The sequence below is a fragment of the Alligator mississippiensis genome, chromosome 1 (genome assembly GCF_030867095.1).
Source record: "Alligator mississippiensis isolate rAllMis1 chromosome 1, rAllMis1, whole genome shotgun sequence".
Taxonomy (NCBI): Eukaryota; Metazoa; Chordata; order Crocodylia; family Alligatoridae; genus Alligator; species Alligator mississippiensis.
The window spans coordinates 11,903,611-12,965,921 of NC_081824.1; the positions used below are offsets into that span (position 1 = coordinate 11,903,611).

Below are 1,062,311 nucleotides of genomic sequence, written 5' to 3' on the forward strand. Positions count from 1 at the left end.
ATGATGGTGGGATCATGTGGCAGATCCCATCATGCCTTATTGCTGGTGCAGGGGGAGATGCATGGGGCGTCCCCAAGGCTGGGTGCCCTGTCAGCTGAAGGGGACATGTGCTGTAGGTTCCCAGGCTTAGGGGTGCGTACAAGCTGCGTAACTGAGAGCTGTAACGCATTCAGTTAATGGTGAGATAGGACTGAGCCGCAAAGTTTGTACAGATTCTTTGTGGCTTATTCCTCCTTTGATCGCACTATTAATGGATTGAACGTGTGGCCGGGTCACCACTGAAGACCCGATTAACTGGTAATGTGTGTCAGGGGCCTTAGACCTTTAGACCTGTTCCTGTTCTGTTGTGCAGATCCCCAGGTTGATCCTTCATTTTAAATGCTAATGTTTGCCTGAGTTCCCTAGCTGCATTTGACTCATGTACCGGGGAGAAACATAACCTCCTGCCACGTCTCTGTCACATTGAGCAACATGCCATTCCCACAAGCTGAAACAGCACATCCTTCACATGGCCCAAGTCTGCATGTCATTACAGGCAATGCCAGATAATGAATCTTGTGCTGTACAAACACAGCAAAGGTACTAAAGATAGCACCAGACACATTTTCAAAGAGCCCAGCCTTTGTTCTGAGCCATTGCTCAAAAAATGGCCAACAGGATGCAGTATCTGGTTTTGTGTTATTCGCTGCTGGAGTGACTAACACGTTATTTTTGTCTTCCTTGTCACAGAACAAACAGCTGTGGTAATTAAGCTTTTTTTTTGCCAAATGCCTGGCCAGAATCTGTTCTGCCCTTTAAAAATGTAAAAATAGGAAAAGCAAGGAGGAAATTGGAACAATAGTTTGTGGGTGTGAAAGGGGTTGGGTTGGGGGGAAGAAAGAGAAACAGCTACAGTGCCCTTTTTTGACTAGATTTAAAATTTGACGCCTCTGTGTTCAATCATCAACATGATCAAGAGGAAGAACCAGTGTGGTTAGCTGTCCTGGGAAGCCATTCAGGCTTCAAGGCCAGCCACTTTTAAGGAGAGCTAGCTAAATAATGGCAAGTTTTAGTTTGGTCCTTTCATTTGAGCACCAACAGGGTTATTTTCAAAGAGAAAATATGCAGATACACATAATAATTACTTGGCTCTCTATAGTGCTGGTCCGATTAATGAGAACCGACATCCATGGAGAATAATCTGATGAGAAACAACCACAAAATACACCAAAAAAGGGTAGGTTCCAGCAGCACCCATGGGAGTTAATTGGAGGTGTGCTCCAAAATCACATGGATGCAGCTGAAAACCTTCCTATGATATGGTACCTGCACTTGCATGGTTTGGTTCTGGTAGGTCCCAGGATGGGCCAGGCACTTTCCAGACCTCTGTCCTTGGACCTTACAGTCTCAGAGATGGTACCTGAAGGGCGATTACAGAGAGGATGGAAATGGGTTTTTCTCTGCGGCCAAAGGGGACAGGACTAGGAGCAATGGCCTCAAGCTGCAGAGGAGCAAACTTAGGTTGGAGACTAGAATGAACTTGCTGATTGTGAGGGTGGTCAAGCATTGGAAAAGACTACCTAGACAAGCTGTAGGATCTCCGCCCTTGGAAATTTTCAAGAACAGGTTAGACAGAACTTGCCTGAGATGGTTTAGTCAGGGATGATCCTGCCCTGAGCAGGTGGCTGGACTAGATGACCTTATGAGGTCCCTTTCCAACCTACTACTTTTTGCTACTTTTACTTCAATCATCCTGTAGCTTTCAACTTCACCAACGTTATGCATGTGCTTGAAGTTATACATGCACTTGACTGCTTTGCTAAACCCAGGTCCCAATGAAGGCATGATTACTCACTTCTCCTTTGGAAGAAAGGGTGCCTTAAGTTAAGTCTCCTGCTTCTGCCCCCATATAATGTTTATATTTAAAAGGCATTGGATAAAACAGATAACAGTGAGACCAATTTTGCCTTATTTAGGACGGAGGCAGGAGTGTAAATTCCCATTGACTTCCGGGGTGTTCGGATTTCATCCCCAGCTTCAGGCAACTTGTATTCTTGGGCTAGTAAGAAATATCTCTGGGTAACAGGCCATCTCATACCTGCAGCTGATCATGTCAAGTTTGCTCCTGTGAAGGACCCTATGACCACAGCTGGGAGAGAGAGGATATGGAAACCAACAGGCACCTGTCCTGATCCAAGATGGCAATTCTTGGATCATCCCTGTATTGGGGAACTCCATGCAAAATGAACAGTCACATCCCTAGATAAGAAACATCTATCTGCAACAATTATCTACTTTATCACAGCATCAGAGAACCTCACAGTCTGACGTGGGTTTATCCTCACACCACTGCAACAAGGTAAGACAGCACTATTATGTCCATTTTACCAATGAGGAACTGAAGCCCAGGGAAGCTAAGTCCAAGGGCACACACAGAAAGCCAGTGGCAAAAGATGAACTTAAACCCAGAGTTTTCAAATTCTAAGATAGTGCTCTAACCCAGGGATCAGCCTTCCTCTGTAAGGTCTCAGGTGCATCTCAGCTGGGCAGTCTCCTGCAAATGTTATGAGTTGTGCTAGGACGAGGAAGCTGGGAACTTCCAGGCCTGCTATAATACCATGCTTTTAAACAAAAACTGTAACTTCAACCATAGAAAAAGAGGGTTGGTCAAGTTTTGTAGGCCTTGCATTTAATTTTCACTACATAAGACATGCACTCTATTTTAGCATTGCTAAATACCTTCCTTCCTTCTCCACCTATGGAAAATGTCTGCAGGCTATATATATATCCATATCAGAATACATCCTATTACAGTGCTACATACATTGCCTCCTTCTCACTTCTCCTACCTACCTCGAGCTGCCAACTCAGCAAGGCAGTGTGCGTGTATATGCGTGGGTAAACTATAACTGACCTTTTAGAGAATAATTTTCTGTCTAATAGGGCAGAAAGAATATTAAACAGGTTCTTGGTTTATATTTCTCTGGGTAATTTTCCAGCAGCATTTTCCAGCAGCATACACGCATGCATGCACATGCACATGCGCGCGCACACACACACACACATGGACTTGCATGCAAAATTGTGTGTTTTACTTCTTATTATAATCCAATAAAGAGACTTTTTTCCCCCAACTGCACTGCCTTAAAATGTCCTGGATGAAAATGTTCTAATTTATTTCAGTTGCACGTGGGCAGTGCGATTCTAAACAAAGACCCACTGTGCTAATGTAATGGCTTTGAGGCTGTCTTGTATGTGTAATATACTGTGTGAACTGAATGTAATGCACTGTAATGTGTGTGCGCAACAGCAGGGGAGCAGCCCAGCTGATCGGGTTTGGACCTTTTGGAAATCACCAAACCCACCCAACACCACGTCACCCTCAGTCTGATGGGCTGGTGGAACAGTTCAGCCGTACTCTGGTTGACATGCTGTCCTCCCTGATCAAAGACAATCAGATGATGTGGGATGAGGTGCTCCCTTATGTCATGATGGCCTGCTGGAGCAATATGCAGTCACATATAGGATTTAAAACATATGTGGTGTTGTTTGGATGGGAGACCTGTCTACCTGTCGATGTTGTCTCTAGAATAGATGGATCAGAAGAATTTAACAACCCATCCAAATACGTTAGGAGGATGTCAGGATACCTAAGTTCAGATAGCCAAGCTATTAAGAAACATCAGGCTACAGCTATGCAAAGGCAAAGAGAATACTATGACCTTAGGGTCACTAGACAGATTTATGAACCCGGAGAATTGATGCGAGTCCAGAACCAGACCAGGAGGCAGGGCAGTGTCAAAAATCTATATAAAAGTTTTGGTGGCCCCGATACCATCATCAGGAAGTTGTCTGAGGTGTTATATGAGCTAGCTAGCAGTTGACAGTACACTATAACTGGATGAAACCCTAATTGTGCTCAGAGAACAGAGACCCTGGCCCAACAAGGGAGCTAGGGAGGCCTGCTCATCAACAGCCGAGACAATGCCAGGGGCTTCATAACCAAACTTTCATCAATACAGCCCTGAATAGGCCCAATAGGATGCTGCCAGAAGATGCTTCTAGATCCAGAAATGTAGGATGGAATCCATGGTTTGACAGAATGAACATATCGAGGATGAACAAGTATGGAGGGTAAGACCAGGGCTTGGTACACCTAAGGATACCCAAAACCTAACAGAGCTAGTGCGGGAGACCCATTCCTGAATACCCAGGTAAACCACAGAGAAAGCAAAGTCCTCCAATGTGTCTTAGTGACTACAAGTTGTGACTGTAGTTGGATGTGGTGGAGCACCCAGTTAAAAGGGCGGAGGGAGGGAGGTAATGTAATATACTGTGGGAACCGAATGTAATGAACTGTAATGTGCTTGTGTGACAGCAAGGGGAGCAGCCCTGTTGACTGTATGTGGACTACAACTCCCAGGAGTCGTCAGGGGAAACAGTTTTGCAGAACTGTGTGTAGACTACAACCCCCAGAGAAACTGGGGGCAGGGAGACAAAAAGGAGAGGAAGCTGGAAGCGGTGGCAGAGCACCAGGTGCAGCAGCAGAGGGAAAACCCTGGCCAGAAACCTGGAGCTGGGACTGCGGACAGTAGCAGCAGGACTCAGACGTGGAAGCACGTGCAGACAGCAATTGAGTGCTCTCAGGACCAGAGGCTGGTCTGGAGCACTTCTGGAGATGTGGGAAGGTTTATGGTTTCTCGAACATATGTACCACGGTGGTACTGCTCACTACCTGTCACCTGTAGTGAAGTGAATCCTCCACAGTGTTACTGCTTATTACCTGTTACCTAGTTCCTAAGTGTATGTACCTTAACATTAGTGTATTTTTACCTATGCCTGTTCTTTTCTCCTTAGCCTGTTGGCTTGTGACCCTAACCCCTAGCATTTTCTATATAGAAGTGGGAACTTTCCTTCTCAGCTTTCTGTGCCAGTTTCTGGGGTTGCAGGATTTGATACACATGATACTTTGAGACCACCAGTGACTCATACATTGGATACAAAACTTCAGAGCTAGGCCAGGTTGCTGAACTCATGGAAAGGACAAAGTCTGTTCCAGAAGGTCTAAGCATTAGGGCTGTGCGAAGCTTCAGGTGGTGATTCACTTCGGAGGAGATTTGGCCCAATTTGGTGGTCGAATCTCCAAATCCGAATCAAATCAGGGGACCAATTTAAAGGTCCAAATCGATTCAAAGCTCTCCAAATCTTTAGAAAAAATGTGGAGAACTTTGATGATTCAGGCAGTCCCCGCTGGTTGCAGCAGGGAGCTACAACCAACTCAGAGCTGGGGACCATGGGGGGTCCAAAAAGCCGAAGCCTGTCTCATAACACCAGCTCCGAAGCTATAAGTTGACGTTCCTGATGCAAGTCTCATGGCGTCTTCCACGTCTGCTCACTGGAAGGACAGATGAGAAGACCACCTGTGCCCCTGTCTCCTTCAGCTTGGCCCCCAGAGCCTTGTAGTCCTTCATGAGGTGATCCGGGCTGTTCCCAGACGCATCGTTAGTGCCCACATGGATTAGGACCATGGAGGTAATAATCGGTGGGCTGGATAAGGTTTAGGATCATCTCTGTCACATCCTGAATCCGAGCTCTGGGCAGACAGGAGACCTCATGTGTCATGGGGTCAGGTCGACAGATGGGCCCCTCTGTTCCTCTCAGAATGGAGTCTCCTATGACGAGCACCCGGCATCTCTTCTTCCTCTGGGTGTTCTGACCTCCTCCAGTCTGTGCTGTGCGTGAAGTGGCCTCCTCTCCAGGGGTTTCCTCCTCTCCCTCTTCCTCCTCCAATGTTGCCAGGGCGGCTCATAGTGCACCACTGTGAGCAGCCCTGGCTCTGGAGGGAACCTCCTGCCGTCCCACTGGGTTGGGCACCACCCGGGGAGCTTCTCCATCTGGTGCTTGGCCCTGCAGAGAATGGAAATACCCATCAATTTTATCCTCTGCCTCCCTGATCCCCCTCAGCCTGCTGACCTCCCTCCACCCCCCCAAATGGGTGCTCTGCCCAGGCCACTGGCCCGTTAAGAAAAAAAAAAACAAGAAAAGCCCCGGGACTCACCACTCCTACAGCAACCTCGGGGCTTTGGGGGCTCGTGCAGAGCCCCCCACATGGTGCAGGACAATGGGGGGCAATGGTGATCGCCCCCCACCGGCAGGGTGGTGAGTCTGGGGATTTTTTCTTTTTTTTTTTTTTCCTTAAAGGGCCATTGCTGGCCCAGTCAGGGCACCTGTAGGGGAGCTGGGGGAGTGAAGTGGGGGCCAGGGACTCATAGCAGAGTCCCCCATGCAGCGTGAGGCAGTGGGGGGCAGTGGGGATCGTCCCCCGCCCGGCAACACCCGGTGAACCGGGGATTTTTTTTTCCAAAGTGCCAGGAGCTGGGGCAGGCGGGGCAGCCATTGCTGGGCTGGGAGAGTAGGCAGGGGATGGGCCTGGCTGATTAAGAGATTTGGAGATTCAGCACCAGCTGAATCTTTGAATCAGATCTGGCCAAATCGAATCGGGACAGTGATTCAAATCACCAAATCAAATCACTGGATCGAATCACTGTCCCCTGAATCACCCGAATCTGAAGCGAATACTAGCCGCTTTGCATAGGCCTACTAAGCATGTCAAAGGTAGCAGCCTTGGATAATTCCAGGGTCATATAGTGTGATCATTATGGTGGCTGAGCAGCTGGTGTATCCCCTTCTCTCTCCTATTCTCTTCTTGTGGTACACTGCCATTTTTAGGATATGGGGTACCCATACTAAAGACTAAGTTTTTAAAAGGGTTTTACAGGGTTGTCTGTACCTTGCAGTATATAGGAGAGGCCAGAATCAATGTTCTTGTGGATTCTTTAGAATTGCATATCTAGTACATAGTTGCTTGTGATTCCAGGAGACTGGACTTCAAAGCCCACCTGGGGCCCTGCATTCCTATGTTCCTGTGTCTTGCAAATAAAGAAAAGTATTTTAATCCTATTCCGTGGTACACATCAATAGAATTCACTTTCTCTCATGGGCAGGCGGGTGAAGGTGTGTCCTTTCACCCATGTGCACATACAGGGAAAGAAGACATGAGGTGGAAGGTTTGGAGTATTTATTTAATTGTCTGGCATAAGAGAAAAAGTAAGAAGTTGCTGAATAATGATCATTGATTAGTAATGCCTGGTTAGCCAGGGAGTGACAGGTGGATTAATGATGACTAACAATTAGGCTAGGCTAGCTAGAGAGGGAAATGTAACCATTTTAAGGCCAAGAAAGAGCATTGTGGGCATATCCAGACGAGTGCACACATGCATTTCCCTGGGGACACCTAGCAGCGGTACATAGTTGTGCCACTGCTGGTTGTCCCCAGGGAATGCCCCTGCACACATGCTCTGGCATGCAGCAAATTGCCCCGGATGGCATAGGGGAGGCTAGGTTCCTAGGGGCCTCCCAGGGCTCAGAAGCAGCAATTTGGGTGCACAGAGCCTGGCCAGCAGCTGGAGTGTGGCTCTGGCCAGCTAAGCTCCAGTTTCATGCAGTGCAAGTTGCATTCAATTTTTTTTAGATACCGGGATTTCCTGTTATCTAATTTTGCAGCCATGCTGCAAATATGTAGTGTAGCGAACATATCCATGTGCACGGTATGCATTTCACAGGACCTCAAAAGGCTTTGAGGGGCCACAAACTTCATGTTCCCACTCATGTGGATGCGACCCATTATCACATCTTCTGACCTCCTGTATAATGCAGGCCGGGAACCTCACCCACCAATTCTGGAAGTGGACAGAAATATAGACACATGGGCACTCTTGAGTCCAATAACTTATGAGTTAATGAAAGCATCTTTTAGAAAGACATCCCCTCTCTATTTACAGCCTCCACACCAAAGAGAACTTTAGTGCTTGCATTGGTAAGCTGTTCCAGGGAATAATTAATTAGCCCTCTGTTTCAAGTTTGAATGGATCTAACTTCCTGCTTTCAGGCACTAGGTCTCATTATGCCTAAGGGTATGATAGTTTCACATAATGGCTAGGGACAGACATTACACAAAATCTAGTTTAAGTGATCAGAAACTGTTTTAAACATGTAACAGAACATAAGCTCAGTGCACATAAACTAGTTTCAAAATGGCTGAAGCTGGTGGAAGATAAACCTTGTTGAATGTAGTAATGGACTTAACTGATTTGGATCAAACCAGTTTATGCAATGTCTGTCCCAGACCCCTTCCTAATTTAAGTTAAACCAGAGTCCCCCAGCATCCCAGATGCTTTGCAGCCCTGGGCTGGACTGTCTGCTCCAGAGAACAGGGCTGGCCCTGCCCCTCTGCTCCCTAGCCAGAGCTCCGACAGAGAATGCAGGTACAGCTGCATCTGCCTGGCTCCCTCTTGCCCACCCCCCTCCAGTGCTTGCTGCTCAAGCAGGGATCCCCCACTCTCTCCCTCCCATCTCCCAAGCACAGACCCCAGCCCCACGGACCCAAGGCACGTGAAATGCTAGCTAATTCTGAGAGGTGTCTGTGTGTGTGTGTCTCCAATTTCACTGGGACAGGCAGACAAAACAGTGTCCACTTAGGGCTTTTTGGAGCTAATCAACAGGTCAGCTGGTAATGTCCTTCCACTCCTTCCCTGGAAATATCTGTTTAAGAAGTGCTTGAACTAATGAGAGAGGCTTTTGTTTGGTTGATGGGCTGATCAACACTGTCAGGTTTGCTGCAGACAGTATGAGGAAACGGGGGAAGGGAGATTGAAAAGCTCAGTATCATCAACATATGCATGCACTGCACACACCACCTTTGCCTTAGAGTGCTAGCTGGGGACAGGCAACACTCCTGCCTCTTGAGCAGCGAGTCGGGAAAATCCTGGGAAGGAACAGGCAGGGTCGGGGTTTACACCCCTTCCTAATCAAATTATCCTGTCAGGGCCTGGCCATGCCCCACCTCCCCCTCAGCTCAGCACTATGGAAGGGCAGGGAGGGCTGCTCTACCACCCCCCAGCTTCTAGCCTGAGCCACTGCAGGCATGTGCCTGCATTTCTTCAGTCCAGAGGGAATGTATGTACAGTTACAAACTGGTTCAGCCTAGGCAGGTTAGACAAACCCACAAAGATTGAATCAATTCAGACTCAGGCTTTTTTGAATGTCTGTCCCTAGCCTATGATACTAGAGGAGTGATGTAAGGGAAGAGTCACTCTTCAAACATGCCTTATGCTATGAATTGCCGGGTGGGTACCCCCTGGTTTCAACAGAGGTGCTTATTATCATGTCTCTGTTTCCTTCAAGATCTGCAGTCCTCCCGATATCCGTGAAATTAGAAACAGAACACAAGAGCACTGAATCATCTGAGGCAGGTTCAATTCACACCCACAGCACACACCTCCCATTGCTGTCCTTAAGCCCCAGTATAGTGCTACCCACCAAGCAGGCAGAGGTAATAATACCAGTTAAAAGTGAACAGAGAAGGATTTCTCCCATTACTAATTCATGCAGCACTTAAAATTCAGAGAGAGTGGTTGGCTGTCCCTCACTCATGCATGCAGGGTGAAAAGATTTATAAAATCTTGATGCAAGGAGGCACATATTTTCCCAGCATTTCTGCTTCTTCCCCTGTTATAGTTTACATGAATTTCCACAGCAGATGAAAGCCATGGCTGAGTTTCAACCGAATCGGGATGGATCTCCAGCTTCTGGTGGAAACCATATCAGGATTAAGTGATTTCCTTGGTTTCCAACCAAACCCAAACTGAACGTGGAGATCCGGGTTGAGTTTCACTTTGAGTTGGGTTTTTTTTCATGGTTTTGTTCAACCCTGAAGAATAAACTGAAACTTGGGAGGTTCAAGCCTTCAAGGAACCAAACTGGAAATGTGATCTGCATGAGCTGCTAGGGAAGCAGTTCTCCTAAAGAGCTCTAATATAATTGGCTCCTAAGAGCTGTAACCATTTCTCTTCCACACTGTAAAGGAATAGGTCAGAGCGACGGCAAAGTTTTCCTGGTGTGAGTCTCAAGAACGTGGTTTGATTATTAGGTTGCACCCTTATGTCATGAAGTTTAATCATCTGGTTTTCTTTGCTCAGGTGGAGGAATGGAAGCATGGAGACACTGTAAAATGACTGCCATGCTTCTCTGCTGCCGGCCTCACGGAGGGAGGAGCATGGAGGTCACTCTTCAGGGTCAAAGCTATAGTTTTAACCCATTCACAGAGCTGGAAATTTGGCTGAGCAGCCAACAGTTACTGCCAATTTGCCAGTGCCTGCAAAAGGCTTTATACTTTAGCTTTTGCCCGAGTATTGCTGGTCAGGATTCAACCACACTGCCAGGATCCCCTGCAATCAGGATTGAGCAATGATTCTAGGGGGAAAAAAATCTGTTTTTCTTCAGTCTCCCTTTCCAAAACAAGGTGTGTGTTTTATTTGGGGTGTATGGCATGTGAGAAACTCTAGGTAGATGAGAGGTGCACGAACAACAGCCAGCCTTCTGGTCAGCTTCTCAGAGTCACCGGGATTCACGTGACTCTATGTCACATGGCTAACACGCGCCCAGTTCCCACCAGCCAATGAAAACTACACGGCTCTCACCCCACACCTGCCCAAGCTGTCTGCTTGTTGGTCCAACTAAGTCACTAACCATGAGTTTGCCTATAGGTATCTACATCCAGAGGTACTTACACTGCGCCCTTTGTGCTGGTACTGGCTTTGCAGATCGCCTATTGCTTGTCTTTTTATTTTCTTCTCCTCCCTCGGATGCTTCCTGCCTTTCACCCACTTTGCTACATGGCATCGGGCTCCCTGGGGCCTTAGTCTTGGCCTCTCCCTACTTTTATCATTTTATTTAAGTTATTTTTAGAAGACAGCTTGGCTAAAAAGCAGCATTTTTCGAGGACCCACCAACAAAGGAACAAACTGCAAAGGGATGAGATTATTCCCATAAACTCTTCATGGCAACAGACAGTACGTTTCATTTCAGTGGCTGCATAGGCCTTTGTAGCTGCCATCTGACTGAGCATTAGTTATACTGCATATATTTTCACTAATGAGAAAATTATTCTAAATTGCCCCTAGGGATGGTTGTGATTAAACTATTTGCCTTCACTTCCTCTACTAAATGAAAACAAAAAAAAAAAAATCTGGAAAGAAGTCAGAAGAATGATTTGGTAAAGTTCTGAATTCCTAGGGATTTCTCCCACCCCACTTATTTTTTGCTATTAAACCTGTTGTTTTGCTGTTTTCATGCTGCAATGCAAGTCCAAATCTATGCTGAGTGTGGGGCACAGGGGAGCTTTTTTAGGGGTTGCATGAAGCTGGAACTGCTTGCATTGTCAATCGGCCCAAGTTTCTGATCCGCTTTAATTGTATACATACCGGCAAGAGCCATTAAAGCTCTCCCTTCCATTGATGAGCTTCTTCAAGGCGTCAGATGTCTGTCTCTTAAAAAAGGGCTGCATTTCAGAGGCACAAATATATGGAGCCTCATTCAGACTTTTTATTTAAACTCTTAAATCTTTTGAACTTCATATGAATAAACAAGTCCAAGTCATTGAAATGCAATCCATTCCTGCTGTTCAAAGTTTGCAAGCATTTTTCAAAGACAGAAAACAAAATGTCATTTATGCTTCCTTTGGATTTTTAACTGATCCGGGGGGGGAAATGTTCCATTAAATGTGCGTGTGCGTGTGTGTTCCTGTGTATGTAGATATACTGATCAGTGACTATGAATAGGGTTGGGGTTTTTTTTTTTATGTGGGTGTCTATATACGCCTATGTATGCATCTGGCAAGCTGTCCAGATCCTTACGTAGTGTAAGATGGTGTAACTGGTGTAGCTTCATTTAAATTAATCACAGAAAAGCCAGGAAATGCCAAAGTTAGAATTGCACATGCAACTTTAATTCTTTCCCTTTGTGTATATGTCTCATGCTAGCATTATTAATGGCATGATTACATACTAGCTCTCAAATGCAATATCATATTACAAGACTTCCACAATTTTAGAGATGAAATTCTTGTTGAGCTGTGTTGTCTGTGTTGTAGACTATCTTGTATACACCAGATAAGCAAGGTAGTCATTCATTACAAGATGAACATCAAGTCCAGGTATGTAATAAAAGTTGTGCAGAGAGACCAAGAAAGTCACTTATATGCTCTGTTAATGAAGTCACTTGGGCACCATGCAATGCTCATAACATATAAACGAAGCAAAGGATCCTGTGGAGAGAAACTTAAGGGAGGACCATGTGCACCATGATTGTGCATAATGCAACCTAACTCTCCTTTAGGATATTAAAGCACTTGTTATTACCACCACCATTTTCCTGAGCATATGTAAAATGTGGTTCTCAGAAAGTTTTCTAAGCTAGTTAAATGATACCATACTTTTCACAGGTACTTCCAAGAGCACTTCTGTTATGGAAGAGCTATATTCTCTTGTCAAATCTCAGTATCCTACACTCAGCCTTTTCTTCTCTAGAGCTGTTAAAAAAAATACACATTTTTTTCCTGTTTTTAATAAGTGTCGCCCGCTTGTGGAAACTATCAGCGCAAAAAGGAAAGTTTGAACTAGTTATGAGCAACACAGAGGAACGTTTCACAAAAGAACGTGCAGACAGCATTTAACATTAGCTATCACTAGCAACTGAGGTATGTGATAGAGGTCACCACCGAAAAGCCAACCATCTGGTATCTGGGATACCATCATATTTTTCTGTACTTCCATTCTAATAGAATAAATACAAGAATATTTACTAACCTGTCATTTGTGGTTATAATTTCTATTGTGGTTGGACCTAGAGACACCAGTACAATGGCTCTGTGCACTTTGTAAACAGAACTAAAGCCAGACACTGAATTAAAAAAAATATGAAAATGTTGAGAGATTTTTGAAGAGGCAAGGATGTTTGTGGGCAATATCTTTCATTGGACCAACGAAATGGCTGGGATAAGCCTTTGAATACAAGGAATTCTTCATCAGGTCAGAAAGCTGTTGAAGACATTTTTGTACCATTTTTATACCAATTAGTCAAAAATATATATTCTGTTTTTATCACACACACACACACACACACACACACACACATAAGGAGGCATTACTTTACTGTTAGGGCTGCCAGGCTCTGAAATGGATTCCCAAGGGAAGTGGTGCTCTCCCCTACCTTGGGGGTCTTCAAGAGGAGGTTGGATAGATATCTGGCTGGGGTGTTATGATCCCAGCACTTGTCCCTGCCCAGGGCAGGGGGTTGGGCTTGATGATCTGTTCAGGTCCCTTCTGACCCTAGAAACAATGAAAAAAAAATATATATATACATGCATGCATACATACATATACACACACACACACACACACACACATTTGCAGCTTGGGGTTTTCAGGTTCTCTTCTCTTCTCTTTTTCCCCATTTCCTCTCTCTCCATTTCTCTCTTGTGTCACTGAAAAAGTGATGGAAAAAATGCATGGGGAGCAAGAGAAAAGGAATAAACAGAACTAGATGAATGAGAGTGCTGAAAAACAATAATGAAGGCCTGAACAATAGAAACAAAAGTTTTCTCATGTCATCCAAAAAAATCATAGGACTAGAAGGGACCTCCTGGCCCATTGAGTCCCATTCCCTGTGTTGGCCAGCTGTCCTTTACCAAATGAATATCCCAAACAGGCACTTCAGACCCTTGCACACAATAAACATGCACAAAACCAGCAGCCTAAAACACACCAGAGGAAAAAGTCAGGGATACCAGGGCACTGCCAACGGCGGGTCATGGCAATGGATGGGAAACAGTTAATACATGTTTAGAAATCCTAGGAAATGAGCAGGCCTCAGTCGGAAACTGCTGATAAAAACAGCTCTGCAGTAGTGTAACAAGGGGTGGGCAAGTGAGGCACGAACCCCAATGAACTGACTTTGGGGGTTGAGGGGCAGTATGGAGGCCTCCTGAGGAGTTTGCATCTTCCCGGCAGCCAAAGCCAGCGCTGGCCATTGCTGCTGGCAATGGCAATCAGCTACATTCAGGATGGGGACAGGGAATGGGGCCAGTGGCAGCAGGACTCAAGGCTCTTGAGACAGTGTTTGCCAATTAGGAATGGCCACTGCTTGCTACCAGGAACAACAATTGATACCGCTTGGGGGTGGTACTAGTGAGTGGTAGCAGCTGCCATAGGGGGGTGTGAAAGGGTTCCTACACTCAGCATCTGGCACATCTGGCCAGTATTTTAGCATCCTTTGAATGTATTCTGTTATAGATCTGTCTGGCTGCATTAGGATGTTAGTAGCCTGCCGGCCTGGGTTTTTGATTGTAGGCTCTGAGTGCTGGTGGCACTGACTCCTCTCCTTGCAGCAGTGGCTATTTCCAAAAGCAGGATAATCGCTGGCCCAGGGTGCAAACCAGGGACACCTCTGAGCCCCTGGTGTGGAAAGGTCTTGGATTTGCAAGGAAAGATCCCAGCCTGTTGTTTGTGTTGAAGTAAGGGGTCACTATATTCTCTTCCTTTCAGCGTCCCTGGGTAAGAGGAGGCCTGATCTAGCTTATAGATTGCATGTGTGCGTCTGTACATGTGTATGTATAGCCACAAGCTTATATGTGTGTGTATGCACACACATCTGGCAGATATATACCTTCTAATTGGTGTTAACTGATCTAATTCCACCAACTCACCCCAGCTCAGGATCTGGCCTTATGTGTTTATGCGCGTGTGCGCGCACGTCTATGTAAGTGTGGAAAGAAACGGACTGTTCTGGGTATATATTTTACGACTGCAAAACTATTCCTTAAAACTTCTGGCCTAGAGCTCTTCTGGCCTCCGTGGCAGGAATGCATTTTAAAATGACCCCACATTTAAGCCCTCAGGCAAAATCTCTGTGTTATTTTTTCCCCCTCTAACTGGAAGGTTATGTGTTTCTTAGCTACTGGTCAGACTGGTAGCGCCTGCCAAAAAGCTTTCAGGGAATTTCCTCACCATGTAACAAATTTATGAGTCATATGAAAATCTGGGAAATGATTCCGCCAGCTGTCTTTCGTTGACTCAAAGATTTTTACAACACCTTTGTGCCTCATCTTTGATTTGAGCCAACAGAATGGTTTATTGTAACATCAAATAGTCTTATGTTCACTCGAAGGAAACTTCCTACCAAAAAAAAAATAAAAAAGGCTGTAAAACTTTTGAAAACAGCCTGCCACTAAAGGAACAATGCACAGAGCTACTGTATTTTTTCACTGTGACTTAATGAATTTAGTTGACTTTCAGCTTCCCCTCCAATAGTACTCTGGAACTGGCTCTTACAGAGTTGGGATGCTCAATGACTGCGGGCTGGGCCATCAAGAATGGCTGGGGGATGCTATTGATATACTACTTTTACTAAGTTTCTGAGCATGCCCAGTTTGAAAGAGAGGTTGGAGTGCTGTTGTAGTGGTGATGGACCAGGAAATGTATGAGAGGCAAAGGCTTTTTTGTGATATATTTTATTGGACTGTCCCTTCCAACATGGGAGAGATTCTACACAAGCTCTTGGGCGTAAAACAAGAAGGGTACTTTATGCTCAAAGCTTCACCAATAAAAGATATCACAGTAATAACCCTTGCTTCTAATATAGTTTGAAAGAGATACTTCCAGCACTCAATTGTGCTAAACAGTCACGCTGTTAATAGCATCAAGTGTGGCCCATTCACACAACTTTACCAAGAGAGCTCAGGAGTTTCTGACAATTCTTGGACTCATGAGACTAGAAGAGAATCCTGTCTTAAAAGACATAAAAACGAGTTTTGCAAAGACCACTTCAGTGCCTACATGCCTCTTTGGGGCACTTAAGTCCAACATGTAGATGCCACTGATGTTCATAAAACCTATACCTAAGCCTGTTGGTGCCTAAGCCTGTTGGTGCCCAAGTTTTTTGGTTGTAGCCATGTTCGTCTAAGGCGGCGCTTGAGCTCAGGCTGGCTTCAACAATTAAGGACAATAAAAAGTCCTTCTTCAGGTATATAGCAGGCAAAAAGAAATCTCAGAGAAACATAGGGCCCCTGCAGGACAAATCAGGATGGTTGGTGGTTGATGCTGGGAAAAAAAACAGAGCTCTTCAGTGAGTTCTTCACTTCAGTATTTCTATGTACCAACCAAGCCAGTTCCCCCACCTCGATCATTGACAAATGTCCACATGGCACCAGTCCGCCTACGGTTAATTCTGAAATAGTTAAGCAGCTCCTAGAGGAGCTGGATAGGTACATGTCAGCAGGCCTGGATGACCTCCATCCACAGCTGCTGAAAGAACTGGCCAGTGTCATAGCTGAGCCGCTGGCACAGCTGTTTGAGCACTCGTGGTGCTTCGGCCAGGTCCCTGAGGACTAGAGAAGGGCCAATGTGGTGCCCATTTTCAAGAAAGGGAGAAGGGATGAGCCACGTAACTTTAGACCAGTCAGTCTTACCTCTATTCCTGGGAAAATGCTAGAGAAAATAATCAACGAACACATTTGTGCAGGCCCAGCAGGGGAAACGAAGCTGAGGGGAAACCAGCACGGGTTTGTCACAGGTAGATCCTGCCTGACAAACCTCGTAGCCTTCTATGACCAGGTCACACACTGCCTGGACGTGGGAGCCGAGGCTGATGTCATCTTCCTGGACTTTAGGAAGGCCTTTGACACAGTTTTACACCCTATCCTCATTGGGAAGCTAGCAGACTGCAGAGTGGACACCTACACAGTCAGGTGGGTGGCCACCTGGCTTATGGACTGCACCCACAGAGTGGTGGTGGGTGGTTCCTTCTCAGCCTGGAGGGAGGTGGGCAGTGGGGTCCCGCAGGGTTCGGTCCTCGGACCAATTTTATTCAATATCTTCATCAGCAATTTGGACGAGGGTGTGGAGAGCACCCTCTCCAAGTTCGCTGATGATACCAAGTTATGAGGCAAAGTTAGTACACCGGAGGGCAGGGAGCAGATTCAGGCTGACCTGGACAGGTTGGATCAATGTGATCAAGGTGATCCTCCCCCTCTATGCGGCACTGGTCAGGCCACAGTTGGAGTGCTGTGTCCAGTTTTGGGTGCCGCACTTCAAGAGGGATGCAGGGAATCTCGAGAGGGTCCAGAGGAGGGCCACTCACATGATTAGTGGCCTTCGTGATAGACCCTGTGGGGGGGAGGTTGAGAGAGCTGAATCTCTTCAGCCTTCACAAGAGACGGCTGAGGGGAGATCTTGTGGCTGCCTATAAATTTATTAAGGGAGGTCACGGGGAATAGGGGATGCACTGCTTACTAAGGCGCCCCAGGGAGTGCCTAGGAATAACGGGTGTAAACTATTTGAGAGTGGATTTAGGTTAGATATTAGGAAGAAATTTTTCACAGTAAGGGTGGCCAGGATCTGGAATGGGCTTCCAAGAGAGGTGGTGCTATCACCTAGCTTGGAGGTCTTCAAAAGGAAGCTAGATAGTCACCTGGCTGGGGTCATCTGACCTCGGTCCTCTTTCCTGCCAGGGGCAGGGTGTCGGACACGACGATCCATTGCGGTCCCTTCCGACTCTACAATCTATGAATCTATAAATCTATGACATAGGCAGGCAAGGTTCTTTGCGTAGATGTGGTATCTTTTATTAGATCAACTGAGTAGTTGGAAAAAAGTTTGTGGCAAGCTTTCAAGTGCAGTCACCCTTCTTCAGGCATAGGGAGTCTCTGCTGTTCTGAGACTCCAAGGAAAACCACTTCAGCTGGTTGTAGCTGTGTCACTCTGTTTGTTATTCAACACCATTCACCAAATAATTTCTATGTGTAGTTTCTGGTTCTGTAGCTCATTAGTGAATATTCCACTAGTCAAAATTAAAGGTCTTGGGTTTGGCTACAAAGGACAGATGATCTAATTCCTGTCGAAGGATCAGCATAATCAGAATCCAATTTCCAGTACAAATTCTCAGCAGCAGTGTGCCTAAAACTCTTTTGGCCACCAATAAATTCTGTCCCGGAATAAACTCCACCACTACTCGCAGTCACCAAATATCAAATGGGGATGAAAACAATGGAAATTAATTTGTTTCTATCCAGAAGAGTTCAACTAACTATAGTAGTCTATATAATGTAAGTACAAATGTATTATTGCAGCACATTGGCACCTAGAGGACCGGCTGTGCTAGGCACTGTACAAACACAATAAAAGATGGATTAGTTATTGTTGGCATGTGTTGAAACAGAGAAGACATAGAAAGGCAGGAAGGGAAAATAGAAGTGAAAGGAGTTGCTGAGCAGCAGGGAACAGACTAAAGGCCTCCTATGTACAATGCCCTATCTGCTGCATGACTGCCTCTCCAGGACACACACACACACGACTGCATAAATCTCAGCTTCTATCCGTCTCAGAAGAGGTTGCATCGATCCCATGGGGCACAATAAAGGATCATTTGTAAGACGTCCCAGGTATGCCCTCAATGAGGTTGCCTTTTGGCCACATTCTCGTGACGAATTCCCCTCTTCTCCTCCACCAGCTTGGCAGAGCCTTCCAGGCAAGCGTTCTCGTAGTGCCGCTGCCATCATTTGCAGCAGTCTAAAGCTGTCTAACTTTATGGGATTTGGCAAAGCTTCTAGGTCTTAACCTAACAGTGAATACAAGGCATTTCTAACCTACAAAACAGGCTCTCTCTGGCTTGACCTTTGGGGTTTTATTGCTTATCAGGGTGCATATAATCACTTTAAGATGTGCTCCCTTGCTCACTATAAAATAAGCATGAATTATAAAAACAGGGCAGTAATAAACTTCAGCATACAATTTAAAGGTACCCAAAGCAGACCAAAGGGAAACACTGTTTTGAAGGATTATTGTTTTGAAGGATAGTTGCTGGCAACTGATCTGAGCATCCTGCTAATAATGCTAATTAGATCCTGGAAGCATGATCTGTGCATTCTAAGGTTGGAGGCTGACTGCCAATGATGACACTTTAAAAGATCAACAGCATAAAACATTTTCTGTAATTAGATGTCTTATAATTCCATGAATCATGCAGAAGCAATTTGTTTCCCGCAAAATTAGGATAACAAATTTGCAGCTGGAATGCTTTCCAGCTGGGAATCTCCGGTAGATAATATATATGTTTCCTGGAGCAATTAGGGATTAATAATTAGATACTAAAATGCAGTGTGGTCTAGCAGACAGGGTGTCAGAATAGGACCCTGGAGAACTGGGTTCTGTTCTCCGTTCTGTCGCCTGACTCTGAGTAGGTCATTTTATCTCTCTGCCTTGTCAGTTGAGATTATCAGCTCTTAAGGCACAGGAACTGTCCCTATTATATGTTTGTACATCATCTAGCACAAGGGGGATGCCATCTTGACTGGGATCAACAGGCAGAGTAAATGAAATATTGGACAAAGGCAGTCTTAAGTTGGATAGGGTAACGTGTCCTAGTCCGAGCTTATACAGTCTGCAGTCTCCAGCTCATATGCACCCTTGCATCTTTCTTCCTCTCCTTTGGGCTTAGATCACAACTCAGCCAGGACTAGCAAGTCTTTTCCTAATCAGCAGGGGTGTCTACATGTGCACACTTATTGCGCAGTAATTTAGGTTACTGCGCAGTAACCAAAAATTACTGCACAGTACGGGCATGTGTCTACATGTGCACACCCATACGGCATGGTAACTATGGCAACTTATGCCAATTTGGGTGTCAATTTTCTACCTGCATAGTGCAGGTAGCAAATTTACGCCCAAGTAGTTACTGTGCAGCAATGCACATGTAGATGCGTTACTGCGCAGCAACACTGTGTGTGTGGACTGCATGGGATTCACTTTACTCCCAAGTTGGTCCACACACAGCGTTACCACGCTGTAACACCTGCACTTGTAAATGCCAGCTTAGAAACCACTTACTGAGCAGTAAGAAAGTTACTGTGCAGTTACTGCACGTGTAGACACACCCAACATGATCTGATAAAAAAGGTATAGACTGTGTTCGGACAAGTAGCAGGAACAACATAAAGCATCCTACCAAGAGACCCTTTAAAAAATGTTGTTAGCTTACTCATTTTTATAATTACTTGTACTGTGATAGGACTTTACAATCGAAGGAGCGATCTCCTGGGTGAGCTGCCGGAAGCCTGTTTTGCCTGTGGGAGAGCTCTGACCCAGGGGATTCTCTGAGCAGGTTTTCAGATCATTTGCTCAGGGGGGGAGACCTCTTTTGGTTAAAAGCAACCCCTACCATTAAACCATATAGTGGTCTCCTTCAAGCAAATGATGAAAAGACTGAGCAGAGCTTGGGAGAATGTTCTGCATCCTCCAGACACGGCACGATGGATCCTTCAAATGATCAAGGTGCTACAACGTTCGAACACACAGTGTTTACTGGAAAAGGTGATTGAGGCTGCTCCCTGAGAGAAATTTATCCCAGATCCAGAACATCCATATGAGATCCTATAACTAATCAAACTATGTGATCACAATCAGGTAGGGGAAAGAATGAGCTTGTACAACACAATCAAGTCTGTCTAGTGAACAGACTTGGTTGCCTACAAAGGATGGAGGATGGGATTCACCTCCAAGGAGGAATATTCTGCACTGGTGCAGTCCTGCAGGGAGCAAACCAGGAAAGCCAAGGCTGCAACTGAACTCCAACTAGCTTCGAGTATCCAGGACAATAAAAAGTCCTTTTTCAGATATTTGGGGAGCCAAAGGAAAAGCAAGGGCAACATTGGACCCCTGCTGAACCAGATGGGGCAACTGACACCCAGGAAAAAGCCAACCTATTAAATGGGTACTTTGCTTCGGTCTTTCATCAGTCCAATGGGACGCCCAGGCCCACTATGGGACAGGGAGGTCCGGGTGACGGAGATCCCCTGCCCTCCATCAATGCTGACCTCGTGAAGGAACACCTTGACAGGCTGGATACCTTCAAGTCAGCCAGCCCTGACAATCTACACCGCAGGGTGCTCAAGGAGCTGGCGAGCATCATAGCCCAGCCCCTGGCACAGATCTTTGAGAACTCCTAGTGCTCTGGTGTAGTGCCCGAAGACTGGAAGAAGGCCAATGTGGTGACTATCTTCAAGAAAGGGAGAAAAGTGGATCCAGCAAACTATAGGCCCATCAGCCTGACCTCTATCCCGGGGAAGATCTTAGAAAAGTTTATTAAAGAGGCCATCCTTAATGGACTGGCCGATGCCAACATCCTGAGGGATAGCCGGCATGGGTTTGTTGCAGGTAGGTCTTGCTTGACCAATCTCATTTCTTTATATGACCAGATGACCTATCACCTTGACAAGGGAGAAGAGATTGATGTCATATATCTTGACTTCAAAAAATCCTTCAATCTGGTATCCCATGATCACCTCTTGGCAAAACTGGCCAACTGTGGCCTTGGCTCCACCACGATCCACTGGCTGGGGAATTGGCTCCGTGGTCGGACCCAGAGGGTGGTAATTGATGGAAGTCAATCGTCATGGTGCGCTGTGACCAGTGCGGTCCCTCAAGGCTCTGTCCCTGGATCCATATTGTTCAACATCTTCATTAATGATGTGGACATTGGAGTCAGAAGTGGATTGGCCAAGTTCACCGATGATACCAAACTTCGGGGCAAAGCATCCACACCTGAAGACAGGAGGGCAATCCAGACTGACCTGGACAGGCTCAGCAAATGGGCGGATGAGAACCTGATGGTGTTTAATGCTGAAAAATGCAAGGTTCTCTACCTTGGGGGGAAAAACCTGCAGCATCCTTATCGGCTTGGCAGTCATCATTGACCACAAGATGAACATGAGCTTTCAATGCGATGCTGCAGCTAGTAAAGTGACCAAAATGCTGGCTTGCATCCATAGATGCTTCTCAAGCAAATCCCGGGACGTCATTCTCCCACTGTACTCGGCCTTGGTGAGGCCACAGCTGGAGTACTGCGTCCAGTTTTGGGCCCCACAATTCAAAAAGGATGTGAAGAAGCTTGAGAGAGTCCAAAGAAGAGCCACGCACATGATCAGAGGTCAGGAAAACAGACCTTACAATGGCAGGCTGAGAGCCCTGGGGCTCTTTAGCCTGGAAAAGCGCAGGCTCAGAGGTGATGTGAACATCTTCAAGAGAAAATTGTTTGCTTATCTTGCTGCGATCCTGTGACCCTAGCTGACTTCCTGCCTTCGGGCGGGGGGCTGGACTCGATGATCTTCCAAAGTCCCTTCCAGTCCTAACGTCTATGAAATCTATGAAATCTAACAGGTTACCCAGAGAAGTGGTGGAATCTGTGTCTTTGCAGGTTTTTAAGACCCAGCTAGATAAAGGCTTGGGTGGGATGATCTAGTTGGGGTTGGTCCTGCTTTGAGCAGGGGGTCGGACTCAATGACTGCCCGTGGTCCCTTCCGACCCTCATTTTCAATGATGCTATTATGAATCTATGATTCTAATGCATCTCAATATCTCATGTTGGCGTGGCATCCAAATATGGATAAAATCAGTTAGTATTACCTGTGTTTGTAATGAAAGAAATAAAATGTATGAAAGAAAACTCTACTATCCTTTCTCATTCACTGAATTACATGTAAATAGTATTCATGTTGCACTAATGGTACGCTCAATATGTTGTAGGCCAGTGGAAAGACAAAATCCTTGCCCCATGCAGCTGGCAATATATAGCAACAAAGCACACCTTCAGGAGTGGAAATGCAATACTTACTCATATATCTGGGTTGAAGCTGATAGGACTCAGCTGATCTTGAGATGCCCAGTATTATAAGGGTTGGATGGAGCAGCTTGGAGAGGCCAAGAGCAGCTCACAAGGTTTGCCCAACAGATGAATCCAAACCCAAACTTTTTCAGGGTTACTTTCTCCCCTTATTTTCAAGTACCTCTGAATTTCCTGATAGTGCCCAAGGTTATTAGTGGACTAGCTCTATTACAGCCTCTGACTGCCATCGAGCTATAGGGTGAATACAAAGAAGACTAAGACATCTTTCCTTCTACTTTCTCTGTCCTTTCCTCTGCTAAACTGAAGATTTGGACCCTGGGCACAGTACCTTCTGATCCACAAGTATCCGGAAAGCCCAGCTATGCAGAGTTATACACCAAGAACAGTAGTTCCCAAAGTGACTAGAGATTTGGGAACTCTCCCAAAGTGTCGAGTGTCTTGGGAACCAACTCAACACACCATTCAAGGGGCCTGAATTTCAAGGGCAGGTTCTCAAAAAATCAGCCCCTTTTAATGTGTCTTGATTTGGGTGCCCCAAAACAGAAGCTTCCAAGGTCACTCATCTCTTTTTGAAAGTCTTGCCTCAAGTACAAGAAGGACAGTAGGTGAGCAGAAAAGTGCTTGTAAAATCTTTTTTTTTTTAAAGCAATTTAAAAAAAGGCAGAATGTACTTCTCTACAAAACAGATTATTAAGTAAGGAGCACCCTTTTCAAACCCACAGATCTGCATTTCCCTGTAACACTAGGAATATGAATGTTTAAATGCCTCTTAGGAACATGGTTTAAGCAGTGACCAGGACACCAAATGGTTGGTTAACACAGATGTATTACTATTACAGGGAGTGAAAAGAGAGCAGTGCTTCAAAGGAATGTAAACCGCAACATGAGAAGACCCCAATACCAAACTCAACTAAATCAGTAACTTTAGGAGAAATTTTTGAACAGGTAGGAAGCCGTAGGTCTGTGATGACAGATGTAGCCTGCATTTCTTGGACTACTCGGGCTGCAGGTGTTGCTAGAGGTAGTCCACGGGTTGACAGGAAGTGCATAATTAAATCACGTGGATGGGAGGAATATTACTGAAAGTATACGTGAGGGAGTCACCGAAGGTTGCTTAAATGCAGTATGGCTTTAAGCCATCCTATTTCTATGATATTTAAGACTTGATAGATGCTCAAATGCCCTGATGAGGATTTTGGTAAAATACTTGGTACGTAGAGGTAGACACGTATCAGACTTTGCTTGGCTTTATCTTCTACGATTACGAAACAACTCCATTTGAAGAGAGGAAGATTCAACTGAAACATTCACCTAAAATTCAAATCAAACCATTTTGCATATCCTAGAAAAAGATGAGCTAACTTTCTCCTTCCCTTATAAATCAACGGACCTAGGGCATGTGCTTGAAATGAAGCACATGTTTAAGTACTTTGCCGAATCAGGCCATTATGAACAAGAGTTTGGCATAGTTCCTCTCTTAATTAGCTTCCAGGAAATGTACAGTTGTTTTTAGTAGACGTCTAATGAAGATAGATTTGTATAAGATCTCATTTGATAGAGCCAGAGACCCAGACTCATCAACAAAACAAAAGCATAGGAGTCATTTAGGGGAAAAAAACCAAAAAACCTGGGCTGATTATACTTCCAGCCATCCTAATGTAATGCCTTCAAACTTTCACTGAACTTTACTCCTGTGTTCAGGGTGATTATTTTTCCTAGATGTCTGATGTTGCATGATATAAGTGCACCTGTGTGATAATGGCTGGGTAGATATATCTTTACTGAGCTGGGGGAAACATGGAACGTCACCTCTACACTTAAATGTTTTATTTCTTTTATGACTTCAGTCTGAATCCCTTTCCTAAAAGCTACCGGTAAAGCTTACATTTGTCAGGGGAAATGTGGGTGTTTTATCATACCAGCTGTTTAAAGTCACCTACAACTGCACAAACTGCTGTAAGAGTCCTTGCTTCTATCACTGCTCAGACTTCCAGGCCATTAGCAGAACAAAGGAAAGAGCAGCTGGGAAACTTTAAAAAACAGCAATGTTTGCCATTTCACTCAGGTTTAAGCACAATAATTAATTCAGCATTTTTCCCTTCCTCCTCCATTCAAAATTTAAATACCCAGTTGCTTTTGAACAGAATCACATGGCTTCTTTCTGTTGTTGTCTTTGGCCCATTCTTCATTTCAGGAATTGCATCCTGCAAAATGCAAATTATTATTATTATTGAACATTATATTGCAAGAGTGGGGAGAGGCCAATCTGATCAAGGCCCCCTTATGCTCAGTGCTGTGCTGTATATGGAATATGCAAACCTGACAATGTCACACTCTGCTAAGGAGGAGACACCACAAACCTGCCAAAGACTTATCATGGAGAGATGGCTGGTCCATCCAGTCTGGTATTTGACAGCTGCCTTATGCTCAGAGGGAGCAGAACAAAGAACACAATCAAGTGACATGAACCACTTCTTCATGCATGAATACCAGGGGGGAAATCGCTTCCTGTTCCTCTGCAGTCAGAGCAGAGCAGCAGCAGAGCAGTCAAGGGATCTTGCCATGGCTCCAGATGCCCAAAGCCACCTTCATTTGACCTGACTACACACGGATACCTCGTTGTCCAGGCAGGGCCATCAAGGGCATCTGGATGTGATGCCACATTACTACTTTGTGTGCCACTGGCTGGAGAAATTGCAATGTCTTAACCATGTTGGCCCAATGAGCTGCCAGGCTGGGAAGCCCCTTTGACCTCGATCCGCTTGGGTGATCAGCTTATGCCCTGAGGTGCACATTGACAACCCTTCTATCCTGATTCAAACTAATGTCAATCAGGGTGCAGGGGTATACATGGGAAAGCCCAAATAGCTCTGAAAGCCAATGCAAGTGACATAGCATCACCACTCATCTCCAGATGGAGAAGCAAAACCTCAAGCAATCTGTGTAAAATGAATCATGTAAGGCAAAGTCTAGCATCGGACAATAAATCAGATGATCTGGTAATGCTTTACTATTGCTTACATCACCAATGCAGGGTGAAGACCAATGTCCTTTGCCAAAATGTACCTTCACACATGGCACCAACAGCAGAGACTAGTCCATCTATTAGGTGTCCAAGAGGACGGAGGCCTCTACGCGAGATCCTAGCTCACCCTGCTGGAGTCTCTCTGAAAAAGCAATTCATGCAAAAAGTGGATGGATCCTCCTCTTTCTCAGTGCATTTCTTGTGACTCAGTCTGAAGGCTAAAAGGATGGCACGTTACACAGGATCTAGTCCTGGGTATCTCCCTAGCTGCCAGTCTCCACCCATTAGAGCAGTACTCTATGCATGCAATTATTAAAGCACTTCTTCTGCATCCAAAACACTGTGTATGCAGGCTGGATCCTTCCTTACCCTGAGTAGCACCAGATGGCTCATTGACTTCAGGGGAACTCCTCACAGTGCAAGCACCAAGGCACCATCGCTTACAAATGACCCGATTAGTTTCCAAAGCATATTTTCCCTCCACAGCTTCATCATCCATCCTCCCACCTACAGCAGAGCAAGGGGCAGCAGAATCAGACTCAAGCATTTTTGCTCTGAAATGGAGCCTGGCTCCCAGTGGCAACCAGGGCTACACAGACTCACAGTGCTAACAAGCGTTATTGGAAGGGGAAAAGACGAAATCTATAAATAACACAGGTACCCTTGCTCCCAGACAGACAATTTTCCAAGTGGTGACAGCAGCATTTCTGACAGGCAGCATTTAAAAATCATTACAGAGCAAACAAAGCACTTTCAAACACACTCACCCCAGGGTACGCTGGCCCCTGTTAAAACAGGCTTTGTAAAAACATTTATGGACTTAAATAAAACTTGCTTTCAGAACACCAGTGAAATTGTCTCCAGGTTTCACTCTGGCTCTGCTACCAGTCTAGTCCAGTAAATTACCCGCCAGGGAAGGAAGAACTTTTCTAGATTAAAGGAGTCTGTGTGTGCAATGAGAGTCGAAGACCCCTGCCAAAGCGCAGCCTGCCGGAGGTGACAGTGTCCTATGGCTGATACAGTGCATCAGTGGTGTAACTAGGCTGGGGCAACTGTCCAGGGTGCCAACTTAACTTGGCAGGTCAGGGGGAGTGGAAAAAGTCAGCTACAAGCAGAGCCGCAATTGCTTCCACTACATAGCAGCAGGTGGGACTAGCCACTGCCCCTGGCTGTAAGAGCTGCCCCAGGCACCTGACTGCTGTGATGCCTCTGCAGTGCCTATACCCTATTGCAATGTAAAAATCTTGATGTTTTGGTTCAGAGATGATACCTTTTATTAGACCAACTAAGAAATCGCAAAAAAAAAAAAAAAAAGAAGGATCTTTTTCTGCAAGCTTTTGGGCTCACATGTCCTTCATCAGGCTCAGGGAAAATGAAAGATGGTAAAAAGTCCCCATATAGGTAGGGAATAAACTTCATTTTTGCACAGAGGAAGCTGAAGATGGAAGGCTGTCCCTCAGACCAATGCCTTTAAAAAAAGATCATGCTGTTGGATGAAATACTGCTAAGGTGCTTGCCACCTTGGTATTCAAGCCCCAGGGAGAGGCCCTGCTTTCTTTGGTGCTGCCGGGGGAACCCTGGACGCTAGCCTGATGCTGAAAACTTCTCACTGTAACGACAGTGAAGAGAAGCGAGCGCGTTTACTGGGGACTTTCACTTCACGGCTCAGATGGGTGACCCACAGATTGGAAAGGCTGGGTGACAGATGGAAATCCTCCTTAGCCTCATGGGCTCATGCATCATTACAACAGCACATGCCACATTCAGAGCAACCCGTCACATCCGGGGTCGGCTGAAATTAAATGGAAGTTTTGCTGCTGATTTCATTGAGGCCAGGCTTTTGATCACACTCACTCTGTTTGGTCCCTAGATGCAAAACAACCCTCCAGTGCAACTTTAGGAAAGCAGTCGTTTAAGTGGCAAGGGCAAAACAGAAAGAATGGGAGAGGGAACAGCTTGGAGCTCTATTAACAATTCAAGACCGAGGCCTGCCTTGACTTCTCTCTCAGTGTTTCCAAGGAGGCTGTCTCTCCAGTATGTTGGCCAGGGTGTGAGCCAGCTCAAAACTTGGCCTCAGGAACTAGCAAGGAGACTGGATGACTCAGATGACTGGCAAGACAGCAGGTTCCTTCACGTCAAGGCTCCCTGTTGTAATCCCAGGCTACGTCCATAGTGACCAAACCCTGACGTCTGTGCTTGACGTTGTGTGAAGAAAGGAGCTTGTCTCTGCCTGGTTCCCCATGGATGCTGTCTGTACCACATAAAACCTCATGGAGTCCAGCGTTAGTCAGAAACCTTGCTGCAATTCTCAGAGGGACAGTGAAGACCGACAGGATGGGGAGGCAGAGCTAAACAGTAGCCTTTGGCCTTCTGGCCTTTACATCCATCACTCTTCAAGTGTTAAAATCAACAGAAGAGAGAACGGATGGTGACAGAGACAAACATTAGCTTTCAGCAATGCAAGCACAGGCTTGGTCTCTCCTGGGGCACAGACCCTTGACCAGTTCAGAACAGTTATTTCTTCGGCGGCCCCTGCGTTCCCCAGGTTTGGCTGCACCCCGAAGGAAACGTGCCAAAATATTCGGAGAGGTCCATGATACTGCAACGTCTCTGGCCCAGTAGAAATCCAGAAGCCCAAGACATCTCACAAGACGGCCTCTTGTAGTGTGAGATCCAGCACTACTCTGCAGACCTCGAGAGCCCGTGTAAACAGCTGCTCTTCTGAGTCTGCATCTGGCCTACCTGTCCCTCTGCAGCTGCTTCTCACTAATGCAACAAGTCCCAGTTAGAGTAGGGACACAGACAGAAGTGACAATTTTCACCCAATCTGGCCATAGAAAGCAGTTTATAGATGTGACCAAACACAAGCGCACAGCTGCAGACTGCTTCAAAAACAGCCGATTGGGTGAAAATCTGAACCCTCGTTGCATGAGGGGTCAGATGAAGATGTTTCGGGCAGCGCATCTTCTGTAACTTCTGTCTGCGCTGAAGGTGATGCACAAGACTAACCACATGAGGCTAGGCCAACAGGGAAAGGAAATGATATCCTGATCCCAATGAATGAGCTCAGGTTCTGCGTGAGATGATGAGCAACCTCAGGAAAGTCCTCGCTTATAGATATCTGATGTATCTCAGGAGACAGTGAATAGCACAAGGAATAGCCTCATTCCCAGACATGTATGTTAGAAGGATGTAAATGGCATATCCTCTCTGTGAAGCTTTGCTTCTGCCCACCCTCTGCCGTGCAATGGGACTTGTGCTCTTCATGTTCCAGGATGCTATTGTGTATGGAGCTGGGTCTAACACTGAGCTAGACAAGGGTTTACATGACTCTTACCTTCTCCTGATTCCACTATGGGTAAGGGGTGAAATCCTGGCTCCATTGAAAGCAATAGCAGCATTCCCAGTAGGTCCAATGGAGCTGCGCTTGACCTTTGACATGTCCCCATTCTATGCCTCAGTTTCCCCATGGGTAAAATGGGACCCGATCTCAAAGGGAGGTTCTGTAGCTGTGGATCTTTGAGCTGCTCAAATCTAAAGGAGAGCAAAGGGATATTAAAACAAGTCACAATTACAATCTGGAAGGGAGAGATTAATTCCTTCCTCAGTTGTCCAAGCCTGGGGTACTTCCAGCTGCAAGCACACAGCACTTTCCCTTGGCAGAGACAGATAGCAACAGGGAAATCACTGCCCCTGACTGATTACACAAGGCAGGTGCGATGCCAAGAACATCGTCACCCTCACTCTTGCCAAGTACCTGGATGCAGAGCGGATGATTACATCCTGCAGATAGTGCTGTCAGTCGATGATCGTATTCCCCTTGGAGTTAGGATGACTGAACATGCGAGCTAATGTGCTTATGATCCTTTCATGTGCGGAGCTGTAACAGATGTTCGGAGATCATCCTCTGGCACAGGAAAGTGTCTAGGAGGCCCTGGGCGTGAGTTTTCTTGGCATGCTTCCTTTTTTCAGATGAACCAGGGCTTCTGCAAATGATTATTTTCCGACTGTGCACAAACGCCGATGACGCGGGCCCACAGCTCACAGGTCGCGGACATCTCCCTGAAGCACAAATGGCCCTCATGCCAGTGAGACAAGTATTCCACCCTTCGCCCTGTGGTCTGCACAGGACCTCTCTCTCAAGGCAGGCTGCAGACAGCCACATGTGGCCTGGGTGAGAGAGAAGATTCGTTTCAACAAGCTGCCAGCCGGCAGCACCTTCTCCTCCCGATCACCAAGCAGTGCACAACTGCATGCAATCCTCACAAGAACCTCAGCCAAGAACAACAGTGGTTTATATAGTGATCGTCATTATTCCCTAAAAAACTCATTGTATCCTCCAGTAAATTCCTACTGTATTCTACAGTAACGGTCCAGGATGCCAGAGAAGGCCACCACATACTGTAATATTATGGATGATTACTAGAGAAACTAGACCCTTGTCAACTCAGCATACACTAAGCTGTACATCACACGAGACCATGGTGCCAGTTGAGTGCTCAGTTTATTTTGAGATGCTGTGAAGGCAGCCCTGGAAACAGGAGGCCACAGCACTGGAAGGATGGTGGTCTTGGGCAGATCTGGGTTCCAGCCTTGGTGCTGCCATCAGCTTCCTGAGTGACCTTGGACAAGTCACATGGGTGAAATAGTCACAAGAGCTGAGCCCCCCCATTAAGATCCTCAACAAGAGCTCAATTTTCAAAAGTGCTTAGGACTAACAGCTCCTGACAAGTGGGGCTTATGGGTTGATACTCAAAACAGCATGGCTCCCACTACCCACCCCATATGCTCTGCTAATTTGAAAGTACAGCCACTTATTTTCATATGTAAGCAGAAAGTAAGGTCTTCTGAGTATCTGGTCTGATCATGGGTGCTGACCCAGGCCACAAGACCTGGCCTTCAGTCTCTCTCTTCCCCACCACAATAAGGAGACAGCAATAGCTCCTTTTTACTATATCTACCTTCCTTTTTCTCGTCTTGTCTGTTTTTATTAGAAGCTCTTTGGGGCAAACACGGTCCCTTACCATGTGTATGTTCAATGCCCATCCCACTGGGGCATTTAAGGACAATTACATTACAAATACAACATGACACCTACAGAGTGCTCCCTCAAGGCCCAGCAAGAAGCTACAGCAGCTCACAGGAAAGACTAGTTCTTGCCCCAGACTCTTCTGTAACGGCTGAAGACCATAATAGAAATATAGTTGAATTTAATTAACAATTATATCCCTTCTTTAAAACTCCATAGAACCTATGAAAAAGTATTTCATTTGGTATTCAAGTCCACAAGCCCGTAAGAATAATTTCTGTAGAGCCCTAGCATCTTCCTATACAACCTAACTGGGCTCAGTATTATTGCAGCCATACAGCATTCTCATAAGGCTGTCAAATCCTAGTCTCATTGAAGATGCCAAGTGCTTTGCCATTGATTTTGAAGAGATCAGCATTTGCACCTCGATTCTTCAAAGTTATTAAGTTGGCACATGACATCAAGCACGTGGATAACTCCCCTGCTGAATGTGGGCCTTTGCTTTTAGGGTCTGATCCAAAGGCAGTTGAAGATACCAGGGTCCAAATTTGACTTCAATATAACAATGTCTCCAACTCATTCTTTACTTTTTCCAGGCTGATGTGACCAGCAACAGGAGGGCCGAGTAGAACAGATTTCCTCTTCTTTCAGCAGGGGCTAGGTCTCCTCCGGAGATGCATTCTGCTTGGTCCTGGAGAATCAGACATCTTTCCCATGTACTTCAATGGGAAGCAAGCTGAAGCCCCCCTGAGATGGATCTGATGCTAACCAGGAGCCAGAGTACCCTGAGAGCCTCGAAGGGAAGGCAGAGGCACCCTCCAGCCCCCTCCTATTGAAGCTAGTCCACTGGGCAAGCAAAAGAAAGAGTGCTGGGACCAGAAGAACTGGCAAGGGGGTGCCTACGTCTGTGGCTCAGGAAGGTGGGTGCTGCCCTGGGAGGTGGCCCCTGCCCCCAGAGCTGTTTATGCATTTTACCAATGACAGTGTATTCCCAAACGCATCCCCAACCTGGTGCCAGTCTGTGTACATCTGGAGTACTAGTATCATTCTGGTTTGTAGCTTTGGGACTGAAGTCAGGATCTGGTCTGACTGCACCCTGGCAGATGAGATGGACTTTGTCTTCCAGTACAGGGGACAACCTGAGAACAAAACTGATTGGCAATAATGGTAAGCCCAGTCCACATTTCTGTGGTGGGAGATGTACTATGAGCAGTACTGTGATTTCCAGAGTGATTTGACAGTGAAGAGAGTAGGCAGGTGTTCCTATAGGGCAGGGTGGGGTAGATGCAGAGGGCTGGAGCATGTCATCTATTATGCATGCGTGGGCTTTAATCTTCTGAAAAGAAACAGAGACCTTGAGGTTTGTTCCTAACAACCTTCAATGTGCATATACACTCCTCCCTACGAAGGTTTCTGAATACCGTGTTCCCCAAAAGCCTTTCCTGCATGAAGAAGTACTTTAATGACGGTCACCAGAAGGCTTTCCAAGCAGTGCGCTGCTGTTCCACAGGAAGGGAGCTCCAGACATGTGGCGTTCCTGGTGAAAAAGCTGCTCCGTGGCCCCCCGTGCATTTTCCCCAATGCCTCTGTAATGGAAAAAGCACAAACAACATAGGAAGCCAATGCTGACTCCCAGATCTCCAGGTCAGCACTCACTTACCTGAGCTACAGAATCAGGATCTCCCCGATTTATTTTCCTTCTCACAGCATAGCTCATGGCCAGCTTCAAGTAGGGGCCTGGTCTTTAATACAGTGAGCTGTGAGATGGGAAATCAAAATTCAAATGCCCTCAGGGGAGGCCAGCCTACAACCTATTCTTGTGTGTCCTGGGCAATGCCTTGAATGTTAGGCTATAAAATAAAAGGCGAGCAACCATCACCCCCTGGCCATAAGCAGGGTCAAACACTCCTTAGCTGTGCTTACATTTTTGGGGGTGTCCGTGGTATTTTTATATCTCTGCGACAAAAATGAATCACAATGGCATGTTAATGAAGCTGGATGCCTCTGGACCATGCTGAATCACTTCTAAGTATGTGCAGTAAAAGGAGACTAGTCATGTGGGGTGAAATGTAGATGTGCATGAACTGTAGACATCTTAGCTGACCTGTGCAGCTAGTTTACTTCCCTCCTGCTCCTTTTTAAGTGACAATTTTCATTTGCATAATGAGTTAAGCAAAACTCATTGCACTCCCTGGTCATCAGCTTAGGCTGCATCTGCTCCTTTCTCATATTTGAGGAAGGGGATTCAGAGCTCAAAAGCTCATCTAACATGTTCCTAACTATAAAGCTGGTCCACTAGAAGACACAACCAACAAATCTTCCTTCTTGCATAGTCCCTGGACCTTCACAGCTACAACACCACTGTTACTTAGATGCCTTAGCGGCGAAGTAGAATTGAACTCTAGGAGTCTTTCTATTGATTGCATTGAGCGCAAACCAAACCTTTAGTAGCACCGGGGATATTTAAATCTCCCCTTCCACACAGCTGCTTGCTCTTATACTTTGTGCAGATATAGCCTTCTCTGCAGTCATCTGCTTCTGCCAGTGGAAGTTCTAGTAAGTGTGGGCATTCAAATGTGGGTATCCAAATGTGGCCATCCAAATGTGGGTATCCAAATGTGGCCACCCATGCACTTGCAGCTCTGTCAGGGAAGCCTTGCCATTAAGCACTTTGGAGACCTTGAAAGCAAGTTCTGTTGGCAAAACTTTGGGGAGTTGCTGAAGCCCTGGAGAAGAAGCAGATATGGCAAAGTGTAACAGTGGTGGCATAACAGATAAGCGCTGAAAGATAATGAAGAAAAGATAATGATCTACCACGACTAGATAAAATATACCCAAAGAGAGTCAACTCACTACGGGCTGTTCAGTCTGTAAATCAGCTTTTAGCATCAGAACCTTAAACTATTAAGCGACAAATGGAGGCTCCATCTAAATGCCACTGAAGTCAAAGGAAAAACTGCCATGGTAGGCAGAAGGATTGAGCCCCAAAGTCATTTTGTTTCAGCCTAATAAAAATCGCCGTGACCTCTTAGTAGTTGCTTTCAGCTTGTGACAGTAGACGGCAGAGCAAGATTTATCTTCCCTACTCTTCTGGATTTTGTTTTTAGCATTGGGGCTATAATACTTTATCTTTGTTTATAGAAGGAGATTTCCTGAATGTACGTAAGGTTTAATTCATTAGTGTTTATAAAGTGTTTTAAGATCTGGAGCCGGATAAGTGCTAAGCAGCATTATTATCACCATAGTACAGATGAGTTTGCTTATCTCTCGTGTAAATCAGCTTAAAACGTTAGTCTGAAATTAACAGCTCTGAGGTTAACAATAGGCGCAACCACACACTAAACTGCAGCACTTATCATATCACAACATTACCCTTATTAATTACACACCCTGCTGTGGGTTTTGGACCGAAATCAGCTACACTTTAGATATGGGCAGCCAGACAGCTCTGAGAGGAAAGTGTTTGTAACTGTACAACACATATGTTAATCGTGAAATTAAACAGATGGCCCACTCACTCATCAGCGAAAGTCCACCAGGGGCTGTAAGAAAGAGGGAGATTTCCTATGTAACATAACAATTTGGACATCAGAAGGTTTAGAGTTACAAGTTTTTCTTTATCCCCCACCTGAAACTTTTAAGGGGTAACATCAGGGAATTGCATCTGATCTTCAGATACTAATCTAGTTTTATGCCGTTTTGATCTGTCTGTTAAGAATTGGCAGCCAGCACAGTGGAATACACGTAAGCGTACACCGTGCGGCAGATGGACGATCCCCATTCGGGGACACGGGTAGTTTGGGAGCTCACAAATCTTACATGTCTGGAGGAATCCTCACATGCGAGTGGCTCATAAAGAGCTAAACTCTGCACTCACTGAATCACTCCTTTATCCACCCCAGTTCTAGGAACAAGGGGGTGGCCAGATCCTCTCGTTGTTGCAAACTGAAGTCTGAGTTTTAGGGTTACTTACAGGACCTCATTCTGTCGCTTTTACTCACTCGGACAATTCTTTGGAGGAGTTCAATAGGAGAAGAATAAAGAATTCAGAATAAATTGCATCTAATCTTAATTCTTGGCCCGGTGTTCATACTCCAAAGGGAGATTGCACATGGAGCAAAGTGCTGTTCGTAGTTATTTGTTATCCTTTTATGATAGTGCTTAGCCATCCTGGCTAAGATCAGGAGTATATGGTATTATAAAGGACCAGGGAAAAAAGGCAGGGGAAAGGATGGGTTTTTATTTGCAGATGGGAAACTGAGGCAGAGAGGACTTAACTTTCAAAGGGATTTAGCCTAGAGGTATTTTCCAACTTAGGCATCAAACGCCACCTTGGACCTCTGTTCCAAAGAGTTGTAGGACCAGATTTTCAGAAGTTCACAGGACTCAGAATTAGAGCTAATTGTTCAGAGTAGCTTATATCCTATTCAGGCAACAAAATAATTAGCCAGATTTTCATTAGGCTGCTGAGCTCTTTAGAAACATGGCCATAGGAGTCAAAGGAAGTGATAAGCCTATGAAAGTCTGGGTGCACATCATCTTTGCACAGCCATGGCAATGCAGGAACTTGAATGCATAACTGCCAAATCCATCATTTGTTCCCAAGTCCATCTGGCCTCTCTTCAGTTTGTTTAGGATTATATAAACCCTCTTGCCATGTTAGCACAAGGCTGTCCGCGGATGCCTCTTCACTTTGACTCATGTAGAGACTCCTGAACAAGGCAGTGTTGTGAAATGTGTCTCTTGTCCTTCTCGATGTGATAGATTTAAAAAGCTGCCCAACCTTTTTTTTTATAAATTACTTTTTTGAGCTTTCAGTTTAATCCAAACCTGAACGTTTTCACTGAAAATGTTTCGTTAAAAATAAAGGGGAAACTGTTTGTTTTCATCAACATTTTACACATTCCATAATAATTTTCCAACCAACTTTAACTAAGGAGCACATGAAGAAAATGGAGCTGATAGGACACGTTCGTTTGCTCCTGCCATACATTTAAGTGCTTGCAAAAAATAGTAGCATTCGGCTCATGGATTCAGTGCTTAGCAACTCAGGGGCCTGAAGTTGGACTAATTTTTAGGCATCTTGGCAAGTGCTGAGCTTGGAAATGTTAGCAGAGCTTTTTAATAGCCATGCAACTTTACAGACATGGAGGACATCGTGCCTGACAGTGACAGCCCAGGACGGGGGCCTGGGCTTCAGCCAGATCCATCTACCTCCTTCCTACCCATTTTGAACTCCTGAATGCATTAAAAGGCCCTGCAGCTGTATTTGCCTTTACATGGGGAGGCATAATGTGAAAAGTCTCTTTGCCTCATTCTCCATTTGAGAGATAGTCACATTCTGGCCTTAATTAACCAACCAGCTGCTGAACCTGGATGAAAAGATGCATGCAATGTATCCATCAACCAGCCAAGTGGACCAGATGCTGGTCTGGGTCATCGAAGCTGAATCACATGCCTTGTGCCAGAATGAAACTTGACCTGGAAGAGGAATGAAATGTTGAGAGAGAAGGCAACCAATGTGCCCTGCTTTACGCTGGTAAGATCACGGCCCTGTTTGGCAAGTCAGTAAAGATAAGCCCAAGCTGGAAAGTTCAGGTCTGAGTCTACGTCCCAATTTGTCTAGATTTCACATCTCGGGGTTTGGTTCAGGTACATCTCTCAGGCACGATGAGGAGCTACCAACCCTGACATCACTTTTCCCTGCCTGGTTGCCAGAAATGAAAGCTGCAAGATATAAGGTGAGGCATATCTTCCCAAAAACGCCCGCGCTCGAACATCACGTTACTGTCGCAGTGGGGCCTCTGTTTTGTGGACAGGGAGTCTTCATCTGGAAGATTTTTAGGCAGCGAGATACCTCAAAGGTACATGCAAGAGTTAGGCGCCTATCTCCTGTTGGACATCAACAAGATTTAGGCACCTACCCGTCCTTTGTGCCTTTGCAAAATCTCCTTCTTATACAGTAGCACCTGACTACTAAAGCAACAGATGAACAGATCTAGATAGAGAGAGATGCCCTACCTAACTAGATGCTCCTAGCAAGAACATTACTAGTTAGCAATATCCACCCATTTTTTCCTTTTCCTTCTTTCCTCTCTTTCTCCATTTTCAGCTTATAACATCAACAAAGGCATTGGCACAAAGCATCCTGATGCTGCTTCAGTGTAGGGAGACAAGCTCTTGAGGTCCCTTCCAGACTTTCATTTCTGTGTTTCTATGATATGCCTCTATTTCCTGTGGATTAATGACCAGATGGGGTTAATGGCCCTCAGCTGCAATGTGAGCCATCAGCTCCTCCCAGATGGTCAGCATTTATCCCAGCATCTCAGTTATTACTGATGAACTCATTTAATACAGTGGAAAAGTCTAAAGACCCCTGAAAAACCCATCAGACTGTCCCACAAATGAACAGGAACACATGCTTTTCAATAAAAGGTCCAGTAACCAAGCCAGGATGTCAGCCCCTGGCTTCTGATAGACATTTGTCATCGGTGTCCTAGGTAGCCATTAAGATAAATTGCTTTAAAGTAGGACTGCCTGAAGTGAACTGTTAACCGAATGCTCAGAAATCCTAGTGATGGGCACCCTGATTTGAAGGAATAATTTCTTGTTGATTAGAGCAGCCTGCAGATCATCTGCGCTCTCAGAGTAGAGGAGAACTATTAAAAAAGACCATGGCAGCAAGGATCAAATGTTTCCATGTCAATGCAGTGAAACTCTTCGCTGTTTCTCATCGTATGTGACAAGGCCCAATGTCATCCTTTCCCATTTGTGCTAAAGCTGTCTTCATAATTAGAAGAGAAAATTAGGGTTGGAAGGGACATTTAGGAGGTCATCTAGTCCAACCCGCTGCTCAAAGCAGGGCCATCCCCAACTAGATTAGCTGGATGGAAGATCCTGGCTCTTGCCAGCTGCTCTTCAGGTCATTTCTAAGCAGACATGAGGAAGGGCACCTGGCACCCAAAAGCTTGTCCAGCTGCTCTCCCGACTATACAGCTGGTCCAATAAAGATCTCACAAAAAGCCTCGCTTCTTTGAATTCTCATGAATTCATGTCATCGTGTTCAGCCGGGCATCCAGGGGCAGGGTTATACTCCTCCCACCTTGTATGTTTAAAGTGACCCCATCTGGAAGTCTGACATTCATTTTTCTTTCGTAAGGATGTGAGAATTAAGCCAGGCCAAGCAACCGTTGTTGCCCAGTGCTTCGCTCCATCCATGCTCTCAGCTCCAGGGAGAGGGAGCAGAAGGAAAGGAAAGAGTAGCCAAGAATGGCCTGAAGATGTACAGGGCCCCAACACGCTGGAGGAAAAAGCAGCTACAAACTGCCCCCGGGTCCCTGCAGAACTGCCTTCCCCAATCTGGCAGGCAGGAGAGGAGATCTGAGCCTAGAATGAATTTTCTCCACCTGCAGCAGGTCTGGAGGGGAGGCGGCAAGCCCAAGCAGGTCCGAGTTGTTTGACTTTGAACTTAACACCCACAAAACATCAGACCCTCTCCCGGGGTCACGTGGCATACAGGTGACCTCTGCACCATCACACCAGAGACCCAGGATGACGCTGCCAAGGCAGCTGACCAATGCAGAGGGGCGATCTCATTCCTTGTTAATGGACAATCCATGTACGTTGATTTACAATTTATACAGACTGCCCCCAAAATGCAAAAATCTTCTCCTCAGGGCTGGGGGCACTCAGACCTCAGTTTAGACCCATCTCTGCACTTGGCCGTGGCTTGGGCAGAAATGCTCCACACCACTGCAAGAGCAAAGGCACTGCAGCTGCAAGAGAGACGAATAAATGTGCAAGCCATAAAGCTGCCGGGGCTCTGCAAGCCATTAGGTAATTAAGAGGAGCGAAGAATCCGAGCGCCCGGCTGCTGCTCCCGGTCCAGGGCTGCGCTCTCTTTGGAGTCTGATTGGATCAAGTATTTTTATTAAATTCATATTTTGCCTCCAATTTTCCTCCCTTTGCCTTTCATAGTACAGGCCCCAAGCCTCGCTGCTCTTGCGGTGATGTTTATTGGCACTGGCAGATTGGAACACCCCTGCAGGCTTCCCACAGACAAACCCCAGCGTGCAGACCACGAGCCCGAGCAACTCCATACACTGCCCTTTGCTGTGAAATTGCTCAGGCACTTTCCTCCTGTGTTTCCTTTCAGGCCTCCCCGTCGTCCCAATCCCTCCGGCCCCTGGGCTCTCTCCTGCTCCTGCAGAAGCAGGCGTGGCAGGCCCACCGGGTTTGCTAGGTGTCGTCGAACCCATCCGTTGAACTGCACGTTGGAGCAGGGGGTCGGGGTCAGGAACACGAGCCCCATTGTGCTCCAGGGGTGCAGCGCTACAGGTCATGCACTGCACAAGCAGAGGGAGGGGTGTAGTTTGGGGGTAGAGCCAAAGGCAAGGGCTTACCTAGGACAGGTGACTTAAGCCAGCGCTGTCCATCTTGGATAACTAACTAACTAACTCTATTCTGCCCATTTAGACAGGCCACCTGCTTTCATTCCCATTAACTATAATGACAGGTGGGTGCTGGGGACCTCTAAAACCCATGCTATCTACACGGGAGCCCAAATACTGATTCTGGTACCCAGGTTTAGGCCTCTACTTATGAGAACAGTTGCCTAGGACCATGCTGGGCACAGCATCCCCCACACCCACAATGACATGCCCCAGCTCACAAGGGAAGTTGCTGTGTTTCTGTGGCAGAGGCTAGATCCTCTCCAGCTCCTTTTATGCCAGGCAAAGCTGAAGCTTGGCCTCGTGGCCCCTTGTTGAAGGCTCCCCTCAGCTTGCAGAACATGAAAATCCCTTTGAAACTCCCGTGGGATTTATTTCGCCTGTTCTGCCCCGCAGCACAGTCGACTCAGCTTCATTTCTAACAGGGCTGACTTGACCAAATTGCTTGATTATTCACTCTGCTCACATGCGTGGCCTGTTAACAACAACTGGCTACGAGCCCAGCCTCCTGTTTATAAGGGACTGGGGTTTCTTTGGTAGTGTCTCTGGATGCTAGAAAGAAAATAAAGCTGCAATAAACCCCAGGGTGCCAGTGGAGAAGCAAAAACAAGGGAGTGAGTCTGGTTTACTAGCACTGGCGACCAGTCTGGTGGCCCTCCAGCTGTCTGTAATAATAGCAGGGAGTGGTTGGCTCACTGGAAGATTTATTTCAAGCCCTTGTTCTTACTGGAAGGAAGCACAAAAGATGCTTTGTTTCCTGGACAGAGAAGCAGAGCTCCTCAGCATCAAGTCACTTGCAGGCTCTTGCCTGCCAGGGGAGTTGATGTACTTCCCCCATGTGGGATCCATTTCAGTCTGAAAACTTTACACTAAGTGTCATAGCAACACCAAGATGTTCTCCAACACAGAGCAGTGGCAGCAGCTATGTGTTCGGTGCTCAGCTGTCGGGCACAATCAGTGCAGCCTGGAGCAGGCAGTGGGGTTTAAAGATGTACAGGCCATGTCTGGCAGTGTCAGAAATACTGTACATCTGCAGGGAGCATTTTATGAGCTGAAGCCAGCTGTGCTTAGCTCTACAGGTGACTGTCCTGGCTCTTGTGCGTCTCTGCCTCCCTCAAGCACTCGTACAAACTTCACACGCTGCTGTTTATGCCCATTGGGGGGGTCTGCTGCAAACAGCAACGGGCCGAGCTAGATTAAGAATAAATACTAGAAGTCTGAATTAGGGCCCTCGTGGTGAAAAGAAAATCGCAGCTTTTCCAGTTTTCATGGATGCAAAGGTTGAAAACAGGAACTACGTATAACAGGTCTGCCCAAGTAAGTGCACAGCCTCAGTTTGCACCATCATGGCAAAAAGCACGTGAGCTCTTCCTGATAGTGAAATCACCTGCCATGCCAAGAAACAGGTGGGAACACAAGCCGACAGAAAAACGATGGAGAACCCCTGGTGCTGTACATCTCGGACCTTGCATTGCTTTTGTTTGTCCCAAGCAAAGGGTCCAATGCCCAAAGGTCAGAGTGTGGGCAAGCACACAGTAGGAATAACTGGAATGGGCTGGCAAGGGTGTATGCGCACTACCATCTTCTACTGTCATCATAATTGATCGGATATGTGTCACTGGAGCCATATCGGTGTGGCTCACCTGGGTGCAGTGAGATTCTGCTTTAGCTCCATCTTATCCAGCTGTGGGGGAAGAGGCTGTAGTCCTGGATCAGGTTGATCTGAGTTCTCTTCCCCATTACCATGGATAAACTCCAAGTAGTCATGAAGCATGATATAATCATAAAATCATAGAAAAATAGGACTGGAAGGGACCTCAGGAGGTCACATCTAATCCAACCCCCTTCTCAAAGCAGGACCAGCCCCAACTAGATCATCCCAGCCCAGGCTCTGTCTAGCCAGGCCTTAAAAATCTCCAAGGATGGAGCTTCCACCACCTCTCTGGGTAACCTCTTCCAGTGCTTTACTGCCCTCCTAGTGAGAAAGTTTTTCCTATTATCTAACCTAAACTTCCCCTGCTGCAACTTGAGACCATTGCTCCTTGTTCTGTCATCAGTCACCACTGAGAACAGTCCAGCTCCACCCTCTTTGGATCCCCCTTCAGGTAGTTGAAGGCTGCTATTAAATCCCCTCTCAGTCTTTTCTTCTCCAGACTCAATAAGCCCAGTTCCCTCAGTCTCTCCTCAGAAGTCATGTGCCCCATCCCCCAAACCATTTTCATTGCCCTTCACTGGACTCTCTCCAACTTGTCCACATCCTTTCTGTACCGGGGGGCAAAACTGAACACAATACTCCAGATGTGGCCTCACCAGTGTTGAATAGAGGGGAAGAATCATTTTCCTCGATCTGCTGGCAACACTTCTACTAATGTAGCTTAGTATACTGTTAGCCACAACAAGGGCACACTGTTGGCTCCTATTCAGCTTATTGTCCTCTGTAACCCCCAGGACCTTTTCTGCAGAGGTGCTGCATAGCCAGTTGGTCCCCAGCCTGTAGCAGTGCATGGGATTGTTCTGTCCTAAGTGCAGGACTTTGGACGTCTCCTTACTGAACCTCATGAGATTTCTTTTGGCTCAGTCCTCCAATTTGTCTAGGTCTCTCTAAATCCTAGCCCTCCCCTGCAGTGCATCTACTACTCCCCCCAGTTCGGTGTCACTTGCAAACTTGCTGAGGGTGCAGCCCATCCCATCCCATCTCATCCCATCCCATCTTCCAGGTCATTGATGAAGATATTGAACAAAACCGGCCACAGGATGGACCTCTGGGGCACTCCACTTGATACCAGCTGCCAGCTAGACATCGAGCCAGTGATATTACTACGCAACAATCCAGCTATTTTTCTATCCACCTTACAGACCATTCATTCAACCCGTGCTTCTGTAGCTTGCTTGCAATAAAAATGACCATGAAGTCCTAATGGCCACAAACTTGTCATCTTGTTATGACCTAAAAGTAAGTGTATGTAATTCTTTGCAACAGGTAACTATGACAAATTACAATGCTTTGAACTTAGCAAGCTTCTTTCATCTGAGGATTTCAATGCCTTAGTTTTTATAAAGACTACTAACATTATCACTCCATTTACAGATTGGGAGACAGAGAGATGTACCTAGGGTCACATGCTAGTAAAAACAAAGAGTTAACAAGAATATTCATGTGTCACATCCAAAGTCCTTCCTCAGAGTGCAAGGGCAGCATCGTGCCAGATGTGTAAAAAAGATTGGCCAAAATGATAATCAGGACCCTATTTCTTCAGAAAAAGACCAAATCACTATTACCTAACACCTGGGCTCCATCCCTGGAGCAGATTCAGATGAAATGATCTAGCCAAGGGATGTCAGCGCTGGACACACTTTCCTCCTTTGGCATTCACCCTCGGCTTTAGGCTCATAACAGCTAATGATTATATACTCTTCTCTCTTCCTTGCTCCCTCATCAGGGCTGCAACCAAATCCTATTGCTTCCTGCACCTACAACCCTACGAGGTCCATCCACTTCTTTCCATCCCCAGCCAAACATCTCATTCAAAACCCTGTTATGTGTCACATGGTCTACTCTGTCTCCTGTGCCCTTACAAACACACACTGCCATCCTTACGCCCATGCAAATGCAGCTGTGCAGCCACAAACTCTTTGCTCATTCATTTACTCACATCAGTCATCGAGCTGAATTCCCCCACTGGCTCCCAATTTCCTCTTACATCTAAATGAAGCTCGTTGTCAACACCTTCACACTGCTACAGCGTTCTGCCCTTCCCTAGTTCCCACTGTCCCCCTTGTCAAGCTGGGTGGTGGCCCCATCCCACCCATTGCGCTAATATTCCCACTCTCACCCACCCATTCAGCAACTTTCCACACAGTCACCTAGGTGTCTTCTACACAGAGCTCTCCATATAGTACCTTTTCCCTTAGCTCATATATAGATATGATTCTGCCCGCCTACATTTAAGCCTCTTAAATGCCCACTCACGCCATCTTGCTTGTGCTGCATTGTATTCCTGTTCTTCCTATTCCTTTAATAGATATGTCCCAAAGCTATCCTTGAAACAGGGGCCAGCACAATAGGGGCACGTCCAGACAAGTGTGCGCATGTATTTCCCCAGGGACAAATAGCAGTGGCACATAGTTGTGCTGCCGTTACTTGTCCCCAGGGAACATCTGTGCATGCGCTCTCTGGCACGTGACAGGGGTAGAGGAGGCTGGGGCCAGCACCTGGACTGGCACCAGCAGCCTTACATGGGGGCCTCCTGTGGCTACAGCGGCCATGATCTGGGTGTATGGATCCTGGCCAGCAGCTGGAGTGTGGCTCTGGTTTCAGGCACTGTACTCTGCCACCACATGCACCACCCTTTTTTCTGGCGTGGATTTTTTTGACACCAGGATCTCCCAGTGTCAACCATGCCCACCATGCTGCTAATTTGCAGTATGGCAAACGCCTGCACGTGCAGCACCGCAGACTAAACAACCTAAACCAGCACAGTCTAACACCAGGTTTATGCGGCCATCCAAAAGTCCCCACGTGGTAGTAAAGCATTCCCTGCCATCTCGATGGCCATGAAAACTGGTTATGTCCTGTCATCTTCAAGGCTGCTTTTAGAGGCAAAACTTTCTGCTTTGCAAGGGAAGGACCCTAAAGGACTGGAGAGCAGATTGTATCTGCACACATCAGCAGACACACTTAAATCAGACTAAGCAGTACCTTTAATATTGAAATCAATGAGATCTGAAAAATGGCTAGTGCCATTTGCATGGCTTAAATGGCTGCTCTTCTAATCCTTGGGCATCTGAAACGACATGGGCCTGTAAGCAATAATAGCATCATGATGAACTTTGCGACCTCCTAAGCTTTACATCCACAGAATCAAAACTTCTGTGGATCCTCCTCTCTTTAAGCAAGACTCCCATCCTTGTTAGGGGTACAGACCAGCTGACCATCCAGTCTGACTTTAAAGAGCACAATGCAGGCACAGAGTATTGAACGGGCTCAACAGATGTTGCCAGAGATCGGCTGAGAGCAGGACTCAAACTCGGTACAACGGTCACAAGGCATTACTAAAGCCACACTGCTCTAAACGCAGGCTGACACCCAGAATAAGCTGGCCTCATAACTCTAGTCACCTGTTGTTCCCATAAAATTATACACAGCTGCAAAATATAAGCCCAGAGATTCCCCAGGTCTTTATGTTGCACAAGTTGTATTTTTTAATGATTCTGAAATAGCTTTATGTGAAAATAAGCCAGACTGCAGATGAGTTAAAGCAGGCAGGGTGCAGAGCCTAAAAAGCACTGGAAAAAATTAACTTCTGGTATAGATTTCCTATGGTCCCTTTCAGCTAATTCACTGCAGTACTTATAATACTTCCTGGCCAGATGAATCTGCTTCTGTTTATTTAACACATTACTCGTATAAAATGTTTCAAGCGTTAGCCTTTTTTATCAGCAGCATCCAAATTACTCTCTCTCCTTCTAAACCAGAGATGGATTTGTACCAGAAGCTCAAATCTGGACACTCCTGAACATTTGGGTAACTTCAGACCTAAATCCTAGCTTTGCGGTATTTCTGCATTTTGCACCGAGTCATCGTTGAATAAAATGGATAAAGGCAGTGCGATAGCTTCTGCCCAATTTTGAGGCAGTGGCCAAAACCAAGGGCCACCCTCCATCTAGCGCAGTGCCCATCTCAGGGAGCCACACTCCCTTGCCTTATGTCAGACCAGGAGGAACACGTCTTCCCCTCTTGGCTGTCTCTCACTGGGGTTGTCTCTCACTTCCCCTCTTTACAAGTCTCTCACTGGGGTTGTAGAGAGGCAGCAGCAAGGCGCCAGACTTCCATGCGTAGATCCTGAGGTGGTGCAGAGTCATTTGGAAGAACTGGATGCCTTTAAGTCGGCAGGCCCGGATGGGCTCCATCCGAGGGTACTGAAGGCACTGGCCAACGTCATTGCAGAGCCACTGGCGGGAATATTCGAATGCTCGTGGCGCATGGGCCAAGTCCCGGAGGACTGGAAAAGGGCTAACGTGGTCCCCATTTTCAAAAAGGGGAGGAAGGAGGACCCGGGCAACTATAGGCCGGTCAGTCTCACCTCCATCCTTGGTAAAGTCTTTGAAAAAATTATCAAGGCTCACATTTGTGAGAGCCCGGCAGGGCAAATTATGCTGAGGGGAAACCAGCACGGGTTTGTGGCGGGCAGATCGTGCCTGACCAACCTAGTCTCTTTCTATGACCAGGTTACGAAATGCCTGGACACAGGAGGAGGGGTGGATGTCGTATACCTGGACTTCAGGAAGGCCTTCGATACGGTATCCCACCCCATACTGGTGAACAAATTAAGAGGCTGTGATGTGGATGACTGCACAGTCCGGTGGGTGGCGAATTGGCTAGAGGGTCGCACCCAAAGAGTCGTGGTAGATGGGTCGGTCTCGACCTGGAAGGGTGTGGGCAGTGGGGTCCCGCAGGGTTCGGTCCTTGGACTGATACTCTTTAATGTCTTCATCAGCGACTTGGACGTGGGAGTCAAATGTACTCTGTCCAAGTTTGCAGATGACACAAAGCTATGGGGAGAAGTGGACACGCCGGAGGGCAGGGAACAGCTGCAGGCAGACCTGGATAGGCTGGACAAGTGGGCAGAAAACAACAGGATGCAGTTCAACAAGGAGAAATGCAAAGTGCTGCACCTAGGGAGGAAAAATGTCCAGCACACCTACAGCCTAGGGAATGACCTGCTGGGTGGCACGGAGGTGGAAAGGGATCTTGGATTCCTAGTGGACTCCAAGATGAACATGAGTCGGCAGTGTGACGAAGCCATCAGAAAAGCCAATGGCACTTTATCGTGCATCAGCAGATGCATGACAAATAGGTCCAGGGAGGTGATACTTCCCCTCTATAGGGTGTTGGTCAGACCGCAGTTGGAGTACTGCGTGCAATTCTGGGCGCCACACTTCAAGAAGGATGCGGATAACCTGGAGAGGGTACAGCGAAGGGCAACTCGTATGGTCAAGGGCCTGCAGACCAAGCCCTACGAGGAGAGACTAGAGAAACTGGACCTTTTCAGCCTCCGCAAGAGAAGGTTGAGAGGCGACCTTGTGACTGCCTATAAGTTCATCACGGGGGCACAGAAGGGAATTGGTGAGGATTTATTCACCAAGGCGCCCCCGGGGGTTACAAGAAACAATGGCCACAAGCTAGCAGAGAGCAGATTTAGACTGGACATTAGGAAGAACTTCTTCACAGTTCGAGTGGCCAAGGTCTGGAACGGGCTCCCAAGGGAGGTGGTGCTCTCCCCTACCCTGGGGGTCTTCAAGAGGAGGTTAGACGAGTATCTAGCTGGGGTCATCTAGACCCAGCACTCTTTCCTGCTTATGCAGGGGGTCGGACTTGATGATCTATTGAGGTCCCTTCCGACCCTAACATCTATGAATATGAATCTATGAATCTATGAGTCTAGTGGGTCAAGCTTCAACTGGGGTACAGACAGGGTATGTGTAGCCCATGTCCTGGTGATCTTGGTCATGTCTAGACCATTGGTTGTCAGCCAAGCATATGCGTACCCCTGGAGGTACTTGGGAAGGCCCTAGGGTACATTTGGGTGGGCAGGGACAGAACGCTGCTACCCATACCCTGTGCCACCACCTCCCAGGAGCAGAGCTGTGGCAGGGAAAGGGCAGTGGCACCCCTCTGCAGGCCACGCACGCACCACCCAGCCGGTTCAGATGCAGCAGAGGGAGGTTGCACGTGGCAGTGGGCACCAACACCATCCATCACCTCGTGCTGCCGCCACTCTGCAGCCACCCCCACCCCCCATCCTGCTCCGCGTCGGGTCCCTGGGGGTACACTTACTAAAAAAGGTTGAAAACCCCTGGTCTAGACCATGGGCTGATGGTCAGGGCATAATGCAGAGAACTAGAAGATGTAGGTTCAAATCCCCTCAGTGTGAAGTGGTCCTAGAACCAGGATCTTCCACTTTCTGGCAAAATGCTCTCACCAATAAGCTATTAGGTTAAAAGGTGAGAGGGCATTCTTCCTTCTCAGGTTGTGGTCTTTTATCATTAACAATCCATGGACTTACCTGGCATCCAGACACCTTCTCAGAGCGTAGGATCTCTATGAAATGCAAGTGGTCACAACAGATCCCTTCTCTAAGCATGCTCAGGAAGGCAAGGCAAATTGCAGGGGGAAGTAGGATCTCTAATCCACCATAAGTGGCCTAAAATGCCTCTTACATGGCTGAAGGTAGCTGTGTGAGTGCTACTTACCTGCCTAAAGAGAAGTTGGATTAGGGCCATGGTGTTTTATGGCACTATAAATGGCCCATGCAAACGTTCTGCTTTTTCATTCACAGGATGACGACAACATCATAAAACACTATTTCCCTTTGAAAACACCTTAAGCGAATAAATAACATTTTCGGTTTTGCCCACGATAATGTTATTCCACAAACACTTCTCTGCGTGTTGCTTAAAGGCCTGCAGAACTGATTTACGGATCCTGCAGATGTCAAGAAGTTCCTCCAGCAACGTAACTTGGCCTGTAGTCCTCCGTAACCTTACTGCCAAGCACCAACGGCAGTTAGAAGGGGCACATTCAACCTGAAAAGAGGATATTTGGCGGGGGGGGGGGGTTGGTTTTACAATAACTAAACCAAATGTGCCAAATCCCCCAAGCCAGAGCTAGACACTGACCTCTGACTCTTAAGGCAAGTTATTCCCGAGGCCACTGCAATTGTTGGGGGTACCTTAGATGCTGTAACAACCTTCCTCCACTCTGCCCCGTGTTTGGACACAGTCGTAGTAGTCTCTGGCCTCAACCAATCTGTTATGAGGTTAGTTGAGTTGCTTTACCCTGTTGGTCATTCTTTGGGCAAAGTGACCTGGTGGTGCCCAACTCCTCTTCAAGTATGGATGACTGTTGGCTCACAGGGTGTTCATCCACTCTATGACAGGTCTTGTTTTTAGTCCTGCTGGGTGTATACACCCTCTCCTCACCCAGGCTAGCCCAGGTGGGGGCTCCAGTTTAGTCTCCAATAACCCAACCATGGAACAGGCTGTACTGATTTACATGGTGCCAGATAACAGATCAAGAGAGGCCTGGCCTGACAGGTGACCTCTGACTCTAGGAAATTAAAATTAAACCTCCCTGGTCACCCTCCCCTCTGCTACACTCTCAAGGTATGTTGACAATGCCCCTCGCTTTCTAGACTTGTTAGCCGTCTATATTAAAATCCCATAGCTTCCCCACCTCCAAGAGCTCTTCTGCATATCAGGACCCTGTTCATTCATCCCACACACACACACACACACACACACACACACACACTCACTCACTCACTCACTCACTCACTCAGAAGTAAAGACAAGTAGTGAACATGACTCCTAGAAGCCTTATCTGGAGAAGAACAGGAAACTCAAGTGGATCCCTTCTAGGAATCAGTCTACTCACTACTGGTCTTTCTCTTGTGTTGAGTACCGAAGTAGTGGCAATATGTGTTGGGCGGAGAGGGGGGAGAGGAGCAGCTTGCATTGTTTAGAGTAATTAAAATAGATATATAGACATACCTTCAGAGTCTTTAGGAATATGAAACAAGTATCATTTGTTTGGGAGTTTACAAAAACAACGTTCAGTTCAATACAAACTCAATTTATACTAATAAAATGACATAGAACATGCTACTGTATATAATTGCATCACAAATTCATCTGTAGGAGGAAACACCTACCAATAAGAAGTAGGGAAGGCACGAAGCATGAATCTCTCCCATAATATTCTAGGTAATCCTCTTAACCCTTCAATAGGTGTCTCATAGCTAGCTATCCCTTCCATAAATCCTAGCAAGGATTTAGGGAGATCTTTGTGTGGTTGCATTAGGCAGAACATGCTAAGTTTAGTTAGTTTATTCATGTATCCCAGAGACTTACAAGCACTAGTACTATCTTCTCCACTACACAGGACATGATACTGGTTTCCTGTGACTGCTGAAATGACAGGCGAGGCCTGCTTCCACCTGTATATCGTGCTATTTGCTAATGGGAATGAGATGGCTGCATGTGGGATCCTTGTCCACACAAGTGCTCCCACTGATTCTGAAGAACCATTTTGTCCATGGGGTCTTGTTGTTGCATGTGTTTTCATCATCGACAGACTATAACAGCTGCTATTTGAGCTACAGTATCTGCTTCAAGAATGGTTTCTCATTTATATTTGAAATAAAACCATAATTAAACAAAACAAATATTGGAAATACAAAGTCCATCAAATGCAATCATAAAGGCCTGCCCAGATCTGAACCATGCAGCTTAGCTGCTTCATAGAGACCTTGAGCACATAAGCCAAAGGCATCCCGGTGAGCCTCTCTGTGTAGCTCTCACTACAGGGGAATGACTCGCTCTCATTGTGAGTTAGACAACTATTTGTTGGCCAGCAAGAAAATGTTGAGGGGCAGGACACCTGATTTTAGTACCTGTCTCTGGGAGTATGCTCTAGAGAGAGCATGGGCAAGCGTATAAGCTTGGTCTGTTTATTCCCAAGGGCAGCCTGGCTCCGAGTTGTGTTTTGGTCACAACTCTACCCAACACGTCCATGTGCAAGGTTTCCTCACTTGTAAAATGGCAGAAGGGCTATTTGTCTGCCTCCTTTGGCACAATAGGGCCTCCCTCACATTGGGTTTGTGAAGCATCCTGAAATATTAGCAGCACTCTGCAGAAGAGGTGAATTCATAGTCTCCTGGCTTTCACTTTATGCACATTTCCGTAAGCTATGAGCTGTTTGAACAGAGATCCCTTTTTTTTTAACATTACCCAGACTTGGTGAGGCAGCAAAGCAGGCAGCCTTATACAGCTGAAATACAGGACATTGTATGCACTTGAGAGTTTTGCATGTAAGTAAGCTTATTCACCTGTAACTATTTGCAAGATCAGGTCCAAGGGCTGTCAAAAAATAGACTGTAAGCCAGAGAATTTTACTAAGTAAAAAGGCACATATTTTCCCTGAGTATAAATAGATCTGATCTGATTCCCATGCAGGTGATCAGAAAACCATCTGTGTGGGATTGTTGGGCTTTCACTCATTGCAGGCTTCCAAAAAGTCACATAAAAGCTCTAAAAGGTGTTTTGGACAAAGCTTCTATATGGGCGAAATTTCCAAACGTGCTGCTTACACTGACCTGCAAAGCAAGATCTTATGTGCTTGGAGGGTCAGTGGTTTCCTATACCATATTTTATTGCATAGAGAATGCATTTCTTTGCAAAAATTCAGCTTTTGGAAATTGGGGAGCACGGTTTAAGTGAGAAAACAGTTGTATTTAGAAAAACAGCAGAGCCGAGCCTGGAGTGGGACAGATGCTCAGCAAGGTGGGCTTAGACGGGCCCTCAGCTGACAGGCTGGTGCTGCTGGGTACCTACCCAGCTCACCTTGAGAAGGAAAGAGAGGTCGGGCATTTTGTATCCGGCTGCTAGAGCTTGACAGAGCAGACACAATATTTTTCTTTTTTTCCCTGGGAACATACTGGACTTAGCAGCATTTTCAAGGACCAGTCTTTTTTTTCTTCATCCTGCCTTTCAAAAACAAGGCATCTTATTTGGAGGCATATCATATGTGAGAAAATATGGTATAGATCAGGGCGGGCAATTATTTTGGGTGCAGGGCTGCTTACTGAGTTTTGGCAAGCTGTCGAGGGCCACATGACAGGCAGCCAGGGGCAGATAAAGATTAATTTTCTAAATTTTTAAGGGCCATGCAGGCCGGATAAAATGGCCTGGTGGACCACATCCGGCCCGCGGGCCACATTTTGCCCAGCCCTGGTATGGATGGATTGTGCACACGGGGCCTGATGCAAAGGGATGCTGAGCACCCACAGTGGGAGCCGCAGGTGAGGATCAAACATGCAGCGTACGCTCAGCAGCAGCTTGCAGCCAAGTGTCAGCATGCAGCTTTCCAAATCGGTGCTGCACTATGCTCGTTCACTCCCTCGCCCCCACACTCTCAGACCGATGTAGGATGAGAACGGGCTCAGTAAGGGAAAGATGTTTAAAATAATCGCTTCTAAAAGGCCGGCTTTGTGCTTTCTGTGCAAAACGGATTCGTCCAAAATCAACCGAAGACCCCAGTTCTGCCCTGAGCCGCTCATGGGCAAACCTCTCTGTGCGTTTGAAACCCCACTGATCCCGCTGGGCCCCCGCGTAAGTGCAGGGGTCTTCATGCACAGAGGTCAGAGAAGGAGTGTAGCCAACCATTCCCTTTTTTTTCCTTTCCTTCTGAGTTCCCTCTTGTTTTGTTTGGCTTTCGTTTCTGTCTTTCTCTCGTGCATTGTCTGGCTTTGCATCTGTTTTCCCTTTGCCTGTTCTCCCTTCGCCTCTGTTTACTTTTGTAAGCAGACTGTTGGTTTTATTCAATTCCCTTTGGTTTTCTTTTGGTTTTTCAGTTCTTCTAATCTTCTCTTGAACCGTCCCATTCTCTCCATTTACCTTCCGTCCCCTAGTGCCGTCTGTGACCTGTTTCCAATTAGCTCTGTTTTGTCTTGTTTACTGGACTTTTCCCCTCCCGCGTGCAGTACAGCAGCCGCGTTTTTGCCTGGTCTGAAGCCAGAAAAGCTGCTTCTCTTCCATTGTTGTTGGTTTTATTCATTTACTTATTTATCTTCCCCCATGAAATAATGTTGATGGCTGTTTAGGAGTGTTTAAAGCATGTTTACCCTTGAATTGTAGCAATTGCTTTGGAAATTACTCTAGTGTATATTGAATTCTAGTTGAAAAACTTATTATTTTACATGTTTGCTTTCATCGGAAGGCACATCACAAAAGTACAGGCCAGATCTTGCAAACATTAAGGGCTGAGCTTACTGCTCATTAGTAATAATAATGTTGCTTACTGGAGTGCCTACATGCCCCATAAAGGCACATACAAGCACAGAGAAGTACACAGTCCCTCTGCTAAATTACTTCCAGTGTAAATGGGCGAGACAGGAAAGGATGAGCATATATGAAGGACAGAGCTTGGTACTTAAATAGTTAACAGAAGTACTCATAATAGTAAGCATTAGGCATTTCAACGGGACTGGAATATACACCACATTTTCACGAGTGGGCATTGATGTAAGGTGTGCCCATCTCTGAATGTGTCAAGTTGGACACCCAAAATCAGCATCCACTTTTGAATGTCACTGTTAGAGTTCAACAGTCAATGGACACAGGACAGCATAATGTCCTCATCATCAAAGTTGGGTGCAGGGGCAGATCCAGACATTTATCTGATGGGACGGCACCAGCGGGGAGAGGGTGTCCAAAATAGACTCCAGCTCTGAAGTGCATCAGTGGGCCTGGGTGGGTACAGTGGGCTCAGTCCCAGGACCTACCACTGCCATGTTAAAAATAAATCCTTAATCCACCAATTTATCCCACGCCTGATCCCAGTCTTACAGACACTTATGCACAGGTGTACATTTAGTGAACAAAAAAAGTACAGTGTTTGAATGACTGAGGCTATAGGCCCACCTCCTAGCACAACAAGCAACTATTTAACTCCAAAGGGATGTTGCATTTCCTAGCAGTGCTAGGATCAAATCCAAAGCTAGAGGTAATTGGAAAACAAATCCATCCTGTGTCAAAATTGGAATGAAAACTTTTTGTTCAAAACTTTCCTGTTGGAAAAAAAAATGGATTTTCCCTGCCAACATTTTCAAACCCCATTTTTTATTGTCAGTTAGCACTGAAGGAAAATGCCACTCCAGGCTTTTCACACCTAGGAGGAAACAGTGTTATACCATTATTAAAATTTCTTTTCAAAAAGTCAGTTTTCAAGAAAAAATGTTGGTCTGAATTCCCTGCAGGAAAACAGAAAATTTTCATCAGACCAAACATGAACACTTTCCCATGAAATATTTTGGTCTTCACAACAGCATTTTTTTTTATTTAAAAAAAAATAGCACCTCAGAAGAGCAATAGGTTGGCTGGTTATTCAAAGGCTGTATGTATTAGCTGTACCTTCAAGACAGATGGCCAGGGCCCCTATCCTGTTTGTGATGATAAAAGCAGGATTCACCAACGGTAGTAAGGGTTGCAGTGCTACTGCACAGTAGCACTGGCACATGCTTTTTTTGTGACGCTAATGCACAGTAGACTAATTCTACTGTGCATTAGCACAGTTTTTGCCTGCAATGCTAATGCTCAGTAGAATTAATCTACTGTGCATTTAGCATCTTGTGTAGATGCCCCCACTGTGATCTTGGGGAAGTCACGTAGAGCTCAGTCCACGGAGCTGTTGTTCTGCCTGTCTTACAGGCCTCCTGCCAGCTAGTAACATTCACAGCCCTGCATTAAGCGCTCTGGAAGTGCAGGTGGCAAGGTACATGTGTAAGAGTTGAATTACCGGAGGCCAGCACACTAAGCAGAAAAGTACGGTGGCAATGCCAAGAAGATGGGCAAATCAAAAGTTTTTTCTTCTCCCCCAAGCTGGTTAGACACCTAAATCCAGGCAAAAGAGCAGTGACTATCTCCACTTGAAATTCACCTCTTTAAATGTGGTAATTATTTGGTCATGCCCCTGTTATCAAAAAACAGATTCCCTCCCACATTGTGTTAGGACACTCATCTGATGCTGGACTCCTCTTTTCAATTTCCCCATTTGATTTAGTGGAGGAAGATGAACCCAGGTGTCCAACACCCCAAGAGAGTCTCTAACCCACCAGACTATTAGGTATTCTGGGGTGATCCCTCTCAATCCCTCTTCTTGAAGCTGTTCCATTTGGGCCTGAAGGAGAAAAATCAAATTGACCTTATCGCCCAATAGTTCAGCTGTTCAGAAGAGCTGTAGGGGAGCCAGATTCAAGTTCCAGCTCTGGGCTATTGGGTAGGAGGGAGACAGAAATACCAGCCTCCAAGTCTTGTCCTGGGTTGTCTTTTGTGTGAGGCTCCACTTGGTAGGTGAGCTCTTGAATGCTGAAGCTTTGGGAAGGGCCTGGCTGGAGGACTCCAAGGGTCTGGGATATGAACTAGGGGACCAGAGTACCTTGGCTGTGTTAGGACTTGGGCAGTTTAGCATATGCATGTCAGTGGACACTTAAGCTCATAAGAGACTTGGCTAACATTTATGTTCAGCAAAAGCTGAGTGTGAACTTCTCAGCGATGCCTAAATGTCATACTTGAAGTGGCACTTAACTACTTAAGTCCGTTTATAGATTTAGCCAGTTTGGCTGATTTTCTGCACAGCTGCAAGCTGGATTTTGGGCACGATATTACCACAAATCTCTATGCAATTAGCTCCTGCTCACAAGGCGAGCAGGGTTCAGTCAAATTTGTGTGTAGCAAAACAGTTTTAAATTAAATAAAATAAAATAAAATGTTTATGATACCAAATCCTTAATATAAATCAATATTTGTAGACGTTAGCATGATAAATATCCTGTACAACATAATGTTTGAAAATCATTTCCTCCTTCACTTACCTGCCAACTTTGTGATACAACGGTCTTTGTTTCTTCTGCTGCAGATGATAACATCACAGTCACCTGAAATGGAATTTGGAATACAGCTCAAAAGCAATCCCAGGCCCATTAATCATATGAACATCCAGGCAGAGGGAGAACAGTGCCTTCCAAAAAGGTTAGCTCATAAAAACTAACTGTTATCGTTAAAAAATGCTAAGAAGCAGAGAAAAATCTGCAGGCCTCAAGATTGTAACTTCTCACCACACTCTTGGGTCACAAACATAAAACCTCTACATGTAAGCAATAAATATATTTATTATACCCAGTGCGTCCAAAAATGGCCGTGGTATAAAATGTCTTTTCAGTAAGACGAAAGCGGTGAAGGGTCTCGTTCCAAACATGCTGGAATTGGTGGAAGTCAAGTCACGGGTAACCTGCTGCTTGACGTCAAGGGCCTTTTTTGATGGGGTCCAAAATTGTTCCTTAAACTAGTATTCAGTCTGCAACCCTGAGTCACTTGCATGGTTTTTACACCATTTTGGGGCCAGATCCAATCAAGAATTTAGGCTCCTACAAATTAGGTAGTGGCATGTCTACTTTAGGTGCTTGCGTCCTAGAGTGGAATCCAAAACCCAAACTTAGGTTCCCAGGTTCCCTATAGGCGGCATGGTAAGATTTAGGTGTCTCAGAGATATAAGCCCTAAATCCTACACACTGGATGCATCTATAAGTGCTCTTAAAATGTGATAAACTCTGGTGCAGCTGCTCCTGGGCATAGCATCAGCATGCGCCTGGGATCACAGTAGTTTGAGCTGGGGTGGAGCAGCCCTGGGCTGGCAGCAGGCTTGGGGGGGTCAACCCGGGACTCCAGGTGGGTGGCAAAGAGGCTGGCCAGGGCACAAAAGAGCTGAAGTGCAGAGCTGTGCAGCAGGCAGCCCCCACACTTTAGCACCCTCGTGCCCAGCCAGCCCCTGTCACCATCTACATGTGTTTCAAGCGCAGTAAATGACCCTGCCGTAAGACAGTACTTTCCCTGATTGTACTATCTTCTGATGGAGTTAATTAATTTACTACACCCTAATATTGGCACAAAAATGCAGATAGAGACGCTTTATTGTGGAAACAATTAGTCAACTCCGTAGTAAAGCGCACATGTAAATGCACCCACAGAGTAGGGAGTTATTTACAAATACCCAATAGAAATACTAGAGAGAGGAATGTGCCTGAATTCTCAAACCCTCCTCCCATCCTGGCTGCCCAAATTAGACCCTCAGGAAATCCTATTTAACCCCTTGGGATCCAGAGCCCAGAATCCTCCCTTCAGGTAAGGCATCTGCAAATGTTCTTTCAAGAAATCAACAGGAATCGCTATTTTCACAAAAAACACAGCCCAACGAGAAAACCGTCTTTGACGTGAAACCACAGTAGTCAGCAGAGTCACCCAGGAAGCAAAAGACTTGGGTTCAGTGCTCTCCTCAACCTGGGATCATTCAAACTGACATTTCCCATCATTCAGGAGAGAGCCCTAACCACCAGGCTATAGCCTATGCCAGTGGTCACCACGCAGTGGATCTCAATTCACTGGTAGATCTCCGAGCTGGTTGTGGTAGATCTCAGAGCCTCTTGGAGTCGATCTGAGCCTGGGGTGGGGGGCTGAGCACCCATGTGCATGCACACATGTGCCCAAGCCCAGCAGGTCAGTCCGTGGGGGAGGGGAGGGGGGGGCTAGATCAAGGCCCCCGCGGTGAGGGACAGTGCCACAGAGGCAGGAGCAGGGGTAAGTTGAGTGGGACCTGGCCAGGTGGGACTTACCTGCTGGGGAGGCATACCCCCAGATAATTTTTTCTCCCTCTGCCTCGATCTGGCCCCCCCTTCCCTCCCCAAAGACTTACCTGTGGGGGATGGGGGGGTGACAATGGTGGCACATGGTAGATCTTGGTTGCTTTTAAATGCCAAAGGTGATCTCCTACTTACAAAGGTTGGAGACCACTGGCCTAGACCTTCTACACCCTTTCCTGTTGAAGTGAGGTCCCACTGCATTGAGAAACACAAGTTTCATGAAGCCAGAAAACAGAAGAGCACAAGAAAATGCTCAATATCATAGCTGAGAAGTGAGAAAGTTTACTTCATAGAGGTGTTCTGGTCCCTATTCCCAGGATATTTTCTGGTTTTTTATCCAATAACTATGAAACATAAAGGGCATAAACAAGGAACGCAGCAATCCCCCCTTTCGGGGGACTGGACTTGCAAGTCAGGCTTCGCCTTGTGCTCGCTCGCTCTCTTGTCTCATGTGTTCTGCAATCCTTGCCACAGTTTCCACAGGAGGGTCCTTAAATAGGACACTCTCCTGGGGTGTAGGTTGAACCCCTCAGGCGGAGGAGGACCTAGTGCCCAGGTCTCCTGATGCCTGGGCAAATGTTGAAGGCAGCCATAACGGCATTTTCTGAAGGGATCTATTCCTGCTGGTATGTATTTGGAGTTCTCCAAGACCACCAACCAGTCAGCGCCCCTCCAGGGACTTCAGTACTGCTCTATTTTCTGGTCCCAGTGGGAAGAGTTAGGTACCTTGTTGCTCAGAGTGGGGCAGATTTGAGTCTTGCTTTTACTTGCATGTGTAAGAGTTTGCAGGATGAGGTCATTAATATCGCCATGAATCAGAATAATCTTATTTAAGGGGCTTGATTCTCCTCCGACTTGCAACCTGTGCATGTTTTTAGCTAGTCCATGGCTCCTGTATTATAGAAGCCATGGACTTGCATCCAGTGAGTCCTGTTTCACTGCTGCCTGAACTAAATCACAAAGATATACCATTTTGACTTGAAACACCTGAACACCAGTATCAGCCCATTCACTACACAGAGGTCACAGCCAATTGCCATAGCTATAAATGAAATATGAATCGGGTTCTAAATCTGCAGTAGCCATTTTTTTTGTTTTAAAGACACTCAAAAGTCTATTTGCCTGATGTATATTTTAGCCCAGTGTAACTCCCACAACTTTGGCTTTGGATGAAGACGCTCTTGGTTACGGTTGCTATCGAAAACATTCTGGAATGGATTTGTTGATAGAAGATGACGGCTGAAGTTTTCAGAAGGAAAATTAAACTAAAAGACAAGTATATTTTAGCATAATTGCCTTTAAAATGGAATATACTGTAATATAATCTGCAGTTCATCGGAAAATGGAACAACCCAGAAGGCTGACTCCAACACAGTGAATGGAAAAGAGCAGAGCTCTATTCAGCCATAATTGACTTGCTGCTTCCTTCTCTCTATCTGACAATGTTTTAAATGTCTGAGTGTCAGAGGGCTGTAATTCAAGCACTGCTGCAAATGATTTGGGTAGGAAATGTACTAATGCTACATGTATTAACTTTAGACAGAGTATGGGGGAATGCGTCTTTGGGGATCAAATGAATCCTATTGAGCCCTGGAAGACAGTTATTAAACAGGACGCAGCTCCGTCTTGTGGCTGGGTAACACCAACGCAAGTGGATGGAGGAGTTTCCTCTCTGTGCTCTAACAAATATGTTGTTTCTGCACAATGAGATGGTCCTGCATTATTCAGTACTATTTAAATGTGGATGTTATGCAACATCTCCCTACTGGATTTGCACTAAATGCAGAATAATATTAGTATAACCATTATTGTGGCAAACATCAGTAGCAACTCTTTACCATTGCTTTCGTGGTTGAAATTAGATAGTGGCCTAAATTTGCATCACTGGGACATGTCTATACATGTGCCTGATTGCACAGTTGTTACCACGCAGTCATGTAGTACTTGGTTACTGTAACTGCATAAGTACTGTCAGTAACTACTGCTACTGCACAGTCCCAGCAGCACACGGGTTGTTTTCTGCCAATGCTACATTGCTGTAGCAATGAGCTACATCGCCATAGCTCATTACTATGGCAACATAGCATCTCACGTAGATGCATCCTGGAAGCTCTGTTCTGTTCAGGGACTCGAGAAGGTGTTACCTGAATCTGAACCGTAGCTCAATTCTGTGCATAGAAAAGAACATGGCTCAAATCAGCCCATTTATCCATCTCCCATCTTGAACTTTGGAGGGTTGAATAAATCAGGAGAAGCTCGATCCAGGAATCTTAAATCAGAGCAAATAATTTTTGCACAAAAAAGATACACATTCAGATCACCTCATCGCTGTACCCATGTCCAATAATGCTCTGTGTATTTTTGCCTTCTATTTTTGTGAGGAAGGCTGGATCTCAGGGATTACAGCCCTTTATGCAAATCAGAACAAATGGTTCTTAGGCTGCAAAGGTAAGAGCAAAGCACTTTTAGAAGCAACAGGGAGCCAGCTGCAAGTCAGGTTACAGATCAATGTTCCTTTATTGGAAGGAATTGTCAAATATTCATCCCTGCCCAAGGAAACAATCCTTCTACAGAGGCATAGTGTGACTGTATTGGTATAATATTGTGTTAAAAATCCTTAGAGCTCATCAAGAAGGGAAGAATTAACGAGCTAAAAGCATGGAGAAGGCTGATTGGTCATAGTATCTGTTACAAGAACTTACCTTGCAGGAGAGAGAAGCAAAATAGGCCTTCCCTTAACAATGCTTCCCAGTTGCTTTCTTTTAGTTCCACACCATTGTCACTTTGAATTTGTAGAAATTGTTGAGGGCCTGAGTCCCAACAAGAGTTTCACCTCAGCTTGGTACCTTTTTTTTTGCCCCAAATTTTGCTCCGGTCATAATTGCTCTTGCAGTTATTTGCATTAATGAAACTGTATGGGCAAAACAGGGAGCCCCTTCTCAAGTCAGGAATAAACCCATTCTGGGGTAGAGGTGTTCCCAAGTCTCTTTTTTGACGCAGTTCTGAACTGCATCATTTAATAGGGATTCCCTGGAGCACAGGCTTTCCACCTCCCATTTGTCTGTATAGACAGAGAGGTCTTGTCTATACAGCAAAGATGGTTAGTCCTGGGGAGGTCTACTGATGCACGTCAGACCCAGAGGTTAGCAACATGACCTCTTTGGACCCATCCCAGCACCTGGTCCCAAAACCTCTGCCTCCAGCAGACCCAAGAGTGAGTAGCGGGGACAAGGATCCCTAGAGATGAACGTCTGTGTCTGGAGAATGTCAGTGGACCTCGATGGGGCTCAGATCCATGTCTCACTAGGGTCAGCTACGGTTGTAGTAGAGTCAAACCCAAAGTTGTTCTCTGTTATAATGACCATTTAAGTATGTTATACTAAGTGGAACAACTGTAACACGAAAGACTGTTGACCTTGTGGACTAGATGACCTTGTGAGGTCCAGCCCTACTTGCCTATGGTCATCCCACAATCCTCTGCCTATGGGAAATAGCCCTCAGAATAACCTGTTTCCTGGCGACTGATTGCAATTGAGATTGTTGCTTCAATTCAAGCAGAGAGTAAATATACATGCAGATGTCCCGCCTCTCAGGGGAATGTCCAGGCTACAAGGGAGGGAAAGATCCCAGTCCTTCCTGTTGAAGTGGACTGATTTTGTACAAAATATCTCAGTAGACATTGGGATGAAAAGCCAATCAAAATCAGACTCTCTCGGTCAAGAAAGTGCTCACTGGGGAGAGTGAGAACCTGGGTTCTAACCCTAGGTCCAGCAAACACTTTGCTATTTATACGGAGTGAAACAACGCCAACAGAAGAGATGAAGAACTTTTTGAGCCTAGAATACCACATAGGGTTCTCCTCTGGTAGCTGGAAGATATGGATTTAGATCACCCAGCCAGAGATGCTATGTAAACCCAAGCTTCCCACATCCACCGCAATTTCTCTGAGCTGCTGGATGACAAGGCAGACCACACCGCCAGCAGCAGATCTGTGAATCTAGACCTCCACTTCCTTTGTTTTCTTAAAAGTGCCTGAAATGAAATGTTTCGTTTCAAGTCAGATGGAACATTTCATTTGACAGAAAACAAAATATTTCAGGTTTTCATTTTAGCTAGAAAAACTAGAAAAAAATATCAAGTTTGATTTGATCCAAACCATTTTGCCCCATTTTATTTTTTATTTTTTTGCAGTTTGGCAGCTGAGCTGAAAAATCAATTATTTGCGCAGCCCTAACTTCAACTCATATTGTTGTAACAGGTGGGATATAACAGTAGAAAATTGGAAAAGATGGATAATTGTGCCTTACAAGTGAGATTGCGGAGATATGTTACATACATCTTAGTGAACAGTCCCGGTCGCACACAATTACTAGAAACCAGGCTTCTCTTGATATCATTATGAGACTCGAAGGATTTGGCTGTAGTATATAAACAGAACTATGTGATTAATTGTCCTGTAAAACTCTCGATCGTTAATCCAATGAGCAGTTGATCTCAAACAGTACTGGGTAATTTGGGCATGGTTGCCACTGGTGCAGCTACTGTTTGCTACAAAAGTCATTCAGTTATGTCTTACTACCATTACCAGTTGCAGCCAGCTCCCATTACCAAAGTCACCTGAGTCTGCTGTCTGTACTCATCTCCAAGCTCTGTTTATGGATAAGGTTTAATAGCCTCAGTATCAAGTACAAAGCACTGCTAACCCAATCAAGTCACCATTTCTGAGAACACAGGGCCTGGGGTCTCTTAATTATTCTGATATCCATTCTCAGGGGTGTCAAATGACAGAACAAGGAGCAATGGTCTCAAGTTGCAGCAAGAGAAGTTTAAGTTAGATATTAGGAAAAACTGTCTCATAAGGAGGGTAGTAAAGTATTGGAACAGGTTACCCAGAGAGGTGGTGGACTCTCTATCCTTGGAGGTTTTTAAGACCCAGCCAGACAAAGCTTTGGGCTGGGATGATCTAGTTGGGGATGGTCCTGCTTTGAGCAGGATATTGGATTAGATGACCTCCTGAGGACCTTTCCCATCCTAATTTTCTATGATTCTGTGATATCATGGTTTCTTAATTCTTGACATGAACAATAATTATTTGGCACTGTCTTATTTTGGAACCAATTGACTTCTTCTGCAGGATAAAAAATGGGCTAGATACGGTCTAAATTTAAACAATCTCTTAGTTAACTTTGCCCAAACCATGGTGCTGTAGGGCCACATTTTGCTCCTGGTTACACCCAGGTACTTCCCACAGAATGGAAGTATTTAGATGCAAGCTCATCTGCGAATTTTCTACTCCCTCCTCCTTCCTCATCTTATTTAGGGATGGACTTATATCTATCTAGAAGGAACGTCATGCACGAGTGAGAGAAAATTAATCAGAAGTACCTTTAGATATTTTGGCAGTCCCTTGCAGTTGAGGATGATTGTCCTCCATGATTGTTTTGTTTGTTTGTTTGTCTCTTTCTTTAATCTCCTTTGTGTGCCCTTTGATATGGAGAGGCTTCTTCCACTACTGCACAAGAGGATGTGACTTGATGTGATCTCTGGGCTATGTTTTCAGGTCAGGCCACAGGGTACATAAGACTGAAACCAACTTACCCTTAAATTAACTCCTGAAATGTGAGGAGCCAACACAAAGAGCCATGGGTTCGGGGCTCCCTCCTATCAAGCTCATGTGGTTGTCACTTGCACACCAGGTTCCCCACATTAAAAGATGTCATGCTCAGGCCTCTGCCAGGGATGTTAACATCTCCCACAAACCAAGTCCTGTAGAGAGTGGTGGTGGGGAAAGGAACAGTGATTTCTGAGCATTCCTAGTCACAAATCTGCACGTAGGCGGTGGTCGTGTGATCATTGTTTTGCACTTATGGAGACAGGAGTACGATTTGTCAACTGTGGTCATGGCTGGGTAGTCCTTTTTAGGATGCTTCCTGCTCACCCTGACTGAAGAAGGGGCTAGAAAAAGTACCTTAAACATAGGCAGTCTCAAACCCCCTGGCTGGATTGTCGCATCCAATGGGATCACTTTACATGTGGCTAAAACCCACAAAATAAAGTACTGAAGTTCACCACATGGAAAAGCTGCATGCTAATGGACTCCCTGAACAGTGAATTTCCTGAAAGAAGAACCACCATAATAGCAAGAGAACTTGCAAGACATGACATAGATATTGCTGCCCTAAGTGAGACCTGCTGGGCAAATGAAGGCCAGCTGAAAGAAGAAGGAGGTGGCTATACCTTTTTTTGGAAAGGAAAGTCACCTGAGAAGAGATACATTCACAGGGGTGGCTTTGCCGTCAAGAACAAGATTGTCAGCCAGCTTTCAGAAGTCCCTATGGGCATTAATAAATACTTTATGACTCTCCACCTCAATCTCTGTAACAACTGGTATGCTATGGTCATCAGTGCATACACCCCAGCACGTGACGATGAAGAAGTCAACAAGGAACAGTGCTACTGTGCTCTTCACACAGTCCTGACTGCCACTGCGAAGGAAGACAAGCTCATCCTCATGGGTGACTTCAAAGCAAGAGTTAGGTGACACTCTGAACTCTGGAGTGGCACCATTGGGAAAGAAGGAGTGGGGAAAATCAACTCCAATGGTATCCTACTCCTCAGTAAATATGCAGAGCATGACTTGCTCATCATGAATACCATCTTCAGACAGAGTGACAAATATAAGAACACCTGGAAACAATCACACTCCAATCACTGGCACCTTCTTGACTATATTATTGTCAGAGCCTGTGATTGTACCAATGTCTGTGATTGTACCAATGTCTGTATTTGTACCTAGTCCTGAGAGGTACAAATGACTACTGGATGGATCACCATTTAATCAGATCAACCGTTTAATCAGCTTGCACCCACAACACCCTAAAGAACCAAAAGGAATGCAGAAGAGATCTAACATCAAGGCACTCCAAGAGCAAGCTAGATGTGAGGCTCTTCAGCAATGCCTTACTGAGAAGCTCTTTGACCTACCTGATGACATCAAAGACATCCAGGCACACTGGGAGGAGCTTTAGAACATTATTCATAAGGCATGCATTGAATCAACCGGATACTCCACTTACCGTCACCAAGATTGGTCTGACGAGAACAATGAAAAAATCCTAGCATTTATCCATCAGAAGAGAGCTGCACTCTGCACTTGGCAAAATGAACTCTCCAACCAGCAAAAATGAGAGGCTTACCACCAGCTCAAAGCTGTAGTTCAGAGGAGGCTACGGGACATCAAGAACCAGTGGTAGCAAGTAAAGGCCAGGGAGATGCAGAGTTTCACTGACCAACGTGGCATGAGAAGCTTCTTTCAAGCAGTAAAAGCCATCCATGGGCCATGTTCCAATGACACAACCCTTTTGCAATCCCAGGATGGCTGCACCCTTCTCATGGGTAATGTATCCATCAAGCAGAAGGAGCACTTCAAGACTCTACTCAACCATGAATCTGAGGTCTCAGCTGCCACCATCGAGTCCCTCTCCCAACACCCAGTAATAGAACCTTTTGTTGATCCCCCAGCCTTCAAGGGAGTCTGGTCTGCCATCACTCAGACCAAGAACGATAAGGCACCAGGCCCAGTTAGAATCCCCCCAGAGGTCTTCAAAACTGGTGGAACAGCACTACCACAAAAATTTCATCAAGTTCTCATCAAAATATGGGCTAACAAGGAAGTTCCATCTGATTTAAAAGAATGCCAACATTGTGACCATCTTCAAGAAAGAGGACAAGTCAATGTGTGGGAACTACTGAGGCATTGCCCTCCTCCCCATTGCAGGGAAGGTTCTTACTCTCATCCTTCTGAATCACCTCCTCCCCCTTGCTGAAGATGTCCTTCCAGAATCCCAGTGTGGCTTTAGACCATCTTGGGGTACCACCTACATGATTTTTGTTGCACAGCAGATCCAGGAGAAGTGTAGAGAGCAATATCAGGAGATATTTATGGCATTCATTGCCTTTGACTCCATCAATTGTGAAGCCTTATGGAAGGTGCTGGCTAGGTTTGGTTGTCCACTGAAGTTCATCAGTGTCCTCAGGATACTCCATGATGTGATGACAACCACAGTCCTTTGCAGTGGATCAGAAACAAACCTGTGTCACTGCCCCAACCCTTTTTTCCATCTATCTTGCTATGATTTTGATCTCATCCATGACTACCTTCCTTCCAAAATTGGGGTTGAGTAGCAAATGAACAGTCATCTTTTCAGCCTGCAACACCTTCACAGAAAAAAAAAAGTTACCAAAACTAGCATCATCAACCTTCAGTATGCTGACAACTGTGTTAACCTTGCACACGCTGAGACGGATCTGCAGTCCATCCTTGACCTTTTCTCAGGTGCTTATCACAACCTGGGACTCTCACCAAGGTGCTCCATCAGCCTGCCCCAGGACAAGCTGCTACCTTCCCCACCACCAATAACCATTGGTAGAGAACCCCTTGAAAATGTTGAGCATTTCTCCTACCATAGCAATCACCTCTCCCAATCAGTCAGTCTTGATGTAGAAGTCAAACATAGGATTCACTGTGCCAGTGTATCCTTTGGAAAGATGCTTCACTGTGTCTTTGCTAAGGAAACTAAGATCCTGGTCTACAGTGCAGTGGTTATCCCCATGCTGTACGGGTGTGTGACATTGGTGACATATCGAAACCATCTTAAGAGCCTGTAATGGTTCCATCAGCATTGCCTCAGGAAGATCCTTTGCATTAGATGGGAAGACCACTGCACCAATGCCAGCATCCTCTCTGCAGCTAGCTTAACCAGCATTGAGGCAAAGATCATGAAACACCAACTCCACTGGTCTGGTCACTGTGTGTGGACTGACACTCGTCTCCCAAAGCAAGTTCTCCTTAATCATTGTAAGAGGACCTGCAGAAGACAAGGACACCCTGAAAGTATACCTTAAGAAGGGTGGCATTAACCTTACAAATTGGGAAGTGCTGACTACTAACAGGTCTCAATGGCGCTGCACCATACATTAACCTACAGCCCACTTCAAAGAGAAACATCTTGCTCAGGAAGCCAAGAAATGGCAGAGGAGGAAGGAAAGTGCACAATATCCTGGCCAACAGGTGTGCCCCTTTCTCCCCGTCACCTCGTCCACCAAGTACTACATGCCACATTTGTGGAAAAACTTGTAGAGCATGGATCGGACTCCTCAACCACCTTCAAACTCACCACTAATGATGGTCCAAATGTTGCCATGCAGTCTATGCTAGCACTCTGACCACTGCTACCACCAGTAGAGATGCACTGGAGTTATCAACAGCTGGGAGAAGCAAAAAGATGTAGTGTAGGCACAGTGGTAATGATTCCTGCCCACTGAACCTATACTTGGGTTTGACTCCCAGCTCTGGATGGACCATGGTAGTACAGCATGCATATCAGGTATAAAAAAGAAAGTAGATTGTCTGGTGAATGTACCCTCCCAGTTATTATCTCAAGGAGTTACAAATGGTCCTGGACTGGCAGTACTGTAGGCAAGGGTAGGCAACCTTTTCCAGCTGCAGGCCAGAATGATCAACCCCAGTTCAGAGGTGGATTGGCAGGCACTCGGACCCAGCCACTGACACTGCTTTTCTCCGTATCAGCACGGGGGGGGAGGGGGGTGGTACCTGCAGTCGATGCTTGTCTCTGTGGCCGAACGCCCCACAAACCCCACATCTGCAGACCAGATCCAACAGTTCTGCAGGCCAGATACAGCCCACAGACCATAGGTTGCCAACCCCTGGTGAAGACAGAAGTTCTGTACATCTCCAAAAGAGTCATGGCATGAGCTGTGCCAAGCTCCTCTACCCCATGCTGTTTGCTATTGTGTCTCCTTCCCATTCTGGATGGACTGCCTCTAGGTCAAAGAAAGTAGTTCATAAATTAGGTCTGTCTGGTCCTCAAATGTTTACCACGGGACTGAAAAGCCAGAAAACTGCAAGAGGAACAGACCTAAAAAGAATGAAATATAAGAATATGGGCAAGGGTTGAGAGATTAAAATATTTATTAATCTCCAAACTTGCCTATCCCTCATTTATATTTCTAAAGGGCAGTAATCTTTCCACAGCTAGCATTTGGGCAAGCTCTCTGAAGCAAGCCAAATTTTGTTCTCCATCATCTAACTTCTTGAAAACAGCATTCTCTAAAAGCACAGTCTGTGGATAAAGGAAATGTTTTCTTTGATGCTGGAAGTGAATCAGACAAGCTGGGTTTGAAACATCACAGAAATAACGATAAATCAACTGCTTAGAAAACATTAGGTTGAGTAAGATGCATACCAGTTTTATCCAAAAGGACTAGTGATTTTTAGTATGTGCATTTCTGATTGCTCTACTTGCAATAATTGCAATGGCTGGGAGAACTGGGAATGGATGTGCAGCACTTTCTAAACATTAGGTCATTTGAAGATGGGGTAGACTTAGCACCCAAAAACCTGAAGCACTCAAAATGACCAGCCATTTTTGCAAATCTTGCCCCCAGACAAGGTGCCTGTCCTCATACAAGTCTTCATACATGCTAGACAAGCTGCTACAGGCATACTGAGGAATATAACAGTTGTTAAAGCATGTGAACAAGCTAAGGATGAATTCATACAGAAGGGAGAGGAAAGCTGATTTTTTTAACTCAGCAATGAAGTACAGGGGCGGAGTTAAGGTTATTTGGAAAACTTTAGCTTTATAATTATTTACATAAAGAGGAACATAGGTCTAGAAGCGACCTCCCTAGTTGAGTCCCCAGCACTTGCATTCAAATGTTTCTTTTTCCTGGTGCATAACCCTAATTCAGACTTTCCTGGGATTTTTTAAAATGTTTGTAAAATAATTTGATCTACTAAGGATATTTTCTGCTTACATTATCAATATAAGTTCAGTCATTGCCCCATTTTAGAGATGAGTTTGGCAGAGAAAGCAGGGATTAGACCTCTTAGCCAGGCATGAAAGTTAGTATGACAACTTGAGAAACAAAAATAAAACATCTAATATGTTTAAAAAATCAATTTAATCTAAGATGAGATTCCCAACATTCTTATAAATTCATCGTTCTCGTATGATTATTGTATGCAATCACTATTGCAGTGGGGATATGGCTGTGGTGCTTTTCCATACCATAGCTCATTTGGGTTTGTTTTACCTTTATCTTTGAATTTCCTGGTTTTGTAATGCTTGCTTTTGGGATGCTCACAAACGTCCCTAGAAAATTGTATCTTAAATTACTGAGCTTTATTTTCAACTTTGATTTAGTTTTAGTCTGGGATATTTACACAGTTTGCTTATTGTTGAATCTCTGTTACTTTTGACCCAGCTTCTTAGCCAATGTGCAGCTCCACATAATAGGTAGCACTTATTCATATGAACATTTGAGCTTTTAAAAATATCTCCATAACCTCCTTAAACTCTTTGCCTCAATGATTTCCTGTGGCAGGGAATTCCTCAGGTTGATTATATGCTTCAGCCAGAAGTATTTCCTTGTATCCATTTTAAATACGTCGCATGTCAGATTGACAGAGCATCCCCATTCAATTCTTGCTTGATGGGATTGGACAGAGAGGAGCCTCTGGGTGGTTTTCTGCAAACCATTCATTATTTTGTATTCCAGCATTATAAAAACAAAACAAAACCCCACTTACGTAAACAGGAACATCTGAAAGGTTTTCCAAAATCCTAGTCAGTTGGAGGAAAGACAAGAAACATCAACAAAGTGACCTTAAAAAGTCAGCTGCACCCAGTGTAAACAGTCAGTGGAAAAAGCAAGATGGCCGTTTCCTCGTTTTCCTGCCATCAGAATTAAAATAGACTCGTCTACGAATCCATTCCCTACAGTAAGAGAATTAACAGAAGATTCCCTTTTGTCTGTTTTGGCCCATTGAAGTCAAGTGTTATGACTCCATTTGACTTCCATGGGCTTTGGAACAGGCCCTACATCTGAGATCATACTAAATCTACCTGGAAATTACTTACGTGGCCTAGTGATAGCCATGTAACCCTACTCTGTAACATCTATGAAACCCTACCCTGTAATAGCTGGACAGAACAACTGCTTCTCCAGCTGCCACCGTGTAAACTCATTGTGCATAGCCTAAAATGCCTCATTGATTCAAATAAAGAGTTTATCATCTGTTAGCATAAGCCGTAAGCAGTATGCGGCAGACCATGGTGGTATTGATGTATTTGTAATAATAAATCAATATAATCTCTTTCCATTTGCTCCTTTATTGAACTGTTATTAGTTGACCAACTGCTTGTAGGTATCAGGGTATAAACTGGTCTTGGAAGAGAGAGCTAGACCTAATGCTACAGACCTGACCCACGCTGCTTAGCTTGTGAGATCTGATGGAACGGCAGAAGAAAAACAAGCGATCAGATCTGGAAGATGCTTTTCGATAGACTCCTCCCAAGCTAAGAAGTAAGGCATCTCTATCTAAATCTACTTGTCATGCATGGGATACTCCCACAGCTTCTTGAGTACCTTCCAAAAGTTATTTGAGCTGCTTCCTTATGTTTCTTGTAGTTATCTCCAGCTCTGCAAAGGAAAGGTGAAATGCTGCCAAAACAGAATGGTCACCCACAGGGCGCAGATGTGAAGAATGACCCAAGGGGCAAGGCATAAGAGATTGGACGCACAAAACTGAGGCGCTAACCATCTGGGTCATTAAGGAACCCTGAATTCCAAATCATGCTGGGTACATCCAGGTTGACATTGCCCATGCCGACAACACCTCCATCTCCATTTATTTCCTATCCATTGTAAATAGTGAAATCATAGAAAACTGGGGTGGAAGGGGCCTCAAGATGGCATTTGGTCCAAGCCCCTGCTCAAAGTAGGATCCGCTCCACCTAAGACATCCCAGACAATTGGGTTAGATGCTGTGATGTCCCTCTTACGGCAACAAGCTGGTGCCTGCAAAGGTTAATCAACTTCTTTTAGGTTCATTAGAAATGAGTGGCAGAGTCAAGAACAGCACCTGAGACTCTTACTGCCCTCAGGCTGCTCTGTAACCCCCCGGATTGTTAATGGTCAGCATTATCCTGTGTTGCATATACAGAGCCATTGGCACACTCAAAGATTTGAACATTAGGTAATGCAGAAAGCAAATGTTGCAACTTAGTTTGCACTGCCTCCATGAAAGAAACAGCTTCAAATCTATGGAGTCAATGTGAAATACAGGATAGGATCTTCTGAGTCCCTAATCAGGACACGTGGGGTCAAATTCTTTCCTGTGAGTGATGTTACACCAGAGACTTTCTTGGCCCATAGTACCAAAGGAGAAGGGAAACATTACCTTTATGTCCTCAGCATTGGGTTTGTATGGCCTGTTTTACAATAAAGGGCTGACATCTCAAAAGTCTCCTTCTATGAAGGAAAACATCTATCATCCTAAATTAGACCTTGAAAGGCTCATGGGACAGGGAAGTCTTTCTTTACCGAGTCCCTTCCGCTCTAACCCTGAAGATTTTGCAATTAAAGTCCAGACCCCTTGGAGATAGAGAGAGAGAGAAAAAAAAAAATCGATATTTTAGTCCCATTCAGAACCGAAACCATACAAGAACCCCCCAATTCTCCGAAGGCCAGAGGGTTTCAGGAATAACCCGGTGTCGTGCTCACCCAGGGGACTGCGACGCTCCTGCTGGGCCACCGTACCTTTTGATACTTGCCATCAGGATATATGTGTTTAATCAGGCTCTTGACAGGTAAAGACGGCGAAAAGAGGACAGTTTGTTCTCCCAAGCTGTTCAGTCTCTAAGCCCCCTGTTTATTTTGGAAGCGAATGAATAACATTGTGCTGGGAAAGGAAATTAAAAAAGCAGGGCTGTAATTTACAGTAGAGAAGAGAACAGATTTAGGGGCTCTTTTTTTTTTTCTTTCTTTCTTTTTTTCTTCCCTCTCCCCCTCCTCTTTTCACCGCTCCGGTTCCAAACTTCCAAACGTGCCACAGCTGAAAACGAGAACCTCAAGTCTTCCTTAGTGCTGGCAACAAGTGAGTTACAATTGCCAGTCTCTGTCTGCCTGCCAAGAGAACGAACTGCTTCAAGGCAAAGGAGGGGGAAAGGGTTTATCAAAACCAAATGCCACTGGAAATCCTAACACTGCAAAGCCCAGTTCAAGATGTACAGTGAAACCTATCCCTAACCATGTAAGGAAAGGGAAGAAAATGGATTCTTTAATCGAATATTGAAAATAAAACAATTGCTTTGGAGTGAGGAATTCTCCCCTCTCTGGTTCTTATAAAAAGCCCTAATTTTTTTTTTTCATCTCTAAGTAAACTTCCAGCAGTTTTCTTTGAAAACAGATTCCAGCCAGGCACCTCTTTTCCAAAGCGCTCAACATTGTTGTAATGAGATGTGATAGGTGGTTTGGAGTAGGAGCTGCTCCAAGCAATGGAGGTATCACTTTATTGTGTGTTTATTTTTCTTATAGAGCTCAGCGATCTGGCTACTCTTTCTTTTCTCTGTAATGCTTTTCATTATTCCATTTTAACCTGTCCCCTGGATCCAAATCAGATCCAGCCTATTCTCCCTTTCCAAGGGCTCTTCGTGATTCACCAGAAATGCGGAGCTGGAAAGAGGGGAAGCTGATAGGGTTTCACAGATTTATGGATTTCAAGGCCATAGGGGAATGCTAGAACGACTTCATCTGGCCTAGTGGGCCAGACCAAAGAATGGTGCCCAGAGATGCCTGTCCATACCTTATGACTGAGCTAGACAGTCCTTCCTAGTTAGGTACTGAGACTTGACTCAAAGGCTTCAAGTCCCGGAGAATACATCACTCGCCCAGGTGGGTTGTTACAATGGATAATTACCAGCACTTAAAGCTGCGCCTTGCTTTGTTCTGACTTTGTCTGTCTGTCGATTCAGATTTTCTCTCATAGACTGAAGAACATTCAGCTGTTAGAAATCTTCTCCACAGGTTGCTTGTAGATCCTAATTAAACCATTTCTTGACCTTTCTTGGATAAACTGAGTAGGCTTATACATCTCTCACTGCTTTTCCATGAATCATTCTTACAGCTCTTTCCCCACCCCTTCTGATTTTTCAAACACGTTTTTGAAGTGTGGACACAGTGTTCCACTAATGATCCCACTAAGGCTATCAATAGATGTGATAGCACCTCTTGACTCCTATTCGGGATTCTCCTGCTTGGACTGGTATAGGCACAGTTACACCCTCAAACCTGTGCTTGGGTCAATAGAGTTGGATTCTCTTAAACCAGGGCTGTCATAGTCACCTGGCCCCATGGGTGGTGCAGGCTGGTCCAGGTTGGACCAGACTCACAGACCAGCCCTGCATTCTGAATCCAGCACTTGTCCTGGAGTGGCTGGAGTGGCTGCCCGTGTGGTCCAGTCCTGCTCCAGCCGCTCCAGGGCTGTGGTGCACAGCTCCAGAGCCGCAGTCAGGGGGCTCTGCTGTATAGTCTCGGAGCCCTGGAGCAGCCACCCCATGCAACACAGCTGCTCTGGGGCTATGCTGCATGTGGAAGTTGCTCCACTGCTCCGGGGCCCAAGCTAGAGTGTATCCCATGTTCAATGCACAGAGCCATCTGGTGTACCTTACATGCTACCTGTGGGTGACTCCAAGACCCACAGGCAGCACCAGGGGCTGGGTGTTTGACACCCCTGACTTAAACCCTGCCAGCACATTATTCTGGTATGAGCTGTGTCCACATCAAGGACTCTGCTGTTGTACTACAGGCAAACAGATTCTAGCATAAGCCTAGGTCTCATCCCAAAGCACCTCTAGCATCACAGTGGGTGCATCTACACATGCGTTAATGCAGTTTTCCTAATGCGCATTAAATTTAGTACCTCCATTGTTAGGTACTAAATAAATGTGCATTAGGTTCTGTTAATATGCAGTACCAAAACCGTACTTTTTAAAGTGGCGCTTAATGCGCAATAGCATATTGTACTTTGCATTAGTGTAATTGCATGGTTTTTTACGTGATGCTATAATAAACAGTAAAATGGGCATATTAAAGCACATTAAATACACATTAAAGCAAATGTGGCCTTGCTGTCATATGACCCTTACTAACTCAGCAGGAACTCAGCATCTACTAGAGAACTGCCAATCTCACAATCCATAGCACCTCCCTTTTCCTTGGATGACTCCTATTCAAGTAACAGCAGGTGCATCTACACGTGTGCTTTAATTCACAGTAGACTATTTTACTGTGCATTAAAACTTCAGGTAAAATGTGACATGCACAGTAAAATAGTCTACTGCATATTAAGCGTCACTAAAAAAGTGTGCAAATGTGCTAATGCGCAGCCTAATGCGCATTAGTTTCATACCTCACACTGGAGGTACTAAATTTAGTGCACATTAGAAAAGGCACATTAATGCATGTGTACACATGCCCAGTCAGACCCAATCCTCTGCAGTTACTAAGAACTAACAAAGATCACAGTGCACGTGGGAATACCTAGCTGGCTTGTCCTCCATACCCACTTTCCTTTGACCATGTGTTGCTCCATGTCCGTATTCTCTTCTGTTGGGTTAGTGGCCATGTCAGCTGTTGTTTGGCATCCCTACAGCTTAAAACTCAGTGATACTAATCGTTTACTTATACCAACCTTCCACAAAGAAGTTTTTCTCTGAAGCACTCCTTCACCACATCTTAGTGCTATAAGGCCTTTCCAGTTCTGGCCTCCCCGGCCCCACCCTGCTATGCCACCTCACTCTACACTGCCCACAGAGACAGAATGACATTAAAACCTGAGGCAGAGGTCCCTTCCAGCCCTACTTTTCTATGATTCTGTGACTCTAGGGCTGAACCTCGAAGTGGGGATCTAGACCCAAACAGTCAGAGGTACCTGCCTGAGGTCATGTCACAGTTGTTCAGATATCCAAGGGGTCAGTGACAGCTAGAGCCTGCTTAGAAGGCTTGTAAGGACCTGATCTAGGACTTGGGTTCAGTCCTACCTCTTCACTAGCCCTTGGAGAAATAATGTATGTTCCCCTTCCTAGGCATCCCTCTTCTAAACCCAGGTTTACAAAGATGCCTGGCTTGATCAAATGCTGCAAGTGCCTATCAGTGGGCTGGCCTTTCAAATCCTTTGCCTGAGCTGTTCTAATATATTGAATAAAGAAGTACCATTCTCCGGTAGGCGTAAAGTTGAGGCAGATGGTTAAAACATGGCCCGGACCAGGTGATTAACTCCTTATCTTTTTTCAGTTTCACCATGAAAACAGACTTCAGGGAGGCAAAGCACCCTGAACATGCACCCAGAGAACATGGGGCAAAGCACCCAAACTGTTGTTATTCGGAAGTTACAGTGTGAGGCTTGCCAAAAATATATCTGTGACCACGGGCTAGCAAAAGAAGGTTATCATGGAACACCATATGTATTGTCTCTCAGTCACTGCATGACATGTACAGTTTGCAAGGGAAAAGATTTTGTTTCTGTTGGCCAGCCCTGCAAACACATCTTGGGGTCTGGTATGCAAGCTGGATTTTTTTCTTTCTTGTTTCCTTACCTGGAATAAAGAGCCTGATGCCCTAAATTTCAGCAAACTTCAATGTCCTCCAATGACATCTGTGCCACCTAATGAGCCTTCAGTGGGTTTCAACTGGAACATAGTCAACAGGTCTGTTGCTAATACACAAGTAGGAGCAAAACACAGATCTGTCTCTGCCGCTCTCTTTCTCAGCTGCTTTGCCTCTGCAGGCTAATGAGTGAGAACCAGTTACAGCCTCTGAATGCATGCAAGAAGCAAGCATGCTAAATGAGAATGAGCCATGATGAAATAATCACATGCTAAAACAAAAGTACAGTAGCTGCAGCATTGGAATCCACAAGAAAGGGTCATCATACCCAATAAATTATGGTTACCCATAAGTTATAACCATAGCCAATAAGCTATGGTTTTAAGATGGGAATGAATGGGATATAATGATCCTGGCAGCAAACTCTGGGGAAAAAAGGGACATGGGAGGAGCATACGGTCATCTTAGGAGGGAAATACCCACAGCAAGTAACTTGTCATCTCACATTTTACATTGGCTAGATCAATTATTAGCCATTGGCCTGATCAGTAGGGTTTTTTAAATATACTATAAGCAGGGCTGTCCCGAGGTGGGAGGCGGGGGGGAGGCAATTGGGGCGACTGCCCTGGGCCCCATGCTTTGGAGGGCCCCATGGAGCCAGGCCGGCTTCGCATCTGGCTGCTCACCACACTCCCCTGCCCCCTGCCACTGCGTCCGGGCCCCACGCAGGCTGATTTGCCCCAGGCCCCGCACCCTGCTACGGTCGTCTCTGACTATAAGTACTGAAAACATTGGCAGGTGCTACAATATTCATGAATGTTTTAATCTCCCATTACATTTATTTATATTAGAAACATGTGTTTCTACCAGCCATCTATGGAAAGATGAGAGCAGCAAAAAGAAGAAGAGGCAGTTTAAGAAGTTAGCAGAATAGCCAAGAGGATGCATAATTTCTTGCATAGTTCTTTACCATAGAAGATGATGGGGAAATTCTTATTTCAACTGAACTTTTAAGGAGGAAAGTGGGTCTTAAGAGGAACTTAAATTTCTCAAAAAAATTTATGAAGTAACCTGAGAAGCTCAAGTGCAGTAAATCAGTAGGACTAGATGGTCTTCAGCCAAGGACACTGAAGGAAATGAAGTGTGAAATAGCAGAGATATAGTATATGCAATGAGGGACTAATCCAATACCCACTGAAGTCAATGTCCCGGACTCTGCTGAGCATTAGACTGAGCTCTTCAGGTTTAGTTCAGCAAGATGATGATGTATGCTCACACCTCCCTCTGCTGGAGGTAGTCTCCTGTCCAGGCCAGATCTCAGAGACCAGACTGAACCAAACACCAACAGTGGGTAAAAGTATAAAGAAAAACTACCTACTTGTTCACCCAATCCCTCGCTGTGCACCAGCAAAATAAAGTTTCCACAGCAGCAAGTCTAAATCTAGGCAAAATCCTTTGGAGACAGACCTCAGGATTTAGTCCTGTGCCTTTATAACAACTGGATAGGGTGCTAATAATAACACAGAACCATCCTCACTTAGTTCCCACCATGGGAAAATTGCATCAGACCAAATCCTGCAGTCCTTGCAGCACAAACCTTGCCCTATGTTGCACTTCACAGAAAATGGCCCGTCTTAGGTTCTTGCTATTTTGTACTTAGCTCCCAGGAACAGAGAGCAGAAAAGGACTGCCCTGGTCATCCTGGCCAGTCCCTTGCATTTGCAGGCCACCACTTGCTGGAGAGGATCTATGACAACATCCAGTCCAGCCTGTCTCATGCACCGCAGCTGCATCGCGCTTCATAAAATAGAAACCACAATGTGCCACTGGAAGACTGAAGGAGACAAAACGATACCACCAATGAGAGGTTCCTGGGAAGCAGCACTTGCCCCACCTAATAAAGGAAGCCAGTAACACCACCACAGTCCTTGCCAACCTGGCCTGGTGGGAAATGCCTCCTTCAGTCCAAACGAGGTAGCCAGTTTGAGCCTCCGTGGATGAGCAAGACCTACCAGCTCAGCACCTGAGAAGTTTCCCAGTACCGATGCATCCAAGCCATGCACGCCACTAGCCATAGCCAGTAGTCACCATGACGTGGGCCTCTTTGTGCAAATCAAGACAGCCCCTGCCCTGAAGAGTCACAATAGACACGCCAGGCCAATGACACATTATTCCCCCATTCTACAGATGGGCCACTGAGACACAGAGAGGTTAGCTGGTTGGCACGGCACTCTCACAACCTGAGCTGAATTGCTATCTCCTCAGTCCCAATTCCAGTGTCTTAATCATAAGGTCACCCCCATGGTGATGTACTGGGCATGGGTCTGATCTTATTCATGCCAGTGTTAAACGGGAAGGCTCGGCTTGAAGCCAGTGGAACTACACCAGTAGGTGCCCAGAAGTGTCACCGAGCTCATGGCAAACATCAGGTTTCACTGCTTTGTCGTGATTACGGATTTTATAGCATGAAATAAAAAGTCATTTTTATTTTTATGCTGCTTCATTGCATATACTATATCTCTGCTGCCGCAGAGACTCTCTTGTTACAGCTAGGAGCAACATTTCCTGCTGATGAGAAAATGCCTTCCAAATAGCTTCTGCCTGAAGGTTTCATCCAAGCTTCAAAAGGAGCAAGAGTGCAGAAACACAGGCCCTGCTTTCTGTTTTCAGACACTGAACAGCAAAAGGCAAACGCTCGTGGATGCCAAGTATTTTGTTTTACTGTCATTTAAGTTGGCTCCTTCTGTACCAGTAGCTGGCGGCATGATGGGAGCAGGCCTTTCCTGCTGGAATAGGGTAATAATCGCATTTCCATCAAGCTCACCTCCTGGCCATGAAAGGCTGCGGGGGGAACAGGAGGAGGGTGGTTTTGTATGGTTTGTTCCCTCTCTCTCAGTTCTCTTCACACCGCAGTTCACAGGGCATCAAACTCACTTCTCCCTAAATCAACATTGGCTTCTTCAGATTCACACCGTGAGCTCTGAATGTGGTCCTGAAGTCCTGAGCACTAGGAGGCAGCAAAAGGATTCTTTCAGCTTGGAAATTTCTTATGTCACAGCCAGAAAGCAACCCACCTTCTTCCCACTGCAACAGAAGCAGCAACATCTTGCCGAGCAGAGTTTTATGTTTTGGTTTTTTCCATCTTGCTTCAGGAAGGAGGCAAAAAAAATCAGACTCGCCACACATCACCCTATTGAATGTGAGACGCTCCCTTTTCCTGTACCTGTTCCATAAACCTGAACGCCACAGAAATGTTAGAGGGCGAAAGGCCCATATACTACGTGAAGGTTTAAAATCAAGGAGTCAAGAATGTAGAGGTTACCGTTAACTCAGCCACTTCCCCTGTACTTCACAGTAAAAATGATCATATGATCATCTAGAAATGATCAAATGAATGAACGAATGAATGAACAAACGCAGGTTGGGAGGACAGGCCAGAAACATTTGTGTTGGCTCTGCTACATTCTTCATGGATTGTGTTAAGGAAGTCATGCCATCTTCTTTGTCTCTGCAGCCTAGTGTGTTAATGAGATAATATTATTGCATGGGGTGCTATAAAGATTAGATAGGGAATGTCTGAGCAAGACTTTGAATTGTAACGTGACATAGGTACCCAAAAACTAGGAGCTGGAAATGTGACAAACAGTACTGAATTTCCTTCCTTTTCAACTCTCCTGACATTCCTCTGATTTAAACTGTTTGAATATGCGATGCATCCATGAAAGTTATTTGCATTTCATGTCTCAGATTTTTTTTAAGTAAAAAGAGGAGAAATTGGCTATGTTTAACAGCACTTACATTTACCCTTGAATACAGCGTTCCACAGAAACCCACTGTGCTGGATTTAAATGGGCATCGGTAGTTTTGGCCGTTCATCCTTTTGATGAATAAGAGTGTGGAGAAGGAATGAATTCTCATATTTGTTGCTTCATTTTGGGGCACGGGGGGCACGGTGGAGACATTTTTCTCTGAGATTGGGTTGAAAGGTGTGATGCTGCTCTGCTGACACAGTAAGGGCTCTGTTTCTGTAAAAGATTAAAAGGGAAAACACAGTGTTTTAAAGAATACCGTAGCATTTTAACAGTTTTGCAGATTAAAGCTCAGATTGATGAGATGCCTCCAGAGTGAAGAACGAAGAACACCGGGATCTCCATTAAGGACTTTGCTATTGCCAATCTAGCTCACAGGGTTTCTGTTTTGATGGGTGCCAATCCTGAAATATTTCAGTTCAGAAAATGCTGCTGTTTTGCCTCAGAGAAGCTTTGGGCATGTCGTGACTCTACAACGTAGAGTCTCTAAATGCAATGTAGAGTCTACATGATAGGCTGGACTTCTTGGTCAGCTTACACATCCCATGATTCACCACAGTCTTCTTTTGTATGAGGTAAAGAGTGCATCCTGGAAGTAGACTGCAGGAAATGGAGTCCATATAAGAAGACTCACCCATAGAGGATGATGGGGACAATACTACGAGGCAACACAACAGCATACCCAGAACCAAAATATTTGGGCTGCTAAGGATTTCATTTTGTTAACCACACCCCCAACACCTCCAAGCAAAAAAAAAATCAATTTGGGGATTTTTGTTTTTAAACAAAATTAAAATTTTGTTTTAAAATTAGTTTAATTTGTTTAAAATGAAATTTTTTGTTAAAGCTTAGTCTAGTCAAAAACCTAGCTTTTGAATAGAAAACTATTCTGATGGTATTTTGGACCTTCCTCTATTGTTCTTTCAATCTGCAGATCTCCAAGTGGTATTTGAGTCCGAAATAAACCTTGTCTAGATTAGATTAAACTCCGATCTAGATTAGATTAGGGTTGGCGAACCCTGATCAAATCAGGATGATTGTGCCCTGTTATAGACGGAAATCAGTACCTTTTACCTGAATTTTGCTAGAAGAAGGTTGGTCATATGGATGGATGTGGTCTAACCAGGCTACATAGCAGGTTACTTTGGAGCCACTGACTCAGAGCTTCCAAGGGTCTATGGTCCTGCTCACGGGTGAGCATCCCAGGTCCCCAGGGTCTGCCATTCTGGGGCAGACAGCCATGCCCGAGCTTGCAAGCTCTCCACTGTGGAGCATGAACCCAGCTCCAAGCTGGGCTCAGTTCCCGGCCCCACAGTCGGGAACCTGGAAGCGCTGAGAGTCCGTCTGGAGCCAGGGCTGTCAGAGCTTCCAGGTTCCCTGCTGTGGAGCTAGGACTTGGAGTCTGGAAGTCCTACGACTGGCTCCCAGGGTCTGTCTCTGCAGGCAGCTGCTGGGGGAAACTGACATTCTCAACTAGCAGCAGTGAAACTGACAAGTGTGTCTATTTCACTGGGAAGCAGCAGGGACCCGGGACTGTTTCTGTTCAGAAGCACCATATTTCAGTGCTTCCAAGAAGGAAATTTCTCAGAATTTCCAGTTCATGGGAAATTTTGGGGGGCGGGAAAATAGTTTGGGTCAGATTTGTCTTCAAATCAAATGAAAAACAAGAAAGAAAAAAAAAAGAAGAAATTTCCTGTCAACTGGAAACCCAGCCCTTCTGCCAGTTCCAGTTTTGTGTACATACTAGGTGACTGGTGAAGTTTTGAACCCTGTTAGTTAAAAAAAGCACTATATTTTTTCTTAGACAAACGTCCAGGAACGGGTGGATTAACTTTTCCAAGAACATAAGATTTATTGGGGCAAATTTTCTGGTGGAGCAAATAAGCACAGCTCCATGGACTTCAGTGCAGCCAGTAGAATTCGGCTAAAATAGATTATTCAAGAAACCCAACACAATTCATCAAGCAAAATCATTCCCCAATCTATTCAGTGCATTATCAGCCAGATCCTATATCTGGCACATTTAAAAGAAAACGATACAATAATTTATTTTCAGTAATCACAAATGCATCAAATAATGTACGTGGAAAATGCTATCTAAACAGTGCAAGTCAGCATAAATAACATTGGGCCATAAGCCATGCATTGATTTGGGCTCTTGGAGCTTTGGTAGCATGCTGGCGGCCGTGCAGTTGGCTGTGGAAGTCAGGGATGCTGCATGCTGCTTTTTTCAGAAGTCACTGCCAATAGAAGAGACAGATGCCTCTTGGATTGGCACCCACTGAACTCGAACACACACGCACACAGTGGAGTGTTTATTCGCTTGTCCACAGATCTGTTGCTAAGTGGATATGTTCACACTCTCGCTGCTTGTTTTATTAAGCCTGACACATTGTTGTGCAGACGCACCCTTGCGTAGGCGGCAAAAGAGCTGCAAGATAAAGAGTTTTTCCTGCTGAGGTTTGTGTTAATTTGGTAAATCCTCTATTCACTTGAGGTACTACTAACACTGACTAGTGCCAGACATAGGCCAGGCAGGCTGCATGAACTTACCTTTCTGCCTTTCAGTGATATAACACCGAGTAGGCTCCTTTTTACTGTACGGTGAGAAAGTTTTTTCTATTTTTTCATGAGCGTCAGAACCAAGCAAAACCCTAGAGTTTTGCATTTCTTTTTGCCTCAGACCAACACGGCTACCAAATACATCCCTGAAACATGAAAAATGCTGAATTTTAGCTGGTTTTAGATTTAAACTTCATTGCTGAACAACAAGAAAGATTTCTGCACCTCCTTGCCTTTCTGCCAGATGACACCACTAGGGAAGGAAGCCTGCCTCATCCACACATCAAAGAGCAACTCACAGACACTCTCATGGACCCAGAGGAACAGACTTCCACCTTCAGCTTCCTCTGTGCAAAAATGAAGTTTATTTCTGACCTATGGGGATTTTTTACCATCTTTAATTTTCCCTGAGCCTGAGGAAGAGCACTTGTGCCCAAAAGCTTGCAGAAAAAAATATTTTTTTTGCAATTTCTTAGTTGGGCTAATAAAAGGTACCATCTCTGAACCAAGACTTCTGCAGCTTTGCAGAATCAAATAAATGCATGTATAAACAGAAAACCACATTGAGAGCACTGGTAGGACACTGGACTGGGGTGCAAGAAGCTGGGTTCAGTCCCTGATCTGACTACCAACAAAGAAGTGTCGATGTCTCATTTCTCCTGTCAAAGAAAAATACTGTTACTGCCTTCCTCTGTCTAGTCTATTTAAATTGCAAGCATGTACAGTGCCTAGCCCAACAGATCCCAGTCCTGGCCAAGTTTCTTCCATGTTCCTATAAGAGCAGCAGCAATAATAATAATAACGATAATGATAATAATAATAATAATAATAATATCAAGAACAACAGTGTGGCTCTACCTGCATACCCATTTTCAACTGCACATGGTTTACCATTCCCAGTGGCGTATGCTCCCAAATTGACTTAAGAGGTTATTGCATGGTTATAATTAAGGGGAAGGGAAAGTTTAAAAGAATGAGGTGCCTGATCCTCACCACCTTGGGAACAGTCCCATTGCCTTCATTGTGAAAAAGAAGTTCTGTTACTGTTTTACAGGTGAATAACCAAAGAGATTACCAAGGAGATCCAGTGAAGTACCAGAAGTCACACGGGAAACCTGTAGCAGATCTTTGAATTAAACACACATTTCCTGACTAGAAGGTGGGAGTAACTAATTTGTGGGGTTCACTACCATAATGATTTTCTTTATGAGCGGGATGATTTTTCATCCTCAATTAAATAAAAAGTCAACACCATTTTATTTGCCCCAAAGTATTTCATTTCATTTCATTTCTTAACCCTTTTATTAAATGAAGGCCAATTCAAAACACCATGTCATTTCAAAGCAAAACATCTTGAAACAAAATGTTTTGACTTCCAATTTTTGCCCCTTTTCCAGTCAAAACAATTCACAGCTTCCAAATAGAGCTGCTAGTTTCGTTGGTCCCTAAAAGTGCATTTCTTGACAAACTTGAAAAATTTCACCCAGCACTGCTCCTGCATCCACTGCCTAAACCACTAAATCATTTTGTATGACTACTAACTGTAATGTCCATTGAGAAATTGGAAGACTATAATTTAAAATGTCTTAATTCTTAATGGTAGTATTGGGGTGATGTTATAAGTGCGCTGTTCTGGGAAAAAAATTTAGAGGTAAGGATTATTTTTATTGGACCTCCTAAATATACAGTTGATTGAATAAAAGATATCCCCCACAAAAATCCATAATTTTAGTTGGATTTTTGTAGTTATATGAATGTACAGCTATGGATAAACATGTATACATTTATACATGCTCTAGCGTTGAATGACAAATAACTCCCTGAGTTATTTTTGTAGTTATATGAATGTACAGCTATGCATAAACATGTATACATTTGTATGTTCTCTAGCGTTGAATGACAAATAACTCCCTAAGCATGCTAAATATTATAAATGACTAGAACTGTAGCACACTTTTCTAATATATGAATTTCCCCGTGTGGAATAATACACCTGAACCTTGTCTATAGCCTTAGATATTTTTCTGTATACACATGCATTGAATAGGGCATCATCCTTGTCAGAGCCAAACACGTGCCATAATGTCGTTAGGCACCATACATTTTTCAGGCACAGATTGAGGGCATTTTTATATGCATATTTCATGGGGAGAAGAACTAGTATTTTTGGCAGACACATGCCTGGATATTGCTGGGATTCAGTGGAGGATGGATTTTCATATAAGTCAACTCTCCTCCATTTAAGCCACGGCTCTTGGGAGGTATTAGAAAGCAAAGCTTAAATGGAGCTGTAACTTAAGCAGGTCCGAACAAACCGTCCAGAGTGCTCCGAGCCAGATGCTCAAGGTCAAATGCACAGTGCCGGCCACTTGGGGGCTGGAGGGATGAAGCGGCCTGCTGGAGACGGCCAGCTGTTCAGAGCTGATGAACCTGGGGCAGGCCTCCTGGTGCTAAAAGCCGTCTGCTGAGAGCAAACATTTGCAGCTGAGGGAGCAGAGTCAACCGCAATGGGCCAAAAGCACCGAGATCTTGGGCTTTCAAGGAGCAGAGACAGAGAGGAAAATGTACAGAACCAGAAGTCATGAATAATGCCAGCTTCCCTGAACTGAGCATTCGCAGCAGCTGCTTTGCATCTATGGGCCAAAGGTATCTTTTTTTCTTTTTCACATCTGGCTACAAAGAGTGAGCGCTTATGAATGGAGCACACAGAGCTGCCTGCCCAAGCACACATGTCATAATCCCATCCAGGTCACCTGTCATCTCCTCATAAGAAAGCTGTGGAAAGAGCTTCATGCAATTAGGCTCAAATTAGCAGTGCGGTGTGGAATATTCAAAGCCAATTATGTGGCGCCCAGTGCTCAACACTCATTAACAAGGCTCGATGCACAGAGCCATAAAGACAGCTCAGCTCTCTAGCTGAAATGACTAGAAATCAGCACGTAGAAATAGTTGCTTGGCAGGAAATGTGCAGTCAGTAGCTAAGCAAAGAGAACAACTCCTTATAGGCCCTCAAGTCTACAGGTATCCTCATGGCCAGGACTCTTATGGGGGCCTTATCCCACTTCTCCAGGGAATGGCCAAACCTGTCAACGACAAGAGATGAACACCTTGGCCCTTCATTTCTCCTGCTATTCTCATTTGGACACTCCGAGGTGCTATCACCACAACTTGCTTCAATTTTCCCTTATCCTCCGCGGCTCTGTCAGAGCTACGCCTGTTTGAGTTTCACCGTCTGAGTTTTAGTTATGCGGCTTTATTCGGATTTCTTCCCAAGCACTTACGCAGAGCCATGGGCATAGGAACAAATTGATCTGTGGCAAGTCAAGCTGCCCCGAATTGTAAAAGTAACGTACACATGACACAGCCCCAACAAGTGATTTAGCCCTGGCCCAGCCATAGTATATCAGCCCTTGGATGAATGCTGGATAATTCTCTCGTGCCTTCAAAAGCACAGCTGTGATGGTACAATTTACTCCATTCATCCGTCCGTAGCTCAGGGAAGCTGCGCCTTTTCCATCAAATCATGTTATACCTTGGTTTGGCCAGAACCTGGTTTAACTGCTGTTCTTAAATGGCACTGTGGTCACTGTATGTGTGGTCAACAGCTTTGCCTATTTTATTTTAAAAAGAGAAAGAATATGGACTTTAAAGCTCTCCATTAATACAAGACCCCACCAACTGGAAGGCAGCCAAAACTCTTCCTTTGTTAAGTGTTTTCTACAAGACACACACCGAAGACTGCGGCAGCCACCCTTCAGTCTCCACAGCAAACGGTTACACCTAATCCGGTCTTCCCTTTCTTCTGCCAGCTCTTGCTGCTGAGTGTTTCTTACATATAGACAACAGGCCAGTGGAGCTGGGAAGCATCTGCTCATGTTCATTCATACCTGCATCTAGTCGTGCATCACGTCGTGCTGTATCTTTGCGTCTGGGCTTGTTCTGATTCACTTCATTATGAAAAACTCATGGTAGTTCACAGTAGCGATCCAGGGCAATAATGCTTCTACTGCTTGCAGCATGTCTTGGAGGGCATGTGCTGCTCAAAACCATGTCCTTTGCTGGGGCTGCATCACCTAACGTAAGGCACTCTCTTTTTCCTCAGTCAGCGCTGAGCAAAGTAGCACATTTTCAGTTTGTTCACTTGTAATGGAGCAATTGTTATTCAGCATTAGGCCACTATGTAGAGTCAAGCATTTAAAGCATATTAGTGATCACTGCCAGTGCAATCTGGCATACATATGTTCAATGGCAACTTGAAGCATATTGCTCTAATTTTTTTCTGCAATCTTTCATTTGAAAGCTCAATAATGTTTATTCTTTTCAAATTTACTATCCCTGTCTTTTGGGGTGTTCAGATCAGGATTGTCCTTCAGAGGTTCAGATTCAAGGATAGCCTTTTCTAACATGTGTAGCCTTCCAGCTCAAACAGGAGGTCCTCTCCTTGAGGAAGAAGGCATCAGTCCCAATGAATAGAAAGTCCAGCATGAAAAATGCCCATTAATTTTGCATGCTTTGATCTCTCAAGCAGACCATTACTTGGCTCGATCCAGTTTCTGTAACAAGCTCTGAACAGGGGACAGGAGCAAAATTATTATTTTAGTTCATTCCCTTCATTATTCTGGGGAACCAATATTAAGGACTGGTGCACAAAGCTGGCAGAGGGCACAAAGCTAGTCAAACAGAGTACGTTGGAGGGGGGCTGTTACAGCATCTAAGATGCCCCATTGGTCACAGCGGCATCAGGACTGATTTGACTTGACTTCATTATTCTAGCCAGGCTAGGAATCCAGAATACTTAATGTAATACCATAAAGGTTTTCATTTGTGGGGGAGAAAGCAGCAAGAAGTTTCTGTTGTCTTTTGGGAATTAATAAGAAAATTTGAAAATTACTTCCTTAAAAAAAAAAAAGACCAAAACCACTTGGCTTGCTACATCTACCAAAACAAAGTTAAAAATGGAATACATAAATGAGGTGAAAACACATCCTAGAAAGATGGGCTGAATATTTTAGGAATGCACATAGAGAGGATCCTTGATCAGTGATTCAGCTGTTGACCTGTTACCTCACTATGCTGTTAATGATATTCTTGAGTCATTGTCTTCAGTGAAAAAAAACAAAATACACAATTCAGATGGTTTCCACTAGCAAATTTAGGCTGGAAATTCAGATGAAGTATACAAAGCCAACATTGGTTATGTCATCCAGTGACTCCACAGAACTTCAAACGTTGCACACATTTACAAGAAGAATAGCGATCAGACTGTGTGCAATAATGACTGGGGCATCTTTTTGTCTGTAGTTACTGGCAAAACTCCTGCTAGAATTATACTAAACCAATTTACAAACCAGGTTTCTCAAAGATTCTTGCATGATAGTTAATGCTTCTTTAGGCAAAGATAAGTGCTCCAGATCTTCACCGTACCTCAGTTACAAGAGGAATACAGGGAGCAACGTGACCGTCTAAAGCATTTGAATCCATAAGCAGGGAAAGTTTGTGGAAGCTTTTCTCTCTCTTGGTACGATGGCAAGATTGCTGGATGGTGGAGATACCTCCAATCCTTTTCCTATAACAAATAGTGTTAAACACCTATTCAACATGTTGTTTGCTGACTTTTGTGGACAGCACTATGGGATGTTGACACCTGAATGAAAGTAAGGTTTTAGACTGATGGCGGTCTGTTTGATTTAAAGTAAATTCAAATGAAGACGAAGTCTTTGGGGAGCTTGTTTGTAAACTATTTGCAAAAGATTATCTTAGTCACTCTTTTTCAGCAGGACATACAAACCATGATGGATTGCTTACTTTTGGGGCTGGTCATCAGTCTCAAAAATGCTGAGACCCACCATCAACCTGTTCTTGTAAAAAACCATCTACTTCGCCAAAAAACAAAACTGGACAGGAACCCAATTTAGGTGTCTTGGGGGTGTCATGGCATACAGTAGCCTGATCAACAATAACATTTCTAACAGGACTGTGAAAGACAGTGAAACATTTGGAAAGTTATGGCATTGAATTTGGAACCAGACACCATGGTGCAGTGGAGCAAACTGAAGGTGGCAGCTGCCCTCACTTCCCTGCGTATTGCTTGTGAGACATAGGAAACGCAGAACTCATAGAAATCACAGAAACGCAGGGTTGAAAGGGACTTCAGGAGGTCATCTATTCCAAACCCCTCTGCAAAGCAGGACCAACTAGATCGTCCCAGCCAAACCTTTGTCTAGCCAGGTTTTGAAAACTCCCAAGGATGGAGCTTCCACCACCTCTCTGGGTAACTGTTCCAGTGTTTACTACCCTCCTAGGGAGGAAGTTCTTCCTATATCTAACCTAAACTTCCCTTGCTGCAACTTGAGCCCATTGCTCCTTGTTCGGTCATCTGCCACCATTGAGAACAGTCCAGCTCCATCCTCTTTTGAACCCCCCATCATGTACTTGAAGACTACTATTAAATCCCACCTTAGTATCATCCTCTTTAAACTAAATAAACCCAGTTCCCTCAGCCTTCCCTCATAAATCATGCCCCCAGCCCCTGAACCACGTTTGTTCCTCTCCGCTAAACTCTCTCCAATTTGTCCACATCTTTTCTGCAGTGAGGGCCCAAAACTGGACACAGTACTCCAGATGTGGCCTCACCAGTGCTGAATAGAGGGAAATAATCACTTTCCTCCATCTGCTGGAAACAGTTCTACCAATGCAGCCCAGTATGCCATTAGCCTACTTCACACTGCTGGCTCATATTCAGCTCATTGTCCACTGTCACCCCCAGGCACTTTTCTGTAGAGCTGCTGCCCGGCCAGGCAGCCCCAGCCTGTCCCGGTGCATGGGATTGTTCTCTCCTAAGTGCAGGACTTTGCACTTGTCCTTGTTGAACCTAATGAGATTCCTTTTGGTCCAGTCCTCCAATTTGTCTAGGTCACTCTGAATCCTAGTCTTACCCTCCAGCATCTCTACTACACCCACCAGCTTGGTGTCATCTGCAGACTTGCTGAGGATGCACTCTGTGCCATCTTCAAAAGTCATTGATGAGGACATTGAACAAAACCAGACCCAGGACCAGACTCCACTTGATACCAGCTGCCAACTAGACATTGAGCTATTGGTTACTACTCTCTGAGCATGATGCTCCAGCCAGTTTTTTATCCACATTACAGTCCATTCATCCAGCCCATACCTCCTTAGCTTGCTTGCAAAAATGTTATGGGAGACCATTTCAAAAGACTTGTTAAAATCAAGGTACACCACATCCATTGGTCCCTCCCTCATCCACAAAATCAGTCATCTCATCACTTGGTAGCAAGCTGGCTTCTGCCAAACAAAAGCATGGTAGATCTCACAATCACTTTAAGGCCTGTCTGAAGGCTCAATTTAAGACATGCAGTATTGGCTCCCATAACCAGGAACAACCCATGTGGGACAGGGAATATGGTAATAGCTAACCTATTCAGGTACAGCCCTCTTTAAGATCCAGCCCACCCAAGAAACTGAGCTGAAGCCCCAGAGGAAAAAGGTTCACTTGATGCATCCTACTTGATGGCATAAAAGGTTTTCCTCTTCAGTGACGAAGATTGGATGTGAGATACATGATTCATTATTAGCTTTTAGGGGCTCCTTTCTACCTAATAATGAACAATACACTCTTTAAATGGATATAGTGATGAAAAGCACTTATTTTCACACCACATAATGCTATTTGATTTACAACCCCACACACATTTCACATGGGGGAATCATCTAATCAGCATGCAGACTCCTCTCGGTGGGATGCTGCAGTAATAGCAGAGGGGCATGCTTAGGACCATGGATCTATTCTGCAAAAGGATGGATAAGATGCTACACATTAGATCTATTCTGCTCTGCTTTTGGGGTCATTGGCCCTCTGATTTCTCCCCTGGAGAACAAGAGAAAAAAACCTATTTAGGCCAGGCTACCGACAAGACTATTCTCCAGGGGCCTAGGGGAAGCTCTAATCAATCAGGAGCCCGCAAGCCATTTAAGAAGTGTCACCTTCAGGGAGAACTCTTCGGTAAAACTAAATAGGTATAGAAGGTCATGGTCCGAGTCCAGCCAAGCAGGGACCAATTCTGTTCACTGAGTAGCCTGAAAAATCATAGAGACCCAACTTCCAAGTTTATTTGTGGATTAACCATTTAAAGAATGATGTGAAGCTCATGGCGCAAACCCACCCACTCAGGGCAGCTACCATACAGCCAAAACACAGTGTACAGGATAATGAGGTTGGGACGATCAGGAATATGGTAAGTTAATTATAAAAGGAAGGCGTAGCAGTAGGTGAGGCAGGGTATCGTGCTGGGGATCCATTCCAGCAGCCGTGGCATACAAAAGACTCCCAGTAAAATCAGTGGAAGTAAGATCAGTATAAGACCAGCAAGCCTTCCCTATAGAGGGTCTCTAAATCCCCTTCCTAATTTCTCTAAGTAAAGCACAAGAGCTCATTGAAATGAAAGAGGCTGCCCTTTTTTAGTATGGGATGTTTGTTAAGAACTGTTCAGTATATTAGTCAGTTAGATGCAACATAGACAAATTTCTCTATTCTGTATTGGCACTTGCCGTGGGTCTGTGACTTCGAGGGAAGCCCACAGTGTACAAAAGAGTTAAAAAAATGAGGAAGATGAGCATTTGCTACTCTGCATGTGTGCCATTTCTCTTTCAAACCCAAGATCCAATCTTCATGGCAGTGTCCCTTCTGCCCCCCTCTACCCACCCCGCCTCCCACCCCCAATTTCCAAATATTATGAATAAGGACCGCAGTTCTCTGCTCACTCAGGAATGCCAGATATGAAACCACAATCAAGCCTCGATCTCTTCAGCACAGCATGCTCCACATTTCAGTCCACATGTTTGTTGAAAAATTGATTCTGGTGGAATCAAGTTTGTATTATAAGACCTCATTGTATACATTTTTTGCAGTTAGTATATAATTCCTAGGCCGGAACCCAATCTCTTTTTTTTTTTTATTTTTCTTTTTTTTTCTTTTTTTACAACTGAACATAAATACAACTGCCTTCCCTCTAAAAATAAAGAAATAAAAATTCACAATGTCTGTTCAGTTTGCCTTTTAGCAGCATCTCACTTTTGGCCCAAATATAAATGCACTTTCTAACCCAGATCACCCATGAAAGAGGGAAAAAAAGCCAAACAACTCTCACATTCATAAGCTTAGATGACAGCCGTCCCGACCCATATGAATAGGGAGCACATTTATTTTAGCAGGTAGCCCAGTGCAAAGCAACAGGAGTAAACAGCAACTTCCAAATGAGACAAGGTCATTTGGACTGGATCCAGCAGGCAGATGACAGAGACCCTGTTAAGAGCTGGAGCAATTACTTTTTTTTCTCCTTTTCGCATTTTAGCCAAATCAGTCTCTCTGCTGACAGTCAGAAAAGGGATCATGTTGATAACAATGATTATTCCTATAGGCAGGGTCAAGAGCTCGGGCAATTGAACGCGGTGTCAGAGAAAAATCATCTCTGCTGCCTCCTGACGGTTTTCCAGCCAGCATGACAATGTGGTGAAAGTATTGTTTATGCACGGATAATTTGGTGGATGTGCCTCAGCCCTTCTTGGAACTCATCACACAGGAGATTTGGCCAAGAGACTGCAGGACAGTCACTATTTGTACAAGGCAACAAGGGAAAATGAGTCACAATGAATCAGTTTTGATTGGTACAAGGAAAGCCCTATAGACACTACAACAAGCTGAAGCTGGAAAAGATGATCATGTAGCTAATAACTCTGCATGCCAGGCTTGTGCCTTATTATGACTTGTGCTATTACAGCTCCTAGGAGCTCTAGTCATGGACATGGAACCCATTATAAACACATATTTAAAAAACAATCTGCCTCCAAGAGCTTGCAATCAGATATATAATGTGGGGTGGGAGTGGGGGGAGGAGAGAAAGATAGTACAATTTAATAAAAGCATGCTACCCGCCTAACTGGAAGAAGCTGAAAGCTTAATCCCTGGTTCATGTGTACATATATAAGAATGGTGCATGGGCATACAGGGAGAAAATTAGGGAGGCCAAGGCACAATTTGGGAGGCAAATAAAAAAGGGACATAGAAGGTAATAAAAAGGGATGCTACAAGTATGTCAAAAGTAAGAGGATCACCCAAAAAAACCCACAGGTCCCTTGCAGAATGCAGGAGGTAATTTAGGTCTGGATGATGTAGAGAAGGCGGAAGTATTTAATGCCTCGTTACATGAGTCTTCAGAAGTAGGGGCAGCTACCAGATGACAAATGCAGTTCCCAACAAAGATAGGAAAAGAGTTAAAGCATCTTGTGTAAAGGCAGCCAAAAGGGTGTTTAATAGACAGTGGCAGAAAATGTTTCTTTTGTAAACTCTGTTATGAGAGCGCTCCAAACTGGGTGTAAATGTTTAACCCTTTTAGGGTTTTAATCCTTTTAGATTAGGGCTTACTTGGAGAAGCAGATGCTTTCAAATTGGCAGGGCTGGATGGAATTCCCCCTGGGGTACTGAAGAAATTGGTTGAGATAATTTTAGAGCCATTGACTATCCTCCTTGAGAGTTCATGGAGGTTAGACGAGGTCCCAGATGACTGGAAAAGAGGAAATATAGTGCCTATCTTTAGGAAAGGGAAGAAGGAAGATCCAGGGAACTACAGACCAGTCAGTTTTTCACCTTGATAATTTGAAAGATCATGGAACAGATCCTCAAGGGATCTATTGTGAAGCACCTAAAGGAAAATAAGGTGATCAGGAAAAACCAGCATGGATTCACCGAGAACAAGTCATGCCTGAACCACCTGATTTCCTTCTATGACAAGGTGACAGGCTCTGTGAATGGGAGGAGAGCAGCGGATGTGATATAACTTGACTTTAGCAAGGCTCCTAACACTGTCTCCCATGACAGTCTCAGCAACAAACTAAGGAAATAGAGACTAGAAAATGATGCATAACTAGTTAGATCATCATACTCAATGAGTAGCCATTAATGATTCAATGTTTAATTGGAAGGAGACATCAAGTGTGGTTCCCCAGTAGTCTATCCTGGGTCAGACATTGTTTAACATCTTCATTGATGATTTGGGTGATGAGATTGAGAGCATGCTTAGCAAATTTGCAAACAACACCAAGTTGGGTGGAGTTGCAGACAACTGGAGGGTAGAGCTAGGATCCAAAATAATCTGGATAGACAGAAGAATACAAGTCAATCTTGCAGCAGGGCAGAGTTGTTAGTTCAGGGTAAATTCCACCCAGGTCCCGGCTGGAGCATGCCCTATGTTACAGGAAACTTTGGGTGGCTCCTAATACCTCAGAAGACTCTGCTGAGTGCTCGTGAACTCTGATTTTCAAAGGATGATAGTTTGGCCAAGTCTGCACAGATTTTCACATGCATGGCAAAAGGATTATGCCTGATGGAGCTCCAACCTTTGTTTAAGTCTCTGCTGCACAGCATGGTGGTGCTAGAGCTGTTTAAAAAAGAGGTTGCCAGAATCTCATACAGGCAAAACAATGTAGTTCCCCCCTCCCCCCCCCCCCCCCCAGTTTTGTTCTCAGTACCATTTTGGATGAAATGTTAAAAAAAAAAAATTCAGCTTGGGTAGACACTCGGCATAGAAAATTGCGGTCCAATCAGTTTAAGTTTGACAGTTAGCAGCCACCGAAAATAGATCCATACAATGGGAAGTGCCAGGCAACTTTAGTAACACGCAGTACTACCAACTTTGCCGCTCGCAGGCATATTACATATGCATTCACACACACACACAGCTTTCAGTTTTGCACTGCAGAAATATAAAGAAAGATGAAAACTACAGTATGAAAACTGGTTCTAGATCCCAAGTGTCCACATGCCTCTTAAACACCCCGAGAGGAACTGCTTTAATCACCTAAGTACTGCGAGGAATAAACACGTCTTTTAATTGCCAAAAGGTGCCAGAGCAGTTCATAAAAGTCACAAGCACCTTGAAACCATTTGAAATTCTGCCTTCGTCATGTTTCCCCTTCAGCCAAGCAGTTGCCAAGTTAATGGACAAGATTACAGCTACTCTGAATAGCCTGGCAGGAAATATGAGAAATTACTTAATCAAAAATAGTCAAAACTTAGAACTCTATATAAAGCGAGATTTCCACTGAAAATTCCAGTCTTCGTATTCTTAAGCCTTCTGTGCTGTCACTCCATTCACAAGTATTAAATTCTTCACTTAAAAAAAAAAAGATTAACATTACAAACAGCACAGTTTTTAATATAAGCTTACACTGGAGACCTTCAGTGCTCAGTGCCTAGTTCCTGCTACTAATGTTCGTATACCTTGGAAGCCATTAAAACCTGCAAAATATATCAAGTCATCTCAGCTTCGGGCAAGACTACTGAAAGCAGGGGAAAGAGCCATGGTTTCTCCTTGGTTAGTTTCTGCACTGAACCATGTTTGATGAACTCCATCCTGCACTAAGTGAAATCTCCCTTTCCCAAGAAGCAAGCAAAACTGAACCACAAGCAACTGGGATCCAGGCAGGAATCGCTGGGAAACGTTCTGTGGCTTGTTTGATGCAAGAGGTCAAACTAGAAGATCAGAGAAGCTCTCTGCCGGCCTTAAACCTCATCCCTTGGTGTTGAGTTATTTACCAGGCTTTTAGGAAAAGGAAGAGGAATCGACTTGCATTAAATAAAGACCCACCCCTAAGCATGAATGTATTTTTAGAGTTAGCCTTCTCTCAAGTAAACCACTCCTTAAAACTCTCCTTCACAATGATGTCTCCAATAACTTGACACAGGCTAAACAGCCGATGGGCTAAAGTGAAGGTTTATAACACTGAACAACATTTTCTCATTGTTTCCTTGATTCCTTCCCCAGTTTCGCTGCACCCATCTGCTGCAGACTGCAAGTGCTTTGGAGTAGGGGATTTTGGTTTTTGCTCTCTGTTTGAACCTAGCACCATGAGTACCTGGACCATGACTAGGACAAGTACCATGATAATACAAAAGACTAAATAAGAAAAATAAAGGTTGGGGGTTTAGTAGTGCTCTGAGGGGAAAGAGGCACAACCCCTAGTCCTCATTTGGGGGTTTTATAACCAAACTTTCCCGAAGTGAAGATGCTGTTCAGATACAGAAGTTGCTTTAACCCAGGGATGGGCAATTATTTCGGCTGGAGGGCCACTTAATGAGTTTTGGGGAGCTGTTGAGGGTCACAAGGGTAGCCCCACCCCTCAATAGCTGCCCTGCTCCCTAGTTGCCATCTTGGGACCAGAAGTCCTGCTCCTAATTCTTGAACTTTGCCACTGGAAGTCCCTTCCCTTTCCCGCAAACTTACTTCTTTTGGCAAGGGGGTTTGCCATCTTGGAACTGGACAAAAACAAATTGTATACTATAAACCAAACATCTACAATAACGTATTTTAATTTTATTTCAAAAAATATTTTTGTCGTGATTTGTGTGTGTTTGCATCATGTACATAATGGTGATTGGATAATAACTCAAAATAAAGTCTTAATCTCGTATATTGTGGGGGTTGTGTGGAGGGGTGTGGGGGGTACAAGTGGGTGGGTATAGCATTTGTGGGGGGGTTATAGGTGTGTGTATGTGGGGGAGGGTGTAGGTGTGTGTGTGGATGTGTGGGGATGGGGAGTTTTGGGGGGTGTGGGTGGATGGGTATGAGGTTTGTGGGGATTATGGGTTTGGATATGTGTGTATGTGGGGTGGGAGAGCAAGTGAGTGTGTACGGATTTATGAGGGTGTGGGTGGGTATGGGGTTTGTGGGGGGCTGTGGGTGTATGGTGGGAGTTGCGGGGTATGTGGAGGAAGATGGTGGCTGGGCAGGGATGTGGCGGGGTGTGGGTGTGGGATGCGCATGAGGGGGTGCATGTGTATGGTGGGGTGTGCACTTGCACTTGGGACCCCTCCCTACAAACACGCCCACCCATTGCGCACAGTCCCTGCCAGCAGCAGCAGCAGCAGCGAAGCCCCCCAGCAGCTCGTGGTCCCGGTGAGCCCCAGGACTGCATGGCTGGGCTGCTGGCTCCATCACACAGGGCTCACATGCCCAAGCCTCACATTCCCAGGGAGAGAGCTACATGATGAAACCAGCCATGCAGGTCATGGGGCTCACTCAGCTAGGAAGGCAAGGAGAGGGGTGGAACCAGCCCAGTTCCATAATGTGGAGCTCCTGACTGTTCCCCGTGACCTGCACATGGCAGTGAGCGAGGCCAGGCAGCCAGTGCTATCTCACGGGGCTCCCCGCAGAGGCACACAGTTCAGGCGGAGAACCCAGGAACTGCATGCAAGCCTGGGGAGCCCTGTGTGATGGAGCCAGGCAGACCCCATGCCCCTGCTGGCCCTGGCCCTGTGCTCCTGCCATCCCACCCTGGGTCCCAGTGCAGGCCCCACGCTCCTGCCCAGCTGCCAATGCACTCCTGCCCAGTGCCCGTCCCTACACCATTACTGCCACCCTTCACCTGCACCTGCCCCCACTCATTGCTGCCCCCCGCTCCCCTTCCCCCACCTGCCATCGCTGTTTCCCTACCTACAGGGCTGGGGTCAGGGCCATCCTGCGGGAGATGGTACAAGTGCAGCATGCACTGCCTCCATGGGAGTGAGCAGGCCTTAGCCCCATGTGAGCACAGTAGGGACAGCCCAGAGCCAGGCCGGAAACAGTGAATTGGTAGGTTCCTGCCTGCAGGCCAGATGAAATTGCTTGGCAGGCCATATTCAGTCCATGGGCCACATTTTGCCCGCCCCTGCTTTAACCTATGAACAGAGCAAGGTATATCATCCTGTGAAGCTGGGAAATGGATCTGGAGTCCTTCGACACTCTCTTGCTCCAGAGTTTTCTGTAGTTCCAGCATGTACAGATTAACTGCCCCAGCACCCACCATCTCAGGGTTTGCAATGAGAAATACTCAGAGTAAGGCTGTTCTTACCACTTTTCCAGTCAGGTCCCCACTTGCCTTCTGCAGGAAACCACACAAAACCTCTTAAGATATTGGTATCCTGCAGGATTTTAAGCCCAGTGTTGCAGGCCTAACATGGCTGGCTAATTCAAGGAAACACCCTTAGTTTATCTAAATCTGACCTCCAGGCTTTTTAAAATGTGCTCATCTCACTGTTATGGAGAATTGTAAGGATGACATTCAGACATGGATTAGCACTACCAATGGTCGCTTTCAGGAGGAGAGAGTGACTTTATTGCTATTGCTCAAAAAAGTTGGGAGTTTACAGGACAGAAGAATTTTTATATATTCATAGGTGTGTCCAGATAATAGACATCCAACACCACGGCAATGAGCCCAGTATAATTCTATTCTGTGCCATGGCACGCACAACAGCCTTTAAAATCATGATTGCAATTTTCCAAAGAAGTCAGTGTAGTTGGTGGTAAACACTTCATGAACTCCAATGGGAGTACGATTAGGCTTCAACCAAACTCTTCTGAAAAAATCTCACTGAAAAAGAATGTATTTAATTTTTTGGCCTGAGTACAGCACGAGGATCCAGGCTTCTCTGAAGTTCAGCTGCAGCTGTATTGTCTACAGCTTGCTTTGCAATTGCAGTCCTTACTATTCCCATCTGTAAAATGGAGTTAATGCTATTTAACGCTGGTAAATGTTAATAGAATTTATTTGGCTTGGGTTCATAGAAAGCATTGTGGTTTATAGAAAGGCTGAGAATAGAAGTTATTGTGACTTCTATTGATTAGCATTCTATACAGCTGACTTTTAAGTCATGCCTCCCAAGAAACAGGATTGACAGGATATAGTCATTATTTGCAAAATGTGGGTAACTTATTCAAATAAGCTCAAGAGCAGAAGAATATTAGGTAGCCATGGATGTCTGGAGTGTCATTTATTGAATAACCATGACACAAATCTCCAAGGTGCAAGCATCTTTAATGTCCATTCAAATCAGTGAGACTAGGAACTACTTAAGACCTTTGAAAAATCAAGCTATTAATTGTTCTTGATCTTATTTGTGGTTTCACAATAACATTTTTAAAGAGATCTTTTTTGCTCATCTTCTTTCATTCTATGTTGATTAAATGAAATTGAGCCATTTGTCTCTCATACAGGAAAAACAAATGCCTTTTTCCTGTTGATACCAATTTTGGGGGATCCTCTTGTGGCACTAAATAATGAATCCATAATAATAATGTGTTCTTCATGTCTCTAGTATCTTCCTTCCTGAAGGTTCCCAAAGCACTTTTCAAATGTATTCATTTAATTTTACAAAGCCTTCGTACATTTTGAGAGCAGAAAAGAACATTTAGATTGTGTAATCTTCTCTCCAGCATTACACAGGCCATAAAAACAGGAAAAACACTTCAAAAAATCTTTGTACAGAACACGAAGCAGCAATCAGCTGGGAATGATGTATATATTGGTTTCCTAAGGAAGGATGCAGCCCTAGACTTGGAAGCCTCCTTGTACCATTTCGAGGTCCCTGGGTTGGCGAGGCCCATGAATATCAACCATCGCTGACCTTGCAGGGAAAACAGCAGCAGGATAAAGGTACATACAACACTGCAGAATAGTTTGCTGTAGGAAGTGTTTTATTCTGTTCAAAATACAGAGGGAAATTTTCAGTCGCAAGGAAGTGATCTCCAAAGGTAAAATATTGTGGTAATCCAGGTGAAGACACAACTCTCTTTGGGATTTGGTGCCTGTTTCCCAGGGAGCCAGGGGAGGGCAGGGTTTGGGTGATATAAATTTGAGGAAAGATTTTCTGTTGCCTATAAAAAGGAGTGGGAGTGAAATTACAGGTCATTTCTAACCCAGGCTGGGAGAAACTATCATAAGAGAACTTCCTTTTCCTTCCTAGTCCACTATTATCCGGACACCCCCCCGCCCTGCATCACTTCCAGAGTCAAGTACAAACATCAAATGCATGCAGACATCAGATGCAAGTCTCGTCAAAACGATGGGTCCTCCAACAACCCACTGCTCACATAGCTCGATGCCCCAGCAGGGATCATTTATCAATGGTGAGGGGAAAAAATGTCATCTGTGGAGGCAAAAAGCAGCTTCCTCTGTGCCATCTTATGCAAGTTCTTACTTATTTGCCTGTAGCCTTACAGCTGTTCAACAAGGGTGAAAGATGCTGGAAGAGGAGAAGAAATTCAAACTGAATGGAGACATGAGCTGGGTATAACATATCACTGAACAGAGGCTGGAGAGAAAGGAGTGAGCATTTGGGGTTATAAATTGGCTATTCTCCACCCTTGTGCAAAATTCAGAGAGGGAAACCGCGTGGGGTTTTTTTTTTTTTTTCCACTGAGCAAAGGATGAGACACAGCCCCTTAATTAGAGAGTGAAAGTCCCTTTTGAAACCTAAAAAAAAAAAGACTTGATGTTCCAATCAAAGTTTTAATTCGGGTACACAGCAGAAAAATGAGAACAGCTGTGAGAAAGAGCTGAGAGGCAAGATTCTTTTGATTTGAAGCTGGAAGTTTGGGATATTTGACCATTTGCAGGATTTGTCATTGTTTTCCAAGATAGGCTGATTGTTTTTTCTTGCTCCCAGTAGAACTTATTACATGAAAATCAGTTTAATTGACCATGCCTTTTTCTCCGTGGAAATGCACAGTATCCATTCCATAAAAGCATTGTAGTGCAACAGCTTTATCTACACTACATCTCAATATCTGTCATAACATATGTGAACTCGCTGCAAAGACCAGAATACCATTTAGAGTAATGCATTTTCCCCCTAATCAGATCCCACAAAGCACTGAAACAAGGTAGAGAAAAAATGTTTAAGACTCATAGTCTTGCTCTGGAGACCTATATAGGGCGGGGCTGTCATTGGCTTACATGAGATGTACATCTCAGGGACTTTTAATTCCTGTAAGGGATAGACTTGAGCTGCAGGGGCTGGAACCAGCTCAAATTTGGATCTAGTGTGCCAAAGTGTCATTGGTTTGGGTCATTATAGAAAGAGGAGATTGGGAACTATAAAGCTCGCAACGCTTGGAGGCAAGGTTCTTTGGGTAGAAACGATAAAGCTCCAACATTTGGAGTTGTTCAGAACAAGAAGTTGCTCAGTTCAGTTTTTGGGATGAAGGAGCACCATTTTTAGCCTGCTTCTACCCTTCCTGTTTTCAGCTGCTACCGGAAGCAGAAAAGCTCTGTGCCTTGCATGGCAGCTATATGCTTGCATCCAGCGATGGGATACGGCTCAAACCAAGCAGAGAGGAAAGGTAACCAAACATTTTCAACGCCCCCCGCCCCAAAGAGTTTCGGGTTCAGTTCAAGGTTTCAACAAAGACTTTGGGTCCCTTCTCATTTCATGCAAACCTATTTGCCCATCCCTCATTGCAACAGCACATCTGGAAATGCTACAGCAAAGGCCCTGCCAGCACTTTCATTATAAGCCCTCCTGTTTGCAGGGTTTTGTAACTTTTCCTGAAAAAATCCAATAGCACGAGGCTGAAACTTGATATAAAGGTTCTCAGCTGGGGACCGTCTTTTTTTTTTCTGTGTTGCAATATTTCAATGAAATCCAATCAAACCATTTTTCAAGTCAGAAAAGAATATAAACAGGGTTTCTTATGGTGGGGACAAGAGGAAGCTTTTTTTTTTTTTTTTGCTCATGTGGTTTCTAATCTTTTTTCCCCCTCTTATTTACAATCCATGGGCAGAAAATATTGCAAATAACAACAATCTTCATATCTGGCAAATCCTCAAGATTAAAGTTTCATTACTACCTTTGGTGGGGCCAGTCAAAGGAATGCCAAAATCTAGGTTGCATATGGGATGCCCCTGGTCATGGCACCTACTCTGAGGCTGAAGCATGGGGTGAGGAAGAGCAGAAAGAATCAGTACTGTCCAGTGATTTCTTTGTAAGCACCAAAAGGCGAAGGAAAGGCTGGAGACTCTGGGACTCACAGGTAGCATTAGAAAGCCTGGTTGCAAGGAAGAAAAGATGGTGGCTCTCTAGGAGGACATGATACCCATCAGGATGTTAGCCAGAGAAGACATCATCCAAAAAAAAATCTTTGGGAATTATTTGCATTACAGCAGCAAAGGCCGGGTTCCCACCTGCTTGCCCTTTTCCTGTCCCTATGACTGCTACACTGTTTACTGAATTCTTTGTTTTCTTGCTTTGTTTCAGCAGGAGAGGTAGGTGGCTCCCCCATCCAAACTCACCCCTCGCTAGCTCCTCCCTTAACTTGGAGGACTTTCAGCTATTTAAAAAAAAAATCTTTCAAACCCAACTACTTCGCTATCACTTTTCTATTTCAAATAGTAGCAGAGGTCATCCTCAATCAGTACTCCAAATCCAGCTCCAAGAAGAGGGAGGCATGGGGAAAACACATTTTTAAGGTTTTTTTTCTATCAAGATAGATGAACCAGAATAGAACTAGACTGAATCTTAAAAGAACCAGATTGAGTTTCATGTCACACATCTGAAAATGAGCCAAACTGGGATCTCTCTAAGGCCAGTTAGTGCCATTGTACAAGTCATGGTGAGACCTCATCCAGAATACTATGTACACTTCTGATAACCGGTGCTCAAGAAAGATGAATTTGAGTACAAAGAAAGGTTATTCATATCAAGGGAACAGACAGCCCATCTTGCAAAAAGGAGGATAAAGTAGCTTGGCCTGTTTAGCCCAGAATCAAAGGATAACAGGACATCTGATTGCTGTCTATAAGCCTGCTAGGGGGATGTGCCTAATTATGCTAAAGGATAATGCTGGCCCAAGAACAAATCTATACAAATCAGCCACGAATAAATTTAGGCTGTAACTTAGAAGAAGGTTTCTGTCCCAGCACTGGGTGGCCTCCTGGTAGGTGTTGTGGGGGCAAGAACCCTAAGCACCTATAAGATGGACTAGGATAACTTCATGAAAGGGACAATATGACATAAATGTGTTTCAGAACATTAAGTGTACCCCACCATCACAAAGTTAATGGTTAGACATTCAAAAGTGTCTAGGTTTTGCTGTTCACTCTCCTGTTAAAAACTGATTAGTTTATGAGAAGTTTACTTCCATGTAGGGAAACGGTTACAGCAAGTAATAAACTACTCAGAGTCCAGCAGTCTTTGAACTGCAAAATACAATAATACAACTGTCTCGAGATCATAGTTTGAAGAGTCATCTCAGTGCAGAGTAACAAGGAAATCATGTTTACATCTGGTAGACTTTTAAAGGAAGGGGACAAGGTAGCCCACAAGATTAATCATGTGAGTTACACATTAAATCCTAGCTAGTTACCAACATGGAACCCAATCTAGTTCTTCCTCGCTTGAGTCCGTTACTTCTGCTACATTGCTGTAATCCAAGAACATGGATACCAGAGGCAGCCTGGTCCAAATCATATACACACATGATGAAAAGCATTATTCCCCACACCAGCCCTGATGGGACTCTATGCATCATCTCTCTCCTTCCTGACCTGTCACTTATTACCACCTCAATCTGCCGTTGATCACTTCATGAGACTCGTGTTCATTCAGTGAAATTGTACACAATGTACAATGTTAAACACATAACTATGCACTGGTCTACTGTCTGGCAAAGCCTTAAAAACCTTTGTGAAATCCAAGAGGATTGCTCTTAGCACGTCATCCCTTGTCTGCTCTCAGCTTTATATCTTCAAAAAATTCCACCAGATTTGTCAGACAAGATTTTCCTTTCCAGAAACTATCCCAGTCACTTTATATCAGCTCATATTTTTCCAGATGTTTTGTGATCTCATCCTTTACTAATGTCTCCAAGATCTTGCCTACCGTCAAAATCAGACTTTACTGAAAACCAGTAATCCCTGACTTCACCTTAGTCCTCTTCCTATGGGTTGGGGTCATATTTGCTCTGTTTCAGTCCCTTAGTACTTCCTCTCTTTCCAATAAGCTATTAAGTCTGCTTTATTGGACCAGTATCTTTTTTCATCATCTCTTTCATGAGATTCAGATGTAAGCAGTTGAGCCCTAAAGCTGTCTCCTTTTTTCCAGTAGACTTTTGTCTTTTGGTGTCCTTTATCTTAGCAGTGTTATGCATTGGTGGCACGCAGGGAGTGCATGCGGGTGCATGTGCACCCCCTGAGCTTGGCGGTGCACCCCCTGCAAAAAGTGCTGTTGACACTGCCAGTGGCGCCTGTGGGTGGTCACCTCTCGCCACCCCCCCATCCTCACTGGCGGTGTCTATGGGCATTCCCCAATCGCTGCTGGCTACCATTGGCAGCAGTATCTGCAGGAGGTCGCCAACCGCTGATCAGTGCTCGCTACCCCCAGCCCCCTCCCCGCCAACACTGCGCCGCCAGCTGAGAGATCTCCATGCTTGGCCCACCCCCGCCACCACTGCGGCTGCCAACTGGAGCTCCCTGCTCAATGCCACCACACCCCCGCCACCGCTGATGCCTGCGGGGGGTCGCCATGCCCCCTGAGCCTCCAGGGGCATGCGGTATTCATGCTGTTACGAGTCCTTTTCCAGATGGTTCACTGACACCTACTTATCACAGCTGTTTGCTTGAAAGCTAGAGAGCTGAGGTTCAATCCAGACAGTATTGGGGTAACAATGGTAAGCAGTTTAGGATGACTCCTGAGAAGGTTCTGTAAACCATCATCATTCAGTTTTCAGCCTGAAATACATAATCAAATCAAGCTGGGGACAATTAAAGATAATTAGTATCAGATTGCCATCACACTTTATGGGAGCCCATACATAGCTATCTCATTTCAGTTGCACAAATTATTAAAAACTTTGTCATGGTTGGCAGCCTCAGCAGAATATCCATGTCTGATGGCCATAGTGTGAGATGAGGATATGGTCACCCGCAAGAAACTTGATGCTTGGAAATAACCTACTCTTTCCATTTTGGGAATGTCTTTTAGAATTGAATGGCAATGAAACCAATAGATTTCTACATAATTGCTTTAAAATCCTGTAACACTTAACAGAACTCCATTTTATAGGGCCAGAGGGGATTCCAGTCCTCAATACACAATTTGTTGGCAAGGCCAGCCCTATATTTTCTACTTCCTAGTTTTTGTAACATACTGAGACAGCAGCTGCATTCACAGATAGCAGGAAATTGGTATATGATGACAGAGCTGGATCTGGGGGGGGGAGGGCAGTGATGCAGTTGCACCCCAGCTTGGAGTCTTTCTCCACCCAACCTTTAAAATCACCTGCCCAGGTGGGACAGCGACATTTCTATCCAGGCAGCACTGAGGGAGTCAATTGACTTCATGGCTTCTTATAAGCTACCTGATCCCTGCTAGTTTCTCTTCATTTCCCAAGTGTTAATGAGCCTCTCTCCTTTCTAATGGACTTGATGTTCCATTATCAAGCTATCCTTCTGCAAGTTTGCTATCTGATAGCCAATCCTGGGTATCTCTCTCTTTGGTTTCACAGCCCTGCAAACCTTATCTCAGGTGTGGTAATATTAATTCAGGTGTGGAAATGACTGACAATGAAGTGTTGGGTGCGCTGTCAAGATGCTTGATAAGAAGAAATTTTGTTTTGCAAATCTGAATAAGAGATGCACATTTAACTATAATGACTACAGGACTAATACAATAATTTATTTTGATTTTTTTTTTTTTTGCCTAGTTTGTTGTGTTCTTTACACTTTACATGTAATCTAGCAAATTAGTAGACATTCCTATAAAATTGTTTTTACTTTAATCCCTACTATATTAGTAAAGCTTCTAGTTTCTCTTTAATTGGAGAAAAATATGTGTAGGGTTATATGTGATGGTGCACCACACTATCTGCACTGCCCATCCCCCCTTTTCTAGATCTTAGATCCGCCCATGTATGCTGAGCACTGTTTTCAGTTACCTTGGTGGTAACGTTTATGTTTTGTAGGTTTTTTTGGCAGACAGTGTCAAGTCCCATGTTCTTCTTTCAGTCAGGTGATTGTAGAAGAACTTCAGTTTCTAATGATGTTTCTAGTCATCCTGGTCACAGAAAGGTTAAAAATGCCAGTTCCTTCCTAATCCCAAATATGGCAATCAGTCACCCTGAGCAGAGGAGTAAGACCCTCTAATCAGAAATCCCTGGGTTTCAGTCCCAAGAGGAGCACTGGCACGCCCCAGTCAAAAATCACTAGCTTTGGCTGCAGTCAACACCCAGACTAAATACAGACGGTCAAAAAGCCTGAGGTTGCATCAATTCAATCTTTCCAGGTTAATCTGAGCTGCACAGATTGAACCAATGAACAAGTGAACAGACATTCACTTTTGATTCTGGAAATGCAGGTACATGCCTGCAGTGGCCCAGGCCAGAATTAGGGGGAGGGGGGGGCGCTAAAGTGTGCCTCCCTGCTCACCTGGAGCAGACAGCTTGAGCCAAGGCTAGCCTGCCCACCCTGTGGGGCGGGGCATGGTTTGTGGGGGAGGTGCAAAGCATCTTGGGATGCTGGGAGACTATGAGTTAACTTGAATCTGGAGGGGATCTGGGACAGAAGTTCAATAAACCAATTAAATTTAAATCAGTTAAGTCTGATAATACATCTATCCAGGTTTATCTTAAACTGGCTCTGCCCACCTTGAAAGTGGTTTATATGCACTGAACTTCTGTTGTGTTACAGATTTGAACTGGTTTCCAATCACTTACACCAGTTCGTGTGTAATTTCTGTCCCTAGCCCCAGTGCTTCTGAGAAAGCCAATCTCCATGCCCGCCCCCCAAAACCCACATACCAGCAGCAATTGGAAGGGAAAAAAATCCTTCCTGACCCCACATGGCAAATAGTAAAGCCCAGAAACATGGGGGAAAAAATCAAATACTCTCCGTTCTGCTGCAACCTGGGGACAGCAAGCAGTCCACACCCTCTAACTGGACAGCCAGAAGCCTCCTCCACAAACGTGTCCCAACTCCTTGAATCTTCTTTCATAACTAAGCCAGTTGTGGAGCTCTGATTCATTCTCCTGCTGCTGAGCATTGTCCTCTTCAATATCCACCAGCTTTAGATAGCAGAGCGCTTCTTGTTATCTCCCAGCAATCCATCTGTTGAACTTTACAGGCATAGCTTGGCCAGGCACTCCAGGCCTGACCAAAGCTTATGCAACTTCTTCTTGAAAACTTCCAATGTTGAGGCTTCCATAACGTCCCTAGGCATCTCTTCCACTCCCTCATTTTTCTAACAATAAGGAAGTTTTTTTTTCTCGATACCCAATTTAAACCTACTTTGCTGCAATGTCAAGCTATTGGTACACCTACCACTATGGGAAAAAGGTGCTCTCCCTCTTTATAGCAGACCTTCAGATATCTGAAGTGGTTAGATACTATGGTATAAGGGGGACATGTTAATTAGGACTTCTTGCTAAAACCTCTACACCTAATATTTTTGGAGTTATCTGTCTACCTCAGGGCTATATTGCATCAGAAGCAGTAAGTTTCTTGGCATTGGGTCTTCTTGTACCTTCAAAAGTACTACACATTCTTTAAAATGGAGTGATAGAAAGAGCTGTTAAAAATTATACCTTTTTTTCCTGGCTTTGTTCAGTGCAACCCTGCCTGAGGATTTTTATCCAGCCACAATAAAAGCCTTCTAGGAGGTTAGATTGGGATAATTTTAATTATTTTATCCATCAGTTCTCTAACCTGACCACAAACATATGAGCCAGACCAGATTCTGATAACATACTTAGCAATGCTCAGCTACAATGGCATTCCTTGCCTAAAGACATTATGGCATCTCCTTCACTGGAGATTTTCAAGGAAAGGCTAGGTAGGTAGCTGTCTCGGATTTAGAAATAGTAAATCCTGCATCTGTGCAGAGAGTTGGACTAGATGAGCATTGAGATCCCTTCCGACTATGATTGCATTGTATGACTCATTGATCTAAAATGAGTGGATGCTAATGAATACTGCTGAACTGCAAATCACAGGAAGGTATTGGGTCATTGTGACAGTCACACCAAATAACCCATCTATTGCTTCCTGCAACTTTGTGTGCCCTTTTCAACATGAGGCAGCATAGAAAGCTTCTTAGTAAAACCATGGGCTAAGTTCTTTACTTAGTGTGGAGGACAAAAATGGACAGGATGCAAGAGGCCAACACTCACAAATTCTCAGCCAGCCACCTGAAACACAGCTTCTACATGGTTCCCCAGCCCAGCTCTTCCATCTGACAATGGGGCCAACTTAGTCTTTAATCTGCCAGAAGCCACTGAGCCTGGGACTGTGTTTCTATATAAGCTTATTGAATAGAGCTGTGGAAAGGAAGAGATGTGAATGCCCTGGTCCCAAATCCTAGAGATCAAGGATTTGGGGAAAAACTATTTCCAAGGGGGAAGTCTAGAATGAAGGTAAATCCTACGTGAGTCCTTGGATTCAGTTACCCAAGTTGTCTCTTGAAATTCCTTCCTCCTCTGGGAGGGTGATATAGTCTCTTTAGCACCCACCTACTTTTGGGGTCCAGGTCATTTAAAAACACATTAAATACAATTTGGTCCAACATTGATCTTTCAGGAACTCTACAAGGAACCTCCCACCAGGCCAAGAGTTCCCCTTTCAGCACAACCCTCTGAAATCTTCCCCTTAGGCTGTTCCTTATTTATCTCACATTTCCAGTATTAATCCCACCTTCTCCACTCTAAATGCTTTACTGAAGTCCGGAACGATTAGTCGTACCATGTTTCCCATGCCATGGATGGGAAGCTCTGGGTTGAAGTAAAGCTGTGATTCTCAACTAGGGCGATGGTGCCATGAGATCCTTTTAAGGGTGCTTCAGGTTAGGCATGCAGGCACCTGCACCTGATTCACAAGATGACGACCCCAGAAATGTCAAATAGGAATCTGTAGTATTAAAACTTTTCTGACGTATTGTGGTCCGAGTTCTTTGCAACAGGAGAATTGCTCTAGTATTTTTCCATAGTCAAGAAACGAGTGAAAGATAAGAGCTGGTACTTTCCAAGCAGTGCCTTGAGTCTAACAAACGTGCCTGGACTCTAGCAAGGGGTTCATTGAGTCTAAAAAGATTAAGAACCAAACTAACTAAAGAGTCAGTATCAGTAGCCTAGAGACGGTAGCTCATCTATTAAACCTCTCTGAATGACCTAGCCAGTCAAGGGCACTACAGCCATAGTCTCCACATGAATTGCACTCACTTTTATTACTTTGTTCCTCAGTGGCTCCCTTCACCTCTCCCAGACTTACCTTGGGTCTGTCCACCTACCTCCTTAATGAGCTGCCCTCACTTTCTCAGCTCTGCTCTTGGCCAGCTGGTCCTTTCAGCCCTATAATAGCTTTTTTGCACTTCTGTCTGATCCAGCAGACCACATTATCTGGCCTTTATCTTACAGCCGGCTGCCTTAAGGGCTTGCCACTCACACCCATAACCTTCTAGTAATTATCTATTTCAAGCCCCACCTCTTGCTCTTTAGGTCAGGCTGGAGCAAAAAATGCTTTCAGTTATGGGGTCCCTGCTCCATTTGTTGGTGTGTTGGCCATGATGGTGGGGATCACGCATATACTCTTTCTCCAGGTCCCAGTTCACAGGCCTCAGGTCTTCTACTCTCTAGAGATCACTTCCTTTCCATGCTCTGCATCACGCAGTGGCCTTTATTAGCCAGATATTAATCTTGCTCTCTCAAACTCCTCAAATCATCTTTGCTTGAATCTATGTTTTAACACAGGCAAGGTGAAACCTAGCAGGATCAGTAAGGAACAGCACTGGCTCACTTTTCTAGGAAAGGTGTAAAGCCTTTCTCCTTAAGGACATGCTGCATTTCCCTACATCATTAAGCACCTTCCTCTTATGTGCTTTATAGAGATAAACACTTGACTGTAGCAATTAGGTCACCATGGTAAACCCTTTGTGGTTACATGTGAAGAGTAATTAAGGGAGATTGCAGTAAACTAACCCAGCTCAGCAAGAGCAAGTTCTATTAAAAAATTAATCACAGCTTTCAAGGGATTATTAATTAACCTCTTACAGCTAATCCTGCAGTCTGAACAGAATGGGGATTTTGATGAACTGGCAAATACTCATGAAGACGGCAAGTGCAGAAAACCCCCAGCATGGCTGGACTGCTGAACTGTCATGTCTAAATGGCATTGGATTCCCTCTGTTCCAGGAGAACAGGGCAAAGAGGAGTTTTGCTACTTTTAGGCCCCAATTCAAAATTAGAGCGGGTTGAAAATTTCTAGGCATAAATGTTTTCAGGAAGGAAATGAACACTTTCAATGCATCTTCTTTTTATCATTCATTTCCTTCAACCCAAAGACTGAATAGTTTTATTTCTCTTAGGTTTAAATTTAAAAACTAAAAAAACCTTTCACTGACTTGGGTTCCCTTTTCTTATTCTTTTCTATCTTCTCTCTTCTTGCATTACATGAACTCTTCCCCTTCAAAAAATGATTGTGATTTATTTCACTCTATGAACATGTTTATTGCCTTTAAAAATTTTCTGCAGAAAATATTTATGATTTTCTTTGACCTATTCAAAGCCCTTGTCTTTGTGTAGGTCTTCGCTAATGAAAGAGCAAAAGAATGGTGTGCCTTAAAGCCCAGGAAAGATAGATACCAAAATCAGGGTAATGATGACAATACGCACTGGGTACAATGTCCAGAGAATAAAATATGCTCTGACTCTTGTTCCTCTAGCACCTGCATATTGTGATGGCGGTCACTTTAGAAATCTTCAGTTAGGCAAAGCAAACTGGATAGTCTCCGACTTGTACAAGGGTTTTATTTGTATATTTTGCCCAGTACACATGCTTTATCGTGGATTAACATTCTCTATTATATTCTAGGGGCTGGTAATAAGCCTGTTGGCTCTCCAGGAGAGAGAAAGGGGACCTGTCCAGTTTAATTTTGTGCAATAATCTCAAAAGATATTTATTTAAGGGAAAACAACCCCACCACACAACACACACACGCTGCATTTGGCCTTCAGAACCAATTTTTTTTTAACTAAAAAATGTAAATAATTTAGGTGGAAAGTAACAGGGTCGTTTGGTCTGAAGGCTGAGACCGAACAACTAAATAACATTGACCACAATATGGTATTATCAGTACACTCAGGCCAACAGCAATACTGGGCTGCCAAACAGCAACTTACCTTTTAAATACTTCGAGGGGAGCAGATATAGAAAGATAGCTCCCAAATTTATTTTTAAGCAAGTAAATATGAAACATGAAAGATCTGCTAAACCTGAGAGAGTGCAGGTCTTTGTCCCTAGCTACTAGCTGGTCCACATTCAAGGACAAAAGTCCACACCAACAGCCAGCTGGTGGAGGTACTCCTTCAAGGGCACAAAGTGGAAGTCCCAATCAAATATTAAAATGTCATAAATAAATTGGCAGACGAGGTTCTTTGTGTGAATCTGATATCTTTTATTAGACTTAAATAGCTGGAAAACAATTTTGAAGCAAGCTTTCCAACTATTTAAGTTGGTCTAATAAAAGATATCAGATTCACTCAAAGAACCATTTCTACCTATGTCCTTAGACCAACACGACTACAACCTAGACCCCTATAAATAAACTGGCACCTTCTTACACCAAATCTGAATGTATCCCTTAGGGCATTTTTGTTTGGGCATTTGTTTCTCTTTTTAAAAAAGCATCTGATGTGGGAAAATGTTGCTGGTATGGTAACTCCTGAGCCTGCAGTCTTGATGCTTACCCACAAAACGGCAAAGTTGGCCCTTCACTTCTGCACCCCCATTCGTATAAGGACTGTGGAAATGTAAAGGAGCATTTAGGCTTTTGTTCAAATCAAGCTCGTTTCCTAGTCCAACTAGCTCTGGCATAGAGGGAGCCCTTCAGCATGCAACCAACCGATTTTCTAGGCTTCCTGTTTTCTTTGCAAATGATGGGTTTACCTAATCCACGCAATCAAAAAATGACCTTAACTCTGTCGTTAGCAAAGCAGAGCCTGCTGCCCTGCCAGCTACACAAAACAAAACACAAGCAGTCCACATCTGAGCCAGTTATGACACATTTTTTGACCAGCCCTAATTGAGACCCAGCGGAGATATTCAGCCCGTCAAGAAAAGTTCTCAGGATTGGCAATGAGCTCAGCAGAACATGACTGCTGAAAGTAAGCGTGGCAGTCTGATAGTTTCCAGAAACAAATCTGAAACTTGGAGCTGTTGTAAGATATACAATAGTTTAGTAGCCTGAGACACAGCTTGTGCCTGCAAAGAAAAATTGCTTGCAAGAGCCGACACGGTGCTATTCACACATACTGAAGCACAGTGGTACGAACTGCCGCGGGCCAAAGCCAGACTTGGGGCTGTTTGTAGGGTCAGTAGCAGAACGTTTTCCAGGCCTAGCAAAAAGATACAAAGGGCAGTGCTGCATAGTTGTATCCTCTCACACTATCCCCGCAACGTACCTCATCTGGGAGATCATGACTGAGCAGAGATAAAGCAGTCTTTTGTCTTCTTCTAGATGACTTCCACATCACTATGCCAGGGCTCTCTTGCCCTTCTGGGGCCAAGACGCATCTCACCTTAGTTTGACCTTCAGTCCAAACTTTTTGCTTCACATTGCATTGATGATTCTGCTCCAGCTGGGTGGCCAAGTCGATGCGATTTTGCCCAAGCACCAAAGCACAAAGTGCTCCTCTCCAAAGGTAACAAAAACACCCAAGCAAAAATATAACACAAACCTTCATCCTCCCTAAGCAAGAGACCTTTGCCCAAAGTCCACCCAGGTCTTCTCTCTCAATAGACAAAAGCAAAACCCTTTGGTGGATATTCTTCCCACCCTCTCCCGAGGCCCCAGCCTGGCTCTCTGACTAAAAAAGGGATTAAACTATCAGCCCACAATACTTATTATCCATTATAGAAACTGTGAACTAGACCTCAAGAACATTTCAGAGTAAGGGAGTGTTGGCTAATGGGTAGAGCAAGAGAGCTTCAGGACTTTTGGGGTTATTTTTTTTCTCTGCCACTAATTTGCTGCATGGGGTTTGTTTGGTTTGGGGTTTTTTTTTTGGGGGGGGGGGGGGCATCCTTTACACCAGGCTCTGCATCAGTTCCCCCTTCAGTAGAATGGGTCTAATAATCTTTGCTCCCCTCACCCCCCCCCCACACTTTCACAGGGCCATTGAGAGATCTAATGAACTAATTAATGTTTGTAAAGCTCTTGGGGATCAGCAGATTAAAGACGTAACGAATTATTAGACTGCATTACTATTAGCAAAAGCTGCCCTGGCCTTACATGACAATTTAAATTTGGAAAGCAAAGGCTCCATAAAACAGAAGCTCTTCTTTGTGCTTGGTGGAGATGGATTATGATCATTTTAGGACTCTAGCTATGTTTGTTGGCATAAACTGAGAGGTGTTCCAAACAGCCAAATGAAAAATAAATCTTATTATTGTACATTTATACCAAGCTGGGTTCCCAGTTTCCTCTGTTTTTTTTAGATTGCTATTTTGATTTTTTTTATTTAAACAAACAGTGGAATATAACGTTGTTTTAACTTTGAAATTTATGGTCTTCCTGACAACAGGTAATCACAGTTGCATTTTTGCAAAAGAAAACAAAATTAAAAATATAGACACAGGAAATAAAATTAATTTAAAAATATAGGAAAACATTTATTCTGTGCATCAGCCCAACTGAACAGACAAGTCTCTGACTGATACCCACCACAGACTGCAGTTTCTTGAATTGATTGATTAATAGGACAGAAATGAGGAGGTGTGAATTTATTTTGGACTTCGACGGGGTTGAAAAAGGTTTGGCACAGTTCAACTGGGCTTAATCTGCATTTTAAAGTCTATGAGCGATGACCACCTACTGGCTCTTTCCAGTGTGTTAGGTCCCACAGAAAGGAAACATTTTGCACTAGGCTTCAGTTCTGCTAATGTTCCTGGATTTATAAAGGTACTAAAAAGGCAGCAGCAATCTGATTTCAAACGAACAAAATACCCTTTTCCCCAAGTGGGACTGGAACTTGACGGAAGACTTGAGGAAGAAGGAGGCGGGGGGAAACGGGGAAACAATTTCTCATTGTTCGGAGTCAGATTGTTCACGAAGACGATGTTACACTTAAAATAAAATTAAATTCCTTTGGGGTGCTTTCGACATTAAGCACGGAGAGTCATTTAACTGTGTGAAAGGTAGTAAAGGAGCAATAAATAATGCTTGAAATTAGAAAAAGCTGCCGAGGAAGGAAAAAAAAATGCTGAAATGCAGAGAATTTTATCTGAGCTGAAAAAAAAAAAAATTCAAAGCAGAAAGATCTCCCTGTATTGCATAGCAAGGATAATTAAAAACAAAGCCGTCTTTTAAGACAGAGCAGCGCTCCCCACCATCTCCTTTTCCTGGCAAAGCCAGGAAACACCCTCAGAAGTCAAATAACCATAACAAGAAAAGACATCTTCTTGAAGAAATTTTGACTCATAGTTTACTGCTTTATAAGCATTTCAATAGAAAGATGTCCCATGCCCAGGCAACAAGTCAAGAATCCAGATTTTTAATGCTAGTTTAGTCTTCTATGTGATTATTTTTACAACATCTGCAATTAAATGCAGATTTTTCAACTCCCTGATTGTGACCGGATGGAAAGGGGTTTGGTGGTGTGTACACACACACACACACACACACGAAAGAGAGGGAGGGAGGAAAGGAGGAAGGGAAAGAGCCATCTCTCGCTGAAATGCTCTTCATTAAAACCAGCTCTGCTCTGCTTCTGTTTTATTTCATTCTGATGATTGAAATTTTCCTCATCTAATAGGAGATGGTATTTCTTCTGACACTTCAGTTATCCAAAGGAAAATCTGATAGTGCAAACTCAAGCATTTTCAGAGGGTTAGCAATTTGGTCGCAGAGGGATCGTCAGGCTTTCAGAGGAGGGCTGAGGAAAGAGAGTGAAAACCCTGAAACTCCGCAATAGCTGCTCAAAACCAAAGTCATTAACACTTACGCAGATGCTGAGGTTTTAAAACACACCCAGGTGCTTGAATCTCACACAGAAGCAAGGATCAAGGAACAAGAAGAACGGCTTGGGGAGGATAGTACCGGTCTTTCAGTTAGCATTATTATTCACCCAGTTACTACTTCTTGAACCTGCTGGGAATTACAGATAAATACTTTGCATAAACGGCCCAAAGCATGAGCTTCGTTAGAGTTTCTCTTTCGGGTCTTTTCAAGTGACAAGTCCCGTTTCTACAGGAAAAGGACAAAGTCACACACAAACATTTCTCTGCTCTCTCCAGCTTGATTTTAAAATGGAAACATACTTCTGAGCCGGGAAGCTAACTGTCCTGAGATACATGAGAAGGCAGCGGAGGTGCCTTTTCCTACAGGAACATAATTGGGCCCCTGCATGTGAAGTATAATAGAAAAAAAAGTGTTAAGTCTTTTGTCATGACCCATCAATCACAGCGTTTTTCTAGGCAGTGACTTTACAACTGCCTGAGACTAAATTCCCATTATTAACAGGATTCCAGGTCCTTGAATCCAGTGATTTCAGTGAAGATGCGTCAGAGGTGAATTTAGCCCAGTGCCACGGAAAATAAAAGAGCCAGTACAAATCTTATAGGTAAAGTATATTTTCCTTCCCAGATGAATTTTACTTCCTCCAAAGGAGTAAATTGTCTAGCCCAGTTTAAACACCGACTGGACATCTCAGACGGGCTCCTGTACTATTACCCTTACAGATCGGTACTGTCTATACCAGTGGGTGCTGCCCGGAGACTGGAGCAGCAACATTTCAGGCAGGAAGCAGGCAAGAGTGCCCAAAACTCAGAGCCTAGCAGTGGGAACACCCAGGAAGTCTCTAAAATGAGGCTGATCCCACTACCACTGCCCCAGTTTATACGAGATTCATAACTATATCCTGGGAGAGATGGTCCATCGCTCTCAAGTTCAGCACTTTTTCCCATATGAATGATGTGCTTGAGCGAGAGCACATACACCAGTCATTTTTTGAACTTATAAGCAAGTAGCACACGGCGACCTAATGTGAAAGAGGGGAAAAAAATCCTTCCTGGCAACAAAAAAGAAAGTGATATTCATAGCCTAAGCACACACTGAAGTGTATGATTTTTTAAACAAAAGTGTTGGTTTTTCAGAGGATACTATGGGAGTAACCGTTTACCCCCATAGGACCAGACTCCAGAGTCGGCACAGGCTGATGGCACCCCTCGTGATCATTTGTCAGTAGAGAAATGGATGTGGGGACATGGAGAATTTTCACTACAAGAAAGGTCTAAATTCATTTTAAATTTGGAAAAGAATTTGTTTCTCCAAAAAGATCATTTTCCAAAAAAAGCATTTTCTCTTTCCTTTCACCCTGTTTTCTTTTCTTCTTTTTTCCCCAATTTTGACCCCTAAAAGGCGGGTGGGGAAGAAGAACAAAAGTAAAGACTGAAAAAACCTGACTATTTGGGATTTTCTTAAAAACACACACATAGGGAAAGAAAATTTCCACAGGGGGGGAGGGGAAGCTTATTTTTGCATAATTAAAGAAGTCATTTGAAACATGTCAACCAGCTTTATTATAGAAGTCACTGCCCCTTGCAGATTGCCTAAGTGTCCATTAGGTTTCATTGTAGACAGCTCTGAAGATCATTATGTTGCTCTCTGATACTGAGGTCCAGCTGGTAGGTTCAGGGTCTAATTCTGCTCTTGCAGTAGCAAAACTCAGAAGCAATTCCAGTCAAAGGAGTTAGACGAGAGGAAAACCAGGCAGAGGGAGTCAGAATTAGGCTGTCAGGCACTGAAGTTATTGGGTGCACGTGTCCCTGGCTCAAGAAGGGCAATCCTGCCTATGGAAAAGCACTTTGTGGATTTATTGGAAAGCACTTTCTTTCCATCCTGTGAAGACCCTTCCAGGTATCTCTGCTTCTGTGCAAACATGGATGATGTTGGGGGTAAAAGTGTGCCCGTCAGTGAGGTAGTATTTTGTTTGAGTTGTTTTTTGTTCCTGTATTTTTTAGGAGGTGGTTTGTTTGCTTTGCATTTGGAGCAGCGCGTCTCATCTAGTCGTTGGGCTCTCCGATACCATTTGGTTCGTGATGTTGATTGCAATCACATAACTCGGTCATCTAGTACGGAGTTGAAATTAAATACTGCAAATTCCTGGTCAAGCCAGGAGTCCTTTTAAAAGCTAAAGCAATCGTTTCCCTACACCCAGCTTTGATTTCCTGGGCATAAACGTAATGTGTGCACTCCTACAATTTAGCCCACACGTATCGGCCCTCTACCCACAGGGATTGGAAGGGTTTCTTTTTTTTTCTTTTAATCTGACATAGAAGTATGGCTCAAAAACCAAGAAAGAAGTCTGCTCAGAGTCAACGGGCATCCTGCCCGAGTCAGGATTGCAGCATACAAATCTGTGCAAGCTAGAGAAGTCTTTCCTTGAGTTTCACATAAAAATGATCTGTAACGGGTTAGAAGAAAACTGCAGATTTGACCTGTGGGGTAATAGGCAGCTTTCTGAATACTCACTTCTAAGGAAGAAAGTTAAAATGTTGGGGGAACAAGCTGAAAAATTAAAACCAAGACAAGTTTACGGTCCTAAAATTGGTGCAGGTATACACACTTTAAAATATTGATCATGCCTGCTTTCCAGAACGCCCGTAACATCTCCTGGGCCACAACATGCACGGTCCGATCCACACTCACCATCGTTTCTCAATGCAGCTTGGGGATAAAGGATGAATAGTGCAGGCGAAAAGGTACATAAAAAACGAGCTTCGTCGGCTTCTGCACCACAAGGTGGCAACATAGCTTCAGCTCTCAGTGCATCTTGCGGAGAACCAGGTCCGTCACCGTTACGAGCTTTGTACCTCCTTTGCTGTTTCAACTGTGCTGTTCAAAAAAGAAAAGGGGGAAAAAAAAGGTCACTGGTCTCAGTTTCACCCCTGTTATGTTTTCTAAATATGGGATTTAAAAATATCTGCTGCTGTTTTACATATTTTTATTATCTACATTACATGTGTGATCCCATTTCCTGCAGCTTTTTCATAGCATGTTATCAGCCAGGGAGATTAGCTTCACAGCAGTGTTTTCCAGCGTAGAGCCTGCGATCCCATCCAAAAGTGGAATGACTTGAAGCAACACTAGGCCCGAACCAAAATCTCAGCCCATGTAGTCATCAAAATCCAGATCTGCATTCAGGTTTGTGGCCAGGGGCCAGCTTCATGCAAAGGCAGTTTAGAGAAGCCAAACGGTCTCCCTCATAGGACATCCTGTAATACGGTTTCCTCCCTGTATTTCTTACCATGATTTCCTGCCTTAAACTGTTGTACGCTATTAAGCAGCAGCTGCGTTGCATCACAGAGGTGGCCGCTTTTCAGTGATGGGCAAAGTGATTTGTGGTTTCATTAATGTAACATTCAATTGTAAATGCTGTGAAGTTAGGAAATGAAGACGTGCGGGGCTTTATAACAACGCTACGCTCAGTCGCAGTGCACAGCCTGTATCTTGTATGCTGTACATTCAATAACAGATATTTTGAGGCACAGCAGATGCTGAAAGCAAAGTGTAATACAAATACATTATACAACATGGTGGAGTTAATGCTAGGATGAGATCCTTCTCTTTGCTAGGTTCGCATTGTTGATGCTTTCGGCTCTGACTCTCCAAACACGTCGGCGGGAGGAACTTTCTGAGTGCGAGTAGTCACTCCGCATCAGTTTATATCTGTGCGATGGGACCGGCTGCTACATTCCCTGCACTTAGGTGACAGGTCCCTGGTAAAGAGGCAGCTTTGCCCACAGGAGTTTTTCTGACACTGGGGCTAAACCAGATTCCCTGGACAGCAGAAACTCATCCATCAGCAAGGGTTCCCACCAGCAGAGAAGCTGTAATCTTTTCACTCCTGGTTATCGTAGCTCCGCCGAGGAGACTCTGCAATATAGACAAGGGCTCATAAAGCTGCACTGTACAGCTGCTTCGCACAGGCCCCCATGACCGCGCAAGGGACAGGGAAGATCGAATCAGGCTTATTTATTTTTAAGACTGGGTGACTTCACTGGCTTGTAAACTCTGATGTGTGAACCTGAGCTGTACTTGACTTGTGGTGACCCCGTAATAAGTACCACCTGCTTTGGTCTCATTGTGTCTTGGAATGAAAGACTCTTCAGGCTATCATTACGAGTCGCTACCTACTCTAGTATCATAGGTCTTGTGACACCGTGGGCCCATTTTACATCACGGTAACACCAAGGGTGGCAGTAGAATAGTTGATAATTTACTCAAGCCAACAGAATCCAGCCAAGTGGCTTTCATCAATCCTTCTATAACCACTAAGTCTCTTGTGACTTAAAAAGTAATTGGGGGGGGGCAGTGTTTCCATTGACTTCAACCAGCACTGAGTCAAGCTAAATGCAGGTAGTATTCTGGGGTTAATTTCCATAAATTTGGGCACTGACAGAAGTGACGTTTGTCATGCGATTGACCCCTTGAAAGCACTCTACAGCCATGCCCTGACAGAAGTGAACAGCTGCAGAGCACTGTAAAAGTGCCCGATCGGGTGACAAATTAACCCTCATGTAATGAGTGTTCAAATGAAGGCACTCCAAAGCAGAGTATCTTCAATAACTTCTGTCTGTCCCTGCACTGATCATGGCTGGGCTGATGCAAACCTCCCTTCCCTGCCTTCTCCCCCATCCCATACTGCAGATAGCACTGGAATTGGGGGGGTGGGGAAGTGGGGCAGAGCTAGGGGGCAGAGGTTGCACAAAGGCAGCTCCAAAGTGGAGTTTGATCACCTCCCCTCCCCCCCCCAGACCCAACAGCAAATGCCTGTTGGGTCAGGAGACGGGTCGGGGGGAGAAGGGGGTTGCTCTAACTCATGGTGCTTTCTATAAAGAGCCATGAATTAGAGCAGGGAGCTGCATGTCTGTCAGCACCCTTTGTTTCTAAACTGGCTCAGATGCCTCGATGACAGACACCCGATCCATTTTTATGTAAATAAGCAAATGGAGTATGCACTTCTGATTCATCTCTCATTTTACACCACTGTAACTCCTCTGGCTTCACTGATTAACACTGCCATGAGCAACTGAATGAATGAGAGAGAGGAGGAGGAAAATCAAACTCACTTAATGTTGGGAAGGCTGATCTACTCCCATGCTGGCAGCTTAAACAGGCATTTTCTTTTTTTTTTCTTCATTGCACGTTAGAGTGCATTTTTGCAAAGATATCCCTGAAATTACTAATACTACATCATAATATTAGATCAATGCACTGGTAACACACTCCAGATTGTTATGGCATTCAAGTCTTGATGCCTTCCATACTCTCTCGTGGAATCTGGCCTAATACCATGATTAAAATGCCTTTTTCATTTTTCTAAATCACAATCCTTGCTGCTATTATATGTATGCCTGCCTGTCTAAGTTCTGATGCTGACACACATCATTGCTGTAGGAGAGAGTTTAATGAAAATGACCTCTTTGCATTAAAGGAAGGGCCTTGCCAAATCGGCACTAGAATTGTTTAGTTTGGGGGCCTGGATCCGTTCACCGTTGACATCGTTGCAGAACAAGAATAACTTTCCCTTGCAATGAGTGGAGTAACATCAGACCAGAACTGGTGTGAGATCACGACCAAGGCTTTCATTTTCACGCTGTCCCAGCTGAATTATTTTTGGCTGCTTCACTGGCCTGCCCTTTGGGGGCTATTGCAGTTGAGAATAAGGGCTTAATGTAGATCCTTACCAATGGAGAGTGTATACCTGGGTTCCCTCGGGAGAGGAGAAACCCCACGGAGTCAAGATTAGCCGAGAAAGGGGATGGAGCTGCAAAAAGCATGATGAAGTAATGGTGTAAAATGGATAATAATTTCCCCCCTCGTTCTGGACGAGTACTCCAAATGAAGGAATATATCAAGGCTGGTGCTAGAGGGAACTATGGAGATCAGACATGCATTGGTTGGTGTGGAGAGGGGGAAAGCAATTCTTTCTATTCCAGTAGTGTAACCATGGGGGGTGGGGGGCAACTGAGGCAGCAACCCCAGGCGCTGACTTGCAGGGGTCGGGTATAGAGATACCAGCCCCAGCATGCAGCTACACCTCTCTTCTACACTAGACTTCTATGTTCCTTTTCAGTATAGCACAGCTCGACAACTCAGAAGTGTGAGAAAGAGATGCAAGGGTGGAAAGAAGTCCATGTGGGTCACCACGCATGCCATGCAAAGTACATCTCCAGAAGGCTGCACTGGCTTTCATCGGAAAGCTTTAATTCCAGTACTACAGGGCATTTCCCAAAGGAAGAACTTGACCACTAAAAGGGTGAACAAAAAACCCTCGTGGTTTCACAGTGGAGCGGCAGCAGCACTGAGCATTGCCGCGTGAGAGACTCAGTCAAATCTCAGCAGAAGCTGCTGAGGTGACTCCGAAATGACCTCGGCGAAGTTGAGTCTTATCCCATCCCCTTTAATTAGAGAAATGGTCTCAATCAAGTGGAGATCCAGGGAGAGGCAGGTTTTAAATAGCGAGTTTTTTTTAGGCTCTTAAAAGGTTGTAAACCCATTTCACTTCATTATAACACCACTGACTTTGGCAGAATCATTGCTACTTTGCTCCACTCTCTGAGATCAGAATACAGGGGAATCAAAAGAGCTTATGCCTTATTTCAGTACATTTCATCCCTCGTTTTTAAGCACTTCCAGGAGATTGGCCTATCAGTCCACCGTGTGCTGCAACACCAGCCCCAGCAAGTCCCGATCCAGCTCCTTTTCTCATTCAAAATGGGAAATTCCTCATTTTCCAAACTCTCCATGGACGTGCTCCCATCTGTCCTTCTACCCATAGCACAGCTGCCTGGCACTTTTGGGTCAAAATATCTGTTTAACCAAAATGAAAAATTTCATGGAAAATGTTTGCTTTGGGCAACATAACCTATTCATTTGAGGAAAAACTGGAAACCAAAACCTGAAGCATGGCATTTTTTTTCCTTTTAAGTTCAAGAACAACGAAAGAATTTCAATTTAATTTAATTGACAAATTTAATATTTGTTTTGTTTTTTCAAAGAAAAAAACCTTGTTTGCAGGCCATTTTGGAACAAAAGAATATTAAATATTACTTCTGAAAAAAATTTGGTATTTTTACTAGCTCTGGACAGTGTTGGGGTTTGGTTTTTTTACCCTGTCTTACTCTGTTTATAGCCTCATCTCTCTTCCCTTCCCCATAAGGTTTTGTTGATGATGTACAGTCCCTAGCTACATTACTGAGGCCATCCCTCACACTAGGGCTCTATTGGAAGTGGATACCAGCATAGGAGCTGAACTGAAGTGGGCCTGAGAGGCCTGATTTCCACAGTGATGGCCCCATATATCCAGCAGACGCTGATCCAGGATGAAGGATGTGATGGCTTTGGGGGATGAGCATCCTGCTTCTTCCTTAGGTATGTCTCAGCCCTGAAATGGCATGGAATTGAATTATTCTTATTTATAACGTGCTAGTCTAAAGGGTGCGTGTTTGTTTTCTGTTTTAAACTCTTCCAGCAGGTGCAAATTCACCTGCAGCCAACTCATCTGCACCCTGGACCAGATTCAGACTTTAGGCAGCAGGTCCTGCCTCTAGTCCCAGTTCCTCTGCAAGCCCGGCAGGCTACACAATGTGGTCCTCAGACTATATGTTTGATACTCATGACTTACACAAATAGGTTGCTATCCATTTTAATAATCTCTAGGGTTGAATCCAGACATGCAGGCACATGCCACAGACCTCTTTGTGGTGCCACAGACTGCCCACTCAGCTTGTTAAAACATTCCCCAAATTTGCAGCATAGGGGCAAAATTTGCTATCGGGAAATCCCGGTAGTAAAAAAAAAATGCTGTGAGAAAAGCAGCGTGGCTCACATCCCAGGAGCATGGAGCGGCACACACAGAGGCTCGGTCATCCTGGGAGATGCTCTGGCTGCTGACCAGGGCATCTTGCCTCCTCTAGCTCCACCCTGGCTCCTCCAACATGCCAGGAAACAGGAGGAGTCTGGAAGCCCCAAAGCGGGGCATTTTGCCCCACATGTGCAAGGGCATGTTGTGCTGCGACGGAAAGTAGCAGGACAAATTTGCGTTGCTATATTTTTTGCTGCTGCAAGCGCATGCCCCTGCATATGGGCATGTCCCCTAAACTTATAACAAGCCAGAGCAGCAGTGTTAATGTGCAACCAGGCTGAACAGGTTTTTTCAGTCCTCTCCTTGCCTTTTTTAGTGGCCACGCTGCCTCAGCTGGGACTCGGGACAGCCAGGTTTAGTCCTGACTCTGCCATTAGTCTGCTGATGGATGTTGCACAGTTTATAGCCCACTCTGTGCCCATTTCTCCATTTGTAAAATGGAGATCACTGACTCCAACGCCCTGGGTAAAGCACCCTGAGATTTACTGGTAAAAAGCAGCCTGGGAGAGCTAATTGTTGTTGAGAGCACTTTGTAAATGAGAAGGAGCAGATGGATCATCAGAGGGCTGGTAGGGACCTCATGGCCAACGGATCCAACCCCCTACGTAGATGCAGGATTCAGGATTGCCCACCCTTACCCCCACTGAGGACCATTATTTGCATGAATTGTCCCAGCGTATACAATGGGACTAATTCCAGGAGCTGACTACTACTCACAGTGAGTAAGGGTATCAGCCAGCAAAACAGCTGAGCAGTTCTTGGCAGCACACGCACAACATAAGGAAGAACTTTAGCGTACCAGAAGGACCGAGGAAGAGCGAGTCGCGTTCTTGCTGTTAGTTCATTTTGTACAGAAGGAAACCGAGGCACAGGGGGGGAGAGTGTTGTGCCCATCGCATACGATGTCCACAGGAGATTTCAGAGTGGAAGCCAGACCTCCACACTCCCAGTCCTGAGCCATAACCATGCAGCTCTCCTTCCTCAGGGACAACAGTCCTTCCACACTTAAAGAGAGATCAAAAGCAAAAGCCGGCCTTTCAGATATCCCGTTCCATCAGCAAAGGCAAATGCAGGAAGATTGAAATGATTATTTTTTTTTCCTCCTTTCCCATTCCATTAACATATGTTTGTCTGTGTTGCAGTGTTTTACCACATATTTCTATGAGATCCCTCTGCCTGTTCCCCCCCCGCCTTGTACTTTAACAGGCTTTCACTCACATTCATGCAATGTTCATAGACTGCATGCCATTCTCTTCTATTTCTTTTAGTACGGGGTCTTATATCTCCCCTTCTCCATCACCATAGAGCTAAGCCCTTTCCAGGAGTGCACTTAGTGACATGGCTAACATCTGTCCTGTGTGGCTCGTTCTCAATCTCATCCTCCCCCCAGGAGGGACAGGTCAGACCCAGAGCAAACGGCTCCTATAGAAATGTATGGAAGAAGCATCAGGACAGCCAGCTGCATGATCCGATCGAATAAATCATTACAGGAGTTCCAGAAAGAGCGTCTGTCTTGAAGCAAAAGTTACGGCAGAGCCCAAATGCTGTAGCAACAAGGCCTTTTTTTGCAAGAAGGTGCAGTGAGTCACAGCAGTGATGCTCCGCTCTTCTGGCCAGCTCTCAGGCTTGTGGTTTCCAGTGATAAATTCAACCCCTGGGCAATTTACTGAGGAATTACATAGTGTGGGATAGGCGTCCCTCCACCAGGCAGCAAGTATACAAGCCCTAGGTCCCGATGAGGTTCAGCGCAGAACATTCAGATTTGGTTTCTTTTTAATAACTCATGCTAAATGTGAACGGCTTTAATAATTCCTAGCAGCCATTAGGAGCTTTTCATCTTCAAAGCGCTCTGCTTCCACTAATTAATGCTCACAGCAGGTTTGTGATGGTATTATTGTCCCCATGTGGCAGCTAGGGAAACTGAAGCAGGGAGGTTAAGTAATTTGCAGGAGGTCACAGAGGGAGTTGGTGACAAAGCCACAAGCACAACGCCTCGTCCTGCGTGAAGCCATACATCTTCCTCTCTCAGCGCCATAATCCAGCGTACGCTCCCAATGGGAGCACAGGGAAGCATAACAGAGCTGGCCTTCCCCTTCAGGTCTTCGTCTCTCTGTGGGGCAGCGTGTGCACCAGAAGATCACGTAGAAAAGTGGTGGGTACTGGGCTCATTCTAGCATGTGACACCTTGTGCCAAGTGGGATTTGGTTTGTGCGATGCCGCGCTTATTAGCCTGAAGTCCCAAAAATTTCATCATGGTCCCCACTTCTACCAAGAGGGACCCTGAAGCAAATTGAGGGGTTGTGACTTGCTCAGGGTCACACACAGCCAGAAGAGCCTGATTCAGTCTCATGGACTGGGCAATGCTGCCTTTCTAGCAGATGGTCTTGGTCCAACAGGCAGGTGTCTCACGTTACCTTGGGTCCCCAATTTTAGTCTCGGCAGCCAAGAATTCTCCCTTTTATCCCACACAATTAGGAGTCAATGAACTTCTCTTTCTATTCTCTGACTGTTCAAATAAGCACTGGTCCCTGTTTTATTTTTAAAATAAACAAAGGCAGGCTGGGTGAAACTGCAGTAGAAATAGCCCTAATTCAGCTTTTGGCTTATCTGCCACTCATATAAGTTTGTACTACGTTTGCAGAGAGAGATGACTTATTACTATTATAATAATAAACTCCTTCCTTTTATGCTTCAAATCAAAATGCAATCTGGTCTGCGGAGAACACATTTCCCACTCCTCCTCCTCATTCTCCTCTTCCTCTACAATGGGCTTCAAACACAGGCCCCAGATGCAAGCTATTTTTCCCCAGCCAAAGGATCTGACTTCTTGGCAAGTTCCTCAAGCTGTTGTGTGGGTGGTTTAAGACTTCCCTCTGGGTCTGTCATGTGGTTAAGGCTGTCTGGGTTGCTTCGAACTTCTGGACGCCATTTTCCTTTGACTCACCTTTTAATTCCAGCAGAAGTTCAGAGTGACTGCACCTTGCACAAAGGGCTGCGTGGACTTGTACTTCGTAGCCAGTTTTGTATTTTTTTTCAATCATACAAAGTCTTTTGGATGTACACACTAGATGAGGTTGTCAGTAGGCAATCCCTGCAAATAACTGTCTGTCTTTTGCCTTGAGCCACTTCCCACTCACTTTCCAAGCAGCAATTTCATGAAAATGCATGCAGCGTCCTGTGTTACTAGTTAAGCCAGCAGCAGAGGCAATTCTGCATCTATCAGAGGGGCCTAATTCAACCCTAAGTGCAGGACAGTATTTCTCAGACTTGTGATATAATGTGACCACCTTTAATTAAATGACACGAAATTGGCATTCAGCCACCCCATCTTGCATTGTGTTGGCATCACTAGGGTGGGATAAGAGCACAGGTATTATAGGCACGTGGTCGGTGTCCTGGGGCTCCAGAAGATGCATGATGATGCCTCCCATTTAAATACAACTTGTGTTGCTTGTCCTCCTGGTTAAAGTCTGAAAACAGGATTCCACTGAGAGTAATATCTGCCTAAGTCTGCAGACCGGGTGAAGCAAAAGCTTTGGGAGGAGTGAACTGCCCCATTCATTTCAGCTAAAACCTACCTAAGTCTATTAACTTAGGGATCTGTATGTGATGCCATCAACATCCCCCCACTAAAGGGCTCTGCTTCCCCATCCCAGCTCTACTGGCTTTGAGCCCCTGGCTCTATCAAAGTGGTATTTGGAAAAGGCCTCCTCCATGCATGCATGGTCCTCTCTCTTTTGGGACACAGCACTTGAGAGAAAAAATAGTGGTCTTGGGATGGAAGAGAAGCCATCATTTCCCCCAAAGCAGAGCAGCCCCACCACTCCCATACAAAGCAGAGTGAGACCCTAGCACTGGTTAATATACCGGTGCAGGGTTAGGGGAACAGGGCAGAGTCAAGGGTGCTCCTGGTCAGGATACGAAGACAGCACTGAATCAGATGCTGGGAAATAACCAGAAACCACTGGGGAGCAACTGAATAGCTTCTTGTCTATCTATGGCTGGTTGCATACCCATGTGTAATCAGTTGCACGACAAAGTAGCGAGGTGCTTATTTTATCTACAGGGCACATGAAAGCAAAAAGAAGCTCGTTTTACAGGGCTAGGTATAGCATGGATGACTCCCCCCTACATGGCATTGTCAACATGCTTAGGCCTTACCTAAAGGAACCTCCTCTAGGGTGAAAGTGTAGGTAACACCCTTTCAAGTCCATGGCTTTTTTGCTGACTGCCCCCCAAAATGGTTCTGATTAGGATGGGCAAGGTGATTGTCTTTGTTATGCGAACGCTTGTTTTGAAATGTAGAAATCAGGGACTGGTTTAAAACCCATCTCTGCACTTTATATTCAGAGCAGGCAAGACTGCCCACAGTAAATCCACCTGCTGAGAGCACTAAAAGAGCCACCCTAAACACAGCGGTAAGAATAAAACCTTTATGTGATTCAGGAAGACCCTATCCATCCAGACTGGTAACTTTGACGAGGAGTTTACACACTACAATAGGCCTAACAGAAGTGAATCACATCCAACAGATGACACAAATATGTAACAAAGAACAATATTGTAAATAAGAGCAGACAGGTCATGGCAAGTCATTTCTACATGCATCCAAAGGTTGTTCAGCTTTGAAATATTTTCCAAAGGGGGAAGGATCAGCCCAGGACATGAAATACAGAACTGAGAAGCTTAACCTCAACACAGGGTTCACATAGAGTGGAAATTAACCTCAAATCTTTGCCCAAAGCTACTCAACCAGAATCAAAGTTATTTTGCCGAGATGTGAAAATGTTTGATTCATTTCCTCTTTGGTCCCCATAAAACATGCTGATTCCTGTTGCACCGACTTTTGAGCTCCTAAGTTCTGGGAAGAAAGTTCTTCTTCTGGTATGTTTGGAGAGACCAGAAGCAAGATGGATTTCCAGGACAGATTTACAGTCCAAAGAGACGGGAGTGATTTGAATGGTACTCAGGCATCTGAACTCTTTGGAGTTGACTGCTCTGGTTTTGTACCTATTTCTACAGGAAACATGTTAATCTGAGACTTGATCAAGTACCTTGCACCCAAACGTTCAGAACGAGAGGAATAAATTTAGCTTTCTGTGTTTGAGACCTTATGTTCAAAATATGGAGAATCCAGCGGCTTCTGCGAAACTGAGAAGGGCTGTGTGCTCACTACTTTTGAAAAACAGGTTATTTTCTTTTATGCTCACATTTATGCTACATCCAATCTAATTTGGATTTAAAATCCTACTTCTAGACATCCAGTTGTGAAAATGCTGGGTCTTGACTCCTCTGTGCCTCTATTTCGCTATCTTTATAATGGGGATAACGTTTCCTATAGGTGGATTGTGAGGCTTGCTTCATTCCTGTGTGCAGAACATTGCGATCCTTGCATGGAAGGCATTATGCAAGGACAATGGATTATTTTGTCAGCAAAACCTGCGGAGCTTTTCACATTCATCTGGGACTTCCAACGCTTCCTGATTCCAGCCGAGCTGGAAAAGTCTCCTTTCACAGCACTTCTATTCCATACTATAGCAGTGGAAAATGAAGGTGCTGAAATGCAGAGAAATGAATAGAGGTGGGAAAGAAAAATGATCCAAACATATTTAAAACCGAGTCTGCCGTGATGGTGCAATGAGCTCTCCGATCTAAAAGTGTTTCCCCGTTCCTAATAATGAACGTGGGTCTTTGATTCTTCATTGACCTGCTCTCTGTACAACACTCCAGCACTGTGTGGCAATAAACTCTGGAGAGGCAGTGCCTGGGAATCATCAGCATGTCCTGAATGGCTCCACACCACTCCCCCTTATAGCTGCCTGGCATAGAGTGAGTCTGTGGCTGAAGCAAGCTCTTGCAGGTGCCCCTAAGCATTCATTGGGGCTGCTTTAGCATGCGGCGGGCTGGAAAACCCACTAGAAAACTCCAGAGGCACAAATGACTTGAATTCACTGTGTTCCCCTACCCCAAACCACCAACCCCCCACGTCTTGGACTGACCACTGCTTTGGCAGGGCAGAGGCCTGGTCCCCCCCTATGTTCTGCTTGAATCTGCGCTCTTCATCTCTCACTTGAACAATGAAAGAATGAGTCAGAAGCAGGAGACAGCGAGCGAGCGTAAATCCTTTTTTCTCCCAGCCCTGACATAATAACAAACAGCTCTCCAAAAGGCACTTAAATTTACGAACAGTTTATAAATTCACAGACATTGATTTATAGACGTTGGCTTGACCCAACATCAGACACTTTGGTTTCTTTTCTTTTGAAAGTGCTGCTGTTATGGTTTGAGCTCTAAATGTATTCACACCCCCAAAACCACCCTTTGGTTCTTCCTGTGGCCTCTGCTTTGCCCACAGGGGAGATCCTGGGTTCGAGTTGCTCTCCCAAAGGGGGCTGACGCTTCATATCGCTCTGCAGGAAGCCTTCCAACGGCTAGAGGGTAGCACTGACAGGCTCATCCTGGCTCCCTTGTCAGGAGGAACAGAGGCTGGAAGACAGAGCATGCTAGGAAGCCATGCCTGTGTGTGGCATGCCTCTGCCATCGAGGCTCCAGTACAGCCATGGAAGAAAAAAGTGGCCTGAAGCCAGTACTAATCGGCTTAAAGAAATGCAAGCTGGTAAATTCCAAGTCGAAGAAAGTCGAGATGCCATCCTTAAAGCTCACTGTGCTGAGTGCCCCAGCATATAGTATTTAATAAGATCACCTACTGCTAGGAGACAGTGAACATATAGTCCAGCGTGCCGTATCAGGCAGATGGGGAGAAAGGAATCTATTCCCTATTTCAGTGGCACAGATAACTTCTGTTTGAGCCACGGCAGAGGTGGAGTGAGCTTCAGATTAATATCTGGCTTTCAAGGCTTTTGGGTGTTCAACCCATAACCTTATCAAGACATAGTTTTCCATGGGTCTGAGGGGGGCCCGGATCATCACAGCTGCAGTTAGGGCAGAACACAAGGCGGTTGTGTAGATGCTTTCTCATTCCCTACACAACAGCGGTAAAAGAAAAGATGCCTACCAGGTTCTGCCATGGATGCATGGTGAGACTCTGGGTGAATTACTTCATCTCTCGGTGTTCCCCACCTTAAATAAGGAGAATAACCCTCGTTCCTCACCTTAGTACTGTGGAAGACCTTTGAGTTCTTTGGAGCAAATGACTTAGAGTTGTTCAGAGCATTTCCACTATGTAAGGACATTGCTATAGGCTACCCAAACAAGAGTGCTGGGTGCTAATGAGTAGGAAGTTGGGCCCCTGGACAATGGGGCAGTAAACAATTGAAGAGCTCACAATACATCAAACACCGCCAAAGCATTCATGAGCCAACAGTACGCTACCTCTGCCTTGATCAGCACCCACTCCAGGGGTGGGCAAGATGTGGCCTGCGGGCCAGATGCGGCCCGCCAGGCCATTCTATCCGGTCCATGGGGCCCCTTAAAAATTTTAAAAATTAATATTTATCTGCCCTTGGCTGCCTGTCATGCGGCCCTGGATGGCTTACCAAAACTCAGTAAGCGGCCCTCTGCCCAAAATAATTATACGCCCCTGCACTAGACCCTCTGCCCCGGCCAGCACCCACTAGAACAAGGGGGTTCGAAACAGGACAGAGCTCAGTGGTAGCAGATGACAGAACAAGGAGCAATGGGCTCAAGTTGAAGAAAGGGAAGTTGAGGTTAGATACTAGGAAGAATTTTCTCACCAGGAGGGTAGTAAAGCACTGGAACAGGTTACCCAGAAAGGTTGTGGAAGCTCCATCCTTTGGGGTTTTCAAGACCTGGCTAGACAAAGTCTTGGATGGGATGATCTAGTTGGGGATGATCCTGCTTTGAGCAGGGGGCTGGACTAGATGTGACCTCCTGAGCTCCCTTCCAGCCCTCATTTTCTCTGATTCTAGGACATAGCATGGGACGGAGCTTTATAGCCGTACCACCACACTTCACAGCTGGGATCTATAGAGAGCCACATATGTTGGCTGTGCTTATTATAGATCCCAAGATACATTGATGGAGTCAGGAGCAGATTCCACTTCCCCTCAGTTTCACTAAAAATGGACATGTTGGTAACACGAACAAAAGCTCCATCCGCTAGTGGTGTTTGTTAAAAGGACGGTACCAATGTGTGTATTTAGCACCGTTGCTGTTGGGTCTCATTAGAGCTGGCTGGAGGTAGGGTTGAAGGGTTTGTTTGGTTGGTTGGTTTTGGGGGGCGGGGGGGGGAGGGGTTTGCAAAAAGCTCTTATATAGAAAAGTGGGTTTTTGTTAAAACATTTTAACCATATATATATAAACCATTTACATAACCATTTATATATATATATATAAATCTAATTTGTGAAGCAACAAACTTTAGAATAATCACTTCAGAAAAAAAGCTATTTTCTCAACTGTTTCAAAATTTTTCATTTCAAAACAGGCAAATGACTCCCTTCCAATTTTTTTTAACCATTTCCCCAATCTTTTTCACTAGAAAAATGGGGGAAAGGAAAAAAATATTTGAAAAGTCAGAGAAATTAATATATTCAGTTTTAGACATAGTCCTCACTCTCCTCTTTTAACTATCTGCTTAAGTGAAAGTCCCACCAAGTAACACTGGCTTTTTCCCCCAATTAAAATACAAGAAAGCAGACTCCCTCCACATTTTTACTTCATTTCTCTACAGTCATGTCCCTTGTTTTTTCTAATGGGAAGAAAGAAAAACAATTTTTAAAAGTAAGAAACTGGGGCTTTTACCACCAAACCAAATTTTTCATTGAAAAAGGAGCTTAAAAAAAACCTTGAAGTAAGACTGCTTTAATATCCTTCTAAAAAGAGGCTGCCATTATGCTGTGGTTATAATCAAGAGTAGGTAGAAACCACCTAACACATTTTAACTCATGATTTAAAGGAAATCTGTTCCCAAGGGCTCTTGGCTAGGCTGAGGACACACAGCTTCCACCGGAGTCAATGAATTTGAGGCCCTTCATTTTTTCATGGGCATTTCCAACCGGTGTCTAACACTTCCCCCCTTTCCCCCATAAGCGTCAGTAACCTCGTTTCAAGACGACGATGACTGTGACGAAGGCCCGAGGGCTCAGTTCTGGTTCTGCTACACGCTGCTTGCATCATCTTGGGCAAGTCATTTGGTCTCTCTCCGTTCTGGTGGTCCCCATCTCTAAAATGGGATGAATAACTCTTCCATGATTCACATGGGTTTTTTGGTGGATAAATATCATTGTAGTCACTTGGGTGGAGACATACATTTCTGTTTGTAGACTTACAAATAAGCTGAGTTTTGGACTTGCTGCCATTTGGAGTCTGCGGGGAAATGTTGCCTTTGGGCTCAGACGCCTCCTTAGCATTTCTTCAATGTGGTGAAGTGGAGCGGCTAACAACCCCGCATTCAACAAGTCAGGGGAACAACTAGCAGGCTCACGCGGATGGATACAAACAGCAGACGGTGAGAGGGGTGCTGCGGAGATCTCCCCAAAGCCTCATCAGGTGGTGCACTCAGCAACTCCCGGGGCTTTCCAAAAAGAGGCAAAACAATTTATGTAAAATAAATGACAGAAACCTATGCTCCTAATTGAAATCACTCGGGTCGTCTTTTCACGGGTGCACGTGTTTAAATAGAAAGCTGAAAGGCACAAGTTCACATTAGGGACTGATAGCCTGGAAAATTTCAGTTTAAAAAACAAAGCTGGCTTTGAGTTACACAGGAGGGGCCTGAAAAAAAAAAAAGGGATCTGAAACCACTAACTTCTATTTTTTCCTGCACTTTTACAGCGTTACATGGCTGAACAGATTTATATTTTATTTCATTTTTTTTATTTTATTTTATTTTAAAAACTTGTTTTAAAAATAATCAACACAAAAATCCCCTCTCTGGTGTTCATGTGCCAAGTTTCAGCCCAAGGCAAATTTTTTACAGCTGAATTATACACCCTGAAAAATAAGGGGCTTATAATGACAACATTGAGAGTCCCCTAACTATAGTGGTATGAATGGGGAGGGAGGTATAATAATAATGGTCCGTAGTGTGCAGCAGCAGCAATAAGTGAAGGAGTCCTTACTCAGCATGAGGAATTCTATATATCTTGGAAAGCTTTCATGAACCTAAACATTATTGCTAAGAAAGGAATAAACAGTTTGAACTGCTGTTGCCATTCATCCAGGGCTCGCACACCGAGGAATACACAGAGTTGTTCTCTCAAAGCCGAAGTGAAATATTCCAGACATAACTCTTTCTTACTTGGAGCTGGAGAGGATTTTGAACAGCTATTTGCAGGCGACTTGGAGAAACCCTCCTGCTCTGGGAGAGATTTTTATAATGATGATGATAATTCACTGCATGCCTACAGCTCCCAGAGCTGAGCCAGGCTTCACCGCTGCTCTCGCAGACATGAGCAGCGTTATCCTGCTGAGACAAAGGGGTATTCTTATCTTCATGGAGCCAAGGAGAACGGTTAACAAAATGACCGCTCGCTTTGGGGGGACCTCTTTTTAAAGAGGTCTCAAATATGGTGCCCCCAAAATAGAGGCATCCAAAAGCAGGGGCCACTTCTTAAAAACATTACCCCTGAACGCGACCGACCAGCATTTAGCAAGTCAGAGGCAAAACTGGGAGTTGGATCTAGATGCAAAATGGGTTTCGTGTCATGTGATCATTTGAGATGGCAAAAATATGTCCTATCCCAGATTGGGATGAGAAGTGGAAGTCTCAGGGATTTTTGTGAAAGGAAAATATTAAAAAACTGGGATCAAGCTAATCCAAATAATTCGTTTTGATCATTCAAAACTATTTTAGTTTGATTTTGACTTTTTATGTGTTTTTTCCTTTTTTTTGTTTTGTTTTAACATGCTTGCTGTAAATCAGTTTAGCTCTCACAAAAAAAACCAGCCCACTTCAACCCAAGAAACAGAACACATCCTTTATGGAGATACCAAAATGGGATTTTTTGACAAATTCCCTTTTTTGGGGGGGAAGGAATAGGAAATTTATCAAAATTGATCCTCTTTCAACAGGGAAAGTTTGACAAATCAGGATTTTCTGACCAAAGAAGTTACATTTTGCTGAAAAATGCTCAACCAGCTGTACTGGAAGGGAAACTAAGTCCTGGCTCTAAGGCTCCTGGCATATGTTACATTTAAGGTGTTAGTCACGCCATAAATAGTAACAGTACTACACAGTCAGGTGATTTATGGCTCCAGAAAGTGGCAAACCAACCATAAAGATATTCCACAAAATATATGGACCGATTTTGTGGCTCAGTTGTATGGTGCCATAAACTGAATGTGTAGCACCTCCATCCCAGCGCTGACAATCAGCTGACTGTCAGCATCGGCATGGGGACAGGACAGCCCCAGCCACAATGAAGGCAATGCGGAGTGGGTTGCAGGGTTCCCAGGGGGGGAAGCCAAGGCATTTACCTGCCCCCGCGCCCCCAGGAACCTGATCACACCTGCACCCAGCAAGCTTCCCTGCTTTGCCCCACAACCCCTATGGGGATGGTGTAGCAAAGTACTTTAAAATGCTAGCTGATGCAGAGCTGGGCTGCATAGGCAGTTATTAGCAGGGATCCTGTTTATCTCTGAATCTAAAAAATCCCCAATTTTTGGTTAAAAAAAGTAACTCCAAATTCACATTTTTTGTGATTAAAATGAAACACCACATTATATATATATATATATATATATATATATAAAATAATATTTTATATATATGTATAGATATAGCTATATATAGTGGTGTTTCATTTAAATCATGAAGTCATGTGGATTTGGGGGTTCCTCTTTTTTTTTTTGTTTTAACTAAAAATTGGGCATTTTATTTTTTTTTTTAAATCAGAGAAAACCTGGATCCCTGGTTCTTAGACATTCTTGAGCACAGGGACCTTGGGATGGGGGAGAGGCAGCCCCAGGGCTAGGACTGACTGTCAGGTAACTGTTGGTCCTGGCCTCAGGACAGCCCCAGGTCCAAGAGGGCAAGATAGTCGTTAACTAGAAGGCTAAAGAGGTGATCACACTCGCACAGCATTTTTTCCACCTATGCAACCTCGGTGGAATTAGACCTGTTGACAGTAGTGAATTTGAGATAAGCAATCAGCTCTTAAACATCTCTAAATGGCAATGTAAATCCCCAGCCTTTTCTGTCATGCTGATCTTTTCCACGTGAGATGGCCAATAACTATATTTTGAAAGTCCTCATTTAATTCATGCACACAGTTATGTTATATTTAAAATAAAAATGAGGAAAAACCCAGAAAGTAGCCTCCAGATCTTAAATATCAGTTACTCACCTAAAAACAGATTATATTAATCTCTGGAACTTATTTTGGCCAACTGTATTTCTGGAGTACGTATCAAGTTTCTGGCAGTAAATTTAAAATAACAAACAAAAACCTCAGGTGAAGAAACTTTGTATGTCCCCAACCTACATGAGTTGTAAAGCTAATGTTATTAAGGAGAATTCCTGAGCATGGCTTTTTTTTTCCATATCTGTGAAAGGACTAAAGTCTAATCAGAGTTTATGAGACACTTGGACATGGAAATTAGTAAAGAGTACACATGTATATGATCTGAAAAATAATTTCCTTACAGTAAAAGCACAGCTAAGTATTGTATTCTTATTTTTTCAGCTTTAATGGGAGGCTGTCAACTTAAATATTCACACATCCCTTGAATGTTTTTTAACCTCCTGTTGTTACAAGTGACATGATATATCACTTAAACAGTAGGAACTGAAGAAAAAATTGTTGTCTTTGCAGCTACTTTCTTTCCCACTTTACCCTGCATAATCAGGGTTAGATGTTAGTGTTGTTCATTCACACACAAACAGGGAAAGACAAATAGAAATATGTGATTAATTAAAGATGTGGGAAGACTCTGGGTCCAATTCATCCCCAAGGTAGTTTCACTGATTTTATAAGAATTTCTTGAATGGGTTTGGTCAACACTAGACGCATCTACACTGTGCTTTGCTGCACAGTAGACTATTGTACTGCACATTAAAGCATTACATAAAAACAGTGGCATTATGCTAATGCACAGTAAAGTAGTGTCATAGTTTCATAGTTGGTAGGGTCAGAAGGAACCTTGATAGATCATCAAGTCTGACCCCCTGCCATGGCAGGAAAGAGTGCTGGGGTCAAACAACCCCGACAAGGTGTTCATCCAGCCTCCTCTTAAAGCCCCCCAGGGTAGGAGCCAGCACCACTTCGCTTGGAAGTTGGTTCCAGATCCTAGCCGCCCTGACCATGAAGTAGTGCCTCCTGATGTCTAGTCTGAATCTACCCTCTGCCAGCTTGTGACCATTATTCCTTGTCACTCCTGGGAGTGCTCGGGGGAACAGGGACTCTCCCAATGCCAGCTGGTCCCCCCGACTAGTTTGTAAACAGCCACTAGATCCCCCCTCAGCCTCCTCTTGTGGAGGCTGAACAGGTTCAGGCTCCTGCTGCCCCCTGATCATGTGAGTGGCCCTCCTCTGCACCCGCTCCATGTTGCCCACATCCCTCCTGAAGTTCAGCACCCAGAACTGGACGCAGTACTCCAACTGCAGCCTGACCAGTGTCGCAGAGGGGTAGGATCACCTCCGTGGACCTGCTTGTGATGCATCTGTGGATGCACGACAAGGTGTGGTTAGCCTTCCTGACCGCATCCCCACACTGTCGGCCCATGTTCATTTTGGAATCAATAATGACTCCAAGATCCTTTTCTGCCTCTGCACTGATGAGAAGGGAGTTCCCCAGCCTGTAGGTATGCTGCTGGGTCTTCCTCCCCAGGTGCAGCACCTTGCACTTGTTAGTGTTGAAGCCCATCCTGTTCTCATCCGCCCACCCCTGTAACCTGTCTAGGTCCAATTGCAGCCTATTCCTCCCTTCTAGCGTGCCCGCTTCCCCGCACATCTTAGTGTCATCTGTGAATTTGAATAGGATGCTTTTTACACCCTCATCCAAGTCGCTGATGAAGATGTTGAACAGTGTAGGCCCGAGGACCGAGCCCTGAGGGACCCCACTGCCCACATCCCTCCAGCCAGTTAGTGACCCATCTGACTGTGTAGGTGTCGACGCCACAGTCCCCTAGTTTTTTAATGAGAAGTTTTTTAACCCCCAGCACACCTATAGGTTAGGGAGTGTCCTTCTCAGCAGCTCGGAGGCAGAGAGTGATATTGGAGTCATAATTGACTCCAAGATGAACATGAGCCGGCAGTGTAACAAGGCCATCAACAAGGCCAATTGCACCTTGTCATGCATTAGCAGGTGCATGACTAACAGAACAAAGGAGGTGATGCTCCCCCTCTATGCAGCACTGGTCAGGCCGCAGTTGAAGTACTGTGTCCAGTTTTGGGCGCCGCACTTCAAGAGGGATGTGGGAAATCTCAAGAGGGTCCAGAGGAGGGCCACTCGCATGATTAGTGGCCTTCATAATAGACCCTACGGGGGGGGGTTGAAAGAGCTGAATCTCTTCAGCCTTCACAAGAGACGGCTGAGAGGAGATCTTGTGACTGCCTATAAATTTATTAGGGGAGGTCAACGGGGAATAGGGGAAGCGCTGTTTACTAAGGCGCCCCAAGGAGTGACTAGAAATAACGGGTGTAAACTAGTTGAAAGTGGATTTAAGTTAGATATTAGGAAGAAATTTTTTACAGTAAGGGTGGCCAGGATCTGGAATGGGCTTCCAAGACAGGTGGTGCTATCACCTAGCTTGGAGGTCTTCAGGAGGAGGCTAGATAGTCACCTGGCTGGGGTCATCTGACCTCGGTCCCCTTTCCTGCCAGGGGCAGGGGGTCAGACACGATGATCCATTGTGGTCCCTTCCGACTCTACAATCTATGAATCTATGAGAATGGGGTGAGAGACAGTGTCAAAGGCCTTCCTAAAGTCGAAAAAGACTACGTCCACTGCTACCCCTGCGTCTAAGGATTTTGTGACCTGGTCGTAGAAGGCCACCAGGTTGGTCTGACAGGACCTGCCTTGAATGAACCCATGTTGGTTGCCCCTAAGCATAATCTCCCCTGCTGGCCCCTCGTGGACATGCGCCAGGATAATTCTCTCAAAAAGTTTACCCAGGATTGAGGTAAGACTGACTGACCTATAGTTTCCTGGGTTCTCCTTCCTCCCTTTTTTGAAATTGGGAAACACATTGGCCCTTTTCCAGTCCTCTGGCACCACACCAGAGCACCACGAGTGCTCGTAAAGCCATGCCAGAGGTCCCGCAATGACCTCTGCTAATTCCCTCAGTGCTCTGGGGTGGAGATCGTCAGGACCAGCAGATTTAAATACGTCCAGTCCCTCCAGAAGTTCCCTGACTAGATCCTCACTGACCCTAGGTCTGGGTGCACCTCCCCTGAGGCCTACTGAGGTCCCGGAGTGGGGGATGACCCGGCCTTTGCTCAGGAAAATGGAGGCAAAGAAATTGTTAAACAGGTTAGCTTTGTCATCTGGTGTGATGACCAGATTTCCTAGCATGTCTTGCAGAGGCCCCATGTTACCCGGTATCTTGTTTTTACCCTCTATGCATTTAAAAAAGGACTTCTTGTTGTCCTTGATCTGGGTAGCTAGTCCCAGTTCCATCTCCGCCTTGGCCTTCCTGATCGCCCCCCTGCAGCCCTGAGCAACTGAGGTATAGTCCTCCCCGGTGGTGGCCCCCTCCCTTCCATTGGGTGTACGCCTCCCTTTTAGCCAGGAGACATTCCCGTATGCTTTTGGTGAGCCATGGGGGCTTTTGTGCCCTCTTGCCCCCTTTGATTCGTGTTGGGATTACCTCCCTTTGGGCTTGGAGGATTGTCTCCTTAAGGAACAACCACTCTTCTTGGACCCCTGACTCCTCCCCCCTCTGGGACCTCAGTGCCTCCCCGACTATTCTCCTTACCTCATTCAAGTCTGCCCTCCTGAAGTCCAGAGCTGCTGCCTTGCTGCAGGCCTTTGCCACCGAGCACCCACAGACCCCTGACCAGGTCGTCGCCCGTGGCCAGGACCAGGTCTAACAAGGCGTCTCTCCTGGTGGGGCTGTGCACCTCCTGGGTTAGATGGAGGTCCTGTATCTTGGCTAGGAACCTAAGTGAGCGGTCAGACCTAGCTGACTGCTCTTCCCAGCAGATGTCTGGAAAGTTCAGGTCACCCATGATGACCACGTCCTTTGACCTAACTACCTCCGTGAGCTGACTTAAGATTTCCCGGTCTAGCTCTTCCCCTTGGTTGGGTGGTCTGTAGTAGACCCCCACCGTTAAGTCCCTTTCCCCTCAACTTCCTTGTATTCTATCCCAGAGCACTTCAGTGTGCCCCTCCTCTGACCCAGTGCTACTCACTGAAGATGTGTATTCCTCCTTGACGTAGAGCGCCACACCCCCACCTTTCCTCCCTATCCTATCCCTCCTGTACAGCCTATAGCCCTTGATATTCACTGCCCAGCTGTGCATTGGGTCCCACCACATTTCTGTGAGCCCCACTATATCTGGGTTGGTGTCAGCTAGCAGGAGGGTAAGCTCCTCCTGTTTGTTCCCTATACTACAAGCATTTGTGTAGAGGCATTTGAGGCCTCCTGAAGATGTGTGCACTGGCCCCCTACTCTCAGTACTGCCCTGGACCCTGTTGCTTACCTGGGTATTTGTTCTGCCCGTCAGTGGTCTAGGCCGGGCTGTTCTTGTGGGTGACACTTGGTTTAGTGGTCCAAGGCTTCCTCCGCCCTTGTGTTCCCCTTCCCCTGACAAGCCTAGTTTAAAGCCCACCTGAGGAGATCCGCCAACCTAGAAGAGAACACACACTTACCTTTGGGGGAAAGGTGAAGCCCATCCCACCAAAGCATGTCTCTCGTCCTGATGTGCGGGTTGTTGTCTAGGAAGCCGAAGCCTGCCTCAAAACACCATTCCCGAAGCCTCCAGTTGGTCTCCCTGATGCAGGTTTCGTGTCGTCTTCCATGTCCGCTCACTGGTAGGACAGAAGAGAATACCACCTGTTCCCCTATCTCCCTAGTAGTCTACTGAGCATTAAGTGTCACTACAAAAGCATGCAAATGCACTACTGCACATTAGCGCAGCTTTTTGTGCATTAATTTAGTACCCCATATTGGAGGTACTAAATTTAATGCACATTAGAAAAGGCACATAATCTACGTGTAGATGCGCCCTCTGTCTCCTTTAATAGCACTACAAATCACTATTGCCTTTTCAGCCTCACACATCATCACAAAGACATGATCCTGATGTCTTGGATGCTGCATTATGATGTTACAATTCATCGTAATGGAACCACTTATGGAATCACTGCTATACCTCAAAAAATGGGTCTTAAAATATGCTGGGAGAGCTGCAACAATTCTTTTTTATTTAAATAATTATTTATTATTAAAAAAAAGATTTTTAAATTGAAAATAAATTTTCTTTTGGGGAACAACCCTATTTAACTTCATTTTGGGGGTTTCTCATTGAAAACTATGTGGAAGTAAAGCAAATTCTTTTTCCTGACAGGTCAAAAGTTCTTCAGGTTTGGGAATTTGGGTTTAGGAGAAACCGTGAAAAATGTGTAGAAAAATATTGATGAAAATTATTTTTTAGTTTTGTTTTAGGTTCAGCTTTTCTTCTTCTTCTTCAGCAATCCAACACAGTCAAGGCTGATTTTCTTCCATGATTGCCTTATCTGCATGTCCAAACATGGCTGATGAGGCCAGTCCAGGATTGAGAGGCTCTACTGCAACTCTGGCATGTGTTTCCATGTGAGGTGGGTGGCTCCAGATTCATGATTCAGATTGCAATATGCTGTTTCTGACACTACTGCTTTTCCATCTCCTGTTGTCACTATAACATTACTGAGTTCCTTGCAGCAGACTCTTCCTCCATTTGGGGCAGTCCTGGATGATCATGTCCCACAAGATGATGTCTGTTGCAATTTTTCAAGTTGGTCTTAAGGACAGCCTTGAAGCATTTTCTCTGCCTTCCTCTTAAGCATACACCTTGGCTGAGCTGGGAGAATAAGACATGCTTTGGGAGTCTGGAGTCAGACAAACAGATGACATGGCTGATCCAGCGAAGTTGATGTTGAATGATCATCGCCTTGATGCTCGTGGTGTTTGCCTATGAGAGGATGTAGGTGCATCTGTCTTCCCACTTGATTTGAAAGATCTTCCATGGGCAGCATTAATTCTATTTTTCCAGTGACTTGAAGTGTCTCCTGTACGTTGTCTACATCTCAGTTCCATATAGCAAGGTCGGGATCATGACTGCTTGATAAAACATAAGTTTGGTTTTGGATCTGATGTTGCAATCTTCAAACACTCATTTCCTCGGGTGTCTGAAGACTGCACTTGCACATTTGAGGCAATGTGGGATTTTTTCATTGATGTCAGCCGTCTGTGAAAGATGGCTTCCAAAGTACAGGAAATCACAAACAACGTGTGCCCCTGGCGGTTGCGCCGGGGGGGGGGGGCATGGCAGCAGTGGGAGAGCAACAGCAGCAGTGGGAGCGTGGCAGCGGTAAGTGGGAGCAGTAAGGGGTGGTGAGCACCAACCAGGGGTCGGCAACCACCTGGAGCATTGCCAGTGGGGATCCCTGACTGCCCACAGACACCGCCAGCAATGTCGGCAGCGGGGCACGGAGGTGGCAAGCAGCAACTGCCCACAGGTGCCACCGACAGTGTCAGCAGCACCTTTTTGTAGGGGGTGCGCCGCCATGCTCAGGGGGTGCGTGTGCAGGAAATACTCAACCTTCTCCAGAGTCTCAGAACTTTTCATAGCAGATCAGGAGGATTCCCCAGGCAGCTCTCGTGATGGGCACTTCAGTTCCTTTTGTGAACAAGAACCCAATGGCCTGCAGGAATGGGTCTTAAACACATTTCTCTGGCTTCCCTCCAACCCCAGGTCCACCAATGACAAAATAAGCCCCACCCGCCATCTTCCACTGGGATGCATGAGACTGGCAAGTAGTCCCAACAAATTGCTCAGAAACAGCCCTGGGCACCCTCTTCACCACCATTTTGAGGCTTTCTACAGCATTCCCACTGGAGTGCACACTAGCACATGCTCCAAGCTGTCTGCTATAAATGGACTCCTATTTTCACAAACTGCCAAGCCCAAAGACCTAATTAACAACCTGGGTAGAGATGCGGGTGAGTTCTGCCAAACACCAGAAAGGGAGAAGAAACTGGTGTTAATGCCAGAGGGTTTACCTGATAGCAGCTTGCGCCCCGCCAGGGCCAACTCTGTGCACTCTGCTTTGCTGGGGCTAGGGCAGGGGCCAGCTCCACGTACCCTCCCTGACTGTAGCTGCTGGGCAGTGGGCTCCCTAGGGGCTGTCATTCTGTCACCCCCTCTAAATTGGTGCCCACAGCTTCCACTGGATTCAACAAACTTGAGGCCCTTCATGTTTCATGGGCATTACCAATCAGTGCAGAACACCTCCTTTCTCCTGCTTATCCCTCTCTCCCCCCACTCCTGACCCATTATGTTACTGGGACAAGCCTCCAATTCTCAAAAACTGTCTCTCATTTTGAGCAATGGTCATTCAAAATCACTAGTCACTTTGGAAACTCTTGGCCTCCATTTTGTTTCTATCCCACAAATGTGGCTATGGCCTTTCACTGACACTATCAGCAGTTACACATACTTCAACATTTTTCTCATACTGGTCTTTGCATAAAGTTTTCAACTAATCTTCCATCCTCACTGTAAGAAGAGTTATTTTCCTAGCGACGCTGGCTGTACAGATGGCATTTTGTTAGGAAACATAGTACCCGTTTTCTTTAAACGTGCTTTTTGTTTGTTATTTTAAGGTTATTACCAGAAACTCGACACTTACTCCAGAAACACATGTAACCAAGACCAGTTTCAGGAATTGCAACTATTCTTAGACCAATCAGCCAGTGAACTAAATCTGCAGCACTAATCTCATAATCTTGTATCACAGATCTTAACCAGTTGCATCTAGCTAAGGTGCTCTGTAACAAGTAACAATATTTCTTGTAAACCTGTTTAGTTGAACAAAAGGAGTAAACTGCATGGACCGTTCCTGCAATGAGTTGATATTAAGAGAACAAAGGGTTTCCTAACCAACCTATAGGACTGGTTAGCAACACTGGGAGAGCTGCTGTTGTGTAAATATACCAGGTCACATCTGGCATAAATTAACCCTCTCCTCTGTTCTATTAAACAGATTTTTATACTGCTCCCATCACTGTAGGACTGAGATCAGCGCCTTCCAGCAGTAGATTAAATGCTATGATAACATCTGCTTTGCTTATCGACTTCAACAGAGTAGCAAAGACTTGTGACATTAGTGAAGTTGACACCTATGGCCGAATCCTATTTCACCCTTATGTGCCTTAGCAGCACTTGTGTAGCCATGTCAGAGCAATGTTTGTCCCTCAAGTGCATTTCAGAGTCCATTTCTAACTATGGCAGAAGAGGGTTCCTGCCTTCTTGTCTCTTAGGCCATTAGCTAGTGGTTAGGGCACTTGCCCAGGGCATGGGAGCACCAGGTACTAGGGCCCCCTCACCTCAGGACCAACATCTTCCACCAAAAAAGGGTAGGCCTTACTTAGACCCCTCCACAGCCATCTTTTTGAAGCTGGACCCCTATGCAGTCATGAAGGCCATAGAAGAGAGAGGCTCTGGGTTCTGGCCCTACCCCCTGCCTCTAATGTGGTAGAAACTCTCCCAACCGTTTATCTATTTTATCCAATCAATACTCAATGCAGAAAACCATTAGGGCAGGTTCTTTCCTTCCCAGGGCAGTCTCCATCCACTGAGTCGCACTCCCTTGGACTTGCTCTCTCCTTGCAGGAAGTGGGAAATGCAGATTCAAACCCATATGGGAGATGGGAGCCTAGAATGTAGGTCTCTCTTCCTCTTTGCATGAGCCCTAGCTACTGTTCTATTGGATGAAAAGATGGAAATGCTCTCTTCTACCCCCTCTCCTGTTGGTAACCATGGGTATTTTTCAACTAAAGCAGGGGTGAGCAAAATACAGCCCACAGGCGAGATCTGGCCCACCAGGCACTTTCATGCAGTCCACAGCACCCCCACCCCCACCCCCCACCGGAAATTGTGCCTGGCCCTCTGGGATGGAAGAGCCTAGTCCAGGGTGCACCACCTTCCAGGTGGGGCTGCTGCTGCAGCCGCCCCATGGGAACCTGCTTGTCTTCCCGGATGTCCAGCTCTCTTGCTCAGGGCAGCAGGTAGGGAAGTTGCGGGGCTGGTGCCAGGACGGGGGTGTGGAGCTGCAGCTTGGTGGAAGTGCCAAGCTCAGCAAGGAGCCCATGCCCAGGGGCGCAGTGGCAGCACAGAGTCAGCTGGGCAGGGTGTGGGTGTGAGGGAGGGTGAGGACGCCCTCACAAACTCCCCCAAATGGCATGTACCCCCATTGCTGGTAGCAGCTGCAGGAAGGGGGCTCAGGGTGCTGGCCAGCCGCTCCATGCTGCATACCTGCAGCTCTGGCATTAGCACTGAGGAAGCCCTGCACTGGAGCCCCCTGCTGCACAGGTCGCCGGACTCCACCAATGGGGGAGGGAGCCCCATCCCCTGCTTCCCCAGAGTCCAGCACAGGGCTTCCCAGGTGCAAGTGCAGGAGCTGTAGGCATGCGACATGGAGCCCCTGTAATAGAGGCTACCACGCAGGCTGTGCTCCTTGTCTCCTGTGCACAGCACTGGGCAGAGCCATGCCCCACTGTGTGCCAACGCCTGCACCAGGCACTAGCACCTTGAGCCCCCACCCCCAGCCTGCTGCTGCTGCTGGCAGTGGAGTCTGTGCCACCATGTGGGAGGGTGTGGGCTGCACTGCCCACCATCCCTCACACCCACACCCTGCCCTTACAACCCCGAACAATATATACACACACCCCAGCTTACCCTATGCCCCCCACACATAGGCACATGCCATCAGAAACTCCCCACAGACACCCCCCACCATACACACTCCCCATACCCACAACCGCACCCCACAAGCCACCATACACACAGAGAATATAAAAGAGGAGACTTTATTTTGAGTTATTATGGAATCCCCTCTATATACAGTACACAAACATAAGTCATGACAAATATTTTTTGTAATAAAATTTAATATGTTATAGTAGGTGTTTGACTTCTAGTGTATGATTTTGTTTTTTTTCCAGCAATGCCCCTCCCCCAAAGGAGTATGGAGCAGGGAGGCAAGGGAAGGGATTTCTGGTGGCAAAAGTTAGGGGTTAGGGGATGGGACTTCGGGTCCCAATATGGCTACCAGGGGGACGAGGCAGTTATCAAGGGGCAGGGCTCTCCATGTGGCCCTCAGCAGCTCACCAAAACTTGTTAAGCAAACCGCCCCAGGAACTCAAGTTTCGTGATTTACATCTAGGCCATCTTATTCTGCCCCAGAGCCTACCTGGCCATGGTGAAGCCTTCTATGCATGCTCAGGAAGGAAGCACAGGGCAAATGTAACAGAAGAATGGAAACAGAATCTAAAAGCAACATTAGTGCCAATAATTGCACTTAGGCAGCTGTCAGGGCTACTGAGACATGTAAAAGTGAAGTTGGCCCATAGTCTATATGGTGAAAGATGGTAGCTTGCTTGTATGTTGAATGATCATGGACACTCCAACCTTGCCATCAGGTCCAATGGTGCAGTGACAAAGTGGGTCTTAGGCGAAATTATGTAACCTGCCCTGTTCTATTATGACAGTTTTCATAAGATCAGAGCCCTACCTTATTACATCCTTTAGGAACACACAATCCTTGCCCCACAGGGCTCATGAGCTAGACAAGAGAGTCAAAGAAAATAACATTATTACCCCTGTGCACTGTGGCATAGAGATGCCATGCCTTGCCCAAATTCAGGAACTCCGTGGCAGAGCTGGTAACTAAACCCAGCTCTCCTGAACCCAGAGCCAGTCCTTTAACCACAAGGATATCTTTCCTCTCTCATTTTCCCCCTTTTGCTCTTTAGCAGCACACTTCAAAAAATACGCTTAAAAATCCATTCTGCAATAGCTTAGGTATGCTGTGGCCTCCACAACCGTATTTAGCACAATTACAGGCTGAAAGGAACCCTTGCAAATTATCTGCAAATAGATATGTCTTTATGTAAATCCAAGGGCTTGGAACATAAATCTACAGCCAGAGAAATAGAAAGGTTTAAGGCAGAAAGGAATTTTTTCCCCTGCCAAGGCTGGTAGCTGAGGTATAAGAAATGGCAGATAAAAGAGACAGGAACATGGCATGGCATAATGGTTCAGAAGTTCCTTCCAGCTTGGGAACCTGAAGATAGACATACCATAGTTTGCATGCAAGTTATTCACTGAAATCAAAGGATTACTACAGACAATCCACTTAATGAAGTCACCATCTTCAGCTGGCATTTCAGAAAAACAGGCCATTTTTATTTAGACTTTACATGCATGACTAAACTTAGGCCCTCAAATCTAAAAATGATGGCCTAAGTCTATATCCTTAAGGAAAAAATTCCACAGAATTGTATAGCAGCGTAAAACATTACGGCAAACTATACCATTGGAGAGCAAGGATGACTTGACACTGGCTGTAAAAGATACGTCTCATTTGAGAAGATCCTGGTTGTCGCAGGTCTTGACCCAGAACAAAACAGGAGTGGCACGGCCATTTATGCCCATAGCCCTTGCAAGCTGCATTGCTGCTCCTCCGCCAGTCAGCGGACAAGGGGAGAAGCCTGCCTGACAGGCTCATCCCTGGAATAACCTGCACATGTGGAACAACCTGCAACCACCAGATGCATATGTTGTCCCAGGAAAAAAGCATTAGCACTTTTCATCCCACATACTTCACAGGTACTCAGAGCAGGAAAATGGATGTGTACATATGTCCAATTCTGGGACAAAAGGCTTTCTCCTGGGAAAATGACAACATCTTCCCAGTGAGCAAGCAGTTATAGCCCTCCACGTTTTGTGCAGATGCTGTCCATTCTGTAAACCTGGATCCTGATGAGGATGACACTCGAATTACTGCTGTATCTAATAACTCCAGCCATGGACTTGGACCCAGGCACTATCCAAATACAGAACACAACCAAACAGCTGCCTCAGCTGGGAGCTTCACTTTTAGGGCCTGCTCTGTAAATCACAGATTGCCAGATCACTTTGAGTTTCAATCAACATTGAAAAAAAATCCCATGAGAAAGGTAAATTTGACAATCTCGCAGGATTTTTCTTTTTAATTTGAACTGAAACTTGCTGTCATTTTTTCTTGCGTTTCAATTAAAAAGCAGAAGACTGAAACATTTGCAGCTTTTGAAAATAAAATTACATTTCCAAAACATTTCTGGTAAAAAGTTCAGGACTGGGGCAAAAGTCTTCAGGTTTTAGCTTCCTCAAAAAGACGGAAAGGTTCTCCCAGAATGATTTTCTGCATGAAGATATTCATTTTTGACCCCAAAAAGCCCCCCAACAAAAACCAAACAAATAGCATTTTGTCCACATGGAAAAAATCTGTAGCCAAATAAACTGAAAACAGTCTGTAACTAGGACTAGGCAGAAGATGACTTCGATGGCCTGATTTTTAGTGACTCGTATTTCAGGTGAGGCACTGATCCAGATACCAAGATGCCAGCACAGCCACAAGTTTGGAAGCTCATCAAAGAAGCTCCCTTCAGAGATCTCATGAGATGGAGCTTTTCTCAGTGAAAGTCCCAGCCCGATGGAGGGGTGAAGAACACCACAAGACTAGCATCCGATCAGCCTCAACCCCAAGCAAAACCCGAAAGGACAGAGGGACTTGAACCTTCAAACAAACAACGTACAAATGAACCCCAAATTATTTTTTCTCAAGGCTCCAAAAAAGAAAAGAAAACGATTCAGGCACTGTTTAATTTTTAGACTGATCCCCTGCCTCTCCTTTTTTTTTTAATCACATGAACTAGGTCACTTATCGCCCTGGCTATAGCAGGATGATACCCCCTCCCCATGCCAAGAGCGATGCTTGGCTGTTATGCAAAGAATCAAGGAGGGCAGTCGAAAGGGGCAAATACAATTAATGCTCCCGCTTCTGCGATATTTCTGGCCCCATGGGAGAAATTAGGAAACTTTATGTCAGCAGGAATGAGAACAATAAAGGCAAAGGAGGGTTGCATGTGTGAAAACTGTATCACTCATACCCCCGCCCCTCCGCCCTTTTTTATTATTATTATTTTATTTTTTTGCCCCGCAGTATGATGTGTTAACAATTTTGTTGGTTTAACAGTTCACACTTCCAGCACATTTATCCATTGGCACATGGGGGTTTTATGCATTTAACAGTTTTCTTCATTAAAGTGGGTTCCACTGTGTCTTAAAAATTATTTTCCTTAGACTGTGTGTTTGTTATTTTATATGGTGCGATTGAAAAGCAGCCCGACGGCTTGGCCTTGGAAAACGCATACTGCCGAGACGAACGCGCTGGAGGCAGCAGGATTGACCTCCCCCAAAGCCAAGCGCCTGCTCCTTTGAAAGAACGGCTGATTGCTCTCCGAAGCTCGCTCCTCTAATTGCCAGGAGCTTCTTAATTCATTTGGAGCTTGAGAAAACGAAGTGCAGATGGAAGCGCTGCAAGCAAAAAGCCCCCTTTGCCTCCAATATTATTTTTTTTCCATGCTGTCTATTGGAGTGGGCTTCATCCCCCTCCCGGCACCCCCACGCCACCTGTTTTTTAAAGAAACAGTGCCGGCATTTTATTTTTCGAAGGGATTGCAGGGGGCAGGCAGGGGGTGAGAAAGGGAGAAGGGGGTTGTTATTCCTGTACAAGGCGGTCTGGTTCTTGTCGGTGTAAGAGACACCCAGCTGCTTGCACAGCGACCCCCGCACGGGGCCCTTTTGGAGCCGAACTCAATTCCTGTTTGCCAAACTACACTTTCAAGAGGTGTCAGATATCGAGAACCTGCTCCAAATGCCAAGGCAAGCAATGAAGGGAAAAAAGTCGGGGCAGGGGCGGTGGGGGGGCAGGGAGGAAGAGGGTGGGGGATGGGGCGAGCATTCCTTCTCGAAGAAAAAGGTAGTTGTTCCAACCTGGCTGTTTCTTTTTAAAATAATTAGTTAAGCAGTGCATAAAAACAGGTATGTCTGCTCTACATTGCTCAGGGACTTGGCAGGCCCTCGTCCTTCCCCACGTTAGAGGAATTTTTGTGAACCACTAGTTCACGGGACAAGGGAAGGGAATTGTATCACCATGACCTAAGGCAACCCAGCTTGTAAGGTTAACCATAATTTTTTAAACTAACATGACCTCTGTTAACCCTTCCATTCCCTTCTTTAAAAAAAAATGAGAGAGCGAAATATATTTACAAAGCCACTAAGAAGAAAGAAAGAAAGGACGAAGAAGAAGAAGATAGCTCCCTGCCCCCAGCCTTCACCAACCCTCCCTTGTCCCTCCTCCTTGCCCATGTGTGCGTCTATACCCAGTGTTTACTGGGACTTCATGCACTGAGTCTTAAGGACTTGGCTTTCTAATGAGTCATGGCATCATAAAATTAAGCCCTTCTGGGAAGCCAAAAAAATTCTGTTTAAAGTGTGTGTTTCAGGAATTTTCATGTCTGGTTGTCTGAGCCACATGTGCTCATAGTAAAGGAGATATACCCCCTTTCTCAGATATTGCTGCCCCAAGATATTTATTTTATTTCACCCAATGCGTCCATCTTTCCTCATTTTGTCTAACATAGGCTGTTTCTGTCAGCTGGGATTCAAGGCAAACCAGCTTAAAGGCCCCCCAATCCCTGACTGTGCCTGAAATCCAGGCACCAAAGTTAGAGATAGGGCCATTCTGCAGCCAGTTGGATGCAGTGAAGAGGTGTGATATATGGTACAGCTGGCTCCTTTGTCAATCTTTGGATACTGAACATATAACAACCAGAATATATCAAGCCTGGAGGCATCCATCTCCGTCTCAAATCACAGGTGCCCATTTGCAACCCAGACAAATGCCCTGCATCATGAACAGAAAGCAGTTAACTAGCTACCGAGGCATCCTCCTGATAACCTATTCCTTTCTAATTTAATTTGGGATTTTTTTTTTTTGCCATTTGTACTCAATGGTCAGGATAGTTAGACTAGAAGTCCTATTGGCTTTCCAGAGGAATGGTTATTATTGCCTAAATTATCTTAAAGCTTCACTGATTTATACCCATAACCTTACCTAGGCCTTTAGTGCTGTAATAATTTGGCCAATTTTAACATAAAAGAATAGTGAGAAGAAAAGGAGAAAAAGCTCATGTCCATATGATTCTTAAAAGGACAAAAGTTAAAAAGAAAAAAAAGCAAGAGCAAAATAACACAGTCCTCCAGTTTAGGATGAATGTGTCTAACAATTTATATCTAGATATTGATATGGATATCAATATATAGATGGAGATATATATATCTGTAACTATCTAGCTATAGATATCTATCAATCTATATGATGATTGATCAATCAACAGATAGATAGATATCTCCATACAAGCTCATGTCATCATTTCATTTTTATGAACCACGTGCCTCCAACTTATTTCATCTTCTGTTTCCTGAAACTAAACAAAACCAACTCAAAAAAGTAAGGACTTGTTTCCTTAAATGAACAAGGAGGAGCAGAAAGTGCTGCTGGGGAAGGCGAACATCATGCAGTGCAGAGGATCCCAGGGAGAGTTCGTGAAACACATGTGAGCTTACATGCATCCCTGCTCGCTCACTCTGGCATTTCTAATAGGATGATGTCCCAGTGGCAGATGTCACTCAAGTGGCTTTGAGTATGAATACGCCACTTCCTATTTGCGATACTTGCTCAGAATTGGAGACAAAAGGCAAATTTGCAACCCAACCAAACTTCCCCGACACCACTGCCCCACAAATGTAAAGCTCCATGGGGCAGATAAAACGGGCCCTTGATGCCAAACACCATTAGTCTGGCGAAACAAAATGCCAGCCAAAAAAAGATTTTGAATTATTTTCTTATTTAACCTAATCTCTATATTGCAGCATGGCCAGGAGACCAGTGAAACTGGAGCCCCAGTGTATCAAGTGGGCACATTAAGCCTTCTTCTACTCAAGATGTTCATGCGACAGGCTGAAAAGCTACTACTGAACCTGGTGAACAAGGGGTTACCTGCAGTTCAATTCCTCTTCCCTTTGCTCAGGTGGAAGTCTCACCAGTGTCTACTTGGGGGAAGCAAATTTTGGGGAGAGTCTGTGCAGGTAAGTCTCTACAGGCCATGTCTTAGGACCATCAGCACCTTCGCCTGCTTCCAGGCTATTCATTCTAGGTGCTCCAGGGCAGACCTCAAGCTCCTGGAAGGATGCAGAAACACGCAGCATTGACTCTGATGCAGAGAGGACTTTGGGCAGGAAAATATTAACCATACAACGTAAGCCACTTAAAATGCCCGAGGGAAAGGCAGGCAGCCATTTAAATCATGCAGATAACACTAGCCAATTGACAAATCCTATTAATTGCACTATTCAAGGCACCACTTAAGCCGATTGCAGCATGCCTGCTAATTCACGTGGGAGCAGCCTGCTCTGGGTTCCCTCTACCCCTGCTCAGCTGTTGGCATCTCATTAAGGGTGGTTACACATTGTATCTCATCTCTACTAGCCATTTTGAGATGGACAGGGTTTCATTACAGGGCTGCTAAGGGCACAGCACTGCCAACAGTTGTGATGACACTAGTGTCAGGAGGCCTCACCTAAGGTCAGGGCTTCATGCACGGAGGTGTTCAAGATGAGGCTGTACAAGCACCTTGTGGAGCTCGGCTGAGCCCAATAACTTCCTGCCCAGGGCAGGGGACTGGACTTGATCTTATGGGTCCCTTCTGGTCCTTCGAACCTATGGTTATATTAAGCATTGTACAAACACACGCCAAGAGACAGTCTCTGGTCCCATTTGCTTGAAGGGTTAGTAGACAAGAGGGCGGGTGGGGAAACAGAGGCAAGGAGAAGTGAAGTAACTTGCCCAAAGCCACAGAGAGCAGGTCATGGGCAGAAGCAAGAGGAAGAGCCAGGTCTCCTGACTCCCTGCACAGTGCCTTATCCATTAAGCCGTACGGCTCCCTATGTCTTTAACGCTGACCAAGATCTCTACCTAAGTCACATTCCTGTGCGCTGAGATCAAACCCAGACTAGAATTTCTCAGCTGTAACAGGGAGCAGCATATGTATAATATTTATTTGGTCTTCAAACTGTTCCTATAATGAAAAAGTATCTCTTTTCCTCTCTTGCCTGGACCACCTTGAGATTACCTCAGAGTCATGAAGGAAATGAGGAAGGTCTGGACATTCGCCCTGTTTCTCTCTTCTTCCACTTTTTTGCTGATGAGTCAGAAGCCTAAGGGGTTTGCTGAAGCATCCACTGTGTGCTGGGAATCTAATGCTTACTCCTTTGGCTCCAAAATGAGAAGGAATGAGAGGCATAATTTCTTCCAGGCCTGGGCTTGGAGTGGTACTGTGTCTGCACCTTTTAAAATATCCCTTATTCACTGAAGGGATATAAAAAATGCATTTAGCAAGCAAAGGGGGAGCCTTTTCAAACTTTGAAGCTGAGATTTTCCAATAAACCTAAGGGATTTAGACACTCTGGTTCTATTCACTCAACTCGCTCTCTAATATCGGTGAACACCAAGCCACAGAAATTTGAAATGGGGACCTTAATTTAGTGGACATTTTTGATATTCATGTCTCTGCACTTCTATTCCCCATGTGCATAAACCAGGGATAGCACTACAAGTTGGTTGTGATGACTAATTAATTAATGTCTGTGAATCACTCAGAAATTCATCATGGCCATTACAGAAGCATCCAGGAGAAAATGAAAATAAACCTGGCCTCTGAGCCGGTTTTGAATGCGCATCGAATGAGGCCTCGTGCCACACAAGGTAAAAGGAGAAAACCTAAAAAGCAGCAGATGCTTCTTAAACAAGCACCTGTCTGCTCTGTGTGCTAAAAGAGATGGAAAAATAGGAAGTGGTCGCCCGAAGAAGGATTATGCCATAATGCACGCACAAGGCAACTGAATTAAAGCTGCACCAGCAAGCTGGCTTCTGTCATGTCTTAACCTTTGAGTGCTTGACATTGTGACTTAAATAACATTCATTTAATAATGGTTCTTAAATCCACAGTGGAGCCCTCTGGCACTGGAGCCAACAGAGGAAGTGGTAGGAGTGGTAGGTTGTCATCCTTTATGCCGGCTAGCCACTAGGGAGCAAGGAGGTGTATACTTCCTTTTACTTCTGTCAGCTGACAGCAGAGGGATGCTGAAATGCTGATCCCTGGTTTTCCTCCAGTTTCTGAGGGAAATAGAGTGATATCTCTTTCCATCCCTAAGCACATGCCGAAACAAGTCAGTCCCTTGCTTCCCATCCTGATCACCTCCAGCCTCTCTGGTCCCCTCATCCTACTCCTATTCCTAGACCAATCTCTCTCTCCATCCAAGTCACTCACCCTTATCCCCTGCTTCTTTCTACCATCCTCTCTCAAATTCCCCTGCTTTTTATTCTAGTTTCTTCCCTTACCACCCACAGTCAGATCCAACCTATTTGTATTTGACTCAAGATGATGCTTCCTTTTCCTCCAGGCCCTGTGGGCACCAGTAGGGTGAGTACCAAAAACAGCACTGGACAGTCTTCCTTGCTGTCAGCCCCATATGTGGAACCATAATGGGTTGGAAGGAAGAATTGCAAGTAAAGCCATAGCACCTGCAGCTCCGGGCTGGAGTCTGATCATCACAGAGAGAGTCGGGAACAGTTTTCTACCAATCTCTCATAAGGTTCTACTTAGCATGTGAAAACTGAGACATGTAGAGGCTCTTGGCTCAGCCAAATTTGGGTGCATTTTCATTCAGGCAGATCCCTGACTCCCCAAAAAAACCCCACTTTGGACATCAGTCCAAAGCATGGATGGACTAGAGCCTATCCAATGAAACAGCTTCAAGAATGTATTAGCACGGACAAAACGATCGGTTTCCCCACTAACTTTAGTCTAAAAAACACCCCAACCAGCTGGGCTGATTTTTTCCAAACTAATTTAACCTGAAGCAGGTAGGGAGATTTAATCTGAGTGGATGAAACTCGGCAAAGATATAAACACCAGAAAAACAGGTCTTAAAATGAAATGTGTCAGGCCACCTTAACTGTGCAGAGCTCTGCTTAGGCTGCCTATAATCTTATTTCTGGTCTGTGCAATTAATTCTTTTAGCCCTCCTATTGCCAGAGTGAGACTCTTACTGTCCAAACAGAGAGATACCCACAGAAATTCGAAAGGCTGAGGCCAACTAGGGACAGGTTAGGGCACCAAAGTGCAATTCATGAATGTTATATACTGTTCCCAAGTCTGCCATGGACTTCCTGTATTACCATGGATAAATCGAGTGATCTCTGTGCCCCCATTCTCCACCTATAAAATATGGAGGATAATACATCCTTTCTCCTACATTTTATCTGTCTTGTCTTAGTTGGGTAGCATGTTCTTTGGAGCAGGGAATGCCTCGTACTGAGGGTTACCCAACGTCAATTTAGAAAGCCTCCTATTTTGTCTCATTTTGTGGTTATATAAATAATAATAATAATAGTAGTAATAATAATAATCCTACTCCCCTTGAAGTAAGTGATGATGGCAGGAAAAGCAGGTGAGGAGTAATAAAAATTCAACTCCTGCCCTCTCAGAATGAAAAGTCAATGGCTTAGAATGGAAAAGATATTTAACGTGCAGCAAAGGCAGAGAAATAAATCTGCATACCGACTCATGTGATTTCCTGGAAAGGGCTGGAGCCCAACAGTAGCATACAGGCACAAGCAGAAGATCAAAAGTAGAGTCTTCTTGGAATCCACAGCTCATCTGGACAGGATTAGAAAAACATTCCCTGAACATTTTGAGAGCGACATGTTGGAAAAGAACTGAACCAATTTACGACAGTACTGGAACGCCCCAGACACAGTAGCTTGAAAAACAGTAGAATAAGAAGGAATTCATTGCCCACTGCAACACACAGCAAAGACTACGAGCAGCAACAGAAGTGATAGTAGTGACGCTGACATTTCCTGAGTAGTTATACAGCATGCCAAAATCTGTGGCTGACTTCTACGCACAACACAAATTTCAAACACAACGGAGATTTTTCATGGATCTCACAATTCCAGGGATCTCCCAGATGTTCCTCTAGCTCATATTTGGTCATCACAAACCAGAACCATGTATAACCCACCTGCACTGAGGTGTGCCACAGAAAAATGAAGGTTTCTTTTCTTGTCGTTGTATTCTTCTCATGTCCTGTCTGGCTAAGCACGCACAGTCAAAAAGCCTGAGGCTGAATTGATTCAGTCTTTTCAGGTTAGTCTAAACTGCAGAGATTAAACTAAGAACCAACTGGACAGACATTTGCTTTTGATTCAGGAAATGCAGCCACATACCTACAGTGGCTCAGGCCAGAAGCCTTGGAGTGCTACAACACAGATCTTTGACACATAGCCAGCATGGGCTGTGTGCTCGCTTCCTCTTCCTGCTGCCCCTGAGGTCTCTGGGATTTGCAATCCAGAATCACAGTAGCAGGACTCTGCAGAGTTGCTCATCACTTCCTCTTCCTGCTTCCAGGTGCCTCTGGGATTTATAGTCCACAGTCGCAGTCAGCAGTAAGTTTTTAGCAGGGCAGGGCAGTGCAGCTCTGTCCTTGGGGGAAGGGAAGTTTAACCCCTCTCCCTAGCCCCAGGCGGGGTTTGCCTGGTGGGGGGGAGGGCAGGCCCTGCCTCTCCCCCCACCCCAACCTTTCTTTGCTGGAGCAGAGAGAACAGCTCAGCCCAGGGCTGGAAAGCAGGCTGGGTTGCTGGGGGACTATGATTTAATTTGAACCAGGAAGGGGCCTGGGACAGAAGTTTCATAAACTGGTTAAACCCAAATCAGTTAAGTCTGATACTACATTCAGCCAGGTTTATCTTAAACTAATTTCAGTTATTTTGAAACTGGTTTGTGTGCACTGAACTTCCTGTTATAGGTTTAAACCAGTTTCTGATGACTTAAACCAGCTTATGTGTAACTTCTGTCCCTAGCCTCTGAGATTTCTTGATGCCAGGTATTTAGCAGAATTTGCAGATTCATTAGACATGAGTATGTGAGTACTTCTGCTTTGGCCATTATGGCAGTTAGAAACTTTTCTTTTCTGGTCTGTACATACAGACATGGATCAGACATAAACCTGCTCTGGAGTGGCGTAAACTATAAGCCACCTAAAGTGTGCCTAAAACTAGCTTCAGGTGTTAATGTGTGGACAATCCCAGGGTTAAGAGCTCCAGGAACTGCCTAAAATTAATGTGTAACAAGGCCCTTACACTTCTGTGATGAAGCATTAGTGGTGCTTATGGATGGATACTCTCTCTTTCTCTCCCTCCTCCTCCCATAAGCATAATATGAATATGTAGACTTCTTACCAAGCTGGTGTAGCTCATGATAACAGTTAAAACTGATAACAGCTAAAATTGTACAGGTTTGCAGCATCTGGGGATGTTGCCCAATGATTCTGGTGGGGAAGCGATAGCTTCATGACAGTAGCTTGAGCAACAATTGTTAAGAATTACCTTGATTTTTAGAGATGTAAGTCAGACAAAGACAGAATCAGGAGGGTCCTGGGACTTCTGGCAATGCCTACTTAAGAATCAGGTTTCAAAAAGCCCATAAGATTCAGTGAAGCCCCTCTGCCTGACTTGATTCTCCAGCTGTGTCCCAGTCTAACTTTAGGGACTTCAGCTGAGTTCCTCCTGGTTTATATGAGAGCAGAGTCATGCCCTAAGAGTATTTGATTATTATGCCCACTTCATTTACTCACTAGCCTAAGGTTTTTGGACAATGAGGCAAGAGCTTAGAAGAATAACAAGAAAATCCAGAGTTTTAATAGTAAGGATTAAGAGCAACAAGAAAGGGATATAAAGTCTCCTGCTTAAAACATAAGCTGATCTCTCACTAAATGAAGTAATGGGAGCCTATGAGAAGTTTTTCCCCATTTGCAGGTTTTCAAAAACTCCTGGCTTCATCAAAAGGATGGAGTAGAAGTAGGAACAGAAGCAGCAGCTACTGGCAGGGACTGGATGGCTCATGATGGTCTCAGCTGGTATGACAATACCTATATGTTTCTGCACCCTGCCTCAGAAACAGGATCCAGGAGACAGGCCTTTGGCTGCTCTTTGCAAGTCCCAGCTTTGCTCCTACCCCTAGCAGGTCAAAAAACAGTAGACTTAACATTGTGATTTTTGTGTGCTTGTGCAAGAACTATTTTTGACTGTATTAGTCACTTCCTCCAAGTGTATCTCAGCACTTTATAGTTGGGTGCACAGGACTGAAGGAAATGAGCTGTAGAAGTCCACATGCTCATTTCCAAAAACAGATTTTCTATTGCATAGGAAACACATGGGCACTTACACTTCAGATCAACACAGGGTGTTTTCCTGGTAATTGAACTCCTCCAGTTCAATACAGGGGTGGTTGGTGAATTTCCATGACTGTTATTATGGCAGACTGTGTCACCTAATGGGTCCTGCTAGATCAACACATCTATATAAGACCTCCTGCAAAAAAAAAAATAAATAAAACAAAGTCTACACAAGTCGATGGGAGATTTGTTATCATAATATCATAGTACTTAGGGTTGGAAGAGACCTAAACAGATCACCAGGTCCGACCCCATGCCCTGGGCAGGAACAGGTACCGGGATCATATCACCCCAGCCAAATTTCTGTCCAGCCTCCTCTTGAGGCCCCCCAAAGTCTAGTTTCACTAGGCTTTGGATCTGGCCCATAGGAAATCCAAGGAGTGTCATTAAATAAAAGGATAAAAGAACCTAACTCACTTGTGGCTGCAGCGGAGAACGCAGCCATCACAAGCCAGTGCAAATAAGACCAGTATAAACACTTCAAAGAATCAAGCAAGCAACCTCTCTCCCCCTCACACGAATAACAGAAGCATTGCTATTGGTATCCAAGGTCAAAGGCCCTTCCTAGCCAAATGACCCATTGAACTAGTGTGGTTAAGGCACACCAGTTTCTGTAGCCAATGGCTGACTCATTTCACCTGTTAAAGAAAGGCAGGCAGCTCAGGGTTTAACCTTGCATAACAATATTAGGTGAAACATAGCTGAAATTTGGAAAACCACATACTCCAGTGATATGTTGTATATAATTCGGCAAAGTTAAGTAAAAATGTTTTCACAGTTTTTAATCATCTCTGCTTAGAACATGGAATGGGAAAGGGCACACCATTCATCTGAAACCACAGGTGGAAATTTAAGTGTCCAACATAATGGATTTTTCCCCTTGGTTTTGTGAATGTTCCCATAGGTCTTCCATGAGTACGAAGTAGACAAAGTATATCTCTCATATTGGAAAGACTGTGCTGTGTTAATGCAACACTATAATACTGGTTCATACCGACTCTGACTACTTATCAACTCCCCAAGAGTCAAACCCCTCAGAGCTGGACTTTAGGATAAAAGGCATCTCCCAGCAGGGAGCAACCCGTCACCTGCTCGTTTGTAAAGTATAATCACTATCTAAAATAACATTGAAGCAGAGGTACACTGGAGACAGAGTCATCTTGGGACTTTGGTGTGTCTTCCTCTGTAAGATTCGCATGAGCAATTATTTGTGTTAAGATGAATCATGTCGTGTTTTTACGGCTCCTGCCACTTGAAAATATTTTGTTTCCGCTGAGCAGTGAAGTCAGCCACTTACTATTATTAAGTGCCACGCTGTGTTAATCCCCATTTGGGTGATGATCTCAATGGAGTCCATAGCGGATCCTGCTTCACATCCTATGTCCTTAAATAGACGCTACCGGACGCCTCTTGTTTGTAATATTCCCTGCTAACCAGCTGCAGTTGTAAGCCTATGCTAATATGCTGGATTTACTTGTCCTCTCCAGCTGATTCCAGCCTTGTGGTTTATGGGTTGCCTTTGTGGTTAGCTAAAGGTCAAGCCCTGCATGACTCTAAATTTTCTTAAGTAGAATTCAAACACCGCAGATGAGTACATTTTCAAAGCAGTTATCCGGGTGGTACAGATTTGGATTTGGTTATTTGTTTTCAGGATTTCTGTTTCCCCAGTCCTTATGAGACAATAACTAGGCATAGATGTCTCTGTCTCCCTTTGCTATGGCCTCCAAGAAATGCGGGCGTGGGCTCCAATCATTTTAAAATCTCAGGGTCACATTAGACCCCGAATTGCCTTTTCAAGAAACCAGCATCCCCTTGGCTGATGCCAAGATGCTGATCTCCGTCTTTGGCAAGATTCATCCGCTGTAATTCTCACTTTCTTTTTGCTGGCTTGCAGGCAGAGTTTTTGCATCAGTCATAATTCAAAATTGTGAACAGATGACTAGATTACTTACTTGAACTGTAGTCAATCATGACATCACCCTTGTACTGAAAATTGCAGTGCTGGCTCCACATATGACTTCACATCCATTTTCAGGTTTGGCTCCAGAGCTACCGGACTTACTCACTTGCTCCATCTTACCTAAAAGAGTTGCTTGTGCCTTGTAGACATCCCCAGACTCTGAGATCAGTCGGTGCCGATTTATTGATCATTCCAACGTCCTGACTAAAGGCTGCTGGTGTGGAAGCTCTTGGCTCCTCCGGCCCTGTTTTGCGGAAATCCCTGCAACCGTCGTCCAAAGACGCGGGGAAAAATAAATCTGTTAATCTTTCCAAACACGAATAGAAAACAGGTTTTTTTTGCAAAATCTGACAGCAGCTGGGTCTCGGCCAGGGGAGACCTCAGGTTTTGCTGTTTCATTTGTGAAGCTCTTAAGGTGTAATCTGTGAATAAATAAATAATTTACCCGGTGTGATAATCTAGGCTGCACTGAACAGTTGGCATCTACCAGGTGTTCGCAGACTGTGGGGCTGGCACCAACACAACAATCTAGATAGAAAGACAGAGTTGACCTCTCAGTAATTGTATTCCCTACACTTGTTCTTTCTCCATCCCATACAGCAAAGACCTGAACTGAGATTTTCCTAATTTACACTGCCTTCGAGCCGTGTCCCAGGGCCTGCACATATACTGCAAAGAGTGAAAACTGAGAAGTTGGGCATTTTCATTCTCCCAGAGGCTGAAGCTATGAGAATTTACATGAGCTCTACTACAAGGAAGTCACTGTTCACATGCCCTTAATCCTAAAATTGCCGGAGTATGGGCTGTTCTCCTCTTGAGCATTTTTTCTTCCCTGTGAATACCACTTATTTGAATGAAGTCTGAGATATGGTGAGCAACATGTGCTGTCTTTATGATCACACAAAGCTACTCGGGCTTTCTTCCTTTTGAACAAGCTACAGATGACTCATGGGACTAGCGGTGGAAAACGGGGCTTTTTGACTCAGTCGCTGGTCCAGACCTAGTCCAGACGGAGTGACTGAGTGCTGTTGCCATCTGATGGTTGATGGGGAAACCTGTGAAATACTATGAGTCGGCAGCCTTAGTCTAGTCCCATAAAGAGAAACGTCCACATCACAAAAGCTAGCACTTATGACTAATTGGCACCTTTGTTAGCAGTCTCACCAAATAAGCCAAGGCCCGACTCTGCAGGCATAGTGACAGCGCCGTTCTCTCTGTCCTAAACTGGACCACTTTAGTGTCAGGTCAACCCACTGGGCTGTCAAGTACAATGACTCTCACAAAGACTGAGCCCTAAAGCGATAGGATAACAACACAAGCAAGCTGATGCAGCATCAGGAGGATCTTAAACCCAGTCTTTCCTGTGCCGGCATCAAATATCTTTGAAGATGGGAGCCTGTACCTCACACTGGATTTTCTCTTCAGAAAATAGGATATAAAGATGTACTCTCATACAAGTCTGCAAATCTGCTGAGGGGCTGGGCAGGACTATTGATTAGAGAGAGCAGGCCAGCCAAGAATGGAGAATTTGCCTTGCAACTCTCTCTGGGTGAAGATGTGTGTGCATGTGCACACATGTGCATGCATGTGTTCCCATTTATAGCTTGTGTGTGTGCGCATGCATGCATGTGTGTGCACGTGTGTGTATGGAAAAAGAGTGAAAGAGGTGGGCAGCAGGAGCTGCTTTGCAAGCATGAACCACTGCAGTCATCAAAGGCTTATTTGCAGTGTGCAGCACTCCCCAGTGCAGCACACCTCCACCCCCTACTCCCAGCTGCTCCCAGCAAATGCTCTCAAACATACTGGAAGCTAACATTTCAAGAGGGCTGCAGAGGGATTCTGGGTTTGGGATATGAGAACAAGAAAGAGCAGGTGGGTGAGGCGTGCTCGGGTCGCAAGGCTGATACAGTGTAGGTGTGCCTGCACACAGCATTAGTGCCCAGAGATGTGTTCCTCCCTTTTAAGTGTCTTGTATTCCACGTTCAAGGCCCTTCACAACTCTATCCCTCTTTGCTCATACCTGCCAGAAGTCCTAGTATAAAAGTTCGTGAAGGCCTTTGTAATCTTAGGCTAACGTGCAATAAATACTAAGCATTATATTCACAAGATCGGGCTGCCCAGTACAACCTAGATGCACTTAGATACAAGTTTCCAGAAGTGCTTCATGAAACCCCGTCTATCAATGGCAAAAACAATTATGCTGGTCCCAGAAAATCCCATTTGAAATTAACTCCTCAGCGCCCTTTGTGAGCGTTCAACGCGAACCTCAGAGCACCGAGATTCAGCTCTATTCATTGCTACTCCACAGATGGCCAGAGCAATCTTTTCCTTGTCATATGTAATGAAGGGCAGGAAGGAGAGAGGATTTTTGACATGTTTAAACATCATCCAAAACAAAGAAATTGCTTAAAAGCCAGGGATGCATTTAAATATATTAAAGCTGCCAGGAAAATCCCATATTTGTTACACTTCATTCCATTTCATCCTCAGAGTCATCTGCTGCAAAACATGGCAGGCCCGGCAGTTTGGTGTCCAGATGTTCCCATTCATGGCTTCTGCACCACATCGCACTTTAGCCATGATCAGATTCCTTCAAAATAATGAACTCCAATTATAAAGCAACTTCAAGACAGTCAGTGCTCCATTATGAGGAACCATTAAAAAAACCCCTGTCATTAACCTGGCCAAAACATGCTGTAACTTCTGCTCTTACCTCAGTCACTTTATTTTTTTAATTCTCCAGCTGTCTGGTAATACAGCATCATCAACATCTTTTTGCATTTTGTTCCCTAAGCCCATTGTATTATACACATTCCAGTTTTTAAAATACAGATTTGAGAAGCGATTTGATGTGGCTTGGAATTCTGACATGCTTACACTTTTATAAGAAATTCATTAAAACAGAGGGGGGGAAAAGAAGAGAAAAGATGCAATATTTTTCCCCTTCCCTTTTCTTCATTTCCAGCATACGAAATGATTTGCTGGTCATTTAGGAACCACAGTGTCAGAATGTGGTTGCCCCATAGGGAGGAAAGAAGACAGTTCATCCTTGCATTTTTTCAAGTCAGTTGCTCAGAAGTCGTCTTGGCAAAGCTGATTGCTAAACTCATCTTTGAGCTGCGTGCTTAAAGGTTGTGTTAACAGCTCCGTTCAGTGTTATTGAGAACACCTCTTCCCATAGCTTTGATTCTTGCCAAATCCGAACCAGTGGATGATGCTATACAGCTCCTTTGTTCCAACCCTGTGAAGCTGTGGTTTCCCATTTAGAACATACAATTAGCTCAGTCTCCAGCTTCTTACATTCCCTCGTCTCTCTGGTGAGACCAAGTAAGAAGGCACTGCTTTGCCAACTGGAGCTGCAATATCTTGGATGCAGATCGCTGCCCATTTGTAAGGATACCTCTAAGTCATTTAATATAAATCACCATGCTACCATTAGATGGAGATAGCTTACGGTCATACCCAATCTGAGCAGCTCTTGAATGGGCGACCGAAAATGAAAGGCACTTTTTACCAAAAGCCATCAAGTTTCAAGTGTTGGCGTGATGTTGTAGCCATGATGGTCTAGGCAAAATGGAAGAGGTAAGGATTTTTTGTGGGAGACATCTTTTATTAACCAACTGCATTGTTTCAGTTCCACTTCCTCAGGTCTCAAGGCACCCAAATGAAGATGATCATAGTTCTTCTGAATAATTTTAATCTTGATTATTATATTCACAAACTTATAGGAAATCAGTAGGGGTGTGTGAAGCAGGCCCTATTTGATTCGGATTCAGCCCGAATCAGAGATAGCAATTGGATTAGTTGATTTGGATCACTGTCCCCGATTTGATTCGGTCAAATCCGAATCTGAAGATTCGATGCTGATCTGGAGAAACAGCGCTTCGGACATAGACACAGCTTTAGAAGTTTTTTCTACATACCTTGAGGTAGCAGGTACAGCTTGTGAATACCGTGATGCTGAGGTGCATGGAGTGTCCCACAGGGGTGTGTGTATGGGGGGGGGGCCTCCATGTGTTCGGCGGCGAACGCGGAAGTGGACCGGAAGTACTTCTAGTTCACTTCCAGGTCTGCCAAGGAGCATGCCAGGGGCCCCCTCATGCCTCCCCAGCTCAGGAATTGGCCACAGGGGGACCTCGGGTACCCCCCCCCAGACCCAGGAGGCACCAGTCACTGAGCTGGGGGGTTGGCCACACGCTCCCCAGCGGACCCAGAAGTGAACTGGAAGTGCTTCTGCTCCACTTCTGGGTCTGCTGCCAAGCGTGCTGGGGAGCCCCCCGTGCTCCAGTGGGACACTCCATGCACCCCAGCATCGTAGCATTCACAAGCCCCTGCTGCCTAGAGGCATGTAGAAAAGACATTTAAAGCTGTGTCTATGTCCTAATCTCTGAATCTTTCCGAACCTCTCTGAATCGATTCGGAGGGTTCTGATTTGATTCAGAGAAATTAAAGGGTCTTCTGATTCAATTCGGAATCAGAGATGCAGCCACCGAATTGGGCTGAATCTCCACCGAGTCGAATCAGGGACCGAAGCTTTGCACAGCCCTGAAAATCAGCAGAATCAGCCCTGAGTTCATTTACAAGTGCAACAATACTTTGCAAAATGCAGCGTTTCTCATTCATGGAATTTAATAGCTAAACATTTATGGTTTCTTGCCGCTCCTATTCTCCTTTTCCTTGCCACAAATATTATTTTAATTTGCAAATATTACAAAATAGTTGTTACCAGTGCTAAAAGTGACTTTCGCTTTGGAACTATTGTGAAAAACCAAGCAACAGTGTTTCATTGGTGGTATTGAATAAAAAGATGGCAAATTAGCCACCATTTTAGCTCCAAAAAGGGCTTGAAGACTGAAGAAAATGTCCTTTTTGGCTTAAAATATTTGTGTCCTTTTAGCAAAGACCTCCAGTCAAACATAGGTCTATTTTCAATATTTGCAGTGGACTACAAATTCCCAGCAGCTTCTCACTTCTGATCTCTGTTTGCAAGATTTAGCAACATTTCTTTTCTGCAGCTACAATGCAATATAATCTCTCAACATGCAAGAAAAATACCTGGGCAATCAGAACATTAAGACTGATATAACTCACATGGGTTTTGAACACTAATGTACATTATATCATGGCTCACGATGTACAGTTACCTGGGAACAGCTGGATGCAGTAAGCACTATGACAGTGCCAGTAGGTGGCAGTGGAATAGGCCTGTTTGCCGTGAGCAAATGGCTACCCCTAGTTAAGCTGTGGACAGACAAGACCAGTGTAATTTCCACAAATGTATTTTACACCTGATTTTTCCCTGGGTGATTCTACACCAGTTTGGAGTAAATTACATTAGTGAAGGGCTGCAGATCATCCATCTGCTCCTTTTCTACACTGCTGAAAAGGCTGATGACAACATCAATGTAAGCAAGTTGTGTGTCCAGGCTCAAAGTCAATGGAAATTACTCTTATCCTGTGCAAAGGAATAAAGTCCCTAGAAAGTAATCATTGTTGGAGTCTTCTGCCTATTATCTGATTTGGAAATCACTTCTTCTTTCCTTGGCCACATTCCCTCTAAAGAGACAGAGTTGCAAATTCCAGATTCCCTTTTTTCTGCAGACACATTTCTAGCTGCCAAATAGTCACCACAAAGAATATTTTAGTTTCATTTGGAAATAATTGCAAGTCCCATTAGAGATTCATATTCAATGGAGGAAATCCATAGATCAGTTAAGGAGATAAAAACCACAGCACAGACAAGATGCATCATCTGACTTCCTGCCCACTCTACTTCAGTCTCTTTTTCTGCATTTTCTTTCTGCTTGCTATGGCAGTTGAGCTAGGAGACTAGCTGAGGTGCACTGGTATACGGAGAAGCATCCCAAGTGTATGACTGGAGGTTTTGCTCAAATATGTAAATTTAAACTTACCATAGATTTGGGGTCAGGAAGGCTTTTTCTCCCAAGTCAGAAATTTGGCTTCCACTGTAGTGTGGGATGGGATCCACTTCCTAGGATCATCTGGGCACATTTTACCTAAGGAATTCTCTGGCATTGCCTGGACCAAGGCAGTGCTGATACCTCTGTTTTATCTCTCTTCCGGTTACATATCGCAGCTTGTTTTACAAAGGGATTTGCTGGATGTCATTGTGCAGGAGAGGCCACAGTGGATGCTCCTGTGGACTGTTTAAAAAATGCTTATTGCAGGTGTAGCAATCACTGGGTTCAATACACACAGGTATATGTGACTGAGAAGAACTAAACAACAGGTTTTATTCTGGAGCAGTAAGCAACCGCAGCAGACCCTAGCTGCATATACACTTTCAAATCACGTGGGAGAATTCTCCCAGATTTGTTCTCCTGGTAGAGAAACTTATCCATAGCTGTACGTACAGACATTTGAAGACTGAGGCCCTGAAAAGAGGAAAACTTGCAGTGCTGACACTGTGCAGCCCTGAGTAGGGGGGAGAGGGGAAGACTGTACACGTCTCATGCTCTGCAGACTCCATTAGTCTGCCTGGTGACAGATGGCAGCAGTGCATAGGGCAGCCCTGGTTGGCTGACTCACACTGCCCTTGGTCTACTTATGTTTCCCTGCAGCACAATGTGAGGACTGTGAAGGGGGCATGTTCTGCTCCCTGATGGAGCAGCAGAGTCCAGCGAATGACACTTCATCTGCCTGGGCGGGGAAGAGAGGGAGGGGAGAGGAATACTGGAGGACTATGTCCTCTTCTGAGAGAAGCCAGGTTTTGTTTTTGTTTTTTCCTGGAGCAGCCATTTTGGCCAGGTATACACATTACACTTTTACTGGTATACGTGATTGGAAACTGGTCTATACGTGCATCAGAATTTAAATTCAGCACACAAAACTAGTCTATGCCTGTAACAGAACAGAAATTTAGCACATATAGACTGGTTTAAAAATGGTGGAGCCCGGTCTAAGATTTGCAGCCTCCCAGCACACTGAAGGGTGAATGTGTGTTCTGTTTGCCATCTTCCTAAACTCTGCTGCTTGCACAAAACAGATCAATTCTGCCTCAGGCTTTTTGAATGTCTGTACCTAGCCTTTCAGTCTCTTCCAGGAGAAACTGAATGTCTGCAGGATGCCCCTTGTCCATCTCATATTGACGGGCTAGCGACTTAAATGAGGGACCAACTCATTCCCATTAGTTAGGGATCATCTTTAAATCATAACTTCTAACACTACAGCATGGTTGCCTGCAATTGCAGGGACCTTGACTTGCTCTGTCCCACCTCATTTGGGGACCATTTTGGGTAGGTGCCTAGTGAGAAGGTGTCTTGACTGAGATCTGTCTTTAGTATGAATTTCACATAGGCCTCAGTTCTTCAGAGCATTAAGTGAATCTATGGGACTACAAAAAGACATCATGTTTGTCTCAAGAGAAACCATTTTCTCCCAGGACAAGATATATTCAGATGTCCACGTTTGTGGTCCTGGGAGAAACCTTAAAAAGGTTAATGGGGCAAGAAGTGCTAACAGTTTGTCCTGCGATACTGTGAAATGCATTTAAATGGTCATTCTGGGATTGTATCATTGACTCAATGGCAGAAAAACAAGTGTTTTCAGCCAATCACTAAACCCTCTTTGGAAGAGTGATATGTGCACACACCAGTCCCCAGACATTTCTGCTCCGGGACAAACGCAGACACAACCTGACTCAGGACAAATGCAGCATCAGTTCCTAGCCTAAGTCGAACCAACTGTGTTCAACAAGACATTTAAACAGGTACTTAACTTTTCAGCATAAGCAAAGGGGCTTAGACGGGGAAATGCCAAACTTCCTCGCCCCTAAAAATTAGGTGTCAGTTTAGAGAACGGAATGCACAAACCTGAGGTACTCAGGTTTCCTTGTGATTTTAATTAGATGTATTCACAACAATCCATCAGCGCAGGACATTTGCAGATCCAAGTCTTGTAAAGAGGGTGGTGAGAATAGGGACTGGTGCTGCAGGAGTGGCTGCACCCTCCACTCTTGGCATGCCCTCCCTCCCCATCCATGCTCAGCAATGAGTCCCCTCCCTCACTGTTTCCCCTCCATCCTGCCTGCCACTGTTCCCAGCTGACCCGGGGGTAGTGGGAGCTCCAGAGCCACTTTATCCCACCCCATTTGGGCTGCATGGGTTGCTGGGCTCAGCTGAGGACAGCAGCAGTGGTGACAGTGAGTGGGTTCCTCCTCCCTGAGTCTACTCCTAGCCAACCAGAGCAGGCAGCAAGTGCTGGAAGGAGGAACCTGTGCACCACTACTGCTGTCCCCGCTGAGCCAGGCTCCCCACACAGCTTCTCCTTGCAGTCTGCAGCTGGAGCGGGGCAGGAGTGGGGCAGTCAGCCAGGGACAGTGGGAGCAGCAGCAGAAACTGTTACAACCACATACCCCTCTAGATTCATCCCTGGTGCAGGGGACATCTAAGTCAGCCAACAGGAATAGAGAAAGGGGACCTGTCTTAAACCCTGCTTCTCTTCAGGACTGAGGTATTCCACCAGTCCAGAGTCATCTTTCCTTCTACTTGCCCTTTCTGGCCCCACAAATTTCACATTCGTGACTGTCCAGTGATTCAGCATCAACCAGATGGGTGGCTAACTTACTGCTGGAGGGTTAGGGCACTTTCCTGGGAAGTGGGAGATATGGATTTGAGTCCCCTCTCAGAGTGAGAGCCTGGAACGCCGATCTTCCATTTCCTGGCAAATGATCCAACGACTAGTAGTTGAGATGCCTAGATACTTGTAAGGCTCCTGCCCTGCAGCCTGGATCAGCTCTGTAAGGCTCAGGGAGGCTCCTGCCCTGCAGCCCTTGTTAAGTGCAAACTCGGTTAGCACTAATTTAGGGCTGCTGACCCCCAGGACCCTTCCCTCTGATTGGTTCTGGAGCTGCATTTAAGGAACTCCTTCAGCACCTGGGCCTTGCCGCACAACACACTGGTCTTCAGTCCCTGAGCAGTTCCTGTCCCAGTAAAATCTCTGACTTCCTTAGTTCCTGACACTGCCTTTGGCTTGCTCCTGGATTTCAGCGTCTGGATTCTCCCTGCAGATCTGCTTCCTGACCCCGGTTTGGCTTACTCTTGGACTTCATCCTCATTTTCGTTCAAACTCAGTTGGTAACTAGGTTTCTGATTCCCAGCTCCTGGCCCTGGCTTGGCATTTTGGTTCCCAACTTGTGGCTTCTGACCCCTATCCCTGCAACCCCCAGCCGGCCTAGTAGACCATGACAGTACTCAGTTCAGAGCAGCTGGTCTTACCTCTGGGCATCTAAAGAAGCTGAACATCTCAGCCGGGTTTTTCCAAAACATAGAAGCAATGAGAATGTGTCAGACACCTATGCAAGATAGGCAGAGTTTCTGTGAATCTGTTTCTTGAACTTAGGCTCTTAAATTCTATGCAACTCAACTCCCATTTTAGATACCCAAGTTTTTTTTGTTATGTGGACCATATTTGCTTAATGGCTCAACAGCGTACTCTTATTGAGGACCAGTTAGACTACGAAATGTTTGTATGCACATGTCTATTAGGTAGTATGTCTAGTATATATCTATAATGTCTATTATACAGTATGTATAATATATCCATGTTAATCTGTCCAATCTAACATCATTCTAACTCTATTACAAGCTAACCTGATAATTCTCCAGGTTGTCAACCCTCTATAGTAATAAGTACAGGGTATTGTCTTCATATCCAGCCATACCCTGTGGTTCTTTTTCTCTTTCTTTTGATAGTATTTGCAAGATGACACTCTACTGCCATAAGACTTTAATCTCCCAGCTATGAAAATGCGGACTGTCAATTTTTGTTTCAATTTAAAGTTTTCTTTGAGATTTTTTTTTTTATCCTTGCAAAGATGACTTTGAAGATGACATGAAAGCCAAATGGAGAGCCCCAGCTTTGATCGGGATAATACAACAAGGTTATTAAAGACTTTGGGCCTGCAAACTGACTCACATGCCCTGGAGTGGTAATAATTAATGATGAAAATTAATAATAAAAAGTCTCCGAGTCATGCAGCAAGTCAATGGCTCAGCTGACTGCAGGCATGAGAAAGCTTGTACTGAAAGGAGGCATTTTGGGAGGAATAAAGACTGAAATACATAAATAAAAAAGATTATCGCTGGATTCTTACAATTGTTTTATGAACCCCCCAGTGAATGCAAACAAGGACTAAATAAGAGACTTTCTTCCATAAGCTGACAATGAAAGGCTTGGCAAGCCAAACAGTAGTTTCTAGTCTTTCAGCAACAAAGTTTAAAGTTCAAAGCAGATCTTTTTTTTTGCATTGTTTTGTCATGTTTCTTCCAGCTGGTAAACATGAGTCAGGAACACAATATTGAGGGCCGGGGGGGAAGGAGAACTGACTGCTAAGCAGCAAGCTCTTTATTAGATTTAAAAAAGCCTCTCCAAGCCCATAGATGCTAACAAGAGCTCTGTTAATGTGATTTGATGTTACCTGCAAATTCACTGGCTCTACCACCATAATCAATCAAAAGGCAATCAAAAAAATAGGCATTAGGAAGCCTTCTTTGGCAATAACCAGGTGAAGTATAGAAAAGTAGAGCTGAAAGGGACCTTCAGCAATCATCTGGTCCAACCTCCCCACCAGAAGCAGGATCATCCTTGTACAAACCATCCTATATAAATCCATTGTCTAACCTGTTAGTAAAACTACAGAGTCAACCCCGACCACCACAAGGCATGGCACCCTAACCTGGCACAGTTAAGGCTGAGAGACAACAGTGGCCTACATCCTGCTCCTGTGAGTGTTGTTAAAATATGCCCAAGAGATCCAAGAAAGGGGGCCATGCTCACTGCTACAGAGGAAGCCAACAACCCCTACAGCCCATACAAAGCTGATCATGGAGTAAAATTATTTCCTGACCCCAAATATGGCGATTGATCTGATCCTGAGTAGAGAGGCAAGACTTTCTTGCCAGAAACCTTCAGGTTTAAGTCTCCGAAGCACTGGCACATCACAGTCAAAATCCCCAGCCTTGGCTGCAACCGACACCCAATGCTCCTGAGGAAGGCAAAAAAAAAACCAACCAAAGAAACCCCCCCCCTGCAAAACCTTAATGAATAGCAACAGAAGAGGGAAAAATAGCTTCCTGACCCATGAGGCAACCAGCAAAATCTAGAAGCATGGGAAATGCCCATAATGAGCATAGGCATAGCTACTCTTAGATCATCCTTGACCAAAGTTGGTCCACCCTCATCTTGAACATCATCAGGGATGGAGATTACACAACTTCCCTGGGCTGTTCTGTTGCCTCGCTGTTCTAACAATGAAGAGGTTTTTCCTGATGTCCAATCTAAACCTACTCTGCTGCAACTTCAAGACGTGGGTCCACATCCTGCTCTCTGCAGCAAGAGACAAAAGGGCTGTTCCTCCTTCTTTATGCGAGCCTTTCAGATATTTGCAGACTGCTATCATGTCTCTCCTTGAGTGCTTTTTCCACAAGTTGAACATGCTTATTCCCTTCAATGACTCCTTATATGAATTGCCTTCCAAGCCCTTGATCATTTTGGTCATCTGCCTCTGGACCCTCTCTGACTTCTCCATGTACGTTTAAAATGTGGAACCCCAAACTGTGTGCAATAGTCTAGATGAGACCTAGCCAGTACCAATTAAAGAGTAGTGCTGTGCAAAGCTTCAGTAGCCAAATCTCCAAATCTGAATCAAATTTGGAGACCCATTAAAAGGTCTGAATGGAATTGGAAGCCTCCAAATTGATTTGTAGAGATTCAGCCATAGACTATATAGGCAGTCCTCGATGATGCTGGACACAGCTGCCTCCAGCTGGTAAGTCTGTTGTGGTAGGGGGAATGGGGGGGGAGGGGGCAGATCAACACCCCCATAGCAAGGGAGGGATTGGTGCGAGGGCTGGGACAAATGGGCACCTGGACCTTTAGTTGCCACCTGCTGGAGTAACATGAGGCTGCTCATTTATGTCCCTAGGAGAAGACTGTGCAGAGGATGGGAGGTGATGTAGCAAAAGTAGATGAGCTTGCACCAGGGAGGGATGCAGCCATTGATTGCTAATAGGGGCTTCTAGAGTAGAGGGTCCACCATGAAATCCAGATAATATCTCCTTTGTCCTTTTCCCCCTCCCCTATTATTATACTAATCATTTCTTGTGGATACCATGAAAGAAGTTAGCAGTGAGGAGGGACCTTAACAAAGAGCAGGTGGTAGCTTGGCAGCTGGGCCTGAAAGGTCAGCCCATGCACAGAGGCAGAGATGAAAAATGCACAGAGGCAAGAGTGGGAGGAGGAAATGCATACTAAGATATAACTACTAAGGAAAGAGAGACAGAAAGGGGATGTGATAAGGAATATGTTTGAGCTGTACACTGGGAATAAGCCACATTATACACTGAAGACAAGGATAGGAGGACTGAGGAGGTAGATTTTTTTTACCATAAGGGAGAATGGGGACAATTTAAGGAGCTTGGAAGAGGGTTTTGTGTCGTTTTAGTTTGGGTTTTTTTTAGGAGGGTGAAGTTCAGCTACACTAAGCTTGAGTCATTGGTGAGCCATCTAGGACCTTTCAGAGAGATTAGCAGAAATTCTGGGAGGCAACTGAGACACCTTAATAACAGCCGGGCTTTTCCAAGGTGGGTGGCATGTGGTGTCCTGAGCTCTTAAAAATCTGCCTCCTGATTTTGTTACATAATTGTGAATGAAATAGAGCTAGTTGAAATTTCTGCATCCCAACAAGTTTTCAATAAAAGTAGCTGAGAGGCTGTTAGGCAGAGAGAGAAGATTGCAGCCTCCGTGGTCCTCTTTAGACTTGGTTTCCACCCCTAGTTCCACTTCAGCAGCCCTTCCAGAGCACAGAAGTGAGAGCACTCAACCCGAGATCTCCCCCACCAATGCAATAGTCCTCCCAACCCCAGAGGGCTTAACTAGGCATAAGCAGACAGGGATTGAAAGGCATGAAATTGGGCTGATGGGGAGGAGGAGGCCTCAGCATGTGTCTTATTTTTATTAGTTCAATAAGCTCTTTCCCTTTTCAATCAGATCAAACTTTCTGAGGGTCTCTGGTACTAGGCAGAGTTATGATGGAAAAGTACACGCAGAAATACCTGGGTGCACTCTGATGAAAAAGTGACATTTCCCACTGACTGTTAATCATGGGATTTGAAGAAACTGTTATTTTCTCTTTCAGTTAATAGATTTAATGAGCCACTGAATGCTAACTTACCAAAGCAGACTGGAAAAACATTGCCAAGACATCTTAGCCTGAAGCTAGTATTGGGGAGGGAACGGTGGGGGGGAAGAAGCATGTTACTAAACTAACAGAGAGCTTATGTAGCCACCATTTCATCATGTCATGTTCAAATATTAACCATGTACCAAAAACCTGGTCACTTACTGCCTTTCCCTGGACTAGGATCTCTCCAAGAAACATTCAGCGAAGCTGAGCTGAACAAAACCCCTCATTCATTACGGCCCTGTAGGATGCAAACAAGTTCACAACTTGATAATCCCTTTCAGCTCTTATTAAATCAGCAACGCACGGCAGGTGGGAAGGCAGGCTGGAAAGGAGAGACGGCTCTTTACACACTTTGCAATAAAGTATGGTTTTAGTCACCAAAAAGATTTCCAGGGCTTTCCCAGCCTGCCTCTCCTCCCGGGAGGCAGATTCCCAACCTCCCGTAGCAGATTACAAGAGCATCATGTTTGCATTATGCGGTGGTGATGATGTGTTTGTTCTTGGCACAGAGGGGCTTTGACCCTGTGGCGCTCCAGCAATGACAGTGGAAATCTTTCAGCCTTCACTTGGATTTGCAGCTTCCCTCGCTGCTGTTCGGCATCAGGATTCAGAATACAAGACTCTTTTGTGGCCATAAGGCTGAGATTTGTTTTCCATCAAATAATGGATTTACAGCACTTGGAAAACAAGCCTGCTTTTCAAACATGGGCTCCTTACAGTATTTGGAAGGTCATATCAGAAGTTAGGCATGGAGAGGCCCATTTGATATGTCTTAGCCCTGATTTTCTAGGCGCATATTTGTGGAGATGTCCTATTTATGGGCTCAACATATGGAAAGGTGTGAAACTATCAGTTTTTGGGGTAGTTTTACTGGCTGCGCGAATTTTCCCCACATATCTCCAGCACCGTGTGGCCCCAAGAGCCACCAATATTTAGCCATCCAGGCTGGCATTCTCAAAACCATTGAGCAATCTCAGTCGAAGCTGATGTTCAACGTTGGAGCTATTCAAAACACGTCTATGATTTTTTTTTAACTTCCAATGGTTTCAAAAATTACGTTTTTGTTTATTCGTTATTTGTCAACATTTCCTGGAAAGATTGTTGTGTATTTCATACGAGGAACTGAAACCGAAATCAGAAAATGATTCATGTTTTATATAAATTTAGAAGCAAACGGACATTTCTGTTGTTTAAGAAAGGGATATTTATAAAAATCAAATTAACAATTTTTAAAGGCTAGTTTTTTGTTTATTTTTTATCTTACAATGAATGGGATCAAAGTAAAGCTGTTCATTTTGAAAATGTGTGTTTGGAAGCAGGAATGTTCATTCTAGTTCTCTTCGTTCTAGTTAGCTCTAGTTCATTCACCATTAGGTAACAACATCAGGAGGCAAATTTTTAAGAGCTCAGGACACTGCATGCCGACCACTTGGAAAAACCTGGGCTTTATTAAGGTGTCTAAGTGAACACTAAGCTCTTGAAAATCCTCACATAGACTCCCACTGTAGGAAAGGAAGAGGGGAATGTCAGTCCAAAATGGTGAAACAGATGTATTTTATTACTGCTGGCATTGTATTAAGTCCCCATGCTTTCTCTGATTTCTTTTAGCACCTGTAATTCCACTGCCCACAAGAAGATTGGAGCTGTTATCCATAAGGAGTCTGACAAACTTCTGAATGGGGCAGGAAAAATCAAGAAAATAAAAGAGGACCATTTCCAAGAACTTATGAATTCATGCCAACAGATGCCACACAATTCTGGGAAGATGGTTTCTTGTAGCATTGTCAAAGGATGTTATGGCTACCTCGATCCGGAAAAGAGACCGTGCTACTGACAATGCAGGGGCAAATGGCTGTGATGAAACCCTCCCTAAGGCCATCGTGGGAGACTCCCTCCTGAGGGGGACTGAGGGCATGATCTGCCTCCCCGACTCCTTAGCCCGGGAGGTCTGCTGCTTCCCAGGAGCCCATATCCGGGACATTGCTGAGAGGATTCCAAAGCTCATCCAGCCCACTGACCACTTCCCTATGCTCCTTATCCACGTGGGCACGAATGACATGGCTCAGAGCAATCCCAGCTGGGTCATGAGGCTCTAAAGGGCTTTGGGAGCAGGGCTTAAGGGGTTGGGGGCATAGGTGGTGTTTTCCTTGATCCTCCCGGCTTTGGGCTATGGGCTGAGGAGGGAGAGAAGGATTGAGGTAGTCAACCAGAGACTGCAGTGCTGGTGTCATCGTGAAGGCTTCAGCTTCCATGATCACAGTCTGCTCTTTGGTGAGAGAGGCAGTGGTCTGCTGGGGAGAGATGACCTCCACCTCACTCCCCTGGGAAGGAGGCTCTTCTCTGCCAGACTGGCTGACCTGCTGTACTGGGCTTTAAACTAAGCTTGCTGGGGGATGGGTGGATAACCACCAGTGCAAGCCCACTAGGCAGCTGCTGCATAACCAGCAGGTTAGGGTACCCAAGGGGATCCACACCTACCCCAGCCCTGGAACGGCGTCCGCCCAGGAGTGCAAGGAAGCCTAGGGCTTCCAATGGGACACTCATGTGTCTGTACACCAATGCTTAGGGAACAAACAGGAGGAACTGGTCCTCCTGCTAAGCAAAAAAGACTACAATCTTATAGGGATAAGAGAGACCTGATGGAACTCCACCTATGACTGGGCCACAGATATAGATGGCTATACCCTGTACAGGAGAGATTGTGCAGATAAATGGGGGTGTAGCTCTCTATGTCAAGGAAAGCTACACATCCCTGCAAATTGACATTGGCACCCAGGGAGGACAACTGGAGTCCCTCTGGGTTAAAATATGTGGGGAACATGGCACAGGGGACATCATGGTAGGAGTCTACTACAGACCTCCTAACCAGAAACAAGAGCTAAACCAGGATTCACCAGGGAACTGGCTGAGGTTGCACGCTCTCGATGCATGGTTGTCATGGGTGACTTTAACTACCTGGACATCTCATGGGAAGAACACTCAGCCAAATCTGATTGGTCACAAAGCTTCCTCACAAGTGTGGACAAGCTCTACCTGACTCAAGAAAACTATGAGCCGACAAGAGGTAGAGCGTTGCTGGACCTGGTACTGGCCAAAGGGGATGATCTAGTCAGTGAGCTAAGAATCGATGGAAAGCTGAGTGATAGTGACCACGAGCTGACCACCTTTACTATCCATTGCAAAGCTGGCAAGTCAGTCATCAATGAAGAAGTCCTTGACTTTAGGAAAGCTGACTTTGACAAACTCAGGAGGCTCGTTGTTGAAGCCCTAAGGGACCACGACTTGACAGGAAGAGGAGCCCAAGAGGAGTGGTTGCTCCTCAAAGGAGCGATCCTGACAGCACAAGGGTTGTCCATCCCATCTCAGAGGAAGGGTAGCAAAAGGGCACAGCAACCCCCTTAGCTCAGTAGGAAACTTGAGGACCTCCTTTGCCTAAAAAGAGAGAATTACAAAGGATAGAAGGCTCGAATAACCACCAAGGAGGAGTACTCAGCACTGGTCCATGCCTGTAGGGAGCGAACCAGGAAAGCCAAGGCTGCAACCAAACTCCATCCGGCTTCGCATATCAAGGATAATAAAAAGTCCTTTTTCAGATGCGTAGGGAGTCGGAAAAAAAGCAGGGGTAACATTGGACCTCTGCTGAACCAAATGGGACAACTGATAATCGACACCCAGGAAAAAGCCAACCTGCTTAATGGGTACTTCACGTTGGTCTTTCATCAGCCCTGCCTAGCATGACACAGGATGGCCAGGGTAAGGGCATATTTATACCCAGCATCAGTACAGGCCTTGTAAAGGAACAGCTTGAGGGGCTGGACATCTTCAAGTCAGCTGGTCCTGACAGATTACACCTTAGAGTACGCAAGGAGCTGGCAGGTGTCATAGCCCAACCATTGGCAAAAATATTCGAAAACTCATGGCGCTCAGGTGAAGTACCTGAAGACTAGAAGAAGGCCAATGTGGTACCCATCTTCAAGAAAAGGAGGAAAGTAGATCCTAGGAATTACAGGCCAATCAGCTTGACCTCAATCCCCGGTAAGATTCTGGAGAAAATTATCAAGGAGACCCTTCTGGATAAGCTGGCTGATGGCAACATCCTGACGGATAGCCAGCACGGGTTTGTCATGGGTAGGTCTTGCCTGACCAATCTCATCTCCTTCTATGACCAGGTGACATATCACCTGGACAAGGGAGAAGAGATTGACATCATATATCTGGACTTTAAGAAAGCCTTTGATCTGGTGTCCCGTGATCTCCTCATGGAAAAATTGGCCAACTGTGGCCTTAGCTACACCACAGTCCAATGTCTGGGAAATTGGCTCCAAGGTCATACCCAGAGAGTAGTAGTCAATGGAAGTGAACCATTATGGTGCTCTGTGACCAGTGGCATCCCCCAAGGCTCTGTCCTTGGACAGGTTCTCTCTAACATCTTTATCAATGATGTGGACATTGGTGTCAGAAGTGCACCGGCCAAGTTTGCCCATGACACTAAACTTTGGGGCATAGCTTCCACACCTGAGGACAGGTTAGTGATCCAGACTGACTTGGATAAGCTTAGTAAGTGGGCAGATATAAACCTGATGATGCTCAAGACTGAAAAATGCAAGGTATTCCACCTCAGGGGGAAAAAAACGCAGCACGCTTATAGGCTTGGCAGTGCTACACTTGCTAGTACCACTGCTGAAAGAGACTTGGGGGTCACGATTGACCACAAGATGAACATGAGCCACAAATGTGATGTCGCAGCTGGTAAAGCAAACAAAACTCTGACTTGCATCCATAGATGCTTCTCAAGTAAATCTCAGGATATCATCCTCCCGCTGTACTCAGCTTTGGTGAGGCCACAGCTGGAGTACTGCATCCAATTCTGGGCTCCACAATTCAAGAAGGATGTCGAGAAGCTTGAGAGAGTCAAGGAGAGCCACGCACATGATCAGAGGGCAAGAGAATAGGCTTTATGAAGAGAAGCTGATGGGACTCTTCAGCCTGAAAAAGCGCAGGCTCAGAGGTGACCTGGTGGCTGACTATAAGTACATCAGGGGTGTGCATCAGGATGTGGGGGAATGTCTGTTCACCAGAGCGCCCCAAGGGATAACAAGGATCAACGGTCATAAGCTCCTTCATGACTGTTTTAGGCTGGACATAAGTAAAAACTTCTTTACTGTCCGAGCCCCCAAGGCCTGGAATAGACTCCCTTCAGAAGTGGTGCAGGCACCGACTCTGGAATCATTCAAGAAACATTTGGATACTTATCTTGCTGAGATCCTTTGACCCTAGCCGACTTCCTGCCCCTAGGGCAGGGACTGGACTTGATGTTCTTCAAGATCCCTTCCAGCCCTAACGTCTATGAAATCTATGAACGCCCCCTGTTACAAAGGTCAAGCACCCCGCACTAACCATCCAGAGCAAACACAGCATACAGGTACCACCACATTGGAAATTAATGGATCGAGGGAGCACAGATCCAAATTTCCTGTAGCTTCCATTGGGAATCCCACAGCGCGCTCTAAGAAAAATCATACTGTAGAGCTGCACAGAGGGAGACTGTGCTATAGGATACTTTATGTAAGGAGCATACCTTAGGCCAGCATCATACAGAGGTGTCAATGGATTTCAATCCGATCTAGTATATCACTCCACGCTGAGTATACAAACTAGCTAAATAGAGCACGTTTGTGGAGGCAAGGCCAAAATGTATTTGTTCCCTATGTCTTTTCCCACAAGAAGACCTGCAGAACTGGTGTACAAGCCGAGCAAGGTTAGGGAAAGGAGAAAAGAGTCCCCCTGAAGCTAAGTGGAAGCAGGTATCTGTTTTGATGGCATTTCACCAACAAAGCATGTCTCTCCACTTCTAAGGCAGATATTTTTATTTTGCCTTGTGCAGAATAATATAAAGAAATTGAGGACTTGCCCTGCCTTCGGTGAACTCTGGCGTGAGGACACTCGGGTCAGAGGCTCGGTATAGGAATAAAAGCGCACTGATCTCTTATTTATGGTGTTTGTGTGTTTGCGGGGTGCTGGGGAATTGGTTATATAAGCAGCACATTTTGGTTGGACTTTTTATGCTCTCAGTTGGAGTTTTTCTTCCCCCCCGCAGGATTTGTGCATCCGAGCCCTCAAAATGCTTAGAACTATCCAAGCCCGGCATATCAAAAGATACGGTCCTTTGCTTTTGTGCTCCGTCTGCTGGGACGAAAACTGCATTAATATTCACAGGATTCTGCGGGGAACCGGGGGGGAGCTGGAACTTGCCCGCTCTTCTCTGCCGGCACAACCGTGCTGAAGCGTTCCTCAGGGGAGTCTAGGACATTTTGCCCTGTGAGGGTTGAACTTCTCATGGTGCTTCTGGGAGCCTGTCTGGATGTGTTTGCCTCTAGGCTTTTTCACTTCTTAGAGCGCTGAGCCAATTTATTGGTGGAGGAAAAGGCAGACCCTGTACTTTTGTTGAACTGTAGATGAGGATGGGTTAACAATCAGAAACTGGCTAACACACACCACCCCTCTTGTCCCCCCCAGAGCTAATGATGGATTATTTGCTATGCCTGCATGGAGGGATGCATCGCTAATGGTATGCAATGCACTAAACAGGAATACCGAAAGGAAAACAGAGCTAAATCCAGTCATTTTCTATCATTTCCCTCCAGACGTAACCAATTTAGCAAAGCAGTTTTTAAAACCGCAGTAGGACTTTGCTAACTACAACATGGAGCCCAGTCTAGCAAAGCGCCGCAGCTGGCATAAATCAGCACAACCAAGGGAGTGACACCAGCTTACAACACACCGTTGAAGTATGAATTGCTACTCCAATCCATACCAGCTGAGGATCTAGCTCTCTTCTTCCGCCCTCCCGCCCCCACCGATACATGAATGAAATACAATCGCTGAAAAAAATGTATTTGGGGTTGGAAGCAGAAAGAACAATTTCACATGGCAAAAGCATCTGTTGTTGAACTTGACACAATGGAAATCAGAGCGATGTTTTAAAACATATTCTCACGGTGGCCCTCCACAGCAGAGGTCTCTTCCCTCACTGCAGCGAACGTGAATTTATTGAGGCCATTCATCCCCCAGCAAGCGCGGCTACTGTAATATATTTCACAAGTGAGAAAGGAATGGATGGCGGGGGGACAGCTTGCGAGAATCCAGAGCGCCGGGGGAGGAGGCTGATACAAATTTATGGCCACTGGTGAGGATGTGGCTTCATAATTCACAAGCACTGTTTCTCTCTTTAGCACAGAGAAAACCCTCTCCTATTAATACCGTGTGTTAACGTCCCCGCACAAAGTCCCATCTCAGTTACACAGGAGTAAAACCCAAATGACTGCACTGAAGTTGCTAGAAGTACCCCAGAAAAAGGCTTGCTTGTTTACTTGTAAAAGTTATGGCAGGTAAAAAGGAGTATTTTGGGGGATACAATGCCTTAGGACCACACACAAGGGTTTTGCAGGTTTTTTGGTGCTTCATAGGCATCAGCCAACCTGCTGGGGAAGTGGATTAACTCAAAGCTGGAGTGAGTTTTGCAGTAGGGGCTATGCACCCCATTGGAAATGAACTGTCCCCGCCAGTTCTCACACCTCCTGTTGCATCCCCACTGCTTCCCAGGCTGCTTTGCTGCCCCCTTGGGTTGACCCACCTGGTTACCCGCATCTCCTGTAGGTCAGATGGCACTTCCCCATTTAAATGCTGGCAAACAACTTGGTGCGCTCCTTTGTCATTCTGGCTGGCACTGAGCTCACACAGTGATCTAGTGGTTATGCCCTATGCTGCTGCATGGCTCTGGCTTTCTTTGGCCTTTGGAGAGAGGACCAGGTCTCACCCCATTTTAACGTGATGCTGGAGGAGATATCAAACCCAATTAAGGAGAGAGAACACCTCTTGGACGCAGAGCCACAGCAAAAGAAAGCAGAATTATGAACGTGCCAAGGTTAGGTACAAGACTGCTAGCAGACCTCCTATGTTTGTGGCTAGAAAGGGCCAACTGGGGTAATCCATTATCACTCCACTAAATATTAGCAGAATGGTACCGAACCGATTTATACAATCTCAGGCTCCATCTTTAATGAAGTGACACTTAGTTGTATCAGCTGAGATTCTGGCCCTATTAAGAAAAAAATCTTTATCGCTATCTGAGAAACAAGATCTGTTCTAACACATCTTCAGAGACCGTTAGCCGATACTTTCCAAACAGGTTGGAGACTCACGTGTGCTCTTCTTGGCCCTGGGAGGTGTCCGTGGTTCCCCCGGGAGGGGCAAGGAGATGGATACCAGGCGCTCGGGGTTTTGAGCGTCTTGGCACACAAAGGTCCCCACCGTTCTGAAAGTCGGCTCCAATCTGAAAAACACAATCCCCGGGACAAACGATGTGCTATGTCAATGATGGGCTGTCATTGCTGCTCCAAGAAGCTGGAGTGGAAAAAGACTAAAAAGTGAGGGAAGAGCCCTCCACAATCTCTTCCCTTTGTCTCTGATGCCATTTCTTCTAGGGACTCGCTAGGTAAAGGAGGGAAGGATACTGAAGATCCAAAATGTTGAAATTTGATTTTTTGGAAAACTGAACTTTGCCTGTAAAAAAAAAAAAAAAAAAAAAAGGAAGAGGGAAGCAGCATGTAAAAATCTTATTCCCCACAAAACAGTTCATTTTCAGCCAGGCCGCCAGCTCTACCTCTGATACAAATTATCCAGGGGGTCATGCTAGATGATCTAATGGTTCCTTCTGGCTTCAAAATCCTATTAATCAAAACCTACAAATCATTCCTCCTCTGAACATCCTCTGTGCATGGCAGGGTCTGTTTGGTAGGGTTATAGCTATTAATAAACTCCTGCTAACAAGAACAGCACCAGAGATTTCTACCTTCTCTCCCATTATAATTCAAATCATTACCTAGGGCTCCTCTCCCTTGTATCAGTCTCCAGCTTTACTCTGCTATTTTTTTTTTAAGCAGCAAGTAATAAATTGCCAGACATCCCTCAATTAACAGGAGGATCCTGCTCTGAAAGAGGATTTCCCTTGGTCTTGTGAGTAGGCGTAATTGTTCAATGACTTCTGGTTTCTCTTTGAAGTGTGTGGGAGAGCAGCATCCTATTCTGCAGCCGGGTTGTGCTGATATATCTGCAAATAAGAGTACAGCACAGAGGCTTATTAGCTGGTTATTAGGGATCCAGACAGCTCGGCGAGTGCCAAAGCACCCAGACAGGGAAAGCCCGGGTGGAATGGGTCTGATGCAGGAAGAGCGAAGGTAAGGAAGTCCTGGGTTAAGCCGCAGGACTGTCGGGAGTCCAGTTTCTAGGCCAATCCACTGTAGACTCACAACTTAACCATGCAGGAGCTGTGCCTTTCTCTGACCCTGGCCCAGAGCATGCAAAAGAGCAGACAGCCCTTGGCTCCTGGTGCATCCACTGATTACAAATAATCTGGGGTCACGTGTTAGCACGAACCCCCCGTGCCTGCGAGCACCCCAAAGTATTTTGAGCGGCAGAAGTAACTCTAGTGGTGATGGTGACTGGGCTGGGAGTCAGGAGGCCTGGCTCCATCCTACCCCAGCTCTGCTGTGCGAGCAGAGGCTAATTATTACACCTCCCCGTACTCCCATTTCCTTCTCCGCTGTTTGCCCATCTTCTCTATTTTGATCCCCAGAGTTTTGCCTCTCCTTCTCTGTACAGCTCCTTGCACAGCAGAGTCCCCAGTCTTCCTTGGGAGCCCAGGCACCGCTGTGATAACTCGTTGTACTGAAGGTAGCACTGAGGCTTAATTCATTAATAAACTAAAGACTGGCTGCTAGAAACGGCAGGACCTTTAAGCCATCACTGGCAGGAAACAATGTTCATTTTTCACTTTTAAAACAAACAACGGAAATTACTTTGAGGAGAAAGCTCTCCTCGGTGGAGTCACGGGGAAATCTGTGGAACATTTGAGTAAAGTCTGGTCTTATGGGGATTTCTTTCTCTTGGTCTGTGGGATGGGAATGATCTGAGGACTTTCACCTCTTTTTTTCCCCACTTTGTTGCCAGTATAGGATAAAACAGCCCCCAACACATCCTTCCCCTCCTATTGATTAAAGAGGTCCCTCTGTGCAAAAGTAATATGGGACCAAAGGAAGCAGCGTAGACCGAAACACAGAATGCTAATTTCCCTAGTCTCCCTAGTTCAAATAAGCAGAGAGAAGAACTCATCTAAGAAAACAAGCCAGTGGAGACAAAGCCATAGACAAGCCAATTTTAAAGCCCAGAGGATCCACGCAGCCTGCTTTCAGTACATCTTCATGGCATTTCCCATCTGAGAAACGGTGCATTGAGCAAAACGTTTGTAGAGTCATAGCGGGACCTTGTTACAACCCCCCGCACCCATTCTCATACAGGCCTAGGAACGAGAACCAAGGCAAGCACGGATACTCTCTCTGGCATCCGATGAGGTAGGCTGCTGCCTATGAAGGAGCAAGTTTCGAAGGTGCTACTGGCATAGGGTAAAGCCAGGAAGGGCTCCTCTTGACCTCCCAGGGCATCGGGTCAGGCCTTTAACCAACCCAGTGGCTGTCCTCTGAGTTGTCCTTCATCAAACATTATGCAAGCTGTGAATTAGAAAAGTACAGGCAAGCTGATTGGTCATTTAAAAGCCCCCGGTTCATAAATGCTTTCATGAAAAACATGCTAGGGTCGACTTACCCCTTTTTTTAGGAGGGAGGAAGGGCTGCCCTTTTAATTATCTAGGTTTTATAATGCTTCTTCCCCAATTTCCAGCAGACGGGATTATGCATCAGGAAGCTCACAGCAGCCGCTTGTTCGGAGGTACTCTCCTGTTCAAAAGACTGCAGCCATAAAATCAGGAAAATGAAAACAAAAGCATCTCTCTCTCAGGTGGCTCATCACAAAGCACAACAAGTAACAAGCAAATTAAGCATCTTGGACTGAAGGCTGGATATTATTTTTTGGGGCTCTTTTAGGAGTGCCTGTGAACAAAAAACATGATCAAATAAATATTCTTTGGAGCAAATAGTTCCTGGGAGCTTTATTTTTACAATAGCATACACTGGAGTAAGCTGAGACATGGCATATCAACACAGTTCATAAAGTCTATGGCAGATCTGGGAAAAGAAACCCAGGAGCCCAGGGTCCCAGTCCTTAGATTCATAGATGTTCAGGGTTGGAAGGGACCTCAACAGATCATTGAGACCGACCCCCTGCCTGGGCAGGGAAAAGCGCCCAGCTAGACCCAGTACAACTATCACCAGATCCATCACCTAGTTTCTTCAGAAACCTCTGTCCCTTCATATCAGGTATTTGCTGAATCCGTGATGCTCCTGATGTCAGCTTTTGGGTGGGAGTCCAGACATGGAAAAGACCTCTTAGGTCTAAGTGTGAGGAGATGCTTGAAAGAAGCCAAGCATTAAGGCTCAAATTCAGCCTTCACGCACATGTTTGACTTTACAAGTTGAAATAGGACCATTGACTTCCTTGGAGCTATTCCAGAACTTGGATGATGCAAAACTAGTCTTCAGTCCCCATATTCATGAAGTCCCTATAACATCCCGTCACGGTATTGTACAGGACAACGAACAACTGCATGGCTTTAAATGGTGGCCCTTTAAAATAAGTAGTAGAAATCAGCTGATGCCTTATGAATAACTGGGAGAAAACCAAGGGGAAATCAAACTTATTAGCATCTGCACAAGCATTTCCTAGAGTGATCACTAGATGAAAGTGTTGAAAACCCCCTTAGGGGCTAGCTCAAACCGCCTGCTTGCTGCTGCACACTTCCTGAGATCACTTGCTTTCCTTTTACTTATTGAATTATGCAAGTAGGGATGCACTGGATGCAAAGGTGTGAAGAAGCAGGCTGCTGATTCCCCATGGTAATCATCTGTGAAAGTGTTTAGGGACTAGAGCTATTAGGCCTGAAAAAAGTGGAAAGGAGCCTCCAAGAGAAAAGATCTACAGCTCCTCAACGCAAGACAGAGCGAGCAAGCGCAAGCCAGAGAAATGTCACTGTGACATGAATATATGCTGTGCGCAGAACACAGAGCAGTCATCAAACCACTCACTCACAGGCCTGGGTTTTCCTTTGCTCATATGGCGTGCACCTGCAGCTTGCTGGAAACTCATTTGCTTACACGTGGGAGAGCCCCCATTTCAAAGCAAGCCTTGTAACTCGGTTCCTGGGAATGAAAAGGACATTAATAAACCTTACACTCCACTTCTTCAATGGAGACAGGACAGGGGATCAGAGCCCAAATCCGTTGCTTGGGCAATCACAGCGTGACCCTCAAGCCAGAAGTAAATGGTACAAATTTACCTGCTTTTGGTAAGATGAGAAAAGGAAAAGAAAGTGGAAACTTTGTAGCCAGGTTTGTAGATGAGTTCCCAAATGTGGTTGCCTGGTTTCTCTACGAATCGCCAGAACTAAAGGCCCACACCTCAGTACGTGACAGCTTGAGAGCACCGGCAATTATCTACTGGTCAGTAGAGGTGCCTGGCTCTGAACCCGGCCAGTTTACATGGCACCTCAAGGCTGCTGCATTGTTTTTTCTGATGCAGAAGTTCAATTAGCTACTTACAGCAGCTGTCAGGTTCCTATAAGCTTGGTGGGCATGCATGGGTTTTCACTCTTGAATCCCCTGCACTTCTGAAAGGCTGGAGTTAAGGACTTGTCATGCATTTGCATTTCTTTCTGATGATACGTCTGAGGGGGGAGACTACAGATGCTACCTGGTGACGACGTCTCCTTCTACGATCTGACACTTTGGTCAATGCTAGTGATCCGGACTCTGCTGCAGCACTCCATAGTAGGTCACTCATAGCATTTAAACTGAAAAGTTTCATGGAAAAAGATAGTAATCCATCCACTTCTTGGCTCAAGAAATGTTGTCAAGAGAAAGGATCAAGCAGTCACAGGTCAACATTTTTAAAAACTGAAAATTCCAGTTTTCTTGTTTAGAACGACATTTGGTTTGGAAACGTAGTCCGATTATAGAAAAAAAGAAACAATGCTCAAGAAACTAAACAAAATGTCTCAAAAAATTGACAAGAAATATTCCACAGCCTGAACCTTTTCTCTTTTTTTTTCTTCTTTTTGGTTATATGAACAATTTCGACTCTCTGCCCCAGCTTGGATGGCGAACATCTTTCAAAAGCCTTGCCATTTCTTTGAGACAGGAAAACCTTTTTCAACTCTGCTGTCAAACCTACTGACTAGCAGAGGCGATGCCACCTTTCCATTTCAAGCTGCAGCCCTGGGCAGAAAGCAGAGAGGTCGAAGTCAAAACCAGACTCCATTAACAAAATAAACCTGTAATTGGGACATTTAGCAACAGAGCCATTAGGACTAGTGACACGTCGTGCTAGGAGGATACCTGCATCATTCTACCATGCCCCAACACGATGATTTTTGGGGCCTCCTAAACTCAGCTATTCTGGGACCAGCCGACAGAAGCTTTTCCACATGAAATGTGGAAAAAATCATCACAAAGGAATAAAGCATGACAATCATAGACATGCATGCCCTACTGGTACCTTTGATCTTCAACTTTTCTATCCATTTTCTTCCCTCTGTTTATTGGTCAGAATGAGTTATGTCTGCTGTACATTATATATTGGCCAAAACTCCTTAGCTGTCCAGCACGTCATGGAAAATTCCCAGGAAAGCTCCCTAAATGAAAAGTAACAACTCTGCAACATAACTCTCCGTGCCATGTGCAGTAATTTATCAATAGCACTTCTTCTCCAGAAACCAATGGCAGATCGGTTACAAGTGCAGGGCTGTAATGTGACCTGCCGGATAGATGGAGCTCCCCACGGAGAATTCACTGACGGCACAAGAGAGAATACAAGCTCCTATAGTGTTACTGCGAAAAGGAAGAGACCCTGCATTTAGAGTCCAACCCAGACGGAGTTTAACAGACTTTCCTCCTGCCCCCCCACAGAGCCCTATATAATTAGAGTTCCTAGAAACAAATGAGAAATAACAGAAAAAACACAGCCTTTCCATTATGAATTTGGATGACACGTTCCAAAATAGGTTTCGCATGCCAGATCTAAGCCTCGTCTGCCTGCCCAATTATTGCGGTGATACCCTGACGAGCACCTTCTTTCTATCAAGTGCATCTAGCCAGGATAAAATCATGCAGGCACAACATCTGCTTGAGAAGCCTTCTGAAATAATAGCTGGGATCCACCCTCCATTGTACTCTGCGTGAAACGAACACGTGCACTTGGTTGAAAAATTACACCTGTGAATCCAGGCAGAGCCTATTTATATTGTGTGTCTTCTCTTCTCAGAGGGTGTTTTTACTCTAGGAAGAAATTAATCCTTCATGATGTCATGGCCTGCACTTTATCGTGTTATGTAATGGGGCTACGTGGTGCTGCTGTCCCAGAACTCGTTTGTAAGTTGAGATGCTGGCACCGCTTAGAGCAAAGCCATGTGTATGAGAGAGGCAGCAAGGGGAGGTGGGACTTCCCTTTCACATCTTTATTAGCCCAATCTTTCTTATGCTATTTTTTCAAAGCCAATTCTCATAATTTTTTTAATAAAGTCCCTTGCATTTTGTTGGAGGGTGAATTTAGCACTAGAGAAAAGTCCTAGGTACATGGCCAGCGGTTCATAGATTGTTAGGGGCTGGAAGGGACCTCGCAAGATCCTCGGGTCCAGGCCCCTGCACTAGGCAGGAAAGACAACTGCGGTCAAGTGACCCCAGCGAGATGACTGTCCAGTCTCCTCTTGAAGATTTCCAGGGTGGGCGATTGCACCACCTCTGCAGGGAGTTTATTCCACAGTCTGGACACCCTGACTGTAAAGAAGTTTTTCCTACAGTTGAGCCTGAAACGGTCTTCCAGGAGTTTGTGGCCATTACTCCTGGTTTTCCCCTCCAGTGCCCTGGTGATCAGTTGTTCGCCAATCCCCTGATGTAGCAGCAAGCTGCTACCAAATCCTTTCTCAGCCTTCTCTTTTTTAGGCTGAAGAGGCCCAAGTCCCTCAGCCTTTCCTCGTATGGGTTGCTTTGCAAGTCTCTAATCATACAGGTGGCTCTTCTCTGGGCTCTCTCAAGCTTTTCCATGTCCTTGCTGAAGTGCGGTGCCCAGAACTGGATGCAGTACTCCAACTGTGGTCTCACCAGTGCTGAGTGAAGTGGAAGAATCACTTCCTTGGTTTTACATGAGATGTATCGGTTGATGCATGCCACAGTATTGTTTGACCTGCTGGCTACAGCATCACACTGACGGCTCATGTTCATGCTATGAACCCCCAAAAACAGAGTCCCACCTTAGTCTTACTATAGCATTAGAATCAGCTGACCCTACCTGGGCCACTCTGAAAGGACATGGGGAGATAAGCAATTGTGTTTATTTAACCATTGGCTTCTAAGTTGAGCTGCCAAAAAGGATACCTACCATTATAATTACCGTCACCGATTTGTATTGCAGCAGTAGCCAGGGGTTCCCAATCAGACAGCAGGGCTCCAATTTCCTAGGAACTACATGCACGTGAGGTACAAAGCTTAGTCCTACCCCAGGAGCAAAGAGGCGCAGTCAGCCACGTTAGTCTGAAGTCAGGCAGAAGGCAGGGTAGATGTGTACCTTAGTCTAGGGACAGAAATTACACATACACTGGTATAAGTGACTGGAAACCAGTTCAAATCTGTAACACGAAGTTCAGTGCACATAAACCACTTTGAAAATGGCTGAAACTGGTTTAAGATAAACCTGGATGGATGTAGTAGTATCCGACTTAACTGATTTGGGTTAAACTGGTTTTTTAAACTTGTGTCCCAGACCCCCTCCAGATTCAAACTATCTGCTCTAGCGGAGCAGGGAGGCATGGTCTAGTGCCCCCCAGCTTCTGGATTAGGCTACTGCAGGCATATGGCTGCATTTCTGGGATCAAAAATGAATGCCTGTTCACTTATTGTTATTGGTTCAATCTATGCAGCCTGAACTAACCTGCAAAAGATTGAATCGATTCAGCCATGGGCTTTTTGACCATTTGTACTTTACCTTATAGACTAACTAAATCAGAGACATTTATCATGAGCTTTTGTGAGCCTGAGCTAACTTCATTAGATGCTGTGATTCTTACCCCCAAGCAGCTTAAAACCTTGGTTTATAGCACAGACGTAGGGTGCAAAGGAGGATAAGGTAGCTGGGAAATTCCACAAGCGATTAACTGTGAGGATCGTTTACCATGTTTTCACTGTACTCTTGTCACATGGGTCCTTTAAAAATAGGCTGTAGATTTAGAACTGCTCATTTCTAGATCCGGTTTAAAAAGTGCAGAACGCTTTCTCTACCAAAATGATCATAGACATGCTGACTTTATGGATCGTTTTGACTACACCACCGTCTGAAGGAAAACAATAGGAACCTGCTTTTTTAAAATTTTCTTTGCTATTTTTGCAAAAAATTCTCATTGATGTTTTGAAAAATTCCATCTGTTCTGCTACTTTCCAGAAGACCAGTGCATAAATATCAAATGGGAACTCGTTACCTTAAATTCAGAAATGGTCATATAAGTGAAGTGTTGGTATTAAAAAAAACAGCTTAATAGTCCCAAAGACTGAATTCCTCTACTTAGAGAATAGCTATACCAAGAGGAATGGCAGAGCAAGTGTTTTGCTAATGTACCTGAGTCCTTAATGAATGGCTCTTGCATCTCATGGCATTGGACAACTCTTCACAGTGGAGACAGCCAACATGAATACCAGTTGTGTGGACAGTTTATGTAATATATACTGACCAACTGGGAAATAGGCCAAGAAAAAAACTCACATGAATCTCTGAACAACCATCACCTGGTTTATAAGGTCATAGGAAAATAGGACTGGAAGGTACTTCATGAGATCATCTAGTCCAGTCCCTTGCTCAGGGCAGGATCATCCCTGACAAAAGCTATCACAGTTAAGTGTCTGCCTAATCTGCTCTTGAAAATTTCCAGGGATGGAGATTCCACAACTGCTCTGGGTAGTCAGTGCCGATGTTTAACCACCCTCATGGTCAGGAAGTTCTTCCCAATCGCCAAACTAAATTTCCTTTATTATAGTTTGAGGTCTTTGCTCCTTGTCCTGTCCCCTATAGCCACAGAGAAAAGCCTATTTCCATCGACTTTTATAATTGCCATCCAGGTATTTGAAGACTGTTATCAAACCCCTCTTTTGTCTCTTCTCCAGACTAAAAAGTCCTTGTTCTTCCAGCCTTTCACCAGGAGCCATGATTCCCAGGCCTCTAATCATTGTTGTCACTCTCCACTGGACTCTTTACAATCTGTCTACATCTTTCTTGAAGTGTGGGACCCAAAAGTGGACACTGCTCTCCAGGGCTGGGAACAGACATTCAAAAAGCCTAAGTTGTTTCAATCTTAATCTAACCTGCCCAGGTTGAAATGGTTTGCAACTGTAAATACATTTCCTCTGGACTGAAGAAATGCAGGCATATGCCTGCAGTGGCTCAGGCTAGAAGCAAGGGGGGGGGGGGCAGCAGTACAGCAGCCCTCCCTTCCCTTCCACAATGCTGAGTGAAGGGGGGGGGGTGGCCAGGCCCCAGCAAGATGCTCTGATTAGGGAGGGGTGTAAACCTCTATCCTGTCTGCACCATGCCAGGCTTTTCCCTGCTCTCTGCTCAAGGGGTGTAACTGTTGCCAGCCATCAGGCCTGGGTTAGCACTCTGAGGCAAATAGGGGAACGTGCAGTGCATGCATCTCTTGATGATGCTGATACTTCCTGCTTCTTCATACTGTCTGCAAACTTGACAGGCAAGGGAGCCAGCAGGGAGCTGATAACAGTGTTTATCAGCCCATCAACAAAACAAAAGCCTCTCTCATTAGTTCCAGCTTTTCTTAAACAGCTTTTTCCAAGGAAGGAGTGGAGGGACATTATCAGCTGATCTGTTGATTAGGTCCAAAAAGTCCCAAGTGGACACTGTTCTGTCTGCCTGTCCCAGTGAAATTGGAGACACACACACACACACAGACACCTCTCAGCATTAGCTGGCATACCACATGCCTAGGCCCATGGGGCTGGGGGCTGTGCTGTGGGAGATGGGAGGTACGGAGGGGGGAATCCCTGCTTGAGCAGTGAGCAGGGGACAGGGGAAAGCCAGGCAGACCCTACTCTGCCTGCAGTCTCCACTGGAGCTCTGGCTAGGGAGCGGGAGTGGGGGGCACCCCTGTTCTCTGAAGCAGACAGCCCAGCCCGGGGCTGCAAAGCACCTGGGATCCTGGGGGACTCTGGTGAATCTTAAACCAGAAAGGGGTCTGGGGCAGACATTGCATAAACCAGTTTGACCCAAATCAGTTAAGTCTGATACTACATTCAACCATATTTATCTTAAACCAGTTTCAGCCATTTTGAAACTGGTTTATGTGCACTGAACTTATGTTCTGTTACAGGTTTAAACCAGTTTTTGATCACTTAAGCTGGTTTATGTGTAATGTCTGTCCCTAGCCCAGGGGAGGCCTCACTATTTCTGAAGAGTGGAAGAATCACTTTCCTTGATTTGCAAGGGGCATGCCTGTTGATACAATCCAGGGTGTTGCTGGCTTTTTTATTTTTTTACAACAAGAGCACACTGTTGATATATATTCAGATTATAGTCCATTGTAACCCCCAGGTCTTTCTTTGTAGCCTAGCCAGTCATTCCCCAGTTTATATTTGTGTGTGCAGTTATTCTACCCCAAGTGGCTGACTTTACACTTTTCTTTGTTGAATCTCATCTGATGGTGGACCATTTGTCCAGTTTATCTAGGATCCTAGCCTTACACTCCAGTGTCCAGAGCTACCCCCAACCTGGTGTCATCCACAAACTTGCTAAATATGCACCCATCCCATTATCCACATCCTTAATAAAGATATAAAACAATGCCAGACTCAGGACAGACATGTGGAGAATCCCACTCAATACATTCTCCCAACTAGATGTTATTTGGTGAATCTGATGATCCAACTGGTTACATATCTACCTTACAGTACTTTTGTTTAGTCTGTATTTCCTTAGCTTATTAATGAGAACGTTGTCAAAAGCCAAAAGTGATTTTTCAGTATTAGTCTCCTAGGCTTGATTCAGGAAAGTGAGGATTGAAAATACAAGTCAGTCATAATAGCCATTCAGTCCTTAATCTGCACAGACATTATAGAAACAGATGATGAGAAAATAGAAAGGTTGGCCAAAATGCTGGGTCTAGCAGACTTAACGGAGATCCCATATAAAATACTACCTTATTCCTGAGTGGTAAAACACAAAGGTAATACTATCGGTATCATGGTTGTATTCTGTAATAGTTTTAATGCGGGATGAACTGTAATTATGCTATGGTTTCTTTACAAGGTGGTCAAAAAAATGTGATTCCCATGTTCCGGATGTCTGTCAGCAAAGATAACATAAGTAAAGTATGGACTTGAAAAATAACCTTATATTCCCTGTCTGCTGCTTTTGAATTACAGATAGCAGGTCCGGTAAAAATTCTGCTTCTTGGCCAGTCTGAACTGATTCTGCTCAGTTAGCACCTGGAACATGAGAAATGCCATTTACTGGGTCAGACTATAGGTCCGTCTTGCCCAGTACGTTGCATCTCACAGTGGCAGAGTGGATGCTGAAAGGGAGAGTGAAGTGGGTATGACTAGGGGCTTTTTCCACTGCTTCTCTCTCAGTTGCAGCCTCCAGCAATTAAGGTCTAGGGAGTCCTGATTCAGAGGCTGTCCCCCGAACTCCCATGCTCAATAGCCCCTTTCCTCCAAGAATGTGTTCAATCTCTTTAGGAATCTGGCTAAACTGTCAGCTTCCACAACACCTGGTAGCACTGAGTTTCACACTTCATACGCCGTGTGATAAAACTTCCTTTTGTTAGTTTTAAACTTACTGACCACGTCCAGATGAGCACAGACATTAGTTTCCACAGGGACAAGTAGCAGTGGCACACCTTGCACGGCTGCAACTTGCCCCCGAAGAACGTCTGTGCCACGTGTGCTCTGGCACATGGCAGATGGGGTAGGGAGGCTGAGGCAGGAGAGAGTAGGGTAAGGGAGGCTGGGGCCAGTAACTGTGCTGGCCCAAGCCGCCTGTCCTGGGGTCCTCCCAGGGCCGCAGCTGTGGCAGGAAGCCTGACCTGCAGCCAGGCTCTCGTTTTGGGTGGCGTGTGCTGCTGCCACATGTGCTACCCTGCTTTTTTCTTGGCATGGGTTTTTTTGACCCAGGGATCTCCCAGGGTCAGAAACCCCCCCTGCACACCAGATGCCACACATCTGCACTCATCTGGACATGGCCACTACATGCTAGTTTCGTTTTGTGACCCCCAGTTCTTAGTTATTTATGCGGACTTGCACAAATAGTCTAGGTGTGCTGAACACTGTCATTAGTGGATGCAATAGGGCATGGAGGATTAGCACTCCCTTTCTATTTTTAGCCGCATTAAATTTGCTATCAGGGAGAAAAACAGGGTTCATTTCTTCAGAGGGGCTCTCTGGGTAGGAACTGGAGAAAGTGGAAATTCTAGCATCTCTCTATCTAATGTATTTATACAGTCCTGAGCTTTAGGGGACCTGAACTTCTCACTGCCTTTTAATTCACATGTGCTCACAGCACCCCTGTGCGGTAACCATGATCCCCCCACTGGGGAACCGAAGCACAAAGCATGCGTCTACACTGCACAATGCAAGTGGCACAGACTGATACCTGAGCTAGCATCAGTGGTTTCTCAGCAGGGCAGTTTAGCCCAGGTGAAGTGTGTAGCTATACATCTGCTGGGACCCCCAACTAGCTTATTCAGAGATAGGTCAGATCTGTGTACAGGGTGCTTGACTGTGCAGCAGAGACAAACTTTCCCAAATTAGGTGGCTTCTCAGGGTCACGCTGGTATTTGTGACGAAGGAGGCATCGAAACCTAGTTTCCCAAGGCACAAGCTAATGTTTGAACCACTGGACCATCCTTCCACTCATACGCAATTTGCCTGTTAAATTTGCACTGGGGTAATTATTAGAGAGGTAGCATGTCGGACCCTATTCGGACATAAGGGCTCTATTCAGACTATCCCACTACACTGTCATCTACCCTGTCTTTGTACAAACCCTACATCCAAACGGTGGATTTGCTATGACGTTGCCCAGTGGACTGCTGGTTGCACTTAAATTGACCTAAATCGATTAAAATACCCTTACTCCTCAGAGAGCCCATTCTTGAGAGCAGAGCATTTCATACAGAGAGGTACCTTTAAAAACCTAGTTTCAGATAGGATATGAGAGCAAGTGTGCAAAACTCTATAAAGGGGAAATGTGATATTTAGAGGAAACAGTTACTGGGGACAGATGCTGAGAAATACCCAATGACCAGAATTGTTGAGTTCAAAGTTTCAACAAAAGTTTTCAGAAAAACTATTCACCCTCTGGAAGCCATTTCTTCTTTTAAATAAAAGCCCCTGGATGATAGTTTTCAAACCAGCATGCTTCTGCCCTTAAGCATAACGGTCTGATTCTCAATGCTACTAAGATACCATGCTCATTAGGTCTGAGTCTCAGTTCTACCAAACGACCTCTAAAGGGCTGGATTCTGTTCCACTTATTGGGATGTAAGTGCAATTCTATTCTACCTTCTTCAAGTCCCTGAAAATTCATGAATGCGTCTAATTTTATCACACACCATCCCCTCACCGTAATGACTGAGTCACAAAAAGCAGTGAGGAGGAGGAGGACCCTGTATCAGCTGTTTTCCAGGGACTTGAGCAGGGAGGAATAGGTGGATGGACTCTGGCCTCAAATCTCTGATCAAGAATTTCAATTGCATTGTCTAAAAGGAAGCTTTCTTTCATGTTAGCAGATCAAAAAATCCTCACGGTCCAGCTCAGGAAGGCTGCACAGGCAAAAAGAGCTTGCTACTAGTGAGTGATTATTGCCTGTAAGTGCTGTACAGGATTTGCTCTATTTCCTAAGATTTATGATAAACGCCATCAGGACCGTGTTGGGATCCATAAGCAAAAAAAAAAAAAAAAACCCAACCAAACAAAAAAACTGGGCACATTCCTAAAAATCTTTAACATATGGAAAGGGAGAAGGTGTGTGCGCGGGGGGATACATTATAGCACTATGTGCACTGAGGAATGGAAGTGATGGAGCAAATGGAGCAGCAGCAGCCAAAAACCATGAGTATTGCCATGACAAGCATTATTTGTGGCAAGTCCTCTTATGATGAATGCCAAGACATGAGGTAACATTTCCTGCCTGCTCGTATACATATGACATCTGAAGGGGAAGGATGGTCTGCTGGATCTGGCACTAGCTTGGGTCTAGGGAGACCAGGTTCGTGTGCCTACTCTACTCCTGGCCCTTTATGTGATCATGTGAAAATCACAGTTTTTCTTTGCCCGAGTTCTCCGTCTATGCAACGGGGACAGCAGCACTTTCCTACACAGTAAATAATGGGAGGTGCATTGCTCCGATGGTACCTTGAGGGATAGGACCCTAAAATAAATCATAGGTTATCGATCCATTCTGATTTGGCAATTCATACCGTCTGTACTCCGATTCCCAGTACTGAAGAGACAAGCTCCCCTTCAATAACCTGGCCTTTTAAAGTGTGATTTTTTTGTTCCTGCTTGGTCATTTGTTGCCTTCTTTTTCTTTCATTGATGATCTCGCTTTCCCCTGGGTCAGGTTTCTGACTACATCACTGAACTCTGAAATATTCAGATCAGGAGCATGATGCAGTTAACAGATTTCCCCCCTGGGAGGTACGTGGTGCAATTTGGGGAAATGAGATGTAGAGGGCTTTTTATGCGAGTAGCAGCAGCTTTTAAGCTTCTTGCACAAAAGCAAAAAATGGCCCCTGGTGAAAAAAAAAGAGCAATACACAAATCTCCAACTCCCCCTGCCGTAATACATGTGGCAAAATGTGTCTGGGCCCGACTCCTCTGTATGCGAAGGCTTCTTTAGGTCCCTTCAACAACATAATTGGGCCTTGATGTGTGTGTAAATTATACTGTTAGTGTAATGTAAGGGGGCCTGCATGGAAATAAGATCCAGCCCTACTGATTTCTACGTCATACGTAGGGAAAATATTCAGAGGGTGAAGTTCTGCCAAGCTCTCGTGGGGGTGACTAGTGGGGAGAGCATAGGAAGGGGTTGAGGAGCACCACTTCCTGTCGAGCAGCCCACATAATCACCGACAGAATTACAGTGCACAGGCTCAAGGGAGCAGTGGGCTGAAATGCTGAGTAAAATATTACTACTTTACAATACCGTCGAGCACACATGAAATGAAGGAAGAACCAGCTCGCTACCCAATCCCTTGAATTATTTGTTAATGGGGAATAATCAATCATTGGAAGAGGCGATGTCTAGCGGGGTGCCACAGGGAGAAAGACGAGGCCCCGTCCTGTTTGACTTTTTATGGATGATCTGGAAATTAAGATCAATATGACAACTGATAACATTTGGAAATAAGGTAAGGTGGGCTGGATGATACTTTGAACTTCTTCACTGTCCAAGCCCCCAAGGCCTGGAGTAGACTCCCCCCAGAAGTGGTGCAAACGCCTACTCTGGACACTTCCAAGAAACACTTATCTTGCTGGGATCCTTTGACCCCAGCTGAGTTCCTGCCCCTGAGGTAGGGGGGCTGGACTTGATGATCTTACAAGGTCCCTTCCAGCCCGAACGTCTATGAAATCTATACATAACCAGGAGGACATACAGAGCAATCTGATTCACTTGCTAAGGGGTCCACATTTTTGGAGGGATATAGAAAAAGGGAAGAGGTTGCAGAAAAGAGTCACAAGAATGACGGGAGGACCAGAGGACATGCTTTACATTGAGGGACTGGAAGAAGCTGTTCTGTTGAGCTTCCCAAAGGAGATGTAAAGAGATGGCTTGCTGGCAGAGTACAAGTACGGCCCCCTGAAGGACTCCTTCATCTAGTGGAGAAAGGTGTAACAAGGACCAATGGCTGGAAGCAGAAGCCGGTCAAATTTAAATAGGTAATGAGGCACTCGTTTGTAACAGGGAGCGTGTTTTATCAAGGAAACAGGCTGCCAAGGGAAGCGGTGCATTCTCTGTCTCTTCAGACCATTATGGAAGATGCACTTTAGTCAAACCCGAGTTATTTGGCTCAGTGCAGGGCGTAATTTAATGGCCTGTGATACACGAGTCAGAGTAGATGATTTAATGGCCCCTTTTGACCGTAACTCCACAAATCAGACTATTCCCCCACGGGTTCACCATGGACTGAAAGGCCAGGGAGAGAAAAGTCTAGGAAGCAGGCAGAGCAATGACATCAACGCCCCCCTTCTTCGTGCTAGAAATCCCTTCTGCAAAAATAGACAAGATACAGTGAAGGTTGCAAAGACTAATCCACTTAATGGTAATAATAAATCATGTTGGAACAGTGTGGTTATAAGTCTGCCAACAAACTGAAAATGTACATTTATGGTCCTGCTAACAACCTTAGCTCTGATCCCAGCTATCTATTACTGGACCTCTTATGAGCTGGCATACAGCAGAAACACACACTAGTATTTTCTACCGTGAACAAAAGAGCTCGGATTGAGAACACACCAGTACAAAACCCATCTACCACTTTCACTCATAGGCCACTAACTGGACTGAGCACTTGAACCATATCCATGTAGAAGAACAGCACAGTACCTCTCTTTTTCTTTATGCATTCCCCAGCCCGGCTCTCGCTCAGTCTTTTCCGATAACCTGGGCAGTACAGCATGCATCTGCCCCCTTCAAACTGCACTGGCGTAGTAATATTGACCTGTCCTTCCTGTATTCACCTTACAATAGGCTTCACAAAGGCCAATGTAAGGGGTGATAATTATACTTGTAGTAATGAAGTGTGATGAAGTCTCAGATGCTTATAAATCAATCATGCCTATGGTTCAGAAGGGAAGGGGGGTCACAGAATTGTTAAGAAAATTAAACAGGTATTTCATTACTGTCAAATGCCTAGGTTTAACATATCCTGGCTTTCAAGCAAGCGGTTTTGATTTCTTTGGTTATATTAGTCGCTTTTTCCCCACTCTTTTTGCCTCTTCCTTTTGTCCTCGCTTAATAGATGTTTCTTTTAAGTAAATCGATAAAAAAGTGAATCGGGTTACAAAGACTGATCGGAGACTGAGCTAAGCCTCACAGCGCCTCCGTCAGACAGGGGAGTATTACTGCAACCATTTCACAGCCCCAGAAGAGATCGTTTAGCCCAGGACTTGAAGCCAGCAACACTGCCTCCCGGTCACCTGTGTTAGCACCGGGCTCACTTCCTAGAGACGTAGAGAGCTAATAAATAAGGGCAGTGTGTCAATTAGCCCTCATATACAAGCATTTTATGCTGCAACCCCTGTTCTTCAGGAGGTCAGATGAGATGATCCCTTCCGGCCATAAAAAAAAATCCAGAGACCTATTTTTAAGCATAAGGCAGCGTTGGCTTTGATCAAGTTCTGCAAGATTAAAACCAACACATGCAGAACTAATGGGCAGGGTGTGCAGGAGGGAAGGCCAAGCACAGCCGATGGTGGCAGGGCTGGCAGCGCACAACGCTGGGGTCCGTGGTGCAGGCAGACCCCTTCGGACCACTCCATCACCGCCCGTGTCAATTGGGCCGGGGTTTGTAACGAATACCAAGGAAAGCCGGGCACCTCGACTCCCTGCGGGCCCGCTGCTAACACCCGCCTTTACCTCACTTCTATTTTTCTACCCCTATCTCAGCTATTATATACGAACCGTTATTAACTGCCATTAAGCAGCCAGGTATTAAAAACATGCAAAGCAGGCGCCATAAAGCAGCGCAGCTTTCTCTGGTATTGATTTTTGCTTATTTTGAAGTTAAGCAATCCATAAATAGGCTCTGTGCTCCCTTGAGGTAAGGCTCATAAGGTATATTAAAAAAGGAGAAGGAATTCTTTGGCAGCAATTACCATCTCAGATAACCTGCCCGGGGTTGGGAAAGCGTGCCAGCAATCTGTGCAGAAATAGCTTTCATTTGGGCTGTTTATTTTCATATGCTTTGTCTGACACTTTACTGCTGTGGCGGGGTGCTTAACTGTCAGCTTTCATTAACCGCTTCGTCAGCTGTTCCCACTCCAGGCAGAAACCAAAATTATTGTTCATCTCCCATTATTCACTGAAGTCGACCTGTTGGCAGGAAGCGAGCAGGACGACAAAGGAGATCATCCCTGGGCCAAATAATGAGCTTTGCTTGTGTTCCTTTGCTCCAACATTTTTCCAGGCCGTCTCCCACCCCCCATTGCCCTCTGCCCCCTGCCAGGCTAATATCTTTACGGCGGTGGCTCCGTTGTGAAAAGGCGTCCGGCTGGGTGAGCTACTCTGAAGTAGCTCCAAGAGTCGGAGTGGTCCGGGAGAAAACATTATACACACCAGTTTCCCGTTAGCTTGAAACAATAGAGGGGCAGAACAGCACATGTCACTCTTAAGGCAATAATCAAATATACATGCAAGAATGCCACATCGTGAGCTTGGAAATGATCCATTTTTAATTTTAAAGAATTATGGTTGGAGTTGGGTATTTCATTTTTTTCTTTTTTTAACAAACATCCAATTCCTTAAAAATGGAGTTTTGGAGACACTGATGCTCTTTGCTATTATGTGGTGAACAGCTTCAGACAAAAAAAAAAGGGGGGGGCGAGGATTTCTCAAATGTCGAAATATTTCGACATTTTTTTAAATGAAAGGTTTCATCTCAGAAATGCCCATTGAGCTCAGCGGTCTGATTCTCAGTGCTACTCAGATACCACGTGTGCCAGTTTTGAAATGCAATAACTTGGCTCTTCATTTAGAAATCATAGTTTTAACCTAAAAAATGGCTCGATGTATTTTAAACTAGGTGTAAATTACGGAGTGAAGCAATCCCAAAACAAAAGAAAACCTTTCATTTCAAGCTGGCCCAAAATGAAATTTGGTTTTTAGGTCTGCTTTTTTTTTCACCACCCTCCCCCCAAAAAAATCTGTACAAAATTCTGTCTTTATCGACCCAAACTGAATTCCCTCCTTCCCCCCCCAATTGTTTCATCCATCTAACCAAAAAAGTCATTATTTGCCCAGCTCTAGTTAGGGTAAAATTTCTTTTTATAAACAGACCTGGGACAGTACAACAGACCTAACCCCTAGACTGAAATGCTGTCAGAGCAAATGCAATGAAAGCCCTCGAGAAGAAAAACAATCAGTCCTCGGCAGCAGGATCTCTTATCATCCATTGTCACTGCTCTTCCTGAAGAAAAATCCTTCGGTAGTGCTATCTTTGCTCCCCCTCCTACTCCTAGAGCTTTGAACAAAAGTTTTGAAGCTTTCCAAGTAGCCGGTGAACCCAAGCCCAGTTTTGATTCAGGTTTGTCCTTCCATTCCGATTTTGGGAAGTGGAATGATTAATTGATTTCCATCATCGTTCTCTCCATAATTCACAAGCTGAGCTGCTATTTCAAGTTTCCATCGACAAAGATTTCATTATAAGAAGTCATAATTTTTAACCAGGGTTGTGCAAAGTTTTCAGTCTTCAAACTGAATTAGGCCCATATGTTTCAGAAAAACGTGGTGAGTGTGCGGGGGGGGAGGCATAGGGAGAGGAGAGAGGGGGTGCAACTGGTCCATCTCAGTGCCTGAATAAACTTCCACCCACATCAGAGCATAAAGGGGCTCTGAATTGGTCGCTTTTGCCCTTATCTAAACAAAATAAATCAGAAATACATTTTTCTGATTGACGCTGAAGGATTTGCTCTTTTAGCCAAGAAGCAATTTTAAAGTCTCACAGGGTGAGCTATGCCTCAGAGTCTGAACTCCTTTAAGAGGACTTGAATTGAGGGCATTGCTCGGTTCCAGGTTTTTTCTGTTGCATTGTGGTGATCATTTAGACTGCAGTAGTGCTTTTTAGAAGACACAGCTGATATTATGGGCCCTTGTGCTACGTGCTGAACACGTACTTAAGTGAAAGATAGGCTCGTCCTCCAGAGACTTGACCATCTAAATGGAAAAGATGGGCAAAGGATGGGAAAAAAAGTCTTCCTATTATTATATAAATGGGAAACTGAGACACAAGAAGCCACATCCACATGAGTGTGGATGTTTGGTTCATCGGAGACAACTAGCAGCAGGGCACCTTGTACAACTGCTAGTTGTCCCTGGGGAATGCCTGTGCCACCTGCCCTCTGGCACACAGCAGGTTACCCCAGGTGGGGTAGGGGTGGCTGGGGCTGGCCAAGTGCTGGGGTGGCTGGGGCCAGCCTTACCAGGGGTCCTGGAGGCCTCCTGGAGCTGCAGCACTGGCAATCCTACCACTTGGAGCCTGGCCAGCAGTCAGTGTGGCTCCGGCCAGCCAGGCTCTGGCTTTGAACAGTGCATGCTGCCCCGTGTGTGCCACTCCAGGGGGGTGGGGGTTGTGCAGGTTTTTTTGACCCCTGGATATCCAGGGGTCACACTCCACCCACCACACTGCTACCTCGCAGCACAGAGAACAGCTGAATGTGCAGTATGCAGTGCTACAGATGTGTCTGTGGTGCCACATACTGCACAGCCAAGCTCGCCTGGGTGCAGCCAGACAGTGCATCTATGTGCACACTTTAATATGCATTAGCTTATCTTAATGCACATTAAAGTGTCACTGAAAAAAAGTGCTATTTAGTTAATGTGTGTTAAAATAGGTTAATGCGCATTAAGCATCACTTAAAAACTGTGGGCATTTTTACATGTGGAAGAGCCACAGTGCTGGGCGCTTTGAAAAGTGCCTGGCACGGCGATGCCTGCAGTGTACAAGTGGCGAAATGCGCATCAGTGCTGAGAAATGGCAGGGGCATGCTTTTCAACTAAAATGTCTTGGAGGGTCTTTAGTTCAAAAGCTCACCGCCTCTGTTCTCCATTTTCTGTGTGCTGATGTGCATTTTGCTGCTTATACAACTGCACGTGGTGCAACACCACATTGCACATCAGCTTGATTGCAGGGCAGACTTGATTAATAGAGTCTGCTCTGAAGTGGTGGGTCTCTGGTGCATGATGGGACAAAAAGATACGTGTATAAATGCCCTGCACTCTTTAGTTAATGCGCATTAAGACTGGCTAATGTGCATTTTCCTAGTACCTCACAACTGAGGGCACTTTTACATGGACTCTGGGGCTGGGGGTGAGGGGCAGCACATTAATTAGAGAGGCTCTGAGTGCCACTCTAATTAAAGTGCTACAACGTGTTGTGTATCAGCGTCCCTGCACTTAAAAATGGTAGCAGGGGCACGTGAACTAAAGCTCATTCAAAAAGCTTTAGTTCAAGCACCCCCGCCATCCTAATAAATGCGGGGATGCTGATACACGAGAAGCAGGAGGCTGCTGGAGCACGGTAATTACCACGCCCCAGCAGACTTAACGAATCGAGTCTGCTCCAATGTGTTGTAATTACAGTGTATCAGAGCAGCCTCCACGCTCGTGTACAAGCACCCAGAGGTACTATATTTAATGTGCATTAACTAAATCACATTAATGCACATGTAGACACACTTTCTGGGATTAAGAGATCACAGCCACACAGGATCTGCAATAGATCAGGCATCAGAACACAGGTTTCCTATGCTCCAGCTCCTACCACTGTTTCTTAAAAGAAAGCCAGCTTTACTCTGAAAATTGTTCACATAAGGAATACAGATCCTCAATGCATAGCAGCTACAGCTTCGAAGGTGAAATCCCTTCACATCTGGCTCTTCCCTCAGTAACATATATCTGAGCCTGGGCTCACAAGGGTATGTGGTAGCACCGGCTCTGTCATTGCCCACCAGTGGGATTCCATTAACTGACAAGTAAATGTCAGGGTTTATTTCAGTGCATATATGATGTTACCATGTATTTAGGGAAAAAAGGCAAGATTATTAAAATGGAAGGAAGCAGAGCAGAGATTCGAAGCTGAAATATTCATTAATTACCCCGACCTTGTAGAACAGTGACTGCCCATTTAATGTGGTCCAGCAGATAAGCTAGTAGACATGGAGCCAGGAGACTTAGGGTCTATTCCAGCCTGTGCTCTCAACTTGTTGCTTGGACTTGGCAAGTTATTTAACCCCTCTGTGACACGGTTTTTCTATCTGTTCATCAAAGAGAAATAAAAACTACCACCTTCAACACATGCTGCAAGATCTGTAGAGAAAAATCAATGCACAAGTGGCGAGTTCTCCAAGATGGCAAGGTGCTATGCTGTGCTCCCCAAATGCCAAGTAGTGGGGCTATAAAACTCAGGACCTTGGGAAATCATCCAAACCAGAATTGGAATGTGATATGCTCACAAAGTCCATTTCTATCGGGGCTGCATTTCCCCACCAATGAGACTTTTTGCAAGGGCAAGATGCTCCTGAAAGGGATGTATTTAACAAGCATGAAGTATGAGTAGGGACTTGACTGCCTCTTCTGATATCTCTCTAGTGCAATCATGTTTTCAAAGGATGGTCTGGCTTTTTACAGTAGAGTGTGTTGCAAGGTGTTGGGGAGGGTAGTCATGCACACTCAACAATAGCATGAGCTTAGTTTCAGTTTATTCTCTTTTCTCGAGTCGTGTACCCCCTTATGCCCACAGTGATGTCCCCTATTTCAGTCTGGTAACCAATGCCACTGAAACACTTTGCTCGCTCGCTCTAGCTAGACGTTCCTCCTTCTGTGTGAATTGCAACAGAAGGTTTTGTAAGGAAAGGCTTTCTTGCTAGAAACGCAGGTGGCACGTGATTGTGTTGTACAGAATTTGCCTTGGGACAGATCTGGCTAGGGGACCAGAGTTACTGCACTGCAAGAAAGGACCAACTGATGGAGCTTACTGCTACCTGCTGGCTTCGACGCCGCACCCAGTGCATCCAGCCTGTGTGCTACAGCTCCTGTTTGACTGCAGTATCAATAGCGTATGGCCCGTTTCCAAACATGCTCTTATTAACTTCACTTTGACTACTGATGCTGACATCAGTTCCAGCGGCCCTTTGTTTCTTTTGGGTAATTTCTGACGAGGCAGAGGCCATAAAACACATGTTCTAAGAAACCAGAGAGTTTTGAGGAGCCTTGGGGTTTCCGAGATTTTGGGTGATGACATCTTTCACGCAAAGCTTTGGAAAACAATGTCTGATCTGTGCCTTCCAGGCTACAATAACTCTGTCAATAGACACATCGGCTTTACAGTCAGAAGAGACCATTTAATCTAATCTGACATCTTGTCTCCCGCACACCTGTATGTTTTCACCCAGTTACCCCCTGTATTGGCCCAATAGCTCGGGTCTGACTAAAGCACATCTTCCAGAAAGGACCCATCTTGAGTTGAAGACAGCAAGGGATGGAGAACCTACCAACTGCCCCTGGTAGTTTGTTCCAGGCTTTGATCAGCTTTCCTGTTACAGATGTGTCCTTTCATGTCTCCTGGAATTTCTCCTGGGTCCGCATCCAGCCGTTTGTCCTTGTCATGCTCTTTATGTCTCTCACTGTAAAACATTTCCTCCAGCTTTTAAATGATTGTTGGGACTCTTTTCTGCATGCGGGTCTTGAAATAAAAATGACACGTGTAAACTGCAGACATTAAAAGTTGCTTTCCTGTCTCAGAAATGAGGGCAAGGCACCAGCCGTTGCATCCAGATGCAAACTTCAGGGATGTTCAGGTCTGGGGTTTTGGTTCATCTCACCGTAGAGCTGGACCTCGGCCTTCTGGTTTGGAGGTAGATCTGCACTTCTGAGGATTTCAGTTCATTCTGGGCTAGGGATTAGGGTCAAGCCAGCTGCAAGAGACCATATTTTCTCCATATTATTTCAGGCCTTGCTTAAATTTCTGTTCTTTCTTGTCCTGTTCAAATGAAAGCATCGAGTCAAACCGCCATAGAGGTCCATGGTGTGACCTAGGCAGGTCCAGGAAGGCCTGGACCTCTGCAACTCCAAGAGGTAGACTCGGCCAGCCCGTCCAGTTCTGCCACTGACCTTGTGGGACAAACCTCAGCAGAGCTGTGTTCGCATCTCTTGGGCCGGCGCACAGACCGATAATGTCACACATGCCCTTCCCTGTGGGACTCTCTTCCACAAGCGCATTCCTGGCTTAGCAAAGGAAGCTGGATTTTACATTACTAGGTATTGAGTTGCAACATGAAATTACCAAAATGTAAAACACGGGAAAACATACTGTAAATCACTTATTGGCAGGTCTCTCACCTCTTTACAAGTGCACCCCTGGATAAGCTTGAAATCATTTGGAATTTCCAAATTAGAGCCCAGAAGACCTTCCTGAAGAAAGGTATTTTCTGCTGGCACCAAAATCATTTTATCTCAGCTAAACATCGGAGTTAATGTTTCAGCCTTTATCCGACCAGCCTGCAGGCTGCAAAGTCAAATCTCAGCTCACCGCCTTGTTGTACTGCAGCGCTCTGTTTTTTAATAGGAACGTCACTTTTCTTGTGATTTTCCTGCTTTGCCGTTTCAAAAAGAACTGCACAAAGACCCAAGGGATCAGCGAAGAGAATGCAGAGCCTTTCACCTTGAGGTGAAAACAGTTATGTGTTTAATGGAGCCATCAGGAAATCACTAAACTGAGTAAACACATGTTCGTATTACTGTAGGCCCTAGCCCCACAGTCCCCCATCAGCCTATACTGTTCGCTATTCTCAGCTGATTATGAGGAAGCAGGTCCTATGGAGAGGAAGGATGGTTTTGTGGTTAAGGCGCTAGCCTGGGACTCGGAGACCTGGGTTTCATTCTTGGCTCTGCCACAATCTTCCTCTCTGACCTCAGGCAAGTCACGTAATCGCTCTGTGCCTCAGTTCCCCATCTGTAAGATACACATATTAATACTTTTTCCAGTTCTTGGTCTCTCTGGTCCTTTTAGACTACATACCTTTTGAGGCAAAGGTTTCCTCTTCGCATCTATACTTCCATGCATCAGAATTTTTTTTTTTAAAGGAAAGAACTCTTTTTGCTTCTGCTTTTTTTGTCCCCAACTGTTGGCTAATAAACATTTGACCATTCAATTGCCAAGCAACCATTGTTAGAAATGTCCCATCTAGTGGTGGCTTTGGGATGCAATGGCTCTTGCGGGAAGAAATGCAGAGCAAGCTTGTAAAAGGGGACGGGAGAGGCTCATGCACTGCTCTGGAGTTTGCCCCAGAATTTGCAACGTGGCTATAAAGGAACCTGGGCTGAACGGTGACACTAGCCAGCAAGTTCAGACTTAAGCACAAGGGTAGAAGCAGGAACCTAGCTACATAGCGCCTTTCCATGTGAACGATCTCCAAGTGCTTTAAGAAACAGGCCTCCCTACTGGGAGAAATTCAGTGGTACTCCCTTGTATTGTATGCATGCATAGGAAATTGCAGGACTTAATTACACTAATAATACAGGGATCGATTCATGCACATGTGGTGGGCATTACAGAAACAGCACTAAGGGCCTCAACCTGGCATATCATGCGTGTGCATGCAAATACTGGCATGCGTGCTTGCTGAGCACAGGCAATTACACCCAGGTGATTAAAGTAATGTGCAAAAACCCAGAGGTTTCTTGCATGCAGATTCTGCCACGTGAACATGCAAGGTTTAGAAGATGTTCCCTGACATGTACAGGTGACAGTGCTGGAGACAGCTCCTCACACCCAGCTGAAACATCAGGGGGAATTGATGTTGGCAAAATGCAATAAGCCACATTTTATTTGTCCAGGGCACTAGTTTAATTTACTCTAGTTGCTTTGGTCTGCTAATTTGCAAGTTGGGTGAAGGGCATAGATTTGGGGCAAGCTTCCTATTCTTTTGCTGTAATCTCAGCTCTTTTTTATTGGACTTGAAAAAACACGAGTGGTGTTTTCCTTGAAGGAACAAGTGGTCTGTGTGGCAATTAGAGAGCGGTGAGATTGATTGCAGATTTTACAACACCCAGAACTGTCTGGGAACAATAAAAGCTGTATGTCTCAGATCTAAGCACACTTGATAGAGGTGTGTATCCAGTTTCTTTAAAGGCGAGAATATAGTTTAAAATTGAGAACTTACATTAATCATCCTTATAGATCTAGATGTTTGCTTGACATTCCTATTACCAGTTATTTTCTCCCTAGCTTAGGTGGAAATGTCCTCTCCTTAGGACCTGTAGCTGTTGGGGGTCTCTGAATTAGCAGATCCCTTTAGAGATTACATTATGCGCATCCAGAGAGTCCCAGAGGAGCGCAAATATCATAGCTCTCATTATGTGAAACAGTGCACTTCAGAGCTGAACTTGGATAATAATTCTGGAGATAAAATACAAAATTATCTTTAAAGCCATCACATGGTTCAGAGATTTTGGAACACTGTTCCTTGGCTGCCTCAGAAATTTATTAGCTTTACCAATATTTTCTTTCTTAGTTCTGTAAAGCAAGCTCAAACTCAGCTAGCACTGGCTATGCAAAGCCCTGAAACCACATATTTATTTTCCTAAGCTATAAAAAGTTTATAAGAGTAGCTGGTATCCTTATGGGCCACTGTACAGTGATTTGCTACTGCATTCCACACTGATACACAAGAGCTCTGTGTTTTATACCGGAGGGAAATCCTTCTGATACAGCTGTCCAGCAGCCAACAAGAGCACAGACATCTTCGAAAATATATCACCAGTAAAAACCAGATCACTGAAACTGGTGAACGTTTCATATGGCGAGGAGGGAGTGGGGATCTGGATAGTTCGATGACCTTTTGTGTCCCAAGGAGAGCAATACTTGTGCGAGTAGCACAATGACTATAACAAAGAAAACACCAATTCAAGTCTATCTCACCGATCTTCACAGTTTTGCTTGGGAATTCGGTATGTGTTAGATTAATTATGAAAAAGATATTAGATAAAGCTATTCCATCCTTTTACCTCTATGATTTAAACAGACCCCGAGCTGGTGTGAATGCACACTATCAGCTATGTCAACTCACACCTGCGGAGGATCTGGTCATTACCACTTACTCATCTTGGGGAGCAGCAGATCGCTCCACAAGCTCCAGACCCAGGCTTGCTCCAGGTTCAAATCCCAGGGAGGCAGGCAGATGTTATGAGAGAGCACTGTAGCTGTATATACCTAAACACTTAACACAGGGGTGGGCAAAATGCAGCCCGCGGGCTGGATGCGGCCCACCAGGCCATTCTATCCAGGCCGCGGGGCCCCTAAAAAATTTAGAAAATCAATATTTATCTGCCCCTGGCTGCCTGTCATATGGCCCTTGATGGCTTGCCAAAACTCAATAAGCAGCCCTCCGCCCAAAATAATTGCTGACCCCCAACTTAACAGACAAAGTGCCAAAAGTTGGTGCCAAAGAACAGTTAGCATATGTTGTGGGTTTTTTAGGACTTAAAATCTGCTTTGGCCACAGCGAGTGGCTTCTCCAGGCTGCTTCCACATCATCTCTGGGCAATAGGCTCCCAACCTTGCTCCTTTTAAGCTCTACAGCTTTTGCAGTTGCCCGTGTAATAAGTACAGGAGGGCAAATTTTTCCAGGTGTGACTGTATAGGTTTGCTTAGTGAGAGCTTGAAAGAAGAAATGGGTTCCAGCTACTTGTATCCACTCCACATACGCTCATAGGCCTGTAAATTTGCAGAGCAGCTGGGTCAGCAAGGCCCTGAGCACAACCCTAGCAGTAGACCCAGGAGAACCTGTCCACTGTGTTGAGGCATGGGCTCAGGGCCATGCTGACCTATTTGCGGTGCGAGTTGGCTGTGCACAGTGGGTGAAAGTGGGGATGACCTGTCTTGGCAAAAGGCTCAAGCTGCTTAAGGAAGCAGTGTAGACATGCCTGCGTGCCACTGGGGCATTGGGGACCCAGAGATTTGTTCCAAGTTCCTTGTTCAGCTTTCTCCATTCCCCGGGAGCTGGACCGTGTGCTGTGCACCCGTGAGTTTGCTGTCCACCTCTTCATGGGTGGCTGTTAGAGCACCACTGTACAGACATGATTTGTAAAAGGCATCAGAAACCAGTGCAGAGTGCTGCTGTCAAGCACATAGTGCTTAGGCCCATTGCTCCCAGCCGGTGTCTGAAATTGTACTTCCAAGCATTGTGCAGAAATGCACATTTGCATGCAGAAGGCTGGCCATGTGCACAAATTTGCCTGCTCAGCTTCAGAAGTTTTTTTTTACTGAGTAGAAGGCTCTTCTTGCAAAAGAATGAGCATTCATCTGTTCTTGCTTCCACTACACCACATGCTCTGGCCCATTTTTCCACACATGGGCCCTTACAATAATACCCTATTTAAAGCATCTCACTTCTCCACCATTGGTTTTCACCTCTCCACCCTAGATGAGCTCACCTCAGCCTTTTCTGCCTGGATGAACTTACTATCTGAGCTCAATCCCAACTCCCAGCTCTTGACACTATGGCTGAGTAGACGAGCAGCAAATAGAAAATAGATGTATCAGCTAGGCCAATGGGAAATGTAGACGGGATATTCCAGCAGTGGAAAGGAGGGGTTGCACCTAAGTTAGAATATACCTACCTTATTTAGTCCAGGTGTTGCATGCACCTAAAGTGTACTTACATGTTGGCATTGATGTGCTACACTGAATAGCCAGTATTTCACTGAACGGTATTTCACTGAATCCCTAAGACCCAGTTGTTAGATAAGGAGTTTGATACCACTGTTCACAGCCATGTAACGCTTTTTCACGTGAGGCTGTTCCATGGGGTTGGCCCACCTAGATAATCACTCGGCTACTCATATTGCAACAAGGGCACACTGTTGGCTCATATTCAGCTTACTGTCCACTGTACCCCCAGGTCCTTTCCTGCAGGGCTCATGCTTAGCCAGTCGGTTCCCAGCCTGTAGCAGTGCATGGGATTCTTCCATCCTCAGTGCAGGACTTTGCACTTCTCCTTACTGAACCTCATGAGATACCCTCCAGTGGATCTACTACTCCCCCCAGCTAGGTGTCATCTTGGTGTCAAGAGTCAAAACATGCATGCTGATGACAGTGGCATATTGGCTCCCCACCAGTTTAAGATGGAGAGTCATGAGGCACTCGTTAATTCTGATAGGGAGCTCATTAAATTGATTGATGACTTCATTCTTGATGGCAAAACCAACTGCATGAAGCTGGCATTCTCCTTCCTGTTTACACTTCCAGAAGAAGGTATAGCCACCTCCATGGTCTTTGAGCTGCCCATCTCCTGCTCACTGGGGCTCACCCAGTGCAGCACATCAATGTTGTGTTGCTTGAGTTCCTTCCAGGTGAAATGAAGGTACCATTCAATTCGGTGCTATGAGTAAAGGTGATAATTATCTAGGGCAATAATGACAATGTTTGTATTATGCAAGCTGTAAATTGTTTCCTAGGTAAAGCCCTGTCTGCATTGCACAGTACTGCTGGTACAGTTTTTCAGGAAGGGGTGTGACAAGCTCACACGCTGGTGTCAGCATCTCTCTGTTGGAACAATCCCCAGTCAGGGTGTAGCGTTGTTGACTGAACTGCTGCTGTTCAATGGAGCTGGTGCAACTCCAGTGCCTTTCTACTACCACAGGCCCCCAATTACCACAGCACTACAACTGTAGTTCAAATTGCAGCAGCCTACAATGTAGATTAAGCTTGCTCTGTCAGCTAATCATAGACTCATAGAGCAGTAGGGCTGGAAGGGATCTCCATAGGTCATCTAATTCAATCCTCTGCCTGAGGCAGAATCATCCCTAGACAAACCCTCATCTTTCTCTTGCTTCATGCCTCTTGGCATTTATAGCAGTAACATTGACCACAATGCACTCAGTGGTATCCATCTGAGCAGCAGGTTATAGAATTAGGTCTTGCATATATAGTTGCACTGTAATTCAGTTGACTGATGGGACCTTCATATTAAAGGGTGACAAATTGCTATTGCAAATGAGACAGGAGACAATGTGCTGGTAGGAAGGGAGCTGTGATGCAACTCGAGTAATAAAATTCCTCTTTAGTTGACTTATGGCCAAATTATACTAACTTCACTCAGGGAAACCTTACTCAATGCAGTCTCAGCAAAATCAGTGGAGCAAAGAACCACTTTATACGAGTGAGGAAGGCAGACTGTGGCCTTCGCTACCCATCTCCGAGTACAGCTGAGAAGGAGATTACTATCTCTTACTGAAGAACAAGTTAAGAGGAATTTAATTCTAGTCCACAAGATCCAGATCCACATTTAGGTGCCTAACTCCCTTTGAATTAAATCAGCTCACCTCCCATTGAAATCAACAGGAATTTGGCACCTAAATCTCTTTGTAGGTCTCTAAACAGGCAAAGGCATAACAAAATCTAAGATCTGAAATCAGGTGGCATACATTTGGATGGATATTAAAGCACTTTTACTTAACAGCGAGAGTTATGAACTACTGGAACAAGCTATTGGTCCTTCTTCCCTGGAAACCTTGCAATCAGACTATGCACCTTCCTGGAAGTGGCTCCAGCTCAGACAGGAGTTAAGATCCTGTTTCACTATAAAAATCTGTGACTCTCTGAGAAGCCAATCAGGTTCAACAGGACTTGTGCTTTTCTCTTTCTGTCCTGTCTGAAATTTCTCTCCTTCGATCCATCCAGTCTAAAGCCATCGCCCTGGTGGTCTGAACGTCTGACTCTGCAAGGCTCCAAAAGGGACAACGTTTAAGAAGAAAGTAACCTTCCCTAGAGAACCAACAGCTGGCCTAGGACTATGATCCCAACAATTACATTGCCATTTGTAGTCATTTTATCTAGTATCTATATTTTCCCCAGGGTGTCACACTGATTTGACTTCCACGCCGACTGAGAAGGGCAGGTTATTAGGAAAAACATATTTGCAGAAGTAATAAAAATAAAGAATAAAAAAAAAGGGGAATATGCTTCAGGTAGGGAGAGGGTAAAGAATGAACTGAAAAGGTCAGGGTGAGACTCAAAGACACAGGGCTGCAGTCACACGGAGGATAAGGTTTCTGTGGCTAAAGCCCAAGACTACTGGTTCAAATACCAGGGTGCGTTTCCTGGCTGGGCCACTGACTTCCTGCATGACTGCCTTGGATGAATAACATGATTGTGCTTGATGTCTTAGTTTTCCTATCTGTTGAATGGGTCCAACAGATATTAGCTGCTCTACAGAGGTGCTGTGAGAACTAATATTTGCAAAATATGCCGTGGGAACTTCAAGGAAGAGGTGCTAGAGGAACAGGAAGTGGTAATGGCGCAATAGCTTTAACCATCCTGACGGCTGAGGTCAAACCCTCCCTCATATCATTTTAAAGCAGGAGTCTGAGATGATGCATTGGGTTCCCTTGCTTGCTCCATTTGCTGTTTTACCTAGGGAGGTTAGTGTCAATGCTCATTGTGTTGCTGGTTAAAAATAACTCCTCAAGCAAAAATTATTAACCTGTGGAGCAATGTGGTCTGTGGAAACCTATCTCCACGTGGGTAATTAGAGGGTGGGATGAACCATAACTGGGTATAGCCCAAAGTGAGACCACAGGAGGGGGGAAAATACAAAAGTTGGACCTCAGGGAGCTGGTACCACCCCTGGGGTCACTACTGCAGCAAGTATTGGATGCTTATTGGGCTGTTTGCTGTATATTTTTCAAGCCAATGGTTGTTTATTCCTGTTCCGCAGAAAGCCTGGGAGAAGTTTTATTTCCCCCCCACAACAACCTCCGTTCATCTGAGAAGCCACGCTGGCAACCGAACAGAACAAGTCAGATTGGAAACCAGCAAATATCTGATTTGTGCCTTTTTTTTCTTTAACAGCACCGGGGTTCAGCATCACGCTTAGCCAGCAACGTGTTTATTATTAATCTGTGCTACTTTAACATGAGGAAGCAGCTTGGACTGATGAATCAGATGCCAGCCTCCAAGGTGGTGGGCAGTTGCAGAAGCTATTAATACATAAGAAAACAATTACCAATGGTGCAACAAACCTGTTTAAAAAAAAATCATTCATAAACTTGCAATTTGAACTCAGTTCAATTTGAACTCTAATTATCTAACTCTACTTGAAACTAATTTGAACTCTTGTTTTGAACTTAGGTGTTTCTGGCCTGGGACACAGGAGTGCTGGGGTTTTACAGTTCAGCCATTTCAAATTTACTCTTGAATTTTGAAGCAGAAGTATGTAGTCTCCTCTGGGGGGTTAAGCCTGCACTTGGCCGGAGGTGTCATGACTGGGTGATGCGAGACATCTCTTGTCCTACCAGATTTAGTTACTTTCAGCCCAATTCTCATTCGAGGGAGAAGAAAAGCACAGACTTTGTGCGGGTGATCCTGCTCCTCTCTGTAGCTGTGATATTCAGACACAATTAGATGTAGAATGGGCACCTTGCTGTTGAACTGTCATCATCAATAGCTCTTGCTCTTTTAAAATAGGCCAAGGAACCTCTCCCAAAAGAAAAGGTGGACAGATTTTGGGTTTGTGCAGACTTATCTAAAAGACTCATACATGCACAGTAAACAGCACAGTATGAAAGTTAAAGGGATGAACCAGTCTTGCAAGGATCTGAGCCTGTGACACAGGAGAACGCAGCTATTCTGTACGATATGCTCTAGATGCAGGGTTTCTGTATCAATACTTACTCACTGATCAAAGGACATGCACCAAAATTGAACTTAGACATAACTACATCTCGCAGGCCTGCACACAACTCCCACTGATGTCAGCTGGAAATGCACTTTTTTCCAGCTATTTGAGTTGGTCTAATAAAAGATATCCGATTTACCCAAAGAACCTTTTCTGCCTATGTCCTTAGACCAACACAGCTACAACCTACCCCAGTGTCAACCAGAGGCACCGTACGGCCCTAATTTAGTTATGAAAGGTTGATTCAGTTTCTTTCCATGTTCAAGGCAGGAGAAAAGAAGCCTTGTTATGCTCAAGGACAATAAAAAATGTCTCCACTGCTTTCCCAGAAACAGGTTATAGTAATTTGCTATTTGTACTTGCTTTGAACCCACTTCATTTATGTGCAAAAGCTCCTACAAGCTGGAAGGGCTGTCCTCAAAAGTGCAGGATAAACCTTCCATGAATAACCCTTCAAATGAACATGCAAAAGGATTTTTATTTCAATCCTTGTTTGTAGATGGAAGGTCAGGCAAAAAAATCAGCACATCTAGATATATCCGCTTCTAACACCAGCTTCACTTATGACTTCCTAACCATTGTTATAGAGCAGTGGTTTTCAATCTGTGGTCCACGAATGCCTGGGGGTCTGCAGACTATGTCTAAGGGGTCTATGAACATTGGTGCTGACTCCATGGGTGCTCCAAGGCTCAAGTACCCACCAAAAAAAATTAGTGGGTGCTTTGCACCCACAAGCCATATCATGTGAGTTGGGTTGAAGTAACACGCTGCCTCTTCTGGGCGTGCACGGGGCTCAGTGCGGGAATGCAAAATAAATAAATAAATAAATAGATAAAAAAGAAAAGCACCCACCAGTAAAAACCAAAGTCCGCACCCATAGCTGTGAGAGATGATTATGATCAATCACAAGCATGTGAATACCCACACTTACAATTCAAAGGGGCCCGCACCTCCATTCAAAAATTTTGAGGGGTCTGTAAATGAAAAAAAGGTTGAAAACCACACGTATAGACAAACAGACAGATTTGGGGTGCTGCTGGCAGAGATGAAGAGCTGATGAAGGTTAAAATACAAGAAATATTTCTCAATACTTAGAGTGAGAAACTGGGAATAGCATGCAAGGTAAAACTGCGCAGGGCTAGAGTCCCTGCTGTGTCATTGCCTCCTGTGACACGACCTAAGGTACATCATCAAAGCAACCCCTATAAGGAAAATGACACTTCTCACCCCTAGCTAAGAGCATCTAAAAACAGTTGTTACACTATAAAACAGTATTAACTAAACTGTCCAACTGGTGGCCAGCAGGCAGCATGTTGTCTGCAGCTGCCTCCCCCACAGCTGCATGGCAGGGGCAGGGGCCATGCGCTACCAGTGCTGCCCACGTGATGGGGCCATGTACTGCCCGTTCATCCTGCATGGTGCAGGTGGGTTCCTGGGGGGGCACGTCCTGGGGGGCTTGCCTCCCCCAGCATATTGATGCAGCATGCAGCCCAGGGGCCACAAGGATGCCATGCATCATTGGGAGGTTGGGCAGCTTTGGTTTAGCACATGAACACCGTACTTCCAAAGGTTTCTTATCTGTAGCCGTCTATAAATCTCAGCTAAGCATTGACCAGAATATGTAGATGAGATGATATGGAGCTCAAAAATAAAGATGGAAACTACAATATAATGTAACATATACATGTTAAACCATCCTCTGCTTTACTCAGAAGAGCAAACCTTCCCAGTCATGTATTCATATGCATACGTATATTATCCAAGCAAGCTATATTGCTTGACTTGAAGCATAAACCTGTGCTTAAGAGAGACAAGTTTGACAGCCAGGAGACCTAATCTTTCTATTAGCAGCCTTCTGTGTCTATTACCCTGTCTCACTGGATTTCCCTGCGTGTCACAGCTAGAATGGCTTTTGCAACAGAACAAGCAGACGAGCACTGGATTTGCATAAAGATCTGGCTTGATGTTTCATGATGTAGCCAGCCTGGGAATAGTTCTCTCGCATCGTCGGAGTCGCAGCTACAATCATCACCGTCTTGCAACTGACTGCTCAGAGCCTCATTCTTCCAATATGTACTTATTGCCCAGTTCAGACTTTCACAGGTGATGTTTTGTATGAAAATGCATTGCGCTTTGTGGAACGCAGCATCTCAGTGACTGCAGCAATTTTGCAGGGAGGACATCAATTAACCTGGGACTGCTGCTCTTACCCCAAAACGATGTTTTCATTGGACAAGCTAAATAATTTACCAACCCCATGTCTGACTCTTCACCCCTTATTAACTTTTTAGGTATGCAGGATGGTAGCTGGTAAGCGGCTATTTGTAGATACCTGAACGACAAGGCAACTCATTCACAGCCTTATCGGTGCTACTCCATTGCCACTGAGGCCAGTCATTTTTGTGCTACGGATCCTATGCACCACATTGGCAAAGCATTTCCCCATCTAGCAGCTGCTCCAGCTGAAGATAATAACCTACTCCAGCTTTCAGATGGACGGACTCCTTCACTTTAAGTAGCGGAGACTGTTGCTTCAGTGCTGAACTTTTGCAGACTGAAACACTGCTGAAAGGCCATAAAGGGGGTCATTACATCCACACTATAATTCAGGGAGACAAATGTGGCAAGCTAGGAAAACATAAAGACAGAAGATGTCGGGGCTATTGTCAACACTGGATGTCTGCGAGAGCTGTGTGTTTTAAAATGAGGATTAAGAGTGGGATGAATGCTTGAGGGCATGTTTGGCAGGGTGCTGAAAGCACAGTGGGGCAGCATAAAAGGGGGCATGGAGCCAAAGAGGGCAGGGAAATTGGAGAGAAGATAAAGTACAGTAAAAGGAGGAAGGGAGAGAGGGAAGAAATGAAGGTCGGTGGGAGCCTGGGACACCGAAGGACCAGAGGATCAAGGCTTGCAGCCTTCTCCTCTTCTTTTTGACTAGATGTTTTCTGCCAGCCCACACCCTTCCCTCATCACGTTGGCCCATGTTATGACAGGCAATAGGAATTAAGATTTTCCTTGAATAATTTTAGATGCAAATTGTTTGCAGTGAGGATGATGAGCCTGAGAACAGGTCACTGCAGGATGTGGAAAATTCCCCATCACACAATCAAGACTGGGCGTGTGTCACATTGTTGGGCTAGACAAAGGAATCACTGGGTGAAACTCCATAGTTTGGGTTGAACAAGAAGTCAGACTACATAGCCCTCAGGGCCCCTCCTGGTTTCATCTCAATGGGAGCACACGATGATACAATCATAGAAAATGAGGGTTAGAAGGGACCTCAGGAGGTCACATCTAGTCCAACCCCCTGCTCAAAGCAGGACCAGCCCCAACTACATCATCCCAGCCAAGGCTTTATCTACCCAGGTCTTCAAAACCTCCAAGGAAGGAACTTCCACCACCTCTCTGGGTAACCTGCTCCAGTGTTTTACTGCCCTCATAGTGAGAAAATGCTTCCTAATATCTAACCCAAACTTCCCTTGCTGCAACTTGAGACCATTGCTCCTTGTTCTGTCATCTACCACCACTGAGAACAGTTCAGCTCCATCCTTTTTGGGACCACCCTTCAGATAGTTGAAGGTTGCTATCAAGTCTCCCCTCAGCCTTCTCTTCTCCAGACTAAATCATAGATTCATAGATGTTAGGGTCGGAAGGGACCTCAATAGATCATCGAGTCCAACCCCCTGCATAGGCAGGAAAGTGTGCTGGGTTCAGATGACCCCAGCCAGATGCCTATCTAACCTCCTCTTGAAGACCCCCAGGGTAGGGGAGAGCACCACCTCCCTTGGGAGCCCATTCCAGATTTTGGCCACTCTGTGAAGTTCTTCCTAATGTCCAGCCTAAATCTGCTCTCTGCTAGCTTGTGGCCATTATTTCTTGTAACCCCCGGGGGCGCCTTGGTGAATAAATACTCACCAATTCCCTTCTGCACCCCCATGATGAATTTCAACCTTCTCTTGCGGAGGTTGAAGAGGTCCAGGTGCCCCAGTCTCTCCTCGTAGGGCTTGGCCTGCAAGCCCTTAACCATACGAGTGGCCCTTCTCTGGACCCTCTCCAGGTTATCCGCATCCCTCTTGAAGTGCAGCGCCCAAAACTGGACACAGTATTCCAACTGCGGTCTGACCAGTGCCCGATAGAGGGGAAGTATCACCTCCTTCGCTCTGTTTGTTATGCATCTGCTGATGCACGATAAAGTGCCATTAGCTTTTCTGACGACTTCGTCACACTGACGACTCATGTTCATCTTAGAGTCCACTAGGACTCCGAGATCCCTTTCCGCTTTCATGCTGCCGAGAAGGTCATTTCCTAGGCAGTAGGTATGCTGGACATTTTTCCTCCCTAGGTGCAGCACTTTGCATTTCTCCTTGTTGAACTGCATTCTGTTGTTTTCTGCCCACTTGTCCAACCTGTCCAGGTCTGCCTGCAGCTGTTCCCTGCCCTCCGGCATGTCCACTTCTCCCCACAGTTTTGTGTCATCCGCAAACTTGGACAGAGTACACTTCACTCCCTCGTCCAAGTCACTGATGAAGACATTGAAGAGCATCAGTCTAAGGACCGAGCCCTGTGGGACCCCACTGCCCACGTCCTTCTAGGTCGATACCAACCTGTCCACCACCACTCTCTAGCCAATTCGCCACCCACCGGACTGTGTAGTCATCCAAGTCACAGCCTCTTAATTTGTTCACCAGTATGGGGTGGATACTGTATTGAAGGCCTTCCTGAAGTCTAAGGAAATGATATCTACCCCTACTCCTGTATCCAGGTGTTTTGTAACCTGGTCATAAAAAGAGACTAGATTGGTCAGGCATGATCTGCCTGCTACGAACCCGTGCTGGTTTCCCCTCAGCATAATTTTTCCTGCCAGGCTCTCACATATATGAGCCTTAATAATCTTTTCAAAGACTTTACCAAGGATGGAGGTGAGACTGACTGGCCTGTAGTTGCCTGGATCCTCCTTCCTCCCCTTCTTGAAAATAGGGACCACATTGGCCCTTTTCCAGTCTTCTGGGACCTGGCCCATGCGCCGTGCAATGACATCAGCCAGTGCCTTCAGCACCCTCGGATGGACATCATTGGGCCTGCTGATTTAAACGCATCCAGCCCTTCCAAGTGACTGCACTATCTCAGGGTCAATGCTTGGTGGTCTGGTGCCCCGCTGTTACCTCTCTACAATCCCATTGTGAGACTTGTCTTGTCCCTCATTTAGGAACACTGAGGCAAAGAACTCATTGAGGAGTTCAGCCTTGTCCCCCATCTGTCACCAATTGCTTTTGCCCGTTCGGTAGTGGTCTTATACTGCCCTGGACCTTCCTTTTACTCCCTGTATATCTGAAAAACAATTTTTTGTTATCCTTAACTTGGGATGCCATCCTCAGCTCTATGGTAGCTTTGGCCTTTCTAACTGCCTCCCTACAACTGCGAGCTGAAGACGTATACTCCTCTTTAGTAATTTCTCCCTGTTTCCTTTGCTTATATGGCCCCCTTTTTGCCCTCAGGTTGCTCTGGATTTCTCTGGCTAGCCAAGGAAGCCTCTTGGCCCCTTTCCCCCTTATCGGGATCGTCTCCCTCTGTGCCCAAATGATCGCTTCCTTAAGGCACAGCCACCCTTCCTGGGCTCCCATCTCACCAAATCTCTTACTCCGCAGTACGTCCTTGACTAAACACCTGAGCTCGCTGAAGTCAGCCTTCCTAAAGTCTAGCACTTCCACCCTACTAGTTACTAGTTACCTTTCCCACTCTATGCCTTACGGTGAATTCTATTATTTGGTGGTCACTGTCCCCCAGGTGACCACTGATCTGTAGGTCCCCTACCATGTCACCCCTGTTGCCAGTAGTAGGTCCAGTAAGGCATTCCCCCTAGTGGGACCACGTACCTCCTGCATCAGGTGGAGGTCCTACACACAGGATAGGAACCTGCATGAACAGTGGGAATTTACTGTCTGCGTCTCCCAGCAGATGTCAGGGTAGTTTAGGGGCCCCATGACTACCATTTCCCTAGTCTTTATGGTCTCCGAGAGCTGCCTCAGGAGTTCCAAATCTAGTTCTTCCCCTTGGAGTGGGTGTCTGTAGCAGACCCCTACCACCAAATCCCTTTCCCCTTGACCTCCATGTATCCTAACCCACAATCCTTCTACTCTCTCCTCCTCCAATACCATTTTGATGAGTCGATGTATAATGCTTCTTGAAATAGAGCGCAACCCCTCCCCCTCTCCTCCCTACTCTATCCTGTTCCCTCACCCACTTCTCAGAAGTCATGTGCCCCAGCCCCCAAACCATTTTTGTTGCCCTCTGCTGGACTCCCTCCGTTTATCCACATCGTTTCTGTAGTGGGGTCCCAAACCTGGACACAGTACTCCAGATATGGCCTCACCAGTACCAAATACAGGGGAATAGATTCATAGATGTTAGGGTCGGAAGGGACCTCAACAGATCATCGAGTCCAACCCCCAATCAAATAAATCAATAGTGATTATTGGAAGTACTGTTATTATAATGGAAGTGTTACCTTCAATTGGAAACGTGCAGGGTATGTGTGTACGTTGCATTTTCAGTGTTATGTATGCCTCTATTATATGTACTACAAAGAGTAACCAGCTGTACATTGCTACCATTTTTAGGACCTCAAAAATGGCAGATCCACCAAAAAAATGACAGATCTGCTACAAAAAAATTCTTCTTTGAAACAGCAACTTCCTTGAGCACCACGTTGTAGTTATGCATATTACATGCTAATTGGCCTGCCTCAGTCCTCCAGCATCTAGAAGGCCTTGTTCACTACACCACACCCCTCTGACTCCAAGAAGCCCAGTTTGTGACTCATGACAACTCTACTACCCGACAGTGGGAGTCAGCTTGGTGCAGCCTGGCACTGGCCAACCCTAGTCTCCTTGCTCTGTCTTTGCCTCAGCTAGTCTAATCCATTCCCAACTTCCAGTCCCATTTCTTTTACTCCACCACCCAAACTCCCAGTCTCATCATGGCTGCTGTCTAACCACCACTCCTGCAGGTCCAGCTTTTATGCATTCTGAGCCTGCTTCATGAAGCTGCCTTCTCCACCAATGCTGTCTGTGTGCCTCAAGCAGGGTCGTGGGAAGTACAGCAAAACCAACTTTTGCCCTGATGCCCGAACTCCATGCTGCTAGCAGCAGTCAAGAGCTGCTGTTTCAGAGAAAGCCCCAGGCCAAAGCATGTCCAGCAAATGTCAGTATTCTGGGAAATTAGATCGAGAACTTAAGTCTTTAATGAATAAAATGGAAAGTTTATAACTTGGTAAAATGCAGCCAATTTTTCAGGGATAGCAAGATGAACAACCTTAACATAAAATCTGGCAAATTTCAAATCCCTGCCTCAAAGCACGGAAGATACTAGAGCTGCTCAAATAAAATAGATGTAAGAATACTTTTAACATGCATCAAACAATGCATTTCCTCCCTCCCCCAGTCCTGGAAGCAGCTAAACAAAAGGTAGATGTCTAGTGTGGAAAATTTAAGCTCACATGGTTAAACTTGGTACAGTTATAAGCGACTGAACACAAGATCTTATAATGGGGAGTATGCTGACCCTATCTCTATTAAGCAAAGGTATAGGATACTCTGGTGACAATGGCATCAGACTTGAAATGTTGCAGCTGAACAGTCAATGTAGTCTTAATCTCTGTTGGCCAATGTTCTCCGTTGGCCAACGTTCAAAGGGTGGCCAAAGGAAACGGTACAAACACACTCAAGGTCACCCTCAAGCACGAAGGCATCGACACCAACAGCTGGGAGGAGCAAGCTGCTGACTGTTCGGTGTGGCACCACCTGGTCCACCAACGTGCATGCCACTTTGAGGCCCAATGACTAAATACTGAGGTGGAACAGTGGCGGCAGAGGAAGGAGGAGCCCAACCCAGGGCTGCGAATCCCACTCCCCCCATGCAACAACACATCCACATTGCCGAAGAATATGTGTATCCAGAATCGGGCTCCTCAGGCACTTGAGGACCCATCAAGCCTGATGGACGTCATCCTTGACTCCAAGGGACTGCCGACGATAATCCTTCGTTGCAAAGTAGAATCTGTTTGGGGTTTTTTTAAAGCCTTTTAATTACACATGTACCTGATCAGAATGAATCAAGAATGGGATTCACTGCAGGTTTTTGAAAGGAAGAATTGTGATTTGCTTGTCCATAACTGAGACATCCTGTATCTCTACCCCTTGGTCCAGTGACAAGTACTGGGTACAACACTTCCACATCATTATTACAGCTGTTATTTTTTTCACAAAGCAAATATTTGTTCAAATCTATTTTTAATTAATTGACGTCTCCTGTGTATTTCTGTGGTTGGGCTGAAGGCAGCAATGAAGCTGGAAAGCGACTTTCAAGGTTGAATGAGAAAGTATCCACAACAGAGTTTTAAATTTGTGCACCCAGGTATTTGTCCCAGAAATATTTTCTGCGATCTTTCAATGAAGCAAGCAGAAATAATATCAGGTTACCTATCTGACAAATGCAGCTAAGAAAATACACCAGGGGGCAAAACACCCCCAATAGTATCTCTCAAAGAATATACGTTGTCAGAAACTGATTTCTACTAGCTTAAAGAAACTCCACGAGCAGGTTACATTTCAATAAATTATTTGTGGTGACTTATTCACTTAGCTCTACTTATCATCTTATGATTTATTATGGAATATTTATGAGAACTTTCTCCATCCCATATTGTCTCATCATTTAAATTTATCATGCCTGAAATCACCAATCATTCATCTCTCTAAAAGACTCTGATTACCCAACAAAAACACAAGTTGGCTTAATGCTTTCCATAGAGATGCAGCAAAACAAATGCAAAACTTGCAGTGAGGTTGAATCAGGGAACAGATATCCTCAATTCATGAACAACGGGGAGGGACACGTGGAACCTGAAGCGCTCTGTAAGCACTGAAGGATTTTCAATGTTATTCCAAGTAAAGATATATTGCTCTGCAGATTTAGTTTGTAACTAAGAAATGAAAAAAACCCCTTTAAAATCAATTCCACAGGACCCATATTCATTTTATGGATTCAGCAGAGTGACCCCTGCTTAAATATTCAGACACAAGCATGCCTTCACCTTGGTTAACTGGCTGAATCTCATAGTTTTGTGCTGTTTATTGGCATCAGCATTATGGTGACATGGAGCAGAAACCATATCCACAGGGTTTCTGAAGCTCACTGAATGCGATTGCCTGTGGGAGAAGTTTGGATGAGGGCAATGAAAGGTCAGACCAGAAGTGTGGAAGTCAGGAAAGTGGAGACTGAAGTACTTCATCTTTGGACGAGGACTCTTGGTTCCATCTGTTCCAGAGAAAGAAACACTGAATTAGGGAGACCTCCTCAGACAAGCACCAGGGGAAAGCCTAAAATCCCTGAATCCTGGCTTCTGCACCATCAACCATATGCCCAGACCTCAGCATCTTAGTAGGCAAGTCATTGCAAGGCCAGGAAGGGCATATTTCATCGAACGGTGCAGTTTCAGTCTGTAAGGAACCCATGCAAATCTTTTCTTCATCTTTGGTTTGTGTGGGTTCACCCTCAGAGTTTGGTTTCCTATAAACTCAGTAATGCAAAGCAAAACCCAGCCAAAACCAATGTGTTGTGCCTGGTTTCAGGTTGAAATCACTCCATTTCACATGGTGCTCATCTGTAACCATAAAATGACCCAGGTGCACTCAAAAGACTGCTTCAGTTTTCACAGAGCTAACAAACTTTTCTTCACAACAGGCCACAAAGTTTGGGGCCATCTCAAGCCCCCCCGAAGTGGACTTCAATGATTTCATTGCAAACATCTTTCACCGCTCTTTATAAGAGGAGGAGTTTTGGGAGGATGTCAGGTCTCATCTTACTGTTGCTCGGGGTACTAGAAGAGGGCCTGGGTAGAGCTGCCAAGAATTCAGTCCCAAAATAGTGGAGCATTTTGGCAGGAAAAGGATTTTAGGAATGTGGGAAATACCCCAAAGTGCTTCAAGTTCATCTGATCACTAGAAGCGGTCAAAAGCAGTTGCCTTGAACCTGTCAACTATGCAGCAATGAGGCACATTTTGCCCCTTGGAAAGGCTCCCTGCAACCATCAATGGTTGGAAGTGGGGCTGGATTCTTTCCCAAATTCCATCTTCTTTTAAAAATATGCATAATGGTGGCTTTGGGCATTTTTCCCCTTACAAAAGGTCAAACCTTGCTAAGTTCTTTGCCTCAATGACGTTAAACTTCAGCTGTGTGTGAAGCACATTTCCATTGATCAGGTTTGAATTGCAATGTTGACCATTGGTTTTGCACATTATTATTTTTTATTGCTTGGTTTCTCCTTTTAAAGTTCAGCCCAATGGCTGGTTTGACTTTTCACTGCCGTCTGCTGCTGCTCTACAATTTGGGGGACCCCATGGCAGTGGGGATGACAGGCCTTTGACAGACAGGGTATCTGGTGAGCCAAATACAGGTGTGCACAGAAAATGTGCTATCCAGGGTTCGTGGTGCCCAAGCATAAATGGACATAAAGGAAAAAGCGAATTTGATAAGAATTACAGCTGCAAGACTGACTTCTTCCCACGGCCCTTATTCACCATCATTCTTTTATTTTTTTCTTATGGCTATGAAAATAATGCCCCTGAGTTGAAATAATTGAAAATTACACAAGCGGGAAGGGAGAAAGGTTAAATTCAAATGTACTTTCTCTTTGTGAAGTTTTGCTTTGAGCTTCCTTCCCTTCACTAACACAAACTTTGTTCAAAATCTCTGTTTTAAACACTGCCTTTTGCAGTGGGTCAGGTTAGGTAGCTGAAGGCGCATGCCGATGTTAGGCCCCATACTAACATACATGAACAAAACGCCTGTTTTCCCACTGTCCAGGGCACCCACTGACCTCAGCTGGAGCTGTGGGATGCTCAGTACTATTGGAAATCAGGACTTTTTTTTTTTTTTAAATAAAGTATTCGTACGTGGCCTTCAGAGCCATTTGCTGCTGGGATTGTGTGATCTATGTAATTCCATTCCCACTTTATTACCAATGTACGTAACAACACTTTTCCAGGTCGGTGAAGTTAATTATGAGACTGAACCTGAAGAAAGCAGCAAGTAATACTCCCACAGACTTCTTTGGTACATGCCAAATTTCAGCATAAGGTTCAAAGCTCATGTTTTGCATTAATATCATGATGTATTTACCTAAGGGTTTTGCTTTACAAACATTACCTAAGCCTCATAAAGTTGCTGAGAGGCATCAGCACCATAACATATTGTAATATTATTTTATTATTTAATACGTACAATATTAAAGGCTGGGTGCTGTGTGCACGAGGAAACTAATCCAGCAAAAGCTGATTAAAAATTACATAAAGCTCCAAACTCTCCTGGCATCACAATATTAGGTGACTCTCCATCAACCCTATATATATGTACATGGAGTTCAGCTATCCAAACACGTATTGAAATTCTTATGAGGAATTTCTATGCCTTTAGGATGATAGTCGAGTGACAAGGACTAGAGCACTACATTCAGAGCAAGGAGACTTGGGCTGTATTCCTCAGCCCTGAAGCAGCAAGTCATTTCTCCTGTATTACTTGTCCCACCCTCCATTTGTATTGGATATTTAAGACTGTGACCTTTACAGGACAGTACTGTCTCTTACTAAGTGTGCATATAACACCTAGCACAACAAGGTCTTGATCTCAGTTTTGGGCTTCCAAACACTACTAAAATTCACATAATACATTTGGGACAGTCATCTAAACCCAGTTTGTCTATGTTCATCTAGGCACAGGCCTCAGCATGCGATAAAACTCTATTGATGATATTACTATCACTGGTAGAAAGAGATTTAAGTGGCAGACTAGTTAAATGCATTCATTTACCCAAAAGAGATGCAAACAGTGATGGGCAAATTGCTATGGAAAAACAAGTAAATGCCCCAGGTGCCAATCCTTTATGGATTTCTACTACCAAACACATATTTGATAAGCTCTAATAATTATTCCGTCTGTTTGGTTTTCATTTTGATACCTGCGTGTCTCCAAACCTCTAGATTTTTTCTGCAACCATAATAAGAAATGCTGGATATCGTGGAAAAGGCTATCGTGTGCATCTTCTTCCAGCTCAACCAGTAGTACGAAGTCCCAAAACTGTCCTGAGAAAGCCTGTTCTTTCAGGATTTCCAGCCCTGTGTTGCAGGCTCAAAAATCTATGGATGCTCAAATAAAGATCCAAAGCAAACCCAGATTTAAACCCCTTGACACCCACCATATGACACCATTCTCATAATCTCAGAATCAAACAGCATCTAGAGGAGGAAAGAACCTGTTAGGCCATCTGTCCATCTCCCTACTAGTGCAGGATCTCTCCTTTGTCCACTGTCTTTCAAATACTCCCAGTATTCGTGTTCTCCAACATTGCCTTGGGAAGACTATTAATGAACAAAATAAATCCTGCTGCCAGAAAATTTTTGTCCTTAGTTTTCCTTAATAATATTCCATTATTTCAATTTTCCATAATGTCACCCCTATTTTTGAAGGTGCATTACCCTAAGTAAGTCTTCCTTCTTGTTAGTGCTTCCATCACCAGTGCAAGTAGGAGCACAGTCTGGGGCCAACAAGTATTTATGCAGACTTTTCTGGGAAGGACAATGAAGTTGAACAATTTTAGAAAAGCAGGCAAGCCAAAACACTGAATCTTAAATGCCAAGACCATGGAAATGATGGGTTTAGTATATGTTTAGGATATTAATATGAAAAAGCAGGTTCGGGACGACCAATGGCCAAGTGAACCAAACCCTGGGGTCACTTTTTGAATTGCGACTACTCATATATGTAATGTGCACTAGGGGAAGGGGGGTTTATCCCTTTTCAGTGGCTTGTCCACATAATAGAAAGAGAGTCTACTGTAGCTTGCAGCTAACAAAGTTACTCTAACTCTAATACTAGAGCCCAGTGTCTTTACCGCAGTAGGCTGCAAGCGTAAGCCCTACAGACAACCCAAATGGGATGGATTAGATATAAATTTGCACTCGTGTAGTTCATTTATTTTCCCTAGATTTATTACCTCAGTGTGAGCACTTTATATTCCCTGCCATATGTCAAAATGAATTTACTAGCCCAGTGGGTTTCAGGGGGAAAAAACCCATCCAAACCTGTATGCTGTTCATCATTATTTTTACCTCCAAATTTGACATTTCCAATATATTTTAGTAATTTTACAATGTTCATTATCATCCCATATCAATGGATAAAATCATGGCTGTGACCAGGGCTGCATCTGCGGATTTGGGAGAGGCTTAAAAATGCAGTTTGAAAGAGAGATTTTGTTTCAATGTTAACTATGGAACAACTATAACATTTCCATAAAAACAGATGGCAAGTGGCTTTGCTTGGCAATGGAGTGGCCACACACTACGGGATAACTACCATTAAAAGATGGTATGAAACCCGTATTATAGGAAGGCAGCAGGTGATGTTAAAACTTCCGCTGACCACTGGTTACAAGCCTGATCTGCAATTAGCTGTTTCTACTGCTTTGCCACTGACATGGCGCTGACACAGGATCACATACACGCACAGTATCAGAAAAGGGAAAGCCAGAGAGTCCTACCGCAGAAAGGTTAACCAGAAGTTTAAGTTCGGAGATGAAGTACTAACCTTATATTTTAGCTCTGTGTGGTTGCAGATAATGCTGTTATTTTTGAGAGCTGACAGCTTGGGATAGATGACTGGATAAAATGATTAGATATGCCTCAGCCACAGACTGAGCTACAAAGGATGAAAGCTCTTTTCAGATGCATACCAGTGGTACCCAACTAAAGGAATAAAAGCTGGTCTTAAAACAAGCAACATATTCTTGGACATAAATCTTAAGACTGGTGCAAAGTGAAAGGGCTTATAACTACCAGTGTTCGTTTTACTGCTGAAAGAGTTTAAAGCAATGTGTAACTTTAGTCCAGACCTTTATAATACTCTTATGACAATTAAAAAAAGAGAGAGAGAGAGACCAACAAATGTGGGCTTAGGAATGTCTGTCCCCGAGCTTGTATGAGTGCATTGCTACCCAGTCTCATGCCAATACAAACCCGCTGATCTGTGAGCAGCAGAAAAGGCTTCATTGTTGAGTCAGACATGAAGCATGGGTATCAAAAACCCTATCTTTTCCAGAGTGCAAAACACTCTTAATGGCGAAAGAGGAGGGCGACCTTTCTTTGCATTCGGCACCAGCCAGCTTTTAAGCTGCTAGCTCAGTCTGTGGCAAATGAAGTGCCATTTTGAAGGTGAATGCATCCTACTCCCAGAGGCATGACCTTTCGTTCAGCTCCCTGCAATTTTCTTGCCAGGACTCTGGCACAACCGAAAAAGAGACAGACCCAACCCTGCCCCAGATCACAATGTGGAGGTGTGCAACTCATTTTAAGGGGAATTCACCCATAGGTCAGCATCAAACCACCACAACAGTTATAGTGTAGTTAAACCAACTAAGAGGCACCTTGTGGCAAATACACTTTTTCTTGGCCTTTGGCAAAGGCATGAATTTCAGCCCCAGAACAGACATAAGTAGGTGCTCAAAATGAGGAACTGGCAACATAGGCCTTTTGGACATTTATCCAGGCTCCCAAAGTGACTTTCAGGTGTGTATTAAAATAAGAGTTATTAGAATCAACATAATTTTTTATTACATGAACAATAGCTACACATGTTGGTACAAATATTTTTAATAAAACACCAAAATAGTTGGGTTTGTGTACATATGCACTTGTGTGTGCTTGGGCCTGCATATATTTTATTTAAAGCTACTCCTGTCTGCCTGCACGCATATATAATGTATGGAGATTTGCTCACATTTATTATAGTCACGTGCTTGTGCATGTTATTTATGCATGTAAAAGAGCATACATCTTTGGGTACATGTGTGTAGGTAGATACATGTACATGCATATGTAGGGCTACATACATATGTAGGGCAGGTATGTATGTATGGTTATGTATTTATGAAGAACACACATGACTAAGTGCAAGGCCAGACCCCTTGACAACTTGGACACCAGTGTGCCTAATACTGCATTTTGGTAGGGAATAATTTAGAAAAGGATTTGGTGCGCACAGAGGCTAAACACACTAAAAAAGAAATCCCACATGATTTTGCTAAGGGAATGAACCCAACCCTTGGTTACTAAAAGCAACGTTGAGTACAACCAGGAATCGGGGTGGCCATTACTGGCTTGCTGTGTCCAGGTCTGGTGTCCACTTTTTAAAAAGGGATGTTGACAAACAAGCATAAGGAATAGTTCGGAATAGTTCAGTCCTTGGACCTGGACTCTTCAATGTCTTCATCAGTGACTTGGATGTGGGTGTGAAGTGTACTCTGTCCAAGTTTGTGGACGATACTAAATTGTGGGGTGAAGTGCACATGCCGGAGGGTAGGGAACGATTGCAGGCAGACCTGGACGGGTTAGAAAAGTGGGCAGTACACAATGGGATGCAGTACAACAAGCACAAGTGCAGATTGCTGCACCTAGGGCACAAAAATATCCAGCACACCTACTGGCTAGGAAGTGACCCTCAGCAGCACAGAAGTGGAAAGGGCTTTCGGAGTCCTAGTGGACTCCAAGATGAACATGAGTCGTCAGTGTGATGAAATCATCAGCAAAGCTAACCGCATTCTTTCATGCATCAGCAGATGCGTGACATATAGATCGAAGGAGATGATACTTCCCCTCTATGTGGCATTGGTCAGACCGCAGTTGGAGTACCGCATCCAGTTTTGGGCACCACGCTTCAGGAAGGGTGTTGATAGACTCGAGAGGGTCCGGAGGAGGGCCACTTGTATGGTTAGGGGCTTACAGGACAAGCCCTATGAGGAGAGACTGAGGGACCTGGACCTCTTCAGCCTCCGCAAGAGAAGGCTGAGAGGTGATCTTGTAGCTGTCTACAAATTCATCATGGGGGACGCAGCAAAGGATTGGAGATGCTCTGTTCATCAGGGCGCCTCTTGGGGTAACAAGGAACAATGGTTACAAACTGACAGAGAGCAGATTTAGACTAGATATCAGGAAAAACTTCTTCGTGGTAAGGGTGGCCGAAATTTGGAATGGGCTTCCAAGAGAGGTGGTGCTTGCCCCTGCCTTGGGGGTCCTTAAGAGAAGGCTGGATAGGCATCTGGCTGGGGTCATCTGACCCCAACGCTCTTTCCTGCCCATGGCAGGGGGTCGGACTCGATGATCTGTTGAGGTCTCTTCCAACCCTAGCATCTATGAATCAGCAGAATTACTTGAGATTTAGAAAACTGGATATCTAGTTAAAAACTACAAACAAATAAATTTGCTCAATTTGCTTAGGGTGGAAACAGATCTCTCCTTGATGTAATGAGCAAATGATGCTCAACAGTTTGGGGGGGACAACCCGGTTTCCTCAGATCAGTACAAAGGCCTGGTCTCTCAGCTGTATCGAAGGCTTTTGTCAGATAGATGAAGGCTATGTATGGTGTTATACATTTTTCTCTACACCTCTCTTGCAGTTGCTTGTTCAAAAATATATCAACGGTGGAGTGTCCTGAGCAAAAACCGCAGTGAATTTCAGGATAGATTCTTTCACCAAGAGACTGCAACCTATGGAGCAAGATGCGAGTGACACGTTGTCTGACAATGTTCAACAGGGGGAAACCTCTATAGTTGACAGGGTCACTTCTATCCCCTTTGCTTTTGTATAATTGCAAACTGAGCATCTTTGAAATCTTGCAGTACCACTTCCTCTTTCCAACAGAGCAGAGTAACTTCATGGAGCTTTTGAAATAACTTGTCGTTGGCACATTGGTAGATTCAGCCCGTGTAATAATTCTGTCTACCTTAGCTGGTTCCCAAATGGAAAGAATAGCATTCCCTCTTCCCTTCCTCCCTCTTTTCACTGTCTTCTTTCCCTGTCTCTACCATTTCAAATTTTACCCCAACCCATCCACTTCCTCCTCTCCCACAATGCTTTTATTCACTATCCTCAGGCTTACAAGGGGGACCCATCTGGCCACAGCATATTGCCTTTGGCTCAACAGCCTTCCTAGTACACAGGCTCTGCTGCTTCTGGTCCCATTAGGTGTTATACAGGTCTCAATCCCTCAGCACAATGGGGCGGCAATGAGGAAACAGTGCATTCTCATCTCCTGCATATTTTGTAGGTGATGGCGCGTTAGAAGGTGGATCACTCAGGCCCTGGACCACAGAGACCACAACATGCCCATCAGGGTAGATGAACATGTATTAAGGCTCCAATTCGGGAAGAAGAAATGCAAACCTCTAGAACTCTTGGTTCAGAGATGATACCTTTTATTAGACCAACTAAGAAATTGCAAAAAAAAAAAAAATAAAAAAAATCATTTTTTTGGTGATTTCTTAGCTGGTCTAATAACAGGTCTCATCTCTGAACCAAGAGTTCAAGAGTTTTGCATTTCTTTTGGTCTCAGACCAACACGGCTACCAAATACATCCCTAATTCAGGAAAGCATTTAAGATCATGATTAATTTGATAAAACAGTGGCTGTCTAGTAGTTATAGTCTAGCAGAAAAGCAGGAAAGTAACCTTGTGAGAGAGGAGCTTTACAGAGCACACATGTAAATACTGAACCACTGTTCCACATAAATGATCAGGAGTATATATGCACACTCTGTCAGTGCTTATAGACCCACACTTACTGTACACCCATACACAAACCATCCTGTCACCCAAATCCCGCTCAAGACTAGTACTCATTGCTTATCTAGGACACACTATTACAGAATGACCCTTCTGTTTCTGGTTTCTCATACAGAAGTGACATCACCGGTTCATAACTCAAAGAACAGTAACCATATTTCAAAGAGCCATTGGACTTTCTCATTACGATTCTATAGGATTTGATTTTCCACAACTCCGGCCTTGCCAAAGCCATGTTAAAAATAGGCGCGGTAATACTTTTCACATTTGTAGGCTGTCAAGAACAGTTAACAGGGAACAAGTCATTCAAAGGCACATAACTTTATAATTAAGGCACCGAACTTTATAAACCCCATTTTTCACTGAAACAGTGACTTTTAATAAAGCAAAGTGGAGCTGTGGGGGATTTTTGTGGTTTCTGTCTGCAGGCGGTGTGTGAACATTTTCGGCCCTGAACCCTCACCACATACATACAGACCCCGGTCACTAGTAGGAATATTTATTTCTGCTTACAGACTAGTCTGGTCTGGTGGAAAGGGCACTGGGCAAAGTGTCAGGAGACCTGGGTTCTAGTCCCAAGCACTAAGTTTTCCCCAATAGGCAAACCACAGGAAATCACTTTTCCTCCCTCTGCCTCAGGTTCCCCATTTGTAAAATAATGTTTTTTGCCTCCCATGTAAGGTTGCTTTGAGTTTTATGGATCCAATGAGCAAGATATTATTATTTTACAGATGGGAAAATGGAGGCTTACAATGATGAAGGGGGTTGTAACAGGTTGCAGAAGACAACAATGGCAGGCCCAGAAATAAAATCCAGTGTCCTGTTTCCTGTTCACATGCTCTCTCTGAGAGCCACAGCTGGAATTCAAGGACACAGGGCATTAAAATCTGGGCTCCACACAACATTTCCCAATTCGGTTAAACTGGACGGCCCAGAAGCACCCTGACTCTGTCCTGACTGCCGACATTGGACATTCAGATTGGCTTTGAAAACACAGAGTAAAATTAAACTGCAGTCTTTAGGTAATCACTATTCTGCAATTCAACTTTGTTCTAGGGTTTGACTATTTGTTTTGCAAAAGCAGTATATGTATCTGACAGTTTGAATTATGGAAAAATGTCTCATCTACAATTGGGACAGCTAAGCGTAATTTGTTCCGTAAAATGTAATAGCATAACTTCCTATGTCACATCGACATGCAATGAGCAGCCACTGAACAGGCTTCATTCGTGCAAAAAATGGCTCTGGGTCCAATTAACAATTCTTGATCTGACCTGGGGCAATGCTGTTAGACTTCAGATGTGGAAGGCCACTGTGCAATGGTCCACTCATCTGGAGCTCCTTGAAGGATCAGAGCCGTTATCCGTTCAATTCATCCATCTGAAAAATGGGTAAGATAGCCCTTCCTTCCACCAATTCTTTGCCCACCCTGTGTACTGAGGTTGTAAACTATGCAGAGACAATTAAGCTTCTGCTACACGGCACTATCACTCAAGTGTATTCGAAGAAGGATAGTCCAGGAGTTAGTTTGCTTGCCTTGCACTTAAAAACCCCAATTCCCAGCTCTGCCACAGACTTTGTGAGGTCACTTGGACCCAAATCCAACTCCTTTTGGCAGATAAGTAGCACTTGTGTGGTTAAGTGGCATTTTCAGCCACTTATGCAGATTTTTAGATCCTATTCCATTTGTGCAACTCACTGGGTCTTTTTAAGCATGCTCTAAAGGGATCAGCTCTGGTCACCTCTGCTCTGTTGTGATCTCATGCTACCTTGGTAAACATATAAACTCAGTGCAAGCCATTAGTCACAGAAAAATTATGACTCATGATGGGGAGATAGAAGGAGGTGGCAAGGATGGGGCCTGTTATTAGTATTGCTTACCTGACTGAAGGTGGAGTTGGATATGGGCATTAGTGTCTCAATGCTTTGCTTCATGACCTCTCAGAGAGAAAGAAGCACTTTGTAGGAGACAATACATTAAAGACTGAGAAGTGGACACAGTATATAGGGCTGAATAAGTACCTAGAGTCATGCAAGCTTATGCACCATGCCTAAAACAAGAGTCCTGAGCTCAACTGTTGACCTCTATGTGGTAGTGGCATAAAATATGTAATAACAACATCATAAATAATAACAATATACTTATGAAACTTTCCCATATAAGCACCATGATGCTACAATAAGAGCTATGCTAATATTACCATACAATACTAGAATCATAGAAAATGAGGGTTGGAAGGGACCTCAGGAGCTCATCTGTGTCCAACCCCTTGCTCAAAGCAGGACCATCCCCAACTAGATCTTTCCTGCCAGGACTCTGTGAAGCTGGACCTTAAAAACCTGCAAGGACAGTAATCTCCACACCCCCTGGGCTGCATAGCCAATGCTTGGCCACCAGTCGGGGGGCAGGTCTTCAGTCCAACAAGTTAACGACACTGGAGTGAGGAAAGTCAGGATGATGGCACTTGTAATGAAAGAGTAGAGCCAGAGCAGAGGCTGGTGGTGGGCTCTCAGTACAAGTTTTAAATATAGCCAGGACCACGGGATATAGAAATCAATGGAACGTGATTAAATTCAGTCCAGCGTCGTGTGGACAGGAAGCATGGAGCATTCCTGTGTTCTGCAGAAGCAGCATCCAGGGAATTGGGGTTTTTTTGCTTACAGAAGCATGCATCGTTTAGGCATAAATATAGAGAGAAGGTTGAAGAAAATACCTGTTCATTTTTCATCCAGTTTAAAAGAAAAATTGAGTGATTTCTAAAACCTCACTGCTCAGCGAAGTTGATAGGAAAGGGCTCTTCCAAAGCACAGCGAGGTCAGGAGTTTTTCAATGGATTTCAACGGACACTGAACCAGACCCTAATTCTTTCTCGATGGCCAGTCCAAAGACACAAGCTGAACAATGCCAGCAGTCAGATTCAGCCATGGCATCAAGGGTGCAATGCACACCCAAAACAGAAGTACCCTAAGAAGTATCATTGCTTTGGGTTTTGCTTCTGGTCGCTTTGCAAAGTAGTAACAACCACTTCTGGGGAACATATTTCCTAGAGGACTCATGGCCAGCTGAGGTTAACAGCACACAGCTGCACTACCATCATCAGAAGATCATTAATTCAGGAGGGCTATCCATACTGTTTCATCAGAGGAAATGACAGATTTAAGTTGGCATGTGCCACACAGAGAGCAGCAGCAAGCTCAACAATTAGTGTATATATGTGTATATACATGCATTATATATAAATATACATACCTATATACATATATATTAGTGTATGTATTTCTATATGGACATAGACAACTCCTTTTAATACCTTCAGAATAAATCATGTTCTCCACATCTGCAGTTTACACTAGCCAGTCTGTAATAATGTATTAATGCGGAGCAGTTGGACTTTCTATTACTGAGCAGGTATAAAATAGTGGGAAACCCAAGGATAAGAGTAATATTTGTAGCTATCAGGCCACGTCTAGAGCTGTAGAGCACTACGTATCATTGCTGTGGCTGATGCTTCCAACTCACAACAGGCCACGAGTCTAGTTTTCCTCCCAATTTCCCCAAAGGCCTTCTTTTAAATATATTTTTCCTCCCCCCTTTCTCTCTAGCCACTCACACAGGCTCAGATCCAGGAAAGGTGCTTAAGCATGTGCTTTAATCCCATGGAAGTCAAAGTTAAATTAGGTCAAATATCAAGCTGGCCTGCCCCAGCCGGAAGCAACAGGACAGCAATGCCCTTTTTGCCTTTGGTGAGGTGGTTGCAGGGCAGCTTATCTAAGTACTCATCCCATCAGCCAGAGTGCACTTGCTTGTCAAGATGAATACTCTCCTCCTGTTCCATATAGAGGAGGTTTGAGGGGTCCACAGAGAAGTCAGTCTTGAAGTTCACACCCATTGAGAAGGATGGGGCAATATGCAATCATGAGTGGTAGAAGATTACTTCTTTGTAGTAACTGAACTCCTAGCTGATGTCATTACATAACTGAATCCCATGACACTGTTGATACCCAACACCTTACAGTGTTAGGTCCCATGCCACAACCCATGGGACTTGCATGCATGCTCCAAGTTAAGCAACAATTAAGCAAATTCCTAAATCTGACCTTTAAAATCCAGCTGATGCATGCTGGTAAAGTTAGAGTTCAGTATGCAAGCCAGACGTGCAGATGGGTAAAACCAAAGCCTACTGAGGTGTCAGGCAAACACTTCATAGTTCCTTTAGTCCAGGTTTCACTTTTACTGGAACGACCAAGGAAAAACTGATTTAAAACACAAACTCAGCTGGGAGAGTTTTGAAGACGTAACATCATGTCTGAGAACCTGGTTTCCTCAGGTCCAATACATTAAAGGAAACACAAGAAGGATGGGATGCAGCAGTTGCTCTGTTACTATTACTCCCTATCTTTGGGCCGTGTTGCTCCTTATGCTGAAAGCCGCATAAATGTTAATCAGCTTCGTGTTGTTGGTGTTTGTGGAGCATTCACATCTTAAGGAGAAAAACCTGCTCTGACCACCCTTCACCTGCACAGCTGTGACTTGCCACTAAGAGGCTTGGTGAGCAGGGGCAGGACTAAGAGCTAGGTTTGCTGCTGCTGTCACGGTGGGTAGCCACAGGTAGCCACGGTGCCTCTCCGCCACTGCTCTAGTCCGCTTTGCTCCTGGGAGCAGAGCCGGTTAGAGTGGCGGCGAGGAGGTGGTGCCTCCCTCGGCTTGAACCATGTTGCTCTGCTCCTGCTGGGAACAGAGCCGGTTGGAGCAGGGGCGGGAGGGCACTGCAGCACTCAGGGACTGCAGTGCCCACTCTTCCAGATGTGCCTGGGGGGAGGCGTTCATCCCTGTTTGCCCTGACTCAGGAGCGCCCACTGCCTCCTGGGATGCTGGAGGACTTCAACTTGGGTGGAAAGCTGCAGAAAGTGACCACAAGTTAATGGAACAGGAGCAAAATTAGCAGAGTAGAGAGAATCCTGCCCTGGAGCGGCCTAATGTTTAACCAAATAATGAGTGCTTTAAAGCCACTGAAAAGGTGTTAACGTGCAGCCAGTCCAGGGGTTAAGAGCTGTAGAAGCAAGCGTAAATTTACCGTGTAACAAGGCCCTTTGTGACAAGAACCAAGGAAGTCATTTTATAAAACTTTGGTCAATTAGTGCCATGCCAGTTATTTTAGTTTGGGAGCTATTGTGCTTTTTTTCCCTCCCTTAAACATAATAATAATAGTAATATCAATGATCATGTCAAAAATGACAATAACAATGGAAATACTATTGATAACTTAATTAACTATTCGACCAATTAACAATAACCAATGAATATAATATTTTAGTAGTAGTAAAAGGATGGATCATCCAGCACTTCGGGTACAGTTTAAGTAATCACTTAAAGTTGAAAAGATAATTGAATAAATTCAGTTTGAGCCTAAATTGTGAACTACCCAGAGTTCAGAGATGTTCCTGTTTGAGGGGTCTTAAGAGAGACAAGAACCAGACTTGAAATTTGGGCTTAGGTTTTTACCAAAGACAACAGACATGGGATTTCAATTCAGAACCAATTCTACTGTTTGCATGCAAGGGGAAAAGTATGGTTCACTTGCAGTCAGTACATGTTACTGAACATGGTGTTGAACTCCAACAATATTACACAATTATCCTGCAAGGAGGAGTCATGGTGTGTGAGGTTCAAATTCTGCATCTGTGAACAGCGTTTTTAAAGGACACTCTAGTGCTCCAAATTGACCTCATTTAAGGAGTCAGTTCCAAATTTAGGTTGGAAAAGTGGTTTCTTGAACTGCTTTCACACCCCAAACTAATTTCCAGTGACTAATTTCCCACTTACTGCAATAAACAGGAGTAGTGAGTATGGGAATGAGATCACTATTTGCAATCCAAATACTATTAAGTTGTAAGAGATAGTCCCCATTTCGAAAAGCTTAGAGTCTAAGCAGACAAAGGTTGGGAGAAAAGCAGTATTGCTATTTGCAATTTACAGATAGAAAATTGAGGTACAGAGAGGTATGTTAATTAAATTCAAATCTCCTGAGCCCATGGCCAGTGCCTTTCCCTTCAAAGCTATGTTTTTAGCAAAAAGCACCCTTTACTGTTAAAACTGAATTACATAATAATAATAATAATAATAAAACAATAGTTCCTATTAATGTAGTCTGCTGTAGAATGAACAAAGAGATTGCTATCCAGCCAGAAATGGAGTACTATATTTCTAGAGCTGGAGTCATATTGCTGATGACACTTTTGACCAGGAAGTAAACAGGAAAAAATGAGTTGGCTTAAACTGCATAAGAAACAGGAAAAGATCCATGTTTACTAAATGGAAAAGGACAAAGCTGGTACAGAACTGAATGTTATTTTCAACTGTCCCAAAAGGGGATGAGACAGGACAGAGATTAAAGATGCAATGCAACTTAAAAACCACTTTCCAAAAGTACTTATTAGAGTCTCTTCTAAAATGGTTTTATAGTTTGATCCTGTAATCCAAAGGACAGGAAACATGATTGGGTTAGTAAACTTAGAATCTCAAAAAATGAGGGTTGGAAGGGTCCTCAGGTCATCCAGTCCAACCCCCTGCTCAGAGCAGGACCATCCCCAAATAGATCATCCCAGCCAAGACTTGGTCTAGCTGGGTCTTAAAAATTTCCAGGATGGAGATTCTACACCCTTGCTGGGTACCCAGTTTCAGTGCTTTACTACACTCCTAGCAAGACAATTCTTCCTAATATCTAACCCAAACTTCCTTTGCTGCAACTTGAGCCCATTGCTCCTTGTTCTGTCAGCTGCCCCCACTGGGAACAGTCCAGCTCCATCTTCTTTGTAACCACCCTGCAAGTACTTGAAGGCTGCTATGAAATGGCCTCTCAGTCTTCTCCTCTCCAGACTAAATAAGCCCAGGTCCCTTTTGTTTGAAAGTTTCTGATATTTTTTAGGGCCAGAATGGTAAGCCATAAACTAAGCTACAGGTGAAGATGTATTAGGTCAGCTGAAGCCTAGGCCTGCTATACATATCCTTGCAAACAGCCTTTTACAGATGTGAACCAACCAAAAACTCAGTAAGGACTACTCGCTGGATTAACAGTGGCGGATGGCTATTTTGCATTTCCTAAATTAGTGGTGCTCAACTTCCATTTTATGGGCTAATCTGGCATGTGGGGCGGTGACATCTGGCCTACAGGGTTCCCCAGCAATCTGACAGTGGGAGACTGGTGGCTGCCACTGCCCCCCTGCCGCCAAATTAGTGGACCCACAGAGAGCCCTGTAGGCTGGATGACAGCCCTATGTACCAGATCACACCAGTGTGCAAGGTCACTCTGCAGCTGGATCCAGTGTGCAGACCAGATCCCACAGGTGCCATCACTCCACAGCTGGACCTGGCACACCGGCTGGCTCCCACAAGCAAGCCAGTGGATCCAGTGTGTAGGGCCAGGCCAGTGCACCAGATTACACCCATGGACTGACCCCCACATGCTTGTTCCACACTGGATCTGGCCCATAACCAGTCCTGCACCACTCCTCCAGCCCACAGGGCTGGAAGTTTGAGCACCCCTGTCCTAAATAAACCCACATTTTTTAACTAAAAGCAAACCTTTTCTACTTTTACAACCTTAAAATCTTCTCACTTACCTGTCTGTGCAGAAGGTTCACCCAGATTCCACGTGCCTTTTTTTTTTTTTGAATCATTACATCAAAACTGGAGCGGAAAGAGGGTCTCATTCCTTAGCCCAAGTTACATACTGCAAGTGTCCCCATACTAGGGCTCTGTGCAAAAGAAGTCACCTCTCTGCCCAAACATGAGCGGATCCAGACACTTACCCTCAAATTATACTCATACAGCATATGTATGGTACAAAATGCTTTGCACTGAGTACAGAGGCCAGCATAGGAGATAAGGCACCTTGCAACCAACCGGCTAACAATGTCTTATGATGGGTCATGAAACTGCGCACGCTCAATTGCCATACTGGGACCTTAGCAAGGGACTATCGGTAACGACTCAGTCCTGTTCCTTATGAAGTCAATGGATGAACTCTCACTTACTTCAGAAGAACTGAATCAAGCCCTAAGGTGCCTATATTTTTTTCTGTAAAAAAGAGATCTTCCCCTGTGATTTAACTTTGTGTAGTTTTGAAATTCAATGTAGAAGAGATGATTTTTAACTGCCATTTTCAGAACATGCAAGCAAATTGCAGGGGCTATCTCTGACCTTTCGAGAGAAGTTTAATAGTAATGTTTTTAGTGTCCATAAATTTTTGGGTGTCACTTACCAGTAAAAAGTTGGATAGGAAAAACAGGGGGAAATAGCCTATCCATATGAAAACAATAATCATGTAATATTTATTGTCTGGGATTGAAATGTTTCAAATATTCAAAGCAATAAAACGTCAGGAAAAGCTAGACTTCCTGATGTAAAAAAGACCATAAATTTCTCCCTTCATAAGACACAAGGAAGGAAAAAAAAAAAAAATTAAAAAAAAAATCAGTGTGATATTTTATGTTTAAGAAAGAGGGAAAAAAAAGTTAAGTCTAAGTTAAAACAGTCTCAAGCCCCCAGAGGGCACAATCGACTTACCTTTGGGAGTCTGAAGGAAGCAAATGGCAGCCAAGTGCACAATTCTTGTATAATAAAAGAGAAGGAAATTTCAAATACAATTTCAGTAAGCAATGAGGTATTTCTGCGGCTTCCAACTTTGACAACTCCTTTCAAAATATGAACATTGTAAAAATACCTGCTGTCACCCTCGGTGCACAAACTGGAACATATGCCCAACTGTTTGATATCTCTGCCTTTCCAACAACATTTTATTTTACATATATATTTAAAATAATGCTTGAGGATGAATATATATATTTTTCATACATGGGTAAATAGGACTGTTTTTTTTCAAAAAATCCAGGGAACAATTTTTTTAAACCTCTAAAGCAAGGTATGATTCTTAATGTGAACGGATGACTTAGGAATCAATATTTCACTAACATATTTACCTCTGCTAAGACAGGTCAAATTAAAGATCTTGTCTATATTGCAGACATGGGGGGGAATGGTCTGGCCAAAATGGAGTCATTTTGCTTTGGCACCATAAAACAAGAGTGGTTGTTATGTTTTGAATTCAGTAATACAGAAATCGTGATATATTTCTTTTTAAGTTTCTGAAGTACCTCTGCTCACCGGTGAATCAAATTACAATTCTCCTTTATTCGGCAAAGATTTCTTGCCTTGCCTCTAGGACAATCAGGGAAATAGTAGGATACAAAACGCTCTGAATCTGTACTGCAAGTACATACCGGAACACAAATAAAACAAGCCTCAGCAATGTCAAATGCATATAACATCACATGCAAACTCAACTTCAACACTGTAAAAATACAATATAAAACCTAAGGATGGCAAACCCTGAAAAGGTTGGGAAGTTGGACAAGTATCCAAAAATGTGACTGTTTATCCACATTTTATTGCAACTACCACAACATCTAGAGAACTACAACCTGTCTCTAGATAGCCACCTCCCACCAAACCTTTCCTACCTCTTATTTAGTGTTTGCATTAACGTAGCATATACTGGCTCCAACCGAAGCGGGGGCTCCAGCATAGCAGGTACTGTACATGCAGCCTGCAACTTCCTGACACATACAGTCTACAAACAAGACGTACAGAGGGGAAACTAGGTGATGTGTTCAAGGTTACAGTCCAGAAATGTTTGGCAAACCTGGTAAGTCAAGTCTCAGTCTAGTGCTTTCCCAAGTCTATCCCTTTCACACAGCTGCTTCTTTCTCCCAATGCTCCCAAACTGCCTTTGAAGGATAGCTGGTAGGTCCATGCCTCTTCAGATCTCTTTGGGAGAGGGGTACAATGGAAACGTGACAGGCCTATTTTTCCTTTCAGGGTCTATGAAGCACATCTCCACTCTTTTAGAGGTAGAAAGTATCACCCACATTTATTCCTAGGTATTACATGAACCTGGTAGCTCTCTTCAGGACAGGGCAGCTGAGCAAGTCTGGTAACCCAAGACCACTGCTCCTCTCATGTGAATATGGGTAATGACTTTGAGTCCAGCACAGAATCTGATTTTTCCTTTAAGATGAAATAAATTCCTAGCCTTTATGGTTACAAATGACAGATCTGGAGAGAGTGGGAACTATTCCCATTTGTCTCCCAATGGTGTTAATTATAACACAAAATGAATTTGAACAATAAAAGTACAGGGAAGGTGACACAAAGACTTCTAGGCTGATCACACCATGAGGTGTGTCCAAGCTGAGCAGAACTGAGCATTTATGACCTGAAAAACCCAAGTGCTCCAGTATTCAGAGGACCGCACTAACAGAAACCAGTGTAACATGCTATTTGGTGAATCTTCTTTCCAACATAGCGACTTGCTGCTTGTCCTGCAGGGAAAGCGTCAAAATTTTACTCACCTGTGTTTGACAAACCATTGGTGTCCTTTAATTGGGGGTTCTCAACAAACCATATTACATCAAGAAATGCAAGTTTCTGTTTTTTGACAAATTAATTAACTGCTCAGTGAAATTAGTGTTACCTTGAACCAACTTGGTGTATTGAATCCTGCCTACTGGAACCATTTCTCTCTACCAAAAGCTTCAGGGATTTTTTTTTGTACTACCTTTCAGGTTGTGTTGCTGTACAATGGTAAACAGGAACCACCTTCTGACTCAGAGGTGGCTGCATTGCATTATATAGCTAAGCTCTATCTAAAGTTCAAATATTACTTTACATTTGTTGAAAACCCACCACACTCGCTGCAGTGTCTAGACATCACAGGAGGTTTCTTGATTGTCACTGCTTGCAGCTTAACCTTCATCAGCTCTCATGAAACTAAGTGAGGATGCTTGGATGGTGTGGACACTGAGATACTGCAGGAAGTGGTGCTTGTGACTAATTTTTAATCCTCCTCCATAATTGGCATGGAGCCAATGGTCTTTGTGGACAATATACTTCAGAAGTTGCTGCAGAAGTGACTTAAAAATAACCCTATTTTGCCCTACTTGAATCCCAGAAAAACTTTTAACACAAGGGGTGGCTTTCCCTTACTGCTTTTTGTGACTTAGAAGGAAGGATGAGATGAAAGCAAGCTATAAAAAGGTTCGTCAGGGAGTTGAGCAGGATGAAGCAATCACATTTAGACACCTAAGTCCTAGTTAGACCCTTGGTGCACACTCATGTAAAGGGGTCATGGGATCTGATCCCTGATCCCAACCATCTCATTTCCTGCTTTGCACATGTGCAGGGCAAGAGGCATGATTTTGGCATGAAGGATAAGATGGCCTTTTCTACTCCGGTGCAGGGGGAGCCTGAGAACATGATCCTGGGCTCCCTCTACACTGGCAAGTTGAAATCTGGGAGCCTACAGCCCAGCATGACCTGGTGAGGTCCTGGGGCTGACAATCAGCTGATTGTACCGGGGGTGGTTGGAGACCCAGTGTTGTCTTGGAGCGAGGTCCAACAAACAGCTGCTTGTCAGCATTAGTCCTGGGGCAGCCTTGGACTTACCACACTTACAATTTAAGGTGCCAAGCAAACCAGCTATAGAATTGTTCTACATTATACATTTTTATGGGTGGTGGTCATTTTAAAATGCTTTAAATTGGGTGCATGTGCAGCACTCTTGCTATTTATGCTGCAATTAGCACCTTACTTGCAGCATTAAAGTAAGCCCTCAGACACTGAAGAGGTAGAATAGGATTTGACCTTTAGACATCTAAGTATCACTGAAATATTTTATAAGCAGAATACAACTTATAACCTTTCTGTGCCTCAGCTTCACAGTGTTTGGATTTTGAGGTGCTCAGATAACACAGCAACAGCAGCCATAAAAGCACCTAAGATTGCAGGACCACATCATGTACGGCAAGTATCTGGATGAAAAGTACTACCAAAATGCAAGATTATCAGTAAAGGGGTTTTGTGCCAATATTTATGTCTGATAGGAACAGAGATGAATGAACAGTTTTAAGTATAGATGAGAGCAATGAAACGTAAAATGAAGCTATATTATAATAATGTCAACTCGTGATTTTTCCTGTTCATTTTTCTTGTCTCATTCCCTTACTCATCCATCTTATTTAATCAAAATGGTGAATAAGTATACGGGGGCTTGATTACTGAGGAAGACTATTAATGCTCTACCCCCAGCCCAAGTACTCTCTAGGCAGTTGAAATGGTTCTTAACAATAAAATATGAAGGTTTCCATTAAATTTGCAGTCATCTGCCTGTACAAAGTTTGCTTCAGGTGCCAACATTTTGACAACTTATCAAAATGTAAGCATCTGATTTTTTTTGCTCCCCCACGGTGGATGGGAGCTTTCTCTTGAAGGCAACATCATCTGCAGCACAAAAAGTTAAAAGTTACATTAGAAAAATACAGCTTTAAAAATAATTTTAAGGGCATCTGGCCTTATTTAAACCATCAAGTTTATATTCACAATTCCTTCAGGGATGGTTTTTTTTGCGTTGTGCTGGCTTTTTCCCCTCCAAATAAAGCCTGGGATTTAACGCATGCCACCACATTTTGCTAGCCGCGCTCCTGTTCAGTACAGATATACGGGAGAGGTATAAAATCCTAACCTTGGGCTCCAAAACAAGAAGATTCACTTAAGCAATAAACTGTAATACAATAGGCTTCAACTAGGGGTTAGACCTGTGACAAATGTCACTATCTATTTATTCTTAAATTATCTGTCGAAGTGTTTATGTACTATGAAACATTCCTCATGAGCTAGACAGGAAACTATAAAATATTTTACGAGATCTGCACATGGCTGATGGCAGAACGGTAATACAACAGTAGGGTCCCATCTAAACTCAAGGAGCACCAGAGAAGACTGTTTTCCAGTAATCGTTGCTTGATGGAGGAAGCTGTATCCAAAAAAAGTACGGGGGGCTGATCTTGTGAGGGGCCGAGTGACCCGTTGAGTTGTATGATGCACTATCAACTTGCACCCATTTAACAACAAAAAAAACAGTAGGATAAGGACCCCTCAAAAATATAGTGGCAATTACAGAAGTAGTGACCAGGCACTCTCTAATTAGAAAAGCATTTTATACTTAAATAGCTCTTTCCATTTACAAGTATGACCAGCACTGTCTCTATTTCACAGGTGGCGAGCCTAAGGCATGGAAAAATCAAGTGACTAATCCATGAAGCCAGTTAGAAACAGAGCTGTAACCAGAACATTTCTATACCCCAGTCTTGGTTCGTACTCGCTGGACAGAGGTCGACTCTGGCAAAGGAAGAACTCCCCCTTAACTTCAATATGGGCAGAGCTCTGCCACCAGCCCTGGGTGGCATCAATTAATTTACACCATGTTAACTGGCCTGCAAACACCGATTCTAACATTCAGAATCTGTCAGGAGAATGAAAACGATTTACCGAGTGAAAAATGATGTAGAAAAGAGATGGTTAATGCACAGTATTTAACTTAATCCTAAACTAGCCATTTCCATAAGTGAATTGAACCATATATTTTCATAAGTGAATCAAGCAGTATATATTTTCCTTTTTCAATGCTTTTTTTTTTTTTAATGTTCATCTTTAATTCCATGCCACCCCAGGGTGCTGTTGAAACAACTGCATCAGTGGCACTGCTTAACACGCTTCTCATTTACCTTATAAAGAGAATCAGAGAAAAAAATCTGTGTGGAGACAAGAGGAAAAAATAATATTCCTCAATTATGGGAATACCTAGGCTAATCCCAGATAGGGCAACATAACCTACCTTGTTTTATTCTAAATTGAGCTCACTGGCTTATGTAGAGAAGTGAAAGGTTATTATATGGGTTTACTGGGCAAACCCAGATTTTATAAATAATTGCCTGTCAGGCTGTTCAAGATAGACAAACATAGAGCTGACCAACAAAAACATGATCTGTCATATTTCTGAGAGAAATGTATGTTGAGTCTTCATTCTCTGGGACTTTAAGTAGACCAGTAAAAAATAAGTGCCAGTATTTTTCCTGCTTATGCATATTTTAAAATGTAAAATCTGGGAGAGAGATACAGCTACGGAAGGAATGTTGATTCCAGGACCCAGTGCCTGAAATGGTTTCTTCTGTCTATATGCCTGTAGATCGAAACCAAATACAATAAATGCTGGTGTCCTTTTAAAAAAGTCTGGATGTTTACAGCAAGCATATAATTTTCCATGATTAGGGACGCCAAGAAAAATAAGAATGATGATAAAAAGAAAAGTTTAATCATACATTTCAACAAGCACAGATGGAACATCAGAAAACTTCCCTCTCCCCCCTTTTTAATATGCTGCATTGTACACATTATTTTTAGTTCTTTACATACAGATTAATTCCAGAAAAACGGTCATGCGGCAGGTAAAAGAAATGGCAGTTTACGGATGGCATTAATACTGGATGCACAATGCTCACATTTACAATGCTTCACAATTTGTTGGTCTGAAGGAAGAGAGACAAAATTTCAGGGGTTTTTTTTCTTTTAGTTTTCAGAAGTGGGTTCAGGAGGGCAGGGCAATGAAAACACATACAACTAAAGACAGTATAAAGAGGATTTAACGTAGCCCCATAGTGACTGGAAAGCTTCGTGATGACATCAGTGTTTCAATAGGGTGAATCGGGAGGATGGGCATAGATGGCCATACTATAAAGAAGTAATAATCAGTTATCTCTCTGATCTCTCAAGTCTAAAGTTTTTGTGGACCCCCCTCCCCACAAACCTTCCCTGACTCTGGGATTGGAAACAGACCACTGGTGAAATGCCCTTGTAGACACTGGTAGATCCTGATGAAGGATTGAGGTTGGTGCCTTTTTGCCTGTTCGAGCATCCCTGTGGTTAGTTCTATCTTTGTACAGTTGTCATGGGAAGAACTGAATGTGCTCCTGAGGAAAGGAAAGCCTGGAAGAGTGGAGGAGGAGAGAGGCATCAAGGGAAGACTCATGATTTAAAAACCAACAAACAATAAAGAAAAACCTAGTGGAAAAACAGGATTAAAAAAAAAATAAAGGGCGGGGGCTTGTTCTTCAACCATTCAATCCAAAGGAAATGTTATCATTGACATCAGCGGCAGCAGATCTGTGTCCTCCCAATAAAGAACTTAAGCAGGTGTGTCACTTTAAGCACTTGTCTAGTCCCACTGATATCAAGAGGACTGCTCAGGTCCATAAGTGCCTTAAGATGATCCAACGCCCCGTAGTGACTGGAACGCTTCACGATGACGTCAGTATTTCAATCGGGTGAACGCTGAGATGTTGACAGCCACACCCTGGGATTGCAAATACAGTAATATTCAACGGAAACACTAAGATCCTATTTACCTGAATCCTTCTTATTTGAAAAACCTCCTTATCTGAACTTGGTTCATACCCGCACTTCTACGTGCTGCTCGCTGAAATAGTCTTGGGTTGGATACACGGGGTTCTATTGTCTTAGCAGTCTGAAGAGGATTTGAGACCAATACATGCAAGAAAATGCTGTTCTCACATTTTATAAAACACAAGGGAAGCAGAAATAATCTTTGGCCTCTTTTTACCCCACACCTTTACAAAATATCTCAATTAAAACATACAGGCTTGAGTGGGGGGGGGGGAGGTGACACTGTATGCTGGTGATAGCAGTGAGACCATTGCAAATTTAAAAATTGTGCGATCTGCATTCTTGTCCACCTACACACTATCCCAAACATCCTGCCATTAATTAGCTAAATGTTCCAGCTAGTAAACAAGAATAACGATTGAGGGGGCTGGAAAGAGAGACAGAGTCAGCCAGTAGATAGTCACAACAAACCAGCCCACTCACTGGTACACAGGGACATTAGAGCTCATGGGTTTTTTTCCCCTCCACGGAGAGGAAAAGAAAATCACCTTAATATAACAGTGTCTTTCCTGTTGCCTCAGCCACATCCATATTAGCAGGCTAGAAAAGTCATCCCATTTCTGCGGTAGGCACTCTGTCAAAGAAAGAGAAAATCTGTAATGAATTATCACATCAACTCAAACAAGGGAAAAGGCAGAGAGGAAGGCGAGGCTTTCTTTCTGTTCTGGAGACGATTCTGGCTGCAATCTAATAGTGTGCTTAATCTGAACATTTCTGGTGGGGAAGCTATAGGCAACCACTTTGTCTATTAAAAAATCAATGTGGTTAACAAGTGGTTAGTGATTCTATTTCAGGAGAGCAACAGATATGCAAAAATATGACATCCTATTTTGTTAATTGTCTACAAAATAAACAGGGCCCAAAATATATTATTATGCTGAATCTGTTTGTCCTTTAAAAGCATGTGTTCTCCATTCACTATGTTCAAGAATTACTTCTAACCTAAGTATCTTAATAGCCCATAAATTACTGACTCTTTACAGCTTTTCCAATTCTAATTTATAGCCTGGGCCAAAAGCTATGTAAACAGACACTAGTCTATTTTCCCCCGTCCTATACTGAACTAAGGCATTCTGTGCAGTACAGAAAACTTTGATCTCCCATATAATGTAACCTCAGATCGAGTCTTCCCGATGATAAAGAAGTGGGAGAGTTAAACAGTGGTTGAGAAGTCGGATTTTAACGATACCATGTCACTATCTTACTAAAATATTTTCCATGCAATTTAAACGTCTCTCCTGAATTAATGCAGGAAGTTATATGTCTTTTACCAGAAAAACTAAAACCACAGATTTTAATGGGAGGCTGTCAGGTTTAAAATCATAATGTTATGAAATATTTCTCTATTTGTGATGCTAATAATATCATCAAAATGAAAAGATTTGGAACATCTTTCCCCATTATATATTGTTGGTTCACTTTCTTCTTATGACTCAGCTTGGAAAATGAAAATAGACTGCTAGATTTCACTACGTATAAACGATCCCTTGGTTCATTTTCGGAACCACATCAGAACTGCCATATATAAACAGATTATCTGGTATAACATATGACCTCCGATAGTAAAACTACAGAACAGAAATGCTTCAGAAGAAAATCTGAAAAGGGTATAGTGCATAATACTGAAACATGGGTGATCAGACACTGCTGAGAAATACTATTATTCCCCCCCCCCCCCATATTTTAATTATTTTTTAAAATAAATTGTGGAAATATCTTATTATTTTTAGTTTTGGAAAACTTGGAGAAGACTGCAATCTCAGTTACAGCTGTTCAAATGTAGAGGCACTCCAATACATTTAACAGAATGATTTGGTATTTACCAGGTTTTGACAAAATCTGACTTTTGAGCCTAAAATGTTTAGCAAGGCATTGCTTTAATGTTTAATCCCCTATAGTTCTTTAGTTGTGCATATCCATTTGTACCCTCGTACTACTATGCATATATTATTCTGAATTAAATTTCCTAACTCATTCTTGAGCAACCAATTTTCCCTCTTTGGAACTAGAAACTGAAGAACAGTGTTAACACAGTGCAAGAAAGAGCCTCAAATAACTTTTGGATTGAAATTATGTTTATACTGAATTTTAATCAAATATATGTGTAAAAACAACCATCATATACAGAGAGAGAGTCATTTTCAGACGCACTGAATATGCAAAGAGAAACCATACACGCTATATGCTATAACACCCTTTATATAAACATCATATTTCAATGTATAGATTAAGCTGTATATAGTATTAAAGTCAAAGGGTGGAATATTAGCTCGTAGGATAGGCAGCCAGCCATCAGACATGACAATGCCGCCACAAAACAAAAACCAAACAAAAACACTATATCCAAATACGAAATGCACAAAAATAGGCTAGACAATAACTTTAAAAGAAGGATTCAATATATCCACACAACCACAACTAGAAAGTCCAAGGGAATTTGGATCTGCAGCCTGCCCAAACTATTATGGCTGGCATTTTGATGTCCATGCAAAAATAATGCCTTTGCCTCCTTGACCTCGATATTTTCACAAAGTTTATAACCACAGGGACAGCCCTTTAACATACAAATATAATATTTAGGGCTACTGCGCAGTTTACATTGAGATAAATGAACCTGAGTATAAAGTTGGATTCACATTAAAGATAAATGATTGAATTCTGCCCTGTTTGGGAAAGGATTTTTGGCTGAGGCGCAAATTTGGGCTTGGCTGAGCTCACCTGGGAAATAATCGAGCTTAAACATTTCCAACATGGGCAATATTAGATGGTTCCCTATACCCCAGAAAAGGTCATTTTAGGAGCAAATTTCAAGGCTGGAAGGACACCACCTTCTTAAAGCAGAACACTCCCACTCATCTATATTTAGCAATACATTATAGCTCATGCCTGCTATAGTTAGGATTGCAAAGCATTTCCTACTGAACTCCCTGTTCTCGCATACTCATAGCTTACTGGAACCTTCACCCTTGGGCTGAAAGTTTCCTTGCTTTTAATCTCTGCCCAAAGTTGAATTTTTTTGGAAAGGCTGAACAAAATTCCTTCAGCCATTTTGGACCTTGGCGAGAATGAAAACAAAACATTTCGTCTTCCAGAGCTGGAGGAAGTGATTCTCATATATGCACATTTTATTGAATAACTCATGTAAGAGGCAATGTCTATAACCCTTAAGAGCTTCAAAGTGACGTCTTGAAAAAGCAGGCTTTACCTTCAACCTCCCCTCAAGCCAGCATTTCAGAAATGGGTCATCTGCAGCAGTAAAGATATCAACTCTCCATAGCAAGACAGAACAGCTTCCAAGCCCTGATGCATTACAAAATACAAACTTTAACCTCTAAAAGTTGTTATGCACAGGAAAACTATTATACAGGTATCTAAGTAATAACAATTACCCCTAACATAAAGGTTACCGGATTCAGGGTACTAAAGAGGACATCTTTATTTGCCAAGAGACATGAAAAATAATCAGAGAATCATGGAAAACGAGGGTTGGAAGGAACCTCAGGAGGTCACATCTAGTCCAGCCCCCTGCTCAAAGCAGGACCATCCCCAACTACAGCATCCCAGCCAAGGCTTTGTCTACCCAGGTCTTAAAAACCTCCAAGGATGGAGAGTCCACAACCCCTCTGGGTAACCTGTTCCAGTGTTTTACTGCCCTCCTAGTGAAAAAATTCTTCCTAATATCTAACCTCAACTTTCCTTGCTGCAACTTGAGACCATTGCTCCTTGTTCTGTCATCTGCCACCAGTGAGAATAATCCAGCTCCATCCTCTTTGTTACACATCTTCAGGTAGTTAAAGGCTGCTATTAAATCCTCTCTCAGTCTTCTCTAGACTAAATAAACCCAGTTCCCTCAGCCTCTCCTCAGAAGTCATGTCCCCCAGCACCCTCACCACTTTCACTGCCCTCCGCTGGACTCTCTCCAATTTGTCCACATCCTTCCTGTAGTGGGGGCACAAAACTGAACACAGTACTCCAGATGCAGCCTCACCAGTGCCAAATAGAGGGGGATAATCACTTCCCTTGACCTGATGGCAACGGTCCTACCAATGCAGCCCAGTATGCCATTAGCCTTCTAGGCAACAAGAGCACAGTGCTGGCTCATATTCAGCTTATTGTCCACCCTAACCCCCAGGTCCTTTTCTGCAGAGCTGCTGCCCAGCCACACTTGCTAGTTTTCCTGCCACACTTGCTAGTCTTCCTGCACATCGGGAAATTTGTTCCTGCACTCTTAGGTTTCTTTACAGTATAGCCAACTCCCCTGGACTCCTCTCCCTCTCAGTCTGGCCTCCCAGGGGTTCCTGTCCATGAGTTCCCTGAGCGAGTTGAAGTTTGCTTTGCTGAAGTTCAGGGTCCTTACTCTGCTGCTCTCCATCCTTCCTTTCCTCGGGATCCTGAACTCAGTCATCTGGTGGTTCCTGATGCCCAACTTGCCATCCACTATTATGTTCCCCTCCAATTCTTCCCTGTCTGAGAGCAGCAGATCAAGAAGAGCACAGCGCCTACTTGGCTGCACCAGCACTTGCACTAGGAAGTTGTCCCCAACACTCTCCAAAAACCACCTGGATTGCCCAGGCACTGCTGTATTGCCCTCCCAACACATCAGGAGGATTGAAGTCCCCATGAGAACCAGGGCCTGTGACTGGGAAACTTCCTTTAGGTGTTTGAAGAAAGCCTCATCCATCACTTGCTCCTCGTCTGGTGGTCTGGAGCAGACCCCCACCACGACATCACCCTTGTTGCTCTCTCCTCTGGCCCTAACCCAGAGACTCTCAACAGGCCTGTCTCCAGTTTCATGCTGGAGCTCTGAGCAGTCATATGGCTCTTTCACATAAAGTGTGATGACAACTCCTCTTCTCCCATCTGTCCATCCTGAACGGTTTGTACCCATTTATGACAGCGTTTCAGTCGTGCAAGCTCCCACTAAGTCTCTGTTTTTCCAATCACATCATAGTGCCGTGACTCTGCTTGTTTCCCAAGCTCCTTGCATTTGTGTTCAGACACCCAGGGTAATTAGTCGATTGCCCTGATTTCTCAGAAAAAGTGAGAACACTTCGCCTGTTGACACCTCCTGCTTGTTCTTCCTCCAGGTCACCCCCTTCCCCACATGGATGAGCAGCATGGGATAGTAGTCAGAGGGCTGGATGAGTCTTGGAAATCCCTCTGTGATATCTTGGATCCAGGCTCCAGGCAAGCAGCAGACTTCCCAAGACAACAGGTCAGGTCAGCAAATGGCTCCTTCCATCCCCTGCAGAAGGAAGTCTCCAACCACCACCACCCATCACTTCTTGGTGGTGGTTGTCCTTCCCACCTTGGTGAGGCCTGACCTCTCTTCCTCCACCAGCGTAACGCATTCCTCCTCTCTGCTGCTAGGGCTGCACGTCTGTTCTCCAGATGAATGACTGCAGGTGGAGGTGACAATTTCGGCTTGCTGCCAGAGATCACAAGCTTCCACTCTCCTGGGGGTGCATGTGCTCTCTCTTCTCTAGCATGGCCTCTGGCAGTTCTTCCTCCACAGTCCCGAAGATCTCTTTCAGTATTGAATCAATGAACTCACGGTGGAGGATGCTTTGGAGCCTCACCACCTCTTCCTGTAGCTCTCTTGCCCGTTCCCTGCGAGAGACCAGCAGGAGGCACCTCTCTCACTGCAGGCACTCCCCGACCTGGCTGTCACTGGAATGAACCTGCAAGCTGCAGTCTTGGTATAATGGAGAAAGGGATTAAAAAAAAAAAAAATCATTATAACAATTGTATAAAAAAAATGAAGACAAACTCTGGTGTCATGTAAAAAAAGCAGTTGCTACAGATTCTCATATACACTAAGGACCAGACTTAGTTTACCTATTAGGTGCCCAGGTAAGATCCCATTTCAAACTGAGTCCTTGAAAAATTGCTAATGTAAAAGGTAGGTGAGTGGGACCTCTTCTTCCTCACAGCTCTTAAGACTTAGCCTTAAGATTAAGATGAAGATGTGTTAAAAAATAGATGTGTTCATGGTTTTTCAGGGACTTGAGCACATTGGAATAGGACTGTACTTAGGTACGTAATAGCTAGAATAGGATGTGACCCTAAAGTTACTTTACACCAAAGCCCTGGGATGGCATAAATGAGGAGGTGGCCTTTCCCTTGTTTAAGATGACTTACAGAGCCAGCTTGTAGCTTTGTGACACTGCAGTCCAAACTCAGGCCAATTAAACCTTGACACCATGATATAACATCATGCATCCTCTATGCATGCACATCCTCCAAAAGAGCTGCCGAGAACAATTAGAGGCCTTGATTTATTTAAGCATATTTGAATTTGTTAATAGCAAAGACATCCTTTTTCGAAATTCCTACTCTTTGCAAATTTAAGTCATCTAACCTATATACTTTTTGGACTGTAAATGACAGTATTATTTGTGTGTGTTGTCAGGACATGAGAGAGAAGAACACCGTCTAGTTTCCTCTCATTCAAGAGAAAGCAACATCACAATCTTCCCTTTTGTTAAGATGGCATAAGGTGGAATTACTAAAGTAGATTTGATGCCCAGCAGCAAAAAGGAAGAGATGCTCCATTAAAAAGGCAAATGGGAAATGAAGTTCAAAATACAGGTCTTGACACAAAAAAGGGTGACTAGTCTCTTCGCCATACATGTTTCTCCTAGTAGGGAGAGCTGTGCAAATAGCTGAAAGGGTAAATAACGCTCTTGCCTCGTATTGAGAGACCAGGGTGACACAGAATGGAAGACAACACCAGGAAGCTAGTCAGGAAGCCAGTGGGTTTTTTAACATTGATATGTGAAGCAGAGATTTACAGAAATGGGTCCAAGCCAAACCCAAAAATCTCAATACTCACGAATTTGGGAAAATTTCAGAATCCAAAAACTGCTGGCCAAGGCTATCTCTAGTTAACTCTTACATTATTGGATGGATTATTTCACAGACGTAACATGGTGAGAAAGAGGGGAAGAGAAAGACCGATTCTGAACAGACAAATGCATAGACATGACAATTTTGGGGTTGGGTGAACTGAGTTAGATTCCTCACTGGGGCTAAAAAGTGAAAAGTTTAGAGCCCAAACATCATCCCCCATGAGCTTTACAAATGCTACACTGTATTGTGCCAAATCGTCTCCCGGTTTAAGTCTGTGGCTCTGTTTACTTCAAGAGAGGTACAACAACTCCCCTGAACAGGGAACCGGGCCCGTTGGGACACTTTACAATGGTGTATTCCTGTATTACTCTTGCCTTCTATCCAAGTTACATGCAACAACATTTTAAAAGCTTGAAGGCTCCCTTTCCTGTTGTCCTTGTGTATGTGTGTGGGCAAGTGATTTAATTATAATGCATAAAGTGGAATAGCAGACTGAGACACCAAAATCAAAGAGCAAGCCCTGGCTGAACTTCATTAGCAAACATAAATACAAATAGGCACATCTTGTTTGTGACATGCCATGGTCCTTCTTCCTCCCTTTAGTAATTTTGCTCTATTTTCTGATATTTGCATAAATGTAAATTGAACCAGATGAGTTTAGCTTCCTGGTGATATGGGAATTAAATGCAAAACTTTTTTTCATTAAAAATGTCTCCCTCTGCATTCTTATCATGTTACTGTGGAAATCAGGGAGGATTAGATCTCAGACAGTGGAAGCCTTTATTTAAGAACAGTGGAGGGAGCCCTGCCCTTTAAATAAGAGACATTTTTGGATCAGATACTGGCTGGCAGGATGGAAAAAAGGATGTAGCATTAACTTTCATTCCATTCCAAATAACCTGGAACCCATAAAACACAAAGATTGTGTAATTTTAAATATACTCCTTTTCCCGTTTTTCTTCTTTCCATTTTATTTGTGGAATGTTAACTTTGAAATTTCATAAGCCCCATAATATCAAACAAGTCATTCTGGACAGATTCATCATTCTTTGAACATAAAAATGTCTACATTCAAAAACCCAGTGATTAAAAGGTTACTCTTCTAATTTCCCCAGCCTGCTTAGTCAAACCACATGCAAAGAAGTGTCAGCTTATTTACAGATTAAAATAATAATTAACTTAAGGAGCTAAGTATAAACAGCACTGTTTAAGGAGGAAAATCCATTTGTCATTCAGAATTAGTTGCTCCTGTTTAGGTCCAAATAAACCTACATGGATACAGACTCTCCTTATTAAAAGTACATACACATAACAAAAGAAGCATAATACGTTATTCCTCCTTTTTAATTTATGACAATAGCATTTAAATCTCTTACTTCAGTTACCCCATATTTAATCAGCAGCCAAAGTACAGATGTCTGATATTATTCCAAGAACGAGGGGGAGAAGGAGAATGTATATTTTATACACATATAAATAAAATGCTTCGTATACTGTTGGCACGGAACAAATAATGGATAATAAATGCCATAATTGTAGGCAAGTGTGAACAGGTTTAATGGATGACAAACTTAAGCCATCCACAATGTGCCTTATGCTGCATTCATGAATCCTCACCCATCTGATTTATGATAGTGCCAGACTGACAGTGCTAAAAACGGTCATATCTTTTTATCCAAGAAAGAGATCTCTCTGGAAATGAGCCCCTTCTGTCCTCCCAACCCCGTCCCTACAGGAACCACCTATACGAGTCAGGAAAAACTTCAGTAGTCACATTTGCTCTTTCCTTGTCTGTTGAAGCTGCTAATAATACCCCAGCTATAATGGGACCTTCTCCCGTTGTAGACACCTGTCTCCTACATGTGGGACTGTGACCATCAACACCCATTACACAGGCAGCCACAAACATCCAGCAGTGATGGAAGAGCTGCTGTGATAACCCACCCTTTAGTGATCTGCTAACGAAATGCTTTCCAATGAAGTCAGTGTTGGGCTTCGCTTACTGTTTACTGGCCAATGGTGTAAACTCTTTTTCAATGATCATGCAAAAACTGCATTGCCGCACCCAGGCATGCACACGCACTTGATCCAATTTTGGTAAAGAAAGTCAGCAAGCTTACCTATTCCAACTCATTTGTTTTTTTTAACCTCATCTTCCCATTGCTGAGAAAAACAAAATCATCATTAGGGGTCATTAGGATGTTTGGGGGGTGGGGAACAAGGGTCACATTTGGATTTCAGTTCCTTCTGTGCAAACCTGCTGACGTCACAAGCAGACTTTGGCTTGCATGGGGCTCATTTTGCATAATTTGCAACACAGCAGTTAACTAACAAATGCTGTTCTCAGGGCTGGGCTGCTAATCATAAGAAGGAAAAGTAAGGCAAAGGGCTGATGGCTTCTGTTGAAGTTAAAACTGGGATGTGGGAGTGGGGTATCAACATTTGCCAAAAAGAAAAAAAAAAAAAGAACAAAATTGGTAGGCAGAGAAACATCATTTCAGTTCTCTGAGGGTACTGTAAACAAGAGAGAGAGAAGGAAAAAATGAAACTGTAAAACAATACTTGGCAGTACACTCTGCAAAACAAGCATACTTTTGCAAAGCTCTTCCCATAGCTGCCACCGATTTTAATAGCCCTATTTTTCTGCAAACGAGAAATTCTCCTGCGTTGTAAAAGGAAAAAAAAAACATTGCTTAGCACAATAAAAAATAATAAACCCTGCTCAGATTCTGCACATCACTCAGCACCCCCCCCCCCCCCCCCATACTGTTCCCAGCACACAGTCTTCAGCTGGGCTGAGTTAGGAGGACTGTGCCCTCAGGCTGCACAAAGTGCTGCTGTTCCACCACTGCTTCCCCAGCCTCGGGAAAAGCCCTCCTTTCCTGGTGGGACACATAGAGGCAAATCAGTGCCGTGGAAGATCACTTCCTCTGCCCGCAACAGCTCTTCTGCAGCAGCGCAGAGACCTCCCCAGTGGTGCTGAACTCTGCTGCACACAGGCAGAAGCACAGCCCTCCGATCATACTGGATCCAACACAACTGCTCCTATTTTGGTTCCTCTGCATCAAATTCAGGGTGGGGGCATCAGGCATTGCCCCTTTCTAATTTTACCTGCTTACATTAAACTAGCTTAACCACTTTCTGACCTGCTAAAAAGACTATGCCAGCATCTCCTCCACCGATACTCCTCCACTTGTTAGCTTTAACTCTACTGCAGCAATAATAAATTCTGGCAAGCTCATTATGTCTGAGACTAAGGTTACATCCCGAAGGGAAAAAGAACTTGGGTGTATGATAACAGTTGGAAAACAGCAGTCTATAACTCAAGGCACGGTGCTGCAAGTTAGTCACACGACACTCAGGTGAAAATCTACCTCTGACTGCAAGTCCATCTTGGATGGGGGCACTTTAATTAGGAATGAAATGGCCTGACTCTTTTCTCCATGAAAGGCGACTTCGGGCTTTTCAACGTTTCTATTATTTGCAGGAGGGGCTCAAGCTGTCAGTTTGCCCAGTGTCAAAAGAAAGTTTAATTTACCCCAAACGTTATTATTGCTAACGATCCCCGCTTGTGTATTTAAGGCAATTTGCTTGGAAGAGAGACGGTGTGGTCCAGTGCATCGAGCAGCGAGGCAGGAGCCAGGAAGTGCTGGGCTCCAATCCCAGCTCTGACACTTACTTGCTGTGTGGCCTCAGACAGACCACTTAACTTTCCCGTGTTTCAATTTCCCCCGGCTTTGAAACAGGAATGCTATCACTCGCCCAGGACTATTTTGAGGATTGAATGATTACAGAGTTAATGTTTGCACAGTGCTTTGGAAATACAGTATGCCAAACAATAATTATTATTTTCATTAGGTTCCCCCCCTACCAGTTCCTATGGCTAAGATACTATATTTGCGGAGTTGGATGTTGAAATCGGCAGCTACTGAATTAGAGGAAAAGTTTGGGGAAGGAGGGGTTGGTGGGTTTTGTTTTTTTTTAAGATTTAACTGATCTGGTGGTGGGGGGGGAGGGAGAGGAAAATTTACTCTGAATTTCTTGCGACTCAATTAACTCCTTTTTTCATGTAACATTGAAACGTAACATTCACAGACATATTGCAACACGTTTCTGCCGCCCCCTCCTCCCCCCGAAAGGATTCAATGAATGGTGCATTCAGGATGTATAATCTGTATTCTTTCTTTAATCCAGTGAATCATTTTAACTGGGAAAATCAGGACCTATCCAATAGCACAGTGCAGAAAGCCGTTCTGCAAATGCAGAAATGTTCTCAGGCTCCAAGCTCCTTTGCTAGCAGAGGCATTTGGGTGCGGCCAGTTCTTACTGCACAGCACTCATTACTGACTGATGCACTCTGTTTCCAGTGGGGCTCTTATTCGCCATAGCAGTGGGAGGTAAGAGGAGTTAAGGTAATGCATCAGTGGTTGCCAGTGGAGGAGATGGGAATAAAAAAAGCAAAAGAAATATACTATTTCAATCAAAGTCTGAAATTTGTAGAAGTGGTTTTGGTCTCAATATAGAAAAAATATTTATCCAAGAAACTCCTACTCGGGTGCGAACATCCTACTTCTAGTGGGATTTTGTTTGGCAAAGTGCTGTGAAAGAGTGGAAGCTAATACAGAGCATGTCTATAAACAAATATATTTATTTAGTACGGATTGACACATTCACTAGAGTATTTCAGTGATTATACGTGTAAAACTATTTCCTATAGTGGTTTCCTTTTGTGATTCTGCTAATTTATTCAATCCACTCCATTTTCATGCATTGAATGTTATGAGCCATTTCAGCCACCCAGACTGAAATGTGCGTTTGGAGACTTACGTGCCTGGGTTTTTTTCATTTCATCATCTACACATAATTATTTGGTGATATTAGGAATCTGAACTCAAATGGATGCCAACCAATATCTTAATAGCTTAAAAATCATACAAAATGAAGTCTGCCCTGAGGTTGATGAGCGCGAACCAAATCCTAATGGAAACGAAAGGTTTTTGAACCCGAAAGCTTGCTTAATAACTATTCTCCAACTATTTGGGTTGGTCTAATAAAAGATATCAAATTCACCCGAGGAACCTTGTCTGCCTATGTCCTTAGACCAACACGGCTACAACCTAAACCCCTGCAACCAAATCCTAAGGCCTCTACTCAGTGTTTACTCACTCCTTACTCAGACAAAACTGGAATCAGCTGTAGCTGGACTGATCAAAAGCAGAGGAGCATCTATCCTGCAGGGAAAAACAGCCCTCTTATTGACATTAGCAGGAGTTTTACTTAAGAAAAGGCTGTCATATTTGATCCTGATTAAGATTTTAGTATTAGGTTTTAACATGGCAACAAATCTATATTCCACAGGCAGTTCTATAGCATTTATGGCAGCGGATCTGAAGTGCAAAGGAAGTGTATCTATTTGTGCCAATGTTTCACCATTGATAGATTATTACATTATACCATATTTCTACAACATTCACTTTAGAGATGGGCCCAAACCAAAACATGATCACTGGCTCCTTCTGAAGTTTGAAAAAATCTGGATTCAGTTCTGCCCTCTAAGATCATTCCTTTAAATTATGCAATGGGCTAGAACTGGAATGCAAAATCCAAACACTCTTGACTTTCATAGCTCTGGCCTACCTCTAAATTAAATTTTAAATCAGACTTTACATTGCTAGAATTATTCCATTTTTTTTTATTACAGTGTGTACTTTGATAAAAGTACTGAGTGTCACTTTTTACTGCACGCACAATATTGCACCTACTATGTGCATAAAAAACAACAACTAAATGCCAACTGGGGCAGGAATGACATCAACTAACCTAATCTGCAAGCTTTGCTTCCAATTATTGCCCATGCATCCCTTTGTCTTAAACTACAAACTGCAACCCAAATACATTTAGCATTGGTCAACCAACTTTTTGAGCCATGTCAAAGTAATTAAAAGTATGTACCATGCAAAAAATATTTAAGCACTAGGTCATGGAATGATCCTAAAATACAGATTTAGGGGAAAACTGCAATACACATGGGAGGAAAAGGAAACCTCAGTCGTGAAAATGACTGGCTCTTGTGCAGATAATGACTTATTTCATAGACGTTAGGGCTGGAAGGGACCTCGAAGATCATCAAGTCCAGCCCCCTGCCCTGGGGGCGGGAAGTCAGCTGGGGTCAAAGGACCCCATTCTCTGACTGGACCTTTGTGATCAGACCCTAAGAAGTGTCCCATCTCCTAACACCAACAATTAGAATCTCAATACAAAAATACACTCAGTAAATCCTTGTCTACTATGGTAAGGGCCGGGTTGTGGGTGGCATCCCCGTAAGTGTGCAGGTGATGAAAGGCAAATGGAAGAGTCTTCCCAGCTCCCCTGGGGCTGGCAGGTCTTTCCAAGGGTCATGGCTCCTCCCTCTGAATTTACCAGTGGAGGTGACTAGCTGCAGAAGTCAATAGTTCCTTTACCACTTAAGGGTTGGTACAGAGGTATATTATCTACATGTGCCAGACAGCTTAAATCCTGGACGGCTGTTGCACAAGGCAGGATCAATAGAACAACTGTCTTGATACAAAGGAGTCTTTTGTTACACCCCATACAAAGAGGAGGGCCAAGAAAATGAGTCAAAAGCCTTTGTAGGTATTTTGACACCTCCGGTGACTCAGGATAATTAGCTCTTTGTGGATGATATGAAGGAAGGGAGATGGGTTTCAAGTGAAGAAGGCCACTCCCTTTGTATCTACATGAAATTGGGGAAGCCACCTGAGAAGATGGGGAACCGTGTCCTTCTAGCTTTTTCGGAAGTCTGGGTCAAGTTGCACGTGATTTTTTCAAATGCAGCTTTTTTCCCTTTTTTAATTCTGCCATCATCTTAGTAGCATGCCTAAATTCTGCTGAGTTAATGATTCAAAATTTGCTGTACCATCTCTTCCATCTACAGCATTTGCCACTTAACAGCACCTTCTTTCAAAATCTTTGGGACAACAAACGTCAGGAACTTGTCTAGATGAACTATTATTTTGCTCAATCATGGCAAAATCTATACTCTTAAATAAAAGAGCTCCTACATGCCTCGCGCATAAGATCTTACAGCAGAGTTACTTCAATTTAAATCTACAAGTGGTATTTGTCTAGCATCAAACTGGCTAGGCTACAAGATTCCTCTGGCTGATTGCCATTGTTCAATCATTTAAACATAGGCTTATGAATGGGGAGAGATGGATTACCCGCTTGTAACTCCATCAAGGGCTTTCCATGATATCAGAGCCCATATTTTTTTAATCATATATTGAATATTTAAATCCTATATGAAAGTTTCTTTAGTAAGAAATTCTTTGATGTGAGCCCTTTTTGGTTTGTGTGCATGCTGACACCAGAACAGCTCCATTATTGCATGTTCATTTATCAAGGGTGCAAAGCTGATCCCATCAGGATGCAGGATTTTTGCAGCAAATACATTTCATGCACTAATCGCTGACAGCAATACCTTCATTGCAGATTACAGGGAAGACACAAACAGGGAACCAGTATTGGAAATGATCAGGCAGCCAGGGTGCATTCATCAGCAAGATCTGTTTTAATTAGAAAAGGCGAGAGGGGGAAATTAAATCTGGATCATGTTATACTTGCTTCTTTTGTCGGTAAAGCTTGGAGGGACGAAGGGCGCAGAAGGGACGTGCTGCCTCCACTGCACTGTTGATCAGAATGGTGGAGCGTCTCCTTTCTCTTGTCTTTCTCCACTGCAGAATGGCTTGTGGTAAGACTGGAGTGTCAAGTCCAGGTTTCCAGCCCTACAGTAGCTTGGAATTTCCTGCTTTTTGTGGGTTTAAATAAGACCCTTAACATTACTTATATGCATTTTGTTTTGGGTAATTGACATTAATTTTCAGGTTGCATCGCTGGCATCAATCAGCTGGGTTCTCTGAGGACTGAGTTAAGGGGCCACAATAAAAGGGTAAGGCTCTGTTTCTTTTATTTTTGGAATTATTTTAGTTACTATATACTTTTCCAGTCGCTGTTGCATTCATTTTGCTCCATAAAATGCGAGTGTCTGTCTTCTTGTAGAGATTATTTTGGCATTTCTGCAAATGGGTCTGGAGTCTGGTGATAATCAACATCTTTACAAACTCAAGTTGATACCTCAGGCCTATATAACACTTTAAAGCAAGTATGAAACAGCAGCACATTTCTTTACAGAGAAATGCTTTGCCAGTTACAGATGTTTTCCATATGGAAAGTGGAAGGTCACAGGCTCCCACTCATCAGTGTTCTCACATCGTTGAATGCATCCACTGCTGTAAATGATGCTCCAAAACAGGGTCTATCAGCACATAGGATGAAGGAACAAGCTTATGCTCAACGTATAGGGAAGGAAAATGCACCGGCATTGCCCTTCTATGACAAGGATTTAGGCCTTTTCAATCCCCTGTTTTGCCAATTAACAGTAGCCCAGGCAGCCCAGTCTGGCTATCAAAACCATCCCATTCAGAAGATGGCACGACTACTTTAGGAAGTTACTTCAAATGTTGCATATCAGCTGGTAAAAATGCATCTAGCAGCCTTCAAAAATCCTCATGAACACATCGGAAAATTTCCCATATTAGTTTCTACATTTACACTGAGAAGGACCCAAGAGAATTCAACAGGTCTGAGTTCTATTTTGCAGAATTCAAAACCAGATATGCAGGACAGCACGTACACTTTGGTTTGGAGACCAATCCACAGTACTACATATTTGTGATGTCAATGCCAGTGCGCAGCACAGATACAGTTAGCATATACTTACATATAGAGCCAGATTTTCAAAAGGTCAGAGTTGTATTTTCAAGGGCTCAGCACCCACAATTGGAGCCGGCTTTCCAGAAAAACTCGGCTTCCTTTCAGGTGCCAAAATAAGAACCAGATTTTCAAAAGCTCTCAGAACCCAACAACGTGCAATTTGTGACACATATGGCCAGATTTTCAAATAAGCCCAGTATCCAACTGGACAGACATCCAACATGCTGAGCTCATCTGTAAATCTGAGCACTTTTTTGGTACCCAAACAGGGAATGAGCTCTTCTAAAAATCTTGTCCTGGATATAGGTGCTGAGTGCGGTTGGGAATTCTGTCCATAGTTTATGCAGTGATGTATACATATCCACAGCTACACAAAAATATGTCTTGGCTTAGATAGTAACAAAATTTAAAAGCAAAACAAAAGAAGCACCCCCCCCCCCCCCCCAACATATTTAGGTAAAAAGGCATGCCTGTTTGTCCCACACCTGTTTCAGTCACTGCTATGGAACTTGAGGAGCTAATTTTAGTCAAAGGGGATGTAACACTATTACCACTTATCATTATTATAAATATTGAAAACACCACCTACTGTTATTAATGTATATATTTGGCCATGTAATGGTTGACATTGACATTTCAGTAAATTAAACATTATGGTTAGGTTTGTTAAAACCAGGGGTGGACAAAAAACGGCCCACCAGGCCATTCTGTCTGGCCCGTGGAACCCCTAAAAATTTAGAAAATTAATATTTATCTGCCCCTGGCTGCCTACCATGCGGCCCTTGATGGCTTGCCGAAACTCAGTAAGCGGCCCTCTGCCCAAAATAATTGCCCGCCCCGGTTAAAACCAACCACAAACTACTCCGATTCGTTTCAATGGAATCTATATGTGGCCAAAGCAACTAGAAGGGCTTCAGCGTTCTCAAATTGGATCTCCTTTGAATTGTCTTGTGCCTTCTTTCCCTTCTCTACTGTCGCATCAATATATTCTTGCACCTTCCACCAATCTTTATCATTAATATCTGATTTTAGTCCTCCAACAAGTTTTGATTCGCTTGATTTTTTTTCACTCATCTGTTGTCAAGACTTTTTCCCCATTCTTTTTTAGCTCTTCTTCCTTTATTTCGCACTAGTTACTTTTTAAAATCTTTTATTTGGGTTTTCTTCTCCCTTGCCTCAGTTAAACTTTTCCATTTTTCTTGCTGTCCCCTTCCACCTTATCTGAGCCAACCCAACTTTCCTTATTACTTCTCCCTATCCCTGTCTTCCCCACTTCCATCAAACATTTTATTGTCTCAGTACGTCAGCACTCTCTCAACACTTTCTCTCCACTATATTTCTAATAGGTCTCGTCTTCTGTGGTCCCTTGCATCTTATTTTCTTCCATCCAGCAGAGAGGGATTCCACGCCTCTCCTGCATATAGTTCTAGCTCTGCAGTACGGACAGAGTCTTAATAAGATCTCATTGGGAAAACTGGACTTACTGCTTATAAGGGAAGAAATAAGGCAAATGCTACAGGAAAGGGGTTTCAGAAATATAAGAGGGTTTGACAGCCTAAAAAAAAATCTGGATGTTTCTATAAAAGCAGTTTTGGAGGGGGAGAAGACCAGATGCTTTTCAGGGGAAAGCTAAATAGTTTGGAAGTCGGGGGAGGCAGTTTTGAAATTCAGAGGAGTCGCACTGCTTGTTCAGAGTACAAGACTGGTGAGGTATGGACAGCTGGGGTAGGCTGTTTGTAGGACTTTCCAGGATTACTGGCCAAGGTAAGTAGCCAGTCTTCTCCTATTCCCCAGAGTTTGAATTACACTTTGACTCTTAGGGAGGTCTGCAAAAAAAAATTGGGCTGCCCATCACGATGCCCTAATAAAATTGGAGACCCCTCCAGGTTATGATTTTCAAATCTTACAGGGGGGTGGATCTTGTCTCTTATGGGGGACTCTGCCCCCCAAACTCCCCCATAATTCAGACCCTGCATTTCCCCGGTCTTTGAGAACAGGGTCCCTGGGTACTTCAGGCTGACCCAATGGTTCCCTTCTTGTGCCTTAGGCACAAGAGGATATCGCCCCCGAAAAGCAGAAGGCAGTTTTTACTCCCCACAAACCTAGGTTGAGCCTTAGACTAAACATAAATGGAGAATAAAGTTTTCTTTACTGGCCTTCATTATTAGGTTTCCTCACAGGAAAAAAAACAGCGAAAAAAGAAGACACACAGATTTGATGTCCAAGGAAAGCATGTTTATGCCTAATCCACTGGAGAAATTGCTCAAAAACAGTTCATCTTTGTGAGAGCGTTCGCCCTGCAAATGCTCTGAAGTCAGTGAAAAATAATCGGGGCTTGTGCCACGGAGCAGCTGGACCCACAGCTTGGCCCTGCTCTGGGACCCGGCTAGCTCACAAACTGCGATTTACAGCCAGTTTCTATTTGTTTTTCACGAATTGTGTTACTTGGTCGTCTGCACCGTTTTCCTTTTCCTTTGTCTGTAGCCCTTGTTAGGTACAAGTCAATGGGAATCGTGTGACTAAATCTCACGCTCTTCTTTGAAACTGCAGAGATATTATGAACCAGGATGCTCTCCGTGGATGAAAGTCACCCAGCTAAATACAGCTTACATGGTGCAAAGCTGTTGCTTCTGTCCTTCTGCACAGAGTTAGAGTCACTCCCTATACAGTCAACTCAAGACAGTGAAAGCATGAACTTCTCGACCCTAATTGAACTGAATAACGCGTCTTCGATCTGATCTGGAAAGGAAAAAGAATATTCCACTCTCCTTGGTTGACTCCATAATTGGCCCTTCTGCTGATACTACGTAGAGGGGTGCCAGCTGGAGTGCTGTTGCTTTGTGGATATTTTTCAGCCCAGCAACAGCTTGGCTGAAACACTTCAAATTTTACAAATTAGAGAGGTGACTGGCAAGCTCAACTGGTAACTGAAATCAAATAATTTTTATATTTATTTATAAGCACTATTGAATTAGATAGTAGGCAAAATTAATTGTTACAATACCTAACTATTAACTATTTTAAATTACCATTTCCCAGATGAAAGTAGGACACATGGCACCATGCTTTGTGAAGCATATGCCATTAACCATACAGCTAATTCATGGCTTTTTGAAGTGGTCAGACAGTTCTCTAGAAATCCAAATGTTGCTTACTAAAAGTTAGATTTTTTTTCCTCCTTTCCCAGATGCTCCAGTGAAAAGACACAGGAGTAGTTTTGCACACTTAGAAGACTTAGAGCATGTTTCTACACTTAGATTGGTTTTACACCTAGGGAACACAGGGGCTAAGGGACGATATTCCTAAGGCTCAAATCAGATGCCCAAATTTTAAAACTGAAAGACTACTGAATTGCCAGTTTTTAAAATCTTTATATTTTAAATGCATTCAGTCAAAGTAGATATTCCTTCCTGAATGCAGAAAGAAGGCACCACCTTTTAAGCATGCTGTGAGCTGGGCTTTTCCACCACACTGAATAATTACATCCCCTTCTGCACCTTTACTTGCCCAGTCCTTGCACTTATTTCACACACTACCTACCGCAAAGATTACATCTGCTTCAAATACTCAAAAATTATTCTTTGGTGGAAATGTGATTGAAATACGTTTTCCCCCAAATAACTGTAAGGTTTCTAACAAATTCTAATTAGGGTCTTGCAGTGATTTTGTTGCCATAATCTCATGAGAACGAATATGCACAGATACTGATGATCATTAAAAAACAAAACCACGCAGAGCTAGGTTCAGAGTCCACGTGCAAGTTCCCCACACTACCAGGGGTCGGCCCAGCTGAAGACAAAAACCAAAGGGAAAGGATACAGACTGGAGCAGACTGCGGATGTTCTCATTCTGTGCATCCTCAAAGCCGTCTCTGCTGGTGGGCTCTAAGGGAACCCCAGATGTGACAAAACAGCACTCCTCCCACACGCCCTTCGCTTCCTGGCAAAAACAGCTCGGGTGGGCTGTGGTGATAGCATTATTTCTTTCCCTCTGGGTGAATCCAGAGGAGGAAAAGACCAGGCTATATTATATTCCTTGCACATAGACTCTGAATGTTCATGATCATGGCATCTGGAAACAGTGATAACTGCACTATTAATGACAGCGTTACTATGGAAGATCTTCCGTGTCGATTAAAACCAGCCATGCTGTATGCTGGCTCACGATCCATGTTGGCTCTAATTTCCTCCCTGGCATTTCATTTCTAAAGCCATCAATAACTCATTAGTCTATTAGTGAAACACAGTCCTACTTTGGCCATGAGTCTGAACTGCAATGGCAATACCAAACGCAAAACTGAAATCTGTGGCTTCTTATTATGACAAATCACTTGATGAGGTAGATTCTTCCCTTTTTATAAGGGGTCTCACTTCCATTATAAACCAGGATCTAGAATTGCTGCTTACATCTGTTGCATAGTATCTTAAAGATGAGTGCAGAAGCTGGGACAACTTGATCAATCAGTTTTCGCAGACATGTGTGGTCTCTCTGTAATCAGTGGGATTTATCACATTCACGGATTTTAAAGCTGTTATATTACCTGGACTCACTTCCTTGGTATAACACACCAAACAAATTCAACCTGATACTTCTGCACTGAACAAATATATTGACCAAAATATTTTCATGGAAGCAATCTCCACCTCCTTCAATTCCTCACTGTTAAAATTGTGCCCAATTTTTTACATGAATTTTTGGGCAATTACTTCCATATGTAGGTAACAGGTACAACAACAAGCCCAAACGCTGGCTGTTTGTGACCATTTTCCCCCTATGTCTTTCCTGACATAGCATTAAGTTACCATATCACATAGTTACCATAGCATTAAGTATAGATAAAACAAGTAGAGATGGCATGTTAGATAAAAATACCGTTGGCCAGATGTATAAAGGACTTTTGACGCACTGTTAGATTGACCAAAAAAGGCCTAAATGAATTAGGCTACTAATTCCTGTGGATGTCCAAGAACTGGTTTCACAGACATCTGTTGAGGAAGAAAAACTCAGGTTTTCTGCAAGACTAAATTTGTTAAATGACAGAAAGATGAAAAAAAAACTTCTGAGAGTATGTGGATTTGAGTTAGGAAAACTAGGGTGGCAAGAGATGCATCTTAAGCAAAAAAGAAAACACACAAAGGAATTGGTATTGCATAAATCACTTGTATATCTTAAATATTGTGTTTGCCTTGCCAGCTGCATGACCTGAAGACAACAGAAGAGCTCATAAGTGTATAAGGTAAGGAAGAATTAGGCCCCATCTTCAGGACCAGTGCTCATTTATGCAGAACTAGTCTAAACCAATACGGCCTAAATCAGCGAAGTGTTTTATTCAAAGGAAAAAGTTAAAATGTGCTAAATACTTCCTAAATGGAACAGCGTGGGAAGCTCTTTATTGTGGCTCCCACCTCTGGCAGACTAACAATGCTCTAGGACAGTAGTTCTCAACCTCTTTAGATTCAATGCATCCCTTGAGAGAATCAAGGCACCTCACAGAAAATATTGATTTTCACACAATTTTTTACTATAGAAAAATAGAGCAATTTTTTCTGTTGCAAGGAACTCCGAAAGGCCACAACAGGTCAAAATGTTTTTAACACAATGGATCCCTATTTGAAATCTCTGGGTTTATCTTATGAATCATATTTGCAAACACGACCATGCTAACATTGTGTGGCAGCCTGGAGCACCTTTGGAAGGATCTCAAGGTTCCCCAGTGTGCTCCAGCACCCTGACTGGGAATCATTGGTCTAGGGAACAAGAGAGTGGGTGGGTCTAGTAGAAAAGCTGAATTAAGCAAGTAATCAAGGGGCAATGAGATTTAACAGCAACATGGGTATGGAAATACAGGTAGATGAACAGTCTCTTCAACAGGGCTTGAGTATTTTGCTTTTTAAAAGACAACCTGATGATCAGTCAGGGAAGCTCAAATCCATAGAATTTCAAAAGGAAATCAAGGTTTGGAAAAGCATTGGGTATTACGTCTCAGGGAAAGTATAAGAACTGCAAGAAGAGGCTGTACCAGGAGTTTTTTTTAGCTATCTGAAAATCGAAGCAGAGTTGCATACAGGGAATGGAAGAAAGAGGAGGTCGCTAATTAAATAGACAAGGAATAGCACAAACATGTAGGGACGACATTAGCAAAACAAAAGGGAAAAACGAGTTACAACTGGCAAGAGCTATCAAAGACAATATGACGGAGCTCTAGAAGTATTAGATGGAAATGAAAAACCAGGTGTGCTGCTCAAAAGGGAAGGCAAGATATTAACGGAAGATGCAAAGAAGGTGGGAGCCACTCAATGACTACTACCAGGTTTCAGTCTTCACTAAAGACTGCCCTATAGGCAGCATTGGTCAGGCCACAGTTGGAGTACTGTGTCCAGTTCTGAACTCACCAGAGGGAACCCGTGGGAATTGGGGGAGGCTCTGTTCCCCCCGGGCACCACCCAGGGATAATAGGAATAATGGCCACAAATTGTTAGAGAGCAGGTTCAGGCTGGACATCAGGAGACGTTACTTTACAGTTCGGGCTGCCAGGCTCTGGAATGGGCTCCCAAGGGAGGTGGTGCTCTCTCCTACCGTAGGGGTTTTCAAGAGGAGGCTGGACAGATATTTGGCTGGGGTGATATGATTTGGCTGGGGTGATATGACAGCGGCACCCGTTCCTGCCTAGGGCAGGAGGTCAGACCTGATGATCTGTTTAGGTCCCTTCTGACCCTAAGTACTATGAAACTATGAAAAGTGACCAGAGGCTAACAAAATTAAGATATGCCAAGAAGGGGAAGAACTACAGAGCACAACAAGTAAAAGGCTCAGGGAACAGTTGACAAATTCAAAGTAATTTAAGTCTCCAGGCCCTGATGGAAGTTGTCCCACAGCACTGAAAGGACAAATGGATGAAATCTTGGGGTCATTAGCAATAATAAGTGTAATCTCACAATGATAAGTGAGGTAGCAGAGGACAGATGAAAGGCTAACATAGGCCACGTCCAGACATGCATGGATGTTTGCTTCCCTGGATATCCAGGGGTCAAAAACCCCGCTTTGCGCTGCTCTCTTGCAGCATGGAGAACAACGGGGCGTGTGGTATGTGGCGCCACAGAGGTGTCTGCAGCGCCCCATACCTCACGGCTGTGCTCATCTGGATGTGGCCGTAGCGTTTATCTTAAAAAAAAGGAGGAGGAGGAGGATCAGGGGACTTATAGAGCAGTCAACCCTATTTCAATATCTGGGAAGTTATTAGAGCACATGATAAAGCATTCAATTCCTGGAGAATGAAAATTAGTAGTTAACATGGATTTATTATGAACAAATCATGCCAGAACAACTTGGTTTCCTTCTTGAAAAAAAGGATAACTGATTGATGTATAAGGGGAATGTGGTGGATATAACACACCTGGGCATTAGTACGGTCTCCGACAATCTCTGACGGCAGTCTCACCAGTAAGCTAGAGAAAGGTGGGCAAAATAGTATTTCTATTAGGTGCAGTATAACCACGCAGGGTAACTATTATTGGATTGACGTTAGGTTGGCAGGAGGTCTGAAGTGAGGTTCCAGAGGGATCTGTTCTGGATCTGGTGCTGTTTAACCTTTGTATTAATGACAGAGGCAGAGATAAGAGTATTCTGATGAAGTCTGCAAAGGACACGAACACCTTGTCAAACGACCAAGCCCCTTGGAGTTTAGGCCAAAAAAGTTGCAGTCTGTGCCCAATCACATTTTCCAGTTCTCTACCCTCCTCCACAACAAAGACTGGCAAAGGCTGAACTCATCATTAAGCACCAGAAACTTATCAAGGCTCTTCTGAATTAGGAATATCGAGTTTATCAACTGTCTGCTCTAAACTCACCTGGTTGGTTACAACTTTGTGGTGATTAAGATTAAACTAAAATTTATAATCCTGTCTTTGGGGACAAGAGATGTAACAAATACCACCTTGTATGGACATGAGTGAAGCATAATTGGAGTGTAAGGTGAAGTTTTAAGGCAATAGTTATAGGGGAAATTATCATAAAGCATGCTTAGGCATTAGAGTAGGCAAGCTAACAGAAGGTAAGGGTGTAGACAGAGCGATTGGACATGCCTTCAAGACTGCCGAGGTGATGCACTGTCCCGCAGGCCCTAACAACTCTCTGATCAACACTCTCTGGGACACAATGTCTGCTTAGCAAGATAACTGAAGGGTGACTGTGCCCAAAAGCTTGCAAAGAACTTTTTTCCAACTACTTAAGTCTTAGGTGGTCTAATAAAAGGTATCACATCTACCCAAAAAACGTAGCCTGCCTATTGCCTGTTAACGCATTGTGTTTATCTCCTAATAAATGCACTTTACTGAGTGGAACTCTTGTCTCCTCGTACGTCTTAACCCTGATCATGCCTTAAGCACAGCAGTTCATGTAACAGGAGGATAGGATTAAAATTCAAAAGGATCTTGATAAAGTAGAGAACTTGGAAATATATAATGTGAAATTCAACATAGGCAAATGTAAGGTGATGCTCCTGGACAAGAAAAAACAAATCCACAATTACAGAATGGGGAATCAATGGTGTGGCACTGGCACCGCCAAGAGCAATCTGGGGGTTACAGTGGATCACAGACTCAACATGGACCACCAATAGGACACTGTCACAAAAACAAATACTTTTGTATTGCCTTAAGTTCTGTATTGTATTCCTGACATGAGAGTTAATAGTACTCTTCTACTTGGTTCTAGTAACTGAAGTGTTGCATCTAGTTGTGGGTACCACTTTTTAGAAGGATGTAGAGTAACTGGAGAGGATTCAGAGACTAGCAACAAAGAGGATGACAGGAATGGAAAGCAAGCTACATATGGAAAGGCTGAAAGAACCAGGTACATTTAGTTTTCAGAAAAGGAGATTAAGGGTGAGGAGCATGCTGGCAGTTTCTAAATATTTTAAAGGCAGTCATAAAGAAGACAAGAGAAAAACTGTTCTCCCTTGCCACCAAGGGCAGGACACAAGGCAGAGGGTTTAAACTGCAGCAAAGAGGATTTAGATCAAATCTCAAGAAAAAAAATGCTTAACCATAAAAGCAATACAAGACTGCCTTCATTAGAGATTATCAAGCAGAGGAAGGATAGTTATCTATCAGGAATGGTTCAGGACCCGTGAATCCTGCATCTCTGTAGCACCCGGAAGGTCATGAAACGTGACAGAACCTATATGCCGAAAGCCCTGTAGCCCTCCCGTCCGCTCAGCGCAGTCCTGGGCGCACACATACAACCTCTTCACACAACCTTTGGAAAGGTAAAAGAAAACAGGCATTAGGGAGATGTAGATACAAGTCTCTTACCCTGTACCATCAAATCTTCCTTTTGCCTTCCAATGTCATTACTGGCACCCCTTTTTCTGAAATAAAAGGTCCCCAAATCTATTACATTTTTGTAAACCTTTGACATCCAACCCCTAACTTTTGGAAATTTGGATGGGATTGGCAACTTTTCTCCTTGTTATTATTTACTTTTGGGTGCATCAGCCTGGGGAAAAGGGTCAAAGCACTGACATACTATGAACAATGCTGTCCTCGGGAGAGTCTTCTGTCCGCCAGAAGCAAATTCCACGATAAATCACACACAACTTTTGTTCCTATACGATACACAGCTAAACTCTTTGCCACCAGAAATTTCAGATAAGCTGCAGAAAAGCACCCAACAACAGGGGGCTTCTCTCTACATCAGACTAATGACTCTTTTGGTGCTTCCCATCACCAGAACTACCAGCAAATTTTGAAATAAAATCTGAAATGACAGCAGGTTTTGGCACCTACTGGCAAAATTTGCTGATATTTGCTGGAACCTTTTACCAAAACCTTGATGTCTTTGGGCCCCAAACAAAGTTTAGAAGGACCTAAATCCCCCCCCAAATGTGAAATCCAATATTCTGAAAATCTCACAGGACTACTAGACAGTCTTTAAAACACTGAAGTGGTAGTACTGCAACTGCTGCGCCAACGGTAGCACTCAGTTCTGGGCCTTCAAACAACTACCGCAGTAGGTGTTCAGATCCCTTTGTTTTGCCACGTTTTTTTGCTCTCCCCTTTTCCTTGCAGCTGAATCCCTTGCAATACAGAACTACGATCAAGCAAAGTATAATGTCACTTGAGAAAACTCGCAACAGTGAAGCGTCCAACGTTTGTGCAAAATGAACATTAAGGAGGCTGAGCAATCATACTGGATTCTGGATAAAAGACATGACCCAAAGAGGCATGTAAACCTGCAGGTGGACAAAGGAACACTAGGAAAGATTGGTTCCCAGAAGGAAAACTTAAGACTAAACCAATGTACTGCAACTGAATGAGTCAGAGTAGTTTTAAGGCTCCCAGTCCTTAAATCACTGTCCTTGAAGAAAGCTCCTTGCCACTACAATTAGCTTTTCACCAGCATGTCTCCCCATGCCCTCATGGGCTGTCGCACATACATGCCAACATTTAAAATGGAATTTAATTGCACTCTTCTCCCCAATGGGAACCTTACCTTCTAACAGATCGTTCTGGTGTAGCCATTTAGGCCGGGAAAGATACCACATGTGATCATCCGCTTGGTTCCAAATTTCATTGTCGATGCTGGGAATAAAACCTCAGTCATAATAATACCACGAGTTAGCACACCCCAGAGCTGCTGTGCCAGCTCAAACTAGTTATGTTCTTTTGGCTCTGTGGTGGTTTAAGTTTTCTTTCCCCTTCCCTCTCCCGTCCCCCCCCAATCAAGGACACACATGGCTGCCCAAAAGCAGCAAAGCATTTCTACCAAAATTACTCTCCTTTAGTAACAAGACCGCAAAAGACTGAAACACACAACACTGTCTGCCACCACCCTACTTTACTTGATTGTCTTTTAATAACTACAATAAAGTTGTGCAAGGAAATAATATTCCACATCCTTGACTCTCCAGGGCAGAATATGGACAATCCCAAAGGAAAGTGGGCCTTAGCTGAATCTGCTACTTTGAGTAAAACAGGAAGTTCAGTCCTCTTTTATTGTACCTTTTTTATTTTTGAAAGCCTGCCCAAACAGTTCCAAGTTGAGTAGAAGCAAAGTTATTGATGTCAAAGAGCCAAGATCTTTTGCCATGGTTTGCTGAATGAGGAAGGAAGAAAACTGTTTGTGCTCAGCTGTCCTTTGCTTCTCCAGCCTAGCTCTGAGCCAAAGAAGCAGGAAGAGGAGAAAGATGAATAAGTGAAAAGGGATAATGTTTATCTTTTAACAAAATCACAATGTTCTGCTCTCAGCTCTAGCAGCCAAGACTTGCTGTTGCATCTTTAAGACAGATAGTCTCTTCTCTGAGAGACGACAGGCTAATTATAGTGCTCCTGCCAGAGGGAACTCACACATGCAAACCATTATGTAAAATATAATTTTTTTCTTTAAGAATGCTCAAGATCATTAGACATGGTTTTTTCAATGCTAGAAAATCAAGCCAAAAATGAAAATAAACAGTTTCAAGTATTTGCAACATAATTCCCTCATGCATTTATGGAAATATAGTAAAAAGGCGCCCTAAAAATGTGGTTTGACATTTCATGCTGTTCTGTTTTTCTATTTTTCCAGTTCTCAACATTTGCCCTCTTGTCCTGTATCATTTCAGCTTTACTGCAGTTTGAAGCAGAGGATGGTAATGGCTGTGGCTGTCCATATTCCAGCCTCAGAATAGCCAATGGGCAACAGGATACAGCACAAGGACTTGTAAATTATACATCTATTATGATATACACATGTATGTGTATATCTATACACACACACTCATGATATTATATATACACATTATATAAATGTGTGTGTGTCTATATGTACATACACACATATATGTATACACGTGTATATATTATATTAAATTCAGTATGGCAAAAATATTGCAAATATGACAGAATCCTTCACTAAGATAATTACATGTATAGCACTGCTTACCCTAAAAATATGCTGTGCTGATTTATGGCTAAATAAATAATTTAGTTCATTTAACAACTAAGCAAGGTCTTATGAAGTCCACAATACGTTAGGGGAGATCTGTTATTTATATGCAATAGAAAGGGGGGGGGGGAAATCTTTTGGTTCACAGTTTCATAAAGCCAAGGAAGAATCTTTCAGCAGGGAATATATAAGGTCTTGGAAGGTACAAATGGGACTATCCCTTTACTTTATTGTAACAAAAACTCACCAGAATATAAATTTGCAAATTACTGTTTGTTCTTATTTTACACATTGCACTTTATTTCTCTTGACATCATATCATCTTCCTTGATTATTTAGTACTGGTGTCCAGTCCATGTGGCTAGCTAGTACGTAAATCTCCAGCCAGCATTGCCAAACCATTATTCAACAAACTAGAGGAACAGCATGCTGGCCACTGAGACACTTCTGGGGACAGGAGCTATTCCACAAAGAAAAAAAACATTGCTCTTTCCAAGTGTTCTTCAGTCCAGAAGAGGGGTTATCGGACAGTGCTATCTCCAAGCCACTTGCTTTTACAATGCTCATATTAAATCTAGAATGGATGCAACTTTGTCTTTAAAAAACCCAAACACTTCCTTATTCAAATGCATAGTTACCTCCAACTTTTACCAGGCTTATAAAACAAAGGATTATTTTAAGCATGGAAGTAAGCAGCAGAGAAATCTAATTAAGCAAGCAACTTCTGCTAAAACCCCGAGTCCTAATCCAGATTCTCCTGGTGCCCAATCCCATCTCCTCACTGTGTACAAGATGAAACTTTCTTCGAAAAAGCGCGGAAAGAATTGAGAGAATTAACTGAAGTCTGCAGACCTTTAAAAATATAAAGCTTTAAGCTTGTACCTGCTTAAGTGCGTCTTGGCATTTTTGCTTTGCAGCAACAGCTCCAGCCCAAAAGCCCACTCAGCACGTACTTAATTTTAAACATTCAAGTTAAGAATACAAATAAGTTTTTTTTTTTCTGGTGTTGGTCTTACCTGCAACATCTGCAGTAAACATATCATATATTTAAGCTTACTTGCCTGTCACACCACTAATGGATAAATAAGTACTGGAGCCCTTTTAGACAACTGATTTGTCATCCATCCACCCATCTATCTATCCATCCATCCATCTATCTACCTACCTGCAGATATACAGATATCTAGCTATATCTATATATAAACATTCTAAATATTTTAAGAACATGAATATGAATGTAAAAACAATTCAACTTAGAAAACAAAGTGGGCAAGACTTGCAAAACCAGTTTAAAGTGTTTTAGCCAACAATATTTTTTATTACTGCTGCCTAGATACTATGGTCTATAAACACCTAAACACAGTTTTCAAAACAACTGTATATTATTAAGTAGGCAAAATGAACCTTTCAGTGTATTCTGCAGACTGTACAGTTTCATAATGAATGACCAGGTAATTGGTCCTCAGAGAACAGTCTCATATAAGGGAAAAGATTCTAGACCAGGGCGGGAGGCAAAAAGAGGTTAAATCGCTTACAACCAGGTTTTTCCTTGGTTTTAACTCATATGTGATGACATAAAACCCAGAAAAAACAGCTCCAAGTTGAAAATGATTTAAATTTGCCAGCTCTGAGCATTTCTGGAGGCTTGCCAAGCTTAATTTGGATTTAGGCATTTCAAAGTTTGCACAGCTCTAGCTTTAACCTCTTGCAGCCTAAAAAGTGGACTTGGTAATGCACACAAAAATATTCCACATAATTCAACACAACTGACAGTCTGTTCTCAAGGTACCCAGCATGGAATCAGAATGTTTTAGTTGTTTCACTCCAGAAGAGGGTGGTGCTGTGTCTCTATTAGTAAAGACATCCACGATTGAAGTGGCTTATGCACCAATCTAATGTTTCATACTGATAATGTGCAAAAGAGGGAATAGGACTCGTTTTCTACGAAAGTACACTTTTGTTGTGCTTGTAATTTTTATTTGCAACTAGCTGTTGCAAATATGCAACAATATTTCAGCCTCTATACATTTTCAGAGGGAAAGATCCTATCTTTAGAATAAATAATGTCTAAACTTTACTTTCATAACAGCGCAGTTCATCCAAGTACTATATTCTGACTACTGAAATGCACAGAACCCCTTTGTAGGAAAGCTATCTCACCATACTATTCAAAATGTGTCGCTAATGAGGTTACTACTTAACAGAACCATAGAAGGACCTGGAAAAAAAAGAAAATATCCTGACAAATGTGTTGATCGGGAATGCTAATACTTTTTTCCCAGGGTACTATCTAAAACTCAAGTTTTTTGTTGTTTTTTGTTAAAATATGTTTAAAAAAAAAAAGAAGTACTTTTGTATGCAGTGAAAAATCATAACATTGAAACATAAGGACATTTATCTTATAACTATTTTTCCAGCCCTCTTCCAAAAAATGTGCTGGTTATTAAAACATTGCTATGTAAATAAAAATGTTCTGCTTTATAACTTACCTTCTCTTTTCCCTCCTTAGATGTACAATGCAGTCATTGTTTGTTAGATCACACTCATTCTCATAGCAAAAGGCTTTGATGTCACAAACCGAGTGCTATGACTTCATTTTATGTATACATTAGGAGGACACAAGATGATTGTGTTAAAATGTTTCTAGCCCACAAAATATACATCTGGGACCGGATCCAAAGCCCAATGGGAGATTTGGATCAGGTCCCTAATTATCTTATGGCAAAGGAGGAGACCAAACTCAAATTTATTAATAAGAGGGTTAAAAACCTTCTATTAGTCTACTTTCTGCAACTGTACATTGTTTTATCAAAGAATCTCAGAGCACTAAAATATGAATCCTGCCAACAGATCTGGAAGAAGCTGGATAATATTTTTACTGTGAAAATGAATGAAAAAAAGAATGTGATTTGCCCAAAGGCAGATGGTAAATTAGTGGTAGTGGAGACCCAAAAAATCCTTGCTCACAGGTATCTGCTCCAACTCCTAGGCTAAACTACAGCAAGCAGTAAGGCATGACAAAGAGGAAAATGGTTTAAATTAATTTAAAGCCAGTACTGCGTCACATGCAAACTTGAAGACCTAATGCTGTCCCCTTAACTGCTTGTGAATTAGTAGGATACAACCCTTTGTGCTGCACGGCCATTGTGACCTGTTATCTGGATGGTTTTAGCAGGAGTAAAGATCCCTACTGATGCTCAGCACATACCGGATGTTTAGATTGTGTATTAAGGCTAGGTACAGGTGGTCAAAAAGCCTGAGGCGGAACTGAGCAAACCTACCTGAGTTTCTGTAAGTGGCATAGGTTAGTTTGGGGGAGGAGGGAGGGTTAGGGTTAGGGTTAGGGGGATGCAGGCTGCCTGCACTGACCGAGGCCAGCAGGTTGGGGGTGCTCCCACATGCATCCCAGCAGGCCCCAGGGGCTCTTTGGGCTGCTGGAGAATGCCGATTGCAGCCAACCAGCAAGGCCGCTCCCAATTAGCTGCCGGGTCTGCACGGCAGAAGCCCAAGAGAACCTGAGGGCAGGGCCTCCTGCGTGGTCGGCTGCAGCAGCTGAGTGCGGGGGGAGTGCTGCCACGGCTCCCAGCAAGGGGAGGCTAGTAGTGGGCCGCAAAGGCACCTGGGATGCTGGTGGACACTGACCTAACATGAATCGATAGGCAATCTGGTAGAGAAGTGTGATGCACCAGACTAACCTAAAACTATTAAGTTTGACTGTACATCAATCCAGGTCTAGCTTAGACTAAGTTCTGCCATTTTTAAACGAGCCTGTGTGCACTGAACTTGTGTTCTGTTCCAGGTATAGATATCTGTTTGTGTGTAATGTCTGTACCTGGCCTACGAAGTTTACATATTCATTGTGCTACTTTTTCTACCCATAGTATAACCTGGAAGAAAAAAAATAAAAGGTTTTTCTGTGTAAATCAGTGCTAGGTTCTCACAGCTTTACAGTGCTGTGGATTTAAAGACCAAATGCAGATGTTTAGCTATTACACAGTAAGTTAAACTGTAAGTAAAATATCCATGTGTTTCACCAGATGCCAATGGAAGTGCACATCACAGCTCCTCAGACTCGCTTTTATCTGTTTCTCTGACTATGGCAAAGCTGTTTTGTCTAACAGTCTTAAAAAAGGACTGGGAGCAGGAACATCCTCTATGCCCATAGGATAGCCACTTCCTCTGTTTCAGTTTGCACGTCTGTACAATGGGGATAGTCATTTTTGCTATCGCGTGCCATACTGGAATTAACTGGTTAATGTTGGAAGAGACGTGTTATACCTATGTTAATGTTATACCTATGATCTTACCTATGACCTTAGTAAATATTTTTACTTGGAGTGCTATTTCTGAAAGCCCTGGTACTAGTATATTTTAAAGATTATTTTCAGTGTGAAGAGGGAGAGTTCTGACTGCAGAGTCAGCACAGAAGGTGAAACAAAAATGAGAGGAGAAAGGTAAGATTTGACAGTGTTTAAAAGTGATGCCTTCCTACTGTCTCAGCTACAGAATAAATTAAAGAAGGACTCTTTCAAATCTTTTCAGTCTGGACTTTTGTCTTGCTTCTGAATAAATGTTTGTATGTGCTATGTGACACAGTGTGCGCACATTCAGCTTTCAATGCATTCTCACATGTCTGTACACAGAGCTTATAAAATTAACCTATACTAGATCTGCATTCAGTTGTCACATGGAAGTCATTTATATTAGGGCTCTGCGACACTTCGGGTGCTGATTCGATTTGGAGGAGATTCGGCCCAATTTGGTGGCCGAATCTCCAAATCTAAATCGAATCAGGTGACCAATAAAAAGGCCCGGATTGATTCAAAGCTCTCTCAATCTTCGCAAAAGATTTGGAGAGCTTCGATGATTCGGGCAGTTCCCGCCCACTGCAGCAGGGAGTTGGAGCTGGACTCGGAGTTGGTAACTAGGGGGCAGGGGAGGAGACCATGGGGGGACCCCTGCCAGGCCCCATCCCCTGCCTGTTCCCCCAGACCCCTCCAACCCCGCCTGCTCCCCCAGCCTCCCCATGCCCTGCCCTGCCCTGCCCACCCCAGCTCCCGGTGCTTAAAAAAAAAAAAAAAGCCCCCACTCATTGGGTGCTGCTGGGTTGGGGGACGATCCCCCTGCCCCACTCTGTGTGAGGGTCTCTGCACAATCCCACTGAACCCCCCCCCCACTGTCCCAGTTCCCCCATGGCTACCCCACCCACCTCAGCTCCAGCCCTTTAAGAAAAAAACATGAAAAAACCCCAACTCGCCAGCTCCTGCAGCAGCCTCGGGGCTTCGGGGGGGCTTGTGGAAGTTTCCCACGTAGCAGGGGGCAGCAGGGATCACCCCCTACTGGGCAGCAACCAGTGAGTCCGGTATTTTTTGGTTGTTTTTTTTTCCTTAAAAGGGCCGGAGCTGGGGTAGGTGGGGCAGCTATGGGGGTCTGGGACAGTGGACTCATGCAGAGCCCCCCCATGTAGCATGGGGCAGTGGGGATCACTCCCTGCCCAGCAGCACCCAGTGAGTCAGGGGGTTATTTTTCAAAGTGCCAGGAGCTGGGGCAGGCGGGCATTGCCAGGCTGGGAGAGTGGGTGGGAGGTGGGCCTGGGTGATTCAGAGATTCGGCAGCAGCCGAAACTCTAAGTCAGATTCGGCCAAATCAATTTGGGACAGTAATCTGAATCACCTAATTGAATTACTGTCCCTTGAATCGGCCGAATCCGAAGTGAATACTAGCCACTTCGCACAGGCCTAATTTATATATGTAAATGCAATCATTTGAGTGCAGAAGTGATAGAAAGCAAATAAGTGTCTCTAGTTGTTCATTTGTAATTTTGCATGTATAACATCATAAGAATGACAGGTCATAAGAAATAAGAAGCAGAGTGCAAAGTTTCAAAAACTGGTGCACAAGTGTTAGCCCACTGAACACACCGCTCTTGTTATTAGCAGAAGTTATAAAAACAGGGCACAAAAGAATTATTTTAACCTCTAACAAAAATCTATAAGCAGATCAGATCTGATCTGATTTTCAAAGATGCTGGCAAGAATTAGGTGCCCAAGAGTTAGCCTCTGAAAATTTCAGCTCAAGGAACTAGAAAACCAGTTTTCTGCTTGCATGTTTTACTCCACTTGGTAGATAACGGCAATCAAAAACACAACTGCTTTAATTGCTGGTTCCAAACCAGTCCTAAAAACAACTGTCATAATGTTCACATGGGGAATTTTTCTTTGTTGAGGGAGCAGGATAAGCAGCAAAATAGGTATCCATGTGATGCTATTAAAGCTGTGTTTATAGCCTGATAAGCTCGTGTTCTACTAAGGAGAAGAAAAAGGCCTTCACACTTCTAGAAAACTGAACTATTTTATCGGATACGGTCTCTTAGAAAAAAATAGTAAAAACATCAAACTCTGTCCTCTGGCCTTGTATATCAGAATGGTCAGTCTGCTTTTTTCTGAGCTAAATTGACTACAGGGAAGCAGACATAATACTGGATTTAATATCTGAAAATGTTCCAATATGCTTTTAAGCTTTGATTCAAACTGACAAAAACAAAAGTATGTTGAAAGAAGAAAAAAAAACAAAGGAAACCCACAAACAAGGGTGTGTGCCAGTCATGTGACTCCTTAACCATTTCTTGTCTGGAATACACACAAAAAAAGAAGCGGTTAAAACAGGCAAGCAATGAAAAGGATTGTCGGCTTGTAGTGATGTTGGTAGGAAGAGATAGAAAAGATGTGAAATGTCTTTTTTAGGCAGGAGATGAATAAATGGGGGCAATAGAGAGGCACACAAAAATAAAAACTAGGAGACAGTAGGTTACAGGAGAGCTCTTATGCACTCTCTGACCAAACAGAAGAGCAAGAAAAGAGTCTATGAAATCGAAAGTCATCATGCTCAAATTGGGAAAGGAAACTGCAATTTGACACATAAATGGCCTATAATAGTACCCACTGCTAACAGATATCGTTGGGGTCAAGAGCTTAACAGGATTCCAGAAAAAAAAGTCAAACACTTCCATGGATAATCTAATCAGTCACAATTCAAATAGACAGGATAGCTACTTTCCTTGAAGGGACTGACAAAACTGTGGCCAGGGTAGCTAATTCACTAGGCATGGATTCATTCTTTTGTCTTCCTCCCCCTCTTCCCTCAACCAAGGATCTTGTCCATGATACGCACAAGGTTCCCTATTGTAACCATACTGTACTGTACTATTCCCTATAATATCGAAGTGCCCTAAAGCATAATTCCTGGATCATCACAGCCACAGCATCACTCCAACACTACCAAAGCAACAGGCATTTCAATGAAACATGGAAAGTGCTGTTCCTTGTCCGCAAAGACTTGCCCTAAATTCAGACATCAAAGAACAACTGAGGGTCCAAATGGAAAACAAGAAAGGAAATAAAAGGATAAGAAGGATGCTAAGGGCCATGGACTCTCTCCAATGCCTGAAGAAGGGGGTTTGTGCCCCAAAGCTTGCAAAGAACAATTTTTACAACTGTTTAGTTGGTCTAATAAAGGATATCGCATTTACTCAACGAACCTTGGCCATGGACAGGGGTTCATTTCTACTGCTGGAGCATTCATGTAGTCTACCCCCAAAGGAAGCACATTATGTGACAGTGACTTCTCCCTGGCCTGGGGAGGAAGCGGGCTGTTACCAGGCAGTCCCCTGATTCTTAAAATCACCCTGTGTGCATCTGGGAGTGTGAGGAAGCGGGGCCAGGGAGAGATTTCCCACCCCTAGTTCCTGACTCCCCAGCTTTTACATTGCCACGTGTGCTGCCTAGGTGGGCAGCTCGTGCAGTTTTGAAATCTGCAGGACCTGGATCCGGGGTAGGGAAAACTTCCCCGGCCCCAGTTCCCAGCCCTGTGGGAGCTCTCCCCAGCACAGTAACCGGCCAGCTTTAAATGCTGCCCATGCCACCCAGCTAGGTAGTGCGGACGGCAATTTCAAAGCCTGCAGTGCCAAGAACTGGGAATGGGGAAGTTCTCCCCATTGCAGTTCCTGGCCTCGTGGGCTTTCAGTACCATCCTCAGAGGGAGGTTGACACTTGGAAGATGTCTCACAAAGGCAGCACGACTCCCATTAGGAGAAACTGAATAAATGCTTATACACTCATAGTTGGTATTGGGATAGTGGCAACTCTCCCATTAGAAGCATAAAACCTACATGTGACCGAGACGATCCCCAGGTAGCTCATTCTGGGGCTAATCAGGCCAATCAGGGAGATTCTCTCTTGGGCAATTTTTTTTTCTTTGTATTTTACACATGTCACTTACCTGGTTAAATTTATAGAATTTTGGAATGTGCAAGATGAATTGCATATTTTGGTTTAAGCAATAACACGCAACAGGCAGCACATTTCTGGACGATTATAGCATGTCTCTGGTGGTGTTTTAAGGCATGAAGCCAAAAGGATGGATGACTCAAGCTACCCGCAATGTGCAATAATCCTTCGGAAATGCTCTGGATTGTCTTACAGCTATTATACAATGAAATGTATATTATGCATAAAAATAAGAAGTTAGATCTATGTACTTAGTAAGTGTTATTAGCAGCATTGGTACCGTTCCTTACTAACCAACTTCAACCTCTGATTCTATCCTGAATAACCTTAAACTTACCATCTGCCCTTTCCACTTCTTCAAAATTGCACTCATTGAAGTTTCTATATTCTTTCTTTAATTGATCTAAAAGACTCTTGTGGCTTTAGCCACCATGCATACAGCAATAAGTCAAAAATGTACTTCACTCCTGATCCATCTTCCTCAACCCAACCCTACTTTTCCCACCTTTCTTCCTGGTTGATCATCCCGGGTGACTCACCTTCACGCTACATTGAACATGGCCAACACGGAGCTCCTGAACTGCCCGCTAACACCAACCCATTAAAAGAATGTTGCTGCTTACCATTGTTTCCTTCCCCCTTCAGCCCAGGATTGTCCATACCAGGGAGCCTCTGCTACTATAGGTAGGCCGGTGTAGCTGTGCCGGGCAAGCCTTTAGTCAAAATACAGCATAGGCCAACCAACTTGGTTCTGCTGCTGGCTTAGCTACACCGCCTCCCTGAAAACTGTAAGTTGACTCGACAGGAGCCCTCTTCTGTTGGGACAGCCATGTGCACACGAGGGATTTCACCAGCATAGCTGCACCAGCTTTGAGATGTGATCTATTCCCACATCCTAGCTGTTGTAACGATGCCAAAACAACTTTGTGGTGTATCCCTGGCCTCTGACCATGTCACAGTATCCTTCCTACCCACTGACTCAATTTTCTCCCTTTGTGGCACCAAAATGAAGCTTCTACCTCAGGATGTAAAGCCCTACAGGATGCTGCTTCTTCTTGCTTATCCCCTCTTGTATCTCCAGATCTCCATTCTTTTAGTGTGATCACTTTGCACTGTTTTGCCTTTACCATTAATTATGGAACGCTCTTTCAGAATCTGCATATGAAATAGCCTTCCTTCAAATATTTCTTTAAGATCCACATTTATATCTTAAAAAAATTGCCAATGTATGACAGTAAGGCAAAAGAACAGTGGAAATACAGTGGGACCATATAGCGTGCCTGTACAGTACAAAATCTAATCAGCTATCCACATTCTATTTTTATTTTCACTGATTATTAACTTTTGCCTTAAATTATAGTGCAAACAATTCTGGTGGGAACCCTTGTGTTATAGGCCCGATCTCTGGCTCACCAAAGTCAGGATATGAACACACACTCTGGGCCAGGCCCTATATGTGCATACAATGCTGAGCTTACTGCGGTTCCAGGCCTGACTGAGACCACTAGATCCTGGTGCAATAGAAAGAATAATACAAATAAATCAGAAATTGTCAGGTGTGTCTAAAACTCTTAAGCCACTTTCCTTGTGATCATTAATTTTCCAGCACCTCAGAGTGCTGCTTTCTTCCATACATATCTGTTTGAATGCATGCTTGGGAAGTAAACATATATGTATTTCAGCCACTTATTTCTATAACACTCACTTCTGCACTATTTAAATGGAAAGGGAATAATGAAGTAGTCTATTGTTTATGTGTTTATTGACTACATGAGTTAAATACATTTAAAATGCATGATTTATTTAGAAATTATACTATACATTCCCTTCATTCAGAATATAATTTTCACTGTAGTTTTTCATCTGTATGACAAGGACAAAAATCTGCCAAAATGAAAAATCTAGAAAGCCTTTTACTAACAATTGTTATAGGTGTCACATTCAGGTGACCACAAGTGAAAATGATCAGAGGAAAAATATTTCTCTATTTTATTTCAATGTGCTTACTTTGTATAATTGACAGCGCTTTTCTTACACTTTCATTATTTCTCCTGTCTACTGTTTTCCTTTGTTTTGTGTGTTTCTTTCACACAACAATGAAAAGAAATCTATTTTACATAGAAAGGAAAATGTGATTGAGAAACTGGCTAGGGAATTCAGAGACAGAGGTAATCTTTTAAATAAATTTTTACCTCATTTTTTAAAACTGATTAGATTTCAACTTGATAGTATACCCTTTAATGGCTACTGAGATGCTCCAGTAGAGGAACCTATATATAATATAATGTGTTATATAGTGTCACTACATGCATTTTTAATATTGGAATTAACCAGAAAATGCATATCCACATTTCATATACACGAGTATATAGAAAAACAATAAAAATCTCAGACACTTATTGAGTGTCTGAATATAAACTTGAGTATTTATTAATAAGCTTGAATACTCAGTTAGAAAATGTCAACTTTATTTTAAAAATTTAACCACTGCACCATCACATCTCCTTCAGTAAATACATGAAGTGGCATTCTTTGAAAACCAGTGGCTAATGTTATGGATCCTTTTCAACTTGTAAATTATTACTGATCAGTGTTAACAATCAAACAAGTTGTCAAATAAGTCAAAATATTCCTTTACTTTTAAACATAAGGGCCTGAATGGCTATAACCATCCTACACTTATTTGCATGCAAACTAGAAAAAGAAAAGGAAGAAAAACATTGTTAAAAAAGCATGGAACAGCATGTAAAAATGTTGTAAAGTTCAACTTTGCAACTGGAACAAGGCATGAAAACATCGGGGTTGACGTTCTGGTCTTTTGCTTTCAAGCAGGAGAGTATTTAGGCTTGGGGACTAGACTGTCCCTAAGGAGTGGCACTGATGGGTTTTGAAGGGTGCCCAACTAGCTCTCTTTGGCTTGTACATGGGAATAGGGGTAGCATTTAACAAGACAGGATTTTGAATAACTCCTCTTCTACCTTCAGTGGGAGGAAGGCGAAGGGAAAGCAGAGAGTATCAGTTTACCAAGTTTAGGCATAGAAAAGTCTACTGAAGTGTTAATGCTTGAATGCGTGGATTAGAGAGAAGTAGAAAGTAGATAACCAGCTTGGGCATGAAATAACTCGATATGAGCAGATATCTCAAAAGTGACCTTGAGGCCATAAAACAACTGTTTACCAAGTCTCATTCGGTCTATACTCTGTTATGAAACTTTTAACTCAAAGCTAAATTAAGAAATGAGCCTCAACAACGAGTGGCTATAAGATACGTTATCGGGCCGTAATGAAGCAACAGGCACGTCCACCCACAAAAAGCAACAACCTATTATGAAATGCCCTCAGAAAAACACTGGAGTGGATTTTAACTGATCAGTTTTATCTAATATAGGTCTTTACTGACAAACACCTGATTTCAGAACTAAGATTCCCAGTTGTCTATTTTTGGAACTGAAGCCATTTTATTGGGTAACCACTGCTACCTTCATAGAAACTCCAATTATTTTTAGTAATGCCATTGTCTTACCGGTGACTCACAATTTACTAAGCATTTGCTCATCATGAAAAGCCGAGAAAAAAAATTAGCAACTTGAACTTTTCACATAACTGATTGCAAATTCATGATTTTACTTCTTCATGAAAAACTATAACCTCTGCTAATGGAAGACTAAAGGCTTTAGCATGGACTCCTCATGACAGCGCATCCAAAGTATGAGGTTTTTCCTAGGCAACGTAACTTATTTTTTATAACAGGTTTGTGCTAACTGTATACTGAGTGAAGTTGACAATCCAAAAATGTCTAGTTCAGACCAGCTTTGTTGACACTCCAGTGGTTGACTGCACATCTGCTATGATCCTTCCTACTGGGGCCTTGTGGTGACAAGGGATTTAGCAGAATTCACAGATTCACTGAAATCTGGCACGGCCGTGCCGTGAGTGCTTCTGCTCTGGCCTTGACTTTTCAACTTCTGGGCCATCAACTGTGCACATTAGCGCCTGCGCCAGCCCAGCCCCCATCTACTGTGATGATTAGATAAACTAACCTGCACTATAAACTAGTTTCATGGGGCATCTCCAGCATGGTTATCAGGAGAAAAAACTTGTAAGGAAAGTGTGCTTCAACCATAATGTTGACAGGGCTTATTTGCATCCTGAGACTGCCCCTGCCCCAAGGTTAACACTCCAAGATGAAACAAAAGAGTATGAATACTAGCAGAAGGGGGAATACACACGAACAAGGCAATACTGAAGAATTGATGGGAAGCAGTCTCTACACAGCAAGCTGTTTGCAGGCATTATGACAGCAAGAGCACTTTAAAGAACAACGGATGGCTATGGGTAGTTCTCCCCAAAAGATAGGAAGCGCAGAAGAAGCACAAAGATGTTCATGAACAACTCCTGAGAGATCAACCTCCATGAAATACAGGGGTTTCAAAGGAGTGCAGGAGGCTATTGTATTTTTTTATTTTGAATCAATTTTTCTTTAACTAAATACATGAAATAGGAAGGTTGAGGCTGTTTTTCGAAGTGCTGTAATAACACTAAGGTGCAATTCTAGGATTTTCACATACTTTCCCTGATAAATTAATTTAATTAAATTTAAGAGTGAAGGTACAGGGGAGGAAATGGGCCAGAAAATGGGGCTTTGGTCGCTGTTTTGAGCTCTTGCAAAAAGCTATTCCTGTCTCCTGGTACTGAATTAGCTGTGGTGGTCACAGCACCGTGCCTACTGCACTGGTACCTGCATTTCTGAAATAATTCTATTACAGGTGGTAAGCTTCGCAGACAGGGCAATAACTAGATAATTTAGTAGTACAATAGCAACTATCAAACATTTCAGGATTCCAAGCATGCAACTATTGCTGTAATGAGCGAAAGCCTCGTCTTTGCACCTGTAAGTTGCAGGAAAATTAAGAGAGCAATTGCACATTAGGAGTTTTGTAAATCAGGCTGCAATGTTGAGCCATCTATTCAAGCTTTATGCATATTAATTTAAATAAAAATTGAGTCAGGATATTTCAAAGCAGTGTTGGCCCCAATTTTCATTTAGTGATTTACATGAGGAAAATGTTGTGTGGGTATATATATAAAGATTGTACATATACACACACACACACACACACACACACACACACTCTAACATCTTGTAATGCAACGTTTCTGTTATACTGAATCCAGACTTCCTAACAGCTGCATATTTTAATGTACATAAACCCATATTTGAAAAATAATAAAATGTATTAGTTTTCCAAATTAGGCATTTATGACCCAATTTAGCAGGGTATTACATGTTTAAAACTTTTAAAAGGCCCATTTTGATAAAACATCCCTATAAACGAGAAAATCAGGATAACAAGCATCTGTTGCTGCGTTGTTTTTTTTAACGGGGTAATAAAATAATAACACATTTTATAACATTTCACAACAATAAAGTATTAAAATTGAAACTGATATTGAAAAATGTTCTCATAGTCCTTTTTATTTTATTTTTCCACTATGTAAAAAGTTACGTTACTTACCAGATTAATATTAATTCATCTTAATTATGTTGACACAATGAAAATCTGCCAATGACATCCAAAGAATGGAAATAACTTGTTATTTCCACTACTGCAATTAAGGTGCTTTATTTAGCATCTTTTGTTCTCAGTGTACAAGTTGTCTGTGAAATGGTAAGCAGGCATGGATAAAGTGTATACTGAGCTATAACCCACATCTTCAGGTGATGTGAAAATTGGCATCAGCCATGGCTTCTCTGAGTTATATAGGGTGCATCTACACGTCATCCTACGTCGCCATAGTGACTCACAATGTTGCTGTATGGCATATTATAGTGACGTAGCGATTACGTGAGTCTATGTGCGACTGGCAGCTACTTCACCGTAGCAGTGCACTCCCCCATTTTAGCATGCCGCTACAGCAAAGTATCTGCTAAAATTATTCCTGTTCTGAACTTCACTAGCAATGGCCGTGTGTATATGCCGCCCTACGGTGACATTGTTACTGCACCGTGCTTTAGTACTTTCCCATGTTGTGCTGTGCAAGAAAGTACTAAAGCACAGTGCAGTAACAACATCGCCGTAGGGCGGCACGTACACATGGCCATTGCTACTGAAGTTCAGTTCATCTAGCTCATCATCCAATTCAAAAGAACTATACCTTTTAAAAGTAGATAGAACAAAAATAATTATCAACCCCATGCTAATGATTTAAGTGATCTCAGAATTTGTCATCTAACACGATAGTGACAAATGCACAGTGAACCTTATTATGGCAAAACTAAACTCTTACATTTAGGAAGATGACAATAATGCAAAGTGCATGAAATAGCTCGTGATATTTGCACGCTGTGACCTCATGAAACCAAATTAAGTAAACTACAAACTTGTAGCTAAGGCAGATTTGCAGGTTGGCAGTTCGCTGAAGCAGAGAGCAGTAAATATTCCACTGCATGCTTTGTAAAATACAATCCCTAGCTTCTAATGCCAACGGGACATTTATATGGACTTGCATGAATTCTTGCTTCCTGTCAATAGCTGTGGGTTCAATATGGGAATGTATTTTAGAGAAACTTCCAGTTTTAACTAAAACATTTCCAGTGATGGAGAACCCAGCATGGAGCTTGATTAAGAAATTTTAATGGTTAGTTACTCCCATTGTAAAAAAAAAAAAGTCCTTCTAACTTGAATTGGTCCGTCTTAAACTTCCAACCATTAGCTCTTGTTATGCCTTTCAGTGCTAGACTACAGATTCTATTACCAGAGTTTTGTTCCCAACATAGGTACATATAGTCTAGTGCAGGGCTGTCCATCTGGCAGCCTTGTGAGCAGCTAACAGTAGGCTGTGAGCCCAAGTGGCTACCTCCCGCCTGCTGCGGTGTGGTGGGGAAGGCCCCAGGGCTCTGTGTGCTGCTGGCACCACACGTGCAGCAAGAGTGGTCCTGGAAATCTGTTGGCTACCAATGCTGAAGCCCACCCAACAGGGGAGGGGGGCCTGTCTGTCACCAGCATAACCTGCATGGTAGGGGAAGAAGGAGAAAGGGAGGAAGATGTCCCTAGGGGAGCCACTACTTCAGCGCTGGGCCCCAAGACATGCTGAAATAGGACAACCCTGGGTTAGTCAAATAACCCATTAACCCTTTTTGTATATTTATTTATTTTGATAAACCCAATACGTTAAGCTCCCTGCGTCTCAGGTTAAGATGTTTCCCCAAATACATTATCACCTTGTGACTATTTAAATCTTCCCAATTTTTCAGCATTCACATTGTCACCAGACCTGGAGGCGCTGTTCCAGTTGTTATGGCACAGTGCCGCATATAAAAATGATATAACCTCTCCACGCCTACCATAGATGTATAAATGGGAGGCTAAGGCAGGGGTGGGCAAAATGCGGCCCGCGGGCCGCATGCAGCCCGCCAGGCCATTCCATCCAGCCTGCAGGACCCCTAAAAAATTTAGAAAATTCATATTTATCTGCCCCTGGCTGCCTGCCATGCGGCCCTCGATAGCTTGCCAAAACTCAGTAAGCGGCCCTCTGCCCAAAATAACTGCCCATTCCTGATAAGGTAATATCAGTCCACAGTCATTCTTCCCAGGGCAGTTATCCACATCTGTAAAGTATGGTCTATGTTTTTTGTTCCTAGATGTGTGGTCTATTATGTAGCTGAATTAAAACTGAAAATGTTTTTTTCCTGTCTTCAGCTCCCTAATCAGTCCAGGTTTCTCCCTAACGGTGACCTGTACTCTTAAGTATTTTCTAATCCCCCAACCAACTTATCAAAAATGTCTAATAGGCAAATGTTAATTTACTTGCACAATGGGATCTGAATAATTTTATCTCAGACCTCAAAAATTGCCCATCCTGTCATGCTGGATGAGTGGAAAGACGTACAATTTTGGAGATCTGGATAAAATTTCTCAGATCCTACAGTGCAGTAGTTCTCAACCTTTTTTGTACCAAGCCCTATTCGTAAACATCAATGGCCAGTCCCGACCCAGTGCCCCCCCACATTCTTGGCTGCCCATGCAGAAACCACTACCATCGTAACTATGTCTCAAGCTCATAACCTGGACATCTTCATCTCTGACTTGCCTTCACGTCCCCACATTTAAACCATATTTTAAATTTTCACAGTATTTTGTGCATATTGCTTTAAGAGATGGGCTTTCCAATCCATCCACACAGAACTAAAATTCTTCTCTAGGGTGTCATCATCTCCGGTTGTGTTTAATGATGTTTTCTGGTTTTCACAAATGGCAGGAGCTTCCTGTTAATCTATGGAAAGCAATCTCATTATTCTCCTTCAAATCCATCCTTAAGCTTTGCATTCATTTCGCTAGAAAAATGTAATACTCATTTTCTACGAATAGAAAGAAGAGAAAGTAAATAGGAATTTATTATTTACTTTCTCTCACAAGAACTAAAGGTCACAAAAATGAAACTAGCAGGCAGTAAGTTTAAAAATAACAAAAGGAAGTTTTTTTCACACAGGATGCAATTAAAACATGGAACTCACTGTCCCCAGATGTTGTGGAAGCTGACAGTTCAGCTAGATTCAAAAACGGATTGGAGAAATTCTTGGAGGAAAGAGGCATCAACACTACTGAGCAGGGGAGTTAGGGATACAGCCTCTAAATTAGAACTCCCTAGACTTTAGACGCTGAAGGCTGCAAGTGAGAGGAACCAGTAGAGGAAAAAAAACCCTGGTCATACCCAGTTCACTCTCCCTTTCAGCATCCAGGCTCTGCCCTGTGTGACCCAGGAGACTGGGCAAGATGAACCTATGGGCTGACCCAGCAAATGGCAACTCTTATGTTCTTATTTCCAACATAGATGGATCTGAACAACTGATTTTATATTGAGGGTCCCATGGCACATGACCAAGCTGTTGAGCACCCACCATTCTCTTCCTACAGGGATCATTATAGGGACTCTAGTCACACATACAGCTGGATGGATGAATTCTGTTCTCATATCATTTTTGTAACTTATATGGAACCAGAATACTATGATGGTAAGACCTGTATAAAAGGTACAAAAATCTTGTAAGCCAATAAATACAAAACTTCTTGAAGTGGAGGCAATCGTTGTCTGCCCACAACGCTGCATCTTCCCTTTGAGTACATACCAAACTGTAAGAGCACCAACGCAGCTACTTTGAGAATAGCACTCTGAACCTATGACTATGTGTCTTTACTCAAAAGCTCATGTACTGTTTCCATATTAATCTCATTGTCTTGGGCTAAGGACAGGTCAGGGTTAAATATTCTTCTTGCAGCCAGAATATTTAGTATTTGGGTTATTTCTATTGAAAAAAATGTCAAGCAAGATAAACACATCTAATTTCCAAGCGATTCACATTGAATAAATTCTACATAGAAACTGCTTGCTTCCAGCAGTTTTATCACCTTCTGTTATAAAACTAACACATATAGATCCCTTGAGCCTTTTATTCTTCTGTTGTTCCAGTCCTTTATGATCTAAAATGGCAATCCTGTCAACACATCATCATGTTTAGAATATAGCCAGGTCTGTGTCAGCACTCTACTATATTTAGATTAAATTTGCTACAACCTGATTTCTCCCAGCAGGTTGCAGGTATCTTTGCTTAGCTCTAGAGATATTAATAAGATGGTGGTAGCGGTTATATGGAGACATTTAGTGTGCAATGATTTCTCTTGCCAAAGGTGAAAGTGAACACTACTCTGGTTGATAGATCCATTGCTAGAAGTACCAAGATTTAAACTCTACAAAGTTGGAGGCATGAAGTTCTTGGTAAGGGCCCTTGATGATGAAATTCATTTTCAAGGAGTATAAGAGAATAAGCATGTCTTGATCACTGTGCAACTTTTCAAGTACAAGCAAGAAGCATTCTTCACAAAGGAAGGGCCACATGTGTGTCCTAAGTATCTTCAAGGCTTTGAATAGTTTCGCAGAGTGCTTCTGAGTGAAAGAACATTAAGCTACATTTTATTTAATGCAGGTGTTAATTGAGGTAGTTGAAAGCACCAGAAATAATAAAATCATTGTTCATTCCTGTATGTTTAAGGAGGCAAGGTAGGGGGAGCACGATTACATCTTTACACCGTGCAAAGAAGTTGATCTCCAAGAAGGAAGGAACGGAGCAGGACAGTGCAACTAGCAGTCATCATATGAATTTTGTGAAGAAAAACTTTTCATTTGATATCAGGAATATTTTCTTGACAATGAAATGCATTTGGCTGTGGAACAATCTGTCCTTTATTACAGGAAGTCCCTTTGTTTGAGACTTAACAGTAGCTTGAGCGCAATGCTACTAGCTGTACAGTTTGGGACGACGCAACACTAAAGGAGGATTGACTGGATATCATCAATCTTTTCAATCTTTGGATTCTGTTGTCATCTTTTGGGGGCTCTCCCTCCATTTCGTCTAATGCTCATACAATTCCCTAATTTCTCAGCCAAAGCATTATTGATCTAGACCTGCTCCCTATCTCGATTCTATTGTCTACCAGAATCAATAGGATTTCCAAAACTTCCCTTTGGAAAGTTGTCATGTCTTATAACTTGCAATGCCTGGAAATTGATCCTTTTTTTAATCACATCGCATTTTACACTCCTTGTTACAACCATTTGTACCTGCTTCAAAAAATACTCTCATGCTTGCATTTTTATACCTTTAGCGTACCTTTAAACAATTATGCCTCGCTTTACTTTCCACAACTATATTATATTATGTATAGTTAGCTCTTTTTAAACTGTACTTCTACAACCAGAAATGGTTGAGGCAAAGAGGGAAATATTTTTGCACCTATTTTTGCTGTAATTTTACTCTAACTTTCACTAGACCTTGCCTAGCATTATATTTGCCTGAGTTATATGTTTAAAAAGTCATCTCTTCTTTCTTGCAGTGGGAATGTTTGTATCCATTCAGTTCCAACCAAAATTACTCCTTTAACTTCTCCCTTAATAGCATAAAGAGAACGATACTTCTGCCATGTAAAAAGGCCTACTATAAACTTAACATAAGCTGTGCTATATCTGTAATCATTTGAACAGCTGAGACTATTCACTTTTGGCTTCCCTATTTCACAAGCAGAAACCAAGATACCACCAAGATTTATCCGACTGGTTAATACTTTTTTTTTTTTAAACTCTTTTGACTTCTTGCCTCTATTAATTTTAAAAATGAGGAAAAAATGGGTGTATGGGGGATTACTTATATAAGCGTTCATTACTACCCTTGAATCATGCACTCAGCTCCTATTGACTATCTACTGGGCTTCTACCACACACCCACAGCAGTATAAGACTCAGCTATTTCATTGGATTCACACACATCTAGTTGCAAACCTGGGCCACATGTAGACAAAACAAGGGACATGTATGCATGACACTTTAACGCTGGCTAAATGCTTTTGCACCACTTTAATGGTGTCGGCGTTTGCACGACTTGGCGGCATATTGCACATTACTTCCAGACGCTTTAGGAAATTCGGCGGCATAATGCACCTTAAATGACTTAGGGCACAGCAAACTAAAACTCCTCCAAGAAGTTTTAGTTCGCTGTCCCTACAGCTGTATAGTGAAGCACCGGGCACTGTGCAACTCAGGGGCTCTGCAGGAAGCCCTGCAGGCAGCCTAGCAGCAGCCCGGGAAGGCAGGCTCCACCCAAGAAAAGCGAAAAGCCTGACTCCCAGCCACCCCGCCTGCAGGACCTGAGTTAGGGACCTCCCCACCCAGGGATTAATGGTGAAAAGGCAAGGGTTAATGGTGAGCAGCAGGGCTCCGACAGGTGAGTGCACGACCGGAGCGGAACGGGTCATAGGCTGCAGCCAGGGCGGGGGGCGCAGAGGGCAGCGCTCTGCGGGGTTTGCTGCACTGTAGCCTGGGGCAGGGGACACTGTACACGTATCCTTGAGCACTGACTCACACCGGCCCAGGCCCTGCATTCCTGCCAGCCCTGGCCTTGGGCCCCACGCTCCTGCCCCCCTGCCGGCCCTGGGTGCCAGCCCGTGCCCCGCACTTGTGCCCCCTATCGCCCCTTCTCATTGCTCCTCCCCACCCACCAGCCACTCCAGCACCACATGCTGGAGTGGACCCAAGGCTCCTGTAACCCTGCCCTGGGTCCCACCAGCCCAGGCTCCATGCTTATGCTGCCTGGCCCTCGGCCTGCCCCTTCTAGCCACCACTTCTCCCTGCCTGAGTAGTTGGAAAAAAGTTCTTAGCAAGCTTTCTGGCACGGTCACCCTTGTCCAGACACAGGAAGTCTCTACTCTTCTGAGACTCAAAGGAATGAGAGAAGCTAAGTGTGGCACGATGTCAGTGAGGATGTAAATAGGTAGAAATTAGGAAAACAAAAGGTAAAGCAGGGAAAGGAGGAGTGAAGAAAGTAGGCAGAAAGAAAGCCAAAGGTGAGTAAGGAAGGCTGTACAGTGGTAGTAATACAAGGTGGAGAAGAGGCTGTCTGTGAAAAAAGGAAATGACCCACATATCACGACGAGGGACATGCTCAGCTGGGATGGGCTTCACCTGTCCCCCAAAGGTAAGCGTGTGTTTTCTACTAGGTTGGCGGATCTCCTCCGGCGGGCTTTAAACTAGGCTCGTCGGGGGGAGGGGAGTACAAGGGCAGGGGAAGCTGTGGACCACCAAACCATGTGGCACCCACAAGGACAGCCCAGCCTGAAGAAGGAGAACATTGGAAACCTGAAAGCCATGGGGAGACCAGCACTACAGAACAGGTAAGAAACAAGAAGGTAAGAAACAATGGGCCCCTTGGGACTCGGAGCGGGGGGGGGGGGCAGCAAAGGAACCAGTCGCAGGCCTCAAGTGCCTATATACTAATGCTAGGAGCATGGGGAACAAGCAGGATGAACTAGTGCTCCTGCTTGCACTAAACACCTATGACTTAGTGGGGCTAACAGAGACCTGGTGGGATTCATCCCATGACTGGGCGGTACATATTGAGGGCTATAGATTGTATAGAAAGGACAGGTCGGGGAAGAAAGGGGGGGGGGTTGCACTTTATGTCAGTGAGCAATATACATCAACCCTCATCAAGACAGAATCCAAGGTTGAGGAAGTAGAAGGATTGTGGGTTAGGCTACATGGGGGGCAAGGAGAAAGGGATTTGGTGGTAGGGGTCTGCTATAGACCCCCACACCAAGGGGAAGAAATAGATGCGGGGCTCCTGAGGCAACTCTCGGAGACCATAAAAGCTAAAGAGGCAGTAGTCATGGGGGACCTAAACTACCTGGACATCTGTTGGGAGACGCAGACAGCAAGGTCCCATCGCTCACGCAGGTTTCTAACCTGTGTACAGGACCTCCACCTGACACAGGAGGTGTATGGTCCCACTAGGGGGAATGCCATACTGGATCTGGTATTGGCAACGGGAGATGACATGATAGGGGACCTCCAGATCGGTAGCCATTTGGGAGACAGTGATCACCTAATAATAGAATTCAACATAAGACGGCGAGTGGGTAAGGTAACTAGTAGGGTGAAAGTGCTAGACTTTAGGAAAGCTGATCTCAATGCACTCAGGCGATTAGTCAAGGAAGCACTGCAGAGTAGGAGATTTGAAGAAATGGAAGCCCAAGAAGGGTGGCTGTGCCTAAAGGAAACGATCCTTCGGGCACAAAGCAAGATGATCCCCGAGCGAGGCAAAAAAGGGAAAGGGGCCAGGAGGCTTCCATGGCTGACCAGAGAAATCCAGGGCAGCCTAAGGGCCAAAAGGGGAGCACATAAAAAGTGGAAACAGGGTGAGATCACTAAAGATGAATATACCTCCTCTGCTCGTGCTTGTAGGGAGACAGTTAGGCAGGCCAAAGCTACCATGGAGCTGAGGATGGCAACCCAAGTAAAAGACAACAAGAAATTGTTTTTTAGATATATTGGGAGTAAAAGGAAGGCCCAGGGAGGAATAGGACCCCTGCTAAATGGGCAGAAACAATTGGTGACAGACAGGGGGGACAAGGCTGAACTCCTCAACGAGTTCTTTGCCTCAGTGTTCCTAAGCGAGGGGCACGACAAGTCTCTCACTGGGGTTGTAGAGAGGCAGCAGCAAGGCGCCAGACTTCCATACGTAGATCCTGAGGTGGTGCAGAGTCATTTGGAAGAACTGGATGCCTTTAAATCGGCAGGCCCGGATGAGCTCCATCCGAGGGTGCTGAAGGCACTGGCCGACATCATTGCAGAGCCACTGGCAGGAATATTCGAACGCTTGTGGCGCACGGGCCAAGTTCCGGAGGACTGGAAAAGGGCTAACGTGGTCCCCATTTTCAAAAAGGGGAGGAAGGAGGACCCGGGCAACTATAGGCCAGTCAGTCTCACCTCCATCCTTGGTAAAGTCTTTGAAAAAATTATCAAGGCTCACATTTGTGAGAGCCCGGCAGGACAAATTATGCGGAGGGGAAACCAGCATGGGTTTGTGGCGGGCAGATCGTGCCTGACCAACCTAGTCTCTTTCTATGACCAGGTTACGAAACGCCTGGACACAGGAGGAGGGGTGGATGTCGTATACTAGACTTCAGGAAGGCCTTCGATACGGTATCCCACCCCATACTGGTGAACAGGCTAAGAGGCTGTGATGTGGATGACTGCACAGTCCGGTGGGTGGCGAATTGGCTAGAGGGTCACACCCAAAGAGTTGTGGTGGATGGGTCGGTCTCGACCTGGAAGGGTGTGGGCAGTGGGGTCCCGCAGGGTTCGGTCCTTGGACCGATACTCTTTAATGTCTTCATCAGCGACTTGGATGAGGGAGTCAAATGTACTCTGTCCAAGTTTGCAGATGACACAAAGCTATGGGGAGATGTAGACATGCTGGAGGGCAGGGAACAGCTGCAGGCAGACCTGGACAGGTTGGACAAGTGGGCAGAAAACAACAGGATGCAGTTCAACAAGGAGAAATGCAAAGTGCTGCACCTAGGGAGGAAAAATGTCCAGCACACCTACAGCCTAGGGAATGACCTGCTGGGTGGCACAGAGGTGGAAAGGGATCTTGGAGTCCTAGTGGACTCCAAGATGAACATGAGCCGGCAGTGTGACGAAGCCATCAGAAAAGCCAATGGCACTTTATCGTGCATCAGCAGATGCATGACGAATAGGTCCAAGGAGGTGATACTTCCCCTCTATCGGGTGCTGGTCAGACCGCAGTTGGAGTACTGCGTGCAATTCTGGGCGCCACACTTCAAGAAGGATGCGGATAACCTGGAGAGGGTCCAGAGAAGGGCCACTTGTATGGTTAAGGGCCTGCAGACCAAGCCCTACGAGGAGAGACTAGAGAAACTGGACCTTTTCAGCCTCCGCAAGAGAAGGTTGAGAGGCGACCTTGTGGCTGCCTTTAAGTTCATCACAGGGGCACAGAAGGGAATTGGTGAGTATTTATTCACCAAGCCGCCCCCGGGGGTTACAAGAAACAATGGCCACAAGCTAGTAGAGAGCAGATTTAGATTGGACATTAGGAGGAACTTCTTCACAGTTCGAGTGGCCAAGGTCTGGAACGGGCTCCCAAGGGAGGTGGTGCTCTCCCCTACCCTGGGGGTCTTCAAGAGGAGGTTGGATATGCATCTAGCTGGGGTCATCTAGACCCAGCACTCTTTTCTGCTTATGCAGGGGGTCGGACTCGATGATCTATTGAGGTCCCTTCCGACCCTAACATCTATGAATCTATGAATCTATGAAAGAGCTGGAAATTAGGATGACAAAGGGCAGAAAAGTGACACATTACAACCTGCCTGACATCCGATTCACCTGGCACATGCCAGACCTGACCTTTTACATTTCTCTCTCCCCCCTTCCCCCCATACTTTTCTGCCCTTTGTCTTCCTAATTTCCAGCTATTTCCTTTTTCACTGAAGAACGGTGACTGTGCCCGAAAGCTTGCTAAGAACTTTTTTCCAACTACTCAGTTGGTCTAATAAAAGATATCACAACAAAGTAAGCAGAATATCAGTACATCAGGATCTTAAAAGTTAATTTTATAAAACTAAAAAATGGATTCAACTACTCAGGGGGAACAGGAAACCAAAAACACAAACATCTAATTTGCAAAACTGTTTATCTGATAAAAGTCTGATATTGGTGCAGTGGGGAAACGATCACAAACTACTGCCCCGTTTGAAATCTGTTTCCTTGAACTGGAGCAGGGAGAAACAAGTTGCTGCTGGCTCATTTGCACTGAGGAATTGTCCAGCCACAAGTCGATCTGCTGAAAAAGCAAATCTTCAAGAAATTCTGACATTTAAAATAAAATAGGAAAGAAAAATTGTACAAAGTTCAGCACCTAACAAGAAATGCGTTGTAGATGGGAAAATCAGGCTCTACAGTAAACTAAAACTGCAAGTCTAAATACACACACATGCATGCGTGATAACTTGTGAACTGCAAGAATATGATAGGCTTTCAGCCTTTCACTTTAGAATATGGGTTAGTAAAAATGTTCCAGCATTTTACCCCAAAGGACAAAGTGTGACATTATCCATTGTGCGCAGTTGGCGAGTTAAAATTCTGTTTTTGCTACTTTGAAATAGTGTAAGAGGCCCTAATTAGAATCAAGGCCCCGTTGTGTTGGGCATGATACCAAAAATATTCTACAGTTAGTCTCAGCCCCAAAGAATCAAAAAAGCTTTGTGTATTTACATTGCAGGCTGTCTAGAACAAGGACGAGGTCTTCCTTGTGTCTAACACAATGGGGTCCCAATGTTACTTGAAGTCTTGGGGTGATACCATACTTTAATTTGAAAGACAGATAATGGAAGCGGGCTAAGAATGTCACTTGTTTCTTATCATTGTGATCTCTCTAAACTTCTAAAATCCTATAAAGGTACCCAAGGGTGCAGGTTCTCTTGAATTGTGGAAAAGATTTTCACCTACAGAATATTGACAGAAGGGCTCAGGTCTACCTGCCGAGCCCCTTCAAGTCCCACTCACTTCAGTGGCAGATAAAGACACTTCTCACTCTCCAGAAGTGCATCAGCTACGGCTGTGCAAAATGGGCCCTATTCGATTTGGATTCAGCCTGAAGCGGGGACATTGATTTGATCTGTTGATTCGGATCACTGTCCCTGATTTGATTCGGCCGAATCAGAATCTGAAGATTTGATGCTGATTCAGTGAATCAGCAATTCGAACACAGACACAGCTTTAAATGTTTTTTTCTATATACCTTGAGGTAGCAGAGCAGCTCGTGATCGCTGTGGTGCTGGGGCGGATGGAGCATCCCACAGCAGCGCGGGAAGCTCTACAGCATGCTCGGCAGTGAACCAGAAGTACTTCCAGTCCACTTCCGGGTCTGCCAGAGAGCACGCTGCCCCCCCCTCCACCCCACTGTGCTCCCCCAGACCCAGGAGGCACCAGTCGCTGAGCTGGGGGGGGCACGGGGAGGCCCCCCTGTGCACTCCCCAGTGGACCAGAAAGTGGACCGGAAGTGCTTGGTCTGCTGCCAAGTGCGCTGGGAGCTCCCCGTGCTTTTGTGGGACACTGCATCAGCTCCAGCACTGCAGCATTCAGAGCCCCTGCTACCTAGAGGTATGCAGAAAAAACATTTAAAGCTGTATCTACGTCCGAATCTCTCCGAATCGATTCAGAGGGTTCCGAATCAATTCACAGAGATTAAAGGGTCCTCCGATTCAATTCAGATTCAGAGATTTGGCTGCCGAATCAGGCCGCATCTCTGCTGAATCAAATCAGGGACCGAAGCTTTTGCAAGGCCCTAGTATCAGCATCACCAGGTTCCAAGTGAGAAATGCTATTCCCAGAGGCTGCATGAAACAAAATAATGTTTCTCCTGAACACCCCATGAAACAATGCTAAAGTCGTGTCCAAAGGCAGGACTCAATCAAGCAAACTGATTGGTGTTGGGTAGCCTGTACACTGGGACTGGCAAAGGTACTTCTTAGTTAAGGTTTTCATCAACAATTAAAAATAATGCTTGCCACTCTTCTAATGTCTTTCACTGGGAGCCCCTAAACTGTTTTACAGCTACTAATCAATTCAGCAAACTTTAATGTAGTATCCCCATTTTCCAGCTGAATAAACTGAGTCACAAAGAGACAAGTGACTTGTGACAGAACTAAGAATATAAAATATGTCTTCTGCTTCTCAGATTGGGGCTCTAAGACCACTTGATTATTCTGTCTCTCTGGTATCTTTCAGAAATTCTGAGGAGCGGTGGTGTGTGTTAGGTATCTGAGCTCACCACAACACTACAGGTCTTTCTAGTGCCAGAGGTAGAAGTAAGATGAAACGTGAAACTGAGGTCCTGACCACCTGAAGAAACTAAAGGTTCCAGTGAAATTTTCTTTAATCAGGAGTGCTCATTCCAACTTGGGTAATTATAAAAATTCTCCTGCTGTTTCATCTGGACTGTTTAATTTGGGTATGTCTACAAAGCACAATGCAATGCTGTGTAGAAGGAACCGAGCTGGTTTGTAAACCAGAAATAGTACAGCTGTGTTAGCCAGCTGGTGCACCCAGCTGCACTGCACTGTGTAGATATAACCTCCCCAATCTGACAACGGTGCAACATTGCTGTTCACCTTTGAGATCTTTCAAAATGAAAGGTATGTCCACGAAATGCTATCGGTACCCAAGAGAAACTAAAGTTTACAGTTTCAGTAAATCTACTGAAACAAGTTTACAGTAAGTTTGCAACTATGGCAAGTGATGTTCTATTGTATCACAATACACGAATATAATATGCTGTTATCCAAAACATTAAGAAGACTAACAGTCCCACCAGATTACAAAACTAAGAAGTAACCCAGACACTTTTTCTAGCCATGACAAGGACAAGATTGCTGTGCTTCATAAGAATGACTCTCAAATTGCCAAACCATCATTTGGTAATATTTACTTATTGCCCTAACAGCACATGATCACACCGTACACATAATGGGGATGTACTTTTATCATCCTTTCGGAATTAATTAAATTAAATTTTATATTAATTACATTAAATTATATACCTACTGTTTATATAATTCCCTGAAATTTGTAAAGTATAACATTTGCTGCTTTATTCAGATACCTGTATTCAATAAAGCATTATAAGACACTACAATGGCTGCTGAGTGTTCTGAGCTACCATGGGCCAGATCTCATTTTTTCTGAGGCATCATTACACCAATCAGGCCATGTAAAGGAGCTTAAAAATGAAAATAAATATAGCATACTCTCACATTAAAGCACCTTTCCACTACTGGGACCATGAAAAAAAAAGCCCTTGGCCTAAATGAAACTGTTCTGAACGTGTAAAGCTTATACAAGGCTATTATAAGATTACAGGCTGCTTTATTTTCTAGGAGATGCTGCTAAACATGCACTATTTTCCTGTTACTAGTTCTTTTAGCAAGAAAAAGCACAAACATTTCTGAAGGGTTCAGTAACAGAAGGCCCTTTATTATGAAATAAAATCATAAAATATTAGACCTGCCGCTCGTATGTAAGAGCAAACCGTACAAATGTAACTAAACAAACACTTTATCTTGCCCTCGCTGTGCGTGTGAAAAGGCGACAGCATTGTGCAACTGTTTTTTTGGTTGGGGTTTTTTTTGGGGGGGGAGAGGGAGGCAGGATGGTGGTTGCACACTTGTAGTGCAAACTTCATTTGCAGAGTCTCTTCATGCCAGTATCTCCTGGCTCAACAGAACCACATCTAGACTGCCTAAAGGTCTTGTATTCTGCTTGCCACAATTCATGTACTGTGTTATGCGTTAAGACACTGATGTATGTGCAATCCAAGAATTTTAAATGTCCCCACAGGATATCAAATACTATCCAGACCATTTGTAAATACTTTCCCAGTGCTCCGCAGAAAATGAGCCAGTTCTTTTCAAATGTACTTAACTGACATTTTTGCGTTATCTAAAATCTATGTTCCTGTTTAATAAAATTATCTAGGCAACTTACTGTTTCATCAGCACTGCATGCTAACTCCTGCATTTTCAAATTCTCTTTGAGTGTTAAGATTACCCCCAGTAGAGACAGCTGGGAAACTGTAAAATAAAGTCAAACTGCACGTTTAATGACCAATGAACTTCTGGAAACTTAGTCCAAAATGATACATCATTGTGTCAGACACTCTTAAGCAATATGCTGTTTGGTCTCCCACTTTAGAAATATGAAACCCCCTGAAACCGCTACCACAAATAGCGAGCCTTTTAAATTACTGCCAAGCCACCTGCTTTTCTGCAGGAAACTTCATAAAACCCTCCAAATTAGTAATGTCATTAAGTAAAGCTTACAAAACTTTTGTCATTCTGAAGGAGTTTAGCTGTTTAGTTTAGAGACGGCAATAGGATTTTTTTAAATTGAAAATATTGTTCTGTATGCAATATAATAATCCTTTCTAAATTAAATAATTTTAAACAATCTTAAATTTGTTTTCATCCTTTAGATGCATTTTTTCCTAAATATTAATCCTTTAAGGGGACAATCCTATATCCCTCGTTTCCTCGTTAACCCTACGCAACAAAGCAGCCACATTCAGAAGGGAGAACAGGGCAGGATTTTTCACACTTTTTATTTACCCCTAAAATATATTCATCTCCTGTGATAATTAAAGTCCAATTCTGAAGTAGTTAACACTGTATTTTAAGAAGTTGTTTGGACTAAAGACATAGAGACAGCTCATTTTCCCTTGTCCAATGCTTCCTTCTAAACGGTTCTACAGAAAGCGGGTAAGGATAGATTGTAAGAATACATTCGGTCTAAAAGGCAGCCAAAAATGTACCATCTCATCCTGGAGTAATTTATCCAGTAAGATGATTTAGAGGACAGTTCAGTGGCACCATTTTTGGAAGGCAAAAGCAGAGGGGAAGGAATATAAATCAAAGGTGACTGGCAGGTAAAGGATATATGCAGCAATCAGCCAAACCATGTGCACACTGGCACAAATTCAACAAGATCATTTATAAAAATTTTAAGTCAGGAGTACACAAAAGGGGGTCTGGTGCTAACTAAATCCACAGATAGATTACACGCCACTGAAATAAACACTTCCAGATGCTGGCGCACAAAAACCTTTTACAGAAAGAAATGTTTTCTTTCATAAATCTGAAGGGAGGAACTAGAGGGTGGGGGGAGGGAACAAAATTTCCAAAGTGAGATCTGACTTCCTACTGTTTTTATAGAAGAATAATTTATATTTTTCAAATGCACTATGCCTCTATTATAGAATAGCAAGTAATTACAGACAATACCCTGAAATGCAGACAAAGAAATAGTAGCTACATACTTATTTAACATGCAAGAGTAACGTTAAAGTTTTGAAAGAGGAAAAGAAACACACAAAACCAATTTCACATAATTCACTATTCCATTTAAATATTTTCGTTTAATTCACAAATAAATGATAAGATTTTCAATCGTGCATAAGTGTCTTAGGATCTCAAGCTTCATTTTGAAAAGTGACTTAGGCATTAAGTATGGCTCCACTAACATCAGTGACCAAACATCCAACTGGCTTGAACGGGAATAGGATTGCAAAAGCAGGCAAGCAAGTCTCTGTGATTTTCAATGCTTAAATGCCTAATCTCTCTGGCAAATAGGATTTAAAATTTTAAGTCAAGCAGGTGCTTCTGAAAAATCTCTCTCTAGTATATAAGCAAATTAGATACCTAGAATCAAATTCTTTTTCAGCTACTTAAGACTATTGGTGTAGCCTCTCACTGCAGGTTTGGGCTTCAGTGTGCAGTGTGCATAGGATACGTCTACACTACACAATACGGTTGCACGTAGTCACATGGGACCTCAAAGGAAACCTGGTCCAACTCCCTGCACAAATGCAAGAACATTATTTCTAAACTTAGCCAGCTTTCTCTTGGAAACAAATGAAAGATTGTACAACTTCCCAGGGGCATTGATTCCTCTGCTGTACTTGTTCTAACAGTAAGGAAGGGTTTTCCTGAGGTCTAACCTAATTTAGTTTAGGGACACCTGAGCTAGATCTAAATACCCCTGGCAGATGTTACACTTAAAATATGATTGACCAGATAATCATATGTTTGGCAGTAATCCAACCAAGCATTCGTTCAATGAATGGTGAGACAGAACAGGCCGCATTCAGACGAGCGCAGACATGCGGTATGTGGTGCTGCAGACCTGTTTGCAGAGCTACGCACCGCACATGCAGCCAGTCCTCCATTCCTCACACTTCTACCTTGCAGCATGGGGGTTGGGTGGGAGGTTGACCCTGGAAGATCTCTGGGTCAAAAAAACACGCACCAAAAAACAGGGCCGCGCACGTGGTGGCAGAGCCATGCTTCAGCTGCTGGCTAGGCTCCCAGCTGCAAGAGTGCTGCAGCAGCAGCTCCCCGAGGCCTCCAAGACCCCAGGGAAGGCTGCTGGGGCGCAAGTACAGTTGCTGACCCCAGCCTCTCCTACTCCACCTGGGGTAACCTGCCGCACGTCAGTGTGCATGAGCACGAGCATTCCCGGGGACAATTAGCAGCGGCACGAGGTATGCTGCAGCAACTTGTCACTGGGAAGACAAATGTCCACGCTCATCTGGATGTAGCCACACAGTATAAGCCACAAAGTTATGGCTGGGAGCCGCAGTCAGCTGACTGGAGCTCCTAGCCATGATGAAAGCACACACTCATCTCCCATCGTGATCCTGGGCTCCCCCTGCACCAGCAATATGGTGCTATTGGGATCTGATCCCACAATCTCTCCTCCTGCCAGGCATGTGCATCACAGCAAGGGGGTCTTTGTAGGGATCATGATTCAGATCCTATTCTGCTTTTAATTCAATGTCTCTCAGGGGCCTTCGCTTACCAGAAACAGCGTAGCTGCATTAGCACAGCGCTGTGCCCCGACTAATAGACCCTGCGTCTCACTATCCTTGTTTTTTTAATGAAACAAGGCTAAAATTGCCCAGGTTTAGCTTTCATTCCCTATGGGGTAAGGGCTGGTCTGCAGACCGTTACCGCACAGCTACTGATACATAGGAAATTACTCCCTCCCCCTCTCTTAACTTGCTGCAATTTGCTTGCTTGTGTGTAACGGTGGTTCTCAACCTTTTTACGCTCAAGGCACCCCTCATTAGACTCAAGGTAGCCCTCAGAAAATGCTAGCTCTTAGCTTTCACTGTTTTTTCAAGTGCAGAAAAATAACAGCGCAATTCTTTTCTTACAAAAAAAGTTCAAGAGACCACACAGCTCAGAATAGTTTCGAAATATGTGAAATCTCTTGGCTCTACCTAGTGAATCAGGTGTGGGTGTTTGCATACCTAACAGCATGTATACTGTGCAGCACCCTGCAATACCCTTCAAAGGGTCACAGGGCACCCTGGTTGAGATTCACTAGTCTTTACCTTACTCACAAGCTCAGTAACTCATATTTCTACTCTTTGCAGTTAAAAACTTGACTCCTTCTCACCCATCAAAAAAATCTTGCCACACTATTTTCATCTCATGTACGAACTAAGTCATGATGGCTCCTTATAATATTCCATAAATTGTTTGCTTTTATATCATTGAGCTCTGAGGTCAGCCGGACCACTACTAGATTTATCACGTCACGTTTTTAAAAAGATATTGCTATGCCTGTCAATGCTTTCCTTAATACAGATGTATTTAAGCATCCATTTGAGTGGTTTGCTGAACTGGGATAACTGACTTTCTATTTCCATAGCATCTTTTAACAGCAACTATAGATGTGGAAATTGTTAAAAATTTTACTATTAGACCACATTATAGTAAATGTATATGTATATGCGGACATGCATGCTTCTTGGTTACTACTGAAAACTATTTACAGGGGATTGAATGTATTATTTTTAAGTACCTACAATGGAGGGAACACTGTATAAGGCACAAATAAAATCAACCTTTACCTCAATTTTTGGTGGTATTTCCTGTGCTTCATACAGGAAAGACTACAAATAGCACAGTAAACATTTGGTAAATGATAACAGGTTTATGATACTCGGGCAGACATTCTGTCCAATCCTGAAGTATAGTCAGAAATACTGTTTAACAATGTATAATAATACTATTAGAGGAAGAGAGCGAGAAAGAGAGTTTAGGATAGGAAGTACAGTTACTTCAGGACAGACAGGCTGCAACTCCAGTAAAATATATACACACTAAAAGGTCACTGTGCCTGCACTCATTCAGTACGCTCTATAAGTATCCATTTTATTCAGGACTGTTCCTAAATTGTTTAATAGCGCACACTTCCTCTCAAAGCATCTCACAACAGTAGTACATCTTAACTTTATAATCTTCGTTTCTTCACCTCTAGACAGAGCTTAGCTTGTGCTTTGACCTATAATATTTCAGTCCCAAACTGGCATAAACTGCAATGAACTCTAAGTCTGTTGCGGAAACATTTTTATACTTCCAATTAGTTGTCTACAATTAACTACTTCTCTGTTTTAAAAATCACAAGACAGCATACAAACAAGGTTCTTGCTCCGTGTTGTACTCCATTTTCACAGGTACGAATTTATGTGTTTATATGATTTACCCCGGTGGAGCAGTTAGACTGTACAATGAAATCTCTTAAGCGTGACAGATCACACTAGCAGACTCACAAGGACTTGTTTCCAGACGATCACCGTTTATAGAACTCAGAATAAATGTTTCTGTGATAGGATTCTGTTTGCAGGTCAGCATGGTAAAAATAATGCCCAACACACACACACACACACACTCTCTCTCTCTCTCTATATATAACCGCACGCTAGATACACACACAGTATATACACACACACAGTATATATACACACACACACACGTGCACACTATACACACAAATATATATATACACACACACACAGTATATATATATACACACACACACACTTGTACACACTATACACACACTATATATACACACCCATATACACAAACACACCATAAGTATACACACTATAGATACACACTTACACACACTATATACACATACACAAACGCACTATATATACATACACACTGTATATACACACACTATACACGCACTGTATATACACACACTATACACACACACACACACTATACACACACTGTATATACACACACTATACACACTGTATATACACACACTATATACACACACACACTATACACACACTGTATATACACACACTATACACACACACACACTATACACACACTGTATATACACACACTATATACACACACACACTATACACACACTGTATATACACACACTATACACACACTGTATATACACACACACTATACATGCACTGTATATACACACACTATACACACACACTGTATATATACACACACTATATACACACACTATACACACTGTATATACACACACTATACATGCACTGTATATACACACACTATACACACATACACTGTATATATACACACTATATATACACACAGTATATACACACACTATACACACTGTATATACACACACTATATATACACACATGCACATTCTACACAGTATATACACACACTATACACACTGTATATACACACACTATATATACACACACGCACATTCTACACAGTATATACACACACTATATATACATACAAACATACTATATACACACTGTATATACACACACACTGTATATATACACACTATACACACTGTATATACACACACACTGTATATATACACACTATACACACTGTATATACACACTATATATATATATATATATATATATATATACACGCACATACACACACTATACACACGCACTATATATACATACAAACACTATACACACGATATATACATATACACACACATTATACACACACACTATACACACACATACACTATATATACATATACACACACATTATACACACACACTATATATACATACACACACATACACTATAAACGCACTATATATACATATACACACGCACTGTACACACACTAAATACATATACACGCACACACTGTACACACCCTACACACACACTATATATACATATACAGACACACTACACACACACACACTATATATACATACAGACACACTACACACACACACACTATATATACATACACACACACTACACACACATACACACACACACTATATATATACATATACACACACACTACACACACATACACACACACACTATATATATACATATACACACACACTACACACACATACACACACACTCTATATATATACATATACACACACACTACACACACATACACACACACTCTATATATATACATATACACACACACTACACACACATACACACACACTATATATATACATATACACACACACTACACACACATACACACACACTATATATACATATACACACACACTACACACACACACACACTATATATACATACACATACACTACACACACACATACACACACATACACTATATATATACATATACACACACTACACACACATACACTATATATATACATATACACACACTACACACACATACACACTATATATACATACACATACACTACACACACATACACACACACTATATATACATACACATACACTACACACACATACACACACACTATACATATACATATACACATACTACACACACATATACACACACTATACACATATACACACTATATATACATATACACACTACACACACACTATACACACTACACACACACACTATACACATACACACAATATACACACACACTATATATACATATACACACATGCACTATACACACACACACACACTATATATACATATACACACATACCCGCAATATACACACATACACACACAATATATATACATATACACACATACCCGCAATATACACACATACACACACAATATATATACATATACACACATACCCGCAATATACACACACACACTATATACACACACACACACACCCGCAATATACACACACACACACTATATATACACACATACACACACACTATATATACATACACACATACACACACACGCACTATACACACATACACACACGCACTATACACGCATACACACACTCACTATACACGCATACACACACTATATATACATACACACATACACACACGCACTATACACACAAACACTATATGTAGATACACACACATACACACACGCACTATACACACAAACACTATATGTAGATACACACACATACACACACACTATATATATACACACACACACAATATATACACACACTACACACACATACACACACTATATACACACACTACACACACATACACACACTATATATACACACACACACACTATATACACACACTACACACACATACACACACTATATATACACACACACACAATATATACACACACTACACACACATACACACACTATATATACACACACACACAATATATACACACACTACACACACACACACACTATATATACACACACACACTACACACTATATATACACACACACACTACACACACACACTACACACACTACACACACACACTACACACACACACTATATATACACACACACACTACACACTATATATACACACACTATATATACACACACACACTACACACACACACTACACACTATATACACACACACTACACACACACACTACACACTATATACACACACACACTACACACATACACACACTATATACACACACACACTACACACTATATATACACACTATATATACACACACATACACACACTATATATACACACACACTATATATACGCACACACTACACACTATATATACACACACACTACACACTATATACACACACACTACACACACACTACACACTATATACACACACACTACACACACACTACACATACACACACACTACACACATACACACACACTACACACACATACACACACTATATACACACACACTACACACACATACACACACTATATATACACACACACTACACACTATATACACACACACACTATATACACACACACTACACACATACACACACACTACACACACATACACACACTATATATACACACACACTACACACTATATACACACACACACTATATACACACACACTACACACATACACACACACTACACACACATACACACACACTATATATACACACACACTACACACTATATACACACACACTATATACACACACACTACACACATACACACACTATATATACACACACACTATATACACACACACTACACACACATACACACACTATATACACACACACTATATACACACACACTACACACACATACACACACTATATACACACACACTATATACACACACACTACACACACATACACACACTATATACACACACACACTATATACACACACACTACACACACATACACACACTATATACACACACACACTATATACACGCATACACACACTATATACACACACACTACACACACATACACACACTATATACACACACACACTATATACACACACATACACACACTATATATACACACACATACACACACTATATATACACACACACTACACACTATATACACACACACTATATACACACACATACACACACTATATACACACACACACTACACACACTATATATACACACACACTACACACTATATACACACACACACTATATACACACACACACTATATACACACACACACTACACACTATATACACACACACACTATATACACACACACACTACACACTATATACACACACACACTACACACATACACACACTATATACACACACACACTACACACTATATACACACACACACTACACACATACACACACTATATACACACACACACTACACACTATATATACACACACACTACACACATACACACACACTACACACATACACACACTATATATACACACACTACACACTATATATACACACACACTACACACACACACTACACACTATATACACACACACTACACACACACACTACACACTATATACACACACACACTACACACTATATATACACACACACACTACACACACACACTACACACTATATACACACACACACTACACACTATATATACACACACACACTACACACACACACACACACACTATATACACACACACACTACACACACTATATACACACACACTACACACACTACACACACATACACACACACATACACACACTATATATACACACACACTACACACTATATATACACACACACTACACACACATACACACACTATATATACACACACTACACACTATATATACACACACACTACACACACATACACACACTATATATACACACACTACACACTATATATACACACACACTACACACACATACACACACTACACACTATATATACACACACACACTATATATACACACACTACACACTATATATACACACACACACTATATATACACACACTACACACTATATATACACACACACACATACACACACACATACACACTATATATACACACACACTACACGCATATACACACACTACACACACTATATACACACACTACACACACTATATACACACACACTATATACACACACACACTACACACACACACACCATATACACACACTACACATATACACACACTATATACACACACACTACACATATACACACACACTATATACACACACACTACACATATACACACACACTATATACACACACACTACACATATACACACACACTATATACACACACACACTACACACACTACACACACACACACACACTACACACACACACATACACTATATACACACACACATACACACACTACACACATACACACACTACACACATAATATACACACACACTACACACATATACATACACTATATATACACACACTATGCATACATACACACACACTACACACACATATACATACACTATATATACACACAGACTATGCATACATACACACACACTACACACACATATACATACACTATATATACACACAGACTATGCATACATACACACACACTACACACACATATACATACACTATATATACACACAGACTATGCATACATACACACACACTACACACACATATACATACACTATATATACACACAGACTATGCATACATACACACACACTACACACACATATACATACACTATATATACACACAGACTATGCATACATACACACACTACACACACTATATATACACATACACACATACACTATACACACAGATACACACTATATATACATATACACACATTATACACACACACTATATATACATATACAGACATACACTATACACACATACAAACACACTATATATACACACACTATACACACATACAAACACACTATATATACACACACTATACACACATACAAACACACACTATATATACACACACTATACACACATACAAACACACACAGTATATACACACACATACACACTATATATACACATACACACAGTATAAACACACACTATACACACAATATATACACACAGTATACATACACACTATATACACAAACATACACACACTATACACACACAGTATACACACGCACAGTATACACACATACACACACTACACACACACTATATACACACACACTTACACACAGAGTATACACACTATACATATACACACATACACACACTATACACACACAGTATACACACGCACAGTATACACACATACACACACTACACACACACTATATACACACACACTTACACAGAGTATACACACTATACATATACACACATACACACACTATATACACACACAGAGTATACACACATATATATACACATATATACACACACACATACACACTATATATATACACACACAGTATACACACACTATATATATACACACACATACACACACAATATACACACACACACAGAGTATACACACGCTATATATATATACACACATACACACTATATACACACAGAGTATACACACACTATACATACACACACATACACACACACACTATACATACACACACATACACACACTATATATACATACACACAAACACACACATTATACACACACTATATATACACACACACTATACACACATATACACACAATATATATACACACACACTATACACACAATATATATACACACATATACACACACACACACTATACACACATATGTACACTGTACTCACACACACATATACACACCTGCAGACACACTCTCTATATATACTCACACGCACACTATACAAACACTGTTTATACACACATACATATACACACCTGTACACACACACACACACACACACACACTCTCTATATATACACACACGTACACTATACACACTGCATATACACACATACATACACACACTGTACACACACACACATATACACACCTGTACACACACACACTATACACACACACACACACTATACATACACTACACATACACACTATATACACACACACATATATACATATACTCACATACACACACACATATATTACAGTCAAAGAGATTTCAGTTATTAATATCTTAGTTAAAATAGCCTATTTTCAATCAACACAATTACATTAATAATATATGTAAAATAATGTTAATGTGGGAGCCCTAGCAGTCCTCAGCAGGTCTGAGGCATGTTTGTTGTTAAGGGATGAACTAACAAAGACGGGCCCCACTATGAATGCTCCAAATCTAATTACAATATGAGACACAAATGGGTCTAATAAATAACATTCAAATTATTCCCAAAGTACATCATGAACACCGAAATGCAGCATCACCGAATCAGGCACAGCATTAAGCCCAGCAAAGGAGAGGCTAAAGAGAAATTTGACCAAGGAAAAAGAAATCCATATTCATGTGAAAAAAAGACCAAAAAATATTGATGTCCCCAAAGAGAAGACACAATCTGTCCTTCAGATCTTGTTGGAAACATGTAATGCAGCTTTGGAAAAAATAATGGACATATCACTGCTTCCCCATTTGGATCTGTAGTCTGAATTCAAATGACTAACCTGGGAAATGGGTAAAATTCTCCTAAGTTTCTGCTTTTAAATGTTTATTGTTTAATGCATTATTTCCAATGGGATTTAGATAGTCTGGTTTGTAAACGATCAACTCCAGTCTTGCAGAGCTGTGTGTGCGCATGTGTTTCAATAAACGGATGACAGGTAAGAGGGGACATCAGAGCTGAATGGCACTATAACATCCAACTGGTGACAATTTTATAAATTATGAGGAAGACTGTGAATGAGCTTCCTTTTTCATGTCTATAAAGATACCACGGCTGAATTGGATCTAACTTTCATCTAAACAAACCATGCTACGTTTCACTGAAACCAATCGTATTAAAATGGTGTAAAACTCTCACCAAGGCTTCCCAGTGAAGCAACGGATGTGCACACAGACCAGACTGCAAGCAACTGCGATTTGCTCTCCTTCTAAAAGACTTTCCAATGACTTCTGGTTGAACCCATAAGGCTAGACATTCTTCAGGCCAGAAAAGTAATTCTCTCCTGCTCTTCGTTCTAGCTCAGACTTGAATGCGTCTGAAGCCGAGACCTCTCATCACAATGATGTATGAAGTGACCTAATTATATGGCTTATACTTTTCAATGTAAGGCCTTGTAACCACCAAACTCATTTTAATTAGGACCCTGGGTTGGACTGAACAGAGGCTTAATTAAGTAGTGGGCATTCAGGACTTCTTTCCTTTGGCTTTTTCTAGTTCTCAAATATGTCAAGTGAAAAATAAATGCAATGTGAAAAATGGTGTCACTTTAAAAAGTCATTGATAAAACCATTAAAATGTATAAGCTTTTTCTTAACGTCTTCTCACTACAGACCAGTCAGCCTCACTTAAGTCCCTGAAGAAATCCTGGAGCAGATCCTCTAGGAATCCACTTCTAAGCACTTGGAGGAGAACAAGGAGATTAAGAAGTCAGCATGGATTCACAAATGTGGCCAGTGCTGAATAGGGGGGAAGAATCACTTCCCTGGACCTACTGGCTACACTCCTACCAATGCAGCCCAGGATGCCGTTAGCCTTCTTTGCAACAAGAGCACACTGCTGGCTCATCTTCAGTTTATCCCCCAGGTCCTTTTCTGCAGAGTTGCCACCCAGCCAGTCACCTCCAGTCTGTACTGGTGTATGGGATTGTTTCATCCTAAGTGCAGGACTTTTCACTTGTCCTTGCTGATCCCACCAGCCCCATGGGCTTGTACACATCCAGCTTTTCTAAATAGTCCCTAACCAGCTCTTTCAGCACTGAAGGCTGCTCCCCTCCTTCCCAGACTGTCTTGCCAGATGCAGTAGTCTGGGAGCCGACCTTGCCTGTGAAGACTGAGGCAAAGAAGACATTAAGTACTTCAGCCTTTTCTGCATCCTCTGTCACAAGGTTTCCTCCCCCATTCAGTGAGGGACCCGCACTTGCCCTGATCCTCCTCTTGCTACCGACATACTTGTAGGAACCCTCCTCATTACCCTTCACATCCCTTGCTAGCTGCAACTCCAATTGTGCTTTGGCCTTCCTGACTTCACCCCTCCATGCCCAACCAATGCTCATATAATTTTCAATTTTCCCAGTTATTAGTGCAAGTTTCCACTTCTTATAAGCTTCCTTTTTGCGAGTTATTTTACTGAAGCGATCCCTAAGCCAAGCTGGTCTTCTGCCACACCTGCTATTCTTCTTCCACATCAGGATGGTTTGTTCCTGCACTCTCAGCAAGGTTTCTTTCAAGTACAGCCAGCTCCTCCTCTCCCCCTCAGTCTGGCGTCCCATGGGATCCTGCCCATGAGTTCTCTGAGTGAGTCGAAGTCTGCTTTTTTGAAGTCCAGGGTCCTAACTCTGCTGCTCTCCATCCTTCCTTTCCTCAGGATCCTGAACTCAATCATCTCGTGGTCGCTGATGCCCAAGTTGCCATCCACTTCTGCATCCCCCACCAATTCTTCCCTGTTTGTGAGCAGCAGGTCAAGAAGAGCACGGCCCCTCGTTGGCTGCTCCAGCACTTGCACCAGGAGGTTGTCCCCAACACTCGCCAAAAACTGTGTGGCCCGCTCTGGTGAATTAGACAGAACTATGTTGCCTCTCAGGGCCAATCGAACTCAATCTGGATGTCGCAGATTCACCCCCAAAGGTGACCATGGCTAGGGACAGAAATTACACAAACTGGTATCCATGTCTGGGAACTGGTTCAAATCTGGAACACAACAGAAGTTAAGTGTACATAAACAATTTCAAAATGGTCAGAACCGGTTGAAGATAAATCTGGATGAACAGGGCCGGATTAACCTTTTAGTAGGCCCCAGGCTGGTTGAGACCCCCCTCTCCACACCAGCACTGCTGCCTGCGGGGAGCAAGGATCAGAGTCGCCACTAGGACAGAGCCACCATGGCAGTGAGGCTAGCAGAGGGGAGGGGAGGGGAGGGGAGGCGGACAGGGCTATTTGTGCTGCCGCCGCGGAGGAAAGGACCGGGTCTCCCTGCAGCTCAGGGCCCTAGGCATGTGCCTAGTTTACCTATGCATTAATCATGCCTTGGATGTAGGATCAGACTTAACTGATTTAAATTAAATCAGTTTACTTTACTGAACTTCTGTCCCAGAATCTCTCAAGATTCAAGTTAACTCAGTCCCCCAGCATCCCAGTATGTTTTCCACTTTCCCCACAGACCCCACCTCACAGGGTGGGCAGGCTAGCCTTGGCCCAAGCTGTCTGCTCCTGCTGAGCAGGGAGGTGTGCTCTACCAACCACCTCCCCCCACCCTGCTGCACCCCACCAGCCTGGGCCACTGCAGGCCTGTGGCTCCATTTCTGGAATCAAAACTGACCGTCTGTTCACTTGCTTATGGGTTCAGTCTACGCTTAGACTAACCTGCAAAGACTGAGTCAATTCTGCCTTAGGCTTTTTCACTGCATGTACTGGCATGCACGTATATTCTCACAAATCAGAGTTAGCACATGGTAGTGGGTCTCTATTTGCAGCTAGTGTGAAGCTGTGTTCACTTCTGTCCTTTTCACATCTGTACATATTACGGTACTTGATATAACTGTACTTTCATAATTACATGATGTGACTGCAAGATAATCAAGTAAGGTCTTTAGCACACACCCAGAGGACATCCAGCTGGTATGCTGGGCCAGACATGTGTGGTTAAGAAACAATAGTTGTCATAACTGCAAATGAGCAGGTGGAGTAATTAGCTCTACTTACACCCAAGTGGAGCCCAATTGCTAGACCAGACAAAGGGCGTAAGAGAAACAATAGCCATTCACATTCAGAAAAGGTCATATTTGTTCCTTGTAGGGACTGAGTAAATAGACAAAAAAGCCTTTGTCCAGAAAGGGGAGTGACACATGGGGGCAGACATCCCTTCAGCCATGTCCCACCTAGCGGAGAAGGAAAACGTATCTGCATAATATTCATTCTCCCAAGGAACAAAGGGTAGGGTTGAGAGCTATACAAGCTGGTGCTTTAAAACAGAGGGGTTCAAGAACTCCCTAGGGAACAGGGACATTCTCTGGTCCAATTCCTGAGCTGGTAAAAGGATTACATGCTCCTAAAATTGAGGGATCCATTTAGGGCTAATTTGGGCAAGCTGAGGGAGTATATGAGTAGGACACCAAGGAAGAGAAGCCATCTGCAGGGAAGTCACTGGTTGATTGCACGAGATTACTCTGGAGCCATTTCTGGATACAGAAACTGAGTGATATCTTGTATTTCTGACCTTTTATTTTTCTCTTATCCGTTTCAAACTACAGTTCTTTTTACTTGTATGTTTTATCTTTTCTGCAATCAAACCTTTTTCCTATTTTGCCTTGCTGATTGTCTGTGGCAACCAGGATCCCACAGCAATGGATGTTTCAGGAATTCCTCTTCCTTAAAAGAAGGATCGGCTGCTCTCTCTGTCTCTCTCTCTTTTTGACAAACCCAGGAGTGATAACTTCAAAGAGTGGCGGAGCTTCCTCCACTGAATCTGTGAAGCTCTGGTCTAGGGTGAGGGAGACTAAGGTTGGCTAGGGGTGAGGAGTCAAGATCTGGTTTATCCCCTATCACATGCAGCAGAAAAGAGGGAATAAGCTTGGGTTCCAGCATCATGGTCTCCCCAATGTCTTAACAGCATGGGGTTTCTCATACTGGTGTTTAGGAGGGAGTTAGCCACTAATCTGAGAACTTGTAGGGATGTGTAGCTAGCTAGGGATTGTTGCAGCTCCAAATAAAGGGAAATTCTGAATTAAGGAAAGTAATAAATTGTTAAGGTGCTGTTGCCAGGACAATTTGAATGGCTACTTAAGGCAGACACTGGATGTCAAGTCCCAAGTCCTGGTTGAGTGCCTTCTAAGGCAATTTGAATCTAGCCAAAATGTCTTTTTGTCTTAACTAATGTGCATATGGCACAGAAAAATAGATTTGGTTACAACATATGGAATTGCATCATCCCACATGATGAAGAGTTACATATTTCCCATTCCTTGTCTTGCAAAATTATATGGCAATGTGTTTTACATCAATCATTTACATCTCTGCTGGTTGAAAGTAGGGATCACACTTTAAAGTAGGTAATAGCAGGCACCACCCATAGGCTGTCAATAGAGAATACATGGATAAAATATATGTCTAGACTACCTTAGACATGATACAGTATAGAAGAATCTAGCATACACTTGCTGGCTTTCCATTGTGGCTTGTACTCTGAAACAAAAACCTAAATGCTCTAATTATGTTAGTCATTTTGACATAACTATTAAGGTTAGAATAAATTCTAACGGATCATTTTCACTACTTTAATGTTAGCTCTCATTTACCATATGATTATGAAACTTTTAAAGTGCTCTTTACTTCCAAACCAACATCTATCAAATCCTGCTAGAGAATAAATTACCCAAGTCAACTCTTCTTCCAAAATTGCCGTATTAGGAGCACCTATCACAATCAACAGCTGAAGGAGATAGACAATAATGATGGTACAACAAAAAAGAGGGCAAGATCAGATGTCGGAGGATATAATTGATTGTGCTTAACAGTTAATAAGAGCCACCCTGACAAAACTATTCCCATTGTAACTTATAATGCTTGACAAAGTAATGCATGCCTCTACATTTGCTTATTTTTCTTTTAAACAGAAAGAGTCAAATGTTGCAATGTGCTTTCACTGACATGGGATCCTGAGTCCCACACTGGCTAGCCCAAAGGACTCGCTGTCAGCACAAGAGCTGCCTGAAATGCAGATTTTTGTGCTTTGCAGGAAATTTCAATGCTCTGAACTGTCCCGCAAAAACAAATTTCTATAAAAATTTGTTTCAGGAGTCTTGATTTGTGGGGTTTCTGCAAATATAGAACTCGACGCCTAGTAACTATAGCCGACTTGATACTTTTCAACTTCACTGCTCCCACCACAAAACAGCTGAGACTTTCACAGTCGCTATTCTGTAGTGGGCAGCCAGGCAACTGGCAAGACTCATGTCCGGGCTGCTAGGATCCATGCCATGTAGACTGCCACAAAACTGGAGACTCGGAGCCTCTGGCCAGCTCAGCTGCTTGATGCTTAAAGCAGCTGCTCTCCAGAGCACAGGAGTCAGACCTCCCAGGGAACCTGTTGAACCTAAGGGCATTTATACACATACATTTGTCTGCTCCAATGCGCCGGAAATCGAGTGCGTCAGAGCTGACTCAATTTATCGAATCTGCTCTGCGTGCCAGCTGACCCGCCCAGTGCTGCGGTGCATACATTTGTATAAACAGCAAAATGCGAGCCGGTGCTGAGAAAATGGAAGTGGTGGGCTTTTGAACTCTAATACTTATGATGTGTTTTAGTTCAAAAGCGTGCTGCTGCCATTTTCTCAGTGCTGACGCACATCTCACCATTTATACAAATGCATGCGGTGCAGTGCTGGGGGCTTTTAAAAGCGCCCGGCGCTGTGGCACAACCATGTGTGCAAAGGCCCTAAGGTCCTGCACTCTGAGACAGCCTGCAGAGGGGCAGGGCTGTCTTGGGGCCACAAACCCTGGAAAGAAAGTCCCAGCGCTGCCAGGCTCCACGGGAGGGAGGCTGGAAGACCTGAACTCCTTCACCTGGAGCTCCCAACCTTCTGCTGTGGATTCAGAAGTGCAGAAACTGAGGATCAGACACCCAGGAGAGCTGGCTTTTGGAGTTATCCACTTTGTGGGCAGCTTGCTTTCCAGCCTTGTTGGCCAGCCAGCTGGCCCACAAATCTAAAAGCCTCCAGGTAACAGATCCTGGAAACTCTCAAGATACCTGATCCTGAAGCAGTCTGCATGGGGAGGCCCCAGAAGCACAGAAACAAGGACCTCCAAGGTTTCTCCATTTAGTGTAGTTACCATGGGTGTCTGCTGTGGAGCCAGGGTCTGGGGTTCTTGGCCCCAAGACAGTCTCCCTGGCAGGCTCAATTTCATAAGCATTGTGAAAGCAGCTCGGCCCCCAAAAATTCACAATCTAAATGCACAACACAGAAAAAAACAGTGGGCACAAGTTAGTTACATTGCCCCACTTACAAATCATTATTTCTTCTTTCTATTGTGATAGTACTAAGGAATCCCAGTCATGGAGCTTGTTAATTTTCCAAGGTTAGACACACAGCAGATCTATAGCAGGGCCAGCACCTACTTCTCCTGCATCCCTGCCCAGTGCCTTTAAAAAAAATTACCTTTCCTCTCTAGAGTAAATCTAACACCATGATGCCTCATTTAACCCAACTCAGTGTTAATGTACGCTGCTTTTCAAGAAAAAGATGCCATAGTTTTACCCCATAGTTTTAGGGTATTTTTATTTGTTTGGTTGTTTTAAAATATTATAAACTCGTGTTTCCTGAGTTCTGAATTAATATAAAATAATCCTTAGATTTTACAGGATTTTTTCTCATGGAGGACACTAATTTTGCAGACTCTGTCTATTTGAAAATGAGGAGTTATCATCAGCTACTTTGCAGCTTCAGATCTTTGCCTGTTTCCCCCAGATGTGTTGCTGATTTGAACTCAATCAATTTGTGCTGACAATACACTCTTTCAAAAGGCAGTCTTAAGTGCTAAAACATGACAGGGAGTGAATTTCTGGAAGATTATTGAACACTGAGGTGAACCAGTATGGCAAGATGCCAAAATTGACTTTACGTAAATTAAAAATAATCTCCAAAGGAGAAACACTCTGCTCATTCTCTGCCCGAAGTGACTTATTTGGATGAGACAGAAACTATTTAAAATAAAGGATCATGCCAACCTATTCCCCGAGTATTTTTTATACTTAACCTTTTAACAAAGATCAAATTTATCATCAAACATCAAGTTTATCTATCATTAGTGTAAAAGAGGAGAATGAATCCTGCCAGTTTGGAATGGGATGGCTTTATATCTTTATTATCTTTTACTACAGTTGACATGGCTATGGTACCATGAAAACTATAAGTATTGGCTTCTATTCGGGTTTATAAAGACTCCTCATAAAAACAGTAATAATTAAGAGTCCAGGTATGAACCTGACTGAAATAATGTCCTTAAAAATGGAGTCACACCAAGAAATGAATGAAATGCCAAGAAATGCTCTGCGTTAGGGCCCTTGCAGATAATATACGTAGAACGCATGCAAACAAACGATTCAGTTCTGTTCATTTTCCTATCTTTTGTTTTTAACATGCAGAATTTAAGTACCTGACTATCATCGGGGCTTGTATCAAGCATTTCTAGATAATTAACATCTGGCACATGGGACAGTCAGCTGGCAGGAAACAATCTATTCAGCACAATTTCTGGTATGAGAGGTTTAGTACTTTCCAAAAGCACACTACAGCTCTCAGAACAGCCATGTATATTATGAGTATGTACATAATTAGCTGAATTTTCTTGGGTTGATTTTCTACTCTGTTACAGCAGCTTGAATGTTAGTATAACAAAGGCACGCTTAGGTCAAACACTGTTTTGACTCCAACTGAGTTGCACCCATTTTCTGCTGACATACCTGAGTGGCCACTATAGAGCTGGAAAGAATAATTGGTACTTCCCCTACAGCCCCACATTGACTCTTTCTTTCATTTACTGAATGCATAGGAAGCTGACACCTAGAAACCCAGTAGAAAATAGCAGGACACGTAATGGAAGACCCTTCTTCTCTTGCCCATAAGAAAATTATTGAGAGGTTCTGGAACACAGTCCTCATGTGGAAGAAAGGACAGCAACCTAAAGAGGAATTGGGTAACTTGCATACAAGTATATTTGTCACTTAAATATTGCTATAATGGATTGCATACATCTTCCTTATCCCTTGCATGTCACTTATTTAGGCTAACTTTGGGAGGAAGGAAAGTTAAAAGCCTAATTTTTCAGAGGGGCTCAACCTCTGCGGGTCTCATGGATTAAACTCAGTATCGTTTCACACCTGCTTCAAGCCATGCAGACTAAGATCAAACGGGCAGGGAGAACCACAATGAAGAAAAGACTACTGAAAGGACAGGAAACAGAAGGAGAGAAAATCACTCATGAGATCTGTGTCTAGGATGCTGACTGCAATGGCTCGGGCACAGCATTTTAAAGTCGCAACATAGTTGAAATCAAAATAAACCACAAAAATAAACCTCACTGGCAGAAAAAGAAGGGGAGAGGAGAGAGCGATCATTAAGTTTCTTTTGCACTTACATCTTTGACAGTGGAAAGGAATTGATGGGCACGTTGGGCAGCTCTCTCATACCCTTGGAGCTGAGCATGACGGAGGGGGTGGGGGGTAATGTGGTCCTGCAAGGAGCTAATGGGTGTACTTATAATTACAGGCAATTCTTGAAGAAGAGTATAGACAGATTGTTTCAAATGTGTACTCTTGACATGCATTTTTCCTTATAAGGACAACTTTAAAATCAGTTCTACAGCTCCTACGCTGCATAGGAGATTATGTTAAGTTTCTTACTTTCTCGGCCTGGCTGGACAACCACTCAGGAAAGATGCTAAAGTCAATAAAATACTAAATCCAATGATGTGAAACTTTGGTCATTTGTGAGATATAAGGATACAGAGTCACATTATTCAGATAGTATTTTACAGGTCCCCTGTGTCACATGGCTTTACAACTTGGCCCTGGGCTGTCTCTAGGTAAGCTACTCCTGATTTTAGACTCTCAGTATAATTAAGTTGGCCCATGGGGTACAAGCAAATACCTCACTGCGAACTGGTGTCAGCTACCTATTCCTTCTTCATAAATTAGTCACTGAATTAGTGACTGAATTAGTCTCTGAAAGGAGAGAATGCATCTGCAGGGTTTTAGCCATATCTCTCTTAAATAATTACCTACCTTTTTTGGTCCTTATTTGCCTCCCATTATTTTTTATTATAGTCTTGTAGGAACTTTTAACCAATCCCTATTCCTTTCTGATATCAACAGTCTTCAAATATTTGTAGAGAATTGTTTGGAGGGAATTTAGCTACATAAAACTCTTAACATTTGTGTTCTTTCAAAATACTCTCCAGTTATTAGCTTTTAACCAGTATTCAAGTGCTTAGACCCAAAGCAGTGATTGGTTTATCGCTTATGGGTATTAACAGTACTTGTGACAAGGACTGATTTTTTTAAGGGATGCAAAATAAGGCAATAAGATAACTGCCACATGTAATAGCAGGTCGTAAGGAGATGATTCCAATTTATGACCTTGGAGACTTGTGACAGCTCTGAAGTTTTTATCAGCTGAATAAATTTCAACAGAGAATTTGTTTGGCTGCTTTAAACAATAGCTTTTCAATCTGCATAGGAAAAATGATGGTAAAACCTCATAATCAAATCAACCTTTTACCACAAGCTCAATTCTATTACATTTTAGTGAAGCTTCAAAGCTGTTTAAAGAAACCAATCTGTTCTATCTCCAACCCTAAATGTGTCACTTGAGAGTCGAACTTCCAATAGGACCAGTATCTGACATGTAACTAAATTTAGAATATAAAATGCTCCTCACCATACTGTAACACATATAATTTAAAATAACTGTAAACCTAAACTTTGCAAAAACAGAAAATTCAAGAACTAACAAAAAAGCACAGTTTGTAATTGAAAGAAAATAATATTTAAAAGAAAAAACTTTTTTGTCCTTCCAAAAAGAGACTGAAATTACTAAGTTTTATTTCCCAAGAGAATTATGCCACTTTTATAAAGAAAATTACAGTCACCACAAATTGCTTTCAACAATTCCAAAGCTTCTTCATTTGACCACTTGAAAATCAAAGTTCTTGAAGATTATAAATATAACTTTTTATAACTCTGTTATTACGTACTGTGAATGGGGAAAGGGGGCCAATCTTGTGGCCGTAACGTCGAATGGCCTCTCTGATGTGGCCAGGCTGGATGGCATCGCTTTGAGCCTCTATACCACAGGCTGCAGAGCTCTGCAACAGAAAAAACACATAAATTGTTACTAAATCAAAAACACACAACAGACCTACAGTGCATAAAGTATGAAAATAAACCTTTATAAAATGGACTGATTTTTTCCTGAGGATACATATCATTGCTGCCACACACTACTTTAAAGGGAAAAAAAGCTATTAACAAATCAAAGGAGACTTTTACATGAACTCTGCCTACCAGACCCAAAGAACACCATATTTGTCCTCTTAAGTATTTCACCTAGTGCCACTGCACGTTGCAATAGAAAAGAGCAACAAATGCTCAAATTCAAATGAAAGGGTCATATAAGTCATGCTGCAATAACCACAGGCAGCTATTTTTAAAACATTTCAAGCTTTTATTATGATGTCATGGGGTGGAGAAGATATTTGACAAGTATTTCAAAAGCAGAACATGCTGCTACTAAACTCACAGTTCAGTGATATCAAATTTAAATTTGGAAATGAAATAACATTGAATTATAAAGGCACAATAGTGAAGAAATGTTTCGATTGATTCAAACTGGAACTTTTTTGTATTTTATTTTATTGTGTATATTAATTAAGGACTCTATGCAGAAAAAACACTGATTCAATAATTATGAAGTCCTAGTACTGGTTCAGGAAATCCCTGGCTAGAATCACTGACTCTCAGAAAAATTAGGCTGGAAGGGCCCTCAGGAAACCATCTAGTTCAGTGGTTTTCAATCTTTTTTCATTCATGGACACCTAAAAAATTTTGAATGGAAGTGTGGACCCCTTTGGAAATTTCAAATGGTGGTGCAGACCCCTTTGTAAGTGTGGGTATTCACATACTTTTGATTGATCAGTCATCTTTTGTGGACCCCTTAGACAGCCTGTGGACCTCTAGGGGTCTGCAGACCACAAGTTGAAAATCAGTGATCTAGTCCAACCTCATGATCAACACAGGCTGGAGATTAATAGTAGCTTTCTGACTATGAAAGTGGTCAGACAGTGGAACAGGCTGCCTAGAGAAGCTATGAAATCTCCACGCTTGGAAACTTTCAACTAGACAGACACTTAGCTGGGATGGTTTAGTCAGGGCTCATCCTGTCTTGAGCAGGGCGTTGCACTTGATGACCCTGTGAGGTCCCTTCCAACCCTACTTTCCTATGATCCTATGACTATTATCAAATCCCCCCTCCCCCAGTCTTCTCTTCTCCAAATTAAAGAATCCCAGTTCACCCAACCTTTCTTTATAAATCATATTTCCAAGACTTCTAATAATTGTTGTTGCTTTCTGTTGGATTCTTTCTCCTGGACATCTTACATGAATTACAATGCCCGCACACAGTACTCTAGGTGAGACCTTGTGCCAGGGCTGAACAGAGTGGAAAAATCACTTCCTTCGATTTGCAAGAAACAATCCTGTTATTAGGACCCAGACGCCTGGGTGGCTTTGGCAGTAAGAGCACTGTCGACTCACAGAGCTTGCTAAACATGTCCATTTCTGCAGGACTGCCACCTAGACAATCATCCCCCCAATCTGTATTTCTGCATTTGATTGTTCTGTCCTAAGTGAAGGACTTTGTACACAATTTCTTCCAAATCTGCTCATCAAGAGCAGAAGCTATTCTGTACTGTTTGGTAACATTTGCTTAAGGCTTACTTGAATGCCCAAGACAAGTACTGCCAGGTTTACTCATGGAGATACATCTGGTGAATTCAGTCAGCATAACCAATATATAATGTAGGACAAATATGTCAAACTTGGCTGTCTAAAATTAATTACCTACATAAAATGTCTGATTTTCAGAATTGCTGAAAATTTACTGGTTCCATTTTGAGTCAATGTGTGTACACTATATATTACATAACGTATTGGTGGGTTCTTCCCTTCTTGTCTGACATTCATAAAGGGAATGAAAAATCTAATTTTCTTTTTGCTGTACTGGGCTCTGATGTCGTATGAATAGCATCCTTCATTATGAACCTGGTCTATCGCAACCCCTTGGCTATGCCTAATATACACCTGTCAAAACTGGACAGGGGTAAAGCTAGCAGAAGCATTCAGTAAAATTATGCAGTTATTTATAAACATAACATTTTTGAGAAAAGGCAGGCAGGCAGGCAGGTAAGGTTATGAGCTTAAGTAATACAAGTAACAAAAGTTAGTATCTATATCTAAAATTGCATTCTTAGTTAACACCTTGTGCCTAAGAACTACAGTGCAAATTGCTCAGGTGAACAGAATAACATCATCGCCCCAATATAAAAAAAGGAAGTGGGGGAAGAAAAAGAGCAACTCCAGAAAATCATAAGAAAAAACAATTTTTAAAGGTTCATCGAAGAGTTTGTTATTTTGGAGTATAATAAGACAGTTGCTGGAGGTCAATTCACTGGTAAGGGAAAGCTGAACCTGTTATGATTCTATTAGGAGCATATGAAAATTTCCCCCTATAGTAATGTCAATAAGAAAACTACTAGTTAATGCAAGTCACTGGTGAGTAGAGTAGCAAGGGAAGAAAGACTATATGGGTGGCAGAACCGCTAGGTACTCATTTCATACCAGCAGAACTTGCTTTGGAGCAGACTGAGCTTTGGGAGTAGACTTTTTTCCCCCAAGATTTCTTAAAACTTCTTAAAAGCCCAACCTAAATATACAAAAAATTTTCATTTAGTTAAATCTATTCTAACTCTTTTTTTTTATATCAAAATATCAAAGTATATCCCTTTCACCTAAAGTATAAGGATGTATGATAAAGCATGGAAATAGCAATGATCACATTTCCCTCAGAGTGTACAAATGATCTGTACTGAATGGGACTTCAGACATAAAAATAAAAAATACTGCTGTAAATAGAGGCCCCTCCAGCAGTAAAGTATGAGACATATTTTGGAACTGAACTTAAATGATAATTTCAAAACCAAGAGAGACTAAGATCTTCAAAGATACTTTGAGGTCATTTCTACTATGGTCACATCATAACTACCTTTTTTCTTTTTCTTTGCTTGGCTTTGGTAGAATCTTGTCCAATGCCTCCATTCCCCATGGCTCCAGACTGGGTTTTTCCAAGGTGTTGTGATCCTGCTGATGTTGGGGGAGTAGGCGTAGGGGGTGGTGTATTTTCAGGGGAGTCGAGACTGGTCTTCATACTTGTGGCCTGGCCTAAGAGATGTGGCTAAACCAAACAAAAGTCAACTGCAGACATTATGAGATGGAATTTTAAAAATTGTTCCCTACTTTTCTAGCTTTATACTCTTAACAAAAAGTATAATAAAACATTTAGCTTGCACACTCCAGCAGTTATGATGATTGCTGATCCATGTAAGTACATCAGTCATTATGGTTTTTTATCATTGATATGCAGTTAATTTACAGCTACTTAATAAAGATCAATGTAGAAGGAAAAAAATAAAAGCAAACACCGATAGTGAGAATTTCTATATAAACAGAATTAATTTCATTTGCACATAAAGTTGCTAAAGTTTTTCACAGTTATAACCATATAGTTAGGGATTTGTGGCAAAAGTCATCAGAGACTTATACCAATTACTTGCAATTCAACAAACCTCCAAAATGCATAACAATTAATATAAGCAATGGGCTCCCCAAAATGTTTAATTCTATTCTGATAAGAAAATACATCATTAAAAAAACCCAAAGAGTTACCTCAGCAGGGGTGTGATACTGTATGAAAGTAGCAGATATTGCATGACTGAACGGATCACCTGCTTTCGGAGCCATATCCTGTTTGACCAAGAGAGCCAAGTCCACCAACTATGACAACAACAACAATTAAAAGGATAGCTTCACTGACAGAATTAGCTTACTGGCAGCACAGCATCACAAACGTAAATGAAGTCAGTACGTGCGTGTCGACACAGATTCATCCAAATGCCTCTTAGCAGAGATCTGAATTTGTTCAGAGATACTCTAACCTAAAGAACCTTTTTCATCACATTTTATAAATTTACAGAGTAATTTATCTACCAAAAAGGTTTGGCTCTGATGTAACATTTGGTTTTCCAAGAAATCCTGCTTTTTTATCCAGTTTTACAGTTGGGTTGACTGAACACAAGTGCCTTGCCAAGGGTCACATAGCAAAGTGTGTGGTTTCAGTAGGACTTGGACAAAGATCCTTCTGGCTGTCAATCTTATGGTAACCATTACACATTATTGCCACTCATAATACCACAATGATGAGCACAGTACAGTGTGAAGCTCAGATACAGTAAATTGCATGCTGGTTAGATAGGAATTCAGTTGCAGACCATTATACTTATAAAAATGCTAACACAAAATCTTAGGGTCAGCTGAGATTGCTTGAAATGTGGCCAAGACTTTCTACTTAACTTTGTAATGAAATGGCATAGTCCGTATATTATGTTCCCTTACCTGTGCCACAGTCTCATAGGCTAAATATGCCAAAATCTCCATGGCAACTGCATTTGGTTTTATTTCCATGCTGCTACAGTCTAACCAATCACGAAACTTGGACGCTTTCTTGGCTGTTCATTGAAAACATCAGAGAGAACAGAACTGAAAGTTAACAAAAGTGATTCAAATAGTAATTTAAAGTTACACCCTCCTAGAATAGCTATAAATGTTAAACAGGGAGTCTGAAGTTTTCATAAACGACAGGGAAAAGCCAGTGGAGGTACTCAAAAATTAGCAAAGTGAGATCTGTGGGTAAGGACAGTGATTGTGCACACACAATTTTGTGTCGTCTGAAGAGAAAGCCTTGAGCACCATGAAGGAAAAGGTAAGTCAAATACAGGTTGCGTACATACATTCAAATGATCTGGGAGAGTTCTCCCAGGTTTGCTCTCCTGGTAGAGAAACTTAACCAGCGCTGGATGTACAGACACTTGATACTGAGGCCCTGAGGAGTAGAGAGCTTGGAGACACTGTAACCGGAGGGGAGGTGGGGAAGAGCTGTGCTCTAGCTCTGCAAGCTCACTTAATCTGCCTGCCAGCGTGAACACTGCATGCCAGCCTTGAAAGGACTTCAAGGCACCCCACAGTGCCATGGCATCCTGGTTGAGAACCAGTGATGTAGTCACTGATAGTACTGATTACTCCTCTATGACTCTGGCTTCATCTGTTCTTGGTTCTCCTTTTGGTTTTCACATCCCTCTTTCAGTGTCATCTTTGGTCCTTTCTCCTTTCCCCCTCACAAACCTCATATAGTTCTCTTTGTCTCATGTTCCCTACATCTGAGTGATATCACACATGCATAGGATTCAATTCTTATTTCTACATTGATATTTTGCAGATTTCTATGTTGATAATTCGCAGATCTCTTCCATACCATTTGCCAACAAATCATTTTGGATAGTTTGTTATCATCAACAAAGTTCTGCACACTTAAAATTGACTGCCTACTTTTTCCTTCTTAAATCGCTTCCACTTATCTTCACTTTTGTTGATAACACCATGATCACCCTCTCAGTCTTAAAACTTCAGGCGCATCTTGAATTTCTCTTGTACCATTTCTTTGTTCAAGAAGTTGCAAGCCTGATGGAGAGGATGATAGTGTGTGCATGCCTGTGTGTCTATGCACATGTGTGCACGCAGATGCCCATGAGAAAGCAAGGTGGTTAGCCATGTTAAGTCTAAAAATAGGCAGAAGTTCAGGTAGGGTGGCATCTTAGAGACTAACTGGTTTACAGAGGTATGAGCTTTTGTATGCAACAGCCTACTTCATTATACGCTATGAACAGACTAACAGAAAGAAAGGTTTTATCATATTTTATTACATACAGAACACACCTCTTTCCCCCCAAAATAATCCCCCTCCGCCCCAAACTGAAGTAGGGGTTTTAAGCGGAGAAGCTGTTTTCTTCATTGGAAAAGCTGCACTCTGGGAGACACTTAGCATCCCATGCAGCTCCCATTATGGCAGCCACTTGCATTAGCAAACAGAAGAGACAGTCTTCCCTATCACAGCCATAACCATGGGCTGAGCACTGTAGCTTGTGCCCCAAGCAGCAAATGAGCTATTGGTAGCATCTTGCTGAGGCCTGTGATATTGAAATTTCTTTTTATTTACAGACACTTGTATAAAGAGCTACTTAAGAGTAAAAACCTAACAGTCTTCCTACTGCCTTTGCAAGGGCTTGGACCAACCTGGTGACACAGGAAATATAGTGTCCAAGAAGCGTGGCATCACAGGAGACAGTCTAACACACCAGGAATTTCCTGATGCTACATTTCTTGGACATGCTATGTTTATAGAAAGTGCTAGCTATGACATGTCCAAGCAGGGACGTGTTTATAGAAGGTCCTACTCTGTGTCATACATTTGGCCATGACTGGCAAAAGTCTTTTTTTTCCTATGTTCTCCCTTCCAAAAACAAGGTGCAACACTTTATTTGGGGGCATGCTGTACGTGAGAAACTACATTATATGGAAGGAAAGAGAGATGGATGGGAAGGAACACTGCACAGAGTGGTAAAAAGTGGGGTGATTAGATCTATTGAAATAAATAAGGCAGTTAACGTGTTCAGGACCCTGAAACTAACAGGTAATGGGATAAGAATCTGTAGAACCTATGAGACCACTGTTAACCAACCCAGTCTGTGGATGGTTTCTTGTTCTGCAATTTTGCATTCAAGTTGGTTTTTAACGTTTTGTTTAAGGACAGCTGATGAAATGTCCAGGGACATTAAAGTGCTGTTCTGGAATTCATGTTGAATTGGTGCCCATTCATTCTTTCAGGTAGGGATCACCCTTGTCTGGCCAATGTAGACAGCAGAGGAGCCCTGCAAGTAGGTAACGACATACGTGATAACACTGATGGTTCCATCTCTGACCTCACAGTCTCTGTACTCAGGAGGAACCCTTCAGAGGTCAGGTCTGGAAACAAAATATTCATAACTTTACAGGACACTGGACTAAACACCATGGACTAAACAGAGACAATGATTTTACGGCTCATTACAATTTCCTTGTCTCTGCTAACCTCTCTGTACTCCACAGGTAATAAGGAACCTCCTTCCTTCTGAATTTGGGTTATTTATTTCAACTGCCTTTTACCTAATTCATGGCTATCTCTGAAAACGGCTCTGTGCTTCATAGGTTTACAGTCCTTTTCACCCTTTAAGTGACTTTTTCTTGATACAAATGAAATTTAACAAAAAAACTGCATTATCTGGTATTTAGCTTAAATTTTCTTTTCCAGATGTGAGGAAGAATATTTTGAGATCAAAAGCTCACCTAGCAGCAGTCCCAATGATGTAGTTGGTCCAACAGAAGACATCACCAAACCAATCTCGCTTCTCTTGTATTTTCTGGACCAGAGCTGTCTAGCTGGTGGCTCATGGGCCACATGGGCTCTGGGAAGAGTTAATTTTCAACCCCCCAGCTGCTGTTCCCCTGCTGCTCTGGCCACAGCAGCTGCTGGACTCTCCCCCTCCCTCCTCTAGCTTCCACTTCCTGCCCCTTCCCTGGGGGAAGAGAGACAGGGTGGAGTGGGGTGGGATGAGGCAGCTCGTAGCCAGGGAGCCGAGGGTAAGGCTGGGGCATCCACGCAGTTTGCAGCCTTGGGGGGGCCCAGGCTCACGCCAGTGTGGCCCATGCTGCCCCAGCCACTTAGAAGTTGGACAGCCCTGCTCAGACACGTCATAGCTAGGACAAAATTATAACCCCTTTACAATAGCGTGCAGATTTATGGTGCTGTTTAACTATGCAATTATAAAACACTACTGTAAATATACAGCTCTTTGCGAGTTTCATGGACTTATATTACAGTAGTAGATAGCATCATAGACATTAGGGCTGGAAGGGACCTAATCCAAAATCTGGAACCAGCTTCCCAGGGAAGTGGTCCTCGCCCCTACCTTGGGCAAATTCAAGAGGAGGTTGGATGATCACCTGTCTGGGGTCTTGTGAACCCAGCATGCATTCCTGCCTGTGGCAGGGGGTCAGGCTAGATGATCTGTTCAGGTCCCTCCTGCCCCTAGCTACCATAACACTACCATGATGATACTATGACCTCGGGAGATCATCGGGTCCAGCCCCCTGCCCCAGGGGTTGATTATTTTCAGCACTCGAGGCCCAGCTTCTATCCCATCCCGTCAGCACTGAAGTAGACTTCGACATCTATCTGTGCTTCCATTCCACCCTGGTCAAGCCCTGAAAAAAACCCATTCATCTCTTTTTGTCCCTAATGCATCTATTTCTGTAACATACTGTCAGCTTACCCTTATGACTGAGCTGTAAAAAAGCAGCTGCTTTTGGACTGTTTTTCAGGAACTGAAGCAGGGTAGAAAAGAATTACACTTAGGTACCCAAGTCTAGTTATGTGCCTAATACATGGAATAGACTTTTCCTTAACTTTCAATAAAAAAAACTATACATACTTTGACCTATTAGCATCTTATCTGGCATAAAACAAAGCAGATAGTAACCGTGAGCATGATTCTCTTTTTACACTGGTTTTACACCAGTGAAATCCCACTGACACCAGTTACTCTTCACCGGCATTAAATGCAAGTGAGAGGAAAATGAGGCCATTATTATTAAAAATGTAGCAAGATTATCCACCAGATAATTTATTTTACAAATCAGCAGCATTCAAATTTATCTTGTACACTGCAAATTTATATTTGTGCTGAGGTCTGATTATAATTTTTAGGTTTAAAAATGCCATTATCATGAACCTGTCATTTTCTGAAATCACCTCAGTCTGAAGTATCATTTACCTAATGGCTCACAGATGTGTAATGCCAAATTATAATGAAGCTTGCAAAACGCACTGAATCAGGAAAAAAATAAAACGCTTACAAAACATGGTTTCCTACGTTTGCTGACATTTACCCAGAGCACTATTCTGGATGTGTCATTTATCTGACCGTTATGAACTTTATGATCCATAAATGACTCACTTATTCTTTCAATTCAAATGCCCTGTTGTGAAGAACGAGATAAGGTCTCTTTTTTAAAGACACCATTGTATTCATTTCTGTATTTTAGTGTCATGTGCTACTCTGTCATGCTTTTTAATGGCTCTTTCACCTCACTCTCTCTTTGACTTTTGACCTGAAGCCTTAGTCATCACTTAACTGCATCTGTAGTGCTGTTTTGCTATATGATCAAGCCCATTAATTTACAGACCATTATACTTGTGGCTCACAAGTGCTTCTAGTAAGTTGGTTTTCAGTGGTAGTAAAGCCCTAATTCTGTCATCATGTTATTAGTGTTGGAATGGCGTGTACTGATGAATTTGGCTAATGTTGAATAAATTCCACAGCAGGAGGTTACAGCTTAAAATAGAAAAGACCTTTAGTGAGTTCTTTGTATGTCTGTGGATGCAGAAATAAAAAAAGAAAATTTGCTATTTTTAGCTTATTTCAGACGCCTTCAGAACTAATCCCAAGCATGAGACAGTACTTCATTAATCAAATGTGCATAACAATATCACAAGCGTGGATAGTTTACCATGCAAATGGTTTAAAAAGGCTACCTGTAGGATTTATACAAGCACCCATCACCATCGTACTCGAGTTAAAAGGAAAAGCTGGGAAGTAGCAAAAGAAATGAAAAATATTGTCTGCTGTCACTACAATGTGATAGCTCAGAAGACATCAGAACACAGGATCTAAAGTTTTCTAGCGTATGTTAAACAAGTGCATTTTCAATAAATATTTCACTAAGGTTCTTCTATATCCAATGGGGGCCATCCTCTTTGGTGCACACACCGTTAATTAGCTACGCATCCTCCCCAAGTGCTACTCCAATCCCCTGCCCCATCTGCTGCTCTGCTTCCTGCTTCCTTCCCTGTGCTCCCTGTCCCAGCTGCTTCTCTGCTTTGTGTCTTACCTTCCACTGTGTTGCCTGCCCCTGCCCCAATCTGCTGTGTGCCACTTGTACCCAGGAAGTGTGCCACGTCTGCCCAGGTACCTCTCCACTATTTAAATGCTACATTTATCCCCCTTCTCCCCCCTACCCAGCGTGTCACTTGCCCACTGACTCCTCAGTTTCCATCTTCACTGACTGCCTGTCCCGCATGCAGACCGGCCCGGCTTCTGGCTTCTTTACTATTCATTCCATCCAGGAAGAGCACACGCCAACTGCAGAGACGTCCTCAGCCTGACGAAGGGTTTTTAAACCCGAAAGCTGGCTAAAAAATGTTTTTTTCCCATCTATTTAAGTTGGTCTAATAAAAGACATCAGATTCACCCAAAGAACCTTGTCTGCCTATGTCCTCAGACCAACACGGCTGCAACCTACACCCCCGTGTGCCACTTGTGGCACTCTTGCTACAGAATGGCCATCCCTGTTCTAGTACCTAAAACTAATAACTGTACCTCTAAATACAACACAGCAGCTATAATACTTACAAAAGCTCAGCTGTCGACTTTCGCAGAATTCTGCATACTGGGCTGAGTCCATCATCCGTGTTTGCCTTTCTGCTCTCTAAAAGATAAAGCAGAATGAAATAATGCACTTCCTCTAACCAGAACTATGAACCAGAAGATGAATAGTATCCACAAAACTTGCACTACTGTAGCTATAAACTCAAAAGTCACCGGTGGATTTAAACAGGTTAAGATGCATAGATATAAATCACAGCTGGGTTATTATTCTTAGGAGTAAAATCTGTCAGAGGAGAGTTTTAATTTGTATTCCAGAAATGTGCTCGTGTAGCACAACAATAAGGGCTCAAGCCTGAAGGGTGCTAAGCTTTCTGGTCTTGATCTAGTAAAGCACTGAAATGCAGGCGTACTGTGAATCTTACCACTAAGCACATGCACATGAGTTTTCCTGGATTGAAGCCAGAGTGCTCAGTACCCTTCAGAATTGAGCCCTACCTACATCATTTTTAAAGGGGCATCACTCATTATTGTAGCAAATGGACATTTGGCGTCACACTGCGGATGCCCCAGGTCAGCAAGAGAGCAACCACAGTGCAGGCTGATCCACAGTTGGTACAGCCTTTAGGTGGTTAGCCTGACATTTTAATTGTTGATCTATGCCTTCTCTTTTATCCTTCAGGACCCGGAGGCAGCAGGGGAAGGAAGAAAGAGGAAATTAAACAGGCTAATTAAATTCATTTGAGAAAAATGTAAACAACTCTCAAAACATTTTCTACTGGATTCTCTAAAGAATATATTTCATACAGCAACAGTCTGATGTAAAACAAAGGCTTGCATAACCCTGCACCTCTCAGCAATCAAGGTATTAACATACCATACATTTATAGATTTGCCCTCCAAATATATGCTACACTATATAAGTCATGATTCAAAGCAGCACTTAAGTACATGCTTAATTTTAATCACATGCTTCAGGCCCATCAGCTTCAGTGATGCAGAGCTGATTTACACCAGATCATCTGCCACATTCTGGAGGCCAGAAAAGGTAGTTAGACTAAACAGAGAGATTATCCTTTTAAGAAGCAGATAGTAGTTCATTCAAATCTTCCAAACAAGAAAAGTGTGCTATCTAAAGCTCTGAGAAAGGTTTGTAATCTTCTCCCAAACACTAACTTAATGAATCAAGGAAATCCTGCACACCAAACAGGAGCAGGATTCCAGTACCAACTCGACAATCCTGAACAGGAGTGGCTGTCGGCACTGACATCCAGACGTTGGCACTTGCTACGTACAGCCCGAGCTCACGCATCAGAACGACAAATCAACAAGACAGCGAAGAAAAGGTAAACACGGGTGCTTTTATAGCCCGAAGAACTTCTTCAGCCTGAGTCCAAGGTTAATTCACCATCTGATGAAATTTAAAATTGTGGGTTTGTTTCATCTGGTTTGGCGAGAAATAAAGTGCTTATTGGTGAGAAAAGGACCCGAAGACAGATTTTGCCATTGTACTTGGCCTTAAAAAATGGGGCTTGAATCAGAAAAGAAAACCTTTCTTTGAACTACATACATGATATCGAATTCTACTCCCATTCCTTTCTGGATGCCCTCCTTACCTATTGACTGGGAGAAGTTGTATCTCATTATCTCACCTACTCACGGTAAGGCCATCCCAATATTAAACCCACTCACTCTTAGGCTGCATACAGACATTCAAGGGTGCAGGTTGTACCCATGTTGGTCTAAGGACATAGGAGGCCTGACAAATGGTTTTTAAACCTGAAACCTTGATTTTTTTAAAATATTTTTCCAACTATTTAAGTTGATCTCATAAAAGATCTCAGATTCACCCAAAGTACCTTGTCTACAGACATTCAAGTGATCTAGGAGAATTCTTCCAGGTTTGTTTTCCTGGTAGTAACATTTACCTGGAGGTGCCTGAACAGGCAATCGAATACTGAGCCCCTGAAAAGCAGAGAGCTTGCCGTGCTCGTGCTGCACAACCAGCGGGCCCCCGAGGGCACGTGTCTGCGTGCTTTGCACGGTTTCTCATTCTGCCTCTGGAGACCGAGCACAGGACAGCCTTGCTCAGGGTCAACCTGCATCTCCTGCAACACAATGTGGGGACTGTGAAGGGGTATGTCATGCTCCGTGCTCAGCTGACGTCCAGTGAATGATGGCGGGGGGGGGGGAGGGGAGGAGGGGTGAGGAGGGTGGCAAAGGGGGCAGGAACAAAGCACCCTGGGATGCTGAAGGACTGTGACGTGTCTTCTCTCAGATGAGAATGTCTCCCAGGAGAAACTCTCCTGGAGCGATTTAACCCTGGTTGTTCCCAGGTTATTTTTCTCTCCGAGTGGCCATTTTCACTCTGAGAGAAAAATCCCGAATATCTGTACACTCGCGGTCTCTGCTCGGAGAGCAACGTCTCTCCCAGGAGGAACCGAACGCAATCATCCAATGCTCGAGTCACCTAGCCGCCGAGAAACCCAGAGATGTTTTCTCTCTCTTCATATTCTACGCAGGGCCGTCCAACTGGTGGTTAGCCACTGGCCCGTAGGCTCCTGCCACCTTTACCTCCTCGGCTCCCCATGCTTTGCCCCAGAGGTCCAGGTGTCACTCCTTCCTAGCGAGTGCCATCTCCCTCCATCACGTGTTCCCACTGCTGCTGTCGCTATTTCTCTTGCCCTTTGCCCCCAACCCCAAGATCTCTGGGTTCCCTCTCCTTTCTCCACTTTCTACATCCCCCCCATGAGTGCCCCACGTCCACTCAGAAGTTGGACAGCCTTATCCTGGCTAGTCAACTGCTCTAGCTTGAAGTCCCAAATTTAATTTCTAAACCTCTTTTGTGCGACTGAACCGCAGGGATAGACATTACACTGAAGCATTTCTTTTCTCAATTCCTTTTCTACACATTCCTCTACTTCCTCAGGTCTGCCTTCCTTGTTGCATTCTGCTAAGTAATTTTTTCGGGTGCAATTACCGTTCCTGTCAGACAGGACACAGAATTTCAGACTGAATGCGACTGCCTTCACACTTCTTCCCTTCGTTCTGCTTACAACTTGTTTTTTGCCAACGTAGAAAGATAAATGAAAATAAATCCTTGTTCTGTGTTGATACGTCCAGAATGTGATCAGGCAGCCTTTAAACCAGTTGTTCCCAAACTGTGGGTTGTGACCCCAAATGGGGTGGTGACATCACTGGATGGGGTCGTGGCACGGTGCTCTATCCTGTGCCAGGTCCTGCCCACTGGGCTGCAGAGGCCCGGGGGAAGGGCAGCAGGGTGGGGAGCCCCAAGCCCGCATCCTCCCCACCCCATGGGCTCCGCGCTGACCATGCCACCCACGGGGGAGGCAACAGGGGCGGGGAACTGGGCTGCTTCCTGTGGGCAGCAGCCAGCTCAGGCGCTGCTGGGGTGGGGGTGGAGGGTGCAGGGGCTACAGACTCTGGCCCTGGGGCAACTGGGGAGAGTGGGGAGCTGCAGATTAGGAGTGAGGGGCACCGGCAGAGCCAGGGGGCTGCGAGTTGGGAATGACGGGTCATGCTGAGGAAATGGGGTCACATATGGGGTCATGCTGAAGAAAAGTTTGGGAAGCACTTCGTTAAACCTTCTGTTAAATAGCCAACAAGATAGGACATAAACACCACATAAAGGACTTAAGCTTCTTGAAATATCAGAAGCACTCCCAAGAGCTGTGTGTGCTGGTGGGTGGAAGGTGTCCCGAAGTGCCTGGTGCATCTATTTAGAAGCACAAGTTTCAATTAGATAGGAATTATGGCTCTCAGAAACCCTGACATCAAATAAATTAGATGGCAATGACCAACATGAACTGAATAACAACCAAATAACTGATAATCCTTTGAATAATATTTCCTTGAAACGTTCAAGGTTGAAAGTGGAATCACCCAAAGAGAGTCCTGCTGCTAAGTTGCAGGTCCCATGAGATCTTGTCGAAGAGTATATAGGTTTCCCAATGCACCGAAAATTTACACAAAACCAAAAATAAAAAGAATGACCCGTTTTCAATACTACCTTCACACCTCTTCCTAATTTCACACAGAAAAAACAACAAGGAATTTCCTTACACTGGGCTTTCCAGCTCTCGTATACTAAAATTATTATGATTATTTTTCCTTCGGTGAATACTTGGTTCATGGAAAAAACTAGTACCTACCATTTCTAAGATATTGAAATTATTCCCTTCCCTTTTCTTTTCTGCCCTATAAGAAAGTTGTGTAAAAAAAATGAACATGTGCTATTATTTGTTGCCTACTTAAGACCTGGCAAAACAGAAATTCCTATGTGGCGTATAATATACTACGCTCTTCTTTCCTACAAAATCCAATGTAAAACCACATCGCTTGAAGTGGTAAGCAAACTAAGCCTACACCTTTTGTAGTAGCTCTAATTTCATATTTCTGCAAATTTGAATCATTTCATCCTAAAGCTGCGACCTCTGTTTTTCTGGCTACAATTCTTTCTGGAAATCCATCACACTATGCAGTGGTACAGGAACTTATAACTAAGAAACAGTCTACTGACATCAGGAGAAATCTCTCTCACTCCTTTATGGAGAGAAGCAGCAAGTTCCTCCTATGAAAGTCTTCACCAGTTTAGACACACATGTACTGGGACACTTACGCACGCCTGGAAATGACAAATCCCCAGGGACATCCTAGCTACAATCTTCAATTCATGGGTTCTGTGTTGGTCTCTGAACCCAGGTACCATGAATGTCATGAGTGACAATGTCCTAGTGGGTTATCTAAAGTAGAAAAAAATATATATAGTTCCCATCCTCTTTATCATAGGACTAGCCATTCTCAGCAGCTAAGGCACTGAAATTATGCAGCATACAGCATGGTTAAAATATTCTGCATGCTTTCCTTGGAACAAGCTGAAGGATGCAGCAGATAGGAGCTGGCACTGTAAGAGTATGCTTAGCCTTCCAAAAATGTGTTGCATTATATCTTTCTTTCAGCATGAACAGCTAAAAAGGAAGGGTGAAAAGGAAAAAAAAAAAAAAAAAAAGGTAAAGAGTTACATGTTGTCACCTACCATCCAGGATGAAAAATACTCTTATTTTGATTCCATTTTAAAGCTTTCACACTTGACATATAAAGCTCTTTGTGTGTGGAGAAGGCAGAAGGCCAAACGTTAACTTACCTACCAACTATTTAGTGTCTGGAGGAAATGTGCCGAGTAGCTGCTAAGCTGGAACATTTGAAAAATGTATGCACCATGGCTGGACACCCCAGTGTTTGGCAACAATGTTAGTGATGAAGTTGCTGGCTTCCCAAACTGCTTGCATATTCAGGTTGTGGTATGATTTTCTGATTTCCTATTTCTAAAGACCTCTTGTTGTGCAGCTATTGCAGCTTCAAAGGAGCAAAGGGTCTACCCGAGGGGAAAAAAAATATAATCGCTCTGCAACTGCTGATATAGCTATGAAATAAAAGGAAAAAGGAATAGAAAGAATATATCAATGTCCTAAAACACTGGTGCCTGGAAAGTATATCTGGCTGGCAATGATATATCTGTCCAAGAAACTGACTTTTTTTCCCGGTCCTAGAAACGGTGATACCCCCTGTCCATGTCAACACTCAGATCATACAGCTTAAGAGCTCAGCTTTGAAGGCAAACAAGTAGTATTCAGTAGGAAAAATGGTCTTGTACAGGTAGCTTAATAATGCCAAGTTGAGCCCAAAATGTTTTGGAAATACATTTTAAATTCTATGTGCCTTAAACCTGTTATCTGAGGATGTTCATTATTTAAATGAAAAAAAAATACACACTCTTCCAAGAAGTGCTTTTAAGCAGTAAGCAAAGAGAAGGTGCAAGCCTTTTTAAAGATTAAACACATGTAGGGTTTTCTACAAAAAAATAACCATGATACTTTAGGACAGATTGATGACTTTTGTGATACAAATCTAGATTTAGCCATGAAATACACCCCTGTAGACAATTTGTTCTCATCTTTCTTACTATTGTGCCAAGCTATACAGTCTATACTAAGGAAGTATATAATCCACAAATGTGTGGCCTTTGATGTCCTGCTGTTTTGGTGTTCCCTTCATATACAACCAGCTTACATATGCACAAAGCCCTTACATCTCGATTACAAGAGGAACAAGGCCTGGGGCACTTTCACGTATATCAAGACCAACTCAATTTTTATGGGATCAAAATTTTAATGTAAATCACTGGCCGTGTCCAGACATGTGAAGGCGTGCAGTGGTACAAATAGTAGCAGTACAAAATTGTGCCGCTACTTTGTGCCTCATTGCACGCCCCTGCACGTGCGCTTTGTTGTGGACACGTCCCATTTTGGGCAAACTACCCGTGCCCAGCTTCTCCTGGCTCTCGGCGTGCTGGAGTGGCAGGGGCACAAATGGAGCAGTAGAGACACTCTGGTCAGCAGTGAGAGCATCTCACTGGAGGACCAAGCCTCCGTTTGTTCCAGCGCATGCCTTTTTTTTTCTGCATGGTCTGTGACACTTTTTTTCACTACTGAGAAATTTTGGTAGTAAATTTTGCCCCCGCACTGCAAGTTTGCACAGCAGGGCATGTTTTACTATTTCATGCATGCAGTCTGTGGCACCACAAACCGTATCTGGATGTGGCCATTGTTGCTTTTCTTTAATATTATTCTCAACAAAATAAAGCTATTCCATAAAACATGAACATTAAAGAAAGATTTTCAGAAGTGGTAAGTACCTGAGGTATCAACTGAAATGAAAGAGTGCAGTGGATGCTCATAAACAGAAAGCCAAGGCCTTAAAATCTATATATCGCTGTGCAAGTTCAGAGATTGATAAAACAATGAAATTTTATGTCAAGAGGAGGTATGTATCATCTGTAGAACATTGTGAAAAATGCACAGGTAAAACCTGAACAAAACCCAGAAGACAGCCTGTAAAGAGTAGCTTTTGTCTGTTTCCAATTTGTAGATCTGGGTGTGAAAACCTGGCTCATTGAAGCATGGGAGGTTCCTTAAGAAAGAAGTGTCTGTGTGAACATTATGATGTTCACATCTCTAAATTTTATCTGCAAAAGCCACAGTTAAGAGCTGAGTCTCTTCCTCTCAGTGAATTGCCATCGGATAGAATGAATAAAGTATTTGTGTTTTCTAAAGGATTCACCACTGCTACAGCCATTTAGATAACTGAAAGCATGTTATACATAAATACATATTATGATACAAGGAACTCATGGAAAGAAGAAGTAAGGGAAGAAGTCCTTCCAGTCCATCTACAGAACTGGTCTGTGTTAAGGAAGGACCACAGCTGCTCCAAGGCCATTATTTTCCTTAGAGAAAATTCAGTCCTTGCTCTGCTCTGGGGACAGAGACTGTGCTCTCCTGAAGTCTGAGACCAGGGTAGCTCCAGGATTTAACCCTAAGCAGTTAAAAGGTAATCTAACAGGGCTTGTGGGACGAGGAGTTGGCAGGCAAAACTGAGATTCAGTTCAAACCTTTGAGTAAACTTTAAATAATAAAGAAAATCACAGCGCACGGACAATCCCGTAAGCAGAAAAAAAATGAGTGGAACAATTCCCAGCCAGCGCAAGCTCAATGTTTGAAAAATAAACATTGCTCTTATGATACGTGCTCACTGTTCCTACAGTAATGGGGTATCCTTGTACACGTGCATAATCTTCAAATATTGAATTTATTTGAACGTAGCTCCATACCAGATTCAAATTTCCTTGTCAAAATGTATTACTGGTAGTGAGAAGCGTGGACTGGAACCTGTAAATGAAACATTTCCTGTTCATGGGATACCTTTGATTTCTGTAGGAAAATAATTTTTTTTCTGTTTCTAGATACAGCTTAATGCAAGTTGTAAATCTACGTGTTAAATTTACGGCTAATTTCTACCAATGTTTTCCAAAAGCTGTAAAATAATTTTGAAGAAACCATGCTAGCAAACATAAAAAATTATGTGGGGGCTTATTACCAGACTAATAAATTAAGACGACTGGCTTTCCTTTGCTTTTCTGATCGAGGATGCTGTAAACCTTTTCTGTGGTTTCCATTTGGCTGCACATCAAAAACTTTGCATACCAGGTTAATATATGAGACCTTTATGTCTTTTGCCTAGCATTCTTCTTAAGACTTCTTCTAGGTTTACATCAGTTTCCAGATCACATAAGTACAAATGATTTTAGAAGCTTATAAGTACGGTTACAGTTAAATCTTTTGGTCATATAGGGTAAAATTCACAACTGCCTGGGAGATGCACACAAACAAGGCTCTTTTTTGTATGATGGGTTTAAAAATTTATCTTCTACAAAGTCTGGAAACTAGTCCTTGCGCTCTTGCTGTTTGATGTTATTTAAAAAAAAATAAAAAGCTAAGTGTTGAGGCTTGTTATTAAACTATGGCACACGATTTCTGCTTATGGAAACCTGGATCTTATGCAAAACTAGAAAATAAAATCAAAATGGGATGCCCAAGTTTCTTTCTGAAATGCTCCAGCATGTACCACCTCATGACATTTTCTTCCTTTTTCACCATTTGCAGAAGTCTTTATACCCTAATTATGGGTAAAATCCTTTGCTTCCAAAAGAAAGTTTAGCACAATAGCAGAAATTTCAAGATCTGCTTTATGCAAAACTTTAATTCCCCCTCTCCCCCCTGCAAAAACAGGCAAAATTTAAATGTTAAAAATCAAAGAATGGAAATAATTTTAAAGTCTGCTATACAGTTGATTTAATATCTATTTAGCAGTTTTTTGAAGAATCTTTAAAAGGTGAAGCTTGGGAAATATTTTTTCATTTAAAGTCACAATAGCACATAAGGGTGTCGATAGGTATAACACTCTTACAGATACTAAAGAATACCATATACAAATGCCCAGGATGCAACTGCATCATTCTGCAGTGATACAAGTGTAGTAAAAAAGCTCCATCTTTAACTCTGATTCATTAGGAGACAAAGTTATACAGATTTAGCTCACTTTTATGCTGCAGGATCACACAGACATAACAGCTGATGTGTTCTCCAAAGCAGCAACTACCCCCCCACCATCCGCCCCCTCCCCTTTTAAAACTGCTAAAACGTACATTTCTCCGTACCCTAATATTGGCAACTGCAATCCCACTCGTTTGTCGAAAAAATCAACCGCGTTCAAGCTGGCATATTTGAGTTCAATTCCTGGGATTTCTTAAACTTGTAGTCTATATTTGGTCCCATGATTAATTATAGGTGAAATCTTGGTTCAACTGAAGTGACAGCAAAACTTGAACTCCAGGAGGGGTGTGATTTCTCAATATGCGCTTTATGTCTTTTTAAGTTGTTGAAAGAACCAAAAGTTTTTAACTGTTTCAGCACTGGGTAACCCAGCTAGCTACACACTAGCTACCTGTGTTCTGTTATGCCTCAAGCACCAGCAAAAGCGTTACGTATTATAAAGTGTTTACTGAAAGCAGCGGTGGTCACTGTAATAAAAAAGTAGGATGAATTTTTTATATCTTGCTGAACAGTCCTGGTAAGCAGAAAAAGCATTTTTTTTTAAATGTGCATTTTGGGTTGATCTGAGAGTTGCCGAGAGAAAATGCAGAATGCTGTGGAGCCGATCTAAAAAAGGTTAACCACATTAAGATTTTCTAGCACCAATATCAACTTGCAGGACCAAATCTTGACCCTGAATGCATGTTTGGCCAGTGAAAGTCAAAAGGAGTTATGGAGCATACAAAAGTTAACTAAGACAAGATGCATTCTGTTTCTACTTCAACATCTGAGATAAGTCAAGCAGTTTCTCGATAAAAGATGACAGTAAAGAATTTGGTGATGATGATTATTCATGAAAGAATCTACAATGAAAATTAGCACAACCAGTCTACATCAGCTCTGAAATAAGTTTAAAAAAACTACTAAATAACTCAAAATATGTTCACTGAAACAAAGGGGAAACAATTATGAACAATATTGTAAGGCACTTTATGTACTGATAAAATATGAGAGTATATGAAAGTTTGGATAGAATATATTACCAGAAGTTAAAGAAACAAAACAGCCAACACTGGTACCGGATGTCATCTTAACAAAAATGGCAATATGTTCTTGAGTTATGTTTGTTTTCCAAAGCAAATGTTTCTAATCATTTCAAAACATGGAATTTCTTTTATCAAGATTATGTGGGATTGTTTTCATGAGTCATGAACAAAAATCTATCATACAGGAAAATCTTGCTAGTTTTAGTGAACAAAATAAAGAATACAATATGTATGTAGTTCAGGAATAGAAAACAGAACGACAAGGCAAAATTTGCAAAGCATTACTAACCGATAAGGAAAATGGCAAATAGTCAAAAGATCTCAAAAGATACTCAGAATCATAGAAAATTAAAGTTGGACAATCATCTTGTCCAACCACCTGCTCAAAGCAGGATCATCCCAGCCAGGGCTTTGTTGAGCTGGGCCTAAAAAACTTCCAAGGATGGAGATCCCACCACCTCTCTGGGTAACCCGTTCCAGTGCTTCACCACCCAAATAAGTAAAGTAGCTTTAAAACAAAATTCTGTTTACACTTGTAGGAAAAGACTTATGGGCAGGTGAATCAAGGAAGACAATATCCATGGAATTTTAGTCAAAGATAAGCAGAGTGAAAACTTCAATATATATGTCTAATTAAAACCCAAAATAAACCTTCTGAATTTTAAATTAAAAAATAGCGTAATGTCAGTGAATGTTACTACGATTTGTCTGAATTTTAAAACATTAAAAGGTTTTTGGAATCAGAATAGAAAGAGAGGACAGGCCTTGTATCAAGTCAGTAAGTAGCGTACTTGGAGCTTTCTGGTAGAGGAAGAAAAAATCATTAAGAAGATGCACCTTTATAGGAAAGGCTACCACTTGTTTCAGTTAAGTTTAGTTTTCTGATACTAACACCAACAAATCTGCACTGTTGGACCAATTTAGCCTTTGGTGTAGGAAGCAGCAATGTTTAATTTGAAGACTTCTATTTCAAAGCAAAGCTTGATATTTCATATACATTTCAAGAGAGAAAAATTGTTCATCACACCCAGGTTTGTAAGGAGTAGCTTCTTTTCCACCTCACTGTTAGCAGCAAGGGAACAAATGTCTACTAAGAGAGGCACGCAGAGGAGCCCATCTTCAATGCAGGCAAGTTAATGCATTTATAACGATATCGAATCGGGCTATGACGATAACACCTACTGCAAAACGCTAGTAATGACGGCTTAAAACTAACAAATAACGTTACGTGAAAACTAGATGAGCGACTATTTTAACATATCTGTTAAATAGACTTAAATTTAGAATCGTGATTTATCCTACAATAATCACCAGAGATCATTAATTTCATCGAGCAGCTACAGAAAGACATTGAGGCCAGGTACAGACGTTACATTTTCACCAGTATAAAAGTGATCGGAAACCAGTCGATACCTGTAACAGAACAGAAGCTTGGCACAGGCAGACTGGTTTAAAAATGGCAGAACCCAGTCTAAGATTTGCGCTTTCCCTCCCTCCCAAAAGCTGAACGTGTGCTTCTGTGCGCTGCCGAGCTATACTACACCACTTACAGAAAACTGTGAAACTTAGATCGATTCCACCTTGAGCTTTTTGAATGTCTGTATCTAGCCTGAGTATAGTTTTCACATCCTGTTGCATTAGCAAAACTAGTTTTCTAAATATTTTCCATCCACTGATCTGTCTCGGATATCCAGGATCGTGACTCTGAAAGCATTAAAAGCGTTAAGCTTAATTAGCTAGGCTTCATACTTTCACTGCACACCAGGGTGATAAGAAGGCATCTATTCAATGAAAGCACAAAGACTTAGGGCCAGATCCTATTCCAACTATTAGGCCCTGCTCAAGTCAGTGGGCGTGTCCAGATGAGCATGCACGTGCCTCTTGCAGTGTCTCAAACCCCTTTGAGATGCTGCAAGAGGCACTCATGGGAACAAAAAAATGTTCCCCGTGCTGCAAATTTGCAGCAGTGGAGCAAAATTAGATCCCTGGATATGGTCAAACAATACCCCGGGGGAAAAAAGCAAGGCAGGCCACGGTGCTGCACAATGCCCCGAGGCAACTGGAGGCCCAGTCCTCCACAGAGACAGTCTGGTAACCAGCCAGCATCTTTGTGGTTGGCCCTTTCCCTGGTGCTGAAGCATGCTGCCTGGCCATGCGGGGCAGGCAGTGGTGCAAGCTGCAGGGACCTGGACCTGGCTTTGTGCCAGGTAAGTAGGGGGTTGGGGGGCTGGAGGAGGGGGGGAGAAGACCATGGGGAAGGCCCTGCCTAGACCCAGCCCCTGTTCATTCCCCCAGCTCTCCCACACTCACCAGCAATAGCAGCAGCCTCCAAGGCTGGAGATGAGTAGGGGAACAAGCAGGAGGCTGGAGACAGCAGGGGAACATCTCCAGCTCCTCTCCAGGGGCTCGCCTCCTGCTTGTTCCCCTGCTTGTCTCCAGCCTCTGAAGGCTTGAGACTCAGGAGAATGAGTAGGGAGCTGGAGAAAAGCCCCTGGGGTTGAGCTGGAGACTTCCCCTGCTATCTCCAGCCTCCTGATTGTTCTCCTGCTCTCTCCAGCCTCCTGCTCATTCCTCTGTTCATTTCTTGAGCCACTGGGGTAAATATTAGAGAGTCAGATCTGGAGGGGGCAGGGGGCTCTCAGCACAGGGTCTGGTGGTACACCCTGCTTTCACACAGCTCCAGAGCCAAAGGGTTGAGTGTTGACACTCATGGAAGGCAGCGGATGAGCAGCAGCAGTAGCGCTCATCCTCTGGGCTCTGGAGCCGTGCACGAGCAGGGGCTGCATCCAGGACCCACTCCAAGCAGGTGGGAAGCTGAGAGTTTGCCGCTCATGTTGAGCTCCAGTAGGAGCTCCCGCTGACCAGGCTGTGAGCTCAGAGCTTACTGAGCATGCACAGCACAGCCAAAATGGCAGGATCACATCCTCCTTGCCCCATTCGTGGATCCACTGCTGGTCTCATTGGCTTTGGCTGTTTTTAAGTTAACTCGCACTGAAAATTACAAAAAGCTGAACAGTTGCTTGCAAATAACACCACAGTAAATGAATTACAATGTCATAGCTTAGATATTATCATACAGTTTCTAGGAGCAACCATAACAAAATATCTTTGCTTGAGACTGATGTTTTGAGTTTGCACACCAAATGACAATATTTCATTAAAAGTATACAGATTTAATTTCATACCTACATGATTCATATTAAAGTGTAAGAATTTGAATTTCCTAAAAGTTAGGGCTATCCACTGCTCATTCCATGAACATTCTGCAAAAGCTTTATTAAAAGGATGCATTTAATACATTAAAAGACTACTGCACAAGCTAAGTAAGGCTAGGATTTTGTTCCCTCAGTAATCAGCAGTAAAACATACACTGACTTCAGGGAGATCAACCCTATACAACTAATATGCTACAAAACTGCATGCAAATATTCTTTAAAGATCACACAGTGAAAGCAATGCACAACAGATGTGTGATTCCAAACATATGCAAATGTGCAAGAGAGACTTTTGTTTAGTGGTTAGAAGGAGGAACTGGACATCAGCAATGCTGAGTCCTAAACATGTCTCCGTCACCAACTTGATGCCTGACTTTGCAGAAGTGAGGGAGTATGGTTCAATGAATCACATTTGCTAGAAACCTGAAGCACAATTATTACAGAGGCTGTCAAAGTGGGGAAAATGCCAAGGCCTGGTTCTCAGTTGGGTAGTTCCTAGATTTTACAAAATGGCTCAGCATTAGCACTTCACCTTCCCTTTGTAAATGCAACTGAAACGATGCAAGCTTGGACCATAAGAATGCTTTGTCCATTTCGAAATCAAGGACCATCCCATAAAAACACACGTTTTTCCTCCAAAATCCCACATAAGACATTTGTATTATTCTAACAAAACCCCAGGCCTGGGTTTTGCCTCTGGTTTAGTGTTTCACTTCAAATCCAGAACTTGAGCTAGGTTTACCGAAAGGTTCACCAGCTTGAACTTTTTGGTGAGTCTGAACTGATTTATGGCTCAAAGACGGGAGAACCATTACAATCTTCAGTTTCCAAACCAAAGCTGGCGAGACTCAGCTGTTTTAGCTAAGATTAAAGGAGTGCTTTACGCTTGGGAGGGAAGAGGGAGAGAGGAGATTCAAACCTGAAAGCTTGAAGTGAAACACATAACAACACGCATATCTAAAAATCAAAGAAAATGTTTGCAAGAACACATGCATAGAAAAACTGGCATGTTTCATATCGTTCCATTTCATGCCCCAAATGTGGATGTTCCACACTGCTGGAACCAGATTTTCCTAATAAAGGCCCTCTAATGAATCAAGCCTTAAATAACTCCAACTGTTTTAGGACACACAGTAAATTTACTTTTTTGGAGAATCCATAATTTCTCTTGGGACCCTAAATATTTATCTTGGGATTGGGCCCTTGCTTTGTAACACTGTAAATAAAGCTGCAAATTTGTATGCTTCATATATTTATAAAAATAAAATGCGAGCACAATAGTTTTGAAGGGTATTTATCTTGGGAAGAGAAAGCAAAGAACATCTACTGTGTATGGATTCATTAGCATAAGCTTTACTGATAGTTTATCCTGTTTCCTAATGAAAGCAAAAAAAACACCGTGTCTCTATTAAAAAGCAATCAGATTTGGTATGCTGGTGACACTTTAAAGAGCACATTATGTGGGAAAACAAAATAAACATTTACCCTGGCACATGAAAGTGGATTTGGGGTTTTGACATACTTGGCAGGCAGGTAGAATTATATTCATGTCAAGTATGCAGAAAAGCTAATATAATATTTAAATATTTGTTTAAGTAATATAGTATTTAAAACAACACATTAGAAGAAACATTTTTTTGCTGAAACATTTTAAAGTTTTTAATAAAGGACACACCATAAAAGTAGTATGTTTAGCTGAAGCTGCATATTTTTGCTCTCATTGTTGTATGTACCATTTACTCTTCACGTGATAATGCACCATGCTCCTTTACTGCCAAATCGTTATTTATAGTTCCAAAACAAAAGCAGTTTTATAGTGATGATAATAAGCATGTGACACTTTGTAAGGAAGCAGCCCTGGAGAATCATAATGTTAATGGTTAATTAAACGTCAAATACTTAAATATTTTTAAAACTTCCTTACTTTGGATCAACATGTAACAATAGTTAGCATCTGAGATTTTCAAAGAGGCCTACGGATCTGGAGGCTAAAACTCTCGGGCAGATTTGAAATTCTCAACTATACGCTACAGGCCTAACTTATAAATTGAAAAAAAAAAAACAAAAAAACTGTGCAAGTGCACAGATTTGAGATTGCAAAAAGGCTATGGTCATAATCTCAAGTGCACAGAGCTATCTGTGTTGCGGTATCACTTGCCTTAAAAACTGAGTAGCTCCCCTGAATCGCACTGAATTTTCATATTTTTTTTAACCTCACATAGGAAAATTCTGGGGAAATATTTAGTAAAATATGTTCACCCATTTCTGAATTATCTACACGTAAAATATAATCATTCAAAATGACACTTTATCATATTGTTTAGTCATACACTTTGGAAATACGTCTTCTGAAAAATGCATAACTCTATTTGCAAATCTTACAGCAATTTAAACAGCTAGGGCTTAATATGTCAATGATTATGCTGCATTCACAGTAATTTTTCCATGAAAAATTCATTTAGACTTGTTGTACAAGTCAGTAAGAAGTGTGTTCTCGCACATTCTTTTAAAACTGGTGCCAAAGAAATAAACAAAACACCTTTCAGATTTTACAGCAAAGTCGATCTATAAATGTAAAATCTGTAGCCATGAACCCCTGACGAAAGAAGATAAATCTGTAACACTTCTATACATATGCATAAAATGGCATGGACTATAAAATCATTTTCATGGTACCCCCCTCAGATTGCATTAATATTGAAGTTTTGCATAGAAAGGAATATACTTGAACAGGAGAGACTAAAAGAAATCCATCCCAGAATACCTGATAGCCAATGGTTAAAACACTCTCCACAGTCACTGGAGAGGTTGGTTCAAATGGTTGCCCTGAATGACACAGAGTAAGTTTAACCCACTCGCTCATATACTGCAGGTAAATGTCCTAACTCCTGGACTATAGGGCACTAGTTGTTCAGCTTCTATTTCCAAAATGTTAAATGAACCATTCTTACTGTTTCCAAAAGTTTGTCATTTGTATTAGAATCATAGGAAATCAGGGCTGGAGGGGGCCTCAGGAGGTCACAGCAGGACCAGCCCCTCAAAGCAGGACCAGCCCCAACTAGATCATCCCAGTCAAAGCTTTGTCTAGCCAGGCCTTAAAAACCTCCAAGGATGGAGCTTCCACCACCTCTCTGGGTAACCTGTTCCAGTGTTTTACTACCCTTCTACTAAGAAAGTTTTTCCTAATATCCAACCTAAACTTCCTTTGCTGCAACTCGAGACCATTGCTCCTTGTTGTCATCTGTCACCAATGAGAACAGTCCAGCTCCATCCCTTTTCAAACTGACCTTCAGGAAGTTGACGGCTGCTATTAAATCCTCCCTCAGTCGTCTCTTGACTAAATAAGCCCAGTTCCCTCAGCCTCTCCTCACAAGTCATGTCCCCCAGCCCCTGAACCATTTTCCTTGCTCTCTGTTGAACTCTCTCCAATTTGTCCACATCCTTCCTCTGCAGGGGGTGCAAAACTGGATGCAGCACTCCAGACATGGCCTCACCAGAGCCAAATAGAGGGGAAGATTCACTTCTTTCGATCTGCTGGCAATGCTCAAACCAATGCAGCCCAATGTGCCATTAGCCTTCTTCGCAAAAAGGGCATCCTATTGGCTCATATTCAACTTAATGTCCACTTTAACCCCCAGGTCCTTTTCTGCAGAGCTGCTGCCCAGCCAGTCAGCCCCCAGCCTGTACCAAATGCATGGTATCCTTCCATCCTAAGTGCAGGACTTTGCACTTGTCCTTATTGACCCTATGAGATTTCTTTTGGTCCAATCACTCAGGTTTTGTAGGCCGCTAGGAATCCTAGCCCTACCCTGCAGCATATCCACTACTCCCCCCCATCTTGGTGTCATCTGCAAACTTGCTGTGGGTGCACTCTATGCCATCTTCCAAGTCGTTGATGAAGATACTGAACAAGACTGGCCCCAGAAACAACCCCTGGGGCACTCCCCTTGATACCAGCTTCCAACTAGACAACAAGCCATTGATAAGTACCTTTTGCACCCGATGACCCAGCTAGTTTTCTATCCACCTTATAGTCCAAGCTAAGGAACCCATACTTCCTTAGCTTGCTTGTGAGAATGTTGTGCGAGGCCATATTAAAAGCCTTGCTAAAATCAATGCATTGCATGGAAACTAGACACTTAATTTGACCCACATTCATAAACAGTTATCAGGTGACAAACTGCTTTTTGGCCAATGAACTATTTTGCAAGAGGGGGTGGGAAACATCCAGCCCTACTCACAACAATTACATGTCCTCTCAATGGAGAAAAATCTGAAATTCAGAGTCCTGCATCTATTGTATTTAGGCTTCAGAGAATAGTGGTTTTTGAACCAATAATTCTTAAATGGGCATAGTAGATGAATTCAGGAGAGGCTTTAGCAATATCTCATGTACTATATTACGATAAGACAAGATTCCAGACACCGAGGTGCTTGGAAAAGCAACTCTCCCCAGTCTTCACACTCTACTAAAACTGGCATGGCTGAGATGGGGCGGTCACCTCTCAAGAATGCCCGACATTTGCCTGCCGAAGAAAGTCTTCTATGGCAAACTGTCAGATGAAGTGCACCAAAGAAGCAGTACATGGACACCCTAAACGTTTGGGCATCACCCTGGAATCGTGGGACCAAATCGCTCATGACCATCCAACCTAGAGGTGATCAATCCAGACCAGAGCACTGGCCCTTGAACAGCAGTGCATGGCAGAAGCAATGAAAAAACATGTGGCCAAGAAAACGAAAACCTCTCGTACCCAGTCCAAGAATTTTTCCAACTATTTGAGATGATCTAATAAAAGATATTGGATTTATCCAAAGAACCATGTCTGCCTCAAGACACAAAATGAATGATTTTGGGTGACTGCAACACTAAGACAGGAAAAGAAGGTGCACGGCAAGATACAGTAAGTAACTGGCAAAAGCAGGAATCTGATGACAGCATGACAAGAAATCCTGAAAACCTGGAAAGCCTAGTTCAAAGAATTTCTAAACACAGAATATGAAAATGAAGGAAGATTTCCTGGAATCCAAACTGCCAAAGTAAAGCCTTTGCTAGAGATATAGATCTCTGTTAAAATACCTCAGAAATAAGGCACCAGTGACAGACAATCTTCTAGCCAAATGCTTGAAATTCAGATTTGCAGCATTAAAGTACCATAGTCACAGGATGATTAAAATGATATGGAAAGAAGAAAGAATTCCCGAATGATGGAATCAGGCAATTATATGGAAGCAGGGCCCAACTTCCCAGAAGGGTGATCGAAGACAGTGTAGCAACTACTGGGGGATCTTCTTACTATGCACAGCATACAAAGATTTTATCTTTAACTGCTTTTAAACTGTTTGCTTCCATAGGCAAAAAAAAATAATAATAATAATAATAATAATAATAATAATAAAAAATGGTGGGACATTATCAGTGGAGGTTCAAGAAAGATAGAGCAACTTTGGATCAGATATTTTCAATGAGAGTATTGCTGGAAAAGAAATGGCAAGATGCACATCAAGTTTACAGCGACTTCTTCAAAGCTTACGACAGTATTAAAAGAGAATCACTATAGACAACCATAGCGGGGTTTGAAATTCCTAGGAAACTGGTACACCTTACTAAGACAAGCACTGAAGGATCAAAGAGTTGTGTGAAAATTGAAGGAATGCTTTTAGACTTGAGAGAAAATAATAGCAGACTCAAAGAAGGGAATACTCCATCACCAATGCTTTTCAACTTGATGCTTGAGAAGGTTTTAAGAGCCATTGAAAAGAAGGAAAAGATCTGCAGTTGAATGGCTTGCACCAGCCCAATGCTATATGCCTAGTAGCAGAGGAAGTTGAACGGTACAATACAGAGATCTTAGCTGCACACTAAAGAAGCTGGGCTTCCTATCAGTGTCAGCAAAACTACTACATGATCACAACCAGAAAAAAATTACAAGATCACGGGAAGATAAGGATAAGCAACGATAGTGTGGAAAAGATAGAAAAGTTTAAATATATAGAAACAATCATCACTGAGGACAATCAAATAACTATAGAAACCAAGGCAAGAATTTACAGTGCTAATATGTGCCTGTTCAACCTAAAATAAAATAGTCATCAAGAAAAGTCTCAAAAAATCTTAAAATCTAGCTTTATAGCACAATTGTTTGACCTGTCCTTTTATACACATGTGAATCCTGGACCCTGACAAAGGCAAACAGAAAAGCTTGCAAGCATTTGAAAACCAAGTGCTAAGGAAAATATTTGGTACAGTACAAGAAAAAAGAGCAAGGAGGAGAAGATGATCATGAGCTCATGGACGTTTACCGAAGACCTGATGCCCTGAGCAAAATAAGGGTGCAGACAACAAAATGAGCAAGACTAGGGTTTACCATACGGCCGGGTTTTCCCAGACACATCCTCTTTTCACAACCTTGTCCAGTCACGCAACCATCCACCCTTCCAGAGAAGAGGCCTGACTGTATGATACTCTGATATCACACTTACCCTGACAATAAATTACAGAAGATAAAAAAGATTTTTCAACAAAAAATAAGAGCAAACAAGAAATCAGTTACCATATGTTGAGAGAGAGACAGAAATCTAAGAAAGGACAAAACTAAAGAAACCATCAGAACAATAATCTGGTCTTAACCTGCATCTTAAACTCAAGACTGCGGCTTTTACTCAGATCACCAGATTAGAAAGCAGCATCTGCCCCTTACCGCTGTGCCAGGGTCTCCTGCCACTTCTCAGCCCACAGGCCGAGGGATTCCAACGTTTCCCTGTGCCTGGAAAAGCTAAAGACAAACTTGCTCTCGAGGCAAAGCTTAAGTATGGTTTCTTATCTGGACACTTACATACACCAGCCATTCTCCAGGAGTGCACGTTACCCAACTTCCTGTCCTCCAAAGGTGCACGTTTACCAGACTAAAATCCCTTCCTGATCTAATTAAGACTGGAAAAATACTCGTACCGTCTCAGACAGGAAAATGACTAATCTAGTATCCTAAAGATACTGTCTCTCTCAACTTCTGAACAGCCAGGTTATATTCTTACAGGTCCCTTCTTTTAAAATGTAAATTTCTCATGGTCTGGAAGGCCGGGCTAGACTATTTAACTTACCCATATTGGATGCTGATTTTTAAGGATTACCTCTCTTCAGCCACTTAGGCTCTGAGCCTCTCCCAGGCATCAAAGTCATTATGCAACCCTGGCCCTATTATAACTCAAAAGAACTACAATGATATCAAATACCACCATTCATATAAACATACGGAAGATAAGGCTGAACACAGCTTGATGTTACCTATCTGTAGAGACGACACATGCCATATCCGTAAAACAAACTCAAGAAAATTCGCATGAAAGGTCTGTCCTAGCCCCCTCAAGTTAAAACGTGCACACGTTCACATCTGCACGCACATGCGATATCTGACAGATGTGTTTCACATCAAAGTTATTGGCCATGTTCTTGTATTTTCTCTCTGAAAACTTAACTCCTGTTCAGCAACTGCAAACCAGTTCCCTTGCCTCAGGATGCATGCGGAAGATTACGCAGCTAGCTCTTTCATTTTGAGATGCATGTGGTTATGCATTTGGGAATCTGCCCGACTACAGTATATCTAAAGACACTACTACAATTATCAGATATAAAATCATTAGCTTTTGGCATGAGCTGACAGCTAAAACATCTACACTAAAGATTTTTTTAATTACTTCCAAGCGGATGTTGTGTGTGTGTCCCTCTTCTAAGTTTTTTGATTTGGTCTTTCCAAGGAGTTAGGACCCAATACCAGATGGTGGGTGCAGTGCAAGTTTTTCCTGCAGATGCCTGGAGAATCAGTGCTTTGAATAACACTCCCAGTAAAAGACTCTCTTGTCATCGTCACTATGTTATAGGATATGAATCCCACACAAGTGGATGAACCGATTTTAAATAATACCATCTGACAACGGTAGAAAAATTTGTTAGTAGGTCTGACAAAGTCTTAGAGATGACTGCTTGCCTTAGGAAATAAAAACCAGCCCACTGACAAAGACTACTCTTCCTTCTTTTGTTTGATCAGATGAAAATCCAAATTTAATGATTCTTCTCCAAGATCCATAGGCACAGTTTCAACAACATTTAACTGAACTGTCAAGGAGCTTTCATTTCTGCCTTTTAAATATGCCATTCAAAGGAAAATTTTAGAAAGATGCTAACTTTAAGAACTGTTTGAACACAGAACACAACATGTATCTTCATATGTTTTTGATATTAACATGATTTCACACTCACAATTGAGATCATCTTCTTGCCATGGTTTGTAATGAAATATTTTTCAAACTACAAAGAACAACTAAGAATAAAATGTGGGGTATTTACTATATAGATCTCAACCTACCAAGAAAAAAGTCCTACTTTTTGCAAAGTCCTAATTCATGAAGGCACCAAATCATGGCAAAGCTGTGCAATGTCATGCCAAAAATTTAGGCATATGCACCCACAAGCATAATTTTAAAAGAATAACCATGTATGTCCACACTTTGAATGGAGACACTTAAAGTGCATTTTGGTAGGGAATCTGCCACCTAGCTATAAAGGGGAATGCAAAGGCCAGTTAATACAAACTGCATGGGTATGTCTTGGGTCTCACTTCTTTGATGGAGTGGAGTGAAGCAACATATATTCAGTTCTGTCATCCTAATTTAAGCATTTCTGCTAATGTGCGAGTCACAAACAAAAAACCCCTACTCAGGTCAACTGCCTAAGTTCATGACCTTATTGAATCACAACTAAGCTTCAGGGAAGGCGGGTTCACCCACTTTTTGTCCAATAGTGAAGAGGAGCAGGAGGGTGGTCCACCTTCTTTTTCCAACTAGATTGGTGGTTAGGAAGCAAGAGACCCATGTTCTAGGCCCCGTGCAGTTAGAGGGGAGTTTAAGCCATATCTCCCACTTTCCAGCAAAGAATCACATCACCAGCAGGCTATGGGCTAAGCAGGGCCGTGAGCACACTCCGTATCACCTACTGAAGTGGGGCCGCTGGGCAGCCTTTAGTGCAAAATGCACGGGGTTAAAAGTAATACAAGCAAGGGAGCCCGACTCTATAGTCCAATGAGGACTGCACTCTCATGGGAGGTCCTGGTCCATGAAAGTGCTTAGGCATTTTGTATCAAATAGTCTGTTTTCAACAGAAGCGGTGGAAGATGACTGGACTACCTGATGGCCTGGTTGTTAAGGGACTTCCCAGGAAAGTGAGAAATACAGGTCGAGCCCCTGTGGCCTCAGAGGGCCTAGAACCTGGGTTTTCCACTTTGTGGGCATGAGACCTAACCACTAGGCTATCGGGTAAAAGCTTGGTGGGCCTCATTCTCCTTCATGAGGCATACTCAGAATGTACCCAATGTATCGAGGCCCTTGAGGCACTAAGATGCAAGGATGATGAATGAATGAATTGCAAATAAGGCAGAATTCAGATGCTACCAGCACATCTCATTTCCAACATCTACACCCATCTGCGCCAAACAGCAAAGCACAGAGATATGCGCCAAAACAGCGAGGACTTTAACTGCACATAAACAAGTTGGCAGGATTTTGCTCAGATACAAACTAGAGAAAAAAACCCAGCTAACACAAACAAATCCCTTTGTAACGTGGGCCCAAGTCAATAATTATACAGATTTAATTTCAAGAATAGCTTAAAAATTATTCCAAGGACCCCAATTAAAATAAAATATCCCACCAAGTTCATAGCAAGCCATTTCGAACACCTGCAATTTGTTGTAAGTGCTAAGTGAAGAAGAAGCATTTTTTACTCCTTACCCTCCATCCCCCGGGGGCGACAACACCAGTCATCCTCACAGCAGACAAAGGTAGGGCTTTACGTTGACACAGCCAGCATAATGCACAACGCTTGTGGTAGCAAAAATCTATAATCTTTACCTTTTTTGTAGTTAGCTGAAGCAAACTTCAGATTTGGAAGATATTCAACTAATAAACATGGGAAAAACTAAATGCGCTTTGTCTTTGTTAGCATTTCAATATCAAGATATTATCACTGTGCAACAAGATATTTATTGTTTTAAAGAAATGAAGATGTATGCTGGGAGCCAGTACAGGTAGACATTATTTCCTATTTTATCACCAATTTAATCTGTTTGTGGCTCACTTTACCGTAATAAAGTAAAAATCAACATTAATACTGTGTTCCTATAAAGATTAACTGGTTAAAATGTGTAAAATTGTGTACGATTCCTGGCCTTAAAATTTCACATACAAGTACAAGCTCATCACCATGAGCAGCCACTAAATTAAAAATCTTTTATAATGAGAAATATGCATGCTTAATGCTTAAGTCTCTTATTAAAGGAAGCAAATCACCTGCGATTCCATCAGATTTTATTAAATATGCAGCATCTTTATAGGTTAGAATTTGAAAGTTACCTCCATGGAAACCCTAGGTAACAAAGGAAAAACAGTGATGATTCAGCAGTAGTAGTCTTTTTTCCCCTCGACTCAGCACTGGTTCGGCACTTTACCAGGCAATTATGAAGCGGAAGGAACTGACGTTTGGAGAGATTGAAAACTTGACAACCCACGATCATTTAATAAACCACAACATTTTTCATAAGAATAAGAAAATTATCACAAAAGTCCCAGTCAAATTCCACATGCTTAATTATGATCCTCAATCTCACATACTTTGTCATTTCACATGTACGCAGAGCTCTTCTTTACATCCTGTCCTAAAGAATCGTGCAGCGTTTTTTTCAGATTACAAATACCACAATCTACATTATTTTAAACAGGTAGCCTAGAGTTGGAAACGCATCACATCACCCCCTACGTACTCCCTTCTTCAGTGCACACTTGCAAAGCCCATACCAGCTGCAAACGTTTGGCACTACTCACCAGATAGGAAAACAATGTCCTGTCTGTCTGCCTACCTTCACTGCTAAAGAAAAACGTTAAGACAAGATGAAAGAGGGAACTTAAGAGATGGAAGGTCAAATTTGCCACTGACTCATGCAAGTGCAAATACGGTGACTTCGGTAAAGATGAGCCTGTTTAAACCAATGTAGAAAGTAACAGCCATAATCTCCATGGAAACGATAACAATTTATGGCCCAAGCCCGTCTGCTGTGCACACTGTGGATCTCATTTTTTATTGGACTGGAAAAGGCACATAGCGCGTTTTGCATTCATGCACAAGTAAGTTATACGACTAACGTTTTGTGACAGATGCTTCAATGTTGATTCTACAGCTCCTGACTCTATAGCTGCTCCACATATGCGAAAGCCATCACTGAGCTCTGCTTGGCAGAGCAGCCGATTCATACGTTCAAGAAAGACTACAGCAAGTAACATTAGAGATAAAGCAAACCAGGGGGACTGAGATGAAATGAAAAAAGCAGAGAAACATGCAGATGCTGAAAAGTCCAATTTTGTGATGAGTCATTATTTACTTTATATGTTTTACATAACTGCTTTTATTTATATCCTAGCCGCTTTTTATTATATCCTAAATGGAAAAATGTAGGGCGATTCATTATTTACTTTACATGTTTTATGGAGCTGCTTTCTTGGGTTATGAGGTTTGAAGGCAGATTATTTCTGAATCCAGAAGTTAAGGAGGTCTGCTTTTCTCCCAAATGACACAAGACTAAAACTGGAATGATGCCTTAGTCCTAGAAGTTGGGGGAAGATGAATGCTCCCATTTGTAGTAGGTGGACTATGTACTGACACCTTTATACATGCTAATTTACACAGACATCCATTCAAACCAATACACAGCAACATTTATCTTGCTTTTACGATGATGGTAGTGTCACCGTTCTTGCTCTCAGAACTGGGAAGATGGTACCACTGGGCACGCTTTCTGACCTGCCATATCAGCTCCACATACAGATACCACTTTGTTTAGAAAATATATTTAAGAATTGATGATTTTCATGATTTTACTGAAAGCCTCATAGGAAGATGGCGTGCCCAGCCGAGTGAGAATATCAATATGCATTAAAAATGGTTATTTTCTAGCCCTCACAATTGCAAAATAATATTGATAATGTGAGCTGACTGAACCCTTTTCAAATCCGAGTAGGACTCCCTCTGGGGAACATGGGGATTAGAGAATAGAAGAGGAAAGAAGTGATAAATTGATGGATTTAAAGTCTGCAATGACATCAGGTAAAAAAATGGAGCTCATAACTCTTCAGGTAGAGGGTTAAGATGGTGTTTTGATAGCTGCTCTCAGGAAGATAGAGGAAAGGTGAACCCATCAAACCCAGGCTGGGAAAAAAAATCCTTCAGTATTTGGAAAGGCGGGGTGAGAGAATAAAAGGTTTTCTCCAACAACATTGTGGAAGACGGAAGTAACAAGTAAACCCTTGTTTAACAAGTAACAAGTAAACCCTTCAGGGAAGCTACTGCTATACTTTGCAACTTCAAATCGAAGAATTACTTTAAAACTTAACAGGGACTCCTGCCTGTGACAGCAGCAGAATTGCTTGCATGCTTTGTAAACAATATGTAGTCCAAGTAAGTTAGCACATGGTTCTCCACATAGCCAGATGAAGTTCTGGATTTTAGAGAGAAAGAAAGAGGTCTGAATGCAGATGAACAAGCCAACAAATCTCCGGTAAGCTGGAGAAGATCTCTGGATCAATACTGTCAAGGCCACTTCGGTGCTATCGTTATGGTACCCTGCTCTCCCACATAAACTCAAGCTATTTAATGGAATTGGAGGGGAAGTATAAGGAGGATGACCACCCCAATCCAGCAGGCATCTGATAATGATATCTTGTCCCTATGAGCTCTGACCACACACACATAGCATCAGTCACAAATCTGATTTGATTGCAACTGAAGAAGATTGAGGATATCCTGATAAGGGTAGCAACCCTTGCTGACAGTCATCTGCTTATATGTTTGCCTTTCTTGCTGGGTGCTGCTCCTGGGTACATGAGAAGGTATATAAACTGGTGCCAAGATTTCTTTGCCTTAGATCAAGAACCCCATAGCAATCCCATGGAGGGGAAAGTGTCCCCTAATAGACTCTGAACTTGAAAATAGTGATAGACCCCCTGAACTTGAAAATCCTTATACATCCACTATAGTTGAGGATGAGACTCGGACTACATGAAGTAAGGCTCCTTTCCCTTGGAGGTATAGAGGACCCACCTCTATAGTTTTGTTTTGTAGAAGAGGGCGTATTTCTGCCCACAGTAGCTTTCTGTAAGAGGGGTCCTCAAAAGGACCAAACTGTGAATTCAGATCAAGTAGCTATCTATTGACTGAGGCATCATCAGAACTGGAGGGGGTCTCATGCCAGGTATTAAAGAAGGAAGAGTAATAGATGGTTCAAACCGCAAAGGGAGAGGGGTGTATCTCTTGACAGTTTTGTCAAAAGCACTGCTTAGCAGGTGGTACAATACACAACGCCAATCTTACTTCTCCGGTAGCATTTTTTATTTGTTTGGTTGACTCGTTCTTTTCAGCAGTCGTTCTGGAAAAAGCAAAGAGCGATATCTGCTCTGGGTCGAAGTTGAAGCTGCTGGAAAGTGGGGACTGTCTGTGGTACTGAAATAACGTAAAGGGAAGTCTTCTCTTTGAAGCAGACAACGGTACAAGATGCACCCAACTGGCTCTTTTCAATAGTGTGGGTGGGGGAAAGAAAAGAATTAAGCGTTCTTTGCTGGATTAACTAATTGCCAAAAATTAGGGAAAAAAGTATGTCTTTGTCTGTTACAATACCCGTCGGTATCTGAAAGGCATGGATACCTATTTTGCTGGGATCCTTTGAGCCTACCTGACTTCCTGCCCCTGGGGCAGGGGGCTGGACCCAATGATCTTATGAGGTCCCTTCCAGCCCTAATGTCTATGAAATCTATGAAGTCTAAATCTTCTCCATATCAGTTCCTGAAACTGTTTCTTGGCTTCAAAAAGGAAAAAAGATGATGTGTCAATTTGGTTTTCCAAGGATGTACTAGTGCTGTACCCTTCAATGGGAGCCAGCTCCATTCCTGCCGAAGAGGGAAAAAATCTTCATAAGGAAGCAATGATAACCTCACAGCAGACAGCTGTATCTGTGCCAAATGAAACATTGATGCCCTTCATAACAGCAGTGCTCAAAATGAGAATGATTTAGGGAAAGCTGTCCATATTAATGGAGCTGCCTCCAGCATGAGAAGGGGCGCTGGTATCAATGGTATCGTTGGCACTATGGGTCCTAGTTATGATGGAATCAAATCAAGCCCCCACCAACCCCCAAACATAGGGCTACATGTAAAAAGGAGGCGGACCCTGCGTATGGTCTTTCCGGGCAAATGGGGTTTTCCGTAAGGACAATATGCTTAGCTCTTTACAGGAAAGTGGAAGTGGCTAGAGAGTGAAATCTGAGGGGATCTCAAGCACGTCGAGAGGTTCTGGATTAATTCTGGCAATGAATACTAGTGCAAAAAGTCACATCACACAGCCAAAAACTTCAACAGAGGGGAAATCAACACTGTTGGACATGCACATTTATAGGGCATCCCAGTGACCTGACACAGAAACCTCGAGCTGAGAACTACATGCCAGAGGCATGTAAAGTTCAGAAAGTCTTCAACCCTGACATGAGTGGGTAGAAAAGGAAAAAACTTTTGCAGATCAGGGCGTTTAATCCCTTCCTTTTCTAAAGCGGATGTACAAATAGACCTAGAAGCCCAATTCTTGTCAAAACTGTTAATCAGTAGCAAATTTAAGTACACCAGGAAATCCAAAGTGCCAGCAACTTCTGCTTTGATACGGCCTGTGTAATGGTATGAAGGGTCAGCTCAGGTAGATGTTAATCTTAGGCTACCGACAGACATTCAGTTAAATGTCTGGTGGAATCTGATCCGCAATCCCAACAATTGTGCCTGCAGCCATGCCACACATGCACAGCACAACATGTGATTTGGGGACTGGGCACCTGTACTGGTCTGGTCCCCAACAATTAGTTGATTGTCAGTTGGCTCCAGGAACCCAACTGGCTGGTTTGAGCCCCTGGAGCTGGACAATGATCAGTTGATCATCGGCTGGATCAGAACTGCACCAGGGTTTGACCCCAAACCGATCACGGTATGATTCCTGACAGCCAATAATCAGTTGAGCATTGGCAACCGGGGACAGCACTAGGACCCATTCACACCCCAGTGTGGTCCATCATACCACATGTTCATTTTAAGGCACAATGGAAAACAACCACAAAATTACTCCACATATTTGTATAATGATTTTGGGGCTGGTTTCACTTTTTATTGTAGCACTACCTGCCTGAACATGTGGCTAGGTTGCACTTTAAAACAGATTAACAGCTTAATCGCATCTTAAGTGTAATGTCTACCAGGGGCCTTGGTTTCAATTTCAGGCCTGACTGCAGGCAAAGCAAGTGCTGGGACCAGAAAATAAGTCAGGCCTTGCTACACAAGACCACAGCAAAAGGTGGACCTCAGGACTTCTCCAGGAGCTAAAGGATCAAATAAGCCTAAAACCCCTGCAATCTGAGCTACCTATCCGTCTTTGTCCAATGAGAAAAGTTATGGTAACTGCCATTCAAACCTCTCTAGTCTAAGACACAGCAGGCAGCAGGCAGTGTCTCTCTCTCTCTCTCCAAGGAAAGCTAAGCACAATTCACATTTTTATAAAACTTTTGGGGGGTTTAGGATTGGACACAGCTTCAAAGAAAAAATCCAAGGCAAGTCACCCCAATTACTTTATTACTTTATGGGTAATTCAAATTAAGAAATTGATAATAAAAGATAAGCTAACTAGCCCATGGGCAGAAGAGGCAGCCCACTTCAACTCTTTAATTTTTTTAAATTATTTTCTGTTTTCCTTTTCTGCACTTTTCATAAACACTGTCATTATCTGTTAGGGCCGAAGTCCAGTAAGGCCTCCTCCGCACATGCAGGTAAAAGCACGATTGGATCTAATGTGTGATCCACATAATTGCACCTCCTGCCATGCCACATGCGTGTAGCAGGAGATGCGACTGTGGGAATGCACATTAGATCCAATCGTGCCTTACTGCCAGTGTAGGGGGAGTCCAGTCCTGGGCTCCCACTACATCGGCAAGAAGTAGGCGCCCATGGCTAGGAGCCCACTTTGCTGGGGTGGTGGGGGTCCTACCCACAGGGGCCATGCACAACTGGAACAAGAGTCCCTGCAGCTGTATGAGGAGCAGCCGGGGCCCAGAGCCCCATCAGCTGTGGGACTCTGGGTTGTGGCTGCATGTAAGGTGCAGTAGGCAACGATGATCCCCCCAGGGCTGCAGGGTTGCACCCCTGTGGCTGGGAGCCCTGTCAGCAGACGGGCTCCCAGGCACAGGGGAGATCTTGCTACATGTGCAAACTAAAGCTTAATAGCAACCCGCTATAAAGTTATTACACATTTTGAGATGTAACTTTATACCTGGTTGGAGCTTTTTATTGTGTGATCACTACTTTGCATATGTAGCTGGTGTTAAGGCAACTGCATGACTAAACTGTTAATTGAGCGATACCTGTAATGTGTAGAGGGGGCCTTTTATTTTCCTTTTTGCACCCTGTGCAATCTACATGCAACTACTCTATTTCTCTATGTGCAATTCATTTACACTATTTATACCTCGGTTTCTGATCAGCATGCCATTTACGATACAGCAATAAAAATAGTTAAAAACATGCATGCAAGTAAAATGTCTCTTTGACTTGTTTCGCTGCTAATCATCAAGTTCACTGGAAACACTATTTTCTGAGAAATTATGCCACTTTCCAGAAGTCCAACTATACTTAAAACAGTCATCTGGTGTCAAAAATGCAGAACACAATGGGCAGACTCTCCCTTTTCAACAGAAAAGCAAGCGGTGGAAAGAAGGCACTCCAAAGACTGATTCAAGAGGGAGAAAAGCAAATAGTTCCCTACCTTCCCAGCAAAACCACCTAAGTTTGCAGTGTGAGCAATGTTTACTCAAATGCTCTAAAAATGCCATTATTTACTATAACTGGAGACTCAAACAAACAGCAGACTACAAATAACCACAGCAATCAACTCTAATGCGAGAAAACCCTAATAAATCTAAGCACAGTAGTAGTGTAAAGCTCTACTTATTTTACTGGATATAACGGGAAACTTTTCCACTTGACTGCTGTTATACTGACTTCTCAGTTTCTCCTGAGAAACCAGTAACTGTCATACTGTTTACAGATATACAGAGATAATCATAGACTTCTTAACCAACCTAACTTCCCAGGATTACCTGTACCATACCATTACTAAGAGCATCAATTCACCAATGAATTATTAATGAAGCCATTAATCCAGCAGACTAGATTTTGTACCCAGTTATCTGTATAAAGTACTGTAATAGCCAGACAACTGATATATAGGTAACAACCAATGAAGCGAGTATCCCAACGTTCAATCAACACTAGCTTCCCATCACAGCCAGTAAAACCAGTTAGGTTCATAAACTCTCCCTGGGCTTAACATATGAGGCATTGCACCACTGGAGTCCATTGATATGGTCAAGGTCAAGGGTGGCTTCATCTTTGTGTCTCCACGCATGGTATTGAGAGTGGTTGTTTGGTATTTACAGAATCACTGTTCACAGAATAAAATCCTGAGGTTTTGCTGGGATAAGCTATTATCTCCTTTTTAAAAAAAAAAACAACAGTTTCCTTTCTTGCATTTACTTGGATCAACTAAAGCATACAGATGAGGGACTTGGTACTGACCTCTATATTTAGGTTTCCTGGCACTTTTCATTATAAAGGAGTACTGTGCCTTTTTCTTTGAAAAGTATTAATATTCCCATTGTTTGTAGCAGCATTTCATTGTTCAGGAAAAAGACTCCTCTCCTCCCTTCCCCTCCCCCGACCTCCGACCTCCAGCAACAGAAGTGCCTTGTTTTAGGTCTTGTGAAAATTCCCTTTATTTTTAGCAGACTTAAACGTTTTTTTAAAAAATTGAATCCCCATTCCCATTCCTTTGGGCTCTCAGGAAAACGTCAGCAATGGTGAGCGCTCTCATAGGAACAGCCCAGGGTGCCATCGAACCAGAAATGTAGTTGCAGTGCTGGTAATGCATGGGAGCTGCTTTATTGTGAAGGCAGAATGAGCACAAAGCCAGGTTTTCTCCAGCAGGCTTAAAACAAACCAAAGGATCAATTTTTTTCACTATGTATACAGCACTTGTGGGACTTATAATTGCAGTCAGACACATTTATAGAGGATAGGTTCATCAGGGACTATTAACTGCAACAGCAGATGCATCTACACATGCATTAGCATGCTTTCGTTAATGTGCATTAAATCTAGTACTTCTGTTGTGAGGTACTAGGAAAATACACATTAGCTTGCCTTAAAGAGCATTAACTAAAGAGCATATTTTTAAGTGATGCTTTATGCACATTAGCCTATTTTAATGCACATTGACTAAATAGCACTTTTTTTTTTTTTTTTTTTTAGTGATGCTTTAATGCACATTAAAATCAGCTAATGCACTTTAACGTGCACATGGACACACGTCCAGTGAGGGTCATAACCTCAGGTTCAGAACTTACCTAAACTTATAACTGCTGGCAACTGGAAGGCATTACGGGGGATGGGTTGCTCTGCACATGCCATCTTTTCTTATGCTGTTCCTCCAAAACAGGAGTGGGCAACCTGCGGCACAGGTGCCTGCATGTGGCACGTGGGAAATTGCAGAGGAAGCTGGAAGCACAGGGGCATATATGGCAGTGAGCAGGAAGCAGAGCAATAGACTGGAGGGGAATGGAGTGACATTCAGGGAGGTTGCAGGGCTTAGGTTGTGGCACACCAGCCAAAATGTTGGCTCCCACTGCTCTAGATCAACTGCTCCTTGCCTCCATCAGAGACAGAAGGCTGGGGCTAGATGGCCATTTGGTCTGACTCATTTTGGCAGTTCTCACATTCAACATGCCCCCCTTCACACCCAGTCCTAGTGATTCATCCTCCCCAGAGACACAAAGTGGCCAGGGCTCACCCAATTTGCTAGGTGTTGGGGTGAGGCCAGATAAAACAATCATTATAAAGTAGGGCTGGAAGAGTCCTTCAGAGGTCATCTAGTCCACACCTCCCCAGCAGCACAATCACTGCTATACAAACCATCCTGTACAAATCCGTTAACTTATTAGCAAAGCTACACAGTCAACCATGACACAACCACAAGGCATAACACCCTAACTTGCCACAGGTAAGGCAGGGGGACAATAGTGGCCAATGTCCTGCTGCTGTGAGGGTTGCTGGACCTAACATACAGCCCCAACATCCCATCCCCTAAGTGCCCTTCCTTCAGGGGAAAGCCAAATGGTAGGAGCTCCCCTCACAGCTACTCAACATGTCTTCTGGGAGCACCACCTGGGGTAGGAACCTTCCCTAACCCAGCATGGGGAAAAGTCATGTCACGAGGAGCTGGGCCACTCCACTTGGAGCCAGTACACGGTGCCAATATAACCTACCCCTCACACTAGGAGGGCACATTGCCTGGCCAACTGATACGGTTAGATCTATAGCTGAAAAGGGAAGTGCCAAGGCTCTCGGTTCAAATCCTGCTAGGGATGAGTGGTAGGGAAGATTGCTAAAGTTGTATAAAAGTTTTGTTGTTTTTTTACTTGTATTGAAACAAAATCTCTAGAAAATAACAGCTTTTTAATGTTATTTTTATGGAATTCTGGTCACAAAGTCAAGCACTTGAGAATTAGTAAAGGCTAGATATATGTATGGCTGCCTGAACTACTTTTATTTGGCTCCGCTGCGCACATCTTTAATTATGGAAGCAAATAATAAAACATAATGGCATATTAATTTTTCCACTGGGCATCAAATTCATTCAGTGCACAGGCTGGATGTTCAAGGAGGCCAAATTAATACACAGGTAATCATAAAAATCTGGCATTTTCTAATTTAGGAGTGCTTGATTCCATAGATCAAATGTTATTTTAGATTGTGTGGGGTATATATGCAACGCACCCAAAAACGATGTTAAAACAGCACCATTAACTCATTACAATAAAAAGGAAGCTCTCAAAAACAGTCCCCTTGTGCACATGCATTACCTTCTTTAATTAAAATGTCATACATTATTTTAATCATGGTCCCTCTTGCAGTGAAGAGAGACAGAACTCCTCTGGGGCTTAATCATGGTTATGCAGGGAAGGAGGCTCCTGTCTACAGCACCCTCGCTTCACTGGTTGCACAAGTTTGAAAGCACGGAGTAAATGAGACAAGGCACTGCAAAAATACAATATTACGATTAGGGCAGCTGAATACAGCTTTGGAGAGCTGGATTTTATCAGTACCTCAGCTACACTGTTCCCGTGTGGTATGAGGCAGGTCACCCATCCAACAGGTATTTTATGGAGGATCACTAATTGTGAAAGCTTCATTTTCTGGAGGCTTGACTGGAGACTCTGGCCTCTGATTTCCATAAGTGATGAGTTCTTTCATAGGAAATTTAAGTCAATGGGAGCTGGGCTTTGAACATATATATTGCAACAAAATACCAAGTACTCTAAAAACAATCCGCTAGAATTAGGTTGCTAGAATGAGTGGGTACTTTTGCCACACTCTGTGCCTCACTTTTTCATCTATAAAACAGGCATAACAACATCTTTTCAACTCACAACTGGAGCGCTGTGCAAAGATATCAACATCTGTGCAGTAAGCTTGTATTACAGTAACGAGCACTGCAGAAAAAAAATCACAAAGAATGTAATAGTTTTGTCTTTAGAACAGAATGTGAAAAGTTGGCGGGGAAGATGGCACCGAGTTGCACACTGAACGAGGAAGAGAAAATAAAATACCCCAAAACCGCTCAGAAAGAGAGAGCCGTCCATTCTGTGCTCTCACTTGAGGCGCTGGTCTTGTGGATCTCACGGTACAGAATCAGGTCCGTCACAAACCCACAATCGTTTGAAACGTTTGCGGAATGTCACGCATGTTTCCTTGAATTAATTTACTGACATGCTGCATGTGGTCTTCACATACAGATAGCATCGGGCTGCATTTAGCCTTATCATCCTTGTGTTTATATGGATTGTGGTACTCGATGCAAATGTATTCCTTGTATGATATAGCAGGGCCAGAATTGCATAATATGATAATGATTTTTAGATGCTACTCCCCAACAATGAGTTTGGCACCTGGGACAGGATGAAAGCCTAAATGGCCGTGAAAAAGTAATCACTTAGAATTAGCGTGCAATGTGGTATGTTTAATATGGTTCATGGATAGTCAAGCAGACCCGACAGTGGTCTGAAGCACGTGAGCCAAGCCCTTCCAGCCAATGGCAAATTTATGTCTTAGATGGAGAAAGACAAGAATGACACCTCGCAATTCAAGCAAGGCAGAAGACAAAGTTGATTTGCACTGTATAGATGAACTAAGTCAGATGTATAAGCTTTCATAAGCAGAGTCTTTCATTATGAGATGATATGAAGGAACTGCAGGAAGCTAAAGAGAAAGTAGTGATTAAAATACAAAGATTTGGGAAGGGGGGAAGAAAAAGTATATTATTCACAGTTGGAGAAGTGAGACACACACGGTATCCTTAGAATCAGTCTGAAAGGATGTAAAATGTCCCTGGGTCATACCCGGAGCAGGAAAGACTTCCAGTCTAGTAAACAGATGAGTACTCTGGGGACAAGAAGTTACATGCATAGTATGGGCTCCCCAAGGATCGAGAGCATAGTGTATGTAAGTGGCCACACAAGGAAGGATACTTATGCCTTGCCATGGAAGCAAGTGTTTGCTGTTAGTTTTTCTGGTCATAGGGAATAACTTTTGGCTGCTGAGCATCCTGGCTGACAGGTTGAGTTGCAGGAGGCCCCAACAGGAAGGTTGGAAACATATCATAATATATCCGAACATATCATAATGCATTATGAACAAGAATACCAAATTATCACTGAAAAGACAAGGGGACTTTAGTTACCGGTAGTTGGAACATTGTTCACACTCATGCTTATAGGTGGGGTGTGCTCAGCTCTTGAGCCATCACTATGAAATAATTATTTCCCTCAGCAACACCTGCAGAGCATGCTCCAGCTCTACCCCTGAGGTCCCCCTCTGCACTGAGGGCTAAAGGGCAGCGCACATGTCCCATTCCTAAATTTCCTCTCAGTTGTCTGGGTGGGCGTGCTTTGTGGCCTGAGGCTTCAAGTATACCCTGCTTACTCTTCCCATTTCTCTTCCCTTCTCTCTTTTTCAAGGTGAGGTTTTTCCTTTCAAAATCCCACGCCCCCCACCACGTTCATTTTTAGGACCTTGGATGCCCTTTATTGTTGCCTTCCCTTCTCCCAAATGGGCTTTCTACCTTTTCAGTTATATTTAAATTAATTTTAGTTGAGGTTTCTTCATCTCTTTGTTGTTACACATTCCCCGTAATCTCCGGGCTTTCACAATTATCCTTCTGGTGACAGCTTTTTACCAGCCTCACAGCCACTCTCAGGCTCTATGTTGGGGAATATCCCACTTACGAGAACGCCTGTATCTGGACAATTACTTGAAGGAGAACCTTGAGATTGGCAGTGCCTAACTTCTGAATGCCTGAAACTGCAAAATTATTAAATTTCCTAGGCTTATAAATCTGCCATCATGTGACAATATACTGATGCCTTCCTGGGCTATCAGAAGGGTTGGAACATTTAAGGTATATCTACCATATACAAATGAATACGATACAAAGACACTTCACTTCAGCTGTCTCAGAGCACTCAGGGCTGCTGTGGGTATCTTTGCATAGTACGGCACCGTCCTGTGTAGACATGCCTTCGATCCACCACAAATACGGCCACACTTGAACTAAGGCTAAATCAGCGGTGCTCAATCTTCTGGCACTGTGAGCCAATGAGTGGCACAAGGTCATTCCACATGCTGGACCCAGCACCTGGGGTGGGCCTATGGGTGTGATCCAGCGTACCAGCCCAACCGCACACACCGGAGCTGGCTTCACACCCACCCAACCCCCAGTGCTGGATCCGGCTGCAGAATGACCTTGTGCCACTCATTGGCTCGCAGGGCCAGAAGACTGAGCACCACTGATTTAGCCTTAGTTCAAATGTGGCCGTATTTGTGGTGGATCGAAGGTTTGATCTAGCATGCAGGGCCCATGTCATCCAGCCCACAGGGCTTCTCCTGGGTCTGGAAATTTGGCAGCAGGGGAATGGCTATTTAAGCTGCGCCTGGGCCCATACGACCGAATTTCTAGCCCTGTAGGAGGCCCCATAAGGCAGATGACATGGCCTTGCAGATCAGAGGTTGAGTGCCACTGGGTTAAATGATAGCAATGGTCCGCTTCAATGCACGACACAGACAATCACTAGAAGGGATGAGACACTTTGCCCGGGGTTTTCATAGATACTTGATGCTGACGGAGGACAGTGAGACCCAGGCTCTGGGAGGAGGGCAGCGTGTTGCAGCAGGCATAAACTCTTCTGGACATTTCCCAAAATGCTGAGCACTCCCCTCTTTTTCCTCCAACTTGTTTCTGTCCCAGTCTTTTCTTTTCCCTGCTCCAGGTCCCAGTACTATTCCTTTGCCTACCATTTCTATTGCCTTGCTGTCCAGCTGCTACTAGTCTCCCCCTCCAGACTTGCTTAAGTCTAGGTTTTCTCTACTCATAGATCCAGTTCTACACTTTTGCCTTCATGCCTTAACCTCAAGTTTCCCTGCCCAGAAAATGCCAGTTCACTTTTCCAGCTCCCACATCCAATGTTTCTCCTCCTCCTTCCCTAAACTGGCTCCTGGTTTCAATCTCCCTCTCAAGGTACCTTGACCTGTCTTAGTCTCCCTCTAGCCACTCTCTGTTTCTGCACTGAGAATCTCAGCTTTCAACCCCCGTTACTGTTCAGATCTGATCTAGTGTTGTGCACCCCAGCCAGTTAGCGCTCTTCCTTCCCATTTCCTTCACTGATTCTCAGCCCCAGCCTCCCCTTCTCCCTGGCTCCAGTCTTAACATCTGATTCCCAGACTCCTAAGGCAATCATGGTCCCCGTCTCTTTCCTCCAACTCTGGTAACAGTTTCTCTCTCTCTCCAAGCCCACTTTCATCAGATTCCTTCATCAGCACTAATTCAAGTGAACTGCCATTCAAGCTGCACGTGTAAATGACAGCCCTGTGTCTGTTTCCACGTCAGTCAAAGCCCAGGACAATCAGATCCACAATAAACCTGACATCTGTCTTTACCCAACCACTCACTCCGTGGGGATGATGTACCCACGGTACAGTCACGGCGGGACATGTGAGGGGAGGGTGCAGGCAATCTGGTCGGCACCAGCAGCTGAGAGGCAGGAGCATGCTTACTGAGTACAGAAATCTTCAGTGGTTTCTAAAAACTCTGCTGTATACGTAAAAACTATCATTTTTCAAAGGGCAAATCTGGGCAGATTTTTACAGAGTGGTAAAAGCTCCTCCCCCATCAATTTTTAAGTTTTTGTTCCAAAACACACAGGCACCAGAATGTCTTGAAAAAAGTTGCAATACATTTTCATGGACAAAACAGCATTTTTGCTACTTCTTATTCCTGGAAAGTGTTGACCCATTTTGACTGTAGTTCCCCCCAATCCCCATCAGGCCACTGAGGCATTTGGAAACAACTATATCCAGACTCAATAATATAAAGCACAATGATACATCTCAGTGCATAACATTTCTGTATCCCATCATAAATCAACTTCCGGTTTCTTACTTGTCCAGCTTGCATAAAAATATTCTCTGAGGACCTATGGTCCAACAACAACATGAATGTTGGCGTTATTCTCATCGTTCCCAACACCGAACTTTATAAAAAAAAAAGTTTATTTGGACTCTTTAAATTGCTTGCTTTGTGATGACTTTTCTAGGCCAGAGCAATGCAGAAGGTATTAAGGCATCATCGGACCATCGTCTAGAACTTTACAAACACAACACTGCAAAAAAATAAAAAAATAAAAAAAAAGGAACCAGTCATATGCATTCAAGTTTAACAGCAGTGTGGAAAAAAGTGGATGCAACTTACTCCTTTTCAATGAGTTTCACATAGCTCACCATAGGCTTTTCAACTAATGGAAATAACTTCATTGCTTCCATTTGGAGTTTATTAGAAAAATCAGATCCAAAATGAGTATCTGAGAACAGGTGGTACACGGGTGTAATTCATTTTTAAATATCTCTTGTGTATAATTTGTAGGACTATGTCTTCTACAGAGGCATATACTTTGCATACCCCTTTCCAAATGTAACTCAGCTTTAACTTTTTGTTGGCTTCATGCCTTCCTTCAAAAGCACTGTATTCTATTGAAGTTATTTTCCCTCCACTGTTTATTCAAATATACAATATACTATGAAAGCATTATGGTAGCTATTGCTGCTGAATTATTGCTATGTAACATCTGAGTGCTGGAAATATATCCCTAAACTAGCAGGCAGAGTGACAGATGAATGGTGTTCCCTTTAATCCTAAGGGAACAACAACTGAAATACAGCATTCACAGTGTGATGCTGTTTGCATTCCTTTGCATGTCAGTTCATATTTCTGATGGGAAGGTTTCTTCCCCTCGGGGAGAGATATCACAATTATAAAACAAATGATTTTTAAAGGGATGGGGAAACTTGCTGCACTAATATTACATTTAAAACAGATCATCTTTGCCATTAATTTCACTTTAAATAAACAGGAATTCTTACTTTTCTGATGTTTATGAAAGCACGTAGGAGTAAATTTGACCAAAACATCTTTGATGGGGAAAAAAAAAACACATTAGGAGAAGTTGGAGTGGAGATTTTCAAAAGTACATCAGGGAGTTCAGCGTACAGACCTCATTGATTTCCCCAGGAATGTGTGCTCCTAAATATTAGGAACCACTGAAAATCAACTCTTGGACTTGCATGGTTAAATGCTAACAAGTAAGATGACAGCAAATAAATCCTTACTTTGCATTAGGATTCAGAGTTTAATTAAATGATCCCATGCTACTAGAGCCTGATACATGGAGCTGAGGACTTGGAGAAGTGGCCTCAAACTCCAGCAGGGCAAATTTAGGTTGGAGATTAGGAAGACTTTTCTGACTATAAGGGTGGTCAAACCTTGGAAAAGGATACCTAGAGAAGTTGTGTAATTCCCATACCTGGAAATTTTCAAGAGAGGGTTGGACAGACACTTGCCTGAGATGGTTTAAGTGGGGATGATCCTCCTTGAGCAGGGGGTTGGACTAGATGACCCCAAAGGGTCCCTTCCAGGACTATTTTCCTATGATCCTATGCATTTAGCATGGTCACACAATGGATATCTGGTGCCTGTCTAGTGAACAAAATTAATAAAATTAAATTTTATAGAAACTACAAACAAAACTAAACTTGCTCTGATGGCTGGATACCAGATTCTGTTCTTCAGCCCAAGCACTTTACCTCACTGGGAAGGAGGAAAGAGAATAAATAGTACCCATTCCTCTGCTGAAAAGGTATCAGCAGAATACAGGAATTGTCAGCGGCGGTGGCCCTGGGAGCCGTGACCAGGTGGCACAGGCCAGAGCAGACCCTTGGCTGCTCTAACTCTAAGCTGCCCATGACAAAATCAGAAAACTGTAGGCTGCTGAAGTGCTTGAAAGAATCTGCTACTAAGCATGCAGAGTGAATGTAAATCTATGTTGGTATTTCCTGGCATGAGAATGCTCTACTTCACCTTAACCCTGCATTTCTTGACTTTTGAGCGCTTGAATGGGTAAGATTAATATAGCCAACCCCTAAGCCAGCGGTTCCCAAACTGTGGGTCATGACCCCAAATGGGGTTGCAACATCAATGGATGGGGTTGTGGGGGTCGGGAGTGAGGGGCCATGCTGAGCAAATGTTTGGGAAGCACTGTCCTAGGCATTAATATATTATTATTTATTAGGTGAAACATGCAGCACCAACTATGTATTAAATACTTTCATCCACAGGAGAATGAAGTCATCAGGCCAGTTTGGGGCTAGCCTTTCAGAAAACAAGCCATCTGAGATGTTTAAAGTACCAATGCGCTTGTGAGACGGCATACCATAAAGAGCAAAACAGTAGAAAAGGCAAAAAAAAGACCTTACATAGCACAGTGCATGCCTCCTCACCCCATGTCCCACACGACTGCTAATTGTAATTTTCTCACTTGAGAGATTATTAGGAGGCTGAGGAAACTAATCCACTTGCAATGCTTCACTGTGCTCACTGACTCCATCACCCGCTAGAGGCAGCAGCAACAGAATTCAATCCTGGAGAGATGTCAGCGCTGAAAATGTTACTTGTACTTAGTGCAATCCATGAGTTAAAAGTGATTTTAAACAGACTATCATAGTTGTCATTTACTCTGGAGAAACTGTAACCTGTTAAACAGGACAATCTATGCTTTTGATGGTCCCGTTTCTACAGTCTACAGTCCAACTATGTCTATGGGCTGGAATATTTTTTATTGTTATTTGATGAGTTTTTATTATAGGTAACTTGCTGTTACCTTGGGAAATCATGGGTCATAGTAGTCAAATAAACTGAGAGACAGGCACAAATCTTGCCTTTGTTGTCAACACGGCTGACTGCCACTACAGTTGTACAAGTGTCAACAACAGTAGTATATCAACCGTAACGACTATAAGAGATAACACAACTACGATGAACTTATGGACTTAAATTAACAGACAGAGGTTGTGGCTTTTATTAACAACTGCCTTTACACCCTGAATTTTAAGATTACTTAACACGTACATTGTTCATTTTATCATTCGTAGAGCTAGTTTGCTCGTTTCAGATCAATGACACAGAAAGCTGATTCAAACTGCTAGATATTTTGATTGCAGAATACCCCTGCCAGGTAATTTGACAGCATGAGCTGATATTTTCCAATCAAAACTGAAAAACTATTTGTTCCACTTCATTAATATCTGATAGTCATTTAAGGCTTTTTGTAATCCACGGCAATAGAAGTATGTGATGGACCCTACAGAAGAGCAAGCTATCTCATGTAGTTTGAGCTTTAATTTTATAAAATGTTTTTAAAGACGTAAAGCATAAACAATATTTGCTTTCTGTATCATAAGTGAAACCATACCACTAAACAATCATATCCTGTTTAGCCCATAATGACATCAGAAATATATGTTTATCATCTGCTCTGGACAACTTTGCATGTTTTTGGCCCAGGGCAAAGTGGAACTGAAACCGTTTGCAGTTGTCCAAACCAAGATAACCACACATTTTTGAGGTAATTGATACCTAAAAGGAACCCAGCCTTTAGATCACAGTTCATGATTTAAATACACTAATTCCTTAAAGAAGGCTGTTAAAGTTTTTTAAAGTGTCTATTGGACTTCCTCCAAAACTTAGCATGGGTTAATCATAATCTACTGCACAAAGAAAATACGATACACTAGACTACTTCACATGCTAACAACTCTCCTTTTTAGGACTGGATTACATTCCCTGCGGTCTCTGATTCTCCCCTATCCACCCCCAAAAATAAAATTAAGCAAACAACAACAATGAACCCAAAACAAAAGAGGGCCAGAACGCTGGAAGGCCAGAAAAGCTGAATGTCTGAAACATGCTAGTTTTACTTCTGTTGTTGCAAACCAGAAAGGAAATGCCCATATTAACCACGCACCTTTAGCATAATACATCTACGGTAAATAAGTGGGTGCAAATCAGAAGTTAATTTACGCAAAAGAATTGATTTAAATCAGTGCAATCCTACTGTAAAAAAAAGACTCAGGCCCATTACAATGTTAACTGCATCCCCTACATTTCCTGAACCAAACTCTTGGGTTGCTATGAGGTAGGAGGCGGGGGGGAAGTTAAGTGGTCATGAAGTGAAGTATGTGATCCAGGAATGAATCCTTTGAAAACCAACATAAAAGACCTATCTAGGAAATTTGACATGGGCTCCAAAAGAACTAAGGTCATCGTATTTTTTTGGAAAACTTTGGAGTTGACCAGATGAAAAAAAAAGAAAAGGTTGCACTGTTATAAATTAATGGAAGGCAGAGAACAGCAGGGAGTTATGGTACAGCATTAGATGTTTTCTTGTTAACAAAGTATTAGCACTTATCGCTCGCATAGAGCCAAAAATGTACATGGCCCCGTAACAAAAAAACCCAATAAAAGAAAGTACATTCCCTCTCAAGATCTTAAATTATAATTTGAGTAGCAGGAGAGGCGAGACCTATTTCTCTAGCGCATGGGTTCTCAAGCTGGGGCTCATGGCCACTCTGCCCTTGCCCTACGTTCCCCAAGTCAAAAATTTGGGTCTAGGTGCAGTAAAGACCTGGACCCAATACTCGAGGTTAGCACAAAAGCTACATTATTTCTTCTCCAGATTGCCTTTGAATGAACCAATAGAAAACCAACAAAAAGGTGCTTTTGGCAAACATGGCTGAACAGGACTGAATACAGCAGTGAAAATAAGTAAAACCATTTTAAAAACCAAAGAGGACAACTTAAAGATCCTATCATTAGTACCAAGTCAGTAAGATTAGGAGCAGATTGCTCACATAGTAACGAAGACAGACTTTAAACACGTAGAAAGGACAGGAAGCAGACTTTGAAGACAACAAGAGAAAAGGGTAAACTGAAGATTGTGTGGTGTGCAAACAGAGCACTTTCCCTTTTATTGGTAAGCTATGCCTCATGGAAAAGAAATGCTCATTATTAATTCTTTGAGAATATTTTTCCCATGTAAGAGGAGTAATAAGTAAGACTTCCTCCCAACTAATACTTTCCTAACCATAATATTTTAAAATAGAACTCACTGTCTATAGAAGAGAAACAGGGATATGAGAGGGATGGAAAGATTCATAACTACGCTTCATTCATTCCCCTGCCTCTCAGCAAATATTTTCTTCTGGATATGGAAATAAGATTCCTTTAGACCATCTGTGCAAAAGGGAATCAATTAATTTTATGTGTGGTGAAAAAAACCCAATCAGAACAGCATGACGTATGAAGTCATTACACTTTTCTTTTCCATATTCGGGTTAGTTGCAAGTGGGGGAAGGAACAAGAATTACCTCCATCCTCTCCAGCTTAACATCATCGATTTCATCATCTTCAAACATAGCTAAGAGCTCTCCAGTCTGGTCAATGGAGTTGAGAAAGTCTTGAGCAAGTTTCTGCCTTTTGTTGACACTGCTACTGTTGAATTTGTCTAAAGGAAAGTGGACAAAAACACAAGGTCCCTTATTTTGGTGTATCCAAGATCCTTTATATCATCTGACATACATTCATGAAATTACATGTGAAGGACTTTTTAGTAAATTGTAAAAATACCTCCCACTAAGTAACAGACAACTTAAATTTTCTGTTAGTCATGAATTGTTAAACCTTTTTCTTGCTGGCATTTTGGGGAGAAAAAAAAAAATCAGGAAAGTGAGGTCTGGTCTGAAAAAGAATGATGTGAAAAAGGAAGAAAATTATTTTCCTTTAATTCTGTCTATTTGATCAACTTCAAATAGGATCCCAATCTGCAACTCCACACACAAGCCAGCGTCAAAGAGGAAAAAATTGCATCTGGGAAGTGCGCTACCTTATCATACCATCCTTAGCCGCACCTGACCCAAAGACTGAGGATATGCCTACACTGCAGTCAGCAAGATAACACAAATGTAGTGTAGATAGTGCTACCCAAGCTAGCTTTAAACTAGCACGTGTCATAGCGGTAGCAGGCTAGCCGCACATAGCCAAGTACAGGCTAATGAACTCTGTTGAGAAGCATTTCCTTGACAGCAGTGTGGACATGATCTACATTTAGGGAAATAAAAATCATCTCACAAACTTTGACTTTAATAACAAACATCCTACTTGGCCTTTCATACACTATACAGAGGGTACACTATCAACCTGGACTCCCCCAGTGCATCACTTGATTCAAAATGCCCACCAAGCCAACTGTGCCACTGGGCTCCCTGCTACCTGTGGAAATACTCTTAAGCCCTTTCTTCTCCTAAATGATTCCCACAAGATCCTCCTAGGGAAGTGACTGTTCTTCCATGCTCTCATACAAGCTCAGAGAACTCAATATATGTAGGAAAAAATCCTTCTCAAATGCATACATGTGCTAAAGCTGATCATCAAGCAAACCCTTAAGCAGCATGAGTGGATCCACAGACAATTTTTTTATTCCACTGCCAACCACCAAGATAGCTGGCGACATGGCCTAGTAACTAAGAAGATAATCCTAGCTCAAGGGACAAAACTTAATATTCAAAACTCAATGCTGCAAAATGCAGTTTGCTTACAATTCATAGGTTCAATGGCCCGTTTGACAATTTAAGCCTAACTTTTCAGATGAATGCTTCCTTCTTAGGTGTCATCTTCATAAGCACATAAGTGATTTCCAGAAGATTATTTCAATTTTTTTTTTTAATTAAGGCATGGAGCTGAGCTTTAAAAAAGAAAAAAAAACCCTCTGGGAGTAGGATGGTATTACTGTACTTCATCAAGAGTGAAACATTAATGCTGTGCCTCAAAGCTTTGAAAATAACATATGCCAGAGAAAGGTGGAAAGTAAAATTTCAAAAGGGCTTACAAAAATGCACCCATGTATTGGTCACAAAAGAAAAAGCAATAGTCATTGGCCATTGGCAATATTCACAAACAGTATAAAGAGCAGATATCAGGGATCAACTCAAGCAAACGTGGAAATTATTTTTAACAAGTATATAAAGTAAAATACAATTCATTTTCTATAAAGATAGATGTTTGCTTTTTAATTCAAAACAATGACAGTTTATTGTTACAACAAGCTATACCAGTGTTATACTAGCGTCTTCATGTGTCCTGTGTCAACACATGGAGGAAAAAAATATTTCATAAATGCCCATATCCTAAAGTCAATTCACACTACTGTTTACAAATAAAAGGCAGTGGCTAGTGTAAATCAGCAAGCTTCATTGGATCCATTTAATTCAGTTGAACTCAATCTAAAAACATTTATAAATTAAATAGATTTTTGGTTTTAGGTCCATTTGTTATAAATTCTATGACTTGCTTGTAAAGTGGAGAAGCAAAAATCTTTTCAGTTTTATAAACTATGAATTGGTTGCTTCAAACTTCAAACACAGGAAGGAAATCCTTGCAATACACCAGTATTAAGTGACTTTAGCTTATGATTCCTTTGTAAAAAAAGGTAAAAAACCTCCGCTAATATTTCTTTAATGCCCGTTTAAATGGAGTTTGAAGCCATGCACCCCTGTTTTGTGAATGGTAGCTACCACGTGTAGATTACACATACTGAAATCAATCAGTCTTTAATCAGCATCTGTCTCATTTCAGCAGAGCTCTGACATTAAACAGTCCCTCTTATCATTTAGAAGGTGTACAGAAGGCTTGCACTTTTATGAAGTAATTTGAATGGAAAAGCACCAAATTAAACAGAATTTGCAATGTCAATATTTTGGGTATCTAAAATTACCTAGATGAGGTATATAATATCAGGATAGACAAAAACACTGGCAAAAGGCAAACTCATCTCAAAGTTTTTATACCTTCAACAAGATCATCATCTTCAATGCCTTTGACAATTTTAGATTTGTAGTCTCGGAAAAACATATATTTAAGCAGCCTTCTCAGTTTTTTCTAAGGTGTGGGGAAGAGGGAAAAAAAGAGCATGTTAGCATTAAACAAAACACATACAAAATATTTGCTTACAGGGTTAGGACGTGATGCAACACCCACACATTATATTATTTATTTACTGGCCTCTATATCTATATATAGCATAGCACGGCATAGTATAGCACTCAGCGGGTGTAGCTACATGTGTGTTTTACTGTGGGGTTGACTAATTAGTTATGCAGCAAAGCAGTACTGTCTACACATGCACCGATATCAGGACACAGTAAGTTAACAGGGAGAGTACTATCCTATGGCAGAGTAACTGTCTGCACTGAAACGCATGTGTTGATGGCAACAGGGGCGGGCTAGGGCACATGGATGCTAAAATAGGGGGGCTGCCTGCCACCTAGCCCCCACACTTTAGCATCCTCGTGCCCCAGCCAGACCCTCTGCTACCTGATGCCACCACCCAGAACCCAGGGCTGACCCCCCTGGTCCTCCTGCCTGCCCAGGGCTACTCCATCTCCGCTCAGTGCTGCAGTCCTGGGCACACATGTAGATGCTGTGCCTGGGAGCCCCTTCCTCTGGATGAAACGGAGCCAAAGTTTATTGCTGCACCCTAATTTCACATGTAGATGCACCCAGTAATTACATAATATTTCTCCAATTTTGCAGCAGCTCCCTGCATGAGGAAGTCCAACTGAGGTCGAGAGGAATTCCACAGGGGCTTCTGCTTTTTATAATGAAATTGCCATTTCTCACAGTGCAAAGAGAGAAAAAATAGCCCCAACTAAAACTTCCTAAATTTCCAAAAGTGACTAGTGACTTTGGGCAGGTACACCTCTAGGGCATTTAAAGGTAGGCACTCAAAATCATTAGTTACTTTTAAAAATATGCCCACAGCTTCAAGGGCCTTATAAGCATAGAAAGAGTTATCTGCATCCTTATGTTTTGGTTGCTTAGCTTCATTAAACATTTTTCCTGTGGCCTTTTTTTTTTGCTTTATCTGGCCTATGCAACTGGGCAAGGGCAAAGCCTTGGAGACCTAGCTTTACTTTGTCCCATTAAATTCCATTCAGATTTTTCTGAGACTTGTTGCTTTAAATCTCCATTCTCTGTCTCTTGCTTGCATCTGCAGGGGAGAAACTGGCAGCCTGTATAGAGCATAAAGGAGCACAAATGGTCTGGACACGCAATGGAAGAGCAGCAACATCCCCAAAACTACACTCCATAGTCAGCAGGAGGGAACCCTGCTAGGCTTTCTTGATGCACCACATCCCTCTCCACCTCAGGCCCAGCACAGGGACTCAGCAGCGAATGCTCCACTGAGAGGACACCAGATGGAGTAGGAATTCGCCACCTCGTAGGAATGAAGGAAGAAGAAAACGATATGAATAGTTTATTTCCTTTTAAAAACCCCACATTAAAAGAACATTAATTTTACAAAATCAAGGATTCAAAAGTTACAAAATACCAGACTTATGGTTACTTGTGCCAGCCTCATTTGGTTCCCGTGATTATATAATATAATCTTTAATTGATTAATTCCTGCCTTGTTTACTGCTTAAAATGAATGGCACTCATTTAATGAACGCTTAATTCACAGAGCAATCAAAGGCAGAGTTCTCAATTTCCTCTATGGTGGGTGTTCACTATTACTTTACCTGCAATCTTCACAGGCCATTTATGCTCCCAACCCCCCTAAAACATGCAGAGGAACTGTTATCTTCATTTTACAAGTTAGAAAGTGAAACAGAGATACTAAAATAAAAAATATTTATTAATTCTGTCCTCACCAGGGACCATCCTTTCTCTTTCTATGTTTTCCTGCCTTCCTTGGGAATTGAAGGCATGTGGTGAAACTACAACTGCTAGAGGTGAATGAATTAACTTTAATGGGACAAAGGAAAGTTATATCTCCAAGGCTTTATCCTTGCAGAAAACGTCTTGTAGATAACAGCCTCCATTGCTACACAACCCCAACTCATGCCAGAGAAATCGTATTCTGTGGCTGAATGAGAAAAGTGTCCGAGGTAAGAGAATGTAAAGACTAGGATATTGCAATGTCAAGAAGGCACCCTTCAACTCAGCAATCCAGCTTTTGAGTGCCCAATTTTGCAATATTAATAATATTCTTTAATATTGTGTGTGTGTGTGTGTGTGTGTGCATAGTTTTGTAGTTTCAAACAGCAATTTTTTAAAATGAGGAATTCCATCATGCAGCTTGAAATCAACACTTGCAAGGTCAGCAGCAGGGCTGGAATCTACAGATTCACACCACAGACCTCAGCCATGTGACTTCAGAGAGTAACTTATAGCCGGGTTGTTATCCTCTGCATAGACCAACACTAGTGGGGATGGGACACTGCAGAGCTTCACAATTTTTTATTAACAGTAGAAAAACGCTGGGGCTCAAGACCCTTGGGATGCAACCCACATTCTGGAGAGGAGTGAACTCTAGCAGGTGCAGACTCTTCTATCCACTTCCCCCAAGTTTGATGCTTTCAACACTGTCTCTCTAGGATCAGTCTTATCTTCATCCAAGGTTCTCATTCCCATCTTATTGTCCAACCATTTTTAGGTCTGGCTCTTTTCTTTTCTGAAGCTAACTCGGCTTCCTCCAACACAATGAAAAGGCAATGGGGCTCATTGAGACAGCAAGAGAATCGGGCCCCTGCTCTTGGTTCTGATGCAGACGTGGCCCAGAGCAGACCAGAGCTACAAAGGCAAGGCACATTCTGCTCAGAGCCACGCTTCTGCATTCCCGCTGCAGAGGAGACTATAGCAAGGAGTTAACCATTTCTTCAGCATAGCACTTAACCATTTCTCAAAGGCTTGTAACGTGGTGCAATTTGGTTGGGTTTTTATGGGGATTTTCCTGACACAAATACCGTGTCGCTGCAAACTTTCAATCTCGGTTCCAAAGCACGCAGGTCACAGAATGAAAAGGTTGACAACATTTTGAACATGGATAAAACGTTTTTCTGTAGCCTCATTCTCAGAAAAGGAAGAGCATGAAGGATGAATGGTAGAGTAGGAAATGGCAATGTGAGATCTAGACAGCAGTAAAGTAATGTAGGTAGTGTAGGTTATTGAAAGTGAGCATCAAACATTAACGTTTTCTGCAGACTAAGACCAGAGGTCTGATGAGAGACTCAAGTAAGAAGGAAAAAAACCCAGATCTATGAATACAGAAGCTGATTTTAACTGAAAAATTCACAATTAACTGATATAATATGAGGGGGGGCAGCAGTACTCAAGGCAAGGGAAGACCAGGACACGGACAAGGGTATTAGAAGCTAGGACAAAGGTATTAGAAGCTGGTACAAGACAGTAGACCAGAGAGAGAGGTTTGGGAAATATCAAGAAGAACAAGAATAGATTTAGTGACAGCTTAAGTCTGAAGAGATTGAAGGATAGTGTTGTGCTGAATGCTGCACCAGAATCCACAGCACCGCCAAGTAGAAGGATGCTAGAAAGCCGGATGGTGACAGACAGAAGACAGTTATGTTAGTGGGCAGAGTCCATCACATCCAAGCTATTAATCATAAATGTTGGATCCCTGTGTATTTGATTACACTTATATCATATGCACGAGCAACACATTATTTACAATGCAAAATGCCTGATTCTTGTACCTTATCTTTGCGCATCAAAAACAGAAGATCTTCAGCAGAGATGACTCGTGCTCCCCTCAACTGAGAAACTTCAGCTGCTTGCTGCAACTAATAAAAAACAAGAAATGTTAAATAGGACAGCTTCTATATTCTGCATTGCGTTGCTAGGTTTGGAAATGAGTCCAAATGAATACACTGTGTAGCAACCCGTTGCAAAATATATATCTTACAAATACAGGCTAGGGCATTCAAAACTGCCGAAACGACTCGGGCACCCAACACCTAATAACCAAAATCCCAGCCATAAAGACTAGGGAGAGACATTCAAAAAGCCTGAAGCGGACTGGATCTGTTAGGCGGTTTTCTGTAAGCGGCACAGTTTCGATGGGTAGTGAACAGAAGACACATTCGCCCTTTGGTGGAGCGTGGGGGACAGACGGGACGGGGTAAATCTTAGTCCAGGGTCCACTGTTTTAAACAAATCTACGTGTGCCGAACTTCTGTTCTGTTACAGGTATAAACTGGTTTCCAGTCACTTATCTGGGTAAAAGTGTACCCGGCCAAACTATATAATATCGCAGCAATCATATTGCTTCATTTCAGAGCATAACAAACCCATTTCTCTACCCAGACTCCTTTCATCCGGCTCCCAACTGTCCCAGTGCAAAGAATGGACACGAGGAGTAAAAGCATGTCACCTTACTCTCTAAAGGTGGCAGGTTAACAGATTCTGCTCAGATTTCTAAAGCCGCAACATTTATTAATTTTATACATTTCTATAAGCAATTTTTCAGGGGAAATCTCCTGCCTCCCTTGTACCAGCATCAACACCAATTACATTCATGTGAAGACTAAGCTACCAATGCTCTCTTACCATTTGAGAGCGATAGAAGAATTAAAGCAAAATACTAACGCCACTGAAGTCACTAAAAGCTCTCTTAGAGGTAGGACTTCACCATTAGCTTGAGACGCAAGGACTGACTTGAGCAATGCCATAAGGTTGCGACCATGGCTGCCGAGGGAGAGTGAAGGGAAAGAATGGTCTTTATCTGTATTCAGAGAGGTAGTTAGCTGTGTGGATCTGAAGTCAGTCAAAAGGCTGGGGAGATATGCACTTTTATAGACTAACTAAATAAGATGTACAGCACAAGCTTTTGTGGGCTGAAGCTCACTTCATCCTTGTCACCACTGTGGTCTAAAGGTCTACAAATCCATTCAGTCCTCTGTCTAGGGAGCAAAGAGCCCTTGAGAAGGCCAGAAGGCATTCTGGGACAAGCAGTGCTGCGATCTTTTACGTAGCTTTTGGCAACCCTCTTCTACCCAGTGCAGAGTGAAGGAAATGGGGCTAATTCACACTCACAGACTATATAACTTAAGTTGCTATGCAGCACACAGCAAACTCATGAACAAACTGCAGGCTAATGAAAGCTAATCCACAGTTCATCAAAATCAGTGAGCTTCCTTCCATTAACTCTGATGACCTTTGGATAAGGCTCACGACAACTTTGAATATCAGGAGTGATAAAACAGAGACCTCGTAGGACTAGCGAGGACACTCCTATGAGGTTGGGAAACACTGCCCAGGAAGGAGAATTTCAGAGGTTGTTTGCTTTTGCCCTTGTCTCCATCAGCTAGTAAGGAGGACTTTTGTCCAGCGTATGAGTTTATGATAAAAGAATACAATTACATTATGACTTACGTGCCTACCTGCCACCTGATACAATCAGTAAACATCTGCTTTATTTCCATGCAAAAATATCTTCATGCACCACTTTCAGAAATGCATTAATGCACCTGAAAATAATTTTAAGAAACTCTATCCTTCATACCCACACTAGCCAGAGTTTTACTCAGTATCACTGGCTGAATAAGTATATTATTAATCTGAGCTCCCATGCTGCTATGACTTGAAATGGGCCTATTCAGAAGTTAAAAAGATCAACAAAAACAGTAGCTGTTTCTAATATCCAAAGGAAAAAAAAAAAGATTTTCATTTTGGCAAGTGTTCAGTGGGCAAAGGATTCAGTCCATAAATCATAATACTAGACTGCATTAATTTTTTTTCCACACTAATCACATACACACAAAACGTTAACTGTATCTGGAATGCACAACACAAAACATACTGCATGAAAAGCTTCAAATTTTCTCCCTTGAAATGCTCGGCTGGGCCTTCGCAGCTAGAGACGGGAGTTTTCAGGAATTCAGAAGTTACAGTAACATAATCTGACTTGAAACTGAACTGGAAAATGTAAGAATGTGAAAAATGATAGTTCTATTTTTTGGCAAAGGCAAAACTGCTTCTTATTCTGATTAGTTTGAGGACACACAAGGTACTTATATTTCCAACATAAAATATAAATATGGGGCTGGATAAGAATAATTTACCAAGTATGGGCCAAATTCATCCCTGGTGTAACTTTACTGAAGTCAATGGAATTACTCCAAGAGTGACTTTGGACCAGTCAATTTAAGCGTTTTGAAAACTGACCTCAGCGTGGTGATAATATAATACAGCTTTTTCAAATACCATATAAAACAACTGTAGAAATACTCAAACGGAAAATATGTTCCGACAGAACAGTTCACAGTAGAAAAAGTATCACAACTATAAGGCATTGGCATTATTCTTAAAACATTCATCTTCAAATCATAAAAAGCTGACTATTTCTGGGGGAAGTTGACATATCTTCTTTCAAATCATAATGAAGATGTGAACAGGTGACAAAATATAACTCACGTGAAAGTGACTCTACAGCCTATCCACCTAATTAATGATTTATAGGGAAAAAGCTACCAAGTTACACTTTAACAGAGTAATACTTTAATGCTTTAATAGAGTTATACTGGTGACAGCAAGATAAATGTCACTTGTAACACGCTTAGTTTATATAAACGTAACAGGAACTTTATCCATGACATTTTTGCTTTTTGTTAGACCTGCTTAATTTAGTATAAACAACAATGTGCCTCTGACATTCTGACATTTAATATCTTTAGCCTAAAAAAAAAAGGCAAAACAGGAAAGTAATTATTTCACGCAGGGCTACAAAATATAAATTATTTACCCAAGGAAACCAGAACTAGTTCTGAATGGCTACCTGCAAAACTGGAACACACTCAGGTAAACATGTATTTAAACAATCTATTTAAAAAATATGTACCCCACAGTCCAGGATGGGATCGTATTATGTATTTATAGTCTAGCACACTTATAATTGACTCATACGAAATGCAACATCCAAGTGCAAAGCTGCAATTAGCATGATAACGAATTGGCACGTAGGACCTTTATGCGTTTCCTATTAATGCACGATGTACCCTCACTCCTTCTCTACGCACGGACTGCGGATGTTGCTGAAGACAGAGTCGACTGTGGTCATGTTGTGTGAGGAAGGTGGGTTTCAGGTTGTTGCAGAGAAGATGCACAACACCCCTGAGCAGTTCTGTTGGAAGTTCATTTTCAGCCACGCACAACCAAGATCAGTTGGTTTGACTGGGAGGCGAATCAGCTTCAAAAAAAGTGGCTTCCCAGGGTGCCACAGCTACTAGATCTACTGCCGCCGACTACAGGTGCTGCTGGGAAATCAGTGTTCTGAGTCCTGCGGCAGTAGTTAAGAAGTGGTGTGAGCCCGGCTCTGCCGTCTGATGCAGATATCGGATTGTTTCCCCACCGACCCCGCAAGGAAGTTCTTCGGTACCGAGCCCAATCGGAGAACTCGGTGCTGGGAACAGAAAGTGCTTACGTTTAAATGTCAAGTTACGCTGTTGTCGTTTAGAAAACAAACGAACAAAAAATAAAACTTTAAATGGTTGAAAATACATAGCACACACTGAAACAACATTTTATTTGGGGTTATCTTAATACACAGAATGTACCCAAAAGTATGTTGCTTCTTAGCAAAAACAAACAAACAACCCAAGCCAAATTTTGTTGAAAGCAGAAAAAATGACTGAGACCTCAGAGTTGGAATATAGTTTCGTTACAGTCAAATTGTAAACCCCTTAAAATGAAGGTTTAATAACAGAAGTACTGAAATAACTTTAACTACAGCAGCACAAATAGCTCTGTTAATAATTAAGAGTTTATGAAAAATAAGCATATTTTACAATTTTCTACATTACAAAGAAAGTAGTATATACAGCATCTTTATTTTAAAAATCTAAGAAGAAATGACTGGGGAATAATATTTTAAAACCTAATCACTGGTTTAATGACTTTATGAAGTTAACTTTCTTGGCAGGATGAACTAAAGCATGTTAACAGTCACCTTACGGCTATTTTTTTTTTAACTTCTGCAAATTATAGACTTGTTGAAAGGAGTATTCATTCCTGCATGACAGTAATAGATCTACTTTAGTTAGTATTGTCTGTTTTTTCATAATTATTTTTTCTTCTATTATTTCCAAACTAAATTATCTCTGAATATTGCCAAAAAATATTTTAACAAAGTGGAAGAAATGCCAAAAAAACAAACACGCTGCAGTTGTGATATAATCATTATCGTTGTTAAACTATATTAAGGAAGTGTAAGTGGTTATGTTTGCATACCTTTAAAGTGGCGAAAGCCAAAAATAATGCTTTAGGAAACTGTGTTTTAGTTTTCATTATAGATGAAAATTAGATCATAGTTCACCTGGTTACAACTTCGGAGTTTTTTAAACATGCATCAGAAATTCCCTATTTTCATCTTCTGCTGTGCCAAAACACTGAAACAATAGCTTATTATGAATTCAGGTACAGTGCTCTAAATTAATTTTAATGTATTCTATACAAAGTGCCCCAACCATTTTGATGGCATGCAAGTGTTAAAGATAGTAATCTTAACCTTTTGCATATACCATTCTTTTTTTGAGCAACCAGAGCTTGCTCTTGAAATTCTCATTCTCATGGCCTAGGGAAGAATATATGTCTTTGAAAGTCAGCATTTATGCTATACAAAGATGGAATATACTGAGAAAAAAATGATCTGGTCATCCTAATAGTTAACCATTTCAGAGTGTTACAGAGGTCTTTAACTAATCCCCTGAAACCGATTTGGGAAGAAAAAAAACCCCAGCCTTCACTTGGCAGGTGAAAGGATTTCAATCAAGTTTTCCATCACCAGACATCTGTTGTCAAGTCGACAATATATATTTTTCTTCAGCCATATTTAATAGAGCAACAGATGCCCAGGTAACAGCTTTGGCAGCCAGGGGCAGATAAATATTAATTTTCTAAATTTTTTAGGGCAGGATTGAAAGGCCCGGCGGGCTGCATTTTGCCCACCCCTGGCATAGAAGCAGGGACACTTCTTAGGGCTAGTCTGAATAAGAGGAAGTTAATTTAGTGTTGCCCTTGCCTCCTTAAGCCTTGGACTCCGTTCTCAAGCGTGCAGGCATTTGTTCCCTAAAGAGACTATCATATCATTTCACTTTTGCCTCATCAACTTCTCCCTGCTCGAGCTGTGAATACTTCTATCCCAGATCCGAGGAAGGGTACTTTGTGCCCGAAACCTGTCTAACATCTCTCCCAACAATACAGTTGATCCAACAAAAACTGTTACCAAACAGTCTTTGCCTCTCAGCATGTCTGGAAGCATTGCCCTTCTTGTCTTGCAAAAGATCCTTCTAAACATAAGCGATAGAGCAGAAAAGCCCAGATAGCCATTTTTAAATGTATGGATTAAGTGGGAGCAGCTGCTTCAACCTACACGGCGGGATAGCGTTTGCAGAAGGCTGTACCGAATATCTGCAGCCAACCAATGGTCTGGAGGGTATTTCAGCCCAGTGGACATTGTTGAACAAAGGCTGAGTGCTATCTGTGGGGTGAGCATGAATTGTACCACCTGACCACACATTCTAGGCTGTCTCGCCCCAATGGGAAGGACAAAATTGTGGAAGAAAATCTCAGTGCATTGATTCTTTGCTGCTTGCTTTACTCTTGCTTTAAGTAGGGGAGTACAGTGCCAACCTTTCCCTGATGCAGATAATTTCCACCTCTGCGCCAGTTCGACATGTTGAGGGCCTAGTAGGTAGAATCAGGCCTCTGGTCTGATTTCTGTCTATTCTAGTCAAAGGGCCAACTTTTCTCTTCTTCTATGCAGTGAATAACAATGCTATTATTTCATATAGGAGAGTAAGTTTTGGAGACTTTTTACATTCCCTTTTTCTCTGTATGGAAATGCACTCATGCTCACAGCTCTCCTGTACTCATTTGCAGAGGTAGAAAACAATTTCATGAAATTACAGTCATCCATGAAAAAGCAATTAAGGAAATTATAAAATATTAAAAAAAAAAAAAATCTCTCTTTCCCAAGTCCTTTCATAGTAGAAAACCTAATGTTAGCTTCCACCAAAAACATTATATATATATTTAATTAATTATTTTAAATTAAATCATGGAAATATAGCTACACAGGAAGGGTGAAAGTAATTTATATTGGTATTTTAATGGAAGTTAAAACTTCAGTTTAAGGGCCTACTTCTATACATTTAAAATACAAGGAGGTCTTATATTTTTTTGATAAAACCTGAAGGGCATATATGAACCTGCAATTTTAAAATAAAATCTTCTTGTCATGTTTTCAAACATTAAATCAAAAAGAAGAAGAGAATGCCAGGAATCACATGAATACATCTTAAATTTCAACTTAACCGTGAACACCACAAACGTGTCTTTTTCCTTCTTTTCCATTTCCATACCAGAATTAAAATTAGAGGTCTAATATTTTACGTCCAGAATCTTTGCAGTCTACAAGTACAAAGAAGAGTCTGATGAATTTTTTATGATATCCACTGACATAGACAAATGAAAGAACAATAAAAAGATAGTAGTAGTATCAAAACTATCCCCCTCTAGTGAGGTGCAGACTGGGAATCAGATGCTCTCGAGTCCTATTTTGAATATGCCCAAATTACTTACTGAGAGACTTCAGGGAAGTAACTCTACCTTTCTCTTTTGCCATTTATAAAATGAGAACAATGAACCTAGTTCACCCTTCGCACCTGTGTAAGCTAAATATTCCCCATCTCCCAGGGACCTTGCCATATAATCCAACAGGCTGTAAAGTTTCAGGAGGCTTTATAAGCATTCAAACTCTTATGCTGACTGTCCTAGAAGGTAAATGAAATATGTCCTATATACTAAACAAGGTGAAGCAAAGACACTACAGGTTGGGGCCAAGTCCTGCAGTCCTGTGATTATAATACACGCTCAGCCAGCAACTGAAAATACAGAAAAAATACACTAGCCTCCAGCTGTTGGAGTTGCAAAGAAAAATACAAAGAATAAAATCCGAGTCTAAATGGTTCAGTGGTGTATGCCTGAGTTGGCACGCACCCTGAGAGGTATGAACTGGCCCACGCACGTCTGCAGGGCATTAACGAAGATAAATAGTATAAAACCCTGCCCAGCAAAGCAGATAACTGTTACCAGAGGAGAAGACTGCATGGTTCGCAGTGTCCACTGTTCGACATGGATACTATGTACTGAGGTACACAGCAGAGTTGAACTGAAATTCAAAAGGAGTTGGATACCTGGTCATTTGGGCTCCTTTGAATATCCCAATTTAAATCAGTAGTGATATTATTGAAGGAAAATACTGAATTTGTTAGCAACAAATGATTAAAGCATTAAAAAAAATTAAAAATAATTTCTCTCTCAAGAAAATATATATTTATTTATATTGGAGTATGTGTTCAAATCTACTAACTTTGAATCAATTACTCCTGTTTTCTTTCCATGGTATTTACTATGATATGTAAACTAAGAGGTAAGGTTTACATTATTCTGCAGTTTCCTCTCCTTCCATTTTCAACACATTTGAAAACCAAAGCCAAGCACCATTTGGGATTACAGCGAGCAGTTACTAATTTTGCACAGCAAAAGAAAGCATTTTTTGTTGGCTTATAGTTCATCCTACTGTTTTAATCACATGCGTCTTGTAAGCACATGAATATGCTTCTTCCTCATATTGTTGAAGGAAATGATATTTATTTAAATCATGTGTCCCTATAATGCCAACAAAAGAAAATCTCATTCACGGTGTACTACTGAACAGTAAGTTACATACGAGATTCTAACAAATATTCTCTTCTACGTATGTACTAGCCACTTGCCTTCAAGCAAGTTTCCTTTTCTGTCATAATCCAGGAAATCGAGACATTTACCTATTCAAAAGACAGCGTGTAAAAACACTGTTGCTCAGCCTGAGGTTGATGAAAGATCAACAGGAATGAAAAGAAAACATATTTCCAAACAGAAAGCAAGCAACGTTCAACTTAATTCTCATGCGATATGCCGGAGAGAGAGCTGACGAGAACGCTAATACTGCTGGCTGAGACTTTCTTAGAGAGCTTCAATAGGAAGACCAAAAAGTTACCAAATGCAGAATTTCAATCTTGAAATGCAACAAATGGTTTAGAAAGCATTCGACTAGCAGGTGAGCAAAGTACATCTTCATTTGGATTTAAACAAAAACATAGCACGGTGGCATGTTTGATTCAGGTCTGATGCTCAAGTATTATTTAAAGCCCTGTTGAAACATGCCATTCTATCTCCTACCTGGTAATTCTGTGCTACTTCGTTGAGGAATAAACCTGATCGCTCATAATTTTGCAAGGTAAGGACTGAATATGTAAATATTAATGTTGGTTCACCTGTTTTTAGCTATGGCATTGTCATTAAGCTCAAAAAGCCCATTTCCGTTTCTCTTCACAAATCGAGGAACCCCTAACTCCAACAGACTGGAGGCCCCAAAATAAGTGATTTAACTATGTTTATCTCTATAAAAAAGAAATTAAATAGGTAATAGAATTTCTTTAATACGCCAAAAGTAAGCTATCAAAGAGAATGAGATTTAGGGAAACTATGAAGTACATTTAGGAAACTATAAAATACATTAAAATATCACAGAAATACTATTAAGGTTAGCTACAACATAACATTACTGCAACATTTGCTTTAACATTGTAATTTAGGGTGCTACAAAGGAGAAGAAACAGACATTAGACATCCACTTTAGCCCTACAGAAGTAGCTAAAAGTTGGCCAAAGATGTAAAAGCATATTCAAAATGGCAGAACAGAACCCTTGATTCAAAGGAATATCACCTTTGCTTCCTGGAAAGGAAGACCATTAATTTCCAGTTATAGACATTCAAATCCAAACGAAGCTGAACAGGAACCAGATCAACAGGCTACAAGACTATGAAAAAACCCGAACTTTTGGTCATTATTTAAAAAAAACACCAAGAAAGCCCAAGGAAAGGCTAGGGACAGGAAAAAGTATCTGCTTACTTGATGACTATCCCCAAACTGAATTAATTAAAAGCATTTTATATTCAGAATTAACATAAAACTGTCCAGTTATCTTTGGCAATGACTAGCTCCTTGACCGACCTAATTATTCAAACCAAAAGCACCATGTAATTTTAACAAGGTCATCTGTTTCAGGAGAATAACCTTCAGTGCCCCAGTTCTGTATTTTTGTGCTCCCAATTATAGTATATCCCTTAGAGATTGTTCATATTAATTCTTCAAGACACAGAAGAATGTAGGTCTGATTTGTGTAACTGAACATTAGAGAGCTCTTTTTCTAACACCACGAAACAAAAAGCCAGACCTAAAAGAAAACAACTTTTACTTTTTAAAGTAACTAAAATATCTGTTACTTTCCAATATCCAATTCAAATTTATTGTGGCAGTACTAAGTGGAAAAATGTAAATTCTACAGTGTTTGACAATTACACAAATATTGAAGTTCACCATCTGTTTAATACTTCTAGAGACTTGAGGCTGCTTCGAAAACTGTTATACTATAGTAGCTAATATGAGTTCATGTATGTTCGCTGTAAATACAATTCCAAAAGACATTAAAAATTAAATTCTACTAGTTCAGCAATAAAAGAAGCAGGCAAATAATGCTAGAATATGCAAAGTATTTGGTTCCAGTGTTCTGTCTTTATCAATAAAATATAGTTTAACTAATATATAATTCCAGTTATAACCACCAGAAATTTCAGTCTGTCATACAATCTTTAACTATAATGCAATATGAAATTATTTCTTGGTTTATACATAAGACAGTCAAAATACATAACAAAATTTAAAAATATGATTTAGAAGGATATAACTAGGCTTTCCCAAAAGCACTTAATGCTTGAATCATGAGAAACAAATTTTACTGTTTTCAATAATCTATTAAACATATGCCATTATTTCAAGTTTCAACAAACGCTCAACGTTTTAAAAAAGGAAGTCAATGTGATATCCCTTCCAAACACCTGAAAGGCTATAACACGAACCCCACGAATTTAATGTGGGGCAGGAGAAGCGCTAGCCAGAAAGTTTCCAGTCCAGTTGAATCGAGATAAAAATTTAAAAAACAACAAATTTATGAACATTTATTAAAATAACTTAATCTGAGCTGGTAGGAAAGCAGAATTTTTATGCAAAATTGCGGGAGGGAAATTGGCATCCTCCTTTTAGTTTTCTGAAGTAACTTTTGAACGGCCCAACAAAGAACTACGGTTTAAGCAGCATAATATTGTCCGGAAGAAGATGTGAAGATAAGCACAAAATTTTCTAGCGTGGATAAGGAAAAGAAAGAAGGTGAAAGAGAGAAGTGCATGCCAAATGTAAGAAGGTAGAAAGAAATGCAAAGCAGCATAAATGTCAAGTCTGAACAACAGATTTTTGTGTATGAAAAATGGCACTGATTCCCCAAGTCTTATTTAATGTGCATTCTTTAATTAGCATTCATTTCCCAAGGACATAGATTTGAAAGGGCTGTTTCACATCACTTTAGCACCGGGAGAAAGGATCACTTTCAAGCTGTGGAAGGGCAGAAAAAAAATAAACAACCCTGCTGAACATAATTTCCTCTTTATTGCTACTGCAAAGTTATGAAATGAAATCTATTATTTAATTACATTGGATCAAGCAACAGGAAGAGAAAGGAGTGTTTGAGTCACAACATCCCTAAAAGAATAAATTACTATGTTTCCTTTTCATGGAAGACAGTTTTAATGTATGGGGTTGATATTGTCCAAACAGTTCAAATCAAACTACTGGGGAGGAAAAGAGAACTTTTTCCACCAACGCATGGAAGACTACAAATTTCACTAAAAAACTTTTAATGAAAATGTTTGTTAAAAATGGAAAATAAAAAGCAGCAAAATAAACCTTACTCTGGTATTTCCCCCAGAACTTTAAGATAGCTTCACAACTGTACAAGAGCTTCTGATCGCTTTGCCTTTTTAATTTTTTGTGCTGAAGACTTTTACTTAACTTACTATGAAACCTCCAAAATTCGGCTGAGTAAAATTTTATTAGCCATACAGGATTTGCCGTAGCAACAATTGAGTAGCATTTACTAGATCTTCTGAACTGAATACAGCTATTAGGAAATAAACTGTTTTTACACTTTCTTTCTTTGCACTATGTTCTTGGTAAAAGAAATGTATGAAAATATGGAAGTTTTAAGCACTAACGGGAGAATAAGCTGCATTCTGCATTGTTGAAATAGACAGTTTGGCATGTGACTCAGGCATCCTCAACCGAGATATGACTGACCAAATTCCGTGATTCTTCATATTGCATATTTTTGTGCAGTATTTCCGTGAAATATAGGTGTAAAATTTTGTAGAATTTTCACCTAAAATAAACAATATGTTTTGCTTTAGAGTAATATAGAGGATCTGCTTATCAAAAGTATTTTATCTACTAAAAGGTAACACCACAATTCTGATACGTTCCTGTAACAAGACATAAGCACAATTTCACACTATGGATGCACTTAAAGAAATTCCTTAGGTTTTTGAAAGTTTCCAGCTTAAAACTGAGGAAGATATTACAGTACTTCAGAGAGAATCACATTTTTTAAAAGATAAGTAATGCATTACTTGCGAGCAACACTTTGTATATTTTAATTCCCTGTGTAATGCAGATCTTAACGTACCATTATCATGATCGTGCTCTGAACTTCTATCTTTCACCCAAGAGCTTCAACGTATTTTACAAGAAACACTGAGACAATGGAGGTAAACAGGATCGGTAGTGATCCCAGAACACCAGCAGTATAACCATCGTCAGGTTTTGTAAGCATCACTACAAAGGAGTTAATAACGGATTGGAAAACAGAAGGTAGATATGTGGATGTTTATGGGTAATTCCCAACTGAGCCTGGAGGAGACGGGGCAGCAAGAGAAAAAACAAAAAAGCACTAGTTTGAAAAACTGTGTGTGATGAAGGCTGATGTCATGTGGCCTATCAGAGGAAAGACTGGACATCTCAAGGCCAAATACGAAGCAATGGGTAAGGAAGGAAAAGAGGGAAGGTCCTTGAAAGTGAAGAGAAGATGACAAGGAACATGAAGTTTGCAGCAACATACTAACGATATCTGCATTTGTAAAGGCCAAACCAGGGGATGCAGCAATAATCAAAATGTGGGATGGGAGAACATGGACACAAATTTTAGCCACGTGGATGGATAGGGAAACGTGCATCTTAAGAGATGTTCTGTAGTCTGCAAGACTCAGAAATAACCTAGCGGTAAAGACCTAGAGGAAGGTTAGATTTAAAGATACCCATATTACAGGCATGAGTAGGGTTTAAGGGAGGGAAAGGGGGAGGAGAGCTCCCTGTTTTAGCTATGTTGAGATTCATGTGAAAAACCAGGCGCACAAGATATCAGAGACAGGCAGAGATTTAATTTAGAGTGAAGACAACAGGTCTGCAGTAGGACTTGTCCATGAAGAGATGGTAACTAACATTACATTTGTGGATGAAGTGACCCAAAGACAAATTGCAGAGAGAGAAGGCCTGGAGGACCCCTCCCCCACAACTAAAACAAAAAAAATGTGGGACAAGAAGTATGGAGTATCCTCCAAGGGATGCACTGAAGAAATGGTCAGAGAGGAAGAACTGGAAAAGGAAAAAACAAAAGGAAAGGGAGGACAAGATTTTGAGAAAAGGAATGTAGCCGACTAAGGAAAGCAGCTGACAGGCCAAGGATGAGGAGGATGGAGTACAAACCATAAAACCACATATTCTCCTTTAAAATAGGTGGTAGCTGTAATCTCCTTAGATAAGTGGTGCTCATGCTTCTGGCATTGCAAGCCAGGAGAGTGCTACGGGGCTGGTCCACAAGCTGGATCAGGCCCTGGGACCCAGCACTGCTCCCTCCTTGCCTTTGCACTGGGATTGAGTCTAAGGAGTCTAGCACCACCCACTTTACTCTGGGATTGGGTCCCAGGGGCCCAATGCCACCCCCTGCATGCCACGATTGGGCCCTGGGGCCCAGTGCCACCCTTGCGTGCTGGGATCAGGTCCCCAGTCCAGCACAGAGGGTGGACATCTCCATGGGTCTGGAAATTTGGCAGTAGGGGAGGAGTTCCACCATTCTTCTCTGGACCAGTGGGTAGCCCTGTGGGCCGGATGCTATGGTGCTATGGGTTGAATCTGGCTCATGGGCCAAGGGTTGAGCACCCTTGCTTTAGGTAGAAGGCAAGGCAGGGTGGCACCTTGGAGACTAGCTCATTCAGAGAGGCACAGGCTTTTGTAGGATACAATCTACTCACAGTCAGATGCTATGAATGGGCTTGCAGAGAGCTGGGGTACTAAATAGAAAGGAATAAAGACATTTAAATATAAAAGATATGGAAAAGACAGGCTCTGAAAGCTCATGCCTTTCTGAACCAGTCAGTCTACGACCTGACTTCTGCCTTACTTCAGGCTAACACAGCTAACTACCTCTCTAGGATCTATTTAAGTATTATTGTATTTGCATCAATGTGGTTTTTAAGGGCCTTGCAAATTAAACCTATCCCCTTCCTATTCCCACACATGCTCAAATATATGTGGTTGTATTTTAGGGGGTTCTTTGTGTAGGTTTTATTTTTAAAGATTCTTTTTTTTTTTGTGGAAAAAGCTAAGTCAGTTGGAGGAATTTTGCATTTTGATCTTAGGTTTGCTGTACACCTGTTTAGCAAATGGGAAAGAGACACAGAAACTTGCATAATAAGTATGTTGGACAAGTCATAGCCATGGCCAGGTCCACAATGAGGACTCCAACCTCCCGACTCTCTGCTTTGACCTCTCAGCACCACTCCCTCACTTCTAACAATTTCTCCTGAAGGCATTGAACAGGATTTCAATAGTAACACGGATCTGCAAAAAGTACCAGTTCTGATCTTCCGTTCAGCCTTCAGTATCCTTGCTCTAGCGTTGAGCAAACACTATAAATACTTTACACACCTTAGAGTTATGAAATGCAGAGGTGATTTAGCAGACATGCAACTATAAAAACTGAGCCCAATGCATTTCTCTTCTAATTTAGGAGGCCAGCCCACTTACTGTATCCATATAACATGTTCTGTTCTCAGGGACGTTAAGAATAAAAACCCACGGCAACCTGCAAACCTCCATAAAACTTTATAAATAATATCAGCCATTCTAATATAAGGTGCAGAAACAGAAGAGTAAATAACCCCAAAACAACCACCAGTTTAGGACCTGGAAAGAGATTTACACGAACCAATCCTTTACACAGCCTCTTGCACGTCGGTGATAAACTGAGGAAAACAATAAAGACCCGTTATTTACAACATGGCGAGAGAGATTTTAATAATCACAGGCTTTTGTTATGACTAATATTATTCCTTTTGTGTTACTAAGTCAATCACAGCTGCGCCCTTTTTTTTTTTTTTAATATGTTGCTTTTTGCTCTTTCCTCCAACAAACATACCAGTCATAGTCACCCATTTCCCTACTCCTTGACCAGATACCCCTATGCTTCCGCTATATGTCCTTCCTGAACTGAGAATGGTTAAGGTGGCAGGCAGCCACCTTCTCCAAAACCCAGCTTGGAGAGCTATTTGTGTCCAAAAGAAATAAATGAAGCCTTACGTTATACTGAAGGGCAAATGACAATGCTGATCTTTTTCAGCAATCTTCTTTACTTCAGTCAAGGATGATCGTCTTCCATGAACGTCTTATCTGTGTATCCAAAGATGGCTGATGAGGCCTATCCAGGAACGAATGCTAGAAAACCTTCTTGTAACTCTCTTGTTCATACCAGTTCATGACTAGAAGCTTCCAGGCCTCATAATCCTGCTCCTGTCGCTATTACCTGGTCACTAAAGGGCTTGAGGAATGTGCTGGAAAAGCTGTTTTCACGGAAGACTTACTTTATCGTGGACAAAATGCTACACGTCCTCTTCCACATGGCTCTTGACAGAAGAGGACCTGGATCCAATGGCAAGGAGACCACAACTGGGGATCTCGTTCTGCTGCAACCTTCATCCACCTTCGCAGCCGTTGAGTCGGACATCTTCTTCTGCCTACTCCGCCATTCGGGACCTGTAGACCCATGACTGGGAGCTGGGCAGGCGTATTACAGTGGTGACCTGTACTTGCCATGTCACTGCCCCATCAAAGGATATATGTGGCTTTCCAGGAGGGAAACCATTGCCATCTGCTGTCCTCACCACATCCTAGTGGAGCTGCCATTGCTTGGTCCACAACTGCTTACTCGTTAGAGTTACCCCTGCTTATTTCACCGCTAACCTTCCCCGAAGGTCATTCCACTATCCACCACCTGCGGACGCACCGGGTAGCAGTACAGCAATGCCCCACAGTATTTTTATATTTATTTTAGAAGAACAATTGAAAGACTATGGTAAATGTCATAAAAATATCATTTACAGAGGGTGTCACAAGCCGCTTTATTTTGAGGTGTTCATGATACATGCTTTCTTGAACTTACTGTACTGACATGGCATATGTAGTCTCTACATATAGGAAGCATCCAGCTGCATTTAGTGTCATAGTTATTATGTCTGCATGAACTGTTGTATTTGATATAAACACCATTCTAGTATATATTTATATTTTAGTAGAGAGTGTTTAGCTTAAGTGATTGATTAACTTAAGCATTCCTCACCCATTCACACTTCAAAGAATTAATCACTGATAATTAGCAGCTGACCTGGGCTTGTTTACTCATCAAGCAGACCCCTGTGGACATCCTGAGTGAGGCACCTGAGCCAGGCCCATCAAGACAATGACAAATTTACATTTAAAAGAAGGGACCTATAAGAATACGGTTACTGACTTCTTATGTTTGCTCTTGCTTTCATAATAAAATCTTTTTGCTATCTTATTATACATATTGCCAGTGATAACTGTAATATCAAATCATTTGACCATACTGGCAAGCCTCCCCCAGGAAAGAGGGGATCTTTTTTGAGTGCCTGACCGGACAAGGGTATGATTTTTCTAGCTGGCAAAATCCCCTCTGCTAAGAAGTGGCTCGGCCTAGATTAGACTGGTAAGGTTGTGGCACTACAGGCCAAGAAACTGGCTCCTGGCACATCTCAGCTGGTCTTCAGTGGTCAAGCAGCAGACTGTAGGAAGTGGTTTGGGGCTGAAGGGCACCTCCGAAGGCCCCAAAATGGGTCTCAGAACACCCTAGAAATGGGTCTCAAAGAAGCACCTGGCCACATCTGGCCTCAGGAAGCACTAACAGAGCAGACTTAATGCTAACATTTCTTTACCAAGTGCTTGTCTTTGCTAACTCAGTATTATAAGTACATAATTTTTTCTTTCGGTTTTTCATAGATTCTTAGATTCAAGGCCAGAAAGGACAACTGGATGATCTAGTCTGAGCCCTGCATAACATAGTCCAAAAAATTTTAGCCTTTTATCTCTGCATTAAGACTAATAACTGGTTTTAGACTAAATGGTATCTTTGAAAAAGGAGTCCAAGGCTTGATTACTAGGTATCAAGAGATGAACACTCCATTACTTCACCTGGTGTTTATTCCAATGGTTAATCATTGACACTAGTAGAAATGTGCTCCTTATTTCTAATTTGTATTTTCTTAGTCTTAGCTTGTAGTTGCTGCTGGTTGTTATGCCTTCTTACACTAGACGGAAGAGACCTTTTGTGAACGTACCTATGAGCACTCATCAAAATCAGCTCTAGAAATTCTTTTCATTAAGCTAAACACTGAGTTCTTTAAATCTCATGCTGTCAGGCATTTCCTGATTTTCAAGAAGAGCTCAGGGAACAGGCCCAAGTGGCATTCTATACTACCACAGCAAATCTGGTTTTTTGTACCCAAGCTAGCTCATTAAGAAGGTCTCGAGTGCGGGCTACAAAATGCAATGCAGAAATATCTTCAGAGGTCAAGAAATCTAAAAAAAGAAAAAAAAAAAGTGAGGACTGCCAAAAGTCAAGCTGAGTAAGACCTTGCAAAATATAATAAGACAAACAACAAAACATTCTTCAGGCATATAAATAAGTAGAGAAAAAGGAAAGAAGTGGGGCTACCCGACTGTGAGGATAGGATTCTGATTAAAAATAACAGTTATAACTTAAAAACCAAATGAATACTTTGATTTACTTCTCCATACAGACAACAATGTTGACCATGGGAGCAAAAGAATAATAACTAATGTGAATGACAGCGTTGAAATGGAAAAAGCTCAGCACATTCTCATCAGCAGGACCAGATAATCTAAAAGAGCTGGAATATAAAATTGCGTGTGTGGTAGCAAGAATTTCTTATAAATTATTATGTCAGTGATGGTACTAACTGGTGATTAACAAATATAACATCTGTATTTTAAAAGAGGAAGTGACTCGAGCAATTATTCTGACCTCATTAGCATACAAGGCTTTAAAATACATTGTGGAAGAAACAGTAATTCTCAACATTGAGATAAAAGGGAACAGGGATAAAATGTAAGGTGGGAATAGCAAAGGTAGAAGATGCCAGATTAACCCAATACCTTTCTTTGATAAAATATAAAGTATCATAATCTAGGCCAAAGGAAGCACAGTAAATCAAATTTATTCTGTCCTCAGTAGGGCGTCTGACACAATGTCACAAAGGAAGTTGTCAGTTCAATTAATTGAATTACCAGTACAGTTGTAAGATGGTTAAGGAAATGGCGAAGGGGAGCCCAAAGCATGTTGTGTTGAAAGGGGAAGTTTCATGCGCGGAGGGAGATTGCTAGTGGAATTCCTCAGACTGGCCATCAGACTCATTTCATTTGATATATACACTAATGGAGTTGGTGAAAAACAGAAGTGGGCTAATGAAATGTGCTTATGGAACAAGGCAGGGAGGCACTCTTGAGACAGAACAGCACTGCAGTGTCTTAGAAGAACTGATGCCTTCGAAGACTGGAATAACATAAATGAGCTGAAATTCACTAATACAAAGTGCAAGGTACAGGAGACCATCGCCACCCACGGGGGATACATTCTGGAGATCCCCGCAAATGGCGAAATCTATGAATACTGAACTGCGCTCATGAACGTCATCTGCATTCATGAACGGTGCAGGCCCCTGGCAGTGGGCGGGGTGGAGGGAAAGGGGCATAGTTGCGCTGGCGGCAGCAGGAGCCCGGCGGCGGCAGGAGCCCGGCAGCGGCAAGCGTGGAGCTCCCACAGATGCCGCCAGCGCTGTAAAAGCTGACATCACGCTGCCTGGGGAATATTCAGCACACCGCGAATATTTGAAACCGCGAATGCCGAACCCGCGACTAGTGAGGGTTTCCTGTAGTGCTCCTAGCAATGTGCAAGGACTTCTGCTATAATTTGGGATGTGATCAACTGAAAACAACTGAGGAGGAGAAAAACCTGTGTGTACTAGTCGATCTGAGTTTGACTAGGAGTCATCAATGACGTGCACTTTTGAAAATGGCAAATGCAGCCCTAGAATATACCAGCAAAGATAAGGAAATATTATGTCATTGTACAAAGTCAGTGAAGACAGCTTATTTAGAATACTGTGTATAATTTGGACTACCCGTATACAAGAAAGAATATATTCGAACTGGAACAGGTCAGCTTGTGCAGAGAAGGTTACCGGATTACAAGAGGAGACAGAGAGTTTGGCTTGTTTAGCCTAGCAAAATGAAGGCTGACGAGAGACATGGCCATCGTCCACAAATACACTGGACAGGCGTAAATACAGGCAAGAGTAAAAGAACTATTTAATCTTAAAGACAATGCTGGCACAAGAACAACTGGGTATAAACTGACCATGAATAAGCTTAGGCTGGAAATCAGAACATCAGAGCAACAAGGTTGTGGATCTACTAACTAGTCTTATATTGGAGCCTGATAAGTTTCCAAACAGGACTATAAAACTGCACTGATAACATCAGAGATGTCTTCCAGTGTTATTTTGGCAGAGGAAGCAGATACAATACTCTGGGGAGGAGGTGCTTTAATTAGAGGGAAACCAAGAGCCGCTCTAATTAAAGTGCCCAGTGTCACATGTATTCTGCACCCCGTGCTTCAAAATGGTGGCAGAGGCGCTTTAACTAAAGCTCGTTCAACAAGCTTTAGTTAAAGTGTCCCCACCACCATTTTGAAGCACAGGGTGCTGAATACACATGACACGGGGGCTGCTGGAGCATGCTAATTTGCATGCTCCAGCAGACTTGACTGGAGCAGACATTCAGTACATGTAAAGATGCCTAATATTCTCACATTGATCTCACTGGCCACATCTACACGTATGCTTAACTGTGGAGTAAACCAATTAGCTGAAGAGTAAAGCATCACCATCTACATGTGTGAATGTATTAGGCTGAAGTAAACTAATTAACACTGCCATAAGACAGGATTGTTGGAGCAGTACTATCTCATGCCAGGGTAAATTACTGCAATTAAACTTAAGCACATGTAGATGCTGACCGCAGACACAAATTATGCCCAGTCAGCTCAGCCAACCAGAAGCCAGACTCCTTTCTGCCATGTAGCCATACAGCAATACACTTTCTGCACGTGTCAGCCACCTGACACCGCCACCCAGAGCCCAGGGCTGAGCAGTCCTGGCATATACTGCTCTGCCTCAGCCCAAGTGGTTGTCCTGGATGCACATGTAAACATTGCACTTAGGAGTAGTTTGCTCCAGCTCAAACTGCTCCAGAGTTTATTGCTTTGAATTAATTTCACATGTAAATGCATCCGCTAACACCAGATGCAGAAGTAAAATTACTTCTATACCCTACTTTCCTGTTTATGCATCTGAGAATAGCATTGCATCTTTTTGCCCTGGTATTGCATTGGAAGCTTATGTTTCATTAGTCCACTGTGAATCCTTGATTCTCTGAGAGTCACTGTCCAAGAAACAGTCCTCCATTCTGTGCATCCTTTGCACCCCTACATGTCTGTATTAAAATACATGTTATATGAATGACCCCAAGTAATGAAGTGACCCAGAAGACACTATATGACTATCTTCCTATAGAGCCATGCTGCCCTATGCTCACCATTACATACTAATCCGCTAATGCACATATACATGGCAAAAGATTAATCAGCAGTCACTGTATAACTGTGACTAGATCAGTGATGTAAATGCTGAAGAGCATCAGGACTATACTGATCCTTATAGGACCACATTAGAAAACCCCTTTGACAATGATTCCCTCGACAAATACTTCTTGAGGCCTGTGAGCCAGCTCTTGCATCATTTAACACAAGGCCCCACGATGTGCATATATTTTATGAGAATGTGACGCGGTACTAAATCAAACAACTTACAATATTATTTCTATAGTACATCTAGACAGTTACTTTTATCAGTCACCACTGTAATTCCATACGCATAGATTTATGCATATTGATTGTTATTTTTATTGTTTCCCTCTGTATATTATTTATGTTCCTGGACTGCAAGATCTTCGGGGAAGGGATCATGAATAGTAATAATAGATCATTCAACAGTAGCTGGGAAATCCAGAAACATTCCAAGCTTGAATAACCTTGTAACCAAAATGAACACACACACTCAGTTAAAAGCAGAGATTAATCTTACTGCATGTATGGGTTGCTACCGCAAACCAACTTCAACGTCTCACTCAGTCAGCTCTAATCCATACCCTGGGTTCCATCAATCCCTGGCTAAAGTAAGCGATAATAGAGCCTAGAAGGGTTAAGACAGAAAAACAGAGTTCATTTCTTCTTATTGGTCCCCCACCTCTCCTCCCCAACAGTCTCCTATGAACAAGAATCACAAAATCAGAGAAGTAGGAGTAGATGACCGCTGAAGGTTCCTGTCAGCCCTACTTCCCTGCCAGACGTAGGATAATCCCCATACAAACCAGCCTATACAAATCCATAGTCTAACCTATTAGTAGAACTACACAGCCAGCTATGAGATACCCCCAGGACATAACACCTTCACCTGCCTCAGGTGAAGCATGAATACAACAGTGGCCATTTTCTGCTTATGAGAGAGCTCTTAAAATATATTCAAGAGATGCAAGGAAGATGCATGATGCCCTCTATAGAGGAAGACAAACTCCCACAGTCTCTACCAACCTGACCATGGGAGAAAATCCCTTCCTGACCCCAAATCTGGCAAATGGTCTGATTCTGACCAAAGGGACAAGACCCTCCAGGTTCAAGTCTCAGCAGGAGCACTGGCACACCCCAGACAAAATCCCCGGCTTTAGCTATAGACAACACGCAATGCCTCTGGGGAAGGATTCAAAAAAGAAAAAAAAAAACCCAAAAACAAAAAAACCAACAGAAAAGCACAGCAAAACCAAACCCTGACATGTAGCAGCAAGAGGGGAAAAAAAATCCCTCCCAGCCCCATGTGGCAACCAGTCAAGCCCAGAAGCATAGAAAATACCTCAAGTAAAGCATAGGTATAACTATTCCTGAATCATCCTGGACCAGTGCCTGTCCAGCCTCTTCTTGAACACCTCCAGTGACAGGCTCCACAGCTTCTCTAGGCATCTACAGCAAAAGCTGTGTTAACCAGCACTTTATTAGCTGGAAAACTCTATTAACCGGCATCCGAGGGCCATGGCAAAAGCAAAACTGGAAGTACCACTTCCGAGTTTCACCGCCACCATGAGCAGAGCTCTTGCCACATCTTCAGCCCACGGCCCAGGGCAAAGCAGCCTACACGGGGCCCCCCTCCCTGTCCGCAGCACACTGACGCCGGGGAGTGCACTAGACGGTGCACATTTGATTAACCAGAATATTTGATTAACCAGCATCCCCCATTCCCGGGGGATGCTGGATAACAGAACTTTTGCTGTATTCCACCACCTCACTCTTCCAACAGAGAAGCCTTTTCCTTATGTACGGTCTAGATCTACTTTGCAGCAACTTCAAGACATTGGTCTTACTCTCTGCAGCAAGAGGGAAAAAGGTATTTTCCCTCTTCTTTATGGTAGCACTTCAGCTTTTGAAGACTGCTATCACGTCCCCCCTTAAGTGCCTTTTTTTTAAGCTGAATATGGCTATTTTCCTCCATCTCTCTTCATATGACTTGCCTTCCAAGCCCTTTATCATTTTTGTCACTTGCCTTTGGATCCTCTCTAGCTTCTCCATGACCTTTTAAAAATACGGAGCCCAGAACTGCACACAATACTCTAGATGAGGCCTAACCAGTGTGGAGTAGAAAGCACCATCACCTCCCACGCCTTGCACCTCATGCTTCTCCTGATGCAGCCCACAACCGCATTTGCCTCTTGTGTGGCTGCATCACACAGCAGACTCAAGTTGAGCCTGTGATCTACCCAGACTCCCAGATCTTTACCCATAGTGTGGCCATCCAGCCAGATGTGATCCATTTTGGATTTGTATTTTTGATTATTTTTTCCCCAAGGGGCAGCACCTTGTATTTCTCAGCACTGAACTTCATCCTGTTAGCTCCACCCCAGCTTTCCAGTCCATCGAGATCCCCCCTGAATTGCACCCCCATCCTTTAATACATTTGCAAGTCTTCAAAGTTTAGGGTCATCTACAAATTTGCTCAAAAAGCTGTGTGTGCCAGCATCCAAATCATTAATACATACATTGAAGAGCACTGGGCCCAGAACAGACACCTATGGGACTCCACTCACAACCTTCTGATATGAATCCATTTATAATTAGTGGTTGCTTGCAGGTATTAAGCCAGTTGTCTATCTTCCTTAGAGTAGTTTCATCTAGCTCAAATCTTTCCAGTTTATGAGAAGGTCATGCAGGGCTTTGTCAGAAGCCTGGATACACTATATCCACAGCCTTCTCTTCGTCTATCCAAGCAGTTACTTTGTCAGAGACTGAGACCAACTTTGTCTGACATGGTTTGCTGGGTGCTTGTGATGGTCAGCCTTTCCTCCTCCAGACACTTGCAAATGGACTTCCTTAGGATATGCTCCAGTAACTTCCTAGGTATTGAGGCAAGACTAATTGGTCTGTAGTTCTCCAGGGTTATGCTTTTTGCCTTTTTTAAAGAGGAGCAATATGCTGACCCTTTTCCAGTCCTCTGGTACCTCTCTCGTCTCCCACAGCTTCATAAATATTATTGCCGAATGCTCTGAGATCTCCTCTCACAGGGAGGGAGGACAAGATGGAATCTGCTACCTCCTCCAAGTACAGAAAGTAACTGGTTCATTTACAGCAGGTAATCCTGGTTGATGAATGGCAGCTGGGTGTAAAATGAGTTGAGCAGGGGTATTAGGGGTGGGGTATGTTTTGGTAGAACTTGAATGGAAATCAGCCTTCTCTGAAGGTGTAAGTATTCCCAGAATTGTATCCTTAATTAGTTGCAGTCCTGGTTCATTCAGATAAACAGGCTGCACTAATATATGTTTGAACTTCATTTGGGGGAGGGGAGGAACTTATTCATTACAGATGTGAACATCTCTGCTTTGTGCACTTAGCCACATAGTGAAACTAATAACAGCATACAAAATGGCTAAACTCAGATCTCATTATTAGCTTTACATTTTCAGCAAGTTCCAACTTTTGTCCCAACTTAAAATCCTATGAGCCATATCCAAAAGACCTAAGTGGAATTTTGACATGAAAGGACTTCAGAGTTGAGGCTTTTTCAACAGCACATTGTAAATAGTGATTTACAGAGACCAGAGCTAATTTGGTTATTGGGGTTTTCAAGTTTCTTTTATTGTAAGTTGCTGCATAATTCTTATAGTACCAACATGTGGAAAAGGACACTTGTCTCATAAGAAAGTAGCAAGGCAAATATTGTTTTCTGATTTGGAGGGCATGTCGAGGGTTAGATTAAGGTCAAAAGCGATGAACCAAAGGCATCAGGACACAAACCCGCAATAAATTTCAAATCTGCAAATAATAGCAGCCAATGTTTGTTGCATGTTTTATCAGTAGCTCAAAGTGCTTCGTGTGATTATTACCGTTTTGCATTATTACCATTTTGCAAACTGACACGGAGCTGTGAAGTACTTTACCTAAGGTTACCTCGAGCAACCGCAATGTCATAAATAGAACATATGTAGCCTAAATTCCAGCCAGCATGTTGTGCACTAGGCCAGGGACGGCCAACTGTGGCACGCCGGAGGCTGCACATGGCACTGGCCACACACCAATACTGGTAAAATGTACTGACAAACATGTGTACCTGGTACACTGCAGGATCCCTCCCCTACACTGGGTGGGCTGTGGTGACAATGCTCAGCTCTCATTGCATAGGCAGGGCCCAGATCCCTTCCACGTGTTGGTAGGAGAACCAGTTGCTGGGGCCCGCAGGCCACAGGTAAACTGTTTGCAGACTCCCAGTTGAACAGCTCTGCACTACACTATGCTCCACTTCTCAGGTCAGATTCACACTTCTATACTGACATTTCATGCATCCAAACTCTTAATTCTTTTCCGAGCGTAAATACCAAAGGAAATGATGGAGTCTTCATCTCTTGATGTCGTCAAAGCACGGGTGGGTGTCTTTCCGAAAGATATTCTTTAGCTAAATATTGTGTTCAGTGCTGAAGTAACAGAATGAATATTTTGGCCTGCATTACAGAAGAGGTCAAACTGAATTAATTAATAGTAGCTTTCTGGCCTTAAAATTTATGAACCTATGAATTAATCCAGCCTTCAGTAGATTTTTCACCATTAAAAGAACCCTTGTCCCAGCCTCAGTAAATGATGGTGGAATTTACAGACTACAGACAAGGGCAGCAAATCAGTTTGCAACAAATAATTTCGAGCCATAATCATTTATATCACTATTTGAAATTTAGTGCAAATGCTGTACTCAAGCATGAAGGTACAACCTCTCGTAATTATATCACCTCTCAGTTCAGCACATATAATGGCCTTGCTGATTTCAATATAGCTATACATAGACACCCGTAGGCAAGGACTTAACCCTAACAGTGTTAGGTCTTTATTCATCCCATTTCCCGTTACTCTTCACAGGACCGAATAAATGCCAAGTTTTTCACTAATTTTGTAGACACTAATTGGTTTCACATTATATAGTCACAATAGAAAGGATTAAGGCCTCAATCCAGCAAAGCACTTCACTTGCATTTAAATGTTAGAACACAAATAATCCTTTTCGTTCCAAAACAAAACTTTGCAGGATTGGATTCACATTGGATACTGTGACTGCTTGCATAACGACTGCATGCAGGGCTCATTTCTCATGCATGTGCATTGTTTTACTCCAAGCACAACTTTTGCAAATTGTCAGTGTCAAAAGCAGTGCTCAAAACACTTCTCTGCGTGCTCTCCATTCAATTAACAGGTGTGCATGTCTAACTCTTCTAACTAGGGCTTGTGATGTTTCGTTCAGTATGCCTCTCTCCAGAAGAATGCACAGGGGACAACAATTATACATGGGTGGGAGGACTTAATGCTCCCGAGTACAAATCAGCTGCTCCACCACAACTTTTCATCTGTCTGCTCCTATTCCACAGTAACTGAAGCTAAAAACATGCACTTAACCCCGTTTCATTCAGAAGTGTCCACACAAAACAGGATTTAACCGAGCTACAGTAAATCCCCTGCACCTTTTGAACCAGTATAATTGTTCATCTAGCCATACCTTCAGGTTCTTTTAATGGGAGGGTAAACAAAATACTTAATTTTCAACTCTACTATCCTCTTCTTTCATCTGCTTCATCCGTGTTGTAACCTCCTGTATCAGTAGCTGTACAAAGAACGAGAAAAACTAAGGGTAAACTTGAGTAGTACACTTCATTTTCACCTTGAGGACCGCAATTCTAATCTGATGTAAAGTAGTAAATTAAATCGGCTTCTGATCTGTAGCTCCCATCCACATCACAAACCCCTTATACATAATTCACTGCAATTTGACATCATTGGCAGTTTGTGCTCAGGAAAAGACTAGCACACCCTTAATTATCTCTCAAAACCAAGCCAGGGTTGAGGTTGCTGGTGAGGAAGTGTGGGAAATTTCAAGTTTTAGCCAACTGCACTTGTACCTCACCTTTGCATAAATATGGCTCTTCAAGCTCTTAGTAGAGCTACCCTTTCAGTTTTCACAAGCACTGGTATTCAATCCCAAAGGCTATTAGTGTTTTATAGTCTTCTTACAATTCTGCAGAAACATTTATGCAATATATTCCTTGCCATCATACAAACATTGGTTAGGAAAACATGAAATGAATTCAAAAATCAGGCTAAACCCATGGTTTAAAAAACAAAACAGCAGCAGCAAAAGCAGTATTTGACTGGGTTCATATGACAATTTAATTTAAATGCCCTTGCCCGAGTTACTAGAAACTTTTGATTTATGTTTATGTAAAACGGGATTTGAAAATAGCTTGTTTACCTTTTAAAATCCATTGCTGGGAATGCCATAGAGAAGAGTTTTCTTAAGGCAATTTTCATTCTGTACCCTCTTCTCACTTGTTCTTCCTTATCTGAAAACTTCCTTCTTTTGTTTTGCAAAATCCTCTGCCTGTTCTTATTCAAAAGATGAATTTGATTTTGAAAGTCTGAAGAAAATCCGTTTCACCATTTTCAAGGTGGCCAAGATAGGGGGGGGAAAATCATTTTGCACAAATTGTTGCGATACCCAGAGGTAAAAAAGTGTTTTTTCCTTACCCTCTGTTGGCTTTCAGACATACAGGATAACAAGCTAATGCAGCTACAGGATGTTTTCTTACTTCAAATCATGGAGGTCTACGCTATGGACTTCAGGAACTAACATTTGAATAAAAAATGTGGAACCAATATGGAAAATTACCTAGACAATTACATTTAAAAATCATTAAAAGAATATCATCCCTTAATTATTATGCTTCTATAAGGACCCCTCTACACGTTACAGGTACTGCTCAATTAGCAGGTTAATTGCACAATTAACTGAAAGCAGCTACATGTGCAAAGTACCTAACACTCCATAAAAAGTTAGACCTTGAAAATGTGTACTAACTTTATAGCTGGTTGGTATCCAACTTTAATTTGCATGTGTAGCAGGGTCTCTCCAGCAGCTGGGGGCCCTGTCAGTTGACCGGGCTCCCATCCACAGGGCTGGAAGTCCTGCAATGTAGGGGACTCTTAGCCCTGGGAGATGTGGACTTTGGGTCCTGGCAGTGCCCCATAGCTGTTGGGACGCAGAGTCTCACAGCTGCAGATGCTGGGTCCTGACAGCATGCCACCCAGTACCGGGACCCACCTGGGTCCTGGGCAGCCTCAGGGCACAACTACAACCTCCCAGCCCTGGGGCTTTCACGCACCCCTGGGGCTGGGAGATCTCAGCAGCTGCTTCACCCAGCTGCAGGGGTGTGGGGGGCACCAGCCCCTAAGCTGAGGGGGCTCCCAGCCACAGGAGCGTGCTTCTTCCTGGTGCAGGAAGAGCCTGCTCCCCCTGCACCGGCAATAAGGAGTGATAGGATCTAATGCGCAATCCACAAGACCCCACTGCACTTCAACCTGAACATACAGAGGGGCCCTAAAAATCTGAGCCCTTTTTCTCTTCTTTGATTTATTTGAAAAGGCAATAACAGTTGAAGGCACCCAAGAAGCTCTTTTTCATCATTCTCAAGGAAGTACGCATCGCTGCTTCCATTTCACAGACAGGAACGGGAGGCAGACACACCAGGTGGTCTGCAGAGCCTTACAGCATTGTCAGTACCAGATCCTAGTACACAACCTGCGAGTTCACCGGGGGCACAGTGTCACAGCGACTGGTCAGACTCATGCTGTATGATTAGCAACCTGAGATAAATACTCTGGATTCCTCATTTCATGAAACATCGTGAACGTCTAGACATTACGGGATGTATCTAGGCAGTGGAAGGCAGGATACGAGTCCCTCCAGATCTTTGTTGATTAGCATGGAATCGGTATGCAGGCAGTGGAGGGAACTTACTGTATTTACTCAAAACACAAGGTCTCCTCCCCACCCCAGTCAGCACAGGAAAGAGTCCCTCGACTTAAATTCATTTAGCAGCAAAGCCTCCCATTAAATACAATGGCTATCACTAAACTGCTGCTAGAAGCAGCATGTGCTCAGTCATAGAAACCAACTATGACGTTGATCGAATACAGTCCATGCTGAGCTTGCCCATGACACGCGTAGCCCATATCCGGCAAACACTGATGGGAACCTACCTAGCATACCCCTATTAATAAGATAAAAGTGCTCGCTGTGCTCAGTCCTCCTCAGTGCCAACTTTTTAAACGCAGTGAATCACTATGCCAAATACACTTCAACTTCCTCTTCAGTCCCACAGCTAAGCTGTGCCTTTCTTTCGCATTTCCAATGATTCCTGTTTCTTCATGAGCCTTAAACGTCTGGCAAACATCAGCAAACTTCTGTGTAACTGAGATGCTGCGTCTCCCTCTCTCTCACCTGCCATCTATGGCAGGGATGGGCAAAATCCAGCCCATGGGCCAGATCAGGCCTGCAGCGGACTCCATTTCCCAGAAGCCCCTGCCCGTGTCACTGTGCCCAGTTTCCATGGAGACTCCAGGAATGGTGGGGCTGTGATGGTGTGGGGCCAGGGTTTCCATGGAGACCAGCCCCAGCAGTGCTGGCAGAACATGTGTGCTGGGCAGGGAGCTGCTTTGGGGCTGGGATCTTGCAGCACTGAGAGCGTGGTCCAGAGCTGGGGCAGAGCTGTGATCTAGTACCCGCATGCCACAGGCAGCAGATCGAGGCTCTGGACCACACTATCACCACTGCAAGAACCCAGTCCTGGTCCCGGAGCTGCTTCCTGCCCAGTCGCACGCCCTGCCAGCGCTGCCAGGACCAGTCTCCATGGAAACCCTGGCCCCACATTGTCACCGCCCTGCCATTCCTGGAGTCTCCATGGAAGCCATCCTTACTGATGCAGGCAGGGGCTGCTGGGAAATGAAGTCTGGCCCCTGGCCAAATCCACCATTTTGCCCACCCCTGCTCTAGGGGGAAGACACAGACTGGGCGGCCCTGACCCTCACTTGCATATACATTTTTGGAGGTTCCCAGGACTTGTGACAAAAACACCCAGTTCTAGCTTTAAGTTGGGGGGGAGCGGGGAGAGAGGGACTAATTAGCACGTGGCTTCTTTGTGGGAGGTATGTGAAGCACGCACACATAGTAAGCAGTGCTGGGCTGGGGGGTCACCACCACTTGCAACGCTGTTGACTCAGCTGGGGTCCAGCCCAATCAAGTGCATGATAAGTCATGAGTCTTTTGGCTCTGGACTAATATCACGCACCGTTTGTACAGTGTATAAGTAGGTACAAATGGTGCTCAAAAATGAGTATATGGAGTACCTGAGCTGAACTTTGCAGCAGTCAGGGTTGGAGCCAGAGTCAGACCCACAGCAGTCTCCTGTTGCCTTCTGTAGTTTCTGCCCTCCTCCCTTTTCCTTTTCCACCCCTGCTGCCAGATGCAGCTCGTTCCACGTTGTGCTTGAAAGGGAACAGGGAGTAGGGTGTAGGAAGGCTGCAGGTGGAAGAAGTTGAAGTGGGGCAGAGGGAAAGAGGGCCACCAGATCCCCCAGCCACTGTTTTCCCTGCTGTAGCAATGTGAGCAGGATGAATTAAAAACAAAATTATAACAAATTCATAAACTTTTCATATATAGAATTTAAACTTTGGAGGGGGGGTGCATCTTATATTCAGTGTCATCTTGTATTCGAGTAAAGATGGTAAGTTATTGCTTTAGTGATAAAAAAGGCACTGTAACAATCAGTCCAGGTTGTCTCACCATTACAGTCTCATGGCCCAGGTAATTTTTATTGCTATTTCTTTTATTAAAATTAAGTCATGCCAGAGGCATGCATGCTCCGAAGACAAATAAACTGATAGAAGGAATTAGAATTCAGGAGGTCGAACTTGTAAGGGTCTGCGTATTCTGAAAAAAACACCGAGAAACCTGAACTCCAACTGCTTTCTATTAAGCAAGACATTTAGCACCTTGAATGATCGGGCCCCAAATTACACCATTAGACTTAAACACTGAAAGGAGAAAATGCACAAGGTAAAGCGGGGAGGGACACACTGGGAAGGGATGGAAGGAGGAATGGGGGCAGGGGAAGGAGGGGGAAGGGGACAGGGAAAGGGAAAAGGGGTGCAAGAAGGAAAGACCATGATGTATGCTTATTGTTTTTCCACCCAGATTTCTAGGTCTTGGATAACTGCATTCTATTTTTATATTAAAACAGTATTTATTTACTTTTTATGCCCTTTTTATGCTTGCACTGGAAATCATATTGAGCACTGTTTCTAGCACGGTTGGTCCATTTAACCTGTTCTGTAGGCAATGCATCTCACAAGAAAAAGCTGGTTGCAAGCAATACCAGGCAAAGAAATCAGCAAGACGAGAATCCTGCTCAGTGGGTTAAGAACGGCACAACATCCATAAAAATGAAATTAATAGTTTATTAGACATACACTGCCCCCCCACTTTTAACTAGCTGAGTTATTTTAGAATGAATCAGTGTTTAGTCAAGTCCATCTCTAATATGTTTGATAAACATAATTCTGGGCTAATCTGTTTAACTTAATTCACATTTAATGGGTTTGTAACCATGGCATCTTAGAAAAAAAAAGCACCCATTGAACCAAGTTGTAAAATCCAGAGTTATAATCCAAAATCAATTGTGCCTTAGCCAGCTTTCTATCAGCTAACTCTTTTGTTTGGCAAAGGCTCAACTCAAAATGAAGGGGATTCATTGGGGTGATAATTTGCTGCATGAGCACCTATAGGGTTGTTAAAATAGAAGTGTTGTGCCACATGCAGGTGTTCCAACATTCCTCCACAAACGGCGCTGCCAGTATCCCCAATACACTTGCAATTACAAAGTAAGCAAACTAAGTAACAGCAATTCTTCATCGAGCATTTAGTTTGGAACTCGGTCTGGCAAACAGCGCAGATTCCTGATTTAAAGCACATCCCTTCTGTTCGCATGCTGATGATATACTGTAAGTGGCTGCACTGAGTTCTGGTTCAAACAGCTAACTCATTTCAAACTGTCAAGCGTGTTTTTGTACCTCATATAGGGTCAGTGTGTGATAACGGGAAAGTTTAGATATAGCAGCCGCAGCCTGCAGGTTTTGAGGACAGAAGTCCGCATTGATGGGATCTTTCATTTAGTGGTTGATAAGTAGCCACCGTGTGATGGAGGCTTATGGATTGCTGGATCCACGTTTACAAGCTAGTGGCCATTTCTCTCTCCCCAGGCCCTCCCCAACCACTACCGGAGACTCTGTCCCTGAGCTTTTTTAGAAGAGGAGGATTTTGACCTTGGGGCAACATTTTCTTAAATTCAGATCAGATCTTGGTTTTGAAATGCTGTTCAATAGGAACACCCGATAATGTTAAAATAAAATCAGTACCCGTCCTGTAAGCGTCATTTAGAGACTCGGCATTCATCACCACAGACAGTTTTCCCCCTGTGCTTGCAATAGCAGCTATGGGACTTTTAGACTAAACTGAATGGCAAATTATTGGCAAATGATAATTTTTAGTACATGCTGTTATGGAGCAAAATTTCAGACACGGGATCTACAGCATGTACTCAGAATACTGCCATTTGTATAATGTGAAGAAATATTTTCTGCCTATTTTTAATCTTTCAGTGACAGCTACCAGGGTTTCAAACTGAACACCTCTCCAGAAAAATCAATGCAATACAATAAAATAATATTATGCAAATGAAAATGTTGAGGATCTCTTTATCAGTGAAGACAAAGAACTACATATTGAAGTCTGTTTTGAGCCAGAGCTTTAGAAAGGGGAATTACGGCATGCGCAACCAGTTAATGAGCTCGATTATCAGTGCTGAACATACAGTTCCAAGGCGTGCAGCAAGATAAACTCCGTAAATCTTACTCCTTTGGTACAACATGTCTTCTTAATTTTCAAATGATAAAAACAGCTCATTGCTGTTTCAGCATGTGGAACAGATATCACATATCTCTCTGTATGGAAAAGGCCTCCAATTGGTGAAATCAGAACTCCTCTTTTTCTACTGATTGGAAAATTATTTTCGTACGACTCCACACTCTTCTAATACAAATAACTGAGTATACATACCGACACTTGATAGTGATGGGGAGCAGGAAGGAGCATCATAAAACCAAGTGCTCACGCCGGATACAACTACTTTGGACCTGGGTAAATGACTGAATGTCAGATATGAGAAGTGCCCTTGGCGACTCAGCTCACATGGCATTTATGAGCAACACTTCATTTTCACCAGCTGAAAATACTTACAATAAAAAACAATGATAATCATTCTCAAAACATTCACTGAATTGCAAAATGTTTTCTCAGAGAACAATGTTTACAGCTCTCTGTTTTGATGTGTGAACTTGAGTCATCGTGTTATTTGCAATTTTAGGAAGGTGCGAAATTCCTGCTTCGTGCTACTGCATGGCAAATCTCAAACTTTAGACTCTTAGGTCTTCAAGTAATCGTCGCTTTTGCTTATCTATATGGCTTTACAGGCTATTTCAGAAAAATAATTCAGAAAATGCAAGAAACGATACCACTGTTTTCAGGTCGCAGCAGTGGAATTACAACTACATTCTTGCTGTAGCTACATAAACAAGCGCCTTTCTCCGTCAGTGCCGGGATGCACAAATCCTTCCACTCCATAAAATTCTCCGAGCTCACACCAGAGTAATAAACAGTGACCTAGAATCAGCAATTCTAGTATTTACTGAATTCATAAATCAACGTAATACCTAAGTGGGCAGTACTACAATCATTTTATGTATTCTATTATAACTATTTCACATAATATATTTAATGGTCAGTAACGTTACACATTTGGCTGGCAAGCCTCTGCTTTTTCATTTAATAAATGACACACTTTTAAATAAGAAATTGTAGTTCAATCTAATGTTTACATTTTGACTGCGCCTAAAATATGTTTATTGTAGCACGCTGCGACAATAAATGAACAATGATTTCTCAGTGGCGTGTAAAATACATAGTGATGTCAGCAGCGTTAAACTCTGCAGCCAAGGAGGGAAACAGTTAAACATAGTTTAACTATAAAATCAATATTATACTAATTTTAATAAAAGGAAAAGATTTACCTTATTATTTTTAGTTCAGACATGCAGTCATGTGCAAGGTAATTCTATATCCACTGTATAAAATATGAACTCCGAAAATGTTTTACAGATGTTTTTAATCAGCTTCCTTTGTTTAACATTAGAGGCTAACCTCTAGAAGATGCATACAAGCTGCACATCCTACAGGTAATGACCTCCAGATGGGATGTTCTCCCTGACTATCATGCTTGATAGCATAAAGAATATGCTGTGAAAAAAAGCACCTTGGCATTAATTCTGATGTCATCTAATCTTTGATGGCACCACAGGTCTTTCCCAACTTGAATACAACACAACGTTATGGACAACTCCCAGAATAAAAACATGTACTGAACTCAGACAGCGCCATATGGATATCTGGCTATGGCATCTGTTAAAATTCAGGGATGGTGCTTTTCAAGGATGCACACTTTACTGATATCACAGACCTATCCCATTACGGGTTTTCTTAAACCAGTACCAAAATCTCCAAGAGGATGCAGTAATGACTAGGGGGCACATACATGTTGTGAAACTTGCTCTCATCACCTTGGACCTGGATGCCATGGATAAATCCAGATGAATAATCTTTATCAATTACTTATTCAGTCACAGGTAAATAATTAAAATATTTCTGAGTGGGGGTGACGAACCAACTCAGAGAGGAGTGGAAGATGACTTCCTTGTTAGCTGAGGATATGACAGAGTAATAACAGTTAATGGGTACCATTATCTGGAAGCCCAATTCATGAAGCTGTTCCAATAGTCCTAAGGATAATGGTAGCTAAGGAAAAGAGGAGACTGCAGCCTGCTTCATACATCCAGCTCACTACACAAAGTCATGTAAAAGGGAGCATATTCCACCCTATTTCCTTTACCATTGGATAAAATACTGTTACAGAGGTAATCACAGAAGCACAGTAAAAGAGGGTTCAAAGGGATCTCAGGAGGTCATCTAATCCATCTCCCTTTCTCAAAGCAGAATCATCTAAACATCTCATCCAAGCATTTATTTAACCTGTTCTGAAAAACTATCAAGGATGGAGATTCCTCCACAGCCCCCCTAGGTACTTTGTTTCAGTGCTTAAACCACCCTCAGAGTTGGAAAATCCTTTTTCATAGCTAACCTAAATTTTCCACATTGCAATTTAAGGCTGTTGCCTTCTTGTCCAATCTTCCCTAAGAAAGTTTATAAAGCGCCAGCATAACTTGCACTGAATCTTAGATCTTCCACACCACTGCCCGGACTTCTACCAGTTAATGGAAAGAAGCAACAGGTATTGTCTATGTAGGCAAGGCACTGAAAGGCTGTGAACAACACACAACTATTTGCTAGAAAAAAACTGAATATTACAAATCAGAAAGACTGTATTTGGGATTGTGGTTCTATGATGGTTACAAGTTAAGCTGTTAGGGAAGCAGCTGAAAAAATGGCACAGTGAAACCTACAGATTTGACGCATTCAGTCTGGAAGGCAGGGTGGCTGAAAGAGATCTCTGATCAGAAGTATTGTTTCCAGTCCCACCACTGCTAGATGAAATACTGAGTGCTCTCTTATTTATAAAATGGGGGAATGATAATATCCTATCTCCAAAGGCTCAAGTACAAGGCCTTGCTCAATGACGATAACAGTGAAACATGCAGATAGACAAAAACAACACTGAACAGAAGGCACAAAATTGAAATCCCACCCGAGCATGCTCTCCTTTATGTCAAGATCTGATAAAGGAACTGACGCATTCTCTTACGAGCTCTGCCCATGTCGTATCCTCCCCAACAAGTCACGTTCATCCACGTGCTGAACAATTCTTTTTTTCACTTTTGTTTCTACCAGGTTTCCAGGAACGTAAGTTAGGCTCACTGGCCTTTAGTTCCCTGCATCCCCTCTAGAGCCTTTTTAAAATAAGGGAGTCACACTGGCAACCCTCCAAGCCCTCTGCTACCAAGGCTGTAGTGACAGGTTGCATACTACAGTTAGGAGATCAGCCATTTCCTATCTGAGCTCTTTTAGGACCCTGCAGTGAGTGCCATCAGGTCTTGGTGATCTGCTGCTGTTCAATTTATCTATTTCCTCTATGATCTCATCCACTGAACCCTCAATTTGGACCAGCTCCACTGACTTGTCCCTAGAGAGGAATGGATCTGGGGAGGGAATTTCCCTAACATCTTCCATGGTGAAGACGGATGCAAAGAAAGCATTTAGCTTCTTGGCAGGGGCCCTGGCATCCTTTAGTGCTTCTTTACACCCTGATCATCCAAAGGCCCAACTGACTCCCTAGCAGGTCTTCAGCCTCTAATGCACTTAAAGACATTTTTATTGTTACCTGCTGGGTCTCTAGCAAGTTTCTCCTCAAATTCTTTCTTAGCCAGTCTTACTGCAGTCTTATACTTGCTTTGCCAGTCTTTATATTCATTTTTATTTTCTTCATTAGGATCTGACTTCCAGTTTTTGAAAAAAAAAAAAAAAAAGCCTCTTTTCTGCTTATTGCCTCTGCAACTCTGCCACTGAACCACGCTGGCTTTCTTTTGGTCCACTGTCCATTTTTTGATTTGAGCTATGCATTTGCTTTGTGACTAACATGGTGCTCTCAAGCAGTTCCCATGAAGCCTGCAAGTTTCTCACCCTTTTAACTTCCATCTAATAAGCTTCCTCATTTTGGTGAAGTCTCCATTTTTTGAAGTTAAAGGCTACTGTGGTCGATTTTCTCACCTCCCCTCCTACATGGATGTCAAACCCAATTGCACTGTGGTCACTACTGCCAAGTAGCTCGGTAACACTTCCCCTTTGCACCAAATCCTGTGCATTATTAAGGACTAGGTCAAGAATGGCTTTTCCTCTTGTAGGTTCCCAAATCAGCTGCTCCAGGAAGCAATCTTTTATAACTTCAAGAAATGTAGTCTCTCAATCCTGGCCTGATGTTAGATTGACCCAGTCTGTTTGTGGATAAGCAGGATGAGTCCCTCATTATAACATGTTTTCTGCAGTTGTAGCCTCTCCCACTTGGTCTCAGAACAGGCCTCAAGCGCAAACATCCCTTGGTGGATGAAGCACTGGTGCAAGAAATCTTCCACAGCTTGTACTTCTATAGGACATGGAAGTCCAATGAAACACTAACAGCTGGGTTAACTTACATTAGGCAGAGGGTCAGAGAAACCTGGGGAAATCCTCACACGTGACAAACGGGCACAATCGCGCTAGAGAGGTAGAGCAGCCAGCAAGAGGGAGCTATTGCTGGACCTGCTACATCAGTGCAGGTCCAGAGCTACACGAGTAGGTTGTTATTATTTTAAGGTAGCAGTGCCTAGGAGTGCTGGTTGTAGATTGTGTTAGGCACTTTTAGACACAAAAGAAAGATACGTTGTGGAACTGAACCTTAGCAAATTATAATACTTTTCAAATAAATTGGCTTAAATTTTTGAGGACCCATCAAGCACTAGTCAAAATAGCAACTGATACACTTCTAATGGGTGCCTTTGAGATGTGGTCCACTTTACACTAACAAGCATGTGAAGAGGTACCATTATGCACGCCACTTCAGCAAGTCCTCCTTACACCCTCTAGTCTAGACCTATAACAAAGTCAGCAAATTTCACATCAAAATACGTATGTAAAATGGTCAACATTGGCGCTCCCAAAACAGTTCTTTAAAAAAAATAAAATGGCAATTAATGTGCTGCTCCTCCATCTGATATTCACAAAACAGCCTTCCATCTTCACAGTGAACCTTATTGCCTTCCACAATGATGATCACTTTAAATACATCAATCACCCTCAAAGTATGAAATTAACACTTTACTTTGATTTTATTCCTCCAGAAGTATACCGTAACTTGTGCACAGTGTTGATCACTTGTTAATTTAATTCCTTAATGTTAATAACTACTCACAAGATAAGCAGAAGAATCTGAAATGGAAATTGATAGTGTTAAATGCACTTAACATGGACTTAGGTGTCTTTTGTTTGTTCTTCTTCTGTTAATAAAGAAAACCTTTTCTGTCAGTTATGTGACAACCCAGGTTACTGCATAAGTTCAAGATAAAGTATTAAGTCCAAAGACTAACGATCAATTCCTACTTCTAAAACATGGGTGTATGTATGTACATATGTACGTAGACCCCCCAGCCCCCCACAATTAACAAAAGAATACAAGGAAATGCATTGTGCTGTGATGTGACAGGTTGATCATCAGAAGTTTGGAGCATCTGTATTATTCTTTCAATGCAAAACAAGAAGGAATTTAAATAGGTCCTGTTTATATCATAAAGTAATCTGCATATCCCAGTTATATCATCATAACAAGGACAGGTTTAAATTCATTTGGCAACAATAACAGTGAACATCAAAACTTCTGTTATGTGGATGACTTCTAAGTGTACTCAAAATCTTAATTTTAACTGGGATTAATCCATCTTCATTTATTATTATTTGTATCGTCATAGCATCTAGGGCAGTGATTCTCAACCAGGATGCCCGGAGATCCTTTTAAGAGTGTGCCAGCAGGCCACGCAAAATTATCACTGTTCGGTGTGCAGAAACCTATGTACAATTCACAAGATAAACCCAGAGATTTCACCATTCTGACCTGCTGTGGTCCGAGTTCTTTTCAACAGGAAAATGGCTCTATCATTTTTCCATTGTTAAAATAACGAGTGTAAAGTAACAGCTGTGAATTTCCAAGAGTGAGCTGAGTCTAATGAAGGGTGCCTTGAGTCTAAAGGTTGAGAACCACTGATCTAGAGTCTAGTACAACAGAAAGGTGGCAGATATAACTCGGGCAGAAGGTGGCATATGAAACAATGAACAGCACAATCAGTAGCAATCAACAACAAATCATCCACCATCGACACTTATTGTAGCCACTGCAAGAGAGAACTTAAATGAGGAATCTGAAGGAGGGCAATGTGACACCTTTTTGAATTTTACCAGCAGCACCTCTCATTCATAGGTGGTGTGTGCTTGAAACAACAATGGTACGTACTGGAAATGATTACAAGCAGGCAAACAAGACCGGATTGGAGCTGGGGACAAGATCTCAATGTAAGAGAGGATACAAAAGGCAGGAGTAGGATGAGAAGGGCTTTAAACATGGAGATAGGGAGCTTGGTTTTGATACAAACAATGCTTTGTCTTCACTTCATTATCCTTCAGACACTATTGCTGCCCTACCCATTACTGCTCACATGGTATTGTAATAATGAACTGAATTACATTTTGTGTTTACACTAAGGGTAGAAAAACAGACATTGCCAAATGGAAGCAGATCAGCTATGGTGGTACGTGTTGCGACACTGCTGGTCCACATTATTGGGTGAAACAAAAGTTGCCCAATGCAGGACAACAGGTGATGTGTTCCTCTTGCCTGGGCATTCCCCACATCTGTCACTGCCCCGTGCCTCCACACTGGGAGCCATGCTGATCCGTGCACCTCCATGTGAAGCGTGGGGTGGTACAGGTCCCAGGAAGAAGCGCAGCATAGCTCAGGAGCTGGGGAATCCCAGACATCCCATGCCAGAACCTGCGATAACCCATGCCTCTGTGTGAAGGCATGGGTTAGTGCAAGTCCTGGCAAGGAAGTATACAGTGACTTGGAGCAAACCTCAGCACCCCATGCCTCCATGCTGGGCCCTACATCTCTGCGTGAAAGAGATGGGTGTAAACCAGTGCAGGACCCAGTGTGGAGGGACAGGGCACTGGGGATTCCCTGAGCCCCATGCCTCCACACCGTGATGCACATGGCCTTTCCCTGCTTATGGAGATTTGCCCTGGAGATCCCAGGGCAGGTCTCCATAGGAGGAGAACCCAGATTTCCTCACCTACAGAAGTACCTTGAGATTCTCTAGGCCATATATCTGTAAGCGGGGAGAGCCAGGCAGGTGCTTAGGGGACTTGAGGAGCCCGATCCTACCCAGGGTGAGGAGGATCAGGCCCCTTGAGCCCCCAGAGCATCTGCCTGTGGCAACTGGAAAGTGAAAGCAGCACTGGGTTCCCCACACGCTCCCACCACAGACAAATAGACACTTGCTGCAACAAAGCAACACAATGTATTAGTACCTTTGCTCACAGCCACTGATGTGGTGCAACAAAGGAGAGGGATATCCATTTGCTTTGCCATTCATGCCATCAAAAAAACCCTTATGGCAGCACAAATGCAATGCCAGGTAATGTCCATTTCTTCCCTTTCTGCCATGTTCTTGAGATACCAGGAAACTAAAGGTAAAAATCATCACATCTCATCCTTAACTTCACCTAAACAAAGGGGTTTTTTTGATCCAGAAATTTCTTTAGAGTAGTACTACCATGAGACTAGACAGCAAATATGGAGGTTATATAGCCACCTTGCATATTAGAGCATTTTTTCTAAAATGTAACGGTGGCAAGCAACAGCATGAGCACTAGTAGGAGCAACACCACATACCAGTATGAGCAATAACACAGCATGGACTAGAAGCAGGAACTTTTATTACTGTGTTGTCTCTGAATACGGTTAGACAACACTGTGATGAACTTGCAGCTAATTATAGCTAATGCATATCTAAATGTCCCTAACTGCTGTATATAGTTATCAAATAGTCTGCAACAATTTACAGTAAATAAGGAATCTTATCAGGGAAATAAGTAATTAAAACCTTTCAAGTGGATTATACATTAGCTATAAATAGGAATGCTTCAGTCCCAATGGTGTTTTAGGGTTTGGTTGCATCTCACACTATTTTCCTTATAATTCAAAGAAAAAATCTTACAAAATACAGGTTTTTGCTCCTGCATGTCTCATAATCGCATTAACTCTTATTTTATAAAATAGACCCTCTCCCCCCTTCCCACTCCCACTAAAGTCCAATTACTAGAGCTGGTTTGGATATAGATGTAGATATCTATATATCTATATCTATTTTCCCCACTGGAAAATACCAATTCATTAACAGCAAAATATTTCATAGGAACTGATGCTGATTCTGAGAGGTCTCTCCCAGGCCCAAGGTGGAAGGTCTGGACAAAACTAGAAGGAGGGAGGACAGGGAATGAGAGAAGTGTGTGCACCAGCCGGAGACCAAGGTTCACTTCTTGCTTTCAACCTGGTAGAGCAGGGACTTGAACTTGGCTCTCTCTTAGCTTAAGTTGCTGCCCTAGCCACTGTGCTACTTCTTACCCTGGTAGTGATCAACCCTCTGTATGAATGCCAGTTCAGGCAGCTCTTGCATGTGGCATGTGAGCACTGAGCACCGGAGGCAGGGGCAGGATGGTGCTGTGAGAGCTGGTGCCAGGTGTCACAGCAGTCAGGTTAACCCTTTTCTAGCCCCGAAGCCACCACTGAATTCAAGGACTTAACACTGCTGCAGGGCCAGGGACAGGTAAACCTGGCTCTTGGTGGTGACACCTCTTTTGCAGCAGTGTCCTGCCCCTGCTTTCCAACACACAACCAGAGGCTCAAGCCCTGTGCCCCATTCCTCCACTCTAATGCCCCAGGCTGTGGCCTCTGGGTTGGGGAACAGAGCGGCACTCAGGGAGGATGTGGGGCTTAGCTTGCGGCATGCTTGCCAAACAGCTTGACCACCACTGGCCTATTCTAAGTTCCCTGTGTGCATGCAGAAGCTTCCATCCATCTCTTGCTCTCCCTCACACAAACTTTCACAGAAAATGTACAAGGTCTCAATTTTGTTCTGAAACACCATGAAAGCAAAAGCTGAACCCTAGAAAATCTTCAGGAAATGGAATTTTTGTTTTCTGGCCAGCCCCAGTAATTGGACTTGAACCCTACACAGGCTATAAACTCTATAATGTTTGAATAGGAGTCTGAATTTGAACTCACTGAATTTTAGTAGGTTCAAAATTAGGAATCAACCTTAGCCTTAATAAAACATAAATGCCACTAACTCGCATTGTAACAGCTCTCATACATAAAGACCCCAAAGAGCTTTAGAAACAATATACATAAATATTGGAGAAATACCAAAAAGAACAAAAAGGAAATTCAAGTATTAAAATCTATGCTGAAGCAATGTTAAGTGCCTGCATTAAACTCATGAAAGGAAGGAAATTCACAGTTAAGGACAATTCTGGCTGAAACTCCAACCTTCACATATATACGTTTTTCAGAACGAAAAAGAAAAGTTCAACGATCTATACAAACCAAGACCACCCTGTCAGCAAGGATTTCCAGTTTTAACTATAAATTGTGACATTAGAGGACACCAATTCATAATGTTTTCATAAAGCTGTAGTCTACAGATGGGCAGGTTGGATGACAGCCAAAATATCTCGGGGTACAATGAATAAGTAGGTCCACTATCTCAAATGAGGTCACTGGACAACGTATCTTAGAAGCAACACTTCCAGAAATCATATCACTATTTTTTAGCAATGTTGTTTTCTACAATGACAATACTCCTTGCAATGCTTGTTTTTAGGAGGAAATACTTCCAATGGTGACAAAATGGGTTCTGATAGTTCATACCGATCTTTGGGTAGGTGCATGCTTACACCTCTTCCAAAGGATGGCCCTAATCCACAAATCACTAAACCATGCTTCAGTTTTCCAAAACGGGGACCAAAGTTAGATTATCTAAATTGCAGGGGAATCATAGGACCATAGGTAGGTAAGGCTGGAAGGGACCTCACAAGCTCATCTAGCCTAGCCCTTGCTCAGGCACGATCATCCCTGACTAAACAATTCCAGTCAAGTGTCTGTCTAATTTGCCCTTGAAAACTTCCAAGGATGGAGATGCCATAATTCCTCTAGGTAGGCATTGGCTTGGCCATCTTTTATCATGATATAAATGCCACATTGCTGGTATGTTACATGGTCAATTTATATTCTAACTGATATGCCATCAGTGCAACATAGTTTAATAAAAACAAAATTACTGCAAAAGTAATTTAATCTACTATCCATATTATATTATCTGTATTCTGATCCAAGGTAGAAGTACAGTATAGGCTAGCTGTGCAAACACAAATGTTGCCTGAATTCTAATACAGACCCTGATACACGGTCTTGAGCCAGTCAATAAACCTTGTTGCCCGAGTTTCACTTTCATAAATGGGAGTAATACACACTTCTTCTTAAAAGTTTGTGAGAATTAACTAGTTAGTGTATGTGAAGTGCTTTGGAGATGAAAGGCACTTGGTAAATTCTAAGGCTACTGGGTTGATTAATAAAATAGTCATACTATTAGTTGAAAAGGGTAAAAACGAAAGGCCAAGGGAGCCACATTAGGAAGCCAAGAAGTCTGGAGTATCTGTATAATAAAATGAAAACAAACCCACAATGTGATATATGGCAATCCCACAAGGCCCACAGGCAAACCACTTGAACTCCACACTCCTACAGTTTATGTCGTCATGCAGTTACCACCCTCCGATTTTGATGAAACTGCATTGTAGAGAGCTATTATTTTATCCTTACCATACAAAAAAAAAATCTATAGAGTAGTTAGGTATGGAAAAATTCTACTTGTGCCCATCTCCCTGACCGAGCATGTTAAATGCCCTTCTCCTCCCAATAAATGCACGCATATTCCATCACGTATTAATGAGGACACAGGTCATCACAAATATTCCTCGAGACTTAAAGAACCTTTACACCATTCAGGAAACATCATCGGGCTAAACAAAGAAATGATCCAGAATTTAATAAAATATTATACTGCTTTCCACAAATCCCACAAAGCCTCTCACCTATTGTTATTGTACAATTAATGTTTGTACTGGGCCATTTTAATTAGTTAACCAATTCAGAGCTCTACCTTAAAAAAGCAGCTCTGTGAAACTGCAGTAGTTGCAGAATATTTTACTCCTGGGCTTGATAAAACACTAAACCAGAAACTGCTTTAAAATAACTGCCTGCCACAGCAGTTTTAGCCAACTTTTGCACCTGGTGCTGAGAGAAAAAGCCAAGTGAACTTTCACTCACTTGTTGCATGTCAACTTCAATGTGATGTCTTTCTTCTGTTGTGTTTGGGTTTCTAACTGGAAGAGACAACCAAGCTAAACTAGCAGCCAATCAATTCGGAAATTCTAAGAATGCAATAAAATTTGATACCAATAAATCTTTTCTTTTAACAGCCAGAAGAGATTAACAAACTTATTTGAAATTTTATCCTCCTCTGTTCTTTCAATAGGATGATCAGCTGACAATCTAGTTGAACCAAATGGCAAAATTAAAGGGGACGCAATTAAGCTTGTGTATACATAGGAAGAGGAAACACATTTATGCATACCCCTAGTAGGTCCTCCATTATTTATTAGTCATGATGTATTTTCCTTCCTTTCACAATAAAAGTTATTACACCTTTGGACTGTCAAATAAAAAGCCAATTGGCTGAGACACAGACCATCAATATAAAATAGCTTTGCATGGTTTCCCTCTCAGCTCCAGCTAGTCAACTGTGTACGGCTCTGCCACGGATTCATTGTGCGGCTTTGGGGGTAGCTGTTTATGCACCTCTGTGCCTCAGTTTCCCTATCTAAAGACAACTTTTTAAAATTAGAATGATAACTGCATATGCGGTAAATTGGTAAGGACTTGAGAGTCCTGCCGAAGAAGCCAGTTTTAAGTAACTGAAGACAGTAGTGCTATTACTGTACATGTCCCCAGCATGGACATTGCTCCTGACAAGGTAGCGCAACCCTGGGAGCAGTTTTAGAACTTGTAATTTCCTAAGCTGGGATGTCAGAGATAGGGCCCATAGGCTGGATCTGGACTACAGAGCCCTATTATCTGGCCCACAGTGCTGCCTGTGGGTCTCAAACTGGACCCACGTGCCGGATACGCCACACCTTGGACTGGCTCTACATGCAGCACGCGTTGGGTCTTGACCAGCACACTGCATGCAGTGCACAGGCCCAATCTGGTACAGGCCATGCACGGGGCTGAAGTCAATACACACAGTGCATGTGGCATGTGGGACTGGACTAGAGCCTGGGTTGCATGCCGCATTCACTGGACCGGCACCGTGTGCTGGATCTGGCATGCGGAGCTAGTCTTTGGGCACAATTTGCCCCCTGCCCCTCCTTTGGCTTGCAGTCCCTGATGAGCTTCATGCCCCTGTCCTAGTTTTATACTAAGCTTAATACCTTACTACAGTTCATATGCTGTACATCTGTATGTATATAAGGATATGTAGTCACACAGGTGTTTGTGATGGCAAGATACAATTAATAACTAACGTTTGCCACAAGATTCTCCAATTTATCATACGCCTTTAGATTCAGATGCCAAATCTCCCTTTCCATTGCTTCTGACCCTCTCACAACTATTGCTGGTGACTTCAGTTCCCGTATAACTGGCTCATCTGACTCTTCAACTGCCAGCTCTTTGCTTTCACACCATATACGTCTTCAAGCTGGGAACAAGTAAGGAACAACTCCCCTAATCGTTTGACCTTGCTTTCGCATAAACCTGCTCCCTTTCCAATGTCTTCCTATCAAACTCTCTGCATCTGTGATCACCAGCTGATATCCTTCTATACTGAAAACTCACCTTGAGACACAATCTCTACTCATGTTTTCTGCAACACAATTCACCAACTTGCGTGATTTTTCTGCCGAACTTCAGGATCGTTCTCTCAGCCATATCACTCCTAATTTTATTAGACTCAGTTGTTCGTTCCAGTCTGCACATTTGTAGAGCCTGGACTTCCAAACTCCTCTCCTCAACGCCTGCTCCACTAATACACAACATTGGATCAAGACTTGCCCAGTGCCACTACTCCTGTCCTCACGCAGCTGGACGCTTCTGAAGGAACACACCGACTCCTCTCCACGATAGCTGCCACCTCCACAGCCAAACCATACAGCTAGGGGCAGAAATTACACAGACCGGTATAGTCTGGGACGGACATTGCATAAACCAGTTTAACTCAAATCACTTAGGTCTGATACTGCATTCAACCAGGTTTATCTCAAACCACTTTCAGCCATTTTCAAACTGGTTTATGTGCACTGAATGTCTGTTCTGTTGCAGGTTTAAACCAGTTTCTGATCACTTAAACCGGTTTGTGTGTAATGTCTGCCCCTAGCCTATCTGACTGAATCTCACAATCATTGTTCCTGTCAGTTATTTGCAACTTCTGACTCTTGTTACCAATCTCAAGTTTTTACCTTTTCTGTGTTTCTAACGCATGTCCCAGGGATCTACACCCTTCCTGCCCACTTATTTCTTATTCTCTCACTGTCCTCTGGCTCCTTCCCCTTACAAATATAAAGATGTTCCAAGTTTCCTCTCCTTAAAAAAAAAAATCTTAGCAAAACCTGCCTCTCCATATCCTGTCCCATGTCTCTCCCTATCCCTTCATGTTTTAAAAAAACGTGATGTGCAGACTCCTCTCCTCTAACCCTATCTGAGAACTATTCCAGTCTGGCTTTTAACAACTCCACTTCACTGACACTATTAAACAACAGACACTCCAAGAACTTGTCCAGACAAATAAGTTCCCTGTGGCTTCTGACACTCTCCTTGACATCAACTCTGGTCTGGGCTTCTGAGACGCTGTTCATCGCTGCTGCTTTTCCTCCTTGTTTTCTGATCATTCCTCCACAATCTGTCGAGTCCTTTTCTTCCCCTCCTCCACGGTGGCTGCTTACCTGCCATTTGCTTTTCTACACACATTGTCTCAGGGTGACCTCTGCAGCCTTATGTGGCTTTTGCTATAATTGATTCGCTATATACAGATGATGCACAGATTGTTTCTCTACCACTTGCAAACCGTCTTCTGTTCCATCTCTCAATTTAGACTAGGGACAAACATTCACTTGGGCTGGTTTCAAAAGGGCAAGGAGAGATGCTGCTGCTGCTGCTGAGGACCGCACAGCAGCTGTTATGCCTGCATGAGCCTGTAGCAATACAGGCAAGCTACATTATCCTAAACTTTGACCTTAGATGAAGGAGGATTAAAGATGGAGCAGTTTTGCTCCTCTTCTGAACCTCTTGCATGTGAACATTTATTCATATCCTTAGCCTGCCCCAGCGAAGTCTCCTCGAAGAAATTAATGTTGCCAAAAGACAACTCTCTTTAGCACCTCTCAAGCCTTCTCCACTTGCCTTCTTTTCCACTAAGACCAACACCAAAACCATTCTCCAAGTTGCTCGGGCCCATCATTTAAATTATTCTTTTCCTGCCTCCTGGTCTCATGCATCAAGGCCAGTGATTCTCAGCCAGGGTGCCACAGCACCCTGGGGTGCCTTGAGATCCTTTCAGGAGTGCCCCAATGTGACATGAGATGTTAGCACTGTTATCTGGGAAAGCATGATTCACAAGATAAACCCAGATTTCAAATAGAAATCCCTAACTTCAAAAATATTTTGACCTGTTGTGGCCTTTTTGAGTTCTCTCAAACCTAAAAATGGCTCTTATTTTTCTCACTTATTTTTCCATAGTCAAAAAAACAGTGAGAACTAAGATCTGGCTTTTCTAAGCGGGTCTTGAATCTAAAAAGGCTGAGAAGCACTGAACTAGGTCAGTGGCATCAACCTTGCCGCCTTCCCTAGGCCAGAACTGGACTGTATGCTGCCCATGGGTCAGATCTAGCCCAGGACAGGGATGCTCCAGAGGCAGCGGTGACTTCGGGTCCCCTGTGTGCTACACAACCCATGCAGGAGCTGGAACTGCTGCTGCTGCCGACATGCATTTTGTGCTGGAGCTATGGTTTCAGCACAGAGCACACAGTGGTGGCAGTGAAGGCAGCAGTGGCTCTGGCCTGCACCACAGGCACACTGCTTTGACTCCAGCTCTGGCCTGGGGCACGCAGCAGTGGCACAGATCACACAGTGCCGGCTTGAGCTCAGGCTCCAGCACAGAGCACAGGACACTGCGGCAGTGCGGAGCACGAGACACAGCAGCACCAGCTCCAGCTCTGCCCTAGGGCAGCGGCAGCATGGGGCATGTGGTGCTGGCTCCATTGTGGAGTATGCAGTGGTAGGGCCAGAGACCTAGGAGCCGGAGCCACAGCAGAGGCAACAGGTTTAGTGGCCGAAGGGCGACTGCAGCTGTGTCTGCCTTTGCTGGCCCTTCTGCCACCAACTGCAGTGCCTAACGGGGCCCAAAGGCCCTGGATTCTGCAGCAAGCCCCTGGCCGTGCCTCCCTCCCCTCCCCACAACTCCTGGTGGCCAGCTGGCAGCCCGGTGGGCCAGATACAGCAGCAGCAACATGGGCTGGATCTGGTTCACAAACCATATGTTTGACACCCCTGATCTGGGCTATACCTTAAATTTGCTGCTGCTTCTTCAACAGCCTCTCCAAAGCCTATCCTTCTTTCCATTTGCATAGCCAAATCTGTCTGTCAGACTTTATTAAGTTCTCCTTCAATGACTGCAATAGCCTCTCCTCTAGCCTCACCCCTGCCCCCAACACACACAGACACGGACACAGATCCAGACCCTTCAAACCATGAAAAATGTAAACCTAAACTTGCCCCCTTTTAAATACTTCTACCTCCCAACCTGTTGTCGAATCCAGTTGAGATTCCTGATTTGTTCCTTCAAAGTATCTATACAACTCTTATCTCCTACCGACTATCCTCATTTTTCAAGGTTCATATTGCTTTGTTCCTCTAACTGTGTAGCCACTCCCAATCACCACTCTACCTATTTCTCATCCTCTCATACAATTGTTTCTATGCCCTCAGACACCGTGACATATCCTCCCTTGACTCACTTTTATATTCTTCCTAAAATTCCACTTCAGCCATACCGCTCATAGTAAATTTAATCAACCTGTTTACAAACCGTATACAAGTTGCCCCTTGTTATTTCCCTTCCCCTCGTCTGTCTACTTGTCCTTTCTTAAGTTATAAAATCCTTGAAGTTGGGAATACATTGCATGCTTGCAAAAACCATTTCATGGGGCTTGCTTCCAAGCTTCTGAAAAACTTCCAATAGCTGTCATTTAAAATCTCTCATAGAAATGTTTTCTCCCCCCAACAGATGCAGAATTTCAAATCTGACATAAAAATAATGAAATAATACATCCAATTTCTCACGATCACATTCAAATACAGCCTGGATGCTGATCTCAGTTAGATCAAGAACACCTCTACACAAACATGCAAAAAAAAAAAAAAAAAAAAAGTCTCATACATGTTATTTGCCCATGGAAAAGTATGTCAAAATCCAGAATACAAGAAAATGAAGGGGGTGATGATATGCTAGAGTTAAAAGGACGTTGGTTCTGGAACAGAAATATCTGAAAGTATGTTTGAGGAAGACAAGACTAGAGATAAGGACATGGCTGTAAATGTGCTGTAAATGCATGTTTGTAGCTATTTAGGGACTCTACTGAAGGGAGATGCACTCGAGCACAATTAATTCCAAATCATCTACCTTTTATTGGGGATTGGCCATGTAGTGACAAACATCTAACAAAATAGACAGATAATCAAACTGGCATGAATACCCCCCCACCTCCCTCCAACTCAGCCTTACTTTCCTCATATTTTGCAACCTCATTCAATTGTGTATCCACATAAAACAGATGACCCTATCTCCTTGAAATGATACTACCTTCCCCCATATCACCTAATGCGGACACTTCATTAGCCATTTAAATACGGATAAATACCGACATTTCAAAAAATGATCCAGGACAAGGTTCTAAGATGGGAAAAGGGAGGTTGAAGGAGTAAAGCCAAAGAGTAGCATGTCCCTGATGAGCTTCTTAAGTCTGCCTCAATATAAGACCTCTTTATTCCCTTCTCCCTTTTCGAGGGGGAGCCTCAGAAGAAGACCACTATCTATTTACCTGTGTACCAAGGAACCACGTTTGAAGGCACTGATGCCTGGTTTGCCGAGAAGCTGACACAGTAGAGATGAAGGACACCCTGGAACAACGATGCCTCGGTGCAGAGGCTCCAGTTCCACGGTGCACCTGTCTTCTCCTAGTTTGCAATGCCATGAGAAGTTGATCAAATCACAGCTGCATCAAAGTATTTACAAAAAACAAAAAGCATTTGTTTTTACCTACATGGACAAGACAGATGATTGTAAGTGGTGTGCAAACCAAGTGTGCTTTCTATGCAGACACAGTGTTTTTTCTGATTGAGTTAGCACAGTGTGTCAAAAGAACACACAGAAAACAGATAATATTGTCTATACACCTGCGTGTTTTAACATTATTTTTCTTCCTATTAGAACTAGTGACCACAAAAATCAGTGATATTTTACAACACAGCCATACACTATTCCTAAACTAACATTATTTAACATAGTGAATGTTTAGTTAGTAGAAATGCACGGTTCTTTGGGTAGATGTGATATCTTTTATTAAACCAACTGAGTAGTTGGAAAAAAGTTCTCAGCAAGCTTTCAGGCGCAGTCACCCTTTGTCCGGCCTAGGCAGTCTCTGCTGCTCTGTTAGTAGTAGAATGACTTTCAGCGAATATATAAGAAAGGGATAAGCATAAAAGTGTAAGCTTTGCTATATTAATTATCAGAAACTAGATGCAACTGCAGGTTGAATTCTGTCTTGTTTTGTGCCCCGCTGGTAAGCAAAGATTGTTTGTGCGGGGTTTTGTGACTTAGTTATCTTCCATCCACTCAAGGACTGTGCTACCATCAACAACTCTATTGGGCTGCGCTGGAGACGTGAAGATAAAGAAACACAGAAGTAATAAACATGGGATTTTCCCCATCATGAAACAAACACCTATATATATATCTCCTAGTAATTTTGCTTTGCTTTTAATCCGACCAATGATTCTTATGTGTACATGTAATTCATACTTGCCAAAACATAACTGCAATAATAAGTCTAACACACAATACATTTAGCAGCTTTTACCAGTAGTCCTGTCAAAATAAGATGTCACCAAATCTTGGCACTACATGCCTACAATTATTGTTTCTTGGGGGCGAGGGGGTGTTAAAGCTTGTTTTGACAAAGGTGTCATCTTATTCGTGGCAACAATTTATTAACAACAAAGTGCAGTATTAGAAAACTCCGGATTGACGAACACTAGGTGTCAGTGTAAGAAATGGAAAAATATCAAAAACCTGTTGTTTCCAATCAGGTGGATTAGCTAAGAAACTAGAACCAGCTGTGACCACATTTACTTGTAACTGCATAATACTGTTAACAAGCCAATCTTAGAAAGAAATATTTCAAAACCATCAGGTTTGTTTGAAATCAGATAAGGTGACTGTTAGCAACTACAATGAGTTTGCTCTATAAAACAGAGATGACCTTTGAAAGTTTGTAAGAACACTTTAAGTAGCCTGCAATATTAAAAATATTAATCTGATCAGTTGCAGAGATCCAGAAATTAGTTCAAGTCATCTATACTTTTAAGCCACAATTCTGTATTACAGATTTGAGGAATAACAAAATAGTACAAGATACCGCAGTGCCAAAAGGACTGGAACAGATGCCCCAAGAAAAAAACTGTTGCTACTTTACCCATCAACAGCAGTCAAGGCACTTATTTTATTTGCTGAAGTACAGCAGACAAGACGTGTAAAAATTGCAAAAAATTAAAATTACATATTTGATTTGAAATAATTATTTACAGTTGCCAAGTCAGAATATATTTGATTAGAGTGCAGGACATTAGGCTCAACAATTAAGCTATCTTGTTTTATGGGAATTATGGCCAAGTGGGAGAGTTTCTTTTATCTGCTCACTTTGGAATGAGCTGTGATTATTCCCTACTGATGTGTTTTGGGTAGGATGGGATATAAATATTAAAAAAATACCAGCAAGTAAAATAAAATAAAGGTTGCGGTCTGATTTCAAGCCATTGTAGATACAATTCAAAGATTAGAGACAAATTAGCTTGACAAGACTATCCACTAATTGCTGACTTTAAATGAAGGAAATTAGACAGTAGAGATGTGGATAAAAAGGGGGTTTTACTACAGTCATATAATAATGCCATATCATAAAATACAGATTACTCCCTGATAGTAGATTTTCATAGCTGACCACCTTGAATTCAACACAACACTAGGAAAATTGGATTATTATAGTGAAGGAATTAGCCTAAGTAATTAAATATAACTTATATAAGCAGACTTTGGAGTTGATCATAATTTATCTACACATTTCATAAATATTAATCTGCTTTATACTGATCCAAAACATATATTAAAAATCAAATACAGGTGTTGCAAAAATATTTATATTCCTAAAACCCAATCAGGGTACCATTTGTCACATAAAAGTCATAAAGGCTTCATAACTCAAGGTAATTAAACAGACGTGTATTTTCTCATGAGTCTGAGCCCAGAGACTATGGTATGTAACATTCTGCACATACTTTCTTTGTGAAACTGCAGACTAAACAGAGATCTGTTGCTTTAAGAACACATGTGCATGCACCTATATTAAAGAAAGATTATTGAGGTCATGAAGATAAGCATTCCAAAGTTAGAAAAATGCCAAAATTACACTTGCCTGTGCAACGTTAATGCGTGTGAAACAAAAAGGTCTGAATTGTGACAGTCTTTAATTACATGATCACATTTTTTTTTCCAAATGGATCCCTGCCTTATTTACTTTCCAAGATAAGTATGCAGCTAATCAACTTTCCTCCTCACTGTTCAGTGTGCAAGCCAATGCTTTATGCATACATCATTCAAATCCTGCTCTAAAGACAGAATAATAAATTACTCTTCACAACAGCATTCTTCTTATTTTAGTAGTTTTATTCATTTATTTCCACAAAGTCACTCAGAGATGAGGAAACACGATCCCCATTGCACAGATGGGAGACAGGCGCAGAGAAATTAAACTAAAATGTTTTCACCAACTTTGGACTGCGTTATACAAAGTTTACGGGATTCTACTGATAACAGCCTCCATTATACAAGCCTTCCTTGGGCACTGAATGGCAGGACAGCCTAGAGATAAAAGCTTGCGATCACCTAAGTAAAGATTGTATCACAAGGTATACACAAGGGGACGGAAGATGAAAATTAAGATTGTACAGGCAACTATCATTCTGACATTTCCAACTGTTGAGTAAAGTTTACACGGCAATCCTGATAATATATTTTTTACTTCTTTTTTGTACGTATACTAGGGTGGGCAAAATGCGGCCCACAGGCCAGATCCAGCCTGCCAGACCATTCAATCCAGCCCGTGGGGCCCCTAAAAAATTTTGAAAATTAATATTTATCTGCCCCTGCTGCCTGCCATGCGGCCCTCGATGGCTTGCCAAAACTCAGTAAGCAGCCCTCCACACGATATAATTGCCTGGCCCTGGATAATCTCTTAAATTTTTAATGAGTAAATGGAAAGATAACGAACAAATTGGAGCTTTTCCAAGCTAAGTCTGCTTTGGGCAAAACAATGTATTTTTCCCCTAGCATCACTCCAAAAAAGGCTGAACTAGAGGTTTGGGGGCTCTTTTTTTTTTTTTTTGGGGGGGGGGGGAAGCGGGGGTGGTCAAAAATTCAAAAATAATTCAGCCTGATAAGACACTAAGAATAGAAAATTTCAGCCAATACGGATAATTCTGACAATGAAGCCAATGGAAAACTGTCTAGTAATGGAAAATGTGTAGTAATAGTAGTAGTCCTACACATTCCACCTAAAATAAAACTTGCACGCGCACACTTATCTACAACAGTACTCTTCGTAGCATTATTTTTACTATGAGGCACCTGAGAATTAGACGTTAAACACGTCACCAAATTCAAAAAAATTTTCAGATCCAAAAACTCTAGTTTTCCATCCCTGAGTACTAGGCCCTTCTCGATTGGCCAATGAGATCCAGCCTGTGGCCCTGACAGCTGCTCTGCACCTCTTCTGCGTGTCTCTAGTTGCCCATTCCATGCCCCTCTACTACGCTTTGAGGACTCTCAGAGTCAGATGGCTTCTTGCAAACTGGATGACACACTTCAAGGAAAGCTGAGCTCTCTCATGTAGCTACTAGGGCAGTTCAGACAACGAGAAAAGAGGCAGAGAAAGAGCCATAATACTCTGATTCTCTACCCCATGTCAAAGCATGGCTTCCTAAGGGTTGCTTTAAAGTTTGTCAAGTGGACAATGATTTTCTAAGAACCGTTTGCTAGTTTAGCATACCTGCAGAATAATACTCTCTGGTCACGTCCCATCTCAAACCTTGCAGCAGTGGCAGTGGGTAGTGAAGTGTAGAAGTAGGCTACATATTCAGAAGTGATTTCTAAATTGAAGACAGAACACAAGGAGGACAGATAACCTGCCCCAATATAGTGATTAGAACCCCAGGATCTTTTAGACAGTTTTTGGACTCACTATTCAACATTTTGCAGATTTTGTTTTAACAAAATAAATGCATGTTTGCGAATGCAAAATTTAAGAGTGTAATTTCTCCAAATATTCAGTTATTGTTTGGATAATATGGTGCCCTTTTGCCTTGCACGTCCTTGAATGTGAAGATTCTAGTTTAAGCGTGTCGACTGTTTTGGGGGGGAAAGTACTCTGAAGGATTTAGTGATAAATAAATAGAGTTTCCATGCCTTAGAGTGAGTATAAATTTAAATCAGATCCTGCTCAATTACAGTTAAACAAGTTAATTTGACACTTTCTTTATATTCACTAAATAACAAAAAAATGTGTCTTGATAAAAAGTCTAGGATGAGTATCCAGGATAATCAACTTTAAATTTGAAGTTTCAATGCTAGCACTTCATACCAGTTTTTTGCTTGCTTTTTTTTATAAAGAGAGAATGATGAAAAGATCCAAGTGGATCAAAGTGTCTGTTCAAGTAATCTGAAGTTTGGTGCTTGTCACTCAGGAACTAATGCGAAAAGAAAGAAAAACAGAAGTACTCAAAAACAGGTAGCTTATTGTAAAAACCCACGTACTAGCCAAACAACATGTCTTATATGTCAGGATACCCTGTCCTGGGGCTGCTCTGTCATAAAAGCAGTAGCATTTGATCTTTAGGATGGCAGAAGAAAAACTAAGTCTACTGTGGATCTTCATCCAAGATAAATGATGCAGTAGAGATGCGTAGTTTAAGCTATTTTTCTGTAATTTAAACTACCTACCTAAAGTCTAGAAAACATGCAGCTTATAAAATCCATTTGCTTATTCTATCATTAAATCAAATAGAATTTTCAAATAGTTGAAAAAAACAAAAACAAAAAAACAGGGAATACTAAAAAATAAATTCTGTTTTGCACACCACAGCAATTTAATTTAGCCAAGCTGTAATTTAATTGTAATATCACAAGCAGTCCAATTAAAGCACACTCGTAGCAAATTAAGATATATGTGTAATGAACAGACAACAATTACTTTATCTAGACAAATTCCCCTCTAGTCCTCGCACACAAGTAAAAACAGAAATAAAATTCACATTTTTGGTACTCGTGGAAATCTTCATACCATAGCATGATTTCCCACTTTGGCTTATCCCGATGCAGGTGTGCCAGGAGTTTGCTGTAGCTGCATATATGTTGTTTAACTTACCCTACAGTAGGAACAGACGAAATACTCCAAGGATTTTTCCCAGATGGTTTTTGTGAACTCCTTTATCCCATTCATGTAAACACACAGTGTGTTCCGGTTTGCTGAGTTGTATATACACTCTATGACTTAGTACAAAGTCTGAATGTTTAGTTAGCCAGAAGATTGTTTCCATCCTGTGATTCATTAGGTCCCCATGGTACCCTCCACTTCCTTTATTTTGTACAATCACAAATTATATTAGTTTGTCTTATTTTGATAACCCCTCTAATTAATGTCCTGCACAGGAAACTTTATTACTGTTTTAAAACAGACTCATAAAACAAGGACTTTTCCCGTTACTGGGGTGGCGTAAGTGACAGTTGCAAATAACTTCGTGTTGAAGAGTGAACAGTGCTTTACACTGTTTGTTTAGATCACAGGCCAATTTCTGTTAATGAATGCACTGTTTTCAATTTAAATCTCCTTTTTTTTAATTTTAGAATTTCTGACATTCCTTAAAAAAAGGAGATTTAAATTGAAAACAGTGCATTCATTAACAGAAATTGCAATAAGATGAACTGAGACCTTGCTTCTGGATTCAAGTACAGGATGGAGGCCATACAGGTTACAAAAGGAGTCAAACAATTTGTGAAGAAAAAATGAGTATGACTTGGCTTCACAAAAGTATCAGAATACAGAAAACCTCTATCCTTGCCTATATCTCAGTTCACTGGCGACACATAGGGGGTGCACACAGGTGCATGTGGACCCCTTGGGATTGGCCGTGCACCCCCTAGAAGCACCAGCTGTGAAACTGGACGTGCACTTCCAGTTTTGCCGCTGGCTCGGCGACTGGCCACTGGAGGACCACCCCCCCCAACACGCGGGAAGCACCAGTCACCCGTGTCTCAGTCCTCATTTTTTCCTGGTTCCCTCCCAACCCCCTCTTGTGCATGTTACACTATGCTGCTCTCTCTCCTGATACGTGTATATGTTTCTTTTACTCCTGATCTTGTGCTTCTTTTCCTCTGCTCTGTAATGCTAAGTAAAAGCAAAAGTTGAGTCTGGAAGAGGAGAAAAGACTTTTATTAACAGTACTCTTCCCCCCTCAGAAAATACTCCAACTTCTGAAAACAGCAGGTGCACTTAGGGACTTAACATTGTATACTAGTCAATCTACCCTTATACCTTAGTTGATATTCTGAACTCCCTCAACTCTGGTTTCCAGACATGTCAAGCAGCTACCAATCCTAATTCAAACGCTCCTTCTTTTAAAATAACATTTTATCCTATAAGGTTTTCCACTAAATTTTTTAACATGTGGTTAAAAAAAACGAAGCCAAAAACTTAGACCGGTCTGGAGAGACTGCAGAAGTTCTCAAAATCCACTGCAGAGATACCTTGCTGGGGTAAACAGCACTTCAATTTATTGGGACAGAAATTCCAGACAAAAATGAAGATCAAGAGATGTTTTGTGCCCTTCTTTTAAAAGAAAAGTCTAGTTCAGGACTGCCTTTAATGGGCATGAAGTCTGCAGGTATCAGCTCTAGAACCCTGCACCAAGGATCTGGTCTTTGATGCTCAGTCCATATAGGTTACCTTTATCACAGTGATTAAACAATAAAGCAATCAAAAAAGTTCTGTAGAATTTAAAAAGTTTGCAGAAAGCTATGGATGAGTAGGTTGGACACTTACCAGGTCCAATCCTGCTGCCCTGTTCTCAAGCAGGAGGACAAAGAGGTACATGTGCAATTCCAATTGATTTTATTACTAAAAAAATGTTCTGGTCTCTCCTGCATGATGCACATGGACACCTAAGGGCATGTGCAGATGAAACAGGGGCCCTAAATTGAAGCAGTGGGTTTTAAAAAAAACACTGCTTCAATTTAGGGTTGATTAAACCCCTGTGTCGTGCACACACCCCACTGACTTACCTGCCTCTCTGGTGGGGAAGGGGTGTATGGAGGAAGAGTGGGGGGTGGCACACTGTCTTGATCCAACCCTGCCCTCTTTCCCCACCAAATTTAGACTCCTAAACTTCCTAAGTGCATGGTCCAAAAAAAAAAAAGAAGGGGGTTGGGAAAATAAAGAGAGAGAAGTATTTATCTAAGGTTTTAAAGAAGTAAATAGTTAGAACCAAATGAGGATTATACAAGACTAATAAGAATTAAGAATGATGACCAAATGCACAGAGTGAAAGGATATCAGCTAGGATGTCTGCCTCCCAGACCATGTCTTTATTTAAATAACAATCCACAAAACCTTTTATAGAAGATTAGAAAATTCCTGTTAATTTAGGAAGTTAGGATAAATAAAAATAAATCTGAAGGCCAAATCCTACCTTTAGAACTCAATGGAAAAAGCTACCTGGGCACCACTGGTGGCAAAAATTTAACCTCTAAACATAAAGAGAGGTTGTGTTTTGCCTGGGCATTAATAAATTAATTAACAATGAGGTACTTTTCCTACATATGATGGTGTACAATATTCAGTGGTATGATGCTTTCAGTTTTTCTCTTCTTATTGCTTCTGCATTGTATTGCATCTAGTTTTTAATATGAATTTTACCCAGCGTTTCCTGGTTTGTTTCCTGAAATTGCTGCTGTAACTGATACATTGATAAGCTTGGGTGCAGAAGTATAATTATTCTCAGACAATTTAAAAAAAAAAAAAAAAAGCTGATAAACAACACTACATGGACAATGCTGCATGTTACATAGCAGGCACCCAGAACGTGCAGCACTGTGCTCTCTTCACATGCGTTGCCCTTCATTCCAGTGAAGTACAAATGGTCCTGTACGTCTTTTTGGACATACTGGATCTGTTAAATTCAAATATTACACTCAAACAGGGAAAACTGAAAGTTCTGGCAGCTGGACAGGAACGAGCCGGGCATCTTTGCACCCAAAAGGGACCCATGGCACAATGTTTGTTAGTGGACTCTAAGGGATTCAGCTTTTTTGCTTTAAAATTCATCACACTTTCCTTCGCCCTTCTGAACAAGGGAACTTTCCATTTGAAGGGCTGAAGATTTGACTTCCTCAATCCTACAAGCATAACTCTGATCAGTAACTAGCTATCTCATTACAACTGCCCAACCATCTTCTGTTACCATCCACAAATAACGAATACACAGTCCACCTTAATGTTTCTGCTAAACAGATCAGTTGTGCAATAGCATCGAGGCAAATATATAATGATGTGATATTGCAAATTATTTTACCTGGCTTCAGAGCTCACTCACATGGAGTAATGTGAAGAAATATGATCTAGAATACCACCACAGTTTAAGTATAGACAGCTTAACGCCACAGAGAAAGAAGGCATTTTAAAAAACTCAAAAAAAATCAAGGGTCTGCCAATCCTAGCCCATTCGCCTAGGATAGCTAAGGAAGTGGGACCTGCACCACTTTAAATATGGCTCATATTTCGAAGGATACGCACACACACACACTAATAGTCTTTTAATATAATACAATAAAACATTTTTACATATTTATTAACAGAGACTGGATCCAGCACCACAATAAGGAAAAGCTAATGACACCTAAAGACAGAGACTAGGTGATAGAGCATTTGTAGTGTCAAAGTGTGGGTCAGGAAGCCTCAAGTTTTGCTCGGGTCTCTTAAGGAAACACTTTCCATGGCTTTGGGAAGTTTAAGCCTCCTAAGTTCAAGTTCCCCAAGCAGCATGCAGAAATAACAACACTTAAAACGCAGCAGTTTTGTGAGATTTCATTTGTTGTCGTTACTGTTTGCATGGAGATTTGTACATTTTCACCATTACATACGAGTATTGTACATTAATTAAACAAATCTACTGTTGCTTGTTAAAATCTTAATACACTTTGTACAGCAAGGTACCACTGAAAATATGTGGTCACTCAAACAGAGGTGGAATTTAAACAATCTCCTCTTATTAAGAGTTTAAAATTCTCTGGAACAAAGATTTCTGTTAAATGTGTGCACAACACCCAGCACAACGGAGGCGTGACTGTAGCTTCTAGCGACTGCAACAGTACAAAGACGTAAAATCTAAGAATGATTTAGTTACTTACAGAGTTATACAGACATTGTTAATCAAGAAGGTACTTCCCCCAGAAATGTATTACAAGCTCCCAGTGAACTTGGCTTAGGACTAAAAACCTTGTTATTGTGCTCTTTGAGAAGAAAATATCATTTTAAGCCATAAAATATACTTTAGCTTTATTTCTGTTGGTACACAGAGAATATGCCTACATAAAGTTTTGTATGTCTACTTTCATTCTACACTTATTTATTGGTTTTGGTTCAGCAAAAATCCAAGAATGCATTTAAAATTAACAAGTATAAAAGTTTGGTTTTTTTTTAAATGAAGTTGGCAAAATTTGTTACATTAATGAAGTGACAGTATATATGGACTGCTAGCGTGAGCTAGTGGAAGTGCCCACTCTGAGACCGCACCTGCTTGAATTAAAACTGTGACCTTTATTTAGATCACCAAAACCAGATTCTGGTTGCAACCATGAAGTATTAATTTAAAAGCTTTCCAAACATTTGACTTCTTGGTGCTGTCACCCCCCATAGCAGCTAGACTTCATGAAGTGTGTAATGGTTTGAAGTAGTAACCACGTAAATCTGTCTAAACTAGCCCCTGCTTTAATAGAGTTCAGATAAACTTTGAAAATAGGAAGTCAGAACTATAAACTTCAAAGATATCAAAAGTCAAGCAATCAAAGATAATCAAGCTGGCTTCTTGCTCCGGAATTCAGAAGCTCAAATCTGGATTTGATAAAGAATTATGATCTCTTCCTAGAAACATCCATTATGAAAGATGGATAACAACATGGTGACTTTGCATCATATACACATCACAAATATCACACATGTGGCTTGTGGAAAAAGGAAAAGAGATAAGAAGGTTTATATTGCACGTAAAGCACGAGGGCTATGCACTAAACTCACACAGAGCAGCATTAATACACAATTAGTTTGTTGCCTAATACGACATGTGGACATAAGCATTTAAGATGACAAAAACCAAATAAATATTTGATGCCGGCTCAGGAAGATTTTGAAACATCCGAAGATAACAAAAGTGAAAAATCCTTATCAGAAACCTGACATGCAAAAAGTTCATGATTGAAGAGTTGCGTCCTGTAGGTGTCAAAGGTCAAAACAATAAGCTATTAAAGATACTTTCACTTCCTCTGAAACAAAGTGCTGTCTTGGGCTAAAAGGTGAGAGGTTAGAAAAGCAGTTTATCTGCTGGTCTATTCCCATTCTTCCTCCTGGCAGGAAATCATACATGCTCCTACACACCATTTAGGGTTAACCTAGAGGTCATGGCCATTGACTAAGTATCCAGCTTAAGGTATTCATTATTTATTTATTTAAACAAAAAGACCACAAGGCCACAGGTTAAATCTTTGTCAAATGCAAATTTTACCATAAAGTTCAACTAAGCATCAATGGAGCATGAAAATAAATAATCCTCCTGCTACTAACACTACAGGATAAATAAAGCAATGGTCATATTTTTTTATGCTTAAAGTCACTGTAAAAAAAAATAAAGAAGAAGAAGAAGTAGTCTTATGAACGTATAAACGCAGTTATGCCTAGAGGACAACTGCATTTTCTCAAAAGGTATAAGATTGAACTGGAACTTTAGCTTCACCTTTATAGCGTGGTTCAGATCAATTCTCTGTTACTACAATATTACAGCTAGTGCATCTTAAAAGAAGTATAAAAGCACAAATTGTTTACAATAAGGTCCATAAACTCCCCTCAGTGCTCATACCAATAAAAACTGTTCTCTTAATACTTCCACAATCCAAGGAGATGCATAAAAGAATTAATTTTTACAAAACAACTACACATGTTAAATTCAGAAACACGTTAAAAGTATTATCGGCATGGTTTGCTGTCTTTTCAATACCAATGAGTGCCACAACAGAATATCTGGTCTGCAACTACTTTCACAACAGACAGTCCTCAGGAGAGATGGGCAAAATGTAAAAAAAAAACACAACAAAAATTCCCAGTTGTGATTCATAAGTTTTAAAACAGTTTCATTTTGGTTTTTCACAACTTTGTAGTAATATTTCTGATAGGTTTTTAAAAAAAATATTAAAATTACGCATCTTTTTCATTTAGTTTTCTAGAAGTAAAAAATATTTGGATATATTTTCATAAAACATTTTAAAACATCACAAAAACTTACACGTCGTCAATTATTTTTGCATTTTAAGGAAGACGATTTTGAAAATAGCCATCCCTCACCTTCCCCCCCCCCCCAAAAAAAAGTACGAGATGCAAGCAGCTGAAATTAAGTGGACCTGGGGCTACAGTGATATATGGTTATACAACAGTGAAGAACGAGAAGCAGAGCAGAGATCTGCATATCTGGACGTTATAGCGATTTCTCCAGACTGTCATGGGCAGAGAACTATTCACACGCTCTGCAGTCCCCGCACCATGTGCAACATAGAGTATGACAGAGCTAAAACATTATCTAGACTCTTTACATCAAAGACTGGTTTGTCCAACTGGGGACATGGTTTTAATCAAAAGGCTAAAAATAGTCTTACCAAATTAATCAGCTGAGTGTGGACAATGTCTTCCACTAACACTGCTGTTTCATGAAGAGGCCTGCGAGCATCCCCTAAGGAAAACCTGGAAAAACAAGGTTTATGATAAAATTACCAAAATGTAGTTAGAAGAAAAGCCATTGTGAAACTAAGCAAAACACACATGTACATAAAACCTCCGCTGACCTGAAGACTTCATGTGATGCGAGGGGTATAAAAAAGAATAATTGTACTAAATGAGGAATAAGAAAAAAAATTAATGAAACTGAGCCAAAGTGTCTCTTAAGAGAAGAGATGAACCCTAACTAGTAGGGATATTTAAAACTAGAACAAATACAATTGAAAATCATCTTCAATGTACTATAGGGAGCAATCCTGCAGTAAAAAAAATGAACTAGATTTTTTTTTTTATTACCACCTTTTAACTTCTCTGAAAAACTATACTCAAAACATGCTACACCCTATGATATTTAACAGTACAGATATCACTTCCCCTTCTGTTTACCAATTGAAAAACAGCCTTTAAAGTTTTACTCAGAGTATTTATGCTAAACATTAATAGTACTGTCTTTTATTTTTTTATTTTTTTTGTTCCCAAGCTAAATGCCAGTTAATACATGCTTTCAGAAAGACCTGCTCTGGATTAAAGGAAAGGAATTTTAAAGCATGCTATATATCACATATCACAAATGCCTTCAAGTATGTTATCTTTTTATGACCTCTGTCATTCAATCTTATAATTAAAAAAGCATCTCGAAGTGTAAAGCAATTACAATAATAGGAAGTGTTACAGAAGCAGCTGTGATAAATTGGAATAATAAATAAAGACAGCTGAGAAAGTTTCAAGGAAGAGCCTCTAGGTGAGACGACATCACTTGGAATAATTCAGCTCTGCTACTGCACTCTTCTCACCCACTGCTTGTAAGTGCATGAAAATATCCAACAGTGATCCCTTTGTCACCTCCCTCTTGTCCTTCCAGGATTGTGAAAGCAGCAGCAGCAGCAGCTAGTGCTGCTCCTCCTGCAACATTGAGAGGAGGATTCTTCCCATCCTCTTCCAAACATGCAGTAGCCCAGCTGACATCAAAAAAATCCAGCCTGGACACACCGGGCTCTTACACACTTGCAGGGAGTCTGCTCTGATGTGCTGGAAATCCAGTGCACTGGAGCAGACTCGACTAATTGAGTCTGCTCGAGCACGTAAATCGATACATGCTGGCAACCTCGCGCGTCACATGCATCAGTGCTGCAGTGCTGACAAAATGGTGGTAGTGCTTTACGCGCTTTAGTTCAAAGCACGCTGCCACCGTTTTCTCAGTGGTGACGCACACTGCGCCACTGATACACCTGCTCCCGATGCAGCGCCAGGCACTTTTAATTAAGGCAGCCTGCTAATAAAAAGTGCCCGGCACCGCACCACAAGCGCATGTAAAAATTCCCACTAGCTCTAATAAGCTAGCCTCCCACCCCAGAACAAGTTCACAGAGAAGCCCAAGTCCAAGGAGTACTAAGAGTTCATCTGATTGACGCTAATATCCTAGATCCGGCACAATACGGAGTCAGCCTAATTTTTTTGATTTAGGCTAAATTAGCATTTATAAATGATCTACTCCTACCAGCGGATAAAGAATAGACATCCCATGCCATCGTTTTGATCTTCTCTGTAGCATTTAGACCAAGGGTAGGCTATTATTTTGGCTGGTGGGATGCTTAATGCATTCTGGTGAGCTGCTGAGGGCCACAAGGGTTCACCCCTTGTCAAACTGCTAAGCCCTGCTCACTGGTCACTATCTTGGGACTGGAAGCCCTGCCCCTAAACCCTAACCTTTCCCACTTGCAATCCTTCCCCTTGCCCAGTAAGTACTCTTTTTGGGAGGGGAGTGTTGCTATCTTAGATCCAGAAGTCCCACCCTATCACTTGGTCCATGACATAAGAAGGCCCATCCACCCAACACCATATAATAGCTCAAAATAAAGTCTTACTCTTGTATATTGTGTGTGGAGGGGCAGAGGGGTGTATGCTGAGGAATGTGCAGTTGGGGGAGGAGCGGTGGGATGGGGTGTGTGCGTGGCGGGGGTAGCAGTAGAGTGACCACTCGTCCCTAATTGTGTGGGAGTCCTGGAATGGGAACATCAGATCCCAGTCCCAGGCTACATGACACCAGGACAGCATTCACTTCCCAAATTCACAGTATCCTGCAGGAATCTGGATTTGGGCAGCAGTGGGTTTCCCCTTGCAAGCTTGGGGCTCCTGGGAGTGGGACGTAAGGGGTGCCACGTGCATGTGCATCCCTGCACACAGTCAGAAATACAGCTGGACAGTGTAGGGAGCAGCTCCCTGCAGGCAAGTTAATGGGGGCATAGGGGAGACAGGGGGAGCAAACTAAGGCCCCCACAGTAAGGGAGAGAGTGGAGCAGGGGCTCAGGGTGCTGCCCAGCCACAGTGGTGCATGGAGCTTGGGGCTGGCATGGAGCCATGGGTGGCTTTTCCGGGGGGGGGGGGGGAGGCGGTTCCCACTGCTAAATGCACTCAGAGAAAGGGGCATGGCAAGGCACATGCCCCCCTGATTCATCCACGGGAGGGCAGGTACACATTGCCCGCTGTGGGCTCAGGGGTCCCCACCATGCTGCTCTCCCCGGGAGCTCTGCACTGGCCAGGCTGCCATGGTGAGGCATCCCCTGGTCGACCAGCAGCAGCAGGGGTGGTGGCAACATGGAGTTGTGCCTCCTATTGCTGCAGGGTGGACAGCGGGTGCATGGCTGGTGCAGGACTCCTGAGGGAAAAGCAGCAGGGTGGGGAGTCCCAAACCCACAGCAGGCAGCCCACTTCCATCCCTGCTCAACTCTGCTCCAGTCATGCTGCCAGCGCAGGCAGGAGGGCTGGAAGGGAAGAGAGGCGAGCACATGTTCCAGCTTTCCATTTTGAAAAGGTGGTCACCCTAGAGGTGGGGTGAGAGGAAGGGTGTGCGGGGGGTGTGTGGGCATGGCAGGATGTGGGTGTGGGTGGGTACGGTTGGGGCATGAGTGCTTGTGGGGTGGGTTGGGTGTGTGCATGTTGGGGGGCTGCCTGAATGCTAGATCCTGGGAGCAGGCTGGGGGTGGGTGGTGGGAGGGACGGAGGGGCAAGGGATGCATGCAGCAGAGCTTGCCCGGGCAGTGCAGATGCAGTCTGCATCCTCCCCGCCCCCCAGCCACTCCCTAGCGCTCCTCACGGGACTGAGCCCCACCTGCAGCACCTCCCACCCCACCTGCACTGGCCCCAAGCCCAATGCTCCTGGTGGCTCCACATTCCCGCTGGCTCTACACTCCTGCACTCCAGCTGACTCTGGCCTCGGCCTCATGCTCCTGCAGGCTCTGCACTCCCACTGGCTCTAATCTCATGATTTCAGCAACCCCAGCCCTGGCCAGCTCCAGCCCCATGCCCCTGTCATCTCTGCACTCCCGCCCTCCTGCCAACCCTGGCCCTGCACTTCTGCCAGACCTGCACTCCCGTTGGCCCCATCCCCGTGCTCCCACTGGCTCTGGCCCCATGCTCTGCACTTCTGGACACTGACTGCAGCTTCCCCCCCCCCCCCCAAAACTCACCGCTACTTCCCCTTCCTACCTGTTGCCCAAAGCGCTGCAGCAGGAACAGGAGCTGCTGGAGGTGGGGGGAGCCAAGCAGTTCCCTGGGCAGCAGCAGCCCCACCCCAAAGCTGCATGTGTTGGCTGGGGCTGAGGCTGGGGCCCTCAGGTGGGCAAGGATGGGAGCACAGCAGGCCAGATTCAATCAACTGGCAGGCCAGATCCAGCCCGTGGGCTGTATTTTGCCCACCCCTGATTTAGACCGTCTTTCCTGACGTGAAATGGGTTCAGGACAATTTACTAAAACTATCCAAGTCCTTCTTGAAGGGACGAAGCCAATAAACAGTAATGAGAAATCCCACAATTAGACCCTTCACTTGCAGATGCACACAATGATAAATTCCCTATGAAAGTATGAACAATATAGGGACAACAACTCTATCTGTTTTTCAGCGCAGCTGACCAGACTAATACCAAAGATGGCCCAGCATGCAAACAAGATCAGCTCCTGGCTGGCTGGCTGGCTGGCTGGCTGGCTGGAGCTGAATCTGAGCAAAGCAAAAGCCATGCTGGTGGGCAGAGGAAAATCCTTTTGAACAGTTCACAGCTACTGCACAGCCATCTTTGCTTATAGGTGAACACCCACAAAATTAATCATTAGTCACTGGATACAGGTTGTAGCCGTACTGGTCTGCAGGCAAAAGAACCAGACCCCGTGGCAGAGGGAAGCTGGCTAGAACAGCGGTGCTGAGCCCCCAGGACCATGTTATTCAGCTCTGAGGGCTCCCTATGTATCCAAAAATGTGGCAGCACCACTGCTCCCCTGTTGCCAAATTTCTAGGCCCGCAGGGAGCCCAGGACCTGAACACTAGATTGGGCACACAATCCCAGCGTACGGGGTTGTGTGGGAGCAATGCTGGGACCCAGGGCCCAATCCTAAATCATAGGGCCTAGAAGGGACTGTGCAGTCCCAATCCCAGCATATGGGGGGAACAGTGAGCCTCTAAGGCCCGATCCTGGCAAGCAGGGCCAAACATGCCCTGGTCCCAGGGTGCACAGACCAGGCAAGGCTACGCAGGGCCCTATCTGGGTGCATGGTGCCCAACTCTGGCACACAGGTCTCAATCCAGCCCGTGGACCGGCTCCACACCACTAGTGGACTTCAGCACTATTTTTAGGCACAAAACCTTGATTGCTTCAAAAAGCTCATCCACCTGTCACATGCTGCATCCCATCTCCTCAACAACAAAGGCTAATCATAAGCATGTCAAGCTGCCCTGTTCTCTCTCCTGGCTTCCTATCAATTCTGAATCAAGTTCTAGGTCTGTGCTCCAAGCCCAGGATACCCAAAAGACAACCTGAAGCCCTTGTCCAAAGACCACTCAAACTCCTCTGACATAATGAAACACTTCACAAGAAGGGTAATATGCGTCTTTATAAAGAACAAAATGATCAGCCTCTACACCAAATTGTGGCAATGAGTTCCACAAGCAAATTTACATACTGGGTGAAAAAAAATTCCTTAGGCTTGTTTTAATTTTGCTTCCTAATAGTTTTATTCTGTATCCCCTACTCCTAGTGCTTACTGAATAACAAATCCCCGTTTCATTTCTCGACCTCATCTTCTCTAATACATATGTCACCACATAACTTTATAAATGCATACAAACGCAACTCTCCCCAACCCCAATAAAACAAAAAACCCTAACAAAATAAAAGACCACTTCACTACACACACTTCTCTCCTTGGCAAAAAGATGACAGAATAAACAATATGTGGCAGATGTTAGTTCAGCTGCCTAATGCGCTACTGGAAGGAGCACAGATATCAAAGTGATGAGCGTGGTATAGGAATCTCTACAGAATAGGGTAAGACGAGGCCAGATGTGCCTCTGAATAAGGTAGTAGTGATAATGCCAAGTCAAAAAAATAACATCTGGAGTGCAGCAGCCTAAACTTACACTCAGCACATCAGCTGGAAATCATGGGCTAAGGCCATCAGCCTTGCTCATCTAAAAAGCTGTACTGCAAAGAAAACCTGGATGACGTCAGAGAACACAGAATGAACAGACAAAAATAAATGATAAATTAATTAACAACCTGTGCACATTTCCCCATCACATAAGGGGGACAGGATCCTCCTCGTCTTAGGTGACTAACATATTCCTGTCCACCTAGCATCAGAAGGCTGTAAACCCAGCCTCGCACAACCAAAATGGCATTTCCATGAGTCTAAGTAACTTACCATCTCTTGATTACACTAACACCATCCCAAGATTTCCTGAACAAAATAGAAAATTTATTGCATGGTTGCATGGCAGACAACTTAGAAGCAACTTGTTAACACTTCAACCACATAATACAGTGAATTGTGGAGCTATAAAATACGTAGCACTATTCAGCTCTTGCCTTTTTGAGTGCAGCCCCTTTAAGTTTAGGTTTAAAGGCTGAAGCGCTCTTGGAAGTCTACGTCCCTCCTCACTTTTCTTGGCTTATATTCTTCCCCTCACAAAACAGATGTGGAATTTTCTACCCTGTTATGATGTGCAAAACCATGGTCTACCACTACTTGGAAACAGTCACTTCACTACTACAAAACTTTACTAGTATCTTTTGGTCCAGAATATAAAGATATTAGAGCTAAGATCTAAAAAGTGCAGTTCATTCATCTCAAAATAATCAAGAGATTTATAAAAAAATAATGATTTCAGTGTAAGATTATCTGAAAACCATTGATCATTCTGCAAGCCTTGTTGGAAGGCTCTACTTTTGCCGCCCTCCCTAACTGCCTTCAGTGAGATTAGTAAGGTGGCTATTGCTTGGTGCAAAACTCATACAACCAGATGCAGGTCAAAAGGAAAAAGTAATTTAAATGACATAAAATGTTAGAAATGAAAGACAACTCTAATTAACGTTTGGGCCATCACTTGAGGGTCAAATGTTGTCTTAGTTACTCTCACTGATTTTTTATAGAAACATGCATACAGTACGATACTGTTCATTCTGAGTTAAAGTGGAACAATATGTCCCTATGGCCTCCTCTACATGTGCAGGTAAAAGCATGATGGGATCTAATGCATAATCCACACAATCGTGCTTCCTGCCATGCCGCACGTGCATGGCAGGAAGTATGATTGCAGGACTGTGCATTAGATCCTATTGCACCCTACTGCTAGCGCAGGGGGAGCCCAATGCCAAGCTCCTCCTGCACCAGAAAGAAACAAGCTCCCACACTTGGGAACCCCCTTAGTCGAGGGGGCTCCCAGCAGCAGGGGTGTCCCATGCACTCTTGGGGCTGGGGCCTGCAACAACTGCAATCTCCTAGCTTTGGGGGGTCTGTGAAACCCCTCAGCCTGAGAAATTGAGGGAGCCACACTCTCCCAGCCCTGAGGGTTTCATGCACCCCCAAGGCAGCCATGCTGCCAAGCTGCTGGGACCCACTGGGTCCTGGCACTCAGCATCCACAGCTGTGGGACTCAGGTGCCCATACTACCTGGACCAAGTCGGGTCTGAGGATGGCAGGACCCCCAGCTAGCGGGGCTCTTAGCTGCAGGGGAGATCCTGCTACGTGTGTAAATTAAAGCTTGATAGCAACCAGCTATAAAGCTAGTACACATTTTTTAGGTCTAACTTCATGCGGCAGCTGATCGCAGCTTTTTAGACATAATAGCTACTTTGCACATGTAGCTGGTCTTAAGGTAACTGCACAATTAACCAGTTAATTGTGCAATACTTGTAAAGTGTAGAGGGGACCTAAATGAATAGGATATGATGTAGCCTAGTGACGACAGGCATACCTCCACCTCGTGTAATACTTTGCGATTGTACCTATAAACTAGATTCAAGCATCCTTAAAAGGTGGATGTACCAGCTTTTCCTGACACATGCATTCTTTTTCAATGGGAATTATTTCCAACTTTACCTATGAGCAATAGCATTATTTCTATGAAACTAAAAATTGAAAGAAGTACGCAGTAGCATCTGCTTTCTTCTCTTCTGCTGAAACAGCCCTCACACCTCTTTGTGCTCTCCTCTTCAAATTCTAATGTTTTCAAGTTTGCATTCATGGCTAGACCAACAAAGAAAACATTCAAACAGTATCTCAAGTATGTGCATCATCACAGCTACATGCACTGCATCGCATCCATGTGTTACATTCTTTACATTTACCCTTTATCATCAGCCCATCTTGTTCATGTGGTTCTGGGGAACTCTTACATGTTTCTATAGCGTCTCTAATATCAGAACAACTCATCTCATTTATGAATGCCTAAGTAAAGAGCTACAAAATGCCTGATTATAATTCTGTTTACAAATTGTGCCGTTTTAATCTGCTCTGAAATACAGTTTTTTAAAATGAAGCTATTTGGATGGTCTGTCAATAAACATATAGAAAAATGAAGCACAGACAGATAGAGTTACATGGCATACATTAAATAACACAGAGCCAAACCATTTTGTTAGAGATTAGAATTCAGATACTTAAGCAACCTTATTTTGTAATAAAATATTAAGGAGGGTATAGACTGAAAGCATAAATTTACTGCATTTATATATTGATGTATTACATTTATACATATTTTATGCATATAACATAATTTATATGTGCTCTAATGCCTATGGAACTATGACATAGGTTAGCTTTTATTATACACTAACATTTTTTAATTTAAAACTGCTTGTCCAGTGCCAAGACCTAAAAGCAAGCAAACGGAGAAGAGATAAATGGCTGGTTACTAGCATGTTAAGAACTTGGACACACTGGATTATTGAAAAAAATACATGCTACTTTACTCAAGTTAATTCATTTTTTTTTCTGAAATTAAACAAACAAAAACAACAAAGAACAAAAAAACCCCTCTTTGTCCCTCCACTGATGCACAGATTTCTTACTGATGTAACAGAAAGGTCCATACGCGGCAGGTAAGCAGAGGAACAAGTGAATCAAGACTCTATGCACACTGGGGAATTTTGACCCAAACCTCTCTCCTCATTCAGATTTGCAGAAGAAGGTAATTAATTCAACCGCTGGAATTCTTTACATAACCATTAACTTAAACAGAAGGCAGGATAATTATGGACCTTATAGGCTCACTGGCTTAGAGATTGTAAAACTGGATGTGCCACCTGCTATAAAGGAAAAAAATCTTCTAGATACAAATGACATCAAAGATTGGGAGGGGAAGAAAAGAGAGAATCTCAGCTTCTTTTCACAGTTTTTCCCACGTTCTTTCTGCCAATTCCTTTCCCACACACAGAAAACTAGATATTGGCAAGGTGGTTTCAGCAAAAAGAAGTGAAAACCACCATCCATACCCACAGCCGCTTCCTCTTTTTCTGCAATATATACTGGAGTTTCAAGATGCTGAAAAAAATATCAAACCTGAAAAATCACCATTGACATTTTTATAGCATTTGTCTATTTTCTCTATTGCACTTCCCATTGATTTATACAATAAAACTCACTTGATGGCAAACTAAAGATTCTTTGCCCCCTCCTTCTTCCTGAAATAATGCGATAATGTGGACGTGAAAATAAACTAATGAACACTGAGAAGTTAATGTTTCCATGCCTTCCTTCGCTTGTGCTGTTGTGCTACCACATAGCAGAACAAGCAGTAGACTAAAACCAAGGAGAGATCTTTGCCAAACTTAGAGTTATGGAGAAGGTTAAAAGCAGAATACAAATCATTTGGTGTCCCTGCTCAGACGTTTAATGTTAATTTCTGAATTCCACAGCAAAGAGGCTTTTTTAATGGAGCATAAAAAGTACTTAAAAGAGCACTCTTATTGTTAAGAGTAAATCAGTATCCTACGAACCAAGCCAAAGCGTCAGAAACACCACAGAGGGGGGTCCTATAAAGACCTAAGGAGGAGGAATAAGCTACTTGCAATGCCCAGAAAGGTTCCAGGGATACCCAGATGTGATAAAAGAAGTGTCACATTTGTTGTGTACCAACCATTCTACCATCCACCCAACAAAGTAAGTCATCTTGGATTATTACTTCGTTTCATAGTTGCTTTAAAAATTGAAGGTTGGGTAGGACCAAATGATCGCTATAAACAACGAGATTTCATTGGAAGATAAACATAGCTGTGGTTTGAGGAAAGAAAAGACGGGCTCCAGTTGTCTCAATACTTACTTTCAGCTTCTGTTTCTATTCTATTTCTATCCGTGTCACGATCGCTCTACAGCTTATCACAAGGTGCGACTGTCCAAACCCACCTACTGCATGGCACATTAATGCTGAAGGTGCATTTTAATTAAGACGTTATATCAACCTCTGACATGAACATCAACTGCAATAAGTCCAGGACAGAAAGCCTGGGGCACCTACGCACATAGATAAAGTCTGTTTTCTGATACGCCTCTTTGGTTTTTGGAAGCCTGTAAATGTACAAAAAGCTACAGGCCAGATTTGGCACAAGATTAATGCAAAAACCCTCGTGCAGAGCCTTCCTAAGTGGCCAGACCACCAGGAGTGTAGACACTGCAGAGTAGAGCTGCTGCAACTTCCCCTCTGCAAGATTTGAAAAGCTGAGTGTGAGCAAGGCTAGCCAGAAAGATGGACAAGCCAGGGGGGCCCAGAGGCCACTCAGTCACCAGATCAACTCGGCTGTTGCTGTGACTAGTATCCCTGTGGAGTGCCAGTTGCAAGGAAGCTGCCCCAATGCACGTGGGATTTACCTACCTCCGCAATGCTGGTGAATCTGGTCTAACAGCAAGGGGCCATCAACACCATTTAAGCTGTTAAACGGATGTGTGAATAGACTTGACCTTGTTCCCCTCCTAAACACCTTAAATAAGCAAAACTAGGTTCTTTTCCATACACTGCAGAAATGCATATTTGCTGCTGCTGCCTACTGCCTTTCAGTATTACCGGCATCCCCCAGGAATCCCCAAACGTTTTTACTTTCCATGTACAGTATTTACTTGAACATAAGATGACCCTGAATATAAGATGGCCCCCCCCATAATTAGATTCTATACATGGAAAATGTATAAATTTGTTATAATTCTTCCAAGTACAGAATTTAAGTATTGAAGGGTCATCTTGAACCTCACTCCTCCTGCCCCCTCCTGTTCCTCTCTCACTGCTACAACAGGGAAGGCAGTGACAGGAAGGCCGGGGGGGGGGTGTGGCGTGGAGGTCAGGCAGCCCCCTTGTCTTCTACCCCACCTACTTCTTCCCCCTGCAGCTGTTCTGCCCCCTGCACCCCTCCCCACAACCGCTGTCCCTCCCCTTCCCCCTTCCTTACTGTCGGATGCTACCGGGACTGCTCGGTCCCACAGCATGGAAGCTCAGACCTTGCCTGGCCATGCAGCAGCAGCAGCGTTGCTGACCGGCTGGGCAGGGGAAGGAGTTTCAACATGCTCTGTGCCTAGGCAGGAGATGAGCTGCACCTGGCAGTGATGAGGAGGGAAGAAGCAGCTGCAAAGGGGAAGCGGAGGGAGGGGCAAGAGGTTTCCACGGATCTGACCCTGGCCCCAAGCCAGACTCAGGGCCAGTCACAGCCACAGCAGCCACCTGCTCCCCCTTCTGCTACATATGCAAATATAAGACAAGGGGTTTTTCCCCCCCACCCCATGCTGATTGGGGGTGAAGCCCAGTCTTCTATTCAAGTAAATACGGTATTTATCACATTATATTTATCGTCTATCTGTTGTCAGAATGGTCTGCGGTCACCTACCCAAAATGGAGAAGTTTTCCGACCTAGAGCCAACAAGGTTAAAAAAAAATGCAAAAAAAAATCTAAAAAGCCACAGAGATGCTTTCAGTAACAGGGCTACCCAACTGGTAAATTCAGAAGCTATTTGAAATGAGGCAGCACAAACAACAAAACCAAACCAAAAAGCAGCACCAACCACAGATGTAGTGGAAGGTGCGTGGCATACGTATGTCAAGTCGTCAAGCCAACTCCAACACCAGAAAACAAACACAAGTGATTACTCAAAGGCAAAACTGATAGGTACTCTGAGGTTAAGGAATCCCCACAATTTACCATCAGGATCTTTCTTGTTATGTTTTGGAGCAAGAAAAAAAAACAAAGACTAGAAGAGCAGATGTCAGAGGGTCTTCATTTTGGAGAGGATATGTAGACCACCGTCCTCATAGCTGTGCAAATTATGGAGGAGTGCTTCAGCCATATCTCCTATATGCCCATCTACATTCCCAATCCCATGACATGACCATTTGATAGCTCTTCCCCACCTCAGGAGTTTACCCTTGGGACCCTCCATCCTAGCATGTATTGTGACCACAATATCCTAATGTGGCCTCAGTGGGCAGCAAAAGAACAAAGATGGTAGTGCATGGTTTAATTCTGGAGAAGAAAAATCAATTTGGCCCTTTATTCTTGATGAAGACACTTAAGAGAGAGGCAGAGGACACAGAGAGTAAGGCTGGCTGGAAAGGGAAATTATATGCTTTAGAAAAAGTTCTGTTTAGCACAAAGCACACGAGTAAGGAAATGACATCAATACAATACAAGATGGTCCAATATATGAAAAAACCCACTTCACAAGCAAGACAAATCATGAACCGACCTCACCCTCAGATAAACGGGGAAAAGCATTAAGCAGTACTTCTTCATGGATGCCAGAGGTGAGTAGACCAAGCCTATAGTGCTCTTCTGCAGACTTTAAGCACAGGAGAATCCAGAATTTTTCCAAGGACTTAGCCATGTAGGTCCCAAATTTCCAGCAGGAGGACAGAAGCAGTAAAATTATTAAGAGAACAGATAACCGCCCCCCCCCCCCAAACACACACACATTCAGTTAAAGTGTGTACTTGGAATTATTTAGGTTGGTGACTTTAAGCCCCCTCTACAGATGCAGGTAAAGATGCAATGGGATCTAACGCGTGATTCACACAATCATCCCTGCTGCCATGCCACACACGCATGGCAGGAGGGTCAATTGTGGGACTGTGCATTAGATCCCGTCATGCCAATCCCAGGCTCTCTCTGAATCACCAAGAAACAAGCCCCCATGGCGGGTACCCCCTCAGTTGAAGGGACTCCCAGCCACAAGGGCACCTCACACAAGAGGCACTGGCAGGAAGCAGGCTCCAGTAGCTGAGAGCCCCACAACACCCAACTGAGGGGCTCCCAGCCATAGGGGTGTCCCAAGCACCCCAAGGACCAGAGGACTGCTATGGAGTGGTACCACCACACTGGACAATTGTGGCAGGAGTGATCCCCTTGCCCCGAGTGCTAAAAACTCCTGGGCCCGGAGAATCGCGGTGATCCTCTGGTCCCAACATTTTCCTGCACCCCCAGAGCAGGAAGGAATCACCCCTATGGTGATCCACCAGTCCCAGGGGTTTCTCCACAACCCACAGCCCTAGTGATCAAAGCAGCCAAAACCACTATGGCTCAGGAGTGCATGAAACCTCTGGATCCTGGAGATCAGGGCTGCTGTAATCCCTAGGGTTTGGGGTTGCATGAAAACCCCAGGCCCTGGGGATCACGGCTGCTGTAATTCCTAGGGCTTGGGAGTTTGTCACTGGGCATCTTGCACCCTTATGGCTGAAAGCCCCATCAGCAGGATTCCCACCTGCAGGGGAAACCCCGCTACATATGCAACTGAAAGCTCAACAGCACCGAGCTATAAAGTTAGTACATGTTTTTGAGGTCTAACTTTATAGCTGGTTGGAGCGTTTTATTGTCCAATAGCTACTTTACACGTGTAGCTAGTCTCCATATAACTGCATAATTAACCAGTTAATTGGGCAATACCTGTGATGTGTAGAGGGGGCCCTAGCTTGGTGATTTTCTGACACACTTGGAAAGACTTATCTTCTTAGCCCCACATTTTTACTGATCCATACAAGCGATGAAAAGCTGAAAAAATTCAGATGTTTCCTGAACTGCAGTGAGAACAATTCTGGCATTGCCCTGAATACCAAAGTGATCAATGAGTGAGATGGGTATGCAGCCAAAAGTCACGAACGTGTCATTATTTCTTGCTCTACCCTGACTCTGATGATGATGCCAAGCAGCTCCACAAATAAAGAAATGATGACCAGCTAGAAGTTTGGAGACAGCAGCTTCCACTTTCCTTGCTCCGAGGTGGAGAGAAGGTGACAAGATGCATGCTCTACATGAAGAAGAATAGTGGCTACTGGAATGAGAAAGGCAGAGGAAGAATTTTAGCAACAGTCCCTTAGAGCTGCATGGAAAAGGAGGCAGAGTTGGGATGCAGCCCTGAATCTACTGGAAATATTGGAACCTGCAATATACCTCCTCCAATGCTGCCGTGATAAAGAAAATTAAATAAAAAAAAACTGGTAATGTAAAGAAAAAAAAAAAACAATGAAAGGCAGCAGCAAACAGAAGGAGGTAAACTTTTAACATAAAAAATTACTGTAGAGGAATAAAACAAATCAGGGAGAAAAAAACAAAATATGAACACGATGGAAACAAGTGGCACCACTGGAAAAGAATGACAGAGACAAAAGGAGAAAGACCTAAATGAGGAATTGTGAAAAGAAAAAGGTTTTAAATTAGGGAATTTTATTTATTCACGTACCTATATCTAATTCTATTTTCCAGGCAGATGTCCCACAGTCCAAGAAAGAGGAATAGGATATGCCAGACTATTGCTGCCATGGGCATTTTTCCTTCATAATATTGTTGTTGGATATGTGACTTAGTAAGGGGGGAAATGTGTATGTTTAAATATAAATACCTGCTTTTGGAATTTCAATTCCTTAATTTGAGACAAATGGAATTATTTCAATATCTTTACACGCAAAAAGAATCTGCCAGCTTTGATTTATGCTTGCAAACTTGCATATTATGCTAATTAAGAAAAAAGCAAGGAAATAACCTGTCAAGTCATTCAGGACCTATTTACATGTTACTCATCAAGTCACTATAGCCACACTCAGCCTTTTACCCTGAAAAAAAAATAATAATGTGCCACCTCTACTGTAACCACGGATCTTTATTACACATTTGTGTTTTCATATTCAATATAGGATTGGGGTTAGCTTTCATAAGTTATGTTATATGTAGATCTTTAAGCAGATATGATGCAAGGAATGGCCTACGATTGCAGGTGTTAGCCATAGGATTTTTCTGCGACATTTTAGAAGACTTCTGCACGCGTCATTCATGATGAAAGCAGAGGCTCATCATCTGCAGCAATTAAAAATGTAGAGCTTACAAAACTGAATCTGCAAGCATGCAAGGGTATAACATAGAACACAGCTGAAGATAAAAGTATCACACACCGAAGGTTCAGGCAATGCAGTTAAACAACGCTAACTCACAATTAAAAGTTTGCTTCCTCTGGAATTTCCCAGGATTTAGTATGCATCAATGGTTACAGCTATTCATCTGGAGAATATCAAAATGAACATGCATTTTCCCTAATATGCCACCTGTTAGAGTCCTAGAATCTCCTTTGTCGCCTGCAAAGCCATGTTTTTCCATCTCTGATCCAACGGAAGAACTATTCAAAGGCATAACGAGACAGCTGGGAACCCGGGGCAGCAGGGCGCAGCTTCCAGGAGAAGCCTTGCCACCAGCATGACTGTATGGCTGTGGCAGCAGCTGCTATCCCCCCCCCACATCAGCACCACAGCCTGCTGCCCTGGTCGCCCCACCCTAGTTAAGCTATTGACTACACTTCATGTCCTCTGGACCCACATAGAGGAGTAGCATTGCCCAGGCCTTGGAAATTAAAACTCAATTATTTTATGTAAAGCAAAGCAATTTTGATTTAAGTGAAAATCTCAGTTCAGTTTTACCTGTGAATTTGCTACAAGTGCATGCATAAACAAAATACTATGTAGAAAGAAATACTTTACACACTCATTTTAAGTCCAGGTTTCAATTGCTTATCAATGGCTATATTTTAACTGGTCACTGTTGTACCCTTCCTCAGGCTGATCGTTTTTGAAAAGTATGGGGAAAAAACATTTGTCCATTTCCAGGAATTAGTTTGGAGGAAAACACGCAGTTTTGCCAATGTTCAAGTTGTTCTAATCTTTCTTTTAAGAGCTCTGGTGCCTGCAGAGCTTGAAGGAAGAAACTGAAAGTTAGCAACAAGTTACCATGATCCCCGGAGACTAGAGAGAGGCCATCTGTCTCATGAAAATCTATTCAGAACTGGTTGAGTTAAAAAAAAAACAGACTGAAAATTGTCATCTACATGTGTCCAATGGGGATTTTTAAAAATGTACTACCAGGCTGAGTCCCTGCCTACCACTGCTATTAGCTTTTCCCCTTAGGTCATTTTACAGAGGTCTATGCTCCATCAACAAAGACGCAGGGTTGCAACCAGGTCATGTCAATATGTTTCTACGTGATGGAATTTGTACAATAGGGCCCTTCTACTTGTGCAGCTAAAGGTGTGATGGGATCTAATTTGCGATCCACACAACCATGCCTCCTACTGTGCATTTTGTGCCATCCATCTATCTTTGACCCCCAGTCCAAATGCATTCACAGTTGATAGCCCTTTGACCCACATCTGAAATAAGGCCTCAACTCACACCTCTGCATCCGTAGTGAAACACCATTACACCTCTGCCGCCATGTCTCCTAGAGGTGTTTGCCTCTTATCAATTATCATCTGTTTTAAAATAACAGCTAGGCACCACTAAAGGGTAGTTGCCCATCAAGCCAAGCACTATGCAAGGAAGGAACAAGTACTAGCAATGGCAGTGGTAATACGCCACCTAACAATCCAACCCAACTTTAAAAGGAAACAGTAGTATTTGCCCATAACAAAGTTTACGCGTTTTTACCAGCTTGCCAAAAATCAAAAGTCAAGCTATTCCCACGCTGACAAAAACTCAGTGACACCTCTGTGTATCAAAAATAATTTGAGGAACAGAGAGAATGTTTTTTTCAAAAACGTGGTCCGTTTCTTCTACTAAGTCCCATACCTATTCCAGAAAACACAGTATATTCCATTGCAGGAAGGAGAGAAGAGCAAAGATAATATTGTCGTTTATTCATAGATCGTTAGGGGCTGGAAGGGACCTTGCAAATCACTGGGTCCAGCAGTTCACAGTTGAGTTGATACTGTGAGTTGAGTTGAGGTGATAACACAGTTGAGTTGAGCTGATTAACTAATTATAATTAATGAACTTTGCTCTCAGTATTCATAAACAACACAATCCAGAAGATGCACATTCACAATACTGTACAGAATAGTAGCAAATCCTTGAAACATAGTAAATGAGTGACTGTACACGCTCATCTCAAGAACAAACACTCAGAACTAGAGACATACCTCCAATTCAACGTCTGCTCCGACTACTTCAAGAGCTTTTAAAACCCCACAACCCTCTAGAAATATTTAACTTTCTTCAGGTAACAGCCACTGGACCACACTTCACAGGAGCATTTTCAGACTCCTGAACCTTGGCACTAAAGTATGACTGCACAAAGAATTCAATTCAACTACATGTAAGTACAGACACAACGATAAAAAACAAAAAAACAAAAAAAAAAAATCAGATTTCTAAAAAGGGTAATTAAAAATGAAACAATCCTGAATAAAGCAGTATATACTTTTGTTATTTCTTTGGTACATTTTAATGCATTTTCTCCATGTTCAGTGAGCTGCTTATATTGCTGTGTTTAAAAAGTATTTCCCACACAAAATGTTGACACTAAATTAGGCCCTACTATCATGTATATACCAAAACTACCAAAATACTGAAGAAATCTAGAAGTCCAACAAAAAGTCAAGTCTCTAGCTGCTTTTGAAAGTTTTCCCCAAATTATCTCTATGCACGTGGTCCCTTTCTATTTAATCAGGTGATTTTGATAATATGCTACAGGTTTATCATCTCTATTTGTTAACAGGTGTGATTTTGTAATATGGCTAAATGTTGCACTTATGTGCTTTAGAAAGCTTCACATTTAAGGAATAAAAATAGACTTGATCCTGGTTTTACTTATACCAGCATAAATAAGGTACAACTAGCAACGGACTTCCCTATCATGAAGCTGAAGTGAGTGAGATCAGACTCAAAACCATTGTATACAAAACTGTAACATTTCCAGTTAAGTGTTTAAAACATAAATTAATGGTACAACTCCTTAGGACTGCCAAAAGGAAAATATATAATTTACTCCAGTTGTATAATATAATATGTTCCATTTGCTCATTCACAAAGGGCTTCAGTTTGATCAGGAAATAAATGAGACAATTGTCTTTCTAAAGCATGCAGACTGGACTGTGATCAGTCATTTCTGTTCTCTGTAAAGTAAGGAAAAAGTTCATTTCCAGTCTCAACAATACCCCAAATACAAATAGACTTTAACAAGCCCCAAAGAGATGAGTTTTCAGTTTGCTCTCAGGAGACTAGGATGAAAAAATGAGGAGGAGAGGAAGAAGTCAAAACATAATTCCACTGTATATATACACATTGCAAGTGTTAACCGAATGTGGAAATCCCTAGCTATTTTCAATCTAAATTAAAACCACAAGACAATTTAAACTCATCTGCATGCTACAAAACACAAGCTGGGATGAATGCTTTATGTTAATCTTTAAAGGAAGGATTATATTAGTTTTGTAATGATTTGAAATATTCTCTTTTGATTTTTTGTTCAAAGTATAGTTGGATGCTCCTTGCTTTACAAGTTCATTTCTGAATTATCTGAATAAGATTCTATGGGAATTATCAGCAATAAAGAAAAATAATACCTGGGTCTTATACAGAACTTCTCTTCAGTAGATTTCCAAGTACTTTACCAAGGTCCTCCTTATCATTATCCATATTTTATAGTTGGGGAAACTGAGGCATGAAAGATGTAAAGAGCTTGCTAAGGGTCAGCCTGTGCCTGATTCAGGAGTAAAAACCCATGTTGCCTGGTCTCAGTCATATGCTCTACTAACATCAGCTGAGACTGTCCCCCCCACCCCATGTTCCCAATAGTTAGAGGCAAATACTTGAAACAAATGGGCGCCAATAATTAGACTGAAATCTACAGTTGGGGAACTACATAAAACATGTTTTTTTAAAAGTACTGAACAGCTGAGTACTTTTTAAAGTACTGAGCAGCTCCCATGTATGTCAAGGAAAACTTGTTGGGTCCTCAGTAATTTTAGAAGTCACGGGAAGACGGTAGATTCATCTTCGCAACACCTGTATCAAATAGTTATCATTGCATTTATTTTAATGTTGGTGAAACAGCCACAGAGAGGTGAAGTAATATGCCGTAGGCTATACATGGCAAGTTCGTGGCACAGCTGTGACTCAGGCTTTCCTCAGTTAACTGGAGCACGCAGACGCCTAAATAAAAAAAATTAAATAGCCTTCAAATTAACCACCAGTTAGTCCCCATTACCATGAGCTTGCTGTGAAAGTAAAGGTGCATTCACAAGCAGAGCATACAGAACGGATCAGTCTGAGGAGCAGAAACATGTCAATTCAAATACAGAGTATTAGCTTCAAATTATTAGCTGTAACTTCAGACCGCACAGTGGGGATACAATAGCCAACGCTTTCTCAGGGCCAAATTCTACACTATTATGTATCAGTTTCCACAGTTGTAAGTTACCTCTAAAAACAAAGCTTTTCTTTAAAAAGAAAAAAAAGACACCCCCCCCAAAAATCAATTATTTTGTTACTAGAGGCTACTCAGTATGCACCCATAGACTAAGAAATTCAAATTCCTGAGACGAAATCCTTTCAGGAACGTCAGAATAGTCTCGTATCAATGCTGCGCTCCCTTCCTGCTTTCAAACGGAATGCTTCGACGTTTAAAAATGTTATAACCCACAATAATCTGTTCCAGGCACCAATGAAAAGGGAGGAAAAAAAATTACAGAAGTCAAGATGTCGCCTGGAAGCACTTTATGGCAAACATTATAAAGATAACACAGAGCAGAGAAGCCCTGGTTCAATCCATTATAAATAACTCATTCTTCTTAAAATCACAAAAATGTATTTATAGTTAAAAACTCTTACATGTTTTTTCCTTAGAAGACTTCATTTAAGTACAATTTGGCAGAATTTTTGGAACAAGAAGAGAAGAGTTTTAAAAAATATTGATGTTTTAAAGCTACCCTAGTTTTGATCTATTTGCTACGAAAACAAAAGCTGGGAGTTTGGAGGATGACCACATCCGTGTCCATTAGTTATACTTTGGTTTCTGACTTTGCCCCAAAAAGTACTCTCCAACAGATATATTCAATACTAACACTGAGTCATCATGAAGACAATTAATTCCTCATGAAAAAGTAAGGATTCTTTTCTGCAAATTTGTTATTTCTTCTGTATCAAAAGAAGGCTAGCAACATTAATCTTATTAAGTGTAAAAATCTAGAACACATACTGCAAGATCAAACGCTCAGACGTTAGGCAGTTCAAAATGTTAGGTTTCCACATAAAACATTAATTTAAGTATATTGTAGAGCTGGTTATACTTGCAATTTCCATTCTGCAGAAAATTCTACATTTCAGAATTTCCGTAGACCAAAAGGTGGGGGTCAGTGAAACGATTTCTCAAAAGTCTGGTTTTGGAAAAAATTGAACAATTTTAGTGAAGTGCTTCATTTCAGCTTTATCATTTGGACTTGTGTAAACCATCATGGTCTACCTGAGCTTATCACACCAGTGTGATTAAGGCCCACCACCTTCTGTGGTTCACAGACCAAAAGGGGAAAAAAAGGTAGCTAGTATTCACTTCCCGTTGCCTGCCTCTACACCCAAGCAAAGACCCCGCCACAGCTGGGTCCACTAGAAGTGGCTTTTGGCACAAGTCCAGAGCAAGGCTTGCACTGTTGTTGCTGGACCCAAAGCAAGATGCTTTATCCTCTGCCACCGTGTCCTGTACAGTGCATCTCAGGACCTTTAATAACAGTACTTTCCTAATCTTTGCACATTATCTTGCAACCAAACACAACAATGTCTATACTGAAGGATAAAAACAAAACTGAAAATAAAAGTAGGCAATGTTTCCATTGTGTTACTACAGAGCTGACATAAAATTGGCAGGGTCCAAAAAGAGGGTCCCAAATTCTGAAGATAACAGTGTGAAGATGGGTCGCTGGTCCTGCCCAGGCCCCCGAGTGAACAGCCCTCAGTGAAGGATGTAGGCATTCTGCAGAGAGTAAGTTTCTTGGGGCACACCCAGGGACGCACTAAGGCAACTATATTACATCTGCATAGGCAGGCAGCACGCATCGGGCAGGTGCAGATGCTCATAGCAATGGACCTTTGACCTATCGTGACCCTTTGACTGTGCAGACTTGCCCAAAGTCTACAGAAGGTAATGCCCCAATGACACAAAGATTAAATACTTTTAAAAACATACACTTAAGTGAACACACATGCAACCAAATCTAGTCTCAAGCAAAATGTGCACTTAGTGGGTTTAAGGTCAAGTACCTCCTATGCATAAATGTACTTTTATCCTCTCTCACCAATTTCATAAATTGGAGAGTTTTACAGGAGTGAAAAACCCACCCCCAGGAATTGTATTATTTTAATTTTATAAACATGCATATATTCACATAAATATAAACATGCATTTATATTTAATTTTATAAAGTGATATTGATAACTGCATTAATGTCATCATAATTTACATGACCAACAGCAGTTCTAGTAGTAACAGCAACATTTAAGAGCAAGATTTTTGTGGTCACAACAGAAGAAATTATTCAACATTCGCCTAAATCTGCTGCAGCTAAACCACTATCAGTAGATGCCCAAGAGTAAGCAGTCTATACAGTTTATCACACTGTTGAAATGGGAAGTAAATCAACCTTACACACCCTCTTGACTGCACCCAAGGGTGGATCTGGAGGGAGTTCAGTGGTACAGTGACTCTTCTTTTGGCCCATGCTGCAGAAGCAGCAGCAGCCAGGGACTTTTAAGTCTTCAAAGCAAATATGATTCCCCTGCCCACCACTATGCTCAGTGGCACCTCACCTCCCCTCCCGTCCTCCCAACCATGCACCACCTCTGCTGCTGTCCCCTCTCCTGCTAACCTAGTGGCAGGGGGAGCTCCAGAGCCTCCCACCCTGCTGCAGAAGCAGACTCAGACAGGGACAACAGCAATGGTGGCAGGCAGATTCCCCCTCCCTGCATCGCCTCCCAGGGTGTTTGCCACCTTCCCAACAGGAGGTGCAGAGGGGAACACACCCATTGCTGACACTGTCCCAAACTAAGCCCAGCTCCCTGTACAGCTGCACCCCACAGTCCCAGCTAGAGTTGAGCAGGAGCAATCAGGACAGTGGTAGGGCATGGGGCTGCCCTTCTGTACCCAGAGGTGCAAGAAAGGACAAGGGGCAGAATGGGAGGAAGGTTATGCTGAACACATAGGGGAAGGAAGGGGGTGCCAAGGGTACAGGGAGTGGGGGCGAGAGTCTTACCTGATTCAGGGACTTAACACTATGAAAACAGTAGCTAGGGATTTTTTTATTTTTTTTTTTTTGGTCTCCCGTCACCAATGGGGCGGGAGGAGGCTGTGAGTAAGGGGAATACAACCCTCCCTGTAGCACAGGTCACTGCTCCCATACCCCACTTTTTTTTTAAATCCTGGATTTGCTTATAATGGTATCTACAAACTTTTGCTTTTCTTCTAACACCTCAGGTCCTGTTACAATAGTCACAATGAAGTCCCCTCGTGTAAACAGAGCCATGTTCAAGGACCCTCCAAGATGTATACACCTATTTTATATGGAGCATTCTGCAATGCTGGGAGGAGGCTAAAAACATCTTTACCTGACTCTTTTGGATGGACTAACCTGCCAAACCATGCAGACCTAGGATCGCTATTTATATCACCTCAGATAGAAAGTCAGTGGGATCAGCACCACGGTCCTGCTCTTCATACGAATTCCCCTATTAAGACCAGAATGACAACCCTGTTGGTGTGTAGTCCAATGACGGAGGCTACTTAGGGCAGTACTGCCATGATATGCTGCACCCACCTACCCATTGACACAGAGGAACAGAGGGATTTTTCTTTCTCCGTCCTTGACTTTCCTTGGCCTAAGCATTTCCCATCCTCCAGGGACAATCTGAATTAAGCTATGAAAAGTGGAGCTTTTCATTCACTGAAGCACGTGCTACATACTAAAAAACAGAAGTGTTAAGTAATTAATGTTTCCATTCATTCTGCAGCAGCTAAAATGCCTCTCATTCCTTTTCTTTCCACCTCTGCAACTGGAGCCAAAGATGCTTTGCCTTTGAACAGAGAGGAATAGGCAGGAGGCAACACAGCAGTACTCTTAATTTCTCTTGTTGCCACTGAGAGTCAGACAACAGCTTCCTAAGGTATTAGCAGGTATTTTTTTTAAAGGCTGGCTCCACTTCTGTCTAGGCACAGCAATTACCTCTTAGAACACCAGCCTGGCATCAGAGTACACAGACAACAGTACTCATAATGGAGTGATTTCTGTGGTTTGCATTAAGCTCTGCTTCCTTGAAAATGTGTGGCATCATTCCAGAGTTTATTTAGCATCCAATTCTCTTGGGTATACCATATAAGTTTATTGTTTATCATTTCCCTAGGAAGTCTACGGAGGTCAAGACAAAAGCAAGTGGGTGACAATTTACAGGAATGTTCCAGGGCACGTAGTAAGACATATGTGGTTGGGACAGTTGCAGCAGTCCTTGGAGCACTTTACCGGTGGTCCATGGAGATCTGGCTGGTAGCAGGGTGCTGGCTCTACTTGTTTCCAACTCCTGTATTATATTTAATGTATTTTTAGCTTCCCTTAATATTTTCCTAATATTACTTTTCCATGTAAGCAATTAGTGTGGTTGCCAAAGATGGCAAAAGGAATGTGATTCAGTTGCCAGCAGGAGAGGAGGTGCTTCTTAAAACTAAATGAAAGAAGAGGTGATCAAAATGAAATTCTTCTTATGGTTCACATCCAGACAGGTTTGAGAGCCCCAATCTTATCTCCATATTTTTCCCTATTCATTCTAAATATGTTCTTTGGTTTTGCTCGGAAAGTTTGGCTGCCTTGTTGATCACCATTACTGAACACAGGAGAAAAGCGGGGGTGAGGGGGGTGTTGCATTCCTTGGTTTCCTGCCATAATATACAATGGGGTGAAAAAAGCTTCAAGACTTACTCTTTCCTGGCTAGGTCTATGGCAGTCGCTGGACAGAAAGGTGATATACGCATAAGCTTTAATTGGGATTAAAAAAAAAAGGATGGTTGATATTGGCTTGATCTTTTTCGGGTGTATTAAACATTCATAAATCATAGACTTGCAAGTGAAACTGAAAATCACTGATGATGTAACAGAAGAATGCTTGCAAAGCTGGATCATCCACCTAGGACAAGAAACTAATGATGGAGAAAATCAAATATAGCTTTCCATTCTTATGCTTACAGGCCTAAATATTTTAGGACAACTGATTTGTTCAAGGAAAACTTCTGAAAGCTTATTGTTGCAAACCATACCAGACTCACCACTTGGGAATTTCCTTCTAGTACCAAATATGTAAGATCTAAATATTCTTATATATACCCAAAATTTTCCAGATAATCTATAACTACTTATTGTATATTTATTTTTATTTTGCCTGAAATCAAACCAGAAGAAATACATTAAATCAGCTGGAAGCAACTATAAAAAAAATAGAGCAGGACTACACAAGATATGGAGAGTCCACAGAAGCATTTGTGAAACAAAGAGCAAACGCTGTTGCTTTGTCACAAAACTTCTGATTCCACAATGGTTGCAACAGCGTAAGGAAGAGAAGAATTCAGCCCATAAGTGATACATATATGCAATGCTAAATATATTTATAGCAAAACTAAGTACTCAAAAGAGTTAAGAAATCCACAAATTAAAGTTGCTTGTATAACCCTAATTTGCCCCCTTATACATATCCATATTTCATTCAGTACATTGAGGAGATTATGCTCATTTATTGGGCAGTTGCTCAGTATTTTCTTTTCCACTTGTTGTTCAGCATGGTTTAATACCCCAGTTAAAGCATAGTATTCAAACTCTCCTTATTAATTTTCTTGACAAATTCTTTTCATGGCACTTGTAACTATAGCGTGCCTTCCAAAGGTAACTTTATTTCCATGACATGCCTATAAAATTATTGACATCACTAAGGAAAAAACAGATCCAGGTCAAAAGCCTTCACTGATCTTAGATGCCCAATGTGAGAAACCAAGGACTTGAGTTTTCCAGAATAATGCCCTGTATTCTGGAACCATATCTATTTGTTCCATCAACTTCAGCTGCGGAGATGAGTGCTTGGCATTTTCCAAATCGGACCTCAGGTCACAAGACAGGTCCCTTGAAAACAAGAACCACATAGCTACAGACTAAAGCTGGTTAGAATGGCTTGACCAAATGGATTTTTTTTTTAATTTTTTTTGCTGTACAATTCCAACTTACTGAAATCCAAACATGTTGTATTTCAATTCATGCACATGCACAAAGCCTCTCCCTCCCACCCCCATTTCAAAATGGACAATGAAAGTAGATATGATAGTAACCAGGGATGTGCGAGACCCGGGCTTGTTTTTGTACTGCCCACTGTAGAAGAACTTGCAGCACCTTGTACCTCCTAAAGTGAGAGTGGTAACAGTTTCCCTTAAATAAAAGATACTCTCCCATAGAGCTTTTTTCTAAGATTTCATTAAAAATCCTTTTTGGCCTCCTGCAAGCCTGATTTACATCCTGGCCTACTGTTGACGTTCGTTGAACCCTTTTCTCATCCGAAGTGCGTATTCTCTATTCCCCTATGTTTCAAAGTTACAGTAAGGTGGTCATAATGTGACTTATACTTTATGGGAAATCTAGCAGGAGAGCTACTTTGACTGGTGAAGCTGAAGCCCGAGCCAGGACACCACGGTGAATCCCTACCTGATGCATGGGAGGCTGGGCTGTGGCATGTCCTCTCACTCCCTTTGACCAGAGGGAGGAGTCCACCACAGCAGAGATGGACTGCTTCTGACAAAACCCCCAAGAATCATATCTATTCTATTTCCCACTTTTACAGGACCACAAGCTCTATAAAAAGAAATCTAAGGGATCCAGAAGTGTTCAAGGACTACCATGCCTTCATACGGAGGGGCTAAAGAGGGTTCTTGGTCTCATTTGGCAAGGTATTATCTTGGCCTTGGAACGATTGACCAGATCATCCATTCTTCTTCAAAGCCCAAGTCTCTCTCTCTCATTCACTCCCTCACACATACCTGAAGTGCATGCATATGAAAAAAATCATAGACCTCAGGGGCCCACTCAACCTCCAAAGGGTTGCCATTTCTCCATTCAGTAGAGACAAATATAATATATACACAACAGGACACATTAAAGATAAATAATAAGTGTGCTATCTATATAGGCTAACTGGGAGGAACTGTAGCCTACCCTCACTGGACAGTCATAAAAAATTTTCTTAAGAAAAAATGTATTCTCAGAAATATAACCATACTAGTATTTTCTCTCTCCTTTTGCAACTTTCCCCCCACTATTTGGTCCAAAAAGGCAGATGCCATAACAAAACCCTACAGAAAACCCTACTATATCAATATAGAAGGAAATACAAACCGTAAGGAAAGTCATTTTGGGTGATCACACTGTGCAATCATGAGCCTGCTTTGTATGTACAGGAAATTCTCATGAGTTTTCTTAATGAAAAAGTCACTAAAAAAAGATTTGCTGTAAATATCTTGTGAGCCATGACAAAGTACCTTATAAAATATAACCATTCATAAACAGCCCAGCTTCTGGAATTAAAACACTGACACTTTCTATTAAAAGGTGCTTAGTCACAGTTCACTAAATATTTACAACGAATCATTTATTCTCTAATTTCATTGACTTTACTGTAGTTAGCCGAAGTCAAGAAAACTTCCTGCATATGTGCGAATTCCTTGTGCATGCAAACCGCAGCTTGCAAAGTCAATTTTTATGAAGCAAAAAGATTTGCACATTATACAACCATGTCCTCCTCTCCCATAGAGTCTATGGGCAAACATATGTTTGGGCTTCCAGGCTAGAGACAGACATTCAAAAAGCCTGAGCCTGAACTGATTCAATCTTTGCGGGTTAGTCTAACCTGACTAGCTGGAACTGGTTCGAAACTGGACCGACGTTCTCCCTGGACTGAGGAAATTCAGGCACATGCCTGCAGTGGCTCAGGCTAGAAGCCGAGGGGGCACTCGAGCAGCCCTTCTTTCCTTCCTGCACTTGCACAGCAGTGAAAAGCCCTGCACCGGAAGCCCTTCCCACACCCACACCCTGCCTACCTGAGCTCTGCATTCCTGCTGCTCCCCCTGGGCATGGGCTCCGCGCTTCTGCCAGCCCCAGCTGCAGCTCCGCCATGCCCCCACCACTTCCCTGCCTGCTGCCCGGAGCAAGCAGGACACTGGGGAAGCCAAACAGGTCTCCCCCGAGGCGGCGGCAGCTGCCGCCCCGCCTGGAAGCTGCTGCTGGCTGGGCCAGTACCTTCCACCCACAAGGGTGGGAGCGGGGCGCAATAGGGTATGTTGGGGGAGAGGTGTATATCTATATGCCCAACCCTATGGACGGAAGGGCTGGGCAGGCAATAATTTATTTGTGGGTGCCCACGGGGCAGATGAAAGTGCCTGGCAGGCCAAATCCAGACCATAGGCCATATTTTCCTCACCCCTGATCTATTCTCTTAACTTTTAAGGGAAACTAGGTAAAAATTAATGTCAAAGATGAAGGCTTAGTTAGCATAAGACAGCGAAGTTCCCAACTCAGCTCTATCAACAACACACTTTACTTAAACAGAGAATACTGGTTGGGTAAAATAAGATGGTTTTAAGAGGCAGGAACATGTATGAACTTCGAAACAGAGTGAAGACACCAAATGTAGATACACAAAGACTGGAACCCAACTTGACTCCAGCTCTCCATATGTCATGCACTAACTCTTTTTATCCTTTCAATAACAATTTATTCATTTTTGGAATGTATTTGTAAAGACTGGAATTTATTTTAGATTAAACTAAAAAGAAAGTCACATTTCTCAATAAATGCTGTTTTTCAGACCTACACCCTGAAGGGATCCAGAAGTTCAAGTCTAAGTCCAGGATGGATGACGTTACTTGCAAGACTCCACACAACAGGTTAAAGTTGTTTAGACACAGATTGGCAGTCTTGGAAACAATTTAATATGGGCAATCCACAGACAAAACTAGTGGATTAACATTACTCATATAATAAAGCTGATCCTGCTTAAAAAATAGGATTCTAATGCCAATGTTGTCGAAAAAGCTGAGCCAATATGCATGATAGTACCCTAAAACAAACTGTTTGTTGTTGCTTTTTTTCTTTTTTTTTTAACTAGAAATTTGTCACAATGAGGTCATAAAAATACTCTGCCACCCGCACCGCCCCCAGCCCTCTACCCAACCAATTTTTGTTTGTTCTGACTCGATCACCACTGCTGCTGCTTTTAATTCCTCAGGTGTTTTGACCTACTTTAAAGAAGAAAAAATATTAAAAATATGTGCACAGCAACAACAACAAATCGGTTTCCTCTGCTTAGGTCAATAAAAACCTGCTACTGGCCTGGAAAGGCTTCTACTCCATCTTTGGCTGTAACGGAGGTCTCCTGGAATACTTGCTAATGAACCAAACAGGGAGATCTTGAAAGAAGGGAATAGGTGGACCAGTGGCCTTTATGCACTGAAACTAAGAAAAAGGGCAGCTTCTTCCACTGAAAGGCCATGTAATTTTAGCAAGAAAACATGTCCCCAAAATTGCCCTAATTTAGGGGAAATGCTCACAGAGTATTTAGCAAAGAATCTGTATTTTCAGAGTATAAAATATAGCCCTTACTGAAATCTATTGAAACATACTGTATTTAAAACTTCAAATTTAAGACAACACCCCACTAATTATATTCCATACATGAAAAAATTATAAATTTGTCCATACGTACCAGGACACTTTGAGTTAGACTATAGAAGGGACTCATCAACCGTGTCGGTTTCTATGCTCCAACTCTGCAGGCCATTGATGAGAAGGACAGCTTCTATCAACAGCTGGAGGAACTGAGCAGCAGGACTCCACGGAAGGAACCTCTCCTAGTATTCAGACTTCAGTGCAAGACTTGGGTCCAATGCTGAAATCTGGCCTGGGATTCTGGGTAGGCATAGCATTAGACATATGGACAACAATGGTCAAGGAGTTCTTGAGCTCTGTGCCAGACAAGGCTTATCAGTGACCAACACCGTCTTTGGTGGTGACATCCGAAAAAGAACGTCACAGAGACACCCGAGGTCCAAGCACTGGCATCAGCCTGACTTGATACCGCCAAGATATACACATTTGAAAGATATTCTATATACATGATCTTTTCATATCCCCATTGCGTGCCCCCTCCCCTACCAGATGAACCACCCTAGCCTGGGACAGCGGGCACCCCAGCTCTGGCATCAGCCCCAAGCCCAGGGCAGAAGCCAAGCCTGAGCGACTGCCTGCCCCAGGCTGATACTTTAATCTAAGATGAGGCTTCCGCGCACCACCCATGGTGACTGGGGAAAAGCCTCATGTTGGATTCATGTAAATACGGTAAATACAAAGCGCAATTTTGTTTTTAAAAAGCAAAACAAAAATAAAAATAAGAAAAACCAAACAAACTGAAAAATTCTCCCCAGAGGTTTCCAAGGAAAGAAATGAATACCATTCCTCATTTATTACTGGAATTTCTGCCATAACCAAATGGATGAGCAAGTCAGAGAAAGTGAATGGAATAGTGGAATCAACTTGAAAAGTTGTCATCCTATATAATGTCTGAAATAGGAGCCACAGGGGGAAACTACTGCAGACAAACACTCCCGGATCTATTACTAATGCTTTCATGTTTGAGGACTGACAGAGGCAGAGTTTCAAAGTCAAGCTACACTACTGTTGTCATAACTCCTTTTTGCAAACCCCCAACAGAATCCTGGCTTAAAATTTTAACAAGAAGTTTTTCAACGATAGTAGCAGGCTTTCCACAAGAATGCAGGCAGCAGGTTGTAACCACCAATATGAATACAAGCAGGTTTCTCCCATCTTTCTACTATGGATAGCACTACGCTTGTAACACCTGATATTTTAAAGTTCCTTGACTTGACTTGTGCCTACAATTTTGCTGAAATGATAAAAGGATATATAAAAAGGCCCCTTCTGCATGCACGTCTAACTGGTGCAAACATGCAAGTGCCAAGTTTTCAGCAACACAACTTCAGGAACAATTTTAAAGGTTAATGAACGAATCTGTCCTCTCACAGCGCAGCTTTATTTAATCTACCACACCGATACTGAGCAATGGGAGGAGTTTGAAAAGGAGACAAAATCATCAGGATTCCTGGATTCTACATCCACCTCTATCACCGATTCCTCAGCCCTGCACAACTTTCAATCTCTCACTATCTCAGTTTACCTACTTGTGTAATAGATGCAACATATTTCCATCTCACGTGCTTTGAGGCTCACTGTAAAATGCTATCACATCGTCCAATTCCTAATAATGAAAATTACTTTAATTATCCTTGTTAAATATTACTCGTCTTACTCCTTTCTCATTCTACCCATGGGGCAGCAGTAGGAAAGGTGAGATGGGTTTTAAACTGATGTTTATCTTTAAATCATAAGTTAAAAACATTACAATGAAATCTTAACTCTCTTAATACTTTACCAAAATATGACTAAAATGGGAAGAAAGCAAAGTGCATACTTCCTACTTGTTTCTTCAATTAGTTTCCTATTTTTTACTAATTTCAAATTTTATGTATATAATTTTCTCTATCGAGAACAATCATAGCTAAAATGTGAAGTTAAGATGAATAAAGCCTTTTCAACAACCTTACAGTCAGAATAACAAAAGCAAACTGAGTCAATAGGCCTGTGATATATTTGCAGCTAAGGCCAACATCCAATTTTTCTGAATTTCCACATTTAACAAAAAAAGAACAATAAATAGCTAAATGCTTTAGCCAAGCTATGCTCTTCCATCAGGGTTTGCAATCAAAGTGACTTAATCACAGACTAAGACAAAAGGGAGCATTCTACATTACAGACCACTGATAAAACTACCAAATTACATTTGGGATTCACAAAAACACTGTTATAGGATGACAACTCCCCCATTTGCCATTACTTTTTGAAAACTGTATATTTAATACAAGCTAACTTCATTTTACAGTATTTTCTCCCATTTTCTAATCAGTCATGTAGAACTAAGTCAACTGTCTTAAGAAAATTTAAGCATGTTATGTCAACATACTTACCTGCATAAAACAGACTTGTGCTCTCACAAAATTTTAAAAAGAAAAAAAAAAAAAGAAAATAGGCATTATAACAAGTTTGATTTTTTTTCCTCCATAAAATGACATTGATTACCACTAGTTATGCTACCAGCTTTTTATCCTTCTTTAATTTCCGCCTGAAATATCCTAGGGCTAATGTCAGGTTAAGAGGTCTACGGTATTTTTGTGATATTACCCTTTCATAAATATTGATTTGCCGTTTTCTTCCCAAATACAAAAATTAAACTATCCTGAACACCCCTCTTAATTTCTACTCTTGCAATAACTCCTTAATCAGCACTATAAAAAGAAAGAGGCAGGTTGATACTTTCAAAGCGCTGAGGGCATTCTTTCAAACCAAGGGCAAATCGTGCCTGACCAACCAGATTGCCTTTGATGATGAGATGACTGGCTCTGTGGATGCGGGGAAAGCAGTGGACATGAGACACCTTGACTTGAGCAATGCTTCTGACACCGTCTCCCACAACATTCCTGCAAGCAAGCTAAGGAGGATGAATGGGCTGTAAGGTAGGTAGAAACGGACTGGATCGTCAGGCTCAAAGGGTAGCTGGCAGCCAGTATTAAGCGAAGTGCGCCAGGGGTCAGTCCTGGGGTAATTTTATTTTATATTTTCATCAATAACCTGAAAGATTGGATGGATTGTACCCTCAGCAAGTTTGCACGTGACACCAAGATGGTGAAAGTAGTAGACAGGGCTCTAGGTTAGGGCTAGGATTCAAAGAGACCTAGATTAACTGGATGACTGGAGCAAAAACAAAAAAACTCTCATGAAGTTCAAAGAAAAGTGCAAAGTCCTGCATTTAGGATGAAACAATCCCATGCACTCATACATGCTAGGACCTAGGAGTTACAGTGGACAAGAAACTGAATACAAGTCAACTGCAAGCAAAGGTGGTTAACAACCTGCTAGGCTACATTAGTAGGAGCATTGGCAGCAGATCGAGGGAAGTGATTCTTCCCCTCTATTCGTCATTGGTAAGGACACATCTGGAGTCCTGTGTCCAGCTTTGAGCCCCCCACTACAGAAAGGATGTGGACAAGTTGGAGAGAGTCCAGCAGAGGATAACAAAAATGGTCAGAGGGCTGGGGAATATAACTTATAAGGAGAGGGGGAGGGAACGGGGCTTATTTAGTCCGCAGAAGAGAAGACAGAGGGATTTAATAGCAGCCTTCAAGTACCCGGTGGTTAAGAGAGGATGGAGCTGGACTGTTCTCAGTGGTGGCAGATGACAGAACAAGGAGCAATGGTCTGAGGTTGCAGCAAGGGAAGTCTGGGTTAGATATTAGGAAAAACTCATCAGGAGGGCAGTAAAACACTGGAACAGGTCACTAGAGAGGTGGTGGACTCTCCATCCTTGGAGGTTTTTAAGACCCAGCTAGACAAAGCCTGAGCTGGGTTTAAATAGTTGGGGATGGTCCTGCTTTGAGCAGGGGGTTGGACTAAACCACCTGAGGTCCCTTCCAACCCTAAGTTTCTATGATTATATTACCTTTTGCTCATCAAAAGTGGGGAAATTCACTAGAGTACCAAGGGCCAGCCCAAGCCCTCTAGGCCTCTTTAGATCTAGTCATGCTAATTTTTCAGGAGGCAACCGGCTCATGTTGTCCTATAGGTGTTGGTAAAATGCCCCCTGATAGCATTCATTTAATGTTTCTTTCTTTTTTGTCAATTTAAAAGTACAAAACAAATTTTAAACATTCACCGTAAAATGTTCTCAGAGGAGGTTTCTTAAGATGCATTAAACTAAGCTTAGCAAAAACATGCTAAGAAAGAAAGGCCTTCTGACAAATAGCAGCATAAGCAACTCCTCAAAACTCTCAAAGTCACTGCAAATACTTTGTCTATTAGTAATACTTTGTCTGACCAAGTACTCCTGACATAAACAATAGGAAAATGCCGAGAAGGAATAGTATCTAAATGCATGAAACAGTTTAAATGTAATCTAAATAATAGGATTTGACAATGCTGCAGATTAATGTCTGGCCATTACAATGCAAGTTATTTTATTCCGAATGAATGACATAAGTGTTGTACAGTGTGACAAATACATAAGGAGTCAGCCAGAAGATGTCATTGATATTAATCTCTCTGTGCGTGTTAATGAAAAAAACAATACCTCAAATAACTCACAGATGTATATCAGTGCTATCCCAACGTTACCTTTTATGCCTTTTCTGCATGTTTTAGATTACAAGCTGGCTTTGGCTACTGTTTCATTTAATAAGATATCATCACAAACGGCACTTATAATTAAGACATATTGCTTCTGAAATTACAAGCAACAATGCCCCCAGATCCCAAGCTTTGAACAACCGTCAACTGGCTCAAGCTACTGAAAAACAATCATACAATGAGGAGGCTTAGAAACCAGAAGAGACTTACAGAACACATCTTTTGTCATTTCTATTTCAACACAAATTACTCCATTTCAAAACAGCAGAGCAGCATACAGTGCGATCTGCAGTGCAGATATTATTTTCTCCCCTCAGTCAGTCACACCAAAACAATAAAAAAAATTTAAAATATGATAAAAATGTGGACTTTGGGGCCCTTATCTTGGGAAATTAAGAACTATGGTGTGCGCTATGCAACAAACAAAAAACACTTGAGCCTTGACGGAAAAATGCCCTTTTGTGACATTGCAAACTGGAGTCTCCTATTTCCCGGCTAAAACCCACAACGGATACTATAGATGTGATGGACTTCTTCCATGGACTTATTGTATGTAGAATAGGCAAATGACAACCCCAGAAACAAAAACTGAAGACCCACAAAGAATATATTTAACAACTGCTCTTATAGAGGCGGGGGAAGTAGAAGCCATGAGATCAAAGTAGTCTTGGATAAAATGGGACAATTTTTTTTAAAAGATCAGATAATGCCATTTTGAAAATTGTTTAAATCCCTAAAGCCATATATTATGCTTCAAGTAGACGAAGAAAGCTGGTAGGGTTGGGATTTAGCTCTCAATGTGCTAAGCGCTATAAAAATGCCTCAGAGGTTCTCTACCTCTACATAATGACCTTAAACTAGAATAAAAATGTATTTCAAAGCTGGCCAAAAAGAAAGAAAGGGTAGCCATGTCCCCTCACCATTCATTAGGAGGGGCATTGTATTCCCTTAGGAACAATCAAGGGTTGGGCTCTGCCACACGCATGGATATCAAACTTAAGGAAAATCAGAACAAAACACTAGGGTAAATTATCTCGTCTTGTTCTGTGAAGTTTGATCCTACATACTTTATAGACCAGATGATAAAAGGCGTTTGTACTCTATATTACAATTTGATTCATATTTAAATGTGAATGTAAACTGGGCTAGACAAACTATTTATTGTTTACCTATATATCCAGGGTTTTATTCCTTTCTTTTTTTTATACAAGTAAATTATGTTCTAATATGCTGTATCTACACATGCTATTAAGATGACAAAATAATCTCTGGCACCGTTCACACCAGTGTCAGCTGCTCCCAGGCGTAGCATCTACATGCGCGCCCAGGACCGGAGCACTTAGCCAAGGCAGAGCAGCCCCAGGCTGGCGGGGAGTTCAAAGGGGTCAGCCCCGGGCTCTGGGTGGCATCAGCAGGCATCAGAGGGGCTGGCTGGAGCATGAGGGGGTCACAGTGGGGGGCTAAACAACAGGAAGCCTCCGCACTTTATAACTCTTGTGCCCGAATCAGCCCCCGTCACCATCTACATGTGCATTTCAGCATACGGAATTACTCCACCATAGAAAAGTACCAACAGTACAACCCTACGACAGAGTTAATTTACTGCGCCCTAATACCAGCGCACATGCAAACTGTGACACTTTACTGCGGAGCTAATTAGGCAACTCTGCAACAAAGCACATGTGTAAATGCACCCACAGATACCAACAAAAGCCATGTACAAAGCTACTACTCATCAGAACAATTCTCTGCCTCCGTCCCTAGTTAACTTTACCCAAAAGCAATAAAGGAGAATATTCAAACATTAAAAATGGTTAAGAATCCTCCAACAAGCCCTGAGACAGGGCGAGATGGATACTCAGATATGCCAATCAAACTATATCAAAGTTGGGCCCATCTGTATTGCACTATTTTCTAGCGTTAATGGATATTTTTAACTCATCAATAAGAACACTTTTTTTTCCCACATTGGAAATAGGCAAAGTTTCACAATCATTTTAAATGCCTCAAACTTATTGGAGTGAGCTGGAGTGGAGTAGATAACAAACAAATGAGCAATAAGGTTAGTGGGAAAAAGAAATCAGAGCAAAAGTGGAGAACTGAGTTACCACCATAAAAGGAGGGCTTGCCCTGATTTTGCTTTCATGTAAGCTCTCTAGGCTGAAGACCGTTACATTGCCAAGGGCAGTCCTCATTTCAGTAACCAACTCAGTAGAGATGCTGGTGTTCAGAATACCGGAGAGGTTGTCATATAATACAGATAAAGAGCTCAGCATTAGGAGGAATCTTACCTACCCGATTTGCTTTCTTTACTTGGTGTAACCTTGTGCTAACGTGTAAGTTTTTGCAGAATCAGTATAAACACATTGTTTGCAAAACTGCTTTTCAACAAAGCAAACGAAAAGGGAAGTGAGATTAAACCAAAGAAGGCGGTGTTGGGACTGTTTATGACACGGTACTTAAAAAGACTATCTGTATTGACAAGAAACAGAACAAAACTAAAGTCCTTCCTCTATTGAGTCGTTCCCACAACATACATCTACCAGACATCTGTACTGAGTCATGTACCTCAAAAGCTGCCAATGTTACAGGCTGTTTTGTGTTCATTTCCCTATAGGTATCTACTATTTCATACACATCTATAATAAAAAGGGCTTAAAACCCAAACTGAAGAAACCTGGTAGTTTCCCAGGCAAGTGCCATTAACTTCAATACAGTTTCAGCTTTGATTTGAAGGAAAAATAATTTAAACTGAGGTCAAATTTAAAAGAAAATAAGATTATTTAAAAAATAAGGTAAATTCATTAACAAAACAAGGTAAGAGGTTGTAAGGATAATTCATCACTCCTGATCTGAATTTATCTGACATACTGCATCTGCAGAAAGCCAGCAGAGACGGTGCTGCTATCTGTCATGTGCCACTAACAAATATTGTTTCTGTTATTTGAGCAACTGCAATCAATAAATATTAAACAGATATTTTAAGCCCCTTAAACTCCAGTGGTTAGAGGAGCCAGGTAAGTTCTTGCCATGGCTAGAATTTATGTAGATGCTAGTAGGCATCATTTAGATAATTATAACAATGTATAAAGAGGAAATATTTCATACACACACAGGTATATCATACATAATGCTATATTTTATACATAATTAGACAGAAGTGCTGCAAAATATGAACTGCTGTGAGTTAAACACGATTAAAAAGTTTTGCTTTTGGTTCATGTTATCACACTGTAATGATATATGGATAGCATTTACCATTATTACTGTTCGTATTATTTTACTATTTTTATGATTCAATCTTGAGACCAGGAGACATGAAATCCCAGCATCCTGTTAGTAGACATAGCAGCTTCAACCACCTCAGTACCTGTTAAATGTTGAAAGAAGCCAATTACCAGAAACCATTAAATAGCCTCCAGAATAAAACAAAAAACAAAAAAAAAACAACACATTCCTATCTCTGCTCTGCTCATCTTCTCAATTGAGTTTAACAGGTTGACACTGTGAATGGCCTGATCTCAAAGGAATGGAGTTGTACAGGGACCTTGGAAAGAGGGCAGGTTCGGGAAGAAGAGGGAAATAAGAAAGAAGACAGTTTCTGGCACGATGAAGAAAAAAGATGGTAAAGGGGGAAAGCTAACACACACACCTCCTACAAATGGGGGCAGAAGGGGGCATATAGAGAACCCTTGGAATGAGCTCAACAATCTAACGTATTGAGGAAAGTTGGCACCAAACAATACGCACACTGTAAACCAGGGGTAGGCAACCAACTGATGCTGGATCTACAGTCCCCAGCACAGGAAAAAGCAGGCAGAGAATGGGAAGATACTAATGCAAAGGGAGAGGGATGGAAACACCAGGGCCCTTGCACTGTTGGGACGGAAGGGAGAAGTCTAGGGTGTTAAGGAAGTGAGTAAATGCAAAGGTATTGGAGGGTAACACACAGGAAACTTCTGGCGAAAAACAGAGAAATGCAAGGGGCCTGTGGTGCGTGCAAGGCACTCAACCTAAAGTTAACAAAATGTGAGATTAGCCATATCTTTAACATCTGAAATCCTTTCCCCTGTCTTGAATGGTATTCAGCAGTAAGCACAGCTGGAGTGTTGTAGCTGTAATGGTCCAAGAAATATGCAAGAGGCAAGTTTTCTATTTTCTTTTGGGGGGAGGAAGGTGGGGAAGGCGAAGGGGACTTGTTGTTGTTTTTGGTGAGATTTTTTTCAGGGAACAGATAAGACAGGCTAAAGTGGTGACCAAACTTAGATCAGCAACGGGAATCAAGAACAACAAGAAGTCCTTCTTAAGGTACACAGGGAACCGGAGGAAAATAAATGGGAGTGTGGGGCCATTGCTCAACAACTCAGGAGAGCTGGTTACTGGTACCGAGGAAAAAGCTAAACTCCTGAATGACTACTTTGCCTTGGTCAGACCAAGGGGAAAACCACACCAGATAGAGCAGAAGATGAGCACGGTAAGAATAATTGGCTTCCTACTATTGCCGTAGAATTGATGTATGACCAATTAAAAAAATTAGACATATACAAGTCAGCAGGACCGGATGATCTTCATCCGAGAGTGCTGGAGGAGCTGGCCAAAGTCAATGCAGAACCCCTGGTGAAACTCTTCCAAAACTCGCGGCACTCTGGAGAAGTCCCTAAGGACTGGAAGAGGGCCAACATTGCGCCCACCCACAAGAAGGGCAGGAGGGATAGGCCAATCAGCCTAACTTCCATCCTAGGGAAAATCCTAGAACACTTCATCAAGGAGTCTATCTGTGATAAGCTTGCAGAAGGTAAGATTCTGAATGACAGCCAGCCCGGCTTAGTCGCAGCCAGGTCTTGTCTTACCAACCTCATCTCCTTCTATGACAAGGTAACTTGCCACCTGGACATGAGAAAGCAGGTTGACATTGTATACCCTGACTTCCAAAAGGCCTTTAATCTAGCATCCCACAATATCCTCACGAGAAAATTGGAGGACTGTGGGCTTAAGTCCGAAACAGTCAGGTGGGTGAGAAACTGGCTGCAGGATAGGACCCAGAGTTGTAGTGAACAGATCTGTCCTCCTGGTGGGAAGTGGCTAGTGGTGGCCAAGCACAGAGGTCTGTGCTTGGTCCAGTACTTTTCAACATCTTTATTAATGATTTGGATGTGGGGGTGAAGAGCTCACTAGCCTAGTTCATGGACGACACCAAATTATGGGGGAGATATGCTTAAAGATAGGCTACAGATACAGGTGGACCTAGACAGGTTAGCAAGGTGGGGAGATCGGACTCTGATGAAGTTCAATGTTGATAAATGTAAAGTGCTTCACCTGGGGATGAGCAACCCTCAACACACCTACAGGCTTGGCGGCACCAAACTGACTAGCACTACGAATGAAAGGGACCTGGGGGTAATAATGGACCACAGTATGAATATGAGCCGGCAGTGCGATGCTGTAGCCAGTAGGGCAAATAATACTCTGGCATGCATCAATTGATGCATCTCCAGCAAAACCAAGGAGGTGATTCTTTCACGCTACTCAGCACTTATGAGACCACAGCTGGAGGACTGCATCCAGTTCTGGGCACCGCGCTTTAACAAGGACATGGACAAGCTTGAGAGAGTCCAAAAAAGAGCCCCCCTTATGATCAGAGTCTTATATGGCAAGCCATACAAGGAAAAGTGGAGGGATCTGGGACTCTTCAGCCTGAAGAAAAGAAGGCTGAGAGGGGACCTGGTAGCAGGTTACCACTACACTAGGGGAGTACATCAAGGGCTCAGTGAGCAACTGTTCACCAGGGCACCCAAGGTGAAAACCAGGAGTAATGGCCACAAGCTCCTGGAAGACTGATTCAGGCTCAACATTAGGAAAAACTTCTTCAGTCAGGGTGTGCAGACTGTAGACTAAGCTCCCTCCAGAGGTGGTGTAATCACCTACCCTGGAGATCTTCAAGAGAAGACTGGACAGTCACCTTGCTGGGCTCACCTGACCCCATTACCTTTCCTGCTTGGTGCAGGGGGCTGGACCCAATGATCTTCCAAGGTCCCTTCCAGCCTTCCCACTATACTTGAACAAAATGCATAGCTTGTGAGAGATATTAGGAAACTATGCAGTTGGGCCCAATAAAAGATCTCACAAACAAAGCCTTGCTTTAGCAGTCAAAAGGTAGCAGTGAGAACACTTTCATTATTGTCCAGTCTACACAAACTTCCAAGCTGTAGCAAATACAATTTATTTTATGGCAAATAAAACCATTTGGAACAACGAAGATGCTGCCTCATCAGGCATTTGAAACCTCCTGTGCCTGATTTTGTACATATACAGGGATGTTACAAAGAACAGCCCTTGCCTCGTTACATTCAGAACTCTGTCATTTAGATGTTCTGCATAATTACTTCATTTAAATAAATTACGTTAAAAATGTTGGTCTTTTTGATAAGATTACTTGCAACGTGCATCCAATTCCCAAAATGATTGCTATATGGCCCCTAGGAACCCACTATTAACATACTGCTTTATCAGCAGATAATTTCCTTGAACGTTTAGGCAAAGCATAAACACTTGAACAACTGCCCTGCAATTTTTAATAAAGTGGAATACCTGGAACTGAATGAATGTCTTAGATTAAGGAGAGGAGAGACCTGGCTGCTTAATTGTCTTGCATCTCAGGTGGTTTAAAAGGTACTCAACTGCTAATCAGACGCTCAGTCCCATGATAAAAAGCTGAAGCACCACCTCTTCCATCATGTACTAGTGTTCACTCAGTCACCAACCTCACAAACGTGGACGCTCAAAAGACAAGGCTGTCATGTCACAAAAACAAGCCACAGAAGTCATATGCCCAGAATTCATGTGGGATCAGGGTGCAACTATAGAGAGCTCAAAAATGCTGCATGTTTTGCATACTCTACTTGCTTCCTCTGTCTGGAACTAGCAGGTCCAAAGAAACCCACATCCTAAGCCACAGACTGCAGGCACCTGGGTTTGCTCTTCACACAGGATGACAAAGTGCTTTCAATTCACTCGTGTCATGTAGAGATCCTCAATATTTGTATAGTGTTTTTAACTAACAAAAATATTACATCCTTCCCCTGACCTTTATTTTCAGAAGCTAAATGCAAAAATGTTATGGTTTTTTTAATAACCTAGACTATCACCATTGAAAAGGGTACTGTCAACTTTTGCCACCCGAAAATTTACCTACTTTTTATTTAGTAGTGCTACTGGAAAATATTACTTTGTGAAACGGTTTATTAAAATAAATACACAAATTATTAATGCTCCCCTAGAAGACTGGTCTTTTAGTGGCTAGCAATCATCCAGTAACAATTGTGTCTCTGCATTTCGTTGAGAATAAGGAAAAGCAGAGTACACACCAATGAATTATACTTCAATTTGAAACTCCCAAGAATAACCAGAAGGCATTCCTCATCTTTGCTGAGACGGAAAAAAATAGTTTGATACATCCTATTTACAGAGCAATTTTAAAATGTCAGATTAATTTTTAGGGGTTATTGTTTATCTTCTGAATCCATAGACCACATTATTTCTGGATAACAGATATAAATAACTTGCAAACCCATGACTTAAAACCACAAAGATGAATAAGCATGCAACTTTATTATTTCACTACAGCTACAATGCATGGGTTAAAAAAAAAATTAAAGATAAGATGATTTTAACTTACTTGAGCTATAGCAAATAAGAGGAATCAAGCTGTTGTTAACTTTTACTAAGAAAAAAAAAAATATATATATATATAGGTGTATCCAAAAAAGTGATTTTTCATTGACAGAAGTTGTATTAGTCCTCATATTTCCTACTGTAAAAAGAATTTATGGTGCAACATTTCTTGTTAAAAATAAGAGGCAGGAAGGATAGGGTGCTTTCATTTTTGAGTCCAAAGTCCTTTGCCCAATGGGAGCCTTCCCTATGTGGATTTGGGGTCACCCTGCAGTCAGATGGCAATTAACTAAGAGAACAGATTTTTTTTTTTTTTATTTAAATTTTTTTTCAGCCAATATTAGTTTTGTGTAGGAGCCAGTGGATTTCAGTAAGATTTAATGCATTAAAAATCCCATGTCCTTTAAAAAAATATTATGGTTGCTTTTTTGTATCGGCTGCCATGTACACCCGCCCATCTTCCTTTCTCCATATTCCTAAATAAATCCAGTACTTTCCCTGCTAGTGCAACCATGTCTTCTTTAAGTTAAAACAATATATGTAAAATTTCAAGAATGAACTCTTCAAGGACCGATTCTGAAATTCACTTTGTGTAGGAGAAGGGAAGAGGGGTAGGTGTACATGAGAGCTGATATAAAAAAGCAATCATAGTATTTTTTTTAAAGGACATGGGTTTTTAATGCATTAAATCTTACTGAAATCCACTGGCTCCTACACAAAATGAATATTGGCTGAAAATTTTTTTAATTCTACATATTTTTAAAGAGGCAAAGATTTTTGTGGGTGATATCTTTTATTCCACCAGCTGCATAGTTGGGATAAAGTTAGACTAGCTTTCGAACACACGATGTTTTTCATCCAGCCTCTCATTTTTAAACATGTTATTTGCCTAAAAAGAATTAAAAGTCCTAAACCCCAATCTAGACACAGGTGAGATTTTTTTTCATTTACTTTTAAATGCTGTGGATGATGATGATGATGAAGATCTATCATTCCAGTTTGCTAGTGATATGCTGTGTGTTCTTTGGCTAATCCAGCATTTTCCAGGTATCTGACAGAGGAGTCCCCTTTGCAGCAAAATAAAAACAATTACACTTCCCTGCACATGCTGTTAAAAGCCTGTCCATTTAAAAAGTATTCACCTGCATCCCACTGGTAAGACCTGCTCATTCCCATGCACACATACACACACGTATGCACCCTCCCAGGGGCATTCTCCACTGACGCATCAAATCAATCAACTCTTTAGTGCCTCACTTTCAGCTCTCTGAAAATTACAGGAATAGTTAGCTTATTAACACCACTGAGGTGTTATAAAGCCTAGTTTACTAGTGTTTGAAAAGCACTATGAGAGCTTTAGAAAGTGATGTGATGAAGATACATCCAGTTGATATCTCTCGTGGCGAAGGCCCAAACCGTCTCATTCTCCGCCCCTGCCATCCCCACCCTTTTACAACTCCCCAGTTCAGAAACTGAGCTCTCCCTCCCATTTCAGAGATACTGAACACTTATCCAGAACTTGAAGGACCTGATCCCATTCATGCCTTTGGACTCCAGCTGAAGTCAAGGCCTCAAATATCTAAGGTTGAGAACCCTAAAATGGACACGTTAAACGAAACTAACATTTTAAAACTTGGTCCCCAATCACTGTGTGAGAACAGCAAGTTGGACTTTGCAAAGTTAAATTTGTATTGATAAGCAAAAGGACAAATGTGCTTTAATCTCAAAATTACAGCTAGAAATAACGTTTGGTGCCATGGGTGGACTGGGGGGACAGGGTAGGCAGTAGTACAGTTTGCACCTCCCTTTGGTTCCTAGTTACCCCAAACTTAAAAACAAACTGCTTGGCAGTAGCAGCAACATTTCTATTCAGACAGCCAGGAGGGAGTCACTTGACTTATTCCATAAGTGTTAACAACCCTCTCTCCTTTATTAATAGTCTTAATGTTCCACTAATTCAGCTATGTTTTCTTCTGCAATTCTGCTGTCCATTTGCTGCTCATGGTAAGCTGGCTCCTAATTGACAGTCCTGCAGACTGTTTCTAAGTAGCTGAAAACATTAACTCGGGTGAACATCAACTCCAGTGTAGAAATTATTTTCCATGAAGCAATCAAGATGCTCAAGCAGGCTAGTTTTTGTTTTACGATTCTGAAATTGATGTACATTTAAATTCTAATGATTATGGGACTAAATAAATAACATCTTTTGATTATGTTTGCCTAGTTTGTTGGAAGTTTTTTGTTTTTTTAATAACTAATATATGATATCAAATTAATGCACATTCCAATAAATTATATTTGTTCTTGCTTGATATTAAACTGAATAATAGAGCCTTAGGCCCCTAATATACTTGTAAAGCTTCTAGTTTCTTTTTAACTGGAGAAAAAAATGTGTTTACATGCAATGATGCACTGCCCCATCTCCACCCCCTTTCCAAAATCCTAGATCCGCCCACATTTGTTGCCGATTCTACTGTTGTTTCAATGGTTAAAAAGGGCCTTGAAATTGTTTTGCTGATCAGTATATTACTATCTAGTATACTACCTACTATTTTATCATGATCGAGTACTTGCATCAGCTAGCTCAATCAAGTTAGAGGCACAGTATTAAGGATTATATCATCAGCATGATAACAAGACTCATCATTTTCCATTTCTGCTATTAACAATCCCACAATCATGCTAAAAAAGCCATCCCCTATCCAAGTGCTCTCTCAGTTAATAAGCAATTTCAAACAAGTCGCAAAGGAGTAAATATCAGGGCAACCACATCCATTTCTACACATGAGCACAGACAAGTCAGAATTTCATTAACAGCATCAAAAGCAAGTCAATTTAATTATATCAGCACAGACACCTTATTATAGAAAGCGAAGAATAAATTTTCCCTGGTGAAGGTTTCTCTGCCCCGTTACCAATCTTGTGGTCTGTAACCAAAAAGACAAAGGTCCAGGAAGGTAAGACATCTGAATAGTGACAGATGCTAGGCAAGTTCTAATCATATGGGCATGTATCAGCTACATAGCTCAACTTTAACATCTTCTTATATTGGAAATTATCATAACCTAAGTCGAAATCTCCTTCCATGCAAACACAAACACTGCATTTCCCTTCTTCAAAGCATGTGGAAGATATCCTGCTGTTAATGGTCTCTACAACTGAATATCTGCATGGAGAAAACCTTGACAAACATCTTTGGTCATATCAGCTCATTTTATATTCTATATGAAAGCTAATGGTCTGCAAAAGGAGGCAAAAAAAAGAACAAAAACGTATTCACCTAGCTGCATGGAAGTACTGTTAAGCTGAAAGCTTTGGGCCAGATCCTGTTCAACTTATTAGACCATTAAGTAGACTTATCCTCTTCCCCTGTGTTTGAGTCTTAGAAAAACTATTAATACTACATAAGTTGGGTGGGGTTCTTCCACTTTGGTACTTATGTCCTGGTTTTAAAGCTAAGATGACAGCATAAGAGAGAAGTAGATACTTTAATGTTTTTCCAGGAACTCAAACAAGGTGGAATAGGAGCATACACACTGCCTAAGGCCCTAAGTCCACCTAAAAACTAACAGTCATGAAAACTGCAAGTATATATAGATTTCCAGTACTACCTTGAAATTGTGCATCTTACTCTGAGTATTTGTTTTAGAGTAGCCTGTCGCATCTTATCTGCAAATATAATAAATTGCTTACAAACTGATGTCTGCTGAGAACACGCTACTTTTAATAATTTATTTGATTTTCCAATAGTATTGGATGAGTTTTCATTGCTATGGTAAAGGTTTTATCTTTATCTACCAGAATACTATGAAGAATGTATTTACTGGTTTCCTACCCCCATCTACAGAATTAGACTGCACAACCGTTGTTAAAAATAAACTATCAATATTTCAAAGATATTTTTAAATATAAGCGAAATGTTCCAAGTTTGATTCCTTCTAACCAGGTGAAAATAGGTCCATTATAGTAACTAACAACATTAAACAATTTAAGATTTTTTTTTTAAATCTAAAAGCTGTCTTTGGAACATTCTATTACCTCTGTACTTAAATTATTAACGAGACATGTCCAGATTTTGGCTGCTTTATCTCATCTTACCATTGTGTGGGTGGCCCACATTTCTGTAATGTCTAGACTCAAATACTGTAGTGCTCTCTTTTAGGCTGAGATTGCACATAACAATTAGATCATGTTAAGAGCACTTAAACTTGAATGATCACACATTAAGACTCATTAACTAGTGCTAAATGCCATTTAGGGTTCTTAAAAGTTATGATACTTTGGGCCAGGATGATTTTTGTGCTAATTATCTTGAGTTAATTCCTGGGTGTTCACCTGAGATAAAACCACTGTTTGCAGTCCTCCAGTAGCCCAAGAGGCACTGCTCCCAGGTGAACTAGCTGTCATTCAGGACTCTATGGCTTTAGGCTGACAGAAGGGAACAACCAGGCAACAAGTGGGTGAAGACATGCTGAGCCAGGAGGGAGGGAAGAGAGAAATGAAGACAGTACAGAAACCAGGGGTAGTGGGGCATAAGAAAGGAGAAAGTGGGGGGGGGCAGTAGGAGCTGCCAGGCTGCTGCCCCATTTGCACCTCAAATTGTCCCTGAGCCCCCATATCACGCCCTCCATGCCCAGTTTATTCCCCATTCACTGCCCTACTGCCCCTATCACCACGAGAGACTGGCAGAGGTGCCAATATGGAAGGGTTCCCCATTCCTGCCTGTTCGTGGGGTCCCTGCAGACCACACCACCTCAGTGCGCCCAGATCCAGACCTTGCCAGGCCCTACAACTAAAGGGGAGATAGGGGGAAGGGGATGGGAGAGGGTAAGGAGCTGCCAGGCAGTGCAGGGACCAGTGGAGGCTGGATCCATGTGCACAGGCTGCAGGGAACCTGGGAGCAGACAAAGAGGAGGACCCCCCACCACTCCCACTGCTCTTTGACTGACTGGAGTGGCAAGGGAGTATTCCAGGTGCGGAGGGCCCAATCATTGGTATCTGGGAAATGATGGGTGACATTCAGGTGATGGGGGGGGGGGGGGGGGTGATCCAAGCAGCACAGGGAGGCCCTTCCCCCACTTTCCCAGCCTATACTGTGGTTAAAGAGCCAGCAAGTAAGGCAGGCATAGAGCTAATTTGCAGTCCCTAGCCACGCCCCTGCTCACCAGCCTTCTTGCCTTGGTTTCGTATGGTGATCATTTTAATATCTGAACAGAACAATGAAGTAGGTATAATAACACTATGGGAATAACCTCCAGGAATTTTGTCAGATGCATACAATTTGGATATTTTACAATAATAGTTATAGTAACAATGAGACATGAGCTTTAAAAAAAAAAAAAAAAAATTTCTAAAACAACACCAAGATGCATGCATGACGATGACTCCATTGACTCCTCCATGTGCTTAAATGCTTTTACTTGCCTCCATGTACTTTAGGGAGTAATCTAATGATCTAAGTATTATAATAATTATAATAGACAATACCCACAGAGGAAATATGGGAGTGCCGGAGAATTAAGGAGATGCCAGAGAAGTATGTCAGAACCATCAAGGACCTGTATTAGAAAGATACAATGGAAGTGAGGAGCAGTTCAGGGCACACAGAATTTTGAGGTGAAGGTGGGCATACATCAAGGGTCAGCTTTGAGCCTGTTCCTGTTTGAGATCATGATGGATGTGTTTACTGAACAAATAAGAAGGAGACCACCCTGGAATATGATGTTTGTGGACAACATGGTCATCTGCACTGACAGTCTAGAGGAAGTGTAAGTTGAATTGGACCAATGGAAAGAAGTGCTAGAGGGAAGAGGAATCAAGATCAGTCAAACCAAAATGGAATATATGCGCTGTGATTGCTCTGAGGTACCTGGTGTTGGAAATGTGATAATCAATGAGAAACATGTCTGAAAAGTTGACAAGTTCAAGTATGTAGTGTCAACCTTTCAGCAGAAAGCAGAGTTAGATGAAGTGTTGAATTACTAAATAACAGCAGGGTGGATGAATTGGGAATTGGAAATAGGAATATTATGCAACAGGAGAGTGTCAGTGAAGCTGAAGACGAGTCTACAAGATGTGCGTGTCCAGTGATACTGTACAGAGCACAGACATGTCTCCTGAAGAAAACTCAAGAAAAGAAACTGAACATGACAAATGAGAATGCTCCAATGGTTGTGTGGAGTGAAGAAGATGGATAAAGCGAAGAATACTTACATCAAAGGATCAGTGAAGAAGGCATCTAAGAAAGTAACAGAGATAAGACTGGTATGGTATGGGCATGTTCAAAGGAGTCCAGAACAATACATGGGAAAAGAAGTTACCTGAATGACATTACAAAAGAGAAAGGGAAGAGGAAGATGGAAGATGAGATGGAGAGATATAGCAGAGAGGGGCATGAGAGAGGAGTTGGAAGAAGAAGAACTGTATGACCAAAGCTGGTGCAAAGCCAGGATCCGAAACAGCAATCCCGTTTAGACCAGGCAAGTTAGGGAAGAAGACGATAATACACAACACAATAATCATCATCAATATACATTTTATTCCTGTTAATATAGTTTACTTCTAAACAAAACACTTTACTAACACAAGAACCTAAGAAGTATCATACTGGGTCAGACCAATGGTCCATCTAGCCCAGTATCCCATCAGCGACAGTGACAGGAGTGGATGCTAAAGAGGGAGCACACTGAACAAGATTTAGACTGATCTATCCCCTACTCATTACACTCCCTGGCTATGCTACCTCCTAGGGCTGTGCGAACCTTCGGGTGCCGAACTGATTTGGAGGAAATCTGGCCTGATTCAGCGACCGAATCTCCAAATCCAAATCAAATCAGGGGACCAACAAAAAGGTCTAAATCAATTCAAAGCTCTCCAAATAGATTCAGAAAAGATTCAGAGCGCTTCGGTGATTTGGGCAGTCCCCAGTCACTGCAGCATGGAGCTGGATTCGGAGCTGGTAAGAAGGGGGCAGAGGAGGAGTGACGGGACAATGGGGGGACCCCTGCCAGGCCCCATCCACTGCCTGCTCCCCCAGCTGCCCCTGACCCCTGCCCACTGCCCCAACCCCACAGCTGCCCTGCCCACCCCAGCTCTTGGCCTTTTAAAAAAAAAAAGCCCCCACTCACCAGATGCTGCCCAGTGGAGGGGTGATCCCTGCTGCCTCACGCTGCCTGCGGAGCTCTGTCATGAGCTCCCGGGCCCTGCACACTCCCTCTGCCGCTCCCCACCCCCCCAGCTCTGGCCCTTTAAGAAAACCAAAAAAACCTGAACTCACCAGCTCCTGCAGCAGCCTCAGGGCTTCGGAAGGCTCATGAAGAGTCCCCCCCGCCCCATGCAGTGCAGGGCAGTGAGGGGCAGCAGGAATAGAACCACTCGGGAACCAGCAGCGGGAAGGAGAGGAGGCAGCACACGTGTGTCCCGCACGCTCGTGTGCCCTTCTTACCAACCAACTGACCGGAGGCGGCGGCGGCAGCAGCAACAACAGAGGAATCGGCAGCGGGGGCAGCAGCAGCTGATCCCCCAAAGGTAAGTGGGGCGGAGGGACCCGGCGCAGCTGAGCCGGATCCGGAGGGGAAGCCCCCAGGGTCCCATATAGCTGAGCCGGTAGGGAGCCGCGCGGCGCGAACAGAGCGCGCAAACAGGCACGCTCTGTAAGAGCACGCCGGCGTTTGCACAGGCGTTCGCGCCGGAGGGCAGGCCGGGAGGGCCAGGAGTGGGACTCCTGTAGGGGTAAGGCGTAGACACCGCGCAGGTCTACAACCAGCAGCTTGTAGAATGGTGTCTACGAGGAGTACTGCTAGGGCCTCTGCCCAGGGGGACAAGGCTACCCGGGGCAGGTCTGAGGCCTCCACCCAGACCGAGCCCATGGGGGAGCCAGTGTCCCCCTACCTCCTGGCCTGTGGGGTATCCCCAGCAGGGCCGGGGGGGGCAGAGATTGGGGGCCCCCACACCTGTCCAGCAGGTGCCCATCTTAGGACTCTGGAGGCGCAGGTGAGGGAGCTCCGGGAGGAGGTTAGCAGACTGAGGGGGATCAGGGAGGCGGAGGATGAAATTGACAGTTATTTCCTTTCCCTGCAGGCCCAGGCACCAAAGGAAGAAGCACCCCGGGGAATACCCTCCACAGCAGAGTGGCAGACGGTCACAGCCAGGACCGGAGCGGCACGCAGCGAACCGGTGCCAGCTTCTCCAGTCCGACTGGTGAACAGGTATGAGGCCCTGGCGACCCTGCAGGAGATGGAAGGGGAGGAGGACACCCTTGGGAAAGAAGAAACGCCACGTTCTTCACACTCCAAACAGATCAAGAGATCCACGATGACCCAGAGGAGGAGGCGACGAGTGCTCGTCATAGGCGACTCCATCCTGAGAGGTACGGAAGGACCCATCTGTCGCCAGGACCCCTCGACATGAGAGGTATGCTGCCTCCCTGGAGCAAAATTTCGGGATGTGACGGAGGTAATCCAGGCCAGGATCAAGCCCACCGATTATTACCCCATGGTCCTAGTCCACGTGGGTACTAATGATGCGGCCAGGAGAACCCCCGATCACCTGATGGCGGACTACTGTGCTCTGGGTGGCGTGCTGAAGGAGTTCGGTGCCCAGGTGGTTTTCTCTTCCATCCTACCAGTGACCGGACGAGGAAGATGGCAGGAGAACTGCATCAGAGAGACCAACTGGCGGCTTCGGCAGTGGTGTCTCGAGGCAGGCTTCGGCTTCCTGGACAATGACCCGCACATCACGACGAGGGACATGCTCAGCTGGGATGGGCTTCACCTGTCCCCCAAAGGTAAGCATGTGTTTTCTACTAGGTTGGCGGATCTCCTCCGGCGGGCTTTAAACTAGGCTCGTCGGGGGGAGGGGAGTACGAGGGCAGGGGAAGCTGTGGACCACCAAACCATGTGGCACCCACAAGGACAGCCCAGCCTGAAGAAGGAGAACATTGGGAACCTGAAAGGGGAAAGCCATGGGGAGGCCAGCACTACAGAACAGGTAAGGAACAAGAAGGTAACAAACAATGGGCCCCTTGGGACTCGGAGCGGGGGGGCAGCAAAGGCACCAGTCGCAGGCCTCAAATGCCTATATACTAATGCTAGGAGCATGGGGAACAAGCAGGATGAATTAGCGCTCCTGCTTGCACTAAACACCTATGACTTAGTGGGGCTAACAGAGACCTGGTGGGATTCATCCCATGACTGGGCAGTACATATTGAGGGCTATAGATTGTATAGAAAGGACAGGTCGGGGAAGAAAGGGGGGGGGGGTTGTACTTTATGTCAGTGAGCAATACACATCAACCCTCATCAAGACAGAATCCGAGGTTAAGGAAGTAGAAGGATTGTGGGTTAGGCTACATGGGGGGCAAGGAGGAAGGGATTTGGTGGTAGGGGTCTGTTACAGACCCCCACACCAAGGGGAAGAAATAGATGCGGGGCTCCTGAGGCAACTCTCGGAGACCATAAAAGCTAAAGAGGCGGTAGTCATGGGGGACCTAAACTACCTGGACATCTGCTGGGAGACGCAGACAGCAAGGTCCCATCGCTCACGCAGGTTTCTAACTTGTGTACAGGACCTCCACCTGACACAGGAGGTGCATGGTCCCACTAGGGGGAATGCCATACTGGATCTGGTATTGGCAACAGGGGATGACATGATAGGGGACCTCCAGATCGGTAGCCATTTCGGAGACAGTGATCACCTTATAATAGAATTCAACATAAGACGGCGAGTGGGTAAGGTAACTAGTAGGGTGAAAGTGCTAGACTTTAGGAAAGCTGATCTCAATGCACTCAGGCGATTAGTCAAGGAAGCACTGCAGAGTAGGAGTTTTGATGGGATGGGTGCCCAAGAAGGGTGGCTGTGCCTAAAGGAAACGATCCTTTGGGCACAAAGCAAGACGATCCCCGAGCGAGGCAAAAGAGGGAAAGGGGCCAGGAGGCTTCCATGGCTGACCAGAGAAATCCAGGGCAGCCTAAGGGCCAAAAGGGGAGCACATAAAAAGTGGAAACAGGGTGAGATCACTAAAGATGAATATACCTCCTCTGCTCGTGCTTGTAGGGAGGCAGTTAGGCGGGCCAAAGCTACCATGGAGCTGAGGATGGCAACCCAAGTAAAGGACAACAAGAAATAGTTTTTTAGATATATTGGGAGTAAAAGGAAGGCCCAGGGAGGAATAGGACCCCTGCTAAATGGGCAGAAACAATTGGTGACAGATAGGGGGGACAAGGCTGAACTCCTCAACGAGTTCTTTGCCTCAGTGTTCCTAAGTGAGGGACACGACAAGTCTCTCACTGGGGTTGTAGAGAGGCAGCAGCAAGGCGGCAGACTTCCATACGTAGATCCTGAGGTGGTGCAGAGTCATTTGGAAGAACTGGATGCCTTTAAGTCGGCAGGCCCGGATGAGCTCCATCCGAGGGTGCTGAAGGCACTGGCCGACATCATTGCAGAGCCACTGGCAGGAATATTCGAACGCTCGTGGCACACGGGCCAAGTCCCGGAGGACTGGAAAAGGGCTAACGTGGTCCCCATTTTCAAAAAGGGGAGGAAGGAGGACCCGGGCAACTATAGGCCAGTCAGTCTCACCTCCATCCTTGGTAAAGTATTTGAAAAAATTATCAAGGCTCACATTTGTGAGAGCCCGGCAGGGCAAATTATGCTGAGGGGAAACCAGCATGGGTTTGTGGCGGGCAGATCGTGCCTGACCAATCTAGTCTCTTTCTATGACCAGGTTACGAAACGCCTGGACACAGGAGGAGGGGTGGATGTCGTATACTTAAACTTCAGGAAGGCCTTCGATACGGTATCCCACCCCATACTGGTGAACAAGTTAAGAGGCTGTGATGTGGATGACTGCACGGTCCGGTGGGTGGCGAATTGGCTAGAGGGCCGCACCCAGAGTCGTGGTAGATGGGTCGGTCTCGACCTGGAAGGGTGTGGGCAGTGGGGTCCCGCAGGGTTCGGTCCTTGGACCGATACTCTTTAATGTCATCATCAGCGACTTGGACGAGGGAGTCAAATGTACTCTGTCCAAGTTTGCAGATGACACAAAGCTATGGGGAGAAGTGGACACGCCGGAGGGCAGGGAACAGCTGCAGGCAGACCTGGACAGGTTGGACAAGTGGGCAGAAAACAACAGGATGCAGTTCAACTAGGAGAAATGCAAAGTGCTGCACCTAGGGAGGAAAAATGTCCAGCACACCTACAGTCTAGGGAATGACCTGCTGGGTGGCACAGAGGTGGAAAGGGATCTTGGAGTCCTAGTGGACTCCAAGATGAACATGAGCCGGCAGTGTGACGAAGCCATCAGAAAAGCCAATGGCACTTTATCGTGCATCAGCAGATGCATGACAAATAGGTCCAGGGAGGTGATACTTCCCCTCTATAGGGCGTTGGTCAGACCGCAGTTGGAGTACTGCGTGCAATTCTGGGCGCCACACTTCAAGAAGGATGCGGATAACCTGGAGAGGGTACAGCGAAGGGCAACTCGTATGGTCAAGGGCCTGCAGACCAAGCCCTACGAGGAGAGACTAGAGAAACTGGACCTTTTCAGCCTCCGCAAGAGAAGGTTGAGAGGCGACCTTGTAGCTGCCTATAAGTTCATCACGGGGGCGCAGAAGGGAATTGGTGAGGATTTATTCACCAAGGCGCCCCCGGGGGTTACAAGAAACAATGGTCACAAGCTGGCAGAGAGCAGATTTAGACTGGACATAAGGAAGAACTTCTTCACAGTTCGAGTGGCCAAGGTCTGGAACAGGCTCCCAAGGGAGGTGGTGCTCTCCCCTACCCTGGGGGTCTTCAAGAGGAGGTTAGACGAGTATCTAGCTGGGGTCATCTAGACCCAGCACTCTTTCCTGCTTATGCAGGGGGTCGGACTTGATGATCTATTGAGGTCCCTTCCGACCCTAACATCTATGAATCTATGAATAGCCTCCCTGCCTGGCAGGAACCAATGAGTCAAGGGTGGGGGGTTGTTTGTTTGTTTTTCTTAAAGGGCCAGGAGCTGGTGCAGGCAGGGCAGCCATGGTGGGGCTGGGACAGCGATGGGTGGAGGGTCAGGGGGCTCATGATAGAGCCCCCCACAGAGCATGGGGCAGTGGGGATCGCCCCTCCCCCACCCAGCAGCACCCAGTGACTTGGGGATTTTTTTTTCCCCCCAAAGAGCTGGGAGCTGCACCAGGCAGGGCAGCCATTGCCAGAGCTAGGCCTGTGTGATTTGGAGATTCGGCAGCAGATGAATCTCCGAGTCAGATTTGGCTGAATGGATTTGGGACAGTGATTTGATTCACCAGATTAAATCACTGTCCCCCGAATCAGCCAAATCCAAGCCCGAAGCAAATACTAGCTGCTTCGCACAGGCCTACTACCTGCCTCTACAACCTCCTGTGCCAATAAAGTTAACTACATGTTGCACATAAAAGTACTCTCTCATTAGTTTTATATTTGTCTCATACTAACTTCAGTGAGTTCCCCCTAGTTCTAGTATTCTGGGAGTTAGTGAATAGCAGTTTCTCATCCACTGGGTCCATACCCTTCATGATTTTATAGACTTATATCATATCCCCCCTCAGCCTTGTCTTTTCCAAACTGAAAAGTCCTAGTCCTTGTACTCTCTCCTAATATGGCAACTGCTCCATACTCCCAATCAGTTTGGTTCCCTTCTACTACATCCTTTTTGAGATGTGAAGACCAGAACTGTACACAATATTCAAGATTTGGGTACACCATGGAAAAGAAGTTACAGCAAAGTAAGCTAGTGTACAATACAGCCCATTGAATGATGTGCACCAGTTCCATTAAATTGAAGTCCTTTTCTTTACAGAACAATGAATGGTATTGACACTTTTGTAAATCTAAGAGGTAAGCATGACTTCAATCAGACGCAAAATGTAGATTTACTTTCCTTCACCAGAACTACTTTGCTGGCATAGAATGACTTCTGGATATACTTATCCTATATTTAATAACGGGAACTTCTGAAATAAGGTATTAAACCTTTAAACCAAAGCCCCCTTCCCATCTATTTTTAATTAACTTTAAAAACACATTCTTAAAAAAGTGAAAAAGTCTAAGTACAAAGATTTTCTACAAAATGAATCAGAACAACACTGCTGGTTTCTGCAAACTTAGCAGAACTGGAAACTAAAAATATTGTTTTAGCTGGTGAAAACAAATCTTTTTGCATATGTGAGTGAGTTATGGTGGGTTTTCCTGTTGCCTGTAATTAAGAGCCTGTAATGAAATTAATGTTTTGTTTTTTTAGGGTTAAATTTTCTTAAAGGCAACGGAAGGGGAAGAGGTACTTAGGAAGATAAAAATAACTATGAATAGGAAATAAGAAATGGATCAAGAAATTAACTACAAAGGTTGTAAAAATGCTGGTGTTATATATATAAAACAAAATAGCTGGGGAAAATAAGTAAAGAAAGACACTTATCTTAAATTCAGTAAACGATAGGATAATTCATTATAGGCAACACTGACAGTACCATTGACAGTGAAGATCACTCGATGCTTTCCATTATAAAATACTGATTTCAGTTGCTTATAGTTTCATCAAAGTTTAACCATTCAGGCTTTTACTCTGTGTGACTTTACATTTCACCAACAACGCGTCAGGGCTGTGGCTAGAAAATAACACTTTGTCCATATTAAAATGTTTTCAAAGCCACAACACTGCATTGAAGCAAAAACTTAATATTTGGTACAGAATGGTCAAGGGTGTGAGCAAGTTATGCCTTCATTTTACATATGTCTTTTTCTATCCCATTAAATGTCTCCCAAATTTGACCAAAGTATATGGAGAGGAAGAGGGGGCAGTAACAACTGCAGTTTGTACATGCTCAGTACAAGTTTGTTAGGCATTATCTGCATTAATTTCTAAAGATTAATTTGTACTAAGCATGCTCCGCTCCTACACAGTTCCTACATGAGAAACTGCATGTAGAACACCTTCAAAAGGTTATTTTGTCTCATCCATGATCCCATAGATGAAACAGAATCAGAGAAGTTAAGCAGGACCTGCAATTGCTTCTCCTATCAGGGCCACTATGGCAACCCCTTGGACCCCCCCCAGGAATGAACATATTTAAAAAAAAAACCCTAAATTAAAAACATTAATGTTGCAAAGCCAAGTGCTCCAAAGACAGGAAAGGCCAAAATTACACTTGCCTATGAAACCTTAATCTACCTCTTCCATCCCATATAGGCTAGGGACAGATATTACACATAAACCAGTTTAAGTGATCAAAAACTGGTTTAAACCTGTAACAGAACATAAGTTCAGTGCGCATAAACCAGTTATAAAATGGCTGAAACTGGTTTAAGATAAACTTAGCTGAATGTAGTATCAGATTTAACTGATTTGGGTGAAACTAGTTTATGCAATACGTCTGTCCCAGACCCCTTCCTGGTTTAAGTTAAACTAGTGTCCACCAGTATCCCAGATGCTTTGCAGCCCTGGGCTGGGCAGTCTGCTGGAGCAGAACAAGGTTGGTCCTGTCCCTCTCCATCCTAGCCAGGGCACTATCAGGTTGCCAGATTTTCCCCTGTCCCTGCTCACCCCTATCCCCCAACTACTCTGCTCATGGAGGGACTCCCACCGCAGGGACCTGGTACCTGGCCATGCCCCACCCCCCATGCTAGCTAATACTGAGAGGCATCTGTGTGGGTCTCCAATTTCACTGAAATAAAGGCAGACAGCTAGCGGTTTGCAAATGCACCCTGCAGATAACAGCTTGAAACTAATGAGAGATGTTTTCTTGTGTAGGGCTTGATGGGCTGACAAACTTTGTTCTGATAAGCAACCTGCTGGTTGCAATCTGTCAATCTTCAAGACAGGACACAAAAAGGTGTTAAAATGACATGGTCTGCAGACATTACAAAGAAGCAGGGAGAAGAAGATTGAAAAGCTCGGTATCATCCACAGACGCAGAGTCTGTTAACACTCCTGCCCCTTGAGCAGCAAGCAGGGAAAAGCCTGGGATGGTACAGGCAGGGTAGGTGGTTTACAACCCTCCTTAATCAGCGTTCTGCCAGGGCCTGGCCATGCACCCCCTCAGCTCAGCACTGTCGAAGGGAAGGGAGGGCTGCTTTAGAACCCCCAGCTGCATTGCTTCAGTCTAGAGGGGATGTCTGTGCAGTTAGAAAACCAGTTTAGCTTACCCAGGTTAGAATAACCTGCAAAGATTGAATCAATTTAGCCTCAGGCTTTTTGAATGTCTGTCCCTAGCTATAACCAATATGTTCTTTATTTAGATCATTACGTAATGTTTTTCCCCTGTAACCCTACCTCATTCAGTACACAAAACAGAACATGCACAGAGAATGAATCAGTTATGGAGTGAACAAAGCTGTTCAGTTTTGGCCTATCTACCATGACTGTTAAACAGGGTGACAATTGGTGTGAGCCATCATGACTTTTTGTACTTTAGGTCAAACAGTAACAGGACAAGGAATAATTAATTTCATACAAGCTACATAAAAGCCCTGAGATAAAAATCTTTGGATCCTGAAGAAATCTGAGTGATAAATTCCAACTGTACATTTTAGAGATATGGCGGAAACATCTTTATTACTTAGCAAATTTCATCTGAACATGACTCAGTACAGTGTGTTTATGTGCTAGGTTAAAAGCATATCATTTTCAATCTAGTAAAATACAAATTATTTCAGAAACTCAATTAAAAATATCAATTTGGCTTCTGGTTTAAAATATCAGGTACTACATGCAGATCTCATATCTTTCATATTAAAATAGGCAATTAACAATATACAGACTAGGTGCAAGTGAACAGAATTATTCAGACACTGAAAATACTATCATCTACAGAAACTGGAAAATGACATAAAATAGTCTTCACTATTCTCTCTTTCACATTAAAGTATCTTTTACATCAATAAATAACTATAATATTATATATGTATAACTTTTATAACTGAATATTTACCAATTTTTTGTAAGCAGAATCATAGAACGTTAGGGTAGGAAGGGACCTCAGGAGGTCATCTAGTCCAACCCCATGCCAAAGCAGAACCATCCCCAACTAGATCAACCTAGCCAAGGCTTTGTCTAGCTGGATCTTAAAAACCTCCAAGGATGGAGAGTCCACAACCTCTCTGGTTAACCAGCTGTTCCAGTGTTTTACTACCCTCCTAGCGAGAAAATTCTTCTTGATATCTAACCCAAACTTCCCTTGCTGCAACTTGAGACCATTGCTCCTTGTTCTGTCATCTGCCACCATTGAGAATACTCTAGCTGCATCCTTTTGAACCACCCTTCAGGTAGCTGAAGACTGCTATTAAATCCTATCTGTCTTCTCTTCTCTAAACTAAATAAGCCCAGTTCCCTCAGTCTCTCCTCAGAAGTCATGTGCCCCAGCCCCCAAACCATTTTCATTGCCCTCCGCTGGACTCTCGGCAATTTGTCCAGGTCCCTTCTGTGGTGGGGGGCCCAAAACGCAACACAATACTACAGATGTGGCCTCACAGTGGTGAAGAGAGGGAAATAATCACTTCCCTTATTGGCAACACTCCTACCGAAGCAGCCCAGTATGCCATTAGCCTTCTGAACAACAAGGGCACAAACTGTTGGCTGATGTTCAGTTTATTGTCCACTAACCCCCAGGTCCTTTTCTGCAGAGTTGCTGCTCAGCCAGTCAGCCCTCAGCTTCTACTGGTGCATGGCATTGTTCCAGCCTAAGTGCAGGACTTTGCACTTGTCCTTGTTGAATCTCATGATATTTCTTTTGGTCCAATCCTCCAATGTGTCTAGGTCACTCTGAATCCCAGCCCTACCCTCTAGTGTATCTACTACACTCCCCAGCTTGGTGTCATCTGCAAACTGAGGGTGCACTCTCTATGCCATCTTCCAGGTCGTGGATGAAGGTATTGAACAAAACCAACGCCAGGACCAACCCCTGGGGCATTCCACTTGATACCGGCTATTAACAAGACATTGAGCCATTGATTACTACCCTCCAAGCCCAATGCTGTAGTCAGTTTTGAATCCACCTTACAGTCCATTCATCCAGCCCATACTTCCTTAGCTTGTCTGAGAGAATATTGTGGGAAACCATATAAAAAGTCTTGCTAAAATCAAGGTACATCACATCCACTGGTCTCCCTGCATCCACAGAGCCAGTCATCTCATCATAGAAGGAAATCAGGGTGGTTCAAGCATGACTTGCCCTTCATGAATCCAAGCCAACTGTTTCTAATCACGTTTTTCTCCTCCAGGTGCTTAGAAATGGATTCCTTGAGGATCTGCTCCATGATCTTTCCAGTAACTCAGGTGATGCTGACTGTTCTGTAGTTTCCTGGATCCTCCTTTTTCCCTTCCTTAAATATGGGCACTATATTTGCCCTTTTCCAATCATCTGCAACCTCTCCCAATCACCGTGAGTTTTCAAAGATGATGGCCAATGGCTCTGCAAACATATCAGCCAACTCCTTCAGCACCCCTGGGTGCATCCTATCCGGCCCCATGGACTTGTACATGTCCAGCTTTTCTAAATAGTCCCTAACTTGCTCTTTTGCTACTGTTGTTTGCTCACCTCCTTGCCAAATGGTCCTGTCAGGTACAATACTCTGGGAGCTACCCTTGCCGGTGAAGACTGAGGCAAAGATGACATTAGCCTTTTCTACATCCTCTGTCACAAGGTTGCCTCCCCCATTCAGTAAGGGACTCACACTTGCCCTGATTGTCCTCTTGCTACTGACATGCCTGTAGAAACCCTCCTTGTTACCCTTCACATCTCTTGCTAGCTGCAACTCCAGTTGTGCTTTGGTCTTCCTGACTTCATCCCTGCATGCCCGAGCAATGCTCATATGCTCACATCCCTAGTTATTTCTCCAAGTTTCCACATCTTATAAACTTCCTTTTGTAATTTAGTTTACTGAAGTGTTTCCTGCTAAGCCAAGCTGGTCTTATGCTATACTTGCTAGTCTTCCTGCACATTGGGATGGTTTGTTCCTATACTCTCTCAATAAGGTTTCTTTCTTCCTAATGAAGTACAGCCAGCTTAGCTGGACTCCTCTCCCCCTTCATCTGGCTTCCCAGAGGATCCTGGCCATGAGTTCCCTGAGTGAGTTGAAGTCTACTTTTCTGAAATCCAGGGCTTAAAATCAAGATCATTTAAACAAAAGTAGGTAACATGATCTGTATTAAAGGTGAGGAAATGGAGATGCAGAAGTAAAGTGACTTCCTGGTGTTCATTCAACAGGAAAACAGAAAAATAAGTTGTATTAAAAAATCCAATTTCTAAAACAAATTATTCTTTTGTAAAATGCTAAACTAGACAGATATGTGAATTATCAAAGGCTCCCTGCAAGGGCCTTCTTTGAAGATCCACACCCCAGTAAAACTCCCAGGAAAAGTAATAGAGCTCACTTTAAGTGAATGAGCAGCATTGACTAGTATCATAAAAATGGCATCCTGGAAAGACAGAAAAAGCACAATAGTTACAATGTTCTCCTTTCATCACCTGAAACATGGGTTTACAGTAAAAATGAGCAGGTCCAAGTTGCAACTGGATACTAGATCAGAAACTATGATACAATACTATCCAAATGGTTGCCTCTGCCAGTAGTAAAAGAGCAGAGTTTTGACTAGAGGCAAGGATTTTTCTGGGTGATATCTTTTATTGGCCCAGATGCATGGCTGGGATGAAGTTAGACAACCTTTCAAGTGCAAGGATTTTTTCATCAGATTATGATTCATCAGACCTAATGAAGAATGCCTTGCATGCAAAAAGCTTGTCTAAGTATCCCAGCCATGCAGTTGGTCCAATAAGAGGTACCATCCACAAAAACCTTTGCTTCTCAGATAATTAATTCCTGGACCATCACAGCTACAACATCACTTCAGTATTACCAAAAGTCTGACTAGTCACTTAAGAGATCCACTGGACGGGCACGCAGGGCAGCCTATAAACATTGCTTTCCATAATATCTGATTCCAATCAGTGCTAAATGGACCTCGTGTTCATGAGTTCTGAATTCATCCACAAGGAAGATACGAGTTCTGGAAAGTGGAATATTCTGCAGGGGCTGCAATCACGCTTTGTTCTGTCCCTTTTTTAAGTATGTAATGGTAAAAGACTAAAATACCACATTACTGTTAATCAAAGCAAATTCTTGAAAACATTTCAGTTTTCTCTTCCTCTTAACTACAGAAAAGGTTGATGAAAATGAGAGAGCAAGTTCATACCAAGTAGAAAACAAAACAAAACAAAAAATCAGCGAACTGTGACACCTCTTTTGGAACTCACCACCCCTGGGGGAAAAAAAAGAGATGTGAAGAGCAGGACAAATGTTTACTTAATAGCAGAATTTAATTTCCCCTGTAGATGAATATAGTCTTTTGCCACATACCAAGAGCCATTAAGTTTCTGTAAAGCAAGCAATAACCAGGATGCACTTCTGTAAACGGGTTAAATGAAAACTGTTCAGAATGAGTACAGGGGAAGTTAATTTACTACAGGGAATCATCTCTGTCTTTCTCTAAAATGATTGTGTTTCCTTTTCTCTACACAGTCTAAGTTGTTTGTTTGGTTTTTTTAATTAAAAAAAAATTAGTCCTAGTTATTGTCTGACTTATAGATTGTCTTATCATGATTGTCCATTTTGAATCTCATAGCTTAAGTCACAACATGATTGGCTCAGATTTGTCCCAGATTTTCGTTTAAAGCCACACTTAGTTGTCTGAGCCATTGACCCTAAAGATTGCCTTAGTCAATTCTCTAAGTAACCCTATGCTTAGAGAAGAATTGCTGTTTGGACTCTTGATGGTACAGTGGTCATCTGAAAATGAAGCTATATTTTTTCCAGAATCAGGGACAGTTTCAAGTTTTCAAGTGGCAGTACTTATAGGACTAAAGTTTATCTGTATAGCAAAACCCCTATAAAGCTCAGACTGCTAACTATTCACACATGTTAAGGCCAAACACTACTTCTTCCTTTGGACTAATGCATTCAAATGTGACAGTTTCTAAGATTGCCAGTTTTTCCTAGATTGTAAAGCTCAGTTCAGAAGCCTCCCAATGAATTCATGTTTCATTGTGCATTGAGGGTATCCCCATGACATTGCAAAAGCCCCTACTAGGGAGCACTAGAAGTAACACAGAGCACCCTGTTCCCTTTAAAAGAAAAAAAAAAAACACTCTGAAAATGTATTTATCCTACTTGGATATCCCATGTTTACTAAATATAAGTTCCCCAAACTTGCCATTCCCCTCTCTCATCCTTATTGACTTTGACTGTTACAAGCCACAGGGTGAATGACTTGATCAATATGCTGTACTGGCTTTTGTTTTTTAAATTTATCACAGCTGTTTCAGACTCATTTTCATGTCTGCAGCAAATAACTTGTGTGAAGAAAGAACTCGTACGGAGCACTGGACATAGCAGAGACTGGAACAGTGGTATGCTGGGAACCAAAGCAATCATCTAATGGTCATTAAAAAAGTGCTAGTGAGCACTTACAGGCCTGCAGCCTCAGTCAAACTGGTGAGTGCCTTTTACTAGCTTCAGCAAGATTTGGAAGCTCAGACTCAGAGTTTTGAGGGATCTGTTCAGGACTCTCTGTGGTAATACAGATTGTCTTGAGTTAAATCTGGTGTTCAAATTATGTACCAAGATCCATCAAAATTTAAACATCATGTGGAAAGTGAGAGGCATCCTGACCACCTGATGCCAGATGGAGGCAGAAGAGCCTGACTACAAAAAACACACTAGTCTCAACCCAAAAGCAACATCACTCGCACACTGACATGCATTAGTAGACAGCATCTTGGATGCCCCAGTTTTAGGACACAGAACTGGACTCCCGAAGTATCATGGTAAAAAATTGTGAAAGTAGTCAGGAAAACAGATATCCATCTCCACATTTGTTCAAAGTTATGGTAAACCTACTCTTGATAGACCAAGACCTTGTAGCAGTAGAGAGGCTTGTGTGTCCCAATGATCTTCAGAGCTATGTTGCCTGGATGACTAGCAGGCCTGAAGGGAGGTCCCAGACAAACTATGGTCCAAACCCCAAGTCCTCAAAGGTAGATCATGCAGAAGATGATGTCAGGATCTCAACCACTGTAAATATGGAAGGGTGAAGCAAGATAGAGGCCTCCTGCCATCTAGGTTTCTCCCTTGCCACTGGGCCCATATCATATAGTTTCTGTTTCCATACACCAACTTCCTCATGTTAAACAAAGTCATGTGGAGGCTTCTACCACAGGAAAATGCACTCTCTGGTACCAACTTCCAAAAGACCAGTAGTGGTGAAGATGGGACTAGTGAATCTGGCAGTCCCCAGCCACAAACCTGCGTGCAGGCATTGGTAGCCTGATGAACGTCTTACACATGGGTTGAGACGGGGTGAAACCAGTAACTCTTACAGTGACTGAGTAGTCCTATTCAGGTTCTCCTCTGCTCACCCTGCTCAAGGAAGGGGCTAGAAAAGGTGCCCTAAACCTAGGCTGTCTGATCTGCTCCTGACTAGATAATTGCATCCAGTGGGCTCACTCTCTTTGCAGTCAAAAATAATCATAAGACGACAATGATTTTTGCAACATGGAACGTCTGCACCTTGAGAGAGTGCCAAGGTAACAAATGACCAGAAAGAAGAACCGTCATCATCTCCAGGGAACTAGTGAGATACAACATCAACAATTTAGCTCTGAGTGAGACGAGACGATTGCTGAGGGAAGAGGGTTCAGGCTACACCTTCTTCTGGAACGGGAAACCAGCCTAGGATGGATGTGTTCACAGCACTGGTTTCACCTTGAAGAATCAGCTCATCAGTCAGTTTACAGAGTTCCCCGTGGCCACTAACAAATGTGTTATGACTCTCCATCATAAGCTCAGCAACAACCAATACATCACCACTGTCAGCACGTATGCCCCAATGCTTGATGCTGATAATGATGCCAAAGAACAATTCGACTCCAACCGTGACTACAGACTGACTAATACTCATCAGAAGCACAAGTCAGTTCTACTTGGGGACTTCAAAACCGGAGTCAGGTGTGACCTAAAACTCTGCAGTGGCACCAATGGGAAAGGAGGAGTAGGGAAAGCCAGCTCCAAAAGAATCCTCCTCCTGAGCAAATGCATGGAGCATGGTCATGTCAACATGAAGAACATGTTCAAGCAGAGTGACAAATACAAGACCACCTAGAGACACCCTCGCTCCAAGCTCTGGCACCTCCTTGATTATGTTATTGAATGAATTTCTCTATCACATGAACCACGCAAGCAACTGATGACTGCTGGACAGATCACTGTCTTGTCAGATCCTTTATGGCTGGTTCCAAAACACTGAAAATAGCCAAAAGCAATGCAGAGGAATCTCAACACCAAATCTCTTCAAGACCTGAAGGTCTATAAGGATCTCTGACAGTGTCTCCTTGAAAAGCTATCTGCCCTGTCCACAATTGAAGGTGACACTGAGGAATTCTGGAAGGGGTTTAAAATCAATGTCCATGTAGGCTGTGCTGAATCTATTGGCTATATCACCCATCAACAGCAAGTCTGATTCGATGACAGCAACACTGAGATGGCATGCCCTCCTCAACCAGAAGGAAAGGGTTCACTCTACTTGGCAAGATGATACCTCATCTAACAAGAAGGAGACACATTAGCTTCTCAAAGCCAAAGATCAAAGGAGGAACCAGGAAACCAAAAATTAGGGAAAAAAACAAGGAAAAAAGGTGGCAAGAAAAAGCCAAAGAGATTCACTTCTATGCTGACAAACATGACACGTACAGTTTTTTCCAGGTAACGAAAGCCACCTAAGGCCCAATTTCCCAGTCCTACTTTCCTGTGGCTCAACACTCCTCAAAGACAATAAATCTATCCAAGTAAGATAGAAAGAGCACTTTCAGGGACTCCTGAACTGTGAGTCGACTGGAGCAGATACCACCATCGAGTCATCCCCTAACATCCTCACCAACCCTCTTATCCTAGAAGAAATCTGGTGTGTCATCAAGGAAACCAATAACAACAAGGCTACTGGACCAGATGGCATACCTGCTGAAACCTACAAGGCTGGCAGCGAGAAACTGATACTGAGACTGCACAAATGTATTCATCCAATCTGGCCAACAAAGAGATCCCTGGGGACCTGAGGAATGCCAACTGACTATCTTCAAGAAAGGATTCCTGAACCTAGGCTCCCCAAACAAGTGCTATACTCCCAGCTTTGTAGCAGCCTGAGATCTCACAGATGAAGCACTATAAGGTTGCATTCAAGGCGTACCTCAAGAAAACAGATGCCAACCATCAAGAGCTGGGAGAAGCTCGCTGCTAACCAACTCTAGTGATGTCAGCCTCAACCAAGAGGAAGCCCATTTCAAGGTAGAGTATCATGCTCTGGAAGCAGGAAAGCAAGAGCAGAGGAAGAAAAAGGAAAGAGATCCTGGCTTAAAGCCTACTATCCACTGTGGAAAAACCTGTAAATTAGGAGTCCCAGCTGGAGGCTCACTACTAGCTGTCCCACCAGTGGATCAGGGCATGGGGCTGGGACCTGCTCCAGCTCCCACTCCGTGATTACAGACAGGGGGTTGAGAACAAATCTCCCAGCCTGTTCCCAGCCCCTGATCCACAATTGGGGGATCAGGGGGACATTGTCCCCATCTAGGCTCCAGTGGCAGAGCACACCCCAACAGCAGACAGCTTACTGCCCCCAGGAGCTATCTCCCGCCACTTGCTGCCCAGCTGACTAGAAGCAAAGTTGCTCTCAGTCAGCTGTCTACACATGCCATACTGTGCAGTAACTAATTGTGAGTAAATTTGCTTCATGTATTTACAGGTAGCAAATTTATTTGCAATTAGAGCACATTACTGTGCAGTAAGTATCTGCACGTGTACACAGTGACACAATTTGCACTAATCTCAAGTAAAGCGTCTCGTGTAGATGTGACACAAGGATTTTCATAGAATCATAGAAGTCGGGTCGGAAGGGACCTTGTAGATCTTCAAGTCCAACCCCTTGCCTGGGCAGGAGGAAAACTGGGCTCAAATGACCCCAGCCGGGTAGGCATCAAGCCTCTTCTTAAAGACCCCCAGGGTAGGAGCCAGCACCACTTCCCTTGGAAGTCGGTTCCAGATCCTAGCTGCCCTAACTGTGAAGTAGTTCTTACGGATGTCTAGTCTAAACCTACTCTCCAACAACTTGTGGCCGTTATTCCTTGTTATCCCGGGGGGCGCTAGGGGAAACAAGGTCTCCCCCAAACCCTTCTGGTCCCCCCTAGTGAGTTTATAGACGGTCACCAGGTCCCCCCTCAGCCTTCTCTTGTAAAGGGTGAACAGGTTGAGGTCCCGTAGCCTCTCATTGTAGGGTCTGCCCTGCTGTTCCCGGATCATGCGGGTGGCCCTCCTCTGGACCCTCTCCATGTTGTCCACATCCCTCTTGAAGTGCGGCACCCAGAACTGGACACAGTACTCCAGCTGCGGCCTGACCAGTGTCACGTAGAGGAGGAGGATCACCTCCTTAGCCCTACTTGAGATGCACCTGTGGATGCATGATAGGGTCTGGTTAGCCATGCTGACCGTGACCTCGCATTGTCGGCCCATGTTCATCTTGGAGTCAATGATGACTCCAAGATCCCTTTCTGCCTCTGTGCTCTCAAGAAGGGAGTTTCCCATCTTATAAGTATGTTGCTGGTTACTATTGCCCAAGTGCAGCACCCTGCACTTGTCCATATTGAAACGCATCCTGTTTTTGTCAGCCCACCCCTGCAACCTATCCAGGTCTTGCTGCAGTTTTTCCCTCCCTACCAGCATACCCACCTCACCCCAAATTTTGGTATCATCAGCAAATTTAAACAGGTTGCTTTTCACCCCGTCATCCAAATTGCTGATGAAGAAATTGAACAGCGCGGGCCCAAGGACCGAGCCCTGGGGGACTCTGCTGCCCACCTCCCCCCAGGCTGAATATGACCCGTCCACCACCACCCTCTGAGTACGACCCTTCAGACAATTTGCATTCCATCTGACCGTATAGGCATCGATGCCACAGTTGCCTAGGTTTTTAATGAGGATGGGGTGGTCGACAGTGTCAAAGGCCTTGTTGAAGGCCAGAAAGACTACATCCACGGCGACACCTGCATCCAATGCTTTTGTGACCTGATCATAGAAGGCAATCAGGCTGGTCTGACATGACCTGCCCCTAATGAATTTTGAACTCTGTCATTCTGTAAGCGGAAGAAGGAAGGAGAGCAGCAGAATAAGGACACTGGACTTCAGAAAAGCACACTTTAGCAAACTCAGGGAAATATAAGCAGGATCCCCTGGGAAACAAGTCTGAAGGAAAAGGAATTCAGGAGCACTGGCTGTTCTTTAGGGAGGCCCCTTTACAGGCACAGGAGTAAGCTACCCTGATGCAACAGAAAGTAAAACAGAAGGCCAGCCTGGATCAACAGCAATCTCTTCAATGAGTCTGAATCCTAAAAAAAATTCCTAAACAAGGGAATTAAAAAAAGGAAGGTCATAGTACTAGGGAACAGCATAAGAGCATTGGGCAGGCATGCAGGGAGAAAATTAGGAAGGCCAAGGCACAATTTGAGATGTAACTGGCAAGGGACATAAAAAGGGATTCTACAAATATGTCAGAAGACCAGAGAGACCAGAGATCACTTACACAATGCAGAAGACAATCTAGTTATGGAAGATGCAGAGAAGGCTAAAGTGTTTAATGCCTTTTTAATTCAGTCATCACAAATAGGGGCAGTTACCAAATAAGTACAGTTGGCAAAAAAGATAGGGAAGGAGACAAACATCCTGCATTAGAGTAAGACCAGGTTAGGGATTACTTAAGAGACTAATGCTTTCAGGTTGGCAGGGCTGGATGGGGTGCAGCCTTGGGAACTGAAGGAATTGGCCGAGGTAATTTCTGAGTCATTGGCCATTGAAGAGGATACTCTTTGAGAACCCCTGGAGGTTGGGTGAGGTCCCGAATAATTGCAAAAGGGCTAATATAACACCCATTTTTTAAAAGAGGGAAGACAAAAAAACTGGGGAATTAGAATCTGACCTCGATACCTTGAAAAATCATGGAGCAGGTCTTCAAAGGAATCTACTGTGAAGCACCCAGAGTAGAACAAGGTGATCAGGTACAGTCAGCATGGATTCACAAAGACCAAATCATGTCTGACCAACCTGACTTCCTTTTACAATAATGACATTATTGTCAATAAAGCACATGACAATAAAGCACTCATTGTGATATGCCTTGGTAAGTCATAGCTTTTGACATCATCTCCCATGTCATTCTCATTAGCAATCTAAGGAAATGCAGACTGGATGCAAGTACTACAACATGGATACGTAACTGGTTGGATCATCATGTTCAATGAGAAGTTGTCAATAGCTCAATGTCTAGTTAACAGAAAGTATCAAGTGGAGTTCCCCAAGGGTCCATTATTGTTCAGACTGAGAAATAACTAAGGCTACAGCACTGAAGAGAAGGACCTGGGGGTTACAGTGGACCATAAACTGAAGGTGAAATTGCCCCCCCTCCCCCCTTTTCTTCCATGCTCCTGTTTTTTTCTTACCTTCCTCTACAAGGTATTTAAGTAATCAATATTCTCATGTTAAAACCTATATACTAAATATCCCTTTAATGCAATAAAGAACCTTATTTTGATTTGCCCATTTATAATTATGCCCAGTATTTTTAGATTTCACTTTATTCTAAAGGATGTATTTAGACACATATCTAGAAAACCTCTCTTGATTTGTATTTCAAGTTGGACCATGACTATAAATACTTAAGAAAACTATCGGCTGTCACTTCACTTTTTAGTCTCTATTTTTCAGAAATCAACCAACCTCATTTTTATTTTAACCAGGTATTCCTAAGAAGTCTATAAACGATGAAATACGCTGTGTTGCACAATACATATATCATTTAACTTTAAAGCCTATCTGAAGTCAGGCACAAACTTCTGGGATCATCACCTAGATTAAAATACATGAAGATGGAAGGAAATGGAAAGAACCACAACCATCATCTAATCCAAACCCTAGCATGAGTGCCAGATGCACTATTCCTCAACCAGCCCTCAAATATGCTTACCCACCCAGCCTCTTCTTGAAAACCTCCAGGGAAGGCAATTCTACAACTTACCGATGTAGCTTGTTCTATCATAACATTGCTACCTTACAATGCTTACGAGTTACAACAAAAATGTTTTTCAAAGACAACAGGGGTAAGCACAAGTGCATAAGGAAGTATGCAACTCAATGAGATTACTCTTATGAACAAAGCAAGCACAATTTTTATCCTCTGTACTAATATACTTTGTTTCTTCTATACCCATTTCACTGGTTGTATTCCGAGACCACAGACAAACGAAACAGTTATTCAGGTTTAAAGAGCAGCAAAAGGGCATCATATAATGCATTGCAACTGCGTTTGCTTATACCACAATGAAGCTAAACAGGGTAGCTAAACCTGATATGAAACAAGTGCTAAATTACTGTGGTTTAGCTTCCACTTGTTGTAAGATAAATAATATACAAGAATTAGTTAACAGATCAGACTGAAAAGGAGTAAATCCTCCTGACTCCTTAATTGGTATGACTGGTTTGTCTCTCTACACCCTATGACATCTTGTCATAGCGTATTTAAGAAATTAGATAAAAAGCTCCATAGTAATTACCAAGGTCTATGAATAGACATCAGACCCACTCTGTGATGCAGAATAATTATAATTATATTCTGCTGAATAATCAGCAGCAGAAACAGCATCCTTATCCCCTTACATAGTACATTTCATGAGTACATCTTAAACCCTTTCTAGTAAGGGGCTATGAAATGATTTGCACATATGACAAATCAGGCCAATGGTAAAGCTACAGCTTAAAGTTCAGCTTCCTGGGTCTCAGTCCTGTTAACACTATCAGGTGGCCTCATATAGAACAATTATATTTGAAGACATAAAAGCTATTTTTATTAGATTCCACAAAGTAGTATATAATTAAATATGAGTGTTTTATGGCTAGACTATATTTAGTTTTTAAAAAAGTGAACCTGCTGAAATATGCTCACCTTAATTAGTCAATCACTGTACATTTTCCCCAACCAATTCTTTCCTTGCGTGACTTCACATCATCTCATCATATTGCTTATGAAGGTTCTCTGAGGCTAGGATTTTGCCTTTAAAACTCGAAGTGTTTAATGCACTATTGACACTATACTAAGATACACATTTTATACATGGGGAAAGTGAGTGAAAGGGAAAGAGACTTGTCCAAGATAGAAAGTCTGTGGCAGAGGGATGAACTGCACACAAGTCATTGACACCCAGTCCTGTGCCTCACTCCTAAAACATCCTCCGCCTAATAAACTTACACCTCTATGTTCAAAGAACATCTCAGGCAGGAACATACGATAATATTTATTTCATGCTTTAGCAAATTCACAGTCGGATTTCAAATACCTCTTGCCTTTGCAGAAAAATTGTCTAAACATCAGATATCAAAATAGGCTTACGATAAAACTGCCGAGACATCGTTAAGTTGAGCAGTTTGTCATTTTGAGCTATCATCCAGCCAAGTGCTAATTTAAGATTTAGAGGAATCGCCCCATTTTTTTTAAAAAAAAAGGGGACCTCAAACATAGATCCATGACCCAATATAAGTATTTGGCTAGAATTTAGAAGGAAACCAGAAAGATGGGATTTTAAAAATGAAGTCTGTAGTTGCTATTTCTTAAGAAAAAATGTAGGGGTGAGGTCCCTTTTTCAAACCCTCAGGCAACAGACCACACAAAGACATTTTAACTGGTCAAAGCTCAGAAATTCAAAGAGGAAGTCCTCTGGACCAAAGTAAACAGCACCCTTTCCAGAAGAAACTTTGTGGGGCAGATCTAACTAAGATCCTGAGAGCTGAGACCTTTCTTAGAAAGAACGGTCTAAATTAATGAAGTTAATGAAGAATTCCTTCAGAAAAATGGCTTCATTACCTTTCTGAATTTAGAGATAAGCAGTTTGTTGACACCCTAAACACATAATATGTGGTAAGTAGGAACTGAGATAATGTAATCCCTTTTAAGAAACTGGAAATGATGGTTATTAACTGACTCACAAATTACCGCCCATTAGACTGTGCCCAAGTTAAACAGACTAGAGAACCTTACCTGTTTGATATATGAAGAAAGAAGTTATATAAATCATGGGAACATAAGCACAAACAAGATCCACTTGGAGACCAAAATGATTTATAGGGCTTGCTAGTGTGAGATTTAAGACTCCCTAAGAAGGGAAGCAATTAACTAGCAGTCCTAGCACGGAGCAGGAATCTGGGAAATATTTTATTCAAATATTTACAAAGAATCTAAACATTGCTAGGAAAGGTAACATTTGATTGTCAACTGCAACAGAAAACTTTATCTGTCCTAAGTGAAGAATTTAGAATTCCTTGCTATTCCTACTAGAAAGTCAACTAAATTGAATAAAGATCTGATAGAGACCAAGTGAAGATTACCAGACCCAAACAGGCAAAGGACACAGGAAATCAACTAAGCCAGACTCTAGTGGTTCTAGAATTTCATTAGCAAAATGTACCTGGTGGGTTTTTCACCTAAAATTTTGGCAAGCAATCCTCGTTACGGGTCACTCTCTCGTTGTTGTGGCACTTGGCAAGTCATTTAATCTCTCTCTTTCATCTATGTAATTGGAACGACAATAATCCACCTCACTGATTTCCACATAAATGTTTGTACAGCAATTCCAAATACAATGTGCTACACGTTTATTAAAACACACGTTGTTTTTACTCAAAATCTTGTTATTAGCCATACAGCTGACAGGGAGATTCAGATTAAGGGTAAACAACTATTCCAGAGGACGTACATCTCTACTTGGTTAAGTGAAAAATTTTTCCAATGGCATCCCAAATAATCAAGTTACAATGCATTAGGAAAACAATCAAACAATAATCTGAAAAATATGCCTAGCATCTTAGCTCAATAGCTACGTTAAGCAGGATTATGTTCTGTTGCATCTAACACAGGCAGCACACATTATATACACTGACTTAAACAATGTTAAACTCTCTACATTTAAATTTAGTTTTAAAACACATCAAAGAGTCTATGCAGAAATCTGAAAAGTCCTTCCTTTCCCGTGTCACTTTATTCAAGATTCGTTTGTGGCTACTGGATCATAAAATTCAGAATGAGTTCCAGCTGGTCTAAATTTTGGCTTTAAACTCCTCCTATAAAACTTTAGCTTTCATTTTTTTTATATCTGATAGGTAACAAACTGCCAATTAAAGTTAATTCAATGTAATTCTTTGAAAAGTTTATGGGGCACTTCCATCAAGAGTGTATTCCTGAATATCTCTAGCACATGTACACCAACTATGTTCCTTCGCAAGTTTTCATTAGTTATCTGATTTTCACCATTTTAATTTTCATTTATGACTTCTTTATATGACTCTAAAATTTAAAATTCTTTTCTTAAGGTTTATTTCAAATATATCAGGTTACAACACCACCATATTTTAACTGTTCATAATAAGTGCCTAACTTGTCTTCATAAATACCTCCTACTATTTACATATTTTGCCCAGTAGGTTTTCTATTTAATTTTTTTTTTTTTCCTGGCCAATTATAATGGCCTCTCATCTTACATTTGAAGTATATTTTCTGAGGTACATAAGAGAACAGGCATGACTTGGCTAAACTGAGACTGAGAGATTTCATGGACTAGGGAGCTGCATAGAAAAATGCACCATTAGCTTCTACAATTTTGGGCTGGAGGGACACACTTCTTTGAATTTTTATTATTCACTTTTATTTAGATAGACAGAAGATACAAAGAGTTCCAAGTACTGCCTTCCACTAAAAGAACACTGGCAGGGCCCTTGGTCCCTATGTTCTAGATGTTTTGTCCCTCAGTTCTTTACAAGAGTTTGAACTGCTGGGAATCCTTGGATAACTGGGGGCTCTGGCAGGCATGCAGCTCTCCGATCTAACTCATGGTGCTTCATAGGAAGTGCCATGAGTTAGACTGACCCTCCTGATCCAACAGATGTTCACTGTTGAGTCAGGAGGGTGGCAGATCAAGCTCTGTTTTGGAGCTGATCCAGCTGAGGAGCTGTATGTCTGCAGCTTCTCCCTCCTAACCTCCCCCCATCCCACCCCAGCTCCAGTGATATCTACATGATGGGAGAGGGAAAAAAGGTACAAGAAGGAGCCCAGCCTGTGCAGGAATGGATTACCTGCCCCCCTCCCCCCGCCCAGGCAGACTGAAGATAATGAACGCACTCCACTTTAGAGCACCTTCATCTGAACACTTATTATAATGAGGGTTAACTGGTTGCACAAATCGGGAACTTTTAAAAATCTCTGCAGCCATATGCTTCTTTCAGGGCACAGCTCTAGAGTGCTTTCAAGGAGCTGATTGTGCAACAAATATAATTTCTGCGCCTGGGTAACCTGATGGCACAGGAAGCCCTTCCAGTCCCATGTTCCTATATTATCAAGACTATACATAATGGCCTCTTGCCACACTCACAATCTGGCACAAAACGGTCTTTTCTCTGATAAACAAAAAATATTATCCCACTCCATCCACAACTTGCCAAAATCACTACTTTCTAGTAAACATACTGTTTCATACCAATGTTTCCAATTATTTTTTATGAAGTGTACCTCCTGACACTTTTCAAAACAAAATGTAATTTATATCTGAATAAGTGCGCTACACCCTACTTTTACTCCCTCCTGCACTTTTTGTTTACAATACTTCCTTTCATTTGACTACAAATCTGATCAACATATATTTCTTCCAAAGATAAACTGTGGTATACTACCAAGGATTATTGTCAGTAATATATTTTCCTGGTCTCTAAAATGCATAAAGATAGCTAACAATGAGTAATAAAAGAAATTTTTAAAAAATAGTAGCAAGAGGCTAATTCAGAAATCTTAAAAAGTCACTATTAGTGAGGGAACCAAGAAAAAATGAGTACACGTGCCTCCTGGAATTTAGCAAACCTGTTCTCACACAAGAGCTATTCAGTATTTTTGTAAGCAATCTTAAGAAAAACCTGAAAAATATGCCAATTACATTTTCTGCAGATGACACAAAAAAATCAGTAGAGTAGTATATGAAGAAGGGTCACCTATACAGAGAGCTGTTGAACATTTCATCACCTGAGTGCACTCAAACACTTACAGACAAAGGCAAGGATGAACATCTAAATGGAGGACTGTATTCAGAAAAGAAATAAGTCTGCAAAGAATTGGAGGAAGTGGTAGAAAACCAACTGAAGATGACCTCTTGCTGCAGTCCGGTGACTAAAAAGACTAATGTATTTCTTGCATATATAAACAGGAGGATACTTAAGTAATATCTCCATATCTATGTAACTGAAACTGATACCCAAATGCTACATCCATGGTTTTAAAATATTTTGAGAAACAAGGAAGGATACAAATTTTTAAAAATTACATAAATGTTGTGTGTTCGGGAAAAAATAGCTTAGCATAAGAAACTTAAATTCCATCTATTAGTTTATTGAGGAAAGGTTAATTTAGTTTCTGAAGAAAGAGATGAAAATAGATCAGTTCGTATGTACCTATAAATTAATTAAATTACCTAATACTAGAGAGGTTCTTTAAACAAGACAATTGGTTAAAACTAGACACAAGTAGCGGCGATTAGTTGAACTACTGAAATAGTTTACATGGGGATGGACAATTTTCATCATTTGATGTTCCTAAATTAAAACTGAATGTCATCCTAAAATATTTGATCCAAGTCAACAAATTATCAGACTCTCTACATGCATGTCTGTGTAAAAATACAATGACCTGTGCCATGCAAAAGTTTAGACAGATTATCAAGATGGTCTTTTTTTGGCCCTAAAAAAAACTGTGAACATATAATTATAAAACTAACCAAACCATAATTAGAGCCCAATAAGAGTAGATTAAAATAATTTTCTCTATCTTTTATTTCATAAGCCAAAAAATTTGACTTTCAAAAGGTCTAATATTTTCCACAATATATTGTATAAGCCTCTAATTAAGGATGCTAAAGTATGCTGACAGAAGATAGAAGCACACATTCAAGGAACCCTATGCATCATAATCCACAGCTGTTATAGTAGGTAGCCCAGAAAAAACAATGCAGTATATAGGACAATATCCAAAGGGATTCGGGAAATGGCAAAGCAAGATAGTTCAGAGTTGTAATACTAGTTTAACCTCTAACTCAGTGCATGAAGTTGGTCAAATCCCTTAATTATTTTGACACTTTTATCCCTTCTCCATAAAAATACTTACCTACCTCTCACATGGAGAGTGCAAACAGCAGTCAGACAAAGTGCATTTTATATGTGAAACTCTATAGTTTCACACATAAAAGTTAATTATAGTTTTACATATAAAAGTCTATAGTTAGTTCAACAATCTAAGTGAATGCCCTAAAAGGTATGTTAGCATCCACAAGCAAGTTTCGTTTGTCAAAATGAAAACTCTCTCAATGTCAGCTAAATTTTCCCCAAACGATAAGAATAAAGGTGTAAAGATAATAGAATTCCTTACTTTTAAAAAAATATATTATTTGCAGTATTCCATGTACAAAAAGACACAGTTACAACTCTGTCTTTTGGACTCCTACCATTCTAAAAATACTGTCCCACAGCTGTTTAAAATTTATTTTTTTAGACCATAGCACCACTGTTTGGTTGTTTCCAATTTCTGAAACCACAAATAGTAAAAGTGTACTCAGTCTACTGCAAACATAAATAGCAAATGCACGCTTCAGCACTTTTAAAAGGATATGGAAATTGGCAACAAAAATGCAGTTCATGTTGAAAATTTACGAGGGCCCTGCCATATTTCTTCAGAAATACAATCAGGTAAAAATTAGGAAGATCTCTACCAGCTGGGTGGTATTTTTGTGTTTTTTTTACTTATATTTTTTTCAAACTGAAAGACTTTCATTATGCAACTTCTGGCACTTGATAAAATAGAGCAATGGTACCTTTACTAAAACCACAGTTTCTTTGGTTATGTTTAGCATTACACAAACATCTTTCACCTTAGATATCCTCCTCTTGCATTAGTGTGCTTAAGTTGAAATACCTGAAGACACATTACTATTTTTTTCTTACAAACTTATTCTTATTGCATATTGGTAAATGAAACTTGAAAATTATTCTATATTTCCTGATTTCAGAGTGTGTACACGTTTCAGGTATCTAGAAATCTGAAGAAATAACTTCATTTAAATTAGCACTAGTCCAATTAAACCTTTGATGGGGACCTAATTTGGAAACAGAATTGAACACACACACGTGTGTGTGTGGGGGGGGGTACTACTTATGTCATAGTATAAGGTTGTGTCTTATTTAAGTTACACACACACACACACACACACGCTACACTAGTTATATATATTAAATATGGTAAACGCAATGGAAATTTCCCTAAAAGTGCCACTTCAACATATTTCGTTAATATAAAAGCTTGCATGAGACTTTTAACCTACTCATTTACAAAGATAGTTTGGAAGCACGTGTTCTTGAGCTAAACTGTAATCCTCAACAAAGCCAATGGGAATGGGGCCATAATTTTGCCACTGATGGATATAAGCTAAAGTAGATCAACAGGAAAAATACACTGGCAATGTGAGAATGTACGTGGTCAGCTCTGAAGCAATGATGGCAAATAGTTTCTTGCATTAACAAAAAAGATGCTTGCACTATGATGGTTACATTTCTGCCCACTGAAGACTTCAACAGCTCTAAAACAAGTAGCTCTAAAAATTTACTGAAGGCTGTGATTTTGTGCGCGCGCGCTTCGGCACTGCTAAATTATTTCCGGCCACAAGGACCTTTCTTTGCAAGGTGCATTTCTCAGTTGCAAAGAGAAAACCCCAGTGCAAAGAAGTTCCCGCCACCCGCATGCAAATTTGTGTCCCACTATTGGCCAGTTCTAAATTATTCCCACGTGGAGGCTAGCAATTGGCTTGCTAGCCGTATAAGAGGCTTGAGCGGTTTCCGCCCAAGTTGGAGGACTCCACAACCATCTGGAGGAGGAGGACTTCACGTCTCGTGAAGAACTCTAAGCGCTGCGGAGCCTAACGGACCCAGCATGTACCTTAAGAAGGCTATAGGGGTCTGATCAACCTCTGGCCTCTCCCCGTCGCCGAACGATCCCTCGACGAACCCCCTTCCCTGCGCGCAAGTTCCACGGAGCCTAGCAAACTTCGTGTGAGTGTATCCAGAGCTCTTCTCCGAGTTGTTTTCTTCTGTTGACACAACGGGCTTGCAGTTTTACAGCCTTCAGCCGGATTGGGCTAGAGTTGGCGAGATTAGAACTCTTGTCCGCTCTTCTTTCCTATCTGTAACTGCAACTCAAGCAAGTTTTCCTGCCTGCACCGCGACCATCTACGGTGTAAGTAAAATAATCTTTAATCAACCGCTACGAGTCCGTGCCTAATTCTAGTCCGCCGGCCTACATTCCCCGACCCGTGTGCCAGGGCTGCTGGCTACAGCCCGCCGCGCACCCCCGAGGGCCTCGGACCGCTCCCAGCCCGCACAGGCTGAAATTGTCATATCTGGTCAAAACCAAAGCACAAACCAAAACGTAAATTATTTTCCTTTTAAAATGCTGAGGTTTCTAAGAAAGTAAAAAGGGGAAAAAAATCTTTAAAAGTTTTAAAATTTCCTGCTGTCAAAAATGCTTCAATTAAAAATAAAGCTCAGCGAATGATTAGTCCATAAAATGGTCTAATTACACTTCATATTTTGGGAGGAAAATGATTCTTAGATTCTTAACCCTTCTTCCCCTCACCAAAAGTCAGCTAGTGCCAACTTAAAGTTCTATTTTTTTTCCACAAGCTCTAATATGCATATCAAATATGATTGATATTTAAAAAAATCCCAAATATAAACTAATGCAACAGTACATACAATATTTTTAGACTCCTGAGGGGATGGGAAGGGGGCTAGCAACAATTCCTGAAAGCAGATCTAAACTTTACTACGCTGAGTACAGCACAGTTAAATGGGCAAATCAGATCTATTTTAAATTATCCAAGAAAAACAGCTCATTCATTGTCAAGAAACAAAAAATGTCATAAATATTCAGCTTATACAGTGACTACAAACAGTGACTACTGCTTTACAAATAATTTAATGCTTTTGTCTCAGTAGTCATTTTGCATAACTATTGCAGAAACCAATCTATTTTTCTATTGCTCCTGAATACGTTACTGGCACAGACGAGATTCTACCATGTAAACTATAAAGCTTTTGTGGCTGGGTGCATTGAAAGGGAATAAGACCATCACAGTTTTACAGTCAAAGAAGGTTTGATCCAATTTGTTAGACAAGGATTATATAGGTTAAATCTGCAGAAATCTCCTAGTTCTCAATTTTTACTATTGATTTAGCAAGTCTTATTTTGGATTACTAAGATTTAATATGCTACTGACAGTATTAGCCATTAGGTTAACATGCTTTTTTTTTTTTTAAAGGAGCTTTCAACATTAATAGTCATTAAAATTAATCAGGATGTTTCTGAGATGGCACCATCTTCTTGAATTTAATTCTCCTACTGCTTGACCCAAAGAGACTAAGTCATTTTTTGAGAATAAGTCAACTTGTATAATAGTTTAATACAGCGGTGCTCAACCTTCCAGTCTCACAGGCAGGATGGATGGCACGGGTCCAGTCCACAGCCTATATCCCACAGGTAGGGTTGATCCACAGGCTGGATCCAGCATGGGCTCGATCAACAGGTGCCACCCACTGCAAAAGATCTGGTCATGGCCTGCCCCTGCATTCTGCCACAATCCAGTGCCTGTGGGGCTGTGTCATTTGGCTCACAGGGCGCTCCACAGGTCCAAAAATTTGGTGTGGGGGCAAACTGCAGCGGCTCTGGAAACCACATCAATTCACACAGCCACCACTCTCTTGAGGCCAAATTTCTAGACTCATGGGAAGCCCCAAAGGCCAGATGACATGGCCCCTCAGGTGGATTCAGCCCACAAGTTGGAGGTTAAGCACTACTGGTTTTATATGCATGTTTGGGTTTATTTTCAGAAACCTCTCTGTTATAACTTTGAGAAGCAGACCACATTAGCCAAGGCACAGCACCATGCTAACATACTGCTTCCAGTACCTGCAAGGCCCATTATTTCTAGACATCACTGAATAGCATCAGACTGACATACCCACAATGTCTTTAAAAGCTAGTGGGGAAATATTTAAACCCAATGACTACAGTAAAGTAGTCATGAAGATTTCAGCAATAAATTAATGCTATATATGTTGCATATATGAAAAAATTGGGAAAACAGTTAAGAATGGAGCAAGACCTTACTAAGACAATGCATTTATTTTAAAGATACTAAGAATTCAAAAATTTACGAACACAGAATTATCCTTAACACTGACTTTTTGCTGTTTGGTTTGCTGCATGTAAATATTCTGAAGTTTAATATTATGCTTTGTGATTGCAAACGTCTCTCAGATGATCTTTAGAAGGGAAAATATTTGTTTTAAAATTTAAAATGCTAGCAAAATACCATTTTAAATAGGAAAAAATCCTGTTATAAATATAGAACTGAAACACGGATGTGGTTAACTGCACCTGCTACCCAACAAGGTTTTGTCATGCTAAAACCACACCTTTAAAAATGATTTGACAAAATCAAAAATACTAGTGGATTGTATTTACTTAAACAGATCACTTCAGTTCACTTCAAAACATTTTTAATCCAAAGAACTAATGTTCACAAAATTTAAGTACTTACTGTTATATCACTGGAAATGGCAACATTAAAGACAGAGAAGGCAAGGTAGAGATGCACCTGGAAGACTTACAAAATCAGAGATGCATAAGTTTTCCTGAAGCCAATTCTGATAAAGTGAGAAAGGTACATTCCTGATATATAGAGGCATCATCCTCACCATTCTTCATCTGTGAAATGGAGGTTCACAGCAATGAAGGGATTCACTCTAGGTCGCAGAGAGAATTGGGAGCAGAAACCACACCTCCATGTCTCCAATGCACCCACATTAATTGTAAATTACTCTTGAACAACATGAGTAATTTGGGGAGAAACAGAACCTAGATAGAAGTATTCTGTGGGGATGTACAGATATTCAGTGTGGTTAGGAAGAGGTTAGATCAAGTTAAAAAAGGCCACCTGATCTAAGGTAAGTCAGGATGGGCTAGTGGGGAGAGCCTTGGGAGACAAATGAGGTCCATGGGGAGGAGGAAAATTAGGGGCTATTGGCATCTGCAGGAGAGATCAAGGGGGCTAACGGGATCTGTGAGTGGGGTGGGGCAAGGGGTTGGTGTGGGTTCTCTCCCCTGGCCCCCAGGACTAGGGGCTGTTTTAAGCCCCCCTACTGCCCCCAACCCCCACAAGACAAACAACACCCCGCAGTGAACCAACCAATCCATTCCCTCCTGCCCCTCTCCGATGTACTTCCTCCACTCCTGGCATCATAAAACCAGCACTGGGAGCAGCTTGTGAGATAAGGGTTTGGTGCGCTCGGGGGGGAAGGAATGTCCATCTGCGAGTGGGACAAGGGGTCAGGGCTGCTAAAAATACCACAGTACCAGAGATTGGTAAGGAAAGTGCAGCCCCAGGGCTGGGGCCCGCAGCTGGGCTTTCCCAGCCTTCGGGCTGCACTGGGAACTATAAAAGAGGTCACCTAGACCAGTCATGCCAGACCTAGTCTAAGTTAGACTGACTCCAAAGTAGAGTTAACTTAGATCAGGTTGGCCATTTTTAGACCAATGCAAATTTTCTGAACTTCTTTACAGTTCACACTACTATCCACCTAACTAAAGGTTTAAGCACAAAGTCTACACCTGGGTGAACTTGGAATAGGACTGCTATTTTTAACCCAATGTAACCTCCCCAAACATCTGTATGTCTCCTATATGACACTGGGGTTGAGAATATCAAGAAAGAAGTGTTAGTGATGCTCCCTTAGACAAACACGTACAGTACAACTATGCCAGGAAAGCTTCTGAATGAATCATGGTGTTAAGGAAGAGGTTTGGGAACAGGAAGAGTGAGAGATACAAAGAAGACAGATGCACTGCTATGCCTGAGAGCCAACTGGCCCACTTCAGAGTTCTTGGTCTACAGAGGGTTAAGTTATGCCTCGGGCCTTTTTGAGCAGCTACAAAACACCCTGACAACACGAAAAGGGAGCAACAACTTTGCAAGTTGTGAATCTGAGATTTTGAAGTGTTGCTTCCTTCCACCCCTTGAATTTTTTTCCACAAGAGAAGATGATTCAACCTAATAACACTCTGTAATATATCCAAATTCTAAAATATATGATTCTTTATTCTCATCTGAAAAGTCAAGATATTTATTCACATTATTCCATTCTAAGTTAAACCACCACTCTTAGAAACTGATTCTTCTACTAGAATGAATGAACAAATGAACAATCAGCTAGCAGCAATAATTTTGATTCAAAATTAAGATTTTTTTTTTTATAGTATCTTAGAAGCTACAGAAATTGTAATAAAAATGTTTATGGTATTTGTGAATGGTATCAAGGTGAAATTTTAAGGGCTGAAATCAGCACAATTTCTGCTTAAACTATACAGAAAAAAAAAAAATCCCAAAAAATATTTTCCAGGAAAAGTCTGAAGAATAAGGATGCAGGGCTGGAGTCCAATCTTGAAAAGATGTACATGTATGTGTAATTTTACATACAATAAGAATTCCTACCAACTTCACCGGGACTCTAGAACCCAACCCTGCTCAGGTTTTGCACATTAGTAGATAATGCCTTAGGAGGCGAGGGTGGTGCGGATGTCAAGATGCACAGTTGACAGCCCAGAAGTCGCAACTTCAAGGCCATGGCAGAAGCACTCAACGTGCAGCCTGGTCAGTTTCCAACGAATTTGTGAATTCTGCTAAATACTCTGTCACAAGGACATGAAAAAGGAAACAGGAAGACAATGCCTTTAAAAACGGGACTAATTTTGTCCCTGAAGTTTGACATACGGAGAGTGTTATACTGTAAACTCTCCCGGGCTGAGGGGTGGGGTCTTTTATTATGGTGACTAACATAAGAGCCACAGTCATAATTAGGTTAATATTATTACAACATAAATAGTGAATTACTACTACCTTTTTTTTAAACCAGAAGTACCTACCCCCCTACATTAAAAGAATACTATTAAAGTTCTGAAATCTTGCATTCAGAAGGAAGCAAATATCAGAATGTATTTTTAATAAGGTACATGCTCTGGCTATTCCCCTTCGAGGGGACAACTGTGTCATACTGGCAACTAACATGTATGTCACTATCCCTTAGCATGCACCTCTATAACCTGTCCCTCTGTCTTTCACAACCAGCTCTCTTTTTACTCTTCCTGTCCTTCTTCCCCTCAATTTCAGTAAAGCTGACTCCTCCTACTCCTCCTCTCTGCAATAAGCCATGATAGAAGCATTGACAACATGAGGCAGTCTCCTCGCACTCAAGTTCTGTATCCAGAGCCACAGAGGAAACGACTGCAAGGAGCACCTCCACCTGGAGCATGCCTAGACCGTCCAGAAAATGTAGCGACCAAATGAAATGCCTCTAACAACCGATCACGTGTAAAAAGAAGTCACTTTCAGACACAAGCTTCAGGGCGGATTTTGATAAGGATAATAAAGATCCGTCTTTGTTAAAACAAAAAAGTTATGATGACTCCCCCCCCCCCAAAAACACACACACATTTTGAGACCCAACAGCAAAGCATGAAGATACTACAGTTTTTCAAAGAAAAATTCATCAGTGGTTTAATATAGGAAAAATAGCTTTTCTCCTACCCTAATTAATGGAAATAACTGAACCATTTTGACTGAAATTTTCCAGGTGTCAGCTCCAGGGAGAAGTTCCCAGCATAAAAAAATTCAGCCCGTACAGTTAAAAACATAGAGATATTAGAAGCAACTGAAATCTCTGTATTATAATGAAAAGTATTAAGGAAGCTTAATAATAGGCAGTACTATTAACCCACTTATAAAAGAACTATTTCTATAAACTCAAATGTATTTATTCATACAAACAGTATACATTTTGATGAGTTGTTTTTTTTAAACTTTAGAATAGATCATTTATTCTCAAATATAATAAACACTCATTCCTAAATATGTTAAATTACTTATTTTGACAATTCAATGAGAACATGTAATATATAATCTCTAACAAACTAGAAAAAAATACTTAATAGGATGAGAAAAAGAAAAGTTATTTTGCTGATAATCATAATGTAAATCTTATGTCCATTCTCTAACCACGCAGATCAACCATCACAAGATGGGGTACAGCATACTTTATAAAATAGCAAACTAGTAAAAAAAAAACCCAATCCTACGTCATTTTTAGCAAAAGATATTTATTTTGGCTTTCCCCTGGACAGCTAGAAATTATGAATAATATAGAGGGTAATATATGGAGAAAAAAGGCTCCACTGCAATTAAGTGAAAGTCGGTATAATAAGAATGGGGATGTTTCCAACAGTCTCTTAATTAGGCTGTTTTGTTTATAAAACAAATTAAATAAATTTATTTTATTTAAATGTGTAGGTCAGGCCACACGGTGTTTCATTTACAGTTTAATAAGATGTAGTAAAAATATATTTTTTTTTTTTACTTTGTGGTCGAGCATTAAATCGGCTATCATAAATATTAGAGATCCATATCTTTAAATAATGCCATTATACAATCATATTTATGTGGTCTACTCTCTCAGCCTATATTTTATATTTTTAATCCAATTGTGAAACTTGTAGCACATCTTCCATTTCTCTCTGCCCATATGTCCTATTTTTAATGCCATAAAGAAAGCAACTTTTTTCTGTCAGACATAAAAATATACATAATTCAGAAAATGTTTTTTGCAAAGCAGAGCTTTTGAACTCATATTTTTAAAGATCGGTTGAAAAATATGTTGCTTTAAGACCAGAGCCTTATTTACATGAGTTTGTGGCTTAACTGACGAGTATTTTTGTGTGACAAGCAAGGGCAGACAGTTTGTATCTTAAATACCATAATCCAGTTTTCAGCCCATGTAGACGTCTGGAAGGGAACCAGTCAGTAAAGTAAATTATGTTATATCCTTCTGACAGTCCAAACACAATCTATAAGATTCATTACCTGTATCAAAGACAAAGGAAAAACACAGGAGAGGTGTGGGGGGGAGGAAAGGGCAGCAGAGAGTTGGAGAGATTTCAAAAATATTTGCAACTTGTAAGATTGATTTTAAAAAGTAAACTGATTTCTATTTTTAAAAATACAGCTAACAGCTATTTCTTAGTTTAATATAAAGGTGGTATATGAGGAACAGACTGCTACATTTTATGTGAGGCCACAGCTAAACTGCTTCTATTTTACAAGCTGCTAGGAGTTTGACCTCTTTAATTTGCTGGGAGACACGGGAACAACACCTAGAAAATTATATTTTTTAGTTTATTTGAGGATTTTCTCGCTGCGCTTCCCTTTTACATTCATTTATTTATTAGCTACTCATGACAGATTTTCCCAATTCTGTTATACTGGCCCCTCATATAAATGTCACTTGAGGTCAAGATGTGTAGATAGTCATGGTTAAAGCTGTGATTTAGCTTTTTAGTGTAAATTTTAACTTCCTAGCATGACTCTTGTGCATGAATTTGAATTCTGATTAAAGTTAAAATGGCTCCTTTTCAGAAGTCCTTATGTTTTAACTCATTCTGCTCCCCCCCCCCATGCAACTGGAAGTACTATGAGCAAACTAAACTTACCTTTTTATCTAAATGTTCCATATTAAATTAGATGCAAGTTAATGCAAATGAAATTAGCATCTTTTGAGAATTTCAGTGATTAAACTACATTTTGATATTATCCAAAGTTTATTCTGCAAAGACTCCTCTTTGGTATCACCAGACTAGTCTAAGCAATATGTATATAGAAAACAGTCTGGCCATTACAGATATACTTAAGTTCCTCCCCTCATTTTCAGAATGACAAAATAAGGAAAAACAAATTACTCAATTATTATAAGTTATAGAAATAAACAATTTTCATTGTAGGGATATACTCTCAAAATGCATACAGATTTACCATTACCTTTGAAGGGATTTATGTACAGGCATCAATGGGGGGGGGGGGGGAAGACCCTGTGTGTTTATTAAAAGTGCAAAAAAAAAAAATAGAGTGGTTTAATTTCAGAAGCAATAAACCCTTTAAACACGATATAAGCATTGCAGCAATTTCAGCAGTTAAGTTAAAATGATTTCTATAATATACAAAACTGTTTATAGTGGGTTTTTTTCCCCAATTAAAACAGAAGAAACCTCTTCATAAACTTGGTAACTACAACTGTAAAAATATTATAAGTTGATACATAAGGGAACATGTTTTTATTCCTTAGGCTTGTATTATTGAAAGGTTAAATACAGATTATCTCATTCAGTAACTCCCCACTTTACAGTAGTAGCAATTCATTCTAATTGCTTGGGTAGCACACTCAGGAAAGAGAGTCTTTTTCCTTTTCAGTGAATAATGTTTCATGTTAGGTTAAATGCAGGAAGTTACACCACCATTGGAATGTCATTGTCTGCAGCTACAAAGTTTGTTCTTATTCATATGCATGTGTTTTGCAAAATATTAAAATGTTAGCAACTCAGCCTTACATTTTCAAAATCTTTTTTTTTTCCCCCATATTGCTGGCTAAAACTGAAAAGAATATAATCAGTATAATCACTGTAATTTTAAACCATGCATAATCATTTTTTACTGAATTTTTATTACCTAGTATGGAGTGGATTATAGTAAATGTAATTCACACATGCTGTTTCTTATTCAGAGGGAAACACAGAATAAGGATGTGGAGAACTTCTAGCCAAATCTTCATTCAGATCCAAGATCCATGGACGCCACTGTAATTGAGAGACATTCACAACCAGATAGATGTAGACTTCATTTTCATTTAAAATAATACCTCTTTTACATCAGTTCCAACTAAAACATTAATGTTCTTAAACTTTTAGCAAACTGCCTTGAGCTGAATTTCCAACAGATTACAGTTCCTTGTTTTAATTTAGCAGCGTTTTGTTCATAAAAAAGCACTGCTCACAGCTGTAGATGTGTAATTATTTTCACATATACAGTATGTAAATATACTTCCTCTTTTCAAAGTTAAATGAAATTATGTATAACTAATAAGACCGTTCTTTCAGAACTTGACTCCTCTGGTGAACTATCTGGCACTTTACAATGGAAAAGTAATTATGCATCACACACATCAGTATGCAGTTTGCCATGTAAGCTATTAAAGTTTACCACTGGCACAGCCTTATGATTCTTATGATGCCTGTGTATGAAACCCAGGATCGCAGCTATACACAACTGCAAATCAGTAGTCTGCGCAACTTTTATTGTTCAGAGATATAAAGGAAGGTACGAGTTAGTTTTATTTTCAGTGTTCTGCTTCATTCTGTAACGAAGCCTTTTAAATAGACTACATTTTAAAGATGATAATACAAAAGGATTAATGGAGCGGAGACCATGTTTTGCTTGCTTTAAAAATGTGTAAAATCAAACAAGCAACGAACAACCAGGGAGACAATTTACAAGATGTGTGTTGCATGTTATTACTAATGTTTCTTCCTGAATAAGCAATATTCATTTCCAATTTTAAAAACATACCCAATACTCACTGCTTACAGTAGGATTCTGTAAAAGGAAAAATATCTTGGACCATGACAAAATGAACACTGTGCTCTATGCATTTCAGTATAAAGATTCTACTAAAAAGCAAGGTCAGCCAGAAGCACCTTTATACTGCTATGTGCTTTTTCTGCATTTATTTCATGCAGGACTCGAGGTCTATTCCTCGACTTCATCAGGACAAATCCTAAGCATCTGTAACTTCAGCTGATGTCATTTCATCCACTTAATTTGTGAATTTAGAAATCTAGTAGGACACAATAATCATTTTGGACTGTAGACTTTGTGTGCTTTGATTTCCAGATGCTCAAAATAGGTTCTCATTTCTAAAACCACAGACTGTTTCCTCTAGTTTGCCGGACTGAAGAGGTCCGAGGAGTAAACATAACACACAAACTTACAGTGCATTTATGAGCTGTTTTCTTCTTTAGTTTATAACGTATTCCATCGTGTTAAGCTTGACATGACATTTCTGTTCAGAATAAAACCTGTCTGCATCAGATGTCGAGTCACATACCAGAAGTGCTAGGAAGTGCCTTTGCTTCTCAGTTTCAACTATGAAACTGATCAGCATCTCTCAGGATCAAGCCTTATGCGTCTGTAACACGACCTAAAAATTACAGGATAGTTGTGGAATGCCTGACTTTTAATATTGTTTAAGAAAATGACGGGTTAACAACTTCATTTAGGAACATAAACATTTAATAGCTTCGGTCACATAACATAAGTGAGGAATGCACAATTTAAATTTCAGAAGAAGGAATTCAGTAATAAATAGAAAGTAATGACATCTTAATGAGCATAAATGACAAGAACACGAATAATGAAGCTTAAGTGAGTTTATTAGATAACTCCCTTCCAATAATAGTGTTATAGAAGATTTAAGAGATTATGTATTATTTTTCCCAGAAACATTGGTTATTTTGCGACAAAAATTGCATGCAATTTATGGTTTAAAATATGTCTACCATTCAGTTCATACACCACTAGTCATTTCTACACCTCAATCATTGAAGCTCCATTCCAAGTATAAATTATAATTTGATTTATTTGTTAAATATATGTAAGGTACTCATTGAGATAAATGAAAATGGCAACTGTTCATAAAAATAAGCATGTACGAGTGCATGCAGACAAACAAAAACATGCAGAAATTACATCACAGGAGTGATGAACTTTAATGGAATTTTTTTGATGAACTTCAAGAAATATAGCACAACTTTCCTCTTCTAGGACACACGGTGCTCTCTAGTGCAAAGCTCCAGAAAAATGTGATGCGATTTAATTCATTAAAAGACCATCATATTTTCACAGGTTTTAAGCTCAACTACCATATAAAAGAGCTTTCTAAACCATCATGTGTATTTAAAGTCTTAAAATACCCAAGGTACTATATACACAGTTAAACGGTAAATATTTTAAATGGCCAAATCAGACCCTAATTTCCAGTTTTTGTATACAGTAAGTATTCTTGCTAGCAGTAATAATTTTGTTTTCCTTTAATGAACTAATACCCAAATACAATAATGTGTTTGCAATATATATCCAAATTAGTAGCTAAAACTCATATATATATTACATGCATGTGTGTGTATTATATATTCATAATGTATTTTTCCAAATCATAAGCCATTTTAAGCATGCATTTATTATGGTGCTATCTTGAAAAGCTTTTATTGCTGAAAAAATCTATTTTACGCTGATTTAAATAAAAGAGCGAAACTAAACTGGAACGTTCCTGAGCAAGACAGAGATCAATCGATCGATCGATATCTATCTTGCTCAGGAATGTTCCGGTTTATCTCTCTCTCTCACCAAGTGTTTTTTAACAGAATGCATAAAAGCAAACCATAAAACCATCTGCAAACTCAGCCTCTTCTTTCACACCTTTCTAAGAGACTTAAGCTGTAAAAATATCTATAGATATATTAAAATAACTAAAAATGTCCAGTTATTTTCCACTGTGATCAGCAATTTTAAAAATGAAAATAAATGACAGTATCACGTGGCGGGCCAGAATGAGACAAGTCGCTTTAATACTGATATGAAATAGCCATTTTCAAGGAACAGTTGAAATAACAGGTTCTAAACATTCTGTGTTTGAAGTGAGTACTGCTAGCAATGGCAAAAAGTATCAATGGAAATTCAGTCACCACATACCCTTCATTTTCCAACATCAATATACTAAAGAGAGGTTCTCAACTTCAATATTCACATTCAAAATTATGTTACCAAGTAAAGAAACCTTTGCATTTTAAATTTCTGTATTCGTTAAATTTGTTTTACTTTCTCGGCAATATATTGCCCAGGCAGGAAAATTAAACTAGTGCCCTCTCAGTAATTTAATTTATGGTGCCACAATTCAATTCATAGCAAATAAGATTTTACATACTCAGCACTGAAGCATGATCTGTAGACCTTTAAGTGAACAGTTTGTTTAAAAAGAAAAAGGAAACTATGCACAAGGTGAACTTTAAAATCAAATGAAAAAACACGCAATTAAAATTCAGGATGACAAATTATTCATTAAAACATCCTTACCTATAAGCTATTATTCCCCAGGTGATTTTTAAGTACAACATTAACAGAGTAGGGCTAAGTTTAGAACAACATAACCTGTGCAAGGAATCGCTCTCTTATACAAGACTAAAATATATTGTTCTCAAGCAAAAGTCTGTTTATTCTTTAGAACCTACAGGGCTGCCTCAGCCACATTCACTCTTTTTTTAAACAAGAATCTTCCTCTTGTCTGCTCTGTAATGATAATAAGATACTGTGTCACAGCTATACTATAGTGATTGATCCCCACCAGCTCCTACACCCACACTTTTAAGGTGTACATACACGTATTTCCCGGGAGGCAGGCTCCTCATTGTTATTAAAAAATAAATGGCCTGAGTGGCTCTGAACCCCGTTCACTTGAGCTTGTTCAAAAAATTGACAAATACTACATGGTGAATTCAATAAGTGTTGATGGCTCTCAACACCTCTCAGGCTAATGCAGCAATGGTTCTGCAACATCACAGGTGATATCCATGTCAACAGGCCACCATATTCAGAAACTCAAATTTCTTATCTGATATGACAACATAAAACCAAGAAATACTGTTAGAGTTAAATATCCTCCAGGTTTTTCCCAGTTCAAAAGACCTTTTAGGGGAAATGCAATAGATAACCAATGGGGAGTGGTTTGATTTTTTTTGGTGATGTGGTGGTAATATTTAGTATTTCAACAACACTTAGAACAGTTATTCTCCTTTCTAGACTCAAAGGCACCCCTTAGAAAATGACAGTTCTTGCCTTTCACTCATTTTTGACTGCAGAAATGTAATAGAACAATTCTTTTGGGGGCAAAGAACTCAGAAAGATCACAACAGGTAAAAATGTTTTTGACATCATGTATTTTCTTGGGAAATCTTTGGATTTCTCTTGCGAATCACGTTTAGGTGTTTGCACACCTAGCAGTGCTAATATTGTGCGCAGCCCTTACAAGGATCTTGCAGAAAGCCAGGTTCTGGGTCACCCTGGTTGAGAATCACTGACTTCGAGACTGCAGTCATGGACCCCGTTATATTTGGTTCTATATAAATATTTGCAAAAAGACAGTCCCTTCCCTGAGATCACAATGTAAAGATTTGAAACACAATGACAAAAAAGTGATCAAAGAATAGAGGATGACCACCGCTGTCAAGGACTGATAGGTATTACAACATCCATGTATTTAAGGTCTTTATTATATTCAGCTTCAGCAGTTCTTGATATTGGAGTATCTTCTTTCTAAGACGTGTATCAACTGTTGGCCTCACCAAGATTCTAGGAATTGACAACACGATGCAAATTTGCTGATCAACTTTACCAAAGAAAAATATTTCTCTTCATCTCAACTGTATTTTGCTTACCCAAATTTGCTGCAGAGCCATTTTAACGTAAATGCTGTCCAAAGCCTCGAAGACGAAACACGAGCAAGACAAAAACATAGGAACTTGGAAGAAAAAGTTTCTCTAAGATAGATTTATGCCAACAGACATTGAAGTCTACTTGTTCATCTGTGGTTCTACAGCTTAAAAAGATTTTAACGAAACACAAAAAAAAAAGCCTATTCTTTCTCTAGAGCAAACAATACCAATTCGCACCTCCCCCTGTCCCCCACCGTATGCAATTAGGGCTTCACAGTACAAAGGTTCCGTGTTTTCAACTACTCTAAGCATGTATGTGGCCACGCTCTGTTGTATGAATCCATACTTAAATGCCATGAGCATCCCACATCCCTATATCATGCCAGTACCATGCAGTATTCTGCATTACTCGGAATATCTCTATTAGGTAAGGAAGTTAAAATGTTTCCTTGGCATCAATCTACCTTAGTCGATTTTAACTCCAAGTGGACCACTGCACAAATACAGTCTGGTATCTACAGAGATCATGCAAAGAACTTCAGCCAATAATTACTACTTGGCTGATGCTCTGGTCCAAAACTCCTTGGTTCCCCCCACCCCCCCCCCCCGCTCTAAACTGTCTTTCGGCTCCATTTCTCCATCCACATAGAAAACATTGTTAATGTGTTTATTACCATGAACTCTGTAATATGGAAACTAGAACCGGAAGGGGTCTCCTGGAACACCTAGTCTAGTCTTCTCCTATAAGCAGGCAAACACTATCGAAGCCCATTCATACGCTTTCTTCAAACATTGGACTATTCATAGCCCAGGTTAATTATTCCGTGCTCTTCCTCCTCTGCTCTGTCTGCTCTCATTTCTGATTCTTTTAGGCCTGTCAGGATGTATTTAGCTGCTAAAGTAATCTTCATGTCCCACCACTCTAAATAGGTTAGCCTTTCTGTCATATCTCTCAAATGGCTTGTCCTCATCTTCGAAACAAGTTTTGCCCTGTATTTACTCTCAGAGTTCAGTATAATCTGTTGCTGGTTAAGTCTCCCATTTTCTTCTCTTCTACCCTGCTACCTTCACTCTACATAGAAATTTGGTAGCACAGAAAGCAGTGGTAGTGTTAACTGCTGCCAAATTTCTGGACCCATGGCGAGCCGCAAGGGCCAAATAGCATGGCTATATGTACCAAATCAGGTGTGTGCAGCACAGAACCAATCCAGGTGTGCAGGGGCTAGCCAGGTAGAAGTGAGATGGACCCGATTCAGCCGTATGGGGCCTCGTGCAGTCGCAATCCAGCAGCACAGAGCCAGAGCAGTGTGGGGCCCAATTCTGACACACAACACCTAATGAACCGTTCTCGCACCATTCTCCCAGTCCACAGAACCAACCATTTGACCACCAACTGGTCCACCAAGATAAATACTGCATTTTGTTGCATCCTGGAATATAATACATACCTTATTTTTGAAAGGCAGAATGAAGAAAGGTAGATTTTTTTTCAGCATATGGTGACAAAGAGCAGAGACAGACCCTAATCTTCAGTTTACTCCATCCTCCTCTTTCTGCTTAACTAAAGCTGAGATCCTAGCTGCTGCTGAAGAATGGCCTCCAATTTTAAAAACTGCTAAGGAGTCTCTAAAGCTGTGAAATAGGAGAAGAGATGCCAGAAGTTTCTATCAAACAACAAAACTGCCCAAAGGGAGGGTATTTTGATCAGTGGAACGCCAAGACCATTAAAAAAGAGAGACAACAGTCAACAGCTCTGGAGTGAAGAACCGTGAGCCATTAATGTCAATGAACTCCCTCTGCTGCCTAAATAGCAGCGTAATAACTGCAGCATGCGGGGCAAGAATTTAAAGCAGGGTGCTTCTATCTTAGTCAGATGCATGTTTCATACACACCCCAAATTAGGGGGGCGGTGATTGGGGTTGGGGAAAAAGGTGTGCAGTGTATGTGAGAAAATATGGAATTTATACCCTATTAATAGCAAAAGCTCACAATGAACACTATCTCCGACTGCTTCCCATTGCACAGTCACCTTTCCATCTGCAGCATCAAATATTTGTTACCTGCTCACAGTGTGGCCACTGTTGTTGTATAGTTGATTTAATTTGGATGGCAAGCTCCTCAAAACATGGTCTTTTATTTTGGAAATGTTATGCAAAGTAATAGCATGATACAAAAAATAAACCAAAATTATTGGCTTTCTGTGGGAAACAGTCACAGTAGGGAATGTAAGTGAGAACAGAGAACCCAGCTTTGACTGCAGTCACTGAACTGGCAAGCAGAGTTCTGGTTTTCATAAGCAGTATGATAACAAAGTCTTAACACTTAACAATATTTCAGAAATACATTTTTGCCTGCTGGGAACCCTATGGTACAACCCATTTCTCTCTACAGCATTCCTTTGTGATATGACTCCCCACATGCTGAAAATGCATACACCAGTTCTACATTTAACAGAAGTTAAAACAGCCCCAATATCAAGTCACAATAAATGAAATTCAACCAAAAATAGAAATACTGAGAGACAGGATGCCTCAATGCAGTGGTGACGAGACACAGAGCTTTTTAATTTCTGGTTTCCATTGCCCATCAGCTTCTGGTGGGTAATGATTAAAAAGTTGTTCTTTAACCTGCATTAAATTAATGAGTAGATCACTGCTGTACTCCTTGTGAAGACATATCCATCAAAACACTTCACAAAAATGAGCGCTGTTAAGACAAAGGATTAAAAAAAAAAATGAATACTACTTTGCTCATACCGAACTTTTGACCATGCAACTCCCAATGCTCCCTATAGCAAGTATTTGTTTTCTCTTTTGTGAAATCAGGATAAGATGTTTTGTAACACAGAAGCAACTTGCCCAAGACCACTTTGAATGTCATTGGCAGAGCCAGGAATGGACACAGATCTCCTGACCCCTATCCACCAGGATGCACTGCTTCAAATAGCGCATCTCTTCATTCAGTCTCAAGGTTGAAACACACTGGCAAAGTGCAAAAGAATGACTTTCCTCACCATCATTTCAGTTGGCATGGCTTTTTCCCCAGCATCTTCCGCCACTAGTAAATTTACAGACACAGAATAAATCATCTTGGAGACCACTACTAAGCATCAATAAAAATTTGCATGGAGTGGCACCCTGTGTATCACTTAAGCAAGAGATAATGCAGAAAGGAGCAAGACATATGTGTGGGACCAAATATGGTTTCAGAAACAGCATTTTTTTCCAAATCGTCTAACATTACTTAAATGAGCAAAATTTGTTAGCCCAAATGGTGCTGCCTACATAATAAATTCTAGCACACTGTCAAAGAACTTCATAAACTTGAAAATTAAACTTTATAAACCTGAAAAATGTCAATATAATGAGAGCAATTAACTGCAGGAAGAGATTTTAAACAATAAAGCTATGTATAAATGAGCAAGCATGGCTCACAGCTATAGTATCTAACCATTCAATGACCACCCAAGTACAGAGAAGTTTAGAAGCAAGTAATGTGCCTCCTACAACAATCACAAAACGTTCTGACCACACACAGGCTGTGTGGCAAAAGAGAAAATATTAAAGAAAATAGCCTAACAATTTAAGGAGCAGTATATAAATGTGTGTGTTTTGTTAAAGGAGGAAAAAAAACCTAACATCATTCAGGAAGGTTATACTTTAGTAGACTGAAGCACAAAACCAACTATGGTAGAAAAACAATTATATGGAAGGGGGATCTCTTACTTAAAGAGCAATTTACAGAAGGAAATTAAATGTGTCAATTCAACACAATTAAGTTGAAATCCCAATAATCAAACTACAAGTACATAAAAATACCGAATGCCTATGTATCCTAAGCATCGTACAAGTACAGATTAAAACAAATAATAAAACACACACACACACACACACTCCTGAATTTATTCCATCCTATAGAAAACAGGCCTTAAATATGCATGTTATAAAATGCATGTTACTAGATTTTAAACAGAGCTGGCTTTCTTAAATTAACACCTACAACATTATTTATTATTCACATGACACAAACAGCTTAGAGACTAACTGAGATGAGACTCCATAGCATCAGATACCGTAAAATCGAGTAAAAAAAGATCGCTATTACAGCAGACAACTCCATCTAGATTTAAGACTAAACATTATAGGAAACATACAAATGTCTTAGAGGCTGAGAGGAAAATATTGAGAGAGAAAATAAGCCAATTTTTTAATATTAGACAGAGCACAGCACCTGCCTAGCTATCTGAGATCAGTGTCATGTAGATAAAATACGATGAAGTGCATACTAAAGAGGGATTTGAAAAAGTATAGGTAAAAATAATAATATTTAGAAAGAGTCTCTGAACCCGTTTCTGTTGCTTTCTCCTACCCTCAACTCTATGCTTCTTAACTGTAACTTTTCCTTGTGACAGCCTTCAAGTTTGTCAGGGGCCCTTTGCTCTTCTCCTAGATTACCTTCTTCAGTATGTGTGCATATATACACATGCGGTTCTGCATGCAGTCCCTCATGAGAAGATCCACCTTTCCACCCACTGTTTTACTGGATTGGTTTGCTTCATTTTTATAGTCTCTTCTCTGTGTTAGACAATAAGCAAGGACTAGTTAGTGTTCTGTTTCTCAAGCACTGTTTACATTTAAGGCATTATTCAGATTTTAGATAGCACTTGTAAAAAAAAAAAAAAAAAAAAAAAAAAAAGCCACAGTAACTTTTTAATATTGCTAACATATCCTCTAGTATTAAACATACATTATACTGTTTTGTTATGCTATACTATTACTAACCATATTGTATTTACGTATGTATACGAATACATGTAATTTTACTAATAAAAACTAGTAGCATCTATCATGTATACCAGTACACATGCATATACTTTCTGTACAACAAGCATACTTCAGATCGCTGTTTCTTTAAACTACATGTGCAAATGTGAAACATTAATGTGATCTGTATTTCCTTTAAATTAACACTCAGAAACACTAGTGAGAATTCGTACTTCTCCAACTGCACACAATTACTATACTTATACTAACCATGGGTTGGGGAAACAATTAAAAAATATATTTTTAAAAAGAACTTGCAAATATAATTTAAATAAATACAGATTTTTTTTTAGCTTAAAATTTTTTCTTCTACTAAATGGAAGTGCATTATACTACTTGACAGCATAAATTAAAGCATGTCATTAACATCAAATTTTTACTACTCTACCTCACACAGCATTTCTTGGGTTATGCCATTTCCCACAGAGGGCATGGAGAGAGACCCCTTTTCTTTCAGCATGTGCTGCTGTACAATCGAAGACAATAAGAGAATTGTCAAATTTCAACAAAATTGTCTTAATTCACCCTGAAGGGGAAAAATGTCATTACATCAATAAACCATGAATCAAACTTTGAAATTTGAAAGGCACAGAAGTAGCCAATGTCTTGAGCAAAAAAAAAAAAAGTTTAAGACTTAAGATATAGGTTTTGAACAGCATGTCTACACACACATGCACATGCACACACTGAAGGATATTTCCTTCTTAAGAAGTCCTTGGTATAAAATGAAACCTGCAGAATGCATCCATAAGCTTGCAATAGTCTCTAACTCTTCTGAAGTTCATTTGTTTCATCAGCTACAACGATAGCCCAAAACTATTTAGTATGAGATTTTTCACATTAAGTAAGTATTTACATTATATTTCCAGATGAACAAGTTAAAAAATAGGAATTCCTCTTCTGAGCAGAAAAATAAGAATCATATGTTCTTTTTCAAAGATTCTGAACAAACATACAGATATATTTTTTAAGTATAGAAGTTTTTCATGCAGTTCAGTATGATTCTTATATTAGATCACTGAAATGCAATACTTGCTTAATTACATATCTAATCAGAAAATCCTGCACTCTTTCTGATTTGGCCATTGGAACTTTTTCTTCCTTTAATATCTCCTCTGTCACATGCTGTTTCTATTATACAAAGTAGAGCATTAGGGAAACAAAACATTAACATTAAAATAGGAAAAGATTTGGCTGTGTGCCTTAAAGAGGAGTCATTATTGTGAAGAGATACCTCACATTTTGAAAAAACAACAAAAAAAGTCCTAAAATTCATCACATACAGTACTTGTCCAAAGAGATGAAGTTTCATAAATGATTGAGCAGCACAGTCAAATCCATATAGCAACATAAGGCGAGGGGAAATGAATAACCCATGGCATACTGTTATCCACTTACAATAAATTCCAGGTTGGAAACATACATTGGCATCATAAAAATAAAAGTAGCAATCTTTCTAATCTCAAACTACCAAAATGAGCTGAAAACTTAAAAGACTTTACAGGGTGGTTTCCAAATATCCTGATGGAGATTATTTTCAGGTTTGTTAAAACTTTATTCAATAACAAACTTTCCAGAAAAAAAGGAAAATGTAAATAGCTAAAAATTTAGCAACAGCTTTCAAAATAACAATGTGAGAATGGAAATTTCAAATAAACCTTTAAATATCAACATGCTGATAGGTGTTTAAAAAAAATCTCAAACAGCCACTGCAAAAAAGAATGGAAAACTTAATGAAACTATGCTAAATAAAGCTTCCTGAGTTAACAACAGATTTTACATAGCTTTTACAAGGAAACACTCCAAATAATGATGTTCTAGTCCTATTTTTAACTATTAAAAAAAAAAAAACCAACCTAAAATAAAGGGAGAAAAAAATCTTAGATTTTTTTTTAATATTTAAAAAAAAAAGCCTTTAAAAAAATATTTTCCCAAATATGTATTCTCTTATGTTACTTACCTGATATCATAAATATTGGCTGTATAGAGATTTTAGTACACAGATTAATATTACAAATACAGGCAACCCTCGCCATTTGCAAGGAATACGTTCTAGTATCCCCCGCGAACGGCGAAATCCACGAATAAGACACTGCGTTCATGAACGCCGTCTGCACCGGGGGGGGGGGGGGGGGGGCAGCACGCGCACACAGGAAGCGCAGAGCTCCCAAGGACCTCCTTTAAGTGTATTTAAGAAGTGGGTTCGGCATTCACAAATATTTGAAACCGCGAATGCCGAACCCGTGAATAGCGAGGGTTTCGTGTAATTTGCCCCAGAACTATACCTCCAAAGCAAGCATCTATCACAACTTATGGCAGATGGTTATTCACCCTATGGCAACTGAGGTTCTTTGAGATGAGTGCATTAAACTATTTATGTATTAGAAGTATCCATTAGGCCTTTGTTTGCACCCCTCAAGTCTCCAAGGCTGCCACAAATGTATTAGGGATAAAATAGCCACAACTGTCATTAAGTTCCTTCGTCAAGAATCCATATGTAACTCCTCCAGTTTTGAGGGTCGGATCCACACAAACAGCATACCCCAAAGAATCACAGTTCCAGTAGGGTAACTGGTCTGTTTTATTAGAGGGACTGTCTGCAGCCCTTCCCGATAAAAAGATCCTCTTTCAGCAGCAGGGAATCCCCAAGAGAAGGGCCACTGAGGGACAGTTCTATCAAATTTGGCATCTGATATGATAAGTTTATATCAAGAAGTAATGGGACATGAATGTGTGAACAAGGCTCCAAGCAACTGCTTTATGTATCTTGGATTAGAACATTAGTGAACCCATGGAAATTTTGTATGCCATGCCACAGCTTGAAGGCCCTTGTTTGCTATTTAATAGACAATTTTGATGCCACTGGAGACCCAGCTGGCTAGTCTCAGAGTAAGAGAGATCAACTCTTAATTCTCTGCAAATGCTAGGAACTGTTTGGAAGACTTCTAAATATACCTGTTCTATCCAAGACAAAAGATAAATCTCTAATTGTATCCAAATGTGTGGATACATTCATTTCATTCTTCCTGGGTAAGAATGAGGCTAGGAGAAGAAAGTTGGAGACTGTATTCTTGACTGAGATGAAAAAAGGGGGCAAAAAAAAAAAAAAAACTTTGGAAGAAGTCCCAAAAGGTAACTAAATCCTTACAGCAGGGGTTTTCAACCTTTTTCTATCCTTGTACCCCCAGGCAGTAGGATGCGGAGCAGTGTACCACCAGCTGCTGAGAGGAGGGGTGGGGGGGTGGCGAATAGCCGGACACAAAGCAGGGGCAGGGGGGTGGTGTGTGGCCAGATGCTGAGCGGGGGGGGAAGAGGGGGGCGGCACGCAATCAGATGCAGAGCAACGGCAGCTGCCATGTGCAAGCTTCCCCTGCCCCTGCCATGAGGCTGGGCAGGTGGCACCCCCATGGCCTTCTCACGTACCCCTGGGTCACAACCCCTGCCTTATAGCATATGGTAAATAGGGGTCCTGTCATGGAAGTCCTAGTTTTACTGATTGGCCTGGCTGTGGTAGTGACCACCAAAAATGCAATCTTCATTTGCTACATGGCCGCTGCCACATGAAATACATATCAAGGAATCAGGAACCATGAGTTTAAACAGAAGTTCAATTAAGTTCCTCGTACCAAGATCCTTAGGAGGGGGAGACTTCCTAACTTGAGGGAAACCAAGGCAAAAGGCCATTAAGGAATTTTGATGCAGGAGGATGAACAATTAGTGTCACCATAAATTGAAAGTTAACTTGCAGGGGAGCCACTATAGTCATTCCAATAAAACTCAGAAGTCAGATACCACTAACTTAAAAAGAGGATTGCCTTTACTTCTCTACATAGGTGAGTTAACAGAGGCCTCTACACTGCAAGAGAAAATTCTCTAAGAATAGGGTGGGTGCAGTATCCAAACTTTTCTCTGAGTTGAGTCACAGTGGCCATGTCTACACACGTATTAACGTGCTCTTCCTAATGTGCATTAAATTTAGCATTGTAGGGCACTTATACACATGCAGGACATCTGCTCCAAAGCATGCTACTTAGCATAATTCATTGAGTCAACTGGAGCATGTTAATTAACACGCTCCAGCAGCCTCCATGTCACATGTATTCAGTGTCCCCGTACTTCAAAATGATGGCAGGGGCACTTGAACTAAAGCTAGTCAAACAAGCTTTAGTTCAAGTGTCCCTGCTGCCATTTCAAAGTGTGGGATGCTGAATACACAGGATGCTCTAATTAAAGCACCACTCCCTCCAACCCAGAGCACATGTATAGATGTCCTCCAATGTGAGGTACTATATAAATGCACATTAGGCTGCCCTAATGCACAGTAGTGCAAGCGCACACTTTTTAAGTGATGCTTATTGCGCAGTGGCCTATTTTACTGCGTTAGCATAACAGCACTTTTTTTACATGCCACTTTAACACGTAGTAATATAGGCTACTATTCATTAAAGTGCACATGTAGATGCACCCAGTGATTGAGGTGTCCACGCAGCAATTAAGCCTGGAAGCTAGCAGATGAATAGACTTATCTTTGCCATTTCCTAATTGTTGAGTACTTGACTCTTGCAGCATTAACGTTTTAATACAGCTTTCAAAACTAAATGTCCTGTTATTTAAAAATTGAAAAAATATGCAAATTTTTTTTTTTTTTTAATCATTCTATGAACCAATGTTGACCTCCCACAAGGGTCATCAGTATGTTTGGAATTATTAGGACCAGAGTACAATTCCCTAATATTTGGCCTAAAAAAAAAAAATAAGCCACCAAACCTCAAAGTAGAAGAATAGTGTTATGGTTCTGCCATGAAAGGAAGTAGAGATGTATACCTTGCCAGCTCTTACCACGCAGGAAAGGAATGCTGAGACTCAGTAATCGAGTTCCATCCCAAGTTCTGTAAGGCACCGTCAAGCATCTTCCTGTCCCCTTCTGCTCCTATACCTTGGTTCCTGCTGCCCACCCTTGCTTGTAGTTTCTCCAGTTCTTTCTCTTTCCCATATTCCCAACTCTCTGGTTACCACCTCTGCCCACAACTTGAACCCAAGCCCCACCCTTTCTCTCTTTCTTTGTCTATATATCCCTCTCCCATCTCAGCTTTTACTCCTAAAAAACACATCACAAGGCTTATCACCACCCATGTGACATTTATATTTTCATCCCTCCCCATATCCTTTTGCACTTGAGTCAGGCTATTTTTCCTTTACAACATTGTGCTTGGGTACCAGCAGTGGGGAACACTGACAGCACAAGTGTCCCAGTTCGGATGCCCAGTGCCAGAGTGGAATAACTGCAGAGACCTGACACCTCTGTACCGGCAGCCCAAGGTCAAGGAGCATGTCCAGTAAAGATGGAAGCATCGGACACTATCCACCAAGATAACCAACGTCGAGGAAGCATATGTAAACTTTGGTTTCAAAAGGCTTGTAACTTGACTAGGTGCAGGCTAATTTTCAGAGGAACGGGAAATGGCACGTTCCTAACACTAAGATGACCCATAGGCAAAGTGCGACATTTTAAAGCAGGGCATTGCTACCGCTATTGTAACATCAAAAAAATACATTTTTCTCTAATTCTTGAAAGCAAACTAATTGCTTTAGCATAAGCTTTCCCCAAAATATTCCGCCCTAGGCAGGTGCCTGGCTCAGAAAATTTCAGGTATAACAGTTCAAGTTTGGCAAAATGATACATAATTGAAGACAAGATATTATAATGGAATGTCCCAGGGAACCTCACTGTAAGCATTACTATTTGTATTATTTGTATCATTTGCATTAATACAAGTGAAGGAGCTTGCAAGAACCAGTTTTACAGTTTCCTGAAGATACCACTGGTTTTCACTTATGTAGACCAGTATTCCAAATTTGTCAGAGTTCACAAATAAAAATAAGTCCAATGATCATCTTCTACTTCCCATGTCTGTCCATCACAAACACACCACAGACTTTGGCTTAATTTGTCAGAAGTGGCAAATTTGTTAGCCTTGACAGAGCTATAGTCTGTACGTGGGAAAGCTTGCCCACCTTATACCTGACAGTAGCCAGTTTATGAATCAATCTCTTACTTTCACAAGCATTGAATTTACTCACAAAATTTAAAAAATAAGTGTCTGGTCCACATGTGCTGTATGTGCACATACACAGCTACATATGGCACATACAGTACATTAGAATTGCATTCTGTTGTTTTCTGCCCATTTGTCCAACCTGTCCAGGTCTGCTTGTAGCTGTTCCCTGCCCTCCGGCATGTCCACTTCTCCCCACAGTTTTGTGTCATCCGCAAACTTGGACAGAGTACACTTCACTCCCTCGTCCAAGTTGCTGATGAAAACATTGAAGAGTATCGGTCCAAGGACTGAGCCCTGCGGGTCCCCACTGCCCACACCCTTCCAAGTCAAAACCAACCCATCCACTATGACTCTCTGGGTGCGGCCCTCTAGCCAATTCGCCACCCACCGGACTGTGTAGTCATCCAAGTCACAGCCTCTTAACTTGTTCACCAGTATGGGGTGGGATACCGTATCGAAGGCCTTCCTGAAGTCTAAGTATACGACATCCACCCCTACTCCTGCGTCCAGGCGTTTTGTAACCTGGTCATAAAAAGAGACTAGATTAGTCAGGCATGATCTGCCTGCTACGAACCCGTGCTGGTTTCCCCTCAGCATAATTTGTCCTGCCGGGCTCTCACAAATGTGAGCCATGATAATTTTTTCAAAGACTTTGCCAAAGAAGTTGGAGTACCGCATCCAGTTTTGGGCACAGTACTTCAAGAAGGATGTTGATAGACTTGAGAGGGTCCGGAGGAGGGCCACACATGGTCAGTGGCTTACAGGACAAGCCCTATGAGGAGAAACTGAGGGACCTGGACCTCTTCAGCCTCTGCAAGAGAAGGTTGAAAGGTGATCTTGTGGCCGCCTACAAATTCATTAGGGGGACGCAGCAAAGGATTGGAGATGCTCTGTTCATCAGGGCGCCTCTTGGGGTAACAAGGAACAATGCTCACACTGACAGAGCAGATTTAGGCTAGATATCAGGAAAAACTTCTTCATGGTAAGGGTGGCCAAAATCTGGAATGGGCTTCCAAGGAAGGTGGTGCTCCCCCCTACCTTGGGGGTCTTTAAGTGAAGGCTGGATATGCATCTGGCTGGGGTCATCTGCCCCCAGCGCTCTTTCCTGCCTAGGCAAGGGGTCGGACTTGATGATCTGTTGAGGTCCTTTCCGACCCTAGCATCTATGAATTTGTGCGAGCTGGCTTCCTGCATGGTCAGGCTACTGCAGCTATCCATTGAAGGCAGAAGGATTTGTCCTGGGAAAGGGGGGGGGGGTGTTTGCGCCCCAGGCAGGCAGAACGGGGGAAGGAGGGCGGTTGGGGGCACTTTGGGACTACCTTGGCAGACAGCTCTGGCACCTTGTAGGGGAGGGGCTGTTTGCTTCTCCACACATGTCCTGCCCCCAACCCCCGGCACCCGAGTTTTCCTGCCCAGAGGACTAAATAGCCCTTCCCCTCCCCTCAAATCCCTAACTCCCCGGTTTTCCCACCCAGAGGAGCAAACATCCCTTCCCTTACCCATCCCCAAGCTCTCTCTTCCCCCTGCCCCTTTTGCAATCCTTTCCCCCCACCAGGCTGCTAGGCTTTTGCTGCTAGTTAGGGAATGCTTTCCCCAGCCTGTAGCAGCCATCTTGCTGCAACAAAATGCTGATACAGCCACTTGCTGGGAATTGTGACATTTCATTGCAAATTGGATTTTGCATGAAAATCACTTAATTTTGTGATTTTAATGAAAAATGTGAAATCATGATTTAAACCAGGCCTTAATTATACACATGGTGTGCCAGCTGAAGGGAACAGGACTAAGTCATGCTCTTCTGAGCAACACATCAACTTAAAAACTCAACAACAACAAAAAGAACTTGAGAAAAATTATTAAAAATCTAGATATGTAAAGCAGTATCTAAGATGCAATGTCATCTAATGCCCAAACATCCATAAAGAAAACCACTTTCATTTGCCATTGACCACAAGATTTCAATCCACTCAATCAAACAGACTTGCTATGGGGTCCTCTAAAGCCACACATGCCACAAGCAGCTTGTGTGTGGTACATAGCAGATTGGGGAAGGCAAAGACAGCACAGCACCAGACAGGGAAAAAAGCAAAGCAGCATGATACATGCAGGGAGCAGAAAACAGAGTAGGGGAAAGGGACTGGAGAGACACTGATCTGGTGGCTGCCTATAAGTTTGTAAGGGGTGCTCACCAAGAATTGGGGGCTAACTTGTGACTGCTTGCCTAAAAAGTTGGCCTTCGCTCCTCTACGCTTACAGGCCCTAAGAATGAAGCCAACCAGAGCAGTCCCACAGGAACAAAATTTATCAACCCATATAATTACCAATGCTTTATTTATCCTTGTGCTCCATACTCTTTGCATGGACCTCCTAATATAAACAGTGAATGTGAAGTGGACTCTGTTCTAACAGTTTCCTATCTGCAAGATCAACTTTTTCTTTTATATCTACATTGCAATGGAAAAGTGTCAAAAAACAGGGGAAAGTTCCTAAGTGCAGGAGAGAGAACTTTCCAGGCCTTTTTTTTAAGTTAACCCGATTAAGTCAAACAAATTAATACATCAGCTCAATCTATTTCTGCTAATACAAATACAAGCCTTATGCTCAAGTATCATTAACATTTCTCCAGCAAATTCTTTTAGTCACTGGATACATTAAATCCTTACACTGATTCACTGGAAAACTGCTTGATTTCACTTTCTTAGAAACTCAAAGTGGCATCCAATGTCTTACAATTGACCAACCTCAATCATTGGTCTAATTTATTCAACAATCAGCCAAATATCACAAAGCCAATCAGTGATAAGACAACATCTTGATTTACATTTGGAAAAAAAAAACCCTTACAAGGCCTTTGGGCAAAGGTTTTACTTTGTGGTTACAGCTGTACTATTTTGTATGCACTTGTGGTTTTAAAAAGAGTTACCTTAAGAAAACTTATCTTATGTAACTGCATTTTGAAGGTGAACACTGGTCTTTTAGACTCTTAAGAGATATTTTTAGGGAATTCATACAATGAGAATGCCAGGCAGGTTTACTTGCAGTATTTCCCTTATACTTCTAAAAAAATCTCAGCACTCATTATCAGTCTGACATGTAATTAAGGGTAACTAAAGCACCACTCACAGACCCAGCTTAACAGTCATGCTGTATTTTACTGGTACAGTCTGGAAAGACTTAATATTTAGCTCTTAAAGTGCTTTTCATCCAGAGATGTCAACACACATTACACAGATTTAGCACATTAAATAAGGACAGTTTAAGTGTTCCTATTTCACAAATGGAAAAACTAAGGCACAAAGATGAACTGATCTGCAAAACCCAAGGCTCTTGATTCCAGTTTAGAGTCCTAGACACTTACTGTATTTACTCAATTCCAAGATTAGTCCCCTTCCCTCCCTCCCCATTTAACATAAGGAAAAAAGTTCCTTGTCCTGGGATCAAGTATGAGGTGTTGGGAGTCAGGCAGCTGCTGTAGGGCCAGAGCCACAGTTGCTGGCCCCTTTCTACAGCCTCAAGCCCCCACCTCCCCTATTCCCATCCCCCCCTACCACCACCACCTAGAAGAAGGGTTCCTCGAATCCAGAAGGAATAGGCTGATTTGCTTTCAAGTGCTCTGCAGTAGAACAGCTGGAGAAAACGCAAAAGTGCAGAACGAAAAACCAAAGGATACAGCAGTATAGCTGGCCAGAGATACAGGGTCCCAAGAAGAAAAAGGAGAGTAGTGGTGGTGGGTGACTCCCTTTTGCAGTGGACAGAAGTACCAATGTTGTTATCTAGATTTGGGGGGCCATTTGCCTGGAGCCTATATTCAGGATGTCAAGAAAAGTTTGCCAGAGCTTATCCATCCCTCAAACCACTACCCTTCCTCTTTAACCATGCAGGCGCCCAATACAGCCAGGAATAACACTGAAATGATCAGAAGGCTAGGAGGCTCTTGAGAGGAGGATTAAGGAGTTTGGAGCATCAATTCTCCCAGTGAAAGGGAAGGGCCCAGGCAGGGACCACTGAATCATGGAAGGTGGTATCAGTACGAAGGCTTTGGATTCTCTGACAATGGGCAAATGCTCTGAGGAAGAAGACTGCAAGAGGAAAACAAGAAGGTCCAAATGTGGAGTACTTCTGATGTAGGTATACAAATGCAAGAAGTATGAGGAACATACAAGATGAACTAGAAGTCACCAATCAGAGCACAGCTCTTTTCACAGATGGTATCACAGAGACCTGGTCCTATGACTAAGAGCATCAACACTAACGGGTACACAGATAAGGCATCGAAGGACTGAAGGAGGGCCAACACGATGCCCCTCCTTAAAAAAGATGGCCTGGGGAACAGAAGACTTTACCTTGATACCTGTAAACGCCATTTGCGAGCAAAAAGTCTGATCACAGACAGCCAGGACAGATTTACTAAGAACAAATGAAGCTAAGCAAACTTGATATCCTTCAACAAAATAACTAGCTGGGTAGATTAAGGGAATGCAGTAAGTACAGCGTATCTGGACTTCAGCAAGGCTTTGCACATGTCTTTTTCATAAACAAATTACAGAAATGTGGGCTAGATAAAATTACTACTACATGAATAGATACCTGGCTCAATACCAAGCAAAGAGTAATTATAAATGGATCCATGTCAGAATGGCACACGAACTTGTGTGGAACCCCAGCGAGATCACAGACAGGATTGCTAACTGAGTGAAAAGGGCTTTAAACTAGAGTCACTGGGGGCGGGGGGGGGGTGGAGACCAAAGCCCTGAAATAAGTTGGGAAGCAGGACACCTGAAGGAAGACCAAGCAAGAGGGGGCAAGAGGGAAGGTGCCCTTATACTTCCTGAGAAAACAGGGCAATCAACTAGTTACCCCAGGTGCCATACACAAATGCATGGAGCCTGGGAAACGAGCAGGAAGAACTGGAAGTCCTCAAAGGGTTTACATCATGACTGGAATAACAGAGACGTGGTGGGAGTTCACACAACTGGAGCACTGTTATGGATGGGTACAAACAGCTGAGGAAGGAAAGGCAGGGAAAAAGAGGAGGGGAAGTCGCACTTTATGTAAAAGAGCTGTATGATTGCTCAGAGCTCTAGTAAGAAACTGGAGACAGGCCTGTTGGAAGTCTCTGGGTTAGGGTCAGAGGAGAAAGCAACAAGGGTGGTGGGGATCTGCTACAGACCACCTGACCAGTAGGAAGTGGTGGATGAGGCTTTCTTCAAAACAGATAACGGAAGTTTCCCGATCACAGGCCCTGTTTCTCATGGGGGACTTCAATCCTCATGATATCTGCTGGGAGGCGGATACAGCAGTGCACAGGCAATTCAGGAAGTTTTTGCAGAGTGTTGGAGACAACATCCTGGTGAAAGTGCTGGAGCGGCCAACGAGGGGCCGTGCTCTTTCTGACCTGCTGCTCACAAACAGGGAAGAATTGGTGGGGGATGCAGAAGTGGATGGCAACTTGGGCAGCAGTGACCACAAGATGATTGAGTTCAGGATCCGGAGGAAAGGAAGGATGGAGAGCAGCAGAGTAAGGACCCCAAACTTCAGAAAAGCAGACTTTGACTTGCTCAGGGAACTCATGGGCAGGATCCCCTGGGAAGGCAAACTGAGGGGGAGAGGAGTCCAGGAGAGCTGGCTGTACTTGAAAGAAGGCTGATAGAGTGCAGGAACAAACCATCCTGATGAGCAGGAAGACTAGCAAGAATGGCAGAAGACCAGCTTGGCTTAGCAGAGAACTCTTCAGTAAACTAAGGAACAAAAAAGAATCTTATATGAAGTGGAAACTTGGACAAATAAAATAGTGAGGAGTATAAAAGCACTGCTTCGGCATACAGCGATGAAGTCAGGAAGGCCAAAGCACAATTAGAGTTGCAGCTAGCAAGTGATGTGAAGGGTAACAAGAAGGGTTTCTGCAAGTATATCAGTAGCAAGAGGAGGATCAGGGAAAGTATGGGTCCCTTACTGAATGAAGAGGCAACCTTGTAACAGAGGATACAGAAAAGGCTGAAATGCTCAATGCCTTCTTCACCTAGGTCTTCACAGGCAAGGTTAGCTCCAAGACTACTGCACCTGGCAGGACACCTTGGGGAGAACGTAAGCAGCCCTCAGTGGTGAAAGAGCAGGTTAGGGACTATTTAGAAAACTGGACATTTACAAGTCCATGGGGCTGGACAGGATGCACCCAAAGGTTGATGAAATTGCAGAGCTACTGGCCATCATCTTTGAAAACTCATGGCTATCAGGAGAGGTCCCAGATGATTGGAAAAGGGAAAACATAGTGTCCATATTTAAGAAAGTGACAAAGGAGAATCGAGGGAATTACAGATCGGTCAACCTCACCTCAGTCCACAGAAAAAGTCGTGGTGCAGATCCTCAAGGAATCCATTTCTAAGCACTTGGAGGAGAAGGTGATTAGGAACAGTCAGCGTGGATTCACCTGGGGCAAGTCATGCCTGACCATGATGAGGTGACTGGCTCTGTGGATGTGGGGAGACCAGTGGATGTGATGTACCTTGATGTACCTTAGCAAAGCTTTTGATATGGTCTCCCGCAATAGTCTCACAGACAAGCTAAGGAAGTATAGGTTGGATGAATGCACTGTAAGGTGGATAGAAAGCTGGCTGAAGCATTGGGCTCAGAGGGTAGTAATCAATGGCTTAATTGCCAGTATCAAGTGCACTGCACCAGGGGTCGGTCCTGGGGTTGTTTTTGTTCCATGTCTTCATCAACAACCTGGAAGATGGCATAGAGTGTACCCTCAGCAAGTCTGCAGATGACACCCGGGGAGGGGGGAAAAGAGTACTAGATACACTGGAAGGTAGGAACAGGATTCAGCATGACCTAGACAAATTGGAGGATTGGACCAAAAGGAATTTAATGAGGTTCAACAAGGACAAGTGCAAAGTCCTGCACTTAGGAAAGAACAATCCCATGTACCAGTACAGGCTGGGGCTGACTGGCTGGGCAGCAGCTCTGCAGAAAAGGACCTGGGGCTGACAGTGGACAATAAGCTGACATGAGCCAGCACCATGCCCTTGATGCCAACAAGGCTAACGGGATATTGTGCTGTATCAAGAGGTGTGTTGCCAGCAGATGGAGGGAAGTGATTATTCCCCTCTATTCAGCACTGGTGAGGGCACATCCGGAGTACTGTGTTCAGTTTTGGGTGCCCCAGTACAGAAAGGATGTAGACAAATTGGAAAGGGTCCAGCAGAGGGCAACAAAAATGGTGAGGGGGCTGGGGCACATGATTTGTGAGGAGAGACTTAGGGAACTGGGTTTATTTAGTCTAGAAGGGATTTAATAGCAACTACCTGAAGGTGTTTTCAAAAGAGGATGGAGCTAGACTCTTCTCAGTGGTGGCAGATGACAGAACAAGGAACAACAGTCTCAAGTTGCAGCAAGGGAAGTTTAGGCTAGATATCAGGAAGAATTTTCTCACTAGGAGGGTAGTAAGACACTGGAACAGGTTACCCAGAGAGGTGGTGAAATCTCTACCCTCGGAAGTTTTCAAGACTTGGCTGGACAAAGTTTGGCTGGGATGATCTAGTTAGGGGATAGTCCTATGATGAGCAGGGGGCTGGACTAGATGACCTCCTGAGGTCCCTTCCAACCCTAATTTTCTTTGGTTCTACAATCCATCCTGTGCCTGGTGCTGTTCAAATTATAACCAATTTGGAAGCTGGAATAGAGAATCTCCTGGGCAAAATTTGCAGATGACTCTAAACTGGAAAGGACTGCAAGCACATTGCAGGACAGGAGCAAAATTTCAAAGGATATTGATAGATTGGAAAGCTGGGTTAGAGCCAACAGGATGATATTCAATACTAGCAAATGCAAAGTATAATGCAGGAATAGTAATCAAAAACACAAATACTGAATGGGTAACAATTGGCTGGGTGGCAACACTACACTAAAATATCCAGGAGTCTTGGTGGATCACAGACCCAATACAGCCTGCAGCGTGACACAGCTGGACAAAAGAAGGGAATGCAGTTTGCTGCTGCATCAATAGGAGCATTAGGTACAAGACATGGGTGGTGATGGCGCTTCTTTACTCAACACTGGTTAGGTCTCACCTAAAGTACTGCGTAGTTTTGGGCTCCACTTTTTAAAATGGCATGGAGAAGCTAGAGTGGGTCCAAATGCAGGTGACAAAAAAAAAAAAAAAAAAGATTTTTTCCAGCTATTTAATCGATCTAATAAAAGATATTGGATTTACACAAATAACCTCGTCTGCCTATGTCCTTAGACCAACACAACTACAACCCAGACCCCTGAAAAAATGGAAAGCAAGACATCTGAAGAGACCTTGAAAGAAACAGCAATGGTTAACTTGCAGAAAAAGCAATTTGAGAAAAGATATGATAGTAGTCTGAAGGGTTCCCATAAATATAAAAGATATGATTTGAGAAAAGATATGATGGTAGTCTGAAGGGTTCCCATAAATATATTCCCATATGTCCTGGTTTGCCCAAGACGGACCCGAATTTCAAGGGTTGGTCATGGCCAGTTGGCAAAAATTGAAGTGAGAGTCGCAGCATCACAGGGGTGGTGGGAGCAGTCTGGTGGGGAGGCAGTGTCATGGCATGCCAGACAGCTCCACCTCCCCGCCAGACCACGGCCTTGCTCCTGCCTGCCAGCCTCTGCCACTGCCTGCAGTAGTGCAGCTCACTTGGGAAGGAAGGGGGGCAGTGTCCCAGATTTCCATATTGTCACCCTGCATGAAGAAGAGGGAGAACACTGTTTTTCTATTGCTGCAAAGCAGGATGCATACCAATGCAGAAAAGTAGGTTTAGACTGAATATTAGGAAAAAATTGTTTGGTATTAGAACAGTAAGGCAGGGGAACAAACTGCCTTGGGAAGTTGTGGACTCTCCATCATTGAATGTTTTCAAGAAGAGATTTGAGAAGCATTGAATAATCTAAGAGTAGTTATGCTTGAAGCGCTCTGTAAAGATCAACAGTTGGAAACTCAAGAGTTTCCTCCCGCCACTCCCAACAGATGACTGAAAGATAATGAGAAGAGGTCTGAAGCCTAGAGAGGGGTGGATACTGGAGAGGACCATGCACAGCAGTAGCAAAATGAAGTAGAGCTCCACAACCAGCTTAGTTATGAAAAAAAAAAAAGATGGTGAGATAAGTTTATGGACGGGATACAGAAAGGGGAGTTCTGGCTATCCAGTTAGAGCGTGTGATATATGGAGTTGTGTTGGCTGTCCCCAGGTTGCAAAGCAGAATGGAGAGTACTAGGTTTTCCCCATGCTTCTGGGCTTTGTTGGTTGCCACTTGGGTCCAGGAAGGAATTTTTCCCTACTTACTCCTACAGGTATCACTATGGGGGAGGTGGGGGGATGGCCTTCCTCAGAAGCACCAGGTGTTGGCTGCAGACAAGGCTGGGGAGTGCCAATGTTCCTCCAGGGACTAAAACCTCATCCCCATGCTTCCTCTCTGGAAGGTTAAGGTATTTTTAATGCGTTTGGGCAATATGCCTTATAGTTGTGTTACAGGGTTGATTGTCTAGTTTTAGGAACAGGTTAGACAAAGATTTGTATGGGATGATTTGTATACAAACAATCTTGTCTCGAGCAGGGGGTTCGACTATTACCACCAGAAGACCCCTCCAGCCCTAATTTTTCATGATTCTAGAAGCTGCATTTATGTAGTTTCGCTTCTACCATGATAATATGCTTCTGATTACAATACAAAATTTTAAATAGCACTATATTGCTTCCTGAAGTGCATTTATTTTCTGTAAGATTTTATTATCAACCTTTTAGGATGCATTTAAATTTCGTCCAAATTCACTTTCATATGGAGTCAGGCATTCAGAGGTCTTTAGTGGATTGCAAAAATCATGGGTAATTTAATCTATTATTTGCTGTCAAAGTTCTTAGAAAATATAGAAAACAGATTGAGATGTAGGTCCTAGCTTTAGTAACTTAGATCCCAAAAACAGATACACACTACATAAACACTACAAAAAACAGACACACATATCAAAATGCAAAAGCAGTATTTTTTCCATCTCCACAAACATATACTAGTTTCAAGTTCATTAGCCTGTGATAGTAATGAGTGCTTGAATATAGTTCATATTTGTTGCATCAGAAGAGTGAAGCAGTTAAAGGGTGCCATGGAACTGCAAAATAAGTTGGAGAAGGCAATAACTGTCATATAGTCAGCATATAATATTTCAGTTCCGACAATTAAAATCCTTTTAAAAAGCCATTTCAATTTTTTCTGCCATGGTAATAAAGCATTTTATTTACCAAAAATTAAAACTTCCCACTTCCCCTCAAAATATCAGATGGTTAAAAATAAACAAGGCCCAAAGAAAACCCATTGCAATGATAAAATAAATTGGAGCAAGAAAGTGACACTAAGGAAAAAAGATCAGCCTAAACGAAAAATGCAAGAGGCCTGGTTTTAAATAGCTGGAGTACATTGGAGTACACTGAAGTACACCACTCACCCACACTTCTTATTTTTTTTTTAAATGATCTGGCCCTCTATTGGAGAGAAATAAAACAAATCCATTGATCTACGAGAGAAACCACAAATCAAGGCTTTAGCGGACACGTCATTTCTGTCCAAACAGTTAAACATACACTAGTGCTTGCGATAATTCCCGCTCCTGCCAACATCATGAATGATGTTACAGTACACGCAAGGAAATTCAGAAAAGTCATGTTATTTAGTATTGCATTTAGATTTGTTCATTTTGGGGTGAAGTTTGCCATTTCTGATCTCTGCCTGACAGTAACTGGTACCTGCGTTTTATCAGGGACATTCTGAATATGAGTCAATATATATTACAATATTATCTTTGGTCTAGGCACTATCTAAGCACAGAAAAAAGGTTTCTTCCCCGAAGTTACAGCAAAAGACAATAAACGGAAAAATGGGAGCGTCTCCTCTCCTTCTTTTGCCTTTTTATCTATTTTAAGACCTGTGAAGCAGGAACCGTCTCTCACAATAGAGCACCAATTTTAGCTGGGCTTGCAAGCACTTCTATAACAGCAGAAACAGCAGCAACAAAACAAGGGGAAGAGTCAAAGTGGGACCAAACGTATGCCTTAACACTAAGTTTACCCCCACTTTGATTTTCTTTTAAAAATGCATTTTATTTTTAAACTCCAGATTCAAATTCTTTGTTAAATATGAAAAATACAGCACACGTGCCACAAAACTATAGCATTTATTCAAAGTACAGAATGAACTTTCTAAAAATGTATGGGTAAACTGGATTATTAGAGTTAAATAATTTAGCCACAACCTGCATCACTGATCCTTATGGAGCAAAATGGTGGGAAAATGCAGATTCTGAAAGCACCCTATATCAGGAATATGCACTGAAATCTTCTCCCTTGGCTACATAAGTGGTTCTTTTTTGCTGTTAGTCTGAGTAATTTATTCATCTGCAAAGGTTGACAGAAAAACAATTTGTTACAAAATTCCACAAAGAGCTTCCTTCTCCCTTTGCTCTTAATGGGACTGAGGTCACAGGAGCCTTAGGGGGAACAAAAAACCCTCTCTCAAAAAGGCCATTGCCACCAATGAGTGAAGTCGAGCTGCACTCTGGATAATAGTACTGAGCGTCTTACCTGTGCATGTCCTTGTGTTAGCATGCTTGAATTTCTTTTCAGTTTAACTCTTAACCCTAAATTCTCTGGGCTTACTTCAATGATAAATGCATTACAAAGAGCAATGCAGTTATTTCCAATTTAAAACGTAATGAATTTTATTTAGGTTTAGCGTATGGTTTATCTGGGAATATTCATCTGTCCCCAAAAGATCCTTTATTTGACCATAATTATAGTTGCCTAATATCTTAAAAATGTAACAATAGAAATGTGTCTAGAAACAGACCTCCTTTACACTAGTATAGAACTTTAGAGATTAAAATGACTGTAAGCAAGATACTCACCACTGATTTCTCCCTAAAAAGACAGTGGTATCACCAATAACTACTTGAAATTTCACATATTTTCATATGTAACCGAGGTACACCCAAGGGTGTATCCTATTCTCAAACGGATGGGCCGGGTAGGCAGGAGGGGGTGCTGTGAGAGGGAGGCTGGAATTTCGAGGGGATCCCTCTTTCCTCTATAGAGTTAGCCCAGGCCCAAAGTTATTAACTATATACTATTTCTTGAGTTACCAACATTTTTATATAAAACTCTTTAAGATGGATATAATTACAGATATAGATACAAATATACATGTAACGGTCTATTAGCAAAAGGAAGTCGGCCCTAGGGAAGGCATTCAGGTAAATACCTGTGCCTTAGGCCCAGAAGACGGGTGGATCCCAAGACAGTCAATCCAGCAAGTTTATACCACAAGTGGGTTAGCTAATAAAGACATCCTTACAGAGTCCATTATACAGAATTAATACACCCAACTATTTATAACACCAACAATAGATACCAAATAGGAAACATAACTACACCAGATATTAGATGCATCCAATCTGGGTTCCAAGCACTTGGTCCCTCAAATGGGATGGGGTCTTCTCCACCTAGGCCCACTCCCCCCAGGGTTCCTTGACCCGGGGGGGGGGGGGCACCTTCCCTGCAGGACCTGGGTTCCTGGTAACTCACGGCCCTTCCTCTGGGGGCTGTCCATCTGGCCTCTGGGTCCCCACACCGTCTCAGGCCTCCTGTAGCCGTTGGCCTCGAGTTGAGGGTTCTTCCCTCTGGGCCCTATGCCCCGCGTTGGGCACTCAGGGAGCTCCTATAGGAGCCAAGCCCTTGCTGGCTCCAGTTCTCCAGCCTCATGCCAGGAGTTTTTCCCCTTCCCGGGCCCTGCTCTGGGCACCGGGGCTCTTTTAGTTTAATGCTGACATCACACTGCGGGGCTCTGGTTATCCGGCCTAGAGCTGGGGCTAACTCGAGCAGCCTCAAGCTGCTCCCAGGGCCGGCTCCCCATGCACTGATCCATGCACCACCTCACCCAGCCACTTGCTGGGTTCACAGGCTCTAGTCGCCTTGAGTGCCTTCCAGAGCTTGAGCACCGTGCGCTGATCAACGCACCGTCGAGGCTCAGGCGGGGTCCCGATGATGGTCTTATCTGGAGCTCCTCTCTCCTCACCATCCCTCGCTGCATCTGCCCAGCATGCTGAGCACACTGGGCTTTCATTTACACTGGAGGCCCCGCCCCTGAAGTCTGCCAGACCTGCAAAGCACAGTCGTCAATCGGGTCCAGGGGCTCCTCGCTTCCCCCCCCTGCTCCGAGCAGAGGCAGGTCAAGTCCCTCCCAGCTGTTACCTGATTGGTGGAAATGTTCCATCAATCCAAAGCTTCCTTCTCCAAGCCAGGCTTGCCAGGCAAATGCAGCGAGCCCGCCACACGTATTTTTGTGATTTCTTAATTGGTCTAATAAAAGGTATCACCTCTGAACCAAGAGTTCTAGAGTTGTGCATTTCTTTTAGGCTCAAACCAACACAGCTACCAAATACATCCCTGAAACATATTTCCTACAGCATTATTATATTGACATGCACTTTGGAAGCATCAGAAAATACAAAATTGAGAGCTGCTATGACTTGCTGTACACATTAGGGCAGGGGCACTCAACCTCCAGCCCATGGGCCAGATTTACCCCACAGGGCTCCTAAGAAGTCCAGAAATTTAGCAGTGGGGGAGTAGTGGCAGTGGTAATCTTCTCTCCCCTGCTGCTGAGGGCATGGAGAGCCCTGCAGGCTGGATAACATGGCCCTGCATTTTAAATTGCACCAGCATGTGTCCAGATCCAGGTACATAGAGTCGAACTGGGTACACAGCGTCAGTGTGACATGCAGCCAGATCCAGCACACCAAGAGATAGGCGGTCGCCAACCCTCCAGGATTGCCCTGGAGCCTCCAGGAATTAAGAGAGGAATCTCCAGGAGACTTCTGAGAGTCACCTGGAAGATAAATGATAGGGCATTCATTAAAATAAATATTAAAATGTTGAATCTGATTTATACAGCTGTCCGGTGGGTTTTTAAAATGTAATAGTAATGGGCATTTGCCTTTCTGACAAAAGTCATTAATGTCATTACACCATGTGATGAAATCTCCCGAAATAGATTCAAACAGATTTGGCAACCCTACCAAAGAGTCAGGCTGTAGCACTGGATTGCACCCACGGAGCCACCTTATGTACTAACCTTGCGCCTCTCAACCAGCCCATGGAGCCAGAAGGTTGGACACCATGGAAATAAAGCATTACTACTAGATAAACCGCATGTGTCATTAATAGCAGGGAGTCAAAATCCTGACAGTAGAAAAGAAAAGATGAATGCAATAAAGGAGGAGTAAAGACAGCCACATCTTCAAGAAGCTCAACAGTTTGGTCCAGCTTCAGGGACGGAAAGAGGGCTAAGTAAGGTTCTTACAAATCCATCTGAGTAATCCGTAAAATATCCAGTATTACACAGTATAAGTAAGGCAGTTAATTTAAGTATTAAAGTTCAACCAAAACCCATTACCTCCAACAATAGCTCTTTAATCAGAACTATTTTCCAATGAATATACTGTGTGCATTATTTGCATTCTCTTCAAGTGAATTAACATTTCTAGACAGGGTGGGAAAAGTCACTTTTAAATTAACAATAAAATTGTGTAAGACTTTCCATACATTATCTTTTACCAGTAATTAAGAAAAAACTCCAAGAGTATAACCTTAGTGGATTTACTATCAATTAAGACTCATCATAACTGCACATCCACAGACGAGAGCTGTCACTTGGAAGCAACACCTTAAAGTGTTTGAGCAACATTTTGCTTTGTATTGTTTTTAATTTGAACTGCTCACCATCTAGGTACTAGACAGTGCCTGACCACAAACCAGCCAAGTGGTGCAATTATTCATACTATTGGTAATAATCACGTCTGCATAGTTGCTGCATAAACCTGTAATTACACAGGCAGGATATCCCCAAGGCTTGGGAAACAGCATTAGCTTTACAATATTAATTTAACAAGCTGAAACTTATACATGATTGAAAAATCTTTTCAAGGAAAGAAACCTTGCCAATTATAACTAGAAAACTAAAAAAAAAAAAATCATGGGGAAGGGGGCAGCAGAGGGGGGGGGAATGGGGCAAAACATGCAGAACGCCAGCAGTAAGCAAAAATAATTAAACTTTTTCAGGGAATAAAGACTATGGGGGAACACCCCAACTTTAGTTAACCACTGGGTGTAAGTGGGTCTCATGCAGTGTCCATTCAATGTTTACCCAACATACTAAAAAGTATCTCTATTTCAATAATATATAATAGTCTTTCAATACAGCCAATCACATTCATTTATTCACCAACGTTGTCATAAATTATAGCCTGCAATAAGCAGCATAACTTTAATAGCTCACTTAAGATGGACTGATGGTCATGGGCAGATTCAGGATTTTGTAAAAAAGAAGGGGGGGCTGCAGAAGCAGCAGCCAGCACTGCAGTGGTAGCTGTGCCCCTGCACCCCCTGGGACAGACAGATTATACCATCGGAGCAGCAGCCAGGGATTTTTTTAATCCTCAAAAAAGTTAAGATTTCTTCCCCTCGCACTTGGTGACACATTCCTGCTCCTCCCATTCCCTTCCTCCCCTGCTATCCCCAGCTGCCCCGAGGGCAGCGGGTGCTCCAGAGCCGCTCCTGCCCCACTACAGCCAAGCTGCATGGGGATCCAGACAGCAGCACTGGCAGCAGGCAGGCTCCCCATCCCTTAGCCCAGGTTGGTGGGGAATGCCTGGAAGGGGAACCAGCAGCGAAGAGGAACCTATGCACTGCCACTTCTACCACTGTTCCCAGCTGAATTCAGCCCTGGCAGGGCCAGGCTGGAATGGGGGGAGAAAAAGATGACACTAAGCATGGAGGGAAAGGAAGAAGGGGGCAGGATTCCTACTTGCTGGTCACACAATGTGGCCTGAAAAGTGGGGTATGACTGCACACCCCCCCCGGGTCTGCCCCTAGACATGGTTAAAGCAGAACATAACTCAACTGCATTGAATACAACTGGTATAAACAGCCATGAAGAAAGAGCTATCAGACATACAAAAACAAGTTAAATTTATATAACGCATTGAACACACATTCACTTTCATATCAGTGCAAATATATTGCTGGTGGAAATGTTTGTTGAAATGTTTTACAGAAGCAGTGCACCTTGAAGAGAGAAATGAGGACCGTTTTGGTCAAGGACAGGTGGGAAAATAAGGGGCATAAAGTAGGGTGACCATACATCCAGGACCAGCTGGGATTCAGAGCATCCCAGCTGTTGAAGACAACTGAAGCAAAAGTCCCAGATTAAGGGGAGCCCGCCCACATGTGCTGGGCTCCTGGCTACACGAGCGATTCCCAGCGTGCAGCCCAGTGGAGTCAGGACCAGGGAGCAGCTGCCACCACCCAGAGCCCAAGTGAGGATGGGGCTTCCCAGGGGAGGGAGGGAAGAAGAGAGGGACAGTTCAGACATCTGCCCGAAGGAAAGCAGAGGTCTCTCCCCACCTCCACCCATGTTGGAGCCTCCATCCAGGCTCCACTCCAACCCATCCCTACCATCTTGCTGACGCTTGGGCAAAGCAGGGTGCTGTGGGAGCTGGTGCTGCATCCCGCCCCATCCAGTGGGACGGCCCCAGCCACCCCCAACTCATTCCTCCAAGTGTCCTGCAGGCAGCACCCCCACCTCTGGGGCAGACGCAACCCCGACCTACCCTACCTAGGTGCATGTCATCTTCATGGGGGCTTGCAGGCATGGTGCCACTCCACTCTGACAGTGGGCCCACATGCGGACATGACTGAGCTGCATGATGAGCACTGCCCAGCAGCGCCCTTGGGGGGAAGAGGGGGAGGCTGCAGTGGATCCCTGAGGAGCTCAGCACACTCAGCCCAGTCCTGGCAATCATGTGGACTGCCCCCCCGACAGCAACCTCCAGCCATCTGCAGCAAGGCAGGCAGATGCAGGTAGCTCTGGCTGCTGCCAGCACATCCAGTCTCTCCCCAGGCAGCAGACACCAGCCCCATGCCCCTGGCAATGGAGGGCAGTGGTGCTGGCTCCCTGCAGCCATAGGTTTGAGCCCCGCTGTGGGCTTTGAGGGCTATGCTGAGGGTGACTGGGAAACTGGACAGAGGATGGAGCTGAAGGGAAGGAGGAGGGTGGAGAGATGGGAAGGCGGCATGATGTGCCAGACGGGCAGAGATACTAGGGCAGCACCGGAGTTCACACCTGTGCTGCTACACCCAGGCTCAGGCCAGATGCTCCCTCCATTGAGGACCCTGGTAGAGCTAGGGGATGGGGCAGGGATCTACAGCCCTGGTCAGCTTTGTCCCACTGGAGGCCGAGGGGGAAGGTAAGGGAGTGTCCCCTGAATTTTCCATGGTCCCATATGGTCACCCTAGGCATAAAGGGAGATGCAGCATACAGCATGAGCAACGATGCAGAGGGGAAGAATTCAAGGAACACATCACGGAGTAAAATGGTTGCTGGTAATTAGGAACGAAGAAAGCCAAGACACACTAGTTAAATTCCCCTTATTATTTTTTTTTTTTAAATAAAGAACTTCTGCCAAATACAGTATGTGCCTGAGTAATCTCTCAGGGAGGGGAGATCATGGTGGGCAATCCACAGAGAAATGAATTGGCAATACGTACCCAAATCAACACAGCTGAAGGTCTGCATAGTCCATGAATGACTATACTGACCATTTCCACCCTTGACTTCAATATTGGGGTTTCAGAAGCTGGTGTCATGGTGCCTTTTAACACTTTTCAGGCTAAAAAAGATTTGCCTCTAAAAGCCGAAGAGTTTGAGAAGGAAGCCCCTTCTCCGAACCTGTGTGAGGCATCTGCATGGGAAACAACAAAACACGGAAACCTGCTAGCAGCATTCCTCAAATACGCAGAGACAGCAAGTGGGCCTGGGGGGAAGAAAGAGCCTGGCTGATGAGCAGAGGAGTGGAAACTCTTGGAGGCTTTGCAGTCAGGTGGAGGTGGGCAGGGAAGGAAGAGGAGGGCTCTTACAGTAATCTTCTGCCTGGGGGTGGGTTGTTGAGAGGGGCAACTAAAGTACTCTGCGTCCATTGGGAAGAGAAGGTCCTTTTAGTGTGCTGGTGATGGGGAAGGCAGGGAGGGAGCCCTGTGGTCCGACATGGGAGACTTCTGGCTGACGTAGGCAGGATCTGCCCACAAACAAGGGGACCCTGACTGGTTCTGCTACACAGAAGAAGAGACTTTTGCCCAGTAAGAAGGCTGCAGTCTGATGAGGGAGCCTTTTGTTGAGCAAGGGGGCTTAGCCCTCCCCCCACTGATGATGGGCATCAGCTGCCACTACGAGTAAGAGAAAACAAGAGTAGAGATTTAGTCATATAAATATGCTTTCAGGCAAAGCTTTTTCCATTAATTGAGACTTATATTTTCTTTGGAGAAGGGCTCAAATTACAAACACATTTCTGTTCCAGCACATGAATGATCAATGGCCTGACCCAATGTGACAAATACATGTTTCTAAAGAATTTTAATTAGATTAAGTTTATTAGTGACATTTATGATGAACAAATTAGCATTTGTCTGTCTTTGCACAAAAGCCACAGAGCCGGAGCAGCCCAAGTTTCAACAAGAAGGGGATAAAAGGACGAGAGATCAAATCACACAGACAAATCCATTTAAGTCAATGATCAAAAACCTCTGATTGTTTACAAGAGAATTAGGGACTTTAATTTATAAGCAGGATTTCAAAAACATATTTGTCACCTAATAACCAAAAGACTAAGCCCATCAAATACTTATATATTTAAAACAATACTCAATCAAATGCAAGCATGCATTTTCCATACTGTTTAGACTAATACTGGATAATTTCACCAAAGCCATAATCCCATAAAGTGACACTTGAATAAATATTGTGACAGGCACCTAATGAAATCAGCATATAGAAACAAATCTATAGGTGTGCGTGTCAAACTGCACTCACTTCAAGGTAAAAGTGACACAAACACTGGGTGGAGCAGAAGCAGATCCTTATTTGAATAAATATTTATCAAATACAAATAATATTAGAAATCTATAACAACTAAAGAACAAGTTAAATAGTTTAACTGCTATATTTGAAGTACTCAGAGTTATGTGACAGTCTATCCTGAAGCTAGCTCTCTTTCACTCCTCCAAATGAGATCTTCCCCAAACCATGCAACATTTGAGTACTGTTTACTTTTGTAAGAAACCGACAAAAACTGAATAAAGACAATGTATCATACGTTCCCCAAATACTAAATTCAACTAAATACCATAAGACAGCTGCCAAGGTTAAACAATCATATACACTATGAAAGCATATTTTTATTCTTAATCTGAAGGTGGTTAAGCATTAGAACAGGTTATGGAATCGCCATCCTTGGAAACTTATAAGGGCAGATTAAATAAATGTGTGGATGACATGGCTTAAATAAAAATGATTCCGCCATTAGAGCCAGCCCTGATGGGTTACACCCAAGGGTACTCAGGGAGCTGGAGAACATCAGAGCTCAGCCCCTGGCACAGATCTTTGAGAGCTCTTGGCGCTCTGGTGAAGTGCCCGATGACCGGAAGAGGGCCAATGTCATGCCCATCTTCAAGAAAGGGAGGAAAGTAGATCCGGCAAACTACAGGCCCATCAGCCTGACCTCTATCCTGGAGAAGGTCTTGGAAAAGATTATCAAGGAGGCCATCCTTAACAGACTAGCTGAAGGCAGCATCCTAAGGGATACCCAGCACGGGTTTGTTGCGGGTAGGTCTTGCTTGACCAATCTCATTTCTTTTTATGACCAGGTGACCTATCACCTGGACAAGGGGGAAGAGATCAACGTTGTATACCTCGACTTTAAAAAAAGCCTTCGATCTGGTTTCCCACGATCACCTCTTGTCTAAACTGGCTAACTGCGGCCTTTACGTCACCACGATCCACTGGCTGGGGAACTGGCTCCGCGGTAGGACCCAGAGGGTGGTGGTCGATGAGAGCCAATTATCTTGGTGCGCTGTGAGCAGTGGGGTCCCACAAGGCTCTGTCCTAGGGCCTATACTATTTAATGTCTTCATCAATGCTGTGGACATTGATTTCAGAAGTGGACTGGCCAAGCTCGCCGACAACATCAAACTCTGGGGTAAAGCATCCACACCTGAGGATACGAGGGTGATCCAGGCGGATCTGGACAGACTCATGAAATGGGCAGACAAGAACCTGATGGTGTTCAACACCGAAAAATGTAAGGTTCTCCACCTTGGGAGAAAAAACCTGCAACATGCTTATAGGTTCGGCAGTGCTGCGCTGGTTAGCACTACGGATGAAAGGGACTTGGGAGTCATGGTTGACCACAAGATGAACATGAGCCTTCAGTGTGATACTGCGGCTAGTAAAGCGAGCAAAATGCTGGCTTGCATACATAGATGCTTCTCAAGCAAATCCCGGGACATCGTTTTCCTGTTGTACTCAGCCTTGGTTAGGCCACAGCTGGAGTACTGCGTCCAGTTTTGGGCTCCACAATTCAAAAAGGATGTGCAGAAGCTTGAGAGAGTGCAGAGGAGAGCCATGCGCGTGATCAGAGGCCAGGAAAACAGACCTTATGATGAGAGGCTGAGAGCCATGGGGTTATTCAGCCTGGAAAAGCACAGGCTCAGGGGTGATCTGGTGGTCACCTATAAGTTTATCAGGGGTGCTCATCAGGATCTGGGGGAACGTTTGTTCACCAGAGCACCCCAAGTAATGACAAGATCGAAACTCCGCTGAGACCGATTCAGGCTGGACATAAGAAAGAATTTCTTCACTGTCCAAGCCCCCAAGGTTTGGAATAGACTGCCACCGGAGGTGGTTCAAGCACCCACTTTGAATGCCTTCAAGACACATTTGGATGCTTATCTTGCTGGGATCCTATGACCCCAGCCGAATTCCTGCCCCTGGGGCAGGGGGCTGGACTCGATGATCCTCCGGGGTCCCTTCCAGCCCTAATGTCTATGAAATCTATGAAATTAGGAAAATGTTGGACTAGTAGAAGGGGTGGCCAAAATGCAGCATATGTGCTGAGTAGCCTAAGCAGTCTCTGCATGGCACACATCAAGCTGAGGAGATACAAAGCAGCGATAGATAGGGCAGGGAGCAGAAAGCAGAGCAGCAAATCATGCCAGGAGTACGGGGCACAGAAAAGAAAACAGAGCAGGAAGCAGAACAGCAGATCAGGTAAAGGAACAGGATTAGAGTAGCTGTCAGCAAGAGTGCAGGCCTAATTTGTGGCATGTCTGCCCAAAAGGTTGGCCCCCACTGATCTAGATAATCTTCCAGCCCAATTTTTCTATGATATGTATATAATTGATCATTTGAGGAGTCAGAGAGAAATATCTACCTGTATCTAACTGGATCCTAACAACGCCATCTGAAAAGAAGTTTAAAAGTTCCATAAAAGAGCCGCCTGCAGGAAAATCCATTTCTTAACATTACAGATGATAAACCTAAGAACAACTCTGCTTTTTACCACAACTCCCAATGCAAACAGCTTTTTGAAGATAATGAGGCTATGACCTGAGAAAGCCAGTTCCTGGAATTTCAAAGAGAAAAACCATGAAAAAATCTTTAATGCACTGTAGAACTTCATACCCATAAGAGCAGTGCCCAAACCGTAGGTTTCTTGAGTTTGGGCATCATTCTTGCTATGAAACAGCTGCGAGTTCAATAGCATTCCACGCGCGCTGCAAGGTGACATGCTAATATCCCAAATTCTATTCCAGCATAACGCTATTTCATAGAATAGCCACCTGAGAGCTTATAATAAACCATCAGATTGGGGTACTAATGTTACACATCTCATTTTTATTTTAAAGCTACTGACATGAAATGGAGAGACACCTGGGTTTACAACATAACACTGACAAAATTCTTGGCTTGGCCTTCTTTAATGTACAAAAAGAGGACCAGATTAAAATATTCTCGAGTTGACCCTAATAAACGCACATTTGACTAACCCGCAGGCTTGTAATGGACATAATATAGCAACCTTCGAAAGAGGCAGCACTATTCAAATCTCATGAAGCACACTGGGGTGTTCTAGATAGTAAGCCACAGGTGCAGCACTTTTTTTTCACCGTTATGTAACGCATGAAATCAAAACAAAGAAATATAGATCTCTGCTGGAATGCAGTTTCTTTCAAATGGACTTTAAAGAAATTGCAATCCAGCCAAACTCAAGACATGTAATGACAGTGGAAAACATTTGTCATACAGAAAAACAAACAGAGAAGTGGTTAGCTGGGTTAATCTGAAGTTAAATAGAAGACAGGGCAAAGAAGTACTTTAGAGACTAACTGGTTCAAAGAGGCACGAGAGGAATGCTCTATATTCTGCCAAAGAAAAGCAAAGTAGGCTTAACGAGGGTGCTTATTTGGCACTGTAAGAATCACCGTGTACTGATGAGATGTTTCCCCCCACTGCTGGATTCAGTACTGTTTCTACTCAGTGGACCATGAACATAAAAGCCTGGGGAAGGACCTTTGTTCTAAGCTTCATTTTCTCTCTAAGATTAGTGTCCCCTACTATTTCCTGCCAACTCAGGTGACAGCTCAGTAGGGCTTTGCCATGTTTAGCGAATAAGTTTATCAAACGCACAGAAGGCTTGAATGAACACTTTAATGGTAGTTCTGGTCTTAAACTATGACACCTATTACTTTTCTTAGAACTGTTAAGTTTACTCCTGTGTCCTTCTGACCAAAGAGAACCACAGACAACATAAATTGTCCCTACTCATAACTGCGAGCAAAAAAAATCCAACTCACTTGGGCTTCCCAGCACTATATCTGTAGCATTTGGAAGAGGAAGCTCAAATGCAATATTAGAAGTTTATCAAAAGCAACTTCAAATGAACTAAATAAAATAAATACACTCCAAAATATCTGTTTTAGGACCTCAAAATTCTAGTATTAGGCCTACCTCCCAACCCCCATTTTGGTGACAATTTTCAAACTCTTCTATCCAGTATTAGTAGTGGTTGTCATTTAAGAAGACTCCTTCCTTCTGGAATTGACACTGAATACTGAACAGATGGAGGACTCTTCAATCTGGGACGTTTTCAACTGAAGTCTAAAGTATTCCAAACAAACATCCTTGACCTTCAATACACCAGCAACTGTGCCATCCTCACGTGCATTGAGGAAAGCCTCCAGAGCGCAAATTACCATCGAGGAAAAAAACCCTGGAGGTAGTCGAGCACTTCCTCTACCTCAGTAGTCACCACTGTCAAGTGAGCACTGATGACGAGATCCAGCACAGGATCCAGTGTGCAAATGCCTCCTTTGGGAAACTACTTCAGAATGTCTTCATTCATTGAGATCTCTGGAAAGACACCAAGATCCAAGTCTACAATGAAGTCATCATCCCCACCCTCCTCCACAAATGTGAAATGTTGTTGAACTACCGTCATCCTATCAGGAGCCTGAAGGTTTCACCAACCATGCCCCTGGAAAATCCTCTGTATCAAATGGGAATGTTGCCACACAAAATCCAGCCCTCTTGCTGAAGACAGCGTTACCAGCATTGAGTTGGTGATTCTCAAGTACCAGTTTCGTTGGATCAGACATTGTGTGCGGATGTCTGACTCTCAACTCTCAAAACGAGCGCTCTATTCCCAGTTAGTAACAGCCTGAGATCTTGCGGTGGGCAGAGGAAATGCTACAAGGACACACTGAAGGCATACCTCAAGAAAAAGGATGGCAATGTCAAGACCTGGGAGGAGGTGGCTGCCAACCTACTCCAATGGTACCGCAACCTCAACCAAGTGGTGGTCCATGTTCAGATAAAGTGTTTCACCCTTGAAGCAGAGAAGAGAGCAGAGGAGCAAAAAAGGAGTGAAATCGTGGCCTATGGTTTACCATTTCTTGCAAAAAAAACCAGAAACTTCTGCAGACACGTCTGTGGCTCAATGATTGGACTCAAGCCACCACAAAACCATCAGCAAGCCATGGTAGAGATCATTCTTGAATCAAGAGATTGCCAACAATGACAACGATTTAAGAATTTTGTTAAAAAGTCTCTTTTAAAAAATTTAAGACACAATTCATAGTCTTTAAGGGTGGGGAGATTTACGGGGAAAGAAGACCTTAACAACATATTTCCTATATTCAACTTACGCACCGCCCTTGGTTATAATTGTAAATATAGCATCATCAACCATTAGAATGCAGCCAATTCTTCCCTCTGTAAGTCAAAGCAACGTTTCCTTTGGTGAAACTTTTCTCTGAGATACAGAAGGCAGGACTGGGCCCATTACTGCTGAAATCAGGCTTGTCACCAATGATTTCAATGAGAGCAAAGCAAACGAAAAATATTACCCCCTATTCAAGTATTTCAAGAGTATTTGAATGCTTGTCAAAATTAGCAGGCTCCATTTCAGATTACCCTTTTTCCTGCGTTAACATGCTCTGTAATCTTGTTGGGTCTATTAATTAAGCAGGGGCGAACAGGACAAAATCTTCTACAGGAAGTTGGGTTGATAGGGATAGGGAGCCCTGAAATGTAAGGGGATGCCATCTTTAAAATAAAATTTAACACCTAACCTAAAGGAGCTTTTAGTTTCATATTATTCATCACCATGACACCTGTTTTAAGATTATTTTTTGATCATTAAAGATAAAACAGCATTTCAGCCAAAGTAAAGGTGCTAAGTTTAAGTCTGAACCAACGACAAATCTACCCAAATTCCACCTTGAAATTTCAGCTTAATATAGCATTCTTCACTTTGGGTCCTACAGGAATGAGTGTAACTAAGGAATTACCACATTTTACCTCAGGAATTGCTGCTTTTTAATGGTAGATGTAGTTTAGACTACTTATCATTTCAAGTCATATGGTCTTGGAAGCCTCCAGGATGAAAGGCACATAATCCAAAGGAACTATTTCAAAATGTCTGTACGCCTACAGTAGCTATGAGAAGGAGCCTAGGGAAAAAAACTAAACTTATACATACATACAAAAAAAAAATCACTTCATTATTTCACAGAGGCTACTCTAAACAGCAAGAAATGCAAATAAAATGATGCTATATGCCAGCGTTCCTTAACAGTATTTCATAAACAAATTAATGCAAAGCAAACTGCAAAAGGATTAAGCAGCAATTCCAAAAACAGTGAATATAATCTATGAAATCTGGTCATTTTTTTTTTTTTAATCCAATCTATTGCTAGTTACAAACTATTCTAAGCTTTGAGTAAGAGTTCAAAGTGTCCCAGCAAAAATTACAGGAGCAAATGTAAACTAATTTCAGCCTGCAGTAGCCTTCCAAATGAAGCTGCTTCTCCTGAAGATCTTGTATCCAGTTTTTAAGGGATTTTCTTCTTTCTCTTTTTTTTTTTTTTTTTAAATACAAATGAGTGCAGAGTGCTTCAAGTAGCTGCTTTGCAGATTGGCTGCTGCTACAGCTATGGTACAATGGCTTTTTATGGAACTGGGCACTACCCGATTCCATAAAAACCTAGAAATAGTGGTTTAGTAGACATAAAGCCCTTCTTATTAAGATGGAAATAGCCAAACAGAGTAGGCGTCTTGCAAAACTCTGTCCTAAACTCCAGAAAGTGAAAATTCCTCTCCTGGGAATTTTTAAGATTTGGGCAAAAAGACATAGAAATGCCTTTTGATTAAAAAGAAAAAAACCTCTAAAATTAACCGAAGGAAGAAAACTCCGGGCAGGTCTGAGAACACCAAGGACTTTAAATAAAACTGCAAATAAGGTGCTGATCCACACCTTTTAAATAGCTAGTAAAATGTTAACTTTAACCATTAAAAAGTTGAAGAAAAAGAAACCCAAGATTTCAAAGCAGATTTTCAGAGGGCCTTAAGGTCAATATTGAGTTTTTTTTATGGGGCCACCAGGCTCTGCCTGTGTGTGCATGTGTACGTGTGTGGCATGGGGGAGGGGGAAAGAGGAATCCGTGAAACTAAATGGCCTTAAGACACCTTTAAATACTTATTTACCGTTTCCAACTTCTAAAAAGTTAAGATTGTTGATACAGACAGGGAAAAAATGCTGGCTTCTGAGATGAAGTGGGATGGAGCTATGATCAAAAGGTCTTCAAGATAAATATAAATATTATATACCGCTTTCCTTAAATTAGCAACCACTATGACCATAAACTCTCTGAAAGTCTTGGGGCTTTCATTAATCCAGAAGGTTCCACCTTTGAATTGTAAATTCAAAGAAACAGCAAAAATATTAATAGGTCAATTAGGACTATCTGATTGGGACAGCATGTGAAGCTATGCTTGCTTTAAAGGGAAGACTGTGCCCATTCTGTTCAGCCTAGCAGTCTGGAAATTTCTTGGATCACAAATATTTCTCACCCAGCGCAGAATGAAAGTTGCACTTTATAATTAAGAAGGGCTTTTTAAAGTTATAACTGATATATTTAGATTCTCACCAATCTAAAGATGCCATCTCTACCTTGTTGGGTCTTATATGGGAGGGGGGAAAAAGGGAAGGGAGATACAAAAAAAGTTAGAGATGGAAGAGACGTGATTTTCGATCACCTTGGCTTCTCAGTTGCCCAGCATTTCGTATAGTAATTTACAGTCATGTGGAGTAAAGGCAAAACTGAGCTGAACACTGCCACTCTCATATGGCAGCATGTACACCCATTTTGTCCTGGGATACATGGCTGCATACATAAAGTTCAGGATAAACAGCCAAATCACTCCAAAAAAAACTGCATTATTACTGTACATCACAAAACTAGCTTGTAAAATGTAGAGACAGTATGCAGACACTCAATTCCAGACTCTCAGTGAAAAGCTGATCTGGCTAATGGACGAACAGGCCTAAAACACCATGTCCCAACCAAATGGGTGCTGTACTACCTGCTGAGTACTGACAAGGCTGGAGCCACTCGATGCCCTACCAATAGGACATAGTAAACTCTGCTGTCACTAGAGGCCCTTTGACACTGATGCTTATAGGCCACAGCCAGTAGAGGAAAGCTTATAAATACAAGATTGAGATGTGGCCATTTCAATTCTTCTCCTAAAAGTACAAAACATACATCTAACTTCACATGCTCTTTTACCTGCTTATACATGCATGTGTTCCTGCAGAATCTGATGGTGTTTGGTGGGAGAAGGTGGTTCATGCACCTAGGAGCTGGCCACTGCTGATGCTTCCCTTCTCCTACCCCACAGCATGGGGACATTTCTCCAGCCACCACTGCCCCCCCACACACACACACGGCACAGGAGAACCCCCTTCTGCCAAACTCCCACATCCATGGGCCAGATTCAATAGGTTTTAGGGTGCCAACCCTGGGCATAGATGGTTTCCAAGCCATAGCGGCAGGATGGAATTACTCCGACGGAGTTCAATATGAAATGGATCGGAGTCAAATAGTGAATGGAGTCAGGACACGGGTCACACGTAAAGAGGCCAAGAGGGAAAGCACGGAGAGATAAAAAGGGAGAGATTGATACAAGAGAAGTGAAGGGACGAGAGAAGAATTAATGTTATTTTCACCTACTCCGTTTCTTACTTGTAAATCATCTGAGTGTCTCATTCTGAAAGGACAGAAAGAAGGGGTACAACCTCTGTTGCATTCCCTCCCCACCCCTCTCACCCAAGCAACACATTTCTCTATAATACCCAAAGACAGGTGCTACACTTACTCATTTGAAAAGGTATTCAAAGTTTATTCAAATCAAGTAATTTTGGATATCAAATGCTGATAATGAAAAGAGCTCATCATCACAGATTCTTTAACAAGCCTGAAAAGCCAAGTCCTCCAGCAGGCATAAAGCAAACCGATCTGTCCGTCAGTGATGACTGGAGTGAGAGGCAGATGAGCAAAGCCTGGTCAGGGTTAAGACACTGAACACCATGCTCCGGCCAGCAGCTTACAAGAGAAGTGATGAAAGACTGATCACTTGGGACATTTAAAAATGTTGGGCTTACAAACAACTTTTATTGTGGAGTAAAACAGGATAAGAATTTACCATATCTCAGCTGCTTTGCTGGAACTACCAGTACCTTTGTGTACTTCATGGTGAGTGGAAGCTAGGCTGTGGGAGCTTAGCCCTCAATGAAATAGGGTTAAAATATCATAGAAGATGTTTCATTTGCCACAAGGTAGGTGCACATTCGCAGGCAGCTACCGTGGAACAGCAATGTACAGCAAAGTCCCATACCCTAAGATGACAACTCTCAACCAGGGTGCTGGGGCATTTTAGGGTGACATGAGATCCTCTCATGGGCATCACAAAATGTTCACACCTTTAGATGTACAAACATAATTCACAAGATAAATCCAGAGATTTCAAATAGGAATCCACAGTGTTAAAAACATTGATGTCCTGTTGTGGTCTTTCTGAATCTTTGCAAGAGAATAATTGCTCTATTCATTTTCTGTAATCGAGAGAGAGAGAGACAGCTAAGAGCTGGCATTTTCCAAGGGGTGCCTCAAGTTTAAAAAGATTGAGAGCCACTGGTTTAAGTTACACAAAATCTAACAAAAAATATAAGGAACAACTCTACTTAATAGAGGATGGACTAAATTAACAAAGTGTAAAGCAGCAACAAAAATCATCTTTTCCAACACCCAAGAAGTCTCATTTATTGTCAAGATTTTTTAAAAAGGAGCTTTGGCAATGTGTACTAACACGTATTGTGACAAATCCATTAGAAAGATACTAGGAACACATATGGCAAATGTAAGAAAACTGAAATGCCGAAGATAAAAAAGAATGATTTCTGTTAGGTTGGGAACTCATAATATTTTGTACGGTAGCCAACTAGGCTTTCAAAACCGCATTAAGTAATTTAATTCAGGGTGCAATGAACAAGCTGGCTGACAGGCCTGAGTTACCTCCTCTAAGGTATCAAAGGTAAAATTTTTGAAAGTACATAGGCTGTGTGGAAGATGAATAACTTCAGTATTCCAGTGTGGTGTTCAAACCCTTTTCTTCCAGAGACACCTGTTGAAATGGAATAGATCTTTTTCACAGGGAGAAAAACAAGACATGCTTAAACACTCAGCTGAAATCCTATTTTTCAGGTAAAGCTTCTAACCATAGTGGGTTTTGTTTTTTAGTTATTTCTTGAGAAGGAAAATGCAAGGCAATCAAAATGTCAATGATGGAAAAGGTTGATGACTGACCATAGAAGCTAATACTGTATTTAGTCAAACTAGGAAATGAATGTCTTGCCTTTTTTCCCCTCCAGGTATTTTCAAACGATTTTAGAGAGAAATCCACCTCAACCACTGATTGAAGGAGTACATTTTCAAATGTGATGCCTACACTATAAATGTCAGTCCCTAAGCATTATTTTCTTGTGTCCTCCTTTAAAGGGAATGCAGAGTATAACTTCTGAATAGACTTAAGGGTCAACAGATTTTTAGGGCTTCTTTTCCTTGCAAAGCGATTTCTAATTCTAGCTCAGAAGCCACTCCCTAAATCAAATCCTGTGCAAACCAACATCTCTGACTACTAGAATTTGGTGGTGTTTTAAATTCAAGATAACTCAAGTATAAGCTGTGGAAGCTCAAACAACTGAATGTTATTTTGATAAGTGCAAAGTAATGCACATCGGTAAAATAACCCTAACTCAATGTGTTCTGAATTAGCCATTACCACTCAGGAAAGAAACTTTGAATGTCATTATGTAGAGTTTGCTAAAACATTCATTCAGTGGGCATTAGTAGGCAAAAAGGCAAGTAATTCGTAAAGAACCATTAGGAAAGGAACGGAAAGCAAAACAGAACATCATATTATATAAATCCAAGATGTGGGTGCACGATGAATACCGCGTGTACTTTTTGGTCACTGCATCTCAAAGAGGACATACTAGAACTTGAAATGATTCAGAGAAGGGCAAAAATGACTCGGGGTATGGAATGGCTTCCATACAAGGAGACACAGGCAGGGCTCAGATTTTGTGATGGGGACTGAGGAAGCAAGGACCAGGGCTGCAGGTTCCTGGTTACAGCCCCACTCCCCTTAGGGTAGACAGACCACGCCACGGGAGCAGAAGCAAAGACTTTCTTAATTCCTCAAATCGGGTAAGAATCCCATCCCAATCCCCCTCCCTTCCCATCCATCTTCAGGAGCATGTCTTCTTCCCTCCCATTTGCCCCTTCTCCTGCCTGCCACTGCTGCCAGGCCAGCGGGTTGTGGGCAGGGGGTTCCAGAGCGCTCCTGCCACACTCCAACCAGGCTCAGCAGTGGCAGTAGCTGCTCTGGAGTCCCTCCCTCAACAACCCTCCCAGCTCTCGCAATTAATTTCACAGCAGGGAGGGGCTCAAGAACAGCTGCAGTTCAGGTCAGCAGGGGATGTGAGCAGGTAGGTTCACCTGCCCCACCTTCTCCCTGGTTGGGGTCAACACCGACAAAAGGAACACTTCCACTGCCACCACTGCTCCCAGCTGGAGCAGACAGGACTGGTTCTGGAGCCTCCCCCTCAGCTGCAGACAGCAGCAGTGGTGGGTACCGACAGGCTTTCATGCCCAACTTCCAGACAGCCCGAGTCAACTAGTCAGCCTCGGGTTACCCAGGAACACTTTAATATTCCTGGGGATTTAAAGGGCTGCTGGAATTCAACTATCAGAAGCCCTTTAAAGTTTCTGAGATGCAGACAGCCCCATCACCCTTGCTGCAAGATAGCAAGAACAACCAATGAGATTCCCTAGAAGCCTCTTGCATCAGACTGACTGGGGTCTCCACACCAGGTAGGCAAAAGAGGTGTTTAAGTCAAAGAACAATGTTGGCACAAGTACAATCAGACTAGAGCCCTGAATGCCCCTGAACTCAACCCCAGCTGGGGTAGATTCTGGCTGACAGCAGAGTAGATGGTAAAGTAGAACCATTAGCATGCCAAAACTTCCCAAAAGTCGTTCTCATTTTCAGAGCACAGCATGCCCCAATAATGTGAATATTATATGCTTCAATGCGAAGTTTCCTAGGCAGAACTATTCTACCTTCAGCCAGGTAAATGTGTATTCCACCATCATCTTGGACTTTCTCTTTATGTAATTAATCCTTCTTCCAGGTGCCTTCCCAACAGTTTAAGTTCTCATCAGCCAAAGAAGCAAAGGACAGACTAGTCTCCCAAAGCAACAGTGAAAATAGAGAGCATATTGTAGCGGTTCCAAAGCGGACAGAGCTGGACTGCTCTCAGTGATGGCAGATAACGTTGAACAAGGAGCTTTGGTCTAAAGGTGCGGCAAGGGGAGTTTAGGTTAGATATTAGGAAGAACTCTGTCACTATCAGGGTAGTAAAGCACTGGAACAGGTTACCCAGAGAGGTGGTAAAATCTCTAGCCTTGGAGGCTTTTAAGACCCGACTAGACAAAGCCCCCGCTGGGATGATCTACTTGGGGATGGTCCTGCTTTGAGCAGGGGGTTGGACTAAATCAGTGGTTCCCAAACTTTTTTTTTTTTTTTTTTTTTAAACCGCAGCTCGGCAGGAGTGGGACAAGGGATGCAGAGTCAGCTGCCTCCCTCCCAGGGCTCCCCCACTGCCCAGCTCTGACTCCAGAAACTCAGATGTAACCCTTGAAGCTGCTCAGCAAGGTGGATGGATGGGGCTTTAAGCTGGGGGCTCATGCTACAACCCCATAGCCAATCCACCATGGGCCAGTACCCAGCCGCAGCCCGGTGGATGGGAACCTCTGGACTAGATGACTTCCTGAGGTCCCTTCCAACCTTAATTTTCTATGATTCTATGATTTATCACGCAAAATTTGGAGCCCATGGGAAGAAGGGGGGAGGAGGGAGTGGTTTCTCAGCTGTGCATGACAACATGCCACTCAGAGCTGGTCCTGTTCCAGTTTCTACAGGTATGAAAGATCTGCAGAAATTGTCTGTATTCTACCATCATCTCTGTGTACTACTCATATGATCACCTATGGAAGTGTCACTGCTTTCACAGGGAGAGAAGCCATGATCAAAAGATCCTCCACTACAGCGTGCCCTGCACCTGCCTCCTGTTGCACTGAAAAGGAAAATTTGATTCATGGTAACCTTTGATAAAGGCCATCATTCTGACTGAAATCCATGTCTTTATACCAACACATGAGCAACTAACACAAAGCCCAAGCTGACATACTGTAATGAGTTATTGGACTAACACGATTCAATCTTGACAGCAAAAACTAGTTAACTTCATGTTAGTTTTTATTTGGGGGTTTTTTTTATTCTCATTCACAGGGAGATTAATATTTGCTTTACAAACATTATAGAGGAGTGTGTTTCTTAAACATCTTATTGCTACAAAAATAATTCTACTGAGCATAGGCTTTGTAAAAAGTTATTATGCTTGACCCAAATTTTGAGACACATATGATTTTGGCATCAGCAGTGATATATAAGGTGCTGTTCATGTGCAGATATTAAGACAAAAACAAAATAGATGTTGAAAAGTGTAACTTCAGGCAAGTCCTGCATTTTAGGAGATTTTAAATCCTTCACCACTTTCCTTCTTAATATGTTTACATTTAAGTTTTGAAATAAAACTACCAAAGTAAGTGGTAGATCTGAAAGCCTTTGAAAGAATCTCAGAATCAAAAAAGAAAATCATACATATTTTAATTCAAAGCTGGTTGCCTTTTTGGAAGAGTCTTTAATCAGATGCAAGTTATTAGATTCAATACGGGGAAAACTGGCTGAAATTTTATAGTCTTTGTGATATAAGTTATCAAACAAGATAATCTCATCTTTCCTCGGGGCCTTAAAGTCTATTAATCTAGGGAATTCCCGAAGCGGAGAATTGGCTGAGTGAATACAAAAGAAAGACACAGACCCAATGATGTATTAGAACATGATTAGCATGGACTTAATACTGAAACTAAAAGTAAACGAAACATGGTATTGCTTGTGAGAACTGAAGTGTAAAGAGAAAATTAGGAGGAAATCTGTATGTGATTACTTAGGAGACCATGCAAGCTACAAGCCGATGCTGCATTTGCCCCAAAATAAACTATTTTATCCCAAGACTAAGTGCAATCATTTAGCCTTCCATGTCCATTGTCCTAGGATAATTCCTAAAAAGGTTTGTGGGATACGAAGTACTAAGAGTTTACCCCAGAACATCGCAAAATTCATCTGCATGGCTCTCCTGGGGCTGCATCATTGAAATAATGGCAGAAAAGCAGCAGCGCATTCAGCTGCTCACTGGAGACTAATCAGAAGGGCGATGTGTGTACGTGTCAATCCCAGAACGTTTCTGCTCCAGGACAAACATAGGCACAACTTGTCCAGGGACAAATGCAACATCTGTTCTTAGCCATAAAGGAGACTGAATTGCTGTAAGGTGAAAGAACTGGGAGAAAAGATGCTGGTCAAGTTTGGCTCCCGTGGAGGAGTGACTGACAACGTGAAATAGTAAAAGGAGATCACAAGAGGGAAGCTCACAAAACCTCCTGTGCATGCCAGGTTGCTGATTCGTCAGAATGAGATGGATGGTGGAAAATAGCAATCTAAAACATCGGCAATAAAGAACGATGGGAAACAGTCAGATTTAATATTCCATTTGTTATTAGTCGGACAATAAATGTCCATAATCCCTTTGTTATTAGTCATACAATGCATTTATGCAATAATATTAAATGATAACTATTAAAACAGTCTCAAGAAATAGTAATTAAACTGAATCGATTAATATTCCTTTAAGTAGTAGACGCAAGAACACAAAATTGTCTCTGTTTAAGCACAGGGAAACCATAAGTCAAACAAATTATACCTATTTGCAGTATCTAGCAAAGCAAATAGTGAGACATGTAAATAGAAAAAGACATAAAAGTTTGAAAATATGGCATTAATAATGAGCATAATCCAATGACCAATTAATGTCAAAATTCCCAGTAAAATCCACACGCACACACATCCTTTTAAATTAAAATGATCAAATAGGCTTAATTTTAAACATTGGTATTCCTTCTTTAAAAGTTGGTATTTATATGTATATATTTTTTAAGGTATAATTGCAAGCTCATCCCTTTTTTCAGATGCACCTATAGGCACTTAAATAGAAGCAGACTGACTTTCATAGGAACTGTATACAGTATACTCACAAGCTCCACTGAAAACAAGGGGAGTTACAACTGCCCAGCACACCCCCAAATCAGTTTGTTTTTATTTTGAAGCTTAAATATGGATTTGTGTAACAAACTGAAAAATGTGGCCTTATTGCAGAATTCTCTCCATTATTATATATTAATTTTTATTGCTCTGATACTATAATTTTAGTTATTATTCCAAGATCTGTCATATGTTATTCTATGATAATCACTGGATTAAATGTCAGCAGACCAAACTGTTTTCATTCATTTCCAATATTTCTTTCACATGCTAATACTTTTTAAATTAAATCATTCCCCTTAAACTGACAGCACAGATTTAACAGTTACTTCCTGATTAGAGAGGAGAGGAAGATGAATACCCCAGACTATTCAGACTTTTATGAAAAAATTTTCAAAGTATACTTCTTGAACCCCAAAACCCCAACAGTTAAATAATTATAAACCAGATCTGTCTTTACACAGAAGTTTTATCATATAATTATGATACTGATCATTTAGAACGATCTGAAATGTCTCCAGTATTTTTAAAGAGCTAAGCAAAGTTATTTTTAAAATCAAACATATGTGCTTTTTTCTGTTTATGTCTTCGGAAAGAACATTCTGTATAATGAAAAACACGACCAAATTTTTCACAGTACATCACTATAAAACCCTGTAATTGACTTTTTGGGTTGGTTTACTCTATATCTATTTTTGTCCATAGAGAAAACAGCAATGATGTGGTGAAAAGACCAAAATGTAGGTCCCATTGCAGGATAAGGCTCCATCCTGATTAGTGAAGTAGTACAGTATCAAGTTTTCTCTGGGAAACATGCCCGTTTTGTAAAAGGGAATTCAGTCCACATGAACCTCCTCTTTTTTTCAAAACCAGTCCTTGCAAGTTGCAGACTTTGGTGACTGCTCTCAGCTTTGGCCGGAAGAGCGACTGCACAGAGCCCTGCCACTAAATGGAATGTAATTCAGTTTCTGAATATTATAAATTCAAATCCATATATGAATTTCCAGCTTTTCCCCAATTTTCTTTAGAGATGCAAGCCAATATTCACCGATGTTCTTTATTATTTAAGTTTCACCAGAAATGACCCAATGTTTAACATCTAGTATTTTGTTTGCTACATAGATAATAAAACTTTATGGTCCAACAAAATTCATGAATGGACGGATTAGAAAGAATACATGATTTAGTCTTTCAAGTTTTCATTAAGATGACTATTGTCTATGCACAAGAACTTCTAAACTTCATTAAGGAAAAAAAATGCATACTAACTGTATGGAGAGTCCATACAACTTGTGTACATAAGGGCTGTTTGCAGACATTAAAAAAGAAACACAAGGAAAACCCCCACACTTTAATGGAAGCAGCAGCATGTTACTTCGACTCGACTCCACAGCAGCAGCAAACAATATTACCTCACTCCATATATAACATTGAAAACAGGTTTTCTGGTTTTCTTTTCAACCTAGTAAGCCTTAAAGGTATTACTATTTAGCCCTCACGTCAAAGGTATTAAGTGCCATTAAAATTTCAGGGAATGAGCACAATATACAGAAAATAATCACCCAGTGTTACAAATTGACCTTAAAATTTCAGTCAAGATGAAAGCCCTGCTGTCTAGGAGGTATGCAGAAAGAGCCAAAATTTTTCATTCCAATACAAGATACCTAATAAGTTCAGTCTCAATTTCAAATTTTGGTGACACTAATAATTTAGTTTCAAAAGACTGGAAACCAGTTACATATTACTAAATGATAACAAGTTCAGTAAGGGATCACTTTGAAAGAAATGGGGGAGAATGACAGAATTGGAGGCAACACCTATATTGCAAGCTTGGGAAACTGCTAATAGTCAGAAAAGCATGGGATAGATTTAGGAGGAAAGAATTTCCTTCATGTCTTAAGCAGTTCCAAAAGATCTTGGTGTATATCTCAAGAACTTGGAATAAAACCTGAAAAAAAAATCATATACATCTCCTTTTCTGCTGTCACAAGTATTAAACTCTCTAGGAACAGGAGGACTTGAACTCAGATGAAGTAGACAGTCCATTAAAATTTTCCACTGCTATATGTTCTAAAAAAGAAAAAAAAAAAAATGGTCGTTTAATCTTGTCAGCTTTTAAACATACAAAATATGTAATTCTACTCAAGAGTGCCACCCCATTAAACTAAATGGATCTACCCACATATGCTATGATACTTTCTCCAGAAGGATGCAGAATTGGTCCTATACATATTAGGATAATGGGTGCTATAGAAACACCTAAAAGTGATAAAGACACTGGCTTTCTAATATTAAAGAAAAAAGAAGTCAACCTCATTTCTTGATGGCACATATATCACTACTTAAAATGCACCCTTCAAAATAATTCATCCATAGGTTACGACGGTAAACCCAAATACAACAATCCAATGTAGGGGTCAGAAAGGCGTGGGCCAACCATGTATTTAAGATATTGCTCTCTAAAAAACTTCCTATTGTTTAATAAATGGAACATAATACTATGTAACTAGAGAACAAACAAGAGACCAGCTATAAAAGTAGCTGGCTACAGAGACCTAAAACATTTTGCATATCAATATATATCAAAAAAGATCCTTCAATGGTAGAAAAGGCATACAAAATTATAACGAATCCACCATCCACTGTGGAAAAAATCTCGATTTTTCTTATGGAATACAGCTGAGACAAGGGCAGAATTTTCAATCAAGAAAGGAAACTATATAAAATCACAAATAAAGGCAGACATTTCTTAGTTTCTCAGCCTGGGCCCACGAAGACAATCTAAAAGACCAGACCCAGTATCAATAACAATAGTAATTTACCGCATTCAGAGAATATGGACAGATTATTTTTAATAGCTGTCAAACTAAGACTGTCATGACAACTGTACCAGTTTAAGTCAGTCCCAAGACCGTACCGACCATTGGGGCACGTTTGATGTAGCAGTAACTTTCCTCCATTTTTCCAGATCTTTTGCAATCGTTGTACAATGAGTCTATTTTAATCCTGTCCAGTCTTTTGATGTTGATGGTCGAGCTTGTCCTAGGTCTTCCTCCTCCTCTTCATCCGTACATAGCACCGTGCAGGATGGTACTGGTAAGGGTGCCAGGCCTTCTTGCTACATGTCCGAACCACTGCATTTTTCCTCTTCTTCTGATTTACATATTGTATACTTATCATTAGGCCACGGTGGGACAAAGGGTTTTTTGTAGCCCACTTGTAGCACACAGAGCCAATGTTGCAGGCATTTTGTGGTGGCCCTACCCCCCTGCAACTGATTGCCAGAGGGCCCCTGGCAGCCCCACCCCACTCCACTAATTGGCAAAGGGCAACTTCACTCAGTCTATGTCACTACCACTTTTTTTTTTTGGTTGATTTTGCAGGAAATTGAAACCAATACCAAATTTCCTGGTGATTGCAGCCAATGCTGTTTCCCGCAGTTTTCATGCAACACAAAACCGTGATTTAGGTAGGTCCTTACTTATAAATACACTTAGATTCAAATCCTACAATGTTTACACTTTTGCTAAAGCTGGACCCCGAAGCATGTCTCACCTTTGAAGTAATATCCTTCCTATTCCACCAAGTAAGTAATACAGTTCCCATGTTCTCTCAGTGGGCAGCTTAGTGTCCCCTTGAGATCCTGTAGAAATGCAGGTAACAGGAAACCTTATACATTGGGAACAGAAACTAGTACACGGGGATTCCTCCATCCCCTGCTCTCTACTAACCATTCCTTACCACACGGCCCAGCTTCAACAGGAGGTTTGGAAGATGCCTTCAGCCCTGCCAAGCCCAAGCAATTCACAACAGCCATGGAAATGTCTAACTGTTGTTACCTAAGCTCAATCCTCCACATACCCATCAAGACACTTTGCTGAGAAGCAGGAAATATGGATTCAAATCCCCTCTGGCTGAATGGAGCCTGTAACACAGGACTCCTACTTCCTGGTCAAGCACCTTTGCTATGAGGCTGTTCTCTGCTGCTGCCATGAACTCAGCCATCAAAAAGCCAACTGAATCATACGGGCATTTACACAGGCAGTCACTGGGGTTAAAGTAAGATATTTACTCAAATCCATGAAGACTTCTCTCTCCACCCCCCCCACCACATTCAACATGGGGGAAACTGCAATGTGCAGCTCAGGAGGAGCATGGGGGAGACTTGTACTATGTGCCTTTTTCAGAGAGTCATAATTCAACCGAGTGTTTTTCGAAAGGACAACAAGAGATACCTCCCAACAGTATGCGACCTACCTGCCAAATTCCAAGTTTCTCTGCCAAAGCTTGGATGCCTCACAACTAAATGCAAGACTGAAATAATTGCAAGATTTTTTTTAAGCTTAGGGAAAATGATCATTTTTTTTCCCAAAATTCTGTTCTAGGAAAAAAAATGAATTATTTTTTCCTGAAAATGACAGCAGCAGAAGCAGCCACAAAAATAGTAATCCTAAAACAGACACCCAGCATGGAAAAGGTTTTTAACTCTATCAAAGAAACTGAGATCAGGATTTTATAAAGAGTTCAGCAACTTAACCCCAGACAGTGCTCCTACTTCCACCTGTAATGATGAATGATATATCAGGGGCTTCTGTTCTTCCTACCCTATACCAGAAGCAGCAGCCAATGTTATATGAACCTGAAGGTTCAAAATTCAAAACTGACAAAGATTTTACTCCCCCTCCACACACACACCTTAAAACACTCTTAAACTGTGTAACTTTATCTACAAAATGTCACCAACGCCAACAACTTAGTAAAACGCAGAGAAATGGCAGCTTACATGGATATAAATATCCAGAGTATGAATTCTAACGCATTTTGGAAGAAGGTTTGGTCCAAGGTTTAAAACAGTATCTTACTGATAGAATAAAATCTTCAACAAGAGCACAATATTCAAGTCGAGGAAGTATGGGTTGGATGAATGGACTGTAAGCTGGACAGAAAGCTGGTGGATTGTCCGCTGAACAGGTAATGATCAATGTCTAAATGTGTAGCTGGCAGCCAGTATCAAGTGGAGTGTCCCAGGGGTCGGTCCTGGGGCCAGTTTTGTTCAGTATCTTCATTAACTACCTTGAAGATGGGATGCATTGCACCCTCAGCAAGTTCATGATGACACCAAGCTGGTGGGTGCAGTAAATATGCTGGAGGGTAAGGCTAGGATTCAGAGTGACCTAGACAAATTGGAGGACCAGACCAAAAGAAATCTCATGAGGTTCAACAAGGACAAGTGCAAAGTCCCGCACTTAGGATGGAGCAATCCCATGCACCAGTATAGGCTGGGGGCTGACTGGCTGGGCAGCAGCTCTGCAGAAAAGGACCTGGGGGTGACAGTGGACAATTAAGATACATAGGAGTCAGCAGCATGCCCTTGCTGCCAAGGCTAACAGCATACTGAGCTGCATTAGTAGGAGCACTGCCAGCAGATCAAGAGAATTATTCCACTCTATACCACACTGGTGAGGCCACATCTTGGGTACTGTGTCCAGTTTTGGGCCCACCATTATAGAAAGGATGTGGACAAATTGGAGAGAGTCCAGCAGAGACCAACAAAAACAGTTCAGGAGCTGGGGCACATGACTTAGGGAGGAAGGGCTAAGGGAACTGGGTTTCAGTCTAGAGAAGAGAAGTCTGAAAGGGGATTTGATAGCAGCCTTTAAACTACCTGAAGGGCGGTTCCAAAGGGGATGGAGCTGGGATGTTCTCAGCAGTGACAGATGACAGAACAAAGAGCAATGGTCTCAAGTTGCAGCAAGGGAGGTTTAGTTTGGATAGCAGGAGAAACTCTCTCACTAGGAGGGTGGTAAAGCACTGGAATAGGTTACCCAGAGAGGTGGTGGAAGCTCTATCCTTGGAAGTTTTTAAGGCCCAGCTTGACAAAGCCCTGACTGGAATTATTTAGTTGGGGATAGTCCTGCTTTGAGCAGGGAGGGGATTGGGCTAAATGACTTCCTGACACCCCTGCCAAATCTAATTTTCTATGATTTTATTAATCTGGATCAGAATTGCATCTTACCACTAACTCACCGGCCTAAATTACTGTGGCCCCTGGAAGACATTACGTAAGACATGATTAACTCGTCTTAAGTAGTAACCTGAACCCACAAATCAATAAATGGTGTGAGAAAATAGGGAATAAACCAGAAAGTTTCAAGACAAACTATGCAAAACAACTCTGTGACTGATTCCCATCACACCTTGAATTGAACATGTGCTTGCTCCCAGGCTCAGGAGCACACTGAAGCCCTTCAAGGCTACGGTTTACCCCCTAGACTGGGAATGCCAGTTGGCTGATTGGTGCTCCCAGCCCAGGAGCACTAGTCCAATAACTGACACTCCCAGCCTCAAAAGTCCACCAATCTGGAAGGGCTCCAATGTAATCCTGAGGCTGGAAGCAACCATATGTTCAATTTTAAGCCAAGACTCTTGACATAGAGGTCATGTGGCACCACAAACCCAGAATCACCCTGCACTACCAATAGTGTGCAATTGGGATCCAATCCCCAGTCCCACAATCGCACCTCTTGCCACACATGAATGGCAACAGCAGGAGGCACAACATTGGCATCGCAGATCACATCCCATCACACCCTTAGCTGAATATCTGTTAGGGGCTTAGGTATCTATCATTGGGATGACTGGTCATGGCCTTCAGCATTGCTCCAGAGCAGGGATTCCCAAAGTTTTGGCCCTGAAGAGGCATTTCAAAGAGGCAGTCTTAGGTGGCAAGCTACATTAAAGGGGGTTCATAGGTCAAATTTTGGGAATCCCTAGTTACTGTTCTAAAACTGTACTATCAGGGCATGGCTCACATAAAAGGTGTTTGCAGGCCACATGGCACCTGAAGGACACCTTTTGGAAACCCCTGGACTACAGCACAGCTTGAATTCATACCTCTAGATCCAAAACAGGATACCTTAATCACTGTCACCATATCCATTAAAAAAAGAAATGAAGATGATGTGTCACAGATTCTCTTTTAAAATGATACTGGTTGTTTTCTAGACTAAGTCCCAGAGAAAGTGTTATATTGTAATTAACTATGTGATTACATCAATATTGTGAAGGTGCTTTGCATCATTAACCATTTTAGGGTTTTAAACAGTTAAGTTTAAAAAAAAACACTAAAAGTATTGACATCCTATGTCAGAAGGCTTACTTACCTTGACCTAAGATTTGAGATGTATCCTGTAACTTAACACAAGTTACAAATCTAGAACACCCCTCAAAACACCTTTCAGCCACAAAATATATCTTTGGTCTTTACCATCCAGTCCAAAACATTTTCTTCCCTAAAAAAAACCATGGAGAAAAGCTGGAACATATTTTTAGCATGCCCCAAAAAGCCTCCAAATTTATGCTTTAGCAAAAAACAGAATGAAAAAGGAAGTTCCAGTTCGGGATCCCAAACTGAAGATGCCTGCTGCCAGTAGTCTTCATTTTAAACTAGATAGAAGAAACATCAACAGTTGCATTATCACATGGGTAAAGGTGTTGTCAAATAAACCTCTGATAATGCAGAAATCTTAAATTAGACCACAAAACCGGTGCCCCAGAAAGTTCTCAAGTAAGGAAAGGGAAGATAGAGGTTTTTAACTCCTACCTCTGGAAATAATCAGTATTCAGAAAAACTGTACTGAGTTTGATGCAACCATTAAAGAACCACATACAATTTGTGTGGTCCTTCAGTAATCCAAAAAATGATATCAACGCTTTGAATATAGCTCTAAATATACTGTGGATGTGATTAGATGCATTTGCACCAATCAATCTTTCAAAAGGAAGTTTTGATTTACATTCTACTGTGTTGAAATGTTTGAAAAAGAAAACATTAAATGTTTGAATATAATCATCATAAATCTGTGACGATACATGGATAAATCAGTCCAGATGGAAATGTGATAACATTTTGTGTTTCTAATCTATAAAGAGATATATAAACTTTACCCTCAGGCATGTGTTAAAGTGTGGTTGAAATAAGATGATACATACTTACCCTCCCCCCCACACTCTCCAGAAGAGGAAGGGGAGGGAATAAAAAAATCTAAATGCATTTAACTTTAATAGTGGGATGCATACGTTAAGGCCTCAAGCTATAATGTTAGCCCATCACATTTTTTTAAAGTTATCCCCTATCTAACATGAATGTTTCCCCCTTTGCTGCATATTCTGTTCCCTAACACATTCTTTAAGGATCAAGTTCAGATACAGCTGAAATCAAGTTTAACCCTCAGCCTCATGAATGGAGAAAGATTTGGCCCCAACACATTTTACAAGGACATTCTCAAGCAGTGAAGTTACACAGTAAGGCTAAAGTCAGCCTTAGACTTTACTTAGACTGTACCAAATCTGTGCAATGTTTAAGAGTTTAAGTCAGAATGTGCTGTGAGTAGTCTCCCATTTGTTAAAGGTTAATAATGTTCCTTGCCTGCTCATCCCTGATTATCCATTAGTGGGTAGTAAGCAGGGATGTGAATAAGACCCAGGACACCTGGACTCTATCCCTGCTTTGGGGAGGTGAAGAGGTGCGTGTGGTGGGGAGGGAGGGAACATCGTGGAAGGAGTTTATCCTGGGATAAATTAACCTAACACAAATGAGGTAGCACATCTCAGAGCTAATTCTCACCTTCAGTGGTGTAAGTTTGAGACTCTCAGAGGGCACTTCGCACAAGTTAATGAGCTTGAATGGGCAGACGCTCACATTTTAAGTCCCCTTAGCATGGTCTAAGTATACAGTGCAACGTCACCCTAAGTATTTAAGAAAAAAATAACATTTTAAACATTTCATTAAACCTAGCCCAAAAAGACCATCATTTTACTTCTGTGAGTAATATTATAAATGGAGATCCTAGTTGTTTTACTGTCATGGGTATTCACACATGCTACATCCAAATAATTCTCAGAGGTGCTAAATTGAACTCAGCAAAATTCAAGTAGCTAACTTATAAAAAGTGACAGTGCACCAGCAGCCACAAAGCTACGTAGGTACCTCCACTTTGGCCCCAAACAATTCCTGGGTGTCCTGACTTCTGATTTTGCACACAAATGAAGCCTCAAGAATGCCAGAACTATTGGGGCCAAATGAACAGTGTACAAGGTAAGCCAAACTCTTTAGGCCAAGGAGAAGAACGCTCCCATGGGAAAACAGGAACCCTGGTCCCTGAGCCATTTACTTCTGTTTCTTCACCCAATTACTGTCTACTTAAAAAGCATAAATACTCCTAAGAGCAGGACCACACTCCCTTACCACTGGGCAAGAGTTATGCTCCTTCTGGACTTGCTTGCCTTCAGGTCCTTTGAATCCTGCACAACTAGCTGCCCAGTGCCCCACTTCAACAATAAGGACCTACTTGAACTAACCTAGATCTTAATAATCAGGACATTCACCTGGGCATAAGGAAGTGTGTACTTGGAGCCCCTCTGACTGAAGTGGGCCTCAAATGAAGGTCGCCAAAATCCTGGGCAAGTCCCCTAGCCACTGTGGTAAAGAGAGGAAAATGGGTTGCTCCACCACCATCATGCATCCATGTTGAGGAGTAAAAGTCGCTATGGAAGCTGAACTTCACATGGAAGTAAATGTGGTTTTTGCTGTAAAACAGGTGCTCCTCTCGAAACTCTGAATCCTGATGTGCTGCTCCAATTCAGGCACCTGACCTCCAAGGGGAAGAAGAGTTCCTAGCATTTCTTACCAGCCCTCTGCTGAAGAGCAGAGTCTACACCAGGCTGTCAGCATTCCCCTTCGCAATTAAGGCCAATGCTTCACTGTATTGGCATCCTAAATGCACAGCCTCACCAGTATCGATCATTCACCCTGAATAAAGGCGTTTAATTTTTAAGTAGAGACAACTACAAGAACAACGATTTTCAGTAACACCACTTCCTTAAATAAAGCAAAGAAGGATTAGGGTAAATATTAATAACTGATTTCTTAACAAAAATTACACTAAAATGAATTAAAAGACTATTTGAAATAATAATTAATCTAAATATAGCTATTTGCTTGCCACAGAAATTTTCTAAAAATAGGAAGTGTTAATTAACCAGAAAAAATTTAAAGTATATCTAAAAAAACAGATTGAGATGCTCTCATTTTCAGTAGTTAATAAATTCATAAGAAATATTATTCTTCATAGTTTCACCATTACAAAACACGGTCAGAACATGATTATGCCATTTGGTTTAGGCTCTGACTCTTGATTGCATCATATAACCCTTTAAAATTTAAAGCAATTCACTTTCACAAAAATTGAATAATCAAAGCAAACTATCTGGGACATGTGCCTCATACACCAACCAACATATTTTTAAGGAGACTCTAGAGGCTCACCTCCATTTATTTTATGGCCATTAAAATTTTTGATTGTTATAGTTCTCTTCCTAATCCAATCTTCCAGGACTTTGTAGTAGGAGAGATAGCAGACAGGTCATGGAATATATATGCAGCCACATACTACAAAGAACTACAAGCAAGCAACTATTTCTTCTTTGAGTCCTTGCCCCTCCATGCAAGCAATAACCCTTGGTGGTAGTGAAGAATCAATTATCTAGACAAACAGAAACGCTCTTCCAGGTAGAGTGTTTTTTTTTGTTTTTTGTTTTTTTTTTACATGGCATGCATTTCATACTGCAGAAGTAAAGTCTCCCTCTGAAGTTAACTTCTTACATCCACACCACCAGGTGGAACATTTGCAGAATCTGGAGGTTTGTCCTTAGTTACAAGTGAGCAAGTCCAGAATCAAAAGTTGTGCGACTACCAACCAATTCTAAAGATTGGCATGACAAAAAAAAATTTACAAATCAGCCCTACCAAAGCTATCTGAATTGCCTTGGCTACTTTGTTTGATTGTTCTCACTGACAAGAGAGAAGTTGCAAGTACAGAGAGAGAGAAGATACAGGTTTCACAGGCCTAGGAACATGTCTGATAAGAAATGCATTCCTTCTCTTCCCTCTGAACAGACTTATTTTGCACTCTTTGATTGCCAAAAGGAGCATTCCCCATCGTGACAATACAGATTATCAGCATTCATAAACTGTTGGCTGAGGTTATCCAGTAATGCACTGTGGATCCCTGGGAGATGTGCTACTACTAAGGCAGTACTATTAAAAGTGTAAGAATTCCACAACAGCACCACTTCTTGATAGAGTGGGACACCTCTCACTTTCCCCTTTCTGATGAGGTTGTCCATAATTATTTGAATGGAAAAAAAGTCTCTGACCTTTTCCAGGAAAACTACAATCCTGGCAGATGGCTTTGAATTCCAGTCTATTTATGTGGCGAGATCTCTGAAGCAATACACAGGCCGCCCCCCCCCCCCCCCCCCCCCGAGTTCACTGTTTGTCTGCAGGAGCTTTCCACCTCCAAAGTTTCTCTAGACATCATGAAGGTCTTCAGAAAAGGCAAAATGGAAAAGGATCAGCAATGACTTGACTTTGTTTACTGAAAGGCCTAGACAAAGATAAAATAAGGACCTGATAAATACTATCTACCAGTTGACAGAAGTTCCTGCAAATAAATCAAATGTTCAAGTTCGGGAAGATGGGGTTCCCCATTCTTTTCTTAGGTAGACTGGCACAACTGCAAGGCATTTTGTTAACATCCCAGGCAGGGGCTGATAGCAGGGCACACAACAGAACTTGGTATTGATGATGTTTTTCAAGCACAAGCCACAGAAGATTTCTGAGGACTGGCCAGGTTTTAATGTGAAAATAAATATTCTTTAAGTCAAGTTTAATGTAACAAATTGGATCTAGGAATGGGATAATAGTAGCTATGGAAATCCATTTTGAAACCAGTCTACTTAATATAGGTGCTAAGGTCTCTGACATCTAGCATAGGCTGTAGTGTGTGGATGTACGCTGAGTAAGGAATCCTTTCCTTTGAGATAGAAGGAATCTCTCCATTGCACCAAGAGCTAGAAACAATTGGACTACTTGTTCGATCAGCAGGCTGCTTTTGGTAGACGTGTGTTTAACGTGTTTGATTTCTTGTGTAGCAAACCCCCCCCCGCCCCGTTTTTCTTTTTTTCTTTAAAAATACATTCCCTCCCCTTCCCCTAACCATTTCTGACTTTCTCTCTGCCCTCTCTATCCCTTATAAGTGATTACAAGTAGTACTAGGTAAGCTAAGTTCGTGTATACTATTATTGTAATAAGCCCCCTTTTATATTGTAAATAGTGTTGTTATGTTTGTATTGATTTTTATTGTTTTATATTGTATTATATTGTATTCCTATCATTTGTGCATTGATTTTTGTTTCATATTAACATTGTATGATTTAGGCCTGCAACGTGGGTTCAAGTATCCACCGTGTGTGTCAGGTTCCCATCTTGTTCCCATGCTCTGTTGTGTAAGATGTCGTAATCTAAGACTCATACCTACCCCTCCTATGTCAATTGGTTCCTGAATGGATGGGGATGAATGAGGGTGCTTGAGGGACAATGGCAGTAGGTCTAAAAATAGCTCCCTCTGAATGACCGAACCATCAACTTGATGACCTAAGCATCACCCTGCATTGACCCTCCCTGGCTCAAGATTTGGAAGACCAAGACTGCTGCAGAAATCATCCAGCCCACCATTACAGACACCTGAAACTGCATGTCCTTACTTAGGAGTGCACATGCTCAGTATACCAGGGGCTGACTCTTGCCTGGGAATGCCCCTGCCACTAGGGTCATAGGACGTCTGCCCTTATAAAAGAGAGCAGTGAAGACAGACCCAGTGGGGACGCCATCTTCACCTGGACCAGACCTGCTCCACGTCACACTGCCCATCAATCCAGAGGCCCTGCCAGTGACCCTCCTCTGGACAACACCTGCTGGAGAAAGACCCCAACTGGCCATCAAGGACCCACTCCCAGCTTGGATAGGTAGCTATTGCCCCCTCCTCTCAACCAAGGACTTGGACTCTGTTTCTCTTTGCTACCTGGACTCCAAACATTCCGGGGTGGGTGGGTGTGTGTGTGTGTGTGTCAAACTGTACAGTGTAGTGTTCATTTAATAAACCTGTTATTTTGAAACACTGAATTGGGTTTTTGTCTGTTTCCTGTTTCCTCCTTGCTACCACATATCTGCCCCCTGATCTCCCAGCTTTCTGCCTTAGCTTCCAGCCCCAATCCCCTAGCCTTCTGCCTCTCTTTTTCCTGGCTGTCTCCTTCTTGCCATCAGGCTTTTTCCCCTCAGTTCCTCAGCCCAGCTTCTCTCTAGTCTATCGGTTCTAATCCCGGTCCCTGCAACTTTCACTCTCTCACTTTAACCTTCCCCCCAGGTATCGCAAGTACCCCAAGCACACACACACACACACACCCCATACCACCCAAGTTAGGAACTCACCTGTGTGTATGTGTAGGTGGGTGGTATGTGTGTAAACTGGTGAATATATATAATGTCATCGTGTGCGTGATATACAAATTAGTGATCCGTGTATGTGTACTGACTGTGTGGGTACTGACAACTGATTGTATAATTTTTGGTGTATGTGCTTGAATCGATGATAGGTATGCATGTGCCTAGGCTGGTAATCTTGGATGTGCCTGAGTTGGAGGGAAGGCAAGGCAAGGCAAGAGAGAGAGCAAGAGTGAGACAACACGCACCCAAATGATTTGTGTGTTTGTATATGTGCAATTGTGTCACATCCTCCCGTCTAACGGCGCAATTTTGAGATCCTAAGAGTTGGCCTGACCCCACAGGGCAACACTTGTTAAATAGATTATAATCCTCAAAGGGCTCATTAGTTGCCTGAATTTCTTTAGGAGTTCCAGAGGGCTTCAGCTAGAAGGTCTTCATGGCACCATGAGCAACATTAACCTCAATGATACATCTGCTAAATCAAGGGCTGCCTGTAGCTATATTCTTACTAATCTCTGGCCCTCTGCAAGGACTGCTTTAAAAGTCCTCCTTACGCTCCTGAAGCAACTTTTCAACCATTTTGAGCAGGAAGCAATATTTAATAAACATCACGCTTTGCCAACACTGTTAAATGAGTTGATAATTTCATGTGCAGAACTGAAGGTTCTTCTGACCAGCGAGGTCCAGATTTTCCATCTGTGTCACTGATGGCCTTCTCAAGATCTCTCACTGGCCACAGCTACAAGCAATGGCCTCAGCAGCAGGCATTAAACCTAATCAACAGAAAGGTAGATGGCCTGTCAGTTGTGTGTTCAAAGTGCCTATCTTTCCATATATTTTACTACCAATGGGATTTTGAGTTCTGAAGCTAATCTCATAATATCGAGAAAACTCAAGAAAAATCGTGCCTGGTTGATAACATCTAAGGAGCCACTTCTTCCACAACTAAAACAATTTATGAGCAAGAACAGGTTTAGTAACATGCTGCTGTTGGTTAGATGGAGGTAACTCAAGACACAGGCTCAATCTGTTATAGTCCTTATGGGCTCCAATACACATGCGGGGAGTCTGCTCTGGCACAATTGATCAAGTCTGCTGGAGCACCAAAATTGACACGCTCTGGCAGCCGCACACTTCTTGTGAATCAGTGTGGCCGTGTGTCTTCGCACTGACAAAACGGTGGCGGGACACTTTGAAATAAAACACGTCTGATGAGCTTTAGTTCAAAGAGCCCCATCGCCATTTTTTCAGCGCAGGGACATGCGGTGACACTTATGTATGACACACAGGTTCATTTAGATAGCGTGGCTTGCTAATTAAAGCACCTGGCGCCATGTCAAGCAACTCATGTAAAAAATGCTCTATGCGACAGTCAAGTAAAGGCTCCCATACATCACTGGACATGCATTTCCTGAATTCTGGCAACTTACATTTTCATAATGACTGTACTTGTCAAGATCTTCCAGGGGAGTCAAAAGAAAATGTTGCCTAACTGGAGACGGAGGGCAGAAAAATTAGAAACACACACTACAAAAATCCCTACTCCCAATACCAACCAAGCCAATTACAAAATAAAGGCAATAAATAGAAGACTGCAACGTAGAAGTAGTACAGAAATAAGAAGTACAGAGAGAAGCTGAGATCTGCCACCAAAGGCTGGGCATGATCAAAAGGTACAACAGACCAAAAAATTAAATCTGCAGTACACACATGTGCACTAACAATAAATATCAGACATACACAATCAATCAAAAGAAAGCAGGTTTAGAACCCCCTGCTAGATTTACAGTGATAAAAATTAAGTATGAAAATCTCAGACAATTATAACTTATAATTGCTGGCATCTACTTAACTCATCATACAAAGAAAGTGAAACAGTATGCAGTATAAATTTGGGTTTGGGGTTTTTTTTTGTTTGTTTGGGGTTGGAGGAGAGTAAAAAACCATGTGGAAACCTAAAGCATTCAAATTACCAAGACAATTAAAAATAATGCACGTATAACCTTAAACAGTGACGGTACTTTCAGACAACCCCTCCCTGCCCCCCCCCCAAAAAAAACGTACTTTACTTGCATCTTGGCGTATTCTGACACCGAGCCCCACGCATGTCCAGAAGAGGCAGCACATTACTTCAATCTGGATCACCCAACATCTGTAAAGACTGGGAGCTTTAGTGGAGCTTTTCTGGCACTTATCTAATAGCTGATTGAATCAGCTTTAGCTAAAAGTGCTAAAAGTGCTAAAAGCCCCGCTGAAGCACCCAATCTTTACAGATGCTGTGGAGCTGGGCTGAAGTAACGTGCTGCTTCTTCCGATAAAGTGCGGTTTGTTGGGGGGGGAGCGGGGAGGCATTGGGGGGGGGCAGGACCAGAAGGGGGGTTGGTTTTGTTTTGTAAACGTCTGCAAACAGCCTGAGTTTAGTAGATGTTCTTTAAAGCATTTACTGTAGAACAAAGTAGAACGAAGTTTGTTCAAGCTTCTTAATAACCTATTATACCATATGCATGTAATGTACTTTAAATGTTCTATCTTGATATAGCTCAAATATTCCTACTATTGGCTTGTCTCACCTTCTAATGTTCAGTGACATTTTACGAGCACCAATACAATTGGTAAAGAGTATCTGTTTCCATAATCTAGGCATCTTTTATCCGTCTCTTTAGGGTATTTATATCCCTACCACCACCACTTCTGGTAGATCAGAACACAGCAGTCTGCAGTATATTTCTCCTTGCATCAGTCTGAGGTGAGGATACATGCTGGTAAATGGGAACTGAGACAAAGTGAAGGCAAGACCATGAACTACTAACAACTTGGTGCTGTGATAATAAGCATCTCTATGCATAACTTAAAGTGCCAGCCTCCAAGACTGGAATTCACAGACCCAGGCTAAGTGCCCAAGTTCCCTCTACAGAGAATGGGGAAAGTCGGGTGCCTAAGAAAACAGGATTCCCAACAGGAAGCAGGCTGAGTAGGATGACGCCTACCATTAGGATACTGAAAATGCTGATGAGAGAGTTGTATTTGAAATCCTTCCACTTTCCCACACTCAGGCACTTAACTGAAGTATAGGCAGGCGATGCCAGCACTTGCATGAAAATGGGATTCACAAAGCACAAAACCTCCGTTGGGACTTAAAGACATACAAAAAACTAGAACTTTTGGTTCCAAAATGATACCTTTTATTAGACCAACTGGAAAATGGCAAGAAAATTGGTCTAATAAAAGGCATTATTTTGGATCAAGAGTTCTAGCTTTTTGTATGTCTTTTTGTCTCACACCAACACAGCTACCAAGTACACACCTTAAGTGTCTAAGTCCCAAAGGTATCACTTTGGGTAGGGGGAATTGGCTCATTCTTCTTCAAAGACATAGCTGGACAATAAGAAAGAGAAGGCGGCGATGCCCACTTTTTATGTAATATCCTAATCATTGGTGCGTGCCCTCAGGATGCAAGAAACCTGGGTTACAGACCCCCTTCAGTCTATGGCTCCAACCTCTCAGGACAATGCCCTAACTGCAGGCTAGGCTAAAATAGTGTTTTACTCTATATCCTGTTGAATAAAGGAACGCAGGATCTTTGGGGCTAGCGTGAGGGGAATATGACTCTTTCCTGCACCAGAAAGAACTATATATTTATCATTATAGAGTAATGGGATTACTAAATGTATAAAACACTACTGGGAGCAGAACCTAGCATGCACAGCAGGTCGGACCCATCAGCTGACAGGGATCTGTGAATCCCACAATGCTCAGCTCAGCCAAGACGCAGGAAGGCCAGAGTGTGCACAGTAGTAGAACATTAGGTACCTAGGTAATTTTACTGGTAAAAAATTAGGCACTTATAGCTTTCAGACACTTAATGTGTGTAAGTTTTTGCGAATTGCTTACAGGGGTACAGAAGCCTAAAATTTTATTTAAGTTGTGCTTTGGGCTCCTAAGTCTGGCCCTAAGCAATTTACCCAAAGTCACAGAGGACATTTGCCATAGCCACTAAAACTTCCTGGGTCTCCCCCAAAATTTGAAGTTAGTACTCTAACCACTTGACTCTTATAACCCTTCAGTAATGACAATAAATAGAAAATACCTAAAATACTTATGTCCATAGTTTCATGAGATGTTATTTAATTGATCCATTAAAAGGAGCACACAGTCCTGCAAATCCACTTATCTACATCTTTTGGCATCTTCTATGAAAAGAACTTCAAAACTGGAGTGCTTGGTAAGGCATATTAAAAAAAAAGCATGATACTGTATTACACTTGGAAAATAGAGGCACGCAACGATTACCAATCTTGAATTGTGAGCTTGTAAAATGATTTTAGTACAACTTAAGGTAATTGTCAAAAGTTTCTGTTCTCCACATGAACTTTATTTGGAGCAAATAAAATGGACATACCTGTCAAATTACAAACAACCCTCTCCCCCAAAAGACAATCTTTCAATAGATCAATAACTTTTTGTCTACCCATGAATGATCTAAAATTAGACTATATAAACAGAAAGCTAGTATCACTGGCAAACAGCCTTTCATGCAATGCCTAACTTGAGATCAACTGGTTAAAAAAAATGAAAAGGCCCTGCTGTTTGACAAAGAGCTATATGGGAGATGACATCAACTTCTTTCGGCAAATGAGCTCAGCGTGCCAGCTAGCTGACAAATTAGCTTCTAAAAACCACTAACAGTAGCTTACGAAGTCACAGCTGTTATCCTATTTCTAACAACAAAATGTTGATCTCAGTTGAAATGTCTTGTTTTTTCAAAAGATTTGTAAGTGGCTTGGTTTTTTACAGGGAAATAAACTACACTGAGAACTGCACAAAGGCAAGACTGTGACTGTACTATGACGACTCTATGGGTAATGTTAATAAACAGGCTTAAATCCGACGCTTGCTCATATTTTATATTAATCATTAAGCTAAAAACTCTGCGACTCTAAAGGATCAAAAGCAAGGCAGGCCCGAGAATATGGAAGTACCAGAATCACTACCAAGTCACTTAGCAAACACAAGAGGCGGCCAGATTTGCTCAGATGCAGGATCTCTGACAATGGGATGAAATGTAATAGAAACATAGGTATTAGTTCTTTGTTTCTATGATGGACAGCTAGATCCTGTGAGGCAAGAGCCATTTCAATTGCAAGACATAAGAACTTTATTTCTATGCACTACTTAACTAAATACTTTGAGGTGCTGATTTTCAGACTGTGTAAAAACATGATATGTGGTACTTCAAACATGGGTGTGCTGAACTGGAAGCACTGTAAAACTTCAAAGTTTCATAGAGCAGCAAAACCTGGATCATTTGTACCCGGGCAGTTCACGATCTGCTTAGTTCATGTTTTGTTGCTGAATTAAGATGAGCTTCTCAGCTGTTTGCTGTTGCTTCTGCTTGGAAGCATGAAGCTTTTCTGATCAGGTGGAGCTTGCGGGCAATCCGGAGCAGCTCCCTGAAGAAGCCACGCCTTCTCGAATAAAATTCGCAGCAAATGGCTGCAGTGCCTCAGTGGTCTCACACTGTTTGTCGTGACTCTGTATACCTCCAAGTACTTCACAGACTTTCATTAGGTTCTACTGTACATGTATACACCAGTCTTCACTATTTCACAGTACTACGGGGAGGAGCCAATAGCCTCTTATACGACAAGAAGGCCAATTCATTCTGTACCTAGATATTTATATGACTTTCATCACTGTAGCGTCCAAGCATTTAATCATTAATAGATATTAACCACCTAATGGTGGAAAAGGGCCAATGGGGTCCCCATTTTCAAAAAAGAGAGGAAAGAGGACCCTGAAAACTACAGGCCCATTAGTCTTTGAGAAAATTATGCAGGAGCACATCTGCAGGGGAACAGCAGGGGAGATTATGCTTAGGGGCAACCAACATCGGTTCATTAGAGGCAGCTCCTGTCAGGCCAACCTGGTGGCCTTCTATGACCAGGTCACAAAAGCCTTGGACACAGGTGTTGTGGCAGACGTAGTCTTTCTGGACTTTAGGAAGGCCTTCGACACCGTCTCTCACCCGATCCTCATAAAAAATTAGGCGACAGTCAGATGGGTCACTAATTCTGGGTGCACCCCTCCAGCCAGACTAGTGGTGGATGGGTCATCTTCGACCTGGAGGAATGTGGGAAGTGGGGTCCCTAGGGCTCGGTCCTCGTGCCCACACTGTTCAATATCATCATCAACGACTTGGATGAGGGGATGAGAAGTGTTAGGATAATAAACCTGCTCTTTTCCCTTGCTTTTTCCTGCCCTTTTTCCCTGCTGATTTATGGTGAGCCCGAACACTGAAAGAATTGGTCTTGCATTGGTCTTGCAGCTGATCCGTTGCTTACCTATGCCCAAGTTAGAGATCTGATCGGGCATGGGGCTTAAGCAGCAGAGGTGTAATGCTTATTTTCACTAACATCAGCAGAATGACGTTTGTTTACTTCGTGAGATGTAAGGCTTTAACTGGTTAAACATTTGCCTAATCATTTGACCGTTTGTTTAGTCGTGGAATGGAGGAACTCAAACCAGACAGGGGAGGAAACCAGTGGTATATCAAGAGGGAAAATGCAAAAGCAGGCTTTTGAGATGATTAGCCGCAAGGGACCAAAGGGAGTAGGGGTGATGGCCTCACAAAGGCGCAGAGTGAAAATTATCATGGTAATGGGCTAATGCATGGCCAATTCCATGGAAATGAAGGCAGGGGCGGAGCCATGGGCATAACGGGAGGAGGTCGGGGGAGGAAACTGGGCATGGTTTAATGCTAATGAGTGTAGACTGGAAGGTATAAATGTATGAATGCAATGATGTTCTGGGCCGCTCCCCAGTTGGATGGGGACCCGCCTGAAGTTGCCTCCATATCAATAAAGTTGTTGGACGCAGCGTGTGCTGGTGTTTGCCCCACAAGTGGTCGTGCTCGTGATTCCATAGGCAATTGATTTGTCGCCTCCCTAGTCATTGGGCCTCACATGGAGTTGAGGTTTAACATCTTGGCGTAGTCGGCAGGATCGACACACATTTGGAGAGACTGATCATCTCCTCCTACCAGATGAAGGTCTAAGAGGAATTCCTAGATTCTCTTGGGCTTTCCTCAGCTATCGTTCCCCAATCTGTCTCCCATTTCCCAGTAGCATGGTAATGGGTACAGAGGCTTTTCCTCTGTTGGTTTGGGGTCAGGGTGACCTCCGTGAGTTTGTGGAGTCTTGGGCGAACCGGAATGGGGGTCCATTGCAGGGGCCCCTGGAGTGTCCATCTAACCCATCTTGGGTGTCAGCCCAAGTGTGGGCTGAGGGTATTTTAAAGGAGAAACGGCAGAAGCCAGCCTTCTGTAAAGCTGCTGCCCTCCAGGCATTGTCCTGGGGTGTTCGATCTCTATGGCAAGAGTGCCAGGATAGGGAAACTCTTTGTCAGGAGAAAGACGATCTTATTTGTCAACTTAAGGATGTAATTGCCCAGCAGCAACAAGTCGCCCATGCATCAGTACTTACTGCTGAGATAAAAGAAAGGGATTCAAAGGACTTGCGTAATGCCAGGAGGGAAATTGAGTCTCTCATATCTCTTATTAATAAGCTGTCTCAGGACTGTGAGACCTTGGGGAAGGCAGCTGTTTCTTAGGGTGTCGTCCTTTCGAGTGGCAAAGCGCTGCCACTGGTAACTCCCTCCGCACCCTTTCCTTATCCTGCTTTGATCCCTAAAACCCCACCTTCCTGTCCTTCCGGTGAACCTCCCGACTATACAACAGAAGCGCTCCCTGTTGAATGAGTCATAACCTTTGCTCCCCCTCCCCCGGGGAGGAGGCACTGATGGTCCCCGAGAGACTCTCTGCTGACTACTCCATAGGACTGGTGTAGAGATACCAGAGGGAACCACCCAAACGCAGCAGGTTAGAATCATCTCACCCTCCCCTCAGGAGAAAGAGGCACTGAAAACCCAAGTGGGTCTCATGCCTTTGGAGCGGAGCAACTGAACTCGCTGGTTGGCAGCGGCTGAGAAAGGTCTCAGTTTGTTATCAGAGAATGAACAGACCGATGTTTTGCTAGTATTGACTAAAGGCATTAGTCCTGCTATGTTGGGAGATGGTGAGTGGCAGGTTTGAATGTCAACAATCACCCGCACCCTTTTTGGTATTTATACCCTAGATCAGGGCATTGGGCAAATGCAGCTGCTTCCAGGGGAACATCGTTGCACTGTCATTGAAAGGGTGCAAGTGTGGGGTCGAGTCTGGGTAGATCCTTTACCAGCACAATGGTAACCGGGCAACTCGCCTTTTTGCAGCTTGGCTGCAGCTGGTCCCTTTGGAATTACTCCTGATGTTAGAAATACAGTCGGGCGCATTGCGGACAGAGACCCTGCATCACTGTCTTGCAAAGGCAGAGGCTTGGTGGCGATTGCCGCAGACAGCCCAAAGCAGGCATGTTCAGGGAGCTGCTGAATCTAGACAACAGCTGAAATGTCTAGAGCAGGTGGTGGAAAGCTTGGCTGCCAGACTTGCAGGTTCTCTAGCAAAGGGGTCTTCTGATCACTCCCAGTGCCAAAAGATGCGCAGGCAGGGGATCAATTCAAGAAGGGTTCTCAGCCGCGCCTCCCTGGGGACTGGGATTCTTCCCAAGGGGTGTGCACTGCTCTGAATTTTGCATGCTGGGAAACCTGTTTCAAGCGTGGCACTCCCCGGCCTGCCCCTAGGGTGCTCACCCTCACTTCTGAACCTGCACCCCCGCCCCTGTCCATTTTAGACTGAGGCTGCGCCTCCGACTATCTCAGCCACTGTTTCCCATTTCAATTTAATCAAGACAGGAGACCACAGATCCGGGGCTGGGTAGAAGGAAGGGCGCCTGAAGCTTTTCTATTACATACCAGATCCATGCTAAATTTTAGTAAGGTTATTTCACCCAACATGAGCCTAATCAGCCTGAAGAAAAGGACAATTTTGTTTTGCAGGATGAAGCGGACAGTAACGACACTGGGCTTAAGTGTCTGCTGGATCATCAGTTGGAACCTTCCACCAATTTCAATTGAAGGATATGTTAGATTTGCATTTTTTCAAAATCCTTTTTTTGCAGGTGATGACACCGATCACCCGAAGTATGATATTGGAGAGCCCTTTTATCCCAATGGCCCTGAACTCACTATTGGGCAGCGTAAATTGCCAACTGGGCCGCTTATGGCCTCCCTTTCAAGTAGTTGCAAGTTAATGGCTGTTCAGGCTAATCCCCCCTCTTTAAAAGTTGGCTTTTTGGGGCTTATGGATGTCACCTCATGGATTCTAATGCTAAACTCCTGGATTCCACCACGCACCATGTAACAACAGATCAAATTGCAAATTGGCCCTGGTGGAAAAGGCAAACTATCCCTTGGTGGCAGTGAGGCTCTTGTAATGGAAATGGTGGAAGGGGATATTATTGGGGATTCATTCCCTACACACGGGATGCCCCTTATGGAGATGCAAAGGGGTGCTCTGGAGTTTTGCTGTTGGCACCCAAGGATTCCCCTCAACCAAACCCCACAGTTAGTAAAGCTATACCTCCCAAATTAACAACAGTGCCATTTCTTGAAAAATCAGGCACTGAGAGGCCTGTTGTCCTCCCCACCCCCCTCAAAATGAATTTTTGAAAGTCTGGTGTGCCACATACCTCTATCAGCAAAGAGGTATAGTAAGATGGGAACGACAAATCACTTGGCATGCTAATGGCATTTTTATGAAGTCAGGATGGAGGTCTCCAATATTGAAATGGAAGATTAGTTGGTTGGCTGATGAAAAATGGGTTATGGTGAGTCCGGTTTTCTGTTACGTAGCTAAGAAATCTTCTAACATTCAAAGCTGCCACACAGTATTGCATAGCACCAACCACAGAGAAACACAGTGCAGATTCCACTGGGTTTGCGACAATGCCATCACCCTCACCGGCAGTATTGCACGTTCAGTACTCGCCCCGTTGTCCTCTATTCCTCACCCTGATGGGCACCTAAATTGGGAATGCCACTTGCCTTGATGGAATAGTAGCATGGAAAGGCCAGTATTGCTCAACGCCTCTATTCTTCACATGAGAATCGCAACTGCTCCAGATGAATGCTTCATAAAGCATTATTTCTGGAACTGTACTATAGGATCTCAAACCCAAATAAACCTTCTTAAATGGGCCATACCAGACTTATTCCCAGCCTCATCAGCTCAGAAAAAGAGAGGTGTTGCTGACACTATTTGGGATGGAGCAAACTCAGTGATGGGAGTCTGGAATTCCTATAAGGGAGCTGATAATGCTGCTCATTTAGACAGATTGGAACATGGCATTGCCTATATAAATCAAGGCAGGAGGCTAGAGAGCCAGGTATTGATGAATGCTATTCAATGGACCTCCCAATGTGGGGCAAGTGTTACCCATGTCTTAAGAAGTCTGCTGCAGGTTGCCTATATGGGATTCAAGGATCTGACTTGGGATGAGGCGTGTGACAGTGTGCAACAGGTCCCGAGTGCTCAACTGGTTGGTGCTGTTAAAGACATTAAAAGAGGACTCTGGCCGAAGATTTGGACAACAGTAGCCTTGCCATCACCTTGAAGTCCGTGTGGCAGTTCCGATGCTATTGGACAATGAATTGGGAAGGATGTCAAAGGGATCTTTGTTATTTCACAGCCACTGGACCAGCAGGTGGACTTTGGACTAAGGGCTGGCTTTTAATGCCGGGAGTGGGAGGCAGTTGTCAATGGGACTGGGTAGTGCATTAAGAGGTATAGGATGTAGCCACACCTGAAGGATCCAGATTTTTAATTCGTAATCCTTTAGTTTGGATTCATGACATCTGGGTTGGTATGGGAACCCTTTGGCGGGAATGGCCTAAACAACCACCACAGCTTAGCTGTGTTAAACCATTAGGCAATGGCAACATAATCACAGTGGGGAACTGGGTATGTTGGGAAGGATTAGCCAATTTATTATGGCCTAACCACACCCAATGGCTGAATGACACAGAGGGATGTATTTGGCCGCTAGATGAAAGAGGGGCATCAATTATAACTCGAACTGTACAGGGATCCACTCCAATTAATTGGCCTCGAGCTGTGAACTTAAAATTTCAAGCACATCCGAACCATCCCCACGACTGGATAGCCACTGTTTGGGCCCATCAATTTGCGGGATGAAACAAATTAGAACAGCAGTTAAAGAAAGTTGAAAAGGAGCGGAGACGGGGTGCTCAGCTCAGTGCTACTGCAGCTGAGGCCTTGGGAAAATATAAATTGGACATGGATGTAGCGGAGAGTTATAAAGTAGGAGATGTTATCTGCCTAATTAACCAGAGTTCACCTCAGGTGCGTGCTAGTGCCTGGACCATAATTAGTGGTTTTGCATTTTTTTGTTTTATCATTCTTATAACTTACTTTTGTGTAAGTTGTATTCATAAAAGCAGCAAGCTGATTCAGCTGCAGATCAACACTAAAGGAAGAACAGGGGATATTCCCATGGTTAATCCGTCAGCACGTTTTTTAGCTCGAGACTCGGTAGTGATCACCCAAACTCGGCTCTCCTTCACTCGTCAATCACCATAAGGCAAAAGGGTCAGTCCTTTGTCTGAGTTACAGAAAAGCACCACACACCTGTTTGCAGATGACACCAAGATGTGGGGAGAAGTGAGCAAGCTGGAGGAGAGGGACAGGCTACAACCAGTTCTGGACAGGTTACAGAGGTAGGCAGATGAGAATAGGATGGATTTCAATACAGACAAGTGCAAGGTATTGCACCTGGGGAGGAAGAACCAGCAGCACACGTACAGGCTGGGAAACTCCCTTCTAGTCAGCACAGAGCCAGAAAAGGATCTTGGAGTCATTATTGATTCCAAGATGAACATGGGCTGCCAATGTGAGGACGGGGTCAGGAAGGCCAACCGCACCTCATCATGCATCCACAGATGCATCACGAGCAGGTCCAAGGAGGTGATCCTCCCCCTCTATGCGACATTAGTCAAGCCGCAGTTGGAGTACTGCATCCAGTTTTGGATGCCGCACTTCAGGAGGGATGTGGACAGCCTTGAGAGAGTCCAGAGGAGGGCCACTAGCATGATCAGGGGGTAGCAGGGTAGGCCTTTGAGAAGAGGCTATGGGACCTGAACCTGTTCATCCTCCACAAGAGAAGGCTGAGAGGGGATCTGGTGGCCGCCTATAAACTTGCGAAGGGGGACCAGCAGACAATGGAAGAGTCCCTGTTCCCCCAAGCACTACCGGGAGTAACAAGGAACAATGGCCATAAGTTGACTGAGAGTAGATTCAGGCTAGACATCAAGAAGCACTACTTCAGAGTCAGGGCGGCTAGGATCTGGAACCAACTTCCAAGGGAAGTGATGCTCGCCCCTACTCCGGGGGTCTTCAAAAGGAGGTTAGATAGACACCTAGCCAGGGTCGTTTGACCCCAGCATCTTTTCTTGCCCATGGCAGGGGGTCAGACTTGATGATCTGCTTAGGTCCCTTCCGACCCCACCAACTATGAAAGTATAATGGGAGGAAGAGAGAAGCATTATTCCCATTTTACAGATGGAAAACTGAAGCACAGGGTAGAGTTCATAACTTCCCCAAGGTCAGAGAGGAAATCTATGGTTGAGCTGGGAACTAAACTTTCAAGCCCAAATTTGAAGTCTTCATTTAGTTAACAATTCTGCTTTCTCACATGCATTTTACTCCAATAAAATACCTTGGTGTCATTCAGTTGCTGTGAAGTATAAATGGAAAGGCAAAAAAAGGTCAGGCCAAGTGTCTATCCCTAAGCCAAAAGCAGCCATTGTTCACAGCCTGAATTAAAACTTTTGAGTTCCCAATTCCATAACAGAAACAGAATCTTATTTCTTAAATATTACACTATATGCCAATAACCATATTACTGTTTCCTATTTTCAACCAAACTGTTTCAATCAATAAATCACCCTACTCAAATTCCTCCCCCCCCCCCCCAATATTCACTGCAATTAAGGGCCACGTGATTTATTGGATTAGGTAATGTCCTAAAGATCAGAGAAACAAGTTAGGAATCATGTTCTTAATACTAAACATTTTCAGAAGTGTTGAAAATAGACCATGTTTTTTTGACCCTTCCCTTTAATACTGGTATTTTCCCAATAAAAAAAAAGCTGTGGGATAGTTCCTGCTCCACTAGGGACTGCGACTTGAGGAAAACCCTGAAACCAGGGTCCCACCCTTTCAAAGGACTGAACTCTGAATTGCTCTCTTACTCTAGGTCCTAAATATTTCCCCTCTTAGCTAGCCCATAAGCCAGCTTCAAGAGAGGGAATGAACATGCTCTGGGCAATGCCTAGCCCATAGCCTAATGGTTAAAATATTTTTCTGGGAAGCAGAAGCCTAGAAGCTCAGTCTGCAGCTCCCTGGGCAAGTGCTCTAATCATTAGACTATTGATCTACCCTCCTGTTCCTCCTCTGACGAACACCAGTGGGGGTTTTCTTTTTCTGCAACTACATTTACGGGACCTATGAAGCATTAAGCACATGCCTGGGTGATTCTGCTCCATCCCAGAAGCTACGCAGCCACCATACAGCCTTGTGAGCATGCTCAGCAGGGGAAGGAACACACAGCCGCACACTATTAATACTGCATAAGAGCCAAAAACTGCACTTACGTGGCTACTTAATTGCCACTTTAGCATGTAAAGGTAAAACAGAATTCAGGCCTTAGGCTTCCTGAAGCCACTAATTCAAATCTCCGACTACTTGCCTCAGCACTTCAAGCTCCAGATATTTCATTCTGTGTATTTTTCAGGGATCAAATTAAGTTCCACCCCATGCGGGACAAAAGAATTATCTCATACCAGATCAGAGCAGCAAAAATATATTTAGTCCAGCTGGCGCATCCTTCAAAAGTTATAAAAAACCCTCACAAAGTAGAAAATTATGTAATAACCTCACAAGTTCTTTTCTTCTGTTATCAGATACTTTTTAAAAATGAGGCTTGTATCCCAAACTGAACTCTGTCATTACCTAATGCTTCTTTTAAAGGTAGCAAGCTGTATGCCTTCAGTCACGATACGGTCAGACCTAACACTAAACCCTTACATGAAAGGGGCAGGGGAGCCTTATAACAGACAAGTCATCAGGTCATCTGATGGTAACCCATTTCATTTCAGTTTATCATTACAATGATGCTAAATTTCTTTAACTACCAGTACCAGAGTAAACCAACAAAACAGCTGCATCCATACAGCAAATTTTACACAATAAACCAATTACATTTAAAACTGACATCAACTTTTGTCTCCCCATGTGCCCTCTTAAACCAAAATTTTCAGCAGTGGTCACGGTCACTATTTCTGTGTTCCTCCTGCAATTTGATTCACATAAGTACCGAGCACTCCTATTTACAAATGACCTGGTTTAAATCATGGGCCCAGTTTGCTAATATCTTGGCCAGATCATGGGGGGAGGGGCAGGCATAATTTTTGTGCCCAAGTTCTGGTGCCCCTCCCCACATTCCCCAATTGACTAAGGGGACAGGGTTAGGGCCAGATTTAATTGCAGCATCAGAGACTTTGCTCCCAAGGCCTCCGACAGCTGCTGAAAAGCCCACATCAGGCCTCACTGGAAGAGGCAGGAACAGCAGTAGGGGAGGAGCTGTTTGCTCCTCCAGGCAGGAAAACTGGGGCACGTGCGGTTGGGGTGCCTGGGACCTGCCCTGGCAGATGGCCCTGGCACCGGGTAGGGAAGGGGCTGTTTGCTCCACCACATGTGTATTCTCTCCCCACCCCCAACACCCGTTTTCCTGCCTAGAAGAGCAAATGGCCCCTCCCCTACCAGGTGCTAAGGCAGCTCCCAGACACCCCCCGCCGCCCCACTTTTTCTTCCCAGAGGACAAAACAGCCCCTCCCTTACCCATCCCCAAGCTCTCTCCTCCCTTTTGGGACCCCTTCCGCACACCCTTGGGCTGCTAGACTTTTGCTGCTGGCTGGGGAATGCTTGATGCAACTTTTGCCACCGGCTGGGAAATGCTTATTGCACCCAAATGCCACAATAGAGCTGCCTGCTGGGGAACTCCCAGGCAAGCAGCCATATCTTGGCATTTCGCTGCAAATTGCTTTTTCATAAAAATCACTTATTTTTGTGATTTTCATGGAAAGTGAGCAATTGCAAATTAAACCAGGGCCTACATATGGAGTCCTATATCATGCTAAGAGCTCTGGAGATATCTGGTCCCTTGTATTTCAAAGTGGTCATCCAAAATTAGTAGATATTTTTTACCTTAATCTCTGTCTCAGCTTAGTTATCTGTAGAATGTAGAAAAAAGTCTTCTAGCAGCACGATGAAGAAAAATAAGTAAATTTACAACTATACCATACTGATACTATTGCGGTAAGTGCTATAAAAGAAGTCCATGAGGAAACTGATGCTTCTGCCTTCATAGGTGGTTTTGTATAGTGTCTAGTAAATAAGGCAGTGGGTCACATACTGAACAATGAGGAGAAAGCAAAATTTTGAATAAGTGTCCCATAAGGGAACGCTATCTATTGTGTACATTGAATGACTCAGGGTCCCATGGGGGGAAAAACCAGAATGTGATCGTACAGTCCTAATTGCATCATGATGCACATGCACAGTGGGGCTGAATTAAAACTGAACAAGCACCCTTAATTCTGACACTTCCGATTTTATAAGTGCTTGATTTCACAACTGTAATGATAATGTTTTAATATATAGGTGTGTTTGTGTAAATTAAAAAGCCTAGTGGAAATATTTCATGTTTTTGCCAATTTTGCAAATTTTCTTTCTCAATTAATATACATGTATTTTGGAGAAAGTCAAAGATTTTCAACTCTCTGCCAGCTCGGGTGGAACACCTGCAGCTTGCCTAACCTAGAAATAACTTTTATTGCACTTGGGAGGAAAGAAGCACGTTTCATGAAGCATACTATGAATTTTTTTTCTGGAAAAGGCACATTGTAAACATAGTTAAAGAACACAACAAAGTTTCATGTATGTGGATGTTTAAAACTGCTTCTTTTCAATCTGATCTGATTTTTGAAGGAATAATAGTTTTAAATTACTGCAGCTCCCATGGCAGACGAGACCAACCTTCTTCTACAGACACCAGAAAATACAGGAATTCAACTAAATACAAAAACCAACTGGATTTGTTCTCCAATTAAAAGAAGAAAAATATATCACACTAACTCTTAATGGTAAATCAACAGTTGTTCTATTATAATTTTGTCCAAAAGACAACAAATTTTGTTTTTTCAACTCTTTGATCCTTATGTTTAGCTTGTAAAGATGCCACTTGCTACTGCAAATATTCCATTTCTCAAACGACTGGTATCATTTTTCCTAAAACTAAAATATAACCAGACGGTCGCAGAGAGGTTTCAAACCCACACAGCAAAAAGCAGACCTCACAATGGAAGAAAATCAGATTCAGCGCGTTTAAGAAATGAAAACTTGCAGAAGTCGATAAAAATTACAAATTTAATGTCAAAATAAGGATGAAAGTGGCACAATGCAGTTTGTCTTCTGCCAGAAGATTAGATCCTGCTACTGTATCAGCATTACAGGCTATATTTTCACTGACACCAAAGATAATGCTCCAAGCTCTTTTTTATGCTCTTCCTAGAAACAAAAGGTTTACTTACCTTCATCACTGTAACAACATGGAATGTGAAAGATAGCAATTGGTGTGCTGTTCATTTGTTTTGTTTTACCGAGTACATACTTACTAGGGCCCAATCGTGTAATGTGTTCCACCAGTTCAGCTGGGGAATGAATCTCTTTTAACCCAAGTGAATTTATAACGGCCATCTAAAATTAGAGAATCTATCCTTTCCTGAGCTAGAATATGAACATACCTTTTATTTTCTGTTGCTTTTTGTTTTGCTTGTAAAAGAAAGAATAATTCTGATCCCAAAACAATAAAAGATGCTCCGTACAAAAGAGGTAAACTATTCCATCCAAAGATCAATCAAAATCTTTAGCTCTAATATGCATTCAATAAGCAACACAAAGTTCTGTTTAATTGGATCCCTAACTGATGCCATTTGGTGTCATTTAAAGACAAAATTGATAAAAGTGAACTGAACTGATAACTGGAAGTGATAAATGTGAACTTTATGTTCTTTTCATCCACAGAGCAGGTACAGTCCAGGCTGCAGCACTCCAGGTCTGTCACAAAAAGTACATCAAGCGTGACCTAAAGGAATCCTAAAGCTGTTAACTAGAACTGTGGGGAGGACTTGTGGGGGAAAGAGAGGTTTTCAGACAAGTTCAATCGTTGACCACTCCACTGGGAGTGCCAACCAGCACACATTTCAATACACTGCTATATGCAGGCACTGCATGCAATCTTTACCTTCATTTTAGAAACTTATACATGGTCTTCCTTTCTTACGGTTTGGTCACTAATAAGGGCTTTTCTTCAGTCTTCTTAGATTGATGGTTGTGATTTGACCTCATTGGATTGGACAAAATTATCTCAAAGTAATTCTTAAAGCCACTGGATTGGTGCGTTTATGACCTAAGCATCAAAGTGTGATTTTATCCCTTGAGTCCCTAAAAAGCTATTAATACAAGAGTTGGATACATCCTTTTCCTTGCTGCTTTACGTGATTGCTGCAAAGCTAAAATGATAGCATACTGCAAAAATAGATGCATTAATGGTTTTCAGGCATACAACCAGGGTGGAACAATCTCATTGTTGTGCCTAGTAGGTGGAACAGGATCTGCCTCTGTGTCAGATTACTGATGCATCTTTTGGGTGCTAATATGGTTTAACAAGCAAAAATACTAAAAGGAAGTCAGAGCTTCCGATGAAGCAGGGTGAAATCTAATTGGCACTTTGAGTGATGGCTGACCTGAACAGAGCATTTCTTGCTAGTTGTGTGCATGTGTGCGCACATTTTAAACACTTTGTAGATTTGATACTTGGATTCATGAGAACTTTTCCAATTTCAGCGGGACAGGATAGGGCAATGGTTGGCAACCTTTTCGGGCTGTGGGCTGGAGCAACCCAATTAAGGCAGCACGGCCACTATTGCCAAAGTGCCCCCTCCCCCCTGAGATCTAATGGCTCCACAAGCCTTATCCGACCTGCACGATTTCCACTAGTACCTGTGGCTCTTTCCCACCTACATTAATTACAGCCATAGGGAATGCTTCCCTTCTTTGTTGCTGATAATTGCAAAGAGCTCTGGTGAAACTTCCCCACCCTAGAACTGCTGAATTTAGCTTACCTATAGGTGACCCCACCTACCAGTTAGCGTGAGAGAGAGCTAAAACTTTCCATGTTCTTATATCATTTATGTTTCAGAATAGCTCCATCTTCTGCATAGACAGTTAACATACACAGGATAAATCACAAGAATTAAGTGAAAGCTTTGCCTTTGATAGCTGGTTTAAAGCCTGCCTGCTGTGTTTGATCCAGAATGCATTTCCCATACAAGCTTTTTTCTGTTTTAATGAAACTCATGTATTCTAATTTGGACCTCACAACAGAAACATGCTAGTGCCCTGAAAGTCCAAAAGCATCATCCCAAAAAATATTTGTCATCTTATTTGTCTGTAAAGTTGCTTAGTGCAGTAGTGTGAAAAATATTAGCTGATAAAGAATGAACAACAACATTCCACTAAGAAATAAGCACACATTGGTAATGCAAGGTAGTCTAGGAACTACAGAAGATGAAAAAAGTAACTAGTTATGAAGCCTTTACTGTAAAGCATCCCTATATCTCAGTATCATGTTCAATAAAACGCATCTGTTCTGAAAGTTACCAAATAAATCCTACAGTGTGCAACTCTTCCAGACTGTCAGTCAAATATTTCATATGCATTATCCATCCAATTGTCTAGATAGATGCTTGACATATAAAATATTCTACATGCTAAAAATACTTATAAAATATTGTCTAGTAGTTGCTGCATAAATCAAGCACAGATTCTAATTTAACTGTTTAATAACTTGGCCATCTAAAAAAAAAATTACCCTTTACAACTTATTGAACAAATCCCATGTCTTAAATCTACATCATTTTATATTTATACAAGCACAGAAGCAACTGAAACTGGTATAATTTTAAATCCTGAAGCAAGTGTTATTGCTGAAATATGCCCCTGAAAATTGTGACTTCATATGAAAACACTGACACCTATTCTCAGCAGTATGAATGCTCTGCTATAATATTTTTAAAAGCTTGTCTCCTAATCTTGATTGAGGTTTGAATGGAGCAAGCTTGTATTTTTCCAGTGTAAATGTTATGCAGAAACTTCACAAATATAGATTTAAATCTGCAATTGCCATTACTAAAATAAATGAAAAAAAATCTATAAGCAGCAATGAAACTGGCATGCAAATAAAAGAACTGTCAAGACATATATTGCCTAAAAATAAGCTTACAATAACTATTTTAAAGGCTGTGTGTGGTCCTACCCATATATTTTGGCAAGATGCACTTTCTCCAACCACAGCTAGATTCATCCAAAAGCAGTGGCACTGGAGAGTCTCTGTCTCACCTGTCAAAGTTGAAGAACGTTGTTCAGCAGACCACCATGAGTCCATGGATAGGATCCATAGCACTGCAGCAGCTGTTCTTGATAAGCGTTCTCTAACTATAGAGGAAAATACTTCAAAAAAAATTCTTCCATAATAGGATCCTCCTTAATATGCATGCATTTAAAAACAATGAGAAACAAAGAACATGTCATTTCTAAACTAAAACTCTCATGATATTTAGGATGAGCTAGTATGGATGTCTTCGCAGGGATCACTAAACCAATTCAAAATATATAAATGGCTCAAAAATATCTAATTTAGCTGTCATAAATTATTTGTAATATGCAAAGATGGCTACAATAAGAGATAATTTTATGCAAGTGATAGCAATGAAGCTAAACTCTGTAATGCTCTTCTTAGTTCTATTCTTAAATACAACATGACCACCTTTTCTCCATCAAACCACACATAAAAAGTACTGAGCTTCGTATCTTCTTTGGGAAGGGGAGAGAATAAGTTACTTGGGCAGGGTACAGGTATGTAAATTAAAGGTACAGGTACGACCAAGACCAATAAAAAGGAAGTTGACCGGGTTACAGCACACGATTAAAGCATAAACACCCCAAAAGCTAAGAGCGTAAGCTAGCAAAACTTAACATAAAGAAGCAACTTCAACTGCTATTAAAAGAGAACAACCATTAATTTCCAGCAAGAGGTGAATATTTTCTAAAAATAGCTCACTGTTTCAGCAACTAGAATCTCCTGTAGTTTAATTACTCGTAGTACCATATCCTATAAGCAAAAAGGCTCAAGAGAGATTACTTTCACTTTTCCCTAGATATATTTAGTGTACTAACTAGCATAGTTAGGATATTATTTTTCTTTGGTTTTGTCAGTAGCATGTTTGAAATAAATTTTATTAAGTGGTAGTGTATGTAACATTGCATTGTGGGTAGCAGTTTCCTGCTTTAACCTAGCCACATCCTCAGCTGTTATATGAGACAAGTTTCCCATATTTTCTGCAAGTTGACTTTTTTTTCTTTTTTTCTTTTTTTTTTTTTTTTAAAGAAAACAGACAGGAGAAAATAGCAATAAGATTATAATGATTTTAAACCTATATATTGACTGTAAGACTACAGCCAAGTAGAATTATCTTCTCACTTGCTGTACAGATGAAGAAATATATGCATAAAGAACAGGGGGTAAAAAAGCATTGCTATTCAGGAAAATAACTGAGCTATAAATGTGCAAAAGCAATAGCCATTGAGAGATATTTGACTTTTTAGATGAAGAATCTTATTTCGGGCCCAAACACAGGCAGAATACTTCAACACTGAAGTTGAATTGGTGAACATTTTTTCTGAGTAATGATAAATGAGAAAGTTAATAACCCAAGGCAACATAAAACAATTATGTTACTTACTACTAAATAAATGTATCACTGATTAACAAAGGCTTACTGTCATCTTAATCTGTCATAGTGGTTTTCTGTTCAGATTTAAACTGATCTTTAACAGTATGAGTTCAATGAAAAGGGGGCAGACAACCAAATATTTGCTTAACCTGGGAAGAAAAAGCTACTTTTTTCCCCCACAATCTGTGATTTCTAAATCAATCAAGCAGCTTCATATCTTTCTTGTTAAATTAGTGCATGGAAGTCAAGGGAGAATAAGACGCAAAGAGGAGCATCAAAGTGGATACATTTGTCATTCATTTGAATATCCCTCATTTATCCTGCAGATGCCCAAAAAAACCTCTGACAAGAGTCAGTATTTTTAAAAAGTGGCATTAGGAAAAAAAACCTAACTTGTAAGAGTATTTTTACTGGATGTTATTTTATTAATAGGTACTTTCACATTCCATTAAAGAGAAGGAAAAATCTTTTATATTAACATTCAGGCTGTATTAAGCAACTATAAAGATGCTGGAAGTGAAAAATCCCAGTCTACACAGCCCATCCACAAAATATGAAAATACTACAATTATACACATTAGGACAGAATAAGTCTACATCAATTTAGTAAGAACTACCAAAAAGTAAATTCCAACACCACTAAGAAAACTATAATGGAGGGTGAGAATGGCTTCTGATTGTGAGATGCTGAAACCAAGCACACGGGTTGGTTCAGATACAGAAAAATGTAGCACCAATAGATACGGATCTAAGGAATAAAATCTGTCGAGTTGAAGCATCTGAAGTAGTAATAAAGGGTATTATCTATGTCACTTTGTGTGGAAAACTATTAAACTATCATCTACTCGTTGAATAAATTACACTTAGTTGCAAGACCATCATCCTACCAGAGTAAGTAGAATTTTTAAACCCCTCTAACCATAGCATCAAAACAAATTTAAGTACAAATAAACTTTCCCCAGTGAATCGTACTGTTTATTTGCTGTATAAAAAGTATGAGCGACAAAAAGCAAAATGTTTGGAAATAAGATAAAGCAAATCTTTAAAGGTTTTCAAAACAAATTTCCAAAAAGATAAAGGATACGATGGCATTAGGTTTGTATTACAATTGATTTTAATTTCAAAATGAGATTTAATTTGTCATCAAAGAACTAGTCCATAATTTACAAAGCAAATTCTTTAACTTGATACTCCTTTTGTAAGTGTAATTGTATCAGTGACTTAAAGTATCCCCTGTGGATTTTTTTTAAGTTAACTTTGATTTTTTTTTTTTTTTAGTTCTGCCATTTAAACAAAAGACTGTCAAATGTATGACTGCAATCAAGAGACTTGTTTACACAACAGCTTTTCAAAATTCAGATTTCTTCTTCATTGCACTAAAAGTGCAAACTATTTTTGAAGAAAGGGGTTGCCAGGTATTGAGTTGAAACACAATTTTGCTTGAAACCTCCTCCCCCCACCACACTATACCCACTAAAAAGGAAACATTTCCAATGCCAAGAAATATTTAAATTCCAAATTAATAGAGAAAACATGTTTAAGAACTACACTCCAACCAGACACTGGAACAAGTTTTTATATTGTTTGGTAAACTTTACCATGCTAAATAGAAAATTTATTTTAGTGATTTAAATCTTAAAATCTAAGTTGAAAAAGCTCCATGGTGCTACTCAAAAAATTATACCTCGCAGATAACATATTAAAAGGGAACATTGGTAAATAACCTTACAAATATATCAGTGAAAGAATGAAACAGACAAACAAACAAAAAGCCCCAGCTATCTTGAAGAATTAAAGACATTATTTCAATTTACAGAAGTTAAAAAAGAAAGATACAACACCTCTGTGGCAAGTTTCTTTTCAGACACTGAAGAACTGACTAGTAATAAACTTCTTCGGTTTTAAAATTATAAAGGATGGTTTTCAATGAATGAAAAAAAATTAGTCTGCCGGCAACATTTTAGTTATAAGAAAATTAATTTTCATTACCATAATATGCAAACTGATAAACATTTTCAATGTGTTACTGAATTTGCAGAAGTCTGCACTTTGTACAAATTCTGTGAACTGAAATTCAACAAATTATAGGGAAATGCCCTCTAAATGCTTTTATTACATTAAAAGTTAATTAAACTTCTAACCTAAACAAATATACTTTGTTTTTATGATACAATTGCCAGTAAAGTCAATCATTTTTACCACCTTACCTTTTTTGTTTCCAGTGATGGTCGTACCATAATATAACATTTAGAGGTACAAGAAATGCATCTTCAAAAGGGACAAGTTAAATAATGGTTTTTACTTTTTTACATGACAGTTCACTGTATAACTCCTAATTTTAAGAAGAATTCTGGAAATGTGGCAACTTTTAAGAACTGAAAATGTTCCAAAATACAAGCACAGTATACATTGTAATAGGCATTATGACAGAGACGTTGATAAACAAAATTATTTTATGTTTTTCTGATACATATCAGCCCTCCAAAAAAGAAAACTTTCACAAGTTGTGATTTTAATTGAAAATTCCCCTTTCCCATTTCCTCACCTCCATCCACCAAAAGGGGAAAAAAAAAGGAACAAAAGGCAAACCCGGTCTCCACCCACTTTTCCATTTATTAGTTTCACACCACTTCTGGTCATTTTCTTATTCGGGAAGTAGGGGTAGGAAGAATGGGGAAGCAAGAGGGAGGTTAGTTGCCAGGGATATAGACATCAGAAGTGATACAAATACAGGCTGAAAATCCTTAGCAACTTTCTTTTACTGCCATGCTTCTATCCCTTCCCCGCATATACCAAAAATCCTACACTCTGATGAAACTATAAAATGCAGTGCCCAAGGTATACAATCATGCTAACAAGAAAATGAGTTCTACATATAAATGTCCAAAGGGGCAAAAATAAGACAGTTTCCCAAAGATGTTTCCAATTTTGTTCTGAATCTGAGTGAGCAAATCAAGACTACTAATACACACTGTCTGTGCATATTATTCCTTACTATGCACAGCATTTTGCAATTTATTTCAAAGCCTCTATTATAAACACAAAAAAATACTGCTGCTGTTAACCCATTCTGTACTGGTATAGTAAAAAGTTTATGCTACACAAAGTCAAAGTTAAATATGTGATAATATTGTGAATGCACACACAAACCTGATATAAGTGTTCAAATCCAACATATGCATCAAATTTATGCTTCATCTTTAAAATAGATGTTAACAGTAACTGCTGAATAAAGTTATTTACAGTGTCCCAAAAAGTCTAAAGTCTATGCTGTTCCTCTGTAACATTAAAATTATAAGAAACAATTAATGTAAGTGCAATCAAAATCCCACAATCCATACAATTCATTATGTTAAGCGTCCATATTAAATCCCTACAACAGTTTTTATTCTAAAAGCACAATGTATAAAGCAGTACCCAAATAATTTACAGCATCCAAATGACACTCTGTACAATATACAAAAGGTATATAATTACACTTAAATGTCATTATATAAAACTGCCAGCTAGTCTTGAATACATGTAAGCAAGACAGACATGATTTAAAATTTGTAAAGGAATCCCGAGACTAACACTTCTATGACAGCCAATTACAGTACAAAACAGCCCCAACAAGCTGCTACTAGACCTTACGAAAGGTAAAATTTCTTACAATGAGTTACAGATTCACAAGTATAAGAAGACAAGAAGAAAAAGTAAAACAGAAGGAATCCAGCCACCCAGCAAATATGAAGCAGACCCAAGATCGTGATACAATCCAAAGATGTAAATTATTGTAAATCATCACTGTTGTTCAGAATTTCACACAGCCACTTGCGCCAATTTTGCTCACTTTGCCACAGACACAATAATAAGCTAGAGACAGGACGGGGGGGGGGGGGAAGAAAAAAAAAAAAAGAGGGGGGAAAACCTGAAGTGAGAGTACAAATAAAGTTCTGCTGTCCATATGCTTTAACTGTACAGGAGTTTGGGCTCTTTCACATTTTGTACTCCCTCCAAATCCTCATGAGTCACAAAAATTAAAAAGCTATATCCTTCTGGATGCCAGGAAGGGCCTTACCACGGGCCTTTTGTCAAAATAAAAAAAAAAAAAATAGAAAGAAAGAAAAAGCCACAGTGGTAGGCAGTCCCACTTTACTTTGAGTACTCTGATGTCACAAACCACATGATTCTGTCTCTCCAGTAACAGTGCTTGCAAAAAAAGGAGTTTTAAAGCTTTTGCTTTTTTGGATTGTGTGAATGCTTCATTCGCCTCACAAACAACCACAGAACCACAAGTGCGGTGCAAACTTTCTCCAGGAGGACAGCAAGAAGCCTCTGGTTTTTAAATGGTTAATCTCCGCAGGTCACTACCAGCCACTGAGACCAACAGAGTCAGTAAGTGCTGTCTAACCACAGTCTATGCAGTAATAGTAGGTCCTTCAAATATTTGCTCATTCTCTTTTTTTTTTTGTTTTGTTTCCTTGCTTTTCACATGTTACCAGCGCTTCACAATTTTTTGACAGAAAAAAACAAATATAGGAGTCTATGCACTCCAAGCACTCTGTAAAACTAAAGGAAGGTTTGGCTATGGTTTGTGTTTGCAGTTTAAGGCTCCAAGCAGCACTTACATCAGAAGGTACAAGTTCTGTGTGAAAAGAGAGGGGGACTATGGCATCAAACAGTCTGTTCAGCTCAGTGACACCATGTCAGCAAAACTTCTTTTGGGGTAAGTACCACAATCCGTTTTTAAATTTTCTGAGTAAGCACTGGGCATTGTCACAACAGAAAAACAAACTTGTTGAATGATATATTATGGTTTGAAGATGGGAGATTTAGTCAGGTGAAAAAAAAACGTTACTGTAAGTAATACGTGCATATTAAGAACGACACTGTTAACTGAAAAGCTAGGCAACATGAAATCACCAGCTTATACCTTGGCATTTGACAGCAGGTGTGCTCATCTGTCACCTATCTGACTCCATGTGTACTGCGACATGTACTTGGAGACGTACGATGCTGCTTTGAACTAGGTAAAAAGCTAAAGTATTAAATTAATAGAATCAACCACATCTTACAATACAAGGTGAAGAAACTAGGAATAAAATGGGACATTTCTATACAGTTATAACATGACTGGGTAATCAAATTACTGAAACAGAAGTAAGTTACATGATTTAACAGCCAGTTCTCTGTATCTGAAAAAAAGTTAGTAAAATATCAGATTCAACCAAAGAACCTTGTCTGCCTAGATAAAATATAGCATCTGAAATCCTTTCCTGCACATCACTGCCCTAGCAATTGTCCTAGATGTCTCAAATTAAACTTCATCTAGTAATATGCTAACAGGAATCTGTTAGACCAACAATCTGTTAATGTTTCCACTTTTTCACAGCAAGGCATGGTTTACAATGCATCAATGCTCCGATACAGTTTTTCTAACCATACTTAAGTCAAGACTAAGCAAAGAGCAGTTTCTGCATTAAAAAAAAAGCCACCAAAAAACCTGAAGTTTCAAAAAAGTGGATGAAATTAGCATTTTTAAAGCTACTTTATATAATGGTATGTTGCCAAATATTGGATTAAATATTCAGATCTGTAAACACAGATGTCTTAAAACACCTTCATAAAATCATGCAATTATGAATTAGCATTCCACATATGCATGTACCATGTAGATTTACATGCATGACCCTACTGAGAGTACACACATTGTACTTCTAACATCATTTAGCTCCAAACCTTTTATTCTTCTCAGATCTGCTGTTGGATTCAATATACATCAATGTCTTTTGAGATAGAGAACCCCTATATAAAACTGAACGAGACTAACTTTTGAGTGATTTGTATAAAATCTTAAATGCTTTCAAACTTTCGTTTAAAAGGGCAATAGCAAAATGCTGACCCCTGATCACATTTGATCAGTGGTCAGACACATATGAAAGATTTCTCACTGAGTCATTTAAGACAGAGGAAGAAAACAAACTGAAAGAACAGTAAAACATTTTCAAAACTTACAAAATTTTCTTAATGCTGTCCATCATGATGAAGCTATAATGGGGCTGTAGTTAAACCTATTTCCTTTATTCCTCCCTTTTTTTCCTAGTCAAAAAGATGCTACATATGCTTTCAGTATAGATTAAGCTTGTATTGCAACTAGCTGATGGTTGGAGTTCCTTTTACCCCTCCTACTTCACGCATTGCAACTGGCTCCTATCTAAGCACATGAATGTAGTTTAAGTCTATGAGCACAATTAGACATAAAGAAAAAGCTTTAAAGGAACAGAGAACTGTTGCGTTTAAAATGCACATAGGCACTGGAAATGCTACATCTCAGTACTGTCTACAATTGCTCTAATAGTTATACCTCACAGAAAAACTGGAGTGAAGTGCGGATACAAAAAATAGTCTTTAAATTGTAGGCAGCATTTCTACTAAAACTGCTCTCTTAATGAAGCACAGCAGAAGTGTAGCCAGACCACATTATCCCAGTGTTTACAACAGGAAATACAGTTTACATGTATAGGGACTTTCTTTTGCTTTTACTTCCAAAAGAGATTAGAAGAAAGTAAGTTGGCTAAAATTATCATAACATGCAGTGCCGACTGCTGAATTAGTCTACTTTTGGTCATTCTTTAACCTACTGCAAAGTGCTATAACCGGGACAATGAGTTCTTCCGAATTCTGTGTAAAAGAAGGGTATGTAAATATATCCTTAGAAACAAACTACAATGAATGTCTAAAACAAAATTTCTCTCATATCAACGTCATCAGTATACCTGAAAGTTGTGAAAATACCTATTTTCATGTTTACGCTTTATTGTAAAGAAAAAAAGAGCCAAATCACTCATCCATTTATTGTTTCCAAACTACTAAGGCACTTTTGCAGTTGCTTATGAGAATGCACAATTAGATTATCATTTTAAGTACTGTCAGGTTTGGCATTTAATCTCTTCCAATTCTGTTCCACGATTTATTCCAACTGGAACTGCAGCATGAATCACGTCTCTGAATTACGTACCTGCTAATCTGTTTCAACCTGTGGTATTTCTGCAAATTTTCATATCACCTGATGCGGGGAGGGGTCTTCTGTAACTTCAAGAGCATACAGTCTTATTCCTTTAAGTCTGAATTATCTAAACACTAGGTTCTGTACTCATTAGACTAATTCTGCTCAACAGGTATGCTCTGAACTGAATCCAAGTTTGAGTGTGTTCTATTTGTATATGCCTTCCTTTCAGTTTTTTTAAATTTAAGCCTACCAATTCAAATAGGCTAAGGCTCTCATAATTTTGCCTTTTGTTCAAAGTGAATCAATACTAAACTGCTTGGAATAAATAGTATGTAACTAATAAAAAGTGTGTTTATTAGCAATCTTCTTGTTGACATGGATTAAACAAGACCTTTCAGCTCACAGTAGTTCTGAAATATGTATTAATATCATTTATAAATAACTGGATCCTAATTCAGTACCGAGATGCGTTCTCTGCATCTGCACTGTGCAACTCCATGGAAGTCAGAGTATAAAATCAGACAAGGTTTTGGTTAATATTGTAGTCTTAGCCATCATAAAGAACTGTTGTAACAGACTAGAATAGATGGATATAGCAAGTAAAAATGAAACTCATCAAGCTGATCACAAAAAAGTCCTACTAAAATCGCAATGCTCAATACAAAAATGGCTCATATTCATGTTAATAAGAACACATCTTGTTAACGACAGTCTGTAAGCACATGAAATCCATGAAGGAACCATACTCCACATTTAAATGGTTTGTAAGGAACAGAATACATTTATTCATTCAATTACCCCCTTTGAGCTAACCACTGATACTCCGGATTATTTGAATCAGCCATACTGATGTAAAATTCACTAAGATAGAAATGTTCCAGTTTGTTAGAAGAACACTGAAATATCTGATGGTTAAATAAACTGGGGAGAGAAAAAAAACTAACTCATTAGAGGCACTAAGATTTTATCAAGCATACAGGATTAATCTTTATTGAATAGAACCATTCACAAATCAAAACTTACTCAACTTCAATACTTTCATGCAGTGCTAATCAATTACAACCTTTTCTAGTAATTCAAAATCCATGTGCTTTTAATTTTATACATTGGTGGTCCAAAATATTATATTCAGGCTGAGCTAAGTCATTCTGTATTGCAACTTTGCTTTTTTCAATAAATATTCATCTAGAGGCTTTCTTAGAGAGAACTGCTCATATGAAGACTGTGGTAATATTTTTATACTGTACCTCCTTGTTGAAGCAAAAGGTTAGGGGTTACCTAAATACCTCAACTGTATATACAAAAAAAGGAAAAGGTAAGTATTCACATGAAAAATCCAAAGGGACTATATTATTTATTTTTGCATTTCCTATGATTAATGATGCACCAGTGCATACTTGAAAACTGAAGTCAAAATAGGGTAACACCTCAAATTCCTTTACAAACTGTACAAATATCAAACTTCCATGCTGTATTAACTATTCTACCAGAAATATTTAAAGACTCTTACCACCCCACATTAATAGCATAACAATAATACTGAAATTCCTGTCAAGTTGTGCCATTTCGTACTCATGGACTGATTGATATTAATCTGAAAATCTATTTAATAGTAGAGAACAGAATAGTGTATATACATACAGACACACACACATCTGATTAATTAGATTAAATTTCAGAATGACCTGTATACATTTTACAGATAAGTTTGTTCAAAAAAAGTGTAAACTAGCAACAGAGATAAAATAAATGTAACGCTTTAGAGTTTAAAAGGAGATAAATCAATATGCGAATTATTTTACATGTAATGCAGCTAGTTACAACCTGCAATTAAAAGTACATCATACATTTATTTAAAGGTGTACCAATATATTATGTAGCCCACCCCTAAATAGGCATCATCATTACCAACCAAAGAAAGTCATCTTCTAAAACATCAATTTAACATAATGGTGCCCTACTGGAAGCAAAAAACACGGTGTTCTCATATGGCATGAGTACAAAACTCCAGTGGATTTCAGTAGATGTTATACAAGTAAGGGCAGGATTAGGCGGTGCTGGCTGAATTTTTGAGAGGTGCTGAAGACCCAGCAAGTCTCCCATTCAAAGACCGCAGAAGTTAACAGGAGCTGCGAGTACTCAGCTCCTCTCAAAAAAGTAGACCCTATGCATGCTTTACTCAATGTACCTAATAAAATTCAACATTGTATGTTCTACCTGATGGAGTTGTTTCTGAAAACTCATTAAATACACTCCATTAATAAGAATTACAATAAACTACCATGTTTAGTATGCCCTGGAGTATATAATATTTTAATTAAGGCAGCCTCAAAACAACCAACAAACTTAAATAAGGCACAACCTGAAGCCTTTCACGTTTGGCTTCAAGTATCACAAGAATCAGTTTCACAAAGTCAGCTGAATACCTACATTGCAAACATCTTCTATTGTAAGTTTTAAAACAAATATTTAATTGGGCCAAAAGAAATAAAAGCCAAGCAAATTTATTTCATGTTGATAAACACATTCAAAAAAAATAAAATGAGGAAATCTTACACTTTTTTCAAAGGGTTTTTCCTTGTAAATTTTGACAGCCTTAACAGTTGACCACAGTTTTTGTCCATCAGCAGCAGACACCCACAAGGTGCACCAGACATCCACCCTCTCACCACAGAACCCCGACAAGGAACTACTGTTATAAACCGAGCAGTTGCATTTTGTTGGTGTTATTTAACAATAGCCGCAGTTGTTATAGTATCACTCTCCTTCAGTCTACCCCAAAGAAGTCTTATGGGGGACCCAGTTAGGAGACTCATCTTTTGCTCTCAAGTGTTTTTGTTTTTACATTAATAAAGCTTAAAACTAAGAGCAGGTTTCCTTTCACAAACATGCTCTCTTCTACAAATAAATATAAGCCTTGCCACTTACTATGTTTAAAAATGCACCCTAAAGAGAATATTTTAAAGATGAGCACAGGGACAAAATAAACTCAAGTGGCCGTATCATAAAACAGTTTAACACTTTCAATAAAAAAATCCATTATTCATGCATCTGTTTCCTGTCTATATATTTTATTCTGCTAGTTAGCATGCAGTATGCTGTTCTATCCTTCCTCATGTAGCTATAAGTTTCCTATTTCATGTATGAACTTGCCTCTAGGAGAAGGGTGGGGGGCAGGGGGAAGGCATTTTCTATTGACTCACTTTGACTGCTGAAGTCATTTTAGTCAATCCAATTAAATCATTCCGACTTATGCAATATTTCTTTAAGTGTTCTAATTTCCAAAAATGGTTTCTTTAATTTTAGCACAGCTAAAAAAAAAAATGTGAAGTGTAAACAAGTTGTCTTTTTTTTCCCCCCTTTCAATAGGCAAGGCCCTTCAGAAATTAAGGGATTTCTATGGTGCATTTAAACTGTATTCCTGAAATAAACTAATGAGAATATATTCTCATCTCTTTTAATAAACCAACCTTTATGATTACAGCAAAGGTTAAAAACCATTATTTCCTCTGCTGTCTGGTTTTTAAGAAGTGCCACATTCATTAAAGTAAGGCAGTCCTAGAACTGACAATAGTTTTACATTTTTTAAATGCTAACATGTTATAGCTAAAAACCCTGTGGCAAAGAACTTTTGGCAGAAACTCAATTAAATGGGGGTTTTGTTACTCTATTTCTGATAGGCACAGAGACTTTTTTTATTCACATTCTTTATTCTATTAGAATTGCTAGCATTTGACAATAAATTTCAGTTTAGTATCATTTTCTTGAAGAGGAAAGTTAAAACTCAATGACTTTATATACATTTATTTTCCCCTGAATTTATCTGAACCATAAGTGTGCCAAACCATTGTTTACTTATCCTTTATGGTCAGATATCTTACATCTAAATCCACTTTGTGGTTTAGCAAAAGAGAAAGACAGAGTGGCTGCCAATTATAGAACTTTATTGTTCAGAAAAATAATTAAAAAACCGCTAGCCAAGATCACAATGAAAAGTAGCTAACATTGACAAAGTGTGTTTGCATATTGATATGCTTACACACCTTGGTGCATGTGTACACCTAAGCATTATTTGAAACTTGGGCTTTTAAATATGACATGCCAAATTTGTAGGCAGTATTACCACCAGTTACTATAGTTCACAAATAAAAAATTCTTTACCAAATGATTCTAATAAAAAGGTTCTCTACAGAGCAATTCAGGCAAAGATAGAGGCATTTTATTAGAAACAGTAAGTATATGGACGTATATTGGCATGCGTGCACACACACCGACATGGTTATTTCTGGATATATATACACACACACACACATATATATATATATATATATATATATATATATATATACACACACACACACACACACACACACACACACACACACACACACGTAATACATTTAAGTAAGAAAACACACCCTTAAGAGAAACAAAATGCTTTAATTTTTTCCTTGTGTCGTATTAGAACAGGGTAATCTTTCACACATGCATGTGTACACAGTGGATACTTTTAATCCCAACTGATCTGTACTTGTAAATGCCCATATTTCTCTGAGCAAAACAGCTAATAATTTAAGTTATATGCCAATGCAGATCTTTATCAAATACAGCCTCTACTATAATTACATAGGGCAGAATGTCTATCACATTCCAATTTGTTAATGGTCTGAAAATCAAGATGTTGTACAGACAGGCACAGATTATTCTGTTAACATACGAGAACACATCTCAATATAAATTATTTTGGGCAGGGGTCTTGTCTTTACATCTGTGAGATGCAAAGTTGATCAATCAATCACATATATAGGTAACTGAATATTTGGGAGTAACCCTGGGGACCAGTGGTGGGATTTATCTTTGGGGGGCTCTGTGCAAAGTATAGGTTTCAAGTCCCTACCCTTTAATGAACAGCCACACTAAAACAGAACTGTACTGCAATAGGAGTCCCTGTCCAGCTCGGGGCCCTATACAGTTGCACAGTCTGCACTGTAACATAGGCCCTCTTAACTTTCTAATCACTCCCCAAGCAAACAGAAATTGCATTTTTGGACCTTATAGCTGACCCAGGTAAACTCATCTAAGAACTAAAATTAACATAAAACTACTTATTTTAATCAAAGTAGTGTTAATTGCTGTATAGCTGTTGCATTTGACAAAGTGCAGTGTATTTTTTTCTGAAACTAACAAATACTTATAATGTATTTACTTTCTACAAATTCTGAATATAAAAGTTCCTCAGCCAAGACAAAAAATACATCCTTAAAAGTAGTCAAATTAATATTATAATGCATGAATGACTTAATGTAAATGTCTTAATGCAAAACAAACAGTGAATTGAGGCAGATAAAAAAAAAAATGTTGCTCTACAGAAATGTACATGTAAACCTGCTCAGACCTAACAGACTTGACTGAGACATGATCAATTAAAGCTGTGAGTTGTGAAGCAGTAAACCCTGCTACATTGTAGGATTGAATATTTATGCACTAGCTTGAATTAGTTTCTGTAAATACCACTCGCCATTGAATCCCTTCATTCATGTGTCATATAATCAATTAGAAAAACTGCTTTTCCTGAAAGAGAAAACATCTGAAAACAAATGGTGCACATTCCACTCTTTCAAATGCCAGGGAACTTGTATGTTACAGAATGGTGACGCTTCATCACAGAGTCTGAGGGATGCCGCTAAAGCACTATACCTACATACAGATGTAGCTTTGTAATATAAACACTGTAAAATAACATGATATATGTGTTTTATTTGATTCCTGTAATGGCTACTAATATTAGTTTACAATCAGAGAGCTTATCTTCCAGTTTTTCAAATCTGCAGTATCAATGGGCTTTAAAAATGTGGAGTAACTTAACTATAACAATGAACAGTTCATTTAAAATTGACAGGAGTAAAAAGCAGTCACTGTTTACATAGGCAGTATACCTTTTTATACACCAGTAAAAATGTTCTCTTTTCCCAAAAGGATTTTATGCATAAAGGGCATTCACTTCACTTCCTGTTCACCCCACTCCCTTCCAACCGTATGTACTGTATTTTTCCTTATTATCCAGTACCCTTTTATGTCCCCCATATGAAAACTAAAAATTTATAGAAACATTTAAAAAAATTAAGACAACACAAGCTGATTTTTTTCTGATCTTTTATTATAGAAACCAATAGTATTCAAAGAAAACCAATAATACATAGATAATAAAATATATCTCACAGCCTAGTTATCAAGGAATTTAATTTAGCCCCAGACAGAAGCCTGTATACTTAGCACAATAAGCAACAAATTCAGACTGTAACAAAAACAAAATCTGACTCGACTAAAACTATGCGACTACACAATCCATATGGCAAACTCTGGAGTGATTTTTTTTACAATTTGTATTACAGTAAGTAGAGAATTTCAATTTATATGCTAATATTATTTTATATGGTGATTATTTTGATTAGGAATTACTAATAAATACCTAATTTGATCTTATCTATATAGTGCTTTTAAAAATCTAACACCTTTTAATATAAAAATGAAAGCTAACTGACACCAGAAATATACATGGAGTTAAAAATAAACTATTTTGAAACCTTAAATTCACATTGTTAACAATTTGTCTAGACCCTAAGAGAAAGCTCTTCTATTAGTATATGTCTGTATATAAAATATTTTATAAGTATTACAACATTCTGTAGGTACAAAATGCAGAGCTGAAAATAATCTTTTATGTAGTACAGGTGCTATTATTCATATACTAAGTAATTTTAAGGCAGCCATGCAATATACACATGCACAAAACTACTTTATGCAAGTAACATTTATATAGAGATGAAACATGTTCCAATTCTAATCACTAAAGTTTGCATAGCCAGCTATGTGGTTAATTCATTGACCGCATTTTCACAGTTGGAAACCTTGAAAGGTAAAATCCCAGCTACTAATTATGTGTGCATTTTACCCTATGTTCAGGATTACTTTTCCTAAAGTTATCTGTCAGATGTCTGCAATATTTAACAGCTTCACTCACATACTTAAAAAAATTAAGAATTCCTTTTCAGCTATAATTAAATTTAAAATATAAAATTAAAAAACTAATCACTAATCTGAATGATACCTTAAAATATCTGAGCTATGTAAATTCTATATAAAAATGCCATTACTGTAGCTGCCTAACATATGAACACAGTTCTGTCTTGTAATAGTAAAATATACTAGCTCCTTAATGTGAAGGATTTTAAAGTATGCTATATCTACAAAAACACACTACTGTCAAACTGCAAGGCTGCCTAGTAAACCAACCAGATGTACTAAATAAACTTCATTTACATGGCTGCTGCATTTTATCAGATATATATTAAAATTAGAGGAATTAACTAATTTATTAATTGTTCAAATGCTGCTCTCATCACATTTAAGAATCTCAGCTGCCTGTCGAAATACCCAGATCTATTCAACAGACACTATTTACTGGTTGTGCATAAAAAAAATAAAAGAATTAAACTAACTTATAATTGGACATTATTACATTTAAGAATTAGTTGTCTCAAAACTGACTTAAAAGACTTGGCTTGCATTTTGTCCTTTACATACCTGTTTCTTATCAATTACTGAAGTATCTTCACCCTTCTTGATGCAAAAAAATCCTTTAAAAGTTAGAGCACATACAGTACAGTAATTTAGACCTATATACATAAAAACTTTTTGAGAATACTCTTATTTTTCAGTAGCTCAGAGAACTGCGTTTTTTTAGGCTGATGCTATCTTCTAGAAGAAACACGGAATGTCTGCATACAGTAAGAAGCCTTTAGTAAGCCTTTTTTTGCTGCACCATAATAATCTGATCCAGAAATTCAAGGGTACCTTAAACAACGGGCTACCTGTTCTAGCCATGCTTAGGAATGTGGCCAAATCATTTTTATTGATTTAACCTTTATAGGAATGCTACATATCCTCAGAGCAAAACATTTCTAATGCATTTATAATATGATACACCTCTGAGAAGTTATAAAAAAAGTCTAAAGACAGATAGATTAAATCCCTTCCGTTGTTGTTATTTTTAATTCCTATCTATCGATCCACAAGCATTCAGAAGTGAAGTTATTTTGTCAGTTTGCTGTTGTTTGGATGGGAAGGATTAAAATGCATTTACAAAACATAAGGCTAACAGCTAACCTATCTTTGTTTAAGAAATAAAAACCTGTGAACTGATACAAGCTAGCCAAGATTCTAAATACTTCTTTCATACTAGAATTACACATCAATCATGTTACCTGCAAACATATCAAGTTAAACCTTTCAAAATTTACAGTCCTTATTGAACAAACTGAGCAGCATGCTAGTCATTCAGAGGACTTACAGAGAGAGGTTTGTATATCTCACTAGAATGCTAAGAGTAGCACTTCTAAACTTCATTCAGCACCAGAGATCAATTTCATTTACCCTTCAAAACAATCATTTCATGATATTCTGGTTAATCACTACCTGATTTAAAACACAGCTTTTAAAAATATTAGGCCATTTTATTTACTGTTCTCTGTAATGTTAAGAGCCATATATCATCATACCAAGGCATGACTCGTTTTACAAAACAGAAAGTAAAGCACTGTCTGGTACTATAAGTTTAGCAAAATAAAACAAGGGTAAAATTAGTGCTTAAAACACTTAACAGAATAGTAAACATAATATTCAAATGTTATTATGCATTTCTACATTCAAGGGATGCTTTCTTCTAGTAACTGCAAATAGACCACCTTTCATAGTATAATTCTTCCACAGTGCAGAGAAAGGTCCAGGGCTCTCACTTACAATAGAGCAGCCAGTTTTAAAAAGGTTATCTTTTATTTCCACTAAAACATTTGTTTTCCCTTTTTCCTAGAGGTGTAATACAGTCTAGAAAGCATTAATATTAAACGCCTTCTCATCTAAACACAAATATATACAAACACAGATTACAAAAAAAAAGAAAATACAGAGAGACAAGTAGTCATTTAAATAATGTTTACATATGGAACAGTGCATGGCATGATTAGTGAGGTAAAAGTAGTAAATTATAAATAAATCTGAGCAACAGCTGCACATCAAAAGGTAGATTTTATCACTCTTTCTGCCTAAATGCAAGTGCCCAACATATCTCCTCCCCCCTCCTTTTTTTTTTTTGGGGGGGGGGGGGGAGGGAATGGAGGGCAGAGGAAAAATGCAAGTGATTTTTATTTACCTTTCTAGGAAATGCTATTAACACAGAAGTTCCTAAATCCAAATATGACCTCAGGACCTTCAGACTTAGAAAATATTCAAACCAGATCCTAAAATTCAGCTTATTAATATCAGTAAGCCTGACAAAACTCCCAAATCTGATACGCATCAATGAACTTTTGAGAAGAGCCAATTCTACCGTTTTGGTAATCAAGCATATTTTAATGGGACTACTTGCAAAACATGGTTCTGTACACTGTCATTACGGATAAATGAATGCAACTTACACGTCTGCGTGCCAACTGTTGCTCAAGCCCATCTAAAAGCTATATCCACTCTATGGCTTTGTTTTCAAAAACTTTAGCAATGAGGCATTCCACCCCCTAAGTTTAATTGTAAAATGAAACCAATTTGTGAGTTATTGCTATATACTGTTATAATATATTTCTAATTATATACATTATTTTTATTTATTTGTTTAAGAAAGTAGTGAGCATCTCTCCTTGGTGATGAGATCATTGTCATTTTTATTCCAAACAGTGGGAAAGTAGGAGAAAAAAGAACTCGTAAAAGCAGACCCCAATCCAAGCTTGTGAACAGCTAGACAATAAGCAGAATCAATGAATTTTCTAAGAGCAAGTTAACTGCTCCCTTGCAGACTGTACATCCCAGTAGTTCTGCCGGGCTAACAAAGCATAACATTGCGCTCTCTACAACTTCAAAGGGAGTTTCACATGCTTTGTGGAGTAGTACCTAGCTTGCCTCTCAATCAACTTAGTCTAAGTTTAGTTTTGTTTTCAGACCCTTCTCCCTCAAGGCTACCCTGATGGCACAGAATACCTGTTGTCACTTTCTGGATGTGGTACACCACGAACTAGGGCCTGACCTCTACCGAAAAACAGCATGGGCAAAGCATGACAATTAGGGCTGTGTTTTTGTTACGGTGTTAAAATTAGTGGCAATAAAAAAAATAATAGTTTCCAAACTGTGGTCAACGGGCTACTGGTGATCTGCAAGGCCATAAATAAGCTGAGGATCATACAGGGTACTACATGCCTTTATAGTATTTTAGATTGAAAGTTTAGTAAATGTGCATGGCAGTTTCACACGAAACTTTGAGGGTTGGTAGTCTGCTCATCCAACAGTTTCAGACCCAGCAGTCTTCTCTAAATGCAGTTCTATGGGCATACCAGCATAATAAGCACTTTTATACCAATAAAATTGTTCCTACGCTAAAAGGTTTTGCTGGCATAGTTACAGTGGTATAATAACACTTCCAAAACGCCCCTAATATAAGCAAGACTTTACCCCAGTGCATTTCTAAGAGCTCATACAGTGAAACTCCTGTTTTCTTCCCCCTTAAAGTGAACTGCCATTTAAACTCCAAACCTCAAAAGAGAGGTACCATATTTACTTGAATATAAGATCAGGGCCCCCCAACCCATCAGCATAGAGGGGAAAATCCCCTTGTCTCATTCGCATACCAGCAAACTGCTCCCCCATTACATACATTGGCTATGATTAAACCACTGCTAGAAAAGCAGCATGTGCTCAATCATGGAAACCAACTGTGAAGTTGAATGAATGTAGCCCATAACGCACCTGATTCTACCATACGGCTTAATTAGTGCAGCCCATCTGAATAAGATATCGTGCTCATTGTGCTCTGTCCTCCTCCCTCCCAGCTCTTTTTAAACTCGTAGTGAACAGCTACAACAAATACATTTCAACTTCCTCTTCACTCCCACGGCTGAGCCGTCCCAGTCTTTCCCATTTCCAATTATTCCTGTTTCTTCATGAGCCTTAAATGCCTGAGAAACATCACCATACTTCTATATAGCTGAGAAGCTCTGTCACCACTCTCATATGAGATTAGTGTGGCCCTGCCCTCTATGCACAGTTACTCAAACAGGCAGCTCTGCAGCTCATCGGCATATAAAATTGAGGGTCCCAAGACTTGTGACAAGAACACCCGATTCCATCTGGGGGGGGCGGGGAGAGGAATAAGCCTATGGATCCTTTGTTGGGGGCGAGGGGCATCTGGAGTACACATGTGTACACACATGCGGGCGCACACGCACACACACACACTGCAGTGATGGGCTGTGGGGTCACCATGGCTTGAGGCACTGTTGACTGCTGTGACCCAGCCCAGTAAACTACCTAAGTCATGAGCTTTTTGGCTCTCAACTATCATGCACAGTTTGTACTACATATAAACAGACACAAAAAGTGGTGCTCAAAAGTGTGTTTATGGAGTACCTGTGCTGAAATTTGCAGCAGTCAGGGTTGGGGCCAGTCAGACAGATAGCAAGCAGTCTCCTGGTCCCCTCTGCAGTTTCTGCCCTCTTCTCTGCCCCACCTTCCCACTTTACTGTCACATGTAGCTCACTTCATTGTGTTTGGGGAGGGAACAGAGCCTGAGTAGGTCTGACAGTAAGGGAGAGGCAGGAAGGCTATAGGAAGAAGAAGCTGGGAGAGCAGAAGACAGGGGCCTACTCCTGCCCCCCCCCCCCCACCACCACTATTTTCCCTGTTGTAGCAGCGAGAGGGTGATGACATCAAAAACAACACCCTGATAATTAAGTTCCACACATGGAAAATTATAACAAATTTATACAGTTTCCGTATATAGAATCTAATTATTGAGGGGGAGGCATCTTAGATTCAGGGTCACCTTGTGTTCGAGAAAGTACAGTAAGTTTCCCTTCAAACTATTTGCCACAGAAAAGACTGTCACCAGGTTTTCATCCAAGAGGAATAACTGAAAAACTACCCACCTTAGCTATATGGAAGCATACTAAATAGAACAAGTTAAGGAATCCTGGATAAAACCGCTTCAGTAATGTGTGCAAGAATAGCTATAAACCTAATCCAAGTCTTTAAATGGGGGAGGGGGGAAGGAGACTGCCAGGGGAAAGGGAGGAAGGGAAGAAATATCTGTATTCAGAGCAATTCATAGCTATCCATTAAATTGTGACTGAATCCAACTCAAAGGAAACATGGTTGAAAGATTAAAGAAAACTATCAAACCCCAGTAAAGCTGTGTGGTTGCTGAGACAATATTCTCAAATTGCTTTGCAAACATTGGTATATCTGCTAAAAGTTAATGAAGAAATATTTACTAGTACTGTAATACATGATATGTAACTTACCCAGCTGGAGTTCAATCAGTACATCTACAGCTGTCACCAACCATTAGAGAGGACTATTGCCTTTCAGACTGTTATATTCTATACAGAGGCACTTAGTTGCATTAGTCTGAAATGAAGCAGCAGATAGGGCAAGGTAGCACCTTGACAGGGTGACTATATGCCTCATTTTGTTTGGGACAATCCCAGATTCTGTAGGCCAGTGGAGCAGCATGGTGTACCAGGCAGGCAGGCACTGCTGCTGCTGTGCAAGAGCAAGTCAGGTGGATGTATGGTCACCCTATCTAAACATGCCATATCTGAGGCCCCTACATTGTTTGCTCCTAGCACAGTGGCAGCAGTGCCTGCTCAAGCGACTCTGCCTCCCCACCAGACTCCAGCCAGGGACCAGCCTAAGGAATCCAGGACTCTCCTGGCCCAACCGAAATATATGGATAGTCACCCTACGCCTTGGTGACTAACTGATCCAAAGACCCATGAACTTTTGTAGACAACATCCATAGCATCTGATGAAATAGGCGGTCATCTATGAAAGTTCATGCCTCTCTGAACCACTTAGTCTCTACGGTGCCACCCTGCCCTACCTTCCATTATATTTCTTCTGCCAAAAGACCACTAGGGCTTAACCATAGTCTGCTAAAACTGAAGGGGCCAGGCTGCAGATAAACAGTATGCCAGAGAACTACCTGGCATCTGGTCTGTACTTAATAGTACAAAAGAGCTTTGGTATAACATCAGAAGACCTCTACTCTTGAGTATCTACCAGGGAGAAATCTAAAGGTGATATTTTTGTTTTGTGACAGCATACATTTTGAATAATCCAGATTCCTCTGCCTGGCTAACAATTCCTAAACATGCTTTCTGTGATCTAATCCTTTTAAATAGTGAGAACTGTAGGGTTTGTGACTATTTCCTCCTGACTGGCTTAAAAGCCAGGGTCTTCTGGCTCACCAAGATCTACCACCTTTCCATTTTGGTTCACCTTTCAACTCTGTTCAGTTTTCACTGGCTCACTGCCGAGGGACCTGAACCTGTTCAAACTCCAAAAGAGAAGGCTGAGAGGGGATCTAGTGGCAGTCTACAAACTAGTCAAGGGGGACCAGCAGGCATTGGGAGATTCCCTGTTCCCCCAAGCACTCCCAGGAGTTAAAAGAAACAACGGACACAAGCTAGCGGAGGGTAGTTTCAGGCTAGACATTAGGAGGTGCTATTTCACTGTCAGGGCAGCTAGGACCTGGAACCAACTTCCAAAAGAAGTGGTGCTGGCTCCTACCCTGGGGGTCTTTAAAAAAAAAAGCTGGACAAACATCTGGCCGGGGTCGTTTGACCCCAGTACTCTTTCCTGCCATGGCAGGGGGTCGGACTAGATGATCTCCTCAGGTCCCTTCCAACCCTACCAACTATGAAACTGCATGAAAGATGGATGCTAACCTTGCTATTTTTAGTTTCTCTCTCCTGTGGAAAAGTCTCTAGATATTTCTAAATAATTTTAATATTTGTGACTTGTCATTTTATTCCATCTCTCATTGATAAAAGTTTCTCCAGACAAATAGTATACTATTCAGATGGAGTTAGGCACCATTTTCACCTAACATGGGTTTCAGACTTCCTTTGAAGTTCAGTTCTTATTTGCTGAAGTCATGAATCATCCCGATAGTTTTAGACTAGCAGGACAAAATGGAAAAACAATTTCAGACTTTTCAGAAGGCACTGCTGCTGTAAAAAGAAGTCACTGTTGCTTGATAAGCCTTTCAGTAGTTCTAGTCTTTCTCAGAAGATAAAAGCCCCCTGGGGTTGTCCTTGGTACCCTTAGTAAGTTATGGTAATTTTCACTCCTATAGCATCTTACATTGGAAACTTAGTTGAGTCGGCAATCCTGTAAAAATCACAAGATCTGCCCTTCATATCATGAGATCTTAAAATAATAAATAAATACAAGATTATTTGTATTTTAAAACTGTCCCCTTCTTTGCTACCAGGTCATGTGCAATTTTCAAATTACCTTAAAAACATGCCTCGCCCTAGCAGCCAAAAGAAAATAGAGGACACTGCTGTCTGATCTGATGACCCAGGAGGTTTCTTCCAATTCAAAATGGAAATGCCATTTTTATTTTGATCTTCTTGAGAAACAAATTACCAAAACATTGCTATTACTGTCTCGTTTTTCCTATTTGCTTATCTTACCCTTGATCATTATTAGGGCTATATAAAATGCTGCTGGAAAATGAACAAGCATCTATGAAACACAAGAAGTGTTTGCATCATATCTACAAAAGTTTCCAATTATTTTTCAATAGAGTCTTACAAGAGCTTCAAAGATGTTTACAAAATAAAAATATCTTTACAGCCTCGATCACCTTGCTGACTGAGGGGAGAATCTTAACACAAGCAAAGCTTTTCTCCCCATAAAATTAATGTAGTTATTTTTAGAATCCTTAAATATTAGTTATAAAAAATAACTGTCACAAACCACCCCCCCCCCCAAAAAACTCTCATTCCCATCAACTACAGGAATAATAAATTATCTAATAGTAATAAATGCAGTTTTTAACTGTTACAATCCATTGCCCAAACAGCTTAAGATAATTTATTTGTATGTATTCATCCTTCAGTCGCACTGGGTCAGGATTTGCTCTATGCCTAGAACTCAGGTCGCATTTCTACCACTCCACCTTCCCCATGTCTTCTGATGCCTTGGAGCTTTCCTCCTTTGCCAAAATCTCATGTAGGAAAAAAACTCCAGTGCAACAGGCTCTGCTGCTGGTTCTGAGGACAGAAAAAACAACACACAATCCTCTACTAGCCTACCAGCCTGGAAATCTTAAGAATACAGGTGTTTCTTGCATTATTATGGAGCTCTTTCCACCCTCCAAAGTCCTATAACTCACAAAACATGTGTAGAAGGTAGTAATGCTGCCTTCACCTTGGCTGCTCAATGGGGATTCCCTTTCCTCTTGGGTCAAGCAGCTGCCGTTCTCCTTCATCTCACATCCCCGTTACTATCCCATGTACCCCAGAGCCTACTCCTGTTACCTACAACTCTTGCCTTCTCGATGCCATTCCCTAGCTGTTCCTTCTTTGACCGCATTTCTGATGCTCCTCACTGTCCCTGCCCCAACACTGTGCTGCCTAGCACCAGACGATGGAGTCATAGCTATCTGGTTTGTGGACACCGTTTCAAGTCCACTGAAGAGTGAGAGTTAGCAATCATCTTTATTAAAGAGCAGCCTTATTGCCACATGCCCACATACTGTAGTGGCCATCTTCCTGGCTTCAGATTGAAAGGCAGTAACAGGAGAGGAAAGCCATTTTGATGAAGGGAAAAGGTTGCTATAGGAGGACTTTTATCACACAATTAAAGACTCATGCCCCAGATTATTCGGCTTGGAAACACTGCATCTGGACTGCACCAAGCACAACAAATAGGGTCCTATTTCACACAAAGCTTCTAGGAGCTATGGTTTTATAAATTAATAGCGAGTCCACACTTTATGAGCACTGATCCACTAAAAACCTTGTAACACCTTTGCATGCATTTTCATTCAGGGCTTTAATATACAGAATCTCTTAAAACTATCTTATTACCCATGATGTTCTACCTACCTTTGGAAAGGCCGTTTCTAAAAACAGAGCGATTTACTTGTCAACAGTATGCTAATAAAACACAACTTTGGGACTTTGCAAATGTGGTTCCGTTCTGAAAGAACATTTAGCAGACATGGTCCAACTGAACATATTATATTCAACCAAAGGAAACAAGAAGTTATTATTAAAAAGAGGAAGATGTTTCATCTTCCTTCCAGTTTCAGGTTATCAAGAGGTTAGCAAAGTTAATAATGTTGATCTCCTTTTTTTAATACACATTTCTTTAATTTAGGAAAGTTATTTATTTTTCATTATTTATGTTTCTTTCAAAAGTGTGTGTAAATCAAGAACAAAGTTCTGGAAGTGGTTAGGTCAGCAGTTCTCAACCAGGGTGCCAGGGCACTCTGGGGTACTATGAGATCTTTTGAAGGATACTAAGGAACTAAGTGCAGACTCAGGCTGTCCCTGTCTGGCTGCTGCTCTGCCCCGCTACCCAGCCCCTCTGCAAGCACAGTAATAAATGAGTTAGTTTTTTTAATGGGGTGCTGCTCAATTCACAAATTATGGCAGGGTGCCTTGAAACAAACACAGAGTGCCTCAAGTCAAATGAGTTGTGCCTCTAGTCCAAGAAGGATGAGAATCATTAGTTCAGGTCATAAAAAACAACTCCACATTTATTACCATATAGATTTATTAATTCTGTAACTTTGCAACAGCAAAATGAGATGTGTGACAAAAGCCGATTACTTTCTTATCTTCAAAACAGTATTTCAAACAACACATCTCAAACCATTTACTATACTGCTTATTCAGAATATAGCAACACAGTCAATCATTATTTTATACAAATCATCAGGCCCATTCAGCTGTCTATTAAGCAGAAAGTTTCTTTTGAGTTCAAGCTTATTTTTAAGAGCTCCTCACACTTTAGGTCCTTGCTACATGCAGCCTGTTCCCTGGGATCACATCTCAACACAGCAGGGCCTTTCAAGGATTCCCACCATCATGTTAGAGATTCTGGAACGAATTATTAAACAGTCCATTTATAAGCACTATAAATTAATTTTAAAAAATAAAGGCAGCCAACAAGGATTTGTCAAAAATAGATCATGTCGAACCATTTTAATTGCCTTATTTGATAGAAGTGACCTAGCAGATAAAGAAGCAGCAGTTACAGGATACATTTTCACTTTAGAAACATGCCTGACACAATCCTGCATGATATTCTTATAAGCAAATAAAGGAAAATAAAACCTAGATAATGCCACAACAAGGTCAATATAAAACTGATGGAAAAACTACTCTCAGGGTACGTCTGCATGAAACACTATTGCACGGTGGTTACTGTGCATTTATTTAGAAATTATATAATCAAGTACTAAATAAATGCACAATAACCAAAGTTACTGCACAGTAGCACTGGCAATCACCTTTTTAGTGATACTACTACACAATAGCTTAATAATACTGTGCAGTAGCATATTAGCACTGTCGGTGCTGTGACTCATTACTGTGCAGTATTATTTGACTACTGCACAGTTAGGATCTCATGGAGAGACACCCTCAGAATAGGTGACAAATGAAAAAGGCATGCTGAATGTGGTCACATGAAGATCTGCTGTGCCCACTCCTATTCATTATTTTCATTAATGAGCTGGAAGATGGAAAGGAAGAATACACTTAAAAAAATGTGCAGGAAAAAAAACAAACTAGGGATGCACCTCAAACAACTAAGGACAGGATCAGAATTCAAAATGATCATGAGAAATTTACAATACTCTAAACGTCGACAGGGTCAAGAGCTACACCTAGAATGGAAGAATCAAATAGATAAATACAAAATAGGAAATAACTGGCTAGGTCACAATACTGCAGAAGAGGATCTGGGGCTTACAATGATTCAAAACCTGAGTCTAAAAATATGCTGCTATTAAGAAAAAAAAGAATGTCTTGGATCAGACATGACGCATCTTTCTGGAACACAAAGGTCATAGGTAAAACACAGGAGGTAACTAATTGTTCTCCTCTGTTCTGGATTGGTGAGGCCTGCAGTAGAGTACTGTGTTCAGTTTGGGCACAGCACAAGATGAAGACAAACTAGAAAGGCCCTAGAGGACAGCAATAAAAAGGAAAAAGTTTAGCAAATGTGATCTAATGAGGAAAGATCAAAGATGTCTAATTAGTCTCATTTAGAAAAAAAGACTAAGGGAAGGTACAACGGTCTTCCAGTATGACAAAGGATGAAAGAAAGAGGTTGGTTCCCTTTACTCATCGGGAAAATGCAAAAAGATTAATGTTACTTTGAGATGCCTCTCCATTACTTTTGGGAATTGAGTGGCACCCAATTTCAAAAGCTATTCACAGATTACAGTCCTTACCTCTTTGCAGAGGGGCCTAGCAGTAAAAATGAAGGAGTGTCCAGGTAGGGACAAGCCTGAGCCTGTGCTTATCCTATTAGTTTAGCTGCTTATCTCCTACCACTTCATGGGACCCTTCATAAGATTCAGTGGCACCCTAATTGAGTATCACTGGGTTAGACAGACATCTGCTAAGGATGGCGTAGATCAGAGGGACAGCTAATTACTTCTGCATGGTGGGCAAGTGGGAAGGGAGGGCAGGAAAGATGAGGCTGGGGTTGTGCTGAGATCATGGTAAAGTTGGTTGTGGTGGGTGCAGGAGAAAGGGTAAAAGCAAGTGAGTCTTACCTGCCACAGCACAGGCTCTCCCAGGGGCTGGAGGCTCCCGTCATGGGGAGCATGGAGAGAGTCCCTTCATCATCCTCAATCCCCCTTGGGAGATGCTGCCACTGCAATAGGTACGAAGTTAACATGCTCTTATAGTTGCTCCCAACTTATGTGGAAACTTATAAAAGCCTTAATTCTGCAGTGGATGTGAAAAAGATAACACAGTAGGTGCTAGCCCCACAGCAGGGGAGGGGGAAAGAGACTGACAACAGGATTTGTGCCTCCAATTTCTGCAGCTGGAGTTAAAAGCCCCCGGGGTAAGCCTAAACCAAACAGTCCCCTAATATCATTCTAGCACCCCACCCAGCCTGTAGCCAGCAGGTGGGGCTTGTACCATCTGGGGTACTATAACTACCCACTGCTAGCTATACCACTGCCATGGGTATACCTGATCTTTCTTCAATGCAGCGGGTTGGAAATGATTTCTTGAGGGCCATTTCAGCCCTACATTTCCATCACTACACTTCTATGCCCAGCAAGAAAAAAAGGATGGAAACGTGGAACACTTGACAGTTTTAGAGGATATTTGTCATAGTCATCAATGAATCTCTTGTGGTCAGGATGATGGTGCTGAAGTCAAGCCCAATGGGGTCACAGATGACTGTGCAGGAGTATGCACAATAAGCATCTTTTGTCACAAAATCTGCATAGTTACTCAACATGGAAGCTGGCCTGCTTTGCCTAATGTTGCTTTTGCTGACACACACACACACACACACACACACACACACTGGTTGCTGTTCAAAACACTTGATAAACTTACTTATTATGCCCTAGGCTGCAACAGAAAGGATTAATGACACTAAGAGCTGAAAAGCTGGCCAGTAAAATACTTGTGCCACTGCGTGTTTAGGGCATCCTTGAAGTGCTAATCTTGGTTAATGACATCCCCTCTTCCCACAGGAGCTGCTCAGACTTTTGTCTATCATCCATCCAAGACTTGCGCCTAGCATATTATAGCTGCGCTTCTGTTATTAATGCCTCAATTCCTGCGATGTCACCATTTCACTCAGTCTTTAGTAACAAGATTCTTTCAAAGGAAAAGAAAACTTGAAATTTTAATATAAGACAACGTGAAAAGGCTCACAGGCTTCTGTTAGACCACACCCACACACAGAGGCCCATTTTTTCTTTATATTGCAAATCATCAAGCTTCCCCCACCCACCCCACATTGATATCTGAATTTAAGTCCCTGTAAATGCTGGAAAAAAAATGAACAGTGTTTCCACATGTGATAATATTACAAATACACCTCCCCTTTTTAATTCTGCATTAATAAAAGCTACAATATCAAGAATTAAAGTTGCAAAAGACAAAATTTGAACATTTGGTCTATCTGGAGATAATCTTTGTCCACATCAAGTGGCATGCCCCAGCTGTTTTACACTACTTGGATGACACAAAGCAGATGAAAATTTAACTAGCTAGTTAAGCCACATTTACAGCCTCTTTCAAAACACCCAAGTAGCACAAAACAGCTGGAGAGCATCCCCTGAGTAAACCCTGCCCACCAGCTTTAAACCAGAATTGCTCTTCATTTGTTTTCTATAAACTTTGCACCCTCATCTTGCAGTCTGAATGCTGCCAGCTTGTTAAAGGGTCCATATATATAAAATAAATAAATAAATAAATAAAAGAAAGAAAGAACTTTGGGAAAATGGACATCTGAAGAGATACCATCACAGTCTTTGAGGTCTTGGTTAACAGTTCAAAAACTCAGCCCAGGTCATAAAGAGCCAAGCTGGTCACAACAGTTTAGTTGCAACTCCATTCCCAAATCCAACACTAGTCATAACAAGCACCGCTGGCACAATCACCAAAACAACCAAAGATTAATTGTGAAACCTAAATCTCTATTTCCCTGTACAGGTGGTACCAGCAAAACAAAAATTAAGACACGTAGGTAAAACCAGTGGAGGAAAAAATGCATGTTTCAAAAGGAAGAAATGAGGATTTAGCATGAAACTTGGGCTCTTAATCTGGCACCAAAATAAATACATACAACAGGTAAAGCAATCTTCAGTCTGGAAAACAATTTTATTGCAGAGTGATGCAGCAAACTATAGGCAAAAGCATTTCAGTAGTCAGCGCAAAGTTTTTACTGTTGTACAGTATTCAAAGATTTAACTTTGGGGTTTTAAAATGTGCTGAGAATGACTTATGACCCATCTCCAATCCAACAACTATTTCCCACTGGTCTAGTTGTGTATTTTTAACTTGAAAACCACCTGTAATAAATATTCTTTCAGTTTTGGATGTAACAGGTGGTTTTCTTTGTGAATGTTTTCACTCCATAGGGACAGCTGCGTTTTTATGATTAACAGTAAAGCGGTCTCAGCATCCTAACATTTTCTCCTACAATAAAGAAATAAATGAGTTTCATCCTCCCCTAAATAAACCAAAATGGAGATTATCCCTGGTGTAGTATTATAAAGGTAGCAAGTGTTTTTGATATCTGTCAGTTCACATTTACATAAAAAAGGCTAGTAAAGTAGCAACAAGAGATACAGAACAAGGCATGTGGTGGTAGGTAGACATGAAGTAACTGTTTGGAAAAGGAAATAAAAAGAACAAGTTTGACAGCAGGATGGCACCTACTTAAAAGCAAGTCCAAAACAAGCACCCACTTGAAGCCACATATGAGGGGCTGAAACAAATACACAGAAGCCTAGATTAGCAAGATACAAAATCATTATCTTGTTGTGCTTACTTTATCTGGGATGCACATCATTTCTAAATATTTGCTACAAGCCTCTGAGAATCACCAAGGGAATGATCAAGACGTGTTTATACATCCAAAATTTAGTAAGCTCTTCAGTATTTTAAGAGAAGCTCAGAAATAAGGAGAGCTTAATTTGTGTGGCAACTCAAATGAATCTTAAACGGAGTGGAGGGTGTGTTAACTTATGGGAATAGTCACTGGAGCACAAGGGTAAGAAAACTAACTGAATATGTAGTATAGCCTTCCAAGTCTGGTCTTTTTTGTTGTATTTCATTAAGAAAATAGCATTTTATATTTAAATAGCACAATACTACTCAAAGTTGCATCAACTTAAATAGACATACAAGCTATGTGAAAGGAACTATTCACTCATTAGAGTAAGACCACTTGACCAGGACAGAACCATATTAGTAATACCTGGTAAGAAAGCTAGATGTTCCACTATATAAGCCACACAATTTCTGTGGATTAATTACTTGAGTTTTTCATACTATGAATTTCTTCATCTTTCAGGAAAGTATTTTTTTTCCTTAAAGAGAGTACTATAGAACACGCATTTTGCAGACAAATTCAAATGCGTTGTGAGTTCATGAGATGCACACACTGCTGTTAAAAATAGTAGGTTTTACAACTGAAAGTCAAGTTTTCTCCCGATTTCCCACACATAATAAGCAAGCATAAACTTTGCATTTAAAAATGTTCCATCAAGGCAGCATAGAAAAGTTGCACGCGTTGCCATGCTCTTTTTTAAAGGCAACATGGGAAAGAACATAAAAACTTTCAGTCATCTTATTAAAACTTAGGGTCCTATTCCCAGGTCTTCCTAAAATTATCCTGTGCAAACTGTCATTTATTTTATCTGTAAAAAGGGTGAATCATACTTGACTTTCATTCGTCTACTTTGATAAACTATAGATAAGCTCAGAAAAATAAACAACGCAGAGAGGAAAAGCTGAAACTGTAACTTAGTTTCTTTGCTTCCGATATATATTTTCTTCAGCCACAAAAAGCTGTGAGGGTTGCAGCTTTGTCTCTTCCAAAGTATAAAAAGTTTCCCCAAGATGCATAAAGGAACAACAAACCCAGCTAATTTATGAACTTTGCAAAAGACACATGACACCAGACAGGTCTGCCCAAGGTGTGCATAGGTTTCACATGCCCCAAGCGTGCCTATGTGTAGGAAAAAGAGATATGGCACTTTACTACTATGGTGGTGTGCTATTAAAAATCTGCTGCCAACTGTCCGGCAAAGGTGACTAAATACAGTATATTCTAAGCATCGTGGCAATACATGTGTAATGTTATTAGTGTTAGCTATTAACCCTTGTCTATAGTGCCACAGACATGTCGCTCACTTTTGCAAGCATACAGAATTATAGGGATCAAATTTTCCTTTTTCCTCTCTCTCTCTCTCTTTTTTTTTTTTTTTTTTTTTTTTTTTAACATCCAGTAACCCACTTGTTTTAGCTGGGCTACATGAACAAAGCAAGAAAATCATTTTTTTCCTACAACAAGACATATACATGAGTTACTTAAATGCAATCCAACTTGTTGAAAAAACCCATGGGCTATAAAATAGAGCAAACGTTATGTAAGGTGCTAAGAAATCTAAACAGCAGACAAAATATGTCCCACCTGCTATAGTAAAAGCTAGTCTATCAGTCGGAGTTCCACCTCAGCTAACTTTTGCTGAGTAAACCTCACTCCTCCCACTGTAAAACACTATTACTAGTTCTAAATCTCAATGCAAAGTATAAGCTTAAAGAACAGTTGAGAGGATAAAATTCATGAATATACGTTATGCTCATAGCTATGCTAGATATACAAAGAGCCACAATTAAAAAAAAAAAAATGCATAAATCTGGTTTCTAAATCCATATTTACTTTGGAAAATCTTGGCCCATCTTTTTAGATGCTTCTGACAGTATAAGTGATGGGCGATTTTTCTATCTTAAGAGAGGTCAGAAAAGATACCATCTTTCTGCTCATCCCCGAGTCAACAATACTCTTTAGGAATCTAGACAGTCCGTATTTTAGGGCCATCTCAAAAAACTGCTGTGTAGTCCAATGGGAGAGGAATTTGCTAACGCTCTAAATCTGACACCTTTTACCATTACTACGTCTAGGTTCTTTTAAGCACAAGTTTATGGCAAATTATTCTACTACTTAATACAGATGAACATGGCTCAGAGTTGCACAAAACCTGATTGGCACAACTGAGCCTTCAAAAATCAAAAGCAAAGCTAATACAGTTTGGAATATATCAGCAGAAACATGAGATGCTTTACAGCACTTGCTATAGTTGTATAAATTATATTTCTATGGGCAAACACAAATATGCTATATAAGATTTTTATGATCATCTACAAAAATAAATAAATATAATCAGAAGTCACAACTGATGAGCCTAAACAGGGTGAGAGAGAGTACAATTGTAATAGAGCACAGAGATATCATACATCTCCACAGCTGCCATAAATCAGAGGTCTCATCTAAAGCTTGAAAACACAGGCACATGCATCATTTATACTTCAAGAAGAACCTAAAAATAAAGGCCATGATTTTCAAAAGTAAATATGGATTCTGGAACCAGATTTAGGTACTCGTTTAAAAAAAAAAAAAAAAAATCTTCACCCTCAAGACGCATACACGTATATAGCTCATGGAGACCGAGTTATGGCCCACAGGACTCTGCGTGCATCTAGAAATCTGGCAGCATGGTAAGCAGCAGCAGTATTAATTGCTAGGACTCCATTAAAATTACTGACACTCACCCTGCCATGAAGTTTCCAGACCCAAGGGGTCTTTTTTTATACCAAAAAGCTTTATTTTTATAACAATAGTATGGAAATTTACCGTGAAACCTACCTACCTCTCTGTTCCAACACACTATTAAAAGTGCCTAATGGGATTTACTTTAGAATCATAATTCAATCACATACTATCCTCTTTTTAAAATATCAACTTATAACCCTGATGTTTATTCATGTTGTATTTATTGTCAACATCCAGAACTGCATTATGCATATTACAAGCTTGATACTCAAAACAAGCAGACAAATACAGACTGATTCATAGCTAAGTCTTACCATAGTTTCATATTTAGTACTCAGCTTTATTTCTGTACTAAGAGCACTTCAAAAATATTTTATCCAAATGACTCTGAATCACAGTCAGATGAAACAACGGGACATCTGTTAACAATACAAGAATAGCTCAAATGAAAGAATGATTATTCTAACACATTGTGCCCTCCACAGACACTACACAATCTGCTAAGGGTCTTCAATGTTGTCTCTTACTGAGACTTTTTTTAAACCAGTGATCCAGTGCTTCTTCTGAAATACTCATTCAGACTAGAAACAGAGGATGATTCAAAAACCACAGCTACTCAGTTTTCTAAAGGTTGTACAAATCATATTACTTCAGGGGAGAAAAAAAACAAATCTGAACTAAAAATAAGTTACAAGGAAACATTATCACTCGGAGAAGGGAATGTTAGGTCAGATACTACTGATGCTTACACCATAAATTGTTTGTGGTTTGCTGTCTGCAAACCAAACAAAGAAAAAAATACATTACCAGCACTACTACCAGTAAATCAGAGAAGCAAACAAGTTGTTTGTTCAGCACATTTTGAAAGGAAAATGTATCTCTGAGTGTAGATTGCACATTTTAGATGCTAGGTTTTTGTTGGGTTTTGTTTGGTCTTTTTTGGGGAGGGGTTAGCTACAAAAGCACATCACCGCTAACATTTTAGCTATCAAATAAAAACCGTCAATATTAATTTGTAGAATAAAAAGTATATTACTAAGCACATACTAATTCATGCTCCTTTTTGGGGGTGGCAAAGGGGAACATCAGATGAAGGGGGGAAAAAAATTAATGCAAAGGTTTGATGACATACGAGCAAGTAAGAAATCGATTCAAGCAGCAGAGTCAAAATTACGATTTTGAACTTGTTCTCTAAGAGCCCACAGAAGTCTGGGAAAACTAAAGCTGATTTTTTTCCACATCAGAGCAGAGCACAGATTCTAGCAGTTTTCAGCCCTTTAGGGTCAAGCAAAGCTGCTACCTATTAATTACTTAATGACAAAGCTAGAAAGTAGCAGACCTCATCCCCTGCGGCCAGAAAGAGGTTATTTTTATCACGACAGTACTTAGAAACGCATTGAATTTGACCCCTTTCTAAATTGTTGATGCAACTCAACTGTAAATATTGTGATTGTGTTTTGCTGTGTGGTGCTGTACAAATCCACTGGAAGACCTAATTCTTTAGGGGCTAGAGATTACAATCTAATCTGAAAATAAGGTTTAACCAAGTATTACATAATAGAATGGAAGGAGAAGAGGGAAAAAAAAAGAAAGACTAAGGTTAAGACCACATAGTTAGATACTCTGGGGCACCAAAGAGCCTGATAAATAAGAACTGAGACACATTTATCCTACTCAGCATTAGTTAGCTGAGCTCTAGCAAACAACATGGCAGCTATGCTGCTTGAAGGGAGGGTTGCAACCTGACAGACCAAGGAAGACTCCAAGTAATTTACTTCAGGATAAGTAAAATGATAATGCAAAACATTTTTCTTATTGCTAAGGGTTCTCTTGTGCCTCTGAAGAGGCAGTCCTATATCCGTGCAGGCAGAGACATGTGCCATTAAGCAAAAGGTCTAGAATACACTGGATCTGGATCTCTGTAGTGTTTTATAGCAGTGGTTCTCAACCTCTTACACCCAAGACACCTCTCAGAAAATGTCAGCTCTAAGCTTTCACTTAGTGTTTGACTATGGAAAAAACAGAGCAATTCTGTTGCAGAGAACTCAGGCAAACTACAAGTCAGAGTGTTTTTGACACTACAGATTCCTGTTTGAATTCTCCAAATTTATCTTGCGAATCATGTTAGGCATTCAAACATCTACGGATTGCTACTACCGCATGTCACCCTTAGCAGGATCTCGCAACACCCTGGTTCAAGATCACTGTTTTAAAAAGCATAATATCTGCTCCTCAAGACCTTTGGGGTAGCTCCTAAACAGGCCAAAAGTAGCCCTCCACTTGGTGCATGACAAATGCTTCAAAACTGCCCTGCCATTACATGCAGACACAAATGGAAGGAAAGGAATAAGCCCAACACCTCCTCCCAACCTTATTCATCTATGCAGGGTCTGGTTATAATCCAGTCTTTAAATGGTAAATTCTTGATGTAACTTAATTGTAATTATTGCAATTGTGTATTACATCAAAGGTACATATAAGTAGGCACTGTAACTACATAAAAGTGTCTGGACTGCTCCACAAGGGTGAATAACGTTCCACAACAATATCAAGTAGTGACACAGTACAATCTCTGCTGTCAAGTCAGACTTTACTAAAACAAGGAGAATGAGATAACAGTGATGTACGCAGATGAAGCATAAAGATTTAAGCAATAAGAAGAGACATGTCTACCAGTCATGGTCAAACACAGCTCTAATTAAGTCTGATTTTCAGATTCAGTCTGCTGGTACTAACTTATTGCAACATATTACAGTGAAAAAAGCTGCATATGTTAAAGACATATAATTAACTTAATAGCATCTGACTTAATCTGGAGAAAGACCTGTTTCCTGTGCTCACCTTCACTTAAATAAAACAGTTCTTTTGGAAAATTCAGAATCTTTTACTTGCCTAACTGTTTAATGCATCATGTAACAGCTTTTCTAAAACATCGACTATTTGGTATACGTGAGCACAGAAGTTTGTGTCAATATTTAAATTGTATATTTGTACAATGTTTAATATTATGAAATTCAATCACAGGACTTGAAAAAACTGGAAGTGGTTCCTTTATTTTCTGCCATTCACCAGTATGTACCCTTTTTAGCATATGCTGCATAAAAGTACTAAGCAAGCTCTACAAATGCATACATTAGCATACTAGTAGCAACAACTGGGTAACTTAGCTTTTCCCTTAGTAGACTTATTTTTTAAAAATTACAGCTCATTACTTAAGAAGGCATGATTGAATAGAATGGTGTGCATTTTAACCAATCTCAATTTAATTCCTAGTGTACAGAACAGAGCCCATACATGAACAGATTTAACCAATTGCATCCAAAAGCTATACTAGATTTGACCTGTTGGAGGAGGAGAGGGAGAGGGAAGGGGGGCAGAAATCAAGAGCTCTGACATTAGAGAACATACACACTAGTTAAATGCTTAACTTCAGCTCTTTTTTTTTTAAATTAAATTGCAATTAATTGAACTCCTGAAGAAGGGTCCTGTGAAGAATTTGAAAAATCCAGTCACATATGACAAATGGGGGATTCCCTAAATTAGTTTCTTTAGAAGATATAATCCAACCAAGCATGGATTCTAACCACATTTTCTAGTCCTCATGCTTATAACAAACCCTTCCAAATGAGAACACAATGTTCACTGAAGCAGTCCAAATTCAGACAGTGTAAACCATTAGAGAGGAATAACTCTTGTAAGGCCCATAGTACATAACGCCAGCAGTCCAGCTCTGTATTGAGGAGGTTGTAGAGGTTTCTCAGAGATAAACTGTTCCCCTTTCATCTTTGTGAAGTTTTAATTCCATCATGCGTTAGTCTTAGTTTTATCCCACGAAAACATCTAGACTAGGATTTAGGCTCTGGGAAGCTAAACCTGTACTCTTTCCAATCTAGTATGAGCATCAATATACTAGAACATACATAGTGTAAGAAAATGATAAATGGTGCAGACATAAATTAACAATTATAGCAAGTATGAAAAAACAGTAAAGCACCATACACCATGGCAAGAGTTGAGAGGAAATAGCATGGTCCTACTGCGATAGTAAATATACTTTGTCTTTGTTTTGCCTCTTTTAGTAGCCTTACCCCCACCCTAAATTTAACAGAAAACGTTCCCACTTGTATTCAAATTATATCTGTACAATTTTAAAGAATGTTTCCCAATTTTAGATCCTTCTAGCTCTTCCACATACAAAAATTCTCTTCCAGCATGTCTTTTGAGATCATTCAGAGTACAAACCAGGTTTCAAAATATGTTACTGAAAGGATCCCACAGCAGTTTGTTCACAGGTGTAACACGCTGATTCAGGGATGGCCACAATATTCAATTAAAATCTTTCCTCCCTACATCCCTCGCAGACTGAGCAGAGCAGTTAGATATCAGAGATCTAACACAGATCTCCCAAGAGCCAGGAGAACATCTTTTGTCTGACAAAAAGGTGCATTGCTCTCTCTAGAAAGACCGAAGTTCACACCATTTTCTAATGGGGAAAAAGCAGAACTTAAAACAGTATCTTCCCACAGTATTAAAAATGGCACTTTTGAACAAATTGTAATAAAATGTTCTGAAAGGATATTAATTTGTAGATGGTTTCCACACCAACCAACCCAATCCCTGCCATGCACTGATCATTATTTGTATTCTGGCAGCCTGAAGAGCTAGTCAGAGACCCAAATCCCAGTATGTTAGGCACTCGACAGACACAGAATCAAAGTACAATCCTTGCCTCAAAAAACTTACAAAGGCTGTGCAGCAGCAAACAGTCACAAGTATTAACTTTTTTTTCTTTACTTCATCCCCGTCTGCAATACAGTCCTATTGCAGCTGCAGCACAGAAAAGGAATTCCTAAGGCTCTCTCTATGTAGTTTTGCTTCTTAGCTGTAGCTTACAACTCTAACCCTTAGGCCAAAATATACACTAAAACACTGAAGGGTAAACAGGCATCCGATCTTTCCATTACTGTCCTTTGTTTGTCCCTTTACTGCTTTTTAAATGTCATTTCCGAAGGCAAGATTTTAGCTCAACTGGTTAACTGGTTATTTTTGCACAATGCAATCTCAGCAAAATTCTCAGTTCAAATATGGTAAACAAGTATAGGATGGAGAAATTCCTTACAACCCCAAATTACAGTTTGGTTAACCGGTGTACTCCCAGGCCAAATCATTTCTGCCGTTTCCTCCCAATATCATCCCAAATTAACTACCCAAAGTGAGAGATGTGACTGATCGGCTTCAAAACAAAACAAGAGATAAAGATAAGCAAATCCCATGAAAATAACCCAAGTCTTTGAAAGATATAATGTGGGTTTAGCACCAACGGATGAGTAGAGAAGGCAGAATTAATAATACTCAACAATTCTGAAGTGTGTTATTCATTTGTATTGTATATTATATAAAAATCCTGAACCGCTCTATTAAAACCATCCTTTAGCCTTCCCATCCAGCATAATTCCCTCACCACTGCAGTTGCTCACTTATTATAATGGAACCAAGAAAGGCCTCGTGTTCGGAGTTCCTAGAAAACTAAGCCAGTGCAAAAAATCAATACTCCCAAAACACAACTTTACCTGGCAGAGGAACTGAGTCTGTACATGGAGGTTGAATGAAAATCCATGATTAAAACATGCTTAGCTTGTTTTACATTCAAAACACAACCCTGATAAGGGATTCTGGCATAACAGGGAAATCCATTAACAACTAATGCAAGAGACTCATGCCATAATTTCTCAGCAACATGGTCCAGCATCAGAGAGCATGTCTACACATGCACCTGACTGCAAGTACTAAATGACTGCGCAGTAGCCACCAGTACTGTGCAGTCCTGGCGCCACATGGGTCATTTCCGGCCCCACTGAGCAGTAGCAATGAGCTATTGTGCAGTAGCGCCAGCAGCACGGTTCGTGCCTGCCAACGCTACATCACTGTAGCACCAAGCTACAGAGACATAGATAGCATCTCGTGTCAACGCACCCAGAGACACAAATCACACAGCTGTGCTGATAACCCATGCATCATAACCCATTTTTTGTGTTTAAAATAGTCAGGATAACAAGTTACATGTTTAAGTACCAGGAAAAGGTATGATATAGCAGCATCTAAATGCCATAATGTACAATTAAAAAGCTAACGGAAATATATTTGTAAAAACAAGTGTTCTGTTCTTTTTGCATCTTAAACCTGTTCACAATTAAATTATTTTTGCAGACAGTACAGAACACATATTGGATATTTCTGTAATTAACATGCAATATGAATGACTCAGACAATGAGTAATTAGATTAGCCAGCTTTAAGTGGGCGTCAAAATGGCCTATAATGTAGCTAAATTATAACAGACAAAAATAACCCAACCCACTGCTAACTGTACAGATCTCAGAAAGCTGAGCATTTAATACATCACATTTCCTAAATAATAAGCTATAGGTAGTGTGTATTTCCTCACTCATGCCACTACATTATTCTGTATAGCTCAATTACTACCTACAACAAAAGGCACATTTCTTTATTTTAAAAGCAAACAAAAATGGCCGGGTTTTCAGAGGAAATGAAGACTCTCCATAGCCAATGATTTTAATAGCAGAAGAATACTTTAGCACCCATGACAAAAAAAAAAAAAAAATCAGTCTTTTTCAAAGCATTGGCTGTTAACAGATCTCCCTGAAATCACCAGGAATATTACCTTGACTTACTTCAATGAAAGCAGACAATCCAACACAGGTACCTTTAAGAATTGCACTACACATTAATAATTTGCCCCCTCCCCAAACACTGAAGATCTTGCATGTCTCTTCAAAAGCAACAATGCCCACAATTCCTAGGTACGTCAATGAGACCTGCGGGTTCTCAGAACCTTGCTGCTTTATAACAGATTCCTTGAGTTTTCATCTTTGTCATGCTATAAAACTAAATTCTGTTAAAACAGGGAAAAAAGAATAAATTATCTTACCAAACAAGTTTGTGTTTAATTTAAACGGAAAGTAACAAAAGCCAGTTCACTTTAAACAAAAACAAAAAAAAACAAACAAAAAAAAAACCTTTTCCCACACTGTGAAGCAGTAGAATACAGCAAACTGGAATTGAAAGAGACTAACAGCCATAAATCCTAAAAAGCAAAGCAGCCAGCAAGTATCTTCAGGCAAAGTAATGAAGAGACAATAAATGCAGGTATTTTCTAATACGATTCAGGAAACAAATCAGCTGACAGAAAATCCTATTCTTTATTTTGCAGCCCAATTTATTTTCCTTCAGTTTATGTGGAGCCATGGATTTGATAAAACAATATTCCCTCCCATGTTCTTGCATACATTGGCATTCAAAACTGTTCTAACAGTTGATAGTATTTCTGCTTTTAGGATTGTATTACCTCTTCTGAATTACTCAGCTAGTAAAGGCTACTGAAACCCAAGAAACTCATTTCAGAAGTCCCATCTATATTATTGGACAGAAAACATCTCCTTTGGCTAGCAACTTCTACATTGTAAATATATTATATGAAAAATATATTTTTTAAAAGTTATCTAAAAGGCTGGAAAATAAATTTATTTAAAAACGGTCTACATTTAGCTTGTAAAATTTTTCATCTTCCCCATGTCCAAATCTTTAATTGGCTTTGTTTTATAGTACCTGTTGTGTAGTTTTGTAATGAGCACAATATGAAATATGCACATCTGGAACTACAGCCTTTTTAGTACAAGACAAACCACAAATGAATTAAATATTTATAGTATATGATATCTATTACTGTTAAACAAAACAATACATAACTCAGCAGCTGTACATCTCTAGTCATATAGCCAGTATCTATCAGGCACCTTTGGGTATGCTACAGTGGGACTGCAATATGAAGCCACAAAGAGACTGTTACTTCCAATTTATCTGGTTTAAAGGCTCTTGGATTTGCCATATGGGGATTATTTTTGCGATGTTCTTAATTCACATTTCCTGAAGTATGCTGATGCTCAATTAGAAAAAGAAAAAAATAATAATCAAAAACCATGAGGTCCTTTTTTTCCAGTCATGTAATTTTCTTCAGCAAGCAAACAGCAATTGCTAAATATTCATTTTGATCTGACCTCCAGACTGAATTATTGCCAGAGTTTGTGGACTCCAATTAGTCATTTATTTGTGGTAGTTCTTTAAGTTTGAGGCATGCTCTTAATTATCCAAGTTCTATCTAGCTTGGTGATCATACAATCTATGCAAGGGTGTTACCTACTTATTTTAAAGAGTGAAAAAGAAGGTTTTGTTCAACTAAAACACTCTTTTACAGATTGCTGGATACTACCGATTTTTTTTTTTTTTTAACCTTTTTCTTGTAGGTATAATTATGCAGGTATCAGGGTCATCTGCTCATGAACTACCATAGTTGACAGTATGAAATTAAGCTAGTAAGCCAGGACAGAGCCATGACCTCATCTTCTCTCCATTTCTCTTTGGCGCCAAAGAAACAGTCAAAGCCACCAAAAAGGGGCATAAATTCTAGAGTTTAATTTCTGCAGTTTCTTGGGTTAAGCAGTTCATTTCTCAGTTTTAACAGTGCATTGCTGCTAATTTTCACACAGAATTTCCCCATTTGTTTTATTAAGAGGTATGTGGAGTTGGGGTGAGGGAGAGGGGAAAAAGAGATCTGGTCACTGTACAACCTTTAATGCTAGTCAGTGCCTAGCTATGAGATTTGTTGTGCTTCTAAAATGTAAAGCATACAATTCTGGTCTAGCCTGATTTAACTGAAGTAGCAGGCCTCATTTCAGGAGACTTTGATTTTACAGGAACAATTCAGAAGGCACCAAAGTGAACAGCTTTGATGTTTCCTGAATACCATACTTACCAGAGTCTTCTAAACAACCTTAACCAGGCCTTATCTTTAAAACACCAATTATGCGAGAATGATCATACACAGTGAAATATTCTAGGGATAATTGCTACATAATTAACAGAAATGATCAATTGTCCATTATTCCCTAAAGGCGATACTCATCTGAAGCGACTTAGCAGAGTCAAGATCCCACTTCATAAATGCCTAAAATTTCTCTCATTTCAAAATAACCATACCTCTAAGTACAGATTATCCAAAAGCCCGAGGCTGAATCGATTCAATCTTTACAGGTTTGCCTAAGTTTGAACTGATAAGTAAATGAACAGACATTCACTGTTGATTCTGGAAATGCAGCCACGTGCCTGCAGTGGCCCAGGTCAGAAGCTGAAGGGGCACTAGAGCACACCTCCCTGCTCAGCTGGAGCAGACAGCTTGGGCCAAGGCTAGCGCACCCACCCAACACGGGGGGGGGGGGCACGCAGGTTGCAGGGGAGATGCAAAGCATTCTGGGATGCTGGGGGACTGAGATGACATGAATCAGGAGGGGATCTGGGACAGAAGCTCAATAAACTGATTTAACCTAAATCAGTTTCAAGCCTGATCCTACATCCATCCAGGTTTATCCTAAACCAGTTTCGGCCATTTTTAAAGTGGTTTATGTGCACTTCTGTTGTGTTACAGATTTGAACTGGCTTTCAATCACTTATTTCAGTTTGTGTGTCATTTCTGTCCCTAGCCTAAACGTGCAGGACTGATTTGCTCAAACTTTGCTCAAAACCAGGATCTTTTATTTATTAGAGGAACTGCACTGTTGTAATTAAAACAGGTTTAAGTTTGAGCTACTTACTACATTTAAACCCCTCATGCAGATACATTTAAAGGGGTCTGAGGGCTGCCTACATTAAGTATTTGCTTTAAAGCAACTAGATTGATTTTTAAAATATTTAGTTAAACCAGTACGTTTTTCCTATAATAAACAAAGCCATGGAACTTTTTCAGATCTGCAAATGATTTTTTAACAAAAAGTTTCTACTTTTAACCCTTTGAGTTATTTCATCATACACTTCTAAAAAGAAAGTTTATTCTCTTTAACCTAAAAATAGCTGAACCAATTTTACATTTTTTAAAGTTTATTTGGACTAACATTTCTGCCCAAAACATCTGTCAGAGAAAGTTATAAGCAACTGAAAAGCACTTGGTTAGACAGGAAATTGAAAGTTAATCTTAACTCTTGTATGTGCTGCCAATTGATGCTACTTTATACATACACTTACATACTGTAGACCTTTCTATAGTGCCTAATATTACAGTTTCCTAGCAGGCATACTCTAATAAAAACCAAAACATGACAGATTCATGCATTCTTAACCTAATTTAGTGTTACCTAAGTAAAGCTAACAGACCATCTCTGTGAGTACATCTATACATCTAAATTGATATGAAGCAATAAACTCCAGAGCAGTTTGAGCCAAAGTAAACTACTCCCGGGTGAAGCATCTACATATGCACCAGGGACAGGAGCAATTTAAGCTGAGGTGAAGCAGCCCCAGGCTGGGAAGGAGCACCGGGGAGAGGGATGGGGGTCGGCTCCAGTATGGTGACCTTGCGTGGCAGAGGGGCTGGCTAGGACACAAAGGTCTGAAAGTTCAGAGCTGTGTGGCTAGGTGGCAGGCAGGAGTCTGAACCCTGACTGACTGGGCTACCCGGGCACATTTTATGTCTGCAGTCTGCATCGACACATGCATTTAATTGCAGTAAATTACGCTGGCATAAGATGGTGTACTGCAACCTAATACCATCTCACGTGTAGACTGTGACACTTTACTCCACAGTAAAGCACATGTGTAAACATGGCCTGTAGTTTTAGCTTTTAAAAACAGGTTTTTAAAAAGTACCAGATTTCACATGAACTGTAAATGTATAAAAGCAGTGGTGCCCAATCTGTGTGTGCAGAAGACCCCATTTTTAGTCAAATTTGCAACCCAACCTTAAGTGCAACCCTGAGTGCTATGCCCAAGTTTCTCTGAAGCTCACAGCCTCACTCTTAAGAGCCACAATCTCACTTAGGGTCATGATGCTTATGTGTGAGATACTGAGATACAGGTTTTCAGCATTAGCAGTCTTAATTGCATTTCCAAGTCTAGGAACTTATAACTCTGGCCTTTATTCCTTATTTATCCAAATGCTTTTACCACACTCTGGACACTAATATTCTGGTAGAGGAGGATCATTCAGGCAAGTCAACTCTCTCAGTGCCTACTTGCTAGGGGAGGAGGGACTGAGTAAATTCAGCATAGCAGTGGGCAAGCAGTGCTTTCAGTATAACTTTTGCTTTATTCTCATGATTAATCTGTGAATTCTACGGATTGGACCAGAAACTGTGTTCAGCAATACTCAGTTTAGTTTTCCATAAATAAATTTAATTCATGCATAATAAGAATGAGGAGGGAGGAAAGAGTGGCATGGGGGCAGACCAAAATCTATTTCTCCTACAGGCTGAGGAAGGAGAAGGGAAAAAAAATAGAATTTCTATTTCAAACATAGAGCAGATACTCAGATAAATTATTAAATGCATCCACACAAGTGTCTTAAAGGGAACAGGCAAACCTATCCTGTGATTCTCACTCATAGTACAATAATGATTCAGAATTAGAAGCCAAATTCTTACCAAGAATGGTGTTGACTTTCAAGAGTGCCACACAAACGATGTGATCATGCCATGTTAGCACTGGTAGGTGTACAAACATGATTCACAAGATAAATTCAGGAAATTTCAAACAGGAATTCTGTTGTGGTCTTTCCGAATTCTTTGCAATAGAAAAAACTGCTCTGTTATTTTATCATGGTCAAAAAAAACAAGGAAAAACTAAGGGTTAGCATTTTCCAGGGGCTGCCTTGTATCTAATAAAACAGTTGAGAGCCACTGTACTATACTTTCATACTTTGAGAAAAAACCTCTACATACAATATTCATTTAAAGAATATTAATATTTTGACAACAAATGTAGAGTAAAATAGAAATCCTTACTTAAAAATATTAAAATGTTATAGTTTTTCTAGTGCCTTCAATGTTTAATTAGGATAGCACAAGCTGACATATGGTTTACCATGCACAGGATAATAGAGTTGTTTTTAGATATTAGAAGAGCAGTATTTAGAGTTGTATTTGTTGGACTTAAAATCATACATGTTGAAAATAAAGCTGCCTCTAATATGCTGAAGCTGGGACCGTGCATAATACAAATTATAAAAGAGCTAAAGTTAAGGAATTATATATATAAGGAAATTTTATATCAAAAAGTGTTTCTGATATCATACATCAGAAGACTATAAACTAAATTGTTTGTGCATATCAACAAAAACTGAACATGGAATTACTAACTTAACTTATGTATATTTTGCAAGTTCATTAATGCTATGTTTTGTGAGGAAAGAACACGCTCTAAACTGTGTCTCCTTATTAAAAATCTTAAATCTCACAGTATTTTTAATTTCTCCCCCATGAGATTAACAGCACTGAATCAAGGAAACAGAAAGCTAAGAAATGGAAAACCCAATTTAGGTCATCCAGTCAACCTCTTTTTCAGTGAAGGATTATTGCCTGCAGTACATTTCCTAGTGTTTTGTTAGAAACGCTGAAAACCTTGCAAAGACTGCAAACCTGTAAACTGTCCCAAGTGGCCCTTTTGAAGCTGCTAAGGAAGCCGTCTTGCCACCCAAACTTTCTAGAAGCATTCATCTCTTTTTCTTACAAAAGTTTTTCTCCTTTTCCCGAATCACTTCTATTACATAGCCTCAGGAAAGCTTTAGTTTCATTGTCATTTGCAGTTTTACTGCAAAAAAAATTTCGGTATCAGAAAACTATCACATTTAAGTACTATTTAAGGCCCTGTTTCAGCAAAAGACTCCAGGAATTTAGATCCTTCTATATGCCTGCAGACTCAACGATTTCAAGCGAGTCTGTGTGCAGGAGTCCCTCCACTTGCCTTTTTCAGCAAAAGAGCAACTGCAATAAGAGGCAAGCCAAAAAGACACTGACTAAATTTGAATTTGCTATTTTAAAACAGCATAATTCAATGGCCTTTAAAGAAATGATAATTCAATCCTGCAGACACTTGACTTCCATGGAATTATTCACATGTGTAAAAGTTTAAGTTAAGATCATTTGGCAAAAGTACTTGGGAGGTCATTCTCAGTAGTCAGCTTTGAAACTCTTTTCTCCTTGAAAACAGCCTGAACCTGGACATCTTTCAGAAGCTGTGTAAGACATACTTGCAGGGACAGGCTTTTAGCAGGCAGGGTTAAATGTTGGGAGGTAGAGGGAAGGCAACTGTTTTATCTCTTATTTTAATATTTTATCTGGTTTATGACTTACTTTGTTTTATTGTATGCTGCCCTGAGCCTTTTTGGGGGAAGATGGCATAGAAAATCAAATAAATATCTGAATAAGTATTTGCAGAATCAGAGCCTGAATTTGTATAGTATGGGTATTTGTATACTATAATTACAGTAATCATAATAAGCAGCTTTGTCACATACATGAAAAGTATTTTTTTAATTTAACTTTTTCATAGTTACACTGACATGTAGCATTCCCAATGAACTCAACTCCCAAAAGTAAGACCTGGATGCATAAAGAATGCACGGTTAAGATTTTTATCACTGGACACAGTCTGACATAACAATCATTTTTAATTTTTATACCCAAAAGACTAATACACTTACTAATTTTTTTTTTTTTTTTACAATTGTTGGACGTCTTGGGCTTATGAACAATAAAAAGTCAAGACACTTCAATTAAAATAATCCTCTGGAACTTGCTCCAAATTGTGCAAGATACATATTTATAATGTGACATGTTCCAGAAAGTCATACTATATGCATACGTCTACATGACTTGGACCAAATAACGTGTGTAGTATGAAAAACACCATCATGGCTGTGGGTCTCCTGAGCAGAAGCTATAATTTAAAATCTAACTGACCTGAAGGTAACAGTTTGGAAACAGGATGTAGATCAGCCAAATAAAATGATGATATAAGACCAAGCTAAACACAGTGCACTAGATCTGCTCAAACTTTATATTATTTTTTAACACTTACTGCTGTACTAAAAGCTCTAACGTTACCTAGTCACATACTCAGATACAAATAAAGGATATGAGAGTCAAAGAAAATCTACATAGCATTAAGTTATGTTAAATGTTTATAAGATCAAATATCCAATAATTACAAAAGCCTCAAAGATTAAAAGCTAAACATATCAATGTCAAGTGCTCTGCAAATATTTTTTGCATGTGTGTTTGTGTGTGGCCTAGAGCAGCTTGCTACACTTCTTTAATTTACCTCCATATGTCTCCAAATATCAGTCAATGATTTAACTACTAACTACACCTGAAAAAATGTGCATAAATATAACAAAATTAACAATATAAAACATAATTAGTTTGTAGCTGCTATTAACACCGATTTAATATTAATAGTGAAACTGATAATAAAAAAATCTTCAGGTACTTTAATCAAATACTTTAATTAGCCCTAACATCATCAGAAAAACTGGAAAATATTTTACTAGCATTTGTTTTTGTTTTTAACAACACACACCTTTGTGTTTTTAAAGCGGACTTTGATCACTGGAGAAAACATATGATTTATATCCAGAGGTATTCTTATGAACTTTACAAAAATATATATATTTTTTTTTTACTTTTTCCGATATACTGACATACATACCCATGGTACGTGTGTATACATTCAACATGATAATTAAGAGTAAAAAGTACAATTCACAGGCTGAAAATTACAGATGTATACATACTTCTGAATCAGACTTAACTCAAGAGCTAAGTGCTGAGGACTGAACAGAGTAGGATAGTATTTTCTGACTCAGAAGCAAGATGAAAAAGGCTGTGAAACCCCGCTAAGAGAACTTCAGACCTACTTGTATAGTTCTTCTCTCTGTTCATTAGCTCTGGACCAACTTTTAGAAAACAGTACCAGTTTCATCAAAAAGTGTCATTCAGACAACCAACGTGCTTTCTCCGAACCCTATGTCCCCCATTAACAATTCCTACATTAAACTTGCAACCAGATAAAAGACTTGAACTGTTAACAAACTGGAAATTTGGAGCTCCAGGTGATATAAAGGACTAATTTCTAGCTCTACTTCATCCAACTATCATGAGCAACGTTAAGCAACAGAAAAAAAAAATCTAGTCTCATTTCCACGTCTGTCCTCAGGACATACCATCGGCTAGCAGCTTAATAGACCTACTGAAAACAAGTTGTTTTTTTTCTAAACTACTACAGTTCAATGTTTAGTAATTGTATATCTGCTACACTTGCCATCACAAAGGCATATGATTATAATAGCAGGCAAGGAAAAAGTACTGATTATGCCAATTAATATACTTATTGTAATATAATATACTTATTGTAATAAATAATTGTAAACTTTTTTTATTAACACCTATTAATATTATTGAATGATTGCTATGATTTGTATCTATATCGAGAGAGAGAGAGAGAAGAACTGTACAACATAACTGTTGAATTAGAGTAACAGTAGTAAAAAAAAAAGACAGAGGTTGGTGAACTATGGCCCGCAGACCAGATCTAGCCCGCAGAACAGTTTTATCTGTCCCCTGGACATGAGACTTTGGCAGCAGTCACTTTCTTGTGCCACCGCAGGAAGCAGCAGCAGCAGGCACTTTTCCCACACCACCACGGGGAAAAAAGCAGCAGTGGCAGCAGGGCCCTTGCACCCGACCATCTTTCCACCTCTAACTGAATCAGTCTGGCCCACCTAACAAGTTAACTGACTGCTTTGCCCCAAACGACCACTTCTCCATCTTTCCACCTCTTTCTTTCTTTCCCCATCAACAATGGCACGCTCTTCACTGCTAGTGCCAGGTCTCAGAAGCCATTCTGAACAGAAACCCATGGAGCACCTCATACCTTACTTGTAAGAACCACAACTCTTCTAGTTGTTGTACAGCCATCTTTTTAGGCAAAATGGCAAGTAACTTCTCAAAAGGACACTCTCATCGGGGTGCCCAACCCTCAGCATCCATGCCATAAGTGGCACATGCAGCCAGCAAATAGGGCAGGGAGGAGAGAGCAGGACAACAGATCAGGGAAAGGGGAATCAGAGTGACACACAGAGCAGGGGCTTCGTTCACCTTGTGGCAGGCAAGCCCCCACTGCCCTATAAACTGTCCAGTCGAGGTGATCCTACAACTAATATTATTTTCTCTTCAGCTTTTAAATTCCATTTCAAAAGTGTTCTCTATTTTATACATTGTATTCCTCCACCCTCCAACATTTCTGCAGATCTTAAGATGTCAGCATAACTCTGTTACAAACTGTTTAAAAGGAAAACCTATAGCTTCCCAAAGAATGTAGCTTAAAAAAAATTTCAGATTTTAAAAGAACTTTCTGGGCTCTGACAAAGTGGTAACTTCATCATAACACGCATGCCAAGAGAAACAGCTGCAATTTCTCTATGATCCATCCCAGGCAAACATTTTTTTCTAACAATAAAAAAAAAAAAATGTATTTTAATAAACTGATAGTACTGGAAGAATTTCTTCAGTTCCTACCATGTCAATGGAGCTGTTTATGAAAAATATTATCCCAGAACACACAAGAGTCATAAAAGTCAATAGCTTTTTATTTAAAAGTCAATGACTTTTAAAGTAGTAACTGCACCAGGTCTGAAACAGAAGGAAAACGTCTGTTTCTTCCATTTATATGGCCAACAATAACTTCTATATTCTGACAGGAATCATGTGTATACTGGCGGGGAGGGGAGTTTCAAAAGTACTTAATCAGGAAGCATACAATTAAATAAAATACAGGCTCCTCAGCTACTGACCTGAAAAGCTGCACAACTACATTTGGTTCCCTAGGCATAGTCTACTCTCCATTAAAAATAAAAGTGTATATATATACACACACATACACACTAAAATATTAATATATTAATTTTTTTATATTACATAAAGCATTGGGTGTATAATTTTTTTATATATATATATATAGCTAGCATTGAAGAAAATATATATTTTCTCCCCAAAAAATTCATGCATTTTTAAATGCAGAAGACACACTGGTCACATCTACACCTGACGCTATGGCGACATAACGTTAATGGGCAAAAACTGTAGCAACACGCTCCCTCGTTATAGCGCACTGCTACAGTGACGTAGCAGCAAAAAAATAACCATGTGCAACTAGCATGGTGCAGTAGGGGTTGTTACTGAGCCATCATTTAGTACTTCCAGAAAGAAGTACACTAAGTGACGCTTAGTACTTCCTAAAGTACTAAATGACGTCACAGTAATAATGGCACCATATGGCCACGTGCATCACAAACATAGTACAACTAAGAAAGAAATCAAAATAGCAGATGCCTCACAACTGCATTTGTAGCAAGCAGGCAGACTCCTCTACATTAAAAGATAGTTTTAAAAAAATGAAAAACAACAAACAATGCTATTTCCCCATTTCAGCTACACAGTGAAAAACATCACAACGAGGTACCCAACTACAATATTCCAAAACTCCCACCCTTATCTCATTCCACTTTGGGAAAGTTACCTCTCCAGTGCTCTTCAATGAGTCAGGTAACTTATCCCATCTAAACTGCCAAATACGGAGAGCATACTTCAGGAAACAGTAGATAGCATATTATGATCATATGCATAGCTGGGAGCAAGCTGTCCTCCATTAATGTACAAATACAGCTAGAGAGTCAGGCAAGCTATCACATGGAAGTTCAAGAGGACTCAAAATACATTTTTGAACTGAACTCCTTAACAAACCAGAGATGGGGCTGGGGAGATGAAGACAGAACACAAGTTATTGGGTTACCTTTTCTAACAAGGTACGCTACTGCTCAGATATTATGTGTTTCTGTTGCATTAAAAACCTGAAATGCTCAGAGATGGTGTCAGATTCAGACTTGGAATCATTGAAGGGAAAACATCTATACCCCAGGATTTGTTTTTAATGTCATTTGTTTAGAATATAGCTCTTAAGCGACCAGCTAGAACATGGACTTTTTAGCTATTATTCTTAATTTAATAAGACTTAAAATCTGAAGATGCATGAGAAGCCACAAAGCAGCTTTCAAATGCCTTTTGTTTAGTGATTTCAAGGGTTCTGCCAAAGTAAAGATTAGTAGCCCAAAATATATTCCCTGTTAAATCCATCTGACTGTTTCACCCTAGCTTACATGTGTCACTCAGAATAACTTTTCAGAGCTGTGACTTTAGTGAAGAGAGCCAAAGATGGCCACTATCTTTTAAAAGAATGAGCTTACTTCTTAGCATTCCAGTACTAGCTTTCTCTGCCACACTTTCAGTTCTGAGGAATCAACAGGAAAAAAAATAAATCCTTCTAGATGCTCCAACAAGATTTCATGTGATAAAACTTCCCTTTAAAGCTGACCTCAGCAATGTATACCCACATGCCCCATTTTTCCCTGTTGGATAACATGCATTCACAGTGACATAAAAAAATTGCACATAATTTGGACTTGAGCCAAGCCCAATTCTCCATCTGCAGCTTTGAGGGATACATATCCTCCAGCCTTGGGATGAAATCTTCTTTAAACTGCCTGATAAATCAGGAACACTGATCCACAGAGAGAGAAGACTTCATTATTATGAGTTCTTCCCCGCATCTGCAAATCAACATGTCCTGGACCCATATAAAAGAGAAAAAACAGTATGCACTGGCAGGTCAAGCTCTGACAAATAAGTTGTCTTCCACCAAATCAACATTTGCAACCTATTCCAGTATAGTAGGCCACTAATCAATCTGACCAGAGCCTTAGGCAAGGAATCTTCCCCATTATGCAGTCTTAAAGACTGAGTGAATGGGCTATTTAAACATCTTGAGAGATTTTACAAGTTCCGAGATACAGAACGGTCTCACATCACAGCTTATAACTGTAATGAACCGAGTTCCAGGACCATTTTAGAAGAATGGAACACGAAGTACTCAATTCCAACTGGTCCACATACATTAATTCCATCATAAAGAGCATTTTCTTCCCAGGTAACATACCACTCTGCATGATTACCAAAACCCTATTACAGGACTTCAGTGAAAAGCTACTCATTTAAAAATAAGTTTGTGTTAACAGTATCTTACCTCTTTTGATGATGAATTAAGAAGCGTAGGGTCTCAACTTACCATGTATAAAAATAAGTGTTCATAGATGTTCCTTTAACAGGATTTTCTTTATTTTTATTAGAAAACAGATGTTTTGCATATCCAAATTATTTTTAAAATGTTTTCCAAATTTACAACTGTGAACGTTAATATAACAAATATATCTTGCTATTGTTTATCTGTCTTCTTTTCTTATAAAATGACAATCAGGTATACTAAAAATATAAATGGTCAAAGATACTTTAAGAGAGTTTACTTACATCATACTTTGCAGTTCAGGAGTGAAGCTTGTTGATTTTCCTATCCCCCTTCCACTGCTTGAAGAGGCAACAGTTGACATCGGGCTAGCTGCAGTATTGCTCATCTGAGTAAACAGAAAGAAACAATAGAGCTTGCAAATGTTTTAATTTAATAAATAGAGCATATGGGAAATGGTAACAATTATAAACCACTTCACAAAGTGTATGTGGTTTAAAATACCCAGCCTACTATTATGTTTCATGCTGAAGTTCATAATGTCTTTTATTCAGCACTGCGAGAAAATTATTTTCTCTATTAAAAGGACAAATTGGGAAAGCCACATTGTTTATTTTATTAAATAGGTACATAAGAAGAGTTGGTAATAGTTGCAATAGTCTTTCACCTTAACTACCACTATGTACATTTGTTTTACATTAGGGATTTAGAAAGAAAAAAAGCAAATTGTCAGATTCAAAATTAAAAATTCTACAGATAAAAGCCTTTTTAATACCAAAATGAAGCTTATTTCAGCAGCCATCCACATTATATACAGAATACAAAACACAATCTTCAGTCATTGGACACGTATACAGAATGGCCTTGTAGTCATCTTCACATTTTTGCACATTTTTTAATACAGTATAATCTCAAGGAACAATCTGTGGATCACCAAAAAAACCCCAAACCTTAGAATTATCATGGCAAGATTATCTCAATGTCTGCTCAAGCAATCACAGTCATGGCTGACGTGCTTATTTTTCATAGGCCCAATCTTGCAACAAGAGAATATTATCTTAAACCTGTATGGCATCCCAATTCTGTAGACCAGAGGGGTCCCAAACCTTGGTATACATATCTCTGGGGTATCCAAGATATCACTGGGGGGTATGTGGGAGAAATTGTGTAATGCCAGATTTGTCATTATAATAATAAATTAGCATTTAAGGGGTTAAATTATAAAACATATGCTCATAGGTGTATGTGGGCAACTGGTAAATTTGTATGGGGGTATGCAATAAGAAAAGGGTTGGGAACCTCTGCTATACATAACTTGTTCATTAAGTCCTCAATCCTGCTTCCACCGAATTTAACAGAAGCGAGAATGAATCCTACCAAAAAATATGCAACCCTCCTCCCCACCCCGCAAAAACCAGTAAAGGATGTGAATGCTTTCATAAATACTGGTATTCATCCAGTTCAATCACAGACTTCTTCAGCTTTATATACAGCCCTAAATCACGTCTAAAGGAAAAAGATTATCAATAAGCAATTTTAAAATAATGTCCCCAATTAAGTTAAGGCTTGATGTTTTTGCCTTACAGAAATCCTTCAAAATTAAAAAAAAATTCCACCTGAAGTCTGAATAGTTCTACTTCAGTCTTATCATCCACTAATTTAATACACATATGTTTCATCTAAGGCAAGACATAGGTCTAAATATCATTAAATCGTATCATCTAGAGACAATTTTCTGAAAGACTGATCAAAGAAACATGATTCTCTAGCTGCCATTTAACAGAGGTCAAATGCTAAATGCACACAACTTAAACATCATTCATTACAGCCAATGAAGTCAAACCTTTTCAAAGTTTAGGTCTACTGACAAAGCATTAGCTGCCTTATTTTTTTCCTACTACACTACTAGGTGTCCTAGTTTTCCCATAGAACAGTTAAAATTTAGCAACACTACCCAATGCAGACACGATAGAACGATAAAAGATAAGGGCTGGAAGGGACCTCAGGACGTCATCTAGCCCAGGGGTTTTCAAAGTTTTTGGCTGCATACCCATCCACCATGTATCCCCTACACCTGATGCTTCTGCATATGTTTATCAACAACATGTAGCAACACTGTTACTTACCACTATAAATTAAAATTATAGCAAAGCATCACCCCCCGCCCCCCAGGGTATAGGTATCCCAGTCTGAAAAAAAAAAAAAAAAACAAAAAAAAAAGATCTAGTCCAAACCCCAGCCGAAGGCAGCATCACCCCTACCTAAACCATCCTGGACAAGTGTTTGTTTAAAAAAAAAACTTTGAGAACAACTACCAGGCAACATGCCCAAAACATCACAAACACCCTACCTTGACACAAGTGAAGAAAGGGGATGAGGACACTGTCAATGTCCTGTTACTACTGCAAGAACAGGAAATAATTGCTGAGAAGGACATCTCTTGATAAACAAGAGATAGTCCTGATGCATTCTCTCTCTCCTATTTTTCTGGATCACTCAGAGCTGGTAAACTTTCACTTATTCTACTCATTTCTTATGTTATTAAGAGTAGCAGTGGTTGTGCTAATAGAAAGCAGATGCTGCTATCACTTGTGTTTAGCGAAACCTCTAAAGAGATGAGACCTTTGGCCATTTAAAATTATCTTTAACCGAGGCTTTAAAAAAAGAAAGAAAAAGAAAGCATACAAGCATATACCATGGTATCTATCAAAACTTGATCTGCCACCACATTTTATATCCTTGTTAAAAATACAATATTTTAAGAAAGCATATTAAATATTTTGTATGACATTTTCAAAGGGTAACGTTAGAATTACTGGTTTGGGTTTTTTAAAGTCAAGAATGAACAGCAAGCAGTTGCATCATACAGGGATCCTTGTTTTCTCAGTCAAAAAAATCACCAGTTTTCTGATAAAAACCCCAAATTCTCAGATTAACAACCTCAAAAACCCTATTTTTCTGTGATTAAAATGAAATGCCATGATATATATAGGTATCAGATGAACACAATATTTTAGTGATATATTTAAAACTTGAAAGCAATTTGGAAGCCTACCAGTGCCTCAATCATTATAATAAAATACATTCTAAATACCTATATATTTGGGGGGTTTTATTGTAAAAAAAACAAAAAAACAAAAACCAAAAAAACAAAACAAAAAAAACAAACAAACAGAGCTCTCCCTGGCCCTTCATTCACCAACATGCAAGTTCCCCTCCTGCTTTGTTGTGCTGAACACCCTGCCCCTGCCTTTGCCCCTTACTCCTGGCCCACAGCCGCCCAGCCCAGCTGATGCCCATCACTCCCAAGCTGCAGCCCCCTGGCCCTGCCAGCGGCCCTCACTCCCAAGCCACAGCCCCCCATCCCCCCAGCCCTATCGGTGCCCCTCACTCCTAACCAACAGCTCTTGGGCCCTGCCAGTGCCCCTCGCTCCAGATCCATGCCCCCAGGCTTGGCAGTGCCCCTTGCTCCCAAACTACAGCTCCCAGCCCTGTCAATGTCCCTCACTCCCAACCTACAGCTCCCTGTACTCCCAGCCTTCCATGTCCCCAACCCCACCACTGCTGAGCAGTCAGGGGACTCCTTGCCATGGTGGCGTGGCCAACATGGGGCTCCCGGCAGCAGCACCAAGTCTGTCCACCCTGCTCTGCTGCAGAGGCCCCAGGGGGAGGACAGTAGTGCAGGGAGCCCTGAGACCACAGCAGGCAGCCTACTTCTGCCCTACCACATACACAAATCTGGGGGCATGTGCCCCTGCCCCCACTGCCTACCTCCCCAGGAGTGCATGCAGCAGCAAGAAGCCAGCCCTCCTGCCCAAGCCACCAGTGGCTCTGTCCCTCTCCCTGGCCATGCCCTGCAGCCACACATTCCTGCCCTGGCCCCATGAACCTCTCTGGCTGGGCAGCACCCCCAGCCCCCGCCCTGCCCTACTCCCTCCTTCCCCATGGAGGCCTCAATCTCCCCTTCCCCTCCCTCCATAGGCTTACCTACAGGGGAGCTGCTCTCCACGCTGCCTGGCTGCTATGTGCATGTGTGCAGGCACACGTGCATGCACCCTTACCCGATAACCCGCCTCCCACTCCCCCCCAACCCCAAACAGCCCCTTGCAGGCTGGAACTCTGCCAGACAGCAAGGGGAAACCTGTTGCTTCCCAAGTTTTTCTCCTTAAAAGAGGGCAACTCCACATTTTTCTGTGGTGAAAAGAAAACCTGGATTGCCGATCATGAACAGAAAAAAAAATGTAATATAAACCTATATCTAAATACTTAGACAAATTCTTCTATATCAGCGCTTTCAAGCACACTGTGAACATATTTCTGCTTATTTTCAGGTCGACTGTAAATTACACCCCCATCCTGCCAACCCTAGCAAGCACATTTACCCCCACTGAACTGTAACTGCAATCACTTAGAGTACACACAAACTTGTCTTTTCAGAGTCCAGGCATAGGTCAGGAGTTAATGAATATTCATACTAGCTACACACTTAAATTAGTAAGTTAAGAAATAATCGGTTTATCTAGGGATGCTTCTTTTTTTAAAGTATTTATTACCAGGACTCTGTTCCATGACTTTGGCTTTTTGTGCCAATTTAAAAGAAGGATACAGTAATTGATTTTGGTTTAACGAATTTTACTGTTTGCAACTTTAAATATTTAATGTTAATTACTCAAAATATGTATATACACAATTATCGTAATTTCTACATTCTTAAACCAAGAATGTCATATACAGAGACCTACTTAATTTACAGTTTCATAAAGTTCATGAAAACCATTAAATCCGAGATTGTCCGCAGAAGTCAACAACAAACTTTAAAAAAAAAAATAAATGAAAATGCTGGCTGAAATTTAAGTAAGCCCCTAGCTACATAAAGCTAGAGGTATACTTTAGTAAAGCGATGTATGGCATTAACCTTTATTTAGACAGCAAAGTTCTTGCCTTTAAAAATTGTTAAGAAATTATCATCAATTTAATACAAACCTAGGCCTCACTTCTACAAACACATACTTCATTTTAATCATGAGTCACATGATTAACTTTGTTGGAACTACTCAAGTGATTAATTCATACAAGTGTAATTTTGCAGCAGCAGAACTCTATACTATAACGACAAATTAAAGAAGACAGCTTTCATTTACAAAATTAATTTTAAAAGCGTTTAACCTTCAGATTGGAAAAAGCCTTAAAAAATTAAGGGGGGGGCCGGGGGGGAAGGAGAGGAGGGGTGGAAACCCCCCACTTGGACCTGTAAGGCTCAAGAACTCAAAGCCAAGGATTTTTTTTCTTATACAAAAATCAGAATTAAGCAAATCATAATATTAAAATATCTAAAACTGATGGTACTGTTTGACACACTGTATAATCTTGCCAAACTGAACGAGGTTTGTGAATATAATTGTACACATAAGCTCCACCACTAGGAAGGCTTGCACCCAGTGCTGGAACTTTAGGGATGTCACCTTATTCCCAGTTTCTGTTTTAGGGCGATTACACAGCAAGTCTCCAGCCCTGCAAACATTTACACAAAAGCATCATTATGTCACACAGGACTACTTACCTGCGTAAGTATATGCAGGATGGAGAACTAAAGGCCCACCCACTAATAGTTCATTAAAGCCACAGTCTTCCTACTGAAACCAAATTATTTAACTTTCAAATCAAGCAGGTGTACAGATTTTTCTTGACATGAGAAACCAAAAGCTCGTCAGGCCCCATCATACCCTTTAAAATAATTACTTCCCCAGCCTACGTTTTGTTTGATGGTTTAGATAATTAACTCCTTTACACATCAAAGTCCTATCATCTGCATGTCCTATTTCCTTTCTTCCGGACATTAAAAAAAAAAAAAAAAAGAACCAGTCAGAAGCAGAAGCACACACAAATCAATTTTCCCCAATAGATACAGCTAACATGGAATTGAAAACCTACTGTAATCTTCAATGGGTCAATGTACTGCAGTTGTTTTAGCTTTGAATTGAAATGCAGCTGTTTGCCATATTCTGCAAAATGAATTCAGATGTTCAGATCAGGTCACAGATGATTTCAACATGCCCTAGTTTAATCATGAACCCTAGCAAGTAGAAAATAACTTATGATTAACACTAGTTAAAACTGTTAATGATGAATACCTAGCTAAATATGATACTTTGGCTTCTTGTCTTAAGAGAAAAAAGATATTCAAAATATTTAATTATAAACTATTTTAATATATATAAATTTATCAATGAAAGTATATAGTAGCATCTATCACAATCTCTCAGTACTGTTAACAGAGGCTATGCCCATGTAGTAAACATGGTCCCAGCAAAGCACCATCCATACAAGCAGGCTAATAATTGGCTTGAGGGTGAGCTAACTAGCACTGTCACTCAGCTGTGTTAATTAACCCAGCCCAAGCCCCACAAAGCTGTAGCTATATTGTTTCCCCTTTAAGCAACATGCTTACAGCAGCAGAGTGGGCTTGTGGTTGCTATTGCCGGAGAGTTTTCCATATAAGGTAGGAAAGAAATTACACATAAACCAGTATAAGTGATCAGAAACCAGTTCAAACGTGTAACACAACAGAGGTTCAGTGCACATAAACTGCTTTCAAAATGTCCAAAACCGGTTTAAGATAAACCTGGATGGATGTAATATCAAACTTGGCTAATTTAGGTTAAATCGGTTTACTGAACTTCTGTCCTAGACCCCTGCCAGATTCAAGTTAACGCACAGTCCCCCAGCCTCCCAGGATGCTTTCTTTGTACCTCCACCTCAAGTCCCAACTTTCAGGGTGGGCGGGCTAGCCTTGGTCCAAGCGGTCTGCTCCAGCCAAGCAAGGAGGCATGCTCTAGCACCCCCAGCTTCTGGCCTGGGCCACTGCAGGCGTGTGGATGTCTGGTTTTCTGGAATCAAGTGAATGTCTGCTCACTTGCTTATCAATTCAATCTATGTGCAACTCAGACTAACCTGCAAAGACTGAATCGATTCAGCCTTGGGCTTTTTGACTGTCTGTACCTAGCCCTGGTCACAATCAGTTAGAAAAAGACCAGCAATTCTCACTCATAAACCATGGGGGGAGGGAAGGAAATATCACCCAGTCTTCAGTGGGTAAATGTTGTCTTCTCTGGTTAAGCTTAAACTAGTGGTTCTCATTGAAGCAGAATATGCTGGGACACATTTGCTTTGTAGCTGTCCTTTGTATCCATTCCCTCCCTGTGAATTTCCAGGCAATATTGCTACATTTGTGGTTGGTTAATTGTCAGGGTGAAATGCAAACCCTAGTAGTTCTCAATCATAGGCTTGAGGCACCCCTCAGAAAAATGCCAGCTTTTTGTTTCAGAAAAAATAATAGAGGATTTTTTCTCTGGCAAAGAACTTGGATCACAACAGGTCAGAACGTTTTTAACCCTACAGATTCTTATTTGAAATCTCTGGGTTTTATCTTGTGAATCATGTTTGCACACTTGAGTGTTAGTGTTACCTGGAACCCCAGAAAGGATCTCAAGGTACCCCTTGGGTGCTGCAACACCCTGGTTGAGAATCATTTTCCTGGGTCTGGGTAAGGAATACACAAGGGATGGTATTTTGCCCCTCCTCAAACTTGGGTAAATAGACTGGCTCTACACTGTGCCATGAATATTAACTATGTGGGCTGTCACACCACGTGTGGAGATGCACTAGGTTTCTAAAGTCTTGTGGTCCTCAAAAAAGAACATGGTCAGCATATCCTTGTCTTAACCTAGGTACTTGATGCCTCCAGTCATTGCACAAAACTATCGTGTAAGGATTTCACAAGGAGACCCGCAACTTCAAAAGCACAGGTTACAGAATAAGATTCCTGCAACTCACTGTAATGAATAATAATATATATAAACCTAGACGTAACCAGAGAAAGCCAAATATTCATTCAATAGCTCTCACTCTGCAACTAGAGAAAGGACAACAGGGTTTGAATCTGGTACGATTAAACTACAATGTTCTTTCACAATGGGAAAAACTTTCATCAAAAAGACTTTTTAACACAACTGAGCTGAAACAATCTGATATTAGATTCAGCATTTTATTTATATTTTCTAATATAACACTTTTTTTAACAAGACTATGATCATCTCTTGAATAATTTTTATGGCTGTTTGAGTTCGACTCTTCTCCTGTGCACACTAATGTTACACCTATGTAATATATTTGAACTCAGTTAACTCTAATTTACATCCCTATGAGGTGACAGAACTAGGTTACATGCCTCTATTAAAGTAAAAGAGGCAAATCATAAAAATTTACAAGGTCCTGAGAAAATTAAAAGCTAATGGTAAAAGGAGTAAGATAGAGATGTTGTATGCTACTCTCCTACCTCACTGTAACAGTAACATTTTTTATGCCCTGGAACCAATTCTGTGGACCCACATTTAAATTTAGTATTGCATCAGACCCTCCTTTTGTTTCTCCTATAACTGGATTTTGCATATCATCTGAAATCATGCAAAAACTTCAAGGATTGACATATTTTTACTTACATAAAGCTCAAACAAAATAGGAAGGAAGGAAACCACTGAACACCCAGATGATTCTTAACTAATACTTTATTAAAATCAGTGTTTTTGTTTTCATTATCCTAGTCCAGTGGGGTCATCCTTTTAGGCAGACATGCCACAAAGTAGCTCCACTTGCTCACCAAGTGCCACCCCAAGCTCTCTCCCTGCCTGCTCAGCTGCTCTGCTTTCTGCTTCTTACCCTGTGCTTCCTGCCCAACCTATGAGTTACTTTCTGCCATATCTGCCACTCTACTGCCTGCTCCTCCCTGGTCTGCCATATTTCACACAGAGGCTACCCATGACACTTTTTGGCATATGCGCCACAGGCTAGCCAGTAGCCACCTCTCTTAGTCTATATTATGACCTCAGTCAAAAAACAAAAAAAGTCACTTTTGAGCCTGTTGTATGCATGTGCTCAGGACTGGGCCATAAACAGTGTAAAAAAAAAGTTCCTGCTTCTTACAGTCCAGGAATATTTTAACTAACTGCAAGTATTCAGGACTTTGATTTTATGCTGTCATCCAAAAATCAGCTCTATTAAATGGATACACACACAAAATGGTTTCAGAAGCATAACCTAGCTTCCAAAAAAAGTATCAAAAAAGACAAACAGCTGGGAGAGGAAGAAGGGGATACACAAAGTATATATCAGAAGACATAGTGTTTTGCTTATGCTTTAGTCCTTCCAAAAGGATCTGAAAACTGAAACCCAAGATCCTGACACCTGAACTTCTACTTAATTCTCCTGGAGGTGCCCTAGCAGGTTTAAACTGAAGATGTTCTAGCGTAAAGTGACCTAGCTATATATAACAAAAGTATGACTCAAATACTAGAAATGCCAATTCTGACACGTAGTCATAGCATAAAATGCAACACTCCTTTATCAAGATTTAAGTATAAACTGTCCTGCTGATACCTGTGACCATTCCCAATAGAGTTCTACTCTAGATGATACATGTAATGGCACGTAGGAGGTAAAAGTAAGACCAACCACTCCTGCATTTCTGAGACTTAGCCTGTTATTAGACAAGCAGATAATGCAAAAAGAACAGAGTTCAAGATGAACCAATCCTTGTGAGAATGGATCTGGAAGTAGCAGCAGTCTGCGAGCAGACAACGATGACATCTGTATCACGTCTGTATGCAATAATGTTGTTCAAAGCTGGGGATGTTATCAAAGTAATCTGAGCCTTCTTTCTGATTAGTTTATGAAGAAGTATAAAACAAAATGCATATGCTGGTAGTAGAATTCATGCCAGTAAAGAACATATTACATCTGCTGTTCTTGCTGCCTCCTCTGATTATTTGATGCATTAAATTCTTATTTTACTGCTTTCTTTCATGGTAGAAAGAAAACAAAAAAAATATTACCTTCCATTTGGCAGTGCACCATCTTCCAATTCAACAATGACCCTGGATACAGCAGTGGCCTGAACAGCCAATCTTCATTTGTCTCATAAGTCATGTTTGGGTGCTCCAAGTCCTGCCCAGCCTGGTGCACTGATTCCACAAGCATCCTCCTTCTTTTCCAGTAGTGAAATAAATCACGCAAGCCCATCTACTCTTATTTCAGTCATTCAAAAAACGATGTGGATTTCAGGCCAGCAGGGCACAATACACTTTTCAACTCCAAGACATCTATACTGCATAGACTGTGGACTAAATTCCACCTCTAGATGAGGTCCCAAAAGACTTCAGTAGAAACAACATGTACATATGCAAGAATAAGTTTTAGATACTAATTTTTTTCTTCAAACCTGTTCTCTCCACAATCCCCAAATAAGCTATATGGCTCATGCTGGACAAAAGTCTCTTTGCATATTTATTTTCCTCAAGACAGTTTAATGCTGAAAGAAAACACCATGGCGATAGGATTCAAGAGAGATGGGTGCAACAAAAGTTCTCCTTCTTAATCAGTTTTCCAAATACTTTGAAGGGGAAGGGAAAATCAGCTTGACCTGACCAATCACATCCCCAAGCATTAAAAACCTGTTCTTTTAGAAACCATTTAATCTTTCATCCCTATGTGGTAAGGGTTGCCAAAATGTGGAATGGGCTTCCAAGGGAGGTGGTGCTCTCCCCTACCTTGGAGGAGTCTAGACATGCACATGACTGGGGTTGTCTGACCCCAGCGCTCTTTCCTGCCCAGGACAGGAGGTCGGACTTGATGATCTGCTAAGGTCCCTTCAGACCCAGACATCTAGGAACCTATCTTTTTAAATTAAACAAATCCAACTTTCCTCCTATGGCCCTATTTTAAAGCTGCAATTTTTCCAAGTACGAATGCTGCGTAAATATTCTTTAAATCACCTTACAAAGGTCTAGGCCCTCTACTGAAACATATATGGGTTTCAGATATCCAGATGAAAAGTCAGACAATGAATGCAGAATTTTTTAGTATAAGATACTGATAAGGTTACAGTAATTCTTTTCTTGAGGTTCAATTTGAAATGCCAGAAGTAGACGTCTTTATATTTTTGTTAAGAGAAGGCAGGGATTAATCTAAACCTTCTGCCATCTCTCTCCGCAGAATGTGTTGTGTCTATGCTGGTGCTAGCACTACAAATTAAGCACCAACAATATTTCCTTGCCTCCTATCAATGGTATTAAACTCGCACAAAAACTAAATATTCGGTAAGGAGCCCAACTCAAGAAATCTGAGGCTGCAAACTTCCTGTAATTTCCTACTTTTGCCTAGTTTAAGGGCTATCCTCAATTTTGAATACTAAATATTGATGAATTCCTTATAAGAGATGCAGAGGAACTGTTGCACACAAAAAAGTAAATCTCAACATCGTCAAAGGAAAAGACAAGAAGGCTGCATGCCACATTTTTCTCAAAGTTTTTCAAAACTTGGGCTCTGTTGGTGGCCTTGTAAGTCTAGCTTACTACTTTATGGACACAGAGATGTGCAGCATAACAGCCATTTTTTCCCCCTCTCAGATAACCACAGGCAATTTCTAGTGCAGTAAACAGGAGCAATGCCTACCAGTTTAAGGGTAGAGGCTGGCCTCAAAGCCTTAATTCTAGCATGATATAGCGTGGCCAAATCCTGAACAGCGTAACCGGTTAAGTATTTTGCCTTTCTGAGTAATAAAATGCATCCTCCTGCATAAAACCATTTAGGAGGGTTTTAGCTTATAGCATAGTCTAACACTTAAAAAAAATACCACTATAAGATTCAAAGCTATCACCTAGTTTTCCTTCTTTCTGCCAAAGAGTTAGCTCTACCGCACAGTATCTTACCATAAAACACTTTATGGAACATGAAAGCAAGGCAGACTTTGTCTTTTGAGAGTTTATCTAGACAGTCTTGGTAGGCAGTTAAAAAAAAATTACATTTTACACTTCACCATTTACAAGCCTAACCTTACAGCTTATTCCACCTCCGATTTACTGCCACTGAATTTAGGTAGCTTTTTTTTTTTTTTAATTTGGACTACAGCCTACCCAGCATAATTGTGTTTTGTTCACTTCTCTAGACCACTTCTATTTTTGCTAGCTCTTTCTCAGATGGAGCAACCTAAAATAAACACAGGATATTCAGGTGAAGGAGCATCACAGCATTATATAATGGCATATTTAGTATTTCTGGCCTGTTCTTTATACATCCTAATATTTCATTTGTTTTGATTGTCGCTGTGCACCGAACAGCTTAGCAGCTTGTTTGTTTTTTTAACCAAGTTGTCCAAAGTGACACCAGAACATTTGCCCAGTGATTATATTCAGATGGCAGCAATGGGTATACACAATTGTAGTTATTCCTGTGAACACCCATTAACCTTTCACAGAATCATAGAAAATAAGGGTTAGAATGGGCCCCAGGAGGTCATCCAGTCCAACCCCCTGCTCAAAACAGGACCAACCCCAACTAGATCCTCCCAGTCAAGGCTTTATCCAACTCAAGTCTTAAAAACCTCCAAGGATGGAGCTTCCACCACCTCTCTAGGTAACCTGTTCCAGTGCTTTACTAGTCTCCTAGTGAGAAAGTTCTTCCTGATAATTAACCTGAGCTTCTCTTGCGTTCATTGACAAGAATATCCAGTCCACCACTGTGCTCCACATTCACCTGTTCCATCAGTGCAGAGCTCCCAAAGGTTAATTTAAGATTAAGATCATTAGCCAAGATTTGAGTAATCTGAAAAATGTGACCTCACTGTGCACATTTATCTTTAGCTTTAATTTTCCAAGTTTTCAACCTTTTTTTGTCACCATCTCGTCCTCCATACCTCAACAAGAGCAATTTTATGCTCTCCTCAATGGCTTTCAAAACACTACTAAGATCATCTTTCTGGATCATTACTAGATACCACTTTCCTTTCTTCATATTTCTAGCGTAGCGGTTTTCAACCTTTTTTCATTTGCGGGCCCCTGAAAAAATTTTGAATGGAAGTGCAGACCCCTTTGAATTGTAAGTGTGGGTATTCACATACTTTCGACTGGTCATAACCATCTTTCCAGGACCTGTTAGACATAATCCGCAGCCCCCCAGGGTCTGTGGATCACAGGTTGAAAACCACTGTTTAAGTGTCCCTACAGAGTCTAGCACACAAAACACAAGCTTCTATCTTTGCCTTTAAGGCCCATCATAGTATCATCAATCTCCCCTGCTCATCGGCTTCCACCTCCGTTTTTCTTCACTTTTTCATTCTTTTATGTACTTACTACCAGTGTTGCTCATAATCCACAAAGCTATTACTTCATCCTCCAAAAAAAGTGTTTCATAGCTTTAAAAATGACTATGCTACTGGAAAACTTGAGACATGTTGTTACAGTATATAGAGTATATATCCCATTTTAACTTCTTTCCTTCCCCAAGCATTCCCCCTTTTACTACCTATTATTCCTTGGTTTTTTTCTGTTGCAAGTGTTAAGAAGGTGTTCTGATTATAAAAGGTTTCTGAGGCTATTAGAACATTATAGTGAATTGCTGTTTCATACCTATAGTACTCAGATTTCTGCCTTGTACCTGTGCTTTCATAATCAAATCACTAATGCCCAATACAGTGGAAAGCACAGGTCTAACTAGCTTGCTTTTCCTCCTTGTGTTTCACAATAGCTTCAACAATTAATTTCTGTGGGATTATCACACTTTTTAGGTTTGGCCTGGTGCCTTAAAACACCCTTTGAGGTGTGCTCTAATCACCTAGTAACACACTGTCTAGCAGGTCTCATTGCTTAAGGGTATCATGTAGAAGTAGCATCAACCGCCAAACCAGCATTCAATGATGTCTAAGATTATTATGCAAATATAATTGCTAAAGCATGTGTAGTTTACAAAATTATAGCTTCCTTATGCTGACAAGTTACTAACTGACTAATCATATTTCAGGCAGTTAAATTCTATATTATTCAAAAAATCAGCCCATAAGAGCAATTCAGCTGGTTCTGACACTTTGAGGCTCTGAAAATAGGCTTGTGAGCATTCAAGGGACAGCAAATCCTATATAATCTCAAGCCATATTGCCAATCTTGAATGTTCAAGAACTCCTCACTCAAACACCTCCCCCCCACCAAGAAGTTGGGCTTCATTTTTCTGCTTCCTAACTTCTGAGTCAGTAGGATACACTTTTGTCACAATACAACCAGGATCATCAGGAATATAAATGTATGAATGGTTTGACCTCCTCCCCCCTCATTCACCCCAATAGAATTATCAAATTCCAGGGGCTGGGATTTAGGAAAAACTACTGAATAGTCTACAAGTGGGCAACACTAATTGGAACACCGCCATTGTTACTAATGCAGCAACCATAAACAGGATGAAAAAAATCATTGAGACTCCTGTTCCAAATGGCAGTTACCAACTTGACAACACAAGGCCTAACCTAAACCCACCGAAATCAGAGGAAAGACTGTCGCTATCTCAGTGATCCTCAAGCCAGGGTGCCATGGCATGCTACAAAACGCTTTTAAGGGTGCAGCACAATATTAATGCTATTAGCTGTGCAAAGATGCACACAATTCACAAGATATACCCAGAGATTTCAAATAGGAATCCACAGTAACAAAAATAGATACCAGATGTTACCCAAACCCTGTCTGCCCATTTTACAGACACACACACACTAAATACCTTGTATCTTCACACACAGACACAGACACACACGCCTCGTTTCTCGTTGTTCTTTCCATCCACAGTTCAAAGATTTGAGTGATATGTTTGTAAATCTTCTAAGACTGGCAACAAACAGAATAGTATAACAGATTTAGTAAAAGATTAATGAAAGGCCCTGAAAATTTATGGAGAAATCCAACACAAAAAACACGGTCCTCCGGACATGAGAAGTTATTAAACACTGCGAATGCAGGAACAGGTAGTTTGATGTCAGAGCCGAACCTGGGGGCTTCCCTATATAAAATAAATACCATGCACTATTTAAATACAACATGCCTGGAAAAGGTCGTGGGACAAGGACTATCGCAGTCTCAGGACAGCAGCGGAAAAACAGTCAAGCGGGCCTAGCGCTCCCTAGGCCAAATGCTGCCCGTGTAACTGAAAGTCCTAGAGAAGCAGGGCTAGGAGGGACTCCAGAAGTCATCTAGTCCAGTGGTTTTCAATTTATTTCCAATTGTGGACCCCTAAAATTTTTGAAGGGAGGTGCCCAGCGTTAAAGGGAGGCACCCAATGCACCCCTCGGTAAATTTTGAACGCAAGCATGGACCCCTTTGTATCGTACATGCGGGTATTCACATACTTTCGATGGATTGTAATGCTCTTTCGCCGACCCCTTTGCCGAGGTAGGGGCCGGCGGGATGAAAACCACCGACTAGGTCCAACCCCCGGTGGTCCTGATCCAAACCGCAACCTGAACTCGCGGGAAGAAGTCAGAGCCTGGTCCTTTATAAGCAGTTCGCAGAAAGGCGGAGGCGGCTGGTTACGCGCAGGGCCCGGAGCGACACAGCCCCCCAAAACACAGCGCTCCCACCACCCCGACCCCAACGCCCAGCGGCGTGGGATGGGCACCCACGTTGTTCACAGCTGCTGTTGCCATTCAAACCCCAGGGCCTTGCGGGCAACCAGCTCCCCCAAGACCCACTGCCCCTAAAACCAGCCGCCCCCAAATGCATTGTGGGAGGAAGCAGGGGCTGGGGGGGGCTCTGACACGGCCCCACAGGTGGCTCAGATGGGGGGAGGGGCTGCTCCTCACCCCCCAGAAGCGGCCACATTGGGGACGAGCGCCCAGCAGTGCCCCAAGGGGTAAGCGCGCAGCTCGCGGCAGGGGCCAGGATCCGACCCCCTACCCCGCCCGCGGGCGCGGGGCAGCGGCTGCCCTGGGGGCGGCGCGGGCCGGGCCGGGCCGCAGCGGCTCTGGCGGCGACTCACTGCATGGACGGAGGCAAACACTGAGCGCGGCTCCCGGGGGCGGCGCCGCGCGGTCCTCGCGGGGAAGGGAGGGACCGGCCGCGGGAGGGGAGGGGAGGGGGGGCGGGAAATGGCGCCGCCCGCGGGGGCGGGGCGCGGCCACACACATACACACACACGCACACGCGCGCGCTGCCGGCCGCCATGTTGGGCGCGGCCCGACCCGACCCGGCTCCCGCCTGGGGGGAGGGGCCGCACCTGGGCTGCGCCGCGCGTGTGTGTGCGCGCGCACCCGGGACTGCCCCCCGCCCTCCGCGGTGCCTGCCTAGGGAGAGAGCGTGTGATTACAACACACACACTAATTATATATATATATATATACACACACACACACACACAGACTCTCACATCATATATATCTACAGACACACACTAACACTCCATTCGCACACTACACACTATATATACACACACTCTACATATACACAAATGCACACTACATGTACACGTGCAAACTATATACACTATACATATGCACAGACTGTATACACACACATGCCAACTATACATATATCACTATACACACTACATATATCACTATATAGTCTATATATATATATATATATATATATATATACACACTATATGTACACACAGTATATGCACACACACACACATATATATATATACACACACACACAATGTGGGTGTGGCAGTTTTTGGGGGTGCACAGGCAGGGAGTGCCCGATACAGGCGTTATTCCTCACCAGGCTCAGCGTGAAACCCCGGGTGAACGCCCTGACCAGACCTCTGGCCCGTAGCCGGCACCACGCAGGATACCGATACACTGGCAGCACAACCTTTCATGAAACCAAGTTCACTTACATAATGTGGGCTTGACCGTTTGGGCTGTGTGTGTGTGTGTGTGTATACTACATACATAGTGTATAGACGGATATAGCAAGCCTTTGTGAACCCGAGTTCACCTGGTCAGATGCTGCCTGACTTTCTACCTGACTTCAGACTAACAGGGTTAACCACCTCTCTCTCGCTACCGTAGTTATTGTTATACAGAGCAGTAGTTATATACAGCACGTGTACACACGCACATGCATGTATACAGGAAACGGCCAAGGGTTCAGAATTGGTCGTCCCCCCAGCAGGGTGTGAATTACAGGGGAGCTGAAGCCCCCCATAATAGATGAAAGCCCCCCTGTAAGATTTGAAAACCATAACCTGAGGGGTGTCTGATTTTATGCGGGCATCATGATGGGCAGCCCCCCAGTCAAAGTGCATTTCAAACCCAGCCCCATCTCTAAATAGCAGCCCTGTGTGCACGCAGTAAACCATGCAGCACCTTCCTTCGCACACTTCAGACTCCCTTCATCCACCCTTGCATCCCAGTGAGCCCGAGCTTTGAGTGAGTCACCACCAGAGCAAGTGAGCCCTCGGCGTGTTGCTGTTGCTCGATGAATGTAGGTGAACCCAAATTCACTTGTTCAGATGCTGCCTGACTTATCTCTGCTTTCATCAGATGCTGCCTGACTTCTGCTTGGCTTTGTCACATTATGCATAATATAAATATCTGTATCTTATTTAGTCTATAAAAGTACAAATGGCCAACCATTTTGGGTACCTAAATTATTCGGACAATTCAGCCCAAACAGCAGGGTTGCAGATCCTGCAGCTGCCATTAAAATCACCTAGACTTGCAGGGGATCAGAGCCTCCTCAACCCCCTCCCACCTACCCACCAAGACCTGCAGTACCTGAAAAGAGGCGGCCTCTTCTTAAAATCTTGTGCGGGAACCAGGGGACACAGCGTTTGGGAAGGGGCCTGTGGAGGTCGCCTAGGCTGACCCGCGGGAAGCAGGGTGCTGCAGACAGCTCTGGCAGGAGTCCATGCCTCACCTCCGTCAAAAGCAGCTGCATTTAGGACGGCGTAGTGCCAGCAACCAACCAGCAGCAACACTCCTGTGACAAAGCAAGTTGAAGCAAGCAACCTCTGAAATATGGGCAAAATTTAGATTCGCCACCTTCCCCAATGCCCCAACCCCCAAAAGCTGGAGAACAGACAACCCACGTACTGGATTAATATTGTAAAGCTTCCCTGCTATGTTAGTTAGGCAATAGCAACACACGGTTGCCTTGCTTGCTCTTGCGGGTGACACTCAAAAGCTCATACCCAGGGGAATGGATGAGTCTGAGCTTTTTATTGAGCCTTCTCTTGTAGTAAGTGCACTTCTAACCTCTTAAAGATGCCCACAACAAGGGGGTAGACCAGAGATCCTCAACCAGGGTGTTCTGCCACCTGGAGGTGTCCTGAGATCCTTTCAGGGGTGCTGCAGAGTGCCATGTTAGTACTGTGAGGTATGCAAACATAATTCACAAGATAAACCCAGAGATTTCAAATAGGCATCCGTAATGTTAAAAGACTTCTGACTGGTTGGGGTTTGAGTTCTTTGCAACGAAAGAACTGCTCTATTATTTTTCATAGCCAATAAATGAGTGAAAACTAAGAGCTGACATTTTCTAAGCGGTGCCTCAAGTCTAGTGAAGGATACCTTGAGTCTATCAAGGAACACTTTGGGTGCATCCAGACAAGTGTGTATCTGTTTTATCTCAGGGACAAACAGCAGCAGCACAATATGTGCCACTGCTACCTGTCCCTGGAGAATGCCAGTACATGCATGCTCTGGCACGTGACAAGTTGCCCCAGGTGAGGTAGGAGAGGCTGAGGCCAGCACCTGGGCTGGCCCTAGCACCCTTACCTGGGATCCTGGGGGCCTCCCAAGGCCCCAGTGGTGGCAATCTGGCAGCAGGGAGCCTGGGCAGCAGTCAAAGTGTGGCTCCGACTGGTCAGGCTCCTGTTTCAGACAGTGCAGGCTGCCACCACCTGTGCCACCCCACTTTTTTCAGGAGCAAGTTTTTTTGACATCAGGATCCCTGCCCCGCCCCCTGCCCCCCCCCCACACACACACTTCAAATTAGCATCATGGGGAACACCTGCATGTGCCGCACAGGCAGTGTGCAGCACCGCAGACAGATCTGTGGCGCTGCATACTGCACAGGCAAGTAGGGTTGCCAACTCTGTTTGAATCTATTCCAGGAGGTTTCATCACATGACGTAATGACATTAAGGACTTTACATCAAGAAGGTAAATGAACATTACTATTACATTTTAAAAACCCAGTGGACTACTGTATAAATCATATTCAACATTTAATATATATTTTAATGAATGCACTATCATTTATCTCCCAGGAGACTCTCAGCAGTCTCCTGGAGATTTATATTTAATTCCTCAAGAGTCCAGGGCAATCCTGGAGGGTTGGCAACCCAACATGCATGCTTGCCTGGACCCACCCCTTGAGTCTAACAAGGTTGACAACCACTGGATTAGTCCACAATGGTGTAGCTAGAAGTGGTAATACTTTTGACCTGAAAAAGGATCATAAGCAATGCATGGGTGGGGGGCACGTGCTTCCCCAGAATACCCTGATGACAGGGTAGTGGGGCAGGGGTGGCAGCACAGAGTTGTGGCCTGCCCTCCACCCACTATCAACACTTACGTGTTGTCTCTGAGAAGGATGCTTTGTCTAACTATGCCATCTATACAGTTTGTGCAATAAAAGATAGCACTGCCAATAAAATCTCGTCTCTCTCAAATATTTTTGAATGCAGGCAAGTTCTAACTTTTCTCTCTTGGTTTCATCCCATTCATTCCACTCCATCCTTGGGATCTGCCTTTTCCTAATACTTGCATGTTGTGACCATTGAGGGAAGGCATCACTCATGATAATTAATCAATTTTAGTGCTCTATTAATCTTTCCTCATAATACTGTCCTCTATCTTCTCCTCTGCATCCACAAATAATCTTGGTTGTTCCTCTGTGAATTTATTCATGTTCCTTCGCATTTTTTTCTGAAACAGGAAACAGATCTCTAAAAGAGACGCTCACTTGCCATATTTGGGATCAGGGAGGAATTTTATCCCATGGTCTGACTGGTATGGACTGTGTTGGGTTTTGCGTTCCTCTTTAATGGAAGGTGTGGGCCTCTTCCTGGGATCTTTACAGTATTTGAACAGCCTTTGCCACAGCAGAACATAGGCTGTCGTGGTCCCCAGCAGCACCTGTAATAACTAAGTTAGGGTGTTATGTCCTGTTGTTGTGTCAGGGTTGACTGTGCAGTTTTGCTAATAGGTTAGACATTCAATTATTTGTGTAGAATGATTGGATAGGGACGACCCTGCCTCAGGAAGAGATTGGACTGAATGACTTCTTGAGGTCCCTTCCAGCCCTGCTTTTCTATAGGCACATCTACACGTACTATGAAGCAATACACTTATTGCTCTAGTGTTTATTGCTCCCAGGCACCAGATTTACATGTGCGCCTGGGACTGCAGCACACTGAGCCACGTCAGAGCACCCATGACTGGCAGGGGGCACGGAGGGTCAGCCTGCCAGCCTGCGGCTGCTCTGACCCAGCTCAACGTGCTGCGGTGCTCCTGTGCAGGGCTAACTAGCAGGTGGCCCCTGCACCCTGATGCCACAGCCAGGCACATCAGCATCTGCATGTGCACTGGTGTGGAGTAAATAACTTTGTAGCAGGATAGTATTTATAGTTACAAATACTATCTGCTGCAGAGTTAATTAGTTTGCTCCAGCCTAATAGGGCCGCATGAGTAGACACAAGATGTTTACTGTGGCGCTAATTAGTCTTCTCTACAGTAAACGTCGTGTAGAGGTGCCCTATGATCCTATGAACAGGAGTTATTTGGGAGGGGCTGTGTACCATCCCAAATAGCATGTGATATATGCCCCTGCTATGGATACAAATAAGTACCAAACTCTTCCTATCATTCTATAATTCTATGCAAAGTCTAGAAACGGGAATTATTAGATGTGGCCAGCAAAGGTGAAATAAGGAAGTAGTTATGTCTGTGCCTTTTCTTCCTTCTCTAGGATACGTAGCAAAAAAAACACCCATTAACAATGTTTGAAAACATGCATAGAATTGTAACTTAACAACATTTTTAGTCAAACAGTCTATAAATTTACAGTCTGTCAGTCTTTTAGTTCCACTTTTGTTAACACCTGTTCAACTCACACTCCTGCACAGTTGGCATCATGTACAAAAAGTTTGCCAGTATTAAACAAACCAGTATGAGAGCAACTGTACGATTATGGATGCACTGTGATAACTTTTACATTATTTTCTCCCATGGGCAAGAGACAAAAGAGGGATTTCCTAATATTCTCTAGAATTAACGCTCCGTGAGCTACCTGAATTCTGACTTGTTTGAAAGTCATCTTGAATTAATGTTACATATTTCTCCCTTTGCTCCTTCATGCTTCCCCTGCTTTTTTCCCCGCTTTGTCCTCCCACCATGACCCCAAATAAATATTGTACTGCCTCCAACACAAACCCTTCTATTTGCCCCTTCCTGAGGTCTTTCCTTCCTTCTGTCCTTTTTCCTTTTCATTTACCCAAATCATGTTGGGAAAACTGAGAGATGTTGCAACTCACCTCCAGCTTGCCAAATGTTCAGGGCAGCTTTTGTCATTTCTGCTATGATCTTTGATTGTAGAGGTAAAGCTGAAAACAGCTCAAGCATTGATATCATCAAGGCAAATCACTCAGCCAGACTAACCCAAGGAGTTAGGGTTGGATCTTCAATAGCAAGATTGCCAGCACCCTTGAGCTATTGACCAGGACTCTTCATCCCTGCTATTAAATTTTAAAATACCTGCACAGATCCAACTAAATCAGGACTTTGAGCAAAGATTCTGCTGCACGGGCCTTCTCCCATTCTCACTGTAGGTCTATTGGCTTGCAATAAATCTTTTAAGAAAACAGAGAAAGCAAGGCTGAATATTCCTGATCCTTCTAAGCTACAAAAACAGCCACAAAAATATTGTGTTACCAGTACGGTAGTACTTATGCAGATTAAATGAGTTAATCTCAGTATGAAAATGGCTAGGCTAATATGCGCCAATTGTGATCTCCATTTTATGGAAGTAGGAACAGAATTTGTGTGGCCTGATAAGACATTGTTGCCTAAGACAGTGAAGATCACACTCAATGCCCTGGTAGTCCCTTCCAGTTTTATATTTCAATGAATGCTTGAGCAGTTAATAAAACTATAGCTCCTGCTCCCTACACAATATGTCTAAGTACTTACTCAATTTACTGGGGGGAGAGGAGGATGATAGAAAGGCTTTTTTATGCATGACAAGACCCCAAAAAAGGCACAAATGAAATTATTTTTCCCTTTGCAGATCACCTTTTAGATTCTTAGGTCGTGATAAACTGTCTTAGCACTTTCAAAAGCTGGAGTCTGCTCAAACCATAATGCATACAAAGTTTCACTTTTGAGTGGGCCTGATTTTTTTCTGTCATTTGTTTTCACTTTTATTTCTCTGCAGAACATAAAAAGATTTTATTTCCCCCTACATACCATATAATTTACATCAATCATCCCAGAAGGTCAGTACTGCCGGGGTGTCATTTAAATACAATGAATATAAAGTAATAAAGCTCTTGCCGAAGTGGATGGCCACAGCTTCTCAGTGAAAGAGAGAGAGTTTCCAGAGCATGTGGGGAAAACACAACGGGAGACCGAGTGAATTCATCACACCACAAAAATGTCTCCATCCTTTCGACAAAGTCATTAAAAGAAAATGAACCATTGTTACTCTAGACGTTTGCATGCCTTTGGCACAATAACTTCAGGAGAGAAGTACTAGCGCAAAGAGAATTTATACATTATAAGGGAAAATCTTTTTTAACAAATTATTTTAGAAAAGAAAGTGTCTGGATCATGTAATTAAAAAAAAAATCCTCCAGGATCTGAAGAAGAGCTGGAGCCCCTGCAGAAGCCACAAGTAATAAGGAACCAACTGCAGTAGGACAGAGCAGTTGCTTTTCCTCCAGCCAACAAGTCAGAACAAATGCCAACAAAGACGATTTGTTTCAGATGACCCACCAATGATGCCCTCCTTTAATTACATAAATGTTTCTACCCTTTGCTGATCCATGACAATCCTCATTTTTAAAACGCCGCGTCAAGGTTTCCCTCTTCTACCACCACCTCCTTTTTTCTAACTTACTTTGTTTGCTTTCACTAATGCTTTGCAGTCTCCATAGAAACTATCTGGGAGGAATGTGGGGATTAGAGAGGTTTTCTGTATTCAATTTTATTTCATTTTCTGGCAAAGGGTGTCCAAATTATAGAAAAATCTCACTGGCATACCCAGTAAATGGTAGCAGATATCAGTTTCAGGTGCTAAGTTATTCTTTTAGATACCGATTTCTCTTATCACAGAAACACTACTTTTAAATTGAGAGGGACCACAATGCAGCCTGCAGTACTAAAGGTAGCTCTAGCAGGCTGCAGCAGCAATGTTCACATATGTGTCTTTATATAAAATCATGCATTCCAAAATAAAGTCAAGTCCTCTTCACTAATAGCCTAACTTAAAAAAACAAAACATGTTCATTAAGTAATCACCTTGACTATCACAGCCTCCTACGGTTAAAGCCACTCCTGTTCCATTAATTTATTTGAAAAATAACAGACAAAATGTTAAACCATTTTGAACAACTACAGTAAGGGATATTTTTATTATTGTGGCAGTTCAAAAGAACAGAAAACCTGCCTAAAGGAAAAAGAGCTGCACAGGAAGAGACACATACCAACAAACATCAGATCACACCTGTTAACTACTACAACTGAGCTTGCAGAAAATTGTAAGCATGCTTTTTATCCTTACAGCCGGTGAAGTGCACTGAACTAAACTTTTTCCTTGGCAATTGTCCCAATTAATTGGGTGTGCTGTTTATTAGGGTGCTGATTAAAGAGTACTCTACAATAGAATAGTTATGTATGCAGTTGCCAACTCTCATTCCCTCCCTGCGCATATGGATAAAAGCAGGAGAGTAGACAAACACATTGTGAAAATAATGATGTATTTTGTGCCAGAAAGAAATAAAGGATATGAACTACCACTGGCTGAAGTCTAAGGATTTGGAGACCCAGCACTAGGTAGCAAAACATATTATTAAGATAGAACATGTTGTGTTATATAAGCCAGTTATGGTCTAGAGACACAATTTGTAATAATCATGTTACATGCAGCCTAACACCCTCTCTTTACTAGGCCCACAGGCCATACATACAGACTTAAACAAGGAATATACTTACTGCAAGTAGCAGTGGTATTTCCAAATGGTTACACAGATCTCAAGGAATCCACTGCAGCTGGATGCAAAAGCGACTTGCAGAGAGAGCCATTGTCTGTGCACTACCTCCTGCTGTTTCCCCCCACCCAGGTGCCTGTGCCCCTTTCATTGAGACCAGTTCAGTGCCCTGGATATACAACCATGGTTTCTGTTTAGTTCGAGCTTTACACATCAGTGAGGAAAAGGCATATACCTTTAATCTGAAGTAAGTCCTTGGAGTCAGCGCTAATTCAGCTAACAGTGTCTGACAACCAAAGTAACAGCACCAGGGCAAAATCGTGTTTTGCACCAACTAAACATCCTCTGTACATTGTATTTTTTTTGTTTATATCCGTGCACCTATACTAATGAAGGAATACCAAGTACAAATCTGATTTGCCCCACATTATACCTGTGGCAGCTTTTATTTCCATCTCTTATTTCCTGTTCCCTGAATTACTCGTAGTCCCAGCCAACACCAAAAAGATCCTGATTTGGGAAGCAGCGTAACATGCTTAGGCTTGGACCTCTATGACTGGGACTTGGTAGGACGGGGTTGACAAACTAGGGCCCATGGCCAGATCTTTGGCTGTGGTTGCTCTCCGCATGCCACTATGGGGACAAGCACCAGCTGCAGATATTTCCCCTTGATCCTAGAAAGAAGCAGCAGCAGCAGGGACTAGCGCCCACACACTTCTGGCATAGAATGAGTTATTCCAGCCCACGGCCAGAAAAGTTTGCCTATCCCTAATCTAGGCTGATCTCTGTGGTTAGCAAGAGGGCCCCTATCGGGATATCTCAAACACCAGAAACTAAAACAGTTATACAATCACCGCAAATGCTCATGGATGTTGATTTGGAGCTAGAACTAGAGAAACACTGAAGTACTCTAGTCATCTATTTCTGGCCACTGAAAGCAGACTTAGGCAACAGCAGACCCCTTCAACTAGGGATCAAGGAACAACCTGGAATAGGCACTTAAGCAGGAGAAGCAAGAACCAGCCAAAAGCAGAGCTATTCCTTTATTAACAGGCTACATTCAGGTGATTGGGTAATTAGCTATTATTTTTCCAAGTAACATAGATACATCTGATCCAAACATTAAAATATTGTGTAATTTCATAAAATCTACACACTTCTGAACCATCAGCCTTAACCAGGTATGTGTTTGGGAATAGGGTTTGGCATAGAGAACCCTTAGTCCTACACATCCCAAATCACACATCTGGATTGATGTGAACTCTTGACAGGGGCCTTTGACAGGTAGGGAAGAGTAAATCACAGGACTCAGATCTTGCCCCTTTCATCCCTAGTCAGAAGCAGAGAGGCATATGAAGTCTTGTGACTTCCTTCTGTCCTGCATATTAATATCATGAAAGCTGCTAGAATTAGGCACATTCAAAACAGTACATTTTTAGAAGTACAGGATGAGTGCCAAGGAGTTGCATCAAATTACTCCTAGACTGCAGAGTAAATAACATCAACCACAGGTTGTGAAGGATTTAATTTCCTCAGTGTCCTGAAACAAATTAATACTACTTCACCACCCAGAGCAGGCAGAATCCTGCATTTATGGTTTCAACTGCCAGATATTTCATTCTCTAGTTTTGGTGTCCAGTAGTGTTCTGCATGCATTAGATATTAATTATGAACACAATTATATTTAGTCCTGAGATGCAATTTTCTCAAGTTCAATGTTTAGATATGTAGGGCCAAATTCCACCACTATATGTATGAACACAGCTCTCTTTGACTTCATTGGGAGTTGCGCATGTGTAGCTAAGAAAAGAGCTTGTCCCTTATATTCAGATTTTTGCACTAAGCTACCAATGGAAAGAAATCTATGATCTGTAATACATGGGGAAGCGGTATGACCTACTTTAAATGTGAGGGTAAAATTGTACATTTCTGTCTTTCTTTTGGATATAAAACACTACCTGTAGCAAAGCTCCTAGGAATGTTCTTCCATCCTTTCTAAACAGTCTTCCTGTTGTTTACAAGGCATTCCTCATATGTAGAACTTTGATCATTTATGTGACAAGCAAGCCAAGTGGGATGCATTTTGTTTCTCTCCTTCTCCCCCTCCTCCCTAATTTCCATCCTGCCAGTTTCAATTCAGCATCTTGATGGAATGGAAATAGACATTTAAAAATATTCTTATACAAATTATATTACATCAAATATTACCTTACAATTATGAAAAGATGATGGTGATTTTAAACTATCAAATCCTATCTTTGAGATCTGTGATATGAAGTATCTTCCTTTCCCATGAATCAATGTAGCAGGTAAAACCAGTTGAGGAACTTCTGCTGCCCCTGTCTATATTTAAATATATAGGACTATTACTGTGGCATTTCAAATGGAGAATTCTTTATCCTAGAAAATGTCCTTTCCTGTTCCTCTCTCCTTTCTAAATAATTTAGACATTTATTCCATGCTTATCACAGAGCATCTCAGTGCCTATGATGCCTCAGAGCCTTTTGATTTTGATGCCTCAGAGCAGTTCTTTATCAGTTTTTAAAAAGTTGCCTTACAATTTCACTGAATATCTCTTTCATCTTATGCTTGTCTAGTTTTTCCACAACTTCCACAATAAATACAAGAAGGGGGAAAAACACCTCTCATGATCATTTTTCCCCCATGATACTTGCAAGAAATCAACCAATTACTAATGGATGAGATGAGGGGTCCAGGTTTCTAGCTGAAATTTATTTATTTCATAAATAAAACCAAACTTCATTGTACATACAAAAAAGCATTTGACACAAAAATTGTACACAGTGAGATTGTATCCCATACACACCCTTTGTATGTTGCCTATCTTAAATGATATTTTTTGTGGCAGGGACTATGTGTGTGCATGCGTGTGTGTGTATGTATGCACATGCTCACAGTGCCTAGTATATTGTGGCCACAAACAATAAATAGGATAGAAAAAACAATGAATGCAGGGAAGGGAGGGGAAGAAAAGAAGATAGAAAGAGCAGGAGACAGAAGTGGAAAGAAAAAGAAGAGAGACAAGCATGAAGGTGAGGAACAAATCTGATGGGTGCAGGAACAGTGGACAGAGCACTATACTAGACATGAACATGGTCACTTAGGTCCAGATCAACAAAGGGATATAGGCATACAAAATAGGAGATAGGTAGAATTTAGCCTCTTAAATCCTGGAGGAAGATCCTCAAAAACCCTGTCTAGCCCTTTTAGTGCATCTGTAGCATCTAGCATCAACCATTCATAGGTGCCTATGTTTTTGCCAATAAGCACCTACAGCACTACTACTGCACATATCCAGATATGCAGTTATTCTGGTAAAGCAGAGCAGCTCAGTGCCCGTCTCATTCCAAAAGTGGTTTGTATTCCTCCAGCTAGGTCTTCTCCACTTCAGTTGCCTGAAGAGCCTGATCCGATAAGTCATTCACTGAACATATCGAACCACATGCTGACATAGAGAGGTCTCCATGAAACACAGCAACCCTGGCCACTTTCATCCAAAACACAGCTGGCAGAAGTGGTGGTGCTTCACCCCCTACCTGCATTACACAATAATTCAGTGGTCAGAATACTTGTCCTAAGAAACAGAAGACCCAGGTTCTAACTATTTTTAGTCTGAAGGGGTTCAAACACACACATATCTTACCTGCTAGGCGTGTGCCCTAAAGCCAAACTATGAGCTGTTTGGGAAGAGGGGGTCATTCTCTAACCTTCCTCTTGAAGATATATCATTTGTTAAAAACAATTCAAAACTCTTGGGGAAAGAAAGAGAAAAAGAGCAAGTAGCAGCATGGCTCTGTAGCTCTAATTCTTGGGCTATAATGTAGGCAGCTCCCCACTCAACACAGTGTTTCCCTTGAATCTAGTGCTAAAAGACCTTAGCCTCCTCATGCGTTGTATAGGGAACTCAGACACTAACTGAGGGCTATGGAGCCAGGTGCCTAAATGTTAGGCACTGTGAAACTGAGCATCACTCAGCACCACTTAAGCCCTGTTGTGAGGCTACCTATGATGGTCTATGGATTGCTGAAAAGATAAATACATCAGCCGAAGAGCAGTGGTCCAATACGATGTGGCAAATTATCTGCTTCTTCAGCCTTTTCTCAGTAAGACCTCCTAGATAGATACATTGACAGGCTGCAGGATTAGACCATATAAATTACAATAATCATCATCATATGCTAACTAGTAAATTAAATTGGTGATCATCTCATCTCTAATCTCCAATATAACGGAGGCTATAGATTTTCAGTAATTCCTGCATTAATAACTTTTGACTGAATACTTAGAAAAACATTGCAGAGCTTGCTGCTTGCTTGCTTCCTTGCATACAATAGTTATGTGGATACTAGATCATAATGTAATTAAAAACCCTAACAATTGTTAATCACTTGACATACTGTAAGTATATTAAGGCATGGAAATTTATAGTTGAAGCTGATGTTGCAGCCTTAACACTGTTCCAAGTTCAAAAAGTTGTGCCTTTAATATTACTGATATTTCAAAATAGCAAAATATTTCAGAAATACGCCAAAAAAATTAGCTGTTTTTGACAACTCATGTTGAAACACCTGCCCTCCTTCCATGCAGGTTCAAATGGTGTTAAAAACAATTGCCCCACTAGTGTGGACAAGGTCAGTTGAGTTCAACACCCATTGTAACAAATAGTTTTATACACCCTGAGCCAAATCTTGCTCGCTTTAGCTATGCAAGTGGTCCCATGTGCCCTAGTCAAGCATGATTTGCTACAGTAAGCAGTGAACTTGGTTGACCTCATCCACACTGGCCAGGCAATCATTTTCAACACAGCTTCAGGTGGGTTTGGGGGCAGGAAACTGTTTTAGAAACCCCTTGTCAGAACAGCTAATTTTTCTAGAGTAGACAAAGCCCCAGTGTCATTACATAGCATATGTGCGGAAGTACAATGGGGTGAGCTGAGGACAAGAGGTAGTCACCCCAAAGTCTGTATTTCCTTGTTTTATATTCAAAACCCCCCACTTCAACATAGTGAATTGCACTGGGAATTCCACACCTTCTGTTGAAGAACACTAATTAATCTACTATCTACTGGTAGTATGTGAGAAAGATTTAATAGATAAGGGCCTGAGTCTTTTCTTACATCAATGTAAACCAAAAGTGACTTCACTGAAGTTGGTAGGGTTACTCTAGTATAAAATGGATGGGAATGGGTGCATCTACATGAGAGACTACTGTGCAGTGGTTATTGTACATTTATGTAGTACTTGTATAAGTACTAAATAAATGCACAGTAACCAGAGTTACTGCACAGTAGCGCCAGCAAATGCCTTTACAACAACACTACTGCGCAGTAGCATCTCGGCATGACTTTTTGCCCCATGACACTACTGTGCAGTCAGTGTCTCATGTAGATGCACCCAATAAGAAGAGCGATAGTCCTTAAGAGCTGTGAACAGCTTATCATTCAAATACCTATCACCAGATTTGAATCACTCTTGAGCAATTACATTTGATCGCATTGCCCACAAAATAAAATACAGGGGGTAAGTTATTTTGTGACTTTGAGCAAGGGACTTAATCTTTTTGTCCCTCAGTTTTACCATGTATACCTAGCTGACAAGGGTGTTTGGAGGCTTGGTTACTATTTAGCAATGCACTTTAAGATCTACCTCTACCTGTTTCAGCTTTATGAAAAGCCCTGACTCACTATAGCCTGCAGGTGTGACTAGGCGTGCAAGTCCTTGTGTGGAGCCCATATATTAATTAAAATAATTTGTATTACAATTATGGTCTGTCTAATTAGCTATAGGACATCTTTTCATCCTTTTCTGCATCATTAGGGATGTGTCATACTCCATCAGGAAGCCCATGATAAGTAAATGTTAAAAATGGCTTTAGTTTTTCTGATCTGCCGGTTCCCTATCTATTTTAGGCATACTGCTATCCAGCACTGTGGTATGCAAGCACCTTCCACATAGAAAGCAATAGCAATCATGAGGTTTCTAATGGACTTCAGCTGGTGATCAAACAAGCATGACTGATACAGCATGTGGATTTCTTAACAGGAAGGGGATTTGTTTGCTTCCTTCAGCTCACAAAGTTCTTCAGAAAAATCATAGGTGGCAGGACGCACGTGATGTTTAGCAAGTAGAGTTTTGTATTAATCCCTTCATTCCTTTTCCCTAAACTGTCAAAAGCAGTCCAAGCTTAACTTTCTTGCAATTAAAAAGACCCAAGAACTAGCGTGCTTTTAAATCAGACCACACAAACACTCTGCAACAACTAAGACACACAGAAGTGGAAATGATGAGAGGCTGCACAGTGTAACCACAAGGGGCAAATTCATAAAGGCTGGTCTCTGTCATTCATTCCCGTACGTATTCTGTGAAGACTCCCATTGAAATCAGTGGGACTACATACAGCCTGGGGTACTGCACAACCTGAAAAAGGTAAATCTACCTTTTATGTGACAGACCCTTAACTAGTCAGTATGTATTCAGGCATTTTTTAAAATATGAATAATTTATTCACTGGATGATAATTCTTTGCTAAAGGATACCAGCGGCAGAAAGGGGCCTCCCTAATTGCCTCTGCAATTTCAGGAATGATTTTTACATTTTTTTTTACATTTGCAGAAGTTCAGATTTGCATATGAAACTGGATTTGCAAAGCCAATGCTGTTTGTAGAGGAGGGAAACATAGATACAAAAAACTGTTCACAAACTTTGGGCTTTGAACAATTTGGACACGGATTTAGAGCACATTGAAACTGCTTTGAAATGTAGTGCTTCGGGCCCAGTTGTCCCACTCCCCTTGCTCACCTTGATGGGCACTTATTTACAGAAATAAATGGTCTAACTAAAATCAGCCAAGCTGCTCATATAAATAAGTGCTCGCTGATGTGGAGAGGTATTCTTAGTATTTTTAAGTGCAACCCGAAACTTTTATTCAATCAGAGCTCCTAGTGGGATTGGCTTGTGTTTTAAAATACATATTTTGATAATTTATTCAATTAATATTTATTAGGGGCTACTGACTGTTTATAGTCTTATTACTTCATGGACGCTCCCTGTATCATTAGCTAATATTATTTCATGTCAAACAGAGAGAGAATATGCTTTGCATCTGTATTGTAAGTGTTAACAAATCTAGGATTTAAAGTATTTTGGTTTCCTTAAATCGGCTGATTGACAGATGAGGCAGAGAGCTTGATCTGCATGTTAAGTGTTAACAAATTTAGGATTTTAATTATTTTGGTTTCCTTAAATAGGCTGATTAACATATGAGGCAGAGAGCTTGCAAACTATCTTTTTCACAAATCTATTTCTGAGTTATTAAAGTGCTATATAGAAAAAGTGTCTAAACTAAATAAACTTCTATTTTCTCCAGTTCTACAACTTAAAAAAAGAGCCCAATAAAACACACACACACACACACAAAACTTCATAACATTTGACTTCTGAACTGAGACATCATATGCCAGTTTTCAGCCTGAAAGGAATTTTTACGGTTGAGTTATAAACTTCTGAAAAGCTAAGTTGAAAACAGCACTGCTGACAGTCTTTCTGATCGTATTTTTTGAACTATTAGGGTTTAAGATGAGACCTTAATGGGACAAAAGATCACATACCTATCTGCCAACTGTGGGGTTTCTTATACCTTCCTCCAAAGCATCTGATGCAGATCATGGTCAGAGACAGAAAGCTGGACTAAAATGACCATGGGTTGGATCTAGTCTAATAATTCCTACGTTCCTACGGACTCTTTGGAGAATTGAGCTGCCAGCCATTAAGTCTGCTAAGTAAAGATTTAAAAAATAACCCCAAAACTTACAATTCAGCTGAGTTTGGGTTGAATCTCATTGAGGGTATAGCTAAAATACTCCTTTATCCCAGGGTAATTCCTCCCCCAACAAAATTTCAATCCCTTTTTCAAAACATGCGTCAGAACTGTAGTAAGAATGTTGTTAACATTTAAAAACCCATGTGTTTTTTCCTATCATCCTTCTTTGATGTGGCTGAACTCTTTTTACTAAAACTTGTGGGGAGGGGAGGAACAATGAGCTGTGACAGGCGCCTACAATGGAAAATGTCATCCCAAACAATTAACATTTAGCAAAGTTAGAAGCAACTGAAATCGGGTCTTATACCAAAAGCATCAGACAACCTTAACTGTAGATGCTTCTCTCAGCTTTACCACTCATTAACTAGGGGTACCAGTCTTTGCTGAGGTCAACGAACTGTGAAGATCCTACATCAGACTGTTTTTATATATGGTGAAGGGGGAAAAAAAAGGCAGGGGGGAAATATGAACCCTATTTTTTTTAGGCCTCATAGCTCAAAAATAATTTGTCCACTTTTCCTGGAACTTTCCAGGAAAAAAAAATCCATGTTGGCAATAAGATCATGCATTCATTTACAGTTAAACTGTGGGGAGGCTCAATGGAGAGGGGCCAAACTGTGTTTGTTAGAGTCAGTTTTATCCTTAATAATGAAGAGCACAAGTCTCCATAATTAAATTTTTGATTTGCAGGGTCCAAAAAAAAAATAAAAATATATATATATGATTTTCTTGACAAAGACAGACCAAAATGAGAAATCCCTCTAATTAAAATGCATAGGTCAAACTTTGCATTCCAATCAAAAGCACAGGGTAGATTTTCTCATTGATATATTATTATAATGCAATGGTTAGAATCACAATACTGCATCAGGACCCACAAAGATTGTCACCCACATCTGCAAGCCTCACTGAAGCAGATGCAACTCCAAGATGGCACTAGAGCCTAAAGGAAAAGCAAGACCTAGGTTTGCAACCATCTATTTTTAAACTAGCAGGAGACAAGCTATTTAGAAAAAACAGTCTTTAGTGATGATCTCTATTTGTGGTTCAGGCTATGTTCATTTTAGAGCATGCCGTACAGAAATCAATAGGAGTCAGATCACAACACATTTCATTATTGATCCAGCAGTTTTATTATTAGCTGCTTGAAAAACATAGCAATAATACTTTACACTAATGCAGTACCTTTCATCTTTGGATTTCAAAGCACTGTGCAAACGTTTTTTAAGTCTCACAAGACGTGAAGTCATTATTATTATCCCCATTTTACAATGAAGCACAGAGACATTAAGTGATGTGCCCAAGGCCTGACAACAAACTGAAACAGAAACGAAGAGTCCCAACTCGCAGTCCTCTCTTCTTCCTACTGGACAATATTGTGTGAAACAATAATACTGTTCATGTCAATAAATTCTTGGTTAGGTAGTCCTGTCTTTCATTTTTTCATATTATGCTACAAGCTGCAAACACTGATCAGTGTAAGGTGCTGAGTTATTAAATGCTTACAGCAAGCTTCAGGATACAAAGAATTTTCTTTTATTTAGGTCATAAATCAGTGGGATAGGCACATGGTAGCTAAAATAAAGAGACTGAAGTAGTCTATATATTTTTGTAAGAGTTCTCATCAGCGTGGTAAACAACCCATCAAAAATGTCAGATACAATTGTAAGTATCCCACCGACACTTAATTCAAAGAATAGTTGGACAAGTATCCAACTTGTAACCATAAGGAAAGCAAAGTGCTTGTGAGAGACACTGGGCCTCACCATGCTTCCAGTGGTGCCAATGGAAATCTAGGCATTGATTTCTGAAGGATCAGGACCACCCTACTTTCACACCACAGTGCAATTTGATGTACATTTTCATGAGTGAGTTAGAAGCTCCTGGAAGGTGGAATTTGGAAAGAAAATATTGGCAAGCTCTTAACTATAGTAGCAATTGCTGACCTAGCTACAATACTCCCACTCCAAATATCTGATACAATAACAAACCTGTTAAACACATTAATTTATTCTATTTTCCTTCAAGGCTATTCACACATAGAGAGAATGGTTAGAAGAGACTCAGTGGTATCATGTTGACAGCACATTCCAATCCAGCACACTAGCATCAAAACAACTATTTTTAGGAAACATCACCCCGTACAGAAACTTTCAACATTTGCCAATTATTTTTCACCTTGATCATATGATGTTTACATCACGAGATTTTTGATGGGATCAGAGATTGCTGGACCCATATTTTACCAGTTTAGAAGTCAATAGATAGGGAACCACTTCAAATAGGTTATTTTCTAGCAAAAAAATCTTGCATATACTACAGTTATAATAGAAAGACGAGTCGAAGTTTAAAAAAAATGAAAGCGAAAAGATCATCAAAATGGGCTTCAGCAGCTGTCGCAGCTGAATTAATTACTGGTAAAATCTTATTTTTATACGGTAAAGTTGGAAGTGATTTTTTGACATAATTTCCAAAGAAGCCAGCTTTTTTCCTCTAAAATCCTAAGGCTCCCTAACAGTTTTCAATGTGATCCATCGTGAGATTATCAGAAGGACAAGCTGAGGATGGCTGGAGTATAGGTTTGCCCCATGTATCTTCCAGCTAAATTCAAGCCATAGTCATAGATTCTGCATATAATTACATAAACTACATTAAAAAAAAATGCTGAAGGCTTTCTGCAGGTCAATAAATGCTAGGAGTAGTTTTATTAAGGTGGCCCTAACCATTTAAATAAAATTCTAGTGCTCTCAGATGTGATATGTTCCAGGCGTTAGCGAGTTCCTGTTAAATGTATAAATGCTCAGAAAAAAGATATTTTTGCAAGGAGACTGAAAATCACTGTGCCAGATACCTGAAACTTTGTTAGGGCGTTCAGTGGAAAATTTCATTTCTACGTTATAAATAACCACGGACTATTTTAAGCCAACCGACACTGGGAGCTTCCAATAAGTCTTTTAGTTTATCCTGATTGACTTTTGATGTTATTGCGGTGGGTAAAGAGGTAACAGTAAAACTACTGATTTGACTCATTAAAAAGTAGGAAGATGATCTTGTCAGTTTTAAAAAAAAGGAAATCCCTCTTGTCAAGTTACCCTTGTGTGTTGGAAACAAGATGCCTGTCATCCAGCTCAAATCTCCCCCCCACCCCAGTGTCTAAACCTGCTTGGGCCCTAAAGAAAAGGAGTTAGGAAGCAGACAAGGTTTTTTGGGTGAACCTGATATCTTTTATTAGACTAACTTAAATAGTTGGAGAACAATTTTTAAGCAAGCTAGGAAGCATACACTCTTCCAAAATAAGTATTTAAATGCATGCATATCTATCTATCTGTGTTTGAATAGTTATTTGTTAGATATCTCTCTATATGTAAAGCTGTATACAGATAGATACATAGTCATGGTTATACTGTGCTGCAGCCATGCTCAGCTAGAGCTTCTGAAAGGCGTCTACATGAGTCAGCTCCTTGTAGATGACGCCAGATACCTCTTTTGAGAGAACCGATCTCACTTCTCCTTTTGGCCCGGATCAGAGAGAAATCGGGGTGGTTTGCTAGGAATGGGAGCCGCTAAGTCTAATAATGACACTTCCCTGTAGGAATAACAAACTCCTGCGCTCCGTATCTGAGAAGTATAAAGAGGGGAGAGAGAGGGGGGAAAGAAAAAGAAGAGGCGCTCGCTGCCAGGTTCCGTGGAGGGGTGACCACGCACCATATGGAGCGTGGCGAGAGACGGGCAGGAGGAGGAAAGAAGTGAGGAAAGCCCGCAGAAGCAAGGATCCTGCAGGCAAGCCAGAGCCAGCCTGCGGCGGGCAGCTTCCCCCGGCCGGCGCGGCGCGGCGCGGCCCGGCCCGGCCCGCGGTGCACAGAGCGAGAGCTCTCCCCTGCGACCGAACTGGAAAGAAAAAGCGAAAGAAAAGCTCCTTTCTTGATGTAAAAGACACGGCAAAGAAAAGAAAAGCCCTGCGGAAGCGCCCCCCTGCCCCGTTTGCAGGCACTCTTTGCTTCCTGCATTGCCAGATCCCCCGCGCGGAGGCAGGGGAGTGCGGCCGGGCAGGGGCGGGGGAAGCCGCCGGGTTTCCAGCGCTGCCCCGGCCGCACGTGTGGACGCGGCTGAACCGCAGCGGGGCGGGGGACGCGCCGGCTCCTACTCCCGCTCCCCTGCGCCCCGCCCCGCCCCGGGCCCGCAGCTCCCTGTGCCCGTGTGCCCTAGGCAAGCACCCCCAGCCCTGGGGGCTCATCGCCCCCGGACCCCACTCCCCGTCCCCAAGAGCACATGGACCCGCGCACACAGCGCCCACTGCTTCCAGGAAGGTGGAAGTCGGCAGGCGAAGCAAAGCCTTAGAAATTAAAGGCCAGGCTTTGATAGGTCCTTATCTGCCCCGGGAGGCGTTCACCCTCCCTTACCATTGGGTATGGAAATTGCTTTTAATAAGATCAGCCTTTTTCTTTCCTTTTCTCTCTCTTTTTTTTTTAAAGGGAGCAAACAAACCAGACTCTTTCCCTGAATAGCCGGGGGAGGAGGGGAGGGTTATAGGTTTCATTCATCCGAGGTTTAGGCTTTGGGCTACAGGAGACCGGGGGGGGGGTGTACCCCCTTTCTTTGGCACCAGGGAGCTTTTATTTATTTGTATTTGAGAACAAACCAACTCACCCCAAAGTGTTAAAGGGGTAAAACAAAGCCCAGCGGGGAAGCCGCGCGGCCCGGCCGGGACTGGGGAGTCGCCCTTGCGCGGGGGCTGCGCGGTGCGGGAGGCGGCGGGAGCTGCGGGCTGAGACACCACGTGCTGCTGCCTCTCATCAGCATAATGATCGGCCCAGCCAGAGAGCCTTGTCTATATAAACCACAAAAACCTAATCATTAGGAATCCCAGCCTCCAAAAAACCACATTTAGGACCAGTGTGGGGGGGAGGAAAAAAAATCGCGGTGGTTTTTCCACCCCCCCCCCTCCCCCGGCTCCTTTATCCTTCGCAACCTGAACTTTTTGGGGACCCAAAAGATTTTTTTTTCCCAGCTGATTTTCAAGGGGGGGGGGATCATCTGAATGCTTTCTAATATATATATATATATTATATACAATTTATTTTTTTTCATTGCTGCTGTTCATCCCCCCCAATGCCCCGCGTTAGCCTGCTCAGCTCAGCGGACTCGGACCTGGCAGCGGCTTAATTAAGCCCCCAAAGCCGGGACTCGCGCATTGCCTCGCTCCGCGCCTGCTTTTTGACTCCTGGGAGCCAGAAGTTTGTGACTCGGCTTCTCTCCTCCCCGGGGACCCAGCTTGCAAGCTCTTTTAATTAGGACTCATTTGATTGCCCTGCTCTCTACCCCCCACCCCCCAAAAAAAAACACCCCTAAGAAGTTTTCTTCGGGGGGAAACGCACCAGCTCTTTGCAGAGACGCCTCGCAGCCCCCTGCCCCTGCGAAGCCCCAAGCAACACTAGGAGAAGCGGAGAAGCTCCCTGGCATCTCGACTTGATCCGATCCCGAGTTTTTTTTTCCTCCTGGAGGGGGAAGGCTTCCCTGGAGGAGAAAGCAGCCCCGCTCAGACTTGAAAACTCCCCTCCTCTGCTCACTGCTGCTTCTCCAGCAGCCGCCGCTGCAATCTCGCTGCCTGGGGACCCTGCACGAGTCGTCTTCTTCTTCTTCTTCTTCTTACTTTTTTTTTTGGGAGCATCCAGCGAGGAGAAGAGGGAAGCAGAAGAGAGGCGGACAGACAGCCCCAGCCCGGGGGGAAGAAGCGGTGGCTGGAAGGAGAGGGAGGGGGCAAAATAAAACAAGCGCAAAGAAGGAAGGAAGGAAGGAGGAGGAGGAGGAGGAGGAGGAGAAGCGCCTCGCAGCCTGCAGCAGCCGGGACCATGCCTTCCCCCGCCGGGCTGTGCTGAGCGGGGCTCCCGCTCCCTCCTCTGCTCCGCTCCGCTCCCTCCTGCCTGCCACCCGGGCTGCTCCAAGCACACCCCCTGCTTTTCTTGTTGTTTTTTAAATTTTTTCTTCTTCTTCTTTATTTTTATTTTTTATTATTATTATTATTATCATCCCCCCTCGCACACACACATTGCACGCCCCCCCCCTCCGCCCGCCCCAGGTCGCTAACTTGTGGCTGTTGTGATGCGTATTCCCGTAGATCCCAGCACCAGCCGGAGGTTCAGCCCCCCCTCCAGCAGCCTGCAGCCCGGCAAGATGAGCGAGGTGAGCCCGGCCGCGGTGCAGCAGCAGCAGCAGCAGCAGCAGCAGCAGGAGGCGGCGGCCGCGGTGCCCCGGCTGCGCCCGCACGACAACCGCACCATGGTGGAGATCATCGCGGACCACCCCGCCGAGCTGGTGCGCACCGACAGCCCCAACTTCCTGTGCTCCGTGCTGCCCTCGCACTGGCGCTGCAACAAGACCCTCCCGGTGGCATTCAAGGTAAAGCCCCGCGGGTCCCGGCCCCCCCTTGCTGGACAGGGCACCTGCCCGGCAGCTCTCCCCGCCCTCTGCCCCGCAGCCCCCAAAACCGCTGTGGGGACCGCCCCGGGTTGGGCAAAGCCGCAGCCAGGGAGTCCCCCCACCTTGCAAAGCAGGGGACACCCCTCTTCTTCCAGGACCGGAGGGGAAAAGGGGAAAGGAGGCAGAGCAGGGGGGTCTGGTCTGGATGTAGCCCCCGCTCCAGGGTGCACAGCCCTCAGGTGTGCAGCCCAGCACCTCTGGGAGTGCAGGTGTGGGAGGGGACCCGTCACCCTTGGCGGCTGGCGCTCCTTGGACCTGTCAGCCAGAGAAGGTCCCTTTCTCAGGCTGCTCACACCCTGCTGGAAGTGTGGACCAACCCCTAGGAAATGCTGGCTGCAAAGCTTGGGTGCAGACACCATAGTTAAACCTCACCAAAGGGCAAGAGATGTCTTTTGCGGGCTTCCCAGCTGCGCTTTCTTTATGCCTATGCTAGTTAAACACTTGATTCAGTGTGAGATGCTATGTGATTACACTGCCCAAAAGGACTGGGATTGTCTGGGCTTCTTGAGGCAGCAGGTATGCTGAACTGGCCTTAGTCTCCTGCCCATCGTGGCTGTCCAGCGTGTCTACATTTCCATGCATCTGTATTTTACATGCGTAATATCTGTGCACGTATTCTCTCACATGAATAGCCAGTGTACCTGACCTTGATTTGCTATGAAATGATGTTGGAAGTTCCTATTTTGCGTTTGGTGAAAAAGATCTTGAGCCAATAAAAAAAAAATATATATATATTCGTTGTCATTGAGGTGAAATTCTGTTTCATTACAGTAGTTTCAAACTAAAATAATACAGGTCTAGATAGCCTATAAAAAACTTTTCAGTGGAACTTAACGGAGAACAAAAGCAATTATCTTTAAAAAAGAAAGACCATCTGGGCTGTCCAGTAACTCAATAGTAAAACGGTTCGCATGAAGCACGCATTATGAAAAGTGGAACTGAAGTTTTATTGGCAATAAATAATATGTTGATGATAATATTTTGAATGGTGTGCTAAGTATATCATAATTCTCTTACAGGGATCTCTGGTTAAAAAGTGCTTTGGACATACCACTGTTTTAATTTAAAAAACAGATATAAATCACATGTAGGAAAGGAAGTATGTTGTAAACTGTGCTGGTTTTGATTATAATTTTAAAAAATCATGTTGGCTAAGTATTGCACTTGAATTTAAGCATTAATATTTATGTGAGCTGATGAGGGAGTTCTTGTTGAATGTTCTCAGTAGTAAGATTAAATTTGTGCATATCATTTTTTATAGTGAAGAATGTTAACAACACACTTATTAACATAGCTTTATAACTGCTTAATCATGTTCAGGTAGCTAAGATATAAAGGAAATGGAGCCCGTGGGCCTGGGTCCAAACTATGTTCACCTTATTCATATTCAGAGTTTTACAGTAGACAGCAGTGCTACTTGAGTACAACACCCAGCATTTGGCCCCCTATTGACATGTCTTTCTGGAGCTTCTTACATAGGGTTCTTGCACCAGGCTTGCATTTCCTTTGTTGGCCCTGCCTGATGCTGATAATAGCACAAAATCTTAGTCAATGTATGATAGCAGCAAAGAATCAATGTACAGTATTAACGCTATACCCAGTAGCACCAAGTAGTTAAGGGGCTGTCAACATTTCCACTCCAAGCCCCAGTTTTCAGAGTTTATAACTCAGCTGTTTTAAATAGCTTCAAGCTGAAACTTGGTATATAAATTATCAGCCCAGATGTATATTTTTAAACAAAAAGTAGTGCAAATAAGCCATTCTGTTTTAAGTTACAGAGCATTCAAATATTTTTTAATAGTATCAGATGCTCTTTTGTCAAAATCCAGGAAAAACATTTTTAATATGGCACACTTTGCTTTCAGGGGCCCATTTGATGCAAATGATGCCTTTCAGTATTTTGCGAGAGCAGGTATTGAAATGATAGCCACATTAGTGTGTGAAAACAGCTATTTAGCTTCTTCACGAGCTCATTTTTTAAACAATAGTTTTACTATTCAGAAAGCCTTATTACCTAATATTATTGCGTAGTATTTTTGCTTTGCATCTATAACTTCAGCCTTCAGAGCAAATACCTTGGCCTTTTCAACTCCCATTGGACTGAAACTGGGCAAACAGGTTGCCAGACCAGATGTGAATTGTTATATGAAAAATATGTAAATTGATAAGTAATTTTCAAGTTGTCAGAATATTTTTTTTTATGTTATGCCTTTATGTGCTTTTTTTTCCTGAGCCCTCACAGAAAAACCATGCTTAATTTTAGTCATCTGAATTTATAGGTAGTTTAATATGGATTGGTGCCTTCTGGAAAGTAAATATTTTGAAATGGTGGAGATATTTATGTTTGAAAAATAGCTAAGCAGCCTACATATGCAGTAGCTACTTTTCATTCTTTCTCAAAGCGTGCTTAGTACTACTGTCCCATGTTTTTTTTACAATGCATTTATAGTCTTTCATTTTCTAGGATACTGTAAGTCGTTTTAAATTGTGATGTGTGGCATAGAAATGGCCAAGTGGAGTTTGCATTCTTTACATACAAAGTTTCTCGGCATAAACAGTTATTTTTAATTTACAACGTGCCAAAATGCTGTATATTTTTCTAGGTTTCAATTTTTTTGTAAAACTCTGGGCCAAAACACCGACATGACATACGTGTACTATAGCCTTTGGATATTTCATTACAAAAATGTGAAACCACAGTGGCAAATGTATTACTCTTAACTCTGTAGTAGAGCGACTGTTTGTGCAGAGTGACTGAACGTTGTTTTTATTGGACACAGCTCAGGTTTGCACCCCAGATTTCAGTCTGTCTTTTCAACGTGTCTTTCCCTAGTAAGAATAACATACAGTGATGTTACATAATACTGTGCCAACGGATGTTGTGCATTAAGAATAATAAAGTTGCAGATTAGATATGAACAATACTATGACCTGGAAGTGTCATATCCAAATTGTGCTGAGGTTGAGAACGATGACATGGAATTTAAATGAACAATGAGTATTTGAAAAAGAGAAAAAATGAAGGACCAGAGTGAAACCTATCAAAAATAAAGACACTTAGTATTCTGGGTAGATGGGCCTTCAAAGAGGATTCAGTCTCATGCAGACTCAGTTCATTGTCTCCAGGTATTGCCAGCTATGCTATATTTTATCAGAAAAAAGGATTGATTAATTTTAAGTAACAGGAGATCTGCATACCTAGACAGAAGGAGGTGGGCTGAGGATACAGTAATTTCACTCCCTCATCTGAGGCCCCTTGACAGACTTGCACTTCCTCCTTTGCTCTGAGTTTCTTTGCATTTCTAGACTTAATGTTATTTTTGTTTTGTAAGACATTCTAAACATATTTTTAACTTACAGTCAGTGGAGGTTTACCCAGATAACAAGAGTACCTAGATCTATAACAGTACATCTTTAAACAATAAGCAGGGGCAGAAGTGATATCACATCTCAAGTGTCAGGGTTTAGGCCATTTTAAGTGAGTGGTAGGAGGAGATGCAACTGGGCAGCAGATGGTCCTGCATCTTCCTGTTTTGGGGTTTCTTACACCTCACTCTGCAGCATGCGGTGCTGGCTGCTGTCAGACACACAATATAGGACTAGATGGCCCATATGGGGCTTCTCCAATATGGCAGTTCCTATGTTCTTATGATCAGTAGCATTAAAATCACTTTAAAGTGAAATCTTCGCATGAAATCCTGACCACACAGAAGGGAAAGGCAAAAGTCTTTTTGGATTTTAGGTCGTGTTACCTGATGGTTTTTGGAAAGACATAAAAACCTCATTTTAATCCATTGTATATAGCGCCTCAGCTTTGCTCTGTGCTTGCTCCAAATCAAATAATCTAAGCAATAATTTTCAGTAATGAAATCCACCAATTAAAATATTTTTCAGATTTGCTATACATTTGACATTCATTTTGTTGTTCAAGAGAAATATGGTGCACAGCAAAAGGCCATATAATGCCAACCAGATTTATGTAGAGCTCTTAATTGTTTCCACTTAATAAATTGATGGTACAATTAGTTTCAGACATAACCATTCCTGGAAATCACATTTAAAGTTGGGGTCATGACAAAGTATAATAAAATATATTTCTGGAGAAAGAGTTGATAACTCTAATGTAAAAAAGCAATAATTTACCATAAGGTGATAACAATTAAATGGGCCAGGAGTAACATATATTCAGAGCTAGTATTTTTTTTTTAATGTTTAATACCCAGGATTGCAAACCTTTCAAATCTGTATTTTTTTATACCTTTTTCTTATTATCATTACTATTATGATAACATGAGCATAGGGCAGTTATTTCGTTTGTACTGTTATGGGGAATCTTTGCTTCCCATATGAAGTATCATTTACATAAATCTGACTGAATTAGTGCTCCTGTTCTAATGTTACATTTGTTTTAAAAACTTGCAATATAATAATCCTTATGTGCATCCCAAAGCATTTTCATAGCAGACTATAAATAACTCTTTTACCTCTCTGCCTGCCATACAGCAGCTGTTTAATAACCCCCAATAGCACCACACCAACTTAGGACAAGAAGTCATCATCTTCTTCTCACGTCCTGTCTGAGATTGTTGCTGACGGGTATTTAGCAGAATTTGCAGATTCATTATAACCTGACAGGGCTGCAACGTGGGGGCGACTGCTATGGCCATTATGGCAGATGGAATTCACTAAAGGTGAAAATCCTATATATATTTGAAATGCAAAAGGAAATATGTTGGTACAGCGCAGACATGTACTAGGGCTAACCACAGTCTACTCTTGTTAGAAGCATTGTGAGATCTTTCAGAGGCACAAGTAGATAAGTCCTCGGATTTATATTGCATCTGAAAAAATGTCAATCCCAACAACACAGTGTTCCTTAATCACATGTTGGGGAACGCTCCAAAATGGGAAGTACAAACTACTGATGCTCCAACATGACTCCTCACACCAGCAAGATGTTACTGGAAGTCTCCTGTCCGTTTTGCCAAACCTTTCACTATCTGACATGATCCAGTGCTCAAGATCCCATGGCAATGGGCACAGCCTTAGCGTTTAAACAGAACACAATTTCAGCACGATAAGGCTGCTAATAATAATATCCAACTTTCTATTTCAAATGAAGTCTCATGTATGATTTATGGATGTGAGCCGTACTTCGTGTTTTCCCATTGCACTCTGGTTACTCAGAACAAAGTTGGCCTTCAAGATGAATTAAACCATATATTTGACATAGGGATGCTGACTGTGTCTGAAGAGTTAAAACAAAAAAGGAACTCCCTATTAGACTATGAGAAAGGGAGACAATACAAGATGTTTCTTTGTTTGATGTGGCATTTTGTTCTGTTTTCAGCTAGTTCATGACTATTCACCGCAGTTAGCTGGAGTATCTGCTACAGAGCCTAGTAATTAATGTTTCGTCGTGTAAAGCGGTAGCAAATACAGATTTTCTGTGTCATTTCAAGAGTCATTGCTGTCTCCTCCTTTTCACAGGTGGTGGCCTTAGGAGAGGTGCCTGATGGGACAGTGGTTACTGTCATGGCTGGAAATGATGAAAACTATTCCGCAGAGCTGAGAAATGCCTCTGCTGTGATGAAGAACCAAGTGGCCAGGTTTAATGACCTGAGATTTGTGGGCAGAAGTGGAAGAGGTAGGCCACTACATTTTACATTTTTATAATGAAGTAAAAACAAAGTCTAGACATTAAACTGGTTCCACAATGAAATACTGATTAGCCTGTAAATAAATCATCATCAACCTTTCATCTTCGGGGATAAATACAGGTTTTATTTGCAAACTTCAGCATTTGTCCAAACCAAGTTTGTTGTCTTTCTGTCTTGCCAAGTTTGTCTGACTCCTTATATTTTTTGGTGTTTTTATGAGATCTGAATTTTGAAAAAAAAAATATATTTACAGAAGACATGGTGCCCTCTTTTGACCTCACTGGCAGAGTAGAAAGAATTAAGAGCCTATTTTCTGAGCTATATGTAGTCAGATAAAAAAATTCAGGGCATGGCAAAGAAAGCAAAAAAATACATATTACTATTTTGTCTTCAACTGTAAAGCCGCCTCTTAAGTTTTCATAGGAAGAAATATCATTATGGTTTTTTGCATCTCACGTGCTATAGGCTATACACTTTATGGTTTCTTGTAGTAATTGGAAAGCCTTTCAGTGACTTCAGTTCACATTGGGCAAGCTAGTTATGCGCTGAAAAAATAAGTCTCATATTCTCCGTTAGTAACTTATTTAACATTACAGACCTTCATGGTAGGCTTTTTATATGAGTGAAATGTAACTTCGAATACATTGCTTACTTCAGAATGGCCCTGAAAATAAAAACTTTCTATTTCCCTAGAGATTTAGAGCACTGAAGTTGACTCTGCTGCTTAGGAGCTTCCTATAATCTGAAATCTATACTCCAGTCATAGGAAGCTTTTATAAAGATAGCAGGATTGACAAGAATTTCCTTTCAAGATCCTTGCGACTGCTTTAACATTTGAGTTAATGACTGAAAGGATGTCTTAAAGGAAACCGGCACTGCTGTCTTTGCTGAAGGGATCCTCAAAGGGACTCGTGATATCAGCTTCTGATTCAGTCGAAATATTTTATTTAACATAGATTTTCATTTTTATAAACCAGCTCTGAAAAAAGAAAGCAAAGTCTATGTTGCAAACTTATCAAAAAAAATAAAATAAAATTTTAGAATAATACACTCCGCAAAACAGTTAGAATATAGCTTTGAGGGAGAGACCATTTGTCAGAGCAAGTCAAACATCTGACAACTGTCTCTAGAGTTTAAATCAGATGGCACATTGTTACAATTAGAAGTATTTGATAAAAGTGATTCCGTAAGGGTCGTTTCCAGAGACTAGTTTTCATTTTAGGAACGTGGCCAATAATGTATACTTCTCAGCTTCTAACTTTTCATTAAAAAACCTTCATAATAAAGAACAATTCTCCTGCAAAGGAAATAGCATATGAAAATGGAGTGTGTGAAAAGGATAACGCCTTCCTAAGAGAAGGCGTTATTCTCCTGTTCCATTTCTCTTGCTCTCCTTTTAAAAATATTAGTGTCTCCTTTGTCTTTATGTTGATGGATTAAATGTGAAGTTTCTCTGGCTCCATCACCAGTTCTGCTTTTCAATAAAAGAACAGTAGTATATCCCATAACAAGTGCTGAAAAATAACTGGACTATGATGTACTACCTGTGCACTGTGAATCTCATTTGAAACCTATGAAATATACCTTCTCTTAAAACATAGAACATGATGACGAGTGTCTAAGGATTCAGGCTATTTAGATACACACACACACACACACACAAAACTTCTTTAATTTGGCCACACCCAAGGGCTTTAATTTATCTTTTATATTCTACAGACTTTGCACAAGAAGTTTTTTCTGATCAATCTGGGTAAAATCTATGGAAAAGCGATAGTGTACTTTGCAAACCCTCAACATATTTATTTAAGAAACTTCAAAGAAAAACAAAGGGTGTGCACTGTTTTACTATATTGGCTTTCTGAGTTTTGGCTAGTTTCCCAAATAGCAATTTTTATATTTAAAAAAAAAAAGAAGAAAAAAGACAGACTTAACTGCTTGCAGACTTTTCACGCATGGAAGATGAAGAAAGCTTCTTTTGATGAAGTGTAATTATGTCCAAACAGAGCTGACCCCCTCCCCCTATATTTCTTATGATCTTAACGGAAGAAAGTAGGGTTTTTCCTTTGAAGCAGCCGGGACTTGGTGGAGGATCTGAAATACTACATTCTGCTGCCAGAGGCAGGATGGAGAAATTGGTCCAGACTTGTCTTCCAGACTAAGACAGAACAGAGAGGGAGAGAGAGTGTTATCATTAATGATAGATTTTTATAACTCCACTTAAAATAGCAGGAAAGGAAACAGTAGTAGCAAACAGAAGTGAAAAAGTGACACCATAGAGCACAGACGTGTATTGGTAGGTGCGTGTCTTGAAGTTGTCAGTGACAAGAAACTAATCCGCACCTGCTCCTGAGTTTACATTTACATCTTTCTAAGCAGCTGCCTCTTTGATCATTGCATCTCTAAACTTGATTGCGAAGTCTGAATCGTCATCTTACCACTTTGCCTTCTCTCCCACGTTTTCCTTGTTTCTTGTGGCCCGATGGCGAGATTTGAGTTTTTTTGTATGTTTTTCTCTGCTGTTGATCCAGCATACGTTGGCAGCTTCATAGTTTTGTTTACGTGTTCTCTCGCACGCACCTTTCTACATTGAGAAAAATAAGCACCCTTGATACAGAGCCCTTGAGGTGTATGTAGAAGTCCCACTGATCTCAATCAAAGCTGTTTTAGGTGAGGTTTTGAGGTAGTAGCTAACATTTGGGCCAGACTGAAAGTCCACAGAAGTCATGGGTGGGACTCCCACCTTCAGTAGACTGTGGATCTGGACCTTAACGTTTTTGTGTCTTGATGTTTTGAATTAGCATCTGGCTGGAAAATATGCACCACGCGCAAGTCGCTGAGTTTGCCTCTAAGTTAATTTTTCTCTCAGCCTTGCACTTGAGCATATGCCAGTCCTGTTCGTTACTGTGTCAGCTACACTTGCATATGTTAATGACAAAGGATGAATGGTTTGGGAGACACTAAAGAAACAGTGCCAGAAGATTTCCAAGCCAATTAGGTCCATAAAAGAGTGTTAATATTAGTCCTTAGCTACAACAAATAAATAGCTTAAATTTTAAAGGCACAGAGAAAACTACTAAAAAAAGTTCTGTAGGTTTGGTAGATGATAAATGATATCCATGAAACCAGTGAAATCTGTCTTTGGAAAGGTAAGCAAGCTTGCAAACATATACCATTATGCAATGAGCCCAATCCTGTGAGACACAGGTTACTTTCTATGACGTGTCGGGTGCCTTTAATCACTTTTGACGTCATTAGAAATGGAAGCACTCAGGGCCCTGCAGCACTGGGCTCTCATAGAACAATAATGTGATCTATTATTTATTAAGAGAGGTTGGCTCCCAAAATACTGCTTCATTCCTCTTTGACAGTGTAGTCACTCGGATGCTGGCACAGGCTGAAGGCCAAACGCAACCCTTTGTGTAGCAGGGTGGGTGTTTTTGGTCATTTTAAGGAGGTGGGATTTTTTAGGCTAGAAAATCTTGCAGTACTTGTCTAATGAATGAATTTTCCAACGGTTACCAGCAGAGCACATCATCCTGGTAGCTTTTCATTGACAGAGGCTTTCATGCCTGCTTGAGATATTAATAAAGGGATAAAACTCTAGGGCCAAATTCTGCCTGCAGGCGCACACGGAAGCTCCCTTGGATGTCCGTGGCAGCTGCCTCAGCACGAATGAATAAAATGTCACCGGTGAATATAGATATAAGCAGCGGGCTGAATTCCAGGGGGGTAGGAAAAATGGCATGAAACCTTGCTAATATACAAATAAGCACACATGCAGTATATGCTGACTTAGTAACATTATGACGTGTCTGGATTCCCCCTACCCACAGCTGCCTTTTGTATTTTGTCTCTGCAAAGAGACAAGGCATAGGGACCACTGCCTGGCCGGGACGTCACCATATGTGTATGCATTAGGACTGCGTCCACGGTTCTGCTGCTGTTTGTTTCTATCGTGGTTGTTCTTTAGGCCATCAAAAGAGCTTTTTCCCTCCCCCCACCGAGGGTTTGGGGCAACAGTTTCTGCCTGTTGTCAGAATTTAGCTTCTTGAATTTTCCAGAGCCCGGCCTGAGTCTCGAACTCCCGGATTTCAACCTAACCTGTGTGTCTTGGAGAAGGGGGCACAGCTGGAGCACAGTTGCACCTGGAAAGTCATTTTACTCTAAATGACAGTTATAGTCCCTTCAAGCGGTCTCTGTCACATTCTTACTCTTAAAAAATATGGCCAAGACTGTCTAAAGTCGCACGCCCGATAATAAATGATGCGTGTCCCAAGCAGGTTTGGAAAGTATATGACTTGGGTTAAAAAGAAAGGGCAATGACTGTATTTGACAGCCAAAGTTCTGTTCTGTATTATGCCTTATATGTAACCTGTTCTAGATTAGGCTTTGAAAAGATTGCATTAAGTTTGTGCTGTTACATATTGTTTAAGATTTGTGTTTTGATTGAATACCTTCGGAGTTCAACAAGGGGGAAAACGGGCACCGGCAAAAAAAAAAGAAAAAGAAAAAAAAAGTTAAAAAAAAAAAAAAGTTTTAAAATTCTGGTAAAGTAGCAGCTTAAATGAGCAGTAAAGCCTGAGATTGCTGACTGTTTTATTGAGTCACTGTTGTACGCCCACCTTTTCCTGTCTTGAAACAGTTTTCAGTTTTGACTATCTGACATGACTAACCGTTGCATATCTAACTGATTACAACTGTCAGTGAGTCTCCAGAACAGAGGCCCGTGTCTTCTTGTGAGAACGCATGCTGAAATCCAGGCTGCTGGATTTAATTCTTTATTTTTAATTCCTTCACTGTGCCAAAGGCTCCAGATCACCATGTTCAAGAGTTGGGTGAAATATAGCATTGAAGGTTTAAAATGCAGATCTGCGGCATGCAATATTTTGTCCGTGCACAAAACAATTTTTCACTGTCCGTGGATAATTATTTCAAGATTTAATAAATGGAATATGTGTAAAGGGGGGGGAAAAAAATCTTCGTTCCAGTAATGATGATATCATCATATTACCACAGGCTTATTAAGGACAGGAGATGCTAGCTCCCTGTTAAAATGACTCCCACGAGGAATATATATTCTTTCCTCATCTTATTGTACTCAATTGAAACAAATGAAATGATAAAACCATGTGAAGTAAATACCATAGGGCCACCTTCTGCTTTCTGTCTCACTCCTGGAGAACTGAGTAACTCTTAACATTATCTGAATGGTTTTGAATTCACACCACTTTGAACAAGGGGAGAATTTGGCTTAGCAGCAGCAGCAAATTACCCTTGTTCTACTATTATATGATGACCCAATATTAAATAAGGGGTGTTTAAACTGTCAACACTCGGCTATATTCCTGACAGCAGAGTTAAACTGAAGGAGAAGAAAACTCCTATAGCCAGCTATGTAAACACCTAAGATTTTTTTATTGAGTATGCATGGGTCTTCTTTTCATGTTATAATAAACTGTTCCTTTTTTTTCCTCCCTTTTTTGTAGGGAAGAGCTTTACCTTGACAATAACTGTCCTTACAAATCCCCCTCAAGTTGCTACATACCACAGAGCTATCAAGGTTACCGTGGATGGACCCAGGGAACCAAGGAGTAAGTTTCATAGTCCTATTTTATGCTTTTCCTGTCTGCTGGTGGGAGTCTGTACAAGTAAAACCACTTGCTGTTGTTTAATATTATACATTTCTTTGGCAAGCATATGTCCCCATTCGGCAAAGTACATGAGTTTAGACTTAATTTTAATCACGCTTAATTTGAAAACCACTGGATTATTCATGTGCTTCAAGTTAAACATGCTTAAATGCTTTGCTGACTTAGGGCAATATTAAACCTGATTCTTATTTAAACCAAGGCTTGGTACACCACACTGACACTCTTAAGGGCCCTGAACGTCAATGAGACTCAGGCCCTTTGTTTTGATATATAATTTGGATTATGGACAACAGACCCAACCTTGCAAGGCATTGAATGCCCTCAGTGGGCGTTAGCTTCAAACTGGGGATGTTCAGAAACTGATGGGAGATATCCAGCATTTTGCAAGATCTGTCCCAACATACGGGGAAAAAATGCAAAGTAGTTTTTTTTGCCTGTGAGTTCTTTTGCCACCTGACAATAAATGCATTGAGCACCCTGATTATTGAGAACCTCGTCTCGCTGAAAACTGGGTTTTCCTGGCATCATGTCATTTTTCATCAGTGGACTCACCCCAGACCCTTGAGAGCAAAATGAGTAATCATAAAAGCACTGGGGTGTCAACACAACAAACTTTGAGTGTTTCCCATGTAAAGAAAGGGTGGGTTTTTAAACAAAAACAAGGAAAACGCCACCAACCTGTCACTCACCCGCATATATTTTTTATAACATGTACACTCCTGATTTATCAAGAATCTAGCTGTAGTGATTGCTGACTTTATTGTTCAAACAGTTGTGTTTTGTCATGTTCCAGTAATTATTATAGCTAGCACCTACGATTAGATACAGTCAGGTCTGGTTAATCCATTTTGATCTGTCTGTCTGTCTGTCTAGCAGCTTTAACTGGCAATCAATCTTACATCATCAGGTACCACTAACAAGCCAATCCCAGGCTTCTTAATCTAACTAGAAACTCTTTTCAAATTGATTGGGATCAACCAGGTCTACCTGTATTTTAAATTATATTTAGAGATTAAGGATTATTTGATGAGTAACCTAAAAAATCCTGGTAATGAAGTATTTTGAATTATTGCTTTGCCTTTGATCAGTAGCTATAGATGAGATCTTTTGGGAGCTCTTAGGGAGTTTTATTTAAAATACTGCAAAGTTACCAGCAGACAGAATTGTAAACAAAGAAATGGTTCCCCTGCCAAGACAGCCAGCATTGCAGGATCATGTACAAATGAGAGAAGAGACATAAAAGGTCTTCTGCTTTATGTAAGAATTGCCTTATCTTTGTATTTTCTCCCCGATCAGCAAGTGAGAACAGTCAAGCAGCTCTGCTCTTACAAAAATATTTTATCCCATAGATACCTCTGGTGCTGCCTGCTTGGTTTCTTGCTTTTTTTGGTCCTGTCCACTCTCCCTTGTTAAATTAACTGCACTACAAGGATGCTGTGTTCATTTGTGACAGCTGCTCTATCTGGCCTGCTGGGGGATTTGGGATTAAATGACTCCTTGGCGTAACACCGACAGAGTTAGTTAAGTCAGGAATGATGTGCTCATTTTTATTTGGATGCTGCTTCCACGTGTTGTTGCATCAGTGAAACAGGAAATCTCCATGCGAAGCAGGTAGCACAGCTTGAGGAGGTGGGAGGAGGAGAGTGTAGAGAGAGTAATATGTGAATAGGCTGGGATGGCTCAGACTGTGGTAGAGTAATCTAATTAGGCTGGGATGGCACTATGCCAGAAACCACCGGAGCCAAGGTAAACCTATGTTAAAAGAGCTAAGTAGGACTTCCAAGATTCACCTACATTTTTTATTTTAGTTGCTATGGGCCAGATTTTCATAGGTATTGGGCACCTGCTCTTAACTGACTTCACTTGGGCCTGTGTATGTTTGCTAGCTCTGAAAGTCAGTTCCTGTACCCTAGCTGGAGTTCTTGCGTATCTAGTTTCCCTTTTTCTTTTGACAATAAGTCAGTCAAGTGTGACCAGAAGGGTTTGCTTTGAGCTTAAAATAATATCTGCTTGGTTTGCTCTTCTTCAGGTCAGTTGGTTTGTCATTTTGGAGCAATACAGGATCATAATACCTAGAGACCCAGTGTGGGAGTCGTTAATGTGAGTGATAGAAAAATAGGTCTGGAAAAGGAATTATTCAGTAGAAATTTCACTTAAGTTCCGTTCTTTTGTGAATCCCTGCACTAATTTTTGGCCCAGTAGTGATTGCTATTAATCTCTGCAGTAAACAAGAACAGCTGGAATCCACATTGCACAAGGAAAGCTAGGTGATTGGGAGAAATAATGAATCTTAAACCAGTGGCTCCAATAGCGAATATATTTTTCTTAATGAGTTATGTTTCAGAAAACAGTGCCCCTCTCTGCCAGGACCTGCATTTTGCTCAGACGTCCAAAGCATGCTATCCTATTTTTTCCTCTCTCTGGCAGCTAAACCAGGGCTGTCACATCACAAACAACTTCTTTTCTTAATATACACATCTGGCGTTGGCAGTTGGACCAACTTCATAAGAGCACATGATCATCATTCATTACAAGATTAAAAAGTACCCCATGGCATCATTGATGTTTTTTAACTTTGATCTTTTGCAGTTGTGATTCATCTCGGTTATAAAACTTCCCTTGAAAAGAACACAACCAATGACTTATTAGAACCTTCATCCTAAGTAGCATAAACATAACATTATGCACATCTTTACAAAATGTCATTTACTTTGCTTGCCAGCTTATCATTTTAAGACATGACATCATGCTTAAGATCCTGAATTTGTAAGACTTGTTTATAGGCAAAGCACTTTGACCTTCTGTTGGCAAGTTGATTGGAGAGAACAAATGCTGTATGCTTTCCAGCAGCCGCGGTAGGAGCAGTGGCCATACCACAACAGACGTCCCAATCACTTAGAGCCTGACTTTAAGAGGTGCTGAACAGTCACGACACCCAAGGACGTCAGTTGGTGTTTTGGATGCTCAGCACTTTGGAAAGTCAGATTGTATAACGTATTAGCTCTCTGTATTGTGTTAAAATATCTTCCTGTGGAAGTTTGCTGCCTTCATTTCTCTGTTATTATTAGTGTAAAATATTTTAAATAGAGACAGTGATGTGAGGAAGAGCTGTACATTTCTATCTGGGGGAGAAAGTAAACATCTTCCTGTGCCTTTTCCAAGGAAAGAGAGTTTTTTCTTTCACAAATTAACTCACTGTGAGCGTGAGTACAGCCCAGGAAGTTTACACTGCTGGCTAGGCTTTGTGTTAGATCAAAACATAGCACTGGTAGTGGAGGCTGCAGTACAGAAAGGGTAGGACAAATTTATGCTTTCTCGAATACCTTATTTATTCCCTTATTCACATTAAGTAACCTCCTTTCTTTTATATATATAGACCTCTCCTCCAGCTCCAAGACCTGAAAGGAGGTCTGCCAAAGAGCCTACTGCTCATGAACTAATCACCGACCTACAGATATAACTGTAGAAGAACACAAAATTAACCACCCAGTTTCCTCTGGGGCTCAGTTGTATGCAGCCTCGGTTGTACTAAATCAGTCTTGGGAGGAAGTCAATCCCAAGTCTGTCTTGGGAGGAAAAAAAGAAACTCTGCCTTGTCAGCCCATCGTGGCACCTTTCGAACAGCAAAAAGGCTTTGCTGTCTTACGCTGCTTCTGGTTGAAGTAAGTGGCTATTGGCAAGTACAGAGCAGGAGCCATAACAGGGAACGGGTTGTGGGGTATATATACCTTTTATGTGTTGCTTTGGTTCTCAGACTGAAGTCCAGGTCTCATTGAATGTAGTCTCCAAACTGGTTGACTGCATTTAGCGATAGTCTCATACAAGAAAGGTTCCAAACTTTCCGCTGAAATGCATTGCTGGGGAAAAATCTGCCTGCATTTCACTTTCACTTGCAGGTGAATAAACCATATATATATATTTTTTATTTTTTTTTTCTACCTGCAAGCGAAAGTGAAATGCAGGCAGATTTTTCCCCAGCAATATATAGATATATAAAATCTGCAGTCAAAGCCTTGCAAGGTACATAAGCAATGAAAGGTATGAGCAAACACGGCCCTTTTGTCTCTGCATGTTACAAAAGACAAGCAAAAGCTAGCAAGAGGAGCTGGTCGTCCTGAGTATTAACTGTTTGGCTGACTGGCTTATAAAATGCAGAGCAATGACTGAGATTTTTGAGATTCCTAGACTTAGAAGCATAACAGTTTTTAGGAAGCTCTCTCTCTCTTTTCTTTCAAGGGCTGCGAGTGGAGGGATACGTCTGAGGCTGGTGGAATGTGCTTTTGAGTAGAATAGCTTTAAATCGCCTTCATTTTTTTTTTTTTGTTGTTGACTGACTGTCAGGAGCTGGGCTGGTGGCCAAGCAGGAAATGACACATCGAGAGGCATTTGTGTTGTGCAACATTTTGTGGAACTGATGCAAGGATACATTGCCTGTTTACGCATTCCTTCACTAACAGACTGCATGGCAGTAATTTTATTCAGCGACACATGGCACACTACAGCAAGGAGCTAGATCCTTAACATCTCTTTATGCAAAATTATCACAGCAGTTAAAACATGCTGTGTGTCCCCTGTTTAGAATATTCCCTGGCTTGCCTTCAAAAACCACTACACCAGCCCCTTTCTTTCCTCGGCGTATATTGATTTGAATATGTTTTTCCACTGTGGTAGGTTTGTACAGTCCAGGGCAATGTCTTTTTTCAGAACAAAAGTGTGTTTTGCACAGACAGGCACTTTATGCCTACATATTGTATTCAATGTAGGTTAGCAATTCCTCAAGCAGTATGTATTCTAGAAGCTGAGTATAGATTTTTATACGAATGCGGTAATAGTCTGGCATACTCGGGAAACTTGAATTTAAATCGACACTGAGAACCTTGAGGTATTCTAAAAAGAGTGGATTTCTGCCTAAACCAAAGTTAGACTGTCTGAGCCTATTTGTGATCTTCCTCACACTGGTCAATCTCCATTGAAATCAGTTGGGTTATTTCAGATTTCCACCAGCATACACGAGAAAATAAGGCACAGAAAGAACCTCTAACACAGTGGGGGCAACCTTTTTAGCAGATGTGTCACAGATTAGCTATCCACCCTCTCCAAGTGCCATTCTGGCCCCCTTCCTCTACCCCAGCGGTTCTGAATCTTTTTCAGTTGATGTACCCTTGGTCTCAGAGTCAGACCTCACGTACCCCCTTTCAATGGGAAAGCAATGTTTTTTAGGCCCTTCGACCTTTTTAGGCCCTTTTCATGTACCCCCTGATGAGGCTTCACGTACCTCCTGGGGGTATATGTACCCCCAGTTCAGAACCGCTGCTCTACCCCATCTGCTGCTCTGCCTTCTGCTGCTGGCCCTGGGCTCCTTGCCCAACGTGCTGCTCTGTTTTCTGCTCCCTGCCCTATCTGCCACAGTACTGCCTGTCCCTTCCCTCATCTGCTGCGTGCCACATGCAGAGCCTGTCCACGCCACTCGTGTCACACATGCTACAGGTTGGCCACCCCTGTTCTTAATGGGTTGAAAGTTGCTGTTGTGTTGCCTTTTATAGATGTTTATATTCCCCAGTGTTGTTGTAAGCAATGCCACTTCACAAGAAGTGAGCTGAAATGTGATTATTTGGGCCAGGGATTGGCAACATACAGACCGTGGGCCAGATTCAACAGCAGAGCCAGTGGATTCAGGTTGGTGGAGCTGGAGGGCTTTGTACCTGTGCCTGGCATAGCGAGGGCTGGGCAGTGTCCAGGTGTACTCGTGCTGCTGTCACTTGTCCTCACCCTCCTGGCTCCAGACTGACACAGCCCAGGTGGTTTCACCCGTGCATCAGCAGTGGGGGCTTTGCCTGCACCCGCACTAGGGCCAGACAGCTGGGAGCTGTGCCTGCACTGCCCCTGTCGCTGCTTCTTCCAGTTCCCTGCGTCCTAGCTGCAGCAGGAGTGCAGCTTCCAGCCAGTGGGAAACTGCACTGGGGCTGGGCAGATTCCAGCTGTTTCCATATTGCAGTCCGGGGCAGGGGAGGGAGATGGGGACAATCACCAGCAGTGCAGACACAGTCTGCAGATATTTGATCCCAGTGCAGCTCCCTACAGGTTGGAAGCAGCACTGGGAGGTGGGAGAAGTGGTGGTGTCATGGCTTGTCCCCAGCACGGGCACAGGGAAGGCCTCCTCTGCTGATGGGCCACTGAAACCACCTAGCCTTTGTTGGACCAACACTGGTTGCAAAAGGTTGAAAGCTTCTGATCTAGACTTAGCTGTTCAACTTCCTGTAAGATTCAATTGGTATTTTTATACCATGACTATCACTATTGTGCCTGAGACTAGTTTCTGCTATGTTAGGTAATACACTTAGGGCCCAATCCTGAAAGGTGCAAAGCAACCACAACACTTATTAATTGCTTTGGGATTTGCAGATTTTAGAACTTCTTGTGGTCAGGCCCTAAGTTTCCTGAGCAATCTCATGGTTTCTGAAGTGGTGGTAAAGCACCTTTTGACTTCAGTAGTGTAAGACTAAGACCAAGCCTTGTTTCTTTAAGATGCATGTGTGATGTAAATTGGAGAACATCTGTTTCATCCGAAACTGTGCCCCTGATTTGCATTGGCAGATGAAGAGGAGTGTTTACTTGCTTATCAGCGAATTTATTGCACTGACTTTCAGAGGATCTAGAATAGTTGAGTTTGTATTCCTTGTTCTAAAGAACATATCAAGGTATTTCGTTGTATATACACTGCAGAGTTAGATTTGCTTTTGTAATAGGTGGGCGAGTAACTCATTAGCGCTAGGATCCTTACAGTCATCTTGAAAGCAATATATGCTACTGGACTTGTACAAAGAAGCTTGCAGATATTCATTACAACTCCTTTAAATCACCATTTAATGTCAGGGGACCTTAAATGTCATGTTTTGTCCAGTTTCTAGTGCTAGGGACAGCCCCAAAGACTTGAGTCCCATATTTTATCTACACAGCAAATACAATACAAGTAGCAGCTGCATGAACGTGACCCCCACTGTCTATGTGCTTGCCTTTCTCCTGTCTGAAGGGCATTTTGGGGGTGATTTAGTCTTTGTGACCATTTAGTTCTTATCCATTGTGTTAGGACTGCTGGAGAGGGGTTAATTATTGACCACTGTATTTATGAGGTAGCCACTAATCTGCTAAGAACTGGATTGCAACTGCCAAATTTATTCATATAAGTCTCCAGTCAGCTTTCAGGTGATTATGCCTTTTTATCCCTCTGTCCAGGGCCTGGATAAACTGAAGATGAATGATTTTACACACTCCCCTAAACCATCTAATTCACCTATAACTTGTACTTAAATGGTGCAGTTATTCTGAAATCTGCATAATCCATACAGCATGCAGCAACTCACTCTTCAGGAAGTGACAGCTTCCAAGTGATACCTGGGAAGGGTGGAGACTGACCATGTACTTAACTACGTGGGTAGAGAAAATCTCCTCTAGGAGATTATGTAAAAACAGGCGGGCAAGTCTGAACAGAAAACCATTCCTTAGAACATAATAATCAATAGGAAGATAGCTCTGGGTGGTGTGTTTCCACTGCAAACAGATTCTTTTCAGAGTATTTGTGTAGGTAAGTGTTTCAAAACAGGCCAATCCCAGTCCATTTGACATATAAGATGATACCATAGCATCGTCTGAGGTTGCAATTATTAGTATTTGTATTACAAAAGCCCCTCTGAGTGACAAGAGAAATTATGGCATGCCTAGGGGCTTATAATCTACATTGAGAAGGCAGGTGCAAAAAATGGATGCAACCGAGCAACTGTTGGCAGTGGCAGAGGTGCTGCATTTCATGCCTTCATGTAGCATGGTGTCTACATAGGGAAAGAGAGAATGCAGTTGTGATCTGCCAAACCAAAAATATTATTATTAGTTTTGTGATGTCTCATTGCAGGAGGGAGGGCAGGATGCCATCTTAGGAACTAACGGCAGAGAGGCAGGAGCTTTTGTAGGTAACAACTTCATCAGATGTTAGGAATGGATTGTCATTGTCTTAAACCAGTTTTCTTTTTCATGAATCCTAGATTTCTTTACAGGCTTTATAGGACAAAGTTACATGTTATACTTAGACCATACTAAATCTGTGGCATTTTAAGCTGTGTTAAAGTTAGACTGTCCTGTGAGCAGTCACATGTGGAGGATTAATACCATTTCTTGCCTGCACAGCCTTGACTTGCCACTAGAGGGCTGGTGAGCAGGGGTGTGGCTAGAAGCCCAGCTGTATGGGCTGTATCCCTGCCCAAGGTGGGAAGGGACTGGCGGTGATGCATTTTGGGATGCTGGAGGACTGCAAATTGCTCATTTTATCTCTCTGCAGCAGACCGAATTTACCCTAACGCTAGGGTTACCATATGTCCAGGGTTTCCCAGACATGTCCTCTTTTTGGGTCCTCTGATCTCCATCTGGGTGTTTTTTTGAAATCTGAACAAATGTTTGGGATTTTTCTCTGCTCCTCTGGAGGGAGCAGAGGGAGAGCGATAGGAGGCAGGGGGTACCATGTGTGTCTGCACGTGCACCCGCATGGCCGGCATGCAGCCAGGCAGGGTGGTGGGAGCAGCCTTGGCAGCTGGAGGCAGGTAAGTCTATGGGGAGCAGGGGTTGGAAGGCTAGGGCTTGGGGACTGTCTAGGGGAGGGATGGGTATATGAGGGGGGGATAGGTGCCCACCAGTGCTGGGGCTGTTCAGGTGTGAGGGCTGCAGGATGGCACAGGTACAGAGGGGAGGTACCTTTCCCTCCAGTGGGGAAGGGGGCAGGGGGAGCACTTCAGGGATAGTGGGGAGCTGCACGGCCAAGCTAGTGGCACTGGGTGCTGAAGCCTGTGCTTGCAGGGGGGCACCTAGAAGACATTGCCCGGGGGGTAGGAGGCATAGCCAGGCCAACCTGGCGTGATGCAGGAGCCCCAGCTTGGGGTGGGTATTGCTACAGGCATCCTCTTCTCCTCGCTCCAGCCTGTGCCGGGGCCAGACTCACTTTGCTGGCACGCGCACGAGCCAGAGCCACCGCAGCTGCCACGTTCTGGCCCGGTCAGGACAGGGACAGCTGAGGGGAGCAGGCGGGCTGCAGGTTGGGAGTGAGGGGCACCAGCAGGGCTGTGGGGCCTGTGGGTGGGGAGTGAAGGGCACTGGGGGGTGGGCAGGGGGCTGTGGGCCAGGAGTGCAGGGCATTGACAGCACCAGGGGGCTGCAGGTCAGGAGTGAGGGGCACCAGCTTGGCCTGGGGGTGGGGGATCGTGGGTAGGGAGTGAGGGCCACTGACAAGGCCAAGGGTCTGTGGGTCAGCAGTGAGGGGGAAACAGCAGGGATGGGGGCCTGTGGGTTGTAACTAAGGGGCACAAGCATAGCCCGGGGTATGGGCAGGGGGGCAAGGGACCATGGGTCGGGAGTGAGGGGCAGCACCAGGGCCAGGGGGCTGCAGGTTGGGAAGCGAGGGGCACTGGCAGGGCCAGGGGCTGTGGGTTGGGAGCAAGGTGTCCCCCTAACAGGTGTCCTCTTTTTTTGGAACTGGCAATATGGTAACCCTAGTTAGCCCAACACAGGTTGCTAGCATGGGACAGTTAACCCTTGCCTGAAGTGGTGTCATTTTGAGATGCTCAGAGGGTTAACTTAGCATGAGTTAACAAGCTTTAACATGCAGGCACTCATGTTTTAAGTGTTCTTAGTATAGTCTAAGCATAATGTGTAACTTCACTCATAAGTAGAAATCACTTTATTCCCTAGTGAGTGCAGTGGTCCTAAAGGTGGAACCTGGAGCTGTTCACCAGTGCACCACCGTATGTCAACGATGTTTAGCAGAAGAAATGAATATAATAATATCATCACTAACTGAAACATCATGGAGGCATCAGTAATGATTCCATATTGGAATACGCCCAGAATCCTAGAACAAAGCTCTCTACTCCTTGCACTTTTCAAGGGGCCTTAAATGACTATACTAATACATAGGTAGGGCCCTTGTTTCATGCCTTATCTAACTGAGGCCATCTCAAGGAGCCCAGTGCTCCCACTGCTGTAGTAGAGCACTGATTAATTGTTCACTCGCTCCTGTTCATGTAATGAGTTAGTTAAACCTGAGTTAGTTCCCAGGTAGTTAGCTTGGTTCTCTCAGCAATGTAGCCACAGCAGCATGGAGCTCAGCACAAGCCAATCACTGAGAATATATACAGCCTAAGTGAGTTTTTCAGCCTGCTCTTAGCTCTGTGCTGATGCAGCTCCCCTTCTAGCAGTACTTGAGCCAGCTAGTTTAAAGCCAGCTTGGTATGTCTACTCTGTGATTGTACACAAACAGTACTGCCTACTAAGTCATAGGTACCATTTCTTGCAGCATCTTGGAGCTCTATCATCCAAGAACTGACCACACAACCTTGCTTAGCTGGTGAGAAGTGATAACATCAAAGCCCCAAGTGAGCTAGCTGCAGACAGGGTTTTTAACAATATTCTCCATCTAACTGAAACAGCAGAAGGTAGGGAAGGAGGATATAATGCACTATGAATTTTAGATCAATATAGCTCAGAGAGCAGGTCGGACGGTGCACGGGTTTGGTACGGTGCCAATCACCCCACTCTTTTCATCTTCTATATAAAAATGACGTTGCTTCTTGTTTCTATCTCAACTCAGCTGTTCATGTTCAGATGCATTCAGGGAGAGGGATTTTCCTTACGTTGGCAATGCAAATATTAGTTCAAGGAAGGAAGAGCAAAATCTAGCAATAAAAAAAGGCTCACATGCCCTTTGCTCAAAAATATGCTGTTTGTGCCTACAGCAGTTGCAAGGTCAGAGAAGAGTTTTAGCTGTATCGACACTAACTGCATACCACAGACATGCTTTGGGGTCTGCTGGCACTGGGCTTTCCTAAATGCTTTCAAGGTTTGTGCTCCTGTCCTTCATCAGCATATTTTACCTATTCCTTCCTTATTCAGATTTATATGCTAGCTCCTCATTTTTTCCCTGACATGTAATCCTCATCACTGTACAATGCACACCCTTTTCATGAATACCACTTGCTTTTTTTTTGTTGTTGCTGCTGTGGCCCTCCAAGTCACCTCTCTCTTGCAAGGGGCTAGATTCTTATAAACTTACTCAGCAAAATTTATTTCTTTGGCAGCTGCCTTAATTTTAATGGGACTACTCAGGGCATAAAGTAGGTATTACCTAGAACGATTAGGATAATAGACTCTCTGCCACAATAAACCGGTGCTAATTAGTTTAATACTTCCTTGTATCTTGATGCTCTCTCCAAGATCCCCAGTGTACAGTCAGTTTGGTCTTAAATACCAGTGTGAGTTTTCGGACAGAAGTTTTTATGTTGTCCTTCTGAGCTACATAGGATAATGTTTGCCTACATAAACACCAATTCATATAGCCTGGTTTTAAAATGGATTCAAATCTAGTTGTTACATTTCTAATTGAGTATGTTAAAATACAGTAAATTCCAGGGCCTCAATTTGCAAGGCAGCCTAATTTTCAGAAAGTACAGAGACACTTGAAAAATCAAGCCCTTTTCATGTAGGTTAGCTACCAGGAAAATTAAAGTACTCAGAATTACTACTTGCTATTGGAAATTCAGACCTACATTCCTCAGCAATGCAGAAGTTTGTGAATAACTGAGCTGTGGATATAAAAAAGAACATTAATAGTATATAAAGCCAGTGAGAAGCATGGAGAAAAAGAGATATGCTTCTCATAGCAAAGATGTATGTATCTACTTTTGCATTTGTGCAGCACCCAGTAATACTTAAGCCCAGATTGAGCCTTTTAAACAAAAATACCTTACAAATAAATAAATTTAAGTACATGTCATTATCATATATTTTTAGGTATGTAAAATCCCCCAGAAGTTTATTGGTGCTTCGGAGTTCATCACAAATTCCTAACACATTGAGCAAACACTTCCTCTCAAGCTCTAATTTTGCTCCTTGGTTCTCATTAGTATAAAAGTTAAGTATGTGGTACGTGCTTTCTGGCTTCACACTCTCATCTTTCGACTCTCATGTATCTACTTTGTGGGTTGCATTTAGGAGACTTGGGAGACTGCTTGCTTTTGCATTTGGTCTTTATCGTTGCTGTTGTCATGAAACACTTGTTTGTAAAACCAGCACTATAATAAAATTAGCACCTCTGCAAGTAGATGTGTTGAACACGCAGGAGGGCTGAATGGCAGAGATCTGAGTGTAAATTATGCAGTGTTTCAGCTCCTTTGCTAGGCAGTCAAAACAAGAGTCAATAAAAAAGGACATATGGCTAAAAGTTTCCAAAGTGCCTAAGGGACAGATCTTGAAGGCACCTACATTTAGGTGTAAAGGCTGTGCACCTCAGCCTGGAAGGGTAATCCCGTTTGAGCAAGGAATTGGGGTTAGGTGCATAGGATTCTTATACTATCAAAGGGGAAACCAGGATGATTCAGAAAGCCTGGAGATGACTAGAGGTAGAAATAGGATCTGCTGTGCACAGGGACGATCTGAACTCATGCCTTCGCAGGTGCTTCAGTGCCTGAAAGGATGAACATTTTCTCCAGTCACTTGACAATCATTTGAACGTAGGGATCTACCTGGAATTGGCAGCAGTAGTGCTGCCTACATTTTATTCAAGAAACTTATGGTTTGACCATTCATCCAGGAAGTGGGTGGCCTAGGTTTTGGGTCTTCCTTACACTGGGGAGATTAAAACCCATATGTCTTACTTCCCAGGAAAATGCCTGAACAACCAGGCAATAGAAATAATGCTATTTTTCTATTGATGTCTGAGAGGGAGATATTACTGAATAACTGGATGGGTTTCTCTATTTTTAATACTCACTTCAAATATATACTGCATACAAATATGTGATTATATTAAAAGAACCTTAGAGAGATTGCAAAATTTGAATAAGTATTCAAAAGGCATGAAATGCCAGACTCAAGGTTGTCTTTGTAGCCTTAATTCAGCTCCTAAGTACATATACATTATGAGACTATCTTTAATTACACCCTCACATGTTATTTTTGCCCCCAAACTCCAGCCCCATTCAGTACGCAGAATGGACAATACTCATTTAATGAGCAAGTAGTCGGTGGGTGCATCTACATGTGCATGAGCCCCGTGTCAGAGCCAAGAGTAGAATCCAGTTCCCCAGGGCAGCATTCACCTGTCTTAACCATGAGACCCATGTTTCTTCCTGCAGCCTCTCCTTCAATCACTACACCCCTTCTAACTTACGCAATGAATGTGGGAAGGGGCCTACAGACAGCAACCTCCTTACTATACAGCCTGCCTCATCCCTAGAGCATGTGCATCCCACGCACTGAGTGAAACAGGAGTCCCGCAGAAAAGATAGCATGTGAGCAGGTAATGAAATTCTGTTTAAAAAAACCATGACCTGAAAAACAATCCAGGAATCCCATTATATGGTGTCATTTTGACATCTGTGTGGGTCATCAACTTCAACAGTATCACACAAACCTGAGCTAACAATGTTAGCTCTGGGAGCGAATACAATCACAGTGAACAGAAGTAGGTTGTCATCCTCTGTGTGAACCAAGCCTCTGGGGGGAGATAAGATGCTCTGTAAGTTTTGAAGATGTTTCCATTCCAGGGACAGGAGGAGACTGTGATTGAGAGGGCTCAGACCCTTCTGACCATTCCCACCGACTTCCAAAAATGACCATTTCTGCCGTCATCCAAATTGTTCTTGTTCCAGTCCTGTCTCTCCTCTCATTTTCCTCACTTAGGAGTACACTCTAAGACTAGCTCAGTTTCTTATCCCAGTCCCAAACTCTGCCCAGTGTTGGATCCCAGTCTCTGTTCCTGCCTAACAGGGTTTTTCTTAAACTCAAATCTGCCCACTTCCCCTGCCCCTCAGATGTGGCTCTTGGGCCCCTGCATTTGAATCGGAGAACTTGCTCCATGATACCTGGACCCATTTTTAGCAACAGAGACACACATTCAAAGGTCTGGGCCTTTTATTAGACCAACTAAAATAGTTTGAAAAATTCTTCTTTGCAAGCTTTTGGGTACAAAGGCCCTTCTTCAGGCAGAGGAAGTGTATGCAGTTGTTTTGTGCTCTTCCTGGATGTGATAGAATAGAAGCCAGAGACTGGTATGCAAGAACTCCAGTCAGTGAAAATGCAAATTGTGGCAGACCATTAGTTGGTCTAGTAAAAGATATTAGATTTATCCAAGGAACCTTGTCTGCCTGTGTCCTTAGACCAACATGGTTACAGCCAACACCCCTGAAGGTCTGGGCCTGAAGTTGGTCTGGCTCGCAACAGATCAAAGGCCCAGAAGTGAGGAAAGTCTTGCTCAGTTCCTAGCTGGTGCATGCTCAGTGGGTATGTCTACAAGATGCTTACTGTGCATTAGCCTAATAACACTGCACAGTTGCGTGACATTTAAAAATCATGCTAATAGCCTCCTGCACAGTGTTATTAAGCTAATGCACAGTAAGCGTCACGAAAAAACCACGTGCCGGTGCTATTGTGCAGTAACTCTAGTTACTGCGTGTTTAGGTAGTACTTTCTTAAGCAAGTACTAAACTAAATGTGCCATACCTAAGGCGCATTAATGAATGTGTAGATGCACCCCGTGTAGATGAAATCTTTAGTGAATTTATCTGCTAACATCTAAGGAGTCTGTATAGAGTGTGTGTGAAAGCTTGAAACTTGGCCAGGTTTGGGTGGATTGATGTGGGTATATCAAAAAGCACGATAACTCCCTTCCAAATTCAACAGCCTGTTCCAAATCACTGGAATATTAGAGCTTTTCAAAAAAAAGAGAAAAAGGGTGAGAGGGAGAAATGCCATTTTTTCCAACATGGGCAAGACAGCCTATTTTTTCCTACCTCATTCCCAGAAATGGCTGAACCCTTTTGGCCGACACTAAAAACAAAAAGAAGAAGAAAAGCAGCCTGAGGCAGTCATCCAGCAAGGCAAATTTCAGCCCAAACAGTTAAAGTTTGGCAAAGTTACAGGCCAGTAGAAGCATGGTCTTAAAATGGGAAGCACTGGAGCCTTAATAATAAGCAAGTGCTGACAGCCCCACCTACAATATTTTTAACTGACCGTAACATTAATTTGCACTTAAAATATTCCATTGACTTCAGTGGGGATTCTGTGTAGAAGGTCGTTTTGGGAGTAGACAGTTTCCTCTTGTAGCTCCTGGTTCTGACATTGACTTTGGCAGGGAAGGACAGGCCTCTGGTTTAAAGCTGAATGGTACTGCGAGAGAAGCCCTCTCTCACGATACCCGTGCTGGGGTAGCCATAATAATAAGCATCATCATCATCATTCAGGTATGTATGTGGGGAGGGCTACACTCCTTGTATCAATGGCCTCCAGGCCCTGATGCACCGCTGGAGATATTACAGCATAGAGAGTCACAGGGCCCCCCAGGACCAGCATTTGGCAGGCTTCCTCCTTCCCCGCTCTCAGCCTCTTCAGAGGTGTAATTTGGTGTGCAGGCACTTCAGTTGCATTGGCATGATCCATCCAGACGTTACAGGCCATACATAACACACGCAGCGGGTGAGCTGAGACCGATCCGTGCAGCAGAGCGGAACGGTTCCCAAGCTGCTGTTACATGGAGTGTGGAGTCAGTCACTCGCGCTACCAGACCTGATGCGCCGTGCCCCGCTGCAGCTCTGAAAGGGCCAGTGTGCGCCACAGCCTCAGTTCGTCTTTGCTTCCAAAAAGGAATTTTTTACAAAAAAACCCCTTATGTTTAAAAACAACAAACACAGGAAATTAACACTGGGGGAAGGAAAAAGAAAAAAACCCTCTGCTTCAAGTAACGTTCTGAGTTGGACGTGAGCTGACAGACATGAGTCAACTTGATTTCAGGTGAGAGCGAGCCAGCAGCCTGCATCCAGAGAGCCTGGCCTTTGGGGAGGCAAACACGGGATCCAAGTTCTGTGGCTTGGGCCCAACCCTGTTCAGAGTTAAAGAAGGACCTTTGGGCTAGTCTCTCCCTGCAGGCTTTGAGTGAAGAGCTTTTCACTCCCCAGGGCAAGGCCTCCAGGCAAGCAGACCCCGTCTTTTGGCAAGCTGGGGAAAGAGGTTGTCCCATCCCAGTCGTACATCCTGGGGTACGGTCTGAGTTCTCCCTAGAAGTCTGAGCCTCCTCCAAATGTGAGCCAGCAGCTAAAGGCTACCAATCTGTTCTTAGCTTGTCCTCCTCTGCATTTAAGTGACAAACTTTTGCTGATGTTGGGTCCTTTTAAAAACCAATGGCCAGAATTTTTTAAAAACCTATTTAGCAATGCAGTCAAAAGTATTCTGATTCTCAAATTAAAAAAAAAAAATTAAAGAATTTTTTTTTTTGCAAAAACCTCGTTGGTCTAATAAAAGATATCACCTCTGTCCATGAGCCCTGATTGTTCATTTTCAAGGTACAGTCATAGTGTTGTTGTAGCCCAAATGACCATGTATCTGGGTACTGGGCAGATGTAGCTGAAATGCCCAGCTTTTCAAATCTTTCCTGAGGTCTATTTCTATATTGAACTCTTTCTGTCAGAGGAATGTGGTTCGTGTTTGAATAACACAGCCCAATTTGTTATTTGTATTAGGGTAGAACCCAGGGTGAAGGCATCGCTGTGCTAGGTGCTGTACAGACACTGAGCAAAGAGTCAGGCTCTTTCCCAGAGTACTTACAATGTACATAAGAGGCAAGGATTTTTCTGGGTGATATCATTTATTGGATTGATTATATAGTTGGGAGTGATATACTAGCTTTTGGGTATCATATCCTTCCCAACTGTACAGTTGGTCCAATAAAAGATACCACCCACAAAAATTCTTGTCTCTCCTATTTCTTCTAGACCATCATGGTTACATGATCCCAACTCTACTACAGTCTAAGTAGATGCTGGACTGTCTCTGGGGAAATGCCTTGTATGGAGTAGTGGGAGGCTGTACAGTTTTGTGTGCCACTTCCTGTCATGCACCTATAACCTATAAGGGTGTGTGGGTGGGTGTGTGAGTATGTATGTGTGTGTGTGTGTATGTTTGTATATGTATGTATGTATGTATGTATATATATAGATATAGATATATCTATATATCTGTATATATATATATGTTTTTATGTGTGTGTGTGTGTGTGTGTGTGTCTGAAAATCTTAGAGTCAGTTCAGAACAGACATCCCAGGTTAGTGGCTTTCAAATATAGAAGCGTGCTATGTCCGTATAGCAGGCCAAGTAACGTTATTGAAGGTACCTGGTTTATACAACAAAAGCCATAGGATATTATCAACTTTGTTATGCATTTCAAATCATGTTGCCCATACGCAGGCAAAACGACTCAAGTGTGTGAAAGGGCAATGGTCTGAATCAGCAGAATCATATGTACAATCGATGCAATGCACAGTGAATTAAGCAGTCCACCAGAAGACTGATGGATGACACTAATCTTGTGCCAGATTTTACCTGTAATCTTAGGAAAGAAAGTTGGTAGCACTATTGATAGAAGGAACTGTGGTTAAATCATTGGACCGGGACTCAGGAAATCTGAATTTAATTTCTCATTCAGCCTTGTGCTTTGGGTAAATTACATGATCTCTCTATATCTCAATTACCCATCTGCAAAATGAGGATCCTAATGACTGTATACGCTGTTGTCTATAAGGCTTTTTAGAGTGATTGTATGACATTTAATGACAAACATTTTCTCAATTATATGCTCTTTAAATTTAGTCAAGCTCCATCTACTAAAATGACTCCCATAGTCTTTTAGAGAGAATAGGTGGGTCATAGTCATCAAGTTGCACTTCTGCCTACAGGAAGATAGCATGGCGTCCATTAATTATAGGGAAGCTCAGTTTTGAGAGGTGGTTCAAAGGCTCTTTCTATTCCCTAACTCCTGTCCTGAAGGAGAGGGAGCAGCAAATAGATACACAGCAGCTAAGTACCTAATCTCTCAAGTTGAGGTCCACACTCCATAATATGGAGGTAGGATGGGGGCACGCTCCCTCTCATATCTTCCTACATGGGTTCACAGCCATGGCCCCTTTGCATTAATCAGAGAGAGACGGGTGAGAGAGGGAGGCTTAAACCAATTCAGGGTACCGGATTGAGGAGTGTGAGCTCATAATTTGTGCAATTATTTGTCATTTGATAAATCAAGCTGTTTAGTATTCAACGGTCCCTTTTAATGAAAACAAACCATTTGAAATAGAGAGATGGATCAGAGCTGGCCTCAAGCACCTCTGTAGGAAGTTTTATTTGCCTCACTCCTAAAACTTTAGATGAAGTCTCTCCCCACTTCTCTACTGCCCTTGTGTCGCCATTCTTGGGAGCCAAGCAGTTCAAGAGGTAAAAAAGTGTTGTCACAACAGTGATTATCACAATAGTGATTGGGATTAATGTAGTGGGGAGCCAAGTTTCCATAACCTGTGTTTCTGAGCTTCTGCTGTATCCGGTACAGTAGTTGCAGCATGAGACTTGAGTGCGTATATTTTTATCACCTGGCATTGTCAGAAAAAGCTGACCCATAATAGCTGAACTGTATAAGTAGTAAGCAATGGAAGGCACTGCATTCTGAAAATCATGTATACTCTCTCTTAATTATGTTGCTTATGGATAATATCTTTTACATATATATTTTAAAATTAATGTGCCTTGAACCATGATTCCAGAGTCCAAACTGAAAAACTTCCAAACTTTAGGAGTTTGGGGTTTTTTTGAAATGGGAAGACCTACACTTTGTGAAGCCCTCTGATAATTTAAAAAAAAATGTTAGGGATAGTGAGCTTAAACTTTTTTTATAAGTAATTAAGTTTAGGGTGTGATTAGCTTTTATGCACTGTGGAACAATTACATTTATGAGATTTTCTCTTAAAAAGGGATACCGTTAAGCGAAATCCAGCCCCATACTTAAGTTCCGAAAACAGCAACAAAAAAGAACGCAAACAAACAAACAACACCACTGAAAACCCCAACCTTTGGCAGAAAAACCAATCAGGTCAAAATAAGATGATTTTTCTGATGTAAATTCCATTGAAAGAAAAGGCAGATCCTTGAAGTGTAGCTCAGAAAAAGCTAGACATTTCCCATATGAACAGAGGAATATTTTTGTGTTCTGAATACAGTGCAGTTTTTGGAAGCAGGTTTGAGATGGCTCCTGTTTTGGAAATCGATGCATGCTTTGTATGAATGATGCCTCTGCTTTTATGTAGCAAAAAGCAATGTTAGCACAAGTGGAACAGCAGAGCATGGCTGAAGAGGTCTGGTTGAAGAGGTCTTTCTTCTTGCAGGCCATTCCCAGCTTTTCATTTTTTCTTTAAGGTAATTCTCCTCTCGGGGAGCTCACTTGGATTTCAGAAATCCAGGGCCAGATGATTCAGGTTGTAGTATGCAGCCAGGAAGAGCGATACAGTGATTTAGCCATTAGCTTGCAGCTTGCACCTTGGTCTCCCAAGTGCCTACTTGGCAATAGACCTTGGGCTTTTCACGTTGAGGTCAATTTGAAAATCCAACTAAACAAGGGAGGTGCCCAGGCTGCGTGGAAGTTGGTGGGAGTCAGGCACCTCACCTGCTTGGGTGGTCTTTTAAGTCCCGTTATTTTTCTCCCAGTGCCTTAGTTCTTGATCTGTATAATGTGAATACCAACACTTCTCTACTGCATCAGGATGTTGTAAGGGTAAATACTTTAAAGACCATCGCAGGTTCAAATACTACTTCAGTCTTATAAGTCAAACAGGGCTGATAGTGGTAGAGGATGGACAGAGAACTAGGAGAGCCTCTTTGTTTCCAAAGAAAAAGGAAAAACTGGGCTCCTGCTTTCCAGCCTTGAGTTTTGTGCTCCCACCAGAAGGGGGGCCATAGTGTGGTTTTACTGCCAGGGCACAGTCATGTTGTTTGCTTAGGGCTCCAGCACCTTCAGCTCCCTGAAATCCTTATAGGAGATGAAAGCAACTGGGAACGGGAGCCATGCGTCTGCTCAGGTCTTATTTAGAAAACACCTAACCAGGGCTCGAATAAGATTAGTCCGGTTTCAAACAAATGGAAAGTTAGTTAACTGAGTTTCGGAGCCGTTTGCTATAGATTTTTTTTTCTATTTGCTGTAGGTGGCAGTGGGGAAAACAGGTAACAGGGTTTGGGAAGGGGAGCTGACACAAGGGGTTTGATTTTCTTCATGCACTGATTTTATATTCTCTAATTCCACCATCTGTGGAAGTGGGAACACAATCAGGCCTGTTTATCTTACATATCAAATGTAATGTAATATTTTTTTGGGGGGTAGGGATGGCTTTGTGTCCTACTAAGTGCATCGGAAAGCTTTTGGGCGACAGAGCGGGGAAGGAAGCTATATAATCAGCTCAGCTGCAGGTCAGTATATTGTTTGAATCTGCCACAATGTGAAAAACCAAGACATATGTCTTGCCTCTGTCTGTATGCATGAGGGGCGGCGGGGGTATCCTTTAAGCAAACATTCACAACCCCCCATTTTAGCTGTAAGAGGAAAACCAGCTTGACAAGAATAAGCTGCCTAGCCAACCGACTTTCAATGGAGGCTGGTGGGATTTTAAACAAATCTCCTTAAGTAAGCATGAAAACAAGCTATTTAGCACTCATTAATGTCTCAGGTTAAACTCTTGAATAATTTGTCATGGTTAGGCTCTTTTGGTTTCATTGGTGTTTTTCTAGTGACTAATGAGATGACAGCTACACATGCTCCTTGGTATGCCACTGTTCACAATAGGGTTTAAAACTGCGTATTTGTTATTGATGTCATTAAAGTGATGGATTTGAGCTTGGTTTCTGAGGCAGCCGACAGGGTGGTTAAGACTAATTTTTAGCAATGGTTTTGGAGGTTGAAACCAAAGTGTGTATAAAAGGAAATGTTTCTCCTTTTAAGCAAATAATTTGAACCCAGATGAATGAAATTTAAGCAAGTGGGCATCAACTCTGAGTTAATTTTGACATAGTTGTCTGGAAATCATCACCAATTAAAATATTTTTATGAGCTCGAGTGTAGTATTGTCTTTCGGTGCTTATGTAAGAAAGGAACAAACTGCTTGTTTAACCCCAGACTTGAGACGACTGGCCAGAACGAATGACTGAAGTCATAACCATCTGGAGTTGCATTAAGGGTACAGTCCTTGGCAAATACAGCTTCTCAGAGTCGAGCCACCTTCTGTATTTGAACTAACGGAGATGGAAACCAGAGCAAGTCCCTTTTTCCAGCCAGGATTTCCAATTCATTTGAAAAAAAGCCCTTACCAAATTATTTATTTTTGGGTTATTGGCTGCATTTAATTTAATATCCTTACTAATTTATTTAATAATGTAATACCTTTAAGAAAAAAAAGTTAAAATTGACACTTTCCAATAGAAACAGTAATGAAAGAGAAAGGTGAGGGCCAGTGGAGAAGCATTTATATTACAGACTGTATCTTGCACTTATTACATACACCGAGTCCCAGGATCAGGGCTGGGAATGTATGCAGTCCATACATTCTAGTAAGTAATAAAAATAAGTCCCTTAGATTGCTGTTAACCAGCCTCCTTTTTGTGCTCCTATAGAGAAAGTAGCTTGACAGACAGTGACAGAGTTTGTACAGATACCTTTTTACATGCACATACAGATAGCTTTTAAAAAAATATCACAACTGTTTGATGAAGCAACAAAATCAAATAAATGCAGAATTAAAAGAGAATGCTTTACACTCAGTTATTTTTATAGCCATTTGGACTCTCCAGACATTTTAGAAGTAGAATAAAATAATTATAATAATACCCTGCATGAGTGGAGGGATTCTCTCTGTTGTGGATTTTTTCCTTTTCCATTAGAAGATGATTAATTTTTGTTGTTTTTGTGTTAGGAATTGAGTTGACTTGTTGACAGCATCAACACTAATGTCCTTCCCTGGGTTGCTAGTCACGCCTTCATTTATTTAACAGAAAGAACTTTAAAAGTTGAGGTTTTCCTTATCTGAGCATGCATTTTTTTTTTGCATTTTGCTGTATTTATAAAACTATCCCACATTCAGTTTCTAGTCATTCCTTCTCACATTCAGTTCTTCTGCACTAGCACAATTTACTTATGTGGCCTCAAGACACCGTTGACAAATGCTTAAATATTCAAACACCAGCAAAGGTATTTGCATTTACCTTACAGAAAACACTGGTGTCTATGTGGGCAAGTCACCCCTGTGTAAAGCCATAACAATTTCCACGCAACTTAAATTTCACAAAATAGGCCTTAAGCTGGACTTAATTTCGGTTTTGTGCTGACTGCACAGTATGAATTTCACCGTGTATCAGGAAGTATAAACCACATTTTCAACTCCAGCATTCAGATTTTTTTAAAAACAGGTTGACGACATCTTTGTATGGTTATTGTTGATGTTTAATAACATGGTTGGCTTGCATGGTAACTTAACATGCACAAGTTCTCTATTTAGCCCCGCAAGTATCACACCAAAGCAATCCGGAAAACTGTGTTTGGCTCTTTTGTGGGACTCACCAATATAGAAGCTTATTTATCAGTGCTGATAGAGACTTCTTTATAAGGAGCTCTTATTCAGGTTGTATAAGCCCAACATTTTACCTCCCGTAACTCTTTGGTTGCTAGGGATATGGAGATGCATCTTCCAAATCATTTCTTTACCTAGTAGCTGGGAATACCTGTAGGCTCTCAGTAGTTACACTTGTCCACCAACAGTAGGGGATCCTAAACATCGTCTGTGCTTTGGTGGGACTGTCGTATGTCTAAAGAATAGGGCCACATGCTGCTGTACCACCCTATGGTGCCTAGAGAAAGGGCTAGGTTGTGACTTAGACTATCTGCCCATGCTGAAATTTATACCCCTACCACAGCTGTTTGAAAAATGAGTCCAGGTACACAGGTGTGAGTGACTGATGGGAAAATAGGGAGAGTCTGCATGCCAGCTATTGAAGCTGAGCCATAAGATTGGCACCCCCATGGAGAGGAAGGCATTTTTGTTCCTTGAGCCATAATTTCCTCCCTGAGATGGAGGCGGCCCATATCTTTGTGACAGTCTAGTTCAAAGTGGGAGCTCCATAAGGTTGGACTCTCGTTATATGTGTACATGGGAAGTCCCTGTTTTACAGACTGGTCCCATGAATTTTGACAGTGCTACTTGTTCATATTAAGGTGTCCTTAATATGAGATATAATCTAATACTATAAGAAAGCCTCTGTCATTATCCTCTGGACTTGGTGTGTGTGAATCATCTTGCACCTTCAGAGAAGGGGAGGATGGCAGAGAAGTGAGGGGAAGCAGTTCGCCCTCTCTGCTATGGGTGCAAACCAGTGAGAGCCTGGATCCATGAAGGGATGTAGTTTTCTAGGTCTGGGAAAATAGAAGGTAGATGCCATATATATATATATATATATAACAGGGAGCTAGCAAAATGTCAGTGAAGCTAGATGCAGCACTAGCTTGCATGCCCAATCCAGGCTGTGCAGTCCCCTTTGAAGGAGGCCTAGATATGGTGCCCAGCAGAGGAGTCTCCTAGGCAGAAGGGTCCAGGGGCAGATCTCTGTGCAACTCTGAGCTCCAGGACTGATCCTGTCCTAGTCCACTGAGGGGTAGGAGTAAACTGTCTACCCTTCAGCTTCTTCCTGCAGCGGGGAGCGCTGCCTGGTCAGGAGGACGTAATTGTGGCTGTGCACTTACTTACCCTGCAGACTGACCGTCCTTCCCCAGCTCTGATGAATAGCAGTGACTGCAAAAAGAGCAGTAACCAGGTTTCAATTAAATGTCTCAGGGAGTTTTGTTTCTTTTTTTGGAACAGAAAGAAAGCACCAGAAACATCAGTTCCCATTAACAAGTGAGTGCCTAAGACCGATTTATTTTTAAAAGCACCTTTTTAAAATTTATAGCAATGTAAAAAGTCTGTTAAACAAAGAAAATGTGAGCCTGAGTGAGCTTTCCCAGCAGAGCTGCAACGCCCTGAAAATAAAAGCTGATGTTGGAGTCGCGGACAGAAGATGAGGCATGGCAGTGTGAGTGCCTCGTCTGCGATAGGACTCTGTGGGTTTGTTCCCTTCCACCTAATTTGAAGTTCGAAGGGGATCCTTTGTCCCCCGTGGAATTCTGCAACCCCACAATGGTGACACGAAGATATTGTTGCCAGCGCATCTGTTTGGCTTTCATTAATTACCCTGCAAGTCAGCAGTAAATGGCCAAATGATTTATGCTATGCTTATATTTTGAGATGTTTGCAGATATAGGATGCCAATCTGTTCACAGTTAAAACAGTATCTTAAAACAAAGGTTTCCCATTGCTTTTGCTCACCATAATTACCCCGTGACTACCATTCTTGTTGGCTTTTGTCCTTAAGAACTTGCTTCTCTGTTTCTTCTCCATGTTGTCTTTTATAAAGTATTTCTGAAACGTCTGCGATATGTCTTCATGCGTTGTATCCGCTGACACCTGCTGCCCTATTCTTTCTTCCAAAGCTGCTTTTTCAGTCTGCAGTAACCTGGACTCTTTGAGGTGCCCTTTTATATATTATACTGAGACCACCTACCCAGTTCACAGTAGCGCTGGTGTCCGAGTTTGGGGTCTGGGTGTGGTTTTAAGAGCAGTGAATTTCTTGTGCTGGCATTATGTTACTTGCAACTATACCACCACATCCTGTAGTCACAATAGGATCACACCTCCAAAGCTAAGCAGAAGCCATCTATGAATGGCCAGCTGCCTGTAACGTTGAACAACCAGAGCAAAAAGAGGGCAGCTCAGTAGCAAGAGGAAACACGGTCGAATGGCTTAAGCAAATTATTAGAAACAAGTGACTCCTTCCTATGTACTAATCCTACTGTTGACTTCCCCTGTGGGGTCGTTATGACCTGTAAAAACTCCTGTCCCTTAATATACCTACCTGTAAATGTATGCACCTCACAGAAATGTGGGGCAGATTATTAAGAGAGCAATATTTATAAACTGCTACTTAAGTTTACAATAGGTTATAGGACTGTGAAAAGAAAGAAAGGCTGCCCGTGCAAAGATAGAGATTAGGAAGGGGAGCAAAGGAGGTGAAGAAGGATGGAGGGCATGAAAAGGAAGTTAAAGTCTTCAGAGAAAGGAGAGAAAAGAAGGGGGGGAGATAGATATGTATTATTCATTTGTGCTGGTTGATTTTCACAGTTGTCCTAAAAGTCAGTACTTTGAGCAGCTGTATTAACTCTGCTTTTTACTCCAGATTCAGTAGTTCCTGGAAAAAACAGAAAAGACATCATTTAAAGTTCTTTATAAAGCAATTAACAGTGGCCAAAATTAGTGAAAGAAAGGGATATCTAATGACCCAATAACTTTTAGCTCATATGGTGAAATGTCCCTTGAAACACTTCTTTTCAGAGTTGGCCACTACACATGGGCCCTAGCGCTCAGTAGTCAAATTCTATGTCTGGGGAAAAGGAGCTTGCTGACTCTCCAAAGATATATAAAGTTTCTGAAGACCCCTATGAATCATTTAGTTAACTTCCTGAGTCTCATGTCAAAGAGTAAGTCCAGTCGTGTGTATTAATGATGAACTAATGGTGAACAGGAGTCCGATTCTCAGTCTGGAAGAACTGCTATGTAGGCTGACTTGAAAGCACTAAGACCAATAAAATCCCCAGCAGGGGGGATAGCTGGCCTGAGTCAGTAGACTGGACCAGTGCCCAAGAGAGAAATAGTGAGCTGCTGTGCTGCCAGATGCAGTGCTTTTCGGGTGTAATGTAAAAAGTAAAGTCCTGACCACTTGTGACTGCAGAGCCCATTGCACTATTCACGGGGGTAGAAACTTAGGGTGTGGGCCAGCTCTAACATGGGAGAACACAGCTTTGTCACCTCAGTTATCCCTCCAATTTCAGATGACTACTACATTCTTCACTGCATCGCATCTCAAATTCTGTGTAGCCTGTATCATTCCCAGAGTGACTGCTGTTACTCATTCATGGGTAAAGCAATTCCTTTTTATTATTTATCAAGCACATGAAGATCTTCCTGGATAAAAAACATTATAGAGATAAGCTTTCATTATGCATTACTCCTGCATGTGCTGCCCATCTTCCAGATTTTTAATTGGACCAACAGGATTACAACGTGCAAATAAATTGAGAGTCAGATTGAAACCAATAGGATTGCATTGTGCAAGCGAATGGAAGAGTAAGAGAACAAAGAGGGAAAGGTTGAAGAGCTAAAAGAGATGTACCTCGCAAGGGTCACACTTTCACCACCCAACATCAGGTTATTTATAAGGTAACAGGAAGGAAAAAAGCAATGATACAATTCTAACAATTTCTCAGTTTCTCTTGTGTGTCAACAAGTTATTAATTTGTTAACAAGTTACTTTTTTCCAAATAAACCAAGGTTAGTAAGGCTTATACACAACATGCACTTTAAAAAAAAAAAGCCTCATATCTGGTATGACTTCAGTTTTTACAGTTACATGTTTTGTGAGTAAGTATCACTCACAGGACAGGAAATGGTTAGGGAGAAGTATAGAAAATGACACGTACAAAATTAATCGAGGGCATGTCTACATGTGCTTTCACATGTATCTAAACTTAATGAGCATTTGCCTAATGAGCATTAAGGCGATTTAGGTGCGCATCTACGCATGCACGTGCTAATGTGGTATGCGGACCGACTTGGGACTAATGTTAGTCCTAAGTCAGTTGACATGCACAGCGTCAATATGCCTTAGTGTGTCTATACGTACGTTAAAGACGCTTTAGCTATTCACGCCTAAATTTGATGCCTGCTTTTTCAGGTATCAAATTTAGGTGCAAATAGTATAAAATTGCCATTCTTAAGGTGCATTAAGGGTGCACATATGTAGACCCGTGCTCTTAATGTGTCTTAAAAATGGCTAATACGACTTAAATCAGCATGCGTAGACATGCGCTGACAGTAACAAAAGTTGCACATCCACTTTAGCATTGAATGCGTGATCTGCTTTGGGAAGTGCCTAAGATGGCATTGTAAGGTCCCATGCTAACAGCATCACTGCGATTCTGAGCAAGTTTGTTCAGTTTATAAGTAAAAAATAATTGCCAGCCATGAAAATGCAGCCTAAAGATCTGAAAAATCAATCTGTCTTCTTTTCCTTTTTGTATGTGATAACGAATCTACAGGCCAGATTCTGTCCACAGTTATATCCATGAAGAACGGTTATCTTCAGCTGGGTTTGCACATGTAGTGGAGAGAAAACTTTGGATCTGCATTGCAGTTGCACTTTTTGTTATCCAAACAGGACAAAAAAATATAATGCATATGTATTTGTGCTATAAAGTAAGAAGACAGGACTGTATACAGAGAAGGAGCAGATCTATTGAGCAAGAAAATGCCATTTTGATAATTCCTTTTCAGGGCAGAACTGCACTTCAGTTTTTTCCATGAATTTCAAACATTTAAATAATAAGATACTAGTCCCCTTTTTGACCTTTCAGTTTAACAGTCAAGAAGTTAAATCAATTTATAGAGTGAATCAGTGTTCATATGCAATTTCCCTGCCTTTTTTGTCCTTATTTAAAACCTCAAAACCACTATGGGTAATTTCCCCAAGATCCACTTTAGACATTTGTGGTGTGTAGCGTGAAAAGTAAGTGCAGACTGCCAAAACCAGATATTCTTACTCTTTAAGCATTTTCCTTTGCTTTCAGTGAATAAAATAAGAAAAGCTGCCACCCTTTTCCCCACAAAGCCATACACATCGCTGGGAATAGAACTATTGGCCCTGATCCTGTGTCCATTGAAGTCAATGGGTGTTTTGCTATTGAATTCAATGGAGCAGCCTCTGGCCTTCTATTTGTAATATCCCTGTAACCTCCACCTCAATTCACAGGAGATCTACTATTGCCAAGAAGAGAGGCCTTATCAAATATGCAAAGCACATGCATGCTGTTTCACCACAGCTACTGCCACTGGCATAGTTGGCCCCAAAATCAGGTTTTGCTAAAAAAAAAGTAATATGGGGCAGAGGGCTGTTAAATCCAATTTGAACAAAAATATTTTCATAGCTTGTTAAAGAATGTCATAGAAGCAGGGAGCATTTGGGAGTTTAAACATTTCCCTGCAGTGCTGAAAGCCCCAAACACAACCTTTAGCCAGTGCATCAGAATTGCAGAGGACAGCTGCCTTAGGAGAACTGACACATTAGCTGTGATTGAAAAATATAGGCATTGGTTAAAAATACATTCGATTTTTACACTTAATTTGCTCTCACAGTTATTATTTGTGTCAAGTCGTTCCCAGAAGCCCCAGCTGACATAGGGATCCATTGTGTAAAGCACCGCACAAATATGTAATATTCACAAGCCATATAGACAGTAAGTGGGGGGGACAGGAGGGGAGCAGATGCCCAGCATAAGGAGGGATGTTCAGGAGCCAAGGAAGTTAAGGGATGGATTTTACAGTTTACATGATTATAATTGATCTATAGCATCATTTTGAAAATGCCACCAGAAAGGGTTAGAAGCACCCGTCCTGCTCAGTTCTTTTGGGCCACACACACACACGAGGGCACAGTTAGCCATCCAGGAATGTAGATACCCAGCTGTGGAAGATATTCACTCAGTAGCATCAGCTTGTGCTTTGGCACGGTTTTCAAGCCATCATAAAGACAGCCCTGGAGCACCCTTCTGTTCTGCCATGTGGTCACGCTATTGCTGCTGGCACATAAGCCAGTTTCAGATCTGACCTCAGGATCCTGGACACAGTTTTCTTTAACTTGATCTTTTTGATCTGCAGAAAGGTAGTGTTTTAAACTGAATTCAGCACAGCCCTGTAAAAATCCACTTATCCTTTGACTGAACCTCCCCTCCCCTGCAGGAAAACGAAGTACCTTTGCAACACATGAGCAGATTGGCACAATGAAAAAAATATTTTTACACTTTCTCCTTACTTAAGTGGATTTGCTAGTCTGAAACTTTGTATGTTTGTCAAGTTTACAAACTAGCTACCGTAACTAAAATCAGACACAGTTGCTGGAAAAAAAAGCCTGATTGCATTTTGTTCCAAAAAGGGATATTTCCATGCTTAAAGGGTGGTCTCCCTTTAAAGTGTTCTTTAATCATTGTATTCTTTGGTTTAAATCCTTGTTTTTACAGCATTTGTGTTGTTTAGATTCAATTGCAGACTTTTTTGTTTTGATTCTTTTGATTGTTTCAAGACGAGCCATTTAATTTTGCCTGGATTTTACCCGTTGCTGGGGGTATGATCCAAAATTGTACACTCAGAACATAAATCTGGTTAGTTTGGAGAGAAGAGCGGCACGTCAAGGGCACAACTCGTCTCACTATAGAGTGCTGCGCAAGATCTCATGCACTCCGTGGCTGCATCCAGATGAGCACAGCCGTTTGTTTCCCTGGCAGGTTGTCTTGGGTAGGGAAGGGGAAGACTGGGGCCAGCAACTGTGCTGGCCCCAGCAGCCTTACCTGGGGTCCTGGGGGTCTTGGGGAACTGCAGCCATGGCGCTCCTGCAGCTGGGAGCCTGGCCCACAGCCAGAACATGGCTCCAGCTGGCCAGGCTTCGGCGGCATGCACTCCACTTCTGCCCCGGTTTTTTTTGGTGTGCGTTTTTTTGACCCCAGGATTTCCCAGGGTCAACCCCACGCTGCAAGATAGCAGTGTGGGGAATGCCTCCATGTGCTGTTTGTGGCACTGCAGACAAATTGGCGGTGCCACGTACTGCGTGTCCGCACCCATGGTCTTTACCTGTCTCTACCTGCCTATAATGCATAAGGTCCTGATTCAGCAAAGGACTGAAGTGCATGCTTACAGTTAAATTATATTTAAGCCCCATTGACTTCAGTTGGACACAAGCTTCTCCTTAAGTCCTTTGCTGATGGAAGATCCTCATCGTTGGAGCAAATTTCATGCTGTATAGATAAAAATCCAGTTAACCCTCGGTGACGCTTAGCTGTTGCCAGTTCTGAAGGCCTCCGCTTCAGTATGATCTGTCTACTAGCTGAGGGGAGGTAACGCAGCAGTCAAAAACGTGCCTTATGCAATGCGACAGGTGCTAATCTTCCAGGAAATTCATCCTACATCCCACCCATTAAGGGAATTTTATATAAAAATGGTTTAATGTCTCTTTAAAGGTGTCAGCAAGCATGTGAGGACCACACAGACTGGGTTCCACTGAAAGTAATAGAGTGAAATTGTCTGCATAATTATTTTAGTTGGAATGGGAGTCTGCAGTCCTCTCTTGCTGCAGGAAATAAACTTCTGTTAAAACCATATGGCACTATTCTCAGAAGAGATGCGATTACAGGGCCACTTCCCTCTCAGATCTCAAGGCAGAGTTGGAGAAATTAGTTACGTTTGTGCAATAAACGCGAGCGTTTGAGATTGAGGTAGGCCCCAAATTCAGGGTCTGTGAATATGTGTTAAAAACTTCCAGTCAGGAGAAATGACACTCCTCTTTTAAAACAAGAATAGATTGCCATTCTTTTGAAGAAGGGTTTTTAAATACATACATCAGACTTCTCCCTGAAAAGTTTTCGTTTACTGTTTTTTACAAGTGCCCTCTAAAATTAGGATCACTTTAAGAGATTAGACAACACTTTTTATGTAGAAAATTCCACTGGTTCCCTCCTCCAGCCATGCTCCAATTTTGCATCTGGACCTCTAGAGAGAGGATCCTTGCTCCCATCTTGGCACATCGGTCCTGAGTAAGGGCCTGCAGTGATAGAGCTGGAAGCAGTGCTGCAATCCCTTCCCTGAGTAACAACACTCACACGAATAACTGTTGATACCAATGGGACTGCTCATATATTTTCAAGATCAGGTCCTTCCCTTGTTGATTTACCATCTTGCTTGTGGGACAGCAGAGTCAGAAAAAACATCCAAAGGTAGATAGGGAAGTAAGTAAACCTTGGCAGAGAAGGTGTAAATACCTTAACCATCTTGAATACATCTTAAATTCAGTGAGTACAATTCTTCCCTCGCATCCATTTTACAAATGCATTTACACTTCATTCCATGGCAACTTACATCTGAATAAGTAAGGAAAGAATCAGGCTTCCACCTTGCACCATGACATTTGTGCAGGAAAAACAAACTGGAAAATTGCATCTGATAGAAGAAAAAGGAATGAAAACTAATTTAATTGGGAACAAGTCATGCGCAGAGGCTGAACAGTACTCATAAAACAGAGAAGCACAAATGTCACAAAGTCAGTCAGTGTAAGATACTGTCAGTGGCATAGGTAAAGAAATGTAGTTTCAAAGCAGTGTCCCTCTAGAAGTACACACTAAGGCCTCATCTGCCTCATTTTTTTTAACTGATGGCGAGATACGCTTATGTAACTATGATTATTTCAAGTAAAGCAGACAGTGCTTCACCTGTGTACATAGGAACGCAGAACAAGTACAACTGCAGTCTATATGTAGGGGTGGGTTCACTTGCTTTTTTTTGTTCAGTGTTTTCCTTGGACCCAGGCAGGAACCGTTCTGAAGAACACGTAATAAGGATCTGCATGACCACCTTACATTTTATGGCTTATTTAAGGCTATAAGATCTGTGTTACCTTTATTGCATGCATATAGTTTTTGATAACTTAAATAGGAATTCAGAGTTGGGCTCTCAGTCGCATTATTCATGAACTCTTTGATGCTATCTTCAGCTTTTGGCAGAGAATATTAACTCAATTTTATCTATACCACTGAGATCTATACCTTAGACATTTCACACATTTCCACTGGGGAAGAGAAAGTACATCAATGGGTTTTTTTTGATAGATTGATGTTTTAAACGTCTACAAAATACTGTTAGGTCTTAACTTGTGGCATTCAGGGGAGCCTGCTGATATGTGTTCTGTATTACCAGAGATAGTGTGTGGCCTCTAGCTATGGGTTGAATTGTTGTAGTAGCCACAGAGACAAGTCAGGCTTGTAAGTCCTGGACTCAGACACAAGGTTTAGTTCAAGCCCCAAGGAGCAAGGACTGGGAGCCCACACAATCCTTGTCTGGCTTTGGAACAGCCCTTTCTGGTCATTGCATGGAGCAGTATTGCTGGTCTTGGAGGGACTTGTATCCAATCCTTCTCTACTGAATCAAGGGTGGTCAGCACAGAGATCTTGAGTCAGGATAAAGAGAAAAGGAAAGGGAAGGGTGCAGGAGGGCTCAAGTGACCATCTCAGTGTGGGGAAGCCAGAAAAAAAGAGGGTCGTAGTACCAACCGTGTAGGCTCGACTCTCAGGGGCAGCAGGCTAACAGCCTAAAAAGTTAGAAAATGTTTCCCCTCTCCCCATTTTACCCTTCGCTCTTTGGATTTTATTTTACTCAGGCAGCTGGGCTTCGTTCATAAAAGACATTATGATTATGCATCAGCAACCCATCTTTACCCTTCAGCACAATCAGTGGTATCAGCCCACCTCTCCAGTTAATGCTACATGTTTGGTGCAAAAGAGGAACAAAAGTTGGGGATCCATGTACCTTTATCTCCAGGATAAAACCATGTGGATGCTTAAGGAAATTCTTCTGTGTAGAACATGGGCAGGACTAGATGACCCCTTGAGATCCCCTTCAGCCCCTGTATTTGCGGTGTTTCCAGGAGAACAAAATGTTCCTTTTTGTGTCTATGTAGGTCATATAAAAGTGTGCCAAATGTTTCAGTGCATTTTAATTTCTCAGTGAAAAAGCAACAGATTTAAAAAGTAAAAACAAATACAGTTTGGCATTTAATTTCCAACAAAATTTCCCAATAGGTAAGTGTATGTTTAACTGCAATTGCACAACAGGCAGTTAGGAGGCAAAAACCCTATATATTTCAATGGCAGGTGGATTGGGCCCCAAGTTAGTCCTTTTTTTCTAGTTCAGCAGGGGTTACACCTTTTTATCATGTGAATGAAATTGGACTTACTACCAAACAAATAAAAACACAGAGAGAGAAACGCGCCTCAAACAGAATGAGCTATTTAGAAGATATTAATAGTACAGGGATGACTAGCATTTCCAGTATTTAAGTACATTAACAGTATTCTTGCCAGTTTTGGGAGAGAGACATAAAATATCCCTGCCACTGTAGCATTGCCGAAATGTTTTCCACTGGTGCTCTGAAGTGGGCATCCAAATTTGTGACTCACTAAGAAAAAAAAAGGTACAGACTATTCAGAATACCTGCCAATGATGATCCAATGCATTCTGAGGTCTTTCCAGACTTCAAACATATATGCAGGTAGTGGTGGGTGTGTGCAAGCACATTCATCCTTGAAAGCCGTTCATTTCGTAGCTGCACTTTTAAACAGCTTACAATTTTTTTTTTTTTTAAAGTAGACAGTTGCAGGTCCTACGTCTTTGATTTTCCACTTTCCAAGGATTGCTCCTAAAATGTGCAGCCCTAGTAGTTTCTGTCTAGCCAGGAAATCATGGAATTAGTTTTAGCATAGTGAGCCATAGTGAGTGTCTCTACATGTGCGTCGTACTGCTGCAGAGCTGACTAATTAGCTCCACAGTAAAGTGTCACCATCTACACGTGCGTCTGTATTAGGGTGCAGTAAATTAATTTAACTCTGCTGTAGGATAGTACTATCTGGGACAGGTATGTTCCTAGAGTGGTGTAGTTATGTGCATCCAAATTCACGTGTAGACAGTGACTGGGGCTGAATGGGGCATGAGGGTGGTACAGTGCAGGGGCCGCCTGCTGGTTAAACCCACACTGTAGCACCCAGCCAGCCCCTCCACAGCAAGTTGAGCTGGGGTGGAGCTGCCCCTGGTGGGAGGCTGAACTCGCGGGGCTGCTCTGCCCCAGCTCAACATGCTGTGGTCCCAGGTGCACATGTAAATGCTGCGCCTGGGAGAAATAAACTCCGGTGCAAACTGTGCTGGAGTTTATTACTATGTGCTAATTGCACGTGTAGATTCACCCTATGCATTTTTTTTAAATAGGCTTTGTAGAGGATTGGGCAGTTCAGAGGACTGGTAATGAAACAGAGGTTTTCATGTCTAGGTTGCTGGTTCCAATCCAGCCCAGGTCAGTAGTGACCAAAAGCTAATATCCTCATAGGCTACAATAGCTTGTGTGAAATGAGTTGGTTGTCTCAGTCCAGGTCTCAGGTGACAAGTGTCTAGTTTCACAACACGGCAGCTATAATGCCCGCCTTTGTGAAGAGGCTGAGGTTGGAACGGGCACAGAGACAGCTATCTTCTCACACCTTCAATTTGGTCCCACAAGTCAAAGCTGGGGTACAGTGGAGAACCTTGTCCTCTGCCCAGACTATCTGTAGAGAAAGAGTGATTCTAGGATTGTTAGTCCACAAGCACAACATTCACCAGGGAGTCATTATTCTGAATATGCGGGCAATGCTTGCTGCATGCTAAACAGTCCTTGCCCTCCAGAGCCTTGATCCTCCAAGAGAAACATGTATGGAGAACTTATTGCAGGATTGGCATTTAAAGAGGACAGTGTATGAAGAGCAGAGAGAAGGATTAGTCTTACAGGCAGAGATGGTCCAATTTACATAGGACATGCTTTCAACCCCTCCCCATTAAACTATCCCAGTGACATTATTAATGGGCTGATTTCTTGTTGGCGTTGCAGAAGGTCCATTTTATTCATCATCCTCATTATTTATTTGTTGCTATGTAAACAGGGCCCAGCAGAACAGTAGTGCTGCTGTGCTGCAAGGGCCATCTCCAGTGGAAAGGGAGAAGGAGAAATCTTAGGAAGAATCTCTCTCTGCAGTAGCCCAAGCGCTCTTCAAAGCCGTCCCGGTGTGTTTATCAGTTCAGCTAGCAGTGCTGTAAATGACATCACACACTGCTTGTGTTGGACCAGCTCCAGCTTTTTCACAGACAGATCCTCTTCCTCCCCGCTTCTCTCCCTCCCTGCACATTCTTCAGGATTTGTTACCTACTGGTAGCCAAGCAGACAGAGAGCTACGAGGGGTGAAAGATTTATTCCGTATGAATCTGTTTTCCTATTGTTTTTAAGTTCACAGGAGGCTCCCTGTTACTAAACAAACTTTACAAGTGTGGGCAAGGGGGGGGGGTCAGCCCCCCTGCCAGAGCCTGTCTACAAAAGACTTCCATTGTGGCCAAACACAGCTTATTAATTGCCTAGCTCTCCTTCTGCCCCCCCTCCCAGACTCCTGCTTGCTATTGACACTAGGCCTAACCTTTAAGATCTAATGAGCAGATTAAATATTTTAGGCAGTGAATGAGCAGCCAGTCCCTATTGAGCAAAGCTCTCTACCACCATGTGCTTAACTTTAGCTAAGCACTTATGTCTTATTAAGTCATAGGCAGGCAAGCTTCTTTGGGCAGATGTGATATCTTTAGTTGGAGCTACTCAGTTGGTCTAATGAAAGATATCGCATCTACCCAAAGAAGCTTGCCTGCCTATGTCCTTAGGCCAGCATGGCTACAACCAAAAACCCTGCATTATGAAGTCATATGCTTAAATGCTCTGCTGAATTGAAGGTGTAAGGCTCTAATGTTATTGATACAGTCGATCTGTGGTTGAGGGAGGTCATCCTATAAATGGGGACAATTTTTAGTTAAGTCAGTGGGTATCAATCCAGAGTCACTTCTGGAGTGATTCTGGATTTCTACTTGTGTAGCTTTTACCTTTCCATTTTCCTTCTAAAATTGACAAGAAATGAACTATCCATTGGAGACTTCTGAGCAGTGTGTTCTCAGGAGAAAAAAAATCCCTGATTCAAAGCATGTAAAATAATGCTGCTGTTCTCTTGAAATATCCCAGAATGTTATAGCTGTTCACGGCGCTGAGAGATTTCCCTGTACTTTCCCTGCATGCTACAGTTGCCCAGAATATGTTTTTTCATTGTGTATTTTTTTTAGAAGATCTCCCTTCCAGGATTAATTTGATTTTGACAATTTGCTATGATATTTTCAACTGAATTATTGTGCTTTGCTTAACCTGTTGCTTTGATGCTAGCAGGAATGTTACAGTGGGCACATCTACATGTTAATTAATGCACCATGGTTACTGCACATTAAGTTTAGTACCTGTAATAACATTTTTTTGCGATGCTAATGCTCAGTAGATCAGTTCTACTGCATGTTAGTGCATTAGCATGGCTTTTGCCATGACGTGCTAATGTGGAGTAGAATTAGTCTCCTACACATCTAGCGTCTCGCTTAGACGTGCACAGTATCTTTCATTCTCCGTGTTGACGTATATAAGGACTGAATACATTTCATGGGAAGGGGATGGTAATGGCTGTTCTGTCTAAAATCATGCTCTCTTGAACAGTTACTGAATACAGTAATAAAACAATAATTATTTAATATATCATAATTCTTTGCATTTCCATAATAGGTTTTATCTAAGGATTTTGGAGCACGTTAAAAGGATTGGATTGGGTTCACAGATGTGTTACTCTGTTTTATCCTGGTGTAATTCCATTGAAACCCACCGGAAACTCACATTCAGACCTGCTAAACTAATAGGTTCATACAATGGTGAATCAGGCCAACTTATTCATTAAGCCTTGGCAGGCTTACTGAGAGGCCAGAAGGTAGAAAAATGCTGTAAGTTCCATATTATAGATGGAGGAAAGGCTAAGTACAGAGGCAAGTACAGGCAATCAAAAAGTCTGAGGCTGAATCGATTCAGTCAGTCTTCACAGGTTAGTCTAAGCTGCGTAGGTTGAACTGATAAGCAAATGAACAGACATTCACTTCTGATTCCAGAAACGAAGCCACATGCCTGCAGTGGCCCAGGCCAGAAGCCGAGGGGTGCTAAAGCACACCTCCCTGCTCAGCTTGAGCAGACAGCTTGGGCCAAGGCTAGCCCTCCCACCCTACAAGGGGGAGTTTGCGGGAGAGCTGCAAAGCATCCTGGGATGCTGGGGGACTGAGAGTTAACATGAATCTGAAGGGGACCTGGGACAGAAGTTCCGTAAACCAATTTTACTTAAATCAGTTCAGTCTGATACTACATCCATCCAGTTTTATCTTAAACCGGTTTTGACCATTTTGAAAGCAGTTTGCGTGCACTGAGCTTCTGTTGTGTTACAGATTTGAAGTGGTTTCCGACCACTCATACCAGTTTATGTGTAATTTCTGTCCCCAGCCAGAAAGATTAAGGCCAGTGTTTTCAAACTGTTTTCAAACCCTCATGGGTTAGGTACCTGAGTAGATGTAGGCTGCATTTAGCTATTGACTTCAGTGAGAGCTGCGTGGGCTGAACATCTTAGAACAACAGAGGATGGATTCTACTCCACTTATTAGGCACATGAGAGAACGTACGTTTCTAAATGCAATTCTATTCCACCTTACTCAAGTCTCTGAAAGTCTATTAATCCATCTATTTAATGTCACATCCATCATCTAATTTTTAATAATAAGTCACAAAAAATAGCAAAGGGGAGGAGAACTCCCCCAACCTTGCATCTTAACAATTCTTCAGGGACTCAAGCGAGGTGGAACAGAATCACAGTTAGGCATCTAAGTCAACTGACGTGCCTAATAGTTGGTACAGAATCTGATGCGAGGCCCAAAGCTGGTGGAGATACCTGACTTGAAGCATGTAAGCTTAAAATCGAGTGACTTGCCCAAGTGTTTGTAATGATGAAGTCACAGAAATGCGAACCTGGATGGAACCTTGATAGATCAGTTAGTGCAACTCCTGAGGCAGGGTCAAGTACATCAAGACTGTTCCTGACAGATATCTGTCCAACCTGTTCTCAAAAACTCAGTGAAGGAAGTTCCAAAACTTCCATAGGTCTCCTGTTCAAGTGCTTCATTACTCTTGTATAGTTCAACATTTTTTTCTAATATATCTTACATTAATCTTCTTTCCTGCACATTAATCCATTTTTTCTCATCTTATCCCCAGATCAACTGATCACTGTTCCCTTTATAACAACCTTTTACATACTGAAAGACTGTTATCATGTCTTCTCTTAGTCTTCTCTTTCTAGACTAAACAAACCCAGTTCCTTCTTCCGTCTTTCCTTACAGGCCTTGTTTTCTAAACCTCTTATCATTCTTGCTGCTCTCCTCTGGACTCTCTCCAAACTGTCTATGTCTTGCTTAAAGTGTAGAGCCCAAAGTGGGACTCAGTGCTCTAGCTGAGACCTCACCAACACTGAACAGAGCAGGAAAACTGCCTCCTGTGTATGAGATTCCTCTTAGTACATCCCAGAATAAAATTTGTCTTCATAAGAGCATTGCACTGTCAGTTCATTTCAGTTTCTAGTCCACTGTAACTCCCAGGTCCTTTTCTGTGCAGCTGCTGCCTAGTCCATTTTTGTACATTTGATTCCTCCTTCCTGAGTGTGTTACCTTGGAGTTGCCCTTATTGCATTTCTTGATTTTTAGTCAGGTCAGTGGGTGTAGTTTATTTATGTAATTTATCTATTTCTGCAATTTATTAAGATCATTTCAAATTTTGATCCTGTCCACCGAAGTGCTAATGACCCATGCCAGGATGGAGTCCTCCCCAGATGTTGTAAGTGTAGTCTTCATCCCAGGGATGTCAAATTCATCTGGGGCTCTGGGCCAGATCCAGACCACAAGGCTGTTCAGAGGCCAGATCCAGCCCAGGTTACATGGGCAGCGAGCTTGAAGACGCTAAAGGGTCCAGCAGCAGTGGGTCCGGAGCTGCCACAGACTGTCCAGTAGTGGCAAGGCATTCAGGGGCAGTGGTCCGGTGGCAGCAGGAGTCTAGGGTTGGCAGTAGGTCTGGGGACAGGGTTCCCGCAGTGATCAGGGTCTGGAGGCACAAGGGAGGGTACAGAAGAGGCGATGGCAAGAAGCCAAGCTCACCCCTGATGGCCATGGCCAGTGGGGCCAAAGGGCCCTGCACTCTGTGGTAGGCTCTACCCCTTTGGCTGTCTCTGACCGGCCATGCCCCCCAATTTCTAGTAGCCTGCCGGTAGCCTAATAGGTCAGATAGGGATGCTCTGTGGGCCATATGTAGCCTGTGAAGTGTAGAGCCCAAAGCTGAACGCATTGCTGTAGCTTAGACCTCATCTGAGTAATCATCTGAGTCATTAGTGAAACTTTTGATTAGAACTGGGCCCAACACAGATCCTGACTTGAAATGCCCTCCCATTTGGACAGTGAACCATCGATTCATGGATAGCTGCAATGAATTAGTGGGAGGCCCCAGATCTCTCAACTCCTTTCCATCCTCCACAGTCCCATGCTGCCAGTGCTACCTTGTGCTTTCTCCCTGAAGGCTGTGATGAAACCAGTGTATATCTAGCTCATCTGACAGCTAAAACAAAGCTACCGAGGTCATTGGAAAGAGTCATCAAGTGGGGTCCAGAAAAAGGGTGGAGCATAACAAAGAGGAAGGATTCATCGTTCACTGACTAACATGACTGTTGGAGGGGTTGCGTATGACGTTGGCCTTGTGCACGTACTCCGTAGAGGGGAATTGCACCCAGAGAGCTGAATGGACTCTGTCAGGTGCCAGTTGCCCTATTAAGCCCATATATTACCAGCAGCACACGATTATCACCAGATTCTGACTTTTAGAGTATAAAAGCAAGGGCAAAGAAGAGGGGTGTTAAGCATAATTTTTACTGGGGAAACCACCAATTCTTTATGCCTTTCAGAGGGAAGAAAGGGAGACATCCATCAAACTGTCAGTACAGATTAGATGCCACAAAACCTAAGCCCATGGAGCCGCCAGGAATCTGTAAACCTTTTAAAGACTGTGCCTGTTTTTGACATTTAGAAAGAAAAATCTTTATAGATTTTCATCGAAAATGTTAATGGCCCAACAGCTAAACAATGTTTCATGTTTCTCTGAGGTCTGACAGGCTCCACACGCGCTAGATAGAAGTCCGGTTTTAAAGCTCAGGTTAATTAGTTTTTGTTTTATGACCGAGAACAAATAATGCTCCGTCTGTCTTATTAAAGTGGTGGGGAAAGCTGTGTTTGATTTAAGCAGGAAGGCTGCTTCATCCTGGCTTCTGCCTACATTGAGTCTGATTTTAGGTGCCCTTTATGTAACAATAACTTTATGCTACTCAAAATACTTGGCACCCCAAGCGCCGGCGTGGAATGTAATAAGAACACTTTAGTAGGTCTGAGTGTGAGTAAACTCCAGTAGTTCTGGAATGAAAGGGTAGGGTTTTCAATGTATGTCTCTCCCTTCCTTGGCATTTGCAGACAATAAGAGTACAAGGATTAACATAGTAGACTCCGTTTATTACACATGGGTGGATAAAGCAATTATCTGTCTATCAAGGCTATAGTAAATTGTGCAACAGAATTAACATGGGTGGATACGTGGATAAATGCTACTCTGCCACAGAGGGTGCTGATACACAAGATAATCCTTCAAGTCTAACTTGTAAAGACTGTTTTCTTTTGGAGTTTATATCAGATTACCCTTGCGAGCATGGATTGAAACAGCATCTTTTTATTTCGAACCGCATTTTCAACTCTCTTTAGCCATCTGAATTTTATTAGCAGGGTTATTTTAGAAACATCCCTACTTTAATCGAGTTTAAACAATCTGCTTAAAACCTGTTGTATGGATATAAATGCAACAGTTTTCTAATGCAGCAAAACAGTCTGTTGAAAGATGCAGTGCAAACACACATCCATCCATCCATTATTGCTTAACTTTGTTTCTTCCATGCCTGAACTCCCATTGTAACCACAGCATTCAGTCTGCAATATGCCCTTGGTTCGAGGAGGAACCCCCTCCCCCCCCCATGTACCTTATTGATGTCTAGAGAGCAGAGGATTGCAAAGCAGCATACAATTGGAGAGGTCTTAGACTAGATTAAAACTAAGTACCTTAAATCTGTTTTAATGGTTGTGTTTACATCTCCCCTTTTTCATTCCTTTAAAGTAATCAGGTTTCGCAAGCGTTAAGAAAACCAACCCCTCTTGCCAGCTGGAGAAAGGCCAGTTCAAGCAAGAGATTTTTTTTCTCCAGCCCCTCCTCCCCGTTTTTTTTCTGTGATTATTCCTGCTATTCAGTGTCGCAAGCTAAAGGAATTGGTGGGTTCTTTAGAGGATAGTTACCTTGAAAAAAAAAATTTCTTCCTATTCTTTAAAGAGATTGTTTGATGATGGTGAGCATGATAAAGTCAAGACGAGGAGCTCGTGCACTTTTGAAATGTTGCTGTCTTTCTCTTTTTTTTTTAAATTTCCTTTGCTAAACACAAAAAAGTGTGGAGGTGGGGTGGAGAGAGTGCAGCAGATACCAGCATGCAAAGGGAATTAAGCCAGGGACTGGGAATTGCGTGACAGTCTCTGTTCGTAGGAGTCGTCCTTCGAATCTTTGAACGGCTATGCCAACAACGCGTAGCTGGCTTGCTGGCACTTACACACACTGATGCTTTATGCTCATCAGCAAGGTATAAAGGTGAACGGGGATATTTCGAGGTCTGGGGGCTCCTACACACCCTATCTACTCTGCCTCCATGATGGTAGTGTTTGTGTTCTCCGTCCCCACAAATAGCCACATCCAAGCAAGAATTAAAAAGCGCTTGGAGAAGACGGTGAAGTACAAGCCTGAGATGGGGAAACTGTCCCTGTGGGAGATGGGAACTCATTCATTTATTGCTCCAGCTGATATGCAGAGTGGAGGTCAGTGGGGAAGGATGGGGGGGTCTACCACTTACCAAGCTATAGCCCATCTGAACTGAGGTGCAGAGACCTTTGGGAAGGGGTGGGCAGGAGGAACACACTCGCTGTGCTACACTCCAGTGTGATTTGAGCAGTTGGGAAATGGTGTTGCAAATGTCCATGCAGGGAGAGCAGAGCCCAGGGGAGGCTGTGAGAAAGCTGGGGCCTCCGGCAGCATGGCAGCCCAAGGCTGAGCTGAAGAGTAGGGCAGACGGGAGTACAGAAAGCCCCGGGGAAGCAGATCCTGTCAGGCCTACAGTGAAACATTCCTGTCCCTTTTCTTCTGTCTTGGTTCATTTGTTTTCATTGCCGGTTTCATTCCTTGAATACTTTTTATATCTTGGGTTCTTCTGTTCTGGCAGCAAAACCCGTGCAAAACAGCAACCTAAGGGTGCCCTTAGCTCTTCCGCATTGGCAGGCGAGCAGGGTGGTACAACCCCAGCCCCCATTCCCATCTCCCCACCAACCCCCTGCCCTTCGCCAAGACTGGCTTTGATCTGGGAGACTCAGGTCTCACCGCAGTTGTTGAAATGCAGCATCCAGTGTTTTGCCTTCCAGGTACCGTTTTGCAGGAGGTGGGCCCCATCTCAGCTTAAAACAACTTGCCCCCCAGCTCCTTTGCCAAGCTGCACCTGTGTGCACGTGCTTTCCCTAGCTCCCAAGCAAATTTTTGAAAAAGTCAAAATCTTAGTGCTGTATGTTCTTAAAGGCTTTAAAATGCTGGGTTGGTTTCAGTCCTACGGCTAGGCTTGCACACACGTTTGTTTTGTGCCAGAATTTACTCAGCAGCCTGCTGGAAGAGTCTCAGGGCCTCGACTAGGCTGGCATAAGCTGACTTGATGTGTGATCCTGCTCCCATTCATGTCAAAGGGAAAACACCCTTTGAATTGGGAGATTCACAGTCCACTCAACCTTGCCATCTTCAAGGGCTTGGGCACACACCCAGCCCCGAATGGGCCCTGCCTGCTTTGGACCCAATCCAGTAAAGACTCCAACTGATTTCTACAAACTTTGGATCAAGGCTTTTCTTTGGACCGACGTGATCTGCTCGAAGTCAAGAAAGGAAAAGGCAGCTGGGAAGTGATCCGTGTCAGGCCCTAGGAATAACACGCGTAGCCAGCTGAGCCTGTTAGCAGTGTGCATGCTCATTCACTTTATTTCCTGGTAGTGGTTTCAGGTACATTTTTTTACCTGTTCTGTGTAAAAATGTCTCTGCTTTAAAAACAAAAACCCTACACGGTTTTGCTTTCTGCAGGTTTGACTCCCATTAATACTAATAGGAGACCTATGTGTATGGTTGAGAGAATAAGCCCTTTAGTCTTCGAGGCAAACTGGTGCCTATAGCTATTTTAGAAACCTTTTTTTTCTTCCCTCTGATGAGTGAATTAAAGGCAGCTATTTGCCTAGGTAGCACCTTGTTTTATGAATTGTAACAACTTTTCCTACATAGACCCTATGGCCTAATTATGTAATTATGTCTCTTGGGTAGATTATATTTTTCTTCTCATAATTATGTCTTTACCCAAGAGATTGGAAGGACTCCAAGCTTTCTGCTTTCTTGGGTAAAAACTGTTTGTGTCTCACTCTCATTTTTTTGGGTGAACTTTGAATTGTATACCAAAATATATATATATGGCTCAACATGGGGGCTGCCTAGGGAAATCGATTAGAAGCACAACAGTTTATCGCAAATGGGTATTTATATGAAGATGGATTCAGTAAATGAGAGCCTTTCTGACTCATGCCAGGCACCCTTTCTGCAAGGAGCTGGTATACTCTTTTTGGAGAGAAGTGTATTAATGGCTTTCTGATTTCACCTCCATAGCTAAGACAGAGAGTTGTTTTGGAGCCCAGTCTTGCTGATATGATATAATGACTGAACTTTGCAACAAAAAGATGAATATTCCTGTCCAATTCTGTACATGGGGCATTTGCCCTTTGACAGCACAGTAAGCTATCAAGAAATCCTTAGTTCCAATCCTGTGCCTAGTTAAACCAGAATAACACAGCTCCCGTGACTCTGGATTGATGCTGGTGAAGCTGAGATCAGACTCAGATCCCTAGCTGGTCCTGTTACAAGTGTGCAATTTCTGTTGACAGTGATGGGATTAAACAGTGTAAAATGTTCCTGAATAATACTGTTTGAAGAAGCTCCTGAGATGTGATTCATTCCCTTGACTGATATAGCAATGGCATCTACATTGCACCCAGAAGTATGTTACCTGTGCACTTATCTAAAAGACCTCTCCTCTCTCCTGATCAATACAGGTTTCCCTCGATTTTTGCAGTACATGTTCCTGGAGAATGACGCATAAATCGAATTTGCTTAAAGTGAACCCACTTTACAATGTAACAAATAGGGCTAGGTTCCCATGGCGGTGAGGGAGGGAGTGAGGAAGGGAGTGAGGCTGGGACTAGGGAAGGGGCAGGGGGAGGGGTGCCACTCCTGGGACTGCACAAGGCAGCAAAGCAGAGGGAACAGACCAGCACTCACACCAGCCTCGGCTGCAACGGCCCCAGGAGCGGCTGGTGCCAGCTGCCTGCAGCTGCTGGGCTGCACCGTGCTCTGTCTGTCCCCCTGCACCTGGGCTCCACCTGTCCCCACTCACCTCTGTTCCTGGGCTGGACCATGCCCTGGTGCAGGTAGCTGGTGTTGGCTGCTCCTGGGGCTGCTCCAGTATGGGCTGGTGTGAGTGTGGACAAGTAGAGCTCCAGGTGGTGCAGGGTGCAGCACTCACCCCAGCACCAGCTGCAGCGGCCCTGGGAGTGGCCGGTGCCAGTGGCCTGCAGCTGCTGGGCTGCACTGTGCTTCTCCTATACCCCCTGCGCCTGGGTTCTGCTTGTCCCCATGGTCCCGGTGCAGCCCAGGAGCTGGGGTGAGCCCAGGCACAGGGGGGACAGGCAGAGCATGGTGTAGCCCAGTGGCTGCAGGCAGCTGGCGCCGACCGCTCCTGAGGCCGCTGCAGCCGGGGCTGGGGTGAGTGGGGCCACGGCCCCTTCCCTTCCCCCCGCAGACTTACCTGCTTGGGTGGGGGGCATCTATGCTGATCGCATATGAGCAAAATTACCTCGCATATAACGAATCATGGGTCTAAATATACTCATTGCATAAGAGCGAATTTGCATATAAAGAACCCGCATAAATCGAGGGAAACCTGTAGCATCTCATTTTCTCCAGTATAAGGTTAATCGGAAAAGAAAATCTAATCTTTCTCCTTTCCAAAATGCTCACCTTTAGTTGGGAGTGAGAAGAAATTTCACCCACCAAACGCCAAACCCACTCCCAATGAAGTCAGTGTGAAAGCTCAGGATTTGTAGGATCCAATTCATAATCTGAATAGTTCTCCCATTATTTGTGCTGCCCCTTAAGCCCAAAGTCCTCTTACATGTTATGTCAAGTTGCCAACTTTTTTGTTCAGCTTCTTTAACCACACTTCTGTTGCCAATCTGAATAAGCATGTCACGTAACTTGGAAATCTGTGCACAACAGGTGGTCACACATGATCTGAATTTTAGCTATGTTTATGAATTTTTGCCATGTTTATGAATTTCTTATGCTTGGGTTTCTTACAAAGGCATTTGACAACCCACTCCCCCCATCACTTGCTATTTTTGTTGTGACAAAAGCATATCAAAATAAAAGAGGTGGAAATGGGCAAGGAGTGAAAATACCCAGACCACTCAGGAATAATAAAAACATCTGTCGACAATCTGGCAACCAGAGCTCCCTGGTACCATAAAGAATTAGTGGGTGGTTTGTTTGGTGCTAGAAAGGAAGTCCTTTGAATGTCACTGCATAAGTCTAGGCCAGTGATTCTCAACCTTTTTAGATGTGAGGCACCCTTAAAATACTCAAAGCATCCCTCAAAAAATGCCAGGTCCTGGATTTTCACCCTTTTTTGACTACAGAAAAAGAATAGAGCAATTCTTCTGTTGCAAAGAACTCAGAAAGACTACAGTGAGGCAGAATGTTTTTAACACTGGATTTATCTGATGGATCATATTTGCCCACCTAAGAGTGCTAACATTGCATGGCGCCCTGCAGCACCCTTGAAAGGATTTCAAGGCATCCCAGGGTGCTATGGCAACCTGGTTGAGAATCACTGGGCTAGACCTAGTGGCTGTTTATAGACGTTACATTTTTCTAGGTTTAATGCAGACTAAGCCATCACTGGCCATGTCTACGTGAGATGCTTATTGCTCAGTTGCTTGTCACTATTGCGCAGTAGCATTGCTGGGCGTGAACTGTGATGCTCTGTTACCGCGCAATAACACTGGTTACTGCCTTGTCATTTAGTACTTGGTTATGCAAGTACTAAATGCGCAGTAACAACTGCGCAGTGGGCAGCTCATGTAGATGTGCCCACTGTATACATGTGGATGTCTGTAGTCCAAATTAAAATTGGCTCCAGTCCAAATGAATGAAACCTCACTGAATGAGGATTAAAATTTATGTAGACCAGGGCAATCCAAATTAGGCAATTTCAACTGTGTTAATTAACATGTATATACAGCAGGTATCTAAGGCTTACCATTGCTCATGCCCATCACCAGGTCTAACAAGTTAGCACAGTTTTGTGGCCCTGATTGTGAGTGGTTGGAAGTGTCCGGCACCCCTTGCTGTCTCTGCGACAGAAGTGCAGAAATGCACAAAAACCTCCCTGATGGTCAGTGGTCATCTGTTAACCCTTAATTGGAATTGAAATTTGATTTGAACTGTGATGCAAATCAGTTAATGCTGTTTAGAAAGCAGTGAGCATGTCTACAAACAGGGCCTGATTAACCCTTTAGTGGGCCCTAGGCAAACAAACTTGTGGGCCCCGGGCTGATCGAGACCCCCCTCCCCACCCCAACATTGCCGCCTGTGGGCAGTGGGGCTTGGAGCTGCTGCTAGGAAGCAGCTACCGTGGCAGTGAGGCTGGCAGAGGGGAGGGGAAGGGAAGAGAAAGGAGGTGGATGGGGCCATTCACAGCGCCACCGCAGAGGGAAGGACTGGCTCCCCCCGCAGCTCAGGACCCTAGGCATGTGCCTAATTTGCCTATGTGTTACTCTGGCCCTGTCTACAAATGGCTAGTCTGATTAGTTTTAAGTACTGCATCCATAGGTAGACGGATGACAACACAAAACATGAAGAGGTAAATATGGAGCATCAGCACCATATTTGTATTGAGGGTCTCTAGGCTGACCTGTCAAATGGCCAGAACTACAGACTGACTCTCAAATGGTGCTGTAAGAGCTTGTCCCCAGATCCACAGAGGGGCTTAGATGTGGCTAACTGACTTGGTGGGTGGGATTCAGAAAACCAGTGTAGGTGTCTAAGCCTCCTATACAGCACCTGGTGGAATTAGGCACAAAAGCATGGGGGACAAACAAGCCAGAAAGGATGCCTGAGCTAGCCAATACAAAATGCCACAGATGGGGGGGTGCCTGAAATCCTCTGCTGTCTCCCAAGCTCAGGCACTCACCTGCAGCTGTGAGAGAGGTGCTTTAGTGTGACTGAGTCACATCTCTTCCTGGACTTAGTTGCCCTTGCCTTCTTTTGGGCCTGAATGTCTGGATCACTCATTTTTTTTAAGACATGGTTGAATTAGTGATGCTGCTGCCCATCTCTAATTAATAATATAATATAATATAATATAATATAATTATACACACACATGTATATATGTATGCATGCATGTGATATACTTTATTATATTATATTATACATACACACATATACCCTAGTGGGTAGAGCACTTGACTTTGAAGTGGGAGACCTGGATCCTAGGTCCTCCTCTGCCTGAGGGCACTCCAACCCCTGCTTCAGCCTGCCCTGAACACTGTGTAAGAGTTGGTGGGGGTATTCATTAGCTTTTCTTTTCAAGCTGTAGGAAGGAACAGAAGGGTAGGAAGAAATACAGGTTTCTCAGCTGAAGGCAGTTTTCTGGGAGGCGGAGGACTTGTATTCTAGCCTCAGCTGTCAGGGCTGCTTATACATTTTGCATTAGAGTAATGGCATAAAATGCCCATACAGTGTTGAGCACAGCAACTGGAACACAACTAGTTCTGCAAGGTGGCACAGCTGCATCCCAGCCCTTAACCTAGTGCTTAGGACATCTCTCGTGGGAGATGCTGGCTTGAACCCTGTCAGGCTGAGGCATGCATAGAACGCAGGCCTCACGCTGCCTGGCTTGGTCTTCTAACCACTAGGCACTTATATACAAGGGTGTGGGGGGGTATGACTATCATCACCAGTGTTTTTAAAGGAAGATGCTGGAGCTGCTGTGTTTTGTGCTACACTTAATGCTGACAAGGCATCTCCTAGACTAGGCCTGTCAAGGGACTTACACATGGGGATGTCTAGTTCATAGATTCATAGATTCATAGATGTTAGGGTTGGAAGGGACCTCAATAGATCATCGAGTCCAACCCCCTGCATAGGCAGGAAAGAGTGCTGGGTCTAGATGACCCCAGCTAGATGCCTATCCAACCTCCTCTTGAAGACCCCCAGGGTAGGGGAGAGCACCACCTCCCTTGGGAGCCCATTCCAGACCTTGGCCACTCGAACTGTGAAGAAGTTCTTCCTAATGTCCAATCTAAATCTGCTCTCTGCTAGCTTGTGGCCATTGTTTCTTGTAACCCCCGGGGGCGCCTTGGTGAATAAATACTCACCATGCCAAATGGCCTCGAGCAAGGGTTGGCCACATGTGGCCTTTGGGTTGGATCCAGCCTGCAGAGCCACTGGATCCAGCCCACAGAGCTGCAGGGCTTTTGCCTGTGCCCTTGCTGACACTAGGGCTTAGCAGCAAGAAGCTGTGCTAGGACCTGGGAGCAGGAAGCTGCGCCGATACACTGATGCTTCTCCCACGCCTTGCCACCCCCACCTCTCCTCTCCCTGAGGTTGTGGTGCGAGCACAGTTTTCAGCCGGAGGGGAGCCGTGCCAGGGCCAGGCTGTGGTGGGTGGCAAGGGGCAGGAAGAAGCTGGAGCAGCATGGAAACAACTTCCAGCTCCCCAGCCCTGGCGCAGCTACCATCTGCTTGCACCACAGCCGGGAAGCAGGAGCCTGGGAGAAGTGGTAGTGGCAGTGTGGGCACAGCTCCCAGTTGTTTGGCTCCAGTAGGGGCACAAGAAAAGCTCCCTCTCCCCTCCTGCCAACATGCCGTGGAAGCCACTAAGGCCCACGTCAGATTGGAGCTGGGTTGTTCTGGTCCATGGCTTGAAAATGTTGCTTTCCCCTGGCCTTAGGCATGAGATAATTGCTGATAAGTTCAGTGAAGATGGTGCCTCTGGGCATGCCCAGGAGCAGAACTCCAGGCACCTAAATGACTTTACTAGAGGAAGTTAGGCCCCAGGGTTGTTGCAGGTGCATACTGATGAAGAGCAGGAAGTTTGTGAATCTGTCTCGTACTTAGTACTCATATTCTGCTTAAATTGCACTAGAGGCACCTAAGTACTTTTTTGGATGTAGTCTTTAGGGATCAAAGAGATTACCTGCCTTCCCAGCTGCCACCTATTTAGCAAATAGGGATAGCGCTACTTGTATCCAGGAGACATTCACATACGGAGCACACATTAAAGACATAAAATCCATCTAGAATTGAAGCCTTAGCATGCTTTCTGTCCTGGATGTGATGGGTTATTTTCTGGTCCTACATCACCTGGCAAGTTTAAACAGTGTTCATAGTTATGCATGAATCCATAGTTTGCATTTGTTTTATTGCCTTTACTTTGTCAGCAGTATGTTGTGGTCCAAATTCTGCAAATTACAGTTTGTTCTTACAGCCCATTCAGTGGGTGAACTGCAGTGCAGTCTATTCTTAGATGTTTCTTATACAGGTTTGCAACTGGTCTAAAGGAGCTTTGAAGGGATGATAAACTAGAATATTACTCTTCGTCATCTAAATGACATGTGACAGTTTGTGGACAGAAGAAATTTTGGGGGCCAGGAGATAGGAATTCTTGAATGCCAGTGGAGGCTCTGACACGGTGTGCTTGTGCTATATGGAAGCACTTCTTTCAGTTTGCGTCCATCCTGTTAATATTTTTGGATGCTCTCTTGGTCTGATTCACAGCCCATTGAAGTTATTCATTGTAATCTGTCATGCTCCTGTCAGATATTATCGACTTCTCTGAGTTTTCGATCACATCCTTATTCAGTATCTCAGTAAAAAGTCCTGGTTTTCTCAGTCTCATCTCCTGTCAAAGACTTTCCCTGTGACAAATCTCCCTTGTTACCTGCATCTGAACTTGCTCTGTTTCTATTACATTTTCTTTGAAATAGAGTTCCTAGAATTGAAAGCTGTATTCCCATGGAGCTGTTTAATAGTATTATAATATTCCCAATATTATTTTCTCCTGCTTTTTATGCAGCTTCATATTGCTTTTATTGTCACTGCTCTATGTGGATCAGAAGGTTTCATTGAGTTGTCCACACTCACTGCCTGGGCTTTTTCCTGAAATAAATTATGCCTCACACATGAGACAGAGAAATACATCTTTTCTTAGCATGTTCCCTTGAGATCAGGAATTTCTCTGTCAACGAATGCATATATCACTGCTGAGATGAAAAGCAGCTTTTGTGCAATGAATTTCAACTATTGAGCATGTATTTCATTATTCCTACTGAAGCACTGCTTGGAAATTGTTTTTAGGGTGGGTCACTGTATTTTGTCGCTCTTCTGGAGGTGGCAGGGGTGCTGTACAAACAACTATGGGGCCATCAGGTTATAAAAAGGACTTGGTTTCCTGGTTTGCAAGTGCTAATATAATGTGTTCAGGTCTTGCTCTCCAAGAAGCTGCCTGACTGCCTTTGACTTAGGTCTGTTTTTAAGAATCACAGCTCACCATACAAGTGTTACTGCAGTGGAGGAGTGACTGGAGGAGCCTACTTGGCCCTGGCTTTTTATTATAACAGAATGGGTCACACAAGCTTGCGAAGAGGAAATTTAATATAACCTTTTTGGAAGACCTCACTGAGTAATTTGGCTTCTGTCTGGTGTCCACAGCCCCTTTTCTATCATAACCCTAAAATGTAGTTTTTTTAATGGGGGCTGAGGTGTGAGCTATGGCTTCTATCTGCCTTGCGGGGTCTCATCGTTCCCTGCCAGGCCTGGGATTACCTCTGCTCCCCCTCCATTTCATCCTAACTCTGGATTCTTCCTATTTCAATGGCACAGGAAGTTCTGTCTTCTTTTCCACTAGCAGACAATTGCTGGGTTTTGCCTTAGAGCAACTGCATCTCAGCGACAGATTGTTTGATGTAAATAATTAATATATGTGGTTAAATATAACTTTTGTTATAACAAAGTGCTACACAAATGAATGAGGCAGCGTAAGTAAGATGGAGAGCATCAAGTACATATTTTTCTGGCTCTATCCAGGAGTGGTGATCAAAATCCAGGTGTCCAATTGAAGGCTTGCAGGCTGCATACAGGCCAGGAGCAGCTGGTCCAGGGGTCCTGCAGCTGCTTCTCCTATAGCCATGCAGTGCAGAGAGGCCTGGGGTGCGTGCCCTGGCCGTGGGCAAGTTCGCCAGCCCTGACCTAAGTAATATCAGTTCATATTATTAACACGCTCCACAGTTAAAGCTTGTGCATCAGTTAGTTAGTAAAGGGATTTGAGGTCCTTGAGAAGAAGGGCACTATATAATCTTAGACTAGCACTTTTGTCTCAAAATTCAAAACAAAGGCCAATTTGGGAGTAGCTGCACTTTCATGTAAAGCCAGCTCTGGTGCGTAAGATAGCCAAACTCAGTTGGCCTTATTTTGAGCCCTCGGAAACTCATCAGGATGATTATTAGGAACAAATATGAAAAAGTCTATTGGGAATAAACAAATTGAGGGAATAAGAAACAAGAGCATGAGAAAAAAAGAGGGAGGCGAAGAAGAGAAATTCTAAGGAAATAGGATGTGTAAAAAAAATGTGTTTAGGTTTAGTAACACTTAGCTTGTAAGCTAGGTGCTTTACATAGATTCAACAGATAGTGTTAAATATAATCAGTTTAGATCTTATCGTATTGAGCTGCCACTGCAACACTTCCTTGAGCCCGGCAAGATATCATTCTACCCTGGTGTTCATCAGCACGGACTCTAACAAGTACCTCTTTATGCCCATTTAGGTCGGGGGCGTAGGGAGGGAAAGGTTCTAATATATAGCATCTGTTTTCCTTTAACTAGAAAAGAACCCCATTCCTTTGTGTCAAATCTTGGGTCCAAAATTAGTTTCAAAGCTCCCCTGCATTGTTTGAAAGAGTTCTCTAGTGTTCAATTCCACCCAGTTTCCTTTCACACACACCCTCCGAATATTTTTATTTATTTTTTGGATAGAGACATGATTTCTCTGAGTTTTGTTTTTAAATTGCCACTCTGGTACACGTCCTAAAAATAACTCGCCTACTTTCATAATGAGCTGTTAGGATGCTAATGAGATCAAGCGCACCGTACTTCGGGCGCTCGGGCGTTGTGATGACGGATGATGTAAACACACCTGCTTGTAGAAATGCAGGCCAGGCTGATGGTTACAGCACAAGACAGGCAGTCAGAGGATGGAGGTTTTAGCTGCAGCTTTCCCACAGCCCCATGCTCTTAGCCAAGTCTTTTAATCACTCCGTGCACCATTTTCCCCCTGGATTTCATAGACATTAGGGGCTGGAAGGGACCTCGTGAGATCATCGGATCCAGCACCCCCGCCATAGGCAGGAAGTCAGCTGGGATCAAGTGACCCCAGCAAAAGACCAAATGATCTTGAGTGACCCCAGCAATTTCATGCATCAAATTGAGGAAATAAACCCTTTCTGTACTATATTCACAGGTTAAGTCAATTCAGCTGATGAGGTGCTCAGATGCTGAGGTGGTGATGAGGACCCTAGAAAGCCTTTAAAAAGGAATTAAATCTTGAGCAAAAATAGAATAACAGAAGATGTGTAATTTCTGTATTGTGATCATAAGATCTTACCAGCACAATAGCACTGGTGACAGCGTGTCGGCTTGGGCACCGTTCTGTTGTGATGCGTACCGTTTCACATTTAACAAGTGCGCACCAGTAAAGTTAACCAGTTAAAGTTAACCAGTAAAGTTAATGCATGTGACATGCTGCTGAGCTGCTAACAGAAGCTGGTAGAGAGTAAGGATGAGATATGGCCTTTTAAGCAAAAGGAAATAGGGGACCCAGGAGCTTTGGCATTTTTTCCTTATTACACCATTCTTTGTTCTTCTCGCAGGAGAACGGCTGCACATTTCTGTTTTCCAAAAATCTCCCATGTTACAGAATAATGAAAGAAGCAAAGCCGGGTCATAGCAAATTGTAGCAGAGTAAATGAGAAAAAAGGAAACACATATTACTCAGCTGTCCAGAGATCTCTGTAATTAATACAACCATTAACTGCATAATTCGTCCACTCACACACACGTATGCAACAGATTGCCACTTTATCCATTCCAACATAGTTAAATCCCCCCCCACATCCCACCACCCTAAAAAAAACAAACTTAAGCCTCACGTGGATGTTATATAAAATAGCTTATTCTGCTAAAGTTGATTCCGAGTCAGGATGTGACACTTTTTACACTTATACACATATACACTTATACACATTGTACAGCTTTATCCGTACCAGATAGTCAGAATAGCACTGAAGTCAATGGAGCTCTGACTTTTTAGACCCACCGAAGATTGGCCCCACAGTTTGTAACACTCAGGTGCCCCAGGCAGGGTCTGACAGTACAGGATCCTGTGCTCTCATTCCCCAGCTACTCTCTTTCACCACCTCTGGTTTCAGCCAAGAGTCCATGACCAGTTACTAGGTCCTTGCAAAAAGGGGTTTTTGGGGGTGGGCTTTTTGGTATAGTAAATTGTTCGATCATGTTAATAATGCTTTTATTTTATGATTTGCTGTTTCCAGGGCACAGACAGAAGCTTGATGACTCTAAACCTAGTTTGTTCTCTGAACGCCTCAGTGATTTAGGGCGCATTCCTCATCCCAGTATGAGAGTAGGGGTCCCGACTCAGAGCCCACGGCCCTCTCTGAACTCTGCACCAAGTCCTTTTAATCCACAAGGACAGAGTCAGATTACAGGTAAGAGACAGACTCATAGGTTTAATTTGCACAGGTGGTGATAGCAATGGGTTATGGATATTTTTGTCTCAACTTAGAGAAACGAGGCCATTACAGAGTAAGTGATACACACCTATCAAACCTAGCTGGGGAGCGGATTGTTTGGTAGCGTTTGAATCTGAAAAATGTTTTTCTTTCCTTCTTTTTCTTAAAAGCCTAAAAGAGAAAAATCCAGCAAAACTGGGCAGTGATCTGATGAAATTGCAATTGCCACGTTGCTCTGCTTATACCCCCATGTGGAGGAATGGCAATCCATAGAGATAGTCTACCTGCAAACATGTTTATGGAACAGGGTTTTTTAATTCACTCATAGGGAATAATGTCAGTATAAGGAAAAAAATACAACCTTTTCATATTGTGCCTTCCATTTAGCACTGGTGTTTATCATTGTCACGATGAACAAACTGGATTATGTGGTAATTACCCAGGGCTGCTAATGAGGGCTGTATGCACCAGTTATGACTGTGTGCCGGGGGACAGGATTTCACTGTGCTGAGAAAGAAAACATATAATGCTGTGTGCAACAAATTATGAAACTGCAATGGGATTTTAACTACAGCCGGGTCAGAGGTTTGCAACGAAACCCCACAATCTAAAAATGCACTGGCTTCACCATGCTGTAACTTGTAACTTCAGTGAAAGGCTTAGTTAGGTCCTCCGAGATCTTTTGAGGCAGCCTGTGCCTAATTTTGGCTCTGATTTCTGCCAGTCTATAACTGTCAGATAGAGATATGCCAAGATGCGATCAATCCTTGAACAACCTAATAGCATTACCAGAAACCCTTAATAAGTGGAGGTATATAAGCAAGATTGTACTGTTCCTGGTATGGTGTGCTTTGCTTGCCGGGGCTGCTTTTATCACAGAAATACAAAACACATTGTAGCTGAGCTAGTGGTATCCACACTACATGTGCTTTGCCAGTTCAGCGTACCGGTTTTCCTATACCGGTAAAGCACTCCTAGTATAGATGTCACCTTTGAGTCAGTCTGGAAAGATTTATGGTTTCATGTTTCAAGTGGTTTTGACATGATACCAGCTGAAACTCAGCGGTTTTGACAAAGTGTTGTGGCTTTTTTTAAAAGAAAAAAAAAGTTCAACCAGTTTATTGATTTGCAGTAACACAGAGAAGTAAGTGGGTTAGTCTGAACCCAAAACTCAAGCGAAACCTCGCAAAAATTGAAACAAAAATTTCTGCTTGTGAACCTTTATGAACAGGAGCTGCCAAATTTCTCACAGGCCTAGAACAGCAGTTTGAATTGCTATAAAATACATGTATAAATATCAGGGGTCTTGCCATCTAGTAATATCTCAGAACTGGCTCATTTACCAGGCTTAGTTGGGTATGAGATCTGGATTTACTTCATATCATCCTAAAGGTAAGAATTGGCAAAACAAAGTCCATGGGTTTCAGCGTACTATTGTGTCTTACGGTAACTGAGGACATGACACAGCTCCCAGGAAAATGTCTGACTATATATTCCCATTTCAGGGGGGGCAGGAAAACCCCAAACCCTTCTCCTTCCGCCCACCTCCGTAGTTTACCCATTGTGCAACCCTATACTTACGGAGCAGGGTGGAATTTTTCCTGACCCCATCTGGTGATCAGCTTATGCCCTGAAGCAGGAGGACTGAGAGCCCCTTATAATTTTCATCCTAGCTAAGTGTAACTTCATATGCCCTTCTCGTTCACATAAATGCCTCCTGTAAATGTGCTGCTGGGTTTGATTAATAATGTAGTTCTTTGCCTCGTTATGAATCAGCAGCAGCTCTTACAAATCCTGGAGGTGAATTTTTTAGGTGAGGTTTAACATAAGTTTGACTGTAAAGAAGGCGTTGGCGTTTGCTACCCACTTTGCAGAGCCAAAGAGTTAGTAGTTAAAACCTAGGACAATTATGCCAAGAGAGACTCGATCTAGACAAGAGAGAGCTGATGCTGGTAGGGCAGAGGGAAATAACCTGGACAGGAGGATGAATTGACTTCTCCTTCTAATCGCGGAGTGTACTTTTTCCTTGCCAATGGTGAGAATCTTTTGACATCCTAACTTTCGAATCCCAGCTAGCAGTGACAACTGCTACTAGTCTGTTAAGTTTGCAGATAGTTATGATACACCTTCCATTTACACAGACCCTGCTGTAGTCGTCCACACCTTTATCTCCTCCTAACCTCCCCTTTAATAGAATGGTTAGTATGAACAGATTATATTTGCAATTGCTCTGTTAATTGCATTGGTTTCGGCATCTAGTTTGGCGTACTACTCAAGTCAGTAATCCTTAATAGGTAAACTACTGTGGGGCAGATCATAGTGCATGTATTAGGCACCTAAGTGGGCTTAGGTGTCTTAATGAGATCTTATCCACCCTGCTCAAGCCCATGAGAAACTGTTAATACAAATGTTGGGTGGGGGGAGGGTAGAGGGTGGAGAGGGTGTCTTCACCCTCGCTATTTTTTTTTTTTGTGCCTTCATTTTAAGGCAGCATGCAACAACATGTTGCAACATGCAACAACATGCAACAACATGTTGCAACAAAAATAGATGCATTAGTGGATTTGAGGGACTGGAACAGGGTGGAATAAGATTGCATTTAGGTGCGTAAATCCACTTAGGTGCCTAATAAGCAGAATAAGATCTGGCTTTCCTTGCTTCGGAAGAGTTGGCTCCTTCCACCGGGACAGCTGTGGTATGTTCGCTGGCGGTCCCTCTGTGTTCGTCCAGGGATGTCAAGTCTGTTGTTGTAAAAATCAGGCCAGAGAGAGACTATGCTTCAGGGAGCAGTGCAAAGCATCTCTTTGATCAGTCATTTGCTTGACCATAGAAAATGACTGAGTTTATGCCACTTTGGTTTAGTTATAGGGGAAGAAGTTATATATGCTACCCACTTCAGACAGCTAATTTGATGGGATGCTGTACTTGTTCCAAGTAACCTCTCCAGATGGTGTAATATGTGTCCACAAGTCAATCAATAATAACTCTCCACTGATCTCTTGACACGGGCTTTTCAGCTGATAGGGCATAGGTATATATTTCAAGAATTGACCCTTGTACAAAATCAAAGGGTTTTATTACATTTGATTGAATTAACAAGGAACTGCTTTGGAAATCCTTTATTTTAGTAACTTTGAACCCAGTAACAAAGCCAACCCCCCCCCCCACCCTCAACGGTTTTTGTTCCTAATAACCATAGCAGCAAACAACTGTTTCTCTGCAACATGTTATTATATAATAATTGTTTTATTACCAGAAAGCACATAATTAAGCTGCTTTTGTTTCATTCCAATTGAGGTTTTGCATAATTATTCCATGATTAAACATAAATTGTATTTAAAACCTGGCCAACTCCCATCTGAGTATTAAGAACTAAGCAGATGCCTTTACACGGTTGCTGGTTCGTTTTCTGATTTCTTCTCTTTTTCCAAGGTGATGTTTATTTCCCCGTAGTACCTGAATGCAATTTGCAAAAAATTACCCTGCGATTCCAAACCTGCAATAGGATCAGACTGTTGCAGTGCAAGGCATGGCTTAGCACCAAGTTGCCCTTATTCAACATGGCATTTTAACTAGCATTCTGCAAAAGCAACATTGAAGGGTCATTAAAAAACAAATCATCCAATAAGCAGATACCTTTGCTGAAGTAGTGCAGATCCAATTTGAGCTCTGCATATTGCTCATAAATCAAGACTCCTGTCTCCTCACATTTGGATGCTGGTATATTTGCGATGTCTTTTTTTTTTTATTTTTATGGAACTTAAATAACTGGCCGGCATATCATATTACCCTCCTATTCAGACAGCAAACTGCAGCATCAATTCTTAAACATGAAACAAGGAAAATTGTTGTTTTTCTAAAATACAACCGGTGAGGATTAGCTTCTATCAGGCGGGAAAAGCCATGGGCGTAATGGCAAGAATGCGGTCAGCATGAGTAGTGGAGTCTCAGCTGCAGAGCTGTAGAAACTGTGAAGTGGGAGTTAAGTGAGGTTTCATGCTCCATCACCGCTGTGGCACCATCTGATCTATAGGCAATCTGTGACTTTAGTAACTGAAATAACAGTACTCAAAGGTTATGTGAAACATGCTTTTTTTTTTCTTTCTTTCTTTTTTTTTTCTCACTTCAGCAGCATGTAACTTCCATTTTTTCAGACTGGGCAAAGACTGAGCAGTCTCTCTCATTAACTCAGCATATTTAGGGTTGCAGCAGACACAGTTAATGCATTTAGGGCTGGACTCTACAGCCCAACATGGATTGAAGTCAGCAGAAGACCTAGAAGGGCTCTTAGATGGTGAACAGAGCAACATGATAATTGTAGGCAGAGAGGAAAATCCATCCCTCTTCAGACGGCAAGCACAAAGCTTGCGAACCAGGGAAGTTTCCCCTAATTCCAGTTTTGAGCCTTTAGATACTGATACGCTGCATGCCACTCATCTGCACAGAGGTGAATGCCACCTGGAAGGAGAAGACCCTTTTCTGGGCACAATGCTATTGTGCGACAGGAAGAGGATGGGGTGAAGCAGCTTGCTTACCCACAAAATCTGTGCAAAGGCCTTGTTTAGGTGTTGCTTCTGTTAGTTAGTTCCTTAAGAAAGCCAGTTGATCATCAGCGGGGTGGTTTTGCTCATATAGAAGATTACTATACTGCTTAAACCCGATGTGGAGATACCCCCACACTGGGCTGGATTTTACGTTTAATGCGAGGTGGCCCAAAACACAGCCCAGGGTGTTTTGCACAGCCGGATGTGGCTGCCTTCTCGATATGGCTCAAACTACAGATGCCAGCATGTCTGGCTGTGGACCTGGGATTTCTACCAGAGGGTTACTCTGCTTTGAGAACAAGGGTAGCTGTAATCAGCTTTATCTCATGCAAATTAATTGCATCCTTCAGGCAACTGGCAAGTAGCCATTGTGAGCCTGTATTAGGTAAAATTTGTCTCTCTCCCCTTCAGGTATCCTATTCTTTTCTCATTTGACACTGTTTGGCCTTCTAGCTAGAGGGGGGTGCTTACTTGTTTCTTTCCCTAGAAATGTCACTCTGGGATGGGATGGGGAGGATGACTTCTGTCAGGTCTGGAAGCCATAATCTGCCTTCATTTTATCAGGGTATAACTCCACCGGATTAGCCTTCAGTGGCGTTCTCAGTGAATGATGCCGGACACCCAGATTTTGAATAAGCGTAGGCAAAACTCGCAGAGCAGAGTTTTCTACAACGGCTGTCCATTTCCTTCTGCTGACAGCAGTCTTGGCTTTGCTCAAATCATAATTGAAGATATCTTACTTTAAATATTTACCAAAGATAGGTCCAGACAGCTCGTTTGTCAGCATCGGCAGTAGCACTAACAGAGACAGTAGCAACACGGCCGTGGTCCCAAGGCTGACCGGCTGAGCGGGGCTCGAGCGAGAGTGTTTTTGTAAAGTGCGTGTGCTTGGTGAAGCTTTCAGACTACAGAGCAAGGGCTTGGTGAGCCTGCGTGCCTGGTGAGCGTGTTCCCCGGTGCTCGCTCAGCTCGGGGAACGGGAAATTGATCTCTTTCCACTGCAGCTCTCTGTATGTGTCATCGCGTAGTGCCAAAGCAATGGAAAAGGCTGCTCAGCAGAGCTTTTTAGGGTCTGTTTCTCCTCTCATTTGCACTGCTGTCAATCTGGGTATTTCCTTGGGGGGCAGAGGATTTTCACCGCGGTAGAGCGAGTGAATCGACAGGCGAACTGGAACGCTGACTTCTAACTTTGTAACGTCTGTCCAGCATTTGGCTAATTTTGTAAACAGCCTTATTTTTTCCAGGAATCCACTGAGATGCACACAAAAGCCTGCGGGAGACAAGTGTCAAAGAATGTGTAAATTTACCAGCAGTAACTACGAATGTGGGAATAAAGTACTAGGGACAAAATAATATGCAAGATTTGATATTTCCTGCTCTGTAGACGTTTACCTGGCAGTGCAAACAGGAAGGAGCTGTTTATGTATTAGTTTAGACCTCACCCATGCTGACTTGTTTCAGCCGATCTGTGCATTATGTGTAGCAGCGTATGCCCTGTTGCAAATGACTGTTATGAAAGAAGCACTTTTCTTCACACCCACGCAGGCATAACAAAAAATGTTTACAAAAGGAGGACTGCTATTAGTAATCCCTCCAAATTCGCAAGTACAGAAATACAGGACTTCACTCTGCTTTGTTCACCTCGCTGCTGGTCTTTTTTTAGGGTCTATCTCATTGTTGCCTTTGGGGCGGGTGAGTAGGTTATTCCTCCCCTTTTCAATGAGCTTTTTAAGTTGGGTTTTTTTTTTTCAGGCAATGTCAGGCTCCCTCTGGTTCAAACCTCTGGGATTTTTCATATGTTGTAGGCTTTTAACAATTGGAAAGACTTGCTGGGCCTGTCAGAGCTCCTGATCCTTTCCATGACAATGCAAAGCTTCTGGCCTACAGAAATTGCTTGATCATGAGCAACTCCCGTAAGGCCCCCTCCTCCCGGCTGTCCCGCATCCAAGCTAACGAGAGAATTTGCTTCTCAAGCAGGGCAGGGGAAAGGGCACCACTAATTGGCTAGAAGGTCATTGCATTTGCTTTGTCTGCACGTATTAAACACCTCCACTATCCAGGCTAAGTGGGTACTTGGCACACAACTAGGAAATAGTAACCTTCTCAAAAATTTCCCTGTAATTACCTGGAAGGCCCTAGGCTGAATTTTGCCACATGGTCCCAGACAAGGTTGCACTTGGACCAGGCGTGTTCAGAGTAGGAGGCAGCGGCATAACTAAGGCAGGGTGACTGGGGCAACCATCCCAGAAGCTGACTTTTTTGGGGGGAAGGGGTGAATAAAACAGCTGCTGTCAGCAGCTGCCCAATTGCAATTGAAATCATGCTGGCATCACAGCGGCAACTGGACGTCGCCACTGCCCCAGGGCCTGACCGCTTCATGACACAGCTGGTAGCAGCAACTCTATCACCACTTCAGATCTGGCTGAATCTAACTCTAGTAACTGGCTTGGTTACTAGAAACCTCAGACGAACGTCATCCTTCCTGGCTTCTAAGGGTGAAAACAGACATTGGGTTTATCCCAGGTTGGACTGGTGAGAAATGCGACTTATCGGTCGGTATAGATCGGCAGCACTCCCTTCCTCCTCCACCCACCCCCAGCCTGCACACACAAAATACCCACAGGTACCAGTGAAGAGGAGTTTGTTTGAAGGTTTCTGCTCGGGGACCTTGTGAACTAGGTGCTTCCGTTTCCTGCTTGCTGGCAGGCCAAACGCCATGTATGAAGTCAAGCAGCCACAGGGAGTGATTGTCCTCCCTGCTCTGAGTTAGGGCCAGGGGACCTCATTACTCTGCACTGTTGTGCATTGCTGCTTTCCTCCCTGGTAGTGACTCAGAGTTGTAATACTGACTTCTTATATCAGCGGTGCCCGGGCTTTGGTTTTGTTTTGCTTTCATTGCTTGCTTACAGATGATGAGGTGAGGATTTGGACAAAAATGCATTTTAGGTGCTATGAAGTGGGGGAAGCAGCTGCTGAGGAGTGCGAGGCACCTGTTACAAATCTACATGTGCACCTCTGCAGTAGCCTGCACGAGCCACACGCGTGAGCCCTATTGCTTTGAACCTGGATGAAGCAGGGTTAACACTGGAGTGGGGTCTGCACCAGTCCGTACTTCGATTTGCCGTGCAGCTTTAGAAGAGGAGTTTGAGTGTTGCTACATTTACACTGCAAAGTAATCATGCAGACAGGATAGTTAGATGTATCCTGTGATAGCAGTACAGCTGTTATTTCTCTCCATACCGGTGTGCTCAACCCCCAGACCACAGGCCAGATCTGGCTTCCCACAGGTGGAGCACCCCACAGGTCCTAAAATTTGGTGGCAGGGGAGCAGTGGGGAACCCTGCAAGCCGAATCGCGTGGCCCTGTGTCTGGCCCACAGAGCAGCGCAGGGCTCAAGCTTGGCATGGGGTGCCAGGGCTTCATCCCAGCACACAGGGCCCAACGTGGCCTATGGACTGGCCCTGCGACACTCATCTGGCCCCTGGGCCCAAAAGATTGAGCACCACTGCTCTATACCCTCACCCTTTATTTTTCTACAGAGCTCAAGCTGAGCTCCCTTTTTCAAAGAGAGAAACCCAAACTAGACTAGGGTCCTGTTGCACTAGAAACATCTAGGAGGAGACAGTCCCAACTCCAAAGGACTTATGAACTAAATAGCTGATGCAAGGAGATGGAGAAACACACTATGATTATCTTCATGATATAGCTGGGGTACCAAGGCAGAGAGAGGGTGAGTGACTGGCCCAAGGTCACACCGGAAGTCTGTAGCAGAGCCAGGCATTGAATACTGATTTCCTGAGTCCCAGTGACTTACAGTGCCACCTTTCTCTTGCTGTCTTATTTTGTGTATTTAAAACTCCTGTTGCTCTCATGACCTTGCGCCAGTCAAGTGTAAAAAGTAGGATTCTGTTGACATGACCCAGAAGTCTTTGTTTTCATTTAAAGCTGGGGTGAGCCAACGAGGCTGTGCTCAGATGTAGGTTTAGGCTAGATTTCAGGGTCTAAGGCCAAAGAAGGACTAAGGTTCAAGATACCATGATGCCAAAATACCACAAAAGTCTGGCTTCCGCCATTTCATGTGGCAAACATCCCATGACAGCAATTATACTCACGAGCGTCTCACATCTTGGACCAAATCCTACAGGAACAGCCATTCTTCTGATATTTTTTCTGCTTTTTAGCTGCAACTGAGGCCCCTTCCAGTATTGGATCTGACCTCGAATCAAAACCATAAGGGAGGGCTGGGTTAGATCCAGTTTGGGACTGACAATCTAGAGTTTGACCGAGTCGGGATTTGCGGGTCTGTTCTTGACCCTTCATTACTGTTAAGATTGTTTTCCCAGCACACCTCTGCTTTTCCAGTTGCAGATTGCTTAACATAGACTGAATCATGAATAGCCGTACTAGCGTGAAGCAGAGAAACATGTCGATATCAGATATAACAACGAGAGTCAGTCAGATTTGAAGCTGTGCCAATCTATACAACCCATACCTTGAAATTGTTAAGACAAAAGTTGTTCGTTACATTTAATGATCAAGTGTCCTTCAGATTTCTAAGGAGCTTTTATGTTAACCATTTATATTACTCAACTGTAATATAAACGGCAAACTCAGGGAAAATCCTTTTAAAATTAAATTGGAAAGGATTTTTTTTATCTATATAGTTATTTTGCTTCAAGGAAGTATCTGCTTTCCAGACATCTCTTCAAACAAATCATGTCTGAACAGAAAAAATAAACAAGGAATAGCTGAAGCTACAAGGTTTTTCTGTGTGGAAGAGCAGAGTGGGAGGTTTTGTTGTTTTTTTTTTTGTAAAAAGATGAATTTCCTGAAAAAGGGGGCTTTGCTTCTGCCATGCAGCTATTGCATTTCCATTGACAAGGCACAACCTTGGCTCAGCGTCTTGAGTGTAGTAGCTTCTTGAGTCAAACTGAAGCTGATTTGCTACCTTGGAAATGGAGAACATTTAGAAATTAGAAAAGAATTTGGATATTAGAAAACACTACTTCACAGTCAGGGCGACTCGGATCTGGAACCAACTCCCAAGGGAAGTGGTGCTGGCCCCTACCCTGGGGGTCTTTAAGAGGAAACTTGATAATTACCTAGCTGGGGTCATATAAGCCCAGTATTTTCTCCTGCCCAGGGCAGGGGGTCGGACTAGATGATCTACTTAGGTCCCTTCCGACCCTATATCTATGAATCTATGAATCTATGAAAGATGGATTCCCAAGTGTACAAGTAAATTCAGAGACAGTGGCATATGCAATATTCCTGTACATCATGCAGATCCCAACAGAAACTCTCCTGGTTAGGAAATGCTTTTGGGTTTTTCACCAAGATAAAGAGAGAGAATATTTATGATCAATTCCTGTTTCCAGTGGTGATTCAACAGATAATAGCTAACAATGAAAGTTGCAAATTGTAATGATAAGAAAATGAACGTCCCCTTCCTCTTCTGTCATCCAGTGCAGTCACCAGAAGCTCACAGCAAGGATAACCTACTGGGCCTTGAATCTTTGCCTCCAAAGTAGTCTATAAAAAGTACATCAAAAGACATAGTTAAGTTTCAATGGTTACCCCAAACCATTTGGTTTCATATTATAATTATGGTGACTGTAGGTAATCGGGTTAGAATTCAGACGTGACCTTTTTTAGACAGATGATAATAGGGCTCATGACATTTTCCCTCTTGGATTACTTTCTCAGCACTGAAAACCCTTCTGTTTAATGTTGAAACTGGATAATAACTTGACAGACGTGGCTCACAACTTTTGTGTTCCCCCTTCGCCCCCACCCCCCAACTAGCTAAAATAAACTTTAAAAAAATCAAGCCTGATAGCACTGAGGTGTGGAAGGTGTTAACAGACCTGGGAGCTGATGCTGGAATTTTTTCTGAGAGCTGGACAGGAGAGAGGAGGAATGTACGGACCCCCGACCACATTGATTTCAGCTCCGCTTGCTACCATTTAAAAAATCAAAGGAAATACTTTGCTCCATGCTGTTTGTTTTTCACCTGATTATTTTGCAAGGTGAAAAAGCACAGAGCAATGGAGAAGGAAAAGGGCATGGGGTGGGGGAAGGAAATGTTATTTCTCATACATTCCCATTCTTCATAACATCAGTGGGCTTAGATTTGGCTGGGGGAGCCCCTATGTCTTTTTCTTTTCTTTCTTTCTTTCCTTTTTTTTTTTTAAATGTTCTCTTTTGTTTTGTTTTCTAGACCCCAGACAGGCACAATCATCCCCTCCATGGTCATATGACCAATCTTATCCATCCTACTTGAGCCAGATGACTTCACCATCCATTCATTCCACAACTCCCCTCTCCTCCACACGAGGCACGGGGCTTCCTGCCATCACCGATGTGCCCAGACGCCTCTCAGGTAAAGACCACGTTTCAACTAAACAATTGTGCAGAGAGTAGCAGGGAAGAATGAAGGTGCTTATAACTGCGGTTCAGGAATACAAAGGAAGATCAGTATGTGGTACCAGACTTTCTGAATTAAAGGGGGATCAAAATCTTCATCTTTTAAGGCTTGGATTTGAATGTTTAAGTGTTGCCACATTACTCTCGAATGTGTTGTTTAAATGTAAAAAATTCCATTTTAGGTCAGATTATCTGTTACTGTTTCCATTACGTTGTTTTCAGCTGAGAGCCATTTCTCTACAAGTTTCAATGAAGTTGTGATATTTTTCTCTTTTTTTATTTTTTTGCTGTCTCCTAAATTAGATTAGTCTCACTGGAAAGTGTCTCTATTTCTTTAACATTTAAATCTAAGGCTTATTTTTGCTTATTTCAATCCAGTAGGTCAAGAAAGCCAGTTCCCTTGTTAATGTGTACTGAAGATCCCTATCAGAAACTGGCTGAGGCACTTTTGGGTACAGGGCAGTCCTGGAAGGAGTAGGCAGGTTGCGCTTCAGAATGATAAAGGAGAGAGGAAATCTTAGCGACCCAGACTAGACAACAACCAGGGACTGACACTTTTATCCAACAGATAGATGTATATATGCTCTGTGATCCAGCTGTAAGGGGCACAGAGGCAAATCCAGCTGTGGAAAGTCATTTGCTTGTCTGGCTGTAAAATAGGGCATGCAAGGGTGCGCAGTAACCTGGTTATTTTGCCAATCTGGGGAACTCTCAACTGGAGCGTTACAATTCCAAACAGACAAATGTGGAAATATTAGTGACCTGTCTGCCAAAATGCATGTGTAATATAAAGAGACTCTACTTTTCATTAATAAAGCACAAAGGATTGGTTTTATATAGCTATTTTTCCATGTTTGCAAGACACTCTTATGGTCTCGGATTCTAGTCCCATACACCTGTTTGACTTCCAGCCAGGCACATTTCTTTCTATCTTGTTTTCCCCTCTCCTCAAAGCTCTTAGCACTATAAATGTTGCTCACTTCACTGAGCTGCATCACCGACAAGCTGAACTTGAGCCAAGAGGCATGTAGGATTTGATTAGTTTAGACTCCTTGATTTCTTTCATCTCGGAAGAGGGAAGCTTTGTTTCTCAAACAAACAGCCATGACATCTCCCTGGTCCTAGCGCTCTGTTTTCGGAGAAAGTAGACCATCCAAATGGGTCAAAGTTTCTGGCGTTAGCAGGCAGGCACCTCTGTCCTCTCTTTGAGATGCTCATTCGAGTTAAAAACAAAATCTACTTAATTTGGAGGAAGTGGTTTGTTTGGCTGGAGACTGATTTCTTGTTAGGTTGAGTCTCCTGATGGCCAGTGTCGCCCTGGGTTGTTTAACGAGTTATTTTTGCAGTTTTGCCCTGGGCAATCCCTGCAGGAACGGGCCCAGCTGGGATTGCAGCAGCTGTACAAGTTACTTGCCCTGAAGCCCCGCAGTGTGTATTCAAATGTAAGCCTCTCTCTCATGGGCACAAGCTCCACAGCTAAAAGAAGTACATCACAGGGCCATTATTGAGAACTTCTCTACTGCACTTTGCAGCAAGCTATCCCCACTTCTCCTGTCCTTACCTTTTGGGGAACGGCTGATCCCCATTATTCCCTGGCCTTTTCTCATCCCAGGAGGTGCCTTTGTAACCTAGATACCAACGTGGATTTTGATTTTCTATATGCCTGGATGCTTATCTTGCTGGGGTCATCTGACTTCCTGCCCTTTGGGCAGGGGGCTGGACCCAGTGATCTTGCGAGGTCCCTTCCAGCCCTAATGTCCATGAAAACTATGAAAGAGGGAACCTCCAGAATACAGCATGAACTCACTAGCACTGGAGTTTCAGCCAAAGGCTTCCTTAGGTTGATGACAGGCTCTCACTCGCAGCGTGGCGGTGCCGTGTTGCACGTTCCAAAAACCTTGCGGCCTCACTCGTGTGCCCGACCAGGCCAATTCCACTGCACTGAGGTGCCGGGCAGAATCTGGCCCGTATTGTTTATAAAGTGCAGAGTGGAATGTTAATTTAAAGCGTGGCTCTACTCTGTAAAGTGGCTGTGTAAAAATGCCACCTCCTTTACTCGCCAGATGTGCTTTTCTTGTGCACATTCCAGCTCGATTCTGCTGACTGCAGTGAATAAAAATAAGTCTGCACCAGTTCTTACTTCTATTTGCTGTGCAGCTTTAGAAGAGGAGTTTGAGTCTAATGTTCCTTACAGATTGTCAGTAGGGCTGTTGACTAAATCCTGATACGAGGGCTCTCAGTCACGCTTGGATCACCTCATTAGATGCTACAGTAAGGTGGGCTGTGTCAGAGGGTTGTGCTCTGAGCTAGGATCAGGAGGCTTGGGTTCAATTCCTGCCTCCACCCCTGGCCAAGTCACTTAATTTACTTAGTGCTTCCGTGAAATGAGAAGGATGCTTTTTTGTTATACAGCAGTATAATGTTGATTGGGAGGTGTTCAGATACGACAGAGAGGAGGGCCATAGAAGCACAGAGAAGTATGAAAGGGTATGCAAAAGTGGTAGGGGAAGGAGAACAGTTGTGAGTGTGCGAGCCTCCAGTCTTTATAACCAGCCATGATGAGTGTGAAGGAAAGAAGGAAAATCTATAGGGGTGGTACTTACAAGAATCAGCTTCTTTCTTGCAAGCTGAGAAAACCAGATCCTCATTCATACAATCCTATTTCCACAGAGTCATTTTTTAGAGTAGAACCAGGCTTTAAAGAGGAAAAATTACATTCCTGGAAGCCCTAGAAAACCCCTCCTGCATGAGGTAAAAATTACAGCTTTACAAGGCCTGGAAGGAAAACAAAATTTGCTTCCTAGTACAGTGGCAGAAATCTGATTATCGTGTTTGTTAAAAATATACAGGACATTTTAATGAATACCATATTCATTGCCTGTTGCTTAACAGCAAACAGGAAGCAAAATAGTAACTCTCCACATTCAGGCATTTTTTGGCACTCCCGTAGTCCCAGAATTCCCTATTTAGCTCTACCACAGATTCAGAGTTTCCTCCTGCTACACTCGAGATCCATTCTTCCATCACCCTCGTTCCACCCCTGCCTTCTTTCAGTTTTGTCAGCTAAGACATTCAAACAGCCTGAACTCTCAACTAGTCAGTGCCTACTTGAACAAGCGTTAAACCGGTCAAGTTACATCTTAGACACATACCTGGTTTCTGCGTAAGACTTGGGTGTTTGGGAGCACCTGGCCTGCAGCTGTGTGTAGCAAACTTTGACTGGCCCTCCACTTGTGATCTCTTGCGCATGTATTGACAACTTTTCATAGAAGCAAGACATTGGGTATCAGGTCTATGTTGCATAAGGGCAGATGGTAGTCTTATGTTGTGTTTAGGTTATGGATTGTAGAGAATGGTTTGGAAAGGGATGATTCTGCCTCAGGCAAGGGGTTGGACTACAATCACTAGTTGAGCTCTGGGCTAGGGACAGACATTCAAAAAGCCTGAGACTGAATTGATTCAGGTTAGTCTATAACCTGGCTAGGCTAAATCAGTTTGTAAGTGCACAGATATCCCAGAAATGCAGGTACATGCCTGCAGTAGCTCAGGCTAGAAGCCGGGGAGGGGGTGGTGCTAGAGCAGCCTTCCCTTCCCTTCCCTTCCCTTCCCTTCCCTTCCCTTCCCTTCCCTTCCCTTCCCTTCCCTTCCCTTCCACAGTGCTGAGCTGAGGGTGGCGTGGTCAGGCCCTGCATGACACTCTAATTAGGGAGGGGTTCCTCCTCACCCCTTCTGACAAGCCCAGCAGGGAATTGATAACATAGTGTTTATCACCCCTAACTCAGTGTTTATCAGCCCATTAAGAAAACAACAGAGGGACATTACCAGCTACCTGTTGATTCTGCCTTTGTCCCATCTGCCACAGCAGGAACTGTAGTCAGCATGTGGTCTGCTAGCTAATGCCTGTGTAAAGCAGAGGGTATGGGGAATCACTGCTTAGCAGGGAGTGGGGAAAGGGGTAGGGGGCTGGGAACAGGAGGAAGCCAGGCAGACGCCTGCAGTCTCTGCCGAGCTCTAGCCAGGGAGCAGAGGGGAGGGGCCAGCTCTGCTGTGGAGCAGAGAGCCTCACCCAGCCCAAAGAGCATGCCAGGATGCTGGAGGAGTCTGGTTTAACTTAAACCAGCAAGGGGTCTGGGACAGACATTGCATAAACTGGTTTGAGCTAAATCAGTGAAGTCCAATACTGCATTCAACCAGGTTTATCTCAGACCGGTTTCAGCCATTTTCAAACTGGTTGATGTGCACTGAACATCTGTTCTGTTACAGGTTTAAATCAGTTTCTGATCACTTAAACTGGTTTATGTATAATGTCTGTCCCTAGCCTGGAGGTCTGTACCAGCCATATTTCTCTATGATTCTCTATGGTTCTATGAATGTGTACCTCAGTCTTCAGGCAGGAACCAATACTCAATTGTTGGTTATTTAAAAAAATGTAGTAATGATAGTTATATATTTATATGTTCTTTAATATAGTTATTTATATTTAGCCCCAAAAGAATGGAGGATGAACTTATGGCTAATACCCCAGTATCCAGATAATCTTTGTTCATCCAAAACCCACACCGCTTTTCAACCAAGCATGAAGGTATATTATCGACTCATCTACTGTTACAACTCAGTAATAATAAGAGTTGAAAACCTTGCATTTATTTCATATTAGAAAACCTGTGTGTTGCCACTTCCCAACAGGGCCAGTGAAAACTGGTTGCCTAAAAGGTAAATATCATTAAATAAATAATATTGTACTGGCACCTCAGGAATACCCATGTTGTTCTGATTATAAGTCAACATTTTTTTTCTTCCAAAAGAACTGTAAAAATTTAACTTAATTTATATGCAGAGTCAACCTATAATCAGGCCCCCAGCAATCTTGATTTTTGCATTTTGCAGTATTTCTGTACATTCAATAAAAATACCAAATCTGAAATATCTTCTTGGCAGTTTTTATGTTAGTATTTTTAGGACATTTAACTCTTTGGATCCTTTTCTTGGTTTTTAAATTCTCCCGTGGGATTTTGTAAGGACAATAGCAGTTCTAGGATTTCCTCTGTAGTTATCAACCTATATTTAGGGAAAAGGCTGTTTTTCTCTAAATTGAACCTGAAAACATGAGGTCAACTTATGTGCAGTTTCTGACCTGGGCCACTGCAGGCAGTGGCTTCATTTCCGGAATCAAAAGTGAATGTCTGTTCACTTGTGTATTGATTCTAACTTTGCACTTTAAACGAACCTGTGAAGACTGAATTGATTCAGCCTCGGGCTTTTTGACTGTCTGTACTTAGCCAATTTGAAAGTTGAGACAGCCATATCTAATGACTTGCTGCCACAGAGTGGGAGAGACAGCGCCTCTTGCTCCATCTTCCTTGCACCTGTCCCCACTCATGTTGGGGAGTCACCGCCTTGTGCTTCTTGCTGAACACCACACAAGGACTTGCAGGAGCAGGCCCTTTGACATCCTCAAGATTTGGTCTAGAAACAGTAGCAGACCAGTAACCTGATGCACAAAAAAGATTGTCACAAAGCCATCACAGTTGCATCGTACACATTTGTGCCTGACAATTATGTACTTGACAGAAACAAGTGGGTGAAGAATTACAGTACAGCCCACCAACACACAGGCACCACCCGCCCTTCTGCAGACACATGCCTTGCCCCAACTCCTATACATCACAGACACTACATTTAATTTTTCCCCACCACAGATTCCCAGCTTTTCATGTTGCCGTCACCAGACTACTCTCAGAATACACCAGACTGCTACCTTTAACCTGCTACCTCTCCCCATAGTTTGATACATGGTTTCTGTCTCCTATAGAAAAACAGGAGATGGCCATGACAGTGGCAATTCTTTGTGACATTCTGTAAAGGAGAATATTTATCCACTCACCTCTGCTGACGGATGAACTTTCCGTTAGGGTGAAAAATCACACACACAAAGCAAAAATCCTTAAAAAACTACGCGTTGTACCAGATGTGTTAACATTAATCCTTCTTGCCTGTTTCTCAAGAAATATCAATCAAGAAAAAGTAAGTAGAAATTTCAAGTATAGTCCAATTTAATACACTCCTTATTAAAAATCTGTGAAATAGTATAAAAAAGCTTAGAAAATATACTCATAAAAACTGACACTGAAATTTTGCACTGAAGTGTTGCCTGCGTGGAATGTCTGCCCCCCTTTAAAAGCCTTTTTTAGAACACAGCCTTAACTATGAAGTGGGCCCCCGTGCCTCCATAATTAAGGTTAAAACAACAACAATAATAATGTTTTTATGTAGTGCAACAGGAAAAATCAAGATCAGGGCCTCATTATGAAATGAGGACGTAAATGAAATACATGCACAGAACCAAACTTCTAAAATAAGCATTTCTTAAACTTTTTTCTTAAGATCACAGTAATTCCGTGGATCCATAATACAAGGGCTCCATCATTCTGGACCTGCCTAGACCTAATGAAGAAGCAGAAGTTAAGAAATATCAGTGGTTTCTCTATTCACTAAAAGAGTAAAATCTAAAACCACAGTCTTCAACTCCCTCTATGCTCACTTAGTAGCCAATAATGGTAGAATCCACCCTGCTGCAAAATTTGACTGGATTTTTAATTCCTATCTAATGTAAAATAACAAAAATAAAATAAATTCACACTGAAGGCCAGTGACTGACACTGAATCTCTGGCCTTAGGGCCACACCTGCATGTTTCTGGAGGCTGATCCTATTCTTATGATAGGGGCACCTATGTGCCCAGAGGAGACAATAGAATTGCTCCTACGCTTTAGTTGGGTAACTCAGAATTGGTTACAAGGGGTGTGTCTACACGTGCAATTAATGTGAAGCAATAAACTCCAGAGAGTTTATTGCTCCCGGGTGCGCCATTCGCACGTTTGCTTGGGACCACAGCACGTTGAGCTGGGTTGAAGCAGCCCTGGTTGGCAGGGGATCCCGAGGGTCAGCTTGCCAGTCTGGGGTTGTTCCCCCCCAACTCAGCATGCTGCGGAGGAGCTGATGGGGTATGAGGGTGCTCCACTGTGGGGCTAGCTGACAGGCAGACCCCACCCTGAAGCACCCTTGTACCAGGCAGCCGGGGTAGCATCTGCACATGTACTGCTGTGGAGTTAATTAGTTTACTCCAGACTGATAGGGGCTCACATGTAGACACATAATGTTTACTGCAGAGCTAATTAATCTACTCTGCAGTAAACATCTCATGTACATGCACCCAATGTGTATTTTCATCATCTACTAGGTGAAGCAGAATAGAATTGTGCCCGTGAAGTACACAGTTTGGCAAGAGAAAATTTCATAGTGATACCAGATTATTAAAGTAAGTTTTGTAAAGCCAAGAGTGCCAGGAGTTTAAACTTAATATGGATTGACTTGGATTTTGGCTAATATCTATGTTTTTGTTTGTTTTTAATCTGCCTTTCCTTGTTCATTTTTCTTGGTTTTGTTCTGTTTTGTTATTCTCCGAGTATTAGGTCTTAGAAAGAAATATATCCTTCTGTGTCCTACTTTATCCGGCGATCCCAGAGCAAGTTGCAACCATTAATGGAACTGGATGATCTATTGCCACAACTTGTGGAAAAAACTTGTGGAATTCATTGCCACAGGAGGTGGTTGAAGCACCCTTTTTGAACCTGGCTATACTATTTCAATTCATGGATGATACATCTATTAATAGCTGTTGAGCAGAACAGTTGGAGATGTTTTATCTGGCATCTCTGAACCAATAACAGTGGCTATCAGGGAGGGATATTGAATGGGAGATAGATTACTCTAGATATGTCTATCCAGCTTGGTGCTCTCTATAACTTTCATTTCTACCACTATTGGAGACAGGATACCAAGTTATATGGACCATTGGTCTGATGTAGTATGGCATTTCTTATATGCTTTTTTTAAATGAGGACATCCCACAGTGGCCCTGTGAGGTATCTATCTATTAGGGGTGTGCAAAGCGGGCCCTATTTGATTTGGATTCAGATTCGGCCCGAATCAGGGACAGTGATTTGATTAGTTGATTTGGATCACTGTCCCTGATTCAATTCGGCCGAATCTGAATCTGAAGAGTCGATGCTGATTTGGAGAATCAGCGATTCAGACACAGACACAGCTTTAAAAGTTTTTTCTACATACCTTGAGGTAGCAGGTGTGGCTTGTGAACGCTGCAATGCTGGGGCACATGGAGTGTCCCACAGGAGTGCAGGGGGGCCCTCCACGTGTTCGGTGGCGAACCCAATAGTGGATGGGAAGTACTTCTGGTCTACTTCCGGGTCTGCCAGGGAGTGCACTGGGGGGCCCCCGTGCCCCACTGGCTTGGCAATTGGCCACAGGGGATCCCAGGTGCCCCCCCCCAGACCCAGGAGGCACCAGTCGCTGAGCCATGGGGGCCCCCCCAGCATGCTCCCCGGCAGACCGAGAAGTGGACCAGTACTTCTGGGTCTGCTGCCGTGTGTGCTGGGGAGCCCCCCACGCTTCTGTGGGACACTCCATGCTCCCCAGCATCACAGTGATCATGAGCCCCTGCTACCTAGACATATATAGAAAAAACATTTAAAGCTGTCTCTGTGTCCAAATCTCTGAATCTTTCCAAATCTCTCCGAATCGATTCGGAGAGATTAAAGGGTCCCCTGATTCGATTTGGATTTGGAGATTCGGCCACCAAATCAGGCTGCATCTCTGCTGAATCAAATCAGGGACCGAAGATTCACATGGCCCTACTATCTATCAGTACTATTAATACTATCATCTGTCAATACTAGCAATAGCATCAGTGGCAAAACTATCAATTGTATCTGAGTTAGCACCCGCTGAAATTAACTGAGTGGTGCAGAGTTAATAACTCTCGCAGACTCTCTGAAAACTCAAGTAGAGGACTCTGTATCTGTTACATGCACTTTGCATTCTGAAGCATTTCTTAGGGGCCACATGAGCTCACTTGATTTTCTTTCTCTTTCATTTCTTAACGAAAGCTAAGATATGACCATGATTGAGAGGGTTTTTTTTTTTTTTTCTGGGCTCCCTTTTCTCTTGGCTGCTTCTTTGCACCCACTGTTTTTGGAAAAACTGAGCTAAATAAAGAAAGGAACTTCTGAAAGCTCTGAGGATTCTGTAATTTCAGAAACAGCTCTGTCATTTCAGCTAGTATGTAAACTTATAACTCACCAATTTTTTTAAAAGGGTACTATTTATTTTGTATACCGCAATTTGTCCATTTTTAGTCACTTCTCCATTTAATGCCATCTAGGCATCATAGCACCTTGGCAAAGACCTCTGCAACATCAATAGCAGCTTCTCTCTAGAATAGACTGTCTCACCGGAGCAGCTGTCCACAAGCTATGTTTCATGATCCTTGCCTCAAAGATATAGGCCAAATTTTTCTAATGTGGGTGGCCTAAAATTAGGTACCTCCATCCACACCAAGGCACCAAAATAAGTGGTCTGATTTTCAGCAGTTTGGATATTACAATGCAAGTCTTTAAACCCCTTTCATTTTTTTAGAACTACTGTCAGGAAAGGAAATAAGGCAGGAGAAATTAGAAAGGAAATAAGGCAGGAGAAATTAGGCAGAGGGAAAGAGTTTTTATTCCAGAAGTATGGGGTTTGAAAAGGACAGAAGTGGAGAAACAAGTGGAACTTTTTAAAAAGCAGAATAAGTTTGTTGCTGATACAGGCAGGAAATAGCACACTCAAATGTATGTGGATGTATAGATATATTTTATCTGAGCTTTTTTTGCAATATGGTTTATATTTAGGACACATATCTAGATTTGCATCTGTTTCCAGAACTTGCTGCTAACAGTTAGTAATGATGCCAAAACATACTTTAGTTCCAGCTTGAGACCAAATGATATTCAGGGGTTTTTTTTATTACTAATTTAGGGTCTGATACTAATTAAGGAAATTTTCCATAAGTGCCAGGCCTTTTGTGAGGGGCTCATTAAAACTATATTAACTTAAACTCGAATCAGGGTCTGTGCATATTTTGTAACAGTTGTTTTTACCCACCCCCGCTGGGTTTTGTAAACAGAATTTTAATTGCTAGTGGGGCAGCACAATGGTCAGACTACAGATTCGGGGAGGGCCCAGTCCTTAGGTACGTGAGTAGTCCCACAAAAGCCAGTAACCTCCTAACATAATGACTGAACGACTGGGGTCTCTGCCCATGTTTTCTGCACCGACAAATACTCATTTCTACAACCTTTTAGCTATAGCTCCATGACTTTTCAGCTTATAGATGGGTCAATTCATGCACCTCTGGGAACAGGTAGTGCTGTAATATCCCATACTGGTAAAGGGTGGTTAAATAAAAAGGAAAGAGATTTCTTTACTCCCTGTGTGTGTCCCAGTCAATAGGAATTACACAGAAATAAGAATATAGCATTCTGAATTATTATTCTTCACCTTCAGAGTGATTGATGAACTTTGGGGCTGACCCTGCCAGTTGTTGAGTGAGGCTCACTTCCATTGAAATCAGCATGGCATGGAAGTGTTCAGCATCTCACAAGAGACTGGTGGCACCCTGTAGGACACAGCCAGTGTTTTTTATGGGCACATGTACAAATATGTTATATAGCATTCACATTAAGGAAGAGGAGCTCCTTCCAGTGCAGGAAACACTGGGAGAATTTTTCTGGCCTATACTATGCAGAGAGGTCGTTGTGTATGACTACTCCCTAGGCAATAATCTGGCCCGTTATGAAAAAGGGTTGTAGAAATGGAGCCTAACAAAGCTTCACAGCACATCTTTGAGTTGGTTTAGTATTTGCTAGCCCCATATTATATGTGGGGATAAACAAAGCATTGTGGAAACCAGAACCCTTTCCTCACAGCACCCAACTTAGAGACGGATTTTAGATCTGCAAAGCAAGACTGATGATGTGTCAGCTGTTTACAGAGAGATTACAAGGCACATGGCCGATTTCTGTGATAGAAATGGAAGATAAGAGCTGAGACAATGATTCACACTTCCCCTGGCGGCACAAAGAGTCGAACCTACTCAGAGACAAAGATGAAGATAAAACGAGCGTGGAAGAACAGTTCAAGAATTCATTGAAAAAGGCAGTGATAGCAAGACAGAACCAACTATTTGACCTACAGGAAGGAAATGTGGAAAGCTTATCCCTAAGGGTGCATCTACGTGAGATGTTTACTGTGCAGTTGACCAACTGGAGCTGTGCAGTAAACATCTGTGTCTACACGTGCACCGCTATTAGGGCGCATGAAACGAATAAACTCCGTAGCAGAGTCGGACTAATGAATACAAGTCCTACCCCACTGCAGAATTTTTTTGTGCACAGCAGCATGTGTAGATGCTACCCCAGCTGGCTGGGGCACAGGGTGCCTCAGTGCAAGGCTAGCCAGCAGGCAGCCCTTGCCTTGAGGCATCCTGCACCCCAGGCAGCTGCTCCGTAGCAGGTGGAGACGGGGGAGTAGCCGGCTTTGAGTTGGTTGCTCCCCCCATCTCCATGTGCCTTAGTGGGGGCTCTGCTCAGTGGGGTCCCCTGCCAGCCCAGATGGCTCTGACCATATGGTGCATACAGATCAACTCTGGAGCAATTGGGCGCACATTCAAACAGTGTGCCTTGGAGCAAAAAACTCCAGAGCAATAAGCTCTGCAGTTTATTGGTCCTTAACTGCACGTGTAGATGTGCCCTAAGGGTAACAATGACACTGGTAGTAAGGCTCATACAAAAAGAGGAGCAAGGCCGAGAACCAGTGACAGTGATATCCTTGAGGTCAGGATTTAAATGTTGCAGGCACCCTCACAAGCATTAGGCAAGTCCTGTGAACTGTTAGACTATTTAACGAATGAAGCTTTTAGTTACGGTGACTCATCGTAAAGCACAACGGTGACCAGGTTAATATTAAGGCTTCTTCAGGAATTTATTAATTCATAGATCGTAAAGTTAGAAAGGGTTAATGTGATCCACTAATTTAACCCCCCTGACATTACATCAGCCATTGGATTTTCCAGAATTAATGCTTGTTTAACTAAAACATCTTTTAGGAAAATATCTACGTTTGATTTAAAAATGGTCAGCCATTGAGAACCAACCACAGCTGTCAGTCACTATATCTGATTGCCCTCACTAGGGAAAAATTGCTCCCTGTTTCTAATCAGAAGGTGTCTATCTTTAACTCCCAGCCACTGGATCTTATTTTGCCTTTGCTAAATCAAAGAGCCCATTCTCAATTTTTTTCCCCCCTGTTGTAAGGACTTGTGTTACAGTGGAGATTTGGACTAGAACAAGCGGATGGCAAAGAGCAGGTTTTTGTGGTGAATTGTAGGGAAGTAACAGAAGCTACAGAGAAAATGGCTATTTGGGTTTAACTTCCCAAAAGGCTGGAGCTGGGGCTCTGCGAAGATATTCCACTCAAACCTCAGCTCTTGGTTCGAGCCCCGCTCTCACCTCACACTGAACTAGGGCTCCATCAGAAGGCCGGCTGTCTGCAGTCTGTCTGCCGGACCTGTTTGGGAATTCATTTTTCTCTACTTGGCTGCTTGCTAGCTTTTTCTTTTCAGAGTTTAATTCCAGTGCATGCCTTGTCCATTGAGATAGATGACAGGGTAGAAAGGACATTGCATTTCCCTGTCCTTCCTTGGCTGCACTTACCCTACGGGATCAGCTCAGCAGGAATCATTTTCAGCAGGTTTCTCAAAGAGAGGCTACATTTCTGTTCCGTCTGGAAGATGTCATTGAGAAAACAGTTTGAGCAGCCCCAGCGCTGCATCTCGGTCCGGGGAAGGAGGTGGACTTGTGGAATTCCTTTGGGAACTGTCACATTTTTATTCTGCTATGTGAATCACCCGTCTTTACAAGGGCAAACTTGCCTTTTATTTCTACTCGACCTCACTTGTTGCATTGGACAGAGGTGTTGGGATATTTTTCCTTCACGAGGCATGCACATTTTTCTGCACTTTGATGCTGTTTTCCAGCACTTTATTTGAACAAGACTGTCACAATCAGCAGTGTCTTTTCTGCCACGCTTAATGTAAGGGTGGCATGATGAGAAAGCAAAGAGAAGAAATTCTCCTGCAGGGCTTCTGCCCACTTCTTTGGCCTTTGACTACAGGATACATGTGCAAAGCATCCTCTACTCTCTCATGCCCTGTTCTTGTAGGCCGCCCTCTGAACCCATGTGCAAGGTAAAGAAGGAGGCTGAGCAGAAGTTAACCCCTTCATTACTTGGGACTAGGGAGCATCACTGCCACACAAAGAAATTTGGCTTCCCTAGCAGAGCTGTCATTTGCACAAAAGAACTTTTGTGTAGCCTTTCCAAGCGCTGTAGCTACCCACAGAGGAAGTGAGGGCAGGATACGTGCTGCTTCTCCAACATTGCCTGCCTCCCATTTCCAGAATGTAATATTCTGTGTCAGACACGAAGACTAAGGATCAAAAAATGGTAGCCAGGCCTGAGGGGAAGGGAAGGAGGAATACTGCACTCTGCTATCACAGGGATGTGATGGGTATGGGTAGGCCTGCATGAACAGAAGGGTATTCATCCTGACACAGAGGGTCAGAAACATCTCTGTGGTGAGAAAGAGGAAGAACTGTGTTACCTCTTGCACTGTGGGGCTGGTAGATGCAGAGCTTAATGCCTTGCTGTGCATTGTGCCATTAAAAATGAGTTTTCCTTGCTGGACACTATATTAGCACTGGCAGTAAAGGCACTACACAAAGCGTGATACTCGTCTCATATAAGTGAGAAGCAGTTGAGGTCAGTAGAATAACATTGGTGCAAAAGCAGCTTCCAATAGAAAAAGAAACAGTCCTGGGGGTACCAAGGAAAGCACCAGGAATTCAATACTGGCCCCTTAGGGCTTGCCTTTGCCTGGTTGATATTGACTGTCTGTTATGGGGGTGGGGGGTAGGGGCAGAACTAGGGGGGGAGCAGGGGTACATTTACCCCCCATTCCTGCTCTCCCCAAACCTCAGTGGCATTTCTATTCAGGTGCGGCTGAGGGAATGGATTGGCTTCATGTCTCGTTATCGTCTATCTACCTGGTTCCTCCTACTCTCTCTTCATTCCTTAGGCATTAATGCTTGTAAATGGTCTTACTATCCCACTATTGGAATTATGCTTTTTCAGGCAATGTTTCACTTCCTTGCAGGCTTTTTGTAGTTCAAGCTCAAAACTTTAACTCAGGGGTAGTTCTAATATTTACTCAGGTGTCAAGGTGTTCAAGAAGACCAGATTTTGTTTTCTAAATCTAAATAAGAGATGTACATTTAACTAGGCAAGGTTCTTTGAGTAGATGTGATATCTTTTACTAGACCAACTGAGTAGTTGGGAAAAAAGTTCTTAGCAAGCGTTTGGGTGCAGTCACCCTTCTTCACTATCATGACAACAGGGCCAATGACACAATATCTTTTGCCTAGCTTGTGTTTTTAAGCTTAATATATAATGTAGCAAATTAGTGGCCATTCCCATAAAGTTATATTGGTCTTGGCTTTGCTATTAAACTGAATGACAGAGTGATGGGCCCCTAGCTTATTAGTAAAGCTTCTAGTTTCTCTTTAACTGGAGAAAAATGTGGCATGTTGCAGGTGACAATGCCCCTCATCATCTGCACCCTGCTTTTCAAAATCCTAGATCCACCCATGGGGCCATCAGGGGAGATGCAGTGGCAGATTAAGAGTTATTGAGGCAAACAGAAAATTGGAGGCCCCCCACCAGGCGAGGGCAGGTTTCCTCTGCACCCACCAAGGGGCTGCCACTGGGCCCGTTTGGCCTCCTTGGCACATCTGGGCTGAGCCAGGGGGCAGGAGTACTGCTAAAGTGAAGCCAGCCCTGGCCCCAATGCAGCCCGGCCCCTCCACCTGGCAAGTGTCACGCAGCCAGGGCTGCGGTCTCCCCCAGCACTGTGGGACAGGTGAGGGCTCTGCATTGCCCCCGGCTGCCTGGCTGCCCTTTTGCCAGCCCCGACAGGGCAGGGTAGGGCTGTTCTTTCCTGTCCTGCTCCAGCGGTGCTGGTGCCGGCGGCCACCCGCAGACAGTGGAGAGCAGAAGTGGGGGTGCCCATGGGGCCTCCTGGCAACAGATGGTCCTGGGAAGCTGATACCACCTGCACAGAGCCCTGTGCCCACCCCCTACCCTCTTGATATGGCCCAGTTGGAAGGGAGGAGGCGCATGCTGTCTGCCCCAGATGCCCACAGCCAGGATGCCTGCCTGGGCCATGCTGCCGATGGCAGCCTGGGGGGGGGGCCCTGATTGGCAGGGGCCCCTGGGCCTGGGTAATCTAAGAAACACCTCTTAATATCTAGACCTTGGGTGGGTGGCAGCATGTTGTACTATGAATGGAAGGATGCCCACTTCATCTGAGTTCATGTTGTTGTGAAGACAGAGCAGCAGCAGCCTGTACAACACATCCCTACAAGAAAGCTACGTATTGGACAAAGTGTATGGCCCAGATCTGATAACCTGAGAAATAATAACTTGATGTACTGAGAAACACAAAACTCATTCCAGGACTGGCTTGTTTAATTCCCTGGCAGCTAAAACTCTGTCAAGTGTTGGCCTACTCAGCTGCAGAAGGAGAAGGCTTCCATGAACCAATAAAAGTTATAGCTTTGCATTCACAGATTCCAAGTTCAGCTTGTTTTCTTGAGTAGGCTTTTCCTGAGCCGTGCATGCTGCCTTGGGCAACTGTCGGAGTACATCAGTCAGCCTGACTCCAGAGGTGTAGCTCAGCGATCAAAGCAATAATTATATTTGCAAGTGACTGATGGGCAGGTTTTGAAATCATTCTCTTGCCCCATGACACGTGGTGGCCATTTATCTTTAATAACATTTACATTGTGGTAGTGTCTAGAAGTCCCACTCACAAATCACATTTGGGGGGGAGAAAAAGACCTAAATACCTTATCTTCTAAGACAAGGGTACAGGCAGAAAGGCTGGAGAGCAGAAGGTGGTGGGAGTTGACATGCTGATAGGAAACAAGAGACCATAGGTAGGGACCTACTTAATTTGTGGTTTTGCAGAAACCGTGGAAAGTGGTGGTATCCGCGATCGCTGGAAACATTCCATCGGCCGTGATCAACCGCTCCCCAAATCCTCTCCCAGTAGGGCTGTGCGAAACAGCACTGTTCTGCTTCGACTTCTGTTTCAGTGTTTTGATGGAACAGTGTTTCGTTTTGAGTTTAGTTACATTTTGAAAGCACTGTTCCGTTTTGTTTCATCAAACCAGTTTCGCTGTTTCGATGCTGTTTCAATGTTTTGCCCATAGGCTATAATGGGGAAGCACAAAACTGGAGGAGAAGCAGCCTCCTGTGATTGCAGACAGATTGGGGGCCCTCACCCCCGGAGGAATCTGGCAGAGCCCCGCAGCCCTCCCAGGGGTGCAGGCGGGGGTGCTGCTGTCACCTGGGACCAGCACTGGGAGCTGAGCCCAGTGGAGGTTCCACCTCCCTCCACCGGGCTCAGCTCCCAGCGGCTTGCAGCCCCATGCAACTCAGTCTGGTGGTGGGAGGTGGAGCGCAGCACAGGCTCTGCCCGTCTTCCACCACCAGGCTGAGCTCCATGGGGCTGGTGGAGCCGATTGGAGTGCAGCCCGGCAGTGGGAGGCGGGCAGAGCTGGCGCTGCACTCCAATCAGCTCCGCCAGCCCCATGGAGGGCAGCCTAGTAGAGGGAGGTGGGGAGAGGCAGAGCTGCGCTCCCCCTAGGCTGAACCACATGGGACTGCGGAGCTGCTCAGAGTGCAGCCCTGGCTCTCCCCTGCTTCCCACCACCGGGCTGCTGCTTCAAAACTCGAAACGTTTTGAAACTTTCGAAACATTTCGCCTGGCCTCGTTTCATTTTGAGGCTGTTTCAAAGCCCTTCATTTTGTTTCGATTTTGCTGTTTCGAGCTCGAAACAAGTCGAAACAGCATCAAAACAAAGCAGCCAGCAAAGCTTCGCACAGCCCTGCTCTCCAGCATATTATTCATATAATGCACTGCTTTAGAATCTCTCAATCCGTACTGTGATACTTAGACGATGCGGCAATCCCTGCAGCCACTCTCATGTGCTTGACACTTACTGATTGTCTGAAGTGATGGCGGAGCCTCTCCACCAATCAACGGTGAGGGGCAGGCCACTGGGAAATGCCTACAAAGTTAGCTCTTTGTGCCATGAGCAAGCCGCGAAAATAGCTGTATCTTGCAGCAAGTTAAGTAGGTACCTAACAATAGGTAGGTGGGTTGCGTGGGAATAAGCCAAGAAAAGCCTTGAAAGTAAAAAGAAGGGGCTTATGTGGAGGAGGGCTACATGGTTCTGGTAGTCTTTGAGCAAAATGCAGTGGTGCAGCAGCTTAGGAGGCTGAATGGCCAATTATTTGGTTTTATTTTGGGTCATAAAATCATAGAGATGTATGGCTGGAAGAGTCTTTAAGAGACCATCTAGTCCAATCCCTTGCTCTGAGGTGGGATTAAGCACACACAGACCATCCTTGACAGAAGTTTGTCTAACGGAGTCTTAAAAACCTTCAGTGAGATTCAACAGCTTCCCAAAGTCATTGCAGGACTTCACTTACCATTACATTAAAAAGATTTTTCTTGTTAAATTTAATGCTTTGCTGCAAATTAATTCTTCTTGTCCTATTCCCAGTGATCACAGAGAACAATTTGTCACCATCTTCTTTGTAACAAACTGTAACATATTAGAAGACTCTTATCTTGTACCCTTTTCATATAGATTATATTTTCTAGATTGAATCACTCAGTGGGCGCGTCTACACGAGACACTAACTACGCAGTAGCCTAATTACACTGCTCAGTAGTGTACTGGGCAAAAACCCTGCTAATACACTACTGTGCAGTGGTATTAGGCTACTGAGCAGTGAGCATTATTAAAAACCCATTCACTGGCGCTACTGTGCAGCAGCATGAGTGACTGTGCATTGATTTTGTATTTGGTTAACCAAGTACTAAACTTAATGCGCAGTAACTACAGCGCATTAATGAACGTGCCATCTACCTATCCTTAAGGCCACATTTTATAAACTGTTTATCATTCTTGTTGGTTTCTTGAGGACTCCAGTGGTTCTTGAAAGCTGGTGTCTAAAACTGGACACTTTACTGCAGCTGAGACATAACTAGCACTGAGTCGAGCAGAATAATGACTTCCTATGTGTTAAGTTCATTAATGCATCTCAGAATGACATTTGCTTTTTTTGCAACAGCATCACACTGATGATTCATTTGTATTTGTGGCTCACAACAACTCCCAGATCATTTTCAGAATTACTGATGCCAAGTCAGTTATCACCTTATGTATTGATGGACTTGATTTTTCCTCCCTAAGTGTTGAATTTTGGTGTTGTCTTTATTGAATTTCATTTTAGTTATTTTGGACCATCTCTACAATTTGCCAAGATCATTTACAATTCTGACCCTGTACCCCAAAATCTGAATTACCCAGAAATCCACTTGAAGACCTTTGTTGTTTTGACAGTGAACTATTGGTGATTACGGTGAAATAGTTTATGATGATCTCATCTAGATCAGTGGTTCTTTTACTTCTCCTTGGATCAGGGACCAATGTTAACCCACAAAATTTCTCATAAACCTCTGTGCATCTTTACCATCATACTTTTAGTTACTGGTGACAATGATCCCTCATGGTTGAGGATGATCAGTCCCACAGGTCATGTAAAGGGTTATAGACGAGTCCGTTAATGGCTAAGAAGGCTGATCCTAGAGCTGCAGACTCTCTGGCAAATGCCACAGGTGGTGATTAAAGGCAGGGGTTGGATCATGGATTTCTTGAACAAGGTGGCAGTCCATGGAGAGCATACTTTTAGTAGAAGACAAGGGAACCATTGTATTCTGTGGTCTCCTTACCGTGGCCTCACAGACAGCAGTTTGAGAATCACTGATATAGACCATATTATTTTAGTTTGCTTATAAGAATGCCATGTGGGACAGTGTTAAAAGCCTTTTTAAAAGTCCATACATATCACATTTTCTCCTCCCCCTTATCAGGAAGGCACTTACCCTGTCAGAGAAGATAATTACCTTATTTACTCGACTACAAGATGACCCTGATTATAAGACAACCACCTTATGTGGCAGTACTCTGTTTCCGTGCTCCATCCTCCATGAGTTCCCAAAGATCATTCCTCATGGTTCAGAGATTGCTTTGGCTAGTTCCTTAAGTAATTTATGGTGACTTTCATTAGACTTGTTGACTTGAGTACATTTAATTTATATTCTTTAATCTGCTTTCTCTGTTTTGGAGAGTACACCTACCTCTTGTTTAATTTAATTAATGCCAGATCACAATTCACCTTTTTTCTGAAGACTACAGTCAAGATGTCATTGACTACTTGAGCTTTCCATTATTTGTTCTTCTTCCCAGTTAAGTAATAGATCTATATTTTCCTTTGTCTTTTTTGTGGTGTGTTTATAGAATCTTTTGGCATTGTCTTTTATGTCTGTGGCTAATTATAACTCATTTTGCATGTTAGCCTTTTTCATTTTATCCCTCCTTGCATGTCCTATTTCTTCATGCTCATATTTAGCCACAAACCCTTGTTCCTGCTTCATGCACAATTCCTTTTTGATATTCTGGGTGTTAAAAGTGATCTGGAGGCAGTCATATTGGTCTTGTACTAGAACGGTATAATTCTTGGTTCATCTGCTCAGTGGCAGCTGTATTGATGTGTCCTGTTGCATAATTATTAAAAGTGATTCCTTTTACAGTAACTCGAGAGGTTTCAAGTGGGATCAGAGCCCCATTGTGCTAGGTTTTATATGAACACAGTGGCAGCACCTGACTCTAGGCTGTAGACCAGGGGTGGACAAAATATGGCCTGGGGGTCGGATGTGGCCCACCAGGCCATTCCATCTGGCCTGCGGGGCCCCTACAAATTTTAGAAAATTAATATTAATCTGCCCTGGGCTGCCTGTCATGTGGCCCTCAATGGCTTGCCATAACTCAGTAAGCGGCCCTCCACCCAAAATAATTGCCCACCCCTGCTCTAGACTGTACCTTATCCACTAGTGGTAGGTAGCGGGTTTTCCCTTCCCCCCAAACACGTTTATCCTTTGGGTTGCACTGCTCTGCTTTCTTGATGTGTGAAATTAATGCTTAGCTACATTGAACAGGGCTTTCTTGATTAATTAGTTTATGTCTATAGAGCTCTTTGAAAATGTAGAAACCTATGGGCTATTTTAATGGAAATCATGTGTCTGGGTTTCTTAGCTTGGAAAACCTCCACTGAGATCTGCAGTATGGACATTTAGTTTGGCTTGGAAGAGCAACAAGTAGCACTGCATGGAGAAAGCAAATGTCCTGTTTTTAATTACAGCTTTGCTGCCTTCCATGTATGCAGGAGACTCTCATCCTGGGCAGTAAAGCCCCGACTGAGTGGCCTGGTGCTTAGTAAGGGGGTTGGGCATTTCATATGATGGTGACTTTCTCATTTGCCTAGCTAAGAGGGGATGAATGGGGCGCCAGCCAGCACAGAGCTGCCAGGCTGATGTCAAGGGAACAGAGAAGTGCACGATTTAAACCAAAACCGTGTCCCCAAACAAAGATCAATTCCAGGGAAAAATCTTTGTTAAGTTGAAGCTAAATATATCAGTAATGGAGGTGGAGCCAGTGGAGGAGTGTTGTATTTAGACAAGAATAACTCTTAACCCTCCCCATGTTTGTTACAATTAAGATCTCCCCCCTTTTTTTAAAAAAAGCTTGTATTAACAAGTGCCGGAGGGGCAATGAGAGTTTTATAAAAACAGATTAAATACCTACAGACAGAGCTGCTAAGCATGAAATGGGAGCTGAAACGAGCTTTACTGTAGAATGGTTTCAGAACGATGACTGATCCAAGAGGCAGCTCCAGGGGCAAGGTATGGAGCCGAGGACTGAGATCTCCATGAGCAGGAGCACAAGCGTTTAATCAGCATCTAGGGCACAAGCTTACAGAAGGTGGCAAACAGCCCAGGAACTCGGCGTTTGAGCTGGTGCCAAGGTGAACAACTTGCTGAACAGAAGGAGGAATCAAATGCAAGGAATGGGGAGTGCAAGGAGATCTGCTGACCTAAAGCCTGTGGCAGGATGATGTAAGAAAAACGAGGCTGGGCAGCAACAGGAAAATCACACAGAAATTCCTGGTTGGAAGAATCCTCTGCAACAACCTGCATACAGGAAGGACTGTGATGTGGATACTGGCAGGTTGGGAGGAGCCACAGAGGAATCCTGGCAATGGGAAAAAGGCATCTCTCTATCCCCGTCCTTTTCCTCCCTCTTTCAAACATCTCTTTTAACAGGGTTTTTTGTTTTCATTTTGATTCCTGCTTAAAGGCAGCTTGCAATTTCTTACAGGTGAGGAGGAGAGCAGAGGAAAATCGAAATACCAGCGAACTCTAATTAGGCCCAGTCTGTACTGGGTTGTAAAATGAGATAGGAAACCGAGTCTGAATATTGTCCCAGGTCCATTGCTTCCTAGTTCGGTCCGGTGTAGGTGGTGCACGTTGGTTTGGAGCTGTTTAAGAAAGGTCCTTGCCCAGGACCCATATTTGAACTGTTACAGCTGCAATTGTGTTTTAACTTATTGCCTTCGTTCTGCTTTTTGGCAAGTTTTGAAGTTCGTAGGCTCTTTCTGTGACTCGTATGAACTGGGGAAGTTCGGTTTAAAACACTTCAAGCTCTAGCTCTCCCACGCAGCTGAAGGTGACTGAAGTTAATCATGTAGACTGAGAACCATTACTGTTTACAACCCTAATGCATTTTATATGTTGTGACTGAATATGAAAGTTTATCTCCAGCCAAGTGTTCAGCGGGCTCTCTGTTTTCCACCTTTTGTTTGATTTAATCTGCTAAAGGGTTTACCGAAGATACTGTTGAATTGTTTTTCTGGTCTTTGTACCTCTCTATCATCTTCAGTCAGAGGATCTCAAAACCTCTCTCACACTTTAATGCATTGTTTCTCCATCCCTTGGCATTGAGATGGTGCAAGGTACTAAAATATCCCTCTTACAGAAAGTGAACTTAGCCAGAAAATTTAAGCATTTTGCTCAGTTAGACACAAAGTCACTGTTAAAGCTGGAAAAGAAACGGTGTTGTAAGCCCTTTATCTCATTTTCTCTCTGTAAGCACTCGAATGACTGGATGGACTTCGTAAAATATCTAATCAGCCCCCCTTTCTCTAGTGCAATCACCCTGCATGCTTTTCCATGATGCCCCCATCTCTGACTGGCTTATATCTGCTAAGCTTCAGGCAACAAAGGAATGAATTCAGGTTTGAATTCAAAGAAAAGGATTCACTCGGGACTTCGTACCAGGTTAACTACATTAATGTAAATTAAATGAATTTAATATCACACCTGGTGCAACTTCTGTGGCCCATGTCAGACTGGTATGGCTGTGGCTGTAGACAAGGGAGATAGTTTTCAAAACTGATTTTGGATGTAGGATCGTAAGTCCCATTTTCAAAAATGACTTGGGCGCTTAGTTGCCTATGGTCTGGTCTGCACAGTTTTTGAACTGGTAAAATGGTGTTAGTTACTAATATGTGGGAGCAAGTCTAAGTATAAATACAGCTATAGTTGCATATTTATACTTGCCTGGGTTATTTCCCTCCCTGTACTGGGGTAAAATATCCCATTAAACTGATATAATTGCATCCACATTGAGCTTGTATGTTCATTCCGGTGGAGTTAATGCAGTAGATCCTTTGTGTGTACATATTACTTCTTGTTGTTGCTCGTCCTTCGAATTTGAAGATGACCATGATCCCACTGGTGGGTTTGGTTTCTGTAAGCACGCGAGTGGCTGATCAGGCCGATTTGTGCTTTGAACTGTCTGTGGCACACCGAGCAAGAGATGCCGCTTTGGGTTGCTTGATCAACAGCGGACATGCTGCTGTTGTGAGATTTATACCGTTTGCACTTCTGCTCTGCCTCAGCAGTCCTCTGCTCATAGACGGTAGCTCTGGTATGGATGAGGCTTCGCCAGGTGGAACGGTCATGAGCAAAATCTTCCCAAGACTTCAGGTTGATGTTGAAATGTTTCAAGGATGACTTGAGGGAGTCCTTGAAACACTTCTTCTGGCCTCCCTGAGAGCGCTTTTCCTCCTTTAGTTCACCGCAGAAGTTCTTCGGCAGGACTTAAGCCTTGTTGAAGGTCAACGGGGCTTGCATTGCTCTTGCATCATTGTTATGCAGTCACAGAACTATCGAAAATTCGGGCTGGAAGGGACTGGAGGAAGCCATCTAGTCCAACCTCCTGATTAATGCAGGCTCATCCTTGTCTAAACCATTCCAGATAAGTGCTCATCTAATGTGCTCTTAACAACTCCCAAGGATGGAGATCGATCCCACAGTCTTTCTAGTCTGTTCCAATGCTTAATCACCCTCACAGGAAGTTCATCTTAATCTCCTTTTTCATAATTTAAGATCATTATTTATTCTCTTGTCCTCTGTGGCCCTAAGGCATAATATAGCACCATCCTCTGCAAAACCACCCTTCCTGTATTTGAAGACTGTTATTAAATCTCCTCCCAATATATTCTCCTCTAGGCTAAAAAATCCCAGTTCTTCCAGCCTTTCTTCATAAGTCATGTTTCCCAGGCCTCTAGTCATTTTTCTCATTCTCCGGTGGACTCTTTCCAATTTCTCTACATCCTTCATGAAGTACAGTACCCTTAACTGGACATAGCCCTTTAGGTGAGGCCCTGCCAGTGCTGAATAGGGTGGAAGAATCATTCCCCTTGACATGCAGGTGATGCTCCTGTTAATACAAACCAAGATCCTGTTGACTTCTTTTTTTTTTGCACGCTTCTTGGCTTATATTCAGCGTGAACACTATGCCCCCCAGTCCTCTTATGGTCATGTCTAAACTGCTTCCATGCTGCTCCCACGCGTGCTGATCTTGAACACGACCTGCCTCCATGCTTCTGCTTTGCAGGCACCAAGCCCAGAAATGAGGCAGCAAAGCTTTCCTGGGCCAACCCTGCATCCACTCTCAAGCACGCTGGAGACAGCGCACCTAAGAAAAGGCTGTGGGGGTTTCCTCCAGGTGCTTCACTGTCCCAGTGCTTGGCTTGGTGCATGGGAAGCGGGGCAGGTGGTTGGAGCACGTGGCTTGGTGGCACTCTCAGGGGTGCTGAAGAAACTGTATAAGCTGCTTTGAAAAGAGGCCTGATGTTGCAGGAAGCAACAAGATAGTTTGGATAAAAGTCCGTGCATGCCCATCATTAAAGGGAGATGGAGAATTCACTTTCCAGCCTGAGAATTATACCAGCACATCTTGCCCTGACCAAAAACAGTAACACGTTTTTCCATCGAATTCAGCTGTAGTCCCCGTGTTAAGCTCTCTCGCAAGCACAGGAGCTGCTGCTCTTACAGCTTCAGCTTTGTGGTCTTCTGCATAGCTCTTTCTCTAAAAGCAAACAGTTGCTTTCAGCTGCCTTAATAGAGAGTTAGGTGTGTCTGTTTATGTTCAGGAGACAGAAGACTTCAAACTGGGGGAAAAGAAAAAACAAAAAACATTAGGGCACTGGAAAAAGGCACAGATTGAGGTTGAAAATGTGCATTCAAGTGACTGAAAGTAGGTTTCAGTGCTGCAACAGTGGCTTCATATTTGTTTAAATCAGACATTTAATCTTTTTATAAATGTGTGCAAGGTAGAGAGGTGCTTTGTTGGGGGTCTTTTTGCCCCTTTTTACTATATTGTTTAGGTGGTGGATGGAGAAAAAATTGTGCTATCTGAGTTTGTGAGTTTAAGTTTTTTCGCCAAAAGCTTAACAATTTGTAAGGTTTGATTCTCCCCTGAAAAAAAACCACTTTGAGAACAAGGCCCTGGGTAACCAAAATATGTTTGTTTTTGTTTAAATTGCTCAGCAGAGAAATCTTCTCTTGTCCATTGTTAGGAAGGAGGTTTAAATCAAAGGAAAATTCTACATATTCTAAAATATACAGACAACTCTTTGAAAGCAAAGCCAAACAAAACTTTGAAAGAGACCTTTTCCTTGATGCAGAAGTTTTGAGTTAGTTTACTGTGCCGAACTCTAGTGGAAAGAACAGTCTGAGAAACAAATCTCAACTCTGCTTTTGGAGGCGGAAGTCGAGAAAAGCATTGCAGTGACAGCATGTGAGAGCCTCGCTCAGAGCTCCTTGGTGAAGGCTGAGCAAGAAGCAGAAAAGCATTGAAATTTATTGGGATTTGATTTTCTAACTTCACTATTTTTTTAGTCCTAAACAAGCTGCAACCCTGGCTACGTCAGATCTTGATTCTCTCCTTCTTACTGATGTTGGCTCAGCCCTACTCCACAGATAGTCCTACTGAAAACAGAGAGGGTGTGTGTGTGTGGGGGGGTGTGTGTGAGAGATACAGAGAGAGAGAATGGGTGGGGTGGGGGGGTGTGCATGTGTATATGAGAGAGAGAGAGAGAATGGGGGTGTGTGTGTGTGTGTGTGTGTGTGTGTGTGTGTGTGAGAGAGAGAGTGAAAGAGAGAGAGAGAGAGTTAGTACTTAGGGGGAGCGAGGGTTGCAAGATCTGGTCCAAATTAAGAACCAAATTCCTGGCTAAGTTGCATCTAGGTATAAACGTAAACTAACCAAAAGAAAAGCTGGAGCTGACATCTCTTCTGTTCCTGTTTTAAATGTCCCTAGTTGTTCAGTGCTGGTTCTGTCATATTCCCTATATCCTTGGCCATCCAGACAAATATTTAGGCTCTTTACTAATACTCAGATTGAGATATTGCTGCTCTGTTTTGGGTTGTTGTTTTTTTTTTTAATCAATGCCTTTGCTTCCTGGACCCTCCCAAGATGCTTGTTGAATTGCTTGAGGGCCACAGTAAGCGGTTTTTGTTCCTAAGCCAAAGCTGGTACTATTCCTCCGTTGCCATATCCACATAACTTTCAGCGAGGCAGGTTCAGGTCTGCTCCTGAACTTTAAGTCCCCTGCCACTGGAACACATTAGGCTGATGATAAACACCTCCAACTTGACATCAATGTATAATATGCAGCATATCAACCAGCTCATAAATCCTGCTTTTAACATGACCCAGTTACAACCAAAATGGGCCATAAGAAAGCATAAGGATGTCCCATCTGAATACAGCCGTTCTTGAGAGATTTACGTGACCAACAATTTATCATTTAGCTGCAATTTTGAAAACGGTCTTAATTGACCGCACATGTTATCAAATGAGAGGCAGTCATCCTGGCCATACACACACACACACACTTTTCCCACTCTCTTGCCTCCTTGCTGGTTTCAGCAGCACGTCAGAAAGGATGCGCTAAGGCTCTGCAGGGTAGACAGAAACCAGCTGATAAAAGTATCGATAACAAGACTTCTATTTTTAGGAGGGGAAAGCTTGCTCTGACTCGTGTGCGTGTGCGTGTGCGTGTGTGTGTATGGCTTTGTGTTTTGGTAGCCATAAGTCATTAGTGGTTTTTAATTTTTTTCTGAAACTGAAATAAGGGCTGAAAGGGTGGATTTGTCCCTTTTTTTTTTTTTTTTTTGGCTAATCTGAGGCACGCCGCCACATCTGAAGCCACTTGGCTCATTATGGATTTCATGGAAACTGATTCCCTGAAAGTGTTTCCATATGTGTGTTCCCAATATATCCCATCCTCTTCTAAATGGGAGTACAAACTCGCGCACGAGCTGGAAATGGCTTCAGGATGTGACAGAGAAGTCATATGACTGCAGTGGCACTGTGTGTGGCCTTTTCTAAAAGACACCGTGTCCTGTGTGTTGGCTTCCGTCCTACAGTAGATCCAGTTTCAAAGAGTATCTTCCTTCCCGGTTTTGTAAAAGTTCATAATCAAGAACTAGCAAGGAATCCTCTTTCCTTCTTCCACAAAAAGGGAAGTGTACTATTTGAATAGATTTCTAATAGAAAATGTGGCAAAGGAAAGAAAAGAGGGCTTTAAAAGTTGAAGTTACAGAGAAATGCCAAGTCCCCCCCCTGCATAGCATAGTTTTTTTTGCCTATGCTTGAGGATCAGATGGTATTTGAGAGTTGCTAGCATGCAGTGGAAAAGTACAATTCATGACAACATTGGAAACAAATATTTATACTGGATAGTTAAGGCACATTTTTTTTTCTGAGGAAAAGAAAGAAAGAACGAAAATGAAATATAATGTAGACTGCTAGCCATGGTGTATATTATCTTCCCATTTACTAGGTTTGTACAGGATTCTTATGCTGAAACTCTGTTATTGTATGTTCATGGCACATGGTCATGTGGTTTAATCCTCCTGATGTGTATATCTTTTTGCTTAGGTTGCTATCCAAGAAAAAGCCTCAAACGTTCCCTGTAATACATTTAATCTGGGGCCGTGAAAAGCTGTAGCAACTAAAATTCAAGTGGTGAAAATTTTGAGAAACTGAACCAAAACTTGATGGGAGAGGGGGTGTGTGTGTGTGTGTGTGTGTGTGTGTTTCATGACAAAGAAATATTCTCTTTTATATAGTGGTGCTGACTTGCCAGGCTTATTGTGATATTTCCAAGAAACGTTATATACTTTTTGTTGCCAATATACTGCATCACTTGTCTACCTTAATACATAGCTACAAGCAGTGCTGAGCTTGGTATAAATACTGACATGGTTTCGGCTGGGGATGGATTCTTCTGCATTTCCCACCTTCAGCTACTGCCTAGAAGTGCATCGCACTGTCAGCCAGCAAAGAGTCAGTCCGCTGCATCCCAGAGGCTGATATACTCTGTTACTGTGGTTGAAGTGGTGGTTTATGTAACAGATTCCAGGATGAAGATATATAAAATCATATCATCCAGCTCAGAAACAGTGGGATAGTGTTATTTTTGTGTGGGTTTATTGTATAAAAAACACTAAAATAGATTTTCTTTGCATAAAATGCCAGGATTCTTATATTTCATTAACTCAAGATGCAGTTTAATCCCAACATCAGAGAAAGTTGAGAATTTTAACAAATGGAGCTGGTAAAGAAATAATCCTCCTTGTCTCCAAAACCTAACCAATTCCACTTCTGCACGGTCACCTAGAGCTTGTCTGTGGTTTTGGGGAAGATTACTGAAATGGATCAATGATACTAATGAAGAACTTCAGAAGGACCTGGTCAGCCTAAGCAAATGGGCAGCTTGATGGCAGGTGACATTCACTGTCAACAAATGCAAGTGTAGCCCTTTCTGTCCACCTCTAGGGCCGTGTGCACACAAGTGTGGACGTTTGATTCCCTGGGGACAAGTAGCAGCAGGACACCTTGTGCCGCTGCTACTTGTCCCCAGGGAACACTTGTGCCACGCACCTTCTGGCACGTGGCAGGTTACCCCAGGTGCGGTAGGGGAGGCTGGGGTCAGCACTGGGCTGGCCCCAGCAGCCTTATCTGGGGGCCTCCTGAGGCTGCAGCAGTGGCAATCCTGCTGCTTGGAGACTGACTGGCAGCCAAAATATGGCTCTGGACAGCTAGGCTCCGGTTTTGAGCAGCTCATGCTGTCCCCACGTGTGCCTCTCCACGTTTTTTTTGTGCAGGTTGCAGCAAAGGAGCAGCTGCAAAGGAGCAGCAATCCCACCATGCTGCTCCTTTGCAGTGCAGAGAACAGCTGAATGTGCAGTGTGTGGTGCTGCAGATGTGTCTGTGGCGCCATATACCGCACAGCTGCGCTCATCTGGATGCAGCCTAGGAGTCTATATATAAAGAAGTTTCTGAGTGAGCTATTTCTTTTGAGACAAGATACCTTTGCAGTACAGCTTGGCTAGAAGAGGCTTGTTCTTGCAGAACCTGAGAGTTTCAGCTCAATCCATGCTGCCAGCAACTTGGTGCAGGGGGCTGTGTTACAATGGATTTGCATACAAGAAGGAATATTTGTGAAGTGACATAACAGGATAGTAAACTAATGACCCATCCAGGAAAGGGGCCTGGGTACTGTATCACTGTATCCAACTCAATAGACACCTATGTCTAGAAATGAAAGAGCAGCCATAAAGAGTTAGACTGCTTAAAATGGATAGAAGGACTCCTTTCTTCTTCTTCCATCAGAAAGGTCTTATTGGGTGGGGGGTGAGTAGTTATGGGGTCTGTGATGGAGTTGAAAAAGGCAAGGGCAAAGAGACACTGCTTTTCCTGGGAAATGCTTTCTTTGTTGTTATACTTGCTACTTTAATGGTTGCTATTTTATTTATGATGCTTCTTAGCCCTATCATGATGTGAAGAGCTTGGACACTGCATAATACATTCAAGAAAAACTTCGATCTTATCTCTCTATAAATACATCTCTGTTACTTTAAGGGGTCCATCATCATACTGCCCAGCCATGAAAACGCAGTGTGAAAAAAGTGAAATACCATCATCTAAACTAACACAGAAACAAAGGAATTGCAAAAGGAGAAAAGATGCAATGAAAGGAGCTTGTATACAGGTTGTGTGTAACAGTTGCAAAGGGGTTAAAATGTTCCTTCCTTCAGTTGCAGTTTTGCTAGACTACTGTGCTTAATAACCTTACAGTTTAAATGGTCCCAACTAGGCTTTGAAGTTAACACCTTGTTGAGGCAATCAGAGAGCAGTTCACACCTCTCTTGCTGCTATTGTTCTCAGGTGACAGTTTTTGCTTTTTGGTGTGCAAGGGTGTCTTGAGAACAACTGTTCTAACAAAAATTAATAAAATAGTATAACTGCAGTGACATCTTTTTTAATACTATCACTCATGTCCAAAATAGGAAGGAGGAAAATAGCACCCAGTTCATACTATTTAGACTAATCTTTACATACATATGGAATGACTAGGGTACAACTCTAAGGAGGTGAAGCCTAAATCATACGATGGGATCTGTTGCATGGATAGATCCCTTTACATGTTTATGGGGCTCCATGTCGGTTCACCTATAAAATCCTTATTGGTTTGGGATCACTGTTAAAGGAACTGCGCCATGTGAGTGACAAATGGAGAGCATATAGAAAGCAACACTGGGCTAGCAGTGGTAAGAAAGAAACTACATTGAATAGGTTTGTGAATAAGCTTGAGTTGCATTTGTCGGTTTTGTTATTGTAAGGACTTAAAAAAAAAGAGAAATTAATAAAATAATAATTAATCCAAGCTGAACACCATCACAACCATTAGTAGTAATGCATCTACCTTAGTCATTTTAGCAGAATGCATGCTAAGGATAGGATAGTAGCCTTAATGATGACGTTGTGGAGCTTGTTCCATACGTGAGAAGAAGCAGAGAAGACAGCATGATGGTGAACTAAACCAAGGGTTTGATCCAACTGCTGTTGACTTTAACAGCTTGCTTTAGCATAACTGCTATTAAAACAATTTGGGTCCTCTTTAATGAGGTTGTTCTACAGATAGTGCATGTTGTCCCTAAAAAGGGAAAGCCTAACAAATCCATTAAAAAGTCCAAATCCATAGGAGATGGGTTCTCACCAGTAGGTTGCAAACCAGTTGTAGGGGAACACAAGTCCTTTTTCTTTACTTATCACAACGTGGGGGGTGGGTCTTCACATTTTTTGTGTGTTGTAAGTTGAGTTCACAGTATAGAAAAAAAAGACTACAGAAAATGTTAGGGGATCTTCTTCCCCAATTCACAGGTTTATGATTGTCTTTTAAAATGATGTTCCTGCATTTTCGTCAGGTCTGGCTCATAGTATATAATTTATGACAGCCTAACCTAGGGGGCCAAGGTGACGTGGGTATGAATGCACACAGTTGGCAGGCCAGAGGTTGCAACTTCAAGGCCATAGCAGAAGTATTCACAGCACCGCCTGTCAGATTCAAATGAATCTCCAAATTCTGTTAAATACCTAATCACAAGGACATAGGAAAGGAAGGAAAACCCAGAAATTAAGTTGGCTGTGTAGCCTTAATTCACTGCCCCAGCCCTGTATGTATGCTCTATGTTTCAGTCTTTCATTACCTCATCAAATACCATCTTTCCTACGGGCCCCCTCTCATTCAGTGCCCAGGATGGACTTAAACAGCCATTCCATATTTTGCTTTCTCATTGTTCAGTATGTGCCCCATACCTTCTCTATTGCACGCTATTTGGACCCAGCTCTGAAGAAATAATTATTCATTTCCTTATGGGCTCTTTTACAGCACTCACCTTTACAGTACCTGAGTGCTTCACAGATATGGACTATTTTCATGAAGCTACTATGAGACAAGGAGTGTTACAGTGTTCATGTTACAGGCAGAAAACTGACGTGCTGAAAGATTAAGGTCAGAAGTACTGACTAATTTCGTGTGCCCGGTATGAAGGCCCAATATGTGACATCCTGGATCTTAGAGTACTTAGCAGCATATAGCACTTGATATGTTCCAAGCCCAGCTCCCATTGACTTCAGCTGCATCTATTAGCAGTCAGCCCTTCTATAAATCAGACTGCTGTCAGGCGTCAGAAAATGAGGGACACAATTAGTGGCCTTCTGTGAAAAATGTGATGTGATGTATCCTATCACAGAAGCTATGATAGGACCCAGTTCTCTAGGGAGGCATTCTGCTGCCTTGACTAGGAGATATCTCATCTCTTCCGTTAGAATTGCCTGCTCATTCATTATATGCCTTCCACCCTCTGTCGTAGATGAGGTAGGAGTTTCTCCATTCCACCGCCTTAATTCAACCCCAGACCAGGTTAGTTTGTGCACTGACTACAGCAGGCGTCTTGTGGAAGAAACAGTGCGTTATCCTGTAATTAGACCTGAACTATAACGCACTTGCACAAGCAAACACAATTCTGGCATTTCCTAACTTCTGAGTGCTTGATGTTGTAACCTGAAGGCTATTTTTTTCATGCAGGCTTTGTTTGCAGTTTATCTTTAAAATAACAAGCAGAAACACCACTACATTGATACCCAGGCAGTATCTGCCCAGCAGTAGTAAGTTGTTCTTTAGATAGACCAGCACTAGAGGAAATTATTTCTTGATAGAAGAGGGGAAACTTGGGTCCTGGTCCAGGCCCTGGATGGGAGAGTACTCTGCTGAGCACTGATTCTTTTATATTTGCGTCTGCTTGGATGGACTTCCTGGGGACTACAAAAGGTCCATCCCTGACCCAAAGGTCATCTCAGGCTAAATTTCAAGTCCTTTCTCCAAAGCATGGATTCTTGAGATTGTCAAAGAAGAGCTCACCAGAATTGTAATATGAACGAAACAATGACCCTAGCTCGGTCTCAGAAGGAACGGAAGTGTTTTACCTGATGTTAAAAACACAAAATGAAACCCTGCTTTCAGCAGACAACTGGCATGAAAAAATTCTGCCAACATGGTTAATGTTCAACAGAGCTGTAGGTAATAGATGGGACTATTGACCTGATAAATGATAAGCCAAGATGCGCATGTGTATTAGGGAAGAAAAAGCCCTAACAAGTCGGTTGCTCCCACCTCCCGACCTGTTCAGGACAGAGTGACTACTGAATACAGAGCACACTATCAAATGTTTATTGCAATATTTAAAAAGTGAAGGGCTTGACACTGAAGGTGTAAAAGCAGAGGGGCAACGTTTAAGTGAAAGTGTTAATTAAAATAGCCGCAAGTGATGCTTATACACAGTGCCAAGCTATGTTTCCTTAGGTCAGTCCATTCACTAGTTTCCTAATAAAAAACAGAAAATACAAACACCTTTGTTTTCTCATACATTTTTTATGAGTGTGTGCTGCACCCGAGTGCTAGAAGCCCCTTCTACAGCAGACATAATGCCGTGAGCTTGGGGAATATTTTCTCCCAGTAATGTCCCTATGACATAAAATGACTACGCGAAGTCCAGCACATTGCAATGTTTGTTAGTTATAAAATTATCCCATAATCCTTTTCAAGTTCACATCATTTTGTTGTACCCAGAAGGAGCTAATCTATTCTCGGTACACTGCAGTCTATAGTAATTGAAAGTGATTGGCTGGAGTGCTGTAAACATGGCAGAAATTTGTTACATTATTTTCTATAAACCACAAGCAGCACTAATTAATTGAAAAATGAATGTCAGTTGGCATTAGCTGGCATCCATAAACTGAAAAAGAGAAATAACTGCGGCACGTGCTGTGTTATAAATGATAAAGCAGCAAAGCTACAACAGGTGAAACATTTTTTTTAAAGCAAAACCATCCTAAAATGTTATTGGCAAACTCCCAAGTCTAGGGTTTTTAATGAGGCATTTGCATCAAAATAAGTAAAACCACATGGAATCTTAATTGTTCGTATTTTAAGTATTAAACACACAAGAGCAGTATTCTCTGCAGGAAAGGAAGTGTGGACTAATGTGAATATGGTGCTTTAGCATAGAGAAAGGCAAGTTTACATCACTTCATTTTGGCGTGAACTTTATCTCACAGAGGATTTGAACACAAAACTTAAGTTTGCACAGAACCAGCCTACGAAATGGAAATACAGTTCACCTCTTGCTCTTTGAGATGTAAAAGCATTATTTAAAGAGGTAAAAGTCACAGTTTGTGTAGCAGGCCCAGGCCTCAGGGGCAGTTGTGATGCCCTTTGGTGGCCACGTGGCTCCTGCCCCACTCCGGCTCCCTGGGGTACCTTTGGTTTTTCTCTTGATGGAATTATTTTCCCTTGTATAAGGGAGGCTGCACAGGGTCCCTGGGTGAGCCCTGGCCTGCTTTGGGCCAGTGTGTCTTTCCTGTACCTAGCTGACCCCCAATCCTGCTTTTCAGTCCTTAAATGGGGCCCCATCACTGCCGCAGGGTACCAGTTGCCTTAAGGGCTATTTGTGGCCTCTTTACACCCCTGTAGCCTTACCCATACTTCGTGGATGTCACTTTTGCCAGTTAGTCCCTTGTATAGGTTCAGCCTTCTTAGCTGTAGCCAACAGGTTACTCTGGCAGTAGATTGGGTAGCCCAGGCCCCCTGGCTCGGGCCTGGCCATTCAGTCTCAGTGTCTCGATAGTCCTTGCCACTCCTGTTGCCCGCTTTGGGCTCAGGCCCTAGTCTTCTTTGCCTCAGCCTACTGTGCCTTGTGCCCCTGCCCCTGGCTGGGCTCAATAGCATGCTCTTTAAGCACCTCTGTGGTCTCCTTTCTTTCCCTATCAGCCACATCCAGTCCATGGGTGTAATCTGGAGCAAAATTCCAAGCAACCACTTCAAATTCAAGCACTTTCCATCTGGGTTATTATACTATGTCAAGCCCTCTCCCTGTTCTCTGGCTGTCTCAGGCTCCTGGCTTCCAGCTGTTAATCCCCACCAGCCTGAACAGGCAGGAGCTCCTCTCCTGACCAAATTCAGGGCTGCACCACCCCTCTGCCTTGGGGGCCCAGGCTTATATCTCCTGGCTCCCAGGTGCTCTCCTGATCAGCCACAGGTGTATCCCCTCGGCCTCCAGGGCAGCTTACTGCTGGTGCCCTTACTGCCTAACCAGGGCTCTGCCCTAGTGTCCTACTGCTAGACAGCTCGCCCTACAATAGGCACTTGCAACCTGTGTGTCCCTGGCTGCCCGTCCCCCTCCCCTGAAGCATAATTCACAGTCTTCCTCCACCTGTGGATGTTCCTGCTGCTACTTCTCCCTTAATGTAACAGGAGCCCCTGGCTCCCTGTTACACTTCTCTTTTTCTTTTGTATTGTCAAACTCCATAAAATGGTGATATCATAGAGGAAGAAGAAAGAGCAGTAGGAGTACCTATTTCCATTTCTGGCTGTACAGAGGTAAGAGGGGAAATGCAACTTTTTCTAAAGAGGTGCAGCTGAACCAAGGTTTGCAGCCACGAAACAGGCTGCAGCTTGCCTGCTGCACTTGCTCAAAGTAACACTTGCAGAGATCAAGAGGCTGCAACATTAAAGTGCTTTTCCCAGTTTTATCAGACAAAAAATCAATGTGAATCTTCAGTCATGGAAGGGATCATAAATACTTTCCTGCATCTTCCTTGCTACTTGGGTGCACAGCACTTCACAGTGCAAGCACAAATACAACTAGATTCAACACCCAGAAGAGCTGACTATCTAGTTTTCTATTGCAGCAAAGAACTCCAGATCCCACTTTACCTATTAGGGGGCCTAAGCGGGGTCAGGTGACCCTATTGCACCCTGTTTGAGTCCCTGAAAAATTACACACCTGCTTTTGTAACATACCATCATCTTCCCCTTAAGACTAAGGTTATGGACACAAGTAACACTTAGCCTGGTTTACATGTAGTTTAACCCTGAAATGGACAGACCTACAAACCTGGTAAACTGTTTTAAAACCACCTAGAATAGTTCAAAAGTGTACCTAATCTGGTACTCATTTGATCTAGTGCATAGTGCATTGGTTCAGTGTTACTTGTGGACACCAAGTGTTCTGCGAGATGGGTCAGGTCGATCTTCCAGGCATCCCACTCTGCATCACTCACCATGCCCTCCCCCAGTCCCCTGCTGCAATTGGCCACTCTGGTATGCAACCACAACTCTACTGCCCACCTATTTGTTATCAATGAGTTCCCTTGCACAGCTTCTTCAGTAGAAGCTATCTTTCTAACACCTGTATCTTCACTCCCTACTCAACTGTGGGCCCTTTTTGTGCCCTCCCTCTAGCCCCTGGGAACCCAGAAGTGTGGGTCCAAGCACCCCCTCTGCCCTTGCATGCCCTAAGACAGGCAAGTGCAATGCAGAATTCAATCAAGTGCAGGCTACTTGACTTTATTGAACCCAATTTTAGGAGAGAAGAGAAAGGAGAAAAGTGAAAGCACTCCCAGCCACAGGTCATCCACATCCTGGGCCTCCCCCCACTGCCCCACTCACCCACCGTGAGGCAGGCTGGGCTGGGTGCTCACTCCCATCTCTTGATGTCATGGTCACAGCAGGTGGGCACTTAGAAGGTTAGCGTTCTACCTAAAATGCTAGAGGATTGTATGTGTGGACACGTCCGAACCACAACAATCATGAATTGGTTCCTAAATAGTGAGATTTGGGAACAGTTCAGTTGTTACATGTGTCCATGCCCTATGTCATGCAAGTGTACTGTGGAGACAGACCCATCTACTTTTTTCCCATAACGTGATCGGGTGGAACACTGAGGCACCCATTCGGTGGGATAGGTTCTGGCTCTAAGCATGTGTCTACATTTACACAACTTAAATAGTTGCAGGATTGGGGCCTGAGTTCAAACTAAAGGATGGGAGTTGGTAGCAACGAGGAGAAGGAGAAAGGTTAGGACAAAAGGAGACTGCGAAGTTTCATGGCCGGATAGAGTCTGAGTACTATTCTTAGAGCTAGAGGTTCAAGATACAGTTGGAAAAGCAAGATTGAGAAGGATGGGGCATGAGGCAGAGGGTGCAAATTTATTTTCTAGAGAATAACACCGGTAGTGCAACACTTCTGGTCGGCCCTCCAATGAGATAGAGAAATACTACAAATTTGAATTGTTGTTTCAAGCAACAAAATCCAAAAGCTCAGAAGGATGTCCAAAATATTTAGCTAGAGGGAGATTCGGAAAATTGGGAAAGTATCACAGGGTACGTTTAAACGGTCTCCTGAGCAAGCCTGACATACTACTGAGAAATAAGCTCCACCCACACATGACTAAACTTACAAAATTAGGTCCAAGAGCAAGCCTGAGTGGCTTAAGATGGCTTAGAACCACATTGGGCCATCTGTTGTGCCATAGATGCAAGCCTGGGCATGTACTGAGTGGGCACGCTTGTTTCTTGGCAGCGCTTCTAGCTTTGCTTAGGAGGTGGTTTATACATGTGCTGAACTGGAAGTAGGAACAGGGAAGACAAACCATTAACCAAGAGTAGGAAAGGTTTCATTGCTTTGGCATTTGGTAAAGGGGCCTATATTTTGCAATCAACAGTGATAACAAAATAGACTTTTCAAAAAGTCAAAATATCTCAATTGTGCTCTTTTAAAAAAAATATTGTATTAATCATAAAGAAAAAAGCAATACAAAGTGGGCGCTTATATAAATAGCCTTATACATACACTGTCTATTTTTATATTTAAAGGTCTTTTTTGAATCATGCCAGGGGAAAGTAGGCAGAGTGGAGTTACATTTGTCTAAATTCAGTGTAAGCGCTAGCAGCTTGAGGCTCGGTATCTGGAGCAGCCGAGGAAATTATACAATGTCCTTATATTTCCAGATACGTATCAGGCTTTTTCACAATATCAGAGATAATGTTCCAGGATAACAGCTTTGTTTCTGGGTGGTATGGCCTCTGGCTGTTGTTTGCAGTTGGGAATCAAAGACGTTTTCAGCAAGTGGTAGGGTGTTTGCTATAAAGGTACAAGTTATATTACATTCCATAGTGTTATGGTTTAGGCGGTTGATAATGGATACAAAGCTGTTCACTTCTAGGTCACTGATTCAACTCCAGATAAGGATTGTATTTCAGGAAGGGTTGCATTAGAATCCCTCGATCTCAGTCGTATACTATGATTTTGATTCCTTGTTGGATGAAGCCCAAATACTTTACCCTAAACTTGATCTGGATCTGAAGACTGTTCCTCAGCACATTTCTGTTTATCACCTGACATCATTTTAGTGGTTTATGTTAAATAAATTGATGTCCTGGTCCGGTTTCTTCCGGTCACTGTCCACATCACAAGAGCCACCATGCCTGCTGGCAGTCTCCGCAAGATCCTTTGATTTTGGAGTTGTCTATAGCAGTTATCATTATTGTCTCTAAATAAAATGGCCAGAGAAATGAAGCCACCCTCTTTGTACATGGGAATGTCTGCAGGTCATGTTTAAAATGCACTGCTATCCCCTGGACAATAGTTTCTATCTCAGATAAAGCAGAAACTTCAGTCTTTAATATAGTGAGTCTGACACCCGGGGGTTGAGGACTTGGGGGTGAGTTCCCTTTGAAGAAAAGAGTTGTGGGAGAAGAGATGGGTAAACCAAGGTTTCATGATCATTTCCCCTGGAATTTACATCTGGATTCCTTTTGCATAAATATGTAATGTCAAAAGAGAGAGTGGAGTAGAGAGAAGGAGAGATGGTGGAAGATAAAGGGATTCAGTAACATGCATCGGTGATCTCTTTCACACCTTGAAAAGGTTCAGGAGTGGGCCTTTGCTGCCTTGTAACTTTTTCATTAAACTTCTTTTTATCCCTTCTCCCTCTCCGTTTTCTATGCATTGTTTTCCTCTCACGCTGCTCCATCTTGCACCACACCTTATTCTGCTTCTTTTCCCCCACAAGTCTCCTAAGCAGAACACTAACCAACTAACCTGTAAGTTCCAGTGCTGCTTTCAGAGGAGGTTTGATTGGACTTGAACGTCAGCCAAAACGAGTTCACCCATCTCTACATTCACTTCAGAGTCAAACTTGCTGTAGAGTGTTATCACCGGGAGGTTTGCCCTAGCTATGTGTTGTGTTGGTCCATTTATAGCCGTCTTGAAGAAATACCAACGGCAGGCAATTTCTTTCAGTAGCAGAAAGAGTGTTGGGCTTGTGAATTTCCATTCACCATGCTAAAAATGAAAGCTCTCGTACTTCCTGTTAGTTTGGTAGCTGGCCCTGTTTTGAAAGTCATGCAGTAAATAGCCTTTACCAGAAACAGCAATCTAGTCTAGTGAACCATGGACCTGAAATAAAATGAATGATAAGAGAAGTGGGGCCTCATCATCCCTGGTGCAACTCCATTAACATCTCTGGTGCAACTAACGGGGTGTTGCCAACTTTCATAATTTAATCATCCTTTGGGTGAGGATTTCTTTGTTTCCCAAAGCCCCGGTTCCTGAATGCAGGCAATCAAATAAGAATCTTAGCTTTCCTGTAAAAGCAAAAATAACACTGCTAGTTCTCAGAGTTGTGGAGAAGAGCCTACAGCAGGGCCCATCTTCACCCTCAAGGCTCAGGCAGATAAAATATTCCATTTTTTCCCCCAATCCTATGATTTTTTTATTTTTTTTTAAAGCAAATCTCATTAATTTTGCTTTGAACGCTTCGGGTTGGCAATACTGCAACCTCCATTGACAGCAGTGGGGTCACACCAGGGATGACCTCAGCCCAGCATTTGTACGAGACAGGTATATGATTCTGTTCCTTGCAATGTATGATTTGATATGATTTGATGTTCTTTTCTGGGACCAAAAGAAGTCGGGGTTTTCTTTAAAAAAAAAAAAAAAATATCATCACTTTATTAAAACAAACTGATATTTACAGAATTTTTCCCCCATCTTTTGTTATAATTTTTAGGTGCTTCAGAGCTGGGCCCATTTTCAGATCCCAGGCAGTTCACAAGCATTTCATCCCTCACTGAGAGCCGGTTCTCCAACCCACGAATGCACTATCCAGCTACCTTTACCTATACACCGCCAGTCACCTCAGGCATGTCACTGGGTATGTCAGCAACCACTCACTACCATACCTACTTGCCACCACCCTACCCAGGCTCTTCCCAAAACCAAAGTGGACCATTCCAGACCAGCAGCACTCCATATCTCTACTATGGCACTTCATCAGGATCATACCAGTTCCCCATGGTGCCGGGGGGAGACCGCTCCCCTTCCAGAATGCTTCCTCCCTGCACCACCACATCGAACGGCAGCACACTATTAAATCCTAACTTGCCGAACCAGAATGACGGTGTGGAGGCAGATGGAAGCCACAGCAGCTCCCCAACTGTTTTGAATTCTAGTGGCAGAATGGATGAGTCCGTTTGGAGGCCATATTGAAATTTCCTCTACGTGGCCCAATCTCCGTGAGCCAAAAAAAACAAACAAATGGTTGACTTACTACAAAGTGCCTGTTTTTTTAAAAAAAGAATAGATTTTACTGATATGTGCAACTGTTTAGTTGGGATGATAATGGCCATAAAAAACAAGAGTGACCAACCTACCACCATCCACGTTTCAGATTATGTGGATCAAAGCACATATTTTTCTTGGAAACATTTTACCTTCTTTGATATTTAAAATGTGCTTTTTACACAGAATAATAACCCCATTATTTTTGTTTTTTTTTGTTTTTTTTCGACTGTTGTCATAAATAATGAGTTCTTTTGCCAATAAGGAGAAAATGGACTCCCCAATTATCAGGAGAAATATGGTGATGCAAGGCAAAGGCTGCATTCCATTTTATTTTTTAAAAACCTTGAACTCTAGATGATACAGTTGCAATCATACAATGTATGGGACCCTGTTCACACATGTAGTGCAATTCAACTGGCTTGTATTGGTGCACATAAAAGGGAAAGCATAGATCAAGTTGTTTCCAATCTGGTGTAATAAATTCAGCTCATAGCACGTGTTCCAAAATTGAGTCCAAGCCTTGCTGCAGATAAAAGTTTGAACTTTTTCCATTCATTGCTTTTTTTTGTACTTAAAGAAATGAGTCTTGAAGTTACCCACCTGACTAGACAACCATGGGGTTTCTTTTTTGCTTTTGTATAATTATTTTTGCCTTTGTCCATGAACCAAAAAACCCTCTAAAAGAAAAACAAAATATTATTACTGAAGCAAAAAATGAAAGTGGCAATATGTTACTAGAGCCAAAATGGTATAGATAGTATTGCGTTTGGCTACTTTTTTTTTTATTAAATTATGAATGTGTAAAATTTGAGGTTATTTGCTAACATGGATCATCATATAACTTTAAAGGAATATTTATAATTATTTAATGATGTTTGGACCCTTGAAATGTTTCTTAATGTAATATGTTGACTTCGGTCTCTAAAAGTGGGGGTTGGGGGGTGTTAATTATTACATTTCGTCAATGGTGTAAACCTCAAACCCATACCTGAAAAGCAGTTCCAGTGTGAACTAGTTTACAATGTGATTTTTTTTTTTAAAAAAAGCAACCCAAATGCATCCATATCAAATGATTTTGGATGTATGATCTTTTTATAACTTATGAAGGAAATAGTGTATTTAAAATGTTATTTGATATCTGGTTGCCTTCAACACAATCTTGCCTTTTAATCAGCAATTACTGAGATGGTTGAAAAACGAAGAGAGGAAATCAGTGTTTCTCCCCTCAGATTTCCCCTGTCGGCTCCAATTTTTTTCAGAAGAATTTGAAAAATTTCCAATGAAAAAGCATCACATGATTTTGAATTTTGACAGAACGTTGGGATTTTCGACACCGTGCCAACGTGGTGACATTTGGCAGTTTCAGACTGTAAAACTGGCTGGCTGTATAATTGCTCAGAAGTGTAAGTCAGGTAGACATCGGGAAATTGTCATCACCGTTGTTCACTGACGTCTCAACCAGCTCTATGTAACCATTGGGGGTAAGAATCTAGACCAAAACACTTTAGCTTTTTAAAGTGACACCATTCATTAGCATCAAATGCTAGAGGGGTGAGGACCTTTTTGGTTTGTTTTGTTTTCTTTTAAAGAGATATGGCAGTTGTCATATTCAAGAAACAAGCACAAGGGAACCACTGCACTGCAGACCAATGCTCTGCGGGTTCAGTGTTCAGCAATACGCAGATCTTCAAACTTTACGCGGAAGATGACAGTCACCTTAAAGCCACACACAGGGCTCCTAACCATGGTACATGGATACAGGGATATGAAATTGCACCCATGACCTTTCAGCAGTCTGTCTGCTACCGACCTATAAAGCTGAGGTACCCACATTTTGCCAAGCCTGAGGCCTGTAGGTACGGCCTGATCCAGAGTCAGCTCAAGGGAGTGGGAATCTTTCTGCTGATTTTACTTGGCTTTTGGATTAGGCTCCTAATGCACACATTTAACCCTGGATCCGCAGTCCATTCAGTGTCAGGATAAGACTTAAGCAGGTGCTTAATTTTTAGCCTGAACTTAATCTCATTCACCTTCAGCTGCACTTGAGCACGTGCTAAAGTGTTTGCTGAATTGGGGATATCGTATGGAGGAGAGTGCAGCTACCCTGCCCCTCAGTAAGAGGTATGGCCTGTGTAGGCTCTCAGCTCCCATCACCCAGCGCTCTCTCACGGTCCAACCAGATTAAATCGCATGTAATAACCAGTATTCTCCTTGGGCTGCTACTCCGTCTCGATAATGAGGAGAGTCACAGGCTGTACTTGGGCTACCCTCACAATAAACAACCAGTGAATGAAGTCACACGGTCTGATGACTTCATCGGACGACGTCCACATTATCATAATCAGTTAATAGCCAAGACTGTCGTCTTACGAGACTGAACATTATCACGGTACATTCCTCCCAATTTGGTACGGTTACGTGCTCTTTCAAAAAAAAAATCTTTGCCTTCTAAAGGTTGTATACCAAGTATGCTTAAATGAATAAGACACTTTTCTAATACGTAGCGTTCCTTCAAAGATGGAAGCTGTAATTGATTCTATTTATTGTTTGTTCGTGGTGGCTTGAAGCGTACCACTGTCCATTTATTTGTAACTGTAAAATACATTTGTTACTTTCAGCAGCACTTAAAAAGCGAGTGTCTGGTTACACATTTCAGTTTTGTTTTTTGTTTAGTAAGCAAGAGAAAAAAAAAATGTACTGCCAGTGCAAGCTGTTTCCTATTTAATAAAAGGTACTATATTTGTACATTATTTGTTATTGCTGAGAAGGGCTTTTTAAGATTTACTGTGTGCATATTAAGTAATTTTTAGGGATGCTTTTGTGTTCAAATGTTGTTAGAGTGGCTGCAGGCAGCAACCCAGATTTTTTTTTTTTTTTCAAAGACTTTGTTGTAAGACTCAAGCACTTCATTTCATTTCTGGATCAGTCCAGCCTAGACCAGATTCTTGTTTTGCGCAGCACCCAACAGAGCTCTCTCGTGTGTCCCCGTGTTTCTTTAAACTGGACCAGTAGGGACAGCCTTTCAAAACGTTTACATACCTGGCTGTGCGATGCAAAATGCACACTTAACTTTGTGCGTTTGGCTCCCACGATCAAGCAGACAAATGTCTTTACTCTGCCGGCAGGTAATGTGGGGACTTTCCAAAGCACCTCAGCCTTCAAGTGCCCAAGTTCCGTTGACTTTCAGGGGAATTTGTGCTCTGAAATCCTTTTTGAAAAAGCCCCCTCTATTTTTACTAGTGATTGTGGTCAATGCCCAGGCAAATTGGTACACAACTGCCTGTCGAAGCTTTTTGAGAATGCCTCCAAATACATTGGGAGATGTTCTTGATTCAGAATTTCAGGAAGAAAAAAGGTGTTCTAGTTAATCTGACAGGATCACTTACATTAGGAGATGTGCATAACATCTAAAGGAAAGAGGGTCCCCGTTAGAGGTACTCTAGCCCTTTCCTTTGGGGAATGGCAGTTGGCACAGTTCATGGATTTAGAGATAAAAAAAAATGGCCTTTGTTAATCTCCAACTCTCTGATTGTACCAAAGATTTCTCTACAGGAGAACTGGTGTGATGTCCCATATCAAAATATAGGGTTATAGTCTTCTCTCGATAGTAATGTGATTCGCTCTATGGATGTCCGTGAGGCTAGATGTCTGAATAGAGCAAGCTGGATTAGACCCAAATTTAATTCGAGTGACGTTTCGACATTCTTTGAACAGACCAGCTGCTACGTACTCCTTAGTCTTGAACGTCCTGCCAGCAGTCCCCTGAGCAAGGATTTACCAGTCTCAACAGGTGCCATCTTGAGTGGGGAAACTTTTGCACTGTCACATTCATTGCTCCACCTTGATTACTGGAGCCTGCTGTTGAATCTGGGCGACACGCTAAGCCAGGATTCAGACAGACAAGCCATGAACAAAAGCAATAATTATAACCTGTACCAGCCATGAGTACAAATCAAAGAAGCCCAGTTCTCTGAACCCCTGAATTTCTTATTGTTTTTAAATATAATGCATTTCATGTTAACATTTTCTGAGAACTTTTTTAGATGTTTGTTTACTTCCATGTTTACAGATAACTCTTTGCTTTTTTAATGCAGTACTTTTACGTATATCAGCCAAAAACCATACTTTTACAGTAACCTTTGTTTTAGGTAATATGAGTGACATTCCATTTTTTTTCTTAAATATGCTTTACCAGTCTTGAATTTCTGCTGGAACAAAATATTTGTAGCATTTTGTGTAAATACAAGCTTTAATTTTTTTTTATTTTTTTTTTCAAATGCTGTTGCCCAAGATTTGCTTTTCATGCACATATTGTACAAACACATTCTGCTTTGTGCCACAGACAATGATTGTGGATGAGTTTACTTTAACTTCAAAGGGACTATTTGTATTGTATGTTGCAACTGTAAATTGAATTGTTTGGCATTTTCTCATGATTGTAATATTAAGTTGAATTTTGAATTTCATTTTCAATAAAATGGCTTTTTTTGGTAATGGTCTTCTCTGCTTCTTTATACTCTGCTGTCTCTTTTTAAGTGCTCCCCTCATTCATGAGCAGCCAATGGTGGGACTGAACAAATATGTAGTAGGACACTGTACCAACATACCACTGGCAGCCACATTGTTTTCTGCAGAATTCAAGTTTTGATCTAAATATAAACTGTAACTTTCTATTCCTGGTGATTGCAAAGAAAACCTAAATTTGACCCAGAAGTCTTCTGTCTCCTTGAGTTGGCGTGCAAATACTTGGAAGAGCATTGCTGGGGTGTGAACTGCTCCCTTCACCTCAATAAAGCATTAACTCTGAGACTTAACGATTGATTTTAGCAAAAGCCTCCTATCCAAGAGGCACTCAGAGCTTAGTAGTACTAGCTGGGTAGAGTTGTTCCTGGTTGGACTGATTGGGGTGCAGCTATTGCTTGTCTTCAGGCTTGTGAGGCCTCGAGGAAGAGGTAGCACCAAGCTTCCAGGGATATATTGGTGTGGAGGAAATCTCAGATTTGCCCTAATTCTTGGCGGGGCAATGTAAAATCAAGCTGGTGAGTAAACTGCTGAGTTGGCACAGGACTGTGTGGAGGCCGAGAGGAAGGAGACAATCCCTGTTTGCAGATTTGTGTGTAAGGGTATCTGCAGGAAGAGCGTCTTTTCAGAATTTTCTAGCTTCAGGGCATTTATTGTAATTTTATTTCAGCCTTGTGAATAAATAATTGCTTAACATTTACAGTGACTCTTAGACATTGGACAGAAGCAATGTATCTACTTCCTGCAGCTGAAAGCATGGGGATAGGAGTGAGCAGCTGTTCGGTTTTCCTATGTGTCCTACTGCATCTTTAGCAATGAAGGGGAGTAGTAGGGAAGTTGGGTTTGGATTTATAGCCCTGTACCCAGGACCTGGGGTACCAGTAACAGCCCCAAGCTTGATGGCTTAGAGAAGAAAAGCTCTTCATCTATACGATTTTTTAAATCTATCTGTTAAGGTTATGAAGGTAACTTTTCAAACATTAACCAAAGCAGGTCTCTCGTATTGACTCGAGAAACAATAGCTCAGACAAGTATTAAACCGCTCCATTCCCTGCAAGAGATCTTTCATTCTAAAAGATAAAGATGAAACCAAATATCAGCATTATTAACTAGTTATTCACTGCCCATTTTAACCTAGATATCCTGCTCCTCAGATTGTGGGTGAGCATTAGGATGGTGCTCAGACTGGGGTGCCATCGTCTTGCCTAACATTTGGGCTCCTGGCTTTAGGACGACTCAGTCTGGGAGGGAAAACTGTCTAGTAAGCGAGGCAAAATGTTTCATTCTCTATGGATCACAATATATTGCAATTATTATGTCAGTTAGTCTGGTAGGTACTTCTTACACTAAAAAAAAATTAGTGCTGAGACCTGCTGCTTCCCAATGCTACATTGCCATTTGCTTTACTGAACTGGCATAGCCTCTGCGAATGCGAGCACAAGGGATGGATCTCATCACTGCTATATAAGTGCCCAGTCAGTTCCAGTAACTGTACAATTAGCAGATGGCTGCACTCTGATTTGCTGCTGCACTGGGAACTCATCCACAGGCCCGCAGTAAACGTGCCTGGTCAGCTTCTTGTTTTGTTTAGTATCCAAAAGACGAAAAATGTAGAACAGTGCATTGAAATGAAAAGTAACAATAACTGGAAGGATTTTCAAAAGCCTAAATCTGCTCCCATTGAAGGCAGAGGGAATTTGCTATCTCCAGAATATATATTTTAGTCTATTCTAAACTTCCTGTTAACTCCTTAATGACTGCATTGAGGATCACTGACCTTTAGCTTCATACTACATTTAGGCCAGGGTATGGCGATTACCTGTAATAGAAATCACCCCTGTATCTTGTCTTTTGAAACTACTTTGATTCTTATCTCACCTCTGTTCCATTTCAGTGGAAGGACTTGAGTGAAATTTCTCCTGACAGAGCAGAATAAGGCTCACTGGTTGTCTACATGTGCATTTATGCTGGCTTAAATTTACTGCATAGTAAATTACTGCGCAGTAAGCGGGAATAGGTTGGCATTTACATGTGCAGGCATTAAAGCGCATTAACGTTATGTGTGGACTGACTTGGGACTAAAGTTAGTCCCATGTCAGTCCACACAGTGTTACTGTGCAGTAAGGTGTCTACATGTGCATTACTGTGCAGTAACTAATCGGGCATAAACTAATCGGGCATGATGCAGGTATCAAATTTATGCTCAAGTCAGGGTTTACTGTATGGTACGGGTGTACGAGTGTAGACATGCACCTGTACTGTACAGTAATTTGGGTTACTGCTTAGTAAATGTGCACGTTTAGACGCACCCACTGAATATAAAATAGGAAAGGGAGGGCGGGAAGGGCAGTATTTCAAGCTGATTTACCTGATAGCAGCAATTCATTTTGAATCAAAAATGATTTCTTTCTTATTGGGGGATGAGAGTGAATGTGGGCCTTGTAAGTGGCAAAACAGGACACAGAGATCTGAATTGAGGCTCCTGAGGTGGTAGAGAAGATGGAAACAGGAATTACCAGACCAGAGACCAGGGAGTCATCATGCCTGCTATCCTGTCTCTGACACCGGCCCATGCTAGATGCCTCAGAGAAAGATTGCAGAACCGAAGTAGGCAGGTACGGGATATGAAGGTCTTTCCTCCCTTTCAGTTTCCACCATTCTTGTGTCACAGGAGGGAGCCGGCAGCTCGAGATGTACCATCTCTGTGCTATAAAACAAGCTCTTGAAGGAACGTAGTCTGTCTATGCTGCTTCTTACCAACTCCACTATTGGCACCAAATTAAAATCAATCTACCCATTTACAAGGAAAAAAAAGAAAATAATTAGACTCCCGTATTGAAATAGTTGATGTGTATGGTTTGGTCAGGTTCTTCTTGGCTCTGAGCTCTAAAGTAGGACATTACTAGGGAAATTAAATGCTCCTGGTTGAAATTCGCCCTGAGGAGCGTGCTAGCCAACAGCCAATGTGCCGTGAGCAATCAAACGGAAGTCATGCACAGGCCTTGGCAGGGATTCGCACTGGGGAGTAGGAACAGCACCCTGCGAGCCTAGTGGCCAACTGCACAGCTCAGACAGGATATACTGGATTGAAAGTTTGTAGGCAACGGTTTGACGGCAACCCAGAAGCTGAAATTTGTCAGCAAAATGCGTGTTGGCCAGTTTCAAAGAGCAAACCTGCTCATTAAATACATGCGATCTGTTAGCAAACAAATCGTGGCTCGCAGAAGGAGGCAATGGCCAGCAGATGAAGCATTGTGAAGGAACTGGTTTATTAGCTGTGTTCAGCCCTTAGCATGATGCGATCTGACGGTAAAAAGTTATGTCAAAGAAATATATAGAATGCAAAAGGTCTTTGTCTGGCACACTCTCACTATAACTCTTTCTCCATCTGGGTATTTCTATCACTCCTGTGATAGGAGTGGCTGGGAAGGACTTAGGTAGGGTTGCCCGTAACACCCTCATCTCTCTCGATCAGGGGTTGGCAATGTTTTCCATCAAGGGGTTGCTTTAACGGAGCTGAGCGTGGGCTGCTTCCAACCTGGTCCATGCTGCCCCGGAGCTGGAGTCAGTCACTGCGCTCACCAGCCACGTGGGTAAAGGTGCCCATTGCCAAAATGCTAGAGAAGCCTCCAGCTCTGCAGACTGGATAAAATGGCTCCGCAGGCCGGATCTGACCCATAGGTTGCCAACCTCTGGTCTGGGCAATGGATTTCAACCCCCCAAGTACTGGCATATTTGGGTGCCTTACAATCCGTTCAGCGCTTGTATAAACAGGGAGTCGTTCGCTCCATTAAAGCAGTGGGAATCCAGGCTGCATTCTTGAAAGTAACTGGGGATTTTAGATGCCTCAAAAGTTCAGCGCCTCACTTGAAACACCTGAAAGGGTTTCTGAGCGGGGAAGGGGCTGAGTTCTTGCTGAGAATCAGCGTTTCAATTTGTGCATTCAAAAACCGGCACCAAAGAACAGTAGTTATCTGAAATGTAGGCCTTAAGTCATTTACCCCCAGACCAGCTGAGTCTATGAGTTTGTCTGTGCAAGACAGGACAGGGCAGGGCCTTGCTACGTGCACTGGAGTTGGCTAATCTGGATAAAACAACCATGAAAAAAGAAGGTAACTTGGTTGTTACTCCAGGTTAGCCACTCCCGTTGAACCCCAGCACCTTTACAGGCTTGAATTAAAGCTGCTACCTAGAATTAAAAACCTGAGTGGCCTGGTCTTTACTGCTGCTTTAAGTCAAGTTAACTGACTCAATCACCCCGAGTTGAGCACCCACATTTTTGTAGTCTGGACAAAGCCAGTGTTACTAGCGACCCCCTGTACAATTTAACCAAGCGTTTTCCTTCCCCTGCTCATGCCGTTTAATTGCTGTACTTCATCCCGTGAATCCTGACAGACTCAAAGCATTTGCTGGTTGTCCCAGGCTAATGCCATCAGGGCACTAGCCAGAAAAGGGAATACTGATCTTTTTCAAAATGGAAACAATATCCCTTTAATTATATCTTGGGGAATTTGTAACATTGAGAGAAAAGAAGGTTAGGTCTGGACATGGGAAGTTACAGCTTTGCCCATGATTTACTAGCTAGCCTTGGACTGCTCTCTACTACCTCTGTGCCTCTGCTTCCCCAAATGTAAGATCAAGATAGTACTTCTCCACTTTGCAGGGCTCCTCAGTGTTTATAGACAGCAACTTGGACATCTTATATCTTTACAATTTACCTTTCTCGACATATCTGAGGTTTGGGTCTGAGCCATTGGACAGTCTCGTTAAACAGAGTCGTTCTAAACCACAAGTTTAGAAAAACTGCCCCGGCTCCCAAATTGCTGAGCTGGTCAAAACAATGGAGAACTAAGGCCCACTTCAGCCGCATTGACAGATTTACATGGGTGTAGCTGTGAGCTGGATTCAATTTGGTCTGCAATTATTAAGCTTCATGCGCAGCCTCTTCTGCAACAGAAAAATAGGATAAGCAAAATACTTTGTCAAAGCTGGTGGCTGACCCAACACTTGGAAAAACAACACTACAGCAAGGGGCAATACTGTTATCATGTAGCAAGATGTTGATGTTTCTAGGGTTAAGTGGCCTGGATTAGGGTTCTTAATTTATACCACTGTAAATAAGCAGTAGCTCAACTGAAGTCTCTCTGGTTATTGTTTAGCACAGGGGTCTGCACCTTTTTAGGAGGAGCAGGCCAAATTAGCATGGCTTGCTGCAGAGGTGGACTATTTTTTCTGACCCGGGTGCTGCTGCCCTCCCCACGGCTGCCACTGCCAATTCCTCCAGATGCTGAACGCCCACTGACTTCCAATGCACGTGCAACCAGCTGCTGAATTGTTGCTAACCTGACTTTGCAGGCCAGATGTGGCCTTCACACTGTAGGTTGGTGACCCCCGGTCTAGCACTTTACTATCCCATCATTTTTTACACATCGTTTTTATAATTGGTTGCAGTAGGCTCCCGCTTCTCTAGGGGAGGTGCAGCTGAAGTCAATGGCCATGAGATGCTGGGCTCATTGACACCTTTGAAAGTCTTTCCCTTCCTTTTTTATCCCATCAGATTCTAGCCTTGGGGGAGGTTTCTGAAGAAAGCTGGGACCTCAGTGGTGATGCAGCCCACCCACCCTCCTCCCCACTTCTGTTTACTTCTGCATTTCCGCAGTTGCGATAAAGCAAGCCTCTTGTTCCCTGGTAGCTTGATACCATCCTATCGCATCCAACTGCCATGAGATAAACTCTCTTGTGCAGCTTCTCCCAAGAAAGAACAACCCTCAGGCTGGTTCTAGGAAATGAGGAACATAAAGCCAAATGAAGGCAATATGAGGAAATAGGAAAAGAAAGCAGTGAGGGGGGAAACTGGGAGAGAGACAGAGAGAATAATTCAGGCAGATCCCTGGAATCGTGAATGCAAATGCTCTTTGTCCTTTTCTTGCCAGTGGTGGTGTTCTCCTAACAGAGCAAGATGTTCTCGTTCTGTGTTTTTTTTTTTTTTTAATAATAGCCAGACCAGATGCTCAAGTCTATGCTGCAACATACTGTATAAGTGAGAAGGGGAACAGCTGATTCCTGTTAAGATGAACACCAGGAGAATAAGCCAAAAAGTATGAGAAATCTCCAGAGGTCTTTGCTTTGCAAACCCCTGTTTGGCAGGGAGATCACAGAATCAGGGCTGAAAATCTAGTTTGTACTTCTGCTTCCACCCTTGCTCAGACTGGTCGCTGCGTGTGTTACACTGGCCTCCGTGCCTTTCAGGACTTTCAAGTCGCATGTGGCTTGAATTTTCCCCTATCATTTAAAAAGTCTTAAAAATCCACAGCCCCTTGGCTTTTGTGGAGCTGTAGAAAGTACCAGTCAACAAGGACTTGACTTGACTTACTTCTTGCCATAGAAAATAGTAAAACTCTGAACTGGAGCCACTCATTTAAAATAGCACCTTTGTTCCATCCCTTTTACTTTTTTTCCCCCCACCGCTTTCCTTTCCTAATATATTATCATTACCTGCTTTTCTTAAACTGGAGGAGAATATTTCTAACTAAACAGAGGGAGCCAGAATGGTCTTTCTGTTCAGGCACAGGCATGGAGGTTGAGAAAGATCCCGTTAGTTCCCATCTGTGATGTGGACTCTATGTGGAGCCTTGACAGTCATTTAACCTGGCTGTCCCTCAGCTGTATGGCAATACCTACCAGACGGCGGGGTGGGAAATGATAGCAAAATCATTCAGGCTTGTAATGTGCTTTCAGAAGCTTGGTGAGATGAGCAGGGTATTATTGTTTCACAGATAGGAAACCCTGCCTTCTTGGACAGGGTTACATCAGCTCTTGTGTTTCTGCGAGTTGACAGAGATCCGGGAAAAGACTCCGACACGTGCTACCATGCATCAATGTCACGTTTCTTCTTTTCCGTTCAGTGACAGACACAGAAAACGGTTCTAGGAAGTGAGCAGGGTTTGTGAAAGGATGGAAAGATTGCATTAGGGTTTTAAACCTGGAAATACACAATTGCACATGCAAACGTATGCGTGCAGAACTTGTACATCCCCTTATCGAGACGACCTATGCGGACATTTTTGCATGGCTATAAAATGCTCTGAGCGTTAGGCCAACATCTTTAAAAGAACATTACAAAAACCCGTCATTTGCATCAGTTTTCAATTATTAACTCATTTCATTCGATTAGTTTAACAGGACACATTTACATTTTTTGTGCACTATATTTATTTATGAAAGATATTTTTACAGGATATCCAAGTTAAGCCTGGCACTTTGTTTACCATGGGCTCTTGCCCAGAAGCAGCTCACTGACTTATCCTGTGACAGAAAATATCAATGTAAAATAGGTTGACAAGCTGCCACGTTACCTGTTTATCATTTTTTCCAGTTTTAAATACTTAAGTGCATGGCTCAAGTTGGCACAGTTAAATAGGGTATGTTTATGTTCCCTGTATCAGTATCGTGTGGCTGGGGATGGAGCCGTACAGACTTCCATGAGAAGAGGCAGAATGGTCCATAGCCCAGAAAAAAAGGATTTCAGCAACAGCTGCTTGTAGTACTATGCCTGTAATTCAGGTCCTCAGTGGACCTCTGGGTGGAAAATCACAACCCTCTGTCACCTGAGTGAACGGATTCATAGATTCATAGATGTTAGGGTCGGAAGGGACCTCAATAGATCATCAAGTCCGACCCCCTGCATAGGCAGGAAAGAGTGCTGGGTCTAGATGACCCCAGCTAGATGCTCATCTAGGTTCCCTACAAAGCATATTCAGCTGAACAAACAGCTAAATCCAGCCCTACAACGCATCTGTATATGGTTAGATGCTCAATATTTCAGTCCTTTACCATGCAAAAAATTCTGTTTGGGCTTTCCCCCTGTGAGCAATGGTGTTCAGGGTGACTAGAGCCATTTTGGACCAGTAAGCCACTAATGCAATTGTCTTTGAACTTTGGAAAGTTGAGATCCAGACCATGGTACAGCAACTGGCTTCTTTCCTCTGGGGAAGTTCACACCGATGGAGATTCCTGCTAGCTTTAAGACTGACCCTAGCCCTTTCATAGCATCTCACCTTTATCAGCAGAGCATCAAGCCACAGCAAGCACCCAATAGCAGAGGCGTTCTCCAGCCCTGCAGAGTTTTCCTTTGGTTCCCAGGATTTCTGCGAGGCAGGAGGTACTCCCTTGCCTCCAAACCCTTCTTCCTACCCTAGCTGGCATGTCCTCCAGAGCTCACTGCAAGTCTAAAGCCATTGCATTCCCTTAGCAACTTTAACTTTTCATGGCAGGGGAGGACTTAGGCCTGAGAATACACTTCAGCTGATGCATTTTTCAAGTACTTCATTTATAAAACATAGAAAAACGTGAAGTCTCATGAGAAGTGAGTAGGCAGTCCTGCTTTCACTATTCTAAGGCAATACATCAAGCACAGGGGTTAAGGTCCACTTTGCATCTTACAGCATGTCCCAAGTCCATCGTGACCAGAGTGCAGTCTGCCATATCTCATTACTGACCCAATGTAATACTGCTAACATTTTGAAGAAGGTCTTTGGGACCTTGGCATCAATATGTCAATTCCCATGGTGTGAAATAATGTAGTAAGAACAGAGCTCCCTAGCCAAGCTATCAAAAATGGTCCTGGAAAAGGTGGGTGAATTCAGACCTCTTTGAGGTACCTCGTGATACAGTTATCCCAAATCACTCATTACCTGAAAAAAAATCTTGTTTTTTAATTCATTTCCTTCTCTGCAAGAGTGGCTTTTGACGTACATAAAGGACATTAGGTAGAGAAGGGTGATAGGTGATGCACTCTACAGATAAAGAAAATCTATTCCCGACTGTGCTAATTTGCCAGTTTATAGTGGTTTGTCTTGTCGTGGAAGTTACGCTCACATGCAGTGGAATTCAACTTATGCTGGTTCAGAAATTAGCCCTGGCATGCGTTACCATGGGGTGTGGAGTGCACAGCTTGGAAATAGCACAGTGGGAGTAGTTCTGATTTCTACTTGAGTGTGTTTTTCATTAATGAGCAGGACACCCTTCGGTCGCTTCATCCTTTGAAAATGGCAATCTCCAAGTCAAACAAAGAAAGAGACTATAGCAATAACTCAGCAACAATAGCTGTTTCTTCTGGAGAAGGTGAGAATGACCACGGACCTCACTACCTTGTGAATGAAAGCATGGTAGCAATGCACTTTATAGACTGGCTAAATCAGAGATGCATATACTTTCATGAGCCGGAGCTCACTTTATCGAATGTATCAGAGACATTTTAAAAAAGGTACCGGGATGCACATAGGGATATCTTATTTCAACAAACCCTTTTGTAGGAAATGGTCATCAGAGTTGCATCTGATATGGGAGTGCAGGCTCACTTGTATCTCTGATTTAGTCTATAAGGTGCCTCTCTGCCCTGCCTTCTGCCTACCTTCACATGAATATGGCTAACTGCCTCTCTTACTTTAATTACGAAACACAAGCTGTGTTTCTTTAGCATGGTGTTACGGCAATAGCTGCAAAGAAGACAAATAAAATGAAAAGAGGAAGAGGAAAGTTTACAAACACGTGCATACACACATGTGTGTGCACGTGCGCACACACGCACACACATGCGCACGCACACAAAGAATGGGGGAAGGAATAAAAATGCTGGCCACCTCCAATAGAGAACCTTGCATAGGAGATCATTTGATAAGACTTTTCTTGGAGTGGTTGTTTTTTGGAAGCCAAATAGTTCAGTGATGAGCAATTGCTTGGAAGCTAGATATGTCATTAGATAGAGGTTTGGGGAGGGTTTTGCACTTCAAGTAAATCAAGGAATGACTTTTGGAGCATAATTACAGATGGAGTAAAAAATGTACAGGGCAAGAAATGTGAACAAATTATGACTCTGCCAAAGCCAGAATCTGATCCAGCTCATGGACTGTGATTCCTATTTAATAATGCCCTTAAGTTTACACAACAGCTTTAGTTTTGGTTCCTTACACTTGGCAGCTCTTTTTTAAGGAATCAGTATTTATTAGTAAAATGTGTGATCATTTGGTAATGTCAAGGGAAAGCTGAAGAAGTTGTGTTCCAGAAAGAGGCCAGCATATTCCCAGTAAGCATAGAACAATGTTTTCTTTATGTATATCACCTGGGTAAAAGAGATCAACGCTGGTTCTAGCTGAAAAGGAAAGGTGGCTTAATTGTTGCTAAAGGCACTTCTGATGTAGGTTCAATATTAATCCAGTCAAGTTTGACTTGTTTGGTTTCATATTGGCATTTTAAAAAAAAGTTACTTCTCAGCATGCACGTAGTGACACATTGGTTCAGCAAACTCTTTCATAGAAATGAATGATTGAACCAAATCCAGTGGTTTTCCTTAACCAAGGAAAAAGCAACTCAAGTGTAGTAAAAGAAGTCCTGATTTTTTCATCAAGATAAAACCAATGGGCCAGAACTTCATACTCCTCCAGCCCAACTACTTTCTGCCTCTGCAAAAAGGACTCAGAGTGATTACTTTAGCACTCACTTGAGGCTTTTCTCAGTTTGAGCAAATCCACGAGTTGTGTTGAGAGTCTGCAGATTACACCCCCAACACCCCCAAGTGCTGGTGTTATGAGGAACGTGATCAAGAGTATGATCATAACCTGTAGGAAACTATGGCTACTCTAATGGCCTCTTGGGGTTTGTTACCCCCTCGTATATACACTGGGGGCCAAACTGACCATAGATACACAAAGAAAATGAAAGACACTTTTGGATCTGCTCAGATCATGCACCAATTCAGCCAGATCCATAAATTCAAACCTTTTTATATTAAAGTGCTTTTTGGTGCTCATTTCTGTGTTGTCTCAGTGCCACTCAAGTATTTAAGGAGAGAAATAACAACAACCTCTATCACACGTTTCCCCTTTCCAGCCTGTTGGAGAAATAGCTTGAACTTGGTTATTTGGGTCTTTTTCAGTCTTTGTTCACATTTGTGTGTGAGAGTGAATGGGCGTGTCGTACGTTTGGGCTGCTCGTGGGTGTAAAAAACCTATTGTAGGAGAGTGAGGCTGAAAAAATGAGCTTTACTATTAGCTCTGAATACAGAGAGACCATTCTTCCTTGCAGAAGGGAGTTTTATTCTCCAGGTTCATCTATCCAAAAGGTTTTGTCAATAGATCTATAGGTTTTAAGGCCAGGAGGGCCTATTATTCTTATTAGTTTGTATTACTGTAGCACGTAAACTAGACCCATCCTCCTGCCTGTGAGTGAATGAAGTTTTCCAGAAGGATATCCAGGACTAGACTCTATCCCACCTTTTAGAAATATAAATGGCCTATAAATACAATTGTATTCCATCCTGCTTGAATAACAGCTAATGCAAAAGCTGGGTGGGTTGTCACCCTCCTCCTCCTCCTCCTTTTTCTCTTTTTGTGACTCAGTCATGAGGGTAAAATGAGAGTGTGTTACAAAAGGGGAAACAAACTCTGGCTCCATGTCTTCATCTAAAGACTCCCTAAGATGGAGACTCATCAGGTGTATCCTAGTGCTTGGGTGTATCTATTGTTCCAGTGCAATATAGCTGTTGTGAGAGATACCCATAGGGGCAAAGCTGATTTTACTGATGTCTGAGTCTGGTCTTCTGAAGCATTTGAATATAAATAAGGGCTTTATATTCAGTGAGTAGACTGGACATTGTATGGAGCATCAGGGTGAGGTGGTCAGACTGGCTACTGTACTGGGTAGAAAGCGGGGTATTCCCACAGATTTCAGGCCTCAAGTGCTAATAATCAAGTCCAGATGGTAGAGATCATGGAGTACAATGACCAGGTCTCTCTCACTGTATGAACTGGGGTGTGGAAAAGCAAAATCTTCTGTCAGCTGCAGATGCACAGGGACATTTTGGACATTTTTGCTATCCAGACACCTGGTAACAATGAAGAGTCCCAAGGGATCTTAAGGCTTGATTCAACTTAACAACTGGAGACAGATGCCTGCATTACTGGGGGATGATATAGGTACCAGAATACCTCCAGTCTTATCTGGGCTCATTGTAAACCACTTGCTGGTGCTGACTGGGGTTAAGCAGTGCGAGGGCTGGGACAGGACGCTGTTTATATCTTACGCAGAGGAGATGCATTGCTGAGTGCTAGCTGCACGCTCCTGGCTTTTTAGCCCCTATTATCACACCAACTATCCCAGTAGTTCCAGAGAAAGCTGTTTAATAAAATGGGGAAGAGAGGACTGGACCGTATGAGTCTGGGCTGCCTCTTGCTTTTGCGTTCTTTGCCTACACTTCCCCCGCCTGGGGCAGTGGATCTGACCTGGTCTCTATTGGTTTGGGTTCAAATTGTCTCCTAAAGGACTTTCTCTTGGTCCGAGTTGATGCTGAGACAGGGCTTGAGGTCAGAATGGCACTTAAAGGACACAAAATGTAGCTACATGTAGGTACACAGGGAAAAAACGATGCTGTTGCATTTGAGTTCAAAACAGAAAAGCGTTTAACCAGAAAAAAAACCAACCACTATTTTAATCCATTGAAACATTTCTATCTGTTCCTTATTTGGCAGAACCTAAATTCTGGGCCTAAGGTGAGGTGACAGGGAGCCTCTTAGATTTCCCCCCTGAATTTTGGTTCCCCTGGCTCTCTTGAATGCATCTTATTGCTGCGATTTGCACTGGTACTGAAGATTGCCACTAGACAGTCCTTACTGAGTTATGCGAATGGCAGAAGGGGGTAGATTCGGCTTAACCATGTCTAGAGAGCAACCTCATCCCAGGACCTAAAGTGCACAATGTCTTTCTTAATTTAAATCATGCAGAAGTCTAATAATTTTCAAATGGCTAACAATAATAAAAGCTGTCCTTCAGTTAGCTTCCAAATGATGACTTATCTGCGCAGCCTGTGTGTGCATATGTGTGTTTCCAGTTAAAAAAACTGGTTGTCGGAGCATGTGGTAATTCTACCCTGTGCTTCTCAGGGAGCTTGGGCTGCGGAGGTCTTGCTATGGACCCCCAGAGTCCTTGGAAGCACTGAATGAACCATGTATTGTTTCTTTCTCTGAAAGCCGTTGCACTAGCCATGACTCCCTGAGTTATTAGGTTAGCCCCCTGCAAGTCCATCAAAGAGGGAGAGACCTGAAGCAAAATCAGGGTTGTAAACAACCCTGCGTTTTGGGTAAAAGGCAAAACTACATGTTAGAAAAACTGGGCCTGAAATGAAAGGAACCTCTTAAGGAGCAGAAGCTGTCATGGAATAATACTTCATGATAGCATCTCTTAGCTTGACAGCATGATAAGCTTTTCAGATACTACCCAATAAATTCCCACATTAGCCAAACCCACCCCCTGTGTTGGGTTAGGCCAATATTATTCTTCACGTAGTGAAGAAAAAAGAGGCCCAGAAAAGGTAAATGTGTTACCCCACCATATGTTATAAATAGTTTCAAAAGTTGGAAGATGCTTTAGAAGTCCTCTGACCCCCAGTTTCCTGCTCTAACCACTAAAATAAATCCCCTCCTAGAGAAAAAGAAGCTGCAAGGGAGACTTGGAGCAAAGGCTAAAACATTAGTCAGGTTTGCTGTAGATCCGGTCTTGGTTTTAAGGGCAGGCTGGTTTTCCTGTGGGTGTCATGGAAGGACGTTGCAAGCATGGAGTTCTTGCAAAAGAAAAGAACAAGTTTAGTTCCACTAATCACCCCTGGGATGGAGCGAGTTCAGGGTGAAGGCCCACAGTATGCTAAAACAAGGTAGAACAATGCTACAGATTACAAATACGGTAAAGGTGGCCAAAATTTGCAATGGGCTTCCAAGGGAGGTGGTGCTCGCCCCTACTTTGGGGGTCTTTAAGAGAAGGCTGGATAGGCATTTGGCTGGGGTCATCTGACCCCAGCGCTCTTTCCTGCCTAGGCAGGGGTTGGACTCGATGATCTATTGAGGTCCCTTCCGACCCTAACATCTATGAATCTATGAACCTGTGAGCAGCCAGGCACGTCAGTTGATCCCACAGGGCCTTTCCAAAGAAAAGGTTGTGTTCTTTTCCCATCCACAATAAGCAATTAACTGATAAACTAGGCAATATTACTCTCCAAAGGCTTTTGCAACAACCTACCCGGAGTAATGGAAAAGGCAATACACAACTAGGACTAGCAGACTTTTCTCAAGAAGCAGGGTCCTCACACATTTGTCCAGTCCCCTGCCTTGATCAGGGACATTGGACACCCCCAGGATACAGGAGCACGGCGTGGGCCAAGTTCTTGGCATCCTTCCACTCTCCTGACAAGCGCCCTGGTCACCAGCAGCAGCTTCCCCTGCTTTTCAGTTGACTGCAACACTGCCCTTCCTCCCCCACACCAGATCCTCTGTGTGCCATGCTAGGACCCCTATTCTCCCTGGCAGACTAGGGGCTCAGTGTGCCACCATTCTCCATTTTGATCTTCTCTAATCTTTTCCACCTCCAGTCCTTCTTCCCCCATGCTAGGAACCTAACCTTCCCTTTCTTTCCATGTTCCACGTTCCCCTTCTGTTCTTCACCTGTGCTTCATTACAGACTCCCCATTTCCCACCTGCACCCCATACTGGGGTCCCCATCTCATCCGATGCTGGGGGTCCTTTTTGCTCTTACCTCCCTTCCCAGGTGGCAAAGGCTCTATATAGCTGCCATTTCCTCCTATTTTGGATTTCCATTTTTCGTCCAGACCAGGAACATTCCCTGATGTTGAGGAATCAATCAGATGCCCCATCAAAATATTATTGTGCTGTTAGCTGGCAGACAAGCCTCCAAAGAAAGGAACATGAGAAACACCATTAAATTAAATGAAGCAAGCTTTTTTTTGCAGTAACATTGATTATATGTTGGTCGGCTAAAAGACAATACCAAGCAAACACTGCTTCCCACATAGTCTCTGGACCATCATGGCTATAACAACGCTACATCACTAAGAAGCTGAGTGTAAGACCTTGCAAACAGAGCCAACAGATGATAATAATATGGTACATGATGATCCTGGTGGTTATTCTGAAGTGAAGAAGAAGTATATACATTTTATTGTGGGATGCAGGAGAGCAAAAGCCTTAAAGCAGGGGCCAATGGGTAGTGATGGCTTCTGTCTGCCTTGTATCTCTGCTGTTGACACTATGCATATCTACCTTGGAACATTTATGACTCTGTTTTAAGTCAGACGTTTCCTCTTCTTGGCAATTAAAACCTTCTTCAAGTGATCGAATGAAAGAGGAGGGCAGGAGCAATCTTTTCTATGTTAAAGCCGGGTGACTATTCCCTTTTTGTCATGGAACATATGTTAAAAACAATGGGAGCATGCACATTATTAAATTTAACCAATTATCCAAATGATGACTACGTAGCACAGAGAGCTGAACCTCAAAAGCTCCAAGATTCATTATGAACAAGCAACCACAACTTTGGGTACTTTCCCAATGTTTAGCTGAACACCCTGGTTTTGCAAAAAAAAAGGTAGGATATTTCACACATGAAAAAAAGCAGGTTTTCTTGGAAGATATTTGGTAATTCCTGCTTTTAAGCAACCTAAAAACAGAGAGCTTCCCATTTTCCTTTCTGTTACACCAAGGTAAAGCAATAGTGATTCCACCAAAGCCAGTGCAATAGGTGTGAAACCAGTGCAAGATTCAAACAACCGGGACTGTTGTATTTTAGCATCTTAGTGATCAGCCCTGCCTAGAACTATGAACTTCAAAGGTGAGAAGAAACAATTACAAAAATAAAGTTTATTTAATTTTGAAGAAGGGTCTTGGTCTGAGTTCAGTTTGAGTGTTGGGGGAAAGTCCGAGAGATCTCAGTGGCTCGTGCTCAGAGCCACCAGGAAGTCAGTAAAGAATGTGCAGTTACAGACTGGCCAGAAAGGTAGAAATACTCAGTCCACAACGTAACGATGGGAACAATGCTAAACTAGGAGAGAAAGCTGTGAAAGGAAGAAGGTGGCCACAAAAAAGAGGCAGTGAAAAGGGAAAAGGAAATGACAGGAGATGCATCAAAACCCAGGTTGAAATGTGACAGCTCACAAGCAGCGCTAATCATAAAAGCTGGGGGAAGTATAAAAGGGGAAGCAAACAAGAGAAGTGAAGCATCAAGGTTGAAATGACTGAAGAGCTCAAATCTAAATGGAAGGAGTGATAAATTGTAGCCAATTAGTAATATGAGATTTTATATTATGAATACTGCTTGGGCTGACAATGAAGAATGGAAACAGGTGGCACCTGAAACCAAGTCCCGTGTCCATACTGCATATTTCCAAGAGCAGCAGGAGGCTAAGAGATCAATCAACCAACCAAGGAATCACTTTGGATTTGGTGTAATGACAAACTACAGCCTTACTTCTTAAAGTGATCCCATACCAGGCAGCTGGCTCCTTCCTACGTTAGGAGGCCATGTCACACACGCTGCTTCCACCAGCTAAAGACGGGGGGCATGCACATTGCATAAAAAGATGCCGATAGTCTGTCCTCAGCAGTGATGTGAGGCATGGCTGGCTGAGATGTTTGAAGTGAGGTGACAGCCCGAAAGCAAATCTCCTTCTCTTCTGGTCTGCTTCCAAAATGGGCTGGAGGCTGGGCCAGGCTTATCTCTGGCACACGGAGCCTAGCATGCTGCTGCCCTGATTCCTGACAGAGGCTGCTCAGCACTGCTGCTAGATGCACAATGAAAGTTTTGCTGCCAGAACTTGGATGTTCCCCATCAACTTGGATGGGGAGCGGCATACAGCAGGGGTTGTCAACTGGGGGTACGCATACTCCCAGGGACACTTGAGGAGGGGGTGCGTGCAGGTGGCTGGGGTGCAGTGCCACCACACACCATCCCGTGCAGGTGCTGCCCACCCGGCGAGGGAAGATTGCACATGGCGGCTGCTGCCACTCTGCATTCAGCTGCGTGCCATCCCCCAACCCCGCTTCACATCTGGCTGTGTGCCATACCCCCCTCCCTTCTCCATGTCCAGCCGCTGGGGGGTGCACTGACCCCAAAAGGTTGAAAACCCCTGGTATACAGCATGTACAAGGACAACAGCATACATACACTGACCCACCAGCTGAATTGTGCTAAGACTCAACAAATACTCTCAGTGCATTTTTCACTGTTGATCAGAAGTGTATTTATACCCAGTGGGCATGTCTACATGAGACGCTTAACAGCGAATTGCTGTGAAGTAAGCATGTACATCTACATGTGCTCATGCTTACTTCATAGTAAAGCTCCCTAATCCTAAGTAAATTGCTACCTGCAAATGCATTTACTTGCTTGGCATTAGTAATGGTGCCGTGTTGCTCGTGTAGATGGCTGGCTGGGAATCAAATCTGGTCCTGGTCAGCTGTCCCCCAGAGGGTGGGAGATAGCTCCTTACCCCCACCCCAGAAGCTCCGGCTCCACCAGAGGAACCCAGGCAGGGACTACGCCCCCCTGCCCTGGCAGCAGAGATCTCCAAGCCCCTTGCTCCCAGATCATGATGGCAAAGCAGGTGTTGAGAGTTTATCTCCCAGCCCCTGATGTCCTATCATGATCAAGGAGCATGGGGCCGGGAGACCCTTATGTCTCAGCCCAAGGTCTGTGGTCATTGGACTTGGGCTGGGAGGTCGCTGTTGTGATTTCAGAGCAGAGGCTGGGAGCTCACTGCATGGGGACAGTTCCCAGCCAGCCCCAGGCTGCACGAGGAAGCACATGCAGGCTCGAGGTGACTGGGGATTGCCCTGTTTTGAGCAGTCCCCAGCCAACTCTGGGCTGCATATGCAGACTTCCTCGCACAGCTCGGGGCTGGCTGGGAACTGTTGCAGTCAGGGGCAGGTCCCAGCCCCGTGCCCCAAACAGGTCTTACAGTTTTTAAGTCCCTGAAAAACTGTTGATACAAAAGGTGGAGGATCCTCCTCCTGGCTGTTTTTGGTTTTTTTGTGACTGAGTCTTAAGAGCCAGATGACAGTGTGTTACAAAAGTAGATGAAATATGGATTTTCTGGGACTTGAAAGGTGGAATAGAATCACATGTAGGCACCCAAGGCTGTGTGTAGATGAAACAGAGGCCCTTAATTGAAGCAGTGGGTTTAAAAAACACTGCTTCAGTATAGGGCTGATTAAACCCCCATGTTGTGCACACATCCTGCTGACTTACCTGCCTCTCGGGCAGTGGGGAGGGGAGGGCGAGTGGCTGGTGGGCGGAGTAGTCCCTGGGTTGCAGGAGGGGGTGGGGGCTGGTGCTTTCCTTTGCGGCAGCAGTGGCCCCTCCCCAGGTGGCACCCACCTGCAGGCACCTGGCTCGGGTGGTCCCGGGGGGCACCGCAGCCATGGAGGGAAGCACTGGGCCCCCAGGCAGCTCAGGCAGGCAAGCAGGCTTGGGGGTTGGGGGGAAGATCAAGCTCGCCACTTTTCTTAGGTCTTGGAGCCTGTCTTCCCAGGCTGCTGCCAGGCTGCCTGCATAAGCTTTCTGCAGAGCTTCATTGAGCCCGGGGCTTCACTCTGTGGCTGTGGGGGCAGCAAACTAAAACTCCTCAAAGGAGTTTTAGTTTGCTGCGCCCCAAGTCATTTAAGGCACATTATGCCACTGAATTTCCTACAGCGTCTGGAATTAATGCAAACACCGACAGCATTAAAGCGGTGCAAAAGCACTTAGCCCGCTTTAAAGTGTTGGGCACACACGCCTCTTGTTTCGTTTACACATGGTCTAATTCCACTTAGATGCCTGACAGGCAGAGTAGGATCTGGCCCAATATATAAAATGGTATACATAATATGTATATTATAATAGCTGTTTATGAAAATTGGAGGTGAAAAAGACCTGGTGGGTTATCTTGTCTCTTCCCTACTCCCAATGCAGCACTGCTCCCTACAGGATACTCAGATATACTCAATGTGCAATCTAGTGTAGTGCGGAGGTTTCATGTAGCACACGTAATAATAAAAAGTCTCTTTTTCAGGTTTTCATTCTGACATGAAAGTGCATTACAACATTTGCCATCAATAAAATACAATTCTTTCCATGTGAGAAGCATTATCAGCACAGTATGGCTATTGAGTGATGATACCTGAATGACTGAAGAACAGGAACAGGAAAGTGTACAAAGGGAAACTTCATAAACGGTGCCAAGTCTTTAAAAAAATACACTGATAGCAATGCACCTGGGTTTAGAGAATTCACTTCTTTGTATTCAGAAGAATCAGGGGGAGATCAAGATGAACTGAATGAGAAATAAAGGAGGAGGAAGAAAGCTTCCCACATGCAGTAAATGAGACGCCTGAAAGCGTGTGCCAGGAATGAATTGCATCTCACTATGTCTTTGAATCAATCCTAGCCCAAGCTAGTAGTGACCAAACATCGCAGTTGTCATCACTGGCTGCTCGGTGTGATCATTCAGTCCCTAGAGAGTGTTTGTGCACAAGCAGGAACCAGCACTATAATTAGACTCTTTTGTTTAGGGTTTTAGAGAAAGAGCCTGGGGACAGACGGAGCCAAGAACAAGACACTCCGATTACATTCCTAGAAGTGGTCTCTCCAGGCCAGGCTTGAGGACACTCCTGGGACACCGAGTAGTGAGCTTGCAGTGCCTTATCTAGTCTACATCTGCATGAGATACCCTGACCCCACATCCTCCGAAATCAACGGAAAGACTCCCATTAACTTAAATGACTTTGGATCAGGCTCTTATTCTGAAAGATTGCCAAGTCTGGATCCTTTCAGCAACACTATTTAAAAATAGTCTCTATTAGTACCAGCATATACCCCAGCTGTGTCTTGATTAAAGCAAAACTTTAGCCTAGGCAAGAAACATGCTAATCACATTGTTAACTCAGCTTATTAAATATGCCTCCGAAAACTCATGTGAAAGTAGCCTAAATCATCGTTCTTGGGTTCCCAAGATGCAAGTCAAGTTACTTGACTTTGGAATGCATAAACATTTAGTGGAAGAAATTGTGACTTCAGAGAAAGTACAAACAAAGCAGCCTGTTTGTTTGTGCGACTGCCTCCTCGCAGGAGAACAACCCAAGAACATGGAAAGACTTGAGAGCGTCTTCCACAGTTCATGTTTGTAGCTTGATCCAAAGGGGACAGAACAAAGGAGCTCCTATTTATAGCTGAGAGACTGGAGGCAAAAGGAACTTAGTGATGAGAAGGCACAATTTACCATTGTGATTTTCCAAAAAAACCCCCCAACTCCCTCCCCTCCCTGAAAAAAGGCAAATCCTAGTTTATGAAAAGAACAAAAAAAGGGGGGAAAACAGCATTCTGCATGGAAAATAAACGAGTGATTCCAAAGCAACCTACCTCCCAACCCCCACCAAATGTTTTTTTCCTGGAATGATTACATTCCTATACAATACAGGGCACTAGAAGGTGGGTGTATTTGTGTGCGTAACTGCCTATGTAGCCAGATTCTTGCAAAATGAGAGATTTTTGATTAGATGTCCCAAAATTTCCATTTAGCAGGAAATTTCAGCTTGTTGGATCAGTGTCAAACTGTTTCATTGCAACACAAAAAGGAACACTTTGATCTAGCAAATAGGATATGAAATTTCAATCTGTACTGAGCAAAAGCTGTCCTTATTTTGGTTTAATACAGTAACATAAAATAAAGTAACAGAATATGTCACCTATTATACTGTGTTACACAATCCCCTGCAAGTTGCACATCACGAACAATGCATAAATAACAAAAATAATAACCAATAATAAAACATGTACTATAATAATAAAAAGCGTCATATACATAACATGTACATAGACATATAATAATAAAACATAAAAGGACAGAAGTAGGTCAATTGTGAAGGAAAACAGTTAACTTTTTTTTAACAACATGTTTCCAAACTGTTTCAGGGAAGTTGGTTTTCATATAAAAAATGTCAGTTTCATTGAAATGGAGTTTTATGATGGAAAAGCGTTTCACTGAAAATTTCACAAGATCTAGCCTTGATCCCTATTAGGTGCTACCACGATACAAGTCGCTGTCATCATAGTCATTACCCTCATCATCTCAGAACTCATGCGGTAATACTTCACAGCCCATTTTTTGTATTGGAGTAGAGTCTAGAGCTCCTACCCTGGACTACATTTGGCTAGACGGCATTGGGATATGTAATCAGCAGTCTTAAACCATAGCAGAATCATGTGTTATATGTTACCGCTTTACTCTATGTACCAAAATGTTCCCATTAATCTCACTTCACTAGGAAACTGGCCTTGTGTTATATGTTGCTATCACATGGTAGATGCAGCCTGATTCTTTGCAATATGCCTGGCTTTTACAGAAGTTTGGGAGGAATTAATTTTGTGTGTAAGTGGTGGTGAGAAAGAAAGCATTTGGAGAGGTTTGTAGGAGACACCAATAAAAGGGCAGCAAAAGCTGAAAGTGGTAAAGCAAAGGCCTAAACCAATGAGACTGGATTGTATGAGGTCAAAGACAGAGGTGAAAGGCAGGTGTGATGCGAATGAAAGGTGAGATCTTATGTCAGTGGTTTTCAAACTTTTTGGGGCCACTGATTAGCTCAAGATGTCTCATGGATACCACATACCGCTACCATCAGACTTTGAACTGAAGATATGGGTGGGCCCATCTGATCCATGGACCACTGACCCTGGCCTGGCAAACCATAAGCAGTCTATATAATACATCTTGGGCACATCTACACATGCAAATGCTCTGGGCTGGGTTTATACTAGAGTAATTTACTCTAGAGTAAATCCACCCTGGGCAGGCACCTATACATGTGGGGAAGTGGGAGCAGATTTGCTGCTCATGGCAGCAGTCTGCTCCCACCCCTGCCAGCCCTCCACCAGCCCCCTGCAGAAGCCAGGGGGGGCTCTAGGCTCCCCTGGGTATTAGCCCATGGGTTGGCAGGCAGCACGGGGCTAGCACCCAACTGCCTGCTGCTGGGGCAGGCTCTGCCATTGGAGTTTGGGTAGGGACAACATCCCCCTGCCCCATAGCAGGCAGCTCTCAACCCCCCACTGCATGATCAGGGGGCAAGAGCTGGGAGATTCTTATAATCCAGTTGTGAAGCTGGGACTGGGAAGTAAGAATCCCCCAGCCCCCGTCCATAATCGCAGAGTGGAGGCTGGGAGCTCCCTGCTGCTGGGGCAGGGGGACATTGTCTCCGCCTGGGCTCTGGTGGTGCAGCCCACCCCGGGGGCAGGGAGCAATCTCCCACCCCTGGTGGCTGGCTGACCAGGAGCACATTTACTCTCGGTCGGCTGTCTACACGTGCCGGACTGTGCAGTAATTACTCCCATGTAAATTTGCTACTTGTATTTACAGACAGCAAATTGACTTGCAATTGCAGCAAATTACTGTGCAGTAAGTATCTGCACGTGTACACGGTAACGCTTATTGCACAGTCATTTGTTCTAATCTCAAGTAAATCGTCTCATGTAGATGCACCCCTTGGGAACTACCGGCCTAGAGTCTTGCAGTGAGAAAGCAGGGCTATTGGAATGACTCCATTGCTGCTGGAAATGTGTGAAATACATTGAAATCACAAGCAGTAGAAGGGACCAAAAGCCTGTTTTGATGGCAGGGGACTGTTGTCAAAGGTATGCCTGGAATGCCCTTCTGTACAGAACAGCCTTGATGTCAATGGACTTTTGCCCATTTCCAACAGATACAGATGTAGCCCTAAGATGTCAGAGTGGGAATTTTCACAGTGGATGAGTTCTCCTCCCTCTTGAAGGGAAGAGGCGTTTTACCCTTGACACCACTGGGGAAAGAGTCAGGCCCATGCTGAATGCTATAAAAAATCCTGCCTCTTTGCACTCCCTGGCTCTTAGCTAAGTCAGCCCTTTCATGGGACAACTCTTTGGGAAACAGTTTGGGGACAGATTACAAGGAAATCCACTTCAAATATATGCCTAGTTTAAAAGAAAGTAATGGGCTGCTTCTAATAGAGAGAGGAATCAGGCTACAGATGAGCTTCGCCTTAGCTAGGAACAATTTAAAAGTGGCAGATACCTACTCAGTTTCCTGCAAAACATATATGGCCACAGTATATCCACCTCAGTGGTGTGTGTGCACGCTCCATTCATGGATTTCCTTGGGGACTCAGGCAGGGCCATGCTTTCAAAAGGATACAGCGTGTGACAGGCACAAGAATGAAGACAAGGTGAGATAAACAGAAGCTGAAGCCTTGAGGGTCATCACCGTCCAGGCAAGCCCCTGCCATCCTAAACCATATGACAAACCCAGGGGCAACTTCTTAAAAGGCAGAATAACTACTAGGGCAACCTGCCAAGGAGACAGATGGCACCAAGATTAACAAGAACAAAACAAAACAACTCTAGCAGGGTGTTTTTTAAAGGAAATCAGCATATAGACATTTAAATCTAATAAGTAAGCCAATTTAGGATCAAATTAAGAGAAAATATATTGAGCATGAGATAGGTCACTGACTTTTCATTCCATGCAACTTCATGGAAATCTGTGTGAATCAGGTCAGGATTTGGCTCAGAGAAACAAAGCAAAATGTACAGTATTTGTTAGTGTTCATATAGATTGGAGGAGAGAGTTTCCAGATTGTCATGTATCTTTTGCAGGCAAATGTACCCCAATGCAAAGCTGGTGTAAAACACTTTCAAGTCAGAAAGGTGGAACAAAGCTGACGTGGTTGTATCGGCTTCAATAAAGCATTGCCATTTAGTGGTGGAACAGAATTCAGCCCGGAACACTTTACACCCACATAGCGCAGATGTAGATGAGCGTGCAATTGTGAATCTGAGCCAAAGACAGAAGCTCCTAGAAGCTTTTGTGGCAACCACTGTTGCTTCATAAATTGAAGGGTGGAAAAAATAATGTACAGGCCGTACGTTTTAGGGAGAGAATGCACAGCCTCGTGGGTGACGCCACATGAGAGCAAAGACATTTGTCCTCACAGATGATCTTATTCCTCGGACTTAGAATCATAGAAAATAGGAACTGACGGGGCTGGGAGAGGTCATCTAGTCTAGCCGTCTTCCAAATTCAGGTTCGACTGTACCCAGCCCACTCCTGACAGACAAGGAAAAACCTTCAAGCTGGAGACTCCACAGCCTTCCTTGGTGATCAGTGCTGAACTTTCTGTATAGTCAAAACAGGGTTTTCTAATGCCTAACATGAATCTTCCATGTTGCAATTTAAGCCTAATTTAAGTCACAATACACAGCATGGCACTGACTCCAGAGTTGAAATAATTAAAAAAACAAGACAATTTATGCAGGGAAAACTAGATCAAGAAGTATTTATTCTTTTATAATCTCTCAAAAGCAGCAGCAGTGGATCCAGCCATCTCACTCAGCTTGCCCCTGAGTCCAGAAAGTTGTCAGTAAGAAGAGCTGCAGCAATTAAATGCTGTCACCGCACAGTCTTTTGCCACATTTCTGGACCAGCAGGGAGCCTGGGAGGCTGGACCTGGAGCATGGAGCCCACTGGGCCAAAAAAAATTGTGAGTGGGAGGATCAGAAGCTGTTGTGGCTCCAGGAACCACAGCACTTCACGCTGCCACCACCAAATTCCAGCTCTGCAGGCTAGATGATGCATGCCCGCACTCCAGATCCAGCCCGCAGACTGGCCCTAGGTCACTTGTGCCAGATGGGCTGGGCACCACTGGTATAAATCATTAAGATGGGCACAGTTACCAGGGCTTTGGAGTGCCTTACAGTCTTCGGTATACTTATCTTCACAACATCCTGAGTAGCTGGGAAGTGTGGGGTGAAACAGGCTACTCTTGGGCATCTATGTTCATTTAGGTGCTTAACAGATGGAACAGGATCTGACCCTGTGAGTCCCGCGGACCGTAGCCAGATTGTACCTACACAGCTTCTTCCCTATGATTTCTGTTGATGGTGGTTAATGGGGGCATGTCTGGTACCCATTCTGCAGCAACACCTCCCCTTTACCCTCGGGCTTGTGGTAGGAGGACACAGGATGTTTGTGGTGGAGATAAGAACTGAACACAGCTCCACCAAATCATAAGCTCCTGCCCTAAGCAGCAGCCCTTCTTTCTTCTCAAATTAATTAGTAGAATTATTAACTCATTTATTTCTTAAGTACCAGACATGCTCTGTCCTATAAAACATGTAGGAAAAGGGAGGCCCGGCTCTGTTCTGCCATCACCACAGTCAAAAAAAGGAATCCAAAGAGATTAGGGACGGCTTAATTTTCCACAAATACAAATGCCCACTTCAGATCCAACCCTAGATTATTTTGCTCTGGGTTTGACGCTCCTGGTGAGAGGCAAGTCAGTCCGGATATTTGTGCTTTGTTGAAAATCTGGTGTGAGCATCCTGAATCAATGCGGAGAGTCATCATGCTTCGCAACATGCCCCGGTTCCCAGCTACCCTTGCCACACAGCCAGCTAAATTGGGAAAGTAAACTCCTGTTTCTCCAGCAAGGCTGGCCTCCCCACTTTGCTGCTCATGAATGGCTTGTTGAGTTAGCTGTAATTTGGAAAATTAATTGACTCAGAGCCTGCTTGCTGAAGCAGCCTCCAACCCAGAACACCCAAGACGCAGCAACAGCAAGGTCAGAGGAGGTGGGAAGTTTTGCAGCAACTGTAGCAAGCAATAAGCAGAGTGGGATATGGGCGGCAGTGGGGAAATGTAAAAGGAAGCATTCAGCTCAGATTCAATGAGGAGAGGTGAGTCTAAGAAACCTCAGGAGTGTTTCGTGTTCATGAAGGGAACAGGAGATGGGCTAATCATGCCTTTTAATTGGGAATGCCCTGGGCTCACCATGGGAGATGTGGATCTGGAAATGTCTCTTTCTGCTGTGCAGGACGTAAAAATAGCGCACTATGACTTATCATTTGTGAGTCCAGGGAGCTAACCCACAGCATCTTTGCCGTGTAAAGAAATCTTAAATTAAGTAGTTTGTTCACGGCTGAGCCATCTGTTTGGGAATAAGCCCCTGGGTGTTCATTCTGGTAGCAGACACAAATGAGAACTAGATACATCTTCATCAACCTTTATCTCCAGTGGCCTCCATCATGTTATCTATCACTAAACTATACTCTCCAAATAAGAAACATTTCCCTGATTTTCTGAGCAGAGTGAGGGGCTTTATTTATTAGAGACAAAACCAGTGTATACAACTCTTTGTGAACATATGACACACATAGGGCCAGAACTGAAAAAGTGCTCAGGCAGCACCTACAATACAAATCAGGCAGAATATAAATCCACTAAATCCAGTGGAGGGAGCCACAATAACCTCACCTAGCTGAAGCCTTGAGTCTGATGATTAAATTAAGGAGAGAAGCAAGATTTCAGGCACTTTCCTCTTCTCAGCATTTAAAGTTGGCCACCGAAGTCATGCCGCTGCTCAGGGTGCGTCCCGTGGTAAAGCCCACTCTTAGGCACTCTGTTCATGGTGCAGGCAATAAGCACGACTAACTAAGCTTTGTGAATTCGGCTCCCTAAACCGAGCACCTGAATTCAGCCATGCCTAAGAAGTCTCTTTGGGGATTTGGCCTCAGACCCTTGCAGCGCCATTTGGGAGTTCACATTGAAACATCAGCATGCCCCTTTGTGGATCCGGGTCTTATGTCCTGGATTAGGGCCTATTTAGGGCCCTAACTCCCATTGAAATCCTACGGACACCTGCATAGTCAGAAAGATCTGAGCGTCAGGCCCTGCTTTTGTTTGGCATCAGGCAGGGCAGCGATCCCTTCTCGGCTTCTGCAGCTGTAAAATGGGGATTATGCGAACACCACCTCGCTGCTTGGCGGCAGGCAGGGGGCCATTTGTGAAGCTTAATTAGTTAATGGCCATGAAGGATTTTAAGGATGCATCTACATACTAAACCGACTGTGTGTGGCACACTGGGGCATGCCGCACTGCCCCGCATGGTCTGCCTCGAAACAGAACAGCCAGGTCCACACTATTCAGCACCGGTGAGTGACAAGGTCAAGTTTCTGTGCTAAGTAGCCCACCCACAGCACTGCTCAGACACGGCTACCGGGCTTCTAGCTTAGGAGGCCGCCCATCCAGAACTGCACAGCATGCTTGTGGGAGCTGTTGCTGGCACAGTCAGATAACACGTAGTCATAGCCTAAAAGTACTACTGTTCATTGTTATTCTGGGCAACGGGCCTTGGGGAAAGCAGAAGGAAGCCTAGTGTGAGTGAAAGACAGTCGTTTTGTAGCCCTTGAATCCCTTTGTTCACTGCCCAGGTGGAAGCAATGAGGCTAAGTGCTATGAGCAGATATGCCACACGCGGGCACTGTCATTCGGCACAGAGGCTGGGCAAAGGGCTTTAGACCTTGGTAGGAAATGATTGGTTTCAGAACAGCAGTAGTATTTTATTTATTGTTGGGCATTTCTGTGGCCTTGGTTTCTGAGTGCCTTGCAATCAGCTCAGGTTGACAAGATCAGTGCAAGGAGGAGCTCATTTGTGCCGATGGGAAAATGAGGCATGGATAGGTGAAGGGACTTGCTTGTGGTTGTGCTGGGCGTTTGTCATGAAAAAGAGAACTGACTCCAGCCTTCCCAGATCAACCCCTAATCTGCAGGCCATCCTCGGTGATGCATCAGGAATCATCGCATCCGCGATGATGTGTTATCCCTAGCTTTCAAAGACCCTTACCAAGGGCAGCAAGTATCATCTTCCCCTCCGCAGTTCATTCAGATTCCCCTTCCTGTCTCAGGCAAGCAGGAGAGGCTACCCTACAGCTCTCCATGCAGCCCCAGGACCTGGAGTAACTAGTTAGCAGGAGCAGGGAGATGCCTGGAGCCTGGCAGGAGCACAGCAGTTCCTGTGTTTCTAAAACTCTATGCTGGAGGGAGTCCTAAAATCTGGTCATCAGGACACTGGTTGCCATTTATGCAAATAGACCAGATTATGCAAACAAGTAACAGCGGTATATATGCAAATAAGCCTGCTTGCTTCAACAGGCAGATCTTGAAAGCTTAGCAAAATTAGATTGCGCCATAGGCCAGCAACAAAGCTGTAAATACAACCCAGATTTCCAGGCTACTGGTCTACTTTCCATTCATTACACCACCCTGCTGCTTGTGTCAAGTAATGAATAGCAGAGCGAGGGGCTTCTGATTGTTGCTGCAAGATGGTTTTATTTTTTAAAAGAACGGCAGCCGACTCCTTAACTCCCCGTGGGACCCACAAGTAAGAACAAGTTTACCCGTTATCACTGCACCTTGCACATTTGCCGGTGTGAGTTACGCTGCACTAAATGTACATCTAAATTTTAATATGACTAATAGCAACAGAACAAATCCATCAAATTGGTTTCTCCCCTCTGTCCCAGCGGCAATGGCTATGGTGGATAACTGGCTAACGAATGGGTCTAAGGATTTGTACGCTCAGGCCAGAATAAATAGCCACTCAGCCTTTCAGAAGCATCTTCCCCTTATGTTTCCTCAATCGATTTCCTTCGAAGCCCTATGAAATCCAAGCCCAGTTTCACATTTCTTTGAAAAAAACCTTTAAGAAAAGCCATTTTTCATACTTAAGACTTTTTTAAAAATCGCTTCTAACCAGTCACATTCTGCATTGTATCTTTTGGATCTGGCCATTGTCCAATGACAATCCTTAAAATCCCTTTACAGTTTTGAAGGCAAATACAAGCCCTCATTTACCACTGGATGCAGCCTGAAAATAAAAGCTTAATGCCTTGACAGGCCTGGATATTTTTTTGGGTTCTAAGTCTGATTTATGGCAGTAGCCAGCAAACCAGGCTGGTGAAATATTTGCTGCTGCTCACAGGGATCTGGAAAAATGAAGTGTGAAGTTCTGAAGAGAGCAGGCAACAGTTCTCCAGTCACTAAACACTTCCAACAAGTTGGCAACGGAACAGAGCTGTGGTCTGAAAGATGAACCTCAAAGGACTAGGGGAGGGGAGCAGGACTGTGCACAGTGTCAAAATACTGCTGCTGCTTAAAGCTTTCCATACATTCGTTATACCGAGAGGGGAAAGAGAAACATTTCCTTCATTATTTATTTATTCTCTCTCTCTCCTTCCCCCCCCGGCTCAGTTCCCCCTGCAGGGGTTTCACCCGAAGTAGGAAAAAAATTAAAAGCAACAACAGGAACGTAGGAAGTTGCTTAAGCCCACCATAAAAACGCTCAGATTGAAAAATATGATCTGGAGAGGCCAAAGCCTTGCTTTTGCTGTGAGGCTTGGTGCTGGGAGTGAGAGGGACCGCGGCTCGTGCTCTGCAGCCGCTCCAAGTGCCAGGGCCCTGAAATCTGTGGGCGTGGGAGCTGTGATTTTCATTCCCATGGAAAGGGAATTTCCTAGAGGTAAAAGTGAGGTGGGGAGTTTTCAGAGTCTTCTTGGAATGAATCACCCTGAATACAGTTGCCAGGTAAAACATGTGGTTGCTTCATTTTCTTTTCTTCCAAGGAAATGAGTATGCATCTCTATCAGATATAGAGATATATCATCCACAGACATAGGCCGATGAATAAGGTGCACTCCAAAATTTAGGATCAAAGGATTGTATCTGACCCCCGAGGGTAAACCGACATCCCGGTGTGCAATCTGGAGGTCAGCAATGGGGGAGAACAAGGGCAGAAGACTTCCCGCAAGTGTCCGCAAGAATATGGAGCAGCTCCAACGAGCCTACTCCCACCTCGAGCTTTGGGCGCCTCCGCAGTCTCCTCCAGCCCTCTTGTGGGAGGCAGCCGAGGTTTTCAGAGTTGCCCCCGGTCTCGAGGGAGTTACTAACTGAACTAGGGACGAACCCAGGTCTGCAGCCCTGTGCTCTAGGTAAGAGGGAGAGGCTCTGTTATAGGGAGCACAGATCTCAAAGGCTTTCCTCCCTTGCCTCACACCCTCAGACTGCTGCCCACGGCTATAGAGAGACACCGGCACGTTGCCAGGCCCTGGGTTATGCAGGGAGCGCCCTATATAGTTTGGCCTGCCTGCTGAAGATGGGGATAATTTCCCTGCTTTGCACCATCAGTATAAATCCAGCGTGGTGCCATAGGCGGCGGTGAAGTTGCTTGGGAGTCACGCCGGTGTCAGTGAGGAGAATTGATCCTTGCTAGTGTTTATGGAAAGGTTGAGGATTTCTTTGTGTTTAGCAAACCCCACACTAAAACCTCGTGGTTCTGCATTTAAAGGCTGTCGAAGGTCAGGAGCTGAGATTATAAAACAAGGCTTTTTTTTTTTGCTTTTTTTTTTTGGAAACACGAGCTTATGGTTTTGGAGGAGCAACCGCACGTTCCAATTGCTTTCAACGTTTTGGAATGTTCCATTCCTCCGGAGCAGCAGTGCAAACCGAGCCGGGGAGTCTTGACACTGGAACATACCATTCTCTTTATTACAGACCAGCTCAGGGACCTCTCTGCGGCAGTGGAAGCATTTACGGGACGTGCTCGCATGTCTTGCAGTCACCCGGCCTCAAGCCCGCGTTGTGTCAGACACACACACACACACACGTCCCGTGCCACCCACGCTCCCCCACAAAACACACGCAAGGGCTTCTTACCATTCACACGGGCTCGCACAAACTGAAACCTACGTTTTCTACCACACGCCCACACAAACAGAGGAAAACACAGGCGTACTCTCACACACACGTCCTCTCTTTCTCTCTCTCTCTCTCTGCTCACTTCCCTGCGTCAATGGAATGAAAAATAAGTTGAACCGCTTTCAGATTTGCAATGCTATTCTCACCATCTGTGATTGCTGAAGAGGCAGTTGACCAAGCATAGAAGAGCAGCAGCCGCTTAAACTCTATGGGATTCATTGTCCCTATTTTGGGGGAGACCCAGTAAAATATTAGATAGCTCCAAGCCTGCTGAAGCATAATACCTTTTAGTCATGGTTATCATCCAGAGACTTGTCTTGCAGCAAGGCTACTTGGATGGCCCTTATTCAGGGGATTAGACACCATAGGTGTAATAATGGCTATTTTTACCTTTAAGTCACCAGCTCAAATTGGTCTGGTTGGCAGGCACCAGAAGTCACTGCTGTCTGGTTTGTGTTGCTCAGTGCTTTCTGTAACATAAGATTGGGATCCAGCTCCCAGAAAACAAGTGTCTGTATCACACTGGGCATCCTTGTTAGCCCTCTTGAGAAGAACCCACTCCCTGGGCCTGTCTACACGAGACTGCGACCGTGCGGTAGCCAAAAAATACTGTGCAGTAGCGCATCACAGCACGGACAGTGCTAATATGCTACTGCACAGTAGCATCACTTAAAAGGTATTCACTGGCACTACTGCACAATAACTTCAGTTATTGCACATTTATTTAGTACTTGAGAATGCAAGTACTAAATAAATGAGCAGTAACATCTGTGCAGTAGTGTCTTGTGTAGATGTGCCCCCTGATGTCTTCAAGTGCCCCTTCCAAGACTATGGTGGGCAGGTAAAAATGTCAGAGCTGTTGCCTGTACTGAGCCTGTTCCCACGCTGTCTGTGTCACCCTTTTACAAGTGAAGAATCACCATTACTACAGAAATCAAGTGACTTTCGGTCTGCTGCTTCATGCTGTGAGACAGGTCAGATTCTCTCTGGGCACAGACTGCATCTCATGACACCAGTCACCAATCTATGTACTGTGGATAAAGTCACCAGCAAGTGCAGATCCAACATATCTACCTCCTACCCCTCCCTCCTCTTGGTATATGTAGGAGGCATGTCAGGGCAGGATGCTTGAGTGAAGAGGAGTGACCAGAAAACATGCTCTCTGACGATCTCCCACTGGTATGCAATCCATTGGGACAGTTGCCAATTGCTGGGAGCTAGAGCAGCCTCAAGGCTGCTTTCAACCTAACCAATTGTATCATTTCAAGCTCTCCAGGGATTTCTCCCTGACCTTTACTCTACCCAACAGTATTTCTCCTCACTTTGCCACTTGATTGCTCCACTTCTGGCTTCTTCCATTCTAGTTGGATCCCACAAGGACCCGCTGTTACTGTAGGGCTCTTCCATCTCCCTTGATCCCATGCAGTACTTGCTTTCTCCAGATGTTGCCTCATCCTCTTCCCTTTTGTTTTAACCACTGACTCCGACCTGCCCTCTCCAGCCTTTATAACACACCTTCCTATCTCAACTCTCTGTGTCTTATCTGCAGAAATGCTTGTCTCTGTTTTACTGCATTTGAGTTGCAGCCACGTTTCAGAACGCGGAGCCGCTGAAAAAGGAGGATACTCTCATGGTAAGAGTACTATTTGAAGCAGTGGGAGACAGGGGTTCACTGACTGACCTGCCATAGACATCCTGTGTGTGATCTTGGGCAAGTCACTTACTGTCAGAGTTTTAAAGGTATTTAGACACATCAGGGTACAGATGAGTTCAAAGGGAAATACCTGCCAAGGAACTTTAGAAATTCCCAGTGGATGCCTATACATCTTCAAAAATATGGCCTTTAGTCTTTCGGTCATCAGTTCCCCATGTCTAAAATGGAAATAATAGCACCTGGTAGCAGTGTTTGGAGGATAAATTCATTAAAACTTATGAGCTGCTCAGATCCTACAGGAACAGGAATCACACAAGTACCTTAAAAACCAGCTTTGGAGCATTTACTTTCTACATTATCCCTTTCCAAAAAGTATTTTTGCGATGCTCCCAAAACAACCTGCAATGCAATTAGCAATCCCTTTGACTGATCTAGTGTGACAGAAGGTCGTGATCCAAATGACACACACACTTCTGTGCATGCAAAAATGCTCACCCATTTTAATTGTCTCCTTCATGGAGTAGGATCCCCAAACAGCTGCTAATCTTGGCTCATTTGGTTTCACTTCACCCACTACTGCAATGTAGCCACCTGTGAAGAGGAAAGCACCAGAAAAGGATGCAGTACCACTACACAACTGTTTAAGAGAGGAAATGAAGAACAGCACGTAAAACTGAAACCGGATGGCTATTTCAGATGGGAAGATTATTGAACACTTTGTCCAGCCTTGTCTCTAGGTGTTGTGTTTTGCTTGGGTCGGATTTGCAAGGTTGGGGGTTTTTTTAAGTTTATTGCTTGATTTTAATTTTGAAAAGGCAATTCTATTACATTTTGCCATGGCTTTGGACAGATAATAAGAGAACAAATGCCCTTTTGGTCTAGTTTTCCCTGTGCAAGTTGCCATTAGTTTTTTAAATGATTTTAATTCAGCTCTCAGCTCCATGCTGCCTGTCATGACTTCAATAAGGTTTAAATTGCAACATGGAAGATTCAGGTTAGGCATTAGAAAATAACTCGTTTTCATTATAAAGAGAGTTAAGCACTGATCACCGGGGAAGGCTGTGGAGTCTCCAGCTTCAAAGATTTTTGTTTTTTTATTTTGAAAAGGCTTATTTTGAAATTAGATGAATTTACTGAGGTAGCAGGTCACCTCAAACTATGAATGCATATGGATGTTTCAATACTGCTGTATCTTCCCCCTGCAGAAAAGCGTCTTTTTTTAAGGTGCCCATACAGCTCCAAATACCACAAGGCTGTGACTGCAGTATGAAATAGCAATGAAGGTCAATATGGGCAGATCCAGCTCTCCAATTGGATTAAACCCAGACAACAGAACTAACACCAGTATATGAGCAAAAATAGTCAGAGGAGCTTTTCCATTTTTTTTTTAATGATCCCAAGTGCGCAGAATGAGGACTGCTTGGGAGGCAGACATGGAAAACAAGGTGGCATTTGACAACAACTAGGTTTTTCAACCAGAAAATGTTAGTGGACATGGAATTTTTCTTGTGAAAATGCCATTTCCGCATAAAGGCATTTCCCCACCTCACAAATACCATATTTTCTCAAATATAACACACAGCTTTCCCCAAAATAGCCCCCTCCTCCCCTTCAAAATGGGGTGCATGTCTTAAGCAGGGAAGCTGTTTTCCTTCCTGAATAAGAAGCATGCAGCCCTGCACCTGCCAACACGGCCGATGCTTGTGTCTGGCTCACCAAGCTGACGGGGCAGCTGCGTTAACCCGTTCGCAGCTGTAGCCATTGCCTGAGCACTGAAGCTTGTGCCTGAAGCAGCAAGCGAGCTGTTGATGGGGCTCATAATGTGGAAACAAAACCTTATTTACAGGACCTTACATAAAGAACCAGCTACAGTAAAGAAATATCAGTCTTGCTACTGCCTTTGCAAGGACCTGAAACCCAATCTTGCGTGATAGCAGGTGCTGCCTGCTGTCTCGCCCAGAGACAGTCTCCTGGGATGCCACAACTTCCTAGACACTCTGGGCATCTATACACGTGCTCTGGGATGGGGCGGGCATGCAGCGTCATGTGTATTCAGTGTCCCGTGCTTCAAAAAGGTGGCAGGGGCACTTTAACTAGAGCTTGTCGAATGAGCTTTAGCTAAAGCACCCCTGCCGCCATTTTCAAATGTGGGGACACTGAATACACGTGATGCGGAGGCTGCCGGAGGGTGCTAATTAGCATGCTGCAGCTGACGTGCAGCACACTCAATTGATCGAGTCTGCTCTGATGCATGCTAATTAGCAGATGTTGGAGCAGAGCTCCGTCATGTGTATAGGTGCCTTCTGTTCCCAGAAGGACTTATTTCATATCACACAGGAAAAATCTTTTTTTCGATATTCCGCCATCAAAACACAAAGGGCAGGTTTTACCTGTGGGTGCACTGTATGCAAGAATATGCGGCAGCGTTTGAGGGCGAACAACCTCCCATGAAAGCTTCTCTTTCACATTTTACCCCACAGACAGCACTTTTCAGCACAATGCCTCTACCGGGGGAGAAGGAGAAGTTCTGACCCCACGGGAATAATGATACTGAGTGAGATTCTGGCACAGGGGTTGTCAACGGGGGGATGCCTACCCCTGGGGGTATTTTGGCAGGCCCTAGGGGGTACGTGGTAGCGGTGCAGAGAAGCAGCGCTTCCAGTTTCACCGCTGGCACTTTGGGTTTCGCTTGTCGATGGGCTGCTGGGGCACTCCCCGCTTCTTGACCGCCGCCAGGGCTACACTGACCAAAAAAGTTTGAAAACCCCTGCACTAGCACATGTGTTTGCTGAGGCCATCTAGGGCTTGTTATAATGTGTCTAGAAGCGTTTGGCAGAGCATGGCTTGGATTTCTGATTAGCATTTTTAGGTGCTGCAGTAATATGGATAGATACCCCAGCTCGATTGTTCACGAAGGAGATGCGGCCAGTTCCTAAACTCAAATAAAATTTATGAGCATTTTGCCCAAAGACATCAGCAGGAGCACTTACGGGCTCATAGTGAACTCAGGGTATTATTGTAAGAGTACTGAACATACCTCCATATTGTATAATTCAACTCATTGAAACAATTTGCTTGTATCAGATTAAAGATGTTACCCAGGATCTGTTTTTCCTATGTGTGTATTAGTACAACCTAGTCTAACATCTGCCCTTCGCACTGATGGGTATGTTTTTGCCACCAAGGAACTCTATCTTTTGAATCCCTTGGTTGTGCAGTGATTTTAACAACCAGCTTGAAGAGCATTTGTTAGCCCTTGCAAAAGATGATTATTGCTAAATGCACAGTCTCAGTGGCTTGTTAAATACTAACACTTGACAAATCTATGCAGGTTTTGTGAGTACAGATCTGAGGCTGTTACCATATAGAACAAAATGCTAAATATTTACTAGTGAGCAGAGCAAGTATAAATATTTATATGCAGGTCCAGTAAAACAGTGCCATAAAATGATATGCTTTAAAGAATTTATGTGCTGAAATGACTCAGACCATTACAAAGGACGTGCTATTTCACAGTTCGATTACGTGCAGGGATCACTGTATTTAGGTGCTTAATTTACTGCTATCTGGCCTTTGCTGCTCCTCTCATTAATCTGTCAGATGAATGAGTCCTAATTATACTACTTGTAACATGGCAAAATACAGAGCATCAGGCTCATATGGGGAATAGATCTCAAAGATTTACTATGCTGTTGCTAACGTTCTCAGGGGGCGAGAAAGAGCAGAAAATATTTATAAGAGGAATCTGTCTTCCTAACTGTTGTACTGACTCTATTTTATTGTCTTGCCTGAGATAAGAGAGGAATAAGCAATGGTTTATGTAAAACTATTCATGGGACACTTTTGAGCTGGTCATTAATTTTGTGAATTTCACTAAATGTATATGAAACCTTTCTAAAATAAAATCCTATCCTTTGTTTTTAATTGCTTTGCCCATATGGATAACAGTCATGACTACCACTTTGCATTTCCCTGACACTTAATGATAGTTGGCAAGCGTTACTATACCCATTCTACAGATGGGTCAATGGAAGTCCATTGGGGTCAAGTGACTTTGCTCCAGGTTACACAGAAAGTTAGCATGAAAGAGTCAGGAGTCCAAGCCAAGCCTCCTGATTCCAGCTCCATCTGCTAGTCCACAAGTGCCCTCCAATGGGAAGCTCTACAGAAAGGTATTATAAATATTGGCCCCGATTCAAACAGGTACTTATGAATGTACCATGTCACATTGAGGCTCACGTGATTAATGTTAGGCATGTGCTTACATACACTTCAGGACCGGGGCCTTTAATTAGTAAATCCTCAGGAAACTTGCATGAGGTATGAAATTGTTATTCCCAAGTTGTATGTTCATACACCGAGGCACAGCGAGGGCAGGGACTTGGCCAAGATCACACAGGGTCTGCAACTGAGCCAGAAACAGACTCAGATTTTCCAACCGTCACTCCCATTCTTTGGCCAGAAGACCATCTTTCCGCCTGCTTATGTTTAACATATTGATTAAACATAATATTTCCTGGACACAGCTGTCCTTATGATTACAAATTCACAAACCTGGTACAGTGGACAGAAAGATCTATGCGTGATGAACCAATCTAAGCGTTTAGGTGGAAAACACAAACAGAGGGATTACTTCACATATCAGACAAAACGTACAACATCTCAACTGGAACGAGTTCACCTGAGGAACAGGGCGCCGCACCTCCATGCAACAGGACGGCACCAGGCAGGATGGAGCAGTGCCCCAGGGCACTGACATTAACCCCCCGGCTCCTGAGAAAAATACGGTTAGACCTTTAATTTTATTTATCAACCGAAAGACCATAGTACTATTAGTAAATGGTCTCTTCCAACTACATAGTGGAACGTGGGTTCCATCAACCCAGTGGTTTGCAACCTTTTTAGATTTGGGGTACCCCTCATTAGACTCAAGGCACCCCTTGAAGGATGCCAAATCTTAGCTTTCACTCATTTTTTGACTACAGAAAAAAATAACAGAGCAATTTTTCTGTTGCAAAAAACTGAGAGAGACCACAACAGAGCAGCATTTTTTGACGTTCTAGATTCCCATTGGAAAACTCTGGATTTATCTTGTGAAATCATGTGTGCACCACCCTCCAACACCCTTTAAAGCATCTCATGGCACCTGCTGCAGCACCCTGGTTGAGCATCAGTGCTCAGTAATAGGGGTTGTTGGGATACTGAAGCACCTATTTATCATTCTGCATACTAATATTATATATTGGTTTATCAAGAACAAGCACATTGCAGACAGGAGTCTAATATCTAAATACCGTACCTTAAAGTAAAGGGGGAAGTAATATTTCTCATTGTCTAAGATACATGTTCCTGGATGCATCTACACATACAATTAATTTGAAGCAATAAATTCTGGGGCAGTTTGAGTCAGAGTAAACTATTCCTGAGTACAGCGTCTGCATGTGCGCTCAGGACAGCAGCAATTTGAGCCGAGGTGGAGCAATTATGGTCTGGCATGGGGCACAGGGAGTCAACGCTGGGCTCTAGGTGGTGGCGTTGGGTGGCGGAGGGGCTGGCTGGGGCACAAGGGTGATGAAAGTGTGGAGCCATGTGGCTAAGCAGCAGGCAGGAGTCTGGCTGGGTTCACTGGGTGCAGTTTGTGCCCAATGTCTACACATGCGTTTAAGCACAATGAATAACTGCCATAAGAGAGTACTTGTCCCTGACAGGACTATCTCACTGTGGTGTAAATTAGTTTGCTGAAGCCTAATAGCATTGCACGTGTAGACAGTGATGCTTTACTCTGCAGCTGATTAGTCTACTCCTCCGTAAAGCACAGTCGTAGATGCAGCCAATCTGAAGTCCATGGTCCGAACGCTCAGCTGATATAAACTGAGGTTGCTCCACTGAGTTTCCCTGAATGATGTCAGCTGAACACCTGACTCCAAAGCGCTATCTTTTCAAATAACTTAAGATTTTATTTTGGCTCAAAATTTACCATGCTGGCTAAGACCATGAAATAGATTTTGGGATGACAAAACATGATTTGTTTAGTCTGTCTGTCAAATTTCTTTTGGCAATTTACTAAAAAAGCCCTGCCTAACCATTGATTTAGTATAGTTTGGCTGGCATTCCCACAAAGGAAAATGAATAAACATGGTGTCTGATCCATCAGGCATTGAGAGAGTATTATCTTCGTCTCTAGAACCAATTCAATTAGGAGGATTTTGAAATCCCTTAGAATATTTTAAATACAACCTATTGGAAAATCCTATTACTGTAAAAATGAATGCAAAAACTTGAGTACATTTACACAAACAGACCTCTGGAAGTTTCTTGCATCATGTTGCCATTAATAACTGCTTTAAGAGAGAGCTGTTTCTCTGAAGCCAAATGATTCAGGTCTTCCCTTGTGAAAATCTGGAATAACTCCAATGACTGCAGAATAGTTACTCTCAGTTTACACCTGGATGATGAGTTGGCTTTGGCCCCTTCACTTCCTATGCATTGTTCTTGTACCCCTGGCAGATTGACCTGTTAGATAGCGAATGACTTCTTTGTTAACCTTAACTGGAATGACACTCGAGTGCATTTCATTTCCTTCTGAGGGGAACTGCATTACAATTAATCCCAGGCATGCAGCCGTCTCACTATCCATTGTAGTGGCTGGGTTGAGCAAGAGGGTGGCTGCTTCACACTCCCAGATAAAGGGGTGAGAAAAAGTTTATTGAGAAGAGAAACTGAGTGAAATTGGAGAGGCAGTTTGGTATAGTGCAGAAGTCCCTAGATTGGTGCTTTTCCTCTGACAAAGAGTTGCACCAGCTTTAACTAAAGGAATGATCTTTAAATTGGTTCAGTTAAACAAGGATGTGTGGGCACTGATTTTAATTTCATTTAGGCTTATTTCTGTTCAGCTTAAGCTTGTTATTAAGCTCATGTGAAATAAGCCGCTCAAACTGAAATATGAGTGTCCACTTGGGTTTGCAGTACTTAAAAAATGGATTTAAATTAAAATCAGCACAGATGTCTCTTGTGGGCAGAGCCTGAGACGCTGGAGATGAGAGTCCTCTTCCTGATCCTGCCACCGACTGGCTTTCTGACGTTGAGAAATCACTGATCTGTGCCTCCAGTTCTTTCTTCCACATGGTTTATATTGATTGCAGTCTTTGGGTCAGAGCCTCCTGACTGTGTCTAGCATAATGGGCCCTAGAGCCCTAGAGAGGTAGGGACCCCTAGGCACCATGATAATCAGAGCTGACCCTAGGCATGTGTGGGGCCTGTGTGGAGGAGGGAGGAGTGGGGGGGGCAAGTGGCCAGAGTGCAGACTTGGGGGGGGGGCAGTGGCTGGAGCATAGAGTGGGGGGGCGGTGGCGAGTGGCCAGAGCGTGGAGTTGGGGGGCGGGAAGGGGTGGCGAGTGACCGGAGTGCAGAGCAGGGATGGGGGAGTGATGAGCAGCTGGAGCACGGGGGGGGGGGGGGTGGCGAGAAGCCAGAGGGGGGGTGGCCAGAGGCCAGTGTGAAGCCAGTGGCACACAGCGGCTTCACAGAGTGGTGGCACCCTGGGCATGTGCCAATGGTGCTGTCCACAGGCCTGTACAGCACTGTCTGCAGGGCCCCCCCAAATTGCCCCCCCCAAAAGAGGCAGCTCTGATGATAATATAAATAACAATAAAGGTGAGATTTAAGATCACTGGTTCACCAGGTTCTTTGTGTAGACATATCTTTTATTAGACCAACTGAGTACTTGGAAAAAAGTTCTTTGCAAGCTTTTGGATGCAATCCCCCTTCTTCAGGCATAGGGAGTTTCTGTTGGTTCAATTCTCTGCCCTTTCACAAACTTGCTTCCTCATTGTTTTTGCACAGATTTAACTAAATTGGCAGAAAAAAACAGATTTAGTTAAATAAACAACTCTCTACTGCACACACAAACACGCTTCTGTGAAGGTATTTATTCCAGTACAGCTCACCTCAACACATCATGTGCTTGTACCAACACTTTTATACTGCTATAGCTGTATTCATGTTGGGGGCTAGGTGATATAGCTAAATCAGGTTTCAGGGTGAAGGAAGGGAAATTTAGACTACATTTTAGGAAATGCTTTCTTACTAGGAAGGTATTAAAACACTGCAACAGTTTACCCAGAGAGGTGGTGGAATCGTCATTCTTGGAGGTTTTTATACCCGGCTAGACAAGGCTTTGTCTAGAATTATATAGCTGGGTATGGTCCTGCTTTGAGCAGGGGATTGGACTAGATGCCTTCCTGAAGTGTCTAACAACCCTAATTTTCTATGATCCTATGATCTACAATTCTAAGATATCAGTTTAATGCAGGGTAGGCAACCCCCAGCAAGGGTGCCAGAATATGGCACACGAAGGCATTTTCCTTGGCACTCGTGCCTTGGCGAAGAGACCGTGGCTGTGCTGCCACAACAAGGATTGAGCCCCTCACAGATCCCCCACCATCTGCCCCTGGCATGCCAACATCTTGCAAGTTGAGGTTGCAGGTGTTTTTGGCACTCTAGGGCACTCTAGGGATGCTGCCTAGTTTGTGGATGCCAAACATCCTTAAGCATGATAGGCATGAAGACACACAGCCTAGCCAAGGTGGTGATGCTGCTGGGCATGCCAGTAGCAGCCTAAAATTTCCCAGGGATAATAGTTTTTGAATGGAGATGGACTTGTTTTCTTTGTTTTCTATTGAACAGGAGCCCACTTCTAAGTGAAGATGCTTCCATATTGGCTGGCACGGCATTTGAACTCCAAGTTGGTTGTTCAAACTTTACGCGCTTGCTTGTTTTTCATGGAGAAAGAAAAGTTAGATTTGAAGGATGTAAAATTTCCAGAAATAGGGACAATACTATTTGTGAGTTTTTTCTCCTGTTAACTTCACTTTACGTTAGCTACGAATTTAAATGCCGATTCCTTCTCAGGCTTTAAGCAAGGAATCTCACAGCCTTGCTTGCTTTATCTTGAAATGGGGATAATGTTTAGCTTCTTTGCAGGAGTGCTACAAGGTTTAGTGAGTTATGTAGTTAAGATGGAGGCTGCTTTAAAGCTGAAAAGTGCTTTTTAATTGCTGTGTGTTATTCTTATCCCCAGTACTTTTCCATTTGAAGCTCCTAGAAACTGCAACAGAAGTTCCTCATGCAAAATTATTCCAGAATAGATTTAGAAGTAACCAAGGCACTTGGAAGCACAACTGCTATATCTTTACTGTCCTTTTAAAAGAAAGTTATGAAAAATCTACTCAAACCAGGGTGGATTTGATTTAAATCAATTTGATTTAAATAATGATTTAAATACCAATTACAATCACTGGTCAGGAAGCCTCGATTTAATCACTGCTTTCTACAAAAAGTGCATCCGCGTTGTTTGATATTCTCTATTCATTTAACTTCTTGAAACTTTGCGCTTTTAGAGAGAGGTAAGGGCTTGACACTGTGTACACGAACTTGCAGAGAGACAAGAGGGCTGATCAGGGCTGTTACATCTCATCTCCAAGGATGTTATCTCTGCAGACACAAATCCACAGTTTGAGAACTGAAACTAAGCATCACAGAGATGCTTAATGGGATCTTCTAGACTTTGAGCACTGAGTCCCACTGGGTAGAACGGTCTTCTTTAATCTTTACTAACCCATAGAGGAGCCTCTGCGAACCCCATAAGATTGGGCCCCTAATGCAGTTCATGGGCTGTTGTGACCTATTTATAAAACTTTTCTAAAAGGTTTACATGAATATATTGTCTCAAATAGTATATAATTAGAAGTCATAATCCCTGTTCCATGATGATATCTTTCAGCTTTAACGTATCTTAAATTAAAACTAAATTAAAACTATCTTTACGTAGGTTTATTTTTTACACGCATCTTAACAAAAATACTATTACATAAAAAAATCTGATTTAAATAAAAAAAGTCAAGTTTTCTAATTTTTAAAAAAATCATTGATTTGTATCCACCCTGACTCAAACCACTTCTTTCCCTTTTCATTGCACCTTAATTTATGGCTTAAATTATTGAACAATCACAGATACATAAGGTTTTTACAAATCTCCCTGTGTAACAGCTCAGCTTCGCTAGGTTCATTTACTCATATAGTCTCTTGTTTTCAAAGATCAGCAAATATTTGAGGGCAGAGTACTGGTGGCTAGTCAAGAAGTACCTGGAAGTGGACTGTATTGGTATCAACAGTATGCTACTCTAATGCCCTGTGAAAATGCCAATGCAACTGTAACCATATTGTTTTAGCATGGAAGATACACTGTGGGCTGATAATTAAATCTTTTAGATGTACTCAGTTGCTTTGTATGCCTTGTAAATCACCCTGAAGGAGGGCATTTTGTGCTTCAAACCTTATCCAGCCTCTCCCCAAACGATACAGTCGGGCCAATAAAAGACATTGCCAAATAAACCCTGCTTCTTACATTAGTGCAGGGTTTTGTTATGTCTGACTTCAGTAGTCTTGTCTCTTTCCAGAAGGTGTTGAGATCAAGGAAGACAGGAAATTTGGTGTTACGCTGCTAGTTCACACCCCTCATTACATTGTCTCACAGTAAAAGCAGGTGCAGACAGCTTTCTGCAGAAATGATTTCATTTCCCATTGTTGTTCGGCAGGTAGAGCAGGACAATCTGCTTGGCTGAGACTCTTCTTCAGCGTCGGTGGGGAAAGGAGTGCCTGGTTCCTCCACGGCTAACAAGGGCCCAATTGTCAGAGTAGCGTAGCGGTCATGCCCTAACCCTATGGGATGAATCTTTCTGGTACAGAAAATATTTATGAACGTTGTCCCAGCTTTTCTAGGACTAGCTGTGTTATTCACTACTGGTCCTTGTTCTAGCTGTAAAGGAATGGTGGGTACCCATCCATTGCTTTTGTGAATAGTGGCACCCAGTTTAAAAAATGAATGCATATATTACATGCTTATCTCCTTACACAGGGGTAGGGCAATAGGGGTGTGGGATTGTCCAGGCAGGGACAAGCCTGCACCTGGCTTATCTGCTTAGTTTATCTCCTCACACTTCCTGGCATCTTGGCTGAGAATCGGTCCTGTAAGCAGATCTAACTCTTAACTGCTTTAAAAGAGGACGGAGGGCCACAGCTTGGGAGTGCCCATGCCCTGTGATGGTGGAGCTGTCACATCTGTATGTTTCTAGGGTGCTAGAGCTGGATTGCCCTGTCGTTCACCCTGGATGACACAGGGGTAAGGTTACAACGCTCCTGCTTCAACTGAATCACTAGGAGCGTGCAGAGATGACAGTGACATCTTAACTCAAATCTGTATTATTCGGTACCAGTCCAATTGTTACATCTGCCTGTAGCAATCCAAGGAGAGTTGGCTGCTTGTAGGATGTTGGCTTCTCTTCCCTTATGGCTACAATACTGCATTACAGTTACAGCTGAAACACATAAAATGGTTTCCTAAATGTGATTTTGCACAGAAGTAATTGCCGTCGTTGTCACACGCATTTTCTATGATCCCCGAAAGGAGGGGAAGTAGGTCTACGAGACTAGTTCTGCTTTAAAATGTGGTCCCCACTCTGGACAAGGTGGAAGATCCCTGGGATCACTTCCCCTCCTTCTGCGTGGTGGAAATGAGGAGCTGCTTCATAGACAGAAGTAACAGTGCAAGAATTTAGGGCAGAAAAGGAAAATCATTGCAACGTCTTATTGAAATGACCCAGGAACATGGAGGGAGCAGAGTATGATCACACAGTGGGCATGTGGGAAAGACACCCAAAAACCTCAGCACCTTTGTCTCTTGCAATCAGCGCTGGTATTAAAAGTCATAACTGCTAGACTTTACATTTAAATAATTGTTTCAACTGTTCTTGCAGCTGTTATTTGTATGATTGTTGCTCAGCATCCTCAGCATTTTTTCAGGGGTAAAATGCAGTTTATAAACACAAACAACGACAACAATTCAGAAACCTCAATTAAAAAGGAGCCTCTTCAGTTGCACAGTGCCCCCAAATGCCCCATGTGAGGACATGTAGGGGTCAGTTCTGACTCAGAGGGAAGAACATCACTTCCAATGCACTGGGATAAAAAACTCCAATTAAAACAGTCATGGGGCACAGCCAAGAGAGGTTAGTTTATGGGAAATGATAAGGCCACAGCCCAAGATACTTTGTCTACGGGCCATGCCTAATAGACAAAAATATTCTGATAAATCATTTTCAGCTCATCGTCCAGTGTTTATAAACAGCAGGATTTGGATAAGTCAGGCGGGAGGGAAAAATAAAAAATGCAGATCATACCACAAGCCCGAGCCAAAACCCTGCTGAGCAGATGATAGTGTGATTTAAGCAGGGTTTGTGCATATGCTCCAATGTTTTACTGAATCTGAGCTCAGCTGCCACTGACCAACTTGTCCTTTGCCATAAAGGACAAGTTCATTAACAATCTGGAAGCTGGGATGGAGTCCACCCTCAGCATGTCTGCAGAGGTCACCATGCTGCGGGGAGTAGTAGATATGCTGGAGGGCAGGGTTAGGATTCAAAGTGACCTAGACACATTGGAGGATTGGGCCAAAAGAAACCTTGTGAGGTTCAACAAGGACAAGTGCAAAGTCAGATCAATCCCATGCACCGGTACAGGCTGGGGGTGACTGGCTGGGCAGCAGCTCTGCAGAAAAGGACCTGGGGGTTACAGTGCACAATAACATGGATATGAGCCAGCAGTGTGCCCTTATTGCCAAGAAGGCTAATGGCATACTGGGCTGCACTGGTAGGAGTGTTGCCAGCAGATCAAGGGAAATGATTATTCCCCTCTATTCTGCACTGGTGAGGCCACATTGGGAGTACTGAGTCCAGTTTTGTGCCCCCCACTACAGAAAGAAGGTGGACAAATTGAAGAGAGTCCAGCGGAGGGCAACAGAAATGGTGAGGGGCTGGGGTACATGACTTCTGAGAAGAGGCTGAGGGAACTGGGTTTATTTAGTTTAGAGAAGAGAAGACCCGGGGGGGGGGGGGGGGGGGGGGGGGCTGATAGCAGCCTTCAACTCCCTGAAGACTGGTTCGAAAGAGGATGGCGCTGGCCTGTTCTCAGTGGTGGCAGATGACCGAACAAGGAGCAATGGGCTCAAGTTGCAGCAAGGGAGGTTTAGGTTAGATATTAGAAAAAAACTCTGTCACTGGGAGGGTGGTGAAACACTGGAACGGGTGACCTAGAGAGGTGGTGGAAGCACCATCCTTGGTGGTTTTTCAGGCCCAGCTCAACAAAGCCTTGGCTGGGATGATCTAGCTGGGGCTGGTCCTGCTTTGAGCAGGGGTTGGACTAGATGACCTCCTGAGGTCCCTTAATGTTGTATGATTCGATGACACAAAGCAGACTAAAACTTTGCATTTTTATTTTTCAAATGCTGTCCTAAAATCCCCATCTGTTTTTGCCACTTGTGTCTCTTCATTTAGTAATTCTGAAATTTGATTAACAGAGTGCTCATCTAATGTAATTTGTTCATAGCAAGGTCATATTCTTTATTGCTTATCCTTTTAACGACTTTATTCTCTACTATTTGCTCCAGTGTTTTACTTTTCTTGTTGACTTTTCTATTCAGATGTCTGTACCTCATTCCCCACTATAAATCTGAGCAGTGAGAGGTAAATTTACTGAGCTGCCTGGAGTGCTTTTTATGAAAAAAAAATGTAACTTTCCCCCCCACCCCCCTTATTTCTTCGCTGACTCCCAGTTTTCCATGATTGTTCCAAAATGAACTCTCGGTGTTTCAGGAAGCTCATCAGCCAATTCCCTCAACACCCTCTGATATCTATAACCTGGATCTACAAATATGCATGCTCAGAGTTTCTAAGTATTTCCTGACAGCGCTTTTTATCAATGGCCACATGGACAAAGTCTAAATTACTTCCTAGCTCAACATTTCTTTATTTTACTTGGGTTTGTTAAGGAAGGATTTGACAAAACAGCTTGAGCATGTTATGAATATTATGAATTTTTCTGCATTCCATTTACCTCTTTCCTCACCACCACGAGATCGAACCTGTGGGGTGTTGCCTCTGGGACCTGGAATCACTTCTAATTCCCCATTAGCCGAGTCTCAGTTTTTTTTGCTTAGTTTTCTCTGCAAGCCTCGACTACAGATGTGTATGGTTTCAGTTCCTTAGGACAGTTTTCATTTTCTCTGATGTCTTCTGCCTTTGCTTTTCATGCCCAGTGCCTGGCTTCAGAGAGAAAAACTCTTAGCATTGCTTATGTGTGTCACTATAATACTCCAGAGCCCTAGTCGAGGGCTAGGACTGTGCTTTGCATGGCACTGTACAAATGCACACACAAATATGACCCCTGGAACAAAGAGCTTACAATCCAAGGATAAAACAGGAGATGGATACAGGGAGGGAGGGTAAGGAGATAGTGAGACACTGGTCACCATGGACATGACCACATGTGAGCAGGGATGGATACTCAGGGTTGTCTGGGGTCATGGGGGCTACTCAGGGCCACTGTGGGGTAGACATATCCCAGGAGAAGTAGTAATTACAGCATACTAGCAGCCAGACAGCTATCAAGGTTTTGTAGACATTGCAACCAAAGAGTATTGTGACCAAGTACATATAGGTGTAGGCACCGCCTGTTTGACATGGAATAAATTCTAGTCCTTGACTGGCTCCAGACTTCAGAGGTGCCACAGTGCAGGGCAGTGGCTGCATGTTCATTGCTGTTGGGGGTGGGAGGTGCAGGGTGGGGTGGGGGGCAGGAAGATATCACTTTTTTATGCACCCAAGATGTGTGTCAAGTGGCCATTTAAACACTGCCTTTTGGCAGCTAAAAAAGGAGGTGACATCTCTGCCTGCATCTTCTTTCTCACACCGTGCAGCACTGCTGCTGATCTTTTCTCTTTGCTGCCAGAGCTGGAGATGCTACAGAGAAGGTGTGGGATGCAGGGGAAAGGGGAACGGTGGATCCGAGGGGAGGGGCTTCCCCAGCTCCATTTTGGCACCCTTCCCTCCCTTAGGCAGTGTCCAGAGTTCGTGCTCTGCTTCATCACCCATTGTCACACTACGCTACTGGGAGTGGGGAAGCCATTCCCCATGGCGCCATGCTGCTAGTGGCAGCAGCACAGAGCCACAGAGACGTGTGCTTCCCTGCTCCCTGTGGCTCCATGCTCCCACCACACTAAACCTCAGGGACTTCATGGTGTTAGCACAGCCTGCTCTCCCCAGGGCAGGAGCGAGGGTGCAGAGGGAAGCCAGTGCCCTCATTAAGATGCCTGGCCAGGGGAGAGCCAGTGGCACTTGGGGGAAAGAGGCCAGGTGATATGGGAAAATTTCAATTAACCTTGAGTAACCAAGGTTAACTGAATTTCTCTGTGGCTTTTGCCAGTCAAAAGGCGCAGCCTTCTCTGGAGAAGGCTAGTGGGGCTGAGACTGGGTCAGCAGGGCTAGGATCTGGTTGGCAGGGGTCGTCTGAGGGCTTCCCACAGCACAGCCCTCTCTCACTACCCCAGGACATGAATGCGGTGGCCTGTGGAAGGAAGCCACAGCCCCATACCCCTTCCTAGTGCCATGCTCCTGCCACTGCAACCCCCTTCATGGCACAGCTGGAGTCCTGCCTACTTGCAAGCAGTACCAGCTTCTGGCCAGTTGAGTTCAGAAGGGTAGAAAGTTTGCCCACAGGGCAGGAGTGTGGGGAGCGGGGCTGGGAGGAATGCATCCTGAGATACTGGAGGACTGCAAATTGCTCATTTTATCACTGTGGAACAGACTGAAGTTACCCTAACATGAGCTGGGTAGCACAGCCCAGAGTTAATCCTCGCTTGAAGTGTCATAAATTTGAGATGCTCAGAGACATTCACATTTTAAATAACTTTAGTATGGTCTAAGGGTAACATATAACTGAATGCTAAGGAAGCTAAAGCCCAAGGCAGATGGCAAGACTTGAGCAAAACTCACATGAGTAAATTAAGAGGGGTTTCCTTAACTGCAGGGGTGGGGATGAGGTTTGGGGTGACATGTTTGGATGCATTCTGGAAGGAGAAAGCTAGCAGAAAGCAAGAGGAGGAATGATGAGCCTGACCCCTCAGTAGAGCCAAGGGCATCACTGCTTGGGCATAAAACTTACTGGAGAAGCTGACTTGAAGGTTCCCGAGTAATGAGACTACTTGCTGTTTCTACTGCATTCATAGTAACATAGGATTTTGTGGTAATTTTTTGTAAATAAATTGGATTTGTACCATAGAATTTACCTGAACTGTTTAATCAAATTCTCCTCCTAATAGAAACAAACCAACAGGGCCTTGTACTTAAGATACCCATGCAATATTAGCTTCCACGCATGATCTAAGGGCTTGGTTTTCAGATGAATTAAGCATCAACAGCTCCCACTGCATTCAGCTGGAGTACTGGGAGCTCAACACTTCGTCAAATGGTATTGAACACTTATATGGATAGCATGAGAATCCAGAGTCAGCAAAATCAATCCTATAAAATGGAATGGGTATTAGAGCTCATGGCTTGGGGCTTACGCTAATCCTGACTCACTAGAGTCCAGGACAGTGTCTTCCATATTACTCTCCAACAGGGTAATGGTACCTTTCTCTGAGGCATCTAACATTGGCCTGCACCTGAGGAAAGATACTTCAGCAGGGCATTTCCTGCATTCCTCAAATCAGCCTGTGTGTGCCACATGTCTAGACAAATATATGGGGAATATATTGTTTTCCTAGAGAGGAAATTTGAATGGAAAGAACCTCTCCTGCCTTGCTGCCAATCTTCCTTTAAGCATATATGCCCAGAAATGCTTTGAGTCCCCAGATAATCGGCCCTTCCAGGCTAGAATTCTTTGATACTTAAAGACCAAACTTCAGCACTGATTTCATACCCTAGTGGCAACCAGAATGAGAAAGCTCTGTCTCATACAGTATACCGAGTCCCCCTCTCTCTCCAGGTTTTGTTCCTGCTTAAGAGTGCTGTTATTCCCTACTGCAGGGCCGTCCAACTTGTGGCAGCCGGGGACTTCGCGAGAGCAAGGCAAAGCTGCAGTCGTGGGGGCCGCAGGAGGTGGGGGCTGCAGACTCGGGCTGTGTCCTGCTGTGTTGCCCTGCCCCCAGGAGTAGCGGGGAGGAAGCAGAGGAGGGAGGAAGTAGGGGGAGCCTGACGGGCTGCAGGAGCGTCGGGAGGGAAGAGCAGTGGCAGATAGGTGGGAGCCTTCGAGGGCTGCATGCAGCCTGCAGGCTACCACCTGGATAGCCCTGCCCTGGAGCAAATCATTCTGTGGGCACAAGTAGGATCTCTCTTCAGCCAGGGCTTGCTATGCCCATTTTGCAGCACCCCATTCAGGAGCTTGGGGATCACAGAATTGTACCGTGGTCCAGTGTGTTATTTCTGGAAGGGCTAGACCACCATGCACCAAAGAAGCCCCTGCTATACCGCTTGGCAGGATGCTGCACGGGACTGTGCTTCTCTATATCGAACCACTCCCGAGGGCTGTTGAAGAGTGGATGTGAGGCGGGGTCACTGCCCTGCCTGTACCCCACTCCTGCCATGCTGCTTGCTGCTCACATTATCCCCCTGAGGCCTCTGCACAGAACTAGCCCTATATTTCTAGGTTAACAACTTTTGCCTGTAAAACCAGTCTCTTGATGATGAACAGCCTACATAATACATGCCTGTTGTCTTGAGGATGGTGGAAGTGAAGAGTGAGGTGCTGCACACAGCATTATTTGGCTTTTTTATTAATGGCCTGGAAGGAGGTGTAAACAGTGCGTTGCCTCCGCGTGTAGATGACACCGAACTGGAAAGCACGGCGAGCCAAGCGAAGACAGAGAAATAGCACAAAGGGAACAGAGGCTCGAAATCTGAGCAGGAGACAGAATGAGATTCTGTCTGGAAAAATGCAAACTAATAAATCTGGGCGAACAATAATCCAAAACACAGATATTTAATGGGTGAGAGAGATTTGAAAAGCAATAATGTTTCAAAAGACCTCGTAACGGTGGTTGGGAGCAAATAGGATATGAGCATGTAGGAATGAGTGTAGCAGGTCACAAGTCCAGTCCCCTGCAATTGCAGGTAACCTGTAAGCCCTTCATAAATTCACCACACTCTATCATAAAATGTTAAGGGTTTTATTTTGCCCAAAATCCCCCCGATTGCAGAAGGGGTGGCTTTACAACCTCACTGATTTTGACACTAGTTAATGGTTATAGTAGGGAGTAGAAATCTGTTAAGAGAGAAGGTATTCAGATAACCTTGGTCAAGATAAAGGTGGGGCCTGAGGCTGTGACATTTATGGAAAGACACAAAGAAAATGGCGGGTCAAATCTTAGCTGCCTTACAGTCAATAGAAGTTTTGCGCAGGGTTTCATCTGGAGCAGGATTTGGTGGAAGGGGCCAGATTCTGAGCTCAGTAAGACCAGTTACCCCACTTCAACTGAAATCATGATCAGGTCTAATAGAAAAATTGGTAAGAAATGATGAGTAGGGTATGAGTCTTGTATATGAATATGATTATTGCATAGCTCTACTCAAAGGGTGTGAATGCCAAAGGAAGGAGAACATATACATATGCATAAGGGAGTCCATGAAAACACTGCCGGGGATGCTAAGCCAAAGACAACATGAGCAGAGTATATACAAGGAAGGGTTTCCCCATGGTGATTTCTCCTTGATTGTGGCATGGCCTCACACAAGATAATGGAAGTCCTCATACTGCATGTCTCTACCCAGCAGCACAATTAGGTCTGTGTTAGCTTTACTACGTGATGAAATGCAATTGCTCTCTCATGTCCCTGAAGGATCTAATTGCTCTCTGGAATACTTCCAGCCCCTTCCTTACCCCAGCCCTACCTTGTGTGGCTTGTATGGTGTAACGAGGTAGAGCAGCAGGAAAAAAGCCCTCGTCACAAAGGGATGTGCATTCTCAACAGCAGAATAACAGAGAGTTGAGTGTGACGATGCTTCATAACTTGGGAGACCCTGGGCTGGAAATGGGGATTGAGATCATTTGAAAAGGTGATGGTGCTCTTAGCACTGAAGGGGACAAATACCGTGCATGCAAGAGGCTGCATCTGTTGGGAACTCTCTCTGCACGGCCATTTAACATGTTCGAGGGGGGAAGTCCTACGTCATGCAAGGAAAACATACGGCTGCCTTCTGCTCTACTCCAGGCCCTTTACAATTACGAGGTAGCACAAAGGCATCGTAGACCGGGCCCACAGGAAATATCCCCAGTGCAAGTGCATTCCTCAGGTGGCTTAGACCTGCCAGAACAGCTCCGTGCCGGGCCTCCAGCCTTGGCGGAGGGCATGCGGAGGGAAGGAGGAACGGTGGCCAGGGCTTACTTCACTCCAGCTGGTTTCCACTGCTGCAAAAGCCTCACATTGCTTTGAGGCCATTCTAGTTTATGCTGAGGGCCAAGCGGGCTGCCAGACCAGGATAGAAAAGAAGAGTAAAGCATAACATCGTCTTAAATCCAGCTCCGTCATACCTGATGCAGACACATTCCTGTGCTGAGGAATCAATGGAGAATGCATCCTGCAGCAATTAAAGGGGTGCCCAGTAAGAAACGGGATAAAATGCCACGCTACAATGACAACTAAATAAATATTTCCTATCCCTACACTTGGCTCATCCCCTTAAGAGTCACATAGTCTACCTCCCTGCCCAGATGCAGGATTTTCTGCTTCTAAGCTATCCCAGGTACATTCCTGCCCTGCTTCTTATTAAAACCTCCAGCGAAAGAAAGTCTAAACTTCCCTGGGCCGTTTATTCCATTGTCCCACTATTCTCACCTTTAGGAAGTGTTTTCTGAGATAGGATCTAAACCTCTTTTGATCATTGTCCTGCCCTCTGTGGCAAGGGAGAATTTTCCCTCCTCCACTTTATGGCAGCCTTTCCAATGTTTGGAAATTGCAAATATGTCTCCTTTTCATCTCCTCTTTCCCAATCAGAGCATAACTAGCTCTTTCAACCTCTCGTCATGCGGAGGGCAAAAAAATTACAGAATTATGGAACATGCTGGTGAGTTACACTGGCAGAAAATAAGTCACATTAAGTCTCACTGACTCAGCTGTTAGTAGAAATGCAGCTACCTCTTGGGTGGAACTGTCCTTTATAATGCATTCTCAAGTTCAGAATAGCCTTGTTTCACTAACCTCTTATTTTAAAAAACTAACTTAAGCTAGAATGAGCTGCACGAGCAACAGAATTCAATTGCCTGTACAAGAAAGTCTTTGTCTGAACATTTTCCCTTTAGTGAAATCTCCCTACTCTTAGGGATTTTCTAGCTTTGCTACAAAAGCTTAACCATTTCAGCGCCATTCTTCATTAGTTTATAATTTCTGGTTTAGAAAAAATAAACACCATCACTTAAGCAACGGTAGGAAGCAACTGCATATGCAATTATATCCTTTATCATTTCTGCTTAACCCGTTTAGTCTACTGTCAGCAAGAAAACAAACTTGTGCAAGGCCCAGTATTTTCACTCAGCAGTTAAAATAATCACCTATGCCGTTGCCCTTGTGTGTTCTTTTCAAAAGGGGTAAAGAAAAAAAGATCTGAATGAGATTGTGAAATTTAGGAGCAAAGTGAACAGGATCTTGTATTATTCTCCTGGCATCAGAACAGGAGGAATGAAGTGATTGGCAGGGGTATGTTTATAGCTGTAACATGGGAACCACTAATCCCTGTCAAATCTCCTGAGAAACAGCCAATCCTCACAACATCACACAGGTCAATGGTGTTGGACTGGAAATATGGTAGCCAGGAAGCTGCAGGATCAGAAAATCTTGAACCATATCCTATTAACCAATAAAATACTAATTTCAGGATTCTTTCCTCCCAGAAGTCCATTTCTGCTACTGAAAAAGGATCTGTATAAAAGAGGCTCCATGGCTAGACGGAGGGGCTGATCCTGCCAATGCCTATGCCTGTGGGGAGCTTTTCTCACTACTGGGACAAGCCTGCAAAGTGTGGAGTGGTCCTGGGAAATCAATGGGAGTGAAGGGCAATCAGCACCTCTTAGGAGTGCTCAGCACCAGGCAGGATAAAGCCCACAAACAGTCCTCGGTTGGAGCTATTCAAGTGTATGTGGGTACTAATAATATGACCGTGTGCTTGCAGGATCAAGGCATTATCATCAATACTTTGCAGTAAAGTAAAGTAGATATTCACGGGAGGTTTGTGCACACACACAATAAGAGGAAGTCTCTGCTCTGGAGAGATTAACACCTAAACAGAGCAGGCTGACAAAGTGCAAAGCAGGACGGTTGTGCTCACACAGTCACAACTCGAACTCAGGTCTGCGAGGTCTGGAGTTATCTTACAGCGAGAGGCAAACCGTTGCCCTGACCTGGACCAGGCTGTTGGAAACAGTTTTACAAAAATATCTGCAATAGTCTGCACTCTTGAGGAACTAGGACATGTATGCCACAGCCCCACTGACATGACGCTGCATGGGCAGTGACAGAGCTAGCATCCGGCAGCACCACTTGAAAAGACCTAAGAGACGCCCAGCAAGGTTGGGGTTTTTATTAGGTGGGCACCTGCCTCCTCAGGACTGGACCAAGAGTGCTCAGTTACTTCATCTAGGTTTTACAGAATGGGCAACACAATGTGACCACCTTTACTTTCTCCCACTACCAATTTAGGCTGAACTCAAAATCCTTTATATCCCACCATCTCCTTGGGATGAGCAGCGATCCCGGTTTTCTCTGATAAACAACAAATCCCCAATTTTCAGATTTAAAAAAGTATCCCACAGTCAACATTTTTCCATGATTAAAATGAAACGGCACTAAGACTGCATGTACAGTGGTGTTTTAAATCATTTTAAATCATGGGAAAATGTGGATTTGGCGTTACTTTTTTAAATCTGAAAATTGGGGATTTTTTTTTTAAATCAGAGAAAACCAGGATCCCTGGTAATGAGGGAGCCTGGGTGCTACAGCAGAGCAGATTAATAACAGTTGATGTCCATGAGGGTTCAGGTGGGCTCCAGCATAAGAACGTCAAGGTTTGGAGCTCCCTAATAGTAATTACCAATTATGTGGGGCCAAATTTTCCAAAATCAGAAGCCCAGGTTCAGTGCCCATAATTGGAGCCAGATTTTCAACAAAAAAAAAAAGGGTTCAACTCCTATTTAAGCACATAAATAAGGGACACATTTTCTAAAGCACTCTGACCTCCTGGTGATGCTTCAGCCTTTTCCAGAAGCACAGCATCCAGTACAATGAGCCTTTAAAACATGTAACCAGTTATGATATGTAAGGGGAAGGAGGCTGAACTCATCTGGAAATCTGTCCTGAATTCTGGGTGCCAAGATTTTTGGAAAGTTATGGTCATAAATGTGCAAACCCTAATTAATTTATCTACCCTGCACACCTGTGAGAGAGGTGCATGCATTAGCTTTGTTATTGCCAGGTTGCAAAAGGGGAAACGGGGAGGGCTGGTTTTCATTTCCGAAGCTACAAGTGTGTAAATCTGAATGAAACTACTGAAAGAAAGGAGTTCAGTGTCTTAGGTGATTAAATGAGATAACACACAAAATCTGCATTGGCGCAATGCAGCACTGCTAGAGTCCCCAAGGCTTTCATCTTTCTGGTCTTATGCTCCCAGCTCCCTGAGTACTGAAACCCAGGCAAGCCCAATCTCTCCCCCTGCGGCCAGTCCTGAAGCTCTGTTTAAAGTAACAGGCTCACTTTAAAAAGTGTATCTATGGATGGCTTCCAAGCAGCAGAACAAATCTGGGCCAAAGCCTGTGGATCTTAGTTAAACACAACCCCTGTTTAAGACAGCAGATTTTGGCCCACAGTCAGAACGGTGGTTGTCTGTACCCTAGGGGAAGATGAAGTGGACGCTGCTTGCTCCTGGGATTAGTATTTGCTTAGATCCCAGTCAGACTCCAAATGAGATTCATTGCAAGACTGTCTGGCACAAGAAGCATCAAGGTACGCACACAGCCCACGTGTGATGCACACGGAGGTCACGCTGACTGCACACACCCAGGGCTGATTGCCTGCTGCCCCCAACAGGAACAGCCGGGAATAGCTGATGCACCAGCACTTGCTTTCCTCATTTACCATTGGGAAACCACGGCTATGCTTCACTGAATTGCACTGCAGTTATTCAGTGTGTTGCTTAATTGAATAGGAATCGAAGAATCAAAAGCTGACTGTCTGGAAAAGAAAAGGCAATACAGTATGACGGTGTGTCACACACTCAAGTTTCTTTCTTTCTTCCTTAACTTTTCTTCCACTGCCAAAGTTGATACTGGAACATAGAGTAGTCCCCTTTTACTTCCTGCTGAGATGACTACGTACGGACAGACCTCCATAGCTTGCCGCCAAAGACATGGAGAGCCAGCTGGGGAACATCTACATCGGTGCGCGCTATTGTTTGACGGCATGTCACATTCTGCCTGAACTCCGTGTGGCGTCTAAATCACTGTGGAGCAACGAGCTCTTCGAAGCCAGCAGTTTAATTGGGACTTTTCTGTTTTGTTTTGCCGCTTTCCTGAAGGAGAGCTGCAATCCAAGCACATGATTATGGGTTTACAAATGTCTATGCTGTTTGCGCTTTGTGAATATCAAAATTTTTGTTTGGCCCTAGATTTGCTTTTCTGGTGGGGCGGGCAGAACTGGATAAAAACAGTAGGTTACACAATGTCTCTCCAACAGGAAAAACACAGGGGAAAAGTTCGCGACTGCTCTGCTAAGACCTAGACGTTAAAAGAAAGGCCGCGTAATAAAGCAAAAGAGACCCTACAAGTTATGTAGGGGTGTAGGAACCACTTTGTGGATGTTTCTCCTTTCTGCAACCTATAATTTTTTTCATCAATGGGACAACGCTGAAACCAAGTTCCTCCTTACATTGTGGCCTTAGACTGCCTGCACTAAGGTTAGGGTGTCTTGAAGGTAACTAGGAAGAATCTGTACTTAAAAACAATAGTCAAAACAAATGTCAGATCTAGTGCCCGGGAAAAAAAAATCCCTCCGTACCATTTATGTTATTCCTCTGGTCATCTTTATAAGGTACTCTCTATATGTCCGTATATAGAGTTGGCTTTGCCCTGGGTTGTATGCTACAGAAATGAGATCCAGGAAAACCTTTCAAAATGGGCAAACATCTTCCTTAATCAAGAAAGCATCATTGAAATGCTGCTTGCTCTATAATTTAAATGTGCCGCACACTTTAGGCACCACATATTTACTTATAACCATCTTTAAGACCATGGAAAATCTGACAAGTAGTTTTCTGTGGGGACATAAAAATGCAATATGGAAACATCTAAACTCCATGTTCTTTAAGGCGTATTCATTCATTTAGCTAAATTTGTATCTAATATTACAGTATCTCGTTGATAGATGACATAAAACAAATTCATTAGTTACTGAGACATGTTGATTGGCTCCATCCTGGGCATGACGAGAGGAAGACATCTAGACTCTCTTTTATCCAGATGGAATTTCTAAGTCGATCAAATAAACATAATAATAAGGTTAATCTGGTCTTTGCTCATTCAAGAGAGAAAGGCAGAGATGTGGATCCAATTACCCAAATACTGCAAAGTCAGTTTGCATTTATCTCTTTGCACATCTCCCTGGTACAGCTCTGGTTCAGAATCTATCAGACAGTCCTTTTGGCCTGAGTGATTTAAATCTGGGTCTAAAAACCATTCAAGATTTGTTTGAACAAGAAAATCATGTTTTCTTTGGAGCATGCTGAAGTAGGCATAATTACAGTGTTGCAAATGCAATGCTCTGTTTAAGGAGTCGTCAGCATTTCCATAATAAACCTTTATTTTCAGGGGTTAACGACATTGCCAGAAAAAAAAGAGAGGGGAGGAGGGGAACCTTATGGCTTCAAGCTTGGCATTTAGATTTTGAATATGGGAAGGGGTTTGCCTAATGGAAGTGTTCAAAATTAATTGATAAGTGCAGGCTTGCAAACCGGATTCAGTCCCTTTTGTAAGAAAAAGAAGAAAGTGCCATTCATTTGGACTGTTCTACCCCACATGCCTCTTTAAAGCTGATCCCATTGCAGTACAATACCCCCAACGTAATATGGCTGAGAGGCGGCTGCCTTGATTGAATAAGAGAGGAGAACACCCGCGTTATGATGCCAACCTTTGACTCAAGTGTGCGGTGCTGAGCAAACCACTTCACTTTCATGTCCCATCAATATTATGGTCTCAGTTTTCCATTGCACTAAACAATATATAAACAGCTAGGCTTAGGTTCAGTGGCAACATAATACACTGTGCATGTGTTATAGGTTCCCCTTGGTATTGATTTGCAGAGTCCTTTACAGCCCACAAGTACCACGTCTTATCTCTTTAATTCAAATGGAAACAGCTTGTGCCATTAGCCCCAGAAGCGCTTGTTCCATCCCAGCGGGGTGGCCAAGACAATGGCCATCAAAAGGGCAGCGGTCTTCCCTCTCTGAAACAGTGGGGCTTAGCCAAAGAGGATCACAGAGCACAAAAGTCTGGTGGGTGTTCGTTCTCTGGCTGAACTTCTGGAAAAAGCTGGTATCAGAGACTAGTGGAAAGTAGAAGCGCTGTGAGGCACAGAGACCTCACTCAGAGACAGCATCTACCAAAGCCGACCTCTGTGTGTCCCTCTTATCCGGTGAGGCCTGTGCTTTTTTACATGCTTTCTGCATTGTACCATCAATCCGTAGGACGGTTTTCCTTGCTATGCCATAGGTGATGCCTGCGCAATGGGGTGGGGGATAACCTCCACAGGAGCCCACTGAGTGAAAACCACTAAGAGCATATAAAGGCAGGTGGTGGGAAGAGAGAAGCAAGAATGGCAATGCATCTGGGAAACACAGCAGTGGGCAGGTCAGGCACCACCTGTTTTCAGGAGCAGGAAAGGGTCTTTTTGCAGGCTGTTGTTGTAAGTATTTACTGTCCCTGGCCCTACCGGATTTAGCAGTGTTTGTGGCATCAGGACCGTGAGAGCTTATTTCCGTGGGCATTACCTCCATCAACGTACTCAGAATTCACCTGAGAAACTCCTTGTACCTGTTTTCACATATAGCAAACAGTCCTTGTTCTTCCCCATGTGCTACTCTCTAAAGTCCCCAAGCAGCAGACAGAAACAGTTTAGGGACTTTTGAAACCCTTGTGAGCTGCTGCTATGGAGCAGAGAGGCAGGACAACACCCGTAAGAGCTTCTGTCTGCATTTCTATGTTGTTGGTGCAAAACATACCCCGTAACAGAAATGAAGCTGCAGCTCTTATTAACTAACGCATGCAATCCAGAAGCAAGTCTTGTGTTTTCCCCTCATGTTAGGAAGTCATTTTCAAAAGCTGTTTCTACCAATACAAGTTAAGGAAAGTTGCAGGCAGATAATATATTAAAGCTACCTTTCAATATTACACGAATATCTCGCGGCAAGAACTAAAAAAGTCATTTTAAGCCCTCCTGTTTTAAACTAGCTTTATAACATAGAGACATGTATGTAGCTCAGATCTCAGTCAATTGTAGTTACACAGTTCTCTGTGAAATGGTGGTGGAAATATTTAACAAGATCTACCATTCACAATAGGTAGTTAAGGCAACCCCTGTGTGGTCCAGCTCTCTTTACTAGTCAACAAATGTAGCTGTTGAGATAAAAGTAGGCCTGATTGAAAATAGGAATCTCTCTCCTGTGGTTAATGATGCTTCACCATTAATTTTCATCGAGATCTTCATCTTCAAAAATGCAGAGATCAAAATTCTTTATGAAATAAGAAGTTCTCGGAAAGTTTTATCGCCCTGTTTAGCTTTGCTGGGTTTCAAATTAAGCTGTGTTTGTGTGGATTGCTTTTGTGCCTTGTGGGAGTTGTAATTTGGATGTCACGTGCTCGCTTTTCTTCCCAGTTGCCAGGGGCTCTAGCTAGAGTGTGTTTCCCGTGATGTACAGCAGTTATGGGACTTCCATCAAGTGCAGCTTAGGCAGAGGCAGATTACTGACTTGAACTAACTTGACCTGTATCACTTTCACTTTGGGTAAACTCAGTCTGAATTATTTTCAGTTCAGGTTGACCAAAACTAAAAGCTTTGTTTGGATTTTTCCAGTGGAAATATAAAATAGAAAACAGCAACATTATTTTGAGTTTGTAGAATCACATTTTACATTTAAAAAATATATATATTATTACTGTTTCTGGTGCATGTTACAGAATTGTGCTGCTACCTCGAAACTTCATAGCATTGTATACTACGTGACACGATGGCATTTTAACATAGTGTCACTGAATCACCTAGAAAAGGGGATTTTCTTCTACCAGCTGGTCTAAACTAGGCAATTAGTTTAACAGGGTGTGAGACAAAATCAGGAGTGCCTTGTAACAGTCAGGATGGTTGTCAATGCCTACAAGTGCACTGGATAGCACACAGCTGGGAGGTCAATGGAAACAAAAAACAAACTTCTTTTTGCTGGAAAACATGTAAAACTGACCCCGTTTACCAGATGTTGCCGGCTTGTATAGGATTTACAAGGCCTACTGTAAGTAGCACTTACTAACAACGTGCCACTTGAATGCTTTGGAATGGAAAAGGCTTTCACAAGCTCTGAAATGCCCATTTCATAGCCAGCTTTGTTCTGCTCACGGGTACCTCTCCTACGTGCTTTGGTCAGGGTGCCAGAGAAAGGGAAATCAGTTCGATCAGGGACAATGGTATGAAGGACACTCCTACAGGTTTTTGAAGATAAAAACATAAATATACCTGGGGTGGGGGTGCCCAGTAACAATCTCATGTATAGAACCAGAGACATAGCAGGACAGCACTGTACCCAGGTCAGTGCCAGCTGCAGCAGCAACTATTTTTGTGCCGCTCTCTTCCTAAGGTGGTACCTGGGGCTACTGCCCCGGTCACCCTCTCCTTCAGGTGCATGAGTGAATAGAGCGCTGGGAGGAGCTGAACGATTGTGAAGCTGAAGTACAGAAATCCTGGGGTATCAACAGCCTTGCAACAGTCAGGGTCCAACGGCTACTGAAATCACTGCAAAACTTCCTATTGGGTCCAGAGTGCCGTGTCGTTGTCAGTGGTCCCTCGAAGTCGAGGTTGACGTCTGTCAGGCTTGATGGGTCCTCAGGTGACCGAGGAGCCTGATTCCCAATACACACATTCTTCGGCAATGGGCGCATGTTGCTGCCCCCATATCCCTCTATTGGGTCACTAATAGAGTTTATTTATATTCAAAATATAGGCAAGAATTATAGAGTCTATTTGCAGTGGAACTGGTTATTTTTCCATCTTCATTTCGTACCTCCATTGGGTCCCCCACACCTTGTTTCGTTCTTCTCTGAAACTTTCCAGAGAAGACCCTAATCTAGTGGTTCTCAACCTTTTAGACTCAAGGCTCCCTTCATTAAAGCCAACACCCCTTGGAAAATGCCAGCTTTCCTGACTTTCACTCGTTTCTTAATTATGAAAAAAAATGATAGAGCACCTTTTCGGTCGCAAAGAACTCAGAGAGACCACAACAGGCCAGAACGTTTTCGGCACTATGGATTCCTATTTGAAATCTCTGGGTTTATATTGTAAGTCATGTGTAAGTGTTTGAACACCTGGTTGGCTAACAGTTGTGCAACACCCTTATTGACAATCACAGCCCTCTTGCCTTTGGCAGCGAGATTGCTATTATTATCCCAAACTGAACTCGAAACTCCCTCTCCCCTGCACAAACAGAAATGCTGTGCAAATCCATCAGCGCCCAATGTCCAATGCTAGCGTTTCCTTGGGTGCCCGCTGGTGAGAGGTGCCAACGCAGGAAATATTGCTCTTCCACCACCGCAGCCCAGTGTCCTGCCTATGCAGCATGTCTGAACCCTGCCAGGCTGGCGGGAAGAGGATCGAAAGGCGCTGCCGGACCGGAGCCTTGCTCATGGCCACATGACTGCCGCCAAGCCACCTGGCTGGCTTTGAAAAAGAAGACTCTTTTAATAACAGATGGTGGTAGTGAGACATGAAAATTAGGACATATTTTCATTTGATATTGGAATATGATGAGCATCAGTTATTTTGGGAAGGAGTCCAAAGAATACTTGGAGAGAGTCTAAAACTGCAGATGAATCCACAGGTTTATTTTATTGGGTGATTTCAGTTCTGCCAAATATTTGTAGTGTAAAGAAATCATAAAAATTGCTGGTGGTCCTAGCCTGGCGGGTACTTCTCACATATTTGAGACAGTTGTACGAACTGTGACAAGAATGTTTGATCTATTAGCTTAAAAACAAATTAGAGTCTTCAAGAGAAATAAATGAACTATAGATGGTAGAAATGCATTTCTCTTATCTTAGGGAGACCAGGAATTTTTGCCCCAGGCTTTATTTGCATTTAATTATCATAGTTTGGATTTCCTCTGCTGCCTGCATGGAGGTTTAGTCTGTCTCACTCCATCCTCTGTTCTGCACTAACATTAGTACCTGTTAATGATTAGCGTTTCCAATTATACATTCTGGTGACATGCACATTATAAGAAATATCAGTTTGTTTTAATAAAACTTCAAAAACCCGCCTAAATCTGAGCCATATCTCCATTCTGCTTTATGATTTTTGGTTAGGATATAAGGAAAATGCTGCATGCTGTCCGGCATCTGCCTAGCACTTGAATGTCTTTGCTGTAAATGGTAAATCTACAGGTTTTGATATTGCTTTGCTAATGAACCAAGAGGGCCACATTGCTAGGCTGCTCAGTACATGGGCAGGAAGTAAGGAAGAAATGATGATACAGGCCCAAACTATAAAAAAATATATACCCATAAAGCTGAGCTCGCAGGATTAAAAAAGAGAAAAAAGAGAAACCTACAGAGACCGAATCTGATACCTGGTTTATTGTGAAATATATTGAAAATCCCTGAGTGACTGTTTTTTACTGATGTTTTACCTGTAGAGAATGAGTTAGTTCCCTGTAGACCTGACCCTTGTAAAGGCTGGCCCTTGTAAAGGCTCTCAGTTCCCATGGACTGCTTTGGAAAAGGAAAGGACCCATATAAAAGGGTTTCACTGTACCTCTAAAGAGAATTTTATTCTCAAGAGTTGTGCAGAGTTTACATTTGCACCCTTTGCCCATACAAATTCACAGGATTATTTTCATTCACCGGGTTTGCACTGAAGTACCAGCTCAGAAAGGGACACTTTAACCAAGCATTCTTTATGTGGTCTTCCATTAATAAACAGGAATACTCCTTTCTAAACCTGTGGGAAATGATTTTTCTGTTTGCTGCTACTGTATGCAACGTACATGAATGGGGGCATTTATACAGCTTGCTTTCATCCCGGGATATCAAAGCACTTTCCAAACACTGATCAATTGGGCTGATGTGCAACCACTGAACTGCGGCCACCTCTGAGGTGGCATGCGGTTGACATTTTGGCTGGCAAAGCATACTAGAACACCAGAATAACTTTTTTTTTTGCATTTAGGGTAGGCATGGATGTAGCGTGAGACCACCAGAATTTATCTCACATATGTACTTTTGCCAATGGGAAAAAGCAGCTACACAATCTACTCATTATTATCCCGTCTATGCAATGACAACAAGATCAAAGTGTCTTCCACCACTACATTTCCAGTTTGAATCCACCCAGGTGGGTAGTGGTAGAAAGTCATTACCCTGTGCAGGCTGCTGAATAGCCCGTAGGAAATGAGGCTGGTGGTCTCAGCCCAGTTTCACATGGACAGGTGCCTACACCACAAAACCACCGTCGTAACGGGCACTGGTGGTTAGGTTTCACAAGAGAGGTTGAGCTCTGGATGGGTTACACAGGTAGAGTCTCTAGATTAAAGGATGGTATGAAGAAGTTTGCCTTGGTTCTGCCCATATTTCACCTGGTCTCCTAGACTGATTCCCATCCCACATTTACTTATGCTCAAACCTACCTTCATGTAAAGGTCTACTGCTTCTCTGTCCTGACGCCAGGACCTATTACAATGGCTGTCACGAATCATTTCTTTGGGAAGTTTCTTCTGAGGGTATCAAGCCCTGATTTAGCTCTAACTTTACTGCTACAATGTGGAAGAGAGTCTAACGATCGCAGAGCACAGGACTGGAGGGTGATGTGCATCGCTGAATCCAGGTCTCTGTTACCGCAACAACCACGTCACATGATCCTTTTCAGAACCTGCTCACGCTCCACAGTCTTGGGGATTTATGGGAAACTTTAATGTCTTCCTACAGAATAAGGATATTTTCCAGTTTTATAACCCCTTTCCTCCAAAAAAGTCAATCTGTTTTGCAAACAATGTATTGCAAACCACAAGATACCCCCCAGCAATGTAGGAATTATTGCTAGTTTAGCAAGTGGGAAGCTGGATAACAGAAAAGCTATGTGTCAAACCCCAGTACTTACTCAGACAATGCTTCCAGTGACCTCAAAGAGATTGGCCATATGTGAAGTATGCAAGTCCATGGACAATCAGTGAGACAGCCGGGACTAAAGCTAGATTCCCTGACTACCAGGCTTGTGTTTTAGCCTCTGAACCTTGCAGGATTTACTAGATATCTCCCTTCCCTCCTCATTACTTGGCACATTGCATGAAACAGAAACAGGACATAGTAGTGGGCATCTGCAACTAAGGTTTATTCCTTACTTTAAATCATAATTCCCAACCCATCTCCCATGTAACCAGCTGTCCTGGATAGACTATTTTGACTTCATGTGAGCAATGGGGTGCAGTAGCCAATGAAGCAGACTCTATCTTTATGGAATATCAGTTTAATGAAAATGCAGAGTTAGAGGGGACAGAAATCATGGTATATACACAGAATTTTTCTCTAAGTTATTCATGCCTCATCAGTGGTCATGAGTGGCTCTTCAGGTTTTTTATTGTGTAGTTAAGTCAAATAGATGGTAGCGATATTTCAGTACCTAAGGTAAAATAAGTACCGTTATGGAAATGGACCTTCACATGCTGTAAAAAACACAAATAAAAAGCGCCTTTTCCTGAACCAGACCAGCTGGGAAATACTAGAGCAGGAGTTGTACTAACTCGTTATCTCAGGTCCATCCTCCACTCTGTTTGATAGATCAGAACCAGGATCTCATACCTGGATCAGATGCATCAGAACTGTTAAACCCCCTTCCCAACATTTACTGCTTTTAGGTAAGCTCTGTACAAAATTGTCCTCAAAACCAAGAAAACACTGAATTAATTCTATAGAAACAATCCCTAAGTGGTATATAGACATAGTCAGCTGTGCTATTATTATGGAGTCAGACAGATTGGCCATATAATGGCCACAAGCTAGCAGAGAGCAGATTTAGACTGGACATTAGGAAGAACTTCTTCACAGTTCGAGTGGCCAAGGTCTGGAACGGGCTCCCAAGGGAGGTGGTGCTCTCCCCTACCCTGGGGGTCTTCAAGAGGAGGTTAGACGAGTATCTAGCTGGGGTCATCTAGACCCAGCACTCTTTCCTGCCTATGCAGGGGGTCGGACTCGATGATCTATTGAGGTCCCTTTCAACCCTAACATCTATGAATCTATGAATCTATAAGAAAGCAGGACATGGTGGCATAGAGACTAGATGGTTCAGAGAGGAATAGGCTTTCACAGGCAACAGCCACCTGCTTCAGGTGCTATGATGGTACCACTCTGCCCTTCCTTCTGCCCAAGAAATATGTAGGACATAGGGTGTCTATAGATGCGCTCGTTCTCATTCTCATTAGAACGCACCAGCATCGCCTCTCCATCATGTGTATTAAGCTTCTGCACATTGCAAAACGGCTGCGGGGGTGATTTATCAAATGAGCTTTAGATAAAGCACCGCCCAGCCATTTTGAAACCTGCAGGGGCTTCATACATGTGATGGTAAGCCGTTTTAATTAGAGCGGCTGTCCAGTAATCACGCTCATTGAAATGCCACCTTCCATACCAAGCATATGTATAGGCAGCCATATGTATTAGGGAATTTTTTTGCTTTGAAGCCATGGGGCCAATTTGTGCGCTCATTTGCACACATGAAACCCTATTGACTCTGCATTGGATCTAAGCTATCTCATCAATTACTGCATTTTGGGGCTTACATGTATATCATCAGAAGCAGAATGTGGGCCAGGATCTGTATGTCTTTCAGAAGCCACATGTACTTTTGTAAGACCCATCTATGCATACTTTTGTAAGCCCATCAACAAGAGATCTGGTAGCCTTACAGCCCATCTCCTAATTGCTTTGGCACTGCTTCAGAGTAGGACAAAAGCACAAGTCCACTTCTGATAAAAAAGATCTCATGCATATTGCTTCAAATTTGGAAACGTGGGGTGCAAACCAGCTCCCATGGAAGTTCTGTGAGACCCTTTCCCCTGACTTTAAAAGGACTGAGGTTAACCATCAGGTCTGCTAGGAGGATCTAATTCATGCAGTGACCAATATTAAAAGAAATAGTACAGACATGCCTTACGTTGCATTCAGAAGAAGCTGTATCAGTAAAAAAAAAAGTCAAACTATGCCTGTTAATTTTACAGCAAATTATTACAATTGAGAGATCACTGAGAGGAAGCAGAATCCAGCATAGAATAAATAACTTCTAGCTGCCCCGTTTCACTCGGATGCAGCCCTTTGTACCAGGAAAGACTTTAGCCCAGATGTTTGTCTTTCTTAGAGTAAGCAAGAAAATCTGAAAGAAATAATCCCCTTTCCCTCCAACGTGCTTCTACTGAGAAAGGAAGAAGACAGTCAATAGAGATGGCCGTGATGTTCGTTTAGAATATATTTATACGGATCAAACTTCTTAGACTACCTCCTTTTCATACATCTCTATAGGGAAAGATATGAAGCTGTGGATTCAGGATGAATTCAAATCTCTCTCTCATCTAGTCTGGCCTTTAATTGACAAAGCCTGAATAATGCTTTCTCTTTTTGCTGAGGGATTTGAAGAGTGACTCTCCCCAGCAGTCTTGATACAGTCCACCAGAATCCAAGGAATGAAAAGAAATGACCCACAGAGAGAGTGTGTTCTCCATTAACAAGGTAATTGTTTGGCTGTGGATTGGTATTTGATGCTTCTCCCGGCTTTTGATTTCCCAGGGCAGCTCTGGCTGTGAGCTGATGTTTGAAACAGTGCTTCTCATTAAAGCTTAGAGGGGCTCTACTAGCCCTCTATTTCTTCTTCTCAGTGTCTGGCAGTCTAGCCAGGCTTCACACTACTGCCGTCCTGTAAAATCAGGTGAATTTCTTGTTTGCCTCCCTAGCACCTACCCTGTCCAGAACTGAAATCACAGTACATTAAATAGCAAAGTAATACAAGCGAGGAAACTCCAAGTTAAGTTTTGCCTTCTCTCGTAACTCGCTGTGCTGCGCACAGGTATGGAAAGGGCTCTGAGAAAGACAGGAGCTGTTATGCGTGCTTCGCTCGTCTCGACCCCAAAAGTGCTAGGATTCACTTATCTGTGCCACGGCCTGAACACCTATTACAAACCACGGCCATCTGTTTTGGTTTGGAGATTTAGGGGCTTTTGCTCGCTTTAATAGCAACCGATCCCCTGCTCTTTCCCATTTAGATCTGGGTTCAGACTTTCCCCAAATTAAGGCTCTGCGGATTTCAGACTGTCATGCATCCTTTTTATAGGCCCAGATTCCTGCAGTTCATCCCTGTTCAGGAAAGCAATTAATGCACAATCCTCAAGTGTCCCAGAGATTTCAGTCTGCATTTTGTTACTAGTGACAAAGTCCAGCCTGCGTCGCAGAAGGCTGCTCCCTGTTCGGATATCTGACGGACGCCCCTCTACACCTAGCACGTCAAAGGACCCTGCTCGTGCAGGACATCCAGTAGACGCTATGTCAAAGCATGTGCTTTCTCCCGGCCCTCTGCTCTGTTATTACCTTCCCAGCCCTGGCTGCAGGGACTGTTTGGGCTTCCTTCTAGTCCTTCACTGAAGTGTGTCTTCATTCACAATGCCCTTTGAGAGAATAAATGGCAAGGCTGTCTTGCAGTCTGTACCCTGTCTGTCTTTCCTCGGTCTCTGCGTTGATACAATGCGGGCACACAGTCCAGATGTATAGACAGGGGGTTTCTTTTTGCCTTGCAAGACTTGATTCCCTCTCTTCCAAGACTGAATCCTGACCTCGTTCGCTTGTTGACTCATTTACGGAGCCCAGCAGCTGCACCTCAGTTCTTCCACACAGCCACATCGTCAGACTGTCTCTCCTCACATTCCTGGTGGCGTCCTGGCTCTTTCTGACCTTGGTGTGCTAATATTCTTGGGTTAGCACAGCCTACCCAGCTGGCTGAGTTCCTGGCTCTCAGGCCTTGTTAAAGACAAAATGCCGTCTTTTTACAGCTCAGTTTCTTTCCATAAAGTTAATCAAGCAGCCTTCTTTTTACAAGGGAGCTGACCCTTTGGTCTTTCTTCCTCTTGGCATGCTGGAGAGTCTCCATGCTGCCAGAATCACCCTCCCCTTTTTAAGGCAGCCCAGTCAGTAAAGCGAGAAGCTCTCGCAAGGTAAAAGGAAGCTTGTTGGCATGCGTCGGGTTCAGCCACAATGGGGCGCTTGGGCTGCACCTTATAAAACATCCTCTTTTTGTGACAAGACATCCTGGGATGTATGTACATATTTCGACTAGTGATAAATCCAAGCTGAGACCTTGCATTTAAGTACGCTCAAACTGCGGGGCTAGTCAAAGGCCAGATCCAGAGCCGGATGTGCACGGCTTGGCTGGAGGTCGTCCCTGTTTTGCGTAGCTCAATGCGAAAAGTGTTGCGGGCCGGCCAGAAAAATCTGCTGATGCGACTAAGAATCCCAAATCTTGTCATATCCACCCCGCAAGCGAAAGGCAAACTGGAACCTGGCAGTATGAGTAATCGTGGCCTCCCAGCACGGCGCACAGAGCACGCTTTCTCTGTTCAATAATTATCGTCTTTGCAAAATCAATTTCAAATGAGGCTCAGGGCAAACTTCGCTGCATTTCTGTTTATTTTAAAAATGATCCCCTCCCCTCTGACTTCATCTCTGTGCTCTCTCCTGGGTCTCATGCTATAGACTGTGGCCTTTCGTTTCATTAATCAACCAAAACCATCCCCTAAACATTTCCAGGCAGAGTCATTTTCTTTTTTCAGGTTTAGTCATGGTTCTCTCTGAGGTTTAAATGTTCCCATGCTACTGAGCTCTTCAAGCACCCTCTGAGCATATACCTGTCTGCACAGTCCTGTCCCACAGATGCTATGACAGCATGCAGCAATGAGGACGCTGCTTCGCTTTCAGGGTCTTTCCTTTCCACTAGCACTACAATGTTTGCTATTCCACCTCTTCTTTCTCCACAAACTGCCAGTCTCCCAAATACCACAGGACTTTCTGAGGTCCGACATTCCAGTCATCTCTCTTTGAAAGGGGCTGATACATCTTTAAAAGATTTTTCTCCATTAAAAATGGTTTTGCTGTGGTTTTATAGCCAGCCAGGTTCCCAAAGACTGTTGGCCTGTCCCTCCTCTTCCCGTTACTACAATCGAGTAACTTAATTAACTCCCCTGGAGTTACTCCTGGTTTTTATACCAGTGTAAATGAGAACCTGGTGGGGTCACTGGGGTGCATTGCACCTCTTTAAAAAGCCATAGTGGCAAAAGGTCTAGATTTATATTTTCCATTGGCTGAAGAGGGTCCCAAGGTGCAAATAAATATAAACTATAGAGGCCCAGGAGCACAATAGGAGTGGGCAACTGGGATACTAGTTCTTGGTGCCAGGTCAGAGTGGTCGCATGTATGGCAGTCCTCAGGGAGCCTGCACCATGGCAGCAGCACCTAGGGTCAGGCAAGACTCTCCAGTGCCCACCCCACCAGTCTGCAGCATCTGGGTCCAGGGTGCACAGATTACTAGTTACACTTCTGCACAGGCCTCCGTTCATCTGCCAGCACAATTGTGCAATGAAAGATTTTTTTTTTTTTTGCAAAAATCTTGTTGGTTTAATAAAAGGTATCATCTCTACTGTGAGTCCTGAGCACAACTTATGGAACTTGATAATATACCTAATAGGATTAACATGGCACAAGAACCCTACGCAAGCCTTCAGTCTGAGAGTATTCAAACTAGAGTATTATTGCCAGTTTGCTTTACATTAGCACCCGGTCCAGGGTCAGAGATCCCTTGTGCCCGGCTAATAAGAAAGGAGGCAGAGTCTGCCTAGGGAGCTCACAGTCTGAGCCTCCCAGATAGGTGTCAAACAGCTGGACAACTAGTGAAGTCAACCAAAATGAAATTGCCCCAGCTGGGATGGAGTCACGTGAGGGCAGTATCACGTTTGAGAATAAACAGAGAAGCGAACACATGTTTTCAGTCCTGGTGACCTTTATATCTGATTTTGGAAAGCTGCAAACAGCAGCAATAATGAGCAGCGGTTGCAACTGTAACACTGTGCCCTTGCCTGGCACCTCAAAATGACTGTGGGGAAGGGAACTTCTCGCCAGGAAGGTGCAGTTCACAGAAAACCGAATGATGCTTCTTTCGGTCTCGCTGCTACAGACACCACAGCCAGGAAGCTGATACTGAGGCTTGGCTGAATGACGGCTCTCCCCAAAACCGGGCCGAGACGCTGGTTCAATATTGACTCAGAGAGAAAAGTGCCGCTTGCTGACTCACCACTGCCTAGAGCACCAAGGTACCTCCCCCTAGCCAAGTAATGACCAGCCCACCCTTCTTAGCCTATTAGGCAAGGGGAATTAGGGACACAGGACCAGATGTTGAGGAGGTAAAGTTATACATAGGGTCTAAAGAGACACAACAGTGCTTCTGCCACTCTCTTTTTTATTTAAATAGGAGATAATATCTCCATTATGTTAATTGGCAAAAGGTGAGAAGACTACAATATTTCTGTCTCCCCGCACCATGTACTCTGCACTACATGCATCCCAAATAACGTCCTTTATCTGGCAGAGTCTTGTGCAATACACTGTTTATGCCAAAGGCAGGATCTTTGGACCAGTGGGATCAAGGTCCCACAAAACAGGAACTGGGCAGTGAGTTTGGAGTCACAACACCCAGCTGGCAGATGTCAGCTGCCCGTCTGGTGCCAGTTCGAGACTGAGTGACATACGTAGGCCCTCACCTCCAACACACTTAAGCCATGAGATAATATAATGTAAAGAAGGAGCGGGGAAGGGAACAGCTGAGAGTCCAGAGACTGCCTGCTGGTGGTGGGTAGTATAATGCTTTGGAGGCTGTGGGTTAGTGTAATCTTAACCCAGCGGCGGACAATTATTTTGGGCGGAGGGCCACTTACTGAGTTTTGGCAAGCCATTGAAGGCCGCATGACAGGCAGCCAGGGGCAGCTAAATATTAATTTTCTAAATTTTTAGGGGCCCGGATAGAATGGCCTGGTGGGCTGCATCCAGCCTGCAGGCCGCATTTTGCCCACCCCGTCTTAACCCTAAGTAGAGGAAGGATGGCCTATGGGTCAGGTGTACCTTTGAGAGTTGGGCAGCCTGAGGTTTATTGTCAAGTCTGTCATAGACATCTTGTCTGACTGTATAAATCCCTGTGCTAGCCTGTAGCATGGGGGTGATATTTTTTCGGCTGCAGAGCTATGTTGCAAACTAAAGTGCACAAAGCTTTGAAAATTGCAGTGAGGTCACCAGAAGGGAAGTGCTACATAAATCTGGCATCCTCTCTGCACCGTTCACTGACGAATGTATTGTCCACTATACTTAGGGATTACGAAACTGGTCACTTTGTTACATTTTCATTTCCCAGTACAAACGTAAATGCATTCCAAACAAAGCAATGAAAATAGCCAGCATTTCTCAAGGGTTGAAATATCTCCAGGGCTTCCTTCTGTCTCGTTAAGATCAGGCATAAGATCTTAAAGCAAAGCTTAGTGGTTGGCTGATTGAGCTCCTCTGGGAGATGACATGGGCTGTAATTCAAAGAGGACAGTGAAGTATAGTATTGTCTTGAGATATGGTTTGGCTCTTCCATAAAACAGCAGCTCACCCAGCTGACAGCATGAAGAACTGTACGTCTTCATTAAACAAAAAGGTCACAGCCTGGTGCCAAATGAATCTGTCTATGGAGACTTGCATGTGTGCAACAAGCATTCCCTTGGCTCTTAGGATCATAGGAAAGTAGGGCTGGAAGGGACTTCACAAGGTTATCTAGTCCAGCCCCTTGCTCAAGGCAGGATCATCCCTGACTAAACCATCCCAGCCAAGTGACTGTCTAGCCCGTTCTGGAAAACTTCCCAGGATGGAGTTTCTACAGTGGCTCCAGGTAGTCTGTTTTAATGCTTGACCACCCTCATAGTCAAGAAGTTCCTCCTAGTTTCCAACCTAAATTTCCCCTGCTGCAGCTTGAGGCCCTTGCTCCTAATTCTGTCCCCTCCAGAAAAGCCCATCTCTATCCTCTCCATAATTGCTCTTCAGGTATTTGAAGTCTGTTATCAAATTCCCTCTCACTCTTCTCTTCTCCAGACTAAATAACCCTATCTCTTCCATCCTTTCCCATAAAGACCCCTGCTCATTTTTTTGCTCTGTGCTGGACTCTTTCAAAACCATTCATGTCCTTGAAGTGCACAGCCCAAAATGGGACACAGTACTTCTGATGAGGCTTCTTGTGTGGCTGCAGGGGCATATTCTGGGCGTTAAGATACAAACTGTAAAGGAATATCCTTACTGTATTTACCTTGGGGAATGAAGCTGTCCACTTCAGCCTGAGAAAATTCAAATCCCCATCACCCAGTCCCTGGAAGAGTGTCTTAACCACCAAGGTATAGAAGAGGGGAACTGAGAGCACTCTGCACCCCTCCTGATGAAGCTGGTTCACAGGCAGCCAGGAGTGCAAGTAATGGGGCCATAAGGCGAGGAAGCAAGAGGGAGCCTGACTCTGTAGCCTAGTCATTAGCGTGCTCAAGAGTGGAGATCAGAAGATCCCACTTCTTAAGTGAAGAACACAGGATTTGATGGGGCCTCCTGAGCCATTAAGTCCTGTCCTCTAATCACTAGGCTGCTCTATAAAAGGTGACCCTGCACTCCACTTACTTCCCTAGCTGTGTTTTAGGAAGATCAGGACCTGTTCACTTAGGGAGTTGATACACGTGCTCAGGGGAGGGGCGGGGAAGGGGAGGGGCTCCTTTAATTAGAGTGGCTCTGAGAGCTGCTCTTATTAAAGCAAGCAGAGTGTCTCGTGTATCAGTGTCCCTGTGGTTAAAAATGGCGGCGAGGGCGCTTTATCTAAAGCTGGTTTGATGAGCTGTAGTTAAAGTGCCCCGTCACCATTTTTAAGCACGGGGACACTGATACATGAGACACTGGAGTCTGCTGGAGCGCGGTACCTACCACACTCCAGCCGACTTGATTAATTGAATTTGCTTCAATGCACTGTAATTACAGTGTGTTGGAGTAGCCTCGCTTGTGTGTAGGCACCCATTGGGGTCTACTCTCAGACCAGGTCTACAGGCTGTGGATTTTGAGTGTACATGCAGGCCTGATGTGCAGCCTTGAGTCAAGGGCCTGAGCTCTAGGGGAGTAAGAGTTCAGACATATCTCCATGCTTAATATTTCCTATTGGCTTGCTCTACAACAGCACACAGATTTTTGTGGATTACCCTTTGAGGCACTTAAATGCTCAGTGACTGTGCAGGGAACCCGGGTGCCCACTTTGACCTTTTGGGTCACCCTCCTGTAGCCAGGTGCCTTATTTTTCTACATTGTAAAGCCTCAGTTGGAGATACCTATAATGCCATTCTAGGTGGTACCCACAGGACTAGTGGAGGAGAGTATGGCTGGCACTCCCCAGTCAAGATGTGGCTGTTGCCTACAACAGGAGTTTTCCAGCATCCTTGCATCTCTATGCAAAGCATCCAAGGGCAATGCACAAACTAGCCATTCACATGGTTTTATGTGGGAATCAGGTGAACAGTCTCTGAACATCTTAGAACATCTTAGATCTTAATGCTGGAAGCTGCAAGTGGGAGAGGAACAGTAGAAAAAAACCCTGGTCATACCCAGTTCGCACTCCCTTTCAGTATCCATTCTCTGCCACTGTGTGACACAGGAGGCTGGGCAAAGATGGACCTGGGGTCTGACCCAGTAAATGGCAGTTCTTATGTTCTATGTTCTTATTCAGCTGATTTCCTCACCTGGAAAATGAAGGGTAATTTAAGGAGTTTTGTGAGGATTAACACAAATTGTGTAGCACTTTGAAGCTGCAAAGTGCTGCATGAGGCTCATCTTGATTATTAATATGACAATTAGTGTTATGTATAACTCAAGTCAATCTGGCATGTATCTGTACACAAATTCCCTTCTTATGAGAAGCAGTGGGTATTTATGACTAAATCCTATTTCACCAGTATAGTTTTGCAGTCCAGAATTACAGCAGCAGGACTCTGCAGGGTTGCTTATCACTTCCTCTTCCTGCTTCCAGGTGCTTCTGGGATTTGTAGTCCACAGTTGCAGCCAGCACTAAGTTTGAGAGGGGAAGGGGTGTTTAACCCCCATCCCTGGCCCCAGCACCCAGCCAGGGTTTGCCAGGGGAAGTGGGGAGTCCCCACCTTGTAGACTGGGCTGCATCTCCAGCCGGACTTGCCCCCACAATCCCCTTGTCAGCCAGCCCTCATTGCTCCAGCTAGGGAGAAGAAGGGTGGGGCCAGGCCTGCTGTCTTGGAAAGCATGCTAGGACGCTGGAGGACTGTGATTTAACTTAATCCAGGAAGGGTTCTGGGTCAGAAGTTTCATAAAAAGTTTTGACCCAAATCAGTTAAGTCCAATACTACATTCAACCAGGTTTATCTTAAACCAGTTTCAGCCATTTTGAAACTGGTTTATGTACACCAAGCTTCTGTTCTGTTACAGTTTTAAACCAGTTTCTGATCACTTAGGCTAGGGACAGACATTCAAAAGCCTGAGCCTGAATTGATTCAATCTTTGCAGGTTAGTCTAACCTGACTGAGCTGAACTGGTTTGAAAATGGACTGACGTTCTCTCTGGACTGAGGAAATTCAGGCACATGCCTGCAGTGGCTCAGGCTAGAAACCGGGGGGCACTAGAGCAGCCCACCCTTCCTTTCTACAGGGAGCTGAGCTAAGGGGGGCACGGCCAGGCCCTGGCAGGACTCCCTGATTAGGGATGTCTGCCTGCACAGTCCCAGGCTTTTTCCCACTGGCTGCTCGAGGGGTGGAAGTGTTGCCAGCCCCCAGCCCCTAGCCCCAGGCTAGCACTATGATGCAAGGAGTGGGGTGTGCAGTGCATGCATCTGTTGATGATATGGAGTTTTTCAACCTCCCTCCCTGCTTCCTCATACTGTCTGCAGCAAACTGACAGGTGAACAAGCCAGCTGGGGGGCTGATAACAGTCTTTATCATCGGATTAGCAAAACAATAGCCTCTCTCCACATTATTTTAAACTTCTTAAACAGTATACCAGCCAACCTGTTGACTAGCTCCAAAAGCCCTAAGAGGTCATTGTTCTGTCTGCCTATCCCAGTGAAATTGGAGAAACACACACACACACACACACACACACACACACACACACACACACACACACACCTCTCGGCATTAGCTAGCATGGCACATGCTGGCTACGGTCTGTGTTGTGGCAGAGAGGAGGAAGGGAGCTCTGCTTAAGCAGTGAGTAGTGAGAGGGGGCATGGGGAAGTCAGCAGACTCTGCTGTGCCTGCAAGTCTGTGCTGAGCTCCAGCTAGAGAGCAGAGTGGAGAGGCCAGCCTTGGTCTGGAGCAGAGAGCCCTGCCCAGCCTAGAGAGCATGCTGGGATGCTGGGGGACTCTGATTTAACTTAAACCGGCAAGGGGTCTGGGATAGACATTGCATAAACTGGTTTGCGCCAAATCAGTTAAGTCTGATACTACATTCAACCAGGTTTATCTCAAACCAGTTTCAGCCTTTTTCAAACTGGTTGATGTGCACTGAACATCTGTTCTGTTACAGGTCTAAACCAGTTTCTGATCACTTAAACTGGTTTATGTGTAATGTCTGTCCCTAGCCTTAAACCGGTTTATGTGCTTCCCTACTAGGTATGCTCAGTAGTTGGAACTATGGCTGTATAGGTATCTAGGTGAAATAGGATCACCTGCTCTGGGTAAGTCCTGAAAATGTCCTTGCAGAAAAACTAAAAGCTACCAGTAGTAGGCACCAGGAGAGGAGGCAGGCCCTTGTGCCTTCTGTTTAGCCCAACAAGCTTGTGGTCAGGGCACTTGTTTGGGGAGAAGGAGAGCTGTGTGCTAGGCCCCCCTCATCCAGAGGTGGTTTAAACCTGCACACTCAAGTAAAGTGCTCTGCTCTCCAGGCAGTGCACACAGTTGCCCAGAATGCTTTCTGCTTGAAGCCCTAAGCAGCCAGGAGGAGACAGGCATGCCACAGGAGGTTGACCCAATGAGATGGAAAGGACCCTAGGTTTTAGACCTGTCTTCTGTCCCTAATGTGGAATAACTCTACCATTGCTGGCCAGCCGGGAGGAGAAAATTTGTGGGTCCTAGTGGAGAACCCACAAGAGGGAGGGTGGCTCAGTGAGATGGATATTGCCATGGGATAGAAAAGCTCAGCTCCTGCTTCCAGGGGGCTAGAAGCATCCCACTGTGGTGTGTTCATTTTGTCCAATGAATATTAAATACAAGGTGCAGTCATCAGATTCAAGAGGAGGGCTGGAGAGTGCTCTGGGCAACAACTAGCCAATTGCCCAGTGCTTAGAGCACTTTCCTGGGAAGTGGGAGACAGGTTCAAACCCCCACTGGGTGAGAGGGGCCTTGAACTAAGGTCATCCTCTCACTGGGCAAGTGCCCTAACCACTGGGAAACTGGGCTAAAAAGTGGGTGAGTCCATTTTACTCCCAGCAGGTGTGCGCACTGGGCAATCCTGTTCTGCCACAGGTGAAACTAGAAGCCAAACTATGCATAAGTACCAAAAACTGCAGCTACATCAATGCCTTTTAGGCACATGAAGGTGAAATAGGATTAGGCCCTTAGTGAATGAAACACAGAAGGATCAGAAGTGGAAAAAAGGGATTTATCTGCAGCGTGTCATTAGTCTTTGGCATTCATCACTACTGAGGATAAGAGTGCAGAGAGTTTCAAAAGGGATTAGACCATGGCATGAATAGGAATAGCATCTAAGTTATACTATCCAGGAAGGAATAAAGCACTCCAGGCTGTCTTCACTAGTGATCTCCTTATACTTGTGTACTCAACAGGTTAGTAAGAGTGGAAGGGCATAGTCATTGCACCCTAGGTAAGACAGCAGGTAGACCAATACGTTGAGAGAGTCCCCACCGTTTAATCTATGACAGAATTGGGGTTCTAGACACAGTTTGCTTCAATAATCCATGCAAGAAGAGATAGAAGAACAGGGCCTAAGAAGCAGGGAAGCCATATACTAAATAATGTCCTTTTTGATGCCAGGGAAGAACATGGAATCTCATTGACTCATGTGTACTGTATTTCCAGCCTTGACTCACTGGGTATGAAAACCATAAAATTGTACTGTGTGTCTCATGTTTTTCCTGGAAAAAAAATCACATATGACTATCATTGCGTCGAGTTAATCACCATTTTTATCTTCTTTGTGTATTGAAAGTTCGGAAGAGGAATGGGTTAAGAAACAAATCAGGTCAAAGAAGCAGCACCTCCTGAAAGTTCAAACAGGATTCTTGCTGATTGACTTAAGACGGGTTTTTTCTGACTCAAATCCTGAAGTCAAGGGATGCACAGTTCCACCTTTGATCACTGAATTAATCTGGGGCCATAGGAAGGTACCAAAGGTATATCTCCTTGGTGGGAGAACTCCACCATCTCTGATGCTTGCTCTCTTTGGGACTTTCCACGCACAAAGAGGATTAAAATCAGAAATACCAAGAGTGGTCCCCAACAGAGGTTTTGCAGAAGCTGCTGCTATCTGGCTAATTGGGTTAAAATGAGGAAATAATAATAATAATAGGAAAAACTCTCTGATTAGGAGGGTGAGGGTTCCAGTACAACTTGGTCAGGTTACCCAGAGTGGTGATGGACTCTCCATCCCTGGAGGTGTTTAAGACCCAGGTAGACAAAGCCCTGGCTGGGATGGTGTCGTTGGGGCTGGTCCTGCTTGAAGCAGGGGGTTGAACTAGATGTGACCTCCTGAGGTCCCTTCCAGCCCTCATTTTCTAGGATTCTTCATCAGGTGCGGAACTGAAATATTTTTGAACACAATCCAATATTACCCTGAGGAAGTCATTGTCACAAGATATAATTGAGGCCAAAAGCTTGGCGGGATTAAAAGAAAGGAGTGGTATTTTTGGATATTTCTAGGTGTAATGAGAACATTCAGAGTTACAGTAATAAAAACAAGAGTTGTGAAAAGTATATATACACCTCCACAGATGAAGGTAAAACTTTAGACTCAATAGTGGAGTCACCAAGTGAAATTCTATAGCCTGCATTCTGCAGAAGGTCAGACGGGGTGATGGCATGGTCTTTTCTGGCATTAAAAATGAAATAAATAATTTTGATTAATTAATTGAAGGTAAAGGAAATATGGTGTGTGGAATATCTTCATTCATAACTGGTACTGCAGGGTTTCTTGGTACTTTTCTTCAGTGCTGGTCCCTGTCAGAGATAGGATATTAGGTTAGATGGACCCCTGGTGTGATGCAGTGTGGTGGGTCTTGTGTGGGATTTTTACCCCATGTTGGTGCTGCTGGTTTATAGGAAGTAGTAGTATGTAGTCTAGTTTTTAACAGGTCTGAAGCTTCTGACATGCATATTGGCATCCTGCTGGGAGAATGAACTAATCACAGGGTGACGGCAAGTGTAAGGCAGGGACAGTAGCCTCGATGGAAGTTGAAGCAGGTGGACCTGGGTTTTGCTTTTAGCTCCATCATGAATCTGCTGTGTGACTTCGAGCAAGTGATTTCCTTTCCCTGTGTCAGATTCATTTTACTGGGTGAAGTGTCTTGAGCTCTGTGGATTCATAGATTCATAGATTCATAGATTCATAGATGTTAGGGTAGGAAGGGACCTCAGTAGATCATCGAGTCCGACCCCCTGCATAAGCAGGAAAGAGTGCTGGGTCTAGATGACCCCAGCTAGATACTCATCTAACTTCCTCTTGAAGACCCCCAGGGTAGGGGAGAGCACCACCTCCCTTGGGAGCCCGTTCCAGACCTTGGCCACTCGAACTGTGAAGAAGTTCTTCCTAATGTCCAATCTAAATCTGCTCTCTGCTAGCTTGCGGCCATTGTTTCTTGTAACCCCCGGATGAAAAGGTCTAGATAGCAATTAGGTATTATTGTGTAACAAAGGGAAGGGATCTCTTGTTATCAACCAACATTGCCTATCTGATACTCCTTAGTATCTGGATATCAGGAAATCTCAGGTGTAAGCTCTCGTACTGAAAGTAACAGGAGCTGCTGAGCACTTCCAAAAATCGAACTATTTTTCTGAGGTGCCAAAGGGATATTATCTTTGGAGAAACTCACCCCCGTTGGGTAAACATTCTTCCATTGTCAGGGAATGAATAAAAAAAAGAATTGAAATTAAGCCAGGGATAATGGTGAAATAGCAGATGGCCCATGACAAACTGTGAGAACAATTTTGTTCACATGAAATGGGAATAAGTATTTACTCATAACAGACTATTACTCAAGAGATTTTGAAAGAGCACAACTCCACAGGAGTCATAATGTGATTAGTCACATAAAATTCATCCCAGCTAGGCCTATTCTACTGTACCTGGGGAGAGGAAAGCAGGCAGCAGAGCACAATTAGTGCAGGGAGAATTGCAAAGAGATGCACAAGTGCAGGGATCCACGCAGACCGCTCCATCACGCAGGAATTCACACACTCCTGATTTATTTTAAAGACCGACCAAATTGCTTGGAGCTGCTCGAAACAGGGAGAGCAGAAAGGAAGAATTCTAGTTGAGGTGATTCTAGTTTAAATGGTAGGAAGATGGAGGTATTTTGGGTGAGGGCTGTGTGCAACACATCACCCAATGGTTGACTACAGCCTGGATCTCACAACCCTTATGCAAGTCTTAAAGGTCATCTGATTTCAAAGGTGTTTTCATGTAGGAGTGATAGGACTTTTTGAGTTTCAAATTTTGGAGTAAGGGGCCATTTTTTAATTTTGGCCCAACTGATATGGATGGATATTTTATATATCCCCTAGTTATTTTGAGAGGGCAGCTTTAAATATCTAAGAAACACAAATGTAATATATCATAGTATCTTGAAATATAGAAACCCTTATCTAGAGGAACATGACAAACTTGGGTAAAAATGATTGCATTGTTCACAAATTCATGTTATTAGCAAGGATACTTCATGCTTATGATCTTGTACCACTTGTGTACATTTGCAAACCCCTTACATACGCATACACACACACAGACACGTTGAGGGACGTTCACTTATTTATTTCAATATTTATTTAAAATTTCTTCACTAATCATTTTGCTCACTGCTGACATGAAAGCCCTTGGAGCCCACCAACTGGTTAACAGTGCAAAACAAAATCCCTGAGATGCACAGAGCCTTGTATTTCACCTGAAACTACAAGGGGCTCAAGGTAGAAAGGTTTGGAGAAGCCGAATCCAATGCTGGGGTTTGGCTGTGACAAAGAGCTAGCTAGCACCTTTGCTTATGCAAAAAATAGCATGGGATTTTCAATTACCACAAGCAGTGAGGACTTTGGTTTCACTTCTTACCAGAAAGAGGAGGCTGTGGTATATTTAGACATTCTTGGGGAGCAGCTGCTGTGTGAAGCAGGAGCGCATGTAGGCATGCACATGCAGTCGCACACAGGGCAGGCTCAAACTAACATTTGACAATTTGCACAAGCAGAGGCCACAGGACACAAAGACATCCTGTAATGTGGTACCTTATTACGGGAGACTGTGTTACTCATTTCAGTACTCTGTTGAGAAATACTTTACAGCAAAGCACCTCTGAATATTGTAATGGAGCAATGGTCCAGGACTGACCTGGACAGATCAGCAGCAGATACTGCTCTGCCTCGAAACACTCAAGGAGACACAATTCTCCACTTCCTTGCAAGCTGAGCCTCTTTTTAGACTAGTATGCCTTCTGCCATCAGTCAAACCCATGCAAAAAGAGGGAAGAGGTCATATTAAATAGATACTGGTTTGATTCCTGGTTGTGCCCATAGCTAAGCAAACGGCATGGCAATGGAAAATCAAAATCAAGTTTCTCTCAAAGTTTCCCTTCCACCAGAATCTAGCTTTCTAGGAGAGAGAAAGACTGAAAACAGACTTGGATTTCTTCTGGGACAAAGCCTGTTATTTTGGGATCCTACAGGCATATAAACCCATTGTCCCACTTTAAGTACCTGTGAAGTATCTAAACACTTTTTCCCTGGGAAAATCAGGACTAATTTGAGGTAAGAGCTATTCAAGTTGCCCCTGTAAAGGATTGTCCTGTGTCTGCTTTGCCCAGATCAGACCCGGGATGAGCCCCAATGTCTGTTTTTACCCAAAGAGGTCGCAGCTTGCAGTGGTTGGGCTGCAGGAGATAACGATCAAACAAAAACAGACAAAGCAAATGCTCGATAGAGCTATCTGCTTGAAAGGTGACAGTCTCTGCTCTCACACTACACTACATTAATTGCTTCAGAGGAAGCTGAATTAGATCAGACAAAATAGCTCACCCACATTTTCACAATTTGTTATACTGCACTTTATTAATTTTTATTCGGCAGCCATTGTCTTGCCCAACACATGAAGGACTTATCTACCAGTGACTGCATGCCTCCAATTACCGTACTATCCCCGCAGCTCACAATCTTGCGTGTAATTATCCCCATGCAAACTATGAGCTAGGAGAATGCAATTGTCCCCATTTCATAGACAGAGAACTGAGGCACAAAGCTATTAAGTAACTATAGGAAGCCTAACAGAATTACTGGATCATCTTTTCCTCAGAAGCAAAAGCTGGAGCAGAAGAATCAGCTTCTGTAGCTGGGAACTGGGGCTCCCATCTGGTGTAAACTGGGCACACAGGCAAATACAGACCCTGACCAGTGCACTGTATATTTCCTGAAGGCCTCCATACTCATTTTCTAGTCTGATCTCCTTCCCCTAAGGAAACTGTCCCCTCATCCCATCAGCCCCAGCCCACTCTACTCCTTGTTCCAGTGCCCTAGGGTGTAGCCTGTCCCCTTTAACTGGAATTAGCATGTGTTTAGCATATTTCTTTGATTTATTATTAACACTTCAATAGCACTCAAAGGCTCCAATGAAGCACCAGAAATGATTGCACTAAGCACTGTGTAGACAAGTAAAAAAAAAAAAATGCAGCCCATGCTATAATCTAGGGGCTCCTACAAGATGCAACAGGTAGAAGAAACAGGCAACATGTGAGGAAGGGAAGTATAAGGAAAATAAAATGACCACGCTGTATATAATAAGCAATTGTCTCAGCTAGCCATCTGCCTAGATGAGGTCAGAGAGCTGTATTTTATAGGCATCATGGCAGAGATAGCCTTAAGGAAAGATACAAAAGATATCAAGGTTGTGGCTTTTGATAGGGAGGATAAGCTTTGTTTTAAAATATTAATGAAGTGAGGTGCCTTTGGTGACCAGATTTGTGTCTGAACTGGTTACTAGTCTTTGTATTTGATAAAAAGTTGCCTGTTTTCCTTTTAAAGACCATTTGTAACTCTTATTTGCTGTAGCTCAAAACCAGATTGCCTCAAGGGTTGTGGCATTACTCCTTGCTCTGATCTTCAGTGTATGGAAACACATAACACTTAGTAAGGTTTCTTTGGCTGGTGCATACAGGGATTAACCGTGCTATATATGGGTCCTAAACACTGATCTGGTTAACGCTAGAGCCAGGCCAAACCCGAAGCTTTCATCTTAACCTTCACAAACGCTGATGGTTTGGACAGAAATGGAACTTGAAATCGAACTGCCTCTTGTTTTGGTTTTGGTGTTGCAAAGCCAGAACTGAACATTTTGGGGTAAGGTCAAACCCAGTGCCCTCAGCCCATCTCTAGTTAACATGCTTCGAACTCTCAGTAGACCAGGTCTTTCTGCTAGAAAGGACACTAATGCACAGACGAAGGGGAACTTTTCAAGCAACCTGCTGTAGCTTTCCATAAAAAATGATACAAGTGAATCACTGCATTTTTGTGTTGTAGTCCCCTTTCAATCCACACATGCTACTTGTTTAGGGAAAAAGGTGGCATTCTCAGGTGGAACAGGCAGACTTTTGAAGAGCCAAATGACTACCTGTTTCCATATAACTTGACCACAGCAGTGACTAGGGAAGGGTTTCATTTACTCAGTGTAATTTCACTGGAATACAACCCTCCCCCCATTTTCTTCATAGCATCAAATTTTTCAGATGTCAAAAATAACAATAGGATGGTGTTAAGCTAGGGAAAGCCAAACCCTGCAGTATCTTAAACTGGATGAATCTTTATTGCTTTGTGTCTTTGTATCCAGAGCAGTTCCTTAACATTGGCAGTTTCACTCAACTAAGGTAGATTTATACATGGGTTGGTGTTGGGCTGTCTGGGTTGACCTACATATAAAAGACATTTGGCAACATGAGCAAAGTGGATGGGTTGAGAAGGAACAGCAAGGAGGCTCAGGGCGATGTGAGTGAGAGACGGGGTAGTGGGCACCTGTCTATTTTAGGGCTTTATGCTGCTGCCCTGTAGTACCTGGGCACCTTCCATGGAGCATGGTCCTAATGCTAAGCAGTAGGGCATGTCAGTGGGAGATTGCTCTCAGATAGGGATGTGTGTCAAGCTGACTTGACTGCTTGTTTTATTCTGTGTTGATTTTTACGGCTGAAACCACTCATTATCAGCCAGCAGGAGTCGTCATCCAATTTCCAGTGGTAAACTCTTCAGTCTGCCTTGTCTCCAGGCAGAAAGTGGTCATTGAACAGCTAATCCTCAAACTCATTTTTGCTGCTTCTGCTGCTGACTTGTCCATTCAAGCGAGGGCTCCACAAGCTCTTTTTAAACCCAGCAGCAGTGAACGTTGGCTCCAAAATGAAGCCTCCAGCACTCAAACCTCCAAGGGGATTTTGCATGAGTGAGGGCATTATGATCTGGTTCCATGTCTACCCAGAGATTCACATCATGCCCAGCACAGACATTTTCATTCACTCATCCACAAGTTGTAATGCCTAACTAGGGGATGTGTACCAAGAACGTTGGGTCAGAATGTGAGTTTGGGGAAGGAAGATAAGAGAGAGGTTTTGAACATATACCACAATGCATTGCTTATCCTCTGAGTGGGTGATAGGCTGACTCCCTGCATGCCTAAGTAAGACTGCCCCCTCCTGACTGGCACGAAGAGAACGAAATCTGTTCCACTGATAGTTAAAGACATCCTCGTTCAGCTCTGTTGGTACAGATATGCACCTTGGAAACCAAAGCATCTGGTCCCGGTGAAGTCGATTAAGTTGTGCTTACTTAAGTGCTGGACTCATGTCAATTCGCCTTGGTTCTCCATGTACATCAGGTGTACAGTCGTACATGTTGGTAAATGTTACCTATAGCTTCACACGCGGCATGCCAAGTGACTCGTGACTGATTTTTCTTGCAGACTCCGAACCTTGTACTCCCGACACCCCATCTGCCACTGCCTCACCGTCGACGTCTGAAGAACCAGGACCTTTCACAGCTCCACCATCACCATCCTCTTCCTATGACCATGGTGCCCCATCTTTTTCACCACCTTTATCTACCCGCATCTCAGGTTTCCAGCCTGAACTGCCTACGGTTCCCCCACCCACCCCAGCAGCTGCCTCCATAGCCACTCCACATCCTCCTGGTCCCCCACTGCCTGTCTCTGCTTCAGCCCTTCACCCAAGTCTTTACTCACCTGGCAATACCTCCCACCTCCCTGACTGGCTGCCCTACCTCACCTCCGCAACATCAGCCACCACCCGGGGAAAGGAGAAAGAACAACCGTCTGCAGGGTCTGGCCCCACAGAGAGTGTGAAAAGATGCGGGAGCCCACCTCTGCACATTTATGGGCAGGGAAATGACCAGGCAGAATCAATGGAGGAGCTGCCCCCCGAGGCAGTTTGCTCACCACCAGCTGCCCACGACGTCCCCCCAAGTGCTGGGCAGGCACCTCCAAGCGTAGGAGACATATTGACAGAGTTGCGGACAATGAACAGCCACCTTTCCATTATTGCTAGAGCCCTTAGCCAGCTAGCGTCATCCTTAGCACCACAGCAGGACTGTACAGATACCCCAGCTCCCTAGTACTGAACTCTACGTCATCTTACTGTCCTTGCAAAAGTCTCTTATGAATGAGCTGGTCAGGAAGCGTCACTGGGGGAGGAATAGTAGAGAGAGGGCTTGTGCAGATCTGAATGGTCTGTGACTGTTCATCGTGTCCTGGTACTTATCGTGTCTCCCTGGCAATGGTTCTTTCCTCCTCCTTGTAAATCGCTGCATATAGAAAATTGTTCTGTGGAGTTAATAAAATGGTTTATATTTCTTTACATACCTTTCATGCTTAGTCACTCCCCTCATTTCATCTTTTTGCCATCATGGGCATCACTGGACCTGAAAGTCAGCAAGACCTTGCACAGAAAATATGGGGAGGCAGAATGTGGAGAGAACAGGAGGCCCGAGGAGAGAATCCAAGGTGACAAACAATTACTAGTGATTAGCTGCATGGGAGGCAACGAAAACTGCTGAACAAGGAAGAGAACAGAAAGGCAAGAAAGAACAGAGCACAGATGCGGAGAGGAGATTAGTTCTCCTATTGCCTTGCTGGTTCCCTTGAAACAGCACTCGGGTAGCACAGCACCACTAAACTTGGAACTCCTCCCAGCTCACAAAAGTTAAGAGGTAATTATCATTGCAGACACAGGTAAGGTCTGCGATAAACAGCTGCAAAACAATACAAGCCAGTTGTGTAAGCAATACCAGCGTTCAGCCTAAATGGCTGCTGAACAGCCTCACTACTCCTACAGGGTGCAAATGAAAGGCAGTGGCGCGTTAAATATACCTGCAGGACTCTACCCATTATAGTTGCCAATACTGTATTAGGGATTCTTCAAGGACATAAGTAGACTAAGCCAATTTACAGCAATTAGACCACTACATGCAAACAGATCCTGGGATCCTTGCCATGTCATTCTCTCTAGCCTGTTGCCATGCTGCCTAAAAGTAGTTTCCAAAGCAAGAAGTGGCAGATAAGCACTTGAGCTGCATTTTTGCCTCTGGGGAAAGGAATTAGCTGTGCATGCTGCTATGTCAGGATCTACATCTCCAAGGGGCAGAGTTTGGTGTTGGGCCATTGATGTCCAGGCTGACCCGGACATAAAAGGCACTTGGCAACATCAGTAAAGTAGATGGTTTGAGATGGATAGGGGTTCACATGTGTGTGTGAGCCATGGGGTACCGGGTGCATAACTTCTCCCCAGCAAAATTATGCTCCTCAGTGTTAATGCACCTGTAGAGAAAATGCATGACAGTGGGCACATCTACATGAGATGCTAACTGCACAGTAGCCTAATAACACTGTGCAGGAATGTGCTGGGCAAAAACCGTGCTAATACGCTACTGCTCAGTAGTATTAGGCTACTGTGCAGTAAGCGTCACTACCAAACCCATGCACCGGCACTACCATGCAGTACTGCAAGTTACTGCACATTGATTTAGTACTTGGTTAACCAAGTACTAAACTTAATGCGCAGTAACGACAGTGCATTAATGTACATGTAGATGCACCCAGTGAAGATAAAATGCTCTTATTCAAGGGGGTTCATACATGGAGCAAGTTATAGAAGATTAGACTGAGCAATGTTCTTTGAATTAGACACTACACGACCCATCAACCTTTACCATCACATCTGATATTTAAAGGAAACAACTCCTTGGGAAGGGTTGAGGGGAAGGGAAGGATCCTTTGTGAAGGCTAACATGAACTTGTCATACCAAGCTAATGTAGACACTCAACAGTTCGGTGCCCCTGATGGGAAGGCATCGTAGAAAAAAAATGTAGATAGACAGACAGAAAGATAAGACCGAAGAGGAAGTGTACTGTCTACTTGTAGATATTTCTGTTACAGATGAACCTAAGCCACAAAGATTGAATGAAGATACAAACTTCCCCAAAGCTCAGGTGTATTTGAATTTGAGGTTTCAGTTACTGTGTACATATTTATAAATAAACCTATCCATATATTTGTGTGCATGTGTCTATGTGCATGAGAGAGAAACCAGCTGCAGTGGTTTATCTTTTTTCTCTACCACTGCTCTGAAACATTTTCTTCCAAAAGATTTTTGATGAAAAAAATTGAGGGGGACTTTTCCAGAGAGAGTAAAACATTTCCCCAAGAAAACTTCCACTTTCTTCCTAATGTTCCTTTTGATTCAACAGAAACCTCTTTTCTATTTTTCAAAAATGAAATATTTCTCTTTGGCTCTTCCAACATGGTTTTTATTATATTTTCTGAAAAAGGGAAAGAAGTTAAGAGGGAGACTACCCTGTGCCCCTTTAATGTTACCACTTTTCCCTTTTATTTCCACTGAAAAAATTGGGAAGAGAGACAAAATAGAGGCAAACTCAAAAAGCAAAAACTACAAAAAATTCAGCTTTTGAAATGTATAATTAAGTTAATTTTCTTATGCAAAAGAACCCAAATTATTTTGTCAAATAATTGGGGAAAAATTACTTAACGTTTGTACTGAAACATTTCTCATGGAAAATACTGACATTTTATTCTACCATTTCTGGTTATTGCTCCTCACATACATAACCATGCTCTGAGTTGCAGTGGTAAAAGGAATACCTTTTAACTGTCATTTTGGCCTGTATTTACAGCTAAATCTAGTAAAGGACCATTTCATTATGCCATGTAATCTCAACGTCAAAGTGCAGATAATTTGGGTCTGAGCTAGGAATGTCTTGTAAATGTTCTAAAAGCAGCAAGTCGTTTGCAAACAAGCTCATCTCAGGATCGCAAACATGTTTTTAGGATGTCAGTTTTTCCTTGCCATCAACAACCTGGTAACGCCTCAGCTTTCATTATAATTCCATTCTGTAAAACCCAGAGGGTAACCCAGCTATCACATGAAACCTTTACGAGCCATCTGTGTCCTGGCCATGTCATATAAAAGCTGCTTTGGTGAAGACAGGCATATATTCCCTTTTCTGTTTCTCTATTAAGGTGAACAAGCCAATTTCTGCTCTGATCCATGACGGCCTGTTAGGTATTGGAGAATTCAGCATCCTTTTCCCTGGTCACTAAGCCTAAAGAATGTATGGACGCATTGATGATATTCACAGATCATGTCAAAGCCGACAAAATTTCTTGCTGGTACACATCTCTAGGGAATTGCTTTGAACACCCCTTGTCATGGTATCATCCCAGGATTTTAGTTGCCAATCTAAGATGTTCTCTCTGGCGTAAGAGCATAGGAAAGTAGAGCTAGAAGGGACCTCATTAGGTCATCTCGTCGAGCCCCCTGTACAAGCCACAATCATTCCTGATTAAACCATCCCAGCCAACCTGCTCCTGAAAATTTCCAGGGATAGAGATTCCAGTTTCTCTAGGTAGCTTGTTCCAATGTTTGGCCACCCTCATAGTCAGAAAGTTCCTCCTAATCTTCTGTCTAAATGTCCTCTGTTGCAGCTTGAGGCCATTGCTCCTAGTTCTGTCCCATATGGCCATAGAGAAAAGCCCATCTCCATCCTCTCTATAATTGTCCTTCAGGTATTCCAAGACTGTTATCAAATCCCTCTCTCAGTCTTCCCTTCCCCAGAATACATAACCCTAGACCTTTCAGCTTTTTCTCATAAATCTTGCTCCCCCGGCCTCTAATCATGTTTTCCCTCTATGCTGAGCTCTCCAATTTGCCCACACCCATCTTGAAGTGTGGGGCCCACAACTGGACACGGGCCTCACCAGTGCTGAATAGAGTGGGAGAATCATTTTAGTGACATTCCTGATGGGTTGTGTGCTGGGATTGAGTACGCACTTAGTACAGTTGCGGATGACACTAAATTGAGTGGCATTACTACAAAGGGTAGGGCCAAGACCCAGAGTGACCTGGATAGACTGGAGAAATTGTCTGCAATCAACCCAATGAAATTCAGCTAGGAGAAGTGCAAAGTCCTGCTCTTGGAATGAAAAAGTCACAGGCACAAATACAGGCTGGGGAAGGACTAGCTCAGCTGCGGTACTGCAGAGAACGACATCCACTCTTGGTCTACAAGCATTGCAATCTAAGCTGGCTCTGCTGGAATCACAGCTTGGGCTTTGCCTGATCCCTGGCTTTAGATGTCAGCAGAAATCTTTGTCTCTCTTTCGAGATCCCGGCAGCTTCTGAGCTGTGTATGTGCCACTTGGATGTGTCTAACACAGCTGTCAGTTTTGCCCATGATTTTTATATGCTGGCTCTTCAGCATATACATTTAATATGACGGCCCTTCAACATGCATTAGTGTGCCCTTATGGGAGGGTGGTGGAGGAGTAGGAAGGGAAGTATATCTTGAAGCTCCTTCCAAAAAGAGGCACTGGAGGCTTCTCCAGTGTCACGGTCAAAGAAATAAAATTCAAGGTGCCCCTACCTGATAAACATGAAACAGACTGAAGTCCGAGAGGTTTATTCCTGGGACCTGCTGAAAATAAAACAAGACCAGAACTTCTAGATGGACCCAATGACTTTCGGATGATACATGGAAACAGTCCAGGGTGTTAAACTGGTACCTCAATGGCCAACAGATAATACAGCAAATTAGTCTGTGGGCATCTCTATGCTGAAGTGACTACAGCTCACATAAACAAGACTGAGTTATCTCATGTCCTGCTCAGTTTATTGCAGTGATTTTCTAATGATTTTATATTTCAGCTCATCTGGTTGGTTTTGTAGCTCAGGCTAAGCTACACGCTACAGCAGCTGCACAGTAGCATAGTATCAGAACCACATTTTCTTTGTCTGGCTCTCCTCCTGAGCCACCTTCAGTAGGAGCAGTGGTGGGCACTCTTGCTAACAGCCAGCCCATGTCCTTGTGCTTAGAGAACTTGGCTGAGGAGTGCGACATGTTAAGGTTCAAATGCCGTCTATATGAGGGGTGGGGGCTAAAACTGGCCAGCCCCAGGGCAAGTGCTCTAAAAACTAGACTACTGGGCTAAACAGTGTGAGGACCATCCTCCCCCCTCTTCCTCCTTCTTGGAAAAATAGGCTCCAAAATCTGCATAAGTGGAGTTGGATTTGGGTCTGTGTCCCCTATACACCATTATACAGCATCATAATCGATGGCTACAGGGATGGGCAAAGAGATACAGAGCATTTCACCGCTAAGACTATTTTAAGTACATATCTTTGGCAAGGATGCAGTAGACTGCATAAAATGAACTGATGGTCTCAGCCCAGCACAGTGTCCCCCCGTTGGACATTCCTCGGGGAGGCTCCTTCCCCAGCGGTCCCACAGACTCATTCACTCTTTGTTCCACCATGACACAATAAATCCATATGGAGATCGCTACTGAGATTGCTATTGGCATTGATTTCTGCTCAAGAAGTCACAGGACTCAAGCGTCCTGCAAAGGAACCGAGATACATTCTTGCGCCGCAAGAACGTACAGACTCAATGTAGGTCAACTTGTCTGGACTGTGTTATGCGGGAGGCCAGGCTAGATGACTATCTCGTCCCTTCTGGCTTTAAAAACCTATGAATCAATGCTTTTTCTGGGAGAAAAACTGGTGATCTCATGTTCCATACATCCCCCACTAACAGATCTATGGTGTTTCTGACTGGGACGGCACCGAGACGTCAGAGGCCCTTGACCCTTCTGCTGGGGTAGTAGAACTGAAAACTCCCGAGGATGGAACTGATAGTGGAAGTGAAAACTTGTGCTTAAAACAAATGTCCAGCCTTACCCCTTCTCATGAGCCAAGAGAGCACTTCTGCTACTGTGGCGAGCCTCTGAAAGCCTCCTCTGCCTTTCCTTTCTTTTAGAGGTTAGGGTCTCAGAAGTGGAACTGGACGCTTAGCAGCTCTATGCTGTGCTTGACTGATGTGCTCAGCTTCCAGTAATTCCAGTGGGAGCTCTGCAAGGAGGTAAGAGGCTGTACATAGCGTATTAGACTGCAACCCAAGAAGGTGGGCGAAATCACAGGTTTACTCAATAAGAAATTGAAGGAGGCATGTTTTTTCACTTTGTTTTATGCAGCGTGCATTGTGCTACTAATATTTGTATACACATTCCCTAAAACTGCGCTCAAGTCCTCCAATAAAAATAATTAAAACAAGAACCAGTGCTGGGGATGCATTCCTCTTGCATTAGCCCAGCTGAAAACTGGCAGCACATCCAGCCTGGAAGCGGGTTCAGTCCTTGGGATAAGATGGCTATTCAGTGTGTTTTTGTCTGTGAAGTATAATGCAGGTACAGTCTGCAGATGCTCCTGTGGAGCCTTCTCCCAGCCCACAAAGTAATAGAGGCTGCATGCCTCCAGCTTCCTATTAGACATTTTACCACAGTGTCTTTCAAAATCATTTGAGCTTCTGTTTAATTTATTTCAGACTGAGCCGCTGGCCAGGCCACCCATGTCAGAGCACTGTATTAGCCTTATCCACAACCCTGGGGACTAATCCTGGATACTGAGCAAAGCCTAGGCCCGCAGGTTTTCTGAATGGGTTCCCTCTGGCCACTTTTCACAGTAGTTTTTATTCCCTAGGGTACCGCAGATCAGGATGTCCCTCTGCAGCCAGAAGGGACACCACAGTCCGGTCCCACCTTGACCCCAGGAGCACAGAGTTACCTTGGAGCATGTAGAAGTCAACCCCCTCCTCACCCTGTCCGTGCCATCTTCCACTGCTTCCCCTGACATTATGTCTCATTGAAAAAAGAAATATTTAGGAGAGAGAAGTGACCACCAGCTTCACCGTTTACCTAGGTGTGTCTAAGCCCCTGAGCGCACAGAAGCCACTTCAAAGAGCGTGCGCTCTAAATGATTCGTGGGAGGTCTCCTGCTATGTGGCTTCGATGGAGCGAGTTCACCTTGCAGGGTAGTCAGGAAGTAGAGAACCGGAGGCGTTTGACCCACTGGAGCACTTCGGACTCCATGAAAGAGCTTCGGAGTTTCAGCCTCGGTGGTTGGTCGGGGTGATTTCCTTTCTTTATGCTTCACCTAGATCACCTGATAACGAAACTCTCCTCTTTGCTTGGCCATACAGGGTAAGACCATGCGCTGTTTAAACCAATGATCTCATCGCCACTGCTGCAAGACAAAATGTAGTGAAACAAGGCAATTGGTGCTTGCGGACCAGGGGACCAGAGGTGAATAAAGCAGTAAGTAAGAGAGACTCCCTTGGTAGGCTGTCTTTCCATTGTCCTTGCAAGCTGCTAGTATGCTAAGACCACTTACCATCATGCTGACCAGTTTTATTTTCTCTAGGAATTGCTCCCTGCTGGTTTGCTTGTGTTTTGCCTTACACATAAATTGCAAGGATATTGGGGTGACATCTTCGGGATAAAGTTGGGATCAAGTCTGGCAAGTTTTCAAATGAATGTTTTCATCTTATGAAATGAACTTGGGTTTGCAAAATGTTGTGTTCTCTCTCTCTCTCTCTCTCTCTCTCTTTCTGGTTAATCTATAAAGGTGCATGTATACCCTCCTAAATACCTCTAACTTTATTCCAGCAACACAGTTGATCCAATAAAAGATATCACCCAAACAATCCTTGCCTCTCACATAATTTATGAACCATCAGAGCCACAACATCACTCTGACACTACCGTATAGATTTGTAAACTCTTTGAGCTGGGGACAATCTTCTTGTTCTGTATTTGTACAGTGCCTGGTGCAATGGGATCCTGGTTCCTGACTCTGCTTCCTTGGAGCTGTGATAATACAAATGATGATAATAATTAACGAGAACCCTGGGAGTGCATTCATCTCGAGCAAGAACGCATTGGTACAGAAATTCAGCTCGGAGGAAGATACCACAAACACTTGTTGGGTTTTGTTTCAAACTGTATCTCAGAAATAGGTTAGCCAGAAATAGTAACTTCTCTCTGTAGCTCTTGCTCGTAGATGTGCTTCACAGTTACATGAGACTGTACACATCACTTAATTACTGCATTTTCTCTGTAAGAATCTCTGATCTGCACTGCTCAATCAGGTGCTCTGTCTAGACAGTTTCCAAGTCACTTGCTCCTCTATAGCTAGTTCAGTCTTCTTGTAGGTCTGGGGAAAATGTTGACATTTTTCTTCCATTTTGATTCCTTATTAATTTGGATTTATGCTAACACAGTCTACACTTCATGCTAACATGGGTCTTATTCAGATGGCCCTGGACAGATCTGGTCACTAGAGGTGGATGGAATTTTTGGATGAAATTGGATGAAAAATGTAGATTTGAGTTAAATGGAACAGTTTGCAAAGTTCTGCTGATCGTGGCAAAGTGTTTTGGTAAAGAACAAATGTGAAAAAACGAGAAAAGTCAAAATGGTCAGTTCTGCCATTTTTTAAATTTAGAAGATTATCTTGTTTAGAAATGTATCTTAATTTTATTAAAATTGCTAGCAGTGTTTTAAAAAGCTCATGAAACATTTGATCAGGTTTTGACACAAAGTACTTTTTTTTACTGGTTCTTTCACTAGACATTTTGACAACTCATTGATTAGACTGATGGAAAAATTAGGGTTTTCTTTTTTTTAGAACTGCAATGGAACTGAAAAAGCAGTTATTCACACAGAACTTCTAATAACGAAGCTAATGTCTATCAGACTAAATCAGTGCATTAGGAAATGTCATCATAGGATGGGTACCTGGGATAGGAATCCCAGTCTCAAAACTTCCTGCAGCTTCTGTAAGGGGGGAAAGCAAAGGTCTTGAAATTGTTGATGCCCATAGGTCTCCTAAGCTGTACCATTCATTACTGATCAGGTCACATATGGCTCTATTATGTAAATCTGGAGCTCATGGGTCATTTTCTCAGACAATGTAAATCAGCATAGCTCCACTGGCTTCAGCTGACCTCAGCGGTGGTATGCCACTGTATACCAGATGTGGATCAGGCCCCACAGACGTTAGCTGTTAAACACCATGGATAATGTTGGGCTCATGAAATCAAGTCTGCTGACAAGTGATAGAAGCAAACATTTTTTTTTATTTATGTTTCATATAACTAGGAACAATTTTTATGTTTTATCCCTACTTTTATATCTAAGTCACTACTTTTTATTCACAATTTACTGCGTCTATTCACTATATTCACTGTCACTGCTATTTTATATTTCACTACCACTACCATAATAGGTATTACCATCATCATTTGCTAAACCCACGGGCCTCAATTCAGTGGGACTGCCTTACATTCATTCAGGGTCTGGAGAATGCAACCCAAGGAGTGGAAGAAGTTGTGTAGGGCTGCACAGGAGGCTTTAACAAAAGTAGTGGGATGAAAATGAGCCAAAGAAAATTTAGGCTGAACATCAGGAAAATGTTCCTAGCAGTGAGGTCTGCTAGTCTGTGGAATGATCTCCCCGGGGAAATGGGGGAAGCTGACTAGACAAAGCAATGAAGAACATATTGTAGGGAGCAACCGTGCAACAGTAGGGGAATGGTCAAAATGACCTAATAGTATTTTCCAGGTCTAATTTCCATGATTCAGTTTATACATGGGAGTATTGTGCAGTAGATGACTACTGCACTCTGCCACATCAACTGCTGCCTTGGGCAGCTTCCACAAAGCCTATTGTCAGGCTGGGAAAGATACCTGTACTGCAACATCTAGACCCTTCATGGGGTCCCATCATATGCAGGATACTCTTGGTGGGACTTTGACCATGTGCTTCATATTCTTTGCTTCTACAATCAAATTTGACTTATGCGTTCCTGCACTATTTCTTTCTGTGCGTTCCCAGCCTGACGTTTTTGTGCATTTGCTTTCCCTTCAAAATGTAGGCTAATATGGTAAAACAAAGTTGAAAATAAAACTTGATCAGCATAGAAACAATTGAGAATTATCAGAACAAAATGGCTTGAATGACACAGGATTTGTTTGCTTTGTTTTGTTTTCAGTTTTCCCCCTGATGTTTGGGACATCTGTCCCAATGTGGGATGGGGAAAATTTTCAAAATCACAAAAATGTTCACAGGATATTGCAACTGCTCTGCTTTCTGCCTGATGACTGGATAGGGGTCAATGAAACATGGAGGAAAGAGCATGAAGGGTGCTTTTTGCTTTTCCTCTTTGTAACAGAGAGCCTGGGGCTTTCTCTTCCTTTCTGGGAGAAAAGCAGCCCAGAGAGGAAGCACTGCAGGCCAGGTAGGGTGCAGCAGCTGCAGGGTGCCATAGCAATGAGGCCAATTAGCAGGTGCCTGCAGGCAGCCCGTGGTAGCCTCCTAACCGGAAAGGGGCCAGGCCGTGGGAGACATATAAGTCCAGGGCCTGAGCTGGCAAGTTAGATTAGCCCTGCAAGCCACAGGGGTAGGAGCTCCTGTCCAGGGGAGCTGCCAGAGCATGCTGGAGGGACAGCGGTGCTGCCTGTGGATCCCCAGTGAGGCTTGGGGAGCTCACGGGGGTATAACCCCAGAGCTGGGAAACTATGTGGGCACGTGGGGCAAAGGGACGTTTTCCCTTTTAAAGGGGAATAGGGCTGCTTCTCCTTTTTGTGTGATGCTGGTGGGCATGGAGGGGACTGTTTATGTTATACCCCGGGGGTTTATTGTTTAGGTTGCAGTTAGCACCGGTGGCTTGGGTTTGGGTGTAAAGAGGGGTTTGGAGGTCCCATTAGTACCCTGGGGACACGTGATCACCTTGATCCCTGCCAGGGGCAGGCTCAAGACCCAAGTGAGTGTTGAACTTGGAGCAGGGCAAAGCATAAGCCCAGGCAGGGGCCAGGCGTCCAGCGCTTGAGGGGGGCAGCCAGACAGAGGCCAGGGAACTGGTGCCTGAGAGGGGTGAGGCTGGACAGGGGTCCAGTGTCCAAAAGGGCTAGACCAGAGCTGGTGCCTTACAGCTAGGTCCAATACAGTGGGTGCAGGCTAAAAGAAAAAGGTGGGGGTGGCCAAGGAGGCCAAAGCCCCAACAGGAGTAATGATACAGCAAAACCCACGAGGCTTGGGGCATGGTGTAGGGGAGGAATGGAGCCATGCGATTAGCCCCTAAGGCTATTGGTACCATACAGTGGCATGGTCAAGGGAGGCCCAGTAAGGGACCTGGGAGTAGTGTAGTCAAGACCAGTAGGGTGCCAGGGAACCCCAGTGCAGGTTCACCTTGACTGGGGCACACGCTAAGGCCTGTGGACAACCTCCTTTTTAATCCTATTATCACATCAAGGCATGGTGGGTGGGCCAGAAGGGAAGGCACCCTAGAGGCAGAGGGGACATGGTTACGTAGCCACCAGGGGCCATCACGGCTGCCCCTTGGGTCCCAATATGCTACACTCATACAAAGATTTCATCCTCATTCTTTCTTAGTCTACATCTGCCCAAAACACTGGGGCTTTAGCAGATGTAAATAGCTGTAGCTCCACTGAAGTCCAGTTTATTTATACCAGTGGAGAACCACACCCTGGAAGTCAGCATGATGGAAGGTACAACGGGTCTTTTATATAGGCAGGAGGACCAATTCCCTATTGCCGTACAGTGAGTGGGCACAACTAAACTAGTGGAGCTCAGTAGTTTATACTGGGCCTGTGGTTGGATCAGTTGTACAGCTGGGATTCATGTTTGGTTTTCAGACAAGTTGAGCAGTGTTTCAGACCCGATGGCTTCATTCATACCTAATTCTTCTGTGCCTCACGTGCACATACGTACCCACTCATACCTAGCAATCAAGCAGCAGCTTGGTGGAAGATGGAAACGTAAAGCAGGCAGCTGATCAGCTCTGTATTCAGTGGCAGATGACTGAAGACACGATGGGGAAATTGCTGAAAAAGACTCTAAAACAAACCTCTTCCCTGCCCATGTTCAAAAAACAGCCTTGCCACTGATTAGTACATAATGGTTGAGGAGGGACATATTAGGACAAGACAGAGCTAATTTCCCTTGTAGGAAAGGAAAATAAAGTGTACTCGTTAGTAACACCTCTGTCTTTGCTGGCTTTTTCTTACCAGTTCCTGTCTCGTCCGGAACTAATTTCTTTACAGTTACTGAATCAGTATAACCACAAATCAAGCAAGAGGAAAATGATAACCTGTTGAACTCTGCTTAGACCTCTGTAGTCAGTTTAACAATATTTGAACTGTGCCTCTGCAGCTGTGAAAGGTCTCATGTGCGCTCGTCACTCTGGCTTTTCCCTCATCTTGTCATTTCCTCAGACAAAGAAGAGAGAGAGGGCCACAAGTGTTTTAAAAAAGTCAAAGTCATCAAGGATATTCAGGGGGAAAATATTGTTTTTAGCTAGAAGAGGACACTGGACCCCTTAAACAGAAGGGGATATAAGCATGACTGAGGAGGAGAAATGCACAGTGAAATGGCACTTGCAAAAGATTTTCAAAGTCCGGTCCGATTGGCTTAAGTGGCACCTTGCTAAAATCAAGCTTAACAAGCCAATAAATATAACACTACTGAGCAGAAAAAGAAAAAAAAAGTAGTACTAAGCTGATTATGCCAGCATCAGCTGCTTTATAAATTATCGCCCAATAAAAACTATCAAGATGTAAACTAAAATATCCCAGATCTCTATACTGGGAAGGAAAATATAACTTGGAGTCCTTCCAGGGTCATAATTCTTTTATTTTTTATTATCATCATGTAAAGGTCTATCTATTTAGCCAGCCCCATCACTGGGCTGCTTGTACTCTCACTGTTTCCTGGGAGGAAGATGCTCTATTTTTAGCAAGGGGTCCTTTGCAGTATATCTTGGAGTGCCCAAGAGGAGCAATAAATATTTGGGACCAGATGCTTAGCTGATTTAGGTCAGTGCAGTTCCATTGTAATAAATGTACTTGTGCCAATGTACACCAAGGATCTGGTCCTAAGTTGCTTTGCATGGATTCTCAGTTGGTGCAAATTGGCTCCATTGATCCAATGGGATCTATAAACATTTACTCTTGCCATGGGCAGATCTAGGATTTTAAAAGTGGGGGAGGGGTGCAAATGGTGTGGCACAGCATCATGTTCAACACAACACATTTTTCTCTAGTTAAATAGAAACTAAAAGCTTTACTAATATGCTAAAAGCCTAGTGCTACATTATTCAGCTTAAGATCAAAGCAAAACCAAATATAATTTTACTGGAATGGGTACCAAATTGCTAAATTATACATTAAATTTAACACAAACGAGGCAAAAAATAGTCAAAAGATATCGTGTCATTCGTCCTGTAGTCACTCTAGTTAACTGCACATCTCATTCTGATTCATAAAACAAAATCTAGTTTTACTGAGCATCTTGACAGTGCTTCCAGTACTTCCGTGCCAGTCATTTCTACACTGGAGTTAATATTACCACACCTAAGTTTACGTTTTTAGCTAGAGCTAAAAAAGTCTACAGAACTACGAAACAGAAGAGAGATATTACTAGGGATGGCTAGCAGACAGCAGAAATGCAGAAGAAAGGAGGCAAAAGAAAAACAGAACTTCAAGACTATTAAAAGAGAGAGAGGGTCCTTAACACCTCTGAAGTCAAGAGAGGTTAGCAGGAATCAGGTAGATTGTAATGAGTCATGAAATCAGTTCAGTCCTTCAGTGCTGCTCGAATAGAAATGCCACTGCCTCTCCTGTGCAGTGGGTTTTAAACTTTGGGTGGAGCAGGAAGGAAAGACAAGTATAACTGCACCACTGCAGACCCCTGGATCTGCTACTGTCTCTCACTGAGCTTCTACCCCCTTCAGCCTAGATATTTTCTCGGGTCTTTCCCCAGACTCACAAGACAAGGCTGCCGTCTCCCCCTACTGCTGAATATAACTACATTCTTGGATCACACAACCACAAATGGAGAAGCTCAACGATCACGGATGATTGTTCTCTGTAGCAATGGTTTAAGGGCTCAGCGTGAATGAAAGACCTGGGCGACGGCCCTTTCACCTTTTTCTGAGATGGCAGCCTTTGATGAGACCTCGAAGGGCATGTTTTTCTTTCTCTCACTGGGTCCTGCATGTAACTGTTGACATTAGAAGGAGAAGAACCTAATCTTGACATTGCAAGCAGAAAACAAGAAAGCCTGTTGTGCCCCTGCTTGTACTCATGTGAACTCTTACATTTCTATGGCACCTTACAGCATAAGGTTGCTCAAAGCTCCCTGCCTACTACCCAAAAGAAGAGGCAAGCTGAGATCAGGGTGGGCACTGGTGTGGGTTTCTGCACACTTGGGGTTCACTCACTCTGCAAAAGGTCTTGTCGATGACTGTGATCAAGCCGCTTTGCTCCTCCATGTCTTAGTCCATCTGTAAGTTGGAACAAATGATACTTTTTCGCACTTTGAAGCCTACAGAGGAAAAATGCTATACAATGGCTAGGAGTCATTGCTGTGGCCTATGCACTAGACTGAGATCTATGAGTTCTGGTTGCATTTTCTGGCCCTTAGAGATATATTGACCTCCCACAGGCAATTCTCTCAAGCAGAAGGGTTGTGCTGCTGGCTTACCTAAGCAAAAGCCAGTTGGTTCTGCCATAGGCTTCCCACATGCTCTTGGGCAAATCATGTAGGGCCAGGGCCAATAAAGGAGTTAGGTGGGATTGAAATACCTCAGTGTAAAACATCAGTCTTGAAAACCCCCATTTAGCAGTTGCCTAAACCCCACGGGTATAGCCCTGACACAGAGCTTCCCCAGTCTCAACAGAGCTCAGCAGCTCCATGCCTGGCTCACACCTCAGCCTCGTAGAAATGAGGGAGTCCTCTGCTTACACCCCCAGAGGGACTCAGGATCCACCAGGGCAATCTTTTTGACAGATGTGCCACAAATTAGCCCTGCACCCACCTGAAGTGCCACTCCGCTTTTCTTTCTCTGCCTGATCTGCTGCTCTCCTTTCTGCTCCCAGCCTGATGCTCTGTTTGCTCTGCCACTTTGTGTTCTGCTTCCTTCCCTGGGCTCCCTGTCTGATTTGCTGCTTTGCTTTCTGAGTCTGGCCCATCTGCTGCTCTGCTGCCCGTTCCCTCCTTGATCTGCCATGTGCCCCACACAGAGGCTGCCTGTGCCAATTGTGGCACATGCCACACAGGTTGGTCACGCCTGCGGTAGGTATTACTAGAGCAAAACTAATCCACAGTGACAGGGTCCTCACTCAGGAAGGGATGCATTTGCCTAAAAGGGTTGAAAAGCCAGCTTTTCTGGCCTACAGCATGCCAGGGATGAGCCTAGCACTGCGTCCAGCAACCTCTGACTCCCCACTCTAAATAGCCAGGTTCCCTTTATGTTTGTGGTGCACAGAGGCAACTTTTGGCAGGTGCCTAGAACAAGGTTCATCTTCTAACTTTTAGAGCCATAGCAAGATGCTTTCCCTGCCCCAATACATTGGTCCTGGGAAGTGGGGGCCTGGGTGCAATTTGTGCCTCAGCCTGAGGTGGGTATCCAAACCCACCCCTCCGAGGAGAGCACTCTGCCCTCCAGGCTCAGAGGCTGATGTGCGTGCAGGTGCTCTCCACCCTCCTGTTGAAACCGAGCCCCGTGCAGTAGAGAATTCAAGACTTATTGAGACAGGGAGAGAGAAAGCACCAGTAGTGCGTGACTCTGTAGGCTTGTGGCTAGGGCACTCAGCTGAAGAGGGTGCCAAGCCTGCTTATCCATTTGCATTAAACAGCTCTGGGGACCAGGAGCGGTAATCAGGAATCCTCTGTTCCAGGTGAATTATAGGTACTGGCCTTTGACGTCCCTATGCTTCAGTGCCCAGTCTTCAGCTTGCATACTGTATCTCTTACCCTCCAGCTGCTTTGCCTCCAGATTATAAACTTTTCAGGACAGTCTCTTTCTGGAAGTATGCAGGACCCTTAGCACAACTGACTCTTGATAAATTAACTAATTGATAATGATGGTGATGAGGATGATAAAGAAATATAGTGACCTCTAGTGTGGACACTGACATACATCTAGTGGACTCTCACGGGGTCCCTTCAATTGTTCTCTGCTGGCTTCTGCCTGTGGATTAATAGAGTCAAACCCACTACTGAGTCCCCAAATCGAATAGGCAAAGAGAAGCAGCTGACAGTTTCCACTGGCATTCCTTGCAGGACTAACTGGGCAGAGTGGCAGGACATGAATGTTGTAAAGCTGATAGTGAGAAATGTGTGCATAGTAATTCCAATTGGCTTTTTGCTTAGACAGAGAGGCAGTACAATCCTTCCCCGATGGGAATTACCTATGACACCACAGAGGGCCAGGATCTCTGCTGGACATCTCGGCTAAAAGAAGGCACCTGTGGCACCATCAGTACCACTGTGCCCCCTTACTCCAGGCTGGGGCGTAGTCAGAATCAGCACCGACTCAGCTGGGCAAGTGAATCTCTGGTGGTGCTTGCTGTTGTTGCACCTGCTCTAGATACAGGCTGCACTTCTCCCAAATCTCACTCACTTCTTGTTACAAGTGAAAAAGAAACACTAGGGCCGTGAGTCACTGCTTGGGGACACCTGCTAACTCCCTCTCAGCTGATCAGGAAACTTCCCAGGGAAGTGGTCCTCGCCCCTACCTTGGGCAAATTCAAGAGGAGGTTGGATGATCACCTGTCTGGGGTCTTGTGAACCCAGCATTCATTCCTGCCTGCGGCAGGGGTCAGGCTAGATGATCTGTTCAGGTCCCTCCTGACCCTAGCTACTATGATACTATGATACTACCTCCCTCTAATGAAGGAGTGCAAGTGCTCCAGTATCAGGATGCCCTCGTATCAGACAGTTCATTTTCCATATTAATCTAAGCACCCTGATGAACTTAAAAATGAAAAAACCTCCCCTTTCTTTGTACCACAAATAGCATACCAAAAAAAATGACCAACAACATGCGATGGCCCCAGCCTGTAACATGGGGAATGAAGCTGGTAGCGATAACTTGTCTCAATGTCCTTCCGTCATTATACATGGCTTCAAAAACAATTCAGTAAACAAAGCATTCATCCCTTCCACTTTGTGGGAGGCTGCACGTGCAAATCTATGGTGGGGTTGGACCCCATATCTCTTCTAGTTAATGATTATGTGAGAGCAGGTGAAAGAGAACTTTATGTCTTTTACAGCCATTGAGTGCATGATATTTTCCAAATCAGAAGGTATATGCTATTCTCTGACCTCACTGGTGTGTTATGATGTGAGTTACTGCCTCAAATTAACCAGCAGAGACCAATGGATTTAACACAGTGCTACAAAAAACCTGCATAATCTTTGAAATCACATTAGGTCTGTGGATGGCTTAAATGGCAGCAGTTCTGCACCTCTGAAAATTCCTCCTCAAAAACTTCATAGAAATAACATTTATATTCATGTGTGTATACATACACACACACACACATATATATATACACACACATAGATACACACACACAAACACATATATATCTATATCTATAGAATTATATCTATCTATCTATCTATCTATCTATAAATAAAGCAGGGGGCTAGGGTGGTGCCGGCACTAAGGTACACAGTTGACAGGCCAGAGGTTGCAAGTTTGAAGCCATAGCCAAAGTGCTCATGGTGCAGCCTGTCATATTCCAACAAATCTGTGAAATCTGCTAAATCCCTTGTCACATGGACATGAAAAAAGAAGGATATAAACAGTTACTGCAAGGGTATTTCTCATAAGAGTATACCTGTGTGGAATTAAAGCCAGCTGCCCAAGTCTTGCTTATTCTTGCATATAGTGTATTTAAATGTTTAGTTATCATGCAGCCTGGTGCTAAAATATTAGGGTACAATTAGAGATAGCAGTATTTCTTCTTAAACTCTACTGGCAAAGATGTAAGCTGAGCACTTTGTTTTAATTCCACTGACTTCACAAGTTACTTGTTTGCACTAGGAGAAATGTGAGCAGAATCAGGATCACTCTGCAGTGGACACTGTTTTTTTCCTGAAATCTTTACATACTCAGTTTTCACCCAGATAAAAGTGCTACTGGATTTGAAGACTGCAGGAATTTTCTCATCTCCCTGTAAAGCATTTGTGCAGGAGAGAGAGAGAGATTGTGCTTCTTTGTGCTCCCCATGCCCACCTATTTATGACTAGGTTCATAGGTTCATGCAGCTGGAAACACAATAGTAAAGCCTCAGGGTGTCATCTGAAGATAACCACACACCTAGTTTTATGTTTTGCTTCATTATTTTATTTTTAGATTCATAAAAATATACTCTTGAAAATTTTCTATTGTCAGCCCCAGGTGCTCTGGTTAAAAACGTAATCTAAAACGAAGAGAAAAGGAAGGAGCGGTTCTATCACCCACACGACACACCAGACCAAAAGAAAACGGAGTAAAAATCAAACCAGCAATACTCTCTTCCTTTCCCTTTTCCCTCTCTCAACTATCAGCCTGGTTTCCAAAAGACAGGGTAGACAGGTAAGCTGCGCAGCACGGCCGGACAGTCGCTGTTGCAAGCTAAGCTTCCAAAGTTGCGTACCCATCATAGATCACACAAACTGGCAGCCCCTTCTCTTTTGTACAGAGGGGACTTCTCTGAGCATTTCTGTTATCTGTAGAAGCTGTGGGTGGCAATATAGCACTGGGACAGGCACTGGGACAGGCTAAGTCTCAAGCCATGCAGGGGTCTATAGATTAAGATCTCCTGAGAACCAGACCCATAATCATTCTTGTGGCTTTTTTTTGAATCTTGGACAATTTTTCAACACCCTTCTTGAAGTGGGAGTACCAGAGATGGACAAGACGTTCTAGTATCAGTTGTCCCACTGCCAAATGCAGAAGCAACAACATCTCTCTACTTCTACTTAAGGTTTCCCCATTTGTACAAACAATGATTATATTAACTCTTTGAATCAACCCATCACAGTGGGAACTCCTGTTATTAGCAATGACTGCAATGTCTTGTCCAGTCACTGCTTGCCAGAATAGTTTGCCACCTGAAAAGTATGACTTATGCTTATGTTCCTAGATATATGACCTCATATTTGGCCATACTGAAATGACTACTATTTGCTTGTACTGAACTCACCAAGAAAACCAGATCTCTGCATCAATGACCAATTGTCATCATTATTTACCTCAATTTACCACCAATTTTGCATCACTTGAAAACAAAAATCTCTCAGTAATGATTTGATGTTTTCTTCTCAGTTGATAACTATTTTGTGGGGTCAAGAACTCATCCCTGTGCAACCCGCTCTAGAAATACATCCACTCACTGAGGATGCCCTTTTACTATCACTGCCAGTTTGTAATCCATTTGCTGTGAGACGCATTGATTTCCTATCCTTCTAGTTAATCTATCAAAATGCATGTGGTAAAGAGTCAAGCATGTTACAGAAGTCTCTTACATCAACACTATTGCCTTTATCCATCAAATTTGAAATCTCATTAAAAAATTATATCAACTTAGTTTGACAAGACCTATTATCCATAAACCCGTATGGAATAACGTTAATTACATTAAGCTCATTTAATTCTTTATTAATGGAGTTCCATATGAGTCACTTCATTATTTTGCCTGTGATCAATGTCAGAATGATAAGCATGTAATTAATCAGGTTATTTATCCTGTTAAACTTTTGGCACTTTCTTCCAATCCTCGGAATATTTGTAGATTGTCAGGGGCTGGAAGGGACCTTGTAGATCACCAGGTCCAGTCCCCCTGCACTAGGCAGGAAAAGACAACTGGAGTTAAGTGACCTCAGCAAGGTGACTGTCCAGTCTCCTTTTGAAGATTTCCAGGGCAGGTGACTGCACCACCTCTGGAAGGAGTTTATTCCACAGTCTGGACACCCTGACTGGGAAGGAGTTTTTCCTGGAATTGAGCCTGAAGCGGCCTTCCAGGAGTTTGTATCCATTGATCCTGGTCTTCCCCAGGGGTGTCCTGGTGAACAGCATGTTCACGCGATGTTCAATCACTACCCCTAGGTCCCTTTTGACCGTGGTGCAAGTCAAATTGTCACCACTGAGCCTGTAGGTATGTTGGGGATTGTTTGCCCCAAGATGTTTGCCTCCAGTGTTAAACTTCATCTGGTTCCGGTCCGCCCAACTCTCCAGCCTGTCCAGGTCTGTCTGTATCTGCAACCTTCTTCTGGGGGAACGTGGACATGCCAGAACTTGGTGTTGTCTGCAAACTTGGCAAGCGAGGTTTTCACTCCCACATCCAAATCATTGATAAAGATGTTGAAAACCACCGGTCCAAGCATGAACCCCTGAGGGACACCACTGGCCACTTCTCACCAGGATGACACAGATCAGTTCATGAGAACTCTCTGGGTCCTGCCATGCAGCCAGTTTTCCACCCACTGAACTGTTGAGCAGTTAAGTCCACAATCTTCCCATTTTTCCACACGGATATTGCGGGATACTAGATCAAAAACCTTTTGGAAGTCTAGGTATATAATGTCGACCTTGTCTCCTGTGTCCAGGTGATGAGAGACCTGTTCGTAGAAGCAGATGAGATTGGTAAGACCAGACCTACCTGCGATGAAGCCATGCTGGCTGTCATTCACAATCTTACCCTCAATGAATGTATCGCACACAGATTCTTTAATGAGTTTTTCCAGGATTTTCCCTGGGATGGAGGTAAGGCTGATTGACCTGTAGTTGCCCAGGTCCTCCCTCTTCCCCTTCTTGAAGATGGGCACAATGTTGGTCCTCTTCCAATCCTCATGGATCTCCCTTGAGCGTCATGATTTCTGAAAGAGTTTTGCCAGGGGGTCCGCAATGACCTCAGCCAGCTCCGTCAGCACTCTTGGATGAAGTCCATCTGGTCCTGCTGACTTATAAATGTCTAGCTTTTCTAGTTGGTATTGCACCAGCTCAGCAGCTACAGTGGTAAGGCTACCATTCCCACGATGCCCCCTGTGATCCTTATCTTGCTTGTCTTTCCCCTTGGTCTGGTGAAATACTGAAGCGAAGTAGGCATTCAGGAGTTCAGTTTTTTCCTGAGTGTCTATTACCAGCTGTCCTGAGATGTTAAGTAAGTGCCCCACGCTTCCATTTGTTTTCCTTCTGCTCCCTACATACCTAAAGAAGGACTTCTTATTGTCCTTGACTCCCTTGGCAAACTTAAACTCAGTCACCGCCTTAGCTTTCCTGATCATTTCCCTACAAGTGCGGACCACTGTTGTATAGTCCCCCTTGAGGACTGTTCCTAGTTTCAACTGTGTGTACACCTCTTTTTCTTTTTCAAGAGGACTGCAATGTCCCTATTGAGCCAGGAGGGCTTGCCAGCCCTTCTGCTACCTTTCCTCTTCATGGCAACAGTTTTCTTTTGTGCTTCGAGGATCGTGTCTTTGAGGAATGACCACTCTTTGTGCACCCCATTCACCTTCCATCCCTGGTCCTGCATTGCCTCCCCTACTAATGCCCTGAGCCTGCTGAAGTCAGCATTTTTTAAGTCCAGGACTTCAATCCTGCTAGTTGATTTGTCAGGCTTGCAGTGGACGGTGAACCTGTTGGGCTCACAATCGCTGCCACCCAGGCTATCCTCAATGTTCAAGCCACACACCAGATCATCTCCTTTGGCCAAGACCAAGTCTTGGAGAGCAATACCTCTGGTTGGCCCTTGCACTTCCTTGGTCAGAAAGAGCTCCTCGATTACAGTTAAGAAGCTACATGACCGACCCAACCTAGCCAAGTATTCCTCCCAATCTATGTCTGGGTAATTGAAGTTGCCCATGACAATCAAGTCCCTTGCAGGAGGGCTAGCTCCTCCTGCATGTTCCCCACGCTCCTGGCATTGGTGTACAGGCACCTGAGGCTCCCAGCTGACACCCTCCATTTCCTGAGACTCTGTGGGAGAACCTTTTTGTTAGCATTTTCAAAAAAAAAATTCAAGGCTTCTTGAAAAAAATCAATATTAATGCTCCAGAAAGCTCCTGAGCATGCTCCTGGAACAAATGGCACATACTATCTCAGTAAAAGGGACAGATATTCTCATTATTTTCTTCCCAACCTTGCCAATATCATCTCAATAATAGCCAGACAGAGGTCCAGCCAGCTGGCTCTCATTCAGATCCCAGTATCATTCAAACTGAATCAGCCTGGGTTGGGCGAAAAGGAGAGATAGAGTGAAGTATATCAGCATGTTGAAATCACCAAAGTCTCTACCTTCTCACTAACCCCCAAAGCAGCCCAACACACAGGTGGAGCATCACACAACAGCCGCTTTAGGAATAAAGATCAATGTCTGCAACACCCTTTAACACCCTGTCTGGGAACAAAGAACATGGTGGAAATGGAATGACACAAACAGCTGATATCTCTAGCAAGATCGTCCCCTTGATGCCAGCTATTCACCCATCACCAGGAGGTGATTTAGGTAGTCTGAGGGCCTCGTTACACACCTTACAATGCGAGGCACACAAATGTTGATGGGTGTTAAGTGTTAGCTCAAGTTTGGGAAGGGAGGGAGGGAGTGGGCAGCGGGCCTGACCTAGATCAGCAGAGGAAGGGGGGAGAGAGGGTGGCTACACCTTAGCATAACACAAGCTGGGTAACATGCATCAGAGATAAACCTAGGCTGGAGTGGCATAACTTCAAGTCACCTAAAGGGTGCTTAAACTAGTTACAGGTGTTAACGTGTGGACAATCCAGATGTTAAGACAGTGCTTACCAAACTTTTCAACAGCATGGCCACATTTCATCAGCATGGCCCCTTACACCCAACCCACCCCTGTGACCCCATCCACTGATGTTGTGGTCCCATTTGGGGTCACGAGTCACAATTTGGAAACTGCCATTCTAAGGACTCCAGGAGCTGCCTGAAATGACTGTGTAACAAGGCCCTCAGAGCTGTCTTACCACACCATTGCCTAAAATCCTAAACAAGTATGCAAGACTACCTGCTGAAAAATGATTAGACTGAATTAACAATCACATGACATGAAGGATCAAATGTTCTGGTTCTATCAACCTCCTGAGGGCATACCATCCACACAAAACCTTTCCCGAACAGAAGAGGTGCAACTCAACGTCAAAGTGTAGGACACAATAGTCATTCTGGCCTTCTGTTCCCAGACCCACAAACAGATCAAGAGTTACAAGACAACACACTAGGCAGTTGAAATAGTCCTATGGCTGTCACAATAGCTATGAGATCCTGCCCATATTTAAAGATTTAACTTGCACACTTATTTTCCAGTTGCGTTCCTCTTCTTTGCAGAGAGTTGCTGCAAGCCTTATTGGCTGCTAGCAGAAACTAGTTATAAAGCAGCTGAAGGGTGATGCATAAGGACTCTGAATTTTGTTTGCCTGTCAGGGCAAAAGCCTGCATGATAAAATGTATTCATTTGTACAGAATACTTGTCTTATGAATAAGCTATCAGTTCACATTCATAAGACTAAATTCAGAGTCTGTGATTCTGGTGGAAACTCCCGGCCAGGCAACATCCACTGAAGTGGCAAGAAGGTTGCAAGGTCAACAGCAGACTCCTAGGCAAGTAGACAGCTAATGTCACCTGAGAAGCGGCCCTTATGCCATAGAGAAGATCAGTCAAAGCAGCAAGAGGATGTGGTGATTCAGGACGTCCTCCTTGCAGAAGACTGCACCAGTGAGATTCATGGAGCACATGAAAGGATGAGCAGCTTGGACTGAATACCCCCTGAGATGCTAGCAGTCATGCTGGAGTCACCCATGGATGTGGGTAGGGCCTCCCTTTATCAAGTTATGTAACTCTGCACCAATCCCCTCAGAAGCAAAAGCCTTCTGTGAGAAGGCCTGCAGTCATACCACCCCCTGCTAGGAGTCTGACATTTATCACGGACTAAGATGCCTGAAGTATTTAGATGAAAGACAGAGTAGGAGAATTGGGGCTGCTGAATGAAGGACTCAACTGATTCAGTGAATGGTACTCTTCACCCTGAGTCCAGTACAGATTCAATGCTCTGATGTAATAAAATGGGGCACTGTGCAGCTGACAGAGTTGTTCTTTGGATGAAATGTTATGCTCATAAAAAAACTCAGAGGAGGTCTTGACCACTTGTGGTTATTAAAGATCCCATGATTACTTGCAATGACTTTGGTGTCCTGGACAAATTCCAACTTGGAATACGTTGTCTAGCTAAACTCTCCGTGCGGCTTCATGAATGTATTCTTCACTTCTCATCCTCAAGCGGTGTGTCGCCATGAGGAGCTGCGTTCCGTTTCTGTTGCAGAGGTGCCTAGGGTAGCTAATGAATAGCAAGGATAAGACCTGGTGAAGCTTGTGCATTAGATTGAATATCAGGTTCAGAAAAAGGCTTTGGCATGAAAAATGTGATCTCAGTGTTAGATAGTATTAGGCCTTGCTGTGGGTTTTGAGCCACTCAGAATAACATATAAGGTTCCTCCTTTGGGTCAGACCCAAGTAATTAATATCACGATAGGGGAATCCTCCAAATACTTAGACATTTAAAATCTGATCGCACATTGGCTACATTACAAATAAGGTTTGCCAACAGTTGTTATGGGACCATTCACAGGTTTAAGACAGCCCGGCAGACTATGGTTCAAAATTTATAGTGGATACCTTTTGAAAGACCAGAGCTTTAAATCGCATTCATCACCATGTGAAGAGATGTCCAACACACTGCCCTTCAGTCCTTGGATGGAAAGGTCAGATATCCAAATATCCAGGCCACAAAGCCTGCTAAAGGCAATTAAAATACAATACCTCCAGATAACATTTGCTTTAAGTTTTTCATTTCATGGCCGTACACAGCGAGAGCAGCTTGAGAAGTCTCCCATTTACAGCCTGATTTGTGATTTATAATGATTTATAACAGCACTAAAACCTCCCACAAAAGACAAATTAATACTCAGATGCTTTTTCAGCACCTCCTTTGAGAAAGAAGGTTTTGGTTCAGTGCCAAGAAGTGGGAGGCAAGTATTTCTCCTGCAACACAAATGGGTGGCAAGCTCTGGAATAATATTTTGGCGTGAGACGCACTAAATTTCTGGAGTCTCTTCTCTTTAGAGAGTCTGAACGTTCCAGTTTCACAAATTAAATGTTCCCTAATAAAGTGAGTTGGTGGGGAAAGCAAATGAATTTAAGCTAAGGATAAAAGTCTCCCTAAATGTTTTTTGCACACTTGAATTTAAAGCACTCTCCTGACCTGTAGCTCAGTTCATGATAGTTCCAAAATACTGAGTACTTTTTTTGGCTCTAGGCTTAATATTATATTACCATTAAAATTCCAGCTAAATCCTTCAGGTTTGTAATTAGAACTATGGAGAGACCCAAAAGCAAAATGCTAAGGATGTTGAGCTTCAGAGGAGGAAATTGTGGAAGAATTCGCTGCGGGAAGTGTTGGGTGAAATTGGATGGAACAAAGCAATGGAGCAGATGGGGGTGGAAGGAAAAAGAATAAGTCCAACCCTCAATTAATGCGAGGTTGCTATGGGCATTGCCTTGCTATGGGGAAGCTGTGGCTGCAGCAGATCCCCCCGCAAAAGTCCAAAGTGTAATCAAGGTTGAAAGAAAGACACAAGGAGTCGCACTGCAGCAGGCCACTGAGTCAAGTTGCTCTGGTTAGAAAGGGCAGGATTATTTAATGACCAGTAACACAGCACAGGATAAAGGTAATTGAATCTCATGCTTCAGGGTATAACCTGATAACTGCAGGGATCAGGAAGTAATTTTATTCCTCTCTAGCACACTGCACAATTGGATGATGGTTGTTCTGGGATTGTTTCTCTTTTTCTCTTTCGCTTGTTTTTATTGGCTCTGATTGAAGCCTTGGGTAAGAGCCAACACCCGCCCTAGATACCGGTCTTGTTGGTCAAATGGTCTCCCTGAGTATGGCAAATCCTATCTACTGTCAAAAGGCATAAAATATCATGTAAGACAGGAGGTGAATCTGGACAAAATTAGAACCTAATTTTGCCTTCCTTGCTCTGGCAAAATTCCCTACAGGAATCCTGCCCAAGTCAAGATTACAGGACTGGCTCCTTCCTGATGATAGAAAGGATTTCAGGGCACGTGGAGCCCTGCTGTGAGGTGTGGTCAGTGGCAACAAAAGGCTGGACTCAATATCTTGGGGTTCCCCCTAAAACTGCATGGCAAAGCCAGCTCAAGTGCCTCTCCAGAAGCCGGAGAAAATGAACTACCTCTCCTGGGTGCCTTTATCGGGCAATAACTCCATTTACTAGCACTGAATCTGTTAAGGGGGAGAGGGGACACAGTAAGGCTTAGGGAAAATACAGGGACAAAGAGTTTACGTATGGCAATAATGCAGAGGACACCTGTGCCCACAGTGTCCTGGGCAGTAGCCGTTCAGCTCTGCTTCCCACATGCTGGTGTGATCATCCCTCTAAATCACTGCACCTCCTTCATCTCCCCTTCCCTTCATTCATCCAACTGAAAAATTTGCTGCCAGAGGTTAACAAAGTCCTAGAGGCCATATCCGCATTTACACTGGGTTCATCTTCAGCCCCTAAGGATGGTTAGGCGAGTGCTGCCTGGCTCCAGTGAAGAAGTACCTTGAGACCATTTTTGCACGGTCTCGTCTCACTGTTCTTCTGCCTTCTCTGTGCCCCGCTGCCCTCTCTCCTCTTGCTGCTGCCCCTTGAGCTGTTTGTCCCATTCCCATGACATCTCCATTACCTAGCCCAGCTTTTGGTGATCAGAGGTGCACGGCTGTTGTATATGGGGCACCTTTGTACTACTGTGTCCACTGCATCATCTCTCACCTCCACACTGTAGCTGGCCATAATGTCACATCTGAGCCCTGAAGGTCCATGGTGTGGTCCACATATTACTGATTTTTCCCCTCTGGGTAAAGGGGAGGAACCCTCACTGCAACATCACCTGCAGGAGTCCAGGTTTTGAGGCTCTGCTGCCTTGCCCAACTATGCATGATTTCAGTTCTCGTGGTTACTTGTTTATGGAAAGGATAAACCCTTGCAGAATATATTCAACTCTGTTCTTATACTCTGTAGGCCCAGAGTGGAGCTTGCATAGAGGACCCTTATGGCCTTTGCTAAAACTGAAGTGTGTGCTATGCCTGTCCACCTTCTCCACTACCTCTTCATTTTGGTGTCAGCTCAGTACCAGATAATTTGAGACTCAGGTAGGGGTTGGGGAGACCCTTCAAACCAAGCACAGTTCTGCTGCCATTTAGTCACACAAGAAACACTGCAATGTTTCGTTACTCCTCGGTCCAAGACTTAAATGACTCATATCCAAACTGAATAATAAACACTGTGACTAGTAGCAGACCCAAATTCATACTGACATGTGTTGCCCATGAAAATGAAGACTACTTACTCTGTCTCCCTCTTCAGTTCACTAACAGATGGTACGGTGGGCTTTCTCTTGAGCCCTGTATGACAAGCTTATTCATGGCAGATGCAATCAAAGCAAGAAAACAGCACTGAACATTGTAGGAAAGGAAGGCAGATACAAGATACCAGAGTGCAGCACCTTTGGCTTACCTATGTAACGGTGAAGTCCATTAGGCATAATATAAAATCGACTGAAGTCAAAAGGTCCAACTAGTTTCGAATCAGTCCCCATGTCAGAGTCACTGAATTCATTTTGCTTCTAGCAAGAGTAAAAGTGGACAAGGGAAAAAAATCCCTTACACAAACTTTTCCTTGATGTCCACAAAGGCAGGGGAAAGGCTAAGCCGTAAACATTCGTAAGGAAGAAGGGGATTTGGAAAAAAATAAAGTTTGTGCCAGAGCAGGCAAAAAAGAAATTAAAATCTCTTCAGCTAAAAAAGCTCCAAGGTCAAGCAGCATTCATCTCCAACCTCAGGAGGAAATGGCAGAAGAGAGGGAAAATTTAGCTTTGACATTTAAAATCCTTAAGGAAACAGGAATGCACTGACTGGAACAGGGTCTGTACTAACTCGTGCCTCAGGTGAAATCATTTATGTTAATACAACCCGCTGCAGAAATTGGCTAAAAAACTCTCTTAGGCACTAAATTCAGTCCTGTTGCACCATCACTGCTCCATGGCCCTGAACAGGGATATGCTGAGAGCAGAACTCAGTTCAATATTTAAGAAGGGGTTTGGGAAAGAGTTAAGACATTGTAGGCCATTAATTTGACTGCAAGAGCTGATAAGATAGGGGTTGGAAGACATCCACATACCTTACAGGGGAATAACCACAATGTCATCACCGAAGAAAGAATGGCCTGATAAAAGGAAGCTGCAGACATCCTCATAGGTAACCAAACATTAAAATTAGAGGGGGGATGTTTTTGCGGTTAAAACATTGGACTAGCACTTCGGAGATCTGGCTTCCATTCGTGGCCATGTGAGCAAGTCACTTAATCTCTCTGTGGTTCATCTTCCCATCGGCAAGCGTGGGGAAGAATCATTTCTTTTGTCGACCTGCTCCCTGTCTATTTAGACCAGAGCTGTCAAATTCACCCCATGCCCTGGGCTGGATCCAGACCAGATCTGTGGGGTCAGCTGCAGTGGTGGCGAGGCCAGTGTGGTAAGTGGCTGTGGGCCTCACTCATGTCCAGGGTCTGAGGGAGGCCATATCCCCAGTAGCAACTCCAGGGGCTGTAGGTTTGACACCCTGATTTAGACTGCGCCCCTTCCTGGTAGGGCTGTCCATCATCATTATGCATGCCTACTATGGGGGCCTGATTTTGGTGGGGACTTCTAAGTGCTGCAGTTACCCAGATCATACGCTGCTACTAGCAGTATTAAAGCTTCCTTTCACTGAAACCTTATATAAAAACAATCCTATTCTCCCTAACACAAAACCATACACACTTGCAGGCCTAAAGGACTTCTTCCCTTTCCTAAGCTGACAGCCAGGGCAATTGAATTAGGGCTTATAATGAGACCTTGGCTGCGCTGGCAGCAGCCTGCCATCCGCATGGCAGGATCTTGGCCCTAACTACAATAACTTTCACTGCTGCCCAAGCTATGACAGATGGAATAAGTTGGTAAGAGCAGAGATAAAAACAGCCACAGTGAGTGGAAGCTTTAACCATTTGACCATGATGAGAAAATAATCTCTCTGAGTTACATCTGCTAAATCAACAGTGAGAACATGGGCCTAATACATGGATTTCCTGGAAAACTTTTGTTCCTCACATTTTCTAAAATACCTAAATCTAAGGTCTTTTTCCAAGTATCCTCTCTTGCAATAATTTAATCTGCCTCTCAAACGCCTTTAAATCCTTGTTGCAATGCAAGATCTGTTTCTTCTGTTGCAGGAAGCTTATTTTCCTTTCAAAACTCCCCCCCTCCCCAACCTGACCATCAAAATAAACAGAGGCATAGTTGTTTGTGATCTTGCTTCATATTCTTGACTCTTAAATATCTGGAGATAGTTCCTTAGCTCAAGAGCCATGTCTGTGTAATGCCTCCCTCTGCTGGATTCGTGGCCATGGAGAAGAGCTCACTGAAGGACGTGGGTCACTGGCAGCGCTGGAAATGGCTGTTTCTATGCAAATTCTAAAAAAGATCGATGGTTTCCATTGATTTTTCAGGGATAAGAAGGCTGCAGTTCATGTAGCTTGGCTGAACAGTGGCTGCTGGGGCTGTGAGGACTCTCTACAGAAAGCTGATACATGCTGGATGGAGCAGTTTGTGTTTTAAGCACCAAAGTTTAGATTAGCAAGGGGGTGGGGGGAGCCCAGGGGCAGTGAAACTTTGGTGGGGGAGAGGGGAAAGAGCTAGGGGCTGTAAACTGGATTTACTGCCCTGGCCCAAGTTTGCAGACTCCTTTGCCCCCTGAAATTTCAACCCTGCCTATCCGCTTCCGCCTTTTGAATTCAATTAAGCAAACATATGTTCTTGGCTGTAGAGAAATCTGCCGTGTACGCTGAGGAAGGAAGAAAAGAACCACTTCAAAAGCGAGGCACCATACGTAGGTGCTGCACTGATGAAGACAGATATGAGTTTTGTATTAAATCAACTGGTTTCTGCTCAGAAATAGGTAAAACTGCTCCTTTCCCCATAAATGATTCCCCCCCTCCACAAACTCCCATGGATTTGGGTAGTGCAGGTTAAACGGTACGAGCTGGAACATGTTCGGCTGGCAGCCGCACCTGCACGCGCCATAAGTAACCCTGCCATTTATGGCACACTGGTTGGTGCACGAGGAGGAGTGGATTCCTGCATCAGTTCTGCTGGGCTCCCAGGAATGACAAACATGTTGTCACCAAAATCAGCAGCCGCAGCAGATGTGCAGCATGAAACAGGACCATTTTTTACCTTGCCGCCTTGCAGAAAAGAGTGGCTCTCAAGTCGGTTTTGTTTTAACTGCCAGATAAACTTGAGCCAGATAAATGAGTTAGATAAGCGTGCAGATCACAAGGGAATGGCACTTTGTAGTGAAGCCAGATTAGCCAGAATGGTCCTTGCAGTGTTAATACACTGAAGTGAGATCATGCTGCTAAAGAGGGAGGGGGATAGGGGGAAGTGGAGCCTGGATGTCATCTTGTGAGCGATATTCATCAGGATAATGGTTACTCTTTATAACCGAAAAATATTTCCTCTCATGCGTAAACTCTGATTTGTCTGATGATGCCCATTAAAAGTAAAATGCCCTCCATCTCAAAGCCATTTGTCAAAATTGTTTGAAAACATTTTGCAAAGCTTGGGTGATTAGACTTAAGCATCCCCCTGAACACTACTGATTGCCGTGTTGGAATGATGTAACCGGGAGCATGTTTCTTGTACACAGACTTCCTTGATATTTTGCTATTTGAATGGCAAGTTCTAGTTCTGGGCCTGCGCCATGCATCATGAGCAAACTTAAAGCCTTAAGTCTGGTTTTCAGCCAGGCCTTTACCAGATCTGCCCTTTTGTCACTTGGTAGGGTGAAAAAAGGAAAAGCAGATTTTCTAAGTGGAGCCCAGATCAGAGATAAAGCCAGCAGAGATGTTCCTCTGTGGTCACAGTCTATGGCAGGAGACAGCAACCTTTTGCAGCTGTGGGTTGCTGCTTGCAATTCAGCCACAGGCTGCAAATCTCCACCCTTCAGAGAGCATCCGAGTCACCAGCATTTACTCTGGCCCCTGATTCAAGTGTCCGACTGTCATGGGAAGGGGTCCCATTCAGTGATGGACCTGGGCAGGGAGGGCTGGGTGGAGAGAACAAACAGAACATGACAGGCTCTAGGATCTGGGGGTGTCCCCTCAGATCTGGCCTGCAGGCCATAGGTTGTCAACTCCTGATCTATGACCATTTCAGAGAAGAACAGGAGATTCTTTGAGTAAATGCCCTACATCGTACCCTTGCTTCAGTTCCTTAGAAACATGTTCACACTTCCCCTTTGTCCTTCTCTCAGTCTATATACAGCTAAATATTGAGTCCTGATGCACTCCAAATACCTTGAGGGCTCCTCAGTCATCTGCACACTATGAAGATATTTGGAATGCAAGAATCTTTTAACAAAAAGAGCACGGCGTCCGTGTGTATTTTTGCTAGCACAAGGGTTCACAGATACTGGGACACCTGATCTGTATAATCCAGAAAGAATCTCCTTTCAATAACTTGCAGGGAGTATGGGGCAGGAGTAAAGCCTGTCCTTACAAAGGATGGTGGGGGAAGGAGCAGGCAGTGACAATCTAGCACTGGGCTGTATTTTCAAATCTTAGAGAAGTGGCTTTGTTGGTTCAGTTCTCTAAATGTCCACTTAGCGTAGATTTATGGGTGTATGGTATCCTAATACAATCACAGCTGAAGAAATCATCTGTGAGTGTCCAAGGGCAGTTCTGTGAATCACTCTCTGAAACTCTCCGCTCTTCTCCTCCTTTGAACAAAGCAGCAAGAGACAACAGCAAATTCTAGGCCCGTGTCTATGCCATTTCCCATGCTGCCTCCCTGTATGGGATGTTCTCCCAAAACTTCTGTGCTCAGCGGCCTCCCGCTCCTTGTTCCAATCTCTCCTAAAACTCAGAGCCAGATTCCCACCCCTGCAAAGGCTGCTTTCAGTCACGCTGGCCATGCAAAACAACCTTGAACCCAGCCTGACTGTCTTCGTAGGGTCCCCAGGTGGTTCGGCATCGATTTCCCCCAGATTCTGAAGTAGAGGGTATATATTGTGGAGTCTGGCCAGGGAAGAGGAACGTGGCCAGGCCTCTCCTGGTTTCTGCCAGACCTCACAGGTGGACCAAAACCAGGTCCCAGGCTGCATCAGGCACTCAGATTATCAAGTCTTTGGGGCAAGGACTATGCTTTTGGCTTCTGCTGTAGTGCTCATTGAAGTAATTACTAATAATCATAAAAATAACAGAGGCTTTTGGACAAAGGATTGACTCTGCGAGATGTCTATAATGGAATATGAAACTCCGTACTCTCTCTGAGTCCTGGACCTGTGTTCGCTGTTGAACAGGAAGTAACACAACTGCAAAATAATTTAAAATGAAGATGGTTCCAGGAGCACTAAAATACACTTTTAGCAGCGTAGGACTGCAAGGGGGCCTGGGGCCACTGAGTCCAGTACCCTGCATTTCCAGGCAACCATTTATCCAAGTGGGTCCGCAAAAACATTCCCTCCCATTCCTCTGGCCTGTACAGCCACATCCTATATAGGCATCATATAAAACCCCTACAGTATACCACAGGTAAAGAACAGGGCACTGTCAATAGTTAAATACAGCAGAGGAACGGTCCTTGGTGCTACATTTCTAATCATAACGATGGCTCACCTTAAGGCTGTAACTGGAAAGACTCGGGGCATGGCAAGTAGGTCAAGGGAGAGGGGGTTTAAGTGTTAATTGCTTGGATGGGGTATCCAACAGATGTAACCCTGATCTAGCACCCCTCTCATGGCCCCATTGCCACGACTGGTATCCTGAAAGAAGAGAGGGAGACATGCTGCGATAGAGGCTGTCCCAGGAATCCTGGGAATTGTTTGGCTCTTCCTCTAACAGGCACAAATTGGATGGGGAAGGCCTCTTTCTACCCTTCTGAAACCTTGCTTGCATTTCACAGTGTAAAATCCTGCATAACCATCATGTAATACACACGGCTTCACACCAACTCCCCTGTCGAAGGGTAATTGCCTTGTATGCCCACTTACACAGATTTGTATCCTGCTTCTGCCCTGTATGACTCACCTCGGCCTTCTTAAAAGATGAGCAAGCCCAGGATAAGGCAATGTAGACGTTTATCCTGGATGTCTGGGGGGAGGGTGCCCACCCCATGATAGTGCAGATGTTAACCCACTGCTTTCTATTCATTTCTTCCCCTGACTTGTATTTTTAACATGTGCTAGCAGCCTGTACAGAGCCCTAACATGTAAAAACAAGCTGACTTAAAAACAAAACAAAACATGCTTTACCAGAAGCAGCAGTACATTACTTCAATCTGGATCTGCAGCATCTGTAAAGACTGGGTGCTTTAGCAGAGCATTCTAGCACTTTTAGCTAAAGCTGATTCAATCAGCAATCAGATAAAAGCACCAAAAAAGCCCCACTAAAGTGCTTGATCTTTGCAGATGATGCAAAGCCAGGTTGAAGTAACACATTGCCTCTTCTGGGCATGCGTGGGGCTCAGCATGGGAATGTGCTGAGTTTTTTGTCGGGGGGTTACCTCTACAAGCAGCCTAAATGGCTGTGGCTCATGAGTGCTGAGCACCCGCTAATTTTTTCAGTGGGTGCTTGAGCCCTGGAGCACCCACGGAGTTGGCACCTATGCCCTTGGTAACTGCCCTAACCACTAGTCAATTGGGCTAAAAAGTAGGAGCCTTTCTAACTGAGATGGAGTTGTGTGCCTTCCGAGGAAAGTCAGATCTCAATTTTGCATATTGGTATTGTCAAACATAGGTATTGCGGATTATAATCAATCAGCCAGCAGATGTCAACTGATTTAATGGCACCTGAAGAATGACTGTGCATATTATACCCTGGCAGCTGTTCTTGGCCATTTTCTAATGAGCTTTTCTAGAAAGGCACATGGGTTGAGGCCCTTCTGCTTTTCATCTTCGGTAGAGACTGTGGGCTTCAGGCCAGACCCAAACCCCACTGCTGTCAATGAAAGAGTCCTCCTGATTCCACTGTATTTTAGATCAGCCCTTTATTGCAAATTACCATGAAAAATACCTTCTTGTCAATGACAGAGTGGCTTTAACACATTTGCCTTCAGACCATCCAGGTTTTGGCTGCCAACAAATGGACTAAGCGAGTGCAGACCTCTTGCATGTCTCCAGATGTTGCATTATCTGATTCTTAAAACCATGTTGCTCCTTGAAATCCCACATCAGCTGCTGGAAAGGCCTCATTCTGATCCCGCTGCAAACTGCCTTCATTGCACGCAGGGCTCCAACCTCCTGTATAGTGCTATGAATACAGATTATCAACACTGTGGGGAAAACTGTCAAAGGTATCTGCATTAGACCTCAAGTCCCAATGATTTTCATGGGGACGGGTGCTCCTAGCTCACATAAGTGCTTTTGAAAATCCCACCCCATGTGTTTTAGAGATTATTCTGCTTTGCTTATAGATGGCCATTCAGTTCCCTTTTATTCATTCTTCTGCCAAGCCCTGTCCTATTTAGCCTTCACTTCCTGTCGCAGCCCTTTATATGCATCTCCAGCAACTACAGATATACTCTTGGTTGCACGCCTTTTCCTTGTCCAGTGACTGTGCTAGCAATTGCCTCTTCAGATGATTGACCTCAGGGCCTATGATTCATAAATGCTCCGCAGGCATGAACTAACAAGTCTTCTCTTTTCCCTGAGAAAGTGCTCCAAACCTGTAATAAAGAACAGAGATAAGGGAAGGATAAATTATCGCTTTGTTTCTTTAAATGATTTCAAAATCCCAAAATTGAAAGGTTTTTCAGAATAAGCTTCTTTCACATCCCTTTCACCTTGTCCAGCTACCTCATTCTGATTCAGAAACTTAACTGATGAGTTCACAGATAAGCGCACAAGCCAGAGCAGGCTCCAGCTCCATCTCCCCAAACTGTGCTGATCCGGCATTGCTTGCAGGAACTTGTTTAGTCAGTCAGTGAAGTGACTATGATTTGCAGCTACACCGGGTCACAGTCTCCCTTCTTTGTATCAGTGCAACGGCTATGATGCAGATTCATAGTCCACGTATCTGCCGTCTTTGCACAGAATCTGCTTCGCACCAAAGCCAATATCATATCCCTGGTGATCTCAGCAATGTGAAATCAGCCCCATTATCTTCCAGACATGTAGTTTAACCCACTTCTGCAGCGGTCTGCAGGAGGATTACGATGCACATCTATTACACACACACGCACATCACATATATATAGTTATGAGCCCTAGTAAGCACAAATAGCCCGACAGAGCTAACCGCACATGGAAGAAGTCCTTTAGCACTGCTAACAATAAATGAATAAATAAAGGCAGAGAGTCAATCCTGTCCCTGGGTGAAGGTTAATATTCTACCGTGGGCTCAAGATTTCTGTTGTTAAAGCAATAAATGGCCTATGGGGATGGAGGTTTCATGGCACTGATTTCAAAGAAGAAATGCAGCATTGTTTCTATGGGGATTTATGCCACTTTTATTTCATTTTGATACTTTGGTGCAAATCCCTGCTAGAAACAATACTTTTTTGTGAAGCGCTCTCCACAGAAAAATTGAGGAATCAATCTTTCATTATCACCGCTGAAGCTGAAGTTAAAGAGAGAATTTCAGACGATTGGTGCTCAGAGGAATAAATCATAAAAAAAAGAAGAGCATGGGTAGAGGGTTGGGAGGGGAAGGAGAGAAGATAAAAAATATAATTGAATGAAGCAGCTCAGGGCTCGGGGTTTTGTGCATGTTCCTGAGGAGGTGACGCTGCGTTTCAGAGTCCCCAGAGCCACACTGTCTTCCATATGATGGAGGTGCATGGCTTTTCAGCGAGGAAACGGATGCATGGAGCTTTTTTAGCCTATTATCCTCAGATGATTGTGCAGCACTAAAGGTCAAAGGCAGGAAGGTTTGGGGGACTAATCTGAAGAGAAGGTCACCAAAAAATAACTCAGGGCTACCCTGTCTTGCCCCCTTCTCCCGAGGTACAATTCTCCCACCCCCCAGCACACTTCCCTGGGGCTTGTTGCAGCAGCACCTTCCATCATTGCTTGTCCCAGTTAGCTGTGCTGTCTGATACTCTGGGGGGGCAGAGACAGCGCTTCTTCCATTTCTGGCCTATCCAGGCCCATGCACCTAATGGACACAAAGCCAGATGCAAAGCTGGGCTCTGCCTGCCCCTGGGCTTATGTTTTGGGTCACCCCAATGCACAGGAAGGTGGCATGCCTAGTCAGGGTGCTTGTGGAGGCCGGGCTTTCAATCCCATTATGCCAGGGACGTCAGCATGACTTCAGCTCAGTTACCTGAGGCCAGATCTACAAAGGGTGTATTGATGACTGGTGGGATGTAGAAAATCCCTAATATGAGTTAGGCATTTAATAGCTTTGACTTTCAAGAGGGAGCTGGGGGCTTTGTCTACTCCAGAGCTTTTGGAAAACTCACTGGATGCCTCAATGTCTTTATTAGTCCTTCTGTGTACCAAGTCCTCTATCTGTAAAATGGGGATAATAGCGTTTCTTTGCACAAGGGAGAGGCACAGTGCTTTCAGACTATAGCAATGAGAGCGTGTACAATGAGAGCGTGTAAGCGCCTGTGTTACAGGTACTGTTAGCTGCTAATGGCTGACTTGGCTGGGCTCTTTTAAGGCACAGTCCTCCAGACTATTCAGTGCCTTCGGCTCCTATTTTCTGGGTGCCAAGCGCTTGCACCTTACATTCAGTTCCACACGCAATACTTCTTTACTCTTCTATCACTATAAATCAGGAGTAACTCTGTTGGTTTCCTTGGTGTTGAGCCAATCCAACTGCTTATGGACTCATTCGTGAAACTCCCAGGGAGCTGGATCAGACCCCTTACCTGGTCACATCAGGATCTGGCCCAGTGAGGTTATGCTACTGGAAGTGGGCGGAGAACCAGTCCTTCAGAAAGTCGTTTCTAGCACTGAGCAGAGTGCCAGTGCTTAATCCTAAGAATAATTACCCCACACGGGGGGGGGGATCTCCTTTTCAGTCTGCATGACACAGGCCATTGAGAAAACTGCTAGTTCAATGTGCAAGAGTTCAGGCTGCTGCCCATGAAATTGGCTACAAACGTGTAGTGTTAGCTGTGGGATCTCAACAAAGACGCTGGCTAATTTCCGGGGGAAAGCTACAGGAAATCTTCTCCTTGGGTATAACTTCTGTGCTGCAGGTGAGAAAAAGGGGAAGCTTCCAAACAGCCACATACTGGGTTTCCCTGAGCAGATATGTGAACCTGATGTGAATAAGCCCATATCACTGTTGTTGTTATTATTTTTAGATGCATGTCAGACTTTATCCCTGCCTGTGTGATTGTTGTTATACCGCTTATTAATATAGTGCTTCTGTCGCTGAGAGAAGTATGGTCGAATTACAGTAACAAGCTACAAGCAGGAGGAAAGTGCTGTGGTTTGGCTGGTCCACTACTAGATATACATCAGCACATCTGGACAGGAGATCATGTGACAAGTAGGAAAGCCAGAAACATATCCTGGATACTATAAAAAATGGTTTCTGTTAAATTAAAAAGGCTTTAAATATTGGCTCAGCTGGTTTCTGTATAGCATTTTTTTAGTAGTTTTGGAATGTGTTGCAAGATTTGTGATCACTGAGAATTTGATTAAATATTGAGAGCCATTGCGTTGTTAGTTTGTTCACAGAGGCTCCTCGCATCTTGCCAGTTCTCTTGTGCTCTTGTAACTCAAGACATGGCTCCTGATCCTGGATAAGAACTTTGTGTCCTCAGACCAACTTTTGTGCAAAAGGAAAAAAAAAAAAGCTACTTTTACATAACAGTTTGGAGACAGTTAATGTTAGAACAGATTTTCAACTGTTGTAGGATGCTCGACATGATTCCTTCTGGTTAAGAGCCAGCCAGTAGATTCAGAGGAAGAAATCGCATTCTTAAGCCAGACCAATGGCTAAATTTCATCGAAGTCTTTCCATGACTTGCTATAAAATATTGTTCTGCAAACAGAACATTATGATTTCATTATGCTATTCCATTTTGTCCCCAAGTGACTTTGTAGCTCCAGATAGTTGAAGTTTTAGATTTTGGTAGAGGTACATGATCTGCTTCCTCTTTTTTTTTTTTTTTTTTTGCACATGTGAGAAGCAACTCTACTGGAACAGAAAATGGATCTCCAAGGAACAATATTCCAGGAAGACTATAATAAATTATTGCTGAAGGATCCCTCAGGAAGCTGTCACGATGATACAGCTCCTCTTCCTACAGCCTTTCTAAGGTACCAACCCAATGCTGGAAAAACATATCAAGCATTTTATAGCAATGGGGAGTGCACAGTCCAGTGAATAATTCTGTAAAAATATTTACATTTTTTTAAACCATATCTATATCGAGTGTTCTCCACATCTCCTGTGTTGGGAAGCATGACTGATGCCAACAAAAAACAGTCAGCTGATGTGCTGATACTATTACCACGCTGATAAATATTGTCTCATTGTTTCCTTGCTCTCTATAGGGCTACATCCATCCGTTGCCTTTTGCTTTATATTTAGTTGTAAGCCCCTTGGGCAAGGACTGTCTTTTCTATGGTTGTACAGCACCTAGCGCACTGGACTGGTGGTCCAATATTAGGGCTTCGAGGTGCTGCAGTAATAAAATGGTGATGATGATGATGATAACTCAAGCTTTCTTTCTCAGTTAGATGCCAAAGTTGTTGCTCAGTGAATGGCACTGCACAGAGCTGTGTGAATAGACATGAACCCCAGTCCAAGGCCTTTATAATCCAAATCACAAACAGCCAGGAGATGAAGAAGTAGCCTTGCAGCTAAGACAAGAGATGGGGATCTAGGCTGCATCCAAGATTTCTGAGACTCCCTGCATGACCTTGGCCAAGTCACTCTGTGAACTGGGAATACTTGTGCTCCACTCTCATCCTTTTTCTCTGCCGTTTATTGGGACTGTAACCTTTTCAGGGCATGGAGTGTCTCTCACTCTGTGGCTGCACAGTGTCTAATGCTAGGAGGCCTTCATATCAGTTAAGGCATATGGGTACTAATATCATTTAGATAATAATAGAAATGAAGATACCTATGATGACCATTTTTAGCCAAGTTCCTTACAAAAGGGTGCTCAGGCAAAGTTCATATGGCCACTGAGAGATACGCCCAACCCCCTTGTGCCTGTTCTGTAGATGAAGTACGGGCTGGATGAATGGACTGTAAGGTGGATAGAAAACTGGCTGGAGCATCAGGCTCAGAGAGTAGCAATCAATGGCTCGATGTCTAGTTGGCATCCAGTATCAAGTGGAGTGACCCTGGGGTTGGTCCTGGGCCTGGTTTTGTTCAGTGTCTTCATCAAATGACCTGAACGATGGCATGGAGTGCATCCTCAGCAAGTTTGCAGATGACACCAAGATTGGGGGAATAGTAGATACACCGGGGGGTAGGGCTGCGATTCAGAGTGACCTAGACAAATTGGAGGATTGAGCCAAGAGGAATCTCATGAGGTTCAACAATGACAAGTGCAAAGTCCTGCACATAGGACAGAACACTCCCATGCACCGGGACAGGCTGGGGTGACTGGCTGGGCAGCAGCTCTGCAGAAAAGGACCTGGGGGTGACAGCGGACAAGAAGATGAATATGAGTCAGCAGTGTGCCCTTGTTGCCAAGAAAACAAATGGCATACTGGGCTGCATTGGCAGGTGTGTTGCCAGTAAGTCAAGGGAAGTAATTATTCCCCTCTATTCAGTATTGGTGAGGCCACATCTGGAGTACTGTGTTCAGTTTTGAGCCCCCCACTATGGAAAGGTTGTGCGCAAATTGGAGAGAGTCCAGTGGAGGGTGAAAAAAATGGTGAGGGTGCTGGGGGACATGACTTATGAGGAAAGACTGCGAGAAATGGGTTTATTTAGTCTAGAGAAAAGGAGACTGAGAAGAGACTTAATAGCAGTCTTCAACTACCTAAGTTCGAAAGAGGATGGAGCTGAACTGTTCTCAGTGGTGGTAGATGACTGAACAAGGAGCAATGGGCTCAAGTTGCCACAAGGGAAGTTGAGGTTAGATAGTAGGAAGAATTTTTTCACCAGGAGGGTAGTAAACACTGGAACGGGTTACTCAGAGAGGTGGTGGAAACTCCATCCTTGCGAGTTTTCAAAACCCAGCTAGACAAAGCTTTGGCTGGGATGATCTAGTTGGGGCTGGTCCTCTTTGAGCAGGGGGCTGGACTAGCTGTGACCTCCTGAGGTCCCTTCCAAGCCTAACTTTTTATAATGCTATGAACAAATGCGCACATCACAATAGCCATGAGCATGCCCCGCACCAGCACACTCAGGCTTTCTAGACATGGAAAGCCAGAGGCATGTGCTCAAGCATGCGCTCTTCCTTGTTTACAAGGGTGAGTGGGGTGGGCTTACGTCTTGGCAGCACTGCTGGGCTCACTCCAGAAACCTTAAAGACACACTCTAACAAGGGCTACACTGACACTTTACTTCTTGCCTTCTGTTAGGGGTAATCACAACAGGCACGCCCCTCTGAAAACTATTGAGTCATTCCTCTCTACTTATTCCCCAAACACTTCGTCATGATGAGATTGGAAGCTCCAAGGAGTTTGATTACCGACTGCACACTCCGACTGGACAGGCAGAGTCCATGGAGAAAGATTTATGTCCTTTTCCCCACCTTTGGATGACGGTCTGGGGTAAGGGACAATCTTGACTTTCAAAGTAAGGCACTTGGATGTCTCGGCCTTACCTCTGTTCCCTTGGGAACGAACATCGGGATGAAGTACAGAATTATGCAGGCATATACTGTTTTCTTGCAGGACCTTTGCAGAAAATTAATTCAAGGCTTAATTTTTCCATCACTGAAGTCAGCAGAGCAACTACCACTGGCTTCAGTGGTGCAGAAACAGGTCCGGTGTGAGCAGAACAGGGGTGAATGAGCCAAAGCCTGAGTGATCTCTGCCTCATTCATTGATGCAGCTGGTTGTCATACGGTCAGTGGGGTAGGGAACCACATATTTAACATTGAGAGTCTATCTACCTATCTAGACACTTTCACAAACATTTATGCTACCTAATCCATTACTTTTTCACACTCCTTTGAGGAAACATTGCACACACAGTGTGTACATCATGGTTCATTTTAGGGAAGCTCCATGTATTAGTCACCAAAATGATTAATAAGGACTTAAGGGTTCACATGCACATACTTCCATGTTAATGAAGCCCTCATGCTTTATGCATGAAGCAAAACACAAAGCTCTGGAAATAGTTCTTTTCAATGTTCTTTCCAATGCTCCTATTTTTCATGCTGTAATGGACATTGATTTATTTGAAATCAGCATAAAATATGTACCAGCTCAGTAAATCCCAGAGAGGTTCTCAACCCCGTTGGAGTGTCCTCATCAGGCCATAAATCACAGGGGCAATAAAGTATGTTAGATAGCTTAACCAATCATGATGCGGGGAGCCACCAAATGACTCATTTAAATACTTACAGGACATTAACCACATAAGAGTTACCAGAATCTATATATATGTGTCTTTTTTTCCTCTCTTTATTTATACAGAGAGGGGGAGTGCAGGGCACTAGATGTCTGAGGCATAGGTAAACAAAAAATAAGCACCAAAGTAGTTATTTTTCTTATCTTTAATGTTCTTTTTCTTTTTTTTGTTTTTACTGCGAGACAAATGCAAGAGACTACACTGTTAAGGCCTCTCTTCCTGTCTTATAAACCACACCATCACGTCCCCAAATGCACTGAATGCAGTTCATTCCACATTTGGTAGGAAAGGTCACCTCCAGTAAGTCAATGTATTGGTCCTTTGAGTAACTGCAATACAAGCTTCGCTGTACAGCAAGAGACATTTTGATAGAGCCCTAAACAATTTGAACATGTGATATTACTGACCAACTCGAGATTCCTAAGAAACTACTCTTCCAAGCTGTTTTCTCAATCTATTTCTTTCCAACTGAATACTAGGGTTACTTTTTAGGCCTGATTTAGTGGAGTAAAGGGAAAAAGACTCCCAATAACTTCAGGTAGGTTTGGCTTAAACACCTAGAGCCAAACTCTGTTCCACTTAGGAATCCACCTGGGGGGATTTGGGCACCTAAATTCAAGGCTACTCCAGTCCTGGAAAATTCATCAATGTGTTATTTTTATAACAAGCTGCCATTTAATCTTTGAGACAGCCACATAAAGAGCACCGAGGAGAAGGGAGCAACTACCTTGTACAATAACAGTTATTCAAGGCCTTGAGCATGATGGAATAAGACAATATTGAGGCACCTAAGTGTACTTACAGGCCTAATAGGTGGCTCTGAATCTGTCCCATTGTGTTCTCCCCTGGTGGGTTACAACAGTTTTTATTGTCTGCCCAGGCCAATGTTTCATGACTGTAAAATTGAGGATTCTGTCTTCGCTTAGGAAATATTTCCAAACATGATAATGATGATTAATCAAGTATTTGTATTATGGTAGCACCCACAGAACAACCATGTCAGTGTCCCCTTCGCCAATCACATAATCGATGGCAATATCTACCCCAAAAGGCCAACAGTCGAAAAAATCCAGCACGCAACCAGAGATTGGGACACACAAGTAGAGTGAGAGGGGGGGAGCAGACAGGACAATAAAAATAACGTGTGCGTAATTCTTAGCAAATCAAAAGCAATGGTTATAACCTCCTGACGAACACTGTTATGAGTTTTTTCATGGTAATGAGTGCACATTTTTTTCTTTCACTTTATCCCGTCAGTGCTAATACAACTGCTTCACTGAGCTAATGCTTTTAGCAGTTTGCTCAAGGGCTATGTAAGGGTGACAAAGTAAAGATGTGGGAAATTCCAGGTTTTTTGGTTGTCTGGTCACTTTTTTGTTGGCCTTTGTGGACTTTACATGAAGCATTAAAACTTGTGGTCTTTCCATAGCTGTGAGTAGCATTTGACAAAGCAGAAGTAACTTGCTAATAGCCTCATTTTACAGAGGAAGAACATGAGGTTATGTGACTTGCCCAAGATGACCCAACAAGTTAGTACCAGAGCCATTAGGCAGCCATGTACACCCAGCAGGAAGTCCACTGCCCATTTTCCACCTGGGATTTGTCAGCTGGCTGCCTAAGGTGATCACAGTATTGGGATGTTTAGCTTCAAGACACCCTCCCTACTAAAGTAAGGAGCTCATTTTAAAGATGGGAAACTGAAGCAAAGAGGGACTGAGCACTAGATCCATAAAGGAAACTCAGCTCTCACCGTGGCTTTTTGGTACCTGAGTCCAAAATTTAGCTCGGAAACATCCTCAGAGTTGCTGCCTATTTTCTGTTACAGGGAAGGTCGAGTCGTGGTGGTTTCACTCCCATACACCGAAGAAAGGAACAGCTCCCAGCACACTGCGAGTATGGACAACTCAAGTTAGAGCAGGCAGGGACTTACTCGAACATGTCCTCTGTGTATGGAGTATACAGCAGCTGAACCAGGGCAGCTTAGCCTTGCCTCCTTCAGTGGTAAGCTATCCTGGGCTGGCTCAGATGTAATCCAGGGTAAGAGCTGGCACAGAGGCGCTTACAGGGCAGCAGCTGGCACACTGCAAGTCTCCTTTTAACTTGCTGTAATTTGCTCATGTGTCTATGCCGGTGGTTCTCAACCTTTTTTAGACTCAAGGCACCCCTCGCCCTGGTTGAGAATCTCTGGTCTATACCTTGTGTTTGCGATGAACTGGAATAAAAATCAGGGGAAAGGAGGGTGAGTGGCAGCAGAGTTAAATCCCTGAAACATTTTAACCCCCCCACCTTAGGTAAATGGTTGCTTTCCAATGGAGGGAGCTAGACTTGATAACCTAGGAAGTCCTTTCCAGTGCTGTATGGTGCAGGGTGCTGGGTGCTAAGACTTTCTAAAACAGTGATTGTCAGGCAGGGTGCTGCAGCACCTAGGCACGGTTTGCAAGATAAACCCAGAGATTTCAAATAGGAACCCCAAGAGTCAAAAACATCCTGCCCTGTCATGGTCTTTGTGAGTTCTTCACAACGGGAGAATTGCTCTACCATTTTTCCATAATCAAAAAACGAGTGAAAGCTAACAGCTAGCATTTTCTGAGGGATGCTTTGCATCTAACGAGGGGGCTTGAGTCTAAAATGTTTGAGAAACACTGCTGTAAAACAGCCTGAGGATATTGCAGCAGGGTCTTTATCCCTGTTCCTTAGCATCCTTCATCCAGCAGATGGGATATATAAAAATGTTCCCGTTCTACATCAGACCTGCTCCAGTGCCCATTAAATGCAATGGAAAGACTGGAGGATGTTAAATCAGGCATTTGGTGGTCACTTTTCTTACTGTAGCTCAGAGACACCCAGCTGCCCGAGTCTAATGGGAAGCATGCCTGACACAGTAAGAATGTTTAATTATTCCATCTCATATTTGTATTGCTAATTCCTATGAACGGCCAACAGTTTGAGGCCATTGCTTTGTTTTCCATACTGATTTTATGGCATGGGTTCCCAGGAGCTTCCCACATTTCCCTTTTGCGTGAGGGCTGCTCATAAAGAGGCTTCCGGTAATGTTGCTCGGAGAGCTACACGAGACTGGGGAACAGCGATGTCCCTTCATATGTCTCCTTTTCCCCAGAGATCGATTGTAATGTGCTGTAGATGAACTGAGCAGGCTTCCTGTGCTGAATCTTGGCATCTACTATCTTCTCTTGTGGCAGCACAAGCGCATCCTAGTTGCAAAGACTTAAACATGGAGGGCAAATACCGAGCCCAAAAGGCAGCCTTGCTTTTACCTTCATCTCTGACCTACACACCTACATGTGTAAACAGGTCCTTAATGATGTTAATGGACTGTTGGAAGAGCAAATACCCAGTTCCAAATCTCTTCCTGGTTGCAAAAATGGCTTCTTGGGCATTTTTCCCTGTACATCTGTGTGGCTTGCTGCTGAAAATGTAGCCAACATTACGGGAAGACATTCTGCAAACTGATTATCATCGTGGAGTGACATGCTTAAAAAGAGCAAGTGGCTATGGCAAAAAGCACTGTCTGCAATAGCATCATCTTTCTCTGCAGCTGCTTTTCTATATTATGAAAGGCAAGTAGCTGTTCAGGGATCCTAGACCTCAGACTTAGAGAGGACAGAGGGGATTAAGTGGTTGTCATATTAGCAGGATCTGGGTCTGGGACTGTAAGCTTTTTGGGGTAGAGGTACACTTTCATTATGTTTGAATAGCACCTAGCACAACAAGACCTTGATCTCATGTGGAACCTGTATGTGCTACTGTCATATGAATAATACTAAAAGTTGTGTAATAGCTCATGGTAGCCACTGCCTATGTTTGCAAAGGAAAGTACATTTAAAACCATCTGTAAACACCGTTCAGATTTGGTTCCTACTTCAACAGGACATAGCATCATCTTAAGATCACTAGGAAAGTGTCAAAACTACAGCTGGGTGGAATTTTTTTGTCAAAAACCAAACTTTTCATAGGAAAGTACATCATCATTTTGACAGGAGCATATTTCAGGTCCAGGCTGAAGTTTCTGGTGGAAATGAAAGAGAGTCCCTTCTTCCTACACCCTGTGACACCTAGAGGGTTGAGGACACTGACCTGAGATGAGCTAGGCTGAAGGCCCCGTTTTGAATTCAGACCAGAGATTTGAACTGGAGATCCTCCTTCTCAGAGAAGCAGCCTAACGCAGAGTCGTGGGCCATCACCAGGGGTGTGCTAAGGGGGCTGCAGCAATATATGGTTTTCTGTCTTTCACACTCATTCTGAAACGGCTCTGCTTCATCCCAATCCCGAACAGGAACAGCCTTGGACCTGTGGGATCTTTCACAGCATAAGAAAACATCTCAGCTGTAGTCAAAACCAGGACTGAACTATGAAAAAAAATGTTTCCCAGCCCAAGTATGAACCTTTGCATGAAAACAATGTTTGGTTTCATGTGGTAAATCCCAAAGTAACCCCTGGGCAGTGGTGGACTATGAATAGGAATCATCTGTATTTTTTAGTTTATGACCATGCTATAAATCACTTGACATACTATACTTTTCCTTAGCTACTATCTACGTGCAGCCACTTACGGAAACATCCAAATGAAGGATAGGAAGTGAAGAATACCGAAACTGAATGAAACGCCTGGAGATACTTTAAGTAGGGTACCAAGACTAGAAATCGGCATGGGGTTTTTAGCCTCAACTGCTTTTAGGTCTCGTTCAAAAGAACTGAATGAGGGACCTGAACCTCTTCAGCCTCCACAAAAGAAGGCTTAGCGGGGATCTTGTGGCCATCTACAAATTCATTGGGGCAGGCAGCAAGGAATAGGGGATACTCTGTTTATCAGGGAGCCCCTTGAGGTTACTAGGGACAACAGCCATAAAGTGATGGAGACCAGATTTAGATTAGACATTAGGAAAAATTTCTTTATGGTAAGGGTTGCCAAAATCTGGAATGGGCTTCCAAGGGAGGTGATGCTCACCCCTACCTTGAGGGTCTTTAAGAGGAGACTAGACAAGCACCTGGCTGGGGTCATCTGACCCCAGCACTCTTTCCTGTCCAGGGCAGGGGCTCAGACTTGATGATCTACAAATACCTTCTGACCCTAAAAATCTATGAAATCGTTGAAACTCCCAGCAGGATAGCCTCTCTTATCATCACAGTCTTGGTTCAGTACAGACTTTAAAGGACATGGCCATTCCATTCCAGCAGCTAGAGCGATTTTTCTTCAGGACTTCACTCGCCTAGCCAGAGTATGGAGGATGGATTTGCAAGGTGGAATGGTTTCAATAATTCTGCAAAACATTCCTTGTTTTAATGCAAAAGAACTTTTCAGGACATTTAGAAATCATGCAAATCATTTTTAACAGTGCCCCTTCTGACACCATGCTTGACCGCATGCAATAATGATCATGTTAACCCTGCTCTGCGGATATAGCTTTAGACTGTGAAAGACTTATATTGCACTACTGGTACGTTCTGATGCAGAGGCTATCTGACACATGGGAGTGCACATGTACATGAGTGCGCACACATCTATTATTCTTATGTGATGACCCAAAATTGACTCGTGTCGCTTTTCATTTAACAACAGCGGGACTCATCTCTTTAGCTGCAGTCCCAGGCATTGAGCTGTGCAAGCCTAGAGCAAGAAGTAGTTAGTGGACGTAATAATTAAACAAGAAAGGATAAAAAAATCAAATCCTGTTCAAAACCACCATGTTGCAGCAGCACGCACGCTTTACCATCCGCTGAAATTCATGGGGCAAGATTGACAGCACGGGAGGACTGGTCCCAATGCCTTTGAGACAGCACATGCAGTTGTCTCTTCTCGGAGCAACATTAGTCTATTGGCAAGACAATTAACTTGTTTGTAACAGCATCAAGGGTTTTCAGCTCAGCAAACCACTAGCACTTGCCTGGTATTGCCACAGTTACCGCTGCCAGAGCAATTTTCAAAAGGGCTTCAAAACAACAGGATGAGCCTCAGTCAATTTAGCTGACATGTGATGGATGGTTTCTTTCATCTGTCTACGGGGGAGCTGCGGATGGAGTCAAAGTGACAATGAGCTGAGGTTTGTAGGGCATGTAACAAATGTAGGAAAGTGTGCAGGAGAGCTCGCCGTAAATCAGAGCCCAAAGGGATGCAGCGTCCTGTGCCGCGGCGCTGAACCTTCAGCAAGATGCTTCTTGAGCAAGTTTGTGGAATTTTGGTGGGCTCTGACCTGCAGTTTTCACTTCCAAAATAACTTGACTTTTCTAAAGTGGTAATTTCATTTTCATGATAATGCTAAACTCAAGCCACATGTTCTTTAATTTAAAGCAGGACTCAGGCTGCACAGCCTGCCAAAAAATGGTAGAGAAACATGCTTATTCTACTAGTTTGCTTGAGGCACTCAGCATTTTTGAATGCCTAGGCAGAAATATAGTTTTTAAATAAGCCAATCCCAGAGAGAGGGCGAGTGAGAGCGAGTGAGCGAGCGAGCTGGGGGGTGGGGGAGCACTACATTTTTGCATTAAAGTTTTGTTGGCCTTTGCTGCCTTGGCTAGTTAATTAAAGAAATGATGAACTGGCACCAAGGGAAACACCATTTGATGCCTTTGCTGGCTTTCTCATCTGACAGCTCAGGTGCTGTCCAGACCCTTTCTTTCTCTCCGACCTGAACTGGCATGTTGGATTTCACCATGGTGCAGGCAATCAGATTGCTTTCGATGTGCATGGATATCTGCCTTCCTGGAACTTCGCTTGTACTGCTTCTTCTGCTAATTAAATCCCAATGATAGATGTGTTTGCAATCCCGTCAGTGGCACTTTTAAGACTGTTTGAAACTCTTTTGGGAGGCTCAGGAAAATGGCCCCGTGTTTATTTCAGGAAAGGGAATGAGAAATACCGAAGAGGAGGAGAAAAATACAAAATTGAGGAGACCAGAAGGAAGAGGGCTTTTTCCCCTACTCTGAAAAATGTAGGGCTGGATTCTCAGTCAATGGAACAGTTTATAGCAGCTGAGCATCCAGCCCATTATGTCTGTTAAAATACCTTTTTGAAGTACCTATAATACTAGGTAATTTCCCTCCTGCATTTCTTTAGGAAAGGGCTGTTTTATCTTCACTTAGCAGATGACACAGCTGAGACAGAGAGAGAGTGATGTCAAAGGTCATCAGGATTTGTTGCAGGGATGATATCTTTTATTAGACCAACAAGAGTTTTGCAAAAAAAAAAAAAAAAATGTCATTGCAAGCTTTCAGGCCCAAACACCCTTCATCAGGCATCGGAGAAAGTATTATAAAAGTTCTCCTGGGTAGAAATGAAAGTTCATATTTCATAGGATTTCATAGAGGAGTCAATAGATGGAAAACTCTGTTTTTGTCAATGATGTGAAAGGTCAGCATTTTCAGACAGAATTGACACTGGCTTCAGGTGGCTTAGTGGGAGTTCAGGACCAGCACCAGGCCCCTTCTCTTTGGAGATCCCCAAAATGGACGGAGATGCCCGATGTTAAGCGGCAATGCTTGCAAGTAATTCAGCCACGTTTCGTCCCTGTGAAAGAAGGCACAGTTCCACCGACCACTTACCCAGTCCACTTAGACTGACAAAGAATTTGACCCATTGGCCTAACGGATCTGCCCAAGTTTACACAGATCCGTAATTAAGGGTTAGGAACAAGACCCAGTTTTCCTCACTCCTAGCGCCATGTCCCATCCACGAAACCACAGCTGCCCCAGCTGTCTGTCTCTCTATACCGCTGTTGCGGCCAAGCAGTAACCAAAGAGGAAGTCAGCTGCTGACACGGAGGTACAATCCAATGCCCGTTAAAGTCAGTGCCTTTTCAAAATATTTCCCTTCCTCTTATTGCCTATCGGACAATTGGCTCAATTTAAGCAGGCTCATTTTGGACTCTGATCTCTGTGAGATGCATTTGCCTGACACTTTCCCTCTGTGCAGCTGACATGCATGTGAGAAGCATTAACACTTTAATCAGTATTTCCTCCCCCACTTTCTGCAGCATTGTTTCCAAGTGGCCCCCACGGTTAATTCTTCAGCCTTCTGCTCGGCAGCGCAGTTCCAAGCCCCCTGCAAGGCTCCTCTTGCTGGTATTCTGCCATTTCCAGCTAGGAGTTGTTCATTGTGTGCCAGCTTAACAGTTCAGCAATGAATTTTCTGTTTCCGTAGTGTCTGCCCATGTCTGAGACTGTAAGAGGGATCAGTGTGAGGGATTCGGCTCTGCTCGGGAGCCTTGAATTCCATTTAATTCAGTTAAAAGGCCCTGACAGACTTCATGTGCCCAAGGTCATGAGTAAGAAAAGCCTGCTGTACTCAGGATATGTGTTTCTGAAAATCCCTGAAATTATGTCTCCATTTCCCCCAACAAGTTCTGAGCTTTTAAAGAAAAAGGGGGCTTTTTTTTTTTTTTTTAAAGAAGGATCTCTGTTTTAAGGGGATGATAGCTGCTTGCAAACCATTCTTTCTTGGCTTTGGAAAGGACAGCTCTGAGATCGGTTGTTTTAAAGTGAAATGGCTTCAGCAAGAAGTATTTAGAAACTGAACCACAATGCCTCAAGACAGACATGATTCAATGATTTCCCAAAACAGGGATTTTAAATAAATATTGCATTACATCTTTCTGTAATTATTTTTTTGTATAAACCATCAGTAACATACATGCAGCCGCTTCCTGGAAAGATATGCAGGTAATGAATTATCCATTAGAAATGACCAGTGAGTGATACCACAAAGCTCTCTCCTCCATCCTGATTTACTGGGTTATAACACACAGCAATGTCCACGCACATACAAAAATTGCAGCCTTCATTTTCTCACACCAAAATCAAATTAAGGTTGCCTTTGCTTTCAATGATATGAGCATATGCAATAATTTATCCCCAAGACCCCAGCCTCATTTAGTGCACAGTTGATGGGTCTTACTTCATTCAGTTATGTGGGGGTTTGTTTGTTTGGGGGGTTTTTTGGGGGTGGGGGGGGGGTTGCTATTCAGGGCAAACCCCAGGCAGAGGTGGTACCCGAGGCAAACCTTACAGGAAACTGCAGCCCTGGGCTGAGTTGCTGCTGCCACCAGCACCATGTTTTCTGCCCACCCTGGCTGTTGCTCTTAAAGCAGGAGAGGACTGTTTTGGAGCCCCTAGCATGGGTATACTGCCAGGGCATGGACTCAGGGGGGGTGTGGGGATTGCATCCCCTTGCTAACTTGGTGCCCAAAGCAGGTGCCCCCTTGCCCGCCCCTAGTTATGCTACTGGCACTAAAGGGGGCAAGGATCCTGTGGAAAGAACAAATGCAGTCATGTACTTAAAGACAATATTGTAATGCTTTGGAGAAGTGGCCCAATTAAGGCTGCACAGACAACCATGATCCTGGTACTATGCAAGTTTTGGGCATTTTTTCCTTTTTTGTTTGATTTTCTTTTTTTAAATTTAAAATTTTTTTTTAAAGAAATCAAACTGAAAACTGCCATCCATTCCATCGTGTGGCATAATATTGGCACCCACACAGGTCATCTGTAGGGTTAATATCTTATCTTTTGTTAACAGAGTAATGGTAGCAGTGCTCAAAACACATGGAAACTCTAAGGAATGCAAAAGGCATACCCCTGACACAAAGTCTATTGCAATATTTCCTACTTAAACCTGCAGGGTAACTAGAGTTGTTCAAAGAAAGATCACCAGAACTCCTTTTAACAAAGGCAACATATTTTTCCCTTGCTGGAAAAGGGCCAAACCATGTTTCACTAACACGTTCTAAACATAAAATTTAGCCCTCAGCAAATATGCAGCATGGACATTTTCAGCCCAGACATGGGATTTTGACAGTCATGAGACACTTGGTCAAAGAGGGAGGTGTTGGGCTACTTAAATAATCAGAAATGATCCCAGCCCAACCTATAATAGACTGATTATAGTTTACTTGGTTGGAGACATGTGAACACTAAATCTACCCCAATATTCCAAATACATGATGCACAATACTTCCCCCACCCCTCTCTTTCTGATGGTTTAGGATAGAATATAGGCTACAATGAAGAGTGCCACTGCCAACTTCATGAAAACCAATATCTTTTACAAACCCAACCCAAATCCTCCAGCTATTTCTCTGCATATTACACTGAGAGGGCAATCCTTGGACAATGTTGAGCATTTCTACTACTTGGGTAGCCACCTCTCCCAAAAAGTAAGGAGAGATGACAATATCCAACACCAGATAAAATCTGCCATTGCTGCTTTTGGGCCTCTCTGAAATTGTGGCTTTGACAGTTATGACATCAGGACCTGAACCAAACTTGTCATCTACTAGGCTGTTGTTATCCCTACACTATTGTATCGTGTGAAACTTGGACAACTTATTGCAAACATCTGAACGCCTTGGAATGTAACCATCAGCAATGTCTTTGGAAAATCCTCCATATCAACTGGAAGGACAATGAACAAGGAAGGACAGAGCTAGCATTCTCGCTCAACTAACACTACCAGCATTGAAGCCACGTTTATATGGCACCAGCTCTGCCGGACAGGACATGTCATAAGGATGCCTGACAACTGGCTCCCACGTATATCACTTATATCATGTCCATTACTCTTTCTGCATCTACATGTCCTATACTCCAAACTCATGGCTGGTTACCTTGAAGGCCAATCTAATGAAATTTGATATTAGCATCAATACCTGGGAGACTCAATCACTGAATTGTCCCAAAAGCATTGTGATATATGACAAGACAGTGATCATTTGGGGCAACATCACCAGCATCTACTTCTTCCTTCTGGAACTATTTGCCACAAACTCAGTCAAATGTGTGGATCTTGGATTAGCCTCCTCAGTCATCTATGGACTCACCATTGACTTCTATATTTACTGGAAGACTTTCACCTTCATATTGAGGGACTGCTGCTGATGACAATCTCTCTAGTCCAACAGAGGTGTTAAAATATCCCAAGCACAGCAGAATAGCATCAGCAGAGTGAATGAGAGCTTCCCCACTCTACAACCCGCTATAGCCTGGGCATTAGGGAACTCTTGGAAGGCAAGAGATGTGCATTCAATCCCATTGAGTAGAGGAGGGAATTGAACCCAGGTCTCCCTTTTCCTTGGGACACTGCTGGTTTTGAGATATTTCATAGTTTTCATAGATTTCATAGACATTAGGGCTGGAAGGGACCTCAGAAGATCATCGAGTCCAGCCCCCTGCCCAAAGGGCAGGAAGTCAGCTGGGGTCATAGGATCCCAGCAAGATAAGCATCCAGTTTCATCTTGAAGGTGTTCAATGAAGGCACTTGAACGACCTCCGGTGGCAGGCTGTTCCAGACCTTGGGGGCTCGGACAGTAAAGAAATTCTTCCTTATGTCCAGCCTGAAACAATCTTTTAGTAGCTTGTGACCATTCAACCTAGTCATCCCTTGGGGCGCTCTGGTGAACAAACGTTCCCCCAGATACTGGTGGTCACCCCTGATAAACTTGTAGGTGGCCATCAGATCACCCCTGAGCCTGCGCTTTTCCAGGCTAAAGAGCCCCAGGGCTCTCAGCCTGTCATCGTAGGGGCTGCTTCCCTGACCTCTGATCATGCGCGTGGCTCTTCTCTGGACTCTCTCAAGCTTCTCCACATCTTTTTTGAATAAAGCGGGGAGAGGGAGAAGTGGCCATATCCTCCTCCAGCAGATCCCAGTGCCTGATTGCTTAGGCACAGTCTGAGAATGCACCCCAGACTGAGTTTCATAGGCCAGACAGAAGAAAGCCTCAACTGTAATTCCCAGCAGGGCTTATGGGTGAAGTAGACATTGAACTGTTAAGTTCTGCAAAGACTTGGGCATTTCAAGACAAGCACAACAGTAGACCTAGAGGCCTTGTCTATACCAAATCCAACCACTGGTATAGCCAGTGCCTCCATGAAAATATGCTGCACCTACTCAGTTCTTTTCCAAAACAATGTAAATTGCTGCTGCTTAGTGCACAACCTGTGCCACATTCAGGCTTGGGCATGTTTCCTGGCTGTTGCAAGTGGCTGCATGTCATTTTCTTGGCCCTTGGTACACACTGAATGGGAGAGTGGGCAGAGCATGTTTTCATGCATCATTTCCCAGCACAGAAAGGAAAACAGATTACCAAGGAGAAAAAATCCATTTTTTGCCCAGCCCTATCTAGTGAGTGCCATTCTGTACTGCATAAGACAGCTGTGGCAGAGCACAGGTTGTGCCTGCCCCTTTAAGGGCTCTGAGTAGATCGTAAGCAGCCTGCAGGTGGGAGCAGGCCCAATCAGGTGGTCACATGTTAGGCAGGGGGCTGCCTGATTGGAGGAGAGAGTGGGAGCCTGGGTATAAGGCTGGGCCCCAAGAGCAGAGCTGGAAGTTGCTGCAGGAGGCTGAAGGAACAGTGTTGCCCAGCCGGCTGCTGCTCCCAGAACATCTGGGCGGTCAGGGTAAGAACTATGGGGATGGAGGAGGTCCTGGTCCTGGGGAATGACCTAACACTACCCCCTGCTGGGGCTGGATGGTGTGGTGGGGCTGCTTGTGGCAGGGCAGCTTCCAGGAAATGCCACACCTGTGCCTCCCCAGTGCAGGGTGAGGATGGGGCACCAGAAAGCCTCAGTTCCTGCTGCCTTGCAGGTTACCCAGTGGAGGGGAAAGGCTAGAGGAGCACACCCCGACAGAAAAGCACAGGGCCCAGGTCCAGTGAGTGGGGCCTGAGGCAAGGGCATAAGCCCAGAAGCCCAGCGAGGGATCTGGGTGTTGAGGCCCCAGGGGGCAAGGTAGAAGCCCAGTAAGGGAGCCAGATGTTGAGGCTCCAGTGAAGAGCAGGGTATTGAAGCCCCACTATGGGGGTGTGGGAAGAAGCCACAGTGTGGTGGCATGGGGGCCCAGGTATGTCTGAGGATGCCTGAAACCAAGTCTAAGCTGGGTGAGGCCCAGTGAAGCCCAGCTACGGGGCGGGAGGATATGGATGCCACCTGCGAGGCATGGGGCACGGTATAAGGAGAGGTTCAGAGGCATGTGTTCTGTCCTTGGCATCAAGGCAACTAAATCAAGGCAACGCTTACCTGTCCCCCAAAGGTAAGCGTGTGTTTTCTTCTAGGTTGGCGGATCTCCTCCGGCGGGCTTTAAACTAGGCTCGTCGGGGGGAGGGGAGTACGAGGGCAGGGGAAGCTGTGGACCACCAAACCATGTGGCACCCACAAGGACAGCCCAGCCTGAAGAAGGAGAACATTGGGAACCTGAAAGCCATGGGGAGGCCAGCACAACAGAACAGGTAAGGAACAAGAAGGTAAGAAACAATGGGCCCCATGGGACTGGGAGCAGGGGGGCAGCAAAGGCGCCAGTCGCAGGGCTCAAGTGCCTATATACTAATGCTAGGAGCATGGGGAACAAGCAGGATGAACTAGCGCTCTTGCTTGCACTAAACACCTATGACTTAGTGGGGCTAACAGAGACCTGGTGGGATTCATCCCATGACTGGGCGGTACATATTGAGGGCTATAGATTGTACAGAAAGGACAGGTCGGGGAAGAAAGGGGGGGGGGGTTGCACTTTATGTCAGTGAGCAATATACATCAACCCTCATCAAGACAGAATCCAAGGTTGAGGAAGTAGAAGGATTGTGGGTTAGGCTACATGGGGGGCAAGGAGAAAGGGATTTGGTGGTAGGGGTCTGTTACAGACCCCCACACCAAGGGGAAGAAATAGATGCGGGGCTCCTGAGGCAACTCTCGGAGACCATAAAAGCTAAAGAGGCGGTAGTCATGGGGGACCTAAACTACCCGGACATCTGCTGGGAGACGCAGACAGCAAGGTCCCATCGCTCACGCAGGTTTCTAACTTGTGTACAGGACCTCCACCTGACACAGGAGGTGCATGGTCCCACTAGGGGGAATGCCATACTGGATCTGGTATTGGCAACAGGAGATGACATGATAGGGGACCTCCAAATCGGTAGCTATCTGGGAGACAGTGATCACCTTATGATAGAATTCAACATAAGACGGCGAGTGGGTAAGGTAACTAGTAGGGTGAAAGTGCTAGACTTTAGGAAAGCTGATCTCATTGCACTCAGGCGATTAGTCAAGGAAGCACTGCAGAGTAGGAGTTTTGATGGGATGGGTGCCCAAGAAGGGTGGCTGTGCCTAAAGGAAACGATCCTTTGGGCACAAAGCAAGACGATCCCCGAGCGAGGCAAAAGAGGGAAAGGGGCCAGGAGGCTTCCATGGCTGACCAGAGAAATCCAGGGCAGCCTAAGGGCCAAAAGGGGAGCACATAAAAAGTGGAAACAGGGTGAGATCACTAAAGATGAATATACCTCCTCTGCTCGTGCTTGTAGGGAGGCAGTTAGGCGGGCCAAAGCTACCATGGAGCTGAGGATGGCAACCCAAGTAAAGGACAACAAGAAATTGTTTTTTAGATACATAGGGAGTAAAAGGAAGGCCCAGGGAGGAATAGGACCCCTGCTAAATGGGCAGAAGCAATTGGTGACAGACAGGGGGGACAAGGCTGAACTCCTCAACGAGTTCTTTGCCTCAGTGTTCCTAAGCGAGGGGCACGACAAGTCTCTCACTGGGGTTGTAGAGAGGCAGCAGCAAGGCGCCAGACTTCCATGCGTAGATCCTGAGGTGGTGCAGAGTCACTTGGAAGAACTGGATGCCTTTAAGTCGGCAGGCCCGGATGAGCTCCATCCGAGGGTGCTGAAGGCACTGGCCGACGTCATTGCAGAGCCACTGGCGGGAATATTCGAACGCTCGTGGCACACGGGCCAAGTCCCGGAGGACTGGAAAAGGGCTAACGTGGTCCCCATTTTCAAAAAGGGGAGGAAGGAGGACCCGGGCAACTATAGGCCGGTCAGTCTCACCTCCATCCTTGGTAAAGTCTTTGAAAAAATTATCAAGGCTCACATTTGTGAGAGCCCGGCAGGACAAATTATGCTGAGGGGAAACCAGCACGGGTTTGTGGCGGGCAGATCGTGCCTGACCAACCTAGTCTCTTTCTATGACCAGGTTACGAAACGCCTGGACACAGGAGGAGGGGTGGATGTCGTATACCTGGACTTCAGGAAGGCCTTCGATACGGTATCCCACCCCATACTGGTGAACAAATTAAGAGGCTGTGACGTGGATGACTACACAGTCCGGTGGGTGGCGAATTGGCTAGAGGGTCGCACCCAAAGAGTCGTGGTAGATGGGTCGGTCTCGACCTGGAAGGGTGTGGGCAGTGGGGTCCCGCAGGGTTCGGTCCTTGGACTGATACTCTTTAATGTCTTCATCAGCGACTTGGACGTGGGAGTGAAATGTACTCTGTCCAAGTTTGCAGATGACACAAAGCTATGGGGAGAAGTGGACACGCCGGAGGGCAAGGAACAGCTGCAGGCAGACCTGGATAGGCTGGACAAGTGGGCAGAAAACAACAGGATGCAGTTCAACAAGGAGAAATGCAAAGTGCTGCACCTAGGGAGGAAAAATGTCCAGCACACCTACAGCCTAGGGAATGACCTGCTGGGTGGCACAGAGGTGGAAAGGGATCTTGGAGTCCTAGTGGACTCCAAGTTGAACATGAGCCGGCAGTGTGACGAAGCCATCAGAAAAGCCAATGGCACTTTATCGTGCATCAGCAGATGCATGACAAATAGGTCCAGGGAGGTGATACTTCCCCTCTATCGGGCGTTGGTCAGACCGCAGTTGGAGTACTGCGTGCAATTCTGGGCGCCACACTTCAAGAAGGATGCGGATAACCTGGAGAGGGTACAGCGAAGGGCAACTCGTATGGTCAGGGGCCTGCAGACCAAGCCCTACGAGGAGAGACTAGAGAAACTGGACCTTTTCAGCCTCCGCAAGAGAAGGTTGAGAGGCGACCTTGTGGCTGCCTATAAGTTCATCACGGGGGCACAGAAGGGAATTGGTGAGGATTTATTCACCAAGGTGCTCCCGGGGGTTACAAGAAACAATGGCCACAAGCTAGCAGAGAGCAGATTTAGACTGGACGTTAGGAAGAACTTCTTCACAGTTCGAGTGGCCAAGGTCTGGAACGGGCTCCCAAGGGAGGTGGTGCTCTCCCCTACCCTGGGGGTCTTCAAGAGGAGGTTAGACGAGTATCTAGCTGGGGTCATTTAGACCCAGCACTCTTTCCTGCTTATGCAGGGGGTCAGACTTGATGATCTATTGAGGTCCCTTCCGACCCTAACATCTATGAATCTATGAATCTATGAAATGGGCAGCCTCACACCTGGAAACAATTTAAGTTACATGAAAGGTGAGGCATGCGGGTAGACTGCCCTAGACAAGGTCATGGGCCAACATTTCGACCAGCCCCGGGACAGCCCACTTGTTACAACAGCCCATTCAGTTTTGGCTACATAATTGTATACACCCATTTCACCAAGCACTACTATAAAACATCTCATCATCCCTTTGGAAAATGGTAGATACTGACTATTGAAACCAATCAGATACCCTTGATTTTAATAAAGAGGGAGAGACTAATATTAAAACTGGATAAACCACGAGTCTCTCCAACGAATTCTGAGCTGTAAGAAGCATGTGTTTTACAGGAGGAGCAATGGAGACCTGGCACGGTGACAGCACTCATAAATGGTGCTATATCCTTCTATCCTTATTTTCTAATCATCACCGTCTCATTTCAAACACAAGAACCAGTGCCCTGAAAAGATCTGAATCCCAAAGAAGGAAACTTTGATTTCAGTGAACACGGTGCTTCCTGATCAGACTCCATGACCTCGTAATCCCTTCTAGCTTAATATCCCAGAGCTCGTGTTGCTGCACTCTCTTAATTGTGAAGAGCTTTAAGAGACACCTCAGGCCTCTCACAGGAGAGGCACAGTCATGCTATGCTAAACACAGTTGCACGTTAACTGGTGCTATCTGTGTACTATGGAAATTATTGAGACATCCAAGAATCTGCTTCAAGGGGTCTGAATTGGATCAATCATATGGCATTTTCAAAACCCAATGGAGCAAGAAAGGAGGCTGCTACTTGAAAGTGCACTCTGAGGCATCTGGGAAATTAGGTTTCTGTCCATCCCTCTGAAACACTTACCAGTTTAGCTCTGTGAAAGTTAAATAATTGGTTTAACCTGATCCCTCTATGACTCTGCTCTACCTTGTGGGAAAACTTCTGTAAGCTTTTTGTAAACATAATTATGCTGTGTGGGCTTTTCATTAATCTAATGCAAAACCACAGGATGACATGCATCAGGCTATTTTTTCCCTTTCTGGAACCTGCCTCTACTTGCAGTTGCTGGAGGATGCTTATTTGTATAGTCTGAGCTTTTTGCAAATGTACCACGAACTAAACCATCTCTGTTCTTTAATGTTCAGAAAATTAAACAGAAGGTGTCTCACAGTTAATAACAGGGATGTTTCAGGCAGGCCCTTTCCTTCAGCCATGACTTGTCAGATAGGAGGATACAAACTGCCTGCCCTGACGGGCACTCTCCTTCTTGCAAACAGCACCAGGTCTGTGTGGCTGGAGAATTAGCCAAGTGCCCAAGGATTACCAATGCAGACGCCATGAGTTATGTCTGAAGAGAATAAATGGATACCCAAGTTAGTCCTGCTGTCTTTTGGTAAGGAGCTACTTCTTTGAACCTGACTGGAGGGGTGGGGGAGAATTATATTGGGTGTCCTTAATTGCATTTCAGGGTATACCCTTTAGCAGAGAGTCATGGCCTCATGGACTCAGCACAGACCAACAATCACAGATAACTCCCTCCATGATACCTGTTCTGTACCTGCTCTGCCTCACAAGACTGGCCACCATGGCACCTGCCTACTCCCCTCACAGGGTACTAATTAAGTAATAGCCTTTGCTTACTGCTTTCATGATGAATGGTGTTAATGATTGCTAGTTCTAAGCAGATGTGGAAGTCTGCAGCAGTGCCCTTTTTTGCATATATCTGGCCCAGTGAAAGTGAACAGAACTGGGAGTGGTTTGGGATTCAAGAAACTCAGCAATTCAGGTTTTTGCTTTGCAAAAGCAAAATCAAGTGGTTTCGATCTTGGTTCTTTTTGACCCTATAACCAGGTGCATTTCTAATAAATGATTTCGAATAAATGATTTCAATGTGGGTATGTGATACTGGGAGGGAGGGAGAACATCCCTTAGTTGTTAGAGCACAGAAATAGACATGGAACGGAGAGTCCTGCTTGTGAGACTGACCACGTTGCTTCCTCCATTTCCCATGACAAACTGCTTTCAGGGCGCAGACACAGGGCAGATTAACACCAGTGTAATGGACCTTGGTTAGTTCACTGAAGTAAATGACATTAGTGTCCAGAGTGGACAGAAAACCAGTTTTCCCAAGGCAGCTGCCCACAGTGGACACTTTTACAGCACCTTTCCATCAGGGTAAGGAGAAACCAATAATCACCTGTTGCTCTGAACACGCGGCTTTCCCAGAGTAAAACTGACTCGTGCTGACAGTCCACTCTGGGTACACTGATGTAACTTATTCCTGATTTCTGAGGGGTAACTTTGCCCTGGAGTAGTACAACATAGCCCTGTGTCCATACCATGTTTACTCTGGCACCTAGGCAGGTCACATCTTAAATATGTTGCATGTCAGCACTCGGTTTCTAATGTGGACATGGTCTATGTTCTTGGAGTGCTTTCATGAGGACCTACAAAAAACTAGAACTCTTGGTTCCAAAATGATATCTTGTATTAGACCAACTGGAAAATGGCAAGACAATTGTCCTTTTCTGCAAGCTTTCGGGATCAAAGTCCCTTTGTCAGGCTCTGGGAAAAGTGTAGATGGTACTAGATCTTGAGGACTTTTCATTCATGGATTCCCTTCTCACGACATTCCCATAATTCCTCCATCCTAGTTGCCGTGACTTGGAAACCCTTTGTGCTTGCTGATGATGACCCACAGCTCCCATATCATATCACATTTAAAAAAAAAAAGAAATCCTACCACCATGCCTTGACTTTTCCCACCACTCTTTTCTCTCTGAGCCCATACCTGACTGGCATTTTCTTCTTTCAAGCCTCAACAATGGATTCAACCAATATTATTTGTCTTGCAGTAGCACCTTAAGGTTGCAACCAAGATTGCAGCCCTATTGTACTAGAGTACTACATCAACTCGCGGTAAGAAACAGTCTCTTTGCCAAAGGACTGTTAGCAGACTCGCAGCCTAACCAGACAAGGCAAGCAAAAAGACAGAGGACAACAGACACACAGAGGTGAAGCAGGCTTGCCCAAGGGCACAAAGCAGGTCAGTAGTAGTAGAAGGAAGAAGCAGCCAGGAGCTAAATCCTTAAGGGGATTTGGGATTGGAGCACTTCTGTTCAGCCACTATGCTGCCCAGTGACTTTCATAGCCCTGGATTAAGCAGAAAAGATAACTTCCTTCCAAGGCCTGATGCAATAGGGTTGTTCTGAGGATGTCGCCTGGATTGGGCCTCATGGGTGAGATGGGTGGAGGAATGATTGGCTTGAGAATCATGCCAGGGTTGTTGGGTGAATGAGGCCTCCAACAAGCTCCCCAAATGTCAGGACTTCAATGTTGTAGCTTATATCAATTACCAGAAACTTAGATTTTGAGAATCCAGTGCCACCTAAATGTTGAATCAAGGTAGCAATTAAATCTAATCCCCTTTGTAGATTTACCCCTGACACTCGCTTGGTTGCCCTACCCATTGGATAATACTGCCTTCTGCTAGAGAGGACACTGCCAGAGTGGTTTTGATTGAGTAGTCAATGGAAATGTTAGCAGACACACAATTGTGTCAGATCTGCTATGAAGAACTGCGTCACTCCAGACCTGGGGCTTGCATTTTTTCTGTTAGTATCTACTGCATAGTAGATAAGTACAGCAGTCTCAGTTCACTATTTACTTAGCAAACTCATTGCTTTTCTTGACGTAACTTCTGAACAGGATTATCTCCTGAAAGTGACACACAACTTTCCTGTACAGCAGCTGCACCGGATTGGCAAGCAATTATTTGGGCATGTACCGATAAGTCTAGATGTCAAGTATTTAATTACCTGCATGTCTATAATCCCTTTCACACCTAAAACATCTAACAAATTTGAACTGATGTTGTCATGGGGTTTGTAGTTTGATTCTTTTTAAATATTTCACAGGATTTGATGGGCTCACTTTGGCAACCCATAGTCAAGTTGCATAGTTTCTTGATTGGTAAAGCGATGGGACAACTATATAGCCTGCTACTATTCCATACAAAAATCACAGAATCACAGAAAAAGTCTGTGACGTCCTAGTCTAGTCAGACTCTGATCAAAGTAGGGCCAGTCCTCATCTAAATCTCATCCTCGTTTGTTCAACCTTTTCTTAAAAACTTCTAAGGATGGCAATTCCACCACCTCTCTAGGGAATCTGTTCCAGTATTTGACCACCCTCATATTTAGAAAGCCCTTATTAATATCCCACCGAGTATCCTTTTGCAATCTAAGATCACTGTTTCTTGTCCTGTCTGTCCCCTGTGGCCACAGAGCATAATCCATCAACACATATTTGAAGAATGGTATCAGATCCCATCTCAGTGCTCTTTTCTCCAGATTGAATCATCCTGCTTCTTCAGCTTTTCCTCATAGGTCATGTTTCTTAGACCTCTATTCATTTCTATCTGCTGATCTCTATTCAACTCATTTATATCTTTCTTCAAGTACAGTGCCCAAAACTGGACACAGTACAAATGAGATCTCACCAGTGCTGTATAGAGTAGAAGAATCATTTCCCACCTCTTAATATAATTGAGTATACTACTGCTTGGGTTTGCAACAAGAGCACACCGACAATGCATATTCAGCTTTGAGTGCACTACAGATCTCAAGATGGGTAGCAGAATCAGGTTTTCATTCCTTACTTAGCTAAGACTCCCTTTCTTCAAGAAGGGTTTTTTCCTGAGTATTAAGAACTTTTGGATTCGATTCAATCTAAAGAGAAATGCTTCCAGGAATTAAAAAAAACTCAGTTGTGGGATTAGAAGAATAGTCCCAGTGGTGAGAGAGGTAGTTATCTGTGTTAGTAAATTTGCAATCTGGAGACTTATGATTTAGTTAGTCTATAAGGTGCAAATTGACTTTGCCTTCTGCCCTTTGAGGAGGCTCATCTAGGTTCAACTCCCTGTTTTAACATACACACTTGCTGTGTGAACGCTGGGTAGTGACTTGGCCTTTCTAAGCCTCAGTTTCTCATCTATAAAAATGGGAATCGGGTATGTTCTTAGAAGAGATGTCTTAAATGATTCTGAGAGACAGTAGTAACAGATCCCATGTAAATAGTGACAGTGGTCCATATGCACAAAGTCGTGGTCCCTGGTCCTGAACCACCCTAGATCTTCCTGGTATGAACAGAGCACACAGAAGGAGTAGTGCACAATGATAGTAGTAGGCAAGATATGACATCAGTGTTAGTTTTGCTGAGTGTAAAATTCTTAACTTGGTATTGGTCTCAAGCCATGTTCTTTGTGTGAACCAGCGTGTGGTTTCTTGGATGTGATCTGGAGTTCACAAAATAGCTGGAATTCCTGCCCCTGATTGCATTTTTGAGTGACTGATTATTGTGCAAACAAAAAAGGATGCCATAGAAAATCCTACCATGAACGCTTATGAAGAGTGACTCCAGGAAACAGAATGAGTGCCAAGCACATTGCTCTGCAGACCTTTTGCCTGTTATTTTTTTCAGTTTGGATGTGGTACTGGTGGATTAAACATGGAATATATTTTGAAACTAATTAGCTGTGACTGTTTATTATGCATCTAAAGAGGAAAATGTCTAATTTCTCAATTTTTTTTATTATTCAAATTGCATAGTTTCCTGAATGGATTGCTAGTGAAAACATTTTAACTAGAAAACCTGTGACATCTCATCTCAGGAAGAAAGCAGATATTATTTTTTCCCATATTTGTAAAATTGCTGCCCACCATGCACACGTAGGTCAAAGGCATCTCTGGAATGAACTATCACAGGAGAATGAGGCAAGCCAAGGACTTGCCTGGCTGTCTTCACAATGTGTTGCAGGACTCGCCTATTGTCCAAAGCCTTTTAGGCAAAACAAAGGGCAAAGAAACAGAAATGTAAAAATCTAGATCTCTTGGTTCAGAGATTAGACCTTTTATTAGACCAACTGAGAAATTGCAAAAAATATATTTTCCTGCAAGCTTTCAGGCTCACATGCCCTTCATCAGGCTCAGGGAAAGTTAAAGATGGTAAAAAGTTCCAATATGAAGGAAACAAACTTCATTTTTTTCACAGGGGAAGCTAAAGCTGGAAATTTGTCCCTCTGGGCCCATGAGAGTGTCTTAGTGAGGTGCTCTTTGTTGTGCAGATTAAGCCGGATTCCTCCCCTGAAAGAAACAGAAAAGCATTTTGAAAAATAATCCCCAGAACCACCACAACAAATCTCACCTCCCAAAACCTCCAGAACAACATCCTAGAGGTACACCGTGCAACAAACTCTGTAGTTCATGATGGGCAACATTTTGAGGGTCTAAATGATTTTGCTGAGTGCTTCGTATTCACTGCAAGTACTAGTACCCACTGATGCCAGTAAAAAACTATTCCCATTGAGCTCAGTGGAAATTGGATCAGACCTATGGGAAGAGTTAAGATATATTTGGATACCAGTATTTGGTGTAAAACGATCAGTAGGTATATCATCATGAGGAGCTTTGGCAGTACTCATGAAATTTGGGTTGCCTGAAACCCAATGAAGGTACAAGATCATAGAATCATTGAAGAGTTAGGGTTAGAAGGGACCTCAGGAGGTCACATCTAGTCCAACCCCCTGCTCAAAGCAGGACCAGCCCCAACTAGACCATCCCAGCCAGGGCTTTGTCTAGTCGGTCTTAAAAACCTCCAAGGATGGAGAGACCACCACCTCTCTGGGTAACCTGTTTCAGTGTTTTACTACCCTAGTCATGAGAGAGTTTTTCCTAATATCTAACATAAACTTCCCTTGATCCAGGTTGAGACTATTGCCCTTTGTTCTGTCATCTGCCACCACTGAGAACAGTCCAGCTCTGTCCTCTTTCTAACCCCCCTTCAGGTAGTTGAAGGCTGCTATTAAATCCTCCCTCAGTCTTCTGTTCTTTAGACTAAATCAAACCAGTTCCCTCAGCCTGTCCTCATAATTCATGTGCCCAAGCCCCCCAACCATTTTTGTTGCCCTCTGCTGGGACTCTCTCCAATTTGTCCATGTTCTTTTTGTAGCGGGGGGCCCAAAACTGAACACAGTACTCCACATGTAGCCTCACCAGTGTTGAATAGAGGGAAAGAATCACTTCCCTTGATCTGATGGCAGTGCTCCTACCAATGCAGCCCAGTGTGCTGTTAGCATTCTTGGCAACAAGAGCACACTGCTGGCTCATATTCAGGTGATTGTCCACTGTAACCCCCAGGTCCTTTTCTGCAGAGCTGCTGCTTATCCAGTCAGCCCCAGCCCGTACTGGTGCATGGGATTGTTCTGTCCTAAGTGCAAGACTTTGCACTTGTTGAGCCTCATGAGATTATTTCTGGCCCAATCCTCCAATTAATTCAGGTCACTCAGAATCCTAGCCCTACCCTCCGGTGTATCTATTACTCCCCCCAGCTTGGTGTAATTTGCAAATGCGCTGAGGGTGCACTCTATGTCATCGTCCAAGTTGTTGATGAAGACACTGAACAAAACCAGTCCCATGACTGGACCCTGGGGCACTCCACTTGATACCACCTACCAAGTAGACATTGAGCCATTGATTACTACTCTGAGCCACATGCTCCAGCCAGTTTTCTATCCACTTTACAGTCCATTCATCCAGCCCATACTTCCTCAGCTTGCCTGTGAGAATGTTGTGGGAGACTGTACCAAAAACCTTGCTAAAATTAAGGTACATCACATCCACCGGTCTCCCCACATCCACAGAACCAATCATCTCATCATAGAAGGCAATCGGGTTGGTCAGGCACAACTTGCCCTTGGTGAATCGATATGGATTGTTCCTAATTACCTTCTTCTCCTCATGCAGAGTTGAAATTCTAAAGATAACAATAGAGAATATAGAAATTGGGAACAGAAAGAAGTCATATGCTTTAGATGTGGAAACAAGGGATATATTGCCAAGTTTTGTCCCCAAAAAGGAGTGGGGGATCAGCTAAGGGACTTCTCACATGAAGAAAAAATGGACTGTAGCTTCAATAGGCACAAATGACTATGAAATGGCCCAAACCTATACTAGACGTCAAAATTGGAAACCTTATAATTCCAGCGATTGTAGGTATGGGATGTACCCAAAGTATAGTAAAGGGTGACTTGATTTCCCCACAGGCCAGAGCACCAGAGATCCCAGTGAACATGGTATACATACATGGGGCATCATATACATATGAGAGAACAAGATTATGATTGATGGCTATGGGTCATACGGAAGAACTAGCTGTTGGATTGGCAGATATTCTACCATGTCCTATCTTGTTAGGAAATGACTGGCCTTACCTATAGGAAGTATTGGGGCAGACTATAAAAAACACCAGAGAAGAAAGGATAGATATGGTTCTTGTAGGGATAGGCACAGAAGGGATGGCCCAAGATGAAAACTTAAATGCTGAATTATATCTAGAAGAAGTTATAGGTGACAGACAATTTAGGGAGAGGCAAGAACAAGAACCAATATTTCAAAACATTTACAAAGAGAGCCTTGCAAAGCAAGAAGGAGAAATTGTGAATTCCGAGTTGGGTGACACAGTTCCCAGGTTTGAGGTAAGAGAAGGCATACTTTATTGGGTTGAATGAGGTAAAGGAGGAGAGGAGATTCTTCAAATTTTAGTTTGTCCCAGGGACAATGGGGCTAGAAGGAGACCCCGGCCCAGACCCAGAGGAGATGCTTGCTTACGCTTTGCAGGAGGTGAGAGCGGTAGCAGCGTGCAGGCCGGGGAACCACCCACGTGGCTCGTTAGCTGCACTTTCATACAGCTGGAGTGGAGTGACGTCAGAGAGAGGCGCCATTCGGCAGAAATAAAACGCGGCCCCGAAGGCAGAGGGGGCGTGCTGCAGGAGGACGCGAGGCCCGGAGGGAAGCCCGGGGCTGGAACCAGGCACCTGCACGGGGCCTTTGCCGTGGGCCGGATAGGCTACAGCAGTGCTGGGAGTGGCGGAGGCTGGGACAGCTGCGGCGCCGAGGAAGAGCGGCAAAATTGACGAGGGAGCCAGTGGAGGTGCCGAGGAGGAACCCGGAGAGAGGGCCAGCTGGAACTACTGGTGAGGTAACCGGGGAAGAGCCGGCAGGAACCACCGGTGAGGGAACCGGGATAGAGCCGGCAGGAATTCCGGTGAGGGAACCGGGGAAGAGCCGGCAGGAATTCCAGCGAGGTAACCGGGGAAGACCCGGCAGGAACTCTGGTGAGGGAACCGGGGAAGCGCCGGCAGAGACGCCGGTGAGGGCGTCGGGAAAGAAGCCCGCAAGGGCAAGAGGGCCCACGGCGCGCAGTCCTCGGGCTGGGGATGAGGAGCAGAAGGTCCGCGACCAAAGGTGGCGTTGGCCGGGGTGTAGGGGAGGTCAGAGCCCCATGAGAACCCGCCCAGGGGCACTTTGGCACCGGAGGCCATAGAGAGGGGGACCCCCCTGCTGTGGGCCCAGCCGAGACCTCGGTCGGCGAGTTCTGGGGATCTGCTACCGGCTCCCGGGGCACCCTCCGGGGACCTTCCTGCGAGACCGGGGCAGACCCGGTTAGCCGCCCGCGCAAGAGTTGCCTGAGAGTGCCTTCTTGAGCAGAGGCGGGCACAACGTGGTGGCAGGGGTGGGATGATGGAAAACCCCGATCTGGCGACCTACGCCAACATGCAAGCCCTGGCTATGGGCCCCGCTGATGTCCTCGGGCAGAACCTGCAACTGCTGACCCAGATTCTGAGCTCCCAGCAACAGATGTTGGACCAGCAACAAGATTGGCGCCAGCACAGCCTGGCATCATTTAAGATGCCTAAAATGACTAAGGAGGATGACCCGGAGGCGTATATTGAGGCCTTTGAATGGCATGCCCTCATGACGGGGCTGGATAACAGATACTGGGCCAGCCAGCTGGGGGCCTTAGTAGTGGGCAAGGCCCAAGCCGCGTACTGGGCCCTGTTGAGGGAGGATGCCCTGGACTACGAGCCAGTAAAAGAAGCCATCTTATACCGTTTGGAGATCAACCCCGAACACTACCGGCACCGATTCCGAGCTAAGAAGGGCCACGAGATAAGACAGCTGAGAGTGTTGTTACAACTGTTGCGCGACTTGCTGGATAAGTGGGTGAGTCCAGCGGGGCAGGACCGAGAGGTATTAGCTGACCAGATCGTCCTGGAGCAATTCCAGAATGATTTAGAAGAGCGGATACAACGATGGGTCCGACAGCATACCCCACAGAACTGCGAGGAAGCTCTGAGGTTGGCTGAAGCTTTCGCTGCCTCGGAGTCGTACTACCCTAGGGAGAGGAAGAACCAGGGATCCTCGGTGGTAGCCCCATGAGAACCGGAGCGCAGGTGTCCGCCCGAACGAGGGGCTCCCAGGGATACGGTATGTTTCCGGTGCGGGCAGAAGGGCCATTTTTCCAGGTAATGCCCGCGGCAGTCCACGGAACGATGGGTCCCAGATAACAGAACAAAAGCCCCAGCAGAGCGGTGGCGAGGCCAAGGGCTCAGCGAGCCTATGGACTGCAGTTATGTGGTCGGCGGAGAGAACGTGGCTTGGAAGCGCCCAGTTGTCACAGCGTGGGTCGAGGGCTGCCCTGTGCGAGCTAACCTGGATTCGGGGTGTGCTCAATCCCTCGTCAGGGAAGATTTGATACCACCGCAGGATTGTGGGATGGCTCCCCCCGTGAGAATAGCCTGCCTCCATGGGGACGCGAAGCAGACCGAGTGCCAATGGGTCCGCCTACGGGTAATGGAGCATCAGGGAGAACTCCTGGTGGGCGTGGTGCCCCAGTTAGCATGTGAAATGCTCCTGGGTCGTGACTGGGCGCCGATATACGACGTCCTAGACAGGGTGAGGGACGCAGAAGTGGCCCGTAAAAAGATCCAGGGCCAAGAGGGCTGGTTGGGTGAGCTTGAAGAAGGCGAAGGGTCAACCGATGAGGCGAATATGTTGGACCTCAGCAACCTTACGAGTAGTCTCCTGTTCCACAACGCGGAAGGATCTGGAGATTGGGACGCTTTGAGAGCAGGCCCAAGGTACCCAGTGAGCCTCTACATCGCCGCCAGAAGGACGGGCCCACTTCGAGGTAAGGGACCAACTCCTGTACCGCCTACAAGGGGACAGGGGGGAGGGGTCGAGGGTCCGCAGCTAGTGGTGCCCGCCCAATTCCGCCAGGCTATTTGGCAGTTGGCGCATGTGAGCCCCGTAGGGGGGCATCTGGGCTGGGATAAAACCCTCGTGAAGGTGAACAGATGGTTTTTTTGGCCGGGGATGAGGGAGGAAGTAGCCTGCCGGTGTGTGGCCTGCCCCACTTGTCAAAAGACAAGAACCGAACGCCCTCCTCGGGCCCCCCTCCAATCCATGCCTGTTATCAACACCCTGTTCTCGAGGATTGCCTTAGACGTCGTGGGCCCAGTGCCCTGTAGTAGCTCGGGTCACCAATATATCCTAGTTATCATGGACTATGCCACCCGATACCCGGAAGCAATCCCCCTGCAAACTGTAACTGCCCTGCGTATCGCGGAGGAATTAATAAATTGGATAGCCCGAGTGGGGATCCCACAAGAGATCCTGACAGACCAAGGGAAAAATTTCATGTCTGGAGTTCTAAGGACGGTATGCTGGACCCTCCAGATAAAGCGGCTCCGCACCTCGGTCTACCATCCCCAGACCAATGGGCTGGTAGAACGCCTTAACGGAACCATAAAATGGGCATTGCGCCGGTGCATACAGGGGATCCCTGGAAATGGGACCTCCTCCTCCCCCTAATACTGTTCACTCTCAGGGACACCCCCCAAGAATCCACAAAATTCTCACCATTCGAACTAGTGTTGGGGCATCGCCCACGGAGCCTATTACAGGTTCTAAGAGAAGAATGGGAGCGAGGGGAAGGACCCTCCCAGGAGCCGAAGACATACCAGCAGACGTTCCAAAGGAGAATTAGATTGGCCCAAGACCTGGCCCATGAGAACCTAAGAGAAGCCCAAACCAGCCAAAAAGGCCAGTATGATCGCCAAGCCAAGGAACGAGAATTCGAGCCAGGGCAGAAAGTCCTGGTATTGCTCCCCACGTCCACTAGTAAGCTCCTAACTCAGTGGCAGGGGCCGTTCGAGATCCTCCAGCAGGTGGGGCCAGTGGATTATGAGGTTCGCAGACCCGGACACCTTCGGGAGAAGCAGATCTATCACGTAAACCTCCTACGGGAGTGGCAGGAACCCGAGGGATGGACGGCCTTTTCTGAAGCCGAGGACGAGGACCTAGGACCCCAAGGGTCGGAAGGAGGGGCGGAGCCTGCTTCAGAAAATACCCCGGTCAGGCTGGGGGAGGAACTAACTTTTGCACAACAGCGAGAGGCCCAAAACCTGGTAAACGACTTCAGAGGGGTCTTTCGCAAAGAGCCGGCTGGGTTCGAAACGTGTACCACACCATAAAAATGCCCCCTAGGGCAATAGTGAGGGAGAGGTGGTGACCCATTCCCCACCATCTCCTAGAAACCGCCCGTAAAGAAGTTGAGTCCATGTTGCGACTAGGAGTTATTCGGGCTTCTAGAAGTCCCTGGAGAAGCCCACTGGTACCAGTGCGTAAGCCGGAAGGATCGTTAAGACTTTGTGTGGACTACCGGCGCTTGAATGCCATGGCAGTTTTCGATGCATTCCCCATGCCCCACGTGGCAGAGCTGATAGAAAGGATAGGGGACGCACGGTATATATTGACCCTTGACATGGCCAAGGGATATTGGCAGATTCCGGTAGCCAAGAGAGACCGGCTGAAGATGGTGTTCGGCACCCCGTGGGGGCTGTACGAATTTGTTAGGATGCCCTTCGGATTGCACGGCACCGCTGCAACATTCCAACGTCTGATGGACCAGATCCTGGTGCCCCACGTCGAATATGCAGTGGCATATATAGATGATATCATCGTATACACCTGGACTTGGAAGCAACACAAGAGCGCCCTTCGGGCCATCCTCACAGAATTGAGGCGCACCGGCCTAACCGCAAACCCTCGGAAGTGCGCCTTGGCGCAAAAAGAAACAAAATATTTGGGATTCTTGGTTGGCAGGGGCACAATTAAACCTTTGGCCGACAAAGTGGAAATCATCCGAAACTTCATGGCCCTGCAAGATTGTTGCCAGTTACGGTCCTTCCTAGGACTAACCAACTATTATAGGTGATTTGTACCCCATTTCACAGAGTTAGCAGCACCCCTGTCGGGGGCCCTCAAAGGATGGGAAACGGGAGTAGTCAGGTGGTCTAAGGAAATGATACAAAGTTTTGAAAAGTTGAAGAGGGCATTATGCAAAGACGTCATAATTCATACTCCTGACTTCCAAAAACCCTTTATCTTGCAGACGGACGCCTCAGAGACAGCAGTGGGTGCAGTCCTCACCCAGGAAGAAGGGGGGGGGCGAAAGACCTGTGGCATACACGAGCCGCAAACTACTACCAGCGGAGAAAAGGTATGCCACTATCAAGCGCGAGTGCCTGGCAATTCGGTGGATGGTGGACTACTTCAGGTACTACCTGATGGGAAGGGAGTTTACACTAGTGACGGACCACGCCTCGCTGAAGTGGCTAAGTACAGCCAAGTCCGATAATGCTCGGATCACCCGGTGGGCGTTAGCGCTCCAACGGTATAAATTCCGCGTCATATACTGACCCGGGAAAACCAATACCGTGGCGGACTTCTTATCTAGGTGTGGAAGTAAAGACCAGACTGGGGACCAAAAGCATCCAGTGAAAGGACGGACCGACCCCACAGGTACGACCCGGAGGGGAGACAAAGCAGCGCCCCAAGGCATCTTAAGTGGGGGGGTTATGTCCCAGGGACAACGGGGCTAGAAGGAGACCCCGGTCCAGAGCCAGAGGAAACGCTCGCTTATGCTTCGCAGGAAGTGAGAGCAGTAGTGGCGTGCAGGCCGAGGAACCACTCGCGCGGCTTGTTAGCTGCGCTTTCATACAGCTGGAGCGGAGTGACGTCAGAGAGAGGCGCCGTTCGGGAGGACACGAGGCCCAGAGGGAAGCCCGGGGCTGAAACCGGGCACCCGCACGGGGCCTTTGCCGTGGGCTGGATAGGCTGCAGCAGCGCCGGGATCAGCGGAGGCTGGGAGAGCCGCGGTGCCGAGGAAGAGCGGCGAAATTGACGAGGGAGCCAGTGGAGGCGCCGAGGAGGAACCCGGAGAGAGGGCCAGCTGGAACTACCGGTGAGATAACTGGGGAAGAGCCGGCAGGAGCTCCGGTGAGGGAACTGGGATAGAGCCAGCAGGAACCACTGGTGAGGTAACCGGGGAAGAGCTGGCAGGAACTCCGGTGAGGGAACCAGGATAGAGCTGGCAGGAATTCCAGTGAGGTAACCGGGGAAGAGCCGGCAGGAACTCCGGTGAGGGAACCGGGAAGTGCCGGCAGAGACGCCGGTGAGGGCGTCCGGAAAGAAGCCGTCAAAGGAAAGAGGGCCCATGACGCACAGTCCTTGGGCCGGGGACGAGGAGCAGAATATCCGCGACCAAAGGTGGCATTGGCCGGGGTGTAGGGGAGGTCGGAGCCCCGTGAGAACTCGCCCAGGGGCGCTTTGGCACTGGAGGCCGCAGAGAGGGGGACCCCCTGCTGTGGGCCCAGCCGAGACCTCGGTTGGCGAGTTCCGGGGATCTGCTACCGGCTCCCGGGGCACCCTTTGGGGACTTTCCTGCAAGACCGGGGCAGACCCGGTTAGCCGCCCGCGCAAGAGTTGCCCGAGAGTGCCTTCTTGAGCAGAGGCGGGCACATAGTTCCCCGCCAATATTGGCCAATGATGTTGTGGGTGGTGCATACACTCCCCATGGAAGGACACCTGGGGAGAGACAAGATGGAAGTACATCTGAAGCAACAGCTATTTTGGCCCAGGTTGTATAAACAGGTAGAAAGGTATGGTCGTGATTGTCCTGAATGCCAGTGGGTCTCGGACATTTGACCTACTTGAGTACCTTTAGTGCCATTACCGTTAGTGAAAAAACCTTTCAACTGTATAGCAATGGATATAGCGGGACCTTTCCCTAGGAGTAATGCTGGTTATCAATATGTGTTGGTAATAATAGATTACGCTACCAGGTTTCCTGAAGCAATCCTGTTAAAGTCTGTTACAGTGCCCAAAATAGTGGAAGAACTCATAAAATGGGCATCAGGGGTCGGTATACCGGAGGAGATCCTTAGGGAAGAACAGCTTTTGGCACTCCCTAGGGCTTATTTCAGTTTAAACAGATTCCCTTTGGGTTGCATGGAGCCTCGGCTTCATTCCAGTGATTGATGGATACAATCTTTGCTTCACACCAAAATTATGCATCCGTATATATTGATGACATTATTTTTTCTGAGAACTGGACACACCATCAGCAGCATTTGAAAGCCATACTACAAGAACTGAGAGCTGCTACACTGACAGCAAACCTGAAGAAATGTGGGTTCGGCCAAGAAGAAACACAGTATTTAGGGTTCCAAATAGGCCAGGGTCGCATCCAACCAGTGCCGGACAAAGTCGCTGCCATACGAGACTAAAGACTGCCTAAGAGTTGTAAGCAACTTTGATCCTTTTTAGGATTTGTGAATTATTATCGACAGTTCATCCCCGGGTTTTCTGAGTTAGTGACATTAACTGACATGACACGAGGGAAATAGCCCATACAGACCACTAAAGTTGGCTTTATAGAGGCCTTTGATAGAGTAAAGAATGCTCTTTGTCAAAAGCTAGTGCTGTTGGCATTACAACCTTTCCATTTTTCTGTAGAACATCGCCCCGGGAGGAGAAATGTAATTGCCGACTTCCTGTCCATTCACTGCAGGAGGAGAAGACATCACCGACTGGAACGAGAGATTGTAGCCAAACAGAGAATTTTTTTTTGGATAAGAAGATGAATCAGAGGTATGAAATGTGTATAGCCCACATTGGGAAGTAAAGGGTGGGATATGTAATGGAGGCAAGCCCTGACCTGTTACAAAGGATGTTCTGTAGAAAACTACTAGGAGTCGGAGACGCGGAGCGTGAGAGTGGTGATGTCATCAGGCTGTGTCCTGCTGTGGGAGGTTTTCCACACCTGAAAAGAGATTCTGATTACTGACTGGAAAGGGAACCAGGGTGAAGCCGCCAGCAAGCCTTCACCCCCAGAAAGGGACAGAGTATGAGAGAGAGTAATTGAGTGAGGTTGTAGTAACTTGTGTGGAGGCATGGGACCTCACCAGCGGCAGCTCGGGGGATGAGAAGGGGGTTCCCAGAGTGTGCGGGCCGGGGGCGATCCGGGCCCTTTTTCATGCCACGCGGGCTGTGGCCAGCAGCCTGGGCACGCTGGGTCGGAGAAAACAGGCGGCGAGCTAGAATTAGTCACAGACGCTTAGTGGTTGATTCAAGATTGTTTACTTACACCGAAGATGGTCGCGGTGTAGGCTGGACAGTTTCCCAGGCACAGCTCCGCTTAAATCCTCGTTTGAGGACTATGACAAGCTCGGGTCTCTCCCACGGAGTTGTTGAGGCTCCGTGGATCCTTTTGCGCGCAGGGAGAGGGATACGTCGAGGATTGCGAACGGCGACGGGAAGAGGCTAGAGGCTGATCAGACCTCTGTTGCCTGCTTGAAATGCACTGGGTCCGATAGGCTCCGCAGCGCTTAGAGATCTTCACACAGCGTGAAGATCCCTCCTCCTGGTGTTCGTGGAGTCCTCCAACTTGGGCGGAAACTACTCAAGCTTTTTATACGGCTAGGAAGCCAATCACTAGCCGCCACGTGTGAATAATTTCACTCAAGCCAATAATGGGGCTCGAATTATCATACAAGTGGCGGGAACTCTTTGCAACGAGCATTTCTTAGCTGCAAAGAAGAAATGCACACTGCAAAGAAAGCTACAAATTGGCGGGAAAATAATTCAGTGGTGCCAAAGCACACACAAAACAAAAAATCACACCCTTGGGTTGTGACACAGAGAAGCGGCGGTAACTTACCCAAGGAAGAGAGAGGCGAGGAATATATTATATATAATATATCTATATAATATATTCCTCTGGTCTATGAGGAAGATGTGGACCTTGTAAACCATAAGCTGAACCCTAAAACGAGAAAACCAAGGATGAATGAACTGTGAGGGTGAACTAGGCTGATACCAGTTCACTGGCTATAAGAACTCATAGATTCATAGATGCTAGGGTCGGAAGGGACCTCAATAGATCATCGAGTCCGACCCCCTGCATAGGCAGGAAAGAGTGCTGGGTCTAGATGACCCCAGCTAGATGGATATCCAACCTCCTCTTGAAGACCCCCAGGGTAGGGGAGAGCACCACCTCCCTTGGGAGCCCGTTCCAGACCTTGGCCACTCGAACTGTGAAGAAGTTCTTCCTAACGTCCGATCTAAATCTGCTCTCTGCTAGCTTGTGGCCATTGTTTCTTGTAACCCCCAGGGGTGCCTTGGTGAATAAAACCTCACCAATTCCCTTCTGTGCCCCCGTGATGAACTTATAGGCAGCCAATTCCCTTCTGTGCCCCTGTGATGAACTTATAGGCAGCCAACTATATGATATTAAAAGTGATCAGGCTGACTGTGATTCTGTGCACGTGAGCACACTGGGTATTTTTCTCAAGAAACAATGAGGAAACAAATATAAACTTGGCTATATGATCTTCCGTCTTCTTTTGTTTGATTATTTACATATTCTCCCATCAAGGTGTAGCAGGCAAGTTGACAAATGAAGATTGCGGCCAGGTTTCCAGATCTAGAAGGAAGAATCTTAGGATACCTAACTTACCTGTAACACCCCGCTTCAGGTAGTTGGAGGCTGTTATAAAATCCCCCTCAGTTTTCTCTTCTCTGGACCAAATAAGAGCCAGTTCCCTAAGTCTTTCCTCAGAAGTCATGTTTCCTAGCCTCCTAACCATTTTCATTGCCTTCCATTGGACTCTCCAATTTGTCCACATCCTTTCTGTAGTGGGGGCCCCAAAACTGGACGTGGCCTCACCAGTGCCAAATAGAGGTGAAGAACCAGTTTCCTTGATCTACCGGCAATGCTTCTAGTAATGCAGCCCAGTGTGCTGTTAGCCTTCTTGACAACAAGAGGACACCGTTGGCTCATATTCAGCTTATTGTCCACTGTAACCCCCTATTTCCTTTTTCTGAAGAGCCTCTGCTTAGCCAATCAGTCCCCAGCCTGTACTGGAGCATGGGATTATTCCATGTTAAGTTCAGCACTTTGTACTTGGCCTTATTGAACCTCATGAGATTTCTTTTGGGCAAATCCTCCAATTGGTCTAGGTCCCTTTGAATCCTAGCCCCAGGTTGCACTGCATCCTATCCTCTAGGTAGGTGATGAAGATATTGAACGAAAGCCTCAGGACCAACTTCTGGGTCACTCCACCTGGTACCAGCTACCACCTAGACATCAAGCTATTGGTTACTACCCTTTGAGCCCAATGATCCAGCCAGCTTTCTATCCACCCTACAGTTCATTCATCCAATTCATATTTCCTTATCTTGCTTAGGAGAGTGTTGTGGAAGACTATCAAAAGCCTTGCTGAAGTCAAGATATATCACGTCCACTATTTTTCCTGCATCTACAGAGCCAGTCATCTCATCATAGGAAGCAATCAAATTGGTCATAGATGACTTGCCCTTGGTGAATCCATGCTGTTCCTAATCACCTTGTTCTCCTCCAAGTGTTTAGCATTGAATTCCTTGAGGAACTGCTCCATGATTTTTCCAGGGACTGAAGTGAGGCTGACAGGTCTGTAGTGCCCTGGATCCTTCTCTTTCCCTTTCTTAAAGATGGGCACTATATTTGCCCTTTTCCAATCACCTGGGACCTCTCCCGATCTATAGCAGACACCCACCATGATATCACCCTTGGTGCTCACCCCTCTGACCCTAACCCAGACACTTTCAACATGCCTATAACATGGAGTGACACAATTGAATCATCTCACCTGACTGTCTTTCCTTTCCTAGGACTGAACATAATGCTTTGGAAGAAGAGGAACCTCCTTTGATAATACCTGACCAGTTGTGCAATATTTTAGAACAGAGAGAAACTTCTACCTGACTTCGACTCATGAAAACTGTGGTAAACCTTGTAATGTGTTAACATTAAAAGTTAGTTAGTGTAATTTTTCAGATACGGACAGGTTAAAGTTGCCTCAGAGTAAAAAAAGAACAATACCTATTAAAAATCAACATCTGTCCAAAGCATCTGAGATATCATAGTTTCTGCCTTTTTTAAAATAAGAAATAACCGTTGGATATCATCTCAGATCTGCCATGAAGTAACTGCTTACCTTTAAGAGAAACCACTGCTGTGCCCCTAAAGCCCCATACTTTAACTACAGCTCCACTATGAATTAAATACACTTCCAATTAGCTAAAAGAAGCAAAAGAGGAATTTGAAAGTTATTCCCCATTGTATATCATGCTGTAACTATGTATACAAGATAGTTATACAGGCCCAGTAGGATTAGAAGTCATAGGCAGGCCTTTTGCATCTGGAATGTGTTGATGCCAAATCTGTGATCTCTCTACTACATGCTTTTAAACATTTTGTACTAGAGAAGAGCAAATATCTTCCATTTGAAAACATGGAGAAATAGCCACCCACATTAATACATGGGGAACAAAGCTTTGAAAAATACCTCTGTCCTCCAACGTGGAAGAGTATATCTGCTCCCAACAGAAAAACTAACAATTACTCCCAAATAAAATCACTGTTGCTTAAATATGCTCATATTAGCCCATTCTCTTACATGAAAATGCATTCTGGACATTTATTATGTCTGCAACGTATGGGAACGCTAACATACAATATTTGACATCCACATGGCATCTTCCAGCCAAATTGCTCAGAATGCACTTACACAGAGAAGTGTGTTAACCTTTATGACGAGACTGGCAGGTAAAGAAGTATTATTTTTTTGGACTTTAGAGAGGGAAACGGATGCACAAAGAGATGGAATGATTATTACAAGTCCCCCAGAAAGTCATTCACAGCGCAAACAAAATGATGATTTCCGAGCTGCCAGTCCTGTGTTCTAGATCTCTGGCAGATCTTTCCCTCACATACGTAATGCAGCATATTCCTTCTTATTTTAAACATATGGCCTGGACCTCAAGGCTGCCTTATTTTTATTATAAGCTTTAATTCCACTACTTAATTCAAGTCATGCCATAATCAGATTCTTTCAAGACTAAATAATTCTTGTTTTGATCAACCCCCTTTTTATATGGGTCCCATTTTCTTCCATTTATCATTTTTTTGTTGTTGTCCTATGCCATGTTCTGTCCAATTTAAACATAGTATAAATCAGTGTCAGCTTTCCATATATTAGTCAGTGAATAGCTTCCAAGTAGCCTCAAATGACCCCTTACATTTTATCCCAGCTGGTTTAACTGCAAATTCTATCCTTATTCATTTAGACCAAGAGTAGGTTAAGTTTCTGATCCCAGTAAAATACAATGCTATGTTGCATCTTCCTCTTATCCCAATGGATGGACTGATCAAATACCCACTGAAGTCAATGAGAATGCTTCCATTAGCTTTTAAGGGCATTGAATCAGTACCTAGATGGGCTGAGATTTGGGAGTGCAGTAATGAATTTTCAAATGCATAAATGGCATTAGAGTTCCTAAGTTGCATGGCATTTGTGCTTTGAATGTCTAGCGCCCAGTCTATATGGGTGCATTGCAGACACTGCTCCCCAGTTACTATGTCCACACATGGTGTGCAGAAGCCTATTTACATGCTAAATGTTAAATATTTAAGGGCTGGTCTCCACAGTACAAAGTTCAATGCGCTGACCAGTCAAGTCACATTTGCTGAGACTAAATTACAGTCCATCATAGAGATCTTTCAATCTTATTGTTAAGTTCTGTGCGTGGTCCTGTGACTCTATGTCAAACATCACTGAGTCTTGGAAAACACATCTTCCAGAATACTCTGGGTAATGTAGTAAGGTTGCCATCATTTCAGATCTGTGTATTATTTTTGTATTTTTTTAAAACAAGGAGAGGAGTCACCTAAGAGAGAATTTTATGACATTGTATAAAAAGGGTAACTTAGTACCGTTGGAGAACCTGACCTCAGCCAGGTGACATATTCTAGGGTTTCAAGTTGAAGGTTAAAAGAAACAGACGTCACTTTAAAAACATTTAAGCCTATGTCTGAATTCAAATGAACTCAAGCTTCAGGCACTCGGTGTAGGCAAAAGGATTCTGGACCCTTCTTCAAGAGGATGCTGCTTCAAATTCTGGCAGAGCTTAGTGCAACTTCCTTCTCTTCCCATTAGCATTATCTTAGCAGCCTCAGATGATCCCCATGGATCATCCCCTCAAAACATTTCCTTCCCTGTTATGACTTGGAAGCAGCTATGAACAGACTGTGCAAGAGGAACTTCCAGCTTCCCTTTGAATTCAGGTATGCGCAGCCTGGTTGGATTAGATGCTAAGGAGGGAGGAACGATGAAGCCTTGGCTGAGCCAAGAACAGAATCAGTGGAGTGAAGTAAAATCCCTGACAGAGAGAGCGAGACAGACAGATGCAAATCATTTAGTTAGTACCACACGCTTATGGAAGTAAAGACAAATGGGAAATGGCTCAGGAGAACAGTAGGTCTCTTTTCTTGCAGTATTTTAGATGCTCCACAATGCTCGTGGGTCACAGTCCTGCCCGCCCTCTGCACTTTAAGTCCAGACTAGGTCACACTCTTTGCTTGGCAAATTCTAACCACGTGTCCTGGCCTCTCATTTCAAGTCTGTCAGTAGTGCCTGAATGCGTTGTTCCAGATCCTAGTCATGATCTGATCCTTTATTCAGGACTTGGTGCCCCATAGTTGGCTCTTCGGCCTGAGAACAAATGCTTCTATGTTCATCTTCTAAGTTTTTGGCAGTCTGTTTAAAAACAGACCAGTTACATGTTTCATTTATACAAGAAGTTTATCAAGTTTCCACAGTACAGCTTCATATTTAGCCTTCTCTCTCTGAGTTTAAAATCAAAACTACTGAAGTCACGAAGTGCTTCATAACCAGCTATTGAGGGAAATAAGGCAACTTTCTGACTCTCTTCATTTTGGCAAGCACCCACTGCAGATCTACAGTGAAATGCTGCTTAAACTTCTCCATATGTCCTCCACATTTCTAGAGTTTCCTTTCTGGTGGCTATTTTCATTGCTCCATTCTTCCATTCAGGGTAATGTCTTCATTTTATACCTGGCACTAAGTATTGTTGAGAAAGCAAAGGGTGTAACAAAAGTTTTCATTTAGTGTCTGATTTCTAACTTCTCAGCACTGTGTAACAAGAATCCTGGACAGTGTACCAACTGTCTAGTCCCTTAGAGCTAGAGATACCTGCAGCTAAAGTAACTGGAAGAATTTCCTTTGAATATAAATTGGAGTTTGATGCAAGGTAGATCAGCCACAGACTGAAAACTCAGTGCACACTGAACAGTGAAACACATAGAAACATTGTCATTTCAGTCTCCCTTGTCATTTCAGTCCATTTCTCCTTGTCCCTTCTTCCCTGAAATATACTGGACATAGTACCCAGATGAAGCCTCACCTATGACATGCATACTTGCTCTTGCCCTACTGGAGTAAGCTTGTCACATATAGAAATAATGACAAAAAAAAAAATCTAGGCTTGTTTTTCTCCATTAAAAAATGCTGTTTCACAACAATAGAAATGTATTGTTTTTGAGAAATGCTATTTATATCTAAGATGGAGTTTGACAGTAAAACCCCATTTCTGAGTGACCATTATCCAGGAGTTAGTGATCTTGTCTGGGCAATGAAAGATCTAAGTTGGGGTCATGGGTCTGCTTGGTTCACAGGAAGGACTTCAATCCTGGGGTTCCTAGCTCTCAGGTAAGTAACCTAATCCAGTGGGCTACACACACTGGGCCTCATAAGCTTCCTTTTTTCATGAAAACATTTGAAAAAAAGGTCTTGTTTCTGTACTGTATTGGAATGAAAAGTGCTTTAAAAGCCATTCCTGGATCTTACAGCTGTACCTTCAGAAATGTAATATATCTCATCCAAATGCCATGATGGAAAATATGCAGGAGAAACCAACCAACAACTGCGTACCAGAATGAACGCATACCGAAAATCCATCAAAGACAAAAATATACGATTACCTGTGGACAACAAGATAATCACTTCCCCTCTAATCCTCAAAGGGAACTTACAAAACACCTTTCGTAGATGAGCCTACAAACTTCATAAATCTACTGGATGCAAAAAATCATGGACTTAATATAGACATTGGATTTATGACAAATTACAACCTGCCTGATATCTAACACACCAGCTTCGTTTCTCCCTTGGAGAACTCATAACATCAGCAGAGTCCCCCATTGCCTGAAGAAGTGGGGTTGTGCCTGAATGCTTTTTTCCAACTATTTAGTTGGTCTAATAAAAGATATCACATCTACCCAAAGAACCTTGCTTGTCTTTAAAGACCTCTACATTTTTCACAAAGCAGAATTTCCTGTTTTCTGTGCAGCCCTCAGTGTGGGGTCCACTAGACTCAAGCCCTTGCTTAGGAATCATGTCTCTAATAACCAAACTTGGTCATCACAGGGAAACTGAAAAAAAAAAGAATCCCTAATGAGTGAGCCATCATTGTTATAAAATCCTGGTTAGGTTCTACAGTCATTTCTGTAAGGATTAAGGAAAAACCGAAATATGCAGCAGGTATAGTATTATGATAGCTTTGTGCGCGCCATAGAGAAAGCACTTATGCACAGTGTATGGATCTCATCACAGACAGGGCTAAAAATGGGACCTTCATTGGTTTGTATTCATTCATGCCTTGCCAGGTCCATTCACTTTGATGGTAAAATTCCTTTTCTCTGTAATTTCAAGGAAATGGGAAGAAAATGGACAAAATACATTGGACAATTTCACTAGGGCTTTTAGAACAATTTTCTCTTAAGTGTTCAGTATTTTGTATCCAAAGGGATTTACAACATTTCAACCAATACTAAATAGGAAACTAAACCAACCTGTCACTGAAAGTAAAATGTTGACTCATGTTGACATTTGAGCCAAAACCTATAACAGGCTTTGGAAAGAACATTCAAGATGCCTTGCATCTGCTTCCTATCTGGCAGGGGAGGATATTAGCATGTTGCTTTATTTTTGACTTAACAAAAAGATGAGGGGTTAAGAACAAAAAGGTGAGCTATAAGTAAAAATGATAATAAGCTCTCCTTTGAACAGTCTCTCCTTTGGAAAAGAACTATCAAGCACACGATGGCATTAACATGCCTTCCGAAGAGCTGCAGTGCTCACTGCTAATTTCTTGCAAATAGGGTCAATAAATATTTCATTTGCAGTGTTAATAGCACTTGGTTGAGAAATACTCTGAATTCTGTTCCAGTAACGTTAGTTATTTGCAATAGCAAAATTATGAAGGTTTAAATGATGACCAGTAAATATTATTATATATAAATACACATTGTGTCACATCCTCCGCTGACATAATATATTATAAGCTTCACTGAGATACTATTAATATCCTTAGCTCAGTTGTCAGATTAAAACATATAAAGACAAAAATGCTATTTTGTCTTAGGGTCTGCCATTAAACATAACACATTCCTACAGATAAAAACTTCCCACATACTCACAGCCACCAGACACGTGGGAGAAAAGGTGGGCATTCCAACACACTTGGAAAGTTAGCAGATGCAGGCTCTAACTCTTTTACAGTTAGGGTGGCCAAAATCTGGAACCAGCTTCCCAGGGAAGTGGTCCTCGCCCCTACCTTGGGCAAATTCAGGAGGAGGTTGGATGATCACCTGTCTGGGGTCTTGTGAACCCAGCATTCATTCCTGCCTGCGGCAGGGGGTCAGGCTAGATGATCTGTTCAGGTCCCTCCTGACCCTAGCTACTATGAAACTATGAAACTAAGGACCAAGGTCTGGGATGTGCACTGCAGATGTGACACATATCCCTGATAATAATAGTACCCCAGACCCTATTGATAACAAAAGGTGCTTCAGGCCCTGGGGTATTACCTGAAGCCCCAATGAAATCAGCTGAGACTCACAGGGACTTCAGTAAGTTTGGGATCAGGCTCATCATGCCTCCACTGATCACACCTGTAGGAGCAGAAGAAGACTTAACTGGGATGCTTCGTTGAATAGAAGGTTTTGAGCACAGGAACAAAATTAACAGCAGTGATAGTGATCTACTTGGGGATGGTCCTGCTTTGAGCAGCAGGCTGGACTAGATGACCACCTGAGGTCCCTTCTGACCCTAATTTTCTATGATTCTAGGAATGACGACTGGAGGTGTAACAAGTCAGCTGTGCACTCAGGGCAGCTGCTATTTTCACACCCTCTCCATCAAGCTGATGCCTGGTGCTGCTTCCCTGGTCATCCCATAGTAGTTACACTGATGATAATGACTGCTAATTAACTGGGACAACAGTTCAACTTAAATGCACCATGCATTTAGCTGGTGCCAAGAGTAGTAATCAGAGGATGAAATGCATGTCCTGAAGCGAAGACTCAAGCAGTGGAAATGGACTGAATGGTTTGGCTAGAATAGACCACACTTGTTGTGCTCAGTGTAGGACTTTGGCTAAAATTCTAAGTGTCAAAGCAAGAAGTCAGAGGAGATGATCACAGTGGTACCTTCTGCCTCTAAAATCGAATGGGTGTTTTAATCTCATAGTTGGCCTTCAGCTATAAATTCATTATTTAAAATGCCATTTCTTGTGACTGATTTCTCCTCTAAGTTGCAAGGTGAAATAGCAGGCTGCCCTTTAGCACTCTAATCCTGCCTTCATCCATTCTTGGATGCATTTCAAGGCTTCCTCTACTCCTGCAAACAAAAATCACTGGGGATAGACTTCAAAGCCTCTCACAACAGAGATCAGTGCAAAGCTTAGGGTGTAAGCTTGATGTTTCTTAGAGAAAGTTGAGAAGTAGTAGAGTTCTAGGATTTTTGAAATTATCTCATTCCAGATGGGGCAGCCATCCTAAGTATCCATTTTTCAGGCTTAGTGTGTATGTGTGTGAGTCACAATCAAAACTAAGCTGCTTGTGTGCAAAGCCTGCATCCTCAGTGTCCTTATGTATAGCAGTGAGACATGGTCAACATATGAATATCAAGAAAAGAAGCTGAACAGCTTCCACCTACACTGCTTATGGCACATCCTTGACATCAAGTGGCAAGACAGAATTACCAACACAGAGGTCATCACCCGAGCTAACTTGCCAATCATCACTGCACTGCTCGAACAGTGGCACATATGCTGGCTTGGCTGATGGAAGCATCCCTAACGACATCCTGTATGGGGAAATTGCAGGTGGGGGGAGAAAAGTAGTGCTTTTTGCACCCAAAATTATACTTCATAAAGATGTCTTCAAGAACGGACATGAAGGCTTTTGGAATTGACCCAGGCCTTCAGGAGAAGAGTCAGGATAAAGGGGCGCTCCCTTCTCAATCATGGAGTCCAACACCATGACAAGAAATGGCTACTCAAATAACAACAGAAACATGACTGAAGGAAACAGCCAGTCAGTACAGTGGCCCCTAACACCATGTACACCTGTGACCACTGTGGCAGGACCTGCAAGTCTAACTTCGGTCTCTATAGCCACAAGAGAAAATGCACCACCAGTCAGCAGAATAGCTGCAATATCCACTATCTTCCGCTGGTAAGTGGATGCCATTAATGTAGTGTGTCCTAGTTGGACTCGTATTTCCCTCTCCCTCTGTTTCTGAGCTTAATTCCAAACCCTGCAGTAGCCTCTGTAGATCCCCAAACTTCTCTTTCTTGGAGGACTCATGAAAGAATAAGTTACAATATCTACATCGGGGGGGGGGAGGGGGTTCCTTTTGCTTGTTCCAAAAGGATTCTCAGCAGCAGGGACACGAGTTGGATGGGTCTTGGATTGTTGCTTCTTTTACTGTTTCATTTGGCTTAAAACATCCAAAAGGGTATTTTAAAAATAAATGCTAGTCTTGATTTTCATCCCACTTCCTATCCCATGGTCCTACAGTGAATTAACTGTGGTGGCACTGCTACATTTTGGTCTTTCTATGCCTACGTATGTGACTGTATCACAGGCCTGCAAGATCAATGAGACTAATTAAGTATCGGCAGGCACAAGTTTTAATCAGAAAAGCTCATTCCAAAGGGCTGCCCTTTGGAGTGTCCTAATTAAAAGCCAAATTCTAGAAATCCTTGTTCATGGGAATTATTTAATCAAAGTCAAGTTAAGCACTTATACAAGCAAAAACAAATCGCATGAATAACTATTTAATGCATCAGTTTCAAGAAATAGTCTAAAGTCAACATGATAAGCATAGCTGATGTAGGTATGAAATTATAGACCATAATGAAAGACAATATACAATAATTACACCCGAATAGGGAAAATGCACTCATGATGCAGCCTTATCAAGCTCATGTATTTTTTCCTCTGAATATTACTGTTTTTAAAATCTCCTTTAAAGGGCTTAAATGTTCCTCTTTCCAGAAAGCTAATGGGTAAAAACTCCTTGGGTTTCTTCTGTTTTTGCCATCATTCTAATGAAATGAAATAATTCACTGTTTTAATTTACGCTGCACTCAGTGAAGATAGAAAGAACAACTTTCATTCATTAATATATATAAGCTTAACAACCGACATCCTGTTAATCTCTTTAACCTTGACCTGTGGTTCAGAACTACATCTGGCAGGGTTTCTATGGAGGGGTGGGAAGGAGCAGAGTTTGAACAGCTAGAATCTGGGGTTGCGATCTAGGGATGGAGTTTTGAATCTAATGGCTGACTTGAAAACTGGCTGTCTTCCCTCTGGGCTCCAGGGTTAATTTGGCTAAAATAACTGTTCCAGCTGAAAGAGAAATTTAGATTATGATAATCAGCAGAGCTGGGTGGCCCAGAATGAATGAGTATTTGTGATGATAATGATAATTAATTAGGGATGTGGCAAACCACTTTGTGCTGGGGGTGCTAAAGATCAGGTCTTAACTTAAATGTGATCTGAATTCAATTGCAAATCCAGGTCATAGAGTACAGTGCATGAGTGGTGTCTTAAATAAAGCATCTTACTGATCACTGGTGATGCAATTTCTTTTTTCTTCAGTACAGGATTCTCGAGCAATAGCACAATTCTTCAGAATCTAAGGTGGAAAAAGTGGATTTCCCACCTCACTTCTGAATGAGCCAACACAGCATCAAAGGAGAAGAGCTTCTCTGGATTTAGATTAAAATAACTGAGAGCAAAAACAGGACCAGACACATGAACAACACTCCTCCAGTTGAGTTTGGTCTTACTCAGAGCAGAGGACTAAGAAGTTCTTTTTCAAGAAGCAGCTAGAGGAATAGTAAGGGCAAACTGTTATTTATTTGAAGCTATGATATCAATCTTAGTCATTTTAGCAATTTTGATTCCTCCTGAGAACCTTATTGCATTATGAATTCCTCTCACTCCATCAGCTTCCCAGTGAGGAAGGACTCTGGGCAACAAAGTTTGTGTTTGCATTTGGGCTGGGTTCACAGCCGCTGGGATGGATGTAATGGTCCATTGTTGACCATAACCACCTCTGGATTGCGATCTTTGCTTAGTTGGAGAACTGTTCTATGCGTAAGAAATATGATATATTCCCCTTGATAAGGAAAATTCTGCACAGATACTTAGACACAAAGCTTCCTTAATTCTAGGACAGCTGGCCAGTGGAGGGCTCAAGTGAAGGGACACTTGGATGGCATAGACTGGTCGTAGAAGCTTATCCAATGTTGGCTGCTCAAGGCTGTGGCTAAAGGAAAGGAGGTAAGGCTAGCGAATGCTACCACCCGACTGATCCCCAGTTGCAACAAGGGTTGGCTGGGGCCATGGAAAGGCAACAGGAGTTATGGCTGGCTCACCATAGACCAAGCTCAGGATTGCTAAGCCATCTTTTAGTGACATCCTTGCTCATCTTAGAAAAGTTTATTAGGTCTTAGAAAAGTTTATTAAAGAGGCCATCCTTAATGGACTGGCCGATGCCAACATTCTGAGGGACAGCCAGCACGAGTTTGTTGTGGGTAGCTCTTGCTTAACCAATCTCATTTTTCTTTTACAACCAGGTGACCTATCACCTGGACAAGGGAAAAGAGATTGATGTCATATATCTTGACTTCAAAAAAGCCTTTGATATGGTATCCCATGATCACCTCTTGGTGAAACTGGCCAATTGTGGCCTTGGGTCCACCACGATCCACTGGCTGGGAAATTGGCTCTGTGGTCAGACCCAGAGGGTGGTAATTGATGGAAGTCAATCGTCATGGCGCTCTGTGACCAGTGGGGTCCCCCAAGTCTCTGTCCTTGGACCCATACTGTTCAACATCTTCATTAATGATGTGGACATTGGAGTCAGAAGCGGGCTGGCCAAGTTTGCCGATGACACCAAACTTTGGGGCAAAGCATCCACACCTGCAGACAGGAGGGAGATCCAGGCTGACCTGGACAGGCTCAGCAAATGGGCAGACGAGAACCTGATGGTGTTTAACACTGAAAAATGCAAGGTTCTCCACCGTGGGAGGAAACACCTGCAGCATCCTTATAGGCTCGGCAGTGCTATGCTGGCTAGTACTATGGAAGAAGGAGACTTGGGGGTCATCTTTGACCACAAGATGAACATGAGCCTTCAATGCGATTCTGCGGCTAGTAAAGCGACCAAAACGCTGGCTTGCATCCATAGATGCTTCTCAAGCAAATCCCAGCACATCATTCTCCCATTGTACTTGGCCTTGATGAGGCCGCAGCTGGAGTACTGCATCCAGTTTTGGGCCCCATAATTAAAAAAGGATGTGGAGAAGCTCAGAGGTGATCTGATGGCCACCTACAAGTTTATCAGGGGTGACCACCAGGATCTGGGGGAATGTTTGTTCACCAGAGCACCCCAAGGGATGCTGAGGTTGAATGGTTATAAACTACTACAAGACCATTTCAGGCTGGACGTAAGGAAGAATTTCTTTACTGTCCGAGCCTCCAAGGTCTGAAATAGCCTGCCGCCGGATGTGGTTCAAGCGCTTACATTGAACACCTTCAAGAGAAAATTGGATGCTTATCTTGCTGGGATCCTATGACCCCAGCTGACTTCCTGCCCCTCAGGCAGGGGGCTGGACTCGATGATCTTCTGAGGTCCCTTCCAGCCCTAATGTCTATGAAATCTATGAAATCTATGAAGTTATTAATGGAGGTATTCAACAGTACTGCACCGAAGATAGACCTGCGGAGAACCCCACTTTAATACTTTATTTCTGCCTGACATTGAGTCTTTCATTCACAAATACCATTTTAGCACAATTTTCCAACTAGTCACACCTCCATTTTTAGTAGTCTCATCTACACTATTTCCTTATCTCTCTCATGAGAATGTCATGAGAGACGATGTCAAAAGCCATGCTAAGTCAAGGCAAACTACATACGTTAGCTTGATACAGAAGGAAATCAGGTTGGTGAGGAATGACTTCTTGACAAAGGTATGTTGTCTGTAACTTCTCACCTTGTTACCCTCTAGATGTTTGCATGTACATTTTTAATGGTATGCTCCAGTATCTTTCTGGGTCCTGAAGAATGCTATCACTTCATGATTACTGTCATCCAAGTTGTCTCCCACTTTCAAAATCGCAACCAATTCCTTCCTATTAGTGAGTTGCAAAATGAGAAAAATCTTCCTCCTAGTCAGTTTTATCCACCATCTGTGCCAGAAGTTGTCCCTAACACAATCCAGAAACTTGATGGACTACCTGTGCACTTTCAATTTCGCCTCTCAGCAGATCCCACTTTATTTAAGCATCATGTGATTTTTATGTTTCAGAGTTATTTTAAAAAGCCTGGTCCATCTCCTAGTTTGGTGGTCTATAGTAGATGCCCATGTCATCAACCTTACTGTCTCTGTCCCTTTCACCTTAACCCAGAGACATTCAAAAAAAAGTCTTCCATCTGGAACACATGCATTTTTGTCCTCTCAGATTTGGGGCCCTGACTTGCAGCAGACCACCCAAGATATGATGCCAGATGAGCAGACGGGTACATCTGGCCCCCGAGAATGGAGTCATCAATTGCCATCCCTGCCCCATGTTTCCTTTTGAGAGTGCTGGTCATGAATCTCTCAACCTTCAGGGTCTACAGCTTCCCTTCTTCCACTAGTTAGAGCAAGCTCCTTCTTCTTGAGCACCCTTTAGTGGCAGCTGAAGTTCAGCCTTTATATTTTCCTTGGTCTTCACTTGCTCATAGAAGGGCCCACTCTGCACTTTCATATTGTGATGGTTAGTTGCCCAGTGCATGGCAGGATTGGTCTATAGCAGGGGTGGGCAAAACGGCAGTTCTGGCCAGTGGCTAGACTCCATTTCCCAGCAGCCCCTGCCCATGCTGTTGCAGTCAGTTTCCATGGAGACCCTAGCAGCAGTGGCACATGAAAGCACAGGGCCAGGGTTTCCATGGAGACTGGCCCCAGCAGCACTGCCAGGGTATGCAACTAGGTGGGGAGCTGCTCCATGGCTGGGGCTGGGATCTTGCGGGGGTGACAGCGTGGTCCAGAGCTGGGACAGAGCTGTGATCTGCTGCATGCATGCCCCTGCCTGGGTATGCGGGCAGCACATCTGGCTCTGGACCGCACTGCCACCCAACAAGATCCCAGCCCTGGAGCAGCTCCCCACCCAGCCGTGTCCCCTGCCGGCGCTGCTGGGGCTGGTCGCTGTGGAAACTTTGGCCCTGTGCTGTCACGGCACTGCTGCTGCTGGGGTCTCCATGGAAATTGGCAGTAGTGGCACAGGCAGGGGCTGCTGGGAGGAATCTGCCGTGGGCCCAATCTGGCCCACAGGCCAGACTTTGCCCACCCCTGATCTATAGGTCCAGGGAGAAAGCTGGTTAGAAATCTTTTGCCAAAGCAGGTTTCCTAGTTAAAAACAGTATTGTCACCAAAAATCAAAACCATTTTTAAAAAGCATTGATTTCGTTGAAATATCATTTAGAAATAAACCATAATGAAGCATTTGGGTAATCTCAGATCATTTCATATATGTTCAGAATGAAAACTTTGATTTCTTTTATTTTGAAATGACCGTTATGATATAAAAAAAAAATTTTTAAAGCTAAAAAAGTTTGGAATTAGATTAGCACTAGAATAGCAAAGCATTTCCTTAAACGACATGAAAGCATTTTTTCCCCTAATTTCATTTGGCATTAATTCCCCCAAATTTTTGTCCCATGATAGAATTAAAAAAATAAATCAGAAAAATATCAACCCCCCCAAGATTTCATGCAACAGAAAATTCTTTCTTGCATCACTAATTGTGAGCTGTCTTTAGCCCTGTGGGATACAAGAACTCTCATTTCCCACTAATGTCACCAAATCTCACAGGTTTGGGCAAAAATTCTGTTTTTTGTTTGGCAAAATTGACCTATTAAAAGCTGTATGGCCTTCCTTGAATTCAACAGGTTTTGGTTCAGACCCCTATAGCACTAGAAATTATTTGGTTATTATTGATATTACAGTAGCTAGTAGGATCCTAAACCAAGATAGAGTTCCTGCTAACTTACCGGCCATTGAGACACACTTTGAGACCCTGCGTAGCACCTGAAAAGCCAAGAATTTAAACAAGGATGACAGACAAAGAGTGCAAAGGGAGTCAAAAGCACAGAGAGGTGAAATAAATTGCTCAAGATCAAACAACAGATGAGGGGTAGGACACAGGATAGAAACAGGGGTAGGATGCAGGATGTTTTGGTGCCTTATTTATAGTACTTCTCCATGCATCCATCCTGTGCTCGGAGCGTTTAAGTCTGCTGAACTTGTCTTCTGGGAGTGACTCATTTCCCATGTGGTATTACTTCAACTCTAGGGCTTTGGTCTGAACCCTCAAGGCACTCCTTGAAACGGCCCCAGGTCATCTAAAAGATCCCCTGAGCCTCAGGAGGAGGGCTACAATCAACAGCCTCATTCTTCGACTCTAGGGAGCTTTTGACAACACGGTGAAATTCATCTGCCTAGGTCACAAAACTTTCCCAGGGCTGGTCTGTCACTATGGCATGAGCTCCCTGGAACTAATAATCATCGTCACGAATCTCACTAGCCTTTGCTGCAAGTGCAAGGCATCCTACTTCTGCCTGTTTTCTCTAACACAGACACAGAGCAAAATCCTAAGAAAACAAAATTCTCTGCTGCTTACACTGCTTCCCCTGGGGAGGGGATGAAGAACAAAAACCAGATGATAGATGTTAGTCGCATCACTTAATGTGCTACTGGAAAGCGTTCAGTGTACCGTGGTGAGCACAATGTACAAACTTACATAGAACTGACTGTAGCAAACTATATCAAAATACCACAATGCATTATCAGTCACAGAAACTGGATCCTTCAGTTCTTAACCAGACAGATTTCTTAAAGTCCACAGGGAATTTTGCCTTAGTAAAGGCAGCAGCCTCTACCCAAGTTTTGCTGTGTCAATATTATTATTTTTTGTCTGCATGTCTTAATTTGTTTTTCCATAGAGTTTTAAACCAACCCCCCAAAAAACCCTTATAAAGTTTATTTTATATATTTATATATTAATACTTTGTACGCACGAATAAATGTATTTCCTATATATATATATATATATATATACACACACACACACACATACACACACACATATACATACATATATATATGTATGTATGTATATATGTATGCATGCATTTATAGGCCTTTATAACCTTTATAAATGTACTTTTAAACATGTATATAAAAATGTATACACATATATAAATATATAAAATAAACCTGTTAAGTATATGTATATGTATTAGTCTCCTTTTATGCTTTTCACATTTGCAGTTTAAATAGGCAGTATTCTAGGAAGGGAAATGTCACTCTTTTAGGAAAGATTTTATTTAAAAAAAAAAGAAAAAAGTCCAACACAACAAACCAGAAAGTAAATGCCAGTGTCAGTCAAACTGGAAAAAAGATCATCAAATTCTCAAGCAAAAGCTACAGATAGAGCAAGCCAGACGCCAAACTGATTTTATTATGCCTCCACTTTAGCATAAATAGGCAACTGTCAAACTACAGCATCTTGTCATTTGACAAAGTGAAATTCCACTAAATTGAATCAAGTTGAACAGAGAGTTGACTGTAGTTTAAACAGGCCCTTCCTCCCCTTCTGAGATCGTGGGCCTGTTTGGCAGAACGCTCAGGTTTCAAATGAAAGAAATGTGTTGGAATAGACGAGTGATGAAAAAAATGTCCCTAACAGGAACTTCATTAATTAAAACCCAAGAGGCTGACAAGCCTTGAGCTAATAGTTTGCAGTGTTGGGGGAGTAGATTACCCAAAATCCTGGACCAGTTTCAGCTCCCATCTTTGTTAAAAGGGTTGGAGGAGATTCTTTTATAATGTCTAAAGAATTTGCTCATGTAAAATAAAATAAATCAAAAAGCTGCATCAATAGAACTCAGAAGAAACAAGGTTGTCATTTATACACGGTATGTCTGCTAATTATTTTGCAGCCCATTGATCTCAATCCCAGCATTGATGGACACCTTCAAATCACCCATCACCCTGGAATCTGAGCACCTTCTATGTAAACCAGTGAGGTCTGTCTTGGCCTTTAGAGACTTGTTTTCCTCTTCTCCTTTTGGCAGTATAACATCCCTGGTCGGGTTAGGGTAATTATTTTGGTTTTGGGGGCATTGATTTATTTGTTCGCTAGCTTTTTTGTTTTCCTAGAATCTGAATTTCTTCTGGTTTTGATTGGGGAAGGGAAATTTGGGGTCGGGTGGGAAGAGATGTTGATGTTATGAGTATCATTCATGCTGGGACAGAAAGACTTTGGCAGTAGAAAGATTTTGCAGCATACCCTGAAAAGATTGTGCTTTGCCTGATCTCCTTTTCATTCCATGAAAGCAGGATTTGAAATCAATATTATTATTTTTGGAAAATATTAAATTTAGTAGCTCTGTTCCTCATAGGTGAGGATGCCTGATGCCTTCTGCCATAAGATCAGTTGCTTATAATGTTGTCAGACTTGAATTTGCAGACTGAATTGCTTTTACAGTTTCAGGAGGGATCGTGTAGAGAAAAGGGGCGGGGGTGTAGCTCTCTATGTTAAGGAAAGCTACGCGTCCCTGCAAGCCGATATTGGCGACCAGGGTGGACGGCTGGAGACCCTCTGGGTTAAAATCCGTGGGGAACACGGCACAGGGGACACAATGGTGGGAGTCTATTACAGACCTCCCACCCAAAGTCCTGAGCTAGACCAGGAGTTTGCCCAGGAACTGGCTGAGGCAGCTTGCTCCAGGACCATGGTTGTCATGGGTGACTTCAATTACCCAGACATCTCGTGGGAGGATCGCTCAGCAAAATCTGAGCGGTTGCAGAGCTTCCTCTCGTGCGTGGATGACCTCTACCTGACTCAAGAAGTCTATGGGCCAACGAGAGGCAAAGCGCTGCTCGACCTGGTGCTGGCTACTGGGGAGGACCTAGTCGGCGACCTAGTGATCAATGGGAAGCTGGGTGACAGCGACCACGAGCTGATCACCTTCACCATCCGCCGAAAAGCTGGCAAGTCGGTCAGCAACACGCAAGTCCTTGACTTCAGGAAAGCCGACTTTGACAAGCTCAGGAGGCTTGTCAGTGAGGCCCTAAGGGACTGTGACCGCAGGGAGAGGGGAGTTCAAGAAGAGTGGTTGCTCCTCAAGGGAGCGATCCTCTGCACAAACTAAGTCTATTCCATCTCGGAGGAAAGGCAGCAAGAGGGCACAGCAGCCCCCCTGGCTCTCCATGGACCTAGCAGACCTCCTGAGGCTAAAAAGAAAGGCCTACAAAGGATGGAGGATGGGAGTCACCTCCAAGGAGGAATATTCTGCACTGTTCCGGTCCTGTAGGGAGCAGACCAGGAAAGCCAAGGCTGCAACTGAACTCCAGCTAGCTTTGAGCATCAAGGACAATAAAAAGTCCTTTTTCAGATATGTGGGGAGCCGGAGGAAAAGCAGGGGCAACGTTGGACCCCTGCTGAACCAGATGGGGCAACTGACAACTGACGCCCAGGAAAAAGCCAACCTATTAAATAGGTACTTTGCGTCAGTCTTTCATCAGCCCCATGGGACGCCTGTGCCTGCTACAGGGCCGGGAAGTCCGGGTGAGGGTGATCCCCTGCCCTCCATTAATGCTGACTTTGTGAAGGAACATCTTGAGAAGCTGGATACCTTCAAGTCAGCCGGCCCTAACAATCTTCACCCCAGGGTACTCAAGGAGCTGGCGAGCATCATAGCCCAGCCTCTAGTGCGGATCTTTGAAAACTCTTGGCGCTCTGGTGTAGTGCCCGAAGACTGGAAGAAGGCCAACGTGGTGCCTATCTTCAAGAAAGGGAGGAAAGTGGATCCGGCTAACTATAGGCCCATCAGCCTGACTTCTATCCTGGGGAAGATCTTAGAAAAGTTTATTAAGGAGGCCATCCTTAATGGACTGGCCGACGCCAACATCTTAAGGGATAGCCAGCACGGGTTTGTTGCGGGTAGGTCTTGCTTGACCAATCTCATTTCCTTCTACGACCAGGTGACCTATCACCTGGACAAGGGAGATGAGATTGATGTCATATATCTTGACTTCAAAAAAGCCTTCGATCTGGTGTCCCGTGATCGTCTCTTGGAGAAACTGGCCAATTGTCGCCTTGGGTCCCCCACGATCCACTGGCTGGAAAATTGGCTCCGGGGTCGGACCCAGAGGGTAGTAATTGATGGAAGTCACTCATCGTGGTGTCCTGTGACCAGTGGGGTCCCCCAGGGCTCTGTCCTTGGACCCATACTGTTCAACATCTTCATTAATGATGTGGACACTGAGTCAGAAGCGGACTGGCGAAGTTCGCCGATGACACCAAACTTTGGGGCAAAGCATCCACACCAGAAGACAGGCGGGTGATCCAGGCTGACCTGGACAGGCTCAGCAAGTGGGTGGATGAGAATCTGATGGTGTTCAACGCCGATAAATGCAAGGTTCTCCACCTTGGGAAAAAAAACCCGCAGCATCCTTATAGGCTCAACAGTGCTATGTTGGTTAGCACTATGGAAGAAAGAGACTTGGGGGTCATCATTGACCACAAGATGAACATGAGCCTGCAATGCGATGCTGCGGCTAGTAAAGCGACCAAAACGCTGGCTTGCATCCATAGATGCTTCTCAAGCAAATCCCGGGACGTCATTCTCCCCCTGTACTCGGCCTTAGTGAGGCCGCAGCTGGAGTACTGCATCCAGTTTTGGGCTCCACAATTCAAAAAGGATATGGAGAAGCTTGAGAGAGTCCAGAGAAGAGCCACGCGCATGATCAGAGGTCAGGGAAGCAGACCCTACGATGACAGGCTGAGAGCCCTGGGGCTCTTTAGCCTGGAAAAGCGCAGGCTCAGGGGTGATCTGATGGCCACCTACAAGTTTATTAGGGGTGACCACCAGTATCTGGGGGAACGTTTGTTCACCAGAGCGCCCCAAGGGATGACGAGGACGAATGGTCACAAACTACTACAAGATCGTTTCAGGCTGGACATAAGGAAGAATTTCTTTACTGTCCGAGCCCCCAAGGTCTGGAACAGCCTGCCACCGGAGGTTGTTCAAGCGCCTCCATTGAACACCTTCAAGATGAAACTGGATGCTTATCTTGCTGGGATCCTATGACCCCAGCTGACGTCCTGCCCTTTGGGCGGGGGGCTGGACTCGATGATCTTCTGAGGTCCCTTCCAGCCCTAATGTCTATGAAATCTATGAAATCTATGAAACAGTAAATGTTTCAGCCATTTTTAAGTATGAGGATTGGAAAAAATATTTTGGTTGCCAGTGTAAAAAGTAAGGGGAGGCAATAGCTAAGGCCAAAGCTGGAATACCTGCTAGTATGATAGATTCAAACCATCAATATGGGTTAATTCCAAGAGAAGGTGGATGAATGAAATGACCATGTACAAAATCAACATTTTCAGGAAGTTTTGTAGAGTGAGAAAGTAGCCAATAAGAAGTTTTTCTGATAATGTAATACTTCTAATTTGATATTTTGCTTCCAAGTTTTGAAAATGGTAGTGCTGGGCAAAACAGAAATGCTCCTTGGTAGGTTCATGCAGTTTCAGATAAGACCAGAAGAATTTAGCACAGTATAAACATGGTTGCTGTTTTTTCAGTGGCCCAGACTCTGGTTTGCATAGCAAATTCAACCTTCCCAGGAAACAAATATAAAAGAGGCACATCTACAGGATGGACATCCAGAAAAATGAAGTGAAGTTTTGCCCAACACTGTGCCTTGTTAGGGTTTTGTCATACAAATCTTCAAAGTGGCTATCTAGATCACTGCCAAACTGTATATGACATGGCAAAGCAGAACAGGTGGACAAGCTCTGAGCTCATTCTTGCAAACACGTATTTTTGGGGTAATGCTTACCCCCATGAAAGTTCACTGAATTCAGGGACATGGCAATAAGAGTTTGTATGATTGGGCTCTTTGCAATGTGGATAATGTTTTAATTTAATCTGAGCTGTAGGGAAAATTAAGGTAAGAAAGTAAATATACTCTGGATTAGAAAGGAGAGCACACCTTTGGTTTCCAACATAGGACGAGCCACATTTCCAAAAGAAAAATTCCACCCCTGGAAGTTTTCTCCAGAATGATTAACATAACTCCCCAATCCTTCCTTCCCTTGGAATATTGCAGCTAAGTGCTAGATTCTGGTACCCTTACCCATAATGGGCAATGCCCATGTTGTAAAATGCCACACACACTAATGGCACTCATCAAAGAAGCAACCAGGATGATCAAGTCGGGAGCATGAGAGAAGAGAAGAGGAGCCTGAATGTACCACCAGAGCAGTAGGAATATTCACCCTGGACAACTGCAAAATAACATGGAAAATACAAGAATTGACTGGCATTGTTGGTTCATGACAAATTGTCCTAAAGCCAGCATGTGGTGTGCTAAATGTAGGGAAAGGGTGTCGATAGTGTCAACTGCTATTGGAAGAGGCCAATAACTTCTTTCGCCTCTGCAGACCTCCTTCCCCGGTTGTAGCATACAGAGCTAACTGCTGTTTCTCAGCCTAAAAGCAATGCCAAAGGCAAAATGAAGATCTTTCCAGTCTCCCATGTGAAGCCTTTGAATTTAGGCTTCCTGCTAGTTAGGCCATTTGAGAAGACTGCTCTATGCTTGTGCCCAGGTTTCTCAGTAGAGTGGCTGGCAGAAAGGGCGGAAAGGAAACAGCAGGGAAAGGTGAAAGATAAAAGGAAAAGTTTGAAGTGAAACGTTCCACTTACTTTGCTGACTAAAGTTCACCATCTGTGGAGAGCAGCTTTGAGAGCCAAGGAATTTGCATGTTGGAGTGAAACGTTTAGGAAATAACACAAATACACGCACACGCATACACACACAGAGCTCTGCTGCAGTTGGGACGTCTTCCTCAGGATGCTCAGTGCAATGCTCTGATGTCTAATTACACTGATGTTCATAAGTTTATATAACTCACTTGCCATAAGGAATCAATACATTTCTAAAAATTCTTGAGATTTCATAGACAGTTTTTCAGGATTAAATGTAATTTACTCTTCAGCTGACACTTGAAGCTTTTGTTTCATTTCCAAAATAGAGCTATTTTTCTAAATACTTTCATCATTATTTCTAGCAGCCCAATTTTTTTTTTTTTTGACTCATGCTACATTTATTAATATCACAGTACAGACAGGATACAGGGCACAGATGAAAACCTTCCACTCCATTTCATTATTCAAAGCAGTCCTTTTAATCTATCCAAAATCTTTTAAACCAACAGGAACAAAATCCTCTCAAATTCCAGGGTACATTGACTTCTTCCGGCTTTGGTTTAAAAACTGCCTTTGTGACTTCTCATGTTGGTGAAAAGCTCTGAATTTACAGCTTTGGGGAGGTGAAGTTAGATCCTCCGCTGATGTAAACAGCTGTAATCTCATGCAGATTTATACCAGTGGAAGAGTTGACCCCAGCATACGTACACAAGAATTATGGTAGAGGCTGTAACAATGAAAGATGCCCTTCCCCATATTGGCAATTCATCCCAAATTCCAGTAGATGAAGAGAGCGAGTCCAGTAGGTCACTCAGCTTTCTGATGCCAGCTCCAGTCTGCACTAAGTTCCTTGCATTTCTGCAAGGCCAACCCCTTCATCAGTATTGGACTATGATCTTTATTCCTTTTTCTACCTTCCCTGAAGTCAAAATTCAATTTCTTACCAAATACTCTGCCAGTGACTCGTCCTCCTTTACCATATACACAGTCAAAACTCAAGATGCGATGAATAAAATCATTTAATATTGTCAAATGAGCAAACTCAAGAGAGAAACTGAAAAATAAAAATTAACATCCTGTTTATGCCAGAAGCATCTTCAAGTCAGTGCAAAGACATCCTAGCCTATTGCCATGTTTCCTACATCCTATCTTCCACATCTCCAATTCCTTCTCCTCCTGGCAAGCAATGCATTCTCTGTTTCACACCCTCTGTCACAAAGGAGGCTGCATACTACACATTATAGATTATGGACATAATTTTCAGACTTAATTGTCAACTAGTAGGTCACTAAAACTCTGAATAGGCACTAAAGTAAGTGGATTTTTGGAAGTACTTAAAAGCCAATCACAATTTGTATTGCTGAAAGAGGGAATTAATGGTGCCCTTTCTCTGAAAATTAAGCTTAATGTTCAGTGCTTTAGTCCCATCGAATGTACATAAGTACTTTGTTGAATCAAATGTCAGCCAACAAAATGTAAGCTCGCAGGCATGAGTTTAGGAGAATCAGAGTCATAGGGTGCATCTACATGAGACGCTTTACTGCATAGTAGTGTTGTTTACTGCCCAGTAAGCACGTGTGTCTACACATGCTCAAGCTCACTGTGCAGTAAGTGATGCTACTTGCGAGTAAATTTGGTACCTGAAAATGCAAGTAGAAAATTTACTTCTGAGTAGTTACTGCGCAGTAAAGACATGTGTAGACATCAACCAGGAGCAGATTTGCTCCCAGTCAGCCCTGCTCCCAGAGGGGCCAGCCTCAGGCTAGCCCCAGGGCTCTGGGGCTGGATCGCCTCTAGGGCAGCCCCAGCCTCAGGCTCTTAAAAGCCTGCAGGCATTTTGAGCTCTGGGCCACATGTGCAGGCAGCCTAAGGCCACTTGAGGCCTTTGTGCTCCCCTGGGCAGGCCACAGACTAGCTGCACCAGCCTGCATGAACCCTGGTGCCACTACCTAGCACCGCAGTGCTGCGCAGCAGCTAAGCCAAGCTGCAGTCAGCTCATGGCCACTGAGGCCAGCTCCAGCTTTCCACAGCCCACCCACAAGCAGCCTGCCTGGAGCTTGCTGTGGGGTATTGCTTTGCCATGCAGCTGCCAGTCCTGCGCCATGTCCCTGCACTGGGCACTGCAGGCAGCTGGGTTAGGGTCAGCAGCACAGAGACAGCTGCATGGAGGCCTGGAGAGCTGGCACAGGAGCCCTGATAGCCTTGTCATCACCTATGCCCATGGCCACCACTCAGGACCCCAGCTGGTCACAGGAGAAGACTGGTGACCTCATGGTACTGTAGGGTGAGGTGAAAGTGCAACACTAGTTCACACGGGGTGGGCGCTCCAACGCCCATGTGTATGAGGGGCTGTCAGGCTGGATGTGGCAGTGCGGGCATGACCGGTCGGTGCAGCAGTGTCTCATAAAGGTTGAGGCCTTGTGGGGACAGTGGGCCATCATCACTGACCACAAATGTCAGTCGGGGCCTGCCTGGAAGTCCATGTCCTGTATGCAGCAATTGATAGAGTTCCTCATGCCCTGGGACCCAGGCCACAGCTATGTTGTGTAAAGCAGCTCAGGCCTGAGCCCCTGCCCCAGCCTGGCACCTGCGGTGACATGTCAATGGGACAGGGTTCCTCAGGGTGGCAGCAGCCTGTCCTGCCAGCCATGCCATCTCTGACCATTTGGTAAGCCCCGCACTGGGGGAAGGGGGGCTGGCTCACCCTGGCCCCTGCCCCTGCCCCTCCTCCCCACCCAGCCCTGCCCAGCTGCATTCCCTTGGCCCTCAGGTTCCTGCAGCATGCAGGGAGGCATATAGGGTGGCAGAAGAAAGTGCAAAACTTATTAAGTAGCCCTGCAGCTAGGTGGGCACAGGCCTCTCACACACTGAGGAATGCATTGGTGCTGGTGATGATGTCCTGCTTGGCTGCAGGGGGCAGGGATGCATAGTGCAGCCACAGGTAGTCCTCCAGGCTGTGCCAGAAGTTGCAGGTCCAGCAGCGCATGGCCCCTGGTACAGAGCATCAGGGTTCTTCAGTGGGGCTTTTTGGTGGTTTTATCTAAAGATAAGTCAATCAACTATTAGATAAAATCACAAAAAAAGCCGCAGTAAAGCAGCGGATCTATGGAAATTAGGGCTGTGTGAAACAGCACTGTTCTGATTCGACTTCCGTTTCAACGATTCGACAGAACAGTGTTCTGTTTCAAGTTTCGTTTTGTTTTGAAAGCACTGTTCTGTTTCGTTTCGTCAAAACTGTTTTGCTGTTTCGGCTCTGTTTCAATGTTTTCTGCATAGGTTATTATGGGGAAACATAAAATGTAGCAGGCAGGCAGATTGGGGGCTAGCTTGCACCCTCTGGGAGTGCTGCAGGGGCTGTGAAGGAGTCCTCCCAGGGGTGTGAGCCCCTGATCTGCCTGCCAGATGAGAGAAGCCGGGTGCTGCCACCTGGGACTGGCACCAGGAAGATCGGGGCTGCTGCTGGTCCCAGCAGCAGCACCCGGCTCATCTCATTCAGCAGACAGATTGGGTCCTCGTCCGCACCCCAAGGAGGTGTGCAGGGGCTGTGCCAGAGTCCTCCCAGGGGTGCGCGCCCCCGATCTGCCTGTCAGATCACAGACCAGTGCAGGCCACAGCCTATGCCCAGCGCTGGGAAGATCGGTGCTGCTGCTGGCCCCAGGTGGGAGCACCCAGCTCCTGTCATCTGGCAGGCAGATCAGGGGTCCACACCACAGGGAGGACTCTGGCACAGCCCCCGCTGAATAGATTCAAGAAAGTTGTGATCTATACATGGACATTATACAAAAAGGGGAAATAAGAGAGACGGAAATTATCAAGTATAATTGTTTGCTATGCATTATTTGCCTACTTTTCCTTTGTAATCAGACAATAAACCTTACGCAGTAGCTTATTTTTAGATATATCAGGACTGTTGTTCGCTATGGAAAAGCTCAATGTGTTCTAAAATCTCCTAAATTTGCATATTGACTACCTCACATTGAAAGAGGTGAAGTCCCAAATAGCTTCTTCAACTCCTACCCTATAAAATAAAAGAAATTCACACCTCCAGCGAGAGATTACAAACAATACCGCATGATTTACTGAATTAATTAAAAAGCTGAAGAAAGAAATTGAAATTTCAGGTATCAGGTAAAGTTCTCTCTCTTGTATATAAATTGATCTTGCTTCCTGCATCCAGTCTCTACAGTATCTATCACAATTATCACATAATCTTTGGCACCATCCAAAATAGGAAGCTTCCTTTGAACTTGATTGAAATAATAACCAGACTTTTAGATTTTTCTGATCTAGATCAATCTATGCCTTTAGGAAAATGCATCTCATCAAAACTAGTTTAAGTAAATTGGGGGATATTCCATAAGCAGAGGAAAGGTGAAATTCGAAGTGGAAATTTGTTGTGGATGAATCTCTCAAATAAAATGTATTTACTAGGTGTATATAGATATTACTGTTATGGCAGATGACACCAATTAACAAAATCACACATAGTCGTTCAAGTTTCTTTTTCTTTGTGTGAAAGCACTTGTCATACTGGTATTGCGTAGAGGGAACCATAATGGCAACAAGATAAACTTGGTGCCTGCCTTGATATCAGATGGAGCCAACCTACATGGGAAGATGGACTAGATGATCTCTTCAGGTCCCTTCCAGCCCTGCTTCTCGATGATTCAATCCTTGAGATGGAGTTCCTCCCTGGGAACCAGAGACTGGTATTGGTTTCAGATCACTGAAAGAAAAAAATTTCCCCACATGCTCTTTGTAACCATATCTGTTCCAGGTCTGGTGCAGATATGAATAATACAAGTTACTCCCCATCTTAAAAAGCCAGTCAATCCAAACAGTCAAGTGGGCTAGTGTGGTGAAGGCATAGTAGTTTCTACAGCCAACAACAGGAATGATGCAGCTGGATTAACTCCTGGCTATGTTTGATCCCCCAGCCTCAATAGTCAGGTCCCTTTTTACAGCAAAGTCAAATGGAGGAAGAGTTTAGCATAACTCCAGCATGAGGCTTGAAATTATGCTTTTGGAGCCACAGTAAGAGACACACTCCTCTGCCACTGTGCCCTGACCTCAGATGGTTCACACAAAAGGGTCTTATCCATTTATCTTTTACACAACAGTTATTATTTTCCATCTGGCTTCTAATAAAACAACAGACTTCAAACTTACTAAAAGAAATGTGAAGCGTTCAGGCCAGACCACCACTGCTTCTCCTGATTCATTGCTTTGGAGAAGCAACAGCAGCTTTGGCATGTGCCCTTGTTATTGTGTACTGGGCATGGGAAAAAACCATGCTGAGAAGCGAAAAAAAATATCCATAATTCTAATTGCCTTTTAGTACAGCTCAAACCCACAGACTGCTGAAGGTTAAGCTTTTTGGTACAAAACCTAAATAGCGTTTGTCATGTTGGTTCCACACCATACACTACCCTACTGTTTGGTTTGTTTTTTAAATCCTCCTATTTTATTGCCAGCAAGTGGGACTTCTTCAGATGTCTGGCCATGGGCAGACACTTCCTCTGCCAAGTTTGTTTTGAACCTCTGTATTTGGTTGTTTCTCTTTTTGCCCCCAAACTTATCCAACCCTGATATAAAGAAGCGCACACATAGCCTCTGAACAATGCCATGGCTTCTTTCCAAGTGGGGCCAAGTCCCCGCAAACCAATAGCTGGTAGAAGTGCCGGAGACTTGAATAATCAGCACCTTCCTAAAGACAAGAATGCCTTCATCTCTGTAATGCACTGGAGACTTCCTATGCACTACATAATTCAGCAGAGTTGTATGTCTTCGGGGCTGGTAAAGGGAAGCAGCAAGACTGATATCACATGGTATTTAAAACAAAAGCAAATGTCCCAAACTGCTCAGATTTTCTTGGGTGGGGGGGAAGGAGAGGGGGAAAAAACACTTGAAACAATAAATAATTAACTGGTAGGAATCATTGCCACCAGATAGTTTTGCAGCAAGAGTCTGGTAGTATTCAGAAAGACAATAAGATGTTTACATGAGTAATGAGAACATCCAGACTTAGTTTAGACATGATAAAAAACTGTACGAGGACTGCAGCACCAGATTTGCATTCCCAAAAGGAAAATAAAAAGGTCTTTTGAGGTCTATATTGGTTAACAAGGTCCCTTAAAAGGCAATGAATCAGTTAACCCAAGCAGCAGTTCACTGCATCAGCCCTGAATTTAAAAAAAAAAAATGTTGTTTTCTTTCCCTGTATCAGCTAGCATCCTGCTGAACTGCTATAAATTATTCGGCAGCACTGATTCTGAATAGTACAGTTAAGCTTGTCCCAGATAAGAAAGCTTTGTTGACTGCAGAGATGTCATGGTTATACCCACAGTAATAATGTATCCTCAGACAGAGGAATCCCAGACTCCTTGTGCAAATCCTCATGACTCTTGGTTACAATGGGAAAAAGCATTTGAGCTGAGGATGGGCCAGATGCCTTGCTGATAGGCGATCCAGTCTCCTATCTCTTCCAGAAAAATTCTGGACCCAGTTCAGAGGTGAGTTTAAACTTGCAAATCCTACACCCTTCCCTGCTCCCTTCATCATGTAACTTATACCAGCCTAGACTCAGTTGGCCAGATCCTCATCTGCTGTAAATCAGCATAGCTCTGCTGGCTTTGAAGAGCTGTGAGCTGAGATTCTAGCTGACCCCCTCTCTCTTAGATGCAACCAGACCAAGGGGATGCACAGACATACCTATTAACCCCTTTAAAAGGAGAGGGGGAGCTATTGCTCAGGAGCTGCATCAGCTCCTATGTTCGGTTATGTCTGCATGCTCCTGTAGTGATACAAGTTGGTTAAACTGTCCTAACTTTGATCCTGAATGGAATAGGGTTCAAGTTGCAGCGGTTTTGCTATACTTTCATTATTACTGAATCATGGGGTTGTATCAATATTGATGCAGTTGTTACTTTTATTTATAACCTAAATCTCGTATTCTCTTACTGGCGGATAATACGCACCCTTTGCACAACGCCTGAATCTGATTCAATGAACCTGAGCTGATACAGTTAACATGGGCAGGGTTTACAAGAAAAGGGGAACGAGAACAGTAAAGGTACATCTTCCTTAGACTCTATGGCCTGAAGTCAAAAGTGGTGTGTAAGGGAGAAGATGCCATATGTAGCTAAGTGGGTACGAATACGTTCGTGTTGGTCAGTCAAAATGGAGTCTAAACTCATTGGCACAGCTGTAACTCCATTTGTCAGGCTGGCTCAAACAATGAAGATATTTTAATGAAATATTTAAATCTATTTTTTGAAATATTTAAAACATTATATTTTTATTAAGTGGAAAATGTAGAAGACTTTTTCTAATGTTTGCAATAATTGCTATAATAATCTTGATTAAACTATATTGTGAACAACAACATCCATAATGCTGGCAATTTTTCACAAAAAAATTGCATCTGAAAAACTGGACGGTATAAGAGTTTTACTAAAATGATTTCTACCAGCTCCACCAATTTGTATGAACTTCTTTACTCCTTTATTAACAACCGTATATATTAACTATAAATGCTAACTATAAATGTTCAGACAATCTAAAAGTGTTATTAAAGATATACTGACACGGCACAAAACAATGCTGGGTAGAGAGACCTGAATTAGCTTGAAACAACCTACTTTGGGAACCAGAAGCAGTATAGCCATGTTAATGCTGTGCTTCCCCTGGCTAATTAGAGCGTCAGTAAATTAGCCCAAGTAGACCATTGCATTAACATTGGTTTATGTAAGATAGTTTAACATGTTTCAACCTAGCTTGGATACTACTGCACTACATTATACTCTGTAGACATACCCTCTTAGATGATGCAAGTTCTCTCTGCCTCTCTCCCTCACTGTCCATCCCCAGATTTCTTTCAGCATCGCCCATCAGTCCCTCGTCAAGTTCTGTCACTTGGTCATTTATGACTTCCAGTCTGTCCGCATATCAACAATATCCTAATCTGCAAAACCTGCTTCCTCTGCTCCTGTTTTTGCTCTATGAAACCTGTTTGATGGAAATCCCAAGACCAGGCCAATTTCCTCCTCTACGTATTCATTCTCTCCCTCTTCAGGTCTGCTATTTTCCTAATTAAAAAAAGTCTCAGTTCCTAGTTGAACACAACTCTGTTCCCTGTCTTACTTGACTCTAATGCCTGCAATTCTAGACACCTTTTTATTACTTCTGATTTATTCCTCAAACCTCCCTCTCCGGTCTTCTCTTCCCTCTCTATTCAGCATTCTGCAGATTTCTTCCAAGAGAGAATGGATAAAATGTTAAAATCATTTTCTCTTCCCATGACTTGTATTTCCATGCTCTCTTCCCTTTCTACAGCTATCAAACAACAACAAAAAATCAACCGTCTTCCCCTCCACCCCCCAAACAAACCAACAAAATTCCTAGAAAATAGACTAGGAAAGAGTTATCCAGAGGTCATCTAGTCATCCCCCCTCACCAAGACAGAATCATCTATATCTTTTTCTCCCTTCTCCCCCGCCCGCCACAGATGGATAACACATTTCTTGCCTACTGCTTTCCTTAAATGCACCATTGCATCTCGTTTCCAGATTTCCCTTGTGCCCAATGTCATCCACCACCACCACCACCACCATGCTGCCTGTTGTTCTGACCCATTACCTGGGCATCATCTTCAACTCAGGTTTCTCCCTCGGCCTGCACGCCAGGGCTGTTTTAATCTTGTAGGTATTCCCTGCAAAGTTTCTCTAAAATAAGGCCTTTTCTGTCCATATACACATCTAAAACTTTTTACACATTCAGAGCCATCATCTTACATCCTAATTACACCAATCTTTTTCTTTGGCCTTGACATGTATAGTCCTGCCCCTTTCAGATCCACCCGAACTGCTCCTGCAAAGATAGTTTTCCTAGCCCATCACTTTCACCATGTCACCCTTTCCCTTTGTGCCCATTCACTGGCTTCCCCTTTTTCGAGTGCTTCTAACAAAAGCTTCTTGTCTCCTCTCAGGGCCTTTCACAGACTCTCCTTCAGAAATGAAAGGTTGACTTATGTCTCCAAGTGGTCCATGATGCCAACTTCCATCCTAAACTTGTTAAATTTGTTAAACTTTTAAACACATTTCCTGGGTGTTTTAACCCATCCTGCCCCCCCCCCCCATGCAAATCTCTGTTAAGTCACTTTGTTGTTCTGCTTCCAAGTTCCTCAGTTAAATTCACCTTTACCTTGATGGCTACAAAATACTTGGCAACACTCAGAACGACGGTGCACTTCGACTCTTGTCTATCATGCTGGCCAACACTCATCGTTTCTTTGTACTTCCCCATTCACCTGTTGCCTCTTCTCTTATACTTAGCTTGTAAGCTCTTTGCAGTGGGGACACTTTTGTTCCCTGTACGTACACAACCAACACAACAAGGTTGTAACAGCAGGGTTGATTAAGGGCAGCAGGTGCTATAAAAATACATATCAAACAACAGATAGAGAGGAAGAAAAGCGGTTGTAGTTCAACTAAGGGAGTGCTTTACATTACAAGGCAAGTTCCATGGCTTAGAAATGGGGTTTCAACATCTGCTAGCACTTTGGTTAGCTAGAACTGGTGATATTATAGAAAGGCCTTTGAGACTATCTACATCTGCCCGCTGAAGTGAAAAAAAAGGAGTATGCACCAGGGGTGAAAGTCATCCTTTTGCAGGGTGTCAGCATGAGGTTTATGTACCAGTGAAACCCTTAGACCTGTACCGGGATGCATTTTGCCCTTGGAGTGCCTGTATGCTATGAAAATACATTGCTGCAGAAAGTCTGCGACATTCTCTTTGAACACAATATAAATGCTACTGTGGACCGCAGAGGTTAATCCATTACAACAAGGCAATTAGATTTAGTGACTGTTTGGAAGATAAAAGCAGTGAGTCGTAATCAATCCTGAGAACCCAGACATGATAAATTTCTATAATTTCCTCTTACTTCATAGATCTGAGTATGACAAAGCGAGTTAAGGTGGAGTGATTACAGTCCTGGGTCAGAAACGCAGGAGGAATTTTATTTTTATTAAACAAGTTATTTGTGAAAAAGGAGTCTCTCTCGCTCTCTCTGGAGAATTCGTCCCACAGTGTGGTACTTTTAACCCTTATGGTTTTTGTAGCAGCAGCTTGCTAAATAGTAAATGTCAGCTTCAAGGGAGAGGTGATACAAACTGGATAGACTTATTCCTTTAAAATGGAGGTGTTATCTCTGATATTCTGGCTAAAGCTCCTTTTGGGTAATAATGTTCTGCTTGCCTGCATTTTCTTGTTGGAAACAATATTTTTGCTGTATTGTCCTAAAGTGTTGTGTAGCACTATGCACTGCTAAATGACTCCTGCATTTTAAGCCAGAAATGTTTCCATTTCAGTGATAGAGACTTCTGCAAAACTGAAGAGTTCCCCAGCCGTTCAGGTGCTAAATCCTCCCTCAAAGATATCCAGGGGAACTGCAAGGAAGTTGAAAGAAATGTTTAAGGGAAACCACCAAGGTAGATTGAACGGTGTACATGCTGGCATATCTGAGGTGCAACTAAGCATCCTGTCTTGGGTAATGGGAAGGCTTGGTGTCAGAGTTTCTTCTAATGGTTGGCAAAATGGATTATGCCAAGCAAAGAACAGCTGTCGGTAAGGAATGGACTAAGAGACACAAACCAGAATTAAGGGAAATGGAACCGGAGATGATGACCAGAGACATTAGAGAACAGCATGGGCAAATAATACCATGAACCAGATGTCCATCATTGGGGGTTTCTATACCCTGCAAAGTGACTTTGTGGCTGGACGTGATTGGTTATGAAAATGGTCAGGTGGCTAAACGGGATTGGCCAGAAAAAACAATAAAAAAAAACAAAAACAAAAAAAGTAGACCTCACACCTGGATCTGACTACATCCTCCAGTAAGCTGACTTTGTATGAATTCAAGATGAGGTCAGACGTAAGCTTCGTGTTGTTCTATCAATTTCAGACGACGACACCTATAAAGTGCAAAGGTCTGTCCACAGACACAGGAAGATGCAGGAACTATCTAAAAAGAAGGCTGTAATTTGCAGGGAGTGAACCAGTTGTGTTTTAAACCATATTACATGCTCCGACTCACCCCATTCAAACGTTTCAGAGACTGAAGGCCCTTCACAAGGTAGCAGCATGCTCTATATATTACTGTAATTCTTCTTTCTCCTTGACTTTCATATTCTCTTTCCTACTCTTTCTTAAATGCAAAGGACCTTTGACTCCAGAGAGGTATATCTTGTTTAGTTATTTTGGCTGCTGACTTGTTGAGCTAGTCAGTTCAGCACAGCAGATGATGCCACCTCTATTGGTACTGATGACTGTCATGTGAGATGAGACAGACTCCAACAAATTGGTAAACCAAAGCTCCTCCGCAGGTTTATTGGCCCACTAGGCTACTGTGATTATGGCACAGCATAAAGGAGCAGGTCCGTTAGCCAACAGCATGCAAGTTAATGATATGCCTAGCATCACATCCAGCCATTTGACACTTCCACTTGCAGCATGCAGACCATGTACTTATTTATAGATATGGCAACTGGAGGTAACCCTTGATCTCACAGCTCTAAGGGCAAATGAAGATATTGCAACCACTCGGTCACCACATGCTGCCATGGGCACCTTAGTCCACACTGATCCTATGTTTGCAAGCATGTGCATTATCTTCTTATCTCAGTTTTTGTTTTTCTGAAGGCCTAACAGTGTATGTTATGTGCAATGAATTACAACCTTCTGCTTCAGATACTATTTGCTTTAGCAAGCTGGTATATCCTTGCAGATGGATTTTTAGTCTTCTAGCCTTGATTGCATGAGCAGAATCAAGGACAGGTGATATTTCTAGATATATTGGAGACAAATTGAAGAGAGTTTAGTGGAGGGCAATGAAAATGGTTAGGGGCCTGGGGCCCATGACTTCTGAGGAGAGGCTGAGGGAACTGGGATTGCTTAGTCTGGAGAAGAGAAGACAGAGGGATTGAATAGCAGCTTTCAACTACTTGAGTGGTTATAAAAAGAATGGAGCTAAACTGTTCTCAGTGGTGACAGATGACAGAACAAGGAGCAATGGTCTCAGGCTGCAGCAAGGGAAGTTTAGGTTAGATATTAGGAAAAGCTCTCTTACCAGGAGGGTGGTGAAGCACTAGAACAGGTTACCCAGAGAGGTGGTGGAAGCTCCATCCTTGGAGGTTTTTAAGACCTGGTTAAACAAAGCCTTGGGCTGGGATGATGTAGTTGGGGCTGGTCCTGCTTTGAGCAGGGGGTTGGACTAGATGTGACCACCTGAGGTCCCTTCTAACCCTAATTTTCTATGATTCTGTAACATCTTTAAATACTGTGGTTATTACAGAGAGTCACTGATCACCCAGATTGATTAAATTGTGAGTGAGTAAAGCCCAGGGTGTATGAACAGCAAACAGCCAGCTTTTGCTGTAATATGAACACAGAAGGCATATTTATGCTGTAAACTCCCATATAGAGATCCTGGACCTTTCTATAAATGAGAAGCAGGGTAAAATTAGCCTGTGCTGGGCTCCAAGCTGTCAGGAGGAGACAGCTATGCAGACATACCCTAACATTACTGTCTCTTACACAGCACTTTCCATCAAAAGAACTTATGGCACTTAATCATCAGCTAAGTAACCCTCACCACACCCTGTGAGATACTGCTGGAAAGTATTTCTAACTATGTTTATCAGATAGGGGAAGACAGGTATGATATTCACCCCTGTTCAGAGCCCCAAGAGATAGTCCCCAAATAAGTAGGAGTTAAGTAAGGCAGAGGCATTGTGCTGACCTTCTGCATAGGAGGCCCAGAAATGTCACACAGCAAGTCAGTGGAAGAGAAGCTGCATCTCCAGTGCATAATGGACAGCCCTGCCTTTCCACAACATTATTGACATGTTATCTGATATTGCAGACCTGGGGATAAGAGCTTCAGCAGCAAAACCCTATCCAAAGAAATGGCACAGTTCTTACAGTGAATGTATACCTTTTATCTCCTCCGGTGCCTGCAACACACAGTGTTATACATTTACTAATTACATTTGGGTCAGACTACATGGTTGGGTAGAGAGTTGTTCATTGTGTTAAGTGATACGTAGTTCTCTGTTTGACAAATTGGCCTGCATATCTGTGGTGATATGATCAGCTTGCTCTAGCTCAACATTCCTGTTCTGTATATGGTTTGTTATGGCTTTAGACATTTTTTTTTTATTAATATAAGAACATGTGAAGAGGAATAACATGGTAGCAATTAAGTGCAGCCATGAATTTTATGAACAGTTTGCTGGAAACCACATTAATGACTTCATCAAGGCCAAGTACACAGATCAGTCAGGCAATATTTATTTTTTAAAGTGCATTTAGTGTTCAGGAAAGGTGCCCGGCTGCCAGCCGTATAGACTGAAGTCCTCTCCTTAACCACAGCACAAGCAATAACAGGACCAACCACACCACGTTGCCTTTGCAGAAGATGTCCTGGGCGCTGTTTCAGAAAGGACTCTTTTTGACCAAAGGGTCTGGTCCATTATTTATGACCTTGTCTGGAAAGATTCGGACTGGTGCCAGTGGGAACTGTGCCTTTTGTGATGCAGAAATCATAGGACTGATTCTTCTCAGAAATACAGCAGAGCAAATCCAAAAGAGCCCTTGTAGTTTCTACTGATAGCCAATATTGCCTCATTATTTCCTTTTAGTCTCCCATCTGGCAGTATCACTGTGTTGTTTCCTGTCTTATACTTGGATTGTAAACTCTAGGGGACTGGCATTGTCCTTCTGTACTGTTGTGCAACAGCTGTTATAGTGGGTCTCCTATGACTACCATCACAATAAGCAGTGTCTTGACCCAGAACATTTATCTCCTCTGTTCAAGACTGGGTATCCATAGATTGTGTTCCCAACTATGAAATTCAGACCCAGATTCTGATTTCAGACCATTTCATGGGTATTTGGAATCAGACTACTCTGTACTGAGACCTGGACCAAGATGGTGAATTATTTCACATACTCCATTGAAGAAAGCCCACCAAAATGTCAGTGGGCAACGAATTCGAATCCTACCAACCATGGTTTGATTTGAATAGGTGACCATATGTGAAGCTATTCCCTAGGCAAACCAGTTACAGCTCCTCAGGTCATTTCATCTTGTTTTGTCATATTTTTACTTCATAGTCAGAGCAACGGAGAATTCGGCATCCCCTTGCTTTTCATGGCTATCATTCTGTACAAAGCTATTTGAGTAAGAAGGTGAAACAAATTCAATTTACTCTCCTTGGCAATGGAAGAATAAAGGAGTAGTGAGAACAAGGAAAGCCAAGAAATATAAAACTGATGAAAGAAAATCTCTCATTACACACTGTCTAGTTAGCTTGTGGAATGGATTGGTTACAACATATAATTGAAACTGATATCTCAGTAGCATAACAGCATTGGACATATATGTGAGAACAGAGAAAGTTACACTTGGTAAAATAAATACCTTCAGCTGAAAATAAGGGAAGTGATATATGTCTGAGGACTTAACTTGGCTACTGATTAGCAAGAAACTGCCATAGATAGGAAGATTTTTTTTCATTAAGCAATTCTCAGTGATCATGGCTGTAACAGGGCACATACCCTGGTGCCTGTTATAACACAGAGTTTCCCTTGACATTCAGAGGAGGGAGGAAAGCTTAACTGTATGTAAAAAGCAAATTAAAAGAATGAGACTGCACACGCTGTCAAGGTCCAGGTGGCTTGATTACACCTTGTGCTGCTAGCAGCAAGGAAACACAGGGAGCAATGCTGGTTCCTTATTGCTCCTGGGACAAAACCCAAGTTGGCCCAGGGGGTCAGTTCACCCAGAGAGGGGATGCACAGAAGAGTGGAGGCTCACGCAGACTATGTGGAGGTGGAGTGGATTAGTTGGTTTGACTGGTGTGAGGACTGAGCATCAGTCCAGCAGTTGGTGGAAGGAATATATGTACCTCAGGAGACAAGACAATGCAGGAGTCCTCCATTCAGGGATGAGACAAGCACAATCACCGGTGAGTCTTGTGTGCTCCTGAGGGAACAAAAGGAGTGGGATCAGTGTACTTGGGACCCACAAACAGGATGGTGTTCCTACTTAATGAGGGAAATAGCATGAAGGCCAGGGGAAGTCCTGCTGAACAACAATAATTGATTGCAACCAAGGATAGACTGTGAACTTCTATGGCCAGGGGACTAGAAGCTGCAACAGCATTAAGATAATGGACAAGTTGTTGGCACATAATCAGACAGGACCCTGGGAGTGTGAGGAAAGTATCTGAAGTTCTGGCAAGCCACCAGCAAATTGTGGAAACAAGGTAGGAGAATCTGTTGTCATACCTATAAAGGGACAGATAGGCACAAGTGAATTCCATGCAGGGCCAGATGATTATAATGTCTTGTGTGAAGGACTGAGTAAGTTGTGTCTGGACTTGATCAGGAGTAAATTGGGGAATTAATGCTTGCGATTAAGTCAGGATGAAGCCAGGTCCTTGCAGAGATGTTCAGTGATAAATAACGGGCAGCATGGTATGAAATAATAGGTTGTGGTCAGCCTCCTTAATACATTTTTCACAAAGGCAGAGCCAGTTGAGATCAGCAGGTTAGACTGGCTCATTGGTGTGGTAAGGGTGGGTGTAGGGGTGGTGGAGCCCCGTGAACAGGCCTGCAGTCACTACTCAAGTATTAAGTGAACTGAACATTCCACCTCCCAAATCATGTTTCTCTTTCCTAGTTTTTTTTCCCCCAATCATCAAAGTCGTGGTGGGCAAGCACTGAAACACTACACCTGTAATTTCAATAGTGACTGGTCAATCACTGGCAAGTGGGAGTTTTTCACAATGCCTTCTACTATACTGTTCTAATGACCTTCTTTGGAGTAGAAGCCAGATCGTATTGGTATATAGACCACCATGCACACTTCTGGGGCTGTGCACGCAAATAAACTAACAGGTAAACATTAACAATAATCTTCCCCTTTTCCACTTTCTATTCTAATCTGAATTGGTCTCACTAGCACGTCTTCTTGCAAACATTTTTTTTCCTATTCCTGGCATGTGTATAGCTCTAATAGCCTTAGAGTTACTTTTGTGCATAAGTATGTGCAGGATCAGAACTCTAAACAGAAAAATTATTTTTAAAATAGCCCCTCTGGATATACACTAGAAATATGCACTTACCATCAGAATGCTGGACATCTCACAAACATAACTGAGAATTATGAACATGTCAAGAAATCTATGGGGAGAAAAGATTAAAAATGGAAACTATGAATATTTAGCGTCTTTCTGGGTTTTTTTTAATGTAAATTTCACTAGAGCCAATCTCTTCATTCCATGTTTTTTAAACATTTCCATACCTCCCAAAGTATCTAAGGTATGTTAATAGCCTGCTTTTATGCAATGCAAGCAAAACCACATTATGCTTTATAGTTATCAAAGTTTCTACTTTTCAAAAATGTCACCTTCCAAATGCTTTGCTCTTATTTTGGTTGAGACGTACTTTCCTTTGCATCTTTTATGAATTAAAAAGGCAGGGCAAAAGGTGGGTGATGAAAAATGCTGTGAAATACAGTTATGTACGAGGAACCATACATGTAAAGTGTATTTTCATAACATTCCCAGCAGCAGCAGAACTTCCACTTCTAAAGAGCTAGTCTTTCACGTTTCTTTTTTCTACCTAAGGGAAGATTTCCAGCACTTCAGTGTTTAGTTTCCATATCATGCTTTTGCTGGAAATGTCCTCTTTCCATACACTACATCTGAGTCATGGCTCAATGGGAGTGATGACTATAATCTTCTCTTGACATTAAGATGCTGCTGAGCGTCTAGAGGGTATTTCGAGTGGTGGAATTCACATCAGGCCACATGTTTGGGCTGACAACCAGTTAAACCTTGCTAAGGCAATATTTTTCTATGCAGTTAGTTTTTATACCAAACAAGGTTTGTAGTAATTGGATGCCCCACTTGAGCAAAACTGTTTACAAGAAATAAATCACTCCTGGCACTAAGAAAACATAAAGTCCATGACTCGCTAGCACAGCATCATTCAGGTCTTCATTTCTCATAAACCTAGCCCCAAACATGTGTATTCTCATATGCTATGACTTATGCTTTGAGTTGTGGTCACTATATTTCCATAACCCATTATTATCATGCTTACCTAAACGTGTAGCTGTATTTAGCTACAACTCATATGCAGCTGTTTCATTGCCTAAAAACTTAAACCCAGCTAAGGAAATGATACAAATGGGACATTTTATTTGGTTAAGGTCAAATCCAAATTCAAATACAAAACTCCCACTGATTCTTGGGGCCAGAATTCAGCCCTTAGTATATCATTTTGCTTAATGTTTCCTACTTTTGCAACCCACCAGTGAGTTTCAGGTCCCCCTCCAGGCTGATCTGCAGAGGATATGAGATGTTATAAGCCCTAGCTACAGAAGTGGGGCTTTTAGCTGTGAAGGTCCCTGGTTTCCCCTTGACATGTGGGCCAAGATGGTCGTTGTCATGTAAGTGGGGCTCATTTGGGATCTGAGCTGCTGTCAGACTCAGATGGTCAGGACCAGTTTCCTTTGAACAGAGGAAGTACATGGCCCACTGCTAAGTGTGGGTTACAGGTCTCATCTGTGCTGATTCTGAAGGGAAGCATTGACAAAGAGTGTGGTTGTTACCACTTGTTTCTTATCAACCTCTTTTGCTTTGCAAGCCCCCTTTTCAGTTGCTGAAAAGAAAGAACAGAGAGAAAAGCATTTTGGACCCTCAAAAGAAGAGGAAATGAAGGGTAATGTGTTGCTTACATGACTTCAAACATAGAAGGTTGCTGAGGTGCAGCTAAACAACCATAGGGCTGGGCCAGAGCTACCAAGCCACCTGAAAGCCCTCAGATAACATCTGTGCTGCCATCTCTTAGACAGTTACAAATGGTAGGCATGAGAGATGGTATAACATCAGTATGTCATTATATCATCCCCTGCTAGCACAGGATTACACTTTACAAAAAATGATACCCAGATATTATTTCCTCATGTATAACATACGATAAGAATACTTGCTCCCACATTTTATTTGCCTTGTCTATTATAATGAAAACACATTGGGGCAGAAACTGTCCTGCTTTTAGTATGTACAGGGCCTGGCACAATGTGTCCCTGATTTTTTTACTCCTGGTTCATTCCTTTGCTGCAACCATTAAAATAATTTTGTAGTTTTTTGTAGATTAATACTGTGGAAATGCATGTCTCCTTTTTCAGATATGGGGCGTGTCTGCATGAGATGCTTTACTGAACAGTAGAGCAAATTACTGAGCAGTAAGTGTCACTGTCTACATGTGCAGATGCTTACTGCGCAGTAATTTGCTCTACCTACATTTTCAGGTAGCAAATTAACTGCGGAGTACTTACTGCACAGTAAGGCACGTGTAGATGGCCAACCGGGAGTACATTTGCTCCTGGTCAGCTAGGTAGCAGGGGGCAGGAGATTGCTCCCTGCCCCCCAGGAGCTGCCACTGGTGGAGCCTGGCTGGGACAATGTCCCCCTGCCCCAGCAGCAGGGAACTCCTGGCCCTGGCTACATGATTGGGAGTCAGGGCCAAGAGCTTCCTGTTGCCAAGGCAAGGGGACATTGTCCTGACCTGGCTTCACCAACAGAGCCTACCCTGGCAGCAGGAAGCTCCAGGGGGCAGGGAGAGCTCTCCCAGCCCCTGCTTGGATCACAGAGCTAGGTCCAGGAGCTCCCTGTATGGGGAGAGTTCCCCACCCAGCCTGGAGTTGGCTGGGACCTGCACCAGATTGGGACAGTTACTGGCTAGCCCTAGGCTACGCATGCAGACTTCCCCGCATAGCCTGGGACTGGGAACTATCCTGGTTTGGGGCAGATCTCAGCCCACAGCTCTTTCCCAGCCCCATACCCCAATTGGGTGATCAGGGCAAGTGGCTTGGAAAGAGCTGGGGAGGGGAAGGGGAGGCAGATCCCAGCCCCTTGCCCCAATCTACTAGTGGGGCAGCTAGCAGTGAACCCCTGGCTGGGCATCTACACATGCAAATGCTGCTGGATGGATTTACTCCACAGTAATTTGCTCCCTGTACCCAGGAGTTGTCTGCTGCCGAGGCAGACTCAGTGGTGGAGCCTGGGCTGGGACAACATCCCTCTGCCCCGGCAGTGGGGAGCTCCCAGCCCCAGCTCCCCAGTTAGAGGCAGGGGGCTTGGAAAGAACTGCAGGGGAGGGGCAGGTTCCAGCCCCCTGCTCCAATCTGCCCATTGGGCAGCTAGCAGTGAGATTCATGCCCAGCTCAAATGGGCATTCACTCCCTTCTAAATAACAGACCTTTTCAACATAATATAATTACCATAAATCAGAGTCTGCTGGTCAAAGATGCAGGAAAACTCTTCATGGAGCTTCAAAGAGTGTGTGTGTGTGTGTGTGTGTGTGTGTGTGTGTAGGAGATAACTACATGATGGACTATGATCTGAAGATTTTTTTAACATACTTGCTGTAAGCCAGACATTGTCCAAAATTTTCTCTATCATTTTCAAGTATTACTCTAACTTTAGGTACGAGAGAGTTTTTTTAGTCTTCTTTTCTCTTTGTAGACTTCTCTTTTAAAAGATGTCAGTCTTTTGGAGGCACTTCAGTCCCATACAATGCTGCAATACTCTCTCACAATGACCAGCCTCCTCTAGGGCCTTTAATCAGAAAATCATTTATGCAAATGTAGCAATCACAGGGTTCAATTAATATAGGCACACAATAAATGAAAAGGGCTAACAACAATGAACTTTCTTGTGGAACAGTAGGCAATCCTCTGTATAACCTTGGTCTCTCTGTCTCACAGCTAAGGGGCCATTGCCCAATTCCCAACTCTAAGTTAGGGAATATCTAAATTATAACTTTTACCATTACACCATAAGCTTAAAATTTTCCTTCTTCAAGAAAGCAGGGCTAGGTAAGGAAATACAGGTTGGGTGAATGGACTGTAAGGTAGACAGATAACTGGCTGAATCATCAGGCTCAAAGGGCAAGTCTAGTTGGCACCTGGTATCAAGTGGAGTGCTGGAGGGGTCAATCTTGAGGCTGGTTTTGTTCAATAACTTCATGAGCGATATGGAAATTGGGTGGAGTGCACCCTCAGCAAGTTTGCAGATGACACCAAGCTGCGGGGAGTACTGGATACACTGGAGGGTAGGGCCAGGATCCAGAGTGACCCAGACAAATTGGAGGACTGGACCAAAAGGAATCTCATGAGGTTCAACAAGGACAAGTGCAAAGTCCTGCACTTAGGACGGAGGAATCCCACGCACCAGTACAGGCTGGGGCTGACTGGCTGGGCAGCAGATCTCCAGAAAAGGACCTGGGGGTTACAGTGGACAATAAGCTGAATATGAGCCAGCAGTGTGCCCTTGTTGCAAAGAAGGCTAATGACACACTGGGCTGCACTGGTAGGAGTGTTGCCAGCAGATCAAGGGAAGTGATTCTTCCCCTCTATCTGGCCTTGATGAGGCCATATCTAGAGTACTATGTCTAGTTTTAGCGCACCCCCCCAACACACACAGAAAGGATGTGGACAAATTGGACTTAGCCCAGCAGAGAGCAGTGAAAATGGTTAGAGGGCTGGTGCACATGACTTGTGAGGAGAGGCTGAGAGAACTGGGCTGATTTAGTCTGGAGAAGAGAAGACTGAGAGGGGATGTAATAGCAGACTTCAACTACCGGAAGGAGGGTTCAAAAGAGGATGGAGCTGGACTGTTCTCCGTGGTGGCAGATGACAGAACAAGGAGCAATGAGCTCAAGTTGCAGTGAGGAAAGTTGAGGTTAGATATTAGGAAGAAACCTCTCTCGCTAGGAGGGCAGTAAAGCACTGGAACAGAGAGGTGGTGGAGTCTCCATCCTTGGAGGTTTTTAAGACCTGGCTGGACAAAGCCTTGTGCTGGGATGATCTAGATGGGGATGGTCCTGCTTTGAGCAGGGGGTTGGACTAGGTCAGTATTTCTCATCCCATGGGTCATGACCCAAAAGTGGGCTGCAAGAATATTTGAAAGTGTCATGAACAAACTTTTAAAATGGATCAACACATTTTAAAAATAGATCCTCCTTTAAAGGAGAAAAACATGGGAAACTGTGGGTTTGCCCTTGCATGCTGGCAGACTTCCAGCCTGCAAGGGGCTGTTTAGGGGCCCCTATGTCTCGCCCCTCCACCCCACACACTGGGGGGGCTGGAGCCTGGGGGCAGGGGGCATTGGGTCAGGAGTGAGGGGCACTGGGCCGGGACTGGCCATTCATGTTTACAAACAGGTCCTGTTACAAAAAGAGGTTGAGAACCACTGGACTAGATGAGGTCCCTCCCAACCCTCATTTTCTATGGATTCTGTGAATTTACAATCCCCACCTCTTGTAAAGAACTTTTCCTTCATAGATCTCAGAGCACTTTGCAAAAGCAATTGTAGTTTTATTAGCTGCATTTTATGGCAGAGACTGAGGCACACAGACATCAAATGGGGCTTGAATAAAGTCACTCAGCCAGTGGCAGAGTAAGGAGCCTATGTCTATTCACTACATCAGGCTTCCTGCCTAAGTACATAGGGGCTGAATAGCTATGCTTCCCTGAATCCCAGCTGATATATTAAAATCAATGCTTAATGATTCCCCTAGGATCATGAAGTCTATGATATCTTCAAATAACAAGAATAAAACATTCAAAGTGGGTTCTCCCTTCCCCCACAGGTTCAGGACCACCTCAGCGATGGCAACCGAAGACAAGCCACTGTATTACAGAGGCCAAGGTGGTCCTACCCATAAACTGGAGTGGATTGAGCCCAAGGTGGTCCTACCCATAAATTGGGGTGGATTGACTTCTTGCTCCTTTAAGGCAGCAGGTTCTCCTCTCCCTAAGATACCTTACCTTTTCTTCCTTAGGAAAGGTGTCTAAAAACCTATTCATCATACCTCCTCCTGTAACACAGTAATAACAGCTTTATTTAAATAAATAAATATTGTCCAAAGTGAAGTGGTTGGAAAACCCCCGAGCAAAACAGTCTACACTAAAGTGGTACCAGTATTGTGAGACTCTTGTGGTATCTGGTGGCTTCCTGAAAGTCCCGGTTCTTTGACTTTGATGACACTAAGAATCTCAACTTTACTCAAGAAAAGCAAGCACGCCTCTTGTTCTAAAGAAAATTTCAAAAAAGAGAAAAGAGAAAACAAAGATAAAAACAAAATTCCCATCCCACGCATTACTATTTCATTTCTCACAATATTTAACCAGACTCTTAATTTGGGGGGATCATTTACATCATTTTTAATGCTTGATACCCAGCAATTATCATCCCTCCTGCTCTCTCCTTTACCAAGCTTCTTCTACTCACATTCATGACCCCACACCAAACTGTGATTGATTAGCAGCCCCAAACCCTGCCTATACATTAAGGTAGATTCCTCCAGCTTAAGGAAACCCTAGTACAGACACTTGCATTGTAGAAGAACATGCATCCTTACCTCTGAATTTCCTTGTTTTCTGCTACATGAAATCAGCCCCCATGCCATGATTTTAAACTGTGTTTCTATTGTTCTTCTAATATTATTTTTATAGGCAGGGGTTCAAACACATGATCCATGTTAGTAGCTGTGCTGTGTTGTATTTATTCACAACATACTGAGATTTAAAAATAAAAAATCTTCCCAATTCAATCTAGTATTAACAGAAATATTAGGTCATTTGACACTGGCTTGTTGAATGGAAACCTACCAGTTAAATGATTGACACATGGTTTTAATTTTCTATCCAGTTTTATTTCTGGCTTTGGCTTTTTTAGCATCAAAGATGTTCTAAATGAAAGTCATAAACTGTGAAAGCTCTAACTTTAGGTCCATTGAGCCCAATTCTCCACTTCGAGTATAGACACTTCTTCACTAATCTCTTCCATAACTGCATGTAACTTTCCCTTAAATTCAATGCATATTAATTGAAATCAACATTTCCAAGAGGGCTGTTGCTATTTCAGCACTAAATCTCATCTAAACACACCAGCTGAATGGTTGGTGAAGACCCAAGTCTGTAGGTTTCAAGGTCCAGTGGCCGGTATAACCAGCCTACATCTCAGGAGACTCATCATAAGGAAATAATATGGCATTGCAGGACCTGGCACTAACCAGTTCATAGTCTGAGCTCTGACCATTCACAAAATTTCCAAGGAACTGGCATAAAATTTCACAGAAATTCTACTCAGCTTAACTGTGGAGCCACAAAGATTTAGCTGTGTCTGTGAAGCCATACAAACGAGTGACTAGTGTGTTTGTACAACACTGTCCTCCACTGGGTGGAATCAGAACTGTCACCGGTCACAATAATGAAACCTATTCTGTTATACAGGCCTTTTCATCACGCATTTCCAAATCTTTTTACAACACAGGCAACTGGAATTATCCCTACTTTCTAGGCAGGGAACGGAGGCACAGAAAGTGAAGCGAGTTGCCTAGGGTCGCCCAGCAGAGCACTGGTGCATCTGAGAAGAGAACCCAGGTTTCTTCAGTCCGAGTCTGGTGGCAGAGGTGCTCAACCTCTGGCCCACGGGCCAAATGCAGCCCATGGAGCCATCACATCTGGCCTGCGGGGCTCCCCATGGGTCAGAAAGTTTGGTGGTAGGGAAGCAGTGGCTATTAATAAAGCCACATTCCTCCCTGCCATAGTCCCAAACCACAAGCTCCATGTGCCCCGTCGGAGCCAGGCCACATCCCTTCACCCCCCGCAAGGCTGGGCCATGCCACCTTCCCTCCCAAGGGTCTGAGCAATGCCTCCTTTCCTCCTGTGGGGCTGGGCCATACCCCTTTACTCCCCACCCCACAGAGCTGGGTTGGGGCTGGGGCATGCCCTCTTCCCCCCATGGGGCTGGGTCATATCCCCTCCTGCTCACCTTGGTGTGGCTGAGTAAAGCACTCTTCTCCCTCCACAGCACCGGGCTCGGGCCAGGCTGCCCCCAGCAATGAATTGGAACCACTATCCAGCCTGAATTTGGACCAGCCACTACCCATCTGGCCCTCAGGGGACAAAATCTGAGCACCACTGGTCTAGTGCCCTATCCACTAAACTGGAAGGCAACCTGTTTGACAGATGTGCCACAAATTAGCACCGTACCGTTGCCAACTACCACTCCAATCTCCTTCCCCTGCCTGATCCAATTCTCTGCTTTCTTCCCTCTGCCCTACCCTACCCCTGTGCAACCAGTCCTGCTCCCCCAGGTGCCACATGCCATGCACAGAGGCTGCTAATGCCACTCGTGGCACCCAGGCTCCAGGTTGAGCACCCCTGCACCAGGCAATATCACCACTTCCACCGTCAAAGGTCATAGATCTCATCTCTACATTCAAATTCCCTTGGCTAGGACCTGCTGTGCTCCTGGGGATGCAGGAGTTGCATTCTCTGCCTCTTGTTATCACAACAGCATTTTGCCTTGGGACAAATGGTGTTTGTCTAGCCATGCTGTTATGTGGTGGCCATCACTGCAGACAGCAAGGAACAGAGACAATTGGGAAATCCTAGCTGGTGTCAAGTTCAGTACAAGGCGGTATGAGGAGATGTTTTCGGATACTTAGTTGTGGAGAAGGGAATGTTCCAAAAGCACTTTTCCAATCTATGAAGTATGTGTGTGGGTGGGTTCTTTCTATTTTTTTTTTATATCCTAATGTTATTGTTCTTCACAGATAGTCAAATGATAGCAAAATGCATCGGCATATAATTCTTTAATGAAAACATGCCAGCATTCACAATGACTATCATCAGCTAGGAATCGGTCAGGCAGCTCCACCGTTCTTTCAAGTTCAAATGCTGCCTTCTTCCTCTCATGTTGTTCTAAGTGTGGTCCTAGCCAACAGCGTAGGGTTTAAAGGTTCAGATTCTCCCTCACCCCACAAAGAAGAGAGACTTCCAAAATATTTTTGAAGCAAATTATAACAGGGCCGACCACAAGAATGTGCTGTCATTTCACAGTGGCTTGTACCATGATGGTCCCACCACTTTCCCAATGGATTCAAGCAGAAGAGTCACAGTGCATAATGCACTTAGACCTCAGCACTGTCAGCCCTTTACCACCTCAGGAATCTTACTGTTATTTATGACTGTCCACCCTGTGCCCCCTCGACCGCCTCGATAATTAATACCGTGCTCCAGATGACTTACTCCTTTGACCTGTGCTGCATAGAGGGGAGTAATCACTTCCCTCAATCTGCTGGCAACATTGCTACTAATGCAGCTCCGGGGGTGGTGCAGGCACCTACCCTGGAGATCTTCAAAAGGAGACTGGACGCACACCTTGCTGGGGTTATTTGACCCCAGCAGTCTTTCCTGCCCAGAGTGGGGGGGGGTGGACATGACAGTGGCGACGCATAGGAGGTGTATGGGGGTGCATGTGCACCCCCTGAGACCATCGTCCCCTGACCAGCTACACTCGCCACTTAGGCAATGGGCAGAGGGGGCAGGCAGAAGTGCCAGTGCCCCCCCTGCAAGCACCGGCCAATTGCTGCAGCCGCTGCCAGAAGCGGTTGCAGTGATTGGCTGCAGCAATCAGCTGTTGCGGGATTGGCCATGGAGGTCCCCCCAGCAGCGAGATTGGCCGTGGGCCCCCAGTCAGTGGGACTTGTCATGGGGGGGGGGCATGTGCTCCCCTGACTAAGGCAGCACCAGTTGCCCATGGGACCCGATGATCTCACGAGGTCCCTTCCAGCCCTAAACTTCTGTGTATCTTTGACTTCAACACACTTTAGATTGAACTTAATTGAACTACTGTTCACTGTCAGTGATTAGCTTGAACTACCCAAGCCACATGATATTGCCTCTGTCCTTGAAAGAGCAGTCAGGAAGACCAGGAGGACACCTCTTGCATTCCTTTCTTTGCTTTCGAAGCCTTGACTTTCTCAGAGTTGAGGTTTGCAAGACTGCACGCAAAGGTGGTATCCGGTACAAAATGCCACATTCATTGCGCCACACACTTCCAGTTAACAGTCCCATTTCATTAGTACTGGAGAATCAGTGGAGATCAAGGGCTACATCTACAACAGGATTTAAATGTCCTAGCATGCTTAACAGTTCTGCTGGACTGTCAAGTCCAAAATACGTAGCCCTTCAGCATTGCCACTCAGCTGCTGTCTAACCCCGGAAACACTCGCGGTCTGTGGGCACCATTTTCATCAGTAACATCCCTCAGAATACGCAAAACCTCATGGGTCTTGACAGTGCAAAGCCATGAAGCATCTGCATTTATTTAGCTTTTTATGCATGTAGATACTGTCACATAAAATAGAGATGAATCTGGTAGCAGTATATACAGGGACGATCGCTGACAGCTCCCATTACAAGGCCTTGTTTCCAGTTGCTTATAACTTTGCCAAATTTAACCAGCCTCGGGCAAAATTTTTACAAAAAATGATTCAGACATTTCCAAAAATGAGGCTAAGGAAAAATATGCTGCTTTGCACTAAAAAACAAAAATAAATTTAAAAAATGACATGCATTTCATTAATAAACTCTCCTAATGCCAAATTTTGGAGCAGAGGCTTGAAATTTAGCAGTGGGGTCATGTTGGGGGGCAGTGGGCTCTTCCTGCTCAGATTTAGCCAAGTATGAGCCTCTGAAAAAATCTAAAATAACCCAAAGTCAGTAGAGACCTGTTAGAGTTTGACAGCTAAACCCTCTGCTGAGGCTCTCTCTGCACTGTGTCTGGAGCTGAACAAGATTTCTCCTGCTATTGCTTCCCCGCAGGTGAAGAGCAGAGGAGGTGAAGGTGCCATGGTGCTGAGTACAGAAATGGAAAGGAGAAGGTTGCCTCTGCTGTGCTCCCAATGCTCCTTCTGACAGTGCCCAGGCAACATAGAGGAGGATGCTGCCTGACTGAGATCTGCAGGACCTGCATCTAGGCATGCAGGGTGAGCAGTGAGCTAGGTGGAGGACTGGGAGAGTCATGGAAAAATAAGGTTGGTATTGCTAGGAGTCATGTTTATGGCTCTTGCACCAGAGTCATATTTTCCATCCCCCCACCCCCCTGCAATCGTAAGGGGTGGAAACTTTCATAGATGTTACGCACCACGTGTATAGGCTTGCAAGTGCTATGCTCACTAGCACCACGGCTGAAAAAGACTTGGAGGTGATGAGTGACCACACGATGAACATGAGCCACCGATGTGACATTGCAGCTGGTAAAGCAAACCAAACTCTGGATTGCATCTGTAGATGCTTCTCAAGTAAATCTCAGGATGTCATCCTCCTGCTGTACTCGGCCTTGGTGAGGCTGCAGCGGAGTACTGCATCCAATTCTGGGTTCCACAACTCAAGAAGGACTTGGAGAAGCTTGAGAGAGTCCAGAGGAGAGCCACATGCATGATCAGAGGACAAGGGAATAGGCCTTATGATGAGAGGCTGAGAGCCATGGGACTCTTCAGCCTGGAAAAGCGCAGGCTCAGGGGGGACCTGGTGGCTGCCTTTAAGTATATAAGGGGTGTGCATCAGGATCTGGGGGAATGCCTGTTCTCCCGAGCACCCCAAGGGATGACAAGGTCAAACAGTCACAAACTCCTCCAAGACCGTTTTAGGCTGGACATAAGGAAAAACTTCTTTACCGTCCGAGCCCCCAAGGCCTGGAATAATCTCCTTCCGGAGGTGGTGCAAGCACCTACTCTGAACTCCTTTAAGAAGAGCTTGGACGCTTATCTTGCTGGGATCCTTTGACTCCAGCTGACTTCCTGCCCTTGGAACTGGGGGCTGGACTCGATGATCTCCCGAGGTCCCTTCCAGCCCTAATATCTATGAAGCCCATGAAATCTATGTTTGGGTCAGAAGGGACCTCAAAGGATCATCGAGCCCAACCCCCCTGCCAGCGGCAGGAAAAAGTGCTGGGGTCATGTGGCCCCAGGCAGGTGCTTGTGCAGTCTCCTCTTGAAGACCCCCAAGGTAGGGGAAAGCACCTCCTTTTGAAGCCTGGTCCAGATTCTGGCAACCCTAACCATGAAGAAGTTTTTTTCTGGTGTCCAACCTAAATCTACTCTCTATCAGCTTGTGGCCATTGTTTCTGGTTACTCCAAAGGGTGGTCTGGTAAACAAAGCATCTCCTATTCCCTGCTGCCACAAGATGCCCCCTCAGCCTTCTCCAGCAGAGGCTGAAAAAGGTCCAGGTCCCTCAGCCTTTCCTCATAAGGCCTTCCCTGCAGGCCTCTAACCATACCAGTGGCTCTCCTCTGGACCCTCTCAAGGTTGTCCACATCCTTCTTGAATTGCAGCACCCAGAATTGGATGCAGTGCTCCAGCTGCGGTCAGACCAGTGCTGCATAGAGGGGGAGTATCACCTCCCTGGACCTGTTCATGATGCACTTACTAATGCATGACAAAGTGTGGTTAGCTCTGCTAATTGCTTTGTCACATGGACCACTCATGTTCATGTAAGAGTCAACAACGACTCTGAGATCTCTTTCTGCTGCTGTGATGCTGAGGAGGTCATCCCCCAGCCTATAGGTGTGCTGGTGATTCCCCCTCCCTAGGTGCAGCACCTTGCACTTGTCCTTGGTGAACTGCATCCTATTCTTCTCTGCCCACGTCTCTAACCTGCCCAGGTCCACCTGGATTTGGTTTCTTCCCATCAATGTGTCTGCTCTAACTTTATTCTAAGTAGTAGCTGAGCCTATTGTGTGATCCTTCGGGCTCCAGCAGCTGAGACCTCCAGGAAAACTGCAAGTATCATGACGTCGGAAATGAGATTCCAAGAACTGGCAACACTGAAATGGGGAACCAGAATGGGAAACCAAGGGCAGGGGTCATGCGACTTTTCCTGAAGTCCCCTTCCTCAGTCGCTACATATCCCCCCAATCCTGCAACAAACTGTGACAGAGGCATGTACACAACAGCCTTATCTACTACACAGCCTTGATTTATCCCCAGAACAGGTTCAGCCTATGGACCAAAGGAGGCAGGGGTCTATAGACAAAAGAATATGTGTGTGTGCGCGTGCGCGCGCATGGGTTCAGTTAATTTGTGTCTGGGTTTACACACACACTAAACTGTTTGGCACTAAAATAAACAATATCCTAGATAAAGATGCTGTTATAAACTGCTTTCTATGGTTAGGAAGCTGAGAGATACCACAAATAGGAAAACAAATACAGCCGCATGAGTTCAGTTGCTCAGTCACGGATTCCTGCCTCCAGGCACTGTTGTGGTCAAGGAAGTGTGAGGAACCACAAATGATTATAAGTATCTGGGTTATAACACGCAGGCTTTGTTGCTATTGTAGATGACTCGGATGCTTCGGGTCTTTTAGTCTTCATTCATTGTGGAAGCAGATAGAAATGTGCCTGTGTGTTCAAAAATGTGTTATGCCCCAAGCTTTATGCATACCTTGCATATGCATGAGTTTGGTATTTATTTACTTATTTGGCTTTTCCTAGTATCACTTTTATTATGAAAAAACCCCCCATAAATGAATTTTAAAAGTCTTTCCGTTCCCCAAAGTGGAGAGATCAGAGAAGATGGAGGTGTCTATGAACCATCCCCCATGTTGATGTAGATAACTTTTCAGCTATAATTATTCTATGCTCAGGTCAGGCTTTCTAAAACTCAAATAGCACCAATGAAGAGAGAGGTGAATACTGCTCATTTTAAAATGTTGCTAAGATGGCTTCCTAACTGCTTATTTCTTACCCTGAGAGCAAGTCAACCGCCCAAGTTATTTTGAACTGATATTAAAAAAAAATCAAAGGTGGCTTTTGAGAAATGCTGTTTGTGAAGAGCTTTTCAAAAACAGGCTGTTCTAAAATTATTAAAAAAGGGATGTATAGCATTGTTTTGTCACTGTGGTGACTAGTTCCTCACTGAGCTAAAAAGGGGATCACCCCCTGCCAGAAGTGTTACGTGAAAGCTAAATTTTGCGGGATGCGGGAATTGTAGAAAACCTGAGCTTCCTCAATAGCTGCATTATGGCAGGGAAATTATGGCTGATAGTGATTGCGATATTCAAAAGCCTTCAACTCAAAGTGCAAACTGTTTCTTTAACCCAATCTTCCTAAACAATACTGTAATGGATAATAACTTTGGGGGAAAAGTTGAGACAAAGAGATTCAAAGACCTCCACTTATAATTGTGTTCTTGATCGTGATATGATTCACTAAACAGACAGGCAGACTTATCTGTGCCTCTTTTCTGTTGAATCTGTCTGCTTAGAGAGTTCAGACTCTAAACATCAGAAAAAATCCCCTACACTTAAGAACATTTTATACCAAATTTAGAAAATTTAGAGTTAGCATTTCTTTGCACACAGAGTTCTATATACTACAGACACGTTTTGCTGTATGGTTCACATCCTAATGGGTTTTTTGCTATAGAGGGTTTTCTTTTTGGTCACTTATGTGGTAAGAAAGATCATTTTCAGAAAGCACAGTAAGTAAATTCAGTAAAGCACCAGGAAGTGGATATTGTCATCTGCTAACTGGCATGCTAGGCTTTGAAGTTAGAAGAAGCCACGATGCTTACGGCCTCGCCATGGTCAATTTCTAAGCAGCAACGTCCTCTTCCAAATGTCATTATGTGAACCACTATAATAATGTACTCTCTCCCTAGCTTTGAAGGTTTTTTGCCCCCTCATTGTCTAGGATTTTAATCGGAAGAGTCACGGACCATGGAGGAATGCCTGCCAGAAGCCAAATCGTGAAAGTTTCAAGGATCAGATTACTGTGGTGCGGTAAGGATGGCAGGCCCAGACAACTCAGTCGGAGAAAGGCAGAGCTGTTTAACCCAGTTTACATAACACAGGTTGTCTGCTTGCAATGAGGCTCGTTTCCCTGTTGATAGGCCCAGCTCACTTATCAATCATAATAGGATTGACGTACATCGCTTCCCAGAACTGAATGTCCCCTATAGAAGATGGGTGTATCTGCTCTCCGCAGCCCTCTTGTGTGACCATTCTGGAAAGGTATATAGGCAAAACTATTCCTGATTTTTCATCATCTATTATGCAATATGCATAGAAATGACAGACACCGCTGTGCCTGTTGGCACCTTGCTTTTGCAGAAAGGGAATTTCTTGCTAAGATAATTAAGGTTGCGGGACGCAAACTGTGTTGTTATGCTTATTATATGGTCAAAGTAGCAACTCTGCCGTTCCCCTGGGAACTTCACTTTTGAAAAATGTATGAAATCAACACTCCAAACTGATAACTTTCAACCTCAAGAACATGGCAGATTTTGTTTTCTTCTTCGGTCACCTCAAGAAGTAGATGTTATGAATGAAATGTATTAGCAAAGTTCCCAGATCAAAAGTGTTTACTTGAAACCTCATTACATCATATAAAATATGAGCCAGATCATTATATAACCTCTATCCCTAAATCATCCTTCCACCTGTATGGAAACATTGTTATCCTTGTAGAGCTAAGGTTAGACATAGAGAAATCAGCCCACTTCCCCTGATCAAACACAGTGACAAGGATCCAAATATCCTTAGTCTGAATACAGTCCCTTGATCAAACATCACTCTACTTCTGAGATCGGAGTCATGCCTAGTTTTAGTTTTCCAAAATGAGACTCCTTTAAGATGAGCAAAAATATCCCCACCATGGGACTAAAGCCAGCAGTCTGTTGAACCCAACTGACTTCTGCAGGGTTGGTCTTGGTATTAGTAAGAACAGAATGTGCCCAAATTTTTGGCACAAAATCATATGAATAATGCATATTTTTTGGAAAAAATAGTGAATGGCCATGTGGAGGTTTACAAATCAGCTACTTTTCCTTGCCACTCATTTTCTTTCAGGTGGTCTACTTAATACACCAAGAAGGCTCATGATCAATCATTGGTCTATTGCATTGATCTTGAGACAATAATTTGTGAAATAAGTTAAATGCATGAATTATATTGCATGGGGACTTTTTACCATCTTGTACCATCTACACTTTTCCCAGAGCCTGATGAAGAGACTTTGATCCTGAAAGCTTGCAGAAAAGGACAATTTTCTTGCCATTTTCCAGTTGGTCTAATAAAAAGGTATCATTTTGGAACCAAGAGTTCTAGTTTTTTGTATATGAATTATATTGTTATCAACAAGTCATAGATGTATGTCCACATATCACATGAACGAGAGTTTCATGAGTGGTATAAAGATATTCTTTTTAAGCTCAGGTGATTTTGGGCTGCAGGGTTGGTGAAGGAGCTGAGTTGTAGGCTACTGTGGTACAGAAAACAAATCTATGGTTGGCATTGCAGAGGAGAGTAGGGGGAGTTTTTAAAATATATTAAAAACAAAAGACAGTCTAGCAATGGTTCAGGCCACCACTAGATAGAGATAGAAAAACTGTTAATACCGATGCACAAAAAGCAGGCGTGACAAATATCTCAGAACAGCAGGATGATGTGTTCATATTACGTGAAGAAATACTTCCCTGTAGTTTACTAGCAATGGAAGGATGTAGGGAAACATCTACTGTAAGTAAAGCTTTTTTCAATCAGCAGGCTCAGACAACTTGTCAGAGCCCTGAAAAAGGACTCAAAGCAAATCTCTAGTCTAATTATATTAATTTATAATACATCTGAAAACACCAGGAAAATTAAAAAAAACTGGAAGTGTGCTGATGTTGCACCAATGTCCCCAAAAGCAAATGTCCTGTGTAACATCAGTCCTGAGCAAAATAATGGAAAAGTTCATACACAATCCAGTTGATAATGTAGATAGGATAGGATTAGTGCCATTCAACAGGGTTTTATGGAAAATAGGTCTCATCAAATACATACAATTTCATTCTTTGATGGGATCACAATCTTGATTAAGAAAGATATCAGCATAGATGTATTGTACTTCAGGTTTTTTTTTAAAGTCGACATAACTGAATGACAGTCTCATGAAAACATAGCACTATACCATATCAATGCACATGTTAAATGGATTAAGTGGCTAGATGACAGATTCTGAAAAGTAGCAGTCAGTGGGGAATCGTTGAATATAATGCCTCCAGTAGTGCCCCAAGGATCGAGACGAGGTGTGATGCTACTTAAACAGTTACAGTGGTGAAAGGGAGTAGACAAAAATCACTGCTGAAAAAAGATGTTTGGACGACACAAAGGTTTCCAGAGTGGCAAATAATGATGCAGTCATCCAGAACAATCTGGATTCAATGATTCCTCTTGGCCTTAAAAAATAGGAACCAATGGGAAATCCAAGTCAGTCATGGCATACCTGTATTTTCACTTTGAAAAGATAAGAAATCAAGCACACCTCTCTTAAATGTCTTCATGCAAAGCATCAGCCACAAGGGCTGTGCACAGACTGATTCAGCTGATTTTTTTTCTTTTTGACTGAACGTTGTCCCGCAATTTATGTTCAACAAAGCAAACCATTTTCTGAAAAGGGTCTGCTTTAAGTTTTTGGCTCAAAAGTGTATTTGGTTTTTTTCCCCCCAATAAAAATTTTATGTTATGGAGAACTTTCCCATTCCTCCCCTGTCTTTTGACCAATACTAATTTTTAGACCAAAAGTAATTGCAGGCAATCTAAAAATGGATGGAATTTCCCTTCAAGTTGGTAGATATTAAAATGTCTCTTAAAGACAGAGTTATTCTTGTAAAACAGGAATAACTCATTTCCATTCTATAACGTTTTGGCAGCGTAAGTAAAAAGGAGGTTCTGATCCTTAGATAAAGACTTTTAGAGATGATCCATGATTTGCGGTGTCCACGTTAAGATATTGTAAAGAAGACCAATTTTCAGAAAACACTAATCCTGATATTTCAAAATCTGTCCCCTTGAAAGGGTCTCAGTTTATGAACTCCAGACATCACTAGTCACCTCTGAAAAATCTTAAATTTAGTCTATGCCAGCATATTGTCATTGGAATAAATGTGTACTTTATTGGGATTAATATCTTCAATCTCCTCTTAAAATCCACTCCCCAATCTAAAAATGAGCAGTAAGGTCAGCACAGTTTAATTTGTGGAGACTTTCTGATGTCTTTGTAATGAAATCAACACACCCCCAGAAAATTATATTGACGTTTTCAACCTCCATGAACAGAGAATGGCAAGCCTGTTTATCCCTACGTGTCTGGCCTGCATCATGGATGTGACATCATTGTTCATGCTGTAGTCCAAGGTAATTGAGCAGGTCAGTGGTTATTCCAAGCTTCACCCATTCCTGGATTCCACCCTTAACCCTGCAAAAGGAGTCTTTTATAGTTAAATGATTCACTTATTAGGTAAAATAAACATGAAAATAATGTCAAATTAAAATAAAACAAAGTAGCGTGGAGTTAAATTCAGACTGACACTGAGCAAACAGTCTGGCTGGAATCATTATACCCTTCTGGAAACAAACATGGATATCAGAGTATGGCTCCAATTAGGTTCAATGGGAGGAACCTTCACGTTACAAGCTTACTCAAGCTTAAACCTCACGGACCTGAAAAACCTTAATTTGGCACTAAAAGACGAGCTTCCTGCACCTTGCCACCAGGAGGAACATGAGGAATTGGCAAGATGGGGTCTGAGGCAAAGGCAACACAGGAGCGGGGCTCCAAAAGGAGTAAGTCAGTGTGCTGAGATCCTTGCCCTCGCAGTGCTACGTGTAACAGGCCTGGACTAATCTGGGAGCTCAAAGATGGAGGCAAGACCAAGCCAAAAGGTTGGCAAGTCCAATGTCTTGAGCTTTGTACTTGGAACCAAAGAGCAGACTGAACAGCTGGAGTGGGCAAAAGAAAAAGATGATATGGAGAGTGGTGAGGGCTTTGCAGCTTCTGGAAGGCAGTTCTATCATGTTCTCTGTAGCCTGCCTCCATCTGCGGATATAGCTAGGGACAGATATATGGCCTGAAGCTGGTTTAACCCTATCAGTGGTTGGGCCGCCTGTGCTGTTCATTTTGTTCCTTTTACAGACAGGAAGCAGTATGCAACAGATAGAAAAACAAGCTGCACATTATAAGACCTGCCGGGAATGACTTCCAGCTGAGATCTGTGGAGCTCAGCTTCAGCTGGGCTGGCCAGAGAGAAAATCATAGAATCATAGAAAATGAGGGCTGGAAGGGGCCTCAGGACGTCACATCTAGTCCAACCCCCTGCTCAAAGCAGGACCATCCCCAACTAGATCATCCCAGCCAAGGCTTTGTCAAGCCAGGTCTTAAAAACTTCCAAAGATGGAAATTTCACCACCTCTGGGTAACCCATTCCAGTGCTTCACCACCCTCCTAGTTGGAAGGGTTTTCCTAATAGCCAATTGAAACCTCTCTTGCTGCAAATTACCTACCCATTTGGCCTACTTTGCAATGTCCTGCATTTTAAACACAAGGATAATCACTCAGGTGTCAGCTGTGGTGTCATGCAAAGGACAAACCATCACATACTTAGAAGAACCGATCACTTGAACAAAAGCCTCTTGGCCAATACAATTCTTATATCAAGCAGCTGTCACCAGACAGTTCCTGGTGACTTCAACGCCCTGAAAGAGATGAAAACTTACAGTCCAGAGAATATAAATGAAGCAGAGCTCAAAATCAAAGGAAGTATCTTTTTTAGTTCACTTGGAAGAACTGCTGCCTTCCAAGTACAAAGCTCTGGCCTTGAGACACTGATGCAACAATATCCATAATGTCTATGCATCCCTTCCAGTATCTGGCCACCCATTGGCAAGGACATCAGCCATTCAAGGCAGTGGCAGTGCCTATCTGCCCTATACAAATGGTGGCATTATAATATTCTGACTGAGCAGAACCCACCCCAACCATCTCAGCAATTAAATATGATCAGTCAACCACAAACAACAGATTGTAGATCAGATTCACTCAGCTCTTGATTCTGCAAGCAGTGAAAGTCAACAAGACTATAGGGATTTTATTTCAAAGACTTGGCGCTCTCTTTATTTTTTTGGAAAAAAATATGTACATGGAATATTTTTCCCTTCAGAACCCTGAACAAAACAAAATTGAGTCATATTATGCCCTTTGTTACCCCCCAAATTCACTGGGTGTGTACTGGTATGTAACAGCAAGGAGATTTACAGTAATTGTTCTATCTGTTACACCTTAATCTTCAGACCACATAAGGGTATTATATGTGCACTTAAAATGCCTTTCAATGCAATGAAAAAAACATACGCATATTTTTAATTATCAAAATGTTGACTTAGAAAATTGGGCAACAGCTATTAAACAAAAAAAATCAAAGCTGATATCACTATCTCTGCCAATTGAGAGGGATCCAATCAAAACTTGGCATAATCAAGTGGTACGACTATTTCCAGGCATTCGTTACAATCATTAAAACAAGACTTCTTCCAAAAGAAGGCCTATATAACATGAGACCTCTCTTCAAGGGAACATTACCAAATAGGTAAGAGAAAAGAAGATTATAAAGAATTCTGAGCAAAAATTGTGGGATTCCTCAAAAGCATCTGCTTTATTGTTCAGTCACTGCTGGCATGCTGCAGCCCAGGCCCCTCTCTGTGTTACGGGTTTAGACCAAAACTTTTGAGGTAGGGAGCTCATCTTCATTTCTTCTACAAAATATGTTTCACATTGTTCATGGTTTGCACGTTAGTGACCACCAAAAGGCCATATTGACTGCGTTCCTTTTAAAACAACAACAACAACAACAAAAGGGAGGAAGGAGGACCCAGGAAACTATAGGCCAGTCAGTCTTGCCTTGATCCTGGGTAAGCTTTTTGAGAGACTTATCCTGGCGCATGTCCACGAGGGGCAGCAGGGGAGGTTATGCTTAGGGGCAACCCACATGGGTTCATTAGAGGCAGGTCCTGTCAGACCAACCTGGTGGCCTTCTATGACCAGGTCACAAAATCCTTAGATGCAGGGGTAGCAGTGGACGTAGTCTTTCTGGACTTTAGGAAGGCCTTCAACACAGTCTCTCACCCCATTCTCATTAAAAAACTAGGGGACTGTGGCATTGACACGTACATAGTCAAATGGGTCACTAACTGGCTGGAAGGCGACACCCAGAGAGTGGTGGTGGATGGGTCATTTTCCACCTGGAGGGATGTGGGCAGTGGGGTCCCCCAGGGCTCGGTCCTTGGGCCTGCACTGTTCAACATCTTCATCAGTGACCTGGACGAGGGGGTAAAAAGCACCCTATTCAAATTTGCTGATGACACTAAGTTGTGGGGGGAAGTGGGCATGCTAGAAGGGAAGAATAGGCTGCAATTGGACCTAGACAGGTTACAGGGGTGGGTGGATGAGAACAGGATGGGTTTCAACACTGACACGTGCAAGGTACTACACCTGGGGAGGAAGAACCAGCAGCATGCCTACAGGCTGGGGAACCCCCGTCTCATCAGTGCAGAGGCAGAAGAGGATCTTGGAATCATTATTGATGCCACAATGAACATGGGTCGACAGTGTGGGGATGCGGTCAGGAAGACTAACCGTACCTTGTCATGTATCCACAGATGCATCTCAAACAGGTCCAAGGAGGTGATCCTACCCCTCTACGCGACACTGGTCAGGCCGCTGTTGGAGTACTGCGTCCAGTTCTGGGCACCGCACTTCAGGAGGGATGTGGACAACATGGAGAGGGTCCAGAGGAGGGCCACTCGCATGATCAGGGGGCAGCAGGGCAGGCCCTATGAGGAGACACTACAGGACCTGAACCTGTTCAGCCTCCACAAGAGAAGGCTGAGGGGGGAGCTGGTGGCCTGTTACAAACTAGTCAGAGAGGACTAGCAGGTATTGGGGGAGTCCCTGTTCCCCCAAGCACTCCCAGGACTGACAAGGAATAATGGTCACAAGCTGGCAGAGGGTAGATTCAGACTAGACATCAGGAGGCACTACTTCACAGTTAGGGCGGCTAGGATCTGGAACAAACTTCCAAGAGAGGTGGTGCTGGCTCCTACCCTGGGGGTCTTTAAGAGGAGGTTAGATGAACACCTTGCTGGGGTCGTTTGACCCCAGTACTTTTTCCTGCCATGGCAGGGGGTCAGACTTGATGATCTGCTCAGGTCCCTTCCGACCCTACTTACTATGAAACATCTAACAAAAAATAAAAATAAGATATTGTATCCCTCAGGTTTGTCCCTTCCCAATGTTGGAGGCTGACTGTCTTCTCAGTGATCTCATCAATATAGTCCAACCTTTTCCTCCTCCTTGTCTCCAGGATGGCCTGCCAGCGATTCCCCACAATGCTTCTCGTGTTATGAAAGAAGGGACTCCTACCCAGCTCCATCTTCCCAGCATGCCGTGCTCTGACAGCTTCCCTTTACCTGATGGAGCCCCTGTCTACATTACAAAATGCTGCCAGAAGAGCTGTGTCAGCCAAGAGACTAAGACGATCACGTTGCACAGCTGATGTAGGCCTGCCACTAACACCCCTGGTGTGGACAAAGCAGTGTGCGGAGCTGGTGGTACTCTGGCACTAGAAAAGAGCTACCTCCAGAGCAGGGGGGCTGGCTGCCTTAACACTGGCACTGTCATTAAAGCAGCCTCAGCCCTCCAGATAGTGTTGATAGCCTGGAAGAGAGACAGAAAGAGAAACAGAGACATGCTTGACCCACCCACACTTCAAAACTCTAGACTCCCAAATGCGCCCACAATGTGGATCAAACTGCTATCTCGGGGTGGCATCATCTCTCTCAACATGCCCTTTGTCCCACACACCGATCATTGAGGTCCAACCCTGAAACAGGACACTACGGTCCTCCTTCCTTCCTCAGTTTAAGGTGGCCAACATACCCCACTACTGGGCACTGTGTTGAGGGTAGAGAGTCAAAGCATCAATGCCAACGCCGCTGTGTTAAAATATATTTTAACAGTTGATATGAGCTTTGTAAAACAGCTGCATGAGAACGAAGGACGTTTGCTTGATAAAGCAAGGCAACGTGAAGCAGGAAAATAAACAACTGTCAATCTGTTCCTCTCGAGTATGGCAGAGTTTAACTTAGAGCAATCAAACAACGATGAGGAGCCTTTTTCACTGAGAGGATATTTATGTCCCTTGCTGACACAAGCCCATGGTAAATGGCCACTTGCACAACTGGAAAAGTACCGTATTTTCTCACATATAGTCTGCGGGTTATATAAGTTTTTACAAACATGACAGATGGGTGCGGGCTATACAAGGGTGTGGGCTATGCAGAGCCATTAATGCAAAAACAAGTGTAGCAGAAGTTAATAAGTGCATTAATAATTGTAACTAACTCCATTTGGGATCTTTTCTCGGGGCATCGTTACCCTTTTGAAAATAACCATCGGTTTTAACTTTACACCACTCGCAGTGCACGCTAGCACAATGGTGAAATTTGTTCGTTCGTGGCCCGTTGTTGATATTGCAATCATCTTTTTACCACGTTGATCAACTGTACGAGTTGCTGGGATGTCAAACAAAATCGGTACTTTGTCTATGTTAATTATGTCTGCAGGACATAAATTATGCACTCTGCACTCCTTATGCACAAAATCGTGAAATCTATCAGGTGCAGGGAACACATGGGTGCGGTCTATATACAGACTATTTTCTGAAAATACAATTTTCCACAGGTTATACATTGGTGCGGGTTATATCAGTGTGCAGGCTATATGCGAGAAAATACGGTATCTTTAGTGGATTCTATTAATTAACATTTCATATACTTTAGAGCAAGGTCCTGTGACGCAAGAAACAGCGGTGACTGATGAAGTGCCAGGCGGTTTCTGCCGAGCCCTGTAACACGGATCTGTATTTGTCCTCTGGGTTCGGATCCTCAAGCCCAGAAGAGGAAGGTTTCTGCTTTTGGGTTTCAGAAGCAGAAAGCTCCATTCTAGCCATGTCCAGACAGTCCTCTGATACTCTCTTGCCTTCTCTTCACCATTGCTGGCATCTAAACAGAGACTTAGAAGCTTCCCTTTCTCCTTGAACTTTTTATGGGGATGACATCTTGCAACTTCCCACTTTGGAAACTGCTCGCTCGGTCTATTGCTTGCTGGTCCAATGAGGAATTACGCCCCATTCTCCACCCCACCAGGCTAAGAACATCAAATCCTTCCAAACTACAAATCCCAGAAGCCCCTTTGTGACTCTATTAAACGCTTCTACAAAAAATAATATGGGCAAATGAGTGTTGAGGGGCCCAAGTGCTACCAGTGCCTAGGAACATGTACCACTGTTCATAAATTGGCAGGGTCAAGAAAGTTGCTATACAGTGCAGCTCTCAACACCTCTCAGAGGGCCCTTTGAATCCTGCAGGACTGAGCCCAAAGGTAATAAATGTTTAGGAAATGGTTCAAAATGAGGTGAGAGCCTGCTGGCGGTTCCTTCAATGCCACCATTTTGTTATTTCAGACAAGACGTCCAGTAACCCTGCAGGCGGCAGAGGTTTCAGTCTCTCCTCACACATTGAAAACCAGGGAAGTCCATACCAGACAGAGTGTGGGAAACTGGAGGAAATATAGAGAGAAGCAACAGAAACAAGTAAGAGCTTGGAGGGATTGACTTCCTAGGAGTGATGAGAAGACCTGAATGTGGTGTGTGCTCGAAGGATCCCTTGTCATTAACTGGTAGTCGATTATGGAAGCTGTAGAAGGGATCCCTCGAGCTCCCATGGATGTGAATAAATAAACTAATCAATATACAGGAAATGGTTACTTTTCCTTTGCTTCCTAGCTGCCGGCTCACTCCCGCCTCAAGCAAAGTTAGGCAGATTTCTTAGCTTGAGCATTTTTCAGCTTTGAATTTTCTGCTCTTCTAAATTACTTGTTAAATATTAACAATATCTGAAGTACAATGCAAACCTTAAAGGAAGACATGTTTCCTGCGTCAAGGTGTTATAACTAACTAGGCAGACAACATTATACCTCCCACCAGATGCTGCTAAATTAGGTCCCAGTCCTACAAGGAGCTTTCTGTGGGTAGGCACCTGTGCCTGTTCACAGCTTTTTGGAGGAATCAAGCCTTTTATTTCATTGGGTGATGACAGCTTTTACTGGTCGAAAGTCAGAATGTGCGGGCCTTGCAAAAGGAGCGAGTATAAGAGAGTTTAATGAGGAGAGAGTGGAAAGCAGGGAGCATAAGGCTCCAAGATAAAGAAGACATGCCTGACATAAAAGGCTGAATGAAGGAAGAAGGAAACATTGCTCCTACAAGTGCTCAGGTCCCTGGCCATCCCCAAAAGTGAAGCCAAATAAATGGCAAAAAACTGTGCTTTCTGTTCAGATCGGTCCCTTTAGTTTTCTAAGGAAAGTGGTAAAATTTAGATTTTTAGAAATTTCAAGTAAAAAATAGGCCCGGGCAAAAAAAAAAAAAAAAAAAGGTTGGTATCTTGGGCTGCAACCCTAAGCACATTGAGAAAAACCGTCCTGACCATGGTGCCAGCTAGCATTGCATAGATGTCACAAACATATTTATGGGATCTATCTTCTGTGCAGCCCGCACAAATGGAGCTGAGACAGTGTTGAAAAGTGAGGGAATGTCTTCAGAAGTTTGGTATACCGCAGACTGATGAGTATACACCACCCTACCGAGCACTTAAACATCCCCCCACTAGTCTTATGTGTGCACACTCACACACACATGCGTGTGCGCACACGTGTGCGCGCGCACACACACACACCACTGTCTCTCTTTCCCTAAATCAACATCAGCAAGGAAACAATGGCCCACGAGTCGGGTATGGAATGAGACATACAAATTAGTAGTGAAATAAAAAACAGCTGGTGAAATGGAATAGCTGTTATTCTGAGCATATGAACCTGAAAAGATACTGTTTATTTTATAAGACAAACAAAATTTTCCTTCTGTTTGATCTAAAAGAGCATCTACCATTGGGAGCTGTCCGTTCTCATTTAGTCACTCCCTGCCAGGGCAGGCTGTGCAGGAGCTATAAACAAAGAGCAGAAAGTATCACTTTCCATGATAATTTGACAGTAAACAGTACTAATTTGACTTTGCAGCTGTTTATTGATACCAAAAAATACAATTCAATATAGAGAACAGTAGCCAGTGGATTGGGACTACACAGTTTATAAAATTCAAGGAGCCAGGCTAGCCACAACCTCTTGCTGTAAAGAATACATCAGGATATACTATGATCTGTGGCTTTCACCCTCCACCAGGGTGGAAATATGTAGCTTAATGGTTAGAATGAAGAGGTTTTTCATGGGCCTCTTAGGGTAGGATTTCCAGAACGGTTCAGTGCTGGCCTAACTTAGCTCTCTTTAACAGTCAAAGATATTCTGCCCCTTTTGAAGCAAATGGTAAAAATGTTTGAAAATGTCTTACCCCTTTAGTATTGAAGCAGCACTCTCCCATTCAGCTAGATAGAAGTAAAGGATGATACTAGAGCAAGTGGAATATATGATCCATCTTAATGTACAGTAGCATGATGTATGTGTCCTGAGCATATGGATGAATTAGAGATAGGAGCACAAAAGCCATGCTTTCTCAGCTTCATTTTCCCGCTCTATTTTAGGATGATATACAAGGTGTGTTTTGAAACAGCTAAATCAGATCAAAAGTAGAATCCATGCTGAACATGGCACTGTATCCTGGAGAGCATTGGCTTTGGAAAGAACTTGAAGTTCGAGGTAGATAGGTCATCTAAATGTAATTTCTTAGTGCAATGTTGTGGCTGTAAAATCTAATGCGATTCCTCTGTGTGTAAACAGGAGAATATTGAATAAGAGTCAGGAGAATGTTTTATTCCTTCAAAAGGCATTGGTGAGGCTATTACTAAGATACTGGACCTAGTTCTCTGAAAAGGAGGGTGAAAAATTGTGGAAGGTTGGGGTGGGGAGCAGGAAAGGCCACAAGGATTACAGGGCGTGGTTAGGTCTGTTTACATCTTATCAGTGAGAAAATTAAAAGATGACTTAATCATGGTCTCTGAAGCTGTACATGGACTCCATTTGCTGTGGGTCTCATTGTCCTGGGGTTTGACCCAGATCAAAACAGGAGTGGCACAGCCATTTACACCCATAGCCCTTCCAAGCTGCATTGCTGCTCCTTTGCCAATAGGGGGCCTGTGAAAGCCCACAGTTTGATAGGCTGTCCCTGGAATGACTTGTATTAACTTCAGAGACACATACAGCCATGTCCCAGGAAAAAGCACAAGCATATTTTATCCTACATATTTCAGAGGGACTTGCAGATTTGTAGGATCCCAAGATAAAAAGTTTTTCCCCAGGACAAATGCAATGTTTATTTATACCTTGGGTGCCTACAAAGAGGGGATGTTTTTGCTATGGAAGGAGCTTTAAGCTAACTAGCAAAGGTTAAAGGACCTTTAAGCTAACTAGCAAGAAGATCCAATGACAGGAAGCTGAAGCTGGACAAATTAAACTGAAGGTGGACAGTTTTAGCATAAATAGGAGTTAATATCTAGGACTGGTTTCCCAAACAATATTGGGGATTCTCAATTACTTTAAGTCTATTGTAGGGTTAAATTACTTTCTAAGCAGCACACCAAATCAAATGAAGTTATGGCTGGCCCAGAAAGTCAAGCTAGGTGATCACAATGGTTGTATTTCATGTTTAAAAGTTATGAATTTACACATCTCTCTGAATAATCCTTGATTTGGCTCTTTACAGTTATGGAAAGCAGCTACAGAGATTTAGCCTCCAAGCTAAAAAGATCTTTGTGGTGCTAGAGGTAATGCACAGACATTAAATGAGTTCCTCTTTGAACTTTCCCTTCACTACACAAAATTAGAACGCTTCTAGATCTGAAAATTAGCTAGCATTAAAACAAACACAAACCAAAGCTCATTTGAGAAAAACATCCTAAGAAAGCCAAAATGACTATGTTCTAAAAATTCACTGACATTCAGCACACAGGGACTTGTCTAAGAGAAGTAAAAAAAAAACAAAAAACACTTAATATTGGTAGATAATAATGTGCCAATTGGGAGATCAGTAGGTAATAATTCCTGTGTTAGGCATTCATATACAATATGATCTTCTCTAGTGGAGCTTCAAATTAGTCTCTGTTTTCCTATATATTTGATTGCAGTAACACCGTTCTATAAAATTAAAATCCTACAACAGTTGCAACTGGATGGCTAATGTTTCACTTCCCATCCTAAAAAAATTCAATTAACAATTCAGAACAATTTAAGTCAGGTGCTGCATGAAATTTAGCTACCTGTGGGATGGAAGAGGGGGGTGAAACCATCACTGAGCACATGCATAGTCTAAAGATGGGTGCGACTGGGAAGTCCTCAGGGTGGATGAGGCTACCTACATTTAAAGAGAAGTGATGTGATCTGCTGAAGTAATGCACAGTATATCAAAGGCAAATCTCCTGAACTCTGCATTCTGCGGCTTTTTATTTAGGCTGATGCAGAAACTTACATTATTTTTGCTTGTGCAAGCCACATAGCATAGCACAAGGCTAAGGCCAAAGAAGATGAAAGAAATGTGTGGAAATCACTTACTACAAATCTATGTCTGAGCCTCAGAGAAGACAACTAGGAATGTAGCAAAAATGATCAAAGGCAAAAGACCCTGTCAGGCTCTATTTACCCTCCACTCCCTGAATGTTGGTGACTGACATTCTTTATATTTTTATTTCTTTTTGAAAACAATAGTTTAGACAAATGTGTCTAGACTGATGGTAGAGCAAATATGACATTAATTATGGACTCCATCACAGTAGCTCAATTTGTGGGCCATTGCCAACTCATAGCAATACAAAAACTGCCAGAGTGGACTGAAATAGTTGCTCATGGAGTTTAGTAACTTGCTTCTGCTAGTGAGTAATATCAGATGCTTCAGGAGGAAGGTGCAATTGTGGTATGAACTGGCCAGGAGGGCAGTTTCTTCTTATAACCTCCCTGCTACGTATTGTTCATGACAGAGTAATAAAAAGGGTGGGAAGGGAGCAGTGAGGTCATTGCATCCTATTCCCTCTTACTCCAGGCTTCACATCAGCTAATTCTTTTCACAAACTGATTGAGTTTCATCTGAAAACTAGGTGGGTTTTCACCCTGCTCTAACTAGAAAACTGTTCCAGAAGCTCATTCTTCTGATGGTAAGAAACCATCCTCAAATTTACAACCTAAATTTAGTCATAGTCAGCCTGCACACATTTGTTCTTGTGTTAACACTGTCCTTTAAATTGGCTCTCTTTCTCTGGTATTGATTTCCTCATGTGTTTTTAGAGAACAACCATACTTCTCCCGGCCGGCCTTCCTTGTGCTACAGCAAACAGGAATCTTTCTGTAAGACAGGCCTGATCACATCAGATTTCCCTCACTGAGAAATTATTCTCTGCAGCTGTCCAGTTTGAATTCACTTTTCTTGAAAATGGACTACCAAAATTGCCTTGTACAATGACTTTTTTTTTTTTTTGTGCTGGAAACACCTTGCCTGATGTGTCCTAGAGTTGCATTTGCTTCTTCTCACAGCTGCATGCTACTAGTCCTAGATATCCTGTGATAAACTAACGCAGCTCTTCGGTTATTTCCAACTGATGAGCTGCCATCTTGGAGCACAATTTTTTGTTATAAAATCCTAAGTGCATGACTTTAAACGGTGTGCTATCAATTTTCATCCCATTTCTGTCACCCAAAATCATCAAGGTTATCTAGTTAGCCCTGCATATTATTGTAATCCTTCTCCCAATTTTTTATCATCAGCTACTTTTATAGGCATGCTTCTACGCTTGGGACTGATATCATTGATGAAGATATTAAATATTACAAGCCCTATCCTTGAGGAGCTCTGGTGCGAAGTTCCCTCCAGCCTGGCAGTTCCCCTTTCAGTGCAACTGTAGCTGTATTGTCTGCTTCTCCATTGGATTGCAAGCGCCTTTGGCAAGGAAAGAAACACACCACATCCTTTTAATTCTTCAGCCCATTGCTGTTTCTCAGGAAAGGAACCGACGCATTTATTTTTAATGATTTGTCTCTCCAGTGACTCAGCCAATCATGGGCTAGATCTTATTAAAACATCCTGGCTCTATTTTGAATTAAAAGTAGCTCTGACTGGCAGACAAAAACCTTCTGTTGATCCACAAGCCTAAAACCACATGGATGCTGGGGCAACCTTCCCTAATCTTGCCTCACTCATATGCCTCAGTCCTGTCCTGGGAAGAATATATTTGGGTTAGGTATCCAGGTTGTAGCTGTATTGGTCTAGAGGAAAAAGCAAGAATTCAATCAAGCCACTCTCCCCCTTCAGTTCAGTACCTCTCTGCTAAGCCTACCTCACAAGTTTGGGGTGGTGGTTTTATAGTATAAAGCATTTTTTTTTAAGGAATTTGTCCTATATGTGGTACAAACAGAAAGTCAGCACGCAACTCCAGAACTTGCAGCACTGAAAGATAGGAGCAGAAGCCAGATCCCATTGAGACAAGGAGCCCCTCCCACAGCAGTAAGGCTGGGAGTGAAAGAGGCAGGTAAAACTCCTGCTTTTTATTTAAGAAAACAAAAATAAATCCCAGAATCCTCTCTTACAAGGCCTAATTTCCCATTACCCTGTGAAATGCATCAGTGGGTAGGTGTGGTCCAGTTCTTATAGCACACAGGTGTAAAGATTTAGCTCAAGCAATTCAGCTGCTAGCTCTGGAAGTCAGTAGTTCAATTGGCCAAAAAGTGATGATCACACTTGCATGTGGTGTAGCCATTTAAGCCTGAGCTAAGTGAATGATTTGGTAGGCTTTTTACAGCCATCTTGTGCAGGTGTAAGTAATCCCACCAGGTGGGAGGCAGTTGAAAATTACTCCCATTGCTGCCTGTTTCCAGTGGGTGAACTTGCTATTGAGACCGATGTGTTTATTCCAGGCACATACCCACTTCTGCCACGGAGGTAAAAAATGTCCCCATTAAACAGAGCCTACAAGCAGATGTTTCCCTTTGGGAGGAAGGAACTGCTCTCAGCAAGACCATACCCTAAAGAGGTGCCTTTACTCATATAACAAACACAGCAACTATTGAAATCATGCATAGGAAAGGGGAGGACTTTTCAAATGGAAGTTATAAAGAGGAGCTATTACACAGAAAAAATTGCTCTAGCTTCTCCCAATCTAACAAGCTCTTGGCTTTGAAACAATTTGCAATGAAAGAATTGTTTTTTGCAAAAATCTTGTTGGTCTAATAAAAGATATCATCTCTACTACGAGTCCTGATTGGCTTTCAAACAAACAGTTTCCAAGTAGCGAGGCTGCCCCAAAGGCAGGTAAGGAACCATATCATTTCATTCACACAAGGGCGTTGGGCAAAACGAGATCACCTTTGCTTAGCACAGGCTGGATTCAAAAGGAGAGTCCTCTCTTATGAGCAGTATGTTTTTCGCTCCCTTGCAGAGGGCTGGATACACTTAAGTCACTCAACATTTCTCTGAAGGGCCCTCTACATATTAGGAACAATGTTGTTAACAGCAATTTATTTCACATAGACCAAATAAACATGCACAAATTAGTAGGGGAGTTCAGGCATTACAGAGCTGGATAAGAATGAGAGATGATGGCTCAGGAGGGAAAGACTCTGGATGTCATCTCTTTCCCCATTTTTTCATTTGTTAAGGCATTAGTTCCCCGACTGAATTAATATCCAAGGAAAAAAGTCTTACTTCCCCTCCGCTTCAAATGATTATATAAGCCTTTAAACTGACTGTATGATGGAAGACAAAAGATAAATGATCTTGCATGGGTGTGCTTTCATGTTGTATCTTTGATACTTTCTAGTGAATAACTTACACAAAAGGGGGTGGAGGAAGTGCAGTCCAGTGCAGAGGTCACTCCACTTAGTAGGGAGCCAGCAGATGTGTTGTGGTCCTCACAGTATGGTTGGCCAAAGGTACCATTATTTATATAGCAGACCTAGATATTGTAAGACAACACAATATAGCAGTATTACCAGTATGTATACCTGATAAGCATTAATTTTTAAGAGTGGTTAAGAGAGAGAGAAAAAGTTCAGCCCCTTTTTGGTTGCTGGAATAGCTACCAAGGAAACCTCCCCCTCCATCCCCCGTGATTTTTTTTTCCCTTTTGCAATCTTTCCCCTTTTTCTATTCAGTTTCCTGTTTTCTTTCATTCTGTTTTTTTGTAATGAATAAAGTCAATGTGGGATTTTTTTTTTCTGTCGAGCTCATACCATTCGGTTGAATTGGTAGCTTCTCAAGGGATCCTGAAACAAGAAACCTAAGGAGCTGACATTTCTCTGTTCTTCTTCTGATAAGAAACGGCTACAAAACTATTGCAAACAGGAAGTATCTCTCTCCGCCTCTTTTTTTAGTTAGAATCTTGGAACCAAAACCAGTCCCTTGAGATGCGCAGGGTGTGCCCTCAGACTAGGTATCCTGCAATGTGCTGTAACTTGGTTTCGGAGAGTGGGCTGGTTTGAGTCTGTCACAACGAATTACACATTCCTGGCGTCCAAGGATTTCGAACATGCGCTGCCAAATATTAAGAGTTACTATTAATAATAAACTTTTGTGCTGCTCTCTCTCTCTCTGATATATGATTAAGTTTCCAATAGAAATTGGGCTCATCTTGGCACGAGCTGCCTAAGCACATGGTCTGTTTGTGAAATAATATATGCATTCACTATCAAAACACAGACTGGGAAACAGACCAAAGAGAGGGGGGAGACGGGAACATTTTATGAGTAGCAAGAGCAGAGAGAGTAGGAGATAGACAAAAGGAGAATAAAGCACAAAGAAAAACAGTGAGACGGGCCTGATTCGGCAGGGATCTTAAGCATGCGCCTCATGTTAAACATGTGAGTATCCCTGTTGAATTCAATGGACCAGCCTCAAAACCCATTGAAATCAATGGGGAATTCATTCTGCTTCTTTAAAAGGCCTTTGGAGCTGGCCAAGTGGTTAGCTACCTTTAACAGTCTGGCACATGCTTAGGTGTTTTGCTGAATCAGGACCCTAAAGCACAATGTGTTCCTAGGAAAAAGAACGGCAGCAGCAGAAACCAAACAGTTTTGTGCAAATAATCCAAATTGCCATCCCCTCCAAGACTGCTCCCTCCCCATTCATCTTTCTCAGAGTCACTACTAATGAGACGCCTACATGGAATGAGTCAACAAGGCACTTATTTATTTATTTTGCTAATTTTATCCTTGGTTTGAGTAACTGGCCATTTTACTTGTGTAACCCCCTGTCCTTCCTCTCCCTAGTGTTTTGTTACCTATTTTTCCTGAGTCGTGTCTGCAATTATGACCCAATCCTGTAAACATTTACACATGTGAGTAGGCCTCATCATTGGCAGCATCTGGCCCATTGTAACCTCTTCAAAACAGGGGTTATGATCTCTTACTTGTGCTCTGCAGTGCCCAGCACACTTTTAGGGGTGCAGGGGATGTAAAATAATGACTATTGGGAGGGCCCACATTCTTCTCCCCTTTAAATTGTGCAAATCCAGAAATATTCCACTGGTATCTATGAAAGGAACGTGGTGTACGCAGAGAGTCTTGCAGTGGACTGAGATACCAGGTCCAAAGTTTTCCACCAGTGCAACAGTGTTAACTTGCAAAACTCTTAGCCAGACTCTTCCTTGATCCAAAGGGTGTTGAAGTCAATGGGAATTTCTCCAAGACCTATTCAAGTCAATGGAGAAATTCTCATTGACTTCAACACGCTTTGGGTCACAGATGCATTCCCTACTGCTAGGTGCATGGCTGCAACTCCTGTTCAGGGACCCAATGGCTCTCTAAGGTTTACCCCTGTAGTTGCTGACATGCTCCACAGCAGTTGAGAAAGTCACCCTGGATTACAGGTGAGCAGAATTTGGCTTCTCTGGCTTCAGGAGGCTCTGTTGATGCAATGGATATGGTATATGGAGTCAACTCAGGAAGTTAGCGGGCATAAGTTTGCAATGTGCCAGCTACTCCTACTAAGTCCTCCTGTAGAGATTCTTGGCAGACTCAAGGTGCTGGCCACATGCCATTAAGCTCTTATGGCCGGGCATGGTGGTAAGCATGTACACCGCCAGTGTGATTACACTATCAAGCACATGCAAGAGTGCTTTGCTCAATCAGGTGATGGTGCTTAGGACACTGGAGAATGAGCTATTGACCCTATGCATGAAGGACTGTAGTGACTCATACAGACAGTTATAAAGCCCAGTCCTGCCTGCGTGTGCAGAGTAGAGCCTTGGGGCCAGATTTAAAAAGAAGCATAAACCGATTAAGACATGTGAGACAGTGGGCTGGTTTTCAACTGGGCTCAGGTCTTTTGCACAGTGGGTTATCAGCATTGCTATGGGAGCCAGTGGGCACTGAGGGCTTGTAAAAATACTTGGCCCTTCTTTTTGATGCCTACATGGGAATGAAGGTCTTCTGAAAACCTGGCTGCAATTGTGATTGCTCAGCCATGGAAGAACTGGCCCAGAGCTCCTTTGCAAAATGGGGTCCCCTGTTTCCAAATGATTCCACGCTTGTAATTCAGCTCCTTTGCAGCCGTTAAGGTATTGACTCTTGCTGTCCTATAAGGCAACGGAAGCAAAAGGAGCTTTGATGTAAATACAAGAACAAGGAAGAAACAGGAGCAGGAAAGTGCCATGAGAATGGCCATGGGTCTGAGTCTCATTTCTGGGATCCGGGCTTGTCTACACAGAGATGCTAGCACCAGTAGCATAACTCAGGGTGGGTGGCACTAGCCACAACCCCCTGTTGTGCGGAGGATGCAAGAATGGTGGTCTCTGGCCTGGCCACTACAGCTGCCACCACCGGTCTGGCTGCCCCTGCTGCCCTGGTCACCACTGCCACCCCAGCCACCACTGCCTCTCAACACACAGAAACTGCTTCTTACTCCTGTGGTTAGTACCCAGTAAGGTGGGGTGTGAATTTACAATCACTGAATGTGCACTTTAGAGCAAAGGAGCTTAGTCTGCTTTGAAAGTGGAGTCACTGACTTTGGGAACAGCACTATCAATATGCCTGAAGACTCTCCGCAGAAGGACTTGGTAGAAGCAGCTGGTGCATTGCAAATTCATGCCCGCTAACTTCCCTGAGTTGGCCACGGCCAGCCCTCAGAGTGCATTTACACTGCCTGAAAGGCACAAAGCAGCCTTAACACAACTGCGAACTGAGCCCTGTCTGACTTGTGTGCAGCAGAGCTGAGCGACTGAACAAATAAACAAAAATGAGGAGAAAGTGCTTCAAAAATATCATCTCCTCCATTTTCTCCAGTGCCCACAACTATGTTTGCACAAATATATCAGGGGTATCAAGAATTTTATAATGATACTCCAGCACCCATGGTTCCACTTAAAACCACTGCAATAAACAAAACATACAGAGCACTTCACTGGCATCGCAAACTATAATTTTCTCTGAGCAGGAATATTGCAAAAATAAAAAAGCAGGATTGCATCCAATCTAAAAAGAAATCTCTGGAGAGCTTTCCTTTCATTAAATCTTCTTGACTGTTATTAAAGGACAGGCAGTAGCCAAAATGCTTTGATGATGACACTGAATAATTTGATTACATGAAGGTTCAGGGTATTTTGAGAAGGGCTGTGAATGCAGATCCCTGGCAAAAAGCTGGGCCTGGAGCTCCGGGAAGAATTAACTTCCACATGTTGCCATCTCTTCCTTTTTTGAGGGGGAAATTCTTAGCTGCCTCAAAGGAAAATGAGACGCATGCTTTCCAGTAGATGTAGCCTTGAAAGCAACTGTGGATGGTGCCTTCTTTTGTGAACTTCTAGGTGGGCCTCTTGGATTTGAATAAAGGCAAACAGGAACCAAGCAACAGGCCAGGGCATATGCTTGGTGCAGGACAATACAGTAAAACACAGTGTACCGGCACACTAATAATTAAGGTATTGGTTTTTCCTGCTTTGCTCCTTACGGGAATATATGCAACAGTGGGACCATGTAAGCACATAGATTTTTAGTCAACGCAACAGCACAGGAACTAATCCTATTATCTACATGGCCACAGGTTTCAAAAGTGACCAGCTATCTGGAGTTTTTTTGGTTTCTGGTGTCCAGGAAGAAATGTATTAAAGGGGTGCTGTTCCTTAGGTAAATAAGACCCATTTTAAGATGGCTGTAGCTGGACACCTCTAAAAAGAGCACTGCATCTCACTGCCCCACCCTCTGTGTTTTACTTCAAGCCTGGCCCTCTATGCTAGCAGGGTAATTCAGTCACGCTTAAGCACGTTTTAAGCATGCACTTAGCTCTACTACAGTTCAGGAAATCCCTTAAGCTGAGGCACGTCCGTCATTTCCATTGATTTCAGTGAAACTGGACCCTGGACTTAAGAACTAAGCGCATGCCTAAGGGCTTTGCAGAGCCATGACGTAAGACTGTCAGCAAAGACATCAACGTAAGACACTCTGAATCTGACCTAAGCATCTGCCAGTTTGAGAGCGGCTGCATTTAATGCTGGATTCAGCCCTCCTGCGTCCTGCCTGAGTGAAGCTGGCAGCTGTCTTTCAGCAGTGTCTCCATGCTTCTATTCCTCCTGCTTCTATTTCAGTGAGAAAAAATCAGCTCCCCCACTTAAAGACACGTACCCCACTTTGGGAGGGTGGGCTTTGTGGGAAAGGTGAATGCAGTACACAGGTAAATATGGTAGCAATCGGGCATAGTTGCACAGAGTGCAGTGTTATGTTAATTTTATTATGATTAAAACCACGATCACTGTGAAGGGCGTGGTCTGAACCTGAGCCTAATGCTTTTGAGGAATTTTGGCAAAGAACACCTTTTTAACCTTACTTGTGACTTTGTACAAAACCCTTTGGTGCCTCAGTTGGAATAACATCCCTTTTCCCTTCCTGTGGAAAATGATATTCCTGATTGTCCAGCAATTTCATTATTTTAACCCTTTGCTGAAAGTGGCATGTAACTGGAGCCTGGTTTCAGGATCTTTCTCCCGTCTGAAGTCCAGTTTTACTCCAAAAACTGACTATGAGAATAGGTGCTTCTTTTTTTCCTATTTGTAATGGTTTTCTGCCTCCAGGCCCCAGTCAGGGTTCAAGGGTTTGTTGGGTTAAGTGCTATACATGTACAGACAATAAGCAGGTGGCTCATGCCCCAAAATATTTACCATCTAAACATGAAAGGATGACTGGAGATTAGATCCTATTCTGCCTATTGGACACCTAAGTGCACTTAGATGTCTAAGTAAGATCCTATTCCACCCTGTAGGAGTCCCTGAAAATGCATTAAAATGGCTACTTCTGTGATGTTTTATCACCTTAACCTTAAGACTGTCACAAAAAAGGCAGCAAGGAAGAGGAAGACCCAGCCGCCTTTTGTATTAGCAGTTTTTCTGGGACTCAAGCAAGATGAAATAAGATTACAATAAGGCACCTGAGGGCATGTGTAGATGAAACTTCTTTATGGCAAGGGTTGCCAGAATCTGGAATGGGCTTCCAAGGGAGGTGGTGTTCTTCCCTACCTTGGTGGTCCTTAAGAGGATACTGGACAAGCAGCTGGCTGGGGTCATATGATCCCAGGGCTCTTTCCTGCCTAGGGCAGTGGGTTGGACTCGATGATCTGCTGAGGTCCCTTCTGACCCTAATACCGATGAATCTGTGAAACCAGTTTGAGATAAACCAGGTTCAATGTAGTATTAGCCTTAACAGATCTGAGTCAAACCAGTTTGTGCAATGTCTGTCCCAGATCCCTTGGTGATTTAAGTTAACCAGAGTCCCCCAGCATCCCAGATGTTTTGCAACCCTGGGCGGGGCTCTGTTCTCTGCCCCTCCCCTTTGCTTCCTGGTTAGAGCTCCGGCAGAGACTGCAGGTACAGTGGCATCTGCCTGGCTTCCTCTTGCTCCACCCTCTCCCCCTTGCCACTCCCTGATTAAGCAGGGATTCCCCCTCCCCTCTGCCTTACACAGACACCTCTCAGCATTAGCTAGCATACCACATGCTGACTATGGTCCACAATGTGGGAGACGGGACAAAAGCAGACAGGACAGTGTCAGCTTAGGGCTTTTTGGAGCTAATCAACAGGTAGCTGGTAACATCCCTCCATTCCTTCCTTGGAAAAAGCTGTTTAAGAAGAGCTGGAACTAATGAGAGAGGCTTCTGTTTTCTTTGATGGGCTGATAAATGCTATTAACTCCCTGCTGTGTAACTAAATGCTCTGTTATCAACAGCGGAGTGGGGGTGGTGAGGTAACCCCCTCCCTAATTAGAGCATCCTGCTGGGGCCTGGCCATGCCCCCCCCCCCCCCCAGCTCAGCACTGTAGAAGGGAAGCGAAGGCAGCTCTAGCACCCCCTCAGCTTCTAGCCTGAGCCACCGAGGCATGTGCCTGCATTTCTTCACTCCAGAGATGTCTGCACAGTTACAAACCGGTTTAGCCTAGCCAGATTAAACTAACCTGCAAAGATGGATTCAATTCAGGCTCAGGTTTTTTGAATGTCTGTCCCTAGCCAAGATGGTCTCTCTTCCAATGAGCTTATACTTTAAGTAGGAACTGAGACAACAGATGGCTCTACACCAAACAGGGGAGAACAAGACAGCAATGAAATTGTTATGATTAGTAAGATAAGCAACGGTCCCTGCACTCCAGTAAGTATCCAGCTTTTCTCAGAGTATCTCACTTCTATCCAGCCTGAGGACTGACAGAATGGAGAGGAACAACAGGAACTCAAAGGGGAATTCATGCATGCAGAATTTCTGCCTGTAATTTCTGACAAACCCACCAGATGGCAAAAAGGTCAAGAAGAAGGAGTCCTGTCCGTGATAATGTGCAGAATTTCCCTTTTGCTTTCTTTGCATTTCTCTTTTCTATATGCAATAACCCAGAGCTCATGTCTCACTACAGCTCAACCATTTAGGAGCTGCACTGCTTCCTCCATGGTTACTGAAGATGAGAGGTGAACCCCAAGTAGACAAATCTAAGCCTAAATTTAGATCCTGAATCCTTCCCTTCCTGAAACCTGTTTTAGTCTGGGCCTCCTTTTTGCTACATTGAGAGTGCATCAACATGAGACACTTCACTGAGCAGGAGAGCAGTTTACTGCAGTAAGAGTGCACGTCTATACATGCACACACTTACTGTGCAGTAAAATGTGCTAATCATGAGTAAATTTGCTACTTGCAAACATTTACTTGATATTAGTTACTGCACACTAGCGCTGGTGTAGATACCTGACCAGGAGCAAATGTGCTCCTGCTCAGTCAGCCAGCAAGGGGCCGGAGATTGCTCCTGCCCATGAGCTGCCTGCTGCTGAGGTGAGCTCCACCATGGGAGCTGGGATGGGGAATATGTTCCCCTTCCCCAGCAGCAGGGAGTTCCTAGTCCCTCCCTCCAAAATCACAATAAGGGAGAGGTGGATAGGAGATCCTTATCTCCCAGCCGCTGCTTCACCATTGTGATCAGGCAGTGTGGGGCTGGGAGATCCTCATCTCCCAGCACCAGTTCCACAGTCACGGGTCCAGTGGTGGGAGATCCTTATCTCCCAGCCCAAGCTCTGCAGTGGTGGGGCTTTTGCTGGGAGATTCTTCTTTCCCAGAGCCAGCTCCATGACTGTAGAGCTGGCCCTGGGAGATAAGGATCACCCAGCCTCTGCCCCGTGATGGTAGAGTGGGGGCTGGGAGATCCCTGCTGGCAGGGACTGCAAAGCCTGTTCCCTGCCCCACTCCACAGTCATGGAGCTGGGCAGCCTGTTCCCCACTCAGCTCTGCAATCATGGAGCTGGGCAGGGAACTGTCCGGGTCAAGGACAGGTCCAAGCCCCATGCCTCAATTGGGCGATCAAGGTGCAGGGCTTGGAAGGAGCTGCAGGGGTGGGGCAGGTCCCAGCCCCTGTGCCATCTGCTGGTGGGGCAGCTAAGAGCAAGCCCCTGATTGCTAGCTGCCCCACTGGTGGATTGGGGCAGGGGACTGGGACCTGCCCCTTCCCTGCAGCTCTTTCCAAGTCCCCTGCCCCTGACTGGGGAGCTCCCTGCTGCTGGGGCAGGGGGGACATTGTTCTTGCCTGGGCTTCGGTGGCAGAGCCTGTCCTGGTAGCAGGCAGCCCCCTGGGGCAGGAAGCAAGGTCCCAGCCCCCTCCAGGAGACAGCTGTCTCCTGGTCCCATGCTCCCTGCCAGCCCCTGGGCTAGCACCCCGGGGGGAACCTAGAACTCCCCCTGGCTGCTGCAGGAGGCCATTGCAGGGCCGGTGGGAGCAGGAGCAAGAAATGAGCAGCAAATCTGATCCTGAGTCCCAGCATGTGTGGATGCCTGCCTGGGAGCATTTACCTGTAATAAACTGCTCCTGGATCAAATGCATGTGTAGACATACCCTGAGACTACCACAATATTACTCTTTTATAGTCAGTTATTTTGGTAAATCAGGATTAGGAAAAATAAGATGAGCATTTGAGGCCAGGAAATCATACCTGAGCATTGGTGCACACAAGTTGGCTGAAGCTTCATTCGTAGTGAACTTGATGGGTTGAGGGAACAAATATCTGCCGCCTGGATAATGAAGGAGCCTTCACACCAAGTGTCACCAGCTTGCAAGCAGGGAGTTTTATTAGATTGATAGCAGCCTTTAGAAGAGTTATGATAGCCAAAACAGTGGGTTTTCCACTCATGCTTGGTGTTTTTTTCTTTCATAGCAGCCTTATGCAAGCTGTTGTCATGTCAAAGCTGATCGACCATACAGGGGATGTTTGCAAACTCTTCTCTCAGTTTATCTGTCAGCTGCTATCTATGGTGCAAAACTGGTCGCACTCGCACCATTTTGATTCTTTTCCATGACTAGGGGCCTGAGACTTTTTGAATCAGAAGAAGAATCAAGCCCGGGCAACAAGTAACAACTGAGTAGGGGTGAAGGCTCCTGTGTATGCAAAATCCCCAGTTCAGCCAGGAACCCCTTGACTCCATTGTTAGTGGGATGTAAATAAGAAGAGAAACAAGATTAGCTGAAACCCTCTGGTATTTGAATGAATGCTCCTAGCCACTGGATCAGCAATTTGCAACCAGCACTGGTTATTTTAGACTGTTCTAGCTATGGCTGTCTTGTCTTACCAAGGTCTTACACCTTTCTATCTGTATTGTGGAGTCTTCTCTAATTTCTTCCCTTCATTTATTCTTCTCAGTCCCTTTATCTGTAATCCTTCCTTCCTTCCATCCCAGCCTTGGAGGCTAGATGAAACCACTTTGCAAGCCAGACCTGGCCTGTGGGCTGTAGGTTGCAGCCCTAAGCCATAAGTAATACCTAGCATTTCTCTGGCTTGAATGCTACATCCTTGTCCCATGAATCAACATTGGCATCTGTTCATTCACAGCAATCATAGGAAATATTTGCTGTGGTCTACAGTTTTTCGAGCACACCGTGCTCCGGCGGGCGGTGCCTGCCTTTGAGGCATGCTGGGCCCTTGAGGAAGCGCTGCGCCACGTGGAGAACGGCCGTCTTCAATATGTGGTCTGATGTCACGACCAGTCTGGGCGACCGGGCGGGCTCGGCGTTGGACTGCGACTTCCAGCTCGTGCCACACCCGGGGCCCTCACCAGACTGCTTTTTTCTTTGTGTGGGAAGTTGAAAGTGTTGTCACATGTATGATTGGATAGAGCAGGGGAGGAATCCTTTGTTTATAGATGGCTTTGTGTGGCCAGTGTCCCAACCACGTAACGGCACGTTAGGCACAACGTGTAATACAGCAAAGGTGTCTGTCACGGTGTGATGTTATGAATGTAATGACATGGTGCTCTTGGTTTGATGGGAATTTGTTTGTCTTTGCTTTGTATATTGGACTTGGACCCCGGAGGGGCCAACTTTTTGTACCCTAACCCCTGAATAAAGTAGTTAAAAAGTCAAGGTCCTTCCTCCCTTCCTTCCCCGATTGTGTATTTCATTTCTCCCTTCTTGTTTCTCTCAGGTAATACATAGTATCATATAGTATACAGTTCTCTAAAGATAAAAACAAACCATTTGAGAAGTTCAGGTGTCCTGTTTTTATTTTGCTTTTGCCTTCCTTTGAAGCATTGGGGCTTGGCCATAACTGGAGACAGGACAATAGATGGGGTGGGCTGGGGCTCCGAGGTGGTACAGAAAACCTTCCTCTGTCTGAGTGCTGAGGCTTGCTTGTGTACTCAAGGTCAAACTGATCACCAGGTTGGGGGTTAAGAGGGATTTTCTCTGAAGGGCCTTTGAGTTTTTTTGCCTTTCAGCACAGGGGATGGATCTTCTGCTCACATCCCTGGGTATATCCCACCTAATCAGTGCCCTGTAGGGCCTCAATGACCCTTCAGACACTCTTGTTCTCTGCTTGGGGCACACAATGCTTAGGTTCCTGAGGACTGAAATGCTTTCATCTAGCTGAAGTCATTGGGACCAATCTAGGCATCTCTGGTGAACTGTAATGGTCTGTGATGCACACGAGGTCGTACTGGATGAAATAATGCCTGATGATATAATGGCAGGCTTTAAGCTTGATGAAACTAGGAGACCCAGGGGGTAATAAGTGCAGATAAACTGGGGTAGAGCACAGCACGCTTTTGCATTCATCCCCTGCTATTGAGAAATCTGAAATTTCTGAAAATCTGAAATCTGGTGGTTTTGGCTTTTTAACTTTGACTTTTCATCACAGTCCCTATCCGTCTTCTCAAGCTAAAAGCAAGGAAGGTGTCATACATAAACCTCTGGGCTGGGTCTCAGGAGAGGTGGATTGAATTCTTCGCTCCGCTACAAATTTCCTGAGTGAACTTGAACAGGAGCGTGATTTCCTCTTCTGTGGCATGGAGAAATAATAATACTTTTTTGGTCTGTGTAAACTAAGAGATGCTGGAAACAGTGGCTGTCACTTAAAATGTTGGAACAGGATGCTGGTCTCCGCCACAGTGTCTGGATGCTACTGAATAAACCTGGGTGTTATAGTTGACTTGTGAAGAGTACGAAGGATGTGGTTTGCTCATATGCGCCTCACAAGGCAAAATGCCTTTAACAAGAGTTTGCAGCTTCCTACATGCACGTTTGTAACGGAGCCCATCCTCAAGACGGTCTGTCCTTTGTAGACTGAGAAGTCGGGACAGAGGAATTCGTTTCTGACGCCAAATTGAGCGAGCTGCAAAACAGCGCTGGAAATGAGAGTACAAATCAAAAGGAAAGACTTTCCCTTGCCTTTCAGATATTCAAATCTCTGGGCTTATCCCATGGGAATGGCTGCCTGTGTAGGACTGCAAGACAATTAGGGCAGAGACCAGCTCTTCCTCTGTGTTTGTGAGGTGCTTGTAAAGCCCTTTCCTGGGCTAGGAGAATGGTTGTTGGTCATGATGGGATGAACAGGAGGTTTGGCTGCCCAAGCAGTCTCAGAATCAGGCCCATCCTCAGACGCAATGTTTGTGGTGTTGCCCCTGGTGCAAACTTCCCAGTAGCATTTCTCTGGTATTCCCATTCTCCTCTGATTAGCTCCGGCGAGCGAGGGCTTGGCGTGGTAATTACAGACCAGCTCACTTGTGTGTGTTTTACACTGGTGTTGATATAATCCCACTAGAGCACCCCCAGCATGTGCAAGAAGTTCCCACCAGAAATCTAAATAACGCCCCAGCCCTGCTGACAGCTTAATAACGTGACAAAGTTCAGTCTCGTTCAATGTCAGGGCCAGGAATGCAGCTCAGGCTGCTCTGACCTGGAGGCTTCGAAATACGGTCCAGTCCAGACCGAGCGCTTGACAAATAACTTTTTCTTTGCCTGCTCGAATCCATCAGACATAACCAGGTGCCATAGGGAGGCCACATGCCACTGTTAAAATGTTAAATTGAGTGGCATGGCCATCAAAAGCTCTGGGGAGGGACATTTATCTTTATAATTATTGTTATTAATAATGCAGATATTGCTTGGCGTTGCATTCCGAGGTATTTTTGCAGCAGTAAATCACCCCGGCGCACATCAGCGGCCCTGATAAATCACACAAGAAACCAAAATGCAATACAGCTGTCAGGCCAGGCCCCAAGCGAACGTGCAGCAAGCTTAATTAAAACGCAGCCGGGAGATGGAAAGAGGAGCGGGGAGGCGGCGTGACGTTTCAGAGCCGGGGTGAAGGCTGACAGCTTGCAGGGGGCCAGGTGGGCAGAGTTAGTACACACCAACCACAAGGACCTCAGACGTGGCACAACTAAATTAAGGCTGGCCAGGCATGTTTCTTCCCGACCTGCTTCTGCCCTCTTTCTCTCTCTTTGCTGTCTCTTTCCAGCCATTTCTTTATTGTATTACCTATCCCTCTTTCTCTTCCTTCTCTCCTTAAAACCTGCTTTCCAGTCTTCCTCTCCCCCACTCTTTCTCTCTCCCAACTCTCCTTCCTGATTTACTTTGCAATTCCTTTCCTTTTCTCATTCTCTCTCCTCTTCTCTACCATGTTCTCTGTTCTGCCAGCCTTTTTTCTTTTCCTTTCCCTCTTCTCCCCCTCCCCCTGTCCTACCCTTCAAAGAAAGAAAGCCTTAACCCCAAGGAAGAACAGGAGTTGAAACTGAGCCAACCGAATGGGCCAAGAGGCTACATATGGAACCAGCAAATCACAGAGCCATGAAGGATGTTAGTGATTTAAAGTTATGTATGTTGAAGTCTGGATCTTAAAATGAATCCATAATGGTAAAGGTAACTAATGGAAAGACTTAACTGACAGCAAGCGGTGTTCTTTTTCTTTAGCATTGTTATGTTCCCACATACCCCTCTTTTCCGGTACCCACCCTAGCCCCCACTTTCTGATTAGTTCAACATCCATGCTGACAGTGAAAAGCAAAAGCTGATGTTTTATGAATAAAGATTTGAGCCCATAAGCCATAAATATGAGGAGCTGCTCCAGGCTGAAGCACAGCAACGAGCCATTGGTTTTGACAGCAAGGAGACCTCTCCCGAGGGACTCATGCCCTCTTTTGGTAAGGGATATTGAATTTGCCTGTCCACACAGGAACCAGAGCCCTGAACTCTCACTGAGGCCCAATAAATAACGTCTCACTCAAAATGAACATTTCAAAAATCAGCTGAGACGCGATGGAAAAGCAGACCTGCCCCACGAGGTGTCTCAAATAGCAAGCGCTCCCCTTCCTGCTCCCTTTCCCAGGTGAACAAGATGTCTGCCCAGAAATAACACACCGCTCCAAAATACAAGATGTCTATGTGCACGCACTTAGGAAAACAACAGGAGAAGAACCGTTTCCAGTTACGAAGTCAAGGATGAAAAGCCTAGGAAAAGCCAGAATTAATTCAATCTTAATTTGCCACCCATATGTATATAAATTATGTTACAGCTTGTAATGGCAAGACCACATAACATATGCCTGCAAAGCCCCTGCCTCATTCAGTGCAGGGGGTAGAGCTGCTTTGGGGATGAATCTGTTCGTCTGTGGCCTCAAACCTGCTGCTCATCCCAAAATATCATCGCCCCAGCTGAGCATAAGTGGTCAGACCTGCCATAGAGGAGTGGCTGGCAAGGGTCAGCAGACCCTTCACCCCTTCCTATAAGAACCACTGACCAGGAAGAGTAAATGTCTGGGCAATAGGGCTCAACCTTGCCCTCGGGTCACGCCTGTACCGACTTGCTGACCGATCCCTTTCTTACCCAACCCAGCTGGTCCTCGGACTCCATGTTCTGCCTGCGGCTTCTTAACTTGACTCCTGGCTTGATCTTCTGGTCACCCAACCTGGCTGGCCTTCTGACCCTGTGCCCTGCCTGAGCCTCCCGATCTCTGACTCGGCTCCTCGGACGGATGGATCTCCTGGCTTCCCAGGGTCCCTCCATTCAGACTCCATGCACTCAGTTGCTCGGTTGCTTTTCCAGTGCCTGGATGACTCCCAGACCTGACCGCCCATGACCCAGCATGACCGAATCAGAATTGTGTCATTATGGAGAGTTCATGCCTTATTGGGGCTGAAGTTGGCAGGTGCGTAGGAGGTAGGGGATTGCCTGCAGGAAGGATAGTGTCATGATTCTCTCATCCTCGTATCAGGGGATGCTGTTGCCTCCCATCATGGCCAAGGAAACTGCGCGGGCTCCTGAGCACCAGAAGCTCTCACTACTACATCATTGCTGTGGGATAATTGTCCAGTCACTTAAACCAACCTTTTCACAGGTGGTCACTAACCGTGTGTTCATCATTTCCTGGGCTATTGCAGCTGCAGCCAGCAGCAGCAGCAGTGATCTTCCTGGCACTGGGTGCAGAATAGCCTATGAGCAAAGCACTGAACAGCGTTGAAACAGCATCGAAACAGTGAAACAGTTTTGACGAAATGAAACAGAACAGTGCTTTCAAAATGAAATGAAACTCGAAACGAAACACTGCTCCGTCGAAACGGAAGTCGAAGTGGAAGGGTGCTGCTTCGCGCAGCCCTAGCGTCTAAGCTCGTTCCAGGACTCCTTTTCTTCCACCTTCTCCTTAACTCATATTTAAATAGTCCTTTAGACAATGGAAGATTGCTTTTGTGCACAAGATGCTCCCTAAATGTGCAGCTTTCCTCTAGCAGCTGAACAGGAGATGAAAGTCTAGTACTGCTGTCAGCCAGTGACACACCACGGCTTCAACTCAGAGGTGTAATAAGCAGGTTTTGCACCCTGGGTAGCACCTCTGCCCCAATCTAGGCCAGTGCCTGGGTCAGGTACCAACCCCCAGTGATGTTACGGCTTCACCTTATCACCCATGCTCTTCACAGAAAATGGTAGGGCTTTTTTTTCTTTTTGCTGCATGCTTTTGCTGTTTCTCTTGCAATCAGTAAATGCTAAGGGCTAAATCCTATTTTGCTTCATGCCCCCCAAAACTGCAGTTTTTGGCACTTGTGCTCAGTTTTGGACTATATTGCTCTGCGGTGACATAGAATTGCCCTGTGCACAAACCTGCTGGAAGCAAAATGGAGGAAGAGGAGGAGGAGAGCCCTTCTGTGTTTCACCAAATAACCTAGTGGTTTGGAGACTTGCCTAGGAAGCAGGCAAGCCAGATTGGAGACTGAACCTTGCTTCCCAGCA

At 43.1% G+C, this 1,062,311-nt stretch overlaps 2 protein-coding genes and 1 long non-coding RNA gene across 16 annotated transcripts; 2 read left to right on the plus strand and 1 right to left on the minus strand.

Annotated features, from left to right (window-relative positions):
• Positions 1-241,678: 241,678 nt before the first annotated feature.
• On the minus strand, positions 241,679-676,399 carry SUPT3H (SPT3 homolog, SAGA and STAGA complex component). 10 transcript variants are annotated; one of them, XM_059728886.1, is made up of 13 exons: positions 676,294-676,398; positions 660,735-660,838; positions 441,951-442,035; positions 380,760-380,846; positions 377,052-377,142; positions 374,577-374,713; positions 331,407-331,482; positions 325,459-325,571; positions 324,733-324,840; positions 324,053-324,241; positions 320,988-321,098; positions 243,337-243,422; positions 241,679-242,371 (listed from the first exon to the last, which is right to left on the minus strand). In XM_059728886.1, the coding sequence occupies exons 2-12, from the start codon at positions 660,836-660,838 to the stop codon at positions 243,381-243,383; spliced, it is 1,143 nt and encodes a 380-aa protein (XP_059584869.1). In that variant the 5' UTR covers positions 676,294-676,398; the 3' UTR covers positions 241,679-242,371; positions 243,337-243,380. The 10 variants fall into 10 exon arrangements, with proteins under 10 accessions (XP_059584869.1, XP_059584866.1, XP_059584876.1 ...); XM_059728883.1 differs by having other exon boundaries at positions 241,679-242,738; XM_059728893.1 differs by lacking the exons at positions 241,679-242,371; positions 243,337-243,422; positions 676,294-676,398 and adding exons at positions 243,433-248,543; positions 526,389-526,516; positions 676,118-676,273.
• On the plus strand, positions 614,619-903,193 carry RUNX2 (RUNX family transcription factor 2). 5 transcript variants are annotated; one of them, XM_019491598.2, is made up of 9 exons: positions 614,619-614,697; positions 614,907-615,028; positions 698,432-698,712; positions 704,284-704,440; positions 709,943-710,047; positions 733,849-733,884; positions 763,495-763,668; positions 774,457-774,618; positions 902,284-903,193. In XM_019491598.2, the coding sequence occupies exons 2-9, from the start codon at positions 614,971-614,973 to the stop codon at positions 902,949-902,951; spliced, it is 1,641 nt and encodes a 546-aa protein (XP_019347143.1). In that variant the 5' UTR covers positions 614,619-614,697; positions 614,907-614,970; the 3' UTR covers positions 902,952-903,193. The 5 variants fall into 5 exon arrangements, with proteins under 5 accessions (XP_019347143.1, XP_019347146.1, XP_019347147.1 ...); XM_019491601.2 differs by lacking the exons at positions 733,849-733,884; positions 763,495-763,668; XM_019491602.1 differs by lacking the exons at positions 733,849-733,884; positions 763,495-763,668; positions 902,284-903,193 and adding an exon at positions 813,702-818,749.
• Positions 903,194-961,440: 58,247 nt separating this feature from the next.
• Positions 961,441-979,974, plus strand: LOC109284166 (uncharacterized). Its single transcript, XR_002091515.2, has 3 exons — positions 961,441-961,709; positions 976,015-976,149; positions 979,210-979,974. It is a non-coding gene; the product is annotated as an uncharacterized LOC109284166 (long non-coding RNA).
• The last annotated feature ends 82,337 nt before the right edge of the window (positions 979,975-1,062,311 follow it).

Bases quoted from the DNA above. Each gene is read 5' to 3' on its own strand.
- RUNX2 (XM_019491598.2), top strand. From the start codon at position 614,971: ATGGCATCAAACAGTCTGTTCAGCTCAGTGACACCATGTCAGCAAAAC. The intron at 704,441-709,942 runs GTAGGCCACTAC...CCTTTTTTGTAG, and splicing joins TGTGGGCAGAAGTGGAAGAG to GGAAGAGCTTTACCTTGACA. The intron at 774,619-902,283 runs GTAAAGACCACG...TTTTTCTTGCAG, and splicing joins TGTGCCCAGACGCCTCTCAG to ACTCCGAACCTTGTACTCCC.
- SUPT3H (XM_059728873.1), bottom strand. From the start codon at position 660,838: ATGAGCAATACTGCAGCTAGCCCGATGTCAACTGTTGCCTCTTCAAGC. The intron at 324,841-325,458 runs GTAAGGGAACAT...TTGTTGTCATAG, and splicing joins CCTATGAGACTGTGGCACAG to TTGGTGGACTTGGCTCTCTT. The intron at 248,544-320,987 runs GTACGTAATAAC...CATTATACCAAG, and splicing joins GCCCCCTTTCCCCATTCACA to ACTGCAGCTTGCAGGTTCAT.